Below are 1122172 nucleotides of genomic sequence, written 5' to 3'. Positions count from 1 at the left end.
TTTAGAAAGTAATAATAAAATAAAGTATAATAGTAAATAAAAAAACAAGCTTGTTGGCTTTTCAATATCCTGATTCCTATGGTAGGTACTTGTAGTGAAAATGTAGTCTGAAGTATTTATACTAGTATGTACGAAAAAACTTTGTGCAATTGTTGTTAGGACTCGCGGGAAGGTTTCTGACATAGACCGTAGGTACATAATATAATATCTAGTGGTGCGTGAGTCGCATTGCAACACAGGCCTAGCTCTAGTGAATATTCAATTTTTACTTTACAGTCAACTAATAATACCTAATTATTATTTTGACAAGTTAAAACATAGTTAAAAGTTAAAACAGTGAGTAGATAATAATCTGTCTGTAAAAAAAAACATTAAATCACTAAACAGAATATTATCAGAGGCCTCCCATTGTATAAATGTTGAATGCCTTTTAGAATTTTAAATATAAGTATAAACTGTACGTAAGTATAAAAATATTCAACGGCCTCATTGTTAGGGAGCAGGTGGCAGTTTTAGTATAATATTATATTCGTCATTGGAAGTAATATACCTAATACTGAAATGTTTTTGAAGCTTGTGAACCGCGTACAATTATTTTAAAAATAAAAGCTTTCCTAAGGAGAACATTAGTAGGTAGTTTTACCATTAGTGGATTAGGTAGAAAGTGCCAGATTATAAGCATTATTACCTACTAGCTGATGCCCACCACTTCGTTCGCGTGGATTTAGGTTTTTAAAATCATGTGGGAACACTTTGATTTTCCGAGATAAAAAGTAGCCTATGTCACTCTCCAGGTCTTTAACTAATAATAATTATCCATGCAAAAAATCACGCCGATCTATTGCTCCGTTACGGCGTGATTGTAGGTAGGACAAACCAACAAATCAATAAACCAATAAACAAACACTTTCGCATTTATAATAAGGGTAGGTACTAATTAAGGACAGATTCTTCATAACATAATATGTCAAATTCAATAAAAATGCAGCGTTAATAGTATGCTAGTAGTTGATTTTAATGGTTTCATGATCAAAATTTCCGCTTATTTTCTTAATACAAAACGAGTGGACGCAATGTCGCAATGTGTCTTATATTTCTGCCATCAGCTCTTTACTTATAAAAATGCTTTGCTTATCATCGTTCTGATAGTCTTCTGGTAACAATGCTCTGCGAAGCTGCGTGGGCGCTGGGTGAATACGTACCTACACAATGTATGTATAGTTAGTTCACTGCCCACTTATCCAGCGGCCATGCTGCTGAACTTCCGTTTCAAACAGAACTGGACACAATTTATCATACAATAACATCCGGCTCTCTGATTAAAATATTGAATCTTTGGAGCATATTCCAGTCACTTTGTCCTAAAATTTTATGTTTTCATAAATTGTTATTTGTAACAAACACAGCGTTGCCATTAATAAGCCTCACTAGCTCAACGGTTAAAGTAGCAGATTGAACTCCGAAATGACGGCGGTTTAAACTCCACCCGTTGCACTAATTATTATTGTACCTACTCCTAGCACAAACTTTACGCTTAGTTGGAGGGGACAGGGGAATGTTAGTCATAATAAATATGATTATTAATCAATAAAAAAAGCTATACCTACTCGTACCTATAAACGAAATTACGTACATACATACATTGTTATAATTTGATCAAAGGTTTTAGATGATATATTATATACTACATAGTTATTGTAGTAAACAATATTGCAAATTGGACTTGCACTTAAAATTACGCTAGAAATTACACCTCTTTTTCACGGTGGTCATTTAGAAGTTTTTATTATTAGTTGTTATGATTATCATGATCAACCCATGGCCGGCCGGTCCACTTCTAAGAACGGATCACATCTCTTCTATAGTACGCGACAGGTCGAGATGGCAATCGGGGTATGAGGCGCGCGGATGCCCCGCACACCCGCATCGGGTTAGAGCGGGGGCTGTGCGGGTGTGCCAAGCCAAAAATTATTATTTGATTTTATCTAAGTATAAAACAGCTGACATCTAGTTTGTTATATTTCTTATTCTTTAGATATTTTATCGTAGTTCTTCTAAAGCTTTTTGATACAAAAGGGTCTGTCTGAACTTTCTAACGTCACAAAGGCACCATCGAAAAATACGGTTGATTAATTTCCCAAAACACGAGTGACGTCAGAACTTAGGAGAACTAATTACTTAGTATTACCTACAGCAACAAAGTTCATGAGCAAATAATTAATATACCTACTTATTAGGTATACCGCATATCTATTCGTTTGTGGTGGCGCGTTCTGGTAAAGGCTTTTCAGCATGATGATTATGATAAACTATATCACAAGTCGTGTAAGTATTAGTGTCAGATCATAATAATAATAAGTATAATTTCGCCAAGCAGCCAAAATCCTTCACCAAGAGCTAGTCTGACATCAATGTTGCTCTGTATGTCGATTTCGTAAAACTTACATCAATCATTATTACAGTTTCAATTGTTGTCATTGGCTGAATTTGTGCGATTCTTGTTGCAACAAGGCATTGTAGCTAATAGTGAGCGAGCGTCAAGCAATCAGAGGTGATTGCGATCATGAAATTGTACCTAACTATCATTCTACCGCAATCGAGTTGCTGAAGTACCTACGGTCTCCGGGATTAGAGGTTCCGTATTTCAAGTACACACCGGTGATACTCGAGCGTGACGGAGTCAGGCTCTATTGGGACCATCACGGACAGGACTATTCTAGCGAATAAGCCTGACATCGTGGTGGTGGACCGGGCACAGTCGAGGGTGTTTTTGGTGAACATCACCATTCCGTATGACGAAGAACCTCGTGGGAGCTAAGACGGAAACATCGAAACGAAACGAAACCATCTCGATCTGGCTCACGACATGTGGCATTTGAAGTCCACTGAAACCACCCCAATCGTCATATCTGTGAATGCCGAATGGGTTGATCCCAGTTAGCCTCGTTCACCATCTGAGACGACTGGGGTTTCGTGGCAGTTCGCTCGCAGCCAGGATGCAAAAAGCTGTCTTGCTGGACTCGGCTAGGATAGTCCGCCGATTTCTGAACCTGTCGCCCTGCTCACCGGCCGTTTGGTCTCCCCTGCCGGGGTGTAATCCTCCGCCCGGTACAAATATGTATTTATGTAACGTGTATGTAAGTTTATCTAGTTTAATAATTACATACATAAAAGGGATTAGAAGTACCTACCTATTAATAATAATTATTTTGTACGATGGTATAAAACCCTTCGACTCGCACTTGATTGGTTTTATTTGAATAATAATAATATGCTCCGGATTCCGATGTATATATCAGATATGGGGACAGTACAGAATTAGTACTTATTTAAACGTTATTTAGTTCGGTAGAGATATAGGTAGGTATGTATATCAAAGAAACTTTTTACAGGCAGTCAGGTAGTTTAAAATAATAATGTAAGTAGGTACTGAACCATCTGCAAGATCAGTTGTTACTTTGCAAGCTTCATTAAATAAAAGGTCAGTGTGTAGAGCCGGCCGGCGTCACCCTGGTCTGGTTGACTGATTGACGCAATTCGCCCTACCCCCTACTCCGCATATCACCCTATAAACGAAATGGACATTTTTCCTAAGTAAGTAAGTAATGTATGTTGTCGCCGTTGAACAGAAATTATTGGACATTAACTTGTTTGTACCGTAACCAGGTACCTACCTACTTAGTCTATAATATGTCGACTACTTTATCACTAGGTACCCATAATAGGTATATAATATACTTAATAATTAATATTATAAAGAGGTAAAGTTTGTAAGTTTGTTTGTAGGGGGTAATCTCTGGAACTACTGAACTGATTTTGAAAATTCTTTCTTTTTATCCCCGGAAAAATGTAGTTTCCATTTGATTTTTAAAAACCTATATCAATGAAGTCGTGAGCATTATCTAGTAGTCGTATAGTATGAGAAAACCATCACATGAGCTAATCATGATTCGTGAGCAAAGGATGAAAAATCAATCTAAATATAAAAGGAAAAGGTGACTGACTGATCTATTCACGCACAGCTCCAACTACTGGACGGATCAGGCTGAAATTTTGGCATGCAAATAGCTATTATGACGTAGGCATCCGCTAAGAAAGGATTTTGAGGAAATAGGTTGAAAATTGTGTAGTCGACGCGGACGAAGTTACGAGCATAAGCTAGTATAATAATAAAATCGTAGACTGTCTACACTGATATGATTCACGTTGCTACAAACGTATTTATAGATCCTACCACTATTATCCTCTCAAATGTTTTTCCTTCTCATCATCTCATTTATCTTTTCCCCAGAAAATTACTCCAGTAAACCAAAACCTATTAGTACTAAACAAGAAGGTAGTAATGTTACCTATGGAAAATTAACCCATGTAAATCAAAACCTATTAGTACTAATCTTACAGAAAAATAGTCCAGTAAACCGAAACCTATTGTTACCAATCAAGTCAATTTTAGGGTTCCGTACCTCAATAAGAAAAAAGGTCTGTCAGTCGTGTCTGCCAAGAAACGTATTGGGTACTTCCCATTAACTTAGAATCATGAAATGTGGCAGATAGGTACGTTACATCACAAAAAATAATTAAAATATGTTCATGAACAAATGATTAGTATTTTCAACTTTCAAAGTAAAATTACTATACCAAGTGGGGTACCCTAAATTATGAAAGGACTTTACTGGTACCTACATTCTAAAACATATTTATTTTTATATTTATGTATAATTAGTTATATATACTTTTTGTTTATATTTATACTAGTTGATGCCCACGGCTTCACCCGCGTGGTTTTAGGTTTTTAAAAATCCCGTGGGAACTTTCGATTGGCCAAAAAGTAGCCTATCCGTAGTAGCCCGTCTCTCCTCCGTTCCTATCTCAGTAGGTAGCAAATTTAGAAATGCAATTCCTTACAGCATCAAGGCTGAGGAGTTGGGTGTTAAGTTTCAACGATAAAGTCTTTACTTGGTAGCTACCTCCAATATCAGTAATTTATAACCGACAGTTTCTAAATCCCATAGGTTTTGGTGGTCATGTCCCCTGCAACATCAGGTTTGTGGAGTTGGAATCCAATTTTTTAATGGGGCAAATGTCTAAAAAAATACGCTAAATTGGTTCAGAAATCTCGGAGATTTCGGTGTACATAGGTAGAAAAACACAACTCCTACTTTTTGAAAGTCAGTTAAAAGTAGCCTATGTTACTCCTTGGTTAATCCTCTACTTGTCTGTGAAAGTCCCGTCAAAATAGGTTCAGCCGTTCCGAAACTTCAGTTTCGGAACGGCTGAACCTATTTCAAATAGACAGACAGACAACATTTTTAAAAACGTGTACTTAATTAAGTTATGGTAGAGTGCAGATAACCATAATATGAGCTTAATTTGAGATAGTTATTTCGAAATTACAGACAGACACTTCGATTTTATTTATTAGCATAGATTATTTAATAGTTTTTGATTTATCGTGCAAAATGTCGAAGAAATACGACTTTAGTAGTTAACCCTCAGTGACACGAGTCCAACTCGCACTTGGTCGGTTATTTTCTTTAATTATTTGCACAGTTGATAACGACTACAGTATTTGATAGTTTCTTTTTATATTATTGTAGGTAGGTAATCATACTTATATTAAAACAAGACTGTTTTAATATAGGTAGAATAAAGACTTAAACAACGGTTCTGTTTTCAAGGCTCAAAGTAAATAAAAATAAAAACTCCTACAATCTCTACAACTACAAGTCGTTATCACACTAGTTCCTCCATTATCTCGCATCGCATATAATTGCCGTGATACAAATTGAGGGAGCAGTAAATATTTATGTATCTGAGTGTATGTTGCGTTTAGTTTATTGCCAGCCATAAATCGCCGGCTGAAAGTTACAGCAAGGCCGTTAAATTACTATAATCGTAACATAAACTACATAATATTGATCTTGTTGGTTGCTTTAATGGATTTAGCCATTATCTACTTTAATACTTACCACCAGTTTATGGTTAATATTTCCTTAGCCTCACGCAGACGACCGGACGGAAACGGTCCCACACAAATCTGAGAAAGACTAAGGGCCAGCGCGTGCCAGACCTTCGTTATTTTTTGTCCTCAACGGAACATTACGCAGGAACTTTGGTTTGGATGTTTGTTTGGATCATGGTGGCTTTGGGAGATAACCAGGTAATAAAGGTGTAAAAAATCTTACGTCAAAGTATAGAGTCAACCCTGATGCGGTAAGGAATTGCATTCCTAAATCGTGGTGATTTAGAACCTAATAAGTTGGTTATAAAAAGACATGACTATACTGACGCGATTCCTCTTGCTTCCAAATACTGCTAACATTCCTTATTTGCATTGGGCTTCGAAATCGGTATGTTACTTAGCCAGCAGGATAGGAGTGGAGAAGGCATGTAGAGAGGCGCGAGGGGTGCAACAGATCAACGTGATTTTTGCATGGATTTAAAGACTTGGAGAGTGACATAGGCTACATAAATTTACGCGGATGAAGTCAGCTAGTAAATATGTAAAAAGGACCTATGCAGGAGGCTAATTCAGTCAACTTCTATTTACGCTAACAGAACGGTACATTTACGGCAAGTAAAACATTTTGCAGCTTAATTAAATTGTAGGAGCAATGAATTTACTTTCCCACTGGGAATACAGTGTACAGCCGGCCTCATGCCGTGAGTGCAAATGAATTAATGTGTTATCCATAGTGTGTAATTGCTGTTTTATATTATCACTAGCTTTTCCAGGGACTTCGTCCGCGTTATGTACTTTAATTATACATTTTGTATTCTAGGTTCTGTACTATAGCACTCGGGGATACGCGAGAGCTCGAGATTGCAATCGGGGCTAACCCGGTGCGGGGTTCATTAGTTCCAGAGATTATCCCCTACATCCTTTACATACTTTATCTTTGACTAGATGATGCCCGCGGCTTCGCCCGCGTGGATTCAGGTTTTAAAAAATCCAAAAGTAGCCGTAATAGCCCGTCCCCGGGATGCATGCTGCCCTGTGGCATACCTCAATGTCATAATATTATTTTGATTTGGCGTAAATGAAGCTTAATAATTCGATCAGTTTAAAATACCAGTCTGTTCGAGTTTGAATGGCTGGGTGTTCAGCTTTAGGTGTTTCTGATGTTATTTCATCTTAAATGTTTGATAAGGTAGGTACGATTAGATAACTAAAGACTTGTAGGTAACATTCTAACTGTGACACGCGGCCGGTCAAGGCAAGGTTCGCTGTATACAGCACCCCAGCAGCGTGCCAATGTCTAGATTAATTCGTGGAATTAATGGTCAATGTACTAAACGCCTACATGACTGATTTGTTTTAGTGGCATTTCAACAAATAAAATGATTATTTGTTGAAATGCCACTTTATTTATTGTTTATTTATTTATTGTACAAGAAATAAAGATATAATATAAATAGTATCTGCATCTATCTAATTATATATAAGGGAAAGCTGACTGACTGACTGATCTATCAACGCATATGCAGATAGTTATTATGACGTAGCCCACTTTCAGTAGTATGTAATGGCTCTGACTCAACAACTGAACTTCTTTGAAAATGAAAAGGCCACAGAACACCATGCTGGCTCAGAGTGGATTGGGACTTCATTTACCTTTGAGAAAATTTTTCTTGACAATTTTTAAAAATGTTTATCTTCACCGCTAAAGCAAGTGATATTTAATTGCTTAAAACAGAGAACATTGTGACATTAAACAGCGGCACGCGACAAGTCAAGGTTGAAATGTTTTTAACGCCCAGGGCGCAGCAATACTGAGTTTGTTCATTTTGTGTAATTAGTTTCCAATGTACCTACCAAACTCTTGATAATCCATCCATCTATCAGCCTGTTTGCGTCCGCTGGACATAGGCCTTTCCAAGAGCGCGCCACCAAACACGGTCCTCAGCCTTCCTCATCCACTTCTGATAAGCCTGCACCGGATTTTGACTATTATTTCATTGAGTGACCCTTTTTAGCAATTGGTTTTTTATTTCATCATCATGATCAACCCATCACCGGCTCACTACAGAGCGCGGGTCTCCTCTCAGAGTGAGAAAGGTTTTTGGCCATAGTCTACCACGCTGGCCATATGCGGATTGGTAGACTTCACACACCTCAAAACTTGCGATGATTGTATAACATCATCAAGCTAGATGGTAATAAATGTGGCTGACCTGAGATAATTTTGAGACAGTATAACTTTTTTTAGTTCGTTGACAAGTTAACTTTCCATGCGGACTGACCTATCGGTAAATGACGATGGCCCTAGGACCTAGGTGATCTGAGATGGGAAGGGACTAGCTTTGGAGAGGTATTTGGTAGTTTAAAAACCAACAACACTCAGGCGCGGATCTAGTCCTCAAAAAAGGTTGCGGTCACAGGCACCCGAAAATTGGCCGAACCCAGATCCTGATCCTTACCACAGAATATGTAATAGTACTAACGTATCCTTACCTTGAAGTTCATTAATACTGTTGCGCCAGAAAGGCGAACATAAAGGCTGAAGTGAAAACTTGTGACATTTGAACGCGCCAGGTCAAGGTGAGTAAAATGGACGATGCTTAACTAGGTAGTTCACTTTATAATTATTACTCCCTTTTATCCATTCCATTGCTAACCAAAGCCTTCAGGTTCTAACTTATAATTTTCATTTTCATCTATATTTTTGCCAAACTATAATTACTTATATAGGTATGTACTGAATCATTATCCATATTATAAATGCGAAAGGGATTTTGTTTGTTGGTTTGTTGGTTTATTGGTTGGCTGGTTTGTTGGTTTGTCCTTCAAACGTCGCAACGGAGCAACGGATCGACGTGATTTCTTGCATGGATATAGCCGGAAAATCAAAGAGTTCCCACGGGATTTTGAAAAAACCTAATAATACGCGGACGAAGTAGCGAGTATCAACTAGAAGTGTAAACAAAAGGCTTATGCCTAATTATATGCAATTATCGAAAGAGCTTTTGCAATTTTGTTAAATGTTTCACAAATGTGATTAAAATAAAAATAACAAGAATCGGATGGACAAATACTTTATTTGCACATAAAAATATTTCCAAGAATTTTATTGCAACTTTTTACACTACTTAGTTATATCTTTGCTTAGGCATGCTAGTAAAATGCAGTTAGGTAATAAAAAATACCTAACTGCCTTTTCGTAAATTCCAGTTATTTGGATTTTTTAACTCGATGACAAGTTAACCCTTAAATGCAATTTTATTTCACCTGATGATGGTAAATGACGATGCGACAATGGCAAAAGATAAATGGCGACAACGTTTATGATGATAGTGGGGTAGGTATGTTATCAAATTGACAGGGCTATTACGGGCAAGCATAATAATGCTTGAACAACGAGATTTCTCTAATTTGTTTCCTGGCATGGAAGAGAAAGTCAATCTGCCTCCTATTCGGAGGTTGGCGGTTCGAGCCTGGTCACGCACTTTAAGTTTTCGGAGTTATGTAAACCTGCATACCTGAGAGTTTCCCATTATGTTCTTAAAGGTGTTTGAATCTGTATTTGGTCAATATGGCGGAAATATGGTACGGAAGAATGGTACGGATGGTAGGACCTTCTACCCCCTTCCCGCCCGAGTAAGCCGGCAATGGGTTGATGATGATGATTTTATACAGAGCTCTCTCGATAGAGCGCTAGAGCTAATCTGGGTGCGTAACTATGTGAAACAGTTATTTTAAAATAAAATAAAGGTAAGGGTATAGGTACAGTACATAATACTGATCATTCGGTAGTAAATTAACATTATAAGAAGTGGCCATTCATCGCCTGTTAGCCTACCATCAATCCATCGCTTAGCGCGAGAACAAGTAATTTTAAACGTGCATATCGAGCCTTGTAACATATTTGAAACCGACTGCTTCAAGACTAAGCCAGTGTTGATTTACGTCGTTTGTCTTGGTAATTGATAATAACTTCAAGTACGGATGAGCCTAATTATGACATAACACTAACCAGACAGACTGCAGTGCATTATCATTTATCATGCACTTATATATAACTATTGTACTAGGTACTTACTTGTGTAGTGTCTTAGTTTATTTGACCTCATTTTAGATTTAGTGTTGAATTTATTTAGTAGGATTTAAACAATATTTTATGAATCGACAAGAGGTTTTTTTTTGGAAAACCTCTCTTTTTGCTATAAATGCTGAAGCCTGAGAAAAAATTCTTTGATCAGTTTTAATAATTTGTTCAAATACTTTTTAAACTGGTCCGAATTTAAAATCGATATCGTATATATATAATCGTCAGCTGTGACAGACGGACGGGCAGACCGAATTAGTCGCACTATAAAGCTCAATTCACACTAGGGAATATAAATTATATTATAGTCAGGCAAATAGACATTCAAGGTTACAATAATTCGCATAAAGCTAAAAATTCAATCAAAAATCAATCGATTGATTGATGTTCCCCAATATTCGTTTCAATTTTTAGCTCTATCATAGAGCTAAAAATTGTTTAGTTTACATCTAATATTTAAAACTACAATTATTGTATCTATAGGTAAGCCTTTTATTATAAATCCCTTGGTTAATTGTAGTTACTACCTAGGACTTAGGCAATAAGTAAATAAACATTATTGCAAAGGCCGATATCAAAGTGACACCAGTACAAGTACCTACTATATTAACTCACTTAAAAAAACAGAGGGTGCAAGTGCGAAACTAACAAGAGTATCGCTGATAACACGTATTGTTATCATATCGCAAATCTTACTGAAGTCAAGAGATTGTCAGTTTTGTGAGATGTGGTATTAAGTTGTCTGCTAATTTACATTGGATATTTAATATCAAATGCTCTATCAAAAGCCTCAATCTTAGCGTTCTATACAATTATAACTTTTTGCCGTGACTACATTCGCGTTAAAAAAATATTATAGAGCTCTTTGGAATTTCATTAATTACCTACGTAATTATTTCTTACTAGCTAGCAGGGAGGGACTTAAGCTTCTTTATAAATAAATAAATAAATAATCTTTTATTTCAGACCAGTTCTAGTCCATATTTAAATTTACAACTATATATTTACTAAAGTTAGTGTGTTAGTAACAATATTTCCTTATAGTTATGTTAGTAATGTTAGTGCTTACTGATTAAACAAAGTGGCCTAACGTGGCAGCTCTAGACGCCCGGTGGCCACAGCCACCCAATGCTTAATTATTGGGCAGCCTATCCTATCTTTAATTGCACCCAGAATGCTGTTGGAACTGCTACGAAGACGCTGTAGGAGGGAGGCCATCTTTTTACGGATGATGGCATGAAAGCCATCAGTCCTGGCCTCCGTGAACATTCCACTAGCGCTACAGCCCCTCGGCAGCCCCAGCAGCATTCTGAATGCATTATTGTATTGTACTCTCAGTGCGTTCAGCGCTTTTTTGGAGTATCTGACCCACAGACCGCTCGAGTAGAAGGATTGACAATACGCTTTGAATAGGGTAATTTTTACTTCTTTAGTACATCGAGCGAATCTGCGTGCCAGCATATTACTCCTCACAGTGAGCGCTCTGCGCTCCCTTTCTATGTCCTCATTATCGCTCAACGCCTGGGTCACAATGTGTCCCAGGTATCTAAACGTATCAACAACTTTGAGTTCGGTGCCGTTGAGGCATAGCGGAGGCATATGTTTTGGCTGGTGTTTACCTGCTTTAAAAATTAAGAGTTCGCTCTTTTTCGAGTTATATTGCAAACCATGTGCCTCCGCATATCCCTCACAAATCTTTACCAGTTTTCTGATGGATCCGATTGTGGGGCCCAGCAGCACCATATCATCGGCATAGCTAATATTGTTAAAACAAGTTTCACCAATATAACACCCTACGTGTGTGCTGCTGAGCCTCACAATCAGCTCATTTACGTACAAATTAAATAACAAAGGGGACGTTAATCCCCCTTGCCTCACCCCGCAATCCAAGGTATATTCATCTGACAACGCACCAGCCCATCTCACCATTCTTTTGGTCCCGGAAAATCAAAGAGTTCCCACGACATTTTTAAAATCCTTCAATACACCTGGATGAAGTCGCGCACATCCTCTATTTGGTACAGAGATAGCTTGCATCCTGGAAACGGATAAGTATAGGCTACTTTTTATCCCCGAAAAATAAAGATTTCGAAAGAAGGTTTTAAATTTAAATCCACGCGGACGAAGTTGTGGGCGTCAACTAGTAATAATATAGTTAGAGAAAATTCTCTTTTAGAATTAATATTGTCGGTTTCTACATACCTACATAATATAAAAGTATACCTACTATTGAATTTCTATAATACGTAGAAACCAAGAATATGAATTATTTTAGTGACAAATTTAATCAATTACCCTAATTACCTATGCCGTGCGGCCGTGCGGCACAGCGTGCGGTATAAACTTCGCTTACCCGCACAGTAGGTACCTGTATGCATCTATTAGTGTTCTCAGAGAACATAAATTCATTATTCTTGCAATTTAATTACGCAGCAAAATGTTTTACCGGTCGTTAATTTAATGAGCAGTAATAGTGTAAATAAAAATTGAATTTATTATGTTTCTCCCTGAATATAGGAGTCCATACTATTACTATCTATTATTATAAAATGCAAAAGTGTGTCTGTCTGTCTATGACTTTTTCACAACCCATCCACTTAAGCTATTTTGATAAAAGGCACAAAAATAGGATGCGTCGCGGAAACTTTCTCTTAGACAACTTTTTATCCCGGAAAATCAAAGAGTTCCCACGGGATTTTTTAAAACCTAAATCCATGTGAATAAAGTCGCGGGTATCATCTAGTTTACTATAAGATAAAGAATTATTATAAAATTAAAGTAAGAACATATTGTCCGATTTCCCAATATTTTCAAACGAAGTTAGTTTCGTTTGTAAATATTTTTTGTATAAGCTCTTGAGAGTAAATTTTCGGCGTTAGGTATTAGGTACGTTCTTTCAAATTATTTTCTAACAACCTTCCGAAAGGGGGTTCTGAATCCAGCCCGTTTTTCCGTTTTACCCTATACCGCCCATACCCAAAACTCTACTTTTCACCTCGTAATATTATACGAAGCGATCAACTTTATGGAATGTCATAAAACCTAACAATAGAGTCAACCGTCTGCTACATTGGGTATTATTGACGTTGTTTTCGATGTCAATGTAGTATGTACAAGGCCGATACCTTAGATGAATGATTACCTGGATGGATACTAAGCTCCAAATGCGTGTCAATTCATTTATGTGTGCGTGCGTCATCTTGTCACTGTGTGCACCCATATACGGTTGGGACGACGAATTTTTTAAGGATATCGATATTACAGCTAAATTAATTCTCTATGTTCAGATGACGGAACACTTTCATTAAAAAACAGTAAATCTCTTCGAATATTTTTTTATTTATAAATGCGAAAGTGTGTTTGTCCTTCCTTCACGCCCTAACTAAACAACCAATCGAATTGATTTTTGGATATATTTGAAAGGACGGAGAAGTAACAAAGGAAAGGTACTAATCCTCGCGGACGAAGTCGCGGGCATCAGCTAGTACTTAGTATAAAAGGAAACACATTTTAATTAATTCAAATCAATTTATTGAGTAAAAAGAAGATAGGCAAACAGTTTGTCGGTTCTACTTCCCACCGCTTCAAATGTAGGTAGATAAGAAATGTGACTTGTTTTAGGATCGTCTTTATACGTGAAACAAATCAGATCTAAGTTGAGATCAGCTGGCATATTATAGCTGCTCGATACTCTCTAGGATAGGATTTCCACACGCCACGGTCTTGCGCCAACACCATCCGACTCCCTGCGACTCTCTTTACAATCTGTTAAAAAAAACAAGTAATGAAATTAAAAAGCTATAAGACTCACGATGAACTACAGTGGCCCTGGTAAGTTTTATTTTCCTTATTACTGACCAAAAATAGATGTATTTGACGATTCAAAAGTAAGAACTTCTAAAAGTTTATAATCGAATAAAAAATTATCCTCAATAACAGTCTTTACCAACTACTTACCTACTCCTGCAACATGACATTGAGGAGTTGGATTAGTGATTAGTTGTTACAAAGCTTATACCTACCTGGCAGCCAGCCTGGGTAGCCTAGTATCTATTCACAATCAGCAGACCCAAGGCTTCTAAGGTAGATAAAGTTCGACTCGTTTTGGTTTCACTATTAGCCAGCTCTTGACGTGGTTTTAGTTTCTTTATAACCTGAAATAAAATTTTATTTGTCATGCTTTTAAACATGCAAAAATCCTTATGATCGTCATAGGGATTTTTGCATTTTTAACAAAAATAAAAAAAAAAACTAAAACATAAGAAATAATTTACTTCCTCAAAACTGCAAATCAACAGTTGGTCTCTTTTTGTTTAACTATGGTCAAGGACATTTTGGAAATCTACAAAAGTATGCAAATATTATTAAAACGATAAATTTGATTTTATCGATAAAGTATGTACACACATCACTACAAATGAGGCCTAAAATAATGCATTAAATAAATATTAAATTACGCTATGAAACGTGATTTTGTTACTTTGTCACGAGATGATTACACTTATAATATGCAAATCTTTAATTTTCAGCAATTTTCGGAGTAAAAATCGCGGTTGGAAGCGATGAAATAATTATTAAACACTTACCCATGAAAATACAATTCTGGAGCTTTTACGCCCCCTTCCGTAGATCTGGAGGTAAAAAACACACCGTCACACATTTTGTTTTCGCTTTTAAGCTTACTTTTTAGCCAGACTTATGTGCTTTTTAAATATTTTTAATAAATATTGCATCAAACCCCAATGTTTTGTCTGCTTAAGGGGGCATCTGTCAACTATACTGGTCACTATTTTCACCGATGGAGCGACGTTGCCAGACTTTTATGAGCTATCGCTTTTACACGAATGGAGGTTCCCTGAAAAAGACTGAGATAACAATACCTCTTTGACACATAGATGTACAAGAGCGGCAACACGTTATGGTTACCTCTATGTATACTATCTCTATGGCCGATACACTTAAATATAAAATGGATACCTACAACAATAAATTGGTAAGTAAGTATCTCCCGAGATTGTGTCGTTGGACTATTTTTAGGAGTTGTCTATGAGTAAGCAATGACTATGCTTTTAACTGTAATAGTAGCAACTTTTTTGTGCTAAGTATATATATCTAAGTTTTGCTTTCAAATGGAAACGAAATTGAACATTAGACAATTGAGTTTAGACATCGATGTTTACCTTTGCGTTTCTGAAAATTTATAATGACAGTAAAACATCTATCTTATCTCTACAGGTATCTAGTATTATTTTATTATGATCTATCGTTCTCCTTTTCAACATTTGCAGTCGACCAGCTAAATTTTGTTTTCATAAAATGGCAAATTATGCTCTTCAAGAATGTTGATTGTTAATTACGTGATTATTGTTTGAAGAGGAAGGAATGTCTTGAACTCTTGACTTACATTTCACTCAGAATATGCGATCTTACCTTCAGCAATAAAAGTATTTTTGAGAAAAACTTGACTACTTATGTGGTTTTTGAAATGACCGATTCATTTGTACCTATAATATGTATCTCAGACTTGTATAAACTCAACCTCTTATGCCTTAGAGATACTTTCTTTCTGAGTGAGGGAATTTCTCACCGAGCTAACAGACCGACCAGGCGACAGACAAACTAGAAGTGAATTTGAAACATACTTATGCGTAATATAATTAACCTACGTAATTATTCTAATAAGCCTCAGGTTGTTAATCTACTAAAACAACTTAAATAAATATTTTTTCATAATTCCATCATAACATCAGGCCTTGAGTTGATGACCTTGGCAAAGCCTCAATATAAAATTTTACGAAACTTTCGTCCTTTTATTGTTAATTAGCTGATCCGAAGCGGCTTCGCTCGAAAATTTTCAAAATCTTAGGTCATTGGTGAACCAGTGAAAAAGATAGCTACGTACCAAACAAAAAAAATTGTACTATACAAAAATTTCTTTCATATTCACAAGAGGCTCTCCAGAACAATTTTCCCCCACTAAGCGCGCATAGAGCTTGTAGGTTGTTCTTTCAGGAAAAATAGGAAACGTCATGAATGTAGGTTTACCAGTTTTGGAGAAGTCTTGCTTAGAGCAAATAGGTATAGGTACCTATTGTAATATGAAAACTCAGGAATGTACAGATCAGAAACTGGTAAAAACTGCAGAAATCAAAATCTCAAGTAGTCATAAACTGTTACCTGATACAGAAAATCTATACTTACTTATAATGCAACTGTAACTAGACGATTTCTGTACCAACATTAAAATTACTCTGACAACTTTAAAACAAAGCGACAATTTTTTGACGAGTTTTGATGAAGCGTTCGATTTCGAGATTCAAAATTTTCAATGCATTATGGATTACGGGTTTCATCATCATTTAGGACATATCAGAAGGAAGGTCTTTCATAGATATTTGTATAGCTACTTAAAACAATACATGTAAGTATATAAACACTTATATATATTTTAATATATCTAATAACACATACATATTTGTCTATGGAATAGGTAAGAACTCCTGGTCCAGACTCCAGACTGCGCGTGGACGGGATTGTCAACTAATTTCATTCCAGACAAATACTCATAGGAAGGCAGATATTATAAATACATTGTAAAGTTAGCTAGCTAAAACATAGTAGGTAGGTACGTCGTTAGAAAACAATATTATGTAACCGCATGTGAGTGACCTTTCTATTGTGGTAATCGTGGTAATGGCACGCGAGCTACCATTTCAAAATGCTAGGTAAATCAGTTTATTTGTAAGATTTTAAGAGGTACCTATTGGTTTGTAACGTAATTTATAGCTACGATAAGAGCATGCTTAGTAGATATACTATGCTAGATTGGTCTCGCGTTGTCTCGTTTCGTTGTATGGGTCTGATGTGGTGTTATCTTGGTCTGCAGGCGCGAGCAGCGGGCGCGCCACGGTCGCGGGTATATGTGTTCCATTGTACATAACATTCCGTCGGAGTACACGTCGCGAACAGCCCGCGTCGTTGTCGCTTTTGTACCACGTGCCGCGTTCTACTATAGTTGGAACTTTTACTGCGACCTAATTATACTTCATACTTTTGTACGTGATTACCTACGCACGTAATCCTTGAAACTAGTGCCTGTAAAAGTCAACAAAATGTGAAAATGAAATGAAAATCTCAAATTACTATTTACGAGTACAACGCATATGATTTTACTAAAAGTGACTCAGTGTTTTCAAGTTTTTAAGTGTTTACATCGACTGTGATTGATACAGGGATGTCACATTTTAAGCTTCTACGCTTTGGATTTAAAGCTTGAAATAGACCAGACCGTTTATCAAAATTTATCCTAATGGAATAAGAGGTTTATGCTAAGGAATGCATGGACACCACTACTTTTAATTAAATATTTATATTTTTGTTTTATAACAAACCAGCCATAATGAGTAGCAGCTCAATTCGGCCACTTTTAACAGTTGCCGTTGGCTATATAATAATATGTTCTCATATATTAGCAGGTTTGAATTATTTTATTTTTATTCTGGTGGATTAACTGTTAATACTCTTCTCTTTCTGCAGAATTACAAATCGTTCTGCAAAATTACTAAATTTTAACACGCCCTTAAAATGCACGTTGTTCCGTTATCAGTATAGATTTCAAAGCCCTTTCATAATTTATTATAAGATATCTAGTTATAACACTATGTATTTGAAAAGAATTAGCAAGAGATAAAATAATTAATAGGTTGATGAATAAACGATTAGAAATTAACACTATTTTATCTTATAGTATCGGTGACAAACATTGTAAAAATCCATATGAAATATAAGTAGTTAATGAGTATTGTTAAAAGAAAATGCATAAGTATTAGAATATACGTAGATAATTAAAGAGTCAGTTAAAGAAGATTTAAAATCTAAATAGAATTGAATCAAAATTTGATGGTCATGAAGTTAACAATAGGAATTGAACTAACGAGTCTGTTGTAAAAATAATGGGTATAATCCAAATCCATTAGTAAAGAGCTGTTGTGGGTGTAGCGCGTTGAACTAAGTTTACGAAATGTAATATATAAAATAATAAAATTACATTATATTCTATTAAGTGCATAAAATTTTGCACTAAAAAGATCTAGCTACATACTTTTTTAATACAAATAAGTTAACAGCTAACTTGCACATTACAAGAACTTACGTACTTAAATAACATTAATATTTTAGTAATCGTTGCAGAGGTTTCTTTATATAAAACTGAAATGGCTTTGAGTACCTATACTTCCTACTTAATAAAGAATATTAATAAATAATAAATGAATGCAATTCGGAAATTCTTCTTGTTGTTAATAATACCTCGTTGGAATGATAACGAATTTGCAAACTAATTTTTCTTAATGCTTGCTGTAAAGTTGTAACGAATGTAACAATATAAGAAATTTTGTGGGATACCGGCGGTAGTCACCGCTTTGCTAACAGGATATACATAGATATGAGGAAAGCTATGTGAGAATTAATTAATGATGCTATGCAAACGTGTGCTAACAATCTCTGCACAGGTAGCTAGAGCTGGATCTAAAATGTAACTAATATTCGCAATCGAAACCATTGCCCTAATTTAAGAATGCTGTCTGATTTATTATTACCTACGTCTTTGGTTGTAGTAGATAGGTACCTGAATAAATATTAATTTCTTAGATATCTAAATATAGATTTATATTTTATAATGAGTTATTTTTAGTGTCGTTGAGATTGTGAGTGAAAATAGCATTTTATAATAAGTCAATGCTATCGGTTATCACATCCATCGAAACTGTCATGAAGCGCGGCGTTCGGTTATTTATTATCAGCCCAAAATTATCTGTTCACGACTCACGTTATAAGATTTGAGACGTTACGATAGTCATAACGATCCTAGAGCTCTAAAGTTAAAAAAATAATCAAAATTAGTAGACATATCTAGTAGAGCAATTCTCATTTCGTACTAGATATAAAACAATTAGGAAATTATTGTAATAATTAGGGATTTCTATGTCACAACTTAGTTTTTAATCTTACTATTATTATAATGTGAAAGTTTGGATATTTATTACTCCTTCACGCCACAATGACTGGTCCGATTTGGCTTTTTGGAATATAAATAGGTACCTACCTAGCTTATATCCTGAATTAATACGCTATTTTTATCCCAAAAAAAATACTTTCTGTTTAAAGAGTTCCTACGGAATTTTAAAATAACCTAGAACCACGTGAAAGAAATCACAGGCATCATTTAGGTAGTTTTTCATAAATGGATGTTCCTTTATGAGTGTAAAATTATACTTATGAAGCCAATTGACGTTGAAAACCTTGTGTTAGTATTTAAATTCTTATGAGATTTATTGAATGAAGTTGAGTCATGGTATTCGTAAGCGTCTGACTCTGATTTTTCTCCAGTTTCACGGTACATAGTCTATAGGTATACTCCATTCGCGGCGTCTTGCAGATGAGTCATCGGGGTATCTCGTTTATCACTAGGTATCGATTTGCAAAATATATACCTATTCTGTTTTTTCTGCATTTCCGGAAATAGTATCTGTTATATCTACTGTATTTATATCTCAGATGAGATTATTACATAATATAAATATGTAATTTTATAAATTCGGCAACAAACATGTACATTATAATATAATATAAATAGTTTTGTTTGGCAACAAAGTAGGTACCTAATACTACCTACTACTTATACTAATTTAATGAACAAAAATCTTTTTGTGTAATTAGGTAAGTAAGTATATCAAATTTTTATGTTATCATTAACATCGTGTCTTGCAGGTACCTAGGTAAAAAGTCGTATCTATTTAAAATTTTGCACCGTTAACATTGCTGATATTTAATATTTTAATTTTTAATCAACAATTTCAACATAATAGACTGCATTTAATTGAATAAATAAATCATTCATTCGTTCATTTATTAGTTGAAACATAGTAGGGACTCTTACCTAACAGACGAGTAGATATATAATATACCTAGGCACCTTTTGTACTACTGTACTGTGCATCAATATATTGTTTATTAATTAAATCAAGTTTATCGAAATTTTTGTGTTACGGATGCAGAGATTGTGTTATCTAGATATCACTATCACTACAACAATTAGATACATAATAGTACCTAGGTATCTAATTGTTTTCTTAATCATTTAATAATTATAATAACGAATGTCTTTTACAAAGAAGAACTTTTATATATCGCTGTGGATTTTTTTAATACTTGAAGCGAATATTCAGAGCAACGAAAAAGTTAAAACTTTTATAGCATGCCGCATTGTCGTATATGTTGTTGCTCCGGCGTAAAACGGCCTTAAGAAAATTGTTAGTGTAATACCGCGTGTTCAGACGCAATAACTTGTACTAAATGTTTAACAACGCCATGATTTTGATTATTTTTCACCGTGGCGTAAGTAATAATAATATACAATACCACCTAAAACACGTCTTGTTCTGTTTTTGCTAGGTACTTAAGTACTGGTGCCGAAGCGTTGACCACTTGAAGGTCGTTTGCCTGTATTTGTGTACGATTTATTACGTTTTCCATTCGTAATTATGTAAATCATAAATTACGAAATTACTTGTCATTAGGTAGTGCCAACATAGACAAGATATAGGTACCTACATAATTTTATCCTTTTAAAGTTAAGTAAGTAACAAGCATTTTATTGTTATATAGGTATCATTTAAGAATTCTTTGTAGGTAGTTACCAAATTTGTCTAATAATAAAGTAGATATGGTGATAATTAATTACTTACGTTAATTTATGACTACAGCTACGAAGTTTAAAAACATGAGATGAAGCCCACAACAAACGAAGCCGGGTATTCTTTTTACTGTCGCGATTTTACAATAGGTGCCTATCACTTAAACTTATTAGAACTATCAAAGGTAGGTATTAAAGGTAGGTACTCATTCCTAACCTTTCTTTTCATTCAAATAATCCATACTTATATTATAAATGCGAAAGTATGTTTGTCTGTCTATCTGCTAGCTGTTCACGGCCCAACAGTTTAACAGATTTTGGGTACAGGTACAGGATTAGCATGGCTGAGACCAAAACACTGCGATGCGACGCACGTCGCGTAAAAATTTACGACGTCGCACAATGCACTGTTCTTACGACGCGGTGCCGCACCGTACAAACTTGCGATGCGACGACGTATTTCCGTTCAGTCGGTGTCAACACCTCTCTGTATACCATTCTGTACTGTGTGTGTTTTTCTTAATGCGTCTTAACGCAAGTAGAAATAGGATACGTGTAGTGCGGTCCATGACTCACAAGAAATTGATGGTTAGAGTTTACTCCTACGATGCCGTAAGCAATTAAATTTTCAACGCATCGCATCGCGATCCGGCATCGTTTTTGCGATGCGATGTTGCACCGCAGTATTGGATATAGGATTATTAAGTTTTTTCAGATTATTCACTATTTGCGTTTTATAAAAATCATTAAAATTGTTGAGAGACGTCTCCAATAATATGTATTCTGAGCTTATTATAAAAACGTACACAATACGGTATTTGCCTATGTCAAATCTTCCAAAATACGTAAAGTTCACGTCCTTTGTTAGTTTTAAGTGTAATTACCATTTATTTGTCGATTAAACTAAAGAAGCACGTCAAATCATTGTGATGTCACATGCTAGTATTTCATAGAAGCTTGCATTAAGCACGTATTTTGACGTTTGATAAAAAGATACTGATTTGACTTGTTGTCAAACATCGGATTGCCGGTGCCGAGGTGCGGACGAGTGCGGGTGACGTGCGGGTGTGCGGGGCGCCCCCCGTCTCATAACCCGATTGCTGTCTCGCCCTTGTCGTGGACTATAGTTTACTTATTAACAAAGTTAGACAGGTACAATATAATGATAATACCTAACAATGATTAAGATATTTGTCATATTTAACTAGGTACATAGAATTCCGATTTTTTCGCTTATCTTGTTCGAAGAGTTTTATGTGGGCACAGTGGAGGCACTTAACAGTACAGGAAGCGTTTCATTCTACATTTTTATTAGCAGGAAGTTCATTCTGATATCTTAACCCGCACATCCGGAGAAGTATCTATAGGAGTAGGTAGGTAGCTAATGTTTATTCACCTCATGCTCGTTTATAAAACCTGCAACCAGCATTACTAAAGTAGCTACCTATCGAGTATCGATGCTTCTACTTTTTCTCCCAGAAAATCAAAGAAATCCACGGTATTTTAGAAAAACGATCAAGCGATTTAGCGTTCCGGTACGATGCCGTGTAGAAACCAAAGGGGTATGGGTTTAATAAAAACTGCCATACCCCTTCCAGGTTAGCCCGCTATCATCTTAGACTGCATCATCACTTACCACCAGGTGAGATTGCAGTCAAGGGCTAACTTGTATCTGAATAAAAATAAATAAATAAAAAAACCCGAATCCACGACGACGAAGTCGCGGGCATCATCTGCATGGTATGCATACATAGCTTGCATCCCGGAGACGAATGTAAGCTACTTTTTATCCCGGAATATCAAAGAGTTCCCACGAGATTAAAAAAAACTTAAGTACGCGGACGACCCTCATTGCTGAGGGTCGTAATTCCTTTCCATTAATCACATAATGGCAGGAGTCCCCTTGGGATAAGTATATTAATGCAGTGGGTTCCCAAATCTTTCCGCATCTAGTCTTCTATAATTTTCTATACTTAAAACGTATACAACACAATAAGAATAATCGAGAAAAACCACAGGGTTCTAATCATTTAATTAGCTTATTTTCTATGACTTGATACGATCAATTATTGTTATCAGCGAGTGCGGGAGCCATTTATTTCCATCTAGTGCTAGGATTAATTTTCCGAATGATGACCACGCCTTTGTCACACCCGAGCACCAACTAATTAATACTGTTTTCGATAGGAACTTGGTCACAGTACTTACTACGTCTCGTATTACATTTACCATTAGCATGATGAGCTCGTCTGCTGGTCTTTTACTTTACTCGTCTGCTTAAATAATGATATTCATTTATCTACCCCATCGATTGGCACGTTCACTAAACTAATTCTTGTCAAGGTTGTATAATGTTTGTCTACCCTACATGATTAACTACGGTATAGATGACGTTACATGAACGTTGACAAATTGGCTGCGGGAAATTTTCCGTGAAAGTTTCATTTTCTTTTCATTTAAGAAACGTAGGTGCGGTCGAATTATTGAGTGAATACAGGCCATTACTGGTTGTGTGTTTGTAAACTAATCAGTCAAGAACTCGTTATACAGAACATGTAGGCGCAACGTTGACTGAAAATATAACTATTAGGTATAAGTAGTGCATGTCTGGAAGAGGTCATTCCCAATTATTATGCACATCACAGAATCTTAGTTATACGATATGAAATAAGGTTCTTGATTGGTTTCAGATAAAGAAATAAAAGGCCCAGTTATTATACCAAGTAAAAGTGACGTTATTCTAAGGAGTGGGCAGAATTTTACAATATTTTGTAAATCAAGAATGCCGGTACAAATAAAACAACAACACATTCCAGAAAATGATGTAGGACCTTTCTCTAAGAAATATAGAAACGTTACGAGTTCAGATGATAGCATATTGAATGAATTTGAAACGGCGCTAGATTTATACAATGTGGATAGGTATGCAATCGGATACTACGCTTGTTTCGATAGTAGTGTCAATGAGAGTAGCGTTCTCAATAATCTACAGAAAGAACCTAACAACACTGAACATGTTTCCTATATTTACATCTACGTTGATGGTGAGATATAGAAGCATATACGAGTTATTGTTCTTAGTTATAAAATTTCTGGCTCCACTAATAATATATTATTGTATTGTGTAACTTATAGATACGGGTAAATTATTTGCACCTATGAGAGAAATGGTCATATCCACACCTGAGGCGACGGTCGTAATTGAATGTAGACCTACGACGCCAGATGTAAACGTTACTCTGTTAGGGGTATGTATAAATAAAACTATAAATGTCGAACACTCAAACAGTTCCTTTTACACGACAATTTAAAAATAAAAAATAAAGATCGCTTGTTTTGATTACGTGCAATAGAAATATCTATATAAAATAAATTGCAAAATTGCTATTAGTGTGTATGCATGATTCACAGTGATTTGTTTTTAACTGATCTAATTATACCTATCTAACAATAATATGAATAATATCAAATAAGGTCATTATTAACTGTAAATTAAGCAATACTATTGATTAAATCAACATTACTTCAACCTTATTACCAAAGTAACTCGCATGAGAAGTTTGGCATTGTAATATTGAGAGCTTACAAAGTAATACTAATGCTTGATGCTGCAAGAGAGTCACTAAAGCATGAAGATTCCCTGAAATTATTAATTGCTTAGATAATTTGATAACAGCATTCTTAATATTCAGGACTTTCCAGACAGTGATTACAAATACTATTTTAGTCCTAAAATTGGGTTCACCTTCAGTAGCGATGCTCTCTTGGATATACCAATGACAGGTTTCTTCTGTAACTTTGTGAGAGAAAACCAAAACGATATGATCGAAGTTTATGTACAAAAATGTAGGTGATCTCATGATGTGTAAATTTATCTTGATGTACTATATTCACCATAAAAACACATTCCTTCACTAATGTTCTCTTATTAAAATAAAACTTGCCTAGTTATTTTTTTTATTATTATTTTGTGGTGCATATAGTAATGTAGTGTTTTTCAGTTTTATTAGGTAGATAGAAGTTACTGATTTTATATTTTTACAAAATACATGCGTATATACACGAAATAGATGATAAATGTAAAATTGAAAAACACGACAATGAGGTATTTATATGCGTACTAACAAAACATTATTTATTTCGTAATACGATAATGGCTGCAGAGTAACAACAAGACAGCAAAATACGTAAAGTACTCTTCAAAGATTGGATTTTTAGTGACACCGCGTAAACTACGCTCATATACATGCCATGGACATCGAGGACATAATCATAATAATAGTACGAAGGAAATAAGTAGTAAGTAGATAGTGCTGCAATCTTGATGTCACATAACGAGGTAGCGTGGTGTGATGGTTTCATTCAGATTCGAATAATTTAATCTATCACGTTAGTGGGCTTGCGCTTGTACTATCTACCCTTTCTTCTCACTTGGTGTGTTGCTCTGCGTGATCTTTGTATGCACATTCACGTTATGTAGTATATAACTTACTTACTAACATTGGACTAATACCTTTTTGTTAATATTGTAGATACGAGTATTTTAGTATTTATTTATATTCGATTGCATATTTTTAACATATTTTTTTTGATCTGTTTCGCACTGAATTATGATAAATATTATTATTGGGAATAGGAGAACATACGCATTCAAAAGCATGAACATAACTTTAAAAAATGGATGCAATTCATAGTAGCGTTGTTTATCTTAACACATGTTGAGCAAACGCGGAGTTTGGTGTTGGAATGCAAAAATGTAAATACGTAACATGAAAATGCTACTAAAGTAATTTAAATGCGAAACGCGAATGATTGTTGCTATTTTAACGTTAAAATAATATTTAACATACAAATCGATTCTATAGTATGTAGGTATACCTAGCAGTGCGGAATGGGTTATTTTTATGAACGTTTATTATTTTTAATTTTGTCAGGGGTTCCGTACATTATACAAAAATTTATACAGGAGTTTTGTATTTATAAATGTTTTTTTTGTTTTCTTTTAAATGCGTTGATTTACGTAAGAATTAGTTACATGGATTTCAATGTAAACAAATTTATTATTTTAAACCTTGATTACAGACCTGTTTAGTTACTGTTATGTATGCCAATGATTCTTATTGCTAGTTTTCTTAGTAATATGTTTATTGCAACTTCTCGGTGTTTTTGATTTTACTTTCTTTTTCTTAGTGGCAATATTATTTACTGTTAATTTTGGTACTGTCTTAATAATTATTTTACTATACTTAAATTGTAATATGTAATGCTGTATGAAAACAATTAATAAAATATATGTCTGCTATAGATACGGACCCTTTAGTATTTTACATTTATAATATTTTTATCTTGTTGTTGTTTTTGTGATTCTTTAAAACTAGTTAGTTTTATATGAGTAACTGCACGGAATGTAGTTTAGTAATAATACTATTCTTATTATAAACATTAAAATTGAACTCGATATCAACTATTTAACGTTCCTACCTCCCTCATTATTATAAGTAAGTAAACAAAGTGTGTAATTAACAATTAATGTATTTTGTTTAGTTTACTTGGAACTTTAATCAAAACTTAGATAGGCATATCAGTTGAAAATTCGTTACTTTAAAAAATGATAAAGAAACTAAAAACAGTTTAATTTTTATGCATCCAATGATGTATAAATATTGTAAATTGGGTATTTTATGAACTAAACTTATAAACGTGCAGTAATTCATTTTAGACTTTTTATTATTCTAAGAAAAATATAAGTAGGTACTTAGGTACATTATATATAAAAAATATCTCAATGAAGTTATTGAAAATGTGAGATGATATTGGTAAGTAAACGTTTTGATTGATTTTTTCATTCCAGTATTACTGGCAGAAACTCCGAGACCAAACATTATAAGCCAATCGAAGTATTTTCTGGAAGGTGAATCATTTTGGCTTAACTGCACTGCTGACTATGAACTGAACGATTTGGTTCTACTGGATTGGATTAAGCCTCGGGAGTTCACAAAGGTTCAAGATTTAGTTATATGCTTTATAGTAGACTAATTTTAAATTACAATGGATGTGTAAATATAAATTTCTGACGGCTGAACTCATGTGTAAGTCCGAGTATGTTTGCCGCGCATATAATTATGGTCGGCGGATATGACTAGGCTAAAGGTAATCGAGCATTTTGGACCCGCTTTGCACATTGAGACATGATCCAAAATAGTTAAAATCAAAGATACTATTGTAACCTTTCTGTATATCTAAATATTTGATTCAAAATCGATGGGGGAAAAAGGTATTAAACATTGAAAAGAGTATAAGTAAATCAATAAGTTTTTCTTTCATAGTACAAAAATTATTCGAATTTTCGCGCGATTCACATGACCCATAACAACGCGCGACCTATGTCAGTGTAGATCAGAGCCGTATTTGAATACATCTAATTTGATAACTCTTGCAATTAGGTAATGTAGGAAAATAATCTGATTATCTGACTGATTTTTTTGAGTGTTTGATATTAGGTATGAAAAAAAAACGGGCTGAATTGAGAACCACCTCCTTTTTGGAAGTCGGTTAAAAAAGCTTAGGTATAACTTGCAGAAGAATATTTCTTTTTATTAAACCATCATTATAAAAATTGAATCTTATAGTTAGCACTGAGAAAGGTTTGAGAATATTAATTCTCAAAGGTGTGTGAAGTCTGCCAATCTGCACTTGATCAGCGTGGTCTACTAAATCTTTCTCATTCTTAAGAGGAGACACGTGCTCAGTAGTTGTCCGGCGATGAATAAAGATAATGGTTAATAGTGGTACGTAAGCCTGGTTATTATTCATAGGTGGTTCGGCTAAAACTTCGTGGTTATTATTAGGTAGGTATCTGTTACTAAAGGTATTTTCAAATTATGTTTTGTTATATTAAGAATAAGATTATTGGGCTTTAAGATCCATGTGTGTACTATTATTGATTTTTATATCTAACTTTTACCTTTGTAGAGTAAAGTTGTTATAGATACAAATGAAAAGACATTGAAAACTTCAGGAACTTTATATAAAACCTTAACGATAATTGATGCCAATGCTGAAAATGATGGGAATTATACATGCACATCCAGTGGTGCCGGTCACGAACAGACTACCATTACAAAAGTATTCAAAGGTAAGAGATAACTAAGGATAACCAGCGTAGGACTAGACCAGACGAAGTCGAACGTCATTTACGGCATCTTGCCCTTACCTCGGTGCAAGCGTTCTATAATGGTAGTAGACAATAATAAATTATAATCATACCTACAAATATATTAAGTTATTAAAATGAAGCAGTATGCTATTTGAGTTCTTTAAATAAATGGTCATACAAATACAGAATTTAGAAAGGTAATCAAAAATCGAAAATAATTTTAACTAAATTAAATAATAGCTGATATATTACTTAATAAATAAAATTGACAATTATGTTAATCAATTATTATTGATACTCGTAAATATATGTAGCTAAAACTTATTTATATTTTTTCTTTTAGGCAAAACAGGATTTATAAACATAACAATGGGTAATCTTAAAAATCCAATAGAAACTAAGCAATCAAAAGCTACATTAGTAACAATTGTGAATGACGCCTATCCTCCAGCGGATTATACCTTGTAAGTTTTTTAAAATTTTAGTAAGAAGATCTTTATAAGTATTTTTGGATTTTCTTGGAACATAAATATTTCTAATAAAACCAATTTTAATACAATATAATATTAGCGCAATTTTATTTTATACTATCTTATTCCCGTGACTTCGTCCGCGTGGAGTACACTAATTTCAAACCCCTATTATTTACCCTCTTAGGGGTTGAATTTCAAAACAATCCTTTCTTAGCGGATGTCTATGTCAGAATAGCTATCGACAAATTTCAGCCCGATCCGTCCAGTAGTTTGAGCTGTGCGTTTCACTGCATACTTGGTCATTCATCATCATCAACTAATAGACGTCCACTGCTGGTCATAGGTCTCTTGTAGGGACTTACACACGCCACGGTCTTGCGCCGCCTGAATCCAACGGCTTCCTGCGACTCGTCGGATGTCATCCGTCTACCTAGTGGGGGATTTTCCAACACTGCGCCTTCCGGTGCGAGGTCGCCATTCCAGCACCTTTGGGGCCCCAATATCTATCGGTTTTCCGAACTATGTACCCTGCCCATTGCCACTTCAGCTTCGCAACCTGTTGAGCTATGTCGGTAACTCTAGTTCCCCTACGGATCTTTTCATTTTTGATTTGATCACGTAGATAAACTCCATGCATACTGCATAGCTCTTTCTATCGCCCGCTGAGTGTCTCTGAGCTTTCTTACGAGGCCCATAGTTAGTTTGGTCATTACTACTAACTAAGTACCTATTCATTACAATTATTAATTTATTCAATACATTAAAAACATAAATTTTAATATTATTAATTTATTCATTACATTAAAAACATACCTACCTAAAAATGTTGAATGAGCCCCCTAGTAGCAAGGTAGGACTTAAGCTGCCGGGCGGTGGTTAGGGCTCCAGAATGAGGAGCCTCCTCATAACACGTGCCGGCTCAAGAAGTACTACCGTCGTCTGTATCCTGTCCGTCGTCCAACTGCAAAGTGATAGTTTCTTGAGATGGTGGTCGAAACTATCAATAAGACCGTGGACTGATACAAATAGGGAATATGCATGTAATTTTTTATAATTTTAATTCACTTTTTACATTGTTATAACATGGTTATAACATAGTAAAAAATATAAATAATGTTTGAAATGTATTTTTTTTTAAATAATATTTATAACATTGCTTGATCTGTTCAAACGACGCCATTTCACGCGGGCTTTAAATGACGTCACGATTCACGTCAGTCACCTGTCACGTCATTATTACTTATAGGATAGATACCTATACGGTTAGGCCGAAAAATTTGAAAACGTGAATCGTGACGTCGTAGGCCGTTTCGACTAATGGTGATGCATTTCCCAAATGTAAATTTCGCTCGCTTATTTTTCACTTTTTAATTAATAATTTATGCAATTGAAAGTGAACTAAATAAAAAAATAATGGATGGATGTCAGGACAATAAAGATTCGGGGAGGAAAAAAATCAAGTCGATTTAAACCACACGCATATTCCTTATTATCGGTACCTACAATAATTAATCGCTGAGTTAACATTCCACATGGCGGTAATCTCGTGAACCAGTTCCAAGTATTTCGATACTTTTCTATTCTCTGTTTTCATTACTAGATTAGACTAATTACATTAAATATAATTCAGTAAAGTATACATCAAAATTTCAGTTATAAAAATGACAAGGAGATAATAGTAAAACCACCAAAGTATGAAATTAAAGAAGGTGGTGGGAAAGTGAATCTGGTTATATATAAATTAAACATTAACGATACCGCAAATTATACAGTTGTAGCAGCCAATAAGGACGCCACAAAAAAATTAACATTTGATGTCAGAAAAATAGGTAACTATATCGTACTTTGTAGATCAAGATCTCAGGACCGCCAGAATACTTATTTTCTGAGAAACAAAATGTGTTGGATATAGTAGAATTAGTGTGTACCGGTGTACCTACTATTAATGTACGCAGAACCGCTAGTTTGTGCCGACGCGACGGCCAATTTATAGGCATCAGCTGCTAAAGGTAAAAATATTACTCACTTTGAGTTTGAGTACTGTTTTTTTGTATGTTTTACAGAATATTGCTAGTAATTAATATTCAAGACTGCCACACACTTCCCGGCGGCGGCGGTTATTTCCGCCAGACGTTTTATAGCTCGAAAAAATGACATATTTAGTCGTACTTATGAGTTGTAATTTTAACATAAAATCAGCACTCAGTGTTTAAGAAAAGAGTACCTTTAGCAGATGATATCTTAAACCTATACACACTTTAAAACTAATCCATCTTACACTTTTTGTTCCTCAGAAAAAAGTAACGTCTGGTGGCACTGGTATCTTGGACCATTATAATATTGGATGACAGCACATTCTACTGATGATAATATAATTTAACTAAACAAAATAATTACAGCTTATCCAGTCATCAACTTTGGGTCGGGTGACAAAAAAGTTTCACTGAACACAGATGTAACTTTACAATGCGAAGCTGAAGGATATCCTCTTCCAAACATTCGATGGTACTTTACGACAGAAACGGGAGTGCAAAAAGAAATTAGTAGCATGGTATATTTCTGATATCATATTTTTTTTTATCAAATATGTAAATTTTCGACGCAAACTTAGAAACTTATTACCTAAGTAGTAGGTATTTTATTTATATGTAATTTTAAACAAAATATGGTCTTGAAAATGGTTTAATAAAAAACAGATCGTAGCAAAATAATTAACAAATGAAAAGTGAGCGTTTGAACTTATTTAAATAAGATTTAAAGTTTAAACAAAATAAAATAGACCACTCACTTTTGTTAACTATACCAAATGAATTGTTTACAGGCTGAAAACAAGGTCGAATCTTTAACCAAAGTGACATCATACCTCAAAATACCAGTTCACGCTTCAGGGAACATAACGTGCAGTCCAGGAAAACAATCAGATGTAGCATCTGTTACGCGAAGATTTCTCGTATATGAAATACCCAATGGTTTTGGCGTGGTAAACAGTAGCAAAACGTGGTATTCTGAGGGCCAAGAAGCAATAATTGATTGTTATGCTTCCAGATACGACTATTATAATGTGACATGGATCAGAAACTATAAAACATTGTCAGACTTTGGTATGTTAGTCATTATTTGCACACGTGTTTATTAAAGCTAACTTGTCACTACTAGCTGTGTTGGCATAGAAGTTATGATTTTACTAGCTTATTTTCGCAACTAAGTCCACGTGGACTACACAAACCCCTATTTAACCCCATGGTGTTGTATTTTCAAAAATCTATCAATCAATCAAATCAATAAAAAAAAATCTATATAAAATATCTTTCTGAATATCAGCCCGATCCGTCCAGTAGTTTGAGCTGTGCGTTGATAGATCAGTCTGGTGACATGCCCGTAAGACTTGCTTCCGTATAATAGGTATACTCGCTTATTCATATTTCTTGGGTTTCTTACAGTCACAATATTAGATACTGCATTGTCGTATATAGCACGACTAAAGATAAGTCATATATCCATGAATGACGCTGGAGATTACACATGCCACGGACATAAGAAGGATAACTCAGAAGAAAGTCAAACTGTTTCAGTCACAGTTGCAGGTAAAGTACAGCACTCAAATTGACTAAAATCCTAGTTATTAATATAGATATACTCACTTACCCACCTCGGGTCTGACCTTCACTCGGGTCGTCATCATCAACCGATAGACGTCCACTGCTGGGCATAGGTCACTTGTAGGGACTTCCACACGCTACGGTCTTGCGCCGTCTGAAACCAGCGGCTCCCTGCGACTCGTCTGATGTCGTCCGTCCATCTAGTGGGGGATCTTCCAAAGCTGCGACTTCCGGTGCGAGGTCGCCATTCCAGCACCTTGAGACCCCAACGTTCATCGGTTTTCCGAACTATATGCCCAGCCCATTGCCACTTCAGCTTCGCAACCCGTTGAGCTATGTTGATTGTTGGCTACTCTAGTTCTCCTACGGATCTCCTCATTTTTGATTTGATCACGTAGAGAAACTCCGAGCATAGCTCTCTACATCGCCCGCTGAGTGTCTCTGAGCTCTCTTAAGAGTGTTCTTCACTCGGGTGGAATTTCTGAAAATCCCTTGGGAAAGGGACTTCCAAAAATCACGAAAGTTTAAACACATTTTCTTTATTATTATTCATTCAAAATGGAATTTTGTGCTTATGAGACTGATGGGAAAATGGATTTTCATTTTTGGAATAGGTATGATGAAATAACTATTAATTTGCAGAAAGACGACCTCCGAACATTACAATTCCGTCAAGTGAATCGAACGAGGAAGTTAACCCATATCAACCAGTACGACTTACCTGTCAAGCTAATGCTGTTCCTCCTCCTGTTATAAAGTGGTACAAGGTAATAAAATATTTTTTTGAAAGTTGCTGACATAATCCAAAATCCGTGCTTTTAAAGAATAGCTGCTTTTTAGTTTCAATGTAAATTACGGTATATTGGCGGTTTTATCGTGCTTTGTTCTATGTCGAGTTTCCATGACATTCCACTCTTGATAACCCTCACTTTGCAGGATGGCGAAAGATTAGAAAACAATACATTCGTGGACATATTCACGGATTATTTAGATTACATGACGGTTAACTCTACCATTGATATAAAACAGATGCTTGAAGAGCATAAAGGGAAATACGAATGTATCGCCGAAAGTGGTGATACCTCCGTCAGTAGATTTTATAATCTCATAATCAAAGGTACATACCTATTTGTCGTTATAGTTGATTTTAGGTCGTCATAAAAGTATAAAAAAAATTCGGCTGGTCGATTCGGGACAAGCTTCATCAGTCATTATAATTTTTTTTAATGCAACAACATGATTTTCTATATCAATGGTGGTCGGCCACCTAACAGATTGTAAAGATACATAATCCTTAGCTTATAATACCTTAAAATCTATAAGAAACAGAAAACAATGTTTGTAAAAAATAAGTTATAAGTAATGATTGTTTTATATACCTACTTACTTAGTTCACTGCAGAGAATGCAAACAAGGAAGTCTGTATATTTATTATTTTGCTATTTCAGAAAAATCTCCTTACAAGTCTGCAATATACCTAAGTATTATAGGTATCGTCGTATTTGTCCTTGTTTTATTGATTGTATATTTAATATGGAAGATTCGAAAAGAAAAACAGTTCAGGAAAGAATTGGCAGCTGCCGGACTTCTGTACTTTAAGGAGGGGGTTACGAGATCTCTTAACCCGGAGTTGGGCATTGATGAACAGGCTGAGCTTCTACCTTACGACGAAAGATTTGAGTTTCCCCCAGAAAAACTTCAATTAGGTAAGTAATATCTCAAAATGCGAAAGTGTGTTTCTTTGTTGGCTTATCTTTCAATCACGCCGCAATGGAGCGAATGATCGACGTGATTTTTTTACATGGATATAGTCAAAGACCTGGAGAGTGAATAGGCTACTTTTCATCCCGGAAAGTCAAAGAGTTCCTACGGGATTTTTACAATCCGTGCACAGACACGGAAAAGTTATAGCGTATCTAATAAACGATCATTAATTTCTAAAATGCGTCTATCGCCATCGTAATTTTAACATCTGACAAGGAAGGTTGTATAGAAGAGGTTAATCAAGTTGACTAGTGTATAATTTAAAGGAAATGTTGAAAGAAAATCCATTCTGGTTTTACCTACCCATATTATACCTGAATGCGAAAGTTTTTTAAAATTGGTTTGTCCTTTCGTGCTACAACGGATCGACGTAATTTATTGCAACTTGCAAAGTTATACTTAGTTAAAGACCTGGAGAGTAACATATAGGCTGCTTTTTATTTTGGAAAATCTAGGAGATCCCACGGGATTTTTAAAAATCTTAATCCACGCGGATGAAGTCGAGGGTATTAGCTAATAGAATATTATTTGTAAATGTAAAAAGTTATTTCAAGTAGTTACCTACCTATCAGAAAATAATACCTACGGAACAAGAATTCTGAATTCGACCAATTTACAAAAATGTTATAAGTAGTATTTGGTTTAATACTATTAGCTCATGTTAAACTAGTCATTATTTATGTGTGTTTAAAAGCGTATATTTCAGTGTGAGCAAAAATAGCCTACAAGCTGGAATGGGTTAAGGCTTCAGACACAGTCCACAGAGTGTAGAAGTCATAGTGATACCTATGACGCGGCTTTTCTATAATATTGCCAACGGACTCTCCACAAACCTATTATAGGAAACAAATTCAACAAACAACACAAATCTATGCGTGCTATTGCGTCGCTTTTTCATTTAAATTTACATACATTTGTATATATTATATTACGTATGTATTTAAAATGATATTATAGGAGTTTTTACTTAACGTCTTGAATTTTTCGCCAGTGTACTTTTAGCCTAACCACACTTGTTTATATATTTCAGGTAAACAGCTCGGAGCAGGTGCTTTTGGCGTGGTGTATAAAGCAGAAGCGCGAGGCATAATCAATGCTGAGGAGACCACGCCTGTGGCTGTCAAAATGGTGAAGAAGACTGCTGATAATATGTACATAAAAGCTTTAGCGTCGGAACTCAAGATAATGGTGCACCTCGGGAAACATGTTAATATCGTTAACTTACTCGGAGCATGCACTAAAAATGTTGGCAAACGTGAGTTTTCCTGTTTTATCATTAGGTACATTACCTAGTCTTATTTTTATACAATAATTTATTCATTCAATAACAGAACTGCTGTTGTTATGGTAATGTGTGTATGTTAATGTTGTATCCGAGAATTTGAATAGGATAATATGAACTTTTATGACGTCACTATAACCTCATTTCCGTTTTCATAAACAAAGACAAAAGGGAAATATTCGTTATATTTACATGTACCTACCTAAGTATTCAAGCAGCGGACATGACGATAAAATTTATTAGAAAAATTCATCAACAGACAAACTTACAAAAAGATAATATTTTGCTAATGGTTTTAGCATTCCATATACTTAATTAAAAAGAAAAACAGAATGCTAATGGAACCATGGTGTCTGTATGTCTGTCACACCCAATATCTACACTCAAAAACTAATTGTCACCAATAGGTACATAGATGAGAATCTACCTAATCCAATAAAAAAAACCTATGAAAGCAGAAAAAAAAATTATAAGAGTGCGACTTTGTTAATCTAAATATATAAAAGGTAAAGGTGACTGACTGACTGATCTATCAATGCACAGCTCAAACTACTGGACGTATCGGGCTGAAATTTGGCATGCAGATAGCTATTATGACGTAGGCATCCGCTAAGAAGGGATTTTTGAAAATTCTACTCCTAAGGGAGTAAAATAGGGGGTTTAAATTTATGTAGTCCACGCAGACGAAGTCGCGTCCATACGCTAGTTAGATAATATAACGACCACTATAAAACATCAGCGCAAAAACTTTTTTCACGTAAGTTACTATGTCCTCCCCAAGAAACCTACGCCTGAAAAGTTCTACAGTCGATAGCTAGAACATAGTATCGAATGAGAAACAAAATTATTGCGACTACCGAGGGACCACTATGTCATGAGATAACATCGTCCGAAATGATGTGTAGTTAATGTCCATAATGAGATAAACCACTCTCTCGTAAAATAAAATTGTTTTTAGTAATTTTCGATTTTGTTTTATTATAATTCTGCAAGAACGTCTTTTTTATAGGCACCTAGTTACTTTAAAAATTATCATCATCATCATCATCATCAACCCATAGATGTCCACTGCTGGACATATAGGTCTCTTGTAGGAACTTCCACACGCCACGGTCTTGCGCCGCCTGAATCCAGCGGCTCCCCGCGACTCGTCTGATGTCGTCCATCCACCTAGTGGGGGGGTCTTCACCTCGGCCGAATCCAACTCGGGCAGCGTTCAGGAAGCTTCGCGATTTCTTCTTGTCCAAAATTCCTCAGTGCTTGAAGACCGAAAGTCTTCTGATAGTGCGTGTTGCCAGTGATGACATAAGGAATCCGTGACATGGTCGCTAATTATGGGCCTCAAGAAAGCTCAGAGTCGCCTCAGGTTTACTATACATAATTAAATTATGTTTAGGTAAACTTATACTTCGCTACTTATTCGACTAGTTCAAACTCCGTTTATCACTGCGTGGCGCAGATTGTATCGACGACAATATCACGGTAATAGATTAGGAGATAATATAAAACCTTTATCAGATTATGATAAGGTAAAAGCTTTCAGAATGGAGTTTTTCACATAGTAGTACCTATAATAGATACCATTGTAATAATACGTCTATGGTTTTTAATTTTTACATAAGTGTCATGAATTCACATAGAATTTTTATTTATAAAAACAAAAAATATTTTGAATTTAATTTAAAAAAAAACTGTACCTAATTGAAGGATAACCTAAATCTTTGTAAAAATAAGAATAAGGTTTTTTAAAAAACCTCTGAGAACTTTTCGATTTTCCGGAAAAAAGTAGCCTAGGAATATGTCCCTCTCCGAGATGCAAATCTGTCTGTCTTTGGCAAATTTCGTCAAAATCGGTTAAGCGGTTGTGCCGTGAAAAGGTAACAGACAGACCGAAAGACACACTTTTGCATTTATTATATAATATAAGTATTGATTAGTATAAAAATAGATTAGGCTAATAAATTAATGAGCATACGAGAACAAACTTTGGTTAACGACGCAAGTGTTTCCGTCATAAATTTAGGTGAAGCATTGAGCCAATTCAAGAATGACGCAGACATCAGACAACTCACGACGCAACGATTTTATTTCATTACTAGATGATGCCCGCGACTTCGTCCGCGTGGATTTAGGTTTTTGGGAAAAAAATCTAAATCCCGTCGGAACTCTTTAACTTTCCGGGATAAAAAGTAGCCTATGTCCTTCCCCGGGATGCAAGCTATCTTTGTACCAAATTTCGTCAAAATCGGTTGAACGGTTGAGCGGTGAAAAGCTAACAGACAGACAGACAGACAGACACACTTTCGCATTTATAATATTAGTATGGATCAATCCCGACCCATATTATAAATGCGAAAGTGTGTTTGTTTGTCCTTTAATCACGGTGCAACAGAGCTGTGGATCGACGTGGTTTTTTGCATGGGTATATTTGAGAACCTGGAAAGTAACAAAGGCCACAGGACACAGCTGAGGCACAAAAAAGTGGTAGGTATAGGCTACTTTTTATCCCGGAAGAAAAAACAGTCCCGCGGGATAGTTAGATAACGTCGCAACAGAGCTACAGATTGGCATCATTTTTTGCATAAATATAGGTGAGGACCTAAAAAGTGTGTATAGTGCCTGGATGTACTGCCACTGGAACATCAAGCGATAAACGAAAAACGACAAGTGGGAACGGGGAGTTAGAGTTTTACTAAGTAGATTTTATAATACCTAGTAAGTATATTATAGGTGTATTGTTTTCGCTAAACTTATTTTGTTTTGATGATAATATAGGTAATCATCAATATTAATGTCGAGTGTCTGCAATTATCTACGTCGTCTGTTGAACTTTCTTTCACACTACGTTTATAGCTCAATGACGTCATTATTTATACTGGACGGGATTTGATTGTGTAATTTCAATAACAGAGGAAACTGAAAGTGCTATAAAATAACTTTCCTGCTTTTCTTTGGCGACTAACCGGATTATATTATATTAAATTAGGTTGGTAACTACCTATTAATAGCTATCTGCATGCCAAACAGTCCGATCCGTCCAGTCGTTTGAGCTGTGCGTTGATAGATCAGTCAGTCAGTCAATCAGCTTTTCTTTTTATATATTGAAATAATGTAGAATTTCGTACACTGCTTTATCTAAACTCATACTTTAAAATCCAAACCATAAAAACTTGTTAACATAATATTTTGTCATAACTCATAAGCTTTTCTTGATAAATAAATGTAGCAGGAAAAAACATTGAAGTAAAATTCTTCACAGTAATTTTAGTTCCTACTTTATATATTTTCGAACTGTATATATTTTCAGCCACAATAATTTTTTTATCAACAAAATACGTACAGTACAGTCAAACTTAGGCCAAAATTCAGCAGTCCACCTATTTTATCTTTCTATTTCTAAGTAACTTCCTTTTTAATATTCCAGGTGAACTGGTCGTAATCGTGGAGTACTGCAAGTTTGGCAACATCCACAACTACATGCAGAGGCACCGCGAGGTCTTCATAGACCAGCTCACGGATGACAAGGAGAAGAGTCTCGGCAAAGTCAATAGAGGGTTTATTTCCACCACCGGAAGCACTGGGTAAGTTACTTTATTCCAACGAACCGAGTTAAAGTCAGACCTAAGGGAAACCAGAGTTTCCTGCAATAGAATCGAATTAAAACGGGTGTGGCAATTTTTATTAGACCATTATTACTTACCCCTAATCGATTTTAATATTTCATCGTACCGAAACGCTTATAAAATAATTACTTAGGTAGGTACGCAAAAATTCAAAAATTGAAATAGTAAAAATTGGTTCGAATCTTGAATTGTGCTAAGGTGTAATTATTTTTCCTTGATGTTCCAGTGTGCAGTCAGACTATTTCGGATCGAACCATTCTCAAGAGACAGACCACACTTTCGTCAATACTGCTAACACGAATAGATCCGGAAGAAAAGGTTAATACATTTATTTTTAAGGCTGGCGGTGTGATTATACGTATCTCGCGACAGGCTTGCGACAGGCGTAAATCTCGCGATCATTGCTGTCAAAACAGCGGCTAGAGAGAGACATCAATAGCCACAAAGCAAAATAAGAAGAACAGAGACAGCAAATGAACTATCGCATTGCTACTGCTGTCGCAACTGTAACGTTTTACGTAATCACCCCGCCGCGCCGGTTGTATCAACATAATATTTTAACAGCAGAAACAAGTTGGTGTTTGAACTTGGTCTCATCTGCAGTGGCGTGCACAGAGTTTGAAGTCAGGGTATGCATTAGTTAGGTAGGAACCTGTTTAAGTTAGCAGGTCATAATGAAAATATGCATTGATCTGTTACAACTGGGATAAGCAGTGCATGTATGCCTTTATGACCTGCACGCCACTGCTCATCTGGTGGTACCTACTGATAAGTAATGATGCAGTCTAGATGGAAGCGGGTTAACCTGGATGGGATATAGTAGTTTTTAATAAACTCATACCCTTCATGGTTTCTATGCGGCATCGTACCTACCCGAAAATTGTTCAGAGGCGCGGCTTTGCACGGTATGGTAGGGTGGCTACCCACGGCTGAAGTTCCTCACCAGGCCAGACTAGAGCTATTTTAAAGAGAAAGAAATATCATTTAAATATGGTGAAACGAGTAACGAACCTTTAATAAAAGAAATCATTGATTCACATTCTGTTAGCACTAAACATTCGTTAAAAAGTTCCAGTGCTCAAATCTTTGGCTATCATTAAATTTTGATTCGTTACTTTTTAAGTAATAGCATATTACAATTTCGTAGGTATTATAAATTGTTATGAATAGTTCTCTTATTATTAAAATGACTATCTATTTGTAAAATATATCAAGAATAGTTCAATTATTATTTACATTAATTATTTCTGGACAGATAATGCGAATGAGACAATGGAGTTTGTTCCAGGTATCTTACTAATACTTCTGTTTGCCTTTGTTGTTTTATTTGCTATGCTCTGTTATTTTAAATGATACAACAATTATTTGATAGGTATATGTGATTTAAATTGTATTAAATGTTACGATAATTTAATGCTATTCTAATAACAGGGTTTCGTACCTCAAAAGGAAAAAAGGAACCCTTATAGGATAACTTTGTTGTCTCGACGACAGGGTCTTCTCCGGTTGGCCGAAGGCCAAGCGGGGGTACGGGCCTCGAGGCGTAGCCTCCTTACCCGGGTAGGGCGCGGGGTATTCATGTTACCCCGGTGTTGGTCTTCTAGCCGGAATTTCACTGGCTAGGGCCCGCCATCTTGGCTTGGGGCCTCGTGGCTGGTTGCGTTCCCCGCGCTGCGGGCGATAGATTCGCCGTCGCGCACGGGGGTGGTGTCATATCCGGTGGGTCTCGCGTCGTCATCATCATCGCTAGGATCTCCTGCGTGCCACGCTAGTGGTGGCGGTCGTAGGAGTTCCCGAGGCAGAGGACGCCCGGTCGGTGGTCGAATGGTCAGCGGAGCGATGCCGTGAAGGTGTGTGTAAGGTCCGTAATCCGCGCGCGCAAACATGCGCCGCGCAAGTGTACGGACGTACTCCTCCACGGTGGGCGTCTTGAGGTCGCGATGAATGACATCATTCCTCACGTACCTCGGCGCTCCTACGATCATGCGTAGGCACTTGTTCTGCTGAACTTGTAAGCGGCTCTTCTGGTATTCTGAACAGAGAGCATACCAGGCAGGAGCCGCGTACGTCAGACGTGAGCGGACATAGGCTCCATAGATCCGGAGCTTGGTCTTCAGTTTGTTGTCTGTCCGTCCGTCCGTCTGTCTGTTATTAGTATCTAAGAGGTGGCGCTGATTTATTTGGTTCCTAAACCGTGAAAAATTATGTTCGCTTGACCATATCTTGTCATTAATATCGATGCATGCAACCCGTTTTTGACTCGACCCGATTAACTATTATTAATTTGTCGACACCTAATTTCCAGATGCTTATCTTGGAAGGGAAAAGGGAAAATAGACATCGGTTATTTCTGTTTCATTTGTGGCATGCTGTAATATTATAATTTAATTTTAACACGGTTTTCTGTAACAATAAAGAAGTTTACTTAGTTAATAAATTAAATTCATGAGTCACACAAAATTTTATTACCTTTTATAAATAAATATTGGGGCCGATTCTCTTGTACACAATCTCTAAACTAAACTAAAATGACACGTCTAAATCTATTGCTATCCCTGTCGTAATGTTGCTTGCGGAAAGGGGTAGCACTAGATTTAGAACTGTTAATTTAGTTTAGTTTAGAGATTGTGTACAAGAGAATTAGCCCCAATATCTTGTCTATTTTCATTCAATTACGATTAAGGTCTCAAGTATAGTACGCGACAGGTCGAGATGGCAATCGGAGTGGTAACGCCCCGCACACCCGCACAGCCACTCGCTAACCCGGTGCCGATGAGCGCGGGCATCTCCCCGCCTCGTACCCCGATTGCCATCTCGATTTGTCATAGATACATATAATATAAAATATTGTTTTGATGTACCTATTGCTTTTGTTGCTTGTAGTGCTGTGATAGCCTAGTGGTTAGGACGTCCGCCTTCTAATCGGAGGTCGGGGGTTCGATCCCGGGCATGCACTTCTAACTTTCCGGAGTTATGTGCTTTTTCAATTATTAAATATCACTTGCTTTAACGGCGAAGGAAAACATCGTGAGGAAACCTGCATGCCTGAGAGTTCTCCATAATGTTCTCGTGCAGTCTACCAATTCGCACATGGCCAGCGTGGTAGACTATGGCCAAAACCCTTGTCACTTTGAGAGGAGACCCGTGCTCTGTAGTGAGCCGGTGATGGGTTGATCATGATGTTATTGCTTGTTGTTTTTGCTTTTGTGTGTGATCTACTATGTGCTTACCTACTCACAATAACTAAAAGAAGACAAAAAAGCATTTTGGAATAAAGCATATTATTGTCGAAAACTTGGTATTCATTCTTTTTAGGGTTCCGTTACCTCAAAAGGAAAAAAGGAACCCTTATAGGATCACTTCGCTGTCTGCCTGTTGTATCTGTCAAAAAAAACTTTATAATATAGTACTTCCCGTTGACCTAGAATCATGCAATTTGGCAGGTAGGTAGGTTGTATAGCACAAAGAAAGAAAAAAATCCGAAAACCGTGAATTTAAAAAAAAATATTAAAACGATAGTTGATGACCTGTCGCATTATAATACGTTGTTACTAAGTGCGCTACTGAATGCGGAAAGAAGTCCAGGGCGAAGAAGGACTTGTGTCTAATCTTATATGGGTTTTGATTTCAGTTTCGGAGACAGGCTATGTTCAGCCTGAATGGCGTTCAAATTACGAAACCGACTACGTTTTTGATGGACGGAACCCACGGCCTTTGACCTCAAGAGACCTTTTGGCGTGGGCATTCCAGATCGCGAGGGGTATGGAATACCTTGCAAGCAGGAAGGTAAAGAACACTTTTAAAGCCTTAGGTGCAATGCCCACCTGCAGAGTTGAGTGCAGCCGAGGCTAGTGTCTTTATTGATAGCGCCGCTAGCCAATTACTTTGGGTTATTAGGCTTAGTTTATTAGGCACATAGTTCGTAAAACCGATAGACGTTGGGTCCCAAAATGCTGGAATAGCAACCTTGCCCCGAAAGGCGCAGCGTTGGAAGACCCTCCACTAGGTGGACGGATGACATCAGACGAATCACAGGGAGCCGCTGGATTCAGGCGGCGCAAGACCGTGGCACGCCACGTGGAAGCCCCTACAAGAGATCTATATGCAGCAGTGGACGTCTATCGGTTGATGATGAATAGGCTTAGTTTGAGTTGTTATCAAAAAGATTCGGTTCCACTTCACTCCAGGTAGGTATGCATCGGACCTTATAGTGTGACCCTCTTCCTTTTTGTTGTAATGCCTTTTCTCTTATAAATAACCGCACGTGATACAACCGGGATATTTCAGGTAGGTGCGGTAAAAGATAAATTTTTACCGGCCAATTTCCTTTATGCTTACTTCAAGTTACTTGAGATTGGCGAAGTGAATTGTGCTGATTTGGCATAAATAAAGGAAAAAAGCCATAAATAAAGAAAAAGAAGTATACTAAATCCATGTCCATATTAATATTATAAATGCAAAAGCGTCTGTCTCTCTGTCTGCTAGCTTTTCACAGCCCATCCGTTCAACCGATTTTGACGAAATTTGGTACAGATATGCTTGCATCCCGGGAAAGGACCGGAAAATCAAAGAGTATCCACGGGATTTTTAAAACCTAAATCCACGCGGACGAAGTCATTGGCATCATCTAGTGTGGAAATAAAGCCATGAGTCCTCTTGACATGTATCAATAAAAGAGGGTGATCTAAAATCTTTTTAACAAATTTCTTTCAGGTGCTGCATGGTGATCTGGCAGCTAGGAATGTTCTGTTGGCAGAAGATAACATTGTCAAAATTTGTGATTTCGGTTTAGCGAGAAGCATTTATAAAAACGACGAATATAGGAAACAGGAAAACGTAAGCAATAACTGTCTACTTATAATACTGATTCTGAGATCTAGAATCTAACTCTAAAATTTAGTTGTGCTCAGAATCAGTACAGTACGTGGCAGAAAGTAATGTACATCGGCCTTTAGAATGACATTTCGGCTTTGTAGAGCGTTTTCTCTGTTACTCATACCTATATGACGTTTTGCCGGTCTCAACGATAGAGACAATGCTCTACAAATCCGCTATTTCCTTCTAAAGGTAGATGTATGTAATTTTCTGCCGCGTACTGTGCCAATACCTACTTAGTTATTAAGTGCCGGGCAAGTGTAGGCATAGTCTAGATAGACACATTGTCTCATTCTAAACCTGGAAAAATGGACAAATAGACAACGTGGCCGACTGTCTTACCGACTGACGCAGCTTCTAACAAGGGACGGGTTTTACTACGCATTGGTAAGAGAGAAGATGCTAGATGCTTTTACTGCAGCGAAGTTGATGATGCGATGCACACAATATTTGCATGTGCAAACTGGGAAAAAGAGAGAAGAGGGATTGTCAGTAGGTAGAATGGGAGACTTCTCTGAGAAAATCTAATAGAAAAAATGCTAGAAAATGAGGAAAACTAGACAGCTACAACAGAGTTTGCTGAAATAATAATGAAGGAAAAGGAAGAAGAAGAGAAAAGGAGAGGAAAAAAGTAAAAGACAATAATGTTACTGTGTTGTAAAAGGCTGAAAGGCGGGTACACGGTCAACAAGAAGACAGCAGGGGTTTTTAGCCGGTAAGAGTCCGGCTCTACCTACGGGTGTCCATGAGGATTTTCCCCTGCTGTATAAACAAAAAAAAAAGTGTCGGCATAGTCTGCTATTCATAAGTTCACCCAAAACTAATACTGCCCGTTCCGGGCATGAGTCCGATCCATACACCACCGTTTAAAGTGAATCGTATACCGATTAAAGTGAATCCACCTTTATGTTTCAGAGCCCGCTTCCAGTGAAATGGTTGGCCATCGAGTGCATGACTGACCGGATATTTTCCACGCAGTCTGATGTGTGGTCGTTTGGTATCGTGTTATGGGAGCTATTTTCTCTCGCCAAGACGCCCTATCCCAATGTTAGTCCAACAAGTCTTGTGCAGTGGCTCGGTGACGGGTAAGCAAAAAGTTTTCTTTTATTAAGACACTAGCTGATGCCTGCGACTTCGTCCGCGTGGATTTAGTTTTTCGAAAATCCTGTGAGAACTCTTTAAATTTTCGGGATAAAAAGTAGCCTATGTCACTCTCCAGGCCTTTGATTTACCCATGCAAAAAAATCACGTCGATCCGTTGCTCCTTTGCGATGTGATTGAAGGACAAACCAACAAACCAATAAACCAACAAACAAACAATCACACTTTCGCATTTATAATAAGGGAACTGATAATATGGGTACTGATTATTACCTAAAATAAAACGCACATAGCTCCTAAAAGTTAGAGTAGCGTGCCCGGGATCGAACCTCCGACCTCCGATTAGGAGGCGGACGTCCTAACCACTAGACTATCACAGCTTATTTTGGATAGCTACACATAAATATTTGATATTGTCCAGTCATCGTCTCGAGAAACCGCAGTATGCTGACGACCGGCTATATAACGTGATGATGCGATGTTGGGAGCAGAAGCCCACGGCGCGTCCCAACTTTAGTCAGCTGCAACAGATCCTTGGCTCGTTCCTTGAGGATAATGTCCGAAACGTAAGTTATAGATATATATCAATATCAATTCCAAATATTTGAAAAAGTACCTACAATCCGGTGTTCGACTAACTACTTAGTCAAATCAGTATCTTTTTATCAAACTTCAAAACGCGCTTAGTATGCGAGCTTCTATGAAATACTGACATGTGACGTCACAATGATTTGACGTGCTTTTTTAGTTTAATCGATAATTAAAAATCGTTATTATACTTAAAACTTACAAAGTTCGTAGATTTTACGTCTTTTGGAGGACCCTCTATTTAGAGCCTCAATAGCTCAACGGTTAAGGCGCGATCTGAAATCCGAAAGGTCGGCAGTTCAAACCCCACCCGTTGCACTATTGTCGTAAGTACCTACTCCTAGCACAAGCTTTACGCATGGTTGGAGGGGAAACGGGAATATTATTCATGATTAGCATGACTAATATTCTTTAAAAAACACTGTTTTTATTTTCACATGGGCAAATGCCGTATAAGGGATGATTTATACCAATACGTGGCGGGCGTGGGCCGTGCCACGTACGAGGCGCGGATGAGGCACGGATTCAAAACATCACGATTATTTTATATGAAGCAGTTCATGCTTCACCGTGTGGCTTCCGTGCACGGCCGTATTACAAATCACCCCTTTTGGTTGTGGCAAAACTCATGGATTCGCATCACTGGTGTCGCATGTACCTTACTCGACTGCATCATTTATGCGTGTTGAAGTAATTAGTTTTCTTTCTATCGGCGGCAGTCCCCACTGACTGACAATTTTTTTTTAATTTGTTGTTAAGTTTTAGTTTAGTTGAAATCTTTGTTTTCCCCAACAGCACTATGTTGATCTAAACTCAGGATTTATGGATTCAAACATGAAAGCCGAAGGGGAAGAGGATTACCTAGCCATGATGTGCGCTCCCGACTACAATAATATGGTCACTCCCAGTCCACACCAATACGTCAACGATTCAAGAAATTTCTTCCCTACAACACCTACGCAGTTATTACATGGTATGTGTTTAACTTTAATGTAGTCTTTCTTAGTAATAACTTACCTATATTAACCCATATTTTATATCATTATGCGAGTTGTTTTTAAATCATGAGCATATTTTTCTTTTGTTAGACGGGACAGAAAATACTTCATTTTGATCACACAAAACCGAATACATAATATTGAAGTGGTAATAAAATATATATTCGTAATAATACGGCATGTTGGTTGTCACTAACCATAATAGAAATGTATATATAAGTATATATAGAAAATCGTTTTTGTCAATGTGTTGACAAAAATGCATTTAAATAGTATATTTGGGAAAACATTGTGTTGCGACTTGTAACTAGGCCTGTCGGTAGTTTTTCTGCATGCTCTTGTATTCTTGTGTTATGTGTTGTGTGTAATATACATATAAATTATTATTAACGGTGTAAAGGTTCTCAATTAGTTATGTTTCCAGATGATGAAGGCTATCTTCAGATGAGTCCGGCAAATCAAAACATATTCAGCCCTAGAACGCTTAGTAACAAATTCGATTTCGATGCACGAAAGTTAAATCCTAGGTCTTCTGAACTAGGGCACAGTCAAGGTTCGGAGCTAACACCAATGTTGAGTTTGAATAACTTGCCTACCAGAAGCGGTTCAGAATCCGATCACGAAGGAAACGTGTCTCCATACCTTAACATGTGCCCAAGAATCGACGAAGAATCGGACGAAGTATTTGAAACCAAACAGTACAATTTCAGAAACGCACATAACAACCTGAATAGGGCAGTAACGAACCCTACTTACATAACACTGGAAGTAGACTCAGACAAGAAACCGGAAAACATTTCTAATAATTACATGAACATCAATGTACCGAACGGTCTAGTCAAATAAATTCATTTTCCGCACAATAACCTCTTGTCTTCACTACTTATCTTATTGCTACTTAGAATTATCTGATTTTCAACTTGCAAAACTTGATCTCCTATCTAATAATTTTGATAAATTTTTATAAAGTTGAACGTAGGTATGGTAAATTCATGAAAATCTCACTTATGTATTTTATCTTTCGTATCTACCTATCTATTATCTTTTTGTATGTTTTCTTGATTCATTTAATATTTTATAATATGTTGATTTTATTATTTTAAGGATTTTTGCGTAAAAGAAGTGTTACGAAATATGTGATATTTTGTGGTAGAAAGATAAATAGACTGGATGTGATTAAATTGTGTGAAGCTACTCGTTTCTAATACTATTATATATTTACAAAGTTTGTTTATCAAATGCGAAGCCCCACCATTATATATTATAGTATAATATCATAGTAATTTCTTTGTAAATATTATGTTATTTTAGTGCGTTTTTAGTAATTTTGTCAATATAAACTCTAAGTAAAGTTTTTTTTTTATAGTCTAGGATAATTATTAATAGAATTGATGTGGTATTTTTTTCCAGATGAGCATTTATGATTGTTTAAAAATATCCTGGACAGGGAAAATAAAAAACCAAAAAAGATATATTATATTTTTGTATAGGTACCTATAATGTACATTACATATTATATAAATATTATTTATGCACATGAAATGGTATTGCCGTGATGTAAATCTGTTAATGTGCAGGTACGTAGGTACAACTACGTAAGATATATTTTGCCAAACAATACCATTATGTAGGAATTGAATATGCATGCCAATGCAGTTTACTTCGCTATTTTTTATTTTTTTGCTGATAGGGACAGAAAAAGTATGGGCTGCGATGTATGTATAAAACAAACTTTTGTGGCTATATATCTTGTACGTAATCTCTAAACTAAATAACTAATGTTATCCTTTTCAGCAGGGAGTATTATGAAAGTAGTAGAAATATATTTAGACCTGTCATTTTAGTTTAGATATTGTGTTCAAGTTACAACAGAATCAGCCACATCATAAGGTAATGTAGGAATCGCTAAAAATTGTTTTTGGGTTTATAGTTAGGTAATCAAGTTTTTAACTTGTTAATTGACTTTGTTTTCAGGAAAAGTTTGAAGCTAAGGTTTTCTTTTTTATTTGGTACTTGGTTTACCTATCTTTATACAGTTTTTCGAATTTCTAAAATAATATCCAGTATTTCAATAAAGTAAAATTAATAATCATTATAAATGTAATAAGATAATAAATCTATTAAAATAATCATGAAGCGATCAATACAAACACATCAAAAATAAATGTGATTAATTTTTAACATAATTATTGTAGTTGTGCTATGTGTATTGAGATAATATAGTCATAATATATTTCTGTTGCTGGATGCATTAAATTATAATAATTAGGTAAGTAACTATATTTGTTTTAAAAAGTAGATGCCATATACTCGATATATAAGAAAAACATTAAATGTGATATTATGAAAATGAAGTTTGGTTTTAATTACCAACTAGGATTCCGTAGTAAACAAAGAACCCCTCATATGCAGTTTCGGCAGTCAGCGTCCAGTCCATCAAGTCCAAAAAACTATAGGTACTTACAATAGTTAAGTACAGTATTTACCCCTTGGTAAATACCGCCTTGTAACGCACTTCGGACTTCGGTGTAGAATTATACTTAATATTACACATAGAGAAATATGTAGTTTAGTATAGGTACCTCTAAGAAATTTTAGATAATAACGTATTTAAAGACGCGTGGCTGTTCACTTTACCGTGTTATGTTTGTATGAACATTACTTACCTATTCAAACTTTACCTGCTCCTATATCCACAGAGTCTAGTAAATCCGTTCTTGCAGTTAGCTTAGGCGAAGTTAGATTAGATAGGTATCTAGTTGAAAATACCGCACATTATCGCGAGTAACAACATCACTTTCAGTTGCTTCAGCTATTTAAAATACATATATGCAACTCCACATGTCTAGATATTCTTGTTGTAGAATGTACCTCTACCAACCCTTAGGTTGAAAGAACTTGGTAGGTACATACATTTTAGTGACGTTAGCACTAGACCGAAGTGTCGAGCAACCTGTAGGTACCATTGACAAAACTGTCTGTAGAGTAGGTACGCGTATCGTGTTTTGAACATCGATGTATTTGAATAATTGCAAATTCACACAGTTTGTTTCGTTTTTGTTTGTTATTGTTGTTAAGTTTGTCTGAAAAAAAAATTTTTGCCGACGGTAGGTATATTTCTGTTTCGGCTGACGTCACGCCGATGTTAATGAGACATGGTTCCAGCGCAATAGCAATTTGCGGGACTAATATTACAGGGAATTTTACAATTTATTTTCATACATTATGATTCTGTTATAATAGACTAGCAAAAGACTAACATTTTACAAATGAAAGAAATGAGCGTGAAGCATGAAATTTATTTTAAAACGAAAAGTTTTTCGGGCTTTAAGTATAATGTATTACTTCCTCAAAGAAAATATACCGAAAAATGCATTTTTTATCTGAAAAAGAAAAAAATTGTTAAGATAAATAAATCAACTTAAAACTGTTCAGATGACAATAAGTATTTTTCATAAGTTTGTTATTTTGGTAAATAAGGTATAAGTAAGGTATAGTACTTAAAAGGAAAAGCAGACTGATCTATCAACGCACAGTTCAAACTACAGGACGAATTGGCCTGAAATTTGGCATGCAGATTGCAGATAACTATTATGACGTATCTAGACATCCGCTAAGAAATGATTTGTGAGTGTTAAGCTATCAGTCATCCGTGCAAAGTCAAGGCATATAACTGAATCAATTCGAATAATAATAGAATGAAACTTCATTCTCATACTCACGTCTGAACAAGTAGCAAACATTGCTTTCGGAATACTAGCCATTTTGTTAAATACATCCATTAAAATCTGTAACAATACATTCCAAATTAAAAAAGTTTGTAAATAAAAACTTCAATCAATCAATCAATCAATCAGCTTGTTTGCGTCCACTGCTGGACATAGGCCTTCCCAAGAGCGCGCCACCACACGCTCTACCTTCCTCTCATCCACCCACTTCCCGCTACCTTCTTAAGTTCTTAAATGAAAACTTGTACATCTAATAATATCTTGTAATAACTAAGTCAGTGGATGTATCAGGTAGAAATAAAAGTATTAAAAAAAAAATAATGGTTAAAACTTTTTTTAATCCAAAAGTACCTATAAAATTATTGAAAAACCGGCCAAGACCAACCGGAAACTCGCGCACCGAGGGTTCCGCACTCGGGAATTTATTCGTCATTTTGCACGATAGGTAAATCAAAAACTATTGTGCATAGAAATAAATAAAAATCTGTTTTGTTTTAGAATGTACAGGCAAAGCCCTATCTACCTTCCAAATTTCATAATTCTAGGTCAACGGGAAGTAGGTACCCTATAAGTTTTCTCAACTTTTCTCGATAGACACGACTGCCGACAGACGGACAGACAACGAAGTGATCCTATAAAGGTTCCTTTTTTCCTTGTGAGATACCAACCAACCATCCAACGCTGCGCTTTCCGGTGCGAGGTCGTCATTCTAGCACCTTGGGACCCCAATGTCGATCGGTTTACAAACTATGTGCCCTGCCCATTACCACTTCCGCTTCGCAACCCGCTGAGTAGGTATATATTGCGCAGTAATATTATCACCTGCGTAGTAAGACGACCTTTAGAATGACATTTTGACTTTGTAGAGCGTTGTCTCGTCACTCTTACCTATATGACGTTTTGTCGGTCTCAGCGACAGAGACAATGCTTTACAAATCTCCTTCTAAAGGTCGATGTACATTACTTTCTGCCGCGTATTGTAGTCTCCGTTAAGACTGAATAAAATTAGAAACAAAGATTCTTACATTGGATTGAGGTTTAGGTGGAGCTGGGGGTGCCACTGCCGCCGGTGCTGCTGGCACGGCCGCTGCTGGCGCGGCTGGAGCAGCGGTGGCAGGTGCTGCAGTCTGACATAGCACCACCGCTATCGCAGATAAAAAAAACAAAAACCATAAACCAATGCGGGCCATACCTAACTATAATGTCCAAACTAAAAGCAAGCTTAACAAATCTTTTTCTTATATACAGACGTTGATAGCCGTAACCATTCATGCATATCTGTACTGAAGAATTATGACGCAGGTGAGAACAGAGCCGAAACATTTATGTTTATTCATACATTTCAGTTACAGATACTTTATGACAACATAAAGGCTTTAAATAGACAACAACCAAGGTCAAGGTCTATGTGTAAAACTTTTTATTTTATTTTATTCAGATACAAGTTAGCCCTTGACTGCAATCGCACCTGGTGGTAAGTGATGATGCAGTCTAAGATGATAGCGGGCTAACCTGGGAGGGGTATGGCAGTTTTTAATAAACCCATGCCCCTTTGGTTTCTACACAGCATCGTACCGGAACGCTAAATCGCTTGGCGGTACGGCTTTGCCGGTAGGGTGGTAACCAGCCACGGCCGAAGCCTCCCACCAGACCAGACCAGAAATTAGGAAATTATAAAATTCCAAACCCCTGCTAGGAATCGAACCCGGGACCTCCCACTATTAAGACCACAGCGCTCACCTCTGCGCCAGGGAGGTCGTCAAAAACCGTCACTGTGCCTTCAGCACAGATGTCCGTGTGGAAAAGAAGTTGATAAATTTGGAATCCACGGACTCTCTTGCCAAAGGAGCTCCGGTAGGCTGTTTAGGCATGGCTCTCTTAACGATACGATTAAAAGAGCTCTTGCCACCATAAATATTCCTGCGCTCATTGAGCTGGCAGGGATTAGTCGGGATGGTGGCAAGAGACCTGATGGATTGACGCTGGTTCCCTGGGAACGGGGACGGGCGCTAATGTGGGACGCAACTTGCGTTGACACATTGGCCCCGTGTCATATCAGGAAGACAGCATCAAGACCGGGAGCCGCAGCAGAAACAGCTGAAAACGGCAAGCGGCGCAAGTATTCCTCTCTTATAGAGAGTTACATTTCTGTGCCGTTTGCCGTGGAGACCCTGGGGCCATGGAGTCTTAGTGCTAAAAAAAATTTACGAGACATTTCACCGCGATTAATAGCCTCATCTGGTGACAGAAGGGCTGGCTCATTTTTTGCGCAACGGATCAGCCTGGCTGTCCAGCGCGGAAATGCAGCCAGTATTCTTGGCACCATTCCACGCGGTCATGATTTATATAGTAATTAGATAAGTCACATAGATATCTACAAAATATTATTTATCTAGTTATGTTGATAGTCAGTATTGTGAATAAATTGATGTATATCTGTGGATTGTGGAAAAAAAAACAACCAAGGTAACAAAAATGTTAGACTGCAATTGATTTTAAATAAAACAAAATACCTATTGTGTTTTATTGCACACATCCATTATTTATATAATTTATTAGCTAATGCACGCGACTTTGTCCGTGTGGATTTAGATTTCCGTGGGAACTCTTTAAGTTTCCAGGATAACAAAAAAAAACCGACTTCAGTAACTACAAACACTAAAAAGTAAAAAATAATTTAATTTATTACCCAATATATTATGTATACAAGAGTTATTGTAGTTCTATAGTAATATTTTTTGGAGTCGGTTTTTTTTTTGATTTTTTTTATTTCACAATTTTTATGTGGCCCCATTGTACTAAAATAATATGATATGCCTAGTTAAAAACCTACTGTTTACTAAGCTATTACACTGATCGCGAGCAATTTACTCTTATCCATTGAGGAGTTCCGTTCTCCATCTCCGAAGATATTCATCAGATCTTTACCAAATAAAATGGGACACCTCTGAAGTATGTCCTTCAAAACAAATCATCAAAATCGGTTCGTAATTGACGGAGTAATCGCGTAACAAACATACAAAAAAAAAACATAGGTAGGTACAGTCGAATTGATAACCTCCTCCTTTTTTTGAAGTCGGTTAAAAAGTAGCCTATGTCACTCTCTAGGTTTTTATACTAGTAACCTACCTATCTATGCGGGAAGTGGGTGGATGAGGAAGGCGGGGGATTGTGTGTGGTGGCGTGCTCTTGGGAAGGCCTATTTCCAGCAGTGGACACAAACAGGCTATTTGATCGGTGCCAAAAAATCACATCGATCGTTGCTCCAACAAATAAGATACGGGTAGTATTCCTTATGAAGACAGCAATTTAAAAACATTCGATCTTTAGTGACCGTAACCTTAAAGCTTTATTGGCTGGGTGTAATGAATTCATTTTTGATAATAATATTAACATGAATTCAATTTTGTTTACTGCATTTGTAATCAATATGGATATTAGTTTAATCGAAAGTTAATTAATTAATAATTTAAACTAAAATTAAAACCATCTTAAGTTTAATCTACCAAACTAAAGATATTACTTCATATTCATCAGTAGAAGCCATCAGCTGGCGTGGATTTAGAGTTATAAAAACCCAATGGGAAAATATTATAACAAACATCTACTCGTGTGATACAAGTATCTACTTAACATATTATGTTTTTTTTAATATTACAATAAAACTTAAAGCTAGCCTTATCTAATTACTATATAAATCATGACCGCGTGGAATGGTGCCAAGAATACTGGCTGCATTTCCGCGCTGGACAGCCAGGCTGATCCGTTGCGCAAAAAATGAGCCAGCCCTTCTGTCACCAGATGAGGCTATTAATCGCGGTGAAATGTCTCGTAAAAAATTTTAGCACTAAGACTCCATGGCCCCAGGGTCTCCACGGCAAACGGCACAAAAATGTAACTTCTCTATAAGAGAGGCATACTTGCGCCGCTTGCCGTTTTCAGCTGTTTCTGCTGCGGCTCCCGGTCTTGATGCTGTCTTCCTGATATGACACGGGGCCAATGTGTCAACGCAAGTTGCGTCCCACATTAGCGCCCGTCCCCGTTCCCAGGGAACCAGCGTCAATCCATCAGGTCTCTTGCCATCATCCCGACTAATCCCTGCCGGCTCAATGAGCGCAGGAATATTTATGGTGGCAAGAGCTCTTTTAATTGTATCGTTAAGAGAGCCATGCCTAAACAGCCTACCAGAGCTCCTTTGGCAAGAGAGTCCGTGGATTCCAAATATAGGTAAAAGTAGGTATTTAACATATTATGTTAAATACCTACATTTAAGATGGGTACCTAAACTAAAACATTGATGTAGGTATAGGTAGGTATTTTCTTAGCCAAAATCAATCATGGCTGCGAGCGTGGCCGGAACAAATTTTAGAATCTTAGTACAAAATACCTAACATCAGAATAGCATCGCCATCTTAGAATTTTGAAAATCAGGACAAAATGAAAGTTATCTAGTATACCTACCTAGGCATAATGTTTTTTCTAGTTAACATTTTTCTAGAAGTGAACGTAAGGCCATCTAAAAAACTGCTAAGTGCAATTCAATACGTCATACCCTGCAGCATTAGGATTAAAGAGTTGGATTCCGAAATTTTTTTGGGACCACCAAGGAATCTTCCTCTGTTGATTAATAAAAATATTTGCAAATCGGTCCAGAAACGTCGAAAAAATCGATGTAAATAAACCGAGCTGAGTTGAGAACCACCTCATCTTGGAAGTCGGTTAAAAAGGCCTCAAGCAGAAGAAGTGCCGGAATAAATTGTGTCATGTGTGGCAAAACCCGAAAAAAAGGTCCCATGATGATGTACGTGTACACCCTGCACAAACGCAAAAGCATACAAGCGCTGATTATCAGCGTAGGTAATTAAACCTACACTATCTATTCTATCTATAACTAACCTAAATATAAACGTGCACTTTTACTAATACGCTTTCTACTACACTAATATAATAAAGGCTGAGCTACTGAAAATTTCGTTAACATATGGATATGTTTGTATAAGGTTTTGAATAGGCTTTATTTTTGCAACAAAGGAGTTTGGAGCACAATTGAATGGACATGATAACACAACGCACGTAATGTATTACTGAAACTGAAAATGTATACTGACATTTTATGGAATGATTGACGATTTTCTTGCGATTTCCACACAATTTACGAATTTACTATTATTATGTATATATTATGTATATATTTATTATGTGTACAAAGTAGTACCACATTTGTAGACTCAATATTTATTATCTTGACTGTATAATATTTCAGACCAGTTTATATTCCTAATCATTTTTTCATTTCCATTCATTTTTTTAATGTGTTTGTCCTGAAACTCATAAAATCCTTCAAACGATTTTTAACTTTACTTACTAAGTATAAGACAAAAATTGGTTGTTCTGCTACGACAATTTACCTTTTCTGCTATGGCTATTATGTATGACGTAGGTACCTAACGAATAAAATTCGTTTTTAGTGATGAGTATAAGACAGAAGACACAAAACGCACGAGATTAGAAGAGACTGAGCTCTACAAAATGTGGCCCAAGTAATCTAGATAATAGTAGACCACAGGTACATCTTTTTTACGTTATAAGTTATATGATTATTTTTTTTGTCTTAAAGATATCAGTACCCTTATTTTAAATGCGAAAGTGTGTTTGTTTGTTGGTTTGTCCTTCAATCACGTCGCAACGAAGCAACAGATCAACGTGATTTTTGCATGGGTATGGTTAAAGACCTGGAGGGGACATAGGCTACTCTTTATCCCGGGAAATCAATGAGTTCCCACGGGATTTTTAAAAACCTAAATCCACGCATACGAAATCGCGGGCATCAGCTAGTTTTAAATAAGACATAAACAGTGTAATTTAAACTCAAAGGAATTGAAGTAGGTACCTACCTACTTGAAAGTCACATTTTCCACAAAGGGTCTCATGTGATCACAGGTAAAATAATAAATGCTTACCTATCTACAGATGTCTCCTAGGACCCCCTTTGTAATTAGGTAAACTGTGCTGCAACAGTTCGTGTTTCTGTTCACAAACTATAATGCAGCCAAGAAATCTCTCATCAAGTAACTACTAGTTGCTGAAATTCACAAAGCATTGTAGTTAATAAGCCACACACTTCATCCTTTTTAATCACATTACCCATTATGTCGCAGTGGGGCAACGCACGGATAGACTTGATTTTTGCATGGGTAGCTGGTAGCTGGTATAGTTAAAAACCCGGAGATTGACGGGCGACGGCTACTTTTTATCCCGGAAAATCAAGAATTACCACAGGATTTTTAAAACCCTAAATCCACGCGGATGACGTTGCAGGCATCTGCTAGTCTCTATAATAAATATAATGCTGAAATATCGAAAGCAAATGTATATTTTTTATTCAGATATACAAGTTAGCCCTTGACTGCAATCTCACCTGGTGGTAAGTGATGATGCACTCTAAGAAAGGACGGGCTAACCTGGAAGGGGTTTGACAGTTTTTATATTATACCCTTTTGTTTTCTTCACAAATGCTAAATCATTTGGCAGCACGGGTTTACCGGTAGGGTAGTGACTAGCCACGGCCGAAGCCCCCCACCAGACAAGAGAAAATTTAGAAATTATAAAATTCTAAATTTCTCCTGCTGGGAATCGAATTGCTTGAATTCAGATGCTTGGAGTTATAAAGGTTATACAGGTAAATCGCTTAGGCATCGGGACGAACGAGGGCGGTGTTTCGTCGTAATTGCAGCTGTCGTGGAGACGAATGTGTCCTGCACGTGCATAGGCACTCTCGCTCACTAACGACTGCAATCTTTTTTGAACTTTTAACTGATACCGATATATTGCACATACGCATACCTATCTACCAACAAAGAGTAAGTAATATTGGTTTGCCTGCGGCTTCATTAGTATGACTTTAGAAATCTTTAGGTAGAATTTTTAAAATCGATCAGGGGTTAAATTTTTTAAAATCCTGAATCTGACCTGATTGAAACAAATTTTACGGAACAGACCATCCGTTAATTGAGTTTTCTAATAGGAATACGCCTTGTCTTATACTTAGGATAAGTATATATCGTTGGCTGGACAACGTGTGTGACCTGCAATCTTTTGGAAGAGCCGAATGGCGCGTAGTGGCACCGCAAGAATAAGTAATTATTTAATATACTCTGTGTGAACATTTAACATCAGGTAGGTAGGTCGTAAACACAAAAATACTCCGTGATTATAAAGTAAAAGCACAAATTATACAGAAGGCTTATCAAAAAGACCTCATCTGCATTTCATCGTGGGCTGTCGGGAAATTAACGACGAGAAGTTCCCGGCGTGATTATTATTCATAAACCGCGGGGTCATGTACGAATAAAATTATTGTTTTGATGATCAAATTATGCGTTCTCATCTTTGACATCGCCCTAGTGTTGTGAAATTTAAAATGTTTGAAGAGAAAAAGTTTTTTTTGTAATCTTGTGTTTTGCACCCAGAAAGATTACTATTATCACCATCATTATCATAATCAACAACCGATAGACGTCCACTTCTTGACATAGGTCTCTTGTATGGACTTCCACACGCCACAGTCTTGCGCCGCCTGAATCCAGCTGCTTCCTGCGACTCGTCTGATGTCGTCCGTCCACCTAGTAGGAGGTCTTCCAACGCTGCGCCTTCCGGTGCGAGGTCGCCATTCCAGCACCTTGGGACCCCAACGTCTAACGGTTTTCCGAACTATGTGGCCTGCCCACTGCGAACATTTATCGTTTTTCTCTTCAGATTGCTGCTCGCTTAGCTCAAGTACATTTTTCTTATTAAAAGAAGCTAAACAAGAGGAATACAAAATAAAAAGGCATGCAAAAGGTTGTCAAATACGTGGTCTTCGTCTGCCCTCGACAGACGGATTATGTAAGAATATTTAGTATCACGGAGGAACTTGTGGCAATGTTAGAAAGGGATGATGTAGGGGTGCTACATCAAGAGCTAGTCGTGCAGTGGTGTATGTACGTACTATTTGGAGTTTAAAACGAAGATTTAGATGCCTTTTAGTTCATAGCGATTATGACCAGGGATGTTGATGTGTAACTATGTTTAAAGTAATAGCTATATTGCAGCGTAAAACTTTTACAAACTCACTCTCGAGCTTACAAACAAGTCAACATGTTAGAAGCGGTTGAAAATCACCAGAAGTGAAAACTTTTCTCTCTTTTCATTACAGTAAGTGAGTCACATCGTGCGATAACGAGGTTTCATGCAAACAGCAACACGTGCTGCTCGCTAATGTAATGACAGCCTTCCGTGCGATGGCTCTTTCACAGCTATGCGGCTTTTAAAAGGAAAACATTTTCTGGGAATCTAATTTGCTTGGTGTTGTTGCATTTTTATCCAAATAAGATTTGGGTGTGGTTTCTTTGTAAGAAGAGCTTCCTCCTCTGTGACGTTATTTTAAATCCATTCCATACCTAGTATAGTACGCGACAGGTCTAGATGGCAATCGGGGAGGGAACGCCACGCATTCCCGCACAAGCCCCGCGCTTACCCGGTGCGGTCGAGCGCAGGTAACGTGTGGGTGTGCGGGGCGTCCCCCCCCCCCCCCCCCCCCTCGCCTCATACCTCGATTGCCATCTCAACCTGTGGCGGACTATACATACTAATATTATAAATGCGAAAGTTTGTCTGTCTATCTGTTAACGTTTTTGATATCTGGTATACAGAAATAGCTTGCATCGCGGAGACGGCTATAGGCTACTTTTTATCTCGGGAAAATCCAAAGAGCTCTTAGCGGATTTCTAACCGCTATTAGTTGTTGCTATAACGTTTGATGCACTAATCAACGTCAATACATTGCGTAAATCCTTAATATAATTTTGTAAACTCAAAGGCAAGGGTTTTTTTAAATATTTATACGTGAACTTGCTTGTGCTTTTAGCGTTATTGCATTACGTATGCATGAGATACCTACTAGATAGTACGAGCAAATTAAACGTCACTTTGGATAAACATAAACTTTGCTTTTGATTTTAAATAGCTAAATAAACGTTGAGTAGGCATCAATTCTGACTCGCCATGCTATTTATTGATGATACTTGAAATCTGAAAGATACACAACGCCCAACAGCAACGTGGCAACGTATCTAGCGAGGCTCCAAGTTGTAGATAAATTGTATCTAATAATGGGAAACTGTATGGAAGCTTTCATTTCATACTTAGACCAGGTGGCGTATAGTCGCCACGCACTTTTTTTTAAAAGAATATAAGCCATGTAAATCATGACTAATAATTCCCTTTTCTCCTTCAACTAAGCGTTAAGCTTGTGCTAGGAATATGTACGACAATAGTGCAACAGGTGGGGTAGAACCGCCGACCTTTTGGAATTCAGTCCACTTCTTAACCGTTGATCTATTAAGGCTCTTTGCACTGCTAGTATTATGTGAAATGCATTCAAATAGTTCCCTGTATTACATTCCCTGTATATTTACTAGTTAGGTAGGTATATTATGCTCACGCAATTAATTATTGATCTTGTTCAAATTTCTTTTTTAAAAGTTTTAAAGACTTCTAGTCCATATTCTTTGGACGTATTATATTTTACTTGGTAGTAGCTTTAAGCATTCAGAAAAGTTCAAACCGTATAAAAGTTTCGTCTCTAAATAAAACTTTAGTTTAATTTCCAAATAGTCTTTTTATTTATTTATTATTCTTTGTTTTTGTTTAGGTACTTGTGTTCATTTCTAGACCAAGCGCCGCCTCTTGGTCCAGAAAGGAACAAAAGTAGTCCAAAATTATTCATATATATATTTAACGAACACTTGAATATTACTGTAATAACTTGAACTTTAGTTTTTTCGCTGATAGAATGGTAATAATATTCAGAAAAGTTTGCCTTCATGTTGGCCAGCAAAAGTTCTGAGCCACAATAATATTGCAAAAGAAATCTTAAGGCCATTAGACTACCAATTAACTTTGGGCAAGCAGGGCCGAGCGATAAATACGTTCTAATGCGGAATTAATTAATTTGACAAATTGTCGCTTAAAGTTGCCTAAACGCTGACATAAGGGAGTAAATGATGAACACTGTCACTTTGTGAGTTGCAGTTTATTGACCGAGCGAAGAAATGTTTCTGAGTCTACTTAAGTGAAATTGCACTTGTCCGTCTATCTGTTTGTCAGAGCCTTATAACTACTAAATTACTGAACGTCACTACTTTAAATTTAAATATTATAATATTATGTAAAATGATGGCCTTCAGCCGAATATTGCATAAAAAATATAGAAAGCTATATTTCAGACGGGCTTTCATACGAAATGGTTGGCTTTAAAGTGGGGATTGAATTCGATGCTCTAAGTCAAAAACGGTTACATAAATACAGATAATCACGAGCGCACGAATTTGTCTTATTGTTTAAAAATACGAATGTGTGAGCTGTGTTTGTGTGCTTTTGTATGCATTAGGCATACATACTTACCTCAACATTACATACCTACCTACGTTACTTTATTTATATGAGCATTCTTCAGTCTTAAGTTAGAGTTTTGTTTCCAAATTGTTAAAACCAGTTATACTTAATACTTTTTAAGTACCTACCTACTTATACAAAAAATATTTTCAAAAGAGTAGGTATCTAATGAAAAAATATCTTCTAGTAAAATGCAAGTTAGGTATACGCTGAAAACAGAAAAGCCCGAGAACCAAACAATTTTAGCGCAAAAAGAGGTCAATTGTTATTGATGGCAAATCGTTTTTGCGTTCCTTTGATGCAAAGCTTTTGTAGCTTTTAATTGGAGCCTTTATACTAAACAAATTGGGGTATGTTTTCAGACGCGTTGGTAAGCTGTTATATTTTAATAGCTTACAGCTTTAATAGGAAGGTACTTAAATATTTTGAGATTGTAGAATTTTAAGGACATGTTGTAAATTAAAAAAACCGGCCAAGTGCGAGTCGGGCTCACGCAATGAGCGTTCCGTACTACAGTCGTATTTTTCACGATAACTCGAAAAATATGATGCATAAAAATAAATAAAAATCTGTTTTAGAATGCACATGTAAAGACCTTTCATATTATGATACCATACCCATTCGATATAGTTATCTTACTTATAAATTGAAAATATTAATTATTAATTCATAACCACAATTTAATTTTTTTTTGTGGGATGTAACCACAAATTCACGGTTTTCAGATTTTTCCCCCAATGTCTGCTTTAGACCTACCTGCCAAATTTCATGATTCTAGGTCAACGGGAAGTACCCTGTAGGTTTCTTGACAGACCGACAGACAGACAGACAGACAAAAAAGTGATCCTATAAGGGTTCCGTTTTTCCTTTTGAGGTACGGAACCCTAAAAATGAAAAAAACACGACTGTCCTGCCAAAAAAACGAACTAAAATGTCAAATTTTTCAGATTTAGAAAATGGCGCCATACGGCCACCATAGGTATACTTATATGTATATATTTTTATAAAATTATAAAGATTGTAGCATTTTAATCTGCGACTACTAAGACTTCTTATAATATAATGCACAAAATACTTAATTCCAAAACAAATGTCTTTAAAAGTCTTTGTTTCTTGTAGAACGGGCAACGGGCCCCCGCCCCGGACGCTCGGAGCGTAAACACGTATTCAGCGCTGCTCTGTAATAATTTAATCTATAATAATAGTAAATGTTAATATTTTTGCACAAATTTTATCCTAATATCGAAGTATTTTGTGTGTTAATAAAAGCAAGTGATTAATTGTACAAACAGTGAATGATTTCGATAGTTTTCAAGATTGTTTCTGCAAATAGTTTTGATGTGTTATAACGGACTTCAGTGCATATCATCAAAGTGAATGCATTCGTACAGTGAACTTGACCTTTAGACTCGACGTTGCCGGCCAACTTACCGAGTATGTATCTAAACGGTCGGCTACAATAATTACGTACATGCGATTATATCCGATTTGACTGTTATATATTGTTTGTTTTTCGTTTTCTGGACTATTTAAACATGCCTTTAAATCGTACACCGCCTTCTAACTCGGAGTTGTCTCAATCGAATGAAAACCTAGTCCCCGAATGTTCTATGACGGAAACCCCTAAATTTAAACAGGGTTTCAGAAACAAGCGGCGGCGCTCGGATGAAGTGGGTGATCGCCTTGCTTCCTTCATGGTGGAAATTAAAGAAATTTTAGAAAGTTTTAAGAAGGAGCAAAACTGTAAGTTTGATAAACTAGAAAAAATATTTTTAACCATGGACGAAATAAGGAAACAAAATAATGAGATACAGAGCTCGGTTGAATTCCTGTCACAGAAGTACGACTCCGTCGTTAATCAAATAGAAAAATTGGAATGTGAAAAACAGGCCAATCGTCAAAACTTACAACTGCTAGAACAGAAGCTGGACAACTACGAGAGACTCTCTAGATCAACCTGTATCGAGGTCAGGAATATCCCGACTGTTAAGTCGGAAACTAAAGACAGCCTACTCAACACTATAATAGCGACGGCCAAAATCCTTAATATGACCTTACAGCCCAATGAAGTCAAGGACGTATTCCGATTAAACTCGAAGGATCCGGCTCATAAAACAGTGTTTGTTGATTTCAACAGCGTTTTGACAAAGGAAAGAGTAATTCGTTACTACAGAAAAGCAAATAAAGACAAAAATCGTCCGACTACAGAGAAATTAAGATTGCCTGGGCCTTCTAAACCTATTTTCATATCTGAAAGTTTATCAACTAAAACAAAAAAACTGCTTTTCTTGGCCAAGGACTTTGCCAACACATATCAATATACCTATTGTTGGACATCAAGTGGTAAAGTATATTTACGGAAAAAAGAAGGAGCTCCTGTCATTCTTATCAAGGCTGAATTAGATCTAGAAAATCTAAAAGTACAGATATGACTAGATATCGCAACTGCTCTTATTTGTAATAAATGTAGTCTTGAATTAGTAATTTTGACAGTATTTTTATATATTATTTTAGTCGATAAGATGTCTAATAAAAATCATGACTTGTCCACTGTATACTTAATACCTACATACCGACACCTTACACTAACACATTCTCACAACGATTACTACACAGTCACAATCAGCGTACATGTCGCCAATTTTGCAATTTTCTTTAATTTTCCCCTGTCATATGTATTTGCGGATGATGACAAAGATCCCTTTTCCGGTCAAATTAAAATAAAATTTGGGTTAAAAATCTCTATTTTCAGTAATGGATGACACTTCCAAAATAAATAACGATATTGACGAACTATCAGTATCGGATTCTTTTGTTTATTCTCCTGATCAATGTGAACAATACCTAAAGAAGATAATCGGATTAAAGATTCTTCACGTCAATATACGCAGTATTAATTGTAATTTTAATAATCTTTTAATCTTACTTCAACGATTGAACTATGAACTAGATGTGCTAATTCTATCAGAGTGTTGGTTAAGCAAGATGTCTGTCATACCTGTATTAGCTGGTTTTTATTCTTATAAATCTGGTTACTCGAATCAAAATGATGGTGTTGTTGTGTATGTACGGGACTCACTAAACTGTTATGTAAAGGAACCTGACTTTTCTGAGGGAAACTGTTTAGTATTGAAATTTGGCCGTGATCTTGCGCTTGTTGCTGTATATCGATCGCCCTCGTATCCGAATATAACTTCCTTCATTAACAGTCTGGATGCAGTTCTAATTTCATTATCTAATGTTAAAACCACAGCTATCATTGGTGACATTAACATCAACCTACTTGCGTCTACTGATCGCCAAACTGAAGAATATCTTAATCTTGTTGCCAGTCATGGTATGCTACCTGCACATCTATTTCCCACTAGGAAAAACAACTGTCTTGATCATGTAATAATGAGAGGTAATGTATCAGCCACCACTATTATATTAGACTCTCTTATTACGGACCATTCTCCAATCATATTATGCTGTAATCAAAAACCTAAATATACAAAAGCAGTTCGTACTATCCAGCGTGTTGATGAGGCAGCTGTCATTCGAGACCTTGAAGAAACTGATTTTTCTGCCATCTTAATTTCAGAAGATGCAGAAGAAGCTGCTGAAAAACTTGTTACAACCTTATCCTCAGTCGTGGAGACCCACAAACGTTTTGTGAATATACCTAGTAGAAAAAGAATAATTAAACCGTGGATTACCGCAGGTTTACTCCGCTGCATGCGTAACCGAGATAAACTGTATAAAAAAATGAAGAATGACCCCACAAACACTGATAAAAAAACTACTTACATGCGTTACAAAAATTTTTGTAATAACTTAATAAAAAAAGTAAAAACTGACTATGAACGTGAAGAATTTCGAAAGGCAAAAAATAACGCTAAAAAAACATGGGATCTTATCAATCTTTTCTCAAATATGCAAAAACATAGATCTAAGGATTTAAATGATCTGGTAACTCTTACAAGTGACCCAGTTTCTTCGGCTAATAAGGTTAATGAATTTTTTGTAAATATAGGTAGGAACTTAGCATCTAATTTTAAAAAACGATCAACCAATGAATCTTCCCTTTCGCAAAAAAGTCCTACTTTAGTCCCTAATTCGATGTTCTTAAATAGTGTTGACAACGAAGAGGTGGAAGCGCTCATAATTGGCCTAAAAAATAACTGTGCTGTGGGCTGGGATGGCATACCAACATCTATCATAAAATTAGCTAGAAAGGTTCTCTCACCTGTTTTAACTCACGTCTGCAATCTTTGTTTAACAACTGGTGTGTTTCCAAAAGTTTTTAAAAGAGCCATCGTACACCCTATTCACAAGAAGGGACCTAGAGACTGTGTCGATAATTATAGGCCAATTTCTGTGCTAAGTGGTCTTTCTAAAATCCTTGAAAAGCTCCTTAATCGTAGACTGATATCATTCTTAAATAAAAACAACTTACTCGCAGACAATCAATACGGTTTCAGAGCAAATAAGTCGACTGAAGATGCAGTTATCAGTTTGTCCGAGACTGTGATACGGAATTTGGACGGCAGGAAAAAGACTATAGGTATATTCCTGGACCTTTCAAAAGCCTTCGACACTGTCTCTATTCCCAAAATATTAAATAAACTTGAAAGGCTAGGAGTGCGAGGTTTAGCTTTATCTCTTTTCAAAAGTTACCTCTCGGAGCGGACTCAATGCACTACCATGAATAATGTTACTAGTCATGAAAGTACTCTCAACTTTGGGGTTCCGCAAGGCAGTGTACTTGGGCCTACCTTATTTCTTGTGTATATCAACGAGCTTTGCCAACTTACATTGCCTAACTGCAAAATAATTACTTATGCCGATGACACTACTTTACTTGTTCATGGTGTTACATGGGATGATGCACGTAGGAATGCTGAGTTGGCTTTATCAAATGTCATAAATTGGCTGTCTAACAATTTACTAACAGTCAATGTTGAAAAGACGAAATATATTGCATTTGGTTCAACGGGTTCCTTACCATCCGACTCTTTTACAATTACTGCTCATTATTGCTCGGCCCCTCTTAACCCTGATTGTAGCTGTAGCCGTGTTGCTCGTGCGCAGAGTCTTAAATATCTTGGTGTCATTATTGACCAAAGCCTTACTTGGAACGAGCACATTGAATCTGTTATCTCTAGAGTTAGAAAGGTTTTGTTTGTCTTTAGAAATCTCAGAAATTCAGCTAGCTTTGAAACCTTGAAAACCATATACTTTGCGTTCGTGCAGTCTGTGCTGAGCTATTGCATCACAGTCTGGGGAGGTGCCGGCAAAACAATAATGCTGAGGCTGGAACGGGCTCAGCGAGCGGCTCTTAAAGTCATGTTGTCAAAACCTATCCTTTTTTCGACCACAGAATCATATAAACTGAGCAAGGTCTTAACTGTACGTCAGCTCTTCATACTTTTGTTAACCCTACGTAGGCATGCCAAAACCTTTTATGATCCTGAATTTGGCAAGAGTAAGCGTAGGTTTGACAAAGTCTGTCTAATTGAGCCGTGTAGAACCACTTTAGCGAGTCGTCACTCATACCACATCAGTTCATTAATCTACAACAAAATTAACAAACTATTACACATCTACCCTCTCACATCAAGTAAATGTAAAGTGATACTGACTAATTGGCTACTCACCCTTAATTATGACCAGACTGAACTACTTCTAAAATCTCAAATATAAATTCTTACATTACACTCACACTTTACAACACACACACCCATACACCTACACTTTTTATATTATTAACTTACCTACTTGTTCTTGCATGTAACTTTGTAATTCAATTTTTAGCTCTTACTTTGATTAATCTAATGAATGTTATAGTTTAATGTTTTGTATTATTATCATTATTTTTTGTAATCTATAGCAAATAGTTATATTTAGACTTTTTTCAATTATGTGTTTCATTACTCGAGGGATGGGCGATAGAATTGCGACGCAGTGTTTCACTAATGCAGTTCTATCGTTTGTGTTGTTTTTGTTTACACATATTACTTTAATGATTATTAATTATTATAGTGGTTTTTGTAAATTAATTGATTGTGTACCAAGTTATTAATAAACAAATTCTAATTCTAATTCTAATTTTCTATTTTTATCAGTGATCTTACCATGGCCCGATATAAAAACCGCCCACTTCATGTAGGCGGTTTGGTCTGGTACTTGGCAACCGCTTGAACGGATACTTTTACAATTTCTCGATACATGAAGTGATCCTTTTCACGACGAACTTGTGTTCAATGGACCTTTGATCTCTTTAAACTTGACATGACGGTGCCTTTCACTGGAATAAAAGACCCCTTATAATATGTTATGTATAAGTTAAGTTGTTATGTATAATTTACTGCGAAAAGGCTCATATTTAAAAAAAAATACGCTAGCGCTTGGCAGCAGACCGGCTGCCAAGTGATGATGCAACCTACGAGGGAAACCACTTGACTAGAAGTTGTCTATTCACTCTTGACTCTAAAGTGTATCTAAATTATAAAAATATAATCTTTAATTATTGTTTTTTTTTATCAAAATCATACATCCATTTAAAAGGGGTACCAGAAGTGAGTTTTAAAGTCAGACAGAAAAGCAGGGCATTATAAGCCATTTTTGAACTAGTTTTTTGAATGTCCTCTCTTGTTGCTTAACTTAAAACTTGCTTAAAACTTGCGCGCAGATAAAGATCATACGCGTAGAGGCTTACCGAGAGGTTTACTCTTAATACTGACCTAACTACAACATTAATCTGATCAGGACACAAAATTACTATTACAACCAATCAATTAAAATGGCGACCTAAACACAAATGCATTTAGTAGTCGGTTGAGTCTGCGTCTGAACAAGACTGGCTTTAAAACCATCAACCACCCGTATTTATACAATCGACATAAGATGTTGACGCAACAGATCACGTGACTTCTCTCAGAGATAATAAATTATTATAAGTGCGATAACACATTATTACAAATATTCATTACCTAATAGCTGAGTGGAAGCTTGGTGGCTGTACTAGTGGCCTGTGTTACCGTCAACCAGGCTCTGGTTGTGGAGGTATTTTGCTGTAAGTTTTGGTAGGGCACTTAATAAAATGTGCGACATAAAGATTTTCAACAATCTCTTATGTGTCTGGTACAAGGCCGGCTCCCGCCTGGAAAATTTTCTCATACGTTCTTCCTTGAATTTACCCAAATTATAAGTGACAGGGCAGGCAGCTTCTATTTAAAGGCGAGTCGTAACACAATTTGTGCGGCCCCAATTTCAGACAAGTTGCTCCAGGACATTCTTGTTGTTTTCAAGCAAAAAATTAAGTGTCTCGCGGAAATCCGCGGTTCGAAGCGCTTGTCTCAACAATGAGAACGAAATAATTATTTATTTTATTATTTCCCCTTTCTGTGTCCTGTGTTTGAACTTTGAAGTACGTAAATTAAAACTGGGAGTTGATCTGATTGCCTCTTGGGAGATCTGCAATTTTTTTTGATAAATAATCTTTATTTTTCACATATTCATTTTACATTAGGTAATAACTTATTACAAACTTATTTAGGTACTTCATTTGAACTTATGATTTACAGTAACAAATGGGAACGATGATCCTGCAGAAGAATGAACTCAATTGCAGTAATCATCGTTACATTTTTATTTATTTATTCAGATAAAAGTTAGCCCTTGACTGCAATCTTACCTGGTGGTAAGTGATGGTGCAGTTAAAGATGGATGCCGGCTAACCTGGAAGGAGTATGGTAGTTTTTTTAATAAACCCATGCTTAAATTTAATAAATTTAGAAATGAGGAAATCTAACCCGGGACCTCTCACTAATAAGACTGCAGTGCTTACCACTGCGCCAGGGAGGTTTACAGTGATGGTTATAGAAACGTTTCGTGTACCTGCATGTATAAAACTATAATACAAAGTCAGATCAATCGATGGATGTCCACTGCTGGTCTTATACTAAACTAGATTTCCATGGGAATTGCATGCTACTACTGAAAACATTGCTTGTTTCCAACGTCTGCAATAATTCATTTTGATGTCATCAGTCCACTTAATGAGGCATCTATATACCAACATTGCGCTTTCCGGTTGCGATATTTTCTGAATGATAAAATATAATCTCTCCTAAAGTAATAATTATGGAGGAATATTCAGAAAATGGTCTTACTTGCCGTTTATTTTCTGCACTCACCTCGGCGTTGCAGTATATTAAGTCATAAAATCACAGGATAAAAGTAAAACTGTCCATCAGGCACCAGTTTCACTCGAAGAAAAATCAATTGCATTCGAAACGTATTATTCTTCCGACACACGCACGATTGTGAGATAAAAGTAGCTCTTTGTCTCGATTTATTAAGCCTAATTAATATAAAAATAAAAGGCCACGAGTATTATTGTAGCACATTTCGAAAATTAATTCAAAAAGGTATGAGAAATATTATAAATATTTACATAATTTTGTAATGTCCTCAACAAGACCAGGACCTCGCCAAATTAGCGGTGTAAATCTCATTTAAACCTGGCTCCTAAAGAGATTAAAACAGTATTAGGTACCTATAGTACGAGACAGGTTGAGATGGCAATCGGGGTATGAGACGGGGAGACGCTCCGAACGCCCGCACGTCACCCGCGCTATCCAGCACCGGGTTAGCGCAGAGGCTGTGCGGGTGTGCGGGACGTCCCCACCCCAATTGCCATCTCGACTTGTCGCGTACCTACTATTTATTTCAACCGTAGCGAGCATTTTGTCTCTCACACTTGGGTAGGCAATATTTATAACCCTGTCATAGTCATAAGCAGGGGCACTTCTATCGAAACTACCATCTTACGGAGTAGGTACGGACTACCAGGGAAGCTGTGTAATTGGGTCGCCAGCTTCCTTGATGGTCGCAGCATCAAAGTCGCTGTCGACGGTTTTGCTCGGAACTCAAACCCATCAATGCTGGCGTCCCACAGGGCTTGGTGCTGTCACCCACACTGTTCATCCTGCATATCAATGACATGTTGCATCACAACAACATCCATTGCTATGCGGATGACAGTACGGGTGATGCCCTGTACAAAGGACATACACAGCTTTCTCGCGCAGTGCTGGAGAAGTGTAGAGCCAAACTTGTGTCTGACATAGAAACCTGCCTAGGTAAAGTGTCAGAATGGGGTTCACAAAACCAAGTGCCATTTAACCCAACAAAAACACAAGTTCCCGTTTACATTACCTCTTCTCTTTCAGAGCAATGGAATTTTATTTTTTCTAAATTTCTGGTCTGGTCTGGTGGTAGGCTTTGGCCGTGGCTAGTTACCACCCTACCGGCAAAGCCGTGCCGCCAAAAGATTTAGCTTTCCGTGCCGTGTAGAAATCAAATGGGCATAGGTTTAATAAAAGCTGCCATACCCCCTCCAATTTAGCCTGTTTCCATCTTAGACTGCACCATCACTTACCACCAAGTGAGATTGCAGTCAAGGACTAACTTATGTATCTGAATCGGTACCCTTATTATAAATGCGAAAGTGTGTTTTCTTGTTAGTTTGTTGGTTTATTGGTTTGTTGGTTTGTCCTTCAATCACGTCGCAACGATACAACGGATTGACGTGATTTTTTTGCATGGGTATAGATTGTGGACCTGGAGAGTGACATAGGCTACTTTTTATCCCGGAAAATCAAAGAGTTCCCTCGGGATTTTTAAAAACCTTCCACACGGACGAAGTCGCGGACATCAGCTAGTAAATAAATAAAAAACATACATTTCGGCGATTCATTTTTAATTATGTATATAAAGATGTAACTTTCGTGAAATACCTAGCACAATAAATAGACAACGTTAACACTTCCTCATACGATTATATTATGTCCGTGCAAACTAGCGTGAATAAGATGGTCAAAGATTTAAAGCAATTACGGGGAAGGGTCTCCAACAAATTCCACCACAGCAATCACGTGAGATTAGCATAAAGGAGAGTAGGTATGGAACTGTCTTCCAAACTTGTCCTTAATTTGTTTGTGAACATCTCAACCTGCTTTATTAATTCAGTGTTTCTTTGGTTATAAAGTTTATTACTAATACAGGCTGGGACAATATAATATTGATCTGTTTGGACGCGACTATTGAAAGTACTTTCGTAATTATTTTAGAAACACATGTGGCTGAATATAATCTTCTCGGTAGGAACGGCATTCCGAACCAGTGGTAAATTAAAACTACCTGACTATTCATAAGTACTTGTAAAAAGTTTACATATGAATAAAAAACATTCTATTCTATTCTATTCTATTCTATTATGGGCAGGTCGCTTGTTTGGGATGCAACTTGTGTAGACACTTTAGCTGCATCCCACATTCAGGCGACCTCCTCTATGGCGGGTGCAGCGGCCATCAGCGCCGAACAGGCCAAAAGGCGCAAATATGAAAACCTCGATGGGAGCTTCGTATTCGTGCCTTTTGGTGTGGAGACCTTGGGGCCGTGGGGCCCGGGGGCTCGAGCTCTTTTTGAAGAAATTGCGAAAAGAGTTATCGAGTCAACCGGGGACCCGAGAGCTGGCAGCTACCTTGGCCAAAGAATTAGTTTGGCCATCCAAAGGGGTAATGCTGCCAGCATCTTGGGTACAATGCCTCGCTGCGGTGGTCTCGATGAGGTTTTAGATTTAATTTAATTTATTTTAGTTTTAATTTAATATTGTTTTCTTTTTTTTAGATTTAAGTTTATTAATAGTTTATTTGTTTCCATCTTCAAGTAATTATTAAATAATAAAAGAATATTTATTCTATTCTATCTACTTATTGTTTATTTTTTATTAATTACTAACGCACGCGTAAGCTTGCCTATCTATACTCTATAGACATATATGTTTTATAGGTCCATCTAGTAGGTATAGTTTTTTTAAAATCGAGTGGTATTTTTTTATCAAAAATTAAAAAGAAGAAAAGAAAAAAAGAAAAGAAAATCAAAAATTCCAGAATAAAACAACTTAAAATTGAAAAACCCCGTGGGATCTCTTTGATTTTGCGAAATTAAAAGTATCCTGTGTGTATGTCTATGGCTGTCTCCAGGATGTAAGCCATATCAAGCACCAGTTTTCGTCAAAATCGGTTTAACGGATAGGCCGTCAAAAGGTAACAGACACACGAGTATAGTAGACAACTAGACACACTTCCGCATTTAATAAATAAGTATGGAATTTCTCATAGGCAACGTATTGGATAGAAGTAGGCAGTTACGTAGAATTTAATACTATTAAACCTTATTGTTCAAACTACCTATTTAGTTGGTTTGCAGCTAAATAGTAAAGAGTTAGGAGGCTATCTGGCTCGTAGTGGACACACATTTGTCCACGCGACAGGAGTAATTACTGGGACACACCGCTCTCATCCGTTCAAATGCCTAAACGTTTTACCTTCATAGCCCAACTAACAGATGCCTGTGACTTCGTTTAAACTTTACTATCAATTTTTTTTTTACTAATAGTCATCCTCTGCTAATGTCAAACATTGCTGACTGCTGAGGCCTTTGTGCTATTAGGTATATAAAGTTTCAAGTTAAAAAGTGTGACGTAACTTAGTCAAAATACTATGAAGATGTCAAAATGATTTTTGCTCATACCTTGTCACCCTCTGCCAATGTTAAACGTAGCTGAGGCTTGGATGAATAAGCTGAGGCCTTTGAGCTATTAGGTATAAAGTTTCAAGTTAGAAAGTGTAACGTAACTTAGTCAAAATATTATGAAGATGTCAAAAGGATGTTTGCTCATATCCATCGATATAAAATTTAGTTTGCACATACCTTGCTCATACCAATCTTATACCACACTAAATGAATAGATTTCTTCCACATACACCATCTTATTATTTCATTTGAAAAGTTACACCAGGATCTCTGCTTGCTCTGAAATTGATTCGAATAGAGCACCCATGCTTGAAATTTAAAATGTACCTTCCTACGTAAGTAAATTATTAAATAGAAATAGGAATAAAAGCGTGAGTAATTTTCTAAATGAACAAAGATGTTCTCGGGTAAGTTTAAAATTTTACAAAAATATTTAAGAGCAATGAAGTCATTATATTATTGTGCAGGTAATTTTCTTACCCGGCAGCGCTCTGACTTGTACGTAATTATGTGAAACTTTAAACATTTGCTGTATACGAAATTTCCTTTCTTTTCGCTCCAAGTATTCCCAAGTAGTTTTTTAAACTTAATAGAGCTTTAATAATATAAATAGTTTATATAAACAGTGATGTCATGACGATTAAAGTAATTTATACTTAGAGATTTAATATTTTCTCTTACTATGACAGACAGATATAACTTCTGTAGGCGAGTTATTTGTTATGAGGGTTATTGTTATTCGTCATCTCACAACGCGTCCTAGATAGAGCAAATAGCAATATCATCGATTCTTCGTAAGAATGACTTTGTAGTGCGTCACTTAGGTACGACTGAAATACCACTAAAATTTAGTAGGTAAGTATTTGAATTTTAAAGTCTAAGGAAAATAAGTTGAAGTGTTCAACACCATATAATGTATAATTCAGGATTTATTAAAAGCAAGAAGAAAATAAGTTACTTTCAACAAGGGCATAATGAGGAAAAAAGCATCCGATCCGTGACATACTAAAGTAAGTATATAGTCAGTCGTAAATAATAATTATGTGAATCTGCTCACTTTAAGAACGATATAATCAAACCGGAAATCTCGTCATTAATCTCGCTGCAGGCTATTGATGAAATTCCGATGAGATATTTTTGATAAGCTCTGATCTATATAATTTGTGCTTTGTTTTCATATAAAAATAAAATTAGATTATTCCTGTGACTTCGTCCATGTCCTTCGTGGAGTAAGTACATTGCAAACTTTTTCTGTAGCTGTACAAAATTTCTTCAAAATTGGTTAAAAGGGTGGGTCATGAAAGATAACAGATGGTTATTATCTCTTATCTGATCATAATACGGAGGGGCCTGGGAACCTACCAAATTCTACTCACCCACTAAAGAAATCTCCTGCCATGATGTGATAATGAAATAAAAAAGGGGTCATAAACCGAGAGGTTCATTCATTATGCTCTGATTAGTTTAAGGAGAATTAAATGAATTGGATATGAAATAATTTTTTTATTAAGTATAAGTTCCTAACCAAGATTCCCACTAGGTAAGTGATAATAAACTCCGATTCCAACTTAGCAGTTACTTGGAAAATCTTGGATAACAAACTGTTGGGTGGATATCTAGTGGCTAACGCAAACCATTTAGTTCATGAACTATCGAACTTTGAGCCAACATTGGTCCAGATGAACAAGTAGATATTTATTGCTATTTTAGTTAGGGTTTAGGGTAAGTATTATAATTACTGTAAACATAAAAATGAATGCATTAGACATAATTTCTTGATAAACTAGCAAGGCTTTTGAAGTTGAAAATGAAATAAAGGCACCATTTTAAATAGAAGGATCTACCTACCCTACATTAAAAGATGAGATATGTTTGTCATGCTAATTTGGCCACAGACTTGATGCTCCTCTTGGGAAATTATGAGCTTTATGCGTAAGTACTTCCTTACTTACTGTGAGAATATTGAGATAACTTCTATTGTTTAAATGAATATTATTTACCACGTCGACTTATTTGATGAAGTGATGCGATATTTTTGTATTCCACGAGGTAAACACAGGAAACCTTAAACTGTAAATGGATAAATAATATGAAAAAAGTACTGCAAAGTTCTTAAAGAAGACGAGCAATTCACTATAAGTAACCTCAGGTCAAGGTATGGCCTCGAGTCACTACGCCTCAAATTAAGCCACGGTATGCTTGCCCCTGATATTAATTTTAAATAAGACCGAGAGCCGCAGCAGAAACAGGTGAAAACGGCAAGCGGCGTAAGTATGCCTCTCTTATCGAGAGTTACATTTTTGTTCCGTTTTGTGACGTTGTAAATTTTGAACTACTAACTAGCGTTTCGCTTTTAATAAAAATCAATTTTGTTCAAAGTATGTTGGTGCCACCTAGCATCAAGGTGCAGAACTACGCGTGGGTCGATGTTCAGAGTTCATTCGAGCCACAATAGATGGCGTTTGCTTCGTTGTCAATTGTCGTAAAAATAAAACAAAATAATTAAATAAAACCATAATATCATTTGTTTATTGTTAAGTCATTAACAAAACGGTTCTTATAATATATCCTTAGGTTCCGCAAATATTCAAAAATGAATTGGCTTCATGATCAAACTAAATGAGAGCGGCCACACTCGGGTTGCGTCTGGCAACACCGATTGGTGAGATTTAGAATTTTTCTGGAGTCAACATGTGAAGACGAATTTTTTCGTTCCAGGAAAATCTCACTCTTTTTCGCCCATGGCTTCGCCTGGGAAAATACAATTGTTATAAATTTAGTCATCCTAACGTATTTCAATGTTTCATCAATTATGTTCCAGTTACTTTACCTTCCCAAATAAATGAGGATAATGGGTTGTGGGTGGACTCCTGAAAACCATTGGTGGCCAGGAGTTCAATAGGTGAGTTGTGTTTGATCGGGAAAATTCCACGTGTCGAAATTTTCACACAGCACAAATTATAATCTTGTTTTTCTTTGTTACACGGTTTTCCGTTTGCGTTTCCGTTTGCGTTTCCGTTTTAGTTTCCGTTTGCGTTTCCGTTTTTTAGTTTTCGGTTTTCGTATTTATTTCTTTTGCACATTCACGTTGGCAACTTAATTTCTATGGATAAGACTTGGTGAAAATCTTTGTAAGGAAACATTTCGGTTGTGAAGAATCAAGTTAAATTGAGTTTTGGATCTTGGCCGATGCCGTCCAGCTACCTTGCAGTCTTCGCACCTACAAGTAAGCAAATGTTTGTATCCTGGAACAGTTTAGTGAACCTTCTTAGTGTATGTGTACAGTAAGAACCCTGTCTTTACTACTGAGCTTTTATTTTGAAACAATTTATGAATTTTACTGTGTCATTGTCTATTCCATGCCAATGGCATCTTAAATTTAAAACATAGATTTTATGTACTATCTACCTAAGGCATTCTAATGTATCTAAATTAAGTCTTGGCATTAAGCTAGAATAACTAAGCATTATTAGCCATCACTATGTATTAAGCGACCCCGGTAAAAGTTACATTAAAAACAATTTTGCCTAACATCTAGCAAATTTCATTTATAACACCTCATATACATTACAAGGGAGTCGACGGCTAGCTTCTATTCTTTACTAGGTAGATAGATCAAGTAAAGTAAATTATTATTTTCCTCTAATCTTTGTAAGGTGGTAGATTATTCCGTATCCGGGTATATTTCCATTCCGCCCAATTTACCACCCTTACAAATGGCGCCCGAACGTTTTTTTTTATATAGTTATTTCTGTATATTTTGAGAAATTTTGTGAATTTTATGAAATGTACTCCGCTGATTGTACAATTTTCTAAGTAGTGACACATTGCAAAGAGCACTAAGCTGTTTTTTATGGTTAACTAACTAAATAATAACTAATAGTTAGAAATTTTGTTTGATAGTTTAAGTAATTTTCTGAGTATAGTCCAACATTTTTTTTTCTTACTTAATCAACACTTTATAAATGGTGCTTATGCCGTTCAGTTATGTTATTTGACTTACCTTTGAGGTGTATAAGTGAATGTTTGCCTTCAGTTTAGTAATAAACATTGCTTAACTGAGTTGTTGTTGGGTATTGCTTTCAATAGTAAGTACATCTTATGTTTGAAAATTCCGATAACTTAGTATAATTAAAGTTTTGAAACGCTATGTGCCGTTAACTAGTTACACACATACATTTATAAATACTAAGAGTTACAACTTGTGAAACTAAATATATAAACTATATTCAGAGATTACATTAAGTTCAAGTATGAAGTTATGAACAATTTTTTTTCAGTGACTTGATACTTCATTATTTTGTTGAAATTTTGTTTAGAGCTGTGTTAAGGTTATGATAAAAGCTACTTCACACACAAAACATGTTAAGTTTAAGTGAATGCTGGTAGTTTAAAGTGACATGTAGAAACAGATTTTGTTGTATTTTAGGTTATGTGTTAAAAGTGTAAAGTAACAGTCATCAAACCATTGCACAATCTCTTTGTTTTTTTTAAAGATAATATGCTATTCAGAGTTCATTGCAACTTTGTTGCCTGTTTACTTTTGTAATTGTAAAGGTTGTAACACACTGTGTACTCATAAAGGTGATACTGCACCTTACAATCATTTATTCAATTTTGGGAAGTTTTATTTTGTTATATTTTGTTTACTATAGTAATAATATGTGCTTGTATTATTAACAATATTTTGGAATAGGAACATAATTGATAAAATAGTTAGGATAGACTTAAGAATATTGTTTTTGTTGTGTATTTTGCTTGTGTATATTTAATAGTTTAAATAACTTCTTTTGTGTTTGTGTTTAACCAATTTGTATAAGGCTAAACATAGACAGTTACACAAGCTCGATATTTTGTTAAATGTGTTTTGACTTAACACAATGGAACAGACTTTTGCCCAGTTTCATTCACTTTTGAAGGACGAATTGTGTTATGAGGTATCCATTCGTTCCGAAACTCCAGCACCTACAGTGCTAGGTTTAAAGAAACAGTTAAAACAATTAATTCAGGAAATTCCTTCTGAATCAATTTTAGAGACAGATTTCTCTTCTGAAAGTGAGTTAGGGGTTATTACTAAAAAACTTCAAGACTTAGAAGATTTATTAAAAAAGTGTTCTGACACTAAAGATAGACATGCCCTCTGTAGGTCTAAAGCTTTAGCTTCACATTTGTACTTTAGAATTTTGAGAATACAGTGTTCCGAACTCAGCTTAATAAGTAGGAAGAGTGAATTACATACAAAGTTGCAGAGTTTGATTTCCAGATTAGATGCTGACAATGAGTCGTCTCACGACGAATCACTGGATTCCGAGAGTACCGCCGTTGACTGCACTGGTGATAAAAATGTTGCCAAGTGGAAGTTACATTTCAACGGACAGGGTGATCCGCGCAGTTTCATCGAACGCGTTGAGGAATATAAAAGATCTTATGGCGTTTCAGATGGAAAATTATTTGTTTCTGCATTTCATCTTTTTACAGGCCGAGCATTGTTATGGTACAGAGGCAACAAATGTCAAGTTTCGTCTTGGTCAGAATTGAAAACTTTATTTTTAGAGGAATTTGATGCAGTAGATTATGACTACAGGTTGCTAGGTGAAATTCGAGCAAGAACACAAGGCTCTGAAGAACCTGTGTCTATCTATTTCGCTGTAATGTTTGGCATGTTTTCAAGGTTGTCAACACCACTTTCCGAAGAACAAAAGTTACAAATTTTATTACATAATATTCGCCCTTTTTACTCAGAACAATTAGCTCTTGTTGACATTAAGTCTGTCGCAATGTTGAAGGAAAAGTGTCGCAAACTAGAGGCTGCGAGGCAGCGTTCCGCCTTATTTTCTGAGCCTACTAACAGTAAGGCAACTTTAAGTTCAGAGTTTGCTTACAAACAAGTGACAAAACAGATAAACACACTTTCAGTCACACCTGCACCTAAGGTTGATACAAGTAAAGGCACTAATTTTACGAAAACAAATAAACAACTATGTTACAAGTGCGGCAAGGGTAACCATTCCTTTAAATTTTGCAGGACAGTTCCGAAATTTATTAGATGTTTTTCGTGTGGACGTCAGAACTTTACAGTAAAGACATGTCCAAGTTGTAGTAAAAAGGCGATTAGTAAACCCGCTCCGGACAAAAATTCAAAAAACTAATTAGTAAGAACTGTGCAGAGACACAAGTAAAGAACTTGGTCATTAACAACAAAACATCCCTTTTACCTGACACAGTTCTGTATTCAGTGGATAAACGAGACTTTAGGCCATATTTAAAGGTTTTTGTTGACGGGTTTGAGATTACAGGTTTACTAGATTCCGGTGCTTGCGCGTCAATTTTGGGTAACCAGGCGCACAAGGTTTTTTTGAGATTCGGTTATAAACTGCATAGCAGTATTGATACCACATTTTCAGTGGCAAATGGAGACAAACTTGATTGCATGGGTTATATGTTTATTCCGATTACTTATAATTCCGTAACTCACATAATAAAATTTTTTGTAGTACCCTCTATAATAGCGGATGTTATTTTTGGTTGTGACTTTTGGAAAACATTTCAGTTAGCCCCTGGCATTTTTGATAATTTAGAATTAATTAAGGCACCTTCTCAATTTTACAATATTTGTGCGATTGATAATGAACAAATTCATACCATCACTTCTTTTGAAAACTTATCATCTCAACAGAAAGAATTAGCCCAATCTGTAGTAAATAAATTTTTAGATATTTCTTCAGAGAAAATTGGATTGGGTAGAACAAAATTAATTGAACATGTTATTGACACCGGTGATGCCTTGCCAATAAAAATAAAACAATATCCACTTTCTCCCGAAAAGAAGGAAGCTTTAAGCAAAGAGTTAGATAGGATGCTGGAAATGGACGTAGTTACTCCGAGTGAAAGCCCTTGGAATAACCCAGCAATTTTAGTGAAAAAGGCAAATGGAGACTGGAGATTTTGCCTAGATTGCAGGAAATTAAATTCAGTGACAAAGGGGGATTCATACTCAATACCGTACATTCCACAAATTCTAGATAGCTTGAAAGAGGCAAGGTTTTTATCATCGATTGATTTAAGTTCAAGTTTCTGGCAAATTCCATTAGCTAACGACTCTCAGGAAAAAACCAGTTTTACAGTTCCTGGTAGAGGGTTATTCAAATTTAAAGTCATGCCGTTTGGCCTATGCGGTGCACCAGCACGACAGCAGAGGTTAATGGACCAGTTATTTAATCAAATTTTTTGTAGTGATATTGAAAATGGAATAGTATTTTGTTATATAGATGATATTGTTATTTGTTCTGCTGATTTTGAAACCCATTTAATTTTATTAAACAGAGTTCTGGATAAACTAAAAATGGCTCAACTATCCATAAATTTTGAAAAATGTAATTTTTTTAGAAACTCTTTGAAATATTTAGGGTATATAGTGGATGAATTTGGTTTACGCACAGATCCTGGAAAAGTTGCCGCAGTTTTGAACTTTCCGACCCCAAAAACTGCACAGGAGGTAAAGATTTTCCTAGGCACTTGTTCTTGGTACAGGCGCTTTATTAGGAATTTTTCAACCATCGCTGCACCACTCAATAGACTAACGAGTAAAGGAAAGAACGCACCTAAATTTGAGTGGAGCGAACAGGCAGAGGTAGCATTTAATACATTGAAGAATGCGTTGGTAACCGCACCTGTTCTTGCGGTACCGAATTTTGAAAAACCATTCAAAATACATTGTGATGCTTCTGCATATGGTGTTGGCGGTATGCTAACGCAAGAAACCAATGGTTGCGATCATCCCATTGCGTATGTCAGTAGGAGCCTAAATAAAAACGAAAGGAATTACAGCGCGACGGAACGCGAGGCTCTAGCTGTGATTTTTGCAGTGGAGAAATTTCAGGCTTATTTTGGTTCCAAGCCAGTCACAATTATCACAGACCATGCATCCCTAAAGTGGTTCTTAAATTTAGAAAATCCCTCAGGACGACTCGCCAGATGGGGTTGTAGATTATCACAGTATAATTTTGTTATCGAACATAGGAAGGGTTGTGATAATGTAGTTCCGGATACCTTGTCGAGACTCATACACGTAGATGTAGTTGGTGATCGTAATGATAACTCTAGTCAACAAGTTTTGGTAGATGACTGGTATGACAAAACATTTAATGGCTGTAAAATCAATCCAGCAAATTTTCCGAATTTTTGTATTTTGAACGATAAACTATATCGTTACAGTAAATGTAAATACCAGCTTCTCAGTGAGTTCGACTGGAAAGAGGTAGTCCACAAGAACGACATCCTTAGAATTATGCAACAAAACCATGCAGATGCAACTGCAGGTCATTTTGGTGTGTTCAAAACTCATCGCAGATTATCCCTCAGATATTTTTGGCGTGGTATGTATAAGGACGTGGTTGAGTACGTTAAGAATTGTGATACTTGCTCTGCGTATAAACACACGACATCAGCCACTCCAGGTCTGCTAGGGAAGCCTAAAGTCTGCGAGAGACCTTTTCAGGTCATTTCGGCTGATTTAGTCGGACCTTTGCCTAGGTCTAAATCAGGATTTACATTTCTTTTTGTGGTGACGTGTTGTTTTTCGAAATATACAATGTTGTTTCCGTTACGGCGTGCCACAGGTGCCGCTGTTGTTAAAGCGCTAGAGAATTTTGTATTTTTGAACCATAGTGTTCCAGAGACTGTGATTGTGGACAATGGGTCCCAATTTACAGGATCTGAATTCCGTAATCTCATTAAGCGTTATAATATTCCGAAATTACACTACACACCACTGTACACTCCGCAAGTTAACCTTGTTGAGAGGTACAATAAGGTTGTTATGACTGCTGTAGCCGCTTTTGTGAAAGATAACCACAGGTCCTGGGACGAAAACCTGTACAAGGTCCAGTTCGCCATAAACAGTGCGGTTAATGAATCCACTGGATTCTCCCCGTTCTTCCTTGTCCACGCTAGAGAACCGGTCTTAAATGGTTCCTTCTATAAGGACACGGATAAGGAGTACGAGGCCGGAATTCCAAGGGAGGAATACGCAGGAAAGTTTGGAACTTTGGAGGACATATTTGGTCAGGTTAGGAGAAATTTGTTTCAGGCTCATGCAGAGTATGCAACGCATTACAACTTAAGGCGTAGGTCTGCAAGCTATTCTGTTGGGGATATAGTGTGGAAAAAGACCTATCCACAAAGCGACGCTACAAATTTTTTCGCAGCTAAGCTGGCACCTAAGTATGAAAAGTGCAGGGTTGTCAAGGTTTTGTCACCTTTGGTTTACGAACTAGTTAGAGTAGCTGACAACCACCCAATAGGCACTTGGCATATTAAGGATATTAAGAAGTAGATATTTGCCATTACTTAGTTTGGTCTAAACTGTTTGAATATTTAAGTTATCAATATTCAATTAGGAATTTGTATGAGTGTAGTGATGTTCTGAGTTAACAGTTACATTACCATGGTTCAGTTGAGGATGAATGTAGTGGATGTATGTAGGGATGAATATGTGATGATTGGAATGCTTGTGGTAGACCAACCGGTTGAGAAAGTAAAAATGCAAATATCGTACTTTGGGGATAACGAAAAGGGGGGGTTTTGTGTTTTGTTTTCGTTTTCCTTCTAGATAATGGATCATTTCTGTTATTTTTTCCGATTCTGTTCCGAGATCTATTTTCTAGGAGAGTTATTTCGTTTTTTTTCTCATATTCCGATTTTGATTCGGTTTTATTTTTCCGAATGGGATAGAGAACGGTTGCCATATCAGATGGACCCGTTCACAACCAGTTTTTCCGTATTTGTTGAGTAACAAATATTACGATGGTAGTTTAAAAGAGTGAACCACCGTAGGCCTAGACGCATTCTATCAGTCAGCTGAAGAATGATGCCAAGATGTTTCCACTCAAGTGTCTTAGACACCATGAAGTTTTTTTTTGTATATATTCTTTTTAGAAGTTAGGGTTGTGTAGTTAAGTATAATGTATAAAACCTTACACTGTTTTCAGTATATTTATTTTGTTAGACAATTTTCCTTGTTAGTAGTAGATGTGCGTTCACGCGTAACTTCTGTGTTTTTTTTGTTTGTTTCAGGCAAATTGTTAGTAGTTGTTGGATGACGCTGAGGGCAGCGTGGTTCAACCTGTTGAACCTTTTCGTAGGAGGGGAAGTATTGTGACGTTGTAAATTTTGAACTACTAACTAGCGTTTCGCTTTTAATAAAAATCAATTTTGTTCAAAGTATGTTGGTGCCACCTAGCATCAAGGTGCAGAACTACGCGTGGGTCGATGTTCAGAGTTCATTCGAGCCACAATAGATGGCGTTTGCTTCGTTGTCAATTGTCGTAAAAATAAAACAAAATAATTAAATAAAACCATAATATCATTTGTTTATTGTTAAGTCATTAACAAAACGGTTCTTATAATATATCCTTAGGTTCCGCAAATATTCAAAAATGAATTGGCTTCATGATCAAACTAAATGAGAGCGGCCACACTCGGGTTGCGTCTGGCAACACCGATTGGTGAGATTTAGAATTTTTCTGGAGTCAACATGTGAAGACGAATTTTTTCGTTCCAGGAAAATCTCACTCTTTTTCGCCCATGGCTTCGCCTGGGAAAATACAATTGTTATAAATTTAGTCATCCTAACGTATTTCAATGTTTCATCAATTATGTTCCAGTTACTTTACCTTCCCAAATAAATGAGGATAATGGGTTGTGGGTGGACTCCTGAAAACCATTGGTGGCCAGGAGTTCAATAGGTGAGTTGTGTTTGATCGGGAAAATTCCACGTGTCGAAATTTTCACACAGCACAAATTATAATCTTGTTTTTCTTTGTTACACGGTTTTCCGTTTGCGTTTCCGTTTGCGTTTCCGTTTTAGTTTCCGTTTGCGTTTCCGTTTTTTAGTTTTCGGTTTTCGTATTTATTTCTTTTGCACATTCACGTTGGCAACTTAATTTCTATGGATAAGACTTGGTGAAAATCTTTGTAAGGAAACATTTCGGTTGTGAAGAATCAAGTTAAATTGAGTTTTGGATCTTGGCCGATGCCGTCCAGCTACCTTGCAGTCTTCGCACCTACAAGTAAGCAAATGTTTGTATCCTGGAACAGTTTAGTGAACCTTCTTAGTGTATGTGTACAGTAAGAACCCTGTCTTTACTACTGAGCTTTTATTTTGAAACAATTTATGAATTTTACTGTGTCATTGTCTATTCCATGCCAATGGCATCTTAAATTTAAAACATAGATTTTATGTACTATCTACCTAAGGCATTCTAATGTATCTAAATTAAGTCTTGGCATTAAGCTAGAATAACTAAGCATTATTAGCCATCACTATGTATTAAGCGACCCCGGTAAAAGTTACATTAAAAACAATTTTGCCTAACATCTAGCAAATTTCATTTATAACACCTCATATACATTACAAGGGAGTCGACGGCTAGCTTCTATTCTTTACTAGGTAGATAGATCAAGTAAAGTAAATTATTATTTTCCTCTAATCTTTGTAAGGTGGTAGATTATTCCGTATCCGGGTATATTTCCATTCCGCCCAATTTACCACCCTTACAGTTTGTGGAGACTCTGGAGTCTTAGTGCTAAAACATTTTTACGAAACATTTCACCGCGATTCATAGCCTCATGATAGACCGATTGGATCATTTTTGCGCAGCCTGGCTGTCCAGCGCGGAAATGCAGCCAGTATTCTTGACACCATTCCACGCGGGCATAATTTGTATAGTAATTAGATAAGTCTAGCTTCAAGTTTTATTGTAATATTTTCAACGATTTGAAAAAAAATTAAGGGTTAGTCGGTAGATAGATACCTACCCGTAGTTATCATATAGCGGGTCGATAAATGTATGTTGAGCGGCTTTGAGGCTGCGACAATGCGGTGTCCTGCACACAACGCTATGTGCGACATGTTTATAGCTGGCGACTGCCTGCAATTATTGTGTAGCACACAATAAATGTATGCCTTTTAGTGCAACATAATTTTGGCTGCCGGTGTTTTCAGTGCCATTATAATGTGTCAATTTAATTAATTGCTTCTAATTAATTTTGAATACATATCAAAACCTGCATGCCTGAGAGTTCTCCATAATGTTCTCAAAGTGAAGTGTGTGAAGTCTGCCAATCCGCACATGGCCAGCGTGGTAGACTATGGCCAAAACCCTTCTCACTCTGAGAGAAGACCCGTCCTCTGTAGTGGCGGCGGCCGGCGCAGCGATGGGTTGATCATGATGACATATCAAAAATTGCGGACCGGCAGGATTCAAACGCAATTTTTGATATGTATTTAAAATTATTTAAAAATTTATTTGAAGTGGAGGAAACACTATAAAAATTATAAAAAAAAATATATCATCATCGTCAACCAATAAACACCTACTGCTGAACGTAAGTCACTTGTAGGGGCTTTTGCCACGGTTTTGCGCCGCCTGAATCCAGCGGCTCCCTGTGACTCGTTTGATGTCGTTGGAACTTGGAGGTCTTCCAACTCTGCGTTTTCCGGTGCGAGGTCGTTATGCTAGCACCTTTGGATCCCGATGTCTATCGGTTTCTCAAACCTGAAACCCATAAGGTCGTGAATTCTAATCAATGCGCAATACTTGTATCACTAAAGCCTCGGGAGCCTAATGCCACCAGCTACGAATCAGTCCGTTGTCTGGTCACCAACAGTTCGAAAGGAGAGGAAATGTAGGATTCTACTTACTATTACAATGACGTATATTTGTATAAATGGCTCTTCTTAAAAAAAAGTAATCTGATTAATTAATTTCATTTTAACTTTGTATATCAATCTATACTAATATTAAAAATGCGAAATAGTGTCTGGCTGTATGTCTGCTAGCTTTTCAAGGCCCATCCGTTCAACCGGTTTTGACAAAATTTGGTACAAAGATAGCTAGCTACTGGCTACTTTTTAACCCGGAAAATCAAAGAGTTCCCACAGGATTTATAAAAACCTAAAGCCACGCGGCCAAAACACGGGCATCATTTAGTACAAAATGTATTAGGTGTGGTAGGTATACAAAATATGAATAAGTAGACTAAATAATGCCCGTGAATTCATTCGCTTGGATTTAAGTTGTAGAAATCCCGTGGGAACTCTTTGATTTTCCAGAATAAAAAGCCTTTATGTTTTGTAATCATGGAAACCGTGCAGTTATATGGTGACGTGAAGGAGTATAAACATCTGCTTTTACATTTAGGATTTTTTCACGATTAGAATATAGAACAAATGATTTCAAAATGAGTTATTTTCGACAAAGGCTGTAATAATATGCACAGCATAATAAACAGCATCTCTGCATGAACACGTAATGTAGCAATCAAAATCCATTGTTTCTTATTCAATAAATTCTTACAAGCTTATTTATTGACAAAGGAAATGTTTATGTCATCTTGTTTACGTATTCTTTGTATTCGTGGGCAATACGTCAGTGAATATCGTCCTGAGATATTGCTTTGGAACAATGTTATTGTGTTTGATTTACCTAATATTATATGGAATTTAGTCTATTAACTTTGCAATATCTATGCTCCTCTAATAATAGAGGATTCATATTGATTTTCTAATTATAGAGGCGAAATCGGATCGGTTTCTTATCCATCCATTGCTAAAAATAAAAGGAGCACGTAAAACACAGGTGCTACAATGTTTTCTTTTCAGTGTGAATTCCTAACACGATAATCTTGAACAAGCGGGCTTGGCTACACATCTTGAATCGGGATGTGGCAAGCACTCAGAATAAACCTCGCTTCCCTGTTTCTCTTATGTATACCATAGTGAGCTTAGTGCAAACTATTTCTATCCTCATGCTAAGAGAACGAATGCATTAGGCGTCTACATGTACATACTGGCGTTGATTAAAGATCTTTTTTTATATTCTCTTTGACCTAAAAGATAGATTCAATATCAGTTATCAGGTTATGGCACGTATTCAAACAGTTTTTATTAGTTATAAGCAATTCTTACTAAAGTTCAGGGCCCAGAACCATGAATATAACTTCAAGTTACTGAGCGTTAATCTGCCAAAATTATATGAAGATATGAAATTATGACGCTTTTCCGTAAGTTAATCTCCATATGACTGATTTAACGTTAACTTACTAGAGCCTCTGATAATAATCTTTATTTAATTGGTAGAGTAAGAACAGGAAAAGAAGCTGAAGTTGCTTATAAGATCAATATAAGAACACGCGAGTTGTGAACAGATAGTGCTGAGTAATTACCGATTCTTGCCGTTTTCCGCCTTTGGAAAAGTTCAATTTCCTGCACTAAATACCCGAGTTGAAGATACGTGACTGGGGCAGTATAAGTGGCGTTCTGACTTTTATCGCTTCCTCTTGTAATTTACAAGGCCTGGACAGATGCGACAGTAGCAGTGCATTGTAGCTGTACGGTGGGTCATTACACTGGCACAGTTCACAACAGGAAACTTCTAACAAAACAACATTGCTAAATAATCTATCGACAGATTGAATATTATTTGGGCCGTTAGTACTTTTGTCAAAATATTTACTCAAAGCATTTTGTAATACTTACAAAGCAAATAAAACACTGCCATTTCTGTGTCCCAGCAGCTAATAGAAAAACTGTTATAATAAACTGTGTTGATACAGACCAGTCGTTTTAACGGCTACGGGCTTTATCACCCTCATATCTCAAAGAGAGTGATAAATTGCCGCTTCATTGTTATTGAGTATGCTATCAAAAACTTATGCAACTACGATTAAGCCACATTGTTGCATCGGTCTACTTATTAATTTATTCCAAATTTTGACAAATTACTAGATTTTTCGCAGCTGAATTATCATTGTCATCATCTCCAACCATCGCTGGCCCACTACTGAGAAAGGGTCTCCCCTCAGAATGAAAAACATTTAGGCCACGGTCCACCACGCTGGCTAAGTGTAGATTGACAGACTTTACACATGTTTAAGAACACTATAAATATAACTCTCAAGCATGCAGGTTTCCATTAGATGTACGTGCCCAGGATCGAATCCCGAATCACTCAAATAGGATGCCTTAACCACTGGGCTATCACCGCTTAGTTAGATAATACTTAATCTAAATTTCGCTACTCATTAAGGCATGCAAAACAAAAACAAACAAAGCAAAACAGCGTTATGCTGTTTTGAAATTGGTTCTTATAATATGGTTCTTATTTTAAGTGCAAACTCATGTCAACATTTTTCAAACAGCATTTTTCACACTGCTCTTTTACTTCATCAATAATCTTAGTTTGGACCAAATTGGCAAGAATCCAGAAATTTAGATAAACGTGGTCATGCAACTCATGTCGACGTCGCGTCTGCCTTGCCTCAATAATTTTAGAATATTGCCACGGAGTTGATTTACCACGACATACCTAAATAAAAAATAGGCCCGAAGGACATTAGCAAACAATTTAAAAGTTTTATTCGTCTCTCATCTATCTGTATCAAAGTCGTTCAACCAAAAACCTTTTTACCGAGTATCTCTCTCAAACCATAAAACGGAGAATCGTATACAGGCATTTATTGTTAGATTTACCTTTCTGTTTATTGGAAGACAGATGAAACCACACATATGAATGAAGCCTCAGGAATAAGTCAGAATTTAATTTGTAACATTGACTTCCACGAAGCAATGGTAATTATTTACACAAAAGATTGTCGAGAGAAGCGCTATTTGGAACAAACCCAAAGATTTAATCTATAAATTTCCCAAGCTAATTTCGAGCTCTAGCCTAAATGCACGAATTTTAGATAAGTGGCGTAACTTTATGCGTTTAATTTTTTTTAATTTGTGTAGTTTATAAATTTTAAGCCACCAAACGATGCCGTATTATCTGTACCTATTTAGATATACTAATAACGAAAGTTTGTCTGTCTGCTAGCTTTTTACGGCTGTCGAAATTTGGTACCGGGATGGCTTGCATTCCGGGGATGGAGGTAGCCTATTTTTATCCCAAACAATATTAAAGGTTACACACAGGGCTAACTTAAACTTAAAACTTGTAGCTTTTTAAGTAAAGTAACTATAGACATACCTACCTATTATATTGTACACGCGTAAATCTGTCATTTGGTATTCTTACAAATCATTGATGTTGGAATTACAAATAAATGCATAATTATTATTATTATTATTAGATTTTGTATAGAGAGTGTGATGTAGTGATTTGATATGATAATTTTATTACGCCACAATGACTGAATCGATTTGCCTGAAGTTTGAGATGGAGATAGCTTTATACCCGAATTAGCACATACCTAATAAATAAATAAAAATAAAAAATCCTTTTATTTAGGTTTAGGTATCCTTACTTAAAAATATTAATAATAATTATTAATTTTTTTATGACATTAAAGAAACATAATAACGAGTTTGCTTGGCTATAACTAAACTTATAATAAAATTAAAATTCACAGTTATATAGGTAGGTACATATAATTAATTGAACAGATTAATTATTGAGTTAGGTATGTAATAATATTTATTAGTTAATTTATACTTATCATAAAATATAATAATAATTAGAATGTCAGTTTGTTTTTATTTTTATTATAAGGATCCTCATCCAGATTTTTCTGAGTCTACCTGTCAAGAGGCTTTTTTCTCCAGTTTCTTTGATTAGCTGTTACACTATTTGTTGGATTAGCTTTTAAGGAATGTTTGTTGCAAATGTTTGTGTTTAACGTGTGTAATGTATTTCTATTCTATTCTATTTCATTTTCCCAAATTTTCATTTCTCCTCTCTATCGTTTGCCGAATTAACACATAAGCTACTTTTATCCCGGAAAATCAAAGCATACCGCGGGATTTTTAAATAACCTACATCCACGCGGCGGTGGAAGTCGCAGGCATCATCTTGTGGTAGTATAATGCTCTAGTTAGTATACCTACATAAGTATAAATATGAAGATGTTTTAGCTAGAAACTTTGCCGTCTCAAACTTATGTAAGAGTAAACAAGCCAATTGTACCTACTCTTACGATGATGTCAAATTCTCTCTGTGAAATTAATTTATCAAAGTAATGGGTACAATTCGAGAAGTTGTGTTGTGTTGGAATACGCCGTGTATATTTGCCCCTTGTTAAACATTTTCGGCATACCACTTACAAATTAATATAAATTAGCACATAGAAATAATACGAATAGTGCTTCTGTTAATTGTTGTTATATAAGTATTTGTATGATAATACTTTGCCAAGTAAATAATTTGATCCGCCCCGACTTTACTCCGGTAGAAATTCTGGAAACCATTTCTTAGTAGACGCCTAGTGTGTCTATGTAATTTTTTTAAGATTTCAATTTATTTTTATGCATAATAGTTTTTGATTTATCGTGAAAAATGTCGAAAAAAATACGACTGTAGTATGGAACCCTCAGTGCGCGAGTCTAACTCTTACTTGACCGGTTTTCAGGGTTTCGTACCCAAAGGGTAAAACGGGACCCTATTACTAACACTCCGCTGTCCGTCCGTCTGTCTGTCCGTCTGTCACCAGGCTGTATCTCATGAACTGTGATAGTTAGATAGTTGAAATTTTCCACAGATGATGTATTTCTGTTACCGACTAAAACAGAATGAAATAAATATTTAAGGGGGCTACCATACAACAAACGTGATAATTTTGCTCGTTTTTGCTCGAGTACGGAACCCTCGGTGGGCGAGTCTGACTCGCACTTGGCTGATTTTTTATCTAATAACGACTAACTACAGATGAAAACGCAAAGAAATCGTAACTCCTACTCCTATTATCTAAGGACCACAGTTTTTTGGGCCGATCACTTTTAACCATGGTAAACGGTTCAATCAAAAGCTGTTTATCGATTTCTTGCATCCAATGACCCACATAGCTCGGTCAGTTTACACGTACTTGTGTACTATAGATTTATGCAAGGGTGGTGAAGCGGGAGCCCGCGGCAACTTGCTGTGCTGCTTGGTTGTACACTGCCCACATTGCTTCCGTCATTGGCTTTGATTAATGCAATGTTCAAACTCCAAAGCAACGATAAACTACTAAATATAGACTAGATATACATTATCATAAGATAGACCGTGCTATATTGTTAGGGTTTAGTTAGGTTATATACCTAGTTGATTTAGAAGTTGGGATGCGTTCAACAGATTGCATATTATGGTAGGTAATATTATATACTTAGGTGATGCCCGCAACTTCGTCCACGTAAGTTTTGGTTTATTAATAATCCCGTGGAAACTTTTTGATTATCCGGGATAAAAAATAGCCTATGTGTTATTCAGGGTAGAATAACCTACCTATCTCTATTCCAAACAGCCAAATCGATTCAGTCATTGCAGCGTGAATGAGTAATAAACATCCAAACTTTCACGTAGCCTATATTCGTCTACAACATGAAAGCTATCTGTGTACCAATTAAGTGATATCCGCAACTTCGTCGGCGTGGATTTAGGTTTCTTAAAATTCCTGTGAAAACACTTCGATTTGATGTCCTTCCCAGCTATCTCTGTAACAAATTTCATCAAAATCGATCAAACAGATATGTCGTAAAAACGCTAGCGGACAGAAAGACAAATAGACTTTCGCATTTATAGTATTGGTATGGATATGAAAAATAATGAAAATGGAAGTATGAGTACCTATGTATTATAGATAAAGACTGTGCGTTGATAGATCAGTCAGTCAGTCAGTCAGTCAGTCAGTCAGTCAGTCACCTTCTTCTTTTATATATTTAGATAATAGGTACTATGATGTTCTGTGAAACCATAAGTACAAAGGAAATCAAACGAATGAAATCCACTTTCTAAATATTCGTATTATAACTTTATTGTTATTCCTTTCTGTGAACACTTCACATTGTATTTCGGTAGGCGAATAACTTTTGCACCAATTCGGCGAAGTCACGATGCCTTACGGCAACATAGCTATTTAAAATAAGTCGTATCACAATTTGTGTGGCCCTGACTCTCGACGGAATGCTTGAGGAAATTCTAGTTGGCTTATCCTTTCACGTAGAAAATTAAATGTCTCACGGTAATATCCGAGTTTCTTAACTTAAGAGTCTGGCAGTTGATCTATTGTCTCTCGCAATTACGAAAAACATTTCCTAAATAAAATGTTAAATAGGTACTTTTCTTTGTAATAAGGATAGGTACTGGGTCCTTGCACTACCCTGTAGGAGGAAAAATCTGTCTATCTGTCGTAACTAGGTACCTAGTTGTTTTATCACGGAATTGTACTAGAACAGTAGTCGCTTGGTAATAGGTAGTAGGTAGGTATGTATTTAGTCAACTTTGCATGTAGGTAGCTGTATTTTTTCCAAAACTTTGTACCTCTACTATTCTATACGGCTCTACACAGATAATAATATTCATCCTAGCGGTTAGGACGTACGCCTCCTAATCGGAGGTTGGGGGTTTGATCCCGGGCTAACCACTAACTTTTATATTACTTGCTTTAACGGCGAAGGAAAACATCCGGAGGAAACCTGCATGCGTGAGACTTCTCCTTATTGTTCCCAAAGGAGAGTAAAGTTTACCAATCCGCATTGGCCAGCGTGGCCAAGTGCGGATGGCCAAAACCCTCCTCACTCTGAGAGGAGACCCGTGCTCTGTTCTTAGTGAGCCGGCGATATGTTTATCATGATGATGATGATCCACTAGGATATACGCAAAATACATTGACTTCACAAAACATTTAAAGAAAATATTATAGTAGGTTAAAATATAAAGATAAATTTGGCTGAGATGGCTAAGACGGAACAAATCCTGAGACCAAAGGGTGTTCGCAGGTGTTTTCAGAGACATTTACACTTTAGCTAGCCTACAATTGGATACGACACTTGCAAATCAAAACATTATTTCTGCTTAAAAATCTAACAACTGAATGTGTGTTGTGTACCACATAGTGTCACATCTATCATTTGCCTGTAAAAGAATCGTGTCGGTTGACTTTACTACTTTTCCTTCCGGCTTCCGTTTTCCCCGCCAGCGATAATATTGGTACCTTCTAAAGAATAATGAATAGAGATCTACTACTCCTACTAGGCACGCATACTAGAACTATTACTCAATACTAGAACTACTACTACAGTCAGTAATTGCAATTTGCAGTCAAGCGTAAGTTGAGCGTTAGCCTACAATAAAGTATATAGTAAAAACACCTATTTTATCCACCATAATATTATAAAGATAATGCTTAAAACATTTTTCACCCGAGCGCATTCTTATCATAAAATAGATATTTATAGTAAGTAGGTATTATCCAGACGAAACCTCTTTTTCATGTGATTAATGGAAGTATCTGCAACCTTCAATAAATCACCTTGCCGGCTCTTCTCAGTAGAATCTCCATTCCGAATCCGTGGTAGAGTGCTGTTGTCCTACATGAAATAAACAAATTTTGAGTTTTGATTTCGCATCGAAAATCCTGAAAAATACGATACGATACTCTTATGAGAATTGTATAAATAAAACGCAGCCGTGGGTATGATAATTCAAAATGTCGTAGCCAGGTCGTAACATGTAAGGGTGCTTTTCTGTTCTGTCATGCATACGCCAGGTTTCCAATCACGTGAAACACCCCGTTGTTCGTGAGATTTGGGTCGAATTTATTTGAAGGAAACCTCAAAACCTGTACACCAATGTAGTTTCTAGTTGACTCAACATTTTATATCACAATAGGAAAATTATATATGAACATATATTATTCGTAAATATTTACTTAGATTTGTTTGTGTTAAAGCATGATAGTGATCGGTCGTGGACGAGTTAGGCCCGTAGCCCGTCCGAGCACAAAACTATTGACTACCTGTGTTCTTCATAATACACAGCCAGCACCTTTAATTTCCTAGGATAGCTAAGTGTCAATTAATGGCGTCACTAAAAATGAAACGTTGTGTGTAGAAAAAATATTAATTGGTTTCCTAGAGAACGATTTTAGCATCCGCTACGTAATGGAACTACTAGGAAATCAGAGGTTGTGATATTAGTAGATGGAAATGGAAATCATATTCATGGGTCCAGCCATTGATGTTTAATTTTACAACTCACTGGATGATGATGTTACACAAATATTCTAGTCGGGTTAATCTAGTCACGTTGTTGCGTGGTGCTACAGCCATTTGATGCGATTCGTAACACAATTCGAGTGGCTGACTCCCGGCCCGACGCTAGGATGTTGAAGGAAATTGTAGTTGCCTTATCCTTTCACGTAGAAAATTAAATGTCTCACGTTAATATCCTCGGCTCCAAGCATTGGTTTTGGCATTTGATCTATTGTCTGCCGCACTCGCGGACTACGCTTTGTGAACACGAGTAATTATTTCCCAGCGACCCAAAACTATTTCTCTGTTTGTCTTAAGTTAATCGTTTGCTGAATTGATAGAGATTTGCAATTTTTTTTGACAATATCTTTGCATACTTGGTATATTACCAATTTAAAAAATAAACTCGATAATCCATCTTTTGAAACATATACTTCTGAAGCTTTAGTTAAGAGTGAAAAATACAATATCTATTTACCATATTTCATATTTGCAGATTTCAAATTGGCTTTTAAGTGCTTCTTTGGGTGCATTCCAAATAGCTTTTCTGCCAGTGATCTTTGCCGTCTACCTCATTTGCAGTCACTTCACTTTTAAAATTAAAATAAAACGAGTTTCAGTTTCCTAAATAAAACATTAAACGTAAATCTGAAATCATGATAATAACAAGGATTTTAAAGTGTTCTCCCTCTTTGCCGCGCGACTTCGTCCGTGTGGATTTGGATTTTTAAAAACCTCGTGGGAGCTCTTAGATTTTCCAGGATAATAAGCATATTTTGTCCGTCTTCAGGATGCAAGTGGTATTGATCTCAGTGGTGAATTTCAACAAAATCATTTCAGCGGTTGAGCCGAAAAAAGGTAACAGATAGACAGAGAAAGACTCTAGGAAAGCAGTATGCAAAATAAACAGGTGCATAGTTAGCGAAACATTGAATTCTGCTATAAGAGATCGTGCATATGGAACTCGAAAAGTATCCAAAGTGTGTCCTTTAGGTACTTGTTCACAACCTCTATGTTAGTCGATAGAAATTTCGCTTCGTGGAGTTTACTCAGTTAACTCAGAGCGAATCTAACCGCTAAAGTCGAAACAGTCCGGGGTTTTACAGGGATTTATACGCCAGTTATCCGCCGTTTTTGCTGCAGCTTTGTCCGATCCGTTTACATTTGTGAAACTGCAGAAAAGAGGAATCTCTGACAGAATACCTACCAACCAGTGAAAGGTTATCTACTAAGTTATTTCTAGAAATCACTTCTTGTTAAACTTAGTTGTGTTTGTTTGTAAAGTACCTATTTAGTTATTAATGCAAGATTTTTTGACATAATATAACTTTGAAAAGGGCCCCAGTGTTAATTTCATTATAAGTGGTTTTTTTTACATTTGAAATAATATATTATCTACAACTGAGCAATATCTATTTAAACATTAAAAAAGTGGCAGTAAAAAACCAATCAGAAAATGAAATACGATTTTAAATTAAAAAAAATTATTAATAAATAAATTATAAGTTTACCTATTACAAGATTATTTTCAACTATCCTGCTTAACTTTTCTCAATCGATAACTGCTGATACGGTCTAAACTCTTGACTCAAGTTTCAAAAAATTCTCCAGCGTTATAAATGACTGCTTTAGCAGCGGCTTCGCTAAAACTTAGAAACTTGCATCATAGTTTTCAACAAGTTTATAAAACTAGCAAATATCCGAGACTTACATACCTACGCAACTCGTATTTGATTTTTTTATTAAAACGACGTACTTTATTTACTTTTATTCCGATCTCAAAGCACGGTTTTATGTTTTATGTTTATCAAGTTTACCCGTTTTCATCTTAGACTGCAATCATCACATAGAAATAGGACATACCTGATATTATAAGCTATTTTTGTTAGAATGTGCTAGACATTTTATATTATAACGATCATGACAAGCGGCATCCTATGAAAATACGTAGTATATGAAGAATATTGGACGAAATTTTCCATCTATGTGTTTAGATAGATGATAGCGACAAAACACTCCATAAATCATTGTAAGTCTAATCACGCGAATCATTTTGCACGCGACAGGTTCATGTTTACATTGCCCGCTGTTCGGATGACATCGCTGAGGTCAGCCATCATTCACGCTTCCTGACAATCTCATAGTAGTTTCCTATCTGCAGGCTATACCTACTTGAGAATGATATTTTAAAACTTTGCTCAGCCAGGAACTTTTTGTTTGAAAGCCTAGTTTTACCGGTTTTTTTTTGGAGTACCTACAGCGATCGAGAATTGTTTTTAATGACGTAAAACGATCAATTTGTTTCAACTTCAACTTGACTAAATCTAAGTCAAAACAATTGACAATTGTACTACTGGTTGACAGCTTTTCTGTTTATAAAATTACTAGATAATACCCGGGATTTTGTCCATGTGGGCTTAAAAATCCGTGGGCACTTTTCGATTTTCCGGGATAAAAATAGCCTATACCTGTGTTCGGTTTGCACCTACAAATTAGATGCTTGCAACTTCGTAAACTTGAATTTAGGTTTTTTGGAAATCGTTGACTCTCTTTGATTTTCCAGGACTAGAAGTAGCCTATGTATCTGTCCCTGGGATGCAAGCTATTTCTGTACCAAACGAATGTTTTGTCGTAACAGATGGTCCATGACCACAAAACAGTAGCAGACAGACAGGCACACTTTTGCATATTTTATGATTGTATGGATTGTAATTAATGATCACGAAAAAGAATTGATATACTTACTTACTTAGTATTTACTTGAGTAGTAAGATGTTCAGAAAGTATAAGTCTATATCCTATATTTATAAACGGTTAGGTTAACACCTATTCACGACGACACTATCAATTCGCGACGCATAGTAATATATAGAAAGTGGTTCCTGATTAATCAACGGGCTTCTACGAAATGATAAAAGAAAAATAATTTTAGAGAATACGTCAATCGGGGGTGGCTGAGGTGAGATATCGGACATTTGTTACGGTCCTCGCTATCATGACCCTCATCTTTGTAACAATTTTCACTGACGTGTGCGATATGTGGTCCCTTCCAATGTATCACTGTGGCAGTCCTATTTGAGTTTTTATTGAATGCGATTACATTTCACTCCGCTTTCCTATTTCCTAATAGCACTCACGTTTATATAATAAAGTTCGTTATGTATGCGTGTTTGCTTACTTAGTCTAAGCGTTGAAATGGTACGTTTTAAATTTCGCACGTCTGATATTTCGTTAACTTAATCATTTAGATTTAAATCAAACTTTGGATGCTTGTTACCTACGTCTTCATGCAATAACGACTAAACCGATAAGGATGAAATTTGGAATGGAGATAGCATATACACCAAAATTAACACATAAGCTTATTCAAAGAGTTATAAAGGTAGATTATCCATAACAATAAGAAAATGAGTTAATAGTTTAGTACTTATTTAGTTGAGTTAATGTCCACAAACTGTGGGCAAGTTTCAAAGACGCTCTCTCGAGTCTCCTTTATGCAAATGTTGGGTACTACTCTACTTACTTCTATTGGTGGCAGTCGCTGGAGACCCTTTGTTTGTGAGAATACAAAACCTTGGCTTAGTTACCCATTTACAGTAGTTAACTTACAGTACACGGCAGAAAATAATGTACATCGACCTTTAGAATGAGATTTCGGCTTTGTAGAGCGTTGTCTCTGTCACTCATACCTACCTATGTGTCTTTTCGGTCTCAACGACAGAGACCTTCATACCTGAGACTTCTCCATTATGTTTTCAAAAGAATGTGAAGTCTGCATACTTAGCCAGCGTGATGGACTGGGGCCTAAACCCTTTTTAGAAGAGAGGAGATACGTGCTCACTGCTCAGTAGTGGGCCGGAAATGGGTTGTATGACTATGATGAAGATGACGCGGATGAATTCGCGGAAAAGCTAGTTCTTCATGTACCTATTTATTGATATGCGATGGAGATCAAGACACATAATGCGCCTATGGGTTTCTATGGGGCTCTGCGGGGTTACGATAAAGTAGTGACGTGTACTACACAACGCTCAACACGACGTGTTTGCGGTAAGCGAATGCCCGAGGCTGCCGTACACAGCCCTACGTATTGTAGCTTGCTCGTGTTTTGTCATAGCTATATGAATAAATATATTGGTATAAGGCTATCTGGTCAGATATACCTAATGAAAATGAAAGTTTATCTACATATTGTCCGCAACACTGGGAAGAACGTTTGTTTGGATCATGGTGGCTTTGTGAGATAACAGGTTATAAAAGGCTTAAAAAAAAATACGTCAAAGTATAAAGTCAATTTTTTTATATTTTCTTCGGAATAGTGCCTACCTATTAGAAATCACGTCAGGCATTGCCAGACACTTAGTGTCGTGGCTACCCCTGCCAACTTGCCCCTTAAACTTTGAAACTTTAAAGGTGATAGATTACTTTACCTTACTTACTCATCATCATTATCATCATCAGCCTGTGGACGTCCACTGTTGGACATAGGCCTTTCCTAAAGAGCACCACCACACCCGGTCCTCAGCCTTTCTCATACAGCCACTTCCCGCCAGCCTCTTTATATCGTCGGTCCATCGTGCTGGAGGGCGTCCCACACTACTTACTTATTATATTATTATTATTACGATGTCCCATCTTAGGTCTCATTATCACTTTCCATCAGGTGTGACTGTGGTTAAGCGTTTGCGGTTTGCCTACTTAATATAAAGAAAAAAGTTTCTCAGTCCTTTCAGTACCTACATTAATAAAGCTTTCACTTCAAATAAGTTTTTTACATTTAACTTTCCTATTATAATTAAACATTCCGTTATTGCCATTTAATGAAATCTCAGCTCAATGCGTGCGAATCGCATCATAAATTAACGTCAGTCAGATCACAGGAATCATTTCACGCGCGGCATTCATGATGTTTGTATTCGCTGAATGTCCACTTGATATGTAAACTGAGTCCATAGACTTATTATATACTAGACTGATTCAAATCAATTTGTGTTTAGATTTTTTGACAAATTATTTGGAATTTTCATTGATGAATTTAAAGAATTTTCTGAATTAATTGGAGGTTTTTCTTCTATTCAAAAAATATGAAAAAAAATATGTGATTTCTTTCAAAATTCTTACTATGCTCCACATTATTTTAATTTTCTTTATTGTTCTACTAAACTGTTGCCACATAATTTATCATATAGGTATTGAAATAAAATTAGGTATAGATAATATTTAAAATTGGGCTGAAATCCTTTAGGTTCAAATTAATACTATTCGTTAGTTAATTCAGGACAACCTTGAAAGCTGAAGCGGTGATATCCTAATGTTTTATAAGTCTTCGGCCATCTATTTCGGAGTTAAATATTTAAATACATGCATTTTAAGCAATTAAATATCCTGGCTTTTCGGGTAAAGGAAAATATCGTGGGGAAACCTGCAATGTTCTGAAAGGTGTATGGAAGTCTGCCAATTTCCACTTGGCCAGCGTGGTGGAATATACGTCCTTATCGTCCGAGAGAAGGCTTGTACCCAGCAGTAGGTCGGCGATGCGTTGAGAAGACGATGATGACGAGGACAAGTTTTACACTTAGATGGAGGGGATGTGATTTTATTTATTAAACATGCCTGTGCCTCCTTTGAAATATTAATAGTTTAATACTTTAACATTTAGTATAACATTATAGTGCATAAAGTGTGTAAAGATTTTACATAGACAGACGTTAAGGCGATAATGATGGCGGCAGCGGACCGTAGTGCCTATACACAAGCTCGGGAAGCTATTGATTTTTTATTTGGCTGAAGCTGTGGATAATGGACGCTTTTATGCAAATGCAGCTTCCGCAGTGCATCATAACTCGCTGAACTGAGCAAATAGAGTAAAACTGAGACCATTATGTACAGACGCGAACGCGACATTTTTGTATTTTAATATAGTATATGTACATATCTACTTATTATTGTCTCCATTGAAGAAATTTTTCTTCTTTGTCTTAAAATAATGATATAAATAGATATATTATATTAAAGAGGTCTTTACTTTCACGTTTCCTAAATAGTTAATGTACCTAAATAGCTATCGTTTTATATGTAGGTATAAAGTTTAATCAATTATAAATGTAGAAGAAACCGGCTTTACTCACACTTCGATGGGAGTTTGGGATGGGTTCGGAACTAGTTGTGCTAACGTCGACTAAAACCATGAGTCTTTACTCCGGCTTTACGGTTTTTTCTACATTTATAAAGAAAATTCGAAATTCCACGGATACATACGAAGCGATTTGCCTCCTCATTAATTCTAATCCGACCCGCTAAGTTTTTGTACACCCTTCCAGCAACAGTTTTCCCCTCCATTTATAATTATGGGTACCTTCAAGTCGAGAGTGAATAGGCATCTTCTAGACAAGCGCGCTCCATCTTAGACTGCATTAACACACACTACATTGTGTTCATGTGAAATTACACAAACATAACCAAATGGTCTTCATGAAATATCTAGAACATCTGTAGATACTTGGTTATAGATAGAGAGACGTCTGTGAAAAACCTGATTTTCAATTTTTAAAATATTGCTTCAGTCCACTTCAATTTCAGGACTCGTTGGATGACATGCCAATTAATTAACCATAGGCTGGAGCAAACAGCAATTGCATTAAAATTTCGAGTTAATTAAATTGCCTAAGTGGATGTTAAGTTTTCACCGTTATTATTAATGTCAATCATGAAATGTACTTTTTATTTTGTTAAGTAACGTTTTTTAAGTGAACGCGTTGGGCAATTTTGGGATGACAAAAATTTAAAGATGGCATCACTGACATGCTGATTTAGTAACCTTTAAAAATTTGTTCCTTAACGCAAGTTATTAAGATTCAATTTTAAATGGAGGTGTCAAGTAAGCTTTCGGTAGCCCACGAATATATGCGGTAGCCGGAGTGTCTCCTCACAGCTCCTATAATTTTTTCATAGTGAAAATTTAAAGTCAAAGTCAAAGTCGAAATCAAATGATTTATTCAAAGTAGGATTTATTCAAATTACTCTTATTGATGGTCTGGTATGGTGTTAGATTTGTAAGATATAGTGGTGATAATTATTACGCAAACTTACTAAAAGTGTTCACTATTGTTGGCAGTTCCCACTGACTGCCAATTTTTAACAAACCTGAAAACATAATTAATACGTATTACCTATCAACCTGAAAAAATCCTCCATGTTTTAAAACTTTACATACTATTAGGTTTACGAGACATTAGTAGTAGGTACATACGTACTCCTCAAAACCATTAATTAAAAGGCGGCATTTACAATCTAAGCATAATACCTACTACCTACTGTTATACGCACATATAATTAAAGCCAATGTGGCTAATATACAACAATTCAGTTTCAGTATAGGCAAGTAAGTACCTACAGGTTACTCGCTTCGTTGCTTGTGCGTAAATACTGCGTCCACATGTACCTACTTGTAAATCAAATGGGGACCACCGCTGCCGGTGGGTTCAGACGGTGCAAGATCGTGGCCTGTAAAAATCTCTACTAGAGACCCATGTGGGCGTTTATCGAGTGACGATGACGACAACCTTAATATTAATAAGTATAATATGGAAATGTTTGGCTAGCAAATGTTTGTCAGGATATTACTCCCACAACAAAAGAGAGTTGTCGTTATATTAGAGTCAGTGATGTCCCTCAAAATGGCTGGTTGGCCGCTATCTGGCTGATCGACAGTGAAATGGAGAAAAATGAAAAATGTTCATTTATTATAAAAAAAAATCTATTGTGGATGGCACTGGATTTCTTTTAAGTAATATCTCTAACTTATTCATTTGCCGCAATTTTTTAACCTATTAGGTATAAATTCAAGATATGTTTGTTTGTTGGTTTATTGGTATGTCCATCAATCACGCTGCAACGCAGCAACGCCGGATCGACGTAATTTAATTGCATGGGTATAGTTAAAAATACCTGGAGAGTGACATATTACAGGCTACTTTTTATCCCAGAAAATCATAAAGTTCCCAGGAAATTAAAAAAAAAATTAAATCTACGCAGACAAAGTCGCTGGTACCATCTAGTATTAAGTAGGTATAATAAGAGAAAAAGGATGGATACTTAAATTTTAACTTTAAAAAAGTATCCCAAACGTCGCGTCGTTCCAAGGAGTGTGGAGTGTGGACGTTTTTTTAATGTCTGGTTTGTTCCTCCTGATCTACTTTAATTCAATACAGAACAGAATGTATAGCAATGGTGATTATAATGAAGTAGCCTCGTAGGTGCTGTGGTGCCTTTTAGGGACGCATTAGTCTCTATTATATTCTTCATTTTGTGGTAATAGGTATGGGTAGGTAATAGCGCGGGGGCTGTGCGGGTTTGCTGGGCGTGCACACCATGATTGCCATCTCGATCTGTCCCGTACAATAGAAGTTAGGACACGAACTTTCTATAGGAAGGCCCTGAAAAATAAATAGCAAGGGAATTCGTCCTAAGAAAAATAAAGAAAAACAGGGGTATCTGTTTGATTTGCCTCGATTTTAGGCAAATGGAAAAGATGGATCGTCCTTCGAGCTATTATCTACATATATTACATAAATGTAAAGTTCTACGACTCTTTTAAACACAATAATAATCAGAGGACAAAATATACCACAGTCATGATGTGGCATGTCTTAGTTCGAGGCAGCATCTTTAAAGCTTCGTGCTTGTTTGAATAGCCTCAGGCGAGTAGGTAGCTCTGCTGACGTAGCTGACAGTAGTAAAGTGGGCTGCTCAAACGGAAACGTCTGCTCGTTCATCGACCATGATTTGGGGCCGAAGCTATTTTGAGCGCGACAAAAGCCGACAAAAATTGCTCGGCAAAAATGGCTCATGGCGCGACTACTTCTATGAATACAAAGCTATATTGATAGGTACCTAATATAGAGACAGCAATTAAAAGACCAGAAATCCATAATAAAATGCATAATGATTAAGTAGCATAGCTTAGGAAAATTGTAAGCAAAAGCAAAATCCTAAAATTAGCCTCCAAAAATATATAAAGTGGTTCTTTGGGTGCGTTCCAAATTGCATTTTACTCGGAGATCTTTACTGTCTACCTCGTTTTCCGTCGTTTTACTTTTGAAATACGGGTTAAACTTAACCGAGAAGCTTAGGTATAGTGCAGATTAGATCTGTACTTCTATATTATATAAAAGGAAAAGCTAACTGACTTACTGATCTATCAACGCACAGCTCAAACTACTAGCGGAGTGGAGTTCCGCTCCACTCCTCTCTTCTCCGCACCAGTGGACAGGCAGCCTTATGTTAGTGGAATTATAGCAATAAGTATATTTCATACACGTTCTAACAAAAAAAAATATTATAAGTTGCATAAAATATTCCTATAGGTAATGTTATTATTCTCTATGTAAATTCATATTTATGTTATGAAATTGGTTAGTTATATAATGAGTTGCTTGTTAGCAAACACTAGGGATCGTTAATTGGATAGCGTTCTAGATGTTTCCGGCTGACCAGCTTGCAGCTAACTTCAAAGATAATTAATTAAATTTTACTTATTTGATTCGTTAATAGAATTATATTAATTAAATTTTACTTATTCAATTCGTTAATAGAACCTACGTTGTAAATTAATATAAGGACTAAGTTAGGTACCTACTTTTATTTTATCCACAATCAAAACTTAAAAAAATCGATAGATCATCGATTAGGTGTCGGAGTGAAACTTTTCTCACATGTTTAGTAGTGGGAGGACGGACGGTGCATATCGCCTGCTGTAGGTACTTGTACAGCATGTGTAGTTTTGTCTGTTTTGGCAGATTATAGAGAATTAAGCTTGGTGTCCCTTGTGTGTGTGGTGCAACGGATCGACGTGATTTTTTGCATGGCTATAGTTCATATCGTTCAAGGTCTACCAATCCACATATGGCCAGCGTGGTAGACTATGGCCAAAACCCTTCTCACTCTGAGAGGAGACCCGTGCTCTGTAGTGATCCGGTGATGGGTTGAGCATGATGATGATGCTAGTTCAAGACCTGCAGAATGACATAGGCCTAGAGTTACTACCCGAAAAATCAAAGAGTTCCCATGGGATTTTTAAAAACCTCGCGTACGAAGTCGCGGGCATCAGCTAGTTGTGTTATAAATTGGTTGAGTAGATGATAACTACGTAAATACTCTGAGTTAGAGCATAGATATTAACAGTTGCTTGGCAGCATTATGCAATAATGGTGCACGCAACGGGACGCGCGATATGATTGCGGTTAGCCACGGCTGCCCTCAGCTGTCATACACACTATTAGGCTGCTCTCTCACAGGAGATGTCCGAATCTGTCACATGTTAATAGCTTAGCTGTCCTCAGTTGGTTAAATTATCTATGTTTTGAGGCCCTATGTTAAAAACGTGACGCTAAGGAATAGTAAAGCTACTTACTTAATACTTATGTAGCTCTTCTCATTAGTGTGTATTGTCTTAGTCTCTACTCTTATACCAACTATCTACGAAGTTACTAACGTAAAAATAAGCTATCAGGTTGTAGAATTGTAAAGTTTGACCAACAAAATCTATGTACTATATAGTACTCTAGTAGGTATTCATGTTTCACACCCGGTTTTACTCACGTGTTTTAGCCTCAACCGCGACGCGTGCGCGAGTCCCTGTGAAAAAGGATCACGGAAGAGTTCGAAACTATAACGGGCTAGCGTCGACTAAACACGTGAGTAAAGCCGGGTGTGAGACATGTATAATGGAAATCACTCACGATAGTTTAAACGCTAAAGTACTCTAGTACTATTCAGTATCTAGATTCTAGTAGTAGTTTAAAGATCAAAGAAAATTTAATATTAAATTTAACCGAAACTCAGGAGCCATGACATATAAATGTCAGGGGGTTGCCGAAAAAAAGTGATTCCGTGCTCGGCTTCCGCCCCGTGCGGACGTTTGCTGATGCGCTCCGTTTCTCGGTACCGGTTTGAACTCTCTCGCGCGAGTTCGCCAGTGTCAGTGCAAGTGCCCTGGATTGCCAGTGCTTCGATTGTTCCTGCGTTGTGTATAGTGTAGTGTAGTTCTAGAGCCTAGGTTCCGTGAGTACACTAGTCTAAGCGCAGCATAGGTTCACACCCCCGTCACCCAAGGGCGGGGACACATATCAGGGCCACACCGTAGGTACTCACCCCCCTGTCTAGGCAGGGGGGACCTATTCGAGCCACCGGGTCCACTATGGGCCCTCAACAACCCGACCAACCTACTTCCGGGCCCCATCAGGGCCCGGAGCTGCCCCAAACCATTTGGCAAGACCTGGACATGACTGCACTAATCGCCGACCTCAAAAACCGAAACCCCATCTACCTTAATAAATTTAAGGTAGACCCCACTAGACAGCCTGCGCGCTTTGACCAACCCCCGGCATCTCCTCCCTCGGCCATGGCCATGGAGGACGATACCCCGTTAGTGACACCGACAGACAATAGGGAGCCTCACTCCAAAACCCCAGCTGGGCCCTCAGCCCAAACACCGATCCCGCCTAAGGAGCCACACTCCGAGACGTCCCCAGCCTCCTCTGAAACAGAGGAATTTACGACTGTACAGACGAAGGCCCAGAAGCGAAAGCTGAAGGCCTCCAAGTCCCACGCAAACCCACCTAAAAAGGTGGGCGTTGCAGCCCCTTCAGGGCCCGGTACTCAACCCACAACCTCCCAGGCAACCCCCGAGGAGGAGTCGGAAGACTCCCCCATGGAGGATTCGCCAAGGGAAAAGGTCCCTCCCCTTTTTATTAGGGAAAAACTCAGCTGGCAGCGCATCTTGCCACTGTTAGACCAGCGGGGCATCTCGTTCACGAGTGCCCGCTCGACCGCCATTGGAATCAAAGTCCAATGTCCGACTTCAGGCGACCATCGCCTCCTCACCAAGACTCTCCGTCAAGAGAATGTAGGGTTCCATACCTACGCTCTTCCCGACGAACGCGTTCTACGCGTAGTCATTCGCGGCCTTCCGAAGGAGCTGAACACCGACCACATAAAGACAGACCTCCTTTCCCAGGAGCTGCCAGTACTAGAGGTTCACAGGATGTACCATCCTAGAACCAAAGCCCCCTACGAGATGGTGCTCGTAACCCTCGAACTTACCCCCGCGGGTAAGAAAATCAATAACATCACATCGGTGTGTCGCCTCACGGGTCTTAAAATAGAGCCCCCCCGTAACCGCGGCAGGATGGGCCAGTGCCATCGCTGCCAGATGTACGGCCATTCCGCAAGGAATTGTTTCGCCCACCCCAGGTGCGTTAAGTGCCTAGGGGACCACGGCACCTCCGACTGCCCCAGGAAGCAACCTACCGAGGAACCCCCGAGCTGTGTTCTTTGCAGGTCTCAAGGGCACACCGCGAATTATCGCGGATGCCCTAAAGCCCCCAAGGAGCAAAAGCGAAGGGTCAAACCGGCCGGCCGCAAACCTGCTGCAGCTCCCCAACCCGCCCAGAAATTCGTCCCTGCGCCGGCTCCGGCCACCAACGCATGGGAAAAACCCCTTCCCAGGGCTAACCCCCCTGCGCCAAAACCCGCCCAACCAGCCCCGGCCAAGCCCGCCCAATCAGCCCCGGTAAAGGCTTCCGCGCCTACGCCCCAGCCCCAAGCAGAGCCTTCTCTCCATTCATCCGCGGCGACTAACGCTGCGGATAATCTCCACTTAATCGAAACTGTCCTCGCCTCTATTGATATAGTGGAGATGGAAGTTTTCGCCCGGACCTTCAGGAAGGATCCCAAATTAGCTATTACCCAACACTTGGGTCTGCTCATCTCCATTAATAACCTTAAAGCAACCCATAATGGATAGTACGACCAAAGGTAGATTAAAACCCCACTCCTTAGTAGTCGCGTTCTACAACGCGAACGGCCTTATCGACCAAATGGACGAAGTCCGCGAATTTGTATGTGCACATCAAACCGACATTCTTCTAGTGCAAGAGACCTTCTTGAAACCTAGTAGAAGTAATCCCAGAATTGCTAATTTTAATATAGTCAGAAACGACAGGGCCACTGCTAAGGGTGGCACTGCCATATACTACAGAAGGGCTCTTCACTGCACTCCTCTCGATCCTCCACAACTAACCAACATGGAAGCTTCCATATGTCAGGTGAGTATGACTGGCCATCCGTCGGTCATACTAGCATCCGTTTATCTCTCTCCCTCGAAAGATCTGTTAGAAAGTGACATCCGCGCACTTCTCTCATTAGGAGACTCCGTTATCGTGGCCGGAGACCTTAACGCCAAACATCAAAGTTGGAATTGCCGCTCCCCGAACTCACGAGGACGCCAACTCGAAAGACTGACGCACCGCCCCGATCTTAACTTCATAGTTATAGCCCCTGACACACCGACTCGTTATCCAATGACCGACAATTCAACAGACAGACCGGACATACTCGATATAGCTCTTCTAAAGAACATCGCCCTTCAGGTGAGTCCTTTGGAGGTGCTGTCCGAGCTAGGCTCAGACCACCGTCCCGTCCTAATGCGGCTAGGACCCCCGCCCACCGCGGCCCCCCCGACCAAAACAGTCATTGACTTCAAGAAGCTCTCAGAGCATCTTAAGTCTATAGACTCAGTGCACATCTCTCAAATTCCTGACATTATAGGTAGTCTAGATGAAGCGCATGCAGCCTCACTGCACCTTACTAATCATATCCGCGATGCTCTAAGCGCCTGCTCCCGACAGATGCCGAACGGTTTCACCCGTCGACAGTTGCCGGACGACGCCAGAGAACTCATCACCATCAAAAACGCTAAACGTAGAGCCCATGACGCATGTCCTAACGCCGACAACCGGAGAGAACTCTGGAGAGCCCAGAGGGAGGTAAAGGCTCGCCTTGCCGAACTCCGCGACGAACAATGGGACAGGAAGCTGAGTGAGCTCAAGCCATCGCATGTAGCCTACTACAGCCTGGCGAGAGCTCTCAAAGCCGACCCTGTCTCGGCCACTCCTCCGCTTTTACGTCCCAATCAACCGCCCGCCTTTGAAGATGTCGATAAGGCCGAATGCTTGGCCGATAGCTTAGAAGCCCAATGCTCCCCGAGCACCATCTCTGTAGACAAGTCCCACATAGAACTAGTTGAAAACAAACTAGCATCTATCTTCTCTTCAGCCCCAGGTGGCGATCCAATCCTCCCGACAAATAGCGGCGAAGTTCGTCAAATTATCAAAGAATTTCACGCCAAAAAAGCCCCAGGCCCCGACTCTATTAATAACAAAACTCTAAAGTTACTCCCTGACGTATTAATCAACCTCCTGGTTGTAATTTTTAACACCCTCATGGCAGGATGCTCCTTCCCCGACAGGTGGAAAGAAGCTACCGTTATAGGCATCCCCAAGCCAGGGAAACCTAGGAACCTCCCTACTAGCTACCGCCCCATTAGTTTGCTCAACACCCTTGGCAAGGTGTATGAGAAAGTTATCCTTAATCGACTTAGGTCCGTCGTAGAGGAGAAAAACCTCCTCAACGACGAGCAATTTGGCTTTCGAACCAGACACTCATGTGTTCATCAAGTGCACCGCCTCACGGAGCACATCCTTCTCGGCTTCAACCGATTCAAAACGAGAGGTATCCCAACGGGAGCCCTCTTCTTCGATGTAGCCAAAGCCTTCGACAAGGTGTGGCACGCCGGCTTGATCTACAAGCTTTACCATCTAGGCGTGCCCGAAAGACTCGTACGTTTACTACGAGAATTTCTCACCAATCGAACTTTTCGCTACCGTCTGGATGGGACCCTATCCTCCCCAAGACCTCTCCGAGCAGGAGTCCCTCAGGGCTCCCTGCTCTCGCCACTTTTGTACGCGCTGTACACCAGCGACATTCCCAGATCCCCTCATGTTCATATAGCCCAGTTCGCGGATGACACCGCTCTATATAGTTCCGACTTAAACTACCGGAACGTTAAAGCTCGACTCCAAAAGGCAGTCAGTAGCCTAGGCCACTGGTTCCGCCTTTGGAGGATAGAGGTTAACCCGGAGAAAAGCGCAGCAGTGCTCTTTCAAAAGTCCAAAAGGAAATCACAATACAAACTTCGACAGACTGAAATAACTCTTTACGACCGCCCCATTCCCTGGCAAACTAATACCAAGTACTTGGGTGTAACCTTTGATGACAAGATGAGCTTCGCCGCGCACATTCGTAGAGTCCGCAAGAACGCAGCGTATGTGCTCTCCCGTCTTTACCCCATGATTTGCGCAAAGAGCAAAATGTCACTTCGACACAAAGTCACGCTATACAAAACGTGCATCCGCCCAATAATGTCTTATGCCTGTGTTGCATTTGCACACCTGCCGCCCTCCTCTCTCAAACCTCTCCAAGTCCTACAGAATAAGTTTATGCGTACGGCCACTGGCTCCCCGTGGTACATGCGCAACGTGGACCTCCACAGAGACCTCCAACTCCCGACAATAGCTCATTACTTTAAACAGCTTTCCAAAAATTATTTTGAGAAAGCCATTAGACACCCCAACCCCCTAATAGTTGAGGCAGCGACTTACACCCCTGACCGAAACGACCCCCCAGATAAAAGACGCCCTAAGCACGTCCTTAATGACCCCGACGATCAAATCATGACCGACAATGCACCCTATCTCGTAGGGCTACACAATTCAACCTCATCACAGCGTCTTCGCCGGCGAAGACGAGGTCCCCGATTTCTAACGTCACCCGGACGTGGGCTCACGCCACGGCCTCGGGGGCGTACGGACTAACCAACAAAACCGACAACTCAACCCATCCCAACGTCATCCTAAGCCGTGGTCCGAGCCTCACAGGAGGCGCCCTTAGGAGGACGTTGCCCCCCGACCTCTCGTATTATTTCTTCGAGCCCTAGGGCTCACCCCCAGGCGGAGCTTCGCGCTCGCCAACCCCCCCGGTGACGCTGTAGCGGCCAGTAGGGCCTACGCAGCATAGTCAATCCGAAACAACAAAAAACGAAAAAAAGTAGTAGTTCGGAAATGTTTGCGGGCTGCACTCGTTTTTGCTTACAACTTGATCCTCAGCGATTTTTGTTCAGATTCTAATAAGTACTTAGCCGTTCCATCTGTTTCACCATCTATTCAAAATGACAGATTTCATGTTACATTATAAAAACTGGAAATTTATATTCTACTCATAAAGAGAGAAATTTCAAAATTGTACCCTTGGACAAAACCCTTGGTAATGAAAATCACATCATTCATTCGTTGTCTCGCAACGCTTAGACATCTTGAACAAATCCGGTGAAAAGGCAGCCTACTGTGCACCCGCTGTGCTACATACTCGTAATCTCATCATTATAATATATGCTGCTAGTAAAGTTGTATGGCAGTCTAAAATACTTTAGTCACTAAACGCTCCCTATAAAATTTGATCAGTGTTTAGAAACCTAAACAAACCTCAGAAACCATACGTTGTGTTACTTACTCGTAAAGCTGTATGGCATTCCAAAATACGTTAGTCCCTGAGCGCTCCCAATACTATATTTGATGACTTTGTTTAGAAACGTAAGAGACGAGAAAATACCACTTGTATAAACTTATAAAATACCATTAAGTAGGTAGGTCAAATTGCGGTCAAGCGGAAGAAAAATTCAGTAAATTAAAATTTTATTTCACTTGAAATGCCACTTTACAGTAAATTAAGTAGAGTTTTGAGACAAGCTTCAAAAAAGGGGAAATTCCATTTGCCTTATCCTTTCACGTAGAAAATTAAATGTCTCGCGGTAATTTCCGCGGCTCGAAGAATTGCTTTTGGCAGATGATCTATCGTCTGTCATACCTACTCTTAAATTAAACCGCATAAAACAAATAGCTGGAGAGATAGTGGAAAATTTTGCGGAGGTGCTTGTTAAAAACTAATAGTTCGTAATCAAATAGGTATCTAAGGCAAGCATGGTTCTTCTATGTTTTGGTATGGTAAGTGCCCATGACGAGGTGATTTTCTTTTTTCTTCTTTTCTAAAATGGCGAGAGGTACTAGCCGTGACCTCTACTACTCTACTAGTTGCCTCGATACCGGCAAAGCCGTACCGCCAAGCGATTTAAGGGTCCGGTACAACGCCGCGTAGAAATCTATTAGGGTATGAATAAAACTATTATGCCCTTTCTAGGACAGCCAGGTGAAATGACAATCAAGGACCAACTTGTTTGTTTTAAGGCCGGCAACGCATCGGCGGTTCCTCTGGTGCTGAAAATGTTCATGGGCGGCGGTAATCACTTAACATCAGGTGACCAGCCTGCTCGTTTTCTCGCCATCTCTATTAAAAAAAAACTTCTATTTAAATAAAAAAGTTGGATTTTGATTTCTAGCGAAAACCCAGTGAAAATCGTATTACCTTCTCTACTAAACCATGGACAATATTTGGTACATTTTGGTATATATCTATACCTACGTGTTATATTCTGGGTAGGTGTTATAAAAGCTTTTCTATCACCACTCATACTTTCCAGCTCGCTTAGTCGTATATTTCGAAGACAATAGGTTAAATTAGTGAATAGTAGCAAAAGTGGTTTGGCAGCACCTGTCCCGGCGTACGACGGTAGCACTAACTCAGCGATCGGAAACTCCACCGACATTACATTTATTCCTCTAGCAGGGGCATAAAAAGAGCGATTTAAAATTTAAATATTTTTAAAAATCAAATATTTTACAAGTACTTACCCACCCTTTTGAAATACATACTTACGATAATTTAAGTTATCATGCCTTTGAAATGGATTCAACTGCATACGTGTATGAAGTAGGTATAATATAGGTAACTAGCTTATTCCCGCAACTTCATCCGCGTGGACTATGCAAATTTCAAACCCCTATTTTACCCCTTAATAAGGGGTTGAATTAAAAAAAAATATGTCTTAGCGGATGTCACGTCATAATAGCTAACTGCACGTCAAATTTCAGCCCGATCCGTCCAGTAGTTTTAGCTGTGCGTTAAAAATCAGTCAGTCAGTCAGTCAGCTTTTCCTTTTGTGCACGAGGCACGAGCGCCTCTTAAAATTTTCAAAACTAAGAGTTATCTAATCTACCGGTAAACCAAGAGCTGGTAGCTAGTTTAGTCTTTCAAATTAGCAATGTTTAAACAACAACGCTTATAGCGTTCATTTTGTCGCTTGTTTCAGGGCTCAAATACTTATTCTTTTAGGTGCAATTGCGATTTTCATTTACAGAAAAATTTCATCAAATTGCTTTGTATCCGCTATCTTTTAAAGATTATTGGTATCTAGTTAAAACATGCTACGTGACACGATTAGACAAAATTTGCAATGAGTAGGTAAATATGTAGGTAATAGGTAAAGATAGATAGGTAGGGAAAGATTTAAGTTGGCTCCAGTTTCAGAATAAATTAGATACTTAGAGAGTATATAAGCTCCAATAGTAGGTACAGTTAATTATATAGGTAGTGTGAGAAAGCAATGACTACCTAGTAAAGAAAGTACTGAACATTCCTAAACCACGAGGGAAAGACAGACCCTAGCTACACATGAGGGTTCAATGTTGAGATGGACGTTAAAGCCCTTAATATGTCTCCAATTACAACCCAGGACAAAAATTCCAACTGATAAAGGACTTAGCGCAAAAAGAAGATTATCTAAATTCAAGACGAGCTTACAATGAGACAAGGATCGAAATTGTAAAGCTGATCGCTCTGGTATTTAAACGAATGAAGACCGTAGGTCCCGGTAATTGCAGCTGTCGCGAGAACAAATGTACGCTTAGTTTGTAGCAGTGACAAAGTACTGCTGTAAAAACTGATTTTTGTTGTAAAGTTAGCAAATACCCGCGACTTTATTCCCGTTTTTCTACGACTGTTAACTTTTCCCGTGGGTTTAAGCCTAAATCAATCCTTGAGCTTAAAAGATGGCAATTAATACTGCGACTTCACAGACTAACATGTTTAATTGCATAGATCTTATTTGCATAGTAGGTAGGTACTAGTAATGAGCTGAAACAGGTTCGCATCCATTTAACGAGCTTCATAAATCCAGAAATCTCAGTTTGTGATTAATTTTGATAGGTTGCTGGCTGGGTTGCTCGAACGAGTTTGGTCCCATAGGTAGCACAGCCACTAGGCGATGCGTGGAGCACCATGTGATGGGGCTATATTTGGTAAGAGTCCAAAATCACCTCCAAGTCTTCTCGGGCAAGTGGTATACATGAGGATTTCCCCACGAACAAAAACGTACTCGTAAGTATGTGGATTTTTCGCAGCCACCCCTAATAGAAACCTTTCTTTACTAACACTAACATTCTTGCAGTTTTAATGCTCTCATCTTATTGAAATAATAAATTCAGGAAACAAAATTAGTAGCGTACTGCGAATAACACCCTAGTTATGTATTCTTTTTGAAAACAAGTTTTTGTAATTTAGTAAAGTAAACTTATTTTAACCCTATTCAAATAATAAATGAAAGAAGCAAAAACTTTGTAGCAATTTCAGAATTTCATAAAAGTCATCCGTGTTATAAAATAAAGCTCTGAATATTGTGCAGTTTCAGTAAAACCGCGTGAAAGTGAATAAAAGAATACATTACGAGCGTCAAGCTTTGTGCTTAACATAGTGTAACGTGTTACACCACGATTGTAACGCTTTTATTAAAATACTAGATGATGCCCGTGACTTCGTCCGCGTGGACTTAGGTTTTCAAAAATCCCTTGGGAGCTCTTTGATTTTCCGGGATGAAAAGTAGCCTATGTCCTTTCTCGCGATGCAAGCTACCTTTATACCAAATTTCGTCAAAATCGGTTAAACGAATGGGCCGTGAAATGCTAGCAGACAGACAAACAGACAGACACATTTTCGCATTTACAATATTAGTATGGATAAAGCGTCTTCAAGTTTTACACATCTAACAATTAACTAAAACTGAAACTAAGTACCTACGTAACTATCCGATTTCAAAAATTATTTCACTGATAATAGGTTACTACAGTAGGTATATCTCCCAGTGTTATAGGCTCTAAATCATTATGTACCTATCGCGGACGAAGTCGCGACCATGTGTTAGTTGTTAAAAAAATGCGAAGTTTGTTTAAAATTCACTGCAATATACCTTGTATATGTACCTATTGGAGTTGTGCTATATATCTATTAGGTGTCTAATTTCTAATAGCCGCAGTTAGAGAGACTATCAGGGTACATTAGTCCACAGGACAGGTACATTTACAGAGATAGACTGCTCTCATTCGTTCAAATACCTAAGTGATTTACCTTTATCTCGAGTGTCTAGCCATTATCCCTTTATAGGTACGGTCTGTCTGTGGTACGGTCGTCGCAAAGCCTATACAAACATAGTTTAGCCTGTTATTCTATTCAATTCAAGTGGAAATGCAAGATCTTTTGAATTCAATATTTTTCATTGTGGTACGATAAAAATAAATTCTTTAGCTGCTTTATGTATGTATGTCTTTAAATACGTAGGTATATATACACTTTGAACTCAATAGATCTTTTGTTACGTGAACTTACGTAGATTCCTAGTGTTTAGATTAATTTGAGAGACAAGTGAAGAATAATAAGGAAAAGAGACCACATTTAAACTGATTATGAATTTAACTATTCATATAAAACGATTTGTCCTGACTTATTTGTTTGAGATATCTATCAACGCACAGTTTACAACGATTATAAACTTGATATTGTGACATATTCTTTATCGTATTCGTAGGTTTCGAAATTTTTGAGAATTTTGGAAATTTTATCTTCAAAAGGGGATGATGAATAAAGGATGAAAATTTGGATGAAACCCATAATATTCAAGTAATAGCCATAAACATAATATAAGTTTTCGATTAAAAATGAAGAAATGCATATTTCAAGATTTTTGAAGATACCACCCTCAAGGGGGTTAGGTAGAGGATGATTATTAGTATATGACAGGCCGTCATTTTTCAAGTTATACCCCTGAAAGTTTCGGGAATTTTGAAAAATCCACTCGCCCACCGATTTTCAAAACCTCCACTCAAGCAAAGCCAGGGCGAGTCAGCCAGTAATGTTATATTGGCCACTTTCCTCCCAGTGGGGATTAAGATAAAAACGTTTGGGTAAATTTTATTAATACATAATAAAAAATATAGGTATATATAGGTACAAAACATTGATAACGTGGGAAATTCGTGTTAATAGTATTCGATTTTCCAGGATAGTTGCCAATCCTTTAACGTTTGCTTCCGTTCAAAGAGCTCGATTTCCCGTACTAAATACCTAACCGAAGATACGTGGTTGCTAACTGCTTCCTGGCTTCTACCACACCCTTTGTTAACTTGAGCGCGTTTACGTCGGGAAGTACTTAACTGATAGAAGAGATCTCAATTTATGTGGAAGCATTATGCTTATTCAGCAAGCTTAGCTCCAATATTAGTTCCACTTAAAACAACTGATACAATAATTACTGCAACGTAGATAATATAGGTGAGCAAAAAACAAGCTTTGCGTTCTATAAAATAGAAATTAATAAGGTCATAAATATTAGAAAATGTATGGCAGGCGGGGGCAAGTCCTAAATAGGTAGTTAGGTAAGTAATTCCCCCACCTACCATACATTTTCCAATATTTACCATTTATAATTTAATAATTATTTGCAGTCGGGTTTTTAAGTTTTTTAATTGCGTTATTATATTTGCAATGGAGTTATAATAAAAGTGAAAGTATTTTCATATTGGTCTGTTTATATCTAGTAAGTACATAAAAATACAACAATTTATGAGAATATAAATAATCACACTAATATTATAAATTCGAAAGTGTGTCTGTATGTGTGTGTATGTTTGTTACTCTTTCACGCAAATACTACTGGATAGATTTGGCTGAATTAGAATGGTGATAAATTATACCCTACAACAACACATAGGCTATTTTTTATCTCGTATAATCAAATAGTTCCTACGGAATTTTAAACAACCTATATCCACGGAAACGATGTCTCGGGCATCAGCTAGTAATTTTATAAAGCGCACACTAAAGCGTACTAGTCTCTACCCAGAGTCTCTCTGCTCTCAGTTTTATAATGCAAAAAAATAGTAAAACGCTCAACCGCTATTTAATTATATCCTAAAATCCCAAAAAATAATAATATTAAATGTATTGTTTATTCTAAATAATATCTGTCCCGGCTCTACTCACGTGTTTAGTCTACGTTAGCCCGACTAGTTTCGAACCCATCCGGGGTCCTTTTTCAAGGGAGTCCGTTCGCGCACGCTCGAATTTCCCCTGAAAAAGGACCCCGGATGGGTTCGACACTAGTCGGGCTAACGTCGACTAAACACGTGAGTACAGCCGGGACAGATATTATTTAGAATGGAAATCACTCACGGTAGTTTAAACGCTAAAATGTATTGATTACTTAACTATGTGACTCATTATATCACTGTACTGTGTATATTCGAGATGATTTAAGCAAATACTCAACTTTTCTCCGGGGAAATCACGAACTTTCTGTGAAGAACCTAAAGTTATAAACTTCTGAGACAAGTTTTAATGCGTTCCTGTAAATAGTCTTACTTCCACGTTGTGGAAATAACTAAAATCTATTTAATTAATTAGGGATGTCTTCAATTTATTTTAATAGTTAATTTGTTGATTTTTGCCGCTTATTATGACATTCAATAAATAATCACACTTATGCATCGTTATCTCACGAATACAACCACCATCCATACTAATATTAAAAAAACTAAAGTTTGTCTATCTTTCTGCATGTTAGCTGTTTCATGCGGTTTTGTCGAAAGGTACAGGAGAGCTTGCGTTGTGGATACAGACATAGGCTATCGTTTTATCCGGGAAAATCAAAGAGTTCTCACGATATTTTTAAAAACTTAAGTCCACATGGATGAAGCCGTACCCTTCATTCAGTAATAAAAAAAGGAAAAAAAAGGATAAATGGAAAGGACTATGGCCTTCATCCGTGAGAAATTTTAAACGCACAGAAAGCGAGATATGCAAAGCTCATTCTCACGCTGACAATTACTTACCTATATAACTATAGGTAAGCAATTATTTAAGTTTTATTATATAATTAGATAAGTAATAAAGCTAAAATAATAAGTAAACGTTAAAATGCTTTATTGCAAATCTCACTTTTACACAGCAGTCTGCAATCCATAATTTCAAATTAAATTCCGAACAAAGATACCGTCCAAAAATCCACATTATGACAGTGGTTGAATAATTGTACAGATAAGAGGAATTGACGGCTATGCTCCGAAGGCCGCCGGCCTTTTGTGTCTTTTCTTGTAAGGAAAGTAAGAAAAATATAATTTCTCGGATGGCGTACAATCTTTTTAGAAATAGGAGCTAATTACGTAAACTTTCAGCAGGATAAAGTAACCTTTGTTGTTGTCGTTCTTGTTACAAAGTTATAGGCTGACAGAAAGTCTTTGAACATTTCAAAAAACACCTTTTTGTAAGTTTTTGTCGAATAAATAGCATAGAAACTTTCATTAATAAAACCCGTTAAAAATCTAAGATTGCATATTGGAAAAAAATCGAGTTTTTTTTAAAACAGGTACCTAAGTAAATAAATCTAATTACCTACCTATCGTATGTCTTCTCTCCCTTTGCAAATATAAAGTACTAGATGATGCCCGCGACTTCGTCCGCGTGGATTTAGGTTTTTAAAAATCCCGTGGGAACTCTTTGAGTTTCCGGGATAAAAAGTAGCCTATGTCCTTCCCCGGGATGCAAGCTATATCTGTACCTACCAACGTCAAATTTGGTTGAACGGATGAGACGTGAAAGGCTAGCAGACAGATATAAATACAGACAGACAGACAGACAGACACACTTTCGCATTTATAATATTAGTATGGATGGATGATTCAATATTCATTATTATTTTTATAAAACAAGATGATGCCCGCGACTTCGTCCGCATGAGTTTAGGTTTTTACCCCTTGAGAATTCTTTAATTTCCTCGAATAAAAGTATCCTAGGTCTAGATCTTTAACTATAGCTACCTATCCATACAAAAAAAAATCACGTCGATCTGTTGCTTCATTGTGGCGTGATTGAAGAAAAAACCCACAAACAAACTGTCACATTAATTATAATATTGATTACTGATTTACGATACAGAACCACAGAAAAAATATAACGGTAGGTAAAGGTATACGTACGCAATCAGGATTAGCAATACCGATAATACGTTACCGATACGAAGACTGATTTCGGATTTGTATTGGATTTCGAGCCTTAATCGAATTTAGGCGAAGCTTAGAGGCATAAGCGATAGATCACACGTGAATAAGCTCTGAACTATAAAATATTTGCATATCGTATTGCTTACTACTTTACTAAAGATTAATATTTTAATACTATGAAATAACTTAAATATTTTATGTAGGTAAGCGCCAGAGAATTTTTTTTCCCCTTATGTGTGCTAATACCTACCTGCCAAATTTCATGATTCAAGGTCAACGGAAGTAGCCTGTACCCGTAGTATAAGATTTTACATCACACCAAACGTTGCTAGAATTCGAGAGTCGAAACACTTCTGCGTTATAATAAACTGGATCTAAAAGGCCTTGTTTTAAAGCTCAAGTTTGTCTACACATCTACAGCCAGCGCTCCAAACGGAAACGTTGCGAAATTATAATCAGTGGCATTGAATTTTTGACTTCAATTCAAGGCTCTTTAGGTCCATTTTACTTTGATGTTATTGTGTTTCGATTCTCGAATTCTAGCAACGTTACTTTGGTGAGACGTAAAATCTTATACTACGGGTACTGTAGGTTTCTTGACAGATACGACAGACAGACAGACAGACAACAAAGTGATTGTATAAGGGTTCCGTTTTTCCTTTTGGGGTACGGAACTCTAAAAATAGATAAAAATATTACAGTTCATCAACGTATGACAAAAATATCTCGAATAGTTACTTATTGTAACTTTGGAAAACTAGTAGGTATGTCCGATACCTGGGTATCGGATAATATTACCGTGGTATCGGGTAGCTTTATAACTCGTATAAGTTTCATCTTGAATTAGCTTAGAGTGGACTTTGCAAACAAATTAACACAGATGTTAATTTAATGTACGCCAGTGTCACTTGAAGCGGTCCGTCCCAACTTACAAAGGGCGAAGGCTGCTACGGATTCTCTATTATGTAAATTTTCACGTAATTTTCCCGACGCTGTCCAGACTTTGTAACCCGAGCGGGGACGCCTCTTCGTTAATTTTTACCTGAGTTCGTCGTTTGATAAAAAACAAATCAGGGTGGGGTACCTATTTTGATGTTTTTTTACCCACCGAAATTTGTTATTTTTGGGGGCTTGTGATTATTTTGGACCTCTGATGGCATCACTTGATGGGGTATGCAATATGTATAGTCTAGTTTATAACTTACTTATGTGTCTTTAGGGGAAGTTTACGATAACGTTGCCGCTGAATGACTGAGCTTTTATATTATGAGGCCCATAGTTAGCGACCATGTCTAGGATCCCAACACGCACTGGGGAGAGCTATGCTTGGAGTTTCTCTATGTGATCAAATCAGAAATGAGGACCTCTGTAGAAGAACCAGAATAACCGATATACTTGGCAGGTTACGAAGCTGAAGCAGTCATGGGCTGGGCATATGGTTCGAAAAACCGACAGACGTTGGGGTCCCGAGGTTTTGTTGGGGTGTCGAACGCGCACCGGAAAGTGCAAAGTTGAAGGATAGACATCGAACAAGAAGCAGAGAGGCGTCGGATTCAGGCGGTGCAAGACCGTGCTACGTGGAAGTCCCTACAAGAGACCTATGTCCTGTAGTGGACGTCTATCGATTGATGATGATGATGATGATTGATGACATTCACGTTATTAAGATTTTCAGAATCGAATCTGAGATGAATTATTGGCGGTCAATACGGCTATAATTGGACTCAATATTTTTGCTAACATACATTTTCCGTGACTACACGCTATGAAGGCCTAAATAAATCAATTTTCACGATAATACTTCTTAGATGATAAACGGCATAATACTTAACCATAATAGGTATTTTCGGTTAGGTTAGGTTAGATATCATGATAGTTTTGTAGTAGATTACCTAGAAATTTGTATTCGAAGCTAACATACAACTTCAATCCTACCTATTTGGTCAAGATGAGACTGGTGGGATTTTGAATAATAAGTTGAATTATTTATTTATCCAACCTTTTGTATCATACCTTTCTACTTTTACGTTTTATATTATTCATTAATTAAGATACTAGAAAGTAGCACCACAGTCTTAATTTTAAGTAAAATTACTTACTTTCTTAATAAAGATCTTTTATTCATCAAATAATGTACTAAAAGTATGTTCTTTTCGAGACATTCGAGTTTTATTTTATAAGTAAAACGGTTTACGAGGTGCAGTTTTCGTGACCTGCGTAACTTAAGACGTTTACATACTTTGTAAAATTTGTTTTTATTTCAATGTAAGGATTAAATACTTAAATAAATAAAATGAATTCATTAAGAAAATAATTTTATTGAATAGAAATCATCATCGTTGCGGGATACTTTTATATACGTTACAAATGTTTTAAAAATCACTAAGATTTAATAATTTATTAACTTTAACACTGCCTTGAACCTAACGCACATAACAAGTTCCGTCGAAGTTATACCTCACCATAAAAAACATACTGAATTTATTGCTCTACCGATGTTAAAAATTTACATTGAAAATCTTTTTAAGTAGATGCTAATATTGTAAGAAAATTTACTCTTGAGTAATATTTTATTCTTTGTTTTGTAAATTTATAAGTTCTGCATTGTAGAAAATCTGGAAAATCCTGTGTTTGACAGGCGGGCGGTCGCGCCCTTAACTATTTATTTCATGCTGCTGTTGCGCAACAAACCTCATTATAGATCCAAAGTAAAATACAAATTCCCTATTGGTTTGTATCCATTTCTAATAAATAGTTATCGTAAGAGTACAATATTCTTACACATTCTTTTTTTAAGTGTCTTTGAATTCTTATTTAAATACATTTTTATTGCACTTATCGAAAAAAAAAATTTAATTTTTTTGGTAGTTTTTTATCACTTTAATGTTAAAATCAAATTAAGACACTTTTCAAAAAAGTGTAAAATACCCTATAAACGGCATTGCGAATATATCCAAAGTAACACGGGTTGCAACTGTATTGCATTCGCAACGCATTGTAGTCTGAAGTACTTCAACTGTACATGAAAATTCATGCCGTGTATAATGTATTACTCCTAAATGTTAGGGTATAAATAAAAAGCGATGTCATAGTACAAATAAACGAAGTAAACAGATACGATTACATGAACGAAATGGAAAATGTGAGCAGCAAATGTGAAAAGTTTTTAATATGAGTCAGGGCAGAGTTCGGCTAGGAATATGGGCACTGTAATATGAACTTTTTAAAGTATGAATTTTATACAAAAATTGCTTTTTGGTCTCCATAATTTCATGAACATTATGAATATACATACATAACTTTTTTAATTTTTACATTAACATTTCAATATTTAATTTGCTTATTCTTTTCGGTATTGTACTTATAGGTAAATCTAGGATTTTATCCAAGTAAAAAAGGTAGATCCATTAGTGTAGTAGATATATATAGCTGAAAATGAGCACATTATCCCACACCATAATCTTAAATCACTCGGCTTAGTGTTTCGATTACAATGGTTCGGGACGGAAACCCACATTATGAAGGTAGTGGCATAATTGTACCTAAAGATAAAACGAATTGATGGCTTCATATTTTGTGTTCTTGATTATAAGAAATATTAACAGAAAAAAAGACAATAGTAATGAGCAAAAGGTGATTATTTATTTATAAATATTATTAACAACACACTATTTGCTAACTTCAAACGTCCTACTATTAGATTTTTATAATGACATTCGAAATTGAGTACCGAAGTACCATAATGAACAAAAACTAATCAAATAAAAAACATAAAAGTACATACTGATAGTTAATGTTCATAATTATCCATTCACAGACTTGAAAATTATACGACACATCCTACAAAAAATAAGATCTACAAAATATATCTTTGAAGTAAAACTTTGAGGTATTATTATTATAATTCAATGGAGCAAAATGTCGTAGAGAAAATGCAATTGACGTACACAAGAATATTATACTTTTTTACGTGTGACATAATTTTTACCAACTATAAAACACCTTGTGTTCGGTGCATGCTGTAATATACCTACGATCAGTTTTAGATAATAGCCTAGGTTAGTTTTAATAATAGCCTAGGTTACATTAATTTAAAACTCTTCAACCGTTACACAATTTTGAAGAGAACATGAGTTTATACAGTACTGATTCGTATAATTAAACGGGTCAGTAAGTTTTCACGTTATGTCCTTTGAAAGTTTTTATTATTTTAGAGACGGAAGTTTACAGATTTTTATTGCACATCGGTCTTGTAAAAACAAGACAAACTATAAAGCCTTTTTGTACATGGTATGAGTATTGTCTCAACTCAATTTTTGAGTAAGTTGTGACGGTCCGAATAATTTACAGATAACACATCTCTGTAATTGTTGTTATAATAATCCTACTACGACGAACTTGCAAAGCAAAAAGTATAATCTGTAATATCAAAATATTTGGTTGAAGTTTTACTTGAACAAAAACCAACAAGAGACTAATCTATAGATGAACCGTTGTTTCACGGAACCAGCTGCGGCCTGGAAAACAACGACAACGAGCGAAACAAAAACGAAATGAAAGCCATCGCGAAACGCAATGTGGTAAGTTGAGATAAAATAAGTCTACTGTCTATTCTGTTGTATTTAGGTACCTACGCATCTCCAACGTACAGACACTTTTGAAATAATCTCGCTGATTTCAAAATAAAAGTGAGCTGAGCGAACCACATGTGTCATAGATAATACCTACCTAGGTAAAAAAGATGTAAAAGAGGGCATCCGCAAAACGCGGATGCTGCTGCTGGTGCCACCAATCCAACTGCTGCACCGATCGTTGCGGTCGACATAGGCTACTGATATTATTCGCACTTTCACTATTGAAAAGTGCGTTGCTTTCGGCTTCAGGTTCTCACAGCATTATAATTAATTGATGTGATCAATGATATGGTAATGATGACAAATATCCTGTTTTTTCAATTTAATACCATCATCATCATCAACCGATAGACATCCATTGCTAGACTAGAGATTAGAGAGATTGCTAGAGATAGGTATCTTATAGGGATTTCTACAAGCCGCAGTCTTGCGCCGCCTGAATCCAACGCCTCCCTGCGAGTCGCTTGATGTCAGCTGTCCATTTACTAAGCTGAAGTGGCAATGGGTAATAACCACTAGGTGACACCTAGTCGAGAGTCTGCTAACGCCACACTTTCTAGTGCGAAGTCGCCAGGTCAAGCACTTTGAGACCCCAAACGTCTATCGGGGTCGTCTACTAACGGGTTTCTCACACTATGTGCCCTAGCCATTGCCACTTCAGCTTCGCATCCCGTAAAGCTATGTCGGTTACCTACTCTGTTTCTCCTGCCAACCTTCTCATTTCTGATTTGATCACGTGAAGAAATTCCAAGCATAGCTCTCTGCTAACCAAGAATTTCCAAGCATAGCTTTGAATGACTCTGAGCTTTCTTATTATAATATTTTTTATACCACTATGCAATAACTACATACCTACTTCCTTAGGGAACTCCAAAAAAATCTATGTTCTCATACTCGAGAAATTAGGTGGAATGGTTCTTAGAAATGATATGAATTTACGTACAAATCGCAACAACTATAGGAAATAACACCAAGAATTAGAGATGCCTTTCTACTATGCTATATGAATCGAATGGTCTGAGGCAATATTGCAATGCCCGTGGCGTCCTTCTATAATATAACTTGCCTCGATTTCTATATCGTTTAATTTCCTTAGATAAGCTATTTTAATTGTTTGCAATTTAAATAATCTAGTACCCGGGGTCTCACTTTTCCCATTACCTATTGCAATGGTAATACTGAGAATGTTTTTTTTTTCACATCAGTAGCACTACTTGACTAAAGAAACGGCGAATGGAATTAGTGACTCATGCCCTTCTACAAAATGTCTCGGTATTCCCATTTGGAGCGTTTTTTAAACACCTGATAAAATCAAAATCGACGAAATTTTACAGAAAATAGCCGCAGCGAGACAAGAGAATATTGGTATACCTAGTGGTCAGACCGATAAAGAGGACATTGAGTCGAGACTCGAGAATATTTATTGAAATAATCAAGCGTTTTCTTGGTCGCGAATAGTCGCGGTATAAAAACGCAAGGGGATTAGTGATATTTACCTACAAGTAGTAACAGTATTACTGTCAATGTGAAAGCCCAACGTCATAGTGAGACCCACCCTACCCTAGTATTGAGCTCAGGCAGATACATGAAAACGTTATGAAATATGAATCTTTTTGTCTCAAGCATGTCTCAAGTCATAAAAGAAAATAAACTTTTTGAACAGCTATATTTAACAGAAAATAACTGTTTAAATTAGGTAGGTACCTATCAATTGACTCATTTTGATTTGATAGCTTTTCTAAAAGTCTTTTTTTTCAAAATTTTTTTTTCTTTTTATTTCGACCAAAATAACAAATGTACATTTATCCGCTTTACATCCAAAAACTCTCTAGAGTTTGTGTGGATGTTGCACATTCCTCTTATGATACTAAACTAAGCTAGAAATCGATGCAATCAAAGTGTGAGTAAAATGTAAGTCGGTAGGTAAAGAACGAAATGTTACCCGCGATTTACGTGTAATGACGTCGCAGGTCGTTAGAAAGCTGTCTGTCATTTTTCCCGAAATCTAGCTGTGAAAGAAAAAAGGCTATTTTTTTTTAAATCATTATGGCGCACGCTTGACCACGATCACACCTAATGGGAAGTAATTTTTACACAAGTAGCTTCTATGTTTTTAAAAGTATTAAAAGTACTATCAAATATCATTTGAAATATTTCTACTCCACTAGCTGATACTGCGACTTCGTCCGCATGGATTTAAGTTTTTAGAAATCTCGTAGGAACTTTTTGATTTTCCGGGATAAAAAGTACTTATCTTATCGAATATCATCCACTCCAGGATATAATCTCATCAAGATCAGCTCTACGAATGAGCTGTGATAAAGTAACAGACAGATAAACCACGATAAACAGAATGACAGGCGGATATAGGTATACCTATATATTACCTAGTAGATCTTAAAACTGTGATATTAGTATAGATGTAATATTATAATGGATGTATCTATATGAATTTCTAGTAGCATACATACTAACATACCTACCTACCTACATATCTCCCTTGCATTCACAGACATCTGCTTTCATACTAATGACTTGCATACCTGCATTGTACACGGTGTAATCCATCACACAAACATCAACATTTGTAACGCTAGAAAAATATATTTTACTTCTAAAAGCGGCCATATTAAAAAGTTTCAAATATTTTTCTGTAAACATGCTGAGTAAAATATATTTGTAAGTTTTGGAACAAAAATCGAATAAATTATATTAAGTACCTACCAATATTTGATTATAACAAATTATAAAATATTATAATATTATCCTAGCTATGCGACTTTCGTCTTTTCTCGTAGATTTTCCAAAAAAAAATTTTCATACAAACCTTGTCCTGAAAATAAATAATAAACACAAACCTTTCATTTCTTCAGCGATTCATTTTTATTTATATAAGATTAGGTTTTACTCAGATAACAGTTTATGTAAAAAAATTACATATACCAGTGTCTAAAACGAACAACATATAGGTAAAACTCCTTCTTTGCTCGCGCAATCTAAATTCAATTTATAACGAATCCAGCATAGATTTTTTTTATTACAATATGAATAGTGTACGCCAAAGTTCAACAGAGTTGTTCGCTAGCATAACGTAATTACTTATATTATCTAGTTATAGTTCGCTTGTCACTGTGTTCTTCTTACTATTTAATTTTGCATCTAACTGTGAGAACCTATTATTATCCCCTAGTTATCTAATTTTAAGATTTTGCGAAAAGAGTTATCGAGTCAACCGGGGACCCGAGAGCTGGCAGCTACCTTGGCCAAAGAATTAGTTTGGCCATCCAAAGGGGTAATGCTGCCAGCATCTTGGGTACAATGCCTCGCTGCGGTGGTCTCGATGAGGTTTTAGATTTAATTTAATTTATTTTAGTTTTAATTTAATATTGTTTTCTTTTTTTTTAGATTTAAGTTTATTAATAGTTTATTTGTTTCCATCTTCAAGTAATTATTAAATTTTAAGATTATTAAGATCAATTAGAGCTGTTGATAAAATAAAAATAAAAATAAATCAATGGAAAGTAAAAAACTCGCTGCATTCTTGAAGATCGGATTAGGATTATATGTAAGCTTAGAAGTCTATACCTTAGTAGTTCCTTGCGACCGATTGCATTGAAGTCATAACATAAACTTGAATGGATATTTCCACTCATAGGATAAGAAAAAGGCTATTGTGTTTTATATGTAGTTTGGAAACCTCTGCGCATCTAACAATATGTACCCGGGAAACATAACGAGGCATTGTGTCCGTGTACCTTGGTAGAATTCGATATTTTGGATATTTTCAAGACAAAACTTCTTTTTCTCTAACTCTTTCAGTGGAGTGAAGATACGTATATAATTATATATATTTGAGTACCTAACAGTTAAATAAAGTGAAACCTTCGGGAAATAACCCGGTCAAGTTCGAGTCAGACTCGCGCACTGAATAGACTAGCATGTTTCAATTTGAAAGAAGGTTTCATTACCTTGAAAGTAGGTAGTACCGCGTACACATACCTAGAAATATTATTATTTAATTTGTTTAATTATTCTGAAAATATAAATCCACTAAATGCTGCAGAAATTTGAAATCATGCATTTCGCAAAGGCGGGTCCAAAATGCCCGATTACCTTTGATACAGATATAGCTTGCATCCCTGGGACGGACAGTCGGACATAGGTTACTTTTGTTCTGGAAAACCAAAGAGTGCCCACGGGATTTTAAAAAAACATTACTTAATCCACGCGGAGAAGTCACAGGCACCATCTGGTATATTATACATCAAACAAAACTTCATAAAGTTATTTCCTTACATAGTAGATAGAGCAAGTACATAGATGCAAAATAAGTTATAGCCATTTCGGAAGCAAGCAAAGTTACACATATTAGTGCAATGTATTATAAGTGAACGCTCGGAGCGTGTTGAACTTAGAACTAAGCTCACTTAAGCTGCTCGGCAAACTTAATGTAACCGCATGCAAAGAGAAGACTGACCAATAATGTACGACACACACTATATTATGTACCTAGGTACCAATTTATAGGAATATCTTAAAAATTTACTAAAACAATGGGGCCGATTCTCTAGTACACAATCTCTAAACTAAACTAAATTAACAGGTCTAAATCTAGTGCTTTCCTTTTCCGCAAGCAACATTATGAAAGGGATAGCAATAGATTTAGACGTGATATTTTAGTTTAGTTTAGATATTGTGTACAAAGGAATTAGCCACAATGAAGCTAAAACTAAAACTAAAACCTTAAAAAATATATTATTATAACTAAAATATATCATTAAAAGGAGTCCCTTTAGGCAAGGTTCCGAAGATACTGGCAGCGTTCCCCCTTTGAATTGCTAGGCTAATTCTTTGTCCGAGGTAGCTGCCAGCTCTTCGGTCTCCTGTGATGTCGACTAACCTTTTTGCTATTTCCTTAAAAAGTCTTATAGCGCTAGGACCCCACGGACCAAGGGTCTCGACACCGAATGGGACCTATCTATCTATGGGAGCTATCGTCGCTTTTAGTGGAATTATATTGCACTAAAAGCAACGATAGCTTAGTAATTAGGTAAGACGTTGTCCTTCTATTGGAGGGGTCCTGCAGGGTTCGATCACAGACACACACCTCTTAACTCTTTAATCGGAGTTAGGTTAAAACGTTTTAAACAACTACATATCACTTACTTGAAGGAAAATTCGTGAAGAAACCTGCACGCCGGAAAGTTCTTCATAAAATTCTCAAAGGTGTCTGAAGTCTCCAAATCCGCAATGGTCAGCGTGGTGGACCCACGTTTATCTATAGCTTCTCATTCTGAGAGGAGACACGTGCTCAGTAGTGGACCGGCGATAAGTTGAGATGATGTTCACGGTTCTTAGGACGTGATGCGTCGCACACACCAGCTCATTACTCATTCGGCCTTCGGACACGTTGTCGTTCGGGGTCGAAACCCATAGGCTAGGTTAATATATAAATGAGTTTGCAACCAACTTCTTATATGAGAATAGTAACTAAATGACTGTGAATTTTATAATATGCTATAGCCGTAAAAGCTAGCTCAAAGGATTCAGAAATCTCTTAACTATATTTCAGTGCTCAGTTTCACAAAACAATGTTCTCTAAAACCATTTAACATTTTCGCTGCATCCTCAACTTCACTGGATACTATTCAGTATGCAGCATAATACGAACAATTATTCGAATCTTTTGTGAAATACTTACGTCATGTTATTTCTGAGACCATAAAGCCCGACGTTGGTAATGTATTCTTTTACTCCTATTCACTTTCACACGTTTCCTCGTGAATTTTTATACTATTCTTTATGTTATGTTTTTGTGGTTTTTCCCAAGATTGGTAGAATAAAAATGTTTTATTTTACACGCGATTTACCTAGCAATAGAGAAATCATTTTCTAAAAAACCAAAAGAGAAGAGCTCTTTTAATTTTTTTAGAAAACGATTTCTCATTTTTTGAAGGAAAAACTTCTTTAGGTGCGTCGGGTGATTTTGAAAGGGTTAAAAGATGAATCTGTTTAATCTTAAAACCTAAATATTGTAGTATTGTACAAATATGAATCTAATAATATACTTACCTAAGAATACATTAGGATAGCACCACGAATTTCAACTTCGTAGATAGCACTATCCGTTAAAGTCTAACCCGTTAAATAAAACTGGCCAAGTGCAAGTCAGGCTCGCGCAACGAAGGTTCCGTAATAAAGTCTTATTTTTTTGTCATTTTGCACGATAATTCAAAACTATGATGCATAAAAATAAATAAAAATCTGTTTTAGAATGTACAGGTGAAGACATTTCATATGATACCCCACTTGATATAGTCACTCACTTCGAAAGTTGAAAATACTAATTATTAGTTATTACTGTGATCTAACCCTAAATTCACGGTTTTCAGATTTTTCCCCGAATGTCTGCTATAAGACCTACCTACCTGCCAAATTTCATGATTCTAGGTCAACGGGAAGTAGGTACCCTGTAGGTTTCTTGACAGACCGACAGACAGACAGACTACAAAGTGATCCTATAAGGGAACCGTTTTTCCTTTTGAGGTACGGAACCCTAAAACAAAGATAATAATAGGTTACGTGTGAAGCATATAGAAAATGTTGTACTTATAGCTTTTTCTTTTGTTTCGATGTACCTAATGTGACTAGGGACATAGTAAAACAATGTGTAAAATCGCGATATAAAATAACGTCTCCCTTTCTCTATGTCATATTCCTCAGCAATGAGGTTTCAGCTAAGATGACCTTTTGTCCAAAATGTTTGGGCTCCTTAATATCATGCACACGCGTGTATTGAGCAGCAAGTCGTTGCCATCGCGAATCGCGATTTGTCTGTTGAAGCCTTTACTTGGGCACGTTTGAGAAAATCACTAAGCTAACCACTATAGTAATTGAGAAAGCACCGCACGTTGTTAGGTAATTGTGGCTGCAACTTTGAGCGTAGACTTGAACATCGACAGGAGTCATATTACCTGATTAGTTGATTACAAACATGAGGCATGAGAGGCTTAAGTTAATCTAAATATATAAAAGAAAAAGGTGACTGACTGACTGACTGACTGATCTATCAACGCACAGCTAAAACTACTGAACGGATCGGGGTGAAATTTGGCATGCAGATAGATATTATGACGTAGACATCCGCTAAGAAAGGATTTTTGAAAATTTAACCCCTAAGGGGGTGAAATAGGGGTTTGAAAGTCCGAAAATCAACGGTATACTTACCTATTACCTACTTATATTGCTACATATAATTGCTACCATAATATTAAAAAAAAAAACTTATATAAATATGTATGTATCCGTTAGTTAACATAGATATAAGCTAGGTTAAGACATTTTTTATTAAGAAGATAAGTTCATACCTATCTAGTATTTTAAGAAGCAATTATTAAAGGTGTGAAAATAGAGTGCTATAAATAGAGTCGCGGGAAGTAACTCTTATTTCTCAAGCATTCTCAGAATATAACTAAATCAATCAAAAAAGTGGCCCGGTTTACAAACACTATAAAATTATCGAGAGAACCGCTGGATTCTATTGTTGCCACATATCGTAGTCCTGTCATCTCCATAAAATATTTATCCTTTTCAATCTTTCTGTATTGCCACTTTTTCCCTTACGTCTTATACTCTCTATATTAGATATTCAATACTGAGAAGAGATACATAGGTACACGTCTTATTTCGCACAATAAAACAACTTCCGTCCTTCGTTCTTCGCCATTTTTATCAACATTTTTAGAAACACATAGGTATTTCTTAATTTTTAGGGTTCCGTACCTCAAATGGAAAAACGGAACCCTTATAGGATCACTTTGTTGTCTTTCTGTCTGTCGGTCTGACAAGAAACCTACAGGGTACTTCCCGTTGACCTAGAATCATGAAATTTGGCAAGTAGGTAGGTCTCATAGCAGATATTTGGGGAAAAATCTGAAAACCGTGAATTTGTGGTTACATCACACAAAAAAAAATTGTGGTCATGAACTAATAACTATATCAAGTGGGGTATCATATGAAAGGTCTTCACCTGTGCATTCTAAAACAGATTTTTATTTATTTTTATGCATCATAGTTTTTGAATTATCGTGCAAAATGTCGAAAAAATACTACTGTAGTACGGAACCCTCGTTGCGCGAGCCTGACTCGCACTTGGCCGGTTTTTAACTTAAAAGTCTAAATACGTACCTACCTACTAATTATCATAGATATTTTACTTGCAAAAAGACGGACTGATAGGTCAGTCAGTCAATCAGGACATGGCGTAAGTATTTTAAAATATGTAACTATGAATGTTACATCCTTATTAATATAACACTTAAATATATAAATACAAATTTAAATAAGGATAAAAATGTAATAGTTAAGTGTACTAATTTTCAAAGAAATTAACACTTCAGTTGCGTTTCATTTGTTATTTTATTTGACTTGAAATACGGCAACTTGTAGTAAAGATATTGAATTCTAAGCGCGTTTCCGGCGAGCGAATGTGGGTACGTGCCTCGCAAGCTTGTATCGAAGCCCCCAATGTCTAAATGGACGTGTCCACAACTAAGATAAGAACGAGGCCATTGTGCTTCAGAAGCCGCTGGAAATCTCAAAACATGTCCGAAGGACATAACGAGAAAACTTTTAAGCCTCTCATATCTACGCTCTGATATTCTACGTTACTAATATTTTATTTGAGTATGTACTCGTAGTTCAAGTTGAGCTTTATTTGTTCTATTATAACGAATGGAATAAGTATACCTACATACACCGGCATAACTTGTTTTCTTTTTTATATGCTGCTGATGCCTGGGCGTGCTTCAATATTTTTCTGTTTTTTGTATTGGGCTCCAAGAATTTATTTTCAGATTAAGAAAATTTACCAGATAGATTGTGATCTATCCGGTATGAAACTCTACGAAAGGCCTCCGAGGGATAGAGGTTATCAATTCGACTTATCTATACAATTATTCAACTACCGTCATAATGTGGGTTTTCGCGCCGAGCCTTTGTCTGTAATCGAAACACTAAGCCGAGTGATTTAGGATTATGGCGCGGGATAATACGCTCATTGCATTGGTGTACCTCAACTCGGCACAGGTAGTGCGGGTTCCCACTGTGATAGGCAGTTTATGTATATAGGCCGCCAAAACAACAAAACCATCACCACCATCCAACCATCCCATATAAAGCTTTCGGAGACTACCCGCAGACGAGATAATCATCATCATAGCTACCACCACATAGGCTCCCACCGCATAATATGAGATAACGATTAATAAAAGTAGATACCTGGTCAAAAACCTGGAGAAGATCCACTTGCATCTTGAGAATTTCATCTAAAAAATTTCATTGTTCGCTCAACCGCCTGATATAAAGAAATCACCGGCCAGAACCAATCGGCACCCCCCGCTTTTGATACAATTGACGTGCAGATCGCTCATGGGGAGTGTGAAAATAAACCACGTTTTAATTATCTGCCAGCATAGAGTAACTTTTTCCTTTAATTTGGATTTGAGTAAATCAAGCCAAGACGCCACATAAACCATTTTACCCTCTATGTTAATTTCAGCTTCCCAGATTTAGGACTCTGAAATATAATTTTTAAAATAAACATGCTTCTAAAGACGGTGTATTATTCATTAGGTTTTGTTATCTTTAAATTTTGCAATTTCCTTCTTCCGCTCATCTGTTTAAAGCCCAAAAACATTAATTACAATTTCCAGATTAAAGAACGCAACACATCAAGAAAAAAATTATGAAGTGAAAATGTAATAATATGGTGCAATCATGTACCTACCTCCTATTAAGATTTAAAAAATCATTAAAATGTTATTCGTGAACATCTACGAATCACAACGGCATAATATAAAATATGGGTCTTGTTATGAAACTCCTTCTTTTTTGTAGTAGCACTTTGTGACACACTGTAGCACACTGTGAAATAACTGTGAAGAAAAGTAAATAAACTTCACTAAATGAAAATTATTGAAGTGACAAATACGCGACAATTAAATACTAAACCTAAATATGTAATATGAAAATGCAGCACGCCGCTTCCAAATCCAAACCTCCGTGTCGCCAGACATTTTTATAGTGTTGTCGATTGTAAATAGAACAAAACCAAGTCCTAGTCCAAGTTAAATAAAGTTTGAACATTTTTGTATGGAACCTGGCATACAAAAGTACAAGTCTGCTATTTTGAAAAAAACCCTCGTTTTGGGGGCCAGTCATAAAACATGCGTCAATCGACAGAGTACGTGATTATATTGCGTAAAAATGACTTCTCACGCGCCAGTCCACAGACGCACAGCTCAAACTTCTGGACGGATCGGGCTGAAATTTGGCATGTAGATAGAGCTATTATGAATACTATCTGCCCCGGCTTACTCACGTGTGTAGTCGACGTTAGCCCGACTAGTTTCGAACCCATCCGGGGTCCTTTTTCAAGGGAGTTTAAACGCTAAAAGAGCTATTATGATTCAGACATCACCTAAGAAAGGGTTTTAGAAAATTCAACACCGAAGGGGGTAAAATAGGGGTTCGAAATTCGTGTGGCCCACGCGATAATAATTCCTGACCCATCTAGACTTTTCATAGCGCAACGTACCTAGTTGCAAAAGACATGAACAACTTTTTTAATAAGGAGAGACCCATCTTTTCTAGAATAGAAAATATTTTCTAGGCTGCCTTGAAAAGGAAAAATAAAGCATACGGTAGGGGTTTTCTAGAGATATTGTAGATTTTGCAGAATATCTACATAATAGCGTATTCTGTTTTGGTACTTATCTAACATTAGGTAAGTATACAATTATCATCTACTTTTGTGGACACTGAAACTTTAAGCATTTGTGATACTACAATCTAAAACTATAATATTAAGACATATTTTAAGCTTCATTTACACCACATTAACATAGTGCGACATTGCGACATGCCACATAAAGTATCGTCGTACCGTAATATTGTATCTCTATACATATAGCACAGTATTTATACATACTACATAATATACAGTATTGTCTCTGCATGAAATTCAAAATTGATGCTTCTTTATTTTGCAAGGTGCAAAATAATTAATATTTCTATTTATAGCATGCCCCATTGTCGCATGTTTTTATGCTTTGGCGTAAAGCAGCTATATAACTTGGCAAGGTTATAAAACGGATGTTTATCATTTAAATCATTTTGTAGTGCCTGTTTTGCGATTTGAACTGAATTCCAAACTGATTTTTATTTGCTTTCACAGCGATTTTTAATAAAATTATCTTTTCCCTTTAGTCATTGTATTCCAACGCGTTAATCGCTTCGGTGATGAATGTTCACTTCATAATTCATTGACTGCTCGCCTCGGTCACGCGTCACTGGGGACGAGATAAGGTCCTGTGAACAAGAGAGCTAAGATATAATGAACTGTTGTAAGTATATGTATAAAACCTATAGCTTAACCACAGCGTAAGGACATGATAATATAACGTACAGAGGTTCGACAAAGCCGTCAATTGTGGTAGTTATTTCGAAATAACAGACATATTATACTTCTATTTTATTAATTAGGAGGTATAGATACTTATAGATTAGATTAGTATAGATAGGTAATACGGCTGAAACTTTTAATCATCAAATTGAGTCTTATAGACTGTAGGTTGATCATGTAGATCATTGGTTTTCACAGTGGTCCAGGTGGACCCCCAGGGGTCAACGGGAGCAACGACGGGGATCTGCGTTAGCATGAAAAAAAATGGGGGTATATAATTTTATTCCTAAGCACATTCCACTAATAAATTAAATTTTGGCTTGACCTATTAATGTAGGCAGATAATATTTTTTAAGAAACTCAGCGACTGCTACTTGCACTTTTTTGTTTGGCCAACTTTACTTTTTGACATCCACTTACAGCACAATCAATTAATTAATTAACCAATCAATTCACACTTATTTCATTTAGAAAACTCTCCATTCGTGGTTGGAACTCAGCCGCAACACAAATATCCATAGTTAGATCTAATCTTCACATTTTTTGTCGAGTTTTGGGTATATGGTAGAAATGTAGCTGCAGGGGGTCCACCAGAACCAGCTAAACTTTGAAAATGAGAAAAAAGTCTGTGAACCTCTGATGTAGATCAATTTACTCTACAAGAAGTGAATACACGTTGTATACGCTGCTGTGGGCTTTCATTAAAAGTTTTCATAATAGCGCTTTTCCTCTTAATATGCAGCTAGAAAACTTTAACTTAGCAATTTAATTACTTTGTACTGTAATTTCATTCAGCTAGCTGGTATAAGCGTTCGTTTTAAACATAACATAGTTAAGGCTGCGCACTTTATGCTATTAAAAATAGGTGAAGCCCGCGACTACGTCCGTGTGGATTTAATTTTTACGACTGTCGTAGGAAATTTTTGATTTTCTGAGATAAAAAGTATTCAATGTCGTTTACCATAATATAACAGGCTGAAACCTATCTCTGTGCCAAACGTCTTGTACCGTGAAATGGTGAAAGACAGACGGACACCCTTTCGTATTTATAATAGGTATTAAGTAGTATAAATTAAATATTAGGATAGATTATAGATTATATTTATTATTCTAATTAATAATATACCGAAATTGTATTTAGTTAACTAGATAATATTATGTTCTACCCTATATTTAACAAGTTGGACTGTTTGGACGTGAAATACGCAAAAACATACTCAATATTTATTCATTTTATAAAGCCCGCTCTACCTACACCTCTTCGACAAAAATCTCAAGGACGTAGGTACTACGAGAACTTACGTACTTGTATTGACATTATAAAAAATCTGTCAAATGTGAGTTGAACTCGCACACGAAGGGTTCCGTACCATCGTACAAGTAATAACACTTTTTATTTTTTTAAATTTCCATAGCGGTCATTTTGAAATGTTTATTATTTGTTGTTATAGCGGCAATAGAAATACGCATTCTGGGAGAATTTCAACTCTCAAGCTACCTATTACGGTACACGAGATACAGCCCGCTGACAGACAGACAGACGGGCGGATAGACGGATGGATGGTCGGCTGGATGGACAGCAGAGGCTGGTCTCGTTGACACCCTTCGGGTACGGAACCCTTATAATTGTATTGTGACCAAAGAGAGCTTATTTATGATCTAACGAGCATACGACCTCGCTCGAGTTACGAAGTCGGGACATCGCCAAACAAATTAGGCGAAAATTTACATAATACAGAATCTGTGGCTGCCCTCGTTCGGAAGTTGGAACAGACTACGTCGACTGAAGCTGGAACACATTAACGTTAAAATGTACCTACCCATTTTCACGAACCAATTTCAGAGACGATACAATATACATACACAACTATTTAATGTATGTAAAGGTAAAGTTAAACGCAAGAGCTAAAAATTATGTTACGGGTAAAGTAGTCAACTTTATCATAGTTTGCACCAATTTCTGGACAGGGTACTTATTTCACAATGCGGACTTCATATTCTATTGACTTGCGAGGTGAATGCCATGTGAACCTTTGACACCTTAAATAGACTGTACAAGTTTTGTAATATCAGTGTAATTTTAAACTACATACCTACATAGTTTGTACTGATGTACTCGTAACAACTTTTGGTCGTAATAAAAATATAAAATGTACCTACAGGTGTCGGTCTTTTTACTCCTTCTCAGATCAGGGCGCGTTTGGAACCCCAGCTTAGTTGTTAAGGCTTTAATCATAATCTTACACATATATGTGCCGACTATAGATGGCAGTTGCAGTATAGCTACAATACAATTATTTTGAACGACGACATCCTACAAAATATAAATTACGTATGGGATTCCAGTGTAAAATGGAGCGATCATTTTTATGGTACAATTTATAGCGGCGCTTTATGAAGTCAGTGGCAGGCGGTAAATGCCCATGATTATTTTTGTTCCGAGTAAAATTGATTGGCTGCAATCAAGCCTGCCCATCTCGTAAATAAATAGCGTTAGGGATTACTGTTTATTCTGCGTCTTTTTATTAGGTACTGTGGGCTTTCATTTTTATTGGAATCATGGCATGGTCTGTGTCTTCGTCTATTTATAACAGGATTTTTTAAATATACTTACAGTAGGTAGCCGGCAAGAATTATTGTAGACCGACCTTTAGAATGAGATTTCAGCTTTGTAGAGCGTTGTCTCTGTCACTCATACCTATGTGACGTTTTGTCGGTCTCAACGACAGAGACAACGCTCTACGAGACCGCTATCTTTTTCTAAAGGACAGTGTAGAATTACACTATTCCCTCACTCTCATAGCCCGATGAGACGAAAATCCGGTACGACCGGGCAGAAATCAGATGCAGGACCGACGGCTTTACGTGCTACGTTGACACACGCCAATTTCCTTAATCCGGGCCAGTACTAATTTCTCAACAGAAACCCCCAATAAGTAGGTACCTATTTTTGGCCTGACCAGGGAATCGAATCCTGGGTCTCGTCATCCGCAGTCGAACATGCTAACCACTAAACCTACCTACTGTAAAATACGACAGAATGTATCCGAAGACCGCTGCGATTTCATTCTGTGAAGTTACGATGTATGCGACAGGTCGAGATGGCAATCAAGGTACGAGGCGGGGCGACAGCACACAGCACACAGCACACATGCACGACAGTACATATTTTTTAATTTTTTAGACTAGGGCTTGGCTGCAATCAGACTCTGGTGGCAAGTGATGGCTATCTACACCTGTCGCGTACTATACCCACCACAACGACTGAATCAAAAAAAATGAGAGCCTTTTTGTTTGTTTATTGTTGAGCCTCGACACTTTGTCATGTAAAACTTTATGTAAAAAATATCCATAAATGAAAACATAAAACGTGATGGATTATACCGCCCACCACAATACAGGTATGCAAGTCATTAGAGTGAATAGCGCATGCCTCTTGAATCCCACATGTCTGTGAACTAAATACATAGATCGGGAAAAATATTCTAGCACCACGTAAAAAAATGGGGTTTTTATTTTGTCCTTTATTTTTATTGACATAAAAATGAGTAGTTGCTACTAGGTAGCTAGTTAGCTACTTATTATTAAAGCTTCAGTATCTACGTGCGGCACGCCGGATGCCGGATCCTAATCCTGCACCTATTTATTACATCGGCCCATATTTTTAGATAACTCTTTAGACTATTTTTGGCAGTACAATCATTGATGTAAGAGGAATCTACTAGCTAAAATTAAATAGGACGAAGTAGAGGGCATCTACAACGTTATAATATAGGCCGTGGCCATGTACGAAACGGGAACTAATCCGTAGAGAAGCCGTTGTTTTCGGAAAACATCTGCGACCTCGGCAACAATGACAGCGAGCGGAACAAAAACGAGATGAGAAAGGTTTGGCAAGGCGTTTTGGGGCGAGTATGATGAGCCAGGCCGGTACCCACCCTGCACTATGCTGTGCTAGCTTTACCTATGTAGTACTTATCTACCAAGTTTAAAATAAGCTGACCGTGGACTTTCAGTCACTGTCAGACGTCATCATCATAATGAACCCATTACCAGCCCACTACTGAGCACGGGTCTCCTCCCAGAGTGAGAAGGGTTTAGGCCATAGTCTGCCACGCTGGTCCAATGCAGATTGGCAGACTTCACACACCTTTGAGAACATGGAGACTCAAGCATGCAGGTTTCCTCACGATGTTTTCCTTCACCGTTAAAGCTAAGTATTATTTATTTGTTTAAAAAACGCACATAACTCCGAAAAGTTAGAGATGCGTGCCCGAGATTGAACCCCTGCTCGAAAAGAAGGCGAACCTCTTAACTACTAGGCTATCAACGCTTTCAGACATATCGACTGTAAACTGGCAACTGGTACTTATCTTTTTAACAACTTTACAGAATGAAGGAACTAACTTGTTTCCTTCAGCTAAACCGTGATTGTATAAGCCTGCCAGTGGAGATGAAATATTGCTAGTGTAAGAGCTTATATTTTTGTTCCAAAGTACATAATATTCTGTTAAACGGCGACACTGCGAAGTACGAAATATTACAAAGTAAAATTATTATAGCGAAATCGTCAAAAAATTTAGATAGGACGTGGTTTCTTCCTTTTTCTGAGATAGAAAATATGTAACTCAGTAAGATTTTTTACACCTTTATTCCCTGTTATCCCCCAAAGCCGCCAAAATTCAAACTTCATAGTCGCTGATCGTTCCTGCCTGTGTTGGGACAACACGCAGATAAACTTTTATAACATAACGAAGGTCTGGCACGCGCTAGCTCTCTCTCATTTTCATGCAATTTTCAATGGTGTCAGAGCTCTTTGTGGAACGGAGCCGGTTTTTCATTGACGCCACCTCTGCTTGAAGAACATTTTGAAAGTTCTATTATTATAAATTTTCCCTTTTTTATCACGAGATTGAACAATGCGGCATGCAAAACAAGCCAACTTGATAAATTGCTACTGGGAAAAAGGTACACCACCACCGGTTAAGATGATTCATACAGTCGCATTCTTCGTGTGAGTTTAGGTCAATAATAAAAGTAATTGCTTGATAGATTTGATTTTTAGCCACGGTTTTGGACGAGGCACAAGGGACCCTACTACCATCGCTTAAAGTATTTGCATACAATTGTTTTTAGTTTCTTTGTTTTTGTCTTGTTTATTTCATGTCTTGTGTGCAGTAAAGTTTTCTATCAATCTATCTATCAATGGGTATTAAATGTAGTGGTAATAGTCTAGTGGTTAAGACGTCGGGTTCCTTGTCGGGCACGCACCTCTAACTTTTCCGAGTTATGTGCGTTTTAAGCAATTAAGTACTTACAATTAAGGAAAACATCGTGAGGAAACTTCCGAGCCTGCAAATTCTTCATAATGTTCTGCTGTGCGAACGGTGTGCTAAGTCTGCCAATCCACACTTGGCCAGCGTGGTAGATTATGGCCAAATCCTCGTTCTGAGAGGAGACCCGTGCTGACGATGGATGATGATAGGTATGAAAGTTTGGTAATAATGCTAGCACTTGACCGTTGAATTTTAGATTGACACAGAATTTATTATGCATCATCAAACACCACAGAATTCAAAGCTAAGTTCCGCTACGCCCGCTTATCCACGTGGCATACAAAATACTCCAGCATAAAGCGGTGTGCTTCAATAGGGATAATTTGATGCTTTTGAAATTTCTTTTAATATTGAATTTTTCTTTAACCACGATTCGCAGCTCTAAATTAAACCTTTCTTACAAAAGCGGTTCGTGAGATTTTTTTATTCAGAAAAGTACCTCAGTACCAACTTACTTCAGTAATCGTGTTTTTACTTTAAACATCAATTTTAGTTTTTTATTAGGTAAATAGGTATGTAATTTTATTAAATAGGAAGCTAACTTATATAAACAAATTCAAATTTTACGACCATTAATTAAGTTATACAGCTCATAAGCGCGGAAAAGAGATTTCCTATTTTTAACTTTCCAAAAAAGGTGGAGGTTCTTCTTCGGTAGGTAGACCGATTTCTCCGAGATTTCTGAACCGATATATTTTAAATATGTATATAATAATATATCTGTTGTTACGGGAGGAAACCGGTGATCCTCAAACAATCATTTTTTATACACAGCAACAAATAGAAACTTACTGACAATTTTTCTCCTAAAAAAATGTAAAAATCGCCGTGAAAGCTGGAAACACTTGGCTCTTGTTTAAATACGGTATTATTTCAGGAATCTATTGTGATTGAAAACACTCCGCTGATTTGTTTTTATTATTTTTCATTTTCTGACGATCAACGACCGCTATCTCGCAGTACCTACTATAATTAAATTATGGTTGTATTTCAAATAATAATTTTGAAGAATATTAGTTTACATTACACTAGTCGCCATTGCTTTGCTGTTACCCGTTAAAGAGTTCCGTACTCTATTTACGAAACTATTTGTCAAATCTTCATTTAATTTACACTGAACCTACCTGATAGTACAACCTTTGTAAAAAAAAAATGGTCGATATCGGTTAAGCTTGTTAAGATTTGTCGGCGTTCCGGAGTAACATCAACAAAAAATTTCCATTTTAGACTGCATCATCACTTACCACCAGGTGAGATTGCAGTCAAGGGCTAACTTGTATCTGAATAAAATAAAATAAAGTGGAGATGGGCATAAGTTTGTCACTGTGGCTGTGGCTTTGTCGTGGTGTTTTCGTTGACAAAGCCGCCGAGATATGTCGCACTGATTGTCTCGGGGATTCGTGATCATTCTAAATTGGAAGGTGAACAAGTGAACTGAAGCAAAGAAATCGGCAAGAAGAATAAAGATCGTCAAACAAGACGTAGGTATAGATGTAAATTCATAGTTCATAAATATAGGTGATTCCAGATATACTCATTACTCACGTATTTAAGTAGTCGACGTAAGCCCGACAAGTTATTAGGTATGGCTGGAAGAATCATAATAATAATTATTATCCAGTGGCGTTTCTGTGGTGTACCTACTTATAAACACATTTGCGACTGTAACTAGCATGTATTTAGCGCTAAACCGTTTCATCGTTTTAAATTCTCTAACGATTCAATAATTTCAAAATTATGATAATAGAATATCTATCAATGTTATCACATCACTGCCTGCATAGTGCATACTGGATTCAATTATGATATTATGCGTTTGTTCGTCACAGTCGACACAATCCCTAGAATTGTTGGCTCGGCCGTTCTCATCATGATCATATGATTATTTCCATAGTTAAGGCAGGTTACTAAATCTGAGATTATTTCAACATTCGACATGCAAAAAAGTATCACAGTTATTCAATAAATTAGATGATAATATTTAAAGCATCGCATTATCGATGTGATAATTCATGCAACTCATGCAAAGTGTCGATTTAATGCTCGTCAGCGATCACCCACTCATCCGATCCGAATCCATGAAAATACGGATATAAAAATATCTACGTCATATTATGTCATAAACTACAGATTTTTTATGACTACTTCGGAACGTATTTTCACGGACTCGGATCGGAGTGGATGATCACTCTGAAGCTTTTCAAGAAATTACTAAGTAGGGCCATAGTAGGTATCTACTCATAACTCTAACGCATAACCATAACGCATAATCATTAGATACCTACTATAATTATGCTAATTGTTTACTCTCTATACCCTCATATCGAAGGCTTTTGATATTTTTTTAACATTAGACAGTATAAGTACATTATAAAAAGAAAACATTTTTATACTATATCTTATCTGTGGCTGTTGTGGCCACAAATCGCCATGGATTTTCTGTAAACATAAATAAAGTTAATATTAATAGTAGCTACCCTCGACCAATTTAACAACTCGAATTTATATAAGAGCTATAGGATATAATCCACTAGAACAATAGCATTGTTAACATTTCATCGGTCTCCGCTAACACGCCTACGGTTTAGTATCGGATTTAATTAATTAAGCTGCTCATTGAAAAGGAGATATAAAAATAATTACATCAATTACACCACTTAACATTATAATGATTAACGACTTATTTAGGTTGGAGAAACTAAAATGTGTCTTTACTCTTTTCGGTCTCATCAATCCTGAGTAAAATATTGATAACTGTTTTTAAATTGAACACACACACACCTGCCTATCTAGTCACTAAATGATGATTTAGGTTTTGAAAATTCTGGGGGATCTATGATTTTCCGGGACATAAATAGCCCATGTCCATCCTCGAGATGCAACAGATCTCTGTAGTTACCTTTTGCCAAAATCGGTTAAGCAGATTGGGCGTGTAAAGTTAATAGATACACACAATTTCACATGCATAATTAGGTATAAGAATAGAGTTAAAATGGCGCGTGAAAACTTATTTTGTACAGACTCGTGACGGATACGAAATGTTATGTTCATAGGTATAATGACAACCTGTTAATTTATACATATGCACTGTTTTCTAATTTGAACTCTGAGAGTAGGTAGGTATTCCTTTACCCATTATGCTAATAAAGCGCGTGCAGCATGACTTTATCGAGTATTTCAGCTGGCTCTAATGTCTGTTTCAGTTTACTCGGCAGGCGAGTGTGCAAACGGGCGTAGATGGGGGGCAAACATGGGCTTAACTGCGCTTGACGAGTAGATTCCCTTTTAATTAAACGAGTTCTAGACATCGCTCGTGGGCACGGAGGCCAAGCAGCAAACTACAGAGAAATTGATATTTTAATACTCTGTGAGCCTTCCGTTTGATATTATATACACTCTTAGTATTTGAAAACTAAGCGCTTGCTGATTTTAAACGATATAATAGGACTTAGAATACTTACAGGCACACTTCCTCCACAAAGACGTTTAAATAAATAGCGACTCTTGTTACGACACAATAGGTGTATAGTTCAATTCAGCTCACACACAGCACTGAGATCTAAAATTTAAAAATTACCTCTCTTTCTATCGCTCTTAAACTCTTATGTCCTTTCTCTTAAGAGAACGAAAAGGGATCGTGGACTCCGGACTCCTGTATAGAAATATTTTGGGGCACGTGACCAAATGAGACGCGTCTTGTCCAAAATTCCTCAGTGTTTGAAGACCAATGTCTTCGAACAGTTCGTGTTGCCAGTGATGACATATGGATCCGAGACATGGTCGCTAAGTATGGGCCTCATAAGAAAGCTCAGAGTCACTCAGCAGACGATGGAGAGAGCTATGCTTGGAGTTTATCTACGTGATTGAATCAGAAATGAGGATTGAATGAGAAATGAGGAGGAGGACTAGAGTAACCGACATAGCTCAACGGGTTGCGAAGCTGAAGTGTCAATGGGCAGGGCACATAGTTTGTAAAACCGCTAGACGTTGGTGTCTCAAGGTGCTGGAATGGAAACCTCGCACCGGAAGACGCAGCGTTGGAAGACCACCCACTAGGTGGACGGACGACATCAGACGAGTCGCAGGGAGCCGCGGCGCATGACCGTGGCGTGTATGGAAGTCCCTACAAAAGACCTATGTCCAGCAGTGGACGTCTATCGGTTGACGATGATAATGATGATGACCAAATGACCCTGGCCTGGTATACGAATAGGACATAAGACATTTGTTTTTTCATAAGTCTATGTTATATAACTATTTCATAACAGAAGTAAACCAAACAGCTGGATAGCATCGAATACGTGTGAATCTTCCGAATGGCAGGGTGAGGAGGCCGCAGCTGCAATTACCTAATGAGGCGCAGCGGTTACCCAATTACGGGAACTGCTGCAGTTTCGTTTGTAGATCCGCTGAATCGTTTATTCCAATAGTTTACTGGGGATGTTACTACACAAGCAGACACATTTAAAATTTTCATTCATGTCATTTTTAGGGTTCCGTTCCTTAAAAAGAAAAACGGAACCCTTATAGGATCACTTTGTTGTCTGTCTGTCGTCTGTCTGTCTGTCTGTCTGTCGGTCTGTCGGTTTGTCAAGAAACCTACAGGGTACTTCCCGGTGACCTAGATTACCTAGAATCATACAATTTGGCAAGTAGTTAGGTCGTATAGCAGACATTCGGGGAAAAATCGGAAAACCGTGAATTTGTGGTTAAATCACACAAAAAAAATTAAATTGTGGTCATGAACTAATAATTAGTATTTTCAATTTTCGAAGTAAGATAACTATATCAAGTGGGGTATCATATGAAAGGTCTTCACCTGTGCATTCTAAAATATATTTTTATTTATTTTTATGCATCATAGTTTTTGAATTATCGTGCAAAACGTCGAAAAAATACGACTGTATTACGGAACCCTCGTCGTGCGAGCTTGATTCGCACTTGGCCGGTTTTTTGTCTCTAAAACTGGTCTTGACTCTCACTGAAACATCCCATGAACCAATCTAATCCATTTCATCAGCCTGATGCCACCAAACACGGTCCTCATCTACCCGCTTCCCGCCACCTTCTTCAGGTCGACGGCCCAGCGACCGGCTGGAGGTCGTCCTTCACTAAGCTTATCGATACGTGGTGATCGTGGTGTCCAGAGCACAAATGCCCCATCGACCATTGGTTCTGCGACATATATAATCGGCCCACTGTCACTTCAGTTTGCCGTGAATGCCGCGACACAACATTAGGTATAGTCCGCGACAGGTCGAGATGGTCGAAATCAGGTAGGGGAACGCCCTGCCTCATACCCCGATTGCCATCTCAACCTTTCGCGTACTATAGGTATAGTGTTAATAGGTTCGCGGCTTCGGGATGTCGGTTTTGCCGTCCGTGAAAAAGGGACTGACTGAATGCAAAAAGTTGTGAGTGTAGACGCAGGGGGTCATATTCGTTATTGACGACCGAATCGAGGGTAAATTTACAGTCGGGATTTGCACGTGAATGTACAGCGAGCTTTTACTAAAATATACTAAGTACTAGTAAAAAATTAAAATAAATAAAGCTGCGAAGACTAGAGATGAGATGTGTTATATTACCATGGATCTGAATGAGATTACCTACTTTGTTTAAAATGCTTAGATTAAAAAATAACGGAGAGAGTTGAAAACAACTGGTGTTTATGTCAGATATATTCATCCGATAATGGAGTTAAAAGAAATTTCTTAATAATTGTCGGAGAACAGACGTTTGGAAAGTCGTGGCTTGGAGTTGAGACTTCAAAGAAATTAATGAGAGTTAGGAACTTGCGACGTGCTGCGGCGAACTTGATCAGTTTGACGCGAGTCGGAACAAAGTTTTTGAAAGTTTTAAGAATTTTCTTGCTAATTGTAAAGTACCCCTTAAAAGTTATTTTTGAAAAATCAAAAATATCGGATTGGTTTCTATTAAAGTTTTAAGTACTTAGGTATACTCAAATACTCATTATAAAAATAAATTAATGTATGATACAGTATAACAATAAATGTTGACGGGCCTAAAGTTCCTACATGACTAAACACTACAATTATAATTTTCATCAATATAATTATACTGGGGACATTTTCAGACCTTTTAATGTTGCCCTATTTGCGAGAGCGGAAAGCAGCTGCTTGCACAGGTTAGGTAAGCAACGCTGATCAAAGTCTATAACTGGATGAGACAACATTGGAGGTTGGAATTTGTCCTTGACTTTTTTTGTCCTGATTATTATCGCATCTGATAGAACCTAGGTATAATTGGTGAATCAAAAAGACGAATCAAACTACTTTTATTCGAAACTCGGGTGTTATTATCCTCAGAAACTCTTACCATAAAATGTGATTAACAAAGGGGTCATGACCCTTGGTTATGAGACATACGAAGAGAGATATTACATTAAAATATAACACATTCAAGTGCAAATGTTATAATTACCTCATGAATATTGTATGTCTAGGTATGTATATTAATTACAATAACAGTGTATACCTACCGCTACTCACTAACGGATGACTTAATTTAATTAATTAAGCGCTACTAAATTGTAGGCCTACTAACCAAGAGCGATGAGATGTTAACAATGTTATTGTTCTAGTGGATTAAATCCTACAGAGGGTCGCTCTAATATTAATTTGAATGTTTATGCGAAATCCGCAGCCAAGGTCTTTGTGATGTATTAATTTGTTGGGGATAAGTTGTTGGATGAATAAATATACATTGGAATAACATACAAGTTTCAGTTTACATATTGTTATAATGTTTAATATCACAATCATATTTTTGTGTCAATAAAGCCTTGGATGAAAGCAACGCGTGACGGCAGTCACAAAAACAATAGGGGATATCACAATGCACGCATTATGATTTTGGATAAAAGCATGCGATACTTTGTGAAAGTACATGACACAAACTACAGGAGCTTAAGGGCGGTTACGCACTCATCCGATCCGAGTCCGTGAAAATACGTTCAGTAGTAGTCGTTGAACTATTTGTATATGGTAGCTCTTGACATAAAAATATTATAACGTAGATATTTTTTATATTTGTATTTTCACGGATTCCGATCGGATGACTGCGTGATCGCTCTAAGGCGCTATAATCCGCCAAAACAGATAAATCTGTATGGTACAACGTGCAGCATAACATACGTTGAGTGTGTTTTAGTTTTTAAAAGATTTGTACCTATGGCGTTGTGAAGTGGTGGTGCGTATTGCTTGCGATACTTACCGCCACTACCGCTTAATACCACTTCCCCGCACTAGCCCGGTACGGAATAGCGCGGTTGACATGTGGGTGTGCGGGGCGTCCCCACGCCTCATACCATGCCATTGCCATCTCAAGCTGTCGCATACTATACTTGTTTTTCCCACGTATTTAGTAGTGGCAAGGCGAACGGTGTCCATCGCATGCTACACATTGTACGATACAAAGTCTGTTTTGGTACATACCTACTAGCTGTTGCCCGCGACTTCTCCCGCGTGAATTTTTTTTTAAGAATCCCGTGGGAACTCTTTGAGTTTTGGGGACAAGAGTAGCCTATCTCTTTACCGAAATGCAAGCAATTACTTTTAGTCATGAACGGTTAAACAGTTGGGCTGTGGAAAGCTAGCAAAAAGACAGACATTTCGCATTTTATAATATTAGTATAAATTGACGAAAAGTTTACAGTTTGCATTCCCGTTATAGTATAATGGCACAATATTATTATGTAGGTGACACAAAAATCGGAAACCTTTTTGAAACTAGCAACTCTATCGTAATAACCAAACTCGTTTCAGTTGTTGAAGTCCAATCGCTACGGAATTCAATGCAAAAGTTAAAAAATTTGTTTCACAATGGTCGCCCCAGATAATACCGTATATTTAAATAGTACTTCAAGCTGCTACTAGTTTTCAATGGATTTTGACTTTGGCGACACTTCTTATAATATGTTGTGTTTGTTAAGAATAAAAGCTAGTGGATGGTCAGTGTTCGTAAATGCAGTCACTTACCAGGAATGATGAGGTACGCGCGCCGTTGTAGGGAGCCCCCAGTTGCACTGGTAAGGTCCAAAAGGAAGCTTTTCTGGTCCCAGGTTGTTGTTTTTGCGTATATAGTGGCGGTTTTGTGCCGAGAGCAATTTAGAGGCTTGCTTGCGTGCGCACGATTCGCGTAATGTTCGAGGCATGTAATTAAGTATGTACCTATGTATCAAATTCGAATGACAGCTATTGACAGCACTAAGTGTTGCCGGTTTTTGTAAGTGGCCACATTGTTAAACCCCGACCGATTGTAATAATTAAATATACCATCACTGAAATATACTAAATATTAAAAATTTGGAAAAAGGGGGGCTGTTTTGTGCTAGACTTATAAAAATATCAAAAGTACGGAACAGTGTCTATTTATGAATTTTATCGGGTGTGCTCGCACCCGATAAAATTCATAAATAGACACTGTTCCGTGTGTAGTGTGGAAACAAAATACATGCGCATGCATGTGATTTGTTTCCACACAACGAAACGATGCACATTTCCGGTGCGCAAGGTAGGGCTAGTTTCAATGGCATCCTGAGGGCATTTTCTGACAAGTTTGATTGTCAGTACCTGAACCATTGTCATATGGTGCCCGTGCGGAATAATCAGGTCTGTCTTAGATATAGTTTGGATTAGGTAAATAGTTTTAAGATTACTAACATTAGTTTTGAGGTGTGTGTTATTATTACTAACAAAATATGATCCTCGGGTGGAAATAAATAAATTTTTTATTTTTGGTTTAGTGGGATTTGTTATCTATAGGTATGCATTTTTAGCTTAAAACTTCAAGTTCAAGGTTAAACTAAGTACAAACTTGCAGCTTTAAGTACCTATATATGGCTCCGATCATCGAGCTAGGAGACTCGTATAGGAAGATTAAACACTTTTGGTGAAACTTTTTTAAAAAACCTAAATCTATGCGGACGAAGTCGCGGGCATCATCTAGTATGCTATATATCGCTGCAAATTGCAATACATCCTAAGATGTATCGCTTTCTACTACCAAATCAATTCGTACTAACAACAATCGTCGGCATGATAATTTTTTTAACTAAATAGGCTTGCATTTGACTGCTATCACACCAAAATAGGTACAGTACGAGGACGAAAGTAATGTACATCGACCTTTAGAATGACATTTCGACTTTATAGAGCGTTGTCTCTGTCTCTCATACAAGGGCGGATCCAGCTTTGGTGCCAGGGGGGGGTCACATAGTCGTGGTCAAGTCACAACATCTCGACCTCTTGCGACAGGTCGAGTTGGTAATCGGGGTATGACGAGCGGGGGTTGGGGGGGGGGGGGGACGCCCCGCACACTCGCACGCAGGGCCGTCTTTAACCTATTGGAGGCCCTAGGCACATTAGAATAACGGGGCCCCTATGATCTTGACAGAGTAGGTACTATTTTCTTGGAATAGGCAAAGAAAGCAGATAAGTCACGTTCTAGACGTATTATACATGCGAATGTTTCTATCTATCTGTTATCTTTTCAAAGTCCATATTCTAAATCAAAATTTGGTACTATTCAGAGATAGTTTACACTCGGAAACGGCTTTTTATTCCGGAAAATTAAAGGGTTCTCACGGAAATTTTAAAAAACTAAATCTATGTGGACGAAGGTGCGGGCATCAACCAATATAAAGTAAAAGCGCGAGCGAAGCGAGCGCGAAATTTTTCATATATTTACGAAAAAATCATAAGGTAGCTACTAATATTATAAATGCGAAAGCGTGTCTATCTACTTATCTGTTACCATTTGACGGTCTATGTTTTTGACCAGGTAACAGAGAAAGCTTTCATCCCGGAAACCTGCATACACTTTTTATGCGGAAAATCAAAGAGTTCCTACGGTTTTTTGAAAACCTAAATCAATGCGGACAAGGTTGCGGGCGGGCAACAACTAAAACAGGGCAAAAGCGCGAGCGAAGCGAGCGCGAAATTTTCTGTCTGTCTATCATCTTGTTAGGTACTTTTTCACGGTTAAATGTAGGTAGGTAGGTACTACTCAGTGATAGCTTGCATCTCGGAAGGGATTTTTAATCGTAGTGAACCTTACGTGCGAGCGAAGCGAGCGCAAAATTTATGACATTATTTACAAAAAAAGAAAAGATAAATGTCAGAAATATTGTATTACGATATAGATAAATGCCAAAAATTTTGTACTAAAAACTATAAAGTCATCTGTTGTATAAAGAATAGTTCTATTATCTTTAGGGGTCCCCAGATGCAACGAGCGCTTGGATAATAAAAACTTTACTATAAATAATAAACGTAAAGGACCAATCCGACCAATACATTATAGGTATATAATACATATTATTTTTTTACTTTTAGAGGTTTTTACTGTCGGGCATTTTTTTAAAAGTGTGAAAAAGAATGAAATATTCTATCATTTGCGTAAAGACAATAAAGATCGGATATAAGACTATTTAACAATTTCTACGGTCCTTTGTTTGAGATGGCTTTTTTGACCGTTGATTTTATCGAAATAAATATGTTTTTGGGTATTAAAATATCGGTTGGTCTGTTATAGTTTGGTGATCTGGCAGGGACTACTGGGCCCCAATCGATCGTGGGCCCTGGGCAAGTGCCGTGTGATGTTCTTCAATCATTGAAGAACGTCACACGAAATGTGACATCTCGATGAAAGGTAGCGGTGGCGCGGTAAAATTCAAATTTTGGATGCGTTTGTTCGCAAGAACATAATGTTTTTGCCATCATACAATATATTATATTAAATTGATTAAGTATTGAAGGAACTTATATAAAATCTAGGTATATAAAAATATAAAAAAACATTATGTTTAACAATTTTAATTAGTGGTCCACCTAGGTCCTGGACGCAGCCCAGGGGGGGGGGTCATGACCCCCGTGACCCCCCCCCTGGATCCGCCCTTGCACTCATACCTATATGACGTTTTGTCGGTCTCAACGACAGATACAGTGCTCTACAAATCTGCTATCTCCTTTTAAAGGTCGATGTACATTACTTTCGTCCGCGTACTGTAGGTGTCAGTTATGATGCAGCTGCACTTAATTAGAAGATACCTATTCACTCTTCCTTTGAAGGCCTCAATATTCTAATGTTTCAAATTAAATGTCTCCTTGAGCGTTCCAGATTTCCGTAGAAACATATTCATCATTTTGTTCAACAATATAGTGTATCAACTTTAATAGGCGTAATATGGGTAATGAGTTTGCTTTGTTGGGTAAACAAATATGGCAGTCGTATTTCGTGTACTCTATAGTACTCTGTATGCGAGGTGCGAGCCTCGTTACCGTCTCCCACCGCAGGGCGCGTCTCAGATCTTCTCAAATTATAACTAACTTCATTGCTCATTATGTGTTCTGCTGCGATGCTTTCAACAAACACGTCTAAAATCCATACTTTGATATCCATACTTCCATACTAACGCTATAAATGCGACAGTGTGTCTGTCTGTCTGCTAGCTTTTCACGGCCCAACAGTTGAACCGATTTTGAAGAAACTTGGTACAGAGTTAGCTTACATCTCGGGGAAGGACATAGACTTTTTACGCCGTAAAATCAAAGAGTTCCCACGGGATACTTAAAGGCTCATCCGTTTAACCGATTTGTGCCTATCAAATTTGGTACAGAGGGAACTTGCATCCCAGAAATTGATAATAGGCAACCTTTATCCCGGATAATCAAACATCTCCCACATTTTAAAATCTAAATCCACACAGACGAAGTCCCCCTTTTTGATTTTCCGGGATAAAAAGTAGTCAAGGTCACTCACTCTCCAGGTCTTTAACTACATCCATGCAAAAAATCACGTCAATCCGTTGCTCCTTTGCGACGTTATTGAAGGACAAACCAACAAACAAACACACTTTCGCAATTGTACCTGACCCACGTCAGTGATAATATGGACGAAGTGATTTAGATTTAAATACATTCTTCTTCTCATTCTATACTCAAGGGAAATGTCTTTCGACGTGCGGTTGAGAAAATGAAAAAATGGGTACCTAATCAAGTTCGCATAATTGATCTGTGAGTCTGCATTTCATTTTTACAACACTTTTAGTTGGTATATATTTTTGTCAGTGGGTATAGTACGCGACAGGCCGAGATGGACGACATGGCAATCGGGCTGGGGACGCCCCGCACATCCGCACAGTCCTCGCGCTAACCCGGTGCGGGATAGCGCGGGTGACGTACGGGTGTGCGGAGCGTCCCCCGCCTCATACCACGATTGCCATCTTGACCTGTTGCGTACTATAGGCACCTATGTTTTAATCAAAACTTTTTGGAAATACGAGACTAAAATAACACAAAAACCGTTAGGTACAGATAGCTAATTAAAAGATTAATTAATCAACAGTGTTAACTACGTATCTAAATAGTCTTTCTTAAGTATTTTACTGAATAATTAGGCACTCATGTTTGGATTTAATCCAAAAAAAGCAGTAATTGGGTAGGTATCTTATATTATAGGAAAAGTTTATGGAAACCGGTAACATTATTCCTGTACTGTGGAAATTCTGGTGTAGAAAATAGAATCATGCAATAGTGGTTCACATAAGTTTAGTTTATTTAATTTTATTTATTTATCGCAATTTATTATGGGTCCTCGTTTCGTCCTTCGCTGCTTGAAATAAAACTTCTATATATTTATTTTAAGTATATAGTGCCGCAAATTCGAAAGAAATAAAATTTAACACCATTATTGGTAGGTAGTAGGTACTTTTTTTTACATCAGTAAGAAAAAGCAAAATAATTTAACAATGTGGTGTGATACCTAAATACCAAATTTTAACACCTAGGTGCTTTATATAAATACGTTGTTATATTGCAAAATCTATTTATAAGCCTAATAGTGGATGCACGTGTTGCGAATCGATAACTAATTATCCAAAGCCCGCCTATACCCATCATACATTCTTGCTATAACGTAGTATTATATTATCCTAATCACTGATAAACAGTTGAGGCTAGTTTCAATTATGGTCGCCGTCATTATTTTCCACAAAATAACTTAATTAAAATCGTAAAATTGATAGACAGAGTTCAAAGAGTAAAAAGAAGTGTACTTTTATATTATTGCTTTGTTGTGTACGTATAGTCATGTTTTACGAAAATATTTATCTGTCATCTACTCACTTAAAAGTAAGTAGGTATATACCGGTGGTATATACGAAACTATAACTGGGAAAATCCTGTACATTAAATATATTTTGAAAATTTTAACACAAGAGTAATTTAAAACTGAAACGCGAGACCAATAATTAATCTATGGCTGAAACTATGTAAAAAGTCAAATTGTCTACTAAGTTGCATTTTCCTCGAAGTTTGAACCAGTTCGTTATATATAGGTATCAAGAAGTATTAATATGATTTCCGCAAGCGTCATAAGATAGGCTGGAACCTCTTAGCTTTCTAACAGGGTTGAATTATTCATTAGGGACCTACCTACTTAATTGCCTAACTCATGATAAAAAAGCTAATTTAGCATCTGAATTTTTTGGTTAATTAAGACGAAGAGATAACTTGCATCTCGGAGACGGACACGTTACTTTTGATTACTTTATAGTTTTTATACTCAGTAGTGATCTACGTTATAGAGCCTACATGAAAAATTTCATGTCTTTAAACTATGTAGCCCCAACTTGGCTTTTGTGCTTTGTTTTGGTGTAATATTAACAGCCGTACTCAGAGTCGCTTAATCTTTGCGACAATGAGTACGAGAGTACGACAGTGTTAGTACTTAAATAAACGAAACCCAAAAATAATTCACACAGCCGTATTTCGTAAAGTAAACAGTGTAGTGGCAAGAAATTTAACTGTTTTTTTGAAAGTAACATTGAAAAGGTTAAAATAATATTAAATTTGCAATTGAAATGTATAAATTAATATCAGGCTCGTATTTTTTTAGGTTTCTGGTATGCTTCGGTGGCAATAAAATCAACTTTATGAAACATTTTGGGAAGATACAATTTGCATATTGAATTTAGTACGGAATCTTAAAATGGATTCGAAGTACGATTGAAGAGAAAATTGTGCTAACAGGTAATCTTAATTAAATTCGCGGGTCTGAAAATCGAAAAATCTCTTAGCCTTTGTAACGGGCAAGCTTTATTTGCTTAAAAGTACAAGCGAAATGGATGTTTAAATATCTTAGAAATCAACGTAATGGATGCCTTTACTTAAATTAATTATCTCATTTTGTAGGTACATAATACAAAACTGTTAGGTAGGGGAGAGTGTGCATGAAAGAGCCAGGCTTTGAAAGAGCCGATGTGATTTTCCATTACTTATCGATATTCTAACAAAGTTTAATTTTACTCCTTAAATGGCAACACTGGATAGCTGTCACCCACAAACATTTGACAGTTCTACGACAACAAATGGTCTCACAGGACTGTTACGAAAATTCAGAAGCCAAAAAGTAAGTTTCTTTGTGTTTCTTTCATCTTTTTTTTCAAAAAGGGTATTGCATAAGTTGACAAAACTGATATACAGTATTGGCGTCTATATATTTGCCCTTGTTTTGCATAAATAATATCAGATCAGCGTTCTGGTATAGTGCCTTTTTTTTGTGGTTATATTTTTAAAAGCGTCGTGTTTTGAAAGAGCCAGTTATCTGTGCTTTGAAAGAGCCGGCTATTTCAATACATCGTATAGTTTTAATTAACCCCCGACGAAAAAAGAGGGGTGTTATAAGTTTGACGTGTGTGTCTGTGTGTCTGTCTCTGTGTGTGTGTGTGTGTGTGTGTGTATGTAACGGGTGGGCAAATGAATCGTGTGGCCACAAAAGGGTGATTAATTTCTTCTGCCAATTTTTTTTTAATTTTTTTTATATTGTTTTTATTTTTTAAGTTATAGAGTATACGAAAAAGGGCTCGATTTTATGTTTTTAGACAAATTTTTATTAATTATTTAGTTTTTGACTAAGACAAAGTTCAAAAGTTTTAATTGTTGATTAAGACAATGTTTAATTATTACTGAGACTGTTTAAAAATTGTGATTTTCATAGAATTACCAAAGTAAGCTTAGTATTAATCTGATTTTAAATATTTAACATAATTTTAATTGAAAAAAAAAACCGTTTAGTACCTCAAAAGTAGGTATCGGCTCTTTCATAACACATGGTAGCTCTTTCATTGACCTGCTGCTATGAAAGAGCCGATTTCGTTTTTTTTTTTAAACTATTTATATAAGAGATTATCAGTGATGTTATCCTCTTTATTTTCATTTCATAACATTGCCAATTAAAGTGATTATAAGAAAACCTAGTTTCATTTGAAAATAATATAGTAAAAGTGTGTTTTTTTTTATACTATTCAAAACTGGCTCTTTCATCCACACTCTCCCCTATCTACTCCTATTACTTACTGTGTGTGTGTAAAATAAACCTGTTATATAAGTTGCTGTTTATATTTTTTAATGATTTCTCAAAACATCCATGAAGTTTTATTGCACACAATAAAAGTCTCCAGGATTCAGGACGGTTTCGTAACATTTCATTAGTCGGTCAAAGTAGCGCACATTTGCCAGTCTTCACTAAATATATTGCAGTTGCCTCTTTACCCAAAAGACTACTAAACCTAATAACGTAGCTAGAAGGCACGGTGTCTAGTAATTCCCAGTTTATTCGGCAGGCTCTAATAGCTACGAAGGTTCAATTTCTGTAATAACGTTGTGTGGGGTTCATATACGTAAACGAACTAACTACGGGATCGCTGTTTAGGAAGTAAAGCTGCGAGTGCAGAATTTAAGTGATCCTATTTAGAAAAACGGCGCTATACCTACCAGCGTGCGTGTTGTGAATCTGTTATTTTTACCTGATTAGATAATATATGACATATTAGATATACTATAGTCATATGACGTTACAGCATGGAGTACTTATTTATAATTCGTGCTCGGTGATGAGTAAGAGAGAAGACACAACGCACAATAGTGGAAAACAGCGCTCTAATAAAAGAAAAAGTTAAAAAAAACTGTAACCCGACTAGGTAAAAATTAAATAAATTAAAAAGTAAGAAACATAGTGCTATCATCGTCTTGAGTAATCATAATCATTTATTTATTTTGCTCAGATAAGGTAGGTAGATGTATATTATTTACATGGGGTCTTAAAAATTAGGTAATCAATCACATATCCTGCCAAGCATGGCGTGCAAAATTAATTAAACCCAGGCAGCATCTCATTTAACCGTCTTAAAATATTGTTATAAAATAAGTATTTTATATGTGTTACATAATATGATGCCTGTTAATGAGTAGCAGACAGACAGACACACTTCCGCATTTATAATATTAGTAGCTGTACCCATAGTACGCGAAAGTTTGAAATGGCAATCGGGGAGGGAAAGCCCCGCACACCCGCACAGCCCCCGTGCTAACCCGGTGCGGAAGAGCGCGGGTGATGTGCCAATGTGCGGGGCGTCCCCCATTGCCATCTCAACCTGTCGCGGACTAGGTATATATAAGTATGGATTTGTATAATAATTAGATAAGGCTAGCTTAAGGTTTTATAGTAATATTTTCTATTAAAAAAATGTGGTAAAAAAAAGTATGGATTCAAAGATGGTTTAGCTGAATATAATCACGAAAGATGATATAATTTAGCTTGTATGAGTAACTTCTATTATTATAATTGGTGCCTCTAGTAGGTACATTTCGCTAAAAGCGTTTACATCACGAACATAGTTTTCAAAGTAGGGTATCGTTACCACAAGCTAACTACAGTAACCCATTACGTACATACTTTACGTACTGAAATTTATGTACCTAGTTATAATTAAAAAACCGTTCAAGTGCGAGTCGGATTCGCACACGAAGGGTTCTGCACCATCGTACAAGAAATAACACCTTTTTATTTTTTATTGTTTTATTTACAGTTTTCGGATTTTTTCCTTTACTTGAGCTATAAGACATTGCTAGCCACCCAATTTCATTAAGTATTCTTGGTCAACGGGAAGCACTCTATCAGGTTTTGACTCCCTTGACGGGTCTTGACAGACAGACAGACAGACAGACAGACAGACAATGAAGTGATCCTATAAGGGTTCCTTTTTTATTTGAAAATACCAATGGAACCTTAAAAATACAAAGTAGGGCACCTATGTACCTAACAACTTCATAGTTACAATAAAATCTGTTTTCTGTAACCTGAAATTTCATGCTGAAAGCATCTCATTTCAGTCACCATTATATTGAAATCTGGCAAATAGTTCAGCTGACAGTAGTTAAAGTTCACATTTCACAAACAGATTTCTCATAATATTTAGGATACATTAACATTAGTAATAATAATATATTCATCAGATTCAATATGTAACAACTTCGTAGGATTCCTTTGTTAACAATTTAATGATAAGGTATTCAAAGTTTCGCTGATATCGCGTTGAAAACCAGCCAATGCAGATAGTTCACAAAGTCGTGTGTCGTAAACACAAGTTCATAGCGCCAAAACATACTTTGCATATTTTACGCTATTCATGAATAAGATATGGTTTGAACAAAATATGATGTCAACTTTTTATCCTTTAAAAAGTGAAGTCTTCTTAAATTAAATTTGATTTCATTGAATATTTTATCAGATTAAATCTTCGTATTATCTCCCGTGCTGGTAGTTGGTGGAAGAAAATGGTTCCCTTGTATAATTTACCAACTAAAACCACCCACCTCAACCACCATAACTCCGAAAAGTTACAGATGCGTCCCCGGGATCGAACCCCCGACCTCCGATTAGGAGGCGGAAGTCCTAACCACTAGGCTAACACCGCTGACATACTAGTTTAGACTAATGAATATATTATGCAGCGTCTAAAAAAGCTGCGGTACGCAAGAAATCAATTCAACAATTTGATCTTTACCTAAATAGGCATGGCTAATTAGCTAAGGAGTTGAAATGATGAACGTTTTCAGCGAAATAACAACGTTGAATCTTACTATAATATCATAAATTTGAAAGTTTGGATGTTTGTTTGGTTTGATTGTGGCGTGAAGAACTGACCTTTACGTTAACACCAAATTCAAGTAATTTTTATCCTGGAAAATCAAAGAGTTTCTGTGGGATTTTTAAAAAAGCCCATGCCCACGCGGATGACTTCGCAGGCATCATAATATAGCTATTATTATAAAGAAAAGTATGTCATTATTTCTATTATGCTATACAACGAATAGGTACTACTCTTCAATTTGAATGTAGTAGATAAAGGTCTAAAAGCAAAGCTAAAAGCTTTAAAAAGAGTTGTATGACGACAATAAAATCGGGTTAGCAGCTGCGCATGCTTTTAGTGTCGTCGCCATATTATCACTAATCCTGTTGCGGTATCAAACTGCGCCAGTTGCTACTTTAGTTATAATAATTCACTTAGGCATATGACTAGCTTATTCCCGCGTATTATTTTTAGGGGCCTCAAAAGGAAAAAGGAACCCTTATAGCATCATCTTGTTGTATGTCTGTATGTCAAGAAACCTACAGGGTACTTCCCGTTGACCTAGAATCATGAAATTTGGTTGGTAGGTAGGTCTTATAGCTGGCTTTAGGGGAAAAATCTGAAAACCGTGAATTTGTGGTATGTGACCACAAATTCTATTAAATTGACCAAGGCTAGAACCGTTACGTATTTGCTTTATATGCTTTTAATCTGCCAAAACCCCATTTAAAAAATACAACACAGCTCTGCAAACTACACTAAACTAGTAGCTTTAGTTCAGTGTATTGTGCGTGATACGCGAACAGGCAAATAAACCGACAAATAACAGTTTTATAATACAATAAACTTTAACTCTAGTTTTTGTTCTAGTCCTCATCCGCGTAGAGCTCTATCTGTCGATAAAATCTATTCTTTCATCATAAAAAGAGCATACTCCCGCAATGTTATAAAGAAGTTTTCTGATAAAATAGTTATAAGTTAAAATTGAGTGAACTCCAAACGGGTCACTTGTTAGCAAACAAGACTTAAAATTCTCAGCCATATTGAATCGGGTTTGCTTGCAAAGCATAGTATGCCTAGCCTAGCATTATGTTCCAAAGTTTTATTAACTAACCAATTAAGAGGGTAAAATAGGGGTTGGAATTTTGTGTAGTCCACGTGGACGAAGTCGCGGGCATAAGCTAGTTTGTTTATAATTATGTATGTTAGTATGTTATATTTTTTCTTGGTTTTATATGTTTTTATTTTATACGCGGGCGTCAGAATAAAAGATAATATGGGAAAATTGAAATAAAATTAAGAAGGTACAGAAAAGTATTTCATATAGAGTAAAAATAAAATAGTAATCATCAGAATTTCATTTTATTTGATTTTGATGACTTACATATGTAGATATATTATATATTTCTTGCCTGGAGAATTTTCGTATGGATCAATGAAACCCTAAAAATGATTTTGTCTAATGCGCTGCAATTATGTCTCTGACAGTCGATGCAGTGCTTGAATAGAATTTCATAAACGTCTCTCATTTCGTGTTTACATGCACCCTACTATAACGGTAACTAATAATAATAACGGTTTCAATTTTTTCAAAGTGTTCTAAAAATATATTTTAAGTAGCATTCCTGTTAATGGCAGTATTCCATCGCTTATAAAACTTTTATAGCAAGTAGGTGATAAAGAGACGATGAAATATCGCCGGTTGTCGTATACCGGGCGTCCGCGTCACGCGACTTCACGCGACTCGATAGTGTCTGTGCATACTACTCAGTACTTGTTACATTACGATACCACTATAAATACATACCTAACTAAAATAATAAGTACTAACGAAGTGATTCATTTCAATGTATTTTTCGTTCAAAAATTTATAAACTTATCATACACTAGCTTATGCTCGCGACTTCGTCCGCGTGGACTACACAAAATTTCGAACCCCTATTTGACCCTCTCAAGAGTTGAATTTTCAAAAATCCTTTCCTAAAACTATGTAGTTTAAAAGTTACACGGGTTCAAAGATTTTTATTTTTCCAGCAAAAAAGAGCCAACAATGTGGTCATCTTTCTAGACAATCGTTTTTAGATTAACTATTTATTCAAAAAAAATTAATTATGGAACTTGTATTTCGTTTTGTTCATGGATATATCATTTTAATCCAAAATGTAATTGTTAAAGTAAGCGGAAATAGGTGCTTAAGTAAGCGTAAATTCTTCTCTGCCGTAAGCTGTACAAGATAAAGGTGCTGCCTCGCGGGAAATTAACAGTGGAATTTTGCGTTTACCTAAAACAGCCTACTATTTCTCCCAAAGCTGCCCATTATAAACTAGGTATCTTAAAAAAAAACTATGAAAATAGCTGAACGATCATTAAGTAAATAAGCTCTTCCCATATTTTTGCGTACCTACCTATTATAGGGAGGCAATTCCATATTTTTAATATTATAAATTCGAAAGTGTGTTCATGCTAATTTTCTGACTGCCTGTTTGGTACTTTGTCACTGCCCTTCCGATTTTGATAAAATTTGTTAAGTACATAATATCCATCCATTGCTACTTTTTATTTTTTACTTATTACCTATTTTATATTATTTTTACTAGCTTATGCTTGCGACTTCATCCGCGTGGACTACACAAATTTCAAACCCCTATTTCACCTCCTTAGGGGGTGAAAAATCCTTTCATAGCGGATGTCTACGTCATAATAGCAATCTGCATGCCAAATTTCAGCCTGATCCGTCCAGTAGTTTGAGCCGTGCGTTGATAGATCAGTCAGTTAGTCAGTCAGTCAGTCTCCTTTTCCTTTTATAAAATATTTAGACTACAAAGAGCCCATGACATTTAAAACAAAACCACACAGACAATATGTTTCAAGGATACGGTAAACAGGGTAAACAGATCCACTGATAACGGGATGGTCTCATCGATGTATGGTCTATACTGCCGGTACGTCCTGTACCCGGCTACGCAGTAAGTAATATTATAAAGTCTATGTACCCGGCCCTTGATCAAACAGTCAAATAAAAGCTTCTTCAAGTTTTGTTTGAAGCTTGTCGGTATAAGGCCATTGATTGAAACAAGAATTCTTAAATCAACAGAACTCAAAATAGTTTTAATTATAGTTAAAAGAATAGTAACTTCTCAGAATGCAAAAATATTACAGTCACAGCTCGCTTTTTTCGAACCCGCGGCACGTTTTTGTTCTGAATTTCAAATGACTAAAGAACGGCGAAGCTCAATTCTTCGAGCGCAGCGTGTAAACTGACTTCATTCGCTTAAATGCTGAAGCGACGGCTTTAAAAAATCTTATCTACTATACCGGGCAGTTTCTGTGGCCGTTTAATAACAATGAGTTCCACATTTTACCCAAGATATTTTAAAGTAAAGATTTCTCTGTTTCTGTGGTTCCTCTTTTATTTCTGAAGAATCTGGTTAGATCTTGACCTGGAACGGGTCAGTCATTTGAATCGAGTTCTATGTATTCGAAGCCATTATCTCGATCAAGTTCATACGATTTGAAATCTCTGATCAAGCCATCTAGTATAGAGGTATGATTTAAATAAGTTTAAAATTACAGTCTGTATCATTACTATTATTTCCTCACTTTAACATCATTACAAACGAGTTAAAACAAGAGAATACATTCTATAAAGTACCCATTTGTTTAGTTGTTTGAAAAGTGTTTCAAAAAGTGATGAACAAATTTTTTAATACCGATTTTGAAGCCGAACAGAGCCAGACAAAATAAGTAAAATAACTTTAGAACTCAAATTAATGCTTTATAAAATCTAAATCGTGTGCGGAATTGCTGGCACAATGAAGATACTTTTTAGTAAGCCAGTAACGAAAATAGAATGAAGTACAACAAACCTCAAAGTTTAATTGCATCCTAAACCAGAGCATGTTTAGTTTCGCGGAGTTAGAGTTTCGATTTATTTAAATGTCACTTTTTTGAAATTCTCTCAGCGTTGAGCATGTTGAGCAAAAAAAATTTAAGTATACAAATTCTTCTAAATCCATGATGTTGAGTCACAATTTTATTTTAAATATAGAAATTAGAATAAATTAAATATAGAATAATAGAAATTTAGAAATTGAAAGATTGGTGCCTTTTGCTATTTTTTGCGCCAAATCAAAACGCCCTACCGAGCGTACTAGGAAATAGACACTGTGTGTGTAGTTCCGAGTACGCTCACGTGACGTTCACTGCTGTTAACAGCGCCAAAATGGTAAAAATCAAATCGCTTCAAAAACAGCTCGGCAATCGCTGGTCCAGGGTACCTATTTGTATTAGTAGAGTCAGTTTAGTGCATAGAGATAGGTAATCATTCATCCAAGGTTTAGTGGCTTAAATACAGACAGTCAACGCCATAAAATTACTTTATGATTTTGAAATCGTTATCCTTGACGTTAATCACACATACAATATTATGACGATAATTTAATGCTTAAACGTAAGATACGTAAGAAACGTAATATAAGGACGGACAAATCTTTGCCAAAGTTGAGGACGAAATTGAAATGTCAATCAAAAATGTTCATTGAAAAGCCATCTTCCATGTCAGAAAATGAAAGTACGTTTCATAATTTCGTAAAGCCGGTGAGATAACTTGACATTTTTGATTCTCACTTATAGATTTATTCGTTTCTGCAACCCAAGTACAACCTGTGCGGCATCACTTTCTCACGGCTTTGTCATTATTGCAAAGCCCGGTGTCGCAGGATTGTGCTCGGGCTGGCTGTAGGTATTCAAAATATCTTCAGTGTTGTAAGATATAGGTGTAGCCTCGCGGGAAATTACTGCCGAAATCTGGCTGTCTACAAGCAGCTTGCAGCCTCCTTTGTGCTTCGAATCAATTCCCGTAACTCATCTCCATATTTTATTATGCGAGGCGAAGTGATATTGCAGGAACGATAACTTTTCCTTCGAGACTTTTCTTGTTTTTTTAATAAAAGAATAATAAACAATCATGACAAACGTGATTTTTAACATTTTATTTATCAAACACAATATTCTTCTCTTTGAAATAATATTATGCTAAGAGTAGATATCGCCCGCGACTTAGCTCCCTCATAGTTTAAGTGCCTACCTTTTGGTGGTCGGGTTATAGGTAGGTACGCTTTTCTTTAACAGGATTTCGAAAGAATTTTCAGCTTTGCCATTGCATTTTAAACACTGTGTTAAGATGCCGTTTTGTGTGTTAAGTGCAGAATTTGTTAAGATGCCGTTTTTTTAAATGCATTATAGGCAAACGCTTGACCACAATCTGACCACGCCTGATGGAAAGTGATGATGTGGCCTAAGATGGGATGCGTTTACCTAGAAGATGCCTATTCACTCTTGTTTTAAAGACAAAGGGTTGTAATTATAGTTACATCTAAATAACATGTTTGCATGGAAACGGTCAGCTTTGCATTCAGCAGCCCACAAGATAGTGTGATAGTTACATTTTGTATTTAAAAAAAAAGAGTAGAGTTTTGTCGGCTCTTCTCAGTGGAAGCTGCTTTCGGAAACGGTTGTAGTGTCTTGGTTATCATAAGTGGCATAAGCTGTGCTACATGAAATAAATAAATTTATTCATTCATCCATACCTACCTGATAATAAATGTATAATGAAAGTTAACACTGATATAGGTAGCCATCTACCACCCTTAATCCTTCCGCTTTCTTTAATTTTTAGGGTTCCGTACCTCAAAAGGAAAAACGGAACCCTTATAGGATCACTTTGTTGTCTGTCTGTCTGTCTGTCGGTCTGTCAAAACACCTACAGGGTGCTTCCCGTTGACCTAGAATCATGAAATTTGGCAGGTAGGTAGGTCTTATTGCAGACATTCGAGGAAAAATCTGAAAACCGGGAATTTGTAGTTACATCACACAAAAAAAATTAATTATGGTCATGAACTAAGAATTAGTATTTTCAATTTTCAAAGTAAGATAACTATATCAAGTGGGGTATCATATGAAAGGTCTTCACCTGTACATTCTAAAACAGATTTTTCTTTATTTTTATGTATCATAGTTTTTGAATTATCGTGCAAAATGTCGAAAAAATACGACTGTAGTACGGAACCCTCGTTGCACGAGCCTGACTCGCACTTGGCCGGTTTTTATTATATCCTAAACCTGGAAGAGATTTATTTTAGCGATAAAGCCAGGCTACCTACAGTAAAAATATCAATTTTGATTTATATTACTTTATGCTAATTTGGTGTACAATAAAGAATATTTTACTTTATTTACTTACCACTTACCGCGTAAAATGCAAGTAGAGGTACTCTGAAAATCCAGTGCAGCTAGGTATATTACGTGGAGCATCGACGACCGACGTGCCATTGAAAACGTCGGAGACCAAACGAGCTAGCCTATTTGTTCTATTGCTGACGGCAACCAATCGAGGCTTTTTCAATTTTTCATCCCAGACGAATGAAATGTAAAACAACAGGCGCAATGAATCGGCCCAACGTGCAGCAGCGTGAGCAATCGCCGCTGCTCACTGCCGTTAGACACAACTTTTTTATTTTACAAAACTCTTGTTTGCTACAGACGACTCTATCTTTTTTATTCTACCCTGGTAGTATGGTGACTGGTGTTCTTCAGAATATTGCGGAACATTCTATTATACAGGTAAAAGATTTATTTTTATTTTTGTATGTTTAATTTAAACTTTAAAATCAATAGCTGATGTATTATTATAAATACCTACCTATCTAAATTCTAAGCCTAGTGCCTACTTCCGTAACTGCCCTTTAAATAAGCATAAATCAAAAACCAAATCATTTAGGTATGCAAATTGACCATTGTACCTAGTTTTACTTTTTGATTGTCAAATTGTGGAATTTGTAAGATAATAATAATCCTGAAAATTTCAGATTTCTAGCGTCATCCAGACCGAAGCTATGACTGCTCGAAAATACGACGAAACGCTTCGAGTAAAGGTACGTAGTGCCCCGTCCTTTAGCTTTGGCTCGTCTTGGCTTAAGACTGTTGTTGTCGCTGATGCCCGCGACTTCGTCCGCGTGGATTAACATTTTTCAAAATCCCGCGGTAACTCTTTGACTTTCCGGGATAAAAACTAGCCTATGTATTAATCCAGGGTATAATCTATCTCCATTCCAAATTTCATCCAAATCCGTTCAGCCGTTTTTGCGTGATTGAGAAAATATTTTAATGAAAGTTTACAAGGTTATTGCTTGTTGTGTTGAGTCGTTGTCCTCCAAAAACATGGTCACCCCAAGCGAGCGGCTGTGAGCGAACGGGACGGCTGGCGTCGATCGTGCGCGCTCCCGCTAGTGCGGCTTGAATCAGCTGGTGCATGCGGTCATTCAACTGGGTGTTCAAACTTGCTGGATTTTAAAGTATTTTTTTGGTCAAAATATAACGTGTAGTTAAAATGATTGCAATCCATTCTGTTACTAATTCTGAACTAACTTCTTTCAGGTTTTGCGTACATACTAAAACTAAATTTTATGAATAGTCAGAAAACTATTCATAAAATTGACAAACTATAACCTTGTGTGAGTAGGCAACCCGTGTAAAATGGAGGCGAGTTAGCTAGTCTACGTGTCACTACTTATTGTTAAAAGACCGGTAATCAGAAACATAAACAGCGTTCACTAACGAAGCGCGTTACACGATAACCATTAATTACACACGTTGATTGAGAGATTGGTCGGAAAGCAGATTTAATTGGGACCCGCTGAATTGAATAAACTGCTCCAAATGTTTTCCGTACATACATCCGTAATACTTCACACGAGTATTAATTTTATCCGCTAACTACGTTAGAAGGGTATGAAACATTCGCTACTTAGTTAATCCATACTAATCTATGTAATTATATAAAAGGAAAAACTGACTGACTGACTGACTATTAAATTAAAAGATTATTTGGGTTATCGTTAAAGTACCTATATTTCTTTTAGAAAAGCCCAATTAGGTATAGTACCGATAGGTCGATATGGCAATCGGGCTGGGAACGCCCCGCACACCCGTACACTGTACAGCCCTCGCGCTAACCGGGTACGGGCGAGGGCAGGCGCTATGCGGGTGTGCGGGGCGTCCCCTGCCTCATACCCCGATTGCCATCACGACTGTTGCGTACTGTACCTACCTCATAACAATCAGCACTCGAGATAAGTTAGTATTGGTATTCATTTTGAATTCACCTTCTAAATAACGTATTTATATAGAAAACAAACCTCCACATACAGTAATTACACTGAAATTGGTATGTTTTAATATACTCCTGCCGCTGGCTATAACATCTTCAGGCGATTAAACTGGATACTATTATTATTTGTATCTGTAGCGTAGCTGTGCGCTATTAGCTTTACGACATTGAGTTAGGACATAGAGGAGCTACCTCATACAACCGTCATTTTTATTTTTAAATATACACATTAGTGTTACTGAGATATTGTATGGATTCTAACCATATCTCATACATCTAAATCTGTTCAGGCATTTAAAAGTTGTAGTGGAATAAAGAAACTGAAAACATCACACTCTAATATTTTTGCAGTCTTACTAGAATTCTACACGAGCAATGCTGGGCGGGTCAGCTAGTAATTTTATAACTATGTATCTCTTTTACTTTTGTGACATTACTGTTACAAGTTGCATCACTTGATAGAAAGCAATTTAATTAGTTCTGCACCAATGTAAAATGTGTGTCTTGTAAAAGGCCATTTTTAGAAAATATTGCACGATCTAGTGTATGGTATCTCTATGACCATAGGTTTAGTAGTCTTCGGGGTAACGTGTCTTTATTTCTTCAGTAAACATAATTGCATAACTTCCTCTGTATATTCTTTTTAATATTAAAGCTCCAGAGAGCTGTTCGCTAAAACTTAATTGTTTATTTAAACAAAATAGGTTTAGATCCTCGGCCAAATTGCCGTACCTTAATGTACATTTTACGTTTACAAGGTAAATAGATATCTAATTAAATATTCATTACATAACTTCGAATAAAGTCTACTTTTTGAACAACCTGCCTCAAAACTAAACTGTTTATTTAACATCTACCTTCTAATTATTCATACTTCCATACTAATATTATAAATGCAAAAGTGTCTGTTTGTCTGTCTGTCTGCTAGCTTTTCACGGCCTAACAGTTTAACCGATTTTGATGAATTTTGGTACAGAGTTAGCTTACATCCCGGGAAAGGACATAGGCTACATAGGCTAAGGATTTTTAATAATCTAAATCCAAGCGGACGAAGTCGTTGGTATTATCTAGTTTTAAATAAATCTGTTCCATCTATAAGACGTAATAACAGTATAAACGGTAGATTATGAAAATAAACACATCATACCCTGTTGAAAAATTCAAATAAAAAAAAAGTCGGAAACATGTTAGTGCAAAGAAATATCTACTAAGTAAAAGATTTAGATGAAGACATTAGATAAGTTCTATACTCGGCTAGTTATACTTATGAATATCTACGTAGGTACTCGTATATCGTATTCCAAATCGATAGGTGCCCACTACGCAGCTTATTTCAAATTAATACCTATCTGCCATCGATGCATTTGCCACCGATATGTAGTAGGAGCTATTCCTGTCGATTACTAATCTAATCGGACAATAGCACTTTCTAGTCGACTGAGCTGGTATAGTTTCCAGGCAGTCGATACATGCTCTGCGTAGTGAGAGACGTACGCTCGAATTTTGTCATTATTAACCAACAGCAGTATTAAGCTCATGTGCGCGGGATTTCGAAACAGCGAAATATTCGAAAATGCGCGATAAAAATTAATGCAAAAATTTAGACAACTTACGCGCTGAAGCCAAAAGCACCAAAGACTTATAAGATAAAGACGATCTGCAAGCACTTTGGGAGACACAAGATCCAACGCGCTATCTCGTTAGAAGATGTCTGTATAATATACATATACTGGTATAATTCAAAGTCCTGACTGACTTATAATACCTAGGTATATCAACGCACAGCCTAAGCCGCTGGTCCTAGAGACATGAAATTTGGAGGGTGTGTTCTTTGTAAACAGTAGGTATCCAATAAGAAAGGATTTTTAAAAATTCCACCCCTAAGTGGAATAAATGGGCGTTTTAAATTTATGTAAGTAGTTCACGCTTACGAAGTTACGAGCATAAGCTAGTCTAGTATAAAATGATAAGGTACTCTTGATTCAGAAGCACATGAAATTGTATGATTAACATTTCACACAACATGACCTAAAATTTCATTACCCTCATAATTACTATGTTTAATGCAGTCTAATCCTAACGTGCGGCATAATTAGTACACTATGTTTTTCACAACGTTATCCAGTTACTGTCTATTCAGATGACCAACACAACCACACCAAAGCGGCGAAAATCTCGCTACAGCTGCTTGACGACTGAGGTTGCGTTGTCGCAGCCTCAAATCAGTGCTTAAATCCCTAAAAACGGCACGGTGGTTACGCTGTGGTTCGGCTGCTTATATTTGAGTAAGTACTACAAGTGGCAGCATTTGTGGCCGCGATTTAATCGGTAGGCACACAACAGATTTAGGAAATGCCGATCAATTCAACTGTAATTTGTGCACATTTTTTTTTTTAAAGAATATTAGCCATGTTAAATGACTAATATTCCCCTTTCCTCTCCAATTAAGAGTCAGGCTTGTGCTAGGAGTAGGTACGACAATAGTGCAACGGGCGGGGTTTGAACCGTCGACCTTTCGGTTTCAGTCCACTCCTATACCGGTTGAGCTATTGAGGCTCATCTAAAAGGATCCTTAGGTCGAAGCACCCCTATGTTTACTGCATACTTTACCTGACAACAAAATCAAATTAGCATACAAGCTAAATAGTAATTAGAGCAAAACCACAACGTTCCAAGTAATAATAATTAATCAAAGCTGAGAACAGGTAAATATTGCACATTCACGGCACGCGTAGTGTGAACATGTAGCTTCTCAATCGCGTAGTTGTACCAAATAAGATCACTTAAATTCAGTGCTCGTAGCTGCACCCCCAGACGACGATCCTAGTTAGTTCCTCAAGACTGAAATACACTGCGTATAGTATACGCAGTGTATTTCAAGATATCACTAGACGCGCGCATACGCGTGTTCTATCTGGGTTAGTGGGGTTAGAAAGTGTCGAAACTTGAAATTTTTACAGTACTTAGGTAGGTTCTTTTTATAATGTAGGTCACACTAATTATGTTTTTTTTAATTCCACCCATAAGATATTTAAATGTGAAAGTCCGTGATTATTCAAGTGAGACCCTAAAAATTGGTATTTCATTGTTAAAAATCCGTACTATCCATACTAAATATTATAAACGCGAAAGTGTGTCTGTCTGTCTGCTAGCTTTTCACTGCCCATCCATTCAACCGATTTTAACTAAAATTGGTACAGAGATAGCATGCATCCCGGGGAAGGACATAGGCTACTTTTATCCCGGAAAATCAAATTGGCACAAGTTGTCCTACATGAAATAGTTATTTTATTTTAAGCTTGAGTTTATTCTAAACGTGGCTACTTGTTAATAGAAACTGGAAGTAAGTAATTGAATTATTTCACGGTTTCTTCGTTAGTTATCTACACTTTGCTGAATAATCCAAAAATACCTAAAACCGTATTCTCTATATTCTTAGATTTATCAAGCAGTCTTTTAATTTTAATTCCTTCTGCAAATAACTTCGTATTTCAAAATATACAGCTCCAGCGAATTTAGAGAGAAAACTTAATTGCTTATCCCAACGGAGTGTTTACTCTTGTTTTACCACTTTATCGTATTTAATTCGTCAGCGGAATTATTAATCAATGAACTTAGATATTGAAGTAGGTACTTAAATCTTATTTTACTCATGATTAAGTTAATTAGATAATAAAAATTAGTGATTGCAAAGTGAAAACCAACGTCCAGTAGCCGGCAGGAAATATTGTACATCGACCTTTAGATGAGACTCATACCTACATATGTGAAGTTTTGCCGATATCAACGACAGAGACAACGCTCCACAAAATCGCTATCTCTTTCTAAAGGTCGATGTACTTACACTATCTCCTGTCGGGTACTACACAGGGAAGGCACTAGCTCCCATAACACATCGCACAGTGCTTACCTACTTCTTTGGGAGTTAGTCTGTATGTCTGTCGTGTCTGTCAGGACCCGTCAAGGCAATGAAGACCTTTAACGTACTTTCCATTAACCTACAATATTTAAATTTGGTAGGTAGCAGGTGATCCGTTTTTTGGGCAGTCGTGTCGCGTAGCGTCATTCCGACCTTGCCGCAATATGCCATAAATCTTTGGTAAGAAGTAAATAAATAGTCGAATGTATCTGGTGTTGTGTTAAGCTTTTCTCCCTTCTATCATGAAGGGAGAATATCTGAAACCAAAGTTGAGAGCTTTAAAAAGAGTTGTGTTGACAATACAATTGAATTAGAAGCCGCGCGCAGGCTTCGAGTGCTGTCGGTAATCCTATTGCGGTGCCGACCCGTGCGAGCTTGTACTTAAAGTTGAAATGCGCGTTACCAACAAACCATTATTTGATCTTTGTTAACCTCGATTAAAATGGAGGGATGTTATAATTTGCATTTGTCATTAATGTTATTACCTTTTTTGGCAATAAGACCTCGATCTGCTTGGCTACAAGTTTTTACACAGATCAATTGCCAGTACCTACCTACGGATTAACAAGTAGCACAGATTTTGAATAACTTATTTCGACTCAAGTAATACCTAGTGTTTAACCGGCACTGCCGAAATAATGCAAAAGTTAAAATGGAATGCACCAACGTTGGTTAAAGTTATTTATTTACAGGTTAACCTGTGCAATAACCTGATATCACAGAATAGTGCTGCCCTGATATTTTTTTGTTGTGTCTTATCATGCAATCTGTGGACTGTGAGCAGATTGGTTGCAGGAAGGATTGGCGTTCGATTGGAGGCAACTTTGTCAAAAACTCCATTTGTGTCTCAGCTAAATATCCAGTAGGAAGTCCAGTAGGCTTTCTCTAAGTCGACGGGTCGCCTGCATCAATTATTGTCAACTGCACTGCCAGGCGATGTTTAGCAAGTCTTGTTTTGTAGTTGCAATTATAGCTTTAAATTCTTCTTAGGTACTGTGTTGATATCGTCTCAATGGATTTCAGATACATGGCGCGCTGGACAATAAATTAAATTAATTGATTGTTTTTGACATTTAGATTTTTAACACCATTAAGCCTTGTCAGCTTGTCTGGATGCTGCACATTCCTTTTTTTCTTTATTCAAATATTGCAAATATTATATGGATCAGACAAATCACAAAAGTAATATCACAAACAAAAATACATATTTTATGTGACCCAATCATTTACACCACGCCATTCCTAAACTATTCTTCTTCTTATTTTATGCCTTTGATTACGCAAAATCTCGTTAATATTAATGTATGATATGCTAGAGCTTATTCACGACTTTTATGATGGCAAATCAGGTTAACTTTTTCATAGTTCCATCTTGATATAGCTGTAAATAATTACACTTTACATCCTATTTTTATTTTTATTACTTATTTAGTATTTACTAATTATCTTTTAGATCCTATTTATATTCATTAAGATATTGACAGGTCCTTAACCGAAATGTCTTTAAAGCTAAAAGCTGTTTCCTTATATTTGAGCACCGTTGAGAGGCGCATTAATAAAACTGAGCGCAATCAAGTACCTACCGGCCTTAAGAGCTTTATTAAGTAAGCCGTATTTATGTAAATGATGACTTAAAACATGGAGTTTATGGAGTTATAAGTTGGCCACATTAAAATCAAGAAATAAATACAAACTGAGATAAGTTTTGCGGTGATAGCCTTGAAAATAGATAATTCCGTCTTCCGTCCGTACTCAGGTTAGTCGACGTAACCCCGACTAGTTTCGAACCCATCCAGTCTCCTTTTTCACAGGGGCCCCGCTCGCGACGTGTCGCGGTTAAGAGTCCTGTCGACTAACTAATAGAGCCAGCGCGTTCCAGGCGCGTTCCAGACGTAAGATTTTTTAAACCACCATAATCCAAACTTCATAGTCGCTGATCGTTCTTCTCTATGTTGTGGGCAATACGCAGAGAAACATTTGGCTTTTATAAAATAGCGAAGATCTGGCACGCGCTTGCTCTCTCTTTATAACCATGTGAGTAGGTTCATCTATATTTATAATGGAAATTATTCACGATAGTTTAAACGCTAAGAGCCTTCTTTCTTCCTGCGTTTCTTTTCCGCACTTAGTCAGCCTCTTCGGGGTTTCGGGTTTCCATCCCCGGCATGCACTTTTAACTTTTCGGAAATATGTGCATTTTAACTTTAAAGAATTAAATATAACCTCTTACTTTAACTGTGAGGAAACCTACACGCCTAAGAGTTCTCCAAAGTTTGCTCAAAGGTGCGAACTCTGACAACCCGCACTTGGCCATCGTGGTGGACTATAACCAAACCCTTCTCATTGTAAGAGGAGACCCATACTCAGTATTGAGTCGTCGATAGGATGATGATGATGATGATCAATTTTGCAATTCAAAATGATTTCTACGCAGACGAAGTCACGGGCATTAACTAGTTATTTAATTTCCAATATAATATGTGGATCTGTATCCATTGTAATATTACTTTAAATAGAGAAACTCAATCGAATTCACATTCCAAACGAGTGGATTTATTTAAACCACAAGCACAGAGCTTTTATGTTTCAAAAGAGCTTATAAAATTGCATTGAAATAAAACCATTTTGAAACCAGACTAAATTAAGGATTTATGGATTTATTCACGAAAAGTATTACTCAGACTGTGAAAAGACAGATTAGTAACTACAGTGATCCACACTGGCCGTCTTTTTGATAACAAATAGAAAAAAAAGGTTTTTGCCAAATAAACTATTAGGTACAAGTCCTTTTGAATCGTCAGCTTAATCTACCACAGGTTTAAAATGCCCGTCCTTTCGTGATATATCTATCTACTTTATATGTTCAGTAAGGATTCCAATTTCATGAATTGATAGGCAATAAAGCTGAGTTTATGTTGATAAGTATCAAAAAGACTGAACTCTGTATGCGCTGGCCCTAAAACCTCAATTTTATCCGATCAGCTTTTTTATATACTTCTGAAGCTATGTAGAAAGAATACTAAACTGAAATGTAAAGAGGAGTTGTCACAAAAATCTTCATTTCTCCGCAACTTGATGCATTAAAAATCATTTTATAGTCTGATTAATAAATGATTCATTCAAAACAAATCAAACAAACATCTGTTTTGTTTATGATTTTATATTTTTAAACAAAATACGCCAGTTTCATAAAAATGCACATGTTTTTAATTACATTAAGTATATCCAAAAAATCTACTTATTCAATTAATGCAAGCTTAATAATTATTATCTCTTTTGAAAATGTTCGATTACCTCCGTAGGTAGGTACATCGACAGTTGCTAATGAGACACGTTGCACACTAACCAGTAATTACGGACATGTGCCATGTGCACTGAATAATTGGTCGGCATGTACCGGCTTGTGACTCCCTGGACGTAAAATTAAATAACTGTTAAACGTTTTCCGAATGCGTTTTATGGAAGTCGTAACCATTTACCTATCGATTTTCAATATTTTAGACCCATCATCACTTGCCTATTTCCACTGTTACGAAAATAATCTCAAAAACATAATATACCTATGTACACTGTACAGCGTGTTTGATTAATCTTATAACATGACAGTAGTACCAATAACCAGCTAACCGCTAGTCACCTTTTTATGGTCTCTGTCTGGTGGGAAGCTTCGGCCGTGGCTAGTTACCACCCTAACGTTAAAGCCGTGCCGCCAAGCGATTTAGCGTTCCAGTACGATGCCGTGTAAAAAGCAAAGGGGCATGGGTTTAGTAAAAACTGCCTTACCCCTTTCAGATTAGCCCGCTTCTGCATCATCACTTACCACACCAGGTGAGATTGCAGTCCAGGGCTAACTTGTATCTGAATTAACAATAGGGTTGTTAGTGCCATAGATTCTTTCGTTGACAAACGTTCAAACGGTCCTTCGAATTCACAGAAGATTTCTGTGATCAGCTGTTTGCAGGGTTGTTATTAAGTCCCGCAAATTGCTATTGCGCTGGAACCATGTCTCATTAACATCAAAATGACGCAATTTTGACGTCAGCCGAAATAAAAATATACCATCAGCTCGAATATCAGTCTAGTGCTGACGTCACTAAATGGCGGCCACGCGCATTAGCAATTTGCGGGATTAAATAACTTCTTTAAGTTTTTATTTTTCTTTCATATTTTCCACAGATATCACGCTACGACCTACGAGGCTCATTATTTTTGGTACATCTACAGTTGCTCTGTTGTGGCGTGGTTGAAGGACAAGCCAACAAACAAACAAACACATTCGCATTTAAAATATGGGTAGTGGTAAACGACAGTATAGTATATTTTGGTTTTCGATCAGTTAGATTATAAACAAACTCTCTCGTCTTTACATTGTTTGAACAAAAACTTTTGAACGAGCAAGCTTCCTATAGTACCTTGTTCGGTTCGCTAAACGCGTAAACGGATAGCTCCGGTACCCAAAGTCTATTAAACTTAATAACGTAGTCTACAGGTAGGTACAGTGAATTTCCACTTTATTCGGAAAAGTTAGTTTTTAAGTTTTCAATCTTCTTGAATCTTAGTGTCTAACTAGTTAGATAGGTAGTTACAGTACGCGGCAGAAAGTAATGTACATCGGCCTTTAGAATGACGTTTCGGCTTTGTAGAGCATTATGTCTCTGTCACTCATACATATATGACGTTTTGTCGGTCTCAACGACATAGACAATGCTCTAGAAATCTGCTATCTCCTTCTTAAGGTCGATGTACATTACTTTCTGCCGCGTATTGTACAACTTAGAACCAATAATAGGTAGGTATAATCTAGCTTGGTGATCTTCTTCTTCGTCATAACACTTTTGTCAGAGCGGCCGAACATCACGAAGCGACCTCTTTGAGGGCCGATGTTAAGTACATACGCCTAGATGTCTCACTAGCATTCGCCACTTCTCCCTGCTGGCCGACAGCCCACAGCAGATTTAATTTGGTCGGACCATCACATGGGTGACCTTCCCCGTCCTCTGGTGTCCCGTGTCCTCTATACCTTGCCCTGCATGACAAGGCATTCGATGGTCTCTCTCAAGCCAGGAGACGTGTCCGAAGATTTTGATATTAATGCCGAGAGACGTTGTTGATGATATGCTAATGCATGCTACAAATTGTATGTTTATCAGCTTTCATCCAATAAATACCCAGGCAGCATGTAGTTTAAGCTGATTAGAACATAATTATTTTGACTGCGAAATCTTAATTTGAAACTAATGATTTTAGGCTAGTTAATATGTAACTGGGTTATTTCATGGTTTAACGACATAATAATATAATCCATGTATCTGGGTCTGAATATTGATAATTTCAAATCATCGTTTTAGTTGTAATCGTTAACACCTACTTAGGAAGTATGTAGTTTAAATTGATTAGGTACCTAGAATGTTTTTGATTGCGAAAGTTTATTTTAAAAGTAATGATTTTAGGGATGATTTAATCATCAAGCAAGCATTCATCAAGCTTTTCAGTGTGGCGTCCGTGCACGGACTTGGCGAAGCATGAAATGCTTCATATAAAATGTTTGTGACGTTTAGAATCCGCGCCTCGTCCGCACTACGTAGGTACGTGGCACGGCCCGCGCCCGCCACGTGTTGGCATAAATCATCCCTTTGACTTATGTCGTGGTTAAACGACATAGTACCTACTTAATAATAAAAGACATGTAACTGGATCAAATTATCATCGATAATTTCAAATCATCGTATGGTACGTACCCACTATTTACATTAACTAAGTTTATTTCGGAATTCAGCTACCATGAGTGCAGTTTTAGAAACTTTGGAAGTAGTTAGGTTACATAATGCTAATGGTTAAAGACTGCACAACAGGACGAACTCTCTCTCTATACGTACCTACGCGTGCTCCCATGGGGACTAATTTGTAGTCGTAATTATATTTTTGTATCGTAGGACAAGTTTCTTAACAACATTTATTTCTTATACCTTATTCCGTCGATTTGAATAGAACTGAGAATAGTTACGGTTTCATTTCTGACTTTTTAATTTTTTAACGTAGTTTTTTATTTTCACTCAAATCGACACCATAGTTCTTTAGACCAAATTATCCCAATCTCTAATAGTTTGAGTTCTCGGATCACTGACCGCTCCCAAAATAGCCTGTATGTGATATCTGAGCACTCTATAAACGGGTTCACACAGCTCGCATTCTTATAAAACTTTCTATAGGCTTCGCGTTGGATATCTACTTTGAATACCTATGTTATCTTAGAAGCTTATAATGTGTACGAACTACGAAATAGGTACTCTGCAACGATTCTTGAGTTTTATCATAAAAAACACCTTGCTGTTGTCCGCGACTCCCGTGGGAATACTTCAATTATCCGGGATAAAAAGTCTTAACTATGTCTTTAACATACAAAAAATCACATCGATACGTTGCTCCTCCGTTCCGACGTGGTTGAAGGACAAACCAACAAACTGACAAACCCATTTTTGCATTTATAATATGGGTAGTGATAGTAGTAACAATCCCTAAACACATATCTAGATTCTAATAAACTGTCTATAAGCCTTATAAAGATATTTTATAAACACGATATACAAAGATGGAAACATCTTAAGTAATACAGACATTTTAGGCTCACGGCAACACACTCGCTTCTAAAACAAAGTCTCCCTCTCTCGAAACTCAAACACAGCTCCTTGTAATGAATTAAGTTAGCAACTCTCTGATCCCAACCCTCCTTATGTCACACTTACTTGCACCGCCTTCAAAAGTTACAAGTAACATTACTGTCAAAATGTGACTCCACCATGAGACGAGCCTTAAGTCGCAAAAGAGTCCCTAGAGCCGCTAAAAGCACATCATCATCATCAACCAATCATCGGCTGACTACTGAGCACTGCTCTCCTCTCAGAATGAGAAGAGTTTGGTCATAGTCTACCACGCTGAACGAGTGGAAATTGGCAGACTTCACACACCTTTGAGAACATTATGAAGAACTCTTAGACATGCATTTTAGTGATAGCCTTAGGTTCCTATTTGGATGATTGGGTGTTCGATCCCAACCATGCATCTGTAGCTTTTCGGAGTTGTGAAGCATTTAAATATCACTTGCTTTAACGGTGAAGGAAAACAACATGCAACGCATTTATTATCCTACTGAAAAAAAAATCCTTTGCGTCTGCGAAGAAATATTAATGACGTCAACAAAAGCCTACACTCATGTACAAGTAAGCGGCAGAAAATAATGTACATCGACTTTTAGAATGAGATTTTGGCTTTGTAGAGCGTTGTCTCATACTCATACCTATGTGATGTTTTATCGGTCTCAACGACAGAGACAATACTTTACAAAACCGATCTCTTTCTAAAAGTCGATGTACCTACATTACTTTCTCCTGCGAACTGTAATAATTTAATTTAATGTTGTTTTTTTTAGATTTAAGTTTATTAATAGTTTATTTAAATAATTTAAATTAAATAAAACGAATTTAATGAATGTGTTTTAATGGCGCGGTAGGTTCTGCTGACTTTTTAGTACAAACCAATAATTGTACTGAAAGTATTTCTATTTTAGCTTAAAGCTTAGTTGAAAACATAAAGCCTATTCCTATCACCCTCGATTTCATAACAATATTTCAAACCAAATCCTCACACGTTGTAAGGAATGCAGCCTCAAGTAGAATTTGTTTCACAGGTCAGAAGCCTTGCCTTTTTGTGAGAGGATAACTCGAAATATAACGGATTTGCGTAAAATATGTGAAACCTTTTGTATGCTAATAGGATCCCATTGTTCGGAGATTGAATTTTCAGGTAACCGTGCTTAAGAATAATTCATGATATTATGTTATGGAATAAAGGTGAATAAATTCTAATAATATTTTCATTTATAAAAACTTATAAATAATTTTTTCACGACTATGTTTGTATTAATATTTTAATTTCATTTAACTCCTAACATGGTACCACAGAATTCTAAATAAGTTAATAGAAATTGTATGTGCTGTCTTTGTTGTGGCACAACGCTATCGCCAAGCTTTACTTCCACAAAAATAAGTCATAAACAATAGTATCCAAAGCAACGTAAATTTAAGAAACTAGAATCAAGCTCAGTGTGAGAAAGATAGATTTATTCATTGTAGTGTACCAAGGAAAATACGGCAATAAACCAATGGTAACCGTCCCAAGATCAAATATTCAAATTCAAGTGTTTTAAAAACTAACTATGATAATAAACAAAACAAATACTTTACATCACTACCCATATTAAAAATGCGAAAGTGCGTATATTTGTTGGTTAGTTACTTATATTATAAATGCGAAAGTGAATTTGTCTGTTGGTTTATTGCATTGTTGTTTTATTGGTTTGGTGGTTTGTCGTTCAATCACGTCGCAACACAGCAACAAACCAACGCGATTTTTTGCATGACTATAGGACCTGGAGAGTGACACAGGTACTTTTATCCCGGAAAATCAAAGAGTTCCCACGGGATTTTTAAAAATCTTAATCCATGTGGACGAAGTCGCGGGCATCAGCTTGTATTAAATAAAACAAAGTTATTATAATTATAGTTTTCAAATAAAAAGCTTTCAAAAGTCGTAAAATTTTGCATATATAAGGCCGTAAAACGATATTTTGACGTGCACGGATGTTTCACTAGACATCTGCGCGAGGACAAGCTTATGCTACTTTACCAATTCTGTTCCTATTCTGAGTTCTGTGCATAGAACCTGCCGCTTGAATCAGTATTTTCAATTAAATTACCTACTGACCGCAGCTTTAATCTTTCATACCACCTTAATTCTGTTAACAAGGGCCGTAACAATGTTAATCCGTTGTAATCACATTAATTTCCACGTTTCATTGTTGGTAGGTACCTACTACTACATTTTCCTATTAATTTAATATTGTTTAATCTTATGATCAAAACCTTTTATTCCCAAAATTTAATTATCCAAGCTTTTTAGTTAATATGTAAAGTATACCTACTAATATTACAAACAGGAAATATTTGTTTGTTTGTTTGTAATCGATAAACTCTGAATCTACTGAACTGATTTTAATAATCCTTTCACCGATAAAAATTATTTAACCCAGATGTAATAGGCTATATATTATGTATATTATATATAGATATAATATAAAGTTTTACCCAAGTGAGACTGGGTGTATCAGCTAGTTTTAAGGATTATTTCTACCAGAGTTTAAATAAAATTTTAAATATACACCTAATTAATTCACATAGAATGTACAGTAGGTAAGTAAGACGCCTTTGTCTCTAATTGGCTTTCAATAAGGAAGACTTCTAAGTCGCTTGGCAGTGCACATTTTCCGATCGCTATTATTTCACCTATAGATACGAGTATAACGCCAAATGTAGTTAATTTCACCAACAAAAGGGTTTAAAAATCACGCGAATTCATCTGAATTGAATATTTACCAAAAATTCATCGCTGAAACAGTAGACCGCAAAACAAATTTTTGAATGGCTCAAACGCATAAAAGTTACAAAAGTTAGGTCAATTTTATTTTACGGCAGCGCGAGTTTGAAAATAAACGTCGTTATCTGACTAAAGTTATGCTATCTTTATCTTCTATTATAAAAGTTTCACCAAACTGGGCCAGTATGTAGGCTACTGGCTGAGTGGTAACTAGTGACCCGGTTAGATTTATTAGGTAGGTACATTAAATTTTAATAAGGAATTTAAAAAAACCGGCCAAGTACAAGATAGACTTGCTCACCGAGTGTTTCGCACCTTGAAAATAGTTAATTGGTTAAATTGTTCTTCTAAGTAACAAATCATTAAAAGGAATGATCTGGCTTGCTTTTTATCCCGGCTAAACGAAGAGTTCCTACGGGAGTTTTTAGCTAAAAGCTAGTTGGATGAAGTCACAAGACACGTGACATATTACTTACACATCATTTTTAGTTATAGGTAGGTACGTAATTTTTATAGTACGCGACAGGTCGAGATGTCAATCGGGGACGCCCCGCACACCCGCACAGCGGCGCCCGCGCTCGCCCGCACCGGGTTAGCGCGGAGTCTGTGCGGGTGTGCGGGGCGTTCCCACTCCGATTGCCATCTCGACCTGTCCCGTACTATAGTTTACGCGTTTATAAGAGCAAAATAGCAAAGGAGAAGTTCTAATACTGTAACGTCACTTCGTCTCGCATGATAAAATATGCAAATGAGTTACGGGAATTGATTCGAAGCACAAAGGAGGCTGCAAGCTGCCTATGGGAAGGCGCGAGATTTTGGCAGTAATTTCCCGCGAGGCTCCACCTTTATCTCTACAAAGTATTTATTTGCCTTTAATAAATCTGTTTAAAAACTTTAGTAAATAATCTTGATCTCTGTAGCTATTAGGCGTCGTCCTAATACAACATGATTACAGTATGCGGCAGAAAATATTGTACATCGACCTTTACAAAGAGATAGCGGTTTTGTAGAGCGTTGTACAAAGCCGAAATCTCATTCCAAAGGCCGATGTACATTATTTTCTGCCGCGTACTGTAAGCGGTGCGACCATCGGGTGCTTGTATCTAATAGAACGCGAATAGGTGATCAACGCACGAATGCCAATTAGGACACCTATTCGAGATTAGTAATGTTTGATCGCGCGTTCGTTTCGTACGAGTTAAAACTCGCGCGAATTTGCGATGATCACGCCTCGTACGTGGCACTCTCTCTCTCTTTTATGTGTCAGCTATATGAATTTTAAAAAGTCGTAGTAAAACGTCGGTAAACGTAGTTGGTACATGGTCTTTAATGAAATTAAAAACCTAGGTATAAAGAATAACAAAGGCCAGAAGCAATGAAAACGTTTAAACAACTTTAAAAACACCGCACGTTGCCCGAACCGAGGCAAATTGAAACTTTATGTTTAAGCTTCACTTATTTGTTCCAGGAATCGAAACCCGTCAAATCTTTGAAATTAAACCTTACTTTACTCTTGCATCGATCTTACCTACTCATCCTATAAAGACAAATGCCTTGCGTGTATGGAGATGGTGTAAAGATCTCATCGCATCTTAGTTATAACAGTATGCCACAAAGCAGACTGAATGCGGAAGTCGACACTCAGAAGTCTCAACTCTAGACCGTTGAATTGAAAGAAATAAAGACAGAAGAAAAAGTGTTTATTTGGCAAGTACAGATAAAAAATAAAATAATCACTCAAAATAAGATGCGTGATCTGTGGTACCAAAATAGACTCCACTATAAGCATTTGTAATGTGACCAACGCTTTCTTCTTCTTCTTCTTCTTCTCGGGCTTGGTGGCTCTTGCAGATCTTCTATCACGTTGAGCGTTGTCGATCTATTGTTATCGTCACTACCTATAGTCCGCAACAAGTCGAGATGTCAATCGGGTTATGAGGCGAGGGGACACCCCGCACACTCACACGTTACCCGCGCTCGCCCGCACCGGGGAAGCGAGGCGGCTAGTTGTGCGGGTGTGCAGGGCGTTCTCTCCCCGATTGCCATCTTGACCTGTCGCGTACTATACGTACATACACTGTACACGTATAGCTCCCGTCCAATACTGATCGCCGCCAGTTACAGAGCAACTTCTTAGCCGGGATGTTTTCGCCTCCTCCGGATTAGCGCATAGCAGTAAAAAATGATGGTTGACCAACGCTCTGCTATTGGCGCTCAACTCGTTTATTCATAACCTAAATAAACAATTTTATAAATAACTCCTTCAAAGTTCAAATGGAGTAACATTTCTTGTTCCTCCCCTAAACAAAAGCGCTCGTAACAGTTACGAGGCCCTTACATTAATTGCACACAATTACCGTCTTGATACCTTTAATCTTTAGTACCTTTATACTGCCTGTATACTTAGAACAAAATTACCAATAAAGTTCAGTGAAATAAATCACGAGAATAAAATCAGCAAATAGTTGTATAACATGTAAAATTTTACGCAAACACGGAAGCTGTGGTAGCCTAGTGGTTTGGACGTCCGCCTTCCAATCGGAGGTCGGGGGTTCGATCCCGGGCACGCACCTCTAACTTTTCGGAGTTATGTGCGTTTTTAAGTAATAAAAATATCACTTGCTTTAACGGTGAAGGAAAACATCGTGAGGAAACCTGAATGTCTGAGAGTTCTCCATAATGTTCTCAAAGGTGTGTGAAGTCTGTCAATCCGCAGTTGGCCAGCGTGGTAGACTATGGCCAAAACCCTTCTCACTCTGAGAGCAGACCTGTGCTCTGTAGTGAGCCGGTGATGGGTTGATCATGATAATGATGATGATGACGTAAAATTTAACTCCTTGCGCGCCATTTTAACTGTTTGTGTCCATGTCAAAAGTACTTACGATTTTAGTCCTTATTTTAAAGAACGTACTTTTGACATGACAGTTGACCCATAGAGTTAAAATGACGCGCGAGGAGTCATTTTTTAAGGACTTTATTTAGTTTTAATAGCTGGCAGCAGCTGTGGTCATCCAGAGGGGCAATGCTACCAGCACCTTGGGTACAAAATGCCTTTTTTTAAAAATAGTTTTAATTTAGATTTAAGTTAATTTACAAATAAGTTTCGACTATCACTCAACTCTTTTAAGAAACGTATTTAACTCTATTTTCAAGTAGCTATATTTAAATATTAAACGCGAAGTATCCATACTTAACTCATAATTATAAAAGTGAATAAGTCTGTCTGTCTGTTAGACAAGAGATTGGAAAAAATTTAATACACACGGATGAAGTCGCGGGCCATGCATATTTGCATGAATATAGTTGATTGGTTGAAGAACCTAAAGAGTGGAATAGGCTATCTAGCTATCTATCTACCTATCTAGCTTTTTTCTGGAAAATCTAAGAGTTCCCACGTGATTTTCAAAAACCTAAATCCACGCGGATGAAGTCACGGAAATCCTCTAGTTTGTAAGTCCATAAATAATCTACAAACCGTGAAAAAGTAACTTACAAACACTTTCACAACATCACTGGCTCACTACTGAGAACGGGTCTCCTCTTAGTGTGAGAAGGGTTTGGCCATAGTCCACCACGCTAGATCGTCCAAGACCACGCTGGCCAGTTGCAGATTGGCAGACTTCACACGTCTTTGAGAACATTATATAGAACTCTCAGGCTTGCTGGTTTCCTCAAAATGTTGTCCATCACCATCAAAGCGAGTGATATATTTTAATTTCTTAAAACGCATAGAAAAGTTTGAGGTGCATGCCCGGGATCGATCCCCGACCTCCCGAATAGGAAGCGGACGTCCTAACCACTAGGCTATCAAAGTAGGTATAGATGAGAAAAAAAATCTAGTATTCTACCAGAATACTAATGTGAAAGTTCCAGGACCCAACCCAGGTAAAGGTACTCGTGCAGCAAACAGTATTCCGAAAAGAGGCATAAGTTTTATTTGGTAATACCCTAGAGTAATTTTCACTTTGTTTACAAATAACTTGACTTTGAAGTAGAATAGGAAAACCCAGCTTTTTTGTAAAGGGAAAGGTAAATCGATTTATGCAAAACAGATGGCGCCTTTTGTATGCTAATTCTCGTTGATTTCAAAAAGATTGAAACGATGGTATCGCAAAGTTAGAAAAATTGGTTATATGCTACGAACAAATATGCCAAATATGAATAAAAAGCCTTTGCGTTTGCCGTTATTAAATCTTTTTGTATATAAGTAATTCTGTAGAGCTGAAGAAAGAAAAAAATAATTGGAGCGTAACAAAAAGCGTACCTAAATTCTAGTTCTGAAAGGAAAATCTGAAATATTTGAATGCTAACTCCATCCATACTTGTCTGTCTGTCTGCTAGCTTATCATGCTTATCATCCGTTCAACCGAATTTTAACGTTTGTTTCAAAGATACGAGTAGCTTACATCACGAGGATGGACATATAGGCTACTTTTTGTGTCGGAAATCGAAAAATGTCCACTAGATTTTTAGGAAACCTAATTCTGTATTGATGAAATTGTGGGCATCATTTATTTGGCACAAATATAGCTTGCATCCTGTATACGGCTATATATATAGAGGCTACCAATTCTATAACCCGGAAAATCGAAAAGTTCCCTTGAGACTTTTAAAAACCTAAATCCACGCGTACCTACGTAGTCGCGGACATCTAGTATAATTTTTTTTAACTGAAAATATAGTGAACTAGCTTATGCTCGCGACTTCGTCCGCGTGGGCTACACAAATTTCAAACCCCTATTTTACCCCCTTAGGGATTGAATTTTCAAAAATCCTTTCTTAGCGGATGCCTATGTCATAATAGCTATCTGCATGCCAAATTTCAGCCCAATCCGTCCAGTAGTTTGAGCTGTGCGTTGATAGATCAGTCAGTCAGTCACCTTTTCCTTTTATATATTTAGATCATTCGCAATTAATTTAGGAGATCTTTTAGCAACTTAGTAAGCGCAAAGCTCGAGTCCATCTCCGTTTTATTAAATCACATAACTTCTGATTGAAGTAGGGTGCTTATCTAAACCAACATTTTAGCTAAATTAAAGGGCGGTCTTGTTTATCTCCAAACTGTTAAAACTGTTTCAAATACTTTTAAGTACTTTTTTTTTTATTTTTTATTTTCTTTATTGGGTTTACCAACAGCTTAGTCATTCACAAATACAGTCACAAAAACAATTTTAACTAAGTAAAATACAATCACAAAATGACAAGCTTATTATAGGCAACCACAGCATGCATAAACTTAACATACATTTCCTAAAGCTAATTAACAAAATTAACAAAATTAAATTACATTACATAAATAATACAGATTAATATAAATAATACTTATCAACAGAAAGGTTCTTTTAGCCCAAAATGATTAAAATTTCCTATCTACTATATAGTCTTCGTCTTCTTCTCGCGTCCGTTCTTCAGCTTTGAGGATTGTCGCTCCTTCAAGATATCACTGGTCTCACGATGTAGTGCCAATTCTCTCCGTTGTTAGAGGCAGAAGGGTGTGTCGACCGCTTCTATTATCAGACCAACGCAACGTCTCGGGCTACATCCGCGGGATCTCTTTCCTCCGATCTTGCTAGTGACCATGAGTTTCTCGATGCTGCTTGCGGTTTTCCTAGCAATGTGACCGAAGTAGTCGAGCAACCGCCGCAGACAGATGTTGCTATATGAAGCTTAACTTAACCGTACTATACACATCTATATAGAAGAGTTACTTTAAACAACCGGAAAACTTTTTGCACGATAACTCAAAAACTATTATGTATAAAAATAAATAGAAATCTGTTTTAGAATGTACAGGTAAAGCCATTGCATAATATGATACCCCACTTGGTATTAGTTATCTTCCTTTGAAAATTGAAAATACTAATTATTTTGTTTATTTAATTTTTTTGTGATGTTACCACAAATTCGCGGTTTTCAGATTTATTCGTTTACTTGTACTATAAGACCTACCTACCTACCAAATTTCGTGATTCTAGGGAAGGTTCCCCCACGTTTTCTTGACTCCACGACTGACTAGACGGACAGACGGACAGATAGTCAGACAGATAGAATAACAACAAAGTGATCCTATAAGAGTTCCTTTTATCCTTTTGAGGTACGTAATCCTAAAAATCACATAAATGGCTTTAGATTTTTCACAAATTCAACACAGCCGATGATCTGCGGTTGATCATAGCCTCATAGGCGATTATAATTGATCGTATCGTATCCAAACCGCAATGTTGAGGTACAACGACATGTGCCATCGATCGATCTTATTAATGTGGCTACATAATTATTGCTAATCAGTAGCCACCGGTTATGAATTGTGTGACCTAATAAGCCATTTGCAAAATTTTGTAAGTACCTATTTAATCCTAATATTATATAAATAATACACGAGGTGTGGTGTCAGTTTATGTGAAGCCCAACTACATAAAAATATACCTACCTGACTTGTGCTGCATAATTTTATAAAAAAACCTTATAAACCAAATATTTAACAGTTATATGTTATATATAGTACTTTCGGGTTCGAAACTAGTCGGGCTAACGTCGACTGGATACGTGATGGAATATATATATAATAATATATAATGGAAATCACTTACAATAGTTTAAACGCTAAAACAGTTATATTATGTTATTAAGTAAGTACTTAAGTGTATTATATTTTATTAAATGATGTCCAATCAGAAGATAAGACGAAAGTAATTTTTAAAATCATCCATTGAAAGGCATTGGGGAATAATACATTTTAAGTAAACCTAGGTATAATATGACAAAAAAAAACAATAAAAAATTACGGTATTCTTAAGATTATGCCTCCCATCCTCATACTAATTTTAATTATCTTAATTTTCTTAAGACAGCATAAGATATTGTCCGATTCGCCGGAAAAAATATTGGATTCTTAAGATTATGCTCCCCTTAAATCCTCCTACTAATTTTAATTATCTTCATTTTCTTAAGGCAGCATGAGCTGATGTTGTCTAATTCGCTAGAAATAATATTTAATTTGAAAAGAAAATACACTTTTTTTTCTTGGATTTTATTAAAAAATCCGTTCTATTTTTACAAAAGGAATGAGTTATAATTAACTAGATGATCCTCTGCGTAAGGTTCGGTTTTTTAAGAATCCCATGCAAACTGTTTGATTTTCCGGGATAAGAAGCAGGCTTTAACCGTCTCTGACATGAAAGCTATCTCTGTGCTAAGCAGATGACGACTTTGGTTTTTTAAAATCCCAGTAGCAACTCTTTAATTTTTTAGGATATAAAGTGAAAGCTATATTTTCTGTACCAAATTTCATCAAAATTGGTTGGTTGAAGATGGGTCGTGAAAAGTTAGCAGACAGGCAGATTGCATTTGTTTAAAACACATTTTATTTAAAACTAGATGATGCTCTAGATTTTTTTAAATCCCGTAGGCTAAAAGTAGCCTATTCCTTTCCCGGGATCCAAGCTATCCCTGTACCAAATTTCGTCAAAATCGGTTGAACGAATGGGCCGTGAAAAGCTAGCCGACAGTCAGACAGACAGACAGACAGACGGACAGACTGACACACTTTCGATTTATAATATTAGTATGGATAGAATTTAAAATAGAATATACATATTAGTATTTGGATTTTTGGAAAATACACTCAAAAACGAGAGGCAGAAACTTTATTAAATAACCAATAATCAAAATATAATATGATAATGGAATGATTTGTCAGAATGTGAATCTGATTGAGATTCGACGAACGTAAAATTGAATGTCAGTTGACAAGGTGAAAAAATATTCTCTTCTACTTCTCGATCATATGAGTGTTAAAATGTCTCCGGTAGTAAATCTTTTAAAGCACTCTTAATAGAAAAGTTACATGCCATAGAGTCTTAGCATTTACGTATAAATGGAATAAACAAACATAAATCTGTTCTCTTTAAATAATAATATTAGTTTGATTACAGTTAGGAGATACTCGCTCACGGTCAAACACTTCACAAACATCATTCAGAAACTCGTTAGCCCAACCCTCACGGTTCATAGTTCATACAATGTTTTAGTCACGTAATATTTGCCGTTTTGAACACGTTTAACCGAAATTGGTTTTAAAAGCATTTACTGCGAACAAGGATACCTGGTTTTGTGTTTAACAAGAACTGAAAAAAATAAAGGCATGGATTAAAAATTAATAAAAGTGATTGCTTAACGCTACAAGAGGCGCAAAATTTTAGTTGCGGTCAGCGCGTCAGATGCAGCCGACTCGTTTTGCCGACGACATTCGCATTTTCAGCGCTGAAAACAAAAATAGCAGAGTTGAAAAGGCGAACTCGATGCATTGCAAAACACTTAGATCTAGAAATTAGGACACTTTCTTACAGACACGAAGATATCGTAACTTTGAAATAATTCATTTACACATTCACACAGGAGCACACGCACACTCACGCACACATTAATTTAATTTTTTTATTGATTTTACTTTTATTCTTTTTATTATCTTGTATCTTCTCAAGAGTTGGACGTTATTATAATAATTGTAGCACAGTTTGGACTAATGTAACTGAGACAAAATTAAGGATTTTATTTTTTATTCTCATTGCGGCCCTCGTGCCTCGGGGATGGGATGGTTACTGGTGCATCATCATCATCATCAACCCATCGCCGGCTTACTACAGAGCACGGGTCTCCTCTCAGAGGGAGAAGGGTTTTGGCCATAGTCTACCACGCTGGCCATGTGCGGATTGGTATACTTCACACACCTTTGAAAACATAGAGCCATAGAGAACACTCAGGCATGCAGGTTTCCTCACGATGTTTTCCTTCACCGTTAAAGCAAGTGATATTTAATTAATTAAAACACACATAACTCTGAAAAGTCAGAGGTGCTTGCCCGGGATCGAACCCCGACCTCTGATCAGAAGGCGGACGTCCTTATTACTAGGCTATCACAGCTTACGTCCTTTACTGTTACTGGTTACTCGTCGCGATTTGCTTTCCATACGCAAATAAAAGAAAATGAAGCAAACGAACGTAACGAAGTAGAAAGAACGGTTACGAATACGTAATACTTGTGTAAACCTAGCTGCCATTATATTTTGTGCTAAATTCAAACGCTGAATGACAGTTGAATATGAACAGCAACCGTACATAACTTGACGGATTTTATTTTAAGCTACGCCGTAGCTAGAGACGAAAGTGCTCGCACAAATCCTGTTTGAAAGGAGCGCTAGATACTAACCAAATCCATATTCAGTTGTCGACGGAACAATGCAATTCTGCGAACAAATCGCGTCGTCGTCTGCGGCGCTCACACATCTTTTATACTGCGAGTACGTATAGTTCGCAACAGGTCCAGATGGCAATCGGGGTATGAGGCAGGGGAACGCCCCGCACACCCGTACAGTGGCCGCGCTCGCCCGCATCGGGTTAGCGCGGGAGCTGTGCAGGTTTGCGGGGCATCCCCACCCCGATTGCCGTCTCGACCTGCCACGTACTTATACCTACCTATTTTCTTAACTGACAACTGACTAATGCGCATCCACTGTGCTTGTAAATATTGAATTCTAGCTGATGCCCACGACTTCGTACGCGTGGATTTAAGGTTCTAAAATTCCTGTGGGAACTCTTTAATTTTTCGGGATAAAAAGTAGCCTATGTCACTCTCCAGGTTTAAACTATACCCATGCAAAAAACCACGTCAATTTGTTGCTGAGTTACGACGTGATTGAAGGACAAACCAGCAAACAAACACACTGTCACATTTATAATATGAGTTTAACAGTGCTCGTGTGTGTACAAATCGTGTGTTTAGTCAGAACCTTTTTTTAATTCAGAATTTTGAAGAGGTCTTTGAATCTCTAAGTGATTATGCCAGCCCCATAATACCCTAACTGAACCTGGATAATCTTAAATCTAGAAAATCTTACATTAATAACCTCAATATTCTTGTACAAACATCATCATCATCACTTACCATCAGGTGAGATTGCAGTCAAGGGCTAACTTGTATCTGAATAAAAAAAAAAAAAAAAAAAAAAAAAAAAAAATAAGTATTTTACGAAAATAACGGATTTTTTTGGAAAGAATTTCATTTTCATGAAATGGGATGACCATTCGGTAACGAGAGGCGTTATTTGATAACCATTAATTACATACAAGTTGATTGAATGATTGATCAGAATGTGAACCGGAATCGAACTTCGCAAACATAAATTTAAATACTGCCAAAAATTTAAAGTATGAAAGTATTTTAACTTGTATTTTATTCATCTACTTTTCACTTTTTTCAGTACGTACCTACGCGTTGTTGGGTTTATATTTTGATACCTACTCTAAAGACTAGATGCTTATCAGATGTTTAAAGTTTGGGTTACGCTTAAACTTTAACCGCCAACAAAAAGTAACGTCAAATATTTTATTCAGTAAGAACCTAAATTGTACACATTTTGAACGTCATGACATGGAAATATAAGTTAACCTACCTTTATAAATGAATTTGTAAAAATAATAACTTAAGTATACCTACTTAGTATAATGTAAGAACACAAATGTCACAAATAACAAGAATATACTTATTATAAACTTAAGTTTTACATAGGTGCGTGGAACACTAAACTAAAGTGGCCCACGTGCCTACGCATTCAACCGATAGACGTCCACTGCTGGACGTTGGTCTCTTGTAGGGATTTATAGTAATAATTTCATTTAATTTGTATTATAGTATTTTGGAATTATATATCATTTTAGGTAGGTATATTTGGTTTTAAATAGCTCTGTAAATCTAATTTTACTTTGTTCAAAAATAACAGAGGCAACTAGAATTTTTTAATTAATGTTTATTAGGAACACGTTTCAAAATATTTACAGGAACCGCATTCTAGATATTATTATGTCACCATTGATATAGGTTCATGAAATTCAATCTGCGAGCCACTGAAAATGAGGCAATTACTGTTGTGCTGAAACGAATAACATATATCTAGATTTCATTTTGGCCAAGTGTTGAATATAAACAACTGTACTATATATGATATAGTACAGTTTATTATATAACTATATATAAGTATATTGTATAACTGTATGGTAAAAATATTTTTTACCATACAGTTATACATATAAAAATATTTTTTACCATACAGTTATACAATGATATTTTTTTATAAAATTTATGATCTGTTGTAATAACAGTTGATATAAAAAGTGACAGGTCATTCAACACTTCCACAATATGATTATTACAGGTATAATATCGTTTTGTGAAATATTACCGTTTTCATTTTGAGGGGACAAGGGGCACAATGAAAGATCATGAATGATTATGATTATCAGCACTGTCATTCATTCTGATCTTTAGGAAAGAAAACGTTTTTGTTACATAAAGCCTATGTGTGTTTTATTAGGTACCTAAAGGGGTTTATTTTCATGGCTTTACATCCCTTTTCATATAGGTATGAACTTTTTTCCGCAAAACAATGTTTGGGAATACTCAAAAACATCTATTTAAAGTTAAGTAAGTAGGTACTAGGCGCATCCAGGGGTATTTTCTTTAGTACTTAATAAAAAATATTGATCGCTCAATGTTTATTCTTAAACTATTTAGGTAAGCTCAATCGAAAACACTTTAACATTTAATCTATTCACAAAGAAGGTTTCTCTCATATCTTACGTACATAAAGCTGCATATGTATGCCAGTAGATATTAAGCTATCATAACTCTCACATATGAATAAACTACAGAACTTACAAATGCACAGCTTGTCGGAGAAGACGCTATTCGTTTCCAAAATTGCATTGTTACCGCCCACACCTGAATCTAGATTCTGTTAGTATCTATCTACTGTATCTTAGCACTTGTAACTACGTTGTGAGCAGACGTAGTGAAAAGAAAACCTGAAAACGTTTGTTCTCGCTCAAAGGTGTGGATTCTATCAAATACGATCTTTTACGCCCAGTCATCCCCGTCAATTGAAGTTTTTGAAAATCCCAGACGCATTTTTAAAGTATAAAATCCATACGTATTTTAACACAATATATATGTATAATTCTTCTGTATTTGTGTTTGTTACCTTACTCCTACTCCTCAATTCTGCACATTTACTGCTCTATGAGAACTAAGAAAACGGTTATTATTTTCTCGGCGACTAACAAGTTAAATCCCGAAAAATCAAAGAGTTCCCTCGGAGTTTTTAAACCCTAAATCCACGCGTACAAAGTCGTGGGCAACAGTTTGTCGCGGGAATTGGCATATAAAACATTGGTAGCTCTGGTTCTCCTACGGATCTCCTCATTTTGCAAGCATAGCTCTCTCCATCGCCCATGAGAAGCCTTTCTAATACCTTATCAATCAATACTTATAATAAAACTGTAACAGGTCAAATTCTGTACATTGAAGATATTTTGAAATTTTTTTTTCGAGGGCACTCTATAAACGATACTGAACCCAAAACTGTAATTTTTTTCATTTTTGTCTGTCTGTCTGTCTGTCTGTCTATCTGTCTGTCTGTCTGTCTGTCTGTCTGTCTGTCTGTCTGTCTGTCTGTCTGTATCACGGCCGCGCATCACGCTGAAACTACTGAATGGATTCCAATGAAACTTGGTACGATTTGAGGTCATACTATGAGGAAGTATATAGGATACTTTTTATCCCGAAATCAGCATGGTTCCCGTAGGAGAGGGGATGAAAGTTAAAATGTATACTGAGTTGTAATTCATTAACGCGTAGTCCGATTTCATTCATTCTTTTTTGTTAGAAAGGGGATATTTTAAAAATTGTTCCGTAAATATTTCAAGGTCATCGGTTTTTAACCGACTGTCAAAAAGGAGGTGGTTCTTTTTTCTACATCGATTTTTTCGAGGTTTCTGGACCGATTTGCAAATATTTTTTTTAAATCAACAAAAAAAGTTTTCGTGGTGGTCACATAAAAAATTCTGGATTCAACTCCTTAATCCTGATGCTGCAGGGTTACTTCCCGCCTGAGTTATCAAGATTCAGGAAGTGTTCATAGTGAATTCATATTGTAGGTACCAAGCAACGACTTTATTCTCAGACTTCAAGTCCCAACTCCTCAACCCTGATGATGTAGGGTACAGCACTCCTAAACTATAATGTTTCAGTAACTGCGGATGATGCAAAATTAATTTAGGTACCAAGCATAGGCTACATCATTGAACTTCGGATCCTAACTCCTCAATCCTGATGCTGCAAAGTACTAAAGTCCTAAATCGTGGGGATTTTAGAATTTCTGATAGTGAATTGATATTTTAGGTATCAAGCAACGGCTTCACGATGACACTCCCAGTCCGAAATACTCCACCCGAGCGAAGCCGGGGCGGGTCAGCTAGTTAAAAATAAAAGCTTAAGGATTTTTAAACGTAAACTTGTAAGACACAAGTGAGAATTTAAATAAAATTCTTACTCAATCCTCATGAAATCTCTTCAAGTAGCAAATTGTAATAGAATTTCAATCGCATTTTATTTCATTCCGGATTTTCCACTAGACAGATTTATCCGTTAGATAGATGTTCAAGCACAGAATAATGTTCAAGTAGGTATTAATATATAGAAACTACTTACAGATCTTTACTTACCTACCTACCGCGTTTTCATTGTAAACGATTTTGTTAAATTGTTATGAAATATTATATTTTTAAATTGTAATCCCTACCCATGTTATAAATGCAAAATTGTGTTTGTTGGTTTATTGGTTTGTCCTTCAATCACGTCGCAACGGAACAACAGATCAACGTGATTTTTTGCATGGGTATAGTAAAGACGTGGAGAGTTTCATTGGCTACTTTTAATCCCAAAAACCCAAAGAGTATCTACAGGATTTTTAAAAACCTAAATCCACGCGGACGGATTCGCGGGATTCAACTAGTATTACAATAAAACTTAAAGCGAGCCTTATCTAATTACCTTCTGTACAAATCATGCCCTCGTGGAATGGTGCCAAGAATACTGGCTGCACTTCCGCGCTGGACCGCCAGGCCGATCCTTTGCGCAAATTGAGTTTTGTATAGTTGTAAGCGGCAACAATCTCTTTTCAAACCTTCAGACTACCTACGAATACGTTTCATAAATTCTAGAACTGAAGAAATATTAAATCTAATAAATTACGATTTAAAATATACCTGGTTTATGATGAGGAAATGAAGATAATTAATATTTTGTAACTTCCTGCATTATGAAGAGCGGATGAGTTAACCTAAAACAGATTATAATAATTCGTAAATCATTTTCGAGGCCTGGAGGAATTAGGTAAGTACTTCCATGAACAAAAGAATTGTAGAACATCAGATTATGGACATTTTGAACCTATACCTACTTAACTATAATAGTTACGTATAATCGTTACTTAAAATTGAGTTAACACGAGACAGATTTATGTGAGAGATATAGCTCTGTCTCGTTTTAACTAAACTTAAGTAATGATTAAGCTACTCTGAGTGCGGTATTTAGATTATTTATTCACCTAAATCCAATTATTATATTTATTATAAAAAATTGTAGGTCCTAAAAGAATTAACACTTCAAAATATAATTTCACGATTACGTAACTTCACCATCACGTTACATTTCTATAATATTTGCATATTATCCAAATGGTTTACAACTCGTTTGGAGCGCGAAACATTCCATGAGCAATTTGTCCCGTTGTAAAATAACGCGGTAAATCAAACCGACCCTTTTATGTTTACCAATAAATTAGTTCATACACAAAACGCAAATGTTTTATGGTGCACATTATGTACGTCATTTAAAATACCTATCTTTTGAGTCAACAAAGTTAAATTCATTTTGTTAATTATTTCACTATTAATTAATTGGAAAACAAAAACAAAAAGACTGCTAAAATCAGAAACATTCCGTAGGCGAGTTTCGTTTGCACCGGTCACCAATTTGTTTATTTGAATGAATGAATGATTTATTTACTTACTTGCCAAAATCTAAAGTATGATGGGATTTACAAGGGTACAGATTAATACATACTTATACAAACAAACAGGCTGCTAAAATAATAAACCCTCCGTAGGCGGGCAGAATCGTTTGCACCGGCCACCATTTTGTTAATTTGTTAAATTGATTACGGTGAACAAATTCGCAAACGAAGTTCGTTCGACGGGGGGATCCACCCGCTGCGGTTAATGCGTGGTGCTTCATGCTTGTGAAATGTGTGAAAACAGTGAGTTGCCAAAATCATCTTCGTTAATCCCTGTACGCTAATGACATCATCATACAGTACGCGGCAGAAAATAATGGACGTCGATCTTCAGAAAGAGGTAGCGGTTTTGTAGAGCAATGTCTCTGTCCGACACGAGGTGTGTGTGAGACAAAACGTCACATAGGTATAAGTGACAGAGACATGCACTACAAAGCCGAAATGTCATTCTAAAGGCCGATGTACACTATTTTCTGCCGCGTACTGTACGTCTGCATTGTAAGCTTTTTATTCATTCAAATGGCATATTACCTATGCTTTTATGCATAACCAGCTAATAGAGTAGTAAATAGAGAAAAAGGAAACTGGACTAAGAAAATTATCCTTGACATAAAATCCTGGGTAGTAAGAAAACATGGAGAAGTTGACAAGCTCAAAACCCAAGTTAAACTTGTCCTTTTCTACACTGCGACGTGAAGTTCTCCACGACGCAGTGGCCATGGTGATTGCAATACGCATCTGTACGCAATAATTATTAGTAAGACGGCAAGTGAGACATATTGCGGAGAAGTAAACAACAGCGCACGCAAAACTTTCTGTAGACGGGTAGAATGGTTTGCACTAGACAACAATTTGTTAATTTTATTTTTTATTTTATTTTATTTTCTAATTTGAGGACAAAATATTAGAAGCCTAGAGAGAAGTTGAGGTAACACATATACAAACCTTATACCACGTATGCTCACAGGCAAACACCAACGGGATGCATGCGCTGAAATGTTGCATGCTAACTTCCGAGGGTTTTCTTCTCCCCAAGAAAAAATACCTATACATATCCTAGGTACTACAACCCTCGGAAAATGTATTAAATCCAAAGAATGATAAACGCATTGAAGTTCACTCAGTTTAGAACTTATACACAGTCTGAAGCCGCTTGCGACTTTAATTTACACTATTTAGAGATTAGAGATTTTGAAGTGAATGACTTATCGACTTTTCACAAACTTGAGATTCTCTTCATTCAGTTACTATGTATGTCTGCACTCTGTACAAAACGAATACATAGAATAGACTTGAAGTCTTGAATTTTCAATACGAAAGCTGTATAATATACCTACCTACCTTCTATTTAATTAAGAAGAGATTATTATTAAACAATATTTTTTACCCGCGACTTCGCCCGCGTGGATTTAGGCTTTTTAAAATATATCCCGTGGGAACTTTTTGATTTTTTAGCAGAAATTGTAGCCTATGACCATCTCCGGGATACACACCAAATTTCGTCAATATCAGTTAAGCGGATTGACCGTAAAAATTGACAGACATACTGACACGCTTTCACATTTAAAATATCACTAAATGCGTGTAATATATCCAAAATATTCAACTAATCAACTACTTATATTTTAAAGTTTTACAAAACCAATACAGAATAACAATCAGTATGACAGTCTATAAATTACTTACACACCTATAAAATTATCATTATCACAAAATGCTATTAAAATGAACTAACGTTTCATTTAGTAGTCGATAGCTTTGTACATATTGACCGGCCGTTAATTACCACTCCAATCATTCAGAATGAACAGAATGCGAACCTGATTGATCCATCCTGAGTTTAAAATTAATAACTGCCAATTAACTGTGTGTACTTGAGAACAATACCGTAGATATAGGTATTAAAAATTAAATTGATCTTACGTGTGTTTTTTAATTTCAATTTATTTTTATGTGTTTTTATTTTTACAGCGGTTACACACTCAACCGATCCGATTTCGTGAAAATACGTTCCGAAGTTGTCATAGAACATAAATCATAATTGACGTAGATATTTTTTATATCCGTATTTTCACGGATTCGGATCGGATGAGTGTGTGATCGCTCTTAAACTAGTTTAAGCCCACGAATTTGTCCGCGTGGCCTATACAAATATCACCCCCCCCCCCCCTGTTTTACCTAAGGGATTAAATTTTCGGTCAAAAAGGGGTTTCAGATCAAAAAGAGGTAATATAAAATTGAAAACTCCATTATTTTGTCGAGTTTGCTGCATTTCTATAAAATGAATAGCACAAAAGACATATTATAAAATGTTCCCCGAAACATTGACAACCTCGAAATCATCTTTAGAATGAGAAATGGCGCAGCTGTTGCATAAGTATTAGAGAAACCCTGCAAATATTTGCACCAATCTGAAACGGGGTAAAATTATATTTATAAACATATATTTTTTATACTCTTTGGTTATGTTTTTATAGGTTATTTATGAGGCCTTAAAGGACTGTTATCCAGGGCCGTAAAATAAATTAAAAAAAAGAGAAAAAACATATATTATAAGATATTGAATATCGATTGCCTGTTGAGAAATGGCTTTCTTTCTATTGTTAATTATAGTCTATTTACGATATTATTTTGGTTCGAGATACCAGCTCCTTTGACAGTAACGAACAAGTCCAGTTCGCTAACATAGTATGAAAGGGTGACATTATCTCCCCACCCAAGCGTCAAACACACACATACACACACACACACACGCGCGCACGCACGCACGCACGTACGCACACACGCACTAAGTCTGTACCTACCTATATTGTAAATTGTAAAATTCATTGACATCGCCTAAAATGTGACTAGGACGTGAAACCATCTTGAAATATTAAAGGTATATAATATATCAAAGGAAAATCTGGCAGACGAATGGGCTCAAGACTTACGACTAAAGGTTCGTACGCACCTGAGCGGCGCGGCGCGGCGCTTCAGTCCGACTGCAGAACGCGTCACCTCAGGCCGCTCGACGGTGCCTACCGCACTACAACTTCAGTACGCGGCACCTCGCGTCACTTGCGCGTCACTTTTATACCCGTTCGCGTACGAGCGCGAAGCGCCGTGCCGCGCCGCTGGGTATGTCGCACTAGCGTCACTGCACTGCGCGTCGCTTCGCTGCGCTTCAAAATATTCTCTCCAGCCGTGCCGCGCGGCAACGCGCGGTGAAGCGCTGTGCAGCGCACCTTAAAGGTTCGTACGCACCTAAGCGGCGCGGCGCGGCGCTTCAGCGAGCTGCACGTCGCGGCACAGAGCGTCAAAATATCATTTCTATCATTTTGTATGGCGCATATCGCACTAGAGCGGCGCTGCACAGCGCTTCACCGCGCGTTGCCGCGCGGCACGGCTGGAGAGAATATTTTGAAGCGCAGCGAAGCGACGCGCAGTGCAGTGACGCTAGTGCGACAAACCCAGCGGCGCGGCGCGGCGCTTCAGTATGCGTACGTCGCTCGAATAAGATACACGCGCATCTTGTTAGGTATTTAAAGTGCAGGCAAGAATAGGCAAGATAGACCTCAAAATAAATAACGTAGGTTTAATTTTTGGCACATGACGTGTTCCTCATGCTCTTAGAAGTAGGTATATCCTCAAAAGTCCCAACCCCTAGGATGTCGGCTTCCCCCCTTTCCAGTGTCTAAATGAATAAATGTCTCTCCGAGCGTTATGAGAAAACATCAATGGTAAAAATAATCCTGATTAAATAACTATAATATATTATGTACATATTATACCTACCTACTTCATCTAGGTAGAATTAATAGTTTCGGAAATATGCCTACCTATTGTTGTACTTGTGTTTATATTATACTAGCTTATGCCGGCGACGTCGTCCGCGTGGACTACACAAATTTCGAACCCCTATTTTACCCCCTTAGGGGTTGAATTTTCATAAATCCCTTTTTAGCGGATGTCTACGTCATAATAGCTAGTTAGCTAGCCAGCATGCCAAATTTCAGCCCGATTCGTCAAGTAGTTTGAGCTGTGCGTTGATAGATCAGTCAGTCAGTCAGTCAGTCACCTTTTTCTTTTATATAGGTATTTAGATATAATATGTACCTGTGTTTACCTGCCTATTTTATATATTCTATTGCACATAAAACAAAGACATTTTGCGAAAATGCTTTTTATAATGTAATTTCCACAAAACCTAAGGGACTAGCTGATGCCCGCAACTTCGTTCGCGTAGATATAGGTTTTTTAAAAATCCCGTGGGAACTTTTTGATTTTCGGGATAAAACTAGCCTATGTGTAGGTACACATAGGCTACTTTTATCCTACAGGGTATAATCTATCTCAGGTATATAGGTACGAGTAGGTAATTCCCGGAAATGTGTTCACCTATAGAAAAAATCTAAATCCACGCGGACGAAGTCGCAGGCATCATCTAGTTGCAATTTTTTCATCAAATCCTCTTCACTGTCGCTCATCTTGCGACGTTGTTGCTCGTACGCGAACGGGTATAAAAGTGACGCGCAAGTGACGCGAGCTGCCGCGTACTGAAGTTGTAGTGCGGTAGGCACCGTCGAGCGGCCTGAGGTGACGCGTTCTGCAGTCGGACTGAAGCGCCGCGCCGCGCCGCTCAGGTGCGTACGAACCTTTAGTTTCTCCTATTATACTTTTACACCCGTTCGCGTACGAGCAACAACGTCGCAAGATGAGCGACAGTGAAGAGGATTTGATTATTATTTCTTTGTTGTGCAGAAGAAGAACGAATTATCGAAGAGAAAAAACCGGCCAAGTGCGAGTCAGGCTCGCGCAATGAGGGTTCCGTACTACAGTCGTATTTTTTCGACATTTTGCACGATAATTCAAAAATATGATGCATAAAAATAAATAAAAATCTGATTTAGAATGTACAGGTGAAGACCTTTCATATGATACCCCACTTGGTATAGTCACTCACTTCGAAAGTTGAAAATACTAATTATTAGTTCATGACCACAATTTATTTTTTTTGTGTGATCTAACCCTAAATTCACGGTTTTCAGATTTTTCCCCAAATGTCAGCTATAAGATCTACCTACCTGCCAAATTTCATGATTCTAGGTCAACGGGAAGTACCCTGTAGGTTTCTTGACAGACAGACGGACAGACAGACAGACAGACAGACAGACAACAAAGTGATCCTATAAGAGTTCCGTTTTTCCTTTTGAGGTACGGAACCCTAAAATAGGGGTTCGAGATTTGTGTAGTCCACGCGGACGACGTCGCGGGCATAAGCTAGTATAATATAAACACAAGTACAACAATAGGTAGGCATATTTCCGAAACTATTAATTCTACCTAGATGAAGTAGGGAGGTATAATATGTACATAATATATTATAGTTATTTAATCAGGATTATTTTTACCATTGATGTTTTCTCATAACGCTCGGAGAGACATTTATACATTTAGACACTGGGAAGGGGGGAAGCCGACATCCTAGGGGTTGGGACCTTTGAGGATATACTTCTAAGCGCATGAGGAACACGTCATGTGCCAAAAATTAAACCTACGTTATTTATTTTGAGGTCTATCTTGCCGATTCTTGCCTGTACTTTAAATACCTAACAAGATGCGCGTGTATCTTATTCGAGCGACGTACGCATACTGAAGCGCCGCGCCGCGCCGCTGGGTATGTCGCACTAGCGTCACTGCACTGCGCGTCGCTTCGCTGCGCTTCAAAATATTCTCTCCAGATGTGCCGCGCGGCAACGCGCGGTGAAGCGTGGTGAAGCGCTGTGCAGCGCCGCTCTAGTGCGATATGCGCCATACAAAATGATAGAAATGATATTTTGAAGCTCTGTGCCGCGACGTGCAGCTCGCTGAAGCGCCGCGCCGCGCCGCTCAGGTGCGTACAAACCTTAAGGCTGCAGCCGCTATTTTCAGTCTTGTAATGTAGGCACTACTAATATTGACAGAATTTTAAGGCTTAGGTACCTGTTGATCCCTTTTGGTATAAATTTTACGTAGAATATTTTACCAACAAAATCGCAATAGTGTCAGTTTGAAATTCACTCTTTATTAAAGTTTAGAATCCAAAAAATGCAACAAGTTGAATTCGAATATTTATGACAAGCCTTTTCGAGCGCTGTCGATACTTGAAACCAATTTGATTTTCGTTTGTAGCCAGTTTCTATCAATTTATAACGAACCAAATATACTTACTTTTAGAATAAACTGAAAGGATGAAAAATCTTCTATTCAAGTTCTATATATGTAACTAGCTTTTGTCTGCGACATTGTTCGCGGTACATATAAATTTAGTCTATGTTATTTTTGGATGAAGAAGTTTTCTAACGCTGAAAGAATGGTTAAAATCAGTTCAGTAGTTTCTGACTTTATCGATTACAAACAAACAAATAAATCTTTCTTCTTTTTGTTATTAGTAGATACAGACACTACGTAGTAATACCAGCTTTTACTCCAGACGTCTTCCACGTGATATAATTTACTATAGCACTCTGGGATAACATACCTAGTATGGAGTGGAACTATAGTCCGCGACAGGTCGAGATAGCAATCAGGGCATAGGGCGGGGGGACGCACACCCGCACATCACCCGCACTCGCATCTACAACGGGTTAGAGCGGGGGCTGTGCGGGTGTGCGGGGCGTCCTGTAGCGTACTATAGGTTGGTAGGTATATTATATCAGTGAAAGAACTTTTAGAAGCGGATCGTTCGTTCTAGATATTACCCCCAGCATACACTCACAAACAAATAATATTAGTACCTAGCTACCTATAGCAGTATAGGTATAAATTAGTTAATCGGCCCACCAAAATTACTATCATTTTGAAACATACATTTTCAGCTAAAGAGTTCTGAATTCCTGGATCAAATAAAGTGCACTCAAATATATAAAGTTTCAATTTCCCTTCGTTCCAACGACGTGCGATGCCTTATAAAATAACTTCTTCGGGCCTTTTCGTACGGACAAAGGGTTTCAGGCCTTATTTTATGTTCATTTAGTCAGTTATCAGTAATCGGAATCTTATCTAATTCTCTAACTAGCTTATGATAGCGACTTCGTCCGCGTGGACTACATAAATTTCAAACCCCTATTTCATCCACTTAGGGTAGAATTTTCAAAAATCCTTTCATAGCGGATACCTACGTCATAATATAGCTACCTGCATGCCTTTCAGCCCGATCTATCCAGCAGTTTGAGCTGTGCGTTGATAGATCAGTCAGTCAGTCAGTCAGTCACCTTTTCCTTTTATATTTAGTGATTACAAAGACGTAAGCACGTAAGTAAGCCTGGAATTGGAACTACTAAGCATTTTTTGGGTATATTCTATCTCTCTTACTATTACATATTCTTAGAGTCATCCTATGTCATCTTCTTCCTTATGTGCCTCTCCATTACTGAAGGTCAGCAGTCAGGTTTCTAACCTTCTCCTTGTCCATGGCTTGGCGGAATAGTTATTCGACTGTTTTTATTCCCGTGAACATCCTTATCATGTTTCGTAGCCACTACTTCTTCCTTCTTTTTCCTTCGATTTTGCCCATCACTATTATTCGCAGTAGGCGGTAGGTACCTAGCTACCTATTGTGTCGTGTTTAGTTCTTTTGAGATTTCTGAAAAACCTAAATCCACGCGGACGAAGTTGCGGGCATCATCTAGTAGGTTTAATACCTAGTACAGTACGCAGCAGAAAATAATGTAGATACATTGACCTTTAAAAGTAGATAGCGGATTTGCAGAGCGGTCTCTGTCGTTGAGACCGATAAAACGTCATATTGTATAGGTATGAGTGACAGAGACAACGCTCTACAAAGCCAAAATGTCATTCTAAAGGCCGATGTACATTATTTTCTGCCGCGTACTGTAGGTACTAGGTACATACGTATATCGTAATAATATAGTTGGCGGCGGTCCGTGTGAATGCTTACCACATCATTGCGATACTGGGGCCGCAGCTGCGACCCTCTCATTCCGTGGCCGATTGTCAGAGCTTCGGCCACAATTTGTAACAGAGAGTGAGCCAGCGTGTGCCAGACCTTCTTTATTTTATAAAAGCTGAAAGTTTCTCTGCAAATTGTCTCCAACACAGGTAGGAACGATCAGCGACTATGAAGTTTGGATCATAGTCGCTTTGGGACGCCCTTAAGCTTTTAAACTTTAAGGGTGTCTGGCAGGGGGTTGCCACGATACTAAGTGTCTGGCAATGCATGACGTGATTTCTAATACTATTCCGAAGAAAATACAAAAATAAATAGACTTTATACTTTGATTTTTATCACCTTTAGTATCTGTTATCTTCTAAAGCCTGCACCATGATCTAATCTTCATAGTCGCTGATCGTTCCTCCCTGCGTTGGGGACAATATGCAGAGAAACTTTCAGCTTTTATAAAATAACGAAGATCAGGCACGCGCTGGCTCTTAGTCCATAATATAGGTACATATTTATTGTGTTTTATGATGCTGTACTATTCCGTACATTTCTGCGCGAACTAAACTATATCAATATCTCTCTCTCGATTTCTCATCGATTCTCACAATTTCTTTAAAAATACCCACCGTTCGGAAATAAAATCTGTGGATTTTTGTGCTCGCTTGCAAAACTGAGTTCGGTTGCTATAAACATATAAAATTAATTAACTGTCTATTTATAGTGATGTGAAGGCGTTTTATGTGTAGGCAAAAGTACCTACTAGGTCCGAGTTTCTATGATGTTTGCGAAGTCTGCAGCTCGCTCAAGTGTTTGATCGTTTGAACGAGTCGTGTGATGTCCGCTGCAAACTGCACTCAAAAGTGTAATTGACTTTGTAAGTCCATAGAAGTCCATCGAAGAAACGTAATTTTTTATCTTTGAAAAAAAATATAAGTACGGAACATTTGAACTAATGACAAATCGTCCAAATTAATTCAATGAAAACGTAGAAAATGTTATTATTTTTAGTCCTTTATATCTACTACACAATACACGTTGCAGGCAGCAATGTATTTTCTAATGGCCTGAATGTAGTCCCAAGTTACGTTGCCTTTGTATGAAGACGTCAAAGCCGAGATTTGGTCGCCCATCCTAAACGTAAAATATGACAGATTTATTAACAGTCAGTCAACTAAGTTTAAACTATAAGGTACACTTATAGTGTTTCTGACCTTCTGATAATATAATGTAACATTTTTTAATTTATAGGCTAGCATTGGGCTGCAATCAAACCTGTTGACAAGTGGCAAGTGATAATGCAGTCTTGATGGACCGCAAAGAAATTATAAGATGACAGACAGACGCACGAATGGAAAAATTAAATGCAATTTTACCAAATTAGACTAGCTGAACTCGTTTCGCTCCATAAATTATGGATAATTAAGTATTTAAACTATATTAATCCCAGTTAAATATAAGTTTCTATGTTTATGCAATGTAAATCTTTAATTTTATTGATGTTTGTTTTTTATTTTGTCACATATGTTTGTAAATGTTGTATTAACTTATAATTGGCGACTGCACTTAGTAAGTAATATTTTCAGAATTAAGTTTTTTTTTAAATGTATTAGTGTAAGTAGCCGTTAGTTAATTTAATAAATAAAATAAAATAAAATAAATTTTATCTGGCCTCTAGAAACATTTATTGCCACTAATTAGATGCCGTTGTCACTAATTAATTAGTACAACGCTGCTTACACTATTATGAAGCACTAAAGCATTTTATTTTTATATTGCAGGTGCAAAGAGGAAGTTGAAGCAAACTGGAACTGTTTACGCTGAGAAAATAGCTTCTGAGGAAAATAGTTCAATAGCAGAGTTCAGACTGTTGCAAACAAAATAAATAAAAATGTTTTGTTTACTGATGAGTAGAATTGTGTTCATAAGAATACAACAATCACGTATAAAATTGTTTTGATAAATAATAATATACCTACTATATTATATCATATTGATAAATAGTACCTAACAATATTTTCATTGTCATCCATATTTTGTTTCTTTCTACCAGATACGTTTTCTTAAACACTCGACTTTTTTTTTATATACAAAATTTTGCACAAACATATCTTGCATCCTAGCAAACCTTTTATTGCAGAAAATAGAGAGAGCTTCCATAGGGATTTTCAAAAAAGCCATGTGGAGAACGTAACGAACATAAAACAATAAACTAGTAATTCAAAATTTTTAAACATGGGGATGTTCTCATTAAATTAAGCAGTTAATTTAATAATCTACTTCTAATCCTTCAACAGTAATAATATAATCACAGAAGAAGTAACAGAATATGTAAATTTGAATTCACTTAGTCTATCGCTAAATAAAAATTATTCGGATAACAAATATGTTTGTTAATTTAAATGCCATGTTAATTTATGTGAAGTGGTACAAAGATTGGCCTCTTTATTCAGTACTAAATTCCGAGCTAAAAGTTAATCGGAAAGCCGAAACGTGTCAGTTAGTTAGCACACAGTGTAAAGTAGTTCGCAGCGCATATTGGAATCGTTTACCCTGGGTGGCTCAGTTGGATGAAACTTTAATAATCGAGAGCGTCCAATAGCTAAACTTTTCTCTGATATCGTTATTGGCAAACTAAGCTTCACTTTTCTCAACTTGGTGCAAGTCTATAATGATATTATACGTTTTTAACGCATAAATCTAAAATAAGCTTTATAATTTTATCGTTTAAAATATTAGACAAGGAAGTAAAACTTTACTACTACAAACACAAAAATCCTTATCTATATTCCATACTTATGATATTACTAGCTGATGCCCGTAACTTCGCTCGCGTGAATTTAGGTTTTTAAAAATCCCGTGCGAACTCTGATTTTCCGGGATAAAAGTATATAGGAGAGTATAGAGAGTATCTGGGTGTCTGGTGCACTTCGACCGTCCGCTGCGCCAGATCCTTCTTTCCACGCACGTGCAAACTGTGGAACCAACTCCCATCGGCGGTGTTCCCACTAGATTATAACATGGGGTTATTCAAGGGGCGGACCAACAAATTCCTAAAAGGCCGGCAACGCATCGGCGGCTCCTCTGGTGCTGCAAATGTTCATGGGCGGCGGTAATCACTTAACATCAGGTGACCCGCCTGCTCGCTTGCTCGCTATATCTATAAAAAAAAAAAAAAAAAAGTACCCCTACATCATCAGGGTTGAGGAGTTGGGACTCGGAGTCCAAGCATACAGTCGTTGCTTGGTACCTACAACATTAATTCACTATGAACACTTCCTGAATCTTAATAACTTAGACGGGCAGTAACCCTGCAGCATCAGGGTTGAAGAGTTGGTTCCAGAATTTTTTATGGGACCACCACGGAAACATCCTGATTAGTTGATTAAAAAAATATTGCAAATCGGTCCAGAAATCTCGAAAAAATCGGTGAACATACATTAAAAAAAGGGCCGAGTTGAGAACCACCTCCTTTTTTGAAGTCGGTTAAAAACTTAAGAGTTCCCGCGGGATTTTTAAAGAACTTAAATCCACGCGGACGAAGTCGCAGGCATCATCTAGTTATTTATAAAATTATTATTAGCTACGATGCCTAATACCTAATTATACCTAATGTATTATACCTAAGTTGAATACTTATAAAATATTATAGAGATTGCTTTTTCATGGAAAAAAACACAAACAAAAAACAAAGCGTTGCAAAAGCTGCGAGAAATTTTTATCGCACTTCTTGTGTTTTATTTTGGCCTGTTGTTGTGGTATCCGACTATTCGTCAACGTTACGATTAATCTGCTATTTTTAACAGTAACCGTGAAATATTCTCATAAAAAGTCATTCGACTAAGCACTTATACATATTATATGATTTAGCACCTAGGATTTCAATAATGTAATTTTTTATGTATGTTTCAGTTGGTGGTTCAATAAAAAAAAATACGATTAGTCATACTCAACTCACCAAGTATATCAATAGAATTCTAGGGAAATCCTTTATAGTACCTACCTAATAATATTGATAGTGTTAGTCAAAATTTCCGTAGGTAGTTGCCGTAACTTGTTAACAGCACAATAAGAATAACGAGACTCGACCCTACAGTTTTTCACAAACGAAATTGGTCGTAAACGTTACCGGACTTAACCTTTAGCATTGTTACCGCCATTTTACGTTTATTACAAAGTCTTCTTTGTATTTTAGGTACTGCTATATCTTCACAGGATATAAATGAAAAGTTCGAATAATAATCGATTACTATCACGGTACCCACTAATTATTGATATGGACCTGCTTACTCATTCGGTAACATTTAAATTATTTTGCAATACCTACCATTTACAACAATATCCAAAATAACACCATTTCAATCTTAGGAAAATCAACAACAATTTACATACAAAAGAGCTATTTTACATAAATAAATTTATCCATTCCCTTTCACAGACTGTTTTTATACATTCTCAACTACAAAGCTACCAGTAAGTTTATTTGTAAACAAAGTGAAAATTTCTCCGGAGTATTACCAAAAAAAAAGATTTATCCCTACGAAATTCCCTTGTTTGCAAGAAAAATTGTTGGATAACTTTTTAGTATTCAGTCTACTCGTAAGAAAGATTTGGCAGAAATATCAGCTTCTCTTGGCGAAGCCACTGTTACTGCTACAAAGTTTTTGATCTTGCATTCCACACTGATCCAAATTTTAATGTAAAGTAACGAATGATATCATTAAAAAAGCGTACTTACTTAGATATTTTATATTTGGTATAGTCGACTAAAACATCGACTACGAGTAAAATAAGTTTTTAGGATGCAAAAGTTTTAGCTTGACTAAGTAACATAATAGTACCTCTCTAGTTTTATAATGGTTGATTCTGCGCACACCAAGTTTTAGAGTATTCGCGTCCTCTTCTTATTAATGCATTTAGAAAAGGAAAGATACAGTTTGACAGTTTTTAATTTAATTTAGAGCTGTCAAACTTCGTGACTTTAGCTGCCAGTCGCGAGCCTATGAGTCATGTTCCGTCCCTTTTAGCAATATTAACAAGAAAAAGATCCAGATAGTCTAAATTTAAGAGAAAGACAAGAGAATCGGCGCCACTGTTTGATATTTTTGTAAAGATTTACTAGTAGTAATAAACGTGGTATAACAATTGGGACAAAAACCCTATTTAGGTTTAGTCAAATGTGTCATAACGCCCTTTTGGGGGTGATTTTATTTTTTAATCGCATTTTGTATCTTGTGATGTTTACTCTCTGAAATAAATTATTTATTGTTATAGAATAGAACGAGAATAGGTTACAGATACAGACCCTCGAAAGTTAGCTGATTCAAATCGTTTTTCTTTCTTTGCCAACGTATCGCCTGGTATCGCCCAGCATGGTGCTTGCTTTCATTGTTCGTTCACGTAACATTTTTAGCCATTGTTTCCGAACTTTCTATACTCCATTTGTTTTACTTTTCACCTTGTGTTTATTTTCAAAGATACAGGTTACTGGCGAAACAATGTATTTTTAAAAACTGTTCAAAACAATACAGTACATAACATGTAGGTACATGGGGTATAGGTACTTTTTTAAATTTTAAGTACTAATTGTATTTCTTTGTAGAAAACTTTTATTGAACTCTGAAACTACTAAACCGATTTGGAATTTAACTGACCCCTTGATATTATACCAAAACAGGCCTTGTTATAAAAGCAGAAGATCTATTAGATCCATGTACTGACATATATTTATTATTACCACTATATCATTTTACAAATAAAGTCTATCTCTAGTCTATAAAACATACAGAAAAATTTATCACTAAAAAAAATTTATATTTACAAAAAGTATACGCCGTCCAAATGGTCATTTATGGGCATTGTGCCCAAAACACTGGCGCTATTACCTCGTTGAACGGCAAGGCTCAACCGTTGAACGAAATAAGCACCAGCTCTTGGGTCACCAGACGCGTGGATCAGGTTTTGGGACACGACGTTTATAAAAGCTTTCGTGTCCGATGACCATGGGCCCAGAGTCTCAAACGCAGGCGCCGCAAATACATAGTCCTTACTAATGACTGAGTATTGTAATATAAACCGATTTTAATATTTAAAAAAAAAAAATTTGAAACATATTTTATCCAGAAATAAGATAGGTTACAAATTAAAGACGAAGTCCCGGGCAAAAGCTAGTGTTCCATAAAATTAAATTTTTCACATTTCGTAAGTCAAAGCAAGTTCTCTTGCTCATATTTTAACAAACTCGGAACTGTTCTAGGAATAAATATAAAATTGTGATATTACTTAGTAACTCGAATTTTCATCCTGCCTAGCTGACCTTATTAATTTTATCAGCGTTAACCCAGATTCCACAAATTGAATCCAAATCAAAAGTCTTCCCTTTGGTTACTAAAGAAACAAAATATTGCGTCGCTTGCGATGCGGCAAAAAACTGTATAGTGCGGCCTGACTGTAATTAGTAAGAAAAATTTCGTATTCAGACATTTTTGCTCAAAAATAAAAGTTGCAGACTTGCGGTTCAATTTAAAGCTCCATAATATTACGAAATATTTTTTGCTCTAAGATTGTAGGTACTTAGGTAGAAATTTTTATGCTTTGAAATATTTAAAATCGACAGAGATTGTTCTAAAAAGCACTTATTAGTTAAACAAGTTACGTTTTATTTATTTATTCAGATACAAGTTAGCTATAGTGAACTTTGCCTTATTTGTCGCTTGCATCGCACTTTATACAGTACCCAATAACCGGATTGGTTTTTTAACACGGACGCCGCACTGTAGCGGTGCCATAAATATGCGAATTGGATTTTGATTGCACTTAGTTGTGCTGGTGGGAAGTAGAACGCTTGGCTTTTTTGGGACATACCTATATGTTTTTATTTTATTTTAGTAAAAGCCTAAAGCATCTTTCAAACCTAAGCTATGAAGCTTGATAAAACAGAACCTTCGTCCCACAATGTTATCAATTAATTATTTTACAAAAAATATTGACTTAAAGCCAGATTCCGTTTTAACTTAGGCTACCAAATTAAGCTATAGTTTTGCTTTTAGGTATAAGTATGATGCCCACAACTTCACGTGAATTCGAGTTTTTAAAATCCCGTGGGAACTCTTTGATTTTCGGGGATATAAAGTAGCCAATGTCCGTCCCTGGGATGTAAGCTAACTCTGACTTCATCAAAATCGGCTGTGAAAAATTATCAGACAAACAGACACACTTTCACATTTATTAAATTAATATGTACTTATGGATATCCTATCTTGATGTGAGCTCACGTTCAGGTATCTCTTAAGTGAACAAAGATAGAAATTGCTTTATAATTTACTCCAAATATTAACTTTAAGACAGAATAACAAACTTTCTGTATTTAATTACTGATTGGCGAATTCTAAGAATAATAAATAATCGATATATCGAATACAGTCGCGAGCCTGATACAGGGTCAAACGCGACGCCGACGACGACGGCGCGGCGGCGCGGCGCTTAAACATTACTCAGCCTGTATCTGATGTCTTTTGCTAATTGACTAGAAATATAAGATAAACGCTATTTTTACTGTTAGCCAACTTCCAGCGCACGGTATTATTGGAAAAGCGTCATCGGGAAATTGGCTTTTATAAAATAATGCGTCCATGCGCTGACTTAGAACTTTTAGTACTCCAATTATTTTAGTTAGTACATCCATACTTATATAATATAATCTTTATAATATTATAAATGCGAAGGTGTGTCTGTCTGTCTGTATGCTAGCTTTTCATGGCCCAGCAGTTTAACCGATTTGGATGAAATTTGGTACAGGGTGAGTATACATATATTCCGGATTCGGAGACGGACATAGCCTACTTTTTATCCCGAAAAATGAAAGAGTTCAGAGTTCTTATATTTTACTAGCTTATGCTCGCGACTTCGTCCGCGTGGACTACTCAAATTTCAAACCACTATTTCACTCCCTTATGGGTTGAATTTTCAAAAATCCTTTCTTAGCGGATGCCTACGTCATTATAGCTATCTGCATGCCAAATTTCAGCCTGATCCGTCCAGTAATTTGAGCTGTGCGTTGATAGATCAGTCAGTCAGTCACCTTTTCCTTTTATATATTTAGATTTGCAAGAATTTAAATTTCACATCTAAATGTATAAAAGGAAAAGGTGACTGACTGACTGACTGAATGATCTATCAACGCACAGTTCAAACTACTGGACGGATCCTGCTGAAATTTGGCACACAGAATCTTCACTTTTAAAATACAATTGCCTTTGCCTATCTGGCGTTTTATAAATATTATCTTTGCTAAATGCATTAATAAATAGTACCTACCTATATAGTTCTTCTTCTTCTTCTTGCTGGTTCTTTTTGGTAGGAAAGGCATTCCGAACCAGTGGTAGATGCAGCTGACGATTCAAAAATACTTGTAAAAGTTTAATTGAATAAAAATATTTTTATAACTATTTATTTATTTAGATATTTCTTACTCTCGTAAGCCCCGTGGTTGTTGCAACTGTCTAAAGCTTTGCGCAGTGCCGAACCTCTATAAAGACCACTATGTAACCGCCCATCTAGATAAAACTGTAGGCCCATCTATGACTATGACTCTGCCATGACTCTGCCATATACAACTCTCAAGAAAACTACGTCATCTTGTTTCAGTAGACATCTGTCTCAGTGGGTGCACACCGTGTTATAATACAAGTAATACTTTATTATCCTAGAAAATTAGAGCGTAATCAAGCAGTGGCGGGGCAAGACCTAAATTTGATGTGGGCCCCCTGATAGATAAGGCAAGACGGATTTTGTTGAGAGAAAAAAATTTATACTCAATTTTTTTTTCATAAAAATGCAAACTTCTTCATTGTAATTATTTTACATTATTAAGTATACCTCAACTAACAGTAAATTAAAGAAACATAAATTTTCTGCTTTTAGCCTTACTGAACTCCCTCATAACTGTGTCGTAATCCAGATGAGACGGTTTTATATTATTTATTGCTAGATGAGTAATTATTATTTATATTTGCGATCGCGGGCTTTCGAGGTGCGAGGTCCCTTGGACCGCGAGGTCGTAGGCGGTGGCCCACGTCGCCCACGCCTTACGCCGCCTCTGTTAAATCAAGTCACCTTTTGGTATCATGAACTGCCTACACGTCTTCTCAGCTATAAAAGAAAGTCAAAGGGAAGACAATAAAACCTTTTGCAATAAAAACAAATTGACAAAACAGTCCAATAACTCTCCGAAATTATCAGTTTACTACGGAAAGTCGGCTCAGAGTAAGATTGGAGTGGACTTTTATTTTTTCTAAGATCAGATACCAGGTGGCTACCAGCATTATATTGAACATCATACTCTCACATCATATTAATATTTGTCCAGAAATTGATTTCGGGAGGGGGTTTAACATGGCCAATTTTTCCAAGCCTAATCCTCCCATGAGATAAAAACAGGAAACAGACGATAAGCATTAAAGCTCAACTGTCAGTGATATGAATATACTAGCAGTGAGATTTAATGATTAGTTAGTCAGTCAGTCAGTCAGTGAGTGGTATTTCGCTTTGATATATTAAGTATATAGATTTTACTTACTGATTTGTTCAATGAAGAGTTTTCAGGAACCGCTTCAGAGTTATTTGAATACCACGTTTCCAGATGAATTAATAAAGGAACACATCGTTTTTACTAAATTTAAAATCTTTTTTCGTCAGTGTAGTATCCAAAGTGCCTGAGTGACCATTTATCAATACACGGTTGGAAACACTTCGTCTGCAAATTGAAACATTGCATCGTCCAAAATTGAATAGAAATAGAAAAAACTAGAGAAGTACGAGTTGAACTCGTGTGGAGAGGGTTCCGTACGATAGATATTTAAGTTTGTATTATACGTACAAAATGACTTCTCAAAAGTCATGTCAAAAGTACGATTTTAGTTTATTTCAAAGGTAAACCCTACTTTTGACATGACAGTTGACCCATAGAGTTAAAATGGTGCGTAAAAAGTTATTTTGTACGGACTATACGCACAATAGGGTCATAGAGATTTATATTATTTGTACCAAATTTTAACTTAATCGGTCTAGTTGATTCGGAGCAAATTGATTGTGACAGATGGACAGACAGATCCACGAGTGGTCCTATAAGGGTTCCGTTTTCTCATTAAGACGTACGGAACCCTAAAATAGTATGAGTATATAGCAATATTCACAAGAACAGTGTTTCCAATAAAGCCAGAGCCTCAATAGCTCAACCGGTATAGGAGTGGACTGAAAACCGAAAGGTCGACGGTTCAAACCCCGCCCGTTGCACTATTGTCGTACCTACTCCTAGCACAAGCCTGACGCTTAAGTAATTGGAGAGGAAAGGGGAATATTAGTCATTTAACATGGCTAATATTCTTTTAAAAAAAAAAAACGAACCGATCTATCTACATGAATATTTTGATATCTGTTATATTTCCAAGTTCAAATTATACCTATCAATTTATTATGCTTACAAGCGCTTTTATTCATGCCTATAATTACTTGTGAACGGATGTCATAGTATTTAAATTAATTTGTAAACCTACTTATAGATTTAAAATAATTTATTGGATAGCTACTTACTAAATAGGAATGTCTTGTATTCTGATTAGCTAATTATATTATAAAGTAGGTACCTGTCATCCGATATGGTTTCTGCAAAGTTTCAAGGATAGGATAAGACAGCCCTTTTAGAAGAAATTGATCTCTCTATTTCAGAGGTATTTTGTAAAACTTAAGACCGATAAGCTTAATGTAGTATAGGTAGGTAATAAAAATACAAAACGCCTTTTTATAAGCTGACTTTATAAAAATAATATCCTAAGCCTTTTACGCTTGGTCTATGCCAGAGAAAGCCTACGATGACATCGACTAATGCTTTAAAAGCTTCTGTACACTTTCATTACTTTCTTGTCTTTAATATCTAAGCCTTTAATCATAATAATAACAATAAATTATTGTGATGTTGATGTAAAAGATGAATATTAATGAATGATATGCAACAGGTATTGAATAATTATATATTATATAGCTTTATAGGATTAATAGCAAGATTCTTACATAAAGTTATTGTTTGCCTTTGGAATTATTTTGATTGCTCTTCTTTCTTCTTGCATATTTTGTACCTGAATAAATCGTTATTTTTGGTAAATATTATTTATAACTAATTTAATGATTTAGATAGCTAGACTACCAATTCTGTAAAGGTCTAAGGGCCGGCACAAACAGACGCCGTGGAGCAGAGTAATGATTATTTTTGATAACAACTTAAACTCATCTTTATATACCTACTTGACATATCGTTGAGTGCTGTGTGCGCCTAGCCTTGTTGCGCGCTGCCAGCTCTTTACGCTGGTACGCTAATTGACTAGAAATATAGGTTCCTAAAGATAAGACGGATACGACCTATTTCAAACACCTTCAGATAATTCTGCGAGTCGTTTCCATCTGTGTTACAATTTAGTTAGGTCATACCTAACAAATTCTATATCAATTTCTAGATATCAATTTGCAAATTGAAGTCAAAAGGGTCAACTAAAAATTATATTATTTGTAGACTAAAAATGATTTTATAGGCTTTGACCGTACACTCTATCCTACACACCTCTATAGCCGTACTGCGTTGACCTAAAGCAGAATAAGAAAATGAAATGAAACACAGTAAGTATTCCAAAGGCAAATTTTATTCATGGTCCAACATATACTGAATGAAAGGACCCATTCAATGTAAAATTTCGCATTTATACTCAGTTATGATACAATATTTACAGACACATACAATATAGGTAATTGAACACTGAGGGCGGTTAGCTGTTTGCGAGAAAAGCGAACGCTGCAAACGTAAATGCGAGTCGAGGCGCGAACGCGTGCCCGGGACAAGCGCCGGCAGAGGCGCGAGCGCGTGCGCTGCCTCCGCCCTCACCGCGGCATGCCGCCCCCGCCGCGCTCGCTAAGCTTCGCCCACGAATCTTTAGCGGAGATATACACAAGTTCTCTTCCGCGAAATCATCCGTCAGTGCCAGCGGATTCGCTAAAGGATCGCGTCCGCACTCGCAGGGCAAGTGATTGCCACGAATCACTACATTCTCCACTTCCAGCACCACAGCCTCTGGGGTCTCGAGCATATGATTACCGGTTAATTTAAAAGTATGGACGCTGTTGTTCTGTATTAAAGAGAGCTCCTCGATTCCATCTATCTTATTGTTGCACATCTCCAGGGTCTCGACTCGTCGTAAACCATCAAAGGCGCCGACTTTTATTACTCCTAAGTCCGATTCTCTAAGTGCGAGACGACCTACTCGAGTCAAGCCATGAAAAGTGTCCTGTAAAAGTGCCGGTAAGTCCATATAAGCCAGCTCTAACACCCCGACTCCTTCTAATCCCGCAAATGCTTGCGGTTCGATGGACCTTATTCCGGACGGGAGCTCTATCAGGGAGACGTCGTTGAGGCCGGAGAATGCATGCGCTAAGATTCGCTTGATTGGGTTGTTGCGTAATGAAATAAGTTTTATAAAATTAGTTCCCGCGAACGCGTAGCCTTCGATCTGCGCGATTCTATTATGAGTTAGAACGATCGAGGATATGTTTTGGAGGGCAGCAAAGGCGAATGCGTCGACCGTCGCTAGCGGTGTGTGTTGTATGTATAATTCGTTGAGACGGGGTAATCCCCGAAAGGCAAAGGGGCGAATACGCGTTAGGTTGCAGGCGTCGAGTGAGAGCCGCCGTAGCTGTCGTAGATGAGCGAAAGCGTCTGACCGAAGGACGCGCAAATCCGCTCTAGACAGAGATAATTGCATCACGCTAGAGCTAAGCGCTGATGGTACACCCCGAAGCGTAGCACTGTTGCACACAACCTGAAACAAATGAAAAATTACATTTTTCATTTATTACTTGACATGGTCATTTGGAATATTTTATTTTTAACTGGCTGACCCGCCCCAGCTTCGGTCGGACTCAGCGGATTGAGCAGTGAGCTGCACATTGAAAATGTCAGTCAGGTAGTCCCGTCCCCCTCCAACAGAAGGCCGAAGTCTTAACCACTGGGCTATAACCGCATAATATGCTACTACGCCTACATCAATATAACTTCCCGAAGCTGCTTTCACAAGTTTCATGAGCTCATGAACATTAATGCTGATACAAAGTAGAGTTCGGAGTTCGAGAGTGGTTTAATTATTTGGGATCAAACCAAAACAAAGAAAATAATTAACTAAATCCCTTAGATAAACAACACAAAAGGTTCATGTACCTAAGCTGCCGATAAACGGTAACAGTAGCTCTTTTAATGGACAAAACGTTGAATATATAGCTATACATACTTGTTTACAAACGCAATGAAAGATCAACGTCATCACAATTGAAGCCCCATCGGTGCCGTTTGTTTGTTTTGTCAATAAAATTAATCCTCCTCTCTCAGTTTCAGACCTGTATTTTGATTGAATTCGTCCAAGCTTAATCTTCTCAAATAACCAATACCGTTTTAACTATATTAAAATAGGACTAGCAGTTGTCTATGACTTTGTCGGCGATGAATGTGACTGTGTTATACAAGTCCAAGATTTACATGATGGTGAAAACCGCATTGAAATCTGTTTAGTTGCTTTTAATATTATAAGGGGGAGTTTGAAATTAGCGCCAGTGATAGAAAAGATGAGGGGTAAGATATGGGAATGTATATGCATGTGGAAGGAAAAAAGAAGAGAGGAAGATCGAAGAAAAGATACCTAGATGGATTGCGTGAAAGAGGATAGGTGATTAGTTAGGTATGCGTTTAAAAGGGGTGGATAATGAGTTCACGGTTGACAGAAGCGATTGGAAGACGAATACACAAAAAAAATTAATATTGAAAGAAGATAACCCATAATAATAATAGGTATGTAAATAAAGTCAAAATTAATAATAGAAATGCACTTATTGTTTTTACACTGCCTTCGGGCGTCAAAATACCTACTATGGCGATTAAATAATCGATTTATTATAATTGTAATGAAACAGATAGCAGCCATACATATTGCAATAATTATATTAAAAACGTTTGTAACTTAGTAAATTGATTGTATTCAGAGAGAAATGTTTTATCGACTCTGAATACAATCATATGCATCATTTCTGTTACAAAGATAAAGATACAATAAAACAAAGTTTTAAAACTTTTTAAAATACTAATTGTTTGTTTGTGTTCGTGTCTGGAATTTTTGTAATTAAATATTTTATTTGGAATCCGGAATTAATAAATCCGGGTGAAGTCGGGGCGGGCCACTAGAGTATCATAAAAAACAAGTAAGGAATTCGGTAGGTGTTGGAAATTATCACATTACGACGAGGTAGGGCTGGAAAAGAGATTGAAGGGATGCTTTTATTTCTAGGGCCGGACACCAGGTGGCGTCGGTCTATAATCCAGCGGAAATTACGATCGTAAAGAATACAATTCCCCGGGAAGCTAATGATTGCAAACGCCGCCGTCCCGCAATAATGATACCAGGATCAGCAGTGAGCGTGACATTTTGTTAAATTAGTGCAAATTGTTTTAGTGTTTTGGCTCTTTCGTGTGCGAGACCGAGTCGGACTCGCACACAAAGGATTCCGTACTATCCGTACAAGAAATCTTACACCAGTATTTTTTTAAATAAAAATGCCGAGCAAAAGAGCAGGCGGGTCACCTGATGTTAAGTGATTACCGCCGCCCATGAACATTTGCAGTACCAGAGGAACCACCAATGCGTTGCCGGCCTTTCAGGAATTTGTTATAGTATAGTAAGAATTGATCGCTCCAACAGTTGTATAACACTCAAATTAATGACAGATAGCGCCATCTTGATGTGATTTAGTAAAGTAATTATTTGGTCATGCTACACACAATTTTCTTGTGATATTATATCCACAAAAACACTGTTTTCGGATTTTTCCTTCAGGTAGTACTTGTGCTACAAGACATTGCTACCTGCCAATCATAATCCTAGATCAGTGGGTAGTACCCTATAGGTTTAAAAATAAATACCTAATTGATCTTTTATTTCAGACCACAGTCACACGAGTAGATGTGCCACAGTAGAGTCCATATTAAAATTAAATTTACATATTTGGGTTTTGATTTCCCCGAATTGACAGACACGACAGACAGAATAATATAACGAAGTGATCCTATAAGGGTTCCTTTTTTTCTTTTGAGGTACGAAACCCTAAAAACCAGTCAAGTGCGAGTCGGACTCGTACACGAAGGGTTCCGAACGTACGTCAGGGTTTTCAGGACTGGAAATGCGAATAATGACGTCATACGCATTTCTTTGGTGAATTCTAATTTTTAACACAGTACAGAAAAACTCCATGCGTGCGACTCGGCTCGATCATAATGTGCGATCACAATAAAATAAATAAAGACTAGTATAATTGAGCCTGTGTTCGGTTCAAAATTGCATTTATTATTCGTGCATGTAAAATAGTAAGTCAGTGGCCAATAAACAATGAACTAAAGTAGACGTGTTTTCTTTCTCCTGAAGGCCAACTCAAGTGAACCTTATTGCAACCACCATATGGTTGAAATCGAACCGGATTAAATGAGCGAGTGACGAAGTTAAAAATAGATTCTTATCTGAGTGACCGGCGACAATACCTGTTCGACGCGTGGATAATTACTTACCTAACGTAATCTATCATTCATTACTTTGCGAATTTATACGTGGTTATACAAAGTTATTCTGTTTTAGAAGATAATCGCAGTGAACGTGTGTTTGTTGTGAAATACAATGAGTGTAACGCTTAGTAACGAACAACAGCAGTTGGTAAATGCATTGGAAGATACACATAACTTATTACAAAAGGCACAAACCAACATAAAGAAATGTTCTAAGCAGAGATTAACGCAAGGATATATAGAGGCGCGTCTGCAAAGTATTGAGGGATACTGGCAAAGTTTTAAGACAACTCATCAAGATCTGGTAAAATGTACGCCGAAGCAAAAAAGGAACGAAATCCCGTATTTCCTCAACGAAGATTTCTTTGTCGTCGAAGATTTATATACTTGCATCGTAGGAGATTTAAAGGATATGCTTTCATCGCCGACACAGCAATCGCAACCAACGGCAAGTATTATAAACCATGAATCTATGGTAAAATTACCTCGTATAGAAATACCTAAGTTCAACGGATCTTATGAAGACTGGCCTACGTTTAGAGATCTATTTAGATCACTAGTTCACAATTCATCATTAAGTAAAGTTGAAAAATTACACTACCTGAAGACAAGTGTCACCGACGAACCTGCTGAACTCCTTAAACATGTTTATGTATTGGAATCAAATTACGAACAGGCTTGGAACATATTGAACCATAGATATGGAAACAAAAGATTAATCGTAAACTCTTTGTTGCATAAATTAATTAATTTGAATAAAATCGCTTCACCGTTCGCTAGCCACCTAAAAAACTTATTGGATACCACCACGCAGTGTCTGAACAGTCTTAAAAATCAAGATGTACCTACTGACTCATGGGATCAAATTATTATTTATTTAGTGGTTCAAAAATTAGATATGGACACTCACAAGGATTGGGAAGAGTATTCGTTCAGAGAAGATGCGAATAGATTACCTACCTGGGCTGAGCTAAGGACATTCCTGGAGACGAAATTCCGATCATTGGAGATGGTAAATCCTACAGCTATTAAGGAGAAGACTGTTCTTAAGGCGAAGTCATTCTATGCGACTACTTCAGAAGATAGCGATTCTGCTTCATCAACGAAAACTTGCTATATGTGTGAAGCTGATCACAATCTATGTCACTGTAAAGAATTTCGTAAATTACAACCATCAGAACGATGTGAATTTATTAAGAACAATAGACTCTGCTACAATTGCATGACGATGGGACATTCAGTGATAAGATGTAGGGTGCCGACATCCTGTAAAATATGCCATCGCCGACATCACACATTATTGCACACTAGCAACGGAGTGCCAGAAAATGTAGAATCGCATCACAGTCAAATAGAAGAAGAAATAAAACTAAAATCAGAAAAAACAGAAGAATCAGATATTGCAATATCTACACATTTTGCTTCTGGACAGTCAACATCGCTACTACCAACCGCTTTAGTCATAGTAAAAGACGATGAGGGTCGTAGTACAATATTGCGAGCTTTGGTGGATCAGGGTTCCCAAGTCAATTTTATCACCGAGAGAGCAGCAAAACTATTGAAAATAAAAAGAAAACAAGCAAAGGGTACGATCATAGGGGTGGGTAATACACAAACAACAGTTAATCACATGACACGAGTCGAGCTCTTATCTAAATGTGAGGAAGAATTCAAGCTTAGCATAAATGCCTACATAATGCCGACGCGATTAACTACCCAATTGCCATCACAACCTATTACAAGCACAGTCAATACCTGGTCACATTTACAAGGAATCACCCTAGCTGATGCGAGCTTTAGCAAACCAGGGCGAATCGACATGTTGTTAGGAGTTGAAGTTTACGGTCAAATATTGAAGGCTGATGTTCTGAAAGGTCCTCCAGGCTCCCCGTGTGCTCAGTATACAAGCCTCGGCTGGATTTTATTCGGAAATATACATGAAGAAACTTCACAAAAACTAGTACCTGTAATACATAAAGAATTCAAGGCAGATGACACGAGGGAAGTAGATACAGATATAACAAGAACGTACACTAAAGACGAAGGAGATGGTGAAAACATATACAAGGAAACACATACCAGTAATGAAAAAGGGCGAGATATCGTACAGGTAGATCCAAAATCACCTGAAGAAAATACAGGAGATGGAGCATCAAAGAAATTATTACAACTAGAAAGGAGTTTTAAGAACGATCATAAATTGAAAGTCAAATATACAAAAGCAATAAATGGATGTGAAATGAGACATATGGAACGAACTTCTAAAGGAAAAGGAAACAATCCAGGACTTTATCTAATTATCCTTTATTTTATCTTTTATCTTTTAATAAATCATCCAGGTTTTAAATACGATGATGAAACTACACAGATCAAACCGATATTCGGAACCTCATACAAGGGTACAAAATATAATGTAGCACTCCACGACGAATTACTCATCAGCCCCCAAATGCACATGGATATAAGATCATGGGTGATGCAATGGCGTTGGAAAAATGTAGAATTTCCCTCGGAGATCCAGAAGGTGAATCAACAGATACTCATAGCCGAAGATGAAGAACAGGAACCTGAAATTATACATGAATGGTTAGAAATCAGAGAAAGTTTAAATGACAGTACACATATAAAGGTGAATAGATGGTTACAAAAAGCAATGAAGGAGGTTACTATACCTGACTATTGTGATGCTTCGACGAAGGTTTATAGAGCCGTCCTCCTCTCCAAGTTACTGAAACAAGTCGGCGAGACAATGCAATCCCAATAACCCAAATATTCGGTTGAACCGATTCTATGATTGAATTATCATGGCTGCAAGGAAACCCTAATAGACGGCAGACCTTTATTCGAAATAGTGTGATCACAATACTCGACCACGTTGGAAATAAATGGTACCACATCCAATCCCAAAACAATCCACCTGACATCGCTTACCGAGTCATGTTGGCCCCAGCACTGAAGAACTGCTCCCTCTGATAGCATGGACCGGAACTACTGAAACAGAAGGATTTAGTAGTGGAAAGATTAAATAATGAAGATACAGAACTAGAGAAGGTAAAAGCAACAACAATGAATACACACCTGAGTGTCAAGGATGATTTCCATTTATAAAATCTGGAAATTGACGATCTGTCAGAATCACTACTACATAATATATGCTACAGGATTCTTAAATTGTAAAGGGATTAAAAGGGACACTAACACTTAATTCGTTGTCATAACGGATGAAATAGAAGAGGCATTACATACATGCATCAAACAAGAAGTAAGGAAGAAATTCAAAATATAAAGGAAGGAGATAAGGTCCAGAGTTAGAAGCTCATAAAAAACTAGGGAGTGCCTCCAGGAAGGTGAATAATTAGGACAGATAGTTAATATTATACATCCTGGTCCTGATAGACTCACTAGAGTTTATAGTGTAAAAAGTGGATACAGCAATTTAAAACGATCTATTTCTATGTTGTGTTTTATACCTGTTGGTGTTAACGTTAAGTGATGAATCAATGAGTTCGTTTTCATATATTAATTTGTTTTACAAGAATTCCTACAATTTTCAAATTTGATTTGTTCATATTTACCTATTAATGATGCGAGAAAAAACATTTTTATTGTCAGCGATAAAATTAGTGTTTAGATATGATGTAAAATGCTTAATTTCGTGAAATGATTTAATATGTATTTATAGAATAATTATTTAAATAAAAGGTCTCTTAGAGCCCTTTTGGCGGGCGGCATGTTCGGTTCAAAATTGCATTTATTATTCGTGCATGTAAAATAGTAAGTCAGTGGCCAATAAACAATGAACTAAAGTAGACGTGTTTTCTTTCTCCTGAAGGCCAACTCAAGTGAACCTTATTGCAACCACCAGCCTGAAAGGAAAAGCTTACTGACTGGTCCATGATCAAACTACTGGACGGATCGGACGGAAATTTGGCATGCGGATAGTTATTATGACGTAGACATCCGATAAGAAATGATTTTTGAAAATTAAACTCTTAGGGGGTAAAATAGGGGTTTTAAATTTGAGCAGTCCACGCGGACGAAGTCGAGGGCATAAGCTAAGCATATCCATACGTCCATACTAATATTATAAATGCGAAAGTGTGTGTCTGTCCGTCTGTCTGTCTGCTAACTTTTCACGGCCGAGCAGTTTAACTGATTTTGATGAAATATGGTAGGTACAGTGTTAGCAAGGCTACTTTTTATCGCGGAAAATACAAGAGTTTCCACGGGTTTTTAAAAAACCTAAATCCGGACGATGTCGCGGGCATCATCTTCTACAATATAAAAGGGAAAGGTGATTGACTGACTGACTGACTGATCTATCAACGCACAGCTCAAACCACTCGACGGATCGGGCTGAAATTTTGCATGCAGATAGCTATTATAACGTAGGCATCCGCTAAGTAAGGGTTTTTAAAAATTCAATCCCTGAAGGGGTAAAATAGGGGTTCGAAATTTGTCTAGTCCACGCGGACGTAGTCGCGGGAATAACTAGCTTTTCTTCTAGTATAAAATAAGAGGTACCTGAGATTGTGAAAGACAGATGCACTGAGTAGGACAGGATGGCACGAGAGTAGAAGTAAGAGCTTGAGGGCTAGCTTCGCACAGGACGGTCCACGCCAACGCCGTAACCAGCCAACGCACCACGGAGCTAAACAACAAAACATTAGGATAAAAATACTTCGTTAACTCTTCTACTAAAATAAAACTCTAACATTGTCTGACTGACTAACAACGCACAGCGAAGGAACGTACTGGACTAAGAGCCAGCGCGTGCCAGATCTTCGTATTTAAGTTCTATAAATTCTTAAGTATGGGTTGCCTGGAAGAGATCACTGTAGGTCGCCCTTTGTTTTTAAGTATATCCCGTATTTTTTATTCTTTGAGATAGTGTTTAGCAATAAAGATATTTAAATCAAATTAAATTAAAACAATGTTTGTAACTACAAACAAAGCTTCAGAAAATTACTGAAGTATAAGTACGCGATAGGTCGAGATAGTAATCGGGGAGGGAACGCATCGCTCACCCGCACAACCCCCCCACCAACCTGGTGCAGGCGAGTGTGGCTGACGTGTGGGTGTGCGGAGCGTCCCCCCGCCTCATACCCCGATTGCCATCTCGACCTGTCGCGGGCTATCCTCAGAATGTTTAGTTTCGCCAGCTCCCGATCTCTCGTTCTTGAATCTCCTGTTTGTATAGTAAATGTACATTAATTTTCCGCGGTTACTGAACCTTCCGTTGCTGTGTTCGTAGCTCGTACAAAATTTCGTACTGAAATCACAACGGAATTTTTCAGTGAATGTCGCAGGTACATGAAATAGAGCCGTATTTAGTTGAAAACCTTTCATCACAAAATTTAGTGAATGTACAAGGATATTTTTTCGTGCGTTTTTGCCTTTCCTTTCTATGAATATATATATTCTATCAGCAATGTATCTAGGGTATTTGTTCATCATTATCATCATCAACCCATCGCCAGCTTACTTCTAAGCACGGGTCTCCTCTTAGGATTAGAAGGGTGAATAGTATCCCATAGTCCATCACGCTGGCATAGTGCAGATTGGCAGACTTCACACACTTTTGAGAAAGTCATGGATAACTCTCAGGCGTGCAGGTTTCCTCGCGATATTGTTTTGCTACTTTCTTCAACGTTAAAGCAAGTGAAATGCAACTTCTAAAAGTTAGAGCCCAGGATCGAACTCCGAATAGGAGGCCGACATCTTAACCTCAGGGCTGCTTCATCACATTATCACATCACACTAATATTATAAAGGCGAAAGTTTGTGTATGTAGGTATGTGTGTGTGTGTAGGTATTCTTTCATGCAAAAACTACTGGACGGATTTGACTGAAATTTAGAACAAAGATAAATAATACACAGATTATGTTTTATTCCGAAAAAGTTATGGTCCCAGCGGGATTTTTAAAAAAACCTATATCCACGCGAACGAAGTCGCGGGCATCAGCTAGTTCCTTATATTTATACACTAAAATGTCTCAAGCGATTTTACTTAATACTGTGGCAACTATTTCATCTTAAATGCAAACGATAAATCTGCCTCCCGTCAACTATTAGTGTTTTAACCAAACTCATGTAGCAGCTCGTTACTTTCATACCGCAAGATGAAAGCTCTCAACTAACGAGGGGCGTCAGAAATAATGCACGCCTTTGTGGGTCGCGTTAGCTAAATGACACCGTCTTATTTTGCATCTATACAACACTGCTATTCTGCCGTCTTTTCACTAAAAAGCTGTGAAGTGCAAAAAATAATTGTTACTTATATATCGCTAAAAAACGTAGAAACAAAGTTTCTAAAAAGAATAACAACGTAAGACCAAGGTTTAAGTTAGTTTTTAGTTTGGTCCTAAGTAGCATTATTTTTTAGAAACATCAGTAGGTATTTTGAATATTTTCACGTTTTAAGGCGATAATTTAAAAAAATATTTTTTGCACTTAAGGTTTGATAGTCTTCGTTGTTCGTTTTTTAAATAGCAATTAATGAAAACATTAAAACTATATATAGTAAATTTTATCGGATTACCTGATGCGGAATGCTGATGCCATGGGCGGGCGCAGGCTGGGCGCGACGCCCGCCTTGCGCCCTCACCTACGCACCTCCATGCGGTAGTCTACTCCAACCTGCAACAAACATTCTCACTTGAAACGTATCTATAACTTAAACCTTGGTCTTACGTTGTTATTATTTTTAGAAACATTCGTTTTTTAAAGTACTCACTTTTTTTTGGTGATAATGATATCCCTAAAATACAGAAGCAGATTTCTCAGAAATTTTAAGTAGACATATATATAACAAGCAGTTGTTTTCATATCAAATTCAGAAGGTATCGTTGGTTTCCTATTTAGTGTGGCAGTTTCACACTTCATTAGGCCAGATACATCGATAAAGGCCGAGAACCAGTCTACTGTTTTACTTTAATTTTATAAAACCTTTTTATTCAAATATAAAATTTTTAGTGATATGTTTTTTTCTGCATGTAAATATGTATAATTTTCTTTTGTAAAAAAAAATTGCAAGAATTAAAACTCACATAATATTATCATAAATTTTATTAAAATTATGCTATTATCTTTCCTAACGATATAATATATTATACGTGCTGTATGTAGGCATTGTAGATATACCAAACTCAAAAATTGCAGGTATATTTTGCTTCTACCTTGTAGTTGACACATCGTTAAGACATTATGCTTAATGTATTTTTCAGATAAATCCTGGAAAATTCTTAAAAAGTCGATATAATTTGATAATGGATATATAGGTACTAGACATAATATGCACTGCAGTTACCAAATCGGATATTTTCACGTCATGCATCGTATCGGACATTACATCAACCCGTGTGCGGACAATTTTAATTGATTCGGACTGTCTGCTATCAATTACGGAAGTGATGAACCGTGTACCATAATGGAACAGACGTTTGGTCAAATTAACTCCATCAACCTTAAGAGCCTTTTAGTAAACACAAACGAAAATAAATAGTCCGAAATTATAATATAAGGCCCTGACGTTTTATGCTAACATTGGAGTCATGTTAGGTATAAAGAACACAATTTTACCCGCTAGCCGCTAGTAGGTACCTACATGTTTTACTGTTGAGTTTATTTTACTTTACATTTTATGTTGCTTGTTTGTTGTTCTATGGATCGTATTTATTTTATGCTAGCCAAGCCGACATAAGTAGTTGAAGATAATAATATCAGGGACAACTGATTTTATTAAGTTAAAAGTACATTCTTTAACTCTTATAAATCGGTTAAAATTGAATATTCTAATTACTATGTTTTTTTTTAAATTAAGGGGCATTTGTTAGCATTTGACCTAATCTACAACCAGTGACAGTGCACCTCTTAAATAACTATCACTATAGACACACATCTTCAAAAAACCTAAATTCACGCGGACGAAGACGTGATAAATAGCAAGCCAACGTGAAGGCACGTAACCTGATGTTATGAACGTTAGAAGCGCTAGAGGAACTGGCAATGCGCTGCCAGCTTTTCTGGAATTTGTTGATCTACTCCTTGAATAAACCCATTACAAAATCGAATGGGAACACCGCCGAAGGGAGTTGGTTTCACAATTAGCATGTGCGTGTAAAAGATCTGGCACATATCTAGGTGGTTAAAGTACACCAGTCACCAGGTGATATGAGTGAAATTGCTTTCGGTGGTGTGTGGTGCGGGTGGTAGAAAAGGGAGGGTGGGATAAGGTCAAACGTCTCCTCAGAACACTCTCCGTCATAAAGGCGGTAGAACAAAGAGAACTTTCATCTGTGTGGTGCTCTAGGCTTTCTAACGAGCTAGTTTGGGATTGTCCTCAAGTCGCACTGCCCGCTTTTGAATCCGATCAAAATAAGAAGTTGATATTGCGTTCCAGCACAAAGGTGAGAGCAATACTCCACGGACTTCCGCTGCAAGCAAGTATCCTAAGCTTTTCGGAGGCAAATTTTTGCATAAAAAGCTAGTTTTGAAAACGACAAATAATAATAAAATATCACAAATAAACATAAAATCATTCTGTAGCTGAAGCTTATGTCAAGTCCCACACCAAGTAAACATCGTCGCAAGGTTTATTTATAAAAAATCATTCAAATACGCCTACTTCTACTCGTATCACCCACACTCATACCTATTTATAAAGTTAAGCATAGAAGAGTTTCGTGGATTAGTTTACGCCAGCAATATTTTATACAAGCTCCTCCGGTGCTCATTAAGGTTCGTACGCACCTGAGCGGCGCGGCGCGGCGCTTCAGTCCGACTGCAGAACGCTTCACCTCAGGCCGCTCGACGGTGCCTACCGCACTACAACTTCAGTACGCGGCAGCTCGCGTCACTTGCGCGTCACTTTTACACCCGTTCGCGTACGAGCAACAACGTCGCAAGATGAGCGACAGTGAAGAGGATTTGATTATTATTTCTTTGTTGTGCAGAAGAAGAACGAATTATCGAAGAGAAAAAACCGGCCAAGTGCGAGTCAGGCTCGCGCAATGAGGGTTCCGTACTACAGTCGTATGATTTCGATAATTCAAAAACTATGATGCATAAAAATAAATAAAAATCTGTTTTAGAATGTACAGGTGAAGACCTTTCATATGATACCCCACTTGGTATAGTCACTCACTTCGAAAGTTGAAAATACTAATCTAAAATATTAGTTCATGACCACAATTTAATTTTTTTGTGTGATCTAACCCTAAATTCACGGTTTTCAGATTTTTCCCCCAAATGTCAGCTATAAGATCTACCTACCTGCCAAATTTCATGATTCTAGGTCAACGGGAAGTACCTACCCTGTAGGTTTCTTGACAGACAGACGGACAGACAGACAGACAGACAGACAGACAGACAGACAGACAGACAGACAGACAGACAGACAGACAGACAGACACAAAGTGATCCTATAAGAGTTCCGTTTTTCCTTTTGAGGTACGGAACCCTAAAAAAGAAGAAGAAATGGATTGCTGACATACCAAAGTCACGCTATCAAGAAGGATATCACATTTTGTTTCCTCGCCTTCTTAATGACTCTGTACCATTTCACATTTACTTCAGAATGTCAAAGACAAAATTCTTTATGCGATTGCCTAATAGTTTTTGTGGAAATTACATTAGAAACAATAGGTATACCACACAGGTCGGTAATATAATCCTACAAGAAACCTATGTCCAGCAGTGGACATATCTATCGGTTGATGATGATGATGATGATGATAGAGTTTTTGGAAATTATAAAAAAATATTTATGCATATCCATACTTATATTATTAGCAACGCAAAAGTGTATTTGTCTGTCTATCTACTAGCTTTTCACGGCTCAACAGCTTAACCGAATTTGATGAAATTTGGTACAAAGTTGAATTACATCCCGGGGAAGGACAGGCTACTTTTTATCCTGGAAAATGAAAGAATTTCCACGGGATTGTTAAGGCCCATTTATATGAAGTTTGGACCAGAGGTAGCTTGCATTCCGGGAATTGACAGAGGTAGGCAACTTTTTATCCCGGAAAATCAAAGAGTTCACACGGGATTAAAAATCTAAAAAAAAATGCAACTAGATGATGCCTGCGACTTCGTCCGCGTGGATTTAGATTTTTCTATAGGTGAGCACATTTCCGGGAATTACCTACTCGTACCTATATACCTGAGATAGATTATACCCTGTAGGATAAAAGTAGCCTATGTGTGCCTACACATAGGCTAGTTTTATCCCGAAAATCAAAAAGGTTCCACGGGATTTTTAAAAAACCTATATCTACGCGAACGAAGTTGCGGGCATCAGCTAGTCCCTTAGGTTCTGTGGAAATTACATTAGAAAAAGCATTTTCGCAAAATGTCTTTGTTTTATGTGCAATAGAATATATAAAATAGGCAGGTAAACACAGGTACATATTATATCTAAATACCTATATAAAAGAAAAAGGTGACTGACTGACTGATCTATCAACGCACAGCTCAAACTACTTGACGGATCGGGCTGAAATTTGGCATGCTGGCTAGCTAACTAGCTAATATGACGTAGACAACCGCTAAAAAGGGATTTATGAAAATTCAACCCCTAAGGGGGTAAAATAGGGGTTAGAGATTTGTGTAGTCCACGCGGACGACGTCGCGGGCATAAGCTAGTATAATATAAACACAAGTACAACAATAGGTAGGCATATTTCCGAAACTATTAATTCTACCTAGATGAAGTAGGTAGGTATAATATGTACATAATATATTATAGTTATTTAATCAGGATTATTTTTACCATTGATGTTTTCTCATAACGCTCGGAGAGACATTTATACATTTAGACACTGGGAAGGGGGGGAAGCCGACATCCTAGGGGTTGGGACCTTTGAGGATATACTTCTAAGAGCATGAGGAACACGTCATGTGTCAAAATTAAACCTACGTTATTTATTTTGAGGTCTATCTTGCCGATTCTTGCCTGTACTTAAATACCTAACAAGATGCGCGTGTATCTTATTCGAGCGACGTACGCATACTGAAGCGCCGCGCCGCGCCGCTGGGTATGTCGCACTAGCGTCACTGCACTGCGCGTCGCTTCGGTGCGCTTCAAAATATTCTCTCCAGCCGTGCCGCGCGGCAACGCGCGGTGAAGCGCCGCGCCGCGCCGCTCTAGTGCGATATGCGCCATACAAAATGATAGAAATGATATTTTGAAGCTCTGTGCCGCGACGTGAAGCTCACTGAAGCGCCGCGCCGCGCCGCTCAGATGCGTACGAACCTTTAGTCGTGCGATGGACGTCCCACCAACATAGAGGCCGGATGAGTATCTACCTACTTGGCTTAGGTTATAATAATATATGCATACTATCTGCAACTCATGTCTCTCGAATCTATACTAATAAGTGTCTGTCTGTAATTTTGAAATAACTACCTCATACTAAGCTCATATGGTTATTTGAACTGTACCATAATTGAATCACACGTTTTTAAATTTTTCATTTTTAAAACTTCGGAACGGCTGAACCTATTTTGACGGGGCTGTCACAGACAAGTAGAGTATCAACCTATTTTGAAAGAATCATGACGTGTTTAAATGATTTATGCAAGTTGGTACCGAGTTACCTTGTATCCCGGCGAGGTACTTACAAATACTTACTTATTACTTACGTAAAAGGACTGATAGGCTACTTTTTGTCCTGGAAAATGAAAAGTTCCCACGGGATTTTAAAATTTAAATCCACGCGGGCGAAGCTGCGGGCATCAGCTAGTCTTAAATTTATTGCAAACTACAAGATGAAGCCCACAACTTCATACGCGTTGATTAGGATTCTCAAAAATCCCGTGGGAACTCTTTCATTTTTCGGGATAAAAAGTAGCCTATGTTCGTCTTCGGAATGCATTATCTAGTAGGCTATACAGGTTGTAACCAGAACGCTAGCAAAAACTTAGCGTTATTGTTATACTGCCTAAACACAATCCAATACCAATAACCATTTTCCTCGTTTTGTAGTTTTAGTAATTTAATATTTTTCAAACCCGCAATGTATAGCTTGCAAAACTCGGATCAATGCCTCGCCTACGACGCGGCATTGACTCCGAGTTGCCTACATACGGAACGTTCGTTGACCACTAGCGTCGGTCAGATGTTTTATTCGTCGTGAATTTTTTTTAAATATAGGATTTTATTTTATTTTATTTTATTTCACGTTTTTTTTATGGTAACATATTATCACTGATCATCAGTACTATCACCTGTCTTCGTTTTTGCTAGCGTTCTGATTAAATCCTGTATATTATATTATATATAATATCGCGGGCAAAAACTAGTTAGTTGATAAAGACAAAAATCTGTATTGATAAGATTCTAGTCTAAATTCGTCTAGGAATTCACAGTGCCTGTCCCCGGAGTACCATTACGGGCTACGGCGTACACCCGAGACGAACCCTTTTAAATGAACCAACCACGCCTAAAACACATGAGAAATATTACTAAATAAATAAGCATCCATCGCAACCTAATATCTTGTGTCATGAGCAAGCTGCAAGGCTATAAATATGGAGTGCTATTATTACACACCACGGTAGTTTCATTTAACGAGTTTAATATTTATTTGCATATAAGAATGAAGCTTATAATGAAACAATTTGTATTAAAAGTGAGTGATAATTTATTTTATTGACTTTATTTTTATTTTCTTTATTAATTGCTATTTATTTGACAACAGCTTCGGTCATTTATGATCATTTATAAAATTAAATTATCAACCCCCGTAGAAAACAAAATTAAATGTATTCGATAATGCTTAGCATAATACCATATTATTATTTTTGGATTTGGATTTTGAATGTCGTAACTCGTAACGAGGCTTTTGGTCTTAAATAAATAAGATAGTAGCTGCCCCGGCGAACTTCGTACCTACCGCCTAACAGTCGATTCTTTTTCAGGTTTTTTTTTAAATTTTTCTCTTCGTAAGAACCATCCCCGTACTTCAAGGAATATAATGAAAAAAGAATTAGTGAAATCGGTTCAGCTGTTCTCGAGATTTGCGATCAGCAACACATTCAGCGATTCATTATTTTTATATCTAGAGAAGATAAGTAGTGCGGATGTATTAAATAACAAACACTTTTATAATACCTACCGAAGACCGCAACTTCATCCTGGATTTAGGTTCTCAAATATTCCGTCGGGAGTCTTTGATTTTTCAGACTAAAAGTGACCTATGTCCTTCCCCGTAATGCAAGCTGTGCCTATCTGTACCAAATTTCGTCAAAATCGGTTAAACGGATCGACCTACTTAGCAAACAGATTGATACAATTTCGCATTTATATTATTGTGGATTAATACTGTATTATTTTTAGATAGATTTATATTTTCTTGATAACGAACGGAGTAAGCAACGAAGAAACAAGCAACTTCAAAGTTCAAACAAATATTGCCCGCCGCAGCCGCCTTCGCTGGCCGCTCTCAGTTATTCACGCTAAACCCGGACAGCCATTGCGGTCGGAACGGACTACTCCCAAGTTACAACCATATAGTATGTACTAGTTACATGTACGACGTTAGTAGGTACCTACTTCCATCAAGAAAGTGGGGAGAATGAAAACTGAAAGCTCAAAATGTTGAACTATTGTCTATCATAGCTGAGACTACGTCTAAATTTCCGATCCAATTTCTTTTTTTTTTTAGGTTAAGGGTCACTTACTGACCATAAAATGACAAAATGCTGACAGATCCAGGTGGAGCTTCGATCGCAATCTTGAAGGAAAGTTTTTGGCTGATATCTCGAAAACTATCCACTTTAATGGTTAGCACCAGATTCTTAACTTATTGACGGTAACTTAGAAGTGAAAGTGTATTTAAAATACATCTAATACATAAACTTAAAATCATTTTAATAACGAATCTGCCAATCTGCACTTGGCCGTGATGGACTATGGCCAAATCCTTCTCATTCTGAGAGACGTAGATGGGATACTTCTTATTCTGAAAGACGTCGATGGCATGATTATGATGAAGATGATGACGAATGTAAATAAGTTGTAAAATACTCTCCTGAAAAATAAAATGGATCGATTCAGGCGGGCTTGTGGTTGTCCTTAGTATCCGCGTACCAATACAATAAATGTCGTACCAACTCATAACATAAGCTCCAAACCTTACATAGATAAAAAAAAGAATTTAAGGCATGTTTTTAAAAATATTAATATTACTATGTAGGTATAACTTTACATTCTCAAAGAACCACGATGTCCGTGTTATTTACTAAGACTCCAATTTTATCTCTCAATTTGTCATCTTAAACAGCAGTTGTCAAATTAATCTTAGCAAATTATACGGTTTCCAGTGTAGTGGACAAGTTTAATTGGTTCCCGCTGTGTACTATCAATCATAGGAGTGGTAAACCGTGTCAACGCAGGTTGGGGCCAACATTTAGGCCAAACTTCGCTGAGAGAAACTTTTGTTATACCTACCCATATACCTACCATACCTTACCTTACTATTTGAAAGTGTGACAGAGTACAATTATTGAGTTGTTACATTGTATTTAATCAGTATTTGTAGTTTTATTTTAGGTGTCGTTTATATACCAATAAAGTACCTACCATAGTAGAAATAGATTGCCTAGTTGCTTGTAAATTTTTATTTAACAAGGTTATTAATATGTCATATTATATGCAAGCTATGTATAAGCAATGTGTCTTTTTATCAGTAAGTATTGGCTCAACTTGAATTTTTTTTGCAAGTATAAAATATTATATAATGAATGTTATTTTCCGAGTATGCCATCTAATTTTATCTTGTCTTCTTTGTAAGTTCGTCCGCTGTCAGCCTCGGATGCACTTTACTCTCTTTGAACCTTTTGTGCCTGTTCCATTCTTTAATCCTCGTTCGTGATCTCCACAAAGACGCCAGAATCTCGTAAAATTTGTTATTTGTGTGAATTTTTCGTTTCCCATTGCACTACATACAAAGCCTTTCCTTTTCTTACTTTTAGTGTTCTTTAAAGAAACTATACAATATACCTCTACCCATAGATTTTCCTAAATATAATATCCCCGTTATTTTTACAAAATACAACAGGAAATAGAAAACTATGATATTTGTATTGTGTAAGCCTACCCTGGCTTACACAATACAAATATCTAGCCACCCAACTTGCTTAACGGTTTTGTCCTGCAAATCGATTTTGTATGCCGTTCGGCATACAAAACTGAAAAATTAAACTTTCTTTCAAATAATGTACCTACCTACCTAAAGGCAAATTTTGGAACCAACAAAAGTTAGTTTGTGATAACCCCGTCTTTGTTAGGTATATTTTATCGTTCCTATATTTCTTATATTCAAAGCACATAGATAGATAGGTGTAGAATGGATGAACGGAAGAATCTGTTATGCCACCACATTATTATCTCAAGAAAATGCCTACCGTGTATGAGTCAACGCTCAGTAGTGAAGAATAGTTTAATGTAAAGACTAGAAAGGATGGACGTAGACCGTACCTACGTGAATTCTGTTCCTCGCTCCGAGAAAAGCTCCAGAATACCTATTTTACACTATCTAATTTGCAGCTTCTCTAGATAAAGAAAAGATTCGTTTTAAAATATGCATTTGAGTGTTTTTGTTAACTATAAAATTAAAATAGTTAAATCGCTGTTAAATAATATATCTAATAGTTAAAATACCTAATGCTAAGTTTGGTGCTTTTCTGACACGCAATACAGAACTTTCAAAAAAAATTGTAAAATTATTTTTATCTAGGTATCAGATTTCATAGGATATGAATTCCAGTAGTCACTAGTATGTTTTATAATACGAATAAGTCCATGCATAAAATCTTCTCTGAAAATACACCTTGCAACAGTCGATTTGGTTGGCATTAAGTAGTAGGACCCTTTTCTCGTTTAAACTTAAACGTCTAAACTTTAATAGTAAGTTTTAAAAAATCTAAATAGAAAATGTGTGGTCTCACACTGAAATACGCCCTCATTCATTATCTACGCTCATATTCATGATGTAAGAGCAAAGGCAACCTCTGTGAATCGTGAATACTTTATGTAGTCAATGTTTTTGTACCTACATCCCCCGGCATTCATTAGTCGCCCTATAAAATGTCTGTTGACATTGGACACCCGGGGATAAGTGTGACTTTGCGTGAACGTCAGGATGGCCGGTGAGGTCCTGGAAAACTGATGAAATATCTTCCAAATAATTGTACCTAAATTGTACTATTTAGTACCTTTATTAAGATAATTAGTATATTGATCAATTAAATAATAATTAAAGAATCTCATACACCGGCCATTCTGACGTCAGGTTCGCCGTTGTGTTTTTGTACCTGGCTTATAGCTACGATTATCATTCTAAAAGTTACGTAGATAAATTGTACCTAAATAGTACCTACCGAAACATCCAATGCATAATGAAAATCTCACCAAAATTGCACACAAAATAATATTTGTTTCCGCGCCATACAAATATTTAAGACAAATCATTTAAAATGTTACCCCCAGCCACACACTGCCCTTGTGGCATGGGAAGTAGCGAGGAAAGGAGCCAGAGACGTAGTGTGGTTACGTCACTCGCATGCCGCACGCCATGTTCCTCGTATAGGCATGAACTCGAGTAATGCAGCAACACTACGTCTCTGCCTCCCTTTCCTCGCTACTTCCCATGCCACACGGGCAGTGTGTAGTCGGGGGCAAAGAGAATATACCTAATCACTACGTTTTTGCCGGGCGGTTAAAGGTATGATTCTAAAGTCGACCGCACACTGCAAACTTTACACTGCGGGTGACAGTATCGGACGAGGTATCTTTAGTTTTATAAATGGAATACATTCGGAACGCGGCGACACTGCAGCTTGTCGTCACGTCGTGCCGCTGCCGACAACCGCACTACCGAAACGAACCTGAACTAGTAATGCCACTATGGGCACCGACTTTACGCGGTGATTGTTGTACGTTGTGGTAAGTATTTTTCCACTTAGGAAGAAGAACAGTTAATTATTAAGGTAGTTGTAAGTATGTAAGGTAGACGGTATAGTGACAAGTAACTTTATCATAATGAACACTCACGTACGACGGATGAACTGTATGAACTATGAAGCACGTCACACTGCGAAGTGCATTGACAACGCGGCCATAGAAGCGCAACTCTCTAGCAAAAGTTTAAAGATGTTTGGCAATGCATAATGCAATTTCTAATACTATTCTGAAGAAAACATAAAAAAATAGACTTTATACTTTCACGTAAGATTTTTTACACCTTTAATACCTGTTATCTCCCAAAGCCACCATGATCCAAACTTCATGGTCGCTGCTCGTTCCTCCCTGTGTTGGGGACAATACGCAGATAAACCTTCAGCTTTTATAAAATAACGAAGGTCTAGCACGCGCTGGCTGTTAGTCCATAACGGTCTAGGTTAATTTTATACATTTGGCGCTTATTTATGACATATTTTGTTATGTATTCAGATATTCAAACAGAATCAGATCAAACTAATTGGCTAAAATTGAATACTATTTCAGTCATAGGTCGGCTTTAATCGTATAACTGTGTTTACTTTAATAGGGGATATCAATAGCAACCGGCATGTAGACTGAAGTCATTTTTAACATACTAAGTAGTAATGTTATGCATTCCGCTAAGTTGTGCTCGTGACTTCGTCCGCAAGGATTAAGGTTTTTGAAAAGTATTGATACTTAATCGTAAAAACTCTAACATTCCGAAACAAGACCGACCTGTCTGTTTCCGGGATACAAACTATTTCAGTGCCTAAGTTCACCGAAATCGATTAATCGCATTGGCATTGAAAAGGTAACAGACAGGCAGAGTTATAAAATTTCGCATTTATAATAATACTAGTATAGTATGGATTAAGCTTACCTTAGACTTATTTAAGGAGGTCGTCATACTAGAAATCTCTTATAATAATACTTATAATAATAATAATAATTGTAGGTAAACTTCCATAATTTGTGTAAAAACTCATAGCTCAATGAACCCTCTCCACGTGAGTTTAACTCCCACTTGCCCAGTTTTTTACAAAGTCACAGTACATGTTTTATACCTTACCTAAGTTTATAATCTGTCTTGGTAATTCTAGATTTTTTTCAACAACGAAGAATGGCACGAATAATAATTTCAGAAACTTAGTTGTTGCTATAGCCTATAATCCGAAATTGGTTGATGTATTGTATTCATTAAAAATGATAGATTCCTTAGCTTACACGGATAAAAAAGAGAGTAAAGAGCAAAGAATATAAATAACAGGTTCATTCCGGAAGAAAGTTTCACATAGTCCAAGATAAAGCACTTCTTACTTTCGAGTCATAGAATACGTTTTATATACCTACCTAATTCTATTTCAATTACCTACCTAAACGGGAAATTGAAAACGGAGTCTTGATCGCACCATATCCAGCCTTCCGCGAGCACATTCCGTCTAAAGGTCCGTTTGTTCTTAGATTACCCGCTCGGCAAATTCAAGTATTATTTATTGGGCGAAAATATTCTACTAGTGACTCCTTAGATAAGTATGTACCTAGTGACCTATAACTATAAATAACAAGTGTTCCGAAACCTTAGATTAAGTCCAAAACAAAAATAAACTACAAACATCAAATTTATATTGGTTTGCTCTATTCGAATTTCCATAAATCCAAGCTCATTCTGATAATTTTTTTCGTTTTTCATCGTGTTGGGCAAAAATGATTTTATGTTTTGAAGCACATTATTTTCGCCTGTGTGTGTGTAAGTCTTTACGTGGAAAAAGATTTAAAATGGCGGTGGAAATATTTTATCCGCATGCAGTGTTCAACACACGACCCATATTTTATCAGTGTGAATGAAGCTTTACATTCTACTCATAATAATTATATTTTCTTGATACAAAGTGGAATAAAAACTAAAATCTTTCTTCTAAAATAACTCAGTTAAGTGAAGCTTTTTACAATGAGAGCTTTGTCTTTGTGTCGTAAACTAGACTGAATTCAAATTGGCCGGTAATACACGTCAGGTTTTTTCATCCGGTCCGGTCCGGTCCGGCTACCTGAAGAATGCCTTCAGGAGCCATACATTTGTTTGAACGTACTACAATACACGTTCGGTCCGGTAACCTGATCGCTCATCCGAGCCGGAAGCTGCCGTCGAGCATTTCAGGTTTTATTGCTGATCCGTTTGCCGGGCATCATCTAGTTGGTAATAAATAATACCCAATGGTCTCATAAGGGTATTAAACAAAAATATTTTCTGATAGTTACCATCTAAATAGTTCATTCATTTTCAAAATAATCTCAGAAAATTATTAAACCCTAATATTATTAAGATCCAATATAAAATACAAAATATCACCTTCCTATCATGTTATAATGTACGCAGGCAGTTGCCAAAAATCTAAAATGTGTTTACAGTAGACGGCTAGAATTTCCCAGAGAAGCGAGTACTTTTCCCCGAAGCACTATATTACGCAAACAGCCTTACCAACGAGACGCAAGTCGCAAACTTTAAAGCCAAGCTGCGGCTAAATTGCTAAGAGGATTTACTTATTGTATACCATTGTCGTCAACCGATAGCTTGTAAGGTTATAGGGGATCTCCTTCTGTCGATTACTTTCTGCCGCGTACTGTACACCTAGTAGGTACTATAGAACTGCCAACGCTGCGAGCGAGCTCCCGGAGCGAGGTCGGAATTCCAACACCTTGGGACCCCCATATCTATATACCCCCGATATCTATCGGTTCTTGGAACCATTTATATGTCCCGCTAAATGCCACTTCCGCTACACAGCCCGTTGGGATACAAGTATTATGTCAGTTACTGTGGTTCTTTAACGGATCACCTCCTCGTTCGCAGAGTTACAATACATAAAATATTTTTCACTTCTCATACTCGTAAAGTTTTTCTTTATGCTGGCTGTAAGTGGACTGAAACTGCTTTTGATGCTCTTGTGTATAAAGTGTTCATAGGTAAACAAGAATCTATCCGATAATACATGGATAACAGAAAAAAAATTGTAAGTAGGTATGTAATTTCTATAGTGCCAGTAACTTGTTCCATAAAAAAATGCGCTTAAGGTGAGGTCATTATAAACAATTTTGTAAAGAGGTTGTATAGGTCTCCCGACCTTACCATTTACCAACCTCATTACAAATTTTTAGAATTTCACTTTAAAGGAGACGTTTCGAGAATGTATGGACCTGGGGATACGTCTTGTAAAGTATACTTACTGAAAAATAGGTAAGATATCTTACGTAGCGTTTCAAAATAACATTTTCTTTGAAATGTGTTTGTTTACCGGTACAAAAACAAGAATTTACGCATGTAAATTGCAACATCGAATAAAATCCATCAAGGCGGTAAGGCCAACGGGCCAACGTAAGGTGTCATTCATTCCGTCAAATGACGTTTGTTTAGTATGTCGGTACTTCTTATCATAAATCATAATATTATTGTTTCATTTCCTCGCAATCGAAGTGAAAAGCAGAGTGTATAACTCCGTCATAAACCCCATTTTATCCTTGCCCTCGCCACGTCTCGGATAAAATGGCTTGTTTTATACCCTTGTTGTACAATCTACTATTCTACAGTTTGCCGTGAATACTCTAGGGCCCAAAGTTCTTAATATTATTTACATAAAAATACCTACTGCTTATCTGACGCCTCAATTAACTCCCCTCACCCATCAATTTGTCATACCTATCTAACGGTGGTTGTCGAATTAATCATAGCAATTCAATCAATTATACGGCATCCATAGAGTAGCGGGTAACTTTAATTGGTTTCCGCTGTGTGCGATCAATCATAGAGAGGTAAACATTTGAACTAACCATGTAAACAACTCTCGCCCTACAGAAAGTCTGAGTAAGATCATTACATACTTTTACGATAGATTGATATGGTGATGGGCACGGACGGCCGAATTGTTATTAACACGTTTTTATTTTTCGTCGCGTATAGACAGAGAGCCAGCGAGTGCCAGACCTTTGTTATTTATAAAAGCTGAAAGTTTCTCTGCGTATTGGCCCTAACACTGCGAGAAACGTTTGTTTTGTTTGGATCATGGTGGATCGTTGTTGTAACTTGTACCACATTTTAAAATTAGATCGCTAAGCTACTTCATCGTTTACGAAACACGTAGGATTTAGGAACATACATAATGTATATAGGCACAATACATATTTAAATTTCACACTCTGGCAGGCCACTGTTTATTCTACTGCCGCTTGAGTCTATTTTGTTCCAAATTAAATTTTGAGCGGAAAAAATTTGAATGATTGATTTAACGTTATTCACGAATTTAAACGTGATATTTATGAAATAGTAGATGATACCCGCGACTTCGTTCGCCTGGATTTAGGTTTTTAAAATCCCGTGACAACTTTTCGTTTTTCCGGGATAAAAACAGCCATATGTCGTTACCCGAGATGCTAGCTATCTCTGTACCAAATTTCAAGTAAATCGGTTAAACGGATGGGCCGTGAAAAGCTAGCAGACAGACAGACAGAGTTTTGTAAGTATGGAAGTATGGATAGCGTGGAATGCAATATAATTATTTTATTGCCGTGACTTGATGAATTAACGGGGATTATATTATGTAGTATCATAAAATATATGTTGTACAAAATACAAAATATTAATCTTTATAATATAGGCGGTGTTATTCATGCCACTTCATGCTACCACGCACACCTTAATCATTCTGTACCTAGGTATTTCGTATTATAAACTTAGCACAGTATAATAATATAAGTAGGTAGGTAATACGAGTATTCGGGATAGTGTGAGATTTGGAAACTTAGCAAAGTTTCGTCGAATTGTTTATTAAACCGCTTTGTAATTTATAACTCTAGTTTTAGCTAGTAGACCGCGTAGACCTTCTCTAAAATTAGTTTACAGTGAATTTTAACACTTGTGCATAAGCAATTTGTATTTCTCCCACTTACTCGGAATTTGCTACTTTACTGAAGAAAGAATTTCACTACAGAGTACTGTTACTGTCTTTACTGACCGCACGCGAGCAATTTCCAAGAGGACTGTAATGGAAATTGCTGGACAGTTTCATACTGATGACGAGGTTCTTTATGGTGTAGACTAAAATAAATTAAGTTTTTTTAGGTACACGGTTTTATTATTATTCTGACTTATAACTACCTTTTAATGTTTGTTTTTATTTTGAATACTTTTTTTAATACATTTCTTTATTTTTATTTTTTAAACTTTAATAGAAAATATAAATTTATATAATTACCTACTATATAAATCATGCCCGCGTGAAATGTTGCCCAAAAATACTGGCTGCGCGCCCTTTAATCGCGGTGAAATGTAACAATAATCTTATTAATACATATTTTTATCATCATTTTATTTTTATTTTTTAATGTTTTTTTTGTCTCATTTTTTTTAATTCATTTATTTTATTTACACAAGCTTAAGCAATTAAATATTAAAATTACAAATCGAAAATATCATCTTTACCACCATAACGAGGCAGGGTGCCCAGAACGCTGGCTGCATTACATTGTTGGATGGCCAGACTAATATTATGTTGCCAGCCCTCCTTATAATTATTTTTTAAGTTTTTATTTCATTTTTTTAATATTTTTACTCTTACCTACTAATTATTTTGTAATTTTTATAATTATTTTGGTTTTTTTACTAGTAGATATTTTATTCATTAATCTTTTATTGTTTCCTCACAAATAGGAGAAAATTACTACACAAGTCAAGAAATAGAGATTATCAACCTCGTTTAGTTTAAAAGAACTCGGCTGGCGCCCCGTCCTTTCAAAATCACTTTAAAAGAAGTCCTCGGCTTCACCTTGGGCTTCTAATAATACTCAGCCAGTAATTGCTTCATTTCTAGCCTAATCTGTAATGTATATCTACCTATTTATAGATATTACTTAGATGAGAAAGATTTTTGGGATAAGATGAGAAAAAATATTTAATTTAATTTATTTATTTTATGGAAACAAATAGTTACAATTACATAAATAGTTAGAAAATTATAAAACACTTAAACCTTTAGGTTGTCCAGTCTCCAATGAAAAATTAATACTTATTATAAAATTATTTTTCTTAAATGCTGAAAATGTTTGCAACGGACTTTACAAGACAAGTAATAATATAGTAGGTAGGTATTTTATAGCAGGAATATTTTTTTAATAACTATCCTCGTCACCATTTCTCTTACAACAGCTCAGTGTTGGTGCTTCAGAGTAAACAATAGACAAAGGGGAACAACATTGTCTCTCATCTTCAATTTTCCGGGAGCGAAACATAATAATATCCCGTGGTGTCGGGGGACAGGAAACCAGTTGCTTCAATGTTATTTTAAAAAGTTTAAACTGTCCGGAGCATTATAATGTTGTGGTTTTATGGTTGAGTACTCATACTGTCTAAGAAGAAGTACGAGTTTGAAAATAAATTATAAACTGCATGAACTTAATGCCTTAGCCAATCCATCTGAACCATAAAATTAATTATTTGCACAGAGTAGGTCGGTAACTATGTTTTTCCAGATAGTTTTAAAAATTTACTGGGTAAGTATTAAATTTACATATATATAATCTAGATTATGCCCCGCAACTTAAGGCGGAATTCATTTTTTTTAATCCCGTGGGAACTACTTGATTTTCCGGGATACAATTTATATCCTATATCTCCAGGATGTTAGTCTATAAGCTATTTGTATACCAATCTGTTCGATTTTCCGAAACGTAAGCTATCTCTGTACTAAATGTTTTAAACTCGGTTAAATAGATCATTACTTGAAACCTAAAATCAAGTTTTTGTATGCATACTATAGGTACAGGATGGATATGTCAATAGACGATTAATTTCTTAATGAAAAGCCAAGTATTCACCAGCAATAAAACTTGCAGGAGTCAGCTGACATTGTCAAACTCATGTCATGTCAATGTATAAAGAGAGAATATCGTTAGGTAGATAGGTACATAGGTTCCTACCCATTCCTACCTACTGATATTCTAAGCCTTGCTGAATAAAATGTGATAAAATACTTTAAATAAAACATAGCTTGTAATAAGTAGTTAGATACAAATGTGATTTAATCATTTGGAAGCTAAATACCTACAAAAATCCTTATCTATAGAAGGTTATCTACCATTTCTCTCGCTACATTCTAAGACGACCGTTCCAAAGCACCATTGTAATGGAAACGCATACCTACCGTCTTTCTTGTCATGAAAGCTCAGGTTTAAGAGCTTTAAAGCCCCTAATTTATTGCTACTTGGGGTAAAGGGAAAAACTCTGTGTGAACATAAGTAGGTACAAAACTTTTACAAAATATTTAATTAGTACTGGCTTTTCGACTTCATCCGCGTGAATTAAGGTTTTTTATAGTCATACTAGCTTATGCTCGCGATTAATTCGTCCGCGTGGACTATTCAAATTTCAACCCCCTATTTTACCTCCTTACGGGTTGAATTTTCAATAGATTAGAATACTTTTTTGTTCGGAATTCAGAGTAGGTACCCTATGTCCTTCTCCAGGTCTACTAAGGTCTAATTTTTCTCTATTCGTAAAATCGCTGGATTAACTAAAAAGCTTTAAACGGTCAAACACTTGTATACTATTGGCCTATACTTAAGTACCTACCTAAAGTTTTTAATTGTAAAAAAGATTCTAAAGTACCTAGGTAAGTACAGGACCTACCTACTTCATATAATATATTGTTACTGAAGTTTTAACTCGGTCAAAGTTTTTTACAATTCTTTAAAAAAGTTAAGAAAGAGAAACATTAACTAATTCCAAGTAAGGAAGATGAGTATAAATGTTTGCCTTCTTATAAGAAACATTTAGGAAATTATTTTGTTCTTGACAAGAAAATTACATGGCACAAATTTCAAATAGGTAGGTACTTACCTACCTACGAACTGTTATTATGTAGGTATATTAATTAATTATTATTATATAAGTACTTTATATAAGTATGATTAAAGACGTCTTTCATCATCATGTTCCGAGAATTGATTGACAGGTACCTAAGTATATAATATCAAGTTATACAAGTAAATATGCAGGTAAAATACGAATAAATTAATGAACATTTCACACCTGTAAGTTATATTGCTGGATGCTAAGGTGCAAGTATACGAAAAGAATTATTAGTAGACCGTATTAATCCTTGTCATCACTTATTTTATGGTGGGTACTATTAGGTATTATCGAAATTTTTAATTTTAATATTCATATTTTCTTACCCAAAACCCATCGTTTCGCGTTTCTTGCTTATAATAAATTTTTGCCCCTTAGGTAGGTCCTCCAAGATAAACGAGGTGGTATTCGGTGACACGCGTAATCTTATACACGACACCCGTAAGATTACCGGCCTGACAACCTATATCTTATTACCATACGCATTCACTCTTTGCATGTTATTATTACAAGAAGCTGAAAAAACTATATCGTAGATATCTGGAATGTCCATTCAAATAAGCTGACGTGATACCTAGCAGTCCAATCCAATCCATTAATCTGTAAGTATGCGCCAATAAACACGGTCTTCGGCCTAACTCATCCACCCACTTCCCGCCACCTTCTTCAGGTCATCATTCCAGCAGGTATAAGGAGGTTATAGGAGATCATCCAACACTGCGCTTTATTAATCAATTAAAATTTTATCAAAGTGTTTTGATTAATAAATAATTATCTAGTTATCATACTGATTGCCCCTATTCATAAAGAACGCTTCATGATTTTTTTAAAATTTTTTCCTTGGCTTAAAAAGATAATAATATAGCAATCTAGGTAGGTATATCTTCGAACGGTAGAGTCTAAGTCATAAAATATTTTTATATCTAAATCATGGTAGGTATTGATGTTTTTATTGTACCGCTTCACTATATCCCACCTCAAACCATGTACTTGACTACAATCTCATCTTAGTATGTATTAAAATGGAATATGAAACAGTGTATTATACTGAAAGATTGAATAGAACGGAAGACGTACAGATTCATAACCCTAATAGGTTCTATACGGCAGCCAGCAACGTACCTACCGGAACACTTCTTGGCTAAGTATAAGGTTTTTCACAAAGCTTCTTCCAAATAGCAACTAGGTACAGTACGTATATTTATATTATATGAACAATACAATCAGAGGTCGGGGGTTCGATCCCGGGCACGCACCTCTAACTTTTCGGAGTTATGTGCGTTTTTAAGTAATTAAAATATCACTTGCTTTAACGGTGAAGGAAAACATCGTTAGGAAACCTGCATGCCTGAGAGTTCTCCATAATGTGCTCAAAGGTGTGTGAAGTCTGCCAATCCGCACTTGGCCAGCGTGGTAGACTATGGCCAAAACCATTCTTACTCAGAGAGGAGACCCGTTCTCTGTAGTGAGCCGGCGATGGGTTGATCATGATGATGATGATGACAATCTCCAGTTCGCTTTTGCCGAAAAATGATACACCACTGAACTTGAATAAAGACAACTAGCTAAATGCTATTTCGTCAGTCAACAAAAAATGTTTACGCCTGTCGGTATTCAATTTCATTTATTAAAGTCAACAGCCACAGTTAGAACGGAAAATTTAATAACAAAATTTCTTTATTTCAACTTTGGCAAACACGTGCAATCTTTATATTAGGTTAGTTTGAAATAATATCAAAAGTACCTACTCGCAAACTTGGCATCGGCGAGTATCTTCGTTGCTCACAGTTTAGACTGCATTTGGATAGATACAAAAGTTTACTCTTCTGAAAGTATTTGCCTTTCCATAGGAAAGCTTTTAATATACCTACTTAACTAGAATATTAGATTAGTGATATAGATAGGTATAGTATATATTTCTCACAACGAACATCCATACATTACGAGAGCGAAAAAAATCTTTCCCAGGATGTTAAAAATTTGATAATTTTAGGTTCAGTTTTCTACGTTTATCCAAATTATGAACTTTTACACCCAGTGAACCTAACAGTGAACAGAGTAAACATTCAAGAATAACTAACATACAGCGATCGCACATTTGGTTGCATGTTACATAATACATGGCACATAATATTGTAGTTGAGATAATAACTCTTATACGCGCTTACACGGACAGTAGTTGTACACTGTTACAAGTTATTATTACAAGTAAGTATACGCGTATGTGGCTTTAAAGTTCGTAGTGTTTACGTGCACCGTATCGCTGACGAATCCTCCCAAGTGAGCTTGTTTCGCATGACGACCTTCCAATTATTATAATAATATGTCTACAGAAAAGCTTTTAAGTAAAACATTCTCTAATTTTATTATACCGCGGAACTCACCGAGAATCTTCCAAGCTAACATAGAAAAGACGCGTCAAAGTGCCTTTGAATTAAAACTGAAACGGTTCATGGAAAAAAGATTTTTTATTCACTTTGAACATACTTCAAAATCTTAAACTAGATATATTATATATGGCTCTACATTAAACTCGAGTCTGTTACAGTTTTATTATTTTACCTCGGAGAGTTATAAAGAGGTTTTCCAACTTTATTCTTTTATTGAAAAAGTCCGTACAATTTATCATTTTGAAGAGAATTTGTGTAAAGCATTAATAAGAACAATAGAATGTAATATTGACATCAGAAATAGCTGCTATCAAAGTCTAACTTACCTACACAGTACTTAGATAGAAACATACTAAATACTTTTTAAATTACTTAGTCACGCGCTTGTCATAATGTCACAAATTCAATATCATTTTAATCGTAACTGAGGAAATCTAGACTCTTCGACAAAAAGGATATTGTTTAATTAAACTCAGGTATTTCGCACATAACAGATGATCCCGTTTTGCGTTTCAACACAATACTGCTTCACATAGGTAATGTCGCATACAATAAGCTCTACAGCAGTCAATCTATAGGCAGCTAACTTTACAAGTAAAGTAACGATACCTAAGCGTCGGCGTAAATTCTACGTAACGTAAATCTGTTATTTATTATGTACTGGTAAAAGTCATAAATCATTAAAGTAGCTCCGGTGTCACATTTTTAATAATCAGGGAATAATTGCATGCGGACTATGCAAACGCGTGACAGCGGTGAAAAGATCTCAGAAATAAAGATAACGGTAGAAACTAGAAAGCCCCTGTGAAACTGCAGTGACACGAAAATAGCGACATCTAATAACGTTGCCCGCGACGCTTAAATAATTCCCAGCAAATATCGCCGCTCCTCCTCTCCTCGTATTACGGATGGCCGCCGTCCGTCGCCGACTTCCCCTGATTAGCATTCTGCACTTGCCGTTTCAAGCTCTATTCTAGTAACAATCTCCTAAGGCTTGCTGAAAGAACCGACTTTCTATACTTAAACTATCGCTTTATTAGTCTTCGTCCGCGTGTGATTAGGTTTTCATAGATCCTTTGGAATTTCTCAAAATCGCTTTTTAGTGAATGTCTACAGATAAAACTTATACTTGCAAAATCGTCTTACAGATAAAAACCTAGATCCACGCGAACGAAGTCCCGGACATCACCTAGTTTTCTTATAATTTTGTAAAAAGAAAAATTGAAAACTTTTTCCTTATAATGAAATCTGTCAGTCTTTTTTTTTACTTTTATATTTTAAAAACCAAATCCCTAATCAGTGGGACTGCCCACTGTCGTGATTATTAATTAGAATTTTATAACTTTCACAAACTTTCCAAGTGAAGCAAAAATGATGAAACTGTTTTGTTTGAATTTTTATATTAGAACCTCTTCATTGTGACGAGCTAAACATTAATTAATAAGCTACCCTACTGTTTTACTTTGATACATTTTAGGGTCAATTTGATATTCTCAAAACAAAAAAGAACGGGCGCGCGCCGCGCTTAGTCACACCCCTTGTTGCGCCACGCCTTCATTATGTCAAAGTAAATAAAACTTATAAAATAAAAAAATAAAAATTTACTCTTGTAGTGTTTTACCTACACAACAAGGAAATTTCTAAACAATTTTAAATATATATCAAAAATTGCGGAGTGCTCTGACCGCTAAGCTACGGTTCGCTTGCTGCCAGTGACGAAATTTGTGATAGGTATGTTCACTCAGTACTGAAGCGACTGTTAATGCCATCTAGTAGCGAAACTTTGCAGCTATCGAAACTACTTTCAAAGGTCCATATTACAATGCAGCTCTTTGAACGAGAAATGACATTTTCTTTTTTACTAGTTGTATTTTATATTTTTTAAGGAAAGGACACGTCGCCACAAAAGAGGGCCCGTGAACGAGCCCTCTTTTGTGGCGACACGACGTGTTAAAACTTAAATTAATTTTTAAATATGTGTTTGTTTTTACGATTATATGTTTTATTACGAGTTTTCCTTCACCCTATCATTGAAAATATCCAATTACAATTACGATCGTAAACATCCATTTATTTTGAAGAAGTATTAATTAAATATAACCTCAATATCAGCAACATAAAAATAAGATTTCTTTATAACCAGGGTGAATAAATGAAAATCATTTGCAGAATATGGTAAGGTAATTATTTGTCTACAAAATAAAATTAAAACCATGGTGACATAACAATTATATTTTTATGAAAATGGGCAATCTCCCTAAATAATTTTAAATAGGTACATATCAAAAATTGCAGGCAGGATTCGAATCCGCGTCTCCTGGTATCGCCCCCGCGCTCTGATCGCTAAGCTACGGTTGGCTTGCTGCCAGTGACAAAATTTGTGATATGTATAAAAAACCAAATATATCATTTCTCGTTCAAAGAGCTGCATTGTAATATTATGTGCCTTTGAAAGTAGTTTCGATAGCTGCAAAGTATCGCTACTAGATGGCATTAACAGTTGCTTCAGTACTGAGTGAACATACATATCACAAATTTCGTCATGTAAGTCAACTAATGTACCTTATGCTACTCTTATGTGTATCAGCGATTCGGATTTCGGAATGCAGATAGTTAACAGTACCTACTGAGAAATGCCGGCAAAAAACTCGATATACTTAGTTGAAGTTTTATCAAGAAAGGACACCACGCCTCAACAGCTATCTTCTTCTGTAGTTTTGTGGGCATTGAACATTTGAAGTCTGAACTGAATAAAGTGGGATTAACGCTTGCAGTATTATTGTAAAAAAACATTAAACCTTTTTCACACCCCAGTTTACGAGAAGAAACTACAAAGTACCTATAGTACGCGACAGGACGAGAGGGAATCGGGGTATGAAGCAGAGAAACGCCCCGCATACCCGCATGTCACCCGCGCTATCCCGCACCGGGTTAACGCGGGGGCAGTGTGAGGTGGCGGGTGCTATTCCGATTGCCATCTCGACCTGTCGCGTACTAGGTATATGTACGAACTAAGAATAATATAATAAGAGTAAAATTGAATAAAAGGAGTCTGGCTCTGCGAAGAGGCTAATAATGTTACTCGAGGTGCTAATATAATTCACGTTGGATATCGCCTCGCATTCCTGATGGCCATCCGTCCCTTTCGTCGCTTAATTTGTATTCCCGTCTCACCGCTGTAAGCTCTATGTCCTTGTAACAATACCTCGTACAAAATAAAAGCTCCGCACGTACGCTCACTGAAAGGTGGACTTCCTGGAATTACGTCAGCAGATTTTTCTCCATATCGGATTTAATGTTGAGCAAAACTGTATTCACTTTTTAAAAGCTCGATTTGAAGAACAACTTTAGATTGTTGTCTACCTGACTGTATTATGTAGGTACTTATCTGTACTATCTACCTTTAGTTTTAAAGAGAAAAGGGGGATTTTTTTAATGTACCTACTTAAGAATTAAAAAAAAAATTAAATTAAAATTTCTTTAAGCCGCAAGACGAATTATAATTTCACAACGGAATCTACAAAAATTAGGTAATTTATATTTAATACTAAAATACCCGACTGCTAATAAATAGTAACCGGTAACTGTAAAAAAAACAAGCTTTGCCTTCTATAAAATGGAAATTGATAAGGTCATTAACACAAATACCTACTACTAGAAAATGTATGGTATCAGGTATCAGTGACACTCGCGCCGTCAAGACGACATTATCATATTTTGTGTCTTTTTGTGTTTGTGTTTTATATCACTGCCGTTCCAATTAGATATAAAATAAAAATAAAAAAATAATACATATTATATACATTACAGGTCAAACACATAACCCTCCCCATTGGGCTTCGGCGCAGTCGGGTGAAAAGAGGATCCCGAAAAGAGTTCCTATATTTATAAATCCCTGCGAAGCCGAGGCGACTCCACCTGTTAAAACTAAAATCGAATAAAACCAGTTTTGTTCTAAAAGAGTAGGTAATCATGTTACCCGAGTTGCGAACATAGTTCACGACGGATATCGCTGCACCTCGCATTACTAATGACCGATCATAGTTCGTATTCTGATCGCGTGGCGTCCCTAGAGTCTAGACTCCTATGCTCTTAATGTTACCTGATACCTACAAAATAAAATCTCCGCACGCACGCTTGCTGAAAGGCAGTCGGAACTCATGTAGCAGATTGTTCTCCAATTTTTCATTCAAGTCTGATGACATATCTAGTAATCTTAGTAATAAATCATCAAATCAATCAAATTTAAAAGCGTATTCATATTCTAAACGCGGCTCTGGACTTTATGCTCTTGTTTACCTGTTACTTATGCCTGGTACCTACTAAAATAAATCACTGCACGTACGCTCGCTAAAAAGCTCACGTCTGAACTCACAATGATTCAAATTACAAACTTTTTTATCTTTATTAAGATGTTCGAGTAGTATCATCAGCAAGTATACATTTTTTCTTCGGGGATGTCGTTGGCTTAGAAAGGAAGCTTGAAAAAAATGCAAGTTCGTAGTGCCAATAATGTTATCTAAGACGCTAATACAATTTACAACGAACAATTCTTCGTAGCTTTCGTATTCCGATCTCAATGCTTAGCCTGTAAGCTCAATGTTCTTACAACAATACCCCGTACAAAATACAAGTCCCGCACGTACATATGCTGAAAGGTGGACTGACGTTAGCAAGGTTTTACTTCGCGTTTGAAACTATTTCTTTGCTAAAATAAAAAATACCAGTTTGAAAGGAGATGAATCCATTCGTTCCATAGTCCATACAACATTGGGCACGTGTTTATCAGGGTTCAGCAGGGTTAAAACATATTATGTTATTTTATAAATTTTATTTTTTTCAATAAACGAATCAAACCAATAACAATGTCATAAAACCTTATTTTAAAATATTTGTATTTTATTTACCTGATACCGCATTTCCCAATCAAACATGCTATTAAGTAGCTATACATAAAATACAAACATCTGGGCTAAAGATTTAAAACCCCGTGAGGCATCTTTGAGTTTCCATGAAACTTTTTCAGGGATGCCCGCCTCTAGGCTCAGTAAAGTTAGCAATTCACTTGCTCGTAATTCCATACGTTTCTATAATAAGCTTCCAGAAGACATAATATTGGAGATGTCTCTCAACAAGTTCAAAGTTTTCATAAAACGTAAACTAATTGAAAAATCTTATTACAATGTAAAGGATTATTTAAATGATAAGCAAGCTTGGGAGTGCGTTGCTTAACGACTTTGTGATAGTTCTAATAAGTTTCAATAATTTTGTAAAGTGGTGATAATAAAAAGAATACCCGGCTGAGTTTGTTGTGGGCTCTTCTCAGACCTGGGCGCGTTTGGAACCCTCGTAGCTTTAGTTTTAAGTTTGCGTAATAATTATCACCACTATATCTTACAAATCTAACACCATACCAGACCATCAATATGAGTAATTTATTACCTATTTTGAATAAATCATTTGACTTTGACTTGACTTTTACCTTCCTGCGTAAGCACCTACTGCTCCTAATTGTTGATATTTAGGGATCGCTTGCTCATCGGTGAACAAAAATTTCAAGAACAGTCCTTGCCAGCTACCACGAAACAATTATTTGGGCACGTCTTTTCCAACAGCGGCGGCGGAGGTTAACTCCATTGGTACCTAAGCGTCTAGTTTTGCATGAAAATCCTATAGGTGTAGGTATTAAGTTTGGGTCCACATTAGGTCGGTCATAATCAAAATATGTGATGTAATGCCGATTTGAAACCGTATCTGATACGTTCTCCTGTATCTTTTGCGCCCTAATTACGAATTTTTATAGGTGATCGTAATCGCCAAAATAATCTTAACCACCTAACCTGACCTATATCCAAATTCCAGCCTAATTTAAATGACTCTATATTCAAACACAATTATTTATTTTAAATAGCGTTGTATGTTTAGCTTCAACTTGAAATAAAGCTGGACTAATTTCAACGGAGAAAAGCGAGGATGGAGCGTTGTTACAACTTCATTAACGATAGAAAGCAGAGTTGTTGTCTTTTATCCCTAACAATAACTAATTGCGAGACTCGGAACAGTATTCATTGCCGCGTTTGTTTTATCTATTCCAGAATATCAAGAAGATCCGTTTCATTTTGTGACATTATTAATATTCTGTAAAACTAAAGTCGCTAATTATTACATTTTTTTAATCTCCTTTATCAAGAGCTGAGTGAGTGAGCACTAGCGTGACTATGTGGCTCTCGTAGGTCTACATACTGACTATACAAACACATAAAACTACTTACTTAGTTGCTAATTAAGTACTTCTACGACTTGTTCAATGAAAACTTGAATTGGAGTCTCGATAGCTCAACGGTTAGAGGAGCGGACAGAGATCCGAAAGGTCGCCGCCCGGTTTAAACCCCACCCGTTGCACTATTGTCGTACCTACTCCTAGTAAAAGCTTAACGCTTAGTTAGAGGGCAAAGGGGAATATTAGTCAGCATAATAAACTTGGCTAATATTCTTTTTAAAAAAATCTAGGTACTTAGATATATTCGTCCGTATTTCCCCTACTTAGTAAAAGTAATTGTAATGTTCGTGTTCGCAGCGAAATTTATTCACCGTAGATTTAAAAACCTATAAAATGTAACGTAAATCATTTACGATTGACCACCCAGCGCATTTACGCTATCCCCAAAAATGCCTTTTAGTGTTCCGGAAAAAACTTACGTAAGTATAAAGCAAGTAGGTACACATGATACTTATCTCAGTTCCCATTTGTGAATCTATCCTTTATTATTTGAAATATACTTAGGGTAAAAACGTTAGATTGAAATAATTAGGGTGTCCACTGTCCTATTAATTATCATTATTTTAAGTAAAAGATTACGATACGATGTAGGTACAATAAATTTTTAGGTAAGTTCTTAACTTTTTAGTCTATCATCAATTTAATTTGAGACAGAAATCCATAACCTTTAAAGTGAATTTTATACTGATTGCTCTTGTCACAGGTGCATATATAGATCTCCAGCTCAAATAAAAAAAATTGTTTTGATTTTTGATCTGTCTTTAACTTATGAGTTACGTCTTCTCATAGTCAATTCCTGAAATCAATGCTTGGTGATAAAAGCCTTTAACCAGCATGTCGTTCCCGTTCTCACGTATGGCGTTAAAACGAGGATACTGACTAAGCGGCCCCATCCACAAATTCAAAGTCGGTCAGAGATCTATGGAGAGGGCTATATTATTGAGGAGTAAAATTTGAAATGAAAAAAAAACCATAGGAAAACCAAGGTCACTGACATAGTCCAATCGCTTTTAATACGGGCGATGGCCGTCGAAGACGAAAATTCCTAGGGTGGAAACCGCTTACAAGGCGTAATGTAATGCGCCCTACAGCACCACGCACCAAAGATGTAAGAAAGGTGGCAGGAAGTGGCTGGATGATGAGGTAATATGAGGACCGGCGGGGTGATTACGTAAAATACGATTACAAAAGCAGTAGCAATGCGACAGTTCATTTCTTCTTCTTCTTATTTTGCTTTGTGGCCATTCCTGTCTCTCTCTAGCAGCAATGATCGCGAGATTTACGCCTGACGCAAGCCTAGCGAGATACGTAATCACCCCGGCCGGTCAGGTGGCGCTCATTAGAGAAATTGTATGGTTTATATTTACACAGGTTGACGATGATTGCTCTAAATTAGATAGAGTAGGTGCCAAAAATTATCACGAAAAGAAAGGTTTGATAACGCTGCTACAGAAAATTCTATAGACTGACTTTAATAGAAATCTTCAAGCATAAATTTAACTTATGAGAACAAACAATCTACAGATGTAAGTAAGTCTAATTAAATTAGTACACGAAACATAGCGGGCTTTATTTTAACAATGGAATAAAATATACCTATAGTAGAAATTCGTTCGACATAATTTACCAACAAAACATCATTTCGAGCAAATAGAACACTAACGGAGCCTAGTTAAATACCTACTGGTCAAAAGAAATGATAAATAGGTCCCAAAGATTTAGTCGGGTCTAAGATTAAGATTTTAATTTTGTATCATACTAGATGATGCCCTTGCGTACTTTTGAGATGAAATTGAAATGAAGTTGTCGCCCGTTGGGTCCCCGGGTCGGGAGGCGCACGCACTTTGTCGGTGCGCCTCGGACGTGCGGTGTGGGGACCTCGTGAGCGGGGTCCCCGGTGGAGGGTCCGCCTCGGCGGATGACGCCGGCTGGGTCGCTGTGATTTGCTTCGGTGTTCCCGTGACCCAGTCACCAGGCGAAGCGCAGGAGCGCCGCTGGGTTTTAGTGGGTATTCCGGTCGCCTCACGGCCGGCGAGTCCCACATACCTTCCCTCCAGTTGGTTGGCTGGCTGGTTAGCTGGCTGGCTTTCAGGAGGGGGGGATGCGCAAACGCATTTCCCAGCGTAAAAAAAGGTTAGTATACCTGTATCGGGTAGTATATTTTAATGGTTTTGAATCAATTGGACTTCTAGAAATCTTCAAGATTTTACTAATGGAAAACTCTTTTTTGGAAAATATGGTTTCCTTGAGAATAAAAAAATCGTTTGTTTTTTGTTAGGCAGAATGTAGCGGTATAAAGACTCAATCTTCGGCATTATGTGGGCTGTTTCGGTAATTTATAAGCAAAATATAGTACGGAGTGACGTAACACTTTATCGCATCACATTTTCATAAAACGCCCGTAGCCATCATTTATCAGGTGTTGTATTCCGTTGGGTAAAACATTTTACCAAGCATTTATTTGCTGCGCTTGCAGAGATTTACATGTGAACGGTACCCCATTAATCGAATGCTTAATCCTACGAGTAGAACATATTATACACCTATTGCAATATGTATTAATACAAATCGTAAAAAAATCCTATTTAATTTAAATGCTGAGAATATTCGCTCTCTCGTTGTATCGGGATAGGATAATTTTAAACAATCCCGTTGTAAGTAATGCTCAAGCTTTTTGTATGCGTAAACATTGACTCAATTCAATAGACTTTTTATCTAAATATATATAAAAGGAAAAGGTGACTGACTGACTGACTGACTGACTGACTGAATGATCTATCAACGCACAGCTCAAACCCCTGGCCGGATCGGGCTGAAATTTTGCATGCAGATAGCTATTATGACGTAGGCATCCTCTAAGAAAGGATTTTTAAAAATTCAACCCCTGATGGGGTGAAATAGGGGTTCGAAATTTGTGTAGTACACGCGGACGAAGTCGTGGGAATAAGCTAGTTTAGTAATAAAAGAAAAATTACAAGAGAATACCAATTAATATCGTGCGTGTATTTTATTTATTTATTTACTCTGACCACATTCCCATATCTTACTAATCTAACAAATTACACAAGAAAAACCAACAAATGTCCTCTATTTCGCTTTGTACACCTAAATTATGGGGTACATTACTACTAAATGGAGCTTTAAGATAGAAAAACACAAAGAGGTTTTCACAACACACTTATTTAAGTAGGTATAGTACGCGACAGGTCAAGAAGATAATCGGGGAGGAAGCGCCCCGTACAGCCCCCGCGCTCTCTCAGTGCGGGCGAGCGCGGGTGACGTGCGGGTGTATGGGCGTCCTCCCGCCTCATACCCCGTTTGCCATTGAAGATATACGTCTTTAAGTAAGTACCTATAAAGTAAATATCATTTTGAGAACTAAATAAGAATAATAATTATATATATACTATATATAAATACTATAGGCTAGAAGCATTCCCGCAGGATATACCTCATATAGGCTTCCAGTTAAAGTAAACTACCTGTTATTATTAGGCCCGTAAGGAACTGAATTAAAAAAACCGACCAAGTGCGAGTCAGACTCGCGCGCCGGGGGTTCCGGACTACAGTCGTATTTTTTCGACATTTTGCACAAGAAATCAAACACTATTATGCGTAAAAATAAAAATAAATACTTTTTAGAATGTACAGATTAAGCCCTTTCATAATAATATGATACCACACTTAGTATCTGGTATCTTACTTTGAAAATTAAAAATACTAATTATTTTGTTGATATTGTCGTATCACAGCATTGTTAGTTCTACCTATACCTTCCTTTTTATCATATCCAATAATTTGTCATGTTACGTCTAGGAATATGTTGATTTCGAATTTTGCTATCTTGTATTTTATTGTTCGCTAAATGTTCGCCAACGTAACCTCCCTACTCATGCAACGAAAATACTATTAGCCTATTGTTTGACAGAAAGACATAAAGGCAATATTTGCCCGCTTAGAGCACGTTCAAGTGGAAATCCATTGAATGGAAGATGTGAAAATATGCGAGAGGTTTTAGTAGGTGTTTATACGTATTTGCCCTGATAATATTAGGTATCTTATACAGGGTGACTTCGGACCATTCCTTAAAAGGGACTACTCTAGGGGTTATTTGAAAGCCACTAAGCCAAGTACCCTAGTCAACTAAGTAGGGTACAAACTACTGATTTCCGAATTACGGTTGTTTTAAGATTTTTTTGAAATATTCTGACTTGTGAGGTTCATTGAACTACAAGTCACCTGTATAATATCGTAAGGAGCAAATCTGAAGTCAAGGCAACTAAAACCGGCCAAGTGCGAGTCAGACGTTCCGTACTACAGTCGTATTTTTTCAACATTTTGCACGATAATTCAAAAACTATGATGCATAAAAATAAATAAAAATCCGTTTTAGAATGTACAGGTGAAGACCTTTCATATGATACCCCACTTAATATATCTTCTTCGAAAATTGAAAATACTAATTATTAGTTCATGACCACAATTTAATTTTTTTTGTGTGATGTAACCACAAATTCACGGTTTTCAGATTTTTTCCCCCAATATCAGCTCAGCTATAAGACCTACCTACCCGCCAAATTTCATGATTCTAGGTCAACGGGAAGTAGGTACCCTGTAGGTTTCTTGACAGACCGACAGACAGACAGACAGACAACAAAGTGATCCTATAAGGGTTCTGTTTTTCCTTTTGAGGTACGGAACCCTAAAAAACAGCTTCTTTTATAATTATATAGGTATAAATCACCATAAGACAGATCTTATTTCACATAATTAGGCAACTTAAAAGAACCACTATACCAATTTTCAGCTTTTATTACACATTTTTAATGTGGGTACCTTTAGACTCGTTTGTTGTATTTTTTGTTTGAATGAAATAAAATTTCAACAAGTATATTTAGAAAAACTCAATTATCTGTGAAACTCCATATGCATAACGAATGCTGAATACGAGTTAGCTAGCTGGAAAATAAAAATGTTGCAGTAGATACCTCGGCAAATTAAATATAATACTTATCTAATAGTAGTAGGTACACAGTTGATTGGTGATTATTTTTCATAAAACACATTTAAGTAGATAAATATTTTAAACTAAATTACGTACCTAGCTTACTTTCGTATATTTGGTAATAAAACATAGGTAGATATGTGAACTCCAACTGCAAGGGTAGCTGAGGTATCTACTGCTGCCCCTGTAGCAGGTCCTATTCCTGTACCACTAGACACGAGGGCAGGGAATCGTTCAATGGTAAATTTATAATAATATAGGTAGGTAAAGTAAATCTATTAAGTAGGTACTTTACAGAGTCAATAAGCATATTTTGTAGTAACACGAACAAATAGGTAATTGCTAGATCGAAAGCATTACAATTATTTAAAGATGTAAAATTATACGCCTTCAACTCTTAAACGAAAGGAATTTTCCTTTTATGAAGGATTTTCATTTTCAGTTAGTCATAGCTTCTAAAAATGAAAATTTGAGCAACATTTTAAAGAGACAATTACGAGGAAGAAAAGTAAGGGTGGGCGGCGCATAAGTCATTGTCAGAACCTGCGGCCGTCGACACTTTCTGTTATTTTTTTGTTTTTTTGTGGCTCATGCGATTTTATGCTGTATAAAATATAAACCTAGTAATTTTTTTGTGCTTCACATTTTTTTAACTAAGTAAGTATATTGAAATACCTACGTTCGAAAGATCGATCTGTCAAACGCGAATCGGACCCACAGACGAAAAGTTCCGTACCATCGTGCAAGTTCTTATAGCGGCAATAGAAATACACGTTCTGTCAAAGTTTCAAATATCTATCTATTACGGTTCACGAGATACAGCCCACTGACAGACAGGCAGATAGACGGACAGCGGAGCCTTAGTAACAGCACAGTTTTACGATATTATCGTACCACAGTTTTACGAAAGTACTTATCGTAAAACTCTGGTAGGGTCCCGTTAGCACTCTACGTACGTAACCCAAAAAATAAATAGTGGAATCCTGCTACAGCGTGGACACGGTCTACGGAGGAGGCATTATCGGTGCCACGTTTATGCTACGCCGCCGCCACCTCTAACCTCTTACCATTCCTATAAGTATTAACTATGCCTTCGTCATTGTCATTATTTAGTTGCCAACGTTCTTTGTTATTTTTTGGTTTAAATTAAACATTTATATCTATAAAATATCTTTAAGAAATAAAACAATGAGGGACATTTTCGTTAGAACGGTTTTTCAATTAACTTTGTAATTGCTATATCTGGGCTTAATTAGTTCGACTGTAATATAACTTCTACCAGCTGTAAAAACAGCGAAGGAAAAAAGATGACATGAAAACAGTATGAAAATATGAAATGTACGGTCTATTCTATTTCTAGCTTTCAGTATTCGTGGAAAAGAAATTTTAGAAATGAATTCATTGTAAAATAAGGTGCGCATACCTACTAAACATTTAATAATAGGAATATTTAATTGTGATTCCCCGAACCTGGATGCTGATCCTGATTATTTTTAGGGTTCTGTACCCGAAAAGGAAAAACGGAACCTTATAGGATCACGTTGTTGTCTGTCTGTTTGTCTCAGGGCACATAGTTCGGAGAACTGATTTACGTTGGGGTTCCAAGGTGCTAGAATGGTGAGCTCGCACCGGAAAGACGACGAGTTGACGACTCTCCACTAGGTGGACAGAGGATAGTGACAAATATATTTTTTATTCCATTAGAAGTTAGCCATTAACTACGATCTCACCTGGTAATAAGTGATGATGCCGTCTAAGGTGGTAGCGGATTAACTTGGATGGGATATGATATTTTTTTTAAACCATATCCCTTATCGGTCTCTACACAGCATCGTACAGAAACGCGTAATCGCTTGGCGGCACGACTTTGCCGGTAGACTGGTAACTAGCCAAGCCTCCCACCAGACCGAATCAGGGGCAATTTCGAAATTATACACTCCCAAATTGTCCCTGCCGGGAATCGAACCTGGAACCTCCCACTTACAGTACCCGGCAGGAAATATTGTATATCAACCTTTAGAAAGGGATAGCGGTTTCGTAGGGTAGGTATTGTCTCTGACATTGAGACCAACAAAACCTCACATACGTATGAGTGACAGATGAGACATCGCTCTACGAAGCCGAAAGCCGAAGCCGAAGCTCTCTTTCTAAATTTCGACGTGCAATATTTTTTTCCGGCTACTGTATACGAAAGACCACATGCGTCCATCACTACGCCAGGAAGGCCGTCGAATTATATGATAATTTCTAGGCCGTGGATTCAGTACAGGTACTTGCACATTTATTAAGTGCACATCAGCACATTCTTAGTCACAACTAGAGACAGCTGTACATTGGTACGCCAACACTAACATGGTGCTTGCCACGTGTGTTCGGCATTTTATATCAGTAACTGTCACGAAATAATGCTAACCTAACACAGACCAAAAACCATGCTCTTATCCAGGATATGTCAATCCGCACAGGGTCAGCGTGACAGACAGACGGCCTAAATCGTTCTCATTTTCAGAGGAGACCCGTTCTCAGTAATGGACTGGCAAAGATTTCATCATGATGATGATCTAAGACGACAAAAAAAAAAGCTTGCTTACCTTTTTTAAAACCTTACAAGATAAAAAAATGTCCACAACTTGGTCTTCTATAATGTCTATCAACTCTATACTACATAGGTACTTGCTGTCTCTGTAGATATCTATAGTCATCTTACTCACGTAGATTATACGGTATCTTAGTTTTGTTTACAGCCGAAACTATTACCTGCCTAATCATCAACAAAGGTTCACTGGAAGTTAAACTGTTGTCGTATCAGTTTTCCCTGGACTTCATGGTTCCAAACCTCCCACCAATGAGACACTAAAAGTTATACTGGTATAGTTGGTACGCAACAGGTCGAGGTGGCAATTGGGGTATGAGGCGGGCAGACGCCTGGCACACCCGCATGTCACCCGTGCGCACCAGGTTAGCGTGGGGACTGTGCGGGTGTGCGAGGCGTTCCATCTCAGATTGCCATCTTGACCTGTCGCAGACTATAGATATCTACATATCAGTACCAACTCAATTAAATAATATTCTTAAAATCTGTTCATTAAAAGACATCATTAAAGTTTTTAAAAACAGTAAGTTTCACTTGAAAATATTATGAAAGACATTAGCAAACGTACCGAAACTTTGTATCCCTTAGGTATAGAATTTCTTTCACAAAACGTGTAGCCATTCGACAAACATAGTACATTTTAATTTAATTCCATAACAGGGTTCACTTTAAAAGTTTAGGATTATCACTTGTACACAGTTAGCAGTTTTAAGCGTGTGATGATAACATTACGCGGAAGTCTGGACTGAAACCGCGCGTCGTACTTGTTAATAGCAGAAACGAATCGTAGCTCGTGCTGCCGTAGCACGTCGTAGACTGACGAGACTGCTACGCTGAGCTATGGCTACGCTGAAAACTCCCGTTCGCGCAAACGCAACACTTCTCTGCCTTGATGCTCATAAGGACGAGTGCAAACACTACTCAAGGCTGTGTGGAACAAAGTACGTCGTACTCATATTGTGTGAAACAATCCGCCCTCACACGTTAATTTGATGTTTAAGGAAGGTTTAAGGAAATAAATCAAATGTTAACTACCTAATTGATTGTAAAATTTAGATTGATTGTCGAACCACATTTGGTAGGCACTGATTTATTAATACCAAGACATTTACTCCTTTTTAACTTCCTATTATTATTTATAATTAATGACATTAATATTACTGTAAATGTTCAACGCAACCGAATTTCAGCCACAGGCTGAACACACAACGGCCAATCTCAACCGAAACTAGCCATTCTACGCTGTAGCTGGACATAATAACTATTATAGGTAGTAAGTTACGTAAGCGGCAGCCAGAAGGATTGTTGCAGGAAACGAAGATGTAATTTTCTTACTTTAATTCTAAGATCCTTACATTTTAACCTTTTTTTTAACACTGGGAAATGCGTTTACGCATCCCCCCCTCCTGGAAGCCAGCCAGCTAACCAGCCAGCCAACCAACTGGAGGGAAGATCGTAAGGTACGGTGGGACACGCGGCAGCAGTGACGATTTTTTTGCCTGTACCTAATCGCTGTATTGTCAGCGACATCGCGATCGTCGCTATTTTGTTTGTTATCACCATAATTTATTGTCATCATCATCATCATCATTATTTGTCTACCACCTACTGGACGAGACTAATAATTCATTATTCAATTTCAATTCAGTAAGTACAACAAACCTTGTGGAGGTTTAAACATCCCGACTAAACGTCATGATTTCAAATAAAAACCATCTCTATTCTCTATGTAAAACCGCACTCAAAGTGGTCTATCCAGAGACGTGCTACCTAAACATGATTGTGCACTTCAGATTTAATTGCCTGCAAAAATAAATTCTGTTGCATTAGCATAAAGTCCAATTTCTAATACATTTATGCTAAGCGGAAAAGCGAGCCGAGCGAAAAGTCGCAATTTGGAGTGTCTCCCTGTCTAATGCATTGCAAGCATAAAAAAATATTTTCTATGGTACGAATTATGATGTAGCTCACAAAGTTCTTAAAAATGTAATAACGTTAGACTAATTAGTTATAAGCAATTTTGTATTTTTAGAATAATATTTAGTTATAAGCAATTTTGTATTTTTAGAATTTGTAAATTTTTGAAAGGCCTTAAAGGACTGTTATCCAGGGCCTTAAAATAAATTTAAAAAAAAAGGAGACAGGCAGGAAATCATTCCATAGAGTAGCGTTGCCAGAATGTTACTTTTGTAACATTTTACGTTACTTTTGACCCTCTCATGTTACACGACTCAAAATGTAACTTTTACGTAACTTTTAGGACTTCATAAAAATATTCAATTTTTTTCCAGCAAACAAAATATAATTAAATTAAATAAATAAATAGGCTAGTTGACACTTTTTTTAAGTTGGTCTTAAATGGTTGATATTTGTCCTATTAGATCAAAAAAATTAACACTATATTTTTTTGCGCCCTAAAAACCGTAAAACTTTAATTTAAAAATATTTTTTTCTTAGACAGGTGAAAACACTGTCGGCCATGTTTGGCCGATAGATTATCTGTGCTCTGACGTCATGCATTTGTAAACAACAGCATAACTTCCCAAAGTTTAATAAACATGACTTCTATACTAGTTTACATGGAAAATATAGTAATTATCGTTATTGTATCATCCGAGAATGTAAAAACGCATCGATAAAGACCACAGGAAAGTTGTGGATTAGAGTGCCCAGTGAAATAAATATACGTAACACGATCCTATATGACTAACGACTTCAACCCAAATTTATTTTTGCAAAGATCACTTCGTTGTAAGTCTTACTTAATAACTTATTCAATTTAGAAAGAGAAAACGATAATTTTTTACGTTTACTATGAGTTTTTAGAAATATATAAAAACTAGCTTATGCTCGTGACTTCGCCCGCGTGGACTTCATAAATTTCAAACCCCCGTTTAACCCACTCAGGGGTGGAATTTCAAAAAATCCTTTCCTATTTTAGCGTTTAAACTACCGTGAGTGATTTCCATTATAAATACTATCTGTCCCGGCTTACTCACGTGTGTAGTCGACGTTAGCCCGACTAGTTTCTAACGTCTACGTCGACTACACACGTGAGTAAGCCGGGACAGATAGTATTTATAATCCTTTCCTAGTGGATACCTTCTCTTTACCTACAAAGAACACACCCACCAAATTTCATGTATCTAGGACCAGCTGGTTAGATGTTTAGGCTGTGCGTTGATAATATATAAGTTAGTCAGGACTTTAAATTTTATATATATGGATATTACGTTAGTCCCCGCGTGACATAGGGATGACATTTCTTTGTTTACATATTTAATGACGTCACATTATGGCTGACAGCGTTTTCTGCGTTTCAAATAAAAATAAAAACTGTATTTTTTTAAATTGGATTTATATATCCATCCTGCGTTTTTAATAATTGTTATTGATATATTTCGTTGTCTTAAGCAAAATACTATAATAAATAATCATTTATTGGACGAAATTAGATATGAGTCAAGTAGCCTATAAATTTGTAAAACGGAACGCATCCAATAAAGTTTTCGTTCGTCGTGTTGGTGCACTTGTTTTTGTTGAACTGACGCATGACTGACGGACAAAAGTACTGATTATATTCTCTTTTACTGACTGCATAAAAAAGCATAAAAATATGAGATAAAAATCATTTGCGTGTTAGGTTTTTAATGAAGTTTATTGGTTTTTAAGGTTCGTACGCACCTGAGCGGCGCGGCGCGGCGCTTCAGTGAGCTTCATGTCGCGGCACAGAGCTTCAAAATATCATTTCTATCATTTTGTATGGCGCATATCGCACTAGAGCGGCGCGGCGCGGCGCTTCACCGCGCGTTGCCGCGCGGCACGGCTGGAGAGAATATTTTGAAGCGCACCGAAGCGACGCGCAGTGCAGTGACGCTAGTGCGACATACCCAGCGGCGCGGCGCGGCGCTTCAGTATGGGCCGAAACACATAAGCGCGTTGCGGCGCCGCGCCGCTGAAATCGGCAGTGCGCTATAGCGGTGCGGCGCCGCAACGCACGACGTGAATTCCAGCGTTATGACGTCATACTTGTTGACAAGGATGCAGTTTGTTTCTAACACTCTTGCAAACAACACGTGTCAACCGAGAAGCAGTTTTAAAATTAAAATGTCTGACGTTGACGTCGATCTGTTTATATCTTCGGTTCAGGAACACCGTTGTTTGTGGGATACTAGTGACGAAACCTATAAAGACAAATTTATAAAACAAGAAGCATGGAAAAGCATTTGTGAGATCGTTTATGTTGATTACAAGGAAAAAAACTCAACCGAAAAATCAAAACTGGGTAAGTAGTAACATATAGTCTTAGGCAATGATATTTTAAACTAAAGATAAGTTACGTTCATAGTAATTTACGTTTTAAATCTGTTCCTGTGTTTAAATCATTACCTCCCAGCAATCCAAAACTGCACACATTTGCAAGTTTTACTGATTAGCAAACCAAAAGATATGAAATAAAACGCAATTGAAAGAGATAGCTATAATTTTAATGGTTGCACTTCAAACGTTTCTTGTGCATAGAGTAACATTTATAGTCGTAGAGTGGACACTTGATTCAAAACTATTCAAAAGTACATAGATAAGAAATAAAACATCTTACAAAAGTAAATCACATTTATTGAAAATTTTAACAGTGAAATAATTAATAATGAAAGAAAAGAAATAAAATACACATTTTTAACCGACTTCAAAAAAGGAAGAGGTTACTCAGTTCGACCGTATATATGCTTTTTTTATGTTTGTTCACAACATGTTAAATAGTTTGAATCAAATGTATTAAGGTATTATTTGTATTTTGAACTGAGTAGGTATACGAACATTCATATTTTGTTTAATTGCCAACTTAGGGCGCCAACATCACTGGAAAAGTAATTACAAAAATCATTCCGTATTAGATGTGGGCTTAAATTATTTTCATTTGCTGTGGGCAAATGCAACATTTGCAGATCAGAATCATCAAAGATAATGTCATCGGTCGCTTGTACTCCATCTCGATTCAAAACAAAGTTGTGCATTACACAACATGCCTTGATAATGTCTGTCGCAAATTCGTATTGCACATTCATAGATCGATGAAATATGCGCCATTTATTGGCTAGGATGCCAAAAGCGCACTCGACATATCTTCGGGCACGACTCAGTCGATAATTGTAAACTCTTTGTTGTACCGACAAATGTTTTCCTGAGTAAGGGCGCATGACGTTATTCGAAATTGAGAATGCTTCATCTCCTACAAAAACAAATGGAGTTTCATTTTGAGAACCTGGTAAAGGCTTTGGTACAGGAATAGGTAATTTGCGTGTCATAATCAAATCATAAAGTTTAGAGTTCTGGAAAACGGTGGAGTCACTTTCCTTGCCATACGCTCCTATATCGACAAAAATGAATCTATATCTAGAATCTACAAGAGCTAATAAAACTATTGAATTATAGCCCTTATAATTGTAAAACAGTGATCCACTGTGCGCAGGACATGTAATACGGACATGTTTACCATCAAGAGCTCCTATGCAGTTAGGAAAATTTGCTTTCTTGTCAAACTCAATAGCGACATCTTCTAGAACCTGTTTTGTTATAGGAGGTATATTTTGACTTGATAGATGTTTCCATATGGCGCGACAAACTGTCCTTACAATTTTTGCTATTGTACTTGCTCCTCGGAAGTAATTCGTATGCATGGTTTTAAAGTCACTGCCGGTTGCTAGAAATCTAAAATGAAATAATAATTAGTAGGCAAATAATAAAATAATACAAATGTAGGTATAATCAAACTCAAACCGCGCAGGTAATAGTGTTGCTAAAGGAATAGATTTTCAAAGATAGACAGGTAGTTTTTCAAAGAAGTACTCAATAAATATTTTACATTATGGTTGTTCTAGGCAAAGTCAATCAGTTTTTAACTTGCCTAAGTCAAGAAAAAGCAGAAAATTATTCTTTTTCGGCGGCCAGCCATTTATATGAAATTGGATGGACCGAAAGTACTTATGAAAGTTATATCAAATTTTATATGTAGTATAAATGGAATCTAGGGAATTTTAGTCTTTATTACTATTTTTCACTTGTGAAGTTTTTTGTTGCAGGTAATGATTTAGTCAAGAAGTGGAAGGCCATAAAAGATAATTTTGCTAAATATCAAAAAAAACTAAAAGATGCCAATCGATCAGGAGCTGGAGCTGCAAAAATTAAAGAATATCACTTGAATAAACAATTACAGTTTTTGAAAAAGGTTTCACAAAATGCAACTGATTCCAGTTTATGCGTAGCGGAAGGAGATATTGAGAATGAAATAACGGCATTGCCTCGTTATAAAAGTCAACCACGAAAACGAAAGGCAGATGATAAGGATGATATTGAAGAAGATTTATTGGCAATATTAAAAACACCGGAGAATAGACATTTGCATTTTTTCAAGGGGATTTTACCATCTCTACAATCGTTAAATGAGAATCAAACATTGATATTTCAAAGTCGGGTGCTTCAAATATTAACCGACATTCTTCAACCTTCAATTCATCAAAATACACATCACGGCTATAATCAAGAATATCAGCATCAGGGTTACAATCAAGGATATTCAACTATGAGATACGATAATACGGTTCAGAGTGGCTACCACACTTCTACTCCTGGAAGTTCGATTACTGAACAGAGGACTACCTCATCATCAAACCAACAACGTCCAATAAATTCACCATTTTTACTGGACGAAACGTCAGCTACTTCCTATGTTTCACAAGATGAGGAGTTTGATTTTTCTTAAATTGATCATTACATTTTTTAAGGCCTATTAAAGTATTCTTAAAGTAAGAAAATTGTATAATGCAAAAAGCTTAATTTGATTCTGTCTTGTTTCATTTGAACCTGGCTTTGTACCACTAGGTACCCCCAAACCATGAACACTAGTGATGCAAAATTTTTATCGACACCCCGCTAGTACCACAGGTGTATAAAGCCAGGGGTACAAATAAAACTAAACATTTGATTCCGAGTGCCATAAACATCAATAAAAAAAAATAAGAAACCTATTTGTTTTACCTTAAAGTTAAGCCCAGCATTTCCAAAGCAGTAACTGGTTTTCTTCCTTTATTTTTTTTCTTCTGTATATATTTTGATAACTCGCTTAATAGCTCTTCAAATGATGATATACTCATTCTAAAGTAGGCAACAAATTTTTTTTCGTCTATCTTTAATGCTTCGTATTTTTTAGAAAAGAACTCGCCATTTGGATTCATACCCTTACTTAATGGATGTATCCAGTATCTTCTTTGCCGTATTTTTAAGATAGAATAATGTCTTCTTAATAACAAATAAGCAATAAGTTTATTACGATCCATCGCAGAGAGACGTCTATCCACACTCAAAAATCACGAGAAAATGGTTGCCCTACCATAATGCCCTGTTTCGCGACGCCGCAACGCGGCAACGCAACTGCCGATTTTGGCGTTGCGGCGCCGCAAAAATAAGCAGTTTGCGTTATGTGTTTCGGCCCTATGCGTACGTCGCTCGAATAAGATACACGCGCATCTTGTTAGGTATTTAAAGTACTTAGTACAGGCAAGAATCGGCAAGATAGACCTCAAAATAAATAACGTAGGTTTAATTTTTGACACATGACGTGTTCCTCATGCTCTTAGAAGTATATCCTCAAAGGTCCCAACCCCTAGGATGTCGGCTTCCCCCCTTCCCAGTGTCTAAATGTATAAAAATGTCTCTCCGAGCGTTATGAGAAAACATCAATGGTAAAAATAATCCTGATTAAATAACTATAATATATTATGTACATATTATACCTACCTACTTCATCTAGGTAGAATTAATAGTTTCGGAAATATGCCTACCTATTGTTGTACTTGTGTTTATATTATACTAGCTTATGCCCGCGACGTCGTCCGCGTGGACTACACAAATCTCGAACCCCTATTTTACCCCCTTAGGGGTTGAATTTTCATAAATCCCTTTTTAGCGGATGTCTACGTCATATTAGCTAGTTAGCTAGCCAGCATGCCAAATTTCAGCCCGATCCGTCAAGTAGTTTGAGCTGTGCGTTGATAGATCAGTCAGTCAGTCACCTTTTTCTTTTATATAGGTATTTAGATATAATATGTACCTGTGTTTACCTGCCTATTTTATATCTATTGCACATAAAACAAAGACATTTTGCGAAAATGCTTTTTCTAATGTAATTTCCACAGAACCTAAGGGACTAGCTGATGCCCGCAACTTCGTTCGCGTAGATGTAGGTTTTTTAAAAATCCCGTGGAAACTTTTTGATTTTCGGGATAAAACTAGCCTATGTGTAGGTACACATAGGCTACTTTTATCCTACAGGGTATAATCTATCTCAGGTATATAGGTACTAGTAGGTAATTCCCGGAAATGTGCTCACCTATAGAAAAATCTAAATCCACGCGGACGAAGTCGCAGGCATCATCTAGTTGCATTTTTTTTTAGATTTTTAATCCCGTGTGAACTCTTTGATTTTCCGGGATAAAAAGTTGCCTACCTCTGTCAATTCCCGGAATGCAAGCTACCTCTGGTCCAAACTTCATATAAATGGGCCTTTAACAATCCTGTGGAAATTCTTTCATTTTCCAGGATAAAAAGGAGCCTGTCCTTCCCCGGGATGTAATTCAACTTTGTACCAAATTTCATCCTGTTGAGCCGTGAAAAGCTAGTAGATAGACAGACAAATACACTTTTGCGTTGATAATAATATAAGTATGGATATGCATAAATATTTTTTTATAATTTCCATAAAAACTATCATCATCATCATCAACCGATAGATATGTCCACTGCTGGACATAGGTTTCTTGTAGGATTATATTACCGACCTGTGTGGTATACCTATTGTTTCTAATGTAATTTCCACAAAAACTATTAGGCAATAGCATAAAGAATTTTGTCTTCGACATTCTGAAGTAAATGTGAAATGGTACAGAGTCATTAAGAAGGCGAGGAAACAAAATGTGATATCCTTCTTGATAGCGTGACTTTGGTATGTCAGCAATCCATTTCTTCTTCTTTTTTAGGGTTCCGTACCTCAAAAGGAAAAACGGAACTCTTATAGGATCACTGTCTGTCTGTCTGTCTGTCTGTCCGTCTGTCTGTGAGTGAGTGAACTATACCAAGTGGGGTATCATATGAAAGGTCTTCACCTGTACATTCTAAAACAGATTTTTATTTATTTTTATGCATCATAGTTTTTAAATTATCGAAATCATACGACTGTAGTACGGAACCCTCATTGCGCGAGCCTGACTCGCACTTGGCCGGTTTTTTCTCTTCGATAATTCGTTCTTCTTCTGCACAACAAAGAAATAATAATCAAATCCTCTTCACTGTCGCTCATCTTGCGACGTTGTTGCTCGTACGCGAACGGGTGTAAAAGTGACGCGCAAGTGACGCGAGGTGCCGCGTACTGAAGTTGTAGTGCGGTAGGCACCGTCGAGCGGCCTGAGGTGAAGCGTTCTGCAGTCGGACTGAAGCGCCGCGCCGCGCCGCTCAGGTGCGTACGAACCTTTAAGGTAATGTGGGTTGGCTTTAGTAATCAGCCGCAAGAATTCTGAATTACTGAGCCTTGGATTAGATGCAGATTAGCCTCCCCTTTCTAAATATACCTTTAATCTTTGAGTGAGATATGTATTTTTTTACACTGGCTTTCTTTTTGGACTCGTAGTTACATTATTTTTGTAATAATATGCATACCTCAGAACAAATACCTGATGCAAACGCATTATACAGATTTATTCGTAAATATAGCAACAATTTCGCGCTCGCTTCGCTCGCGCTTTTGTTCTGTAATAGTTAATGCCCACCTGCAACTTTGTCCGCTTTATTTTAGGGTTTCAAAAGTCCCGTAGGAACTCTTTGATTTTACGAGATAAAAAGCCTATTGCATGTATCCGGGATTGATTAAAAAGATAGACCTGAGAAAAAAAACATAACACTAGGGTCCATATTTCTGTGCAAACAGGGTAACATAACTAACTATAAAAATTCCGTCATCCCGCTGTTTAGTAATAAAATAAATAAAATATATTTCAAAACCTAGGAGAGAAAATGCTGCAGGAGGATACGTGCCGTCCCCTTCTGCTAGACCCCCACCCTTTAATTCCTGCGGTTGATTACTAAAGAAAACCCGGTAATGTTACTTTTCACGTAAAAATGTTAATTTTTGAGCTGTCTCATGGTACATTTGACTATCTGCCACTGGCAACACTGAGAGTAGTATTATAATATTAGGGCATTATTAGGGTAATTCATCCAAGCTGTAGGGCGATTGTCTAAAACCTGCATCAATCATTATTACAAACTCAATTGTTCTGATTGGCTGAATTTGTACGATTCTTGTTGCAACAATGCATTGTGGCCAATAGTGAGCGAGCATTACCCAATCAGAGATGATTGCGATCGTGACATTGTAGCTGTCAAACAACCGCGGTAGAGCCACAGGCAGGAGCATGGCAGGAGTGTCAGTGAGGACTGAGCCCTGAGGAGTCTGTGTTCATAAGTACTTCATCCGTCATGTCCGTCATCTACGACTACACGAACTATTAAAAAATAATTTATTGCATATTTATTATTTGTTGATCGTTGTTTGTTCTTATTATTTTTGTGCGAATTATCTTTCTTTTTAAAAAATGAAGGAAACGTCATTAATACGTATATGCGACTGTCATATTCTGCGAAATGGTAAAATAATTAAAGAAGATCTCTGGATACGAAATGGTTTTATCGTAAATCCCGAACAAGTATTTTATGTAGAACAAGTTGAAGCTGACCAAACAATAAAGGCATTTGAAAATTATTTAATAGCTCCCGGATTTATAGACATTCAAATAAATGGTAAGTACCGTTATCAACCTACTCTTAAAACTGGTTTGAATTTTTGAATATTCTTTATTTCTACAAATTTACTAACTTTTATACTTATAAATAACCCCCGTCCTAACCTTCAGATAGGTAGGTTATTTATAATATGTAAAAACAAGTACCTTTCTAAAGATTTTAAAAAATGAGGCATAAGTAGTTCACTCTGAATGAACTAGGTCAAAATATAGTGTCCGACAACAAAAATCCTTAACTTGTTAATGATGTTATTTTGCAATTAAAATAGTAATTGTAAACCGAGTTGTTATTTCCACAACTTATTTATGTTGGAATCTATAGATTCCACTACCACTAATATTTAAGTAGGTACAGTATGTGGCAGAAAATAATGTACATCAACCTTTACAAAGAGATAGCGGTTTTGTAGAGTCTCTGTTGTTGAGACAAACAAAACGTCATATAGGTATGGGTGACAGAGACAACGCTCTACAAAGCCGAAATGTCATTTTAAAGGTTGATGTACATTATTTTCTGCTGCATACTGTAATGTACCTACAACAGTACCCTTATTATAAATGCAAAAGTGTGTTGGTTTGTCCTTCAGTCACGTCGCAACGGATTGACGTGATTTTTTTGCATCGGTATAGTCATAGACCTGAGTGACATGTGCTACTTTTTATTCTGGAAAACCAAAGAGTTCCCACGGGATTGTTAAAAACCTAAGTCCACGCGGACAAAGTCGCGGGCATCAGCTAGTTAATATATATTTTTAAATAGGAGGATGGGGAATTGACTTCTCATATGATTGTGAGAATGTTGAAGAAGGTGTAAAAAAAGTTGCACGGAAATTGTTAGCCCATGGTGTGACTTCCTTCTGCCCAACTATGGTTACTTCAGATAAAGAAAAATATGCTAAGATTTTGCCCAAGATTAAAAAAGCACAAGGAGGTCCTAATGGCGCAACAGTACTTGGTGTACATCTTGAAGGGCCATTTATTAGTCTAGCTAAAAAAGGTGCCCATGCAGATGAATATATTAGGAACCCTGATAAGGCAAGTAATAAAAATAATTGCATCTATTTACAACATGATCAATCCATCGCCGGCCCACTACAGAGCACGGGCCTCCTTCTTCACTCTGGGTTGGTTTCCGCACTTAAACGTTTCCGTCTGTTGTGTGTTCCTCCTCACAGGCTTCCTCTCACAGTGAGAAGAATTTTGGCCATAGTCTACCACGCTGGCCATGTGCGGATTGGTAGACTTCACACACCTTTGAGAGCATTATGGAGAACTCTCAGGCATGCAGGTGGTTCCTCACCATGTTTTCCTTCACCGTTAAAGCAAGTGATACTTAATTACTTAAAAACGCACATAACTCCAAAAAGTTAGAGGTGCATGCCCGGGATCGAACCCCAGACCAGACCCAGACCCAGACAGAGATTAAGAGGCGGACGTCCTAACCACTAGGCTATCCACAGCTTACATCTATACTGATATTATAAATGTGAAAGTGTGTCTATCTGTCAGTTGTCTGTCTGCTAGCTTTTTCAGTCCATCTGTTTAACCGATTTTGATGTTTGGTACAGAGCTTGCACTGGAATCAGTGATCAATATAGGCTTTGGTCCAGGCAAGTCAAAGAGTTGACATAGGATTCTTAAAACCTAAATCCATGCTGATTTTGTGGGGATCATCTATCTGGTACAGAGATAGCTTGCATCCTGGAAAAATCCATCCTGCAAATCTATTAAAAATCCTGTGGGAACTCTATCACTGGATTTTTAAACCCACACATATAAAGTTACAGCATCATCTAGTACTAACTTATCGAAAGTCGGTTAAAACGGAATGGCAGGTTAGGTATTTTCAAAGGCCAATATTTCAGCCTCATTTAAAAGTGCACTATTTATTTTGCTTCAGTGATAGTTTATCTGTTTATTATTTTGCAATGTTTACTATCAAAGAAACCTTTTATCACTGACCTACTTTGGTTTCATTAAACCACACACATTACAGGATACTGAACTCTTATCAATTGACATAAATGTTACAATGAAATCATCTCCAGACATTTATACCAATAATTTGTTTTACTGGAAAAATTTGTTAAGTCAGATAAATAAATAAATCTCAACTTATAATTTGAAAATCATCAAATCTAATGTCTGTTGGGACTGAGTTTACCACTTAGTTTAAAGCATGCTGTAAGCTTGTACAAAAGAGTCACATTATAAGTTATTCCAAAAGCATGGCACACATACACTGGCCCGCATAGGGTTTGAACTTTGAAGCCAGAGTATGGAATTAGGAACCTTTATTGGCATACCTTGACAATATTACGCCTAGAGTTACTGGCAAGCAGTGCTTTTATGCCTCTATTACATAAACGCCACTGCACACATATCGAATAGCACTCTTACACTTTTGCTATTATTTTGTTCACCTATAAGACCTACCTACCTGCCAAATTTCATGATTCTAGGTCAACGGGAAGTACCCAGTAGTTTTCTTGACAGACACGGCAGACAGACAACGAAGTGATCCTATAAGGGTTCCTTTTTTCCTTTTTAGGTACAGAATCCTAAAAATATAGCGCCCCGTTTCTGCCCTCGCCACGATTCCGCTCTTGTCACGTATACAGCGCGCATAATGTCACAATTTTTTAGGGCTTAGAATCACTGGAGGAGGTGTATGGATCTCTAGAAAATGTAAATATCGTCACAATAGCTCCAGAGTTGCCTGGCGCCTTGAACGCGATCAAGGGCTTAGCAAGCAAAGACATCAAAGTGGCGCTTGGGCACTCATCTGCGAGTCTCGCTGAAGGAGAGGATGGTGTCAAGAGTGGTGCTAATTTAATTACTCATCTTTTTAACGCTATGTTACCAGTAAGTTTAATTTTTATCAAAACATTTAGACAGATTTAATTACTCTGTTCTGTTGATTGTTACCTACGAGTAGTTCGTTCTGAAAAAATAATCCAATCTGTTCGACTGCTCGGACTACATATTTGCCTATTCTGTTCTGTTACTCCTAAGTACGATTGTCGAATAATCTGAAGAAAAATCCGATCTGTTATAGACTGCTCTGGCCTCTGACTATATCAGAATTGATTTAGAACATCGGGAGAGGACTGTTACACCTACCCCGATACCCTATTTCTAGAACAGAATAAATATTATTTAATTCCTTTCCGATCTTTTGACCAGTTGAACAGACCGGATTTTTCTCCAGATTATCTGATCAATCGAACTGATACCTGTACCCTTTCAACCAAGTGTTATTTTAAGCTTGTATTAGAACTAGGTAGGCATAGTCCGCGACAGGTTGAGATGGCAATCGGGGTATGAGGCGCGGGGTCGACCCTCACGTTACCCGCGCTCGCCCGCACCGACTAAGCGCGGGAGCTGCGTGGGTGTGCCGGGTGTTCCCTCCCCGATTGGCATTTCAACCTGACGCGTATTATGCTTACTCACGGAAATCAGGTAAGTATTGAACTTACAAAGCTTTGTACAACCCCTATGGCCTACAATGTTGAGCTATCGTTAAGTGATAAAGCTCGTGGATCCATATCGTGGTCATCGCAAGAACGACTGAAGAACAAGAACGCAACTCAGTGTGATTTCAATGTAAATTCCCAACAAGCGTTGTAGATTTTTACGATGCGACGCGATGTCACAAGTACCTATTGTGAAAATGCCCATAGAGGCATATCCGCAGCACCCTTACCTTTCAGGAGATACAAAAAAGAAGAACAATCAGATTATTGATAGATGAATGACTTTAAGAACAATTTTATTAGTACATGCCGTCGTAATTCTGTATGATCTGCTGAACACGTTACCGCTCTGCTTCAGTGGACAGGCATCTTTAATGGCCGCTCAGCCCTGTGTAGTAAGTAGTGTCTGGGAGTCAAAACGTTGATAACATAAAATTGTTACTTTTTGATTTCAGTTCCACCACCGAGACCCTGGCTTAGTGGGTCTATTGGCATCTACGACAGACAAACAAGTCTATTATGGTATAATATCCGATGGCATTCACACTCATCCAGCTGCACTTAGAATAGCCTGTAGGACTAATCGTGATGGTAAGGAATTATTAAGAAAATAATGGCACGCTAGTTTTTGAAGATTCAGATTCAGATTTCACTTCGCTATCTTACTTTGAAAATTGAAAATACTAATTTGTTTATTCATAAATACATTTTAATTATTTTTGTGATTCACGGTTTTCGGATTTTTTCCTTTACTTGTGCTATAAACCTACCTACCTGCTGAATTTCATGATTCTAGGTCACCGGGAAGCACCCTATAGATTTTCTTGACAGACAAGACAGACACGAAAACAAATACACATTCGCTTTGACTTTCACATTATAATATAGGTAGTGAGATAATATAGGTAATAGAGTCCGTTCACGCAGTGCAGTGGCTCGAAGAGCAGAGCTTTTGATCGTATATTAAAATTGAGATGTAGGATATTGAAATAAGGTTTACTTACTACATTAATTATTTTCTTTATTGATATGATGATTCTCGTTTATCCTCTATGTATATCTCTTATATCAAACAAATAAACCTTATTTCAATATCCTAAAACTCAATTTTAAAATACTATAATTTGCTCTGTTCTCCGCGCTGGTCTATCTAAACGGACTCTTATTCGCTGCTAAAACTTGGTTATTCGCAGTAACCTGGTATTGTCCTATCTATGGAACTAACTACCGAATTGCAAACTTACCAAAAATTTTTTTTTTTAGGTTTAGTTCTTGTAAGCGACGCGTTTGCAGCTCAAGGCCTTGCAGATGGCAGTTACCGTATCGGGCCCATGGCCGTGAGCGTTGAGAACGGCCGAGCCTACGTCGCTGGCACTAAAACCCTTTGTGGTAGTACCACTGCACTCGACCAATGTGTAAAAACTTTTAAAGAATCTACAGGTTTGTAAACTCTATAATTTTATATGATTCCCGCAACTTCGTCCGCGTGGACTGCACAAATTCCAAGTCCCAATTTTACCCCCTTAGGGGTTGAATTTCAAAAATCCTTTAGAATAGAATAGAATAGAATGTTTTTTTATTCATGTAAACTTTTTAAAAGTGCTTATGAATAGTCAGGTAGTTTTAATTTACCACTGGTTCGTAGCAAATGTCTACATTATAATAGCTATCTAAATGCCAAATTTCGTCCAAGATACGTCTAGAAGTGAGCTGTGCGTTGATAGATTGGTCAGTCAGCTTTTTTTCTTTTATATATACATACAGATATAGAAGAAGATTAGATACCCAACTTTGTGGTAGATACTTCATAGTTCATACTAATACTGTACTCTAATTATCCATATCCATACTATAATATTATGAATGTGAAATGTATGTCTGTCTGCTATATTTGCATGGCCCATCCGTTTAACCGATTTTGACGAAATTTGACAACTTACATCCCGGAGGACAAATGATACTAACTGTAACTCTTAACACCATAATAATATGCTGTGGTCTTCAACCTATACTTCTATATTTTATTTATTATTATACAGGTTGTTCGTTGGAGTACGCATTAGAAACCGCATCACTTCATCCAGCTAAAGCTTTGGGCATCGATCATAAAAAAGGGAATCTGAATTTTGGCTGCGACGCCGACTTTGTTGTCCTGCACCCTAAAACACTGAAGGTGATGTCTACATGGATAGCAGGAGAGATGGTTTTTATCGACGAAGAGATTTCGAACACATATTTTAAGTCGACTGATAAACGTTTAACGCGATAGGATTTGGACTGATCTTTTTAAAAAAAACACTAACTTCGGAATGCAGTTCTAACGTCTATATAGACTAGACGGTCTGCACCGCACCGCAAGCCAACTGCAAAATGGCAGTGCATTTCTAGTACCTACTTATTTTAAGGCAACAGATGTGTAAGTTCAATGAAAAGAAACTGTTTACACAGCGCTAGCACATCGGCAATCGACTTTTTTACTATTTTCAATCTGAAGATTAAAAGTATTATTACGAAAAAAAGATGGCCGCCATACAAATTTCGTCGGTGTCCATCTCGGAGGGTATAAAAGATGGAAGAGTGGTTTCTTAACAAAAGATGATCAGGGTCCGAAGGTTTACTCGATGAGTAGAAAAAAATCAAAATGGCGACTATAAATCTCGAGAGCTGCTTTAGCAGCTCGAGCACCGAGCAAAATACTAGTTATAATAATTATATACTTAATTGAAGTCATTCATACCTAATAGCTCTAACTACAATGGTGCGCTTTCGACTTACGTATCCATTGACTACCCCTGTGCGATCCCTCATGTTCACTGGCAATAGTGCATGCATTAAACCATGTGGTGCACGCAATAACGCACTTATAGTCCGTATAAAATGACTTTTCACGCGCTAGTTTAACTATGGGTCAACTGTCATATCAAAAGTACGGTTTACCTTTAAAATAAGGACTAAAATCGTACTTTTGACATGAAATTTGACACAAAAAGTTAAAACGGCGCGTGAGGAATTAAATTTTACACGTATTTTACGCGTTAACTCCCATTTGTTCCAAAGCATTTCACTTCGAACTTGCTTTTTTTTTTAACGTCATAAAAAACTTATTTTTTTCCGTGGAGGAATGTCATCAGGATCATTTTTGGGGTCCCGTTGGCACTCTTCGGGTAAGGAACCCTAAAAATGATCCTGATGACATTCCGCCACGAAAAAAGATAGGTTTGTTTACTTTGTTCTATAAAACAATAATTAAAGAAAGAAAAATCTAAATTGTTCTATGGAAAAAGTTAGAATAAAATTGTCTCATTTTGTTGGATGACGTCAAGTTCTATAGAACAAATGGGACTTACCCAATAAAGGCATCATTTTGCATACCCTCTACGCTGATATAGCGATTCTTTTTCTTTTATTGTAACGACTATAATATTTTTAAACGAACATTAGAATGATTTTCGCCTTAGCCAACATTCCACAAAATTCTTTTAATAAGGGATAGCATCAATATCATCATCAACCAATAGACGTCCACTGCTGAACATAGGTCTCTTGTAGGGACTTCCACACGCCACGATCTTGTCAAGGGATAGCTTACTAAAAAAAAATACAAGGTGCAATATGCGACAACCTTATCTGCTTCAGGATAGATTAGGAACATACTATAAAGATACCTTCTAGTTATTGTTGGGTATCTAGCTAAAGTCCATTCATTTCTTTTATTAAGATTTATAAAAACTTCATACAAAATAGGTAAATATTTTGTATGACGAAAATACGATGTGTCTGCCTTGCAATATAAATCAGTCACATGTGATTATATTATTATTTATTAAGTATATCATATGATAATGTTACTTACTAGGTTACGTTTAATTATATTGTGATAACTTTTATTCTTATACAAAATATATTATTATAAATGCACAAAGTGCTTAAGTATAATAAATGAATTAATGTTTTTATTTTAATATGGAAGTTTTATTAATCTCTGTTACTTATATTTTATGAAGAAATGTGTTTAAATCAAAAACGCCTCATAGTGGCATGGAAAATCTTTATTGAAGTAAATATATTTATAAAGTCAGTACAATTTAAGTTCAATAGTTTCCAAAAATATTAAAGTGCAGGTTGCTGATCACCTGGCAATGTTAAATATGATTATTTCTTAATTAAAATACAAGCTAATATTGAGAAAACTGTAATATGTGAATAATAACATGTATATACCTAAATAAAATCATGACAAAAATATATTTTAGGCAGGCTCTGAATTACACTGCTCTGTGCTGTTGTTGTTATCCTGGCCACAGTTCACGATACGTAATAAACTTAATTATTAAGAAACCGCAAACGCCACGTGAAAATTTGTACTCGCCATAAAGGACGAGTGCATTCAACTGTGCAAATTCTCAAGCGACATCGGCGGCAGACAAATTTGGTCAAAGTAAGATGGTCAACTAGTCAACACAAACTACGTCTGTCCACGAAAATACGGTGCAAAATGATGACTAATGTATGCGATCAATTCCTGCGGAACGCGGTGGGCAGATACTAACTAGTTGGGCATCTTAATTTTACGATAAAATCAAGTTACAAACTACGCAATGTATATATTCATGTATACAATAATCACTAAGTGTATGAATGTATAATAATGTAAATACATTTTCATGAAAACAAAATAATATCATGGAATATTCAAAGAGCCAAAATTTGAGATTAACTCTACCTCGATATTTTTAACTTCTAAGATCTAGGCACAATGCAGCAAAGACTCCTGTATGGATAACAATATTTTCGTTGACTGTGGGGCAAAATAGTCTAATATAATCGGTCAACACCATCACACAAAGTACTGAAGTCATCATCTGAGACTGCTCGCTTCGTGAACACGGCATCGAGTGAAATATCAAATACTGATAGAAAAGGTAGGAACGGAACGGAGCGGAGTCGACAGTGCGGAGCACACCGTGCGTGCGTGGCGCAGTCCAGACAACGCGATCAGAGCCCGACTTGTGTGATGCCGCTGCGCCCCGCGCGGCCTTGTGGCCCTTTCGGCGTGCCGCATACAAGGCTAACTACATCTAATAAATCTTTAACGCTTACAATTTTTCAAACTTTACGGAGGGTATTGTCTGTTAGATATAATTTGTGTCACCGAAGTCCACCATTATACGTACACCTCATATTGTGGACTCACTCTTAAGTTTAAAATACTTTAACAGAATAAAATTATTGAGCAATATATTCTTATGAGAATATAGTAGACATTTGCTCGGCTGCACCAACTATGGAAAAAAATATTTAAATCCTAATATCAAATACCAATGCACACTCCACAAATGTCATTTTCATATCAGAATAAAAATCACTAATTAAATTGAATAAAATCAATAAATAATTGAATAAACGAAATCTTTGGATCAAAATTAAAATATGCATTTGGGACATGCACCTCAACACACAAACACAAATTACAATAAATTTCGTTATTAACGTAAAAATGACAAGAAACTTAAAAAGTGTAACCTAGGATATACTTAAATCTAATTTAAAAACGAAAGCCATTTTAAACATATACTTAAACACGAGGGACATACAGATTTTGCAAATTTTGTGAAAGTAAAAAACTCAACCTCACATTACGACAAATGTAAGCAAAATAATTATAGCATGCATTGGTGCAAGAACTTTCTATGACATGTCTCTAATTATTTGGGCCACTACAATTTAAAGTATTCTATAATACACCAAATCAATGCACTCGACAATGTGTAAACAACATTAAAACTAATATAATATTTCTGTCTACATGTGACGTATTGTGAGAAACAGATTAATATGATATGTTTTGTTAGTTACTGAATAATTTGCGTGATGAATATTTTTAAATGGCCGCTTATGTGAAAAAAATTATGCTTATAGTTATAGAATCAAATGAATAAAAAAAATAAGATACTACAATACGTAAATACCAAGAATTGTATATTAAAATATTTGTACTTTTACTGACTAAAGGAAAAAAACATTGGCAACTGCTAATAATCCTACAATTGTAAAAAAAATAACTTGTATAATGTAGATTGAAAATGGTCTTCTCAAATTCGTTCACTCTAAATGTGGAATGCAATTAGAATTCTTTAACAATATTAAAAGGTATAATAATATATTAAATTTTTATAATCAGCTCAACAATGTATATAATCTATAATAATTTAAAAGCCTAGACCCAAACTGTGATATTTATTGCACAAGCACTCTGTGGCTTAAAATTCCGACCGGAATAGAGCTCACAACCTTAAATTGTCGGTTTGAAGTGGAGAGACCAAATTATTGGTGGCGTTGAGGTGGGTGAAGATATCTACACATTAACACGCTAGATACAACTTATCATACAGTGAAAACTCGATGACTATTACTTGTAACTTTAATAGCATTTCTGTATCTCAGAGCAAAAATTAATTTTCTAATTTTTCGATCCCTATACTCGGTAGGTAAGCAGGTGATCAGCTTACTGTGCCCTAACCAGACCGAAGGTTAAAAGATAAAAGAAACTTGGCAAACCCCCACCCACAGTAATATTGCGGTCCGATAGTGATAAAACAGTACTGATTGATGCCCACTCCACCAGAACCAGCGAGCCGTGCTTGGTGCCACAACATAGGCAATACGCCCACCTCCAATAGGGAGGGTAACATTAGAGCTCACCTTGTGCGCTGCAACCTCTACAATATCTCACTACCTGGCACATGGGTCTCAACGTGGCCGAAGACCATCCGAGGTCACGACGACCCTGGTCGCGATGCTCGGTCTGTGGTGCCACGTAATGAGATAACTACATCTACTGAAGTAATTTATTGCTGGATACATAAGGGAATATAGATTCAAGAGAAATATATTTACCAAAAATTGCTTTTTAAAGTGTATATAGGTAACTTTTAAAGATTCCCGAGAAAGGCTACTGTAATGTACTCTAATGATACAATTATTATCAAGTAATGTCAATGGACAATAGATACCATTTGACCTGCCATTACCCCATGACTAAGTGCTTACTCGCTACAGCACGAATATACAGCCGGCCGACGCGAGCCTCGAACCCGCTACCAACCACAACCGACACCATCCCTAGGGCAAACGCGGCACACTGCTCTTTGTATATCGATTGAAAACACTAACTTCTACATAAAACTTCTACTTCGACACCTACATAAGATACATGGCAAGAACAAAAGGAAACATTGTCAACGATATATCACCGAAACGATCGAGGATAAATTAATATTATTTAAATGATAATACTTTCGCACATACGGCCATATAGTGGTGCCGATGTAGTAATAGTTTGAAAAATTACACGTACATTATATTTTAAAACTTCGAATTTATTATTATTGAAATTCACACACATAAAATAGTATAATTTGTAAAATTATCCAAAACTTATCACTTTTAATAATTTTATGCAACCCTAAGCATATTTATTAATAGCGTCAAACGCTCCCTTTGGGGCTCATTAAGTTATATTTCGGTTAATTTTACGTCACTAACACACTATAATTTTGATCAATGGACAACAAATTAAAATTGAACATTATAATAATATTAAAACCCTGAATATTAATTAATAAAACAAAAAATTGCCAACAATTATTAACTAATTATACACATATTATACAATAAAATAATTACTATGTGCACAAATATCGTAAGAAAATAATTTGGCAGTAAAATTCGTAATCTAAAGGCCCATCGCACTGGCCAAAAATACTATAAATATAGGCCCGAAACATATTATTATATTAAAACAAAACAGTTAATCGATAAAATCAGAGTATTAATCACACCTATCGCCGCGAAGGGTAATGACTCTTTATAACCTATTTAAAAAATAAAGAAAATAAAATTCCCTAATACTATCGGGACAAAAATCCTGAAACAATAACTTAAAAACAATAAGAAAAATAAACCCAAAAGTTACTCACTAATAAATAGAGGATTCAAGACTCAACGTCAAAAATTTTACTTATCACTGGGTTTAGACCAGCTTACGCCTGCTCCGCCTTGTGTAGTATGTCTCTCTATTATTGCTCATATCACATTAGTGTTGCTAAGGTATTTTAAAACTGTTCCAATATGCAACAAATAAAACAATATTACTAATTAAGTACATACATTAAATTACACGTTTAGTTACTAGTGAATTGCTAGATTTTTTTTTTTATAAATGATAATAATATGGCTCAGCAATACACTTGTATTTTGGTTAAAGGTTAAAAATATTTTGTTACAAACTAAAACAAATGTTCATAGCTTAATTAATGTTATAATACATAGTAATTCAGGAACTTAATATTGTTAAAAAAAATTACCAACATATTTCGTGTAAACGATTCTTTTGTCTTTTAATTTTATTGACATGCAAAAAACTAGAGAGCGCTTCAAATAAATAGTAAACAAAATATCACACTATAATGTTTTAGGTGGTCTGGTTAAGTACTTCTTCATTACAACATATTGCAAAACTAGTAACGAATAGGTACACGGGTACGATGACTTCCGTTATGACATAGTTAAAATTTCGTAAACAAATAAAACATGCAAATACTACTCTTTGGAAGACGGAAAGCCTCGATAGAATTGTAAAATCGTGAAATATGTATCTTGTTTGTCATTAGGATTTGCAATACATATATTTTACCATATCATTATCAGTATTAATTTATCCAATATACATCAAACATCTAAATAAGATAAAACCAAGAAATATCAATTACATGAAAATTTTGTTTTTAATATTTTTACTCTACTAACCACAATTTTAACATTTTTTTGTTCTACTACCTAAACATTTTATGAATCTCAATTTTGAATATTAAATGTGGGTAGCTATAAAAATATATACTTTGGCGAACTGTATACGAATTTTAAACATATCAATTTGTAGAAATAAAATTTGTTTATAATGGCACATTCATGGATATATTATATTGCTAGTATAATATACTTTAATTCGACGAAGAAATACGGCACATTGAAGCATTGTTACTTGCTTTGTGACGACGTGTACCCGTTAATACCCTTAACTATTCTATTATAATATTTTACAATTCCAATTATCTTAGAAATCCATATGCACGAAGATGCCACATAAACAGTTTCGTTTCGTATTTCTTTTTAATTATTATCAGTACAAAATTATTTTCTTTTGTTTAGTAACAGTGGCCTTCCAATATAATTAGCATAAGATAAATTTAAATTAACCAAACCGTATATATCAATATTATAATAGCCTAGTTATGAAAAAAATTTCAAATACAGGCTCCTAAAACAAGAGTACATGAAAAAACGTTTTGTATAGACACAAGAAATCTGTAAATGGTAAATATATTTTAACGGACAATATATAATAATATTGTATACGCGATTAACCTAAACTAGATGGCACGTTATTACAGTGTCGCCTCCTTTGGTCATAATAATAACAAAATTTTGCTAACAGTAAACTCAATTGTGCGTTTAGGCGTGACTTGTTCCGAATATTCGCTCGCAGAGAACATTAAAATGCCAAAAGTATGCTCTGGAGGCAAACGTATACAATCGGATAGTTCATAATATGGAGCAACGCATGTACTAACGAGGCGACACACCCACGCAGACCCCTAATTGACATGTATTATTAAACTTCACCTGAACTAGGAACCATACCAGCTGCTAAATTTAGAAACAAAATCGTAATTCCAGTCAACGGTTAGGAGTGCAAATATGCTTTCATTTGATCATAGACTAATCATATTTGGCAGTGCGTTAGAGCGCTTGTCCACTTGTGAGCTCTAAAGCCCACACTAAACTAAGCGTTTTGTTCTTGCCTTAAAATTAATGCAATATTTGATGAGCGGTGGTGCGTATATACTTTATACGTAATCAAAATATATCAAAATAATAATGTCAAAATCATAAAAGCAAACTATTCTAAATATGAAAACTCTACAATCAAATTATTATAATCCTTTCTTAACGTGCATATTGACTGGATAATAACATATGTAAACAAAGAGATATTAGCCTAAACTTTGGATTGTCTGTTTTTACAACTAAATGCAACCATAATAAAAAAGTGAGATGAAAAAACATTAAAAGTATCTAGTACTTTGGGAATTACATCTATCTACTAGCAGTGATACCAATTTAAACTTCAATTAAAAATTTCACAACATAAAGAAGACAATGAAATAGAAAATTGGGATCACCGTAGTGAACGGATAAAACGTGACTATCGTGAAAAACACAAAACAACAAAAAGTAAGTAATCAAATACTGTTTTTAGCAAAAATGTTAAGCTTTGTAAAATCAGCAATTAAATATAATAATATAGGGAATAAATGTGAGATCTTGTAGTATGCAGACTTACAGCCATTGAGTTATTCCTCAGACAATGTAAAGGGTGTTGAGGACTAGAACATGGTGATTATTCTTAGCGAGCGTCACGATGTAGCCTTCCGACGTTATCTTCAGGCCACAGCAGCGCGATACCTGCAACAATTCACTTTATAAATGATTCCGTGTGTGTGTGTGCACAACAAGCACTGTGGCCGCGATAACTAGATTTTGACATTCTAATACCATTCCGGAAGGGACAATTCTAAAATGGCAGAGATGGAACGCGTGTAGTCAAATAAAAAGAATTTTAAATTTTGGTAGCACAAAGCCAGACACGAAAGCGGGACTTTTTTCGCCGCACATGGTTTGTCAGACAACGTTTCACTTCGGGTGCTATATGAAAGCCACACGTCGATGCTATTAGGGAAGTTGGTTACGTTCTCATATAATCTGATGTTACCAACCTTCACATAGGGGCACTCGAACTCGGTGACGAGGACGCCGTCGCGCGAGAACACGGCCACATGGAACTTGTTGCCGTGCGAGTCGCCGATGAGTACGTCGCCGGCGTCCGACACGTCGATGCCGTTGGGGAAGTTGGTCACGTTCTCGCAGCCGATGCGACGCAGAAACCGACCTTCGTCGTCGAACACGACCACACAGTGTCCCTTGAAGTCGCACACGTAGAATTCCTTGCCTGTATTTAATTTATTATTTCAATTGTTTAACCAAATTCGTTTTAGAGCCTGATTGAAAACGCTCAACTGCAATCTCATCTAATGGTAAATGACTGGGGATACAGTTCTTCATGAAAACCTAACCTAGTTGAAGCCGGCCTTTCCGGCCGCAACGCATTCCTAGGAAACTCCGGCTTTAACTATAGGAAACCCCAGCTTAAACTGGTACAATGCCACCGTCCCTTAGAGGTTAGTGAAATGCTACATAAGGCCTAAAATGTGACCTCGTTGAATAGGTTTTTTAAAAAATCAAATTGAGGTATGTATCTCTTCGAAAATATTTATAGGTAGTGAAAAAATCAAAAAGAATAAAATGTTTAAAATAAAAATTAATAAAATAAATCAAACTTACTACTACAGTACTACAACACAACTACTACAGCTACAACAACATCTAAGAGTATCTCGGCCAGGGACATACAAAAGTAAAAATTGTTAATAATTATTGTTAAACATGTTCCCCGTCTGCAACATTCTTTATCACTGAAGTCAAATTTCTTTTTTATTCAATAATCAATATTTTTCTTTCAACTTTATCTAAAAGGACCTAATAGTAAAGAACCATTCTGACTTCCCCCACCTCCTAATCGGAGGTCGGGCCCGGGTACGCGCCTCTTAATTATCTTATCTGTTTTAAGTAATTAAAATATATCACTTGCTTTAACGGTGAAGGAAAACATCGTGAGGAAACCTGTATGCCTGAGTTCTCCATAATGTTCTCAAAGGTGTGTGAAGTCTGCCAATCCGCACTTGACCAACGTGGTAGACTATACAAAGAGACCAAAACCCTTCTGTCTGAGAGGAGACCCGTGTTGTGTAGGGAGCCGACGATGGTTAGATCATGATGATCATGAATCAGACTTACCACTGATAGCAATATCCGACGGCTCTCTCATGCACTCACTGCAATCGAACCAGCTCATGAGATCGCCCTCTTCGGACAGGATGAAGACTGTTGGTGTCACACTGTCCACAGCCACAATGAGACCTTCAGCAGTGACTGCTAGACCAGCGACTATGTCGATGAAGCGTACCTGAAATCACGATCCTTACTTATTTAGGCTTATTATGGACTAGCTGACGCCCGCGACTTCGTCCGCTTGGATTTAGGTTTTTAAATATCCCGTCGGAACACTTTGATTTTTGATTTTCCGGTATAAAAAAGTAGCCTATGTCATTCTCCAGGTCTTTAACTATATCCATGCAAAAAATAACTTAGATCCGTTGCTCCGTTGCGAAGTGATTGAAGGACACACCAACAAACCGATATAAACCAACAAACAAACACACTTTCTCATTTATAATATCTAATTTATTTTAAAATCAAAAGAGTTCCCACGGGATTTTTAAACACCTCAATCTACGCGGACGAAGTCGCAGTTTCAGCTAGTTACATATAAAAATTCTGTAAAAATCTCTTCATGTAAATGCAAAAATGTGTGTCCGAGTGCTAGCATTTCACGGCCCATCCGTCTACCCGATTTTGACGAAATTTCGTACAGAGATAGCTTGCATACCGGGGAAGGACAAAGGCTATTTTTATCCCGAAAAACCAAAGAGTTCCCACGGGATTTTTAAAAACCTTAACCACGCGGACGAAGTCGCGGACTTCATCCAGTAATTAATAAAACCTGGATGATTCAGCGGTCAAAATAAAATATGATAGAGCGTGGCAAGTGCCGCCGACAGGTAGCATTTACACGTTTTATATTAAACTATAAAAAAATTACAAAAAAATAAAAACCGACTTCAATACACAAACACTAAAAATTAAAAAATAATTTATTTTATTACCGAATATATTATGTATACAAGAGTTGATATAGTTCCATAATAATACTTTTTGGTGCCGGTGCCAATTAGCTTTAGCTGCGCGAATCGTCTAGACTTCATATTTTTATGAGACTCTACAATGGCACCTCATTGAAATTTTTTTACTTGTTATTAAAGCGGCAATAGAAATACATATTCTGTGAAAATTTCAACTCTCTACCTATTACGGTTCAAGAGATATAGCCCGCAGACAGACAGACGGACGGATGGACGGACGGACAGCGGAGGCTTAGTAATAGGGTCCCATTGGCACCTTTCTGGTACGGAACACTAAAAACAGTTAAATTAATGATGTATATTTTTACATATTGTGAATTTTTCCTGATTTGAAGAAAATTTTATGATTAATTTTGAATTAAAAAAGGTCACTCATTTAAGGTTAGGTTAACCCCTATTAAGGTTAGGTTTTTTTTAATTATTTCTGAAGTGGTAAGTCCATAAAAGTTTTTAGAAATACTTAAATGCCATTTGCGCCATTTTTTTTTTTTCAAGTCTTGAAGTTTTGTAGCTACTGCGCTCGAACAATTATTTTAAACTTTCGATAAAATTTTAGTCATATTCCATAATGCCTAGGTAAACCGTTATTTTTTAAGCAATAGGTAAACTTATGGTTACTAATTACCACGAAAAAAAATGTCCAAAAGCGTTCTTTAAAAAAAAAAAAATTATGAAAATTCATTAAAAAATTCATATCTCCTAAACTATTGAAAAACGCTGAACATACATGGGGGTGATTAGGATACCCCTTAATATAAGGTATTCAAATTTTTCTTTTAGACGTCACATCCCGGGCCACCCTGTATAAAACAGCATTATGTAGCATATTATAGAGATATATTTGTGTATTATTAGTATGTTTTGTGTATGTAGTCTAGTTTAATATACATAGGGCCACTTTCAGTTGCCGCACCAAGCCGTGCTTTAGTAATCCCTTTCGTCAAAGGTTGCCTGGAAGAGATCGCTTTAGCGGTAAGGCCGCCTTTGCATGCTACAGCTATTACATTAAGATCCTTGTATGTTTTTCTGATATGTTTACATACTTTGTGTTGTGTGCAATAAAGAATAAATAAAATAAATAAAAATATTTATAGTACCTACCTATTAAAATGTAAAGGTAGATACAAGTCATGTCTATACTAATAAATAAAATTGAAGTGTCTGTCTGTCTGTTTGAACGGGCTAATCTACGGAACGGCTGAACCTATTTTGACGGGACTTTCACAGACAAGTTGAGGATTAACCAGGGAGTAACATAGGCTACTTTTTTAACCGACTTTAAAAAAAGGAGGAGTTGTGTTTTTCTACATAATTATGTACCTACACCGAAATCACCGAGATTTCTGAACCGATTTGCGTACTTTCTTTTTTAATCGATATAGAAACTTTTCAACATTGTTCCATAAAAAAATTGGATTCCAACTCCTCAATCCTGATGCTGCAGGGGACCTGATCACCTAAGCTGATGGGATTTAGAAACTGTCGGTTATAAATTGATATTTTAGGTACCTAAAAAGTAAAGACTATCGTTGAATTCAAGGACCCAACTCCTCAAAACTGATTTTGTAAGGACTCATTACTAAACGGGATTTAAGAATCAATTTAATGTTTTTATGAATTTTGGTTCTGAGATACCTTGCCTCCCGGGGAAGGGCTACTACGGATAGGCTACTTTTTGTCCTGGAAAATCAAAAGTTCCCACGGGATTTTTAAAAATCCAAATCCACGCGGGCGAAGCCGGGGGCATCAGCTAGTTTATAATATATTTATTCAAAAATACCACAAATTCCAAGGTTCCTATGCCATTTTGTACCCATTGTTGTCAATGCGACAAGATAACAGGGTCTAGTTATCAAATTTTATCAATTATTTTCCTGTAGCATTATATTATTGTATAGTTTTACCTGTTGTTTTCCAAATAAAATTGTTTCCTGTTTCAAGTTTTGACTAAATTAAAATAGTTTTAAAAATATCAGGAGATTAAGTTATTATTGAAAATATCCATACTAATATTATAAATATGAAAGTGTGTCTGTCTGTCTGTCTGTCTGCTAGCTTTTCACAGTCCAAAAGTTTAACCGATTTGATGATTTGGTATAGAAAGAAGAAAGAAAGTAAAGACGTTTATTTACATAACTGCCACACATCACATCTTCAAACTAAGAGCTAGTATAGAGTTAGCTTACATCTCGGGGAAAGACATAGGCTACTTTTTATCCCGGAAAATCGAAGAGTTCCCACGGGATTTTTAAAAACCTAAATCCAAGCGGACGAGGTCGCGGGCATCATCTAGTAATTGAATAAGTTGACTATCGTCATACCTGCAGAATAAAAAAGTCGTTAAAAATAGGTTACACGTACGGCGATTTTCTTCAAGAAATGTCCGTTTTTGGTAAAAATTTGCATGCGCGATCTCTCATTGCCGCGATCGCAAACGACGAACTTCCCCGTAGCGCGCACAACCGCAACTTTACGAGGGTACCAGAGTTGACCCTCCTCCTTTCCCGCCACACCAAAGTTGAACTTGTGGTTACCAGACTTGTCGAATACCTACAAATATGATACAAATATATATTAACTAAACATTTTGAAGATAATTATAGAGTTTTCCATGTTTATTAATTCATACCGTTATGCGGTGATTGTTTGTATCGGCTACGATGATGTCTTCATCGTTCCCGAGACAGAATCCATGCGGTGAGTTGAACTGGCCCTTTCCTCCGCCGAGCTGACCAAACTTGAATCTTATATGCATTGGGGTAGCCTTGTTGGCACGCACGAGCGGTGCCGGCGGAGCGACCAGAGCGGCCTCCTCTGCGGGCGTCAAGAGCGGCCTGCCCGGAGACACGCCCCGAGGACCTACGCCGCCGATGCTACCGACGCCTCCGACTCCGCCAAATCCATTCACATCTGCAATATAATCATAACTTGTTACAACTTACCTATTTAAAATCACTTAGTAAATACGCATACCAAAAGTAGATCAGATCTTACCAGCATTCAATCCGAGCTTGGCGAGCGCTTGCAAGTTATTATAAGCTTGAGGAGAGTTTAGATCTCCAGCGAGTAGTTCGGCTAGAGTAAACGGGGGAGCCGGTGACGCGTGAGGCGGTGGTGGCACTTCCTTCTCGGCGATACTTGCCAGTTGTTGCAGATTGTATTCGACCATTGACGGTAGAGCAGGAACCCCACCCACACCAGTGACAGCTCCGACGCTATTGACGTTGACGACTCCCGGGAGGACACCGGGGTTCGGAAGGGCACCCACGCCCGGGACTGTGCCGACACCTGGTAGACCCATTCCGGGCACTCCCCCGACACCGGGAACCCCGACTAAGCTGCCGACAGATACGCCCGTGACCCGGCGAACATTACCCAGTGGATAGTCATCGAAAACTGGAGCATTTGTTACGGATATGGCGGGTGAATGAGAATTCGAAGTCACGGAGACTATGGCCGAGGATTCACTGGCTCGTTTTCTTTCATCGGCTATAGTTGCTTCAGTGCGGAATGTTCCAAACGTTTCCTCGGTTACCGAATCAAATTTTTCCGTTTTGGTAATAAATTCTAATGAATAATCCACGTCGAATTCGGGAGCGCCTTCTAAAAGCCGCGCAAACTGAGAAGCAACAGTTTTCTTCAACATGACAATTTCGGTGCCATCGCCCCTTCTGAGAAGTCTGGCAGCAAATTTACAAGCACAATCAATACGTTGCACAGTTTTATCGACGCGGTCGAAGAGATCCATTACCTTCAGTTCTCTTTCCTTATGTAATCTTTCTAATTCCGCCAGAGCCTTTTCACGACGCCTCCCTAAAGCTGCTTTGTAAGCGTGAAAAGCCTCATTAATGACGCTTTCAGCATCATCTCTCTGTCGCTGCAAATCGCCCAGAGCGTCATCAAGTTTAACCGATGCGCATCCAGCGGCGACAGCCCGAGCGTTAGCTTCAACAATAAAAGTACGCAGCTCTGCGCGTAAACTTGGTTCCGCGTCAACAATCCGCTCACAGCGGTGCTCTCCAACTTTATGATCGACAGTCAAACATTCCGTGCAAGCGCCCACCTCACACTCGCAGCAATAAAACTTGAGACTCTCGCCGACGTGGCGAGTGCAGAATATTGGCTTGTGCACAGCAGCTTTTTCTTTGGATGACCTGAGAGCATCGAATGGCACAACGCGATGATTTTCGAAACACCTCATGAACTCATGCGCGGAATTGCAGTTAGCGCATAGGAAATGAGAACAATCCGTACATCTAGCAACAGCAGGTTCCTTGCTTTTGCAGCAAGTACAAACAACTGATTGGTCCATGGTAGAAACATCCAAGATATTCGTAAGGACATAGTCTGATGGCAGTGATACCGCTCCCCCGCCAGGCATCTAAATAAATATAAAACATTTAAATTTTGTTATAATTTTCTCATAATAAAATTATGTATGAAAGAGAGTATATACCACCTTAGTTTCTTGTTTGCACAGGGGGCATTCAACAGCCAAATCAAATTTAAGCGAATCCCCAGCTTCATTCACCATTAGTTTGTCGATACATGCTTCACAGAATACATGAAGACATGACAATACACGAGGACTGCATAATTTATTGCTAAAAATTAAAAACATCAATAAATTATTATACTTACAAATTTATATCAAGTTTTGTTTGTTTGTGACTTCTTTAACTACATAGGTTTAGTGAAAAATTACTCACTCGCAAATTTTACAATTTTGCTCTTGTTTCCCACTATCGGTAGACTCCAAAGACCCCTCATCACTAAGACTAACAAGTCCATCCCCAAAAAGCTCACCATTAATTTCTTCCATTTTGACTTAATAATTACAGTGTTGTATAATGTATATTTTTACTTCAACCAACAATAATCTGAAAATAATAATATACAATCGTTTCTACAAAACATTACATTGTAGAAGCATCAAACAACAAACAGTTACTATGTAGGTACAGAAATGATTTGTATCACAATATGTGTCACAAATGTTTATACAATGGGCGATTAATATAATATTCACTGTCTCCTAATTCTGCAGATTTTAAATAAAATTCTGAATATAATATCAGTTTGAATGATACCTAATTATTAATTATTATTAGAAGGAACTTAACATAAAATAATATGCATGAAAATAGTAAGTAGTATAAAATAATATGTATGAAGGTATGCGACACATTGAGATAGCGATTGGGGTTTTAGACAGGGGGGGCACGCCCCACACACCCACACGTCACCCACGCTCGCCCGCACTGGGTTAGCGCGGGGGCTGTTCGTGTGCGGGGCATTCCCTCCTCGATTGCCATCTCGATTCTATACTACTATAGACTCTATCCAAATTTATTTCTTATTAATTTTCTTATTTGAACCCTATTTTGTGTAAAAATTCGAGTTTTCTCCTTAGCTTTCGAACTGGCGGCTATGGGGGTGTAGAATGCAAAAACAAATCTTTATAAATACGAAAATCAATATTGGCAAAAATATATTTATTTTGTGTAGTATTTATAGTAAAGTTCAATAAAAAGCACCTTTACAATAGTCATCAACTTCTTAGTAAATAGAAATCCCACCAAAAACATTTTATGTAAATTTGGTTGCCCAGACTCACAAGTTCATAATGCTTTCACTATTAAAAAGTTATGAGATCTCTAGTAGAGCTTTGATTTGTGCGGCCCATGGGAACAAGTCCAAAGCATATAGCTATCAAGTGCTATATCATCTTTATAAATAACAAATAAATCTACTTATAAGCCCTGATTCTACAAACCCTACATCTTGGTAAAAAAAAGTATGGCTTGGCCGTTTAATGTTTGTGGAATTTTTATCTGATGTAACATTAAAGCCCATAAGGAATAGTTTGTGCGAAAATCACAAAAAATCAAAAAACCAATTTCGTGATGGTCGCACAAACTATACTAACATAACTAACATTAACATAATTTTTGTCATGTACTACCAGTTGAGCTACTCGTACAATCTCTTTACTACAGTAATATGAATTTAACAAAAAATCATGAAGCAACCAAAGTGTACCAATAACCAAACACAAGTTATGAAATAAAAAAATGCCTGTCCTCTATCTGTCAAGGTCTGTCACCTGAAAATTACTGAAATTATGGTTTGCACGTTTGAAAAGTACTTTGCTTAGTTATTAATTAATGGTACTAGAAATCACTCAAAATATAAGTAATATTAAGTAAATCAATATATATTTATAAAGTATAAGACGTCACAACCTGGCAGAAATTTTCATATTCTTAGTTAGAACATATTACTTATCCTTTCAATATTGAACAAAAACTTGGAAAATTTACTAAGAATTTTGAAGTAGGCTCTAATCAAAATAATATTAATATTAATTAGGTAGGTACTTATGAATAACTATGCCATTAAAATTCAAATAAACTAATTTATAACTTTTCTTCAGTAGGCTGTATATTTTATTATTATAAGAATAAATCTTTGTTCATTGGAAAAACTAGTCTTTTACAATAAAGAACTCAACTTACCTTACCTAACAGACGAAAAATACAATAAAAATGCTGGTCCATACATTTTCTATAAGGAAAGTATTTTGAAATTGTTAGAACTCTTTAAAAACCGAATTAGAATATAATATTATGTACATAAAGAATGGCGATCACGAAAGTTAAATATCTAAATTCTACATAGGTAGGTACCTACAACGAAGTACCTACCTATCATAAACGCAATGCACCATGCATGCTGCAGACAATGGCGAAGGTCGATAGTTCATTTCAACACTATTTTGACTATTATTACTGATACTACACATTCCATATTATTTATTATATTGATTTACAAACCTTTAACAGTTATATTTAGCGGAAAGGGCGATATTCCAACACGCAGAATGTTCTACCACGCCGTAACTATGAGAAAATTCATCACTATGTAAATAAATAAAAAATGAGCATCAAGCTTCAACAGATATATTTTTTTAAATAAAATAGTTTCTTCGATGAATTAAAGGAAATGTTTTGTCACATTCTCATTTTAAAAAGACAAATGAATACATCACTGTTTAGTTATTGATTTTTTCGGTTGCGCTCAAAAGGTTTTACTAACCACAGAGGTAGACACTCCCCCGCCTAGCTAAAATAATAATGTTCTGTGGACGCTCCACACTCCACAACGCCACAGACGCTACCATAAGAGGCACAGATATGTCCAGATTTGCAACTAGCTCTCGCTCTTAGCAGATTTTCTTACTTGTGAAATGTCATTCCTTCTACACTTCACGTAGTTTGCCAAATACTCACGTACAAATACATTTTGGCAAACAAAAAAAGTGGCCATGGTGATAAGGACAAAACATAATTATTTTGTCACGTTCTAATAAGAGCTTAAATGCATTTAGCTATCTCGCTCTAACAGTAAGTGTCACAATAGGGCTACTTCTTGGATGAAATATGGGCTACTTCACAGTCCTTGTTCTGAGATAGGAGGAGGGATCAAAGAAGGATCTACAAATCATACACATCTGTCGGGTAGAACGAGGTGAAAGCGCACGCCATACAAAACAAGAGAGATAGACTGATACATCTACTTCGCCCTCGAGTTGACAGGCCCTGCACTTGGCGGATCCTATACTCTATGCTTGGCGGTCACATTCACTCTAGGATAGTGTTCTGCACAGAGTATGTTCTGTCTTGGTGTTCTGTGCATTGCATTCACATTTCACAGCATAGTGATCATAGAGTAGGTAGTTATCGGTGATAGTGATCAAAGAGTATATAATCACTACGTATGATAGTGATCTTCTGTGTTTCACAGTCACACATTTGATTACATTTTAATATTGTTGTAATTTTACTAATTTTGTACAAATATTTAACATGACTTATATACCTAACTGGGAAGAGTTCGAAAAGTCAGCAGAGATGTTATATTTGCGTGATCCAATAAACACTCGATACAGTTTAAAATATTCACATTCTAAAGGATTATTTTTGGTGAAAATTACAGACAACAAAAAGGTAAAATATTGAAATTGTACTTTTAATTAAGTTTTAATTGACTTCATATAACACAATATTTCTATAATAAAAGAGCTCTTGCCACCATAGATATTCCTGCGCTCATTGAGCCGGCAGGGATTAGTCGGGATGATGGCAAGAGACCTGATGGATTGACGCTGGTTCCCTGGGAACGGGGACGGGCGCTAGTGTGGGACGCAACTTGCGTTGACACATTGGCCCCGTGTCATATCAGGGAGACAGCATCAAGACCGGGAGCCGCAGCAGAAACAGCTGAAAACGGCAAGCGGCGCAAGTATGCCTCTCTTATCGAGAGTTACATTTTTGTTCCGTTTGCCGTGGAGACCCTGGGGCCATGGAGTCTTAGTGCTAAAAAAATTTTATGAGACATTTCACCGCGATTAATAGCCTCATCTGGTGACAGAAGGGCTGACTCATTTTTTGCGCTACGGATCAGCCTGGCTGTTCAGCGCGGAAATGCAGCCAGTATTCTTGGCACCATTCCAAGCGGGCATGATTTATATAGTAATTAGATAAGGCTAGCTTTAAGTTTTATTGTAATACTAGCTGATGCCCGCGACTTCGTCTGAGTGGAATTAGGTTTTTTAAAAATACAGTGGGAACTCTTATTTTTCGGGATAAAAAGTAGCCTATGTCACTCTGCAGGTCTTTATCTATACCCATGCAAAAAATCACGTCAATCCGTTGCATCGTTGCGACGTGATTAGAGGACAAACCAACAAACAAACACACTTTCGCATTTATAATAATGGTACTGATTTTCGTTTCAAAAAAAATTTATAAAGATTATTATTAACTAGCTTATGCTCGCGACTTCGTCCGCGTGGACTTCAAAATTTCAAAACCCTATTTCACCCCCTTAGGAGTTGAATTTTCAAAAATCCTTTCTTAGCGGATGCCTACGTCATAATAGCTATCTGCATGCCAAATTTCAGCCCGATCCGTCCAGTAGTTTGAGCTGTGCGTTGATAGATCAGTCAGTCAATCAGTCATTCAGTCAGTCAGTCAGTCAGTCACCTTTTCCTTTTATATATATATAGATATTTGTGAGCAAACAGGCTCATAATTATCCTCTTGTTCTCAATTCTGTAATTAAAAAATGTCTATAATTTCTGTTCCTTATAGATTAACCGCGACTTTGTCCATGTGGATTTAGGTTTTTTTAAAAATCCCATGAGAACTCTTTAAATTTCCGGGATAAAAGTAGGTAGCCTATGTCCTTCCCGGGATGTAAGCTAATTCTGTACCAAGTTTCATTGAAATCGGCTAACATGTTGGGGGGTGAAAAGGTAGCAAACAGGCACACACACACTTTCGCATTTATACTATTAGTATGTATAATACTTTTCAGTGCTTTTGAAGCCAGTCTACTTTTAAAAAAAAGGTTTATTTAATTATCCAAGTCTGCAATTTACCTATTAATTACAAACTTTTGTGCATTTGAATCTAGATTATTTACTTTTCTGATTTTCCATGGGATGTCTCATCGGATTGAGATATTATTCCTGAATCACATTGGTATAATATTTGGTGGGTCCATATTATGCAAGTTATCAGTATGTCAAAAGCCAAAAATATAAGAACCTGAATAAGTATCTCGTCACAGAATCTTGCATAAGTCACCACTAATAAAATCAGTTTAGGTGATTATTATTATTATTGTAGATTGAGACATAAGTACTATAGGTATAGCACTTTACTGAGATGGCTCTTGGTAGTGGAGCGGTGCGGGAAGGGTGACAGTGGTGACAAGTTGACAAATCACTGAGCTCTCACTTTACATCATCACTACCGCAGGAACCTACTCAGTTATGTGCTATGTCTGTAACCACCATGCAGCCCAGCTTCGTTCCGGTAGAATTTATGAAAATTAGTTTTTTTTTTTAATTTGGGACATTTGGAACACCCTTCCAACATCAGTTTTCCCCTCCAATTATAATATGGGTACCTTCAAAACAAGAGTGAATAGGCATCTTCTAGGCAAGCGCGCTCCATCTTAGGCTACATCATCACTTGCCACCAGGTATGATTGCAGCCAAGCGCTAGTCTATAAATTTAAAAAAAAACTTTCTTTGTGGAGAAATGGTATTCTCCCAGGTCCATATCTATAACTATACCCATGCAAAAAATCACGTCAATCCGTTGCACCGTTGCGACTTGATTGAAGGACAAACCAATAAACCAACAAACAAACACACTTTCGCAATTATAATAAGGGTACTGATTAGATAAAAATTTTACAAAAAAAAAAAACCGACTTCGTTACACAAACACTAAAAATTGAAAAATAATTTAATTTATTACCGAATATATTATGTATACAAGAGTTAATATAGTTCCATAATAATACTTTTTGGGGTCGGTGCCAATTAGCTTTAGCTGCGCGAATCGTCTAGACTTCATACTTTTATGGGACTCCACCATAGCACCTCATTGGCACCGACAGCAGCCTTTGTTCTTCAACTACGCTCCCCTGTCAATTTCATTCAAGTGCCAAGAGAGCCTTGTCTGACTAAAAATCTGGATAAAAATATCCTCTACTAAAACCCAGAATATGTGAACCCAGAATATGCCAATTTGCATTCAAATCTGTTCAGTAGTTTTGACGTGATGTGCAATCAGACATATATATGAAGAGTAAAAAAACACTGTTTTGAGCTATAATACTAGTAATAAGGATTCCTCCAATTAAAATTTTCAAAATATATTTAATGTAGAGAAAGTTTTATTGTAATACAATTAATTTTATTAACCTAATTAATTAATACTTATCAATTATTTTGTGTTTCAGTGTCTCCAGTATAAAACTGAAGTTCAGCAAGATGTAAGAAAAATAGATAAATTTATATCAGATTTAATACGACATATGGCATCAAATGATAATTAAAATCCTTACTTGTAATAATTTTATAATAAAAATATACATTAGACCCTGTTTTTGATTTTTCTGAAATATTTATTCCATGACTGTTTTACATAAATATAAATTAGTCAAGCAATTAACTAAATTACAACTTAATTTCTTCATGGATCCAAATTCCAAACAATGAAATGAGCGATGGGTCGCTTAAAATTATAAATTAATTATTGTGCTACTATTAGGTGTAACGGTGAAGGAAAACGTCGTGAGGAAACAAGCATGTCTGAGAGTTCTCCATAATGTTCTCAAAGGTGTGTGAAGTCTGCCACTTCACACTTGGCCAGCGTGGTAGTCTTTGGCCAAAAGTATGATCTGAGAGGAGACCTGTGCTCTGTAGTGAGCCGGCGATGGGTTGATCGTGAGGTGTAATAAGGCAATAAGTAAAGCCCAAACCAGTGCAGACACCAGTAGTAGATTCATTTGCTGATTCAAAAGCACATACGTCAATAGTAACCAGTTTTGACGAAATTTGGGTCTGCCTATGTTTAGCACAGTGATAGCTTGTATCCGGGGGACATGGGGATATCACTTTTTGTTCCAGTTACCAATATTAAAAGCTTAAATCAACGTGAACGAAGTCGTGGGCATCTATATATCGAGTGTTGGAACAGAGAGAGGCTACCGAGGCTAACTATAGAGAAGTCGAGATAAAAAGTTCTCTCGAGATATTGGAAAAATTTGTATCCAGGGCCACGCGGAAAACCTTAGGATAACATCTAGTTCTAGCTTATTTACACGAAACATAATATAGTTAGGTATACGATTTTAGGCTTATCTTAAAAACTTCACTTATTTTACCAATGTTACCCGGGTCGGTTCCTACTGTAACTAATTTTAACCACAGAGTGCTTTTAGCTCTTTTTTTAACTGTGGTATGGTAATTTCAACCGGAGTTGAACACACACACCACAGCACAGATCACCATCAGATTAAAATGGCAGTTTAAAGCAGTTAGCCCGAGAGGATTTTATAATTTCCTTAAGTAACAAAAAATGGGTAATCTGTGTGAAGCCAGAAGAAAAAAAAAGAAATGCAGTGAGCCCTGGTAAAAAAAGCTAAGGTTCCGGCTTCCGTAACTCGTTTTAAGGCATGAGCGTGTAATATTAGCAAAATTATTAGTTTCATATTTTCATTCTACTTTCTATGATCATATTGAGGAATTTTGTTTTAGATTTCTATACATAAGTAATATATATATTTTATAGCATTTTCAGAATAATTTAATTTTTCAGAAAAAGCATGTTTTAGTAGTTTAGCAGGCAAGCAGGATCATCAATTTAAATATGGTCACACTGTTTTCGACAGCTATAACAACTGTCATGCGTAGCTGTCATGTCAAAAGTAATGTCAAAAATGTTGATGAAGAACATTGGACATGTTATTTTACTGTCATGCATTTGTGAAACATAAATAAAGCATAATAGTTTTCTAAAAATCATGACTTAATACTCAAGTCTAAACTGATAAAATGAAATAATATATTAAAAGTCATAACTGCCACTTATATATTTCTTTATAATTAATGACATTATGGATGGTTTAATTCACGCGGCATTGGAAGCAGAGGCAAGTATTAAATTAATATTACGAATTGTTTTCAAGTTGATTCTACAATTTGGTGCGTTATTTATCTCATGCACTGCCCTATATTTGTATTTCAGGTAATATTAAACCGCGCTAAACATGTGAACACGAACTTAACACACATTGACAGTGGTGTCTCTGATCATAAAATGACTTGGACCCACGAGAAGATGCATCTAGCAGAAACTGTTGACGACTCCAGGATGAAATTTCAACGTAACTCTGTCAGTTCTGTATCTAAAACTACAGAGAAGTTTGATCTGTTTAAAAAACTGCAAGAATTGTATAGTGAGCTTAGTCGAGATGAAACTTCACAAACCAACTATGTGAGTATATTAAACTCTTGTAAATTGTTGTGAATCTTATAAAAAAAGTTAACATTTGTTACTTTGTTTGTGCAACGTTCATCCAATTGAGTTGTAACTTTGTACAGTAATTGTTGACACTTCTGTGAAAGCTTCAGAACCATCGACATACATCAGTTGGTGTGCTAGTTGCATTACAACATAAGTCGGGCATTAGTTAGGAAATATATACCAGGGTGTGAAGATATTTCTACATTAAATCCAGAATGGTGTAGATGTTACAACTATTTCAATGGTTTGCTATTGTAACAGAGTGTAAATTTGTAGCATTATTTCCAGTATATGAATAATAAGTCAATATACTTGGCAATCAAAGTTGAACAGTTGGGACCCGTAATTCAATGATAACATGTCATATACTATGCTTGGTATCTAGAATATTTCACCTTTAGCAGGACCATCTAGCAAACTTCTATTGAGCAAAAACTAATATTGTGAATCAGTTCAGAAATCTTGGAGAAATCTGTATGTACATAATAGATAAAAAATTGTACCAAATGGAGAATATCTTCCTTTTTTTATAAGTAACTAGATGATGTCCGCGTGGATTTAGGTTTTTAAAAATCCTGTGGGAACTCTTTATATTTCCGGGATAAAAAGTACCCTATGTCCTTCCCCGGGATATAAGCTAGCTCTCTACCAAATTTCATCAAAATCGGTTGAACAGTTAAGCCGTGAAAAGCTAGCAGACAGACGGACAGTTTTATACGGAGCTAATATGCCGTTTTACATAAAAGGCAAGTGTAATATCAGAATATTCTCAAAAGTTCCAATACCTTTTATAATAAAAATATTTAGAATAAACTGACTATATCAGCCATGGTTTGGGACACGGGACAAGATCGTTATTTTATTCCGGCCTTAAAATTACTGATGCATTTTTTGGGCAATTTTTCTACATCAACGAGGATTCAATCCCACCCAAGTGAAGCTGGGGTGGATCAGCTAGTAACTAATAATAAAATAAACTGCATAATAACCTGTTTAGAGTGATTACTTTTGTACAAATCCTAAAATAAGATTGTACAGATCCTAAGATGCAATTTAACAGTTTCCTTTGATTGCAGCAAGGACTAAAAACTACATCTTACCTATTAGAAAAACTATTGGCTACATATAACTTGAACACTTTGATAATTAACTTGTATCCAGGCAATAAGGGATATTCTCTGTCATTAAAAGTCAATGGAAATACACAGTATATCCATCCACCTGATGTCAGTGTAAGTAAAAATGAGTCTTATTACGAAATGCGCTTAGTCCATATCCATACTTAATTTTAGCGTTTAAACTATCGTGAGTGAGTTTGATGATTATTTATTATCATAACGCGGAACCAACTTATGAGCGACACCGCGAAATGTTTTGTGTAAATGAGGAACTTGGGCGTGTTCCTTAACTCTCTCATAGATGGCGCTGTTCATACCCTTCCAAAGAGGTAGGAAAAGAATGCTTAACAAAGTCGAGAGACGAAGTCGCGGCATGACCTTTTATAGTAGGTAATAAATAAGTCTAGTATCAAAACAAGTGACATATTAAGCATTGTTTCAGGTTGCTAAGAATGCTAAATACTTAATAATAATAATAATCATTCTCAGCTTTCTTTAAACAGATTTTAGCACTGAAGTCCAATTATCTACGATTTTTCTTGGAAGGGCATGAACAGCGCCATCTATGAGACTTAAGGAATACGCCCTGGAAAGTTCATCATAGACACACTGCGTGCATTAGAACGGAGCTGGGCCTCTCGCACTGAAATTTTTATTTTTTATTTTATTTTATTATTATAACAAGCGTAGGTACACCAAATATTTACATTATTTTTTTCTCGCCAAACTGGTGAGCCAGTTTGTTGGCGAGCTGGCGCTCCTTAAAAATAACTAGAATCTACGTATTGATGTGCCTCCGGAAAACATACAGCATTTATGTATGAAGAAGCAATTATGTACTCACCGCATATATGCGCGCTTCATCCATAAACATGTATATTCCTATGCAATAATGTAGTTTACCTTACCGGATATAGGGGCGCTAGTGTCTCACCCAGCAAGGCAGTGAGCCGCTGCCATCTTGGATGTCATAGCGTTGTGTACTTTCGCCGCGTGCGCGTCGAATCTAAAATTATATCGTTAATCCGTCTTCCTTTGCAAAAAAATTATTTTCAATAAGTGCAATAAATGTGATAATACGGTGATCATGATATATATTTTCTTATTATTTCGTAATATTACCGTGGGGACATTTTGGTTGGACCCCACGTGCGCGAACAATGTCGATAGGCTACGTAAGCTAATCGATCTGGTGTTTCGCGCTTATTGGTGCCTGAGAGGGCTCTTGAAAAAGGGGATACCTCGACATCCAGCAGCGATTCAAGCAACGAGCAGGATTGAGAGTGACTCCCGAGAGAAACGGCGAGAAATTACCAGGTAACGATCGATCCTCGGATCGATGCGTTATACAACCAGGTGAGTTTTCTTACATATCTTAAAATGCATTTACCATATTGTGTATCTAATGCAAATGAGATGCTAATTGAGAAACCAAATTAAACAAATGGCGATTTGGTTGACGAACGTGTCGACACCGACACCGAAATCTAAATCTGGATCTAGGTTTCTTTAATACAAATTTTGGCGAGGAAAAGTCCCAATGGTTACCTATAATCGGTTATTGAATCTATTTATTTTATGTACAAAGTTAATTGAGTGCAATTTAAATTTTACGCCAGTGAATCGAATGATAACATTTTATCTCGCCCACGTGGCGAGATGTTGGTTATAACAAGACATTGGTTAAATTGCTCATTTAAAGGGGTTTCGTAAACTGAAAATAACGGAGAACTGTACTCACTAACACTATAATAGCTAACACTTATTTGGCCCCACTGAGGACATCATGGCCGTTACCACCAATGCTTTATTATACCAAACAGAACTCAGTTAAGAATCCAGATACCCCCTTTAATAAATGACTGAAACATTCAGATGATAAAGTCGCCCTTTGGTCTAAGTATCTCCTGCATTTTTATTCTTTTGAATATAATGATTAGCAATAAAGATGGTTAAATAAATAAATAACATTCAGCAAATCATCTTTGTCTTAAAAATTATCAGAACAAACTTTACAAATTGTTTGGGTAACAGGCGAATGTATAGCATAATATATTATGTAAGGCGCAGGAGATGAATATCAGACAGAATTTTCATGGAGATGTTTATTTTAAATACTCTAAGGAAATTTTGGATACGGTATTTGCATATGTCAAAAGTGAATGGTTTCTCAGTGATGGCTGAATGGAGGGTCTTCCACTGGAAGCCTCTCGGACCTCACATATCTGATATGTGAGGTCCGCACCCTTTGTTAGTTTTGGGTGTGATAACCATTTTAAATTATTGATTAAGCTGGAAAAGTACGTCAAATCATTGTGACGTCACATGCCAGTGTTTCATGGGGCCTCGCGTGCTGAGCGTGTGTTTTAACGCTTTATAGGATACTGATTTGACTAGTTGTCAAATACCGGATTGGCTTTTAACAATAGTGACGAGGTTCTTTTTGGATAAAGCAACACTCACTGCGTTTATGCAATCCCCTGGTGGCCCATATTTATAAATATTACAGCTATAAATGCCTACAATCGAAAAACCTATCCAACACAATATGTTACAGGTTATGTAATGACATTCTAATATCGTTGGCAAGCTTTTGGTGCAAACAGTTTTTGTAAATGTCAATTACGGTATTTCGAATACCCTAATACAAGAAACTACCCCCGGTAATGCCCACAAAACAAATAATGCAACATGCAACCTGGTCACCTGTCACGACTTAAATGACACAAGAATTACTGGACCAAAACTAGTAGAAGTGGTTCACAAGGAAATGCCCAGTTTTATCTCCGAGCTTTTTCTGCGGAAGGAAAACGTTGGATCGATGCGTCTGATTTTCGACCCTCGAGAACGAAACAAATTTGTGAAACAAAACTATCCCGTCTGATTTGTCATACCGGTTCGTAGCTTTCTACAACAAAAGTTGGACAACCTGTCTAATTTTTGGGTCTGGCGGCAGCGCCCCACCTGTAACATGCTCGGTTGCGGAAACCTTGCATGCGAAGGAATGTCGAGTGCTAGTCTACCTAGACGACTTCCTTCTGGTCAATCAAGACCAATCCAAGTTATGTCTTCAGGCTGCGGAAGCCGTGAGGCACTTGGAACTTCTGGGCTGGCAATTCTGGTCAACTAAGACCAATCCAGGTTATTCCTTCACGCTGCGGAAGCGTGAGGTCCTTGGAACTTCGGGGCAGGGGGATCAATTACCAAAAGCCAACGTCCATACCATGTTGAAGACACCGGTTCTCGTCCGATCACCGAAGTTAAGCAACATCGGGATCAATTACTAAAAGTCAATTCTAACACTCACACAAGACCTACAATACCTGGGTATTCGTTGGCAGACTATAAGAAAATTCAATGTTCTTGCCCATAATAAAGAGTAAAAAACTATCAACGAGACCTTTGAGAGAATTATTACTGAAAATATCTGAAATCACTCTTCACGAAATGCAACGGTTGCTAGGACAGTCAGACTTCGCCAGTTTAGTAACTCCCAGAAGCAGACTACATTCTGATCAGATCCAAATACGCCTCAAACGTTTCGATAATATGTTTTAGACTGCTGAATCCACAATCGTGGAACAGGGAATGACATGGCGGCGCGGAACCACATGTCTCAGGCTGCCAATATGTACACCTAAAACCTGCCATCCACTGCTTGGCGAATAATGCCTCTGATTGGCTTTTAGTGCCCAATTAAACGGGAAATTAATGCCAGAAACTTGGTGAGTGCATCAAAAATGATAGCACAGCAATAGAAGGAACTTTATGCAGTTATAGTGGCAATTGAAGACAGCACAAGAACTCTGTAAAAATCGCAAGTCTTAGTTCAATCGAACACTCATTCGTTCACTCACTCGTTCGTTCTAACGTTCATTTTAATGAACAAAGTCGTGGGTTTTACTGATTCTAACAATCGAACTCCCGCACATAACAGATTACATTATTGGCTCAAGGCTGTCACGAGGAAAACCTCCCACAGAGTGTCATCTTTTCCCTCAAGCGCCGTCCGAGATCGATTTGGTTGCAGCACAACAGATTACTGTAGTAGGGAATAAAGATGGTGTGATGTCTTTATCGACTGCAAAGATTGATCAGCAAGTTATAGATGCTTTCAACAGGTCATTGAGACATCAATTTAGCATGGGTGTTTTCTTCTCCAAACTAATTGCCAAAAGTACTGACTTACTTGAACAAGTGCAGCTGGGGTGTACTTAAATGTGGCACGTGAAAGACCTTTGGGCTTCAAGATTTGAAAGCAGAGCTCAAATGAACTATAGAACCTATCAGGGACTCTGATAGATGTCACGACATTACAGTGTCCACCAGACATTTACACGGAAGCTGAAAAAATTGAGGATGGGTGCCCAAATAAAGGAGTAGTCTATACGAGAAGTAAAGAACAGGTGCTTGTTGGAAGCAATTTTTGTCCTACCTACCTACCAGACATCAAAAATGGTTAAACTGGTGCGAAACCTGGTGGCGGTTAACTTTCTATGATCCACATGTGGACACTAGGCAATTATTGACGTGGCTAAACTCAAAATTACTAAACCATTTATCATACAGGACCTTAAGGTAGAGCTCAAGCGCTAACTACAGAAGCTCTCATTTAAGCACACACTTCCCGAGATATCTAGACGAACCTATATGGACAATTGTTGCCCTGGAACGAAGGGTTGACAACTGAAAGTCTGTGTCACCGGGAAAAATATATTATATACTTTATTTGGCCCAAAGACTGACACTCACTCTTAACATAAATACGGATGGACACTTTCAAAACATAATAGTATAACAGAAAACATAATTCTCTATTAATGTACTAGTATACTACAGTAGTACTACATGTATGTCTTTGACACAGGAAAATAGGTCAAGCAGAATGAAGTTAAGAATTTAAATATATTGTAATCTTTTTATCACCAACTGTAATGAAACTGAAGCCGCATCACGTACTGTAATAGATCACTGGAACAGTTCAGTTCTTAAGCAATGTGGCAGCATTCCTGTATCCCCAGGGATTCATCAGTGGATCAACAGTAGTTTCTTTGGGGACAGATAACCAATCAATGGACGATATACTCGTATCTCGTGGTAACTAGAGATTACCAGACACTCTTGTTGAAATCATTATTGCCCGGAGGAGATCTCAAAATAACTGAAGCTTATTTTTCAATATAATCATTATATGGTCCGGTTTGAGTTTTAGTAATCCTTATCAAAATTACAGACATAAATCATTTAAATTGTTTGTCTTTTAGACATTATATTTTAACTTATTAACCCTGGTTAGAAATAACAATAACTTTAATAGGTGACAATGAATGAAGGGGACGTGGTTATATGATCTAACTTAACGATTAATATTTTTGTTATTCAATTGACAGATTAACTCCCTTTGATTCATCATAGCGTTGTGGGTAATACATTTCACCAGCAGATAACAAACACGTCTTCATACATAAATGCTGTATGTTTTCCGGAGGCACATCAATATGACGGTTTTACATTACAATAAAACCGATATTATGTGCCGAGAGGGAAAACATACAGCATTGCAGGAACTTCTTCCTGGTGAAGACTATGACATCCAAGATGGCAGCGGCTCACTGCCTTGCTGGGTGAGACACTAGCGCCCCTATATCCGGTAAGGTAAACTACATTATTGCATAGGAATATACATGTTTATGGATGAAGCGCGCATATATGCGGTGAGTACATAATTGCTTCTTCATACATAAATGCTGTATGTTTTCCCTCTCGGCACATAATATCGGTTTTATTGTAATGTAAAACCGTCATATTAAATTGTACTTATGTATGTCAACTTATATTCTAACTTATAAACTTATATTCTAACTTATAAACTTATATTCTAACTTATAAACTTATATTCTAACTTATAAACTTATACTCAGATTAAGGATTGATCGCTGCAGCGAATTGAACGCTTCAGAGATCAATCCTCAATCTGAGGTAACAAATGCACCTCTATTAGTCATTTAAAAAATGTATCACCAAACGGTTTTTTTGGTTATTTAGCTATTAGCTTTTAAAACCTAGAATAAGTGATCCCTTGGTAGGTGTTAGTCTGTATTTTTATTTATTGTTTCGTAGGGCTCATCAAGTCAAGATGACACTTTAATAGAGACTCCCCGTTGGCCATATGAGGAAGAAGAACTTCTTAGTTACATAGATAACGAAGAATTACCTGTAGTGCTTCTAGACCTACTTGAATCTGAGCATTCATGCCTGTTCTACTCTGGATGCATAATAGCTCAGATAAGGGATTATCGGCAGGCTTACCCAAGTTTTCTATGCGATACTCATCATGTATTGTTAAGGCCAACAAATCAGGTATTTTCTGCTATTGTGTAGTTATATGACAATTAATTTTATGTTACTAATAAATCAAATTTTTTCTGTCACATTGTATGGTTCAGAATGTTCCATGTGTATTGTATGAAATTAAATGAATTTTAGCTAATAGCTAGGCTTGTGCTTTAAGACTCAATCTGTCGCTTTAATATTAAGTGTGTGATGTTTTCTCAGAGCATAATAACAGACGCGATGTGTATCGGTGGTCGTTGCGGATGGGCGGGAGAGGAGCGCGGTGCCGTGGAGGCAGTCGAAGCTGCGCTTGTGCACGCGGCCGCGCCTCCGCTGTGCCTCGAACCGAGGCCCGCGGTAGGCCTCCTCGCAGCGCGGCTGCACGCCGCGCCTAGACTATTTAACACGCCGCGGATACGACGGCAAGCGAGGAGGTTTTCACAAGTAAGTGACCAGCTTGCAGATTCAGTACACGGTTTCTAAGACTTTTACGTTTGAAAAAAGCTATTGAATTGTTTTTATTGCTTCTAACCTATCATTCTGTGCTGTAGTGAGATAAAAAAAACTATGAATTCCTTTGAATTCCTCGCTGCGCTCAGGATTCTATTTTCGAACCACGGGCGAAAACTATTGAACTATTGATTTGATTTTGAATCTGACATTTGCCTTGCTGTAGTGAGATGGAAAACTTTGTGTTTCGCACGGCCGCAAAATTATTTGTGTCTCGTCCTAATCCTACACTCAAGGTGCTCAAGACTCTATTTTTGAATCTTTGAATCTATCTTAGAGTCCTTCACTTGCGGTATTCAGTACAAGCACTTGCGCCAAATAACTGCTATTTTGCAGCCTTGCATAACACATACCTACTATTCTATAATTTTTCGTTTGATTGTAATAACTGATTGGTTTACAGGTGGCTGTAAATAGGAAGAGGAAATTGGATCAATTTACACATTACCACGGACTGGAGCTCTTGGAGCTGATCCATCGTCAAAGAGCAAAGAACAGCCGACAATCTGTACCTCATACTCGACTGACTTCCAAATTCCCCAAGAAACCACCAGAGGTAAGCCGATTTCTTGCTGGTTTCTGCTGCCGAGTTTCTTGCTGGTTCTTCTCGATAGGAAGGGCATTCAAACCAGTGGTAGATGCGTTTGGTGATTCACAAGTATTAGTAAATTTTTATCTGATTAACAATATTTCTATTCTATTCTATTTATGCTTTAAGTAGGGTAAATACATTGTAGAAACTTTCTAATACTTTTTTATGATCTCGAAAATGACGAAAAATAATTCCTCAAATTCATGTTAAATGACTTTTTGTAGTAAACTCCTTGATGCCCCTATTTATTGACTAAATACATATAATGGTTACGTATTGGGGTCAAACAAAAATGCCGACATTTTTTCATGCACTCGTACTGCTGTCGTCATTTCCATTTTCAGTAGGTACTGTAAAATGCGTTACGTTGCGTGCGGCTGGTGGGATTTCGCGGTTCTTGCGTATGAAATCAGTCTTAAAACGGTTCAAATTTTGGTTAAAACTGTCTTTCTAAAACTCTAGAAACAAATTTCATGAGAAGCCGAGGCCAAAAGTTAGTTAATTGTGAAAAGCTGTTCATACACCTCCAACATTATCGTACCCCTAGTTCAAAACTGTTTTAACTCAAAAATCACTTCTTGGAAACTCGAGTAAAATTATTTCTTTTTAAACTACAAAAGATTTTTGAAAAAAAGAATATTAGCCTTGTTAATTATGACTAATATTTTGTGTGAACTTTACCCTCCAATTAAGCGTAAAGCTTGTCCTAGGAGTGGGTACGATAATAGTGCAATGGGTAGGTTTTGAAGATGAAGGAAATATGCGTTGAACATTACTTATAGCATCGGTACAACAGTTGTCACTTGTCCCATACAGATAATTGAGTCAGGGAACAAAAACACTATATCAAAAGGCAAGGTTTGAGTTGAAACATTTTTGATGTAGCAGTGCTATTATCACCAATAGGGATGATGACTACAAGTCAAATTAGCTACTTTTTATCAAACGTCAAAACGATCGTTTAGCAAGGGAGCTTGTATGAAATACATAGAAGTGACGTCATAAACATTTGACGTAACTTAAGATCGATAGTTTAAAATTGTTGGCAAACTTAAAACTAGCAGCGAATGTGAATTTCACGTATTTTTGAAGAACCTCTATTCAATAATTTCCTACTAAGGAATATTTATTTTTGACATAGGCATCATCCCCATTCCTTGCAGGTGTTCAAGCCGATAGAACCTCCAAAAATGGAAGCTTTGCCGCTAGCGTTACCATCGGAACCGAGCGGGCCTCTGCGCCTCGCGCGCGCGTACGAGCGGCCGCGGCCCACGCCCGACTGCCAGCCTCAGCTGGTGGAGGAGTACATCCTCGAGACTGAGAAGACGTCGCCGCACGCGGGCGCGGGCTTCTTCCACATCAAACTGTCGATACTGCAACGGCCGTCCGATCAAGAGTTCCTAGGGGAGTTGTATGTGGACAGGGATCATGTCGAGGGGGAGAGGAATGGTGCTGCATGTAGATTTACACTAGGTAGCTATTTTGTTGTTTTATATCTAAGCAACGATAGCAGTCGTTAAAACGTACCAAACATTTCGAATATACATTTTATCAAATACATATGAGAGTAGAAGCAAAAATATTCCTATCACTCACGCATTCGTTTTATTTTAGGGTCTCGACTACAAGCTAATAAATATATACAACAATTTACGGAGATATTTACAGAGGAAGGAAGAAAATCGGTTAGGATAAAACATATCGTACCCGGGCAGCTACCAAGAGTTTCTTTTACTGGCGGCATGAGAGAAATGGTAAGTGTCAAAACAGCTGGTCTGTATTCGGACTACAAGCCCTTTGCGAAATTGCAGTTTAGATGCGGTTAACTTATGCAGGAGTTGTGTTCGACTTCAGCTTCAGCGACCTTCGGCCAAAACACCCTTCAGCCAAAGGAAAGTTGGCTTCGGCCACAATAGGCCATAGTTTTGGCCGAAGCCGAAGGAAAATAGAGCAAAGTTACGAATGCGCGTGAGTGCTGTGAAAGGGTTTTCATTCATGTCCTACATTCAATGACAAAATCACCGCGAATAAATGACAGATTTACGCTCAGATAACATTATTTTGAAGTTAAGGGCTTCTGAGACGGTCAAGGGGATTGATGGCTAGCATTTTGTTTAAGCAACTTTATGCACCCGTCAAGCAGCTTGAGCCAGCAAAAGGTACTTTTCTCATTTCTCGAATGTCGCGTAAAGAAAATATATAAAGTCGCATCAATCACGGTCAAGCACGTACAAGTATGCGGCAGAAAGTAATGTATATTTCGGCTTTTTAGAGCGTTGTCTCTGTCACTCATACCTATATGAAGTTTTGTCGGTCACAATGACAGGGACAACGCTCTACAAATCTATAGCAAATTCTACTCGTTTATGTCGATGTACATCACTTTCTGCCGTGTACTGTAAATGCTTGATTCAAGCATCAAGCAAACATTGCAAGCTTTAAATATACTTGGCTTGGCAGTTGGCTACATACTGGCAAGCCGCTTGACCGTCTCGAAAGTTCTTTACGCTAGAACCTCTGATAGCGAGCGTTTGAAGGACGTCACTTTAACGTGTTTGACAGTTATTGTTACAGCAGCGGACAGCGCAAGCGAGCGGTTCCACAGTACAAACGCATGCGACCACAGTACCTGTAGTGTGAGTATAACATTTGAGATTTGATGTGACACGTAATCACCAAACACATAGCATAGAAACATCAAGCATAAAATCGTTTAACCACTTTTAGGTTGAATGCCATTTGCACATCATAAAACTATGTGATCTATTTTAGCGTTTAAACTATCGTGAGTGATTTCCATTATATATAATATCTGTCCCGGCTTTACTCACGTGTTTAGTCGACGTTAGCCCGACTTGTTTCGAACCCATCCGGGGTCCTTTTTTAAGGGATTCAGTTCGCGCACGCGCGGCGGATGTGACTGCGAGCTGCGAGTGCCACTGCCCGTTGTGACGGTGGCTGAGGTGGGGGGGGGAGACACCTGCAGATCGTCTCTCGACATTTCGTACTGATCTTCATCGCTGGAACCGTCACCGTAATCCAGGCAAGCGGAGCTAATAGTGTCCTGTCCCACGACTGATGCCCTTGGACTGAGGTTCTTGCATACCCTGTATCACTTCGACTGCCTCCGATCCATTGTAAGTTAAACAAATTGTTAATGTTTTTTTGCAGGACATCCGCAATAGCAGCCACACCCAATGCCCATACGAGTACAAGGCAGTTGCCAATACTGGTTAGTTAGTATTTTTTGTGTTTATCTGCTTCTGTAAATTGATAATAACTTAGAATTCAATTAGTTACTAATGTCAACTCCTTTGCGCAATTAAAAGAGTGCGAGAGAGTGTGAAGTGTGAGAGAGTTTCTCTCTTCCACTTCCTTTCTCTCCCTCTCTCTCTTATTCTCCTCTTTCTGTCTCTCTGTATCGTATTCCTCATTCTAAGGATCGCGTGGCCGCATTCCATTATTTATAATAAATAATGGTACAAGTTTTCTTGAGATAATAATGCAGTGGATACCTAGACCCTTCCGCATTCGACTACTACGAGAATGAAATTTCGACTCTTAACATTATCATCAGATGTTAATGGTAACAGAAGTGATGTTATCACTCCTGTCGGCAGTCCGCACTGTCTGTAATTTTTTTTTCAACTTATATTATTTCCAGCAGGCACAATTACAACAAGTAGGCAACGTTGGAAGCGTAGCGGCAGTGGGCACGGTTGTCGGTAGCGTGGGCCCGGTGAGCGCCGTGGGCACAGTAGGCAACATGGGCACCGTGGGCAGCGTGGGCTCTGTTGGAACCGTGGGTAATGTGGTCAACGTGGCCGCGTCAAGCTCTGCTGTTGAGGCTGCGTTAAAACAGCAACCTTCACCTACACCGCGGTTGTCACCTCAGGTATGAATCCATGCTAAAGTTATAAATGCGAAAGTTTGCCTTCCTTCATGTTTTCCTTCACCGTCAAAGCATGTCATATTAATTGCTCCGAAATGCACATAACTCCGAAAAGTAAAAGGCCTGGGACCTACCACCCGGTCCAGCTGAATAGGACGTCTTAACCACTAGGCTATCCCCGCCCTCTTAACAAAACACGCTAACGTGAATGTTCGTTCCACGTGCCAGGCATCAACAAATCAGTTGCTAGCGCAGCAGTTAACCAACCCGCCGCAGCCGCTCAACCCCCAGAAGATGCAGTCCGCCATCATACACATACAGCACCCGCTCATGTCGTCCTCTGGCACGTCTCAGGTACGCTTTATGATGACACTATAAAGGTACAGTGATGCTAGTTCAGTTATACACTAAAAATCAGTTGCTAACACAGTAGTTAACCAACCCGCCGCAGCCGTTCAGCCCGCAGGAGATGCAGTCCGCTATCATACACATACAGCACCCGCTCTTGTCGTCCTCTGGCACGTCACAGGTACGCCATATGTTGGCGATATATAGGTGCGATGGTGCTAGTTCAGTTTCACACAACAAATCAGTTGCTAGCACAGCAGTCGACCAACCCACTGCAGCCGCTCAACCTGCAGAAGATGCAGTCCGCCATCATACACATACAGCACCCGCTCATGTCGTCCTCTGGCACGTCACAGGTACGCCATATGTTGGCGATATATAGGTGCGATGGTGCTAGTTCAGTTTCACACAACAAATCAGTTGCTAGCACAGCAGTCGACCAACCCACTGCAGCCGCTCAATCTGCAGAAGATGCAGTCCGCCATCATACACATACAGCACCCGCTCATGTCGTCCTCTGGCACGTCACAGGTACGCCATATGTTGGCGATATATAGGTGCGATGGTACTAGTTCAGTTTCACACAACAAATCAGTTGCTAGCACAGCAGTCGACCAACCCACTGCAGCCGCTCAACCTGCAGAGGATGCAGTCCGCCATCATATACATACAGCACCCGCTCATGTCGTCCTCTGGCACGTCACAGGTACGCCATATGTTGGCGATATATAGGTGCGATGGTACTAGTTCAGTTTCACACAACAAATCAGTTGCTAGCACAGCAGTCGACCAACCCACTGCAGCCGCTCAACCTGCAGAGGATGCAGTCCGCCATCATACACATACAGCACCCGCTCATGTCGTCCTCTGGCACGTCACAATGACGCCATATGTTGGCGATATATAGGTGCGATGGTACTAGTTCAGTTCCACACAACAAATCAGTTGCTAGCACAGCAGTCGACCAACCCACTGCAGCCGCTCAGCCTGCAGAAGATGCAGTCCGCCATCATACACATACAGCGCCCGCTCATGTCGTGCTCCGGCACGTCACAGGTACGCCATATGTTGGCGATATATAGGTGCGATGGTACTAGTTCAGTTTCACACAACAAATCAGTTGCTAGCACAGCAGTCGACCAACCCACTGCAGCCGCTCAACCTGCAGAGGATGCAGTCCGCCATCATACACATACAGCACCCGCTCATGTCGTCCTCTGGCACGTCACAGGTACGCCATATGTTGGCGATATATAGGTGCGATGGTACTAGTTCAGTTCCACACAACAAATCAGTTGCTAGCACAGCAGTCGACCAACCCACTGCAGCCGCTCAACCTGCAGAAGATGTAGTCCGCCATCATACACATACAGCACCCGCTCATGACGTCCTCTGGCAAATCTTAATAGATTTTGTATGGATCCACGAAACAAATTATTATATACTTCGCCTTACATTATAGAATAGTTATCGAAATTACTTTCTGGATTGATAGTAAAATAGATGGTGAAAACTCATTTGTGTGCATTGAAATATTCTACTAGATTATTGGTCTGCACCTGACAGTTCACCTATCCATAGAAACTTTCACTTTAGGAAATTAATTAACTTCAAACTTCTCTTATGACAAATGATTGCTTATGTACGATGTTTCGCAGGTACAAAGTATACAATATACGAGTACGACGACCGCGCAGCAGAAAGCGACAATAACCAAGCCGCGACAGACAAACCCGGCTATAAGCGCGCTTGTCACTAGTCTTATGAATTCGGCACAACAATTCCAACAAGGTTTGTATCTACATATGTATTGAAATACTGTGGCTAATTCCGTTGTACACAATCTCTAAGCTAAACTAAAATTACTTGTCTAAATCTCTTGCTATCCCTTTCATAATGTTGCCTGCGGAAAAGGATAACACCCAATATAAACCTTCCAATTTAGTTTAGAAATTGTGTACAAGAGAATCGGTCACATTGACTGTCGTAAGTAACGATTTATATAAAAATCTACTTCTAGTGACTTGACTTATCGATGTATTTCTTAGTTGAGCCAAACAGAGTATAGCCAAATAGCCGCTTTGATATATCGTAGAGCCGTTTGTATACTCATATAGTCAACATCATTTGTCAACCGATCATTTGACCCCGTGCGGACCTTTTCCTATAGTTCTTCTGTCTAATAAAGTCAAAAGACGTTTGTTGTAGTGCACGGAGCATATGTACATTGTTTTAGGATGCGTAACCTCTGGACAGTTGCTTCCAAACCAGATGACACACGACGTAGGATAAGCTCTGGTTTCTTCGCTGGACACCGCTAAAAGAGCATATTTTGCTAACACCGACATTACGGTGACAAAACGCTCTACGATTCCACGCCATCTTGTTTCAGTTAATAACATTTTAGTGGCATCATCTGATGCTTAATAGGGGCTGCTATGATGACAACCCTGTGCTAAGAAACTAAAGCTTTATACAAAAATATACGCTTTACCGTACAGTTTACTACTTCGTGAGGTGGAATAACTAAACAAATTAAGACCTTATGAACATATTATTAAGATTGCGTTAGTAAAAAAAATGGTTCTATATCTGCGTTTCATTTCATGAGATTTAAGTTAAAGAGGTACGGTATTGTTTCAGCGGCGAGTCAAAACGCTGCCAAGGCAGTCGTCAGTACAGCGAGTAGCAATGCGACAATACTGAACCTTCTAAACAGCGCGCCTGCCGCCATGACGCACGTCACGACGGCGGATAACTCACTGGATACCCATAAGCTGCTTACACGCACTGTGTCGATAGCGGGCGCGCGTCTCATTACTGCTTCCACAAGCGCTCACACCATACCCACTTACACGCAGCAGGTAAGTTTGAGAACAGATTGAAACAGGTTGAATTGCGCTGATTTCAAAGGATTATCCGAGATAGTGTGGGCGTTGAAACAACCGCAAAGTCTCATGACACACGTCACGACAGCGGGTAACTTGCTGGATACATATAAGCTGCTCACACGCACTGTGTCGATAGCGGGCGCGCGTCTCATTACCGCTTCCACGAGCGCTCACACCATACCCACTTATACGCAGCAGGTGAGTTTGAAAACAAATTGAAACAGGTTGAATTGATCTGATTTCAAAGGATAATGCGAGACAGTGTGGGCGTTGAAACAACCGCAAAGTCTCAAGACACACGCCACGACAGGGAATAACTCGCTGGATGTATGGTTAATAGATTGTTTCTAGGGATTATCCGAGGTACAGAGTGGGTGTGTATGTGTATCTAGTATTATGTTAATAATAATAATTTGTCCAGGTCACATACACCCGTGAGAACGACTCGACGAACGTGTCAAGTAGTGAGAGTGCTCTGCTGGAGCGGCTCATGGGACCCGAGCCCGCCGCGACTCCTCCTTCACAGCCGCAACCGCAGCCGCAGCCGCAACCGCAGCCTGTTTGCCATTTGCAGGTAAATAACAGTTTTTTATGGTTTACTTTCCCGGTTTAAGAGTTAACCTCGAAAATACAAAATATTTTGGACGCGGAAACCAGCCCAGCAATAAGATATTTCCGTGAATAATAACCATTTTTAGGGGGTACCCAGATTTAAGTATTTAGGGACCATATTAACTTCTCAAATAAGGAAAGACTAGGTAGGTAAAGGTAAGAGTTCATCTTTTTCAGCTAGGTACATCTACCCATAATAACAATCCTGTACGTAACGGTTATTGTTCAGAGTACCACGCCTTAGGGCTTGGGGTAGCGTGTATGTTGATTAATCATCTCACCTTGTTTCCAGGGTCTAAGCCTTACATCGTTGCAAGGTCTACAAGGCATTCAGGGTGTGCAGAATGTTCAAGTACAAATACCGGGTCTGTCGGCGCCTATATCGTTGTCGCTGAACGTGTCGGGCGCGCCCAGCGGCCTGCTGGTGTCTGTGCCGCCGACGACGTCCGTGGTGCTAACCAACCAACCATCTGTGCTATCTTTGCCTATCGGTGAGTTTTACGTGAAAATTATTTTTAGGTACACATATTTTTACATTGCATTCGTTGATTTTTACATCAACTTTCACCATCCCGTATGATAATATTATCACAGACCACCACCTATAGACTTATAAACGCCTAATAGCCGGAAACTCGCGATCGTCAAGCTTAGACAGTTGCTTAACATAAAAGCGGCCCATGCCCGTTCGGTACCCTCATTCCGCACATTGTCTTGTTTACGTGACTTTTAAGTCCAACAAACAAAGCATTCTCTCCTGTTCCCCGCCAACATTTTAATTACGATTTCGTTTTCTTCTCTTCAAAACCGGAAGTTGAATTCTCTGAGCATATTATGAATTTAGTCTTCCGAGTATACCGGTGCTATGTTACCGCGTATGAATAATCTGTATCTTCTAGATAATATTCTTCTGTTTTGGAAATTGTGGTCTGCATTAATGGATACATTGTGTCACTATCACATTTCCAGCTTTTCATGTAAGTAAATTTTTCGATGCCCATTTTATATTTCAAGCGCATGAAGGCAACAAAATATCCCAACAATTCAACTTCGGGACGTCGGACTATACGCGTCTATGCTTCCCAACGTGAACACTCCCACATTACTTGAAAGATAGTGTCTTTTCGAACGCGTTAGCAGTTATAAGTCCCGCAAATTTCTATTGCGCGTAGCCGCCATTTTAGTGACGTCAGCACTAGACTGAAGTTACGAGCTGATGGTATATTTTTATTTCGGCTGACGTCAAAATGACGTTATTTCGATGTTAATGAGACATATTGTTCCAGCGCAATAGCAATTTGCGGGACGTATAGCACAGCCGTATATTTTTTTACGGAATAGCATGAACAATGAGTGCGGTCTAAGTAATGTGTTGTTTCGCAGCGCAACTAATGTCGGGCAGCGTGAAGGGCGGCGTGAGGGGCGGCGCCGTGCAGGTGGTGCGCGCGCCGCGACCCGCGCGCCTGGCGCGACCTGCGCCGCGTACGCCGCTGCAGCCCACTGCCGGTACGTTACTACACGGTACAAGAGCAAAACATGGAACGAACTTATCATCCGAAAATGAGATGATATCCTCATTTATAATTTTTTTTTTATTCACAAACACTAAAATTAATAGGTACGTCAGCACTAATAAAACGAGCCCTAACACGACGAAGTTATTATGGATACTCGAGGAGTTCCTATGACTACTTCCCGGCTCCATTATGAGACTCTGGACATCATCTACATAGTTCTAAAGTATTTGTCGAGGCAAATCCAGCAAGCCCAAACACGACAGAGTTCTTAAGAAACTAGAAATTTATAGTTCTCGCATTTTTAATTAATATTAAAAGACTTATTATCATGCATTATAAACTTTATTCCAGGTACAACTCAATTTATAACTCAGGCGCAGACGCAAGCGTTAAATGCGCACCAAGTACGACGAAAATCCAATCCTGATAGTTCATAGTAAATGCTTAAACTTTAGCCCACTGCCGATATAGTAAATTAAAATGTAAATAATTGCATACTATGATAGATACAATTTATAGAGGACAAGTGAAAAAATCTGCGTGCAATATTGATCGATAGATCTCTAGCAGACTAGTTTATAACTAAAATGTACTTTTAATAGACAACTATTTATATTCGCCGTATAAAACTCAAATACGTACCGTTACCATGAGTTCCCACTGAGACTGAAAGGTTTGAGGTAGAGTCATGACTCTTTCCTAATATTATGCTGCTTTTAATACAATCATATTTATTTATTATAATGAATTCAGAGAAAGTATATTCACATCCTTTTTTTTATTTTATTTCATATACAATTTCATAATCATGTATGTAAAAACGAATAACCAATTAATTAGGGTCACAAATAATTTACAATGGAAACCGTTATATTATTCTAGATGTCTTGCTTGTAAGATTGGATCATGACAGGAATGTGACTAAATTGTAAGCGGTATTTAAAAAATAATTATGGTTTGATTGAAAAAAAACGTATAATATTTTAATTATTTTAAAGATTTTATATTATATCTTGTTAGAAATGTTTGTATCATTTGTAAATAAATAATAATTATTATTGTAAAATAAATAAATAGAAATCGATGTAGTGCTTGTAAATATAAAATAACATAGTAAGAAATGATTTTATGTTACAAGTAAATCAATTAAATCGTACTTAAAGGAGTGTATAAACTAACGTATGACAAATAAGAATGTTATGGTTTTTCTGGTTATGCTAAATCAGTATTAATATTGCTGTTCGCGCAATAAAATTACCTAAAGATAAGAACAAAATTAATATATTTATTGACACGTCCTGCTCCTTTAGCACGAAAGTTTCGATCGTCACATTTCTACTATTGCAATTGTTGTGCCTGGCTGAATTTATTGTCTTACTCATACGGAGTATTTCAGCTATATAGATAGGTATACTAGATGATGCCCGCGACTTCGTCCGCGTGGATTTAGTTTTTTAAAAATCCCGTGTGAACTCTTTGATTTTCCGGGGTAAAAAGTAGCATATGTCCTGCCCCGCGATGCAAGCTATGTCGGTACCAAATTTCATACCAAAGCAAGCAGACAGACAGACACACTTTTGCATTTATAATATTAGTATGGATTATAATAATAACGACCGTAACGTTTTACTGGACGTCATGTATAAATATCATAGGTTTAAAAACATTAAAAATTATTTCCTCGCTTCAAAAGGTTTCTGATTTTAAATAATTATATAAAAAACTGAAATTAAAAGAAACCATCAAAATCGGAGCTGTTTCTGAAGACTCCCGACGAAAAGTATAGACTCAACTATAATCAGTGATTAACGTAGAACAGTTTTTAAAAATCTGCCAAATACCCTATTGCACCTTTGGCGTGACAGCGTGATGATATAATAGACTGTTTCTATCTTTAGGTACTATAAAGTACAATGTACGATAGTTATGCTACATAACTTATGTTTATATGCTGTAAATATGTTATATACTCAATGCATCAGGATCAAAAGAATGGAGCGAAATTTGTTTTGGAAGTTAAGTTTTGCTATGTGTTCATGCAGCATCTATTGAATGCTTTAATTATGTAAATATAAATCGTGGATTGATAATGGAAATGATAATTTTTTAAAGTTAACTGCCTAGACGGCCTTAAGCGGTTGTATGATAATAAAAATATCCAGCCACAAGTGTTTTAAATTTTGTCTCTTAACGCAAACTCATAGGGTTCATTTTTTAATACAACTTAATTGGGGCAGTAACCATGCTTATGTGGGGCAGTTATCCTTATGTTATCCGTATAAGTCGAAGTTTGCTGTAATCATTTAGGTACTTTTGGACTTAGTGGCCTAATTTCTAACTCAGTTTTTAGATGCTTAAGTAATGCTTTAATAATTTATTTCTGGGTTGCACCTATAGTCCGTGCAAAATGACTTCTCACGCGCCATTTTAACTCTATGTTAAAAGTATGGTTCACCTTTTAAAATAAGGACTAAAATCGTACTTTTGACATGATTCTTGAAATAATTGAGAAATAATTTTTCACACATTATAAGTAGATAATTTTAATGGGCACAGTTTTACTATTGTTCCACTATTCCGTATCCATAGTTGAGTTGAGTTTCATAATTTATATACTTCGGTATAGGTCTTGATCAAGAAGTTCTAAATATGAGAAAGTGGATAACTGACACTCATTTCTACTGATATTAGTAACAGAAAGGATTCTTAGAAAGTCGTACCACCACCCATAATCAAGTCTATTTTTTCTTTTCAAACATCACTGTGCTATCTATAAGAAGGTACATTGAAATATGTGTTTTAAACGCAAAACATAAAGGCTGAGATCTATAGAGCGCACTTTGACTTTGCTCAGACTTAAGATTAAATTAAAACGAGACAGATTTGTGTGAGAGATACACCTGTCTCGTTTTAGCTCTGTCTTAAGTCTAAACAAAGTGCGTACTATAAGATCTCACCCTAAGTAACATTTCCAACTACGTTGTCGCTATGGTAACTATTTCAATACGTTACCATGCATGTATAAAAAATTGAACCTTATAAGTTTGCGTTAAGGAATAGTTTTTAAAAGCTAGTTAAAACATTTTTTTTTAAATATCAAACGACTGCTTGTGGCCATCTAGACACTTCCTAAAGCTAATAAATAAGTTGCATGTTGAATGGACTTTATAAGTACTAAACTAATATTAAACATCGAAAGTTTTGTGGAAATGCAGTTAGATTTCTACAGATCTATAATCTTTACTTTACTATCACAAGAAGAGCTGCATAAAAATAGCCTCATTTTGTAAATGTTACAACTCTGTTTTAATGAAACTGAAACTTTGTTATTAAAATAACAAATACTAGTTAAGAAAGCCATAACTACTTAAAATATTCCTGACTAGTAGATATTATTACTTATTAGTTACTAGCTGATGCCCGCGATTTCGTCCGCGTGGATTTTGGTTTTTCAAAATCCCGTGGGAACTCTTTGATTTTCCGGGATAAAAAGCACCCTTCGATACGCTACAGCCTTTTAACTATCTATATACCCAAAATCAAGTCGATTGGTTATTTAGTTAGGGCGTGAAGGAAGGATAAACAAACTTTTGTATTTATAATATTAGTATAGATGATATACTGACATATTCATCTATATTGGCTACCTACTGCTCATGTCATAACTCATATCCTTGATAAAATAATAATTACCTAGTTCATATACCTTCCTACAAATTAGGAGTAGCTCTATAATCAAGTCATATAACGTTGTAAAATAAGTTCATTCTTTGTCATAATGTTGGTATACTCGTATTCCATTCTCCAATACGACGAGCAGTGTAGGCAGTATCATAGTATATTAGGCCAACCCGAGTATAAAGCGATATGCAGTGCGGCATTGAGCAGGCCTCTTGAATCTGAGAAAATCATAAGAAATGACGAGCGTTTGGTGATAGCCTAGTGGTTAAAACGTCGGCCTTTTATTCTGGGGGCTGGGGGTTCGATTCCAGGTACGCACCTCTAGCTTTTCGATAGCTATGTGCGTTTTAAGCAATTTAAATGCCACTTGCTTAAACAGTGAAGGAAAACATAGTGAGAAAACCTGCATGCCTCAGAGTTTTCGTGCATTCTAATATTATGAGTATGATTATAGCTTTTCTACACTTGTGAAATAATGACCTTTGAATCGCATCGCTCCTGTACTGCACGCAATCTTTGTACCTATTTGGGTTGTATATTGTTGCTAATTGAATCAAATTTCCTTCGCCATTTTCGAAATTGTGTCGTGTAAAGCTTTCATTTCGTAAGAGAGCTGCTGTCACATAACGGCAGCTATTATAACGTCTAATGCCGTCATTGAAAACTTTAAATTTCTACAGGTGAGTTCTTTTATTTGACAACTTTCTTTAATGTTCTGTCTCCGGACCGCCGAGTTTTTTTGCTGGTTCTTCTCGGTAGAAAGGGCTTTCTGTTGTTATTATGTGCTTAGCTGTGCCAATATAGAGCGGCATAATATCAGCGACGATCATTAAACTATTTGATTGTGGTTGCATGGTATATGTCCTTTTAAATTATATTGCATCGTTTTACTTTAAAAATAAGTGTAAAAGTCTCTAAGATGCGTTATTAGGAATATGTACCCTCATCTGTTATTTAATTGTGATAGAGTAGATAGATAATTTTTAGACTGTAGATTGATACATCGCACATAGGTTGCCTAGCTAAATCACGTGCCAATGATGTTAATTTTTTTTTTAAATCAATTTCCCTTATTAGTTACTAGATGATGCCCGCGACTTCGTCCGCGTGGATTTCGGTTTTTGAAAATCCCGTGGGAACTTTTTGATTTTCCGGGATAAAGAGTAGCCTATGTCCTTCCCCGGGATGCAAGCTATCTCTGTACCAAATTTCATCAAAATCTGTTGAACGGATGGGCCGTGAAAAGCTAGCAGACAGACAGACAGACACACTTTCGCATTTATAATATTAGTATGGATTTATGAAAATCGAGCATCAGCTGAAATATTTTCAACAAATTTTGATAAGGCAACATAAATAACGGTTGGTTTGGAAAATAAAATTCGATTAAAATTAAAAATGGGGGTAGATATTCCTAATACCGGATTTCTACCTATGTCAAGTTACTAAAAGTACTAATCAATCAGCAAAACCTTATGATCACTATGCGCACAATTTCTATTACAGCGGTTTAATCATTCAAGATTCTTATTAAATGGCTATTTTTACACTATGTATTTACTGCTGGTTACTAATTTGGTTGTATACGAATCCGAGTAGGTGAGTTAAATTGACAGATATAAAACTAGTACCATACTTTTCATGATATTTTATGAGGAAAAGGATGATACTACGTTTATTTTAGTTTAGAGATTTGTGTATAACCGATTTATAGTAGCTGTATTTATTACTGGTTTAATTGTTAACAGTAGGGTCTCGCTTGCATGTAACATAGAGTTCATCCATAATTTGCGTGCCACTTAAAAAGGTTGAGTTTCTCCCAACCTTTTTAACCTATTATGTGTTAAGTATTGTATAAAATATTAACAAATTACCTTGTTCTAAACATTAAACTTTGATAAACCAATATACTCTCAGGTAGATAGAGATTAAGAAATCATTATTATGGAAAGATCAGTAAAGAATATAAATTCATTCATTTTTCTCTTTATTATTTAAAGGTATATTAAACGAGTTTTAATCAACTACAACTAGGTGCAACTGGTAACAGTTGGTTAAACTTGAGTTTAGTTCCATTCGACTAAAATAGGCTATGCCAGAAGACTTGCTTCGTCGTCCCTTCATTCAGCTTCATCTACTCGATCTTGTTTCGCTTCGCTAGCATAATGTAATTGTATATTATATTTTGTAAAATAAAAACATTAAAAAACCGGCCAAGTACGAGTCAGGCTCGCGCAATGGTGGGTTCCGTACTACAGTCGTATTTTTTCGACATTTTGCAGGATAATTCAATAACTATGATTTAGAATTTTTTAGAATTTGATACATAAAAATAAATGAAAATCTGTTTTAGAATGCACTAGTGAAGACCTTTCATATGATACCCCACTTTACATACTTATCTTACTTAGAAAATTGAAAATACTAATTATTAGTTCATGACCACAATTTAATTTTTTTGTGTGATCTAACCCTAAATTCACGGCTTTCAGATTTTTCCTCAAATGTCAGCTATAAGATCTACTTACCTGCCAAATTTCATGATTCTAAGTCAATGGGAAGTACCCTGTAGGTTTCTTGACAGACAGACGGACAGACAGACAACAAAGTGATCCTATAAGGGTTCCGTTTTTTCTTTTGAGGTACGGAACCCTAAAAATGGCGATTTTTAGAATAACAGTAAATTAAGTGCTGGTAAGAAACCTTCGTAATCTTTGAGTTTGTTTGCATTTGACTTGTGACGTAACTAATGGATGACCTCTATGTAAAATTTTATTAGTTGATGCCCGCGACTTCGTCCGCGTGGAATTAGGTTTTTTAAAAATTCCGTGGGAACTCTTTGATTTTCCGGGATAAAAAGTAACCTATGTCACTCTCCAAGTCTTTATCTATATATCCATGCAAAAAATCACGTCAATCCGTTGCACCGTTGCGACGTAATTGAAGGACAAACCAACAAACAAACACACTTTCGCATTTATAATAAGGGTACTGATTACCTTATATATTATGAATTATACTTACTTGATATTATGTTGTTGTTAAAGAATTCAAGTATGGACTAATAAACGTAGCTCTTAATCGTGCGAATTGTTGATCTCATTTATTTTGTTTATGACGTGAAGCTCAATATGTATGTAGGATTTAAAAAAAATTATAAACTCAGAACTTTATCCAAATGTAAATATCTAATATAAGATATATTAATTTGTACATATATTATAAATACCTAATGATTTTTATACAAATAATAATCCAATTTTGTCTCTCAGCTGTATAGTTTCCAGTGTAAAGTAAGTACTGTTTATTGTAGCTTATTTGTAAATATTTCCAATTAGTTATTGTTATAAGCAAAAGTTACGCTTATGACGGTGAATAATAAAATTTATATTAAAGCGTTGACTTGGAGCTATGTATAAATTGATATTGTAAAAATTAACTCGAGTACGATGTTCAGAAATTGACGTTGAACATGAATAAATAACTTTTTTATTTATAACATTATTATTTTCTTATACCGTTCCCTATAAACGCAGTAATATTGTAACCAACGACTTCCATGTGAACTACAAAGCATATTTTGTACATCCATTAGGTAGGTAATAGCGTAACACGTCATATAGGTACGAGTGACAGAGACAACGCTCTACAAAGCCAAAATGTCATTCCAAAGGTTGATGCACGTTACTTTCTGCTGCGTACTGTACGCACGCACGCATCTCCATTTCGATTGTAACTCTGTGACTGTTACTTTGAGACGGCCCCTATTTTTGATTAACATTTGATACAAACACGATTTCTATGCTCTGTCACTCACAGCCATCAAGTTATTATGATGGCTGTGATTACGTACCTATCGTTCCGCTTTGCAGTAACCCTTGTGCTATTCTAAAATTTTAGCGAATTTTAATCATTTGCCGAATCCCGATAGTGGAACCGTACCATAATTCAAAAGCTAGTGGCAGCTCGTAATTTTTTTTGTTTGGATTGGCCTATCCACGGAGAGAAGTTAGTATAGGACTCTCTCTGTTACGAAGTCCCACACAAATGACAAAGATAAAAAGTCAGTGGGCGTTAACCATTTTGAGTGGCCAACCAATTACAAACATGTTTTCAAAAAATAATTTTCAAAAACATTCGAAATTCAATTCGAAAACATAGTTTATTGGTTGCTGATTAAAAATGGTTAACGCCCACTGAGTTTTTTGTCTTTGTGTTACATTGTCCGACTGCACGTAAGCTGCGTCCATTCCAATAAAAACTTGCGTCGTGTGGTGATCGTTGCCGGTTGTCACACTTCCGTGAATAACACTGACTCAACGGGAAAAAATCCCACTTGGGTCACACTGGGATGAGTCACACTCACATCACTCTGTGTTCCAGTGTGACTCAAGAGGAATTTTTTGCCCTTTGGGTAACAGCATTACTCACGGGAGTATGACTCAACGGGAACAACCCATCGTTGCCTGCTGCTTTAATATTTTAAACGCAAATTTAAACCTTTAACAACGTACAGACTTTTACAGTGACAAATATATGGCGATTAATAACAATATGCCGAAATGGACGCACAACGTAAATTTTTATTGGAGTGGGACGGGGCTTTAAATCGCATGTCTGGTATAAGGGCTAAGGTCTAAGGTGATCATTATTAGACAATAATCGAAACTGGGTTATAAGTCATAACGTTGAGCCTCATTAAAAAATTTGAAATACCTATCTTAGTAGAAAATATTTGGGTTGTAAAATGTCAAACAACACATTGATTTGGTTAAAAAAGTATGCTTTTTTTATTATTCTTTCAAATAGTCTTCATCTAATTTTATAAGAACATTGGACACAATTGAAGCTTTTTACCGATAAATAAGTATAAATAATTTCATATTCACATAGATCGTCTTATTTATACATACAATACATTTATTTTATATCAGTCCTCTCAAAAGGTCCATTCTCTCCCTGCAAATTAAAATTTAATATTTACACAGCGATAGGGATTCGCATCTACGTACATACATACATCAACAATTAACAATTAATAGAGACTATTTACAAAATATATCTTCACACACGCACATATATACGTTCGTTCATCACCGTTCACACACATCGAATTTACATTCATACGATTTGGCATATGGATGGCGACACGTCACTAGCAGAGGCCGTCCCAGGCGAGCCACCACGGCGCGCGGCAGTCTTCGCGCTTCCGGCGCCGGCGCTCGGCGCGGTCCGCGCGCTTCTTGATGAAGCGCACGTTGTACGGGTCCTCGGCCAGTTCGGGGTAGCGCGCCACGTCGTGCACGTACTCGCCCTCGTAGCCCGCCGCCGAGCCCGCCTTCTGGATCTCGTCCAGCTCTGCCGCCGCCCAGTCCAGCGCGCCGCCCAGCCCCGCGCGCAGCGCCTCGCGCTCGCGGTGCCACGCCTTGCGCACGGCGGCCGCGCGCGCGTGGTGCAGCAGGCGCTGCCGCTCTCTCTCGGCGCTGGTGCCGTATCTCAAGTTAATTATGCTCGTTTGTCCGTGAATCTTTACATCGGCGTAAGAGCGGCCACCCTCGGCTACTTCGTGGAAGGTGACGTTTAATTTTCCTTGCATTCGCTTCAGTTGTTGTTTGTCGTCGGCTGCGCGCCAAGTATCTTCCTTAACGAAGTAAAATACATCTTGCTGGTCTCCATGAACTACGAAGGAGAAAGGCAGTAGATGGGATCTATTGAAGACGGACGTGTATACGTCTCGATATATGGCATTGGCAGAAGGAACTGTGCTTACTACTGCTCGCCCTCTTGAATTTCGGGAAATCAAAATTCCGCGTCCGAAAGGTGGCTCGGAGTCGGACCCGATTCGTTTTGGTGCAAGATTAAGACCATCGGTTTTTAGCGCAGACATGGCCGGTATAGAGAGGCTTCGGAAATCAGCAATCCTCTTGTTTGACATATGTGATAAAAATCCTGATTCGATCATGACGCTTGGCAGTAGCGACATCGCTGAAGGAAGACCTGGCCCGCCATCGACAGGTGCAGTGCCCCATACTGGGCGACCCCGAGGAATACTGGGTAATATAGAACCTCCAGGTAGTTCATCAGGGTAAAGTTGAGGCGCCAAGCTCTTTGTATCATAGCCTAGTAGTTTCAGCCAAGATAAGTGATCTGTAAAGAAATGGAATCAAGTTTAACGGCCTGGATTTTAATACCAACTACGATACCAAAAACTAGCTTTCTGCACACTGATATCGGTATCGGTATAACTATGAGTAATTATAAGTAGGTTTACAAACAGTTCTTCTTACCTGTTGGTTTTTTATTTTGTGGCCGTACGTTAATAGGGTCATTTCCATTAAATCTATATAAATGCAGTTGTGTAGGATTATGAATTCTTTCAATAAGATTTTCCCAAAGAGGGGACATCCACTGTCCAATAAGGGGATCATACACTTTTCCGTGTTCCATATGAACAAGTGATGTCACTTGATCTAACAGTCCACCGCAGAAGTCCACAGGAAGGTACAGATACGGATTGGAGTCGTAGACTATGTGCCCGTAAGGCGATCTCATAATTTCCCGAATGCCCTCTCCGTACTGATTAAAGACCATTACAGGCGTTCCACATTGATCAGTGGCAATGTAATACTTGTGGCGAGCAACCTGAAACAATTGTGATTATGGTGAGTTATTTTACGATTTGGCTTATTACCTTATTCTTTTCACAGGACTTGCATTTAGCGTTTATTGTGCATAATGTAGCGTTTAGTTCATGTCTGGACTACGTTGAAGATACCAGCGACGAAGATCTGCAGGAACTGTTGGGAAATGTTCTAGAGTGTGTCTTGCGTTTTGCAGCCTATGCGCCTGGCAGTCTCCTGCGCCAACCCGGTGCGTGATAGCGCGGGTGATTGATCCGATCTGATCCGATTTCCATCGCGACCTGTCGTGTACTATAATATATTTATGTTGCATAGTTTAAGTATCACCTACCTGAGTGTAGATAAGGTGTCCTCTATCATCGTAAACTAGTGTCATAAATCTGTTCTCGCGAGGTGAATAAATGTGACTGACTTCATGAGGTTTATCCTTGTTCGTGTAAAAGAATTGGGTAACATTACCGAAGTTATCTTTTCTCGTAGACAGTCTGTAAAGAAACATATTAGTTAGTTTGTTGGCAAAGGTGGAATTGGACACTGACTGTTTGGTAATTTTACTGTACAAAATATATATTACTAGATGATGCCCGTGACTTCGTCCGCGTGGATTTAGTTTTTTGAAAATCCCGTGGGAACTCTTTGATATTCCCGGATGAAAGTAACCTATGTCCTTCCCCAGGATGCAAGCTATCGCTGTACCAAATTTCGTCAAAATCGGTTGAACGGATGGGCCATGAAAGGCTAGCAGCCAGACAGACAGACAGACAGACGCACTTTCGCATTTATAATATTAGTATGGATAGTACGTAAGTAGGTACCTGTCCAGGTGATCGTAGTAATACCGAACATCAAATCTTCCTCGTTTTGTTGCTCTAATGAGTAATCCTTTAGCGTTGTATTGGAATCTTTCTTCTCTAGCATTTTGGAAAACGAATCCTCTACTATCGTAACGATACTGGCCTTCTCCGAACTTGATGATACGATCCATGTCATTGTATTCCATGGGAATTGTATTGCCTCTGTATGTTAGTGACAGCATATTACCATTGTCATCATATCTAAAACCCCAGGGCTCTTGTGCTTCCACGCCTGTTAATTGGCCATCGCAGTCCCAAGTGTAGTTCTTTACGTTTGTGTAAGTGTTCACTCCTACATTTCTGGTGTGCGTTCGAGTTTGAGATATCCTGCCGTGACGGTCGTAAGAAAATTCCATTCGGAACACTTCCATCCTGTGAATGTTAACTGTAATTTCTTTTTCAAGGAATTGATTATTAAGAGTTCTAGAAAACATGGCGATGCCGTCATACACTGAGGTCTCATTCCATTTTTGTTTAGATACAGTAAATTGCCCTAAAACTTCTGGTGCACCAGTTTTGCTATTGTATATTATGTGATGTGGAATTAGCGTTTGACCACCAATACGACCTTGAACTGCAGTTGTTCTGTAATTATTGTCATATTCATAAATTATTTTAGCATTGCTTAATCCAGTCTTGGCGCCATAATCAAGCCTTTCTTCTACAAGTAAACCACCGGCATAAGTAGACTCCCATCTATAGTCAACATCACGGTCTACATGCAGTATTTCAGAAGGCAAACCACTATTTTCAGAGTAGTGAATTTGTGTTTGACCATCTCCGTGGACTACTTCCGATATTTTATTGGTTGTAAAATATCTGTAAATAATTCTAGCTCCATCACCTGGGAAAACTGTTTGCAATAGTTCCCCAGTGTGCGAATAGTGTTGCAAATACTTCTTCGATGAGCCTGGAGGTGTGTAGGTGACGCGCAAAAATCCTATAGAAGGTTGTACACTAAATGAGTGATTTGTTCCTGATGGTAGTATCACATGAGTTAATCCACCATCGCCGTCGTATGAATATTTGAAACTCCTCTGACTTGCTAGTGTAATTTTGGAGACGAGGTTACCATCGTTGTAGTAAATGAACTTTGTTCCGTCTTGTGGACTTGTTATTTCGGACAGCATACCATGTGGATCATAATTGTAAGATTCTTCAGTGACACCCCATTTCCAACCGTTAATTCTATAAAATCTATCGTAGGATATATTAAGCGGAACCCCAGCCCCATGAGGCGTAAACGATAGCGGCAACCCAGCAACATCGTAAGCAGTGGTAAAAAGAGGAATCCGGTCTGCATTAAAGAAGGTTTCCCTGCTTTTAAATTGGTCAAATTCAATAATTAAGACTCTTGAGTCATTCACCCAAATCTCTCTGTTGAGTGTTTGCTGTGGGTTCCTTACATCGCCTACGAGAGTATACAATGAATACATGTTGTTTATTAATCCATCTCCGAACGATGTTGTCTGATGTGACCACATGTGTAGCATTTCAGCCTCGATTGGTAAAGCAGCTTCGAGTAAAGGATGCTTTGCAGCTGCAATACTTTCAAACTTTCCTGACCAAGGTGTATCGATAACTAAAGTGTTGTTCGTAAACATTCGACCTTCCGTAATTTGTTTTCCATTGTTGATAGTAATTTGTTTGAAAGATTGACCATGCAGAACGTATTCACATTTCTTTGATACTCCTACCGGAATAGTACTGGTTGGATTTGAAACTGTAACTGCAAGACCGTAATTTTTGGCTAGTCCAGAAGTTATGTGCACTTGTTCTCCTGAAGGCATAATAATCTTCGTCACTCGTCCAAGTTCGTCATAATTGTATATTACCGTGTCACCCGCCTGAAAAACGATAAAAACTAAATAAATTATAGTCAAAGTCAAAGTCAAAGTCAAATGATTTATTCAAAATAGGTAATAAATTACGCTTATTGATGGTCTGGTATGGTGTTAGATTTGTAAGATATAGTGGTGATAATTATAACGCAAACTTAAAACTAAAGCTACGAGGGTTCCAAATATATAGTGATATAAAAAGATTAAATTCTCTAAAAAGTTATTTAAAAGTCATCAATTCTTAGTTCAGTAATATGACTACGCACGTACCCCTGATCGACTATTTAGCAATCCAGTATTTGCATCGTAATCTAGATCAATTCCCGCAGATCCTTTTTCAGTTAATTTAGTTAAATAACCAATTCCAGATATTTTTAGTTCCAGTTTATGATCTTGAGTATTTTCAATGGAACTCACAATGTTACTATAATCTCGTAAAAGCTGAATTTTGTTACCCGACGCATCAGTTACTGTAGATAGTTTTCCAAAAGAAGTATTTTTGGAATATAAAAATGAATATCTAGTCTTTCCAGATGTTAAATCTTTTGTCGTTATATGCTGGCCATATCGATTAAAGACGTAAATCTCGGACGTAGGAGGATATGGGATTCTAAATTCTCCATTTTCATCATGAGACGGCAAGTAATGTTTCAAAGCCAAAATGTGAAGGGATCCTGTAAACGAAAGTTAAATTCAATGAGTTTTGTAAATATAAATACGATTTAAAGGTAAGGTGATTTCTTTATATTGCAGAAAATACCTTGGTCGACAACGTTAAGTACACCATCCGGAGTAACAGCTAATGCAGAAATTGTTTGGAATTTAGCATTAGACGATAGTAAAGTTTCAGTATTAGTTGGTGGTTCATCTCCAGCGGCGACACTCAGTCTGCAAGGACACCCTGCACCTTCATCACGGGGATTTACGGGCACAACTGTTGCCGAAGTAGATGAATTGCATTCACAGCTAAGTTCTTTAAAATTTTCTTGTAACTTTCCAGCGAAGTGCATAATTTTCCCAGATGGATCAATTGTTTTTATCGTATTAGTCTTCTTGGAATCAGATTCAGCTACGTAAAGAACTCCGCTGGGTGCGAATGCTATTGCTAAAATGGTGCCTAAATTAGAGTCTTCTCTGAATTCCGTATTTGTTCTGTTGGTAGGTTTCGCGATTGGTTTACCATCACTTCCAAGTCGACAATGAGATGGTTGACCAGCAACAACTTTGATTTTCATGTCGACGGTCAATTTGAGTATGATTCGGTCGTCAATAAAATATAGTGATCCGTCGAGTGGAGATAAGGCAACTCCTGTTGGCCATTGTAGTTGAGCTTCGTATGGAGCAATAGCTCCTCTGCAAGGAACCGGTGACCAATGATTATGATGTCCGTGGTGGCCTACAAGTGTATGGATAATACCACTAGGATCAACAGCTCGGATATTAGTTCCATCTGCAATGTACATCGTTCTATCTGCTGCTATGGCGAGACCTAGAAATAATGCAAGAACTCGATTAGGTTTCAGTTTCTAATTTTTAATTACCCAATTCCACAAAAGAATTTCCCCTTACATTTTGAACCACGAAATTATCTGTAATAGGTGCAAGCACTTTTTAGTATCTACTGAAAATATTGTAAAATTAAAACATCCGAGAAATCACAACTACCTTTAGGGTGGGCCAACTTGGCTTTAATGGCAGGTCCTTCATCACCGCAGTTGGAATCATCTCCAGGTACACATCGGTCACCGTTGCCTACTATCGGTTCAGAATTAGCTGCCGGATCGCGAACCTTGTCCAACACTACCACTCTTCTAACTTGATGTCTTTCTGAATCTGATATGTAAAGATATCCATCTGCTGGTGAAATGCAGATGTAGTATTGATATGCGACTTGGGTTGTTCTGAAACAATAATCACAAAGATTAGTATTTGTTAATTTTTTTATAAGTAAGTATGACATGTGAAACGTGAACTCTCAACCAAAAAAGTTACTCAGAGAGCTGTGGACACAGATTTTCGAATGAGGAGAAGCAAGGTCACCGATATAGCCCAAATCATTAGCGAGCTGAAGTGGCAGTGGGCTTGTCGTAGGGTGATGGTCGTTGGAGTCGAATATTTCTAGAGTGGAGACTGCGTACAAGTAAGCGTAGTATTGGGTACTCTCCAGCACGATGGATCGACGATAAAAGAGGGAAGTGGCTAAGAAAGTGAATGAGGAAGGCAAAGCACTGGGTGTGGTAGTGCTCATTAGTGAACGTCTATGTCCAGCAGTGAATCTCCACAAGATGACGATGGTGATGATGCCACCTGAAAGTAGGTCCTTTTCACGGTACTAAAGCAATTTTGTGGTAGGTATACTTACTCCAATTGCAGTACTGTAGTCACCACACCCTCGGGAGTTATACGACGTACGAAATTAAAGTCTCCGACATAGAGAGATCCATCAGGTCCTGAAGTAAGCGCAGTTGGTGTCAATAAGAGTGAATCGGCTGCCTTTCCATTGCAGTGATCAGGACAATTTAGGGATCTCTGAAGTCCTGTACCCATTACAACCTGCAATATATTAGAAAATTAAGAATTCGGTGATAGTTGATGACTGTGGAAAGTATTAGGCACGGGAGAACTCTTTATTAAAATTTGTTTATAGTTCATAAAACTGAAGCGTCTTCGTTTAAAGGTATTTTGAAATAAGCTTTTCTTCGGCTTAAATAGTTATTTACAATTTTTGTCAATCTGTTTGTTTGGATACATTTTCGAAACAACTGAACTAAGTGTGAAAATTGTCCATAGGCAGAAAGGCTTTCACATAACGATCGGGTCACTTTTTACTTTCAGCTGCTTGAGCATTTGACAGCTACAATGACTGTTCGGTGTAGTCACGTCTGCTGAAGCGATCGCTATGCAGTCGCAGCTTAAAGCGGTCAACCATGACTGCTTCAAACTACCCGTGTATCCTCTATCCGCTCTTAGTTCCACGGGAAACAGTTATTCCACGCAGGCCGAAAACAGGTACAACTAGTAGATTATACCTGCACTGTTCTCGGATACTGTTTTAGATGTAATAAGGCGCCATCTCCTTTTTGCAGTATGCCTTCATGGAAATTATAGTGGTGATGTATGTCCAAGCCCCATCCACCAATATCAGAAATGTCAACGTCGAATCCAGCGAGAGTTGCTGTTTGCGTTTCCCATACAACTGATGAACATGTTGTGTATTCGTAACCAATCGATATTTTGGCTTGTGCTTGTCCGTAAACCTAAAAAAAAACAAAGGTTATTATCAAAGAAACTTGAGCTTCGGTCAAACTGAGACGAATCCCACGCTGGTTACTGGGACACAAACAAGCGCGAATCGAGAATGTATGCGACTATCTGAGCTAATTTAAACACTACCTTACGTCGGCACAATATGGGCGATGAAATTGTTGCAATCGCACGTGATTTGCCTCAATTTGACCAGAGCTTGATAAAGAAGTGATATCATCAGTCCTTCATTTCTACCGGAAGAGGTCGATTAAGTACCTTCTGTTTGTAAACATTTCTTTTATTCCAAGCGAAGACATGAGTCAAGTCCGGGTCGGCTTCATAGGTATGCGTGTGAAGAGAGCCCTCGATCTCCACTCGTACGTGGACGCGAGTGAGAGAAGCGGGAACTATTCTTCTCGTTAGCTGGATGTGGACGCATGAAAGGTAGCCAGCTGCTTGTGATGAGCGGTAGGTCAGTTTTACCGAAGAACCTGGTATTCCGATAGACTCGCTTACGATCTGAAGAGAATAAAAATAAACTTAATATGTAAAAAATTTAGAATATTATCACGTCATTAAATAAAATAACTGGATGTTTGGATGAAATAGATCACTGAAAAATTCTGCTTGATGGAAATTTTTAAAAGTTCTGAAAAGCTTCCATTTGGTATTTTACACCAAGCGAGAAAAAATCTAAAAATGTATAAACAAGATAGTATTAGCAATAAGCAATCGAATCAGTATACCTACATAGTTAAAGACCTGGAGAGTGACATAGGCTACTTTTATCCCGGAAAATCATAGAGTTCCCACGGGATTTTTAAAAACCTAAACTAGTTAGTATATATTTACCTGTGCCTCTGGATAAATGACTGTGGTGATAGTAGGAGAAGAGACCGCCGGTGCAGCCAACGCTGGCATAGCCACTACCTCTGGCCTGAGGCGTTCATGGTCATGTGCGCTGCATGGCGGCGTCTCAGATTCCCACCATTGCGGCATCGGGGACCAATCCAGACGAGGTGGTGATCTGAAATTGGTAAATATAGCAAATTAAATTCAATTAGGTGTGTAGGTACGTTAATTATCACCAACCAACCACCAACGATAAGAGTAAGAGTCTGCTTAAGAACTACAGACCAATCTCACTTCTAAGCCATATTTATAAGCTGTTCTCGCGGGTTATTACGAATCGTCTCGCCCGAAGACTTGACGAATTTCAGCCTCCAGAGCAGGCGGGGTTTCGAAAAGGCTACAGCACCGTTGACCACATTCACACGCTACGGCAGATTATGCAGAAAACTCAGGAGTATAATCTGCCCCTCTGTTTAGCATTTGTGGACTACGAGAAAGCCTTCGATTCCATCGAGACCTGGGCTGTTCTGGATTCACTGCAGCGATGCCCAGTCGACTGGCACTATATCCAAGTGTTGAGATGTTTGTATGACTCCGCCACCATGGCCGTCCAAGACCAACAAACGAATCCGATACCAATACGAAGAGGTGTGAGGCAGGGAGATGTAATATCACCAAAACTTTTCACCTCTGCCCTAGAAGACGTGTTTAAGGTTTTGGACTGGAAAGGTCGAGGCATAAACCTGAACGGCGAAAACATCTCACACTTGCGATTTGCGGACGACATCGTAATACCAGCAGAATCGCTGCAGGACCTTGAGGAAATGCTGATCGAGCTTAGTTGTTCTTCCAGACGCGTAGGTCTTGAGATGAACATCGACAAAACAAAAGTCATGCTTAACGAACACGTTATCTCAAGACCCGTCACCGTCGGGAATGTCAGCATCGAAGTTGTTCAAGAATATAACTACCTCGGCCAGATCATACAACTGTAGTACCAGGTAGAAACAACTTCGACCAGGAAGCTGACAGAAGAATTCAGCTGGGCTGGGCAGCATTTTCATAGCTACGACAGGTCTTCGAATCGTCGATACCGCAAAGCCTTAAGACTAAGGTCTTCAACGAGTGTGTCCTACCTGTGATGACGTATGGAGCGGAAACGTGGACACTGACAGTTGGCCTCATCCACAAACTAAAAGTGGCTCAGCGTGCTATGGAGCGAGCTAAGTTGGGTATCACTCTCAGGGATAAAATCCGGAACGAGGAAATTCGCAGAAGAACAAAAGCGACCGACATAGCTCAAAGGATTAGCGCGCTGAAGTGGCAATGGGCAGGCCATGTCTGTCGCAGAACCGATGGCCGATGGGGCAGACGTGTTCTGGAGTGGAGACCACGTACCGGTAAGCGCAGTGTAGGACAACCCCCCGCCCGCTGGACCGATGACCTGAAGGTGGTGGGGAGCGGTTGGATAAGGAAGGCGGAGGACCGTGTTTGGTGGCGCGCTCTTGGAAAGGCCTATGTCCAGCAGTGGACGCAAACAGGCTGATGGATTGGATTGGATTGGATTAGAACCACCAACGACTCTTATTCTATACGAGGGCGGTATGATAAGTGCCCGTGTTTGGAAAGGAAACTCAAATACGTATATTTTTTTATTCATTTTTCAACGCAATCTCCTTGTAGCTCTACACACTTAGACCAACGACCTAACATTTTTATGCCATTTAAAAAATAAGATTTGTCGAACGCCGCAAAATCGCTCTGTTTCGGCGATGATTTCTTCATTCGACGTAAAAAACCTCCCACCCAGCCTTTTTTAAAATTCGGAAACAGATAATAATCGGAGGGGGCCAGTCTGGAGAGTAAGGTGAAGCATTCCGCATTATTGAGCTAGTTTTGCTTTGAAAAATGACTTTTTTCTTCGTTAATTGTGGCCGTTTTACTTTTCATAAATCTTCAAATTGGTCCAGTAATTCAGCATAGTATTGCCCTGTTATTCGGGTACGGAATCCTAAAAATGTATGATCTTTGCCTATCTGAAGTTTTTGTAAAAACTGCTTCTAAAAATGTGGGATATTTTGAAATGCACGGCCTACCTGGGTGTGGGCACTTTTATGCTGTCATCGCTGAGCTCCATTTGTACTGCTGGCAGAACTACGATCTGATTCCAAGGCACGAAGACCGTCTTGCGGAGAGGCTTGAAGGGAGACCTCTGGAACTGTAAGGTGACTGCGCCACCGCCGTTTACCAGCACGTCGAACCTGAAGCGGGCAAATTTAATATGAAATATCTATCTAGTCTACAGTTATGGCTAGGTACCATTATTGATAGTCAGGTACTTATTTATGATAGTGAAAATTATGCGCTTACCGCATACTTAAAATTATTGCTGTAAAGTTACAGTGAGATACCCTTGGATATACTCAATTGAAAGTTGTAGGTAGTCGTGACTCAGCAAAATCACGAAAAATTAAAAAATAAGATTTTGATATAATGTCCTTATAAAAACTGAAATATAATAATTAGGTTATATCTACTTAGTGGGTAGGTACGAAAAAATAAATATTGCGATTAGATAAATAACTAACCTACTGTTCTTCTGTTTCCGTAGGTAGGTAAGTATCTACTATTTAGTGATATACGCAATATTACAATTTTTTTTAAAGACCATTTTTTAAAGCCATGTTAAATGACTAATATTCCCCTTTCCTCTCCAACTAAGCGTCAAGCTTGTGCTAGGAGTAGGTACAACAATAGTGCAACGGGCGGGGTTTGAACCGTCGACCTTTCGGTTTTCAGTCCACTCCTTTACCCGTTGAGCTATTGAGGCTCTTTAAGCGCGGGTGACGTGCGGGGCGTCCCCACCGCCTCATACCCCGATTGCCATCTCGACCTCTCGTGGGCTATACTTCCATACTAAATTATAATAAGAAGAATTGTTTAGTAGGTAGCATTAATATCTACTTATCTAATGTTTTATTTTAAGTTGCGACTTGCGTTAGTAGTCTTTGTAAAAGTAGGTTGGTCCTAAAATTAGCATATTCATGACTATCCCCTAACAGCCCCTTGTATAATATCATATTTTTCATAAATTGCCCGTAATAGAGCTTAATTACGTTTACACGCCGTTTTTTGAAGATAACACTAAATTTACGTGTGAACAAAAAAAAACAAACAGTATTAAAATCTACCTACCTACATTGAATTTCTTTCAAATTGTGTTGCTAGACGGTAATTATCCGTGTAGTTATGTTTAAACCTTAATTCGATTAAGTGTAAGGAATTTGTAACGACCGTAACGAAAAATTAATAATGGTTGCACGGTTGTTGGGATCAAATATTGTTGGTTCTTCTTTATTTAAACACGGGTAGCACGCCATCCGAAATAAGTACCTACTTAGTTAGCGGGCAGATTCGTCTAGTAATTTTTAAACGACTTTTGTTTGTAATTTTTAAGGCTAATAGAGTAAAACGCAGTCTTACAAGTTGCGATCAGTACCTACCGCATTGGTTTGCATTTATTTGGTTATTGCATTGGTTTTAACAGTGTTCTTCTACTTTCTAATTGCAGCAGATTCTTTTAGTAATCCATTGCCAATCTTAAAAAACGATTATAGGTACCTAATCATCTGATATTAGTGATTTAACTCATTGATATTGAATAATATCGCAAGCGAAGGGTCATGATTTCTTACAAATTTTGTAAATAAATGCTTACTAGATTTTAAAACGATCAAAAAATACCAATAACACAAATAACCAATTTTATCATGAAATATATCGAAACGCGAGCGAAACGAGCGCGATTTTTCCCCCTTTATTGGTAATTTCCGTAGGGCCGGCCTTTAGGTAGGCTTTAGTTACAGTACGCGGCCGAAAGTATTGTACATCGGATTTTGGAATGATATTTTGGTTTTGTAGAGCGTTGTCTCTGTCACTCACACCTATATGACTTTTTGTCGGTCTCAACGACAGAGACAGTGCTCTATAAATTTGCTATCTTCTTCTAAAGGTCGATGTACATTACTTTTGGCTTTTGGCGTGGGTAGTTACGTTATCCTTTTCATATACAAAAAAATCTAATCATTCAAAAAATACCTACGTAAATCTTTATTTGAAAGGCTGACTTTGTATGAAATAACGTGTATTTACTATAAAACCTATCGACAATCTTACCAAAATAATAAATCTCAAAGAAGAATCTCAATTTGTACCGATGACTGAGATCATAATATAGAGATAAGTATAACAATATCGTTTAGATTTTACTTGGATTTTAAGCCAAACCTGTTGTCTAACTTGCATAATTACGGTTAAACGTATAATACTAAAAAGTCAGGTACATACTTAATACCGAAACATAAACGCTCGTTCAAAACGTAGACGACTAAGATTCAAAATTAATTCAAGCCCGATGATTCATAACAGTGAACTGCGAATAAATCAACCCCCTTGGCTGATTCAGTAGAGACTTGCACACCGCCAGGTGGCGAAACACGTGCCATCGTAAAATACGGAATACTTAAACGTACGAGTACATACATTAAAAACAATGAAATTGCAGCAGCTTGCGTCGAGCCCGTTGACCTTTCTTTTTATACGCAAGTACAGCATTATTCTACAATATTGTGGCTAAAAATATACTAAGTATGTGAGATAGTTAACGTTCCGCGTAAAAACCGATAGCTGGAGTAAAGTGGACATCTATGTCCACTATATGTATGCAACGCATTCAAAAGACAATATGTAAGGTCAGTATTTTTAATATAAGTATATTAAGCAGTTTACGCTGTGCGTTGATAGCTCAGTAGATATGTCACTTTCAGGACAAATATTCTTATGTAAAGATTTCTAGGAGCACATTCAACATAGCATTCGCCGTCGCGCCGCTTTTTGTTTTGTTTTTAGACATTGGTGGGGCGAATTCACCGCGAATCGTTTCGCGCGTAGGTATATCGTCCTAACCGTGCTTCTTCTGGACGCAATGAACGCAACAGTGCGTCCCTCCTGACTCCTGAAGGAGTGAGCATTTGATTTGTAAGTACGTGTGAATCAAAAGTATGGCGTAGCTAATGACGCCCGATTTATGTGCACGCCAGATTTAAATGCACGCGATGCTTGTGAACGCGCGTGATGTTCAACGCGCATATGAACTCGCATGAATGACAAGCGGCAAATTCGCCCCATCTGGATAAGCTTTATCAATACTCACCATCCACCCTGTCTTGTGAGCGTGAATCCGAATCTGGCCTCCCGGTCGACGGAGACCCTGATTCCGATGATGCCGAGCCCCTGCGGCGACACTACCTGCCCTCGCATCACCGACACTCGGCTGCACATCACACCGCTTATCAGATCGGGCCGATCATAGCACTGCCCGCAACGCGATATGATTCACACATTTCTTTTAAGACTATCGACTAAAAACCAGCAAAGGATTTACTTTGTTTATTATTTTATATTCATATTGTTATTGATGTTGAATGTAATAATTATTATACCTATAGTGTGTTTTTATGTACCTAAGTTTATCAATTATTGTAGGAATTGTTTTCTTCTTTTTACCATCTGCACGTTACACCAACCTCTTGCCGTGCAATTTATCCCTATCATAATAGTAAAGGTTGCCTAAAAGAGCCGCCTTTACAGTTACAACCTAATTTTTAAATATTCTGCTATTTCTTTATGTTAGTTATTTGTAAATTATTTGTGTGAGAAAGAGTTTTTACTTAGTTACTTTAATAAAATATTCAAGCTTTGCACTTAAGTTACACAGCGGTGATAGCCTAATGGTTAAGACCTTGGTTAATAACTACCATCCCTATCCAAAAGCAGTAAGCACAGAATAAGGATTTAATTCAAAACCTAGTTTGAAATTGAGGTGGCGGCACGACCTTAATTCGCAAAGTGGTTACCGTGTAGCATGAAAAAGCATTCCTTTTTGTAGTAAGTACGAGAAGGTATGCGTAGTTTGTCGTTTACAACGTGCATTCAAGAGGCCGTACAAAAAAGAACCGCCGCGGCTCATCAGAGCATTCTGTCATGCAATTCAAAGGCACAGGTTTAACACAGGGTATCACGCGTCTTTAGTAACACGGCGACGATAACGGTGCATAGTATTTACCTACTCCACACTAAGGCTCACTACTTTTCAAGTTAACATTCATGGTGCGTAAATCTGTCATTATGGAGAGTTCATCATCATCATCTCAACCCGGCCTAAGTACTATTTAGAATAGGTTTCCTCTCAGGAAAATAAGTCCATAGTCCATCACATTAGACAAGATGAACAGATATCAGACACATTGAGAACTTACAGGCACGTATGCAGGTTTTTTCGCGATGTTTTTCTTCTTAGTTAATGCAGGTGATAGTTAGGCACCTATTCAATTGCTGCATTGTATGTTGTAAAATATGTGACTGAATGTAGTTTTTATTATCTTTGAAATTAACGATATGTTTTCTTACGCCAAACTCGTATCTCCAATAGTTTAACCTTTGGCATCATTAACCGCCACAAAGTAACACCACGTCTATATACCATTTTAGAAGTAGAGGCGCGCTAACCTAATGATTTAGTAGTAAAATGATTTAGAATGGGGTTCATTTTACTCAAATTGATAGCTAATTATTTACAGTAGGCTATCTAATACTCCATTGGTCGAATTTATTTCAGTTTTTTAAAGAAATGGGTATGTATATTGTATAATCATGACTAATATTTCTCTTTCCGTGTCATCTAGGCGTAAATAAGGTTGTGCTTGGAGTAGCAACGACAGTAGTGCAACCGATGGTATTTGAACTCGACCTTTCAGATTTCAGTTCACTACATGACCATTCAGTTATCGAGGCTCCTTGATGTTTAGCACTTGTTTGCATTAAAGAATTTGGTTTATATTATAATTTATAATATTGTAATAAAATATTGTGAGAAATTAAATTCGTGTCAAAATTTGATACGGTAACACTAATTTATTTGTATTTAAGATGTTTCGTGTGTGAATCATATCGCCGTGCGAGCTTCCTCAAATCTATTTTGACTGAGGTTAATGTGCTATATTACTTGCAATCAAATCTGTGAAAGTGAAGTATGAAAATAAATATTGAAAAATAAAATAAGAAGTTTTTAGCATTGCACATTCTCTTATCAGGATCAGCTAGTCTAGTTGAGACTTCCGTTTACATACACGACATTTTCTTCAATACAAATGATGTTGAATATCAGTGATATATAAACAGAAGTCCGTCTAGATAGGTATGTAGGTATAATAATGCATGTAACAGCTGCCACATAGACCATATTATTTTCATTGTATTACGATTTAACAGCTAAGTATGTACTATGTTCGTACTTAATGTAAAATAAGTAATTAATGCGACTTTTGAAATTGGTGCATTCTACTTCAAATAACTTAAAACTGATTAATAAAAAATATGTTCTCAAGTGTTAAGTGTTTTTGGAATTCTGCTAACTTAAGACCTGTTTTAGACTTTATACCTATGCTAACACCAGGAAATTGGAAATGTTTAAAAAGCCAACCATGACAATTAATGATTTATTAAGTAACCTAAATAATAGGATTATTTATTGGGATCATTTTACTGAATTGAAATTAAAAAATAACGACGAATATTGTTTTCATATTCCTATTCTAAATACCTATTCCAAACAATCTACTTACTGGCCATAGAAATCTCGATAGTGAGTAGGTAAGTAATGTAATAATATCTATTGGTTTAATGAAAGACAATTTAGTATTTTGAGTGGCGCGCTTGCGTCGACTTCATTGATTAAAGCACGAAGATTTATGAGTTGCGGTTGTGGACATAGTACCTACATGAGAAAAGGAGTCACTATAAGATTTTTACACATTAGAAATAAATAAATTTTTGTTATAAATAAATGGTAAGTAAACTTATTTGCATGCTATTCTCTCCTTGCATGTTGACAGCTCCTGTAAGAATGATACAGCTTTCGTAAATATCTAAACACAGACAACATTTTTAATCATTATTTTTGGTACTAAATTATCACAAAGAACACTTGAGAAAACAGATAAATAACATTTTGTTACAAGAATAATTTTATTACAGTGCACCAATTTCAATTCATCTAAACCAAAATGTAGATAAGTACTTGATGACCGTTGATGGAAGCAATGGTTTTAATGTACAGTGTTTCATAATATCGCTGTGAAGTATTCGAAGTAAATTATTAACAAGTTGTTTTGATTAGTTACAAGGTTTAGGATCTAAACACATAAAGAGCTTGGGCATAGGGTAAGGGGGTTGGTTAACAGATGATAGACGCAGACAAAGGGTAAGGAACACATAAAAGGGAAAGTTTATTCAAAGTTATATTTGCGTGTACGCTGAATTTTGCTCAATTGACGATATAAAATTCACGTCTCATTTCGTATATATTACAGCCCTACACCTAACCTATTGTGTTTAAACGTCTTGCGTGAAAGCGTAAATGATTTTCCTAAGTTTTTTTATGGTATAACAAAAGTATATCATAGTATTATGTGAGCTATAATAGAAGCACAGTAGACGAGAACAAATATTACAAAATAAATACGATTATGGTAGCGGCAAAACATAATTGAAAAGAATCGCCGTTTTCTCAGGACTCGGTGATTTAATACGAATGAACATGTGTAGATAACACATACGACTGTTTTGCCGCAACCACAAAGAACATTTAAGACAGACATACAGATGTTACATACACATAGAGAATGAAACGAATACAGACAAAGGAGTAAACGAAAAGTGAAAAGCGTTAGTATCGCCGTTCGCGTGCCAGTTAGTAGACAGGCGGCGGGCGTCGGCATTACACACATATGCAGGAGTTGCAACAAAAGGGAATAGGTTAACAGATACTGAACACTGAGGGGCGAGGGCGGGCTGACTGACACTTACCATGGTGTAAAGGAATTCCAGAACTCGCTAGGAGTGGCGGACACACGGCGGCACAGGGACACAGAAAGACAGGACAGATTACTACACAGATACCTACATCCCTCAGTGCAACCCCACCCCAACTTGCGACCTTGCGGCCGGTTGCGCTCGTCTACGCTGGTTACCTTGCGTTATAACACTTGCTTTAATGACTGCCTTTAATTGATTCCTATACGTTAGTACTAATTAAGGATGAAGCCCGTTTGCATTAGAACAACACCACCACTATTTAGTTTTGCATGAAATGAGTATTCGTAAAAATATATTTTTTGGAAAACTATAATTGCAAGCTGCACTATGATATCGGTTGTTGTGAAAAAATGGGTAGCTGGATAGTGAAATTTGTTTTTAATTTTATTACAAAGTTGAAATGAAACAAATGCCAGAACGCAATATAACCCTTCCGGAGTAGGTATTCAACACAAATAAAATAGTTAAGCGGCTCGTGTTTTAATGCAAACAAACTTTGGAGGCGCTTTTGCATATAAAGCGAGGTGGGTTGTCTACTTTATTTATTCAGTTTTGCTTTGTCTTATTTTGTTATTGTAAGTGATCGAACGACATTTTTTTTACTGATTGAACCGTACTCATAAATAATTATTGTATTTTTTCATTTATGATAAGTATTCGCTGGACTCAGATCATGAGAGAAGTATAAACGTATAATATGATTACTTTTGAAAAAACTACAGTTTTGTTCTTAAACTTTTCAAAGATCTCAATATGCTGTATTTATGATTCTGACATAATTTGAGTCATGATTAAAATAAATAATGAAACTATTCTTGTTTAATTTCGCATATAATCAACTAGACGAAAGACAAACAAAACTGTTTCAAAGCTTTGAGCACTCAGAATTATATTCGATTATTTTATCAGACGCTTTTATTTTATTGAGACAAACGGGTAGGGTAAGACACACACAAGGGATAAACATTAGACAATACACAACACATCGGATCTGGTGTGAAAACATAATGATTTTAACATAATGAAACTAAAAATTTAACAAGAAAGTGTTAACCATGCCGGGATTGCAAATAATAAATCAATAAGTTTGCTTTGTAAAAAATAGGAAAATCAAAACACTTCCACCAGATGTGAAATAAACAGTAAATTTCAAAAATACTTTCTTAATCAAATCAAAATAACCACACCAAATCCTCGGAGAGGTTTAGGAAGATGATAGGGATCATACTTGGTAAGGTGCTAGTTCCTAAATACAATGTCATCATAGGTTTAGTTTTTTACTGCAGGTTGACGGATATCATTAGTATGGCGATGATATTACGATTCTACAAATATTATTGGGTGCAATTTATCAATTTATAACTGTGCAAAACCGATAGGTCAATTCGAAACCTAAGTCGAGTAAAAGATTTCGTTCATGAAATTACTAATTTAAAACACACTTTACAATGTCGATATCTTTCACGTATGAAGTGATTTGGTGTTATAAATAGGTATATTAACGAATTATAATCAATCATGGATCACTTACCCTTCGGAGTATTCGTCCATGTGCGCATAGCTTTGGACAGAATTTTCTTCGATAAGGAATTTGACGCGTTGGTAGAAGGAGGCGGTGACTGATGGAGGCTGCTTACGAAGCAACACTTCGACAGGGTCGTTGGACGCCAAACACATTATATGCTCGGTGCATTCCGGCCGGCTGCAGCACTCAGAGTCCGAGCAGTCCGTCATGCCATCTTCAAAACGGTAGTTCCATTGTCAACCAATCAACTTACAAATGAATCCAGGCCAATTGAAATTTACAAATAAATCACGGTTTGCTAGTAATATTACCTTCGTCATTATCTTCATTGTCGCTGCAGGACAGTTCCAGGGCGATGGAGCAGTCGGAGCCAGCCCAGCCGTCGGCGCATGAACAGCGGTATACCCCGTCTTCCAGCAGACACTGGCCGTGGCGAGTGCAACCGTTCGGACAACCAGCTGATAAAAATATGGTAAAATTGTTAATTTTTTTAAGAACATTAATAATTTAGACTTTTAGACTCAACACGCAACAACGCGGTTCTGAAAACTTTATAAAAGTATATCTAATACACAAATTCAATTCAATTAAATTCATTTATTTAATCGGACAACAAAAGATCCATTAAGTGTTAGTAACAATAAAATATACTTAATAACTATGTTAATACTAAAACACTAAGGAGTTAGTAACAAAAATACTTAATCACTATGTTAGTACTTAATAACTAAAAGGGATTTAGTCCTCTGCACGAGTTTCCCCATTCCCCATTCTTCCAGAGAGGACTAAGAGGCCGGGCTTGTGATGTACTGTACAGTCCCATTGTGACCACGACTCATGCAACTAAGTCGAAATATCAGCAGCTAAAAATCGCCTAATTAATCGTGGTATGTACCTGTTTAACTTTTATTCAATACAATAAGTGAATATGGTTAGGAGTTAGAAAATACACTTACGTAATGTGCAATGCCTGCCATTCCACCCTTGCGTGCAAACACACGTCCCATTTTTGCATTGGCCATGTTCGTGACAACGACTGTCACAGGGTCGTTGGTCGCACAGTGACCCAGTCCAGCCATCATCACACCGACAAACGCCTTCCGCACATACCCCGTGTGGTCCGCAATCCAGTGAACATACAACTGTAAGTAGTAAGACAGGAATTTTCGGGAAATGATATATGGCGATCAATTTTACTTGTTGGTTTAGGGTGGTGTGGTCGTGGCGTGAGGTCAAAATATGGCGGTCACTCGACTAAATAATATTTAGCTTAGTACCTAACGGTTTGGAATTACAATCTGATCCTGATTAATATCAGAAACATGTTAGAGAACGAAGAAGAACTTTACAAATTATATTATATTACCTTGGGAGCAGTCATCGCCAGTGTACAGTGGGTCACATACACATCTTCCCGCATCCAAGTCATATACACCTCTCTGAGAACAAGCAGGTAGACATCGCTGAACCCGTGCATCACGTTCTGTACAGGCAGCGCCTCGCCAACCAGCACGGCACACGCAACGACCGCGGACACAAGAACCATGATTGCCACAAGTAGGATCCAGACAGTCCTCTGCAAGATAGCAACAACGAGTGTTAGTTACCAATAAAGAATTGAAAAAGAAGAAAGTTTTTTAAATGTTACTATGTGCCTACTGAACCAACCTTCGTCACATTTTGTGCCTTTCCAACCAGGCTTACAATGACATTGCCCAGCTATACATTGTCCACGACCAGAACAATCGGCAGGTTCACAATCGTGAGCTGGTATATCGCATTCAGCTCCTTTCCATCCTTCAGAACAGTGACATATACCACCTGCGTAAGCGCCGTGAGCAGAACAAAGTACAGGACATACACCTGAAAATCATAAAGACGGTCAATTTCGACCACAATATCACAGGTGTTTCATTGTATTTCTACGTCGATTGTTTCAATTACTTACTTTTCGAACAATCATGTCCTTCAAATCCGTCCATACAATCGCATTTTCCAAGATAGCAAGACCCATGACCAGAACAATCATCGGGACAAGAGTTCGTGACACCTTCTGCTTCGGAAACAATCATTTCGACATGATGTGGCTGAAGTTCGTCGTTATATATCGATATAAACCATCTTCCCGTGTCAAGGTATTGTAGTATACTAACATTTACCCTCATATCTGTGGATCGCTTGCTTATCGTGTGGTTCCATCTTTGATATGGACTAAGCGTGCTTAATACCGCATCCCAGTCATTTAAAGTACGTTCAAATGAGTCATGTCTGTGCGGGCTTCTTCTTCTTCTTAGTCGATGATCAACCCTGCCGCCTCGGATAAATTCGACGAAGTCATATTGAGTTACACTCGGAGCCACATTTCTTCTTCCATAGACGGCAAAATTTGCACCCCAGGGTACGGTAAAATTAAGACTAACAAATGCAGGTTGTTTGTTTCTAAATTCCGAACTCCAAAATTGATAAGCGGGTATTGTGGCACTATGAAGTTCATCAAAGTCCCTTACTTCTAGAGCTGGCGACCAAGGTGGTGGGGCAGCTTGTTGTGCTTGTTGAGGTATTACTGCTGATTCTAATGCTGCTTCTGCAGTCGTTGACCACCCTAATGATGAGGTTGATATTGATTCTGCAAAAAATAGAAATTGTATGCATGAAATTATATGAAATTTGTTTTAGAAATTTGCAGCAAATAAAAACATTACAATAACATACCATCTGATGGTGAGGATGTCGATAAAGCGTCTCTTATTCCGTGTGAGTGAGTGACTGCTTTTACATCTTGTACCAGAATACAATTAGAATTGTCTATATTACTTTTAATTGACGATAATGCTGAAACAAAGAAAAAAAAATATAAATACATAAGGACATTGTTTGTTTTTTAACACAATGAATTTTAGGACTCCGTGTTACTTTTAAATCAGAAATTCCATTAAAAGCGTAGGTTCATTCGATCAATAATATCCAGAAGTCAAAATAAAGAGCATTGATCTCCTTATAAGCTACTCGTACATTACAAAATGCGACACAAAGAGAAATGTCGCTTGAGAATGTGACGTTCGATAGATGCATCTATGAGTAGGGCAAGTGTCGTGACGTCCCGTTGAGTTTTAATTAACCGAAGCATGGCTGAGGCGCATTTCGTGGCAGTGTGACGGAGCGATTGGTTCCGGAGCATCGGTTCGGGCGGCCTGCAAGCACGTAGGTGGCTCGGTTACACTGAACCATTTCTTGCTCCCGGGTTTGCCGTTGTCTGCTTATTACCTCAGTTACTATAACGACCAGCAGCCACGCTATGCAAGAGAATCCTTTACGCTTCTAAAACAGGATGAGCACGGGTTTTCCTATTGAACGTTCCAACCGTCGCATCGTTATTAATAATAATTTTTCATCTATGATGATTTTATAAATAAAATTCGACTGTGAAAGAAGTTATTTTAACAAAAACATAGTTGCTAAGCCCCGTAAGCTTGTTTTTTGCTATATGATTTTTCTTTATCATAAGACTCCTACGAATAACAATATTATTCGTTGTAAGTAATACTCAAAATTTAATCAATCTACGTAGCAAAGTAGCAACAGTTTCAAGGGAAGCAAAAGATCGTCGAATCGTATTTTAAAGGGAATTGATTGTGTACGTTTATTAGTTTTATACGAAGTCTGCATGCGACCGGGATTTGATGCCCCATTAAAGATGCAATGTTTGTTTTGTTTGTGAGCGTGTGCGCAAGTCAGGATCTGGTTACACCCACCGCCCTAAATAAAAGCCATATGTCAATCCTCATACGATTTAATTGACGTAACGGCAAGACGGAATCGGAGTAATTGCCTAACATTTACTTTTGATTATTGGTCTTCAATTTGTTGAAAGATATTCAAATAGATGGCCGGATGTCCAAGTAATTTACAGAATTAATGGAATGCGTAGCAGAATTTGTTGGAGATTAAAAATTAGGGTCAAGTTTTAGTTATCGAATAATAAATGCCAAGTGTGGGTGGTGATATAGATAAGAATATTACAAGAGATTATAATAACTCGTCTCTACCGTTGCTTTTTGAGAGTTCTTATTTTGCTATAGCTAATCAATGTACCTAAATGGTACCTACCATATTAAGCAAGTAAAAATATAATTAATCAATAAAATAGATATATAGGCATAGTAAGAGATTATTAGGTATTATTTCAACAGTAGCTATACCTACTTACAACAATATAAATATTAAATTAACAAAGGTCTAGTAAAATATACCTAAAGATGCAGATGTTTTACATAATCCGAGTTGTTGTCAGAATAATTAAATTATCATCGTCCCTTGACAGATCATTTATCTCAAAGATTCAGCGGGAGATAAGATTCTCAATGCGTTGACGCCATTTGGTTATCAGGGCTCCAAATCGGACAGTTTACTTCTACTGGGTTGCGGGACAGTAGGTACTTAACGCCAATAAGTTTTATCGTCCTGGGGATCTATGGGTAAATCGGTAATTTATATTCATGGTAACTCTTATTGATTTTTAAATCCAACGCTGCTAAATTCAGATAAGCGATTGTTGTGCATAAAGGTCGAATAAAACAATTTCTGTGTGTTCGTTATTTCATTTGCAGCAAACCGCACGGGGAATAACAAGTCATAAATCAGTGTAAATAATACTATTATTATATTTCAGTCTGGAGACATTGCGCCGTGAAATAAATAGTTTTAGCTTTAAATAAAAGCCAATAAAGAACATCGAACAACACATAAAACGGCACAGATGACGTAATTTCCGCCCACAAAAATGATATATCGCAATGTGGTAAGTTGCTCCTTTTCCCGATGATCCCTCGTAAAATCTATAAATTTCGCCATAGAACTGATGTGAGGAAATAGAGGGTCGTTGAATACGTCAGAGCGATGCACGGGACGATTGTGTGCAGATGGACGATGTTTGCTATCTGTACTATTTTTCGAGTTAATACAATTTATTGTAATACGATTCAGCATAGATTGCATCGTGCGATGGGGGAGCAAACTCGTTTGATAGAGTCCCGAGGGATACAGACCCGCCGTCGCACTGACTTGGTATTAGTCACGTGATAAATCTTCCGCTTCGTGTGCGTCAATCTATCTCTTTCATTTATATGAGCGACATCATTTTAGCGTCCTTTTCTCGTGTAAATATGATCCACATTCGCGGAGGGTCGAGGTCTTGTTTGCCCTATTTTAAGAAGTGTGGACAAGAACAAATCTATCTCCAACGAGTGCAAACTTAATAGAGAAAATATGTAGAGAAGTTTGACAAAATATCAAAGAAATAAATACATTGAAAAACTATACGAATAAGACCCACAGGCCACAATCACAGAAAAGATTGACGGTTTAGACCTTTGAAATATTGTGTGAACAGTATAGGTACCTGGCTATAGGTAAAGCAAAATTTACCCTTCCAAAATTCATAGTTATAGGATAGCTGCTACTTTTTCAGACTCCATAGCAATTAGCAATACTAAAGTAATGTTGCTGCCTAAGATCCAGGCAACTGGAAAGAGCTGTGGCAGTTTTCCTATTGGTTTCTACGCGGAATAGGTAGTATACATAGGGAGTCGCTAAATCGCGTGATGGCATGACTTTAACTAGGTACTAACAAAGTAACCACGGCCGAAGCCTCTCATCAAAACAGACCAGAGTCAATTAAGAAATTATAAATTACTACAGGAACTTAGGAACTTATAACAAAACGCCGAGGCTTCGATGTCAATGGCACGCGTCAAATATTCTTACATTTCAAGCTAGGTAGCCTCAAAATAGTCTATTTTTCTTTGATTTCACGTCACCATAGCCTAATATTTGATATATTATCGTCATTTCAGGATTAAACCGAGAGTTCCCACACTCTAGTTCACTCTGCCCCTACGCCAGGACAATTTTATTAGACACTCAATTTATGGCGAAAGTGAAATTACTTTGCCATTTCTTCGAGCACACTGTAATTGAAATATTTAGGATAGAGTATCTATGAGAATAGGTCAAAATTTTGATACATTCATAGGTGCCAATGATCTAATAAAATATTTCATGTATCTATTCTTAAATTTTTTAAAGCATAAGTAACTAATAATATTTTATTATGCCTATTAATATAGTAATGTGCAGACAAGTTGACAAGTCAATGGTATTAAAAACCTATGAAAATATGTACTTATCTGGTAAATAAAAAATATGTAAATCTGTTAATAAAAACATAACGAGTAGAGAGAACAATAAAAGAAACTTAAGTAGGTATAATAAAATAACTATACAATTTGGTCTGTATAATAAGAACCAGGTTCTCCAAACTTGATTAAAAACCGGTATTATCGATGAGTCTATATGGTTTTGCAAAAAAGCCTTTTTAGGTAAATAAAATGTTTAACTATATTCAAGTTCGACACGTTTCCCATGCGTCTTTATTAGGTAACGGTATTAAATTCTTTACATATTAATATTAAATTGTATTATATGTAGATTGGTTATCACTATATTATGTCTGTCAAAATGGGCCTATCTCAAAAAGTGCTAAACGGATAATATTTATTAAACTTTTCACTAAAATCTATAATGATAGTCTCTATGTGAAGGTTCATACATAAAACGCGTTAAGGCTGTTCTAAGCCAAAACAGCAAAATGCGACAATGCAGCAACCTACAGAATGGAAATGGTAGAAATTCCGTATTTAATAGTGCTGTATAGTCGGAATATTACGACGATTCTTGTCTACATTTGAAATTATTGTAGCATGAAGCCCTATGGATGCTTCAGAGTCTCACTATGTTGCTCTGGCGTAAAGCAGCCTTTAAAATGAAGACGGAGAGTCAGTTAATGCCTAATTGAAGAAAATGCGTGTACCAAAAAAGTACTAAAAATTGACAAAATTAATAAAGACAACAACAATAAATTATTCGTTTTTACACTTTTAAGTCTTCGCCAGAAATAGCTAAGAACATATTTCTGTATGAAATCATTGCTCCTATTTACCAAATATGAATATATGTATATATAAATATGTATGTATATGAAATAATTCCTATGCACCAAACTTGTTGTAACCTGCAAATATTCTTCTTTAATAAATAAATAAATACAAATACAAATACAAATTTAAGAGCATGCTACGTTAACAGTTACCACTTACTTACCTACTTAAAAAAAGTGTAAATCAATAACTTCGATTAAAAAAATTGTAGGTAAGTAGGTACCACGTGTCGCGGTGTATCACATGTTAAATGTATCCATACATTATTTTAGCGTTTAGTTACATTTTGTAGGGAGAGTTTAAATAAAACTTTGGGGTCCTCCAAATTTCAATTACATTAAAAAAGTTCACGCTGCTATATATTCGTGCCCATTCATCGTGCTGGACGTAATGAAGGGTGCAACAGATGGTTCACATTTTTTCATTACACCGGCAGAACTACTGTACACTAGGAGATTTATGTCGGATTAAAGTACAGAACGCTTTTTATTCGCTACATATCCGGAACGCCGAAGGCGTGTTCAACAAATATTTTTATTGTGTTTCTGGAACCAAATGATTATACGAACGCCGAGGAAAGATTTATGAATAGAGTTTAATAATGAGACTAAATCAACGGGCGCGTGGTGCTGTTTCATTGGTAGGTTGCGACTTTCATTCATATTACTTATACAAACTTGTGTAAATATAGCTGACTAACTTTTAAACTGTTAATTTTAGTCCCGAATTCTTTTTAAAGATTGTTTGAATTTTGGATAGACATACATTTTGGATAGGTACAGTACGCGGCAGAAAATAATGTCCATCGACTTTTAGAATGAGATTTTGGCTTTGTAAAGTGTTGTCTCTGTCACTCATACCTATGTGACGTTTTGTCGGTCTCAACGACACAGAGACGATGATATACAAAACATGTATGATGATGATGTACATTATTTTCTGCCGCGTACTGTAATACTAATTGTCTTCTAAGAACAAGCTTTGAGTTTCATAGTTACATAAGCCGCCATAACAAATGCAAAAACCGCATCATAATTGCTGCATTGATTTTTGAGGAAAATGGTAAGAGACTCATACACAAACCAACTGCATCTTGTTCCAAACACATACATATTGTATCTAATATTGCGTTCTCATTCTATTGGAAGTAAGCGTAGTATTTTTTGTATCAGTAGATATTTAAGGTATTTATTTACATGCACATACTTTTATTAGTTTATCCGTCAAAAAGATGTCTTAACTCTAACTACTACTACTAACTTCGTTTTGCCAATTTGTCTTTGATTAGTTTCCAGTTTGTGTGCTCAAAGAGAGATAGTCTTTACCCGTCCATGGGATGTGGCTTTTTAACAGGCTTATGCTCGACTATAGTTTATAGCTCCAATAAAAATAACATGAAAGAAAACACGGGTTAGTATAATTTCTATTTTGAAAAGTAACAACCTATACAAGTCAGGGAAGCGGGGACGTTAATTAACATAAATTAAGTAGTTTATTAAAGTTAGCTCGTAAAATGAAATTGCTTCTTTTCTTTTCCCCATTATAAAGTTTCTATCGACAAACTAAAAAGAAACTTTAAGTAAGGCTATACAGTAGAGGATAATGGGAAAATTCTAATAATAATAATTTATTATTTTATTGATGACTATAGGTAGAAATACCTACTGATTACTTAGATAAATAATTATTCCATTCTTATTTTACTAAGTATTATACTAAAGTTATTTTTCGATAGTTTTTAGGACCATCATGACTTCTGATTTTTAATTGTGGAATTCTGTGTTACCAGTGATAAAACATTTCCCACAAAAAAGATAACTTTAATACATAGGTAAATATGTAAATCAATTTCCGCATGTATGGAAGGAAGATCTTCACTTGAGAACACGAGAACAACTCGAGAGATTTGGCAGATTTTATGTTGTGTTCGTAAAAGATAAGGTTATTGTAAAAGACATTTTTGAAAAATTTACAATCAAAATTAAGTAGGTATTTATTAATTTATTTAAGTAGGTATGTACTTTCAGACACATCAAGATGATTAAAATTTAAATAAACTAAAAATAAACTTAGAAAATAATGTTCAACGTATAAGTCAAGATTATATAGTTTTTGAGGTCACAGCAAATCGCTTTACTATCGTAATGATTGAAATCTATTCCTGTAATTTTATCAATTAAAAACCAGACAAGTTTCTGAATAAAATGTTGTCAGTTAGACAGACCCCAAGGTGGATCCATAAGTGTTCCGTTATTTTCTTGCGAGTAGGTATGAAACACTAAAAAAGATAATTAGAACTTTTAAGTAGATACAAATGTTGAACTCGGCATATCTCTATGGTCTATTTAATTGGTATCTCATTCGATAAGGAAGTATCTTGAGAAATCTAACCGCGGTGATTTTGAAGGTGTATAAGTCTGTCAATTAAAAATACGTGTATCGTTTTAAAGGAGGGCCGGTGCCGGCACATCAATATGCGACACGGCTTATCTGCTGTCCCCACAATTTAATGCATATCTAAATGAAAGATCCGATACGATAAGATCCATTCAGTTTAAAATATAAGAGTACTCAAGGAATAGACTACATTCGGCCGGTTCATTACATTGCTTTTAAGAATCGAAGAAACTATAAGTTTTATTTAAGGTCTTGGACACACATGCGCCACGTCAACGTTTCCGCTCTACAGTGCACGTGCTGCATAAAATTTGGGAAAGGTATCGCCATATTTGCTCTATGTGTCAACTGTCAGATCATAAGTACCCTTAGATTAATAATGAAAATAACTAATGCATTGTATTATGTAGTTTTTGTGTTAGGTCTGTTTTACGGCGGAGCAATAACATACAACATTGCAGCATGCTGCATGTTACAATTAGAAACATTAATTTTGCAGCTGCATGCTGCTTAAGCGCGTTTGTGCACACATCCGTATTCGGATCGTATTCGTGTTTTTATGTAAGCAAAAACACGGCGATCCTTTTTTTTGCCTACATAAAAACACGAATACGATCCGAATACGGATGAGTGCACAAACGCGCTTAAGCAGCATGCAGCAATCTCTTTTATGTCAAGACAAAATCGTGCTGTAGAATTGGAATATTATTATTATACTTAGATACATTTTAAATTATTGTAATAAGCGGCCATGTAACATGTCGCTATTGTCGCACTATGATACTGTGGCGTAAATGAAACTTTACAAATCGTACATGCGTATGTTCGCGTTCAGTCTTGCCATTCAGTCGCAGTTTTTATCTGTACTCTGTACAAGGCTTTACTACAACCCGTAGTTCAATCTTGAACTTTCTCTCTAAGCGTCCATAAATACACATTATGTTAAGTGGAAGTGTACCTATTACAAAAGAGATTTCTTGAAGTAGTGGCATACAAAATAAAACTCTCCTGATGGCTTGACGGGTAAATACAGGTTTAAATCACAGCTTAATGGACTATACAAACATTTTTCCCTCTTATGTATAAAAATATAAAATTACACATGAAATCCATACTAATTACTAATATTATAAATGCGAAAATGTGTCTGTCTGTCTGTCTGCGAGCTTTTCACGGCCCAACAGTTCAACCGATTTTGTTGAAATTTGGTATAGAGCTACCTTACGTTCCGGGGAAGGACATACGCTACTTTTTATACAGGAACATTAAAGAGCTCCCACGGGATTTTAAAAAAAAGTAAATCCACGCGGACGAAGTCGCGGCCATCATCCAGCACAAAATAAGAACTACTCAGGTAGGTTTCAAGGCAAGCTTTCGATTCATAAAATGCTATATTTTGATCCCGGAAAATTAAAGAGCTCTCACGGAATTTAGAAACCTAAATCCACGATGATAAAGTTGCGGGCATCATCAAGCTAACAATATTCATTATTTTTGTTCACTTGAAAATCAAATTAGCTACATCGTAAAACCATGTAACGACTCAAGAAGACAAAGATTTTTTTTTACAAAACCGCGCATATTTAGTAGATACATTAGTGACACCTATGTTAAAATCTCTACAGTCACTTCTGAGATTAGCGCTCACAGACAGACCAAATCGGCAAAGGAACTTTGTTTTATGAATTACTAGCTGATTCCCTCCCCGATTACCATTTTTTCAACCTGTCGCGTAGTGTAGGTTTAGACTTTAGAGGTATCAAAATTTCTGTTATATGGAAAACTAGAGGATGCCCGCAACTTCATCCGCGTGGATTTAGGTTTTAAAAATCGCGTGGGAACTGTTTGATTTTCCGGGACAAAAAGTAGCCTATTTCACTCCCCAGGTATTTAACTATACCCATGCAAAATATCACGCCGATTCGTTGCTCCGTTGTGGCGTGATTGAAGGACAAACCAATAAACCAACAAACAAACACACTTTCGCATTTATATTATGGGTGACTAGTGATAAGAAAATAAAAATAACATGCACCTAACACTAAAGATGAATCTAGAGTCTTAACCATGCAATAAAATACATGACTTTATAACATTTTCAATAGTATGATATGGTCACATACTTTCAATGTAAAATAATGTTCACTGGTTGTAAAATAATAACTTGTTAACAAAATATGTGTCCTTCTTTAGGACTATTTTAAAGTTCAATAGGCACCTATTTACAAAAAATCTACACAAAAGGCAAAACGTTATCTGTTACAAAGACTGTATATCTACTATTATTGCACTATACGAGCTAGTTATTGTATCGTTCTACAACGTATAAGGCCACTGTTCTGTACCAAGATGTGGCACAATGGAAAGGAGAAATAAAAATGAAATATTACATGGCATTATAGGGCGATTTCGACATAAATGGCGTGCTGTAGCTAGATACATATTTTTCGAGTATGTTATGTGATTCGATTCGCGTGCACAGAAATATATACAAATATGAATACTTAGTCCACGTTATACAACAAAATAATAGACTATAAGATATTTAAAGAGGTATACAATCACTCAAATAACTTTGAAATGCTTACCTTTCATGGTATGCTAGGCATAATATCGGAGAGTAGCCGGCAGGAAATATTGTACATCGACTATTAAAAAGAGGTTTCAGCTTCGTAGAGCATTGTCTCTATCACTCATACCTATGTAACGTTTTGTCGGTCTCAACAACAGAGACAATGCTCTACAAAATCTCTTTCTAAAGGTCGATGTACAATATTTTCTGCCGGGTACGGTACAGTAAAAATAAAAGTCCTGACTTACTCACTGACTGACTCATCAATGCCAGCCCAAAGCCTTGGACCTAGAAAGCCAGAAGAAAGAAATTTTGCACAGAGGTTACCCTTAGACACGGAAAAGCCTCACGAATTTGCGGTCAATATTCGCAATCAGATTCATACCTACCAAAGAATTCTGCGGGGAAAATCGCGCGGAGCCCAGTTCGTGTGACGTTCTACAACATTGCAACTTCTAGAAACCGTGATGGATACATTGCCTAGCAGTCGCTGCCGTATAACTGGTACCTATGTCTAAGGTATGTCCTGATAGAATCACAGATTAATACCTCCAGTGTGTCCAACTCTATACATACTTTTTTTCCAATATCGTATGGTAACTACAAAAATTTACATTCCGTATGTATACGCATGCGTCATGACACAGCCCCGAGGTACAAAAAATAAATAACTAGAGCTCTTTGATGTTCATCACTTTTTACAAGAAAATGTTTCATATCATAGCTCTCGTCTGTCGATAGTTTTAAACTTTTTCATTTTATAATGACACTTTTCGTCGATGTGGTGTACAGCTGAACTGAATCAGACCATTTATTTTATTTTCCTGAGTTGGAAAGTAGGTAGTTCTCTCTAATCTACATTTATTACATTCTTTTACCGAAAAGATATTTAATTTTTTATTGTTCTGAAGCCGTTAAATATAACGGTTGGAACAAAGGTTTTTTAAAACCTTTTCTGAAGAAAACAGCACTTTTCACTAAGTTGTCATAGTAACTTTAGAGCTGCGTCGTGGCTACACGATCAATGCGTGATCTGTAAGTAGGTTAAATGCAGTTATCTTTTGGTTGGTCGTGTCTACTTTGATGCTATTTTTGCGATCGCTTAAATGTGTCTGCGGTAGAGTTTTATTTCAACAGCTTGTGGACGAGCGATTGAATGGATTTTCAGAAATATCGGTGAATAATGCAACCACATCAAACGAATTTAATGAAAATTTTAAATAATTTTGGTTTTTACTACAAGCTCATTTAGTTAATTAATAACCCCTAATATTTATTAGTGTATTACGATTATATTAAAATATTGTTATTGGATTTAGCTTTAGGTAAATACTTTAACAAAAGTAAATGATTACATGTAGAAGTAGGTAAGGGTATGTATTAGTATGAAGTGGGTGGATGACGAAATGCGGAGGATCGTGAGTGGTGGCGTGCTCTTGGGAAGGCCTACGTCCAGCAGTGGACGAACTGGTTTAATGATTGAAGTGCATGCATATACTATACTAGAAATCGCCCGCGGCTTCGGTCGGTGAAAATGTAACTTCTCTTTATTCCCTACCCGAGGAGATTTCAAAAAATCCGGATTTATTTCTTTTTTATGCAAAATTTCAGTTTTCTAGGTCCAATGGTTGCCGTGCGTTGATGAGTCAGTCAGTGAGTGCCTGTGGGTCAGGACTTTTTATATGGCTTAATTTTGTTGGACGAATAGTAGGTATAGTATATATATAGTAAGTATATAGTACGCGACAGGTCGAGATTGCAATCGGGGAGGGAACGCCCCGCACACCCGCACAAGCACGGGTATGCGGGGCGTCCTACCGCCTCATACCCCGATTGCCATCTCGACCTGTCACGGACTAAAGGATTCAAATTAAAAAAAAATTATATTTTTCATAAACATTAATATAAATCCTTTTGGACATGAGCTGAGATTGCAATTGGCTGATATATCTGTAGTAAAATTATACGGGACGTAGAGGCATAAGATAATTTATAACCTCGCTAACACAGGAGCGAGGGCCCGAGGCACGCACCGCGCTGCCTCAGGTTAGTCGCATCATTTATATTTTTCTGATGTTTGTTTATTTTTTTATGGCCCTCTCCGTGAATGTCGGTTGCGAGATCTAAACAAAGAATGATGAACGCCGACCGGTCGATGTTTTCGGTGCAAGAAATGTTTGATCAATTCATTTGCATACAGAAAAAGTTATTCGAATTAATTTTATTGATGGCCTTTTATTGTAGTATCATCGATGTTTACTGAGTGAAGAAGAGTGTTTTTGACAGGATGAAGAAATATTTTCTATTGTCTATGGACTTGACACTATAACACCAAAATTTTGTTTCGATCAGAGTACGCTCACGTGACGCTCACTACTTCATCGAGTATTAGCGCTAAAATGGCGAAAATGAAGTTGTGTCAAAAACAGGTCGGCAATCGCGGGTCCAGCGTACTTGTATTAGTAGAGGTCAGTGGTTATATGGCTAGTTTGTGGCATTAGAAAGAGAGATTTATAAAAATTGATTAAACAAAGATGCAGTATTTGCAGAATATAGCTGCAAGGCAACCAACGCGCCACATTATGTAATCCAGCGCTCCTTTTGGATAAATTTCCAATCAGAAAAGATTAAATCTGTCCCTTATTGGAGGAAATCCACCGCCGCGGGGTACACTCAGCTTTAAATGAAAGTACAACTAGGTATAGGATTTTAATCAATATGAGTTTCTGGGTACATATTACAAGATACATGGATATGTAGGGGTAAAGAAAATGAGATTTATTATCTTTTATAAAATATAAGAGAGTTCGCAACGGAAGACGTTTGTTTTTGTTACGAAAACAGTAACCAGTCTTGCATAGGATTGAATAAAATATAATAATATTTTAATATAGTGTTTTACGTCATTGAAAAGAGTCACTAAGATTTTTATTCGACTTTTCAGTATTCACGTTAAATAATAAACATGACGAACCAGGAAGCCAAACTTCAAATCATTCAAAGTAAATTGATCTTATTTAGTTAATAGCTTAGGTACAGAGTAGTTAGAGACTATTTTAGTTGACATCATCATCATCAACCGATTGACGTCCACTGCTGGACATAGGTCTCTTGTAGGGACTTCCACACGCCACGGTCTTGCGGCGCCTGAATTCAGCGACTCGTCTGATGTCGTCCGTCCACCGTTGGTTGACATAAATAAATTTAATTTACAGCCGTAAAAGTAATGCTATCCTGTTCACAATGCTCCCTACCTATTGTAATGTGAAATTTCTATCAATTTAGTTTAGTTTACTGGACGTCCTTTAAGTCTCCAAATTATGTGTAAAGAAAAGTTCGTAACAGTAGGAATGTTGCCAACAACGCGTGTTCGGTGAAGAGTCTCTCACGAAATTTAGTTTAATTGTCACTTACAACCCCACCAGCTTCATTAATAATAACATTTAATTGTGTAATGACGTTGTTTGCACACAGTCCAAAGCGGTACTTTTGATTTAAAAAAACCGGCCAAGTGCAACTCAGGCTCGCGCAACGAGGGTTCCGTACTACAGTCGTATTTTTCGACATTTTGCACGATAATTCAAAACTATGATGCATAAAATAAATAAAATTCTGTTTTAGAATGCGCAGGTGAAGCCTTTCATATTATGATACCCCACTTGATATAGTTATCTTACTTCGAAAATTGCCACATTTAATTTTTTTGTGTGATGTAACCACAAATTCATGATTTTCAGACTTTTCCCCTAATGTCTGCTTGCCTAACTGCCAAATTTCATGATTCTATAGGTCAACGGGAAGTACCCTGTAGGTTTCTTGACAGACCGACAGACAGACAACAAAGTGATCCTATAAAGGTTTCGTTTTTCCTTTTGAGGTACGGAACCCTAAAAATGTACCTACCAACTAAAACTGAAGTTCTATTTGACCGAACATAGGCGTTAATTATTATTATTGATTTTATACCAACATTTACTCTGACGATTGATGTTGAAGCTTTCAAATTGCAGCAACAAAAGTTTCCTTTTGTTATAATTCAAAGCTGCGAATCAATAGAATCAGACATACAATTTGAAGTTTCTATGTTTATAAAGTCGTGATGTGTAACGAACCAATAGGTACACGTATTTTTAGAGCTAAATAAGAATTGATGAGCTAATAAAAATTCATCAATATAATGGTGTCAGTTGGTAATGACCGATGTGGACCGATGACCGCATAAGAGTCTAAATTATTTTCATCTTCTGCTTAAGTTAGGTATGTACTTACTACTGTACTATATTATTGTTAGATGATGCCCGTGACTTCGTCTGCGTAAGTTTCGGTTTTTGAAATCCCGTGGGATAACTTTTTGATATTCTAGGATAAAAGTAGCTTATGTCGTTCCTCGTGATTCAAGCTATCTCTGTACTAAATTTCGTCAAAATTGGTTAAACAGATGATTGGTCGTTAAAAGCTTGTAGACAGACAGACAGACACACTTTCGCATATGTAATATTTGTGATGTAGACATAAATATCCTCTCTACAATAAACGCATGGCCAATGGCCATGGCCAGCTACATTAACAGCCGTACTCAGATTCGCTAATCGTTACTTAAGATTGAGTTAAAACGAGACAAATTTATGTGAGAGATATAGCTCTGTCTCGTTTTAACTAAACTTAAGTAACGATTAAGCGTCTCTGAGTGCAGCTGTAAGAGTTATACTATTTAAACATGAGCAAAGTTTCGATTGATTTGAAAGCTTATCGTCGTTAGTTCCTCGTGTGCTAGTTACGGGAAAGTTCACTTGGCGAATTCAACGTTCCTACATTTCTAACATTACTTTTAAACATTGCTATTTTGACGAAGTTTTTAAAGTTGTAGTCTCCCCTGGTCGCAACATCGTATTTTTTATCAGAATTAAATGCAAATCCTCATCTTGTAGTTGTATTGCGCAATTTTTTCATCTAAATGTATCGTCGTTTTTTTGATATTGCCTATTAAGCTTATGCCCGCGTCTTCATCCGCGTGGACTAACTCTTTAAAACCCCTATATCCTTATATTGAATTTTTTAAGAATCCTTAGCGGATGTCTATTGTCTACGTCATAATAGCCTGCATGCCATCTGTAAAAAAGCCAAATTTCAGTTTAGTAGTTTGAGCCTTGTTTGAACTGTGCGTTGATAGATGCGCTAGTCAGTCAGTAGGTCCTTTTTCTTTTTATGTATATTTAGATTATTGTATTGAGGAAACCTAGAGATAAATACTACAAAGTGTTTATTGCTAAGTGGGATATGCCGTAGTGCAGTAGAATTATTGTTCTGTATAATTTTTTTTCCGGGCACTTGTCCATATTTGCAGTTCACGTACCAATTCAGTTTTAATTGAACTACATATTTTATCTAGATATGTTCACGGTTTTAGTTCTATCATCACAAAGTAAGTTTATTTAAATAATGAAAAATTGTGATGTCAGTAACAATCTAAAACTGCATTCCGGGCGAGTTAATAAAATGCTCTCTAACGAACGATTCAGGCATCCCGCTGTGTTTATGAACGATGATATATTAGAAATATAATATTTATGCATTTTATGTTTTGTTTTAACAAACTCATTGACATCGTTTCATGCTGTTTTCGGAGTTCCGTAATAAAAGTTTTCACTTTAATAGGTAAGTAGGTACAGTCAAAATTTGTTATAATAACATTGATTGGACCATGATTATTAGATCGCAAAAGGCAGTACATAGTTGTAATAACTGGTATTAAGCCTTTATACTACAAAAAGCTGGGACTTGCATTTTGGACAATATAGTCTTTACTTCATTATAAATCATATTGCTATAAACGGTTTTGACTATGAAAAAGTGTGTATTAAGCCAAATATAAGTATACTAGTCATTAAACTAGCGGCACGCTATGATGGCCGGTTTGACGTTTGTCCGCTCATGAAGTTCCGTATTAATTGATAACGACTTTGAAGGAAATAATTGTATTACTTTATTGACGATAGTGATGTGCAGAGATTCATAAATTTTATCGAATGTAGTTTTAGGTTTAGGACTCAAAATTTATTTATTAAATTGATTTCTTAAATGTATACAAGTGTAGAAAAATCAGTTTGCACCATTTAAGGGGTGAATGTACTTGTGAATATGAACAATTTTCACTATGTGGACAAACCTCTGAAATCGCAAAAAAATATCAATAAATTTTTAAAAATGGAATCTAATACGATCGTCACATAGGATCGCTGGCTAGCACAACTACTACCTCCGGCAAACTCGCGTCAATGCTCAATGCAAAACAAAGCAGTTTCGAATTGACGTTGCTTCGAAAAGTATAAACTGTCAGTGCAATGCGATTGTGATATAGTTTTGACCTGGCTTTGGATTTCAAATATTGATACTGCATTACTGTTGACCCTTGCTCGTTAATTTGGACTCTGTTCAAGCCCTTTGTTGTGGATTTCGTCGATATGACCGAACGTACGCAGAGAACTGTTCTAAATAGTCAGACACGTGAGTTCCTAATACGCCTTCGTAACTATTTCGATCGTGAAGCTCAAAATGGAGGGCCAATTTTACCTATAACGTCAGTGGTTGAACGCGTAGCTGATGCGCTTAATATTGGACAACGAACTGTTAGACGGATAACTAAAAAAAAATATGGCGAGACTGGCACAGAAGAAAATAAACTTCACACACCAAAAAAGAGAAAACGAGCAAAACCAGTCGTAGGCATCGATAGCTTTGATGCCGATGCTATCCGAAGACATGTTTACGGCTACTATTTACAGAAGGAGTATCCAACAAGAAAAAAGTTGGTGCATTCACTGAAGGAAGCTGGATTATTCTTCGGTGGGGAAAGTTCTTTAACGAAGATTTTGAAGACCATTGGATTTCGATACAAAAAATGTAACAAACGCAAAATATTGATGGAAAGATTTGATATAGCGATGGCAAGGTATACTTTTTACGGCAAGTGAAAGAAATCAAAAATTGGCAAAATGTTGTGTTCTTGGATGAAACATGGCTTAATGCTAACCATACTGTAGGCCGTTCTTGGAACGATGACACAGCAGCATCTACTTCCAAAGTTCCTGTAGGAAAAGGATCGCGACTTATAATTTGTCACGCCGGAACCATCAACGGGTTTGTCGAAGGTTCTCTCATGGCTTTTGCGTCAAAAACCACTGGAGACTATCATGAAGACATGAATGGAGAAAAGTTTACTGAATGGTTTACCTCAATGTTGTGTAGCCTCCCTGAACCATCTATTATAATTATGGACAACGCCCCATACCACTCGATGCAAATTGACAAGCCACCTGCCCAATCCCAAAAGAAAGCTGATATCGTCGCATGGCTTCGTAAAAATGGCGTAGATGCAAACATGAATATGTTAAAAGCGGAATTAGTACGTCTTTTAAAAGAAAACAAACCAACCAAGATCCGATACGTCATTGACGAAATAGCATTAGAACATGGGCACAGAGTTATACGGTTACCGCCTTACCATTGTGAGTATAATGCGATTGAGTTGGTGTGGGCTCAAATTAAGGGATATGCTGCAAGACACAATACAGAACCCCCATTTACCACAAAAAAAATGCTAAAATTATTAGAAGAAGCTTGTGAACATGTGACTAAAGGAGACTGGGAAAAGGTTGTGAATAGAACTGTTAAATTAATAAGGGAAGATTATGAAAGAGATGTGAAAATAGATAATATTATAGAAAACGAACATATAATTATTAATGTATGTGATGATAGCAGTGACGACAGTGAAAATAGTAGTATGGACGAATCTGATTAATTATGGCCTTTTGTGGCACCTTTTTCGGTATCTTTTGTATTCATATGTTTCTTGTGTGCATATAAAGTATGTATATTCATTTTCGTTCAAATATTCAGTTCGTTCAAATAAATTAAATAAACATATACATTTTTGTTTTATTAAACCTATTTAATCAGGTACAAAAACAAAACTTAATTGTTTTTTGTTCGAGAATAAATTGACATTCCACATCACTATTGTAATGTGTCAAACCGGCCATCATAGCGTGCCGCTAGTGTAGTGTGAAAAATTATTATGAACAGCTAAAGACTGTAATAATGAGCTTATTTTATCTGTGTTGTGTCATTCTAATACAACAACTTAATAATTGAGATTAAAGATTTTAAATAGGTAATTAAATTTAATGTCCAAACGAATACCAAAAACTCGAATTTGGTACAGTCAGCTCAGTAAAACCTAATCAAAATTATTGTTTTCTAATAAGTATTTTTTATGTGATCGTAATACTCGCTAAAACTTTTCTTTCCAATATTTTTACAATGGTTTGAGTATGAGTAGTTGTGAATAATGCTACAAATTTTTTTATATGCTAGAAAGGGTGAATTTGATATTAGTCATATTTTATTATTGAACTAGACGCTTTCTTGAAAATAGTTGATTTATTTTTTTGGCTGTACCTGTTTTTTTCTAATCAAAAGTCTTAAAATTACAAACAAAACTTTTTTAACTGACTCTACCTTTTATCTTTGAACTTGTTTTGGTATTAGTTAATGCAATGGTATCTATCCGTTTGGAATAGAAAATAAATATGAGTTCAAAAAAATACCAGTGGTATTAGTTGTTGGTATTAGAATGGAATAAATCGTATAGCGTAGGTACATATCTATCAACAATCTCATATTTTGTTTAGTATTATGTATATAAAGTTGTGTTTATGTATTTCTTCATTGCATATTATAAGAAATGGGAGGAACTAGTTTAACCAGTCACAAGGTGCGCGTAAACATTTGCTGTAGGTAGGTTTGCTAATTTCAACATTAAAATGTTGTTTCAACGCAAAAATTCAAATAAAAATTAAACTCAATAAAGAAACATCATAAATTCTGTGATATTATAGTACCTACAATTTAATATGACGTTTAAAGATTACGATAAAATAAATAGAAAATGTAAGTGACGAGACAGGTCAAAAAACTTGATCAACTCTAAAATCAATACAATTTATGCTTCGAATTAAAAATTTATGGTTGTTCATTTATTGTAACAACAGATCCATAAAATGTAATATTCTTGTTAAAATATTGAGCAACATCTCCTTGCGTACTTTTGTTATTTGTCATGTAAATCGATAGTTAATCTTTGAGTTGTACATAAGGTCAACTAATAAATATAAATCGGGTGGTTATTCTAAGAGTTAATAAAAACCGGCCAGTACAAGTCAGACTCTCGCACCAAGGGTTCCGTACTCGGGTATTTTTCCGACATTTTGCACGATAAATTAAAAACTATGATGCATAAAAATGAATAAAATCTGTTTTAGAATGTACATGTGAAGCCCTTTCATATGATACCACATTTGATATAGCTATCTTACTTTGAAAATCGAAAATACTAGATGAACTACACACAAAAAAATGTGTTCATGAGAACACATTATATTTTTTTGTGATCTAACCACAAATTCGCGGTTTACAGATTTTCCCCCTTTATGTTTGCTGTAAAACCTACCTACCTGCCAAATTTTATGATTCTGTAGGCTCTGTGGATTCTGTAGGATCCTGTAGGTTTCTCGGCAGGCACGACAGACAGACTGACAGGCAGACAGATAGACTGACCGGCGGCGGACAGACAGACAGATAACGAAGTGATCCTATAAGGGTTATTTTTTTCTTTTCCTTTTGATGTACCGAAAAATAATATAGGTGCTCGTATGTGTAGGTTTCCAGAACATAGACGTTCTGCTTTACCTAGTTAGTTTAATTTGAGGTACACCCTTGCACTATGTATAACAGTGTTGATTATATTGTTCATAATCTCTAAGCCTTGCTAGATTGCAGTTTAATATGACAGGTCTAAATGTATTGTCATCTTTCACAATGCTCTCTTCGGAAAAGTATGATGACTCTAGATTTAGACCAGTAAAGTTTAGAGATTGAGTACAACAGAATTAGCACCATTGGCTATCCTTTGCGTTCATTTCTTTGGAATTCTGAAACAAAATTATATGTATGAAGTAAAACTTACCTATAAAATAGGCAAGCATGGCCGCTAGGATAACGCAGAGGCATATCATAGCTATGGCCAAACACTTCCACGTGCATCGATGTTGACATCGTTTGTCGATGTGGAAGCGGGAGGGAGAGTAGACGGGCACTGGGCTAGGCTGGCTGGCTCGCAGTGGGAACACGGGCATCACTAGAGGCTGGTTCGCGAGCTGGCAATGACCCAGCGTGCCCCCGCCCATCCCACTCGACATGCCCGTGCCGCCCATCCTGTGGAAAATAAACGGTGCATGAGCATTGCTGAAAGATTTGCGTAACTAGCTTACTTAGGGTATCAGGTGCACGAATATAGGTACACCTGTGCAACGTGAACAAAGTTCCACCAAACAAACGTCCACCTTAGACAAGTAGGTCATAATAAAATGAAATCTTGTCAAAATAATATGTAACATCTGTTCATATAATATAACACACACCCCTAGAAATCAAGGGATAGGAATAGAATATAGATGCGTATTGTAAGGCCGAACGATCTACCTGTTCCGGTGAACCCAAAAGATTTAACAACTGTTACAGCGCGAATCAATGTTCCTCACCATATGGTAAAATATTGAATGCAATCAAAACGTATCATTATCAGGGATCCCGACAAAAAGGATAATCGGGCATTTGAAAATGTCCGCCTCAAGAAACCATTAATCAATTAGCCGAAGTTCGCTGTCACGACTGCATTCGAGCCCCGGAGCCAAAACATATGGCGTTAAATCCGGTGCGCCTACCAACTGACGCTATAATAATGACCATAGACAAAAGGATAAGCAAAAAATAAAAATAATTGGTCCAGTTTTAGCAAAAGAACTTGACTCCTAAAAGGTTCGCCTCGAGAGCGATCTCGACTGTAATTTGCTTTTGAGGGATCCGGTTTTGATAAGGATAACGGAATTTTATTACTTTTCCTAGACACAGTTCCTCCTAATCATGCTCAATTATAGCAGATGGAAGATGATTTCTTGAAGTAAATAAACTAACTCTACCTATACATTTTTTATACCTACTAGTGAACTTGTAAGATTACTTATTGATTGTATTTTATTAACAAGCCTTTATCAATAGCGTTCAACGTTGAGTCTACTGATTTTATGGCGGCCATTCAACTGTAACCGAAATTGATTTTGTTACGTGAATAGTTATTAACTTTTTTATAGTGTGTACTTGTAATCTTCTCGGGTGCCATTACTGGATCAAGATCATCATTTCCGCGCGTTACCTAAATGAGACGGCCATTATTGTTATTACGATAATAATGTGGTCATGCTAAATTATTATTTCAAAACTTTGTAAATGTTATGGGTGGGGATGGCGGTTAAATATGCAGGGTTAACACTTGAGCTGCATGAATCATGATATTCCTATTTCACTCAATCATTCACCACTAGAGATAAAACGACAAAGGGAAGAAAAACTAAGACAATTAAGGGAGCTGACGACAGTGACTATTGTAGGACATCGCCGCGATATTTCAAGCGGCGGACGGACGGGTGTTCGTTAAGATTTTGACAGGCTCTCGTCGTGAGCTCTTAATGAAGCGGTAAATAATGAGGTGTTGTGCAGCACGAGAGTCGTGTCTAATTAACGCGAGCGCTCTCGTTTGTACACCACACACATCCTCGTATTACGATCCTTATACGCCATTACGCTAAACAAAAGCCCCATTGAACACTAACGGCAAATATCGTTTTCATAAATAGTTAAAGGAATGAGGGGGAAAAACAGCAGCGACGCTGTGTTCCAGACAGGTACGAGTAGAAACTCGTTAGACGTCCGTGTCTGGTCAGAGTCGCACAGTTTTTATCGTTATAATCGCGCGTGCAGCGGTCAATTCTAGTTTAGAAGCGGTCTGCCCGACCTCTAACTCGGAAACCAGATAAAACAAAAAGAGAAAAATGCAGGCACGGGCCGTGAGAACGCGTCTCCTCAGCCGCGGTCGTTCTGTACCGTCCATTTATCTTGCACAGTCGTGCGTCCGACCGGACAGCGATGTGATTTTATTGCATTGTGCCCTTAAATATAGGTCTGCGGTGGTAGTCCGCCACGCAGACCATATACGATTGTGCCAAAATTGGCTGTGGAATGTGCATTGAAAATTGAAAAAAGAATAGGTATGTAAGCCAAAACGAGTTAAAAAATAAACTCAATGTTTATTAAATGTACCGTTTTAAATAAAATATATTATGGTATGTGTGTATGTTCCAGAACATTATTGACACATTTGAGCAACACATTTAGTGATTCATTTTTATATTATAGAGATAATTAAATATGAAAATTGAATAATCAGACATACACATACGTAGACGCTATCGAAATGCATGTATTAAAACATTGTTGTACGGCATCGTAAGAGTAATTGCTGTGCGATTTGAATAGGGATCTTAATAACAGATTGGCGTACAGCATTCAATGGTGATTGCAGTGTTTGATTGTTTAAATCGGCTCTTTGTATTGAATTCATTGAGAAGATAAAACGTTACTGTGACTAATTATGGGGAGGAAACATCTCTCCATCACAAAAGAATAACTAGGTTCGATAATAACATCAAATAACAGGAGGTACGGAAAACCTAAGAACTTTATACAAAGAGAATTCATAAATAGTAAGTGGTATCGATCGAGTAGAATTTGTAAGTCGATTCAAGCCCCGTCCCCGCCGGCCCCGACTCTCGCTGCAAGTCACGGGTGTAAATTTAAGAAAGCCCCTCAATTTAAAGCGAAATGTGTAACAATAGCGTTGCCCTGTTCCGCCAATTTCCGCCCTCGACGTTAACGTTTAGTACCGAAACAAGAAAAACTTTCGACACCGCCCACGGCATGAAAACAATAGGACTTACGTAACTTTTAATTACGGCGAATATTTGTGGTCACAAGCTATTGTACCTGCTTAGTCATCATAATAATATCATGATCAACACATTGCCGGTCTACTACTGAGTACAGGTCTCCTCTTCGAGCGAGAAGGGTTTAGGGCTAGGCCATAGTCCGCCACGCTGGCCAAGTGGGGATTGGCAGACCTTTGCGAATATTATGGAAAACTCTGCTTAAAACGTACATAGGTACTCCAAAAATTAGAGGTGTTTGGCAGGGATCGAACCCCTAACCTCTAGAATAAGAGGTGGACGTCTTAACCACTAGGCTATCAAGGTATCATCATAATATTATGCGAACTTAAACTTAATTATGAATCCGTCAATCACGGGAGCCAAAACAGAGCGCTTGCAGGAACACTAATTTAATATTTATTTTATCATATAACCAATCTTTCTAAACATTTTACATCTGGTGGCCAGACGGTGTGGTGGTTGATGTTTGACGTAACACTTGAAAGCCATTGCGGTATAAGATAGAAATCTCGTTATAAAATAAGATAAAAATAATCATTTCAATAAATAGAATCATTTGAACGAGTATCTTCCGAAGGTGCCGGTTGGGTGAAGACGCCCATTGGATTAATTAAAATCATTTGTCAAAATGGCTCTCTAATTAGGGATTTCGTTTATTGGAAAGAATGTAATATAACGTATGGCAGCTTATTAGATTTGTTGCGGTGGGTGTGTGGGATTATATTTATAATGGTACATAAATTTCAACTATTGTTAACTGACGGCTGGGTTTCGACTTTCGTTTAAGGCGTAGGTAATGAGTATCGATAAATTCGCATTTCGTGCAATCCAAGTCAAGATGTCAGTATTTAAATCTAGCTCTCTCGGAAACGTTGAACCCGGTTCTCTTATTAATAACCCTCATACCGATGTTTGTTTTACTCGTTTCGAGTTCGGTTAGGTAATGCTGAAGTTGATTCATGAATGGGAGAGTGTGCCTCTCGCTAGCAGGTTCGCACACACGGATATATTTAGCAAACATCATTTTCCTAGAAATACATCTTGCGACGGAAACTTTAACAAATTATAGCTACGTTAGGTGCTTCATAAATATATATCATCTATTTAGAATTATATTATTTTCATAGGTTGTAAATTGTAAGTAGGGGTAGGTAAGTAGTTGTGCAGATTTTTTCAAGAACAGGTAAGCAGGCTAAATCATACAATCTTATACAAATAAATTCGAAATTGTGGTCTTCAGTCTGTCTGTTACACCTGTTCATAACCCCTCGGTTTAACCGATTTTAACATTTTAACGGAATTTGCTGTAAGATAGCTTACATTCCAGAGACGTATAGGTACAGTAGGTACGCGACGGGGAACGCCCCGCACACCCGCACAGCCCTCGCGCTAACCTAGTATGGGCGAGCCTCCGCCTCATACCCCGATTGCCATTTCGACCTGATGAATAACTTTGTATTCTGGGAATTCAAAATTTCCAGAATTAAAAGGTACAACAAACGGACAAAGTCGCGGGCATTAACTTGTAGTTAAGATTTTCAAGATAAGTAAAACAAATAAATAATCTTTATTTGCAAAAATAATGGTCACAAAAATTTTGACCACTAGCTCCCAAAGAAGTAAGAACTGTGTCATGGGAGCTAGTGCCTTCCCTGTTACGTTGGTTCACACTTTGCAATCACTAATTTATCTATTTAACTTAATCAACAAATATTTACTCGTTTTATAAATACCAATCCTTTCAGCAGGTATCTGATGATTAGTCATAAATAATTTCAAGTTCGATTTAGATCTAGCATTTGAGTGAAAATTCAGGTTTTGAATTAGAACCCACAAGGAACCTAGTATAAGAGCATAATCTCACGCTGCGCAGGCTTCGGGCAGTATTATCACGAGAATGAATGGAAGTGATACTGAATAAGCGTCCAATTACCGCCCACTCGCAGGCGGGGGACCCGCACGTACCTATAAACTAGGAAATGCAAAACCCATGTTAGCCTTAAAAACAGTCAATACAACAGTACCTAGTAACCGTTATTATTAGTGCCCGAGCACCAGAACATTATGATCTTACATTTCAAATGCGAAAGATCTCTTTCCCTTTCACGGCTGAGATTTGAGGAAATTGATCATGACGAAATTTACAGAGAGTATGCATCTTGGAGACAGACATGGGAAATAGGATATTTTTCATCCCAGAACATCAAGAATTAAGGACCAACAATAGCATTTTTGAAAAAAATACACACGAACAAAGCCGCTTTTCTCGTTTAACAAAATATAGATGCCTGAACTGATGCCCGCGACTTCGTCCGCGTGGAATAAGGTTTTTTAAAAATCCCGTGGGAACTCTTTGATTTTCCGGGATAAAAAGTAGCCTATGTCACTCTCCAGGTCTTTATCTATACCCATTTAAAAATCACGTCAAACCGTTGCACCGTTGCGACGTGATTGAAGGACAAACCAACAAACAAGCACACTTTCGCATTTATAATAAGGATACTGATTAAGTAGATTTTGTTCCAAGTCTCTACTAAGTACTACTTAATAGAAATAGGAAATAGGTGTATAATCCTGCTCACGCGCAGAGCCCCGATAGCGATAAACAATTTTCCATTAGCCAAGCGATGCCTGAGCAAGGGACGAACATTTCCAATTTCCATACCTAACGGAGAGCCCGTATGCGATGGCGATAACCTTTTATTACGGAGTTGTCGTTTGAAGATATTATTATGGTAATGCCAACGGAATGCAAATTTAACGTGGCAATAGATTCAAGAAGAATGGCGTGCACTAGGCTAAAGAGATACGAGTTAAACTATAGAACTTTAAGTGCTTCGTATTTCACTATCTAGGTCCCTAGGATTTAGGAATTATTTTTACTACAAGAATAGTTGACTCGCCCCTGCTTTGCATGAAACCTTCCTTTAGTGAAATGTTCTTAATTGTCGGTGAAAAAAGCATTCTAAGAAAGAATAATTTAGCAATAGTATATTCTTAAATGGAAACGTAGAGCAATTTTCGCTTATAAAAAGGGTGTGATAAACAAAGGAGGAGTTGGGAAGCATTTTAAATTATAAGCAGACTGTATTTTTTAGATAACCATCAGCGGTGCGGTGCGGTGTCTCGGCCGGGCGCGGAACGCAAGTCTTAACTAAACGCTTGCCATTGTTCAGCGAAACGGAAAAACGGTTTCACAAGCGAGTCCCCAGTCGCCGGCCGGTCGTATTTCACCCCGAGTTCAATATTATTTCGGCAGTGGCACAAAGAAGCGGAAGGCCCGTGCCGACGCCGTGGGCGCCTCTCGCATCCTTCCACAATATTGTCCTCCCTGCTGCCTCCGGTTACACTGTAAATATTTTTCGGAGGTTCCCTGATTGAAAAATTTTATCACATTCCCTACCCACCCTCATATCAGATTCAAGTGACAACTAATATAGGCAGCAAAAACTGGGAACGGTGCGATCGGATAACATTTTCATTTTAGCGATCGATTTTCAAATATTTTTCAGGCCCAACCAAACCTTTTAATGATTTTTATGACTAAGAAAAAAATTGGTAACACTTACCTAACCGAAACTAATAACAGGAATGATGCAGTGGGACCTAGGTAGCGTATTCTTTTACAAGTTAAAAAGTATAATCGATTTATACCTATTCCATTGTAGATTTTCTTGTTTTCGACGCATCTCTCTGGGTTTTCTTAGTGCAGTCATTATTGTAAAAGCTTTACAAACTGAAGCTGTAAAAGTTTATAACCCATATATAATTACCTTTACATTCAAAATGAAAGCCACATTATAATAAAAAAGCAGTAAATGTGCAGTCCCAACTATTACGAGATAAAATACATCTAGCAGCAGAAATATGATATTTGCTCTTTTATAAATAATGGGAGGGATGAGTTTGTTGTAAAATGGATACCTACCAATACTTTAAAACCCTCTGTTGTAATGTTAGAGCGTCAAATAATAAGATGAGAAAATGTAGAGCCAAAAAGAAATGGAGCGCAAATTCATGGTTGCAGTACATTAGTTTTCTCCCGCAAGAATTTAGGTCCCTTTTCTAATCGAAATATACATTGAAATTTCGCCCCATCTCCATTTTTTGGCCATACTTGGCTGGCGGTCCGTGAAATTTATTAAAGGACAATTCCATGCGTAATATTTTATCAATTAAACACGGTTGGTTTCGATTTCGGTATTACGCCGCACCATTTAAACAACCCGCAATTTATTACATGCTACAATTTAGTAAATCAAAATGTCATGGTATATCGTTAAATGGATATCACAATTTGTACGCATTAATCAGCGTAATACCTAAATCATACATAAAGTTAATAGAAAAATGTTACGGTTCAACAGTTCGATTTAATTGCTATCGAATTTACAGTGGCGTGCACTAAATAATTGAACCATTTTTACTCATATAGTTTAATAGAGACAAAGGAATTAGGCCTGTACTATATGTGATTTTATTTAAAACGTTAAAAGTTACTTACTTGCCACTACTATAACAAAGTTTATAAAAAGAGATAAAGCTACGGAATTTGATCCGCACTCTGTGGTCTAGGTACCTAGTCCAAAGGTTGTTCAGCGCCATTCAGCGTGGCAATGCTGCCAGCTTGATGGGCACCTTTGACCCAGGGGTAAACAGGGGCGGACTTTCTAATCGACGACGTCGCATTGTTTCGGAAAAATCGTAGATAATTATGTAATTTTAAATATTGACATTTAAATGTATCGACCTTTTTCGGTATCTATAATAAATCAAATTATTTTCCCGTAATTATATAGGTTGGTATACCTAGTACCTACAAGGTTAATAAAAGCGTTATATTAAAGTCAAGGCTTAAAGGCAGCTTAGTTGGGAAACTTAAATAATTGCAGAAAGCGTTATTTTACGGTTGACCTGCGCAAATAAATGATAGGGTGTTGGGTCATTGGTTATCCTTCGCGTCGTCGGTTGAATTTCTAAGCCGGTATTACTTGTGGATGAATATTTACACAGTTAACGGCCGAAGCAGGCACTAATGGCGAACGTATAACTGAATACTGTCAACACTGTGTGAAATGAAACAGGTTGCAGCATCTCAGGATGTCAATAAACTAGATTAACTACTGTTGCTAGAAAAAACATAAAACAACACTGTACTCACATGAATGAGCGACAAAGGCTACACGGTGATAATAATAAAAAAATTATAACAACATTATAAGCTTGTGCTTAAAAAATCAAACGATATATTTGACCATTTGAATAAAAATGATTACTTAAACTACAACTGCTAGCTAGAGTCGAGAGCTCTTGTTGGATTCTTAAAAAAATAACACATATTAGTTATTTGAATTTTTAAGTTACATGACGCATAAGATTCAGAGTCTCTGGGATTTGAACCCGTGACCTCTTAGAATCCACATTCCACACGTGTTTAAAGATCCACGACTTAGATCTCGGGTCTAAAGTTCTAAGCATCTATGGGGGGTAGGAACACTAGTAATATACTTTGAAAAATAATAATATCATGCAGTTTAATGGGTGTGTTTTATAAGCGAAGTTGTATTTATATAATAGGATTCCGTGGGTAGTACAGTATGATGTACGCCTCGACGCTTTAACCCTTTCAAATCGAAAGGATTAATGCATCCCGAGTGTTTCGTGTTATTGGTGTCTCTAATTACGTATATGTTTCGGTTAGACTTTAGAGTTATGGTAATGTTCGGTAACCTTCGGAGATATCTGCCTGCGGCGCTGTTGTCTCTCTGATACTTACGACTCTGAATTTAGGGTTTGAAGGGCGAGCCATTCGTTGGTCACGCTCGATGACGTGTACCTTGGACAAGACCAAAACTTTTATTAGAATGATTTCGTCGGCAGCTCTTTAGGTACTTGTCTTAAAAGGTTTTTTGTCTCTCTATTATATCTCAGGCCGTAATGCTTCGTCCCGTAAAAAACATTTTGTTTTATTATTGACCTAGTGGAAGAATATAGATTTGACTTTATTTTGTAGTTAAAGTGGTTTTGTGTCGTAAATTAAACGTAACAGATATTCTTAAAACGAATGTATCTTACTTTAGGTTCACTGTGGTGAAATGTATGAATTTCCGTATGTACATTGTACAATGGCACTCGACACACGAAGCATGTGGTACCGCGAAGTCCTAAAGGGTAAAAAGAAAAGGCATTTCGTGGTAAAAAGTGAGTTAGGGCGCTTTGTTTGTGTATGGTGTGTGTTAAGTGTTTAGATAAGTGTAGCGGAGAACGGAGAGCATTGCGTTGTACGTTTGTTATCTCTCGGGGAGTTTGGGTTTACACAAATGGAGCCATCCTGTGTGGTCTGTTTAGCTAACTCTCACCAAATATTCAACAATAATCTGAAATTCACCCGCCCGTACGTAGTCAACTTTACAATTTTAAGTACCTTTACTTTAATCTTACTGTAAAGAAATTTGACGTCAATTACTTAAATAAATTATCAATTTGTAGAATGTTGATCAAAATTCAGACGAGAAGATTCAAATTCTTATATATTATGTATTTTATGATAAAGAAGTTTTATTTAAACCGCAAGTAAAGATTACACCCACTCATTTTTTGTTTTTAACTGAAGTTGTTTTTCAAAAAAAAGAGGCTTGTAAATATTGACTTCCTTTCTTAAAAATATTCGAAAATTTGCTATTGTGTGCTAAGGCCTTAAAAGTCTATTTGGATGGAAAAGGATTACCCTACAAACTTCCGAAAAATAAATATTCAAATAAGGAAAGAAATAAATTCAAGCAGGATACGTCGACATTACTTATTACCACGACCATGCCAGCTGCCTATTCATTACAGTTATTTATAGGAGGCAGTGTCAAAGTGAGTTTGTATTTATGCCAGTACGGCAGTTTGTTTATTTTAAAACGAGTTAAACTAAAATACCCAGCTGATAAGCGTACAGTGATCTGACGAGATACACACTCGTATTATATCCTCGAGCTGACGCCACCGATGCAGCTTGTGTCCCTGTCATTGATCCAACGACCATCTGACATGACGAAATATTACTCCCTATATTTAGAATTTAATTATTATCCAAGAATGCGTTCAGTGAACTCTCGAATATAGCACGATAATAATCAGACAGGAATAGATGCTTGCTATAAAAATCAATAACATTAACATCCGTATATCCTGTCTATAATAATTATTCCATCAATTCATATTCATAGCTATGAAAAATACAGTCTACTGTTGAATATAACACAATATTTGTCTATCTATGACGAAAAGAGACGACAAAGTCAATCAATATTGTAGAGACAATAGGCATCTCTTATTCAAACGGAAACTATTACAGCCGAGTCATTGTATTCAGAGCCTCACCTCACCGGGTAAATTATTCAAACGAAAAGTGGTTTGTTTACAAAAGCTGCTAGAGATAAGTATAAAGGATTGGTGGTGACAGTAAATTTTTGTATGTGTGAGTGATAACAGCAGAGTTAGTTCACTCTGGTAGAGTACAGTGGGAACGCAGCCTGTCAATCGACGTCTACTCGAGAGATTTATGTCCAACTTCGTGACAGGGGAATCGTTGCGGGTAATCCTGCTTAATCCTTTGTTCCAAATACCTCTTCATGCAATAATAAATAAAACTAAAAAATATACACTATTGACAAAATGACAACGGAACACTAATTCCATGTTTATGATTTAGTCGTGAGAACAACGTCCAGGATTACAGACAAATACCAGACGCATGTGATGTCAGCACGTTGTATTGGTAATTGATTCATTCGACCCGGCCAATTATGAGCGATTGGAGCACCAAGATTCCGCTTAATGAAATGATTGTGTCGATATTATGTATTAACGTCGAAAGAAGATAATTGGATTTCCTGGACGAGTTGTAGTACCGCACACTCAGTGCCCCTTTCACAACATGCCGCGATCGGGACACACGGTACGTTTTGATGAGGCGTTTCCTCTAATTATTCGACCTATTAATAAGATCTTGGCCGAGACTTCAAAACAATCCATCACTGTATTCGGATAATGTTCCTTTGAATGATTCAAGTGTAACTCCGACGCTTGAAGTTCAAAGTGCTCAAAGTAAGATAGAGCATGTGATTTCTTTACATCTTTTGTTCTTTGTACTTCCGAACATTTTGGTGTTACATTATAACTGCAATAGAAACTGAATTCAGAACTTACAGCATACAATTCATATACAATCCCATTTTTTACTTATAGGAATAACTTTTAACAAATTCATACAATTTTATGATTTACTAATTACTTATAGGAATACCTTTTAGGCTTTTAACAAATGGAAAGCTTTGAGAGTAAGGATCAGAATAAATAGGAATTGTTTGCGCAATAAAGATCTAAAGACTAGGTAATTAACGAAGTTGAGGCTCGTATTAGACTTTGACATGTGAACTGTATTTGGACAATCCAGGCTATATTGAAATGATTTCTTGCTTGAATGGATTTCGGTTTGTGCAAATATTTGATGTCGAGACTCGAAACTCACAGTTTTGATCGCTCTGAAGATTGTTAAATTACGAAGTTTATATTGAAATTCTGGGTGTTATATTAGGAGTATTATATGTATCCATAGTATTATCATTATCATTCATGTATGATAACAATGATTGTTAAGAAAACTGAGTACTTAAAGGTGTGATTAATAAAAATGCCCTTTTTAAAATTTTCCTGCATGATGATCGATTGACTGAATGAGTAGGGAATTTTTACTGTTATTATCCGTGTCAGGCCATCTTCCGTTCCTGTTCTGATGAAATCAGTCTGCTTATTTTTAAATTGTTTATATTTTTTAGGTTTCCCACCTTCAGATGAGTTTTTGTTCGTTAGAAACGGCTCGGGGGGCACCCTCGATGTTATCTGTCCGCTATTGTTGCGTGCACTTAACCGTCACATGCTCTGAGCTTGTATTCAGACCTTGTTAACACATTGTAAAGGAAATTACGTTCTTCACATAGGGAATACGACCTCAGATACAATTTCCGTTATCGATCATCGCTCTACCATGTCAAATTACTGTCATTACAAGAGTCTATAATAAATTAACTTTTTGTTTTGAACAAATCTTTACAGTAGCATTTCCTCATCTGACTCTAAACAGATCGTAGACTTGATAGGTATGTTCTAACAGTCAAAAGAATGTCTGCATAGAATTTGATTTTCAATATCAGCTCGAAGAAAGATGTGATTACTTAGAATTAAATTAATGCATTATAACGCATCAAAAATCAAGAATCTTCTTCTTAATAGTTTACTATAGAGTCTGTATGCTATTGTTGGTTAAAAATAAACTTTCTTTGAGAAAATGAATTGTCTTTAATTTGCATAAAGTTCGGAGAATACAGCGTAATTTATTCTTTGTTGCATTCGAAAGCAAAAGCAACATTCCACTGTTTTGTTAAACTTTCCGACTCAGTCTGATATTGTAGAGAGCAGCGCCTTTTGCTTATAATTTTATTCAGAAAACGAGTATCGAGAATATAACAATGTAATATTTCTACGGCATTAAAGGTGTGTAACTATTTTTCAAACTAACTTATGTAAACTAAGTTCGAAATGCTTGCACTTATTATGTAAGCAGCTTCGTGTTATCTTGTTATTTGGACATTCATAATACGATTCAATTAGCAAATGCATTTTATATCATTTCTTAATCTTTCAACAATTTAACCTGCTAGTTCTGCACTTTTTAGACTATGGAGTTTACGTGGAATATTGAAGATCCGATAAGAAAATCAGATTAATTTTCTCTACTAGAAGTTAATAATTCTATTTAGAGGAATAACTAAAAGGAATTTGTTTACAGCTTGAATATATTATTATTTTTTGAAGATAGAGGATTTTAAAGGTCTGTGGTATGTATGGTGTTATATTGTTATGCATTTGATCATGTACCTAATATTAGTAGGGATTCGCACTCGAATCTGTCGAAATTAAGCTGAATGGCAACTGGGGTGTCGCAGATGGTCGTAACGGCTCCTCGGTGGTGCTCGGCGTCGTCGGAACGTGCGCCAAGTATAAAAATATGATTTACGAGTTACAACAGAACATATCGACACTGTCATAGAACAAAGTCACTTCTACGAAATGTTAGTTTTACAGGAGAGCAGTTTAAAGTTTTGAACTCGGATTTTTCTGCATATTTCATTTCCTAATTACTTTAATGAATAATAACTTACAAATAGCCTTTGTCATCATATTAGGGCTTGTTTATAGACAATTACCAGTAAATTATATCTATTTTTTAAAGAAATAGTCCATTTATGTTGATATCCGACGTTGTTCTGCGATAGATAGGACGCTTTGTGTTACAATACGATGTTTTTCTACGGAAAATGCGTTCACTTATGTAAACATGCCACATTTTTCTACGGAATAACATAAGAAGATGATGTTGTATGTTAATTTTTGATACACCCCTTTGATAAAAAAAACTGGCACCTTTTCAAAAAAGCTGTACTATTATTTTAATATTAGCAATTGTTTTATTTATCTCTGGCTAGAATAGTGTTTTTATGAATGGAGGATAGGTTTTATTTCATTATTTTAACACATGGTTAGCTCAAAATAAAAATAAAATGTTAATTTCTTTAGCATTTAATACTGGAATAAAAAACCAAAACCAACTTTTATAACCTGTTTGTATATTATTATAATTAAAGGTTTAAAATATATATATAAATCTATAAAAGATACCGCTATGGGTTCATAAAACAAATCAGAATCACAAAAAATGAGATTATTTAAAACGTTATTACTAATTTAATATCATGGTAATAAAAATGGAATGAAAATTATGATAAAATGTTAAAAATAATTTATCAATCATAAATGGGATAGGCCAAGAATACTAATTATGATTAAAATTTTAAAAACCTTAACCATATTTTGTTACCTGCCCATCTAAGTTAGGAACCACTATCTACATGTTAGGAATCGGTTAAGTGAACAGTCTTATAAAAAATATTATACGGTCAGTAATCAAATTTACCTAATATTTAAAAAATGTATCTATTATTACTATAAAAAACAATACGAGACTATAAAAGTTATTCATCTGAGCTGTCTTGACAATCAATTAGTTCAAGAACATTGTTTGACATACAGCAACATACTAGAATCAGACGTAGGAGGTCGAGGAGGTGTAGTAAATAGTATGTGTAGGTGAATTTACGCAAATTTGATTGGTCTTTATTGAGACATCATTAATTCTTTACAAGCTTACGGGTAAATACAACAAACCCCCCAATGTTTTTCTCGACTAGACTCCAAAATCTTGTAAAATAGTCTAATCTTTTTTCATAAGTAATTCTATCCACACATTTGTAACATTTGCAAGGTGCACCCATGACTTTTTCAGCGACAACCTTGCCCCTTTTTGAAATTTGTAAAACTTTTCCTTAACCTCCAACTAGGATTCCTTAGATTTCTTACGTTCTTTTCGCCCTGGAGACGGAGCACAGGTAGTATATAATCCAGACAAAGATCTACAAGTATTGCTTACAGTATTAGGAGAAGATGATATTGCATCAAGCTAGTGATCGTGATCTGCACAAAACAAGTGATTACAGCTGCTGTAACTATTAGTTAGTGAAGGCATAAGGGTTGGAATAGTTAATGGAGATTCAGGTGTGGCCACAACAGTGTTTCCAAAATCTTTGACAACGATCGACGGGTAGGGAATTTTCAAAACTGGTGTTAGCATCAGCTATATTCCACGGGGTTGACGAATAGGGTTCAAATTTACAGTGTTATCTTCCAAAACTTCTTGCCACACATCCCTTTTTATTTATTTATTATAGGCGCACGCTTGACCACGATCACACCTGATGAGAAGTGATGATGTGGCCTAAGATGGGACGCGTTTGCCTAGAAGGTGCCTATTCACTCTTGTTTTAAATCCTCCTTCCTATGTGTTCCTATGTGTTTGTATTATAATCCTTCAGTTAAATGCGAGGTTTTTCGCATCTGGTAGTAGAAATGATTTAGATCCATCTACTTTAGAATCTACAATATCATAACAAATTTAGTGGTAGATTATAAAGCTGGTTCATAAAAATATAAAAACAACAAATTTAAAAAAAATATCAATTAAAAAGGGTGTTATTAACATTTCAAAATTCCGAACAAAAGTGTATGTGAAAATATGTCCAAGAATACAGTCAGTTCAAAACACACGATAAAAAAAAATTGTCACCGTTCCGAAGTACAATGTCATATATGCTCAACCGATCTAAATAAATGAATTACATTTCGAACAAAAACAACGCTACGATAACATACGACACAAAAAATATACAAAAATAAAAAGCTTGAAAACTTCCAGGTATAAAGCATAGTATGTAGTAATCGTCATAATAAAGTTTTAAAATGCGTAAATTTGATTTTTTTGAATTCTGTAGAACAATGTCGTTTCACATTATACGACGTAGTTTTTTATTATTTCGATGTTAAATCCTTATTATATCAAAATTAGCTAAACAATACACGAATTAGCTATTTCTAAAAACCTTTGTAACGCGATTGTTTTCCATCTAACAACATCGCAACTGACGATCCGCCGGCGCGAGCGTGATTTGACAAGCAAGCGATAACGGCGCTTCTTTACAAGTAATCTTTTTCTTCGGAATGATATTCAAATACTGCTTTGTTCTATTGAATATTTCCAAAACTACTGAATATTTTTTTCTAATTTTTTCCTGTGTGAAAGGAAATTGTTTATAAAAGAGATTCGTGTCAAAATCACGATTTCGTCATATTGTCATATCTGACAATGTTCTACGACAGTGTCGATATAGAACCGCACATCCGCTACGATACTATCTAGTCTACAGACAACCATTAGCACACTTATGAATATGCATGGAATACAAGCTTATTGGCAAAGCATCAATGATAAAAATGTTTCAAAATTAAGGGTAAGTAATATTATGAAAATATAATTGAAGCATATTGTGTGACTTTTGGCAGTTTTTATTTAATACTTTTAGAGAAGTTAAAAAAGTTTATTAAGATTTTGGATATCGGCCTTAAAGAAACGTAATCTACTTATTACCTTCGAGAGAGTATTCTCCGAAGTTCCAAAGTTTGTTTTACGTCAAAACAACATAGTGCGACATTTGGGCATACCCACGTGGTAGAAAATTATCTGTGGGCATGCCACAGTGCTGCATGCTACAACAATTGAGGAGCTGGGGAACAAAATGGTATAATGAACACGTACATAAACGGTATATTACAGTAAAGTTTCAACAACTTTTACTCCTTCTGTATAATTTAATTTCGTACAATTACACATTTTATTTGCCAGCTTCTCAATTTAAAATAGCACGAACGATTCTTCAGCAGACCGTCGTAAGTTATAATTTCAATTCTACAGAATGATTTTTTTTCATGACTGCTGCATGCTACTTAAGGCCGTCAAATTAATTATTCCATTTGTAGCATGCCGCGTATTATTGCTCCGGCGTAAAACAACCTGACTTTTAGCTTACAAGCAACCCACGCATTATGTATTCCATTATTTGGATAATCCGCCTCTATACCATTCCTCTATTTTGTGAAACGAAAACCATGAGTATATTATGTTTACCTCAAACTCCCGAAGGACACGCCAAATAAGTGCCTCCGAATTAGTTTTGTGTAAAGCCTTTAATAATGCTATGTGGTCTTTAGAGTATTGTGGGGTTTCCGCTTCATGTTTATATAGCCGTGCGGTATGAAATAGATGTTTTCTGGCTTCAGGCAGTTTATTATTACTTTGAAGAGCCACATCGAGTGGGTGCAACTAGAAGGGGAGGGCAGCAGGTTGGGGTTCGAAAGTAAACAAGCGCTGCCAATTGATTCAACTAGTCAATAAAATGAACGTTTTCCTCATTTCAGATTCTATAACTTTTATTTTTGCTTGAAATATTTTTATCTTAGAGATTAGTGTTTCAGTTAAAAAACTATGCTCGGTGTTGTCATCTACTAGTTTAATTTTAAAAAAATACTCCATCTTCTTCTTTTGTACCTACTTATAACTTACTTTTACTAGTCAGGACTGACTGACTGATCTATTATTGCACAGCCTTAACTGCCGGGATTAGAAATTAATTTTTTTGACTTTAGGTTTCTTTTATGACGTAGGTGTTCTCAAAAGAACTTTTGGAAATTCAACCCTTGAAGGAGTTTGTTAGAAGATGAAGTTTTGTATAAAAATCTGTCATTTGAAAATTTGTGCTTGCTCTTTCGTTTAAAAATACAGAAATACGTGTTGCACAATTTTTGGAATATGCATCCCTAAAGAGGTAAATAGGGGATGAAAAATTGTCATTAATTTTCAAGTCAGTCCATACAATTTGTTTGCAGTGTTTTCGGTATCTGGTTCAAATGGAAGAAATATAATTATTATGTTTCAGTATTCTCGGAAATTAGAAAAAAATTGAAATTTGTAGACTCAACAGAAACATTTTTTCAGAAATTGCATCCGAGCGAAGCCGGAGCAGAAAAGCTAGTTTGATATATATGAGAGGGCGTTACTCCAATGCTTGGCTCAGAAGTAACTAGTTTTAGTTTGATGCGATGTTGAAGTAGGTAGTCCTTTGTGTGATCATTTACGGTTGTACCGCGCTGGGATTTGAATGAAGCCGGCTTTATCAAAGTTTAGTCATTTATGTCAGCGGCCAGCTTTATTCTCATGTTTCATCTCGCTGCATTCAAATACTTTTAGTTTTATTTTAAACTAGCTGCCCTGGCGAACTTCGTTCCGCCTAACAGTCGATTCAAATTTTTTAAATTTTTCTCTCCGTAAGAACCTTCCTTGTACTTCAAGGAATATAATAAAAAAAGAGTCAGCGAAATCGGTTTAGCTGTTCTCAAGATTTGCGATGAGCAACACATTTAGTGATTCATTTTTATATTATAGATGGTAAATATGAGTAACAAAAAGGAAACAAACTAATTTAGAATTTGAATGTAGGTAACTACTTACATGGTTGCAGTAAACACAAAAAATGATGCATCCTAACTTCAAATAAGAAGTGGACTGCAAAAAGAGTAAACTTTAAAACAAAGCCATTATACATAGTAAGTACTGAATAAAAAGAGCATTAAATCATTTTGAACTTACCTGTGATCAGGAAAAATCAGTTAATTTCACGTCTCGTTGCCGTGTGTGTATTTGTGAATCTTTCTTTACGAACAGCATGCTAAGAAGCTTATAGAAGAGATATAAATATAAAAGTTTAAGGTAATGAGCATTTTGTATTGACTTACCTAGGGTCTACGAAGGGCTCCGCGTAGATGTTCCTCACGGGCTGGCGACGCGGGAGCGGCGGAGGTACAGGACTGAAACCGTCCATCATGTCCTCCCGCTCGCTGTATTTCAGCGATTTCATCGTCATGTTGCCCGCAAACTGTCCACTTCACAACTATATATCGGTCTGCCAACCCAACATCACTATCAATCTTTATCACTTACATCGTTGCACTATCATTCGAACGTTCATCTTATTTAACAATTGATTTCACTTTAACTCTATTGTCTAAATGTTCATTGAGATTAACATTATTGGTTTGTTAGTATCGGTGAAGGAACTTATTCTGGAAATAAATGCACTGTGAGACGTCGCGTCGTGTTCGTGTAATGTAACTACGTTCGGTGCTCGGGCACGCATCTATTCTTGCCGGGTACGACGGGCTGACTGTGGGGCCCGCCGCCCGCCGCTCACCGCTGCGCGCCAGCACCGTGGTCCCGCGCGACCCTCGCCTAAGCTTTCGTAGTTTTTGCGCTCGCGCCGAGGTGCCATAAAAGCTCGACGAGTTATTAGGCGATTGAACAAAAAACACCGACCATACGAAAGACGGCATATTGTAAGTTATAGACTTGACGCAACCGAATGAAAAGCGCCCGCTTTACCCATGTTCAACATGACGTGATGCGGTTAAATTCATTTCAAAGAATATGCATTGTGTGAAGTGCGAACAAAACGCTTTTTTCAAATGTGTTTTTTTTTTGTAGAAATATTTAATATCCTTAATTCTTTTTAAAATTCAAAGATTTATTATAAAAAATATAATATCAAAAGAGGAACAAAATTATGTTTAGGCATATGGTTAGAGAGATTTTCCCTTGATGACAATAAACGTATTTAGGTAGGTACATATTATCTAGGTATGGAGTGATATTATATAAACAAATTACTATCAGATTATCAAAATATCTCTCTACTATAAAATACGATAATAATAATTGTTTGTTTGACCGCTTATCTCTTCCAGATCCATTGAATTGATGAAATGAAAATGTGGTTTGCATAATAGGATATTGAGTTATTATTCCAGAGAATTTGCAACATTTCAAATAATATTTATCTATGTATTATAATAATATGAAGGTTAGGGATATACCTACCTAATAACATTAAGTTATTAAATTGATGTGTGATTGGCAAAGATATTTAAACTATACCTAATTAAGCTTTTTAATAATGATCAAAGGAATATTTTTTGAAATTGCAGAGATGGTGTAAATCAAATTTATTAATTCCTAAATAAGTATTCATAGATGTCCAACTGTCCACATAATATAATTTATGTGATATTATCTAAGAATAAGCAAAGCCTAGGTACATAATGTAGGTTGTAAATGCTCTTCGTGTAACTATTTAGAGTTTAAGGTAAATAAATCAGAAGCAGACAGATAAGCAGACGTCACACTTATGAATATAAAGTAGGAAAGAAATGGTGTCTCGTAAGCCCTAAGCAAATGGCAAATTCATATTTGATGCAAGCTGTAAGTAGGGTAGTGTGGGTTTACGCAGATTGTACATCACTCCCGCTCCCGCTCCCGGTACCACTCCCTACGCTGGAGTGGCGGCTGTTGATCTCGGTGCTTTGCATGTCAAACAATTACCCCCATACATTGTTCATGACAAATACGACAGGCGGGTAGGTATCTAGGGCTGCCAAATTACTAGCAAATACGAACGAGTATGATATAGCTCAATGGGTTATGAAGCTGATGTAGCAATGGGCAGGGTACGTTGTTTTAAAAACCAATAGATGTTAGATTCCCAAGGTGCTAGAATAGCGACTTCGCACGGAAAAGCGCAGCGTTAGCAGACCTCCCATTCGAAAGACGACATCAAATTAGTCAAAGGAGCAGCTGGATTCAGGAGGCGCAAGATCTTGGCGTGTGGTTAGTGCCACAAGAAACTTATGTCCAGCAGTGGAGGCCCATCGGTGGACGATGATGATGGAGTACTTGTACAACTTGGCAGGCTATCACGAAAGTTATGATTATCACGTTACGAAAGATAGAATTGATGTTATTGGCTGCATTTATGGTACTTATTCTTAGTACAGCCGTATGTATTAGTCAAAAGAAAAATAATGGTAGATAGTTCGAAGTAATTTTGATTTCACATTGTACATATATCTGTCATTCTGGAGTACTTACTGAAAGCATAGCTGCAAATTTGACAACTACAGTGTAAAGATCTTTTCCAAAGGTTGATGAAAAATGACTCGGATAAAAATAATATTTTAATTACATGTACCTATTTTTAATGTAATTTGTATTATTGTATCATTGCATGCCGAAAGGTAGAATTTGGACGCACACTTATAATATATTTAAGATCTGTAAAGAAACCCAAATTCGCAATAAAGAAAATTAAATTGAATTGAATACTCTTCTCCTATTATTCAAATTCAAACAGATGAGAAGTTCATTAATATCCAAAAAATATAAAATCAAAAAAATTACATTGTGAGAAATCAAGGCCTTTTGGAAACTGTAATTGACAACCCTACGCACATCAGTTACCCTTTTACTCATTGAAATGTTTGTTTTCAAAACTCGTTACCCTTTCTCAAATTTTTATTTACGATCGCAAAAATTGTAAACCATCCATGATTTATCGAATATTTGTTAATTTAACTCAACTCTCCTCTGTGACCGCGATAAAAATTCACACAAATAGATAGTTTATTCTGCGTCTCCGATACAAAGGGTTGCGGCGAAATTATGTAAAACCTGTCCTATGCGCCCGAATTATTCCACGAGGATAAGAATGAGAATATAAAACAACCTCGGAGTTTTTCCATATGGATTTTTTAAAGAAACATCGAACTCAAGATTTGCATAGATAGTAAGAATACATACCTAATAACATTTTATATGGAACCACGTAAGTTAAGGATAAAATCTTGTACACGTTACATAAGTTTTCGAGTACCTACCTGTATAATAAATTGATTTAAGCGCTTCCTGACAGGTTTAAGTATGTTTTGACAAACATTAGGGAATTTAAAGCCCCTGCGACTGAACTTTGTTCATTCCCCGGAGCGCTACTTGTTCAAGAGGCACGAAGTAAAATTTTTGTCAAGTTAGGACGACACTCGATTGGGAACATCTTTAAAAGGAAATTTCATTTGAATCAATTTGCAAAGTTTTTTCCCTAAGTAAATCAATCGTCTCGGGAACATGACATTTATTCCAATAGGAGATTTTTGTAGCTTATGAAAATTTACGTATTTTTATATCCTACATAATATGTCGGTTACAGTTGCAGTTTCTCATTTCATATTGTATAGAATTAATAACATCAGTTCTATAGATGTATAGAGTATAGACTAAACATCAATGTACATAGAACGAATATTATGATATATCTATCAGGATTCGGGACACTAACCTTTGAGAGATTCAGTAGCTTTGCAATAATAATAATAATCATTCGAAAATCTAGTAAACCATAATTTAATATACCTACCTACTGGCCTAGTGCAATCACCTTCAGACTCTTATAGAGAATATTTTTATTGCCAACAATTTTTAGTCATCCGTATATCCAAATTTTGTTTATAATGTGAATTTGTGATACACAGTAACTATTGAAAATAGGTAAAAAATGTGTGAGAAATAAAAAAAAAGTGACTGCCCACAACAAATCAACCTAAATATAAGCATTGAATGCTTGATGGATGGGATGATCTTTAAGTGGAAGAAATCAATGCTTACGGTACATCTTAAGCAACTGCTCTTATAAGGCAAGGAGGAAGCGAGGGACGTTTTCCCATCGCTTGGGTGCATACAAGGCGCATATTTGACCTGATGTATGGCGTGCCTGTTCTTGCACTTGAACTTGCTACCGCTGCCGCGCTGTACGTGCTTTTTATCAGTCACATGTACTTCTACACTACTTTCAACACGTACGGTGTGAGTTTTTAGAGCATTATTTAACTCTATCTCATCTTCTTCTTCTTACACTACTTAATTAAATAATTGAGTAGTGTAAGATCATAATTTTATTGTGGAAGTATCTATTATTTTTAATTCACTTTTAATAAGATAATTTCTGACGCTATGTAAATCTGGAAATTCAGTTGATTATTTACAAGTTTTTATTAATAAAAGAGCAATGGGGTTTAGAATACGTTCTTTTTCTCTAAATACATACGAAGTTACAATATAAACCTATATAAACATATTTTCTAAATAAGATGTTATTATATTACGACAGAATTTTGATGTAAAGGGTATTCTTATATTGTATAGAATGGGTAAATTGTTTTCGTCATAGGAGTCAATATTGTATTACTTTGAGCGGCGTTCAAAATTAAATTTTCCGTGCCAACCCACATAAAGAGAGGCTTAGAATGTCATGTCATTATATACATATTTAATTGTCACGCTGTATATCTGTTTGACGGCTTCATAGTTAACTAAAGAGCTTGATAAGTCTGCTTGAACCATCACAGTCCCTGTCCCATCATAACGACTATGTTTACGCAAGCTTGTTACCTGCATACCTACACTACACGCATGTTTATACTGGCATGACTAGTCTACGATTTTCATGTGCTTGCTGATCAAACATTATACAGCTGCATGCTTGCAGCAAGCATGCTTGCTCAAACTAAGTGTTACTGCAGGCTTATTAAGCTTGCAGTTTTTTACGTAGGTACGTAGTTACTAGCTTTTTACGGCGACCGACCGTGCACTTCTGTGAAACTGAAAAGTTTACTTCTTATAACGTAATTTATTAGTTATACGTTAACGTTAAAATAAAAAATTATCAAGCTTGAGGTTAAAAGTGAACTTAGGTGAAACTGATAAGTTTACTTATTGAAAACATTATTTATTATTTATACGTTTACGTTAAAATACAAAAGTTTTATTACTTAACTGCTTAGAATCTTTTTAATCAAAACTTAAATAGATCTGCAGCCTATAATTTATTGATGTGATAGTTTAATCAGAAATAACATTTCGTCAAAATCAGTTGGGTGGGTGTAAAAATGTAGATAATTAGTCAAAGTCAAAAGAATAATTTATTTTAAACAGATTAACTCCTATTCTTAGCCTAACTGGTCACGTTAGTAAAATTGTTTTAGTTTGTTTGGTTTTCTAAGTAACAGTTTCTTTAAAATTGATTTTTTTGTCGAGGTCCCTAGCGCAGTGCATGAGCGCTGTGGTTTGTAAGTCGGAGATCCCGGGTTCGATTCTGGTTCGGGACTAGTCTGGTTAACTTCACTTGGTTGGTAGACTTCAGCCGTGGTTATTTACCTACCTACCAGTAAAGCCGTGCCGCCAAGTGATTTAGCATTTCAGTATGATGCTGTCTAGAAGCCGTTAAAGGATATATTATGAACTTAGATTTAATAAAACTTCCATAACCATTCCAAGTTAACCCGCTTCCAAATTAGACTGCATCATCACTTACCACCGGGCGAGACCGCAGATAAGGGCATAACTTGTAATCGTATATTATACCTATTAAAAATATCACTAGGTGTACATTTCTATGTTGCCCTAAATAATACACATTTAAATAACGATTCTTGTTACCAAACCAGCGCTAAAAGCTAAACAAATACTTAAATAATAAAAAATAGGTTGTTGTCTTTATTATTCACTTTATTTCAACATCTGTTTTACTTCTCGACTAAAGTGTGTAAGTAGCACAAGCACTAATTAATTATTTAATTCGTTGTATCAAATCAAATGCATTTATAAATAGATTTATTATTGCCAACGAACAATTCCTGCTAGTTTATACAATGATGCATATTAGCGCAACTGTGCATTGTTTACATTTTAAGATCTCTGCCAGTGTAAGACAACAGTTGTAGCCACGTTGTAGCCTAATAAACACATTTTACACTGTGTATTTACACTAGTATTAACAGAACGCCACAAGTTTGTACCTAATTAATCTTAGTTCCTGACCCAAATGTATTTTAGCATCCGTCCCGTTGCTTCACAAAAAATTACTCAACTATTTTAATTGGCGTAAAGGTTTGAAGTTTCGTCTCGTAAAAATGTCAGTGAACGCTGCACACTTGACATCTGCAGGCCCTTTGCTATATTAGGACTGTTTAGGTGGTATTTACGTAGGGATAAAAAAATTGAGAATGGGTGAAAGTTTAAAAAAACATAACATTGTATGAAGGTTAGTACCAAGATCTTGATGTTTTTCAGTTCACACTAAATACCACAAATGTTGTGACTGAAAATGATTAAAATCATGTTAACGCACACAATAGATAACTTGGAGGTTATAAAGGGTCTTGCCTTTGAACTTTTCAGAGATAGGTCTTAACGGATTGGTGCACCCTACTTACCTACTTAGTTTAGTTTGAAAAAGGTTTAAGACATTGAATTATTATGTACTAACGTAATGGTTTAACATAGTGAAATAAACTCCTCGATTTCAATGTTGGCTTTTGTTTAGTTTCTCAATTAGCAAGTTCTCTTTCTATCAAAGATATAAAGTAATAGGTATACTATAAAGCTCCGTTTAATACTAAACCAATGTTATATAGTTTCAAGTAGGTAAGAAACCAGTTAATTAACGAAATGAAAAACTAATACCACGAATGAAAGACAGACTTTAATTAGACGTTTCAAAATTTTAGAGACCGACGAATAAATAGAAGTAATGTAGAAGAAATTTCGCTTCAATTATCACACTCGATATACCCTTTTTGTTCATTTATTCTAGCGAATTGTACCTACTCGCTTTAGGCGGTCCAATGGTCCCCACCATTAGAGAGGGACCATTTCACACTTTCAAAGGTAGTATGTGAAAATTCATGTGAAAATCATTTTCCTAATGTCACACTAGTTAGGTATATACCTTACCATAGCGTTTGAAAAATTACTCAAACGTTTGAAAATTAACATTTGATCTCGCTTTATTTTGAATTTTACGTGCGCATGGTCGTCGACCCGGGCTAATGACGTTAAAAAGTATGCGAGCGAGATCACTTGCATCGGTTTGTGTTTAAATGAGAGAAACATCTAGTCAAATTAAGGTAGCAAACGGAAATTAATAACACTTACAAATGAGTGAAAATTCACTTCCCGTGAAAACCACCTGTGAAATATCACCGCTGCCGACCTTCACTATAATTCCTAGTTAAATTCATTCAAACGATTGTATAAGTGCGAAAATTGGAAAAAGACGAAAATTATTTTCTGTGAAAAATCAATGTGATTTTTTTTTCAATGATTTTAAAAATACCAGTTATGCCCATCTCTAGTGGCGATGGTTACGGTATCACGTGCATGTGTGTAGAGCACGTTTCGTAAAATAAAAGACGATATTGATTCCGTGACGAGCCGAGAGCGGGCTGTGGGAAACGATTCCTGTCTGCTGCTTAATAGATGCCCCGAGGACGCGAACTCTTCAACAATCTTTGTTCAGACAACACTGTTTTAAGAAAAAAACGGTCAAGTGCGAGTCAGACTCGCGCACCTAAGTTTCCGTACTACAGTCATATTTTTTGTCATCTTGCATGATAAATCAAAAACTATTATGCATAAAAATAAATTAATATCTGCTTTAGAATGTACCTTCAAGTGACGCCCTTTCATATGATAACCCACTTGACAAAGTAATCTTACTTTGTAAGTTGAAAATACTAATTAATTGTACATGAACATATTTTTAACCACAAATTCACGGTTTTCGGGTTTTTCCCCTTATGTCTGCTATAAGACCTACCTACCTGCCAAATTTCATCAGGTTAATGGAAAGTACCCTGTAGGTTTCTTGACAGACACGCCTGACAGACAGACAACGAAGTGATCCTATAAGGTTTCCTTTTATCCTTTTGAGGTACGGAACCCTAAAAATGAAGATAAGTGCAAGTACGTGATCACTGAAGGAGAAGATATTAATGCTGAAGCACTTCAAGCTTCATTATACTCTCGTAAGGAGTGTGAAGAAAATAAAACGACTTGAACTTAAAATGCTAATTTTCTCCTAAATTGATTCTTAGCATTCTTTAGCCCTTTACATTTCGCATAAAAGCAGCAACATGTGAGTTCAGTTTCGAGGCGTAATTAATGAGTTAAGGGTACGACATGAGCACTTTATTCCTAGTTTAGACGCGGTCGGAGGCTGCCCGGCCGCAGGACTCGACCACATTCTCGACGGGTAATTACGCACGCCCGTCTCGTTCCCAAGCCTCTACTCATTTTATGCCTCATTTTGGAGTATGTGATTTGCTGGAAACGTTACTTACCATAATTATCGTGGGAGCAAGTCGCGCTCGCGTGCGAATGTTTTTATTCATCGATCAGCGAACGATATATCAATCATAAATTTGATGTTTAGAAATAATAAATCAATGCGTTTAGACGATCAATACCATCCACATACATGAGTTAATGATCGTGTCTTATTTATCAGCGTTTTAGATAACTTAGTTAAATGTTCGTTCTTTTTATACAATGAGTAGGTAAAAAACTTTATTGAGAAAACAGATTCGTTATCTAAACTTGGCCTCTTAAAAAAATAAACCTTTCCTATTAATTCGCAGCAGTTGTTAGTCTATGAGAATAAATTCGCCTCTAATTTGACGTATGAAGAGTTTTATAAGGAGAGATCAAACGCTTTCCGAGCTATATTACATCCGACAGGAGCGGACGCGGCGGCTCTTTGAAAGGGGCCACGTCACAGGCCACATCACGCCGCTGGATTCAACTTTGGATCTTCTAAAACAAATGCGCTCGCGAAAATATCTACAAGCATAACAGTCTTTATTTTATACGTTTTTATACCAGCTGTTTTTCGTTTCAACGGCTAATTTGTCATTAGTCCTGAATCTGTCCGCACACGGATTTTTTGCTTTTTTACTGAGTTTCGCCGTAAGCTCTCAACATACTGAGCTTATTTTATTTATTTATTAGGATTTCCCTTGCCAAATATGTTTAAATTTCGTTTCTGGACTCAGAGCATAATAATTATAGTCTAAAAAAGTAACCAACGTTAATCTGATTCTAAACATGTTTTCAAGGTTTTCTAATGATCGTAAAAACATTCTTTAAGGAGAAAATAAATTTCATTACCTACCAATATTTTATTTTCTCCTTCAAGAATATCTGTAGGTGGTACAACAGGCATATTTCATAATAATATTTATGAAAACATTCGCTGTCTCTGCAGTAATAGGACGTTTGTCTTTTTAACGAAATCACTGTCAGCCAGCGACTCGGTGTTATATAATGATTATAAATTAGAAAATTGTTTCTAGCGTAATGGGTAGGTCGGGGCGCGTCCGGAAATTGTCCTCTTGTCGGACCACTAGCGCATTAGCTGAGGACATTAGGCCAGCATGGCAAACAATGTGTGCGTGCCGTTTCATTTGGAACACGTGACGGGGTAGAAAAACAAAGGGACCAGATAATATGTACCGGCATTTGCGACTTGTTATTTTTCTTGGCTGACTGAAATAAAGGTTGCAAACACATATGTACATACATAATATGTACAGTTCATGGCTGTAAATGAAATTGTATTTCTATAAACTTACCATAAGATATTATTTAGTTAAGGAACTTACAGCTTTTGTATATGTTGTTGCAAGTCGGAGAAAACGTTTTTTAATCGTGTGCGCTTAGAAAGAATTCAGTTTACTTACCTACTAGATTTCAAATCATGATTTTAATTAAAAATGATTGAATTCCAATATTCACGTATATGAAACCTAAAGAGCTTAGGTAAGCTCGCGGAATAGATTTTTGTAGCGATTCTAGGTATTATAAACTACGATGGAGATAGGTATATTATCTAATTAACTTTAACTAACATTTTAAAGAGTCGGTTAGGTTACGCTGCGCAAGTTTCAAGGTACAATTATTGGATCTTCGGAAACGTTCATTATTTTTTGTCATGACCCAAGCAATATTAGCGTGTGAACGCGCGAGAAATCTTCATCACGTGTCACGGTTAAGACTTGGTCATTAACTATCGACAAATTTTCCAGTAATTTAGTCTGAGTACATAATTGCGTATCCGTCAAACTTAATAGAAGAGGAGCTTGTAATCGACAGACTTGTCCGAGTATCGAATAACGTTTTACTCGACTGCGAGAGAGTTGTATTTAGAAATACATATTATGTGTACAGTACGCGGCAGAAAGTAATGTACATCGACATTTAGAAGGAGATAGCGGATTTGTAGAGCATTGTCACCGTCGTTGAGACTTGAGACCGACAAAACGTCATATAGGTATGAGTGACAGAGACAACGCTCTACAAAGCCGAAATGTCATTCTAAAGGCCGATGTACATTACTTTCTGACGCGTACTCTATGTTTGTCGATTGATCGGTTCCCTCGTGATTGCCAAACTTTTCATTACATTTTTAGTTTTAAGTTTCACGCATCATAAATAAATAATCATGATACATCCAATGGGATGCATAATGCGACAAACGAAAATACCTCAACAAAGATAGAATTATTTGAAATTGGTCTTTCCAATATATAAAAGGCATTCCGAAGCAGTGATACATGCATTTGATGATACAAAAGTACTTAAATAAAGTTAAATTGAAAAATTTTTTTTTATTAATTAATTTTATCAAATCTATACAAATAAGTAGGTAGTAGGTACGTAAAATCCTTTATATAATATTGATAAAGTTATTATATTTGACTTGTTGGATCTATTTAGGTATATTTTATTATTACGAAACCAGTTTGGATATGGACGCTCATATAATATGAAAGAGCATTAGGTATGCTTAAGAATTTTTCTATTTTTCTTGACTACGAATTATGCTGAATAGCGGCCTTCAAGAAAAAACCAAAATTCATTATGAATTATTTTATGTAGGTATAGTTAGATGGATTATGTTTTGTTAAATTAAGTATACGTACAATTATTCGCAGTATTTGTCATAGAACCTAAATCTTCTAAATATATGAAAGGAAAAGGTGACTGACTGACTGACTGATCTAGTAATGCACAGCTCAAACTACTGGACAGATCAGGCTGAAATTTGGCATGCAGATAGCTATTATGATCTAGACATCAGCTAAGAAAGGATTTTTAAAATTCAATCCCTAAGGGGGTGAAATAAGGGGTTGAAATTTGTGTAGTCCACGTGGAGGAAGTCGCGAGCATAAGCTAGTCTTAATATATGTAAAAGGAAAAGCTGACTGACTGACTGATCGATCAACGTACAGCTCACACAACTGGACCGATCAGGCTGAAATTTGGCACGCAGGTAACTATTATGACGAAGACATCCGCTAAGAAAGGATTTTTGAAAATTCAACCCCTAAAATCGCGGTAATAAGCTAGTTACTTATAAACAGAAAAGTCGTGATTCACTGACTGACATATCAAAGCTCAGTCCAAAGCCTTGGACTTCGAAAGCTGAAATTTTAAAGGTAGACAGATTTATATTTTCGCTGAGTCAAGCCGTGGACAGTTTCTACTAAAATGATAAAACTTAATTATATTGAATATTGACTAGTTTGTCGTCGCTGTCTTCGGCCATAGTTGGCGTAGAGATCAAAGTTCAAAATGCCGTTAATAAAGCGCGAACAGGTTCTCGCCTAATCCTAATAGCAATCAAGATTATGACCATAGTAAAGTATTTGATCGAGCTGAGAGATTCACTAATTATTTTCTATCACACGGGCTAAGAGTTTCAAGGCCATCATAATGGTTCCGTTAAGTATAATCATTTCCCCACAATCTTTGTCATTAGTATAAATATAGCTTTTCATTCAATATTAAAATAGCATGTGTTTTATCTCAGTTATTGGTTGAGAATTTTTTCAGTCCCTTAACTGCCACCCAAAGAAGTACCGATTCAATATACAGCTAAGATCTAGTATATAGTCTGTACGCGGCAGAAAATATTGTACATCGACCTTTAGAAAGAGATAGCAGTCAGTAGAGCGTTGTCTGTCGTTGAGATCGACAAAACGTCATATAGGTATGATGCAAAAATCTTTCTAAATCTATTTGTAATTTTATTCTGTGCCACTGCACTGCTCCGTTTCATCATAGCTCCTCAACCCACGCTTCGAACATCTTACATGATTCTGATAGTATAAACATGATTATTATCCATTTTAATGCATGTTAATCCGATATGCTCACGATCTGTTATTTGTGTACTATAATGTTTCGTCACTAATCTTAATCCCACAAAACTCGCAACGGTACCCACTGATGAATCTCACCATGAATTTGGACCGTTTTAAAGTGCAGTAGATAGATGTTTCTGATGGCGATGAATTTATGAATGTAAAGTAATATACCTACCTAAGAATTCGTAGTGATTTTATAGAAACGTCGACAATGTGCATCAAGCATCCGAGGTAGAGTTAAAGTCGTACCGTTTGAAAAAACAAAAGCACAAATAACGGGTATTTTATGTAAAGTCAGGTAATGCAGGATTGTAATGCAACCCATACTCCCCTAGCTTTTAAAAAACTTGCCAACACGCCTCTATAGACTGCCGTACAATAATTGCAACATACGGCTCACCCTATCCTATCATCATACCGCAATGCATTAAAGCGATCGTTGCATTGCCGGCAAAAACATTGCAATTAACTGAGGGCAGTTTATAAATAAATTCTATCGGACCAGTGATATAAATGTTCCACTAGATGCGGCGTTTCAAAGTAGGTAACAACATATTCCAACAAACATGGGTGTTCGCACTCCTGTCAATCGTAATCTGCTTTAGATGCAGTCCATTTCTACGAACATAGATAAATTAGACTAATGTGTAAAATGCAAGTGTAGTATGCAAAAAAATTCATAAATATGTTTATGTGTTATATAGATTACGCAAAACAGCATTGCCAAGTACGGTATTGGCAGCTTATCACGGCTATGTCGCATCAGTTCTTCGATATGGACTCATACTGTGGGGAAACTCTAGTGAGGCTTACAGAGCTTTCATAGCTCAAAAGAGATGCTTGAGAGCTATGACAGGAGCTTTTTACTTAGATTCATGTCAACCATTATTTAAAAAATTACGTATTCTCCCACTTCCGTGTATGTATATATATGAAATCTGTATCTTTGTGAAACAACATGATGATCTATTTACAAAAGCAAAAGATATTTATCCAAGGAATACAAGAAACGGTGATAGACTGGTGATTGAACATAGGTTTTACAGTGCATCTTACGGAAAATGTAGTTATGTCATGTGTATAAAAATATTTAATAAACTACCTCCAGGATTACGGGTATTACCCCTCCAACGATTTAAGATGGATCTTTTTAAGTGGCTTATAGATAAATGTTTTTATTCAATCAATGAAATGTTGGCACAGTAGGTTAAGTTGACTCTTATAATATATAATATATAGAATTAAACTTGACTTAGATTGTAAAAATAATTAAAATTTAATGAATTTAACTATGCTAATAATTATTAGAATTTTATTAATTGTGTTATAATAGAAAAAATTTTGCATGCCAGAAATGGCCGATTACATTGATTCTTACTTACCTTAAAAATTAACTACCATTGTGACATGTATTCTAGCAAAATAAAGGATTTATGATTTATGATTTTATTGTGAATAACAATTTTGTGAGCTATTGCGCAAGAATAATTTTTACAAACGGATTGCGTCTGAAGCGGATTAGGAATTACACGCAGGCCGTTTCTACGAACATGGATAAGTTAGACCAGACTAGAGCTACCTATACCTCCCTACTCAAATATGATAACATGAATAATAAATAATTTATATTTTATAGTCATCGCTCACGTGTAATTTTTACAAAGCGGATATCGATTGGCAGGAGTGCGGACACTGATATTCGTTGGAACATGTTACTATGAAGCGCTGCATCTAAGCGGAACATTATACATCCCTGTATCGGACAATCGCTCGGCAGTGGCGTGCAGCTCATAGAGGCATAAACACACTGCTTACCCTCATTGTAAGAAATCAATGCTTATTTTTTCATTATAACCTGCCGTAAAATAAGTTTATACCTAAATGCATACCCTAGCTTGAACTCCTGTGCACGCCACTGTCGCTCGGATAGCTTCACGATACAATCGAAAAGAAATTTATGTTTCCGTAATTGCATATAGGTACCTATTAGTAAAATCGGATAGGATTTTTATTTACGGACACTGAAATGTTTAATGCAAATGAATTTTGCATAAACATCCATTGATATTTAAAAAAAAAAACCTTCTTTCAATTCAAATCAAAATAGGTTTAATTAATAGATACTAATGTAGTGTCAAGAAAGTTAGGTAATCAACGCATAGTAAATTACGGCCGACTTATCAACAATAATATAATTACTTCCAACTTCTGCCTAAGCAAGCTTAGGACAAGACCTCAAGGTAGTATTTTCAAAGTAAGATTAATATACCAAGTGGGGTATCATTTAAAAGGGCTTTGACTGTATATTCTACAACAGCTTTTTATTCATTTTAAAGAATTATAGTTTTCAATTTATCGTGTCACAGTATATTTATATGCGCACTAACCACGTCATACCTATCTACTGTGCCAGGGTTATCTCCAGATGTCAGTGATAACAGTAGGAATAGTGTGTCAGAGGCAATAATAATCCTATTTGCTTGTTTTGCTGTTTAAGAATTATATCAAACTCGCGACCCACCCCGTCTTCGCAAGGGTAGCTTGAGGAACTGTTGCACTATGTACCTACATATACATTTGTTTTCGTGTAGCTTTTACTGGATTTATAATAATTATGTAGTGATGACTGAATACTGCAACCAGATTTTGATCACCAGCCAACCAGCTGTTGTAACTAGCGCATTATATGATTTTTAATTAAACGAGTACCTAATATTATTATCGTTGTTTAATAAACTCTTATTCTTCTAATTAAAAGATAATCCGGACTACTAACTTATTCAATTAGACATTGCTTTAAGACAATCATATTTAACAGTTTCACAATTGATTCAAGCTGTCTTGAGTCAAACAACTTGGTTGTGAGCTCTGCTGGAATACAATAATGTATTCAGCGATGCAGTTACAGTTCAAAGTTTGTTGAATAGAGAAACACATTCAAGAAACTTGTTAGTTTACTTGAAATAGATTATATTCCTGTGCATATAGAGTACACGGCATGTGGTCTACAAGTCAAACAAAATAAACAGCGGGAAAGCGGGCGATAAGCGAGGCACTTTTCAATTTCCGACGAAGTTCAATAAATAAAATAGGAATTCAATATCGAATTCCCCTATTCATTACTTTGGCAAAAGCAATTGTAAGGGATTTTATGAGGAGATTTTTGAATTGTTTTTGGTTTTATAAATACTCCCGGAGGCACTAATTTGTCTGCTCGTCGCACGTGTAGGTTTCCATTGAGTTGGGCCTTAGAGAAGCAATTCTTACACATATTATGTTGGACGTCAAAGAAGCGCTTTCTAATGATTACAAAGATGTAAGCTTGGAACTAAAAAACAGCCATACTATACTAGGTATAAGTAATATTATAAATGCGAAAGTGTGTATTTCTGTCTGGTACTTTTTTACGGCCCATCTTTTTAACTAATTTTGTCGTTTGTTACATAGGCTACTTTTTATCCCAGAAAATCAGAGACTTCCCACGGGATTAAAAAAACCTAAATCGTCGTCGAACAAGTTGGGGCCATATAGTTTTCAAACGAACAATTAGGTAGTATCTATTTTTTGCCTTTATTACATTTCCGTTAAGAGTTGCGTTATACTATGATAAAGATATGGATATTATTAATACTCGTAGATTAAAAGCAGGACTATCCCCAATTTTCTGAATTAACAAAAGACATGACTATTGACGTATACCAGCGATATGAGTTTCTACAGGATTTGTAATACTTAATACTTTATTTTGTTGTACTTCAAAAGCGGCCTGTTTAAGAATAATAATTAAAAACAGTTTAAAGGCACGTTATAAGTAGTTTGACCTTATTTCAAATTATAAATATAGATTCTCCCAGCTATAAGTTTCGAACCCATCCGGGGTACTTTTTTACAGGGACTTACGTTGACTAAATACGTGAGTATAGCTGGAATGGAAGAACCTATATTTGTTTAAAATTAGTCTTAGAGGTGTTAAGTTTTATTTTAGAATCAATGTGTTTGTTCTCATTTTAAAAACCTGGCCACTTGAGCGATGTCATTTTGTTTGTCATCTATGTCTACTAACATACACCGATCGAGGCTACTGGCAAGACATTGCTTGTTCTAGTAACAGTACTCTATGGTTGTATCCGAAGCCAAAAAAGGCAGAATTTCACGTTGCGTTGTCCGGGGTTACGTTTAGGGTATCTTTATTCGAGATCAGGGATATTAAAGCTCGACGTTATACCCTCATTTAGGTAGTCGTATTTAGGGTTCCCTAACCAAAGGGTGCCAAACTGTCGGTCTTCACAGGGGCCTATAACTTCAGCAGTAAATGTCGTTAGTACAGAATACGTATTACCTACTACTATAGCTTATATCACAACATAATATCATGCAATTTGGCAAGAAGCAAAATCTCGCTGAAAAGTTGATGAAAAAATCCGAAAATGGTTTATATCGTAGTTTTTTTAATTAAACTTTCATTTGAAGTTGGAGATAATTAAAACAACAAAATATTTACACGTGCTCGAGTCCGACTCGCACTTGGTCAATTTTTGACAAATAATGTTGCCAGTATATTATTGATAGATTACAGATATATGAATATCTATTAGTAAATGTTTGACAAAGTGGACACATCGGTGAGTAGGTAGGATAATCATGTTTACTTCTGGTTTCTATAAGTTTTATGATAAACTAAACAAGAAAATAGTAGAAGTTAAAAAGAAAATTACATAAGAGTAAAAGCTTTTGAAATATTATGTAATAGTTTAATCAATAATGTATTTTCTTTATGGTGGGTATCTTATAAATAAACTTTAAAGATCAACAGCATTTTTTATTTATTAGTGTTACGTGCAGACTGAATACACAAAAAGATGAATAAAATCTAATATACTTAAGTTATTGCTTTGTAAGACTAGTGATCGCTTAAAAATAAAACTGCACAAACAGTATTGCTCTATCTTATTGTAAGCGTACTTTAGATATGCTTTCCACTGTAGGTACTGAGATATAATATTACTAATAAGTATCTACTAGGTACATATTTCATTTGTAAATTTCAAAGCAGAAGTCAAGTCATGCGTAAGCTTTCGTAGCGGTGTTGCTTGTACTTACTACGGTTTTATTTTACGACTCAATTGGGAATCGCTGCTTCGCATACCTACTCATTCATATAAAAATTGGAGCAGTTTATAAAAACTCACGCTATGTCGCTACGTCATTCAGTGGGGCTCGCAAGTCACTACACGAGATCCCTCGTGCGCATGTTATACGAGGTATACCATTACGAAACACAGTTTAGGAGAATAATAAACACTTAAAAACAATAAAAAACAAATTAAAGTCGGTCACACGATCAGAGGGGGAGGGGGTACTGCGCCGCTTTGTAGAAATAGCTAGTGATCACGCTATCGGCGGCGCTACCTGCCCGTGCAAGTGAAGTACCGCGGAACGATGAGGGCTCACGGCGTCCTCGGGTCGCGCGGCTTGTACCGTAAGGGCGGAGGTCGAGCGACGATGCAATCGCTCGCACGGTATCGGTCAGTGACCGCACAGCAGGTCGTGCACCGAGCACCGAGCGTACCTCTCGCTGTCGGAGGTGTTGAATCGAGTGACCGCGCGGTAGACAGCGGGAACGCGCGCGGACCGGCCGCCCTCCGCAGGCGATTTGATGCCCACTTCGCGACGCCGCTGCGCGCGCACTCTCACGACCGGATAATGCCGCCCTATCCTCGTCGAGATATCGAGTTATCCACTGCGGGTGGCTATCACATTTAACCCTGTCTGTTTTCTTGTTCTATATTGAAAAGCTCACTATTCACATCCTCTTCGACGGGCATGTCTTGTCGATAATTCCAAATGAAATATAATAACTTTAACAAGCTTCGGAGAGTAATGAGCCCGGGCGCTTTCAAAGCTTCAATGCATCATTAATGATCTAAAAAAAAAAAGGTTGTTTACATTTTAAAATCATATTTAAAATCGACAGTGAACATCCCTAAAGAGATTATAATTGGAGCATGCGTGGTGCGAGGGTCGAGGGTAGCGAGGGAGGGGGCGGTGCGGGGGCTGGTGTCACCCGCTGCCGCCGCGCGCTACACCGCTGGTGATCTTGACACCGCGTATGCAAAGCCTATGCTGCTCCACTAAACTGCTCTAAAATATATGGTAAACACAACTTTCCATTTCGAACTGGGAAGTAAGTTTTCCATTAATTGAAGAGATCTGCTACGAGCCTAGACCATTCATTATTATAAATCTACTCAAAATAATTTTACAGTAAAATAAAAATTATTCTTACTTATCATTTTCATCATCTCAACCCATCGCCACTCATCTGGTTAAATAGAACTCATGTTCCCTGTCAGAAGAAAAAAATTATGCTATAGTCCATCACGCCACATGCTAAATTTAGATTGGCAGATTTCACAACACCTTCACAAACTTAGGCATGGAGGTTCCTTCACGATATTTTCCTTCACTGTTAAAGGAAGTGGTATTTAATAGATTAAAACGCACGTAATTTCGAAAAATTAGAGATGTATGCCCGAGTTTGAACTCCGGACCCCACTTATAGGAGGCCGAACTCTTAACCACTTAACACTGAAATTCGGGTGACGAGTGACGACTAATCTCGATCGCTTCTCTTATCGTCCGAGAAAAGTTGCCCTGCATAATATTGGAACCTTGTCGAATCGTATGTAGTGTACTTGTACCCAAATCATAGATGTGTGGTCCACCATTGCCAACCCGTTGCGTGTCTACTCTTATCTGGATTTTCCGTCGGGTCTCACTTAGGTACGTCATAGTAGATATTGAACCATAACAAAAATGCACACTTTGTTCGCAAAAAAAACAGTTTTAACGTAGACATTAAAACTGATTTTTTTTCGTTAAAGCAGAGCATTTTATAATCACTTTAGGTAGCAGAGCAGGTATTATTATCCTACTGACAAGTATGAAGGCAGTGTAGTAATAAATGATATTCTGCGGCCTTAAAAATTCTTAAAATGCCAGCCTTGACACGATATTTCAGAATTTCTCATATAAGCGAAAATAAATGAAGCACGTGCCCAGATCAAGCAAAAAATAATATATCCAACGCCAAAATACAGTGGTGAAAATATATTTTTCACGAATCTGAAAATATGACTGTATATTATGTGTGCATGTATTTTGTATCTAGATAAGAAGAATGCAGGTGAAAAAAAAAACCAAGAGTCTACTAATGATGTAAAAAATCACTTTTGTTAGAAACAGAAATGTTTTTAGCTAATTAATTCTTTAAGGATTCGTGTACCCATTAGGTACTAACCTACTTTATTATGTCTGCCAAAAAAAGGCGTGTAATGTTTTCAGGATTCTTATGTGTGTACTTACTGTTTTCAGGGTTCATAATATTATGTCAGTTTCTTTATTCTATCAAATTAACTTCTAAATGCGTGAACATGCAAAATGTTGAAAAAAATACGACTGTAGTACGGAAACCTCAGTGCGCGAGCCTGGCTCGCACTTGGCTGGTTTTAAATTATTTGTACTTATTTTTTTAAGTCTCTAGTAACTTGATACGAGCGAGCTTCGCTTCGTGTCTTTCGGATTGATTGCTGTTATCCCTAAGTTCTCAAGGGAGTTCGAGGATGACACATATTATCTAAATAAACTTGGGTAGTAAAACATTATCTAAACAAAAGAACCGTTACCAATTTTTACTTGGATAGGCGTCAATAAGGAAATAAAATGTGAACGACAATGGCCTAAAACTGCAACAAATACAAACTTGAACTCATTTCCACGCAAAACGGTCTAAAATTATTAAGACCGAATTTCAATAAAAAAAATTCATTTCATTCCTGTAAAATTTTATTTTGTGCAATACACCGTTTTGTTCGGCTGCTTCTTAATTTTTATACTTGTACTTCTTATTAATTCTTGTTTTTGTACTGAAAATACTACCTTGTACTTTCCCACATCCTAAGTTCAGGACACACTAGTGACTATACGATGTTGTACATGATATGGTCGATTCTATTTCATTACCGCCTACCCTCAGCCTGACACAATGTGCATAATATTCAAATTGGTTTCAATCTCGTAATGAAACACAATCTCATAATGAAGGCCATTTCTGCGTCGGTAATCCATACTAATACTATAAATGCGAAATTGTGTCCGTCTGTCTGTTACCTTTTTACGGCCTATCGTTCCACTGATTTTAACGGATACAGATATACCTGGTATCCACTGACATCCCAGAGAGTCTGACGGATATTTTTAAGCTTGGAAAATCAAATAGTTCACATGGAATTTTTGAAATTCTGAAAAAAATCGGCTTAAGTCACGTGTATCATCTAGTATTCTAAAAAGCTCATACGAAGCCGTTTCACGGCACAATGATTACCGGAAACAAACACCAAGATTTGGCTATACAGTGTCATTAAAAAGGGACCAAATATCACACTTGGGTACGTGCTTACACAAAGTTGCTGATTTGAGGAGTATCTTAGCCGTAGCGCAGGTATAGCCAATATAACAGAACTCTAAATATGGTAACAGAGATAGTTCTGGATTTGTTATCTTTACAGGGGCTGCCTGTCGCAAATTTAAAGCAACTCACTCATACCAAAAATGATTCGAAAGAACATCCGTAGCATCCAACCTTCCACAGCTACGTAAATTAAATTGTAACGTTAGGTATTTGCCAATAAGTTTACTTTTCCAATAACCTATAATATGGGTCCCTGGCCATCAGCACGGTGCGGCCAACGCTTTTGTAACATTTCTATACTTCTTGTTTTGATATCTGTGTGATATAAACCCAAAAGTAATATAATGCCCTACGTAGCAAATGTCTACGAAACATTAATCGAAATTCACATTTTGATTTAATCAATGCGCTATGTCTCGAATGAGTTCATAGTAACATTATAAGTAATTTTTGTTTATATGAATAACAATATTGTTATTATTCTCTTACCATGGTAGGTGGTACCCCTGGTAGTAGGTAATGGCCACTCTTTACCTTATCTAGGTGATGTGATAGAGTATGGCAGTTAGTTATAACCTATTGCCCGAGTGTGTTCCAAAAATTCTTTACAAGTTGAAAAGGATGAAGTACGATCACCTAATTGATACCCCTAGAGAGATTACCTAGAAGAAAAGTAGTGTCTATGGTCTGCCTTATAAGGAGGGCGTTATATTTAAAAGATGCAAAAGCACCGCACCAGTCAACCAAGTTTAGACCATATTTACCTATAGGTTATTGAATGATACATATAAATAAAACCACGTACGTTTATTTATGAATCCTATCAGCAACAGGATCTTCCCTTCTTCAAAGTTGGGTTTACAAGAAACGACAGTAATAAAAAGTTTTGATACCGTTTAAAGAAGCATGTGCTAGATAAAACATACGCGTGTAGTGGTGTAAGTAAATGCGATGCTGTAGAATGATCGGGTAAAATGGGCATACGGACAGACAGGACGTGTGGTATACGGATTCCTTGGCGCGTGACTTACGTTCACGCGCCATCGACTTTTTGGTATGTACATTGTATACCGTGTACCGAGACTTATGGACCTCGTAAAGATCTATACACGAATGTTTGGGACGTGTGACCTACAGCCTGAGCTAATTCGAATCCGTGTGACCTATTTAATCTAAACTTGTGAACAGAATTACTTGGTAGGTATACTTTAGATCGGGGATGAATAATTTATTAATAGATCAATAAGAGTTCAACACTAGAATATGATTTAGTCGTAGTAAATAACTCGATTTCCTATGCACGTGTCATTTAATACGTGATCAAAATATCAGAAATGAGGAGACCTGTAGAAGAACCAGAGTAACTGTGATGATACGGCGCGTTGTGGAGCTGAAGTGGCAATGGGCAGGACACATAGTTCGAAGAACTGCTAGACATTGGGGGTCCCAAGGTATTAGAATGGCGACCTCGCACCGGAAAGCGCAGCATTGGAAGACTCACCACTAGGTGAACAGAAGACATCAAACCAGTCGCAGGGAGCCGCTGGATTCAGGCGTTTGGATCGTGGCGTGTGGAAGTCTCTACAAGAGGTCTATACCCAGCAGTGGACGTCTGTCGGTTGGCGAGAAAGATTTCGAGTTTTTGGTGAGTATATAGAAAATAATAAATAGCTCTATAACTAAAATAATAAATAGGGGATACATGGTTGTACTCGTATCATGTACTCAGGCTTACGGACATCGTAAAGTTCCATACACGAATACTTCGGACGTGCTGTCCATAAATTGAGCGAAATCGAACCCGTGTGACCTATTTCATGTAAACTTGGAAACTATTCTTTAACATAATAATAGCTTGGATCCAGAAAAATACATAATTAGCAGATTTTGGCGTGCTTATCCTATACTACCTATTGTAAAGCAAACACTAGACATTATACGTAAAAATCTGATAATAAAATTAGTATATGTACACTGTACGTATATAAAAATGGCTGTAGGTAATATCAGAGAGAACTGTTGAAACGTTTCCTAGCTGTGTACGTAATTGGAAAAGGAATTTTATAACAAAATTACAAAGTATTGACGAATTTTCTTGTATTATAATTTTATCCGAGCTTGTATCATTATACCGAAAGGTAGAACGTTAATCACATTATGTAACAATACCAATATTAAATTATTCTGATATTTATGGCAGATTTAGTGAGTTCGGTGGGGTCGCACCTCCCCGTTCGACGCCCGTCGGCTAAAGGGTTTTGTTTTCTTTATAAACAACTGTGAAGGTGCTGTTAACGACTCCACGAACAAATACGAAATTCGATCTACCATTACGCATACCAATAGCTCCCCTAGGCCCGCCACCTCGACGTATAAAGTATTGTCTTCGTTCCAATCTGATCGCCTCTGTATTTACCCCGAAACTTCACTCACTATTATGTATACTAATCTACTTCAACAACCACTTATGACAGCTCCCTGAAGGAGTATTTTCCAATTTGTTCGAGTTGGTTCTGTATTACATTAAACCACTGAGCTATATCAAATAATTGTGGAAGGAAATGAATAAAACGTTGATAAGGATTCATAAAAAATTGAAGTGTCGTTATCGAAAGGATCGCAGCGTTCATTGCCTTAGCTCGAGATTTTCCTGACGGTATTTCAATTCAAATATAGGAACTCGTATAGGTATCGATTTACCACAACGCGAGCGAGATTACAAACCTTACTCTAAGGAAATTTCAATCATTTTAAATTGTTGAAAGTGCAATTTTTCTCCATGTTCAAGAAATAAAACGGTACGATACAGAGGTAGAAATAACTTGCTGGAATTGAGACTGCGTAGTAGGTAATTAAGTTATACAAACTTATTCTTTCTCTATACCTACAAATGTGTTATCAATACGAAATTGAATTTCACAGCCAATTTTCTAGAATGATTTTTTAAGCTTGAGGGGAACTTGGGGGTTTGAGAAAGTTATAAAAAATTTTTACAAAAAAAATAAAAACCGACTTCGTTACACAAACACTAAAAATTGAAAAATAATTTAATTTATTACCGAATATATTATGTATACAAGAGTTAATATATTTCCATAACAATACTTTTTGGTGCCGGTGCCAATTAGCTTTAGCTGCGCGAATCGTCTAGACTTCATATTTTTATGGGACTCCACAATGGCACCTCATTGGCACCGACCCCAAAAAATATTATTATGGAACTATATTAACTCTTGTATACATAATATATTCGGTAATAAATTAAATTATTTTTCAATTTTTAGTGTTTGTGTAACGAAGTCGGTTTTTATTTTTTTTGTAAAAATTTTTTATTTCACAATTTTTAGTGGCCCCATGGAATTATGCTATGACTGGTTAAAAGTCTACTGTTTACTAAGCTATTACACTGATCGCGAGCAATTTACTCTTATCCGTTGAGGAGTTCCAGTATCTATCTTCGAAGATGTTCATCAGATCTTCACCAAATTGAAATGGGACCAACTTTGAAGTATACCCTTTCAAACAAAAAAATAATTTTCAAAATCGGTCTAGGCGTTTTCGAGTTATCGGGGAACATACATAAAAAAAAAAAAAAAAAAAAAAAAAAAAAGATTCCGACGAATTGAGAACCTCCTCCTTTTTTTGAAGTCGGTTAAAAATTGTTATAAATTTGCTATAATGATACTGAAAACCTACTTGTAACTCGGTATTATTATTACATATTCTGTACTTAGGTAGAGTACTACCGCGCACTAGGGCACAACCAGTCGCGCTACGAACAAAATGTATACAGCTCTATGGAGGATACCGGACCAACGGAACACCTGGGTCCGCTTGGTTGCGTAACCAATTAGGTGGCGGCAGCCGGGATCATCTGCTGGTGGCGCAACCAATAATATGTATAGACTATAGAGTATATTTTGGCGTCACACTCACTTGCCATCAGTTGCGCTACCAGGGATGCCCCTCCCGCACACTGGTGATTGTTCTCACCCTAGCAGAGAACATACCAGTAAACCTTAGTGACTGCTCTGGTGTCTCTCGTTTGACGGTGGTACGACCAGTGGTGCTGTGGTGTCTATATACTGTTTTTCATGAATTTCGATTTTGTTTTGATTTTGAAAATTATTTTAGATTTTTGCATATTAACATTTCGCAGTATTTTATTTATGTATCTGCAACATTGATACAATTTGATTCTAAATGTACACCATTAACTGGACTTATAAATAAAAAAGTTGCCTGATAAAAAGTAAGTAATCCAAGTATTTCTATCGAAGGTCCATGACGTGGCATAAACGTCAAGCAAGAATTTTGTTTGTCACCCGACGCTCCTCTGATCATGCGATAACACGAGCATAACCACAACGTAACTAATATTGAAATCTGTTCAATATTTTGTTTATAATAAATACATTTACATGTAAATCCTTTATAGCCTCAAGATTATTCATATTTTCTTCTTTAATTTTCTTATGAAATTACTTTTGTCTTTTCATGGAACTTTTTTAGGGGTCTTGAATTGACTTTGTCTACGTAGAATATTTTTGAGAGTAGGTTAGGTACTTACTTGCTAGTAATGTTTAAAAAACGTGATACTGGCGAAGAAAAAGACCTTAAACTGATCAAGTACGTTTGTTTGAATTGACATCATTTATTATACACGTAAAATGAAAGTGCTACATATATTTAGTAGTGTAGCTGGTGAGTTGTGACGTCCGTGCTTGGTAATAGAGAAGAGCGTCGAGTTAGGTTTTGAATGCATTCGTTAGAGGAGTTTCCACTAGCGCACCACTAATAGGGTGGCAAACTAAATCAAGCTGATTGTTTTAAGCCTCCGAGAACTTCAATATGATTTCATTATAGAGGGCCTTTATATAGGGATCTGTTCATGGTCTTTAACACTATATATATATTAATTTTAACAAAGTTGGAACTTGTCCGTGATTCAAGTGAAAAGTTGCAAAGAGTATTAAGTAAGCAAGAAGCCTAAAAGCCTACAAGCATGTAGTAGACTTATTTTTCGATGTCAAGTTAGCCCTTGACTGCGATCTCACCTGGTCTGTTGTTCGTAAGTTAATGATGGTAGCTGGCTAATGTGGAAGAAGTACCTATAGTAGTTTTAGTTAATACCCATAAACCAATTCGGTTAAGCACTACGTGGCATCATACTGGAACGCTAAAACGTTGACCACATTGCAGGTGGTAACTCGCCATGACTGAAGCCTCTTATCAGACCAAAATAGAAATAATTTAGAAATTTTTCGTCCCCAAATTGCTCTTGTTCAGTATCAAACCAGTCAAATCATATCAGCAATAGGGCCTTATAAACCCCGCATTTATAAGGCCCAATTTCTCAAATTTATGTCTAGGAGTTAGTCAAAACAAGAAAAAAATGTTTACAGCAGAACAATATTGTTCTTAACAAAAATTTCGATAATTTGTTCTAACTAAAACATGTCTTAGGGTAATTAAAGTTCTAATACAATTTAAAGCCTGCGACCTTAGTGAGTTTGTTTTAAGACCAATATTCAAGAGCTTGCAGGTTGTAGCAGCAATTTCCAACCGACTTTGGCACGTACAGCGTACATATTTTAATTTTCGAAAGTGCTATACCAGACTCTACGGTCAAGTTAATACGTACTATAATCTTTTAATCGGGTTTGCTATATTCTCTTGCAATAGACCATGGCTCATTTTTTTATTTTGCTGAATAAATAAAAATAAAGCTGAATAAAAGTAAAAACACAATTGCAGACGGCTGTTGTTGTATTTACAGCAGCAATTTGTATCAAAAAAGTAATCGATGTCGTAAAAAATGATACAGAAAGGTGAGTTTCAAAAGATTTTTGATCTAAGCGAAAATAATAATACGATGAAAATTGACGGCTCTATTGTAAGGCGATACTTTTCAAGACAACTATTAAAATAAAAGCAGCTACCAACAAAGAAAAAGGTGCTACCTACAAAGAAAAAATATTGAATTTCATTACACTTTTTTAGTCTTGACCTTAATAGTAGGTACCTACATTTTCACTCAGAAACTAATCATCTCTTTACTTCTTTAGGCAAATCTACGTTCTATTTTATGAATCATGAAGACAGATGAGCGATAATTTTTATTGATATATTCATAATAATTTAATTTTTATTAGCTGATGCCCGCGACTTCTTCCGTCTGGATTTAGAACTTTTTGATTTTCTGGGATAAAAGTAGCCTATGTCACTCTCCAGTTTGTTGACTATACTCATACATAAAACCACATCGGTCCGTTGCTCCGTTGAGACGTGATCGTGGATAAGCAAATACACTTTCGCATTTATAATATGTGTAGGTAGTGGCTTTGTTTAGTTATGAGTCAAATAAAGTCATTGCCTATCATTGAACTGAAAAATAAGAGCATTGTTTAGTACTAGAGCTAGAGTATTGGATTAATTTCGATGTGCTAAGTACTCGAAGTAAAGTTTTTATTAATATTAGACCGCAACGTGCCGTTACGGTTATCAATCTTAAAATACAATTTCGAAAATTAATAAAGGCTTTTTGATACATCGAATAAAATTATTGTTAGTATTTTGTATTGCTGGAAAAGTAAATGATATTGGTATACGATTTATGTGACATCGGGATATTGTACAGGCACTGATTACCTTTTATGGAGATTTGGCGTCCTAGCACAACGCGCCCTACATGTTCCGTATACCAGCGGGTTGTATGGACGTAAAAGTTTTATGCCTCTACCGCATTTTACAGCAGGCCTTTTATTATTTAGTGAAAGGAGCGACGGTGATGTCATAAATCTCCGCTCCTGCGTGAACTTTCGCCTCTTATCTCGGCAAAGAAATTATGGAACTTCGTGCCTTCTTCTAGACAAAGTGTTTGGCTTTTCCAAACAGCGGGTCACTGAAAGAGTTTTAAAATTTAATGAAGATATTTCTTAGGCATCGTTAATTTATGACAATTTGAAGACCTTTTCCCTTAGCGATAAGTTTGAAATTTTTCTAGGTTATCATTCATTATATACTTATGCAAGAATTTTACCATTAACGATAACATCTATTTATGTATTGTGCGGCGATAGTCTCTATTGGTTAAGACGTCGGCCTCCTATTCGGGGGTCAGGGGTTCGTTACCAGGAATGCACCTCTAACTTTTCGTGCGTTTAAAGTAATTAAAATATCACTTGCTTTAACGGTGAAAAACATCGTGAGGAAGCCTATGGTAACGTACGTTGTGTAAAGTCTGCTAATCCGCACTTGCCTAGCGTCAAGTGTGGTGAACTATGGGGAAACCCTTCTCATTCCGAGAGGAGACCCGTGCTTAGTAAGGAGCCGCCGATGGGTTGACGATGATGATGATTGTATGTAAGTAAAGTGGTTTTTGCCAAACATATTTTATTCCACCCTATTAATATTTCCCATATATGGTAAGATTATGGTCCAAGATCCCACTGCCGCCAGACGTTCCTTATTTCCTGAGAAACAAAATGTGTGTGATAGAGTAGTACTTTTTTAATGTATGCACATTTGCTAGCTTGTGCCTTGAGCCAATTCAAATATGTCAGTTGCTACTGGCACGTAAAAACATTGCTTATTTTTCTTAATGTACGTGTGCTGATTTTTATGAATATTTCCTGCGTAGGTATCTTAATATAAAAATTACGACTATAAGTAAGATAAACTATGTTATTTTAGCGAGCCTTAAAGCGTCTGGCGGAAATTACTGCTGACAGGAAGTGTCTGGCAGTATTGAATATCAATTATTAACAATATTCTGTAAAACATACATGGAAACTAGCAGTCAGACTTTAAAAAAGTAAGTAATTTTTTAAAATAGGTATTTTCAGTAGCTGATACCTATAAATAGGTCCACGGCACAAGTTAGCAGATATGCGTACGTTAATAGTACACACTAGCACTAGGTACTCTAGGTATTCCACACATTTTGTTTCTCAGAAAACGAGGAAGGTCTGGCGGCAGTAGGATCTTGCTCTATTAATCACGGATATGATTTAAAGAGGTGTATCCGGTTCGGGCACGCCAACCGTAATTTAATTACCAACATGTAGCGCCTGTCACCGTGCCCACACAGAATCTATTTTAATATAAGATTAATGAATTATACTTACACAGTAACATGGACTGTTTTGTAATATTAGTCATGTAATTATCCACTCTAGTTATGCCGTCGTTGGTTTGATTTTCTGCCCTGCTAAGCCAAAAGGTGCTATCTCTGAGATACGCCATTTTAGGTTTTTTATACCATTAGATAGCTAGCATGATTTCGCATCTAATGGTAAAAGCCAAAGAGCGCTATTTAACTCAAAACATAAAAAACACTAAGAAGTTTTTTACATCTCAATTTTTATTAAATTACTAAGAGATTTGATGGCATGTTGTTTTTATGAAGCCACATAGCCGTATTAATTGATATTAATTTCAGAGTTAGCGCTTTTGCGTTAAGTAAATGTGGTTATTATTAGTTTGCTAAGGTTTGAGATACGGTTATACCGTATACAATTTTATTTCATAGAAAGCAAATAATTACTTTCATTTTTTTATATAATTTGCTGCTTCAGTTGTTGAAAAAAATGTTAAATGAAGTTTTATAACAAATTGATTAGGTATTTTGTATAAAATATAAAAATTTAACATTTTGTATGGAACGTTCTATGAGCAGATTAACTTTTAGCTGACTAAAAGCACTATGTCAATTTTTAAAGCCTTTATTGTCAATCAAAGTAGCGATATCTCACAAAAAGGTATAATGGCGCAAAAAGTTATGGATAATTTGGGTATGTCATTATTATCTATGATCAAAAATACGTATAAATAAGTTTCGACATTTCTAAAAAGATATTTTGTTAAATTATTTCCAGCCTTCATTACACTGTTATAGGATATGCCTCTTGTAATTATTTATGGAATCTTGTAGTTTATCTAAGCTATAAGTTGGTGAATGGCGGGCAAAATTTCCGTTTAGTATTTTATTTTTTACTAAGTGATGCCCATGACTACATCCGCGTGAATTTAGGTTCTATAAATCCCGGTAAAACACTTTGATTTTCCGAGATAAAATGTAGCTAAGCTATTTACTTTGCAGCTTGGAAAATCTAAAAGTTACCGTGGGATTAAATAAAATATCTCAAAAATGAAGTTGCTGGCATTATCTACTTAGTTGAAAATAAAATTTACTTGAATTTTACGATTGATACTCGGCATAGTGCTGCAGGCCAGAGGCGATTGCCAGTGGCACACATAGTTAAACTGATAACGTTAAAGTAACGAAGTCAACTCGTAAATATGTTTATTTTATTATCTATAAAAGTCACTAATTAATTAATTGAACAATGATTAAGTGTCGTCTTATGTGAAGTTGACCGACCGCAGCCCACATCATTTGGAAGTTATAAACTAGTGTACTGTTTTATAGTTATGTACGCGTAACTAAGTTGTCGTCGCGTGGCTCATAAAATTTGGACTTATATGACCGCAATGAACTCTAACAAGTTTACTATTTTATTATAGAATTATCAACATATCAACATAAACATGCGGGTTATAAGAGATTAAAAGTTTTTTCGTTAGTTGTAGAAAGGTACAATGGCACTTTTTTCGTTATTTAGGATCGAATCGCTTCCAGTTTCATGTGCTTGAATAGTATAGAAACATTTTCATCAGGCACAATACAACCAATCATGTAGGTAGCAGTTTTCACCTCACCTTGAGCAGCTTTTAGCGTTTGCTTGAAATGTAAGCTAAATTATTAGACAAATGGCGTAAACTTTGGCGTTTTTGGCATCTTTGATAGGTTTTCTTCTACATTACGTACAATTTAACGCAGTAAAACATTTTCTAAGTGATTAGATATTATTTCGTGCCTAACACATCTTATTCCTAATCTCCTAATCTAGTCACTACCCATATCACTACCCATAAATGCGAAAGTGTGTTTGTTTGTTCTTCAATCGCAAAGGATTGACCAGTTTTTTTCCATCGAATAGTTGAAGATGGAGAGTGACATAGGCTACTTTTTAGTAATATTATAAAATGGGAAAGTTTGGATGTCTGATATCTCGTTCACGCCTGAACCGATTTGGCTCAAATTGGAAATGAAGATAGCTTATAACCTGCTTTAATTACAAATGAATTAACAAGTGGCTACTTTTTTATCACGGAAAAGTAAAGAGTTCCCGCGGGATTTTCAAAAACCTATATCAACGCGGACGAAGTCGCAGAAATCATCCAGTTTTCCATAAAGTATTTGACAAAATAATATGTAGAATGGAAAATGTTAAGTATACTACCGTTATTATGAAATGCAGTAAATAAACACTTCAGTTACTTCAATGTATTGTTACTTAGCAGTAGCATATTATTTGTAGCACTAAATCTCGGCTCGTGGCTGCGACGGTTAATGCACTCCTAGGCTGTAGATAAGCTAACAAGCCTCTTTGGGCAAACAATAAAGGCGACTTAAGCATCGTGAAATATGGTAGAGACGAGGCGCGATAACTCAGTCGGCTAGGGCCGCTTCTTTTCCCCTAATTAGCCATTCAATTCCCGTAATCTTGTTTACTCGTTGGGCGGCTCGCGCTGCCCAGGTGCGATAATGGCCGAGCTATTTGCATGCCGCCATATTGTTTCCCCATGTTCGGCACTCGGCAGTCGCAGACTCCGAGCCCGTGCGACCCCCTGTTGTTTTGGTTGAGCTTATTGGATCCGCTCGCGATTACTTTGTATTGATCCTGCCGTCCATTATCTATATTCGTTTATTTTGCTATCGCTGTAATGATACCGGTTGATGTTCGCAAATCCAATGAGCTTTTGTATCATAATATGTTTTAATTTGTACCTGTTGTTATTTTGCATCGTTACAGTTAAACGATTCCGATTATGTTTAGTTGTTCATCAGCAACAAATACCCATCACCAATTGAATAAATATAATGCGACGATTCTCGATTGAATTTATTAAAATAGATGAATTCAAAACAAAAGCCGTCAAAGGCTTTGAAACCCTTTGAGTGACCTGCGACACGACACATGTCCGCTCGATCAAAATGACCTACTCTACCCACGTAATACCCAACAAGTAGCTGCAGATTACTATTGTTCTATTGTGTAAATACTCACTATGACAGCATAATATAGGGGATCGCATTATTCTATTCCAGAGAAGTTTGCCTAGCGCGCACGCCAGCGCTCTCCATACAAACGGAGTGGTTCTCAATATTAACAAATAAAAAAATTTGTGTAACTTTAAAACGACACATTTTTACAGAAATCACAATTCAGAGAAAAAAAAAACCACTGACACTGCAGATATTAATAATACTAGAACCTAGCTACAAATTATTAAGTTTGATTAGTTAATTTTCAAATGAAAATGAAATGATCTTAGAACTTAACTTCTCTTAAGATAAAATATTGTTATGCACAAAGCAGTTATTTTATTCCATGCATACTTTTATTACTTATTTTCAACTTTTTTCTAACCAAGATGTTATACTGCATCGCTTAGTAAATTTGTTTGTCGTTGAAAGGTGAATAGATAGCTTCTTGCCACTTTCTTATTTGCTCTATTTCCACTCACTAACAAAAAATACACAACTTTTATTTCACCGTAGGAAGGTAAATCTTTATTGTGAAACTAGCTTAAGCCCGCGACTTCGTCCGCATGGACTACACACAAACTCCTTTTTTACCCCTTTAGGGATTGAATTTTCAAAAATCCTTTCTTAGCGGATGTCTACGTCATAATAGCTATCTGCATGCCAAAGAACATCGGCGTGGGATTACCTGAATGTTTTAGGAAGCGTCTAGAAATGTGACCTATGCAAAACTTAGTAATTTAATTGGTTAGTTTTTATACAAAATTAGTTTTGTAAGACTTTATCGTAGATTAAATTATTAAATTAATAAATTATTATTTGATTAAATTCATATCCGGTGTTGGTTATAATGACAAAACATTACCAGAGTTGCCACTCTAGAAAAAGTTACCTTTAAAATAGGTATTTCGTTATTATTAAGTAATAAATAAAACTGTTTATAAATCAATGCTTACAAACTATATTTATTATTGTGCTAACTATTACCCGCAGCTTCGCCCCCACGTGGCTCAAGGAAAGAATAATTATTGAGGGTTTGTTACAACAATTTTTGATGTAATAGTTGGTTTGTAATGGTTGGTTAATGGGAACAGTTTATTTGTCTGCGCTTAAACTTGCTTTACGGCTCTAGGCTCTAGTGTAACTATAATCATGCAAAAAATTACATCAATCTGTGGTTCCGTTTCGCATTTATAATATTATGGTTAGGTATATTCCGTAAATGCATCAACTTAATTTTACCAGAACATCTCTACACAATGTCCGATACAAAACTATATATAACTATGCATACCTAGACTTGTTAGATACCAAACCATCGCACTTACATCCGCGCTTATTTACAGTAGGTACGCTGCAGAAAATAATGTACATCAAACTTTAGAATGAGATTTCGGTTTTGTAGAGCGTTGTTTCTGTCACTCATACCTATGTGACGTTTTGTCAGTCTAAAGGTTCGTACGCACCTGGAGCGGCGCGGCGCGGCGCTTCAGTGAGCTTCACGTCGCGGCACAGAGCTTCAAAATATCATTTCTATCATTTTGTATGGCGCATATCGCACTAGAGCGGCGCGGCGCGGCGCTTCACCGCGCGTTGCCGCGCGGCACGGCTGGAGAGAATATTTTGAAGCGCACCGAAGCGACGCGCAGTGCAGTGACGCTAGTGCGACATACCCAGCGGCGCGGCGCGGCGCTTCAGTATGCGTACGTCGCTCGAATAAGATACACGCGCATCTTGTTAGGTATTTAAAGTACAGGCAAGAATCGGCAAGATAGACCTCAAAATAAATAACGTAGGTTTAATTTTTGACACATGACGTGTTCCTCATGCTCTTAGAAGTATATCCTCAAAGGTCCCAACCCCTAGGATGTCGGCTTCCCCCCTTCCCAGTGTCTAAATGTATAAATGTCTCTCCGAGCGTTATGAGAAAACATCAATGGTAAAAATAATCCTGATTAAATAACTATAATATAATATTATGTACATATTATACCTACCTACTTCATCTAGGTAGAATTAATAGTTTCGGAAATATGCCTACCTATTGTTGTACTTGTGTTTATATTATACTAGCTTATGCCCGCGACGTCGTCCGCGTGGACTACACAAATCTCGAACCCCTATTTTACCCCCTTAGGGGTTGAATTTTCATAAATCCCTTTTTAGCGGATGTCTACGTCATATTAGCTAGTTAGCTAGCCAGCATGCCAAATTTCAGCCCGATCCGTCAAGTAGTTTGAGCTGTGCGTTGATAGATCAGTCAGTCAGTCACCTTTTTCTTTTATATAGGTATTTAGATATAATATGTACCTGTGTTTACCTGCCTATTTTATATATTCTATTGCACATAAAACAAAGACATTTTGCGAAAATGCTTTTTCTAATGTAATTTCCACAGAACCTAAGGGACTAGCTGATGCCCGCAACTTCGTTCGCGTAGATGTAGGTTTTTTAAAAATCCCGTGGAAGCTTTTTGATTTTCGGGATAAAACTAGCCTATGTGTAGGTACACATAGGCTACTTTTATCCTACAGGGTATAATCTATCTCAGGTATATAGGTATTAGTAGGTAATTCCCGGAAATGTGCTCACCTATAGAAAAATCTAAATCCACGCGGACGAAGTCGCAGGCATCATCTAGTTGCATTTTTTTTTAGATTTTTAATCCCGTGTGAACTCTTTGATTTTCCGGGATAAAAAGTTGCCTACCTCTGTCAATTCCCGGAATGCAAGCTACCTCTGGTCCAAACTTCATATAAATGGGCCTTTAACAATCCTGTGGAAATTCTTTCATTTTCCAGGATAAAAAGTAGCCTGTCCTTCCCCGGGATGTAATTCAACTTTGTACCAAATTTCATCAAATTCGGTTAAGCTGTTGAGCCGTGAAAAGCTAGTAGATAGACAGACAAATACACTTTTGCGTTGATAATAATATAAGTATGGATATGCATAAATATTTTTTTATAATTTCCATAAAAACTATCATCATCATCATCATCATCAACCGATAGATATGTCCACTGCTGGACATAGGTTTCTTGTAGGATTATATTACCGACCTGTGTGGTATACCTATTGTTTCTAATGTAATTTCCACAAAAACTATTAGGCAATAGCATAAAGAATTTTGTCTTCGACATTCTGAAGTAAATGTGAAATGGTACAGAGTCATTAAGAAGGCGAGGAAACAAAATGTGATATCCTTCTTGATAGCGTGACTTTGGTATGTCAGCAATCCATTTCTTCTTCTTTTTTAGGGTTCCGTACCGTCTGTCTGTCTGTCTGTCTGTCTGTCTGTCTGTCTGTCTGTCTGTCTGTCTGTCTGTCTGTCTGTCTGTCTGTCTGTCTGTCTGTCTGTCTGTCTGTCTGTCTGTCTGTCCGTCTGTCCGTCCGTCCGTCCGTCCGTCCGTCCGTCCGTCCGTCCGTCCGTCCGTCCGTCCGTCTGTCTGTCTGTCAAGAAACCTACAGGGTACTTCCCGTTGACCTAGAATCATGAAATTTGGCAGGTAGGTAGATCTTATAGCTGACATTTGGGGAAAAATCTGAAAACCGTGAATTTAGGGTTAGATCACACAAAAAAAATTAAATTGTGGTCATGAACTAATAATTAGTATTTTCAACTTTCGAAGTGAGTGACTAGGTATACCAAGTGGGGTATCATATGAAAGGTCTTCACCTGTACATTCTAAAACAGATTTTTATTTATTTTTATGCATCATAGTTTTTGAATTATCGAAATCATACGACTGTAGTACGGAACCCTCATTGCGCGAGCCTGACTCGCACTTGGCCGGTTTTTTCTCTTCGATAATTCGTTCTTCTTCTGCACAACAAAGAAATAATAATCAAATCCTCTTCACTGTCGCTCATCTTGCGACGTTGTTGCTCGTACGCGAACGGGTATAAAAGTGACGCGCAAGTGACGCGAGGTGCCGCGTACTGAAGTTGTAGTGCGGTAGGCACCGTCGAGCGGCCTGAGGTGAAGCGTTCTGCAGTCGGACTGAAGCGCCGCGCCGCGCCGCTCAGGTGCGTACGAACCTTTAACGACAGAGGCGATGCTCTACAAAACCGCCACCTCTTTCTAAAGGTCGATGTACATTATTTTCTGCCGCGTAGGTACTGTATATTAGTGTTGAGTTTACTGGACGTCTAAAAAGTTGAATATTTTCTTTTCTTTATACTTATAGAGCATTATCCAAGAGCTATTAAACAACTTATATATTGTAAGTCGTAATTAAAATAAAATTAATGGCAACACTTATTGCCATTGCCATCTTGACAAAGTCTTGACAAGTATTTATAATCGCTGTTGTTTTAAATGAGGGTTTATATTAAAAGCAGAATAAATGAAAAAGGTTTTATATCTGATTTTTAATAGAAGAATAAAAACTTTTGATTTTTAATAGATTATTGGAATGTCATCTGAACATAGAGATAGCATATGCATCTGAATACGATAAAACCTTACAGGATAAAACAATGTAAAAATTGGGTTAAAAGGAATTTAAATACCTACAAATTAAATAACAACTTCAAGACTTGTATTTCAGTTGTATTCGCAGTTTTTTTCCAGTTTCTAGTTTATCGTTAGTTAATCACTAGCTTCCTCTCTGATTATCTCGTGTGTTTTGGCTCTATCAAAATATGAGAGCCTTGCTCCGGATTGGTTGCATATTGCCTTTCTAGAAGAAAGAGGTAGTTACCAACTATCCGTAATTAATAGGGATCTTGGTTCCATTGTCAAATCGGAACTGTTTACGTGCATAACAACTAAACTATAATCACAGACTAGTACATCATGCTAAATACTGAAAAAGATCTTTTATAGACAATGCTAATGCCAATGGCATGTAAAGGACCATTGTTTAGTAGGTAAGTATCTTAGCTGTGCTCGTTTGCTACTCTTTGTGCGCATGCGCGTGATTCGTGCATTTGCAGTTGCAAATGTCACTTGTCAGAGTCTCTGACTCACGAGTTGGGCACACAACTCTTAAGTGTTTTTACTTGATAATATTAATGCATCAATCTTGCATATACTACCAACCAAAGAGTATGTAACCACTACGTTACTTTCATAATCTCAAAATATTAATATCTTTTTTTTGGTGGATCCTGAAATGAAAAATCTTGGTGATTATGTTTAAGTAATGGACCCCCTGTGGTATTAATATTTTTTCGTACATAGACGCATTCAAGGTAAAATTTTGTTTGAAGCTCGCCTTTGTTCTTTCAGCCCGATCCGTCCAGTAGTTTGAGCTGTGCGTTGATAAATCAGTCAGTCAGCTTTTGATTTTATATATTTAGATGTCACGATTAGGTTATTTCTGAATACAAAATAATTATTTAACTTCCGATTCCCAGTTTGCATGTAACTGCTACAAATATATCCGAGAACATGCAATAAATGGCAGTTTTCTCTTCAGTAATTTTCTTTAACGGATGTTAGTTGTTGAATTAGATTATCGCAACGTGATAGTCCATTAGAGTAATTAACTAAGTTTAGATGAACCAACGGAGATTCTTGAATCGAACTTTTACCTTTTTCAAACAGCAGATTTTTACTTGTTTAGGTTCTCACTAATTAAATATCAATTTTATCAACCCTTTTAGTTATTGTTATATTCACATTAATAAGCTACCTAATACTTTAATGAGTAGGTATTTAAATTAAAATAAACCCTTCTAAGTTAAACAGTTTTAATTTACCCATAATATAAATTCATACTATTTTATTTCCATTTTATAATAATCGATTGATGGTTTTGGTTCGCATCACGATTCAGGACCAAAAAATTCAAAAGCGGGTTTTTAATGATGGTCTTTTAGGTTCTTATACCTAGTCATTCCCACAATACATTTAGGAACTTACTACACAATCAATATACCTACATAATTTTTGCGGCTTATGTTGGTAGTAACACAACATCGTCATTGAGAACATGAAACCCGTAGTTCACATAATGTTGTATTCGGATAACATAAAATCCCTGTGTTATGTTACCTACATAAGAATATCAAGATTGAACCAATATTGTACTAAGGTCATACAAGGTACAAAATATACACTTAACAGTTTTATTTGAGTTCACTTTTTCTTCGCCTCACACTTTAAAAACATCTATTGGTAGGGTAAAAACATAGAATGTCATGAATGTTACTCAGTAAACCATATTAAATAACGGTCTAATAGCAAAGAGTCTCGACCAACATCTCAAGTGGCTCTCGCTGAGCTATTGGATCAAGAGTCGGGTACAGAAGGTGGTTACTTGAGACGGCGTGTATAATGACGAGGTTCCTATGTGCGGAACCCTGACCACCGGTTGCTCGGGCCTTGACCTGCTTCTGTATTCTGAATATTTGTCATAATTAGGATATATTTTTAAAATATATTCTCGACTAGATGATACACGCGACATCATCCGCGTGGATATAGGTTTTCATGTGCTAATTATTAAGGTAATAGTTTCCAAATCGTTCAATCATTGTGGCGTGAAGGAGTGACAAACATCCAAACTGTCACATTAATAATATTATTAAGCCAAGAATTGCCCTTTTTTGCAATTTAAAGTCAACTAGATACAGAGATAGGAATCATAGAATAAGTATCTAAAGTAAATCGCAGCTTTGCAAATGTAACGATCCTATCCTCCACTATCAAGACTCCGATTGAAATTCTAAACGTAATACTGAGACGCAAATGGAAGTGGATCGGGGCAGCTACGGGCGGTGTCTTCACCTTCCATAAATACATTACAGAACACGCTTTATTACTTCGCCATCACCATCCAATCCTATTAAGTCTTCGCGAACAGTTTTCCTTACCGTTCAGATTAAGATGGCCATTTTTTAAAATAGTATTAGGGTTCGATAATGGGTTTTACAGAGGGCGTTGGGGGCGAGCGTCTGTATTATGTCGTAGGATTTAGCAAGCTCAAGCGATATGCTAAACTCTGGCGTGCTCGCTGACGTGGCGTCTGGCCGGCTATCGCTGCGAGGCGATAATTTTACGACGAGACGCTCCAAGATTTCCCCCATATTGCACGGTCCAAACCTTGTCATTTCGCAGTTATAAAAGCTTTTTGATATTATTTAAACCATAAAGTTCAAGAAAACTATATTATTACCTAAGTAGCTAAGTTTCTTGCCGGCTTCTCTCAGTAGAATCTTCATTCCGGATCAGTAATAGAATCACAGTCAGGGCCTAAAAGACATTAGTTGTCCTACATAAAACAATTATTAAGATTAGGTATGATTTTTTGATTCGCTTTGATTCAAAAAATTTATAGCCCGTGTCACTCGAGATGATGTAAGGATTCTTACAATAATCCCATACATCCAATTAATCTGTTCAGACATTTAGAATAGTGGAATAAAGAAACTCTCATAATATTATATAGCTACATGAACCCTGAACATATTAGGTAAACTCCTTTTTTGGGCAGTGGGGTAAACCTTGATTTATGTAATTGGATAGGGTGTAATTTAAATCCTTGTCCATAACATGGTCCACATTACGTTAATTCCTGTGGCTAAATCTCATACGATCAACGGACCTGTATAATTAGGGGTGACAACAATGCGCTACAAACACAATACGTCTGCACAAACCGCATGTCAATTTCATTTGACCCCCTGATTCAAGATGGCCGCTAACCCTCGTTCAAACAACGCGTCACACCTATAGAATATACCTGAGGTGCGTATATGCATGACAATAATATTTTGAAGCGGTGATAGACGTCGTGTCGGCCTTCCAATGGGAAAGAACTCTTTTGGAGCTATGTGCGTTTTGAGCAATTAACTAAATATCCTGAGGAAACCTGCATGCCTGAAGTTCTCCGCACCCGGCACCTGACCTAGTGTGGTGGACTATCAATGGCCAAAACATTCTCATTCTGAGAGGAGACCTATGTTTAGTAGTGCACAGGCGATAGATGGATGATAATAATTAATAATATTATCTCTTTTACTTAAAATTAAAAAAAACTGTGTAGTTTGCAACAGGTATCTCTGTGTTTTAGTTGTATCGCATTGATACCTTACCTGTTGTAAAATCAGTTGCAAAATATTGACAAATAAAATAATCCTTCTATTTCAACGTGGAGTCTCAAATTTTAAGAATTTGTAGGCTTAAAGTATGATATTTTAAATTTATTTTATCTTTCATCAAGAAAAACTTCATTGAAATTGTTTAAGTTTTGGAGATTAATCAGTGAACGTTGACGTACTTACTTTGTATTGAATACTAGCTGATGCCCACGACTTCGTTCGCGTGGAATCAAGTTTTTAAAAATCCTGGAACTCTTTGATTTTCCGGAATAAAAAGGAGCCTATGTCATTCTCCATGTTTTTAACTATAACCATGCAAAAATCACGTCGATCCATTGCTCCGTAGTGACGTGATTGAAGGACAAACCAACAAACAAACACTTTTTTGCATTTATATAATATGGGTAGGGGTAGCGATTTGATCGAGAGTTAAAGGGCAGAATGAGAACATGCCCTATTTTTGTGTCATTTGAAGCGTGTGAAAAGACACATATTATTTTCTCGATAACAAAAGCTTGAAAAAGGAATGTAATAAAAAAAATTAGAAACATTCCTCTTTAAAGAAATGTTGTAGAAAGTGTAATTAGTGTTGTTTCTTGTTCAACTCTGGTTATACTTACTAGTAGGATTTCATTTTTTAATTCCATTAGGTACAAGTTGGTTCTTAAATTCAATCTCATCTGGTGGCAAGTGATGAGCAGTCGAAGATGGAAGGATGGACCCTCGTAGCTTTAGTTTTAATTTTACGTAATCAAAATAACAGCAATGTAGTGCTGTTATTTTGATTACGTAAATTCAGCAATTGACCATCATGGTATATGGCAGATTGTATTGTAAATTCAGCAATTGACCATCATGGTAGGGGAGCCCAAGAGGGGATTTTGGGATTTACTCGAGCGCGTCAGATTAAGACAAGGTAAGTTAATTAGATGCAGAAAAGTGTGCATTTCACTAATCTGACAATTTTGACCGTGACCTAAAGAAATGGGAGAGTCACAAAGTTTCAAATATCGGCCATGACTTTTGGTTGCGTCCAAATCGTCAGTTTTTTTAATAGGAGCACCTTGAAGATTCACTTAACATCCCTTCTCAATATCTGATGCGCACGATAAATATTTTTGGGTCTATTTTCTTTTTTTTTTTAAATTCAAGACTCGCGCTTGGCTGCAATTAGACCTGGTGGGAAGTGATAATGCAGCCTAAGATGGAGCGCCCCCTTCGTACGACCACCCCCACCATGCAAACTGGCAGAAAAATATTTTTGCGATAAAAAAACACATGGGGCGCATTATATACTACTATTAATATCTAAAAGGCTCGAGTATTTCCTTTATGACTTTTTTTTACATTTTTGAAAACCTTTACGCGCTCTCCCCACCAGTGAAAGGGGTTACATCATATAGCCTTTTTTCTGTTTAGCACCTAATCTTCACAATCCAACAGGTCCCCACGACGCTCGAGTAAATCCCTATTTAGCATCTTGGGCTCTCCTACTATCAGAAAGTGTATACAATCCAACCCAATCTGAACAAATGATTTGAGTTTGATTTGAAGCCGGCTGACATGGAAGGGATATGGAAGTTTTATTAAACCCATATCGGTTTCTACACGGCATCGTACTGGAATGCAAAATCGCTTGGCGGCACAGCTTTGCTACTTAGAGTAGATAACTAGCCACGGCTGTAGCCTCCCACCAAGCAAAGAAGAGATATTATGTTGAAAGAAATATGTGATAAAAAAGTTAGAAACATTCCTCTTGAAAGAAATACTGTAAAAGATCCAATTAGTGGTGTTTCTTGTTAAGTTTGGTTCCTACTAGTAGGATCAAACATTATCATCCCACGCGTGTCTTTAATTGACACATTCCGGTGAAAAACGGCGTGGTTTGTGTCGGTGTTTCTTTAGATTTATTTTATTATATTTCAGGATGAGGTCCTAACTCCTATGGTGGATTTCACTCCGACGCCCACGTCTCATTGTATGTAAATATTATCAAGATACTATTATTCATAAATCTTCATAGATTCAGAGCAGTGACAGTTTAACTGAAACTAAATTGTATCTGATTTATAGGTACAACACCCAAACTTTTTTATTGTAAAATCTTATATCCAAAGTTCAAATTGTATTTTTTGCATTTTTATAGGTATAAAAATGCAAATTACCTAACCTATTATTTTGTATCTATTTAAAGAAATGATAAACTTTCTGTAAGACGCAGACGCAAACGCAAAAAAATTGTAAATTTTAGTTTTACAAGGGTTTGAAGTTTGAACCTACAATGATATTTCGTACTTACCTACCACAGCGGTCAAGAGTTTATTCCCTTCAGAATCTTGAATTAGAATGTAAGAGGCCCTTGATCTCTCGGAATGAACTTCTCTAAATATAAAACTTGTCTCAAGTAATAACTCAAACTATAATATAGCCATCAAAATATATCCACTTAAGTATTTATGGTTGAAGGTAAACAGTCGTAAATACTTTAACGAGTAAGATAAGTATGACTTACATTTCATTTATTAGTAGGTATGTATAGGCATTGACGCACTATACTGCTATTTAGCACATAAATATGGCGATAGTTGACTGCCATAAGACAGTAGGGAGTGTTTTATAATAAAAATATAAACAAGTAAGTAGTACTTATTTATATTTCTGTAGTGCACTTAAAGTGGACTTAGTAGATAACCTAAGAGTACTGCAATTTAAACACAATCATCACCATCATGATCAACTCATAGCCGGTTCACTACAGAACACGGGTCTCCTCTCAGTATGAATAGTCATTTTTTTAAATATATAAAAGGAAAAGGTGACTGACTGACTGACTGGTCTATCAACGCACAGCTCAAACTATTGGGCAGATCGGGCTCCGCATGCAGATAGTTATTATGACATATAAGTACTTAGTACATCCTAAAGACAGGATTTTTGAAAATTCAATCCCTAAAGGGGTAAAACAGGGGTTTGAGATTTGTGTAGTCCACGCGAACAAAGTAGCGTGCATAAGCTAGTACTTTATAATAATTCATGTACGCTACCAAGAATTACACACACATGCAAGCTGTGGAACCAAGTCCCTTCGACGGTGTTCCTACTAGATTTCAATAGTGTGTTGTTCAAGGCGCGGTGGATTTACTAATTCTTAAAAATCCGGCAAGCATTGGCGACTCCTCTGATGCTGCAAAAGTCCATGGATGGCAGCATCGACATCTATTGTACCTACCGTAGGTACAATAGATGTCGGTGGGTGGCAGTCCCAGTAATCACATAATAACATCAGGTGTGGCGCCTGCTCGTTTGCTGGCTATTTGTATATGAATAAAATATTATTTGAATTTGTTATAATCCACCATCTTTAAAACCTAACTGCCATCACGTAGACACGGTTTGATGGTAGGTATAGCATTGCTGAATATATGCATTAACAGTTTCGAGAGATAAATAATGAAGACAATTAATGTCAACTTTAGACCATAGCGCATCCATAGCGTCTTTTTATTAGGCAATAAGTGCGTCGTCAATGCGTGGTTATAACTTTTGACTGCTATTTAAATCATATTCTAAGAAAAGCTTGGTTGAGCGAAGCGTGAGCTAGGTGGTTAGGTATCCGGAAGTTGTATAACTATAACGTTGGTTCCAATTTCTAGTGTCAACCTTGAACCGTTTAGGTTTCGCTGTACAACTTAATCTGGTTATAACAAAATGACAAGAATATTATAATAACTTACAAGCAGATTTAATAATAACTAAAGCGGATTCTAATCGGTTATTAGTTTTGGATTTTACTATTATTAATAATTGTGTGAAGTGGCAATGGGCAGGGCACATATAGTTCGAAAACCCCGACAGACAGGGACAGCAGCGGCGCGGCGCTAGACCGTGGCGTGTGGAGGTCCCTAAAAGAGACTTATGTCCAGCAGTGGACGTCTATTGGTTGACGATAATGATGATGATGATTATTTGTGTGAGTTATTTCCAAATTTTGTGGAAAAATAAAGAAAAGGAAAGAAAGTACATTAAACTAGCTACTAAGATAGGTACTAACTAGGTAGCACCGAATTATTTAGTACTATTTTCGCAAGAGCTACACAATGGCGTCTATTTTCGAATTAAGAGCGCGGGAGCCGGTCAATGGGCGCGAACGATATTAAATTGGTTAAATTGCTTTGCCCAGCTTGCCTCTGCAACTCCTGGGAGTCCAGTTGTCGGTTACAAATTACGATGCGGCCCCATAATGCCTCTGCATTATATGCATGTACTAGGTAATTGTCTTTTATATGGTTGAGCGAAATAGAACTGTCAAAGCTTTGTTAATATCTACAGTAAAGTCAAAGGCCAAAGGTTAAAAAACCCTATTTCGTTGGTGAATAAATTCAATAAAAATGACAGATGAGACAAACCTGTCCGCGCGTGTTGCCCATTTTAATGTACCAAGGCGGAAGGAACTCAATAGGTAGTAAGGTAGGTACACTATTATGCAAATCTATTCACTGTAGAATACGATGGCGTCGTGTGTCTACCAAGTTGATGGATACAAACAGGACCGAAACCAATCAATCAGTCCGATGGAGCGTCGCGCGATAATTGAACTCTTCCCTCGCAAAGCGATTCAATAGTTAATTACAATCGCAAACCAAAAATTACATGCGGCATTTAACCATAAGACCCTTCACGTATCATGGAGTTGGATCAGTCAACGATCTTGCCGGATGGAGGATTAAGAGGGGTTTATTTGTAATGCGTTTCAAACAATGGTAGTTTGGCTCTCATAACTCAATGAAATTTTGCAGATACGTTCTAGGAGCTTATATCAGCTGTGTCTGTGGTTAGCCATGATTACCGTTAAAATCATTGATTTACCAAACCTTAAATCGATGGTTAAAATATTGAATTTGATGAAGATTTTTGACAAATTTTCATTGAGTTTGATTGATTTTGACGACCTCCCTGGAGCAATGGTGAGCGCTGTGGTCATATAAGGCAGGTCACAGGTTCAATCCAGCAGGTCCAGCAGGGGCAATTTGGAAATTTCTAATTTCTAAACTGTCTCTGGTCTGGTCTGATGGGGTGCTTGGGCTGTGCCGTAGCACCAAGCGATTCAGCGTTCCCGACGGATGCCGTGTAGAAACCAAAGGGGTATGGGTTTAATGGCATGCACCCTTCCAGGTTAGCCCGCTTCCATCTTTGACTGTATCTTTACTTACTACCAAGTGAGTCAAGAGCTAACTCTCTTGGGACTCTACGCAACAAGGATGTGCACCGCTTTCACATAGTAGTATACAATTCTATGCGGGTCTGATAGTAGGTAATCAGTTTTATGGTAATATTTTGAATTCAAAAAAAAACGAGCCGAATTGAGAACCACCTCCTTTTTGGAAGTCGGTTAAAAAGGATACAAATGAAAATGAAACCACGTTTGTATGGAGCGTTTGACGAAGAGACCCCGTTAACTGAGCTAACAATGAGGGTCTGTCGGGAGTGGACGTATTAATAAAGGTCGTAGTGAATGCAGCACTTACACGGTCCGTCGGGAGCTGAATGTGTGACTATCGCGACGGAGCAAATCGAATCGGCGCGGCTCGCCGGTCTGCACGTGCTGAATTTACCGTTTGATCAGTTATCCTCTCAGGTAGGAACGCAGAGACAAACGAAAATTGCCCATAGAGGTTTAGGGTTTCAATTCCATTGTGTCCAGATTTAATCTTCTTAGATCTTTGTTCATTTGAAGTTGGTTGTAGGTCTTCGCATAATCGAGTAACCCATAATATAATCCATATCTATACTTATATCTACTTCTTCTTCCTTAACCTATCTCACGCTACGTGGGGTGGGCACAACATTTATTATGTACTAGCTTATGCTCGCGACTTCGTCCGCGTGGACTACACGGATTTCAAACCTCTATTTCACCCCCTTAGGGGTTGACTTTTCAAAAATCCTTTCTTAGCGGATGCCTATATCATCATAGCTATCGGTATGCCAAATTTCAGCCAGATCCGTCCAGTAATTTAAGCTGTGCGTTGATAGATCAGTCAGTCAGTCAGTCAGTCAGTCAGTCACCTTTTCTTTTTATATATTTAGACTACTTCTTTGACTCACTTTTGTCATTCGTCAACGTATTATCCATATTCATACTAATATCACAAATGCAAAAGTGCGTTTGTTACTCTGTCTGTGGCTAGATTTTCATAACTATTTTATACACGTTAACTGACTTTAACAAATTTTGATCACTGTCCATAATATTATAAATGCGAAAGTGTGTTTGTTTGTTTGTATGTTTATTGGTTTGTTGGTTTGTCCTTCAATCACGTCGCAACAGAGCAACGGATCGATGTGATTTTTTGCATGAGTATAATTAAAGACGTAGAGAGTGACATAGACTACATTTCATTTTCCGGGATAAAAATCCCGGAAAATGAAAGAGTTTCCGAGGGAATTTTAAAAACCTAAATCCACGCGGATAAAGTCGCGGGAATCAGCTAGTATCAAATAATATAATGTTTGTGGGCACAAATTTTCATGTTTTGAAAACATTCCTATCACTAAATTTCGAAACACAAAGGGAGAAATGTAAGCGAAGATTACCGATAATGATACGTATTATCGAGGTACTGGAAAGACGGGCGATGCTGTCGTATGCAAATCGGTGCACTTTGTTGAATGCCGTCGATAATGACGTCTATTATTTTAACGATCTGTTTATTTGCATTGCAAGTACTTATTCAAGCTCGATCGTATTGTCCATTAAATTGATTATGGAAAACTGAAAACTATAATAAGCAAGCACCTTGCTCTACCAATTGTCACATCAAATAACGCTTAATTTATACGCATGATGCCTCGACTTTATTTGCGTGGATATACGTTTTTAAAAAATCCGCGGGAACTCGTTGATTTTAAGGGATAAATAGTAATCTATGTGTTAAGGTTCTTACTACATCAAGCTATATCCATTTCCAGCCAAATTGGTTGAACAGCCAAAGAGTAGTAAACTTTTCAATTTATTATTAAGTAAAATATTAGTAAAATACTCGTATCAAAGATTGCACAATACAATATCATAATATTATCATAGTAGTTTATGAAACGCTTGCATAATGGGTGTTTTAATACCTAATTATGTACTCTTTCGTACACTACTTTATCTAAACTAATATTATCTTAAAATCCAAACACATTGACAAACATATTTTGTCAAAACTCATATTATATGAGCTTATAAGCTTTTCTTGATAAATATTGCAGGAAAAAGATTGAACTAAAATTATTCACTGTATTTAGGACCTACCGTGTATACATTTTCCATCACAATAAAATTTATGAGCAACCAAAATATAGTAAACTAGATGATGCCGCGTGTATTAAGGTTTTTAAAAATCCCGTGGGAACTCTTTTATTTTCCGGGATCAAAAGTAGCCTATGTCCTTCCCCGGGATGCAAGCTATCTCTATACCAAATTTCATCAAAATCGGTTAAACGGGCCGTGAAAAGCTAGCAGACAGACAGACAGACGGACAGACAGACAGATAGATAGACACACTTTCGCATTTATAATATTAAGTATGGATTAGTTATAATCCGCACTTGGCCAGCGTGATAGACTATGACCAAAACCCTTCTCAGTCTGAGAGGAGAGCCGTGCTCTGTTGTGACCGGCGATGATTATGACGTTGATAGTAAAATGACATTAAGGACTGCATAAATTATCAAAACCATAAATACTCATAAGTAAATAATTTTAAATACATATCAAAAATTGCGTAACCGGCAGGATTCGAACCTGCTTCTTCTGGGTTCGCGCCCGATGCCTTGACCACTAGGCCACGGTTTCGCTTACTGCCAGTGACGAACAGTGACAGTATTTATGGATCGAATACCTACCTCATTTTTGAAGTCGATTAAAAATGTTATTATTGTAGGCCTAAAGTTCTAAACTCTTAGTAAAAGCTTGTAGGTGGTGAATTTAAAGAATAATAAGTTCGAAGTTATATGTTTACTTAATTTTTTAATCATAATACTAGGTATACTTAACATTAAAATACAGACGTAAAAATACATAACGGAATTCCAGTCTTCCCCAAAGTTGAAATAAAGTTAGTCAACGAGAATGAAATAGCAACAAAACAATATCGAAATTATAATAGATTTTATACAATATCTCGTATTTTGTTCGCCATTGTTTGGAGTAAAAGTGGAAAGTTGACGTTGAAACGAGAAGTTCCATTGAAAGTCAATTTTCGAAGTTGTTCTGCATGGAACGCGGGCCGCATCGTGAATGGGATGCCTCCGCCCTTTGCATACTAGACTCCGCTGAACGTGATCCTGAATAACATACAGCCAGAAATAGCCATGTTGCTGTCGGAACTGATCAAACTATTGATAGCCTGCGATGCGTTTTTTGTAGAATTGATTTTGTGTTAAAGTTTTACATATTAATAATTTATGCATCCTGTTATCCTGTACATGCAGCTTCATGATTTGATTAAAAGTTTTAGGAGTATATGCGCACTTATTTTTAAATAAACTCACACCAAGTGACTCTCATAATTATTAACATCAATTTTTTTTTGTTGTTGCAAGATATTAGCAATGATGAGGTCTAGGTTGGAACGCGCTTGTCAATAGAAGATTATTATAAGGTATGTTTGATTTATAATATAAAAATAGCACAGTGCGTTCATTAGCAGTCCCCTCTCCAAACGCAACATTAATATTGCGAGCTGTTTCTGCCGCGTTAGTTCCGCGTCGGAACTCGTATTCAAAAATCACACGAATTTTCGAAGTATCCATCTTTATTGTCTAAGCTGAATAAAAAAAACAACTGAAAGTTGATAATCGAATGTTGCACATTTTTTAAAAGAAGAACTACATAGGTACCGTATGAAAAAAGTTCCACTTAAAAATCTCAAACCATGAAGGTTCTATGTCAATTCGAAGTACCTATTACAATAAAACGGCAATTTCATGCTTTAACCCCTATTATATCGATACCTCAGTGATGACATAAGTACGAAACTCTTTTCTAAAATAAGTATTAGACAGATTAAACCCTGATTAAAAAATAATTCCAGATCCGCAATAATTAATTTATCATCTCATTACAAAGCTCATAGATGTACCTAACAAAATGACAGCTGAATGTGGTGTTACAAAATTGCAGCAGAATGCTGAATGCTTGATGTGCTTTATCGTTGTTTGTCTTTCTATCTCATAGTGAGGTAGGCTTTCTCCACTAATGAGAGTGTTTGAAACCTATCCAACATCTGTCTATGTAGACCCGCACTACCATAACAGGCATTCAGGTTCAGATAATAGGCATTTCTGTAGTCAGATATAGGTGAGCATAGCTTCCTTTGAAACACATTGCCATAATACCAATGGCATATTTCAAATTTTTGTTAGTCTTTGGGAAATTCTAGTTCGGTTAGTTATTTTGAAATCCATCTGAGATTTTAGTATTTTATTAGTATTTTTTATTCGAACCTTTTTGTGAATCATAAGGGTCAGTCAATAAACGTCGCGACAAAATACTGATTGTGATTTTTATTAGAATTCCGTATTAAAACTAGGAACCCTTATTGTTTCATCCAGTTCATCTGTTCGTCTGTCCGTTCGTTTAAGACGGCCATTTTATTAAAGAACTAATAATTCTGTAAAGTTGTTTGCCATAGTTATAGACAGTATAGAATAGACTAGGTATAGACCAGTTTAAACACTAACTAGTCTATAGTCTATATTAATCCGAATTGACGGTGTTTCAACACGATTTTTTAATTTCATTCTTATCAAATACCTATGGCCTTAACTCGACTCTATTTTACTGTGCAGAGTATCTACTTATTTTTAAGATATCGCCCTGCGTCATATTCTTCATTACTTACTGAAGACTTGACACCTTCTATTAGTCATGTACCTAATAATATGTAGTTTCTTTGGTAATTCGACGTTGGTCTAGTAATTCGATGGATGTTAAAACCCTTCTGCATAATCAAGACAGTCCCACAGAAAAGCTACACTGTGACAATACAGACTATGCAACCGAAACCCTCTAGGTGTTCCTTTAGTCTTAACACTTCTAAGGTTTATTGAGGATGTGTAGGTCGTAAGGGCACATGGCAGACGCGTGCGCTTCCGTTTCCGACTGCACGGTATAGCGTCACTTCCCCGAACAAAAGACAGGTGGTCGTGATCAATAACGATTTGAAACTGGAATGTTGATTATAGCTTGTAGTTCTAGAGAAAGTCGTAAGATTTTCTATAAATAAACTACACATTTACATAATTAAGTAATTAAACTAGGTATAAAATCAAACAAAGTGATACAAAGCACAAGTTGTCCTAGGAGTCCGTGAAAATAAATATAAAACGCGTAAAATTTAACTCCTCATGCGCCATTTTAACTTTTGTGTCAAATTTTATGTCAAAAGTAAGATTTTAGTCCTTATTTTAAAGGTGAACTGTACTTTTGACATGACAGTTGACCCATAGAGTTGAAATGGCGAGTGAGGAGTCATTTTGTACGAACTATAAACATTTCATTTAAATTACGTCTGTCAAGTGTTATAATTTTTGATGGATTTTTGTATCTAATATTCTCCACGGGTTTCTTTCCAGAATAAGAAGGGTTGGGCCTAAGTCTACCAGTTACCACGCTAAGTATATTTTTAGTTTGTAGACTTCATACACTTTATTAAGTACATTATAGAGAACTTTCAGGCATGCAGGTTTCCTCATAATATTTCTTTCGCCGATAAAGCAAGTGATATTTGATTGTGCAGCGCACACAACTCCGAAAAGTTAGAGGCGTGGCTCGGGATCGAACCATGGACGCCCCGACTAGAAGGCCAACGTCTTAACCACTAGGCTATCGCCACTTATTATATTCTTAACCTAATATAAGTTATGTCTAACCACAAAGAATAACCCGATATTAACAATTAGTAGAAATATCACAGCTCTACAGACATATAAACATTATTATCGATCCATCTGAAATGTTCGTCTCTCACTGTATAAATATCATTCACAATAGCAAACCCCTTTGTTTTCTATATATGGTAAAGCAACCAATGTATTCATTGCATAGCACGAAAAATAATGGATAAAACGAGTAACGGAAGTGTTGTTTGTAAAACATTTTATTGTAATCACTTAAGTGCTGCCCTGAATATGTCATAGTTTATGAAATAGTAGGTATAGTATTTTGCACTGCTTCCTAAAACTCATTGATTGTTGTCTTTCAACCTAGCGGGAAATTTTCCAACAATGTCGGTTACCTGGTTTTTATACGGATATCCTCATTTCTGATTTCATCATGTCCAAGTCCAACTCCCAATCCAACCCAATCCAAGTCCAAGTCACTCCAAGCTTGGCTGTCTGAGTAAATATTCTGTTACGTAAATAAAGATAATACACAATAGATACTTGAGGACCCTGTAACTACTTTGTCAGATGGCAGAAAAAGAGCAAATTTTCAGCGGCTGCCATTGCTGCAGGTAAAGCGAGTCCGTGTGTTGTTGCAATTTCAAAAATTCCCATTATCGTGGAGCGCGAACAGTGGAGATGGAGGAATAAGAAACGGCGGACAATAGTGGCTGAGTGTGTGCGGCGACCAGGGTTGACACTCTTGATAAACGACGAGTCATAAAATGTGCACACTGTACACCGTGAAATTCTTTTTGATCATTATTTTGAACATGACAATAACAAAAATTAAATTAGATGCCTGCGACTTCGTTCACGTTGAGCTAGGTTTATTAAAAATCCCGTGGAAACTCTTTGATTTTCCGGGATAAAAAGTAGAAAGTGTTTTATCAAAACCATTAAATGGATTTGCCGACAAAAGCTAGCAGACAGACAGATACATTTTCGCATTTATAATTACTGAATTTGAGGTAGATACAGATATAGCTGACATCCTGGGCAAGGATAGGCTACTATGGACTATAGTCCCAAAAATCAAAGCGATTTTTAAAAACCCACCGTATAACCGTTTTTGACGTTTGGTACAGAAATAGCCTTGCATCTCGGGGATGGACGTAGGTATACAGTCAGAAAATCAAAGGATTCCCAAGTAATTTTAATAACCTGAATCCACGTGGACGAAGTCACAGGCAACATCTAGTAAATAATAATAATACCTGCGTTACGTTATAATAATAATGTACCTATTAGTAAATTACTATCGTGTAAAGTACAATATTAATTAATACCTATGTTGCAAAACATCTCGATAAGCTTATAACAAGACTAATAATAATTAACGAGATACACGCTCATAACTACTGAATGGAAGCCTGCTGAAGCGCGTATTCAGAAATAATTAATTAGCTATGTTGGTAACTTCATTTTATTTAATTTGTGAGATATATTACCTATTCTTTTTAATGTCATGACATAAAATTTAATAAGTTTTAACAATGATGAACGTTTACATACACAACTGTAATCTGAGTCATGTAAAAATACGATTCGTTTAAATTTTAAATTTCATTTTTGCAACAAAATTGAAGGCAAAAACAGGTCCTATAGAAGAGTATGTAGGTATATAGCGTCTTATACTAAACAGCGCGGCTGCTCGACTTGGTAATCCTGTAAAAGAGGAACATGCAGTATATGTGTTTTGTGAACATGACGTCTTGCGACGGATCAGAAGAAAAGGTCATGCAAATACTGAACCGTTGCAAAAGGTTACAACCCTAGAGGCAAGTGCAGAGTAACCAGGCAACTCTCACGTCGTCGGTGCCTTCGACAAAATACACAACTATTAATGGCTATACCTGTATATCATGTCTAGATTAAAAGAAGCCTCATTTCGCTTTATTAAGGTTGTCTGGCGTTCGGATGATTACAATCGAAAAGAAAAAATACTTATTCTTCATACAGACAATAATTTCAGTTATTACAGTATGAAATTGAAAACTAATAATGTTTAGTACAGTAACAGTAACATATTATACTAACGGTAGTGTACCTAGCTAAAATTAGTAACAGTTTAACTCTGACTTTGCACGCTGAGAGGCAACAAAAACATTTGTATTTTTAAATCTAATGTTTTCATGTATTACACAGAACTCAGAACTTTCAGGAAGATTTCTGGTTATTATATCTAGGTACTACAAGATGTAGGTAGTGATATTACTTTTATACAGTAATCTTTATTTTGTCAAGTACAGAAGTAGCACAAGCAACTTAATTTTTTTGTGTTAATGTTCTACTGTGTACTGATCGATCCAAAAAGGCAATTAATACGCGACACCTAATGAATGCCTTGAGGCCGATCTAATGGACAAATATGCGCAATCGGGCGTGTAATGGGCGCGTGGAGTATCTAAGGAGCTTCTCGCATCATCGCACCGAGCTTTCGGTGAAGCAACGCCTTTTGATACATCGTTGGTACATCATTTCTGTTATGTATTCCATGTACGACTTATATATCACTAGCTAACACACGTAGGTTCACTCAAGTGGAATTTTTGAAAATATAGGTGAGAGGGTGGAATTTCAAAATTGTACCTATCCTGAAACACGTATTTCTTAAATATTAATCGAAAGACCAAATATCAAACTTTCTTATAAATGACTTGAAAAATGACGAACATAAAGAGGGTTACCCCTTAGAGGTAGAATTTTCAAAAATCCTTCCTTAGGGTCCTGCTAACGTTACAAAAGGAATCTACTGTCCGTTTCAGGCTGTACTGTATTCCTGACTGACTGAATAACTGATCTATCGTATTAGTTAGTCAATCGGTCAGGACAAGTAGTTTTATTCTTATAGATTAGACAAAATTAAATATTATTTTTTTAGAAAAATAGTTCGTCTTGCGGGGGATTTTCGCAATTAGTGAACTTTCTCAAAGAATAAAGACCGCCTTTCGATTTTCCTTTTACGTAAACGTTTACAAAAAAGGACGCGTCGAAAACGGCAAAGAGGCGGTCTCCATCTTTTACCAAACACGGTTAGTCGCAAAAAGCCCTGCGAGAATGCCGATCGATTGGGTACTCCGCGTTCTAATAACATTCCGGGGCGATATTTCACGCACCTCGATAGCGAGTACATCACTTAACCCGACACAATGGTACATGCACGATTTATTGTGTACAGCTTGCTGAGATAAAGCCAAGACAATGGCCTATCAGATGGCGATCTGAGGACACGTGTATGCTTTTAGCCGTAGACTTCGACACCCAATTACGTTGTCGATGTCGCAGCTATCATTCATCACTAACAAACGAGCTGTTTTTATTACGCCCGCCGTAAAAACGATATGTGGACGTGGAACGACGCGATGGTAGCAGTAGATATTGGGAATTCAGGACGAGGTTAACTTTTATATGGATTGTTTTCTGGTCTAATAAGAAAATAGTAGAGACTAGAGATTCTAGTAAACTATATGAGATTTATTTAGAAATTGAGAAAAGCTTTTAGATACAGTTTTCGGTAAAATCTGGAATGTTTATTGGGAAAGGACATAAAACATGAATGATGATTTATTTTCGTAATAATGAAGAGATGTAAGGGAATTTCACTAAGTGTAAAATCTATTCGAAAATATGGAATATTGTAAATATTCCAAAGGTACCTACTAGTAGTACAGGAAGGTGCGAGAAGGGGATTTCGAATTTAATATTACTTACATTAGTTTACTTAGCATAGGTAGGTACCTACTGTTTAGTATGGTGCGGACAAATTGACCTACGTTTAAATTCATAACCTACTTAAATAAACTTCCGAATCTTTTAAAGAGGTTTCTACACCTTCATCGCAGTAATATGAATAACTTACTAAAATATCCATTCGGATTCGGAGTTTTAGAAAGGATATCGAAATTTTGTTAGATAAGTATGGCTATACAAATGTTATATACAAATATAGACTTAGACAAATAATATCCCTATAAAAAAGATCTACTAGAATCTAGATCATGATAAGTTTGAATCATCATCATCATGATTAACCCATCACCGGCTTACTACAGAGCGCGGGTCTCCTCTCAGAGTGAGAAGGGTTTTGGCCATAGTCTACCACGCTGGCCATGTGCGGATTGGTAGACTTCACACACCTTTGAGAACATTATGGAGAACTCTCAGGCATGCAGGTTTCCTCACGATGTTTTCCTTCACCGTTAAAGCAAGTGATATTTAATTAATTAAAACGCACATAATTCCGAAAAGTTGAGGTGCGTGCCCGGGATTGAACCTCCGACCTCCGATTAGGCGGCGGACGTCCTAACCGCTAGGCTATCAATGCAAGTTTGAATGCGATCGACTAAACCATCTTCACGTAGTTTACACCCGACATTTGAATAGTGTTAATTTAGGAAATTGTGTCTTAACTGCAATTCAATCTTATACACAACTGTGAAGCTAACAAATTAATAAAACATTAAATGTAACTCAAGTCAACTCCCTGCGTGTTACTAATTACATCATTTACGGTTACAAAAACTTAACAGGCTGTTGTCAAGTGTTCATTTACGCGAGGGTGCGAGTTAATTGTACGAAAAAATTCATAAGAGCCATAAAACTCGCATTGTGACATAAAAGGTGAAGTTGAAATAATAAAAAGCGGGGTGTAAAGTCACCCCGCGGCGAGATATCGACGATGTCATTAAAAGACACGCGCATCTCCGCCGCTCGCGTTTCCTCCATTTTTCACGCATCACTAGTTACGTTTTATACGAAACGTGCATAATATCTAACAGAGACGTACGTGTATGAACGACGACTACTGATCAAGGACCGTAAACATCAGCGCGAGGAAAGAGCTTTTGCTTTTGCGATTTTTCTGAATGGAGCTGCATAAAGACTTTTAGATATTAACGCTCCAAGAAATTGAAGTGTGTCGCAAAGCTCACATATATGTAGGTATGACGTGTCATTATTATTATTAAATTTATCTCTTCTCGCTGAAAATGCAGATATTCTACAGAATTCTTCTTTACATTCGCATGGTCATGGCATTGTTAAAAGGATTTGCTAAGTTTGAAAAAAGTGTTATCAAACTATTTATATGAACTTTTAAGAAAAAACAGAAAATTGTCGTTTTAAAGTAAAAGTAAAAAATCGGCAGTCAGTGGGTAAGAAGTGAAAATTTAAAATTATGAAATTTAGTGGTTTTCCGGATTAATTTAATTGCACTTGGGCAGTTTTTTGTAAGTGCATTTTTACAAATAGTCGGAAAAAGATTGTATATAGTACTACTCCAAACATTATTAGTTTGAGGGTTCAAGGCAAGTTGAACTAGTAGTGTATTCAAATTGTATCACTGTATCGTGTATATTGTAACCCGTATCGTGAGGCGCATGCATGGCGGAGGCACAATCAGTTTTGTTTTGTCTTACAAAAATAATAGTCGGTTGGGTTCGATGCCACAGCCTTTTCCCCCGTGACATAATATATCTGAGCCGAGTCGTGTGTCTCCGAGGCGATAGACATCAGTTCCCGTCGCAACGTAATGCTAAAGTGATTTTTACTACATTCGATTCGGTTGCTTTGTTCATATTTTAAGCCTTTCTGTGCCGGCCAAAGTGTGAACAGCACCAGCATAACTGAATGTTTTAGTTTCGTCGAGATGCATGCATTGTTTCTTTTTAAACTCGAAAGTGACTTCTTTTCTTATCAGAAATCTTCAAGATAATAGTCATAATTTTTATTTAAGTAAGTGTTTTTATTTGTGCGTTTGAAAAAATTAAATATAACGTGCTGTAGAAGTGAATAAAAACATCATGTGGAAACCTACGTGTCTGATGAGAGTTCTCCATAATGTTCTCAAAGGTGTGGGAAGGCTGAAAATCCACACATAGCTAGCTAGCGTGGTAAACCCATTCTGAGAGAATACCGGTGCTCAATAGTGAGACGGCGATCATGATGATGATGAAATAAGAATGAATCAAATTCAACAAAAAAGCTCTTTATTTTCGTAGACCTCTACGACGACGCAGAGGCGCAATAACTCTCATATAATTATGTCGCAGATGTGCACGTAACTTAAGCTCCAGTGCAGTTTGATAAGGTTTCAGTGACTGATAATGCCGGGCAACCTTATGTTGCGTCGGCACGCGACCGCATGCGGGCACGCCTCGACAACTCGATATTTCTGATAGGCACGGCTTCCACCATGCGGTTATGATTTTCAAACCACACGAATACTTCATAAAAAGTTTTAAGACTTATGTGTTGCATACAATATGCAGTATGCACTGTCTCTACTTTCCAGGCTTCCTTGTGAGAACAAAAGAACACTTCAAAAGGACTTGGAACGAATATAGACATTGATTTATTGAACTTTCAAACGCTATCATACTAACGTTTATTTAACAAATATTGGAAACCGAAACATAAAGTAGGTACCAACAACAATAAGACAAAATTCATAGCGTAGTTTAGAAACTCATCATCATTTTCAACAACCCATTGCGAAGCAAGGGTGCGGAATGAGAAGAATTTGGCCATAGTCTATCACGTTGGTCAAAGGCGTTTGGCAGACTTCACACACCTTTGAGAACAACTATGGAGAATTCTCTGGAAGGAAATATTTATTCATTTATGGTGAATAGAGGGATACAGGTGCCTTCAAATCTCAAGATGGTTTTTTCTCAGTTAAAACAAATGATACTTACATAATTGCTTTAAGCGCACATAACTCTGAAAAGTTTAGAGGTGCGTGCTCACAATCGAATCTTGTATCCATGACTAGGAAACCGAAATTAGGTAGTTTAGAAATTACCGCAAGAGATTTCTTTTAACTTTATTTTAGTGTTTTTGACATAGTTAAATAAATAAAATATCTGCTAAATACTTAATACGTAATTACAGTGAAACATAGTGAAACTTCAAACCTTATCTTTTCTTAATATGAAACACTGCTATTCTTTTCAATAAGTTAGTGCTTTGTAAGAAATATATCAATCTTATTATTACACTTAATCTGTAATCAAGGAAACAGACGGGAAGAACCTTAAGGCTTAATGGTTATCAAAAAACAAAAGGGCGTTTCGTAGACGTAGAAAGAGGCACGAGCTGAATATTAATTAAGATATCTGCTCAATTTATATACCTAGTTAAATATTACATATTGCCCGCGGCTTCGTCCGCGTGGATTTACGTTTTTTTTTTTTAATTTTGTGGTAACTGAACTCTTTGATTTTCCGGGGAAAACCGTCCCGTGCTCGCTATCTCTTTACCTACTCATCAAACCGATTTAACCCTAAGTGAAACCCCTGACCCGTTCCCACTTGTCGTGGCAGTACATTTTGACACAACACCGGTTTCCTACAAGTGTGATTAGCTTCATATAAAATGTACTGCAACTGGAACATAAAGCGACAAACGACAAGTGGGAACGGTGCATAAGGAAGTCTTTTATTTTTCAGGACAAAAAGCAGCCAATGTCCATCCCCGAGATGCGGGTTGTGACAAAATAACAGGCAGATAGACAGGCACACTTTCGCATTTATAATGCTGGTATGGATTATTATGATGTATTTCAATCTATCTTTATTCATTATACCTAGGATAGTTTAAACGAGGCCATGTCTGAAACTGGCAGCTCAACATAAAGGAATAGAGAACGTACCTCGAGAAAGGTACTCTGCAGGCTTGTAATTTTAGATATCGAGCCTCCCTCGCCAAATCCCCCGACTCATCCCGTCTCCACTACGGATTAGAATGAAAATACAACGCTTTATTATCTTCCCTTTGACCGTATGTCTTACCTCTTACCTTTATCTACTCTTTCTTTTTTATCAGATAATAGAATAGAATAGAATAGAATGTTTTTTTATTCATGTAAACTTTTTACAAGTACTTATGAATAGTTAGGTAGTTTTAATTTACCACTGGTTCGGAATGCCGTTCCTACCGAGAAGAACCAGCAAGAATCTCGGCGGTTGCTCTTTTTAATTTTTCAATTTACAATGTTATTATACCGTACCTACTATACAAGCCATTGCAGCCCCGTGCATTGCTGGAGCGAGTCAAATCCAAGCTTTTAATAAAAGAAATGAGGACGTTTTTATCGCCATCGCTTAATCCTTTTTAACCGTCTTCGTCAAAAGGGGTGCTGTGAATTATACCTAGTGCCCTGGTTTATGTTTTATACTTTAATCGTATCATCATCATCATCATCAACCGACAGACGTCCACAGCTGTACATAGGTCTCTTGTAGGGACTTCCACATGCTACGGTCTTGCGTCGCCTGAATCCAGCGACTCCCTGCGGCTTGTCTAATGTTGTCCATCCACCTAGTATTTCAATCGTATACTTAACTAAAATTTGTAATTAAGATAAATATCTTAGGTATATCTACTTGCAACATACCTAGCATCCGTCAACTTTCTAAGAACCTACTTAGAAATAAAAAGTAGAATAACAATACCTAAAAGGATTCAGAGACTGATAAGCCTTAAAATATAGTTGAACTAGATATAATTTTCAGTCGGCATAATACTCGTACCGTACTTTATAGGTAAACATTGAATAAGTAAAATGTGCCTTTATACATTGCACTGCCGACAAACGTATGCAATTTCCGATAACAATCTCTACACCGATCTTCCCAGGTATATATATCTGCGTCAATATTGCAACAATAACACAAAAGCACTCCGGCTCAGCTGGTATTGCTTTCTCGTATTTTGTTAACCTACATTATATTAAATAGAATATTATACTAAGAATAAGTAAAGAAGGCCCGCAGGTCCCGCACGATGCGCAAGAACCGGCAGAGCTGTAAGCTTCCGGTTTCCCACTTTACGAAAATGCTCTAGGCCGGGGTAAGACATGATAAGACTGCGTGTAGTTGGGGTAATCAGATTTCGTTCTGGGCAATTATAAAAATAGTTAATTCTAGTTTTTAGGGTTCCGTACCTCAAAAGGAATAAAGGAACCCTATATGGTCACTTCGTCTGTCTGTCAAGAAGCCTATAGGGCACTTACTTCCCTTTGACCCAAAATCATGAAATTTGGCAGGTAGGTAGCACACAGGTCTTACAGCACACGTAAGGGGGAAAATGCGAAAACCGTGAATTTGTGGTTACATAACAAAATAAAATAAAATATGGTCATGAACATTATACAGGGTGTAACCAGAAAGCTAGCAAAAACTTAGCGTTATTGTTCTACCTAAACACAATCCAATACCTGGTTATTACCTGGTGGTTACACTGGTACACAGAAACTTTAAGGACATAAAAGTTTTACTGCAAAAAATGATTGACATTAAATCTTTATTCCTTAGCTTTATAGGATGAAATCAAGGAGCATTTTGTTGGAGGCATGTCTCAGCAACAGTTGATGTAAGCGACATTTATCTGCGTTGGCACAGGAGTGTTGTCACTTTCCCCGGGCCGAATCACAACCTGATTGCCCATCCACCAGTCGTGGTGCTACCCAGGACAAAGAGGGAGTGAATATGACCGTTGATTAAGATGGCCATTCGCTTCCTACAGGCGAATCTCAACCACTGTGCCAGAGCTCAGGACCTTTTGCTCCAGAGCATGGCAGAGCGGTTGATCCACGTCGCTGTGGTTGCAGAACCGTACGTTGTTCCCTCTAGGGACAATTGGATTGCAGGTCAAGATGACCTAGTGGCCTTGGTCACCCAAACTGCGACGGGCTCCCCTGCATTCGAACAAGTGGTGAAGGGCAGGGGGTTCGTCTCAGCTCTTGTGGGGAGCACAGTGGTTATTGGTGTTTATTTCTCGCCAAACCGCAATCTATCGGAGTTTGAAGATTTTTTGGATCGCCTACGAGCCCAGATTGGCCAATGCCACCCCAAACGGGTGCTCGTTGCTGGTGATTTCAACGCCAAGTCCACGGCGTGGGGATCGCCAGCGACTGACGCGCGTGGAGCGGTTTTAGAGGAGTGGGCCGTGCTTACGGGTCTCTCCGTGGTGAACCAGGGATCAACCCCCACATGCGTGCGACGCCAGGGAAGCTCTATTGTGGATATAACATTCGCTGATGCTGCCCTGGCACGCCATGTTCAGAACTGGGTAGTGCTAGAGGAAGAGACGCTATCGGATCATCGCTACATCCAGTTTGACATATTGGCCGTAAATGCAATGGTCGCGAGCGTCCCAAGTCGATCACGATCACGACGTGGTGGCCGTCCACGGTGGTCGGTAAAAAGTATGAACCGCGAGCTACTCATTGAAGCGGCGATTGTTCAGGCCTGGGTAGCCGGTACGAGAACCCCGGTGGAAGTGGACGAGGAAGTCGAATGGCTCGGTGGGGCCATGACACAAATTTGCGACGCGGCCATGCCACGTATCAGGCCTCACCCGCCAAACCGTGCGGTATACTGGTGGTCTGCTGAAATAGCCGAGCTCCGCAGAACCTGTATACAAATACAACCTGTATACACCTGTATTCCACCTTTGACTCAAAGCCTTCAGCCCCAGCTGCTGAACGCGGTGGTGGAGGGCCTATTCCCAAGTATGCCTGAGCAGGAGCCGCCGTGTATGGCTTCACCCAGAGAGACAGACTTATCTGATTTGGCTGCTCCAGATGTATCCGAGGGCGAGCTGAAGGCAGCTCTTCTGCGACTCCAGTCCAAGAACGCTGCTCCGGGACCAGATGGCATTCCTGGCCGTGCATGGGTGCTGGCTCTTGGTCCACTGGAGCCCCAAGTTCGGGCGTTATTTAGCACCTGTTTGGGACAGGGCGAGTTTCCGCGTCCATGGAAAACGGGGAAACTGGTCCTGCTGCGAAAGGAGGGACGTCCAGCTGACTCCCCATCAGCATATCGGCCAATAGTCTTGCTAGACGAGTTGGGCAAACTATTCGAACGAGTAATCTCAGCTCGAATCGTCCGCCACCTGGAAGGGACGGGTCCGGACCTCAGTGAGTTCCAGTTTGGTTTCCGCCGGAGCAGATCGACTGTTGATGCTATCGCTCGGGTGAGAGCCTTGTCGGAAGATGCAACGTCCCGGGGTGAAGTGGTTCTGGCGGTGTCCCTTGACATCGCCAATGCTTTCAACACCTTACCCTGGGGCAGCGTTAAAGAGGCTCTAAGGTTCCATGCGCTTCCACTATATTTGCGGCGCATCATAGAAGCCTACCTATCAGAGAGAGCAGTAGAGTATCCCGTACACGATGATGACGGTGAATGGGTTCGGCGGGAAATGTCACGCGGTGTTCCACAGGGATCTGTCCTAGGACCCCTACTGTGGAACATTGGGTACGATTGGGTGCTGCGGGGGGTTAACCTACAGGGCGTTGACGTAACATGTTACGCAGACGACACCCTTGTAACGGCGAAAGCTGGTAGCTTCAATGAGGCGCGTGAGCTTGCCACAGCGGGCGTAGCCCTAACCGTGGAACGAATTCAGCGGTTGGGCTTAAAGGTAGCCCTAAACAAGTCGGAAGCTATATGCTTTCACGGACCAGGAAGGGCTCCTCCAACTGGTGCAGTCCTAGTAGTGGACGGAACTTCCATCGCTGTCAGATCAACGATGAAATATCTCGGACTTGTCCTTGACAGCCGATGGAAGTTCGAGGAGCATTTTCGGCGACTGGCTCCCAAGCTCATTGGAGCTGCCGGTGCGCTTAGCCGGCTCCTCCCAAACCTGGGTGGACCAGATGTAGGCTGCCGTCGTCTGTACACAGGGGTGGTACGGTCGATGGCCCTATACGGGGCTCCTATCTGGGTAAATGCCCTGACCGTCCGAACAAGACCTCTGCTGCGGAGACCGCAGCGTGTCATGGCGGTGAGGGCAATAAGAGGCTATCGAACCATATCCCACGAGGCATCCTGCGTCTTGGCTGGGACCCCACCATGGGACCTGGACGCTATGACACTGGCCAGTGTGTACCAGAGGAGGGTGGATGCCCGTTTACGGGGGGAACACCCTTCTTTAAAGGAAGTGGATGGGTGGCGGCGATTAGCGCAGGCTGAGCTCCTCTTCCATTGGCAGGGGAGGCTCGAGTCACCCACAGCCGGTCACATGACCATTGAGGCTATCCGTCCTATCCTTGAGGAGTGGATGAAAAGGAAGCACGGAGCACTCACGTTCCACCTTGTACAGGTTCTTACGGGGCATGGGTGCTTTGGTAAATACCTGTGCAAGGTGGCGCGAAGAGAGCCCAGAGAGGATTGCCACCATTGCGGTAGTGCTTCAGACACAGCACAGCATACACTGGCTGAGTGCCCGGCATGGGCGGATCCACGCAAGTCGCTGGTGGAAGTTATGGGGCAGGACCTCTCTTTGCCCATCGTGGCCAGATCCATGGTGGACAGTGAGAGGGCTTGGAAAGCGATGGTCTCCTTCAGCGAGGAAGTAATGACGCAGAAGGAGGCAGCGGAGAGGATAAGAGAGGAAGCCGAGAACTCTCATCCCATGCGCCGCAGGAGAATCGGGCGCAGGCGAGCTGCGCATGACCGCCGCTTGCCCCCTTGAATAGGACCTCCGGGTAATAGACACGGGGAGTCTAATGCCCGCAGGAGAACAGGTCCTTGAGTTGGAAGGCAAGCCCTTGTCCCCGGTGAGCCTAAAACTGAGTTAGGGGCCCCATTAAGTCCCAGAGCTAGGCCTGCTTTGGCGGGAGCCGTTAGCTAGGTTGCAGTCGAATACATTCGTGTCCCTGTGCCTAGCAACAACGGATGAGACAGAACACCGTGGGGTTTTAGTCGGTAAGAGTCCGACATAACCACCGCACCTCCCCGAGCGCGGTGGTATCCATGAGGATTTCCCCACGTTAAAAAAAAAAAAAAAAAGGAGTGTTGTCACTTTGTAAAATCGGGCCGTTTGGGGATGAAAGATTTTCTTCCTTTTATTATTTCATACCTAATTTATGGCACTTCTTAGATCCAACACTTTTTCTTTAAAAAGTATTTAAGCTTCTAAGCAAAATAATTGTTTTTCCACATTTTTTAAAGACATTTTATAAGAATGTATTTTCTCATCACTTTTCATTTTAATTAGCATTTTTCAACAATTTACAATCCAAATTATTATTATAAAGCGTGTCTGAATGCCTGCCAGTCTGCCTGTTACCTTTTCGCTACTTTAAGTATGTTTGAATAAAAAGTATCGTTGTTTTTCAGTTTCATTATTGCCCCGTGTCTAGGCCGTACCCAACTACTTACTGTATAATTTTGGGGTAAACCACTGTTTTGTTGCAATGAACGTAGAGGAGATATTTTTATTCATTTTATGTATAACGTTATTTCAGTGATTTAATAGCAGCGAAGTGCGGAGATCAAAGGGCCCTATGCATTATATTAAAGTTTCATTCGCCGGCGCGCGCGGCCGCGCAGCCCGGCAATTTCCTTTTCAATTACGCCTACTTGAAATAAAAAATACAATTTTTATTTGTGCCGTGGTAATTAAAAAGGGATTCTGTAATGAAAAGGTATACCGCCAGTTCCGGGAGCTCCTCTCAATTTTGCTTCCGTTTGTTTGTACCACGAGACCACGCCTTCGGGGACTAAAGTAAAGGGTTGCCGACATCAACTCTGCCATACGCGCCGTGTGTCAACAAAATTAAAGCGTCGGTGAAGGCTCACTTTTCGCATTTTGGATTTAGGTGCTAGCTAATAAATGACTTTTATAAGGTTTTATAAAATCTACTGCAGTATGAATATAGCTACGAGCAGGTATTGGTTTTTTCTTTTATAATAACCGATATTATTTGTTTAGTTTAAATACGAACTGTTTTAGAAAATAAATTCATTCCAAAAATTGAAAAGGAAAACTTAAACTACCCCAGGGAACAAGATAAGACGACTTTTTCAACTATTTGAATTGTATTGTATCTCAGAAAAGGTGAATCTTAGGAGAAACAGTGTAAAGACAAGAAAATTTATAAATCATTGCATGATATATTATTTGATTCAACCTATTTTTATTTTTAAAACTTACTGTTTGGCTGAAAAACAAAAAAATTGCAAAAAATCCATATTTGCGAAATTTAACCTTGAATATTTTTTTTGCAAATGTTGGATCGATGGGGCTTTTCGCATTTCTTTACAATAGTGTTCCGAACATTCGTACAAATTTTCAGCTCTATGCGAATTATTATAGTTACCTTGAATGTTTAATTTAACTGGGCTATAGTGACTAGTGAGTGATTAGAAATAGTGTATGTATTGACTTATACCTACTAATCTTTGATACAATAATTTTTTTCTGTTCTGACCTACAAATAAAATAAAGTCGAGGCGGTAATTATTCTGTCAGATTTTGAATCATGTAAGTATATTATGTGACTACGTATCTTTTTACAAAGTTGGCACACTATCCAAGATGTCTAGTGCTCATTACGACATAGATTAGTTGCAAATGCAGACCGACAAAGCGGTGACGTCGCGGATGTTCGGCCGATTGTCGCCTTGATCGTGCTTCCTGCGCCCCGGGAAACTATTAAGCTCTGTGGCTACTATTATAGTAGAACTGATAAATACGACTTATATTTCCAAAGCAAGAAGATACCTGTTAGGTATTTATAAATATAAGCCCAAATAGAAGAAAATACACTAAATATTGTACTTATACGACTTACGAGTTTCACTCATGATTACCATCATTCATCACCTTGACCTCCCAAGTTATTGTTTCCGTTTTCAGAATAATGATTAATAACATTATAATAATTTGTAACCAAACTCGTATCAATTAATCAATCAATTTGTTGATTCCTCAACTCGAAATAGGTATCAAGGAAACAACGCTCCACCCTTATTTTAAAGTATTGGGCTATATTACTACAGGCGACTTGAATTTTATGAAGAGATAATGCCCTCAAAACGCCAGCAACCCTCTTGAAATATTCTAAGAAATTTGCGATTCAAATGCGTAAAGCCGTTTAAAACGCCTAACAAATTAAAGGCGGACTCGTTAAAGCAATTACTGATTACATTATGAAATAATACTTTCATAAACCTATGTATAAAATATGATAAATGGCTTATTACTTTGGCCTAATTTTCTTAAAACGTTAGCCCATAAAATGTAAGTACAAGTAAAATAACGTATCCCGACATTATATTGCGTACTATGTTCTCTTTGTCGAGTTCCAGAATATAATTAAATATTTAGATTCTAATTTAAGAACTATATTAATCCATACTATAATATATTACTAGCTGTTGTCCGCAACTTCGTCCGCATCCCGTGGGAACTGGCGTCTTTTCCCGTGGATTTTCCACAAATTTCTTTCATACAAACCTTGTCCATATAATTACAAATGTACAACAAAAAAAATAACCAATTTGGTGCAGTCGTTCGGAAGTTATAGGTACATATATTTCGGTGATTCATTTTTAGGGTTCCGTAGCCAAATGGCAAAAAATGGAACCCTTATGGATTCGTCATGTCTGTCTGTCTGTCTGTTTGTTCTTCCGTATGTCACAGCCACTTTTTTCCGAAACTATAGAGCTATACTGCTGAAACTTGGTAAGTAGATGTATTCTGTGAACCGCATTAAGATTTTCACACAAAAATAGAAAAAAACAATAAATTTTGGGGGTTCCCCATACTTAGAACAGAAACTCAATTTTTTTTTTATTGATCCGTGTGGGGTAACTGTAATCGTGTGGGGTATCTATGGATAGGTCTTCAAAAATGATATTGAATATAAAAAATATCAACGTTCTAACTTTCATAGTTTTTTTTGTTATTCACAATAAACCTCTATACACAAACTTAGTTTTGCGGTTCGATAGCGAAAGTGATTGAAAATGATAATCAAACAGTTCCCACGGGCTTAAAAAAACTAAATCCACATGGACCAAGTTGCAGGCATCATCCACCTGGTACAGATATAGCTTGCATCTCGAAGATGAGCAATGAACATAGACTATACTATCCCGGAAAATCAAAATGATTCAATGGGATTTTAAAGCATAAATCCACGCAGAGAAAGCCACGGTCATCATCTAGCTGCCTATAAAGTTGTGTGATTATTTAAGACTAATATTTGGTACTGAAACTGTGCTGAAACCTCAGATTTATTTAAGGGAAAGCTTTACACTAATATGTAGTTAATCCCGTTTTCCAACTCATAGCGTTATTTTAAAATGAAGCGAAATATTTTACCTTTGTGCCAACCGCTATGAACATTAGTAAATATAAGGAAGTGCGAGCTCAAAGGATTATAACAAGTAAGTAGGGGTAGAATACGGGAACAAATAGAAACTACTTCCGTAGTCCGCGTGGAGTTGAGCGGGACTCTCATGTTTTAATATTTAACCGGAACCTCACTCTGTATAGACGAACACACAAATAAAGCAGCTATCTTAATAACCGTGTCGTGGGGACCGACAACTGTTCGTGAAGCTGAAAGCTCCCATAATCTGAGCTGCACTCTCAAGCTACGGAAAATGAATTTTATTTTTGCTTTAAGCTTTTGGGTAGGTACTATAACCACAAGTTTCGGAACCCATTGAATAAGTTAACTACATGTTTAGGTTAATTTGTAATATAGCTCTTTCAGTTTTTTCTTTCACCCGCCGATATTTTTTAGGGTCCTTAGATTATCCTTGTTTATTTTGAAAGTATTATTATAATAATAACTATTTTATCAAATGATAATAACCTGAGTGAAAGTGTATTGCGTGAATGCATGTGTTATGCATATATGTGAATGCATATTAGAGACGTAGGTGTGTACACTGTCCAGCTGTGAAGTCTGTTGATTGACGATGATGATAATGATGATGATACCTACTTTAAATTCTGGTAATGTTTAACGCTGAAGTTTTAAGATAATAGGTATTTTAAAGATCCGCATGCTGGCGCATGAGTTCGTAAAGTGGCTTTGATCAACTGATAGACACCGACTATGATCTCAAATAAAAATAACAAAATGTCATTTTTTATGCTCAATACGATTAAATTAATTATATTGTTTGCAAACATTACAATAAAACTTAAAGCTAGCCTTATCTAATTACTATACAAATCATGGCTGCATTTCCACGCTGGACAGCCAAGCTGATCCGTTGCGCAAAAAATGAGCCAGCCCTTCGTCACCAGATGAGACCATTGTTTAATCATATTGATCATGGAGATAAGGAAATTAAGAATCAAAGCCTAGTCCTAAATTTTTTGAAAACCTAAAATAATGTTATAGGGAATAGATTCTCTGCGCGTTTGTTTAGGCAGGAGCCACAGAAGGAGCCTGCATATTTGCCGAGCCGCAGTCGACGCAACGTCTGCAGTCTGCACCGCCAACGCACCGCGCCGCTCCCTAACTTCCCTTGTTTGTAAACTCGGATTGGATCTCGCGTTCCACTTTCCTCAGTACGGACGTCCGCAATTTAGTTTTATGACTTTGAAGTATTGTCCACGCTGACCTAAACACTGCTTATGACTTTATAACGCGATCCGAGCGAGGTCTAATACCTCAGGCACTTCAGGAATCCAATTTTCAATGGTTTGCTGGTGTTTAGTCAAAAATAAGCAGAGTATATTTTTTATTTCTGAGAAGGGTTTAGTAGCGGCCGGAGCGATGTCTGCAACTGCACAGTGGGAAGCTGATATAACAATGGTATTATAAAGTACAGTGACTTTGACCAATTGATTATAACACCGACTAGCATCATAAGAAAAATATGCATTGTCATTTTTGTTATGCACAAAATATGTGCGACCATGCAAAACACTTAAAGCTCAATGAATTGCTTTCACGGAAGAAACTGTAAATGTAAACTTTTGAACTGAAGTTACTTAGTATAAATATTACTGGTTTTGTTGTGTCTAGTAATGGATTCCACAGATTTGTTTAACCAGAAATGCCCGTAACAAACAGTGAGAACATAAACAAACGCATGTGTAGACATATGCTGGTAACAAGTGCATTGCAGTGGGTATGTGTGGGGGATGCAGCGGAAGGTGGGGAGGGGAGAGATGGACGCTTGACGAGCCTTTGTTTAGAACATAAAATTATACGACATCGATAAATTATTTGTTTATCAGATTAATAAATGCGTCCGTATGCCAGGGTTCCGGAGGAATTATCAACTAAGCGTGATTTCAAGTTTCAATGGGACTCTTCTGGGTTTCTTTTTGACTTTCCTAATAATTATGAATAGAAATTAGAGTCATAAAAGGAATATTAAAATTACCTTGTTTTTACGATTTAATACGATAGGAATAAAGTGTTTTCGTTCAAATAATCGTACAAATGTAAAGTTCTTCTTACGCGTCAGAATATCCTAAAATATTATAGTTGACTTTCCTTCTTTTATTTTATTATCTAAATTCTGAACATTTAAGTCCATCGCTATTCTTCATAGAAGATAAAACTGTCAAAAGTCAAACTTATTTCTCAGATAAAGATTTTTGGGCCAGTAAAACAAAAAAAAACAACTAGGTAACTACATGTATGTACATGGGTTTTGTATAGATTAAAAAGGTTTACCCATGCAGAATATTTTGTGAAGACGTTATGAAGTACAGGATAAAAAATAAATCCACAAAATAAACAAGCATTATCAAAACACTCGACTCCATAAAAGGTCACCAAGGAAAACGTCGGCTCTGAAGATAACGCGCATTATCTTCTTACCTGGGGTCCTAGGGACAGTCAACAATAGTCCCTGGCAGATGTCTCCGCAAAACAAATTTTTGAACAAAACTAAATCATCGCAAAGATAAAAAACGACGGATTAATTATACGGCACGGCACACAGTTGCTAAAGTAGGTTTTCCAACTGTTAGCATAAACCTTTCAAGATTCGTGAATTGATACTTTTTTATTCGTGTAGATAGACTAAGTTTATTGTATTGAGCGTGCCGCATATAGTTAGAGGTGATGGAAGTATCTAATAATTGTTTCTGAGATATGACGTCAAAGCAACAAAAGCAACCATCTAAGCCGGTGGCTAAAGGCATCGGCTTAGATGGTTGCTTTTGCTTCAATATTACTTTTAAGTCTTCCATTTTTGTACTGTTAGTGATCTCTAGTATTTTTTTCAGAAATCTATGCCTAGATAAAATCGATAATTTTAAAAAGTAGACGCAATTTAAAAAAAATCCATTGGAATAAATTCTTTAAAAATTGATTTTTGGGGGCTTCACTAATCATTTTATAGGGCAATTTTGTAAATAATGAAAATTGGACACCACTTTGTAATTCGTTGCTATTGGGTAGAATTTTATCGAAATCGATATATAAAGATTTAATTTAATTTATTTTAGTTTTAATTTAATGTTGTTTTAATTTAGATTTAAGTTTTTTTAATGTAAAGGTTTTTGAGATATAAAAAAGAGAACTGTTGTTAAAATCACAAGTGGATACCATTTGAAATTATTGGACTGAATTCTTTAAAATTCGATATCGATGAATATTACAATAATTATTGTTGATGCCGTAGGTACCTGAGTAAGTACTATGTGTTCACCATCTTTTTGTATTTCATATTATACGGGGTAAAAGTATTCACTTATTTAACTCTGTACAATTTGCATAAAAAATATAGCTATCGTATTAATACAATCAGGACTTTCCACTTTAATTCTGACAGCTGGTATACCCTAGCTTGTACCGTATAATAATAAATTGTCATCAATGACATGAATCGCGGTATAAAATGTTAATACCGGGTATTATGTTTGACAACAATGAGGTATTGTACGAAGAATTCGAGACCGCACCGCGGCTTGTTCCAAAAACTTTGATGTGGCGTCGTTTATTTTTCACCAGTAAAGTTTAGAGTTTAGACACATAGCATAAGGTTTGAAGGATGTGGTTGCAGAATCTTGTCCGTGATTTAACGCTGAAGTCAGAACACTTTTGGGAAAGTCAAACAAAGTTGTATAAGTAATTACACGACCACTTTTACAAATACTTTTCAAATATTATATCATTTTAAATATGTAAGTAGGAATAACCTACTGGTTTTAGTTTTTGAATGGGTAGGCATAAGGATATCCTAATTCAATACGTCTAAACGTCTAATTACACTGGTGCGCTTCCATGTTGCGTTAGACGTATGCACTAACTATCAGACGTGGCCTGAGCGGATGTCTCATGTTCCCTGGCTATAGCGCATGCATCAAATCCTGTGGTGCACGCATGGTGCACGCAAGAATCTAGGATCACACTTTCTTGTATCCTCGCCCTAGCCTACATTTTCAGCTGATGCTCGACTTTCATAAATAAGGGCAGGTGATCGATGTTCAAAAAAATTGGCACGTGATTTAGCTACGCAACCTATGTGCGATGTACACGCATTATCTAACATATTATATTCTCTATCACAATTAAACAGATAAGGAGATAGATATTCCTTGTACCGGATCTCTACCTACAGTATGGGTAGTGATTCAGGTACATTTACAATCAAACGAAATAGTTAGGATTATCCGACGTTCTACAATGCAAACGATTGTATATTGAAGATGTTTTGAAAAGACAACAATTGATCTAATCTCTAGAGACAGTTTCGAATCATGGTACTTGTGTGTATACCTGCTTGCAAATAAAATATTCCAAGGTACCTAAGTATGTAGCGGATTAAAGTTTGTACTGAACATTCATTAAAAAAAAATGTTGCAATGCATTAAATTTATTATCATGAAAGTATGTCTGCTTATCGAATTATTTTTTGTAGGCAATATCACTATCACTATCCATAACTATAATAAATGCGAAACTTCTCATTCTGAGAGGAAATCCGTGCTCAGTAGTGAGCCGGTGATGATTTGACAATCCTAATCCTAATCCTAATAATCCTAACCCTAATAATCTTAATAATATTATAAATGTGAAAGTGTGGATGTTTGGCTGTTTGTTACTCAATCACGCAAAAACTGATTTGGATGAAATTTGGAATGGAGATAGATTATACCCTAGATTAACACATAGGCGTAATGTAAATCCACACGGACGAAGTCGCGGGCATCAGCTAGTAATGAAAAATTATGAATGTGTTGAAAATAAACGCATCCATCTGTATTCTAGTTAGGGTCTTATAGCGGTGTTTTGTAAACAAGGTATATAGGTACATTTTATGTACACTCAGAAGTTATTTGGCTGCTGAAGGAATGTTTTCATCCGCCGTTTCATTAAGTACAGGTTACCCAAAGTTACGTCTGTTTTATTATTCCGCTATGCATTTATTCACAGATGCCAACGAAAATATTTTGCGTTTTCATATTAGTATATTGGGCAAAAATGCTCGGAACAAAAAATTACCTAACACTGACCGCAGGTTAAAAGATTTGCTGGCATTTATTATTTATTAGCTGTTGTCCGCGACTTCGTACGCGTGGACTTCGGTTTTAAAAAATCCCGTGAGAACTCTTTGATTTTCCATGGTCAAAAGTAGCCTATGTCACTGGTCTTAAACTATACCCATGCAAACAATCACGTCGATCCGTTGTTTCGTTGCAACGTGATTGAAGGACAAACCAACAAATCAACAAACAAAACAAACACACTTTCGCTTTTATAATATGGGTAGTGGTAATATGGGTAGTGATGTTCTTTACCCATATATATATATGAAATGCAATTTTTTCCCAAGTAGATATTATATTACATAAGATATATATTCTAATATTCCTAGGTCGAATTGTAAAAATCCATTGTGAAACTTGTAATGTTATACTTTATCTACGAGTAAAGAATGCGCGATTACTCAAAAGGAATTCACATTGTAAAATCACTTACTTACGATTCGTTACGCCTTTTTAGTGGGAGAACTGATAAGATCAAATGTCGATACGCCCAATATTGTCTCGCGTTACTATTGTCGAGAGAATAATACACATGATAATACACGATAGCTCAGGGTTCTCTTCGCACTGACATGGCGCAATGTCATCACACATATACCTATTTTAATATTATCAAAATATAGTGTATTTTACACAAATAGAAATAAGATCTAAAGTCGTGTATGAAATAAGTTACCGATATCTATTTCTTTTCATGTTGCATAAATATTGCAAGACAACGAGTAGTTAATTTTATTTTCTGAAACTGAGTATTGCGATATTCATTTGAAAACTAGTGTAAGTTTTGAGACCAATTCGGATTTCAATTTTTACTTTGCGAGCTGTACCCATACCTATATCAATATTATGTATGGATTAGCCGATGTTGAGAACTTGCAATTATTCGTTATGCTAGGTATATTGATAAAATCAGTCAAGTCGTAACCGATGTATTCTTATGGCCGATTTTTCAATCATCAAATATCTTTTATCTGACGCATAAATTGTACAGATTTTGTATAGGGAATCTGTCGAAATGTCAAATTTATTCCTCAGATAAAAGTTATTTGACGATGGAAAAATCTGCCCTTAGTAAGTTTAATTCGGACTGTTTGGTATTATGTCAATACATCCAAGTGTAAGATATTGTCTCTTAACTATTGTCTGAAAGGCCATTAAATCACTCGGGGCATGGACACAATTCAAACACAAATATTAATTAATGTGGCAGTTCCGATTCACCTAATTCGGTAAGTTGCCCGTATCTGAGCAAACAACGTAATTGCAACGTCCCGATTCCGTTCCTTTGGTGACATTTGAGACAGTTGATATTTCCTTGAAGCTTGATAAGTATAAGATGAGAGACTTGCCTGCAAAGTGCAAACACGGTTCAAAATCATTTAAAATAGGTTGAACTCTAAAATAAAAATTAATCTCACAGTTTTAATTTTTTTTCTTAATTATATTGTTTATATGATGCCCATGACTTGTTCGCGTGGATTCAGGTTTTATAAAATCCGTGGGAACTCTGAGTTTTCATGATATGGCCGTCCCCGGGATGCAAGCTATCTTATCAAATCGGTTAAGGTGATAGGAAAATAAATAAGAAAAAAAGGAGGTAACAGACATACAGATACACTTTAACCCACTAGATTACAACATAGGGTTATTCAAGGGGCAGACCAACAAATTCCTGAAAGACCTGCAACGCATTATATGTGATAATCACTTAAGTGGGACCCGCGTGCTCGTTCGCTCACTTTTTTATAAAAATAAAAATATCGATTTTTTATTTCTATGTCCGGTTAAATGGTAAATACCAAATTCATGTTAAACAAAATTATTTGGCTTTTAAGTTCTTTAAACGTCATCTTTTACCTAGGTACCTAAAATTATCGCAGGTGTCAAGTCCGTTGGGCTCAGACTTCAGTTTCAATTTACTATTAATTCGTCCTCTAGAGCCTAGAGGCTCACAATTACAATGGTCTAGTATCCGAATGTGGCCATTGAACGGCCAAGCGTGTGGCTGACGGACCGTGCAAAATGATAATTAAGAGAAACTGCTCAGTCATCGTTGAAGCTAGGGGTACCATCGGTGAATACTTTGTAGCAGGATAATAAACAATAGGTAGCTTTTGCAATTTGCATCCATTGTGGCATCCATCCAATAATTTTCCGTACCGTACGAGCGCGGGTGACGTGCGGCTGTGCGGGGCGTCCCCCAGCCTCATATCCCGATTGCCATCACAACCTGTCCCGGACTATGTGTGTGTATGTGTGTGTGTGTGTGTGTATATATATATAAAATAACTTTTACGTAAAAACTACTAGACGGATTTGGCTCAAATTTTGAATGGAGATATATTATTATACTTTGGATTAGCATTAACACATAAGCTACTTTTTTATGGTTCCCGCGGGATTATTTACACATACATAGGTATATCCAGGCGAACGAAGTCGTTGGTTATCTAGTTTGTTTGTAATAATAATAATTATTGCTCGCGATGTTGTCACCATGATTTATTTGAAATTTTGAAGGGTTTTTTCTTAAGATCGGTTTTGAAAATTTACTAAAGATAATGTGGAACTTTTTATATTATGGATAGTATACCTATCTAGTAAGTATAGATAAAAGTTGTGTCGTTAAAAGAAAAGTCTGACCGGATGGTGCCCCTAGTTTATGTGATAGCTGCAACGTAAATTACAACTATGTTTATAACAAAGCCCGCAGCCGATAGTATTCATTAAAATTTGATACGTTGAAAATTAAAACATGAGATGAAATTCTATTTACAATTTTCAGCCAACTTTCATTATGTGATCGTTGAAAGTTATTATAATTATTATGATGTTAACATATACCCTACTTCATAATTAGGAACGTGTTAGATTCATGACTTAGTTTAATGATCTAAAATGCTAATGTAATTTTCGTGGTTTTAGGTACCTACACCTAAAACCACGAATATTACATTGTAAGTATAATATTAATATTTTGTTTCTTCATATTGTACCTACTTATGTTATTTTAAAATGGACGAAGTCTTCAATTCGACCTATAGTAGGAATCTATGTTTGTATTCTATGTAACGATGATGATTCGTCGATATCCACTTGTGACTTTTTATTAAATTGGCCACGATTAATTTTTTTTTATTGATTTTGGTAATGATCTAATGAAGATGGAACTAACAGCTAATTGTAATCACTGCGATAGTTTTTAGCTATTTTTAGTCTATTTATCAACCATGTTATATTTATTTGTTTTGAAGTTGGTTGACTAAGTTTGAAAACATTTCAAATTGAGTAGAAGAGAAAGGAAAACGTTTAAGTAAATACCTTTTCGAGACTTGCAGTTACGAGACAGCTTATTCAACTCTGAGAGTAAGCCACACAATAAACAATGTAGCTGCCGTAGAGAGCAGACTAAGGACTATGGATGCAAGTCGGTATTTGACGATTGTCATTTTAGGTTTGTTAATGCAGCGAGAGGGTGCTCAAACCGTTGTGCCGAGGACTCAGTAATGAACAAGTGTAACTCATGCCAGCTTCAAGGAGCGTTCAACGTCTTTATTTACTACCTACTCGTTTTCGAAATACTTCCTTTGTACTATACTTATTCTGTATAATGTGTAAAAAAAACTGGTTCTGACTGACTGACTGACTGATCTATTAACACACGCAAGCTAAACCGCTGGGGTTAGAAATTAGAAATTTTAATTTTTCTTTTATGACTTAGGCGCTCACTAAGGATTTATGAAAAATCCACCCCAAAGAGGGTTAAATAGAGGATGAAAGTTTGAAAATCCGTGAGTTTCAAGTTAGATCTTTGAAATAATTCGTATTTGGGCTTCTCGTTACAAATAAATGTAAAATTCTGAAAATTTTTAGGAATTTCACCACCTCACTGATTTCCAACTATTCCACTCGAGCGAATCCGGGGCGGGCCAGCTAGTTGACATAAAAATTTACGGAATGAAATTACCTCGAACGGTATCATTTTCAGGGTTCCGTACCCAAAGGGTAAAACGGGACCCTATTACTAAGACTCCGCTGTCCGTCCGTCTGTCACTAGGCTGTATCTCATGAACCGTGATAGTTAGACAGAAAATAAAAGACATAAAAGACAACAAAATAATTTTAATGTTATGACTATGAGTGACTGACTGTCTATTATGTCGATAAGGATAAAGGATGAAGAAATGTTCATTCATAAGAATTTTAAAAAGTTTTTACACCTTGTTTGAGTAGGTAGGTATCCTGGAATAGCTTAGGTATATTCTAAACTTCTTGAAATTTTACAGTAAAAGAGTCATAGTAAGTCTAAGGTTGGGAATTGGGATGATATAGTGCCTAGGCTATGGAGTGTCATCCCGCTAACACATGTCTTGCGTCATTGTCTACCGCGCTCTCGTTACACCGGCGGCGTTCAACTTTTTATTTACGCCCAAGTGCACTCTGGTTCTGTCGCGTCGAGAGCTGAATTAAGCTTCTCCGACTTGATATGGGATCATTCAACCCAAGTATATCGAATTACATGGCGAACTGGGCGCTTTGTCGGATACTTGCACGTGATATTCCTTTTGTTATCACAGCAGCCCCTGTTTTGTCTCTACACGTTATCTTCTAGATGCCCATATCTATTGGTAAGTTAAGCTATAACAATAATCTAAAATGTTAAATTTAACATGCTTGTAGTTTCTGAAAAGATCATTACAGAAATACACGGTGAAATTTTAGTGGTTGTCTTCCCGCGGCAGAACGATTTGCCCTCAGTAGTACTATCGAAATTTTGAGCTAAACTTAAAAAATAAAAATGTTTTTGTTTTGAAATAATTAAAAAAATAATCGACGTCTCGAAACTGTGAGAAACAATAGTAAGGCCCTAGAAGTAACGTGAATAGCAGGTAGGTACATCCACTCGAAACGCGCTGCCAATAAAGTGAAAAAGTTTAGAGCAAAATAAGCTCTCGCGCGTAGTGATACGACATAAACTAGCCTGCACGCACGCGGTATCACTATTGGTTCGAGGTCTCATTCGATTTTTGTTTTTCTCGATTGTAAATTTGACATTTTCGACTCTAATATTTTTTTAAATTTATAAATCGATTGTAATACCACGACAAAATCATTTCGCTTCGGGAAAACAACCATCAAAATTTTAGCGTGTATAACATTCTTACAGAATAATAGTGTAGAAAACTTATGCTAATAATTAGACCTTAGCCAAGGAAAGTTGGTAGGTACGTACTCCATAGTCTATACCATCACGAGTCACGCATTTAAGTACTTACCGTTGAATTAGTGCAGGCTCAACATTGAACATTGAGCACACCATGAATCAGCGTAAACCAAACATTTCTATCCACTTAGTGAATATTTGAGGCTCGCGTCTGATTTATCATTTCCTCTGAAAACTAGTGCGGGATAAACCATGACTAATTCTTGCACTTTATAAAAATCTTCCGCAAGATTTCTTCACACTTGAGATTTTGATATTTTTATTAAATGCTTAAAAATGTTTAAATATCTTGAAAAGTGGATTCAGATGTATTTATTTAATTGGCAGTCTTCAAATGTAAGCAACCTAAAATTATAATATCGGCGTCAGTAGATAACTGAGTAAATTGTGTGAATATGAAAATAATTAGACTGAAGTGCTATTCGTAGTTCTCATACACACAATAGGTACCTATCTCGTAATTTCTTCCCAGGAAAGCGCGATCACACAAAATATATTATTAGGTAGGTACTATCAGTAGGTGCACAATTTATTATTGAAACAACTTGCCCTAGCCGTTGGGCAGTATTTATCCATTATACCTAAAATATTTTAACCCTTCGATACAACCCTTGACTGTCCCATGATGATTCACCAAACAATGACGTTGAACTAGACAAAGGCTTTATATTTCAGTTCGCTTTAATTCCGCCTTCAAATGTTTTGATTTTTATAAACTGATTGACACGATATTTATGTTCTTTTGTGTACAATTTAAGTTCTATGTAGGTACACAATTTCCACAGTATTTCGAACGGCTTCCAAACTTTCCAAAATATGGATAGCCTGCGTAGATTTGTTGTTTTGTCAAAGGTCGTTTCAATGTTGAGTTCGTTAAAAACAGCTTCTAAAGCACTCCAATATTCATTTTAAGTATTGTTCAAACTTTCTTGTTGAAATAATTTATAGTCAGAATGTAATTAACTTTATAGAGAGTGGCTTATTGTGAAAACGGAGTACCTATTGATTGCGGTTTTTTGCTCTATTGAATATGAAAAGCTTAAGTATTTAATTTCTTGATAATGCTTTTGTTAGTAATTTTCGATATGATAGTTAGTATATGTAGGTATAGAGATTAAAGAGTTTTGTTTGTGGTAATTGTGTGTTTATTTAACAGAACTGTGGTTTTGAGCACAGATTTAACCAATCATTAATAGTTTAATAAAATTATGTCGTCCGAAATGAGAGGGATTGAGATCGATATTGTTTGATATGCAGTGGCAGCACAGAACAAAACCATCGTGTAAATTATGCAAGCTATTTTGGAATATAGTGATCATGCATCATTCAATTAATGTTTAATGTAATCATTTACATATTTTAAATAATTACATATAGCTTAGAGTTAAGCTTAAATTCACACCTTTATACGAGCTTTAGGTATATACTGTACCTGCAATAGGCACAAGAAAAAATAATTCAGATTACTTTTTGTAGTTAAACTACTTAGGTCGTTTGATATTTTCAGAGAAAGTCTGTCTGTTTGTCTGTGCGTTAGCTTTTCACGGCCTATCTGTTTAAGCTATCTGTCTATCTGTTTAGGCTCATTTTTTCCTATAAAATAAAAGAGTTCCAACAAGATTTTTAGTAACCGAAATTTACGCAGACGAAGTCGCGGGCATCACCTAGTAATACATAGCTAACTAGCTGATAACCGCGACTTTATCCAATTTAGGTTTTAAAATTATTTTTTGCACGGTGCGCGGTGCGACGTCATAACACGTACCTAAATCGCGAGCATTCAGTCACATTTCGCTAATTACCATTTAGACCTACATTTTACCTACCAATATTATTAAGATCGCATCAATTTCATCAGTTTTGATTTGTACCTAGTTATTATCTAGTTTAGTTTAGTATTATAAGACGAATGTGCAACATCCATATAAACTCAACAGAGTTAATAGTTATTATTTGGCTGAAATAGAGAAATAAAGGAATAAAAAATAAAAATCTCGCAGGAACTGTTTGATGTTCTGTGATAAAAAAACAGCCTATGTCATCACTCTCCAGTAATTATACCCGTGCAAAAATTATTGCAACGTGATTGTAAGACAAACTATCAAACTAATAAGCCAACAAACAACATTCGTATTTATAATATGGATATGAATGGATGGATAGCTTTACATAGGGAAGGTTAAAGATAATTTCAATATTATCATAATAATTGTACCTAATATCTTCTTCATATTATTTATGGTTAAAAACGTTCTCAAACTTCTCACTTTTGTCGCAATTTATCACTCACTAGCTGATCCCCGCGGCTTCGCCCGCGTAGATTTAGGTTTTTAAAGATCCCGTATAGCCTATGTCACTCAGCACGGCTAGCATGGGCCGAAGATAAAAATTATATCCCCCGATTTTATCCACTGCACAGGAGATAACATTAACTTCTCCACCCCTCAGAGCACGGCAACAGGGGAGAGGAGAAGTTTATCCCCGTTTGACATTTCACGGGGACTCGGGGGACTATTTATCCACCGTCTATAGCATGGGGCCAAATAAAAGAAGATAAACTGTCCTTTTTTGACATTTGAGAGGGATAATTTTATCCTCGAGATTTGAGGTGGGTATAATGCTCATAGAACTTTAACTCAATTATTAAAAGATCAAAAAACATGTCTCGCGCTTTTTTTATTAGTTTGAAATAGAGAATTTAGAACGAAAATAACATGAGCACGTAATTAGTGATGGAAGTAATCCCTTTGAATTTCCCGACGCTGAGTTCCGACACTTGTTTCGGATGGACAAATATTATGTGCTGTACTTGTGCGAGCAGCTTAATGAAGCACTAAAGCCGATTAATTCGATGGATGGATTCATAAAAGTAAGTACCTACCTAAGTACTTACCTATTACCTAAAACCATCTTGTGCAAACGAATAGGTACCTAATTTAGGTTACCTACTTAGGTAGGTAGTAGGTACCTACAAATAGGTATTCGCGGCTATTCTCTATTTATTCTACGTCCTCACATCTATAAGACTCTTGGCAGATGGTAGTTACCAGTGAGATACAAGTCAAGGTCATGGGATGACTATTGCCCGCGACTTCATCTGTGTGGATTTAGGTTTTGAAAATCCTGTGAGAACTATTTGATTTTCCAGAATAAAAAGTAGCCGGTGTCCATCCTCGGGATGTAAGCTAACTCTGTAGGTACTAAATTTCATCTAAATCGGTTAGACTGTTGGGCTGTGAAAAGCTAGCAGACAGACAGGCAGACACACTTTCACATTTATAATATTAGTATGGATTATTGGAAATATAAAATAACACAATGACTCATTATAATAAAATCATTTATTTGAACAAAATAGGCAGGAGTCTAATTTAACAAAACAATTCTTAAATTAAAATACACACCTATATCATAGTTAAATACATAATGATACACAAACACAATAACACTTTACAAATTATAATGGTTCATCATAAGTGTTTTGTAAGAGTAAATATGTTAGCCTATTATACTTTATAGACCATTTCAGTATATCCTCTTACTCTTAATTTATTATTATTGAAAATCATTAATGTATAAATTGTATGTTTCAGAATTCCAATGGAACAACCAAAGGACAGACTAGAAAATGTAACAAATAAAGAAATCTCACATATCTATGGATCAAACCAGACTGCTAACTGTTGCCCGACAATAAACGGGAAAAAGGGATGGAATAATAAATACATATTTGCATTAAAATATATTTCTTTAAGTACCTATTACCTAAAACCACCTTGTGCAAACCCATCCTTATATCTACTACTACTACTAGGGTTCTGTAGGGTACCAATGGGACCCTATTACAGTCTCAGCTCTCCATCTGTCTGTCTCCTGAAACGTAACAGGTTAAAGTTGAAATTTTGTACTTATTTCTATTGCTGCTATAACAAAAAATAAGTTTCTTCAAAAAATAATTTTGCTTTAAGTACTCTTTCTGTGTGATTGAGTAACAAACACAAACTCTTAGGCATAATATTAGGAATACCAATTAAAACAATGCTTATTTGGATGTACACAAATCTCTGATGTTAACTTAACAGATCTAAAAGTAGTGCTATTATCCTTAAGAAAAGGAAGTAACAAGTTTAATGTTCAATCAAACCACACTGCCATAGAATAACTTCCTATATTCATAACTATTTACAAATTACAAAAATGTACATATCCTCTACTTACTTTTTATTTATTTATTGGCATTTATAGGAAAACTGCTCGGGGCTATTGGTTTTATAAAGTACCCACTGTGTACAAAGTGGGTTAAACGACAGTCTCACCATAGTCCACCACCGACACTTCAAAGATTTCCTGCCATAAGATAAAAAACATTGGCTTGACATGCTTATAAAGAAATTAGGTTAGTTTAATAGCTCAAACCATACCAGCTTAACCAATTTTAAGTGATATTGAACTCTTCTCAGTGCAGTGTGCTAAACTGTTAGTTTTATCATCATCTCAAACAATAATGAAAATATTTTATGTTGATAAGATGTGTACCTAACTTACCTATTCCAATAGGTAGGTACCTAAAGTTATTTTGAGTTTGTTATACAAGACACACATTTAATAGAACTAAATTAATACACGCATCTCTCTGGCTGGCCCATTATGGAGTCTTCAGGTCCAATTCCTGTTGAGCATTTATGCCCAACAGTGATAATTAATATTGAACACTTATGTGCTCATATATGTGACCGACGGCACTATTGAGACATTTCCCGGTGGTCCTACATCCCGAGCTGCCTCATCATACTTGTCAGTCAGTGGCCAGTGCCCTTCTTCAAGTACATATTTCCATGTCTGCAAATAAAACAACAATTTATGCATTTCTTTGTCGCTAACAATATCAATATATTATCACTTCAATTTTGTGTACTGACTAACACAAATTGTCTTTGTGATACTTACTGTGATAGCTAGGAATTTCAACTATTCGATTATTTTTTAATTTGGATAATTCAAAAGTGGAGTTAGGTTAGGTAAACACAAACAATAACAATACTTACGTGCATAATCTTCTGTGAATGTTTTTTAAACTATTTTACGGCTCCGGCTTCTAGCTCTTTTAAAATAAAAAGCAGCCACAGACGAGTTACGAGTAACGAAAACGAGCAAAATCAAAAGCACAGATAAAAAATAATAACACTTTGACATTAACCGAGGACTAGTCTTTCCCCGCCTTATCACCGGGGATAATTATATCCAACCCTGTGCCCATGCTCGGAGAGTGGAAATAACTATCGGAGGGGATAAAAATTTTATCCTTTCCTCGGGGAGAAAATTTCCCGGCCCATGCTAGGCCTGCAGGAATAATGTAGCTTTCTACTGGTGAAAGAATTTTTAAAATCGGTTCAGTAGTTCTAAAGATTACCCCCTACAAACAAACTTAACGACATTACCTCTTTATATAATACAACGGGCCGTGCAGCAGAAATCGTAATATTTTAATTTCGCCATAACTTCAAAACCAAACGTCCAATTTTAATCATTCTAAGACCAAATATTATCTCCATAAACTGTTCTTAGTGATGAAATCATTTATTTTGATAAGGATTAATAGCATGAGTAAAATAAACGCGTTTAAATGTAGTCCAAAAAAAATTCAAGATTTTTAAATAAAAAAATGGTTGCTGTGCCTCACTCGACATAGATGGGTATAGTGTGTCGCGGACTTTTTTGTAGATATTTATAAGATCTACAATTAATTAGAACATTTTATGGTTCTATCTTTTATAGTTTAGGCAGCGTACGCAAAATAAGTAACTTTTCTGGTTGATTTTTTACACGTTGTGTCCGAAAAACCCAAATATCTTACGGAACCCTATTTTTTTCCAAAATAAAATATAGCCTATGTTACTCGTGGATAATGTAGCTTTCGAATGGTGAAAGAATTTTTAAAATCGGTCCAGTAGTTTTTGAGCCTATTCAGTACAAACAAACAAACAAACAAACAAACAAACAAACAAACAAACAAAGTTTTCCTCTTTATAATATTAGTGTAGATAAAATACTTCCGATCTCAGTTTATATATCTTATAATATGGAAGTTACAAATTCTCGGAAACCGAGGCAATATGTTGTAGTCCTGAATAGAGAAGTGGTACCTACGTAGTAGGTAGGAGTGAAAGAGAAGCTGTAAGTTTAAGAGAAAGTGGTTGACTTTGGCCCGATGCCAATGTGCACGCCGCGCCGGCTGTCAAAACGGTCCTTTTATTAATATTGCCTAATAGATAGAGAGCCCGGAAGGCCAGACCTTCGTAATATTATAAAAGCTGAAAGTTTCTGTGTGTATTGTCCCCAACACAGGAAGGAATGATATGCGACTATCGTGGCAACCCCCTGGCAGACACCCGTAAACTTTTAAACTTTAAGGGCGTCTGGCAGGGGGTTGCCTCGACACTAAGTGTCTGGCAATGCATGACGTGATTTACAATACAATTTTGAAGAAAATATAAAAAAAATCTGACTATACTTTGACGTAAGATTTTATACACTTATTATCACCCAAAGCCACCATGATCCAAACTTCAAATTGAATACGTCCATAAAGTTATCACCAAATTTGCCAAAGCCCACGACTATAGGCTTCACCACCACGTTAACGTTGAAGCAATCCAGCTGCTTGACGTAACGGAGACAGTGAGAAGACTTAAAAGGACCAAACCTTTTGAGTTAGTGTATAGTGATAAGTGATAGTGTACATAGTGTAATGTGCTGAAAGAACACGTGAACAAAGTGTATCTCTAATCAAGAAAGACTAAGATGCGTCAATGGACAATTTCTTAGTATATAAGATAATTTATAAGTTTAGGTTAAAATAAAATTACTTATTAGTCATAATATATTAGGCTAGATCGTAATATAATTGAGTAGCTTATTGGCACTCAACATTAAGGAAAAAAAAAAAAAATGATCCAAACTTCAAAGTCGTTGACTGTTCCTCCCTGTGTTGGGGACAATACGCCGAGAAACTTTCAGTTTTTATAAAATTACGAAGGTCGGGCCCGCGCTGGCTCTCTCTCTATAATTTGTGAAAGGAAATTTAAGGTGATAATTAACATTTTTGTCATCGAAAGGATTACCACACAACCATTTAACTTTATTGCTTATGTTTCCGAAAAATTAGATTATTTATGTCGATTTTTCAGAATAATTGTCACGTTGATAAATGACCTTTATGGAAAAGTAAACAAGTGCCAATTGAAATATATCTCTATGTGAGAATAATGCATGTCCAGTAAAAGATGTGTTTAAAGGTGTGAAAAATTAATCTTCTTTTATAGACTTTAAGAAAGATTCATATTAATTTAAGGAAGTAATACTAACTCTACGTCTGAAGATTATAGAGACATTTTTTTTCGTTTTAAACGCGCCAGATATTTGTTTCTGGTAATGGATTTATAGTCATTTGAATTTGTGTCGTAGAGTTTACAGAAAAGTACATTAAAAATAGATCACTCATTCAGAAGAAAAATAAACGGACGGTTTCTAGTTTAAAAGTTATTCTCGCTTTATTCTAATAGACAGAAGCCAGCAAGTGCCAGATCTTCCTCATGTTATGAAAACTGAAAGTTTCTCTGCGTATTGTCCCCAACACAGGAAGGAACGATCAGCGACTCTTAAATTTGGATCATGGTGGTTTTGGGAGATAACAGGACTTTCGCCAAAGTATAAAGTGTAATTTTTTGCAATTAGTAACAATACACCTTACCGACAGATTTAGATTTAAAATATCTAAATCTGTCGGTCATCATCTAGTTAAATACAATACTTAATTAAAATAAATTAAGTTATTACTACTTAGCATAAAAATGCTATGTTTACCCCACAGGAAAGCACAGGTCGATGTATAATAAAGGATTTCCAATCAGAGGCGACGGCGCGAAAGAGATTCTAATAACATTCAAAACTCGTCTCGGGGGACGGTGTCAGTTTAATTACAGCACAGGACACGACGCGCCGTCTCTCGCATCACAACGGATTTATTTTTTTCACTGGCACAAAGGACGATTAAAAAAGTTCGTAATGAGAATCCGCCGCTAAAAGTAAAGGGTGAAAGTGCTATCATTTCAGACGCAACTACGTCAGCACGGGGGCTCTCGAAATTAGAGAAGTATTGCTGTTAATTGAAATTATGAATATTTAGTTGTCTCAGGACTGACGCTGCCGAGATTCAATTTTTAGATAATATATTCACTTTCCTGATAACTATTTATCAGACTATAATTTTTTCAATACTAAGCAACACTTTTTTTCATAAGTACATCACCAACAGACACCAGAACATGGCGCAGCCTCAGGAGTATATTTCCTAGCGAAGCTGAAGCGGTCACAATCAACCGAGATGATTTACCTATCATCTCGATTGATTGTGATATTAGTACGAGTAGGTGAAGTCTGACTGACTGAAGACTGATAACTGAGTTTATTATGGTTCTTTTCTCGTCTTATCGCTATGATACATTATAGCCTCCATAATAGGTACCTATAGCAAAACAAATCAAATCTTAATCAGTAATCTGCACGGTTTAATGGTGATTTTTGTGTTTTGGGAAATAAAAATGATAAGAAGTTTTTGATTTTCTTATAATATTATGATTCTTATAACCTACCTAAGTACCTACATAGTTTTTTTTTTAATTTCATTCATAAATTTTCTTTACCGAAATCATATGCATACTAAAACCATGCTGAATTTATTTTCATAATGTATACCAAAACTCAATTTACATGCAAGTTCATTAGGATAATGTGTCCACTAGCTTCTCATGTGTGAATTTGCTAGTTACTTGTATATTTTAACTGAAAACTTTTGAAGCCTTACATGAAAGGACCTGACTGCGCTGTATTTTGATATAATTTGGTTAAATAATTCCTGGAGCTGACCTTTCCCATACATGAAATAATAAGTAATTACGTATTGCTATGTAGATACGTTGGTAGAATTGATGGGGTTTTTAAAACACGATGTCTATTGTACCTTTATAGTAGATACATACTTTTATTTTGAATATAATTAGTAGTTATCTAGAGGAAAATATTACATTTTTATTTCAAAATGTAAGGTAAAAGTTTAAGTAAAAGCTAAATTGAATTTTTTAAAATACTGTATGACAATAATTTATGAAATAAAAATAATAATATGTTGTGCTCAGAAAGGAAACGGTTCGAAGGTATAAGGATTGTTTCTATTTTCAGAATAAGTAGGTATTAAAGTGGTTTGTATCTATGATAACAATTCTAGACTTCTAATAAGGTATTTTGATAATATCCAACTGATATTGGTAAAGTCAGGCGAGTAAATGGAACAACATTAAAATATGTACCTAATGCTGCGCCGACGCAATTTTGCCCCTTTACTGGATAAAGAGCCTGCGTGGGCACAGAAAACAACGTAGACTTACAAATACGTATTAAATGGAGAGTATACCTATAAACGAGAGTTTTCCGCAAATATGTGGTATTATTGTTTTTGATTAAAAATGTCTTTCATATTGAAAAATAAAAATGTATAGATAGGTATGTACCTACATCGTTTATGTTCAAGTAAGCTAGGTTAAAAAACCAAAGAGATAACATAATTTGGTAGGCCAATACATCCAGCAACATTCGAGCGAACCAGAAACAGCGCACTTGCCTACAAGATTCCTATTTATTCTTGACGTTGAAGTAGGTGAGTAAATTTTATAAACAAACTACTGTCCAAACATTATTCCATGAATGTGTCTACACCCACGCGGTCACGACATTCTCTCTCGACCTGTACGCATACAACAAATGATTCAAGGATTCCCAGACAAACTGCTAGGCTTATCTGATACAGGCACTTCGTGACGCGCCTCCGACGATTCACTCCGGTGCTTATTGCCGCTTGTATGTGCCACGGCTCTAAATATGGTAAAGTATTCAAGTTACTTTATTTTATACTCCGAGATTACTTAGTAGTGCTCTGTATTCTACCTAGAATTTAAGTATGCTACGCGACAGGTCGAGATAGCAATCGGGGTATGAGGCGGGCGTACCGGGTTACAAGGGGGAAAGTGCGGGTGTGTGGGGTGTCCCCAACCCGATTGACATGTCGATCTGTCGCGAACTATACATATAGGTACTTACAGTGATGACGATAGCCTAGTGGTTAAGACGTCGCAATCCTATTCGGGGAATCCGGGGTCTGATCCCAGGCACTTCGGACTTTTCGGAGTTATATGCGTTTTAATCAATTAAATATCATTTGATTAAACGATGAACGAAATCATCGTGAGGAAACCTGCATACCTGAGAGTTCTCCATAATATTCTCAGAGTGAAGTCTGTCAATCTGCACTTGGCATGTTAAGACGATTTTTTTTCTTCTCTTCCTTTTATTTATCATGTCCTGGGTTTTTCCATAGTCCGGTATTATTTATTCTATATTGATTCATTATTAGTGGTCAGTGGATGACTTACAATAATCTATTTATCTTCATTAAAAAATCTCGAATTCCGATGCCTAGCCGGTGCACACGCAGGGTTTAAGGCGCGCGCACACCGACTGGCAGGGTCGCCATGTAATAAAGAAAATAAGAAAGATGTTGATGTTGTGCGTGCTTTAATAATACTGCTCTTTTATTCTAAGGTGCATTACATTATAAGGTGCTACAAGTGCCGTGGGCTATTATACTACAAAGTTTATTGTAATATTTTCAATTAAAAACTTTACCTGGAACATGTTTTGATTTGACTACAGGCACTAAGTACCTATTAAATAATTTTAAAGTATCCAAAATTGCGGGCGGGCGGACCGGCAGGATTCAAACCTGCGTCTCCCTGGGAAACTCCTGCATTTGGAAAATTCCTTAAATTGTAGGTAAATACTATCATAATATTATAAATAGCACTACCTACTGATCTTTATTTAATTTTTGCGAAATGAAAGATTGTGCAGAGAAATAAGGACTCTGATTACAAATACAATAACTTGTAAATTATTCAGCTGTTGAAGTTTCAAGCTTTTATTTCTTGGCTGCATCGAGTCGTTGCGCAGGTAAACAATTACAGATTTCAGGTCAAGATGCGAAATATAATTGGAAACGAAAAGTATTCAGTGGAAGGCCACACTGAAATGAATTCTAGAAACTTTTATTTCCACTGAATGTCATGAAGTTACAATGACCTAAATGAACGAATGGTCTCTAAATAATTAATTACATTTGTTTGTCGTGTAGTGCCATTGTGCAGAAGTTGAAGAGGTTACTACCTTTCAACAATAATACTTTATTAATTAAGGTATCGCGGTCAAATGTTGTGATTTGATATACTTAATATGGGGACTATTTCTAGCAAAAGTAAAAAAAATAAACGAATGCGATGATGAAACTCGCCACACTTCGCTTTTGTCAGGTACGCTACGACATCTCACGGTTTTTATTTTACTTGCGTTTTCTTGCGAATTCATCTCTCCCTCACTACCCATATTATATATACGAAAGTATGCTTGTTTGTTGATGTATTGGTTTGTCCTTCCTTGTACTATACCTACTTGATGTTCTAATTTTTTGCCATTTGCTGGCGTTTGTTCTTCATAAAAACATTATAAATTATACTTAAACAATTGATGGTGCTTACTTCAAACACAAACCTCTCCGTTAAAATTACTTACTGTTCATATTCTAACGACAGCAAGACACTTCATACCTCTCCAAAGTTCTTGACTAATGCTCGATTTAAATTATTCCGACGAGTGCTAACTGCACTCCATCCCGCCTTTAATACACTCATCTAGTATTTAATTTTAGTTTAGGAGATTAATTAAACTGAAACTGAGTGAACAGACGTATGCTCTGTCAAAACCGTCAATGGCAGCCGTCTCACTGTTTTATTCTCGCACTAACTCCATCAATGGGAGAGGCAATCGAATTTGCCAAATGACGCTCACACTAAATTGCTGAAGAGTGATTGATTGAAACGCCCCGCAGATAAAGCATTTTACACGGATAATAATTGAATCTGAATATTTAGAGCGCGCGGTCGGTCGGGGTGAACGCGGAATGTGTTTGTTTTTCACTCGTTTTTATGTCCACAGCATCGATCAATAAAGTAAACAGTTTAAAATTCTTAATTGTTAAATCAAAAAATCAATAATCGCAATTGTGTATTTAGGCTGATTTTATATGATTCCTCTCCATGGAGGTTTTGAGCTATCTTTCCAACTTTGTGCAAAACGAGAAGGCAAAACTAATAATAATAATATTTGCACAAAATTGGCGATTTTACCAATAGGTCCTTCTTCTCAATCGTTCACTATTGACAGAGTGGTCATGGAACTGGTTCACTGTTTCACTGCTGCTCGTGCGATCTCCATAGAATAAAATAGGTCCTATAAAAGCTTTATTTATCTGTATCACTCGTTATAGTATTAATTTCGGTCGTTGTAGTATACAACATTGATATCATATACTGTCTGAAGGTTCTTCAATTATTCTCTCTTTGAAATGTTTAGCAAGGCAAAGTTTTCAGTACGATGTAATGTAATGTAGTAGGTACTAAAATTAACTCTGAGTGGAGCACTTTGACGAATTTTAAAATCCCGTAACTCGATTAGCGAAACCCGGTGACCAGCAGATAGGGGAGCTAGTGGCCTGACACACGGTATTAGCCTGATTAGGTAGGAAGCGGGTGCGCCTCTGCAAAAAGCTTTAAAAACGTTGCACGTAATTCCGTTAGCCGTGGCACTGCTACTGCGCTGTGACCTAGCCATCACTCTGTATTGTTTCTCGAGTCTAGCTTTTTAGATTTCCTGGACAATCTTTTACAGCAGGTTAAAGTACTAAAAGCAAGCGCATGCCAGACCTTCGTTAATTTATAAAAGCTGAAAGTTTTTCTGCGCATTGTCCCCAACACTGGGAGGAACGTTTGTTTGGATAATAGTGGCTTTGGGAGATACGTATAGACATCTAATAAGAAGGGATTTTTGAAAATTCAACCCCTAAGGGTCTAAAATAGGAATTTGAAATTTGTGTAGTCCACGCGGACGAAGCCGCGAGCGTAAGCTAGTCTTCTTCTATCTATGTATATATTATATACAATATACATATATAAAATGGAGCCGGAAAGTCCTTGAGTGGAGACCGCGTTTAAGCAAGCGTAGTGTGGGACGCCCTCCAGCACGATGGACCGACGATATAAAGAGGCTGGCGGGAAGTGGCTGGATGAGGAAGGCTGAGGACCGGGTGTGGTGGCGCTCTTTAGGGAAGGCCTATGTCCAACAGTGGACGTCCACAGGCTGATGATGATGATGATGATGATGACATATATAAAAGAAAAAGCTGACTGACCGACTGACGATCTATCAACGCACAGTTCAAACCACTGGAGGGATTTAGCATGCAAATAGCTTTTATGACGTAGACATCCACCAGGAAAAGATTTTTGAAAATTCATCTCTAAGGGGGTAAAATAGGGGATTGAAATTGGTGTAGGCCACGCGGGCATAAGCTAGTTATATTATATAGGTGGGTTACTGAATAAAGTGCAATTTTGCATAAATACGAGCATATTACTCAATGTGATATGCACATGATTTAACCGGTACAGAACACCGAACTAACGAGCAGTATCTAGCGCTGCTAAAATCACTATTGCTCTATACAGGCGTCAACATGTCATTATACTCGACTCGAGACGCTCTGCAGGAGCTGGAGAGATACTCCTTATTGGTTGCTCATGTAGAAACTGATAAGTTAGATGCAGACTGCAGCTCTACACTTTTTTTCTGACAATTTAGTTTTATTTAAATAACAGGTCACAAACGAATACGTAAATTAATTATTATGGCATGAAGATAAATAGAATTCTTTAAGGCGATTTTTATAAATGGGCAAAGATTTTGTAATTCGGACGTTTTTGGGTACAGTATTGCACAGCTGTTGCAGAGCATATTCTGAAAAAATAAATTCTATGAAATTTTGTATGATTTCGTAGATTTTGGGGCTTGATAACCGAACACGAGTAAAACTTCATAATAAATGGTGATCGATATCACCGAGAAAGGTGAAGAGATCTTTAAGGTAGGTGCTAAACCGGAGCGGGCCAGTGCGGGTGACGTGCGGGTGTGCAGGGCGTCCCCCCGCCTCGTACCCCGTTTGCCATCTCGACCTGTCGTTGACTATACGTGTTATCGTTTAATCGACCGAGTTGAAACTTTTTACACAGCAGTGTCAACAGCAGGACACTTGTGTGAAGGTTTCTGACTCGAGTTGTTATTCTAAGTTTCTGACATAGTACCTACCATCAACGTAAAATAGGTGACACACACATGGCAACTCATGACGGGCGTCAGGTAGTAGATTAGTAAAAGTGAAAAGCATATACCTAAGTAGGTAGGTAGGACTTATAAAGTTATGTTATAACTAGATAATAATCTGTAAGATTCTCATCGGTTAACCCATACGTTTTAAAGCAAAACGCAATATCTCACGAAGTATAAGGTGCTATTGGTCTGTGTAGGCGTCTACGAACTAAGGCTGAGATATATCGCGCGCACTTTGACTTTGCTCAGACGTAAGGTTGAGTTAAAATAGGACAGATTTATGTGAGAGATATACATCTGTCTCGTTTTAACTCTGTCTTAAGTATAAGCAAAGTCAGAGTCCGCTCTATAGATCACCCTAAGACTCCCGATGAAACTCAAGGGGTGGCCCGGCGCCGTTGGTCGCTAGTCTATAGCAAAGTATATACAAAAGGAAACGCTGCCTGATTTAAAAGAGCAACGTACCTACAACTCAAACAGCTGGATCTAGAAACCGGAGATATTGCGTAAGTACCTACATATAGGATCTCTTTTGTCTCTGAGTAATTCCAACATGATCTTTCAAAACCTAAATCTATGTGGGGAAGTCGCGCGAAAAAGCTGCTATGAAACACAAATAATAAAAAATATACAAATAAATATATGTCTGTAGTATGTACCTACCTTAATTCCATGTAATACTCAACACATTCGACATTACCATTCTGGCTGTCATATTGAAATGTATGAGCGCGAAGTTTAGCCGCGAATAAATAAAACAAGTGAGAGTTTAGAGATTTGGACGAAGGCAATCGGCGAATTGGTTTAATAGGCACTCGAACTGAGTTGGAAGCAATTTAAAGTTTATGCGCAATAAATACAGCAAGTCAAAAATGTACATGCCATCTACTCTACAAGATATGAAATAATAAGCTAGAAAGTAGTAGGTACCTATTTAATATATAGTGCACAATGATAATAAGTTAAATGTAAAACAAACTTTTTTTAAGTCAAATCACCAAATGAATGTACCTACTAACCAAGGTCCAAACTCAACTATCCTGCTCGCAGTCAAGGGATAAGTTCGCACACCATGGCCATTGAACAGACAAAATGGCACAGACTCTATGGTGCTTTAGCACCAATGCAACCTCAATGACGTCTGGATTTCAACCGGTAGTTCATTAGTATCTAGGTGGCGCTGATTTATTTGGTTCCAAAACCGTAAAAAAATTTGTTCGCTTGGGCATATCTTGTCATTTATATCGATGACATGACCCCATGTTTAATTTTGTGTAATCTAATAAGGTTGTTTATAAATAAATACAGTCATCTAGTTCAAAGAAACTTGCTTTACCTACTTGTGACGTTTTGAAAGTCTGCCGAAGTTACTGTTTTATTCCAATTTTGTATGTTTTTTCTAAAATGGTTTCCTGTTAATTTTACCTTATTTTAATAATATCCTGAATTAAACTATACAACAAATTAATATATTAAAATTAAATTATTCATATACCTACCTATCACATAGAAAATAAGGTCGCGATCGGGGGGCGAACCGAGGCAAGACGAAAGCGAGGTTATTATTATGGTCCATAAAAAGAAAATAACACCCCCAACATATATTATAATGTGCAGATATTAAGTTTTATAAAATACACTAGATATTTAATTGGAACTTCTATTTCATCTTTAAGTCTGTGATGATAGCAAATAAAGACGCTGTCGGAAAAGTGCTCCAAATGAATAAATTGGATTTCTTGACATGATTTATCTAATCTTGATTTTCAATCTAATATAGTCTGATTCGACGATATTTCTGAAAGAGCGTTGAAAGCAAATAATCCTACATTATAATTAATACTAAAGAAAAATTCGAAAAAATACTTACTTCGTTCAAATAATTTCGAGTAAAGCAACGGCCGAGGAAATATTTTTTGTTTTAAATACTTTTTAAAAGTCAACAAAGAGGGAAAAGGCGTTGTTAAAATGGCCTTTGAAGTCAGCAAATTTTTCCAACGGGCACCTAACGAAATTGTTCCTTTAGGTTTTCCAAATGGAGGCGCTCTTTGCAATTTTTTCCTGCTACGAAAGTCAAAGTGTGAAAGTGCAAATCTATTCGTGGACGTAGGTAACTAAAATACACGAACGCGGAAATATTAAGCTTGCTAAAATTAGGTCAGGCAACTGAATATTATTGCATGTAATTAAATTTTTCAACAACGTCAGCTCATTAGCGTTAGAGGTATGCGGGTATAAAATACCATCCATTTATCCATCCATGGTACATTTATGCGAAAATAGCGTTGGGAGTGTACGTACAGATTATGTAGCAACATAATTACCCCATCTCATAATTGCCTTGTTTTGAAGTTCATCCTTTGAGAAGCGTTCGTTATTTCCGAGACTTAAGATATTAATAACCATTTTATAAGTCGGTTCCTTGTCCCGCAACCCGGTTTGTGCTGGCTTCTACGTCTTTGCCCTCTTTTTAGGTCGTGTTTTTCGCTAATACCCCTTTGGAGATGATAAGATGATGGCTTTACAAGCAAACAGTAATTACGTCCGTCCAATTACCGCTTGAAGACAGGGTAACGAGTCATTGTAGCGAAGTTTTGCTTAAGAAATTAGAGCTCTCTCGTTTTAATGAGCGTCGTTGTCTAACTTGTTTATTTTGTACTTGTAAACAATGGTTTATATATAAATAATAGACTATAATTATAAAGATTAAAGACGAAGATGAGCAGAGTAAATTTACCTTAAAAAATTACTGTTTTTAATTAAGGTCGTACTTAGATAGATATAATTTGATATTTGTTCTTTCGATCGTTTTTTAGTTCGATTCATAATGTGCAGTCTATAACAATGTTATTAATCTCTCTTATTTCTCCCTCTACTTTTACCTTTACGTACCTATGTCTATGTATTTAATACACACAATATGACGTAACACTTACAGGAGCTCTAGTTTTTTATCAATTCATTTTTTAAAAATGAAAATAATACAATCAAACTTAAAGCTAGCCTTATCTAATAACTATATACAAATCATGCCCGCGTGGAATGGTGCCAAAAATACTGGCTGCATTTCCGCGCTGAACAGCCAGGCTGATCCGTTGCGCAAAAAATGAGCCAGCCCTTCTGTCACCAGATGAGGCTAGTTGTAAATGCGATCTAATAAAATGAATGTAAAATATTCACCTTTACAACTATTTCCAGGGGCGCATGTCTCTTGTTCCATTGATAGAAGCTAGGTAATTTATCGAATAGGTAAGTATCGGCACTATCAGCGCGAAGAGTATGTTCAGCGTTCCAGACAGCTGCACGAAACTTCAGGGGGGTGTAACGCGCTCTATAATTTCAGGCCCACACCCTGTTTGGTTCGTTCGCCGACTAATTTGTCATCGGAATATCAAATTACGCACGAAATGGTGCGTACGTAACAGTAGACTCAGCTCTGGTGTCACAGCTTTAAAATAAAATCCAATTCAGCGCCTGCCCCCAACGCGCATTTTGTAAATTGCAGCCACAGTTTGCTGACAACTACCTATGTTAATAATTGGCAAGTAAATTTAGCGGAATCGTGTAATTAATTAGTTTTGTATGCAATGTTGGTGAGGTGATGTAGGTATCCATTTATTGATAACAAATATCCTCATAGCTAACTATAATTATTTAATACTTTTGAGTCTATTTTAAAACGGGGTTTTTAATTTTTTTTCACATTTTTACCTTCTTTCATACCCAAAGGGTGCTAACGGGACCTCTATAACTAGACCTCCGCTGCCGGTCGGTCGGTATGTTTGTCAGTAGGCTGTATCTCGTGAACTGTAATAAGTAAAGTGCTGAAATTTTCACAGAACGTGTGTACTTTTATTGCCACTGCAACGAGTATCTTCATGAATAAAAATTTGGTAATGGAAATTGTATTTGGAATTGATATTTATGAAAACATGTTCGGATATTTACTTCTGTTACAATAATAATTTGTTCCGTCATTCAAAATACAAGTCTATAATTTCAATATGGTTGTGCCATTTCATCATATTCCCACATGTGATGCGCCCTGGGCATACCTACATACATATTTAGAGGTCTTAAGGCGTAACGCATAAAGTTTATATTGATATGAAAATACACCCTAATAAACTAAAGCCAACTCAATAAATGTTTACCTATTATTAGGGTCCCAATTTCAGTTCAGTTGGTTCCGGGAAACTATAGGGAATCTGTTTGAATTCCTCATATTTGAGTAGAAAATCTACATTGAAATTGAAATACATGCTTTTATCATTGAAAAATTACGTTGGATTTTTCAAATTTATACCTCGACTACCGCTTGGCTGCAATCAAACCTGCTGGAATGTGATGATGCAGCCTAAGATGAAGCGCGCTTGCCTAGAAGATGCCGATTCACTCTTGACATGAAGGTATCTAGTAGGTATATTAAAAGTAGAGGGGAAAACCGATACCAGATTATCCTAGCGGTTCGAATTAGAAACGAGGAGGCAAATCGCATCGTAGGCATTTCGTAGATACGTCTTGTCCGTGGAATTTCGACTATCTACTTACGGGTGGACACCTTGATGACACCTTGCGGCACTATAGTAGAAAGGTGATCGAGGAACCAGGTCTAAAAGTTTTTGGGTACGTTCACTGTAATTTTTATAATAATGTACTAATGGCGGCTTGTTCTTTAGAACGTCCTCATAAGACTCCTATTTTAAGCAAGTTTATGTTATCGTTACACAAGTTTCATTGACTGTTCCTTTAAATAAGCAAGAAACTTCAAAACAGTTTTGAATAAAATTACAGTAATATCAATCGCTTTAGATGAATCGATATAAGTACGATTTAATGGATATATCGATTTGTGAGCGGCACATGTTTCGAGGGGAGCTTCGGGAAGCAAGCGTCGTCAGGGGAACTTCACTTAGGGCAATGGTTTTTCCGCATTCACACAATGAAATGGCATAAGACGTAACGACATCTAATTAATAACGTCTATCATATCTCTATTGCTCGGCTTATGAGCCGGGTAGGGGGCGTCGAGGGGCTTAACGTAAGAGGATTGCTTATGGACGCATGATTTGTTCCGGAGGTCGTTAGCGAGCGATTTTTATTTGCTATTTACCCCGATAATTACATCCGCTGCTAGTTTTGTCAATTATGCCGAATTAATAATAATAATAGTACTGATTTTTGATATAATGTTTATTTTGGTATTTTGGATAAAGAATTATATTGTTCGGTAGGTCTACAAGAATTTATATCTATTCTGATTTACTTATTATTATGAATTATTATTTGTCATTATTTCTTATTCGTAGACATACAGGTAACTATTACTTATATATTATATACTATTAGATATTATAATATATTATTTATACATTATATTCTATAGGTAGATACACGATTTTATTAATATTCTGACAATTTTTGCTAACAAATATTTTAAAATATATTTTAATTGTACCTTAAAATAATAATAACATAAAATTATATTAAATAAATTGTTATATTATTCTATTAAATAATTATATTCTATTGTTTTGGTTTTGGTGTAGGTACAATAAAAAACATTTTACTTTTTTTTACTTTATCATGTATTGTATACTTAAAATTCATCATACCTAGTACATTTAATGAACAAAAAATTTGGCTTAGTTATCATAGGTTTACCTACGATATCGTAGGTATAGCAATGATATACGTATATGACGTATATATACGTCGATATAATTTTGAACGTTAAATAAGTATTTTTATGTCAACATTTTTAAGATTAAATTGGAGTAAGTATATTTGTAACTTAACACTGAAGGCCTTCACTGGCATCGGCAATGATGTCACCACAAAATATAAGGTAATTTGTGGATGTCACTAAATTGTTTATTGGAGTTGTTATGATTAGGATGTTACGTTAGTTAACTTGAAAACTTACAGATACCCATAGATAGATCAGTGACAGGTGAGATTGTGGAATAAAATTGCACCAACAAAATACCAAGTGCAACAAATAAATAGGAGCTCCTGATGTCGCAAAGATCGAAATGTTCAATATTTTCATAAAAAAAATTACCAGTGACAGCATAACATCACTCGCATCAATGTGCTTGACATGTTCCATGTTAATTGGATCGCGTAGGACAATGGCAGGACAACTGGCAAATCGACGCAAACCATTTTCTACCTATATCTGTACGAACGGGTTCGCTGAATACGTACGTATTGGGTACGTAGGACTAATGGTCATATTGTCAGCGGCTACCAATGAAATTATACCATAAACATGTTAAGTTCAAATTATATGGCGATATATAATTCGTGATCGGTGATGACTGATCAGTAAGACAGTAAGACATATCTACAAGACGCACTAGCATAAAATGGATAGCCCTCTACAAATGTGGCCCAAGGTCCACAAGGGTCACATGTGACCCAAGTGTTAAGATACATGTATACGTAGGTACATTTATAACGTATGTACCTACTTCTTTTTACATACAAAAATGTCATTCGTGCCTACTGACATTTCGTTTGTAACGTTTTTCCAGATTTCTAAATATATTTCATCATCATTATGATCAGCCCATCGCCGGCTCAGTACAGAGCGCGGGTCTTCTCTCAGAGTGAGAAGGGTTATGACCATAGTCTACCACGCTGGTCATATGCGGATTTATAGACATCACACACCTTTGAGAACTTTATGGAGAACTCTCAGGCATGCAGGTTTCCTCACGATGTTTTCCTTCACCGTTTAAGCAAGTGATATTTAATTACTTAAAACGCACTTATGTGCGTTTTAAGTAATAATAGTAATTAATTAAGTTTCGGAGTTATCTCCGAAAAGTTAAAGGTGCGTGCCCGGTATCAAACCCCCGACCTCGGATTAGAAGGCGGACGTCCTAACCACTAGGCTATCACTGCTTATTTAAAGCAAGGTAAAACCCACTTATATTTTAGTAATTTTGCATTTTTCATCAGACATGCATGAATAAAAACAAGCCTTTTGTCGTCTATAGGCCAATAATAATAGTTATTAATTGTAGAATATCATTCGCGTCAATGTGCTTGTTTCATTTTAATTGGCTAGCGTGGGACAAATGCAGGACAACTGGGTAAGCCGGGCGTAAAGTGCATTATTATGACATAGATATTGTTAACGTCCAAAACAAACCGTTTTAACTATATTTGTATGAATACTATGAATGCAGCTAACAGAATAAACTTCGTAAAAACGACTGTACAATAGTTTGTTGCAGTTAATGCGTTTGCGTTTCTCAATAATTATTACTAGGTAAGTAGCTTAGTAGGTACTACAGGGTAACTTCAGTAACAAAAATGTTATATTTTATAAGTGCTGTATCTCTATGGTAAAGCTAAGACAAAAATATTATGAGGGAATCGATCTTCCAGGCCGTAAGGAAATTAGGTTTTAACAGACCATCGTGCAAAAAAAAGTCAGTTTAATAAAAACACTTTATCGCGACATGAATATGAAACTCGATTAGATTAATAAGTGCACACTCACGAGGACAAGATCTAACTTTAATGGCTGCTAGAAATTGCAAACTTGCGCAATAGGTAGGTACTTATATACATCCTAATTTTATAACGACCTAAAATTTACTTGAAACCGATTCCTAAATCCTAAAGTAGGTAGTCTAATGGCATTATATTTCATTTTGTATGTATTGCTTAACATTTGTTTACATAATGTAATTTACGCTAAAAGGACATGTGACCGAATCGACCGCAAGACTTAATGGAGTGTCGCTATAAAACCGTACTCCGTTAAAAGATTTAATTCGATAACTGTACATAGTCACACGCATTTTCAGGCTTTTAAAGCCCGCGATAAAAGCAATTAAAACTTTAACAGCATCAGCCCCTGCTCTTTCCAATGTCCTACCTCAATTTTGGCATTCAGTTTGCACGTCAAAATGTTAATATATTTTCCGTGTAGATAATTTCTTTTCCAACTTCAATTATTCATAGGTACGCATTTGATAAGTTTTCCAGTTCTAAACAAATTTGTTTTTACGTTCTATGACAGATAATTTGTCAGGAGTGGTTGTGCGCAAGTCAAAGATAATTTATCTGTCTCAAGAGCTTTATTTATTACGCGTTCGCATCTTCGTTGAGCCCCTTAAAGTTGTTGGTTAATGGAGCTTCTTTGCGGCTGAGACGTCACTCACTTTCGGAGAGGGCGCGAGGGTCGGGGTGCCGGACACATCCCGACATGTGGTCAGTTCGACTGGCTTATTTTTTCCCCCTTTTACTAAGCGACGGGTTGATGGAAACCGGATGAACAGTTCGGGTATTATGTATTATCGATGCTTATGGGTGTTTTCTTGTTTCCTCTTCGAGGAATGACCGAATTCAAGCACGAAACAATAGAAAACAATGTTATCTTATATTCGAGAAAACTGTGCTACTTTTATGTGGATAAGATTTGGTATATTACAAGATTTAATTTAAATTCTTTAGTTTTAAATAATCTACGATCTCTTCTACTATTAACGTGATGTGATCAATTAATCTGTGTTGAGTATGATTTGATAATCCATGCAAAGACAGATTAACGTAACTTCATTGTCAATTTTAACTTGAAACTTACACTTAATACACAGAAATTGTTGATGTTAACTTATGTAATGTCACTTACTTGCAGCTTGTACGACATTTACTTACTTATATGGAGTAGATACGAATAATAATAATATAGTCATAAACACGTTAGTAATGGTAAGAATTTCCTAATACATAACCATATTAAATTAAAATACTATCATCTCAGTACGGATGATGCCCTCTACAAACGACATGCACAGCTTTCTCGCGCAGTGCTGGAGGAGTACAGAGCCAAACTTGTGTCTGAAATAGAAACCTGCCTAGGTAAAGTGTTAGAATGGGGTTAACAAAACCTAGTGCAATTTAACCCGACAAAAATACAAGTTTACCACCAAGAAGATCCCGTTTATCTTACCTGTTCTCTTTCAGAGCACTCCCCTCACCCCTTCCAACAGCATTAGGATTCTTAGAGTCCACATTTCGTGCGAGGTCTAGTTTCAGGATCACTTGGAAGATAAAGCAAAATCAGCCTCTAAAAAGCTTAAGGTGCTCAATAGAGCAAAGCGGTACTTCGTGCCAGAGCACAGGCTCCTTCTTTACAAAGCGCAAGTCCGCCCACATATTATGGAGTACTGCTCACACCTTTGGGCCGGAGCACCCCAGTACCAACTCCTTAAATTTGATCGGATCCAAAGGCAGATTATTCGACTTGTGGACGATCCCAAATAAACCGGCTCGTTGGAAATCCTGGAGCACTGCAGAGACGTAAGCGTAAGCTAAGTAGATTACAACATGGGGTTATTCAAGTTGCGGACCAACAAATTCTTGAAAGGCCGGCAACGCATCGGCAGTTCCTCTGGTGCTGCAAATGTTCATGGGCGGCAGTAATCACTTAACATCAGGTGACCCTCGCTTGCTCGCTATCTCTATTTTTTAAAGATATTTCACCGCAATTGATAGCCTAATCTGGTAACATAAAAGCTGGCTCATTTTTCGCGCAAAGGATCAGCCTGGCTGTCCAGTGCGGAAAAGCAGCCAGTATTCTTCGCACCATTCTACGCGGCATGATTTGTACAGTAATAAGATAAGTAAAACTTTAAGTTTTATTGTAATATTTTCAAAAAAAAAGTAAAGCTTAGCAGAACAATGATTATAAAAAGAAAATGTGTCAACTTAACAAGCTGCGAACTCTAGACTAGGGCGCGACGGACGTGCTCTTGATTTAATTGTGTAATTATGTTATAAACAGGCTAACAGTCATTATTGCGCTTAACACAATTTAGTTCGAAAAGATACAGAACAGTTACAGATGAAAAATACAATGTAAATTTTTATTTTGTAGAGTACTTAGATACTTAGGTAGCTAATAAGCAAATATTCTAAACCTCTAGCTACTAGTGTATGTTTTCAGTTAATCAAACATGTAACCACAGACTAAACATTAATAGCCTAAGAGCCAGCGCATGCCAGACCTTCCTAATTTTATAAAAGCTGAAAGTTTATCTGCGTATTCTCCCCTACAATGGGAAGAACTTTTATTTGGACGTTTGTTTGGATAATGGCTTTAAGATATAACAGGTAATAAAGGTGTAAAAAATCTTAAGCCACCATGATCCAGACAAACGTTCCTTACAGTGTTGGGGACAATACGCAGAGAAACTTTCAGCTTTTATAAAATAAGGAAGGTCTGGCACGCATTGGCTCTCTCTCTATAATCTGACTAATCACGACGCAAATACAAATTACGAATACATAGTTAAAGTCGTGTGCATAATAAAAAAATATAACGTTTTATGAAAGGTTTTGTACCTTAAAGTTAAAAGAGTTTCTATAATCAACGAAAATAACAGAAAGCGAGACATGTTCCTACGGTAAGTATAGTCCGCGACAGGTTGAGATGAGGCGGGGGGACGCCCTGTACACCCGCACGTCACCCGCGCTCGCCCGCACCGGGCTCCCGTTCCCTCTCCGATTGCTATTATAACCTGTCGCGTACCATAGTGACCTGTACACATATTTTTTTATTTACATGTTACGTGATTTTTGAGTGGAGTTCTTATTTCAGTGAAAAACGAACTTTTTATGAATAAAAGTGCTCATCAGTGCTTTCAAACAGGCCTTCAACCTTTGTGTTTAATTAGTTCCATGAGCGCGTGAACCTACAAAATTTGAGTGGTATTTCATGTGGGGATTAGGTGAGACTAAAGGGGGCAATGATGATTGATGATAGGATATGATTCGATTCCACTTAACGCATTATAAAGGGGTAATTTTATTGCCTCCTCTTGTTTTTGAAGTTAGACTAATGAACAGAATGACTCATCTTATTTGTTTTATTATAAGTTGTTTATTACTGTTTTCTCTTCACAATGAAGTTTCCTGGTGTGATAGTATACTTTTATGCAGCTGCTTTTTGGGGTTATTACGTATAATAGTATCTCATGGATCACAACAGATTTTATTTTTATATATTTAGACTTTCCTTTTCCTATTATATATTTGGATTTCGATTTCAATAGAGACTAGCAATTAATTTGCCAGTGTGGATTAAGCTTTTACAAAATCCGTGGAAACTCTTTGATTAACGGGGATAAAATTTAGCATTTTATGTTCATCTCTAGAATGCAAGTTATTTCAAACACTTTTACTTTTGTACAGCTTAGGACAAATTTTGGATTAACCAACTTTAACCTTAAGGATAAATTTTTGTTGAAGTTGATTGCAGTTGAGATTTAGAAATAAAAAAGACATAAAAATCTAGCCTTTCTTAGAGGAAAAATGAGGAAACCATGCGTCATCCATGTCTTCTACTGAAAGGTAGGTACGTACTGAGAAATATTGCCATAGGAACTACTACTCTAATCTCTATTTAATAAGATTTACGAGACTAAGGTATCAGAAATTATTTTTTAATTAAAGAAGTTGTGCTCATTAACGTAAACTTTGCAGACACTGTAAATAAATAAAAAATAAGTACGTAAAAACATTATTGATTTTATAATGGTAGGCAAAACGCAATATGATTAGGTAATGTCTAACATAAAGTAAGTCTTAATAAATCTTGTTTACTTTGAGTGTATAATGGGTTAATGTTGATTAAACTTTTAAGGTTTTTGTGCGTTTTGTAGGAAATATTTTTTACCACTCTTTATCTAGAATTTTTACTCTAGTTATAAAATCTGACTGGTTATTTATCCTGGTCCTGTATACATGACAAGGTCAACAAAGATTTATTAAATATACCCTTAGATGAACAATTTATTTTTTCATACCTATCTAGGGTAGGTACTAAAGAGCAGTGACTGCTGAAGTAAATAGAATTAGTACCTATAGAACAGCTATTTCCAACAAAAATCGTGTTCTACAAATCTGTCTAAAATTCCCTACCGTACGTAAATATATGATGCACTTATCTATATTTTATCACTACCCATATTATAAAAGCAAAAGTGTGTTTGTTTGTTGGTTTGTCCTTCAATCACGTCGCAACAGAGCAACGGATTGACGTGATTTTTTGCATGAGTATAGTTTAAGACCTGGAGAGTGAAATAGGTTACTTTTTATCACGAAAAATCAAAGACTTCCCACGGGATTTTTAAGAACCTAAACCCACGCTAACGAAGTCGCGGGCATCAGCTAGCTTGTGTTAATATACATACTGATTTTTCTAGTTTATTTTAGTAAGAAAATATTTATTAGTTAATTAGGTATTTAAATATAATGCTTATTACAGTCAATACACATATGTATTGACTGTAATAAGACTGGCCGATGTTATATAATATAATATTTGATTTGGACAACTTCGCCGATAAACCCAAGAAAATATACATTTCCCGTAAACTTACATACTTACTTATTATCAAGTGACACGTTGGCCCTTGTCTCGCTATCGAGACGGTCAAAGCTACATTTGCATTTAGATAGCAAACCAATACAGTTCAAATAACTTTAGGTAGTAAAAGTAATAACATAAAATGAGATTTTAAGGTTAGATCATGCATTATTTAGGTTCAATTTAAAAGCTAACGCGTTGGACAAGGGTCGAATCGTGAACAGGCAAAATTGTGACCGCTAAGGGTACCCTATAAGGTATTAATAACCTTAGTTCTAGCGACCCCAGTACGATATGAAAAGCTCATTAATATTTTGACTATAACGTATATCATGATTACGTATTTATACGTTCCAGTTATGAATTATTATTAATATCACTGTACCTAGTACGTATTTAAGAACGAATTAAGTAGTCACTTAATGGGTTTTTTAATTTCACGGAAAGCGGTATTTCTTAGTCGACCAGTGGTGGCGATAAAAATCTAACGACAAAATCTTCTATTTCACAAGCCGCGTGTGGTTGGATTTCAATATCAACTATTTAGATAGCATGCCTGAACTCAGCAAGAAATAAAACTTACTGTGTATTTTTTAACGGGAACATATTTCCGTATTTAACAAAAGAGTGAGTTTTCAGAAATTTCAGCATAGCTAATTTTAAAATTGCATTTCAGTTTTTCGTTGAACAAAAAGTAGATAAGGGGTTTTGGCGGTAAATAGATTCAGTAGAGCATTTCCATGTCTCGGTGGTGCGGCGGGCGGGAGTACGTCCGGTATCTGTACACTGTATCATACGAACCCTAATACGAACTGATGAAAATGGTTATCATCGCAATGCCTGACTTGACAAGTTTACCGTCTGTAGGGTAACGCAGGCCGAGCGCGCTGAATGGTAGCTAATGCCACGATGATGATGATGTGTGGAGCCACTGACTTGCCCATATGGGCGAGTCTCTGCAACCCTGCGGCACCCCTTGTGACCTACGCGGTGCCCCTCTACGAAATACGCGGCGCGCCTCTGCGATCCTGCAGCGCGCCTTTGCGCCCTACGCGGCCCACCTCTGCGTCCTACGTAGTACACCTCTACGAACTACGCGGAGCGCCTCTGCAAAGTACGGACCGGGTGCCATACGTGGAGTCACTAGCTTCTATTTCGTCTTTCTCTTGCCCTTGTCGCATCTCATTTGGTGTCGAGCCTCCTTGTACGTAAGCGCCAGGATTGTCTATACTAGGTTGTTATTGGCAAGATGTTAAGGGTTTTAACCCTTAATCTCGTCAATCTCGCTGGAGAGCATTTTCAATTCTATTTCAACCTATGTTATAAAAGTGTAATACTTAGTTTCATACTTACCGTTACAGTTCTTTCTTGGAAATAAAATTTTTCGGAAAATTCTAGAGTTAGCTGCAGTGTAACATGACGTTACACGAGCGGCTAGGTACGTTAATTACATAAAATTGTGACGTCACCGGAGGATCGCGCTCTGCCTTAGGTGAAGTTGCACGGACGAGTTTCTAAATTTACTGCTATTTAGCACACAATGGCTTTAGCTAAAGTTATGTATTTATACGCTGGATTAACTGCATATTTGATTTTTAAACTACCACGTAGGTAAGTATTATATTATTATATAAAATGCCGCTGAGACACGACGATCCGTGATATCTATTAACAAAATTGGGGACTATTTAGGATCACCTGTTTGGTGACGGGCGAGGGAGATATTGAGGATGGGGAACGTGGAGAGGGAATTGCCCTCCCCTAGCAGTCGGGAGGACCTGTGGATGATGGACACAGGGCGCTCCGTCGCTCACAGTGTGGTCCTCAGGTTGGTTGAGGTTATGCTGTGGGTCCGGCATGCCTGTAACCACCACCTCTTACGGTGTTTGGGGGCACGTAGTGCCCCAGTGGCAGGTCTGCTGCGGCGGACATCCGCTGGCAGACTAACGAGGCGTTTTCGGTCCCTTGTGCTCCGTCGTTAGCGGTGGGATGGAACTTCGTGAGGTTTTTAGTAGCTACGAGTCTGACATAATCACTGTGCTCCCCCGTGGCCGGTGGTGTCCATGATGGATTTTCCTCACGAGAGAAAAAAATACCGGCGAGTCAGACTCGCGCACCGAGGTTCCGTACTATACTTGTATTTTTTCGACATTTGCGCGATAAATCAATAACCATTATGCATAAAAATAAATAAAAATCTGTTATAGAATGTACAGATAAAGCCCTTTCATATGATACACCACTTGGTAATCTTACTTTAAAAGTTGAAAATTTCATGATTCTTGGTCAACGGGAATTACCTACCGCTAAGTAGAGAGAGGGACTTTCCACGACTTCGTACCGATTTAAATCTGTAAATACTGTAGGTAAGTAAGTACGTACATTTTATTATGTAAGGAAATTTTAATATCTTGTAAGCTTTAAGGAAATGGGTGTTAGTATAAGGTGCTTAAACATCAGCTATTTGAAATTTAGGTTTACAATCGAGTCGACAGAAGGCGAATTTTCGGGGATTTGTTTGCCGAACGACAATAAATAACTGGGCTTAGATTATTGCTGATACAGATTTATTTCCTTCGATAACGGATTTATATGAAATGAAATCTGTATTTATAATGTTATCAATATTTCATCGTTTTGATAGTCAATCATTTTACTTTTTTATGTGGATAAAATAAAAACCATTCAAAGTTTCAGTTCTAATTATTGTTTTATAGGCACATGACAAAACGTTATAATAGAGTCGCTATGGATTCATAACAACAAGTTCTTCATAAGCAAGAGTGATTAAAATAGAACGATAAAATAAGCATTTGGTTGTGTGTAATTTATAAAAATTTAACCACGTAGTACCTAATATTTACAAGAAAAAAGAAATTACAAATGGCTTAGTTAAGAAATTACAAAAACGAAAACACTTCATTAATAAAGTAAGCTGCTAATTGCCCGGCTTCCGTAAACAGAACTAGAATTAAAAATGGAAATCGGAGAACATTCTCGTTCTAAAGTTTCAAGTATTTTCTCACGGATAAGTTTAAATTAATGTACAACGTCACAGTACTTTTGCATGGTGCCGAAGCGTGCCGACTGGAGGGTCCGTCAATTTTTTATTAGCTGCGAGTTGCCCTTCACACTGAGAATGTTAAATTAAAGGTTCCGGCTCTTATTAGAGTTCCGTATCTCCAAAGAAAAAAGGGACCCGTATGGGATTCATTGTGTGTGTTTGTCTGTCAACACCCATCAAGGAAATGAAAGACCTATAGGGTACTTGATACTTCTCGTTGACCTAGAATCATGAAATTAGGCAGGTAGCAATGTCAATTGTGCTATAGCACAAGTAAAAGTTATAAGTTATACATATATTGAACTAAGGTACGGAACCCTTCGTGTGCTAATCCAACTCACACTTGACCGGTTTTATTTAATGAGAAGCCACACTAGGGGATTTTATTACTCTTGACACGTCAAATTTTGTCTTTTCGAAATGTTTTAGCCGCATTCAATAGGCACGCGGTTGGCATGCCGAACATTCACGATCCTTTTGATGAGAGCTAAGATTAATTTCAGAGGGTTTGAAAGCTCAAAGGAAATTTTAGAATGTAAGTGCATTAATAAAGGTTTTTCAGACTTCTGATAGGCACTCTTTTACCGTCAGAAATGTCTTTATTAAATTTGTGGGCTTTTACGAACATATTCGGTGACTTTATTGCTCGAGTCACTGCTAAAATTTACGCTTTTATGTAACTTTTTGAACTTTGCCACTAAAAGGTTTTTTAATTGTTTTACACAACGTGTTCAAATTAATTTACTTCAATAACATAAAAATGTTTTCGGGCCAAAATTTTGTTTAAAAATCTACAGATTCTAGATGGGTTTTAAAATACGTATTTTTCACCATGCACGGAAAAAAGTGTTAGAAAAGTTCGCATGGTTAAAAATATTCGCATACATGTATTCAAGTTTTATTTGAAACACGTAATTAGGTAGGTACTAATGCAAAAATGGGTATTGCTAAATCTTTTTGGTATTCTTGACAAAACATTTTTTAATGAGTGTTTCAGAAATTCATTAGGTACCAAAATCGGTTAAATATTAAACATGCTTACTTGTTGTTTACTAAAAATATGTTATGTACCATGGACCAAAAATAATATTGTAATATAAATAATTTGAGTTAATTTTCCCAATGTAGGTACGTCAAAGTTGTCGTTGTTAAATATACTTCTGCAACAAATCTTGCAGGCTATCTGCGAATCGAGTCTCACGGTTGAACATACCATTGATTTGGTTATTTCTAACTGTCCATTTCGACCTTGTACCATCGAAAACCTTGTGGTACAAGGTTGAGTGGAGGGCACACGTCCACGTGGGCGTTCCCCAACCAGGTGGACGGACTTAATCCGCTCTGCAACAAACGTACGCCTGTCTCCGTGTGTGCACCTAATGTCACCAACAGAATTTGCTGGAGGGAGAACACGACCACTCTGTCAAGAGTGAACGATTGAGAAGAAGAAGAATTGTCCATTTTAATCAAGCTTCCACATAAGGGCTGAACCATCTGTAAAATAATATTTTCATACCTGTGGCTAGAACTGGAGTGTCCCGTTGTGGAGCTGGAAATTGGTGAACGAGCAGGATATGTACCAGAACCACCATGGCCACCTTCCGAAATGACGAATTCTGGAACAATGAAAGTTGAGGGTCATGTGGTTTAGTTGTGACAACGCATATCAATCGATTGTGGTAGTTAAGCAACGTTGACCAAAGACGGTAACTGAATGAGTGAACGACTTTTTAGCGAGAATTTGGCCGTTTTTGGTTTTACCACACAACAAGTGATAGAACTTATTTATAATTGCTTCAAACGCACTTTATTCCGAAAATTTAGAGGTGCTTGCCCGGGATCGAACTCCGACCTCGACTAGGAGGCCGACGTCTTAACCACTAAGCTATCACCAAGGGCGGCTTACCTACGGCCATGCTGACTGTAGTGTGTCGTAGTCATTATGAACCCCAATTAAAATTAAATAATTTGCAGTCTCTTATAAATAACAAAAGCTGCATCTGTGTCAACAATATTGCATATTTTCTTGAAGAAGATCGCATTAAAAATGTTTTTTGTATTGTTGAGGAAAACCCATATAAATCATACATAGACAGTAGACACGAAATCCGATTACATCTGTTCTCGGCGGAGCGAAGCCTTTTCATCTCTGCATCTCGTGTTGTACTTTCTACTATTTGTACTTTTGTTTGGAAATACCCTTGTACATTGTAAACTAACGACTTAATACTCTACTTTGATGTGATCTCGATTTTTGATAAAAAGCTTATATCAGAATCCATATAAATATTATAAATGCGAGTGTGTCTGTCTGTCTGTCTGCCTGCTAGTTTTTCACAGTCCAACAGTTTAACCAATTTTAATGAAGTTTGGTACAGAGTTAGCTTAAGTTCGGGGAAGGACATAGACTATTTTTATCCCGGAAAATTAATATCCGCTGGACTTTTAAAAAACCTAAACCCACGCGGGCGAAGTCGGCGGGTATCATCTAGTTATTAATATTAAAGTGGATGTCTAAATTAATAATTTTATATTGATAAGCAAGTACAATATTTTTTATTATTATTTAAAAGGTGACTGACTGATTGACTGATCTAACAACGCAGTAGTTACGCACAGCTTCTGGACGGATCGCGCTATTTGGCATGCAGATAATTATTATGACGTAGACATCCGCTAAGAAACGATTTTTAAAAATTCAACCCCTGGGAAAATAGAGGTTTTAAATTTGTGTAGTCAGTTCACACGGATCAAGTCGCGGACATAAGCTAGTATTGAATAAAATCAGTGATTAATTAGCAGGCAGGTAAATATAAGCAGCCAAGCAATATATTTTTAATGCTGTATGTATTTCCAATAAAGATAAAGAAAAAAGTTAATGACGTGAAATTATGCTGTAGGTAGGTACTAGAGATACAATCACAAGACGTATCTATGGTTTATAGAAACTAGAAGAAGGACATCCGGGACACGACGACGCTCAGCAACTATCAATCCTTCTGTCACGCTATCGACACCACATTTGTTTGCTTTCACCATTTTTGTCTTAGTGTTTCCACGCTTCTTCGGTATATTTGCGGCTGGTAACGGCGATCAATCTATTGTGGCCTTTGAGCATGATGGATGTTCCAGGCTCGTCATAGATCCCCGCAAACATGATACGAAGTATTATTAGGTATCGCAATAGGCTTGTTGAACATTAACTGTAGTGTTACAAAATTCAACGACAGTTTGACACGAGCGTATATTTAATAAAATATTTTTTTCTGAAAAAGCTTCCTCCAGTTAGAGGAAGTCATAACTACATAGTCATCATCTATAATATTTAGCGTTTATCTTAAAACTGGTGCATTTATTTTTAAAATTTAATATTATAAGCAATTTAACATTATATTATTATAATATTATAGTTGCCGTATGTAATTTTACGGCGATTTGAATCTTAATGCACTGTTTCAAAGTTGAAAATAGATACCATCATTGAACGATTCTGCTAGATAGAGCTGAGGTATTTTGGTTTTGACTAATGTGTTAATGAAGATACTGGGACGTGATTAGATGTCCCGATGCACCGTGCGCCTTGACAAACTGCCACCGTCGAAATTTAGTGAAATATAACTTCCGTTTACCATTTTGTTCATCACTCGCAAATTTATTACATAGTTCTTCCGGGATGCATGATATGTAAATACACGCTAAAGCGGAAGAGACTAAAACAAATCTGCCGTGTTCTCGTTATTCATTGCAGTGATGTTTATTTAGAGCTTATGTATGGAATTGATCTAAGATACGAGTATTCCCTATCGACATGGATTTGTTTTCGCGTTTGTAATGTATTACGTGGTTTGTTTTCACCAATACTTATAATAATACTTGACCATAATTTATCCGAAGCCTTAATTCAGTTGTTCTTTATCAAAACTAAAAGTTGTTGTTTAACTTTATCATAATCAAAAATCAAAATTTATTAATTACTAGCTGATAGTAACTCGATTTTGTATATAAACAAAGAGTGTTTATACATTTTAGAAAAGAAAATTGCTAATTTTTTAACTTCAACATATGTATTAGACCTGTACCTACTTATATTATGTAGACCAGAGTAATGTTCAATATCAGGCCTGGTAAACAGATTAATGTCGAAAGGATGACTTATATCGGCTACCAGGTTCGAAAATACGCTTCATTGGAAATAATGAACCATTTAATGTAATCCTATGTTATAAAATTTAATATGGATTATACGCCGTACGTAATATCTAATACTTTTTGCTTGAAAATAAAGTTTAAGATTTATAAAAGAAAATCACAGGTAAAAACTGTGCTCTACTGAAAATATCCATGTTTATGTTATGAGAAGCTTGGAGGTTGCTCTTACGTAAAAAAATCAAAGTTATTGTCCGCATTGGATATGAGCTTAATGTCCCCCTACATTACGCGTGGTAACGCGCATTGAATACTAAGTGTAGTTATGATAATATAAAGCCTAGCAGCCGCCCACGGCTTCGCTCGGCGAAAATTTAAATCATCTTTTTCCCTATTCCGTGAGAATTTTGAAAAATCCGGCCTTATTTATCTACATTGCAAAGGGAACCTGTAAGCAAATTTTCAGCTGTCAGTGCTTTGGGCTAAGCGTTGATGAGTGAGCCAGTGACTCAGGACTTTTCTTTTCGTAATATTCAGATGATATTTTTTTTTTCTATCTAATAAAGCCTTACCTTATAAGCTAAGATACTCACGGTACCGGTAATTATTATAATATGTATGTAATACTAAACGTAAGTGTCTATTAATTATTATTAGAAGCGATTTGGTTGAATTGATCATAGAAGAGGCGAAAATTCTGCAGTAATTTTGCCTGTTTCGCCTTTATATACTTGATCTAGTTCATGGTCCTTTGAAGATTGTTTCAAGTTTTCACAAAGTTTGCCTAATAATTTATTGTTTACCGTTACTCATCCAGCTATTTTATGTAAGTTGAATAAACTAAATAACAAATATCATTTCATTAAATAACATAAATGACTACATAGCTTGTAAATCATTCGTTTTTATTCGGTTGAAAGGGTTTTAGCATAAAGTACCTACTTAATTGATTGAGAAAACATGTCTCTAGCATAAGAATCTAAATTACTAAAAATGGTTATATCTTCATAGCAGTAAGTAGGTATCTGCTTAAGTTTGGCTATGCTTGTATGGTTTTAAATGTGAAACTTTTAGCACCAAAGTTTTTCTATTAGTGTGCTCAGAAACAAATTAACATGCAAACAAATAATTACATTGAGAAAACATATCATGCAAAATCTCAAAATAGAGCCAGTGGACAGTGATATGCGCTGTAAGTTAATATGTCAGCTAATCAAATATACTTAATATGATTTTATTGAAAACACAATAAAATAAAATGGTTAAAGAAACAATCACACAAAGATTAGGTTTGTAAAAATGTAAATTAAGTTGCAAATGTAAAATTATGAATAGGTAGGTACTTAATTTGTTAGATCTGTTATTTTTGTAGGTTTAATAAACGCCTACACTTAACCCACGTAACTCTGATAGGGTTTATATTTGCTATGAGAGCCCTCATCAAAATTGACAATGTGCGTGGCTCATAAAACATTTACGGCGCGATATGTGACACGCCCGCATCGAATGAAATCACGATAATGTGAACATTACCAAAAAGGCAAGCGATTTTATGATTAAATTTTACGGTCCAATTTTTACTTGCTGTATTTGACACTGGTAAATGTAGAAAAAGCAAATATTAGCACCGATTCTAAGCACAACCTAATTTTAGAGTATTCGCACCCTCTTCTTACTATTGTAATATGAAAAGGACAGAAGCAGTTTGACATTTCTAAATTTAATTTTTAGATGGTAAACCCGTGATTTTAGCACGCACTCGCGAACCTACTGTTTAAATTTGTATTGTGCACTAAAATTTAGAGTCTTTAAATGTGAAAGTCATGTTCCGTTCCTTTTTTAGCATTAGTAAAAAGAAAAGGATGCAGATACTCTAAATTTAGTTTAGAGAGAGACTAGAGAATCGAGGCCAATGTTTAATTAGCTCATGATAAAAATTCGCTCTTTATTTCAAAAAAATAGTTTAAATCTCACTGATCGTATCTTCTTTTTTCATCAGTAAAATCACGATGATCACGATTAAGAAAGAAGTACCTAATTAAAATACCTAAGTTATTTGGAAAATATGTACCAAACGGTTAAGATCAAACTGTCTAAACAGAAACTCATTCACGTCACGTGTTTGGACGCGTGCAAAGTGTGCCTATTTATGTACTTATGGCAATTTTTCATACCACAAAATCTACAAAATACTGCACTAACCGTCCAAATCGAAATCGAATTTTATCTTTTAGCTTATTAATGAGAGACAATTAAGTTAAAGCCAGTTAATTTGATTGCAACAACTGAATAATGACATAAGTATATAGTTAAGATTTACCCGAAAAAGCACCTACCAGCTCGGCGCCCACTAATGTGTGCTCGGAAAGTAGTTTCGTCTCAAGAACGGGGGCTTAAGTACATACAACTGAAACTTGCCACCCATTAGTTACTGCCCTGAACATACTACTATAGTTTGACTTTTGTACTTAACGGGTACTTATGAAAACAAATGGCAAAGGTCGTTTTCATCAAAATGTATTAACTCTACTGCACTTTTCCTTTTCCATATCACCGCAATTATTTAATAATATTAAAACTGTCTTTGCCACAACACGGTTAGAATCGACAGAAAAAGTTATAAAATTAAGAAAAGTTGTAGGTACAGGTTTTTACATTAGACTATGATGAAATATATTTTAGATATAGAACTAGAACTTCAATACTTGTAGGCCTAACTTAAAAAAAACCGGCCAAGTGCGAGTCAGGCTCGAACAATGAGGGTTCCGTACTACAGTCGTATTTTTTCGACATTTTGCACGATAATTCAAAAACTATGATGCATAAAAATAAATAAAAATCTGTTTTAGAATTTACAGGTAAAGACCTTTCATATGATACCCTACTTGATATTAGTCACTCACTTCGAAAGTTGAAAATACTAATTATTAGTTCATGACCACAATTTTTTTTTTTTTGTGTGATCTAACCCTAAATTCGCGGTTTTCAGATTTTTCCCCAAATGTCAGCCATAAGATCTACCTACCTGCCAAATTTCATGATTCTAGGTCAACGGGAAGTACCCTGTAGGTAGGTAGGAACCCTAAAAATGAATGTTATTTGAGGTAGCTATTCAATAACCTATTGACCTTTTCCTCATAATATAGTATTAGGGCTTTTCTGGGTTTATTTCTTAAATTTTCCGGCTCCATAGAAATATACAAGTTTTGCAATTTATGCATAACACACTATGGTACTTAATATCATATTTATAATAAATTTTCATTTCACTATGCGACAGTCATTTATGCTTGCGAAGCAATAAGTAAATAGAAACGATGTAGGTACCTAAGGTCATAATGTTCATATCAATAAAGGTACGATACTAAAATGAAACACTCACGGATTTATAGGTACGCATAAAGCACACTTTGAGAGAGAGAGTACATTTTCAGCACAATGCTACTGGAGCGTATCGAATCTTTACGATGTCATTAAATATATTTTTATGAGGACACCGCGGTGTACTATATTATTAGTAGGAGGGTTAGGAAACAATCTCGCTTCATTGGTCAGTTGTTATAACACGTTTATTTGTACAGAATTAACGCAAAATATTGTTTGCGTTGTAGTTTATATATCTCATTGGCCATTTTCCTAGGACAATATTAAGCTCTTGATACTCATCATAGTTCAATAATCCATACTTATTATTATTATAGATCCGAAAGTGTATATGTCTGACTGTCTGTCTGAGTTAGCTTTTCACAGCCCATCAGTTTAACTGATTAAGATGAAAATTGGTACAGAAATAGCTGAAATACTAGGGACGGACGTAGACTACTTTTTATTCCGGAAAATCAAAGGGTTCCAACGTAGTTTTCAAAAACCGGTATAACCGTGGATGAAGTCGAGGGCATCACCTATTTGGTACGGATATAGCTTGTTTCTTGGAGACGGGCAAAGGCTATAATCCAGGAAAATCAAAGCGTTTCCACGAGAATTTTAAAAATCCATGCGGACCAAGTCATGGGCATCATCTTGTTCTACATAATATTTAGCGTTAGACCCTGAGTATATGTTTTGAGACCAGAGTATTATCAACAAAAGAATGGAGTTATCAAATTACCATGTTTAATTACTACTTAAATAACATTTTTATAGCAACATACAGTTCAGTTCAAACTTTGGCCACTTACATTAGGCCTCGTAGCAGACAGAACTACAAAACGAATTAGATGTAGGTACAAAGCTACGGGACTGTAGAGTGTAGACTGTAGACCCTTCTACAGGTTGAGCCAATAAACCAGCACTAATATTATTAAATCAAAACTGTTGAGTGATAGAAATACTTATTTGATTTGAAAATTAAATATTTTTGGTAATGGCATGTGCTTTTATGTAAGGTAATAAAAGAGAATAAAATGGGGTCCTATATTTATGAAGCCTATCAAGTCAAGAATTGGTGATTAGGCAAGCGAGTTTTCGGTTTCGTTCATTATTTTATTATTTAGTGTTCCGTAGAGGAATAAAAATTTGTACAACTTCAACCAATCCATCTTTGTTTTTATTAGCTGTTAAAAATAGCTATTAAAATAAAATATTAGTAAATGTAGATTATACCATCAAGCACAATGTTCTTAAAAGTGTGTGAAGTCTGCCAATCTGCATGTAGCCAGTGTGGTAGATTATGGCCTAAACCTTTCTTATTTTGAGACACCTGTCCTCAGTAATGCACCGGCGATGGTTTGAGGTGACGATGATGATGAATCGTGCATTGAATTTCGATTTAATTAATGATGATATGAGAGACAGCACTCAAGCGGTGAATACCGACTCAAATCATCGCTGAAGCTCTTAATATTAGCTAGCACTTTGCTGTTATTTAATCGCGAACAACATGAAACAAAGTCGTTAGTAAAGCAGCGATTCAACAGTACTTACCTACTTTAATTTTGTCTCTAAGAGAAGTTGTATAATCGAGGGAAAATGAAAATTGATCGTCCCTAACTATGATAAGTTTGGAAAGTTATGATGGAATGGAAGTGCTTCCGCCGCGACGAGCAAAAATTGTGATTTAGTTTCGAAGAAACTAATTATTGTTCAAACAAGAAGAATTATGAGATCCATCTATTACAACTAAAGAAACATACCAATAGTACGCGAGAGGTTGAGATGGCGAGATGGCAATCGGTGTATGAGGCGAGGAACGCCCCGCACACCCGCACAGTCTGCGCCAAACCCCGATTGCCATCTCGACTTGTCGCGTCCTACTTTATTATCTCAAAAACTATCTGCAAAAATATCTAAAACAAAATTAATTTTGTACAAAGGCTTCACAACAAAGGTGGTTAATTTTAATTAATATTATAAGTTAGGGCAGTAATAATACATGTAACATGTAGAGCTAACATAAAAACAATAAAACTACTTTAATGTTAAAAAGTCCACATGTCTGCGTTAGCCTACCTTAATTTTCCTTCATGTTGCGCGCACTGAATAGCCAAGTAAGGACGGGCATCAGGATTGCCCTACAACAAACGAGGTTTCCATACAAATTTTTCGAAAGGTTGCATTTTATATTATATCATTTATCTAAAAGTCTTTAAGCATAACTTTTGATAGAAATTGCGTTCCTAATCCAAGTTCCTAATGCATTGTTATGCAGCAGGATGAGTGGAACAAATTTTTGCGCGCCTTCGTTAATGTCGTTTAGATAAAGATAGTTATATGAATTTAGATAAATTAATTATTAATGTTTAAACATCTGTCTCTTTCCAAATAATGATACTTCATTTGTTGTCAAGGAACAAAAGTTTAAACCAGTAATGAATCTGATGGGTTATATGCAGGAATGGAGCGACTCTGTGCTTGAGTTAACTTTCGAGATAATTCAATAGGATAATCGGCCTTTGTGAAAGTTCTATTGCGAGATACATTTTCCGAGCTTCCTGTCACGAAGCCTTGTACAATCAACTTTAACGTAATTAGCTATTTACATTAAGTAGGTATATATAATTCCAATGACGGTCTATATTACCTTTAAGCAATCATAACCAAGCAAGAAAAAAGTCATGATAGCCATAGTGGTTATGACGTCCGCCTTCTATTTGGGAAGTGGGGGTGTTCGATCCTGGGCACGCTCCTCTAACTTTTCGACGTTATGTTGTTATGAATCGTCAGGTAGTTTTAATTTACCACTGGTTCGGAATGCCGTTCCTACCGAGAAGAACTATACAGAATCAATAAGATGAATCATACAGAATGTAGGTAGGTACTCTTAAATACAACTTTGGAATTGATGGAAAAACAAAAACATAGGTTATTAGGTAGGTATATATCCTATAGGTTATGAACAAATAGGTTATATGTACCTATACCTAATAGACTGTTCATTTCGAATATTAAAATATAAAAGCCATACAAATTACACGATAAAAATTCATAATAATTTTGATTGATCTCACACAAAATTAGAAGAAGCTAAGAGAATGCTGCGTTGATTCACCAAATTGATGGGTAGGTAATTGAACCAAATTTCTGAGTGAAGCTCTTGGAATGAACGAAAATAAAGGGAAGCGTAATAGCGGGGGGCTTATTCAATTCGTACAGAGTTCACCCTGATACTGACTTAAGTAGATAATTGAGATTTAGGTACGAAAGTACCTACAGTCGACGCCCACTAATGTGTAATCAATAGAGATGGACCATTTCAGGCAGCATGTGAAAAATCAAGTCTATCAATCCGCACATGGCCAGCGCGGTAGACTATGGCCAAACCCTTCTCAGTCTGAGAGGAGACCCGTGCTCTGTAGTGAGCTGGCGATGGGTTAATCATGATGATATACCTACTTAGATAGATAAATTATATTTTTGAAAGTCTTTGTGCAACAGTTTGCAAAACAAAATATATATATTATTATGACTATGCAAGGAAGACGTGACTCTAGAGATGTCATAATATGTAGCACTCGTGTTTCAATACTGGTTGTGTCAACTATCAAAACATTTCAGTGAAATAACTTCGAAGGTAGGAACTAAAAGATCGTGCACTTTACTCGATTGGATTCAAGGTGGACGCCCAATAAGACCACAATCGGACTTGATCAAAAGTGCGAAAGGTAACCCGACATACCTGTAGTATGTGACAGGTCGAGATGGCATTCGGGGTATGAAGCGGAGAGTCGCCCCGCACACCCGCACGGCACCCGCGCTATCCCGCACTGGGTTAGCGCGAGTGACGTGTGGGTATGCAGGGCGTCCCCACCCCGATTGTCATCTCGATCTGTCGCATATTATACGAATAGACTCGCGTTTGCTTAATCAACCTTGACTTTTTTAATATCGATCGTCTTGATCTCAAAGCACTCAATTTCTTTTTGGTGTAACATTCTTGAAGTTGTAAAATAGTGAGACTGAATATTCTATTCACTTTAAATTTTTTATTGACTGACTGACTGATCAATCAACGTACAATGCTAACTATTGGATGGATCGGGCTGAAATTTGGCATCCAAATAGCTATTATAACGTAGTAGACATTCGCTAAGGAAGGATTTTTAAGAAATTCAACCCTTATGGGGGTAAAATAGGGGTTTGAAACTTGTGCAGTCAACGCGGACGTACGCTAGTTAATCAGATAAAGCGATTTTAAAAAGCGTTATTTTTCCCTACATACAACGCAAAGTGAGCAATAAACCTGATTTTATAACAAAAAAAGGAAAGAAGAAATTATATTTTTTATGAGTCTAATGTTAAACTTTCATTAAAATAATATATAAGTAAGTAACACAGTTAATTTATGAAAGTCTCTCTTAGAAGAGGCAATGCACATAAATTACACGCGGAAAGAGTAAAAGTAATTATGTTCTTAGTAAGAAACATGTGTTCCACTGAAATACTTACGCCGAAATTCCCACATCTCTGGGGATAAAAAGTGATCCTATGCATATCTGATTTGATCATCATTTTTCTATGTTTACGTAAAATCTACTACGCAAAGGAATCTTTATCTACATAATCAGAGTCAGCGAAACGTAGTCAAAATATGTAACGAACTAGTTCGTGTAGGTACGTAGGGAGACTATAAAAGAACTGATGCTCTTGTGTCAAGAACGTAAATTGAGTACATTTACTCAAAAATATAATAAAACGGTAAGAATCACTTTTGTTAACAAACCGCAAAACTAACTTTGTTTGTAGTGGCTTATTGTTATTATCAAAAAAACTACAACAGTAAAAGTGCTAGTTTTATTTTTACTGTAAAATATACATAAACTTCTATTGATCATAATTATTTCAGATTTTCCGACTGGTAAACTTCGGAGATAAGGGGGGAGGAACGGCATTATTTTAGACATTTTCACGATAAATCAAACACTATATGTATAAAAATAAACAAAAATCTGTTTTAGAATCAACAGGTAAAGTCTTTTCATTTTATAATACCCCGCTTGATTTAGTTATCTTACTTTGAAAATTGAAAATACTAATTATTAGTTCATGAACACATTTTATTGTGATGTAACCACAAATTCAGGGTTTTAGGATATTTTTCCTTAACTTGTGCTATAAGCTACCTACCTGCCAAATTTCATGATTCTAGGTCAACGAGAAGTACCCTATAGGTTTTCTTGACAGACACGGAACAGACAGACGGACAGACGGACACAGAGACAGACAACAAAGTGATACTACAAGGGTTCCTTTTTTTCCTTTTGATGTACGGATCTCTAAAAATAAAGTCTAAAAGAAAGCTACGAGAAAACGCTGTCACACTGATCAGGCTAGGGATGCAGGTGAAAAATTCCAATCATAATTTTTATCAGAACATTTCGCTTATAAGCATACCATAAGCATTCTTGCACAGGCATTTCTGCGAAATAGTCAAAGCGAACTGTAAGAAATGAAGACTATCTATTGAAATGGCAAATTGATAAAAATATGTAATAATAAAATTAAATAGGTATGAAATATACCAATAAATATAAGAAGTATAAAGGGCATCAAAATAAAAATACCTTAGAAAAAGTAAATTCTATTAAAAATAATAGTAGATAAGTATTACAATCGAAAGGATATTAAATTTGAAATAGCTCAGACGATATCACATGAGCTCAGCACAATAGATGGGTTCGAAGGCAATATAATGTATAAAACGGGTATTATTCGCATGATCAAATCTCCTAATAAGTTGTATCCCACAGCGTTCAATGTGGCGAGAACTAATACCCGCCTCACTCCTCGTCCGCCCATCACTCCTGGCTTCACTCGACTAAACAATTATAGCCTTCTCTATTATATTTTGCTTGGCTTCGAGCAGTCAAGTGCGGTTTTATATTTTTATGTGCTACTCGTAATTGTACGAATTTTATAGGTACTTTCCTATTCTTAGGCGCAACATCCAGAGACGGAGTGGAGTGACGTCTTTTCATTTTTATCAAGGTAAGCTCAGTTTTTTCTACTTTGATATATGGTCGAAGTTGATGTTTTTTCTACTTTGATATATGGTTGAAATTGATATACTGAAAATGAGCATGTTTTAGTGGCCATACACGTGGCAGCCGCGCGCCAGTCAATTTCCGTCTATATAAAGCTACAAATCCGTAGCCAACTGAAAGCAGCAGCAGCAGCCTGTGAAAGTGACACTGCAACACTACAGGTTTATAATATGTATTCCTATTAAATACCTTCAGTGGCTAGCGAAACATCGCCGTCTAGAAATACATAGATCCCAGTGTTGTGGCTACACGTCACCTGCTTCTGCTGCCTGCAGTTGGCTACGAACTTGTATCCGTCATCCGTCCGTGCACTGCCGCACCCCGCCACACGGCCCGCCCTCACCGCAATCTACCGCGCTCCGACTCAATTCTACTCGCCCCCACTCGCCGTGCTACGAATGCTACGACACCACTCTGTCAATCGTCATGCTTGGTCTGCGCTGGCCCTAAACTTGTAGCTTGCTCAAAGTAATTATGGTAGAATTTTATAGTATCTTTTAATACCTGTTTACTTATTTGGGTTGGCAATTTAATTTTATTTCTTAAATTATTGTTATATACTAAATGATGCCTGTGACTTTGGATTAAGGTTTTTTAATTGGCATGGCATGAAGCTACGTGTATGTCAATACCAATTTTTGTCAAAATCGGTTAAACGAAGGGCCATGAAAAGTTAGCATATAGACAGATAGACTACTAGCTACCCATACTTGCTATTGCGAAGAAGTGTCTACACTTTCACATTTATAATAGTGGGTAAGTGTAGGTACCCATAGATAACTTAATGTATGGATTTAGATATATAAAAATTCCCTTTGGAACTCCTTGATTTTGCGTCTTAACCATCCAAGACTACTACCACTACTACTGTCTTGTTTATCCCGTCGCGTTGCGTCGTCGTCGGTGTCAATCATTTGCACGCTTCAAAAAATAGGAAATGCCTTTACCTACAAGTTTGAAAAGCAAATAATTTAATAATTCAATTGATGGTGCTTGCTTACTATGGAAAAGCTACGATATAATTGCTTTAATACAATGTAGGTATGATATTATAGAACCATGTACAACGTATCACATCACATCGTATCACGGATACGTGAGCGTGAAATGACGTCGCGTTACTTAGCAGTTGCGGCGAGGCGTGGCAGGGTCGGGTGTGGTTGCAAACACGCTAAAATCAATTATAATACGATATTGCTAGTTAATTGCTTAGCTGAACAATGAAATAGTATTACCGCTAAATATGATCCAGACCGAAGCTATGACTGCTCGAAAATACGACGAAACGCTACGCAGAAAAGGTACGCAGTGCCGTCCTTTAGTTTGGCTCGTCTTGGCGGGGCACTGCCGTGCCCCCTGATGACTTTGCAATAACTTTTTGGTGACTACTCAAATGTCATTTAGGTACCTTCAGTTGAATTACCTCGCTCGGAGAAAATATAAATACACTACTCGGCAAAAGTAGTGTACTTGCCTTTAGGATGACATTTCGGCTTTGTAGAGCGTTGTCTCTGTCACTCATACCTATGTGACGTTTAGTCAGTCTCAACGGCAGAGACAATGCTCTACAAATCTGCTATCTCTTTCTCAAGGTCGATGTACATTACTTTCTGCTTCGTGCTGAGCCTACCCCTTATTCCATATTCAGTGGGAATCCAAAAAAACCTGCCCAATTCCTCATCTACATTTTAAAGGAAACTTTTGTGCAAAATTTCTTACTTCAAAAAAGTTTTGGGGGTTGATAGAAATAGAAATATTTTTTGTTCAAATAAACTTTTACAGGTGCTTTTCAATCGTCACTGAATTTAGCATTGGTTCGGAATGTCTTTTCTACCGAGAAGAACCAGCATAGAAACTTGGCGGTTGCTCTTTTCAAATATTCAATTTACAATAATAGGTAGTCCGGATTCTTCTTTTAAGGTGTTAGATAATGTCCGTAACATTCCAGTAAACTGAGGTTTGGACTGATGTATACCAAAAGAATAATGAGGATTCCGTATTCTATGTAAAATCTAGGACTTTATGACAATTTGGGAACTAAGTTATTGGATAAAAACAAAGTAAACTACGTCATGATGTTCGCGACTGTGTCCGCAAGGGCTTAGCTTTTTAAAATTAGAAATAGGGGTGTGAAATTATTGTGGTCCACGCGGACGAAGTCGTGATAAGCTAGTTATTAATAAGTCAAATCATGCGGTTTTATAATATTATGTTCCGTAGCATGCAAAGGTCACGTGTCAGTCGTAATCGAATTCCTGAGCGTGAAATGAGATCGTTTGGCACGGTGCAGTGTGGTGAAGTCAGTGCGGTTGCAAACATACACTAATCAGTAAATTATAATCATAATCTCCATTGACACAATAAAATAACTGGAAAAAATCTATTATAAATAGAAAAGCGAAATACCACTCCCTTACTCACTGACTAATCACGAAATCTCAGAAACTACAAAGACTACAAACTTGGGAAGGTAGGTTCCTTCTAGGGCGGAAGTATGTAGTAAGTAGTACCTTCAAAGAGGTGAAATGGAGATTGAAGGGTTACATGAAAGTCATATGTTTAGTTTTATTAACTCTTATGGTGAGACTAAGGGACTTTCTTAATCTCATCTCTCATCTCTAGAAATTGTACGCGGACGAAATCACGGGCAACTGCCAGGCAATCTTGCTCATTAAGCTTGGCAACAATTATGACTGAAGCGATATTATAAGATCTTAGTTGAAGCGCGCTTAATATAATAACCACAGAAATCTAAATAATGAGGTAATTATAACATATTGTGTTTCATAAACTAGTTGTCAGTCGTAAAAGCAACCTCGAGTGAAATTCAGACGAGATGAAAATTTAATCTAAAATTAAACCTATGTTAACCGTATTTATTGATTTCACCATTTAATTTGAATTTCTATCTACAAGTAAAATTGGAGTGACTTTCAAGTACTTCGGTGCTTGAATTAAAACAAAGTTAATGGATCTGAGCTTCAGTGTAAGGTCCTTGACAAATTTTAAATTATTTGTAAGGCAAGGGTGGATAAATCTTAATAATTCATTTGTTATTGTATAAATGATGGGTTCTAGGTACTGACCTCTAATAATACACGCTGGACTTGCGATTGCCGGAATATTTTTGAAGGAACTTGATTTTTGTCATTTTGGCGCTGATTGCAGCAGTGAGCCTCATGTGAGCGTCATCATCATCATCATCATCAACCAATACACGTCCACTACTGGACATAGGCCTCTTGTAGGGACTTCCACACGCCATGGTCTTGGGCCGCCTGAATCCAGCGGCTACCTGCGACTCGTCTGATGTTGTCTGTCCACCTAGTAGAGGTCTTCCAACACTGCGTGTTCCGGTGCGAGGTCGCCATTCCAGCACCTTGGCACCCCAACGTCTATCGGTTTTACGAACTATGTGCCTGCCCATTGCCATTGCCCATGTGAGCGTTCTGAGTAGAGGTGTCAAAAAATAATGTACCTAATAAATTTATTAAATATATAAATATATTCAAGATATTCGTTTTAAATATATATTCGTTATATATATATTCGTTTTAAATTCGTATTAAATATATATAAATATATTCAAGATATTCGTTTTTAGATGAAAACAAAATTGAATACAAAATACATTAAGTACTAACTACTAAGTAGTGAAAATTTGAGAAAATCCTTCCTAAAAAATAACTCACGCGTTCGATCTTTGATACGCCGCGCGCGGCGCGACCGAGCGACGATATTAGAATAAATATTAGGTACAGCTGTTACAAATATCGTCGCGACTCGACGGTGAATAATTATTACATCGAATTACGAATTTTTTATAGGTAACTAGGTAAACTTACCTACCTATTGTATTGTACCTACTTGACATTGCTTTATCGTTCTACTTGTTTTTATTTTTACATATATAGGTAGGTACTGTAGTCCGCGACAGGTTGAGATGGCAATCGGGGTATGAGGCGGGGGTGACACCCCGCACACCCGCACGTCACCCTCGCTCGCCCGCACTGGGTTAGCACAGGGGTCGTGCGGGTGTGCGGGGCGTTCCCTCCCCGATTGCCATTTCGACCTGTCGCGAAGGTATGGATTGATGGGTAACTATAAAGAGTAAAATTTAAAATTTAAATCAATCGAGTTAAATACAAGCTATACCCTAGTTCTCGACCTTATTGACGGTTATGAGAAAGTTGTTTTTTGTCATATTCTTGTTCACTAGGTATCATTCATAGATTGTTAAAATGTTGTTCCCTATGTCAATAAGGTCGGAAATCGCTTGCACCCATTTATCTGCTTGCGCCTCACGGTGAAATCGGTGCAAGCAAATCTCGACCTTATTGACGGTTATGAGAAAGTTGTTTTTTGTCATATTCTTGCTCAGTATATTCATAGATTGCTAAAATGCTGTTTTCTGACGTATGTCAATAAGGTCGAAAATCGCTTGCACTCATTTTTATGCTTGCGCCTCACGGTTCAAGCAATTTTTTTTTTGTAACAAAATAATGTAACGTTAATAATTATTAAATATTTGTCTGTAACACGTGATAATATTGTGATACACACATGAACCTGTATTTGACACCTCTAGTCTGAGAACTAAATGTTAGTTATGAAATATCTATCAACATAGTATCAACACAAAGACCATATGACACAAAATGTCTATTGTTGATTCTGGTACGCTCGATGAGGCGCAAATCACCAAAATAATAACTGTAATTTTGTATCGCACACCCATTCCAGCGTACTTGTATTATGTCCATTTCAGTGTACTAGTCTATTAAAGTGTAGGTACCTTTGTTTCCGGGCATGAATACGAAATGTCCATTTCCGTCCACGCGATGCGCACATTAAGGATGTCAGTCAAGAAGGCGAAGCTTATTGACAGGTACGTGGGACGTCCAATACCAGGAACGGGACATAAACGAGCATTTAAATTGTAATGATGACCTACACTGGTAGAGCGATAAAAGTAAAATAAATAGCTGGTACCATTAAGTAGTAGACTACGAGTTAGCTTCACTGTGATCGTCACCGTCATCGTCATTCTCATATAGTTTTCTTCACTTCTGGTGGTTGTTGCCTATACTCTAGCTAATAACTTCGAGACGAGTATGAGAAACGCAACGCCTGGGTACTGGGCAGTACACCCATATGAGAAAGACTATTTTTTTGATAAGCTTACGCTTGACGACAATCATGGTTGAAAAGCAATGATGATTGTTTTGGGAAAATGGCTTCATTGGCTGGGCAGCGCGCCAATAATTTGAGTGTTTATATTAAGAGATAAAAATGCAACAGGGAACGCATTTTATAAATAATGCTTAGCTAGTCTCAGGTGTCCCGCGAAACCTCAGGGTTTTTGTATCTTGGCGGGAACTTCAAAAACATACAACAAACAATTGGCACTCAAAAAAGGATTCCTTTGGCATCTAGCTGCTAGTGTTGGAAAAGCTAGCAGAAGTTTTGCATATAAGGAAAGATTGTTTTATTTCCAAATGCATTCGTTAGAAAAACGTACGAAGAAAAACGAACGTTCTTGTATAAAATCTTTAATATTAAAATTGACTGTCCTCAACTATTGAGCAGCTTTATAGTTAAGGTTCCTGTCCATTATCCACGTAAACCCTAAGGGGTTGAATTGAATTGGTGTAATCACCAATATTCATTCCCCGTTGCGTAAAACTGTCCTTGGCGCTAATTCTCCTGTTTCAAGTTTGTGTAAACACCTCGCTTCTTTTCAATCTTTCACACACCGCATACGCATACCATTGTTCGTAGAAACTCGTTTATGCTTAGATCAGCCTCATCGTTTGATAAAATTTGTAAAAATTACAAAAATTTGGACCTTTTTTGCATCACTGCTACCACTATTCGGAAAGCTCTGGCCAATGAATTCTTTAACGCTCATACTTCAGTTAAATAATTCGTTGGCCAGATCTCGTTTTTATTACTTTTCCCTGAATTTTCTCTCCCCCAGTCGAGTTTTTTTTGTTATTCTTATGTTTATTCTATCTGTGAAAACTTATCATTAGCTTTAATCTTCTTCTGTTTTTACCTATTAATTTTTCATATTAGCTGTAAGTTTTCCTGTTGAATAAAATAAAATAAAACTCTTAAAAGATTTTCGTATCTTGGAAGACTTATCTGCTAAATCTTAAAACAGTTTTGGGGATTCAATACACTGCACTCACTATACTCAGTACCTAGGTTACTTTTTTAGTCATAGTTAATATTATTAGATACACTTCGCCCGTGTTTTTTTTTTGTATTTCTGTCGACTTATTGTTGTAACATATTTTTGTAAATGTTGTGTTTACTTGTAAATGGCCACTACATTTAGTAAGTAATATGTTTAGGATAAGTACTATTTTTAATGTATTAGTCTTAGTAATCGTAAGTTAACCTAATAAATAAAAATAAAAATATAAAATTAGGATATTAGAAAAGAAGTCTCAAGATGATTAATTCAAGTTAATCTTTTAGATGTCTAATTTTAATATATCTATTTTTAAATATTACTTACACAAAACATTTTAGCTATCCATTAGTATTCACTCGCATTATATTTGTCATAAGGTGAAGGCAGACAACGAAATTTTCCGACACAATTCAAGCTAATAACAGTTTTTGTGACACTAAACACGAAAAAAGCTTTCCCCATTTAACGGACCGTAAATGTGTACTCCATGTTACCGCCGCCCTTAAGCAGACGTTATTACGGGGGGGTGTCGTGCGACGGCCATAAAATTTTGTAGCGATTTTTTTCTTAATACCTACCTACTGCTAGGCTACGCTGCTGTCTACATCAAAATAGTTAGCTTGTAGCATCAACTAATATCACAAAATTTGTGATATCTATGTTCACTCAGTACTAAAGCGACTGTTAATGCCATCTAGTAGCGACACTTTGCAGTATATCGAGACTACTTTCATCACTGGCACTGCCATAAATTTCGTCACTGACAGCAAGCGAACCGTGACCTAGCGGCCAAGGCATCGGGCGCGAACCCAAAAGACGTATGTATGTTCGAATCCTGCCGGTTCCGCAGTTATTGATATGTATATAAAATTATTTAGATTTCCTTGAAGTGTAGGTAAAAAACACTATCACAAAAATTATAAAATATAAACTAAAATAATCCCAGGCGAAAAAGATGAGAAACGCGTGTTAGAGGTAAAAAGAAGTAGGTACAGAGGTTATTTTTATTCGTAATTAGCAATATTTGTAAGCGGCACAAAGAGCCCCGCGGGTCCACCCGGCTTTCAGGCCAAAAACGCACTACAAAGGGCTTAAGGTTTTAGATGTTGCCGCTCAGAAAATTTGTTTCATTAAGCGGACCTTACTGAGTTTTCTTTTTCCTTTTACAGGAGAAAATTCCCATAACGTTTACGTTTTATCGGTATCAGTTTAACAAAGGCTTATGATAAAAGGATACTTTTTAAGCAGCTTATGTTTCATGGGAAGAATAACATATACCTCAACGTGATTGGAAAATATAAATGAAACATACCTATAAGCAAAATAATAGAACAGAACAAAATAGAATAAAATATATTTTTAATCAAGTAAACTTTTACAAGTGCTTTTGAATTTAATTAAACTGGTTTGCTATAAATAATCTTATATGGCCAGTTATAATTGTATTTATAGAACTGAGTAGCGCATTAGTTTTTTTTAGTTAACGCCACGGAAATGAATACACAAAAGTCAAAAATAGGCAGACAAACTTGTGGGTGTTTTCGCATGAAAATAGGGCAAATCAATTTAGTACTTATTTCTAAGTACAGACTTTCTTTAAGCATCAATTGTAACACGACATGGACATTTTCTGAGATCATTAAAATAAGTACTGACGAATAGTTTTGATACCCTAAGCTACAAATGAATTACCTGGGGATCAAGTTCTCTTTCGTTTGAAATTTTCTGACGAATACTGTCTAGACCCAGTCTAGACGCAGACGTAAATATCCAAAGAATGTATTCTTCCGAAAATAGGGGGATTTTGTTCAATTGAGTAATTAACTTCCTCTGACATTTCAACTGCTCGAGGCAGGCCTTTGAACAGGAAGACTGTTAAAATCTTTATACCTATATATTTTTGTAGCTTTGACGTCTTGAGAAAGATATCAAGACTTTATTACCTACATGACAACCCAAAAAAGGTGCGTAATGTTTTCAGGGTGCATGTATGCGAGTTTCTTTTTTCCACCAGCTTCTAAATGCCTGAACAGGTTTTTATTAAGGAGTTATCATTATCATCATCTATCATTCTTACATATTCCAATTGACACTGGCCATAACTTTTTTGAAAAAAACAATGTGGCGGTTGTCCACCACCATTTTCTAATTTGTTTTTTGTTAATTTTTTTAATTATTTGTTCATTTAAATAAACACAAGACACATATTATGAAGTATGTGTCTATATAATATCTGCAGCAGATAATAGCAGTGAAAACCAGTCGGGTATTTTAAAACTTGTTATATTACTTGTTTTTCACCATTTTTACACATAAAAAAGTTATGAAACAGAACAAAGAAGATGCATTATATGAACAGTAAAAAGATAAAAGTTAATCATTATCAAATAAGATGGACAATACACACCTGTATAAGCAAAAATAAAAGGATGGTGGACTACCGCCATCAAAAGCACACCAAGTGTTGTTCTTGATATAAGAGCATTAAATATAAACCTGTTCCCCAGAACAAAGAGGTACGTGAGGCAAATTATTTATGTATTGCCGCGGTTGGTCTAATTACGCGAGGCTTTTGTTCTGCTCTCGCTACTTTTACCTCCTGTCTAGATAACCGTAGCCAGAGAGGTGCCATTATACTAGAGGTATATTCTATCCGTGGAAAGAAGTTAGAATAGCGGTCTCTTTGTTACGTAATCCCATACAAATGATAGAGACAAAATTTCAGCGGGCGCTTAACATTTTAAGACACTAACCAATCACAAACGAAACTAGGTTTTCTAATTGAGTCCTAAAAATATTCGGTTTTTAGGATTCCGTGCCTCAAAAGGAAAAAGGAATCCTTATAGGATCACTTCGTTGTCTCTCTGTCCGTATGTCGTCTCTGTCAACAAAACCTATAGGGTACTTGACCTAGATTCTAGAATCATGAAATTTGGCAGGTAGGTGGGTCTTATATCTTATAGCACAAAAAAGGCAAAAATCCGAAAACCGTGAATTTGTGGTTACATCACAAAAAAAAAATTAAAATGTGTTCATTAACAAATAATAAGTATTTTTAATTTTCAAAGTAAGATAACTATGCCAAGTGGGGTAATCATATGAAAGGGCTTTACCTGTATATTCTAAAACAACAGATCTTTATTTATTTTTAATAATAGTTTTGATTTATCGTGCAAAATGTCGAAAAAAAATACCCGAGTACGGAACCCTCAGTGCGCGAGTCTGACTCGCACATGGCCGGTTTTAAGAGTTTCGTACCTTAGGGGTTGCCAACGGGATCCTAGTAATAAGCCTCTGCTGCTCGTACTCTGTCCATCTTTCTATCTGTCAGCGGGCCGTATATCTCGTGAACCGTAATAAGTAGAGTTGAAATTTTCACAGAAATGTGTATTTCTATTGCCGCTTCGCTATAAAAACAATTTTTAATTTTTTTTTAAAGGCTGGCTTGAAAAAGTGTTAATTTTTGTACTATGCATTGGTGCGGTGCGCTGCGGTGCTGTGCGGCATTAGGTGCTTACAGCATTTTAACAAGACTAAAAAGACGTATACATAACAATTATTATATTATGTTTATTTTTAAATATTTGTTAGTTCCATAATGTCTTTGTAATTGGGGGAGTTTTATAAGTGGGGGCGGGGGAGTTTTTTTGACCGCGTCTCTTGTATGAAGCCTGCATTTCTACGTTCTTTAACTCAATGACCATAACTGCATTGTGCCAAGGTAAGGGTTCAACCACGTTGTTAAGCTTTGAACCAGAGCTATTTAAGGCTAATTGAATAGTAAGAAATTGAATTAAGGATATTCTTTGGAGGAAATGAGAATGAAGTAGAACAAAGTAATTTAAAAATAGTAAGACTTTTTTTTTACTTACCTTACCTAACGTTTTAACCAGAAGTTTCAATTAAACATATTCACTTGGTAAGAACAAGTGACCATTTTTATAAGATTGAGCAGTTCATAGACGAATGTACCTATGTATCAAGTTTTTCATCCGTTTACATTGTCTGAGTACCTAAATAATAGTAATATCTGAATATTTAACCCAGTAAGGCTTTACTTATTTCCTAAGTAGCTAATGCCCGAATTAGTCTGCGTGAATCTAGGCTTTTGAAAATTTTGTGGCAACTCTTTGTTTTTCTAGGATAAAAAGTAGCCTATGCCTATAGCCATGCTAAAAATCACGTCGATCCGTTGCTCCGTTGTGACGTCATTGAATGACAGACCAACAAACAAACCCACTTTAGCATTTATAACATAATATAGTGATAATATGGATAGTGATAGATGGGGCACATAAAATTTAAATAATAAAAATGTCTGTAACGGCAATATTATATTCCCGATACATGCATAGTTTATTTTATGGTACCATTTTTATGAAATCGTAACTTCGTGTGCCGTTTTGCGTCAAACGCCTTCGCCCTCTCTAGGGACGGGCGGGAAGAGATCTGCAATAAGGCGGGAAAGAACAGGCATATGATATTCACACGTAATAAATATTAGAATAGCTGCAGTGATTGCGCTCAGGTGTCGACGCGGCAATGAATGCTACTTGCAGGCTTTACTTTTTAGGATTCCGTACCTCAAAATGAAAAAGAAACCCTTACAGGATCACTTCGTTGTCTGTCTGTCAACCTGACCTACCAAATGACCTACGTACCTGCCAAATTTTATGATTCTAGGTCAACGGGAAGTATCCTGTAGGTTTCTTGACAGCCCGACATACCGATCAGCGCGTGACAGACCTTCTTTATTTTATAAAAGCTGAAAGTGTCTCTGTGTATTAACCCCAACACTGGGAGGAGCGTTTGATTGAATGTTTGTTTGGATCATGGTGGGTTTGGAAGATAACAGGTAGTAAAGGTGTAAAAATCTAACGTCAAAGTATAAAGTTTAACTTTCATATATTTTTTCGGAATAGTATTAGACACTATCGTGGCAAAGTTTAAAAGTTTAGGGGTGTCTGGCAGGCAGTGGCGTGCATAGGGTTTAAAGCCAGGGTAGGCAGTAGTTAGGTAAGCAAGTCAAAGAATAATGAGCATTGAGCAATTTCAACCGAGTTAACTATTTCTTGGGTAAGCATCGCTTTTATGCCTCTATGAGTTGCACGCCACTGCTGGCAGGGGGTTGCTATGTTAACGCGTTCTATTTTATTTTTAACAACGTAATTATAACTCGTGGTATAAAATATACATATATCAAACAAGACTCAGTTTTATTTAAAAATCTCACTTTATCATACTACATAGTACGCAAAAAAAACCAGTCCCACTTAAACTATGCAAACCATGAATTACTAACTCTATACTACTTACTACAAAATAAAATTTATTTTATCAATTTAATTTTTAGTTCCAACATGTTTTTGTTGGTAAAGGAGCGTTTTCATATTGTACGAAGAAAATCTTGTATGAAAGTGAGTCGAGCGACGGTGAGCGAAGCGTGAGCGATTGTCACACGAGTGATGTGCACGAAGCGCTGCGGAGGCCTGCGGGGAAGGGCCCCCTCACGCCTCCATTATCGATTGCCCCAGTTGAGAGCAGGGCGGAAGCGATGATAGAACGAGATGCAACCACTGCCCACCGATCCGATGGCCAACTCCACTGGTAACTCTATAGTGCACAGCACTACACAAAATAATATTGTTCGATCTTCGAAATAATATTTAATCTTCCTTTTATCTCTCATATAATTCTATATGCTGCTCCTCGAATGCGTTCGCGATGTCGATCTTTCAAAGATTTTCAAAGATTTCTTCAATCAGCTTTTGTAATCATAGAACTAGACTTTAAGATGCTATTTTAAAGTCAATCTAAGTTTAATTAACCACGACTTATTTTAAACGTTTATATTTTTATTACTATGTATTGCAATTTGCAATGGACAAATTAGTTTCAGGCCTCAAAGTAAACAACATCACAAAGTTTAACGTGGAAGTGACATCCTGCTTAAATATCTATCTGAACGGATCCCGTAATAGCTTCCTCAATCTCGCCGTCAAAGTTCTCATAAGACGCTTCTTAACTAAGGCGTTAAGGAAGATAGTAAGAGGCCTTCGGGAGGGTCTTACAACTTGATCGAAACTTGCGTAACTCGATCTCAATGATAACTGACAATACATTATTAGCATAATAATTGCTTGAGTAAGAGTGGCCAGCCATGTTGCTATTTGATATTCATCATCATCATGATCAACCCATCACCGGCTCACTACAGAGGACAGGTCTCCTCTCAGAGTGAGAAGGGTTTTGGCCATTGTCTACCACGCTGGCCAAGTGCGGATTGGCAGACTTCACACACCTTTGAGAACATTATGGAGAACTCTCAGGCATGCAGGTTTCCTCACGATGTTTTCCTTCACCGTTAAAGCAAGTGATATTTTAATTACTTAAAAACGCACATAACTCCGAAAAGTTAGAGCCCGGGATCGAACCCCCGACCTCAGATTGGAAGGCGGACGTCCTAACCACTAAGCTACCACAGCTTTTATTATTTGATATTACTTTGCTTGAATTAACTACACTGCAATTTATAGACAAAGCACCTGACAACACCTTTTGATCGGCATCTAAATGGAAGCATTCCATTAAAAACGAAAAAAATGTCGTATACAATTTTAATAAAAGGTAAAAGCTTTGATACTTCTGGCAATATGACATTTCTATGTCCATCGTAAATCAGAGTTCATAAGCCATGACGTTTCGGACCCCGAAGCCCATCATCAGTTATATCGATTTTACGATAAAACGTCCGACAAGCTGGTGTCTCCTTTGCGCGGTAAATTGCTATAGAATCTAAGCCGACGTTCACATCCAATAATAATAAAGAGTAAAAAGAGTCGTCGCTTTAATGTTCACTTTATGGATACTTCTGAAGGTTCAGGATGCGGCTAGATATATAGCAGCTGGAAAAAGCGCTTTTCCAATCGCTGCTGCTCATTGTCATCGACTTCACCATCGCTTTTCCGATATGAAAGTGATCCATAAAATGATGCTATGACTATCCACATGGACTAGCCATATAGAATTTTAGTATTCAGGATTAAGGACGCATCTACACGACAGATTATACGGCTTCGTTTTAATAAAGCTCTTTCTATATTGTCATTTCACATTGATCGCTTGGCTCAATAAATTGTAATGGCGTTTCTTGTAAACAGAGCCAATGTCGTAAAGTGAAGTCTTCTACTATGGGAAGATAAGCCGGTAAATAAACTTGAGAATTCAATTAAGAAATGAGCGGGGAATGGATTTGTTTGCTTGTTTTGAGTCTTTATTGATGTGGTTGTAGGAGGATTTTTGAAGTTATTTAGGGACTTATAGGTAAACTTAGTATAAAATCTGTTGATCAAAAGTGTTTTACTGATAAAATTTTATTTGCAGCGTGTTGACGAGTTTAAAACGTAGTTGGAATGAAAGATTTTTTAACGAAATACAGCCAGTATTGGAAGATATGATTTTTCTGTATCTCTGTTTACACTGACCTCTACTGGACTGATGCACGCTGGCCTTGCGAATTCAGACATGTTTTTGAAGCAATTTAATTTTCGCTATTTTGGCGCTGATACCAGCAGCCAGTTATGCGAGCGTACCAACTTTGAACTGAAAGTTAGTGATGAAACATATTCTGTCAACATAGAGACTACACGAAGACCCTTTGCTACAAAGCGTCAATTATTTTATTTCACAGTAGACAAAATAAAAAATACAAATAATTTTGTATGGCACACCTCTTCCAGCGTACTTGTATAATATGTCCATTTCAATGTCTGTATACCAACTTAAAAACATATTCATGTCAAAACAATGCATGTCTTTTGTAGAGATAAAAATTGGAGCATACAGCAGTACTTTACTGCCTGCTTCCTGTTGAAAATATTTGGGTCTCCGCAGTATTTTTCTTAAGAGAGAAATATCAACAATTACTACTAAAACAGCAATGGATATTGCTGCAATGTTTTTGTTTTTGGAAAAATAGGTACCTGCCTAAATGAATCTAAAAAAATATATGAGTGGTGAAAAAATATAATAATGCTAGATGATGCACACGACTTCATCCGCTTGGATTTAGGTTTTTAAAATCGCAAGGAAACTCTTTAATATTCCGTAACAAAAAGTGACCTATATCCATCACCGGGATGCAAGATATCTCTGTACCAAATATCAAAATCGGTTAAACGCATGAGCCGTGAAAAACTAACAGACAAACTTTCGCATTTATAGCAATAGTTATGGAGTTACTTTCCTATGTATAATACACAATATACAAAAATTACGTCAATTCGTTGCTCCAATACAGCGTGATTGAAGGACAAACAAACACACTTTCGCGTTTTATATTAGTAGAGACGAGCGATCCCCATTAAATTCAATACGATGAGGTCTCAAGTTTTTGTGACGTCCCTTTCCATCACGTATACATGATTAATTAACCGACACAATAAGCGAAGAAGCAAGTCACTTTGTTATAGGTGATCCCTTGGTTTTCCTACATTAAGGCGTATTTCCAGCGACCATTAAAATTTTACGAGTGAACTGGCGAAATGAATGCCGGAATTAGGTTAAGGAGTAGATAGGTACCAGTATATATGTATAGAATCGGTTCACGTGACGTTTGCCTTTGTAATAGAATTAATATTAAAAAATAACTGCCTTTTTATAACTATTTTTTATTAAAAGGTAGAGACTTTTTCTAGAGCGAGCCCATAATCTTTCCAAAACAGGCTTTCTTTCAAAAAGGCATTCTATACCAGGTGGTAGGTGCGTTTGACGAATCAAAAGTAGGTAGCTACCATAGATAAAAGAGCTACCTACTTGTAAAAGTTTATTTAAATAAAAAACTTTCTTTTTCTATTTTGGACTAGCTTATGCTTGCGCGACTTCGTCCGCGTGGACCACATTATTAAACACCCATTTAACCTACTTGGGGGTGAAATTTCGAAAAACTCTTTCTTAGTGGATACCTTATCTTTACAAAGAACACACCCTCCAAACGTCATGTCTCTATTTATTATATATATATTATTATATTATTATATATTATTATTACATGAACGGCCATAAAGCCAATTACACTAATTAAACTACGAGTACAAACTAACATAAACATACATACAAAAATTGTTAAAATTATAAATTTTAAAAAGCAAAATTATAAATTCTATGACCAGCAGTTTAGGCTGTGCGTTGAAATATAAGTCATTCAGCCACTCAGGACCTTGAATTTTATATATGCAGATTTCACTCCACCGTGTCCCGTAGCAAATCCATACTGATATTATAAATGTGAAAGTGTGTCTGTCTAACTGTCTGTCTGTTTGTCTATCTATCTGTCTGCTAGCTTTTTACTGCCCAACAGTTTAACCGATTTTGATGTTTGGTACAAGCTTAGCTTACATCCCGACGAAGGACATAGGCTACTTTGTATTCCGGAAAATTAAAGTTCCCACGGGATTTTTAAAAACCCCAAATCCACGCGGACGAAGTCACGGGCATCATCTAAATAAAAATAAATAAATAAAAATAGCTTTATTTTCTCCTTACAATATTTTCCTTATTACCAATACAGTGCATAATTAATAAAAATAAAAATAAAAAAATTATTAGTAGGTTAGTAACTATGTTTCTTATTCTTAAATAACTATGTTAGTATAATGGGTTTCATTGTAAGGACCGCCTAGGGCGGTAAAAGCCTCCTCCATTAGAAGCCACTTCTTTCTACCTTTAGCTACTCTCGACCATGTTTTTCCTGCCACTCTGACTATGTCGTCACTCCATCTTTTGAAAGGTCGGCCTCTTCTACGTTTTGAATCTCGTGGGTACCAGTTTGTGACTGTATGTGACCACCTTTCGTCCGCAACTCTTTGTATGTGGCCTGCCCATTTCCATTTGGAGCGAAGAATGTGTTTTACGACGTCTTTTGTTTTCGTCCTCTTTCTTATGGTAACATTTTTTACTCTGTCTTTCAATTTTAAGTTTAAGAGACTGCGTTCCATTCCTTTTTGGCATTTGCTTACCTTGTCTAAGGTTTTCTTAGTTAGGGGCCAGGTCTGTGCGGCATAAGTCAGACAGGGTGTGAGACAGGTATCCATAGCTTTTGTTTTCTAGTCTAGGCATCATCTAGTAATTAATAAACCTAAATGTATTCCTACGCTATATTACGTCACATACATTCATACATAAATGTTTTTTTTATTTTTTATCAACGACATTCAAAATTTGTAACACCTCACGAAGTTTTTTAACAGTCAATTACTTTAAGCCAAAAATGTTCCTACTATTGCATTAGTATTAAGTTATGCTAATAGATTTAACGCGTACCAGCACCTGGCTCAATATTCGAAGCACGCGCGTTTCTTTGTTTCTTTTTCATATAACGAGATATTGTGATGCCAAGCCATTACGACACCGCGTATACGCGAATATCCAACGTAAGATACACGTTTTCTTATTAAGACGAGGCAACCACTGAATAATAATGTCCGACTTATTGATATTATTTTCTTATCCAAAATCCATAGCCATTTTAAGACAGAAAACAAACATAATTTTATAAAACTTGAGATAGGCAAAACTCATACATTCGTATTTTAAGGTGACGCTGGATGCACGTCCGAACTGCTCGGCCCACGTGGGTAACCTGTATGCTATTTCACCTAACATTGTGATAGAAAGAGATAGACTCAGTGATGAGCAGTGTAGCGAGTGCATGCGCTCACACTAGCGTCCGGATATATTGATGATGGCACACAGATAGTTGGACAGATGTCACCGATGAATTTTTGTAAATATATGATTTATGAAGGAACTACTTATTTCAATTATTATTGTATAAGATTTTATGGAAGAGCGGGGTCGCCTGCCACGAGTACTCGTAGCAATACTAAAACAGTTACTGGGATGGTCCCAATTACTACGCACTATGTGAAATTGTTTTACCTACTGAAATAAATATTTTTTAATTTTTTTTTGAATGATAATGATTACCTACTTATCTTTTGATGAATACTATAAAATCTCACTTACATACATACCTATTAGGTAACTACTGCCTCAGCGTGTATAAACAACTCGTATATATTATAGAAATCCATACTTCTATGAAGTGTCTGTCTGTAATTTCGAAATAACTACCGCAAGCTCATAATATTGTTATTTGAACTGTACCATAACAGCTGAATCAAACGTTTTTAAAAACTGTCTGTCTGTCTGTCTGTTTGAACGGGCTAATCTTCGGAACGGCAGAACCTATTTTGACGGGACTTTTACAGACAAGTAGAGGATTAACAAAGGATACTTTTTTAACCGAGTTTTAAAAAAGGAGTTGTGTTTTTCTACCTATGTACACAGAAATCTCCGAGATTTCTGAACCGATTTGGGTATTTTTTTAATTGATAAAGAAACTTTGCAACATTGTCCTATATAAAATGTCATTTTATATAGGACACACAGGATTTCAACTCCTCAATCCTGATGCTGCAGGGGACATGACCACCAAAACTTATGGGATTTTGAAACTGTCGGTTATAAATTGATATTGGAGGTAGGTACCTATATCTACCAAGTAAAGACTTTATCATTGAACTCGAAGACCCACTTCTCGACCCTGATGCTGTACCTAAGGAATTGCATTGCTAAATCGTGGTGATCCCACGGAATTTTAAATGAATCATCGCCCACGCCCGTTCGGTACCCTCATTCCGCACATTGTTTTGATTAGTCAGTCCACCAATCACAACAAAGCATTCTCCCCTGTCCCCCGCCAACATTTTACGATTTTGTTTTCATGTAAAACCTTGTATATGCGTACTCTAGGAGTTGAATTCTCTGTGCTGGCGGATTACCTATTAGGAACACATGATTACACATTCGTTTGTCTGTGAAAATAACTTTTGTTGCCTACACTTATCTATTAGTAGCGACTAAAAACTATATATACTATCTACTTGTACAAAACAAAACAAAAGTCAAAATAAATTCCACTTTGATCTCAAAAATGAAAATTTTATTTTTATAAGTAGGAAGTAGGTACAATTCAATTTCCCTCTAAAAGCCCACTACACACATAAACACAATATGTATCATTTTCTGTTTCAACAGTCACATTAGATGTATCATTCGACGCAGAACTATTGAAGCTCTCCATTTCATTTCTGGAATTAATAAACATACAATCAACATAATTATATTGTGAGTATTATCTATATAGAATGTATGCAAAAAACATAGCATAACAACTTACAAGTATGGTATGGTAGACCTTTCAATATTTAGTACAGAATTGAATGTTGCAGCATCATGTTGGATTTCAGTGGTACGTATATTGGGCACATTCATTTTATTTTCCTTGTTTTCTTCTAAAAGGAATGTCTTGAGTCACTAAAATACAACATAATTCAGCATTGACAAATCTGACAACAAATAGTAAATCTCTATATTATATAAAAATGAATCGCTGAATGTGTTGCTGATCGCAAATCTCGAGAACAGCTGCACCGATTTCGCTAATTATTTTGATAATATTCCTTGAAGTACGGGGATGGTTCTTATGGAGAGAATTTTTTTTAAAAAGTCCTGAAAAAGAATCGACTGTAGGCGGTGCGAAGTTCGTCGGGGCAGCTAGTAACATAATAATTATATTATCCTAATCCTAATCTAAATATATAAAAGAAAAAGGTGACTGACTGACTGACTGACTGACTGACTGACTGACTGACTGACTGACTGACTGACTGACTGACTGACTGACTGATCTATCAACGCACAGCTCAAAATACTGGACGGATCGTGCTGAAATTTGGCATGCAGATAGCTATTATGACGCAGGCATCCACTAAGAAGGGATTTTTGAAAATTCAACTCTGGAGGGGGTGAAATAGGGGTTCGAAATTTTGTGTAGCCCACGCGGACGAAGTCGCGAGCATAAGCTAGTCTATAATATAAAAATGAATCACTAAATGTCATCGCAAATCTCGAGAACAGCTGAACCGATTTCGCTAATTCTTTTTTTAAATTAGGTATTCCTTGAAGTACGAGGATGGTTCTTACCGAGAGAAAAATTTAAAAAATTTGAATCGACTGTTAGGCCGTAGGCGGAACGAAGTTCGCCAGGGCAGCTAGTGGAATTATAAATGTGAAAGTGTAGATGTTTGGATGTTTGTTACTCAATCACGCAAAAAAGGCTGAACGGATTTGAATGAAATTTAGAATTCTTAACTGGATTAACACATAGGCTACTTTTTATCCCGGAAAATCAAAGAGTTCCCGCGGGATTTTGAAAAATGTGAAATCCACGCGGACGAAGTCGCGGGCATTAGCTAGTATCTAAATAATATCAACTTACAAACACAGTGTCAAATTTTCAGAAGCTGGCTCTAAATGGTACGGTGTAATAGCATCATAATCTAATTCAATTCGATTTTTTGCTTTGTCGTTTCCTTGTCAAAGAAAATCCTGTGATCCACTAAAATAGAAGTATAATATATAAGTATTTATTAAAAATAAATAAATGTCATCATCAAATTCACCATCCTGGAGAACCTTGAAAACGACACTCGCGTCTATTTTTTATAAAAAGTGCTGGCCCGCCATCTTAGATTAAAAAATTAATGTCATTATCAAAACCAGCATCCTGGAAAACCTGAAAACGACACCCATTTCTATTTTTTGTGAAAAGTGCATGTCTGCTATTTTGGATTTGAAAATAAATGTCATTATCAAATTCAGCATCCCGGAAAAGTACATATTCAGTCAAATAACAGCTCTGACGTCATGCATTTGTAAACAACAGTATAACCACAGGGTTATACTGTTGTTTACAAATGCATGAAGTCAGAGCACAGATAATCTATCGGCCAAACATGGCCGACAGTGTTTTCACCTGTCTAAGAAAAATATTTTTTTAAATTAAAGTTTTACGGTTTTTAGGGCGCAAAAAAATATAGTGTTAATTTTTTTGATATAATAGGACAAATATTAACCATTTAAGACCAACTTAAAAAAATTGTCAAGTAGCCTATTATTATGATGTTACATTAAAAAGACAATATTATCATCACAAAGTCGATCTATTATTCAGATCACAAAAGAGTTTATTTTCATACTTTCCTGTTTAATATTATTATTGCTGTCGTATGAATGATTTTTAGCAAAGAATTGAGGTATAGGTATCCTAACCAAACTTATTAATGCTTGTTTTTGGGCACCTGTGTTTTTGGGTGTTTTATAGTGTTTCGAGAAGATAACTTTATTGGTCATCTGTTAATACAAAATGATCTTATGTTCAATTTATTGCTTTTTAGCACGCATCTAGTACTCAAAATAATATTATACAGCTCAATATTATATTTACATAAATAATGTAAAATGTGCTGAAAAAGAAGAAAACTCGATTTTAACACAGCGCACAGCTTCGGTAGCTCAATTCGTTTTACACTCCACCGATGAAAAGACACTTCGGCGATGTTACAGACTTTTCTTTGCATTACAGGTGAACACTGAAAGCCTGTTTCCGGCAGGAATGGTACACGGAAATGTACTACGAGCGGTGACAAAAACGCGGAGCTCAACGTAAACCAGTTTGCGGAAGCTGTGCTGGGATGTGACAAGTCTCTCTTCCGATATCGCACCAGAGAAACGTATCCAAATGTTTTCACTGAAAAATGTTCTATTAGAGGAATTTAAAAAAGGATCCATCCCTCCTTAGCGTTCAAAGGAATTTGCAACAAAGAAATTCCTATTTTCGCGAAATGTTACCACGTCTATTATGCTGGTTGGCAGTTATTACTGGTAGTAACTAGGATAAAAGATAAAGGCGGAGATCACGCGATTCATTCCTCTAATTGTATCTAGGGGCGTTTTCGTCTGGTCGATGAAACGAGACAATTTAAAAACATAGTCAACTCTAAAGCGGATATTATATTTCAAAAGAATTCCGCAAATTGTTTTGAGTCATTTTAATTAATTTTTCCCTGAGGCCAAAGACAGTTATTAGTTATTAAGTGATGTTACTTAATATATTATGTTTCATTGCGTAATTAATCGAGTCTTCTAGCTCTTCAAGCTAGATAAGGTGTCACTAATAAAATATAATAAATAATAATCCTTATGACTTGAAAAATTAATGAAGGACTAGTAGAAATACAGCTTGGGTAGTGACGGGATAGTTAGATAACTTTCCTAATATGACAAGAATATGGAATATTTTTATAATATACAATATCAGAAAGTGCTTCAGAGCGGATCCACTTGGTATTAAAAGTGTCCATTAGGGATACTCTGGCTGGATACCTTGTAACATTATATGTTTGCAATTCACCAAGGGCTCGTCCTCGAATATGGGTGAAATGCACGAATCTTTCAAAAGATAATGCCATGTATTACTTATCTTTAGCATACCACCTATTATGTGTTGTGTTTTTTGTTCCATAAGATGCTATTAATACAACTACCGTTTCGAGACTTTGAAAAATAGAGACAAGTATAATATATAAATTTATTTACAATCACAAATAATTAATTATGACCGTAGTTAACTCATTACTCTTTAATTGATATGGGCATAAGTAACGAAGTTGTGTAAAGAACAAGGCCATTTAATTGGAAGCTACTCAACAGTCTATTGTGAGAGAAACTGTCATATCCTGAGAGCTCAAAGGATTGAAGGAGCGCACAGAAAGGATAAATCCATTGGGCTTTATGAATAAAGCCGGTATCTGTATGTCGCGTGCCAACTCTACCATTCACTAACAAATATTTTATCGCTATGAATGAACCTAGGTCGCTATGAATCTAGGTTTCAATATTTCATATGTTAATGAATTTATTGGCCACTATAAACCAATGATCTCTATCTCTACCTACTAAAACCTTCGATTGCCAACCTTTTTTTGAAGCAACTTAATTTTCGCCATTTTGGTGCTGATAGCAGTATTGAGCGCACGATTGAGCGTCGTGAGTATTTCACACTTGTGTGAAATAAGCTTTTGGATTGTAGTTGCGTCGCTCTGTACTTTCAAATACTGTATTGGGGTTGTATATCCCCATTCGTTTTGTTAGTTTTGTCTTTAGCTTGACGTTCGTTAACAGCTTGTTTCTGCTCCCATGTGTGCATATATTTACATTTCAATGCGCCACTGAGTTTAGCTACGTATTGGCTGAAATGCTCGGCTTCTGTGATGAACAACAATAGAAAGATCGCACTTTGAACGTTAGGTATGCATGGCTTCATTCCAGTTTTTAGAAACTACGTGACTCATATTTAAACTTAAACGACTATTCATAAAGAAATGGTTGGGTTTGAACAGTAAAGTGCGGTTGATTTAGTTTATCGCTACATCATTTATTATTATTATTACTAAGAATTTACTGCTGATAGTATTCTTTTAATTTATCTAGCTATCTCTACACCATAATATGTACTTAATATCTTTAATGCGAAGGTGTGTTTATTTGTTGGTTTGTCCCTCAATCACGACACAACGGAGCAACGAATCGGCGTGATTTCTTGCATGGATAATGTTAAGGACCTGGAGAGTGATAAAGGCTACTTTTTATTCCGGAAAATCAAAGAAATAAGAAAAAAAACATCCCATTACGGTTAATGGTCCGTCCGTGTTTGTCATACCATATCACCATATAGCATATAGCCATATCTACAGCCCGCTGACAGACAGACGGACTGACAGCGGAGGCTTAGTAATAGGGTTCCGTTGGCACCCTTCGGGTACGGGATCCTATAAAGTCACAACTTTGTTATTGAAATGATATTCATTGGGAGGTGTGAACAATTTACCTAGTTGTAGCGATTTTGTGACAAATTGTTGCCATCACATAGCATAGATTATGTAAAATGAGGCCCATTTGTATGTTAACTAATGGTGGATGTCGCAATATCGCCCGTTGCGCTCCGACAAAGACATGGCGCCACCTATGATCCTCTTTATATTTTATCTTATGTTGTAACATAATATTGCGACTCTGATATAGGACGTGATCGTATTTAATGAGACGACCTATACAAGGCCTAAGAGCCGTAAGAAGCGCACGTACCTAATGCATTTTTTAAATACTGAAAATGCGTATGAGGTCAGCAAAGTTGACGTGACCTCTTATCACGTATTTTTGCCGGAGTTAGCTAAAATGAGTTAGCTCGAGGGTTGACCTTGAATTGACGTCCTGTCAACTACGTAGCACTAGGATGTCGAGCCGTAGATGTAGGTAGGTACATCCCAACCCATAAGCTATTCTAGGACTTTTTGGCTCCAACGCCCAACGGCCATCACCCTTATAATTATCGCCATCAGTCGATAAGCGTGGTCTGACCACTGCCACTTCAGCTAGCTAGGGGTTTTGGCTAGCAATTATGCTATGCTAGTGACCATGGTTCTCCTGCGGATCTCCTCATTTGTCCTTCAGGAAAACTCCTAACATAGCCCTCTCCATAGCTCCTCACACTGTCCAAATTTTAGCACCATACGTGAGGACAGGTAGGACACATTAAGGCATCACCAGCTCACTACTAAGCACCGATTTCCTCTTAAAATGAGAAAGGTTTGACCATAGTCTACCACGCTGACCTAGTACGGATTGGCAGACTTCACACACCTTTGAGAACATTATGGAGAACTCTCAGCATGCCGGTTTCGACATAATTTAGGAACACAAAATCTACTAGCATATAAAACTATGAATAAAAACAGCGAGAGCATACACAGCGTTGAACTTACATGTCCATTGAATAGTAAGCCAGCAGGAAACCGGAGGTAACGTTATGGCAGGCGATAGAGCTTATCAAGGTACTGAAGCGCACCTTTAATGTTTTGCGACCCGGGAAGTACTACTGCGATCGTTACAGAAATAGAACTTATAGCCGGCGTTATTATTCGCTTATATAGCACTAGCATAATTATGTTCGCGACTTTGTCCGCGTGGACTACACAAATTTCAAACCTCTATTTCACCCCCTTAGGGGTGGAATTTTCAAAAATCCTTTCTTAGCGGATGCCTACGTCGTAATAGCTATCTGCATGCCAAATTTCAGCCCGATCTGTCTAGTAGTTTGAGCTGTGCGTTGATAGATCAGTCTGTCAGTCAGTCAAACAGGGGTTTGGAATTTGTGTGGTCCACGCGGACGAAGTCGCGAGCATAAGCTAGTTTTTAATAAATTGTGATTTTTCTTATCCAATTTTACCTCTCTTTTTGGTAGGTATATAATGTTTTAGGCTACAAACAAATAAGTCGCCATCGAGGCGCGTAAAGGAGAACAAACCAGGCGTAAACCGCTGGTGCCTTCTTCGCAGACAAGAGGGTACACACACCAGCGCGTCGCGGTTTCATTTTGTGTGCTATATTGTAGGTATGGTTTCATCTACAAAGTATAGTTCAAGAGGAGTTTATTTGTACTGCGCTCTAAACAAACGTAGTTTGGCATTCAATTTAGTATGTTAATAAGAGATTGTAGATAAGTTTTTGGAACTAATATCAGTCTGTGGTTCACCAGATTTCCCTTAAAATATTTATTTCCAAAGTTACTCAGATTTACCTACTTACATAAAAATCTTTACATCCATAGCATATAACTTTACAACTTCTTATTTTTACGGAAATCTGGCAAACTATAGACATATTATAATAATTAATGTTTAGAACATATACGTACAAATATCGATTTTAAGAGGCCAAACTACGTCTACATAGAGAACGCTGAAGTGCGCTAGGGCAACTTCTCTTAATAAGTAGTTAGGAAGGTATGTATACCCTATTCCTTATTATCGATATCGCTCTACACAGTAGAACGTTACGCAAGCCTTACTAATGCTATATGTATCACAAGCATAAACTAGGATGAAATCTCAATAGCTTACAGGATTACACCTAATTAATATTCATTCATAGGATTTAGATCACGTCTTTAAGATCCCAAAAATTTTCATTACATTCGTATGTATTAAACAAATCTATCATCTATATAGAAGAGACATAATTTTGTAATAATTATTATAAGAAACAAAACTTTCATTTTTTCTCTTTATTTAAAAGTGACTAACTTATCGACTATGTAGCTTACAATAAAAAAAATCTCATCCTCTAATGAAATTTTATTTGTTAGATAAGAAGTCAAAGGTTGAGTCGAAGAAATTCGCACAGCATCAGGATTGCCACTGCGTGTTATCTTTGAGATAGGACAAGGGTCTTGAGGAAAAAAGGTACCTACTTTACTAGTATAAGTAAACTAATACGGATTTCATATTGTGGAAAATATTAGATTTTTTTGTTAGTAGGATTTTCATTTCACTTCCAATTTATTCTAGTGGGTTTTGTCTCTCTCTATCTTTAGATGTCCCCTCATGAGTAAGGATTAGCCTGACGAGTTAAAATTTTGCGGTAAATGATGTACTTCCATCAAGTCCTATTTTTAGCAATGGTACAGCATTGTGAAAGTTGAGCGCACTAGTTTCTTGTAGTTGGTCTGACCAAGAAGATCTTCCTCGTGCTCTCTTTCCTTCCACGTTCCCAACCATGATCAGCTTTTCAAAACTTTTATTTCTTCGGCGGGCAAATGACCAAAACAACTAAGGATGCTCTGAAGACATATGATAGAAAGACGTATCTTAATCTGTAGTTGAACAAGAATCGTTACAAATAAAGTACGATTCATACAACACTTTAAAGTCAGACGAAAGGCGCAAGTTTAAGCATATTTTAGCATAATCTTTAATAACATACGCGAACTACAACAACGTCAATGAAACATCCCGTTGTTACTAAATGGTGCATTCGGCAAGCGACATGTTCATACGGACAGATACCGACTCCATTCATAAAACCCACTGGATTTATCCTTTCAGCGCGCTTTATGCTCTCAGATGTGACAATTTTACTCGCAGACTGTTGAGCAGCTCTTAATTGAAAGTCTAGGTAGGGATATTAATCATAATTATGCCAATGTAATTAAAAGCAATGTAAAAAAGAAAGCCAATACGGTCGTTTTATTCTAGCACTATATTGGTATTAGGTAAATCAGTTTAAGTATATAAATATCACTTGCTTTAACAGTGAAGGAAAACACTATGAGGATACCTGCATGCCTGAGATTAGGTACTCCATAATGCTCTCGAAAGGTGTGTGAAGTCTCCCAATCCGCATTTGGTCAGCATGGTGACTATGGCTAAACCCTTCTCATTCTGATTGGAGTGAGCCGGCGATGGATTGATGATGATCATGAACCTGTCCCTGATGATGACGATGGCTTCGCTCGGGTGAAATTTCTGAAAATCCTCGTTCACTCTAGTTGGGATCCACGATATATAGAGACAGTTCCACACGCAAATATCAAGTTTTTTAAAACAATATTAGTTTGTATAGTCCACACGGACAAAGTCGTGGGCATAAGCTAGTTCTCTAATAAATAAACTGAAAAAACGCAAACCCGCAATATAAACGAAAATTTTTAGAAACACAATATAGGGAGGTTTTTATTGAATATTCATTGAGAGGAGCGATCAATTTGCTTATCCAGACGGTTTGTAACAAATTGCCGCCATCGCACAGGATGGATTATGTAACACGACGCCCATTTGTATGTAAACTAATGGTGGGTGTCGCAATACTGGCCGACAAAGACATGATGCCAACAACAACTCGTTATTTTTCAGGGTTCCGTTCCCGAATGGTGCCAACAGAACCAAATTACAAAGCCTCGGCTGTCCGCCTGTCTTTCCATCGGTCTGTCAGTGGACTGTACCATACCAACCCGTAATAGGTAGAGAGTTGAAATTCACAGTGTATATTTCTATTAAGCAATCAAATATTGTCTTTTTACGGTGAAGGAAAACATTGTGAGAAAATCTGCTGCCTGAGAGTTCTCCATACTATTCTTAAATGCGCGTGAACTTTGCTATTCTGCTCTTAGCCAGTGTGGCAGTTTATACTTAGCTATTCTCATTCTGAAAGGATACCCGTGCTCAGTTGTGAGTGGACTGGTGACGGGTTGATTATGATGATGATAATGATGATAAGGTTATACTTTATAGCTCTATTCGTTTTCCGTATTTTCTACGTGCTACCCTTTGTAATAATACCTACCTCCATATGATAAATATACCCGTATATAATGCTTAAAAGTTTAACAAACTAAGACGGTAAATGAATACATAGGTGAGAAAAACGAATTTTCCGTAGCAAACTGCTACAGTTGGCTACGTTGTCGTCGTCAGCCGATAGACGTCTACTGTTGGAAATAATTAGCTCTGACTCTTTAAATTAATAATTGAAACTGACAGTTTTTTGGATCTGTTTAAATACCTTTAACAATTTAGTACGCGATAGGTTGAAATCGCAAGCGGGGTACGAGGCAGGGGGACGCCCCGCACACCCGCTCGTCACCCGCGCTCGCCCGCACCGGGTTATAGCGCGGGGTCTGTGCGGGTGTGCAGAGTGTTCCCTCCCCGATTGCTATCTAGACCTGTCGCGTACTATTTTTGAGAAATAATTCTCAACCTCATGTAAATCATTCAAATTTTCCTTATTCTAAAAAAAAATGCAACTGCCACCGTTTTATCTACGGGTAAAAATATAGGAACCGTCCTATTGTTCATCATCACAGAAACCGAGCATTTCAGCCAATGCGTGGCTAAATTCAGCAGCGCATTGAAATGTAAATATGCACGTGTGAACAGAAACAATCGGCTAACGAACGCGAAGCAAGCGGCAAGCGATTTGGGTAGGTATAGACCAACAATGCACTAAAACCGCAATATGGCATGTCAGGTTAGCTTGATTCATCTTAAAATTGTTTAAAATAGCTTCTAAGAAAACAGACAATCTGCAAATTTGAAAAACTCGTAATTTCAACACTTTCCTATAATTTAGTATAAACAATGGGTCTGTCAATCGGAACTTAGGCCTGCCTATATCCGCACTTGGCCAGTGTGGTAGACTATGGCCAAAACTCTTCTCATTCTGAGAGTCTGTAATGAGCCGGTATAATTATAATCATCATGACCAACCCACTGGTTGGTCATGATGATTATAATTATTTTCGCTTAGTTTCTTTAAATAAGATAAAAATAAGTTAAAACTAGAGTTAGGCTTTACGTGTTCCACATATCGTAAAGCATTAGGCTGTGAATTTTGTATGAATATAAAAATCACGCAAACATGTAAATAAATATTCAGTAATTGATAAGAATGGTGTCAATTTTAAAATAAAATTTAATAAAAGATTTCAAATACGACGGTTGGAAACCATTAGGATACAGCAGCTGTACCTATATATGCGGCTACGATAAACTAAATATCACGATTAAATATTATTTGGAAATGTGAGCCAAAATCATCCTCTTTTAGATTCCAGGGAAATGAATATTCAAAGCTTTAAGTAGCATATTCAATTCAAGAATTGTACGTACACAAGGGTCTCATCATTTGAATGCTCACGAATGTATTCTCGTAGCAACAGCGGCGCGCCGCATGTAGACATGAAAATCATGTTATAGTAATGTAAACTTTACCAGCTTGTAATGACAGTCATTGTGCACGTAAAAACGAATAACATACAATATTTATTCATGACTGTTAAAGTCGGGGTTCAGAATGCCTGCAAGTGGCGAACTTTTAGATATCTACTCGGAGGTTGTGAAAACTCTACGATATCCGCGGAAAAATTGCTTCTAAAATGCATGAATATATGAATTTTATTAAACACCAGCGGAAACCCGGTGTGTGCTACTACGCTAAAAAAAGAATTTGCCTAATGAATTGTTTTAGTTATCTAAAACCATCTTCGCATTATCGCCATTCTAATGAAACCGGTTTGAGGCACATCGGTTGGAAGGTTTCAAAGCCTACTACAGACACAGGTAGAAACGTTTTTTGTTTTTTGTATATTAGGATTACTTTTATGTTTTTATTTTAAGAGGCATCTTCTATCGGCAAGTGCCCTCTTACCTAGTCGTCAACATTGCTTGATTTTGCTGGCAAGCGGAACTCTATCTTGCAATAAAAAAAATTAAGTCATTATGATATCTTAATTTAAAGTCACCAAGAAGTGCTTTGTTTTTGTCACACCACCCTTCACATTCAACATTTAAAAATAAATTAAGCTGCTGAACGGATTTAAATGAAATTTCGCACTGTACTACAATTATAAGTTAAAGACCGCGATCTGTGGACGTTATTTCTGTGAAACTTAAAGATCCTACGAGGCTTACAAAATCCAAAACACGCAGATGAAGTCGTAAGCAAACGCTTTTAATTTTATATATTAAGCAAAGCAGACTCAGAGCCGAGCTCTTTTACTTTAAAATCTTTAGCTGTATAGATATACCTAGGGTTACCCCAGCCGAATTATCAGCACACGCGAAAATCACAGGCGACGTGGCTGGCACGTGTATGGCTGGCTGACTCCGAACGTACGCGTCACTATTTTACATATAAATGGACTTTGCTACATAATCCGTCTAACAATAGCTTTAATTTGTTTCGCCTCTGTGTGCGTAGGTACGCAATTAAAACCAGAAATTGGTGCAAAGAGCAAACGCATCGTCTAACTAATTTTCAGAAACAATGTTCAGCGATTAGATACTTACTTCATTATGTACTGGTTGCATCAAAGACTAGTATAACTACGGAATTCATGACCCATTCAGTTCTAATACGCACCTGACGAGTTACTTACTGTAGAATGCCTCTTTATGAGTACAAGACTACAGATGAATAATTAGCATCACTTCGAATGGAAGATATCAGCTGCAGTTCGGCAGAATCCGTCATACACATTTTCATTATTGAAAATTTCCTGGTGCGTGCCTTTTGAGCCTTGCATCTCCGGCGGATCCTGAAGGTTATGTTTTCGTATGTTGTTATCTTAATACTGCTGACAAAATTAACAAAGAATATATATATATGGTGTAGACTGTATACGATCCGTGAGTTATTATTATCACATTGGTTAGGCGTAGAATCAAGTACCTGCTATCTAGTCAAACTAAACAACACCCGTAACTCCTGGCTAAACGGAGTGAAAGTGGCATGTAGTTATCTTCAAACATCACTTCTCTACTCTACTTAGTTGAAGTATAGTAGAGAAGTTATGTCTGAAGATAACTACATAATTTTCCAATGTTAGTTCGACTCCCGTGAGCCAGGAACTGCGGGTGTTGTTTAGTTTGACTAAACAAACAGAGAAGTTAAATTAGTAGGAGTATTTCCGAATGCAAATCCTGGGCGGAGAAGTAGGAGCGTGGCACCTGCGTTGACAGTTTGTGTAATAGCTCGAAACCGCCGAATTATTTTACAAAACTATGAGCTGTCTCACACAAAACAGATTTTGACGCCGCTCAGTAGCTGGTCGGTGTTTATAGCCCAACTAAAATTTATAAAATTGCCTGACAATTTAATTCCTTGGTTAAAAACTTTTCATAGCATTTTAATCTAATAATTTTTTGAAAATTCAATCCCTAAAGGGGTAAAACAGGGGTTTGAAATTTGTGTAATCCACGCGGACGAAGTCGTGGGCATGAGCTAGTACTTAAATAAAATTAATTATGTATTTATTGAAGGGAACAGTTTATTTGACTGAGCTAAAAGTTTGAACAGTTCATTTTGAGACTTATGATAATGTTTCTGGCATACTTCTACCATTACCATAAGATAACGCGCAAGTCGTATTGCAACGCATTAACTTTATTCTGTCTGTCTGCCGTGTCTGTTAAGAAAAAACCTATAGGGTACTTCCCTTTGTGCTAGAATCATGAAATTGGACAGACAGGTAAGTCGTATAGCACAAGTAAAGGAAGTAAAAATCCAAAAACCGTGAAATTGTGGTTACATCACAAGAAAATGATTAAAATGTGTTCATGAACAAATATTGTTATTTAAAATTTTCAAAGTAAGATTGTACAATATTGCAAGATACTGAGTGGGGTATCATATGAAAGGGCTTTACTTGTATATTCTAAAACAGATTTTAATTTTTTCTTTATACCTAGGTAATAGTTTTTCACAAAATGTCGAAAAAATACGTCTGTAGTATGGAACCCTCGGTGCGCGAGTCTGACTCGCACTTGGCCGGTAACTCAAACTTGCAAAACGAGGCAAAACTCGTATAAGCGAATATGTGAAACTGACAGGGCGTTGGTTGTACATAAAACCAATTTTGTAGCGCCATTGTTGCCCTTTGAACTGCAATTTTTGAAGATCTCTGTTCGTGACACGACACAATGAGGTAGCCTAGCTAGGTAGAGAGTATGAAATGTTTATTTTTCTTCAGAGCCAAAAAATGTATTCATATTTTTAAATCAAAATATCGAAATAAAAAACAAATTAGTTACTTTGAATGTTCCATATTAATCAAGTAAATCTTTTACATTTAAAAATTTACAAAGGACTGGATACATTTTCTTCTATCGCCTGACTCTAATAATAAAGCTGAAGCTCCTCTTCGCTATCTATCGACGCCCAAGCCGCCTCCAAAATATGATTCAATGGGAGTCTAGGCCCAGTATCTACTTATGCCGTGCGGAGCGTATCCACTAAGAAAGGGTTTTTCGAAATTCCACCCCTAAGTGGGTTAAATGGGGGATGGTAGTTTGTATAAAAGTCCGTAATTTTTCAAGTTATATATATGAAAATTAGTATTTGGGTTGTTGGTCAAAATGAAGAAATAGGTACGTGTTTTAGGATTTTTGGAAATTCAAACCCCACCTCGATTTTCTAAATTACACCTAAGCGAAACCGGGGTGGGTCAGCTAGTATAATAAATAGTTAAATGAGATAACCCCCGCCGGTAGCCGCCTATAATCTAAATAATAAGAAAAGGTGACTGACTGACTGACTGACTGAATGATCTATCAACACACAGCTCAAACTACTTGACGGATCGGACTGAAATTTGGCATGCAGGTAGCTATTATGACGTAGGCATCCGCTAAGAATGGATTTCTGAAAATTCAACCTCTAAGCGGGTGAAATAGGGGTTTGAAATTTGTGAAGTCCACGCGGACGAAGTCGCGAGCATAAGCTAGTTTGAATTATATAATTACTTAACACCTAGCATTTGAATAATGTACTTGGTTTTTTGTACCTACAACACAACTTCGATCTTTTTTATACAAGGAAGATTATTATTCAAATAAGGAAAAGAATAAAAAGATTTGAATTAATAAGCGCCAAATTAAGATGCTTTTGTTTTTAAGAGTAGACACAATTATTTTCCTCGATTTTTCTCTCCAGGGACTTGTCGACGTTCCTCTTGCGATATTCATTGTGTAATTAATGGTGTTTTTAAGAGGAAATCTGAGCAAAACAGGTTTATCTCTCTCGACGACAAAATATTTTATTTAAATTTGTAAGTTATGGCACGTCATAGCTGAGAATTTTCTGGCAATATTTTTTTTACTGGTTATAGCTGTTATTCACACATCAACATTATTTTACGTTTTGCTAATACAATTCATGGTAATGATTTCTAACAATCGTATGATGTCTCTGGAGACAAAGTAAATACTGGCCAAGTGCGAGTCAGACTCGCGTACCGATGGTTCCGTACAACAGGCGCATTTTTTGACATTTTGCACGATAAATCAAAAACTATTAAGTATGCATAAAAATAAATAGAGATCTGTTTAAGAATGTACAGGTACTTCCCTTTTCATAAGATTCCCCACTCCACTTGGTATCTACTTTGAAAATTTAAAATACTAAATTATTAGTTCACAACACATTAATTATTTTTTTGTGATGTAACCACAATAATAAACAGTTTTCGGATTTTTTCCTTTACTTGTGCTATAAGACCTACTTACCTGCCAAATTTCATGATTCTAGGTCAACGGGATGTACCCTATAGGTTTTCTTAACAGACACGACAGACGGATAAACAGACAGACAGATAATAAAGATATCCTCTTTCCTTTTGAGGTACGGAACCCTAAAAATGGCAGTTCTCAATTGAAATGGTAGACTTCCAACCATACATACTATAAGTTTGGTTTTTATTCATTTTTATGAAATTATTATTTAAATAAATGGTAAGTATTTTAGTTCTACCTATGAAAGCTGTCTATTTTGGTAACGTTTCTGTACCTTTGCATCCAATTAAATTCATATTTCTCGTCTTATTATCTTGAAAACGCTGAATCATGATAAACATCAGCATATTTAATAAGAGCGGTCTCCAGCCGTGCCGCAAACAACTTTGGAACTGGCCGAACCCCGCAGTTGGTGATGACATCTCTTTGAAGATAAAGACGCGGGATAATTCTACATTTTCCTACCAGAATATTCGGCGATGTGTACCTACCTGTCATGTCTTCAAATTAACTTTTAATGGCATCGAGAATAACTTTTGCAATTTTCGGTCTCGATCTCAGAAATAAGATAATTTGGAATATTGGATAAAAGATTTGTCTGTAAATCAGAAAACTTTGTTTACAGTAAAATTGCAGTTAAACTTTATGTATACTTAAAGGTCTACCATGATAGGTAAAATAAACTATGTACAAAAAGTAAAGCAACTGATATCAAAATACCACCTCGCTGAGTTATAAATACGTAGGTACGATGTAAATGTTACCTAAATCGTAACCATATAATATACTTGAATTAGAACAGAAAAACAGCACACACAAGCAAAACTAAACAAGTTCGCTTACCCAGGTGCTAGTTATTTTCTATTCAAAGTTCAACAATAACTTTACGAAATAAAATGAATGCTAGGTATACATCGTGCCCGTAATCTCTCGGTTAGGGTCGTGCGGTCAGAAGCTTTGAGTATTTACTAAAACACAAAGCTTAGACCTCACTTTCGCAAGAATGAAAGGTATCAACCCAATAAAATTACTATGTTTATTAAAAGTTATTTGATTTTGATACAATTTATTGACAAAAGTTAACACAGCTAAAACTTTATTAGAAAAGTGAAGTAAATATTCCAAATTTCTATTCTAAAGGTTACGTTATTATATTAAACGATTTGGTTAATAATAATTTCTATGTAGGTAAATAAGCCCACGTTGAATACTAGGGATACATAAAAAAATTAGACCTACAATAATAGTCAGTTAGGGTGGTGCGGTTATACGTAAGAGCTCAGTTCATTCGTAACACAATAAGCTGTACTTACCAAAGCGTCATCCCACTTCTGATGTTATTTTGTGATGCAATATTGCGACAATAGAAGCAACATCTGTTGCTATTGACACAATTTCTTACTGTTTACAGTTACAAAATATGATAGATATAATATAACACCTTACAATTTCAGATTTTTCGTATTTTATAGGAATTCGTGTGCCTACTGTTAATTTTGCTTCAAAATTGTAATAACACTGCGTATTGAATTTTTAAGATCATAATGAACCCATCGCCAGCCCCATGCTGAGAACAGGTCTCCTCTCACAATAAGAAGGATTTTAGAACAAAGTCCGCAAAACTGTGCAAATACAGAATGACAAAATTTACACATCTTTGAGAACAATAAGGAGAACTCTCAGGCATGCAGGTTTCCTCACGATGTTTTGCTTCAGTGTTAAATGCAGTGATATTAAATTGCTTTTAAAACGCATATAGCAAGTTAGAGGTGCGATCGTACCCCCGACCTCCCGAAAAGAAGGCGGATGTCTTAATCACTGGGCCATCACGTCTCGTTTTGCAATATTAACAGATAAAGAAATTGTAAAGCGAAATGAAAACAAATACAATATTTTTTACCTCTCACAACATGCTCCCAACATATCCCTATTTTGTCACCCGAACATCTCCCATATTTTGTCATACATGAAAACGTCAAATTTGGCAGGTCCAAAGAAGAATTTGTCACTATGATTATGTCAAACACAAAAATAATCCCGTCATCTATTTGGACGTGACGCACCCCTGCAGTTCGCGACTTGCAAATTTAGGGGTGTACACTTGAAACTTATGATTTCATATTGGAGCCACTAGATAAGCACGTAATCCATTCTAATATTCTATATGCGAAAGTGTGTCTGTCTGCTTACCCAACAGTCTAACCGTTTTTTCAAAATTTGTTATTGAGATATCCCTGGGAAAGCCATAAACTTCTTGGCCCGGAAAATCAAAAAGTTGCCACGGTATTCTTTTAAACCCCAAATCCACGTGGATGAAGACCCGGGCGTCATCTTTTTGGTACAGAGATAGCTTCCATCTGGAGACGGCCATAGTCTACTTTTTATTTTGGAACATCAAAGAGTTCCCAAGGAATAAAAAACATGCGGAGGAAATTTCTTATTACAATTATAAATTGATGTTGCCCGATTCTTATTCATTTTTTCAAAGTAGTATATTTAGATAGTTTATCTAATATTAGTAGGAAATCAACAAACATGACGATGTTATGAACAGCACTTAATTTTTACATCATTGAGTGGGTAAATAATAGCCAAACGTTGCAGCAGCTGCAGGTTCCTTCAAGTATTCGAAGCCTACGTGCGTGCTATGTAAAGAATAATCTAACAAAATTAATTTAAAAAAATATTGGTTCTTACTTATTTAGTTATGAGTGTTTGAACTTTGATGATTAATTTCCTAGTTTCTGAGATTGATATAATTTACTAAAAAGATCTAAATATGTGAATCCATAAATAATAACATCGAATCCGCTGTTTCAACGGCCCTCGCACACAGTCGACAGGAACGAAAGATTATAGACTGCTCTGTATAGGTGATCAGACGTCGTTAACCGTTGGTGATGTTTTGTAAAAGTTGTTAAGGGGGGAACTCGCCGTCGGTTGTCATGGTTAATAACACCCTCTTCTAATATCATGCTCTGAACTTTTACAATTTATAGATTTGAGGTGTTGACGTTTGCCAACATACGGTTGCGATAGCAACAGATCCGTCTTTTAAAAAGTGCCATTTTTAATACGATTTCTTTCACAATCATTATGCTCATTGAAGTAAAATCTTCAAACGAAATGTTATGTATACCTAGTCCGCCACAGGCCAAGATGGCAATCGGGGTATGAGGCGGGGGTACGCCCCGCGCACCCGCATTGGGTTAGCGCGAGGGCTGTGCCGGTGTGCGGGGCGCTCCCTCCCCGATTGCCATTTCAACCTGTCGCGTACTATACGTTTTATAAATATTTAGGAAGTAATAGGTAGTATGTTATAATTATGTGATAAGAGTGCCAAATCTATGATAATGCTATAGATAATATATTATAATATGAGTATACCTATTTTTTTATTACTGAGTGACAATAGGGTATTCATTAGAATTAGATGTTGGATTTTTAGGAATTGTACTTTAACCTAAACTTATAAAGTGTCCATGGTGAATCTATCTGTCTTGATAATCTTTACTTCATTAATTATTCGTATGTTATTTTAGCACCTATACTACACGTTCACTAATCCCTGGTTCAGTCCTTCTTAGTAGTCTCGCTATCTTTGTATATTCACCTATCTACTAAATGTATAATTTATTAAACCCTAGCTATTGGGACACAATAATACATTCATTAAAAAAAAATGCCTACTTCTTTCTTATTCTAATTTTGGTTTATAAAGTTGAGTCCTAAAAACCATAAAAAACTGATTACATAGGTTTTTTGTCAAGTTATGAGTTGTAAAGAGTGTTCGTTCGGGGTTCTTTCCGTGTCTGTTAATATTTGTGATACATAATATTATACTGACATGTGTGTCCCTCAAAATTAAGTCCCAATGCGAAGGGTGAGGGCATTCCTGTTTGCTCATCCGAACGTCAATAAAGTGCTCGTCTGAGCGTGACCTAGAGTTTATTATGCTGATAAGCCGTGAAATTAACATTTCATACCTTTGAGGCTTGCAGAGATACAATATGTGAACAGTAGAGATACAGTTAAATGTGATGACTGACGGCAGCAGCACGGAAGAAAGCCATAGTGAACGTATAACACGTTCACTATGACAATACAAAGAATTTCGAAGATCTCCGTTTTATTCAAAAATACATCCAAATCTGTTTAGGTTTTTAGAAGTTATGTTGGAATAAAGAAACTCATATAGGTACATACATACATCTTTTTTGGGCAGTCGTGTAAAAACAGAAAGCTTTGTTAAACCTCTAAGAAGTAGGTCTTTAGCATTCATTTAAACTCTAATTGTCCTTTCGACAATTAGAGTTTAAAAGGATGCGACGAAAATTTTGGAAAATTACGACGAACAGAAATAATTCCTTTCATAAGAAATCATAAATTCACAAAGTGAAATTCATTCCTACAATTTTATTGTCCACTTCATGGCTGTAAAAACTACGTTCATGGTTGTGTCGCTGTGGATAAAGGCGTGAGGTTTGTGTCATTTTTACCGCGTGGTTAAGTCGGAGTATCACTTTACAGTGAAACCGGGTCAGGTCAAGGCAAACTACATTGTGCTTTACAAAGCTATAATTTGACTAGGGTGCTCTTTTAAATTTTAAACTTTAGTTTTCAGAAAAAGTTCAACAAATTTTTTTTTCAGCGTGCATATTTTATATAAATTGTTTTTGTTTTGTTATTAAGTTTCATCTTTTACAATAAACACCTATATGTATAAATTAAAGTCCTCCGTTGCGCTGAGTTCGTGTTTGCTCGGATCAGTCTCAGAAATTACTTGTAGGTATGGATTGTCATACAGTTTTCACCAATAGAAAAAGGAATAGAAGGAGGAATTTATGAACATTTTACAAAAATAAACTACCGGTATGATGATAATAATTATTGTAAAATAAGTCGGAAAAAAAATCTTCATTATTATAAAAGGTAATTAAGAATGCAAATTGTAACATGCGCAAAAGAGCCGTATCAGTACAAAATATTCGTATCAAGTAGCCGTAGGCATTTGCATATTATCACATTTTCACGAGGCATCTCATTTGTTTCGGGGGCTGTTATCAGCTACCAGCACGACATTATGGTCCGAATTATGACAAAATGGAATGTTGGTATGTGTTAAAAGGCTATAATGAGCCCCGGAGTATGGAAAATGCTCTTACTGATCAGTTCGTCACTTTGATTTTACGAAAGTTTTCAAAATGGTAAATGGTATCTGAGCAAAATAAATAAATGATTATGATTATGATGATGGTAAAGTACACCTAAGTTGTAGGTGGTTAAGGTGTAAAAGTATTCATGATTGAAAAACTAAGTAGTAAGTAAGTATGCGACATGTCGAGATGGCAATCGGGAACCACCCGCACAGCCCCCACGCTGCGAGCGAGCGTGGATGATGTGTGAACCAAAATAAAATACATATTTGCATGACGCGCGATGAAATTAATATTTCTGAAAAGACACGTTACTGTACTTGATACTTGGCACATTAATGTAAACACAGAGAAATCCTCCTACATCAATGGGGCGCACAATAGAGAAACGATGGGAGATAAAAAAATAAAAAAGGTAGATAAGGCACTAACCACTAAAGTGACTTTACATAATTCAGATAGGCTGATTCTAATATTGATCTCAATATAAACCTTCACACTATATTATTTATAATCGTATCATCCTATCTTCATAACTTATTCGTCGACTCTGCCGCTTATGTATATTTATAGAATGAGGACTGAGGTAAAACGCAAAAATAGGGTGAATCTGTTTCAGAATTTATGCGTAAAGAGAGGCAATAGCGCGGCTCATTGCTTTTTCACTCGGTTACTCAAATGTAGATGGATGGGAGCGGTGAAGACGCCGCCAGAGACAATCGTCAGCCATCGCTCAGTGTCCCCGCTAATTGAAAATTCTTGCAGGCTTCATTTAAATCGTTATCGACTAAAGTAGACACGATGCCACTCAAAATTAAAGCCGCTATAATTTGATCGACTTCGGGCTTCGTAGAAATCGAAGAACAAAATAGGCTAGTGTAACTTTTCAAGTAAAAACACTTGACACCAGAGTTGCATAAATCTGTCTAATGGATTTGTAAAATCTTGCCGTTTTTCCGATTGTTCTCGAAAACCCGAAGTCTAGATAGGAGTCAAGTATAACTTTACGAAGACCTACTAGATAGTTTAACCTGTAACCCAAACTTTGTAGAATAAAAATTGTAAGGGATGATTTATGCTAACTCGTGGCGGGCGCGGGCCGCGCCTCGTATGGCACGACATAAACTGCTTCATATAAAATGTTCGTGATATTTTGAATCCGTGCCTCGTACGTGGCACGGCCCGCACCCGCCACATTTTAGCATAAATCACCCCTAATTTGTATACATTACGAACATATAAATTATACGTTATAGTACCATTACGTAATAGTATCAATTACCGATCCTTTATACATAAATACCCCTTAAAGTGGATCTGCAAAAGGAAGAAAGGAAGGAGGGTGAAAGCGGAAGAAATTCCCGATAACAGGGAGTAAAGAATGGGAAATTGTAAAAATAATCTAACACAATAAACATATCTCCAGGCGAACTTTTAAACCCATACAGCTAGTAATAACGAGTAACGACAAAAAGATAACATTCAACATACCTCCAAACATAGTTTATAACCTACCTACAATAAATAAATATAAACAAATCCATATTATATTTTCGATTTAATAATATTATACTTAAAGGTGTCTGTCTGTCTGATTGTTACTTTTTCAAGACCCGATCGCTGAACGGATCTTGACCTTTAATACAGAGATAGCTTGCATCCCAGCAACGGACATGAGGCTCTTTTTATTCTGAAAAATCAAACGCTTACCGCGGGATTTAAAAAAAAAAACAAAATCCACGTGGGTGAGGCGGCGGGTATCATCTATTTTCCATATACTAGCATTATAAATGCAAAAGTCTGTAATAATATGTTTAAAGATCAACCGTTGAATCGACTTTGGCGTAGAAATAACTCGTTATAATATTATCCTAAACATTGAGACAGGATACCTTATATTTTGGAAAATCATAAAGTTGCTACGGGGTTTAAAATAAATTAAATCCACGCAAATGAGCATGCATCAGCTAGTATTTTAATATTTAAAAAACATAAAAACCCCTTTCCACGTTCTCATTGAAAAACAATTTGAGGGACGAAATTTTTGCTCATTTCAAAACAAATCTGACATTTGTAGAAAGCCGATGTGAGCGTGGGGTCGACCCGCATTAAAATATTTTAAGCAGGCTATGAATATGCGAAGACACGGTCCTCGGTGGCTGTGGTTAACGATTTGCACGTTTTTGGACCACTCGCTAATTGCAAATGTACACTTATGGCGAATGTAATTGGTTTCACTGATGCTAAAAATTTCTGTTTGCGCTTCGATTACGCTTTGCCTAAGTAGGCAAAGTAATCAAGTGATTGTGATAAGGATTTTCAGTCCATCTTACATAGCATTAGCATTTTTTGACTGCATCATGGATTGGACAGGTGATACTTATGTAACAAACTTCATAATAATATCAGATGTTAACGGCCTAATTATGATAACAAAACTGAGCTTGGAAGATATTTAAAAACATTAATAAGTGAATTTAATATAATATCCATCTCGTTTACTTTTTTATCGCCATATTATAATTATTATGATAGAAGCGATGTTATTGACAGACAGACTACAGACCACATGAGTAGATATCCCTACAGAGTAAAAGCAGGTCCAGTACCTATTTACTGAATCACGAAAAGTGTTGGTACACAACCGAGTCCTTGTGCCTACACTAGTCAAGTCTCTCTGACTGCAATGAAACGCCGATACCATAATGAATAGTACGCGGTCGAAAGTAATGTGCATCGACCTTTAGAAGGAGATAGCAGATTAGTAGAGCATTGGCTCTGTCGTCGACAAAACGTCATATAGGTATGAGTGACAAAGACAACGCTCTACAAAGCCGAAATATCATTCTAAAGGCTTTCGGCCGCGTACTGTACTATTTTTAAGTAACTTAGTTTACCCGTAATTTTCATAATAGGTAAATTAAGTTGGAAGATAAATCTTTATTGGACCATTTTATAACTCAGAAGTAGATATCCTAGTTCTATTAGTTAGTTAGTACCTACTTCCTGGATATGAAGATAGACAAGTAGCCGCAGCTAACTGGATTAAAATCAAAGTGCGATTCACTGTACCTAGAGTTTATTAGCTGAGCTCTTTAGAAGCTATAGATATCTAATAGAGTCTTATCAAGGGTAATCAAGGTGGAATTGAGGCGAGCAACAGACGTATCTATTCAATTAATGAAGTCTGGAGTCAGGTTAGCCAGTCCTGCGATTTATATTGCAACGAGAATTGGCCCTATTTGTACGTAAGTAAACTGTAAGTGTACTTCAACGGTCCCGCTCGGTCGTGACTAAATTGCAACAAAATGAAATATAGCTCCTTGAAACGGATTTGGATTAAGACTTACTTCTACATCGGCAGCCAATTTGTATGGAAATTGGAATTTAATAAACGAAGATGTTGGAAAATATAGTTTTCGCTCCGCTTTTTATCAAAAGCTCTTGTAGAGCTTCGAAAGTAGCAAGTAATAAACGATTTTAAACCACTTTTATTTATTCATTTTTAAATTAGTAACAAAAGACTTGTATTAAAATCGATAACGAGCATCGTCCTGTGCTCTAAGTTGCTGTTTGTTTGGGCTAATCTCAAAAACTACATTACTGATTTTCATACGGTTTTCTACTATAGACAGAGAAATTAGGTTTCTGAGAAGGTTAAAGGCTATATTCATGAACATTTTGCAAAAGTAATCCAATCCATACTATGTCTGTCTGTCTGCTAGCTTTTCGAGGCTCATCCGTTAAACCGAATTTGATGAAATTTGGTACAGAGATAGCTTGCATCCCGGGGAAGGACATAATCTACTTTTGATCCCGGAAAATCAAAGAGTTCCCACAGGATTTTTAAAAACCTAGTGCCACGCGTACGAAGTCGCAGGCATCATCTCGTATGATAATCACCAGTGTGAAGCTAGGGCGAGTTGCTAGTATCATACAAATGCGAAGATAGGTGGAAACAAAGGAGTTTTTAATACCTATATTGCAGTGTTGCGAAGCAGAAAGGAGTTATTGGATTAAAGCAAACAGCTAGGGATACGCTGAGCTAATATCTTTGCCCCATATAATATTAATTCATGTACTTGGGTAATTAAAAAAATAGAATGGGTGGATATTAAAAGTAGGTTTATTTAGTGTAGGAACAGTCAGTAAAACTACTTCTCCTACTTACGTAATAGGAATTAAAATCGGAATTTTCGAACCGATCAGCGAAATACGAGTATATATAGTTACTAGGTATCTACAACTAAATCAAAGATAAATAATTTCGTTTGCAAGCTATTCTTGCATTTCAAAAAGAGATATTATTAAATTGTATTCTTTTAAAAGCAGTTGCAGTGAATATGTAAATTATGGTAGCGCCTCCAAAATGCTATTAAATATTCTGATAAAAAATTCAAGTCCGGAAAGCAATCTCCGCAAATAGGCACCGCTTAGCAGGCCATTTTGCCATTTCGATGCATTTCCGCGTGGAAATTACTATCATTTGTTGAAAAAGGGACGAACACCGCTAAATCGGTCATAGAGACGTAAATCGTACACGAGAAGCAGTCATTTATCCGCTTAATTGTCGAGCAAGAGGAAAAGTGAAATTTTTGTTCTGTATTTCAGTAATTCAGTGACAACTTGTGATCAGGAATAAAATAAACTAGATTGAAACTTAAAACTTTCTAATTTTCTGACATATTTTTAATATAGGATGTACTAAAAGTAATGCATTATGGGTATGCACCTTTAACAATAACACAACAATTATTTTAAAACTCAAGATATTTTAGCAATAAAGCTCCCAAAAAGATGCAAAATATTTCCCAATTTCCTTATAGCATCTTCAAAATGTTTGCTGAGCTGCAAATCTTTTTGGAACCGTCTATAAATCTGACCATAAAACTAAATCCCCGCAATCAAATCGGGAACAACGAAAAGAATAAGGTTGTTTGTTGCTATCTCAGGAAGCATACCTACATGAAAAGTGCTTGGATACGTGATACAAGATAGGTTACAGAATAGGATGAAAGGTTCTAAGGTATAAATATAAAATATTAACGAATATAGGCTTATGTCGATAAGGGTTACAAAATTTACACATATTAAATACTACGTTTATAGTGTTATACAATATACCACGCTGGCAAAATGCGGATTGGCAGACTTCAGGCACCTTTGAGAACATTATGGAGAATTCTCAGGCATGCAGGTTTCCTCACGATGTTTTTCTTCACCGTTAAAGCAAGTGATATTTAATTAAGTACTTAAAACGCACGTAACTCTGAAGGGTTAGAGGTGCGTGCCCGGGATCTAACCCCCTACCCCCTAACTAGACTATCACAGCTTTCTAATAGCCTGTATAAAAATACTATATGTGCATATGATTATGGTTATATAAATGCAAAGTGCAGGAAATGAATACGCCCGAAGCATTTAATAGACGTTCAGGGTGCAACACCTTTATGGTAAAGCTATAAAATGTAAGGGAAAAAGCCAGTTACCTACTGAATTTTCTTTTAGAGGAAACTATCACTAACTTTCTAATATAAGTATCTATTAGTTTTATAATCAAACGAAATTTTGAATTGTTATAATTTCTAGTTTTACCAATTTTTGGTGAATAGTCGTATTAGTACCTAAGTAGTTTTAAGTTAAAGAAACTTATTCTGTAACTTACTTTTGTAAGCTATCTAATAATAGCATAATATTTGTTCTCTAGTCTGTACTGTAGAAGAAATAAAACGGTAAGAATCACTTTTGTCAACGAACAAACGACACGACAGACAGGCAGAGATACAGACAGACATACAGACAGATAGACAGACAGACAATTAAGTGATCCTATAAGGGTACCTTTTTTCCTTTTGAGGTACGGAACTCTAAAAACCGACCTTATTCCTTATCAGCATTACAAAGGAAACCTCTGTGCAAAATTTCAGCTTTCTAGGTCCAAATATTTAGGTTGGGCGTTGATAAATTAAGACAGTCAGGACTCAGGACTTTTCGTTTTATATGATAAAATGGACGCCCTTGGCTTCGTTCCCGTTGAAAAAAAATCTGGCCTTATTCCTTGTTCTACATTATAAAGGGAACCTCTAGGCAAAAATTCAGCTTTCTAGGTCCAGGGGCCTGGGCTAAGTGAGGATGTGTCAGTCAGTGAGTTAAAATAGCATATAATACACCTTTCCGAACTAATCTCAAAAAATTACATAATAGTATAAAATACCCTTTTCTAAAAGATTATATTTTTAAGTTATCCCACAATTTTTATATACGTAAAAACCCTACTCATCCAAATATGTTGATTTCATCAATCGGCAGAAGTAGATTCGGCACGTTATCGTTTGCCGATACATACAACAGGTATAGACTGCCCCATCACTATTTCCTCGCTGACTCATAACAGTGTATCAGTACAAGCGACCGGTTAACGCAGCGCGTTGCCGATTCTGTAGCTCAGTTTTTCTACCTACCCGGCTTGTAAATAATAAGTAAGAATTTAATGCTTTTGGCGTCGTGTTTGTACTCTTTTTTTAAATAAAAATTATTGTTTTTCGTAGTAGTTAGACATAATAGCTTACTCCGAATATTGTTATAATTAGTTAGTTTAGTATCTGTGTGTTATAGCTCAAATATAATGCACATTATGATAATATTATGATTTAGCGATAGGTAAATTAATATAAAATAGGATCTAATTGTCTGTACACTACGTATGTAGATGTAGGTATATGTTTATAAAGGTGTTTAGCCTGTACAAACAAATATTTAATACTGTTGTTAGCAATAAGTTATCTTGAAAAACTGTTGCATAACTTTTTGTAATTATTATGAAAATAAATGGCATTTAAAAATCAAAATCAAATCAGTCAGTGAGTGAGTCAGGACTTTTCTTTTTACATGTATTTAGTTAGATAACAATATTCCCCGGTGAATTTAATAAATTATACAGTGAAGATCAGATGGGAATCAAAGAGGCCTCAATCGTTACTTACCGTGGATAAAGCGCCATTACTTAGATTAAATACGAAACTTTCCCCAAATTCTTTATAAACAACGAGCCTATTAAATCGAGCTGCAAAAATTCCACAAAGGCAATTTCATAATGAATTTGTTTGTGATTAGTAGAGCGTTACTTTTGAAGGCCCACTGCTCAGTGACGCCAGGAGAGGTGTTTGCTAGATTTATTACCTTCCATTTCGATTTGTTTACTCAGTTGTTCAGATCCAATTACTTGGCACTGTTTCTGTACTTAATTAAAGGGACGCTTGATTACTCGCCCGCTGTGGGGCTTTGTATAATTGCTATTGTTTAGCAAATGAAGACAAATGAAACTTTAATTTAATGACAGTGTCTCATTCAGACTTACAGGAAGAACTCTCGTGTTCGCGCTCCAAGATCCCTCGCTTGAACTTTAAATTAGATATTACTGCGGAAGCTCAGTCTATCGCGTGTGATTGGAAAATAAGCATATTGTTGGAGAATATCCTGCCGTATATTTTTGCAGTATAAGACTTCCTTTTTAAATAAAGCTGTCGTACGGTAAAACATGATTCGCGCTATAAAAATTGACGCAATTGTATTTGAATGTTACAAAAATAAAATATAGCAGCAAATTTAGTCTTAAAACTCCTGTGAAAACTCTAGTTTAAAAAACTACGACCTTTGAAACTTTACTTTCTCATTACGACTCCAAATTGTTACTTCTTTTTATGTCGACACTTAAATTGCCTGAAAGCATTACAATGTCCAATTACCGTCAGGTGACACTCCGAATATAAAAGTTTTGTTTACTTACATAACATGTTTTTCCTCCATCCTCTAAAATATATCAAAGTGAATGAATTATTAGATTTATAAAAATCAATTTTTATGAATAAATTTAATTTTTTGACAAAATTCTGAATAAAAATCAGTGATAAAACAAATGACAAAATGTTATAATGTTGATGAGAATACGTTAAAAATCACAAAGCAAGTTCTAGGCCGATTATATTGTCTCATTTTTTTAAAGCAATTTGGCCTGAATTTGACAATTATTCTATATTTTGTTTCGATTAAAATAAACAATTTAGCAATACATAAAACAAAATAAGATATTTACTTTAAAAAAATGGTCATTGATGGGCATGGTACTCAATACAGTGTTGTCCGCAATGCACTATTGCCTCGCTGGTTGACTAGGCTTGCCTTTGAGCTAAGTAAGCATCAGCTATTGGGTCACCTGACACGACGATCGGTTTTTGGGACAAGTTCGACGGCATTGTGGTTAATTCTGTTGTACACAATCTCTATACTAATCTATAATGACAGGTCAAAACATAATGCTTTGCCCTTTCATAACACTCCCCGCGGAAAAGGATAGTGCTGGATTTAGAGATAAATAAATAAATAAATTATTAATTGTTTCACGAAATTTACATCCACAATTAGGTTGAGCCACTGATGCTTAAAATAAGTTGTACACCGGTTTTATGGGTATCAGAGCGGTCAATTTAATTTAGTTATAAGATTTGTGTATAACAGAATTAGCCACATTATCTCATTATCACACTATCTTTGTTATGTGCTGGGTTTTCTAAAGTTTTCTCTTTCGAAGGGTAACTTAGTTCGTCGTCAAAAGGGGATAACAGTGGCGTACTTTTAATTGACCATAACTACATTTGGTTGCAAGCGTTATTGAGTTACCGTGCACCGAGTGCCGCTTTCCATTCCAGATTTAAAAAATATGAATCGATGTATTGATTTTTAAAAAGTCACATTTTTTACATAGTCTGTATAAGGACAAAGTAAGGTGTAACTATTGCCCCTGCTGGGAGTCAAACCTGGAAAGTCTCCACACCACAGAGTTCACCACTGCTGCGCCAGGAAGTTTTCTAATCGATTCAATTGTATTTTGCAAAAGGATCGTGAGGATTTTAAAATAGCACATTACGAATACGTGTGACAAGTAGTCCATTGTTGCATAACGTGAATTAGTGGTAAAGTAAGACTTCGAAGATCTTGTTTACCAAAAAAAGATAATATGTAGATGCCCACAGCCCACAGCTTATGAATATTATAAGCAACATACTCGTAATTTCTGCAACAAAAGACCATGATCTTGATATTATATCGCAGCCATCGCTTGCGCACTAATTAAACAATATTCTTCGATATTTGTGTGGCGCGTCTCAAGGCTCACTCCCGTAGGAGCAGTAACTCAATTCGGCGTCGACCGGGAAGAGAGTGGCATACTTTTAATTGGCCGTAACTGCGTTTGGCTGCAAGCGTTATTGAATTACCGTCCACTGAACAGTGCTTCCTACTGCGAAATTGTGAAATGTGAAGCATCAATCCATAAATATTGTACGCTACAGATCGAGATAGATAACAATCATTGCGGGGATGCTATGCACACCTGCGTAGCCCCCGTGCTAACCCGTTACGGGATAGCGCTTATGCCACTCCATTACCCATCCAAAATTCACTTCGATCTGTTGCTCCATTGCGACAATATTGAGAAAGAAACCAAGAAGCCAATAATCAACAAACAAACACACTTTTGCATTTAGAATAGGTATAGGTAGTGAGGTATGATGAAAAATATGTTCGTTACTCCTTCATGCCACTGTTGCGTGTCAACTGATTTGACCGAGTTACAGAGATTGCTTATACCCAGAATTATCTGTCCCTTTATCCTATTACTTTCTATCCCGAAAAAACTACAGAGTTCTTGTGGAATTTTTAAAAAGCTATATTCGCGCGCACACACTTAAAAGAACAAAGTTATTAGGTAAGTCTGCAGCATACACTAAATACTTTGAAAGAGCTTCACTTTTAAAACTACTTTTACGTAATTACCTTAATAAATCCTCGTACAAACAGCTAACATGTTACCTTTGAAAGAACCTCCCAAGCAAGTTACATAACAAGATTCCCGAAGTTGCAAACTTTGAAGATTAGTGTTTAGCTTACGCTACGGCACTGTCTCTGCTGGCCTCTTTGCATGTTTTCGACTCGTTGAGATAAACCTGTTAGGCTAACAAGAGCTCACATGGACGTTGTTTACGATTCCTGGCATAACAACTTGCCTTTACCCGGCGCGCTGGATATAAACTGGCTGGCAGGGTTTAAAACGTCGGTTACAATAAACTGCAGCAATGTGTAAATTCGATATCAGTGAAATGCAAATTGTATTTACCATCACCTATAGGTACGGATTTTAATAAATAAATCTTTGTAATTTTTAAACGTAAGAGAAACCATATTTACTTAATACGGATTAATTAATGTTTAATTTTTGTGAAAAACGTATGAAGAGTTAGGTATGCCAAAAATGTTTGCGGGTAGCAATAATAAATCCATCACCGTGATCAACCCATCCGCGCCGGCTCACTACTGGGAACGGGCCTCCTCTCAAAATGATAATTTACCATGAACAGCTCAATATGTAGGGTCTAGAAGATTTTATAGAAAATCAATAACGTGCCTACAAGAGTATGGGCGTTTTTGTAATCAAACTTGGTAGATAGTAGCATTTATCAGTTACAGGTCATTGTGTTCCCGTATTCGCTCAGGCGAGTTCCAGTAATTACATCAGGGAATACGGCCCTGTACGAATCGTGCACATTTTGGCCCCAGTCGAAACACACAGGTAAAAAAAACGTTATCGGGTAACTTTATCTGGTCCCGTTTTTACCCCAAACGAAATGCTCTTTGATAAACTCTCTAAAGCGGGTAGGTTTAACAACATTAGAAGTTTCTCCGAATATGACAAGATTTGTTTTGCAGTGTTTTCATTTTATATTTTTACTAGCTTTTCTCGTGACTTTGTTCGCGTGAATTTATTGTATAACACTTGGAGATAATATAAGCTATCTATCAGTAAAAGGATTTTCAGAATCGGACCATTCGTTCCTGAGATTACCGCCTACATCTAAACTTACAAACTTTACAGACCTCAGTGTAAGCAGTGTAGATTTTTAATGTTTAATCTGAAAAATAAATCTGACGTTTTGACAGTGTTTTATTGATAACGTGTCAAAACTTTGTTCGTCAGTTAAAGTTTTTTCCACAGGTGAAATATTAGCACTTATAAGAGCAACAACTCTTGAATGTTTAGCTACAAAATTAGAACAGCATTTCTAAACCTTCTATTAGTAAAACAATACTCAAATATGAACAAAGGAAATGAAAGAATGAGAATTAACGGACCGCAGACGTAGTTATCCGGACTTCCGACATCAACACATAATTCAAGGGAAGATTAAATGCCTCTTACCCCAGCGGAAGGCCAGCGCCCCATTAGACGGACCTGTGTGCTGCACCCACCTTACACGAATGTCTCATAAATCCTATTTCTTTGTTTGCTCAATACGTCATTTTATTTTATTGGAACCACCAACAGAATTACTTATTTATAATAAAAATATCCTCAACTTATAGGAACTGGCTTTATTCCATTTAGACAATACTTAATAAACTTCAATCTTAGTTCTAAACTATTAACTTCATCAAGACATAATTATAAATTCTAATTTTCCCTGCTTCAAATCAATAGCTCCCGCTCTTATGGCCGCCATTTTTACCTCTCCTCATAATTCTTTTTTTAAATTCAACTGTAGGCAAGGCAATGTCGCTAACAATCGGCCATTCTGACTTCATGTCTGTCCTCAGACATTCAGGCTCAATTGAAAGAGATTCTCATTCTATTAAACTCATAGTTTTATCTTGATTTCATGATCACTAACTTTTCATTAATCAAACCACTTCTTTGGTTGAATTCGAAAAATTTCATCTTTTCTTGTCAGGGTTTCTTATTTTATCAAACTTTATATTAATTTCATAATCACCTGAACATAATTACTTAAACCAAACTATTTCTTTGGTTGATTGTTGCATTCGAAGAATTTCATCTTTTCATGACAAGGGTTCTCATTCCATCAAACTCATAGTTTTATCTTAATCTCATAATCATCACCTTTGCTTAAACTAAACCGCTTTTTTGGTTGATTGTTGCATTCGAAGAATTTCATCTTTTCTTGGCAGGGGTTCTCATTTCATTAAACTCATACTTATATCTTAATCTCATAATCACCATCTTTGTTTAAACCAAACCACTTCTTTGGATGATTGTTACATTCGAACTTGTCAGGGGTTCTTATTTCATCAAACTCAAAGTTTAATATTAATTTCATAATCAGCATCTTTACTTCAACCAAACTATTTCTTTGGTTGATTGTTGCATTCGAAGAATTTTATCTTTTCTTGACAAGGGTTCTCATTCCATCAAACTCATAGTTTTATCTTAATCTCATAATCATCACCTTTGCTTAAACTAAGCCGCTTCTTTGGTTGATTGTTGCATTCGAAGAATTTCATCTTTTCTTGGCAGGGGTTCTCATTTGATCAAACTCATACTTATATCTTAATCTCATAATCACCATCTTTGTTTAAACCAAACCACTTCTTTGGATGATTGTTACATTCGAACTTGTCAGGGGTTCTTATTTCATCAAACTCAAAGTTTAATATTAATTTCATAATCAGCATCTTTACTTCAACCAAACTATTTCTTTGGTTGATTGTTGCATTCGAAGAATTTCATCTTTTCTTGACAAGGGTTCTCATTCCATCAAACTCATAGTTTTATCTTAATCTCATAATCATCACCTTTGCTTAAACTAAACCGCTTTTTTGGTTGATTGTTGCATTCGAAGAATTTCATCTTTTCTTGGCAGGGGTTCTCATTTCATTAAACTCATACTTATATCTTAATCTCATAATCACCATCTTTGTTTAAACCAAACCACTTCTTTGGATGATTGTTACATTCGAACAATTATTTCGTTTCGGCCATCCTTTTCTTAGAATGTCCTCATTCACACATCAGACAGACATAGACATCAGTTTAATATTCATGATCATTGTCAATGATGCCTAATGGCCGCAAACTAATAGTCTCAGTCTCTTATTATGATCGTCATCATATCCCCAACGTCATGACATCAGTAAAACATCCATGATCGTTCGTCAATAATGCTTATTATTACTTGTCATCTTTAATTAACTATATCATTTACGCCATGACAGCCCGCTCACTAGCCTATGGTCGCAAACTTAATAGTCTCATTCTCATATCATCTTAATCATCATTTTAATCATTATTTTAATCATCATCTTAATCATCATTTTAATCATTATTTTAATCATCATCTTAATCATCATCTTAATTAACTATATCATTTACGCCATGGTGGCCCGCTCACCAACCTGATGGCTGCAAACTAATAGTCTCATTCTCTTATGGTGATCGTCATCATATCCACAACGTCATGACATCAGTAAAATATCCACGATCGTTACGTCAATGATGCCTGAAGGAACAAAATAAAAACAATTAAGCAGTATCTGAGTTCTTTAAATGTGTAAATGCAGTGTCACTTAAGAGATATACTCACTTATTATTAATTGTCATCTTTAACTAACTATATCATTTACGCCATGGCAGCCCGCTCACTAGCCTATGATCGCAAACTTAATAGTCTCATTGTCTTATCGTGATCGTCATCATATCCACAACGTCCTGGCAATAACATGGCACATTTTGCTGTAAGTAATATCTTCTGCATATTTCAATAGCTTATAAATTTTGTTTCTTGTATGACATCAATCTCTCTATCAAACTATGATCATTAATATGCCTTTAAATTGTACCGCATTTACATCTTGATCATCATTACAGATTCTTACTGAAACAGAAATAAAAACAAAGCAGCAACAAAATCACCATTAAAAGGTGGTACATAATTTATTATTGTTTATTGTCGTGTTTTAAAAACGTTTAACTTTCAAGAGTAAAAGATTAAATTTTTTTATTACGATTCCCGCGCATCATTTTTCGCGCAAATATATTTTTTTTTCAGTTTTTTTTTATGTGCTGTTTAGTAATTTTTTTTTTTAATTTTACAAAAAAATTATATCACAATTAAAATATTTTAAGTCATCTACGATTCACCAGGCTGCATGGTCTACGACCTTTGCCTTTTCGAGGAACGAATCGAAATATGCATACTACACCTATACAGCTGCATTCCAATTTATGATTGATCCAAAAAGATAACAAAAATGGCGATACTGATCACGTGACTTTATTTTGACTTGACCTCTAGTGATGCGCTATTGCTGAACTAACTATATTGGGAATGTGGACGTTTGAACGAATTAACTCTGATGTTAAGAATTATATTTTCATTTTATGTACTTGCAAAACTTATAAGTCCGTAAACATTATTACGAGAACGCAATATAAAATAACTTTATATATCTATTGATGGTTCGTAAACAATGCTATATTAAAATAATTTGATTTAAATAACTCGATCAGTTTTCGATTCTGAACGAATTATCGATGTGTACGGTCCCTAACATTCATTCATTTTTCGTCTGTGGTTGCAATGTCTAAAGAAATTAAAGAATGCGAAACGTCAAACTAGCATTTTAGTTTACTCTGTGGATCTTAATTTTGTTTTCATTTCGTTTTTATTAAAAACTTTGCTTAAATCATGGATAAAAAGAATGAATTTTACGTGTAGGTATATTTGATATGTTGTTCGTGGACCACAAGGCGTTAGTGAGTGTTTTAAACTGTTTTATCATCGGGAAAAGTGTTAACGACGTTTATGTCGCGGTGCTTTTTACTTCGAACAAAACTATGGAAATATGAACTGATATAGGTAGTTTGTACATCAACCGCTAATAATATTTGTAGTAGCAATACCAAAGAATAATTTTAATGCCGGCATACTTTTTCTCTAGAATCGTTACGCGTTTCGTTATACGCATATATATTTTTTTGTTGAAATAATTAAAATATATCTAGTGTATTATTTTAATAATTTCGACTGTAATATAAATTCTTATAAACATTTTATAAATCAATAAACTGATTGATTGCCTCCTAATGCCCTATTCATTTTAAAATTATTAAATTTCTACATTTTGATGAAATAATAAATCGACATTAATTAGTTTGACATCATACAACTTTTCTCACTTCCCGATTCTCCCGGGTTAGGTTATCCCATAGATTATCTACTAAGTATATTGTTATTCTATAAGTTATTGGTAGGCTCAAAAGAGCTAGAACCCAGAGCCGTAAAACCAGTAAAAAAAAGTTATCGATCTGTGGTCAATGAAGTGTACCTAGTTAATAAATAAAGGCCTTAAAGGACTGTTATCCAGGGCCGTAAACTAAAAAAAAGTAAATAAATAAACCTTTATTTTATATGTTTCACCCAGTTTTTTTTTTTTTTACCCTTTTTTTTTGGTCGGTGTGTTTTACTACATTTTTCATTCGGATTCGTCTAGAATTTGGACAGTAAACACTAGACACGACGTTACTGGTTTTTTTTTTAATTTAAAGTGCTATGTTATACTTTATTAAGTTTAATAAAACAAAGATATTGTGATGATATTACTTTTGTTTTAAATAGTTCACACTCAACTTAGACACAAGTTTTACGTCTTTCATTGTTACTATGTTAAATATTAAGCAACAACAATGAAAGAGATAAACTTGTATCAAAATAACCTCGAAAAATTATAACAACAATAGGTGTAGGATAAAGGGGCTATATATAGCAGAACAACAGAACCATAGTTATGGGTATATCTAAGAAAATTAGTTCGTACACCAACTACTAGGAGCGCTGATTTCCTTGATGGTTTCGTATAATATTTTCCGCGAGTGATAACTCTATACCCTAATATAATACTACTCTATTGTTTATGATTCCGGACTTTTCCTAAAGTCCATTTGAATATTTTAAAATATAAATTATTATAATATCTATGTTCTGCATTTTAGTCGAGACAAAATCAAAACTCAATTTAACACTCAAAGTACATAGGTACTTTAATAAACGAATAAAAATAGGTACTCACAAAATTGTGGGCGATGAGTAATCTTCACTTCGGAACTAATAAAAATAGGAACTGGCTTTATTCTATTTAGACAATACTTAATAAACTTCAATCTTAGTTCTAAACTATTAACTTCATCAAGACATAATTGTAAATTCTAATTTTCCCTGCTTCAAATCAATAGCTCCCGCTCTTATGGCCGCCATTTTTACCTCTCCTCATAATTCTTTTTTTAAATTCAACTGTAGGCAAAGCAATGTCGCTAACATTTATAATAAGCCTAATAAGCGATAGGCACCTAACAAATATCATTCTAATAATTTAGAATAGTAATTAAAGGTAATTATAGTTATAGTATGCAAGTTTAGATAGATTGTGCTTATTACAACTTAAAATATTAATGATATAAGACACATATTCATATTCCTCATTGTTGTGGACCATGACTCCTTTTCATCAGTCGTACAATCCTAGAGGTTTTCTTAGGATAATATTGTGGGCTCTCACATCCATGTACGACTTGCCTAAGAGTGCAATTTCGATTCGTTTAATTATTTATTTCTTATTCTTTTAACTCAGTTTAACAGTTATTTTAAGATGTTAGCAATTAACATTAAAATGGTTGAAGGCTTAACATGCTTTCCAAGGCACGAACGAGGACATCAAAACTCAGTCATCCATCCAGTTACCAACAAAACGTAGCTTAACCAGTAAAATCAGTGCTGTCACAACTTGGTCATGCATCCCTCACTTGTTTGCAATTTTATTCCAATGTTAAAGATTCGTTCATTGAGATATGCTACTATTTTAAATGCTTAACAGAAATAATTGCCTTAACAAAGAGGCCGTTCGTGCAAGAATAACAATATTCATAAAACTTCTCATTTTTATAATATTTGAAACTCAAAGTAAGCACCTATGTAACCTCCGTTGCAGCGTTATTGATGGAAAACCCAACAAATAAACACATTTTCGCATTTATAATATGGGTAGGTAGTGCATAAGTAATATTTCTGATGGGTATCGTAAAATTAGTTAGTAAATAATCATGACCTAGTATTTTCTACTAGTTTGCTTTTTTAAGAACTGTAGAGATAAGATGGCACAGCCGTATTGCGCTGCGTATAAACTGGCCAACTGCCAAATCTGGCTTAGTATTTTAAGCAAACCTTACTTAAATACCTACTGTTCATAATATGCTGGGTCATAACTTCATTACAGATTCTAGAATATGCGCCTATTGACTACCCGCCCCGCAGTAATTATTTTTTCGTTAATTCGTACATGTTAAACTTGAAGTTGCTTTTTTTAATGTCATGTCCCGTTTGCTCTGTAGACCACCTGTAGGTGACGGCAAATACGAGGGTCTGCCTGGGATGGAAACTTTATGGCTTAATGAGATATGGCAACGTGGCAAAAAAGGCACTCATTTCGGCTTAAGGTGACACTGGAAACTATAATATTATGTTGGTTGGACGGTAGAGCTAACTGGTCCATACGCCCGTACGGATCCAGGTCCACGTCTGGTACTTGGCGACCTATCAAATTAAATCAGTTTCTTTTTTTACAAAGAAACCTTAAAAATTACATTCGAATGGAGAGAGCGTTTAGTTATTATAATAACTATTACTTTCATTTCTGCAATAATAAACCTTAATCAGGAAATAACAACACAGCCAATCCGTAGCAAACAATGACTAACCGAGATATTGCATACAAGATGCGTATATACAGTGCATTGTCATAGCCGTCATTCAGTTGGTGGCAGCCATTGTATTTCTCCAAGCTCTGGCGGACACAATTATTGGAATGATTTGCGACACCGGACCATTCTAGAACATCATGCTTGCGCTCTTTTGTCACAATCAGTACGACCATTTTCATGTGTTCCTTGTTACTTATAAAACCCTACTGAATTTCAAATAAATCTATAAGTATGTATGACGGCTTAACTCCCGTGTTTATCGGAGTGTGCCCGACTAGTTTCGAACCCGTCCAAGATCCTCACTCTCTAATGGGTCCCAGTTCGCGACGCGATGTCTAGGAGACTGCAAGCCCGCGCGGTTTGTGACAAGCAAGACATGCTGTGAGCTGAACTTAGGAAAGAGGTGGTTCCAGATCATCACCCGACAGTTCAGACAAATCTTCGTCGCTGGCACCTTCAACGTAGTCCAAATATGCGTCCAACCAACTAATGGTGTCCTGTTCCAAGAATATGATAGCGTTGTCTTAGCGTTAACAAGCGGTTTCCACGCTGAGGGCAGCATCCATCCATTGTTACGATTGAAATTCGGATGACGATTCATTTCGATCGCGTCTCGTAAATAAATCATTCATCGTCCAAATAAATCATTGTTAAAATTAAAGATATATTATTTCACTGCAATACAAAAACCTACAGGCTTTACATTTTATTTTTATCCACTGCGTTATTATTTACAGAAAGAAACCACTGATTTACAAGTTTGATACGATGTTTTTCATAAATTCGACTATTTGTATGATAACTACAGTTACTTGATTACTTATGCATAGTTTGTAAGATAATATTATACGTAATCCTGCAAAGTTTTCTCATCGAAGTTTAGAACAACTGACAGGTTATGACACCCTCACAGAACACAATTACCCAGCAAGTTGTAACAAGTTATAGGTATAAACGGTCAAACAAACTCATACTCTATTGTAGGAAACAGGCTTTAGGTTTGGTTGAGAGTTAATTACATTCATCAATGACTACCCATATTATTATCCATACTCCATACTAATATTATAAATGCGGAAGTGTGTCTGTCTGTCTGCTAGCTTTTCACGCCTATCCGTTCAACCGATTTTAACGAAATTTGGTACAGAGATAGCTTGCATCCTGGGGAAGGACATAGGCTACATTTTATCCCGGAAAATCATAGAGTTCCTGCGGGATTTTTTAAAAACCTAAATCCACGCGGACGTAGTCGCGGGCATCATCTAGTTAAGTATAAATGCGAAAGTGTGTTTTCTTTTTACCTTTGATATTCTGAAGGGGCTTTTATACGTGACCTATATGCCAGTCCTATATCGTTACAAACTGAAAGTATTTGTTTGTTGGTTTGTCTTTCAATCACGCCCCAACGGAGCAACGGATTTACGTAATTTTTTGCTTTTGTATCGATAGATATAGTTGAAGACCTGGAGGGTGACATAAGCTACTTTTTATCCTAAAAAATTCCACGGGATTTTAAAAACTAAATTCACGCGGACGATGTCGCGGGCATCATCTTATACCTACAATTATAAAAATTGATCGGTTCACCAACTTAATACAAAACTTCTATTTATGTTCTATATTATTTTTAGGTATCTATCTATCAGAGAAAATATATAAAATTAATGGCAGGATGGGATAGAGTATTCTACTCTTTCTCACTATGAACTTGCACTAGACAGACTATAATTATTTATTAAGGGAAGTAAATAAAAGTCACTTTTCGAAACAAATATTACTGGGGCGGCGAAAGTATTGATTCATTTAGTTAATTTGTATTCGAAACGTGTCGTTTAATATTTTAGGGTTGAGACATAATTGGATGCGCGACTGCTGCATCTGAACACATCCTTGAGCTGGCACTGCGCCATCTTTGCATAATTTAATGCTCTCTCGTATTTATATTGGAATCGCTTTTCTGTTTGTCTTACATACTAATTCAAATTTTTTCGTTGTGGTATTTAGTTCCTTAAGTTTCACCTAATCTTTTATTCTTATATTCTAAAATATACTGATTTTGTAATACCTAAGTACGTTTATTTGGTGAAAATTTATTTCTACACATAGTATATACAAGATGGCCAAAAGATAGCTTTTAAATAAACTAGTAATCTATGAAATTGTGGTTTCATTTAATATATCTATATACAAATACATATTATATAAAAGGAAAAGCTGACTAAGTGATCTATCAACGCACAGCTCAAACTACTGGACGGATCGGGCTGAAATTTGGCATATACACAGCTATTACGACGTAGAGATCCGCTAAGAAAGGATTTTAGAAAATTCTACTCCTAAGAGGGCACAATAGGGGTTGTTTTGTGTAATCCACGCGGACGAAGTTGCGAGCATAAGCTAGTTTTTTATAATTTTAAAATAAATAGTTTTATAGTTATTTAAGGAAATAGATGAAAATTTACAATCCTCTCTCTTATTTCCGAAACTATAGAGCCTAAAACAAAAAAAAATTAAGAACTATAGCTCCTTACAGAGATTAGTATATGAAAAACTATAAGAAGTCCTAAAATAACATGGTAAATCTCTCAATATTGTGCGTAGATCATCGTACGGAGCCCTCATCTCAACGTGAGTTCGCATTCGTTCGAACTTGCATTTGTCCGATTTTTTTGGTTTCCGGACCCAAAGGGTAAAAACGGAGCCCTATTAATGTCACTCCCGTCTCTTCTGTCTGTTTGTCTGTCCGCGTGTCTCTAGCTCGTAGACTAAATGAGTTACACACCTGAAGTTTTGGTATTTTTAATTTTTAGTTTTAAATTTTCTAGTCTGTAAGGGGAGAGCACTGATGCCTATAACACGAGTGTACAACTTATTTTAGGCATCGGTGGCTTAACCTAATTTTGGTTGTTATTTTGGTGAAACAATAAATTATTTATTATTTTATTATTTATTTATTTATTTGGTGTAAAACGCTAACCCGAAATCAATATTAAATTAAAAATTTAATTAAATTATTTTTCAGGGGGCTACCATATGTAGGTACCTTTAGACCTTTCATATGATACCCCATTTAATAAAGTCACTCACTTCAAAAGTTGAAAATACGAATTATTAGTTCATGACCACAATTTAATTTTTTTTGTGTGATCTAACCCTAAATTCACGGTTTTCAGATTTTTTCCCAAATTTCAGCTAGAAGCTACCTACCTGCCAAATTTCATGATTCTAGGTCAACGGGAAGTACCCTATAGGTTTCTTGACAGACAGACGGACAGACAGACAGACGGACAGACCACAAAGTGATCCTATAAGGGTTCCGTTTTTCCTTTTGAGGTACGGAACCCTAAAAATAAGGAAATGGAGTATTTACACATCAAATACTGAAAACAATGGTTTATAAAATAGTTTATAAGCTGTGACCAAAACAACTGAACTTTGGTTTTTTTCACGGCTTATTGCGAAATTCTAGCTCGCAAAAAATATATTTCAAACACCTAAAATACGATGTTCATAATTATGATGTACGGAATCCTAAAAGAGCAAGGCCGATCTCAAACTTGACCGGTTCTTCCTTTAATGCTATAAGTAATTTAATGTTTAAACAAATTGTTTTAATTTTATTTGTTACTAGATGATGCCCGCGACTTTGATGTGGATTTAGGTTTTTAATAATCATGTGGGAACTCTTTGATTTTCTGGAATCAAAGTAGCCTATCCTTCCCCGGGATGCAAGCTATCTCTGTACCAAATTTCATCAAAATCAGTTCAACGGATGGGGCGTAAAAAGCTAGCAGACAGACAGACAGACGGACAGACACACTTTCGCATTTATAATATTAGAGTGGATTTACTTTACAAATAAAAAGTTACATATCATTATAAACATTTATAATCGTAATTAACAAATCATAATTAAAAACCGAATATGGAATACATTTTCCACCTCTATAGTTAAAGGCTTAATTGAATTTTGTAGTCACTGAAACGATTACTGAGTAATTGATATTATAATTGCTTATGCAAATCACAATAAAACTTTGCATATGCAAACGTTTGAATATATAGTGATAAATATAATATGTTCGTGTGTTTGTATTAATGAAATACCTAATTAGAAACTTATTTGATAATTTAAATTCAAATTACTGCAATGTTTTGAATGGGAAAAAATTGTAAAAAAGTCTGAGGACTGAAATAATACCCCATAGAACGAAAAAATAAAGCTAATTACTATCTATAAAATTGTTTGTGAATTGCGTTATTCAGCTCAATTGAATTCAGATCACAGCGTATTTTATTCACCGTAACTTTATTTTGCGAAGATGACTTCTCATAGCAAAAGCGTAACGGCAAACTGAATTGATTTCAATATTCTGTGTACACTTTACTTTACCTTTAGATATTTTTCGATCCTGCTCTACATTTTACATAAACTAATTTCCTCCGCAATATTGGTCTTGCGACAGTTCTGTAAGCACGGCCACTTCGAAAGGGGGACTCGGGGCGTTCGACGTCGACCAAATCAAATCAACCAACCTTGCCGATTGCCACAAGGTAGTCACAACTTTTATTTTGTTTGTTTATAGTTACAAATATATTTTGAGCCTACTTTGGTCTCGATATTACTTTATCTATGCGGACTAGCAGCGTACTTGAGACATAGACAATAGGCATGAGCTTATAGGGGTGCAATATCTTCTATAGTTCATGGTTACTAGACTGGTGGTACTACTGTTTTTTGAAACACCGTGACAGTGACAGTATATTTAGTACGCGACAGGTCGAGATGGCAATCAGGGTGGGGACGCCCCGCACATCCCCACAGCCCTTGCGCTAACTCGGTGTGGGATACGTGCAGGTGTGCGGGGCGACCCTCCACCCCATACCCCGATTGCCATCTCAACCTGTCGCTTACTATATACCTATAGTTTGTGCCGCCATGCGCATGCATATCACACACACAAGCGTACAAATTTGCTTCACTTTTTAAAATACGAATCAAGCTTTGCCTATCTTGAGTCTATGGTTAGGAACATCTAATCATGTGGTTTGGTTTTAGGTAAAAGAACTGTTCTGCGATATTTTTCCCTGTGTTTTAAACCAAAACATTCGTTTGATTTTAAGTTGCGAATATATGTCATGCCCGGTAGTTCACTATCTGTATTCGGGACGATACATTATGATACGGGTTTAATCCAATAGTAGTACTGATTTAACGCAATCGCCGAGGTTGCATCCCCTCTGCCGCAGGGCAGTCACCCTTCGCCAAAGGGGAAACGTTAATATGAGGATATGAGAATTTACTGTTTAATCCACCTGCAGGCCAATTTGTTAATATTTTCATTCAATCCACTTAAAAGCTTGCTAGATTGTAAATTATATATAGAGACAGTGAGTACGGAACGTTTTGAACTCAGTGCTGAAATATGCGAATGGAAACCTTTCCATTTGCACTAGCGTAGGAGCTAAGTACATTCAGGCATGATTAAACGAAAAAAAATGGATTGAAAACAGAAATGATACCAGCATTCCATGAAAACGGAGTTTTAGGTGTTTTCAACTCACGTATTCAGTTACCTACTAGCTTGATGGCTGCTTATAAATAGAAATTCCACTAGAGAAAGATCCTTAGGTCTATTAGAAATCGTTCCAATATAATAAATATTTTAGATATTCTCTTCGCTTAAATTTTCGCTCAAGATGTTTTATTTATTGATGTCTCTTTTATTAACAAATATATAGGTATTCTTATAATAAAGTAGCAATATATTATTATGCTATCGGTTTCTCTTTACTATATACACATAAAAAGAGGAAATGACTTCCTGCCATAGTTATATCATCAAATAATTAGTTTTCACGTCTTTCACGTCTAGATTAAACAGCTTTTCTAAGTAAACGCGCTCCATGTTAGCCTGCATCTTCACGTGCTAGTAGGGATCTGATTCCAGCCATGCGCAAGTCTATGAAATGAAAAAAATATCAAAGTACTGCTCCAATCTTTGGATCTAGAAACATGAGATTTTGCATTTCATCATCATGATCAACCCATCGCCGGCTCACTACAGGGCACGGGTCTCCTCTCAGAGTGAGATAGGTTTTGGCCATAGTCTACCACGCTGGCGATGTGCGGATTGGTAGACTTTAGTTTCGCTCTATAAAGTAGGCCCCCACTATAGGAAAGGATTTTTCTAAATTCCATCTGAGCAAAGCCGGTGCTAGTCAGCTAGCTTTTATTAATAAGTTATTTTAAGGTGCGCTTTTTATCATATTATTTTTCTTAGTTTTGGCTTTGTAGTAAGTAAGTATATTTATCGAGCCCCAAATTTATAAAAACTGTACATAGCTGGATTTTATAAGGTCAGCAAAATAGCCCCTCTTATCAATTACCGCTAAACAAGAAAAATGGCCACCCGTAAGCTTACACGGGCCTAATTAAAGCAAGTAGGTAAATTTTCGGCTAGCACCCCGAGGCCCTTCAGTCCCTTTATTTCGAGCAGATAGCTATTTGCCTTAATAAATGCCCATGTTTGTTAAAGAAAAATAATCAAGTAATTATTATTTATTATACTTGCATCTCTTATCTCTCGCATCTTTACTGTCCGTCACAAATGGATATTTTATACTTATTTTATTCTATTCATAAAGTAATTTTTTTAAAAGCTTGTTTCTCGTGACAGGTTATATTAGGCCCCTAATCCCTTGATCTGATTCAGGTAGACATACATAGTAGACAGCTAGTCTACCAATTTTGGTAGAGTACTTGTCTAAAAATCTAAATATATAAAAGGAAAAGCTGACTGACTGACTGACTGATCTATCAACGCACAGCTTAAACTACTGGACGGATCGGGCATGCAGATAGCTATTATGACGTACCTAGACATCCGCTAAGAAAGGAATTTTGAAAATTCAACTCGTAAGGGGGTAAAATAAGGATTTGAAAGTTTAGTCCACGCGGACGAAGTTTGTTATAAAATATTTTGTTAGTCGACAGTAACCAGTTTTTTGTTAAAGTTACGCCTTGAAAATCGCACGTGGAAAGTTATAATAATAAACACCTTATTTAACAATATTTAAGAAATTTTTTTCCATAGGGAGAACAGAGGTGTCCAAAAAATACTAAAAAGAAAAAACAATACTTATGGATAACATTAGCAAGCTGTAGTTTATATCCCATCTTAATTCTTTAGCAACTGTCTTAATATGGTTCCACAAGAGTACCACTGGTTTAAGATTTGCCTCAATGGACTCCCTTCAGGTGTGGGTTGACCGTCCAGCCTGCTTCGACTCACAGGTTGCCAATGAAATTTCACTTGAGCAGAGATTACCTCATCTTCGCAAAATGAGCCCTACTTTAAAAAGCTTTAAGCACAGTGTACAATACGTCCTTACCTAAAGCTCTTTCCATTTGAATATCTAGTAGGCCCTCATATACGGGTGTAAAATGTGGAAGACGACCAAATCACTAGCCCATAAAATCCAGAATTTCCTTCACAAATGTCTTAGGATTATTCTCCGCATTTTCTGGCCAAATACAATTAGAACTGAAGTAACAATTGAGGTTAGGCAAAACAATTATTCCCAGATGTTTACATCCATTATCGGATAGTTTCTCGTCTAAACATTGAAACTAGAAGGTAACGTTTATTCAATGAACAATAAAATAATGAACAGTTTTACATTTTACAATATATCACCACTAAAGTCAACCTTGATGAAAAGTTTAAATAAAAGCCAATCAATATAACACACGTACCTACAATATTTCAAAACATCGATAAATCATTCACAGTAGATTAAGTAGTAGTTGACCCCTCGCTCCTTACAAACACCATTAGAAGCTTAGGGGAGAGACGAAAAATTTTCACACTTGCCAGTCCTGAATTTTATTAATGAAACAGTCACTGCCGTATGATTTTATACCTACACATCAATAAAAATATAAATCTCATTAAAAGGATATTAAAAAAGTCTGTGACGCACATTTGCAACATATTGTAAATGTGAAAGTCTGTGTCTGTCTGTTGACTTATCACGGAACATGCCCATACGTTTAATTGATGTTGACGTAATTTGATAAAGAGTAGCATCCCGGAAACGGACGTAGGCTACTTTTTATCTCGGAAAATCAAAATTTCCCACTGGATTTTAAAGGCCCATCCACTTAACCGATTTTGAAGAAAAGTACAGTGAGTGCTTGCAACCCGGAGACAGTTGCTTGCAAGCAGTTCCCTCGTGATTTAAAAAAAAAACATAAATTCAGATGGATGAAGTCGTGGGCCTCATTTGATTTCATATTTTAGTTCAAAGGAAGTATCGTCACACAAAATCTAAGCAGTACCACGGGTCAACATAACAAAGATGAAGCCGGTAAACGTAAGCGTCACGCGACCGCTTCACGCATGTCAGTGCCGCATCAGCACCGTCAGCTACTTTGCATCATAATCGAGTTCCCACAAAGTAAAACAAAATCTCCACGTGGCATTAATATTCAGCGATAGGGCCCGACGCATCGCCGCCAGATTGACGTTTAACATGCAAATTGCAATCTGAAAATCTAGCAAAACTGTGTGCGATTAAACATTTTCGACATTATTAATTCAGGGCACAGTTGTTTAAATCAGTGGCCAGAATATAATTTAAATGCTAAACGAATTTATCCCACTAACGCTAAATTAGACTGGGGCCGAGTGGCCATTGGGAATTGAGAACAGGCAGGTGAATAACGTACCAACACGTTGCTTTGAAACTTTATAATTGAAAATACGTAAATTTGCTAAAGGGTACAAAAGATTGCTGAATTAGCTTAACATTAGCAGCAGTTGTAGCAAAAGTAAGTATACAAAAAGACAACGTTATTTGTTTTGTTCCGTTTGCCGTGGAGACTCTGGGGCCATGGAGTCTTAGTGCAAAAAAAAAAAAAACGAGACATTTCACCGCGTTTAATAGCCTCATCTGGTGACAGAAGGGCTGGCTCATTTTTTGCGCTACGGATCAGCCTGGCTGTCCAGCGCGGAAATGCAGCCAGTATTCTTGGCACCATTCCACGCGGGCATGATTTGTATAGTAATTAGATAAGGCTAGCTTTAAGTTTTATTGTAATATTTTCATTGAAAAAAAAAAAGTTACTTGAATTGTTAACTGTTGGTCACAGAATTGAAAACTAATAGACTGCGCTTTTGAAAGAATTTCAATTAAATTTTAATTGAGGTAGGAGGTAGCTATTAAAGTGGAAGTATCGAAGTCGAGTTTGTTTTGACGTAGGTAAGTATTTAATATCTGTTTCGAACTTTTCCTAAAGTTTTAAAGCAATTAACGTCTTTATTTTGTTAACGACAACTTTACTTTAAATTTTAATTTGGCTTGGTTTCAAATAAATAGGTTTACTCGTGCATTAAACTTATCAAAATATAATTTCGCAAAATTAGTAACTTTTCGGAGTTAAATGTGTGTTTCAAGCAATTAAATAACACTTGCTTTAACTGTGAAGAAAAACATCATGAGAAAACCTTCATGCCTGAGAGCTCTCCATAATGTTCTCAAAGACGTGTGAAGTCTGGCAATCCGCATTTGACTAAGGTTGCGGACTATGTCCTAAAACCCTTTCTTACTCTGAGAGAAGACTCATGCTCAGTAATAGTAACCAAAACGTTATTTGGTTGGTGACATCAATGAAAATTGATGAACTGCGCTTTTGAAAGAAAAAGTTAATTGAATTTTAATTCATATAGATAAGTATAGTGGAATATCGAAGAGAGTCTGTTTAGCTATAATATTATATCAGTTTCGAACTTCCCCTGAAGTTTTAAAATTTTGTTGTTAATCCTTAAAATTTGAAAGCTTGGTTTCAAATATAGATAGATAGATATACTTAACCGATTATTATATTTTGCTGATCACTCATTTACGCAAAATTAATACCTTTTAGAAAAATCACTATCACTACCCATTTTATAAATGCGAAAAGTGTGTTTGTTTGTTGGTTTTTTCTTCAATCAGGTTCAATGGAGCAACAGATAGTCGTCATTTTTTTATTGGAATATTTAAAGACTGGAGAGTGACATAGGCTACTTATATACTTTTTATCCCGGAAAATCAAAGAGCGGACGAATTCGCGAGCATCAGCTGGTACTTGGTAGTAAACAAAACACATATTATCATAACTAGCTTATGCCCGTTACTTCATCCGCGTGGACTACACAAATTTCAACCCCCTAATTTAGCCTTTAAAGGTTGAATTTTAAAAATCCTTTCTTAGCGGACGTTTACGTCATAATAGTTATCTGCATAAAAATTTCAGCCCTATCTGTCCAGTAGTTGGAGCTGTGCGTTGATAGAGCAGTCAGTCAGTCTGTCAATCAGTCAGTCATGTTTTACTTTTATATATCTTAATACATATATAAAAGGAAAAGGTGACTGACTCACTGACTGACTGACTGACTGATCTATCAACGCACAGCTCAAACTACTGGACAGATCGGGCGTCTGCTAAGAAAGGATATTTGAAAATTCAGCCCCTAAGGGGGTGAATAGGGGTTTGAAATTTGTGTAGTCCACGCGGAAGAAGTCGCGGGAATAAGCTAGTTTAGATGTATTTTGATGCTTTATTGTAACTTCAGTATAGTACCAGCGAGATTGAGTATAACAGCGAGGGGAGGCTGTATCAGTTGCACCGGAGTGACGGATACTGTGAATAAATCACCTTTCAGCTCTCGTACAGGATGACCACATGCTTCCCCAGTTTCATAAATCTATTGAAGCTATTTGAGACTTCAATGTATCTCAATCTGTCTATTAACTAAGATTGGAATGGATAATGAGAAAAGCATCAGATTATGAAATAAATAATCTAAACCAATGAAAAGTAAGGTAACGAGGCGAGGATGTTTAGACCTACCTAAGTTTTTTTTATAACTTACGTACCTACATTAAAAATAACTCATTGATTTACGAGGTCAGAATGTAAATTAAAAAATAGTGGCCATTAATAAAATGGCTAAATTAAGCCCTTTTTATCTTATCATAATAATATTTATTATTAACTTGATTTGACTGTCCCAACTCTCACCTGATGTTCACTGTCATACAATCTGTTTGCCAAAATTTTGGGACATTTTGTGTCATACAACATTTACGATCTACTAGTAAGGGATGTTTTATTAATATCATTAATCTGCATGTCCTCTGTTCCTGCAACAGGAAACCCCTTTATGGGTGTACCCCAAAGTTAATTTGGCAAATGAAAACAGAAACGTTCCTACTTTGTGAATAATAAGACATCTCCCACCCACCCACCCAGACAACACCCTTTGTTATTTTACTTACCCAACAATATTATGCCAAATACTACACCAAATTGCCGTGTTCCTGACTTAAGACATCCTCATTGGTGTTATTTATGAACGAATTATAGTTATCTACTTACTATAATGAAAGTGCATTGCCATTCAAATGTGCTGAATTGTACCTAATTCCTTTTTTGGTAATTTTTAAAAGCAGTGTTTCATTAGAAAACATATTTAGGTAGGTAGGTATTATAAATAGAGAACAGTACAAAGAAATTAAACAGGTATCAAAAATACACAGCTGATTGTCACAAAGTTTAATAATATAATGTAACATATCAATTCAATAATTTTTAATCTATAAGTACTCATTTAGAGGACCTTTTGCGAAATGAGGGAGTTGAAGCCGTGTACTTATAACTAGCCGCCTACTTATAACAACACACACCCACACACACATATTTATTATATCAATTGTTTGCATTTATTAAGCAACATTTTGTACCCTAGTCAGTAACTGGACACAGTACTGGAGACAGTAAAACCTCTTAGATTTTATGATGTCAGTGATAATAACCGGGACCTTGACGTGCTTTTCGAGGCTGGAGATAATGAAAAGGCTAAATCCGGCCTCGAAAGTCGGTCAAACAAGACTTTCGAGGCCGGATTTCATACGACATCGGACATCATAAAATCTAAGAGTTGAAATCTTGTTCTCTTAGTCGAGTTGTATGCAGAAGGATCTGGGAACTATAGCAACCTTCTAGGCAAGCGCGCTCTATCTTAGGCTGTATTGTCACTTGCCAGTAGGTCTGATTGCAGCCAAGCGCTAGTCTATAAATTTTAAAAAAGTTCACCGTATTATCATCCCAAAAAAATTTCTACCATTATATGATTAGGTAATGGAAAAGGGTCACGACCCAGCAATGAGGAATATGAAGCAGAAAGAGAAAGAAGAAATGAGGAACTGAAAAGTGAATTCTAGAGAAGCATTTTTGTGTTTAATGGTAGTAACTTTAATCTTTAATTGCTTTAATCGAGAAATACCTTAAATAGATTCATTTAGATTTTAACAAAAGTTATGCGACATCGGTTACTTTACCAAAAAAATAAAAAGTAACTTAAAAGTCTAGAGACGCTAGTAGGTATCGATTGGTAATACATCATTTTTCAAAATCAAATTGAATAATTTCTTTTTCAAAATATTGTAATAACATCTAAACTTTTTGAAAGTCAAATAGGCACATGAATTAATACCTAAAACTAAAGCTACGGTTTGTCTCCGTTGTGAAAAGTAATACGAGACTCTGCATTCAAATAAGTATAACTCTACCAATCGCTAATTTACACGGCGACAACGTTAACTCCGACACAACACTGTATTTTGCATATGTTCGTAGTATTCTCGAATATGCATGCAACATTTGGTCACCCAATTATATTATACATACTCAAAGACTCGAATCAATACAAAAACAATTTCTTAAATACCTGGCTTTCAAAGAATTCAAAAAATTTAACAGTTATAAAGAAGCCTGTACTCATTACAAAATTGACTCCCTGGAACTAAGAAGAAACCAAAGTGACATGCTGCTGCTGCCTGCTACAAGCTATATTGACTGGACAAATTGACTGTCCTAGCCTGCTGTCAGCTTTCTCTTTCAATGCTTCCTCCTTTAGGCCTCGAAAACCTCAGCTATTGTGTGTACCGAAATCAAATACAACCTACGCCCAAAATTCCGTAATTTTACGCCTGGCGCGAACCTATAATAAAATTTACTCAGACTTCGACCTTTTTCACCTGTCCAAAATGCAATTAAAAAAAGAAATAATTAAACTGCATCGGAAAAATAATAATATGTAACTAATAATAATTATACTAGTACCTATAATAGTACATAAATCCGCATAATATCATAACCCACAAGCACGCACTCACGCATACTCTGTCACGTATTTTCTCTCTTCCACACACAAACACACACCCACACACACAGACACACATACACTCACACATACACACACACACATACATATGTTGTGAATCACCTACTAGGTATTTTTACTAGTTAATTGACTTTTATATTATTATATTATTGTAAAGCTTGTTTAAATTATCAAACGTACTGCTATAAATTTATAATTTTATCTATTTAAGTAATCTGTAAAAAATTGTAATCCTATTTGGCCTTATTTTCAGTCTGTTATTATGTAAAATTATATTGTATATATCGCTGTTGATTGCAAAAAACGAATAAAAAAAAACAAAAAAAAACACTGGGAATCACCACTAGGTAAACTAACGGAAAACAGTTAATCTAGAAGTTGTCGGTTCGCAGAATATTTCGATCAGAACAATAACAAACTGAGTGGGACTTTGGTAACGTACAAATATAAACGGGAAATGATTCATTTCGAATTTCGACACATGCTCGAATTGAAAGGTCGGCTGCGAGTGACGTATTTTTAATTACCTCGGACCGCGTCGCATGGTCTTCATATTGAATTTCTATAGAGGACAAAAAATAAGTCGAGAATCACCTCGGTATCGTTCCCAGACACCCAGGTAAGCCAACCTATTACTAGTGAAGTATGCAACGTCGATAGATCAGCTCCCACAATTTAAAATGTAAACATTCTTGAATACTGGATGGGTTGGTTACTCGGCATTGCTTTGCTTAGAAAAAAGAATTGTGAGGCAAAATGGCGGCAAGAAAGGCCGGCCGCCGCTATTGATTTGAAGCAGAGAAGATTGGAATTTATAATTATGTCTTGAAGAAGTTAATAGTTTAGAACTAAGGTTGAAGTTTATTAAGCATTTTATAAATGAAATAAAGTCAGTTTCTATAAGTTGAGATTATTTTTATTATTACCTACCCTAGCAAAAAAATTGTATCAAACTGCTATCCAGATTATATTATTTGTGGGGAATGTCCGAATGAAAAAACGGAACCCTTATAGAATCACTCCTATGTCTGTATTTCTGTCCGTCTGTCACAGCCAATTTGCTCTGAATCAAGTGAACCGATTAAATTGAATTTTGTTACACATATGAATTTCTGTGACCCAAACACGGAAAATTAACGTAAATAAATAAATTTTGATTATGAGGGTCACTTTTAGAAAACTTAAAAAAAAAGTTTTGCGAACTGTATCGTGTGATATTGTGCGTACAAACTTACATATTCGTCATACGCAACCCTCTCCACACAAGTTCAACTTGCACTTGTCCTGTTTTATGATCGAATTCACTGCTTATCTACACTAATATTATAAAGAGGAAAACTTTGTTTGTTTGTTTGTTTGTTTGTTTGTTTGTACTGAATAGGCTCAAAAACTACTGGACCGATTTTAAAAATTCTTTCACCATTCGAAAGCTACATTATCCACGAGTAACATAGGCTATATTTTATTTTGGAAAAAAATAGGGTTCCGTAAGATATTTGGGTTTTTTCGGACACAAGGTGTAAAAAATCAACCAGAAAAGTTACTTATTTTGCGTACGCTGCCTAAACTATAAAAGATAGAACCATAAAATGTTCTAATTAATTGTAGATCTTATAAATATCTACAAAAAAGTCCGCGACACACTATACCCATCTATGTCGAGTGAGGCACAGCAACCATTTTTTTATTTAAAAATCTTGAATTTTTTTGGACTACATTTAAACGCGTTTATTTTACTCATGCTATTAATCCTTATCAAAATAAATGATTTCATCACTAAGAACAGTTTATGGAGATAATATTTGGTCTTTGAATGATTAAAATTGGACGTTTGGTTTTGAAGTTATGGCGAAATTAAAATATTACGATTTCTGCTGCACGGCCCGATGTCGTTAAGTTTGTTTGTAGGGGGTAATCTTTAGAACTACTGAACCGATTTTAAAAATTCTTTCACCAGTAGAAAGCTACATTATTCCTGAGTGACATAGGCTATACGGGATCTTTAAAAACCTAAATCTACGCGGGCGAAGCCGCGGGGATCAGCTAGTAACCTGATATAAATTAAATCATCGGTTCGACGCTAGCTTCGATTTAGGAACGCAGTGGAGCATATTTAGGTAAAAAGGTGGGTAGGCATTTTAATTACCCTAATCTTGATCGAATCTCCGTGCCAGCTTGATTGAATTTCCGGACGAGGCTATCCCGTATTTGCGGAGCGTTGGGCGCCAGCCGCGCTCCCTCACGGCTCAGTGCTTGCGGCTGCGGCAGCCTGTGACGTCACACCGTCGTCGATTACATTTTTTATTATCCATAGTAAACGGCCGCTAATAAAGTCTACTCGTCACTTTTTTGTTGCCGCGTCGGAGAACCGAGATGAAAATTTCCGCTGTAAATATGTATGATTAAAAAGTCTCCCGGCAATTTTATTAAGGTGTAGTAGATACGGGTGTAATAATATGAGGAAAACGATGTAGGTTGTTTTGGTTTAATAAAATGTTTTTTCCTGAATAGATAAGCACTTATTAACAATATTACTTTTTGTAATCTTCAAGCAAATAATTCACCCAAAAACAGCAATATAAATGTTACTAACATTATAAAAATGAGATGGTGTGAGCAAAGAGCAAAGTAAGATTTGCAGTAAAGAAAGCTTTGGTACGTAAAAAAGTTTTTTAAACAAAAAGGTCTACATAGTCTCACAAAAATTTCATTGGGGGTACGGAACTGCAAAAATATGTTCGTATTATGACGCCATTTATTTAACGTTATGTTTGCATAAAAATTCTTCACAATCTCGTTTACTTTTATATAAAGTACCTACTTATCTAGTAACTTTAATAACATTGAATTCTCAAAGAGCTAGGAACTCTTGCTTTTTGCTAGCAACAAATAAGTACATCGATATTTATAAGAACACACCACATTTAATAAAAAGGCAATAAGGATAGATTGGGTGTAGGTGATCAGACTCTATACTAGGGCTTAATGATTGATGTGACGGGCAATAAGGCCCTCAAGTATTGCAATTTGTTTACCCTCATCGCTCTACTTATGGATGATGAAAGATAGGTTTTCGATTCATGTTTATTCTGATCGACGCTGACTTCGTGCCGTGCCACGTCCGAGGCACCAGATTGGGAATTTGTATGAGGTCATATCAGGCCGTGCCGTGTCCGAGTCATCCGAACCTAGTCGCGTGGTGTTACGTTTATTCATATAAAATTGCAATCCGTGAATCGTCCGTGCGTCGGACGTGCCTCAGAAGTGGCACGGCTCGGGCCCGGCACGGTCTAGCATAAACATCCCCAAAACAACGCAATAAAACAAAGTTAGGTATTTTATCATAGTCCAAAGCGTAGTTCAAATTATGCGAGTAACGTGTACCTATACAACCTGACTCTATTATAAAACTCCATTTCCAACGAACATCTTCTATTTGGCGAGTAATTCGAACTTATTTGGACGTAAATTTGTTAGCTTTCGGCGTATTCGATATCGTGAACCCTCCCTCGGCTTCCCACGTGTTCGTCATAAACCTGCTTTTACAGGGACCCTACCCCGCCCTACATGCCCAACGACATATAAGTAGTATATACATAAATGTAAAAAGTGACAAACTAGGGCCCTTCCACATTTGCGGCTTTCACGCAATAAACGTGCCAAAAGGTAAACGACGCGGCGAAACATTTTTAAGTAAGAGGGGCCACATTGTAGCACACACGCCTTTGTTTACAACCGTCACCTCTACCTTTACAATTATTCAAAGTGCACGGTGTGAGGGCTATAAGGGAGAAAATGTCTCTATACAGGAATAAAACGCACAACTGCACCGAGTTCTTCAGTTTAATTTTATTTTCAGCATTAGTGTTAGGATTTAACAAAGAGCACGTCGTTATTCGTAGGTACCTAGTAACCTTCTTTACGATTACGTCTTGATTACGTATATGTAGTTCTTTCTCAAAGTTTATATAAACTTTAGATCTAGTTACAAGGGATTTTACCTACTTGTTATCTTAGTTGTTCGAGCTCTTTCAGTAGGTAGGTAATAATTTCAGAAAGTTTTATTTCTAACTTAGAGCGGCGTGATATTAAACGTAAACGTAACTCGTAAGATAACATTGAGGTACCAAGAATTTTCATCGCTGTCGGGTTGTAGCCGCCTTTGCAATATATAGCTGTGACGTGCACGGGAAAGAGACGAGACTATAAACTCCTATGCTATTAGACATAAGTTAGAAAGAAACGCCTAAGACTTTAGTCGCACGTCTTAAATTTCTAAAGGTTTTATTGCATTCCCCGCAAGCACAGACGCTTAAACTTTATTGCTGTGGGATTAAAGTAATATTTGCAGCGACTAAATGATGTCGAGGCAATTTCGTGATATTAAAAGCTGTCTATGTGGAGGCTCAGGTCAATAGTTCGGTGTTCCATGTATGTTTGCTTTGTATAATCGAGGAGGGAACTTCTATCGTTGGCATTCTTTGTCGACTACGTGCGATAACGCTACGTTCTTTCTCAACTACCCGCTGCAACTGCATAAGTAGTTCTATACTTTGAAGGTTTCATCATCCTAGCAATATAAGACGTATTACATGCAGGTTATTTTATTATTTTTGAAATGGGTGTAAAAATTGCCTGAAATAAATGACTATTGCATTATTTCGCATTTCATAAACATAAATAAGCATTTTATACCTCAACTTGTACCAAGTTTATGAAGCGTAAAGAAAAAGAAATAGATATATTATAAAAACATTCTTCACAAGAAAGAGTAGGTATCAGTGTGCTCAGCAGAAGTTTACAGTCGAATGACTTGGCAAAATTTTCTCAGCTAGGTAACGATAAGTTCGATAGTTCGCTGCAAGACGCGGCAGAAAGAGATCAGAAAATGCGCGCCAAATCAAGTGTGTCTCTATTGGCGATGTTTCCTTGTGCACACACATAAAATACTTTGTTGCTTATGTACTTTTATCACATTAATTTTATTTCGATACATACATTCGATAATCCACAAAACTTTTCAAATTCATATCTATAAAAGACTAGCTTCTGCCCGCGGCTTCGCCCGCGTGGCCTACAGGAAACAAATGGCATTTTTTTTTCAGAAACGAACATTATAACATCAGGACGCGCACTCTGAACAGCACCGAATAACACATATAACCTTCCAACCCCCATTTCACTCTTTGGGGGGGAATTTTCTCTTTCCAAATTTCAAGTCAATTAAAATATCAATTATTAAAACTTTCCCATACAAACTTTCATTCCCTATTTTACCACCCTTATGGGCGAATTTTCCAAAAATCCTGAAACACGTATTTCTTAATTTGTGACCGAAAACTTGGTATTTGGGTTTTCGGTTACAAATGAAGAAATATGTGTCTCAGAATTTTTTGAAAATTTGTCCATAAGGGTGGTAAAATAGGGATGAAAGTTTGTATGTGAAATCAACGCACAGGCTAAACCGCTGGTCCTAAAGACATGAAATTTGGAGGGTCTATTCTTTGTAAAGAGTAGGTATCCACTAAGAAAGGATTTTTCGAAATTCTACCCCTAAGTGGGTTAAATGGGGGATGGAAGTTTGTATGAAAGTCGGTCATTTTTCAAGTTATTTGCATGAAAATTGGTATTTGGGTATTATTTAGAGCCAACAATTTAGAAGTTTTATTTACCTTTGATTTAACTTGTCCGAATACTCATTTAAGATGCACGAAAGGGAACGCGATCGATCCGTTCACACCCTCCAGATATGATTAGGAGCTAATTGAATCTCGGGGTGAGATCCGTACAGTTTAGTTTTCCAATTTACGAGACTTTCCTTTGCTCAAGAGAGTAAAAGGGTTGAATTTAATTATATTCTCGTGTCGAGAATCCCTAAACTATGTTCCAAATCTGAATTGATCAAAAATGTTGACATTGTACCACAATTATTTAAGAGACAGCTTTCTCATCCCAGCGAGGATGTGATTGGTTCCAAGTGAACAAATCCATACTTTTGCATTCCATTCTTCAAAGACAAGAACTAGCTGAGAATTAAGTTTATCAGAAGGTGATAATAGGTTTTCATTTATGAGAACTTTATGAAATTCTGTTTAGGCTGGTAGGTATAGATAGATTTAAGATTAGGTGAGCAGTGATAGCCTAATTTGTAATCGGAAAGTCGGGGGTTCGACCCCGGGCACGAGCCCCCAACTTTTCGAAGTTGGGTCGGTATGTGCGTTGTAAGCAATTAAAAATCGAAGGAAAAAATCGCGAGGAAACCTGCATGCCTGAGAGTTCGCCTCAAGGGTGTGTGGTTTGTATTTGTCAATTATTAGCAATTGACGATGGACACAGCGGATAGGTACCCAGAACAACAATATTCGCCAAAATACAAAAATAAAATGCTCCAATTAGTTAAAAAAATATTTTATTTATTTTACTGTGTGCACGACTTGATTGAATATGACTGTATTCTATTATTCAACAATGAAAATATTGAAACTCGACTCAATTGCCACCTTGAAGTCAACTCATAAAGTCTAATACCACTACTAAACAATAGCAACAATTATAAAAAGTGTAATATATTATAGGTACAATGAGAAATTTTATATTTTGTAAAGTTAACTGCTTAGTAATTGCTTGCAGGTAAATGATTAAGTAAAAACATAACAAAGTTCTAAGTTATAACAACTAGAATACCGTTTGGAGAATAAATATATTCTCCACTCTCAAGGTAAACGCCTCTAACTTTACGTACCCACGTACTTATTTCATAGTTTGTTACGAAGGCAAACAGTGAGAAAACCAGCAAACAAGAAAATTTCAAGATTTGTGTTTACAGCCAACGATAACGATGGTAACTAGCGAGGCAGTATAACGGATTTTACCATACGTTTTTCTAAAAAAAAGTCTTTCTCTCTTTTTCTACCTCATATTTCCCATTGCTGAGGGTCATGACCCTTTTCCATTAAGCACCTAACTAATGCTAAGAGTTTTCTTGAAGAAAAAGAAAAATAGGATAATAACAAATTGTAGAATTTACAACATAAATGAATCAGTACCGAGCCCTACCGCGGTAGTTTGACAGCTACGGTGTGACGATCGCAATCACCTCCGATTGGTTGACGCTCGCTCACTATTGGCTAACAATGCATTGTTGCAACAAGAATAGCACAAATTCAGCCAATCAGAACAATTGAGATTGTAATAATGATTGATGCAGGTTTTAGACAATCGCCCTACAGTTTAATCCATTCCATAAATGAATAAACTAACTGACTAACACAAATATACATCTCACGCCGCTGTGTCCAGAAACTTGAAACTATGCATGTAGGTTTTATACTTCAATATATTTTTATACTTACATAATATATAACATGGACCATCAGTAATTAAGGATTTTCAAAAATTCCATGCGAAGCAAAGCTGTGTTAGTCAGTTAGTTACCTATAAGTACTATCTCTTTCACCATTAGAAAGCCACTTTATCCAGAAGTAATAAATAGCTCATACGAGTGAAGCTGGGTAGATCAGCTAGTTAGGTATAAGCGTGATTGTATCTGCACTACACCTGAAGGAATTTTTTAAAATTAACACTTTTGAAGTTTATGGGAAGAAAATCACAACAATAATATACCTAACACTAGTGCAAACAAACTAATCTCCTAATGGGTATAATTTTTAGACGGGGGTTTGTCGGTAATCACTTTCTTCTTAACTTTGTATTCCAGCGGCGTGCCTCATTCCCTCGCGGTGCAAATTTGATAATAAAAGGGGCCCACTTGTGTGTTGTAGAGATAATATAAATAGGTATGCAAATTATACACCGACTTCCATTCAAATGAACCTTTCCGACGCTATGGAGTTTTACTTACAACTCGAACAAACTTTATCTCTAATACACAGCCGAAATCCAATGGTAAAATCTTTTTTTTACTGAATTAAAATGAATGGAATATTTATTTATATATATATTTATAAAACAAATAGCAGATTTGTAGAGCATTGTCTCTGTCGTTGAGACCAACAAAACGTCATATAGGTATGAGTGACAGATACAACGCTCTACAAAGCCGAAATGTCATTCTAAGGCCGATGTACATTACTTTCTGCCGCGTACTGCACACGATGTTCAGTAAGTAAGTATTCAGTAGGTAGAGAGTAGAGACAAACCTGTGGCTCTAAATCTGTTATACACAATCTCTAAACTAAATTAATGGTTTAAATGCAAGTACTTTCCTTTTCCGCAGAGAGCATAATGAAAGGGATAGCAATACATTTGGACTTGTCATTTTAATTTAGTTTGTGGTGTTCAACAGGATAAGCCACAATGCCACTTTTCCATCTATACCTTGACGCATATTGTTCTAAATTCTACACCATCATGATGTCGTCATGGATTCAAGATTCCATAAAGTCCACATTTTTGTTCAACTTTGTGATGGAGTCATTGTGGCGCCTACATTAGGGAAAACTATTTTCCGCGTGCTGAGGCGGTTTTATGAAAATTATTATAAAAGCTATTTTTCTTCGTATTATTTGAAAAAAAATTCTCTTGTGGAAAAAGGTCAAAATTTCGTCAATACTTCAAATATAATATTTTATAGTAATAATATATTATTCATATAGATCAACAGATCAACTTGTGGTTCTTTATGCTAAGTCAATACTCTCACCGCGGCCGGTTAGGAAAGCAGATTCTTCTTAGAAGGCTTATAAATGATAGATTTACGCACAATTAACGTTAACTTGAAAGTTCTACTATTGGGTTTCTAATAGGGATGTTGCCAACTAATCAAATCAGCTAATCTTTATCATGCTTCAAAACGTTTAATATGGGAAAATTTAATAATCAGAAAATATATTTTTTTACATAGGAAACGTCTCCATTCTGTACGACTAATGACTATAGGTAGGGCAAAATGCGTTTTATACATCGATTTTTTATAACATCAAAGACATACTAGAACTGTCAAGTTCGAAGTCACAATACGAGTATCTTATTATTTATTGCAGTAACGAGTATGTACGATGTAATAATAGTCACTAATCCTGAAATCATAGCGCATGAAGCGAAATAAAATGTAGGTATCTAATAGGAATAAATCAGAAGAGCTTTAATTTGTTTCATGTTGACAATCATAAAGCTCATGATGTTTTGGGTCACCAATCAGCATAATGAGTAGATTTTAAGAGCGAAATGCTTGTGCTATGTAGTATGCTAGTAAATGACAACAATTCGAAATAATGTTGCCATCATACGCGCTATTGGGCTATAGGTAGTAGGCAGTGGCGTGCACAGGGTTTGAACCTAGGGTAAGCATTAGGTAGCTAACTACCTATTTAATGACAGGTCATCATGAAAAATGAGCACTAAGCCATTTCAACTAGGGTAGGCAGTGCTTTTATGCCTCTATGATCTGCACGCCACTGGTAGTAGGTACTGTGACTTCGTGTGACTATCAATCATTTATCCGCGAGCTCTACCGATACCACGAAATGCTTTAAACCGACGCGATGCCACTCTCATAATGTATTACGTTTAAATCTGACTTTAAAAGCCTTCTCGCTGCCTCCATTGTGGGGCAAAAGGAACCGCGCAAACATAATAGATTGATGCCGGATCTAGATAAGCGCATATTGAGTTTTATTTTCGCAAAATTCTATCAACGAAACCGCGTTATCGCATTTTCAGGGCTCCCATCCGCTACGCAAATTTATTATTTACCCACGCTTTTACTTCTGATATCATTTTCAAACAGATGACTTTTTCTAATTTCTCCAAAAATCATTTAGCTGATAAGCTTATCAAGTGCAAAGCGATACAATTATTATTTTTAAAAATGTTTTGTGAGAAAAAGAGCAACTACTAAGTTTCTCGCTGGCTCTTCGCAGTAGAATTTTCTTTCCGGACCGGTGGTAGAGTCTGGACATATCCACATATACAAAAGGTCTTTAACTATACCCATGCCAAAAATCACGTCAATCCGTTGTAACGTTGCAACGTGACAAACCAATAAGCCAACAAACAAACACACTTTCGCATTTATAATATGGGTAGTGAAGTATGGGAAGTAAAATGTGGATAGTGATAATATGGTAAGTGATTGTCATAACTTCTTTGCGTGAAACTAGCTACTTTTGTTTTTATTTTCAAACTAAGTACCTATAGTGTATTTTATCACCTACACTATTTTGCTCTCAACTATGTTGTTCTTTTATCGGTAAGTGCGATCCAATTTACGCAGCTTGAGGGAACGGCACTCGGAAGATTGACGTGTGATAAACCTACATTTTACCACGATGCTTACAATACGGCGGGATCATACCACTTCGGGAGCATCATAAATTGGGCTATCAATCAATATCACTTACGTTTCTTCAATTTACGTAGAAATACTTCTTCATTTGTAGGTATCATCATCACCATCACGATCATAACATCACCGGCCTTTATTGCGCACGGGTCTCCTCTCAGAATGAGAAGTGTTCACCATGCTGGTCTAGTGAAAATTTGCAGAATTCACACACCTTTGAGAACATTATCGAGGACTCTCAGGATGCAGGTTCGTCACAATGTTTTCCTTCGCCGTTAAATCAAGGGACATATTTTAATTTCTTAAATGGCACATAATTCTGAAATGTTAGAGGTGCGTTACCGGGATGGAATCCCTGAACTCCCTAATAGAAGGCGGGCGTCTTAACCACTAGGCCATCACCGCTGATAATTATATTTTGTGTACGAATACTGAAAATTTCAAACAATGAATTTTACCGTTGTCATATCAACCGACAGACAGACGTGGCAATCCCTGCATCACACATAGTTTCTTGCAGGGGTTTCAGTTTGTTACCTTTTCACAGCCCAACAGTTTAACCGATTTCGATGAAATTTAGTGCAGAGTTAGCTTACATCCCGGGGAAGGACATAAGCTTTTATAAGGACAAGGGATTTTTAAAAACCTAAATCCACGCGGACGAAGTCGCGGGCATCACCTGGTATAAGATAAAGGCTTCAGTTGTTTCAGAAAGTATCTGTCTATCAAGGTGTATTGCACTCGGTACTTGGTATTTTCTTACAATCTCGGCACGAAGATGCTGGGACAGGACTCATAATGGACCAATATATCAAATGGGATTAAGTATAAATGAGAACAGCGCACAGCCTGGTACTTTGTTGTACGACATGACTCGAATAGGTGGAACAAAATTGTTATTATCACTTTAAAATAAATACACCCTCGAGTATCCTAGGCGAGACATCGTACAATATATTATGTCCAATTATTTTTTATCGCCAATCTCCTCGTCTTTCCGTCTTTTACCTACTTGAGAAGAACAAAATAATATATCCTAATCTATACACTATTAGAGCCCTACCCTTGTGTTAATGAAGCATTATAATAATGTTATTTTATCAACGAAACACTTTTCAATAAGTGTTGTACATACCTACTTAATATTGACAAAGTATATCTACAAATTGCATTATCAACTAAACAGTAATAATAAACTAGTGATTTCCCACGGCTTTGTTTGGCGAAAATATAAATCCTCTTTATTCCCTTACCGAGGAAATTTCGAATAATCTGGCCTCATTTTTTGTCTACACTATGATCGCAACCTCTCTGCAAAAATTCAGCTTTCTAAGGCCAAGGGTTTGGGCTGGGTGTTGACGGGTAAATCGGGAGTGAGCCAGGATTTTTCTTTTTACCTGTTTAGATACTCGTCTTCCATACCTACTTAAATGCTACTAACACTAATTGTGGCCGTATAACAGTTTTGTTCGAACGAATCAAAGAAATAATTTGTATGAATCTACGCATAATCTATGTCCTTGTATGAACTCTTGTCTTCATACGTTTTTGTTATGTGAAAAATACCTTGTCTTCCTAAGTTTTAGCTACATGAAAAATATTTTTTATTGCACTTGAGAGATTTAGATAAAGAAGAGAGAAGTTAAGACAGTGGGCTTTAATAGTGATGATAAATTAAATCCAATGATTACTAATGAAAGTTATCATTTATCAATTATTTGAAAATGTAGGTACTTGTAAATTTTTGTCAGGTAAGGCCAATATTAAGTTATTAAAATTCAAGCAAAGCATCTGCCGTATTATTTCAAAGTAAGAATCCTAATCATCTAAACAGGCTTCTATAATAATTAGAAGCTAACAACCTAGTGTTTACTTTTATCTCAATGTATAAAATAAATAGCACAAGAGGGTAGGTGATAAATACAGAAGTAAAACCAACCAAGTCGAATAATAATTGAATTGTATTGTTCAGCATTGATCTATTTATATTAAAATGAATCTACCACCCGTTTCGCTAAGGTGTTTAGTCATGGAGAAGAAAGGGCAAAGAAACTCCATAACACACATCTTTTAAAAGATTAGAACGTTGAGTAAAGTAGTAGGTACATATTTGGTACACAGTTACAACAGGTAACCTATAAAAGGCAAATGATTACATTACATTATTACATTATAATAAAATATAAGAATACTTAACTTCAGTAAGGTCCGCTGTGTTTGCTCTGGGCTGTCGATACAAGACTGTCCCCTCTCTGTCGAGGTAGGGTACTTTTATAACACTGCCATCGCAAACAAGGCGGATATCGACTATCACATGATCTTATTCATTATTTATTTTAGGTTTGTTGACAAAAGGTATGTTGACACACCCAATTTACAATAATAAAATCAGTGACATTGATGGTCTACGTATTAATAATTTACAATAATAATAAGCGACTTAAATTGTCAGTTTACACAACATTATTATTTCACATAATAGCTATTGCCAACTGTATGTTGACAATAGCTTAATATAATGTCACTCTTAGTATATTGACAATATTTAATTTACAATGAATAATTAGTGACATGTATTGATAATTTATATAATATTATTTTTCATATTTTCATATTCCTAGATACCAAATTAAACAAGAATAAACAATAATAGTTTTACACTATTGTATTGTATGATGACAGTAAGAAACTAGGAACATTGACATTGTATCCGGAAACGGAATAACGATTCTGTTTTAAACATCACAACAAACATTTACTTCAGACTCCCAAGTTTATGATTAGATGAATTTTAGCATAATAATTATGTATCCAATTTTATCGTAATATAACACGGCCATACTGACAAGTACTTCGCTCCCGAAGTACATAGGGAAATACGGAGAGAAAAGAAAAAAAAAATCTAGCTAAGAGCTAAATAAAAAAAAATAACTGTAAGCTAAAAAGATCTATAAGCTACAGCTACCTAGTTTAACTGTCCCTAACTGGCTGCGCCCCATAATTTAATTTTTTTTTTTGTATAATATGTATAGTTTTTTTTTTTAATTATTATTAGTTTTATAAAGCAAGGGGTCTTGTACTAGACTCTTGCCCAGTAGAGGTCATTACTAGACCTCGCTACTTACTGGCACCGTCCGAACAAGCCGTCTAACATTACCAACCAATATTTTTTTTACTTTTTTTATTTTTTTATTGGTACTAGTAATGATTAGTGCCAGCAGCCCTAACTAACTGGCCTAACCGCTACCAGGACATTACTGGAGTAGCACCAATAAGATGTATCACACCAATGGTGTAATACCAGCACTGTCAAGTCAAGCCATTTAACATTACTAACCACTCTTTTTTTTTTTTTTTTGCAGTGGAGCTAGTAATGATAAGCGCCAGGCAGCCTAACTAACTGTCCTAACTGCTACCAGGACATTACTGGATTAGCACCAATAAGATGTATCACACCAATGGTGTAATACCAGCATTGTCAAGTCAAGCCATTTAACATTACTAACCACTCTTTTTTTTTTTTTTTGCAGTGGGTCTAGTAATGATAAGCGCCAGGCAGCCTAACTAACTGTCCTAACTGCTACCAGGACATTACTGGATGTATCACACCAGTGGTGTAATCAAGTCGAGCCATCTAACATTACTAGACCAACAAAATGATTACTTAGTACTAGCAATGATTAGCACCAGGCAGACCTCACTAACTTTGTCCCATTGGGAGTCTTAACATTTTGTCATATTGCGAGTCTTAACATTTTGTCCCATTGGGAGTCTTAACATTTTGTCACATAGTGAGTCTTAACATTTTGTCCCATTGGGAGTCTTAACATTTGTCACATAGCGAGTCTTAACATTTTGTCCCATTGGGAGTCTTAACATTTGTCACATAGTGAGTCTTAACATTTTGTCCCATTGGGAGTCTTAACATTTTGTATCGTATGCCAAAAAAAATTTTTTTTTTCTTTTTTTTTTGTCTGTTCTGCTTCTGTCATTTAGCATAAATTATTAGAATGTTTTATTACAATTCGGCCATCTTGATAAGTACTTCGTTCCCGAAGTACATAGGAAAATAGAAAAATGCAGCCAGTGAACTTAAATGAACAGCGGCAACAAAAGTACCGACATAAAAAAATATAAGATTGCTTCATTCACAAAACGATATTCAATGATTCAATGTCAATGTTACTGTCATAAAAACTAGAATAGCTAGACGTCAGACCAAAATTAGAGTAGAAGAGAATATGTTTTCTTTGTTGATTATGTCTTATAAACAAGTGTACTGTATGTACATCAAACCAACTCAAAACAAGAATAAATTAATAACACGTTGTAACGTAGTTATTTATAAAATTAAATGTTCTGATAGCATCACTAAACAGAAAAAAAAAGTACTTGAGTAGGCACTCTGCTTTACGTTGTTTTAAGAAAAAGAAAATAATTGAATTATTTAAAAAAAAGAAAATTAACAAATATAGTTTATGTTTAAGTTACATAAATCAGAATAAAGTAATTTCTTCAAGTTTCGAGCTGTAAGTACGATGCAATTTTTCAAAAGCAAACTTACTGATATGTTTGTTATTCCTTGTACATCATTATTTCTAAATGATTTAACATTATTTATATACTTTATCAAAAACCGCTCGGCCAATCTGACCCTAACTAGACTTATTCTTATCCAAATAAATTATACCACAACACGTGGTTTATCTAACTAATTAAAAATCTTCTCTGATTCACCTCACAGAAACTTTTTTCATATAAACTATACCACAAAATCGTGGTTTTAAATTTACACTTTTCTTCACACACAACGCACAAAATTGTACTTAGCTTGCTCAACGACGCGACGTTTTCAACCGGCGATGCCACACCAGCACCAAGTGCCACTGACAACAGAGTTGCCCCTCGCTTTGGGATCATCGGGCACCAACATCAAGTGCCACCGACGACAGGCGGTAGCCTGTCGCTTCGAGGAGAAGCCGTATCCACGATTGCTGAAAGCATTTGAAAAGTATTAGTATTTCGACAAGAAAAGAATTATCGTATCCCACTTCTGATGTGAGATTTTTGTATAAAGAAGAGAGAAGTTAAGACAGTGGGCTTTAATAGTGATGATAAATTAAATCCAATGATTACTAATGAAAGTTATCATTTATCAATTATTTGAAAATGTAGGTACTTGTAAATTTTTGTCAGGTAAGGCCAATATTAAGTTATTAAAATTCAAGCAAAGCATCTGCCGTATTATTTCAAAGTAAGAATCCTAATCATCTAAACAGGCTTCTATAATAATTAGAAGCTAACAACCTAGTGTTTACTTTTATCTCAATGTATAAAATAAATAGCACAAGAGGGTAGGTGATAAATACAGAAGTAAAACCAACCAAGTCGAATAACAATTGAATTGTATTGTTCAGCATTGATCTATTTATATTAAAATGAATCTACCACCCGTTTCGCTAAGGTGTTTAGTCATGGAGAAGAAAGGGCAAAGAAACTCCATAACACACATCTTTTAAAAGATTAGAACGTTGAGTAAAGTAGTAGGTACATATTTGGTACACAGTTACAACAGGTAACCTATAAAAGGCAAATGATTACATTACATTATTACATTATAATAAAATATAAGAATACTTAACTTCAGTAAGGTCCGCTGTGTTTGCTCTGGGCTGTCGATACAAGACTGTCCCCTCTCTGTCGAGGTAGGGTACTTTTATAACACTGCCATCGCAAACAAGGCGGATATCGACTATCACATGATCTTATTCATTATTTATTTTAGGTTTGTTGACAAAAGGTATGTTGACACACCCAATTTACAATAATAAAATCAGTGACATTGATGGTCTACGTATTAATAATTTACAATAATAATAAGCGACTTAAATTGTCAGTTTACACAACATTATTATTTCACATAATAGCTATTGCCAACTGTATGTTGACAATAGCTTAATATAATGTCACTCTTAGTATATTGACAATATTTAATTTACAATGAATAATTAGTGACATGTATTGATAATTTATATAATATTATTTTTCATATTTTCATATTCCTAGATACCAAATTAAACAAGAATAAACAATAATAGTTTTACACTATTGTATTGTATGATGACAGTAAGAAACTAGGAACATTGACATTGTATCCGGAAACGGAATAACGATTCTGTTTTAAACATCACAACAAACATTTACTTCAGACTCCCAAGTTTATGATTAGATGAATTTTAGCATAATAATTATGTATCCAATTTTATCGTAATATAACACACTCGAACAAAACTACAATAAACATTCTGTGAACTAGTCTGACTAAATCCCTCTTGAGGGACGACGCAAACGCTTTCAGTTATTCCACCTGAGTGCACCTATGTATATCAAAGAAACGATTTATGCTCATAATATTATTGGGTGTAGACTTCAGAACTAAAACACTGAATATGGATACTTTATAATCATCTAGAATATCTTGAAGTATATACCTATGTGGCATCACCAAGGCCATGTTACCATGACATATTCGCCACCAATCAAGCGTAAAGCTTATGCTAGGAGTAGGGTACGATCTCGTATTAGCCTAACGGTATTTTAACCTACAATCTTCAATTTGGATCACTTCACAGATTCCATGACTTTAGCTATCACCTTTTAATTCAATTCAATGCAATTCAATAACAATGATTATAGGATTTCCATTATATAATACAGTACTACTTTCCTACGTATCTTTTTATGTTTCCATCTTTTAGTTCGCTTTTTACGCAACTGGTTTTTTTTACTTTTTCTGAGGTACCAACAATGATTAAAATAAAACTTAGACGATATACGCAGATTACAAACTTTGTGACTTTAATCCCCACTTGAGAAAAACGTAAAACCCTAATGTCAGCTTGAGTGCGCAAACGTTTCGAGTTATTCCACCTGAGCTTCTATCAAAGGATACGATTTATGCACACCCTTATTGCACTGCCTACATTTTACTGGAATGAAAACCTACTTAATCTTAATTACCTTACACGTTGTGTTTAATTCTTAAAAAAACTAAAGTACAAAACCAGACACATTTGATTCCAGCTGTCTTTTTGAAAACTCCTGATTTTCTTGTCGATACCTTTTTTGAGGGTACGTGGTCTAGTAGTTAAAATGCATATTAATCGATTTTGATGGTTAAGCAACGTTGACCCGAATCGGTAACTAAATAGGTGACTGACCTTGGAGATCCAAATTTAGCCTTTTCGTTTCCTCCGGGTACGGAGAGTATTAATATTAAAATAATAATTAGACAATAGCTTAGTCGAAATCTCGTTCTATTAGTTGAGATGTGCCTATATGCAAATTAACCTGGGAAGCCAACGCAATACTATACCAAGAAAACTACCACCTACCCTTATTAGAAATACAAAATTGTGTTTGTTTGTTGGTTTGTATGTTTGTTGGTTTGTTGGTTTGACCTTCAATCACGTCGCAACGGTGCAACGGATTGACGTGATTTTTTGCGTGAGTATAGATAAAAACCTGGAGAGTGACATAGGCTACTTTTTATCCCGGAAAATCAAAAAGTTCCCACAGGATTTTTAAAAACCTAAATCATCAGCTAGTTGGACAATAACTCTAAAAACCTTAGTCGAAATCTCATTCTATTAGTCGAGATGTCACAGATGTGCCTATGCGGATTAACCTGGGAAGCTAACGCAATACTATACTAAAAAACTCCCACCATTAAGTGGTTAATGGAAGGGGGTCACGACTTCCAGCAATGATGACTACGACGCACGGAGAGAGACCTTAACAGATTATACTTTCTGAACGGTCGTAGAGTCTTAACCTGTATTGAGTGGCTCTAAAGTAGGCATACATGAAATATGAAAAGATATAACTGTCGCGTGTATCTAAATTCTAGCGGCTCCCTATAACTTGTTTGATGTCAGACATATCCCAAAAAACAACATGGCTCTACCAACAGTGTGGCGTCTACATTCAAGCACCTTGGGCCACCAGCATCATCAGTGAGTGATCTGAACTTTGTGTCCCCCCCATTGCCACTTAAGGTGACGCCGTACGCTCGACCGAAATTGCCGGCGCACGTGGGTAACCTGTTTGTTTTTCACCTGACATGGTATGAGAAAGATGAGAGGTACGATGAATTTCCCCAAAATCAAGCGCGCGAAAAGGTTTTAGGAATTTAGATTGGACACGTAGAGCAAACTCTGAGCAGAACTCTCTCAATCATCCGTAACACGCATTGTTTGATGATTTTGGTCTTTATTACTTTGAATTTTGGTATTATTTTGTAAAATAAATTATTAGTTTCAGGAAATACATTATCGCAAATATGAATGAAGCAAACCATAAACAGTCTGTGAACTAGCCTGACTAAATCCTATTTGAGGGAAACGCGAGGCGCGGAGTCGACTTGAGTGCGCAAACCTTTCGAGTTATTCCACCCGAATGAACACAGCGCACGTTCTATCAAAGAAAACGATTTGTACACACCCTTATTTCTATTGCTTTGTCTCTGTTTGTTGAACAAAAACTTGTACTACACACCTTTGACGTGGCTCCTTGATCTACTTTCAATAAAGCCGTCGATTTTTAAGAGAAGTTTATTCGTAGTGCACTCCAAACAAACGTAGTTTGGCTCTCATTTAAATCATCATCATCATCAACAACAAAAACTGATAGACGTCCACTGCTGGACATAGGTCTCTTGTAGGGACTTCTACACGCCACGGTCTTGCGCCGCCTGGATCTAGCGGCTCCCTGCGATGTCACCCGTCCACCTAGTGGGGTTCTAACACTGCGTTTTCCGGTACGAGGTTGCCATTCCTCATTTTAATACTAACCAATTATACTCAAATCCGCACTTGACCAGCGTGGTGGACCATGGCTAAACCCTTCTCATTCTGAAAGGAGGTCCGTTCTCAGTAGTGAGCCAGCGATAGGTTGATCATGATGAAACTCAATGTTACCTCTAGGAACGAATCTGTGTCTTTAGTTTGCCAGATTTCCGTTAAATTATTGATTTCAAGTTATAGAGGCTCAAGGACATGTACATACAGAGCTTTTAACCCGTGTAAAATTAGGTATTTTTATGGAAATGTAACAAACTACCGACACAGATATTGGTTTCTAAAACGTGTCTTCAAAATTTCTTCGAATTTGATTGGTTAATATTCAAATACTAAGTTTGTATGGAGAGCGCTGCAGAGTATGATAGGGAAATCCAAAATATAGGCCACAAGGCCCGACCCAAATAAACATTATGCCAATGAACTGGTTAAGGACAATAAACAATACAATTGATTGGAAATTGTTTTATTTATACAAGAAAAAATAAATATAAAAATTCAAATTGCTGGCACAAATATTCCGAATTTCCGCACTACATTTTTTTCTCTTATTTTGCGTATGTGACGCGCCTACTGATAAATACCAATGTTTTTATCTTATCTATCCAGTCATATAAAATCCAGTACGGACAGCGTTCGCTAGTAATGAACTTTTTCCAAGGTAAGTATTTTGAACGCGATTAATGTGACAGCTCTTGGTAGCGACCGTAAACCGACACGATCGTTCTATAAATTGCATCAGCTAATTTTGCGGGGAAAATTGACCAAATAAATAATTTCGCAATTATAATATTAATATTAGTATGGATATACGAAAATAATATATTTATCTTTGACGGTGAAGGAAAACATCGTTAGGAAGCCTACATGAGAATTCTCTGTAATGTTCTCAAAGGTGTGTGAAGTCTGCAAATTCACACTGGGCTAGCGTGGCGAACTATAACCAACAACCTTTTCATTCTGAGAGGACCAGTCTCCTCTCAGAATGAAAAGGGTTTAGGCCGGAGATGGTTTAATCATGATGATGATGATGATTCTGTTCTAGTAGACTATAGGCTAGCTAGACTAGACCCATGGACTAAATTAGTTCCTTGCTTTTTGCATTCATAGTAAAGCTGTAAGTAGGTACATAACCCAGTACTTCTGATTTTCCATCGGTTATCTACCCCATTTCGGCAATTTTTTGCGACCTCTTTCCTGATAAGAATTTTATGACTAAAATTAATTATTATTTGAAATAAAACGTTTCCTGTAAAAAGGAGATTAAGAATATTTTTATATAAAAAGGTACATAACAGTTCAGTGTACATATCTTGGAATCCTTTGCCAACATTACGTTACTTTATGAACTTTCGTTATTATCTTCTCTAAAAGATCTCCTTTTGGCGGAATTTCATATATGTACCACCGACGCTATAACACTTCCAGGTGGGTTAAGCCGCCATACTAGTACTTATAAGTAGCGACGATGGATGGTCTCCAGACGGCTAGGACTATCCTTGATTAAAGCTTGGAATAATAAACGACGAAACAATCTTCTTTCGTCGCGCATCGTTGGTTTCCTCAGAGCAAACTAATATTGAAACATGCTAATGAAACACCGCAGTACCGATTTTTAATTCCCATGCGCCGAGAGCTTTAATATTAAAACGCTTGCTTTATACGTTAAATAAATAATATATTACAAGTAATAGGTAATATTTTATTTCTTTATTATATAATGCAGATACTAATATGTATTATTCTCCTATAATATAATTCAGTATGTACACTAATAAGTACTAAATAAATACTGATGGAAAACCACGAAACAAAGGTAGTTATAAAAAAAAATATTGCAAGCAACTTAAATAATAAGGTACCTTTGGTGTCGTACAAAGCGTACAACCCAAGTTAGTTACATAAGTCACAGTACCTAAGAGGTCTGGTCTGAAAGAAACGCACTGTAATTTTGCTCTCAAGGAAGCTGGCTGTACCTAATTACTCTTATTCAGTACGCGGCCGAAAATAATGTGTGACAATACATTGTATACAATGACATAATGACATTTCGGCTTTGTAGAGCGTTGTCTCTGTCACTCATACCTATATGACGTTTTGTCAGTCTCAACGACATAGACAGTTCTCTACAAAGCTATCTCCTTGTAAAGGTCGATGTACATTACTTTCGGCCGCGTACTGTACATGCCTTTGAAGAACGGACAGTTTCAATTTTGCTAGTTTCTAGACAAAAACTGTTCTGAGTACATTGACTATGAAGTTTCTATTCAATCCAAGAGCGCTGTCGTTGATATTCAACTCAAATATGATTTTGTGGGTCGATTTCGGGAAACTTTCAAATAATCCTGATCCATCGTTACATAAAACTTGTAAGTTGTTCGCGTCTCAACGGATAATCGAGTTTATACTTGGAAGGCCGCCATCAATCATTTATCGGGCTCTCTCGCGGATGGATCTGTACGGTGCTACGCGGAAAAACTTTAAAGTGGTCCCTGTTACTGTGACGTATCGCGCACTTGATCATTTGCTCTACCTACTTGAATTACAAGTTTATCATTCAAGTCATCATAATGCGTGAATAAACCTCATGTTATTGCATAAACTGAATTTTTGTAATACTTTTGTACGGTGTGTATCGGTTTTCGGTACAGAGCACAAGGCACATAGCTCGCGCATCGTGGAAATTATATTATGATACTTAAGTAGGTACTTACCTTTTTTAAGAAAATCAAACTTCCCAGGGATTTTTAAAAAACCGGTGATATAGGTACCTACCAGGACTAAGTTTCGGGCATCAGCTAGAAAATAATGTTTGTCTGTCTGTCTGCATGTTACATAATTATGCGTTCTGACATCGTTCATCTGATTGAGTTGTAACTTAGTACAGTTGTTGTCGGGCCTTGCAGGACATCCGACAGGTATCCGACATAGCTAGTGCCATCAACAAAACGTTCTGTGTGAGTCGCATTGCAAATAATTGCAATCCATGCCGGGCACTATCTTTTTTTTTTAAATAAAATTTATAATAGGTACTAAAAATAGAGCTGCTTTTTCGAACAAACATATTTTTACGTAGCCTACAATGGCAATTATAGCAGAAAGTATTATCTTCAAGTGCCCAACGTATCATGTTACTGTTTCAGCATTCTTTTGTTATCCGCAAATATGTCAGGCTCAGTGCCGACCTCTATTCATATCCGTTTTGCATATATCTACTTAATATACTTGCAGGCGACTAAGTTGTGTCCACAATTATTTTGCAGTAAGAAATTCTCATTTCTGACAGACACTATTTGTCTGTCCAAGTACGTAGATACTACGACGTTTATGTTTACAAAATTTTATGTTTTAAATTTTTGTGATGTCTGATGTAGTTGCACATGATAAGTTCTAAAATCAGATTTTACAGTGAGCATTTGAAACTTAAAACTGAGGTTTGTCGCTTAGCGCGTTTTTTTTCTGTTTGTAGCAAATTTGTACCAAAGAAACAAGGAAACAAAACATATTTGGACTTACATTTTGTGTAAGTAGATACGTTAAATAACGCAGATAAGGTACTTGATATTTTCTATCATAGATTATTTTTATTAAATATTTAACATTGATTCACCAATAAACTTAACCCCTACGCCCGAACTGCACTTTTTATATATTATATACAGCGCTGAAATCGATAATCCGACAAAGCGTGCATGTGAAGCAGGCCACAGGGATGCAAATAACACAAAAGAAGTAAAGAATCGATGTAGATAGCTCCTCGTATGAGTGTTTTATGAGCACTTAAGTGGCTTCCAGACGAGGGATGTTTAGAACTCCGGCTCGCGAGTAGAGCATCGGGATCGAGGAGCCTCCACTCCAAACATGACAATGTCAGATTTGATCGCGACAGAGGACACTTTTATGAGCGGTTAAAAGTTTATGAAAACGGGTAGGTACAATGTTTTCAAAATACCGTTTTATACACAACAATTCGCTCGTAAAATAAATGTATGTCGTGAAAATGTTAACCGGATAAATGAAAAAATGAAAAATGCTAAAACTATGCAGGGAGCCTTAAACCATAAAAGCGTGAGCCGTATTAAAATCAAAACAATGTCTACAGTGATTTTTTGGTAAACATCGGCTCTTTTACTATTTCACTGCATAGATTAAGTTATGATTTTCGTTTTTGAGTTCAATAAATGTATGAATTGTCTAAAGAGGATGTTTGTATAAAGAATGATACGTAAGACCAAACTAAAAACTAACTGAAGACCTTTTTCGCATGTCAAACATCAGTTTTTGAAAATGTTTTGCTGGTAGCTGAAAAACTACTTTTTGCAGCTAATCGCTTTTAACACGACTGGCCAATAAATGAGTGTAATGTTTTCAGTGTTCATGTATGTATGTATATATGTGAGTTTATTAATTCCGATATAGCTTCTAACAGCCTAAACAAATTAGATGTATGGGGTAATGTTAAAATCCTTCCACGTCACATCAACCCAAGTAACACAGGTATTAATTTTAATTAAATTTAAAAGAAACATCATTTTAAATGGTTTTTTTACATTTTAGTTCGTTTTTTGGTATGGCGCGCGTGTTAAAAATAGGACGGCAGATAAAACAAATTAAGTAGTTTAATTCTAAATTCAAAATAAAGACGATCTACGATGATGTAGGTACATAATAAATATCTAAAGTTCGTGAAAATTAAATAAGAAAGAAATAGAAATTTATTTTCGTATGCAAAGGCGACAATATTCTGAGTTTCACTGCAAAGAGCCCTTTTGAAAGCTCTAACAATACAGCATCGCAAAAATTAAATTACGGTGAATCCCGACAGGTTTCAATTTTCAAAAAGCTCGGTAAACTTGAGACGGCGAAACTTATTGCTTTTTATGGAATGTTATTGCATTCTGCTGCTACTGAAACCCTTAAGTTTACATTAGTTATATTTTACTCTTCTTGTTTTAAAGTATCTCAAAATATGATAAAACTAAAAGTAAAAAAACAAAGTGTAAGTATTTTTACTAACATTCATTTGAGTCTGTCTTACTGAAGAGCTTTGTACACGCATCAAAAGTATGCACGACACGCTTTGATTTCAAAGTAAACCTATGCAAACAAAATGTTTAACTTTAATAATATACTTAATATAACCTTTAGCTGAGTGCATTCGTTAATCTAAAGAGGTATAACTTAGAGTGTTCGAAGTAAATTGAGAAAGCATTTTCAGCACATGATTAATCCACGCGGATAAAATTGTAGGTTTAAGCAAGTTTTAAAAATATTGCATGTTAGCTTAAATATTAATGCCATGTTGGGAGCATCATTTAATGTAACAAAAAATTGTTAAATCACTTGACTCTCAAATAGAGATATCAAGCATTAATTTATGGTTGAATTTATGTTTTCTTACACTATATCTTTTATTTCTTACCTTTTTGTTTCTGTTAGTTCTAAGTTCTTTTGCACGACTTATCCATCTAAATTTGCATACTGTAGCCGCCTACAATTTGAATTATATGATAACTTAGCACCTAGGATTTTAATAGTTTAATTTTTAGGGTTTTTTGTATGATTCTGTTGGTGGTTCAATAAAAAAAATGTTTCTCTATATATATATATATATATTGCTCACAAAATCATGTGCACAACTTGTTGGTATCCATCTGTAGAATTGAAATCCAAAATAGAGATATATTATTTGTAACGTGTTATATTCTAAAAGAAATCTTTCCTTTTAAATGTACAGAAACTTTCAAGAGTAAACAACTTAATTTGGCAACAAATTTCCGTAGCCTTTGAAACTGAAGAGAGAACAAGAAACCTAGCAGATACTAAGTAACGTAAATAGAAACTGTTAATTTGAAACTGCAAAAAGTGTCGCGAGACCGTAGCAAGAGACAAATTAGAGGGAATGGAATATAGTTTACTTAAAGTTAAACTTATTACGGTCCTCGAGGAACAAGCACTCGGGAGGCTCGGTCGGCGCGCGGGTCAAGTGCCCAATTTGTCACCCGCGCAAACTTCCGACTACTTCGGCCGGTCCCCGTTCGATTCCATTAAACTTTCAAGACCTTTTGAAGCTATTTTCTTGTTTGAATCACGATTTGCCTAATTCATTCCTTACCTTCGTAACTAAGTTCTGGTTACCGGGAAACTTTTACTTAAATTATTATTAAACCATTATTTTCCTCGTTGCATACATTTGAGATCGGCAGTCAAATGAAATAATTCGTTTTAGTACCGTTCATTTTTGTTCTAAGGCATCCGCCACTTGGTATGGAGTGACGACGGAAATCCAAATAAAAGTCTCCCTGGGATACTTACAATGCGCTATCATAAAAATTAAATTACGGTAAGAGTTTCTCTCTAAGTGCGCGCCATTTCAGTAGACCCCAGGCGCGCGGGGAGCCACGCCACATCAAAGCGGCTCATTCTGCATCGAGTTCTCGCACAAATCAAATTTAGCCGCTCTCTTCTTTTGTTAGGGATGCGAAACGCAACTTTGACCTGAACTGTAGGTACATCTACTAATACCTACTTCTGAAGTGTGACTTAAATGTAACTTGACTTTTTCAGATTTCTAAAGGAATCGGAAGGAATTCAGCATCTTTAAATCAAGTATTCTTAGCATTACAGTTTTTTTTGTCTTTCTGTGGTTTTACAAATATCTGTATTAATTGTGTAGTCTAGTCTTAAAGCTACACGCTCTTAATGATTTACATACAAAGCTTTGAGCCCGTGTAATTGTGAATTCTTTACGAAAATCTAAGCATACCATAGACAATAGATAAGTAAGTATTTGTTTCTAAAACTTATCTAGAGAATTTCATTGAATTTGATTGCTTAGTGTTCAGATGAGTTTGTATGGAGAGCGCTGGGGAGCGCGCTTCGTAAAATTCTTTTGTTCATTATATTTAGCATAGCCGTTTACCATAGTTACCTACACACTTTATAAAATCGGCTTCGCTTAGCACGTCATGTTTTTTAGAATTCTTGCACATGAAAGTTACTTAAATCGACGACGGAAAAAAAATAGTAGCGGGCATTTACACTTCTATATCATTGTAACGTAAACAAAGCCTTATTATTGTATAGCGACGGTGGAGGTGCTTATCCGGAAATCAAGTGGCTAAATTGTCAACGGCCGTAAACTTGCAGCCGCGAACTTGTTCGCTCGGTGCAATTCGATTAAACTTCAACGCAAGTACTAACACAAGAGTAGGGCCTACTTAACTAAACTCGGCTGTACATTTACCGAGGAAATTTAATTAGCTTAGGTAGTCATCACGGGAGAGAACTGTGATGTTAGTAACACAATTTGCCCTTGTTTTGTAGTAATGTAATTCTATTTAAACCAAAAATTACTCAAATTCAAATTCTATGTGGATAATATCTTGTGAAACTGGGTTGCGCAACAGAAATTACGTGTAGCGATAGAGTCAGAAAAATAGTGGCGTGAATAATAACAAATCAGTCAATAAAGATTTAGTATGTGTAGGTATGTATACAAGTGGCTGGATGAGGAAGGCTGAGGACCGGGTGTGGAGGCGCTCTTTAGGGAAGGCCTATGTCCAACGTCCAGACGTAGGAGGGCGCCTCTGTGCCAATGTTTACATCAGCTGTGTTTTTAAAATAAATTTTAAATTGTAAAAGTTCAATAAATCATCTGTAAAGTTATAGAAAATGTTTTTCAAGTGACGATTCACCAGGATAATTGTGGATAGTGATGGAAAATGACTGTGAATGACGTAAAAACGAAAAATATGTCTGCAGTGCTTTATAACGGTTAAGCAACATACAAATATTGTGAAGAATTTGAAAATTGACGACTGGAAAACGAAAGTATTTGTAGTTCTACGAAGAAAGTGTGGAAAGTGACGGAAAATTACTGTAAACGACGAAAAAACGAAAATATACAGTGCTAGAAAACGGTTGAACAACAGACAAACTTTGCGAAGAATTTTAGCAAACAACTGACGATTGGAGAACAAAAGTAATTGTGGGTTTAGTCCTACAAACGAACAGTGAGCGAAAGTTACTATATATTTAGTGATGCAATTGTGTATTTAATAAAAACACTACCTATTCATTCAAAATTGCAAATCATCAAAATAATATGTAGTTAACGCCATCTATGACAACTGATGCGGACTAACTTGTTAAATGCCATCTAGTGTTATCTGACTGAACTGCTAGCAACGGTCTAATAATAGTTTCGACATACTACAGAAGAGGGCAGTAGGTGTGTTGGCTAGATTATTTATTTTATTTTATTAGAAGTCTTGTTTATCGATTTCTATCATGGAGGAAATTAAAGTTTTAATTCAAGGGATGAAAAATGACATTGACTCAAAACTTATTGCAATGGAATTGCAACTGTCCCAAATGGAAGACAAAATTTCGAATAAGGTTAATTCACATATGAATAAAAAATTTGAAGACTTGAATCGTGACTTGCAGGACCTCTGCTCAAGATCAGACAATCACGAGAAAAGGCTATATTATTTAGAAAAAGCCAGCGTTGAGAGAAATTTGGTCTTCTTTGGAGTTACTGAAAATGAAAAGTCTTATTTCGACTTACTTAACACCATGATCAATATTATTGGCCAAAAAATTGGAGTTCCTGTCCAGGAGTTGGAGATACAATCTGTCAAAAGACTTGGTAAAAGAAATAGTAAGCCCAGACCTGTTTCTGTAGTTCTAACAACTTTGGGATCTAAAATTAGCATTTTAAAAAACAAAAAACGACTTGACGGCACTGGTATCCACGTATCTCAAGAATTCCCAGTACCTATTTTGGAAAAAAGAAGGATGTTGAAAACACAGTTAAAGACAGAACTAGAGAAAGGAAATGTGGCATATTTAAATTATGACAGGCTCATAATTAAAGAGAAACCAAAAAGTAACACTCAAAAAAAGAGACAATTGTCAACTTCGCCGATACAAACCTCAAATAGAACAGCAAGTCAAAATAAAAATGATTCAACGATGGCACAAAGTCACAGCAACTGGAAGAATAACCACACACCTCAAAATACAGCCAAGAAACATAGGACATACCAAAATACCATGCATGCATATGTACAGCACTCAAATGAAGAATGACAGACAAAGGCCCCCCCAACCAATGAAAATAGAATAAACAAAATAAACAAACATAACACAACTTCTTCTCCAATCCGGTTGGTTCCCGTGGAGAAGTATAACCAATGCCCCCCAAGGAAGAATAATAGAATATCACCAAATAAGTCCATCAAAAATCACACTAATTCATCATGCAAACACTCCTTGCTCTACATTGCAGCCCTCAATGTACGAACTCTACTATCAGACAGCAGGCTCACAGAATTGGAGTTTGCAATTAAAAATCTCAATTGGGACATAATAGGCTTGAGTGAGGTAAGGAGAGAGAGTGAAATAATTGAAGAGTATTCAGAATACATTTTGTACCATACCTCGGCATCTAAGGGGAGAAATGGGGTTGGATTTCTATTAAAAAGTAATCTAAAAAAATTTATATTAGGTTTTAAACAATTTTCTGACAGGGTTGCAACACTGGAGATTCAAGCAACAGAAAACGAGGTATGGTCCATCATTCAAGTTTACGCTCCCACAGAGTACTGTGAAAAGGAAGAAATCGAAAGTTTTTACGAGTCAGTAGAGGCCGCTCTAGATTCTGTGAACTCACCCAACCTTATCGTACTCGGGGATTTTAACGCGCAGATTGGAAAAATACAAAAGGGGGAGGAAGGAGTACTGGGTAGGTACTCAGGCGGTAAGAGAAGCCCTCGAGGCCAAAAACTGGTAGAGTTCGCATTGGAGCACAATCTTCGGATACTCAATAGCTTATTCAAACGGAAGACACATAAGAAATGAACCTGGCGGTCTCCAGATGGAAAGCACTTCAACGAGATAGACTATATATTAACAAACTGTACAAAACAAATACAGAACTTTGACATTATAAACAATTTAAATTTTAACACTGACCATCGAATGATTAGATGTAAGATAAAAATACAATTAAAGAAAAGCAGGAAATTCATTAAACCTGGTAGGTGTACAACAAGTTTGCCGAAGGTTTCTGAAGAGTGTGAGAAATACTGGAGACATAGACTCATGCAGTCTCTACAACTTACAGACAATGTACAAGAACAGTATAATCATATAATGAGTGAAATGGAAAGCTTATTAAGAGAGATACCGAAGCAGAAAAAAGGAAGGAATAAGTATGCCAACCAGGAAACCATAAATCTCCTACGAGAACGGAAAGAACTCTTTAAAGAAAGAAAAACCAAAGAAATTAGGCAAAAGATAACTCGAATAAGCAAACAAATAAACAGAAATATCTTACAAGAAAAAAGGAGACAAAGACAGCAAACATTTGAGAACTTTATATCCAAAACTGGAGCCATAAAGAAAGCATATAAAGAACTAAGTGATAAGATCGAATGGGCAACAAATTTAAAGAATAAAAAGGGGAGTATATTATTCAAACGGCCAGAGATAATTAAGGAAGCAACAGAATTCTATAAAAATTTATATGAAGACAGCCGAATAGTGGACCAGACTAATGTACTCCCAACTTTACACCCCGTCGCCAACGAGCCCGAAAGATCTCATGATACTCTACCTATAACAGCGTCTGAGGTAGAGCATGCTATAAAAACTCAAAAGAATGGCAAAACTCCTGGAAACGACCAAATCTCGAATGAGGTGTTAAAATCGTTTCTTAACGCTTTACGAGAGCCGCTTATTTCTCTTTTCAGTCGCATCTTGAACACGGAACTGACGCCTGACCAGTGGTCAGAATCCATCATAACACTTTTGTTTAAAAAAGGTGACAGAGACGAGTTGGGCAACTATAGGCCGATTAGTCTTATGTCCAATATTTACAAAGTTTTTGCTAAAGTGCTCTTGAATAGAATGACTAATACGCTTGATGAACAGCAACCATGCGAGCAAGCTGGCTTTAGGAAAAAATTCTCCACGGTAGACCATATTCAGGTAGTGACTCAATTAATAGAGAAGGCAAACGAATATGACATAAAGATGTACATGTGTTTTATCGACTACAAAAAAGCCTTCGACTCTATCGATAGAAATAAAATATGGTCGTCATTACTAGAACAAGGTGTCTCTCAAAAATACATAAGTATAATCAAAAGTGTATATTCTAGATGCCGAGCAAGAATTAGACTGGAAAGAGAAGGAGCTGAATTTCCCATCAAAAGAGGAGCCAGACAAGGGGACCCATTATCACCAAAAATTTTCACTGCAGTCCTAGAAAGCATTTTTAGAAACCTGGACTGGGAGGAAAAAGGCCTAAGGATTGATGGCGAGTTCCTTAGTCATCTACGTTTTGCAGACGACATCGTCGTATTCGCGGAAAATGCATCGGATCTCAACGTGATGGTAGAGGAACTGGCAAGGGAGAGCAAGGAAGCTGGCCTACTATTAAACAGTTCCAAAACAAAAATCCTTACGAATGCAGAATGGGTGGACATCAAAGTAGCGGGGGAAAAGATAGAATACGTAAAAGATTATGTCTACCTAGGGCAGTCTGTGTCTTTTGAAAGCTGTACAGAGAAGGAGATACAGAGAAGGATTGCCATCGCTTGGAAAAAATTTTGGAGCTATAAGGAGATAATGAAAAACAGGGAAATAAAAGTCCATATAAAAAAGAAACTATTTGAGGTCGCGATATTGCCATGTTTGACATATGGATGTCAAACGTGGGCTCTAAGGAAGGAAGAGGAAGAGAAACTAGCAATATGTCAAAGGAAAATGGAGAGAAGTATGTTGGGACTAAAGATTAAAGATAGAGTAAGAAATAAAATGATTCGGAGGATGACCAAACTGACAGATGTAAGGAAAATTATTATAAAATTAAAATGGAAATGGGCTGGACATATTTGTAGGTTGGATAAGATGAGATGGACAAAAAAGGTGACTGAGTGGGTTCCGAGAAACAGAAAAAGGAAAAGAGGACGACAAAGAAAGAGATGGCGGGATATTTTTGCCCAAATTGTAGGACCGGACTGGATGAGGAAAGCTCGAGATAGGGAGCTTTGGAGAGATTTGGGGGAGGCCTACGCCATTGAGGCGACTAATGCGTGACTGAATATATTACTATATATAAGGGACTTAAATATAACATATAAACATAAATTTTGACATTAGAAACTGATTTTATTATGACGATGAATGAACTGATATATTTTTATGAATTGATATGGTTTCGAATACGATGAATTTATGATCAAAATGATGTAAAAATAAATAAATTATTGTAATAGGAGATATAATTGGAATTAACGTATTAGACAATAAAGGCTTTTTTATTTTATTTTATTTTATTTTATTTTATTTTATTTATTTTTATGTCCAACGTCCACGGGCTGTTGATGATGATGATGATGTATACAAGAATTCTAAAAAGATTGTAAGTCGGTAATATTCGATGTAATAATTTTAGACTATTTTCAATAGATAATGCATATACAGGCTGAAAAAAATTATAACATTTTACATTTTTAGGAAATGATTTAGTAACTTATAGCCTCAAGGGTCAAGTAGGTAGTAGGTACCACCTAAGACTATAAGATTGACTAGAGGATTTGGGATCGATGGTGTAGCGTGCTCTCCGAAGTCTGAATCCGGTTACCAAATTGGGGTCGTAATCGATTGATATGCGTTGTCACAACTAAGGATAATCGATCTATCTATTATTCAGTATTCATCAGTGAGCCCGTGATGGTTGACCATAACGATGATGATGACGATTCCTTGTTGAGTCGATTAAAAAATATTAAGTGCAAAACGGCTCAGATGTGAGTCTGGTAGATAAAAAATACAACAAGCCAACGGGATTTCAGGTTGTTACAGTTGGCTGCTTATTTTCTAAGTTAGATTGAATGGAAGTTTCCGAGCTCACCTCAATATAAGCATATGCGATAAAAACCAAAACCGCCGCCGAAGGCATATTCTTATTACGTCTTTATTTTTTATAGCCCGCCAGCCATAAAATATAAGGCTTTAATATTATAGGCTCTACATAACATAACATGTAATAAGCCAAATTGTGAATGTTTTGCGGAAATTAATGTTATATAAAAATTAATATTATGTCTGTTTGTCTGTTCGTCACCTATGCGTTCGCGTATCGTTGATCCAAATGATCAACTTTGTACTTTATGGACTTCCAGAAAGGTTTCTGGTATTCGCATAACAACGCATGCCGAGCATTAGCTACAAGTAGTTAATTACAAAATATAAAAATTTGCTTGAAATTACAAATAGATATTTATTTAAAATAATTTTTATACTATATTTAAAATAATTATAGAAAATAAGTGATTAATTATTATGATAAGTAAAAGGCTGCACTCATAATTACGTGTTAGGTAATGTTTTGTTACATAATAATATTTTCGCTTTGAATACTGGATAATTTTATTATCTTTCATACGAGTGAGATACTCGATTACGTATACGGTTATTTAATAAACCAGTGACCAAATAACTGAACAATGGAACACGGGTATGTGGTCAGAATGGAAGTGCAGGTGAATGAAAGGAATGATAGACATTTGTCCCTTTCCCTATTATTAATACCCTGATAAAGAACTGCTATTTTCCATTGTCATAGAAAACATCTTGCTCCTTTTTAGATATTTTAGACCTTATTCGTTTCCTAATAGCAATTTATTCATAATTTATATTTAAATTTATCTGAGAACTAAGTAATTGCTCAGAGAACAGATGAGGGATGTTTAACTTTAATAACTTCACAACTCTTCTAATAAATAAGCGACATCTCTTGTAGACGTTATTCTATAATAGCATTAACTTTGGTAAAAACGATACTATACTTAGTGACGAAAGTTATTAGCTCTTTTAGAGTTTAACCTTTTATAATTTCTAAACCTTACCTTCAGACAGAAAGAGGCGGTCAGAATCCGCCGACTGGTCAGGGGCCGGACGATGTCGGAGAGTGACGTGCAAGGAGGGCCCTCGAGGAGGCACCTCCGGCGGTGCAGGTTCCGGAGGGGACTCACACTCACGCTCGCTTTGAGCTCCACTTGAGGGGCCTTCAATAAAACACAAGGTTTATCAACATTATTGATTAAATATGATATTTCTTTATAAGCTGCAATTTCTAAATTAATACCTTCAAGGTAACAGTGAATAGGCAACTTCTAAGCAAGCGGGCTACAACCTAGATCTAATCATTGCTTTTTTAGTCATGATTGTCGTCAGGTGTAAGCTTATCATTAACATAAATCAAATGTTAACATACTTTTTCCTTAAATCACATTGTCCAATATAATACAAGGCAAGTTATGGATACTCAGTTCGTGTGTAGCAATGTATTTTTAAACGGGGATTGTAGTAAGAAGATTGTTATCTGTTTCGTTCAAAAAATCATACTGTAGTAAATTTTTTAATCAAATGGTAAATTTCTTTTCTTTTTACTGCGTTTCTAATGTGGTCTGACAAATTATTAACTTATAGATAGCTACTCGTATATTACGGACATGCAGGAAAAGTGGGTCCAGCGTCAATTTACAAAATGATCAAAAACCATGGGAACTTGTTAACAGGAGTCAAGTTGAGGCCATTTTGCGAAACATTTATTTTACTTCTCTGGAAAACTCTCTGCATTACAACAAACAATGAAAATATAGAGACATAACAACAAACAATGAAAATATAGAGACATAAAGCATAATTGACGTTCGTAGAGTCACGTACATCAGCGGAGAAACTATTCGGAGAATCCTCATCAAAGGCATGCACCTACCTTGGCATTACGCTTATAATAGGCATTCGGAATTCCTATCTACAATAACTATACTGGAATCCTACTACATACACGTGTTATGCTTTATTCATATTTCATACCTTACATTTCTCGACAGTATGGTATTCAAAATATATGTGATAGTAATTTTTCTTATTACACGACTGCTTAAAAAGGGAGTGTAATGTTTTCAGGGTTCATGTATGTATGAGAGGTTCTTTATTTCACCATAACTTGCCTGAACAGACTTGTATATATGGGGTATCGTTAGAATCATCCCAATTGACCCTAGGTATAATTTTTTCGGTTGGAGCCGGAAAGTCCTTGAGTGGAGACCGCGTTTAAGCAAGCGTAGTGTGGGACGCCCTCCAGCACGATGGACCGACGATATAAAGAGGCTGGCGGGAAGTGGCTGGATGAGGAAGGCTGAGGACCGGGTGTGGTGGCGCTCGTTAGGGAAGGCCTATGTCTAACAGTGGACGTCCAAAGGCTGATGATGATCATGATGATGATGATAATTTTTTTAAGAAAATATTTATATCTAGTTTGTAAATTTATATAAAACAAGACTGCCCTGCTATATATGGCAGGTCGGTCTTGTTTTACAAACTTTCATCACTACCCATATTTATTGTAAATGCGAAAGTGTGTTTGTTTGTTTGCTTATTGGTTTGTCCTTCAATCATGTCGCAACGGATCAACGGATTGATGTGATTTTTTGCATGTTATAGTTAAAGATCTGGAGATAGACTACTTTTTATCCTGGAAAATCAAAGACTTCCCCCGGGACTTTCAAAAACTAAATCCACGCGAACGAAGTCGCGGACATTAAGCTAGTCGTCAATAAAAAACAACTTTTACGCTTACTTCTTTACCTCACTACTAGGTATAAGATGTAATTAATATGATATTTACCATTAATATGGCAGAGTCGATTGGCGCGTTCGTTGGCTTCGTGAGGGAAATCATCCGCCCGTCGGTTGCGGCGAGACAGGGTGCCCCCTGCCGTGTCGCCGCTAAATATCTCTTCTCCTAAGGAAATATTATCAGGTACTCTTGGTTGCTTACAACATTTCTATAAGGTATATAACAGATTTCAATGTCGCCAGAGACCTGTGCTCAGTACTGGGCCGGCGTACTCTCAGAATGAGAAGGGTTTGGCCGTGGTATATGTGCGGTTTGGCAGACTTCATACACCTTTAAGAACATTATGGAGCACTCTCAGACATGCAGGTTTCATCACGATGTTAGCATGTTAGTTTGATACTTAATTGCTCAAAACACACGTAACTGACAAGTTAGAGGTGCGTGCCTAGGATCGAACCCCGGACCTCCAACTAGGAGGCTGAAGTTTTAACCACTAGGCTATCGCCGTAATAGATGTACATATGAGAATTATTATACCTACCTACTATATTATTTGAATAATAGCTGAGCCACCCTGGCTTCACTCAGGCGGAATTTCTTAAAATTATTTTATTTATCACAGAGTGGACAACGCAGCTTCAATATTGTCTCAAAAAATCGGAGACTTTTAATAAGGTCCTAAGTTATTACTTACTTATTTTATCAAAATAGATATTGAGGGAAACAAATATATTTTCTTAATTATTATGGTAGAACCACATTGATGCTACGCGACAATCTATTTTAACTCTGATAAAATCTGAGTGTTTTGTATGCTCACAAGCATACTACCAATACCTAACGTGTATGAGCCAAAACGCGTTACTTGGCGTGGCATGAAGTAGAGTTATGTACCTATATATGTTTCTACCTTAATACGTGGAGTGCTTATGTATTTGCTGACGTTGTGTATCTTCAACACTATATTAGAACTAGGTTGTGCTCGCGACTTCGACTACACAAATTTCGAACCCCTATTTAACACCCTTAGGAGTTGAATTTTCGAAATCCTTTCTTAGCAGATGCCTACGTCATAATAGCTATCTGCATGACAAATTTCATCCCGATCCGCCCAGCAGTTTGAACTGTGCGCTGATAGATCAGTCCGTCAGTCAGTCACCTTTTCCTTTTATATAGATTATCAGCTCTAGTTTAATTGCATTTTTGCCATTCAAATAAAATATCTTCTAAGTAGCACTATAGTGGTAAATAACTACGAAAAAATAAGAACTACTACCATACTCAAATACAATTTTTATGCTTGCTATGCCGTTATTTTTCGAACTTCGATGAGAGATTGTAGTGTGTCTAAATTACTTTTAAATAGCTAACACAAAAATCAAAGTGCGGAGCGAGGTTTCCGCAAAATAATGAATATAGTGTTTGCAAAGGAAACCCATTTTTATAACATACATTCTATTTAAATAGAAAAGCGCCTCCACTTAAGATTACACCTTTATGAAACGTCGAGCGTAGGTAATATATGATCGCGATATGATCCCTCACTATAAATATGAGTTTGCGAAAATTGCGAAAGTTTAAGAAGAACATGACGAGACCTGGTTTCGCTTCAAAACATTTTTATTCCTGCTGACAGTTTGTAAGCAATTTATATTCCCTTATGAATAGGAACTATGAGACAACGACTTCAATGTGTAAATAATTCAATGGTATGAGATTAAAAAACATTCAGGTGCTCTTAAAGGCTGAAACAAACAAAACGTGTACCCATATCAAATACCTATAATATGTATTATGTGCCCGTACCCCCATATCTGAAGCATACCCCCATACGTCAAGCTGTGATAGCCTAGTGGTTAAGACTTCCGCGTTCTAATCGGAGGTCGGGAGATCGATCCCGGGGCACGTACCTACCACTATCTTTTCGGAGTTATGTTCGTTTTAAGTAATTAAATATCACTTCCTTTAACGTTGAGGGAAAACATCGTGAGGAAACCTGCATGCCTCAGAGTTCTCCATAATGTTCTCAAAGGTGTGTGAAGTCTACCAATCCAGCGTGGTAGACTATGGCCAAAACCCTTCTTACTCTGAGAGGAGACCCGTGCTCTGTAGTAGTGAGCCGGCTTAGTCCATATGATAATGGGGTGATTTACCATTTGAGTTTCGATTTCTTCTATAAAAACGTCGATTTGTACTTTCTAGAGGAAAAGGCGAAGCTTGTCGTTGAGGACTACTGATGTACCGCGGAGGGCCCTCTCCATTCTCTGACCCGTATATGCGACGTTGTTCATCTGAAACAAATACCTTAGTTAGAATAAACTCTTATTACTTATTATCTTATGTTAACTTAGGGGATTAGCTTATAAAACCCAAAAAGCAAACTGCCCACCTATGTCACATCATGTGACATGTGACAGTCTCCTCATTTCTAATTCGCACCGCTAAGATTTGGACCACCCTTCCAGTATCAGTTTTCCCCTCCAATTATAATGTGGGTACCTTCAAGTCAATAGTGAATAGGCATCTTCTAGGCAAGCGCGCTCCATCTTAGGCTGCATCATCATTTGCCACCAGGTCTGATTGCAGCCAAGCGCTAGTCTATAAATAAATAAAAAATGTATTTATAAATGTAATTTATAAGCATTACCATTATTTTATGATCACATTTGCAATTTCATGATTAAGTAAGCCCCTCTATGAAGCCAAGCTAGTATTTCGGAATTTGTTAATTTACCTATTTAGAAATATCTGAAAAGTCTAAATAAACATCTGAGCCAAAAGTTGAACAAAAAAATTCATACATCAGATAAGCTAGTTTATGGATGTAAAAATATTCTTTCAAAAAGTTACAGTTGGAAATGAAACGTGAATAAAACGCATGATGAACTACAGCAAAACTTTGTGACAACTTTCTCTGCAAAAATGGATACGAATTTAAAGGTGACCTATAAAATTTAAATCAAAGCAACTTTTGCGCAAAATAATGGTATGTACAAATGTTTAGTGACAATATTGTTTCAAAAGCGGCTAAAAATTGTTAATTCATTTTCACTTTTTTCGCATAGTTTTATGAAAATATGGATGAAAAAACTATGAACCTGTGACATCGGCAAGTATTGTAAATCGTAAAATCAATCTCACATCTACGATCAAAATAAGTTTATTACAAAACTAGCTTATGCTCGCGACTTCGTCCGCGTGGACTACTCATATTTTAAACCCCTATATCACCTCCTTAAGGGTTGAATTTTCAAGAATCCTTTCTTAACGCAAGCGTACGTCATAATAACTATCTCCATGCCCAGCCCGATCCGTCCAGTAGTTTAAGCTGAGCGTTGATAGATCAGTCAGTCAGTCACCTTTTCCTTTTATATATTTAGAGTGAATAGTGTAAGTAGAATAGGCATCCTCTAGGTAAACGCGTCCCATCTTAGGCTACATCATCACTTTCCATCATGTGTGATTGTGGTCAAGCATTCACCTATAATGAATTTAAAAAAATGAATTACAAACTCGCTCTATCATTATCATCGTTATGATCACCAGCTCACTACTGAGCACATGTTTCTTCTCAGAACGAGAAGGGTTTGGCCATGGTCTACCACGCTGGCCAAGTGCGTATTCGCAGAATTCACACACCTTAGAGAACATTATGGAGAACTCTCAGGCATGCATGATAAAATAAGTGATATTTAATTGCTTAAAATGCACATAGCTCCAAAAACTTAGAGATAGGTACGTGCCTGGGATCAAACCCCAGACCCCCTGACTGGAAGGCCAATGTCCTAACCACTAGGCTAGCACAACTTGCTCTGCACTTATAGTCTTTAAAATTATACAATCTAAATATAGTAACACATAAGCTAAATTATAGCCGTAGAGCTATACTATACATAACCTAAACTAATACAGACATTTAACACTATCCCATTAAAACATAAAGTCAAACTATTTTACAAGCGCTTTATGAACTCGGAACTAGTAATAATATGGCTGTTATTATAGGATTTTAATGTTAACATTAATGAAAGTTATGGCTGGTTTGTTGCCAAAGGCATTATCTGAAAGTAAGCACCTTGCTCTACGAATCTACAAACTTAATTAGTTACTAAAACAACCTCTTAATGCAATATTTTATTGCGTATTCTACGCTCCTATGGAGTATTCTAAATAGCTCTCATAGTTAACTCAGTACTTTCCTTAGTTATAGAGTTATCAATAATGAAACTATTGAGTTAATACATTTAACTATAGGACGATTACAAAAATATTATCATTAACATAAAATTTTCTTATAACAGATTTCTTTGGTTGTTTAAAACACGAGGACTATATTTTGCAGTTTTTAAGTTTCACATATTCAGTTGCTTCTAAAAGTCAGGCGTAGATGTGGGTAGGCTATGGGGCCCTTTTTTGAGCTTGACCGCAATCAGACTTGCTGGCAAGTATAGATGAAGCACGCTTGCCTAGAAGATGCCAATTCACTCTAGACTTAAAGGTACTGATATTAAAACTAAACTACCGCTATTCTAAATTAGCATTTTCACCTCTTTAGAGAACCTCTTTATGAATCATATTATGATACACACACAATATGATAAAAACTCAGTTTAGACAATCCCCCAATATTCCTTACATATTCCTACCACCAGAGCACCGACCTATCCGCACTCGATTTGCGCGTAATAATTAGTGCAGGGCCGCTAGGTCAACAAATCTGATTGAGCGAGACAAGGACAGTGCAATACGTAAGCAACATTGGTGCTTCTCCAACGAAAACGAACCAAGTAAATATGATATATATTTATCACGCGGTATCTCCAAAGTAAGATCAGTTCTTGCAATTCACGAAGGCTAGTGAACTTCACTTGTGGTAACGTCGTTTACAAGGTCATTGCGTAAGTGTGCGTGCATGTCAGACCAATCAGTCGCGAGCAAGCGCTGTCAAACACACACATTTAGTGTACCTTACGTATACCGATACGACTTAAACACAAGCATGAGTCAGCGGCCTTCGTGAAATGCAAGAACTATATCACAAAAATGCAGCAAAACTTAAATTTTGTATTCACAATATTAAATTAGGCTTCATAAAGCCTAAAGTTGACCCGAAAAAGGATTGTTTAAAATTTAAATGCAAAACTACGCAGACTAAGTATAATAATTTTTAGGCATACAAGAATGTGTTAACAAAAAAACTAACGACCTACTGTACAGAATACTAAAGCAGTTTTAACATGACTAGCTCACGAAACTGAAACAATGCCCTCGTTTTACTTTGTGAAGAAAATTTTATTAAATACTAATTTGCAGAGACATAGTATTATTAACTACCTAACTTTTTCTCGGTATATACCTAATCATTAGTCTGACTAAGGTAAATAATATAACAAATTTGTCTTCTGACACGTAATTTCTTTCAACAAGAGTACCAAAATGATTAATTTATTGCTATGATCAGTACAAATGAGCACCCTGAGCAATCTACACTAACAGCTACATAAATTATATAAAAGGAAAAGGTGACTGCGACTGATCAAATTCTAAATTATAATCTCACAAAACAAGTAGCTATATGTACACAACACTTACCTAAAAATATATTTTTAGCAACGCTTTTGCTCTATCTACCTTGCCAGAGGTGGAGAATATTAAAAAAAAATAAGCTCATGTATATTGATAGTCGAGATTGGAAGCCATAAGGCGCCAGTAGTTTCCATTTCGTTTTATATTTTGCTCTTTCCACAAGCGGCATCGTTGGTGTTATTAGAAAGCAAACCCAGCAAGTACGCAATAACTTCGAGTTCAACAAGAATCTTCATTGAAGCGATGCCTATAACGGCATGTTTTTTCTTTTACTGCAACTTTATACAAAAACTATCTCGAGACCAAAAAATTTGGTAGTTACGGTCGACAGAAGTGAAAACTATTAAAAAAAAAATTGTAGCATCAAAAATTATTATGGATATGTATAAACATATCCATAATAATTTTTGATGGTAATTTTTGAAGGTAGATATAATATATAATATTATCGAACGCGCATAAGATAAGCAACATGTCGCACTTATAGCTACAGATATACTATTAACATCAGCATGTCGGTGATGCAACCTTGAATGTTTTACCCGCCCCAAAATTGCCCAACGAGCCTAAAGAAGATTTCAATTCCATAAAGTAATTAGGTAGATGACTAATATAACATTCCCTAAATCATAATTTAACCTGTAAAATTAAGTCCTCATTGTTTTTTATTGCTGGCGAAAAGAAACGGTCTGTCAGAAAAATTCCCGCATAATTAGTCAAACATTTCCGACTCGGACATTCGGTTATTGATCCTTTTGAGTAAAACATAAAACTTTTATGAAGAAAATAAACTCATTTCCGTATAGGTAGACTACGGTTTATTGCAGGCGAGTTCAACAAAATTGTTATTAATGTTCTCTACGTGACAGGTGATTTTGAGAAGACTGGCAGTCGGAAAGTTTTATCGGCATTATTCATACATTTATGATGTCACGATTGCGGATTGTGTCCAAAAAGCAAATGGTAAATAATCACCTAAAAAGAAGGGGGAAAGCATTATTAGGACTAGTTTATGCTCGCGACTTAACCGCATTAAACCGTTTCTTATAATGTGCGAAAGAAGTGAAACTTCTTTAGTTTATATTTATATCTAGCTCATTATGAATACTATACTATTCATGTTACTCGGTGGACATTATCTAAATATTTTGGCAACAGTTTCCTTTCCAAAGAATTCGATCCAACAGCAAATAATTTCAAAATGTCATGCTCTTTTTCTAAATATACTCACATCGTATTCTTCAAAATTTGGCTTTAGTGGTCACTAAACGAATAAAAATTGAAGAAGAAAGGTTGAAACAAAGAGATTCACGCTAAGGAAAAGAAAAGCACTGCGGTTTAGATGCATTATATCCATTACAGCTATCCATCACATAAGATAATTTTCATACAACCACCTCCATCCGGCACGCCCAATGTAGTGTTTCTACGTGGAGTTTCACTTCAAGAATTCGTTTACTTAACTTTCCTTTATAGATTTTTTTGAAGTCGTGGAAAACTCCCAAAAGTAATTTCATTAATTAGGTACGAGTCAAGAATTCGACAAACGTTAAATCTCAGGAGGTTCTTTTCTTCAGCAGCAATATTTCATTTTATGAAGATTTAAATATTCCTGCGGTTCAAAACGTTATTTCTGGAAGTGGCTACTACTACGGTGAATACAAAGGTCTCGCTAACAGTACCTTATTCAGAATTTTCAATTATACGGCATCTTAGTTTTAACTTCCTATTTTTTACTCCAGCAATGATATATTTTGTTCAACAATTAGATATACATATTATATTTATCAAAATCTATCACAAATTTACTATTCTTCACCATTAACTAACAACTTATTTATCTTGTCTAAGCGTGTACGGTGCGAGGGTTGTTGTTCTGATAGAAAACAATAAGGGAAGGTTTGCTTGCTGCCCTAAAGCAATTCTTTCCATAAACATCGCAGTACTTTATTTGTTGTTCGTTCTTCGGGAAGACATTACAGCAAGCCCTTCTTTCAAAGAACACTTCATAGTTGACTTCATGTAACCGCAACGCGGCTGTACCTAATAGGTAGACGTAACTGTTTATTGACACAGGTAGTACAAAAGGAAGAAAAAACTCGTATTAGTTGAAATTTGTACCTGTATATCATCATCATCATCATCAATTAAGCACCGGTCCACTACTGACCACGGATCTCTTCTCAGACTTCGCACACCTTTGAGAACTAAGTATATCCATATTCAGGCATGCAGATTGCAGTTTACCTTACGATGTTTTCCTTCATGTCTTGCTTTAACGCAGGTGATATTTGATTTCTTAAAACGCTCATAGTTCCGAAAAGTTATAGATGCGTGCCTGGAATCAAACTCTGACCAACGAATAGAAAACTGACGCTAATAAAATGGTATCAATCTATCACTGCTTAAAATTACTTATATGAAAACTTAAAATGATATTCATTTCTGTCAACATTCTCTCCTACTTTACGGCATTTATTTTCCTTTGCATTAGGAAAGTAAACGGTTCTGCAGCATTTGAAAATACTCCGTGTAGTTATAGAAGGCTTCACAGGTCGCCTGTGAAAACAAGTAAGTAGGTAAGTAATATTATCACAGAGAAACTAATTGGGTATTCCGTTTAGTTTCCCAACGGGAGGTTGAATATTTTACAAGACCTCTCGGCGAACTGCGTCGGAATTCGATAAGGTACATATTTAATTATCAAGTATGATTTAAGTTTGATCTATACGCACGAAGTATTTTGAATTGATGCTTTGTTTACTTAGGGTAAGGTAAGTAGAACTTTGATGTCGTCTATATCTTACGGTAAGTCCTCGGCGTTTCCGCACCGTCTCTTGCATGGATAATAAATAAATAAATAAAAATCAATATTTTTTATTCAATTAAACTTTTACAAGTATTTTTGAATCGTCAGATGCATCTACCATGTCTATAGGACACAGTCTATTGCCACTTGTGTGGTGGTGTAGTGGTAGTTGTTTCGGTTTTTCAAAAATCCCGTGGAAACTCTTTCATTTTCCGAGACCAAAAGTAACCTATATGTTCTTCCCCAATATGCAAGCTAGTTCTGTACCAAATGTCAGAAGCACAGCTTTAGTAAAGTTGTGGTCAGAAGTTAGCAGAAAGATACTTTGGCATTTACAATAATTATATTATTAGTATGGAAAATACCTACATTATATATTTGCAAATAACAGATGTAGATGGGTAGGTATATGGGATAACAATATTTTATTAACAAAAAAAGAATATTGTCCACAAGATTGTCCATGTTAATTATGACTAATATTCCCCTTTCCCATCAGTCATCATTAAACCGCTTTGGCTAAAATTACGCAGTAACTCAAAAGTCTACTATTTTAGTTACATAGGTAAATAAGACAATGTATGCCTACTTAAAAAGAAATAAGTTGTTATTTTAGTAAGCAGGTACTTTCCTTATTCATATAACAACAGTATAACAAAAACAGTCATACATGGAGGTTGTAACACAAATAGAGAGGCCGCGGGTGAGTAGCCTTGGTACTAAGATAAACAAACTGGACAAATATTACACGATTTCATATTATAAACACATTGTTTATAGTAAGAAAGTTCTAATTATGTATTGTTTCATAGTGTGTAATGGTACACCCAGTCCAGAAATTGCTACTTTGCCGCCAAGCCATTTAATGTTCCAGTACGATTCCGCGTAATAACCGATAAGGGATCTGGACTTATTAAACTACTTTCCCGGCTGAGTTTGTTGTGGGCTCTTCTCAGACCTGGGCGCGTTTGGAACCCTCGTAGCTTTAGTTTTATGTTTGCGTAATAATTATCACCACTATATCTTAGAAATCCAACATCTGACCATCAAAAAGAGTTATTAATTACCTATTTTGAATAAATCATTTGACTTTTGACTTTTTTGACTTTTAAATTTGCCTTCCCAAGTTAGCCCGCTTCCATCTTAGACTGCATCATCACTTACTACCAAGTAAGATCTTATATTACGAACATCGAAGTATATACTACGAACTATATATAGTATACGTAATACGACAGGTCGAGATGGTTATCGGGGTGGGGACACCCCGCCTCATACCCTGATTGCCATCTCGACTGTCGCGTACTATATAATATAAATACGTTAACAATTTGGAGTCAAATTATTTGGCTGAAAATTCTGTTTTCATATTTCAATGTTTCAAAAAGTTAAGTGAATTTGAAAGTAAGCACAAAAATTTTAGAAATTTGAATTAACAAATTCTTACATTTTTAAGCAAGTTGTCAGGAGTAAAATTATACTTTCGTAATATTACAGTTGGGGAGTGAAACGTGAATAAATTTCTGCGTCGGGTGAACAAACCGTAGCATGATGAACTGCAGCGAAAGTTATGAGCAAGTTTCTCCGCGAAAATTTAAACGACTTGTAAATACATATAATGTTCAAATCAAAACGCATCGTGAAACAGGAGTAGTAGGTACTTAATATCTCGAGGAAAAGCGATCAGCTCCATGCACTTAGGTATTACTAGATGATGCCCACAACTTCGTCCGCGTGGATTTAGGTTTTAAATCCCATGGGAACTCCTTTTTCTCAAATAAAAAATAGCCTATGGCCGTCCCCGGGATGTAAGCTAACTCTGTACCAAACATCAAAATGGGACTGTTGAGCCGTGAAAAGCTAGCAGACAGACAGACACACTTTCGCATTTATAATATTAGTATGGAAGTAGTGATTAGCTATTGACTAAATAAGAGAATTATTGTTATTAACAGAACAATGATGAGGTCCAGGCTGGAGCGCGCTTGCCTAGAAAATGCCTATTCACTCTTGTCTACTTAACCCCTAACGCTACTACTCCTATCCCTAATAAAGCTTTTTGTAGGCGAGATAGGTTTGCGCTTGATATCAACTATCCCTAATGGAAAAGAATGATGAGGGCCTAAGTTGGAACGCGCGTTTCTTCTAGAAATTTTTGACTCTAGAATACACCTTTTCACTCTAGCTTTATGCACCTGAAAAAATATTTTGATGAATGCCCCGAATATTTTTCTGGAGCTATATCTACCTGTGTAAACTGATTTTTAGGGTTCCGTACCTCAAAAGGAAAAAAGAAACCCTTATAGGATCACTTTGTTGTCTGTCTGTCTGTCCGTCTGTCCGTCGTGTCTGTCAAGAAAACCTATAGGGTACTTCTCGTTGACCTAGAATCGTGAAATTTGGAAGGTAGGAAGGTCTTATAGCATAAGCTGTGAGCACAAATAAAGGAATAAATCAGAAAACCGTCAATTTGTGGTTATGTCGCAGGTATATTGTGAAAGCCGTGATATTACAATTTCACTAGTGATATTATAATTAAACGGTAGATTGTCAATCGACTTCATTTCTTACAATTTAACGACCTGGTTTAGTGATATGGTAATGTCACGGGGTCATTATTTAGTGACATTATAATAAATCTAGGTATATTATGAGTGAAGTTGGCAGTGGGAGACGTCGACCGTTCTAATTGGTCAAAAAAGTTCTCTTCCAGAAAAGTGTCTTGTTACGTGTCATACTACGTGACTAATTACTTTCTATGATATAAGTACAATAGTTTATGATTTTTTACTTATAACTCTACTAGATGATGCCCGCGACTTTGTCTGCGTGGATTTAAGTTTTTAAAAATTCCGTGGGAACTCTTTGATTTTTCGGGATAAAAAGTAGTCCTATGTCCTTCCCCGGGATGCTAGCTATCTTTGTACCAAATTTCGCCAAAATCGGTTAAACAGATGGACCGTGAAAGGCTAGCAGATAGACAGACAGACAGACAGACAAACAGATTGACAGTCACACTTTCGCATTTATAATATTAATATGGATATGGATATGGATATGGATTAGTATGGATGATTGCAAAATTGGCATTGGAAACGGACCAATCAGAGACGGCCTCATAATATAACGACCAGTGAAATTGTCAAAATATAATTGCCTTACAATATCACTATAGTGTCCCCGTAACATTACAATGACACTAAAACCAGACCGTTAAATTGTAAGTGTAAGTCGATTGACAATCTACCGTTAAATTATAATAACACTAGTGAAATTGTAATATCACTGCTTTGACAATATACCTGCGACAGTTACATCACAAAAAAAGTGTTCATGAACAAATAATATTTTCAATTTTAAAAGTAAGATAACTACTTATACCATAAGTGGGGTATCATATGAAAGTGTTTTACATGTACATTCTGAAACAGATTTATTTTTATTTCTATGCATAATAGTTTTTGATTTATCGTGCAAAATATCGAAAAATACGACTGTAGTACGGAACCCTCGAAGCGCGAGTCTGACACGCAATTGCCCGGTTTTTTACAGAATACACCTCCATATTATGTTATATAAGTCGGTATTTGTTCCCTTTCCATGCCCCGCAGCTCAACGAGGGATCCTGGCTTTTAGCAATAAGCGCTCTCAATTACGCGCGTATCTCTGGTTTTGATTACGTACCCGTAAAGCTCTGTTGCTATGTTAACCCTTATCAGTTACATCTGACGACAATCTTTACATCTAGGTGGGATGATTCTTATTTAATGTTACGCACTCTTCTTACTTAATAACCTCAGCATCCATGTATTTTACGCGTTAAATTTTACCCTTGTAAATCACGAGTTAAATTAACAAACAAATAACAATATGTATAATATTATTATAAAAGCTCATATTTTTTTATCAAGCAGTTACAAACCCCAAAATTCCATTATCGGTATCGTATATCAAATCACCTCTCTCTGAAACGTTTTTGAATCATTTATCAAGAAAACAATTAACTGACAATAATAAATTCTCCGTATAAATGACTTCCTAGATCGCAGTCATTAAGTCAAGCCATATAAAACATTGGATTGCGCAGCAAAACCACTTAAAGCTATTTCCCTAGAATTGCGTGATAGCAACACTTAATTTACAAGCTCCATTTAATTTCAACTATTTTGAGGCTCACGCTGGAATTTAAATATCTACAGATAAGAAACTCACGCGAATAGTACGCTGCCACAAAGCCCGCCTCGCTTAATTTACTCTCTAACATTATAATATTATGTATGAATGAACGCCAAAATTGTATGTAACAAAGGCCACAGAGCAAAGGGCACCGACGCTCTCGAATCTTGCCTTACCACATGCATTAATGTTTAGGGTGATATAGGTACTAATCTTTCTTTGTAAGATGGGAAATGGGACTCTATTTTTCTACTTGCCACTATAAAAATAGCATGAGGGATGATTAATGCCAAAGCTAGAAATTTTTAGGGTTACGTACCTCAAAAGGAAAAAAGGAACCCGTATAGGATTGTGTGTCTGTCTATCCGTCTGCACATCTGTCTGTCTGTCAGTCGTGTCTGTCAAAAAAGCCTATAGGATTAAAAGAAGCAAAAACAACGGAGTGCTATTAAATTAGAGGATGGAAATTGCGGATACGGATAAAAAAGCATCCTTTTTGGTGTTTCCAACATGTCACGTAAACAACGCAAAACTTTGATGTAGGTATCGTACATTCCCATTCCCATTGGAATTAAATAATACTATTATTTAAAAATTCAAAAAATAAAATCCATCCCAAAACAGTCGAAACAAACTTAAAAAAAGAGCCAAAATTTCGATCTTTTGAGTTTTTTAGCTTGTTCGCCTGATTATTATTTTGGGCTGAGATAGGTAAAGACATTGCTATTGATAAAAAATAAGATAAAATTTCCTTCAAAATGCTGGGGTGAAATATTTTTTTCATATAAATTGGCCTGGCTTTTTTTTACAAGAATTGCAAATTACCTGTTCTATTTTTTGTAGAAAATGCATGGGAATTGGCCTGGCTTTTTTTTACAAGAATTGCAAATTACCTGTTCTATTTTTTGTAGAAAATGCATGGGAATTAATTCTGACAATGTATAAGAAGCTGATATTGCAGAAGACGATATTATTGAAGACTAGTTGACCCGGTCCGGCTTCGCACGGGGAGCATACCTATTCCAACGAATTTGAAAAATGATTGAGAATTTATCAATTCTTCTCTCACAATTTGTGGGATGATTCATTTTGGCAATTTGAATCCGTCCACAAACAAAAAAACCGGCCAAGTGCGACAGACTCGCGCACTGAGGGTTCCGTACTACAATTGTATTTTATCGACATCTTGCGCGATAAATCAAAAACTACTTACTAGATTTCGTTCAAACCAATTTTCGGCGGAAGTTTGCATAGTAATGTACATCATGTATTTTTTTTAGTTTTATCATTCTCTTATTATTTTTAGAAGTTACAGGGGGGGGGACACATTTTACCACTTTGAAAGTGTCTCTCGCGCTAACTATTCAGTTTAGAAAAAAATGATACTAGAAACCTCAATATAATTTTTGAAGACCTATCCATAGATTACCTCACACGTATGGGTTTGATGAAAAAAAATTTTTGAGTTTCAGTTTTAAGTATGGGGAACCCCCAAAATTTGTTGTTTTTTTCTATTTTTGTGTGAAAATCTTAATGCGGTTCACAGAATACATCTACCAAGTTTCACCCGTATAGCTCTAATAGTTTCGGAAAAAAGTGGCTGTGGGATACGGACGGACAGACAGACAGACAGACAGACAGACGTGACGGATCTAAGTATAAGGGTTCTGTTTTTTGCCATTTGCCTACGGAACCCTAAAAATGGGGCTTAAAAATGGTAAAATATATTTTACAGTAGAATATTTTTAGTTCAGCAGAGTATGTCGTAGAAAAGGCCTTAAATACACAATCGAATATTTTATTCATCGCTTCAATGTTCGTTGTCGATGCGAAGGCACATCGCAACTCAAAGTGTAGAGATTAGAGCAGGGACCATCAATTACGAGTAATCCTTGGCACGTGAACGCCCATCGTAAACTCATGGAGATTAGTACATTTTTCCAATAGGTATGCCAGAATGGGGATTGTGTCAGATACGTAATAATTTATGTACATCATCATCATCATCATCATCAACCAATAGACGTCCACTGCTGGACATAGGTCTCTTGTAGGGACTTCCACACGCCACGGTCTTGCGCCGCCTGGATCCAGCGGCTCCCTGCAACTCGTCTGATGTCGTCCGTCCACCTAGTGGAGGGTCTTCCAACACTGCGTCTTCCGGTGCGAGGTCGCCATTCTAGCATCTTGGGACCCCAACGTCTATCGGTTGTACGAACTATGTGCCCTGCCCATTGCCACTTCAGCTCCGCAACCCGTTGAGCTATGTCGGTTACTCTAGTTCTCCTACGGATCTCCTTATTTCTGATTTGATCACGTAAAGAAACTCCAATCATAGCTCTCTCCATCGCCCGCTGAGTGACTCCGAGCTTTCTTATAAGGCCCATAGTTTTTTTTTTTTTTTTAAAGAATATTAGCCATATTAAATGACTAATATTCCCCTTTCCTCTCCAATTAAACGTCATGCTTGTGCTAGGAGTAGGTACGACAATAGTGCAACGGGCGGGGTTTGAACCGTCGACCTTTCGGTTTTCAGTCCACTCCTATACCGGTTGAGCTATTGAGGCTCTTAGTGCGAGTGACCACTTATGTATATTAATTTATGGACACTTTATTTTAATCATATTTAAATGTAATTAAACTCTTCGTATTTAAACTTTATTACTATGAAGAAAACTACGGCTTTAAGTTTGATAAATAAACATAGTGAAGTTTGTTTTGTTTGTAGGGGGTAATCTCTGGAACTACTCAACCGATTTTAAAAATTATTTTATCAGTAGTAAGCTATATTACTCCTGAGTAACATCCATACTAATATTATAAATGCGAAAGTCTGTCTGTCTGTCTGTTTGTCTGTCGAATATCCAAATCGGCTGAAAATATTATCTTTATGACATAGAGCCCAAAATAGCATTTTTTTGTCTGTCTGCCTTTCTATTCGCACATCACGCTAAAACTCGTGAATTGATTTGAATCTAATTTTTCATTCATATTGTATTTAGGTAATTAAAAGATAAAAAAGATTTAAAATATAATTAAACGGATATAATAATGCAATTTAATAATTATAAAATGACGATTCAAGGTACCATCAACATAACCTTTTTATCCGGCGTAGAGTCCGTTGTTGTAGAAACGGGCGGCGGGTCCCATACCGCAGGAATTTCTAAATCTTCAAAAGATAATGGATCGCTGGAAAAGAAAAGAACCTCCCGGGCTCGGAACTTTGTTGAATTCTTGACTCGTAATTAATAAAATTACTTTTTGGGAGCTTTCCTCGACTTCAAAGAATTTACAATAAAAGAAAAAGTTAAGTAGATGAATTATTTTGAATGATAAAGAGAATATTTTCAGACATTTATACATTTAGAGACCGAGTTATTATTATTCTCTAAGAAAAGTTTTTCGTGAATAGCTTAAGAGTTTTAGGCTGAATATTCCGATAGAAGGTACATTTAAAGCTTTTTTAAATTCAGATACAAGTTAGCCCTTTACCGCAGTCTCACCTGGCGGTAAGTGAAGATGCAGTCTCAGATGAAAGCGGGCTAACCTGAAAGGGGTATGACATTTTTCCCTTTGGTTTCTACACGGCATTGTACCGGATCGCTAAATCGCTTGGCGGCACGGCTTTACCGGTAGGATGGTAACTAGCCACGGCCGAAACCTCCCACCAGACCAGAAATATATATATATATTTTATTTTATTTTAAACTTAGTCTCTGCGTATGTCTGTGTATAACTACGCGTACCTCCTTGGTTTTGTGGTTAGCATGTTTGACTGCGGACGATGAGCTCCTGGGTTCGATTCCCGAGTCGGACTGAAAAATAGTTTTTCTAACAAGAACTCCGTAGGTACTAGCCCGGAGTTAGTAAGTTTATGTTGTTTCATCCTCGTGCCTTGGAGCCCATTGTAAAGCCGTTGGTCCCGAGCGTGACATCTCTCCGGTGGTGTCGGATTTCCGTCCCATTGGTCTATATAAAGGAAGGAAAGAAAGTGCCCTTATGTTTGCGGACACACTCGTTAACTACATCTTATACCTATCTTACGCGCAGATGCTAATCTCTGTAGAGATCGGCCGCCGTGGCCGAAATTCGGGCAAAAGTACATTATTACGTCTGTGTATTTGCTTTTACATATTATATATAATTTTACATTTATTTTAATTTTTCTAAACAGATTTCAACACGATTTTACCTTTATGTAAAACGTTTCACATAAAAGGTACTTAATAATACATTTAGTTCCATAGAATAAATAAGGCGCCCGTACGAAGCTGAAGCGAAATGAAATGAAATGAAATGAAATAATTTATTTGTGTGAATATGGGAAGCGAGTTTGCTATTGCGCTGGAACCATGTCTCATTAACACCAAAATGACGTCATTTTGACGTCATTTGACGTATATTTAAGTAAAAATATACCATCAGGTCGAAATTTTATTCTAGTGCTGACGTCACTAAAATGGCGGCCATGCGCATTAGTAATTTGCGGGACTTACCTATTTTTTTATTTTTTTTGTTAAAAGAATATTAACTGACTAATATTCCCCTTTCCTCTCCAACTAAGCGTCAGGCTTGTGCTAGGAGTAGGTACGACAATAGTGCAACGGGCGGGGTTTGAACCGTCGACCTTTTGGTTTTCAGTCCACTCCTTTACCGGTTGAGCTATTGAGGCTCTATGACGAGTAGTATATAATTTAGCTCTGAATAATTAACATAAAGATTATCTTTTAGGTATAACAGCACTTTGTGGCGCGTCACTTAAAATCTAATCTTTACGTCTTTCAACTCGTAAAGGGTCAGCAGCTTATCTTTAACTGATAGTAGCTAGCCCGCATGTCTGGTCGCAGTGCAACGAACCACAATTACATTGTACTTTCGTTTGCCAATGCTTCCATGGCATGAAATAACATACATCTATATGTATAAAACTAGCTTATGCCTGTGACTTCGTCCGCGTGGACTACATAAATTTTAAACTCCTGTTTTAACCCTTTAGGGATTGAATTCTCAAAAATCCTTTCTTAGCGGATGTCTACGCCATAATAGCTAACTGCATGCCAAATTTCAGCCTGATCCGTCCAGTAGTTTGAGCTGTGCTTGTGTGCGTTGATAGATCAGTCAGTCAGTCAGTCACCTTTTCCTTTTATATATTTAGATTCATCTATATGTTTAATACTTAATACTTGTCCTGACTGACTGACTGATTTAAATTAACACGCAGCCTAAACCGCTTGGGTTAAAAACTTGAAATTTTAACAGTAGGTTCATTTTGGTTAAAGGATTTTTGGAAATTCCAAATTCCTTCCCCTTTCCGATTTACAAAATATGACTTGATCGAAACCGGTGCGGGTCAGCTAGTCCTTACTTCCATACTAATATTATAAAAGCGAAAGTGTGTCTGTCCGTCTGTCTGTCTGTTTAATCGATTTATCGGGTACAGAGGTAGCTTGCTTACCGGGAACTTACATAGGCCACTTTTTATCCCGTAAAACCAAAAAGTTCCCACAGGATTTTAAGAAATCTAAATTCACGCGGATAAAATCGCGGGCATCATCTAGTATCTTATAAAAAACAATAATTAAAAAAGGTTAATTACCTCTGATCTTCATTTTAACATCATAATACATACTATTATATTACTGATGTTACCTACCTACAAGTTACAACACAAACTGTTCCGGTGCTGTTACAAAACCACCTGTCACATTGGAAACATTTATCATAATATTCAATAAGATCACCCTAAATTATTAAAGGTGTTGTATCAAAAATATTTAAGTCATACCTAACAGAATCTATAATGGAAAGTCGTCGTCGGAAATTTTTAACTAATCACCCGAGAAGCTTTTCAAAAGAACCATCAATTTCATCATCATCATCAACCCATTGCTGCCTCACTACTGAGAACGGGTCACCTCTCAGAATAAGAAAGGGTTTTTCATATTACACTACGCTAGCCAAGTGCGGATAGGCAGACTTCACACACCTTTGAGAATTTGAAGAAACTTTATTTAATTGCTTTAAACGCACACGAAAAGTTAGAGATGCATGGCCGGAATCGAACCGCGGACCCCCCGAATAGCAGGCCAACGTTTTAGCCACTAGCCTATCACCGTTTTAGTATAATACGGTATTGGCATATGTCAAAAATAAATTAATATTTCTTAGTGATTATTAAATAGAGGGTCTTCCAAAATACGTTAAATCCACGACCTTAGCTGTTAGTTTTAAGTGTAATAACCATTTTAAATTATCGATTTAACTAAAAAGAGCACTTCAAATCATTGTCACGTCACATGCCAGTATTTCATAGAAGCTCGCATAATGAGCGCGTGTTTTGACGTTAGATAAAAAGATACTGATTTGACTAAGTCATTTTCAAACACCGGATTTCACTGTGGGATTTCATAGCAACACCAAAACGTGCCCTAATTGAATAAAACCCGATTTCGATTCGTTGAAGGTAATAACTGAGCTGCCTTCCCGCTTTTGAGAAAACAATAACCAAGAAACATTGCGATGAAACCTTTATACAAAAGAGTCCCGCAATGAAGTTGCACGTAGAAGAATCTCCATGCAATAACGGGCATCGCTTCGACGAGGATTCCTGTGGAGCGCAGAGATATTGCGTACTTACTACGGCTTACTTTCTAATAACATCTACGATACCGCTTGTGGAAAGAGAAAAACACAAAACGGAATTAAACTACAGCCGCCTGGCTTCTTCTTCTTCCTTCCAATCTCGACTACTTAGATCGGCATGTATAAAATTTAGTGACTGTTGATTAGTATTAATGTCATAAATTATCTCTGGTATTAAAAGATGATGCGCGCCACTTAGTCCACGTGGAATTAGGTTTTTAAAAATCCCGTGAGAACTCTTGATTTTCCGGGACAAAGGTACCCTACGTTCATTCCTGGGATGCAAGCTACCTGTACCTAATTTCGTCAAAATCAGTTAAACGGATGGGCCGTAAAAAGCTAGCAAACAGACAGACATACACATTTATCTAAATTTAAATATTAGCCATTGTCAATCATGACTAACATTCGCCTTGCCCCTCCAGCTAAGCGTAAAAATTGTACTAGGAGTAGGTAGGTACTTACTATATTGCAACGGGTGGGATTCGAACAACCGAACTTTCAGATCTCAGCCCTCTCCTTTAACCACTAAGCTATTGAGACATTCGCAATTATAATATTAGTATGAAAGTATGGATTTCTTAACCTTGTCTAAAAACTTGTCTAAAACGATGCAAAAATATCACTCATCGATAAATTAAAAATAAATCTTCTCCAGTGGTAGGTAAAACACGTAGGTACTTCAAGGTATGGCTTTTGCATGTAGACATTGTAGACTTGTATACTCTGCAAATACGAGCCTCACCAGACTAATCACATTAGTGGCCGTGGCAGTGTTGGTAACTGCCTAAAACGCTCTAATTAGTATGCCAAGCTGAGCTGTAGCGTTACTGAAGTCATAATATATTATTGCTAGAATCCATTTCGTCTTACAACTAAATTAGTTCAAATTAGAGTTAAAGAAAAAATATTTCTTTTGGAACTGAGATTCACGTAATTTGAAAACTTACGGACCTTAATACTTAAATAAAGTGATCGTATTCCATGGGACGATAATCGAGAAGGAGAAGTACTGACAATACGTGTGACGTCAACAACAAGATTCGGTTGCATCGGATGTATTAAAGAAATGCTAATGACCTTTGCAAAGTTTGGCGCTGTCGTTACCTCTTGCTTATTTTGCTCTCAGCTCTGAAGGCTTAGACCGAGATCTATAGAGTACTGCTACTTTTACTTTGCTTAGATTGTTTCGGTTAAAACGGACAGATGCACACATAGAGTTGCACGCAATCTCAACCGCAATGCGTCGCTAGCTGAGTCTCTGTGAAAAAGGGCCCCGGATGGGTTTAAACCAATCGGGTTTATGTCAACTAACCACGTAAGTATCTGGAAGCATCTATATATACAAATGTTTTACGTAGCTACGTAATAATGATAACATGAGTAACGAGTACAGATGAATCGATTACCTAAATATGAAAACACAATTATGGCTGGACCGGTCGCATATTATAGCGCTACAAATACCAGCGAACGGCTAGACTAATCACATTAGTAGCTGATACAGAAGGCAATGGTAGTAACTACATATATGCACCTACCTACTAAATATGAAGAACTATATTTTATATGGTTCATGTTTACCATTACAGTGCTTAATCACATTATAAGCTGTTCGATACGCTATTATTTGCTCAACAGAATAAATACACTTACTGTTGTTTAATTTTTAAAGCATTTTGCGTTTCAAAACTTACTGAAAAGTATATTCTATCGTAACAGATCGTCTGGATTTCTTTCTGTTCTTTAATCCTTTAGCTCTTATGGTTTTCAATTTCATCATCAAATTCTTACCTGAATGAGATTATGTACATCTCAGCTTAAAAACTTTAACGTTTTTAATATATCGGCGTTTATCGTTATGGCAAATGGCATCTCGGGTTAAGGACTTTATTTATTTTGGTGAAAGATTTCGTTATTACTAGCTGATACCCGCAACTTCGTCCACGTGGGTTTAGGTTTTCAAAAATCCCGTGGAAACTTTTTGATTTTCCGGGATAGTAGTCTATGTTACTCTCAGTTCTTTACACTATCTCTATGCCAAGTCGACTGCTTAGTTAGAGCGTGAAGGAAGGACAAACAAAAACACACTTTTACATAATATAATATTAGTTTAGATGTTCATACAAAAAGTATATTTTTGCTTCGGCGATTTTGAGCTCTTCGTCTATTAAGCCATGATTTCAACATTGCACTAATATTATGTAGGTACTAGTTGCACAAGTGCAGGTAAATTGATTATTACCTTTAGTACACCATGGCTGCACTGATTACAGCAGTGTTGCACAAAGCAGACTAATCTCATTGGCGCCTGTTACAACTAAAGAGAGAACCAGCGCATGCCAGACCTTCGTTATTTTATAAAAGCTGAAAGTTTCACTGCGTATTGTCCCCAGCACAGGGAGGAACGATCAGCTACAATGAAGTTTGGTTCATGGTGGCTTTAGGGGATAATAGGTAATCAAGGTGTAAAAAATCTTACGTCAAAGTAAAAGTCTATTGTTTTATATCTATCTATTCTCTAGTCTATTGTGTTATCTCCCAAAGCCGCCATGATCCAAACTTCATAGTAGCTGATCGTTCCTCCCTGTGTTGGGAACAATTATACGACGAGAAACTTTCAGCTTTTATAAAATAACGAAGGTTTGGCGCGCGCTGGCTCGTAGTCCATAAAGGTTAGGTCGGAAACAACCTGAAATGCTGTAATTTGCATACCAGCGCGGACTCCATTAATCATACACTATGAACTGCACTTAACGTGTAGGGTTTCATGCTATTAGCTTCCAGACTATTTTGAGAAGTTACTCCTGTGATAAAATTTGTAATCTCACTAGGAGTCACAGTGGAGGTAATAAAATTGTGGTAATAAGGTTTAACAAAAGTTTATTGCTTGATCAAAATTAGTCTACGGTGTTAGGTCAGTAACATCACATGAGTCATTGACCTTCACCGTCTATGGGAGGCATTATCGCCCCTATCAAGGCATTGAGTAGATAATTCAAAAGCAGAAAATAGGCACAAAATTTCGTGGAAATAATTTCGCATCGTATTTTTATAGCTTTGTCATGTTAGCATGACAGAAGGATGAAGACCGAAGGTTGGAGGTTTACGTGTAAAGTTTTCCCAGTAAGCTCACCGCAGGGCGCTCCCCTATCAATTGATGTTTCCCCTCCCCTAACCCCGCCCGGAAGGCTCCACTAATGATTCCACTTGTTAGGGATCAACGTGGACCTCCGCCTGTGTCACACGATGAATTCAAATACTAACTTGATTCCTCTATGCTAGCGTCGTAGATTGCTCGTAGCCATCTCGTAGCAGACATTTTCATTGTAACCTTAGCGGAGGCCAGATAAAAGTAAATGAATATTATAACTCTTCACGTGCCATTTTAACTTTTTGTGTCATATTTAGTACTATTTTACTATTTATTAAGTTGAACCGTACTTTTGACATGATAGTTGACCCATAGAGTTAAAATGGCGCGTGAGGCGTCACTTTGTACTGACTATATAATTCAACGATACTACTTACTATATTAAAGTTGTAGTGCCACTTTTATTTATTACAGTAGTGCTGGATTGGATCGCTGAAATAGAATGCAATAGGAATAATGGAAGCACTCGTAGTGATAGCAGTAATTTCACAATGGTTAAGATTCAAGAGCAGGTCTCCTATTTGAGAATTCCGGGGCTCGATCCCGGACTTACATCTCTAAATTTCGGAGTTACGTACGTTCTATCAATTAAATATCACTTGCTTTAACTATAAGGAAAACATCGTAAAGAATTCTGTCTACCTAAGAATCCGCACTTAGCCAGCGTGGTCTATGGCCTAAGCCTTCTCATTCTGGGCGGAGACCTGAATTGATGTCACACCAACGTTGATGGTATTCGAGTGTCGAAACACTTCCGCGTTATAATAAACTGGATCTTAACTGTCTTGTTTTAAAACTCAAGTTTGTCTACACATCTACAGCCAGCGCTCCAAGCGGAAACGTTGCGAAATTAAAATCAGTGGCATTGAATTTTTAACTTCAATTCCAGGCTCTTTAGGTCTATTTTACTTTGACGTTATTGTGTTTTGACTCTCGAATTCTAGCAACGTCGGTGAGACGTAAAATCTAATACTAAGCGTACTGTGCTCACAAGTGGGCCGGGCTAAGGGTTGGAGTGACGATGAGGAAGGCCTAATAGTACTTACTGTCAAACTGTTGCGTTGCATGGGCGAGTAACGAGGCGAACACTCTGTCGTCGAGCTGTGTCTTTTGCGGGCGGTCTTCGTCGCTGCTGCTGTACCGGTCGCCGGCCCACTCGAGCGAGCGCTGGCGCCGCACGGCCGGCGTCGCGCTCGCCGGCCCGCCCGACAGCCCGCTCAGCGAGCCCGCCTTGGCACGACGACCCGCCCGCTCCATTACACTCGTCTTTATATCATTTTGCACATCTGAAACAATAACATATAACGTTTTTGTGTATGAAACTATAAATAATCCTAGTTTTTATATTCTAAGAAAAGTTAGTCCTTGAATGTAATCTCCTAGCAAGCGATGATGTGGAAGCGGGCTAACCTATAAGGGGCATGGCAGTTTATTAAACTTCAATGGGTTTCCTCGTGGCATTGTATCGGAACGCTAAATCTCTTGAAGGCACGGCTTTGCCAAGAGGGTCGTAACTAGTCAAGGCTGAAATTTCCCACCAGACCAGACCAGAGGCAAGAAATTAGAAATTGCCAAATTTGTCCTGTCGAGAATCGAACCCGTCTCACTGCGCTCACCACTGCACTCCATTTTTAATGCATTACAAGATAGCCCATGACTGCGGTCTCACCTAGTGGTAAGTGATGATGTAGTCTAAGTTGGTAGCGGGCTAACTTGGAAGGGGTATAGCAGTTCTTATTTATTACACCCCACACACCCATATCCCTTATCGGTTTCTACACGGTATCGTAGCAGAATTCTAAATCACTTTGTGGTAAGGCTTTGCCGGTAGGGTGTTAACTAGCCACAGCCGTAGCCTCCCAAGTCCCACCAGACACGCATATGTAAATGTAGCAAGACAGTATTTATTGACAAGTCAAATCAAATAATTCTCCTACACACCCTGCACTGACGACTGTATAAAAACTGATTTAAGTAATAGAGCTTAAAATAAGGTACGTAGCGAAAGGAGTGGCGCTGCATTTTATAAATATAAAGTAGAAAAATAGCCATAATATTTTCTCAAAGCAGTAACGACGTCGTGAGCGGAAAAGAACAACTGTAATAAAGAGCCTACAAGTTGTTTGGTTAGTGAGGCAACGTAAATAGAAGTAGGTGCGAGCGTGCGTGTCGGGGGCCTAATCCACTGGATTGTGTCGCGACGCCGCTCGTGCCCGACGGTTTGTTAACAATCGGACCGACATTATTTCTTATTGACTCAGAAACGAACGCCTTGGTACCGTTCCCATTTACGGTAACGGTTCCTGTACACTGGTCCTCATTTTATTACCTTTTTATAGAACTTGACTGAGTTTGGACAATCTTTTAAGGTCTCGGCAGCTTAAATGCCTATAAGTCACCTAAAAGAAAAGCTGCTGAACAAAACTGTAACACAATGCAACTGATACATTCGCGTACATTTAGGTTTTTAAAAATCCCGTGAGAACTCTTTGTTTTTCTGAGATAAAAAGTATCCTACGTCACTCCCCAGGCCGACGTTCGACGTTCAGAAATTTCCGTTTCGACGTGATTGAAGGACAAACCAACAAAACAAAAATAAACACACTTTCGTATTTATAATCATGTGTAGTGATTTTCATATTTGCTTGAAAACAAAACGTAAAATTTTTACGAGACATTTCATCGCGATCAAGTCTCATCTGGTGACAGAAGAGCTGGCTAATTTTTGCGCAACGGATCAGCCTGGCTGTTCAGCGCGTAAATGCAGCTAGTATTTTTGGCACGCACCGTTCCACGCGGGCATGATCTGTATAGTAAATAGATACGTATAGCCAGCTTTAAGTTTTATTGTAATATTTTCAATTTAAAAAGATCCTCGCGATGTTTTCCTTCACCGTTAAAGAAAGTGATACTGTATTACTTAAAACCCACAACTCCAATAAGTTAGAGGTTCGTGCAGGAGATCGAACCCGGACCTCCCGACTGCAAGGCCGACGCGACGTTCAAACTGACCAGACCGATCACAACTTGACAACACTTACTAAGCAGTGTTACTCCTTACATAATATACTTGTAAATGATTTAAATAATATTGGTTTTCAAGCGAATGAAAACAAAATGTAAAATTTTAAAATTACTTGAATGAATTTTGCGTGTGCAGCGATTGTTACAATTGCAGTAGATACTCATTTCTCATTTCGTATCCACAGAATAAACAGAGGTGATTTCATTAGGGATTCAGCGCAATGCCACAGACTTTAAAAGAACATGAAAGGTGCAATAAATCTAAATAATAGCTCTTTAATAATATTACATCGTATTTGTACTTTTCCTATGCTTTTTTTTTTTTTAATTAAGGCGAGTGACATTTTTATCGTTGAAAGACTAAACTATGTATCGATCGCTTATTTTGTTTATCCACCCAAACATAGCTACCCTAGGGTGTATACTCGGAACCGGCACCGCGTAGGCAGTGGAGTCCCGCAGGGCTCGGTACTGGGGCCGGCGCTCTGGAACGTTGGTTTCGATTGGCTCCTGCGGGGTCCACTGCTTCCAGGGATGAGGGTGCTGTGCTACGCTGACGACACCCTGGTCACTGCCCGTGGGGAGAATTACGAGGCAGCGGCTCGCCTTGCCGAAGTTGGCACGTCCATGGTGGTGGACAGGATCAGGATGCTGGGCCTGAAGGTCTCAATCACCAAAACAGAGGCTCTCCTATTCCACGGCCCACGCAGAGGTCCACCCCGGGGTGCACAAATTACCGTCCAGGGCACAGTCGTGGAGGTTAAGGCCTGTATGAAATACTTGGGCCTTACCTTGGACGGACGATGGGGCTTCGGAGCGCATTTTAGGCAGCTCAGTCCCAGGCTTATTAACGCCGCCGCAGCCCTCGGTAGACTGCTGCCAAACATTGGAGGACCTGGGTCTAACTGCAGACGGCTGTACGCGGGAATTGTGAGGAGTATGGCACTGTATGGGGCGCCTGTGTGGGCCCACGCCTTGACTCCGCAAAATAAGATCCTTTTGCGTAGACCGCAGAGAATAATAGCTGTGCGCAATATCCGGGGGTACCGTACAGTGTCATGGACCGCTGCTACGCTGCTCTCGGGTGACCCACCGTGGGAACTACAAGCTGAGGTGCAAGCGGAGGTGTACCGATACCGAGCTGGACTGAGGGCTCGGGGTGAGTGGCCAAGTGCGGAGGAGGTTCAAAGCATGAGAGCCACTGCACACACGGTCCTGATCAGCAGATGGAAGGAGGACTTGCAAAACCCTATTGCGGGCACACTGACTGTCGAAGCAATACAGCCTCAACTAGAGCGCTGGCTGAAAAGACGTCACGGGACCTTAACTTATCGACTGGTGCAGGTGCTTACAGGACATGGCTGTTTCGGTGAGTACCTGCACCAGATTGCGAGGCGGGAAGTGACCCCAGCCTGTCACGAATGCGGTGCTCCATCCGATACGGCACAGCACACCCTGATGGAATGCGCAGCCTGGGCGCCGCAGAGGCATCTATTGTCGTTCACCTTGGGCACTGATCTATCGCTCCCAAGCGTGATAAGCGCAATGATCACAAGCGAGACTTGTTGGACGGCAGTAGTGTCTTTCTGCGAGCAAGTGCTCGCATTAAAGGAGGCGGCTGAACGAGAAAGAGAGCTGGATCCCAACGCTCATCCCATACGCCGTAAACGCCAAGGGCAAAGGAGGCGCCGATATGCTCACTACCTCGGGCCGTAAACCCGAGGAGGAAGGCAGGGGCATCCTGTAGGGAAGCCCTGTGAGGCATCTGTACCGCTGAGACGGCATAGTAGTATGCAAACTGCGTTCCTGTGCCGCCTCATCATGGCGCTGACGGGTCCGCTGGGTTTTAGTGGGTATTCTGGGTTACAGTGAGTCCCACATACCTCCCCGGAAGAAACGTGGTTCAGCTGCGTTTCTTCCGGGGAGGATGCGTAAAAGCATTTCCCAGCGAAAAAAAAAAAAAAAAAAAAAAAGGGTGTATACTCGGAAACGTGTATCCGTCTATCCACCCCAGACTAAAAAATAAACATAGCCCCGTGAAACGGTGGGTATAGAGACGAACACACATTTCTGAGTATAAACCCTAAGGTAACTATTTTGAAGTGGATAAACGGAATAAGTCGTATCGATAAGTTAAGTTGCTAGTAGAATTATTAAGTTGACAGAAAACTTAGTAGAGCTACAACCATAGCTGAATAGACTCTTATAGACTTACAATCGGAATTATCTACTAGCTTCAGTTAGCCTGCATTCAGTGGCAGATCTTTAGATAATGTCATTCAGCGCAAGCTCATAGTGGCTATGATGGACTGTTGGGTTTAATACCAAGTAGATCCCCTGTTTACCCGGTTGGGTCACAGCGTTAATAAATTCGCTTCCTTTAGACTCCATCTATTGCCGTTTCTCCTCAATATTGACTTTCATTATACACATTTAAAGCTTTATTAAAGTTCTAACGTTCGTGCATGTAATGAAAGTGTTTTTTTGGCGCTATGTAAATTCCTCTTTCAAGTTGCCTTCGTAAAACTTTAGAAGGAAGTATTTGATTATTTCTTGGGAGCAAACTTTGACTGTTTATTGCGTTCAGATACGTAAATATAGTACGCGACAGGTCGAGATTGCTATCGGGGTGGAGACGCCCAGCACACCCGCACAGCCCCCGCGCTAACCTGGTGCGGGATAATAGCGCGTGTGACGTGCGGGTATGCAGGGCGTCCGACTCCCCACCTCATACCCTGATATCCATCTTGACCTTTATGTTGATATCAAATATTTGCCTTACTCATATAATTACTTTTCTAAAGTTTTATTTTAAGGATGAACTTAACTTGGTATGAGCCCATACTATACACTTGTAAGTACAGTGAAAATAGACTTATATTCAATTCTAATTTGTATTGTATCTATCTACTTGTATTACGAGTATGTATACTACAGCATCCATGCCCATATGCGTATAGTACTACCTATCAGCAATGTCATGAATAACATAATAACTGCATTTAGGAATACATGTATGTATGTCAAATAAAACACATTACAAAGAGATCAGTTGGTATTGCGGTTCCCTAGATCACGTATAAAATAAGCGCCCGGCCAATAGGGAGGCAGGCATGAGAAAAATGTGCTCTACGAGTCCACTCGATATGGTGTTAAAACTGCATCTTGTATGATCTGCAGATAAAAAGCAGATTTCATAATCAGATAAGATTATTCCTGAGAAAAACTGTAACTTTTACATAGCACACATAAAACAATTTGAGCCCTTGACGCTTCTTCGCAACGTAGCATTTTAAAGAAGTATAGTAACTAAGTGTATTGTCAGATTAATTCAAAATGGGTACACGTCTGTCAGTTACCCACTTGTTGTGTTGTTGTTATTAATTACAGTAAATTAAATCGCTTAGATATCAATAGCAGCTCTATTTACAAATCCGTGTAGATCCGTGTAGCTATGTTAATCCGAGTTGTGTTATTGGATATCTAATTACAATCGCCTCGTAAATTAATTAACCCCTAATTCTGTATTGGCATATATCTGTCTTAGCCAATATAGGAGAATACGTGTAGGACAGGAGACAATGAGCACCTATATTACGTCATCTGTACCTTCACTACCCATAATATTATACCTAAATGAAAAAGTGTTTATTGTTGATTTGTATATTTTGTCCTTCAATCACGCCGTACCTAATACGTACGTAATTTTTTTCATGGATTTATTTTAAAACCTGGGGAGCGACATTGGCTACTTTTATCCTAGAAAATCAAACAGTTCTCACGGGATTTTGTACACCTAAATCCACGTGGACGAATTCGTGGACATTTACATAAAGTGGGCATTAAACACTTTCCTTAAAATGATTAGGTAGGTTTACAAGTTCCAAAATCTTCAATGAAAATGAAATTGCCTATAAATAGTACTTACTTAGTCAGACTTTTTAAATAAAATATGATCAGAATGTTCTACTGCAACGTGGCTCAAATGACGCGAACTTTGTATCACTAGCTCTTAGCGCAATCAATGACTGAGGTAGCGTATATAGAGCTATTCAGTCATTTTATGAATGCAGTCAGTCGTGCAATGCAACTGAATTGATTGAGTTCTCTGTTTGCGATTTTGCCGTGAAATACGGTAGATCATGTGCTTTGATTCAACGTGACTAATTTAAGGTACCTATAAGGTACAATATTCCTTAGCGCATATTAAACGCTGCGTATGCTAAGCGCAGTATTATATAATTACGCAGTGCGTCCTTGCTTACCAGGTAATCAAACGCACAACATTTCTATAATTTTCGATTTTACTATTATTGTGGCAATTGTACATGACATATTATATACCTTTATATAAGACTATGCTCGCGACTTCATCCGTGTTGATTAACTTAGATTTTTTCCTAATTTAATCACATGGGAACTCTTGAATTTTGTGCATCTTTGGCACTGCACTGCACTCTTTGGCATCCCAACCTCTTACAGTTCTTCGAACTATGTAAGGCATGAATATCTTTGATTTTATGACAGAGTAGGCACTAATTGTCATAATTTTATGTAGGTATGCAAAGCATCTATGGCACTATATGCAGAAATTCAACACAGCATCGTAAATATCTCACTAATACCAACATACGTTCGTATTTATTATGATTTACGATCTTTAGTGACACATATGATTTAGGCAGTTCGATCAACTGGATAATGCAGTAAATCTATCACAGAATTAACCGTTGAAATGCAAAATTCGATGCGAAGCCGTGAGTAACTAGTCCCTTACCAAAAAGAGACAAACTAAAACATACGTAGGTACTTATTTTATAACTAGCTTATGCCCGCGACTTCGTTCTCGTTGGCTACATAATTTCAACTCACTATTTCCCTTCCCTTCACTATCCCCTTAGGGGTTGAATTTTCAAAAATCTTTTCTTAGCGGATGTCTACGTCATAATAACAATCTGCAATTCTGCATCTCTAAGATAAAAACTATTCTTTTTAAACTCTAAACTCTATTTTTAATAGTTTCAGTTTTCAGCTCACGCTCTCAAAATAACAACACTAGTATATGAAAAGGAATGCCAGTATCACCACAGTATGACGTCCGCTAATTTAATCCAGCTAGATAATCCGCTATCGAATCTATGGGGCCACGGAATCCACACGTTAATTGGGTTGCTTTTAATCCTCTACAATCGACTTTCGACTCGTTTCCGCTGGTTAAATAAGCCCAATAATTATCAGTAGATTTTACCTATGGATGTTAAGAGTTAAATTGATAAATTGTTTCAAGATTCCATTACTACGATGTGTTTCGAAATTTTACACAAGTCCTTTACAAATCATGCTCTTTTATAATTTTTTTATGGAAATTCCTACGGATGTGGAATAAAGATTAGGTATTCTTGCTGCCTGCTTGCTGCAACAGTGCCAACAACACAATTTAGCCAATTGTGAGAGAGTTTCGTCAATCCCTACTACAAGTAGTAGGTATCTGATGGACCAGTAGTGCATAATCGGGCACAGTATGACGCCCGCTAATGTAATCCGGCGGCTATAATCTGATATCGGATCCAGAATCCAGACGAGCGCGGACTCTGCGCCAGTTAATTGGGTTGCGTTTAATCCTGCACAACGCAATTTGAGACTCACTTCCGCTCTCCAATAATATCCGCGCTTTATATATTTTAAAAAATTGCAATTAAGCAAAAAGTCGAGACATTATTACTATCTTACACAGATTTTTTTAATATTAACTACCTGTCCTTTATAGAAAATTTATACTTAATTTATATTTGTCACAAAGCACAAGATTTAGTTTTAGATTAGTCCAAACGTTATAATTGGCCCCGATTCTCTAGTCTCTCTCTAAACTAAATTTAGAGTATCTGCATCCTTTTCTTTTTACTAATGCTAAAAAAGGAACGGAACATGACATGAATTTTAGTGCACAGTTACAAATTTAAACAGTAGGTTCGTGAGTCCGTGCTAAAATCACGGGTTTTACCATCTAAAAATTAAATTTAGAAATGTCACACTGCTTCTGTCCTTTTCATATTACAATAGTAAGAAGAGGGTGCGAATACTCTAAAATTAGGTTGTGCTTAGACTCGGTGCCAGTTTTCTGAGTAAGTTTTAGTCCTTTTTAGTATTAAGTTCTTAGACCGCTTAATATAACTTTTATTTTAAAAAAGTTTTTTACTTTCAACTGTCTTTGGTTTGCCAGATTTAAGTAAAAATTGCTAGATTTAAAGTAACATGGGTTTAAATATTTGTTTTTAAACTCTTGAGATGGTGTAACTTTGAAACTGAAAATTTTAACGGAAATTCGGAAAACCACAGACGTGATATTAGTTCCCAGATCGTAATCTACAAAATTTCATTGAGTGTGATTGGTAGGTGCTATAGGGTGAGAGCCAAACTAAGTTTGTTTGGAGCACACTACGAATAAATCCCTCTTAAAACTAGGATGTAGGTATAACATGTTTCCTCTGATTTCCTGTAATTTCAGGCACGTCATAATATGTATTTTTGACATATTCAATCTGTATACCTACTTCGTCACTATTGAATATCAGGATACACATAATATTGGATATACGAGAAGGTAGTACAATATAATGGAAGCGCTGTATAATGTCCGATAATGCAATCTAGCGAGTCTAATCTGATATCCAGACTCCGGTCCAGGTGGAAGCAGACTCCGTGCCATAAATTAGTTTTGCGCTAAATCTCTGACCAAGGAACTTTAGACTTGTTTGCTCTCCCCAATAATATTCACGTTAATATGATCCGATAGCTGAGCTACCGGGTTCAGACTTATAATAATGAAATTTAAAGTTGCGTCGTTGCAAGTGTTCGCAAATATGTTCCCACTTTCCATTCTGAGTTAGTTTAATTTAGAAAACGATCTAGTGTAGTGCAGCTTTAAATATCTTCTCTTGAGGAAAACTTTTAACGGAGTTAATTACGGAGCATAGCACAAACGACTTAACATCAATGTTCTTCACTCGTGTAAGTTTCCGTGTTAAGAAACGTGGCAAAGAAGTTGCATAACCTTTCAAATTAAAACGGATTTTTCAAATCATGATGCTAAAAGACAATAATATTATAAATCCGCTATCTCCTTCTAAAGGTCGATGTATGTATGTACATAACTTTCTGCCGCGTACTGTAAGTGCCTAGGTACCTACCTATTATAAGATACCAACCTCTAGAAAATAAAAACAATTTAACAAATATTCCACTTCAGAAACCTTAAGTGATCACAATCACTGTCTCGTTCTTATTTAGTAATTTCACGGTCGGTAAATGCAATAATCTACACCAAAGAAAATGATTCAATCTCGCCGTAAATACATGGCCGTTTCCGAATTTCCTTTGAGACATTGAGCGTGCACCCTGTGTTACGAGCCGGCACGTTGCTCTGAACTTTGGAATTCCAATTTTGAAAAGTTTCCCAACAAGAGCCAATATTGACAGTCACTGTCAGAAACCCACTTAGCGATGGGTCATCTTCGTAAATTCTGTAAACAACTTTTGTCATAAGTAAGTTTTAGTTCGCGAATAAAGCAATTTATTATATCAAAGAAAGATAAATAGATAGATACACGAATATGTATGGTAAGTTGTAATAATGGTAAACCAATTGTTACATTAAAACTTACAACCTCATCCATCCCCACATAAAAATAAGTAGGAATAATCAATAGTAGGTATAGGTACCCATCTAACCATAGACTGATTATATTACATCTAACTAATATTATATTTTCTTTGGAATGACGTGTAAACATAAAGAGGCTACTTAATCATTACTTAATATAAAAAAATTATAAAAATACTTAAACCAATGAAAATTTCTTCAGGAACTTGTGTGATTTTAGGACGAGTAAAAACTACAAGGTCGCGTCATTGACATGCAATAGGCCTTAGTATGGTTAATAATTATAATAATAATGAGTGCCGACTGCCGATAGATGTAAAAAGTAAACTAATGTTATTAGGTACGGTTTTAATTTACAGATTACAATCTAAAATCGATTTAGGAACCTATAAAAACACTGTCATTTCATAGTTTTAAGTTTTCATCTCTGTCGACAATCGGTTTATTAATTTTTACACATTTACTAAAGTACAAGCAATTTTATTTCAACGCCATCTACTTAAAGGATGTGGAACTGTGAAGCTTTCTCGCTGCTAAGCTCCACCTAGTGTAAAGCTTCTGAACTACGATGGTAAAACTGCAGTTACGACCGCAAATGTAGCGACGTGAACGGTTTTCCGTGAGCTTTCCACACTTTTGCGGTCGCCAAGCGGACATGTTTACAATCATCGATTTTAAAGGTGTTATTAAAAACTAATGATAATACATTTTACATAAGTCTTACTTAGGTACATACCTAGCAGAACAGATAGTAGATATATTTTCTTAACTGACTATAAAAATATTATAAAATGTGTCGCTATGTATAATATGTGTTCACTTTTTTGTATGAGCTTTATCTACTGATCTGGACTTTTACGAACCAATAAAAAATGGCGTCACCATAAAACAACAAAACAAATAATTAACTCTGCCTGATTAATTTTCTGATTAACATCTGATGTAAATAGCATAAAAAGTAGGTATTCCAACTCAGAATATTTTGTTAGCGTGCAATGCATTTGTAATAGCAAAAAATATTACAGAATGCAGTCACAATATCCACTTCGCTTCAGGCTCAGTAGGCGCCCCTGCAATAATCTGTTGTTGTTGAAGCAAAGCAAAGCTTAAATATAGGCGGTTGGTTCCTAGCTACTACCTACTATTAAATTGTTGTTATAAATCTCATGAACTGCTGAGAACTATTGTATAAATAAGTAGGTAGGTACCTATGCTAAAATGAAACTTACGAGTATTTTATGTAGCTTTTGCGCTATTTGAACATTGTGAATTAAATATTTCATCTTAGTGGTAAGATGACGACGCCCTCCCCGGCGCAGTGGTGAGCGCTATTTTCCCGAAAATTATTTTTTTATACTACATAGGCAACTCTGTACAGCAAGAAGTAGGTATAGTTACCTACATTCTGCCACCAAAAAGCTTTTGACGGTGTCCGGTGATTCCTGAGCATGGTTCAATGAGCTTATACGCGTTTTAGCATTTATTATATCAGTTTAGTAAATGACTTTCACACACAGCATGTTATTAATTTAAATAGAATCTTTGAAAAGAGCAACTGACGAATTTCTTGCTGGTTCTTTTCGGTAGGAAAGGCATTCCGAACCAGTGCATACCTCAACTCGGCTATACCAGTGCGCCTTGCGCCTTATACAATAAACATCGAGAGCAATTTGATAAATAATTCAGCTGTATTTAAATTAATTAAAGCACTCAATTAATGTTAATGGTATTTTAATTAATGATTACAAATTGAAACTCATTTTAGGTGCAAGCTTAACAAAAACATTCATCTCTACATTTTACCACGGAAATTATTTGTTGACATAAGTATCTGGTTACAACTGCATTACGGTGTAGGAACACTGTAGGTATTATTACTAGCAGTGAATTGTGCTCAAGAACAATCAAAGGACTGGAGCAGCAAGCACGGAGCCAGCGACCTACTCACCTCTTCAACTCCAGGTAACCTACAAATAGTTTAAATACTGTCTGCCTGAAAATAAATTTTACTAGCTGATGCCCGCGACATTGTCCGCGTGGCTTAAGGTTTTTAAAAATCCAGTGACAACTCTTTGATTTTTCGGAATGAATAAATCGGATCGCCGGATTTTTAAAAACTCATATCAATGCGGACGAAGTTGCGGCATCAAAAACTTAAAAGTTAAAATAAAAAAATTAATATAATATTTACAAAAATAATTTTCCTTTGTCTGATTTGGGGGAGAGTCCCCCAAAACCACCCTCCTGTCTACGGTCATGTTGGACCTATTTCGAAGTTTTAACTACTAAAAAAACTTGATTTTACCTAATCATAAGCCACAAAATATTAAGGTGAACATTATTGATGACTACTCAGATTAGACTCTTCATACAGAACAATAACAGCAATCTGAACAATCCACTGAAGCGGACTAGTAAACTTAGACATGAAACAAACAGTTTCGGGGCGATTGTCTGCTCAAAACAATACATTTCCGTTCTATACCTCAGGCGTGTCTAAACAACCTTTTTATTAGAATAAAATACATACTTATTTTATTATTATATTATTGCCACAAAGAGATTTTTTATCAAACAACATTGAACAAGCAAAACAAAGGATAGTCATGTTTCAGACGCGGAGCTTATAGTAATTTCAATTATAAATTATTACACGTAATATTATATTACCAACGGTAGCTGAAATTAGGACGGTAAAGTCACAGACACTAGTTATTCCATTTGATTTGAATAAAAACATACTTTACCACCATAGTTATTATTTAGTTACATTTTTTGTAAGTTATAGGTACTCGAAAATACTATCTTATTCCAAGGAATATATACCTAAAGACTATCAATCTTGGACATTGCTCGAAAAAGATTTAGGTAAAGCTTATTTTTGGTGTGGCTGACAGTGCGATAGTGTAAGGCCCATTACAGGCAAATTATGGCGCCATTATTGTCCGCGTGTTCCGCGTCCTCTCGTGAGCTATACCTAGTCTGGGTCAATGAGTTTTATGTAAGAGATTCCTTCTAACGCTCTTCTGATAGAAATAGTTTGGGAAATGATACAAGGGGCTCTAGATCACATTAACACCATCATCACCATCGCCAGTCCACTTCTGACAAAAGCGGGGTGATTCGCTAACGTTAATAGTGTGATTTTTATATTATAATTTTTTAAATTTATTTATTTATTTTATTTTATTATTGGCATCCAAAACAGATAATTCACACCAAGCGAGATAAAATCTAAAAATATATAAACAAGATAGTATTAGAAGCTATCGAAAAATATCAAATTAAGATTTTAAAATTATAAAAAGAATTATAAAATTCATTTTATAATTTTGATGAATCTCGACTGTGACGTCTTTTGTGTGTGTGTTTTACCAGAATGAGAAGGGTATATTATATGGGTCGTAGGTGGCGACGCTGGCCAAATCTAATTGGCACATACCTTTAAGAACATGAAGAATTCTTAGGCATGACGGTTTCCTCACGATGTTTTCCTTCACCGTTAAAGTATGTATATGTATATTCCATAGTTTAACATACATAGAACTCCAAAAAGTTAGAGATGCGTGCCCAGAATCGAACTCGGGATTAATCGGAATAGGAGGCGGACCTCTTAACAGTGAGGCTATCTAGGCTTCTAGGTTACAGTAATCGAGATAGATATACTATATTATATCTATATCTTTTGATCCAATAATTAGTGTGCACGTCATTTTCAGTCGCGAATTGATTTCCACAGTTGAATCCAGAAAATCCCTGAAATTGTAAGTTTAAACGTAAGTTAAGTATAGTTGATTGTTTTAATGCATTTCTGCCTGTGTGTATGTCTGCTGGTCTGCTAGTCATCCGCGTAACCGATTTTGATGGGTACAGATACCTATAGGTTTCATCCCGCGGGCATACCTACATAGACTACTTTTTATCCCGGAAAATCAAAGAATTCCCACGGGATTTTTAAAATCCACGCAGTAAAAGTTGCGGGCGTCATCCGTATTTTATAATGGACATTATTAATAATGGAGTAGGTAAATTATTCGAAATGTTTGGAACAAGTAAGTATGTGGGCATGCGAGAAATATCTAATAACCTATACATATTATCTACCAAAGTATAATATCGGAGCAAGTTAAGCCAAGTTTGATGAAGTTAACCCATTAACGGTTCACTAAATCATTCTTGTCACGAGTAAGTTTGCATACTTGCCGGGCCAAATTATTTTAATTACAACGCCAAGTTAACTCTTGGTAATCCGTCAATAAGTAGATAATATAACTACCTACTCTTAACTTCTTTGAAGTATATCAAATGTCGCTATAGTGAGGAAGAATCATAGTAATAAAATTATTCTTTGTTATAAGATAAACTTCTACACCAAGGTAGGTCCCTGCATGTCGCAAAGAACGGAAGCTCAAGGTCGTCGCTCAAGCATCGTCCACAGGTGGATCCCTGGTTGAAGAGATCACGCCTTTCAGTAATGGGGAACACGGCGCAAAGAAAGAGAGATAAGATAAACTTATTATAGATGTATTTATTAGTCTTTATTTTTCAATAAGTAGAAAGAGTACAATTACGATCTGTGTTAAAACCATAAATACATATCCGTTCGATTAAAGCCAAATCAAAGCAGTAATTATAACTGACGACCGGATATAACTAAGTTATTAATTAATCCTTTATAGTCACGCCGATATTGCAACTCGGAACCCCGCATAGTTTGTAGACGCGTAGACGTTAAATTACAAACATTTTGATAAACGCATTACTATAAATAATTATTGTAAATACCATTTAAATACAAATTAGGCATGTTCGGTCACTATAATTGGCTGTAAATAAAATTTTCATCACAATGTCAGTAATCTGTATTTGAAAATTCTGAATATAAACTCATGAAATAAATATTCGTATTTCACAATGAAAATTTTATTACCGCTCCTGCAATATTAAACACATTATTTTCTTATGAATGTTTTTGTGTTCCAAGAAAAAAGAAATCACAATTTATAATTAAAATATGTTACACAATATATTATTATCATTGGCTGAAAATGATACACTTTGTACTGAAAACTGAAACGTAATGTAATTGAATATGTCAGTAACAAACAGGCAAACAGGTAATTACTGACTTCCCTAATAACTCACAGACCGTCTGTTTAGAAATTTGATACCTTAACCCATCTGCAATTAATATGCGAGTTAATTGCCATCTTAAATAGATAAGAAATAAGATTTAAGAGAGACAAATTGTGAAAATAACGCTTTATTTGTTTCACTAAGCTAATCACTGATGCGGAAATATAGTGAGTTTAAACTGGATTAAGATCCTAAGTTAGCCGTAAACGGCAAGCAGCCAATTAGGATAAAATTATAGCTATCATTATAGTTCAAGTCTCCAATTCATTTTGGATAATGAAGCCAATACCGGAACTGCAATATTGCAGCTGTTGCTCGATAAAATGTACAGAATAATACATATAATAATACATATAATAATACATACAATAGCATCAACTTACAGCACTTATACACACACACATACAGCACACACAAATAGCTACTTAAAGCACAATAACTTTAAATATTTTTTAAAGTTATTGTGCTTTAAGTAGCTATTTATATGTATAAGTTTTAAAAGGTTTACTTAGTATAGCAAATATTATTGTAGAGGGTATGATTCATTGGTCATGATTGCAGATTTGTGACCCGGAGTTTCGTTGCCGTCATACTGAAGGAAATTCGTGCACTAAGTCCTTAAAATCGATTCAGCAGAAGTGATTGTAAATTCCATTACAAGATTTATAACAAACATACGAAAGTTAAGCTAAATCAAACTGTTAAAAAATATGATAAATGTGAAGTATAGGTATGATTATAAGAGTTTCTATTCTAATCAAACTAAGTAAGAGAAGTAAGCTTGCCTTTTAATTAAATTGATCAAGGTTGTGAACTTGTAACTTAATCAACCATAGTTCCCATTAAAACTAGTGTATTTATAAAATTCTAGCTGATACCCGTGACCTCGTCCGCATGTTATTTGTTTTTAAAATATCCTGGGAACTCTTTTATTTATCCGGGATAAAAGTACCTATCATATGTCCCTTTCCATATCTAAATCTAAAACTCCCTAACATTTACAATACTCCATATTTTCCGAGCAATATTATTATTATACTTGGACTTTATTTGGACTTGCTTTTTTTAATTTAAAATGTTACAAATAACTTGCTTTATTACCCAATTCACATTTAATAGCTCAGTTGTTCAGAGAAAACGTATCTTAAAGATTAGCTTATCAAACTAAGTGCCTAGTACCTTTGGAAAATTACATAGGGTCAGCAGGTCAGAGTAAATTACTACTCGTTCCGATAACGAGAAGCTCTGATTGACGCTCCACCACATGATTAAACTAATCCGTTTTTGCCTCATAAGAAGAGAACTTGATCAAAGTAACTAGCACGAAGATGATAGAGTTACCTTTATGTGGCCTGTATAAAAAGGTAACAAGATTGGATTTTATTAGAATACTGGACGCTGCAGATGAGATATGAGTCTATAGTCTATACTAATACTAAATAAATAAAATTTAAGTGGCTGTATGTCGGGCTAATCTTCGGAACGGCTTAACCTATTTTGACGGGATATTCACACACAAGTAGAGGATTAACCAAGGAGTAACATAGGCTAATTTTATAACCAACTTTAACAAAGGAGGAGTTGTGTTTATCTACCTATGTACACCAAAGTCTCCGAGATTTCTGAACCGATATGCGTAATTTTTTTTAATCGATAGAGAAACTTTGTGACATCATCAAACAAAAAAATTTGATTCCAACTCCTCAGTCCTGATGCTGCAGGGTACCTGACCACCAAGACTGATGGGATTTAGACACTGACGGTTATAAATTGATATTGAAGGTACTTACCAAGTAAAAACATATGAACTCGAGGACCCAAATCCTCAGCCCTGATGCTGTAAGGAATTGCATTCCTAAATCGTGGTGATCCCACGGGATTTTTAAAAACTTAAATCAGCTAGTATTTATATATAGTACGAACCATACTCATAACATGGCTAAAGTACATTTTACCAGTAATTTGTTCAGGAATCTTACGGAATACCTAGCAAATGGGCAATCCCACGTGAGCGTATTCAAAGGTTAACTATATATAATTATTATATAATAATGCCATAAGCGATGCCTTGAATAATGGAATAGTCCTCGACCGCTCTCTGTCATTTAATCAGATTTATTTTTATAGTCAAGTACACCATCCACTAAGCCCTGCATTTTAAACTTGCGTTGAGGTAATTTTGTTAAATATCGTATTGAAATTCAACAATTACATATTTAGCAATCAACTCTCAGTTTCATGAGTGGGATATTGAACTTTCACTGATTTGCAATTTTGTAATATCAAATAACCAGACATGACGATTCGTAATTATTAAGAAATAAATTTTTCCTCTCATATTGCGGATCGACATGTAATTAAAGTTTTAAATGAATACGTTTACGATTTACGAACGATACGATTCTTACAATTGCTTAAAGCGAAGACAGTATAGGCAAGTCTCAGTATATTTCGAGGGGCCTTGTTAGCGAGATGAAACCTCAAAAATAATTGACGAAGATGCCCTACAATAGTCGTATTCATTTTTTGCCCTAGTTTCGTCTTCACATCGGATTTTTACGACAGGTTTTCTGGTCCTTTATACATATTTATTACAATAGCTATAAAAACACACAAATTATTTTTATTATTCTTATTATTATTTAAGTACATATTTGTTATAATATTAGTATATTATATTTTGTACGGTGACATGTTTCTTAGATTTAACATTATGCAAATAGAGAATTCTATTGTATTGTTAGCGAGTATGATAAGTAGAATGGTATCTTGTATATTAAGTAGGTATGTAAAGAGATGGCAATCAGGGTATGAAGCGGGGGGTGCCCCGCACAGCCGCATGTCACCCGCGCTCGCCCGCACCGGGTTAGCACGAGGGATGTGCGGGTGTGCGGGGCGTTCCCTCCCCAATTGCCATCTCAATCTGTTATCTGATACCTAATAATAAACTCGTAATAATTGGACTATAAAAATAGTACTAAAGAAATAGATAGTAATTAGATAAAACTCATGCATTCGATTGGTAGAATCATAGTTCACTCTGATCATAGCGATCCAGAATGTAATCAAAAATAAGTAAGTAATTATGTTATACCTAACTAACAGCTGCCCGCGACTTCTACTTACGTTAAATATATGTACCTAAACTAGCTTATGCTCGCGACTTCGTTCGCGTGGACTACACAAATTTCAAATCCCAATTTCACCCCCTTAGGGGTTGAATTTTCCGAAATCGTTTCTTAGCACCTACGTCATAATAGCTATCTGCATGCCAAATTTCAACCTGATCCGTCCAGTAGTTAGAGCTGTGCGTTGATAGATCAGTCAGTCAGTCAGTCACCTGTTCGTTTTATATATTTAGATATTATAATGTTGTCTTCCTTGTGTATTAATGTAAACGGCGAAAACTGTATTGATTATTCACTGAAATACCTAATATGATAAACGCTGCAGATTGCGGCTTTATTTTAAACAAAGAGACAATACGCTCAATGCAGAAATCACAGATCAGCAAAGAAAACTTATTTTATTTTTCATGTATCATGTATTCATATATTTTGCAACTTACAACAAGCAATTTCTACTATGTAGTAGGCTGTGAGCAGGGCAAAGGTTCCGTTGTACTCGTAAGAGGATTAAAAAGGCTCAGCGTACTCCACCGGGAGTTAGTGAGTGGTTGCTTCTTAGCCCGTGTTTCTTATAGAGAGAGCCAGCGCGTGCCAGACCTTCTTTATATTATGAAAACTGCAAGTTTCTCTGCGTATTGTCCCCTACACTGGGAGGAACGTTTGTTTGGATGTTTGTTTGGATTGTGGTCGCTCTGGGAGATAACATATAATAAAGATGTAAAAGAGAGATGGAGAGAGCTATGCTTGGAGTTTCTCTACGTGATCAAATCAGGAATGAGGAGATCCGTAGGAGAACTAGAGTAACCGACATAGCTCAACGGGTTGCAAAGCTGAAGTGGCAATGGACAGGGCACATCAAAAACATCTACATATCTGTCTAACAAGATACAATAAGTTGGATATTAGCGGAAAAAAGCAAGCACTAGGGAGAATTTTTTCAATCCTGAAATTTTCAAAAATCTTTGTGCCTTGTATAAAGATAGCTTGCCTGGAGACGAACTTACGCAGACGAAGTTGCGAACATCATCTAGTACAATATAGAATCAGTAAAAAATAAATTATAAGAATTTTCTTAATTTGTACAAGATGTAGCTTCTTCTTTTTTAACTAAAATTGGACCCTCATTCCGACAACAATACAACCGTTACAAATTTAATTGAAATAATAAAGAAAAAAGTTTTCTGAGCGCTAAAAGCTTTTTCTTCAATATTACCTGTGTTCAGTATTTTTACTTTGTGAAGTGACATAACAATAACATGAAAAGCAGATTTGAGTCGTCGATACACTACATTGTTATTCGCACTGTTTTGCTTACCTAGTTCACTGTTCAGGTCTCTTAATAAAAACCTAGGTATTTAAAAGCTTACTCTTGTTTACCACTGCAACCGTTGATGGCAAAATTGTTGTTTTTCTTTTTCTTCAATAAACGTTTTTTCTTAGAAACTTCCTTTCATTATCCACCTTTATTTGTTCCTACATTTTCCTTGTAGTAAATCAAACAGTAAAGATTTATAAGCAAAATAAGAAAAGTAATACAAACTTATGGCATTAGGTAATAAAACTATATACCTATATACATCATAATATAATAGGCTTCTTTTAAGTAGTTAAAAGTATATGTAGATAAGCATTTCATATTGACTAGGAGCTGGAGAACCATAATATAGTATGAACATAATAAATCGGGCAACAGCATACACAAAGAGGTAGGTATCTAAAGTGTTTACCATAAAATCGTATACACGCTCCTAAATCATAACACATTAAAATTTATAGCGAGCGGAAGGTCCAGCCTCGAGCGCTGATAAATCAAACGCATTTCTTCGTGTGACTGGAGCGAAAAATCTTTCCGGCAAATATACCAGTGACTGCCGCCATTTATCCTGCTTATTCTTTGATGAATACATATTACTTGGCACTTTAAACGTTTTTTTTTCTGAGTTCATTTTCTAGCCTTATAAACCACGTACAGTTAGACTTCAGAAGTAAGAGTCGGAAGATATCTTGGAAATACCTTAAGAATCTGTTTCATTTATCAATACGTTTTCAAAATGTTTTGTTCTGATACCGAAGGGTGTCAACGAAACCCTATTACTAAGCTACCACTATCCGTCTGTCCATCCATCTGTCCGTCAGTCTGTCTGTCTGTCTCATGAACTGTAATAAGGAGAGAGTTCAAATTTTAAAAAGTGTTTATTTCTATTGCCGCTATAACACAAATAATAAAAAAATCAAAATAGCCTAAATCTAAATTAATAAAAATAATTTATTGTAATTAAACGAATCTAAACAATTGAACATAAAAATTATAGATCATAAATATCATCTAAACCACCGCAACGAGGCAGGGTGCCCAGAACGCTGGCAGCGTTACCTCGTTGAATGGCCAGACCTATGCTATATTATGCTATGCTGAGTGCTGATCGAGGTAGCTGCCAGCCCTCCGGTCCCCCTTAGATTCTGCGAGACGGGATGAAAGGTCCTTAAAAAATTTAAAATATATTAATATGTATTAGTAAATCTTCTACGATTGTACGGAACCCTTCGTGTGCGAGTCCGACTCCCACTTAAACGGTTTTTATTTTAACTTTTTAATGCCAAAAATTGTACGTATGCTAATTAGATAACTTTGACACACACTAGGTATATTATTATCACAACAAAGCACAATGTGTGAAGAATAAACAAGACTTCCCTCTGTTACCCTTCTTACCGCCTCGTGTACCTCCTAAAATGAGTACGCGACAGGTCGAGATGGGGAGGGAACGCCCCGCACACCCGCACAGTACCCGCGCTAACCCAGTGCGGGCGAGTGCGGGTGACGTGCGGGTGTGCGGGCGTCCCCCACATCATACCCCGATTGGCATCTCAACCTGTCGTGGACTATAGGTATGAATACATATGAGTAGATTGTGTATTTTTACGCATTGTTATTTGTTACATACAGACGTTACCGTGAATCTCGCACGTCTCGTATTATCGTGACTCAAAGAACATCAGCTAGGTCCAACATCATTTTACGCGAATTAATTCTACCCAAGTAATTAACTAAGTATACTAAATTATTATTTATTAACTAATTAATCTTTTTTTTTTAACAAATAGCTATACATTTTGTATAATGTTAAGTAGTAAGGTAAAAGTTTATAATAACAGTCATATATGATTGAATTTTGGTTGTCTTTACTCTTATTAATAATTGTTTTACCTTATTATTAAGTAGATACCTTCTAACTTCGTTATAAAATTAAAATAAATAAATGCATAACTTAATAAACATTCATTTGTAAGAACCGTTGGTTCAAAAAAGATGTAAATAAACAATATACAGTCAGAGTTCATAATATCATAACGTAGAGGTAGACTGATTAAAAAGCTAGACTAAAGTACTATGTAACCGCGTGTGAGATAGCGATAGCACGACGTAACGATGAATAACACGACAATTACCATTGTTTAGTAGTGAATATTTGTATTAACCGATCAACAATATTATTTTGTATTAAACGTTTTTTATGTGAAAACAAGTAAATAACTAATGAGAAATACAATGATGCCACGAATTCTCAAAGTTTGTTTTGCAACTTAAGTTGTATTCCTTGAAAAAAATCGGTTACACGGTAAGGCACAAAAAATAGGTTAGCTGCGTCTCCGTTTATCACATTAGTAACTTTATCTGTGCTCTCTTTTTATTGTGAATGAGAAAGCAAACACCCCTTTGTCTAGATTTTTTACTCCGTCTACGTATCATAAGTGCAATTGCTTATCAATTTAATGTCATGAAACTAATTTCTGGCTTAAGATTCGACTAAATTAATAGTGTGCAAATATTTTATTTCATATGCCGAGTCAATTAGACTGGTGGACTAAGAACAAGCACATTGGTACAATCTCAGTCATGAATATTAAAACGAGAACTGGCAAATTATCCAATTAATTTTGTGGGTAGGTAAAATTAATAAATGAGATTCATTCATTGTTTGCAAAGTATAGTAATAGTCATAATTTGTTATTTGCTTTGTATTCGTTACAAAACAAATGAGATAATTCGTTTATTTTGGGGTTTCGCTTAACCCATTTAATAAATTAATATTAAACAAAGGTAGCAACTAAAATGATAATAGTTTATACTAATGTCTGCCTGAAAATATATTTTACTAGCTGATGCCCGCAACATCATCCGCGTGGCTTTAGGTTTTTAAAAATCCTGTGAGAACTCTGTGATTTTCCGGCATAAAAAGAAGTCTACTTATGTCACTTTTCATCACACACACATCGCATCGCAACGCAACGCAACGCATCACAACGCAACGCATCACAACGCAACGCAACACAACGCATCGCAACGCCATAGTCGGGTAAAAGACACCAATAGTGTGTTTCACAAAATTAATGTTAAATTATAAAATATAGCGTCTGATAACTATTTATAACTACTCAGTCTGCTCATTTAGCTCAATTATACTATAATGGTAAGTATTCTCTTTTGTTCTCATTTATGCTTTTACGCTCTTGAAACTGCTGAATTACAACGCTTAAAATGTATTGTTGATAGAGTTTTACTTCTATTATAGAAATGGTGGGTTACATGGTAGGAATAACGAGCTATTTAATTTTAAGATATATTTATTACAAAATATAAAATACTTATGAATAAATAAGTAATTACAAATATAAAGTGTAGGTAGTAAATGATCTTAACCTTAAAGCATTATTTATACGAAGCCATCGCTGGCTGCCAGCCTCACTAGCAGTCAGCCCTGGCTTGGTATTTGGCCTTGTATTTAAACCAAGCTAAGCCACCGCTGGCTAAAAGCGCTGCAGGCGGGAATAGAGCGCCCGTTTGCGCGGCATTAGCTAGTTTCTAATATATTAAAAGACATAAATCTTTCGGTATCTCTGAAAAGACGACAATTCGACAATATCGGTTGAAACTAAAGATGTACCAAGTCACAGGTAACTTGCAAAAAATCATGTGAAAAGCCTTTACATATGAAACACTTACAACTTTAATTAAACTGGTACTGTGAAAAATCGTAAAGCGGAATATGAAACCCGTTACATTTATACCCGCTTTGTTTGGTTAAATTTCACGCTAGCATGCTAAGCTCGCGAGCTAAGATGTTAAAGAGCGCACGAGCGAGCAAGAACAATCGCATCGCTGCGTGTTAGAAAATGACAAACATCTGGTTAAATAGATGTACAAAACAATCTTTTGTTACGCTTAATGGAAAGCAATTTTTTACACAATCATAATTGCAAAAATTCACTCACTTTTACACAATCATAATTCCATCCAACAACCGACCATCAAAAAGCAAATTTATTACCTACTAGCTGATGCCCGCGACTTCGTCCGCGTGGAATTAGGTTTTTAAAAATCCCGTGGGAACTTTTTGATTTTCCGAGATAAAAAGTAGCCTATGTCACTCTCCAGGTCTTTATCTATACCCATGTAAAATCCGTTGCACCGTTGCGACGTGATTGAAGGACAAACCAACAAACCAAGAAACTTATAATAATAAGGGTACCTACTGATTTTGAATAAATTATTTGAATTTTGAATTTCACTTTCCGTGAAAAACCATCTATGAAATAGCAGCAAAATTGATTTTGATGATACTTCTTAGAGCAAATGATTGTAAGTGAGAGCGAAAATTTAAAAAATCACAGCATGAAAATCACTGTGAAGAAAAATTATAATTTCACCGAATGAAAATGATTTAATAGTAGCAATAATGCTCATCTCTAGTGGAGACATATTTTCCTACAAGCACACAAAATTTTACGTTACAATTTGAGATTTCATCACTTCTTGCTGCACTTTCTTCTCTTCTCTCTGGACTGGTTTCCGCAATTTAACATCCTGCACTTTATCGTTGCATTTAGCGGCCAGGCAGTGTCTGAAAATAATTTAGATAGAAAGTATTAAGAGAAGTCTGTCTGTCTGCTAGCTTTTAACGACCCATGCGTTAACTGACTTTATCGAAATTCAGTAGGTACCTACAGAAATAGCTTGCATCCCGGGGATGGACACTGGCTACTTTTTGTCCCGGAAAATTAAAGAGTTTTCACTACTTTTTATCCCGAAAAATCGAAGTGTCCTTGGAATTCAAAAAACATAAATTCACGCGGCCGAAGTCGCCAGCGTCATCTAGTGCAGGCAATGATGAGGTCTAGGTCGAAGCGAGATTGCCTAGAAGATCAGCTAGAACAGCATAGGGTTTTATTGTGCTGAAGTTTTAGCTAGACGTAAGTTTGTAAATACCTACATATACTTATGAGTCATGATCATAAACTTGGTAGGTATATGACTATGTAGTACTTTTATCGAGTACTAGCTATTTAAATAAATTCCAGCTGAAATAAATTCCATTTTAAGTAAATTCCAGATCAGGAAATTCATCGTGATCAGGATTGTCCATTCCACAGGACAATCAGGAAACACGAACACCGGAAGGGCTTTTACACATTTTACGCATATAAAATCCAAGAAAGTAAGACGGAAAGTAAAGGTCCAAAGCATTGACGGAATATCAATGAATTTCCGCTCCGGCACAGTAAAGAGATTAATTTTATTGATTGCAAACAATACGCACCTAGTTAGGAACGTCCCTGTTTTTAGAAGTCGGTTAAAAAAGAATAGACATCGGATTTATTTTGTTGCTAAAAAAAGCCGTACACTTCAGTTTTTAGGGCTTCGTACCCGAACGGTACCAACGGGACCATATTACTAAGCCTCCGCTGTATGTCCCTCCGTCCGGACGTCTGTCTGTCAGTGGGCTGTATCTCGTGAACTGTAATAGGTAGCGACAACAAATAATAAAAATTTCAAAATTGCTGCCATGATAATTAAAAAACTGTTATTTTTGTACGATAGTACGGAACCCTTCGTGTGCGAGTCCGACTCGCACTTGACCTATTATTAAAATATCACGGTTGTATTGTAATATTTTCTGCGTGCTCTGAAACAGAAATAAAATTGATGTTTAGCAATATACCACCCAGAACAATGGACTCGAATGCTAACAAGCGGCTTTGAAACTAGGTATATGATAAAAGGCGAGTACATAGTGTGCCCAACAACTAAAATAACAAGGCTTTACTCCACAACTTTATTTTAGAGCCTCAATAGCTCAATAGTCGAGGAGCAGATTAAAATCTGAAAGGGTAATGGTTCATATCACGCCCTTTGCTCTTTTTCACCGACTGCGTATTGCTAAGGGGCGGTAATGTGTTATCAGTCTATATGATATGTTTGTCCTTTGTAGTGCTCTAGATAAGGTTCTTCAGCATGTTCCGGATTTAAGCTGATAATAAGAGAGGCTTATATTGTAACGCCGCGTCGTAGATATTTTTTTTTAATAGGTATGTTACTAACCATATATGCCAACTAATCAAATCAGCAACTCTTTAACCTTCGACAAAACCCGTGCGAAATACCAGCGTAATACTGAAATGTCACAAATATTTGACGTGCTTTTTTAGTGAAAGAACATCGGCGAAATGCATACAAAAAGGACGTAGGTTTGATGTATTTTGAGAGACCGTCACTTTAATTATCACGAAGAAATAATTTATTTTTTACATGGACAACATCCCTACTTATATATTTTATTACTTTTTAATGTACTTATCCTATTTTTTATTCGTTAGGAATAGCAATAACGTTACAACTACACTAATAACCCTCATTGCCAAAAGCCTTGTGTTAACTAGGGCCTTTGAAACTGAATCCTGTACAACAAAGGTCTAACACGTTTTACTATTGAAATAACGATCGTTTTTTCATGTTACGTAATTTGGAAGTCCCTTCCCGAGGATATTAAAAACCTATTGTACATTCTATACGATTACAGGATTTTGATCGCATCATTAGGTCTTACATTACCTATATGACATTCAAATCGTATGGTTCTCGTTGTAAAGTCTACGTGCTTCTCCATACAAACGATTTACATTGATAAGTCTATGTTTATGTTATTTTTAACCTAAAACTGAGTCTGATACCGATTTAGCTCTTTATTATCTTTACAAGATAACATTAAATAGTAAAATTATAGTTATGGCCCTTGAAAATCTCTCTTTAGGGGCAACTTCGTGCGTAAATCTATATATTATTATATAAAAGGAAGAGCTGACTGACTGATCAATCAACGCACAGCACAAACTACTGGACGAATCGGGCTGAAATTTGGCATGCAGATAGCTATTATGATGCAGGCATCCGCTAATAAAGTATTTTTAAAAATTCAATCCCTAAGGGGGTAAAATAGGGACTTGAAATTTGTGTAGTCCACGCGGACGAAGTCGCGAGCATATGCTAGTAAACTATACAGGGTTACAGGAAAAGAGGACACGATCCCGTTTAGGGGTTATAGTACAGGACATTAGCTATCAAACGACCCCTAAAGTGCTTATGCGAAAGTGTATCGTTTTCGAGTTATTCATTTTTTTATTTTTTTCTTGGTAAAAGGGTGTTTGCCACTTTAAAAATTAATAAAAAAAAAGGAACAATGTATTTCAGCAGATTTTTTTTTACTTCTTGCTTCTAAAAAATAAAAAAATGAATAACTCGAAAACGATACACTTTCGCATAAGCACTTTAGGGGTCGTTTGATAGCTAATGTCCTGTACTATAACCCCTTAACAGGATCGTGTCCTATTTTCCTGTAACCCTGTATAAGAAACTAGGAAATTGAAAATTATCAACTTAATTGCATAATTGGTTTCGCTGCTGGTTATAAGTCATATAATTTAAAGATTACCTACATTACAAGCCGCATTGATGTTGGAATCCCCCTCTACTTATTATTCTAGGACAAGCCGTGTGTAGATGGTACCGAGTCAGTCGGGGCGTCAATCAAGTCAAACGTCATGTAGCGTCTGTGTGGACTGTAAATAATTCAGCTGCTCACGGGCACGCATGCCCTTTACTTCCAGAACTCTACTTATTTAGGTAAGGTAACACGACTGACTCGTAGGTACAGGCCAACTTTTACATACTATTTAGGTAGGTATTGCATAATAAAGTTAATATCGGAAGAACTTCTCCTTTCCTTCTCAATTAAGTTGAATAATTATAATATTCTTAGGTCACGCCACCTCTCTTAATGAGCTTAGCTATAAAAGCTGAGCGCGCGCGAGCACTGGGCTCATTTCGCTACTGATTTTTGTGCTGTATTCATCGTGGTCTGGTTTGAATTATGTTTTTCTTTATTACTGACTTTTACTTTTTGTGTCTTTCGTGTTAAATTTTGTTCCAATCATTAAAAGTTTGATAATTGTAAAAGTATTTGGTTTTGTGTTAATAAATTGTGTTTTTTTTAATTGAATTTTACTTCTGTACCTAAATTCAGAAGTGGGATTCCTATTCAATAGCCCACTATAGTTAAAATCTAGTCACTGACAATCAGTTTGCTTAAATTGGAACAAAATTCTAACCTTTAAATTTTTGTTGTTTTTCTTGTACAATGTCGGATCGCGGGTATCGTAACCGCGATCGTAGCCGTGATGTGCCGTGATCAAACTCGAAGTTTTCGAAGCAGACCACGTTGATGTGAAACAGCAGGGCCTAGATATAGGTCGCGAGATCACGCACTTAGTCGTGTTTTTATCCAAACGTTACACTCAATACTCCGCGATAGTAAAACGTGTCGAGACTTGTCGAAAATAGTTTAACCTCGGTAGTAACTACACGCGAGTGTAATATTTATCGTCTCCGTAACACTGTGACCGTTCAAACAGAATGCAACACTCCCGTTTCCGCACCTTGTTCCGCACAAGATGAAGTCACTGCAATTAAATCTTTAAAATCAAGTACCTAAACCTTTGGCTTTATGGCTAAGCACGTATTGGCCACGCGAACGTATCTAGTTCAAGTGTGTTTATCCAAATTGAATTTTTGTCTAAAAGTTTTCACGTCTACCCTACGTGTTTTTGTGAATTAATAATGCCGTCGTCTAAATCTACTAATCGATTTAAGTATAAAAGTAATTCACGTAAATTGAATAATGAACAAAGGCGTGCTAGTCGGTGTCGTACAATTAGTGGAACGTAGATGTCTTTATTTTTGGTCTCGATTTTTAATGATGTTGATGCATGGTGTAAAAAAGTTGATCATGTTCGTAACCTCAACCGATGGCATAGCCGGGAGGTAGTTTCGTAAAGTGGAACTTGTACAAAAGGTTTTTGTTATGATCAGTCTTAGATCAATTTTAAAACGGAATTTATTCCACTGTGCCCACGAGAGGTAGACATTGAGATTAAGAACATCTACGTCGGTCCATTAGTCACTTCATGAAGTATCTCACCAAGATACCCGCAATTTAAACTCGCAGTTTAAGACTAGAAAGCGTAGTCTTAGTCATAGTACTTTCCAATCACGCGGTTTTCTGAGTGAAAATTAGGATCACAGAGTGTACCTACTGTGCGAAAAGTTAAAAGTTATCGAAAACCAAAAACATCGGTTTTGATGCAGTTCAGTGTTCTTTTTGTAAAAAGAGTAACCGTAATGTAGGTAGATGAGTTTTTGCTAAACAATTATTTTTGCCACGAGATAACAAATTGAGTTTCCACAAGATTAGAAATCAGTCTTCATGTGGTGTTAGATCGTTGTATGAATAGGTGGATCTGTCGTAATAAGGACTGTACTAAACCAACTGGGAAATACTTATATTCGAACACGATTCGAACATAGTCGAACATAGTGCTCACATTTATCTTTCTTTTCTCGAATGTTCCGACGCAATGCTGCACGCTTGGCTGCGGGCTTTGGAATTCTGCATGAGAGCGAGGCTGGCTATGCTCTGGCCTGACGCTGCGCTGGCGTTGCTGCGCCGTGCCGCGCCGCCGCCGCGCCTTTCTGCGCTCTGCACGAGCGTGACGGTGCGCTGGCGTTGCTGCGCCGTGCCGCGCCGCTGCCGCGCCTTTCTGCGCTCTGCACGAGCGTGACGGTGCGCTGGCGTTGCTGCGCCGTGCCGCGCCGCCGCCGCGCCTTTCTGCGCTCTGCACGAGCGTGACGCTGCGCTGGCGTTGCTGCGCCGTGCCGCGCCGCCGCCGCGCCTTTCTGCGCTCTGCACGAGCGTGACGGTGCGCTGGCGTTGCTGCGCCGTGCCGCGCCGCCGCCGCGCCTTTCTGCGCTCTGCACGAGCGTGACGGTGCGCTGGCGTTGCTGCGCCGTGCCGCGCCGCCGCCGCGCCTTTCTGCGCTCTGCACGAGCGTGACGGTGCGCTGGCGTTGCTGCGCCGTGCCGCGCCGCTGCCGCGCCTTTCTGCGCTCTGCACGAGCGTGACGGTGCGCTGGCGTTGCTGCGCCGTGCCGCGCCGCCGCCGCGCCTTTCTGCGCTCTGCACGAGCGTGACGGTGCGCTGGCGTTGCTGCGCCGTGCCGCGCCGCCGCCGCGCCTTTCTGCGCTCTGCACGAGCGTGACGGTGCGCTGGCGTTGCTGCGCCGTGCCGCGCCGCCGCCGCGCCTTTCTGCGCTCTGCACGAGCGTGACGGTGCGCTGGCGTTGCTGCGCCGTGCCGCGCCGCCGCCGCGCCTTTCTGCGCTCTGCACGAGCGTGACGGTGCGCTGGCGTTGCTGCGCCGTGCCGCGCCGCCGCCGCGCCTTTCTGCGCTCTGCACGTGCGTGACGCTGCGCTGGCGTTGCTGCACCGTGCCGCGCCGCCGCCGCGCCTTTCTGCGCTCTGCACGAGCATGACGGTGCGCTGGCGTTGCTGCGCCGTGCCGCGCCGCCGCCGCGCCTTTCTGCGCTCTGCACGAGCGTGACGGTGCGCTGGCGTTGCTGCGCCGTGCCGCGCCGCCGCCGCGCCTTTCTGCGCTCTGCACGAGCGTGACGCTGCGCTGGCGTTGCTGCGACGTGCCGCGCCGCTGCCGCGCTTTTCTGCGCTCTTGGCGAACGAGACGGCGCGCTGGTGGTACTGCGCTGCGTGCGCCGCTGCGGGCTATGGTGCCTCTCGCGAGCATGGGGCTCACTGGTGTCGCGGCACCAAACCGCGCATGCTGCTCCAAGCTTCGGCGCCCTTCGTGAACGTTTCAGCTCACTGGTATTGTGGCACGATGCCATGCGCATCGTGGGGCAACACAAGCGCTGCCAAGCCCTTGTACGAGCTGATTGGTGAGAATGTTCTTTTTTTAAAGTTAGTGTCCATGATTTCGATAGGCACGTGTTGTATTAAAGCACGTGACCTACGCATACCGTCTTGGACTTGAAGGTGTTTCGTATGACATGCTAGCCAGCGACGCACTGTAGTGTGTTCGTAAATAATGTAACGTGGGTAGATTCAACTCTTTTAGAAAATCTGATAATTCCCGTTACCGATTGTTTCCGAGTTTACCATTTTTATGAGATTCATTTGTTAGGGTCAGGCGAGGCCGAGTCTTTAGGACAAGGCCATAACGTAGGTAAAAGTCCTTACCCCTTGAGTACATTAAACAAATCTGGCAATCTAAGATCTAGCTGGGTACTTTCGGCGCTACGTTGAGGAGTATGCTATTCAGACAGCCTGCCTTGCACGTTTGACGAAAAAAAGAGGTTCCTTTTCATTGAGGCCCTGAACAGGAAAAGATACGTCAGAACATCACTGAGCGACTCACCACTGAGTCCAAGGTAGCAATCTTTGCTAATTTACCCACGGTGCAGTGAGTAGGTAGTACTCCTACGTGCTGGGAGCGTTGGCAGTCAACACTTGCGCCACCATTTGGTTTGTCTTCAGTTTATGGGTGTGACCAACTACAACGCTTTCACAGCCACCGAGCGTAAGAAGGCCGCACTGCCGCGCGTTACTCGTATGTGGATTTATTTCCATGACTTCATCTTCGACTTTGAGTACCAAAAGCGCACGATGATGTGTTATGGCGACTATTTTAGCTGCAACCCTTTAAGTCAACAGCATCACCAAGCCGAGCAACTGGGCTCAGATGGTGCAGGTCGCAGATCAGGACAAGCTCGTCGAGTATCTGTAAGTGGGACAGCTAGACTCTCATCGGTATTAAAGTGTTACGCTCTATTACCGCTACTCACCAGTAGGAGCGGAAGCGTGGTAGTTGTGATACCGTCGTCTGCTGCAAGTCTTTGCCTAAAAGGCTCTGAACCTGATCCCGAAGTACTTCTGGTTTCCTGGGCTACTTCAGGTCGTAGTTAAGTATGTGGCTCACTGCCTGGTTTGTATATCAAACAAGCAGATCTCTAGAGTTCCTCACCAGTAGACAACAGTGTGGTTGCTGAAACTGTACGGCTTGATCTCCAGATTGATATCGTGCCTGGCAGGGATGCCTATGATAATCAGAATCGTTGTCCGCCTCGTGTGTTTCAGGCTGGAGCCATGGTGTTTGTGATCAAGTACTCCCAGTCCACGGGGAAACTTGATCCTGGTATGCGGGGGCCATACAAGGTCCTGAATACCCTGCCAAGCAGCCGCTACGAGCTGGAGCTGCTGAGTGGGTCGTATGGCACGACTACAGGTGGCAGTGGAGGGCATGGTGCCCTGGCGGGGAGAGTGGCGCCTGGACGCGTGTACTGCTTTCTTCAAGTATGAGTTCAGCTTGTTGACTACTTTGTGGTGGTGAAGATGAAAGTCGTGATTTTGTTAATCATAGCCCCAAAACTCTCACCCTCCTAACTAAAAAGGCCTTGCTTGCTCCCTTACGTACTTATCTACTTACGGACTGATCCACGACATCTATTTTTGTGCTATGACTAAACAAATCACGGTAATGCTTTACTCCTCAAGGGAAGTTCAACGGTGGCTGGTTGAGATGCACTTTCATAGACTGTTGCCCGAGCCCGGTGGTCTGATGATGGTCATCTCAAGTTCCTGCTCCATAGACCGTTGCCCGAGTCTGGTGGTCTGAGACCGTTGCCCGAGTCTGGTGGTCTGATGATGGTCACCTCAAGTTCCTGCTTCATAGACCGTTGCCCGAGTCTGGCGGTGTGAGACCGTTCCCCGAGTCTGGCGGTCTGAAGATGATGAGAAGAAGCGCGCGCTAGGTTTGAGACGTCTCATAGGTTGTTAGGTGTCACCTCCTCTGGGTGATAGGGACACCCCATAAAACTAAATGATTTATCTACATGTCTAGCTAATACTAAGTCGCATTTCGAATTGCTTACCCATTGTGTTACCATTTATAGCTATGGAGTTGTGCTATATCGAAGCTAATTTCAGGTGATGACTATGAAGTAGTTGGCCCAGGTGCTGGTCCCCCTTCCGCACCTGAGTCTGCCCCGGCACCTTACGCGGTAGAGGCAGAGGCATCGCTCCATTCGGCGAGCTCCTCACCGGTCTCCCCTCGCGCACCGCACGCCGACAGCGTTGCGGCACCAGCTGCAAGTCTCCGCAGAGAAGATCTCACGACCTTTTCTGGCTATTTTGGCGGGCGAGGACGCCGCATAGTCAGGAGAGGCCGTCTTAGGTCACGCCACCTCTCTTAATGAGCTTAGCTATAAAAGCTGAGCGCGCGCGAGCACTGGGCTCATTTCGCTACTGATTTTTGTGCTGTATTCATCGTGGTCTGGTTTGAATTATGTTTTTCTTTATTACTGACTTTTACTTTTTGTGTCTTTCGTGTTAAATTTTGTTCCAATCATTAAAAGTTTGATAATTGTAAAAGTATTTGGTTTTGTGTTAATAAATTGTGTTTTTTTTAATTGAATTTTACTTCTGTACCTAAATATATTATATCTATTGAGAAAAATCGCGTTCAAGATAAGCGCGGCTGTACATATCACTTATAAAGTGGGTTACGCTCCTTAACTAACTAGTCTAAAATAAATCTGCAAAAGCTTCCAAAGTTTTCTACAATTGCCAAAAATAAGAATTAAACCATAATAATAAAAGACACAGCAACCAACACTTTAATATTCGTATGCAATTTGATAATATCACCCCAAATTACAAAACAAAATCAGTATCAACAAACCGCTACTGAGGTAAATAATATATTAAGGACGAGTTAACAAGGGTCTCATAAAAAAAGCAAAAGGTTGAGCACTTGATTTCAGTGAGAACGATCCACCTTTTGTTATTTAGAGACTAAAAACGCAACAGAGATATATTAGGTCGGGGAAAAAGTTGTTTCGTATTTTATGTACAAACTCAATTTTTTTTCACTGTTTATATTGCCATTTTGTACGTAATAATTTCATTGCGGGACTTTTGATCAATAAACTCGGGCAAGTGGTTTGACAGTCCTCTCTTGATGTTAACCTAACACTACCTAAAGAATTCTGAAGAGACCGAAACAGGTGAAAATCTGAGAGTGTCAGGGCTATATGGTGGATGCATTAATATTCCCAACCAAGCTCTCTCAATATTTGCTGAACGGCTAAATATGTGTGTGGTCTGGCTTTATCGCGGCACGGCATTAAGTATTGCATAGTTCAATTATTATTAGTAAAGTTTATTACGTATCTTAAAGCGAATAAAATATTGTTTCGCGCTCGTTTGTATAAATTATTTCGCGGAAAACTAATTAATTAGTTCAAATAACGTTCAAATGCTGATGCAAATAGCAAGTGAAATAATTTATATCTAGAATTATTGGATATAGCTGATCCCCGCGGCTTCGCCCGCGTAGATTTAGGTTTTTAAAGATCCCGTATAGCCTATGTCACTCAGGAATAATGTAGCTTTCTACTGGTGAAAGAATTTTTAAAATCGGTTCAGTAGTTCTAAAGATTACCCCCTACAAACAAACTTAACGACATTACCTCTTTATATAATACAACGGGCCGTGCAGCAGAAATCGTAATATTTTAATTTCGCCATAACTTCAAAACCAAACGTCCAATTTTAATCATTCAAAGACCAAATATTATCTCCATAAACTGTTCTTAGTGATGAAATCATTTATTTTGATAAGGATTAATAGCATGAGTAAAATAAACGCGTTTAAATGTAGTCCAAAAAAAATTCAAGATTTTTAAATAAAAAAATGGTTGCTGTGCCTCACTCGACATAGATGGGTATAGTGTGTCGCGGACTTTTTTGTAGATATTTATAAGATCTACAATTAATTAGAACATTTTATGGTTCTATCTTTTATAGTTTAGGCAGCGTACGCAAAATAAGTAACTTTTCTGGTTGATTTTTTACACCTTGTGTCCGAAAAACCCAAATATCTTACGGAACCCTATTTTTTTCCAAAATAAAATATAGCCTATGTTACTCGTGGATAATGTAGCTTTCGAATGGTGAAAGAATTTTTAAAATCGGTCCAGTAGTTTTTGAGCCTATTCAGTACAAACAAACAAACAAACAAACAAACAAACAAACAAACAAACAAACAAACAAAGTTTTCCTCTTTATAATATTAGTGTAGATTAACCAGGAAACCAGCTTTCCATTGACTACTTTATAACACATATGCTAGGTCTTTATTTCAATAGTTCTGTGTATTATAAAAAGTCTTTTAGAAATTCGTTGAAGTATTAATTATTGTAGACAAGCCAAACCAATGGAAAAGATTTCTTGTGTCTACCACCAGTACGGTAGACTGCGGTGCACATCTGCATTCTTGAAAGAACCCGTGCTCAGTAGTAATGATGATGGACGGTATAAATTTTTTAAATATGTATTATTTTTCAGTGGTAAGTTTTTATGTAGTACCTACCTAATACCTATACTTAAATATTTTCTTTCTATGTATTGTTAAATGTGTGTAGGTCGGTATGAACGTGCTACTTGTGACCTAACTAAAATGGCCGATGCGAACAAGTTTTGGCATAAAAATGACTATATCAATTAAAGGCCCGAAGCGCGCAGTTGGTCATCATCCATCAAGCAAGGGCGGCGCCTGACGCGGACAAATGAAGTGCGATTTGATACAGCGCACCACCACTGATCTTACTTTCATTCGCGTCTTAGTGCGCTTACACACAAGCGGCATTCTGTCGATTGCAGCTACCATCATTACGATGGCGTATTGACGTATGTCGACGGTAGGTACCGCCACGCGATGACGACGGCAGCAGTCGACAAAGTGCCGCTCAAAGTGACAAAAACCCGAAACACACAAAACTCGCGCAAATAAGTACGCGCAAATAAGTACGCAAACAACAGCTTCACGATAAAGCAAAGCATATTTCGACTTTGCTCAGACTTAAGATAGAGTTTTACCATGACTTTTGCCGAAATTACAAACTTAGCACCGTGACTGATTGACAAACAACGACAACCGGGTTAGGATGTGTGTAAATTCAGTGAATCTAGAAATCAGTACCCTTATTATAAATGCGAAAGTGTGTTTGTTTGTTGGTTTGTCCTTCAATCACGTTGCAACAGTGCAACGGATTGACGAGATTTTTTGCATGGATAAAGACCTGGAAAGTGACATAGGCTACTTTTTATCTCGGAAAATCAAAGAGTTCCCACGGGATTTTTTCCTAATTCCACGCAGACGAAGTCGCGGGCATCAGCTAGTACAGGCATAAGTATAAGGCGCAAGAGGTGCACTATACCTAAGCTATATACTTACTTATATAGCGTAGGTATAGTGCGCCTCTGGCGCATTTCAACGAGAAGCTACTTATTTATATTTTAAGTAAACTAAGTAAATGATTATCAGGATAACGAGTATATTATGATGAGAGCTGGCAAGTTTCCATTCCTGACCACGGGCTAATCGGATTACGTGCCATGAATTGTTGCTGACTTGAAACTGTCCTAATGCTTACTTTTCATTTTAGAAAACAGATAAAAATATTTAGCGGAGAGCAGCTTGTCGATACAATTATAAGTACATTATGTATAATTCATACTTATTAAAAAATATTTAAAATTATTTCCATAGTGAAATACTGAAGGCGGCAACTTATTTCCGTCAGTTAACATAATTTTCATTAAGTTACCCCCATGCGTATACCTAATCATTTCTACGCAGTAAAATAAGTATCACTTAAAAATATGTTTGATAAAATGAATGATGATGAATTTATTTTAAGAAAAAATAAAAATTCAAAACAAATGTCCTTCTTTTTGATGAAAATATTACAACAAAACTTAAAGCTAGCCTTATGTATGTATGTATGTATATACTTTATTGCACCACAGAAACACAAATGACAGGTTACAAAAAGAAATCTTACCTTATCCTTATCTAATTACTATACAAATCATGCCCGCGTGGAATGGTTCCAAGAACACTGTCTGTGTCCTTTTAGACACAGACATTTTTGTCTAATATAAAACGTATTCAGATATTCAGATAAGCATGTTGATTACCTAGATTGTTATTATCTGCAATAGAAATCCTGCTAATCAGTGGAATGTGAACTTCTTCTTCACTTTGGGCTGGTTTCCGCACTTATACGTTTCCGTCTGTTGTGCGTTGGAATGCGGGCTATTCAGGATTTTTTAGCTTCCCTTCGCATGCTATAATACCAATTTTTTTTTCGATGAACATAACTGCAATTTTTTGGTTAGTATCGATGCAGTCGATTAAAGCACGCTAACCCGGAAGATGCTGCTGTAGTAGCCTAGTGGTTAGGTGGGTCCGCCTTCCAATCGGAGGTCGGGGGTTCGATCCCGGACTAACTAACTTTTCGTTAGTTAGTCCGGTTATATGGTTATATGGTTTTAAGTAACTAAAATATCCGTTGCTTTAACGATGAAGGAAAACATCGTGAGAAAACCTGCATGCCTGAGAGTTCTCCATAATGTTCTCAAAGGTAGATATGTGAAGTCTGGCAATCCGCTTTTGGCCAGCGTGGCAAAAACCATTCTCACTCTGAGAGGAGACCGGCCGGACCGCTCTGAGAGGATATAGTGAGTCGGCGATGGATTTATGATGAACCCGGATGTGTGGCAATTTAATAAACTCAAAACTCTGATCTTGACCTGAGCACATTTAGAAACTAGAAATTATAATTAATAGAACTAATTGACCGAGCCGCAAACCAAACCTGTGACCTCCCACTAATACGACCAAAGCACTACCAGTACCCACTGTAACAAAGATTGTCATATATTGACATACCTTCACAAAGATATTGTTTTCTTTATAAAAAATATTATGTTAATTATGTTCCTGTACAAATAAAAACACGAGTAGATATGTCCAGCAATCACTATAATGCTTTTGCTTGAAACTCATCAGACAAAGTACAGGCTAAAAGTTCCTTTATTTTATTTCAACTTGGACTCATACAGATTCAATTAATATTACTTTTAGCTTGATACTGTACTTTATTTTTTTCAATGATATGAAAAAAGATGAACTGAAAATAATCATTTTTTTGTACCTACCTAAGTATCTCTTTTTATTTTTCTTTGCTAAATAGGTAGAACCATAGTAGTCATATACTGCAGTTACCTACTTTTCTTCATAGAATAGTTTTATATTCCTGATTTTCTTTTGATATAAGCAGGCTCTTGCTATTATTTACGTTTAAGTTAGAGGCTATAGAATATGTAAGAATGCTTCTTGATTTAGTCTACGAATAACAATTTTAACCAAAAGGTCTGAACAAAAGGAGATATTATTTTACGTTACCGCGGCCCCTTCAGACATTTATAAGCAACGTTAAAGAGCCTACCTACACGCTACATTTACGCTACTGAATTAAACATTTCAGCAAACGGTGAAATATGAATTTGAATTAAAGAGCGTTCAATTCAGTGTCTTGGTGAGGAAGATGAAATTTTCGCCCTTGCATGCTTTTCTTTGTCTTGTACTTAGACTCAAAATTTTGAAATTTATTTACCTTATGAAAAACTAAGTAGTTGGTAGGTGGTAGGTACGTAGGTTACACATAGTAAGATGAGATAAAACGAATTAATAAATAATAACTTACATGTGAACACCTCTTCAATTCAATGAACCTCACCTCTTCTCGGCAGGAAAGGCATTCCGAACCAGTGGTAGATGCATCCGACTATTCGTAAGCACTTGTAAAAGTTTATACGAATAAAAAAGATTTTCATTTTCATTTTCATTCATTTTCAATGGAATAAAGGGTCTGAAATAGCAATGGGGTATTTTTTTAGATTTTCTTTTTTTCCCCCAGTACTAGATTCCCCCATGTACCTACGTATCTAAAAAACGGAACGAGAAGACGAATCTAAAAAATAAGTACCCAGTTGCTATTACAGATTTTTTATTGCAATGAATGTATGACTTATCCGAAGTTTCAGAAATAATCTGCAAAGAGTATCCTCGTCATATTTCATTGCAGTATACCTCAAGTGTCCCGCTTATCCAAATTCTAGCTACGGAGTAGGTACGTACTACTTGATTTCCTATCAAAAAGGTTACAGCGTCAGCATGCCACACAAATATCCGGGTGCCTTAGTAGGTACGTACTCGTAGGTGAGCCATCCATGATCCAAGGATAAGTATTGCTTAAAGGTTTTCAATATTAAAGTAGGTTTGCGGGATTTAAAGGCTGACCCGCTATATCTCTTGACTCCTCAATCTCTAAATAACAAAGCAGGACTAACCATCCCCGTTGAAAACGAATTGCCGCCCTTTGGCCTTCTTTACGAGACCCTTGTTAAGGTGGCCTTAATAAATTATTAATTTACCTCAATCCACTGCGCAACGACATCACTGTGTTTGTTTTTAGGGCTCCGTACCAAAATTTAAAAAAAGGAACCCTTACGGTGCGACATAGGTCAGTGTCTGTCACACCTGCTTATATTTTCAATAATTACTTATGCGATCGACTTGAAATCACTAGGTACCCATATTATAAATGTAAAAATTTGATTGTTTGTTGGTTTGTTGGTTTATCGGTTTGTTGGTTTGTCCTTCAATCACGTCGCAATAGAGCAAAGGATTGACGTCATTTTTGGCATGGGTATAATTGAAGACCTGGAGAGTGACATAGGCTACTTTTTATCCCGGAAAATCAAAGAGTTCCCTTGTGATTTCTAAAAACCTTAATTCACCCAGACGAAGTCGAGGGCATCAGCTAGTTTGGAATAGTTTTAAATTACAGTGGCCCAATCATGATGAAAATGAAAGAGTTCAAAAAATATTATTATTTTAATTACAAAAGGGGCCGAGGCAATTCGAAATTTCAAAGTTAAGTTACAAAATCAAGTAGGATATTATGTAGGGCTTTTGTTACCACAATCAGAAATAGATTTCCCTCCTCGTTGCCGTACCTATCACCGAAGTTTGCAAAGCGAAATATCTGAAATACTCCGCTAATAGAGGTTTATGTTTCAGAAAAAAAAATCTCTTATTGGCACAATTTTTTTAAATCGGCAATAAAACTTTACAATCTTACTTTTGCAGTCCCAAATAAAAGAGATTTGTTTTGTTTTTGAGACCATTGATTAATTCAGCCAAATAACTATGGGGTTTGAATATTTTAGTATGGCGCTTGGCCTACCTATTATACATGTTCGCCATTTTCTTTTTCTTTTTTTAAAATAGAGGCCATACATAAAACCTGCATTAATCAATGGCTGGCCTCAATACAAATAAGTATTGTGTGAGACAAAATCTTCCAAAGTGGCACATTTCCTTTCCGAGATAAACTTTAAGCTGTCAAAGTTGTACTGACTACTACTCTGACTACTTGGTTGTCTATTGTTGACTGTGTACTGTTTGTACTAGACTGTTGTACTGATGACTCCACCAATACAACTTTGATAGCTTATATCTCGGAAACGTGATGCTTTGGAAGATTTTGTCTCATTACACTACTTGTTTGCTTTGATTCCATAGGTTTCATATACGTGGCCGCTATTTTCGAATAAAGTAAAATGGCGGACTACTAGGAAGGCCAAAATCTTGAAAGTCGTTTATGTTTCTTTCCTAGCTACAAAATCACTTGGCTGTTTTTAAATAAAACTTGGTGATTGTAATAGGATTAATTTAAACTATTTAGTGTATTAAATAATAATTCAGACTATACGTCTCGTTACGGCATATTAAATAGATATAATTGTCTACCTATAAATATAACTAGCTCAACGGGCCTCACATCAATTCAAAATTGGTATTGCAATATATACTCGTAATATGTATTACCTAATTTTATTATTAAATGTGATGTGATCACAATAGAAAAGTTCTGTTAGAAGAATTATTATTATTAAGAATTCATTTAATCAGTACCTACCCTTAGTATAAATGTGAAAGTGGGTTTGTTTGTTGGTTTGTTGGTTTATTGGTTTGTCCTTCAATCACGTTGCAACGGGGACGTGACGTGATTGATGGGTATAGATAAAGACCTGGAGAGTGACATAGGCTACTTTTATCCCGGAAAATCAAAGAGTTCCCACGGGATTTTAAAAAACCTAATTCCACGCGGACGAAGTCGCGGGCATGAGCTAGTATTTTATAAAACTAAAATTAAGTAACAGTTTCTTTTCGTAAGCATATAGAAAAACTTTACTTTGAGTAAAATATGAGACACTGCTATACAGTACGCGGCAGAAAATATTGTACATCGACCTTTAGAAAGAGATAGTAGTTTCGTAGAGCGTTGTCTCTGTCATTGAGACCGACAAAACGTCATAATAAGTATGAGTGACAGAGACAACGCTCTAAAGGTCGATGTACAATATTTCTTGCCGGCTACTGTACTTACTCGTACCTAAGTACCGAGCACACACCTAAATGTTCACCGCCCGTAAGGTAAGGAAAAAGCGTATAAGTGGGAGGAAGTTGTTATGTACTTATGCGTGGCAGAAACAGCTCCTTTGTGCTTCGAAGCATATTGTAATAGGTACCTTGAAATCTTCTCATACCTTTGTAATAGTTGAAATAAACCCATAATTATTTTAACACTAATATGGTAAAAGTCACAATAAGTATGTCTATCTATCTATCTGCCAGTCTATACCTCACGGCTCAACCCTTGATCTCAAAGAAATTTAGCACAGAGATAGCTTGCATCCTCAAGACAGGACACTTTTTGTCCCGGAAAGAGTCCCCACGGGATTTTTACAGAAACCTCAATCAACGCGAACTAGCTATTAGATGTATTTGAAAATGATGCATCATGCAACAAAAATGTTGTATGTAAATAAAAATAATATAATAATTTTCAACTATTCTACATAGCATCTACTTATTACTACCGAAACGCAATTTGATTTGATCCAATTTAATTCAATGAAATCGATAAAAATTGTATAACGATTTTGTTTTTTTAGTGAGACAATGTCAATAATGTAGACAAAAAGTAGCAGCAATTAAAGCACTGACTAATATGTAATCTTCTAATAATAATCAGTATGAATTGTGACAGACCGAGTTTATCGAGACATATTAGCCGGAAATATTTTTTGCTCCGGTCATACGAGGAAATAGTGTTTGATTTATCAGAGATCGAGGCGGAACCTTCCGCTGCCTATAAATTTTATTGTGTTATGATTTAGGGGCTTGGACAAGATTTTATAAAAACACATTACTCTTTGTGTGTTTTATTATTTATTTGTTGCCAGGTTTTGAAGCACGCTGGAAGGTGTCGTCGACACACACACATAAACACCGCGCAAGTATCTATGCACCTAGTCTGAAGGTACCGCTACGTGCTTAGTGACCACACACACGAGCGTATGAATTTGTCTTCAGTGTCTGGATGTACGGATGTACAGAGTTGTGCAGGAGTGCCTATCTGGAGTTTAATCATATTTTTTCGCGTTGATTTATTCGTAACACAGCTCGTAGTAGATACCTACCAACAATTAAAAACATTTCTGTGGTACTAATTTTAAATACTGATGTTGCGTGTTCCTCATTAAAACTTTTAAAAACATATGTAAAGTGAAGAGAGAGGCAGAACGAAGTGGTAGTCAGGTCACGTTCGGAAATACCACGCACGTGTAGCTTTTGATTAAAAAATCCTTTAGTTTACTCGAACTTCACTATTTTTTTCTATCTTTTCACGGCCCATACGCTTTAACGATTTGACGGTGGTAGGTACAGCAATAGCCTACATCCCGGGGAAGGACATAAGCTCTTTTTGTCCTAAAAATTCATAAGTTCCCACAGTACTTTTTAAAACCTAAAAACCACGGCGACTAAGTTGCGGGTATCATTTATTGGATGATAAAAATATAGCTTGTGTCCCGAAGACTGATATAGGCTATTTTTTATCCCGAAAAACAGTTCTTTAAACAGACATGGATAAAGTCATGCCCGTGATTTAGTAGTCTCTACTAGTATCTAGTTATATATAAATAATAAATATATCCAGGTCAAAATGTGGCGAAAATTGCAAGATCGAAGAAGCGGACAGCTTCGAATAATCAGTAAGGATTCGTGGCACGTAGTCCGAAACAAAATTAGCCCGCGGTCGGGAATGGAAACCTGCCAACTCTCATCATATTAAAACGCGATGATAATGAACGTGACTTCCCTTTATTTACCGAAGGATTATTTTTTTAATCCTGACTCTGAATTTGTGCCGATCAACTGTTAAAACTTTGATGTTTTTTGAATGTACCTATTTGGATAGGTAAGATTAATCTTATCTATAAAAACCGGTCAAGTGCAAGCAGGACTCGCACACCAAGGGTTCCGTAACATCCGACAAGATATACCTAACACAGAACGCTGAAAGTTTTTACTACACTGCACCATCTATATATGATTTATAAATATTTTTTTTCGTGACCACATTTTCTCCACCCTATAGGTCTTCTTGACACGACACGAGAGACAGATGGATTGACGGGCAGACAGACAGCACACAAAGTGATCCTGTAAGAGTTCCTTTTTTCCTTTTGAGGTACGGAACCTAAAATGGAAATAAATGGAAAATATCAGCGTTACAATCTATTTGTGGACTGAGATTTTTAACATGTCATGACCCACGTCAGAATATCATCTGTTACTTAAAAGTATGTATCATAATATTATGTGTTAATCTAGGGAGAAAAATCAGTCCAAGCGGAGGTGTACCGATACCGAGCTGGACTGAGGGCTCGGGGTGAGTGGCCAAGTGTGGAGGAGGTTCAAAGCATGAGAGCCACTGCACACACGGTCCTGATCAGCAGATGGAAGGAGGACTTGCAAAACCCTATTGCGGGCACACTGACTGTCGAAGCAATACAGCCTCAACTAGAGCGCTGGCTGAAAAGACGTCACGGGACCTTAACTTATCGACTGGTGCAGGTGCTTACAGGACATGGCTGTTTCGGTAAGTACCTGCACCAGATTGCGAGGCGGGAAGTGACCCCAGCCTGTCACGAATGCGGTGCTCCATCCGATACGGCACAGCACACCCTGATGGAATGCGCAGCCTGGGCGCCGCAGAGGCATCTATTGTCGTTCACCTTGGGCAGTGATCTATCGCTCCCAAGCGTGATAAGCGCAATGATCACAAGCGAGACTTGTTGGACGGCAGTAGTGTCTTTCTGCGAGCAAGTGCTCGCATTAAAGGAGGCGGCTGAACGAGAAAGAGAGCTGGATCCCAACGCTCATCCCATACGCCGTAAACGCCAAGGGCAAAGGAGGCGTCGATATGCTCACTACCTCGGGCCGTAAACCCGTGGAGGAAGGCAGGGGCATCCTGTAGGGAAGCCCTGTGAGGTATCTGTACCGCTGAGACGGCATAGTAGTATGCAAACTGCGTTCCTGTGCCGCCTCATCATGGCGCTGACGGGTCCGCTGGGTTTTAGTGGGTATTCTGGGTTACAGTGAGTCCCACATACCTCCCCGGAAGAAACGTGGTTCAGCTGCGTTTCTTCCGGGGAGGATGCGTAAAAGCATTTCCCAGCGGAAAAAAAAAAAAAAAAAAAAGGGAGAAAAATCAGTCAAACCACCATAGTAGATAAGAAAATTGCTAATTTTTGAATACCTTTACGTAGTAGGTATAGAATCTATGTAGTAACACTGGTAGAATAATTTTAACTGAAACCAAGTAAACTGTAAACTAACAATAATATCAAAATCAAGATGAAAAAACCTTTCATCTTTCTGTCTAAAACTGATGTTGATGCTAAATGCTTTCTTAAAACGAGCAGTTGTCAGTCCTTTAAAAGTTAAATTAGTTCGGTCAGCGTTTTTCTCACCCAATGTTTGAATAAAACATAAGACTTTTTAGCCGTCCTAATGGTCTTGCCACTTTGTTTTTCTTGGTGACTACATAAAATGGGAATGAGAGTGGGTTCAACAGTGGCGCGTCGGATCAAATCGCACTTCATTTGTCCGCGTCAAGGGCCGTCCCTGACTGATCTGATGGATGACGGCGTACTGCGGAGAGCCAATACTTTTAATAGATAACTTAATGTTTAACGGCAGTGACGCCATCACTATACAAACGTACTATGGTTTTCATTAGAATAAGTACCAATAAAATTCAATATAATTTTGTAGAAACTAATAAATAACTATGTTTGCGGTTTGCTAGATTTCCGTAAAAATATATAGTTTTAAAGTTACTCGGGTTTAAACATTTATACGTAAATTTTTGAGATCGTGTAACTTCAAAACTAAAATATTTTAACGAAAATCTGGAAATTACATACAGTAACAGGCAGAAAATATTGTACATCGACCTTGAGAAAGAGATAGCGGTTTTGTAGAGCGTTGTCTCTGGCGTAGAGACCGACAAGACGTCACATGGGTATGTGACAAAGACATGTACATAGATACTCCTAGAACGTAACGACAAAATTTCATTGAGTTTGATTGGTTAGTATTCAAAGTAGTGTCAAACTACATTTGTTTGGTGCACACTACGAATAAACCCCTCTTAACGGGCCCCGTCGCAAACAGTGGGGTGTTATAAGTTGTGTATATCTGTATATGTATGTCTGTCTCTGCCATCGTAGCGCTCAAAAGGATAGAGTATAGACCGATTCGAAGACGATTTATTTTATTCGAAAACTTGTTTAATCAACATGGTTGCTTAGCTATGTTTCATGACAATCTATTCAACGGTTTGAGGATTATCAGTTGTTTGCTCAGTCAGTGTAAGGATCTCAGTCATCTAATTGATATTTATATTACTTGTATTTGTCTTTAAATGGACTAGATCTATCTGGGTATAGTAGACAGAATCAGCTATCGAGAGTAACCATTTAGTTTTGTGAAATTGATCAAATGGAAATCAAATTATTAATATCTAAACGTTGCACAATATGTAACTAGTTTGACTCAAATAAATTATGGGAATCGAAATGTAAAATTTGATCGGAAATTATTGTTCCAATTAAAACGCGCACATTAGTCCTGAAATGGTTATTATGTATTCATAACATTTTCAATTCAGATTACTATAATACAATTTGCTTTATTTTCATAGATTAGTCTATGGCTAGTTGTCACAGTTAGGTAACTATAGCCACGGACCACGTGGCTAGTTAGTTACCAGCCTACCGGTAATTCGTATCTCCGAGTGATTTAGCGTTCCAGCATGATACCGCGTAGAAACTAATAAGGGGTATGATTTGAATAAAAACTGCCATATCTTGTCCAACTTAGCCCTTAACTATGATCTCATCTGGTAATAAGTGATGATACAATCTAAGAGTGTAACGGGCTAAATCTTAAATGCACATAGCTCTAATAAGTTAGAGGTGCGAGCCCAGGATTGAACCTCGAACCCCCCAAATAGAAGACCAACGTCCTGGCCACGACGCTATTATCGCTTACTGGAAGCCATTTGCTACACTTATCATATTCTCATGACTCTTAACTAATTTACAAGCTTGGCTCGAACGATTTTATTCGACCTAAATATATATTAGGTAAAAGATTGGATTAAGTTAAAAATTAGATGAAACCTTCGAAACAATTTGATGGAAATTGGTGTCGGATTAGGTGAACGCTTCTGATAATTTCATTCAGTTAAAATTTCCCGCACGTGGATGGAGCAATTAATTGAAACTGTCGGATACACGTAAACAATTAGATGGAATTGAAATGTACCTACAAGGTTACTTTCGTCTGTTCAATCTAGTAGAACGAATCCATATTATATACTTATATTATACTTATTCTGTATTGTGTAGGTATTTTTTTATTTATATGTTATATTAACATTTTGGTTTACTCAATTGACTTGGTTATACAAGTCATAACTTACATAACATACTGTCACCTAATATGACGATTGACGCCTAATTTAACAATTTAAAAATAATGTAAATAATTATTATTATAACTTGGTAAGATAAGCATGCTCTCCAAAGTAGGAAGAAAAAATAAATAGCTAAATGGCTGATTTTTGTCGTCTGATAGAATCCATTGTAATTTTTATTTCACTTAAGTTTTAGAGGAACAACAATAAGTTGGAAAGACGGGCAGTATTTTATTTAACAACAAGTTTACTACGTATATCAAAAACTAGCTTACATCGTTTCATATTTTAAAGTCATTGTGACTGGGTATTGTGCCTCCTGTACTTACTTCAAGAACTTATATATAAATTTACATCTGGCACGCTTACTGCGGCGTGCTAAGAATTTATGCTAACCAACTTGCATATTCATATGTTCGTCGGAAGTTTTTTGTCGTAATAGTAGAAGTATGTATTGCGACAGGCCAAGATAGCAACTGGGTTATCAGGCAAGGGGACGCCCCGCTCACCCGCACGTCCACCGCGCTCGCCCACACCGGGTTAGCACGAGATTTGTGCGTTTGTGCGGGGTGTTCCCTCCCCGATTTCCACCTCGCCCTGTCGCGTACTATAGGTACATTGTAGGTACATACTGTAGATAGCGATATACTCAAGGATTACACTGTTTTCATATGCTTATCATTTTGTACTCCTACGTAACGCTCTAACCAGAATTCTAACTATAATTCCTAAGTGGTAAACTAGCTGCTTATGTATCATGTAATAATATTAATAGGTATCCCTAACATTAACGTTTTGATATGATGTATCACATATATTGAAACGTTAGAGCCCTTGTTTGATGTTGTTATTAGTTCTGTCATCATTATCATCAACATATCGCCTGTGAACTTCCACTATTGAATATAGACCTTCCCTAATTAGCACCACCACTCCCACTCATTTGTCTTCTTTATTTTTAAACGACTTTAAAAAAGGAGGAGTTTCTCAATTCAACTGTATGTTTTTTTTGTATATTTGTTATGCGATTTCTCCGCCAACCGATTTTGATGATTTTTTTGATTGGTAAGTCATACTTTAGAGACGGTGGTCCCATTATAGTTTGGTTAAGATCCGATGAATATCTTTGGAGATGGAGAACAGAACTCTTCAATGGATAATAGCTTAGTAAATAGTAGGTTTTTAACCAGGCATATCATATTTTAGTACAATGGGGCCACTAAAAACTGTGAATCAAAAAAATCCAAAAAAATATATAAACCGACTTCAATGACTACAAATACTAAAAAACTAAAGTTGATTATTAAAAGTAAAAATTAATTTAATTTATTATCGAATATATTAGCCACACGAAGCGTCAATACCCGTCCATCCGTCCGAATTATGTACTTCGTATTGTTTTGTGACTCCACATTGTCACCTCATTGGCACCGACTCCAAAAATATTATTATAGAACAACAATAACACTTGTATATACTTAATATATTTGGTAATAAATTAAATTATTTTTAACTTTTTAGTGTTTGTGGTTATTGAAATGGGTTTTTATTGGTTATTTTATTTTTGTTTTTTTATTTATTTAGAAAATCTTCTTTTTGCTTCTTCTGTAAATAATGAGAAATATTTTTTGAAATATAATTTATTGAGTGAATTGAGGTTACCTTTTATTAAAATACGAGTCTACACAATCTGTCTGATAGTTTCAGTAATTGTACGCGTGTTTTATATTTTCTTTAGTTTCACAAGAAAATTGAAATTTATATTTTTCAGACTCACTCTTTAACGTTTGTTTATCTGTAACGTTGTATAGGTACACATAAAAAGAAAGTTTGGCTTTACATCAAATTCATTCCGTTGTAAAATAATAATTAATGAAATAATATTTTATAATATTTGCAAATAAAATACCAGAAACTCAGAAAGATTTTTTTAGTTTACGTAACTTTAAAAAGAACGAGTTAGCCTAAATAGCTTGACTATAGTGTCCGTATTTTGTTTTGATTTTACATTTCATACTAAGTACATAAGTATAAGCCAATTCTCAGATAAAGATTCAATAGAAAGAACATCAACTGGCATCGAAGTAATGGCATCAGTTTGTTATTCACAAAATTATATACATTCGATTAGAACGTGTCGATGGCAGGTCGTGATAGATTAGAGGGACCTCGCATCCGATGAATCTAAAAATCTGCTTCGCTCGAACTTGCTTGCAATCTATCTGATCACTTCTACTACTATACTTAATATTATAAAGAGAAAGATTTGTTTGTTTGTTTGTTTGTTTATAATCGATACTCTGAAAGTACAGAACCGATTTTAATAATTTTTTCACCATTACAAAGCTATACTTTGTCCAAAAGTTGACCGGTGACCAGGTCATGGGCAAAAGCTAGTAGTGAATAAGTAACGTTAGTCTGTCTCAACAAACTAGGTGTACAACTGCAGGATACTCCCTAGCTACGTGGAGCAATGACATTCGGAAACTAGCTGGCATCGATTGCAAACGAAAAGTTCAGGATAGGAAACATTGACACTACCTAAAAGAGGCCAATATACTGTCGATGATGAAACAACTGAACTGACAAAACGAGGCATAAAATAGCAAAACTGTATCGCCGTATGTGTTTAACAAGCGAGGTCCACTAACTTTGATGAATTTTTATGCTGCAGCAAATTACTGTGCATTGCAGCTGCAAGCGTTAAAAGTTTGTACAGTAAAATATCTTTTCCGTAACTCACAACGCGTTATCACGCGGCAATTGGACGCGTACAGATATACGAGCGGACAATTTTGTTCGAATAACATTTCAACATTTAAATTGCGAAACTGCCAAGTTGGTCATGGAAATTCCACCTTAAAGTTGAATAAATTAAAGTGGTTATCACAAATTATATTTGAATGCAAGCATTCGGATCTGAGTTGCGATATATTTCAACTAAAGATGGCTCAAATTTTGCAGCAATATTCATATAACTAAGTGGGATGTGGGCATTAGTGGTGTAACGTAAAATCTTCCGATCGAGGCTTAATGACGTCATTATATAGTGGTTACAATTTTGCATAGCAGTTGTATTATTGGGGCACCATATTATTCAGCGCGCGTTGGTAAATGGCTCTGAAAAATAATAAAGGTATGTACTTATATACATGATAAGAATGGATAAAAGACAGTTGAAATTTTTTACAATTTATGCTTCCTATACCTTTTACAAATAGATAAAATAACTAAAGTTAACGTAGATACGTGGTATATTTTATGCTCAAAGATGTCTTAAGGTAGTATACCAACTTATAAAAGTAAGACTGAAGTTAGTTTCTTGGGAGACGAAAAATTTATTGAAGCTTATGGCGACCAAGTTTATCTACAAAGTTAGTTACTCGCTCATACTTGTATACCTAAGGAAATATATAGTTGTCGGCTTAGTTGCATAAATTTGCATAATTTAAAAACCATATTTTATCGAACTAAGTACTTCATTTATTATTAGGTAATTAAATGTTATATTTACATCGATTACTCAATCAACGAACAATTTAAAAGTTCTCGAATGAATTGAACTTTTTTCATGCAATTAATAGAATTCCTCTGTACAATCAGAAAATGTACAAAGAAGTACAGTTTAAGTATTTATTTAACCTAGGAATTTTTTTCATAATGTTTTATTAGTCATTTCTACGATTACAACTATAGGTTCGTGGAAAAAGATTAATCTTGTCCATTGAGGTTTCGCTCCAAAAGGAATCATTGGTGTGACTACGTCTTGATGCCCTCTAGCATCTCCTAGTGTTATCGACAAAAATATTTGTTTTAACGAACTTTATTACTAAAAAATATTTTTCTTTTCATTACAAAGGAGGACAAAATAGCAGTGAAAATTTTAAGTGGAGTTACTAGGTCAAATGGAGTATAATATTATGAAAGAGCTTCATTTGCACATTCCTTAATAGTTTTTTATTGCTTTTAAGCCACATAGTTTTCGTTTCATGATGCAAATTGTCAAACGGAACCCTCGTGTACAGATATGACTAGTACTTGACAAGTATTTATTATTTAGCAAACGTAATATAGTTCTTCAATATATTTTTTATCATATTCACATTATGTTTAAGTTATGTATTAAAAACGGCGAACTTTTATGTCAGCAGCCCTACGTGTGTAATTACTTGAACATGAATTATGCTGCGAACAAGGATGGCCATAAAGTGAACAACAGACACAAAAATATATATGAAACACTAACTAGTATTTACTTGTAGATTACTTCAATATCCTAATAATAAACAAAGAAGATCTATAGCATTATTTACACACAGTTTCTATAGTAATTTCATAATATAATACTCGTTTACAGATTAATAATAAAAGAACATTGGAATGGGGATTGTCGACTTTGTTTGCCGTAAGCGGAGTAATTACCTACTTTCGAAAAGTTACCTGACTCCAGAGAACTTGGCATTGAGTTATAGATTCCAAGCTGATTTCCCAACATTAATGCTTTGTTTACTTTGACCAAAACAGAGATATATAAATGTTAATTTATTTATAAAGAATACTTTTATTATTATTTACACACGTATTTTTCTAACTGAATCAATAGCAATTGTTTAGTGGGTGGTTGCGATCATAGATGGCACTAGTTGAAAGTTAACATGCGCTATAATTTTATGTCCAAGAACATTGTACAAGAAGTGTCAGTTTATAAAACTATGTTCGATACAGTAAGTCAGAAATTTTAATTAATAGTGTGCCTAAATACTGAGTGCAGTTTCATTTTATTCAGAGGACCTGACCTGGGTTTGGGAGAAGTTTTATCTCGAGAGGTACACATTGTTATTACGACGGTGGCCCCTACAGTTATTAATATTAAAGGAAAACATATATATTTTATTTTAATAACTCTTGGCATTTATTGTACTTACAATAGAGAACTTGAATTCCTACGCAATATTTGGTTGTGAAACTGCTTGTCACTTTTCTGCTAACTACTGCTTCGTATAAATTGAGCCTATTTGAAATGTTGATTGTTTTATTTCACTGAGTTGAGTTGCGATAGTTACGAGTATGTGATAGATAAAACTATTACGGAGGCAAAACTTGCCCGAGGACACGAGCCCTAGTTTTAAACATTAACAAAATTAAATTAAATAAACCTAAATTATTACAGAACTAGCTGACCCGGCGAACTTCGTTCCGCCTAACAGTCGATTCACATTTTCTTTTTTTTTAAATATCAATTCACTATCAGAAATTGTAAAATCCCCACGATTTAGGACTTCAGTACTTTGTAGCATCAGAATTGAGGAGTTAGGATCCGAAGTTCAATGATGTAGCCTATGCTTGGTACCTAAAATAATTTTGCATCATCCGCAAATCCTGAAACATTATAGTTTAGGAGTGCTGTACCCTACATCATCAGGGTTGAGGAGTTGAGACTTGAAGTCTGAGAATAAAATCGTTGCCTGGTACCTACAATATGAATTCACTATGAACACTTCCTGAATCTTGATAACTCAGGCGGGCAGTAACCCTGCAGCATCAGGATTAAGGAGTTGAATCCAGAATTTTTTATGTGACCACTATGAAAACTTTTTTTGTTGATTTAAAAAAAAATTTTGCAAATCGGTCCAGAAATCTCGAAAAAATCGATGTAGAAAAAAGAACCACCTCCTTTTTGACAGTCGGTTAAAAGCCGATGACCTTGAAATATTTACGGAACAATTTTTAAAATATCCCCTTTCTAACAAAAAAAGAATGAATGAAATCGGACTACGCGTTAATGAAATACAACTCAGTATACATTTTAACTTTCATCCCCTCTCCTACGGGAACCATGCTGAATTTCGGGATAAAAAGTATCCTATATTCTTTCTCATAGTATGACCTCAAATCGTACCAAGTTTCATTAGAATCCATTCAGTAGTTTCAGCGTGATGCGCGGCCGTGATACAGACAGACAGACAGACAGACGGACAGACAGACAAAAATGAAAAAAAATACAGTTTTGGGTTCAGTATCGATTATAGAGTGCCCTCGAAAAAAAATTTTCAAAATATCTTCAATGTACAGAATTTGACCTGTTACAGTTTTATTATAAGGTATTGATGATGATAAGGTTAGGCAAATTGGATAATCAGACAGTAGCCACAGTAACAGTTGGCCTAGCACCTAAGACTTAGATTAGTGTAATTTTTAGGCTTCCGTACCTCAAAAGTAAAAAAAGAACCCTTATAGGATCACTTCGTTGTCTGTCTGTCTGTCAAGCTGTCTTTCTGTTTGTCTGTCTGGCTATCTTTCTGTTTGTCTGTCTGTCTGTCGTGTCTGTCAAGAAAGCCTATAGGGTACTTCCCGTTGACCTAGAATCATAAAATTTAGCAGGTATAGTAGGTCTTACAGCACCAGTAAAGGAAAAATCCAAAAACCGTGAACACTAGAAAAAAATTAAAATGTGTTTATGAACAAATATTGGTATTTTTAACTTTCAAAGTAAGATTACTATACCAAATGGTATTATATGAAAGGGCTTTACTTGTACATTCTAAAACGGTTTTTTATTTATTTTTATGCATAATAGTTTTAGATTTATTGTGCAAAATGTCGAACCCTCGGAGTCGAGCGCGAGTCTGACTCACACTTGGCCGGTTTTTTTTCTATTGGTGGTTCAATAAAGTAAAATAAATTATAAAATAAAGTAACTTCACATCACAGGTACGCAATCCAAAACAAAATGATCCCGCCGCGCCGCTGGGAATGGAAACCTGCCAACTCTCATCCTATTAAAAAGTGATGATAATGAATGTGCCTTCTAAAAATCCTCCCTTCAAAAAAATATTACGGGAATAATTTTAATATTAGGTAGCAATTTAGCAATTTTAAGATTAGGAATATTTCAACAAATCAACCCAAAACGATATTAAAATTTACGTATTAACCTTTCTCTTCAATTACTTTATCTATTGGTGAAAACCGCAACAAAATCCGTTGCGTACTTTAAAAGATCTAAGCGTACAGAGGGACAGACAGCGGGAAGCGACTTTGTTTTATATACAGACTAGCTTATGTTTGCGACTTACGCTCATACATAAGCCCCCCTTACCCCTTCAAACCCCTTACAATTGAATTGGGGTTGAATTTTAAAAAAGCGGATGCCTACGTCATAATTAAAAGTTTCCTGCATGCTAAATTTAAGCTCGACCCGTCAGTTTGAGCTGTGCGTTGATAGATCAGTCAGTCAGTTAGTCAGTCAGTCAGCAAATTATAACCTGATTTAAAGCTTAATTATTTCAGCCACTATTTCAAGACTCTACTGTCAAAATGGAAAGTAAATTTTGGTGAGCAGAGCTGGCAAAAACTCAGATTTTTTCCAAAAGGCTACATCTTCTTTTCTATATATAAAAATGAATCGCTGAATGTGTTGCTGATCGCAAATATCGAGAACAGCTGAGCCGATTTCGCTAATTCTTTTTTCATAATATTCCTTGAAGTACGGGGATGGTTCTTACGGAGAGAAACATTTAAAAAAATCCTGAAAAAGAATCGACTGTTGGGCGGCACGAAGTTCGCCGGGGCAGCTAGTGTTACAATAACAATATCAATGCTACAAATCATCAATTAATGTGATCCACGCGACCTCTAGAAACCATGAGGCTGTTGGTACGTTCGACCTAAGCTGAGTCGATTTCTTTGTCTCTTGGTGACTACATAATAGGTGCGAATCGGAGCTGATAAATTAGCCGAATCAATTCGCACTTCATTTGTCTGCGTCAGCAACCATCCTCGCTGATGGAGGGAGGCTTGTTGCACACACAATGCCTTTAGTTTTTACAAGAGTGGGCACATAAACGTGATATCAATCATGGACAAAACTATATATACATATATGTATGGATTAAAGGAAAAGCTGACCGACTGACTGATCTATCAACGCACATCTCAAACTACTGAATGGATCGGGTTAAAATTTGGCATGCAGATAGCTATTTTAACGTAGACATCCGCTAAGAAAGGATGTTTGAAACTCAACCCCTACAAAATAGGGGTTTGAGTCCACGTGGTATAAGATGCGAGGTATAAGTCGCGGGTATAAAATGGTTTTTACAAAAAAAGAACATCCTATCTATCTTGACTATCGTTCTAAAGGCAATACTGATTCTAGGTAAAAGTAATAAATATATAAGTAGCTACCTACTTAATGTTTTATCATAAGAGTTTTATACTAACAAAGTATGTAAAACAATTACAGGTATCCAATCGTACAAATATCGAAAATCGTTACGGCGAAACCAAGCCCCAGCGGTCTATATGCACATCTACTGTACAAGTAGGTACCTACATACAAGTCCATTATGTTCATTTCATATGTAAGCTGGTCATTGATTAACTTTTCCGGGAAAAAACAAAGCCATACGCCAAATTGATGAAAATCGACGTTGTTTTAGATAAGTGCTTCTGATAAATAAATAATTGAATTTCCCCGCATGGCGATGTAGATATTAATTAATAAATTGAAACTGTCAGATGAACTTAAACAATTACATGTAATTGAACCATAATACACTAGGGGTGGCATGGCCTATATTTGCAGGTTTACCGATTGCATTATTTGCAACGCTGAACACTAAAATATAGAACTGGATTATACTGGCTGAACTCAATTATAATAATGTACTAGAATAACGTTAACGTTTTGTCAGGTAGAAAGGCGGTATATACGTGACAATCCCAATACTATCATTAACGTTATAACAATGCCGTAAATCTTGGTTATTTTTGAATTTTTTAAGTCTATGATAGACTTCATTATCGTTTTGAAAATTAACATAAATATACGTATATTATCATAGTTACTTTGCTCTTGTTATATTTAAATTATTTTTGCTGTATGCAATTCGCATGTTACTAATTTTCGTTTAGGGTTCGTAGTACACGTCTTATATGATATTGTATTTAATCTTTCGATCGCGGCTTACACCATAGCCGCTGAGATACAATTTATAATAGCCATATAATAGCAATCGGATACGGATATTGTCTGCAAACATGCCATGATAACTCGTGAAGTCATGAAACAGAGCTTTTGCATCCGTTACATATGTTACAGTGTTATTTTACAATTTATGATGCTATAAAACTTATGGGTATAACGATATCGATGAACTTTTTACGACTTTCTGCTCAATAAATATATTTATTTAAAACAAAAAAATTAAAACGTAATAAAAAAAATGATTAAAAACGCGGGGCACATAACGCTCATGCCTTGTATAGGTGGATGACCGACCTATGGCAATAACAGGTATTATAAAAAGTGTGTGCTCCAAAACACTGATGCACTTTCTATTATTTTACCTTCACGATCCGATGGGATCTGACATGACTGGAGAGAGATCAGTTTTAAGTGACCTCCAAAGCACGGGGGTAAAACACTGACAACTTCCTAACTTCCAGCTAGTACTGAGAATTTCTTGACGGAAAAACCCAGTATCTATTTTGGCCCAACCGAGAATTGAACCCAGCACCTCGTCATCCGCCGTCAAACATGCTAATGACTAAACAATAATAGTATAAAACATAGTATATGGAAGTAGGACAACTGGCCAATGTCCTACGGTCAGAATTATAATATTGTATCGTAATAGACATTTGAAGCTACGAGAAAAGCTACGAACTTCGGCGTAGTATCAACCGTAGCTAGTAGATGGCAATGGTGTCATTCTCGTGTCTCGGCACAGAAATCCTGCCAAACCCGCTAAATAGTAATGAATGCAATGCATTTTAGATTCCAATTAAGCATAAATTGACTGAATTCTCGCCACTAACTGTAACGTGAGCGAAAGTAATTGGTTATGTGTATTAAGTAGGTAACGTGCTTAAAAGCTGGATTGTTTAAAACTTTAACTCGGATTATTTTTGATATCACAATAATAATAAAATTAATATTGATATGATACCAGTCATATAAAACATGATTTTTTGCATTGTTATACATTGATGTTGAGCTAAGCTCAGTTTAATTTGATTGTTCAAAATCTAGCTTTTATGTTATCTACTGAAAATATCATCGTCATCATGTTCAACCCATCGCCGGTTCACTACAGAGCACGGATCTCCTCTCAGTATGAGAAGGGCATAGACTACCACGCTGCATAGATACTTAACATATACCTATATTATATTTAAAACAAAATATCTTCTGTAGTCATAGAAAAGGTGAAAATGATTTCACTTCCACTCCGTCCATTGACGTAATACATAGATATCCTAACCACATGAACTAATATTATTAAAAGAAAAGGCCAGACAAAAATTCATTGATATTTTACAAATCAAACATTAGAGTAGCATTTAATAAATTACACCACAAAATAACATCTCTCGAAGTACTAAGCTCTAAACATTTTACAATTTAAGGCATTGCAACTATTGGGTCTTAAGTGGTAGTTCACTTCTATAAATTTACATCTGGCAATCCCGCTGTTCGGTGCCAAGAATTTCTGCTAACCGACTTGCATATTCATATACTCCTAAGTTAACCAGAAGATTTGTTTCTGTCATAATATTAGAAGTTATAAGTAATTCTATGTAATAGAATCATAGAAACATAAATACATGACTACTTTTTAACTAACACAAAAAATTTAAGGGTGAATACAGAGAAAGTTTATTGTTTTTAATAATATGCTATTAGATTTGTTTTTTCTATGGTTATTATAAGTCCGACAGTAGACCGTAGACAGTACATGTGACTCGTGCTGTTACTGTGACGTATCTATCAATATTCGAAGCTCAGATTCGAAGTGTAAAGTGTGTCCACAAGGTGTCCACACATATTTTATTCATATTTTCAAAACAAAACGAAACAAACTATAGTCCGCGACAGGTGGAGATGGCAATCGCGGAGGGTACGCCGATATTTTACGATTCTGTTATAAATCTGACCAAGCGGTTTTTTAGCGGAATTATTGATCCATATTATAGCTAAAGAAGTAAGTAGGCTATTTTTGTTAACATTCCATATCTTTTACCGAGTAAATAAATTAAAAAAGTGTAATTTAATACCATCATTGAAAAGCGTAAAAAACATACGTGCATTTTGTCGGGATCGGAGTCCTGTTTGGAAACTAATCCTCAAACACTCGTACACTTCTTTACGTAATGTGAGTACAAAGGAACATCTTCCGAGATAAAACGTTAGGCTTTCCGCGTAAGTAATGAATTCCGGAGTACATACTACATACCATAACAACATCTAACGGTAAACCTCAATTTTTTGGGGATACAAAACTTCATGGCTTTTGAAATCAAATCGAGACTATTATTTTTAAATAGAGACTTTCCCTGTCACATTCTTATATGCACATACAACACTTTACTTCATAGTAGGTGTATAATAATTCGAATTTCTTATTAGGTTTCACTTTAGTGCACAGGCCTTCCACTTACCTGTAAAGAAAAGGTCGTTACTGTTTAATTGGTTGGTTAGTATTTTTTTAAGTACCAAGTATACGAAATTACAATTATTCGCTAAGGATTCGCTGGGCATCTTTCGACTTGATTGATGTTATCGCAGAATTCCCGCGGGAACTCAGAGATAACAACTATCTAGATAATCTTGGAGAGTAAAATATTATCTACATACAAAATTTCGCCTAAATCATTTGCGCCGTTTTTGAAAAACCAATTGATATAAAACTTTATTTTTAAATCCCATGGAAAGTCTTTGATTTTCCAGGACAAAACGCAGCCTATGCCTGTCTCCAGGATGCAAGCTATCTCTGTACCGACTTCGATAAAACTTTGTACGGTTATTAATGGAACTTGGAATATTTCTGGCATAGACCTACCAACGTACAGTAGATGGTGCGCGAGTCGTTTATACAAAGAGGCATCGCAATTCATATGCCGGGTTATAACACAACACATAAGTTGGGATTTCATTATACCTATTATAATATTGATAAAAATAAAAATACGATTAAATAGTTTTTTGACAATAACTCTATCATGCACAATTAACAGTCCATATTATTGTCAAATATTTTTATGCAGCTGATACTTAACTGAGCATTGCAGCTGTTGGTGTAAAAAGTTTGTACAGTAAAATATCTTTCCCGTAACTCACAATGCGCTATCACGCGGTAATTCTACCCATATAGATATACGAGCAGATGCTTGAATTACATTTTCAACATTTAAACTTCGGAATTGTCAAATTACTCATGGAAATTCCAGCCAAAAGTTGAATAAATGAAAGCGGTTATAACAAATTATTTAACTGCAACATTCGGCGGCGTGCGGCCAGCGGACTGTTCAGTGAATTTCGTTTAGGTCGAGAAAATCACTCAGTTCAGTAATATTCACTGTTTTAATGTAAATTGGGTACCATATCATATTCCTTTGACTTCTGTGTTGATCTTATATCACCCAAAGAAGTTTTCTGAACATTATGATAGTAAGTAATAGCTAGACAGGTAGAGTAGGTGATAAGGTGTCAAAAAGAAATCATGACCATGATTACTTCATGATGATGTATGATTAAATATCTGGAGAGTGACATGGGCTACTTTTTATCCTGGAAAACACAGGATTACATCACGTAGCTTCATATCAAAAACCACGAAAAAGATATCAGATTAAAACTAGTTTTCAAGCTCACACTACGGGATATAAATTATATTATAGTCCGGTCAACATAACATAAAGCTAAAAATTGGTACGAATGTTGGAAACACCAATCGATCGATCGATAGAGACTTATCACAATTCATTTATTTATTGGTGTTAGCAACATTCGTACCAATTTTTAGCTCTATGCGAATTATTGTAACTTTGAATGTCTATTGTGACCGGAATATAATATAATTTATTTCCCGTAGTGTGAAATGAGCTTCTTAGACAACGACGAAAAGTATACAAAAGTACTGAATAATAAATAGACCATCGTTAAAAGATAAATTACTGCGGTCAACATTTTCTCACCCAATATCTGAATAATCATAAGACATGATTATTCAGATATTTAGTCGTCCTAATAAGTTTTATTCTTTGGTTTTCGTTCTTGAATAAAAAACTAGACAAGCGCGAGTTGAATTCGCGTGGAAAGAGTTCCGTATGATGAATATGTAAGTTTGAATACTGATAAATTTACCATGTTATTATAAAGTGTTCCAGTAATTAATTAATAAATAACTAGTTTATGATTTATTTCAAATTTTAGGCTCAGTAGTTTCGGAGAAAATGGTAGAGTAAGGTCAAAAAATGAATTTGAGACCTTCATAATATGCTCTACATATTTTACAAATTGGCTGTGACAGACGGAAAGACCGGCAGACAAACAGAGCCACCCAGTGATCTTGGTAAGGGTTCAGTTTTTTGATCGGGTGATCGGACGTACGGAACCGAAATTTTTTAAAATACAGAAGTTATTGATATCTGCAATTACTGGATCGAGCTACATTGCTTCGACTAGGGAGTTACCCCCGTCTGATGGATGATGGCCAACTGTGGGGATTTTGCTTTTAATTGATGCCATTTTTGTGCCAACACTAGCCATCACTCGACTCAATTTTCATTTCACAATTAATTGTTAACTTTTTGTAGCAATAATATTATGGAATACAAGCTTACATGATTGGATAGACATTTAATAAGTGTCATACGCGCAATTTACCACCATAATTGTACCATTCCATCGCAGCTAATCTCTATATATAAAAATGAATCGCTAAATGTGTTGCTGATCACAAATCTCGAGAACAGCTGAACCGATTTCGCTAATTCTTTTTTTATAATATTCCTTGAAGTACGAGAATGGTTCTTACGGGGAGAAAAATTTAAAAATTGCCAAGTTCCCACGGAATTTTTAAAAACCTAATTCCAAGCGGACGAAGTCGCGGCCATCAGCTAGTCTATAATAATAATAATTATACTGTGAATTACTCCATTTAGCTATATTTATTAGCGTCAAAGTGTTCTAGCCGCGTCTTTTCGAGTAACTACTCAAAAACACACGGCTAGAACATATGTAACTAATATACTAAAAATTATAAAACTGAAATTGTCGTTGTTCGTTTATTATTTCCTTTTCAATTTATTCCAGCATCATTCTGGATAACAATTAGATTATCCAGAATGATACTGATGATGATGATATTTACTGTACACTAGTGACTTATATTTCAAGAAAACAAAGGGTTTTCTAGAGGTTTATTTAAAGATTTAAATACACATGGACGACGTCATCGAGGTAAACGAAAAATATAACAGATGGACAGTAAGACATATTTTTTCACCTATTTTTACTGGATGGATTTTAAGGATGTAATGTTATTAGAAATTTCGTCAATGGTAATAAATAAACAACAAAGTTCAATCAGTCAGCATATTTACGTCAATTGCTAGATATAGACGTTCCCGAGAACACGCCACCATACACGGTCCTCCACCGTCCTCATCCACCCACTTCCTGTTATCTTCTTAAACATTCTCAGGCCAGCGGGTTCGAGGTCGTCCCACACTGTGCTTGCTGGTACACGATCTTCTCTCTAGAACAGCTCTGCTCAGCGGCCATCGGTTCTGCGACAGATATGGCTTGCTCACTTCCACTACAGATTGCTAATTCGTTGAGATAATTGTCAGTTTCTTTCGTCCTCAGGATTTCCTCATTACGGACTTTGTCTTCGAGAGAGACACCCAACATAGCTCACTCCATAGCACGTCGAGCAACTTTGAATAAATCCACATTTCCATCCGTACTAATATTAGCCATACTTCCATATCCATACTAATATTATAAATGCGAAATTGTGTCTTTCTGTCTGCTAGCTTTTCACGGCCCATCCGTATAACCGATTTCGATGAAATTTGGTACAGAGATAGCTTGCACATCAGGTGCATAATAGGTTACTTTTGATCCCGGGAAATCAGAGAGTTTCCACGAGATTTTAAAAACCTACATCCACGCGGACGAAGTCGCTAGCATCATCTAGCCTAGTACGAAATAAAAAAACAAAATTGCTTGGTACATACATAACAATAACGCTTTACGATTTTAAACGCGGGTATCCGACTGTACAAATTTTATCGATACTCGTTTCAGTGAAACCGAGCTTACTATGTCATTTTATAACATTTTTCCATAGACCAACAAAAAATACATTTCTCGACTCTAGTATCATAAGGTCGGATGTGGATTTTTGCTACTTTTCAGGAGAGCCAAAACAAAAATGCTAGGGAAATCGGGTCATAATTTCTAAACTACTAGAGATACAATTTCAGTTGTTTTTGTAATATTTAACACTTAACTGTACCTATCATTAACCATTACTAGAAATACTTTATCATTAATAAATAAAATATAAACTCACAATTTCATCAAAATGGACGATATGCGACTTTATGCTGGTAATATTCGTAACTGTGCTAAAAAATTGTGTGCATAAGTTGTAAACCGACTTTATGGCTGCAATTTTTACTATTACAAATTTGAAATAAAAGTCGGATCTATTACTTAATATTTCATAATACGTCTTAACTGATTATACATAAGTAATATTCGGACAAAAGATCACAGTAGTTATCTCACAAAAATCATTTAGGAGTTTTGTGAGATAGCAACAATGTACCTATCTGATTTTTCTGAAACTGATTAGTTAGATCTGAAACATAATAATTGCATTCGCCCGATAGTCTGACCATTGCATCCGTGTAAACCTTGTGACTTCTGAATGAATGAAAATAACATTAACAAATTCACAAATAAAGCCCATTAATTAAAAATAAACGGCCAAAAATTGGAAAAAAATATTACAAAGTAATTAGAAACCTACAGTGGGCCAAACATTTTTTGTGGAATTGCATACATGACGGTTACATCAATATAGAAATCTAAAACATGCCAACATAGCCTGATTTTCCTTATAATGATTAGGTACGTAAAGTAAGAATGGAGGTCAACAGGTACCTACTGCAAAAGTTGGTTATATTTTACAGTGGATAATGGTTTCTCATTATGTCGTATATTGGGCGAAAGCGGGGAAGAATTTTAAGTTTATATGTACCTATAACATACTAATGAAATACAAAAAAGTCTTCTTTAAAGTAGTTTTTATAAATTAATAACACCCAACATTATTGCGTTAGTTGTAGCCAGGTAATATATTCCGAAATCTGAAAATCCCCGCCGTTCTTATTTTTTTTTTTGATATAACAAACGGTCCTGATATATCACCTTTGTAAAGGGATGTGGTCTTTAAAAATATGTTGTAGTGCCAAATCAAACTTATCAAAAAGTTTTGTTCCTTCGCACGTTCTTGTAAACTGTGACCAATCTCTTAGTTTAGTAATCTGCATTGTTTTCAGCTGTTCCCTTTTTTTCTATTTGTACATGGATTACATCTTACTCCACGTAGGTACATGTTGCATTTTAGCATAAAGCTTGTGATTTATCACCTTTTAGTGTGGTAATCCTTATAATAATCATAAGTAAGCCATAACGATTATCATGCTCCGATTTTGTGGTCTGATAATTGTGTCGGTCATAAGACCGACACAATTATCAGACCACAAAGTCAATTCTTCAACAATTTCGAGAATACTTTGTTTCTTCTCTAGTAGATTAATGAAATAAGACAAGATACTGTTTTATTCCTTCCGCTGCAGCTGATGTTTTTAGACCACATTAAAGTAGCAACACTGCTGGTAGCATCATGAATCGTTTTTAAGGTGCAGAAACTACGCAGGTATAAGGATTTACTGTTAGTCAAATCCGGCATTGCCACTTTTGTAATAAAAAAATACTTTCTGCTTTCTTGAAAACTCCATTGCTTCGGCTTCGACTGTTCTTTTTAACAGATACTTTTTTAAACTGTTTCTTTCGTGTTTTAGTTAAGTTTTTTTATTTTTTTACTTTCACTAAAAGTGAGTTGTTTAATTAATAAATTAATTTATACTACATTTATATTTAAATTAACATAATCTAAAGCTTCCTATAATTAGGTGTGTTTCGTTAGAATCACTATCATCACATATTGTAGGTGCCTTATAATTTCTGCTCTCGATTAATATCAAATTCGGTCGATTATAAGACGGGTAACGAAGAAAAAAATTGATTAGGTACTCTAATTTTTAAGGCTACCTTAAAAACTAGGGCAATAAATTTTTGAACTGATGTTTTGAACTATGAATCATAAAAAACACCATAAATGCACGGTTTTTTGCTTAGTGGGGTATTATTATAATATATGTTTAGATTTCCATGCTGTGATTTTCGTGGTCCTAAAAGATTTTCTAGTCTATATTTTCAAAATGTCTTCAGCTTTATTCTGGCTCTTTACTTTTTTCCCGCAGTTTAGTCCAAAATTTTGGTGAAATAGGATGGATCTCTTACCTATTAATCACATCAACTTTAATGTAGTCACAAACAAAAAGCTTTATTTCAACTTACTTCCATGAATTTTATTGCAAAATTATTTATATTACAAGGCAAAAAGTCTTAAATGATTTACAGTCCAAATATTAATACAAAAAATTCGAAGCATAACATCTGTTGTGATTTTACCTAACAAAATTATTACATATTTTAGAAGCAGAAGTGCGTAACTGCAGTACCAGCTAGTATTACAAATAAACTTATTTCGTAGCATAATGGTCGAACTCAAAATACATCTATCATTTTTCTCCATTGCTTTGGTGCATACATACGCAAGTCAAAAAATATAATTATGGTTCTCCAAATTTTTAGAATGTGTTCAGATACGACATTATGCATGTATTTATCTTTGCAACGAAAAGAGATAGAAATACTGGTGTCAGCTTGGCAGAAAGAGCCCGAAATGCTCATTACCTTTATGTAAAAAAGTGAGTTTGGTCGGAGGTACACATCCGACCTTATGATACTAGAGTCGAGATTTTTTTTCTGTTACTATTAGCTGTACAGAAAAATTTTAATAGAAAAATATTTATTTATTTTTGTTGTGGTGCACAGCCGATCATTATTTGAAAGCTCTTAATCCTAATCCTAATCCTAATAATATTATAAATGTAAAAGTGTGGATGTTTGGATGTTTGTTACTCAATCACGCAAAAATGGCAGAACGGATTTGGATGCAATTTGGAATGGAGATAGATTATACCCTGGATTAACACATAGGCTACTTTTTATCCCAGAAAATCAAAGAGTTCTCGCGGGATTTTGAAAAATGTAAATCCACGCGGACGAAGTCGCGGGCATCAGCTAGTTTGTAATGAAAAGGGACGTATGGCCTAGTTATGAGAATGCATATCAATCGATTGCAATTGTTAAGCAACGTTGTACCAAGTTCGTAACTAGATGGGTGACCGACTTTGGAGGTCTAAGTTTGGCTTTTTCGTTTCCTCGGTGCCTCGAATAGCACGTTAAGCCGTCGGTCCCGGTTGTTATCACTAACATCTGAAAATAACGGTAAATTAACCTAAGAGTCGAAATCTCGTTTTCTTAGTCGAGTTGTAAGTATGCGGAAGGATCTGGGAGCCCACCCCATTATTATCCAAGAGAGCTTCTACCATTACAGGTAAAAATAGAAAGGGATCACGACCCTCAGCAATAAGGAATACGACCATAAAGAAAGAATTTGTAATATATCCATGGATGTAGGAAAAACTAATTCTTATTGAATATATCATGTTAGGAGACGATTCTTTTTTTAAAACCTATACCACATCTACAAAGGGACCTCGTGATAGTGGAGTATACAATGGAAAAGCTTTCTTTTAAGTTGCATTTTCCTGAAGCCTCTGAAACCGTACTTTTCAGTGTAAACGCCGCTGCTCCGATTTTTGCATTATTATGCATCCACACAATGCCGCCAGGTTTGGCAGGTGGGTCGTACCTGGTGGCATATGTAAATCCAATATTATACATCACACTTAGATTAACTTACCTTGTTAACAAAAGCAAATAAACATAAATACCTTATATTAGACTAGATGATGCCCGCGACTTCGTCCGCGTGGATATAGGTTTTGTAAATTTCCTTCAGGAATGAAGAACATTTTGTTGAGGTAGTGAATTTCCATCATCCAGAAAGCTTTAAATTATTTATTGTTCGTTAGCAATTTATCATGTTAATATCACATTAATGACATCTGTTTTATTTCTAAGTACACATTCATATATCAGATTGTTCGTCACCGTCGCGTCGTATATAAACGAAATATATGCATAAACGTGATTAATTCGCTGTTTGTTATGAGTATGCGTAGCGTGATGAAAACCCTTATTCGGTTATAAAGCATTTTCACCTTCGCTTATTATTCACGCTAAATATTTTCGTGATTAAAAAGTATGAATTGAAATACGCAATCCTCGTGATTGCTATGAAATTATTTTTAATACTATTTAACAGTCAAATTTGAATTGTATTGCAATACTCGACCTACTTTTTCGCAATTTAAATAAAAAGGCAAGGGACAATTATGCACAATGGAAAGTATTCGAAGTTATGCAAGCTACGACTACGAGCTACGGCGTAGCGACCGTAGCACGTAGCAGGAAATGGAGTCACTCTCGGCACAGGAATCCTGCCAAATCCACTAAATGGTAATGAATGTAATGAATTTTAGATTCCTTGAGATAAAAATAGAGTTTCTGCAATTTTGGTTACCGAAAACAATTGAGTTAACAGATACAACACTGACTTTGAATTATTATTATTCATTTTATTATCATGTAAATTACCCAGATAATTTTATTTTTTCTAAAAAGTTTTATAATATAAATTGATATAAATTTGCCTTTATGAAATAAAATAAATCAAAAATATCAACCTTAGTTCAGCGTCAATAGAAAGATAGTTAAGGAAATCGGAACACTACGAAGCTTTAATCCCCGCTTGCTTTGGATTATTGTTAAACTTATTCAAAGAACTTTGCAGTAGAATATTACTTAAATCTGCAAGAAACTAGAATTTTGGACATAGTAGCATTATTTTAGGTAACATTATGTAGACGGATGGCCCGGATCTTTGGTCTATCAAGCACATAATTAAACATTCTAATGTGTACATAGTACGTTTGAGTATGATAAAATACTGTTTTTTTTTAATATAGCTTCACGACGAATGTCTTTTACATTACAAAGTGTAAAAGACATTCGTCGGGATCACGATTCTGTCCCGATTCAGCCACGAATACTCGAGCTCTCATTTACGTAATGTGATTACAAAACACATCTTCCGAGATAAAAGCGTAGGCGTCTACGTAAGTAATGAATTACACAGTCTCATCACTTGAAGCGCGAGGACTCCTCATAATTATTGTACGGGAAATCGAAAGGAACATTGAGTTTCTAGATACGATTGGTTGTGTTCTGGAGAATGTTTCGCTGTCAAGGTAATTTATAATTAACTTTCAAAATTTAAATGATAATGAAATCTATAAAATATTATCAACGAAATTTACCATTAAAAATCTATCTTTTAAAAGTTTTTTTTTGTCTTTTACATACTAAATGATCGTGACCTCATCCTAATGACATGAACTTAACTAGAAAGTGGAAAGAAAAAAAATAAGCATTCTCAAGATGTGGTTCTGAAGAAGAATTTCGTATGACAATTAATGTGTCTAGGAATTAAAAAAAAAAATTTGGTTTACTTAAGGCTACTTCCACTAATAAATTAAAAATGTTAATCATTTCAAGACCATTTTTGAAGAATTTGGCATTAAATAGTATTTATATTGTAAGTATTAAATGCTCACAATACTTTATTTGTTCACGTATCTCGATGTGATGATATTTTCATTAAGTGTCTACCGATTCAAAGAAGAGTCAAGGGCACTAGATCATGAGACACATCTTCTATGAAATGGACAAACTAACTGAGGACTGCGGTGGACGTTCCTTTGTAAGTAAGTAGTTTCGAAAGTACTTGTAAAAGTTTATTCATATAAAAAGATTTTTATTTTTATTTTATTTTATATTTTGTATGAGTGTGTTAGGAAAATTACTGTCAGAGATTTCTGCTAACAATAGTCACACGTAACGTAACGAGCGCGGTGTTATTTTTTCTTAACTGTAAAACTAGAAGTGCTAAAATAACTACTGCTTGTAAAATGAAAAAAATATCTAGCGTCACGGAGATAAGCACTTTCAGAGCGATATATTCCTAAATTGTAATATTATCGACTCAGTGACAAGCACAATCAAAGAGGTAAAAATGTTAACCCACTTTATGTGATTATGCCACAACAGTGAAGTGCAATTGAAATTGTTGAGCTTTTACTAAAAGTGCCAGCTTGAACTGGTACAAAACTTTTAAGTGCTACGAACACGGCGAATAAATACCTAGTTCTAGTAAAAAAATTGGGTCAGTTTCTTATTTTGTTTACTTTTCAGATTTAAAAATGCCAATTTATCATACGATATAGTTAGCATCAATAACCAGTAAGCTATCAATGCTAAATGTGTAACAGCATTGCGTAAATTCTGAAATTATTATAAAAGGATACACTCATTCGTAAATAACACACAATTTTTTACTATACTTAAGTTAAATTAAAGAAACAGCACGCAGCCAGTAGATTGGAGGCTTAATAATATTTTACTTAAGCTATTCAGGTCGAAAAAACCGCAATAACTCTGTAGGTCACAATATTATATTAACAGCTCATAGTCTACGAACCTCAGAGTCCAGATCTTGTATAACCGATGAACTCAAAATATCATTCGTCATAGATCGCCGTCGTAGTTTTTAACGTAACTTGAAATAATTGAATTTGTGCTAAATTAAGCCTCAATAACTCAACAGGCAAAAACGGACTGAAATACAAAATGTCGATCGGAATGCTTAATTGGTTAGGAAAAGGGAATATTAGTAATGTCATGTATCTACCTATAAAAAATATTAGTCATGGCTTCTTAAAAAATCATTTCATTCAATAGATTCAAATTGGTTGCTTCAACACGGCATATTAAATTAGTTTAAACCTTCAAATTATGAATTAGACATAGCGATGTATTTATTTGTACTTCAAAATATACATATACATAATATGTTTCAGCTAATGTATGTAGTCTAATTCTTACCATATTATGAACAAAATAAGTAATATGAGATACAATACGTTACAACGATGCAATCTAAAAATACTGGATGCTATATTTCACTTTTAAAGTTTAAATAAGTCTGTAATCTGTGATCTTACTTGGCAAAGATTATACTTACAAAAATAGAGTAGGTACTATACTACCATATCGTTCCTACGCAGTATCGTAACCAAACGTCTTAAAATTATGAATCAAAAAGATTTTAGATAAATGTATTTACTTATTTCAGTAAGTGTATGTGTTATTAACATACCTTTCAGTACTAAGGGCACCTACGCACTATGCGGTTATGCGGCCAGCCGTGCGGCTGATCGTAATCTAAAATTTGTACGAGAAGTTTTTATACGCACTGCGATGCGGCTGGCCGCATTACGGCTAACCACATAGTGCGTAGGTGCCCTAAGATAGATGTTTCGGTGAAGAGGTCTAATTTATTATTTCGTGGTATCTGGTGATTTAGGATTGCTAATTTGTAATGTGGGTTTATAGAAATATTTTATACTAGCTTATTTCCGCGACTTTTTTGGACTACACAAATTTCGAATCCCTGATTTACCCCCAGATTGAATTTTTAAAATCCTTTCTTAGCGAATGCCTACGTTATACTCAATCCGTCTGATGGTTTGAGCTGTGCGTTGATAGATCAGTCAGTCAGTCAGTCAACTTTTCCTTTCATATGTAGATTACCTAGAGATGCTTTTGAAAACCCAGCACCATTAAGTTTTGTTCTTCGTATCACTGATAGCAGAGTGGTCTTGATCATCATAAGTTGAAGTGTTTCGAGGCAAATATGATTCGTATGTTGAGTAATCGGTAGTTCTATCTGCTAGAAGAATAATGCAAGAGACCAGGTGGTCTCTTGCATCATTCTTCTAGCAGCAGATTTAATACATTAATCTCTATGGGCCATACAAATGTTAATATAACGTTAAAAATGCTTTAAATGTTCCTTTTAAAAGCAGTAAACGTTTCGAAATTTGCAGGTGGTGAACTTTTATGTCAGCAGCCGTACGTGAGTTGAAACGTGAACAGTAAGATTAAACATGAAATACGAGTATTTTCCGAAAAATATGGCCACAGAACAAGCAACAGGAAACGATATGCGCCTGTACATCGTAAATTACAGTTACCTTGTGCTGGTGCGCATTTTTTAGGTCACAGTAAAAATGTTTTATTTATAAAAGAATAAAGCGACGGAAGCGACATGTCAGGACGTCGCATTGAGCGTATACCGTGGACCACTGCTAAAATTTTGCGCGCATACGCGTGTACTTATAATAAAATACTATTGATAAAAATAGTAAATGGATAAAAAAGATGTCAATTGAACAAAAAAATCGGCCAAGTGCGTGGCGGGTCACGCGTAGTGTTAGGACCTAGGACCTAGGACTTTTATTTTATTTATAAATATTGAGATAAGTATAACTCCTTAACCTGTGAACCCTATTTAGCCATGATAGTTTTCCTTTAAAATTGATTATATATACTACTGTTGTGATTTTTTTCACGTTCCTATATACACAGTGGCGTGCAGCTCATAGAGGCATAAATGCACTGCTTACTCCAGTTGTAATAACTCAATGCATATTTTTCATTTTGACCTGTATGTAAACAGGTTCCTACCTAACTAATGCCTACCCTGGCTTCGAACACTGTGCACGCCACTGTATATACATACTACCATTTGGCTGATAAAGTGGGGGGGACACTTGACTCTAATAAAAATTAGCACTTTAAAACATATTTTACAAACGGATCTAGAAATCGAAAAATGATGTTACCACACCCACAGTATTTTTAAAAGACCTATTCAACGATACCCCACACTATGAGGTAAAAAATCATCTCCACTTTACATGTAGGGGAGCTACGCTAAAAAATATATTTAGCACAATTTTATTTCACCTTTGTCGGCGTGATTAATATACCCATGCCAAATTTCTACACTACAGATTTCTAGCACTAATAGTCTCTGAGATTAACCGAGGACGGACGGACGGACACACGGATGGACATGGCGAAACTATAAGGGTTCCTTGTTTACTACGGAACCCTAAAAACGGCTCTCAGAAACCATCCGAAAGCTGTGGTAGTATACTAATAAGACTCTTTGGCTCCTTAAGGCCCTGGGATACAAACTATCTCTGTACTAAATTTCATCGAAAATGGTTTGACAGATGGGCTGTGAAAAACTAACAGACAGACAGACACACTTTCGCATTTATAATATTACTATGGATTGATTTAAATAACAACCCACCTTCAGAATCTACGTTGGTGCCTATAACATCTAAAACACTACATAGCCTGTCTAAATAGGATGATAAAGAATAACCATAATATCGAGTAGATTTCAACAACCATATAAGTTTTATGACACGAAGAATGCAAATTGCACCCGCATATATTGATCAATATTTGCAAATCCTTTGTGAATAACGAGGAAACCAGCAAATATAACAACCCAACGAAATTATATTCCTGCAGTTAAATTAAATACAATGGTACCAATTGTGTTATATCAAACGCTTTAAATAAACTTACAATGTGATAAATTTAATAATATATAGGTACCTTTTGTAAGCCCGTATAGGGAATATTGAGAAAATAAGTATTGTACTTATAATTCTAGTTCAGTCAATAAATATTCAGTCAATGAATAAAAAAATAAAATTTAGTTTAAGTTTTGAGTAGGTTTTTCATATACCTACCGTAAGTATTAGCTAATCGTTGTAACAAAAATGTTTGTTTGATAAAACTAATTGTTAATATAAAAAACTGATAAAACTGTTTCTCAAATTCAGGTTTTTTTGAAGATCCCGTCTTTTTTAATCCTATTTACGGATCTAGTTGCGTTATAAAACAAAACTTGTCGCGGTCGATCGTTTGTAGCCTCGGGGGTAGTAATATACCTAGGCTATCTAGTAACTATCAGTGAAAGAATTTTCAGAATCGGATTATTAGTTTAGGAGATTACCCCCTACATACAAGCTTACAAACTTTACTTCTTTATATTATTAGTGTAGATACATATATGTAAATTAAATGAATTTATAATTTTTCTTTCAATAATTCTTGTTTTTCTTTTTAACTATATTAGGCTTAAAGTATCAATTTGACGATGATGATGATGATCAAACTATCACCGGCTCACTACTAAGCACGGGTCTCAGTAAGAGAAGAATTTAGCCATAGTCCACCACGCTGGCCAAGTACGCATTGATAGACTTCACACACCTTTGAGAAATGGATGTATGGAGAACTCTCAGGCATGCAGGTTTTCTCACGATGTTTGTGGTATTTAATTTTTTTAAACCCACATAATTCCGAAAAATTAGAGGTGCGTGCCCGGGATCGAACCTCTGGCCTACCTATTAGGAGGCGGACGTCCAACGCCTACAAGTAAGTAAATAGGGTTAAGTATCAATCTATAATCTTTATTGTTATTGTTCAACGGCTGGGAATGTTTTGTTTACAGGTAACTTTAGAACAACGATGTTTACGAATCAGCTTGTTTTCCTGGGGCGAAGTACTTTCTAAAAGTTGCCCAACTTCCGAAAACTTGGCATTGAGTTATAGATTCCAAGCTGGTTTCCAAATACTTGTTTTGTTTCATTTAAGCGTAAACAAAGATATCCTTTTGGACTCTTGTGTATTCGTTTCGTAACGATAAGTATAAAAGTATTCGTAAACATGTATACCTAAATGGAGGATTTACTCATAACCTTATAAGATAGCTCATAACCTTCTAAGATAATTTATCTTTCTATTTGTGAAAATCGTATGAAAATCTGTACAGTACTTTCACAAACGCACAAACTCGACTCAGCGCGACGGGGAGTTTAATTTAAAATATAAAGTGATAGTAATATTTACATATTTTCTTTAAGAAACTACATATACATTTCGACAGGTATTCCAGATACATGATCTTTTGAGAAAATCGAGTGAGATAAGAATGTTGATAGCGTCCTGGCCATAAAAAGGCCGGATCTAGGCCAGGGGCCGGGGCTCACATACTATCACCTTCCGTTCTACTTTATAGGCGTTGTCCCTGGTCCACAATTTATGCGTTTTTCCTTGTATCCCCTCTTATACTAATTACACTTACTACTAAGCGGTCACATTACTATTTTCGATTATTTTTAGATACATTAGTCTGATACCGAAATTCGTTTAGGACGAATTAAAGCAAAAGGTAATGTTTTATCAGGGGGCACAGCAGTGCCCCCGCCAAGACGAGCCTTTCTATTTCACCAAGGTAATTGATTGAGGCAGCCCATTGGGTTAGTAATAAAGTCTAATTACATTTACTATCATAGTCTTCCAAAATTACCTATAGTCCGCGACAGGCAATACTTGCAACAAAACTACACCCGCCTCATACCCTGATTGCCATCTCAAGATTTTTGTTTCGAGAGACTGAGACTACGTTCAATCAATAACACATGAAATTATTAAGTACTAGCTAATGCCCGCGACTTCGTACGCGTGGATTTAGGTGTTTAAAAATCCTGTGAGAACTCTTAAATTTTCCAGGATAAAAAGTAGTATGTCCTTCCCCGCGTTGCAAGCTACCTCTGTACCAAATTTCGTCAAAATCGGTTGAACGGTTAAGCCGTGAAAAGCTAGCAGACAGACAGACAGACACACTTTCGCATTTATTATATTAGTATGGACTAGTAGGTACTTAGCCATAGCGTAAGTAGGGTGGTACTACATCAAAAATATTTTCTCAAGCGTAAATAAAAACAATAAAAGCCTGCTTCATAAAATCGCATTATTATCCTCTCAGTGGGTACTTTAAATTAATTCCCAGAACCTAATAACTTAAATCATTTACATTTTCCTTAATATTATTTTGCTCAAGTAGTCTTCTTTATTAAATTTGGTGCAATTTACATAGATAAATTTATTTGTATTGGTTTTGCCTTATCGAAAGTCTACTTGCTTTCAGAACACGTAACCTCCTAAACATAAAAGAACGCTTTGCTAAAATAGTCAGGTTCTAATCCCGAGTCTATTATCACCGAACCCGGCAGTAAATTTACACGCAATATACATATAAAGCAAGTGATATAAATAAAAACATTCCAAATCATTAGGACGCAATAGCGAATGTAATTAAACGTGGGGATAAGAAATGTCTGCCTTATTCCGAGTTTCTCGTACTATATTATGTTTGTAGATAATAAAATGAAAACTGTATAAAAAGATTCACGTAACAATAAATGGTTTTAGGGTTCCATACCTTAAAAGGAAAAACGGAACCCTAATAGGATCACTTTGTTGTCTGTCTGCCTGTTAAGAAACCTATAGGGTACTTCCAGTTGACCTAGAATCATGTAATTTGGTAAATACATAGGTAGGTCTTATAGCACACGTAAGGGAAAAAATCAGAAAACCGTAAATTTGTGGTTACATCACAAAAAAATAATTAAAATTTGTTCATAAACAAATAATTAGTATTTTCAACTTTCAAAGTAAGATAACTATACCAAATTAAAAAATGAAAGGGTTAGTCAAACTTCAAACCACCACAAAAACTGTTTTGTGTCAGTGTAACAACATATTATCTTAGTAGTTTTAGTGTGTAGGTATTGCCATTGGTTGTAATAGCACATGTATGTCTATCTACATACGCTGTTATGACCAATACCAGAGTATCTACCAATACGTCTAGCTACATAGTAGGTAGGAATATAATGGATTCAGTCACTAATGCGAAAGAATTTAAAGAACAAATGAAAGAAATTAAATATCGCTAAAAGAATAGGCACAGAAGAAATCTTTCTTCTTAAGGTCAAATTAATCCGACAGTGTCGGACGCAGCACGTAGCGTGTACGAAATTATCTGTCCCGGGAGAGGGTGCCCAGAGCGCCAGAGGAAAATATAAAAACGAAAATAACTTACGCCCGCCTAAGCCTTGTGCTGCCATTTTTTTACATTTACACACAGAAGGGCAAATAAAACTTGTATTTCATACAAACGGTGCTCTAGGTACTTACCGGTTATGTCTGTTATTTGTCTGTTCGCAGACGCTCGCGAAAGATAATGTATAAAGTTTTTGTTTTTATTAAGCTTTTTAATTCCCGCCAGACAATATCAGCATCCGAGCGCTCGAGGGCGTAACAATGGGTACTACTTACCTACTGTATAACCGATACGAAAGGCGTGGTCTACATAAGTACACTCTAGTAAAATTATAAAGACTAGTTGATCCGCCCCGGCTCCCCATAATACTTATCAACCTTCATCGTGTAATGTTCTGAATTATAATGAAACCCGTATTGAATTGCACTGAGAAGTTTAGGTACCAACATTTTTTTACCAAAATTGAACCTGTTACCTGTTAACCAACCATGTTATGTATGGTTGAGTATGTTTACCTTATTATAAGTATAGATAAGCATTTGGAAAAAACCTGTCCTCTCAATAACTCTGTGAGCTCAAACCGCATCGATATTAAAACTATAAACTGCGGTCGACGACCGATTTTCCCACCCCTTGCGATTCACGAGCGACCCGGCACATTGTGTGTTTTTACTTGTACCTTTAATTCCTACCAGCCGATAAGTTTTTATAGAGCCATTACTTGCAACCCGACCTTTGTTACTTAGCTTTACCCATTTAAAGAGGGATTAAAACAATTTATTAGTGAGGAACCGTGTTTATGTCGCACAAATGTAGTTAGTGTCCCAAGAAATTTTAATATCACATGACAAAATAGATACGGGTTAATAGGTTTTTTTAATAAAATACTTACTTTTACCCGCGACATCGTCCGAGTGATATAATTTGCAGCTATGTAAACAATTTCAGAATCTAAATGATATAAAAGGAAAAGATGACTGACTGACGGATTGGGCTGAAATTTGGCATGCAGATATTTATTACGACGTAGACATCCGCTAAGAAAGGATTTTTGAAAATTCTACCCCTAAGAGGGTGAAACAGGGATTGGAAGTTTGTGTACCCCACGCGGACGAAGTCGTGGGCATAAGCTAGTTGGACAATAATTCCGGAGATACCCCTACATCCAAACATATAAACATTAGGGTTCTCCCTCCCATAAGTGTCTTACACCGCTCTCTGACGTATCAGTTTGAAAGCTAAGTAGGTACTAGACTCCAGAACGAGACAAAATTAGACATAGCAGCATGATGTCCCATCGCTAGTTTCCAATGTTGCCTCTTTATAATATGTAATAGCGTTGAAGAATAGCGTTATTTTAAACAAGTTACTCCCTTTCACATCCGATGCGCAAAGCTTAGATCTAAGTTTTAGTTAAGGCTTAGGAACCGAATGACAATAGTAGGTACCTACGAGTACATTGGAGGCCTAAAGGATTTCGGGCCCCCACGCCCTAAAAGCAATCGTGGCTTTAAATGTTTCTCAAAAATACTCTTAATAATTAAGTCTCGTTTTACAATATGCTTAAGTAAAACATAATATTGTGTAGTTATAATATCATTACATTGATACATCATAATCTTAATCCTAATCCTAATATAATATTATAAATGTGAAAGTGGGGATGTTTGGATGTTTGATACTCAATCACGCAAAAACGGCTGAACGTATTTGGATGAAATTTGGAATGGAGATAGATTATACCCTGGAATAACACATAGGCTACTTTTTATCCCGGACGAAGTCGCGAACATCAGCTAGTCCTTTATAAGCGAACGATTCTTATATCTAATACTAGCTTATGCTCGCGACTTCGTCCGCGTAGAGTACATAAATTTCAAACCCCTACTTCACCCCCTTCGGGGTGGAATTTTCGAAAATCCTTTCTTAGCGGATGCCTACGTCATAATAGCTATCTCCTAGAATAATAAATACTAGGGATTCCAACATCAATGAGCTATCTGCATGCCAAATTTCAGTCCGATCCATCGAGTAGTTTGAGCTGTGCGTTGATAGATCAGTCAGTCAGTCAGTCACCTTTTCGTCTTATATATTTAGATGTAAATAAATGATTTCTCGGCTGTAACGATTTGGATTAAATTTTGTATTTAGACAATTTTACTTTCTATGTTTACCTAGATAGGTATCATCAAATTCGCTTATACCTACGCAATACACAAAAAAAAACACGAAAGACGCCACGCTTGGTCTGTAAACTAGTCGACGAGGCACTGTTTACCTATGTAGACTACATCAATGTGTAGATACCTAATTTATTTTGCCATAACAAAAATTTACTACGCAGCATTTTATTACGTAGCAATTCGCTCTCTGAAATTACGTATATGGGCATTGCCACATAAACTTCAGAATGACACATAAAATTATTATCTAATGTAAATGAGACTTAAGAGAAAAACATATTCAGATGGAAGACGTAAAAGTATGTATGTGTTTATGACTTTCCCAGGAGACCCGCACGTTGAACTTCTCGAAGTAGGTCTCAACGAAGAAGGGGTGAACATAAAATGACTAAGTTATCGCTCTCTGAAGACATATACACTCGTAAACTGTGAAACGGAGCGCCTTATATAAAAATAATCAAGAAAGAATTGACGGCGGCACACGGTTTTCCTTCTAACTAGACACATAGCTGTATGAAGTTTCACATTTTGTTTTTGTATGTAAAATAATAAATAAACAGTAAATAAAAAAGGTATTTAATATATTTCTCATCTCAACTTTCACTACCTAAATAGAAGTATTTACTACAAAATATAAATTATATAATAGAGCCACTTTCTTTGACGAAAAGAACTATAACAATATACCTACAAAGATAAGGTGAACAAATTTGTGTCTAATTACCTAGGCAACACATATATATACTAGATCGCGAATAAAAAAGAATTATTTGCTTGATAGTGTCTGGTAAGTGGTAACTCGTTGAACTTTTGAAAGTACCTAACAAACTCATTCATTTTAATGTAAGCTCGTCAAACGAAAATAAAATCTAAAGTATTCCGAATAATTCCAGAGTCGTATTACGAAAACTTTTGAGAACACTAAAATTGTAATCCACTAAACTGGTTTCTGACATAATTTATTTCAAATAGAAAAGCCACTGTAATGTGATGATTTATTACTCCCAAGAATAATTCAAAAGAAAAACATCCTCTATAGGTACAGACTTGTCTTGACTGCCTGGCTGTTCAACTGCTGCTATCAACGCGAATAAACCCCTATGTGATTTACTGGGGTTGGAAACTTGAAATTTTGACAGTAGGTTCCTTTCATGAAAAGGCGCTCGCTAAGCAGGGATTGGAAGTCCGTCATTTTTCAAGTTATATCTATTGAAAATTGGTATTTGGGCTTTCAGGCAAAAATGATTAAGTATGTATTTCGGGATTTTTGGAAATTCCACTCCCTCACAGATTTTCAAAAGTTCCACTCGAGTGAAGCCGGAACTACCCGAGTTAGTGATATTATAAAAAACAGTACTTAATATTATATTATTATGAAAGTAAAATTTCAAGCGAAGCTTCAGATTTTCTTTTGCAGCCGCAATCGAGCATACAATAAATCATTTTGAAAATAAAGTTTAAAGTGAAGTCACGCGATACAACACCTGATTTAACACATTGAGAAAGTTGGAAATACCACTTTCAGCGGGGAGGCGAAACAAACGATTGTTCTTGTTTTTCTTCATGTCAAATGGCTATGACGCCACATGTCGTTGACCGCAAAACCGAGAGCTCAACTAAAGCGGTGCAGGCTTCGCGAAATGGCTGTATACTAGGCTTACGGCGGTTTATTTTACGGTCTAGACACGAGAAAAATCTTTCATCATTAGTCAACAGTAAAGTAAGTGTAAGTATAGTACGCGACAGGTCAAGATGGCAATCGGGGAGGGAACATCCCGCACACCCACACAACTCCCGCACTAACCCGGTGCGGGCGACCGCGGGTGACGTGCGGATTTGCGGGGCGTCTCCCCGCCTCATACCCCGATTGCTATCTCGACCTGTCGCGGACTATACAACCATTATTTGGGTAAGTAAGTAGGTATCTACTGTTGGCAAATAGAGAACTTAGAAAATTGCAAACGAAAGATTCATAGAAAAACTCAGACAGGATGCGAATTTTTCACCCCAAATGCTTTGACACATATCTTTCCGTATCTCAAAATCTTTAATCTCTACAAATGAAGGAGACTCTGAGAAACATCCCTTTTCAAATAATAATAATTGAACCACCTAACCACATAATACCCAACCTTAGCTAATCGCATATAATATCAAAGCAACCATTTGGAGCATTTTACATTAGGTATATATTTTTTGTACATATTGATAAGAAGAAATACTATACTCTCACACTATCAGAACATTTCAAACACACAATAAACCTTTTCCATTTTCAGGGATGCTTATAGACCTTATTGTTCTGCTTTTTGTATGTATAAGTATATTTTTTAATACTTGTGACATTTCAAATTTTAACTTGTGAATTATTAAAAGAATTAACATCAAAAACAAGCTTTTGTGTCTTCAAAGTAGATAGTTGATGCCTTTGTTTAACCCCTCACGTTTTGTTGCATTACCTGAGCTCAAAAACTTTGCAATAAGCTAAGACTTCTGAATACTAACGTCGTCGTTCCGTTTAACTTCAACCTAATAAGAATAAACCTTCAAAGTGCTTTAAAAATTAGCAGTACATACTTAATCAGCTAAATAGTAAAAGGTGACTGACTAACTGATTGAAGGACTGACTGACTGGAGGACTGAATGACTGATCTATCAACGCACAGGTCTAACTAATGAACAGATCGGGCTGAAATTTGGCATGATAGTGTCGAGCTTCTAGGAATCAACATAATATCGTCTAATCTCAATTTTGGACAGTGCATCGAACCATATGGCCCATGCCAAGCACAAGTTCGATCGTGCATGGAGTACTGCAGCCATTTATGGGATGACTGTGCTAAGTATCAGCTTGATGTATTGGATTCGGTGGACCGTTGCGCTAGAAGACTCATTGGTGACGAAGCGCTGGTCAATTCTAAACTTCAAAGTATGGGACATCGGCGCAAAGTTGCCTGTATATCGGTATTCTGCGGGACATATTTCGGAGAGTGTGCCGAAGAACTTTTCAACCTGGTCCCTCCCGCACAACTTTTCAACAAGGTCTGCACCTGCGACTTCAGACTCTGCAGGTCTGAAGTCGCAGGCATAACCTAGTTTATACATATTTTAGGCCAAGTTGTATCAATTGATAAGTAAGGCATCAACGTTTTATTTTTATCCGCAGCCTCGGTAAACTAACTAGCGAATACGCAGCAAGCTTATAAATCTTTGCTTTGTTGTTCAGAACAAAAATTATTGCATCATGGTTGCACCTTTAGAAGCTTTTTTTTCATTTATTTACCTCTTTACTTAAGTCCAACTTTACACAATCTCCTAGTTACTTTCAATAATAGATTTAAGTATTCATTTATTTTAAAGTGATGTCCTAGACGAAATGATATTTGATAAATATTCTAGCGTGTAGATTTAATTAACACTTCATGATGAATCATGAAACCAAGAATGATTCTACTATTTCAACTTTTATACTATACGACTTTCATGACAAGTTTATTCTTAAATAGTTTCTTATACTTTGTACTATTGTTACACTGGAAGTTCCAATACCGTAAATACAAGTTAGATTTAACAAAAGATACAGTTTGCCAATAGGTAGAAACGATTAAACTATGTTTCAAAACCAACAGCCAATCTAGTTGAGAATTTGCAAGAAGTAGCGTGATTACATAGTACCTACCAAATGTTTGTAAATGCTACGTAACCTCCAGAAATCCCTCCATTAGACGTTGTTTACTCAGTCGGCGCGCAAATCTTGAGAGGTCGACTCACGAAATGTCCCATGAATATGCGATGACACAAAACGTACACTGTTTTTCCATTTATAAAACCTTTAATGAAAATCTCACTCGGTTCTTTGTTTTTTTGTGTAAATAATAATATTTTAATTAAAATATTTTAGGCCACGATCTTCACGTTTTAGACATCTCATAAAACACAATTTTAGTTTGGAACAATTTCATTTTAGAATAGAATAGATTAGAAATACATTTATTGGTTGATCCAACACACGATAAACACAAATATTTACAAAAAACATTCCTTAAAAGCTAATCCAATAAATAGGTACCTAGTGTCTACAATGTGTCGTGCCAACGAAAAGGCCCGAACTCAGCTGAATGTTGTGGATACACGATATTGTAACCACAACGCTGGTATTCTACACTCAAATTCAGAAATCTTACTAATAAATAAATTTAAGTCGCATATAATATAAGCAGCTGATAGGGCCACTGAGACAAAAAAAACATTTGTTCATATCAACAACTCAGTTAAAACAGTTAACAACAGTTAAAAATATATACTTAAGTATAATCCTCTTTGGGAAAGGCTTTGACCAATCATTGCTACATTACTAGTACAAACACATGAAATAAAAATAACTGGTTTAATTGCAACGTTTATATAATAGGAATGTCAGATCCTCGCATTACATTACAACTTGTTTATAGTCAAATCAAAAACTCAGTTTAGTAGGGTAGAATATAATATTTTATTAGGGTAATTATATCCATTTTAGGACATGATTTAGAATAACTTCTCATATCCATACTAATATTATGAATGCGAATGTGTGCCTGTCTTTCTATATGCTAGCTTTACCGATGTTAATGAAATTTGGTACAGAGTAAGCTTACATCCCGGGGAAGGACATAGGCTACTTTTTATCCTGGAAAATCAAAGGATTCCCACGGGACTTTTAAAAAACCTGAATCTTTTAAAATGAAAGCTTTAATTATACTTAGCAATAATAATCTATTAGAAAATAACGACAGGTACTAATCTAATTACAAAAAAAAACTAAACATATTGACCAACTAGCTGACCCTGCGAACTTCGTTCCGCCTAACAGTCGATTCAATTTTTTTAATTTTTTTAAAAAAATATCAATTCACTACCAGAAATTCTAAAATCCCCACGATTTAGGACTTCAGTACTTTGCATCATCAGGATTGAGGAGTTAGGATCCGAAGCTCAATGATGTAGCCTATGCTTGGTACCTAAAATAATTTTGCATCATCCGCAGTTCCTGAAACATTATAGTTTAGGAGTGCTGTACCCTACATCATCAGGGTTGAGGCGTTGAGACTTGAAGTCTGAGAATAAAGTCGTTGCTTGGTACCTACAATATGAATTCACTATGAACACTTCCTGAATCTTGATAACTCAGGCGGGCAGTAACCCTGCAGCATCAGGATTAAGGAGTTGAATCCAGAATTTTTTATGTGACCACCACGAAAACTTTTTTTGTTGATTTAAAAAAAATATTTGCAAATCGGTCCAGAAACCTCGAAAAAATCGATGTAGAAAAAAGAACCACCTCCTTTTTGACAGTCGGTTAAAAACCAATAACCTTGAAATATTTACGGAACAATTTTTAAAATATCCCCTTTCTAACAAAAAAAGAATGAATGAAATCGGACTACGCGTTAATGAATTACAACTCGGTATACATTTTAACTTTCATCCCCTCTCCTACGGGAACCATGCTGAATTTCGGGATAAAAAGTATCCTATATTCTTCCTCATAGTATGACCTCAAATCGTACCAAGTTTCATTGGAATCCATTCAGTAGTTTCAGCGTGATGCGCGGCCGTGATACAGACAGACAGACGGACAGACAGACAGACAGACAGACAGATAGACAGACAGACAGACAGACAGACAGACAGACAGACAAAAATGAAAAAAATTACAGTTTTGGGTTCAGTATCGATTATAGAGTGCCCTCGAAAAAAAAATTTCAAAATATCTTCAATGTACAGAATTTGACCTGTTACAGTTTTATTATAAGTATTGATTTCACAATAAACCCACAAAACGATCCATCGATTTGACCCATATCAAAGAAAATCGATGTGCCTAAATAAATGATAGGTAGGCATCCCCATATAATAAATGCATATTATGTCAGATACACAATATAGAAATGGCATGGCCTATCGAACGTGACTTACGAATAGGTTATAGATTGCTTGTTTCATGTCGCATCGGACAAATTAGGTAAGTAAGTTTAATTAGCTTAAGATTGATGTAAATGGATTCGAAACCCTCTAAACAGGATTAGGTAGAGATTATTGTAGACCTCTGGCAGGCTCCTCCTTCCAGATTGCTTAATCGCGTAACTTTTAATTATTATAAGTAATTTACAAAAAAAACTTTGTCTTACTTTAGTAGCATTCGTTATAGCCCTAGCCCTACCCTGTAAAGTTATTATTTATAGCACAAATGTAATAATTCATTTAGGTAGAATGGCCGTAATGAATTCCTTGATTTAGTCACAAATGGCATGTTAATAATTAAGACAAATGACCCTGTAAATAATGAACTTCTAACTGACCATTAACGTCGTACTAACTGTGGTAAACGAATGACGTCATCAGTTACAGAAGGCCATACAAGTTTAATCGCTTGAGTAGAAACCTATACAGTCTGCACTTTATATTAATAACTTAATATGGCTAATTCTGTAGCACACAATTTCTAAACTTAACAAAAATGACAGGTCTAAACTTATTGCTATCCCTTCCATTGTGAAAAATTATAACAGAATTAGACTTGTCAATTTAGTACGTATAGCGATTGTGTACATGTAACAGAATTCTTAGCCACAATGTAATACTATTAACTTTTGGGTGCCTTTCTCGTTCTAGATCGTATTTTATAAAGACTAGCTAATGCCCGGCATGTGTTTCAATGCGACTAGCATGCCAATTATTGAACGTTGATGGTACAATAACAACTACACAGAAACTTATACGTAGTAAAAAAGGCAGATCTCACACAGCTAAGAACGCTACCGAGGACGCGTTCTTTTCCGCGCCATACTCGAGCAAAGAGACTATGCCTTGCAGCCAGTACCGCTGTCTTGACTAAGGTCAAACGGAGAACACTGTATATGCTTCACGGAAGTGTCAACAACAACTGTACAAAGTTTTAACTCGATGAATAATGCCCGAATACATAGGTAATGAGCAGAGAGACAAACGAATATTATTAAAAATGAAAAGATCACACGAACCACAGCAGGCTAGGAAAACTACTCCATTTTTCTCTCGATTTCCCTGGTGACATTTCACTCTAAGAACGAAAATGCATCGGTGCTCAACGCGATAGTTCCTGGGATTTGAATTTCTTTATTTATTTTTATTACTTTGATCAAATATAATAGTCAGAGGCTTTTAGTCTTTATAATAGGTACATACCTTTTGCCGAATCCAATTAAAATACTTTAAACTAGATTGCGAACGCGACTTCGTCTATGTAGATTTTAGTTTTATAAATATCCCGTGGAAACTCTTTAATTTTCTGGTATAAAAAACTAATTAGCTAAACAAGCATCCATTGCCAAATTTCGTAAAATCGGATAAGCGAATAGGACGTGAAAATGTAGCAGACAGATAGACAGCCACACTTTCGCATTCATAATACCTAGAATTAAATGGTAAACTGTATGATATAGTTTCAATAAGACATTTACTTATCAGAATCTACTCGTATGTAACTAGCACTATATGACTAAAATATCGTATGAACGTTTAATGTTCCTATGCTTATTCTTCTTGCATATTTATTGCTCTTCATACTCGGCAGGACTGTTTCAAAAAACAGCCGACTCAACTAATGAAGAAATATGAGGCGAAATTCTCATTATCAATGCATCATTTCATTTAGAGAGAAAAGAGCTCGATGTCTTTATAAATAAACAATGCTATTGTGTAGTGGAGCAACGATATTAGATTGGAAATGAAAAATGTTTCAAAAGGAAATTTTTCAAATTTATTATTAAGCAAGATTGGATCGGCAGAAGGTACGAAATATTTAATTTTGTTCCTTCTTAAGACCGATTTACATACATAGCATAAAAAGGGTAAGTACTCGTAGGTTTGAAATTATAATATAATTTTTCGACATTTTGCACGATAATTCAAAAACTATGATGCATAAAAATAAATAAAAATCTGTTTTAGAATGTACAGGTGAAGACCTTTCATATGATACCCCACTTGATGTAGTCACTCACTTCGAAAGTTGAAAATACTAATTATTATTTCATGACCACAATTTAATTTTTTTTTGTGTGATCTAACCCTAAATTTACAGTTTTCAGATTTTTCCCCAAATGTCAGCTATAAGATCTACCTACCTGCCAAATTTCATGATTCTAGGACAACGGGAAGTACCCTCTAGGTTTCTTGACAGACAGACAGACAGACAACAAAGTGATCCTATAAGGGTTCCGTTTTTCCTTTTGAGGTACGGAACCCTAAAAAACTGATGAACTTTGATTAATTCAGTTCCCCGAAATGTCAGAAGTGTAAACCTTCAGTAGCTACTTACACAAAAGTTGTAAAAAGAAAAGAAAACATTTAAAATCCCTTCATAATTCACAAAAAATAAGTGATTAAACGATGCGACAGGGAACGGGTGATTTGTATTTGTCAAAGCCAGTTTTTCTGCCGACATAACGCCGCTCGACGTTGCACTGATGACTGAGCTAACGAACCATTCGCTGCCTAGCCATCCAACCGAAATATTAATCCTGACTTTATGTTTTTAAATATATTTCCCATTTAACCTTGTCATATCAAATGGAACACAAAACCTACCAATACCAATAACAGTATAAAAACACATCAAACGTAAAAGCTCATATCAAATAAGTATTAAAATAGAAAGCTATCTAAAAATTTTGGTGAAATAGGTGTTCCAAAAACAACTCTCATCCAGACAGACTATTGTACGTGGCTGAATGCCAAATGAATTTTGTGACATAGTCCTTTCATGAAAAGGTATTGCTAGCCAACTGAGCCGTATTGACGTAATGTCAAGGTACACACAAGGACGAGGACAGGTATTTAACATTCCTTCTATGTACTCTTTTTATATTACACATTCAAAGAATTCGTAGGGTGAAACTTAGTTAAAAAAGACTGAACTATTAATCTTTATCTTAAATATATAAAAGGAAAAGCAGACTGACTTACTGATTGACTGATCTATTAACGCACAGCTCAAACCACTGGATGGATCGGGCTCAAATTTGGCATGCAGATAGCTGTTATGACGTAGACTTCCGCTAAGAAAGGATTTTTGAAAATTCAACCCCTTATATAAAATAGGGGTTCAAAATTTTTGTAGTCCACGCGAATGAGGTCGCGAGCATAAGCTAGTTTAATATTGTTCAAACAATTCATTTTACTTGTGTATTTTAGGAAGTCACAGAATACTTGCCGTGACAGTTTATAATGAGCCACTTCTCGCAAAACCATTGATAGGTATAGAATCTAAAAACAATCGATACTAAGAACGCCTCGATCGATTTTTCTTTTCATCCATTTCATTCACTGTAATTAAGTAAATATTATTTACTGAGACATTGAACATGAAAAGGCTTTTTTATTTATAAGAAACTTCACCTACAGTATCAGAAGAAAATGCCTAACTATAACTCGGTGCGGGATAGTGCGGTTGACGTGCGGGTGTGTGGGGCGTCCCCCCGCCTCATACCCCAATTGCCATCTCAACCTGTGGCGTGTACTTGGCAGTTGGCATACGTAAAGCTACAGTTACGTTATTCTGCTGAAAAAATAGTCTCAAAAAATAGGGATACCAAATATTTTCCTTGTTTGTGTCGTAAAACGTAGTTATAATGACAGGCGAACGCAATTTTTATTTCACCAGCAACTGTTTCATTCGCACAGTGTTTCATTCAGTCAGTTTCACGCAATTGTTTTATGCCTATTAATTTTTTAGTGAACCACAAATAACTCTACTATAATATTATATCTACGCAGAACAGGAACTTTTATTTGACTGTAAAAAAGTGGGACAGTATTCAATTACTTACTAAGATTGAATAATTATAAATTTATAATCCTACCATTCGTTTAAAATAGTTGAGGAGCAGGCGAACAAAACACTTCTGATTAAAATACTTTCTCTTTAATCCCAACGTTTTTGGCCCTCTGAATACAAATCTGAACTCATTTCCAAGCAAGCAGGCTAAAATGTAGTAAAACCGAGTACAAAGTTCATGATTTCGAAAACTGAAATGCAAACTTAAACTTATTTTCAAGCAAAACGACCCAAAACTGTACTGAAATTGCTCAATTTCGACTTCGACCAAAACGATACAATTACAGTGAAGTTTCAAACAGCTTCCATTTAGTTTCTTGCTCCTTCTCTAAAAATTAATTTCTTTTTAATCACCAGCTCCTCAATTTCAAACAAAGCTATGAGAAAAGTTCATACCGCTGGAGTCCACCGATTTTTTTTATAACTTAGCTTACGAGTTACGGGTACCACGGTTATCAAAACTTAATTCCACTTAAAGAAACCATAGCATGAAAAGCTTATTGGATGAAATAGGCCCTGTAGATATGGAATTAAATGTAATTATTTCAGCAAGCTTTGGGATGATTTAACCGCCACCGTGTGGCGTTCGCGCACGGACACCGCACGGTGAGGCATAAATAACTGCTTCATTTAAAATGTTCGTAATGTTTTGAATCCGTGCCTCGTCCGCGCGTCGTACGTGGCACAGCTCGCACCCGCCACGTGTTGGGGGGTGCGAATCATCCCTTCATGTATCAAGATTACGTTATGTAGGTACTTAATATATATTTTTCTTATTTTAAACTTGTGCCTATACTGTTTAAGTAAGACATTTCGAACCAGTGCACAGTTGACGATTCAAAAGCACTTGCAAAGGTTTATTTGAAAAAAAAACTATTAGGTACACTTCAAATGTCAATTTTTTAATATAAAAATTTCACTGACATATTAGAGCCACAGCGATTATAGTTTTCCTGATAAGGGTAAACTGTAGTCACGTTTTCATTCACAATAAAGGACCTGAACTAAAGTAGGGCATGAATATACAAAAATAAAATTAGCCCTGAAGCTATAAGGTTCTTTTTCGACTACAGTAGGTACAATATTCATTTTCATATCGTAGTACCACTGGGTCACGTGTAGGGGTTTACTCATGCGTCACGCGTGATTTTGATACAGTACATCTATTTGAATCCTGTAGACCGTATTATTTTTATCATCCGTTTTAATTTTTGTTTAAGAATTAGATACTAAATCAAGAGTGGTAAAAAGTACATTTTCATTCTAAGGATAACAGCCCTCGTAAATATGAGACTAAGTAAAGTATACCCACTTACATACATAAGTCTTTTACATGATTTAAGAAAGTTTTTTATTACGGATAGAAGTTTAGAAGCCAACCTGTATTACGAAGTGTAGGTACGTAGCAGGTACATAGGTACAACCAACCACAAAGCTAAGCTCCATTTACATATTATTATACATATAGCATAACTTTGCAAGATAAATTTTTTCATAATACTATATAATATACTTTCAGATGTTTAGTAAAAAAATAAACACTTTTCAAGTTTAAGTTAAGTCCAATTCTCATAAATACTAATGAAAAATTAGACTCCTGATTGTTTAGAAGGAAAACTTTGTTACGAATTCTTTAAAGAAAAGGTAGATTTTACGCAACTCCATTTGTTAGAGACAGGGAGGTAAAATCTAGGTTAGTGATACTAAGTTTTTCTAAAAAGTTAAGTGCTTAAGGAACAATTTATCACGGTGCTCAGTAAAGGAAAATGCGGCAAAGAATGTTCGACTGAGAAAACTCTGAGTGTTGTATTCACACCTACAATAGGAGAGCATCGTTACGCAATCTCTTTCATTACTAACAAGTTGAAAGCAAGTCTTGTACCTTCAAAAGATTTATCGATCTAGTACGACGCAGCTGGCACACTTTAAAGAGATTATTACGAGATGGAAATATTGATACATCTCGTATTTGTATTGTATTTCAAAAGTAAAGGTAGGCATAGCTATATAGTCTTACTATATTAAAAGATAGATTCGACATCAGTCAATTCCTTTAAGCATGAGTCAAGAATGACTTATGCAGTGCAGCACTCTATTATCCAGACTGGGACAAAACTAACAGCAAAACAAAAGTAACAGCAAGAACTCTTAGAATTAGTAAAAATATTATTCTCCATTACAATATCCAAATATTCCAATTTAACATTCACATTTTTTTAAATGAAAATCACTACCCATATTATCACTACTCATCACTAACCATATTATAAATGCAGTGTGTTTGTTTGTTGGTTTATTGGTTCGTTAGTTAGTTAGTTTGTCCTTAAATCACGTCGCAACGAAGCAACGGATCGACGTGATTTTTGCACGGTTATAATCAAGACCTGGAGCGTGATATATGCTACTTTTATCCCGGAAAAAAGAGTTCCCACGGGATTTTTAACAACCTAAATACACGCGAAAAAAGTCGCAGGCATCAAACTAGTATTACAATAAAATTTAAAGCTAGCCTTGTCTAATTACTATACAAATCATAATCCACAATACAAAATAAATTAATATAAAAAAATTATAAGTTACAAAAATTATTCAAAAGTAAAGTCTAATTTAATAAAGCAAAAGTTTGGACATTTTACTTGTTTTCCATCTCTGTTGGACATATCTATAACTTCAAGAAGAAAAACAGAATAATTTTAAACGAAAAATATTACGGCAGTTTCAGAGTGTTGATTTAGATACTTTTCAAATTAAATTTTATTAAATACTCAATTCAATAATGTTGTAATGAACATCTTCTCTTACAGATTCATATTTATTTTAGTGACTATAAATTTTATTGTTATCGTCAGATCTGGTACCTATTCACTATTTACCTAACCGTTCTCTGAAATGTTAACAATTTGTAAAAGCATACGATATTTTCAATATTTTCTTTGAAATAAAATCAAATATATTTCCTTTTGACTGTCGCAAATAGGAGTCCGTAAAGGTGACGCGATTGCAGTGGAAGCTGCATCATTTGCTCTAAGATTGTATTTAAGTAAACAGAGCAACAAAATTTTTAGGTTACGTGGAAATGCAAACTTCTATTTCCATTCATTTATAGAAAACTTTTCACTGGTGCGAGCGAAAGCTGAAAATCGTGATCCCTTCCTGTTAAAAATAAAATTATATAGCAAATATGGTAAATCAACATAATAATAAGTAATATTTTTAAAATGTTGTTTTTTTTTTTTGGAAATCCTAAAGTATTTTTCGGATATAAATTATTTTACCTTCCTACCATACTTATATTTTTCTTTTCATTTAAATAGTGTCAAGAGAATGTATTTTCTACAAATAATCCAACTTAGGTTTGTGCTGGTTTTTAGGGTTCCGTAGCCGAATGGCAAAAAACGGAACCCTTATAGATTCGTTATGTCTGTCTGTCCGTCCGTATGTCACAGCCACTTTTTTCCGAAACTATAAGAGCTATACTGTTGAAACTTGGTAAGTAGATGTATTCTGTGAGCCGCATTAAGATTTTTACACAAAAATAGAAAAAAAACAATAAATTTTGGGGTTCCCCATACTTAGAACTGAAACTCAAAATTTTTTTTTTCATCAAACCCATACGTGTATATATAATATGATGTATATTTTTACATATATTTTAGATATATAATTACCATGCAAACTTCCACCGAAAATTGGTTTGAACGAGATCTAGTTAGTAGTTTTTGATTCATCGTGCAAAATGTCGATAAAATACGATAGTACTACGGAACCCTCAGTGCGCGAGTCTGATTCACACTTGGCCGGTTTTATTTGAGGATTTGGCTCAGTTTATAAAAGAACTATCTTGCCAAGTGCAATGGAATGCGCTTTACGCTGGAAGTGTATGCTTGGAATGCAATTTTTACTTAGTAACTTTGTTCTGTAGAACAAAATCTATAATTTAAATCTTATATAAATTAAAATTTGTATTTTATTGAAAAATGTGTATTTTAAATTGACTGATTGCGGTTACTTTAAATTGGAAGTAAAATTTGAGCTTTTTTATTCAAAAACAATTTATTTTCGTTCAAAATTTGGGTTCAGGATTTGGCAAAGTAAATTAAATTCATTATATTCGTAACAACGACATTCCATTACAAGGATCATCTTATAAATTATGTTTGTAATTTTAATTCTATTGCGAACTTTGATCGCAGTTTAATACACAAAGCGATGCAAATTAATTGAATAAATTAAATTTCAATCAACCATTCACTGTCAAGATTGTTAATATTCAATGACAGAACAACCTACATAACAGTTATAACGACTTGGCTGATAAGGGTTAACTATAGGTACCTATTAAGTGTAGCTATTTAGTAAGTATTCGTGACCTGACATACCTACCTATAATAAGGGTCGAATATATCGACAATTAAATATCGTATTATAGAATAATATCTGAAGATAAATTGGCACAAATCACTCAAATCATTGCTATAAAACATTATTTTTTCCAGAATACACAGACAGAAAAGATCCATTTTATTTTAATGGTACATGAAAAACTTCCTCACTACTTCCAGAAACATAAACTCGCTATATCGTGATAAGTGAGGAGATATACGATTACGACACGCGAAACCATTCGTTAAAGCAGTTGTTCTACCACCCACGACAAAGCGACTAGCTATTGATTATTATTTTTTCGCTCAAGAAACGTACAATCGATGTATGATTCCGTGTCAATAAAAATATAATTTTATTATTAGTTGATCGTTGACTGTGTACACTGCTGGCGAGAATGCTCTCTCCACTAATTTGTCACGGCGACAATAGCTATCAAAGAAAAACTCGCTCAGCGACGCTCTCTTGGCGGTCAAAACACTCGCACAGTTCGCGAGGGGATTAATTTATGACGGGTTACGGACGGACTCAACCACCGCCCTCACACTCTCGCTCATGGTTCAGTGACAAAACTATCCCAATTACACCGTCGCTTTTTGGTGCTCACCAACTAGTTTTTAATTTTTAATTCAACTCGTTTCTCGCTAATCGTCAGTGGTCGGACAACTGCCTCAGGATAGCGACTTAAAATTTAGGTCACTAGCACTAGAAAGTTTTCTATAAATTCAGAGCTTTAAGTGCGATTTGTTACGATGCGCAGTAGAGACAAAGCGTTTGGTATTTTCCTTAAGGAAATAATCTTGGTATGTTGCACACATTAAATTGACATTATTTCAGATGTAGCATTTGTATATAGGTGACCTTTTGTATGCAGCACCGAGTTTCTAGGTAGGGATTGCATTCTGATGCTGTACTTATAGTACGCGACAGGTCGAGATGTCAATCGGGGTATGAGGCGAGGAGGACGCCCCGCACACCGGCTGTGCGGGTGTGCAGGGCGTCCCCACCCCGATTGCCGTTTCGACCTGTTGTGTACTTTAGTAGTTTCTTATTATTAAAAAGCATTCTGTAAAAATTATTAGTATTTTTAATAAAGAACTTTGTTTCTATACTAGCTTATGACCGCCACATAGTCCGCGTAGACTACAAAAATTTCAATCCTCTCTTGTACGCCCTTAGGTGTTGGATTTTCAATAATCCTTTCCGGATCCTAATATTTATAATCCTTAGTGGATGTCTACGTCATAATAGCTATCTGCATTCCTAACCCAATCCGTCCACTAGTTTGAGCTGTGCGTTGATAGATCAGTCCGTCAGTCAGTCAGTCAATTTTTTTTCTTTTATACTATTTAGAGAAAAGCTTGTTCAATCAATAACTAAAATTAACAGGTAGGTACCTACCAATATAAATAATTACTTAACGTCTTTTATAGCTGCGACTACCATTAGATAAGTGTTCTTATTATCCTCTTCCGTAGATTTGTTGTACATTTAATAAATTGTTAGCTACGATAAACAAAAGATAATAACTAAAAGTGAAACTTTAACTTAAGTAGATTAATTAGTCAAAAATGTATAAGTATATTATAGTCAGGTATTATATTCAAGATATCCCAAATTCTCAGCTTAGTTTTGTTCAAGCTAACGATAACGCTCGAAGTTTTTATTTGACGATTTGGCTCCGTTCGTGAAAGAACTAGCTTGCCAAGTGCAATGCAATGAGCTCCACGCTGAAAGTGAATGGTAGAAGTGTAACTTTTTATGGATCTCACGGATTGTGTACCTAGCAGCCAGCTGGACTCTACTTACTTTTCGTAAAGAAAAAACCGATTAAAATTAACTGCATAGCAACAAAGGACACGTTAGACTCCAAGAGGCGTGTCAACTTCTAGAATTCAAGAGTAAAGAGTCTAAATAGTAGTCGTAGTCGATTACCTTTTAATTTGAATTAAAGGGTAATCTCATTGATTTTTTTATAAAACTCACATATTCTTTATTAAATAGAAAGTAGAAAAACGTAGTTTTTACCTCCTTTGTATCATAAAACGTAGAGGTAATTTCAAGCGAGCGCAATTTATTTTTCGCCGGCAACGGTTTCGCTCGGACACTGAATAAAGCCTTCGCCACTTGCACCCAATTGTTTTATACTCGTTAACTTGTTAAATGAACCGGAAAATAACTAGGTGTTTTGTAATGTTGTATCGTTAAAATATATAGGGTGTAATATGGTTACTTGAGTATAATATCGTGTAAACTAGAGTTACTAGAACTGATGACTATAATATTAAATTCTAATCAATTTTCATTGGATAATTAAGTATGAAATGAGAAGGTAAACATGAGTCCCAGTGCAGCGAGCGATGATTTCTATTCCTACTTCCTACTTCAATTACCTCTAACGTAAAGTACCCTATCTTTATTTTTAAAGAAAAACTGTCTCAACCAGAATGTTAAAGTTCTCGATAAAGTAAATAGGTAAATGTAACAATCAGATCAAAGCTGCATCGTAGATATCAGGTATGTCAGCTTAGTACAACAGTAGTTTAACAGACTTCATGCTGACCAGCTATAAAGTATCATCATCATCATCAACCGACAGACGTCCATTGCTGGACAAAGGTCTCTTGTAGGGACTTCCACACGCCACGGTCTTGCGCCGCCTGAATCCAGCGGCTCCCTGCTCCCTGTGACTCTTCTGATGTCGTCCGTCCACCTAATTGAGGGTATAAAGTATCATATACAGCGAACTATAGAATGAAGTTTGTTCTTCACTTTACCTTAATGCATACCCTACTAGAAGGCAAACTTACCATACAATAATCTGGTGCCGAGGACTCAACAAGAGAAGTTGTAGTCCATGGAGGGTTTCATTGTACAAGGCGGCGGTTTGCGCCCGTTCCAGAGAAATGAATTGGACAATAAAGCAACAAACACCCGTTAACTTTTCCATAATGAAACTTTTTGATAATAAAATGAAATGGGGGCACTGGAAAGTTTCCGCGCTTAATCTTTGATCAGTTGAAAATGCGCTGTTGGTAGTTAAGGTTTTTGGTACAGTCTTTATAATGTCTTTCCAAGAAATCCTTGTCTTAGCGCCAGTTTACCTGTTCGGGGTTTACCTGTTATGTGGCTTCACCTTACCACTAGATAGCGCCGTGTTCTTGCTCGGTCTATCAGGTTCAAATAACACCAAGTTCACCAATTCGTTAAAGATTTATTACAGTTACATAAAATAGAATAAATACTGCGACAACTGATAAGGAAGGACTTAATACTACGGCGGACCGGGAGCAACTGGACTTTATTAATCTAACATCAAACTATCTCAACGTTACATAGCTAAACTAATACAACAAACTAACACAACGTATAGAACAAAACACGTAGTTAATTATTATACTAACATAATTATACTAAGTACTAACAAAACTAACATAGGATTAAGCGAAAAAGTTTTAAAAATAAATAATATTAGATACGAGTAGTTATAAGAAAACATTGTATATAAAGATAAGGAAGTAAATAATGGCTTAATAATAATAAAAATGGAGTTACGTGTAGATGAAGGTTACGATAAAGGAAAGATTTAATTTTTCCTTTATCGTAACCGAACCAAATTATGTAAATTTGAATTGAAATTTGGATGCAGTATTTTGTTATTATATTTGAAAATATAGTTAATAATAAAAATATGTTATATAGATATATTATACCTAATATTATATTATATTATATTTAGACATGATATATTTAGACATGGTTCATTTTTACAATGTTTATTTTTCAGTGAAGCTCCCTGCCGTAAAGCTGAAGCTATTTTAGAATGTTCAAAATATCATTTAAAATATTCAATCTTACCTCAAAATGCCTTGAGCCTAAACATTTAAAATGAACCTACCATGAAAACCTAGGTGCAACAGTGGACTGAAGGAAAATCTATACCGCGATGTAGCCTGATTGATAAAATTAAATGATTTTCATGCATATAACAACTAATGCATTCCAGTACTCTATTTGGAATGGATTGTTTTTATGTCGAAAGTATTTTAATCTCTATACACAGAACGGATATCCTGCACGTCACGTACAGGGGCTTCAACACGCCTATCTATTCTTTGTGTACGAACCTACACGTAGTAAATTCGTTTCACAGAATTTTTTATCCAGGCATCACACCTAAAACAGAGCAGAGGGTTATAAATGGAATATTGAGGTAAAGCGGGAAAAACTCGGGAGCAGAATCAGAAAATATTTTAGAATTGCACTTAAACTTTCCTTATTTCAGCAATTACTTCACAAAAAAAGCAGTAGTTAAAGCTAAGTCACAAATTCTTACAGTATAGGTATGCATTCCGAACCAGTGGTAGATGAATTTGACAATCCAGAAGTACTTGTAAAAGTTTATTTGAATAAAAAATATTTCTGTTCCAAAAATATTTCTATTGTAACTGTTTTTATTTAACAATATAATGCTTATATAATATAATATTATCTATACAGATATATGCCTACTTACATAGAAAACTGTAAGTAGATGAATTCTGTACTTACATTAAATATAATTTGATATAATATCTTATCGGAGAAGGCTTTATTATTGAGAAATGAATTTTGTAATTTCATCCCCTTAGGGGGGTTAAGTAGAGGATGAAATATTGTATGGAATTTCATCATTTTTAGGGTTCCGTACCTCAAAAGGAAAAATGGCACCCTTACAAGATCACTTTATTGTCTGTCTTTCCGTCTGTCTGTCTGTCAAGCAACCTACAGGGTACTTCCCGTTGACCTAGAATCATGTCTTATAGCAGACATTAGGGGAAACTCTGAAAACCGTGAGTTTGTTGTCACAATCACCAAAATAAAATTAAAAAGTGTTTTGAGCAAATAATTAATATTTTCAACTTATAAAGTAAGACTACTATACCAAGTGGGGTATATTATGAAAGGGCTCTACCTGTATATTCTAAAACAGATTTTATTTATTTTATGCATAATAGTTTTTGATTTATCGTGCCAAATGACGATAAAATACGACTGTAGTAGACTGACTTTTTTGAATTTAAAAATATGGAGATTAGTGTTTAAACTTCGAATTATTACGTAGTATATTACTGGTTGTATCAGTATTTTTGAAACAAAGGTCAGTTATTGAATTTTTATTTATAAATCTAAACACCAACACCGATTTCTAACTAAAAAAATTGCTTGAATGGGATTGTATTTCTATTGTTGCGTGAATATAAAAAGCCAAGGTTTTTGTTACATTTTAACTATACAGAATTACTTATAATACCTATAAGTAAACAAAATCATTACGAAGTTTGGTACATTCTAGTGATACGAAATACATACCAAAATCCAAATAGCAGTTCCATATCCGTAATACCAACTCAGCGCATCCTCCGAACTTAGCTCGTTTCCATGTAGAATAATGACAGACAGCATTCCAATTTGAATACGTTATTACTTGCCACTTGCTATTCAGCTAGCCAAATCGGTCGCCTGAAACTGGGATGACTCGTATTAGATCTGATTTCTACTCTGGCGTGAACTAGGAGATTGCCGCAACTTGTCGCACATGCTAAGTGCGACATGATCGCATGGACCGAGACATGGTCACTAACTATGGGCCTCATAAGAAAGCTTACAGTCACTCAGTGAGCGATGGAGAGAGCTATACTTGGAGTTTCTAACGACTTTAGTGATCAAATCAGAAATGAGAAGATCCGTTGAAGAACTAGAGTCACCGAACTTGCTCAAGGAGCTACTAAAGTAGCAATGGGCAGGGCACATAGTTAGATAAACCGATAGACGTTGGAGTCCCAAGGTACTGGAATGGCGAACTAGCACCGGAAGGCGCAGTGTTGGAAGATCCCACTAAGTGGGCGGACGACATCATACGAGTCGCAAGGAGCTGCTGGATTCAGACGGCATAAGAACGTGGCCCGTGAAATTCCCTACAAGAGACCTATGTCCAGCAGTGGACGTCTATCAGTTGATCATGATGATGATGACTTCGATAAAGATTTTAAAGTTCAGAACTGTGAATTTTGAAATTCAGTGTGCGCTCAAATGCGCATCAAACGCATCAAACGACACTTTACTTTGAGACTTGACCTATGAACAGAATATTTCTGGAGCTCATTTGTGCAAATGAGGTCAATCTTAGCTCAATATTTATTTATTTACTAGTTGATGCCTGCGACTTCGTTTGCGTGGATCTAAGTTTTTAAAAATTCCTTGGGAACTATTTGATTAAATGAAGGTCCTCGGGATTAAATTTGGTCAAAATTGGGTAAGCAGATGGCTTATGAAAAGATAACAGGCCGACAGAAAGAGCGACAGAGACACAAACAAACACTTTTTTCGCATTTAAAAAAAATTTAGTATGGATTTTTTTATTTATGTACTTAAACTAAAAGTTATACCTACTGAGACAATAGCTGCCGTTACACTACATGCTCTATCGCTCGCGATCGGAGTGTGCAGGGTCGTCATTATCAACCGATAGCGAACCGAACTGCTGGACATGGGTCTCTTGTAGGGACTTCCACACGGTCTTACGCCGCCTGAATCCAGCGACTCCCTGCGACTCCTCTAGAATAGAATAGAAGAGAATAGAATATGTTTTTTATTCATGTAAACTTTTTACAAGTGCTTATGAATAGTCAGGTAGTTTTAATTTACCACTCTGCTGTCTCTCTGCTGCTGCTGATCTGCTCTGATGTCGTCCGTCCACCTAGTAGGGGATCTTCCAACGCTGCGTCTTCCAGTGCGAGGTCACCATTCGGGCACCTTGAGACCCCAACTTCTATCGGTTTCACGAACCAGGTGTGCAGGATATAAGGCGTGAAAGTGTCCATGCAATCGTGATTCGTGAGGGATTGTTCTGAACACCGTGGCTCGATTACGCTAAAACGACAGCTACAATCATTTCCGATTGGCCGACACTCGCTCACTATTGGCTGTAATAAATTGTCGTAACAATAATACCGTAAATTCAGCCAATCACAACAATAATCGCGATTGTAATAATGATTTATGCAGGTTTTCCGGAATTGACCTGCAGATTAGCTTATCTTTACTGGAAAAATTTCTTCTCACAGCCTTAAAATGTTGGAAAAGAAAATTTTGATAATGTATTATGATAACTGAACTAACATAAGTAACCCACATCACATTTTTAGCGTAAAGATAGTATTACGTAAGTATTACGCAAAAAATGTGATGTTTAAGGTTCACTCGTCTGTAAATGCGATACAAACTTTGATACAACAGTTTATATAAACCCGTTTCAAATCAGAATCACTGTAGCAAAAGTTTCGATCTTTTCACTGTCTATTCAAATCCTGTTGGAAACTATCCAATGATTTCTCAGCAATATTGATAAGGGTAACCTTAGAAAAAACAAAATTGTATAGAAAGATAACATTTTAAAAAAATCTGATAGAAAAAAGTGAATACGTCAGAGTCGGAGACCCATATGACTGATGAATACAGACTTACTCCACATAGCATCCTCGCCGTAGTGGGGGTCTACGCCGTAGCACTGACTGCTGCTATAGTGAAAAAAGCCTCCTGAAAAGTGCCTACAATTTTGTTTACATAATTATGAAGTGGATGTGGATTTCTTTGGAATTTCTTAAAATCTTTTCTTAGTGGAGGTCTACTTTTTTAAGAGAAACTACGAGTATATACAATATCTAAAGTTTCTAGGCCCAGCGCGATTCATTATTTACTTAGATATATACGGACTAGGTATACTATAAAGGTTTAAAGTACCTACCTACGCTAGTCTCTACAACTATGTACAAAAAAACTACGATTAACTACGAACAGCGTCAACCTTGGCGAAAACGATGATTTAATTAACCGCGATTTGGGAAGCTATTCACAAAAAAAAGGAAATGACATGATCTCTTTGGCTATAAAATTAGTTTATTAACTGAAATACTTTCTGAAAACAGTTTAAAAGATCTATAGAGCGCAGTGAATATGGCACTTCTGTGGATAGACACTCCAGTTCTCGTATACTTACTATGAACTCTTCAATTTTTGTCCACCGAATCTACAGAACCAATCTCGGTCATCATTCTCTCATACCTAGTTAAGCAGACTAGATAAGGAATTTACAGTTAGGGATATTTCCGTTGATTTGTTTTGTAATCAATTGGAAAGTTTAAACAAATCAATTTAAGTCACTTGACTCCAGGTAGTAGTACATACAAATTCTTTGCTTGACTCTCAAATGGGAGATGTCAAGCACTAACAGTTTATGGTTTTTTCTTGTTTTTCTTAGCTTTGTTTTTTCATGTGTTGTTAATTCTGAGTTCTTTCGTACGACTTATTCTACTTGCATGCTCGTAGCCGCCTATAATTGGAATTGTATAATAAATAACCTGGCACCTAGGATTTGAATAATATAATTATTTTTTTGTATAATCCTGTTGGTGGTTTAATAAAATAAAATATAATATAATTCCAACTGACTTACAATATTTTATAATATTTACACGATTATTATAAATCAAATGCCATACGATTAAAATCTCTGTATATAAAAATGTATCGCTGAATGTGTTGCTAATCGCAAATCTCGAGAACAGCTGAACCGATTTCGCTAATTCTTTTTTTATAATATTCCTTAAAGTACGAGGATCGTTCTTACGGAGAGAAAAATTTAAAAAATTCCTAAAAAGAATCGACTGTTAAGCGGTACGGAGTTAGCCGGGGCAGCTATTATGAAATAAAATAAAACGCGTATGTTTGTCGTTCGATGCTCAGTGACGATTCGTTTTTTGACAGAAAATTTACACGTAGCGCACTAATGCAGGCGAGAAGTGGGTCACCAATCACTAACAAAATTCGCAACTAATTAATTAACACATGATTTTGCCAATAAAAACGGGGCGTCTACTTCGTAGGCGTCCGAAATTAGGCCATTACTTTGGCAGTTTTATTACAACAATTATCGGAAAATGTCACAGCAGCTCCATAAAATGGACTGTTCGAATTTCTTTATTTGCTGTTTACATGTCGGCAATGTCTACGGAACGGGAAAATGGAATTGAAACAATTTATTAACACTAACAAGATTACTATGTAAATACAAATCTACTGAGAACAAATACCTACTCAAGTCTTGAAGTTAAGAAAGTCACTCCACGTAGGTACTTAGTGCAAAAGGGTCACCAATGTGAACTAATCCGATCCCCAGCTATTGTATTAAACACAATAACTTTAAATTCTAAGCCCTGGTCCCATGCGCAACGGAAATAACGCGTGATGTAGTTAGTAGCTACTCCAAAGCGGCTCCCAAATGTTAAGCAAACTCTATGAAGGCGTTCACACTGTCATGTGGGCGCTGCTGCAGTCACTCTCGGCCGTTTGGCGTTTGATGTGCTTCATACAGTTCTGGTATACATTTTACAAATGTCCAGTACTCTCCTGTTTGTCTGTAGACTTTGTCTGATTAGAGCCCTTAGTATATAAGTACCTCGCATATAGTCAATCTGGTAAGATGATGACTGTGTACAGAGCGCCTAAGTTTGTAAGCTAATTAACAAGGTAACATGACATCGGGCGTTGAGGTAAATCTCTCATTTTTTATAGACGGCATTATCAAAGAACACTGTTACCTACTACTTACATAAAGAACTGACATTCACCGGAATTATGTAAAGCGTTATCCTTGTGCCGCTCAATTTACGTATAGCGCTGTCCTTATCAATAGTAAATGATGAAATCTATATGAAGTGTCGGGAGTGTGGTATTACGTTGCAATTCAACAACTGATATGTTGGAACTATCTACATAAAACATCTTGCTTGACCTACGCGCTGTAAAAGGATCCAAAGACCAGATAATAATCAATGTTTAACCCGTTACAATAAAAACACATAGCAAATGCCTTTTATGTTGAGCGTTAATCCTTGAAACACGTCGGTTATTTACACTACGAGCAATAAAAAGGTCAAAGGAACATTTCCCCACGACAAAAGAAATGTTATGATAACCTAATAACCTGAAAACGCATTGAAAGCTCCTTTCATGACAAGACGCAATAGAAATTTTTACTTGGAAAGAAAATGAAAAGTTAATCTTAATACCTTTCTGCATGCACGCTAAATATTTCATTGAAAAGGCGTCACGACTTTATAAATAGTGACTGTTATAAATAACAACTGCTTTAGTATTAGTGCCTAAGTTTATTTTTATAAATACCTAGTCAGTGGGCAGAATTTATTCGTGCAACCTAAGGTCTGATTTAGTTTTCAGATTTCAAGCTGTGGACGTCTATCGGTTGATGACGATGATGATGATCATTTAAGCACGGTCGCGGCGTAGTCTACCATAAATCAAAATGTCACACTATAGTTACATAGTAATGTAATAATATTATGTGTACTTAGTATGAAATTTTACAACTAACCAACATAAATAGAATTCGACCATCGAAACACAATATGTCAGAGTAAAATAGACCTAAAAATTCTTGATTTAACATGAAGAATTCAGTATCGCCGATTTTATTTCAGCGACGTTTCCGCTCTGTATTCTGAGGTTTCCGCATGGAGCGCTGGCTGTACAACTTAAGCTTTAAAACAAGGCGCTAAGGTCCATTTCACTTTAACACTGAAGCATTTCGATGATTGAATTCCATCAACGTCGGAGAAATATAAAATCGCATACTAAGCACAGAGTGCTACAGTTTTTTTTACCTTGCTCCGCGCATATACAACTTGTGTAAACTAAATCATGCCTAATGGTATGAACAGCATCACTTTAATTACATCAAACAACAAAGTGTGTAATCAGCAAATAGTATGTGTAGATACGAGGAATAGACTAAAATACCTGTTTATAGCCACACATCCACCAAGGGTAGGCCAATAACAGGACATGCTGAAAATGTGAGTGTGGATAACTTATACAAAAAAGAATCCACATTCTAACCTGAATATTGGAATTAAAGTGCTTACCTACTTAAAATAATTGAGGTCCTTCGTCAACTTAATTATTATCCCCGCTAAAATAGATTAACATTAAACCACGTCCACACCAATAAAAATTTGCGGTTGCGAAAACGTGTTCAGCGAAAATTATTGTGTCCAGATTGTGTCGCATAAATTGTCGAAAAAACTCTCACTGAAGATAGTTCTATAACAAAATAATTTGAATGACATGTAGGTAACGCGGCTTAAGGAAATAAGTAAATTCATTTAGAGAAAGTTCCAAATTATACTTAAAAACGACGAAATAAAAAGTTATAGATAGGTAACAGGGACAGTACACCCGTATTATAAAATTTGCGAAAATGTGTTTGTTTGTTGGTATGTCCTTCAATCACACCGCAACGGAGTAAGGGATGAACGTGATTTTTTGCATGGTTATAGTTAAAAATATGGAATGTGATATAGGCTACTTTTTATTCCGGAAAATAAAAGAGTTTCCACGGAATTTTAAAGATCATAAATCCACGCGGACGAGACTTCGTCCGAATATCATATATGATAAAAGTCTAGTAATATCATATATAATTCCTATATGGTAAGAGGTTTTTCTTTTTTGTAATAAATTTTCTTTTTTCTTTTAAATTACCATCAAAAAGTATTGCGAAGTTCCATTATACGCAGAACATGCCCTTGCATTTGATCAACGGCATCCGCTTCATTTGCATTCTTTCTCTCTGCACATAAAATAGCTTTGTTACAACGAAAAATTTCATTTTCTTAACAACCCGAATACCGAGACTGTAATAAAAAGAACTGAAAACGAATATTATGCGAGTCAATATTAATTACAAAAGCCAGCTTCAAGATCAAATATGGCTAATTTTGTCGTCCGCTTAGTTAATATAAGCAGTCAGAGCGTTAATAAAATCGAACGTTGAATGATTCACGTTGAACCCTAGGTCGTCACCCTAGGATGCTAGAATTTGCAAGATATAGCGAGGCTACTGGACGGGCATGTTAGCGCAAACCAAACATACATGGTTGTCGGACTGGCGAGGGCTTTTTCCGTATAGAGACCGCTGCAGGAGAGCAATATCATCGTCATCACCATCAACTGACAGACGTCCACTGCTAGACATAGGTCTCTCGTAGGGACTGCCACACGCCACGGTCTTGCGCCGCCTGATTCCAGTGGCTCCCTGCGACTCCTCTGATGTCGTCCGTCCACCTAGTGGAGGGTCTTCCAACGCTGCGCCTTCCGGTGCGAGGTCGCCATTCCAGCACCTTGGGACCCCAACATCTTTCGGTTTTCCGAACTATGTGCCCTGCCCATTGCTTTCAAGCTTCAGCTTCGCAGCCCGCAGAGCTATGTTACTCTAGTCCCGGTTACTCTAGTTCTAGAGCAGGGCAACATAGATTTTTTTAAATAGAGATAGCGAGCAAACGAGCAGGCGGCTCACTTGATGTTAAGTGATTACCGCCGCTCATGAACATTTGCAGCACCAGAGGAACCGCCGATGCGTTGCCGGCCTTTAAGGAATTTGTTGGTCCGCCCCTTGAATAACCACATGTTGTAATCTAAAGGGAACACCGCCGAAGGGTTCCACAGTTTGCATGTGCGTGGAAAGAAGGATCTGGCACAACGGGTGGTCGAAGTGCTCCAGAAACCCAGGTGGTGAGGGTGGAATTAATTGCGGTGGCGTGCGGTGAGGTTGTAGAAAAAGGAGGGTGGAATGAGATCAAACAACTCTTTGGAACACTCTCCACTATAGAGGTGATAGAACACGCAAAGAGAGCTTACGTCTCTGCGGTGTTCTAGGCTTTCCAACGAGCCGGTTAGTTTGGGATCGTCCACAAGTCGAAGTCTATTTACAGTAGGTGAGTACTAAATGCCATTTTGTTGAAGGTCATCGTAAAAAATTAAAATGAGAAATATCTACGAGTAAGTATTAAGTAGTATTGTTTCTGTAAATTAAAAAGAATCGAACTCACCTCGCTTGCGATATTATTCAGAGGTACATAGAAATTTTACATGGACTATGTTTACACATAATAAACGCGAACAATAAATCAGTTATATATATAAATGATTTATTGTTCGCGTTTATTATGTGTAAACATAGTCCATGTAAAATTCAAGAAATAATCTTCACGCTGTGCTCGCTTGGAAATCACACAAATACGCATGGTAGGTATGATGCTAACATGCCGCCCTTCTAAATAAAATAAAATTCACGCCCTAAACAAATTTATTATCTTTCTTGCCTTGCGTTATTGTTTTGTTTTTTAATAAAAATTACATATGTGTTTTATCTTGTTACGGCATTATATGTCAACGAGCGCGATTCCAGATCGCAGATGCAAAAATCTGTAATCTTCTAATTAGACAACTCGCTTAATCCAAATAGATGTTCAGTGCGATGCTCCTGTTTGTTATACGTCTGTGTCTCTTGTAATAATTCCAGTCCATTTTATTTTTCAGCATCAAACCATTGGACAGGACAGGTATGCAAACTAGACAATCGACAAGAGTCGAACGAACACTGGTCACTGCGAGCAAAGTCTATGTGTACAATAGCGCTTTCTATCAAATGGGATGACAGATTAAAGCTACCGCAGCAAAATATGATGTTTTATGTTTATAACTATTTTAGTGAGGGCACCCGATAACAAAGACTTTACAACTTTATGATAAGTACGTACCTAGCTACGTAAGTACGTATAAATAAAGTTAAACAATAGAGATAACATCATTAGCTCTTAACACTATTATGGCTCTCGTAAATCTCTTATCATGATAATAAATACTAAAGTAATTAAAGGATAATTTATCGTCAAAAAACATTTTATCTTAAATTGTTATGTATACGCTACAATAATAATTAATTATTATTATTAGTATGACATACCACTTAGTTTTCTTTTATTTGATCTGGAACCATTCCTTTCCGTGTGAATGTTTTACACCAATTTCCACCTGAGATGTCAGTTTACGCGTCACTTAATTCGATTAACGTATGTACGAGCCGTAAGCAATGGGAACGAGCATGCGATTTCTATAAAGTGTCGTACGTCCACGTCTGCTTACGGCAGAGTCACGGCCAGCACTGTCGGGCCTTTCATACCTCCCGCCACCCCTGAAACAACCCTCAAAACCTCGTCCTTCGTCCGCACCGATAAGGTGCAGCTTGCCATTTAGCGTGAAAATGCTGACGGCTCTGCGACTAAGCACCAACTTATTAACATAAACTAAATGGAGATGCACTGAGCAACAGAAACTAAAACCAGAATGTAATGCAGAAACATTTGAAATGCATTTTTACTGATACAATCGCAATCCAATTCCGCGAACATCTTCTTAAGAGAATTTAACGGTTTTCGTTTACTTCAGAAAAACTAAAACCCACGAACTCTCTTGCCAAAGGAGTTTTGATAAGGCTATTTAAGTAAGCTCTCTTAACGATGCGATCAAAAAGTCTCTCGCCGCCATAGAGATTCCTGCTGGAGCTGGCAGGGGTTAGTCGGGATGATGATATATATATCTTAATCCAACATTGCAGGCTTTGGTTTTGTTCATCGGCTTTTTCTTTACATAATTAGGTGAATTCACCCATATAATAAATCACAAAAATGTACCAAAATTCCAAACAAAATAATAGTTGGAAAAATCCCACAGGTATAACCATTGTATTTACAAGTGGAACGACATTTATTTACTTAAAATGTACAGCGAAGGCCGATTATTTAGATAAACGTGGTCGAAAAATATACCAGCTTTCAGCGTATATTCGTCCTGACACGCAGAAGGCTTCACCATGCCCGTGTCAAACGCAGGGCTGCTATCACACCACACTTTACCTTCTCAAGCTTTATTTATGCCAGAGCAACACAGTGCGACATTGCGTCACACAACAGGAATTAGAATAACACATTTACTTTAAAATTAAATGTGTTATTCTAGTTCCACAGCAGCACGCATGTAGTCTCGGCATGAAATAGTCTACCACATACTGTTGGTTGCATGCTGCATTGTTGTATGTTGTTTGTATGGTGTAAAATAAGGTATATAAAAGCACCTTCGTGCCGCACACGAAATCTAAAAACATACAAATGAACAAACTGACTGACTGACATATTATACGTACAGCTCAAACCATGGGGTCTAGAAACTTGTGCGTATCGTAAACCCTTCAGGTATATACCCACACCCAATACAAGTACATAATATGTAAGAATTTACAGCAATTTCACGCGAGCGAAGCCGCAGCGCGCGAAGCTGGTCAGAAAATTAAAATATCTTGGCTCATGATGGGTCATGAGACGTACTTCCTGAATCAAGAATATAGCAAGTCTACTTATAATATCCCTGTTCCAAGCAGCTGCATCAGAAATATATAGCTTTAAAAAAAAATAAAGGCCAAAAATCCACATTAGAGTTGACATCAAAAGAAGAAGAAGAAACATTTTAAGTAAAAGTCTTACTTGTAATCCGCAATAGTGCAAGGTATATGTCGTGCGGCGAACTAAAATCCAAAAACTCGTATCCACAAATACTAATAAACTTGAATTGGACTTCGGTTGTCTAGTCCACTCTTAGCACATTTGTTCCCTTGCCTAGGGGACAAAGTATCCAATAATCAGTTAACACTTACTTACCTTTTATTTTTTTGAAATGAAAACTTCTTTAGGCGCGTTGGTTTTAGGATGGGCTAAGGGTTGCGGCAGCGACATGCTACTTAATGTTAATTGTGGTCGGAGTGCCAACTGCCAATAGATGTAAAAACTCAACTAAAGTTAATGGCTTTAAAAATTACGAGTTATGAAATTTAAAGTTTTGATACTAAGTACGATTAATTAGAAAATCCAACAAAAAAACTACTGTTATATTTTCTAATTTAAAGTTTATACTTCTGTCAGCAGTCTCCATTGACTGCCATTTTTTTTAATAACAAACTTTTAAGCATTTTGAGTTTCTGCACAGTAGTTAGTGCATGCTCTACGCATTACCTAAATCCGGGCAGCAAACGAACGGCAAGCGACCGCGCTGGCATGTAGACAGCATTGCGACGCTACGGAAGAGACATTTAACTGGGCCACTGTCACACACACGCGGCGACGGCGCACCTTTGTTCTACGCAATAAATAACTCGCCTAAAGCTTTTAAGTACGCATAAATTAGTCTAGTTTGCTAGTTTTGTGCCTATAGGACCAAAAACATGGGACATCTGACACCAGGCGTATCCACGTTATCAAAAGGTTCACGTGAAATGGTAGAGTAATATGAAAGTCTACAGCACCTAATATTTGTAATTTAGTAAAAGAAGAAAGTATACTTAAGCAGCTCAACAAACACGTATTTATCCGTCTCATTAACTATTTATGTCATTGATTCTATTACAATATTTTTACTTCTTTACCTGTACTTAACCAACTCTTAGCTATAAGATGTTAGATGTAATATGTGGAACAGTTTAAAATATAACTTATATACTACTACTATAAGTTTTTCTTTCTTTCTACTTGTCTATGTATTTGTATGAAACATTTGCAAATACGCCGCTCTTAAACCATTCGACATTTAGACAAAAACATTTAAAGACTTACTCTGTAGTGTAATCCCTGTAATATTCCAAACCACAAAATTCTAAGTGTACAATTTTATTGAGTACCTAGCTTTATAAATTTTTACGAGGATTTTATAGCATTTCGCACAATGAAACATTACGGGAACAGCCGGGACCCATCTAACAATTTTATGTGGAATATATTGCTTGTTTGCTTGGTTTCACCGAAATTGATAAACTTTATCACCAATATATCGATGCTTAATTTCAGTGACGCATTTGTAGGCAACTGAAAATAGGGCAACGGTAACTGCAGACGGTAAAAAGCAAATTGATTCAGATCGAGGTGTGCCAACTGGAGCGCAAGACGAAATACAAAGTTAATTCATTTATAGATCGTCTACTTAAAGATTTCATTTTGTAATTTACATTACGACCGCAGTATCTTTAAGCAATACTAATTTACAGATTAATTTATTAAACGATCGCGTTGATTTACCAATGTGGTTTAAATATGAAAAGTAAATACGTCACTCGTTACGATATTATAGATTCCTTTCCTTAGGTCCTTAAGCTTATTTAATAATAATTAGGGAAACAAGCTGTAGGTTGCGTATATTTATGGTTGGCCATACTCTACATTTGGATGAAATATCTCTGTTAAATTGTCTATAAAATCCAACATAATAAGTATAATGTTTGTCGAACTGATTGCCGTAGCCGAAGCATTGTCTTACATAGAATCTCTGTCATCAGGTAATTATGTCATTATGACTGACTCTAAAAGCGCTCTGCAGTATTTAATGAAATGTACGTTGGGCTATCGAGGGGCACCGATAGCATTTAATATTTTGCAAACTATAAAAAAGCTGAAAAGCAATAAAAAAAATGTATTATTACAGTGGAAACCTGCTCATATCGGCTTGATTGGAAATGAAATTGTAGATAAGTTGGCCAAAGAAGCTGTAGAAGAGGGTATTTCTTTTAATTGTATACCTTACTGGTCGGATGTTTTACATGTGGTAAAAAGGCATTGCCTTGGCATTTGGAGGGAACATTTCGATGAGATATCTTTGAGTAAGGGGATATGGTACAGGACTATCCAACCAACGATAGGACGGGTTTCGTGGATTGAATCTGCTGATATGAGCAGGGGTGACATTGTCACTGCCTTAAGACTTCGTGCTGGACACCTTCCGCTAAACACTTTTGGTTATCTAATGAAAAAGACATCTAGCCCGAATTGCTCGGAATGTGGAGTGAGAGAAGATATAAATCACATATTTTTGGAATGTACCCGCAATGAAGTCGAAAGGTTTAATTTTTTTATAATGTTTAATTTAGAAATTAGGAATATTGGCGTTTGTAATAGCATTTTGGCCTCTCCATCATCGCGAGAGGCCAGAATGCTATATAAACTATTTAATTTAACTTTAAAACGAAGATAATTATTATACATACCTATTGTGATTTGTTACAAGGGTGACATGTTCTGATTGAACAAACCCTTTAATAAAGAAAAAAAAAAAAAAAATTTGGATGATAAACGTAGATACGGATTAGTGGTAAGAATGCAATGAACTACCACATCATTTTTTTTTCATTCTAGGTCAAATCGTGAGTTTTAATCTCACCTACCTAGTACCTAGTAGTAGTAGGTGGATCTAGATTTACCTACTATATTAAAATGATGCAAAAAATAAGGTGAAGAATGAATTTTATCGTCAAATACTATAACGAAAATTCTTAAATACGAGTAAAAGGAACTCAATAAAGCAAGAAAATGTTTCAGCAGGTACTTATAGCCCTTATTCGCTGACCGAAAGGTCGGAAGCTACGATTAGCCTGCGTTTGAAGTCTTTATAGCCAGTCATTTTCTTCGTAATGTGCCGCTCAAATTCAAATTTCAAAGAGGGGTTTTAGCAAATGTCTTAAGATCTGTTATACAAAAATACTAAAACGTTTCAAATGATTTTCTTCGTATTTAAATCTTTCAGATGGCATCCAAAAAATATCTTCATTCTATGTAAAAGAGAATCTCATAATTATTATTTGTTTTAATCGTTGCGTATTTCCTTATTATTACTATCGCCATCATTTTAAGAATTCTCTCAGCCCCGTTTAGAACATTTGTTACGGTGTCGTTAATAAATTACCTTCTTAATAAGTTGTTTATTACGCTGTCTTCTACCACTTTTGTTGCTGTCATCAGCTTATTATTTTAACCTAGATATAAAAAACTGTATTTGTACCGGGAGTGATTACCACAATATGATCTTCTGCGATTAGGTATATATTAATTGACTAGTTGATGCCCGCGACTTCGTTCGATTCGATTTTCTCTTTGATTCTCTTATGCCTCTTTGATTTTCTGGGATAAAAGTAACCTATGTTACTCTCCGTCCTGTCAACTATCTCTGTGCTAAAAATCAAGTCGATTGGTTGCTTAGTTAGGGCGTGAAGGAAGGACAAACAAACAGACAGAGACACACTTTCGCATTTATAATATTAGTGTAGATAGTGTGTAGATAAAGTAATAATATTATATATTATGTGGAAAAATCATTAATACGATATCTTTGATTTTAGAACTATATTTTGAAAGAATTTATTTACAAAAGGATAAATGATGATAACATTACAAACTCAGCATTAAAACAATAAAGAGGACCTTTAGCCATCATTGCGAACCCTTTTGGCTTAACAAGTAATGTTCTGTAACCTTCGCCAGTCCCTGATCCCACCCGCGTCGCAGTTTGCTAACGTCAACACTATAAAATATTAATGTTATGATAACTTACGAGTAACTACAGCCTGGGATGGGACGATGGACCGATTTTTTCTGACCTAATCCACAACTATTATCATACAGGTAGCTTATAGTTGCAAAATATTCATAAATTATAGCCTACTAGATGATGCCCACCCACGCCTTCGTCCGCGTGGGTTCCCGGGATTGAAAAACCCCGTGGGAACTCTTTCATTTTCCGGAATAAAAAGTCTACTCTGTACCAAATTTCATAAAAATCGGTTAAACTGTTGGGCCGTGAAAAGCTATCAGACAGACAGACAGACATACTTTCGCATTTAAAATATTAGTATAGATAGTATGGATATGAACACAACCTTTCTAGATAATGCTTCTTTCTATTGATGAAAACCGTTTGAAAATCTGTACAGAAGTTTTTGAGATAATGCCGAACAAACACGAACTAAGCGTGGCAGGGGACTTTAATTTAGCTATATGTAGTGATAAAGAATTTATAAAATGAAAATCTAAAATGATGAAATGAATGAAAATCTAAAATCTAATTTAAAAATGAGGTTTTCATACATTATATAGGTCATATTATTATGTACATACCTATAAGTATATCGTTAAAAACATTTATGCATACGCATTTATTTTGTCGCCTCTTTTCAGGTCAACATGAAACTGTCAAACCTACATTCATATTCAAATGGTTCCGCAATAACTCACGATATTATTGGAGCTGTAAAAATATCAAATACAGTCCCCGGACTCGACATCTTCACTTAGGTATATATCTAAACTAGCAATTGCCCGCGATTTTGTCCGCGTAAATTTTCTGGTTTCTCATAATCTCGTTTCTCATAAGATCAGAAATTTTCCCGCTGCAAAAGGTCACACTAACTGTCTACTCACTCAGTCTCACCTTAAGGCATGGAACCCAGAATACCTACCCCCATTTCACCCCTTTGGAGTGGAAATTCACAAAATCTGTTTTAGTTGATAGGTACTTACTTAAAAAGAGCCTACCTTCCAAATTTCAAGTTAGCAATAATTAAAAACGTTCCCTTACAAAGTTTTATCCCCTATTTTACCACCCTTAAGGGTGATATTCCAAAATAACTTATTCAGGTTTTTATTATTTAAAGCTTGTAAGCTTAATGCCGATTTTCATGCCTGTACCTTCAAAAGCGTAGGACTTTCATATAACCTTTCGACTCCCCTTTTACCATTTAAGGGGGTGGATTTTCGTGAAAAAAGAAAGTAGAAGAAAAAGAAGTATTACTTTATTTTATGTTAAAAATTGAAAAATATTTTTCGTTTACGTTTCGTGACGTCATTAACCGCTTTCCGTATAGCGTGTATATAGTAATTACTCATGTTAAAAATAAATAAAAATCATGATTTTTTTAAATTATTATCTTTAATCATGAATTCTAGTCCTAAAAAACTACCGCTATATAAAAATTGACATCATTTTATTACTACAGTTCAAGAGCTAGTCTTTGACCACTCGAAAGCTACTCTATCCAGAAATAACATAGGCTGTAAATTACATATTATGGACCGCGGATGCAGTCGCAGGCAAAAGCTAGTTTGATTATATGTGTATTGGATTGAAATTATACCTATTTATTTAGCACTTTGTTTATCTTTCAGGCATGTGTTGTTGTTCTTATATACATATACATATATGAAAGTTCGAGGTGAACCACTATTTATTATTATGCCTTCTTACAACCTCCAAAAATTAAAAACTTAATAGTGAATAAAATTACCAACTAGTTAAAATGAACTGCACGTACAACTACGGCTCTTTAGCGCAAAACATTATTATACTTTAAGAGCTGAGAGTACATCGTAGTGCTTGCTTACGTGATATTACAATTTTATTTACTTAATGCGGTCTCGCCTTACTTCATAACAAGTCAGACATGCGCACGTTAGTGTTACTAATTAGAAACGAGGATAAGAAATATAAATAAGATTAAATTGTTTACTTAGAAAAGCAAGCAAGGAATAACATGAACTTTATTTGGAACACGCTGCAACGATATAAAACAAATATAAATGAACAAAACAAACGCAAGTAGACGTATTTAGTTTTTGTGACTGTACCTACATTCCGACAGCAATTCCAGGTTTAGTAGTTTTCCGTAGCGCGCTTTTAACAAATGTATAGTCCGTAAAAATGACTCCTCACGCGCCATTTGAACTCGGGTCAACTGTTGTCAAAAGTACGGTTCACCTTTAAAATAAGGACAAAAATCGTACTTTTGACTGAGGAGTTAAATTTTACGTTATAGTTTAGTTTTGATTTGATTTTAACTCCAATCAAATTTTCTAGAAACAAATATCTGTGTATGTGGCTTGCCAGATTTCTGCAAAAATGTGTAGTTTCAAAGTTACACCGTCTATCCTATCTTTTAAATGTTTTTGTTGAACTACTCGTGCATCACATAATGTTGTACGTTGATGTTAAGAAGTTTACTACATCAGAAACCTTCACGCAATAATTGTAGACAGAAAGTTTTATCTCTCGGATGAACCATTAATGATGTACGAACGCCTAGAAAACGAACACACAAACGCTAATTTTATACCTACTAAAATTCATTGAACGAAAACGTGTCACTCTCACTATTTTGCAGGATGTAGCATTCGAGGCTGTGCCTGTCACACTCTGTCAACATAGGCTACCTGCAGTGCTCCTACACAGTTCGCCTAAATTCAATACATATTATTATGAAGATGTTTAATTATATTACCTCTATTACGAATTGGTAAATCCCTATCTTAGGTGTTATAAAAGAAAATGGTGCTTGATTGCTATTTGCTATAAGACCACCATTTTCACATATCTGTCTGAGATCGGATTCCTCCATACCATATCCTTGGTAAGTTTAAGTGCTCTAAAATTGTCACAGTAATACTATTTATATTAATTATGTTGAATCTTATTTTACGTTTCGTTAGACTGGTAAATTAAATATACCTAGTTAATTTTAAAGTCGCAACTACAGTATCAGTTGCCGAATTCAACTCGGCTGGGCAGCGTTTGGGAAACTTTGAGACGTCTTCTCACTTCGACGTGTAGAAGTTCCTACAAGAAACTCATATCCAGCAGACGACGAATTATATGACGAATAGTATGAAGTTATAATTAACAACCGAGAAGCCAATGAAAGTACGAGTATTATCTTTTGTGCTTGACCGAACTTCGATCGCTACCTACTACGCTTTGTTAACGTCTAATGTCATGAGAACAACCGTCCTCTCCACCTATTTGTACCTTTCAACCCAACCATCGCTTTTATGAGAAAGGTTCAGATAGGCTTACAGCTAAGTGAACGATTATTGAAAATATGTACGAATCCTCGCTGAATAGTTATATCGATTTCAATACATTTTCAGATGTTTTTACCTATTTGCATGCCAATATTAAATAAAATGTAACATAATTTCTATGTTTAAATAACATATGCATATTATAGTTTAAAATTTATGAGAGATTTTTATTTTCTAGTCAGTTGTTTGAATAATTGTGAGTACGTGGCTGTAACGAGTGCCGAGTACCTACGTTAACTTTCACGGTTGTTAAGAAACTTTTTATTCTAGACTGCATTTATGCTGAAATTTTTCGTCCACAAATATCAGATAGGTAGCTAGCGAAATCATTTACTACAAACATACCTACATATAAATAACTTTAATATTTTACATTCAAAAATCGTTATCGTTAAAGCAATCAAGCGCAGATGGTATCTCTGTCACAGTCTCTAATAAATTCCCCATGTGTGCGGCCGGCGGAGGCGTTGCTTCTCCTAAATTATGGCCAATTTTATGTTTTGTTTCAAAAACACAAGTGGCCTATTTAAGCTGCCTTCCACTTTAAAAATATTGATACGAATTTTATTTCTTTTTTACTGATTACGTAGAAGTGTACAGAGTGTTTAAGGTGTTGCAAAATTATGTAGGTTAGATTAAGAAATATTATTAAAACAATAGCATGTAAGATTTCGTTATTATTACTGTTAGTGTTAATCCATAAGTTTGGTTGGTCATCAGACATCACTCAATAAAGTTAAACACGTCTGCACCAACGCCGTCTCCATCAATTTAAACCACCAACAAATAAAAAACATACCTCACCGACGGTTCCGTAATACAATCATATTTTTTCGACATTTTGCCCGATAAATCAAAAACTATTATGTATAAAAATAAACAAAAATCTTTTTTAGGATGTACAGGTCTTTACCTGTACATCCCTTTCATATGATACCCCAGTTCCCACTCTCCACATACCTATTAATCATACTTCGAAGGTTGAAAATATTAATTTTTGTTCATGAACACATTTTTTTTTTTGTGGTGTAACCACAAATTCAGTTTTCGGATTTTTTTCATTACGTATGCTATAATCTACCTACCTGCCAAATTTCATGATTGTAGGTCAACGGGAAGTACCCTATAGGTTTCTTGACAAGACTTGACAGACTTGAAGTGATCCTGTTGTATCATAGAGTAACGGAACGTTGCGATATGTGTCATCTGTTCCGGGTTTCGTTCCGTTTTTCGTTTTGAGGTACGGAATCCTAAAAGTTTACAAGTACTATTTCAACACAAGTCAGTGTAAGTAGTTACATTGTTTTACTCGAAGACTACAGTTGGCCCGACGAGCTTTTGTTGGGCGTTTTGCATCGCAGGTCAAGAGCAATCCTCTGAGATTGCTTCGGGCTGTGAGTGAGTTATACTTACTAAGCTATTGCAAATATTGTGTTTGTAGCTTTTGCTTTAGTAGAAGTTTGTTTTTGACTCCTGAAATGTAGGATTACAACTAAGACGCAGAATAGTCTTTCCTATATTATATAACTAGCTTTTGCGCGCAATCTCGTCTGCATGGAATTAGGTACTTAAAAATCCCGTGTAGTCTAGATCACTTCTTGTATACCTACCTTTGAAAACCTAACTACCAATGTTTATGGATAAAGGTCAAAATTAAGATTTTAGAAATCCCTATTTTATGCCCTTTATGCCCTTTTTATGTTGAATTTTCAAAAATCCTTTTCCTAGCGGATGCCTACGTCATCATAGCTATCTGTATGCCAAACAGCCCTATTCGTCCAGTGGTTGGAATTGTGCGTTGCTAGATCTGTCAGTCAGTCAGCCAGTCGGTTTCCTTTTATATATTTAGACAAATATTTCTTTTTTCTACCTGGCTTTGATAATTTTCAATTACCTACCTATCTCTAGGCTAACAAACCTCCGTTTCGCTGATGACATTATCCTATTTTCATCATCGGCGGCGGAACTGGAACAGATGCTGAATGATCTAAACTCGGTAAGCCTTGAGGTTGGGCTGAATATGAACATGTCAAAAACCAAGCTTATGACAAATAGCACCAAGCGGAGGATAGAAGTGAGAGGGGACAGAATTGAATATGTCCAGGAATATATTTACCTTGGCCAAATAGTTTCTTTTCAGGCTCGCCAAGATAAAGAAATCACAAGGCGTATCGAAAATGCCTGGAGAAGCTTTTGGTCATTGAAAGAACTGTTTAAAGGCAACTTTCCATTACATCTTAAGCGAAAGCTCATGGACATGTGCATTCTGCCAACTCTCACGTATGGTGCTCAGACTTGGTCCTTGACAAACTCTCAAAAGTCCAAGCTCAAGGTTTGCCAAAGAGCCATGGAACGCAGCATATTAGGTATAAAACTAGCAGATCGCGTAAGGAATTCTGCTATACGTTCCAAAACGCGAGTAGCTGACGTTGGCCTTGCAGCCGCTTTACTCAAATGGGACTGGGCAGGTCATGTGTGCCAGATGAGTTATGGGCAAAATCTGCTTCTTTTTGGACGCCCCAGAATCATCAACGCCAGCGTGGTCGGCCGAGGCGACGTTGGCGTGATGAATTAGATAAATTTACAGTTACGTGGCCTGAAGAGGCACGAAATAGAAAATTGTGGAAGGATCGGAGGGAGGCCTTTGCCCAGACGTGGGACAGCACAGGCTGATTTAGATTAGATTAGATTACCTATCTCTAGTAAAATCTATACAGAAAAACAGGCGTGAAGCAAAGTTTACAAAATTGTATGAAAATAGCTCAATATCTTTTATAGTATAAATAGGCGAAATAGATACAGAAATGAAAGAGGGATTCCAATACACTGAAGCGAGATCGATAGTAGATTAGGGTGCATGATTGCATAGGAGATGGAGGTAGGTGTGATTATAGAGTGACATCGAACGATCCGTCCGCCCGTTCCGAAACAATTAGCGTCAACTGTACCGAATATTGTTCCCAATAAGGCTGCCTGTTCACTGGTGTGGAGCGGAGAGATAAAGTGATGCGGAGCGAAGTTGCGGACTGTATCTGTCCATGGACGCGGAGCTAGGTAGCGAAGCGGAGCGAGAAAGTAATGCGGAGCGGAGTTGCGAGCATGCGACGAGTCATTCGAACTACTGGCGGGTGGCGAGCAATTGGTTTAGTTCAACGCGAAATATCCGCTTCTCCACTCCGCTTCCCCGCTTTGCTTCTCCGCTCCGTTTCTCCGCTCCGCTTCCCCGCTCCTTGTCCACTGAAACGAAGCGGAAGTTTTATGCAATTCTATTAGTTTATATTATATGCACACTGCACAGCACCGCTCCGCTCTTCTCTTCTCCGCACCAGTGGGCAGGCAGCCTAAGCCCACTATGAGAGCTAAAAGACAGACTATCAGACTATCTATAATTCTATATTACGTCTATAAATTACGCTTCTACAAGACGTCCTGATAACGACTTCAAGTGAGTCCTACGAGACGTCCTAAGAGACGTCGTTACGTATATGACATGTGATGGTCATTTATTACGTCTATGTGATGAAGATTACGTTGGAAATGACTGTTAATGGACGTCGTCGTGATGACGTGAAATTGCTACCTGGGGCTTATGAGGCTGCCCCGTATTAGGGAGTCTTTACCAACACTACGTGTTCCTCTATAGGATTGCCTCGAACCTGAGTGACTTTAGGTTGTCTTTTCAGGCCCATAGTTCTAACTTTTAAATTAAGATTGAATATTAATAAATTATATCAAAAGCAATGGTAGCCTAAGGGTTATGACCGCATCGGTATCTCAGACGGGGAGTCGGGGGTTCGGTCCCGGGTACGCACATCTAACTTTTCGGACTGGGCCAGCGTAGCAGACTATGTCCTACTCCCTTCTTGTGCTGAAAGGAGATCTGTATTCAGTAGTGGGCCGGCAAAAGGATCATAATGATGATGACGATGAATGGTTTCTATATACTAATATTATGTAATTTACAAATAGCTTCCACTAAAAACAGTTTATTATACGTAAACTGCGAGTATTTCTTATGATATAGATAGCAGAATCAGAGGTGCATTGAAGCGGGAATCAGATACCAGGACTCGTTTAATAACGTTTTATACGGTTTCCACTGTGAGAACGACTCGATTTCTTCCCTACTGCATTTCCTATTGTGCTAAAAATTACCTTTTTTGTCACTGAAATGTACTCGCTGTAGATATAGACTGTTTCCTGATATAAATTATATAGGTACCTATATAAATATATAGTTGCGCAATAAATTATAATGACATTTATTAGTTACATTTGAGATCAAAAGTGGTTGTTTTTGCTGGATTTTATCGATCTGTGTTAAGGACAACCAGTTCTCTCCCTCGCAAACATTATCACTATTCGCTACCCATAACTAATGCGAAAGTGTGTTTGTTTGTTGGTTTATTGATTTGTTCTTCAATCACGCTGCAACGAAGTAACGGATTGACCTGATTTTTTGCATGGGTATAGTTCCTGGAGAGTGATATAAGCTACTTTTTATCCCATAAAATCAAAAACTTCCCACGGGACTTTTAAACAACCAAAAGCCACAAAGTCACGGGTATCATCTAGGCCCTACTCACACACAATAATCACAATAATAATTTAAGAAGCGTCAATATCAACTGAAGATGCAAAAATAAGAATATGCAAGAAATATCATATAGGTACATATTACAAAAAGGCAGTCAAGTGCAAGTCGGACTCGCACAGGGATGGTACAGGGCTCCGTACCATCGTAAGTATGTACAAGAAAAAACGCTTTTTAATATTTTTTTAAATTTTAATGGTGGCAATTTTGAATTTTTGTAAAGTACTAGCTGACGCCCGCGACTTCGTACACGTGGATATAGGTTTTTAAAAATCCCGTGGTAACTCATCAATTTTCCCGGATGAAAAGTAGCTTATGTCCTTTCCCGGGATATAAGATAACTCTGTACCAAATTTCATCAAAATCGGTTGAACGGTTGGGCCGTGAAAAGCTAGCAGACAGACAAACAGACAGCACACTTTCGCATTTATAATATTAGAATGGATTTTGTTGTTATCGGCAATAGAAATCCACATTCTGTGAAAATTTCAGGTCTCTAACTATTATGGCTCACGAGATACAGCCCGCTGAGAGACAGACGGACGGATGGACAGCGGAGTCTTGCACCCTTCAGGTACGAAACCTTAACAAAAACTGCAACTAAATCATACCTGTTACCAAAAACAGCTGTACTATTGCCTATACAGTTGCAGCTGCTACAAGAAACGAGAGCACTTCACTCTCTGCCGCTTCCCGCTCTTGCATTTCTCAAGTACAATTTTTTACGCTTCAATTCAGGTTAAACTTCTACAAAAATATTTTTCCATATTTTTATGTAGGCTGTAGGATTTTGTTCATCATAATAATCAGGCATCATCATCATTATAATCAACCGATTGACTTCCACGGCTGGACATAGGTCTCTTGTAGAGACTTCCACATGCCACGCTCTTTCGCCGTCCGAATCTAACGGCTCCCTGCGACTCGTTTGATGTCGTCCGTCCACCTAGTGAAGGGTCTTCCAACGCTACGCTTTCGGATGCAAGGTCGGTTTTTCGAACTACGTGCCCTGCGCATTGTCACTTCAGCTTCAAAATCGGTTGACCTATGTAGGATATTTTTGACTAATATTCCCCTTTCTTCTCCAACTAAGCGTCAGGCTTGTGCTATGAGCAGGTACGACAATAGTGCAACGGGCGGGGTTTGAACCGTCAACCTTTCGGTTTTCAGTCCACTCCTTTACCGGGTATTGAAGAGCTATTGAAGCTCAACCGGTAAAGGAGTGAAATGAACCTTTTGTAATTAAAAATAATTTAGCAATACTAAAATACTAGCTAAATACTACTACTAAATAATTGCAGTACCTACAACTAGATTAAAATTAGTGTCCTAGATCCCTGAAAAATTAGCTTATAATCCCCTATTAGGTTTCTAACTAGAACACTGATACTTTGTGATTAGCCAACACTCTTTTTTTTTATTCAGATACAAGTTAGCCCTGCACTGACTGCAATCTCACCTGATGGTAAGTGACGATGCAGTCTAAGGTGGGAGCGGGCTAACCTGGAAGGAGTATGGCAGTTTTTATTAAACCCATTGGTTTGGTAACACTCAAAAAAACACAAACAACGAATAAACACAAATTGCTTTAAGTTTTATTGTATTATTTTCATTAAAAAAACGAATATAGGTACCTATTTTACTTAAGGTGGCCAGCTTTCTGTTAAAAGCTTTAGGTCGAACTTTGAACAGAACTTTGAAAGTATATGCATTTAAACCATTCCTAGGTACTAGGTAGGCTCGCAGTATATTAAAAAAACACAAAACACTGAATTCTTATTCTTTTAGCATTAAGTAGGCCTGAGCTCATAAGGAGCTGCGGAGGACTTAGACGATAGGATACTTAGAATATGAAGAGCTCTTAACTCTAGGCTTTCTGCATTTCAGTGGAGTTGCCGTGCTTATGAAATATCTGACACTTTAACAAAGACTTTGCCCCTCAAAGGAAAATATAGTAGGTATGGATAAGTACATATGTTTATTACCTTCTCTACATTCCAATAAAGGCTAGGAGATCTTGATATTTTAGAATAGAATACCTACAATAGAATATTTTTTGCATATTTAAATTGATTGTGTGGTAGGCATAAAATGAATCTGTTATAAATATAAAAGGAAAAGGTGACCGACTGACTGACTGGCTGCCTGATCTATCAACGCACAGCTCAAACTACTGGATGGATCGGGCTGAAAGTTGGCATGCAGATAGCTATTATGACGTAGGCATGCGCTAAGAAAGGATTTTTGAAAATTCAACGCCTAAGGGGAAGAATAGGAGGGGGGAATAGGAGTTTGAAATTTGTGTAGTCGCGAGCTAAGCTAGTCTGTAATAAATTAACTTGCTAATTCACCGTAATTTTTAAAATGTCGTTATTAAATTTCCTATATCAAGAAATTTCGCACTCACTATTTTGATCTCACTATAGTTTTTTTAATTTGAAAAATATTTTTGCAATGGCAGTGCTCGTTTCCGTTTTAACTTCAAAAAAACTTTTTTGGTACATGCTAAAATAAAAAAAATTGCGCTCGCTGCTTTCGCGCTCTTGATTGGTATTGCAATAATTGTTTATTAATACTGTCCAATGTAAATGCAAGATTTTACTGACTTATGTCCAATGTATGAACCAACGAAAAACCACCTCTCACCAATTTGGGGCAAACAAGAATTCCTATGAAAAGGTTTGGTAAAACATCTGGCCTTGATAACCCTCCGTATTGTGACAACTGCCTACCAAAGATTTTATCGGTCGGATAATGAACTTTTAAATTACAGTACCATTTAGCGCCATTCTGCGATCACGATGAAAATATTACATATTCAAGATTGATAAATCGATATATAGGCACACGAGTAGATAGGTACTTAATATAAATTCCTATTTAAATTATATTGTTTTGCTGATTTACGTCCCTCATAGGTAGGTTTACATTATGTATAATATATTGTTGTTATTTCACTCGAATGACTCGGGAAAAGTGAAATAAATGAAACTACGTTACACACGCGATTGAACAAATATTTCATCAACTTGTTGCCCCAGAGGACTTGGGGAAATCATTGTATTCGCGATAACATCCATCGTACGCTTAATATAAATTGGATTTTGTTTTGAGCTGTCTCGTAACTCTTAAGCCAGTCCCACTCGAAAGCTAAGCTTTTAGTCCATGATATGTCTGCTGGTTGAAATTCCCGTAGGTAAACCTAAGTTAAAACGAGAAATACAAAGGGGGGCGGGGCATAGTGCAACATGTGAAACATCGGCCGGCAATAACTCGCGCTTGTTCACAAACTAGACATAGGAGAAAGGAAACCCTCTATACCAACCACTGAATTCCAAATATATCCCTACCTAGTACCTATTCAGTATTCTGCAAAAACAGCGTAGGCGTAAGTACCTAAATCGCCCGATAAGACAGTTAAAAGCTCGTCGCTATCGCCATTACATAACTTAGGCCCTGTCTCGTCACAATCCCAAGTATAAATTAGATCTTTGTGCGAACTGGTGCGAAGTAAGCAATTTCGCTTATTGCAATTATGTGTAGCCTTCCTGAGATTCATCCATTGTGCAAACGATTTATTACATATTACATTTTATTTACATGATAGTTATGTTAACGAAGCTCATTATGTACTTATGTAGGTCAAGAGATAGTAGGTACTTACATAAAAACAGCGAAATTCCCATCCGAAGATGCGGGTATTACCACATGTACAGTACGCGGCAGAAAATAATGTACATCGACCTTTAGAAAGAGATAGCGGGTTTGTAGAGCGTTGCCTCTGTAGTTGAGACTTGAGACCGACAAAACGTCACATAGGTATGAGTGACAGAGACAACGCTCGACAAAGTCGAAATCTCATTCTAAAGGTCGATGTGTGTTTGTATGTTTCTGCCACGTACTGTATTATCTACTCTTAATAATCAGTTCATTCAAATAATATTTATTATAATAGACTAGCTTATGCCCGCGACTTCAACCGCGTGGAACACACAAATTTCTAACCCCTGTTTTACCCCTTTTAATACAGTCACTTGGTGCTCAAAAAGGGAAAGTGGAAAAACCTGGAAAAGTTTCCGAAAGTTTTGAAAATTGGTAATTTTCATTTTGCCACCTCGTATCTTTGCTGCTCGCGCCGCCGCCGCGCCGCCCACGGCTTGGAAAAATTAGCGCCCAAAAACAGTTTTTGACGATAACTTCTTTCCGATAAAAATAGTTGTGTAATAAATTATACTAAGTAGAGACAATTTTCCACAAATTAAATAGTCACCTTTTTTTGTAGAATCAATAGTTTTAGCGTACGAGCGCCGCAAAGTCCACTCCAACGCTCGTTTTGGCCAAATTACTCATTTCCACACTTCGACTTCCAGGCTTCGACGTCACCAACATGGTGACGTCGAAGCCTCGACGTTTTGTTAGAAGTTCCCTAACTGTCGTGAACTGTTCCTGTACTGACGTATAAGATGCACAATATTACATTTAAGTGTGAATCAGATACTGAGACTTGTTTAACCCAACATTTGCTTCAGCTCACTCGGTGAGAACGCTTTAATTTCCCTCTTGGTACATTTGCTATTGTGCTCTAGATTACTGTACCCACTGTTTATTTACTGCGTACACTGAAATTCATCTCTTGATGATTTTTTAATCTTACTATTTTATAAAAATGAATCCTTATTTCCGTGGTCACGCCATCACTTGAGAACGACTGGACTAAATTGGATAATTCTTTTTTTATTGTGTTTGTAATTGTTAGGAGAAGGTTTATATAAAAGTTTTTCAGAAAATCTACGGGAAAAGACAGTTCCCGCGGGATGCGGATGAAGTCGCAGGCAACAGCTAGTTTAAAATAATTGACATTTTATAGACGCGCCACCCTCTGGCTTAAGTAGTGCATCACCTGGGTTGATGTCACTAAAACTTCTACCTCATTCTTCCTCAAAGTCGAAGTCAAATGATTCATTCAAAATAGGTAATAAATTACTCTTTTTGATGGTCTGATGTTAGATTTGTAAGATATAGTGGTGATAATTATTACGAAAACTTAAAACTAAAGCTACGAGGCTTCCAAACGCGTCTGAGAAGAGGCCACAACAAACTCAGCCGGGTATTCTTTTCATTATCACCACTTTACAAAATACAAAATATCCGTACATGTGGAACCTCATTATTACCTATTAAAATTCACCCATATATCTTCATTTTCCAACCTATGAATAAAATATAGACACATAGCCTTTTATGAGGACCTTTGTTGTACGGAATCAAATTACCAACACCCTTTCGGGATTAATTTTAATATTTATTAAAATTATAGAACAAACGAATAATTTAATACTTATTGAAATAGTAAAATGTGTGAAAATGTACCTAAGTGAATATGTAGCTACCTACTATAAGAGCTGAAATAACTTCAACTGATACTTACCTGATAAAAACCTCTGTACCAAATCTCGTCAAAAACGGTTAAACAGATGGGCCGCAAAAAGCTAGCAGAGAAACAAACAGACACACACTTTCGTATTTATAATGGATACGTGCCAAGCAGCATTCTGGTAAGAGATTAGTGGAAAAAAGGGCTTTTGAACACGATGGATTCCTGGTAACTATACTAGGTACTTATAATAATAAATAATTAATGACCTTTGCGGGGTGATTTGCTAACTCAGTGACCATCACTAAATGATAGCCACTGAATGACATTTATTTTTAACTAGCTTATGCTCGCGACTTCGTCCGCGTGGACTACACAAATTTCAAACCCATATTTCACCCCCTTAGGAGTTGAATTTTCAAAAATCCTTTCTTAGCGGACGCCTACGTCATAATAGCTACCTGCATGCCAAATTTCAGCCCGATCCGTCCAGTAGTTTGAGCTGTGCGTTGATAGATCAGTCAGTCAGTCAGTCAGTCAAGTCACCTTTTCCTTTTATATATTTAGATAAGTAGGAACATTGAAGTTTTCTACGAAAAATTATTTTAATATTACTCAGTGAAGCAGCAACGTAGAATCAACCAATGTCAAATGAGTTATGAGATAGCAAATTATCCGCCAGGTTTTTTTAATAGTGTATAGGTAATGTTCTTCACCTCCCCAAGCCAAAAATCTAAATCATAATACCTTACATACCTTTTGCCTATCGCCTTTAGGATGAGATAATAATATACCTACCTTCTTGAACAATACAGGGGTGACATCGTTTTGAATGAGACGTGGCATCTGAGGCGAAGCCTGTCAGCCGCAACGTGAAACGTGCGGTTCCCTTCCATTAGTTTGCCTAAACACATTGTACCCATAAGAGGTTGCACCGCACAGAAATTATTGTCTGTACGTAATAATAATTATCTCAGAGACCAGAAATGCATCTTCAAGCATAATGTATAACAGTGTAAACAAATGTTGCGATACAAAACTGTTTTGTTTTTAATTATTATTATTTTATGAAAAAAATGCATCTGTAGAGCAATCAATGTCAATATCTGTGATATTTGCCCAAAAGATACTTAACTATTGTTATAAATCATTATTATGTGATCCTGTTAGAGTATAGGAAAAATCTACCATATCCAGACTAATATTATAATCGCGAAAGTGTGTCTGTCTGCTAGCTTTTCATGGCCCATCTCTTTAACTGTTTTGACTAAATGTGGTACAGACAGTTTGCATCCCGGGGAAGGACTCTTGGGTCCCGGAAAATCAAATATTTCCTGAAGGGTTTAAAGGGTCTAAAAAGTCTAAAGCCACATGGACCAAATTGCGGTCCTAGGTAGGTACTTAGTGCAGAGTAAGGTACCTATTGTGAATAAATTATTTGATTTGATTTGAGATAGCTTACATCCTGGAGAATGGGCATAGACTACCTATTATTATCGCTAAAATCAAAGACGGAGGCACAGCCAAGCCAACACCAAGACGCAACCAGACAGGACCAAGACAAGATCAAGATACGCCCAAGACAAGACCAAGACACGACTAAGACAACTGGGCCGTGAAAAGCTAGCAGACAGATAGACAGACACGAAACAGAGTATGGGTTAAAAAAAAAGAAAGAAAACTAGTTTATTCATCTTGTGCACAAAGTCTAGATAGTACCTATATGGAAGTATGAATATGGAAATATGGATAATCAAATCTACTGTCCCTAATACATAGATTTAGCTGGATTTCATCTCTATATTGATCTAGTTCTTGCTCATATTATAATATTATGGAGTAGACAGAGGTTTTAAATTTTGTTGATGAATATGTAGCATATTTATTACCCGCGGGCGTAGGCTAATCGTTCGTGCTGGATATACTGTCCCCTGGGATACATCGTCTGATAATATTGTATCCTGTGCGTTCAAGCGGCCCCTGTCGTCTCTTATCAGTGACTGATTTATACACAGAACCCCATATATTTATTTTTCGTATTTTTTTCTCTTAAATTACAATGATTGTGACTTAACATGATAATTAATGGATTGTGTATTTAACATCTCCCAGATTACCGACAAGCGCGGGATCCCTATGTGCTTGACGGTCGTCTCAATACCAGAAAGTCCATTATTGGTAGACCCCCACTAAGAGAACGGATGATACCAAAAAAGTCATAGATATAGAAATCCCAAAAGAAGGCAATAATATGTCCAAAATGGGCATCCATCAATCGGATGAGACGACGAGTTTAGAATTATAGTGGATTATGCTTATACGTAAATAATTGAACATTTTATCGGTTACCTAGCTACTAATAAAGTTTAAGATATTTAAACAATACCTGTATCAGATAATTGATAATAATAATTAATCAAAGTGTTATCGAACCCTCTTAAGTTGATAAAAGGTATGAAACTATGCCGTAATTAAAACATTATCCACCCACACAAAGAAACAAGTGTTTTACATTACCCTCAACAGTGGTTTACCTAACATTTCTAAAGTTACGAACAAAGTAAAGTTATGCGGTATATTTTGTGGGAAAAATAAACTTCTTTTAGAAATCTGTTAAATGTTCTATATTTTAAAATTATATGATCGATTCATACAATTTAAAAAAAACGGAAAAACATAGGTACCTAGATTATTAAAAGTAGGTACCCGTATTGTATTGCTTGAATTTTACAAGGTTGTGAATGCAAAAGCTCAAAGCTGTTCTTCTTGCGATAACCGTAAGAAGAGAATTAAAGATCAGCCATTATTTACATAATCCAGTGTATTTAAAGGCGGACTTGGCCGTAAAGAGCAGCAGTAGGCGCAAGGTGGTCGGAGTAAATCGCTCCATTAGGCAGTTAAAAGCTCGTCGCTATCGTCGGAACATAACTCAGGCGCCCGTCTCCGCGTAGTCCTATAAATTATGCTTTGTGTGAATGGGGCGTGCCTGCTTAAAATTTACACCACATTGTCCTTCCATTCCATCTCTCTTTTCACTTAACAGAAATCCACAATAGACATCTTCCGGAGTGCGTTCGTCATCGTCGTAGACCTAATATAACCAATCTTTGTCTGGTGGGAGGCTTCGGCCGTGGCTAGTTACCACCCTACGGGCTAAGCCGTGCCGCCAAGCGATTTAGCGTTTCGGTACGATGCCGTGTAGAAACCAAAGGGGTATGGGTTTAATAAAAACTGCCATACCCCTTCCAGGTTAGCCCGCTATCATCTTAGACTGCATCATCACTTACCACCAGGTGAGATTGCAGTCAAGGGCTAACTTGTATCTGAATTAAAAAAAAAAAACTATTTTTTAAGGATAAAATATACCTACCTACTCAAAATTTAAAACAATGCCCGCCTTTTTTCACAGCAAATCCCACGTATCGATTTTGAAGGAAATCGATCCAACAGCAAAAAAATCAAAATGACCACCACTTTTTCAAATTATAATAAATAACAGTTGCCATTTTAGTGATTACAAGGAAACCCTAGACTCCCTTGGCTGGACATTTCTTGACTCTTTATTCAATGACTTACAGAACATGGTCTTGCGCCGATTCTACCCAATGGCTCCTAGTAACTCGCTTGTCATCATCCATCCACCTAGAGTAGGGGCTTCCCAACTCTGAGTTTTCCAGCACTAGGTCGCTACTTACGCAATATTTATAACTTTTTATAAGTTTGAGCTTCATTCAATGATTTTTGCCAATTTTGTCATCTCTTGCTTCTTCAGAGTTCGTGTTGTAAATAATACTTAATCTGTAAGTACTTAAATCATTTTGTTACTTGGTCGGTACATGTATCGAATAGGTATGTATGTAGGTAATACATACTTAATATACATGGATTTTTTTTTAGAAATCAGGTAGCAAATCCAATTTGACATGATCCTGAATGGTCAATTTCGTCGCGTGAAATTATACTTATTTGAAAAGATCTCTTTGAATAGATTTATTTGAGTGTAACAATTACTAAAGCTATTCATCTTCAGAGTTCCGGAAGCTGCATTTGATATTTTTATAGCTGCTCTAAAGCGTTATGAGTTATGACCAATTTGAATATAAATGGAGGTTTGACAGTTTCATGTCGCTTATATTTTACCGAAGCTGTCGATATGTTAACGGATATAGCCCATATAATAGGTTCCTACGTTTTATATTTTTAAAACTTTAGGACATAAGTTTTAAAAATAACAAAAGAGTTACAGTTCTAGGAACTAGGGATACCTACCTAGGTACCATGTATTATTGTACCAACTTAATAAAATTTTGCCTTTCCATCTAGAAGCTTTTAATATCTAAAGTATTGCTCGACGATGCATTCTCTTAGTGACAAACACGTACCTACCTCATATCAACGGAACATTCTCAGATGAAATTCATTGGGAAAAGCAATAGATATCTACTATTAAGGAAAAGACGAATATTATGAGGACATGTAAAGTGGGTGCGTGACAATCGCTTGAGCGTTATGCAACCTGACTGAGTCCTGAAGCTTTCAATAAATCTCTCTACCCACGAGAACCTTTCTAACATCTTTTTGATACTTGCTTATTGCTATACTGTATGACGTGATACAGTCCCTTGTATTGTATAGGTGCAACACTTACTCATTAAAATAATAGCATAGTTATCTACCTGTATAATTATTATTATTATCTACATTAGGAAAGAGCATTTTTATGACATTAATGTCATAAAAATGCTCTTTCCTAATTAGATATTTACCAACCTACATTTTCGCCATAAATAAATTAAAATAAATAGTTGTATCTACCTTGCTAATTTTGAAACGTCCGTATTTTTTAATTCATTTCATGTTTGCAAATACTTACAAGAAGAAAGATTGTGCCCCAGCAGCTACGGACAGCTTTTTTCCTATAATGCTGTCTAAGTAGTGTTCCTGACAGCTATCCTATTGTAGTTCCCTGCAGCTGCTAGGTCCGTTTGTCGCGTTGACTAGTTTCTATGATCACGGGAAATGCATTATTATGATGATACCATTGAATATATTCTGTACCTATGTATTTTACTTTAAAGTTGCATTATTAAACTTTTCCAATTCTGTCTCTGACATACTTTTAAGATTTTTTCAGATTGATACAATTTTTCGCCGTTCGATCCGGCCACGGGCCTCTAACTTACCGAGTATGCGTTTTAAGCAATTAAATATCTTTTGCTCACGGTGAAGGAAAAATCGTAAGAAAACCTGCATGCCTGAGAGTTGTCTATAATGTTCGCAAAAGTGTGTGAAGTCTGCCAATTCGCACTGGACCAGCGTGGCGGACTATGGCCTAAACCCCAGTGGCGTGCAGCTCATAGAGGCATAAACGCACTGCTTACCCTCATTGTAATAAGTCAATGCTTATTTTTAATTTTAACCTGCCGTAAAATAAGTTCATGCCTAAATGCATACCCTGGCTTGAACTCCTGTGCACGCCACTGCTAAACCCTTCTCATTCTGAGAAGAGACCTGTTCTTAGTAGTGGGCTGGTGATGGATCATGACGATACATTTTTTTTATTTAAACGAATGATCTGCTATACTTACGAGAATTCGTAGATATTACCTATGGTCTAGAATTTAATGAACCAATAATAAGCAAGTCAAACAATAAAATATCTATCTTACTTACCTAATTAAACCCGTTTTTTATTACATCTAAAATAAAGCAGTAAGTATATGCCATGCGTGAAAGTAAAAAGCCGTAAACATCGCAGTGCTCGTATTGTCATGTTGTCTCCAAGGACCAAATTCTTTCGTTTTATTGAAAAACTTTGTACCGGGCTCAGTCTCAGCGGTCGTAAACGTTGTTGCCGGCGACATTGTGACTTACCAAGTACCAACTTAGAACAAGCGTCGCAAGCAAACAATATAATTCTTAAAGACCTCTACCTACCAACCTGAAAGAGAAACCTACCAACCTGAAAGAGAAAACCTCCCTAATTAAAATTGAGAAGAACAGTGAATACGCATCTTTTACGCAAACGCACTCTATCTGTATAATAATATATTATCATACCTACTTGTTATCAGGTATGATGGCAATTAAGCGCAAACCTATAACGCAAAAAAAAATTAGTCAAGTGCGATCGGACTCGCACTCGAAGGGTTCCGTACCATCCTACAAGAAATAACATTTTTTAACTTTTATGGCGGCCATTTTGAAATTGTTATTATTTGCGGTTAGAGCGGCAGTAGAAATACAGATTTTGGAAAATTTTAATTCTCTACCTATTACGGTTAACGTGGTCTACGAGATAGGTGCAGCTGGCAGACAGGCAGACGGACGGTCGGACGGCAAGTGGACAGCTGAGGCTTAGTGATAGAGTCCCGTGGGCACCCTTCGGGTACGGAATCCTAAAAACTCGTAAACTCAACTTTAATTACACAGTAGTGTTTAAATACAGACCTAGGTGGTAAAGAGCAGAAATGCGCGCAAGGTAGTCGGACTTAAATCGCTCCATTAAGCATTTAAAAGCACTTTGCTATTGTTGAAACATAGGTAACTCAAGCCTCGTCTCCGTGTGGTCCTATAAATTACATCTATGTGTGCGAATCAGCTGTGCGAACAAAGCCTGCCTACTACTTACAAAATGTTGCCCCATCTTCATAGTAGGCCTTATATTTTCCATATCTTTTACTGAAATTCATCAGAGGTTTCTAGTTAGCCATCAGAAATCAATTTTTATTTTCTGTAATATCTAATATCTAGGTACTATACCTACGCGGCAGGTTGAGATAGCAATCGGTGTATGAGGCGGGGGAACGCCCCTCACACCCACACGTCTGCCCGCGCTCGCCCGCATCGGCTTAGTGCGGGGGATGTGCGGGTGCGCGAGGCGTTCCCTCCACGATTGTCATCTCGACCTGTCTCCTATACTATAGGTAGTTCGGTGTGTTCCCACCTCTGTGGAGTCACTTTTTAAAGCGAGTTTCTTGGTAAAGTAGGTGGCTGCCGAGTGCCAAGAAATTTAAGAAAGTTATACCTAACTGGCGGTAAGTGAATTTTAAGTAAACAAGAAAGTAATCTTGAACACAATAGAAAATGCAGCAAGGAAGAAATTGAACCAATCTCACAGTTTGAACTGTGAGAAACGTTATTAAACGAGATACGGTATCTGATTTAAGTAGACTAGATGCTGAAAATTCTATGCTGAAAATACATATTAGTTAGTAGGTATTGTTTGTTTGTATGAGCGAGTATCGCCTAGTTGCGATTGCAATATTGTTAAGTAACGTTGGCCCACATCGGTAACTGGATGGGTCTTTGGTGGATTCGAACTTTGGGCATCCGAATTTGACCTTTTCGTTTACTCTATGTCTCGAAGAAGACAGACGAAAGACGAAGAGAGGCTGTCAGTCCTGGATCTCTTTGATCTCGTCTCCGATCAGTAGGATTCAAGTCCCATCGGGCTATGAGAATGAAGGAATAAAGAGTGCAAATACCTACTTGAGCACGATATCTTCCGTGCAGATGGCTAATATCTGTGGAGATTGCTGCCGTGCGACATATTTTAATAACCGTTAAAGAAAATCGGAATCCAAATTGTACCTACTTTTAGTTGAGTCGTATCATACGACTATGACTATTGAACCAAATTATAAATGCTATTTCAAACGAAAATCGTGATCTGCCAAAATTTGTATCACGTTGGACATCAAGTTGTACCGGTCTAACTTGCAGGCCATGGAAGAAAGAAGCACATACCTATTAGTAAGTACAAGCACAGAATATACTTATGATATTATTAGTACAAGGTAATTCCTACTTCCATGCCTGCAGCCCACAATTTTAGTTTGGAATGATCCGTCCTGACTCCTGTGGTAGTAGGTACCTACTACATAGAGGTCATTATACTTAATGTGACTACCATTCTGTGACCAATGGAAGGAATTACAACCTTCAGCAGTGAGGATTAGGACAAAGAGTAAGAAATAATACATACCTTCCACCTCAACGATTCGTGCTATATACCTACTATCGACTTACTGCAGTATTCCTGGAAAACAAAGTACCCACTCAGCTGCAAGGACTATGCTGGTAGAATCTGGGATATTACGCTCAATATTAGGTCATGTATCAGTAGTAATTGGCTGGGAGCGAGCGGATCGATCGCTCGATGTGACACAAACACTTCGCTCGCCAAATCCACTATCGACCTAATTGTTTCTCCTAATGACCATGCTTTCAATCGATAATAACGATGTACTTATTTGAACTTTTCGTTCATTTATTAGGTACTGTACGGAGGAACATGGCAATAGTTTAACGGCTTTAGGTACCTAGCTATCCTTCACAAGGTATGTAGTTACAGTTTATAACAACATTTTATGATAATAAATACTTTTTTTTTTCAAAAAAAATATTCGAAAGAGATTGCAAATTGAAAGCCTAGTTGGCGGCAAAATGGAATCTGCACCAGCGATACTAACCTGGATCGACCTTGTCTACGCTCTCTGTTCCTTGGTGGATCACGATATTTTCGATTCGCTAGACGACAATCATGTCGGAGAAACAGAACAATGATGGGGTCTAGAATCTAGATTGGAGCGCGATTGCCTAGCAAATCTCTGTTCACTCTTGTCTTGAAGCTGGATGTTTAAGTTGTAGGTACGTGGCAGGAAACACGGATGCCGGAAGTAATATTAAGTATATACCTACCTATCACTTGCAAGTTTCAGCTAGCTGGGCGCACCACTGGTTCAATGGTCGTAAGTAGGTACATTATTGTAGTATTAGCTACTACTAAGTATAGGCAGAAGGTTGTCAGAGTAAATCGTTCCATTAGGCAGTTAAAAGGTCGTCGAAATCAGGCGCCCGCCTCCGCGGTCTTATAAATTATGCCTTTGTGCGAGCGGAGCGTGCCCGCTAAAATATGTATTGTCTTCCCAGCAGACTTTCTGTCCTCATATCTTGCACTGAAATACAGCGAAGGTCAGCTCCCAGCTCCCTGTAAATTTTTACAGAACTTCCCAAAAACAGGAGTATTATGTTTTCAGGGTTCTTGTATACCTATGTGAGTTTCTTTATTCCACCATAACTTCTATCTACTTCTGCCTGAACAGATTTGGATGTATGGTGTATCGTTAGATTTTTTTTAATTCAATATATTATCAGCTGTATGGCGCCATTTTCAGATGTGAAATATTTTTTTCATACCTATTTTTTGATTTTTTTAATAACGACTTGACTGTCTCTGTACCTACTATGCCTGTGGCATGTATTTTCTTGCTCTTGAATCAGGGACTGTAGGTACGTACTTCTGGTAGAATTTCATTACGTAGCCCTATTTTAAAAGGCTACTTCATAAAGCTGATGTTGTCTCCAAACCTGTATCCCGATACCCATTTTATTAGAACTCTCTTGTCACGTGTAAGCTGTGTGTATCCATCGCATATGCCGATCACGAACTCACGCGTTATTCAGCGGGCAACGTATCTACACTAAAGTTTAACCTAACTAAAACTCTGCAATAGATACCTACCTACTGGTTAGTGGCTACCTACCTAAAGGCTAAAGCTCCGAAATACTCGTACATGCCTACTCTTAAACTGTAAACCTAAAACACCTCCCTGAGACATAACATGTTGGTGTAACATAAAATTTTGAAAATGCCGTGGGAAGTGGGAACTCTTTGATTTTCCGAGACAAAAAATAGCCTACGCTACTAATAATTCATTAATTGTCAACGTCACTGTTTAGCCGTGAAAAGCCAGGCAACAGGTCGCAATGGCAATCAGGGAGGGAACGCCTCGCATACCCGCATAGCCCCCGCGCTAACCCGGTGCGGGCGAGCGCGGGTGACGTGTGGGTGTGCGGAGCGTACCCCCGCCTCATACCCCGATTACCATCTGAACCTGTCGCGGACTATAGGTATCTATGGATTAAAATAAACAAAGCTAGAATATTTTTATTAAAGTTAACTTACAGACCAATTTTGAAATAACACATCGTTATTATAGTCCGCCATAACAATAATGTATGAAGTTGGTAATTGAAATTACGACGAAACATGAACAATAAAGTCTCGTTTACATGAAAATGTAAATACGGTACCCGCCATAGTACTAAGTAAACCGAGTATGCTTGCACATAGCTGGGGTAATTAAGATCAGCGTACATAAATATTGGATACCACTCGATACCTAATTTTAATTTTATACATAGGTATATCGGCTTTCAAAATCCCGAAAACATTGTTTAAACTGCAATTAAATAGGTAAAAACTCAAAAAAATACAAAGGCTGTGAACTGTGAAAATTATCGGCTGCAGCTGCGAAACAGAATGCGGTTATAACAAATGTGAGGTGCTCAAATTGTCACGGTTCTGATGAGTATGTAATGCCGAAAAATCGTCCTACGACAAAAATAAAGTTGTCTGGTAGTGGGTTGCCACGATACTAAGGTGTCTGGCAATGCATGGCGTGTTTTCTAATACTATTCCGAAGAAAATATAAAAAAATTGACTTCATACTTAGACGGAATTTGTTTACACCTTTATTACCTGTTATCTCCCAAAGCCACCATGATCCAAACTAACATAGTTGCTGATCGTTTCTCCGTGTTGGGGACAATACGCAGATAAAACTTTCAGCTTTTATAAAATAACGAAGGTCTGGCACGCGCTGGCTCTTAGTCCATATAGATCCACTCGGGACTTAGGTGTGATTTAGGTTTTAAAAATCCCGTGGGAACTCTTTGATTTTTAGGGCCTAAGCCTTCCCTAGGATGCAAGCTAAGTATCTCTGTACCAAATTCGTGGAGCCGTGAAAAACTAGCAGACAGACAGACATACTTTCATATTTATAATATTACAGACAGACAGACTTTCATATATTTATAGTGTCTGGATTGCACGTGAAACATCTAGTATCTCGGTACCTACCTACACATAGTCTCGTTGCTCGCAGCCAATTTACTGCATGTGACGGGATATACCTACCTAATAATTAGATCCGCAACAGGGAGAAATCGGTATTATCGGGTTACCTGCCATACCTACCTAGGTATCTACTCGTTGGAAAATAATTTTGAGCTAGACATGAACATTATTAAAACTTATCATTATCATCATTGCAGCTTTTAGTAGCCAACTCTCAAAATTCGTCACAGTTCTAGGTTTGTATTAAGTTACTTGTAGGTACCTACCTACGGTTAGTAGTATGTCGAGAGTCCTACACTTTATTTCCAGTAAATAACGAGTCTAAATCCCAGGGATCTCATATCAGCAGTGTAATCAGATGGGTTCGGTGATACGGCGAGAGGTGTCCTTCTTCGCGGGAGGAAATTAACTTCCAATGGAGTCTATTACTTACTGTACGTTTCGCTTCTGAATCTAGATTTGGTAAAATAGATCGCTTCTATTTAAAACGTCTTTATTCCTTAATAGGTAGCTACTAGATGATACTCGCAGCTTGGCCCTCGTGGATTTAGATAAAAATCCCGTGGGAGCTCTTTGACATTCCAGGACAAAAAGTAGCCTATCCGTAGTAGCCCGTCAGCAGGGGCTGAGATGGTATCTATCTCTGTACCTTTCGTAAAAAAAAATTAACAAATGATTCAATAAAAATCCCGTGGCATCACGATTTAGGAATGCAATAATACCTTACAGCATCAGGGTTGAGGAGTTGGGTCCTCGAGTCTTTACTTGGTAGGTACCTCCAATATCAATTATTTATAACCAACAGTTTCTAAATCCTATCAGTCTTAGTGGTCACATACCCTGAAGCATCAGGATTGAGTTGGGATCCAATTTTTTTGTGGGACAAAGTGGCAAAGTTTCTCTGTCGATTAAAAAAAAATACGCAAATCGGTTCCGAAATCTTCGAGTGTACGTAGAAAAACATTTTCTTGAAAGTCGGTTAAAAAGTAGACTATGTTAATGTTTACTCCTTGGTTATTCCTCTTGCCTGTGAAAGTCCCGTCAAAAGCCGTTCCGAAAATTGGCCCGGTCAAACAGACAGACAAATTTTTTTAAAACGTGTGATTCAGTTATGGTACAGTTCAAATAACCATACGAGCTTAATATGAGGTAGGTAGTTACATAGTTTCGAAATTACAGACACTTCAATTTTATTTATTAGTATAGGTATTGAGATATATGCGAGTAGTTTACTTACGTAGTACATAGCTGATCTGTCAAGATATCATTTTAAGTTCCTTGATGACAAATGCAACGTGGAATATTGTGGACGCTGCGATCTGAGCCTCATGAGCTGCTCAGCTTTTGCAGGTGTGTAGGTATATAGAAAAAGTGAAAGCGGCGCGCAAACCGACAGGCAACTCCTACACACACATAGTACGCGACAGGTCGATGGTAATCGGGGAGGGAACGCCCCGCACACCCGCACAGCCCCCGCGCTAACCCAGTGCAGGCGAGCGCGGGAGATGTGCGTGTGTGCGGGGCATTATCTCAACCTGTCGCGGATTATACACAGCCAGGCATTTCATAATGCCCCCTACATACATTTATAGACCTGTCATAGTTCAGAGATTGTGTATGTACAACAGAATTAACCACTGGCTAAAACAATATCTGTTAATTTTAGCCAAAAAGCTAAGCTGATTGAAGAGCTCCCTATTTTATCCCATAGCACAGTTCACTCTGCCCATAGTATGAGCGCAATCATTCTGCTAATTTGACAGCAACAATGAAATGATTGCAAGATTGCAATCATTTCATTGTTGCTATCAAAAAGACACTTCTCTGCTATTGTTTAAAATTTAAGTCAGAATTCAGTCAATTCCTTACTAATATTATAGATGAGAAACTGTCTCTGTCAGTCTGCTTGTTTATAACAGCCCGTCAGTTTAACAGATTTTGACGAAATGTGGTAGAGATAGAGCATTTTGCATCCCAGGGAAGGACATAGGCTACTTTTATCCTGGAAAATCAGAATTTTGTGGATATTTTATTGTGGAACTTAATGCGCATGGACAAAGCACAGGCATCATCTAGTAACAATCATCATCATTATCATCATGATCAACTCATCGCCAGCTCACCACAGAGCACCAGTCTCCTCTCAGTGCAAGAAGGGTTTTGGCCATAGTGTACCACATTGGCAAAGTGCAGATTGGTAGACTTTACACACCTTTGAAAACATTATGGAGAAATCTCAGGTTTCCCTTTCGATGTTTTCCTTCATCGTTAAAGTCAGTGATATTTAATTACTTAAAATGCACATAACTCTGAAAAGTTAGAGGTGCATGCCTGGGATGAACTCCCGACCTCCGATCAGGAGGCGGGCGTCCTAACCACTAGGCTATCACAGCTTCTATTTAGTAACAATATAAGTACACAATTTTAGCAATGCGATTGCCACAATTTTAGCCCTACTATGCTATTAGTTCATAGTATGGTCCCAGATCATTTTGTAATGAAACAAATATTATGCTTAACTTAATGTTTATTCTTGGCTAGCATCAACATTCTCAGTTTGCAAGCCCTTAATGGATGCAACGGGCACATAGGTAACCAGTGTGAATAGTTTGTGTGCTGAATCCTCATCATCATTGCGCCTGCGAGATAGCCTTACACGAACCCTGAAGGGAACATTTCTGAAACAAAAAAATATTCTAAATTAATAACTTGTTTGTACAGTTTTTTCACAAAATGTTATGCAATTATGATTGGAAATTAGAATTCACATGAAGGGCTAAATGTAAAATGGGGTATAAATAAATAGTGTAGAAAGAAATGAGATAGTAACTTCAGTGCAACTATTGCATTACATTTATTCATATAGACTAAAATCCTAACCAAACTTCCAAAGGTAACTTTCTTAGGTCAACAATTGTGACTAATTCTCTTCTACACAATCTATAAACTAAATAGACAGGTCTTCGTCTTCCTTCTATCCAGTTCTACCCCTTACCACAGGGAGCATTTTTTTTTTTTTATAAAGTATATTTTTAATTATATTAGTTTAGAGATTGTATACGACAAACTTATGGAGGCTAAATGTTTTTATTACAAAAAATATGTTATGTATACAAACCTAAAAATGCTCAGTAAAAATTTAAATTGCTTAATATTTCTACATCTTCATAATATCAAAACGTACATACCTGACACCCTTTGACCAAAGGAACTTATTTAGCCTGGTATCTACACGAACGTCTGGGGTCCCCATTTGTTGTTCAGCAAACTTGCGAACTTCTTTTATCGCACGAGGTGCTCGTCTTTTGAAACCAACGCCATGAAGCCGCTTGTGTAAATTTACCGTGTATTCACGCGTAACAACTTCATTGATCGCGGATTTACCTTTTCGCTCTCCTTTCGGTTTAGCCATTCTGATCTGTAATAAACAGACGGGGTAGAAATATATGATCTCTCATCTTCTCTAATCATTAAAGAGCTATAATATTAATAAATGATCACTTATTTACACTGATTTTATACAGATTACTTGAGATTACTTTTAAAAACACACCTTAAAAAGCGCTTGCTGATCAAAAAGAAAGAACTGTCAGTGTCAAGTGTCAACCTGTCCCTATGTTTTATTTTTTTGAGACTCTGTGCCGTAGACTGAGTAAAAAATCTAGACAAAGGAACGTTTGCTTTCTCATTCACACTAAAAAGAGAGCACAGATAAAGTTACTAATGTGATAAACAGAGACGCAGCTAACCTATTTTTGTCCCTTATCGTGTAACTAGCTTTTTTACTCAGTCTACGCCTTGTGCCGTAGAGTAAAGGTCTATTCTCTATACCTAGTCTAAGCTGTGCTGCACCAATGACCTAGGAAAGTGCTGCACAGATATGTCCAGACGGGCGATTGTCTAAAACCTGCATCAATCCTTATTACAATCTCAATTGTTCTGATTGGCTGAATTTGTGCGATTCTTGTTGCAACAATGCATTGTGGCCAATAGTGAGCGAGCATTAACCAATCAGAGATGATTGCGATCCTGACATTGTAGCTGTCAAACAACCGCGGTAGGGCCACGGATTTGCAACTAGCGTGAGTATTTGACAAACAACGTTAAGTGTAGAAGGAATGACATTTCACAAGTAAGAAAATCTGCTTGAGCGAGAGGGACTGAGGGGGCCACACTAGTTGCAAATCTGGACATATCTGTGCATAGAGGCCACATGGCCACGCTAGTTGCATATCTATGGGTATATCTGTGGTAACTCCTATATTTACAAACATATATTATTGGTCTGTGTTTACAAAGTAGGTTGGTACTCTATGGGTATTTCATAGAGTAAAGTAATAGGGTACACTGGAGGTACCTATTTCGGGGTCAAAAGGGCTAAAATCCAGAACCGTAAAACCCTCAAAACCAGTTTAAAATCTCTGGGTATGCCTATCAAAGAATGCCTGTACCATGGTCTGTACTCTATAGTCTATACTCTATTCAATGCTCTATTGACATTGACATCGATTATTGACATTTACTTTATTTAGCACATTTTTGTATTTTTAATTTAATTTTTAAATTTTTGTCTTGGCTTGTGTCCAGACGCTGGACTCCAGCGTCTCATCAGAACAATAGAAGAAAACGGCTTTCTTAATAATTAACTTTTACTATGCTGAACGTTTATTCTTTTTGTTAATTGGTAAATACAGCATCAAAAAATGGCAGAAGTATACAAGTAAATACTAATCAATAAAATAATCACTCATGATTTATATGGTTACCTATCACCTCAAATAATATTGAACTTGCAGGGTAATACACCCGGTTAAATTCTTTAACGATTACATATCTCGGGACGTCCGTCCAGACGGCAGAAAATTCGACGAACAACGTGATATTTTGCTTAACATAAATGCGATAAAAACAGCTGATGCCTCTGCCGTCGTAAAATGTGGAAATACCACAGTTATGTGCGGCTTAAAGTTGGTAAGACTATTCATTCAAGTTCCTTTAACTTCCTTTAACCAACTTCCAAAAAACAGGTGGTTCTCAATTTAGCCTGTTTTTTTTATATTCAAAAAGTTAGCCTGATCTGGATTCACTTGGATATTATAATTTCTCAGAATTGTATCCTAGCGGCGGTCTAGAATACTACAAGAAAAAATACATGCAAAATCTCGAAGTTTTTAGGTTCAGCTGTTGAGCCAGTTTATGCTTTGTAAGTATTTATATATTTTTATCATAAGTATAGACGATAAGATAAATTGCTATGTATTTTTCTTTCCAGGAACTAGCAAAACCCAAAGCAGAAGAACCAGATATAGGATTTCTAGTAACAAACGTTGAGCTTTTACCCTTGTGTTCTTCAAAGTTCCGACCAGGACCTCCTTCAGATCATGCACAAGTTATTAGCAATTTAGTATCTGACATAGTGATGAACTCTAAATGCGTAGAATTAAAAGATCTGTGTATTATATCTGATAAACTTGCATGGGTTGTATACTGTGACTTGGTATGTTTAGACTATGATGGCAGTGTAGTAGATGCTTGCATCATCACCATATTGGCAAGCTTAAAAACATGTATGTTAAATTTTATATTCAACTCTTTAAATTTAACTTATAAATAAAATCCATACCTACTAATAGGCCTACTAATATTATAATGCAAAAGTTTGTCTCTTAGTCTGTATAACTAACTTTGATGAATTTTAGCACAAAGATAGCTTCCATCCCAGAGATGGACATAGGCTATTTTTTATCCCAGAAAATCAAAGAGTTCCCATTAGATTGATTGATCTAAATCCATGCAGGCAAGGTCGCCGGCATCACCCAGTATTAAAATTATTTTTTATCATAAATTATTTAAGTAGTAGGTACTAATGCACTACAACAAGTATTAATGTTTTGCAGTATCTTTACCATCTGTAACTTTTGATATAGAAACTGAAGAAATAAAGGTAGATACCAGTGTAAGGTTACCTCTGCAAATACATGGATTACCAGTTGCAACTAGTTTTGCTGTTTATCAACAAATGCCAAGGTATACTATACTTAATAACTAACTAAGGTATACTAACTTAATAATTTTCATTGCTGTCCAACTAAGTCTAGTGTTTTTATTAACAATGGCATTTGTTTTGCTGCAGGAGTATAGTGCTGGCTGACCCATCAGCTTATGAAGAAGAAATGTGTGGTGGTATTGGAGCCAACCTTATTGTATGCTGGAACAAGGGACTTTTTTGTGGTATACAGAAATTTGGTGGTTGCAATCTTTCAACGGAAGATGAAAAAAAAACTTTAATCTTAGCAAAAGAGAGAAGTAAACTTATTGAATCAGTTATTGAAACATGTATAAAGAACATTGAAAGTGATTGTCACTGTCAAACATTAATTATTTCTGACATCTGAATCAAGAGCTATAATAAAACTGTAATCAAACTCGTTTGTGTTTATTTGAAATTCAAATTATTTTTAATCAATTAATTCCTATTATCAACATAAAGCCTTACAAAGTTTATCTGCCTGTGATCGCCAATCTCGCTCAAACATACCTACTACTAGAGCTCAAATTACTGAACGGATTTGCATGCGATAGGTACCCTGATATTTTTATCCCAAAGTAAGAATAGGTGTATGTTTTTTATTCTCTCAGGGCGTTTGTGCAGCCATCAGTGAAAAAATACGAATGTACGTAATGATGCCTGGCGGTCACTTCGCAGAATCACGAATACGGATGAGTGCACAAACGCCCTTTTATACGGTATACAATGTTATTGGTGTTTCTACTGGGATTCGGTCGATTGCGCGAAAACTGCATCAATAATTATTACAATCGCAATCGTTGTGATTGTCTAAATTTATGGTAGGTATTCTTGTTGCAACAATAAACGAAGAGAAACGAGAGAAACTAAAAGTGGGAACATCTATCTCTATGGGGAACACCGTTACATTCATAGATAATATACTAATAGTTACATTATAGTCTATGGGTAACACTGTAAAAATGTCACCACGTCTCAAAATATCAAAATATGTTATTGAGGTAAAAACCGCTTTATTTTATTAAATTGAAGACAAAAGTGTTTGCATTATTCATTAATTTGTAAAAGAATTATTAAAAATACTATCTAAATATTGCTTTATGTGGATTTTGTAATAAATTCAAAGTTTTTTATGTTGGAAGTTTAGACGTCATCACCCCGCATTTATTTTGATTTGCTGCAATGAAATGTAAATGTATGTAATGAAGTTAACGATAAGGAACTGGATATATTTTATTGCAGCGGCTATCTAAGATTGATACGGCTGAACCTACAGGATGTCTGTTCGGTCTCATGTACGACAGCACTTTGCTCGTTGTGGGACTTAGTTTAGAATTCTTTGAAAATGGTCAGAAAACATACAGACAACTTCTTCTTAATTTGCCCGCCGAAATAGAGTTATGTGGGGTTATAAAATTCAGCGAAACTTTGTCAGTTGAATCTAAACCTAAGGAAATATTTCAGGCAAGTACTTAAAAATGCAATTTAAAACAGGTAGGTATTCAGGGGCTATTCTTGTGTAAGTTTCTGGACTTCTTTTTTACAGGATGTAGACATAACAGATAATCCTCTTTTTATTGTATTAAATAAAAATAAAGCAATAAAAGCACATTTTTTGGTGCACGACAAATTTGAAGAAACAAGCTATGAAGTGTTGCAGACTGATGAACTGTGGAAGCAGTTTGTTCATGTGCGCCTGAACACTGTACTGCCTTTACAATGTGAAGCAACAATTGCAGGGGTCAAAAATATTATGCAAAGTAAAAGGAAAAAGGTCAGTGTAGTTTGAATGTGTGTGTTTTATATTGAACTTTGAAGAATTAACATTTTGTATTTGTTGTATTTGATGACCTCACTGCAATGGTGATCTCTCTGATTTTATAAATGGGAGCTCCCAAGTGTGAACCCCAGCAGGGACAATTTTGAAATTCATAATTTGTAAAGCTTGTCTTTGATCTGGTCTGGTGGGAGACTTTGGCTATAACTTGTTACCACACTACTGGCAAAGCCACTATTTAGCTTACTAGTATGATGCTGTGTAATAACCAATAAGGGGTATGGGCTTAATAAAATTGACAAACTGTTCCAAGCTAAGCCATTTCCATATTATTAGACTACATCATCACTTGCCACCATGTGAGATTGCAGACAACTAACTTGTAACCCAATTAAAAAGTCTGATATCTGTATGTTTGTCATAAAATATGTTTTCATAGGTACAATAATATTATGCTATACAATATGAGATATAGATATTTATAAATTATAACAAGTCAGTTTATTTACCACAAAGATTCCAATTTCCAATACAATAATAGGAAGCAAAACATTTTATACTTAGCTTAACTGTCTACTGGACATGAAAATTAAAAAGTAGTTGAGATGAAGTATCAAGTTTGGTATGAAATGAAAGAAATATTTGATTTGTGAAGGTGGAAAGAATTTGTAGAAGTGACCAGCAAGCAATCAGTACAATATCATATTAGAAGTAGGAAAAGCTGAGCGAAGTGATGAAAGTGTAGAACAATAATTAGAAAATTTTAATGTCCCTGAAATTAATACAGTTTATTAAATAATACAGTTTATTATATTTTAACCCCCTGTTATTAAACATAAGTCTGATATTTATATAGGATACGAGCTGTTGCCCGCGACTTTGTCCATGTGGATTTACATTTTTCAAAATCCAGCGGGAACTCTTTGATTTTTTGGGATAAGAAGTAGCCTATGTGTTAATCCAGGGTATAATCTACCTCCATTCCAAATTTCATCCAAATCCGTTCAGCCGTTTTTGCGTGATTGAGTAACAAACATCCACACTTTCACATTTATTATATTATATTGGGATATTAGGATTAGGATAACTGCTTTTCACAAAACTATTATTACTAAGCAAGTAGGCAGAGTTGCGGTCTTGTTAAGATACATTTAGGGCTGTCACTTTATAAGTGTAATATAATTTGTTAAACTTAAATCAGTTTAATCAAGTATCTGACAATACAATATTTTTTAAAGGTAACCTATTTTTTATTACTTAGATAGCATCTGGGCAAGTGTCATTTCATATAGATGGGACCTCAATATACTTATTTGGAATAGCCTCAGATGTTGGGGTTACTGGTACGAGTACTGAAGCTAATATAGGAGAGTTGATAGACTCATTTGACCCAGAACAAACTTCCAAAAAGAAAAAACACAGTTTAAATAAAGTGGTAAGTTTTGAAACAAAGTTCTTTTGTTCTTTTAAATCGTTTCATTTTATCTTTTTGTAATAATATACTCAACGGCTAGGTTTTCGCTGCATTTTCTAAAAAAAATATAAGTAAGTACATTTACATTTAATAAAAATATATAGATTTGACATTTGAAAAGAAAAAAGGGGTAGACTTGTACAAAGATGGGTTGATAATATTCAGGAAATAGCAGGTGGCATCATGTCAATGGAGGAGGCCTTTTCCAGAAACTCGCAAACAAACTAGATCATCATCAAATCATCATCATCATCATGAGCAACCCATCGCCGGCTCACTACTATTGACCTAGAATCATGAAACTTGGCAGGTAGTTAGGTCTTATAGCACAAGTAAGGGCCGAAACACATAACGCAAACTGCTTATTTTTGCGGCGCCGCAACGCCAAAATCGGCAGTTGCGTTGCCGCGTTGCGGCGTCGCGAAACAGGGCATTATGGTAGGGCAACCATTTTCTCGTGATTTTTGAGTGTGGATAGACGTCTCTCTGCGATGGATCGTAATAAACTTATTGCTTATTTGTTATTAAGAAGACATTATTCTATCTTAAAAATACGGCAAAGAAGATACTGGATACATCCATTAAGTAAGGGTATGAATCCAAATGGCGAGTTCTTTTCTAAAAAATACGAAGCATTAAAGATAGACGAAAAAAAATTTGTTGCCTACTTTAGAATGAGTATATCATCATTTGAAGAGCTATTAAGCGAGTTATCAAAATATATACAGAAGAAAAAAAATAAAGGAAGAAAACCAGTTACTGCTTTGGAAATGCTGGGCTTAACTTTAAGGTAAAACAAATAGGTTTCTTATTTTTTTTTATTGATGTTTATGGCACTCGGAATCAAATGTTTAGTTTTATTTGTACCCCTGGCTTTATACACCTGTGGTACTAGCGGGGTGTCGATAAAAATTTTGCATCACTAGTGTTCATGGTTTGGGGGGTACCTAGTGGTACAAAGCCAGGTTCAAATGAAACAAGACAGAATCAAATTAAGCTTTTTGCATTATACAATTTTCTTACTTTAAGAATACTTTAATAGGCCTTAAAAAATGTAATGATCAATTTAAGAAAAATCAAACTCCTCATCTTGTGAAACATAGGAAGTAGCTGACGTTTCGTCCAGTAAAAATGGTGAATTTATTGGACGTTGTTGGTTTGATGATGAGGTAGTCCTCTGTTCAGTAATCGAACTTCCAGGAGTAGAAGTGTGGTAGCCACTCTGAACCGTATTATCGTATCTCATAGTTGAATATCCTTGATTGTAACCCTGATGCTGATATTCTTGATTATAGCCGTGATGTGTATTTTGATGAATTGAAGGTTGAAGAATGTCGGTTAATATTTGAAGCACCCGACTTTGAAATATCAATGTTTGATTCTCATTTAACGATTGTAGAGATGGTAAAATCCCCTTGAAAAAATGCAAATGTCTATTCTCCGGTGTTTTTAATATTGCCAATAAATCTTCTTCAATATCATCCTTATCATCTGCCTTTCGTTTTCGTGGTTGACTTTTATAACGAGGCAATGCCGTTATTTCATTCTCAATATCTCCTTCCGCTACGCATAAACTGGAATCAGTTGCATTTTGTGAAACCTTTTTCAAAAACTGTAATTGTTTATTCAAGTGATATTCTTTAATTTTTGCAGCTCCAGCTCCTGATCGATTGGCATCTTTTAGTTTTTTTTGATATTTAGCAAAATTATCTTTTATGGCCTTCCACTTCTTGACTAAATCATTACCTGCAACAAAAAACTTCACAAGTGAAAAATAGTAATAAAGACTAAAATTCCCTAGATTCCATTTATACTACATATAAAATTTGATATAACTTTCATAAGTACTTTCGGTCCATCCAATTTCATATAAATGGCTGGCCGCCGAAAAAGAATAATTTTCTGCTTTTTCTTGACTTAGGCAAGTTAAAAACTGATTGACTTTGCCTAGAACAACCATAATGTAAAATATTTATTGAGTACTTCTTTGAAAAACTACCTGTCTATCTTTGAAAATCTATTCCTTTAGCAACACTATTACCTGCGCGGTTTGAGTTTGATTATACCTACATTTGTATTATTTTATTATTTGCCTACTAATTATTATTTCATTTTAGATTTCTAGCAACCGGCAGTGACTTTAAAACCATGCATACGAATTACTTCCGAGGAGCAAGTACAATAGCAAAAATTGTAAGGACAGTTTGTCGCGCCATATGGAAACATCTATCAAGTCAAAATATACCTCCTATAACAAAACAGGTTCTAGAAGATGTCGCTATTGAGTTTGACAAGAAAGCAAATTTTCCTAACTGCATAGGAGCTCTTGATGGTAAACATGTCCGTATTACATGTCCTGCGCACAGTGGATCACTGTTTTACAATTATAAGGGCTATAATTCAATAGTTTTATTAGCTCTTGTAGATTCTAGATATAGATTCATTTTTGTCGATATAGGAGCGTATGGCAAGGAAAGTGACTCCACCGTTTTCCAGAACTCTAAACTTTATGATTTGATTATGACACGCAAATTACCTATTCCTGTACCAAAGCCTTTACCAGGTTCTCAAAATGAAACTCCATTTGTTTTTGTAGGAGATGAAGCATTCTCAATTTCGAATAACGTCATGCGCCCTTACTCAGGAAAACATTTGTCGGTACAACAAAGAGTTTACAATTATCGACTGAGTCGTGCCCGAAGATATGTCGAGTGCGCTTTTGGCATCCTAGCCAATAAATGGCGCATATTTCATCGATCTATGAATGTGCAATACGAATTTGCGACAGACATTATCAAGGCATGTTGTGTAATGCACAACTTTGTTTTGAATCGAGATGGAGTACAAGCGACCGATGACATTATCTTTGATGATTCTGATCTGCAAATGTTGCATTTGCCCACAGCAAATGAAAATAATTTAAGCCCACATCTAATACGGAATGATTTTTGTAATTACTTTTCCAGTGATGTTGGCGCCCTAAGTTGGCAATTAAACAAAATATGAATGTTCGTATACCTACTCAGTTCAAAATACAAATAATACCTTAATACATTTGATTCAAACTATTTAACATGTTGTGAACAAACATAAAAAAAGCATATATACGGTCGAACTGAGTAACCTCTTCCTTTTTTGAAGTCGGTTAAAAATGTGTATTTTATTTCTTTTCTTTCATTATTAATTATTTCACTGTTAAAATTTTCAATAAATGTGATTTACTTTTGTAAGATGTTTTATTTCTTATCTATGTACTTTTGAATAGTTTTGAATCAAGTGTCCACTCTACGACTATAAATGTTACTCTATGCACAAGAAACGTTTGAAGTGCAACCATTAAAATTATAGCTATCTCTTTCAATTGCGTTTTATTTCATATCTTTTGGTTTGCTAATCAGTAAAACTTGCAAATGTGTGCAGTTTTGGATTGCTGGGAGGTAATGATTTAAACACAGGAACAGATTTAAAACGTAAATTACTATGAACGTAACTTATCTTTAGTTTAAAATATCATTGCCTAAGACTATATGTTACTACTTACCCAGTTTTGATTTTTCGGTTGAGTTTTTTTCCTTGTAATCAACATAAACGATCTCACAAATGCTTTTCCATGCTTCTTGTTTTATAAATTTGTCTTTATAGGTTTCGTCACTAGTATCCCACAAACAACGGTGTTCCTGAACCGAAGATATAAACAGATCGACGTCAACGTCAGACATTTTAATTTTAAAACTGCTTCTCGGTTGACACGTGTTGTTTGCAAGAGTGTTAGAAACAAACTGCATCCTTGTCAACAAGTATGACGTCATAACGCTGGAATTCACGTCGTGCGTTGCGGCGCCGCACCGCTATAGCGCACTGCCGATTTCAGCGGCGCGGCGCCGCAACGCGCTTATGTGTTTCGGCCCTAAAGGAATAAATCTGAAAACCGTGGATTTGTGCATACATCACACAAAAAATTAAAATGTGTAAATGAACAAATAATTAGTATTTTCAATTTTCAAAGTAAGATAACTATACCACGTGGGGTATCATATGAAAGGGCTTTACCTGTAAATTCCAAAACAGATTTTTATTTATTTTTATGTGTAATAGTTTTTGATTTATCATGCAAAATATCGAAAAAATAACCAAGCACCTAACCCTCGGTACGCGAGTCTGACTCGCACTTAGCTGGTTTTTCTGTTATGAGGCAAACTAAGAAAGGATTTTCAGAAGTTTCATTTGACCGAAGCCAGGATGCATCTCTTATATTTCAGGATTGCACAGGACGATTATTTTTACTGCCAGTGCTTACTTGTATATGTATTTTAGGAGATTGTTCCTGTCAATTTAGTATTGAAGGCTACAAAAGACATGTTATCAGATAAGCTTGTTAAAACAGCAGTGAAGATGATGACTACACAGAGAAAACGTAAGTGAATATTTTTCACAAAATATCAGAAGGGTACCTAAAGCAAATTCTGTAGTAATTCTTCATTACTACTACTATATTTTTATACTATCTAGAAATAGAAACTGATAATTTGCAATTTGACTTAATATGGCTAAACCAGAGTATAAAAATACAAGAAGGTATAAGTCCCGCAAATTGCTAATGCGCGTGGCCGCCATTTTAGTGACGTCAGCACTAGACTGAAGTTTGGAGCTGATGGTAAATTTTTATTTCGGCTGACGTCATTTCGATGTAAATGAGACATGATTCCAGCGCAATAGCAATTTGCGGGACTTATAAAGCATAAGCTTTCATCCAATCGTTCCTTACTTCTATCCGGGAAAGTTTCTGTACTTAAACTTTTCCATATGTTGTGCGTGCAATGTCCCTCCTCCTCCTAGCTTGCTCCAAAAGTCAAGTAGACCGCCCATCCTCATCCAACTCTATCCTATCCATCATCCTGTATGTGTTTACTGCTGAACGTAGACTTTTTAGAGAGTAGAAATACTCTAAATGGTCCTCAGCTTTCCTGCCCTCTTTAGGTTATCCGCCTTGTAGGAGAGAGATCACCCTACACTGTTCTTACCTGTGCCTGAACCCATTCCACTCCAAACCATGTCTGCCCCATATAATTAACTTGTGGGGAAAGGCCATTAAAAGCTTTCATATGAATGGTATATAATTTTCAGCTTCATTTTACATCAGTATGCCTCTACGAGTGGACACTTTGGCCATGGCACACAGAAACACAAAACTGTCAGAGCTGTATACTGTTCTGGTCGAGGCGGCTTGCAGGTCTCTCAGACTCCTCGAATGTGTCTTGTTGGAGCAACTTGGTTAGTGATTTTATGAACATTAATATCTAATCTAATAATAAATAATTAATATTATTAATTAATACGGAGCGCAGCGTTGGAAGCGTGAACGTACATATATTGGTTGATGATGATGATGATGATGATGATTAAATAATATTTGTATTAATTAACCATTTTTTTGCAAAACCACCTGATTTTATTCCCTTTGCAATCAAACTTTTAACTGTGTTAAAAAAATTATTTGATAGGTCAAGAAGGTATTGGAGATGGAGCAGGATTACGGTTACCTGAAACATTCCATTTTCTACCTCCAGAGCTTGGTCACTTTATCACAAGAATTGTACCTAAAGGCATACCTGATGAAAGCATGGGTAAGACAAAATCATTTCATCTTGTGGGATCTTAGATTATATCACAAATGAATCCTTAAATAAAACTATAGAATGGTTACAAAGCAATAATTTATCAGTAAACGTAAATAAAACTAAATATATCCAATTTAAAACCAAACTGCGAGAAACTAATCAACTAAAAAATTAAGTATAATAATGAGTCGATTGGCATGGATAATAACGTAAAATTTTTACGAATAAGACTAGATCAACATTGTGACTGGACATACCATATTAAAAATTAATAGATTTATATATCCACTTCGACGTTTAAGACAAACTGTATCACTGGAAGCAGCATTTTCTGCCTACCATGGATATATTATGTTGAACCTTCGCTATGGTATTGTGATCTGGGGATCTTCTATTGACTTAAATAAACTTTTTATAGTACAGAAGAAAAGTATTAGAAGTATTCTTCTTATGAAACCAACCGACTCATGCAGATTAATATTTAAAAAATATAAACTCCTCACATTACCATCTCTATACATATATGAGACGTCTGTGTTCGTACATAGGAATTTAGAGTATTTTGTCAAAAAATCCGATGTAAACCAAAATAGTATAACAAGGAATCAAGATAGGCTAATAATGCCACAATATAATCTTAGACAAACTCAAAAATCGCCTTACACAATGAGCATTAAAATTTATAATAAATTAGATACAAACTTAAAAAAGCTACCGACGACACATTTTAAAAGGAAGCTCTTTCAATGGTTGTGCGATGAATCGTTCTACTCTGTCTCAGATTACCTCAATTATATACTATGGAAATCATAGTGCTAATTTAAGATGTATAATTAATTAATTGTAATTTTATAAAATAAGTTTGAATAATATACCCTACATCGTTTGTCATTGTACAAATTACCTTTAGGTGTAGATATATATTATTAATATTTGCATGCTGAAGTATCAATAAATATGCGGGGACTATTTAGATTATAAGTATTAAGACCTTTGTAAACTACCCATATTTAGCAAATAAAATGATTTCATTTCATTTCATTTCACAACTTTACACTTTAAAGATTTATATTGTACTAGCTGATGCCTGCGACTTGGTCCGCGTGGATTTTTTAAATCCAGTGGAAACTTTGATTTTCCAGGATAAAAAGTAGCCTATGTCACTCTCCAAGTCTATAACCATACCCATACAAAAAACCACGTCGATGCGCTGCTCTGTTGCGACGTGAATGAAGGACAAACCAATAAACCAATATAAAAACACTTTCGCATTTATAATATGGGTAGTGATTCCAGAGTGCCCATCTTGCTATAGGTCGTAACACAACACTTAAACCCCTATTATTTCAATTACACACTTAAACCCCTATCATTTGAATTACAGACTTAAACCCCTATCATTTCAATTAAACACTTAAACCCCTATCATTTCAATTACATACTTAAATTCCTATTATTTCAGAAAGGGAAAGGCGGTCACTGCACGAACAGCTGTGCTTGCCACTAGACAGGCCTATGTTCCGAAGGGGGAACGCATATTCGTCAAAAAGTGTGAAACTGATGAACCCGCACGAAGCGTTGCCACCGCAGCCGCTCAAGCCTGATGTCACAGTGGCAGTGGTGCGCGGACGATACGCCTACCACCACTACATGCAAGACAACTTCAACGATGACGGGTGGGGTTGCGCCTACCGCTCAATGCAAACCATATTTTCCTGGTTCAGGTAAGTTTATGGGAACGACAAGGGGAAGGTTATGATCAGAAAGTGGAACCTAATCGTAAAACAATGCGGCACTTTCAAGGGTGTGTTCCTTAAAAGCACAAAAGTCTAAGAAAAAATCTATGACTTTCCTTGGAAAGGCATAAATAAGGCTTTTAACATTACTAGAACATACTCTGGAAAGTTCCTGGTTGAAATTTAATTGAGATGGGTCATTGATTTTATCGAATATTCAAGCTATCGATACTTTTTAGTTTTGAACTTAGTTTCAAGTTATTTTATTCATATAACATTTTGTTTTAGGTTTCAAGGATATAGTACAATCGATGTGCCAACACACAGAGATATCCAACAGTGCCTTGTCAATATTGGTGATAAGCCATCCTCATTTTTAGGTTCTAAGCAGTGGATAGGGTCTACAGAAGTGATGTTTTGTTTAGAAACCATGTTGGGTGTACAGTCTAGGATTATTTTTGCAAACACAGGCTCGGAACTGCTTAGTTATACACCAGAACTTGTACATCATTTTCAACGGTATGGAAGCCCAATCATGATAGGTTAGTATAATAGTAATAGTTTATGACAGAAGTTTGCTGTTATTAATGTCTTTGCGGAAGTTTCAAGCAAGATACTAAGGGCGGTTTCAGATTTCAATTTACACCATAAACCTAACTCATTATCTCTGCTATTGCCGGCCCACCGCTGAGAACGAATATCCTCTCGGAAAGGATTTAGTCCATCAAGCTGGCATTAGCAGACTTCATACACCTTTGCGAACATCATAAAAACCCGCAGGTATGCAGGTTTTCTCCCGATAGTTTCCTTGGACGTTTAAGCAATTAAAACACAAATAAACACACGCATAAGGGCGTTTATTTATACGGATCCGTTAAAATACGAATCAAATGTGTGCACAAGCGCACTATATTTTGTATGACGTCCACTTGGAATCGTATTTTTACGAAGACGAATACGAATCAAATACGAGGAAGTGCACAACGCCCTAACTCCTAAAAGTTAGAGATGCGTGCCCGGGACATGTGACTTAATTGTTAATGTACCTATTTACATCTGCAGGTGGCGGCGTCCTAGCACATACAATACTTGGCGTAGAATACAACAGCGTGACAAACGAGACCCGCTACCTTATCCTCGATCCGCACTTCACGGGCGCAGACGACATCAGCGTCGTGATCAGCAAGGGTTGGTGCGGCTGGAAGAATTCCGACTTTTGGAACAAAACGGCGCATTATAACCTATGCCTACCGCAGACTAAACCAGCTATATAAAGTTTTCCAACAGAGCTCGCTTAGAGCTGTTTCAGACACCGAAATCAAAGGATTAGCAATCCGCGCGCGTCTTTACTCGACCGTTGAAAATATTTTGATTTATCGTGCAAAATGTCGAAAAAAGACGACTGTAATACATAACCCTCGGTGCGCGAGTCTGACTCGCACTAGGCCGATTTTGTGAAAATATGTTTGTGATTGGTTGGCGACGCAAAATGGTTAACGCCCATTGAGCTTTTTGTTTCTGTCGTTTGTATGGGATAACGTAACAGAGAGCCCTATTCTATTATAGAGTACTAACTTCTTTCCGTGGATATATAGAGTTAAGCGTCTCATGCGTAGGTACCCGTCGCTCACCGCGCCAGTCTGAACAAAGTCGATTTTACCGCGGTTTAAATCGCTCGGTTAAAAGCTTCACGGGTTTTCTGAAAGTCTGAACTAGCCCTTAACTTAGCCTTTATGCCCAACTATAGTGCATCCAGCAGTTATAGTTTGTATTTCACCAAAATCGGACGGTACGAATTTTTCTTTACCATATTTTTAGGGTCCGTACCCGAAGTCTGTACCAAATTTCGTCAAAATCGGTTGAACGGTTGAGCCGTGAAAAGCTAGCAGACAGACAGACACACTTTCGCATTTATAATATTAGTATGGATAGTATGGATTATATTAAGGAAGACTGGTTAGGTTGTGTAAAGGAAAAGCGATTAGATGTTCTTAATTTGCTAATATTTTATAGATAAAATAATATATTGATAGCCACGAAAAATGTACGTGTTTTTATCTACTGGAAGAATTACTACAAAGACATGTTTTCACGCCAGAGACGTTGTCGATTTCAGTAGCTTCATATCAACCCGCGTCAGGTCTGTGGCCAAACATTGCCTCAAACTGAGGCGCACCACTTCATGAGTCGAGTCTCGGACCAGCAAAGTTGCTCCATCCTCAATTTGTCTCTAGTCCAGCCTGCTTATTTATGTTGACATGACCCATATCAACATAAGCAGCCTCGACTTGAGACAAACTGCGATCAGCAAAATTTAAAACCTATTGTCAATACAACTTCTAAAATGAAATCCATGACTCCTTAAGGATGATTAATTATGCAAGAACATGCCGGGCCCGAGCCGTGCCACGTTCGAGGCACGACCGACGACGACGCGCAGACAGAAAATCCAGACATTGCAATTTTATATGAAGAAACGTAACATGGCCGAGGCTCTGAAGACTCGGATACGGCACGGGCTGATGTGAGCTGATACGAATTTCCAATTGTGTGCCTCGGACTTGGCACGACTCGGGCCCACACATCAATAAAATAATGAAAACCGATTCCTTGACACATCTCTTTAATTTTTTTTGTCAATTTTCACTTATTTAATTATAATTTTACGTAGCACGACGAAATAATTACCTATAATAATGAATTGTGAATGAATATTTTGTACCAATTAAATAATTATAATTCCATGTCGACTATTATTTCAACCCTGGGGGCTGGGTGGATAGTGTTTAGGCATAGGGACAGCTGCATACCAGGCCGTTACAGTTACGTTATGGTTACTTTGAATAAAATTAAAAAGTCAATAAAAACAAAATGCTTTATTTGCGATACAAGTTAGACCTTGACTGCGATCTCACCTAGTGGATTACCACTAGGAGAGACTTATTAAAGTGATGAACTGATGAGCATTAACTAACTACCTAACTTGGACGGGGTATGGAAGTTTCAATTAAGCCCAAGTCTCCAAGCCTTTATACTTAGAAATAAAATAATTTAAGTCATTTAACAGCATTTATTTACAGTTTATATCTAATTATTATACATATTTTTAGATTTATAGCTACATATTATGTTATAACTGAACTTACAAATTAAGATCTATACAACAAAAATCACAGTTTTATAACAATAATATTCATGTAGGTACATTATACATTAGATTCAAGACTAATTTAGTATGCTATGAGTTTTCCTTTATTTTTACTGCTTTATTATTAAGGTACGTGAGTTATTTCGTCTCTTTTACGGTTCCGTACCCGGAGGGTGCCAACGCAACGGGACAATATTACTAAGCCTCCGCTTTGCGTCCGTCCGTGTGTATGTCTGTCAGCGGGCTGTATCTCATGACCCGTAATAGGTAGAGAGTTGAAATTTTCACTGTGTATTCCTATTGCCGCTATAACATAATAAAAATTTCAAAATGGCCGACATAAAAATTAAAAAGTACCTATATAGTGTTATATCTTGTACGATGGTACGGAACCCTTCGTGTGCGAGTGCGACTCGCACTTGACCGATTAAGTTGTAATGGTTACCCTAGTTGTTCTCTAGCTTGCCCTAGATACATAATAGGTACCTAGGTAGTTTCTTGGTAAGGTTTCTAGTCGCTTTCCCCTACTAATTTATTTAAAGAAAAATAGGGCTACTTAAGGGCTACCTGCGTCAATAATGTAGCAATACCATTTGACGCCTGCCAGTGACGTCGAAGCCTCGACGTTTTGTAAGAAGTTCGCTGTGGTCCTAGTCTATAATATGTATTATCGATGGTCGCTGTCGTAGCGCGAGTGAGGAGCGAGTAGTGCGTAATTGAGTACACTCATGGAATCTAAAGCTGTGATAGCCTAGTGGTTAGGACGTCCGCCTCCTGATCGGAGGTCGGGGGTTCGATCCCGGGAACGCACCTCTAACAGTGAAGGAAAACATCGTAAGGAAACCTGCATGCCCGTATGTGCAGTGTGCCAATCCTTATAGACTTTGGCCAAAGCCAATCTCACTCAGAGAGAAGACCCGTGCTGTGTAGTGAGCCAGCGACGGGTTGCTCATGATGATGATGATGATGATGATGGAATCTAAACGCTCTTAACATTATTCGAGTATCAATCCAGCGCTGGATTGCGTAACGATTGGAATAATATGAATTATGAACCCACTAAAACATTGCAGGTAGAGCGGTTCCAGATGCGCGTCTTTATTCACACGCGAATCTTGTACGAGTAGGCAGTCCGCACTCGTATACATGGGAACCATGAAAGACCATATTGCTATTGAGTCACTGGTGTGAACATGCCGGAATAAACATATACGCGCGTATTTCTAAAATGAGCGTACACGTGCAGAAAAATAACGCTAGTCTGATACCACTCTTAGACCATAAAAATCTAATGGTCCAAACGCACTACACTGCTTTGAGCGACGCGGCAACGCCTTGCACCATACAAACTAAATTAGCCGCGCAGCGTCGCTCAAGAGCGCCTTGCACCATACAAACACATATAAACTATATTTGACTTGCCGCGTCGCGCAGCGCAGCGTAAGTGCATTTGGACCTTAAAAGTTTCGATTATCCTTATAGATTTTTGGGCCGTTGACTGCTGCGGATGCATATACTAATTTGTAGGATTACAATTTGGTAGGCTGGATCAGTTACAATGGATGGTACTGCCTACATTTTCATAGATATATTTTCCTATTTAAATTTTAAATGCTAACAGGCGCGACTGAGGTATCAACTCACATTAAAGAAAAAATATGTTGGTCACATTAAAAAAAAATATGTTGGTGACAAAAAATTTGTTAATGAAGTGAATGGAGGCACAAATCTTCTCCTGCTAGCATTGGAATCTATGGTCGGAATTTATCAACAATACTCATACTATTAAATATTATTGCAATCAATTTATAACACTATTTTTTAATAACGGCGCTCAGTAACGCAAGCAAAGAATCCTCGTGACTATTTCATTGATTAACAATATCTAGCTATTAGCGTTACAATGCGATTATAATATTTCTAAATCACAGTGCCGAATTTGCGGAAACTTTTTCTGAAAAAAGAAAATAATGATTTCAGTTACAAGGGTAAATACGATGGAAAAATGACTACATATTGCAAGATCACTTGATTTGGTAGTAATGTTACACTTTTAAAATAACTTTTGTACTTCATTTCAAAGTATATTATGAAAAAAATGTTTGAAATAAATTATAGTGTACAGTAAAGTATAGTATATGACGTTTTGTCAGTCTCAACGACAGAGACAATGCTCTTCAAATCTGCTATTTCCTTCTAAAGGTATAAGGTTTGCGGAGCGCATTTGCACTGCACGCCACCTACAAACTTGCAGTTGACCTAACTGCATTGAGACCATTGAAATAAAATGCTTGAGACAGAGCCCAATATAGACCGTCTGTATTGACTTCAAGGAGAGGACTTACCCTTAATTTCAATTCTATCCTATCGATTTCGCCGCCCAACATGTCAACAATATTTTCACCGTGCTTGAGTAGGAATGATTCTACGTCATCAATCGTTTCTATTTTTTTCATATCCTAAAACAATATTTAATTTTTTTTGTAATTTACTGGTATCACCCGTTTTTAGCAACATAACTATGAAGTTACACGAATGCGTGCGAATGATGAACCAATCGAATTATTGGTTGATATCACGTCATAATATTATTACAGTGATCTAATTGGTGGAAACTGGAAACGCACGATTGCTACTCAATATGTTCGGATCAGTGAGATTTCCATACCCCACAGTAATTATATTTTGTGAATCTTTTTTATAATTTAAGCATTATTTACCTCCATTAATATATTTAAATCGTGTTTTTCTAAATAAGATCTTGTTAGTGCTCTACCATCAAAATCCACTTCAGCCTGAAATAATAATAATATTGTAAGAATTTTAAAATATGCATATTTTTCTCACACAAAAAATAAAGCAAAATAATTACATACCTTGTATCTTATAAGGTTGCTTCCTATATCAATACCCTTAACGTCATGTATCGCCCTAATCATGAAATCCCTTTCTAACACGCTATTTATTTCGTCTAACTGCTCTTGCGGAATGGACCTACAACCAACAATTCATAATTCATATTTAAATAAGTAAAAGACAAATATTCTATATTGTACACCAAAACCAAAACATAAATATAAATATAACAAAGATGTTTGCAAGTACAATAGGCGGCCTAATCGCGATCCCTTCCCTTCCTTAAAGAATGGGAAGGGGTGTACAAATTAAATTAAATAAATACACGTTATATACGTACGAATATATATAATAATAATACAACAGTAAGACAGGAATAGATGACAGATCAAAGTGAGAATAAATAATACACTTTCAATTTCGTTTTGAATATAGATAGTCATTTAGACTGTTTTATATCCAAAGGGGAGAGAATTCCATAGCAGTATATCGGTAACAGTAAAATATTTAGCATAATAGGAAGAGGAGTATGTAGCATTCTCACTTTCTCAGTCTGAGCACTATGTGCCTGTGTGCCTTAATATGACGGTAAAACGGCGGATCTAAAACACGGGCGATGACACTTGGAAAGTTACATCACCGCTACCGTAGCTTGGAGGTCGAAATGGCCATGCAACTTTACAGAGAGAGTCCGCCAGTCCCACGCCCGCCTCGGCGGTCATGTTCTCGAACGTCACGTGTACACATTCGACGAACCTGCCCACGAGGGCTCCAACGTTGCTCAGTATGATGAAGGAGGCCACGCCGCCGAGCAGCGTGCCCACTAGGATGCAGCCGATAGCGTCGGGTAGCGGACTGCCCGTGTACTGCGAGATGGCCATGCAGCTGCCCGCCACCACAACGCCGGCCACGGCGGCCGTGTCCTCAAACAGCACCACGTTCACCGACGGGTCCGAACTTCGCATTACTGTAACGATTTATTTATTAACTAACTTAACTTAGCTTCCGAGACTGTCAAGCTGCTTGAGTCAAGCATTTATGTGCTTGATGCGTGATTGATGCGATTTTATATTTTTGTTTGACGCGACGTTCTTACTCTTCGTGTTCGAGATATGAGAAAAGTACCGTTTGCTTGAGCAAGCCGCTTGACGGGCGCATCAAGCGCGCATCAAGCAGCTTGATCAAGCAAAAAATCTTCGTGCTTAAGGTCAAGCCGCTTGACCATGCCGGGAACCGTTGACCGTGTCGGAAGCCCTTAAACCTTTAGCTCAAAAATTTTGTCGCCTATACTCCATTTGAAAGTACCCTTAAAACGAAAGCTCAGAATTTTACAGATTTTTCCAAATGAAAGTTCAGCAACAACTTACTGTATTCATACAAGGACATGTGGGCCTCCTTGGCGCCCTTTCGTATCGCACTGAGGGCTACCATCAAAGTAGCACCTTCCGATACTACAGCTCCCCCAAGTACAAAGTAAGCCTAAAACACAAAAATAAAATTTTTGTTTATTTTGGTAGTCAACCTCATCAAAATTCACCAGCTGCGCGATTGTGGTAGAATGACAGCTACAATGTCACGATCGCTTGGTTGACACTCACTCACTATTGGCCACAATGTATTGTTGCACCAAGAATCGCACAAATTCAGCCAATCACAACAATTGAGATTGTAATAATGATTGATGAAGGTTTTACGAAATCGCGCCCCCAGGTAACGATATCATATCTACAGTGCACTGTACACACCGAAAACATATTATATAGCAATAGAGGACAGTAATTTGGATGTCTTTTTGTTCCTAATTGATCTCTAGTGAATGGCATCAAAATGTCAAAACCGCCAAAAAATTACTTCCATACAGTACGCGGCAGAAAGTAATGTACATAGACCTTTGGAAGGAAGGAGATAGCAGATTTGTAGAGCATTGTCTCTGTCGTTGAGACCGACAACTTCCGGCAACAACCGGCAGAGACTTCCCCGGGATGTAGTTAACTAACTTTGTACCAAATTTTATCGAAATCTGTTAAACTGTTGGGCCGTGAAAAGCTTTACATACAGATAGATAGACAGACAGACACACTTTCAGATTTATAATATTAGTACGGATGTGTGTCGTCAAACAAAAGGCTATCTTGCAATAAAAAAACATACCCAGTAATAATCATGCAAGGGCTGTGGATCTAATATTCCAGTGACGCCATGGTAGTAGGACAAGCCACATCCCACACAGAAGATTCCCACTCCAGATATGAGGGAAGAAACATATCTCATGTTGGTGTAGCCATATGGGTGATCAGGATCTGCAATCTAGTATGGTTGAGATTTAATAAAAATAAGGCTTTATCTATCATCATCATGATCAACCCATCGACGGCTCACTACGTGGGTTTCCTCTCAGAGGGAGAACGGTTTTGGTCATAGTCTACAACACTAACCATGTGTGGTTTGGCAGACCCCACACTTTTGAGAACATTATGGATAACTCTCAGGCATGCAAGTTTCCTCACGATGTTTTCCTTCACCATTAAAACAAGTGATATGTACCGCGGACGACTCCATGCGTAAAAGCAAGGTATTCATATTAAAACTTACTTTTTAGGGTTCCGTACCTCAAAAGGAAAAACGGAACCCTTATAGGATCACTCTGTTGTCTGTCTGTCAAGAAACCTACAGGGTACTTCCCGTTGACCTAGAATCATGAAATTTGGCAGGTATGTAGATCTTATAGCTGACATTTGGGGAAAATTCTGAAAACCGTGAATTTAGGGTTAGATCAACAAAAAAAATTAAATTGTGGTCATGAACTAATAATTAGTATTTTCAACTGTGGAAGTGAGTGACTATATCAAGTGGGGTATCATATGAAAGGTCTTCACCTGTACATTCTAAAACAGATTTTTATTTATTTTTATGCATCATAGTTTTTGAATTATCGTGCAAAATGTCGAAAAAATACGACTGTAGTACGGAACCCTCATTGCGCGAGCCTGACTCGCACTTGGCCGGTTTTTTTTAATAATTTGAATAACATTATTTTAACAGTTGTGAAATAAAATGTACCTAAGCTATTGAAAAATCTTTAAAAATATTATACTAATCAAATATTTAATTACAAAGCATTATTGATTAAGCTTACTTGAACTGATTTATGTATTCCATAAGCCAAAATCAATTGATTTACAGTATCAGCGAGGGAATGTATGCACTCAGAGAATAAGCTGTGTGATCCAGTGTACAGCCAGGCACAAAGTTTGAACACAAAGTTACATCCATTTCTGAAATTGAAAAAATATATATTTCTTCATATCTTAGAAGATTCTATCACTAGCAAACCAATTTCAAACCATCTTCATATTAGTTTAACAAGATCACGAAGCCATTTATACTTCTAAATATATAAAAGGAAAAGGCGACTGACTGACTGATCTATCAACGTACAGCTCAAACTCAAAATTAAATATGTACTTTTAGACACATCAAGATGATTAAAATTGAAATGAACTAAAAATAAACTTACAAATGTTCACGTATGTCAAGATTAAATCCTCAAATCAACTAAACCTTTGTGAGCGCAAAAGGCACTCGTAAAAGAACTACGAGACAGAATTAAATTCCGTGCAATTCTGACAGCTAATTAATTTGGGGTAGAATCGCACTTCAGGTGGTGGTCACACTCTTTTTCATACAAATAACTCCCCTGATGTATAAAAATGACAACGTCAGAGTTCCACCAAATTAAAAATCTGAGTATAATTATGAGGAATAGGAACCTAAAAATTAGTGAAAATTTTAATAAACCATGAAAAGGAGGCTTACATTGCAATAGCGGTCAACACTACTCTGCCAGAAACAGTTTTTAACCCCATTTCTTCTACACCATGTTTTAATCTCTTGTGACCCATTTCTCTTCTGTAATTTCGGAGTCTTCTTTTTACAGTAAATACATCTGTAATGGCATTTTTTGACATTAGTCAATTTTAATTTCAATATCTGTGAACTCCAGCAAGATCTTCTCAGGTTTAGATTACCCCAAATATTAAATCAGAAGGGATCTTCATTTTCATGCTTAGTTGTTTTATAATTTTTGTCAGTGTGAGCTACAAATGTGTCAGTTAAACAATCAGCAAACTTGAAAGAGGGTTATAATATGTCCATACTAACAATGGAAAAGCCATATATATTGTCCTATGTTATTTTTAATAACATTATACGGAAAATACTTTGACTTACTTAGTGGTGTATTTCTACAATAAGCAATTAACTAAGCCTCAGTCCTACAAAATTCATTTAAAATAATATTAAATCAAAATGTATTTAAAGGTACCCTTTAATTACGTTTCAATATTTAATAACCATAATAAAGCCTTTTTTGACACGTAATTATTGTTTAGGTAAATACATGGTCAAAACTGCAGTCATTCAGCTGAGTGATAAGGAGCTACAACTGAAGTGTTACACTAGGCCTCCTGCAAGTGTATTAAAACTCATCTGGGGAACAAATTTATTTATCTTTACCTTGTTCATATCTTCTTCTATCCAACTCTCTTCTTAGCAACTCTTTATCAAGAGCATCTTTGGAACCCCAAATCTAGATTTTATAAAAGAAAGAAACTGTTTTAATCCGCAAAAATAGTATATTTTGCTTACTTCCATATTATTATGTCTTATGGAATCTTAATATGGGGTAAAGCGGCAGATATTGGGAGAATTTGTGTATTACAAAAAAGGGCAATACGCGCAATTTATAACTTAAGACCACGCGATTCCCTTCGAGAGAAATTTAAGGAAATAGATATCCTTACTGTAGCCTCTCAATATATTTATAATAACATAATTTTTGTAAGACAAAATATTCTTAGTTACAAGAAAATTGGTGATCTACACAATAGGCTAACTAGAAACAGAGACAAACTTGCAGCTCCTGCCTTCCGCCTCAGGAAAGTCCAAAAGTCATTTGTGGGTATTGGTATTACCTTTTATAATAAAATCCCGCAAACTATTTTGGACTTACCTTTGCACAAGTTTAAAAAATCTATTAAAAATATGCTCCTGAAAAAAGCATATTACACAATTGAAGATTATCTAAATGATAAAAGAGCGTGGATTTGACCTGCAGCTCGTTCCAGCAACGCACAAGACTGCAAATACTATTTTATACATGGCATAATCTTGTACCTATATCAAATATTTGAAAAGAGCAACCGCCGAGTTTCTTGCTGGTTCTTCTCGGCAGGAAAGGCATTCTGAACCAGTGGTAGATGCATCCGACTATTCGTAAGCACTTGTAAAAGTTTATACGAATAAAAAAGATTTTCATTTCATTTCATTTTCATTTCATTTCATTTCAATCATGTGAAACATCCCTGTATAAAATTGTAAAAAAAGATTAAGGGCAAGGCAATAGTTGATGACACTATAAGGACCCTACAGACTTTATTTTTCTTTAACAAACATATTAATTATTGCAATAGAAATGTAACAATCAATGTTAACAATTTAGTATGGGCTATCAGAAACATATGAAACTTACACTAAAGTCAATTTATAGTATATTAGATGATATTTGTGTCTACAATCACTCAAAATTCATTCAACTGTAACCAAAACCTTACCTCAAATACATACCATTGCTCTGCTAGTTCATGGAATAAATTATTATATGCAGAAATTTACCTCAATAGCTTTGGCTTCAACATCTTTTCTATAGTACACAGTAATAGGAGGTTCAGCCTCATATGGACTTCTTCGGAGCACCTTTGGTAAACTCTCTAGGTCTGTTTGCTTCAATAAATACTCAGTCATAGCTCGCATAGGTGTTATAAAATTACGTTCAGTATATGAAGCCGAAAAATCAATCAGAAGTCTCTTTCTCTCTAAAATATTCATAATATAATCAGTTTAAGTATTTTAAAAGTCCATGAATGGTACTGAATAAAATGCTTACTTGTTGGTGCAACAGCTTGCTTCACACTTGCTTCAGGTTCTTGCAGCTTAGGCTTCTCTATGGTGACCTTAGTGACTACATTATCAGCATCTGTTTCAGTCTTCACTATTATATCACCCAATGATTTCTGTTTTACATCATTTTCTACATTCAACTTATCATCCTTAACACCTTTTATTTCACATTTGTCATAAAAATATACAGATGTATGAAAATACCTGTACAGTTTATTTTTATCTACTGTGAAAATGTTGTCTCGATGTAATACACGATACGCCGCAACACACGAATTGTAATGTTTTATTTGAACATAATGTCTACCGAATTTTCTATAAAAAGTAGAAGCAACAGAAGGCAACATAATCATGTTTATTTGTTTTAAAATTGGTAGTTGTTATAAATCGCGTCAACTGAAACTATCAACAGAGCTAATATTTAATACAATTCATCTTTTGAAACTTTTTCGATCACTAATTAATAAAAAGATAAAATATTTTAAGATAATTGTTAGATAAACTGTTAAAAATATATACAATTGTAAACTTTGAAAAATCTAAATCAATCTTCCATGGAATGATTTTTTCATGTTATTGGTCTGTGATTTTTGTCCACAGTTAGTCCGGTTCATAGGGGTGCAACTCTAGAACATTAAAAAATCGCAAATTGAAAATCGCTTGTGGTGCCATCTAAGCGCGAGCACGGCTAAACAAATAGAGAACAGTTTACAAAAGACGTCAATAGATGGCGGGCACATTGGTGTAATTTTAATGACGTTAATAAATTATAACCTAGTTTTCATATTTTCGTGTGCTGTAGTAAATATTTATATTTCTGTTAAATTTATCTGACCCTGCTTTAATAACAGGACTCTGTAGTCTGTATTTCCTTTCACCACCTCGATAACTATATTCTAAGGATTGATTTAGTGACTCGATTCATGCCTGAACGATCTACGGATTACGGACTTTGCTTTGTGAAATGATTTTTCTGTGAATATATATGTGCAGAAAAATGCCACGGAGATCTCGATGTGTGTCTGGATGTGACTAATTCGGTAAGTATAAAATCAGCTTACTCGTAATCTAACTCAAAATTACTTCAATGAGTCAAACTCTATCCACCATTAAGGCACCATTAGCACATTAGGTATTTTATCATGATACTAGGTATATAGTTCCTGCAATTTCGTCCGCTCGAAAAAACTATTTTAGAAATCCCGTGAGAAGTCCAATTTTCCGGGATAAATGTGGCCTACAAGTTACAACCGTCTGATGCAAGCTATCTCTGTACCAAACAGATGATGACCATCACTTTGTCTACGTGAATTTAGGGTTTTTGGGAATCCCATGGGAACTGTTTGAGTTTTCCGTGACAAAAGAAGCCTATGTCCTTACCGATGCAAGTTATCTCTGTACTAACTTTCATCATAAACGGTTACACAAATTTACTGTAAAAAGCTAGCATACAGACAGGTTGACACACTTTTGCATTTATCATATTGCTATGGATTATTAACTACTAATTCTGTAATTTTTTTGTTTTGTAATTAAGTGTACTTACAACATTTGTTTTGAACTTTATTGACTAAGTTATTTTTATATTATAGGTATCAGCTATCAACTAATTAAGTACAATAAGTAAGTATAGACTAATGCATATTTTATGTTATTACTTTTTCAGATGTTTGCATGGCTTTCCAAAACCTGGCTACTCCTCTCCTTGAAACCATTTAAACAATGAAAAGAGATAGTAGGACAACATTTAGAAAGCAAGACTGATAATGAAATAATATATAGTTACGAATTATCAAATTTGCAATCACCAGTTTGAAGATCGTTGAAATACACCAGTTGTGGTAGTAATATGAAAGTTATGAAAAGTAAATAACCAAAAATTTTGGATTTGAGCGTTACCTATTTCACAATCTCGTGGGTCTTGAATTTGGGTATGTATTTTATGTACCTAGTTACGAATTTATGAAAATAAAATATTTTACAAAACCTTAAAACCTTTTTATTTTATTTCTATAGTGTTTTATAATTTAGTATCTTAAAGAGTCAGTCTTGTAATATATATTTTTAAACATGTTTTAAACAAACGTTAATGGAATTATTGATGTTTTTTTAAAACATGTTCAAAAATATAAAATATTCTAGTAAAGTACATTTAAATAGCATTTAAATTTTCGCGCTCTCGCACGCCTAGCGCGCTTTTAGTGCCCTCTAGATGTGAGCACACGCGTAAGTTTGAAAAAGAAATCTAGAGTCGCACATCTATCTCTAGTATATAGTAGATAATCTATGGTCCGGTTCTTAAATGAATGTATACTATCTCTATGGTCCGGTTGGTCCACAGCAGTGGTCAAAGAGTATAATAATCTCGTAGACGGAGTAAAAAATCTAGACAAAGGAACGTTTGCTTTCTCATTCACACTAAAAAGAGAGCACAGATACAGTTACTAATGTGATAAACAGAGACGCAGCTAACCTATTTTTTGTCCCTTATCGTGTAACTGATTTTTTTCAAGGAATACAACTTTAGTTGCAAAACAAACTTTGAGAATTCGTGGCATCATTGTATTTCTCATTAGTTATTTAGGTACTTGTTTTCACATAAAAAGACGTTTAATACAAATGTTGTTGATCGGTTAATACAAATATTGAAATTTTTATATACGAAGTTGATAAACGTAGTGATTATAATACTCTTTGGTTGATATACGAAGCGTGACAAAGCTTCTTCGTTTGCCTTCACAGAGTACATTATATTATATAGGTATATTATAATCATTGGACACTGCCAGCCAGTGTTTCCATGTACACGGTAATTACCGTAGATGCACCGTAATTCAGCCCTAATCTACCGTCAAGGTAATATGGCCATTACCTTGACCGTGTCACCGTAATACAAAATCACGTTAAAAATTCATAATATACTGCGTAATAGTAGTATTTCATCCTTATTCAAGCAATTAGGAAGGAGTAAAATGTAAAACTAATGAGATTTAACAAAATATTAATATGAATAAATCCGTATATGAAAAAGATATTGCTATGCTAGGAGAGTCAGATTCAGAATAATATTAATAGCTGATTAAAAAGCTAGTTCGTGACGTTTTTTCTTTTAAAAATGACACGGTACCTAATTTACACGGTATTCTTTTAGCTAATCCACCGTAATTTAATCTAGAAACACCGTAATTTTAACCCTTGAACACGGTAATTCTCAATTTACATATGGAAACACTGCTGCCAGCACAGACTGCCAGAAGATCCACATTTCTACGAAGTAAATGTATTCTGTGATTATAATACTCTTTGGATGCGAAGTAAACTCGTGCTGTTAGAAAATAGGTATATAGTAATAAACAGGGTCTTTTCACTCAGTACATTTTAGCCACAGTACAAAATCGCACAGGCTACATTAACTCAGACTTAGCTCGACAGATGGCACTAGTAGTAAGTTTTGTTGCCAGCCACTCGCAACAGATGGCACTACTTGTAAATTTTGTATCCGGTCAGCAGTGTGACCGTTTGTGGCAGATTTCTGCCATTTGGGTAGATTTGGCTCCTTAATTTTAACTCTGGCAGAATAAGCTGACAATTTAAGAAAGTGGCAGATTGTGGGAGATTTCAAGGAAATCCTTATTATTTTTCTAATCTATCGCCCCACTTATCTAATCTTATTATTTTTCTAATCTATCGCCGCACTCACACACACACAGTTAAAGTATTAATGGCAAATCTATTTTCGTCCTTATTCAAGCAATTAGCAAGGAGTGAATTAATGTAAAAATTCTTAAATGTGATGGATGAATGAAAAAAAAAAATTAAGATGAATAAATCCGTATAATATATAATAATAATAATAATTAATAATAAATAATTTATTTATTTAGGAAGAATATGTACATTTTACAATAAGTTTAGGTGTAATCATAAACTTTAAATCATAAGTTTTTCCGTACACCAATGCCGTCGACAGTAGATAGACATGATAGAATAGATATGAAAAGACATTGCTATACTAGGAGAGTCAGACTCAGAATAATATTAATAATTAATTAAAAAGCAAATTCGTGACGTTTTTTCTTTTTAAAAATGACACGGTAATTTAATCAAGAAACACCGTATTTTTAACCTTACAACACGGTAATTTTTGATTTACATATGGAAACACTGGCACAGTCACAAATTGTCAAGTCTGTGGTCTCCGCCTGTGTCTATTAAAAATTATTTATTTTCAACCTCTTTTTTCCGAGGTTTTCCATTATCTCAAGGTGTTTTTGTGATATTTTCCAACGGCAAAAGGCTTTGTTACTTGGATTTTGGTGACTCTGTTATATTGAAGTGACTTGTGCTTTATTTTGAACTCTGACAACTCTACCGAGCAACTTTCTTTATTTCTTTGTACCCCTTTCAAGCTATTGGAAACTGCAAAGTATGGATTAACAGTGCATTGTGCTGATCTGGATGTGATGGGAAAAGCCATAAATCAAGAAAAAAGAAGAACTCTATAAGTACCTAACTAATATAACTCGGACTACGTTTCATGGACTACGATTTGCTGTAATGGTAACAGAAAAAAGTGTGTGCTCAGTTATAAAAATAAATAAATGATTTTTACCTAATTTATGTGTTTTATTGAAATTAACCATAGAAAAATAGAAATAAAAGAAAATTTAAAACCTATATATACCTATCTAGGTAGCGTATATACTGTACCTATAGGGATTGGTATATATAGCAGATCCTGTAGTTGCAACTCTGCTCAATAGATGGCGTTACCAAAAAATAGGGACTGATGACTCTATACCCGTATATTCAATGTACTCTGTGGTAATAAACATAATCAAATTGGAAATAGAAGCACGCAACAGTTACCGCAAGAAAGGTCTTCATTTCCCAAGTGTACAAATTGTAACTCGTGCCCTCGTGACTAACCTTATACCTCACCACAAGCTGGGCTCACTGCTCACCACAATGCCGGCCAGCAGCATTAATTTGTATATGCAAGATGCCAAAATTAAGTTTGAAGCAATGCGACCTGTTCCCGTTTGCACCGATACCAGCATGTTAATTGGACACTGCCAGAAGATCCATATTTCAACGAATTGTTACTATGGCTATCATGACACCAAGAGCTTAAAAAATGTTCACGAGGACGCAGATTGCGAAATGGTCGATTTGTCACGTGAAGGCCGTGAAGCTGACACTAAAGCGATTTCGTTGCCGCTAAGCAATACGAGGAAAAGAAGCGCGAACCACGACACATATTATTCGCAAACTAAACGCATACGTGAAGGTAAGACATTTTTTAAATTTTCTTTTGAAATCTCATTGAAATATTCTTGCCCATGGCTGTTGGTTTCCTAATATTTACTATTTTCAATGAGGTTTCATTAGATATTTTCAACCCTATTTTTTAAACTTGATTTTATACTTGATTGAAAATTATTGTGAAATATCCACATACCTAAACAATGCAGCAGGAATTTCGCCTTATTAATATTCATAAGACATACTGTTCTGTTTGTAATAAACTTTATAAAAGTAAAATGGGTTTTGCTGCAGTTTCAAATTCAATAGAAAACGTGATGATTGCATTTCAGATGTCTGAATGTCTGACAGTAGCACAACTAACATACATAACTATCAAATTTTTACCACCAACAAAAAATACTTAATTTTGTTTAGCTCTCAAAATTCCTAGCTATCACTGACCATTTTCTAGCATATCTCTTCCATCCCACATGTCATTGGTGGAGTAAATTGTTCCCGTCTGATACAGTTGCATAAAACTAAATTGAATTGAATTGGTTTTTATTTTACTGTTTAAAAGATAACAAACAGACAATAAGAATAAAAATTATGTTCAACATAATAAAATAAATCTAAAGTTTGACGGATTAGTTACTGAGTCTAATTGCTGGTCGATTATGGAAAAGTATCAACTGTTGTGATTGGCTTAGTTAGGGCATTAAAAGGCCAATAGTGAGAGATTGTCAGCCAATCACCAAGAGATGAATCCGATCATCAAACCATTTGTCATTTTACGGTAACCCAATTCCCTGAGTGATATTGTTGACCATCAAATAAACTGAAATGCATAGTATACTATCACATAAGTACTACCTACACCTGTTGCATTGCTATAGTTAAGAAAAATTAAATTTGTTTTTTTATTTAGCTGAAGTTGGCTATCTCATTAGTAGTATATACATTTTACAGTACGCGGCCGAAAGTAATGTACATCAGCATTTAGAATGACATTTCGGCTTTGTAGAGCGTTGTCTCTGTCACTCATATCTATATTATGACGTTTTGTCGGCCTCAACGATAGAGACAATGCTCTACAAATCTGAAAGGTTACTTTCTGCTGCGTACTGTACTGTATTTATGATAATTGCGTATATTAACAAAGAAACACTAATATTCTGCAACATTAACTAGTGTTTTCTAATTTTTGAATTTTATTTGTGTTTTAGTTTTTTACAATATTATGTACAGCCCTGCTATCCAATTTGCAGAAGTATAATTAATAAGAATGACTAAGTGATTATATTAGAAATTAAATGGTGCTAATTCTGTTGTACAAAATCTCTGAACTAATTTCACAGATCTTAAATTACATCTTCAAAATTTTCGATGCCATTATTTATACATAATTGGACTTGTCAATTAAGTTTAGAAGAGAGTTATTGTGTACATCTGAGTAAGCACCCATTACCCTTGTAATTTAGGATTGTGTTATCCATACTAATATTATAAATGCGAAAATGTGTCTATCTGTCTGTCTGTCTGCTAGCCTTTCCATTTAACCGATTTTGACGAAATTTGGTACAGAGATAGCTTGCATCCCGGGGAAGGACATGGCATACAATTACTACTAAATTAATGAATTTAATACCAACTAGATGATGCTCGCGACATCGTCTGCGTGGATTAACGTTTTTTAAAAATCCCGTAGGAACTCTTTAATTTTCCAGCATAAAAAATAGCCTATGTCCTTCCCCCGGGATTTAACCTAACTCTCTACCAACTTTCATCAAAATCGGTTGAACGGTTGGGCCGTGAAAAGCTAGCAGACAGACAGACAGACACACTTTCGCATTTATAATATTATAGTATGGATTACAGTACTACCACTTTTATAAGTCAATCAACCAATCAGCCTGTTTGCATCTACTGCTGTACATAGGCCTTCCCAAGAATGTGCCACCACACATAATCCTCTGCCTTCCTCGTATTGTTATAAGTCACATTCGCAAAAATGGTTTGTGTAGAAAAGCGCAACCTAACACCAACTAAAACCAACCACTAATACACCAATGAAATACAGACCTTATTGTTTGATGTTAAGATTTTAAACAAGAACAAAAGTGTAGTACTGTAATTCACTTCATTACTACAGGACCCATGTTTGGTGTAACATAAATCTTTCTTTATATTATATCTATGATACTAATTACTTAAGTCTATTCCACATAGTACAATTTTGTTGAGAGTTTGAATTGAAAATCAAAATCAAAAATATTTATTTAACAAAACAAAACAGTTTTGTCAAATTTAAACATTTTATAATGGTACCCACTCTAGGTCGTCCTGTGTCGTGGGTACCTGATTTGCATTAACAATAAACAATGTAACTGGAAATTGATGCTCGGTTTACTAGACTAAGTTCACTATACTAAGGTATCTAAAATATGTTAAGGTACAAATTACTTGTTGATTTGTTGCGTTGCATGTATTATTATTATTACAAGTATAGCATTAACAGTTTGCCCCTATATTAGATTGTTATTAATTAATTGCCCTTACTAATTGCCAATCAAGTTATCTCATTTAGTTATTTAGTTGATCTGTTGGGCCGGAAACCACATTGGAATTCCCCTAGTGCTGGTTCGGTGTATTAGCTAGTTTGTTATCGAGAACTTTGCGAAAATCTTGAAAGCTACATTGAGAAGTGAAATACCCCTGTAAAGGACTCTAGTAGATCACCTTTTTTATGTAAAGGAGATAATATGATTGCTGTATTCCATTTTTCGGGCATGTTTTCATTTCTCTGTATTAGATCTATTAGACTATGCAATTATTTGTAGTCTTGATTATATTTAATAAGAGCTCACCAGGAATATTATCAAGACCTGGTGATTTATTATTTCTGAGCTGATGTATCGCTTGCTCAATGTCTTGTAAGGTTGGTCTGAGTCTGTCATCATTGTTCGTCAGTACCCTTACTAAAAATGTGAAAGTGTTTTTTTGTGGGTTTGTTGGTAATATGTTTGGATTAGTAAATCAAACACTTGAGTTCACCATTAGAATATGTATTTACTGAGGAGTGCCAACATGAACTAATTGTCATACACTTTTTGCAACCTACCCACTTACATTAACTTTATTCATACAACAAAGTAAGAAGTAGGTACCTACTCTAAACACAAACTTTCATATACATAACAGTTGGTTTGTCCTTCAATCGAGTCGCGGGCATCAGCTAGTATTATTATGTATTAAACCTTCACTTGTGTTTTAATAACATTTATACCATTTCATAAACTACTATTATATTACTCCATTTATTTATGTTGGTGATAAATCTACCAACTTTACTCACATACAATTTACATAAAAATTGTCAATCGAATTGTTCCATGTGGAATAGACATTGCTATGTGCTGAAAATGTGAAATAATATATAATATATAATATTATATAAGTAAAATTCTATTTTGAAGAGTAAAGCTCATTTCACACTACATGATATATAATAGTGTAAAAAATCTTACATCAAAGTATAAATCTAATTTTTTAAATATTTTCTTCAGAATAGTATTATAAATCATGTCATGCATTGCCTGATGATTATGACTCTTAGTATGGTGGCAACCCCCTGCCAGACACCTAAGTTTAATAAATTATTAATGTTTAAGGGTGTCTGGCGGGGGATACTCTTTTGTTATGAAACCCTCAATATGTCGTCCTTAAGAGCTTAGTACAGATTAGCCCAAAACTATCAGCCAAAGGCCTCAATGAATCTGTAAAGGCCACTTGGTGTCAATTTTCCATGCAGTCAATGCTGGCTGGCTTGCAGCTGTTTTGTGTTTTTTCATACCTTTTACATCAAAAAATCTTGACCAAATCGAAAGAGTAGCTAATGGGTTGCTCTTAATGTTTCACAATGAGTGCATTGAGAAGAAAAGTGTAAAAATAGACGTTATTTCAATTTTTATAATATGATCAATATTAATTAGTCTCGAGCCGGTATATCTGAATTGACCCTTATTGCAATTTATATCGCACTTCATACCACTTTACCTTTGTGGTATTTTGTATTTAGATTTTTACTACATTATCTGACTATTAATTGACTATAAATTATGTTTTATACTAGAATTAACATTCGGAAATCTTGGGAATGCTCTCATTGTATTTTAAATTCTAGACGTTTATATAATTTAAAAGACAAGTTTTAAAATAGGTATACTTAAATCGAGTTTTTTTTAAATCACAATTTGGAGAATTTGAAACTGCAACAAAAGAGAAAACAGAGGACTTCTGCTGCGGTATATTGAAGGCCATAGTGTGACAAAATTCGACTTTATTTCAGAGCGTATGGTGCCAACGCCTCAAAACTACAATCCATGCTTACTGCGCCCCACTCACAACAATCCAGATATCTCTCGTTGCCTCATGGTCCATATGATATAGTTCCTCCAAAATTCCTGCATCACTGCAACTTTAATCTAATTTCGAAATATTGACTTTATCTGCAGAAGTACAAATAAAGAAAAGATTAGAACCTGAGACAATTGAGAAAAAGAAACTGGACACAAGTTCTGAGGATTTACTGGAGGCTCTTTATTGGAACTTGCATGGTGGGAGCTATTTTCACCTGTGTCAGTGTCTGTGATGAGAGGTCGAACTTGTGATAGACAATAGTGATGTTGGGACTTATAAGAACCTCTGTTACTAAATGTTTTGTAAAGATATTTTAGTTGGAGTATTGGATTAATTGAGCACTTTAATAAGTAAATAAGAAATTTTCGTAATAAAGATAAAACAGGACAAGGGCAGCTTTTTATTTTCAATGAAGAAAGAAACTAGCGCTTTATATATTTATTTATTCTAAATAAATTAAATATTATAACATAACCAATGAAATATAAACAGCAATCAAATAATAAAAGAGAATACAACACGGTATATAAAGTATGACATGAATGATGAATTGGAGAATGTCATGATGCTTCACTTCTCACTCTTAATCTGGAAAAAAGGAAAAGGACATTAATTTCGATTTGTTCTGTTTTTCTGTTACAGATGCAGATAAAGAAGATCTAATTTTATTTTTTTCAGGTTCACTCAAACAATAGATCAAGCAGAAATGTTTGATGTTTGGGTGTTTTCTCCAATTTAATTTAATATTAATTTTCACCTTTCTGTTTTTCAGATGCTTCTTCCATGTGCAGCCTTGTTGGCACACGGTCAAGCCCAAGCCACTCTGCTTCAGCCTTTAATGTAAACATATCAAAGTTTTATATTCCATCCATGATAATATGTCTTGGGGTAAAAGCATAAAATTGTACATAATCTAAAGTCAAGCATCTTAAATATTTATTTTTATCTGTGATTTAAGTACCTGAATATGAGATCTCTGTATTAAATTGTTATTGTTAAATTGTTGTTTTATTTTTCTTACTAAAAACACCTTAAACCAATTAATGTAATGAACCCAATCCGATTTAACATAATGTGTGTTGCCAAATCAAATATGTAGTTGAAAATGATTTGAGTTTGACATGGCGGGACCGTGGTTAGTTATTCCCGGCAAAGCCGTGCCGCCAAGCTATTTAGCGTTCTGGTACGATGGTGTGCAGAAATCGATAAGGGGTAAGTATAGGTATAAGTATTTAATTGAAGAAACTGCTATGCCCCTTCCAAGTTAGCCCGCTACCATCTTAACTGCATCCTTACTTGCCACCATGTGTGATCGCCGTCAAGGACTAACTTGTAATCGAATAATCCTATACACCACGTCCATCATGAATGCTAAGTAATAAAGTAAGCTGATTCCTAGTTCCATGGGTCTCCCTACTAACTACAGTGATCCAACGAGGGAGCACATCAAACCCGTCTCGGAGAATTTGCTTCACACGAATTTGTGTAGTTTTAAACGACTACGACAGTCGGCAATGTGTCTATTTTTAGGATTCCGTACCCGTAGGGTGCCAACGGTATTAATAAGCCTCCGTTGTTCGTCCGTCTGTCTGTCAGTGGGCTGTATCTTATTAACCGTAATAGTTAAAATTTTCACAGAATGTGTATTTCTATTGCCGCTATGAATATGTTAATGAAGGTACTTCATCCCTATCCATCTACATAAAGCGATAACACGACGAGAAGTAAAAAAGCATTTTCAGTCATTTCATTTATTATATACAAATGAGCACTTAATTTAGTTAGGTAAGGTAGATACAAAATATTTGTTGTACAAATATTAAAAATGATAGAATACAAAGCTTGCAGTTGTTATAATATAGAACCAATAAGCACGTTATTTGGTATTAGCCCACTCAAATTAAACATTCAATGTTACAAAAATTCGCATAGAGCTGAAAATTTGTACAAATGTTCAGAACACCATTATAAATAGTACCCATTGATCCGATATTTCCAAAAAAAAATGTTCAAGCTCAAAGTTCACACATAGTTTTTTCGTCGTATTCGCCAAACGGTAAGTTTTATCATAAAAATCATGCAATTAATATGTATAAAAATTGTCTTTACACTTTTTCTCCTAAGATTCATCATTCTGAGATATTATGATTCAAATAGTTAAAAAACTCTGACACTGACTGACTGACTGACTAATCACGAAATCTCAGAAACTATAAAGCCTACAAACTTGAAATTTGGAAGGTAGGTTCTTTCTTGGACGTAGGTGTCAGCTAAGAAACGGTTTTGAAAAATTCCCCCCCTAAGGGTGCGAAAGGGGGGGTCGAAGGTTGTATGAAAGTCCTATGTTTTTGGAGTTAGAGACGTAAAAATCGACATTTAGGTTATTAGCTTTAAATAATAAAAATCTGTATAATTCAATTTGGGAAATTCCCCCCTTAAGGCTGGTAAAATAGGAGGGCAATGTTTTTATAGAAAAGTTTTAACAATTGTTATTTTTACTTGAAATTTGAAATGTAGGCTATTTCTAGGGGGTAGGTATCAGATAAGAAAGGGTCTAACTAAATTCCCCCCCTAAGGGAGTAAAATAGGGGTGGAAGGGTTATATGAAAATCCTATGTTTTTTAAGTTAGAGATATGAAAATTGGCATGTAGGTAAGTGAGGCCTTTTGCAGCGGGAAAATTTCAGATCTCATGAGAAACCAGTACGCGGATGAAGTCGCGGGCATCTGCTAGTACAATATAAAAGGAAAAGCTGACTGACTGATCTATCAATATACAGCCCAAACTACTGGACGGATCGGGCTAAAATTTGGTATGGGGGTTTGAAATTTGGGTAGTCCACGCGGGCGAAGTTGCGGGAATAAGCTAGTATTCTCATAAATTGTTGTGTTTGTATGGTTAAACAGACCAATATGAAAATACTTTTACTTTAACTCCAGTCTCAGAATACAGAACAAATTCTGTATTCTGAGGCTCTAGAGATGTTTAAACGCGAGGTACTTATGAAGAAAACTACTTTTTGAACTATTTGTAACTATATCGTAATATTTCAGAGACGGTGAATTTTAGGAGAAAAATATAAAGACAATTTTTGTAGATAAAATAATTGCATGATCTACAATTTTGTCTAACCTATTTTTGTGATAAAACTTACAGTTTGGCTGAACAACGCAAAAAACCTATATTTGTGAACTTTGACCTTGAATATTTTTTTTGCAAATTTCAGATCCATGGGGACTTTTCACATTCGATTCATAATAGTAAACATTCATACAAATGTTCAGCTCTATGCAAATTATAGTAACCTTACCCATATTTTTTGAGCTAAATTGACTGGGCTATAAAGCAAACCAAGAATGTTAGTCGTTACGGTTAGCGCAATTGATTAGGGGCAGACATCTACAATACAGTACGTGTCGCATTACCTCAGTGGGCGTGACCTCTTCCGTGTCCACGACGTCCGGCAGCGCGTCGGCGCCGCCCGGCGCCTCGACCGGCGCGGCGCCCGCCTCGCTCTCGGCGCGGCACGTCTGGTCGGCCTCCGCCAGATCGCCGTTGTGCATCTCCGAGCAGTCCACCAGGTCCACCTTGTCCGCACGGCTCGAGCGCGGGCTGCCGTCGTTCAGCTCCGCGCCGTCCACGTCCACGTGCACATGGCCCGGCCACATGTCGTAGGGGCACGCGTTCATCTGGTGCAGGCGGGGCTCGCTCGAGCTGAATAGGTTCAGCGAGCCCGCCACGTCCTGCAGGATCGAGGATTCGGATATTTCACTCGTCAAATGCGCGGACTCCTCGTCCTCGGTACTTCTGGAACTCAACTGCGGCAAGTTCTCGATGATATCGCTCGAGACGTCGCACACTCTCATCCCCTCGTACTTGCCGAGCGAGTCGACGAGCCTCTTGGTGCGGCGCGCGTCGGCGACGCCGCCCAGGATGAGGGCGGCCAGCGCCTCTAGCAGCTCGGCGTCGCAGGCGTCGTTGGCGCGCGCGAGCAGGAAGCGCACGACGCGGTCGTCGGGCGCGGGGTCGGCGTCGGCGCGCAGCGCGCCGCGTATCGAGCGCAGCACGCGCTGGCGGAGCGGTTCGGAGCTGACGAGCTGCAGCTCGCGGAACAGCTGGATGAGGAAGTCGGGGTGCGCCTCGTTGACGCCGATGAGCGTCGTCACCTCCGAGTAGATGTTCTCGCGCAGCAGGTCGAACAGCTTGGACGTCGCCTTGTCGTGCGCCTCGCGCGCGGCGGGCGCCAGGTTGGGGTTCTGGTTGACGTTGAGCACGTCGGGCGCCAGGTTGCGGCGCGCACGCCGCGGCTCGGGCGGCGCGTCGGTGTTGCGCTTTGGCGCGAGCGAGGGCGAGGAGGGTGCGCGGTGCAAGCTGTTGTGCGAGCGCGCGGCGAGCGGCGCGGCCGGCGGGGGGCCCTCGGCGTTGCTCTTGCTAGCCGCTGACAGCAGGTTCTGCCGCGAGTAGCTGCGGACGAAAACACGATCAGCGATCTCACTCTCGCGTGTTACTCTAGTCTAACACATTCTAGCAAATGTATGATAACGGCGCTAAATCTTAATGCCTTGATCCGAGGGATTTATTGAATTTGCTCCTAACGATTGAGCAAATCGGTTGTTATATTAGATTGTTAGTAGAAAAACTTACTAAGACTAAATAAGCCGCTATTCATTGAATGTGTTAAGGAGACAATTGTGGACATAAATAAATATTTAATTAATAAATTATGATGAATAACAAAGCCACAAGGTAACACTGTCACACGATCCTTACCCTCGAGTGCGTTAGAAGTGCAGTGACCGGAATATATTATATTTTATGTACATAAATACTACGTTACAAATATTTAAATATGTATTATTTTATAAATGTTGTTTTCTAATATCTGAAATTAAAAATACATTACATATATAAAGATATCACAGTGTTTTTAGAATTTGTCAGCGATATGGCACCAGCTATCGTATTTATGTTAAATTACCTTCTAAAGTTGTCCCAATAGTTATTGGCACGGTTGCCGGGCGGCACTTGGTTGTTTAGGGTGTGCGAAGCGGTTTCAGCTCGCCAACGCTCTTCCAGCTAAAATGCATAAATATGAATCACTAGATGATGCCCGCGACTTCGTCCGTGTGGATTTAAAAATCCCGTGGGATATAGATTATGGAACTCCTCAACGGATAAAGGTAAATTGCTCGCGATCAGTGTAATATCTTAGTGAATAGTAGGTTTTTAAACATAGCACTAAAAATTGTGTATTTTTAAAAAAAAACTACTTCAATACCGGCCTAACCACAAACACTAAAAATTAAAAAATGTGGTTAGGCCGGTATTGAAGTAGGGTTTATTTTTTTTATAACTTAGCAGGTGCGTGAACATAAGCTCTAAGCACATTATAGCAGATTAGACACGGCCCGTCTTTTCTTAAATATACTATCACCGATGTAGATGGGTATGAAGTATCTGTACTCTATAGGCTGCGATAGCGCCGCTACTCACGTGCGAGAGCTGGTCGCGCAGCGCGTGTATCTCGCGCTGCTGCATGACGAGCTGCTGCCAGCACCACGCGCCCCACAGCCCGCAGCCGCAGCCGCAGCCGCCCACCATGCCTGAGCAGTGCACAACCAATAAATAGTGCTTACGTCTTTTCCCAGTTCACTTTTATTATGTAGCGCTGAGGTACTTGCGCAGACATTTTTTGAATGGCGCGAAAATATCTCGGCTAATCATAGCGCTTGTTCGTCCTCCATTATTGCCGACGCGCCATGTTTTGTACGCGCGAATTATGACGGCGAAATTAGGATTATGCGGCAGCGTTAAGTTGCGCTTTTCTGCGCAAACTAATTTTGCCAATGCGACTTATAAATTTTTTCGATACGCTAGTCCGTCATTTCGCAATCTACTCGACCTAATTTAAGCTTGACGAAACGACTTTGTTTTATATGAATTTGTAGTTCGTTTCGTTAATCACATAAAATATAAAACTCAACTGCTCGACACAATCGAAATGATCGAAAAACATCTCGATGGTTTTATGGTAGAGCGTAAGAATCGTTCCCTCGATTGAAAAAGTATCTCAATTGCGGTTCTCGCGTTTGTTGAAATATCTCGGAATCTCCCATCGCTAAACCTAACTCACCTTGTGTTGTTTCGGATTGACTATGCTGCGTAGGCCCTATTGGGTAATGAGCCCTAGGGCGTCCTCCTAAGGGCGCCTCCTGTGAGGCTCGGACCACGGCTTAGAATGACGTTGGGACGGGTGGATTGGTTGGTCCCCGTCGTTAAGGACTTGCTTAGGACGTCTATTATCAGGTGGGTCGTGTAACTCACCGTACGGCATCATCATGTTGTAGGGCAGAGTGGGCGGGAACGCCACCTGCGGCGTGCCCAGCAGGCGGTCCATGGTCTGTGAGTGGCTATTTTGCGTGAACTGGTTCGTCCGCGTATCCTGTCAATATCACGATCAATTAGGTCGACTTGCACCAACATTTTAAATGTATTTAAGCTAATTTTTCTATCAATTCGGTGCAAGAGATCCTTAGGTTTTGATGTTTGTAGACCTCGATCTAGAGCCTTTCATATTTAAATAATCTATGTAAATACCTGATTGGATTTATTCGTATTCCAACACGTCGGTGGTAGGTGAGAGTATGGGACATTTCCAGCGGCATCGTCTACAACATACAAAAAAATATTAGCTTCCCAAAGTACAACTTAAATATAAAGTTGCAAAAGTCTGAAAATGTACGAGATCTTAGACCCCTGGAGTAGGAAGCCGAAGTCTAGACCACTAGTCATTATGAGGAACTTGAATGGTTTGTGCATAACTTCTGCTGTTCCGATTTTTAGGGTTCGGTACCTCAAAAGGAAAAACGGAACCCTTATAGGATCACTTTGTTGTCTGTCTGTCTGTCGGTCTGTCAAGAAACCTACAGGGTACTTCCCGTTGACCTAGAATCATGAAATATGGCAGGTAAGTAGGTCTTATAGCTGACATTCGGGGAAAAATCTGAAAACCGTGAATTTGTGGTTACATCACACAAAAAAATTTAATTGTGGTCATGAAAAAATATTGCTATTTTCAACTTTCAAAGTAAGATTACTATACCAAGTGGGGTATCATATGAAAGGGCTTTATTTGTATATTCTAGAAATAATTTTAAATTCTAAAACAGATTTTTATTTATTTTTAGGCATAATAGTTTTTGATTTATCGTGCAAAATGTCGATAAAAATACGATTGTAGTACGGAACCCTCAGTGCGCGAGTCTGACTCGCACTTGGCCGGTTTTTTCTTCCAATACAATATAACTGAAACTTTTCCTTATATGAAACTGAGTCGACAAAAAGTTGTCAATTTCATTTATTTTTTATAACTCACATTTGACCAAAAAAATTACTATGTGAAAATTGTTTCCACAAAAAAAGACCTAGCTCCTAAGACAGTTTTCCTATATTTTTTGGATTTCCTACAATGTCCCAGTTAAAAAACACACACTGTACAACTGGCAGGAAATATTGTACATTACCTTTAGAAAGAGATAGCGGATTCATAGAGCGTTGTCTCTGTCGTTGAGACCGATAAAACGTCACGTAAGTATGAGACAACGCTCTACAAATCTCTTTCCTGCTGGCTACTGTACATTGGAGTATGAATGCTACTTACTGTTTTGTGCAACGGGCGGAACTAGATTAACGTTCGAGGACTCCGCGCGCGGCTCGTGACGCATATTCACGTTATTGTTATTTGTGACTGTAATCTGGGAAAAAATATTTTGAAATATTTATTACCTACTTTAGTAGTCCTTAATTAATATAGCTAAGTTTGAATGACAGTTGTTAGCAATAGTGACGACCCAACTGCATGTTTTATGGCTAAATAAGCAAAACAGTATTCACAATAATATTAGTACTTACATTATTTTCTTCTGACTGTCGGTCCTGAGTGGGACGCCTCCTGGGTCGGGTCCTTTGGTTGGAGTTATTTCTGGAAGCACTACCAACATAAAACATCTATTTGAGATGATGTTTTTCAAAACTTCGTATCAAGGCGCATCTCCACGCCTATACCGTCAGACAACAGAGTAGAGCCGAAAGGGCCTTTTAGGTGCATGTATCCTGCGCATAATGCAAAGAGATGATGCCCGCGACTACGCCCGCGTGGATTGGTTTTTTGAAAATCCCGCGGGGGCCAGATTAACTAGACTAGAGTCTTGACTAGATAAACAAAGCTGGATTACGGTTGTCATCTAAAAGGCCGCTTCAACTGTACTCTGTAATCTGTAGGCCTGGCTCTACGACGGTTAGGATTAGTAGACGTAAGTGTATAACATTACCTATCGCTATCGCTGCCGTAAGCACTGCCGAGATGCGAAGGGACTGTGTTAATAGATCTAGCACCTAGGACGCTGTCACCTCCCCCCTATAACAAAATATATGATTTAATTTTTACGTACTTATCATCAAGAATTTATTATATACAAAACTCCGAATAGGCAAATCTCATACATTCGTATTCCAGAAAGTATACAACAAACAAAAATGACTGCATGTTAAAATTTAATATCGTCTCATCAAGCGGGAAGAAAATTATTAGAACTTAATAAATAAATGAAAATAAATAATAAATTAATTAAATTAAATCTTTTTCATACACATCATTTAGAAGTTAGAAGAAAACCAAAATGCGTTCTTAATTATTTGCATAGCAACCTGCGTGTTCCACAGAAGAGTAGGTACATTTTGAACTCGAGTAAAATATGCAGAAAAAGAAAATTTTGGATTGTTCGTTTTGCTGTATTACATTGCCATGAGTATTCGACAGGTCATCGGGAAATCGGGGTTGGGACCGCCCCCTTCTGTGCACACCACTGTTTATGACGTATTTGTTTTGTTCTACATACCCTAAAGTTTTCAGTATCTCTCGAATTCTGTGAGTCCATTGGAACATGTTCTGACCGAGACTCCGGTTCTTCATGTTCGCTGTAACAAATTAACAATAACAGTATGTTTTACACAAAATTAATAATCATATCAAACTCGTTGAAGAAAAATGTATACCTGTTATAGGAGTGATTTACGACGGATGCAGCGCGCGAATCGGTTTTAATTTTCTGGGCTTCCGATGGCATGGAAAGGGTCTAAAAAGTAAATAAGTATTAAGTAATAATCACATGAACACTGTGAAAATCATAAATAATTGTAAAAATCCAGAGAAGATGGATAGATAGAATAGCTGAGTTTCGGATCAATCGGTGGTATTTAAAGTGGTGGTAAAGTCTTAACATATAGGCTACTTGACTCATATCTAATTTCGTCCAATAAATGATTATTTATTATAGTATTTGCTTAAGACAACGAAATATATCAATAACAATTATTAAAAACGCAGGATGGATATATAAATCCAATTAAAAAAAATACAGTTTTTATTTTTATTTGAAACGCAGAAAACGCTGTCAGCCATAATGTGACGTCATTAAATATGTAAAAAAAGAAATGTCATCCCTATGTCACGCGTGGACTAACGTAGTATCCATATATATAAAATTTAAAGTCCTGACTAACTTATATATCAACGCACAGCCTAAACATCTAACCAGCTGGTCCTAGATACATGAAATTTGGTGGGTGTGTTCTTTGTAGGTAAAGAGAAGGTATCCACTAGGAAAGGATTTTTTGAAATTCCACCCCTGAGTGGGTTAAACGGGGGTTTGAAATTTATGAAGTCCACGCGGGCGAAGTCACGAGCATAAGCTAGTTTTTATATATTTCTAAAAACTCATAGTAAACGTAAAAAAATATCGTTTTCTCTTTATAAATTGAATAAGTTATTAAGTAAGACTTACAACGAAGTGATCTTTGCAAAAATAAATTTGGGTTGCAGTCGTTAGTCATATAGGATCGTGTTACGTATATTTATTTCACTGGGCACTCTAATCCACAACTTTCCTGTGGTCTTTATCGATGCGTTTTTACATTCTCGGATGATACAATAACGATAATTACTATATTTTCCATGTAAACTAGTATAGAAGTCATGTTTATTAAACTTTGGGAGGTTATGCTGTTTACAAATGCATGACGTCAGAGCACAGATAATCTATCGGCCAAACATGGCCGACAGTGTTTTCACCTGTCTAAGAAAAATATATTTTTAAATTAAAGTTTTACGGTTTTTAGGGCGCAAAAAAATATAGTGTTAATTTTTTTGATCTAATAGGACAAATATCAACCATTTAAGACCTACTTAAAAAAAGTGTCAACTAGCCTATTATAATACCCATAAGTTGGTCTTCGGAAAATATAATAACATGCCCAAATTATTGAAGCGAAGCTTCTTAATTGACTTTTGGGAGAAAGACCTAAATAGTTAATCGTATAACGTACGAATGCGCCGATAAAACGCCCATGTGATGAGCGAGCTAACGTACAGCTTCGTTTCTGCCGGGTGTTTCACGACACCGAACGGTTTTTCATTCCTACTGAATTAACCATTCTTTCTTGTTACATCCTTATTTGAGCAGCACCTCCAGTTTGCAGTTCTCGTCGGTTGAAAACACAGCCTTGAAATATACAGTCCGATTACGAATGTGCTTGTACAGAGCAACGGGGGGTGGGTTGCGGAGCGCGGGCGGCGCGGCCCGCTGCGCGCAGATTCGCGTAGTCTGCGCGTTTGATGGACGAGGGTTTACGTGAGCGTGGTTTTAAATATTTTAAGTGTCGTTTAGTAAGTTCTATCATAAAATGGTGCATTACTGTTCTGTCTACGGATGCTATGCGAATTCTAAACAGAACAAGGGTCTAAAACTTCACCGATTTCCCCGCGATTTTAATCCCAATTTTGTGACAACCCTTGCATATTTGCGTAGGAACACGAGCGGCGGCATCGCTCGACTTCAAAGGCGTCGAACAACTGGTAGTATTTCGTTAAACTGTGGTTGAAACTGCGCGCGACATACTACATACCTCTTTATTGAGCAGCGCCTCCAGTTCGCGCTGCTTGTCGGCCAGCAGGGCGCGCAACTGAATCTGGCGCCGCTCCGCCGGCCCGGCGCAGGCCGCGACGCGAGATCGCACCTCCTCGTTCACTTTCTTCTGTTTTCTCTCTGTGACATGCAAGTACATTCTAAGGTCGTAAACCTGCTCAAACCATCAACGTCACCATTCTACTAGCATTTTGAGAAATCGTTTATATGCCTCGCCTAACTTTACCACTTCAACTTCGCAACAAGTTGGACTATAACTTAGTTATGGATAACCAAAATAGTGTCTGATGCGAGAGATAATCTAAAGCTGATTCTTCTATGGATCTCATTATTGTAACAACCATGTAAAGAAACTCTGAGCATAACTATCTCTATCTCCCAGTATATGACTTTGAACTATTCTATCAAGACTAACGTTAGCCACCACATCTGTCCTAAATTATCACTGGCAACACACATTGTTCAAAAATTTGTGGGGTAAGGAGAATATAACCAATATGTAAGGGCGAAATTCATTCATTTGCATTGTAATCAAAAGTCAGTTATCTAATCAGCTTCACTTCACTTAGTTCATTATTTTGATGTACAAATTAGATTCACTTAATTTATTATCAACTAAATGATGCCCGCGACTTCGTTAGCGTGGATTTAGGTTTTTAAAAATGCCGTGGGAACTCTTTGTTTTTCTGGGATAAAAGGTATCCTATGTCCTTGCCCAAAATGCAAGCTATCTCAGTATCAAATTTCGTCAAAATCAGTTGAACGGATGAGCCGTGAAAGGCTAGCAGTCAGACAGATAGATAGACACATTTCGCATTTATAATATTAGTATTGATTTCTTACCCTTGTTGGTCACTAAGTCCGTAATCCGCGCACGTTCGCCCATAATTTTCTCCGTCTCCATACGAAGCTCTTGTGCTAACTGTTGCAACGTGTTGATGTTAGCTTCGTGACCTAAGATTTTTATTTTATTAAAATAAAAGTCATCCTAAATAGATTTAAAGATTATTTGAACTTTAGAATAGAATCTAATGTTTTCGGCGTTAATATTTATGACGCAAGTTTCTTTAAGAAAATTATGAAATATTAGAAATCAATACACACTCCAAAGTGAACTTTAGAGTAAATTACTCACTTTGCTGTTGGTGTTGCTGATTCTGCGTCTGCAAGAGCTGTTGATGTTGCTGATGCTGCTGAGCCTGCAGATGTTGCTGATGCTGCTGCGCCTGCATATGCTGCTGATGCTGCTGCACCTGCAACTGCTGGTGCTGCACTTGCTGCTGCGAGTGTTGCTCATTGGTGAACTTGTGTCTCTGAGGCAATGTGTTGCGCACGCGGCACACGCTGCCCTCGTTAGACCAGCCGCCCATACTACCGCCGCCTTCCGATTTACTATACAGAAAAAACAATAATCTATAGTTCGCGACAGGTCGAGATGGTGATCGGGGTATGAGGCGGGGGACGCCCCACACAGCCGCACGTTACCCGCGCCGGGTTAGCGCGGGGGGCTGTGTGGATGTGCGGGGCGTCCCCACCCCGATTACCATCTCAACCTGTCGCGTAATAGATTTGTCATAAAATCATCGCTCTTATCATTTTAAATTAGTAGGTAAATGATGCAGACATTAATTAGTATTAGTTGATTTAAAAAAACCGGCCAAGTGCGAGTCAGGCTCGCGCACCGAGGATTCCGTAGTACAGTCATATTTTTTCGACATTTTGCACGATAAATCAAAAACTATGATTCATAAAAATAAATAAAAATAAGTTTTAGAATCCACAGGTAAAGCTCTTTCATATGATACCCCACTTGATATAGTCTTCCAAAGTTTAAAATACTAATTATTAGTACATGACCACAATTTAATTATATATTTTTACACAATTTAATAAATAATTTTTTTGTGTGATGTAACCGCAAATTCACGGTTTTCAGACTTATAAATACCCTGTAGGTTTCTTGACAGACCGACAGAGAGACAGACAGACAGACAACAAAGTGATCCTATCAGGGTTCCGTTTTTCCTTTTGAGGTACGGAACCCTAAAAATGGTAAAGCTTAGTGATTCTAAAGAGGTTTCGAGAAGGTCAAGCGGCTTGACGATAAGTGCGTAGTTTTGCTTGAGTCAAGCATTTTGACCATTTACAATGTCTGCTTGATACTTGAGTCAAGCACTTGCTTGACGCGTGATTGATGCGATTTTATATTTTTTGTTTGACGCGACGTTCGCGTCGGCTTGATCAAGCATAGCTCATTTTTATTTCGGCTGACTTCTAAATGACGTCATTTCAATGTTAATGAGACATGGTTCCAGCGCAATAGCAATTTGCGGTACTTATACCTATAATAAGTACGACGATCATGTACAAAATGAGAAAAGTGCCTCTAGCTGCTTGACGGACGCATCAAGCCGCTTGACGTGCGCATCAAGCATCACAAATCAACGTGAATGACCGTCTCGTAACCTCTGTAGAACACCCTTCATACAGTTCCTTGTTACAACTTCTAGGAGCGTTTCAGGCTCACAAAGTTTACTCACTTGTCATGTAAATTAGAATGGCCAGGTAAGTGGAAGGAGTCTTCATGAACACCCGATAGATCGTCCGCTTCAAATGTTTCTACCGACCGCATGAGGTCTGCCCGAATAAATAACCACAATTATGATACTCGTTACATTCTAAAACATCTATTTCAAGGTGGCATAATAATTTTATAATTGCTGCTGTGTTATAAAACTGTTAACTTGTCCAAATACTAATAGTAAGCCACAGCTCTTTTATTTCTTTCTTCAGATATAAGTTAGCCCTAGACTGCAATCTCACCTGGTGGTAAGTGATGATGCAGTCTAAGATGGAAGCTGGCTAACCTGGAACCCTTTCCGAACAGAATTTGCAAAACGTTACTCATTCAAATTCACAATTTTTTTTCATTTTAAATTCATGTTAATTCAAATTTGAATTCAAATTGTTGAATTTATGACGTTAATTAAATAATGTTTACAGTAGCTCGCAGGAAATATTGTACATCAACCTATGGAAAAAGATTTCGGCTTCGTAGAACGGTGTCTGTCACGCATACCTATGTGACGTGTTGTCGGTCTCAACGACAGAGACAACGCTCTACGAAATCGCTCTTTCTAAAGGTCGATGTTTACTGCCTGGTACTGTACATACCTTTAGTTTTTTGTAAAGCAGTCTTTATCGCCTTTATCTCCATTAACTTAAATGGATCTTCGTTTTTGAGATTAACGCCCGATTTAGTACCTGTTAAAATTATTGAAAATAAATTCAATTTCTTGTCTTTAATAATATTTAATGTGCTAAAGTACTACCATTATTATGAGTTACGCCGATGTAGCTGCGCAGCAATTCTTTTTTTGGTGGCGCGAAAAATATCAGCCAATCATGACGCGGGTCCGTGCGCTATTGGTTGTTGCCTACGCGCCATGTTTTGTATGCGCGAATTACGAGCGAGATAGCACGAGTCTCTGTTGTTCTTGTACTTAAAATCTTAACGTCAAGCATTAAGGTCTGTGTTTTATTGCGCAATTTCTGCGCAAACGACTTATAAAAGTGGTAGTACTGTAATCGACTTAACATTACCGGCCAATAATCATATAGTATATGTATATATTTTACAAGTATAGTTACATTTGCGCGAGGATTCGTCGTCGCCACTATCTTCGCCGGAACTCGAATAAGTATTATGCGAGCTGCCAAGGCGAGTTGCCATTTGTAGTTTTTGAAATTCTGAAACCTGAAACAGTTACCTCATAGCTCAGTAGCCATTATGTGGATTTTTAATTATCATGGATTGGATGATTATGTGGACCATGTGATCCTATATAATATGGTCCATTTACTTTTAAATAAAAGAGAAATAATAATATAATGCTCAAATCCAATACATTGCCTTAAGCGTAAAAGTAATTAATGTATCGCTATTCACCTTTGCTATTGGCGTCATAACAATAAAATAAGTTCAAAGTAGTAAAAAATAAAATAAAAAAACTACAGTGCCTATTCACTTCACAAAGCTATTATTGCACAAAACACAAAACATCAAAAGCAATGATGTGTTAATAGACTTATGGCCTTTGACTGTACACTAGTTCCGAAATAGCTCCCTGCGGTAAAGGATAGCACTATATTCAGAGCATGCGGTCTGTCTGGCTGCCGCGCCCGCCCGCCGCCGCTTCATAGATTATTTCACGTTGGCTACACTCACCAAGTTCTCCATGTGCTGCTTCTTGAGCTGCAGCTCGCGCAGCTTGGCCTGCAGCATGCGGCCGCGCTCGTTCATCAGTCCCTCGTCGTCCTCCGGCTCACTGTCATGCCCGCCGCCCCCCGCCTCCTAGTGAATCGCTTTATGTTAGGCACAATTCTTAGACATTGATAAAATCTTATTAGAGGATGCGAAGAAGTGATAATTGGAGTACTACGAAGTTTGCCTGCACTTGGCTAGCGTAGTGGACTAGGGCCTAAACCCTTCTCATTCTGATCGAAGACTCAGCTCATTTAGTGGGGCGGCAATGGGTTGAGACGAGGTGATTACACTAGCTCGTAGTGCCGATGGACGTTGGGGTTACAAACTGCAGTAGTGGCGATTGCGCATCGGAAAATGCTGCGTTAGGAAACTCCTTACTGTATGGATGCCAATTTGCAGGGAAACCTGGATATTAGGCGCTCAAGAATCCTTAAGTGGTCCCTTTGGCAATTTGAATTAATGAATATCGGATATACTGGCATTTAGACCCTTTTTTGGGTTCCGTACCTCAAATGAAAAAGATACCCTTATCATTCTAAAACAGATTTTTATTTATTTTTATGTATAATATTTTTTGATTTATCGTGCAAAATGTCGAAAAAAATACGACTGTAGTATGGAGCCCTCGGTGCGCGAGAGTCTAACTCGCACTTGGCCGGTTTTTTATTTCTGGTATTCAACTGACCTCGCTGCTGGCTATGTTGACGTCGCGCAGAGAGAACCTCTCGTCCTGGCTGTGTCCAGAGTGAGTGGAGCGGGCGTGGTCGTCAGTGCTGCTGGTTAGCTGCGGCCCCGACAGCGCCTCGTTGGACTGTGGTAATGTCGTCGCTACTCCGATTTGATTCGCACCGTACATACGATTCGGATTTTGGTAATTGGCACTAAGTGGCAAATTCTAAAAACAAAAAGAAACCAATTAGTTCTGCGCTCACACGGAATTGAGCAATGGGTTATGCACTTGCTAGTCTTACTATGTCCCGCCACCACACCTAAGGTGAAAGGTACATTACAATCATTTCAACATTGTGGTTAATTCTACTGTAGACAATCTTTAAACTGACAATTAAATCTAGTGCTATCCTTTCTGCATTGTGAAAGGGATAGCAATATATTTTGCCCTGTAATATTAGTTCAGTTTAGATGATGTGTACAACAGAATTAATCACATTGCATAGGTGGATTTGTGACACTTTCTGGGTACTTCACTTCACGCAAAGTAAATTAAAGTGCAGATTATGGGCTTTTCAAATATTATTATTGATATTATTTAAAAATTAGGACCTGTATTCCATTAAAGTTTTCATGTGATGTGGACGGATGATGGATTTCCTGCGATTGCCGCTCCTTGTTTAATTCTTCTAACTGTTGTTTTGCTTCTGCCTGGAATTTTTTGTTATCCATCAGTATATTTAATTTTAAATATTGGTAACGACATTGAAGAAGGGTATTTATGACACAACGAGCTTAGGCTCCCGACTTCGTCCGCGTGCACTTCACAAATTTCAAAGCCCTATTTCATTCCAGTTGAATTTTTAAAAATCATTTCTTAGCGGATGCCTATGTCATAATAGCTATCGGCATACCAAATTTCAGCCCGATCCGTCCATTAGTTTGAGCTGTGCGTTGATAGATCAATCAGACACCTTTTCCTTTCATATATTTAGATGAGACAAACTCTGTTAGTATTTCAAGAATCCTTTAAACATACCTGATATTTAAGCAGTCGCTTCTGTTGTTTCTTTAATGCAGTGAGGCGAATTTGTGATAGCTCCATTTTATTTTTGATCTCATTCTGCCACAGTTCATTCTCACTGTAGGCTGAGCCGTTACTCTGGGCTGACACGGGCCTGACAACTACATCTTGCTGAAAATGGTATGAATTTAATGGTACACTGGTTAAAATTGAATAGCTGCAATGGTTAGAGTTGGGTGAGATGACACGGAAACTTGAGATTACGTTGTAAATAATGACAATACTAAATCAAACACATTTCAAGCAAACACTCAAATCAAAATTATTTATTTCCTTGATAAAATTGAGTAATCTTGTAAGCAAGTTAGAGATGGTTACTTTTTTAACTTGTAAATGGCATGCTATGCAAATCTTTCAAATAAAAGTTGACACACACTGCACAGCATACATCAACAGAACAAAACCTGATCATTGGCGCTGATAGAATCTTTATTTTTATTTCTTATTTCCTCCATAATAGCAATTTTTTCCACACACGCCATGATATTTTTTCGTAGCATATCATTAAGTTGCTTATCGTCTTTCTTTACCTCAGGTTCAGCACATGTGATTGATTCTATTTCTTTAATCTCAACACTAGCACTATCAATTTCATCTAAAGCGTTTTCAATATCTTCAACAGTTTCATTCTGTGTTTGATTCTCATCTCCTGCCATAGTATTCGTAATTGTTTTGTTCAAATGTTCATTTTCAATGTTCATTACTTTCTTTAGATTCGCTTTTGTCGCACTTTTATCATTATTTGACTTAATATTGCAAGATTTATCTTGCGTTATTGCTTTATCAGGAGTGTTTTTGCTCGCTGATTCTGTGACTATCCCTTGATCAGAAGATTGAGTCATAATTTCGTTTAAAGCTTCAGCATTGCTAGATTGCATTTGGACTAACATAGACTCAAGTTTTGTTTCACTTTCTTTCAACTGCATTACCATTTTTATTAGTTCGTCATATTCTTCTTTTGTGTGGTTAATAAAAGCCTAAATTATATTTTCATTTTAATTTATATAAGTACAGCCAGATACACTAAATCAATTGAACAACAGTTTACCCACGAATGGAATACCAGTCAAATATCGATTGACTGCATAAATATCAAATAATATGAATCTTAAACTTAGTGCGTATGCACGGCAAATTGTAGACGCAGGAGCGGGAGTACTTGCTGCATATCAAACGTATGAAGCAGTACATTGTTATGTTTACGTAAAAGTCGCACGCGGTTCTGTACTAAAGTTGACGCGTTCGTGAAGTAAATATGCACTTATTCATTTTTGTTTGGAATTTTTTTTTTTCAATATTGTGTCTTTAATGTATACGAGTATTTCACACAAATTAACTACACGCAAAACCTACCTCATCCTCTGAATTCCTCATGGTATCAACAAGGGACGACGTAACTCTTATGTATTCCCTTATCTGCCCAAGTCGACGTTCCACAGACGCCGCATCCGGGCACGCGGCTACGATCGCTTCTCCTAGAGCTCTGGCTGACTCTCTGTGAGACTGTATTCCAAACTTGATATTAATATTTTTACTTTAATAGTAAATACAGCTTAAACAACCAAATATTTATGTTTTACGTTACTAGATATTTTATTAGATTGACTTACCTGATTATTTTCATTAATATTGTTGAAGCTGCCCTGCCCTTGGTCATACATGTTGTTCATTATATTCACTGATTTGGTACCAGATCTTGAATTTGAAGTAGTATTATTATTATTTGGATTATTTCCATCAAAAGTATTACGAGTTGAATTTAAATTCCTTGTCAAATTATTTCTGTTCTGATTAGGACCCTAAAATATAAAATAAATATAGTAAATACTGTTCAACTTAACATGGAAACTGTAACTACTATTTATTATTTAATTTATAGACTATTCTATTTTGTTTGAGAAATGGCAGTACACATATAGTACGCGACAGGTCGAGATGGCATGAGATGGTCGAAGTGGGGGTGCCCCGCACACATGCACAGCCTTTGCACTATAGCATCGGTGAACTACGGGTGTGCGGGGCATCCTCCCGCCTCTTACCTCGATTGCAATCTCGACCTGTCGCAGACTACTATTATAAAAGCCTTGAATTAAATAAAGAAAAAAAAGGACCAGTTATGATAGGGCCCACCATGGCTATGAATTTTTTTTTTAAAGTGTTTTAGTTCGCTGAGGCCAAAATATCATTCTTGGTAGGGGAGTTGTTTGCATTGTGTCATTTAGAATGTGGTCAAAACTGAAATAACAATAATAATTGTTGTTTCAGTTTAGCTCACACAAGACGCAAAATGCGCCGTTAGCAGATTGATTGAAAGACTGTGAGACTATTTCACACTCTAAACTACACATAGGAGCCTTCCACAATACTTGCGGTGCGACGACGCATCTCAAGAATGATGTTGCACCTCAGTGTGATTTCCATGTATGTTCCCACAATGCGTTGTGCGTTGATGTAGAACTTTACGATGCAACATTTCATCACAAGTATTGTGAAAAGAACCATAGATGTCAATTTTATGCCATGTTATAAGATTTAGCCAAACATGTTCAATATAACATTATTGTGGACATCATTCAAAAGACTTACATTAAATTGCTGAGACATATTCCCTGCAACAGCATTAGGTGTTGTGGGGTTGACTATCATAACAGCAGCTGCTGCATGATTAGAATGTGGAATTAGGCCTGTAAATAATAACATTTATGTGAATTTGTTTGGATGAAAATACTTAATTATTAATTTGAGAAATTCTGAAGAGCTTAACGCCACCTTTTAGAAGTTTGTTAAGTACCTGTTTCTATAATTTAACTAGGTGTCATTATTTACTCAATGGCCACAAAGGCTGTAAGAAATTATAGCAAGTAAAAAGCTTATTACCATTCTGCATTTGGTGTGCGTAAGGATGCAAAGTATGTGAGGAAGTTGAGGCAGCATCGTCATGTTGATCTGCTGATAAATTCTCCCGGTTTTGAACAGTCAGTGGCAGAGCGCGGGGTTGTGGCCTCACAGGGACAAACCTCCCAAACCCACTCTCGTATGCAACAGAATTATCTAGAAATACAAACTCATGAATTAATTATATAGGTATTGTAAGTTTGAAAATAAATAAAAATAATGGTAGAAAGTGTTTAAGAAGTAGCATCCTAGTTAAAGGATCCTGGGTGTGTGAGGTCTGCTAATACACACTTGGCCAGCATGGTAGACTATGGTTAAATCCTTGACATTCTGAGAGACACACCCTCAGTAGTGGCCCGACGATGGGTTGATGAATAAACTATTTTTTTTTATAAACAGCGAACAACAGAGCAGGCTGGTCACCTGATATATTGACTATGGACATCCCATGAATATTTGCAGAACCAGAGGAATTGCCAACACATTGCTTTTTGGGAATTTGTTGATCCACACCTTGAATAACCCCATGTTAAAATCTAGTGGGAACGGAAGGAAGTTGGTTTCAGTGGTTGTCTTTTTGAACTTAACAAAAAATAAATACAAATAAGTAAGGATACACTTTGGAATTACTTACCTAAGTCAGTTAGTTCTTGATCTGATGTGTTATTAGTTTGTTTTCTCGACTGATTACAGTTAGATCTTGCATTATATTCTGAAACTGGCACCCAATCCAGAGAAGTCTAAAAAATGTTGCATGTGTTTTAAACCACTTCAAAATATACCACACTTTTGTACTTTGAGATCACAAACAGAATATTTAAATTAATTACTGCTATATACCTTACGTTTAAATTTAGAAAAACATCCTCCCATAAGGATGGTAGAGGTGAAAGTATAATTATTTAAATAAATTAGGGACTGATTTTATTTTAATATTAATAGAACAGTAAGAATGTTGAAGACCAAAGGGTGTGAAACCATTAGATTATATTGGCAGCTATCCAATAAGTGTGGCTCGCTGAATTATCTAAAAATAACAGCCACATGTTCTGTAAAAACTTCAGTTCAATCAGACTAGTAGCGACTAGCGAGTAAGAAACTGTATAATAATGTAGCCTGGGTGAATGCAAATAAATACTGCTGCTAATAAATGAAAGTATTAATACCGTCACCAGGTTTGATGCCATGTCTCGTCTTGTTGGTGTTACAGCTTCCTGAGGTACATTGCAATTATTTCTCACTTTCGTTTTGGGTATGGTACCCGTGTGTCCTGGATGCCGCTCCTTATTGCCAGGGGCCATTATACAGTTTCTATAATTTTGAATTATTTTATGCCGTTCTTTAGAGAAAACATTCTTTACAAGGCTGTATGGATATAATTAAGTAAATGGAAGGAACATCTGGGATTATTAAAGCACTTTTATTAGGAAACGATTCAGAATAGAAAAATTAATATTGACGCAAGCTACTGATTGCAGATTGTCTGATTCAGTATATATAATGTACTCTGTGGTCTGATTCACAGACCAATAACATATTGGTCTGATTGTCTGTGATTTGGAATATAATAATACTAATAACCACAGAACATTATTTCTAATAACCTGCTTGTCACCGACCGGCCTTCAAACTTTGAGAATTCGTGGCATCATTGTATTTCTCATTAGTTATTTACTTGTTTTCACATAAAAAACGTTTAATATAAATGTTGTTGATCGGTAAATACAAATATTGAGTACTAAACAATGGTAATTGTCGTGTTATTCATCGTTACGTCGGGCTATCGCTATCTCAGTCGCGGTTACACAGTACTTTAGTCTAGCTTTTTTATTCAGTCTACGCTTTTGGCACTTGAATGACATTGACAAGTAATGTAAGCCTGCCAGCAAATAAAATCTCCTCAATTTTACGGAATGTATTGAAAATGTCAATGTCCAAAAACGAGTTAGTTTAGTCTAATTTAAAGTTAAACTGAATGAGAAATTAGAAAAGCCGTCCTTGTTTCCTAATCGAGAAAAAAACCATTTAAATAGGCCATGGACTTGCAACTTACCATGGGTATATAAAATAACAGTTGTTTTTTTTGGAGTTTCAAATTAAATGTAATTAAAGTCAAAGTCAAAGTCAAATGATTTATTCAAAATAGGTAATAAATTACGCTTATTGATGGTCTGGTATGGTGTTAGATTTGTAAGATATAGTGGTGATAATTATAACGCAAACTTAAAACTAAAGCTACTTACTACTTAAAATTAAAACCATTAGTTTTCAGATCCAAGCACTCCGAGCACTATTAACATTAAAATTATACCCAAAATCACCCAGCGTGCCTAAAGAAGTAACATGTACTTCTGAAGTAAGTACTTAACCTACTGTTTGCATATTATTATATCAACAATAATTATTCCTCCGATTAAAAATACCAAAATAAGTTTGATGTGCAAAAATCGTCCATTATACTCGTGCTACGTCCTCGAATCAGTAACGTCTAGATATTATTGAACACAATGTAGTACGCATAAGGAGTCACCACTTCAGCACTGTAGTTTAGAGTTTTTTTTTTTATTATTTTTTTATCACCCCCCGATCGGACAACCTCACTCGCCTCACGGCCGTCGCACCGCCGCTTTTCATTCGCATTTTAGTGCTCAACCACTTCACTTGTTCAGTATCTCGCACGCAGTAGGCTTATAATTTAATAATTTAATAAATAGTAACTATGCCGAAACGTGTAAACGAAAGTAGTTTGGAATTTATAGTGAATAAATTAAGAAAACTAGAAAAGAGTAACATAATGCAGGATACCTTCAAAGTCTTCTTCCTGATTCCCGATCAGCAATTATATTATCTAACGACTTAGTTAATATATAAAGCTACTATAATAATCATCTGAGACTCACACTACTGCCATATGTCTTTAGTGACGTTGTTCATGCAAGGGTATTTAACGCCGCCTATGCGATTAATCTAGCTCACTGCAGTTGTGTTGTCAATTATTATTCTAAGTAATATCTGAAAGTCGTAAAAACACTTTGCAAATAGCTTTAGGGCAAAGTACGCAGCTAAAAGATCGAGATGAATGATTTGTAGTTGCCCCTCACTATAAGACCAGCGACCACTTAGCGGTTTGACCATCCCGTTTTTGAGGCGTCAGACCAGACATAGCTTCTCTAATACATAGCTGTCGCTTCTGATTCTATGAACTGAATGGTCAATGACATTCAGCCACCAATTTAAATTAGTAAGGGTTGTGACATTGTCATAAATGCTTCATAATTGTCGCAGGTTATATGGGTTTCGTACTGTAACCATCCGTATTCTATGGCATGGCATGCAGAGACAAATAAACCTAATAATTTGGCAAATTTCCGTATTTTGGAGCGTTTTAAGCGTAGCATAGGTTATGATAATTGCCATTTATGATAAGTATAACCTAAATAATTGCAAGACTTTGAAGGTATCCTGCATTCTGTTACTCTTTTCTAGTTTTCTTAATTTATTCGCTATAAATTCCAAACTACTTTCGTTTACACGTTTCGGCATAGTTACTATTTATTAAATGATTAAATTATAAGCCTACTGCGTGCGAGATACTGAACAAGTGAAGTGGTTGAGCAATAAAATGCGAATGAAAAGCGGCGGTGCGACGGCCGTGAGGCGAGTGAGGTTGTCCGATCGGGGGGTGATAAAAAAAAAAAACTAAACTACAGTGCTGAAGTGGTGACTCCTTATGCGTACTACATTGTGTTCAATAATATCTAGACGTTACTGATTCTTCGGACGTAGCACTTCGTATAATTATGATAGAACTTCACGTACAGGTAAGTTCGTTTAATCATTAATTTTAATTGATTTACTGTGGGGAAAATAAGAGTCAATAAAATTTATAACATACAAAAATTGGGATAATATATCTTCCAATAATTAACTCAAAATCTAGGGTAAATTGAGACCAAATATATGTACACACTACAGCCGCCACTGGCGCGCAGTCAAAAACGCAAGAACCCAAGACTAGTACTTACTACTAATAAGTAGTTGCCAGTTGCCACTTGGCCAGTAGTAGTAATAGACATTAGACAGTGTTCCACAGCGGTGTTCCACAGTGTTATGTGAGTCTACGACCAGCGTGTCCGTGTTCCATGTTATAAAGCGTGGTAATTTTGATTTAAAACACTCTTGAGCGTGTTAATCGAGGAAAAATGTGCAAGTGGTGTTTCATCTTTTAATTAAAGTGAAAGTGCAAATGGAATAACTGTTATTTTTTGGGTAAGATGAGTTTTTTTGTATAGGATTTCTTACTGACTGTTAGTTTAGTTAATACCTCATCATCATCATTATGAATGATCAACCTATTGCCGGCGCACTACTGAGCACAGGTCTCATAATGAGAATGGTTTGACCACAGTCCACCATGCTGGTCAAGTACGGATTGACAGATTCCACACACGCTTGAGATATAATGGAGAACGCACGATATATTCCTTCACCATTAAATCCTTAATCCTACCTAATTTATTTAAGTAGGTATCAAATAAAATTCAAAATAATGCGGACTGGGGACAAGATGTCTCATATCCAAAAGATAAATAGGTAAGTCCTGAATTTGGACTTAGGTAGTCTACTAAAGTAGGTAATTTTGTAATCTAGTTTATTTATTTATTTAGGTGCCTATAGTTCGCGACAGGTCGAGATGGCAATCGGGGCATGATGAGTAATGAGGCGGTAGGATGCACCGCACACCCGCACGTCACTCGCGCTATCCCGCACGGGGTTAGCGTGAGGGCTGTGCGGGTGTTATTGCGTGTTTGCATTTAGTTAAAGACGTGGATAGTGACACAGGCTACTTTTTATCCTGGAAAATCAAAAAGTTCCCACGGGATCTTTAAAAACCTAAATCCACGCGGACGAAGTCCCGCGCATCAGCTGGTTAAGACTAGCACAGTAGGAGCACACGAGTAGATGTAGGAGCACGGACTCTGCAAGTCAGTGACTAGGAAAGAGTGCAGACTGGGCAGGCTCTAGGATTAAGGGCGGCGACAAACTATAATTTTGGTACTTAATAGAAATTTTTAAATAGCGTAACTTTACGATCCTTTGTAGGAAGGTATTTTCCCTTTCGATAAAAACTTTTGATTTGATCAATTCACGAAAGATAATCAATTAATTATCTTCCGTGAACCCATTGTTGTGGAAATTTCGACATTATAAAGCTCTGATCTACTTATCTACTTTCCCTTTGAAAAGTTTTCGAACATAGGTAGTTATTTATTATTTTATGTTGGTAGGTAAGGTAGGTATACGGTTATGAGAAAGTATTTGTCGTCACTAGTGCTTCGTCCCAAACCTTGCGGACGTTCGCCTGTAAAATTGCTGGGAGCAATAACGCAATAAGTTTGCTTCATTATTATTTATTGTGAAATTTTGACACCCATTAAAAATGAATTAATTTTGCTTTTTTTATAATATTTATCTAATTTTAGTATTTGTTGTTCAAGTGCAGGATATAACTGCAATTATACACAAATTTCAGTTACTAATAATATGTAGCCGTTATTGACATTATATAGCGTCGAATTCAATCGCCACTTTAAATCCCCTCATTTCGTATGGGAGCCCCCCTGAAATAAAGCTTTTTTAATGCAATATTAGGCTGAAGGCCATCATATGTTTAAAGAAGTTATTACATTCAGTAATTCAGAAGCTACAAGGCTGTGACAGACGGACGGATGGACGGACAAGTGCAATTTCACTCAAGTAGACTCGGAGAAGTCAGGACCTCGCTTTGCTCTGTCAAAAAGAGAACACGATGAGTTACATCGATTTTAACTCTACAAGGCGCTTTATAGCTGTGTGGTTTACAAAATATCGTAATTCGAAAAGTTAGGGTTGTAGATAGTTAATAGGGGTGATTGATAGACCTATAGGTATAGGCAATGGTTGACTAGGCGTGCCTTGTGACCCAAATACAGCATTTCTGCTGACAGTTATTAATAAAACTTCATCACTTTCCAAGAAACGCCACGCCTGAACTTTTAGTGGTAAGCTCCACAATTTCGAAGCTTCAGGATATTCGGCCGAGGTATTAGCATTTTAAAATGAAATATTCTTAGGAATGACGCCTAAAACTGACTTTGACTATACGTATATTTAACTATTATAGAATCTTGCGTCTAAATTGCGTTAGAAAATGATTTGGTTTTTCATTCAAATATACCTATAAATATATATATGTGTTATATATAAACATGTATATATTTATTATTTAGCACGATATTTACGTAGAGTTTGGGCAAACCAAGATTCCAATAGGAAATTGGAATCTTGGTTTTTCGGCACACAAGTATATTAAATAATATATATGAACAAATTGTTTATATATATTATAATCATGGACTACAGAAACTAAATTATAATAATATCTTGACTAAGTTAAGTAGGTATTAACCTTAGCAATTTTTGTAGTTAGGTCAGTTATTAGACCAGTCAACACTGTGCATACTTTATTCATAAGAAATCTAGTAGGTGGAGGTAAGAAGGACGCGTGACATAAATTTTCCTGATTAAAAACATTTAAGTGGGTTTGCAGGTAGATACGACCTTGTATTTTCAGTCAAATAAACTCTAATTCCAATGGTTCGTTAAATACCTATATACCTAATAGAAGTTCCTATTTCCCAGATGTTCCACCTTCCTATCTAAATACGGAAATTGAAAAATAACTGAATAATAACTTATCTAGGTACCTATTTTACTACTTTTTTGCTTTTTTTTTTTTCTTGTTTATTCACGTTTTAGAAGTGAAATTCATGTCACGTATGTTAGCATTTTGGCGATGATGTCATCGATGACGTCATATCAGTGCCAAGCCTGAGGCAGCAAACCGGTTCCAATGCCGCCGACCTCCAATTTATGCTAATATTATTCCTCTCTACTCCTCAACATGTAGGTTGTTTACCGCCGTTTACTCCTGATGTCTATTACACAGACAGCTAGCTGGTCACTAATAGCCAATTCTCTGCAATTTGATAAGTATTAGGTAGGTACCTACTTATAGTGTTTAGAAACTAGTTACGACATTAGAAAACAGAAATGAATTATTAAACTGATGCTCAAAAAGCATTTTGCAGCTTCACGATTTCTTGTGCAATCTATTAGCCAGATCCTGGATGATAATTTTGGGTGACTAGGTAGGTACCATTTGAACCAGAGAATAAAGTAATACTCACATTAATTGTCTGTCAATAAAAATAAAATAGAATCGGTAAAAAGTACACGTGCGCAACTAAACAAGAGGTAGATCAATGAGATTATGGTACACGTTATTTAATTATAGACTGCCAATACATAGACTTATACCTACCCTTGTATATCAAATCCAATCCAAGAGCCTTTATGCGTCCACTGCTGGACATAGGCCTTTTCAAGAACGAGCAATCAAACACGGTCCTCCGCCTTCCTCATCCACTCGCCTCCCGTCACCTTTTTCAGGTGATTGGGTCCAGTCCAATAAAAATTAAGAGTACGAAAGTACTTACTCTCAAACGCTAGGTAAGTTGGTATTCCACTGTTATAATATAGGGTGTAACTTGCAATTAGCTTCTGGCGAATTTTTAATACTCATCTTGCCGAAAGCATTGAAATAACCAGAGCTTTTCCAGGAAAATAAAATCAGAAAACAAATTAAATGGTAAACGGCATCAGCGCAAAATGCTACAAGTGTGGTCTGGAAAGGAAAAGAAAGGATATTTAAATAGTCACATACGGTAAATAAATAAATCAACTCTGATCTGCGTGAGCTATTCCTGTTTTAATAAGTCATTCATTGAGCGTGTTTTATCGCACTCATTGTTCTCAGCAAATATGGATGGCCGTGGTCTCGTGCACGCCTGCGGCATCATTAATTTTGCTGATATCACCATTCATTATGCAGAGCTCTGATTGTGCAGAAGTGTCGTAGTATCTTTTAATGAATACATACTTTTGCTGTACATATTTTCAAAAGTTTTTCTTATAAGTAGGTATTTACTAAAGTCCTTTTGATATAGGTAGACCATAATAATTATTTTCATTGTTGACGAGTATGGCGGTTATGGTATTTTTAATTAAATATTATGTAATTAATATAATATACAATATATAACTACCTATTTGGAGTTTAATTTCTGAATTTTGCAATTTATTTAAAGTAGGGTACCTATTTGTTTAACAACATATTGTGTTATATTAAGTATATCGCTCTACGATCTCTACATATTATGAATATAGTGAAGGTACCTACTTGATCTTTCTTAGATTCCATTTTTAATGTTCCTACCCACAGTAGGTATGTTTGGGACAAAAAGAAAAAAAGACTAACTACTGGGGCCTCGTGCATATTAAAGAAAAAGGCCTGATCTTTGTTTTCTTTATAAATCTAATCTAGGTGTTAGGACAATAGAATAGTTTTTGTTTTTGATAACTACTAAAACAAAGCAAATAAACTATTAAGTTATCAGTGGAAAGGCTTTATTATTTTCTACAAAGTACAAACTAATAATTTGCATTTGTACAAAGAAATTGTTAGTGTAGCGTAGGAAACGCTATGATTAAATTTAAATTAAAACTACGGTGAAGCTTTGGAATCTTGAGAGCAGGCGAGAGTTGCGACTACGAATCGACGAAGAGGTAAAAAATTAAAGAAAACAAGAGCGCAATTTATTGCGGACTGCGGCCCCAGTTGTAGCAGGCGTGACGACGCGGTGTGCCGTTCGCGACGCAAACTTAGCGAGCTAAGACGTTTCTACTCACCATTTCATATCACAAGTCATGACCACAGAAATAATTGGGTGTAAATAATATATTCCTGTGTTTGGTTGACTTTCTCCTTGCACGTAATTATTTACATCTACCTACTTACTACGTATGTATTTTTGCATTTGCAATACGAGGCCGGTCGAATATGACGATTTAGTGCAGCAGTGTGAAGAAGGATTTTTTTTGTTTATTAATAATTCACAGAATCTAAATTTCATGAGAAACAAAGTTTTGTAATCAAATTAATACTTAGTGACTAGTGAGTGCTAAACTTGTTTTCTTTGAAGATGCAAGATGAGCTGATGTAAATAACTTTGCGTAAGTTCACATGTTTATATGTAAGTAAACAAGTACTTATTTAACCCAAGATATTATATTTGTGTCCAAAGCAAATTTTTGGAAGAATGTGTTTATTTTCAAGGCTTCTTACTGAATCTGAACTGAATATTGAGGTTTTCTCGATTGTGTTGATTCATTTTCACAGTCTGGAAATTGATTTACTTGCTTAAGTAAAATAAGAAAGATATGTTTAAGTAAATCCAACTTTGTAAAAGATTAAAAGACTTTTTAAGCGATGTATTAGGTACTTACTAATCGCTGATGGCCGCGACTTCGTACTCATGGATTTAGGTTTTAAAAATCACGTGGGAATTCTTTAATATTGTGGGATAAAAAGTAACCTATGTCATTGCCTACGTCACTCTCCAGGTCTTAAAACTATACCCCTGCAAAAAAGTCACCTCGATCCATTGCTCCGTTGCGGCGTGTTTGAAGGACAAACCAACAAACAAACACACTATCGCATTTATAATAGGGCCTAGGGGTAGGTTGATTACTTAATATAATATGAAACCAGAATATGTAACAAACGCCATATGGATGACTGAAATATTTATTTGATATCTATATATAAGTAAGTATATCTACTTACCTACAATGAAAATAGTAGTAGGAGTATTTAGTCAGAAAGGTAACTGGTTATTCTAAGGAGAGCGGTAGGTATAAACACCCTTGTAACACACGATGTATCTACGTAGGTAGGTACCTAGTTAGTAACTATCCCAAAACTTCTGACCTTAGATGAATAATTCATCTAAGCTTCTACCCTTTAACAGGTAGCTAATTTCTATGAGCTGGTAGTTAATACTTATCTATGATAAGTCATAACCTATCCTAAAATTTCTGACCTTCACTAGGCTGTAGCTAATCTCGGTGAACTAGTGTGACATTAGTAGGTACTACTACCTACTTACTATTTAGCATTCTGTGGTTTTGGAACTGTTCATAAACTCGTGTTCGATGTGGCTTTGTGATTGCTATCTGCGGTATCCTGGGACATTTTTCTTCTTTTCAAATAAGCAAAATAATATGGTAGAAATAATAATTATAGTCTGTCGGCACCCTTATAGACCATGCACGCATGAAAAGGCGCACCGAAAAACACACAAACTTTTTGATCTTTAAAAAGTTTATGTATTTTTCTGTGCGCTCAGCTTTTTTAGTATTCTTCAGAGACGTGATTCAGCGCAGTGACTGTAATGCATGCCCGCAGCTTTATAAGGTCCTCTCCTTTGTATCATGCATGAATACAGTCTATGTTAGGTACAGTAGGTATACAGAAACAACCCGCGTCGGGCTCATAATCGCTAAGATGCGACACCATTCATATTATAGTGGAGTCAATGAAGCCGTTAAATAGCCAATCTTCGAAGTCCTCAGAATCAGCTCCGATTTTGATATTTTTTAAATTTTTTGTTTTTATACCTACCTACTTTTTAAAAAAATTAGTTACCTACAAAAATCATCCTCTTTTGGGAAAGCGAAGAACCTCAAGCGAAATTTAAAATAAGCAACTGCTGAAATGCTTATTATTTATTTTAAATGCTTTAATTAGTTCCAGTCAATGTACGAGTAGGTACAAACACGTCTATTCTATTGTTTTTAGGGTTCCGTAGCCGAATGGCAAAAAACGGAAACGAAAACGTCTGTCTGTCTGTCTGTCTGTCTGTCTGTCTGTCTGTCTGTCTGTCTGTCTGTCTGTCTGTCTGTCTGTCTGTCTGTCTGTCTGTCTGTCTGTCTGTCTGTCTGTCTGTCTGTCTGTCTGTCTGTCTGTCTGTCTGTCTGTCTGTCTGTCTGTCTGTCTGTCTGTCTGTCTGTCTGTCTGTCTGTCTGTCTGTCTGTCTGTCTGTCTGTCTGTCTGTCTGTCTGTCTGTCTGTCTGTCTGTCTGTCTGTCTGTCTGTCTGTCTGTCTGTCTGTCTGTCTGTCTGTCTGTCTGTCTGTCTGTCTGTCTGTCTGTCTGTCTGTCTGTCTGTCTGTCTGTCTGTCTGTCTGTCTGTCTGTCTGTCTGTCTGTCTGTCTGTCTGTCTGTCTGTCTGTCTGTCTGTCTGTCTGTCTGTCTGTCTGTCTGTCTGTCTGTCTGTCTGTCTGTCTGTCTGTCTGTCTGTCTGTCTGTCTGTCTGTCTGTCTGTCTGTCTGTCTGTCTGTCTGTCTGTCTGTCTGTCTGTCTGTCTGTCTGTCTGTCTGTCTGTCTGTCTGTCTGTCTGTCTGTCTGTCTGTCTGTCTGTCTGTCTGTCTGTCTGTCTGTCTGTCTGTCTGTCTGTCTGTCTGTCTGTCTGTCTGTCTGTCTGTCTGTCTGTCTGTCTGTCTGTCTGTCTGTCTGTCTGTCTGTCTGTCTGTCTGTCTGTCTGTCTGTCTGTCTGTCTGTCTGTCTGTCTGTCTGTACCCTACACGTATGGGTTTGATGAAAAAAAAATATTTGAGTTTCAGTATAGCTCTTATAGTTTCGGAAAAAGTGGCTGTGACATACGGACCGTCCGTCCGTCCGTCCGTCCGTCCGTCCGTCCGTCCGTCCGTCCGTATGTCACAGCCACTTTTTCCGAAACTATAAGAGCTATACTGAAACTCAAATATTTTTTTTTCATCAAACCCATACGTGTAGGGTATCTATGGATAGGTCTTCAAAAATAATATTGAGGTTTCTAATATCATTTTTTTCTAAACTGAATACCTACCTTGTTTGTGCGAGAGACACTTCCAAAGTGGTAAAATGTGTCTCCCCCCCCCCCCCCCTGTAACTCCTAAAATAAGAGAATGATAAAACTAAAAAATATATATGATGTAGGTACATTACCATACAAACTTCCACCGAAAATTGCTTTAAACGAGATCTAGTAAGTAGTTTTTGATCTATCGCGCAAAATGTCGATAAAATACGATTGTAGTACGGAACCTTCAGTGCGCAAGTGTGATTTGCACTTGGCCGGTTTTTTTTATTACACCGTATGCGATAGTAGCACAGACTGCACAGAGGTTATCTGTGTAACTGCAGAAACTGGACATTTAGTTATCGCTCTCTTAAAGTTATAGATATCCTAGTGTGACAACAAAAGACCTCATTTTAATATAAGTAAGTAGGTATATGTAATATATTATGTACCTACTGAACAATATTCTCTAGTTCACCCCGTGGTTTGAAAAAAATAATTAAGTAGGTCCCTACTTACTTACTTATTAGATTATTGATTTCGTATTTATGTGGATTATAAAACTATTCTGAACTAAATAATGTACAGGATATCGTATTTCTTCGCGGGTCATTCAAAAAAAAGTCATTGACCGCATGAAATTTCAGTCATCTTACCTATTATAGTTACTTACTTACCTAAACTAGAATCTTGTAGGGTTTCTACTATCTATAGGTAGGTACATTATGTTCACAAATATTTTTTTTATTAGTTAATAAGTTACGTAAACTTAATTGATTATGCATAGGTGACTAATAAAGAAGTATACCTTATATTGATTCATAAGTCATTTAGGAGGAAGTTTACGATGGAATACGAGTAAAATGCAAGCGCTGAGTGCTAAAGAAGCAGACTATCCGTATTTTGATGACTCTATTTCTAAGGTTTTATGAAAAAAAAATAGTAAGTAGGTACGTACCTGAGTAGGTACTTTAAAGAATACCATTCATCAACTCGTTTACCGGAAGTCAGAGATCGGTTTAGTTAGCTTCAATAGGGATCCTTCAATTAAATTTTGTTCAAGTTAGTGTGAAAAATCCAGTGTTACAACAGCGATATATTTATATTTATGCTGCAAATAAATTTTTATAGGTTTTTGTCATCCGGTTATTTTGGCTGATGTAACGGCATGCTTGGACGATCTAACCTACGGCATGTAATAAAACGGTTTATTGGCTATATAAATTATTATGAAAGTTCAAGAATTGTTATTTATTTTTAAGATTTTTAAACGACATGAATTTGAAAAAGGCGAAACTAAAATTTGGAACCGAACAATGAAACAAAACCATTTGGGTTCATTCTCAGAAGATAGTTCAGGAAAGTGTAGCAATAGCGAAGAAAAAGAATTTCGTTATAGTCGTCCTCATCGTCGCGTCCGTCGCCGGCGCTGGCCGTCGGTACCTACTTAAAATACATCGATGTACTTAGGTCTTAGGTATACTACTAGTCTCATACAGTAACCGCAAGAAATATTGTACCTAGGTATCGACCTTTAGAATGAGATTTCGTTGTGTTGTCTCTGTCACTCATACCTATCTGACGTTTTGTCTGTCTCAACGATAGAGACAACGCTCTACGAAAATGTCTTTCTAAAGGCCGATGTAGGTACATTATTTCCTGCCAGCTACTGTACTTCAACTGGACAGGAGCTAAACAACGGTCATATCACTTGAGTAGATATCATAGGTATGATGCGATAAAAGAATCGCCTGTACGAGAAGAATATTATACAGTGTGAATTGCTCTTACGAACCGTCGTCGTTGGTCACGCATGGCGACGGACCTTCGCCGATTATAGCGGTGACGGCATCGCACACTCCCGACACGACCGACATTACTCCAGTTGTTAGCCACAAATTGTGTTTTTTATACCTATTTCGTAATGCATGACCCCCGAGCCTGAGCTACAGATATGGTCTATCTACACATTCTGTGAAAATTTCGCCTCTACCTATATACTATCTAGTACGCGACAGGTCGAGACGGCAATATGGGAGAGAACGCCCCGCACATCCGCACAGCCCTCGCGCTAACACGATGCGGGCGAGCGCGGATGACGTGCGTGTGTGCGGGGCGTCCTCCGGCCTCATCTCATACCCCGAATGCCATCTCAACCTGTCGCTGACTGTACTTAAATACGACTGCACATTAGGTCACGGCAAACACTACAACGCAGGTTATACCGGTTCCATACTTGGTCCTACTAGAGTTTGACTAGCATATTATTATACCTTGTAGGTAGATCGATAGGCAAAGGCTCGTTCAATATTTATCACGATCCGTGCAATGATAATATCTGGAATTTGGAAATAGAAATCCTGTGATCCATCCATTCATTGCGATCGTCAAAACGCTCTACACAACAAGTCAAATGATTTATTCAAAATAGGTAATAAATTACTCTTTTTGATAGTCAGATGTTGGACTTAAAACTAAAGCTACGAGCTCATGATTATCATCTCAACCTAACGCGGACTTATACATACACCTAGTAGGTACCTAGGCCAAAAACCGTTAAAAGAACTTAGATCCGCCTACCTATACAATTGTGTAGGGACCAAAAGTTAATTTAGGTTTAATACCTACTTCAGTGGTATGTAGGTACTATGTAAGATTCTTTATACGTTTAAGTAAGTAATAAAAACTTAATTGAAGAGGTTTTAATCTTCTTCTGCAAACTCCATTTATCAAATAATGCATCAAAATACTTTCCTTTGTTACCATGTCACTCGTAACGTAACGACCCGTTACGGTTGTTGATTGCGACCGTTGGCCGTTGCATCCGTCGTCCGCCTCTAGATTATACCTATAGTCCGCGACAGGTCAAGATAGCAATCGGGGTATGAGGCGGGGGAAAGCCCCGCACACCCGTACGTCACCCGCGCTCGCCCGCACCGGGCTAGCGCGGGGGATTTGCGGGTGTGCGGGGCGTTCTCTCCCTGATTGTCATCTCGACCTGTCGCTTACTATACGTATCGTGGTATATTAGTATTCAGTACCCTTATTATAAATGTGAAAGTGTGTTTGTTGGTTTGTCCTTCAATCACGTCGCAACGGTGCAACGGATTGACGTGATTTTTTGCATGGGTATAATACATAAAGACCTGGAGAGTGGCATTGGCTACTTATATCCCGAAAAATCAAAGAGTTCCCGCTGGATATTTAAAAACCTAAATCCACGCGGACGAAGTCGCGGGCATCAGCTAGTATAATATCTAATGACAAAAACGGAAACGGTGTAACTACTTATGTGCTTACGGCAAGTGGCAACCAAATAACGTACCTATTAGATATAAAATGCGGTGCCGCTTCTATTTTTTATTTTGCTTTAATTATGTATGTACCTAGCTACCTATATTTACCGTATTCGCGTATTCTAACTCCTGCCTCCATGATTAACAAATAACAACCCTCTGACATGCAATTGAGCAGTAACCAAGATGTTTAAAAATAATTTTATTGATTCATACTAGGAATAACATGTGGTACCGGGTATCTATCTACTATCTACCTACCTAGTTATTATCACACTGGTTGTATAGTATAGTAATACAGAACAATTCGGACATAACAGTTAGGTACTAATAATAGGTTATACCTTTATTTTTAAAAGGCGTTTATAATAGGTAGGTACCTACTTTGTATAAAAAACTAAATAAAAAGTTTGACCCAAATCATTCAACAGATTGTCGGGAAATCACATACCTAACTAACCTACCAATTTATTTTTGTTCTTCAGATCGAAATAACGGCGAACCGTGTAGCCAGCATCACAGAATATATTATAATCCAGCATGCAATCAGCAGCTGGCACTTTGTTTACACGATCGTAACCCACAGAGCCGCGACGATACCCTTTCAACTGCCGGACGGACGGCCAAATAACGCAGTCAATGATTTTATTGACTCGAATCTAAAGATATTTTAGTAGATAGGTAGGTAGGTAGGTATGTTCTGAAATGTCTGATGTTATAAGTAAGGAGGTAAATATAGGGATCTGAATTCTAAACGAAGTCAAGAATTGGCGTTAAAAAATCCAAATGATGATGGAGGTCATAGATATATTATATACCTAGATAGAGGTGGACTCTATGCACAGGTGCATTTTGAACTAAGAGTAACTTAGAAATACTTAATAGTTTATACCTAAGTACTTAAGTCTAGACATTTCTCAATTTCAACTCAAGAACCAAGGTACTTGATACAAATAAGGCCTACTCTCCCGAAAACCCGGTTAAATAAATGTAACATAAAAGATTCTTTACGCACATACATACTACCGCCCTATGGTACGAACTGCTCAGGCGCCCTGCGCCTATTCCCTGAGCTTGTTGCGACACCTTCTTTGTGGAAGTCGGGTTTTCCGCGGCGCACTATAAAATTTTCGTAATAACAAGGCAAGTTATTAGGTTTTATATTGACATTTTATATAAACTAATAAGTAGTTATAATACCTTAGCCATTATATTAGATAATTATTGCTTTCATTTGCATCATTTTGAATAATGGAACGAATTATGGAACTTTATATTTTATCTGGTACGGTACCGAATAAGGCCCTAGGCCTTAATTGTAACCCTAGGCCTTAATATAAATCCCGCATTTTAATACGCATTTTGATGTCTAGCTCTCAAAGTATTACGAATAACTAAATCTAAAAAGACTCCTAAACGTGCTACTTGGTCGGAAGAAAGCTTAGCAGCCTGCAGCGGCAGTTTAGTGCCTTGTATACAGCAGTGCAATTTAATAAGGCCTATAAATTTTTTATTTTTTTTGGTAAAAAAATCTGTTTTTTTTCACAGATTATGTGCTTTATTTATTTAATTACGAGTGACAATATTTTTTTAAATAGTTTATTCATATTATTGTTAATATGAGAGCTTAAGTCTGACAAGCCATCTGTGTTTATAAATGTTTATTTACTGTAATAAAAAGCTTAGTTATCAAAAGATAAAAGGTAAATAAAGGCTGTAAAATAGTATTTTTTTAAATAAATAGATTTTTAACAAGATTTTATGAGTTTAAAGTTTACAGGCCTTATTTGGTAGACGTAACTTATTATGGCCACTAGCTAAGGTTTTTGTATTGTTGATTTTGTCTTCATTTTATTAGATATTGCTAATGTTTTTCTCCGTTAATTTGATATTAATAAACATCTAATACTAATTTATTGAAGTTTTTTTGATACACTAGGTGTGTATCAAAAAAACTTCAATTTATTAGTCAATTTATTAATATATATTTATTTTGTAATCAACTATTTAAATAAGGTAGGCCCTTATTTGTATCAGTTACTTCATTAAAAGTTGACTTCAGCCGTAATCGTTCATGAACTATATGAACAATTACCTTGTACAAGCATTTTATAACGCCCTCGGGAGTCGGGTATGTCACAATGGCAATGAGATCACGACAATAGCTGATGTTCAGGTCACTTGATGGCACCTATTTTAAAACCAATGTGTATCCCCACCTTTTGCATCTACCAAAATTAAATTGTCGCACTTGCACGTGGGTGAATCATGAAGAATGTGATGCTATTTGATACAATATCAAAATTATAATTTCACTCTCTATCTATCTGTTCTCAATCGTAAGTCCAGTGTACTTGTATTAGACAAGTAGGTACGCTGGGCTTGCGATCGCCGACTGTTTTCGAATCAACAATTATCGCCATTTTGGCGCTGATAGCAGCAGTGATCGACCGAGCGATGTGAGCGTACTCGGAACTAAATCTTAGTGATGAGACCTATGAAAACAACACGAAAACCATATTATTTTGACACAACGTGTCCATTTTGATTCCAAGTTCGCTCGATGGGGGCGCTTTGAACCGGCACAAAAAATTACTGCCATTTGGTAGGTGCGGCAAACCTTTTCCAGCGTGGGTACTTCTATTATTATTATGTACTTATATTATTTAACATAGCCATTTTTGCAAAGACATTTACTGCAATGATTTGCTAAGAAGAGGAGTGCCTTAATTCTAAATTGGACATAATAATCATGACGTAATAAACCGCTTCTGGTATGCGGGCTGTACCGAGGACATTTGCTAGTTAGCGCATAAAAATAATAATACATACCTAAGTATACAGAGTCAACAGTCAACACGTTTATTTAAAACTCATCTAAATTCTCAGCAAGTCCTTGACCAATATTTTTCATTTCAGATGCAAGATGTTGAAACATCGGTCGTCTTAACGAAGGTGCTAGTGAAAGACTAAACATGACGCTCGTCAACAAGAACCTAATTACGCTGAAGTGCGTACTTTTCTGCTTCCTTTCAGGTAACTAACTAATAACAGTTTCCTCATCAGTGTATTGGGAGTTGGCTAATTGGAATTCTCATTTTGTTTTTCTACTCTGCAGTGTGAGGCCGTATTATCTAATAATACGAATTGATTTGAAATTACAGTTTATCTATATCAGTATCAATGTTGTATTCTAAATGCAAAAGTGTGTGTGTCTGTCTGCTAGCTTTTCACGGCCCATCTGTAAATATAACCAAAGGACCATGGGCATTTCTGTATGAACTCTGGCCTGATAACCAATAGAGGTCTAATGTATGCAAGTTTACTGTAACGCAATAGTTTATCTCCTGAAACCAACGGGTGTGTAGGTACAGTAAAGGACATAAAAAGTTATATTTTTGGTGATTTTTCTTGTGAAAATTCAATCAACAATGGAGAAGTTCATGCTGTGCTGCATTTTGGCCGCTCATCACTTGGGTAATTAACCTTAGAGTGAGACCTAAGCAGAATCTTTGCAGTGTGGATCGCGGAAAGACCGAGCTTGATTGCAAGCAATGCAACTTGCAATATTGTTCTTCTCAGGTACTTAATGGGCGTACGAACAAAAAAGATTCATGGAGTGAGTAATATAAGCGGTTTATAGCTGAACTACTTATAATTTCAATAAATACAAGTAAAAACTGCACGTTTTTATAGTACTTGCAGGGGTGATGTCTTTTTCTCCGGTACATTACAGCGTTCTGTAAAATTGAAGCGTGTGATATAAGCTTTCATTTCATGGGCAAGTGGTTTTTATTGGATATGCCAGTCAACTTGTCGCATTGTCCTTTTTACGCGTCCAGAGATATCTTGCAGTCCAGGGCAATAGACAATAGGCACATTTTTGTCCCGGTAAATTAAAGAGTTCCCACGTGATTTAAAAAAACCATGTGGACGATCTCAGATTAATTAAGTGGACGATATTATCTCGAGGGCATCATCTGTATGGTACATGAGATAACTTGCATCTCAGAGACGGATCTAACCTACTTTTTATCCCGGAAATTCAACAACAATTTTTATACCAAATTATATTATATGTAACCTTTTTACCTACCTTACTAAGTTGTTCCAAAAAGTTTAGTAAAAATTTAAGCTTTTTATAGTGAGAAGTGGTAAAGTTTTGTTCGGTAGAGAAGCAAGAAACCGTTGAACGTAAAAAAAAACTAAACAATTCGTTTAAAATATAAACGTTTCTCATTCAATGAACAAAAACAAGTTTTCGTTTAACATTCTCATACAACATCACAAGTAGGTGGGTATAGCTAAGTTGTTATTTTCTTGGGGTCACAATAAAAAGTGGTTCAATGGCGGACGTCGCGTCGTGTTGTCCCGCATCGCAAATGTTCCTATCGTGTATTGCAACTTTCCTTGTAAGGATTGTCGGTCTCCATATAGGTAACATATACCTACTTACGGAATGATTTAGGGACCGTTCACCTCAGGACCGCTACTGCATTGCACTCTGGAATTATGGCACCACTTATAATCGAAATCTTTGCACTATATAAAACATGTGAAACACAATTTTGAGATGTTTAACGCACGTTTTTGAAAATTATCGTTGGATTCCTCCTACTACCTAATTGAACGTTCTGTAGTATAGTATTAGGTACACTAGAAACACAATACAAGCTTTTTCCATCGGGCAACATCTCAATAAACATCCGACTTGTTTCAGTTAGTTTTAGTGAGTAGGTAAGTACTAAGAAAGAATTTTTGAAAATTCCCCCCTTTAAATTTTTCTATATCGATGCAGCTATAAAAAGGTTTCAATAGGAGATGGAAGTTTATACGGTAGTTCTTCCAAAACACTGATGGCAATTTTTGTACGGTAGCTCTTTCAAATCACAGATGGCTAATATATGGATTTTTCTAATTAAATGTAAAGGAAACTTAAGTGTTACTTGTAACTTTCGTGATGTTATCGATGCGAAGAACCTTCCGGTGTTATCTCGAACAACCTCTAGACCACACTTAAGCAAAATACATATATCTAATCCCTCCAAAACGCATCGCGAAGTTTTCACTCCTGACTAGTGCATCCTCATTTCTCAGGAGGATGTGTGTCTGACACCACTTTGCATCAAATAAGTCCTTGTGAAAATAAAATTTCTCCGAAATAAAAACAAATCTTGATGTTCCTTGTGTTATGTGTAAATGGACCTATGGATGGGCACGTGCTAGCTTCTATACAGCCTAGCCCCACTGCAGCCTGAATTAACAATTATTTTGTTTGTTCCTTAGGTATAGGATGCATATTCCCCTTCCTGCCTCTTCATATGCTCTCGGTTGGTTTGGACCGAGGGGAGGCTCGACTGATATCTGCAATTGCACCTGCTGTAGCCCTTCTAGGCCCAGCTATTCTTGGACCTCTTATTGACAAGTTAGTGTTGAGTATTATCATCGTCATCATCATGTCATCGCCGGACCACTACTGAGCAAGGAGCTCTCAGAATGAGAAGGGTTTACGCCATAATCGACCAGCCAGGCCAAGTGCGGATTGACAGAATTCATATACCTTTGAGAATATTATGAAGAACTCTTCGGCGTGTAGGTTTCTTCGCGATGTTTTTCTTCACCGTTCAAGCGAGGAGTGATATTTAATTGCTTAAAACGATTTTATTAGATATTAATTATTAACAGTACCTTAGGTCAAGTAAATGAGGCTTTATTGATGGCCGCAAAGGTAAATAAATAAACATGATTTGGTAAAACAACTAAAACTCAAAACTAGACGCTCAACGAAGCCATATGTCGTAACAGTGGCTTTTTACCTCGTCTATAAAATCTCGGATATGTGATGGGGAAATATCGTAATTACTTACGATATTCTTTATTGACCTATCCTCTGTTTCCTGTGTACCATCCTCATCAATTAGGTACTTATCGACTTCTGTTCTGTGGAGTGGCGATAAGTGTCCGTGTCACCGTGCCACATTTCCGCCATTTGCCACTCTTGTTTAAAACATACATACAGTCATCATCATGATGAACCCATCGCGCGCTCACTACACAGCACAGGTCTCCTCTCAGAGTGAGAAGGGTTTTGGCCATAGTATATCAGGCTAGCCATGTGCGGATTGGTAGACTTACCTTTGAGAACATGGCAGGCAGGTTTCCTTACGATGTTTTCCTTCACCGTTAAAACAAGTTATCAAAGCACCGTTAAACATACAATCCTATTATGTAATGTAAGCATTTTGTACACAGACTGTCAGTAGGCAGAGGGTCAACCGGAGGAGGTGCCGTCCCCAGCAGCTCAGGCAAGTTGCTGCGCGTCGTGATCGCGTGTTGCTTGATCCTCAGCGCCTTGTTCTACACACTCCTACTTGCAGTACCTTATACGGAACGCCATGAAGTAAGGACACTTGGACATGAGTTGCTTTTGATTTTTTAGGGTTCCGTACCTCAAAAGGAAAAGGGAACCCTTATAGGATCACTTCGTCGTCTGTCTGTCGTGTCTGTCACGAAAACCTATAGGGTCCATTGTCCTAATCTTGTACGATGGTACAGAATCCTTCGTGTGCGAGTCTGACTCGCACTTGTCAGGTTTTTTTATTTAAACTAGATGATGCCCGCGACTTCGTCCGCGTGGATTTGTGTTTGAAAATCCCGTGGGAACTCTTTGATTTTCCGGGATAAAAGTAGTCTATGTCCTTCCCCGGGATGCAAGCTATCTCTGTACCAAATTTCGTCAGAATCGGTTGAACGGTTGAGCCGTGAAAAGCTAGCAGACAGACAGACAGACACACTTTCGCATTTATAATATTAGTATGGATTAAGTAACTAGTTACAGCAACTATTACTTTCCCTACCCATGCTTTTAACATGATTGCATACGACCAGCGATATCATACGTATTACGTAAGTACCTACCTACGACTAGAAAATAGTACAAGGTTAAACAATTTTAATTCAATTAAGGGTGATAGCTGTAATTTTTGTTCACCAGTCAGTCTGTATACCTAGGTATTACATAGTTCAAGTAGAGTTCTGTGAAATATTAATTAAAAGTAGGTAGGTAGGTAAAGTCCGCGACAGGTTGAGATGGCAATCGGGGTATGCGGCGGGGGCCACCCCGAACTCCCGCACGTCACCCGCGCTCTCGCACACCGGGTTAGCGCGGGAGCACACAGCTCTGCAGTGCAGCACAGCTCTGCACTGCAGCACAGCAGGGTGTGCGGGGCGTTCCCTCCCCGATTGGCATCTCAACTTGTCGCGTACTATACCAACCTCTGTAAGCTTATGGTCTAAAGTAAGTAAAAAAGTATTGAATTATAAAATAAATAAATTAAATTAAATTATGTAAATGTTTTATTTAAACTATTTGTTTATTTTTTTACCTATAAATAGTAATAGGTTAGGTAAGTACTAAGTACCTATTATTTGCAGGTACTTAGGCACATGTGTAGGTTTGAAATAATCTAAGCCTGAAGGAATCACATAGGTATAGATAGGCCTACTGTACTTATAGGTAGGTTTAACTTTAATTTCCCTAACTTTACTACTAGGTAGAATTTAGAAAATTCCAATTATCTAAGTAGACTATAGAAATAATAGTAAGTAGTAGGTAGTTAGGTATATAAGTACTTGTGATAAAGTAATTAAATAGTAATGATATGTGATTTGTGTAGGCACGGCGGCCGCAGGTGTTGTTTATGTGCGACGCGGAGGGCGCTTACGTCATGCAAGAGGTGTGCACGGAGGGCATGCGCTGCAACAGATGGGAGGGCGAAAAGGTATGCTATTTACATTCCCACTAACGAAGTTCCAAGAATAACTATCTGGTTTTTTTTAATTTCCTGAAAAATCATGTCGGACTTCCCATGGGATTTTTATTTTTTAATAAACTAAAATCCAAGCGTAGGTACGAAGTCGAAAAGCAGTATATTTTTATTTTTGTTTGTGTGTATACGAATCGCTGGACGTGAGAGATATCTATTTGCTGTAAATATATATATCTGCCTAAAGGTAGGCTTACGCGGGCAATTGAATTCCCGCATTTTTTGGCAATTTACGTATGAAGCAATCTGGAGCAATTCTTTCGCATAACATTGCTGATTTTTTTTAGTATTGATGGGTATTGCCGCAAATTTCTTCATGTGGTCGTGACGTCATAATTGACTAAATTTCAATTAAATTATTATTACACATTCTTTAAGCAATCAATGTTGACCCAAGTGTTGCTCGGCAACACGTATGGATCAATCTGGAGCAATTATTCTGCATAACATTGCTGAAATTTCAGGTATTGCTGAGTATTGCAATAAATTGCTTCAAGTGTCATAGTTGACTAAATTGCATGGAATTAAGGAATTCCAATTGCCCGTGTAAGCGTACCTCAACATAAATGAAAATGAGACCATAAGATTCTATATAATTATTATGTAAGTACCTACTTACCTGTACGTAGTACGTACCCATTTACCTATACGTAGTACGTACCCATAACTTGTTCTAAACACGCGTGTGACAAAAGCTTCTACTTAGTCAAAATAAAAATTATGTTGTTTGTTGATCTTGATACCATTACTAACATACATAAATGTGCAACTACATATTATTATACTAAAATACTTATGACTGAAATTGATCAGTCTATAATTGGGTCATCATCGACCCGCCGAATTTGGGTGACGACTTTCCTTTTACAAGGTGAGGCTTTGTCTATAAGTAAAGACTTAAGTAGTAGGATATAGTTATAAAGACCTGCGATACTTCCATACTAATATTGTAAATGTGAACGTGTGTCTGTCTATCTACTAGCTTTTCACGGCCCAACTGTTTAACCAATTTGGTATAGAGTTATCCCGGGGAAGGACATAGGTTAGGATTATTATACCTCGGAAAAGAAAATAGTTTCCACAGGATTTTTAAAAACCTAAATCCACTCGGACGAAGTCGTGGGCATCTCCTAATTATCTATAATTTACTCTTATTAGGGTTCTGTACGTCAACGTAAAAAAGGAACCCTGATAAATGATCACTTCGTTGTCTGTCATGTCTGTCAAGAAAACCTATAGGGTACTTCCCGTTGATCTAGATTCTAGAATCATGAAACGCAGGTAGGTGGTTCATAAAGTAACTACAAGAAAAATAAAACATCAGAAAACTGTGAATTTGTGGTTACATAACAAAAAATGTGTTCACGAAAAAACTAAATCAGATATAGATGGCGCAGTCCGTCGTTAACTTGCAGTGTTCTACAATCTACATAAAAGTGTTGTATATCTTGTACGATGGTACGGAACCCTTCGTGTGCGAGTCCGACTCGCACTTGACTGGTTTTTTTCTACTTTAAGTCGCGGACATCAGCTAGTTGAATAATAAAGAAATATTAACTTTGGCTGTAGTCTGGCGTATTGGCGGTAAGCGCGTGCGAGTACGGATGCGCGGATGACAACATGACGTGGGTGACCCGGCCTTTCACCACCACCTCCACCACGACCACGCTCAGCCCCATGTACAACAGCGTCGCGAACGCCACTGTAAGTACCTACATTAAAGTACCTAGGTACCTTCGACGTTTCTATTACTACGTAAAATCCTTCTTCCGGTGTCAATGTTTCCTAGCTACTACGTATTATGGAAATATAAATATTTTTTATTCAAATAAATTTTCACAAGAGTCTCTTAATCGTACACTGAATCTAACATTGGTTCAGAAAGCCTTTCCTACCGAGAAGGACCAGCACGCAGCAGCAGGACTCGGCCGTTGCTCTTTTAAAATATTCATTTTATCATATTATTATGATATGTACCTATAAGTAATTGGGCATTGCGTTTCAGGCTCAGTCAATTTATTATTTTAAAAAAACCGAGTAGCTAAGCTCGTGTTTAAACTCATACCTAATCAATAACCTCAACTCCTCATACCATTTCCTCGTCAATCTACCTTAACTCATATCCATAACATAAGTACTTAATATTATAATTAATGTGAAAGTGTGTCTGTCTGTCTGCTAGCCTTTCACGGCCCATCCGTTCATCTGATTTTGACGAAATTTGGTACCTACAGAGATAGATATTTATCTCGGAAAATCAAATAGTTCCCACTGGATTTTTAAAAAGCTAAATCCACGCGCACGAAGTCACGGGCATCAGCTAGTTCGTGTATAAAGCGATCAGACTGTACCTATGCAGAGATCATTTCAGCTAAATTATTTGATGATTAAGTATAAGAATATGGGGTGAAACTAACGTTCATAAATTAATTCAATAGAAAAATTAGTCATAATATATCGGCTTAGTAATATCACGAGATTTAATTTTATTTCAAGTTCATGATTGAGTCATGCATGCATCACATCACAATCTAATAGGTAGGTGACTATAAAGAATTACATCATCATCCTCATGACCATTGCCGACCCACTACTGAACACAGGTCTCCTCTCAGAATGAGAAGGGCTTAGGCCAAATTCTGCCACGCTGCTGGCCAAATGCGGATAGGCAGACTTCACACGCCCTTGAGAACATGGCGAACTCTCAGGCATACAGATTTCCTCACGATGTTTTTCCTTCACCGTTAAAGCAATTGATATTTAATTGCTTAAAGCGCACATAACAGAAATCCAATGGGTTTGCCAAAATGTTCTAAACAAATGACTCCTACCTTCCTTTCTATACCAGAAAATAGTTAACTATGTTAACTAGGTACCTAAATAAATGTCATGTCATTTCAAAATGGCAACAAACTACAAAGTAGGTAAGCTGTAGTACCTGATACCTCATAGGAGAGTCATTACTCATTTTATTTTATTTTTTAAATTCTTTATTATCAATAAACATTTTACAAAACATATATAACGTTATATTATAATGTTAAACTTAAATTATTAATACTTACAGGCTAAGTCGCGCCTCTTAAAGTTTATAAAGGAATATTATCATTCATTACTCATTAAATTTCTTGAAGTAACACCATTAAATAATAGATAATAATTTAACCAAAAAATATTCTGAAACCAGTCTCCAGCACCAGTCACAGACGAGGCCGAAGAAGAAGATGACTTTGAGTTCAACCCACCTCACTTGTGCTACAACGGGCAGTGCTTGGTGTACATGCAGCACATGAACAGGCTCCGAGTGCCGCTCGCGCTGATAGCGCCCGAGCCTCCTCAGGATAACTCCACTGCTGAGAACAACTGGTGCAACTATCGTACAGGTGAGTTCGTTATATTACTGCGTTGTTTTAAATTGCGCTGCAATTACGAATCCCGCACAAAAGCGGGTATGTGGGACTTGCTGGCTCTGCCAAGATACCCACTAAAACCTAGCGGCACAGTTTGGGTCATGAATGAGGTATCTCAGGATCCCCGCTATCAGATGTGACTTAGACGTCCTGACGTGGAACCGGCATAGTTTTGGGCCTGTCTTCTATGGCAGGCCCAAATGCCCTTCTTTTCCCCGTATAATACTGGAGTGGATGAGCGTCAGCGTCCAGCTCTCGTTCCCGTTTTGCGGCCTCCTTCTTCAACGTCTTATGCCAATTTACTTTGAGTACCTGCGGGGTGATACCTGCTGACTCAGTTAACACTGAATGAGAGCCCACCGAGCTCAATTGACATTGGTTGGTTCTACATTGCTGCTTCAGTAAATGATATCAAAATATTTTTTTGCTCGGTTATCATTCAGTGTTAAACACTGAGTTAGCGAATCAGTAGGCTGGCCAGGAAAAGTGGTTTGTGGTGCTCAACATCATCGTCGATCAGAGATTCTCAGTCAGTGCCCCCTGCTCTGCCGGTTACCAGTTACCAGAGTCGGGAATGTTATGATTGATTGATTGAGGTATCTACCTAGTTTTCCTCCCTATTAAGATTTTTAACCATCCTCAGGCCTCAGCAAGTAGCCGAATTGGATTAGTTCCATTCTTAACAACCTTTATTGAATTTTACCAGAGCAGTTAGGGGTAGGTAAGTATATATTTATGTACCGACCAATCACCTGTTATTAAACACTAGTATCTACATGATCGCTGCTCGAAAATGGAGAGCTTATAAGATGCAATTGAGACATTATAGGTATGATTATGCGATGTTCCAAGAAACGAATCATCGTGTAACAAACATAGACATATAAATACCTACTCGTAGTAAAGGGATAAAAATTAAAAGTGTGGCTAATTCCATTGTACACAATCTCTAAACTAAACTAAAATGGCATGTCTAAATCTAATGCTATCCCTTTCATAATGTTGCTTGGGGAAAAGGATGGCACTAAATTTAGACCTGTTAATTTAGTTTAGTTTAGAGATTGTGTACAAGAGAATCGGCCCCAAATATTTATTTTACGTTAGCCAATTTTTGATATGTCATGAGTCATGACTCTTCTACGGATTCGGGAAGCGCATTCTACTAGGAAGAGCTGGTAAGAAAATCAGCATTTATAATTACTCTTTTTAAAAGGCAAATAAGTATATACCTTGCATTAAAATAACAAATTGTGGGAAGCTAATTACAAAGGTGCTTCCATATTTTGTCATTCTCGTCGCCCATTATTTACATTAATCGTAACCATTGCAGGTGGACCATCCAAATGTCTAGTACCGTCTGATCGCTTGAAGGACATAGTGCACAATGGAGAGACATGTCACCCCGCGGTGCGCTGCCAAGTGCTCGATCCGTATGACGAGCCCGACGGCGTCCTAGCAGATGCCGAGTGCCGCCAAATCATTGGCGATCCTACTTACACCTTCTGGACTTACTTCATTATTAGGTAGATTTTTTATATAGGTAGGTACTAGGTACCTACATAAATTTTAAATAAAAATAAAAATAAAAATTCACCGCGATTAATAGCCTCATCTGGTGACAGAAGGGCTGGCTCATTTTTTGCGCAACGGATCAGCCTGGCTGTCCAGCGCGGAAATTCAGCCAGTATTCTTGGCACCATTCCAAGCGGGCATGATTTATATAATAATTAGACAAGGCTAGCTTTAAGTTTTATTGTAATATTTTCATTTAAAAAAAATTATATTTACATGTAGAAAAAAATTTATTTCTTTTGTGCACACTATTTTATATATTAACCCAAAAATTGGATGAGTAGATATAGGTATCTATTCGATTTCTGGGTTTTTATTTGGACGTAAAGTTTGAACTTTGAGTCCGCAGAAACTCCTATAGTCTTAAGAGTTAGTAATTTTGAAAAATAATGGGAAGGGGTGACGACTCTCAGCAATGAGAAATACGATGCAGAGAGAGACATTATATTATTCCTTTTTGTACACTAGGATACTAGCAGACATTTGGCCGACAGCGGCGCTGGCCTTGCTGGGCGCCGCCTGTGTCATAGCCACCAGGGAGACGTCGCTGGGGCGCGGGGACGTGGGGCGGCAGCTGGCGTGCGGCACGCTGGGGCTGGCGGTGTTCCCGCCGCTGGCGGGGCTGGCGGCCACGCAAATGCCCGACACGCCCTACTTAGTGCCCTTCGCGATGCACGGTGTCTTCATGCTGATAGGAGCCCTCATACTACTGCTTGACACGTAAGTACAATTATTGATAGTAGGTGCTTTTTGTGCATTTTTTAGGGGTCCGTACCCAAGAAGGCTAGGCAGGTTTACGCATTGTTTAAAACAAGTGTTTTAAACACTGACTACAGGCAAGAAGGGATGTTTCAAAGTAAAGGACAAAATCCGAAAAATCATTAATTTGTTGGTTTATCACATAAAAATAGTATACTTGACAAACTTACATTTGCAGTTGAAGATAAGCAACAAATTACACGTAAAGAACCCAACAGGAAATATTTTACATTGACCTTTCGAAAGAGATTTTTCATTAATTTTTAATATGCTTCATAAACATAATAAATTGAAGTATTTTATTAAATTAATGAACAAAAAATATGATAATTTTAGTAGAGATTTATGATACTTATAATGATCCACAATTTTATCAAATCTAATTAGCAATGATTGGGTAAGATGAAAATATTTTGACGCTTCATTTAAATGGTGCTTCATCAATTAACTAAACCTACCTTGTTCGAGCTTTTAATACAGCTACCTTTACCTAAGTATACCTATAGTCCGTGACAGGTCGAGATGGCAATCGGGAGGGAACGCCCCGCATACCCGCACAGCCCCCGCGCTAACCCGATGCGAGCGAGCGCGCAAGACGTGCGGGTGTGCGGGGCGTCTCCCGCCTCATACCTACCACGATTGCCATCTCGATAAAAAAGATTATTAAGATTAAAGAAAAAATATTAAAATACGTGTTTCTGCGCGTTTGCTACATTACTACATGTACAATTTCAAAGTTCGCAACATGAAAACCCATGTAGATAATGTATAGAATGTTGCTTGCGATAACAATAAACTAACCCCGCTCTACAATGCACTGCAGGCTCGACTCACAAAATGCACTGCATAAAAATGTCGACGTATAAAGGACGTTGTTGCTTTTGTTTTTACGTACCTAGGTAATTTTGTATACTGAAACTTTGTAAAATACTTATAAGTAGGTATGTAGGTTTTTTGAATTTTTTTATGAATTTTGAAGCATAGGTAGGATAGGCAGGTATTAATTAGTATAGAAGTTACAACACAAATTCTGAATCCAGCTCAACCTATGGACTATGGACTGGGCATATCTATTAATTAACACCGACCTTGTCGTACCTACCTATGGTTTTATTTAACTTAACACGTTTTTTTTTACTCGTTTTCGTGTCAGTCTGTTTGTTAGTTTGTTTTTGCAATCAATTTTAAACTAACTTCCAAACAAGCTGGAGACTTGAAATTTGAAACATAGCTCGGAACAATGACAATGCAAGAATACATAACTTACTTTCTTGTCTGCGTTAAGCTTTAAATAAATACTGCTTGATCGTTCTGAAATCTGAAGAAATAGGCCCTCACTATTGTTAGGCTGGGTCCACATTATAGGTATCATGGCTGCAGATTGTAAATATCCACAGACTTAGCCCCAGCTGATACCGCATTACATCGGCGTATCTCGTCATAATACTTTCCGCCCCATGTAACTATCGATTAAATTATTACCTATAGTCATCAATAATTCACTGGACTAATCTGACGTTTAGAGTGTTGACAGTTTCTGATGAAAAATAAATAGTGTTACGGAACCCTAAAAATCAACCATGCGAGGTAGCCAAAACGAATTTTATTGTATTTCAATGGTCTTGGGCACGGTAATAATATAACGAATAATGGTTTGTGCAACCTAAAGTAGGCTTTTAGTTTATGTTAACCTCACTTTGAGCAACTGGCCTTAGTCAGGACACTTGAGGCAATTTTACCCAGTTATTCTAATAAAAAAGTTGACTTCAAACTTCTTGATCGTTATGAAGTCGTAGGTAACTGTCGCATGTTTGCGCCGGTACAATAAGCATAACACAATTTTTACCCCGCTCCGGAATGAATAATTACGCGGGTATTGCTCCGCTTCCGGGCCCCGCGTCTTCTCGCTGATTATATGCTAATCTAATGCGACACTACTTCAGTAGGCTTATAAGATTTTATATCTCACCAACAACGTTGGTAGAGCGCCGAAAAACTAGCGTCAAAGTGAAATAGATGTTAACTGCATTATTAATATAATCCTCAAGTTCGTCCATACATCTACTTCGAAACGGAATCCTTGCGTTCAAATCAGTGGTACCGAATTTTTGAGTTTGAATCCTACTTTCCAGAGTGAAATGGATCTAGTCTATAACTTAAGGTCCATTTCACTCTGTCGTTATAGTTTAGGCGCTTGAATTCGATCAACGTTGGTGAGATGTGAAATCTATACTAAGCAGTTCTAAGCCTACAGAGCAAGATCTAGAAGTTTAATGTCACCTCACTCCTGTACCTGTGTAATCGCTTGATGCGATTGGCTGGCGAATGGCGGGTGCACGCGATTGGTTGATCAGTCGGAGCGGGTGCACACCATTAGTTGATAAGTCGATCCTAGCTTCCTGGATTCGCCAACCTTCGCCGCAACCCCCTTAAAGTTCAAGTTGTTTGCCGGGCACTTTACAGTATGGATTAAATAACTATACAGTACGCAGCAGAAAATAATGTACATAGACCTTTAGAATGAGATTTAGACTTTGCAGAGCGTTGTCTCTGTCACTCATAACTATGTGACGTTTTGTCGGTCTCAACGACAGAGACAATGCTCTACAAAACCGCTATCTCTTTCGAAAGGTCGATGTTAGTTATATTTTCTGCCGCGTAGTGTAGATGTTCTAACTTCTATTTCACGACTAGCTGATGCCCGCGACTTCGTCCGCGTGGAATTAGGTTTTTTTTAAAATCCCGTGCAAACTCTTTGATTTTCCGGGATAAAAAGTTGCGACGTGATTGAAGGACAAACCAACAAACAAACACACTTTCGCATTTGTAATAAGGGTACTGATGACCGCTCAGCCTTTGTTCTAGTAGTGAGTGACGCCTTTGTGTGCGCAACGTAAAGCACAAACGTAGACAATGAATAGGTACGTGTGCACTCACACAAGCATAGCCAAACAGTCTTCGTTAAATACTTAGAACTTGTTGTAATTTGATCGGTTCGCAATCAGCCACATGCCGCTGTCCACGCCCGAGTGGTGGTGGCACACGGCGTCGGGCGTGCTGGCCATGCCCATGAGCGCGGTGCGGCGCTACGGCGCGGAGACCGCGGCCGTGTTCGCGGTGGTCGCGCTGCTGGGCACGCTGTGGAGCGGCATCGACGCCTATCTTCCATGGTAACTGTTTTTTTTTTTTTTCATGTAGGTTTTTTTTTTTGCACACACAAACATAATATGTATTCAGAAAACAATATAAGTTACAGAAGAAACTATACAAGTGAGTCGAAAGGCTGATGCTTCTTGCTAATTGAATTTTACTGCATAACTGTGGTGTATGTAGTACGCGACAGGTTGAGATAGAAATCGGGGAGGTAAAGCCCCACACACCCGCACAGCCCCTGCGCTAACCCAGTGTGGGTGTGCGGGGTGTCCCCCCGCTTCACGGGGACACTTTGAGTTGCAATAAAGAAATGAATCGAAACGAAGCGACGCTAATCATTCTGTCTCACTCACGCACTATAAACAGGTATACAGATTACAAGTATATTAATGTGTAAGTGAGAGGGACAGATTATGCCGCCATTTTAGATTAGTTTATTCGCACGAGTCACAGCTTCGTATGGCACGTATTCCTCCACTAAAGCAAGTGAACATGCAGGACGGTGCAGCAGCTGAACGGCACGGCGCTGGAGGTGGGGCTGACGCTGACGGCGGGCGCTCTGCCCGCGGTGCCCGCGCTGTGGTGGGCCGAGGCGCTCGTGGACTACATCGGTCACTCCAACGTCTTCATCACCGCCTTCACCTTCTACTGCCTGCGCTACACCGGTGAGTAGAATAGCTCCATACCACAATGGCTATTACTTCAGGAGCCGTCTCATTTAAACTGTAGGCCCATAATAGCCAATTAGTACAGCACCTTACTGTCTACTATGCCATTCATGCCGTAAAATGGTAACGAGTAAACTTTCGCACTGCAGGTTTAGCGTACAGCGAGTCCTACTCATGGGTGGTGGTGTGCGAGCTACTGGAGGTGTTCACGCTGAGCCTGGTGTGGGTGACGGCCGTGCTGTACTTCCGCCACCTCGTGCCCCGCAAGTACACCACAACCGGACAGGCCGCGCCGGTCATTGCGCACTTCTGTATCGGTGAGTCAGCCCACAGATCTAGCGTACACCAAATGCGGATTGGCGGACGTCAATTGTCTTGGAGATCATTTTGGGGAACTTTCAGGCATGCAGGTTTCCTCTTGATGTTTTTCTTCACCGGCAAATATTAATATACGCACATAACTCCAATAAGTTACATACCCGAACCCACCGAATAGGAATAGGCTATGCCGGAACAAATAGCCACAGGAAAAAATACCCAAATTGAGTGTGTGCAGGTCGGTGTATCGGCGCCATCATCAGCGGGCTGGTGTCGCTGGAGCAGCCGCTGGCTTCGCAGCGCGACGCGTACCGCGCGCTGGGCGTGGCGGCGCTGCTGGCGGCCGCGATCTACCTGGCGCTCTACCACCTGCTGCTGGCGCCGCGCTGCGCCGCGCCCGCCGTCGCGCCGCCCAGCCATCTGCTGCAGGGTAACGCGCACTTCTACCGTTTAACACCCCCTTAACTCGGTCAGAAAAGAAATTAATCCGAAACGAAGCGGCGCTAAACAATCCCTCTCATTCACACACTATACACAGGTATAGTGTGTAAATGAGACGTAACAAATTAATTCCGCTCATTTCGATTCGTTTCTTGATTGGCACAAGTTATTAATATATTATACGAGTTTATATATTTGTATTACCTCTTAGACCGCATTTCCCCACTACTTCTTAAATCATCGCTGCAAGGTTTTCTGATGCACATGATGCCCTAGATTTGATAGTTGATACTATTTATGCGATAACCAATATTCCATTATTGTCTTTTCTTTCACACTTGAAACTACCGCTACAAAAGGCGTTGTAAGGAGACTATATCTATTTTCTTAGATAACATGGTTCGAATCGAAGTATGAAATCTTATATTGGCATAACGAATCTTATATGGTGGTTTCTATTTGATTGATTGGCATTTGTTTTTAATCATTTCAAAATTTCCATAATTATATTTTGTATGTAAAGCAAGCACAGTGGATGGACAACTTTATGGTAAAGGTATTATGTATAATGACTCAGAAGCACAGTAGACAAATGCACCTGTGAAATATTAGCATGTGCACTACTTTAACGTGGGTGGTTTGAAAATTTCGCGGCAAAGTTAAAAGAAAATAGGTGCAAGAATATTTTTATAATCCCCATTTAGCTCTATGCATGTCTTCAAACTGCTTCCCCAATACTTCTATACCAATTTTAATCTGAGATTTCTCCAGGTCTTCATAATTCTGAATTATGAACACAACAGAAATGAACAACAAATGAATAGTCTGATATCACACCACACCACATGATATTTTCATGACCTCCCGCCTTGTTAGTGAGAGGTCTCGGGTTTGATTCCCGGCAGGGGTTTGGAATTTTATAATTTCTAAATGTCTGGGAGGCTTCGGCCGTGGCTAGTTACCACCCTACTGGCAAAGCCGTGCCGCCAAGCGATTTAGCGTTCCGGTACGATGCCGTTTAGAAACCAAAGGTATGGGTTCAATAATAAAAAAAAACTGCCATGCCCTTCCAGGTTAGCCAGCATCCATCTTAGATTGCATCATCACTTACCACCAGGTGAGATTGCAGTCAAGGGCTAACTTGTATCAGAACAAAAAAAACAATAATAATTGTGTCGGCAATCTCGTTGATAGTAAATCTACGATCTTCCAATACGAGATAGCAGACTTTGCCGATGTTTTCTTCAGTCGTAGAAGTCTTAGACCAGAATGAGGATCGTCTTCGATGCTTTCTCGTCCACGTTTAAATTCTGCAAACCATTTCTTACAGTGGTACTACGAGCCAGATTCTCCTAATAGGGGTTTTAATGTTATCACTTATCATGGATTTCCTTAGGTGTTAATCTTTTTAAAAGTATTTGATGACCGCGTTTTCTTCATTTTTCAAAAACGCAGCACTTCGTCTGATTTCTTTAGCCCTAACTTAAAAATCACAAATTCTACAGCAACACACAAACACACAACTGATTGAGGGTAGTATCTTTATTTTAAAATGTAGTAACTATAGGAACTACTTATGTGAAGCCGCGAACTTTTCAATCCACCTATAAGTACCTATATCTGTGTACAATATTTTCTGCCGCGTATATACACATACGCGGCAGAAAATATTGTACATCGACCTTTAGAAAGAGATAGCGGTGTCGCAGAACGTTCTTTGTCGATGAAACGAGAAAACGTCACACGAGTGACAGACACCATGCTCTACAAAGCCGAAATCTCATTCTAAAGGTCGACGTACAATATTTCTTGCTGGCTACTGTAGCAGTGACGGGCAGGTATATAGTCAGGCATAGAGGCGTAAAAGCACTGCTTACCCTAGTTTTAATAATTCGACACCGTTTCATATTGACCTGGCTAGTTAGTAAATAGGTGGCTACTTACCATACCGTCTTCAAATTCTATGCACGCCTCTATCATTATCAACCCATAGCCGACTCACTACAGAGCACGGGTCTTCTCTCAAAATGAGAAAGGTTTTGGCCACAGTCCACTACGCTGGCCAAGTGCGGATTGGCAGACTGCACGCCTCTATACATCAAAGTAATATTTAACTTTTTATTGTTACTGTTTTCCAGTTTTAATATTGTATGCAATGTTTCAGGATTGAACAGAAACGGGGGATCGAACGGCAACTACTCACCGATGCGAGTCTATCACGAGGAGTGGTCAAGAAAAGGACATTTCCGTTATTAAGTCAAAAATGTATTGTAAGCTTGTTGTTTTTTACTATTTTTTTCGATATTAAATAAGTTTCATAACTACGCAATAATTGTGATATAAGTAACTATTTCTTGATTAATTATTAATCTGATCCAATCAGTTTTATTTATTAGCTTTTACATTTTAACGCCTTAACTGCATTTCATTAATATAAGAACAATTTGACGTTGTTACTTGAAAATAGTCCAAACCCACACAGAGTTAGTTTCTAGATATTAAACTTTAAAGTTCAGAGATAGATATTTGGTCTGAATATCAACTCCTCGTGGGTTTGGATCCTTTTCACGTAACAATATGTTTGTAATTAAATAAATTTTACTCTTATTACGTGTTTTATTGTTTTTAAATCTGGTAAATAAAATCAATATAAATAAAACACAGGATTTATAAGACATAGTCATCATTTTCCACAGATCTTATAAAAACCGGCAAAATGCGAGCTAGACTCGCGCACCGAGGGTTCCGTACTCGAGTATTTTTTCGACATTTTGTACGATAAATCAAAAACTATTATGCGTAAAAATAAATTAAAATCTGTTTTATAATGTAGGTACAAGTAAAGCCCTTTCATACGATAACCCAGAAGTATCCGCATTCATTTAGGTTTTCAAGTCCCGTACGAATTCTTTGATTTTACGGGATAAAAAGTCTATGCATGTTTCCGGTATGCAAGCTTTCTCTGTATAAGTACCTGGTTAAAAAGATAGACCGTGGAAAGGTAACAGCTAGGTAGATAGACAGACGCGCCTCATTTATAATATTAATAGGTAGTACCTAGTACCTACAGATTTTGTCGTAAATATATCAAAAAGGCCATCCTCCGCCCGCTGGACCGGTGACCTGAAGAAGGTGGTAGGAGAAAGGTGGATTAGGAAGGCAAAGGACCGTTTCAGGCAGCGCGTTCTTGAGTAGGTACATAAACTACGTCCAGCAGTAGACTCATACAGGCTGATGCTTAAATTGGAATGTGAAGATATAAAAAAATATCATCATCATCATCATGATCAACCTATCGCCGGCTCACTACGAAGCATGGGTCTAGCTCACTACAGAGCACGGGTCTCGGTATTTGGCCAGTGCGGATTGGCAGATTTCACATACCTAAGGGCGCCTTTGCATGCTACAGCTATTCGATTTAGATCCTTGTGTTTTTTCAATGTTTACTTTGTGTTGTGTGCAATAAAGTATAAATAAATAAAATAAATAAATACCTTTGCGAACATTATGGAGAACTCTCAGGCATGCAGATTTCCTCACGATGTTTTCCTTCATAGTTAAAGGTTCGATCCCGGGCGTGTATCGAAATTATAATATTTCCATGAACAAATAATAGTCGATAAATGTAAATGTTTATTTACATTTTAATTGCATACTAATTTAAAACCTGGACGAAAGCTGTTATGACTATCACAGTGCTATCTATCGTTTGGCTGAATTTCAATATATTATGTAGTTATCCTAGAAAATATATTTTTTTACTTTACTTTTACGGTCTTACCACAAAAAACTTAGGCGCGATTTATACTGACGTTATATGACGCATGTTGAAAACAAAATAGCACTATTTAAAAATTGGCTTCTAAGTTACAACTACTTTAGCTGTAATTCTGCGAGAAAACACAGGTCAATTGTAAAAATCCGTCGCAGTTCTATAGGTACTTATGTTTGATAACACTAGATAGATAGTGTCCACGAAACATAATGTTGCTAGTGTCAATTTACACTTTGTTTAAAACTTAATAACTAAACAATTTTTTTAAATGACCCATGATTGAAAAACAGATTTTGGATAGTTTCAGTTTTGTGTTCAATGTGCGATGTGTATGTGTGTATGTATGTGGTTTATCAGATTTAACATGTTTAAACTGCGTCTAAAGTGTTTGTATCAAAATAGTAAATAATAATTACCGCCTTACCACAAAAAACTTAAACAAGAGTTGCACGCGGTGACAGATTTCGCATAGAAAAACTGTCAAAACGTTAATTTAGCTAAATCAGAGTACTAAATGATAAACTGTCCGTGATGCTTGATTTATATTTTGTGTATCTTACTTTATAACTTTCTACTATTAAGAAACCACTGCTGTTATTAATATTTTATTTAATGCGACACAAAAAGTAAAAAGTACCATTCAATGACAGTACACTCTAGTCATTTCGTAATTACCAATGTAATAAAGAACCTTTATAATAAAATCATAACCTGTGATAGTTGTAAGTATGTCTAAACAATAGCATACAGGGTGGAAATATTAAGTGCAAGAAATATTAAGCAATTAATTTCTCAATATAAGGAGCTGACGAACAAAATTCTGATCAAAATATTTTTTTCGTTAGTCCGGGCGTTTTTGTACCACTGAATACAAATCTGAACTCATTTCCAAGCAAACCGACCTAAAACTGTACTGTAATTGAGTACAAATTTAATGATCGATCACTTACAAATATGCCCTTACACCGTTCTGTTCGCCAACTCCTCGTTATAAAAACGTATTTTATCACGTTTTTTTCTATTACAAATTAGCCCTCGACTCTCACCTGTTCTGCGATTGCGCAAGAATGACAGCTGCAATGTCACGATCGCAATCACCTCTGATTGGTTGACGCTCGCTGACTATTGGCTACAATGCATTATTGCAACAAGAGTAGCATAAATTCAGCCAATCACAATTGAGATTGTAATAATGATTGATGCAGGTTTTACGAAATCGTGTACTGATTACAAGTGATGATGCAGTCTAAGGTGGTGACTATTCCTAATTTTATTTGAACCTATAATGTATCAACGATATTGAACAGCATATTTTCTACCCTGTATACTATTTAGTAAAAAAAAATCAAGAACAAAATATATTATTTAGATTTACTTAATAAAATAATTTCAACTTGGCGAGGTTATCCTTCAACTGTACTATAAAAGCTGAAACATACTTTGAAAAAGCGACGCTACCGCTGAATTCAATGCATATAAAATCAAATCAGTTTTTATAGATGTAGGTATTTAGTATTTACATATTCGAGACAGACGCCGGGACACGAGACATTGTGGCCAATGTTGGACAGAGGCGTTACTTTGAGGAAGTTCATGATATACGAGGAACTACACCTTAAATTTGCTATATAATTCGCCAGTGATATTAAATTTTCGTATTTTGAATTTTGTTACATTATCATAACTTTATATTAATGTATGTATTTTTAATTAAAACGTGAAATCTTATAAGTACTCAGAATCCATTACAACTTCGTAAGTAGGAGGTAATTTCGAGTCGCGTATTAAAAGTATGTTAACGCCTTTAATGTTAAGTGGATTACATAGTGGATTATGTAAAAATTATAAAACGGTTATGAAATTTAATTGTACTTTGTTACAATTATGTATAAAGATTATAAAGAAATATCACCATAAAATTTACACATCATATTATTTGACTATGTCTAGACTTTACACTGATCTGTAATTATGAATATAACTGGGGATTAAATAAAAAAATGCTAATATGAATATTGAAAATATAACAAATAACGATCAAAGCATATTAGCAATATCACAACAGAAAGTAAATTAGGAAATATTATCCAACAGATATTCTACTTTTCCGCAAATCTCTGTCATAGTTATAATTTATAATGTAATATTCCTTATTTTAACCACTCTATAAACTTACCTAAAGGAGTTTCCCTTATGTGCATACAATAAAACCTTACTTATTTTATACTAGTCCTTTTCAGATTCTAAAACATCTTGGATTTCATCCGAAACATCTAAGGAATGAACAGTGTCATCACCATTGCCGGCAGCGTCATCACCCTTGCCAGCCGTGGAGTCACCAATACCAGCTGGGTCATCACCATTGACAGCCGCGTCATCGCCGACGCCAGTCGCGTCGTCATCGATGCCAGACATGTCATCATCGTTGCCAGTCACGTCATCACTGTTTGCAACCGTGTCATCACCGTTGCCAGCATTGTCATCTTTCAACAAATCTTCAATCATTTCTTCACTCATCTCTGCATCCATTATCTTTTTTTCACTATCGGAATATTCGTTTAAAATATTTTCATCATCTAATTTATCAATTTTCTCAGCATCATGCGCGTCATTCGACTTTTCGGTTCGCCCATTCATATCACTAGCAGAGATTTCATTTTCCATCTCACGCTCTTTTTGTAGCTCTTGACTATTTTCATTTTCTTTAGATGTTGGTTCACTTTCATCTAAAATATTTTTGTCGTCATCTGTGCTCTTGGAATCTGTTTGTGCAACATTTTCTTCGCCATCCATCTGTCCATTATCTCGAGCGCCGTTTTCTGTATCGTCTAAAGTATTACACTCGTTATCTTCATCCTTTTGGCACAATTCCGGACCAGTGCTCAGCGGATCCTTAATGGGATCATTTTTGTCGGGAGATTTGTCACCGCTATCATTGAAGTCACTGCCCGCGGCGGTTAAGTCAACTTCCTGGTTGTCATTCTGGGTAGATTCCATAGAGTTTTCATCTATATAAATCGGATCTTCGTTGGCATCCTCGGGCAGTATTTCAACATCGTCGTCGTCGTCGCTGTTGGTCACGCTGGGCGCGGCCGTCTTCTTAGTGACGTACTGTTTGTACTCCCTGTTCAAGTTGTCTCTTATCTCTTTAAATCTGGTCATCGACGTGGTCAAGGCGCGCTCTAGGGAGCGATGCAACAGACGCATCTCGTTGAGGGAGCGCGTTCGCAGGTGCATCGTGGTCGCGTCCTTCTTCAACTGATGTAACCGTGACAGAGAGTACTCGAGAGCGTCGATGGCGTCGACGAGATTGTACCGATACCACTCGACGGGCACGTCCAAGTCGCATACGCGCGCGGGCGTATCCGCGGTGCGGGTGGCTTTAGCCAACTTGGGCGTGCTGCGCCTCGGAGCTCGGCTGACCTGGTTGCGGGGCGCGTACTTCAGCGGCGGCGGCGTAGAGGTGGACGGCACGGCGCTCAGCTTGGCGGCAAACGTGGCGCCCTTGGACGGCGCCTTGCTGAGGCCGCTGTCCGTCACGGCCACGATGGTGGCGGAGTAGCCGCCTGGCATGAGCGGGTTGGCGTTGATGGCGAAGATGCGGCCGTCGGGCAGGCGGTACATCTTGTTGGAGGACAGCGTCTGCGGGTCCACGCGGAACTTGAGGCCGCCGGTGGACGCGTTGACGGTCACGTCGTTGTCGGTCATCTGGATGATGTTGTCGGGGCTGAGGTCGGGCAGCGTGCGCGCGGGCGCGGGCGTGGGCTTGGGCGCGGCCACGGGGCCCGGCGTGATGCACTGCACGTCGTCGTCGCCGGGGTCCTCCGTCACCTGCCACATTACACCACTCTTTTTAATTCCACAAGTTGTCACTCGACTGTAATGTCGCTTGGTGATAAAAGACGAGTGATGGATGTGGGCTATGTTGGAAAGGGTAGGTATAGTCAAAAAGCCAGTTAAAACATGAATATATTTAAAAAAAGGTACCTGTCATAATGTCAAATGTAAATAGTTAAATAATATAAAATATAAAAATAAACTTGTAATGCCCACCTCTATCTAGGCTAAGTAAAGTTAGCAATTAATTTATTGGTAATTGTGTATGGTTTTACAATAAACTCCCAGAAGACATGATATTGGAGATGTCTCTCAACAAGTTCAAAGTTTTCATAAAACGTAAACTTTTTAAAAATTCCTATTACAATGGGGCTAATTCCTTTGTACACAATCTCTAAACTAAATTAAAATGACACGACTAAATCTATTGCTATCCCTTTCATAATGTTGCTTGCGGAGAAGCATGGCACCAGATTTAGACCTTTTAATTTAGTTTAGTTTAAAGATTGTGTACAAGAGAATCGGCCCCAATGTAAAGGATTTTAAATGATAAGAAAGCTTGGGAATGAGTTGCCAAACAGCTTTAATAGTTTTAATAAGTATAATTTTGTAAAGGGTGATAATAAAAAGAATACCCTCGTACCCCTCGTATAGTGGAACCCTCGTAGCTTTAGTTTTAAGTTTACGTAATTATTATCAGTCACCACTACATCATTGTATTGCAAATTCAGCAATTGACCATCAGAAAGTACCCAATCTGAATAAATATTTGATATTGACTTTACAAATTTAACTCTTTGAGAGCTCACCTGGAAATTTTTATGAAAACAAGTACCTACAAATGTACTGTGGAATCTCCGGTATTTGACAACTAATCAAAGCAGTAACTTTTTGTCAAACATCAAAACGCGCGCTTGGCATGTTATCACATACCAGTATTTCATACAGGCTATGAAATACAGGTTTAAATACTTTTTGCTAGGCTCTCCGTACGAGGCGGATCTGGTCACCATAATGTATGATAAAAACAAAATACAACCATCTTACCTCACACAAAGGTTCCAGAGGAAAATCAGGGGTGCATACAACATCATCGTCTTGAGAGGGGCCGGCGAGGGCTGCCATCGCCGACATATCCAAACCCTAGGGTATAATATCAAACTTACAAATACATATACCTCCACCATAATTCATTTTTTACTCATAGTAAACTTCCATAATTTTAGCGTTTAGACTATCATACATAACTTCAATAATATTGAGGAAGCGAAACATTTGGCCTTGGCCAAAACAATGAATCCTAATAAATACATAATAAATTGTGGTTTTTTAGGCTTTTATATCTCCAAAGGAAAGAAGAACCCTTATCGGATCACTTTGTTGTCTGTCTGTCAAAAAAATCTACAGGGTACTTCCCGTTGACCAAGAATCATGACATTTGGCAGGTAGGTAGGTCTTATAGCACAAGTAAAGGAATAAATAAAGCGGAAAACCATGAGTTTGTGGTTACATCACATAAAAAACACAGTCGCAAAAATGAGGGTAAGTCCCATATTTTGTTCCATAGAACTTGAAGTCCTCAGACAAAATGAGACAATGTCATGAAGCAGCGTGTGCCAGACCTTCGTTATTTTATAAAAGCTGAATGTTTTTCTGCATATTGTCCCCAATACTGGGAGGACCCGCTGCCAGACACCCTAAAAGTTTAAAGGTGTCTGGCACGGGGTTGCCACGACACTAAGTGTCTGGCAATGCATGACGTGATTTCTAATACTATTCTGAAGAAAATATTAAAAAAATTAGACTTTATAGTTTGTCCAAAGATTTTTTACACCTTTATAACCTGTTATCTCCCAAAACACAACATTCTTCCCAGTGTTGGAGACAATAAGCATAGAAACTTTCAGCTTTTATAAAATAAAGGTCTGGCACATGCTGGTTCTCTCTAGTAGTATTACACCTCGAACTTGCTTTTCTTTGACATCATAACAAACTTTTCTTTTTTCGTGGTGGAATGTCATCAGGCTAATTATTAGGGTCCTGTAGAGTGTAGGCACCCTACGGGTACGGAACCCTAAAAATGATCCTGATGGACATTCTGCCACGAATATGTTTGCTTTGTTCTATAGAACAATTAAAGAAAGAAAAATCTCAATTGTTCTATGGAACAAATCTGTATAAAATTGTCTCATTTTGTCCGATGACGTCAAGTTCTATGGAACAAATGGGACTTACCCCAAAATGAAATACAAATTAACATCAAAAGATATACCTGTGTCAAACTTTCCAGTGATAAATTTATATTATCACAAAATGCTGGAGAAGTATTGAAACCATTATACATGATGGGCATCTGTGGTGGTTTGGGCCGTATCCTGGAGTAGCAGGCAAAGTTCGGTGTGAGTTTTCTATCATTGTTGAATCTTACAGGGTTAATTACAGGAGAATTGGGCATCTGGAAAATGAAGTTTTAAGAAGATTTTATCTTACTGCCATATATGGGGAGCTCAAACAGTTAAAAGGAGTATCGATTGAGCACTCCAACTACTCTCCTTATCATTGAACAATTTACACTCTCACTCAATTTATTCAATCATTTGAGCAGTCATTGTCATTTGCTCGAGCAGCTGACAATTCAACTGTAGTAACAATATAAAAATTGGACGAGTTGACTTGGAGAAGTCAAGAGCAGTGTATATTACAACCTAACACTTAATATTTGGTATAAACCAGTGACTTTGGCTAATTTTTATTTGCTCCAATATAGTATCTAGTGGGTGCTATATTATTATTTTACTAGCTGATTCCCGCGACTCGTTCGTCGTCGCGATCGTCTACATGGACTTACCAAAATCCTAACCCCCATTAAGCCCCCCCCCCCTATTCCCCTTAGGGGTTGAATTTCGAAAAATCCTTTCTTAACATAATAGCTACCAAATTTACCCCAATCCATCCAGTAGTTTGAGTGTGTTGATAGATTAGTCAGTCAGTCACCTTTTCCTTTTATATATTCAAATTAAAGATTAATACTACGATGTCTCTAGTGACACTCACAAGATTAATACAAATTTATAGATGAAAGGACAGCTAAAATCGGCCCATGCATTTTTTTTTTTTTTTTTTATTTATTTTTTTATTCAGATACAAGTTAGCCCTTGACTGCAATCTCAACTGATGGTAAGTGATGATGCAGTCTAAGATGATAGCGGGCTAACCTGGAAGGGATATGGCAGTTTTTTATTAAACCCGTACCCCTTTCGTTTCTACACGGCATCGTACCGGAACGCTAAATCGCTTGGCGGCACGGCTTTGCCGGTAGGGTGCTAACTAGCCACGGACGAAGCCTCCCACCAGACAAAACCATGTGACCATTTAGTCACAAGAGCACTACCAAAGGACTAACACAAACCCTGCTTTAAAAAAAGTTTAATTGAATAAAAAATATTTTTATTTTATTTATTTTGCTTTGTGTTGCATACTCAAGTAATCAAATAAAGTTATGTAACTCACTCTGATTTTTTTTGGCATCGAAGGCAAAGTCAAGTGGGTGATCAACTTGTTTGGTAGTGAAATTTGATTTTTCACAACTTTGTTTTTGGGACTCGCCGGCCGTTTCTGAGCTTTCTTTTCTTGTTTTACCGGTTCCTCCATACAAATTGAAGCAAACTTTTTCACCTGTATAACAAACATTCTTTCAAATATTAAATTTATGGTCTTATAAATAGTCTAAACTGACTGTTTTTGCTTGTTTTTTGTTAGAAATATAGGAAAACAAGTCTAACTTACAGATTAAATAAGAAGAAGAAATTAAAGGAACTTCGTTGTGGAAGACACCTCCAACGAAATTATTTTTTACATTCGGTACCCGCTATTTCAATTTAATAAAATGAGGTAACATTAAAACGCTATCTATTTATTATTATTTTGAGGCAGGGAAACTTAATTTGCATCATTTGCAAAATCGGAACTAACATTGTTGTCGAGTGTCCTCTTTGTTCTTGTTTGAATATTCTAAGCCTTTGTTCTCCAACAGCACCCCCCTGCCAATGTCATTCAAGTGCCAAGAGAGCCTTGTCACACTGTAGCTATACGATGGAGTACAGTACACCAGTTTTGAGCACACATCTGTGCACTTTAATAATTCTTGCCAAGTCTCCATTTACTTTGGATTCTGTGGCTGAGAGTTGGTCAGAACATGATTATTATTAGTCTGGTCAAGTTACCTGTATTGTTGGTGGTAGTTTATAAACATTGGCTGCTTTTGTAGCACTAGTTTCTTTCTTCTTTGCCTCTTGCTTCTCTCTCCTCTTGATCTTATTCTTACAACATTCTGAAAAGTCTTGGGCGCAGCTTTTTTGACACACTTCCTTTAACACTGGATCCTCAACTTCATATGTTATTCTGATAAAATAAAATAAAATCATTGTGATTTCTCGCAATAGGTAAATAAATTTAATACCTAATCACTTTTAATTAAACAAAAAACATTCTAATAATATGATACTGATAATTCTTAATTGCTAATAAGTACTTACAGAAAATTATTGATAAATCCTAGTAATATTATAAATGTGAAAGTGTGGATGTTTGGATGTTTGTTACTCAATCACGCAAAAACGGCTGAACAGATTTGGATGAAATTTGGAATGGAGATAGATTATACCCTGGATTAATACATAGGCTACTTTTTATCCCGGAAAATCAAAGAGTTCCCGCGGGATTTTTAAAAAATGTAAATCCACGCGGACGAAGTCGCGGGCATCAGCTAGTAAAATAATAAATTAAATTATCATCAATTACTAACTTGTTCTTCAAGTCGCAGTAGCGGATGACGGCCCAGCATAGTGCACGAAGATCCCATAAACATTTATTATTACATTTAAAACATTTCCAGTCATCTAACTCTTCTATTTCCTTAATTTTGGAAGTACCCAGATTCCTTTTGATACATTTCTAAGAGAAAATTTAAATATTAATTAGAATTAATAATTAAGATAGCTAAAGAGTCACTCAGATGGCAATGGAGAGAGCTAAGCTTGAACATAGTCCGAAAAACCGATAGACACTGGGTGCCCAAGCTGCTAGAATGGTGACCTCACTCTTGAAAGCACAGTGTTGAAAAATCTTCACTAGGTGAACAGACAACACCAAACGAGTCAGGGAGTTGCTGCTGGATTCATGTGGCGCAAGTCTGTGGTGTGTTGGAGTCTCTGCAAGAGACCTATGTCCAACAGTAGATGTCTATCGATTGATAATGATGTTGATGAATAATAATAAATCAAGCAACAAAGAAACAAGGAACTAAGCATTAACAGTAGTTATAAAACTTACTGCACAAAATACATGAGGGCAATCAGCGCAACAGTAAACCTGTCCGCCCTGGCCACACCACCGACAGTACAGTTCCGAGCCATCATCACCTTTCTCAAACTCTCCACTGTTATAAAACGTATGACACGTTTGACAAACTAATGTCCTGAGCATAGGATGGACACGCATGCGGTTGTCATTTCTTGCAGAGCACCCTAGGTGCCGGTCACAAGCAGAACAATGGAGTTTCTTACTTGTGATATAGTTTAAATCTACAAAAAAAAAACACAAATTAATTGATAAGTTTGCGACGTCTCTTAATTCTACATACAAATCAAAATATTACCTTTGTAGATTGTTTTATAGTGATTTCTCTCCTCCTCCGCTATATCTTCATCAAAGTCTTCATCTTTTGGATCTGGTAAAGTAATATTTGTTGAAATAAATAATGGTGAAAGCAGTAATAACTGTCTGTATAATGATGAATTCCTATAGTCACTAATATAAATTCACATGGAGTCCTATGGCAATCATTTAAATAAGGAATTGTATTATATTAATTTAATGTTTACTTTTTTCAATGTAATTTATAACAATAGTAGATAATATGAGTAATTTTCTCGTAGCATACCAGGGAAGGGCGGGAATTTAATTTCCTCTTTTTCTGAAACCGGCTTCTCAGACACTTCAGTCATATTGCTGTTAGCTATAGCGACGTCGCTCATTGTAGAAGTCACTAGTTACAAGGAATATATATTAGCCAACGGAACCCTATTTCATGTTAAGTGAATCTTTTAATTATCACTTTAAAAAGCTCCGCTTAGTTTCTGGCAAAGTGCACGTCCACAAAATTCTACAAAGCAAACTCTTGTACAGCCATTTTGGCATTTTTGATTTTTTTTCTAAATATATTTAACAGATAAAAATATACCCATAAACCACAAAATTATACAGATTATAAAGACACCCTATGACAGAACTTGGCAAACTTATCCAAACCTCCAAACTCTTTCGAATGGCCAAACTTGACCAAGAGTTGTCATTGAGGGGTGGGGTCATAGAATGAAATAATAAGCAATTAATGAACAATGAACTTCATTCATTGTGGTATCCCCTACCAAGAGGGGATTTTGGGATTTACTCGAGCGCGTCAGATTAAGACAAGGTAAGTTACATAACCTCACTTCACGTTGTCTGCCAAAATCTCACGTAATTGCGTAAAAATACATTTTGGCAAACAAAAAAAGTGGCCACGGTGATAAGGACAAAACATAATCATTTTGTCACGTTCTAATAAGAGCTTAAATGCATTTAGCTATCTCGCTCTAACAGTAAGTGTCAGAATAGGGCTACTTCTAATAGTCCTTATTCTGAGACTAGCACCCACAGATACCTAGCACCGGTAACACCTCAGACTAAGAAACACCAACGGGTTCGCTCTATTTTAGGGTGAAACGACTAATATTAGGTCACTATAAGGTACTAATTTTATGTTCGCAGAGTTCGCTAATTTGGGGTAAAATGAACGCCCGGTGGTATCTTATTTTATTTATAATGCACATACCCATTACGATCCTGAAATAATATTTAAAAACTGGCCAAGTGCGAGACTCGTGCACCGAGTTGCAGGCTCCGCATTGCAGTAGTATTTTTTCGACTGCATGATAAATCAAAAACTTTTATGCATAAAGAATAAAGATACACAAAAATCTGTATTAGAATGTAGATACAGGTATTTGATATAGTAATCTTACTTTGAAAATTGAAAATACTTATTATTTGTTCATGAAAACATTTTAAATTTTTTTTGTGATGTAACTACAAATTCATAGTTTTCAGATTTCCCTCCTTATGACTGCTATAAGACCTACCTACCTGCCAAACATGATTCAATATCAACTGACAGACTGACAGACGACGAAGTGATCCTTCCTTTTATCCTTTCGAGGTACCTACCTACAGAACCCTAAAAATCGGTCAAGTGCGAGTCGGACTCACCTACGATGGGTTCCATACCATCGCGCGTACAAGAAATAACTACTACCTTTTTTTTAAATAGATATAGCGAGCAAACGAGCAGGCGGGTCACCTGATGTTAAGTGATTACCGCCGCCCATGAACATTTGCTGAACCAGAGGAGCCGCCGATGCGTTGCCGGCCTTTTAGGAATTTGTCGGTCCACCCCTTGAATAACCCCATGTTACTTTTACTTTTTTTAATTTACATGGTGGCCATTTTAAATTTTTTTATTATTTGTTGATATAGTGGCAATAAAAATACACATTCTGTGAAAATTTCAACTCTACCTATTACGGTTTATGAGATACAACCCGCTGATAGACGGATGGACGGACGGATGGACAGCGGAATATTAGTAATAAGGTCCCGTTGGCATCCTTCGGGTACGGAACCCTATAAATAATGTAGTTAAATAATAACTATTGTAAAATAATTGTTACATAATGCGCCCTAAATCAGGGTATTTAAAAAAAATTGTAACGGTTAATTCCCACAGAAAAATAAATCATAGCAGAAACTAGGGTAAAGTCGCCGTCGGGTAAAATCAAAATCGTAAGTGGATACACTGCTAGTTAGTAGTTTCACACAGAACAGCAAACTTGTGCCTTGTGTCGTGTGACCATGACTGGTGTTGTGTGGTGTAGCACGTGTGTAAAACTGTACAACTCTTGTACAACTGCTAGTACCTACTGCTACGTGTAGACCGTACCTACCTAGCCTAGTACCAATGTGGACTAGACTTATAGCTGTGGAGTGTGGATTTGGCCCCGGTGGCCCCGGCTAGTTGCACATGCTTATAAGCTGCACTTAAATGACTGCAATGCAGATTGCAGTTTTGTTTTTGTTTCGGTGATGTTGGACGTTTAATAAAAAAATCGAAGTTGATTTCTTTGTTTGTAACAATCGTTTAATTATTGTGTTTCTAGTAGATTGAGGTGCAGTATAAAATAAAGTAAAAAACTTAAAAAAATAAGTAGTAGACGTGCATTTATGTAAATGAACAAGATTCTAATAATTGTGCTAGTGAAACAAGTGCTACTAGTTAGTTAATACCGATGTTAATTATCTATTGTACTAAAGTTATACATAATCGAAAGACTTAACTGTGATATTTACAATTTATTTTACTCATCGAAATGACTGTAACTTACACCGGTGAAGTAGCTACTTGTCGTGGCTTTGGAACCTTTTTGAGAGTTTTATCGAAGTAAGTGGTATTTGCTTATACTTGCGCTAAATACAATAAGCTAAGCTGATTCGTAGTTCCGTGGCTGATTAATTTAGTGCTAGGTACTTACTTTAATCATTGTATACAGTATACTGATATTACAAAGAGGAAAGATTTTGTTTGTTTGTAATCGATAAACTCTGAAACTTCATATATACCTACCTACTAAACCGATTTTAATAATTCTTTCCGATTACTTAGGTAGGTCTACTTTATCCAAAAGTAACACGGGCTATCAGTACCCTATGAATGCGAAAGTACGTTTGTTTGTTGGTTTGTTGGCTTGTCCTTCAATCACGTCGCAACGGATTGACGCGATTTTTTGCATGCGTATAGATACAGACCATGAGAGTGACAGGCTACTTTTTATCCCAGAAAATCAAAGAGTTCACACGGGATTTTTAGAAAACCTAATTTCACGCGGATCAAGTCGCGGGCATCAGCTAGTTAATTATATTCTTACTAGGTACAGGACCTACGTATCTAACTAGTCAAAACCATTTTCACAGCTTCAGCTTAGCACTGATTTCGTAAGCGGACGAAGGGTTCGTCTCAAAGCCCGTCGTCGGTTGCGTGGGCGGGATAGTATGATATCTGGGCAGGCTCGTAGTGTTTTTTATTTAATTTTAATTTTTAGCTCGTTCAATTATTAGTCCCCAACTGATTCTGATACAACTTTGCACTTGAATTTTGTTACAATCGATAGGTACCTACTCACTATAGGCGATTATTTTGCGATACCTATTTTGCACGATAAATCAAAAACTAAGCAAAAACGATTAGGTAAGTATGCATAAAAATAAATAAAAATCTGTCTTATCAAATTCGACCGAAAAAAAATCATGGACACTTCATTCTTAATACCTACCGCGCGCCGTGCAGTTGGCGCAGTCATTCACTCCGACGCGACGCGACGTAAGTAAGTGCGTTGACCATTATTAAAGGCTTGGTCAAACAGAACGCATGTAACTCGCACACGTCAAGAGTCAAGATGTCAAACATCGCATATCTAGGACATCAAACAGGTTAAATTCTTAAACTGCCATATACCTACCAACGCGCAACGCTACCACTGATTTAGCTCAATATCAAATCTCTTATTTTATTCAAAGTGAAGTTCTGAGTCGCATCAAAACGTAGCGTACAGTACGCGGCAGAAAATAATGTACATCGACGTTTAGAAAGAGATAGCGGCTTTGTCTCTGTCGTTAAGACCGACAAAACGTCCATACCGTCTTATGTTAAAACTGACCGTATGAGTGACAGAGACAACGCTCTACAAAGCCGAAATCTTATTCTAAAGGTCGATGTACATTATTTTCTACCGCGTACTGTACCTCTAGCGCGCGCGTTCAAACTTCAAACATGAACAGTAGGTACAACACACAGCATTGCTATAGCGCGACTGTTGATTCAAGCTGAGTACGCGTTGTGTTTGACCATATCCTAACAGCTGACAACTTAGGAAGGGTGTCCATAATAATTTGTTTCAATATAAATATCTATCGTTAACGATAACTCTACTATTTTTGAGTAAAATGTAAAAATAATATATAGATAGTGTAGGTATATAAAAATTTGGGCACTACTTAAAAAACCTGTAAGTATAGGTACAATATAACTATTCCAAATTTCATGTCAATTGCTTTAATAGTTACTGTAATAATCGTCTGTGACAGATAGATGGACGGACGGAGAAAGTAGCACCAAAAGGGCACCATTTTTATTTTTTACCATTTTAGTACGGAACTCTACAAAAAATTAAAAAGTATTATTTCTTTTATGATGGTACGGAGTTACGGAGCCCTTTGTATGCGAGTCCAACTCGCGCTTGGTCGGTTTTTGTTTACCGCCATTTTGCTCGGCTCGGCTTTCACTAAACGACTCATAGGATATCCAACAGAACTATAATAATATCTTAGCGGATAATGCAACGTCGCATCGTCGTCGTCGTGTCGCGATACGATGTCATGTCGTGGAAATCTACAATCGGTATGCCTACTATGTGAGATGCTTCCATCACGTTTCACGACACGTCGTCGCATCGTGCCTTCTTTTCCTGGCTAGACTTTTCCACATATTACTTACTATCGACCAAGTTTCTTATGTCGTCCTCCCTGGCTCGCTCCAAATATTGCGATAATAGATTATAATTTTATCCTGTCTGTAAGACTCAAGATTCCCATCTCAAACTTGAGTGGGTTAAATTATTGTTTCCTTTGTAAACAAGTTATCGTTAAAATATTAAACATGCCTTGGCCCTTGAGGCGTCATTGATAAAAAGTGATACCAGTCACGCGCGATGTTGTAACATTTCCTGGTTGAGTTAAAGGTATGTAATATACCGACTTACCTAATTTAAAAATAAACTCCAGTTATGACACAATAGCGACCTTCAACGCGACACTAATTTTCGTAGTCTACAACTAAATAACATAGCCACGAGATAATAATATAATATTATAGAGACAAATAGGTAAGCCTCGTACTGAATAATGTTCAAGTCTCCGTAAAGACTTCCTTAGGTAGGACTGCGTTCTCCAGAGTTGAGTCGAACGATAGAGTTCAACACCATACTGCCGTACTCGCCCACGTCCACCGACGACTTCTGATTGAGCTAAAACCTCCCAATCCCGAATAAAACTGTGATAAGCTGCTGCGGATGATGCCTCACGCTCCCTACCTCTACATATTCGTACTAGTACGCGATTTTCACATCCACTTTCTTCTCTTCTCTTCTTTCCACACACGCCAAGAGTTCGGTAACCGGTTCCAACGCCCATCGGTCCTACGAAGTACGAAAAGCATATAGGTAGTTATCTATGTAGGTATAGTAAGCTTGTCAACTGCCTCTTCAACTTTTATGCAGGGCTTCTGGCTACTTCTTCATTAACGTTGGCGGCTGTGCAGCGCTTTTTCAGACCTTGCTTCACGTTGGCCGTTGCCGATCTATTGTAATCGCCTCCATTCTGGTTAACTGATAGGTATATTATGTCGATAAGTTCTCCTGTGCTACGGATTTCTTTATTTTGGATCTTCCCGGGAAAATTTATACCTTACTGAAAATCTGTAATAATATCCTGATGATGGAGAGCAAAAGATTATTTAATTATTATTCCAAAAGCAAGGGTCAAAGATTAATTATTTAATTTAATTTCAATTCCAAGTGATTATTCAATAAAAAAGCCAAATCGCTAGTTGGCTACCGATCGTTGCAGCCCATTAACGTGTCCGTGTCCATGGAGATAGTGTTTTCCTTAGTGGTTGCCAGGCAAGGGATATCATTTATTCAATACACCTGCAGCAAACCACCTGCCTGACGCCTGTGACAAATTAGTTACGGGAAAGAGCACTGCACTGAGTTTTGTGAATACTAGCTTGGTTACTATAGTTAACTAAAGCTATTAAGTTGGTAGGTAGGTACCTACTTAGATATGATGTACGATTTATGAGTTTGACGATTAGTAGGTATATATAGTCCGCGACAAGTTGAGATGGCAATCGGAGTATGAGGCGGGGAATGCCCCGCACACCTGCACGTCTCCCGCGCTCGCCCGCATCGAGTAAGCGCGGGGGTTGTGCGGGTGTGCGGGGCGTTCCCTCCCCGATTGCCATCTCGACTCTACCTGTCTCGTACTATACCTACCTACTGATTGCGAGTGATTTACCTATAAGGATTGAACTAGGTATTTAGGTATACTGAAAACTGCAAATTTTTTAGACGATCTACCTACTTCATCAAAATAGAAATTGCAATCGATCTAGATGGCACCTACCTATGTTTTTAACTATTTACCTATGTAAGTGAGTAATTAAATTTACATAATAGGTTACTTATCACCCGGTTAACCCAGGTAATAATAATACCTATCTATACCTAACAGCTTTAAGTACTTATTTGGCCCATTGCCAAAAAGCTATTGGACCGGAGCGAGACCAATAATTAATCTATGTATTGGACATTAGATAATAATCGTAAACTATGGTAATACAAACAATCCGGTATTTGACAACTAGTCAAATCAGTATCTTTATCAAACTTCAAAACACATGCTTAGTTATTAGTAGGTAGGTATGCAAGCTTCTATGAAATACTCGCATGTGACATCACAATGATTTGACTTGCTTTTTAGGGTGCCGTACCTCAAAAGGAAAAACGGAACCCTTATAGGATCACTTTGTTGTCTGTTTGTCTGTCTGTCTATCAAGAAACCTATAGGGTAGGCACTTCCCGTTGACCTAGAATCATGATATTTGGCAGGAAGGTAGGTCTTATAGCAGACATGAGGAGCAAAATCTAAAAACCGTGAATTTGTGGTAACATCACAAGAAAAAAATTAAAATGTGTTCATGAACAAATATTGCTATCTTTCTTTCAAAGTAAGATAACTATATCAAGTGGGGTACAGCTATCATATGAAAGGGATTTACCTGTACATTCTAAAACAGATTTTTATTTATTTTTAGGCATAATATAGTTTTTGATTTATCGTGCAAAATGTCGATAAAATACGATTGTAGTACGGAACCCTCAGTGCGCGAGTCTGACTCGCACACTTAAGTGAGTTTAATTGATAATTTAAAATGGCTATCACACATAAAACTAACAAAGGACGTGGATTTTACGTATTTTGGAAGACTACTGAGTTTTTTTTTTTTTGATATAGGCAAATACCGTATTACAATATACCGTAATATTAAAGACGAAAGGCATGCATATATACGCGCCATACAACAGACGGGCTAAAATGGTTCAGTATAAAGATATTGGTATAGTTGGCCACAGTTATGACTGCTTGCATGGTGCTAAGGACTCGTGTGTATGTCCACAGCTACAATATGTAGATAATTATAAGTACTTAGGTTTGATCATTGATCGAAATTTTAATTGGAAATCTCCGTGTGCAATAAGCTAAGATCGATGTTGGGCAAATTTTACCACCTAGACCGAGTCTTAAGTAAACAGACAAAACTAGTAGTATACTATGCGTTAGCAGACTCAGTAATTAGTTATGGTTTGAGTATTCATGGCAGAACATTTAGTACCTATCTCACAGAAATTAAAAAAATACAAATTAGACTATTAAAACATATTTAGGAAAAAAAGAGAAGAAAAAATACAAAGGACAATATGACAGTGTTTTTAAAGACTTGAAAATTTTACCTGTTAACAGGAAAGTAGAATACTTAATAGTAAAAAATAATTTTTTCTCAACAAATTTAAAAAAAAGGTTAAAATGCGGGATAATGCTAGGAAAAATAGGAAGGTGAGATTTGTAGAGCCAAAAATGTATAACTACTACGGTAGAAGAATAAGCGCATATTTAGTTCCTAAAATATTTAATGCAATCGGTTGGGCTGGGGTCCTTATCGATAGGCTCAGTGAGGGAGTCCTTCAGAAGAGGTTAAAGAAACACTTACTTAGGGACTCTCTAACTGACTATCATGCTTCTTAATAATTATTAATTTGTGTTTTTGTGTTTTCTTTGGTTATTTATTAGTAAGTTGTTAGTATACTCAATTGTGTTAGTTTATATTTTAGTGAAGTAGGTAGGTTTAAATTAGTATGTAGTACAGTTTTATTACAAGAATAGATATAGGTGTGTGAATAGCGTTAAGGAAATATAGTAGTAAGTTATGTACATAGTATTAAGAGCGCCACCTCGCCAACAAACTGGCCCACCAGTTTGGCGAGATAGATTTATGTAGGAAACTCTGTAAAATTAATATGAATAAATAAATTTAAAAAAAAAACATCAATAGCCGGCAGGAAATACTGTACACCGACCTTTAAGAATGGATTTCGAGGTGGAGCGTTACTATGTGACGTTTTGGTCGGTCTCAACGACAGAGATAGACAGGTAATAAAGGTGTAAAAATGTAAAAAATCTTACGCTTTAGTATAGATTCGTGGTCAAAATGTAAAGTCTACTTTTTATATTTTCTTCGGAATTATTAGAAATCACGTCATGCATACTAGACACTTAGTATATGGCAACCCCCTGCCAAAGTTTAAAAGTTTAAGGGTGTCTGGCAGGGGGTTGCCACGATACTACAATGCATCACGTGATTTCTAATACTATTCCGAAGAAAAAAATTAGACTAAGTATACTTTGACGTAAGATTTTTTACACCTTTATTACCTGTTATCTCCCAAAGCCACCATTATCCAAACAAACGTTCCTCCCTGTAATACGCCGTAAGTACAATACGCCGAGAAACTTTCAGCTTTTATAAAGTATCGAAGGTCTGACACACACTCTCGGCCCTCTCTTTATTATTTAATTTGTACGTATTATACGATTAACGTCCCCTTTGTTATTTAATTTGTACGTAAATGAGCTGATTGTGAGGCTCAGCAGCACACACGTAGGGTGTTACGTTGGTGAAACTTGTTTTAACAATATTAGCTATGCCGATGATATGGTGCTGCTGGGCCCCACAATCGGATCAATCAGAAAACTGGTAAAGATTTGTGAGGGATATGCGGAGGCACATGGTTTGACATATAACTCGAAAAAGTTGTAATTTTATTTTATTATTGTATATACCTACATTTATTCTAACTCTATTCTGTTAAAATAGTTTAATTATAATTTTAAGTAATCTCTTTTGGCCTTCTGTTATACCTAGATTTAAATTTAAATAATAATTATGTATTTACGCTGTTGATTACTTTCAAATAAACAAAAAAAAAAAAAAAAAGAGCGAACTCTTAATTTTCAAAGCAGGTAAACACCAGCCAAAACATGTGCCTCCGCTATACCTCAATGGCACTGAACTCAACGTTGTTGACACGTTTAGATACCTGGGACACATTGTGACCCAGGCGTTGAACGATAATGAGGACATAGAAAGGGAGCGCAGAGCGCTCACTGTGAGGAGTAATATGTTGGCACGCAGATTCGCTCGATGTACTAAAGAAGTAAAAATTACCATATTCAAAGCGTATTGTCAATCCTTCTACTCGAGCGGTCTGTGGGTCAGATACTCCAAAAAAGCGTTGAACTCACTGAGAGTACAATACAATAATGCATTCAGAATGCTGCTGGGGCTGCCGAGGGGCTGTAGCGCTAGTGGAATGTTCACGGAGGCCAGGACTGATGGCTTTCATGCCATCATCCGTAAAAAGATGGCCTCCCTCCTACAGCGTCTTCGTAGCAGTTCCAACAGCACTCTGGGTGCAATTAAAGATAGGATAGGCTGCCCAATAATTAAGCACTGGGTGGCAGTGGCCACCGGGCGCCAAGCGCTGCCACGTTAGGCCACTTTATTTAAATCAATAAGCACTAACATTACTAACATAACTATAAGGAAATATTGTTACTAACACACTAACTCTAGTAAATATATAGTTGTAAATTTAAATATGGACTACTGGTCTGAAATAAAAGATTATTTATTTATTTATTTATTTATAACGTTATGATGTAATGTACATAATATGATATTAAGTAGCTATATGATAGGTACGTCATTCAGTCCGTTTATCATTTTATGTGTACAGTTTCTTCACGTTATTAGTTTACTTAATGAAATTAGAATTTAAAATCAAATCACAATAAAAAGATCGATATTTCACCTTTTATGATAGAATTGAAACCGTTTTATAGCATTTGTAATCATCTTAAAATATAATGAGCGTACATAAAACATAAGTAGTAACAACTTCTCTTATCTCTGTAGTCACATAATTCAATTTGATTAGATTATGTGTAGGTAACTTATGTAGACTTCAATAATTTTAACACTTTGTAGTTTATGCAGGATTTATATTGCTTGCACTTGTAGACGAGAGTCTCACGCACACGGCACAATGCTTACTTTACCTACCTACTGCTTGAATTACTAAACAATTGACAGAAGTGCTTACCTACTAATGTCTGTGCTAATGTACCAACAGGTTAGGTGAGATTGCACCCAAGGGCTAACTTGTATGTGAAAAATATATTGACGATATAGAAATATATGACGACGAATATTTGTTTGAACAGAAAATCTATTACAGTACGCGGCAGAAAATAATGTACATCGACCTTTAGAGAGAGATATTACCTAGCGGTTTTGTAGATCATTGTCTCTGTCATTGACACCGACAAAACGTCACATAGGTATGAGTGACAGAGACAACGCTCTACAAAGCCGAAATCTCATTCTAAAAGTCGATGTACCTACATTATTTTCTGCCGTGTACTGTGCATTATTCTATTCATCCTTACCTGCATGGAACATAGAAAAATAATATTTTTGCCGAACGCAGCCGTGAGTGGTCGCTAGTTACTATTTTGCCTCTAAGTAGGTAGGTACAAAGGGATTTAACAATCTGTTTGCGTTTCACAAGTTCTACTATCAATAATCAACATCAAACATAACCTACTTTTCCTTTATTGATCCGGCAAGCTTCGTCTGGTATTCTCTTGGTGAGGTCAACTTTACTGAAATATTTATACAATTATCAACTCACTAAAATATTTTAGAGATCAGTCTTTTAAATCTATGTTGTACTTATTAAAATTATAAATGTGAAAGTGTGTTGGTTTGTCCTTCCTTCACGCCCTAAACCAATCGACCAATCGACTTGTTTTTAGCATAGAGATGGTTGAAAGGACGGCCGACGGGTACTTTTTATCACTGAAATCAAAGAGTTCTACGGGATTTTTAAAAACCTAAATCCACGCGGATGAAGTCGTGGACATTAGCTAGTACCTATTCTATATTTTATAACAAAAATAGCCTTAGAAAAGAAAAATTATAAAATACATAATATATATTTATAAGTAACATCATAAAACATTCCACGAATCAGTATCATGGTATAGTAGGTCTGTACAGATTTGTACATAGCAGCATGACGTCATATCCTGTCCGTGATTCCTTTATTAACACCGCTTTTGAAGGCTCTATATTGAATATGACTTCATTCTATTTATTGTTCAACAATCTTCTAAATATATAAAACGAAAAGGTGACTGACTGACTGACTGACTATAATCTATCAACGCTACAACTACTGGACGGATCGGGCTGAAATTTGGCATGCAGATAGCTATTATGACGTGGACATCCGCTAAGAAAGGTTTTTGGAAAATGCAACCCCTAAGGGGGTAAAACAGGGGTCCGTGTGTAGTCCACGCCGACCAAGTCGCGGGCATTAGCTAGTCAATCATGAAGAGATCCAGTAGACAGACACAGGATCATACTGTTAACTAGCTGAATATAATATTATTTTATTATTTTCAACCATTTTTCTGCATGAATGATTATTGCAACAATAATAAATTGTTAGTTATTTACTTAGTCGATAACTACCACATATGGATAGATAAAGTAGTTAGCCCGAAGAAATGAAAATTGTACGATGTAAGTAGGTATCATAGTTAAAAATCTACTTTTAGTTTGTACTAATCTTTTACACTGATGTGATCGCCATTGATTTGCTACAACCCGTCGAGGAGTTCCATTCTCTATCTTCGAAACTCTTCATCAGGTCTTCGCTAAAGGGGAATGCCACGTGGCCATAGTAAAGTTGGAGGTCCTCAGGTACCCACACATGAAACTATATGGAATCCATGGTTCACTAATGAATGACAAAAAACGTATGACAAATTATCAGTTCACCAAAAACTTTTGAAAAACTAATCAAATCACAAAAGTCGTATACCGCAAACATATCATTTTACAAAAGATCATTTGGCAAATATTCTATTCACAAATGATTTACTTTGCAAATTTGCTGAATGTTAAAATATCATTTAAAAATTTATTATTTCACCAAATAATTTGTTTTTCAAATTCGCGATTTTACAAAATAATAGATGATAAATTTATCATTTGATAAAATAGGTAACTAATTAACAAAAAACACACAAAAAGTCTGTTTTGCATACATATGCAAACCCCTATGCAACGCAGCAATAATATCATGGGGCTCCTTTTTTCTGGGTGCGAAAAAAAGAAATAACCCACGAAGGGGATGGCGGGGTCTGAGACCCCTCTCTCTTCTGAGACTCTTCTAACCTAACCGTTCCGAGTCGGAGTGCCCCAAGTCCCGAGCTCGCTTCGCTCGCTCTTGATGGTGGGAGCGGGGGGGATGAGAGACACCCCCCACCATAGTGGTGGTCTCTTCTCGTCGACCGGGGCCCGTCGACGGAGCTCCTTTTTTCTGGGTGGAAAGAGACCCCCCATTATAGTAAGCGGTCTCTTCCGTTGGCCCGGTCGACATATAAAAGATTTGGTGAATTCTTAAAGTATTTATCAAACAGTTCATTTTATCAAACAATTCATTTTATCAAAAAAAAGTGCGATATGTTGTTTTACTAATTAACACGATTAAAGAAATCAATTGTTTGTCAAATGATATTTTATGAAATAACAATTTGTCTGGTAATTTGTTTTATCAAGTGAATTATTTGTAGAAACATAAGTTTTATAACAATCTTAAAACGATTCATAATTTTGGCAAAATTTGTTAGGGAAATGAAACTTTGTCATTTGTTTTTTGTCAATTGATCGGTCACCGGAATCCATAGTATATAATACAGCGATTAATAGGTAAACATATGGATTAAAAATAGAGAGAGTTTTAATATTGTTTTTATATTTTAATATTTATCAAATTATTTTTATATTTTATTTTCTATAAGATCGGTTTTCAAATTATACAAACGCATCGTACATGGTTTTAAATTTTAAAAAGAAGTTTTATTATAGATATCATTTTTTCACAATAACAATAAGCAATTTTGGGCCAAATATCGGCATTCCCCTTTACATTGGATCTGGCATACCTATCTGATTATCAAGAATATTTAAATTAGAGAGTTGGATCTACAAAATTTTATGTGACCACTACGGAAACTTTCTGTTGGTTAAAATTGTTCCAGCCACCTCAAAAAATCTATATACATTATACATACATTAAAAAACCGGCCAAGTGCGTGGCGGCCCACGCGCAGTGTAGAGTTCCGTAGTCACAATCCTCGAAAAACAGAAATAACTCCTTAACCTGTGAACCCTACTTAGCCATGATAGTTATCCTTTAAAATTGATTATATATACTACTATAAAATTTCATTTCAACACTTTGTCGGCCTGATTAATATTTATACCCATGCCAAATTACAGATTTCTAGCACTAATAGTCTCTGAGATTAACCGAGGACGGACGGACGGACGGACGGACGGACATGGCGAAACTATTAGGGTTCCTTGTTTACTACGGAACCCTAAAAAAAAGATGAGTTTTTAACTATAGTAATGGGCAGATTACACCTACCGAGTACAGTGGCGAGTCAGTGTCCTCGGCCGAGTACTCGGTTGGTAATAAACACTTTAACGAGTGCAATTTCGCCGCAATTTCTCTGCCACAGCACTGTCTCGGCCGAGTGACATTTTACTGTCTCGCTCCACTACTCGGTAGGTGTAATCTGCCCACTAGGTAATATTATTATCTTTAATGCCATTTATATGTACCTACCTATCTACCGCATAATATTATCTTCTCATAATCCTCTTTTCAACATAGATTAATAGGGCCTTAAAAATCTTCGACTATAGAGCCAAAACTAAATATAAGCCTGACTCAGGCGTAGGTCTGGTTCTGATTACGTCAGGTTCTTAGGAAAATGATCTAGACATAATATGACAGCAAGTATGATAATTCATTTGTTGAATGAGATGACTGATGAGGAAATATTATCTTAGCTTAGATAATGATTTTTACAGTCGAGTCGTTGCGTTTATCATGAATATTAACAAACCGTTGAAATATTTATCACTAGCAAGCATTTGCGCATTGGAAGTTAAAGCTATGTATAGTTATCGAGTAGCCGCGTGGATTCTGCGTGCGTTTTTTTAAATCCCGTGGAAACTTATTGATTTTCCGAGAAAAAAACGTGTGAGTCAAGCTCGCGCAATGAGGGTTCCGTACTACAGTCTTATTTTTTCGACATTTTGCACGATAATTCAAAAACTATGATGTATAAAACTCTGTTTTAGAATGCACAGGTAAAGCTCTTTCATATGATACCCCACTTGATATAGTATTATCTTACTCCGAAAATTGAAAATACGAATTTTTAGTTTATAACAACAATTTAATTTTTTTCACGGTTTTCAGAGTTTTCCCCTAATGTCTGCTATAAGACCTACCTACCTGCCAAATTCCATGATTCTAGGTCAACGGGAAGTACCTACCCTGGTTTCTTGACAGACCGATAGACAGATAGACAGACAGACAGACAGAAAGACAACAAAGTGATCCTATAAGGGTTCCGTTTTTCCGGGGTGAAGCTATTGCAGCTTGTCGGTGTTATAGTTAAGTTATACTTATTAGAATTTTGTAGTACTTAGATACACGTTTGATTTTCTTTTCAGATGGCGTGGGAGTATTTACAAATTAGTATGGCTAGATCTTCTAGTTTTTTTATTAATTTATTACATATTAAATTTAATATATAGACTGCTTTTAGATGAACATTCCAAGAGGTAAGTAAGTATTTTTGTATGTTTACCTATCGTTACTTAAGTACCTTCTTATAATAATTAATTAATTATGTTATAAATAAAAATACAAATGGAGAATAAGTATATATTTTACAGCAACCTATAAAGATGTTATTTTTGCAGGATGTTTGAAGGCGTGGTAAATTACTGCAGTTTTCATGGCAACGTGATTCCATTGTCTTTTGTACTTGGTTTCTATGTAAGTGTTGTGATGAATCGGTGGTGGCACCAGTACACAACTATTCCTTGGCCAGACTCTATAGCAGTGTTTGTGTCCGCATCGATTCACGGACAGGTAAGATATTTACATAAATGCGAAATACGTTCGCATTCGCTTGAATACTTAATACTTTTTTTTTTTTTTTTTTTTTTTTTCTAAATTTTTTGGGATCTTTCAATCACCACGTGACTATGTCAGATCCATAGTACCCCAATCACACTTCTCTCTAATTTAACTTAGTACTTACATAATATTCTTACGTTTCTATTATCCCTAAAATAAATTTAAAAAGAGCTCTCGCGGCCGTGGAAAAAGGCACCGCGAGAACGCTTTGGAAAATACCCACATCCGATAAATTAAGGCAAAACCGAGTCATCATTGCGGCTCGCATTTCTTCACTCCGCACACACTCCACCAATAGATGGTGGGTATCTTCTATTAAACCACAAGTTGAACAATTTTTTGAGTCTACCTTCTTCATTAAATATTTAAAGCTATTTAGTGGAGTGTGCCCGGAACGTAGTCTGAGAGCTACCACTACCAATTTTCTACGCAACTTAACATTAGCAAACCAAGGTATACGAGGAGGTTCCTTTTGTATTGTTTTGTACCATACTCCCTTTGATATTGATGTTTCGTTAAAATATTTTTTCCAATTATTATAGATCTGTAATTTATATTCTAATAGTACTTCTGTGTGATCTGGAATAACAAATACTTCAGTTCCCGATAAAGTAGCACATTTGGCTACTCTATCGACCTCCTCGTTACCTCTCACATCGGTATGAGCCGGAACCCATTGCAATCTCATAGACAAACCACTGCTAGAAAGCTGTAGGAATTTCCTAATAATATCATATGCTATCGAAACACCTCTTACACCAGAGGAGGCGCATCGAGCTATATGCTGCAATGCACTTTTGCTGTCCGTTAAGATAACGAACTTTCTTAGTCCTATCTTAGTAGCATATGAAATTGCTTCCGAGATTGCAAAGAGCTCGGTGGACATAATTGTGATATCGGATGTTATTTTAAACATTTCTTTCACCTTGTGACCAGGATCAAAAAAAGCTGCTCCAAGCCCGTCACTGGTTTTAGACCCGTCTGTGTATATTTTATGCCACCCATTATATTTAGTATGTAACATATCCAGTGTTTTATATTTTAAACTATTACTACAAGTATTCTTCTTAGACTCTGTTACGTCTTCAATTTCAGTAGATATAAAATTTGTATCAATTTTTGATGTCCAAGTATTTAATAAAAACATAGGAAGAGGATTACATGAATAAACTTTCTGCTCCCTAACATTATTATAATAGACTTTAACCAATAAAGGTTGTTTCTTCCTCTCCCAATAAGCTATTTGACAAAAGTTGGATAGTTCCTTTAGTAAATCAATAGTAGTATTATGAGACTGAGCTCTAGCTTTCAAACAGTATTTTGTAGCTAAATACTGACGACGTAAATAAAGTGGAGGAATGGATAGTTCACATTCCATTACGTGAATTGGTGTAGTTTTAATAAAACTACCAATAACACGCAATGCGGCATTTTGTACTCTATCTAACTTCAATAAATGTGTTTCAGCTGCATTATCAAAAAGAAAACAGCCATAATCAATTCGACTACGGATTAATGCAATGTATAATCGTCTCAAATGTTTAGGATGTAACCCCCACGACGCGCCTGCTAATATTTTTAATAAATTTAAGGTCTTCATCGTTTTCTCTCTAGTTTCATTACTTAATACTTATGTAGGTACATTTATTTAAGACTAGATTATGCCCGCGACTTCGTCCGCGTGGATTTAGGTTTTAAAAATCCCGTGGAAACTCTGATTTTCCGGGATGAAAAGTACCTAGTCTATCCACAGGATGCAAGCTATCTGTGTCGTTAAAATCGGTTGCATAGATAGGCCGTTAAAGGCTAGCAGACAGACACTTTCGTATTTATAATATTACATTTACAATGAATGGAACCTATTTTAAATTGTTGAACGCTTAATATTTATATACTTAAAAGTTGAATGACTTTGACTGTGCTAAAGTAGACTGTTGGGAGCCAAAAAGAATTAGGTAGGTATGATCCTATCTGTGTAATAAACAATAGTGATCTTACATTATTCGCAATTAACAGCAAAGGTATGATTCCGAACCACGCTGCACGCAGCAGTGCTGCCGCAACAGTGCTGCCTAGCTCGGAATGTAATGTCATATAAGCTTATAGAGATTGTATGGGGACCAGTAGTGCCGCGACAGGACTGTGACAGCTGGTGACAGCACTGCTGCGTGCAGCGTGGTTCAGAATCATACCTATACCTGTGTGATTTCAAAAGAAGAGTAGGTAGGCCGTATAATAGTCACATATATTATACTTACTGTCATATAAATGTATGATATCACGTATTCAATACACTTAGATCTAAGTATCTGCATACAATTGCAATTCTATTTGTATTATTTCAATTACAATATACAACATTGATAAGATATAAATATATGCCAATCCGATTCCGAACTAATCGGGGAATGTAGATTTCATATTATTATGAATATCAAGAATATCTTGTCGCGCTATGATCAGGTGATCATAATAACAAGTAGGTTAGGTTAGGACATGGATTTAAACAAAATAAGGAAATAGGAATTTCGAAGATTTCTTACATATTCATCTTAGTTATAGCTTAGTTACCTATAGAATTTTTCCGTACAGCTATTATAGGCGGGTAGGTAGATATGCACGTAGGTAAAGAACGTATAGAGCGCATTCTCCCTTTGCTTAGACTTAAGAGACAGTTAAAACAAGACATAAGTAGGTACATCTCTCGTACATAAATCTGTCTCATTTTAACTCAATCTTAATTCTGAGCAAAGTCAAATTGCGCTCTATAGATCTCAGCCTAAGAATTCTTAACTACAGTGTAGAAGAAACTCTACACTACTCTGGAATTTTTAATTTACCTAATAAAACGCCAAGGTTACCGCCTTGTTTGTTTTTTAAGGATACTCCGTTGACTAATCTTCACACATCAAACAGCTAGCTTGTGAGTTGTGACAAGATAAAGTTTAAAATGTGTTTTGTGTAAGTAGATGTACGTATTTTATATTTTATATTTGTAACCAAATTATAAATCATTTCGTTGATTGGTCTCTCAAAATGTTCTGAAACTGTTTTCTTTGGTTTTTCAAAAAAATTAATACAATAACGAAGAATCCATGCTCAAAAGTCTAATACGAATATTTATAAAACTTATATATAAGTAAGTAAAACTATCTTTCCTCGTGAAATTTACCTACTATTTATTATTCGAGTTGCAGGAAAATCTAACGTCAAAGTTAGTTAGTACCGGTGACCCCAAATTAGTAACAACAAACGGCTACAAAATCATTTACTAGCAACATATCCGTTCGTGTCGGTTACACAATGCAAATCGATCTTGTCTGAGCACAATGGTATAATCTGATAATATTATAATGACCGATTGTTGTTTTATATCACCGCTGGCAAGGCAGAAAACTTCATCCATGTTCATCATCATCATCATGATCAACCCATCACCGGCTCACTACAGAGCACGGGTCTCCTCTCAGAGTGAGAAGGGTTTTGGCCATAGTCTACCACGCTGGCCATGTGCGGATTGGTAGACTTCACACACCTATGAGAACATTATGGAGAACTCTCAGGCATGCAGGTTTCCTCACGATGTTTTCCTTCACCGTTAAAGCAAGTGATATTTAATTAATTAAAACGCACATAACTCCGAAAAGTTAGAGGTGCGTGCCCGGGATCGAATCTCCGACTTCCGATTAGAAGGCGGACGTCCTAACCACTAGGCTATCACAGCTTGCACAGCATCCATGTTAAATGAAGATAATTATAATAACAATTGTCATATCGATTTAATCAGCTTCAAGTACCTACTCCCATAACTGTACTACTAGATAGACGACTTCGTCCGCGTGGATTTAGGTTTTTAAAAATCTCGTGGGAACTCTTTGCTTTTCCGGGATAAAAAGTAGCCTATGTCCATTCTCATGATGTAAGCTAACGTTGCGCGTTGTACCAAATTTCAGAAAGCCAGCAGACAGACAGACACACTTTCGCATTTATAATATTAAGTATGGATTAATATATGGATTATACTTGCATAGCTATTTTTTATTTTCATTACCAATTCGCTAGACTTAAAGAGTAAAGGCACTTTAGCGTTTAAACTATCGTGAGTGATTCCTATACTATACTATATAATAAAGTAAAGGTACTGTTGACTATCATATTATAAGAGTAAAAAACATGGAACAAAAAGTTAAATATGTACCTATATTTAATTAGATGATGATGCCCGCAGATTCGTTCTTGTGGATTAAGTTTTTACTTATAGATTGGTCTCGCTACGATGTTTTTACCCGTCTGTGGCGAAGTGTCTGTACCCAAAGGAGGGGTTATTTAAGAATCAACATACAATCTACCTCTGTACTTAGGTACCAATTTTTTTTTAAATTGGCGGGTAGGCTGTGAAGGTGACAGACAGAGTGACCAGTATGGATGTTATGTTTTAGAACGATCTACTATAACTACTAACGGCTATGAATTATGATCTTTTTTAGGGTTCCGTACCCGATCAATGCCAACGTTACCCTATTGCCGCCCAAGCCTACGCTGTCTGTCCGTCTATCAGCCTATCTGTCAGCGTAAAGTTGAATTTTTCACAGAATGTGTTTTTCTATTGCCGCTATTACTACAAAAATAACAATTTCCTGCCTACATAATCTTGTACGATGGCACGGAACCCTTCGAGTGCGATTTCGACTCGCTTTTGGCCGGTTTTTTACTTAAGGTATGCCGTATCCAAAGTCTACGTTGAATTAATTCGATCAAAATTGAGGTAAATAAACTTGAAACTATTTTTGGCTATGAGTAGAAAAACTGGTACCTACCTATTGATGTAGGCGGTACTTACCTACCTATACAGACGCAGGTGTGTTACTACATTGCTATAGTGGATCTACTATGAACACTTACTTGCCTTGCATGTATAGAATTATAACATCAACATCAATAACTAGGAAATATTTTGAGAGCTAAGAGGACAGTTTATATTGATGTATCCCAACTTATATTATAAATGAGAAAGTGTATTTGTTTCTTGGTTTATTGGTTTGTGGGTTTGTCCTTCATTAACGTCGCAACGAAGCAATTGATTGACGTAATTTTTTGCTTGGGTAGTTCAAAACCTGGAGAGTGACATAGGCTACTTTTTATCCCGCAAAATCAAAGAGTTCCCACGCGATGTTTAAAAACCTAAATCCACGCGAACGAAGTCGCAGGCATCAGCTAGTTTTTAATATTTTGACCATAAAATATAATATTGAAACAGCCATATAAAGATTGTCTTATTGAATTTTGTGGGAAAAGCAAGCAATACGCTCCACATTACACCATACAAATCTAAAACCCTCAACGTACGTTTCATTCCGATTCCGGAGAAGTAGACTCCACAAGGCACAATATTTATGTAAGGTCTTGCAATTGTCTTTTTAAGAGCTTCTGAGAGGGTCAAGCGGCTTGACGTCAAGCACGTAGAGTCTTGCTTGAATCGTGATTGATGCGTTTTTATATTTTTGCTTGACGCGACGACGACGTTCGGACACTGTTCGAGATATGAGAAAAATGCCATTTGCTTGATCAAGCTGCTTTACGGGCGCATCAAACAAATCTACGTGCTCGACCGTCTCAGAAGCTCTTTAGAGTTTCCAACTGGTTAGAAAAATAATACCTACATTTTCTTCTAGGACGAGCGCGGACGGCTCATGCGACGTACAATATTACGATATGTATGTCTATGTCTCACGATGGTGTTCACTATGATCTCTCCTCGAGTTAAGAAACGTTTTCCGACGCACGGTCATTTAGTGGAAGCAGGTCTTCTGCTCGAAAATGAGAAGAAGATTCTAGAAAATTTAAATGAAAAATTTCCTAAGCCAACTAAACATTGGTAAGTATTAACAACAAGTTATAAGTTATAACTTATCCTTCCATCTATACCTAATATTGTGAAAGTGTGTCTGCCTGTCTGTCTGTTAGCTTTTCACGGCACATCCTTTAACAGATTTTGACGAAATTTCCGGGATAAAAAATATCCTCCTCCTATGTCCTCTGAATCCCGGAAAATCAAAGAGCCCGCACGGGAATTTTAAAAATCTAAATCCACGCGGACGAAGTTACGGGCACGGGTATCATCTAGTATTCAATATTTTCTTTGTAATAGTAAATCGTTCGTGATTCGAAAAATGTTTAATTAATTGAGTAAGTAATGTTCGTTTTTTGTTTCATAATTTTGAAAGCAAAGTTTGGGTGTAGGATATTTTTACACCTAAACACTTTTTATGTTAAATACCTACTTATGTATATTCAAAAGAAAATAACATTTTTAGGTTACCCATAGTGTGGGCAACAAGTATAGTGACGAGAGCCCGCAAGGAGGGCAGGATAAGAGACGATTTCGCCGTGAAGACTATAATCGACGAATTGAATAAGTTTAGAGGACAAGCGGGTCTATTACTAAGTTACGATACTATAAGCGTTCCATTAGTGTATACACAGGTGGGTGTTACTGTTTACTTACCTAATTTAAGTGATTTACTCCAGTACATAGTTCGTTTGAAAAATTTACTCTATTAAATGTTATATTAGATCATCATCCATTAATAATACAGCAAGTAATGTTCCTAAAAGTATTTAAAAAAATAGAACATGAAAATTATCCTAATCGCATAAATGATGCAAGACATTATGCTGAGCTGTACACCAATTTGGGGTGGTGTCACAGATGGAAATGTTACATTTTTGTACCTACTTTGATTTTATCTGTGACACCAACAACAAATAAATGCATTTTCTTTCTTTCCATACTCGTAGATTTGGTAGGCCCAGCAACGATTAGACTAAAAAGCTTGAAACAATCCGAAAATAACGAAAGACGCGCCTTTGCGTGTTATACAATCGTAAGCTAATGGGGTCCGTGATAAAATTTGGTCATTAACGTTTTATACAGTGAAACTATAGGTGCGGCGTGGTTTTTTACCCGACTACGGCAAAGCCAAAAGGAAGGGTTATGATTTTGGCAGTCTATGTATGTATCTAGGTTTGTATCTATGTGTGTTCCACTGTAGCATCTACTGGGCCGATTTTAATGAAAGAGGTGTCAATTAATTCGTTGTTATGGTTCAAGTGACATAGGCTACATTATATAAGAACAAAATCGATCTGACGATGTTACATGTTACATCCAAAAAAGTGGGGGTCTTTAAAATTTTTTTTTTTGCTGTTGTATCGAGTGGGATGTCAAATGAAAGAGGAAAAAATGAAAAAAATGAAAATGAAAAAGAAATTCATAAATATAAATATAGTATACTATTGAAATATACCAAGCGACAGTGACCCAACTTTACTATAATATTTCAAGACGATCGTAGTCGGGTTTTAGTTTTCAACTTTTGTAATATTATTACAGGTAGTTACCATTGCTGTTTACTCATATTTTATTACATCCGCGCTGGGCAGCCAGTGGGTTGATAACAAACTGCAATCGCATAGCTCATCAGTCTATATAAGCAATATAGACCTTTATTTTCCTGTATTCACAACATTAGAATTCTTCTTCTATATGGGCTGGCTGAAAGTAGCGGAGTCACTTATAAACCCCTTCGGCGAGGATGACGATGACTTTGAAGTTAACTGGATGATTGACAGAGATTTGCAGGTAAAGCTTCATTATAAAACTAATGTTAATTCTCAAAGTTAACACTTTGCAATGTTTGTTTAGCGGGATCAACAGTAACTAGTACAAAAAGAAAATTGTAACTATGCGCCTATGTCTAATATTAGGTACTTACACCGATTCCGTTGTCTTTCTCTAAACTAAATTTAGAGTATCTGCATCTTTTTCTTTTTAACAATGTTAAAAAGGGACAGAACATGAACTTTACATTTAAAGAAATTTTAGTGCAGCGACTTTGCGCTAAAATCACGGGTTTACCATCTAAAAATAAAATTTTAAACTGTCAAACTGCCTCTGTCCTTTTCATATTACATTAGTAAAAAGAGTATGCGAATACTCTAAAATTAGGTTGAGCTCAGAATCAGTACTTACTTAGTATTAGTCTGAAACCGCAAATGACTAAAAAGAATTACCAGTTTGAGTCGGTGTTTGCAAACAATAAATATTGAATAACCATGACCATAGCCCATGAATCGAATCCAGTAACTACATTTTTAAATTAATTTAGGTATCATACATGATTGTGGACGAAATGCACCACGAGCACCCGGAGCTGATCAAGGATCAGTACTGGGACGAGGTGTTCCCGTCCGAGCTGCCGTACACGATCGCCACTGAGAACCAACGGGAGGAGCATCCTGAACCTTCCACGGCTCGGGTGGTGGTACCTCCCCGGCAGAGCAGCATGGTCACGGTGGCGCCCTCCAACGTGAAGATCGACGAGATGGTCCCGTCCAACACCGTGAGTTACAAGTTCGCGCCGCCAGAGGTCAGAATCCCCCGTTATTTAAGCATGCTGCACGCTCGGAAATCAGGCCGGTCGAAGGTGGAACGAATGTGTTTTTCAGCTACTTACCCAATACTACATAATGGTTGTAATTTGTAACGGATGTTCATCATGATTCATGATTCATGAGTGACTCTCATTTTTCATGGAATTACTGAGGAGGTATAACTAAGTATTACGAAATATTGTTATATTTAGAGTTAAACAATTTTTTATATTAAGTACTAGATTTATACCCGCGACTTCGTCCGAGAGGATATAGGTTTTTATAAATCCCGTGGGAACTCTTTGATTTTCCGGGATCAAAATTAGCCTATGTCCTCCCCCGGGATGCAAGCTATATATAGATATACCGAATTTCATCAAAATCGGTTAAACGGATGAGCCGCTAAAAGCTAGCAGACAGACAGACAGACAGACACTCTTTTGCATTTATAATATTAGTATGGATATGTGTAACAAGTACTACTACGCCAATATTATAATTATTATTCTTGATATTGAGTGCGCTGGAAATCCCGGTTTTCCTCCGAATTGCAAATAATTACTACCTTGTTACGACTTACGGCCATAATAACATAGTTATTCAGCTCATTCTATTATAATTTAATAGTGATTGCCTGATTGATCATCTTTCGTTCTATCTACGACCGGGGTTACATGGAGCTTTGCAGTGTGTCGGTGTTAAGGGTTGCCAATATAGTGTTTTCCCCTACTTATAGCTTACTTTTCAGTTTCAAGGTATGGGTTACGGAATCTTTGTATCAATGGCTTGTATTACGTGAGTATTCAAATAATTAATTATAGATTTCCTTTTTGGGCGGTTACTGGTTAAAAAATAAGGTTTAAAGGTCTCTGAGACAATTAGTAATTTTATTCTATAAGTAGATATTGCTAGGTCGTGGTAGGTGTGTATAATCAATTATTACTTTAGGTAGCATTAAAAAGATTTATTTTATGAGCTAAAATAACGGTTTAGCTACATACAACTTAATGCAATCTTTGGCAGCCCTTTTAACGTTAATAATAATATGGACCCGATACTAATGTATATTTAACGCATGTTTTATTTCACTAATGGCAAATGAAGCATGTAGATAATTTTAGACTAAGTACATAATATAATAACGAGAATATCCGAATTTATCTTTGTATTTTTTACTAACTTGCATCACATTGATCGACAACCTAATTAATTTTAGTTTCCTAATTATATGTATTATTCTATGTGTGATACGTTATCTCTTCGTATGTCTAAAAACGACTTCTCTTCGTATGTCTAAAAACTAAAAACTCTATGTACAGTAAGCGGCAGAAAGTAATGTACATCGACCTTTAGAGTGACATTTTGGCTTTGTAGAGTGTTGTCTCTGTCACTCATACTTATATGACGTTTTGTCGGTCTCAACGATAGAGACATTCCTCTACAAATCTGCTATCTCCTTCTAAAGGTCGATGTACACTACTTTCTGCCGCGTACTGTACCTATTCGATTAACATTCTGCTTATGTCGTCTAACTAATCATAGAATAGCAACTAATCTGTGCGTAAACTCTATTTTGTCTACTTTAAATTAAGTTAATGTTATAAATGTTTGCTGTAAATTGGTGCTCGGTGTTGATTCTCAATCGAACTCATAGATTAAATAACTAAGAGGGAATCATTTTGATTCAAATTTATATTTATAAAGTAACGTCCTTAAATCTACTAGTTCTGTCAATTGTTCAACTAAAATATGTATATTTTTGAACAACAGAAATGGCGTCCATTAACCTATGTATAACATAATATACGTGTTTTCTTTACTGTCGAGTCTCGTCTGAAAAATTGTTGTTGTTTCAACTAATTTACTTATATACCTACCTTTTTACAAAGTCTCATTAAAATCATTATCAAAAAAAAAATAAAAAAAATCATAATAATATTGTTCATATCCTTGAAACGAATTCAACTGTTAGAGTAATTAATACGCATTCCTATTCCATAACAGCAATTACAAATGAACGACGACGCACAATCAGGGATTCACTTTATCGTGACCCGGGGGAGTAAGCGAGGGAAGAAAGAAGACAGGAATTCTATGGGTTCGAGCAATTCCATGGCGTCGTTGCAACAAACGCCTATGACTCGCGCAAATTCCGTCACTTCAATGTTGAAGAGATTGTTTTCAAAGGATGAGAGGCAGACTCCTTCTACGCCGGTCACGACACAGACGGATGGCGGTAAGTGGTTGAATTACAATCGCTGTATAAATTAATCCATACTAGATATGATAAATGCGAAAGTGTGTCTGTCTGTCTGCTAGCCTTTCATGGCCCATCCGTTCAACCAATTTTGACGAAATTTGGTACTTTAAAAACCTATGATTTCTGTTAGGTGAATCTTCATAGGATTAATGCATAGAGTTGCAAGTTAAAAGCAGTGAACATAAATACCTTACATACAGTGGCGTGCATAGGGTTTGAAGCCAGGGTAGGCATTAGTTAGGTAGGAACCTGTTTACTGGCAGGTCATAATGAAAAATATGCATTGAGCTATTACAGCTGGGGTAAGCAGTGCATTAATGCCTCTATAACCTGCACGCCACTGCTTACATAATATAATATAATATACAGGGATACGCGACCTAATATTTTTTTGTCGCAATTTTTCACTATCAGTTTTACCTAAACAGGCTAAACATAGAAGTTCTAAGTAGGTGCCTACATTCAGCATCGGATATACCGGATAGACAATAAATAATTATATTATATTCTAGTCTACACAAACATGCGTTACATTTCAAAGATAGATGTTTTGGTAAATTTTCATTGCGAATGAACGAAGTATGTTAAGGTTATGTATTTGTATCATAAAGTACTTAAAAAAACAAGAAATGGCGTGTTAGGTTGCTAAATAGAAGAGGAAAATTAACAAACGCGGTCAAGTATGACTTCTGTAGATACTACTAATACTTACATGAACGTATGTATAGTCCGCGACAGGTTGAGATGGCAATAGGGGTATGAGGCCGAAGGACGCCCCGCACATCACCCGCACCGGATTAGCGCGGGGGCGGTGCGGGTGTGTGGGGCGTTCCCTCACCGATTGCCATCTCGACCAGTCGCGTACTGTAAGTACAATTAGTATAGATACCTAGTATAGTACATAATAATAAACAGCACTAATTGATACCTATTTATTGCTTTTGTTCTATTAATTGAACAATAGGAATGTTCTTTTATATATACCTAGTTAATAACATGGCTATCTGATTGCAAATTTGCAAATCAATACCAATCCATACTATCCACACTAATATTATAAATGCGAAAGTGTGTCTGTCTGTCTGCTAGCTTTTCACGGCTCAACCGTTCAACCGATTTTGACGAAATTTGGTACAGAGATAGCTTGCATCCCGTGGAAGGACATAGGCTACTTTTTATCCCGGAAAATCAAAGAGTTCCCACGGGATTTTTAAAAACCTAAATCCACGCGTACGAAGGCGCGGGCATCTGCAGCTAGTATTATATGTGCGAAAGTGTGTCTGTCTGTCTGCTAGCTTTTCACGGCTCATCCGTTTAACCGATGTTGATTAAATTTGGTTCAGAGATAGCTTGCATACCGGGGAAGGGAAGGACATAGGCTACTTTTGATTCCAGGAAATCAAAGAGTTCCCAAATCTCACGGGATTTTTAAAAACCTTAATCCACGCGGACCAAATCGCAAGTATCATCTAGTGACATATAAAATAGAAAAAAAACCCTTGGTAGCAAAAATTCACCAAATTATATTTTTTTGGATATTCTGTTCGGTATTCTTAGTCGTAACGAAGCGTCTATTTATTCATCGCATAGAAATCACAAATGGCGTTTTTTGGACTGGTAAAATTTTTTGCTTGTTATATTCAAAATTACAAAGCAAAGGGTATAGGTATACATAGGCTACATTTGTGAAATGAAATAGCTAGGTACTGCAAAGCTACACAGCTTCAGCTATGTTTACATACCGACTCGTTTTTTATTTCACGTTTTATTAAAAAATATTTCTTTCCCCTAATTAAAAACTTTTAAGATATCCAAGGATTGGGATTAACGGGGGATCTTGTTTGTAGGAACACGGTTCATGATATCAGCCAGTAACCCAACGCTAAACAAGCCGGCGACGACGACGGGCGGCGGTAGTATGAAGATCGCGAAAGAAGTCATCGAGGAAGTCGACGAGCAAGCAACTATCACCAGTATGGGAAGACAGCCAGAAAACAGGTGATTATGTAAATAAGCTGGCGACGGCGGGTGGCGGTAGCAGATCGCGAACGAAGTTATCGAGGGAGTTGTTGAGCAACTATCACTAGACACTAGTATGGGAAAACAGCTAGTGATTATGTAAAACTGACTTTTCCTCATGACTTCGTCCGCGGTATTGTGTAACTTATAGCCTATGATACTTCTGGATAAAGCGGCTTTCTAATGGTGAAAGAATTATTAAAATTCGTTCAGTAGTTTCAGAGTTTATTAATTGTTACCTACGTAATATTTTAAACAAAACGTATACCTACTTATATTTATACATGTTTTAGGCACTTACCTGTCATATTTATTCTTACATGTTGTAATTATATTTAATTCGTATTAAATTAAGTAGGAACCTATTTACCTGTAATAATTCTAATGGAAATTTCGTTAGGTCACTGTTTTTGTTTTAAAAATAACAATGACAACACTGTGTTTTCTATTTACGTATTCCTCAAAAATAGTAGGTAGGTAATTATCGAACACAACGAAATGAACGATACTAAATGAACAGAATACTTACCTACTATCTTGCATTATCAAATCAAATTGTGGACACATTACTAATATCATTGGCTTGATGGGCTATCACGAAAAATTCATGAATTTACGATTATGGTAATGTTGTCAACGTTAATAGGAATAATGGGTATACCTTCTTTTGAACGCTGGGAAATGCGTTTCCCTCCCGCATCGCATCCCCCTCTCCTGAAAGCCAGTTAGCCAGCTGGAGGGAAGGTATGTGGGACTCGCCGGCCGAGAGGCGACCGGAATACCCACTAAAACCCAGCGGCGCTCCTGCGCGTCGCCTGTCGACTGGGTCACGGGAAACACAACACCGAAGCAATCAACCGCGACCCAGCCAGCGACGTCCGCCCAGGTGGACTCTCCACCGGGGACCCCCCCCCCCCAAACCATCAATAACAATCAAAAACTATTATGCATAAAAATAAATAAAAATCTGTTTTAGAATGTACAGGTAAAGTCTTTTCATTTATTATACCCCACTTGATATCTTACGTTGAAAGGTGAAAACACCTACTAATTATTTTTTCAGATTTTTTCCTCTTATGTGTGTGCTATAAAGACCTACCTATCTGCCAAATTTCATGATTCTAGGTTAACGGCAAGTACCCTGTAGGTTTCTTGATAGACAGACAACAAAGTGACCCTATAAGGGTTCCTTTTAATGTACGGAACCTAAAAATAGTGTGTACGCACTACGCAACAACTTTCTGTGTTAGGGACAGTCGTGAGTACAAGTACCTACCTACAACACCATAAATAGTGACTCAAACGGAAACTCATAAACTGCTCATCTTGATAATCACGTGGTGTACGGCATTCTATTTATGTAGGTACTTATCTAATATCTACAATCTACAAGTTATATCAATCCTAACTTCCTAAGCGACTCACCATTTATTCGCGAAGTTACAAAAATAAAATTACGATTAACACAAATATTATGTTGTAAATTGATAATCTATACTTCTTATAGGTACTAATAAATAAAATTGAAGTAATATCTGTCGCGGCTTTACTCACGTGTGTAGTCGACGTTAGCCCGACTAGTTTCGAACCCATACGGGGTCCTTTTTCAACGGACTCCCTTGAAAAAGGACCCTTTAAGGAAATTGATTCTTTAAAGAATCAGAAATTTGGTATTGAGATATGTTGCATCCCGCGGACGGGCTACTACGGATAGGCTACTTTTTTTCCTGGAAAATCAAAAGTTGTCACGAGATTTTTAAAAACCTAAATCTACGCGGGCGAAGCCGCGGGCATCAGCTAGTAATAAATAATCATGAAGGTCCAGGAAGCCGTGTAGCTTGTGCTATAACTCTACCTAAAAGCAATAGTCGGTTAAAAACGCGACTCATCAGTGCTAACCACGTGCTAACGAATATGACTTTATTTATTACTAAGTATTATTCGATATCAAATCACAATTCTACATCTATCTAGCTTTAAATATACTTAAACTAGCTTAGCCCTACGACATTGTCTGCGTGGACTACACATATTTCATCCCCTTAGGAATTGAATTTACAAAAATTCTTTCTTAGCGGATCTCCACGTCATAATAGCTATCTGCATGCCAAATTTTATCCCAATCCGTCCAGTAGTTTGAGCTGTGTGTTGGTAGATCAGTCAGTCAGTCAGTCAGACAATCAGTCAGTTCATTCCTCGCCTGTAGTTTGGTTTTAAAATAAAATTAATAAACGTTCATTTCAGACTGAGTCCATATTAAATTTACAAACATTAGGTAGGTATATTATTATATAAAACTGGTGTTTTATATTTATTATCACTATCATATGTTTGTGTCTCACAATAACAACCTTGACGTAATCTGATGTTTTACTCGGTCACGCAATTGTATCCTAATTTTATAATAATTAATTTTCAGACCAACAGTAATGAGTTTGTTCGCGCAAGGACCTCCCGCGCCGAGTGACCCCGTCAATGTGCCTTCCCGATATTCTAACCATAATTCTAGTAAGTAATAATATAGTTTCAAGTAAGTATAATATAATATTCGTACGTATTCTTAATAATATAATTCGTACATAATGGTAAGTATTTTGTGGACCAACGATAAAAATGGTACACATTACAAGCATCCATAGATTCTATTATGATGCGCTTACGTGGGAAAATTTTAAGCAACAGTTGTTGCTCGACAACACGTATGGATCAATCATTTTGCAAAGCATGACTGAAATTTTCAGGTATTGCTGGGTATTGCAGTAAATTGCTTCATGTGGTCGTGACGTCATAATTGACTAAATTGCCTGGAATTGAGGAATTTCAATTGCATGTGTAAGCTTACCTTTAGAAATGCAAAAGTGAGTAGTCTGTTATCTTGTCACGGCTGAACCGATTTTGTATTTTGGTAAAGAGAGCTTGAATCCTGGAGATGGACATATTAGGATTTTTATTCCAGAAATAAAAGATTCACAATCATAAATTGACTATTATAATATGTAGATAGCGGTTGTCAGCTAGATGCCTATAATTTTCAGACACAATAAAACTTTCAGAATCGTTATGCCACCTTAAATAATCCCACGCAACATAATTATTTTTATGTGTACGCAGCAGAACAGAGTTGCCCTTGTAACTTCATCTTTGTGATAACTGAAGTGATAAGTGATAACGTGAGTGTGAACTGAATACATCTCGTTAGTAGGATTTGATGAATGACCGCAGATTTGTCAAGGTTAGCTAACTTTGATATTCTCACTCTTTTGTTTAAAATAAGTAAGATGTTTCTCACCTTTGTGCCTCGGGCTCCAAAATTAGTGGACTTGTCATTTGACGCTCAAGTATAGTGCGCGACAGGTTAAGATGGCAATCGGGGTGGGGACACGCCCCGTCCCGATTGCCATCTCAACCTGTCGAGTACTATAGGTATAATTCGTCCGAACTAACAAAGAGATAGCCATTTTGCCCTAAAATTATCAAGTGACCGTTGACAGCAACCGTTACTTGAAAATTATTGAAACTACGGTTTGCACGGAAAATACTTTGATTAATAATTGTTTCATGTAAACAGTAAATATAAGTCTCTAAAATCCATTAAAAATATTATATTTCTAGCCATTGCATGGCAGATTGTGACATGTATCTACTTAATAATCTATGTAACATCTCTCTTATACTTACAGTCATGCAATAAATGCAATCCGTACCCTTATATAAATGCGAAAGTGTGTTTGTTTGTTGGTTTGTCCTTCAATCACGTCGCAACGGTGCAACGGATTGACGTGATTTTTGCTTGGGTATAGATAAAGACCTGGAGAGTGACATAGGCTACTTTTTATCCCGGAAAATCAAAGAGTTCCCACGGGATTTTTATAAAATCGAATTCCACGCGTACGAAGTCGCGGGCATCAGCTAGTAAATGAATAAATCTTCAGTAAAAAAAAATCTAGCTTAGTCACAACATGGCTGAAACATTTCCCTTTGTTAGTTCGGAGTTCGGATGCAACATACAGTAGAATTCTAAATCCGTAACTAGAACGTACGTACCTACTGAAATCGTCTTGGTTTTAAGTTAGTAAGTACTCTGACTCTGGTTCGACTATGACTTATACTTTTTAATTCATAATCACGCTAAAACGGCGCACTTAATAATGTACTTAAATGAATTTAGTACCTACTTACATAATGATACTTAGTCCGCGACAGGTTGATATAGCAATCGGAGTATGAGGCGGGGGGACGTCCTTACGTCACCCGCAAAGGATTAGCGCGGGGCGTTCCCTCCCCGATTGCCATCTCGACCTGTCGCGTACTATTATACATTCGTTTCAATAAATAAACGATTTTATATTATATGCGGCTGGTAAGGAATACATATTAGAACCACAAAGCTTAAAAAAAGTCAAGTCTATTGATCCTGTGTATGAGTATGACATCACTCCTGGGGCAACGACCTAAGTCGATATTTTGTCATGAAGAGAGGTACGAGTATTATTGGCACGCACCCTAAGTGTGTGTGTGTTTTTATATGAAGCATAGTCACTTCGGTTTGACCGAAAATATCACATCAGTACCCTTATTATAAATGCAAAAGTGTGTTTGTTTGTTGGTTTGTCTTTCAATCACGTCGAAAAGGTGCAACGGATTGACGTGATTTTTTTGCATGGGTATAGATAAGGACTTAGGCTAACATGCGCACCACGAGAAAATTTTGTCTACGCATTTACTCGTCTTATTTGTATGAAGAAACACGAGATAATGCGTAGACAAAATTTTCTCGCGGGGCGCATGTTAGGCACTCTGGAGAGTGACAGAGTACTTTTCATCCCGGAAAACCAAAGATCCCGGAAATCCCGTGGGAACCGACGGGATTTTTAAAAACCTAATTCCACGCGGACGAAGTCGCGGGCATCGGCTAGTGGTAAATAAATGGAAAACCGCCCAAGTGCGAGTCAAGCTCGCGCAATGAGGGTTCCATACTACAGTCGTATTTTTTCGACATTTTGCACGATAATTCAAAAACTATGATGCATAAAAATAAATAAAAATCTGTTTTAGAATGTATAGGTGAAGACCTTTCATATGATACCCCACTTGATATAGTCACTCACTTCGAAAGTTGAAAATACTAATTATTAGTTCATGACCACAATTTAATTTTTTTGTGTGATCTAACCTAAATTCACGGTTTTCAGATATTTCCCCAAATGTCAGCTATAAGATCTACCTACCGATTCTAGGTCAACGGGAAGTACCCTGTAGGTTTCTTGACAGACAGACAGACAACAAAGTGATCCTATAAGGGTTCCGTTTTCCTTTTGAGGTACGGAACCCTAAAAACGAATAGGTATATTTAGGTTTATTGTTTTAAAATATTATTTCATAATCCTAAATAAAAATAATATTATCAATATCTCAACCTGTCTCGTACCTACTACATAATATTATGAAGTAGTATAAATAATTGTAGGCTAAAAGCTCCTTGGTTTATAACTACATATAAGATAACTTATAATCGCGTTTTCTTAGCAGGCAAAGCACGAACTTTTCTCCTTCTCCAAGGATAAAGCTTAAGATATCAGGAGTAGGCACGACAAGTTCAAGAAGTGGGATTTGAACCTATTACAGTTAGTACGTCTACTGAACTATTGAATTATTTGTGGTTCTAGATCTAAAACTTAGCCAATTATCGATTTTAACAATAAAGAAATATAACAAAATCATGTTTATTTCGAAAGTTGACCTTTGAATATACTAGCTGCCACGGCAAACTTCGTACCGCCTAACAGTCGATTCTTATTAGGAGTTTTTTTTTTTTTTTAATTCTCTCCGTAAGAACCATCCCCGTATTTCAAAGAATATTATGAAAAAAGAATTAGCGAAATCGGTTCAGCTGTTCTCGAGATTTGCGATCAGCAACACATTCAGCGATTCATCTTTAGGGTTCCGTACCTCAAAAGGAAAAACCCTTATAGGATCACTTTGTTGTCTGTCTGTCTGTCAAGAAACCTACAGGGTACCTACCGTAGGCCTTTCCGTTGACCTAGAATCATGAAATTTATCAGGTAGGTAGGTCTTATTGTAGACATTCGGGGAAAAATCTGAAAACCGAAAATTTTGACTCTAAAACAAACTTTCTAAAACAAATGTGGACTCTAAAACAAATTTTTATTTATTTGTATGAATCATAGTTTTTGATTTATCGCGCAAAATGTCGAAAAAATGCGAATGTACTACGGAACCCTCGGTGGGCGAGCCTGACTCGCACTTGGCCGTTTTTTGATATAGAGAAGATATCTCTAGTAGGCCAAATTTAGAGCGACCATGGACATTACTCTTAACATGTCATTTGTTACACAGAAGACACCCGATTGTCGACTTCAGCGCCGCCGTCGCAGTGGGTGCGAGGGCAGTCCGGGGAAGACGGTAACATGAGTCCGGCAAAGTCATTGTTCGCACAAGCATCATTCCCCAACATACGGCCACGCCTGGATAGCGACGTGGGACCCTCACTTAGCGCCGCGGGCAGTCAAACATTGTGTACGTAAAACAATATTGTGCTGTTTTCTAAAATGGTAGATTTTTGAGTGACACACAACAAACCATTATTGCGTTTTTAATTTCTTTGTGTGTTCCGAAAGGGTGATGCTTGTTTCTGCCATTTTCTATTATTATGAATGGCACCAGAAACAAGCATCACACCATCTCTGAGAAATGTAAGCCTGTACGAGTCATTATTTAAATGCAAAATAACTATAGCTTACTCAAAATTATTTTCTTCTTCCTTTACAAACCTCTCCCACTGTCAAGGGTCACTGGTAGAGATCTCTTAAAGAGAAATAAGTGAAGAATATTTTTGGTACGAATAAAAAAATATTAGGTAGGCAATGTGGGTAGGTATTTCTTCCCAATGACCCATGTCATATATATCACCCTGTCCTGTATATGTACCTATTCGTCAAGGCGATTAGTGTTGAATATAATTGACAATATTAACATAATAGTAAATTGTAATAAAAATTGGTTTTTACATTTTTAGTGGATGAAGTGGATGGCGGCGATGGCGAAGACCCTGACATGGACGATTTCGATCGCCTGCGAAGTGTACGCGAGCAACACCGGCGAGAGAAATACTTGCAGAAACTGATGGCTCGCTCTGTAAGCGCACAACAGGTAATAAACTCATTCTTTTAGTATTCTTTGCCTGTAGTGCGCGACAGCTCGAGATGGCAATCGGGGTAGGAACGCCCTGCGCATCCGCACAGCCTCCGCGCTAACCCGGTGTGGGCGACGTGCGTGTGTGCGGGGCATCCCCTCGACAGTCGACTCATTCCCCGATTGCCATCTCAACCTGTGATTAATAGAAATAATTCTACTTAAACTAATTATTTATCTTTAACCATCAGATAACAGTAGTTTAGTGTGTATACTTGTATCATGTCAACTCGATTGAGTGTAGGTACTTTTTAAAAATTGATTATTGCTATAAAGGTATCGCCAAGTTCTGCAGTCGAAATTCCTAGGGATCGTGCGAAGCAAATCGCTTCGTTTCTAATGCACACTGCTAGAATATGGAATGCCCTTCCGTTTTCATGCTAGCTAAAAATATTGGTATCTTGAAAAGAAAATAGGCACCTTCTAGGCAGGCACGCTTCACCTTAGGCTGTTATCTCCTACTGTTTGGTATGGTTGCAGTCAAGCACAGGCCTTTCTAATATGTAGTTTTAAAAAAATCATTTTTAAATGCTAACTTTTACTTACATTATTTTTGTTTCAGGCCACAGGTAGCTTAGAACTAATAGACAATGAATTATTATTACAAGAACTTATTAAACAATCGCAGAAGCAACAAGCAACAGATGGTGACCCCAAAGAAGAAACAACTTGACATAGTTTTATTTTTTCCTGGGTTTAAAAGTTTAAAATGTCTCTGATTAGTCAGTATTAAAATTGTGATACCTATATAATTTATTATAAGTACAGCTTGGCAAATTATGTAAAAAAAAAACAATTATGTATTTATACACATTAATAAGGATAAATTAAATCTATCTATATAAGTAATTATATTTTGTTTCATTACTTTTAAACCTTGTATTAATAAAATTTTAACCTGTATCACGCGAAAAGAGCTGGAGCCACCCTCGGGTGTACACAGAAACACGTGTCTACTACTGTATCGGAAACGGAATTATTGTGTAATTTTGTTGTTACATTATTTTTCTTCCGATTTTTTTGTTGAGTCACACTGTGACTCAACGGGAATAATTCACAAAGCCTTATGTTAATGGAGTTTATATCAGAAGCTAGCGACCCGCCCTGGCTTCGCACAGGTAGGTTATTACAATTTTCTTAGATATCTCTATTTTAAAATAAAATTAAATATAGTTATCACTCAGAATAATGTAGCTTTCTACTGGTGAATTTTCAAAATTGGATCAGTAGTTCCAGAGATTACTTCCTACAAACAAACAACCTCTATAATATTAGTATAGATAAGTATCAAGTCAATGACATACCATAGACATTGTAATGGTCATAATATCAAATAGCATAAATAATTCATACTGATGAGCAAGGTAGATGGAAAACACTTGAGAGTAGAAGAGTTAGCGCTGTACAAAATACTGTATCATAGTTTTAAGTCTTCACTTGTTTATAGCTCACTACATAAGATAGAAAGCAACTTTAAAAGAAAACACTGTTGAGATTTTACATTATTTATTTACTAACAGCCAGTAAGCTTACAGCTTCAACTTTGTTCTCCTCCAGTGACGCCTCTTAGCGTTGTAGCTGTAAGAAAAAGGTTGCTTTAAATTTGAATATCTAATTTTAAAGTTTTAGTTCTTATAGTACCTATCTGTTTATGTGCCTCCCTATTGTAGTTATGTGGTTCCATCAATCAACGCTTAAAATTTTTTGTTTGCAGTACAGTACACAGCAGAATGTAATGTACAATCAACCTTTAAAAGGATATAGCAGATTTGTAGAGCATTGTCTCTGTCGTTGAGACCGACAAAACGTCATATAGGTATGAGTGTCAGAGACAATGCTCTACAAAAATGACGAACAGTTTTGAAATGTCATTCTACAGGCTGATGTACATTGATTTCTGCCACGTACTGTACATGGTGGACTTTTAGGGTAGGTACCCATATGCTTTCATTAAGCAGGTACGCAATATACTTATTTTGTAGAATTATTATAATTAAGTACATAATTATTATAACCAGTAAGCAGTGGGAAAATAACAAAAGGCTGGCATAATTTATAATAAAAAGATGAGATTAAAGTTACATATAGGTACTTATCTATGTATAATAATAACATGAATTTTATACATATACCTACCTAGCCTATTAAACAATCATAGCAAATCTATTTACTAGGTATTACTATTTATCTTTATTTATTCACGTAGGAATTCGATCAAATTATTTAGATCCAGTAGCAAGACTAGCAAGAAACATCAAACCTTTCTCCAAAACAAAATCCTTTTCATTAATTAAGCTATGAACTGGCTACTATAATAATATTATAGACTCAAATTCAATATAGATATTTAATTTATGTTTCAAAATAAAATAACACGCTATACTTGTAAAAATACTTACCGGATAGTATTTCCAGTGCGCATTCGTACCCATTGAGGAATTGGTCTGTTTTGTTTTAATTTCTTAGCAAGCTTCCGCTTGATAATGAATGTTTTGTGGGCCGACTGAAACGATATAGAACAAATTATTTTAGTGTAAAATACTGTTTATTTAAAGATTATAAAGATATTGTTAGATTTTAAAAATATTTAACCAACCATGATTGCCTTCCCTGTTGTCAAAACTGAAAGAATGAAAGAAGGATATTTTCCTTTTTCGTCAAAGTTATGAACCACAGACCAGAATAACAGAGTCAGACTCTTTCAAAATTTAATTGTCTATGGTCTATTAGTTCTCTTCATAGAGTGAAAGTTGGTAGAATGAAGGTTCTCTGCCATAGAGAGATCTCCTATGCCTATGCCTCAGATAGAGCGAGAGAGCTAAATTCATTTTAGCTCTAATTAGAACGTGACAAAAATGATACTTTTGGTCTTTATCACCGTAGCCACTTTTTTTGTTTGTCCAGATGTATTTTGTACGGGAGATCTTGACAAACAACGTAAAGTAAGGTTATGCTGACTCAAGTATTTTAAAGAAATAATTATTTTGTTTTGTTGTTTTTTGTTTTTGAAGATATTGTGCAATGGTGGATTGCAGTAACTATACTAGGCTACGATAGCCGAAGCGAACATAAAATTGAAAGAATAACATTTCACAAGTAAGGACCTGTGCTTGAGCAAAAGGGACTATAGTCGGATTTTTTATTAAACAACATTTGCATTAGCTTTTACATTAGCTAAATATGTCAAATCGTAAAATAATGATACCATATTATTTTACGATGTTAGTGATGTATGTGGTTCAGTTGTATTGTAACATATGAATGAGTCCATGAACCAAATCCTGCTTCTATATTTTAGATTGAACTTCCACAAGAATAATAAAGAAGAAGCATTATAAAACTAGTAAATAATTACTAAAATAAAATAAGATAAGTATAGACAGAGATGGTATAATAGTGCTTTAAAAAAGGGATTTCAGAATATGATTTACGTAAATATGTTTTTTATTGAGTAAAAAGGTATTCTTAGATGATATTAAATAATTTACAGCAGGATAAACCATTAATTCCATTGAACTATCGACTCACAATATTTGACACGTTTCTAAAGTTACCCGTAGCTATTGTACCAACTGGATTGGTGGTTATGTTGTTGCCCCCAGCACTATTTATATTTTTCATAAAAATTTGGTAGCACTGGAAACGTCAAATAATGTTGTTTAATTAAAAATTCGAGTATTAGGGGGCCCACTACTTATCTGTATGTATCACTACTCAGAACAAGGACTATTAGAAGTAGCCCTATTGTGACAATTACTGTTATTAGAACGCGACAAAATGATTTGATTATGTTTTGTCCTTATCACCGTGGCCACTTTTTTTATTTGCCAAAATGTATTTGTACGTGAGACTTTGGCAAACAACGCGAAGTGAGGTTATGTTGACTCAAGTATTTTAAAGAAATAATTAATTTGTTTTGTTGTTTTTGTTTTTGAAGTTATTGTGCAATGGTGGATTGCAGTATACTAGGCTACAATAGCCGAAGCGAACGTAAAATAGACGGAATAACATTTCACAAGTAAGTACCTCTGCTTGAGCGAGAGGAACTGAGGGGGCCATGCTAGTTGCATATCTGGACATATCTGTGGTTTGAATGGTGTTTGTATTCTAGGTCCATGGGGGCCTGGGGCCTCTTTTTCTTCTGTTTTGGTCATAGATTATCTACTATAGGTATGCTCATGTAGGTAGGTACCTAATCATTCATTCAAGGATATGCTGAAATCTCAGACTATGATCTCAGAATAAATACAACCTGTCCAAATTGTACAATAAACCACAGACCAGTAATACAAAAGAATACAAACAGAGAATCGAAGTCGAAGCATCATCAGAATTTTCTTGATTCTTCATTGATGAGTAAAATAACAATATAATATAAATAAAATAGTTTAATGCTCCAGATATTATGAATAAATTGGTCGCTTTCCGAAAATTATTTGAATGTCGAACAATATCTACAAGGTTAACTGCAGATGGTAAAGACATTCCCAAGAAGAAAACTTTCGAGAACAGAATTACTTTAATCGGTGCTGATAATTCTGTTAGCATAACAGACTTGCAGAATGCCCAGAATTTATCATCAAGACGTGAGTTAAAACTAGTAAAAATTCAAGATGCTGATTCGAAAACTAGGCGGCCGGTTTATAAGTAAGTTAAAGTTGATTCATGTGGTTACTGTGTGGAGGCAGAAAACCTTTCAAAATGTTTGTACGTGTCTAAGTCAAAACAATAGTATAAAAAGAAAAACCCAATTTCTACCAGCGGACTGGCTCTGAATATGTTTCTTTAATGGTTACCTGTATCTACGCTGTTTGTCTGGATCAGTATTATAGTGGTATTAGTGGTGGGTTGCCATTTGTCAGATTTCCCTGGATTTGGAGGGTTGGACGGGATTTCACATACCTACTGTCTGGGTTTCTAATTTGCCCAAGTCACCTAGATTAAAACTAAATATAATTTTAGAGACAAAGTAAGGAAACCTATTGAAGAATTTGCAGATAGTGATAAGTACCTACCTACCTAAAAAATACTTAGTAATCTAAATTCTGTTTTTTTTTTCAAATTCAGTGTTTTCAAGTTCCATATTAGGCACATACCTATCAATCAGTTGATTGCATAAGGTTAGCAAAGTTAATTTGCAGGTCTGTAACTGGATTGTGGAAGATCCAAATTTGGCCTTTATCATTAGCCCCATGCATTAGAGCATGTTTGATTTGATAAAAGAAGAAATGCAAAAGAAGTAGTAATAAAATATTTTTTCAGATTAATGACAAATGCTGAGTACCATGAAGAAGAAATTTCAAGAAGAAAAGAGAAGCAGGTTGCCCGTGAGAGTAATTCCACTAAGGGACAAAAGCTAATGACTCTGTCTTCAAGAATAGCAGATCATGATCTACTGACAAGTGTTAAGAAAATGGCAAAACTTTTGGAGAAGCACTATGAAGTCAAAGTAGTTATATCAGGACATGAAAATGAAGAAGCAAAAGCAGTATGTATTTTATTTAAGGATTGCTATACTATTATTTGTTCTTCTTTGTTACCATCTTTGTCCACGTAAGTTTTAGTTTGCAATCATTCCGTGGAAAGTTTTAGATTTTGTGGGATGAAAAGTAAGCTAAATCCATCTCTGTATCAAATAAATGATGTCCGTGACTTCCCTGGTGTGGATTTAGGTTTTTAAAAATCTAGTGGGAACTCTTTGATTTTCGGACACTTAAACTAGCCTCAATAAGCAACTCATAATATCTATGCTGTTATAGATATATATATATATATATATCTATAGTGTAGATATTATGAGTTGCATATTGAGGCTTGTTTAAGTATATATATCTACATACACATCTACATATATATCTACATTATATATATATATATATATATCTACGTACAATAATTAACTTAGGAAAACAGATATAACTCCTTAACCTGTGAACCCTACTTAGCCATGATAGTTTTCCTTTAAAATTGATTATATACTACTGCTGTGAATTTTTTCTACCATTTGGCTGATAAAGGGGGGGGGGGACACTTGACTTTAATAAAAATTAGCACTTTAAAACATCATATTTTACAAACAGATCTAGAAATCGATAAATGATGTTCCCACACCCACAGTATTTTTAAAAGACCTATTCAACGATACCCCACCAATGCCAAATTACAGATTTCTAGCACTAATAGTCTCTGAGATTAACCGAGGATGGACGGACGGACAGACGGACGGACATGGCGATACTATAAGGGTTCCTTGTTTACTACGGAACCCTAAAAATGGAATAATTATTTCACATTTTTGTTCTAGGAGAAGATATACTCGATAATAGAAAAGAACTTGAAATCAGTTGGGCAATTGGTGCAGAAGAGAAGTAAAGGGAACCACTTGAGATTTCAGTTGCTGCCACTGAGAGACAGCTCTCAGCAAACAAGTAGTGACCAGTCCAGTCCTGACCAAAATAATAATGATAAAGGACCACTATGACTAGGTGTGTTTTTAGTGGCTATAATTATAGCAAAATATTTACTTTTTAAAGACTATTATTTGTCTACAAATAAGAATAATAATCCTAGTACCAAAATGAATCACAAAAAAATAGAGGAATCAGACGGGGAACTACTTAGTGAAGATTAAGGGAAAATGTTAATGTATTTTATTTATTATTAAATAACAAAATATTAACTACTATTAGTATTTTTATTTTCAAAAATGGTTTCTTGTTAATGAAAAACATAATTTGTGTAAATTTCTCAAATATTTACTTATCGTAATTCAAACTTTTAATACTTGGAGACAAAATCAATAAATAAATCATAGGATACAGCATCTTTTTAATCAGTCACTATATCCTTAAACACCATTATATCTACAACTTTAAACACATACACAAATTACAAACACATCAAAGAAATACTTTAAACCTAACAGTTCATAAATTAATGATTTATTTTTATCGATTGCAATTATCACAGATGCGTTAGAGATCTTTAAACCTTATATGGTAGATGATTTAGTTACATAAACCTTAGAAAATAAAATGATCATAATTTTAAAATACATCTATTATGGTGCTCAGTTCTTATTATGGACAGTATAACATAGCTATGTTATTTTAGTTAAAGCAACAATTGCATCTGGAATTTAGAAGTTGGTACATAATAATAGTGATTTAATTTTCTAAGTAGCACAATATTAATTATTAAATGTACTAGACTTTTTAACACAGGAATGTACAAAATATTCAAATCTTACTGAGGTAATAAACATAATACATGATACTACTCGTATGTAGGTATTATGTTTTTTACAATCTCGGGACACACTTAGCAATTATAAAAAAATCATGGTACAATTATTTGCATTTTTAATATAAAGGTTTAGAAAAATTTATTTTTAAACGTTATATCACTAGGTACTTGAACACATGCTAGGAAGGTATTTGTTTAAAAAAAACGAATATTAGTCTACCTGAATTATACGTATGCATTGCACTTCAAGTTTGCACTTTCATCTTGAAGAAAATATTTTCGGTTTACTGCATTGAACTCATCCATTGCAAAATATAATCAAGTGCAATTAAAATAAATTCATCTTTACAAGTTCGTAGTTGCAGTTCTATATCACGAGTTCTATATGATTTTTGCATTTAATGAGTTCTTGCAGTAAATCGCCGAATTGTAATTTTCAAACTAACTAAACACATGCCGCGGTGCACCAAAACGCGAGATTACGTTGTTTACTTTGTTTTTACGATCATTTGCAGTAGCGCCAAGTTTACGTATAGACTGCGATGTACGCGTATCGGTCTCGCTCAACAGACGGCAGGTCAGTGTTGAGAGTCCTGCCCCAAGTCAGCAGCGGTGACACCGTCCCCAGGACGGGAGCAGCGCGCGCGGCATTTTTTATGAGCCCCTGCCACAAAAATATATAATTTTACTTATTAATAACTAGCGACCCGCCCCGGCTTCGCACGGGTAGCTTATTACATTCTTCGTCGGCATGGCTAATAATGTAGCTTTCTACTTCTTTCTAAATCGGTTTAGTAGTTCCAGAGATTACTTCCTTACAACAAACAAAGAAACTTACAAATTATACAAAATTTTACCTCTTTATAATATTAGTATAGAAGTATAGATATTTGCTGGTAGTCTCAGTTTATATTTTATGAACTCATTCTATCTAAAGACTGAATGAAATTCGTTCAGAACATTGTTCAGAACTATTTGTAATTTGCTTTTCTGATCACTGGACTTGACTATTGATAGATAGTAGATACCATAGACTGACTAGATGATACCCGCGACTTCGTTCGCGTTATACGTTTTTAAACCCGCGAGAACGCTTTGATTTTCTATGATTAAAAAGTAACCTATGTGTTAAGTCAGGGTATATAAGCTATCTCCATTCCAAATTTCAGCCAAATCCGTCCAGTAGTTGTGCGTGAAAGAGTAACAAACACCGCAGATTTTATGCATTCTAGATATTTTAATTAAATAGGTATGTTTTTTTCTAAGGTTTTTTAATAAAATTTAATGGTCATCATAAATAAATTATCTGTATCTTTATTTTACAATTAGTGGAATTTTATACTTTGATCACAAGTTCACAAAAAAAATATCTTTATTGATTGAAATAAACTCATGCTTTATAGTGATAACAAATCGTGGGGATGGAAAATAATGTACCTAGTAATTTCGTTAGCCGCGGTGATTTTCAAGCTGATTCCGAACTCCATGATTTTAATGGTGTGAATGTTAGCTGTAATTGCTTTCAAATAACAAAGCAAACATTACCTATGAGTTTGGGGATGTATGTATATGTAGTAATTTTCACAGGAAACTCGCAAGTTATTTAAATAATTAAATTTAAAAATGGAAAAATATGAATATGAATAACAGAAGTGACATGAACAATCTAAAGGAGACTACCTGACCAAAGCCTTCACGTCGTTCGAAAGATTGGCTTTAAATTAGTAGGTAGATGCCGGGCCGGGCTGCCCTAAGCCGCACGATCATCAGTCTGCCGTCTTTGGTGTACAGTCTTCTTTATAAATATAAATATTAGTGTTTAATGTATGTTAGCACTGGCACCTAGGTGAGCCACATTCATTAAAAGATGATGTTTTAATTTTAAATTGTTAGATGAAGTAGTTAGTTCGCATGCAATAAGCGTTAATATGAGTGTTAGTTGCCACTTTCTTGTTCTCCAGTATTTTTTATTTGTATGCGAGTGATACTGGTAACATATTGCAGCAATTTCAGCATAATGCTTATAAACGACAACAGGGACATGTGCGTTTTGCAAAACATTTCAGAACATCTATTACGATTTTGTGTCTTGTCACCCTAAGTCCGTCACTGCATATCAAATCAGCTGTTGCGATCAGCGTTACCTTACCTATGTATAAATAATTAGATACCTAGGTATAGTACGCGACAGGTCGAGATGGCAATCCGCACAGCCCTCGCGCTAACCCGTTGCGGGCGAGTGTGGGTGTGCGGGGCGTCCCTCCGCCTCATACTCCGATTGCCATCTCATCCTGTCGCGTACTACTTGTATATTGTGCAATCCGGATCAACTGATTTCAGTGCAAAATTCGCAAACAGATAGGTACCTACATATAATAATTATGTGTATAGCTGACTCTCGGCTTCGCCCGCGTGAAATGTAGAATAATTGGAATAATTCATTTCTTAGTGGGGGTTTACTTTAGGTACTTATATAAATAACCTACATACAAAATATCAAGTTTCTAGACCCAGCGCAGCGGTCTGAACTGTAGATACCTATCACTTGTACGTTGACTATGTCAGTTGGTGAATTTTGGATTACAATTTTATAATTTGTAGGTACCTACCTAGATATTCCTAGTTGGAACAACCGCAAGTACAGAGAACAAGAAAGCGCTGAAGGTGAGACACACCATGTTACCCATGAGTGAGGTTCGCCGTCGGCCCGAGCGCCTCTTGCGCCGGCACCAACACCGGCGGCCCCGTGCGCGCCCGTACCCGCTGCGACTGCGTCCCACCTCGCGCCGCGTGCTCGCCTCGGCCTTGCCCAGCACGGCCGGCGACACTACCGCCTGCGCGCTCGCCGCTGCCGCCGCCGCCTCCGCCGACCGGTCCGCGATCAGGTGCGCCTCCATAGAGTCCACGGGCGATTCTGATCTGATAACAATTGATATGATATCATCGTATGATATCATTTGAACATGTTACTGGCCAGTTATAAAAGTGCCATAATGTTTATAATAGTACATTCCAAATTCAAATTTTTGACTGAGCCTGGTTTTCAAAGAAAACAATTTTAACTACATTTTGTGGCGCGAATTCCCTATAGTTAATATCGACTCTAATTAACTTTTTGTCAATTTTTATTAAATTATCTGATGTCCTTGACATTTAAAAGTATTGTTATTGCTGTTAAGCAATCTCAAAAATGATAGATAAAGTGATAAAAGCGAGCAAAATTATTGCGCTGCTTGAAGAAGGTTGCAGTCAACGCTTCGTGGCTCAGATGCTAAATGTGAGTCGGTCGACAGTTCAAAGGACCTGGCAGCGCTATCAAGAGACCGGTTCCGTCAAGAGAAGGCCTGGTTCTGGCAGAAAGACATGTACCGAACCACGGGATGATCATTTTCTAGTTAGTCAAGCGTTGAGAAATCGCAAATCTTCTTATGTGGACCTCAAGAACAGCCTCGAAGAAGTAAGAAATGTGCAAATTAGTCTATGGACGGTCAGGAGGAGGCTCTCGCTGCTAATATACAGTCATCGCCCGGCACGCGGCCCTAAATTACTCCCTACTTACTTAGCGCTGATCGCACAATATGAGCTGAGCTGTTCCCACGTGCAGCCGAACACACAGCACTCGTCCGCAATCCCGGTCCGTCTTTTTCGCCGCAATACTGCTGCAGGTTGCTCTATCACTGCAAAATTTACTTCCATTAGATTAATAATAATACCTACTAATTACCTAATAGTAAGAAAGGTAGAAACAATGGTTCTACCGGAGTTCGCAAAGATAGGGATGTTAGGTAAGTATAATATGTAATAATTATTATGGTAATACAGAGGTAATTAGAATATTGTTGATGGAATATTCGAAAATCCCAAGTGAAACGGGGCGGTGTAGGTAGTATTTCGTAATACGACAACCGACAGAGCAATCGAAAAGCTATTGTTTGTTGATAGGTAGGTACATCTTATCTATTAAGGCCAACTTTAGATAGTCCCGCAAATTGCTATTGCGCTGGAACCATGTCTCATTAACATCGAAATTACGTCATTTTGCCATCAGCTCGAAACTTCAGACTAGTGCTACCTACGTTGCTAAAATCACAGGTTCTACCCCGCATCCACGTAGGTATAGGAAGTTGAAGGCATCTAGTTCATCAAGTAGTAGCATCAAGTTGTTTATCCAGGAAAATAGTATTTCGATTATTATCGTAGTCATATTAATACGGGTCAATGCCTTTTTTTTTGTTGACAGGGGGGAAAGATAGGTAAGTAGTTAGGTACCTGATCTCTTTGGGGAGAAATTGTGGGGTTTTTACCCACTAAAACCCCTTCGGTGGCCATCCTCAGCGCATATTATGATCATTGTCTAGGTACCTAGTAGCTCTACAACCCCTGGGATCGTGAGTCGTGACGTTTTACCGGTCACCCTGTGTGATTATATTATGTAGGTACCTATACCTACATGTAAAATTAGATCGTTACACGAAATCGTTTCGTGTTTGATTCGCTGATACACTGTATGAGAGGTCAGTAAGTATTAAATAAGAGGGTAAGCATGCGGGCAGTTGTTTTTCCTGTGAATAAGTAGGTATTGAAATGTTAATCAAAAGGTCGAGCAGTTTATTGATAAAAATATACATACCTATAGGTAGGTACCTAATTATTATTAACATCGGACAACGCCCTAAAACTTAACTATGATTATTTTCTACCAAGTGTTAGTTAGTATTAGCAAGTATCAGTTTCTTTCCTTTAGTCATTAGTACCTACCAAGTAGGCACTAATGGCTAAAGGAAAGTAGGTACGAAGAAATACTTAGATAAATACCTACTTTCTTTTTACATCAATAAAATGTTTACAACAAAGAGTTGGCTTTACAAACAAATAATAAAGATTTATTAATTAATAATGCCAATATAACGCAATGGCATTATTAACTAATAAATCTTCATCTAAAGGGTCTGAAAAGAAAATACGCTTTTTTTAGGTAAGTAGGTACCTCCTAGTCGTAAGACCAGTTCGAGATGACCAATATTATATAACGACCTTCACATTCTCATTCATATCGGTATTAATTATTGATAAGCACTTATTCTATTTTTGTTTTGTTATAGGGAGGTATATGCGGATATTATTGTTATGGGTCATGTACCTACTAAGGTCATTCTCTTAAAATTAGACTGTATAATGCGTATCTATACGTATACGAGGGAGTATAGGCACACGAGTAGATATAGTGCTATCTACGTAGGTACCTAGTGTGAAACTCACGAATAGAATCGCTTCATTTTCACAGCACTGTCACTCGTGTAGAACTGTTTCACCAGTTGGGTATTTTTTAATTAAAAATTTAGTATAGCAGGTATATCTTTAGAAACTGCAACATTAGAGTTAGGTAAGACAAATCTATTGATGCAAGAACTATTAATATCGGCTCAGCTTTTAGTTTCTAAAGAGGCGTCATAGGAACAAACAAACAAACAAATGTTATAAAGACTGAATTAACACATAACACTTGCGTTGCACAGTCGCGTCGCGTCGGTTAAAAATACAACTTACGCACAACTAATTGAGAACTATCCTCTGTTGATGTCGGTTAAGAAAATCTGCTTCTATGTCGACGTCGTCGGTTAAAAATGTTACGAGTACTTATCAATAAATAGGTAATTATTCTGGCCTCTTTTCAAAATATCTCTTATCTTGCAAAAAATAAGACGGACGGGTCGTGCGGTTTCGTTTGGCATAGGATAATAAAGTTGTTACTTGTGATGATGGAACATACATGGAACGCTCACTAAGAATTTTCCGAAATTCCACCTGAGCGAAATCGGGACGGGCCAGCTAGTTCAGAAATTTAATTACAAAATCGGTCAAGTGCGAGTCGGACTCGCACACGAAGGTTTCAGTAACTACCATCATACCTACCTACAAGAAATTACACTTATTAATTTGGGTTTGGCGGCAATTTTTTTTAATATTTATTATTTGTTGTTATAGCGCCAATAGAAATTAGAAATATACACATTCTGTGAAGAATTCTCTACCTATTACGGTTCACGAGATACATATACCTACAACCCGCTGCTAGACAGACGGACGGACAGCGGAGCCTTAGTAACAGGACCCCGTTGGCACCCTTCGGGTACGGAGGCCTAATAAAGAAGAGAATGAAGTACCTACCTGTGGGTACATCCCAGGTGGGGCTATTGTAAGCGTGGCAAACTCTGCTCATGAAATCACTGAGCTCGCGACCACACAGCTTGACGGCAGCAGTCGCGGCGTCGCAGCGCAAGTCCCACACCACCGTCAGCACGAAAACCGCCAAGTGCACGATCTTATTCACCAACATCTCGTTAGCTGAAACAGAAGTTTATTCAAAATTCAACCCATGTTCAGATAACAAATTGAGTAGGTATAAAAAATATTTCATAAAAGTTTTAGGCCAGAAATATAACTTGTAATGTTATGTCGGTGCGTCAGAATTCAGAAGCACATCTACTAAATGCATGAAACCGATAGTAGAGTGGTACTAGTGGTGGTAGGGATACACGACACAAGGCGTCCTGACTCGCGACACGCAACTCAACTTTAATGTCTCTAGGGCTCTAACCATAGTAAATTTGTAAAACCGATAGGTGTGCTTCTGACGCGACACGACACACGATACGCTAGGAGGTATATTTTTTTATATTCTATGGTGTTTGTTTCCTTTTGTTGTTTCTTTTATTATTTTAAAAATTTAAATTTGTCGGGTTGCGGGTTGCGAAGCTGAAGTGGCAATGAGCAGGGCACATAGTTCGGAAAACCGATAGACGCTGGAGTCTTAAGGTGCTGGAATGGCGACCTCGCAGCGTTGGAAGAACCCCACTAGTAGGTGGGCGGACGACAGCAGACGAGCCACAGGGAGCCGCTGGATTCAGGTGGCGCAGGACCATGACCTGTGGAAGTCCCTACAAGAGACCTATGTCCAGCAGTGGATGTCTATCGGTTGTTGATGATGATGATCATAATGATTCAACCGGGTTGGCACTTATATACTTAGCTTGGTGGCATTAGGCATAGGTACGTACAATGGTTGTCATTAGTCACTACTCACTACATTTTATAATTTCTACGTTTGCCACTTTTTGTCTTGCACAAGTAAAAAATATAAATACATACTACGAGCGTTTGTTTTGAACGTAGATACTTTAGTGTCAGTAACCGGAGACGCGAGTGTTCGTAATCTGAGTAGATTTAACGCTTTTATACTGAAGGGTAGGTGTAACTCGATACTGGCTTCTCCCTCATACTTTGCTAAGGATAACCGATCCAATTTTCATTTCCTAAGTGTGAAAATGTAAGGAAATACAACTTTCAAGTGATATTCAGGTTTTGTTTTTTAGGGTTCCATACCAAAATAGTAAAAAAAGAAATGTGGTTAGACTGTCTGGCCGTCTGTCACCATATAGGAAAAATAAAGCGATGTCTCTAACTAGGATTTTTTTTAAATTAGCTATAAACCTTTACTAATTAAGTTTTGTGGTCCTAAATATAGGCTATTTATAGATAGATTTATTATATAACTAGCTTATTCCCGCGACTTCGTCGGACATGGACTATACAAATTTCAAACTCATATTTTACCCCCGTAGGGGTTAGTTTTTGAAAAATCCTTTCTTAGCGGATGTCTACGTCATAATAGCTATCTTCATACAAATGTCTACATGAAAATTTTCAGCCCGATCCGTCCAGTAGTTTGAGCTATGCGTTGATAATCAGACAGTCAGTCAGTCAGATTTTCCTTTTATATTATACTAGCTTATGCTCGCGACTTCGTCCGCGTGGACTACACGAATTTCAAAAATCAAACCCCTATTTCACCCTCATAGGGGTTGAGTTTTTCAAAATCCTTTCTTAGCGGATGCCTACGTTATAATAACTATCTAATCAACTAGCATGCCAAATTTCAGCCCAATCCGTCCAGTAGTTTGAACTGTATGTTGATAGATCAGTCAGTCAGTCAGTCAGTCACCTTTTCCTTTTATATATTTAGATAGATATATTTTTCTAAGCTACGGAACCATCGATAGGCAAGCCTGACTCGCAATTTGCCGCAATTTTTCGGGATAAAACTGATCTTTAATGTTTTATGTTAGGTACTTAGGTTAACATATTAGCTATAAGATGAGCCAATTTGCATTCGAATCCATTCAGTAGTTCTATCGCTTTTGCGTAATGCGTGCACAGACAGACAGAAACAAAAATTATAAATATATAAGTACTAGCTGATGCCTGCGACTTCGTACGCATGGATTTACGTTTTTAAAATCCCGTGGGGAAATGTATGATTTTCCGGGATAAAAAATAGCCTGTGTTAGTTACTCTCCGTCCTTTCAACTATCTCTAAACCAAAAATCAAGTCGATTGCCTGCTTAGTTATGGCGTGACAAACAAACAAACACACTTTCGCATGTATAATATTAGTAAGTATAGATAAAATACGAAGTATATATACCTATTTTCTACTGGAATCAATCGGGGTATGAGACGGGGGGACGCTCCGCACACCCGCACGTCACCCGTGCTTGCCCGCACCGGGTTAGCGGTGGGGGCTGTGCGGGTGTACGGGGCGTTCCCTCCCCGATTGCCATTTCAATCTGTCGCTTACTATAGGTACTAGTTTAGTTTCCTGCTCTGAAATAAAATACCCAGAGGTACGTTAGTACTATTATAATATTCTGTGCCAAAGGATAAATTGTTATCAAGTTTTGTACAGTTAAGACAAACGAAGATGATTTAACCTTCATCATTCATAAAAATGCAAATCAGCTTCTTCCTTTCCATAAGTGCCATTCTAAGAATAGTGTAGGGTGGGTGCAACATCAAATCGTATAGTCATCACTGTGCACTGTTATTTTACAAGCTTTTATTTTTATCGCATTGTATCACAATCACTTATTGACCACCTTTTACTCGACTACGAGTAATAGTGTCGGCAGGTTTTGTTTGTTACTAGCTACTCCTATTGTAGTTACGCTACACGTATCATAAATTATTACGTCATGACTCATGTGTAATCCTAATCTAAGTACATCTAAATATATAAAACGAAAAGCTGACTGACTCACTGACTGACTGATCTATCAACGCACAGCTTAAACTACTGGACGGATCGGGCCGAAAGGCATGCAGATAGCTATTATGATGTACACATCCGCTAAGAAAGGATTTTTTAAAAAATCAACCCCTAAGATAGTAAAATAGGGGTTTGAAATTTGTGTAGTACATGCAGACGGAGTCGCAGGAATAAGCTTGTGGCAGATAACACAAAAATGCATCAAGTTGAGTCATGTAGAAGATATATATGTATAAGAGTAAAGACTCAAGAGGGTAGGTGGAGAAAGTCATAGCGCATAAATACAGGCATCACTGTGTAGAATGGGCAGTCTTGCTGGGTGACTTTGACTGCAGTTTTTTTTTAATGAATTAGCCATGTTAAATGACTAATATTCCCCTTTCCTCTCCAACTAAGCGTTAAGCTTGTGCTAGGAATATGTACGACAATAGTGCAACGGGGGGGTTCTGAAGTTGAGCTATTGAGGCTCTACTCTAATAGTATCAGACCAGTACCACCCTAAAGTTTAATGTTACGTAATGCCTGACTTAGGTACTTAATAATATTTTTGAGAGAAGTAAGTAAACCCAGCGCGCTCCTCAGCCCTTTCAAATTCAATGTGCGTTAGGAAAATGAGGACACAAGCCATTGCTTTCTTCATACAAATGTATTACTAGGCGTACTACGAGGGTGATTACTACAATATTTGACATAGTACGCTCAAAACGAAGTATTATATCGATTTGTCTCGTCATTATCTAGGTTTATTGATACATAAAACATTGGGAAAATATTAATTTTAAAGCTCAAAGTTACGAGCCTCGAAAGATTCCTAAGTATTTTAAAATAAATCTATGACAACTTTGTGCGTAAATAAATAAGATTAGGAATACGAAAATACTAAAACAATTCAATATTAGCCATAGTTTATTTATTCATACCTTATGAAATAACTTTACTTTGCAAACATACATTTACTTAGTATTTTTTTCTCATTATAAACACTTTTCCCAAACGACTGTTCAACCCTTTTCGCGCGCGCTGTTTTCGGTGAAAATCATCGTGCCTCTCACCTTTCGCATACAATGTGGCTAATTCCTTTGTACACAATCTCTGAACTAAACTAAAATATCACGTCTAAATCTATTGCTATCCCTTTCATAATGTTGCTTGCGGAAAAGGAAAGCACTAGAATTAGACGTGATATTTTAGTTTAGTTTAGAGATTGTGTACAAAGGAATTAGCCACATTGTTTGGTGAAAAATAGCAAACAGGTTATTTACCCAAGTGCGCCGCGCCGCAACTTCGATCGAGCGTACTGTGTGCCCTTAAGCAGCCAATTTGTTTGGATCGTTATAAAATGCAATAACATCTTGATAAGTGCTACATGTCATTGGCAAGGATTGTTATCTTAATCCAGCTAAGTCCAATATTCAAGGAGATATTACCTATTAGCCTTAATCAATTTATCTCCCCCAAGCATGATGCATAAGGCAATCGCTGGAACGTGTTTAAAAATAACTTCAATGACACAAATTCACAGTAGGTCAGTAATAACTAATCTTAGAGCATTTATGTAACCAAGACTTATATAAAATTGCATTTTGCAAATGCTATGCACGGAGCGTTAATAAAATCGCCTGCGGAATGTTACATGCAATTATATAATGGTATTTTATCATCAACTTGCGTGCATTTGATTTTAGCTAGGTAGGTAACTACATTCTGTTACTGTGTAATTAATTTATTATTAAAACAATACTATGAAATTATGATCAGGTATATATATACGAAGCGCAATACTCAGTTCCTAGCGTAGTAACATAATGGGGCCGATTCTCTTGTACACAATCTCTAAATTAAACTAAATTATCGGGTCTAAATCTAGTGCTATCCTTTTCCGCAAGCAACATTATGAAAGGGATAGCAATAGATTTAGACGTGCTATTTTAGTTTAGTTTAGAGTTCGTGTTTAGGAATTAGCCACAATATTGTGTTAAAGTGGTGTCCCCAGAGGCGAAGTCGACTTCGTCTGGTAACCGCGTGGCTTGGGTGCTCGTGCACTGGATTGAATAATTTGATCTAGTTACAGTACCTACAGTACTAAAGTCACATAAGTAGCTAAAGATGTAATAGCTATGCTATCATAATATTAATGCACCATAGGACAGTCGAATACTTTCGTGCGACCGTTATATTTTATTTACTAGATGATGCCTGCGACTCCTGCGAGTATTCGATCGCGTAGATTTAAGTTTTGTAAAAATCCTCTGTGAACTCTTTGATTTTCCGGGATGAAAGTAAATAAATAACATATTAATACGTAGCATATAATATACGTTTCCATGATGCAAGTTTTGGCTGTACCAAAGAGGTAGATTAGATATGATGCCTGCGGAATGCGGATTCGTCCATGTGGATTTAGATTTTTGAAAATCCCCTGGAAGCTCTTTGATTTTCAGAGACAAAAGGTAATAAGTGTGTCCGTCCTGGGGATATAAGATATCTTTGTAGGTATCTATCCTTTCCCAAAAAAGATCGAAGTTGGAAGTTCTGGATGGCAATCGCACGGACTCGTCGATCAGTCAGCGGAAAATTCCTCGATTGGCGGGGAATAAGGAGGCTTGCGAGTTGCTCTGGCGCAGGAAGAAAGTGGAGTTTTATTAAAAGCGGGGAAACTCTGGAGAACGACGCGGCCTAAAATCATTTATTTTAATAGTTACTTATAACGTGATTGACACATTTACTCGTAAATATATAAATTCACTTTAAATAAGATTTAAGTAATAGATTGAATTAATTTTGTTATGTTATAAAAGCTTAAAGTTTCTATGCGTATTGTCCTCAACACTGGGAGTAACGTTTGTTTGGATGTTTGTTCGGATCCGGGATCATGTTGGCTTTGGGAGATAACAGGTAAATAGATATTATATAGGATAAATAGGTATATAAATATATAAAGGTGTAAAAAATCTTACGTCAAAGTATAAAGTTTAATTTAATAGTATTAAAAATTACGTCATGCATTACCAGACACTTGGCAACCCCCTGCCAGACACTTTAACTTTACAAACCTTTACCTTTACCCTTAATTTAAGGGTAAGGTAGAGGTTTAAACGTTTAAGAGCCTAAACGTTTAAAGTCAAGGGCAATGCATGACGTGATTTCTGAAGAAAATATAAAAACATTACATTTTAGGTTTACTTTGACGTAGACGTCCCTCCCAGTGTTGGGGACAATACGCAGAGAAACTTTCAGCTTTTATAAAATAACACGTCTGGCACGCGCTGGCTCTTAGTCCATAAGAGAGGTGTCGGTAATAACTTCACTGTTCACCTACTTACACTAAAAGGCGCGATTTGACAGACGTCGATATACGAAATTCTTACAAAATACCGGCGATTTGAGTATTTCTACATCAATGCTAAATACCAGTCCGTTTTTTAGGGTTCCGTACCTCAAAAGGAAAAACAGAACCCTTATAGGATCACTTTGTTGTCTGTATGTCTGTCTGTCTGTCTGTCTGTCAAGAAACCTACGGGGTACTTCCCGTTGACCTAGAATCATGAAATTTGGCAGGTAGGTAGGTCTTATAGCAAAAATCTGAAAAACGTGAATTTGTAGTTACATCACACAAAAAAAATTAAATTGTGGTCATGAACTTGCATACCTACTTAATATCGGCTTGCCACTCATTTGCTGGTTGCAGCAATAAAATGGTCTATCTCTACCACCGACCTCTACCCATATTACAAATGCGAAAGTGTGTTCGTTTATTGGTTTGTTGGTTTGTCCTTCAATCAGGTCGCAATGGATCAACGGATCGACATGATTTTTCGCATGGGTATACCTAGTTAAAGAACCGGAGAGTGACATAGGCTACTTTTTATCCCGAAAAATCAAAGAGTTCCCACGGGATTTTCAAAGCCACGCAAACATAGTCGTGGGCATCAGCTAGTAAATAATAATGCTCGGACCGAAAGTTTTTTAGATATATTTTACTTAGCATAATTTTAGCTTGATTTTCGCATTCAAAACATGACGACCTCCCTGCCGCAGTAGTGAGCGTGGTCTTATAATATGTGGGAGATCCCCCGGCAACCTGGGCGGTCTATTTGGCTTCTGGGGCGAGCTTGGATGGCTGGAGTGAAGACTTGGGCGGGGAGGGGCGATGCATGTATAAGATAAATGGTTAGAGTTGCTATTTATTTCTTGAAATTGCTACTAAACTCTTTAGATTTTGCTTAAGAATTAATTCTAAACCATTGACATTTTATTTGTAAACAGAGGCACGTCAAAATGATAGACAAAATACTACAGACGTAACAGATAATATATAGCAGCTAATCCAAAGGTCTTACATGGTGAAATTGATTTTATTATATTTTAGAAGTAAAGTAATTGTAGATTTAAATAGAGTATAATGTGGAATTTTGAAGTGTATAAATTTAAAACTAAAGTTTAATCTCTATTGTCGACTCTATTGAATTTGAGTTTTATATGGTATCATTATACTTATGGAAAGGGTAGCCAAAGGGGCTATAAATGGCTCTGCTTTGACGGTAGACATCATTAATTTTCCTATTTTTAATAAGAAGCTGTGACATACCTACAGGTACGAATATTGTTGATTTTATATTTCTATTGTTATACTATGTATGTTGTTTAATGTGTAATTTGTTATTCAACTGGTATTCCTTTGTAATAGTTTATGCTTATACCCGATGTGGGTTGGATATGTTATGGTAATACCATAGTTGTATCTATTTTTCAATAATTGTGGATAGACACCGCCGAGTTTTTTCTTGCCAGTTCTTTCTCTCGGTAGATATGCTTTTTCGAACTGGCGGTAGATTTTTCTTAAAGGAAATAATAAATTATTTAATGATAAAGCAATAAGTAATGGTAAAGATAAACTTTGATATGGAGGGATTTTTCCCTGAATAAAACAGTTTATTTCCTTATACAATCTTTTATTTTGTTTTCTACCTTCAACCACGCCCTAGCTTATTGATAACGAACTAAGGTTTAGGCTCTCAGTAGGTGATTCCTGACTCTATTGTCTCTATACTTCTGAGGCTAATCTAGCATCAGAAGTGGGATACGATATGGCTGAATTGTGCCTTTTCTAATGCAATTGTACAAGTTTCAGAAATACCGGCCAATTCGGATGGCTTTGTGAAAAGCCATCAAAGATGTTCCAACAGGCGTTGTGATGACTGACGTCCACGAGAGGTACCACAATGGACATTGGATACCCTAAATCTGGAAATCTTAATATGAAAATATGGTATGAAAAAAAAAGTGAAAGTGAATTAAAACTTTTTTGCAAGACAATTTTTCAGGCAGGTAGGCCTTAGAAAGTTTTATTGCGTAATCATGGACCTATTAATACTCTGTGTAATGTAGTAACACAGTTTCATAGTACCTGTCGTCATTTTATTTGTTTTAAAACTAATTGTATTATAGAAATAAAGATGTGGGTACTAAATAAATAAAATTTTTGCGGGTAATTTTGTGTTCAGTATAGATGTTCTGTTTCAATGACTCGATTAATGTTTGAAGGTGTTTAATCGCATGATGTCCCAGCTAGTACAACAAATCGATATTACGTAAATTAATGTTAAAAATTTGCAGGTAGTTAGTTGGTATGAAATTTTTATTAAAAGATCATACGATAAAATGTGGTTAAATGTCAGACTGACCGAGCGGTGAAAAACTAAAGCAAGTTTGTCAGTAAATATTTACTGATGATTAATTTGTGTTCTATTTTAATTTACGTCTGACGTCTAGCCGTATATTCGTAATTTATATGATAGTGATGTTGACATTGAATCATTGAATATTGTTTTACGAGTGATGAGTCATCTTACTTTTTTTTAGTTATGTTCTTGAGGCATTTCCTATGTAAGTACTTCGAGAACGAAGTACTTTTCAGGTTGGCCGAATAGATGTATATAATTTATTTATGTGTTACATAATGACAGAGAGAAAAGAAGGAAAAAAAGAACCAAAAAAAAAAAAGAAAAAAAAAATTTTTTTTTTGTTGTAATTTTGTTTCAAATTAAGAACAATACAGAAATACATATTGCATCATTCGTTAAATATTGATGATTCATTGATCAGAAACGCGATTAGCGTGGCCATTTTTGTAAATTTGCTATTGACTTTGCATCGGAGTTCTCACTCGCGAAACGTAGAGATGAAAGATTTGTGATACCTACCTACAATAATTAAGAAATTTTGTTGGAGTTTATTTTTGTAGTTTTTATATAAGGATAGGTTAGGCTGCTGATGTCTTATCCTGTTGCTATGCCGCTAAGTCTAGTAGCTACTGATTGTTTGATGTCATTGTTTTTTTATATATACCCACCGTTACGTAATGTGATGTAATGGAGCTGCCAATCCACACTTGGCCAGCGTGGTGGACTATGGTTAAACCTGAAACTTAAATTTAGAATATTGGAATTTAGAGATTATTGACTACCCACTTGTGTTTAATATTTTTTAATGCCGTATTTTGTTGTTTTGTTTGAATAATACTTTTGATTTTTTGACGTTTTTGATGTTTGAAGTGTTTAACTATTTTTGATATTGATTACTTCTTTGACGATCTTTTTAATGTAAATTATTTTTGTGGTATTTTTTGACATTTTAGTTTTTGATACCTACCTTTATGTTTTTATTTACGATCTTTTTGGATTTTTATATTTTATTGTGGAAAAATGTTTTGGTATTTATTTAAAAAGGAAGGTTGTTGGCACATCATTGGATGTGGGAAGCAACAAATGTTTTTGTATAGTCCAAGGACTGATTGCAGATAGACAAAAAGAGATTGAATAGAAAATATTTTTGAAAGTAAATAACGATAATTAGATAAGTTTACTCTTTGATTATTTTTACTTCTTCTAACATAGTAGTTAGTTTTGTTTTGATATATCTTACATATAATTACTTTTATATACCTACCCTTTGTTTTTGACTTTGGTACTTTAGGAGTAAGAGTCGATGGTATTTTATTATTTTTGCAAAATTATTAACTTGAAATTGAAAAAAAGTTCTTATGATTTAACTTATTTTGAAATATTAATATTTTTGTAACTTTTTCATTTTGATGGTTCTTTTTTATGAAACATATTATTTTAAATTCTGATAATTTACAATTTGTTCAGTTGCAATTTTTCTTTGTTTAATATTCATCTCTATATTTTATTGGAATTTATTTAAAACTTTGATCAAATGTTCGATCAATGGAAAAATTGTATAGTGATATATGGATCAAAACCAATGGTGTTAAGGGACAATTTTATGATGGTTTACGATGTTGCCTTAAAACCAATGGTGTTGAAGGATATTTTGTAGATGATACTTTAAAACGTTGGAACCAACGGTGTTGAAAAGTATTTTTATAATATCGCTTTAATACCAGTGGTGTTAAAAATATTTTTGATATTGGTTTAAAACCAATGGGGTTAAAGGATATCTTGTTTGGAAACATTTATGTGCTGTGGCGAGAAAAATATTTCTTGTATTTTTGAGAGTAAACTGTGTGGTAATTTTGTATGTCACACACATGTTTAAAATGTTTTTTTAAATTTTGTTGGAAGCCACAGACATGTTGTTTGAAAAAAAAAAAAAAAAAAATGTTTTGATGTTGTTAAAAATTTACTTTACGAATTGTTTGTTTTTATTTTGTTGCTTCGAGAACGAAGCAATTGTCAGTTTGGCCGTATAAGATAAATGGTTAGAGTTGCTATTTATTTCTTGAAATTGCTACTAAACTCTTTAGATTTTGCTTAAGAATTAATTCTAAACCATTGACATTTTATTTGTAAACAGAGGCACGTCAAAATGATAGACAAAATACTACAGACGTAACAGATAATATATAGCAGCTAATCCAAAGGTCTTACATGGTGAAATTGATTTTATTATATTTTAGAAGTAAAGTAATTGTAGATTTAAATAGAGTATAATGTGGAATTTTGAAGTGTATAAATTTAAAACTAAAGTTTAATCTCTATTGTCGACTCTATTGAATTTGAGTTTTATATGGTATCATTATACTTATGGAAAGGGTAGCCAAAGGGGCTATAAATGGCTCTGCTTTGACGGTAGACATCATTAATTTTCCTATTTTTAATAAGAAGCTGTGACATACCTACAGGTACGAATATTGTTGATTTTATATTTCTATTGTTATACTATGTATGTTGTTTAATGTGTAATTTGTTATTCAACTGGTATTCCTTTGTAATAGTTTATGCTTATACCCGATGTGGGTTGGATATGTTATGGTAATACCATAGTTGTATCTATTTTTCAATAATTGTGGATAGACACCGCCGAGTTTTTTCTTGCCAGTTCTTTCTCTCGGTAGATATGCTTTTTCGAACTGGCGGTAGATTTTTCTTAAAGGAAATAATAAATTATTTAATGATAAAGCAATAAGTAATGGTAAAGATAAACTTTGATATGGAGGGATTTTTCCCTGAATAAAACAGTTTATTTCCTTATACAATCTTTTATTTTGTTTTCTACCTTCAACCACGCCCTAGCTTATTGATAACGAACTAAGGTTTAGGCTCTCAGTAGGTGATTCCTGACTCTATTGTCTCTATACTTCTGAGGCTAATCTAGCACATGCACAACAGACGGAACCGTTTAAGTGCGGAAACCAGCCCAGAGTGAAGAAAAAGAAGAAGAATGTGGGAGATCCCCGGTTTCATTCCCTGCAGGGACAATTTGGAAATTTATAATTTCTAAATTGACTCCTGGTTTGGCTAGTGGCCACCCTGCTACCGGCAAAGCTGTGCCGCCGTTCGCCAAGCGACTTAGCGTTCCGGTACGATGCCGTATAGAAAACTAGAAACCTATAAGCGGTAGATACCTGTGGATTTAATAAAAACTGCTATATCCCTTGCAAGCTAGCCCGCATCCACCTTACACTGCATCATCACTTAGCAACCACCAGGTGAGCTCGCTGTCAAGTTCTAAAACGGAACCCTAAAAATTGCCATTCGTCCTATCTACATGTGTGACAGTGTTGATATTATGATACGGTCTGCCACCTGTTCAATTAGTGCCTTGGCAACGAGACGCGGAAACGGACGGTAGGTAGTAGGTACGAATAAGCAGACGATAGGTAATTCAAGAGTTGTGGGGTCAAGTGTACTGAGTACCGTCGGCTCTCCCAATTATTGATGATTCGCGGCGGGGGGTCAGTGCCTTCATTCAGTACACATGCTACTGTACTCTGACACAAAATAGATCTATAATAATAATAATCTATGGACATAGGAACCTACTGTGCTACTGTCTCAAAAACTTTGCATAAGCACTGAAATGGACATACTTTAATATTAGGTAAAGCACGCTGGAAGAGGTGTGCCATACAAAATCACACTTATTTTTTTGCCGATTCGAAGCTCCACCACATGAGTAAACAGGTGGCCCCACCGAGTGTACCTACCTACCTACTGGGAATTAAAATTGTCACTTTGTCTCAAGTGGTCTTCGTGTTGACACTAAGGGATGATTTATGCCAACCCGTGGCGGGCGCGAGTTCGGCCCGCCACATGTTGGCGTAAATGATCCCTAAGTATGTTGAGAAATGCCTCACCACGAACACTTTCGAGTACGCTCATGTACACTGTGCTCCGAAATGAAGAACTGCTATCAGATCAGCGTCAAAATCATCGATGTGCCAAAATGGCGAAAGTCAAGTTGCTTCAATAACAGGACGACAATCGCAGGTACAGTGAACTTGTATTAGTAGAGGTCAGTGTGCAAAAGTGATATTAGGGCTGCAATCAGCAATACGTTATCTAGGAACGAACTCACCTAAGTACGTTGGATAGAAGCAGGCATCAGATAAGTCCATGATAGGTAGGTATAGCAAATTGAGCTTGCGTATACCTACCTACAGTTTGCGACCGGTCGATCTGGCAATCGGGGTAGAAATGCCCCGACTCATACCCCGATTGCCATCTTCACCCTTCGCGAACTATATGTAGATACACAAGGATCAACGCAAGCTCAATTTGCTATAATTCGCACAAAACGGACAAATCTGTAAGTATATTATTGTATCGTCGCCACTGCTCGTCCTGCCACTACTAAAACTATGAAAAGCAACCAACCCAGCAACCAATAGGTCACACTCAATGACTCAATGTCTATACGTTTCACTCCGACACCGACGAAGCATCGCTCGACAAGACATGTAGATTGTAGACTCCGTACGACTTTGCCGTAGTTGGATAAAACCTTAGCTGTTCTCGGTTCTTGCTGTTTTATGTTTACGTAGGTAAGTACGAGTACACATCTCATGTTATGTTAGTAGATAAGTTGTTGTTTTGAATGCAGTCTTGAAGTCGAGTGACCTGTGTTTATGAGGACAGTGTCTCGCTAATACCTACTGTGATTAGCTGCGAGACAAGGTCGCAGGTGGACAAGCGTCCACCGAACGGCGAACACTTTCGACCCCAATTTAATATTTGATAAGTATACGGTTTACGTGCTCTTGTAGTTTATAGGTACCTACTTGTGGTCCAAAATTACTTACAACTAAGTAAGGTAAGTGATTTGTATTTACTTAAGTAATTAATGGACATCACGGACGGTAAAAGTAGTACATTACAGTCCAGTCCTGAAATAAAGCGATTACTGGCGGAGTATTATTAGAAGGCCGAGGCGAAGCCGAGGAATTCTCATCATTAATTAGGCGATTTTTAACTACCGATATTTCGACTCAGTTGCATGAGTCGTGTTCACGACGGGTCTGAAAAAAATCGCCTATGTAATCTTTTTTTGTGTTGTTTCGGATTGACTATGCCGCGTAGGCCCTACTGGCCGCTACAGCGTCACCGGGAGGGGTGCCGAGCGTGAAGTTCCGTCTGGGGGTGAGCTCTAAAGCTCGAAGAAATAATTTGAGAGGTCGGGGGGCAACGTCTTCCTTAGGGCGCCTCCTGTGAGGCTCGGACCAGGGCTTAGGATGACGTTGGGACGGGTGGATTGGTTGGACTACTGGTTAGTCGGTACGCCCCCGAGGCCGTGGCGTGAGTCCACGTCCGGGTGACTTTAGAAATCGGGGACCTCGTCTTCGCCGGCGAAGACGAGGCAATGCATGACGTGATATTTTCTAATACTATTCTGAAGAAAATTAAAAAAATAGACTTTATGCTTTGATGTAAGATTTTTTTTACACCTTTATTACCTGTTATGTCCCAAAGCCACCATGATCCAAACAAACAACCAAACATACTTACATTCCTCCTAGTGTTGGGGACAAAACGCAGATAAATTTTCAGCTTTTATACAATAAGAAAGGTAGGTGTGGCACGCGCTGGCTCTTAGGCCATAAGTATAAATTATAATACCTATTAGATACACTGCCTAGTAGTTTTTGATTAAAGATGATAATATTCCAAAACAATAATTAAGTAATTATTAATTCACTTGAAGCTACTTTACAGAAAAAATTATAATAATAATAAAAAATTAATATGAAAAAAAAATTGTTCGGTATTATTAAGACACGATTTCACTAACATTTTACATTAAATAGGGAAAAAACGTACCTTTGGCAATGTTTTTGGCGATATAAATCACGAACAATTCTTTGCGCGATCGGCGCGCGATTTGAGCGGTCCGCGGCGCAGACGTGGCGCACTCACACACGCTGGAGCGTAGTTCAGAAGCACTGCTCACGCTGTCGCCGGCGCGCGCGGCGCCCTCGCTTATAACAGAAACAGTCGATGGGCGGCGGAGATGCAGATTGCAGGCGCCACGCCCCGCGCCCCGCCCGTACTACCTTTGACACGGGAAAATCTTATGCTCTAGTGAAACTTTTTAGGGTTTCGTACCCAAAGGGTAAAAACGGAGCCCTATAATTTTACTCTGCTGATTATCTGTCCGTCTGTTTGTCTTCCGCGTTACAGCACAAGTCTCGTAGACGAAATCAGTTACAAACCTGACATTATTAGGTATTTGGTTATTTGGTGTAGAACGTTGACCCAAAACCGAACATTGAATTAGAAAATAAATCATATTATTGTTCAGGGGGGGGGGGGGGGGCTCTCATACATGAAAAACCGGACAAGTGCGAGTCGGGCTTCGCTTGACCATTTTTGTGATCGGGGCTTGCTCAAAAATTAAACTAATTAGGAATATGAAATTTAGGTACATTATGTACCATATACTGTATTTAAACAACAAATACTTACTGAAAACAACGATTTATAAAATAGTTTGTAAGCTGTGACCAAAACAAACGAACATTTTTTGGGTTTTTCTTTCACAGTTTATTGCGATGTTCTAGCTCGGAAAAGAAATATTTTATATACACGCAAAATAATATGATGTTCATAACTATGTACGGAACCCTTAAAGAGCGAGGCCCGACTCGCACTTGACCGGTTTTTTAAGGTAATGAGCTAACGTGAATGAACGTGAGACGTTACTCGTTAATCTGTCATTTAGTATGGATGTAAGAGGAACTTGGATTATGGACTCTAAAATAAAGTTTCGGCTTTGGATTAGAAATTCGGGTGTTTCTAGACTGGCCTGAAAACTTGTTAAGTAGAAGCCGAAGTTTTGGTCTCGGCATTCCTACGGATTGCTTAGGTAGGGCCTAGGCCAATAAAGGCCAGCATTTTGGCTTTGGGGTATTAACAAATACTTACAGTACGATGTTGTCCCGTAAGTTTCCCGTCCATAATGTCAGATTTACCTAGGTGCAATGCAACTTGAAAAGTTACTACGCCTACGTAGGTAAAGTTGGTAGACACCTACCTACGTAACTCTAACTCTATGTGACTGTTCAAGTAAATCTACGGCTCTAACAGTGGAAGCTTTCTTGAATTTCCTATCCATCCATATCCATACTAATACTTATTATAAATGCGAAAGTGTGTCTGTCTGTTTGTCTGTCTGCTAGCTTTTCACGGCCCAACAATTTAAACGATTTTGATGAAATTTGGTACAGAGCTAGCTTACAAGTTCATCCCGGGGACGGACATTACTATACGACTATTGCGGCTACTCTTTATTCAGGAAAATACATGAGTTCCCACAGGATTCTTAAAGGCCCACCCGTTTAACCGATTTATATGTAATCTGGTAGCTACCTCTGTAGCTTGCGTCCCGGAAATTGACATAGGCAACTTTTTATCCCGGAAAATCAAAGAGAACCCACGGTTTTTTAAAATACCTAAATCCACGCGGACGAAGTCGCGGGCAATGGGCATCATCTAGTTTAAAATAATTGAACGAGCAAACCGAGATTGTCTTGTAGGGATTTCCACAGTCTGCCTGGCCTGGATTCAGCGCTCTCTGCGACTCGTTCGATGTCGTGTATCTACCTACCCTAGTGAGGGTCTAGCTCAAGTCTATAGTCTACCAACTCTGCAGTTTCCGGTGCGAGGTTGTCATTCCAACAACTTGAAATCTTTCAGTTCTTCGCACTAAGTAGGCGAGTATATTTGCCACCGCAAGTTGTTGAGCTATGCGGTTATTCTGGTTCTAGGGATCTCATTTCTGATTTGATTGCGTATAGAGAAACTCTTAACACAGCGCTCTATATCGCTGTCTTTGTGAATCTAAACTTTTTTTATAGATACACATAGGTAGGTACCTACCTACTTGTCTACAATTTCGAGTGCAGAGCTCTTAACGATTACTGAATGAAGATAGAAATGAGCATTAGACATGATTTTGCTTTATTCAGTTTAGGAGATGGGTCAGTTCAGATTTAGGGGTGCCTATAAATTTAAAATTACCTTAGGAGAGCGGCGTGTTCTAGCAAGTCGTAGACTAGACTTGGTAGAACACGGCGCTCTCCTAAGGTAATTTTCCCAAGGCCGTAGTAAAATAACACAAGAGTTCACTCAATAAATAACTGGTTTAATTCTTTGATTTTAAATTACAAAAACAAAAAGACGCACGCGGGCGGACGGTGAATAACTAAAGTCAGAAAAGTCTGTGGACTGTGTCAGTAACTACTTAAACAGTAAGTAACTAAAGTATGTACTTACTTACATTTCAACAAAAAGCCAACTTGGCGAAACGCTGCCGTCAGCATATTATGCCCCCTAGACTCAGCTTCATTTTTAGGTTTACCTGAGAATCTGAGTTGTGTTCATTGCTCTCCTAGAGTCTCTGCGATAAAGTTAAGTAATTTCTACTGCAGTAAGACAGCGAATTGCAATAATATTCAGCAAAGGGAAGATGACTGATGTTTCGCTGATTGATTCGTTGTTGATGTTGATCCCAACCAATACTTACCTGTCGCTCGTAGCTACCTGCCTACCTAAGTATATTCAGATATTATACCTATCTACTTATAGAAAATATCTGTAGGAAATGCCTGATTGAACTTTGAAGGCTTTCCTTAGGCTAGAAGGCTTTGAAGGTAGGTTATAGGTATAAATTATTTCTAGATAGATTTTCTCATTACCTCAGGTAATCAGGAGATCAACCTACCTACTTAGATCAACGTAAAAAGTTTGTGTCATCTTTGCGACTCTACCTCTGTGTTCCTATAACTTACACGTGTCACGTAATTGAAATTGCCCTTATGTTACGAGTAGGTTAGTAGGTAACGAAGTCATTCGCCAATCTTCTATCATATAATAGCCATTAGCCTCAGTTAGCTCAGGTACCTACATACGACATAAAACAAACAGTGCACTGCACTGCACTGCATAGGCACATGATAAGTACTACTCAGGTTAAATTGAGGAAGGCAAAATTATTGTCCAAACAAACAAGCTTTCTAGGTCTTATCTTACCTACTTATCGGCTATTTTGGTAGGGAACATTATATTTTGTGGTCTCTATACACCTTTGAGGTCTATATCATTTAAACATCATATTATAAGTAAGTAAGTACCTATGTAAACAGTGAGGGAGGTGGTAGGACCAGGTTCAGTGATAGTTAACCAGACGGCTACGAGGAGTCACTGACTCGAGTTATTAATAGTAAATTCTTTACAATAACTTGTAGAGCTTAATATAGACGTACTATTTACAATGTTTACAAGTGGTCGCGGTGACAATATGTATTGATTGACGGACTCCTATTAGTGTCAATGAGAATTATAATAATTGTAGTGAAATTAAACTGTGTCGGCAATTATATTTTCTTCATTATGTTTAATGTTTGCATAGGTATACTTGTGAATAGTCCGTACAAAATATATAAAATACCTATATAATATAACATAATAAAATTGTTTATTGATCGAAAACATAGATACAAGTACATATGCATATTTAAATGTACAATACATTCTTATAATGACTCTTCATGCGCCATTTTAACTCTATGGGCCGTAGCCGGGAGAGGGATTTTGAGGATCCCAAATCCCCCTTTATCCAAAACTTCGCACTCGCTTCGCTCGCGCTTTTATTTTATACTAGACTAAGAGATGCTCGCGACTTCGTCCGCGTGGATTTAAGTTTTTAAAAATCCCGTGGGAACTCTTTGATTTTGATAAAAATTATTAGCTTATGTCCTTCCCCCGGATGCAAGCTATCTCTGTACAAAATGTCATCAAAATAGGTTGAACAGATGGGCCGTGAAAGGTTAGCAGACAGACAGTTAAAATATTAGTAGGTAAGTATGGATGATGGCCGCGAATTCGTCCGCAAGGACGCCTAAAAATCCCGTGGGAACTGTTTAATTTTCTAGGATCAAAAGTAGCCTATGTCCTTCCCCGGGATACAAGCTATCTCTGTAAGTAGGTACCACATTTCATCAAAATCGGTTAAACGGATGGACTGTGAAAAGCTAGCAGACAGACATACATACGGACGGAAGATAGACAGACAGACACACTTTCACATTTATAATATCGATATAGATGGATTGATCGATAAAGCTCGCAACTTTGTCGACATGGATTTAATTTTTTATAAACCGGGGAACTCTTTAATTTTCCGGGGTAAAAAGCCGTTTCCTAGGACAAAGACTATCTCTGAATAGGTACTTAGTTTAGTACCTGTTTAAGAATATGGGCTGTGGAAACATTTAACAGATAGATATACACTTTTACATTTATAATATTATGTAGGCAGGTAGGTAATAGGTATATAGAGATGAGGATTTCATCTCACGCTACTTCTCTACCTTCTTATTTAAAAGGTACTTCGATACATATTATATAATTTTGCTGAACCGATTTTGAAAATTCTTTCACCAGTGTTAAGGTACATTATTCATGATGCTATATTTTGTTTTTTAAATATTAGAGATCTTTACGAAAATTGTAATACTAATTACTAATTAGGTAACCGTGCGAAGCCGGGGCGTGTCGCTAGTAAAAAAAAGTCGCTCCCCGCTCTGTCTTGAATACGACTTCAAGAGGAAGGTTTGTATCTTCTTATTAAATCTACGATAGATAAGCACCGTAATAATAACGTATTACGTATACGTAAGCTAACCTAGCTTACAACGTAAAATTAAGGTGATAAGAGTAATCAGAAGATAAAACCAACAACTTTTTGGTTTTCAGTGCAGATAGCCACATCAATTAATATGTATTTGCATATTTATGCATTCGTGTAACATACTAACATTGATGCTAATTAATTAATTTTACTGTTAACTTGTCATGTTAATAATAATTATTATCAATCCGTAACAAAAGATAACGATGCCTGGCGCCGCTAGACGTTTTCGGGAAACAATGTCTGGACTCTGGATATTAAATAGGCATTCTTTCATATGTAATTGCAATTCAAACATTTAAAACTAAATTTAAAAAAAAAAAGTTATAAGTACAAGTTTATAAAAAAATTGCAAATCAAAAATACTTTTCATCAAATCTAACCACTGTAACGAGGTAAGGTGCCCAGTACTAGTACGATCGAGGTAACTGAAAGCACATGAGTAGATGGGTCATCCGAGACGGGATGATAAGTAGTGAGCCCTAAGAGGATCAAAGTCAAAGTCAAAGTCAAATGATTTATTCAAAATAGGTAATAAATTACTCCTTTTGATGGTCAGATGTTGGATTTCTACACTATATATATATATATTATATATAATATAATATATTATATATATATATATATATATATATATATATATATATATATATATATATATATATATATGTCGGAGAACAGGAGGATGGCTGATAATTATTATTCATCTTTAGCCGACATCAGAAGGTAGTAATTAATAGGTAGGTACTTTAATCCATGTTCTTTACAAATAGTTCTCAGTAACGTATCGCACATGGAAACCATCAACGTAACACAACCAGATCACCCTAACCTAACCCTACCTATGGTCGCCTCCAACCACCCCTCACAGCGACCCCTCACCTCACTCTAAACTAGCTAACCTAAGCTAAACACCACATCGTGTGATTAGGGCGCAATTGCTATTGCAACCTCTCAATCAAGTCACGACCTACTCCGTTATCTAATCATCTCAAGGTAATCAATCACAACTTCATGAACGCTCTTAAAAGGATCATTGCATCGACTCTCTTACGATCTAAACCAGATCTTATAATTGACTTCTCATTACTAATTCAGAATATCGCAATAGCTCTACCTTCTCCACTCTGTGCACATCTGCATACAGAACACCATAGCATCGTGCGCCACACGCGCCACGACTACTATCCACCCAAATAAGCGATCACAACAGAAACCAGGTAGAATGTAAGCTATTCGATCTCATGGGCAACTCATTGTCTAATCCATTTCAACATTACACGAGAGTCATCAATGATTCTTTACCAACCGGGTTATACGATTCTAAAGCGGGTACCTACTATCAAAGTTAACTTCAAGTTACTATCACACTAAGCTATCACTTCAAACTAATCATTATCTCAACTGCCGGTATATCTCCAATTACACTCTAAATCACTAGCGTCTGCAGAAATAACCTTAACGGATGTCCTTATAATAATCTATCCACTGAGCCAAACGTTAACTCACGAATTACTCTAATATTCACCAATAATTAGTATTCCATATTCGTCAAACAACTACGCGAACATTATTAATAGTGCTTTGCAGACAAAGTCACCGGATGGCACTAGATGTTACGATTTAACACAATGTACATTAGCATCGAACAATTACTGTTCTAACTATATCACAATCACCGAATTAAATATCACGATTAAGAAACTACCTACCTATCTCAAAGAATAATAATTAGCTAAGCTATAATCTGATACTTAATTAATTTAACGCGAGAGAAAATTGTGAACGACAACAAAATTCGTGCGTGTCAAAGTCCAACTCTGACAACTAAAATAAAGATGGCTACCTTCCGTAGAGTAAAACTCATACGTTTCTTTTCACGGAGTCTATAGACAGTAAGAACTCTTTCAATATCGACCCTCCAATATATATATATATCTACACTAATATTATAAAGAGGAAAACTTTGTTTGTTTGTTTGTTTGTTTGTTTGTTTGTTTGTTTGTTTGTTTGTTTGTTTGTTTGTACTGAATAGGCTCAAAAACTACTGGACCGATTTTAAAAATTCTTTCACCATTCGAAAGCTACATTATCCACGAGTAACATAGGCTATATTTTATTTTGGAAAAAAATAGGGTTCCGTAAGATATTTGGGTTTTTCGGACACAAGGTGTAAAAAATCAACCAGAAAAGTTACTTATTTTGCGTACGCTGCCTAAACTATAAAAGATAGAACCATAAAATGTTCTAATTAATTGTAGATCTTATAAATATCTACAAAAAAGTCCGCGACACACTATACCCATCTATGTCGAGTGAGGCACAGCAACCATTTTTTTATTTAAAAATCTTGAATTTTTTTTGGACTACATTTAAACGCGTTTATTTTACTCATGCTATTAATCCTTATCAAAATAAATGATTTCATCACTAAGAACAGTTTATGGAGATAATATTTGGTCTTTGAATGATTAAAATTGGACGTTTGGTTTTGAAGTTATGGCGAAATTAAAATATTACGATTTCTGCTGCACGGCCCGTTGTATTATATAAAGAGGTAATGTCGTTAAGTTTGTTTGTAGGGGGTAATCTTTAGAACTACTGAACCGATTTTAAAAATTCTTTCACCAGTAGAAAGCTACATTATTCCTGAGTGACATAGGCTATACGGGATCTTTAAAAACCTAAATCTACGCGGGCGAAGCCGCGGGGATCAGCTAGTGTAAGATATAGTGGTGATAATTATAACGAAAACTTAAAACTAAAGCTACGAGGGTTCCAAACGCGCCCAGGTCTGAGAAGAGCCAAACAACAAACTCAGTTAGCCTTCATCCCATCTTCGCCTCACGAACAGTCCGCGACACTTTGAAATGGCAATCGGAGTATGAGGCGGGGCGTTCCCTTCCCGATTGCCATCTTGACCTGTAGCATACTATAGTTAGGTACCAAGCATTAACCTCATCATTGGATTTTAGGTCCTAACTCCTCAATCAAGCACAAGTGCATGAAAAGCAGTTTTAGTTCGCTTACAGCCAGCATAAAGAAGATTTTACGAGCATGAGAAGCACATGAGAAGTGAAAATGTTTTTTTTTGGATTGGATTGGAAGTCGGTTTTTGAAAATATTTTTTATGCTGAAAGAAATTCAAACTCTGAAGTACTTATATCTATTTAGATACCTTAATACTATTCTTGTATCCTTATAATAAATTAGGGCAGCAACAGTTTTATTTACAGAAAATTGATCTAAAACGGTCTTTGATTGATGTTCGTAATCTAGAACACGACAAGGCCAGTTATCGGCATTTGTTTTGTTCTGTTAATAACATCTAAATATCAACGCCTCATTTAACTGCAACTTAGTGATAGAAATAGCTTTTAGTAATTGCCCTATGACCTGACACATACCTAACTAAGTACCTACCTATCTTAGGGTTAGTTATTTCGGGGCGCGACGCTGCGCGCCCGGTGCGAGATGCTATGTTGGCGCTCTCCAGGCAATTCGAAAATTCTTTTCACGTGTTTTTTACTTTTCCAATTTCCATGTTTCATTATTTTTGCACGGGCCATCCACTTAAGCGATTTTAACGAACATTGATACAGAGAGCTTGCATTCTAGAGACGAATATGAGGGGGGGGGGGGGGGGGGGGGGGCACGGCCGGGGGGGGTATTAGGTACCTCTACATATAGGTACTTAACTGAATAAGTTTTGGTTACAAATCAGGGAATACTAAGGCAGTTAGGTACTTTATTTTCAAATACATAAGCTTTTATTTGAATTTCTTTTCAAAAATATTACAGTATTAAACTTCAAGCTAGCCTTATCTAATTACTATACAAATCATGTCCGCGTGGAATGGTGCACTGCTAAGAATGTATGCTGCATTTCCGCGCTGGACAGCCAGGCTGATCCGTTGCGCAAAAAATGAGCCAGTCCTTCTGTCAGATGAGGCTATTAATTGCGGTGAAATTTCTCGTATTTTTTCTGCACTAAGCATTTTAAATTCTTGCTAGGTGACAGGGTGACTCCCATTATATCTAGCCTGTTTTACCCTAAAGGTCACAAAAGCGTTTCATTTCATAATATTCAACATAGATTGGATAACTTGCACTATTAAATGGCTCAGCACTTAGATATCGTATCTACATAAATGATTCAGTGGATAAATATAAGTAGTAAGTAGGTACGTAATATGAGCAAAGTGGCAAAGGTTTAAAACCGTTAAGATAATCGAAACCAATGAGATCTATCCTAATATCTAGGTACCTTAAGATCCAATCCAATCCAATCCATCAGCCTGTTTGCGTCCACTGCTGGACATAGGCCTTTCCAAGAGCGCGCCACCAAACACGGTCCTCAGCCTTCCTCATCCACCCGCTCCTTTAGATACAAAAGACCTAAACGTTACGCGTTATTCGGAGCAGTACTTTTCTAGGATTCCATACCAACCAAAATGGTAAAAAAATTGGTCAAGTGCGAGTCGTACTCGCTAACAAAGGATTCCGTACCATCGTACCTACTTACTAGAAATAAAACTTTTTTTATGGCAACCATTTTGAATTTTTTATTATTTATTGTTGTTATAGCGACAATAGAAGTGAAAATTTCATATCTCTACCTACCTGTTCCGGTTCACGAGATACAGCCCGCTGACAGACAGACGGACGGACGGACAGACAGCGGAGTCTTAGTAATAGGTTCCTGTTGGCACCTTTCGGGTACGGAACCCTGCTGTGCAACTTATCCGTCCGACCGTCACAGTACCTAGCTTATGATCCTAAAATGTTATAAAACTCCAAGACAAAGCTCAAACAATTATTGTATTTAAAAAAAATGTTTGTACGCTTGGTACAGTGCAACAAGGCTCTCTTGGCACTTGAATGACATTGACAGGGGGGCGCTGTTGAAGAACAAAGGCTTAGAATATCAAACAAGAATAAAGTGGACACTTGACGGCAACGTTAGTTCCGATTTTCGCCACGCGCCTGCATGCTTGCTTTTTTTAACAGACTTCCAAAAAGGAGGTGGTTCTTAACTCGGCCCGTTTTTTTTCATGTATGTAGGTACATCGTTTTATCGAGGTTTCTGGACCGATTTCCAATTTTTTTTTGATCAACAGATATGATGTTTCCGTGGTGATCCCATAAAAAATTCTGGATCCAACTCCTCAATCCTGATGCTGCAGAATTACTGCCTACCTAAGTTATCAAGATTCAGGAAGTGTTCATAGTGAATTAATGTTGTAGGTACCAAGCAACGACTTTATGCTTGGACTCCAAGTCCCAACTCCTCAACCCTGATGATGTAGGGTACAGCACTCCTAAACTATAGTGATTCGAGAAGTGCGGATGATGCAATATTATTTTTGGTGTCAAGCATAGACTACACCATTGAACTTCGGATTGCAACTCCTCAATCCTGATGCTGCGCGCCTGCTAGGTACTGAACTCCTAAGCGGTGGAGATTCGGGAATTTTTGATGACGAATCGATATTTTAGGTATCAAGCAACGACTTCATGATTATAGGTACTCCAACTCCTCAAACCTGATTAGGTAGAGCATGTTTGAATCGTTGAGCCACCATTGAGTAATAATACCAGTACGCACATGCATAAATTGTCAACAGCGAGATGCAATTGCAGTCTAGGGATGTAGGACGAAGCGCAACCAAATGGGTTATAAATAGACCATAGACGGCGACGACGGTGGGTGAGACGAGGCGACCTGGTTCTGCCTGTCCCCTGTTTGGTGTGCTCTCGCTAATCCTCTTGTCACACGGCCATCACGTGGCTTTTAAACCAAATAAACATCAGTGGACAGTGCAACTTAGCGATCTTGCGATTTAGCGTTTCGGTATGTACCTACCGCGCCGCCGATGCCGCGTAAAAACCAAAGGGGTAGGTATGAGTTTAATTCAAACTGCAATATCCCTTCCAGGTTAGCCCGCTTCCATCTTAGACTGCATCATCACTTACCACCAGGTGAGATTGCAGTCAAGGGCTAACTTGTATCTGAATAAAAATAAAAAAACGACAATTTTGTTTGTTTGTATGCTTGTTTGTTAGTATTTTTGATTGAATACTTATTTAATACCGTATCTATTCTCAGCAAAGAGTCGCTGGTAGAAACAGATTTTTAAGCGACTTCAAAAAAAGGAGGAGGTTCTCAATTCGACTGTATGTTTTTTTGTATGGTTGTTACGCGATTATTCCGTCAAATTATGAACCGATTTTGATGTTTTTTTTTTGTAGAACATACTTTACTTCAGAAGTGGTTCCATTTTAATTTGGTAACGGAACAAAACGGAACTCCTCAATGGATAAGAGTAAATTGCTCGCGATCAGTGTAATAGCTTTGTAAACAGTAGGCTAGGTACAATGGGGCCACTAAAAATTGTGAAAAAAAACCGACTTTGCAATAACAACAAACACTAGAATAATTTAATTTATTACCCTATATATTATGTATGTACAAGAGTTATTGTAGTTCTATAATAATATTTTTTGAGTCGGTGCTTTAGTACCTATCTACTATCTACCTACATTTCTTGCCATTACTTATATATTAGGTATCTCTACATACCTTATCTAATTACTTATGTATTACGTGTGCTCAGTCACACAATTTGCAACAATGTTGCTTGAACGCGACGGTGTTACTTTTACGAAATCCGTGATTTCACGGATGAGTGCTCAAACGCTCAAACTCTTTCCTTAACTTTAAACGTTTATGCGAGAATGAGAGCAGAGAGCGGGCAGCAGAGAGCGAGAACGGGAGTGGGTGACAATACAAATAGGTAGATAGATACCTAGTATAGTACGCGACAGGTCGAGATGGCAATCGGAATATGAGGCGGGGGGACCGGACGCCACGCACGCCCGCACGTCACTCGTGCTATTCCGCACTGGTTAGCGCGGAGGCTGTGCGGGTGTGCAGGGCGTCCTCTTCTCAATTGCCATCTCGACCTGTCGCCTACTATAGGTATCACTTGTGTAAGTATATATTTTATAATGATCCCATTGTTTTGAAGAATCAAATGAACTTTGCGCCACTGCAACTGGCTACAGGGAACCGTGGCAACGCGTGGCATTGTCGTCACGCAAAACGTGGTTAGCGATAGCGCAGAGCATGCACTCCACGCGTGCGAACGTGCCCGTCCGTCGTCCGTCGTGGCACGCATAGCTCAAGTAAAGATGAACAGTGGAGACTAAGTAATAGGGTCCCGTTGGCACCCTTCAGATACGGAACCCTAAAAACAAACTTAGTTTTCCGTTCATTTCTAACTAGATATTACGAGTAGGTATCTAGGCATTCAGAATTCGTCGTCGTCACGGAGATTCGAACACTGCACATTGTCAACATTGTCTCGAATATTTTCCAGCCAATTTGCCAATAGGACAAAATCCATCTTATACCTACTAATTATAGGTAAATGCGAAGTGTGTGTCTGCTAGCTTTTCACTGCTTGATGAAATTTGGTATCGAGTTAGCTTTCATCCCGGGGATGGACATAGGCTACTTTTTATCCCGTAAAATCCAAGAGTGCCCTATATGAAAATGGTAAAAAGGTACCGGAACTTAGGCAACTATTTATTCCGAAAAAACAAAGAGTTGCCATGGGATTTTTAAAAATCAAAATTCACGCGGACGAAGTCGCGGGCAACTTCTGGTATGATTACAAAAAAAATAAAAACCGACTTCGATACACAAACACTAAAAATTGAAAAATAATTTAATTTATTACCGAATATATTATGTACTAGCTGACCCGGCGAACTTCGTTCCGCCTAACAGTCGCAATAATTTTGCATTATCCGCAGTTCCTGAAACATTATAGTTTAGGAGTGCTGTACCCTACATCATCAGGGTTGAGGAGTTGAGACTTGAAGTCTGAGAATAAAGTCGTTGCTTGGTACCTACAATATGAATTCACTATGCACACTTCCTGAATCTTGATAACTCAGGCGGGCAGTAACCCTGCACCATCAGGATTAAGGAGCTGAATCCAGAATTTTTTATGTGATTACCACGAAAACTTTTTTTGTTGATTTAAAAAAAATATTTGCAAATCGGTCCAGAAACCTCGAAAAAATCGATGTAGAAAAAAGAACCACCTCCTTTTTGACAGTCGGTTAAAAACTGATGACCTTGAAATATTTACGGAACAATTTAAAAAAACCCCTTTCTAACAAAAAAAGAATGAATGAAATCGAACTACGCGTTAATGAATTACAGTTACTCAGTATACATTTTAACTTTCATCCCCTCTCCTACGGGAACCATGCTGAATTTCGGGATAAAAAGTATCCTATATTCTTCCTCATAGTATTTTAACTTTCATCCCCTCTCCTACGGGAACCATGCTGAATTTCGGGATAAAAAGTATCCTATATTCTTCCTCATAGTATGACCTCAAATCGTACCAAGTTTCATTGGAATCCATTCAGTAGTTTCAGCGTGATGCGCGGCCGTGATACAGACAGACAGACAGACAGACAGACAGACAGACAGACAGACAGACAGACAGACAGACAGACAGACAGACAGACAGACAGACAGACAGACAGACAGACAGACGACAGACAGACAGACAGACAGATAGACAGACAGACAGACAGACAAAAATGAAAAAAATTACAGTTTTGGGTTCAGTATCGATTATGGAGTGCCCTCGAAAAAAAAATTTCAAAATATCTTCAATGTATAGAATTTGACCTGCTACAGTTTTATTATAAGTATTGATACAAGAGTTAATATAGTTCCATAATAATACTTTTTGGTGCCGGTGCCAATTAGCTTTAGCTGCGCGAATCGTCTAGACTTCATATTTTTATGAGACTCCACAATGGCACCTCATTGGCACCGACCCCAAAAAATATTATTATGGAACTATATTAACTCTTGTATACATTATATATTCGGTAATAAATTAAATTATTTTTCAATTTTTAGTGTTTGTGTATCGAAGTCGGTTTTTATTTTTTTTGTAAATTTTTTTTATTTCACAATTTTTAGTGGTCCCATGGAATTATGCTATGACTGGTTAAAAATCTACTGTTTACTAAGCTATTACACTGATCGCGAGCAATTTACTCTTATCTGTTGAGGAGTTCCAGTATCTATCTTCGAAGATGTTCATCAGATCTTCACCAAATTTAAATGGGACCAACTTTGAAGTATACCCTTTCAAACAAAAAAAGAATTTTCAAAATCGGTCCAGGCGTCTTCGAGTAATCGGGGAACATACATAAAAAATAAAAAAAAATAAAAAAAAAAGATTCCGACGAATTGAGAACCTCCTCCTTTTTTTGAAGTCGGTTAATCAAGTCGGTTAAAAATAAGTGAATACAGCACATTCTTGCTTACTATTGCTTACATCGGAATAAGAAATCTACTACACTACTACTACTAGTAGGACTAGGGTAGACTACAGACGTACTCACCTTCCATCTTGTGCAGGTTCTTTCGGGGCATGGCTGCTTCGGAAGGTACCTGTGCAAGATCGCAGGTAGAGAGCCTACTGAGGAGTGCCATGAGTGTGGCAGTGCCGTGGATACGGCGCAACACACTCTGGCAGAGTGCCCAGCATGGGCTGAGTCGCGAGAGACGCTCGTGGCGGCAGTGGGGCAAGACCTCTCCCTGCCAGCCGTGGTCAAAGCCATGGCGGGCAGCGATGGGTCTTGGAAAGCAGTAGAGCTCTTCTGCGAGCAGGTAATGTCGCAGAAGGAGCTGGCGGAGCGCATGAGAGAAGATGATTTCAACTCTCATGCCATCCGTCGTAGGAGGGTCGGGCGTAGGCGAGTCGCCCACGACCGCCGCCTACCCCCTTGAGAAGGACTCTTGGGCAATAGACACGGGGAGTCTATCGTCCGTAAAGAAACCAGTCCTCGAGTCGGAAGGCGCACCTTTGTGTTCCTGGTGCGCCTCAGACGGTGTTTAGGGACTTCATTGGTCCCCTGAGGTGGGTCCTCAGCAGGCGCCGCTGGCTGGGTTGCGCGAACGTGTTTGGCCCCGTAGCCCAGCCACCAGGCGATGCGTGGAACATCGTGGGGTTTTAGTCGGTAAGAGTCCGACATAACCTCCGCACCTCCCCGGGTGCGGTGGCATCCATGAGGATTTCCCCACGGAAAAAAAAAAAAAAAAAAAAAAAAAAAAAAGGGTAGACTACAGACCATGCAATATTCTAATAACGAGAAGGGTCAAGAAGACTCTAGTTAGGTACCTACTTATTATATTACAAGTCAAAACGTAAACAAACAAATGTTACTAATTGTGATAAAATTAATCTATACACGTGGCGTGGCTTTTAACCTTAGGAAATCATAAATTTTCCACTGGGTTAGTCGCGTCTAGTTGCCTTGTTACTATCGGATTAAGAGTAACGGCATCAATTGCATATTACGAAACAATATTACAGGGCCTCAAAAGCTCAATGGTTAATGATCGGACTGAATTCGGAGTTTCGAATTGAAAGGTCCGTGGCGGTGGTTCTAATCTAACCCCACCCGTTGCAGTATTGCCTAGTACTTACCTAGGTACTCCTAGCACAAGCTTTAGGCTTAGTTGGAGGGGAAAGGGGAATATTAGTCATGAGTAACTTTGAGTTTGGATGATATTCTTTAAAAAAATATGTCTCACTCGCAGCTACCTACCCATTTCAATTTTGATGAGATTCTGGTCTACCTATAATATTGTCACATTAATTAATGTCATTAGTACCTAATTAAATATTAAATTAAGTGCCAATAACCAAAGAAGCAGCACTGCTGGAATTCTTTCTAATTTTTTTCTTTGAAATTCAATGGGTAAAAAATAAAAACACAAGAACACAAAAACTTTTATTTATAATTATCAGAATTCAATTAGTAATTACTAAAGATTATAAGGTGCAAATACAAAGTAATTTGGACCTGATACTGAAGATTGTGGTGTCTGTAATTTCTGAACTACATAACCGATGACCTTGAAAATCAAAGCTTGAAATATTGACGGGACAATCTTTAACAAAAACCTCTTTCTAACAAAAAAGAATTAATGAAATCGGACTACGCGTTGATGAATTATTACAACTCAATATACATTTTAACTTTCCCCTCTCCTATCGCTGCTGAATGCTGAATTTCAATTTCGGGATAAAAAGTACCTATCCTATGTCCTTCCTCATAGTATGAAATCAAATCAAACCAAGTTTTATTGGTTTCGGCGTATTGCGTGGCCATAATACAGACAAACAGACAAAAATGAAAAAATACAATCTTGGGCTTAGTAGGTATCGATTATAGAGTGCCCTCGAAAAAAATGTTCAAAATATCTTCAATGTACAAAATTGGACCTGTTACAGTTTTAATATACCTACCTAGTTAGTAAATAAAGATTAGCGGAATTTATAAAAAATAAGAATTTTCACATTTTGATAATACATACTAGAGGTGTCAAATACAGGTTCATGTGTGTATCACAATATTATCACGTGTTACAGACAAATATTTAATAATTATTAACGTTACATTATTTTGTTACAAAAAAAAAATTGCTTGAACCGTGAGGCGCAAGCAGAAAAATGGGTGCAATCGATTTTCGACCTTATTGACATACGTCAGAAAACAGCATTTTAGCAATCTATGAATTATACTGAGCAAGAATATGACAAAAAACAACTTTCTCATAACCGTCAATAAGGTCGAGATTTGCTTGCACCGATTTCACCATGAGGCGCAAGCATATAAATGGGTGCAAGCGATTTCCGACCTTATTGACATAGGGAACAACATTTTAACAATCTATGAATGATACCTACTGAACAAGAATATGACAAAAAACAACTTTCTCATAACCGTCAATAAGGTCGAGAACTAGGGTATAGCTTGTATTTAACTCGATTGATTTAAATTTTAAATTTTACTCTTAATAGGTACCCAATCCATACCTTCGCGACAGGTCGAAATGGCAATCGGGGAGGGAATGCCCCGCACACCCGCACGGCCCCTGTGCTAACCCAGTGCGGGCGAGCGAGGGTGACGTGCGGGTGTGCGGGGTGTCACCCCCGCCTCATACCCCGATTGCCATCTCAACCTGTCGCGGAATACAGTACCTAGTACCTACCGATGTATGTAAAAATAAAAACAAGTAGAACGATAAAGCAATGTCAAGTAGATACCTACAATACAATAGGTAGGTAAGTTTACCTAGTTACCTATAAAAAAATCTTTTTAGTAGGTAACTACTATGTTTATTATCATACATTTCTACATATTTATTATCATACGAATTATAAAATGATGATGATGATTTCTAAAAAGAACAATACCACTTCACGTACCTAACCTATTACCTATAATACTTAAATGTATGATAATACCTACACTTTGAAAAACATTTTCTCATACGATTTATAAAATGACGCAAGTATTTCCAAAAAGAACAAATCTACTATAATAGGTATTATTAACGCGCGACACAAATCTATCACAACACAAAAATGTACCTAATCTACATTATTTTGCTTAATGTACATTACAATTATTCGCATTAAATATTTATCGACACTCAAGTTCACAAATAAATAAAACTGCATTCAAAATTTATTACGAAACAAACAAAATGATAAAAATACTAGCCGCATACTCGTATCATCACAGTCAACATGTAACAGGCCAATACGAAAATTCGATGTAATAATTATTCACCGTCGAATCGCGACGATATTTGTATTCAGCTGTACCTACCTAATATATTTTATTCTAATATCGTCGCTCGGTCGCGCCGCGCGCGGCGTATCAAAGATCGAACGCCTGAGTTATTTTTTAGGAAGGATTTTCTCAAATTTTCACTACTTATTATATATTGTATTCAATTTTGTTTTAATCTAAAAACGAATATCTTGAATACATTTATATATTTAATAAATTTATTAGGTACATTATTTTTTGACACCTCTAATACATACCTAGTTCATATTATTACAGTCCATTAAAATGACTTTTTTGGCGCCATTTTAACTCTATGGGTCAACTGTCATGTCAGAAGTACCTTTAATGTTTAAAATAAAATAAGGACTTTCGTACCTACTTTTTTCATGAAATATGACAGTTGACACAAAAATTATTAAAATGGCGCGTGAGGCATTTAAATGTTCGCGCTATACCAAAGAGTATAAAAATGACTTTTTGTGACAGAGTTAAAGTATAATTTTTGCTGTGAAATGTGAGGTATTACCTATTGTTCTGCGGTTGTGGACCTGTGTTATAGAATTCTATTTATCCGTTACCTATATGATCTTAATCATGTAGGTAGTACTTAGAAATTCTTTGATCTTATCTTAATCTCATCAATCTTGTCAAATTTGTCCAAAGAGTATAATAATATGAATTTGTCAAACCTTTATTCTTTGATTCTCTCTTTGATAAGTTTAAGATATATAATTACTCCGAGTTTAAGTTTGATATTCTCGTAAGACATAAATCGTAATTTCCAGTATATATAATGTACTCTGTGGTAATATACAAATGTTATTGGTCTGTGAAAATCACGATCACGACCACAGAGTACTTTTAACATATCACGACAAAAATTCATAGTTCCTGAGTGGAGAACATTTTTTAAAATTTACTAAGGTGTATCGTGAAACTTATCATGATTCCAGAAGAAACTATAAAAAAGCTAAAGCTTTTAGGCCTAAGTGAAACAAAAGCAAAAGAAACCTTAAAAAACGCTAAAGTAACTAAATTTCTTCTTGCTGCAATAAGTGAGGTTAGATTTAAATTTCATATTTTTGCAGATTATTCTTATAGAAAATTCCTTGTCATACTGTTACTTGTGTTTTTATTTATATTTTTTTGGTATGCGTATTTTATCGTATATTTTAGGTAGATATTGAGAATATACCAACCGGTGCTGGCTCACTGCTTTACCATCTGGCTACCAAAATAAAACCTCAAATTGAAATTAGACTGCCATTGGTATGTAAATATGTTGCCAATGGAAAGATAGATTCTACCCTAAGAGTAGATGCTGCATTGGAATATCTTTTAAGTCATATTAATGAAGAAAATTTAAACATTAGCGAATTTGAGCAATATTGTGGAGTTGGTGTGTCTGTTTCTCCTGAACAAGTTGAGAAAGCAGTTGAAAAACAAATGGCAAAATATAAACAGGAGTTGATAGAGAAAAGGTATCGCTTTAATTCAGGAATAATTATGCAAGCAGTTAGAGCTGAATTAAAATGGGCTGATGGGAAAGCTATTCAAAATGAAGTTGCTGTCCAGGTATGTATACTTACTGATTGATTTGTTTGCCTGTAATTAATAAGTTCTGAAACTACTGAATTGATTTTAATAATTCCTTCACCATTAGAAAGCTTTTTCATCCAGAAGTAACAATATACAGTAGATTTCAGTTTTGACGCTGATGAAGGAACCACTACAATTCTGTCGCTGTATCCTAAAGTCACTATAGGTGTAGAAATAAAGATAGAAACGAAATAACACATTGCCACACAATACAGCCACGCAATGTGCATAATATATATCAGCTAACACAGTCGCCTAAGGTCTACAGATTTAACAATACCTAGGGTATACTAAAAAAATCTGTTTTGATTGAATTTTACCTACCTAAACACAAAAGAATATTATTGCACCTGCTGATCACCTCGGGTGGGCTCTCTAAATCAAATTATTGTCAGCCTTTTCATTTCAGATTTTAGATTTATTAGGACCAAAAACGGAAGCTGATCTGGCACCAGCACCTAAGCCTGAAAAGAAACCAAAAAGTGACAATGAGAATAAAAAAGTTAAAGAAGAAACCCAAGGTCTGTAGATATTAATGTTATTGGAAATTACTATGCAAAAAAACTGGCCAAGTGCGAGTCATAAATAAAAACCTATTTTAAAATGTAGAGGTAAAGCCCTTTCATAATATGATACCCCACTTGATATAGTTATCTTATTTTGAAAATTGGTTATCTTACTTTGAAAATTGAAAATACATACTAATTATTTGTTCATGAACACATTTTTTTTTTTGTGATGTAACCACAAATTCATGGTTTTCAGATTTATTCCTTTACTTGTGCTATAAGACCTACCTACCTAGCAAACATGATTCTAGGTCAACGGGAAGTACCCTATCGGTTTTCTTAATGAACACGACATACAGACGGACAGACAGACAGACAACAAAGTGATTCTGTAAAGGTTCCTTTTTCCTTTTGAAGTACAGAACCCTAAAAATGTACTCAACTTTTTAACTAGAACCCCTTATTACTGAACCTCCTCCACTGTCTACCATCCATCTATCTGCCTGCCTATCTGTCAGTGGTTGTATCTCATGAATTGTAATAAGTAGGGAGTTGAAATTTTCATAGAATATATATTTCTATTGCCACTATAACAGCAAACAATAAAAGTTTCAAAATGGCTGCCATGAAAATCACACTAACATTATGAAGGCAGTTGGTTAGTAAACATTTTTGTTTTAGGCTATAAAGAATCTCGAGTATCTGCTGCCACTGGTGATGTCGAAGGTGCAACTTCTGTGCCAGAATTAATGAAAAAATTATCTTTTCATACTCCTGGAGAAAACTATAAGACAGATGGTTATATTGTAACTCCAAACACTAAGAAATTGATAGAAGATCATCTTAAGATTACATCTGGCAAAGTAAGGACAAGATTTCCCCCAGAGCCAAATGGAATTCTTCATATAGGCCATGCAAAAGCTATTAATATTAATTTTGGGTATGCTGCAGCTCATGATGGTATTTGTTTCCTGAGATATGACGATACAAATCCTGAGAAAGAAGAAGAAAAGTTTTTTGTTGGTATCAAAGACATGGTGGAGTGGTTAGGTTAGTTTTTCATTATACTAGCTGGCATGACAACTTTAAAAAATGACAAAAATAGAAATGTTTATTCCATGCTTAGGGCGTTTGTGCACTCATCGTAAAAATACGAATCAAATGAGTACGTATTGTATTTGTATGACGGCCACTTCTAAGAATCACGGATACGAACCGAATACGGATGAGTGCACACACACCCTTAAGGCTAGTTGCATTTTGGTTGCGTTTTCGTACGAATTAGATTCGTGCGGACACCCATAAACGATCCCGATCTTAAAAATACTAGGATCGCATAGACTGGGTGTAACTCGCACCCAGAGTACACACTCCCATAGTACTTGGAAGATCGGCGGAGTGATTACGTAAAACGTTGCAGTAGCGACAGCAACGCGGCAGCAGTAGCAATGCGACAGTCATTTGCTGTCTCTCTTCTTCTTATTTTGCTTTGTGGCTATTGCGGTCTCTCTCTAGCCGCTGTTACGTGTGACGTTTGACAGCAATGATCGCGAGATTTACGCCTGTCGCCTCGCAAGCTTGTCGCGAGATACGTAATCACCTCGCGGGATTGTTCGTGCGTATTCATACGTCGTGTTCGCACGAGTCAAATTCGTACAAAAACTCATCTAAATTGCGACTAGCCTGAATCATGTATATCTGTCTATTTGTGTATCTGCCTTTTCTACATAACTGCTGAACTAAGTATATAGTAAGTAAAATTTGACACAAATAGGTGTATCTATAGTTTGCTGGATGGGTAGATGTAATATAGGCTATTTTTTAACTCGTTTTTTTGGTTTGGAAAAAATATCATTTCATATTATCATTAATTACTCGCAGCTTCGTCTGCGAGATTAGGTTTTTAAAAATCCTGTGGGAACTCTTTAATTTTCTGGGATAAAAAGTAGCCTATGTCCTTCCCTTCCCCGAGATGTAAGCTAACTCTGTACCAAATTTCATTAGTTAAACTCTTGGGCCGTGAAAAGCTAGCAGACAAACAGACATACATTCGCATTTATAATATTAGTATGGATTATACATAATATTACATACAATGTACTATTCTTTTTCACATATCATATAAGCATTGTTGCAGTTTTAAATAAGTATATTATACTTCTTTAATTTTTGGTTTAGTTTACTATTTGTAATGTGTAATTTTTGTAAATTAAACAAGTTATGGTTTTAGGTTACAAGCCATATAAAATTACACACTCTTCTGATTATTTTGATAAACTATATGAGTGGGCGGTAAAGTTAATCAATAAAGACCTTGCATATGTGTGCCACCAGAAGTCAGAAGAAATCAAGGGTTTTAATCCTCCACCCTCGCCCTGGAGAAATAGGCCTGTTGAGGAAAGTCTTCAATTATTTGAGGTATTAATATTAATTAGTTATAATAATTTAAGTAATCCCGACCATTTCTGTCTAAGAGCTTTATGTTATAAGACTAGCTGACTCCGCGACTTCGTCGCATCGACTTAGGTTTTCAAAATCCTATGAGAACTATTTGATTTTCTAAGATAAAAAGTAGCCAAGCTCATTCACCAAATATTTATCGATATCCATGCAAAGAATCACGTGGATTCGTTGCTACGTTGCAACGTGATTGAAGGACAAACAAACACACTTTCGTAATTTTAATAAGTAATGTTTGATAAAGTTCTTAAATTGTTTACATCATGATTTAAAAATTAAAATTTACCATGCTTATTATTTAGTTAAAAACCATAATACACTTTCCTAATTTTTAGGATATGAAAAATGGCAAAATTGATGAGGGCGATGCCACACTTAGAATGAAAATTACTTTAGAAGAGGGTAAACAGGACCCAGTGGCATACAGGATAAAGTTCAAGGCCCATCACCGGACTGGCAACAAATGGTGCATTTACCCAACTTATGACTACACTCACTGTCTGTGTGACAGCATCGAACATATCACACACTCTCTGTGTACTAAAGAGTTTCAGTCAAGAAGGTAATTCATAAGACACAACCCCTTCCGAGATCTGTGGGGGTTGATAAGATTTTGCATCTGCAAATTATATTGCTTACATTTTTCAGATCGTCATACTACTGGCTTTGCAATGCATTAGACATTTACTGTCCGGTTCAATGGGAGTATGGAAGATTAAATGTTAACTACACAGTTGTATCCAAGAGAAAGATTGGAAAACTTATTGAAGAAGGTATAGTCAAAGGTATGTTATTGGTTTGGGTACTTTTATTCTCTGATAGCACCCATTCTTGCGAAGGCGGGGTGGGCTAGTAAAACAATATAATAATATTTGAGGAGTCCAGAAAAAGTTGACATGATTTGAAGAGGTCGCTACTCGCTGATGGCAGTCGCTACATGTAAATATTTTGTTACTTGTCAATTTGGCCTAGAATAATAAGCAGAACTTGATTAACTATGGGGTACATGTTAGGTGAAAAAAATAGACCTCTTCTGCTTCTTCCATCAACATTGAGACAATCAACATCAACACAGAATGCAGCCATGTGCATCATACATCTTGATTTGCGACTGCCCTGGCGTTATTCAGCAGACACCATAGGTACTGACTGCACGAGCTAAGGTCATATGAAACTATATCTTTCTCAGTCGTAGGCCGGCACTGTATTTGCTCGATGTCTGTCAATGATGATTAAACCCAAGTGATGTTGGTTAGATTGGGATGACCCTCGTCTATTCACGCTGACGGCGCTGCGGCGGCGCGGCGTGCCGGCGGCGGCCATTAACGCGTTCTGCGCGGCGCTCGGCGTCACCGGCGCCGTGGGGGCCGTCGATCCGTCCATGCTGGACGCGGCCGTGCGCAACGTTCTCAACATCACCGCGCCCAGGTAAATTATACACTCAGTTCTCTTCACGAAAGTCGACACTGCGATAGGCAATTTTAGGTGCCAATGCCCTCTACACCATCACCTAGTCTCAGCAGCCTACTGAGTCGCTAACTCAGTGTCTAACACTGAATGATAGTCACCAAGCTCATTTGACATTTATTTGTAATCCATTGAAGGGTTTCTACGAATTAAAAAAAAGAAAAAAAAGCTTGGTGGCTATGTGACACTGAGTTAGCGAATAACCCAGCAGAACGCGTTAATTCATAAAATAAAGAGTTACCTTAGTTACTGTATTTGAAATTTTTATTTGCATTTTGATTTTTATTTATACCTAAAAACATGATTTCTGTAATTTTTATTTCAAAATTATCTTTTCATAATAATATTTTTGCAATTTTTCAGAGTCATGGTTGTCCTTGAGCCCCTGAAAATAACCGTTACGAATTTCCCAAGCGATAAATCGATATCAGTTCAAGTGCCTGACTTCCCTAATGAGCCAGAAAAAGGTTCGCATGCCGTGATTTTTGATAAAGTACTTTATATCGAAGACACGGACTTTAAAGAACAACCTGAGAAAGGGTATCGACGTCTAACAGCGTCTCAGTCGGTCGGGTTACGACATGCTGGATATCTTTTAAAGGTAATGGGGTATATTCTTTCAGCTGATGCTCGACTTTCATAAACAACTAATCATGAACGAAAACATTTTCTTTTTAATTATTTAACACCATCCGCACTTGATTTGGCTAGGCAACCTATTCGTGATGTATTAATCTATACGGCTCTATAATATATAGCATAATATATCCTCTATCACAATTAAATAACAGATCAGGGAAGATATTTCTTATACCGTATTTCATACCATAGGAGCAGAAATGCCCGACTGACTATATGAACAACTTTTTTCTTCTCATTCAAATCAAATCTACCAATAGTCTCGGTCTTGTCATGTAATGTGCGCGCATGTTCGTGAAGAATTTATTGCGAGTGAGGATAAAATCCCGAAAACCCCTGAGTTTCGAAATAGTCACGCTAACAAGTTGTGAAATCGGGCTGTGGGGTCTAAACGGATTACATTTGCACTGCAAGCCTTTTTTAGGGTAAAACAAGACCATATGACTAAGACTCCGCTGTCCGTCCGTCTGTCTGTCCGTCTGTCACCAGGCTGTATCTCATGAACCGTGATAGACAGTTGAAATTTTCACAGATGATATATTTCTGTTGCTGCTATAACAACAAATACTAAAAAACAGAATAAAGACGTGATTTTTTTGTTTGTTTTTATAGATAATGGTACGGAACCCTTCATGCGCGATTCCGACTCGCACTTGGCCGCTTTTTTATAGGCTTGCGCATGACTGCAATCACACCAAACAGTAGGTGATGATGCAGCCTAAGGTTGGGCGCGCCTGTCTAGAAGGCGCTTATTCACTTTCTTTTGAAGGTACCAACCAACATTGCCGAAAATTGCAGTTGCAATGCAGTTGTGTCAACTGCAATAAAACTGCCTGATAACTGCAATTTCATAGTCATTTTGCAGTCCAAACACCTGTCTGTATTAGCACTTAAATGTCCTTTCCCATCGAATACTGAAACATTTTCAATAACTTAATTTAACCTGAAACTTAAATTATTGTATTTGGCATTTTGTTTGTGAGAAAGCCTTGTACTTTCGTCTAGTTTGTCTGTCTGTCCGTCCGTCTTGACCAGTTTTAGTTCATTTCGTTTTTAGGATATTGAATTGTTTGTTTGTATGTCTACTTCACATGACTTTTTTGTAGGTAACGAAAGTAATCAAAGACAGAACAGGCAAAGTGAATGAGCTGGAATGTACCGTGGAGTCTACAGAAACGTCTGAGAAACCGAAAGCGTTCATACATTGGGTGTCACAACCTGTCACTGTACAAGTTCGCCTGTATGAGCCTCTGTAAGTTAATTTTCTTTATACATTTAATCCCAAGGCTGTCTTAAAAATTTCATAAAAAATTCAGTCCTGAACTTTGTTTTAATTTAATTTTGTTATTTTATTGGAAAAAACCAAAAGCTTTTTCTACTACACAGACTTAGAATTAGATAACTTAAAAGCTAAAGGTTTTCACAAATAGACATACTAAACAACAAGGATGTACCTGGGAAAACAGCTAAAGTGCAGCTAACTATAGCTAATTCAAAGGAGAGCTATAATAGCTATATTATAGCTCTCTTTTCAATTTTACTTGTGTTTTAGCTACACACGAAGGAAATTAAATGTTTTTGAACCCGTAGAGCTCTGCCTCTCTCAAACTTGTGGCGCATATACTGAGTACAACCGTTCGCACCGTTTAAACTGTGTATAACGCATCCAAACTAAGAAAGAAATATCGTATCTTCCATATTGTGCCGTCTTAGCTAGAAATATATTTTGATGCGGGTTTTGTAGAACAAAACCATTTTGAGTGACCAGCCTGTCACCAACGAGCCTATGTTTTTCGTACTACTCAGTACAGAAACAAGTTAGTACATAGGCTCGTTTGTATATGGTTGGTCTCTCAAAATGGTTAACGCCCACTGACTTTTTGTCTTTGTCATTTGTATGGTATTACACAAGAGAGAGAGAGAGTCCTATATTAACTTTTCTCCGTGGATAAAGTATAGACATAATACACATTTTCGTAGTTTTAAACACAAGAACCCAGAAGACCCAACAGAGGTGCCGGGCGGGTTCTTGTCGGACTGTCGTGAAGACACGCTGCAGACCGCGGCAGCCTACGCTGACGCCTCCATCAAAGGCGCTGGAGTATTCGACAAGTTCCAGTTCGAAAGGATCGGTTACTTCTCAGTCGATCCAGATTCGAGCCCAACTAAGGTATGTATCATTATTGTTTTTTGAGGGTTCTGGACCCGAAGGGTGCCGACGGGACTCTATTACTAAGCCTTTGTTGTCTGTCCGTCCGTCCGTTCGTGTGTCACCGGGCTGTATCTTATAAACCGTAATAGCTAGAGAGTTAAAAATTTCACAGAATGTGTATTTCTATTGCCGCTAAATCAACAAACGCTAAAAAACAAAACAAAAAGTCTAAATGGCTGCCAATTAAAGTGTTATTTCTTGTGTGATGGTACGGAACCCTTCGTGTGCGAGTCCGACTCACACTTGACCGTTTTTATTGTAGAATGTGGGCCTTCCTGAAGGAAACTACTTCCATGAATACTACATACGACGAAGATTTTTGAAGTGAAACTTCTTTATACGTGTAGAAAAGTACTAAACCACCCGTACCAGCCATATCCATATTATCATTTAGAAACCGATACAGGCTTCCTTCCAAGTTAGTCCTCTCCCGTCTTAGACTGCATCATCACTTATCACCAGGTGAGCTCGCAGTCAAGATCTAACTTGTACTGGAATCAAAGAAAATGTTGCTGCCGGCCCTGAGTGGTTGACATAAGTATTTATGGCATTGGCGCCTGAAAGACATGTTATCGTTACCAAAAATTACATGATATGGATATGGCTGGTGATGGTATAGAAAGTAAGTATTAGTTGTGCTTATGCAAACCGTATAAGGACTGATCACGATTCGGTTAAATTTTCGAGCTATGCCCTTCCAAAGTACATGCAAAAATAAAAACGACGAGAATAATGGCTGTTGCTCATGTAGAAAGTAAGTGCTAGCATTTACACATGCAAACTATGTAAAAACTTACCAAAAAATTGGTTGCGTTGTGGAACAGTGCTGATTCACAAAATCTGCTTATATGGAGCTTAAAAAAAGAGTTGAATAGATATGGCTGTTGATGGTGTAATAAGTAAGCTCTAGTTATGTTTACATAAATCCCGTAAAGGTTGATCTAAGATTTGGTTGCGTTTTGGAGCTATGTCTGTTCAAACATATTGTTAAAATAAATGATGAGGAATATGGCTGCTGATGGTATAGATAGTAAGTACTATCTTTACACATACAAACTGTGTAAAAAATAATCAGAAATTCGGTTGCGTTTTGGAGCAATACTGTTTTTTTTTTTTTTTTTTTTAATTCAGATACAAGTTAGCCCTTGACTGCAATCTCACCTGGTGGTAAGTGATGATGCAGTCTAAGATGATAGCGGGCTAACCTGGAAGGGGTATGGCAGTTTTTATTAAACCCATACCCCTTTGGTTTCTACACGGCATCGTACCGGAACGCTAAATCGCTTGGCGGCACGGCTTTGCCGGTAGGGTGGTAACTAGCCACGGCCGAAGCCTCCCACCAGACCAGACCAGAAATTTAGAAATTATAAAATTCTAAACCCCTGCCAGGATTCGAACCCGGGACCTCCCACTATTAAGACCACAGCGCTCACCACTGCGCCAGGGAGGTCGTCAAAAAATATGGTTCAAAAAATATGTTTATATGGAGCCCGAAGAAAAAGTTTGATGAATGTAGCTATCGATAATGTATAAATAATTAGTTGTATTTATATCAATTATGTAAAAACCAATCCAAATTTCGGTTGCATTTCGGAGCAACTCTCATTGTTCAAATTAAAATGATAAAGGAAATGGTTGCTGTTATGATTCAGATAAACCATGCTTCCGCACTTCATAGGCGTGCGTTGCACCATTATTTTCGGTGGAGTGGTGCAGCATTATTTCTCGATAACAATTAAACTAGCTTTTTACATTGAAAAATACAGTTGAAATTGCTTTAATGAAAACAAAACACAGAAGATTCAAAGGACAGTTTCTTTGCTAAAGTAAATATAGCTGTGTTATAGAGAGTTGCATGCCAAAAGGATGCTGCGTCTCGGCTGCACTGTGGACGTATGCGTTAAGCGTTACAGGAGTTCTGACCTTTTATGAGGAGCTAGCTACCCGTGCACCCACCGGCTTCTGCCACCAGTGGGTGGAAGGGTAATATGTACACCCACTGCGTTACATAAAATAAATTTTAAAATATGTCGATACATCGCATTGATAAATAAATACAAAATAGTTAAATTTACATAGCACCTTATTAAAAAAACAATTATTATAAAATAGAGAATGTCATTATATCCTTCCTTGCTTGCTGCATTTTTTATTACCTTTCTCATACAATGTTAGGTGAAAAGCAAACAGGTGCGCCGGCAATTTCGGTCGAGCGTACTGCGTCACTTTAAGGTTCAGTTTTTAATGGTTTTTATTCCAGGTTTCACTTTCTTCGGCAGTCCCCACTGACTGTCCATTTTTAGGGTTCCAAAGGATAAAAACGGAGCCCTATTAATGTAACTCTGCTGTCTGTCTGTCTTTCCGTCTGTCTGTCCGCGTGTCACGGGTCTGTAACTCATTGTCTAAATGAGTTACAAACCTGAAATTTTTGTATTTGGTGTAGAATGTTGACCCAAAACCAAATATTGAATTAAAAATTCAATTATTTTTCAGACGGGAGATACATGAAAAAGAGGTGATTTTTTTCTTCTTATCGTAGTTTGTGGGGTATTATTTTTTTGGAGCTCATTGAGTACAGTACAAATATTTTTTTTGTTTTTTGTAACTTAAAAAATAAGAAAATGGAGGGCCGTCAAATAAAAAAAAATGTGTTAATTCTTTTACGACGATGGTACGAAATCAATCGTGTGCGAGTCCGACTCGCACTTGTCAGATTTTTTTATTTATGTTCCCTCTTTGTGGTCCTAAGGAACTTGCCTTGTATACAACTTTTTGTTTATTTCCAGATGGTCTTCAACAGAACCGTGTCTCTTAAAGAAGATTCTGGGAAATAAATTCTACGAACGGTTACGAATTTAATTACTATTTATTATATAAATAAATAATTTATTGAATTAAATAACTCTATTATTTTTCCACTCAACAAGTTCTTCTAAGCCGTTTTTGTATTAGGTATACCTTCGTGTTTTATGAGTGCTCACTAATACTAACTCCTAAGGGATGAGCCCAAGGCCTCGTATAGTATTCGTAGGTACGTTGCGTGTTTGGAATTGAGGTCAAGCGAAGTGGATACAGCGTCTTAACTAGGGATGGACCATTTCACACGTAGCATGTGAAAAATCACGTGAAAAGCGTTTTCATAATATGTATTATGTAACACTTGCTACCTTACAAAGTAGCCTGTGAAAAATCACGAAGTGAAATGTCACAAAGTTTGAAAATTAATACATTTGATCCCGCTTTATTATTTTTTCGTGCGTACACGATCATAGATTCAAACTAAATGTGGCGTGAGCGAGAACACTCGCATCTTAGGTAAAGACTTCTAGTTAAATTAATGTAGCAAATTAGCAAGCAATCGATTGCAAATTATTTTAAGTGCGTTAATTAAAAAATCATCCGAGAAAAATCACCTATGAAATCACAAGGAACGTAATAATTTAAGACCAAATGAAAATTATTTTAAAGTAGCGGTAACGCTCATCTTTAGTCTTAACATATTATTTATTTATTTACAGAAAACTGTTTCATCTAATTCCTACCTAACCGTTTTCCTTGAGACGTATCGTATTAGGTATTTATTGTAGGCAACCTAAAGTTTGCGAGTAACTATGTAATATACATACGTCCAAAAGTTACAAAAAATGCTTTATTCTAATATAGTACAGGTAAAATTCATATCCAAGATTCAGATAGATCTTTCCAGTACATTTCATGAAAATACATCCGTCCATATTCTTCTTCCAACCAAAAATCAATGTCAATTTAATTAATCTTCCATATATACTCGTATAACAAGAATAATAAGGAATAAGGAAAAGCTGACTCACTGACTGATCTAGGTATCAACTATCAACGCACAGTTCAAACTACTGGACGGATCGGGCTGGGCATGCAGTCTGCAGACAGATAGCTATTATGACATAGACGTCCTCTAAGAAAGGATTTTTGAAAATTAAACCCCTAAGGGGGTAAAATAGGGGTTGAAATTTGTGTAGTCCACACGGACGAAGTCGCGGGGATAAGCTAGTCAACAATTAAAAAAAAATACAAAAATATGGCTGTTCGGTTTTAAAACTTTTCGTGTAGGGCAGAAAAAATATGATTGATGAATAATATCATTTTCTTATGAACATGGGTTACACTAAGCTAACACAACCGTCTTTTCTGATTGAGTAGAGGCTGCTTTAAAATGAAGGTCTCAAAGATAGGCAACTGTGTGCTTAGTACGAGATTCACTCAGAGCGCTGGCTGTAGATATATTATGGGCAAACTTGATCATTAAAACAAGGTAGGTCCATTTTATTTTAACTTAACGATGAAGTATTTCAACTCTCGAATTTTATTGACGTAGCAAAATCTTGTACTAAGCCTACTGATAGTGTGAAGGGCGCGAGAGGCGCGCGGCGGGCGACGACGGGCGGGCGGCTTTATCGAACGTGGGCGGTTGGCGCATGGCACATTGTCTCTACTCGCCTCCGACCTCCGTAGTGCGCTCCCGCGATGAGCACTACGCTACGCGGCATCTAGCACTCTAATAATTTAATACTCGAAATTACACATTTGCGTGCGGCGGAAGGATAATGTAGAAAATAGTGCGACTCGTCACCCTCGACGTAAACTAAAGGTAAGCTCTCGGTTTCTTGACATAAAACTGATACATGTAAATACCATGGTAATATAGGTAAGTACGTCACTCACGTTTCTTGTACCTATAACGTTAATGACGTAACTTATTTTAAATCATATCCATTGTTACTTAAATTTGTTCGCGTAGGTAAATAAGTATAGGTATGTTTATTTTACAATAGGATCAAAATGTTAAAACAATGGGTAGGTACCTACTTAATACCTACACTCAGGCTACATTTTTTGCGTAAATTATTAACCTACCTAAGCAAGGTGCATACTATAAAAATGTATTAATTCTTTTAAAGTTTTAACAGTTCAACTAAGAATAAGGTATAGGCGCCTAATTCAATCACATGCAAGATACGTTTGCGAAGTGGTTGTCACAATGTGACCTTGAAAATTTTGATCTTGAACTAATTTAAATCAACCTAGGTACCTATACAGGTAACCGGTAGATACCTCCAAAAGATAACTTTTACAGAGTTTTGTAATTATAGTGTGTGAATCAGTTTTTAACTTGTTTTTTGGAAATATTTTTTTAGACTATTGGACAAGTAGGTACTATGTTATGCTTATGACTTATGTTACATTAAAGTTGACCCGTTTCATCGATTTCGGCAAGATGCCAGACTACTAGACTAGACGCTAGACGAAAGACATGACATCTATCAATACCTTAGTATAATATTTTATAGCATAGTTCCCAGCCCAGCTTTTTGTAGGATGTCTGTTGTCTAAAAGGTCAAAAATGAATATTAATTGCTTAGTTCTAATTTTAATATCTTTAGGTAAATAGGTAATGGAAAGTTTGTCATGTTTGATTTTGAGATACGATACTCTGTAGTCTGTAGGTACTCAATTATGATTGAATTTCATTTCAATTAATGAAAATGAAATTCAATCATTATTCAATCATAATTCATATATTTTTCATAGGTTTGGGTATGGCTTACCCATTTTCTTACCACCGCTTTTTGAGAAATATTTTAGTATCGAGGCTTTATCGAAACTGCCAACTTTTTTGTAAATATTAAGTCCTGACCTATTTAGGTTTTACTATTCTTCTATATGTACAGCATTGTCTTGTATCTATCATCACGGTTAAGACAGCTTTTTTTCTAAAGGACGACTGCCCTCTGCTCAGTTGTTTTTTCACGCTGGAAATGGTTATTTATTACTCAGCCTTCTTTTGACAAAATTATAAAATTATAAAAACATATAGCACGATCAACCCAAAAGTCTTCTAAGCATCTGTGAAAACGCTTTTTAAAATCGGTTCAGTATTTCCACATATTACCCCATACCTAAGAAAATCAATCATTTTTAGAGTTCCATTCCCGAAGGGTGCCAATTGCCAATGGGACCCTATTCCTAAGCCTCCGCTGTCCATCCGTCCGTCCGCCCGTCCGTCTGTCTGTCGACGGGCTGTATTTCATGAACCGTAATAGGTAGAGTTAAAACTTTCACAGAATATGTATTTCTATTGCCGCTATAACAATAAATAAATAAAATTTCAAAATGGCTGCCATAAAAATTAAAAAAAAATTAAGTGCTATTTGTACTACAGAACCCTTCGTGTGCGAGCCCGACTCGCACTTGACTGGTTTTTAACTTATAATATTACTGTTAACTGACGATGTAGAGTAGATTAGATAGACAAGTGAGTTAAAAAAACGATCAGCTCACTGCCAGAGTGCTGCTCCGTCAGTTATCAGTTCTTATCAGTGTAACGGTAGGTATGATCGCAATGCTGGTGCAATTTGCAAGTGGAGCGAAATTTACATGTTATTACGGTTGTAGTTGTAGGCACACCACCAGCAGGGACGTCACTTGCGTACTGTTGGCATATTAGGAATTAGCATATATTTTATGCGTGTCAGGGTTTCGATAGTAATGGAAGGATCATCTTGCTGTCCGCTTGTCTGTCGGTCTGTCGTAACAAAATGTTGATTATGGAACTGGTAGAGTTCCGGAGTTCTATTCTAAGTCTTTAAAAATATTTTAATTATACTGTTCATAATAATTAATGGAAATGTCCGCTACTGATAATTGAAAAAAGTTAGACTTTTATAATTAATTTTTAAAGAAACAAAATCTGTGTTTTTTTCTGTCAAACAAAACGATCATTTACTCAAAAATGGTCTTTTATCACCCTAAAGTATAACATTTGACCTCCTTGACAACCTATACTGGGATCATGATGTTTTGACAGGCATCCTGTAGGCACATACGTATAACGTCGGTAGTACCTACTCGCAGTGATTGCCTACCCAGTACCTCTTTGTCCCTCTCTTGTTAGGTAGGTAGTGTTCCAAACTTTTTGCCATCCACCTACGCTTTCTCTGCTATCTGCAAAATAAATACACTTGAACGAATGTCGCTTTTCCAAGCTACGAGTATATTTTGTATACATAGGCCTTCGTTCGCTCATCCACCCACAAGAATGACGCAATTAGACGACTAAACTGACGTCGACAATAATAGTCAAAGACATGATCGTCATCCTGTAACAAATCTCACTTTAATACAAACTTCAGTTGGTGTACCTACCTAAAATCGACTTATAGGAACGGAAAAAGGGATTAGGAATACGTTTGCATAGTCATCAATCCTAATCCATACTAATATTATAAATGCGAAAGTCTGTCTGTCTGTCTGCTAGCCCTTTATGGCCCATCAGTTCAGCCGATTTTGACGAAATTTGGTACAGATAGCTTGCATCGCGGGGAAGACATAGACATAGACTAATTTTTATCCCGGAAAATCAAAGAGTTCCCACGGGACTTTTAAAAACCTAAATCCACTTGGAAGAAGTCGCGGGCATCATCTAGTATCTAATAAGTATCTACCGTCAAAGCTGTAGGTATAGGAAATTATTAGATTTTTTCTAAATCTATTAGTAGTCCACAGCTTATGTGGTTACATTACGAAAGTTTAAATCAAATGAGCGGTCGTAGTTGCAGACAATCATAGCTATCTATTTTTTATGGATCCGAACCTATAAATTTTTTATTTAGATTTTTAAATTCAATAACAGTTCTCTCATCAGCTTAAAACGCAAACACCATCGGTTGCGCTCATTTTATAGCTCCATGAAAGCTTTTATCTATCTAGATATGAAGAGTTGTTACAGTTTATACAGTCCATAAACGATGTATACAGTCCATAAACTGTGTATAAGGCTTTGTGGCGGGAAGCCCGGCTTCATAAACAGGCTGCAATTAGGTCATTCCAGTAAATAGGTCAAGGGTAGACGAACATTACGAGTATATATAGATATACCTACTTACGAAGTACTTAGTTTGCCTAATGCATGTCGGAACCAGTTCAGCCAATGAACACTATTTATTCAATATTGTGCATTGGCTGGAAATTCGTATACATAATATATAGCCTAGCCTATGTTACTTCTGGATAAATTAGCTTTCTAATGGTGAAAGAATTATTAAAATTGGTCCAGAGTTTAGAGTTTATCGATAACAAACAAGTCTTTCCTTCCTTTATAATTAGTAGGTATAGATAATATTTTGTAACTACTAACTAAACATTTCTAGAGGTAGGTATATCTACTTACTCCTTTATCTGAGGTAAATATTATGTAGCCTGGATTGTATGTAGGTATTTTGTTATTTTTATTACAGAACTAAGTTTGTTTCAGGAATATAAGAAAAGTGATAATTATGACAAGCAATATTAGTATAAAATATAATGGTTACAAGGAAACTCATGTATAGAAATTCAAGTGACGTAACGTTGTGCATATCAAAAGTATGGACGTTCAGAAACAACATTTATGTCCACGGTTGGTGGATTATCTAACTATTGTTGGGGCTAAGCCCTACACCTCGGGGAAAGGGTTGGCGCCGGTACAGGTAAATATAACACTTTACTCAGTGTGTTACTCTGGTTTTTAGAGTTCCGTACCTCAAAAGGAAAAAATGAACCCTTATAGGATCACTTCGTTGTCTGTCGTATCTGTCAAGACCCGTAAAGGGAACTAAAACTTTTATCGTTATAACCGTTGATTTTAAAATCATGAAGGCAATGATAGCAATGTCAAGGGGAAAAATTCGAAAACCGTGAATTTGTGGTTAAACCACAAAATAAAATAAACAGTGTTATATCATGTACGATCGTGCGGAACTCTTCATGCGCAAGTCTGACTCGCACTTGACTGGTTTTTTTAAACTTTTATCTAAAAATTGTTTTATTTAGGCACCGGAATTGCTAAGACGTTATCCTCTCACGAACCACGATGACTTCCCGCTGCCACTGGACATGGTGTACTTCTGCCAGCCCGAGGGCTGCGTGTCCGTGGGCCCGCGCAGACAGCTCGCGCACATCACCACGAGGGACACCACCTCGTTTGTTTTCACCCTCACCGACAAGGATTCAGGTTACTTTCCTTTTGTAATACGATCGACGACCTTCCTGGTGCTGTCTTAAGTTGGTATAGTTCTTTCAATTCACAAAGGCGAGTGAACTTTACTTGTGGTTACGTCGTGTACACAGACATTGCGTAAGTGCGTGCACGTCGGGCCAAGTAGTCGCGAGCAAGCGCTCGCAAACGCACACATTTACTGTACCTTACTTATACCGATACGACTTACACACAAGCATGACCCACTCGCCCTCGTGAAATGCAAGAACTATAGTATAGTTTCGTGTTGTCACTCAGTTCAGGGTCCTGGCTGAAAATCAGCACTGTACGCTTTTGTGTATCAAGGCACACAACATTATGTGGTTATCATATTATATGGGTCTCTGTTGCCTTAATAAAGAAATTATTTATTATTTATTGTTATGCTGATATATAATATGCTGAACTGGAACCTTTTCTCGGGTTGTGCCGCAATCACACAGTTTATTCCGGCGCTTCTTCTGCTTGAGGCATGTAGATTGCTCAAGTGGAGGAAATTGCCGGGATATTACAAGTATTTTAAAAGTGAAAACTTTAGGGGCGGTTTATTTTGGCATGGGTAAAAACTTCAAGGTTGCCTCACCGACATGCTAATGTTAAAAGTGCTTGGAGTGCCGATAGATGTACCTACAAACTAAACTAATATTTTAATGGTTTTAATGTAGAAATTATGACCTGGAGGAAACCTACATGCCTGAGAGTTCGCCATAATGTTCTCAAAATATGGTATGTGAAGTTTGCCAATCCACACTTGGCTAGCGAGGTAGACTATGGCCAAACTCTTCTCACTGTGAGAGGAGAGTGGAGACCTGTGCTCAATAGTGAGCCGGCGATGGTCATGATAATGATGATGATACAATTAGGTAGAATGCATAGTTAACGTTAATTATGAAAGTCACACTCACAGCCCTGTATAACATCAGGTAAAACGCGTTATGGGATCTGCATCAACTTTTACCGCGCAGTGGAGCGCGCGCCGCCGCCCGGCCCGCGCGAGCGCGGCGTGCTGCGGCGCGAGTCCTGGCGCAAGTCCATGGAGAGGAGCTCCGACTCCGCCTTCTCCAGGTGAACATTCACTACTACCGCTATTATTATATCATGTTAACCGCTTTAAGCTCCGTGACAACCCTGGACGCTTCTGCTCGTCATACACTGGGAAAACAGTTTAACATGTCCTGAACCAGTGTCCGCACTTGAGCGGCGCATAGGTTAGGTTAGTGCTCGAGTTCGAAGTTGATGCACAAATCACAACCTCGAACTAGTGTACGGGAGTGGTTCTACCGTATAATAGGAAAATCTTTTTTTGAGCGGGTATCATGCTGTGGGCGCCCAGCTGGTTCAACCGCTTATCTTGAAACTTTTATATTATAAGTATATAGTCTTCTGGGATTTAAACTTCGCTACTGTAATTCTGGCTTCATAATGGGTGATTCAGATTCTTAGTGCCAACTAGTAAGATTGTTGTGGGTTACTTTCCGCCTTAGATTCGTATCGCGTCAACATGTGGCGATCGCCACACTAGAATTATTCTCTCGTGTGGTGAAATGTAATGTGTAGACTAATGCGTAGCGAATGTTCCAGTGACTATAGGAGCAGCAACGTGGCGCCGAGCGACTCGGACTGCAGCGCGGCGCCGCGCCTGGCGCCCGCGCCGCCCGACTCCGAGAGCGGTGGCTCGCACTCGCCTAGTCCGCGCGCCACTAGAAAACGACAAGTAACTTACTTATTTTAATTTTTTAATTTACAGACTAGGCTTGGCTGCAATCAGACTTACTACCAAGTTATGATGCAGTCTTGCCCGTGATACACATTACAAATGCCAGTGAATGGTATGCTAGGTGCTGGTAAGCTGGCACGTCAGGTATTAGCACAAACTGACTAATGAAAAATCCATAATTTTGTTTCAGCGAGTGCGGAATCATTCCTTAACGTCCATATGCCTTTTATCACACCACCCTTTCTTCTCAACATTCCGAGAGTGCCTCTTTATCCTTAAAAAATTAATAGACGCCTGCAATGAGTCTTCCAGTCCAAGGCGCGTCGGAGCGTCCAGACAATCATTTAGGTGCGTAAAAACACATATTTCATGTTATACATCCATACAGGCTGTAATAAAACTGAGGAGCTGGCGAAAGAAACGGTGTGATTGCATGCACCAAGCAAAATTTAACAGGAAGAGCAAAATCTGAATGAAAAGAAACGTAATTGCCTCGTTTTGTTCAAAATCACGAACTTTGGACTCATTTTTAGCACAATTTTTGGTTCCTATTCATTATTCCGGATTGAAGAAAAAAAATTTTTTTAATCAGAAGTGTAATTCGTACCTACCTACTAAATTTTGTTCACCAACTCCTCAATTCTATTAAACAAAAGAAATAATCAAATAACTATAAAACTATATAAATATACGAGTAGTTTTAGCCGAGCTATCGCATCCTAATAACGCCCACGAATTGATATACTCAGAGAATGAGTAAAATTGTCAAGGTCGATGAGTGATTATTTCGAACAAAAATCACTTAATAATATTATGATGAATCAAATAGCGTTTTGATTATAAATGCAGTGTACGAAATTAAAGAGACAGGCTATAAAACCATAAAAAGACATCTAACACATAATATATATACCCGAAATTGTCCTTATAGTCTCAACATCACACAAGTTTTCACATTTATTATATTACTAGCTTATCCCCTCGACTACGTCCGCGTGGACCACACACATTTCAAACTCCTATTTTACCCCTTAGGGGTTGGATTTTCAAAAATCCTTTCTTAGCGGATGTCTACGTCATAATAGCTATCTAGTATCTACATGCCAAATTTCAGCCCGATCTGTCCAGTAGTTTGAGCTGTTGCGTTGATAAATCAGTAAGTCAGTCAGTCAGTCAATCAACTTTCCTTTTATATATATATGAGATTAGGATTATCAAAACCTCCTTATTCTCATCAGAGATACGGTATGGTCGGTGTTAACGGGCCAGGCGTACGACAACACGCCAACAATAGTAGTTCATGACGTAAAAGAGATCGAGACATGGATTCTCCGCCTGCTGTCGGCGCCCGTGCCCGTGCCTGGCAAGACGCGCCTGGAGCTCGAAGTACTATCGCCCACTGCTCATGCACCGCTAGTATTTGCGTTGCCAGATCACACCAGATTTACGCTCGTGGATTTCCCTTTACATTTACCTCTGGAACTACTTGGTAAGTTTTTATAATACAAAAACTGTAACTGACATTAAATTCGAGAGCGCCTCATAAATTTTATGACACATTACATCAGTCCACAAGTAATAAGTAAAATAAATAAAAAACCCCAAAAAAATTGTACCTAGTCATGACACTCGGCATGATGTGAGGCTTGTAACGATACCCCATACATTCAAATCTGTACAGGTATTTTGAAGTTATGGTGGAATAAAAAACTCACATACATACATGAACCCTAAAGATGGGCAGTCGTGTTAGAAGCAGGGGAATTCAATCCTATCCGTTCTATTTGCGACAAGTTTAAATTTCATTTATCAAACAGCTGACATTTGTTTTAATACCTTGAATATGAAATTATAATCATCAATAATACATTACAGTACCTACGCGGCAAAAAGTAATGTACTTATATCTACTTTTAGAAGGAGATAGCAAATTTGTAGAGCATTGTCTCCGTTCGATGAGACCGACAAAACGTCTTATAGGAGTGACAGAGATAAAGTTCTACAAAGCTGAAATGTCACTCTAATGGCCGACGTATATTACTCTCTGCCGCGTATTGTATGTACATATTTCTAACGGTAAATAAATTATATTTTAGGAGTAGACACGTGCTTGAAAGTTCTAACACTGATCATGTTAGAAAACAAGGTGGTAGTACAGTCACGCGACTACAATGCCCTGTCGATGTCGGTAATGGCACTCGTGTCGATGCTGTACCCGCTCGAGTACATGTTCCCCGCCATACCGCTGCTGCCTAGCTGTATGAACTGCGCCGAACAACTCCTCCTGGCACCCACTCCATTCCTCATCGGGATCCCGGCTACTTTTCTCACATACAAAAAGAACTTCAGGTATAGTTTCAATAGTTATTTTAGTTACTTAATTTAATTCTCTATTTTATATTATTATATTCTTTTTTGTCGTCAAATATACCTTGGGTCTGACTGGTAAGAGTCATTTTGGCTGAGCATAGCTTGCAAGTTAGTTAACTTTAACAACCAATAAGGCATGCCTTGTCAGGTGGTGTTTACTACATTGATTTAACAAACCTTAGATGCACCATCAACATATTATAAAAACGACACGGTCAAACTGTTTTTATTTAGAAATTGTAAACAGTTTTGTCCTATATTATTTGCAGGTTTCCAGACGACATTTGGCTCGTAGATTTGGATGCAACGAAACTTACGTGTCCTACTGGTACCGACCACGAGTTACCGCCTCTGCCAGAACCGGAGAGCTCAGTCCTGAGAAACCATTTGAAACAGGTAGGTATAGCAAAAATGTTTGCAAATTTGGGATTTAATTTTATTGTCATCACCTATTTTACTTCTAATGCACGCGACTCGTGCGCAATCTTATCTTTCAGTGTTGCTAACTGTGGCAGGTGTTTTTAATTTATCACATAAACACATCTTTTTACACGATCATTTATTAGATCTATCTAATTTCGTAACAAACGTTAAGTGTGTGTTCTTTCTGCAATACATATATTCATGATATGTATGTTTTATTTAGGCAGTATTTTATACTTCAAAATGTAGAACGTTCAAATAGTAAGTAAGTTCAAAAAGTATCGTAAAAATAAAAAAAATGGGAGCAGTGGGGATTGCCGGCAGGAGTGAAAACTAAAAACTATGAAATAATAGTGTTTTTTTTAGATTTTCAAATTAACTTTAGTATCAATAATTAAAATTTCATAATTTGTAAATTAAAACCGTTACCATTGGTGTTGTTTTTACATCTATTGGCACTCCGAACACTATTAACATAACAGAAGCATGTCGGTGATGCGACCTTGAAATTTTTACTAGTATCGCCCAATGCGCCTAAAATTGAAGTTTTCACTCTAAATAATTATAATTGATTTTGAAGAATAAAACCTTGCCTACTCTAGTCACTTGGATGTCTTATCCACATTCACACTAAAGTCTGTTACCTTACTGTCCTAAATCTACAAATTTCCATTTCACTAACATTCTACTCACTTTTTCCTACTTCGCTAGGCTATGCAAGTCATGGGAACCGCCGGAACTGGTGTAAATATATAATATTCCTTTTACGTTGCACAATTTGACTATTTAATCACAAATTTTGAATAGTTTTGTGCCAGCATTAAAAAAAACATGTGCCAACCTTTTAGAAATCACACAAAAACAGTTGAAATTTCTTTTGAATACTCGATAACGCAGTAAACCCAATTCGTCCCAAATCAGATACATATACTTACATAGTTCATTTAATCTCTAAGAGGGGGCATATAAAATAAAAACTTGACTGAAATGATTGTAAGGAGCATCATCTAATAGATATACACACGAAATATAATCATGTAAATACCATTACGAAATAAAATATATTTTTTAAGATCATAAATCCATACGTACTTATATCATAAATGCGAAAGTATGTTTGTCTGTCTTTTATCTTTTCACGACCCATCCTTTAACCAATTTTGACGAAATTTGGTAAAGAGATAGCTTGCACCCCGGAGATGGGCATAGGGTACGTTTTATCCCGGAAAATAAATTTTAAAAACTACGGGAATTTTAAAAACCTTGGCTTGACTTGGCTTTTTTATCCCAAAAATTGAAAATCAAAGTGTTCCCACGAGACTTATAAAAAATCTAAATGAACGCGGACGAAGTCGCAGGGATAATCAAGTCTATACAAATTATTTGCATATAATATTACACAGTTTCAGTCATGGTTTTATTTGCAACATTTAGCATGTATATTTTGTGGATGTGCAAAAATATTTATTTATGCGATGCCATGACAGCTAAAACCCACGGAGCCAAGTGTTTCGATAACATTTTATCGGATAAATAACCTAGAAAATAAACTGATATGCAGCATGAATATAACCATGGATAAAATTTTAATATAATATATATAGCATGCAAAAAATATTATGAACTCCCATAACAATTTTTTTGTTCATTTATTTTTATATATATCATAAAAGCAAGAAACATTATATATCGACCTTTAGAATGAGATTTCGGCTTTGTAGAGCATTGTCTCTGTCACTTTTTTATTATTATTATTCAGATACAAGTTAGCCCTTGACTGCAATCTCACCTGGTGGTAAGTGACGATGCAGTCTAAGATGGAAGCGGGCTAACCTGGAAGGGGTATGGCAGTTTTTAATAAACCCATGCCCCTTTGGTTTCTACACGGCATCGTACCGGAACGCTAAATCGCTTGGCGGCACGGCTTTGCCGGTAGGGTGGTAACTAGTCACGGCCGAAGCCTCCCACCAGACCAGACCAGAAATTTAGAAATTATAAAATTCCAAATCCCTGCCAGGAATCGAACCCGGGACCTCCCACTAATAAGACCACAGCGCTTACCACTGCGCCAGGGAGGTCGTCGTCGTCACTCATACCTATATGACGTTTTGTCGGTCTCAACGACAATGACAACGCTCTACGAAACTGTTATAGCTCTTTCTGAAGGTCGATATACAATATTTCCTGCCGAGTGCTGTAAGTATATTTTGTTTGTTGCGTATCTATCGGTTGTTTGTATCGGAAACGATGGTGTAACGACCTGACTATAATAATTTTACCAAAAAGCTTATGTTTTGATTTTGTGTGCATACTGCATTTAAACATACCTAAACATCTACAATTGATTTGGACGTAAGAATAAGTAGTTATTAAGCCAGACAGCTAGGAATAAAAAATATTTAACTTAATAAGCATTTGTGGCTATTAAATAACGAGATTGACGCTGTTAAACATATTATTTTCTTATATCAACCTTTCATACATATATGACCTTTAATATTATACACCCCCCATTTATCCCAGAACGCTCGATGTGAATCTTCTATTGTTTGAAATTGTGCTGGAAGTCTTCTTCTGTCAGCTCCTTCAGGATGCGTGTTGCTTTCTATTTCACCGCTTCAACGGACTCAAATCTTGATCTTTTTAATGCAAATTACACCTCAGGAAACAGATAGTAATCGCACAACGCTAGATCTAGGGAATAAAGCGGATAGTCTAACACTCTGGGATGCTTTACTCGGCTAGAAACCTCGTGACGGACAATACGGAATGAACCGGTGCATTGTCTTGGTGGAGTACCTGTTGTTAAGATTGTTATGTACTGTACACTTTCTTTATGTATCAATTCCTATAGTTTCAGCATTCGCATGAACACTTACCGATGTCAGATCGAACCAGATTACCGTTTTTTAGGGTTCAGTACCTCAAAAGAAAAAAAAGGAACCCTTATCACTTCGTTGTCTTTCCGTCTGTCTGAACGCGTCTGTCAAGAAAACCTGTAGGGTGATTCCCGTTGACCTAATATCATGAAATTTGGCAGGTAGGTAGGTCTTATAAAACAAGTAAAGGAAAAAATCCGAAAACCATTTTGTTGTTACATCTAAAAAAATTAAAACGTGTTCATGATTAAATAATTAGCATTTTCAATTTTCAAAATAAGATCACTAAATCAAGTAGGTATCATATGAAAGGGCTTTACGTGTACATTCTAAAACAGATTTTTATTATTTTTTATGCCTAATAGTTTTTGATTTATCGTGCAATCGAAAAAAGAAATCCGAGTACGGAACCCTCGAGTGCGCGAGTCTGACTCGCACTTGGCCGGTTTTTCGATATTGTAGTGTCTTTGACGTGGAAGGTGTGAATAATTTTCTACATCTTCTCGGCCATCTTAAAAACGCTTGAAACACTCAAAAACACATGCACATGATAAACATTCATTGCCATATATACTTATTTCAATGAATTATAATTTATAAGTTGCATTAGCGGTATTTCAAAGGTTCATCTGAAATATGATCTTAACATTTTTCCAGCGAAACAAAAAACGACTCTTATGTGAACGAACTCGAAGGCTACGACGATACAGGTTTGTTTACTGAAGCAAGAAGTGCTGCATTCGAATTCGAAAGAGAGATTCACATTGAACAGCTGTCGGCCGCTGGCGTTTGGGCTTTGGGGCATTCCTTCTTCTTCTTTAGGAGCGGGTCTCGTTATTTAATAGCCATATGTACCAACCAACCAAATTTTTGATTACAACACAAATACATGACACACTGAATTGACAAAGTTGAAGAGCCTTCAAAATTGGCCTAAATTAAATATAGTCCGTACGAAATTATCACGATAAAAGTTAAATTTATTATTATGTATATTTTAAAATATTTATAAGATTTTTTTTTTTAAATAAGTCTAATTATTTGTTACCTTACTACAAAACTTACTTACTTACTTACTTACTTACTTGTTGTTTTACAAAAGGAGTAAAATTTGAAATTTAGGCTACATTTACAAATATTACAAATTATGTTGAAACTTTAAGTAGGTAGTATTTAGAGGAATGTATGTAGTACCTTAAGTTTCTAATAAATAATATTTGCCAGTATTTGAGACGGTAAAGTTTACAAATAGTACAAGTACGCGCCAGTAGTGATTCGCTCTAAAGTATTACATATTTACATATGAAATTACTCAGTCAAACTAAAAACTCGAAGTTGGTTCACTTGATATAAAAAAAACGGCCAAGTGCAAGCCAGACTCACGCAAGCCGACGAAGTTGAAGGTTCCCTTTTTACGACTTCCATTTGGAATCCTAAAAAGATCTCTCCATTACCTTACTGAGTAATTTCAAGTGTAAAGTGTAAAGTATGTAGTGAAGAAAACAGTATTGATATAATATTTATGTACTTTTTAACCAGGCCCTAAACAGCCTAACCACCAATTCAGCTGAGCAGGCGAAGGCGCCCCTAATGCCTTCAAGAAGAGACAGTGTTGGAGGAGCGACTCTTAAGTAAGATAAATCAAATATTGAATTTTTTATATGCGATCACGTTAATTTAGTTTTTTAAAATCCTAAATGGAATTCCTTGTTTTCCGCATTAAAAAGTGTTGTATGTTCTTCTTCAGGTAGCATTTAGTTAAAATCGGTTGATCAGTGAGGCGTGAAGGAATAACAAACACACACTTTCGAATTTTAATAATATTCGTATGGGTGGAAATATGGATACTACTACTGACTCAAATATTAGGGGAAAGTTATCAAATATGAAATAGTGTTCTTTCTTTATATTGAATATAGATATTATTATATTTAAATAATTATCTGAAAAATCTATCTTTAGCCATGCACCATTAAAAATGGCACCATATATTTTGTCACTTTCCTCAATCTACATCAGTTGCTTCTCGTTGCAAATATTTTACGGTCATCACTGACTATTGACTAATGCCGCGCAGCTTGCACGCGCTATATCTTGGCACGATCTTAAAATTAGAGACGATTAAAATAAACGAAAAACATACCAATTTATCTGTGAACTGAAGGATGTCGCTACCATCGTTTTAGTTTTTCAATCGTTATGACGTAAAGTAAAATGAAACGTTCAAATGTACGTATCATGATTATGAAATGAATAATAGTAGATTATTAACCAAGGGGATAAAGCAGTGTCTTCTGTTGCGGGTGACGATTTAAGTTCACCCAAAACTAAGACAGCTATATCACCGAGGAAAATACTCGTACCATTTGCGAAAAAAATAACACAATAATAATATGAGATAAGCATTTATTAAACGTATTTTTAGAACATTAACAGATAGACACACTTTCTCATTTATAATATTAAGTATGAATTTTTTGAAAAGAGCTTAATGCGGATGCCAAAGTGACAGCATCAAAAAATTGACTTAATCCACAGTTTAAGCGTCCGTCCTTGTGCAAGTGCGCCCATAGAGATAGTATTGCGCCTTTTACGTTTACACTATGTGACTGGCCGAAAAGTTTTTAAAGTATAGTTGAAATCGGTCTTGCTGTATCGTGAAAATATACTCGTAATTTTATCGAACTACTGATTTGGCATTGTAATCGATTTAGAGTGCAACCGGCAACATTCAGGGAGGGCTCACATAGCACGCCGGAAAGTCGCCGTGTGTCCGTGGGCAGTGCGCACACGCAGCGGCTGTCGCTCGCGTCGCCGCAGCCTCCGCACTCGCCGCACTCTTCCCCGCAGCCCTTCAACCCGCTCATATATGGCAACGACGTGGACTCCGTGGATATCGCCACTAGAGTAGCTATGGTGAGCATAAATCTCAAGCAAAATATCAGTGGGCGTTAACCGTTTTGAGTCACTAAACAATCGCAAACGAAGGTATGTTTTCTAATTGAATTTCGAATGTTTTTTGAAAACATTATAGAATTGAATTTCGAATGTCTTTTTTGAAAATATGTTTGTGATTGGTTGGTGTCTTAAAATGGTTAACGCCCACTGAGATTTTTGCCTGTATCATTTGTATGGGATTACGTAATAGAGAGAGGGCAAAGTCAAAGTCAAAGTCAAATGATTTATTCAAAATAGGTAATAAATTACGCTTATTGATGGTCTGGTATGGTGTTAGATTTGTAAGATATAGTGGTGATAATTTAACGCAAACTTAAAACTAAAGCTACGAGGGTTCCAAACGCGCCCAGGTCTGAGAAGAGCCCACAACAAACTCAGCCGGGTATTCTTTTTATTATCACCACTTTACAAAATTATTGAAACTTATTAGAACTATCACAAAGCCGTTAAGCAACTCATTCCCAAGCTTGCTTATCATTTAAATAATCCTTTACATTGTAATAGGATTTTTCAATTAGTTTACGTTTTATGAACACTTTGAACTTGTTGAGAGACATCTCCAATATGTCTTCTGGAAGCTTATTATAGAAACGTATGGAATTACGAGCAAATGAATTGCTAACTTTACTGAGCCTAGAGGCGGGCATTACAAGTTTATTTTTATTTCTAGTATTTATATTATGACAGTCACTTTTTTTTTAATTTATTTATGTTTTTATGTACGTACAGTAAATTTTCAAAAATATATTGATTATGCACTGTCATAATTTTAACTTCCTTTCTAGCACTATACCAACTTCTTTCCGCGGATAGAGTATAATCAGAGGTCTTGACCTAAGTTATCCTAGAAGTGTGTCCTAAAAGATCGAAACAAACCGGCGGGTTAATAATAGCCGCCCGTGTTTTTGATGTTGATGTATATGTAAATAGATTTATAATGGTATTCTGTATTTATTTATAGATAGGTATATATTTTTTTGACAAAATACAATATGATGGTATTGAATTTATCATTTTCTGAAGCGCTCTATTTCTATTAGGTATTTGTACCTCATAAACTAGGTAAATATGTGATATAATAATGCACTTTTTCATTTTAGGTGCGATTTTTCAACTCTCAGAACATATTGGCCAATTTCATGGAACACACTCGCACATTACGTCTTTATCCACGGCCTGTAGTGGCGTTTCAGATCAACAGCTTTTTGAGATCGAGGCCGAGAAATAGCTCCTTTTTGTACAAATTTGCCCGAACGCAAGTGAGTTTTTACTAAAAGTAACCTTTACTTTACTTTTGAGCTATTTGTGAAAAAAAAAACTGTTTGTATCAAACTTTTACTTGTTTTTGTAGGCGGTCGAGTTTTTAGCAGAGTGGTCGCTAACACCAAGTAATGTAGCGTTCCTACGCGTACAAACCGGTGTATTTGACCCGCGGCAAATAGGAGATAAGCCTAAGTGGTTCGCAGACCAGCTCCAACCGATTCGGTTCGCTGTTTGGGACGACGGCAGCTCGTTGAATGGCGCATTGCGACAACTTCAGAGACACGAAAATCAGCCTACAGGTGAAATTAATTTTATAAAATCTCAGTAATTAGTAACAGTAGTAACATTTAGTGAAGAAAGTTTTTGCTATTTGGTTGTAACTTATTTAAGATGCTTCGGGTGATTGCGAGTAGTTCGATATAGTTGGAGATGGTTTCAAGACATTTCGGTAGTTCCAAATTAAAAACGAAATGGAAAACGTCTATCTCGACTAAGTAAAATAGCACATTAGTGTCATTAAGCTTCAATAGCTTAATTGTTAAAGAAGCGGACTGAAATCCGAAAGGTCGGCGGTTCGAATCCCAACCGTTGCCCTATTATCGTACCTACACCTAGCACAAGCTTTACGCTTAGTTGGAGTGGAAAGGGGAATATTAGTCATGATTATTCTTTTTTTTAGTTTGTACCTACTATAAAAAAATCTATTTGCAGATGAAAGCGGCTCAGATTCCGAAGCGGCGGAGAGTACTAGCTCCTCGTATTCGTCTTTAAGTGATTTCGTTTCCGAGATGGCTTCATCCGATTTATCACCAGGTATTATAATATTCAATGCGGCTACTTATTAATCATCAATCAATACTTATAATAAAACTGTAACAGGTCAAATTCTGTACATTGAAGATATTTTGAAATTTTTTTTTCGAGGGCACTCTATAATCGATACTGAACCCAAAACTGTAATTTTTTCATTTTTGTCTGTCTGTCTGTCTGTATCACGGCCGCGCATCACGCTGAAACTACTGAATGGATTCCAATGAAACTTGGTACGATTTGAGGTCATACTATGAGGAAGAATATAGGATACTTCTTATCCCGAAATTCAGCATGGTTCCCGTAGGAGAGGGGATGAAAGTTAAAATGTATACTGAGTTGTAATTCATTAACGCGTAGTCCGATTTCATTCATTCTTTTTTTGTTAGAAAGGGGATATTTTAAAGATTGTTCCGTAAATATTTCAAGGTCACCGGTTTTTAACCGACTGTCAAAAAGGAGGTGGTTTCTACATCGATTTTTTCGAGGTTTCTGGACTGATTTGCATTTTCTTTTTAAATCAACAAAAAAGTTTTCGTGGTGGTCACATAAAAAATTCTGGATTCAACTCCTTAATCCTGATGCTGCAGGGTTACTGCCCGCCTGAGTTATAAAAATTCAGGAAATGTTCAAAGTGAATTCATATTGTAGGTACCAAGCAACGACTTTATTCTCAGACTTCAAGTCCCAACTCCTCAACCCTGATGATGTAGGGTACAGCACTCCTAAACTATAATGTTTCAGTAACTGCGGATGATGCAAAATTAATTTAGGTACCAAGCATAGGCTACATCATTGAACTTCGGATCCTAACTCCTCAATCCTGATGCTGCAAAGTACTAAAGTCCTAAATCGTGGGGATTTTAGAATTTCTGATAGTGAATTGATATTTTAGGTATCAAGCAACGGCTTCACGATGACACTCCCAGTCCGAAATACTTCACCCGAGCGAAGCTGGGGCGGGTCAGCTAGTCTATAATATATATAAAAAAAACATTATAACACTGTTTTGTTTGAAAAATGTTGCAAAATAATGCTTTAAAATATTTTTTCCCATTAAAACACACTTCGACCTTTTCACGGCTCTGGTTGGCGGAAAATCCGCGCGTCGCCCTTGGCCGTTTCGTTTCGTATATTGTCCGTGGCACACGCATGCGCGGTGGACGCCATATTGAATTTAAATAATTAATTATATACCTACTGTATTTTTGTTGATAAAAAATTTATTGTGGCGGAAAATGTACATATTCAGTAGGTACTAAAACTACTAAATACTGTGAAGGATTTTACTTGATAGTAGTAAAAACTACAATGTTTTTTTTCCTATAATATTTATCAAGAAAAGCATAAGAGTTATGACAAAATATTATGTTTATGCCAAGATTTTGCATTTTAAGATATGAGTTTACATTTAGTTGTGTGTGAAACTTTACATAATTAGGTATTAAAACACTCGTTTAATACTGTTAAAAAACTTGCCTGGCGGTGCGTTTTTTAAACCTACACTCGTTGTTTTAATAACCTTTGTTATGCAAACCGTTTGATAAACTACTATTTATGAATGTACAGGAGGCAATCCTCATCAACAACACGTGGTCGGGGAGACGTATAACGCAGTAGTGCAAGTTCCAATGACGCTATCATCTTCATTAGATCCGAAAACGGTATGTTAATGATAAAAGTTTTTGGTCTAAGTTTTACCCATCTATTGTAATTTACTTTTACGCTTTAATGAATAAATAAATACGTATATTTAACATTATTAAATTTAAATGCTAAAAATAGGGGGGGACCCTATTTTTTAGCATTTAAATATCCGTATCCGAAAGATAACAACTCCCGTTGGTATCTTTCGGATAAGGGAACGTAGAAATGAATTTGGTCTTATCTTGAATTGAATGAATCTTAGGCCACATCATCACTTCCCATTAGGTGTGATCGTGGTCAATCTCCATCTATAATAAATAAATTAAAATTGGTCGTAATCGACTGGTCTAAACAAATTGTTTGATTGAATACAGGTATACACTCCTCCGTCGTTCCTCATGTTCGGAGAAGAAGAAGAGCCTCGCAGAGAGGGGCGCGTGTCCACGTCGCCGTCGCCGTCCGCGTCCAGCTCGGAGCACAGCGACCTGTCCGACGACGACGTGCCCGGCGCAATGGACCGGCCGGACGCGGCCGACACCCAGCCGGCACCTGTGAAGAAGAGTGTAATTAAAGCACATGAGTAAAATCCCCTACAGAGCAGAAGCTTGCTAACGTCCATTTATACCTATGGGGATCCACACTGCCAATTGATCCCGACAGGTGGCGCATGGCGCATCGCGCGAACCGGCCATGGAGGTAGTATCAGCTGTGGAACCGGCTATACTGAGCTATCAAACGCCATATTAAAAAAAATTGTCATGTAACTTAAGAAACCTCCTTAGTCTAAGTAAGGAACTATGAAGATGACAGCTTACATTGGCTGGACCTCTTATGGCACCCTCTGCGATCAGTTTTGCCTGTGGAGCCCCATTGTGTTAGGGTTGACATCATGGATAATGAGGCGATCACTTACGATATATTATAGCAATATTGTATATGTATGAATAGTAATGATGATTAGTCGAATTTGACACACACTAAAGGAATAATAACAATTACAAATGACTATGACAAAGCTATTTTTCTCTTGTTGTCTGTCTTCCAGTACAAATGTTAGGCATATTTGACTGTTAAACACTTCATTACCTAAATGTGTGTTAATTGACTTATTTCATCAACACTATGGTAATTTACTTAAGCTGTATAGCTTCCACTCTGTAGGAATTTTACTCGTGTTTGGTAGTTTACTTTAATTATAATGCTAGAAACACGCGAAGCTATCTTATAATTTGCTCTTGTCTAAATGCTTTAAATGAAAATTCTACTGTAGTTAGTAGGCAGTTTGAACAAATCGATTAGCTGCAGTTTGAGTTTAGCTGAGCACTCGGTGACTGTAGTGGGGTGTGGGGTGTCCAGGACACGGACAGCGGCAGCCTCGGACGCGAGTCGGACTCCAACTCGACCACGACGCCGGCTACCGTGGCGTCGCGGCGCCCGCGCTCGCCGCACCCGCCGCAGCCGTCACCGCACAGCCCGCGACCCAAGGTACTTGCATTATGTAGCTGCAGTTTAGCTGAGCACTCAGTGACTGTAGTGGGGGTGTGGGATGTCCAGGACACGGACAGCGGCAGCCTCGGATGCGAGGCGGACTCTAACTCGACCACGACGCCGACCACCGTGGCGTCGCGGCGCCCGCGCTCGCCGCACCCGCCGCAGCCGTCACCGCACAGCCCGCGACCCAAGGTACTTGCATTATGTAGCTGCAGTTTAGCTGAGCACTCAGTGACTGTAGTGGGGGTGTGGGATGTCCAGGACACGGACAGCGGCAGCCTCGGGTGCGAGGCGGACTCTAACTCGACCACGACGCCGACCACCGTGGCGTCGCGGCGCCCGCGCTCGCCGCAGCCGTCACCGCACAGCCCGCGACCTAAGGTACTTGCATTATTTAGCTGCAGTTTAGCTGAGCACTCGGTGACTGTAGTCGGGTTGTGGGTTGTCCAGGACACGGAAAGCGGCAACCTCTAGCACGAATCAGACAGCTTATGACCCAAGGTACTTGCATTTGGTGGTATTCAAACTTGTATTATATTATAGCACACGTAGCCTTTCTTCTGCTCCAAGTAGTAGTAACGAGCTAGCTATTTAAATTTGAGCGCATTTTTTAAAATCAGACACGATTCGTATAGTCGTATTTAAGACAATAAAATATCCAGTTGCTCTGGTAAATTTCCAAGACACAAGGCCGTTTTACGATGGAGCGGCATCGACATGCGACCTTGCGGCATGCTACAATAATGGTAACATTAATTTTGCCGCCTTGAGCAGCATGCGGTAGTGCAGGAGTGTACCATATCGAGGTAATTTTTTGTAGAATACTAGGTACAAAGTGTAGCATCGCGGCTTCTTTATAATGTAAAAAGCTTGTGCTTGCTTTCGAGCAGCATGTTCAGAATAACAGGCGTCGACAAACTAAAAATTTAAGTACATAACAGAGTTTTGAGTAAAACCTAAAAAAAATTAAGAGAAAATCCCATATTGGGGTGTTTGTACCTCTCTGAGAGACCTGTGACTAGCTCACCTCCGTGCCGTCTATTCTGACCGAGATAAAACCCGACGCCAGCCGTCGTTTTTGGCCGTCACGACACACGTTGTGTCACAAATATATGTAAACATCGTAGCCAGCTTCCTCGATGAAATGATAGACATACATAGCCCGTTTAGTAAAACTTTTATTTCTCTCGAGCACTATTAATTATTTACCGTGACTTTATTTCGTTTACTTGTTTAGCAAGTATTGATTATTCACTTTATTAGGTAATTCGTAAATTTACGGTCGTGGACCGATATTAAAAATGCGTCAATACTGACAGCGCAAGACTGAGCGTTAATCCCGCCAAAAGATCTTATTTATAGACGTTATGATTTTAGTATCATGACTAGTAAAAATGTTTATACTGAATTTATTCAAATCAAGACTTATATATTTTTTTATATTTAAATTTAAGTCAAATGAAGACTTTGTATTTTCTTTATTTTAGTCAAATAGCCTCAAATATTAATTTATGAAATAAAAGGCTAACATATAACACCCGACTTGTGTGTTATATTTTTATGAGTGCAGGACTAGGAGAGCGGATGAGTGAACAGTGAACCACCTCTTCTAATTTTGTAGCTATAGCTATAAAATTAAAAGCTCAGTTAGCCTAGCTCAGTTCAGGGATTATATTGTAAATATTTTGTCTATATAGATTATTATAGGTATTATCTTTACTTTTAGGGTTCAAATACCGGTGTATCGAGACAGGCGTCTCAGACGTCCCTTTTGGAACAATTTGCTGCACAAGCAAAAGAACTGGTACGAGAGACTACAAGGCAGAGCAGTCAGGAAGGATTACTGGCTCATATGGACAAGGTTAGTTTTCTCCATTCAAGACTATTTTACAAGATATATCTAAAGTTCTAAACTATTATCTCTCCAATTTCTAAAACTCCAATTAAAAATTAAGCGTATTTCAAACTTTAATTGAAACATTTTAAGGTTTGTTTTTTTTTTACTAATTACTTGCAAAAATATGGTCATTAAAAATTGTAGTTGAAATTAAATCGAAATCGCAGTTCAAAGTTTTGGGGTACACCTATTTAACTAAAAACATAAATATATACAGATTTATTAGGATTACGTACATGAACGAGTGACATTCATCATGAATTTACATTTTAAATTTATTTTATTTATTCAATCACTAACAACATTAACATGACAAGATTCAAATTAAATGGGTAATTTGTTATTAATATAATATTAAGTTAACGATACTACTCTGTAATTTATTTTATTCCGAAACCTTGAAGAAAGGAAAAGTTGCCCAAGGGGAGGAAAAGAATATTTTTGCGCCTTTCGACAAGGTACCCGCTATTATTTGGTGCAAACACGAGAGTAGAAGTCACACATAGAACACCTAGAACAAAAATACATAATATCCACGTAACGGTCGATAGTATAGACTATTACACGCTGCTAAGTTGTACATTCACGTTCGTTTTAAAAATAAGTATCAATAGTTAAGGCACCCAGTGTTGTTATCTAATAAATATAAGTTACTTGCCTAGTTGTAGTATTTGCATTTTAAAACCTAGCTTCACTCCACTTATAGAGAAAAAGGAACCATTCGATATCATTAAACCATTGTAGTGCTCTATTTGTTGTGCAAAAATACACTGAAATTACGATATAGGTTAATTAGTACCTAGTAAGTCAAGTTTAAATTAGTTTATTTTTCAAAAATTTATAACATTTTATGACTTGAATAATAATAAATAGTAGACAAATATGGTATGGCCACAAAAACTTATACAAGCTTTAAAACAACGTTAAACACTTGCATTTGTATGAGCTAAACGGGTTTCACATTTGTTTGAACTGCGTCAAAAGTCTTTGTGGACAGGCCAGTTAGTTAGTTCACTCTAATGTCTATGATAAAAATCCCTGTAGAAAAATATCCAATAAATTTACAGTTTTAAATTCATTAATCACACCGTAGACTGCATTGTCAATTAAGTACGTAATATCGCAGCCAATCGCTACATTATTGTAATTACATAAAATTTCAAAAGTGTCAAATATATAACTTCAGTCCTCCTATTCTAAACATGTATAAACATCTAAAATAAACATCTAAAATTCTTCTCAGCTTACGCTTCATGCTAAGAAAGCTGCAGAGGAAGCATCAAAGAGTGTGCAAGAAGCATCTAAATCGGCTCTCGAAGCGAGCAAAACAGCTACTGCTGTAAGCAAAAACACCTTCGAAGACCTCTCGTATGTTAGTAAATCTACTTTTGGAGATCTGACGAAGAGCGCCAAAGAAGCTGCTGCAAAGAAAGGACTATTAAAGGTATTGCACTTTTAAATTTGTATTGCCAGGAACTCCATCAAACCAAACCCATTTTCAACTAACCAATAATAATATTGTTTGAATGACAGATGATTTTCAATTACGCAAATCTTTCTGCCGATTCTGCACATTTTACTAATTATTCAATAACGACTAATGTTATACTATTTTGGAGCCTAAAAAGTATACCTACTTTAAGGAAAAAAATAATTACCAAGAATGTTAGTTGATAATAATTCTAAAATAGATTTTTCACAATATGTAAAGGGCGAGAGCCAAGACGGAGCTGCGGGTCAAAACGCCAGGAGGGACTCAACTGCGTTACAGACGACTAACTTATTGGCTACTACTCATCGAGACTTTTTCTCTAACATCAGTTCTGACTTGAACGGTCTTGCTGCGTCCACGTCCAGCATGTTCAGTGACTTCTTTGGATCAAAAGGTACCTATCTGATAAACGCTTAACGTTCTAAAATTTTGCTATCCTATTATTATGTCACACGGCATCACGGCATTTACGAAATAAGATGAACAAGTATGTTTTATTGTTTCTTGGTACCTAGTGGCGATAAAGTAGATTCGACTATAAAACAACAAATCGATCTTCGAAATGCAAACGAGCAATGTGGAGCGGAGCGATTTAAACAAAACTTCGTTACGAAGAAAAATAAACCTGTATCTAATAACGTGAAATATGCGTATAAAGCGGGCCACTTTTGCGCAATTTTAACTGTTCAATTAAGTAGTGTAAAAATAACTGAGAACTGTACAGAGAAGTGCAGATCTCAGTTTTCTTTTTTACCTTAAGGCTAAACGCATTTTGGATGCACTTCCGTACGAATTTGGCTCATGCAAACACGTAGAAATACGAACAAACCTTCCAAGTACTACCTATTTGAGCGCGCAGAGTGGGTGCGAGTTAGTTACACAATCTTACATATTTACAGCTAAAACTGCATTATACAAGTGTAGTACTATTTAACAAGGTGTTAAACTTTCAAATTAAATCGTAGGTTTATTCATGACTTGGACAAAGGCGAACACCCAACACCACATATTGTGCCGTATCTTATCATCGAAAATACCTTCTACGAATTTTTGACTCACAAAAAGCTTATATTTGTTCTTTAATCGCGGTTAGGAAAGCAAGTGAAGGCCACAGAAACGCCCGTGGCGGCTCCGACGGCGGCGACGTTTGGGCCGTTCTCGCAGGGCGCGCGCGGCCTGGTGCAGCGCTCGCCGCTCATCCGCCACGCCTCGCCCACGCCGCCCACGCCGCCGCCCACCACGCGCTCCGCCAACAGCGAGAACCAGGCCTTCCTCAATGACGTGAGTATACTAGCCGCTAGGCCCGCTACTTCGTCCCCGGCTTTAGGTGAACCGTGAAAACTATGAGTGGCACAGTAATTTTTGTCTGTCTTGTCAAAATTACTGTGCCAAAATTTGACAAGATTAGTGCGGAACATTTTTCGCTTTGGATCATAAAATCGATTGATTTTTACAGTTGATACAACATGTTCTCGAAGGCGAAGGCGTTGGATGGCTAAAATTGAACCGCTTAAAGAAACTCATGGAAGATGAATCGTACAGAAACATGGTGCTCAGCAAATTAAATAGGAATTTCAACAGAAGGACGTCACCTAACGATAAAGTAGATGACGCTGTAAGTTTTAATTTTAAATATTTACTTTATAGATGTTTTAAATGAACATGCGTTGAACACGCTTTGCATACGCGTTGAACATATTAAATTAAACAGTCATTTGAACATGTGACGAACACGAATTAAACACGAGAGAGTTGAAATATTGTTGAGGAGAGTTAATAGAGTAGTTGACTTCGAGATGAATTCGAGCTGCACTAGAGTTCAATTTGAATTAAACTTGAGTTGATTTGAAAAGTGTAACTCAATAAGTCTAAAAACACTCAAATACATATAATTCAACAAAAAAACATGTTAATAATTCAAAAGCCGAAGTTTTGGCTTCGGCCTAAGCGGTCTTAATTTCGGCTTAATATAAATAAGTAAGTAATGTATAGGTACTGATTTTTCCGAGATTTCTGAACAAATTTGCGTGTTTCGATCGATAGAGGCAGCTTACGAGTTGTTTCGATAAAAAATTCTGATTTCAACTCCTCAATACTAATGCTGCAGGGAATTGCATTCGAAGTGATGCGGGTTTAGGAACTATTGTGATCATTCATTATGTATTCATATGGCATCATAATATACAGACAATCATTGGACTCCAGATTCCAGCTCATCAATACTGTTGCTATAGGATACTGCACTCGTAAGCCGGGAGTTCAGTGATTGTGATGTGATAATATTTACACAAAAAAGCTTAAAAAAGCTTTTCAAAAACCCTACTTAAAAATCAAAAAATTCACTAAATGAAACAGCGAAACGGACGCGCAATGCTCGCCCGTTTTCAGGATAGGTATATACATACAAAAATTATTTCTATACTTAGTGGCGTTTGAAGTCGGTTTTTTGAAGTATATTTTTTCATACAGTTCATCAATAAACCAGTATGGAAAGGAATGCTAAAAGTCCTCCAATCCGTTGTCCACGGCTTGGAACACACGTATTCCAACTTTGGGCTCGGTGGTATGGCTTCCGTATTCCAACTAGCGGAGATGGCGCACACGCACTATTGGAGTAAAGAGGTCGCAGGGTTAGAACATGGTGGGATGGCGGGCTCTGCGCTATCGGAACATTACGGACGGCAAGATTTAGAAACTCCATCATCATCACCTTCTTCTAGAAAAAGCTCCCAGTCAGGTACATTTAAACACTCGTATACAACTATTTTACCGTATTATAGATTACTTTAAAATCATTATATGCAAGTTTTTTCAAATGATTGGGATTAACTCTTGTAATTTCCGTCAAACTGAGTTCGGTATTACTCATTATTTCTCATTAAAATTGCAAAATTCAACCTTATATGTTTGTGTTAAGGAAAAATTTTAAAAGCTAGTATTAACTTGGGGCTACATAATTTTTATTATCAAACGGCTGTTTGATAGATATTTCCTCAGATTCGGAATGGAGGATAGAAGCCTCAACATACTTAAAATTGGTTTAAAACCTTTATTTATATTTATATACATGTAATGTGGAATAGATAAGTTACATTCTTTATTTTTGTTTAGATGTGCCAGTTGTAAATTACCCAGAAATGGATCCAACGGAATCGCAAAGTACGACAGAGATATTCAAAGACATGTTGAATCAGAAAAGGAACCTTCTATTTAGTAAATTAACTTCGTTTGATTCAGATGTAAGTATAAAAATAAAATTTATTAAATGCAAGTCAATGTTAATACTGCATGGTAAAGACTAATACGTGTGCAAGACTTATAAAAACAAAACATTTGTGGTTGTTAAATCCCCAATGCTGAAAACTCTTCTAACATTTTCTAACGCATGGCTATTTAAACTTGAATTATTAGTAAAAGTAGGTATTGACAGTGCTGAATAAATATTTATTACCTACTCTGTATTGGTAGCTCTTTCAAAATGTATATTTAATGAAAAACTTTGTGCTTCAGCTGATAACAATGCAAATCTCATAAAACCTTATTTTTATGTTCGTTACGAAGTAATTGGCTTGCCGAGTCCGTGAAAACGTTAGTAATTCATCTAATTCATAAAACCATTATTTAATTTTCTAAAAAAAACGATATAATTTATTATATCGATTTTTTTGATCGAACGACAAGTTTCCACCAGGCACGATCGTTGAGAAGCGCAATCCTGTTGCAAAAATAAAACATTCGTTAAAAAGATAAAGAGAATGATAAGATCGATGTTACAGCATGTATTGTGTTTTGTCCTTTCATTAATCCATGGAACATAGAGATGCAGCAATATAGCCTTCCATACTCTATTGGCTGTGACTTATGCCTTTATAAAACAACATGATTTCATAAAAGACCCACTCTTCTCTTCATATAGATTTATATAGATCTTTGCGGCCTGCCAGGTATTACCTGGTCTCCTTATGGCAGATTGTCATTGAATCTTCTCTAAGTAGAATATGCTGGACCATCATGCTATCGTCTCAGAGCTATTTTCTTATAAGTTTCTTACCCTCTAACAAATAAACCTGGAATAGCGGTGAAATAGTTATACTCTGTTTTGTCTTTCTCCGTCATCAGTAATTTGACATTTGAAGGAAAAAGACAAAACAGAGTATAACTATTCCACCGCTATTCCAGGTTTATTTGTTAGAGGGTTAGGCTTTATTTTCTTACGCGTTGCTTCTGAAGGAAGATATAGATAATATTAATAAGCGATTTAGTTGCCTTTCAATTTTCGCATCCGTTTAGCATGTGATTGTTGATGTGGTGAGCGTACCCTGGCTCCGTGGTAAGGTTGGTTTTGTGGCGCAGGCGGCGGCGTCGTCGGTCTCGCCGGACGACAGCGGCTCCATCACCACTAACCGCGCCACGCTTATCGACCACCGCGCCTCTTTTAAGTCTTATCTCTCTGACACTGACGTCATGTTCCTCGATGTAAGTCATAGTGCCGTGTGGCTTCATGTGCTATAGTAGTGTTGCATATTACAAGCTAAACACACCAATTAGCATGTAAAATATACATATGCTATTATTATAAAGGTATAGATTCTATTCTATTCTATTCTATTCTATACCTTTATAATTTGAGTCCCGAAAAATCTGTGATGGATGCTGGTTGATGTGTGGACAGCTTTAGTTGGCATTATTTCGTAGTTATTATTTAAACGTCAATGCGACGTCATCATACTCGAATTGAAATATTATATTGAAATACGCACATATTTTCTGAAAAGTAAATTGATGGTATAATAACGCTGGCTATGTTCATTAATTGCATGCTCACACTCTATGTTATAGTTATTTGTTTAGATTTATTTTACTAAATTCACTAGATACTCCCAAATTATTTGCTGATATTGGGTGAGATTGAATGAAGGATTTATTTCAAAATTTACTATATTTATCAGAAGTTTGTAGAGTAACAAATAGCCAAGACATGTTAAATGATGAAGATAATATTATATTGGTAGGTGGGTCGAGCAGGCGGCAAAGGTCGTACGGGGAGTGTGTTCTCGTCCAAGTCGTCGCTGAGCGGGCGGCCCATGGCAGGCGTGGCCACCACCTCGCCCCTCACCTCGCCTGAAACAGCGCGCACTTACCTGTTTCAGGGCCTCATAGGTACTAGATGTTACTTTTTTTTAATTCATAGACTAGCGCTTGGCTGCAATCAGACCCTGATTGACAAGTGATGATGCAGTCTCAGAACGAACGCGCTTGCGTAGAAGATACCTTTTCACTCTTAGGGTATTCTTTTAGTAAGTTACTTTGGTCCTTCATAAGAATAAGTAATTGTTTTTTGAACAATTAATGTTTAAGATTATGGATTGACAAAAATATTTAAAACAACATAAAACTCTCATCTGAGCTAGGATACCAAGGTGTCAAGCAAAGAGTTCATTATTAAACTTCAAGTCCCATCTCTTCCATCTTATTACTGCGGGGTACTGCACTTCTAAGCCGTGGGGATTTGGAAACTGTTGATTTTGTAGGTACCGAGTATATACTTCATCATTGTACTCCGGACCCTAACTTCTCAATCCTTATACTGTACATTACTGCACTAACTATGGGGACAGGGAAAATGTTGATTATTAATTTACACTTAAAATAAAAATTAGTTTCAAAAAACTAATACATTTTCTAGGAAAAGAAAGATCGAATCTATGGGACCAAATGCAGTTTTGGGAAGATGCATTCCTAGACGCAGTGAGCCAAGAGCGGGATATGATTGGCATGGATCAAGGTCCGAACGAAATGATGGAACGTTATAAATGCTTGAGCGAAACAGAAAGAAAACGCCTCGAGCATGAAGAAGATAGACTGCTATCGACGGCTTTGTATAATTTGACCGCGGCGATGGTTCTATTCGGCGTGGAAGCAGATATAGTTCGGAATAAAGTGCGGCGATTACTGGCTAAGAGCCACATCGGCCTGGTGTACAGCCAGGAAGTTAATCATTTGCTTGATGTCGTTCACAATTTGGTGAGTTTTGACAATTCTTTAGTAATCAGTGCCCTAATTGAAGCAGACCTAGCTATGTATTAAGAACATGCCAACACGTTTAGTTTGACTATCAAACTGGCATTCAATCAGTCATGGACTGAAGGTTCAACAAATCCTGCAGCTCAGATCATCAGTATGTCTGACAACAATGTTAGATAATTGTTTTTTTTAAACTTAAAGCAAACATTTATTTTACCTGTGACAATTAAAATGTGCTCTGACAACTGCGAATTATCAAAACTGTTCGTTTTATGATTCAATAGTCGTATATGACCAAAGATCTCCCCCTGTCCCGCAAAAATTGCTGACACGTTATTTTATACAATTTTTAGGGCCAAACGTGTCCAGTAAATAATTTGTTCAAGTTTATAGCCCACTAAAATATTATCGATCCCCAGCACGGGAACGACATAAGTCTGAAGGCGCTAGGATCGCGTGCGGTGCGGCGCGCCACGTTCACGGTGCACGAGGGCGACGCGGCGGGCGCGCTGCGCTTCATGGAGGTGCGCCACGACGGCCTCGTGCTGCGCTCCACGCAGGGTAAACACGCACACACGAATACGTGAATCCACACGATGCGTTACGGCGACGGTGCGGTGCGTGAACGTTGCTGTTGTCACATTACAGTAGCATGCCACACGATGCGATGTGACGTCGCGCGGCGCCACACCGCACGCGTAACGGACTTGGGAGCAGAGAGACGAGGTGAGGAGAGGTGAAGCGGTGCGACGCCATGCTCTGTCTGTCAGCGACAACGTAGTGCTCGTGTTGCACCCAGTCACCGAATTGATTGCGGTGTGGCGCACAACGCACCGAGAACGCATCGTGTGGCCTCAGTCTTGCGTCGTCAGTAGTCTACCAACGACGGTGTCTGCATAGAGTGATCGTGTGTGGTAGAAGGGGACACCCCATGTGTCGGTGGGGCAAGACGTATAGTGACCGCTCCATGTGCTACGATCAGAGTCAAATACGTCGGTCACTATATGATTGTTTTTCTTTGTTCTTTTTATCCAGTCCTTAGGAACTGGTTGCTGTTAAATCATTAACTTGCGGAGCAAAAGTTGTTATAAACTCAAACCGTTAGCTGCTCCAAACGCTTCATACAGAAGTTTTACTGACAGTTCTAAATTTTTTGTAGGAACGATAGTGGAGAGATGGTGGTACGAACGTCTAGTGAATATGACGTATAGTCCCAAAATAAGAGTTTTGTGCCTTTGGAGGAAGAACGGGGGTCAGACGCAACTACATAAATATTATACTAAGAAGGTAGATGAAATTGATCTTTATCCTTTAAGAGCCGATTTGATAAAATACTTTTTAATTTATTTTATACTAGCTGATCCCCGCGGCTTCGCCCGCGTAGATTTAGGTTTTAAAAGATCCCGTATAGCCTATATCACTCAGGAATAATGAAGCTTTCTACCCGTGAAAGAATTTTTAAAATTAGTTTAGTAGTTTCAAAGATTACCCCCTACAAACAAACTTAACGACATTACCTCTTTATATAATAGTATAGACTAGATGATGTCCGCGACTTTGTCCGAGTGGATTTAGTTTTTTAAATCCCGTGGAAACTTCGGTTTTCCGGGATAAAAAGTAGCTGTGCTCAGAACGCAAGTTATCATCTCTACCTTTCGACAAAATCAGTTAAATGGATAGGCCTCGAAAAACTAACAGACAGACAGAGAGACACTCTTTCGCATTTATAATATTAGTAGGTATAGATTACTTCACCTATTTTCTTGCATCAAGATTTTCAAATCTACAGTTGTAGGGTAAGTAATTGTAGGGTAATAGAAAATACATATGTATTATATAAGAATAAGTTAGTAATATTTGATCGACGAATTGATGCAGTGCAAAGCGCTATATTACTGCATCAAAGAGGCGATGGAGAAGAGCGGGCGGCGGCAGGACGCGGCCGAGCTGGGCGGCGAGTTCCCCGTGCAGGACTGCGCCACGGGCGAGGGCGGCCTCATACAGGTATAGTCTCGTTCAGCGAACGTTATAGCTGTTAGTCGAAAGCCATCCTAATTCTAAGATTTACTGTACAGGAAGACGTAGCCGCACCCTGCGCCGGACCGCAAATGGGACAAATAGAACCAACTCGACGCCACCATTTTGTGTATACACCTAATTAGTATCACGGTACCAACGCAAAGTTCACACGTGTATTTCGTAAATGAATATTAGGTATTATGGAAGGGATTGATTGGGAATTACTGATTAATTACTGAAATTTATAAAGATAAAATAGACAAGTCTGTATAGTTTCGAGTCTGACAGTGATATAATATTATTTTCTCGTAATAAAATCGCAGGATTGAAGCGGCAGAGATACACTACGGTGCGGCTCCGGCTTCATGTGACAAGATGCAGTCGTCTTGACTAACGAATTTTTGGACAATACTAAGTTCCACCAGACCGAGCACACTTGGTCACGTGACCTGAGAAATTACCTACGGCAGTGCAGTCCTTGGACGGCTCTCGCATAGGGCCTTTTCACAATACTTGCGGTACGACTCGCATCGCAACAAAGACGTCACACACTAATGCGATTCTCATGCAAATGCGACGCGACGTCGCATCGCAAGTACTATGAAAGGGCATTAAGTCTTATCTTCTAAGAGAACGAGAGAGAGAATAAGAGATAATAAGGTGAAAAAGATAGAAAAAGAGCTGTTTGTCAAATTGTACTCTGCAGCGCTGTGCGAGGTGAATTGTATTTTATTGCATTATAATAAGAGTATTTAAACGTTTTTGCGGTGCGGAGTGAACCTCCGGTACCTGGAAGCTACCTACTGTTACATATTCTGTGGTTCCACTTGTACCTATCGACCCACAGACCACCACCAATAGACTCCTAATAGCCGGACACCCGCGATCACCAAGCTTAGGCAGTTGCTTGGTATAAAAGTTAGCCCACCCCGGTAACCAATGAGGTTACCGGAGTGGGGCAACATTGTCTTGATGACTTGACTCTACCAATCACAACAAAGCATTCTCCCATGTCCCCCTGCAAACATATTACGATTTTGTTTTCATGCAAAATCTTGTATAGGCGTATTCTTAAAGTTGAATTCTCTGTGTATCGACCCTTTGAATACGTTTAATATCTATATCTGCCCTCTTATTGTAAACTTTGCAATAAACTTTCAAATAGTGCCAGCATTACAAGCAAGACAAGTTTATTAAGTGCTTATCCTAACTATGTATCCTAATATATCCTAAAAAATCGTTACCTATATTATTATACCTACTAATATTACGATTTATTAGGTAGGTACATAGGTATCTCTCCCTCTGATTTATTTACTCACTTGTTTGAATATCCTAATCATATGAACATTTCTTAAAGGTGTGCATGGAAGGCGTCGGTCTCCTGTTCCACCACAGCAAGGTAGGTCTTCAACTTCGTACATTGATTTTACCTAAATATTTTTCGTCAGCTTCTATTTATGTATACTAAAGATGATAAACCAAAATCTGAATAATCTAATTTTGTCGACTTTGCTTCAGTTTTGGTATTGTCATAAAAATAATTTGCCAGGTAAGGTATCTTTTTCAGTGTTCATGCTTTATTTTTGGGAATCGTCTTAGAACAACAAAGTTTAAATAGAATGCCGCGCATGGAAATTGCTCGGCAGCCTATGGCAACCGACGACGTCCCTCGCTGGCCAAAGCTTTATTGTCTGAATACTGTGCAGATGACTTAGCGCATTGCATCATGTTTCGCCTCCGTACATCGTTAAGCTTCGGCATTACTGTCGTACGTGAGGATCTCAATATTTTATCTTATCAGCTATTTCGCAAACATACCATCATACGACTCGCTTAGAAGATGCTCCCGAACAAATTGAACATTGTAAATTATCTTTAATATATTGATTGATTTTAAAAACCTAGCAAGGACCACTCAAACTTTCCTATTTCGATTATTTTATTATTATTTTATGTGTACTTTCAATATTATATTTAATATCACTGTGCTAATCATGTTCTCGTACTTTTCTATTTTTAATTACGGATGTTTTACGTTCGAAATTGAATACAGCTTAATATGTTGGACGGTTATCGTGTTTTTATCTCCTTTTTATCAATTACTAATTTGATGTAATAGTTAGTTATTTTATTACATTTTAAGGTTGATCGTTGTCCATCTGATCGACGTATACCTACTTCATATGATTTGTGCATGTGCTACTGTCCGCCAGGCCGGCCCCCGCGCCCTTCCGCCGCTAGGAACTTTTGAGATGGTCCTTGACACGCGCTCGGCCGCCCTCAACTAATATCTTGTTTTTGTCTGTTTCTACCCTTCCCGGACCCGCCGAACCCGCGCCGCTGCGCTGAAGGATTTCGAGGTACTCAGTGGTTCATAACCTAGTAATGGCTGGCTCCTACGACGATCGACGCGACCTAGCGACTCGCGGTCTCGTCGCGGTCGCGTCGCGTGCACGGTAGCGATGATCGTCCGAGGTCGTAGGGCTTTACTTGTAGTTTGAGGCTTTCCGATTGTTTTAGCCGTTGTTAGCGTTGTTTAGTTATCCCGAGTGCGGCGAGCGCCCCGCGCGCGTTCGTGCATGCACATAGAAGCCCTTTGTTTATTTGTTCATTATCGCACCCGATAGCTTGCATTCGTATCACGGATCGTCCGGCGAGCGGTTTCGATCTTTCATTCGCACCACGTGCTGAGGTTAGTCGGTCCTCCGCCGTAGCCCGAGCGAGCGTCACTCAGCTGAGCTCAGCCACGCGTCATGAGGTCAGTCGTAGAGCACTTGCCATCTCACAAGTTCTGGCGCGCCCTCCGGCCCGCCCTCCGCCTCGCCTCGTCCTCCCGCACTCCCTCACGCACTCACTTCCCGAGGCCGAGGCACTCGCCCTTGCAAGCCTCGTCACTAAACAATTTCCTGTTTGCCAATTAGTGAATGCTGCAATTTATGGCTCATACACTTTTATATCATTGACGAGGACTTTGCAGCGCGTGTAAAAAGTTCCGTCCTTTAATTTAATTAAATTCCTGCATGTTTGGTTATGATATTCTTATGACGCAAAAGATAATGTAACTCAATAATTTAGCACACTAAATACTGATAAGCTTTGGTATTTTTTGTGTGTATAATGCTTAATACTGCATCTACGTAGTTTTAACATATATCTGCCGTCTAAATTTGTATATTTAAAAAAATGGTGGCTAAATGTACCAAGTAGGTATATCTACCTCTACCTACTCACAATGGGTACGCGCGCTAGTTTGTTTTTATACTTTTACGTTTTGCTAACAGCATCGATATTTTATATGCTAAAATATTATTTCTTCATATGTACTTAGCTCAAATGTTATAGCTACTTTCTATTTACTTATAACATCATTATTTAATAGCTGCTAGCTTAATAACTGCATTACCTATGCAGCTAGTTTGTATCTTTGTTTTACCCTAGTTTCATAGCATTACTATCGTAGCAAGCATTATTATTACACTTGTAAATAACATAGAACGGCTACCTAGTAGGTAATTAAAATTATTGCTTCGCACATTTTTCTTACTTGGGCTATCGTAATTGATCAGAAATAAATAGATAAATTATTCAAACGTTCAGGCATAGTTCTTGCAAATCACGCGCGCTTGAACTTTACTTGTGGTTACGTTACGTCGTATGACTACATGCACATTGCGTAAGTGTGCGTGCCTGTCGCACGGACCTATCGATCGCGAGTTAAGAGCTTCCGAGACGGTCAAACGGCTGGACGTCAAGCACGTAGATTTTATCTTGAATCAAGTTTTTGGCCGTTTATACAAAGTTCGCTTGATGCTTGAGTCAAGCGTTTACTTGCTTGACGCATGATTGATGCGATTTTATATTTTTGCTTGACGCGACGTTCAGACAGTTCAAGCAAGCAACTTGACGGGCGCATCAAGCTCGATCAAGCAAAACAAATCTACGTGCTTGACGTCAAGCCGCTTGACCGTCTCGGAAGCCAACGCACACATTTACTTTACCCATACCGCACCGATACGACAAACACAAGCATGAGACACGCGCACACGTGAAATGCAACAACTATAAATATATTAAAATAACAATGTTCATAGAAATTTAAAGAAAGTGTTCTATGTATTTATATTTTGATGGTTTATGGAAGATTTATTGTGCACGTGGTCTCCAACGATCCACCTAAATTTAATATGTAAAGTTTTACGTATCAAAAACAAAAGTAATCTATTTTATAAAAAATCGAATGGACTATTAATATATAGATTAAGTATAAAATTATAAATTAGGTATTAGAAAACTCATCTACAAAGTAAACAGTGCTCTAATTTGTGCACTAATTTAGAATAGCCTTGGGGCACGCTTTTGTAGGCACTAAACGGATATCTAAATATTCTAGATTCTAGATAAGATTGAAAAACATGTACATACCTACAGAGTTTTTTTATAAATTTTTATTTTTGTTAATTTATTCTACACATAGGTATAATTTGCAATCTCTCAGAAAAATTATATCCACGCTTTAGACATCACAGTAATTAAAGTATCGTCTGTATATGAACTGTGCATTCAATGAATTTTCTGTCTTTCAGTTCTTTGTGCGGCTTGACCACATACGAAAATGCTTCACTCAAAATGGCGGTATCTTCGTTTTAGAAGAATTTAGTAAGTTCATCAACATTTTATTAATTATTTTCCATTTTTAGGGTTCCGTACCTCAAAAGGAAAAACGGAACCCTTATAGGATCAATTTGTTGTCTGTCTGTCTGTCTGTCTGTCTGTCGGTCTGTCAAGAAACCTACAGGGTACTTCCCGTTGACCTAGAATCATGAAATCTGGCATGTAGGTAGGTCTTATAGCTGGCATTAGGGGAAAAATCTAAAAACCGTGAATTTGTGGTTATACCACACAAAAAAAATTAAATTGTGGTCATGAACTAATAATTAGTATTTTCAATTTTGAAGTAAGATAACTATATCAAGTGGGGTTTCATATGAAAGGGCTTCACTTGTGCATTCTAAAACAGATTTTTATTTATTTTTATGCATCATAGTTTTTGAATTATCGTGCAAAATGTCGAAAAAATACGACTGTAATACGGAACCTTCGTTGCGCGAGCCTGACTCGCACTTGGCCGGGTTTTATATATTTATATATAACAATACGTACAACTTGTGTTCGTTTACAGTATTATAGAACATTTTATCATCTTTGTCTATTCGTGCTTGCAGATCCCAAAACGAGACAGATAATACAGAGAAAATATAAGTCAATAATGGTAAGTAATTCACGTCCAGTGTTCGTTCTATCATCAGCTCATCTTCTTTTAATTTTATTTTGATTTAGTTCATGGGTCCTTGTCTTATGTTGTAGGCAGAGAAAGTAGTGCTTGATCTCCATCGTTTCTTCTCAATATGGCTTACTCGATACTATCTAGTTGTCGAGGTCAATGGAAACCAACCGAATTATGCACCTTACGTTTCATAACTCACTCTGATGTATGTACACGTGTTGTTTTTATTTTATATCTCTATTTACTTACTTAACTCTTTCTCGCTTGCTATCCTTTTTCGCAATGTTCGATTTATCGTATATTGCGGTAATGAAGCTTTAATTTCAACTAATTACCATTTATTTATTTGTCTATTTTTAATAAAAAACTCCTTATAATTTAGGTTATATACTTATTAATTATTATAATGATAATTTACCGATATGTCCTAGTTCTTGCATTTCACGAGTGCGCGTAGCTTTTGCTTTGTATTTAAGTCGTATCGGTACGAGTAAAGTAAACCTGTGCGTTTGCGAGCGCTTTTCGCGCGTATGATTCGTCCGACAGGCACGCACACTTACGCAATGTGCTTGTACTCGACGTAACCACGAGTAAAGTTCACGAGTCTCGTGAATTGCAATAATTATACAAATAGGTAGTATCTAATTAATGGTTTGCATATTATGTACTAATCCTATTTATTATTTTTTACCAAATATTTTAGTAATACGTACCTACTTACTTTTATTTTATTTTTTTATTAATACAGCTATTAGTTTAGGTAAGTATGTATATTTTATTATCTATTAGGTATCTATATTACCTTATTTTCGATGGCAGGCGGATCAAATATGTTACGCAGTGCTATGCGTGTTCTCGTATTTCGCGGCGGGCCAGGAGCAGAAGAAAGTGATTCTCGAGCAGGCGGCGCGTATTCAGCCCTCGCCCGCGCCGGCCGCCGAGCCGGACGCGGCTCACGTGCCAAGCAAGCCTGCCTTGCAGGTACAACCTTACACTTCACTCGCTGATCCGCCCAGCTTCGCTCGGGTGTTTGATATAATATATGTATCTTAATATATAAAAGGAAAAGCCGACTGATCTATCAACGCACAGCTCAAACTACTAGACGTATTGGGCTGAAATTTTGCATGCAGATCGCTACTATGACCTAGTTAACATCTTTAACGTATGGGACCCGATCATCTGCAGATTACCTATAGATAATGCAGCTTTGTTTATGAGATATGTAATATCATGTAGTATGTTGCAACTTCTTACAGATGGACAGGAGGCCATTAGATACAAGAACCGGCGAAATTATAGAAAGGCAAAGATTGCCACCGGACAGGCAGCCGCGCGTTCTGCCGGAAAGGCCGCGATTGTTGGCGGACCAATCCACGCGGGAGAGTGCGGAGAGCGAGGAGTGCGGAAGCGGGGAGAGTGCGGAGCGGGCGGAAGGCGCGCGCGCGGCGGCGCAGCGTACGGAGAGCTTGCCGCCGCGCCGCCCGCCACCGCCCGCGCCTCCGCAGCCGCGTCTCACGCGCGCGCACTCGCAAGCTTGCCCGCCGCGACCGCACGAACCCCCCACGGTACTTACTTACTTCCTATTTTGACAGTATTTTGATTTGATATAATTATTTAGATGCTCATTTAAGGCTGCCTGTTCACTGAAGCGGAGCGTAGCGGAGATTTGTTAAGCAGACCAATCAGATTGTCGGTAAATAGCGTGATATTTTTATTCCGTCATCTGATAAAACATACACATTCCGCTCCGCACCGCGTCAGTGGACAGGCACCCTTACTGTGAAAATCGAACGAAACCTAAGTATGTGAAGCTATACTTGCTATCGCTGTATTTGTCCTTGTCTTTCTGTCAATCAGTCAACTGTCGGTTGCACTGTTTTTCAACGGCCTACTCACTACGTTTTAGGTCATATTATTACGGCTTCTTGACGGTCCTTACATGCGTGTGTTAATTTTCAATAAAAACGAAATGTTTAAACAATACGAAGCCAATCGCGGTCCATCAGCGCCGTTATAACTTGACAATAAAAATAGTCCGATTTGAGTGATGTTCCTTTAAGTAATTAATTGTTCCTGGTTAGATTCCGCCGCGCGTGGGCGCCACGCCGCGCGCCGGGCCGCCGCCTGCGCTGCCGCCGCGCCAAATGTCGGCTGCCGCGGACATCAGCACCAGCCCCAGGTCAGTACAATACTGGAAACTTCTATGGGCTGGTTTTGAAGTCATCTCGTAGGTGTCGTTTTACCCAGAGGTGCATAAACACCGCGCTAGTAGGTATCTATGTAGTCTGTGCCGCAGGCGCATGTGTGTCACACACCCAAGCAGAAGATTTTGTCTTTAAAAAAAATACGTACCTAGAGTGAACTTTTTACAATCTATAAGTAATAAGGAATGCCTTAAGTAACGATTAGGCGACTCTGAGTGTAGCTGTTAGTATATAATTATACGTATTTTAAAAACCGGTCAAGTACGAGTCAGTCCTCGCTGTTTTAGGGTTCCGTACATAATTATGAACATCATATTTTGGGTGTATGACATATTTATTTTCCGAGCTAGAAAATCGCAATAAACCGTGAAAAAAAAACCCCTAAAAATGTTCGTTTGTTTTGGTCACAGCTTATAAGCATTTTATAAATCGTTTTCAGTATTTGTTGTTTAAATACAGTATATGTTACATAATATACCGAAATTTCTATATATCTATAATCTATATACCGAAATAAACTAGTTTAGTTTCGGCGGGGTGATTACGTATCTTATTTTATTTTCATTTTATTTTCTTTATTGGGTTTACCAACAGCTTAGTCATTCACAAATACAGTCACAAAAACAATTTTAACTATGTAAAATACATTCACAAAATGACAAGCTTATTATAGGCAACCACAGCATGCATAAACTTAACATACATTTCCTAAAGCTAATTAACAAAATTAAATTACATTACATAAATAATACAGATTAATATAAATAATACATAAATAATACAGATTAATGATTATTATTTACATACAAATATTTGTTGTATGTGTATACTTATTTATTTAATTATTTTTAATCATCACTTCGCACCTATTGCTTAATACTATATCTAGAAATTTTCGCCTAAACTGAGCATAACTATTAGAGAATATGTCTATTTCACTCTGTTGACGCACGCTGTTGTTATAGAGATCAGAGATTCGAGGAATGGCGGAATGTTTACCTAAGTTAGTTCTGCAATACCTGACATATAACAAATTACAAGGGTGCCGCGGATAATTCATGCGTGGTGCTTTAATCGCAAATCTATAAAGCAGTTCAGAACAATCAACTTTGTTATTAAACAGCTTGAACAAGAATGTCATGGCTATTAGATTTCTTCTATCCCCAAGGCTAAGTTTTTTGAAAAAAGCAAGTCTTTGTTCATAGTTGTGAAGGTTTAATCTAAAACGAAAAGAAAGCTATCTATATACCTATCTCGCGACAGGCGTAAATCTCGCGATCATTGCTGTCAAATGTCTGGCTAGAGAGAGACAGAAATAGCCACAAAGCAAAATAAGAATAAGAGAGACAGCAAATGAACTGTCGCATTGCTACTGCTGTCGCTACTGCACCGTTTTACGTAATCACGCGCCGGTCACAAAAATGGTCTGAAACTGACAACTGTGATAACGCCCATTTCCTTATTTTTGCTACCACATGCTAGGGTGCTTTTTTCATGTATGCCCCCCTGTCTAATTCAGCTAGATACCTATCAACCGATAGACGTCCACTGCTGGACATAGGTTTCTTGTAGGGACTTTCACACGCCGCGGTCTTGCGCCGCCTGAATCCATCGGCTCCCTTCGACTCGTTTGTCCATCTAATGGGTTTTTAACGCTGCGCTTTACGGTGCGAGGTCGCCATTCTAGCAACGTCTATCGGTTTTTCGAACTGTGTGCCCTGCCTATTGCCCACTTCAGCTTCGCAATCCGTTGAACAATGATTCTCCTACGGATGTATACTTTTTTACAAATTTATGTGCACAATAAATAAACTTACTAACTTACTTACTCCTCATTTCTGATTGAATCACATAGAGAAACTGCAAGCATAGTTCTCGCATCGCACACGAAGAGTATTTCAATTAATTACAATGAATAAGTAAAAAGATATTTGTTATTGGTATTCCAGAGGCTCGACAACGCCCAGCCCGGTGCGGCGCGGCGGCCTGGCACGGCAGGGCTCTGTGCCGGCGCCGCCGCTCGCGCCCTTCGCGCCCGCCAACCCCTTCACCGCCGCGCGCCACGCCGAGTTCGTCATCCCGCAGCGCGGCACCGCGCGCCGCCCCTCCACCGATCGCAGTTAAATATATAAGGAGGACCGCCAACATTGTATGATTCCCGCCGATTCTACTATCCAGTCCACATGCTGAGCTGAACTCTGACAGCTCCAGTTAACAACACTAATTATATGAAAATAATGTTGGTAACATTGTAGTTTTTGCAATTCCCGAGCGCGCGTGAACTGTACGCGGTTACGTCTTGCACATTGCGTAAGTGTGCGTGCCTGTCGTACCAATCAGTCGCGAGCAAGCGCTCGCAAACGCACACAATAATTACTTTACCTATACCTACCGCACCGATCCGACTTAAACACAAGCATGAACCACGCCCACTCGTGAAATGCAAGAACACCATTGTTTAACCGCACTTTGGATGCGAATTTGTATCATACGTAAACATATGAATACTGGTCGGGAAGGGTCCCAAGCCGCTGTCTAAAAAAACCCTTCGTGTGCGAATCCGACTCGCACTTGATCGGTTTTCTCCGTCAAATATACAGTGTCCGGGTGATATCGCATTCGTGAAGTCCTCTTCGCTGCGTGATGAATAATAATCTGTATCTTCAAGACAATTCTCTCTAACTAATCTCTTCTGACTCGCGGCGTCATCGCTATCGTAGATTACAAACATTGTGTCTGTTAGCTAAGTTAATCAATTTTTCTACATCCATTTTGTATATTTAACGCACGAAAATGTGTTTAAAAATTGCAACAAGCTCGGATTGTTTTCGGACGTTCGGAACTAAACGTACGACTCTCGCACCCAGTCTGCGCGCTATCATAGTACCTACTTGGAAGGTCAGGATTGTTCATGCGTGTTTGTTACGTACGAGTGTGTACGAGTCAAATTAGTACAAAACGCATCTAAAGTGCGGTCAGCCGACTACTCCGATGCACTTGAACGGATTTAAAAAAAGTAATATTTTACTTTTTTTTTACATGCGATTCTCGCGCAGTAGTCGAAACATGTCGTCCCATGAACAAATCGCGATTTGACAACCGAAAACAGCAGATGTCAAGTTTTGGTTGAGTAGCTGCAAACTATAAAATATTGACAGAAAATTTACAGAATCAGAGACTGGTCCTGGAATCAATAACGACTGTACGTCTCAAAAGGTATAGTCGGGACAAAATGAGAACTCGCACGCCATTTTAACTCTATGTGACAACTGTCATCTCAAAAGTACGGTTCATCTTTAAAATAAGGTCTAAAATCATACTTTTGACATGAGAACTTGTTTTAATGTTGCTAGGCTATTGCTATTGTGTCGGCTAATTTCATATCACAGTGTAAAAAATGTATTTTTTTTGTAAGGTACCTAATTATTTATAGTGGCGTCCAGGACAGTTTTCTGGACTTATTGTACAGTAAAATCATGTTAGAGCGCGATCTCATCAGCAGACCAAACAAATGGGTGAACAGACTTCTGTCGCTACTTTTGAAAGTATTCTCGACTGATTGCTATTGAGCTGTAGGCGGACAATTGGCGGCTGACTGACTGATATAACGCGCTATAATATTTTCAATAAAGCTATCTCACGCAGCTTAGCTGCGTTACCTACGCCGTTTGCGCCAAATTGCTAGCAAACTAATTTTAATCAGTCAGCGTCTTTATTCACTCAACATCCTGAGAGTAACTGCGAACAGTTGAAAGTCAGCTGTAGAAATACGTCTAATGAGATCGTGCTCATATTCTTACCCTGACAATAATATTATGTATGCAGTCAGTATTAGTCACCTTATCCGACCGCACCTCAAGCTAAATAAATAAATATATTTCTGAAACAAATGTACAGTGAAACTCCATTTTTCATTTATCCTCACATAATTACTGCAGGATCAGAATTGAGAAGTTGGGACTTGGAGTTCAATAATGAAGTCATTGTTTAGTACCTACAACAAAATTTTCAAAAAAAAAACCAACTTCAATAACCACAAACACTAAAAAGTAAAAATAATAATAATTTATTACCCAATATATTATGTATAAGATAAGATAAGATAAGTTTATTAATTGCAAAAATTGTATGTACATAGGGTCTTAAAAATATAAAAGTCCAATTACAATCTGCCATCAATGGCACGCAATTATATACAAGAGTTATTGTAGTTCTATAGTAATATTTATTGGAGCAGTTGCCATTAGCCGCACGAACCGTCTATCTACTCTTTATATTGTTTTGTGACTCCACATTGGCACAGACTCTAAAATATATTACTATAGAACTTCAATAACTCTTGTAGGTATCCAAAATATATCGGGTAATAAATTATTTTTTACTTTTTAGTGTTTGTGGTTATTGAAGTTGGTTTTTTTGAATTTTTTTTTTATTTCACAATTTTTAGTGGTCCCATTGTACTAAAATATGATATGCCTTGTTAAAAACCTACTGTTTACAAAGCTATTACACTGATCGCGAGCAATTTCCTCTTATCCATTGAGGAGTTCCGTTCTCCATCTCCAAAGATATTCATCAGATCTTTACTAAATTAAAATGGGACCACCTTTGAAGTATGCCCTATTAAACAAAAAAAGAATCATCTAAATCGGTTCATAATTGACGGAGTAATCGCGTAACAAACATACAAAAAAAAAACAGACGAATTGAGAACCTCCTCCTTTTTTTGAAGTCTGTTAAAATCGTTCCTGAATTTCCATCAACCCGGCAACGGCAACCCTACAGCATCCTGAGTACGAAGTTCGCCGGGGCAACCATAGATTGGTCTCGCTCCATGTCTCATTCCGCTCTACTTAGTACCTATACATTCTGTCAAGAAAGTATCGGGAATAGATGATTCGTTTATGGTTCCAAATTCAATTTTTTTTTTTGTGTTAAGCTCAACCACAGAATAATAGTGGCTCAACTGTTTTTCTTTTTGGCGCGGAGTTTGAGTAGCATCTGTTTTAGTCTTTAGATAAAATACAGTGCTGTTTTAGTTAGATCATAATATCTAGTGTGTATTGCGAATTTCATAATGGACAAAAACATGGACCAAAGAGTTTTGCATCGCTAATGGAATTTCGTGTTCGGAGTCCCTAAAAATGTTTCTGACATGTATGTGAATGTAAATGAGAGCAAATTCGACGAAAAAGGCCAGATTTGTGGAAAGAAAATTCTTGGATTTTGCACCACGATAATGCGCCTTCGCACAAGGCCATCATTGTGAACGAATTTTTGATCAAAAACTCGACAAATACCATCGAGCAACCACCTTATTCACCAGATATGGCTCCAGCCGATTTTTTTCTTTTTCCTAAATTCAAATTACCACTTCGTGGCACCCGTTTTCATTCTGTAGAAGAAAAGAAAAATTCATAAAATAGAACTCGCGGAGAGAACTCAATTCCGGAAAAAGCGTTTAAAAAATGTTTTGTTGATTGGATTATTCGTTGGCGTAAGTGTATCGCTTCCGAAGGAGCATACTTTGAAGGTGATAAAATAAATTTGGATAAATACAAGTTTTCATAAATGTAACGTTTTATTTTCACAAAGCCTTAAAATAACTGATATTAAAATTAATATTCACTCTGCCTTGATGGAACAAAACAAACTGCACTTATCACAGATTAATATCCTGCCAGTAACAAAATAAAATAACTTTACAGGAGCTTTTACTAGTTCACTCTGAAAACACTGTCATCAAAGCGGGCTCGAATAACTTTTTCTGTCGGAGCAACTTAAGTCCCGCAAATAGGCTACTTGACAATTTTTTTAAGTTGGTCTTAAATGGTTAATATTTGTCCTATTATATCAAAAAAATTAACACTATATTTTTTTGCGCCCTAAAAACCGTAAAACTTTAATTTAAAAAAATATTTTTCTTAGACAGGTGAAAACACTGTCGGCCATGTTTGGCCGATAGATTATCTGTGCTCTGACGTCATGCATTTGTAAAAAACAGTATAACCACAGGGTTATATAATAGGACAAATATTAACCATTTAAGACCAACTTAAAAAAATTGTCAAGTAGCCTATTGTTATGGCGCTGGAACCATGTCTCATTAACATCGAAATGACGTCATTTTGACGTCAGCCGAAATAAAAATATATCATCAGCTCGAAACTTCAGTCTAGTGCTGACGTCACTAAAATAGCGCCCACGCGCATTAGCAATTTGCGGGACTTATACAGCGCGACAAGGCTCTTTTGGCTCGTGGTCAAAATCGGAACTAACGCCGCCACTTGTGAAGTGTCACGCTGTTCTCTTGTATGCCGTGTTGCTAAGTAAAAAAATCTAAAATTTACTGTTTTTGTTAAATAATAGAGCCCATTCCATATAGATAACATCACAATATAACTACAGGCTACAGCACAAATGTGTCTGCATCTTATAGCTATATTTAGCACTAGGTAAATATAGTATTTGAGCAGATAAACATGATAAGTTGCAAATCCATCCATACTATTTGTCTATAATGGTTTTTATTGTATTCGTACTCGATTTGGAAACAGAGACGGCTTTCCCAATTTCTCATTCAGTTAGAATAGACAAAACTTACTCGATTTTCGACATTGACATTTTCAATATATTCCGTAAAATTGAGATTTTACCTATTTTCTGGCAACCTTTATTGCACAACTACGCCCCCCCCCCCCCTGTCAATGTCATTTAAGTGCCAAAAGAGCCTTGTCGTACTGTAGACGGCTATTGGTCTATGACGGCTCAATAGTATCATTTGACATGTCAAATTACAATAAAATCTGTGAAGTGGCCGTCTTGAAAATAACCCACTTCCGTTGACCGATTTTGGTAGACTTCGTGTCGATGAGTACCTACCTATAGTACGCGACACGTTGAAGGGGCGTACCCCCGCCTTTAGTAGGCCATATGTTTTTAATAGACTTTTGCTTTGTGCCGAAAACATGTAAGTATAGTGCGACAAGGCTCTTTTGGCACATGGCGAAAATCGGAATTAGCGTTGCCGTCAAGAGACAAGACGTGTCCCCATTGTTCTTGTTTGAATAGTCTAAGCCTTTGTTCTACAACTAACGCCCACTGTCAATGTCATTCAAGTGACAAAAGAGCCTTGTCGCACTGTACTACCCGTATACCTAAACTATGTAGGTAAGTAGTAAATTTTTTCAGTAATATTAAAATTATAAATTAACAGTCTTTATTATTAGCTAAAGTAACTTAAGAGAACTATTTAACCAAACCATACAATATCGTATATATAACGAAGCTTAAAAAAATTTGCTTGTCTCGTATTAGGGATGATTTATGCCAACACGTGGCACGGCCCGCGCCCGCCACGTGATGGCATAAATCATCCCTTACTCGTGATGTTAACAGACATAATATCATAGCTGTGATCAGAGTAAAAACGTAACAAAGCAATTAATTATTGGCACGTTTCTGGTTTTGTTGCTACGCTGTCGTACTTACTAAAATATTCGTGAAAGTATATAACTACCTAATGTAAAGTAATCATACAAATCTACAGCTTTCCAATTTCCACTTTACGATTTGATTCCAACGAGTTTAATTGGAAATTGTCCCTCAACTAATATATGAAAGTAAAATTTAAGCACATATTTCTAATTATCTTATATATAAACTTCACTATGTTACATAAAAAGTAGTATTCTAAAAAAGATACCCTACGTGTCGTGGGTTCCAGTAAAATGATTAGTTTTTAAATTAAAAATAATTCGCAGATATGCTTCTAATCTTCACTAATCAAGTTCAAGTTTCAACATCAATAGGCTATGTAGGTAAGTATTCTTATCTTAGCACTTAACACACCGTAAGGGCAAAATTACTTACTGGCCAATAAACAGGTTAGGTATCTTTTTCAGAAGATATTTTTTGACAGGATTCTTACAGATATCTAAGATGTACTATAACGTACATTAGACAACATAATACGGCCCGAGAAGTAGTAGATGTATATTGTATAAAAAAAAAAAAAATTGTTTCTTTACCTTCCCTAAATATGATAAATTACCCAGTCCTGCCAGTCGAATCATTAAGCAATGATGTTCAAAAGTTCACATACCTTTTTTTGACAAGTCTAGTTCACCATGATAGGTAACGTATAGACCGTTCACTATAACTTGTATCCTGCCATGCTTAACTTACGGTTTGTTATTGTGATTTGCAATGGTGCCAACATGACGTCCGAGAACATGCCGGGAACAAGTTATAGTTATAGTCTATAGAAAAAGAGTATGAGAAAAACTAACTTTAGCTTTTAAGGCGCAATTCTTCTTTTCCCACAACAGCAATTCAGCGACTCAACTGCTTAGCTTTTCAGACCTACCCCTAGTCTTCAGTGTTGAATATAATGCAGTTCAATTTCTCAGTCAATTCTTTCCGCAGCTCTTCAGATGTTTCTGAAAAAGACTCTAGTATTTGTCCTCTTCTGGATATAGTTTCATCCCAAAGAAAAGAACTTTCGTCTTCCAGGGTTTTGCTGGTTTCTTCAAGATCGTTCATAATTTTAGTCTTCTGGAATAAAAACACACATTTTATTCTTGGATTTTTTTTTAATTTTTACTTTTCATTTAAATTATAACCATACTTATAACAATATAAATGCGAAAGTGTGTTTGTTTGCTGGTTTGTCCTAATTACGCCGCAACAGAGCAACGGATCAACGTGATTTTAAAACATGAGTATAGTTAAAGATCTGAAGGTGACTACTTTAGACGCGGGCATCAGCTAGCAATATATTTCTTTAAAATATGTATACACTTGCTAGCTAAAGCTAGAATGTGTCACAGCGAACGCGATCAAAATAACAAATATCACTTTCGCTGTGACATATTATATTATCTAGCATTACGTGTTAGCATGGATACGGGAGTAGATGTAATGGCTACTAACTTGTTCAAGCGATTCTTTCTCCAAACTCTCTTTATTTTCTTCCGAAAACTCGCTGCATTGTGTAGACTCCACGTTCTTTAAAGAATCTAGTGACGTTATTACGTCACACTTATGTCGTAAACCTTTTTTGGTTAAAATCTGTAAAATACAATAAAGAAATTATTAATTATCTCGTTTGGTGGGTATGCAAGATTTACAGATTTAAAGCAAGCTTGATTGATATGACAAGTACCAAACCAGGTGGTCCCCTACAACCTGGCCTGATATAGGTAGCTATCGGTTGTACGAACTATGTGCCCTGCCAATTGCCACTTCAGCTTCGCAACCCGTTGAGCTATGTCGGTTACTCTAGTTCTCCTACGGATCTCCTCATTTCTGATTTGATCACGTAGAGAAACTCCAAGCATAGCTCTCTCCATCGCCCGCTGAGTGACTCTGAGCTTTCTTATGAGGCCCATAGTTAGCGGCCATGTCTCGGATCCATATGTCATCACTGGCAACACGCACTGTTCGAAGACTTTGGTCTTCAAGCACTGAGGAATTTTGGACAAGAAGACATCTCGAAAGTCGAAGCTTCCTGAACGCTGCCCAACCGAGTTGGATTCGGCGGTTAACCTCTTTCTCGAAATTGGACCTAGCCAACTGGATTGTGTGTCCTAGGTATATGTACTCGTCTACAATTTCGAGCTCTCAACGATTACTGGGTGGGGCCGGACATAAGCATTAGACATGATTTTCGTCTTCCTCATGTTCATTTTTAGGCCCACCTGCTGAGAAGCTCTGCTAAGGTCATGGAGCATTGTATTGAGGTCTTCCAGAGTCTCTGCAATAACGACTATGTCATCGGCAAATCGAAGGTGAGTGATGTACTCGCCGTTGATGTTAATTCCAAGTCCGTTCCAATCCAGAAGCTTAAAGATGTCCTCCAAAGCTGCGGTAAAGAGCTTCGGGGAGATTACGTCTCCCTGTCGTACTCCCCGCTGCAATTGGATTGGTCTCGAAGTCTGGTCCTGTATACGGACTGACATAGTGGCGTTTTCATACAAGCACTTCAGCGCTTGGATATACCGGTAGTCGATCCGGCATCTCCGTAAAGACCTCAACACAGCCCAAGTTTTCACCGAATCGAAGGCCTTCTCATAGTCCACAAACGCCAAGCAAAGTGGCCGATTATACTCTTCAGTCTTCTGTATAACCTGCCGCAGCGTGTGGATGTGATCTATGGTACTGAAACCTTTTCGGAATCCGGCTTGTTCGGGAGGCTGGAAGTCGTCAAACCTACGAGCGAGACGATTCGTAATGACTCTCGAAACCAACTTATAGACATGGCTCAGCAGCGAGATGGGTCTATAATTCTTCAGCAGGTTATTTTCACCCTTTTTGAAGAACAGCACCACCACGCTCCTGTTCCATGCCTCTGGCGTTACGCCCTCGTGAATGACGGAATTAAACAATCGCTGAAGGACCTTAAGTACCGGTTTTCCACCCGCTTACAGGAGTTCTGCTGTGTAATTTTTTTTTAATTTTCGTGGCGGTAGTTTTGAAATTTTTATTATTTATTGTTATAGCAGCAATAGAAATACAAATTTTGGAAAAATTTCAACTCTCTACCTTAATAGGTTCACGAGATATAGCCCACTGACAGACAGACGGACGGACGGCCGGACGGACAGCGGAGTCTTAGTTATTACTAATTCTGTTGGCACCTTTCAACTACAGGACTCTAAAGAAGTCAATTGGCTCTTTTTTGTACGCACACCACAACACGGTATTTGCCTATGTCAAAAATTAATTATTTCTCAGTGATTATTAAATAGAGGGTCTTCCAAAATACGTAAAATCTACGCTCTTCGTTAATTTTAAATGTAGGAGTAACCATTTTAAAATATTGATTAAATTAAAAAAGTACGTCAAATCATTGTGACGTCACATGCCAGCTAGTATTTCATAGAAACTCGCATACTAAGCGCGTGTTTTGACGCTTTATAAAGATATACCTACTGATTTGACTAGTTGTCAAATACCGGATTTCCCTTAAGACCATATTAGAAATTGCTGAACAGATTCGTACTGGTAGGTAAGAAGGTTCTTCAAATGTACGATAACATATTAAATTAGGTGTTTTTAGGTACACGATTTATTATTTTAGAATTTTTAAAACCTACAGAAAGACACGCGAGCACGCGTGTTTGTAAAATGAAAATGGATGTTTTCAAAAGTAAATATAATACAATTTTCAAGTTGTTTAATAAAAATTAGTACTACCTACTTAGTAGTTATGTATAGTTCATCAAAAAAATAATTATTTCGTTTTACATAGCATAATATGTGCTCGCTGTTTCGCCGCAAAAGTTGTGTGTGTTTAAAAAGGATTGTTGTCTAACTATACAAACTGCAATGTTTTTTCTTTAATTCATTAGTTTATTATTTCTTCGCAAATAGGAGAAAAGCACTATACAAGCCTCGCCCGAAATAGCCATAACCGACATCGTTTAGTTTTAAAGTCCTTCGCTTCGCCTCATCCTTCCAATATTACTGGGCCGGCAAATGCTTTATTTCTGTCCTGAATGAAGTAATGTACAAATTATCTCTCAGTACAGGCCAACAAAAACGAGATCATACTAAGATTTCCCATATGAGCATCATTGCTATTTAAAATATTTTTATATCAATTATAATAAACACAATTAGGAAGTTTCTTAGTAAATAACAAAATATGTGTGCTCAATCACGATTGTAATAAGCGAGTGATCGATAATCGATTTTTTAGTCACATCACAACACAATTTTTTTTTTAATCAGAAACTGTCAACACAGTAAACGTTAGTTTACTCCAGTGAATTATTGATTCCACTTAAGCTCACCCGCGTCCCCCGCGCCCCTGAGTCAGCCAAAAAGCGATAGAAATAACCGGCCAATTTTTGCATGCGTCTCGAGTTGAAATTGCGAGCGGGGTTCGCCGCATTCTTAATTAACACTTGTGAATCAATTTGAACGCTATCTATTAGATAAGTAAGGTTACAGACAGTTTATCAGAAGGTGGTGAAACAGGCCCTAACTACTTTTTACTTACATAATCGGGATTCAAGAATTTTGCATCGAGCTTCTCTATTGATTTAATTTCAGCTTCTGATTCTAGGACTTGCCATTGTAAATCTATATGCCTTGGCAAATATACTTTTCTCGCAAATATTCTGAAAAGAAAAAAAACATTACAAAAAACCTCCACATACTACGGCCTACCTACTCATATTTTATATGCAAAAGTGTTTGTTTAATAGTTTGTCCCGCAACGGATTCGACCACTGGAATCGACGTCGTGACCACGTGGGACCACTATAGTTTAAGACCTGGGGAGTGACACAGGCTATTTTTATCTCGAAAAATCAGTTCCCATGGGACTTTACAAGTCCTAAATCCATGCGAACTAAGTCGCAGGCATCAGTTACTAGGTACTATTATAAATGCGAAATAGTATATTTCATTACAAGTGTGGAAAGGCTGTCATTGCAAAGAGTTCCCACAAATGTCTACGTTAACAGTTGGAAGTTGGAACAAGTTGCAATGACGGTTCCGCACGTGTACTGAACGACTATTTTTAATACAGTTGCGAAAAAATGAAGCAATTTAATAAAATAATAAAAACACAATAAACTCAACTAACTTAACATTTATTTCTTATAAAAGTTATAATTCACATATACATTGAAATTGGTACAGTTATTCAAAAAAACTAGGATCGAAATTACTCATTTTGTGCAACAAACAACTAAACTCGCAAAGAAAATTTCTGAAAAATGGCGCCAACCGTAGAATATAAGCAGAGATTTTTTTTCTTCACCCATTCTGGTAGGCAAAGGGAACTATACACATGCAGCCAAGTCTTTAGTAGAAGTTTTTTATTGATATGAAATGAAAATGAAATTTAATGAGATGAAATGAAATGAAACCTAACCAAACTCATTCAATCAAATCATTAAATCTGATATTGAAACAAATTAGTAGCTTCTTTTTAGAAATATAGGTACGTATTTGCATGAATCATAAAAACTTCTATGAATTTTTGTTGTAAAAACTTCATGGTTGGTTTTTCTTTTTAATAGACATTATTTTGACAGTTGGGAAAGAGAACGCACGAGTTCGGGAAAGGTAAAAAAAAAGCACGAGTATGTAATAGCCCACATCCCGAACGCTATACGTCCCTGCAATACGCCACTTTTTGAGCAACTGTATTAAAAATGTATGTTACTTTTGCCCGGCCCATCCGCTAAACCAACTTTGATGAAGTTTTGTAAGATAGATTGCATCTTAAGGTCGAACGTAGGCTACTTTACATCCCGGAAAACAAAAGTTCCCACGAGAATTTTTAAACCTAAATATACCTACGCGGATGAAGTCGCGGTCTTCATCTAAATACGTATACTTATATGACGTTTCTTTTTTTAATTTATAGATTAGCGCTTGGCTACAATCAAACATGCTGGCAAGTGATGATGCAGCCTAAGATGGAGCTCGCTTGCTCAGAAGATGCCTATTCACTCTTGGCATGAAATTACCTATATTAAAAGTGGAAGGGAAAACTGATACCGGAAAGGAGTTCCAGATCCTAGGATCTGGAACTCCTTTCCGGAATCAGAAACCGCTAGCGGTTCGAATTAAAAAAAAGGAGGAAAATAGCTTCGTACGTGTCCGTGAAATATCGACTACGTACGTATTTAAAATTACTGTACAATATGTACATTAATTCTAATTTAAAAAGCATACTCACTGGCTAATTTTTTTCAATGCTTCACTTTCTGGATAAAATGAACTAGGCTTAAAACCCGGAAATTCGAAACTTAAGTCTCCAGAGTTCTTTGTTCCTGCTATCCAACCAAGGTTTTCAACATTTTTGCAGACTATCCAAACATTTTTAAAGGAGTTTCCTTTTGAACAGTCGCTGGGAGTTGAATTATTTTCATCATCAGAAATCACAAATATTTCTTCACTTGGTGCAGAACGAACTACCGTCGTTGCCAAAAAATTTTCAATATCTAGTGAGAGTTCATCTTTAATCTCTACAATGATGTGTTCACTTTGCTGGCCAGTATGTGGTTGTTCATAAATAGTTTCTTTTTCAAATAATCTTTTATTTATTTCTTCCGGTTTTAATATCAACATACCACTTTCAAATCTTCTGCTTTGTTCTTTGGGAATATTAATATTACTGCGCCCTTTGACTTGCGGAATAATTTCTGCGATTGGTTTCGTGCTTACAGCAGCTTTACTCATTCGCTTACAGCCTTGTTTCGTTGTGATACCTAGCTTTATTCTAGGCGACGAATACGTCTTCAGGGAGTCCTGTATTCTTCCAACATTTTGATTGATCAGTAAAGATCTATCACCTAAATTCTTTTCAGGAGATTGAATTGGTTTTAAGCACCCATTTGGTGTAAGATGATAAAATCCATTGGTCTTTCGTATTTTTATAGGTTTAACCTGTTTTCTTATAGTTTCTTTAGTGTTTCTCGGCTGAGGGACGACATTTTGAACATTAGATGCTATTTCGTTAATATTATAAACTGTAGAATCGCTGTCTAATGTCACCATTTTGTCATTGCTTAAGCAACTAGGAGTTATAAACAGTAATGGGTTATCAATGACTTTCAAATCATCAACTTTATTAGTTGTTATCCAGATACCCCTAGTACGTAATCGAGGGGTAACTGTCTCTATGATCTGCTGTTTTTTAATAGCTTCTATGCCTAATTTTTCATCCTTTTCATAAGGTCCTATAAAAACGCAACAATCTTCAGTATTTGGTATTGCATAAATACCAAATTGTGGATCCTTTTGGTCATTGGAACACTTGTGTGATGAAAGCCTAACAGTTTTACCGGAAGCTCTTGCCACATTTATAGCTTGAACAACACTGTCATATTTGACAAAAAATCCTCTCTTATAGAATTGAATTTCATTAAAATCATTTTCGACTTTCATGACAAACCATTTAGATTCACCACTACTACAATTTTGTTCAAGTAGTTCGTTACAAGATATATCCAATGTGCTATTATCAATATGGATCGGCAAATTTTCATGTGTACCATCATCAATAAGGATCGGCAAATTTTCATATGTACCGTCATCAATAATGATGGGCAAATTTTCCAGATTATAGGAGCTATAAGATGTATTCGACTGTGGACTTTGTTCTTCCGGAATGATTAACTGATCATTTGGATTTTCTTCTTGCAGTGAAACTAGATTTTCCTCTGGCAGTGAAAGTCCATTTTCATCCTGCGGTGGAACTTGATTTTCATTTACTTTTGTCACAGAACCTATTAGCTCCCAGCAATTTGCTAATCCACATAAAATACAGAAATTTTCTTTAGAATCTGTTGCATTTGTTAATAAATTTTTGATAGTTACAGGGTATTTGTCTATATCGGATAAACTTATATCACTTATATTAGTACAATTATTAAAACATGAATTGTTTATATCTACCGCCATAAATATTCGGAAAGGTTTCAGTTTGGAAATAAGAAAAAAATTTTTCCGCTCTCTGTACCTACTTAAAATAAACTCCCAAGAATATAAACCTAGTTTTCCGGATTGCGGTGGATCTAAAGAAACCTTAATTAATCCAAGCTCCGCACGTTGTTTATACTGTTTATAACTCGATTCAAGCCAAGCTACTAGTTTTGTTTTAGCAGGCAAACGTTTGGGACGCCCTTTCACATTAGAACTTTGTTCTACTACGTTACTTAACAATTCTTTTAATGTTGAAGGAGCCTCTTTTTCAGTATTTGATGTTGTTGTTGTTTTATCACTTGTCCCCTTCGGAACAGGCATAGATCCTTCAGTATTTGATATCTTCAGTATCTGATTATTATCTTTATCGTTATTTACAAAACTCTTAGCTCTTTTATTCCTATCTAAATCTTCATCATTATAAATTAAACTTATCATTCTTTTACGCAATTTTTTATCGTTCTTTTCCATTTCCGATATCTTTCTATTGGTATTGTTATAATATTCGTTATTATATTTTCTGCCGGCATAAGGTTCAACTCTAGCGCACTTTGAGTATAAGTTATTATCATAGAAATCATCTTTTTCCTTTGAAACACATTCTTCTTTATTGTAACTAATGCATCGCAAGTTTTGTCGGATTCGACGTAATCTAAATTTAATTAATTCACTTGTTGGTTCCTTGTATTCCTTTGCTTCGTCGCTTATTTCAATTATATCACTAGTATCTATCATAATTGATTTTGAATTTACATTCTCATTTTCGACTGTTGTAATTTCTGGCAAATCAGTTTCCGTCAATTTTCCTTTGCAAAAACATTTATATAAATTATGTACCATGCACCAGGGCTCCACATTTTTACAGTCTAAGTTCGGACAAACTATAGACAATACTTGAGGTATGTTGCGCTCAGTTTTTAATTGCATATTACTATAAAAATCCGCGTACTTTTTGGATGCTTTCCAATTTCTTTTATCTGACTTCAATAAAATACTTTTTTCATCTGTTACTATAACTGTTTGGTGAAATTTATGTTCCTCTCTGGCTAATGTTTGGCCTAATGTTTTATCCAAGTTGATTAAACCAGGAATGATATCGGAGCATTCATTGATATCAAATGAGTTCATATATTTGTATTTAGAAAAATCACACTTACAATTGAACATACATTCCATCAGCCCGCAGTGCCTCTTCAAATTATAAGAACATTTTAAAGAATCACAAATACATCCTAAAGTGCAGTAATCCTTTTTACAAGCACTTTTATCAGGTTCTGAGGTTTCTGAAATCGTTATAACTGTTACATCAAGTCTACGCAACTCCCCATTTCGTTTGCTTTTGTTACTTGAGTGAGTAGTTGTGTTCAAGATGTTGTCAGTCGTTGTAACTCGAGGTTCGTCTTCTCCTGTGTACATCTCATCTTGTTTTAAACTTACTTCTACGGCATTAAGAACATCTTCCATAACCTGACTAACTTCAAAGCTTATTATCGAATCGTCTCCTTTTATAGCGCTAGTTCTTAAGTTTTCATTAAGATTTCGCTGATTTACAATATCCCCACCATGTCGCATTAGAATTCTATTTTGAAAACATTTGTAGTTTAAATCAAAGGTCACACAAGAATCTCCACTGATTGTATCTTGATTTGCGATACCATTTTCATTTTTGCCGATGACCGACACAGCAAACTCAGCCCACTTTTGTGTTATTGAACCATCGTTTTGAAAAAATGATTTATTAATAAACGTATCAATTACAGGTGCTATTGGTTTGCCATAGGAAGTTTGAACTTCTAAACCAGTCTTTGGTAAACTAACTAATTCCAGTTCACCACACTGATATTTCTGATACGAATCGTCTAAATATTTTTTCTTCGTTAATGGACCTGGCTTAAATTTAATATTTAGTGAATGGTGCAACATCTGTCTTCTTTTGTTTGAAGTAGCACTTTTAGTTACAGATTTTTTCTGATTTTTAATAGATTGTTCAGCATGGTTGCACATAAACTTATGCTGACCTCCTTTGCTGCCATTTACTTGAATACATTTTCCTTTCCAAAGAATATATTGAGAAGCAAATTTATGTTCCTCGGGGTTTATATTCATTAACATTTGCCAAGCCGATTTTGATATGGGCGAGTCATTTTTTAACATGTTAGTAGCAAGTTCTTTTGTTTTTTCATCTTTGGAGAATCCATATCTTATCTTACGCAACAGAATATTTCGTTGTTTTTCTAATTCGGCTGGCAAATAACTATACACGTCCCTTTCAAAAGCATTTCGAATATCTCGGACTGTTTTGACTTTCCGGCCAGTTTTCTTCTTTGGTACATAAATCTTATCGCTTTTAGGTACGTAGTTACAGTGATCATTTGTTGTATTTATTATACTTTTTGGCAAAGGTTGAACTGGAACTATATTAAGTATATCATATAAATTGTTCTTGGATTCATTATTACATCGTGTAATGTTTGATGAAAAAATTTTACTTTCAAGCTCCATCATTAAAAAAGAAATGTCTGAAAAAATACGAATATTCTATTAATAAATGTTATTAATAATACGCGCTTAAAGTAGGTATGGTTCATTAGTCATATCTATACTAATAAAATGGAAGTGTCTTTCTGTCATTTTGAAATAACTACCTCAAATTAGGCTCATAATTGGTTCTTTGAACTGTAGGTACTGTGAATCACACGTTTTAAAATTTTTTGTCTGTCTGTTTGAATGGGCTAATCTTCGGAACGGTTGAACCTATTTTGACGGGACTTTCACAGATAAGTAGAGGATTAATCAAAGATTAACTTAGGCTACTTTTTAACCGACTTTCAAAAACGGAGTTGTGTTTTTTTACTATACCTATAGGTATACCAAAATTTCAAAGATTTCTGAACCGATTTAAGTTTTTTTAAAGTTAATTTTTAGTTCCCATCACTAATCTACATGTTTAGAGAGTCAAAGACTTCCCACGGGATTTAAAAAAGAATTTTCAATACTTACTACAGTGATTTAGGAGTTAGAAGTCTGGTGGACATTATTTACTAAATAGTGTTTTTTTCCCCTCCAAAAATGTAGGTATGTAACAAACCGATTTTCGCTTTTCATATTCAGGAGGTACCTACCCTGAAAAAAAAATTGTTTTCAATATTTAAATATACCTACACCCTACATCTGCATAGTGTAACAGCTGGTGCTGAACTTTACAGCTGTTTCTTTTTAAAATGGCTTTCACACAGACAAACAGAAATACAACCGTATCGGACGAAACTACTAAGGGTTTCTTGTTTTACTACGAAGCCCAAAAAATAGTGTGGTGTACTTTGGAGTAATGTTTAATGTAGATGCCGTAGTCGCAGTAAAACATAGTAAAAGCAGCGAATTTACAAGTTATAATTAAGGACGGTAAATTAAAAACACAACTCCTTTCAACAACTAGTAACAGCTCTCTTTTAAGAAATGTAAAGGTAAGTTGAACACTTGAAAAGAGCAACCGCCGAGTTTCTATATAAGCCGGTAAATTATTTGACGATTCAAAAGCACTTTTAAAAGTTTACTTGAATAAAATTCTGAGGTATGTACAGCCTTAAATACTAGGCTATAAACCGTACCTACAAAATGACTTCTCACGCGCTATTTTAACTTTGTGTCAATTGTCATGTCAAAAGTATGATTCAACTTACAGTCCTTATTTTAAAGGTGAATCGTATTTTTGATATGACAGTTGACCCATAGGGTAAAATGGTGCGTGAGAAGTCATTTTGTACGAACTATACCTACTCAATTTTGAAATCCAATTTCTGAAATACTTAAGAATGCGAGTCCCGCCCTCAACTTCAACTTCGAGACGCATGCTAAAATTGGCCAGTTATTTCTACTTAACTCTTTTCGATGTCTTTTTGGCTGACGCAGGGGCGCGGGGGACGCGGGTGAGCTAGGCTAGGTATGATAGAAATAAAAAAACAAGGATTTCAGAGTAAATAGGTTGTATACTTTGTTATGTTCATCGATGGACGTCATTGAGTTTGACACATAATAATTTAGAATAATTATATACCTCATTCAAAATTTAAGGATTTAGAGTTGGAGTGGCAAAATGACTGGATGACCCATAGGCTTTAAGCGTAGCGAAAAAATTCTAAGCCTATGGGATGACCATTTCCATCAACTCATAATAAAATAGGGACCCCATTGTAGCGTAGCAAGAGACAAAATATATACACTTTGGTCCCTTTTACTCCGAAAGAGAGTAGACTGAAAATTAAGGTACGCGTATATGGACGTACCTAACTTTTGTAATAAAGTAAAGACCTATTTCGTAATTAAATCTATTTCATATCAAACGTTCTCATCATAGCTTTGATTTTTTCGTCATTGAGTCACTGTTTAATTGAAAAATGTACGTTTTAGGGTTCCGTACCTCAAAAGGAAAAACGGAACCCTTATAGGATCACTTCGTTTGTGTCTGTCAAGAAACCAAACTTCCCGTTGGCCTAGAATCACGAAATTTGGCAGGAAGGTAGATCTTATAGCACACATGAGGGGAAAATCTAAAAACTGCGAATTTGTGGTTATATCACAAGGAAAAAAATTAAATGTGTTCAAGAACAAATATTGCTATTTTCAACTTTCAGAATAAGATTACTATACCAAGTGGGGTATCATATGAAAGAGCTTTACTTATAGGGTGACCATATCGTCTGAACAATATTAAAAAAATGGTAGGTAATTAAATACACAATGTAAGGGGTCTACATCGACAAACAAAGTGAAAGTCAAGTTAAATTTTAATAATTTATTTAAAGTAGGTAGGTACTACTGCTGGACTACTGATGAGGCTCTGGCAACCGACAGAAATGGCGGTATAACCATTCGAACTGGCTAGACTGGATAAATGGCACAGGCCGGTGTCGGGCAGCAGCGACACTGCACCGGTGCGACCAGTCTAGCCCTGCGATGACCAACACGCCTGCCCAGCGCGGTCATTACGAAAAAATTGTACCTAATCAAAATACACAATGTAAAAGGTCTATATCGACAAAGTGAAAGTCAAGTTAAATTTTAATAATTTATTCAAAGTATAAAGGTACTATTGTACACTTTTTGATTGGTTTGTTTGTAAGATGATGTAATGGTGATAAATGATAATTAATTAGGTAAACCTGAAACTAAAACGACGAGGGTTCCAAACGCGCCCAGGTCTGAGAAGAAACAAGAGCAAACTCAGCCGGGTATCCTTTTTATTATCACCACTTCGCAAACTGTTCAACTTATTCCCACGCTTTCTTATCATTTAAATAATTCTTTACATTGTAGTAGGATTATTCAATAAGTATACGTTTTATGAAAACTTTGAACTTGTTGAGAGACGTCTTCTGGGAGTTTATAATAAAAATGTACACAATTACCTATGAATTACTACGTTTACTTAGCCTAGAAGCGGGCATTACAACTTTACTAAGTCTATTTTTATTTCTCTTATTATTCACATTATGACAGTACTATAAGTACTAGAACCTGTACTATTTTATGTATTCTGATCTAGGTATTCGGTAGATAACTATGTACTTTACGAACATGAAAATAACCCAACGTTCGGAGTCCATTGTAGCAACGAAGTAGGAAAATAAAATATCAAAGTCCGTAAAGCAAAACTCGTGGTTACTCAGATACAATTTAGGAATTTATAAGTAGGTACGCACAGTACAGTAAACAGTCCGTCACGAGTAGCCTAGTGGACTAAGAGCCAGCGCGTGCCAGTCTTTCGTTATTTTATAAAAGCTGAAAGTTTCTCTGCGTATTGTCCACAACACAGGGAGGAACGATCAGCGACTATGACGTTTGGATCGCGATAACTTTGGGAATTAACAGGTAGGTGTAAAAAAAATTACGTCAAAGTAGGTATAATGGCTAATTATTTTTTCTTCGGAATAGTAGGTAGGTACCTATTAGAAAGCACGAAGCATTGCCCGACACATAAAGACCGGTAAGTCACGACAAATTTGCCGTCATCCCATTGTGCAAGCTAGATATTCAAAGGGAGCATTTTATACTCTTTAGCATGCTAAAACCTGGAAAGTTTTTAATGACTTTCATATGAGTGAATCCACATTCAATTATTATTTGCTAATTTTTCTAACAAACAGTATCAAGAAACAAGACACACTTAAAATGGCAGCCGCGCGCGGCGCGTCGGGCTTTGCGCACACAGAGACCATTTGGCTAATTCCGTTGTACACAATCTCTAAACTAACTAAAATGGCACGTCTAAATCTATTGCTATCTCTTTCATAATCTTGTTTGCGGAAAAGGAAGCACTAGATTTAGACCTGTTAATTTAGTTTAGTTTAGAGATTTTGTACAAGAGAATCGGCCACAATGTAGACTATACACGTATCTTCTAAATATATAAAAGAGAAATACCACTCACTCACTCACTGACTAATCACGAAATCTCAGGAACCATAAAGCCTACAAACTTGGAATTTAGAAGGTAGGTTCCTTCTAGGATGTAGGTGTAAGTTAAGAGACGGTTTTGAGAACATCCCTCCCTAAGGGGGTGAAATGGGAGATGGAAGGTTGTATGAAAGTCCTATGTTTTTGAAGTTAGAGCCGTGAAAATCGACATTTAGGTTACTTACTAGCTTTAAATACGGGCGTCCGATGGTGCCGCCAACATATTATCAGTGCCTGCTCCGATATCCGATATCGCCATCGGGGCAGACAATGTGAAAGGCAGACACATATTTCATACGTTTTGCATTTTGTTTCTCTTCTGTACTGTGTTTTGGTAATTTTTTTAATTTCTTGGTCATGAGTCATGACAGACCAGTCAGTTTTACGCTCAGCGGGAAAACTCATTTTAGCGACACCTATACACATCGAACAAAATATTTTAGTAATTCCTTCACGGTCAAGGCTATCTGTTTATGGAACGAGCTACCCTCGCAAATTCATCATGCTGAATCCCTTAGTAAATTTAAAATTGACGTCGAAGATTATTACCTATCTCTTTGCTATCATCAGTAACGGCATAGTTCATTATTTAAATCTAAATTAAACATGTAATGTATATAATATATCTGTGCAGTCTTATGTATGTCTATTACCTATATTTATTTTGTATATATTAGTGTATTAATATGTATTTTAATATTGTATTGTGGCTAATTCCGTGTACACAATTTCTAAACTAAACTAAAATGAGACAACTAAATCTATTGCTTTCCCTTTCATATTGTTGCTTGCGGAAAAGGATAGCTATTGAAAAGGATAGCACTAGATTTAGACCTGTTAATTTAGTTTAGTTTAGAGATTGTGTACAGGAGAATCAGCCCCATCATATTATGGTTTAGTTTGTTTAGCTAATAGCTGATGTCCGCGACTTCGTCCGCGTGGATTTACATTTTTCAAAATCACGCAGGAACTCTTTGATTTTCCAGGATCAAAAGTAGCCTACGTGTTAATCCAGGGTATAATCTATCTCCATTCCAAATCCGGTCAGCCGTTTTTTCGTGATTGAGTAACAAACATCCAAACATCCACACTTTCACATTTATAGTAGGATTAGTATTTAGGTTTATTGTATACACCACCTCCCCAATGTCCATTTGTTCGTTTTCTCCCTAGCGATAAGGCCGCCTTTTTGTATTTACTTTTTAAGATTTCTTTTCTGGAACCTGTAATTTGTGTTTTGTGGTGCAATAAAGAATATACATACATACCTACATACATACATTTTACTTGCCCCGATATCGTATCGTCGTGGTGCGATACCGATATCAAATCGGATTATGTAGAAACTCTCTTTAGACGGAGCGTATCTACCCGGAGCATAAAGACGAAATAATGGAAGCCGTGGCCGTACGTATCACGTAATGTCGGTTGGCTTGTCAGTTGTCACTTTTTTATTATATGTTTAACCTCAACGATGAAATAATAGTTTATATCCACGACAATCGATATTACGTACGGAATAAATAAAACATTCAACTTGATCTTTCAGAAAATATATAAAAAAGATCCTCTGGGGGCGCCACTAGTATATTATCTATGGTCACTAAATGTCTTGTATAAATTAGACCAATAAATTAACCTATGTTCCACACATTATTTTCAATATTGCGCGCTAACCTACGGTACCTACCCCATTACATAATACAGCATTGGCAGACGGGTACGAAATGTAGGTACGAAATTAAAATTCGTACTTTTTGGGTTATGCTCAAACCCTCGTATCTTCCAGTCTTATTTTCGTATCTTTTTTAAAGAGACTTAATTGTTTTGCGACTTGTTTCATGTTCTTTAAGTCGTTTTACATGAAAGTCAGTTTTATGTTAAAGTCAGGCGAAGCAGCAGCATCGTATATGTCTAGAGCTATTCGTACCTTTTCAGGGTCTCGTTTGTAGGATTTGCCGCACGGCGCGCACCATCTGACAAGAAATTACAACCGTGCCTATCGATTGCGCAGTTGCATTTCAGATTTTCAAATACCACCGGTGGTTTCTTGATTTTTATTAAATATGAATCCATATTCCATTTTCGCACATTACCTTACCTTATTATTATATTCACCTAAGTCACCAGCTATTAGAATTAAAAAATGTTATCACGTGACAATGATAAAATGGCCGCTATTTATTTTTAAGAGATAGTTTTCCATCAATTTTCATCACTGCTACCATTACACATAAGCTGCTGCCATTTGCAGAAAGCAATCGTTTGAAGAATAAATCCTACATTTTCAAGTTTATTTATTGAAAAAACTAGATAAATCAATTTGCACCCACTAATAAACACCTCCACGCTCAGACAAACACGCCACGATCTCACGTTTGACGTTCCAATTTTCATAATTTTCCAGAACTTGTACCATAGATAACCTAGAGATAACGAATAAAAAATCAATCAGGTTATGATTTGTTCAGTGTTCTTGACATAAAAAAGTTTTAGTTCACAGAGTACATTATATATACTTTTAGTTGTGTTTATAATCTGTGGTTGTAAGCACATGAATAAAGCATGCCAAAGGACTGACATCCAGGGTCGTAAAATAAATTTAAAAAAGAATAGTGCGACAAGACTTTTGGCACTAGAAAGACATTGCCAGGGGGGGGGGGGGGTCTCTTGGAGAAATAAAGGCTTAGAATAGGTAGGTACAAACGAGAACAAAGGAAACACTTGGCACTTGACATCAACGTTAGTTCCGATTTCGCCACGCGCCATGGTAGCCTTGTCGCATTGTAAACAAAACTGGTAAAAAATAATACCCTATTCACTAGGGCCTGGCTTTAACTCAATTTTAAATTCTTACCAGATTTGAGTGTAAATTCAAATTTTTAAATTTTTATCTGCTCAAAACAAAATGCTGAAAAAAATTAATGTCGATCACTTTGAATAAAATGTGACCTCAAATATCTATACCTATAACAGTACTTATCTATTTAGGCTATTTGTCTTTATTAGGTAGGTTATACAAGTTAACTGATCAGTTATTTACCTAGTCTGACTTTTTCGGTAGGCACGGTCTATGATCTTTATCGCAATTAAATACGATCTGTTTAACTACCTAACGGTAGACACACTGACACACGTAGACAATGATATTAGAAGAAAAAGAGGTAGATAGGTTACTTATATCAAATTCGATGTTTATTAATGGCACGCTGCGTCAGCGCCGAAAGACTCAACACACATAAACGCATAGATAGTATTTTAACCTCACACAACAGAGAGTAAAGGACGGTGAACTAATAACCTCAGCTTCAGTTGCGCACGAAAAAGAGACGGTTATATTTTGCACTACCTCGTCCTGCACAGAAGAGTGGAAGAAGGACGGATATATGCCTAATAATGCAAGCGTAAAAGAGACGGGACGAGACGGTATACTAGAAACTCCAAAGAAAAAAAAAAACCGTAAAGTCTTTTCGGCTAATGCCGATTTATGCCTACACTGTAGTTGTATAGTAAAATAAAAACCTTATACTGTGGTATTTAATATATTACGAACTAGCTTTTTCCCGCGGTTCCGCTCGTTTTTAGGGTTCCGTGCCCAAGGGGTGCCAACGGGACCCTATTACTAAGCCTCCGCTGTCTGTACGTCCATCTGTCAGCGGGCTGTATCTCGTAAGCCGTAATAAGTAGACAGTTGAAATTTTCACAGAATGTATTTCTATTGCCGCTATAACAAAAATAATAAAAATTAAATTAAATTAAATCCTTCCCTAAAACAGGAAATATGCACACTATTTGAATTGTCAATACTCAGAAGAAACCTATCTGTTTATTTTATATTCTTTGATCGGAAACTTTAAAATACGTACAACGATAACTTGATACGTACTTATGGCATGTGACATAAGGTCGAAATTGCAATGAGTTGCATTTTACACGAACGTGCACGAGTTTGTTATTGTTAAATAAGTGAAAAATACGAATTATATAAAAGAAATAGTTTTACTTACGAATGAAATGTGATTCCTTGACTTTTGGAAACCTTGCTTGTGTAGTTTGTGCAGAATCTCATCACACACGACGGCATTTTCGGTTGTTTTGGGAGACGAAAACAAAATACACATTACTATCAACGACGTCGTCGATAGCGCGACGACAGCGGGCGACTGAGCTCAGGTTTGCTAATTAGCTTACTTTTAACGTGCCACTTGCGGTCCGCGTATAACGTATCTACCTATTTTCTTCTAATATCATTGCACGTAGATATGATTCGGAACACATCGATCAGCTTATAAAACCTATCGAGATTAAAATATATCAAACATACCTACACGAACAAAGTCGGGAGCATTTGTGCTACCTAGTAGGTAATTAAATTCAAGGCATAAATGCAAGGCATCCACCAACCACGTTTCAACTTTCTTATTTCTTCAGCACCGACCAGAAAAATAAGTAGGTACTTCAGTAAAAACAAAATGGATGCCATGCGTGTCGGTTCAAGTCGGTTGGCTTGTCACTTTTATTTGATGTTTAACCTCAAAATTAAAATATAATATTATCCACACTAATCAATATTTATTACGTTAGGACTAAATACCTAGTAAAACGAATAAATTGTTCTTTCTGAATATTATTAATTATTGTACCTAGTTATACGTTTTTTTTTCTTTGACAGACAATAATCAAATCAACAGTCGACACATGACACCAGCAATAACACTAAATACCTTAGAGTATTTAAACGAATAGAGATGAAATATCTATGGTTTTACCGTGTACTTTTTAACACAGAAAATGGCGGCGAAAAATTGTTCCTAGTATCTGTCATAACAAAAGATTAGGTTATTTATTTACAAGAAAAACAAGTACTTACGCTCGCACAGCAAATGGCGGATTGTGCCGAAACCCTGTTTTTATAGTTATGTTGAAATGTAGTGTTGTCTCTTACACACACGAAAATTTCAATAAGCTTGAGCTAGGTAGTTTCCGATCCGCTATTTTCTATAGGACATTAGGGCAACTCTTTATATCTCTATGCTAAATACTTGAGTCTTGACTCTAGACATGTCAATATCGGGCGTGCGTAGGTACCTACGTTAGGTAGGTACCTACAATATGCATACAAAGGTCGATTCTGTAAAACCTGCAACAATCATTATTACAATCGCAATTGTAGTGATTGGCTGAATTTGCGGTATTCTTATTGCAACAATATTGTACCCAATAAGTACACGACCAATCAGAGGTGATTGTGATCGTGGCATTACAACTGTCATTCTACCGCAATCCAGCCGCTATTTCTAAAGGTGAACCGTACTTTTTAACCGACTTCTAAAAAGATGGTTCTCAATTATTGGACCCGTTTCTTTTTCTTGACATAACAGTAACCCATCGAGTAAAATGGCGCGTGAAAAGTCGTTTTGTACGGACTATACAACCCCGGGTACCTTTCATTGTGCAGTTGCATTTAAGTAAATGTTGTAAAAACAGCTGTTTTCTTGAATTTTAATTTTTTTATGTGTAGATGAAAAAATTTCGCACATTACCTACCTTTTACAAATCGTCAGTTGTTTTATTGGGATTAAAAATCGTTATCACGTGACATTATGATAAAATGGCCGCTATCTACCTATTGAAAGGATACTTTTCCATCTATTTTCATCACTGCTACGATCACACTTAAGCTGCTGCCATTTGCAGAAAGCACTCGTTTGAAGAATAAATCCTATGGTTTAAAGTTTATTTATTTAAAAAACTAGGTAAAACAAGTTAACCCACTATTAAAACACCTCCACGCCACGATCTCACGTTTGACGTTTCAATTCTGATTTTCCAGAACAAATCAGCTTGTCGCTTGTCCCATGCTTGTGTTTTGCTCTGGATTCTAGCCTTTTTGAGGCGCTATGTTTGTGCCTCAGATGAGGTAAGCCACAGTTAGCAAATAAAAAATCAACCACATACAATCGTCACGGGTAACATTATAAACGTGTGAAATATGAGTCGACGGACGGACCATATTTCATAAAAACATTAGGTAACGTATTATAAAAAAAAAACTGAATTACCTGCAAAAATGAATCAGTACCTACCCTTATTATAAATGCGAAAGTGTGTTTGTTTGTTGGTTTGTCCATCAATCACGTCGCAACGGTGCAACGGATTGACGTGATTTTATTGCATGAGTATAGATAGAGAAGGAGAGTGACATAGTTAGGCTACTTTTTATCCCGGAAAATCAGAGTTACCACGGGATTTTTAAAAACCTAATTCCACGCGGATGAAGTCGTGGGCATCAGCTAGTTATAAAATAATTTTATAAGTTCTTTATAATTATGCATTCAACAAAAGGAATAAGAACATTAGATATTTCATTACTTTATTATAATAAAACGATACATTTTTACATTTAATGTTCCATTCACAAAGTTATCCATTTATAGTAGGTAACTTTGTCATAGTACAAAAGTTCGATTTAAAAACTTTTATCTTTTAATATAGTACAAATTGTTTAGTACAATAGTACAGTTAACTTTAACAGCCGTACTCAGAGTCGCTTAATCGTTACTTAAGTTTAGTTAAGACGAGACAGAGCTATATCTCTCACATAAATCTCTCGTTTTAACTCAATCTTAAGGAACGATTAGCGACTCTGAGTGCGGCTGTCAGTCTTTTCATTGTAATATTTTCACGTAAGCTATAAATAACAATATAAAAGAAATAGGAACACCTAATTTCACAATATATAGTTACCTAACTTTACAAAAACCTTTGGCATACTAAAAAGAAAAACCCGCGCTACTATATCAATGTTACCCATGTCTACTGTTAGCTATTCTATTTGTTGTTCTAAAAACAGCTGTTATTGGTTGTGTAATCTACACTAATATTATAAAGAGGAAAACTTTGTTTGTTTGTTTGTTTGTTTGTTTGTTTGTTTGTTTGTACTGAATAGGCTCAAAAACTACTGGACCGATTTTAAAAATTCTTTCACCATTCGAAAGCTACATTATCCACGAGTAACATAGGCTATATTTTATTTTGGAAAAAAATAGGGTTCCGTAAGATATTTGGGTTTTTCGGACACAAGGTGTAAAAAATCAACCAGAAAAGTTACTTATTTTGCGTACGCTGCCTAAACTATAAAAGATAGAACCATAAAATGTTCTAATTAATTGTAGATCTTATAAATATCTACAAAAAAGTCCGCGACACTAAACTAGCGGCACGCTATGATGGCCGGTTTGACGTTTGTCCGCTCATGAAGTTCCGTATTAATTGATAACGACTTTGAAGGAAATAATTGTATTACTTTATTGACGATAGTGATGTGCAGAGATTCATAAATTTTATCGAATGTAGTTTTAGGTTTAGGACTCAAAATTTATTTATTAAATTGATTTCTTAAATGTATACAAGTGTAGAAAAATCAGTTTGCACCATTTAAGGGGTGAATGTACTTGTGAATATGAACAATTTTCACTATGTGGACAAACCTCTGAAATCGCAAAAAAATATCAATAAATTTTTAAAAATGGAATCTAATACGATCGTCACATAGGATCGCTGGCTAGCACAACTACTACCTCCGGCAAACTCGCGTCAATGCTCAATGCAAAACAAAGCAGTTTCGAATTGACGTTGCTTCGAAAAGTATAAACTGTCAGTGCAATGCGATTGTGATATAGTTTTGACCTGGCTTTGGATTTCAAATATTGATACTGCATTACTGTTGACCCTTGCTCGTTAATTTGGACTCTGTTCAAGCCCTTTGTTGTGGATTTCGTCGATATGACCGAACGTACGCAGAGAACTGTTCTAAATAGTCAGACACGTGAGTTCCTAATACGCCTTCGTAACTATTTCGATCGTGAAGCTCAAAATGGAGGGCCAATTTTACCTATAACGTCAGTGGTTGAACGCGTAGCTGATGCGCTTAATATTGGACAACGAACTGTTAGACGGATAACTAAAAAAAAATATGGCGAGACTGGCACAGAAGAAAATAAACTTCACACACCAAAAAAGAGAAAACGAGCAAAACCAGTCGTAGGCATCGATAGCTTTGATGCCGATGCTATCCGAAGACATGTTTACGGCTACTATTTACAGAAGGAGTATCCAACAAGAAAAAAGTTGGTGCATTCAATGAAGGAAGCTGGATTATTCTTCGGTGGGGAAAGTTCTTTAACGAAGATTTTGAAGACCATTGGATTTCGATACAAAAAATGTAACAAACGCAAAATATTGATGGAAAGATTTGATATAGCGATGGCAAGGTATACTTTTTTACGGCAAGTGAAAGAAATCAAAATTGGCAAAATGTTGTGTTCTTGGATGAAACATGGCTTAATGCTAACCATACTGTAGGCCGTTCTTGGAACGATGACACAGCAGCATCTACTTCCAAAGTTCCTGTAGGAAAAGGATCGCGACTTATAATTTGTCACGCCGGAACCATCAACGGGTTTGTCGAAGGTTCTCTCATGGCTTTTGCGTCAAAAACCACTGGAGACTATCATGAAGACATGAATGGAGAAAAGTTTACTGAATGGTTTACCTCAATGTTGTGTAGCCTCCCTGAACCATCTATTATAATTATGGACAACGCCCCATACCACTCGATGCAAATTGACAAGCCACCTGCCCAATCCCAAAAGAAAGCTGATATCGTCGCATGGCTTCGTAAAAATGGCGTAGATGCAAACATGAATATGTTAAAAGCGGAATTAGTACGTCTTTTAAAAGAAAACAAACCAACCAAGATCCGATACGTCATTGACGAAATAGCATTAGAACATGGGCACAGAGTTATACGGTTACCGCCTTACCATTGTGAGTATAATGCGATTGAGTTGGTGTGGGCTCAAATTAAGGGATATGCTGCAAGACACAATACAGAACCCCCATTTACCACAAAAAAAATGCTAAAATTATTAGAAGAAGCTTGTGAACATGTGACTAAAGGAGACTGGGAAAAGGTTGTGAATAGAACTGTTAAATTAATAAGGGAAGATTATGAAAGAGATGTGAAAATAGATAATATTATAGAAAACGAACATATAATTATTAATGTATGTGATGATAGCAGTGACGACAGTGAAAATAGTAGTATGGACGAATCTGATTAATTATGGCCTTTTGTGGCACCTTTTTCGGTATCTTTTGTATTCATATGTTTCTTGTGTGCATATAAAGTATGTATATTCATTTTCGTTCAAATATTCAGTTCGTTCAAATAAATTAAATAAACATATACATTTTTGTTTTATTAAACCTATTTAATCAGGTACAAAAACAAAACTTAATTGTTTTTTGTTCGAGAATAAATTGACATTCCACATCACTATTGTAATGTGTCAAACCGGCCATCATAGCGTGCCGCTAGTGTAGTGTGTCTCACTCGACATAGATGGGTATAGTACCCATCTATGTCGAGTGAGGCACAGCAACCATTTTTTTATTTAAAAATCTTGAATTTTTTTTGGACTACATTTAAACGCGTTTATTTTACTCATGCTATTAATCCTTATCAAAATAAATGATTTCATCACTAAGAACAGTTTATGGAGATAATATTTGGTCTTTGAATGATTAAAATTGGACGTTTGGTTTTGAAGTTATGGCGAAATTAAAATATTACGATTTCTGCTGCACGGCCCGTTGTATTATATAAAGAGGTAATGTCGTTAAGTTTGTTTGTAGGGGGTAATCTTTAGAACTACTGAACCGATTTTAAAAATTCTTTCACCAGTAGAAAGCTACATTATTCCTGAGTGACATAGGCTATACGGGATCTTTAAAAACCTAAATCTACGCGGGCGAAGCCGCGGGGATCAGCTATAATATTATAAAGAGGAAAACTTTGTTTGTTTGTTTGTTTGTTTGTTTGTTTGTACTGAATAGGCTCAAAAACTACTGGACCGATTTTAAAAATTCTTTCACCATTCGAAAGCTACATTATCCACGAGTAACATAGGCTATATTTTATTTTGGAAAAAAATAGGGTTCCGTAAGATATTTGGGTTTTTCGGACACAAGGTGTAAAAAATCAACCAGAAAAGTTACTTATTTTGCGTACGCTGCCTAAACTATAAAGATAGAACCATAAAATGTTCTAATTAATTGTAGATCTTATAAATATCTACAAAAAAGTCCGCGACACACTATACCCATCTATGTCGAGTGAGGCACAGCAACCATTTTTTTATTTAAAAATCTTGATTTTTTTTTGGACTACATTTAAACGCGTTTATTTTACTCATGCTATTAATCCTTATCAAAATAAATGATTTCATCACTAAGAACAGTTTATGGAGATAATATTTGGTCTTTGAATGATTAAAATTGGACGTTTGGTTTTGAAGTTATGGCGAAATTAAAATATTACGATTTCTGCTGCACGGCCCGTTGTATATTTATTATTTTATTATATAAATTATAAAGAGGAAAACTTTGTTTGTTTGTTTGTTTGTTTGTTTGTTTGTTTGTACTGAATAGGCTCAAAAACTACTGGACCGATTTTAAAAATTCTTTCACCATTCGAAAGCTACATTATCCACGAGTAACATAGGCTATATTTTATTTTGGAAAAAAATAGGGTTCCGTAAGATATTTGGGTTTTTCGGACACAAGGTGTAAAAAATCAACCAGAAAAGTTACTTATTTTGCGTACGCTGCCTAAACTATAAAAGATAGAACCATAAATGTTCTAATTAATTGTAGATCTTATAAATATCTACAAAAAAGTCCGCGACACACTATACCCATCTATGTCGAGTGAGGCACAGCAACCATTTTTTTATTTAAAAATCTTGAATTTTTTTTGGACTACATTTAAACGCGTTTATTTTACTCATGCTATTAATCCTTATCAAATAAATGATTTCATCACTAAGAACAGTTTATGGAGATAATATTTGGTCTTTGAATGATTAAAATTGGACGTTTGGTTTTGAAGTTATGGCGAAATTAAAATATTACGATTTCTGCTGCACGGCCCGTTGTATTATATAAAGAGGTAATGTCGTTAAGTTTGTTTGTAGGGGGTAATCTTTAGAACTACTGAACCGATTTTAAAAATTCTTTCACCAGTAGAAAGCTACATTATTCCTGAGTGACATAGGCTATACGGGATCTTTAAAAACCTAAATCTACGCGGGCGAAGCCGCGGGGATCAGCTATAATATTATAAAGAGGAAAACTTTGTTTGTTTGTTTGTTTGTTTGTTTGTTTGTACTGAATAGGCTCAAAAACTACTGGACCGATTTTAAAAATTCTTTCACCATTCGAAAGCTACATTATCCACGAGTAACATAGGCTATATTTTATTTGGAAAAAAATAGGGTTCCGTAAGATATTTGGGTTTTTCGGACACAAGGTGTAAAAAATCAACCAGAAAAGTTACTTATTTTGCGTACGCTGCCTAAACTATAAAAGATAGAACCATAAAATGTTCTAATTAATTGTAGATCTTATAAATATCTACAAAAAAGTCCGCGACACACTATACCCATCTATGTCGAGTGAGGCACAGCAACCATTTTTTTATTTAAAAATCTTGATTTTTTTTTGGACTACATTTAAACGCGTTTATTTTACTCATGCTATTAATCCTTATCAAAATAAATGATTTCATCACTAAGAACAGTTATGGAGATAATATTTGGTCTTTGAATGATTAAAATTGGACGTTTGGTTTTGAAGTTATGGCGAAATTAAAATATTACGATTTCTGCTGCACGGCCCGGTGTATATTTATTATTTTATTATATAAATTATAAAGAGGAAAACTTTGTTTGTTTGTTTGTTTGTTTGTTTGTTTGTTTGTACTGAATAGGCTCAAAAACTACTGGACCGATTTTAAAAATTCTTTCACCATTCGAAAGCTACATTATCCACGAGTAACATAGGCTATATTTTATTTTGGAAAAAAAATAGGGTTCCGTAAGATATTTGGGTTTTTCGGACACAAGGTGTAAAAAATCAACCAGAAAAGTTACTTATTTTGCGTACGCTGCCTAAACTATAAAAGATAGAACCATAAAATGTTCTAATTAATTGTAGATCTTATAAATATCTACAAAAAAGTCCGCGACACACTATACCCATCTATGTCGAGTGAGGCACAGCAACCATTTTTTTATTTAAAAATCTTGATTTTTATTTGGACTACATTTAAACGCGTTTATTTTACTCATGCTATTAATCCTTATCAAAATAAATGATTTCATCACTAAGAACAGTTTATGGAGATAATATTTGGTCTTTGAATGATTAAAATTGGACGTTTGGTTTTGAAGTTATGGCGAAATTAAAATATTACGATTTCTGCTGCACGGCCCGTTGTATATTTATTATTTTATTATATAAAGAGGTAATGTCGTTAAGTTTGTTTGTAGGGGGTAATCTTTAGAACTACTGAACCGATTTTAAAAATTCTTTCACCAGTAGAAAGCTACATTATTCCTGAGTGACATAGGCTATACGGGATCTTTAAAAACCTAAATCTACGCGGGCGAAGCCGCGGGGATCAGCTAGTAAACAATACACACGTGAATTTAAACAAAATACTTGCTCAGATAAATTCGGCTCAGGCTAACGTCGTATCATTAAGAAACGAGTACCCATAGATTAATTTTGTTACCTATTGGTTTCGATATAATATATAATCACATTTTCGGTACCATTTGGTTTGGTTTCGGGTTTCGGTACCATTGGTATATTGGTATAGTAGCGGGGATTTTTAAGATACCAAAAGGATGACAATCAGAAAGACTACTGTCGTGGCTACCATGTTTATAGTAAGCGACAGGTCAATCGGGGTGGGGACGCCCCGCACAGTGGGTGCTATCCCGGTGCGGGATAGCATGGGTGACGTGCGGGTTGTTCCCCCTCCCCTTCATACTTCGATTGCCATCTCGATCTGTCGCGTACTTCAACGCGTTGTGGCAATGAATCATAGAGATAGTATACATGAATACAAGCCACGCTCACGACGATTTCTGAGCACTAGTTGGTGTAACTGTCACAGTCAACTAAATTTAAATTTAAATAGCTTCATTTTTACGTAATCAGTAGTTAGTACTTTATTACTGTTTTCCATTGCCATTCGTAGAGGTGCGTATTTTTCTCCTAAACCTTGTAACAACTCGTCGTCCAGCTCTTTTCCTATATCATTCAGTGTTTGAGCGATACTCATGATCCATAACCTGTTGGTAGTTGATTCAACTACCAATTGTTAAAAGAAAATACGTAAGGATATTCTTCGTCAGTTTTTATTTAGTTGACATGTTGATGTGAACAGCAAACAAAAGAGAATGACATATTTATTATTGAGCTTATAAATAAACCTAATACCTACGAAGAAGTATTTATTCTAACAGAAGGAGGATCATGATGATCAAAGATCAAGTTTTTAAATGACTACGCCAGAAGACTTCTGGCTTCGCGCTTTACATGAAACACTCTAGGGGTAGGACTGTGTGGAGTCGGGGTGCTCAGATTTCGTTCTGGTTTAGTGCTCACTGCTCAGAACGCGTCGTGGCATTTGTTTTAATCCGTTTTTTTCAAAATAACCCCACCACAATGACTAAACCAATCAGTTACCGGGTTCCCGGTTCAGTCAATAACTTGCTATTGTTGCAAAAAAACGAAGTGTTTTGATTAAGTATTAGGTATGCCTAACGTGAAGAGAATTGATAAAACATAATAGTTAGATACATAGAGAATTCCAGTTTTTTCGGGCGTGACCTTGGATAAGAGGGGATAGGCAAAATCGACTTACGATGAACGACACTGGTAACACTGCCACACGAGCACATGTATAGACACTACTACAGAGGCGGATTAAGGGTCGAGAGCGTCCTAGGCAAGCACCTCATAGGCGCCCCTCTAGCAGCCATATTGAAAATTTTATAGGCGCCCCTCTAGCAGCCATATTGAAAATTTTACTAACTAACTTTGAAATAATGAGGCATAGCTGGTAGTTGGTATTTCCCATAAAATGCTTTTAAATGGGAAAAGTAGAGTGAGATGATTCGTTTTCTCATAAGTCAACACAATTATAACATTCTTCGCGCGCGCCCCTTCGTCACCTCGCGCCCCTAGGCGTGTGCCTAGTTTGCTTTAGGGATAATCCGCCTCTGCACTAGGTACTATGATGTCGTTTGCGTAGTCGTCAACATCATCAACCGATAGACGTCCAATGCTGAACATAGAGGTCTCTTATAGGGACTTCCACATTCCACACACCACGGTCTTGCGCCGCCTGAATCCAGCGGCTCCCTGCGACTCGTCCATCCACCTCGAAGTCGCGGGCATTATCTAGTAAAGTATACCAGAATCTTAATCTAATCAAGATCAAGATCACGGCAGCATTGCTGAATAACTGTTATGTTGTGATAGACAACAACGTGCACACACGGGATTTCCTTGGCATAAATCATGAACGGGTCACAACAGTTTAGCAGAACTTAAACAATTATAATAGGAAAAGAGCTAATTTCCAGGCTACCTGAGCCGATATGCCTCAATTCATTGAGGTTTCATTTCAGACTCAAACTCAAACAGACGCAGTTTGCTGTAGCTGTAGATAGACAACGACGTGCATGCTCACGATTTCCTTGACATAATCTATAAACGGACCAATGTGCAAAACAGTTTAGCAGAACTTGCTATTGGAAACAATTATAATAGAAGAAAAACTAATTCCAAGCTATGGGAGCCGACATGCCCCAATTCAATTAGACGCTGTATGCTTTAGGCAGCTATAAACTGAAGCAAACCCGTAGTTGCTATGGTGAACACGTACCTAAAACTTGGACGATTTAACCTAAGGACGCGCCTCGCATGATTATTCCCCTCTGTCAATAGTAATGGATTTTTAATCCACTGCGTTTATAAACACTGTTTGCGGAATCGATTTTGTCATTGTCAGAATCGTTTTCGATGTGTGACGACGTCTTACACGCTGGGTGAAAAATGCCTGTTTGTGCCGTTAGTGAGTGCAAGAACAAATCAAACACATCAAATTTACAAAAAGATGGAATTTCATTTCATAAGTAAGTATTTTTGGTGTAATAAACGCTTTCTATAAATTAAATTACATAAATTATTATAATAAAATAACAATCGAGAACTTTACCGATTCAGTAATTGAGTATGTAATAATTCGGTAGAAACGAGTCACACTCCTCACGAGACTATATTTTGTTTTTCTAAACAATTGCAACCCTCGATATATACAAATTAGGTTAAAATTTGAATACGCGTGAACAGCATGAAATTACGTAGTAGTACGATAGTGATTGCGGTTCGATTATCGATATCGATGAAAACATTTTCTTTATTATTAACGACTAAATTACCGTCTTCAAGTCAAGTAAAGAATAGTTATTATTAATTACCACAATTTTTTCGCTACCTATACTTGTAATAAAACTGGTCGATTTCTGTGATTTCACGTACTTAATACATTTAAAAAAAAAATTAAAGCAACGCAATTTTAATGATAGGCGCGAAACGGGGTAGGGTGTCTCTGAACTGGGTAATATGTAGCTAAAAGGTGTACCTTTCTCAAGGATGAGGATCAGGTAATAATTTATCATAATCGTTTTATTTTTACAGATTTCCTAAAGACGCCCACTTTAAAATGAAGTGGGCACAATTGTGCGATCGAATACTACGATGAATACGCTACGCTGACCAAACACTGGTTTTAAGTAATTAAATACGAGTAATAAATTCTTACTTCTACTTTTGTTTCTGAAAAACTATCGATATATTTTAAAATATCGATACGGTAGCATCGCAAATCAATTTGACTGTCTTACACTCGTAATGTCTTTGTATGTTGATGTATATAACTTATTAGTGTGCGTAAATGTAGTAGTGTTGAAGATTTAGATATGTGTGTGTTAATATGACACAAAACTTTGTTGAGTGAGTGTGTCAAGTTGTCTATGTAGTGTTTCCTCGTCCCGCACCAAAAGTGACAGAAATTTTTATTCGTAATATTAGGCGCGTTACAAGTCCTTAGGTTAAATCGTCCAAGACCTAAAACCATAATATGGTGCATTCACCACAGAACTCGCCGAAAATATACCAGTGAAAGAAGTTTGGGAGATAGTTGGATGAGATCTCCTAGCATTACGAAGCCGTATAAAATCCAGGCATAGTGCGTCAAAAACGTATTATGTCTACATTGCAGCTGATCCAGCACTTCGTGGAAGACACGCTATTCAGATTCGTGCAAAATAATCAGAACAGTAACACAGTCATTAAATCGGTCATAATCAATTATATAGAGTATACTCATTTTTTTGTTTAACTTGTATAGCAGAACAGCCCCCCAATTGTGTAAGAATAACCATTTCATGGCTATCGCAATCGTCAAGAATTCTGCCCTTTGATTGGCTGTGAAAAAATTGTAAACAGCGAATCAACCAATCAAAGGGCAGAATTTCTTGACGATTGCGATAGCCATGAAATGGTTATTCTTACACAATTGGGGGGCTGATATTGACCCCACAGCTTTTGGACCATAATGACAATTGCTTCAGACCGTTAGTTCTAGTCATATCTATCATTATTTTATGTTACCCAGCACTTTCAGAAATCAATAACATGTATGAAAATGATGAATCATCAATTCGTGGAACACAAGCTATTCAGATTCGTGCAAAACAATCAGAACAATGCCACAGTCATTCACGGCCAGAATAAATTATACAGAGTATACTCATTTTTTGTATAACAGAACAGATAATGACTCCACAGCTTTTTTGCCATAATGACAATTGTTTCAGGTCATTAGTTCTAGCCATATCTGTCATTATTTTAAGTTTCCCAGCACTTTAAGAAATCAATAAAATGTATGGAAATGAGAAATCATCGAACCTGTATACCTTTGCTCAGAGCAATCCTACATCTTTGGTGTCATATTAACTATTGCTCCAAATGACTAGTTCTGACGATACGTACCAATTTTTTTTGTTGGCCGGCACTTTTAGAAAATGCCCAAAAATAATGATCTCCTTTGGTACCTTTGGTACAGAGTAGGTGCAACCACAAATTCACGGTTTTCAAATGTTTTCCTTTACTTGTGCTATAAGACCTACCTAACTGCCAAATTTCATTATTCTATAGGTTTTCTTGACTGGCACGGCAGACAGACGGACAGACAACAAAGTGATATAAGGGTTCCGTTTTTCCTTTTGAGGTACGGAACCCTAAAAACCGACACAGAACCAACGTATTGAGCCGGCTTAATAATATGAACGTCAATGTTTATGGTATGTGTCATTGAAGTAAACCCACTGGAGACCCAAATATACACTTAAAATTAAAATAAAACAACATCCTCATTTGAACATAATTAATGATTATTAGTTATCACAGTATTAAACAATTCATACTGTTTGTCACATCTCATCGAAACAAATGGATACTAATGCTAAGTTTTGTTTAGTTAAAAGGTAGTCTTCTCAAACTTATCTTCGAATTTTCGTCTCATTAGATCGTCTGGTATAGCAATATTAAGGAAATGAACCATTCGCCTGAAAACTCTACTAAGCGGCATTAGCTTTCAGGCTTTTATGACAACATTGGTAGGACACAATAATCAAGTTGTAACTAAAAATCTTGTTTGGATTTCACGTTAATCATTATTCTCAATTATACTTAATATACATTTACGGGACTTATAGTAGGTATTAGCAATAAGCAATCTAAAAATGTTAATTTCAGTTATAAAATATATAGTGAATTTTATAATTTAAATCGGTCATTTCAAAAGCCACATAAGTCACACAATTAGAATTTTTCAAAAATCAATAAAAACTGTCATTCACAAGAAAACTAATTTTGAAGGAATTTTTTGGGATGAATATATGTACATAAGTGTTTGAACTTTATACGATTGAAATGTCGAATAATCTATACAATTTTAAATAATGATAGTAAAAAAATCCTGAAAAACTGTTCTTGACTTAAGTTGTTTTAGCAAGAAACCAAATAAAATATCCAAAACGCATGATACTGTTGCCGCCATATTAATTCTGACTGTGACACATGGATTGAAATTGTAATGTATTTCACTAAGAAAACACCGTTGCTTACCAATCCGTGTGACGTCATGACACCCAAAAAGATGGCTGATAGCGTTTTCGGGGCGAAATTTGAAATGCAAAATTTAAGTCTATTGCATGATCGAATGAAATTTTTATAAATTTTTTGGTAGTTTATTATCACTTTTAAGATCAAATTAAGACACTTTTCAAAAAAGGGTAAAATACCCTAATATATGTTAATAGTTAATACTTATAGTTTTAACTAAATGAAACAAGTTTTTTCCTTCATCTTGTAGAGTTGTCAAATATATTATATTATGTTACCGGCAATCTGTATACCCTGGTATTGCATGGAATACCTAAGTATTCCATAGAATATACCTAAAACATTCAGGTAATTTATGAAATATTTTTTATTTCTTACACCAAGGCATTCTATACAATTCTCAAACAGCAATAGGAAATGTATGAAATTCTGGATGATTAATATCTCCAGGTATAAATATTCGTATACAAGTGCGATTATGTTTGTCTGTCTGTCATCTAGTAATGCATATAGGTCAAATGGTTGCCAGAACGAAATCTGAGACCCGACTCCACGCAGTCTTGTCTGTCTTACTCCTAGAGTGTAAGTGAAGTCAAAGCGAGTTTTCTGGCGTAGCCCATTTGAAAAACTTGATCTTCAATCAATCACTATCATCATCAACGCCATCATAATTGTTATCATGATCATAATCATGAAAAATAAAACAGATAAACTGAAAATCATGATGATGACCATGATGATCATGGTTATAGTGATCATTACCATGATGAACATCATGATCACCAATTCTCAGTTTAGCTGCGTGTTATTTATTATTTATTCCCTAATTCTACGGCATATTATTACATTTTATACATTTCCTAGGAGCATTTTGGAATTGTATACAAGTGCCTAGGAATTCGGTATTTGACAACTAGTCAAATCAGTAACTTTTTATCAAACGTCAAAACGTGCACAAGCGCGAGCTACTATGAGATATTGAAATGTGATGTCACAATAATTTGACGTGTTTTTTTAGTTTAATCGGTAATTTAAAAAGGTTATTACACTTAAAACTAACAAAGGGCGTGGATTATGTAATTTGGATGACCCTTTATTTATAATAATCACTGAGAAATAATTTTTTTTTGACACAGGCAAATACCCAATTCTATACAATGCCTACGAATTGTATGAAATGGTCAACGATAGAATGCATATTTTATACTTTGCCAAAACAAGCCCGGTATTTCATGGAATGACTAGGTATTGCATAGAATCAATGAATTATATCGACTTCCGGTAACTAGTAAGTCGTAGGTACCGGTTGCCAGTTCACTGTCGCTATACAAATCCACTTAAGTCACTTCGGAGACCTCGTTTTGTCAATTTAATATTTTGTTAAAGCTCATTAAAAAGGATATTGTTTTTCTCTTGTCTCTTCATGTGAACGATCTCTAAAAGGTGATTTCTCCTGTGTAAAATAAAAACATACAGTAGCCAGAAAGAAATATTGTAAATCGACCTTCAGAATGAGATTTCGGTTTTGTAGGGCCTTGTCTCTTTCACTCATACCTATGTGAGGTTTTGTCGGAACCAACGACAGACACACGCTATCTTTCTAAAGGTCGATGTACAATATTCCTGCCGGGTACTATACTATACAGTGCACATAATAATTAAGATTTACTAGCTACTCCATGAATGCATAAAACAACTGGTTATAACTTTGTCACATAAAATCATTGCTAACACCATTTTATGTACGCATGTAATAAGTACTGATGTATTATTACGTGATACTTGGTCTAATGAAAGTCGACTGAAAATGGCAGTAAACTAAATAAATATAAATAAAACATTTTTCTCAGTTGCTCGGAAACTGCTTCATTATTTAAAAAAATGGACGCACGCCAGCAATAGATGGTGCTGTCATGTAACATGTCATTGATATGCAGGATGAACAGTGTGGGTGATAACACTGAGCCCTGTGTTACGCCAGCATTGACGGCCTAAATTCAGAGCTGAAACCATCAAACAGAGACTTGGATGCTCGTCCATCAATAAAGCTGGCAACCAATACACAGCTTCACGGGTAGTCCCTACGATGGTAGTTTCGATAGATTAAGATGCACATGTCAAACCCTATCAAAGGCTTTTGCGATATCAAGGCCTGAACGCAAGAGTCTCTCCTTTGAGATAATATCAAGAAGATCACCAGCAGATCGGCCGTGGCGAAAATTGTATTGACGATCACTGATCAACTGATGCTCTTGAAGATACCCCAGCAGCTGCTGGGTGTTGATAATTTGCTCCATGACTTGAGAAGGGAGTTAATCGCGATAGGTCTGTAATTTATGGGATCAGAATAATTGCCTTTCTTCAGAATAGGGTGAACTAGGACAGTCTTCCACGAAGATGAACAGTGGAGGAGTAAGACTGCCCGAACAGACGCGTTAAGACCGGTATTGGCTTAGGAGCACATATTTTGAGGCACAACCGCAGGAATACCATCCGGCCTGTTGCTCTAATGTAAGCTTTTTCTTGAATTCATTAACTTTTTATTGTTTCCTCGCAAATGACGAGAAAAGTACTATACAAGTCTCGTCCGAAATGGCAATTTACAGCCTGGACTTTCGTCACTTTTAGAAGTACTCGGCTTGGCCTCGTCCTCCCAACGTTACTCGGCCGTAAATTGCTTTATTTCAGCCATTTCACAGTAATGTTTAAATTTGCTTAGGCCAGATAAATAACGCTCTCAACATTTAAATGATAAATAGATAATATTATTAGTAATGAAAGTGGACATGTCATTACATTATTAGGTCCTTTTCACACTATATAACATGTTATTTACCGTCAACCTTAAGAGTGTGGCTCTTTTAAAAATATCTAAAGCACAATCGAAAATGAAAATTACCTACCCTTTTGTGATATTTTTCATAGTGATGCTCCTCTTGAGAACCGTTTTGATGACCGCTCACTTTGCGACAACTGAAAAAATTAAATAAGGTTTTAACATAATACAAATTTTTAATTAAATGTGCTTTATCCTTGTTTGTTTCGCCTATAATGTTATCGGGCGTAGTATGAGCACTGGCCATCCAAGGCAGTGGCACATGATTGTGCGAATTAGCCTTGTGTAAAATTAGAAATGAGTGTAGCGTAATAACGCGGTTAGATAGGACGTTGATTCAGATGTCATTGTGAGGTGCTGAGAAGCATTACTAGAACTTCACGTGAACACGACAAAAAATATAGTAGCCAAAATATTTAAAAATTAATTGAAAATTTCAATTATTCTGTATTAAATTCAATTGTAGTGCAGAAAAATTCAAGATGGTGTCTTATATGAATTGCAAATATGCACGGAATTATGGAAAACGCAAATCAGAGGGAAACTCGCATCAAAGGTATTTAAGAAACACAAAAATTCTATTGCAAATCTAAGACTTACAGCGATCACGCACACATCCAATCTAAATACGATAAACTATCTACCACGTGGTGGACGTGGTATCTATAAGCTACCATACAAATAGTTCGTATAAACAAAAAGGAAAGTTTTTTCCACGGACCTCGGTCAGTGTGCCGAGTGGGAGTTCCACAAAATTATTCAAATGACTTCACTACTGCGTTAATCGAGCTAACCTCAAACGCATCGAGAATCGCGAGCAAGCGAGTGTGAGTTACCACCGAAGCTAACCAGCCCATACGCGTGTACTCACCGTGAATGGCGTTTATTATTTTTGTTAAGTTGGCGTCGTGATATAAACCAACCAAATTTAGAATGAAATTTCTATGAAGTGATTGTATGGAAGCAGCTGTCTATTAAAATTAAACTGGTTATATCTACTGTCTATGTTTATGTTTTGAAATCATCGTCTTTGTAGGTAAAACCGGTCAAGTGCGAGTCGGACTCGCACACGAAGGCTTTCGCACCATCGTACAAGATATTTTAATAATTTTTTGAGCAAAACTGTAAGTTAATGACAACAGCGGATCTATATGTGATTTAGAAAACTAATTAGGTATGTTTATGACACATTTTTAAAATTATTTTAGAGCCTAGAAAAGTAAATTAAAAGTAGTTTTGACTGCACAAGACTTTTTACTGTTCCCCTATAATATTAGTTTAATTAGTGCCATGGTCCACAAAAGTTAATTGAAAATCATCATCATCATCATCATCAATCCATAGCCGACCCATACTGAGTACGGTTCTTCTCGCAGAATGCAAATCTGACAAGTACGGGTTTTCCTTTCACCGTTAAAGCAAGGGATATAATATTATTATATTTCTTAAAACGCAAATATAACTCCGAAAAGTAGAGTTGCTGCGCGGGATTAACCCCGACCCACCAACTAGGAGGACCATAATCTTCACCCCAAGCTATCACCGCTTAATGAAAATAAATGTCTTTATTATTAGTTCTCACCCTACTCTCACTGCAAAAATCTATGTGACAACTTATCGATCGCGTTAGCGTCGTGGTTACTCGATTTTACTTCGCAAGTTGTCCAATTTGAAACTCACACTCACCTCATGCTTAAATCGACCAATCACGTGCGCTCACGTTGTCACTTTCGAATGCGAGTCGGTAAACATTAGTCGGTCCCGAGGACGTAAAAAACTTGCATTCACTATTTATGTTTCTCCTACTTGGCACTAGATGGCGCTGTTTCAATTATATACAAATCGTAGTTAACTTTTACGCGATCGAATAGGTAGGAAATCTCCCACTAGGCACACAGATGAGTGCATGTTCGGTCTTACGGCAGCATCGAAAAAAAATATGAAAAAACTGCGCAAAGTACTAACGTAGGTGGCCCAACGCCCGCCGGGCGTACAGCGACAACCGACACTTCAAACGTCCACGGATCATTTATCGTCGTTGGAAGGCTGTTTTTTTTTTTTACTTTGCCGTAGCTTTGGAAATCGGCTTTTTAAAAGGATTTTTTATTGATGTCAGAGATTTAAAATTTTATCCAGCAATAAATGCCAGGAATTTTTCAGTTCGTGGCTGAACTCTACATTTATTCTTATTGAGTATACGGCATACCTTTTTGCTCTTCACGGCGTCTTTTTTGTTCCAATAAAATAGATTCTTCAGCTCGATCCTTGGTAAAAAATAAATTAAGTGTATTTATTATAGACAATTACAGACTAAAATATTTGAAATAAATAACAGGTTAAAATTAGTTTACTAAAACGACTAAACTACTTAAACCTGGCAATTAAATTTAAAAATTGTTCACTGATTCAAAGTATAAAGATCTAAAAACGGAGGGTGAAATTTTTCATATTAAATATACATGCAAAGTTTTGACAAAAATTGCAGATAGTTGCTATAAAACATGTTAAAATTCATATTCGCGTTAGCTCTAAATGCAATAGGTAGTAATGTTTTGTAAACTCACCCGTTTGCGATTCATCTTACGTTCTTTCCTTTCGTCACCCCTCAGTTTAGCCTTTCTCTTTTCTTTTTCAGGGGAACGCTCCTCTATTTCTTTATTACCCTGCTCATGCAGAAATTACACATTAATATAGAGCCTTGAAAACAAATGTAAACCTTTATACCTTATAATGAAGATGTTGATTATAAAAAGATGGAAGTCATAAATCTGAGTCAAAAAGCACATTTAATTAAGACAAAACTTGTATTTCATTTTAGTAATGCTTGGGTTCTCATCATTTCCATGGGATTTCCTTACTCGGGTTTCTTGAAGTTTCTCTGGATTGTTGTTGAAATGTTGAGTGACTATTTTATCCTCTGTAATGATATCCTGTGGAGTTTCTTGGTTAATTTTGCTTTTTCGTTTAATTCTTGTTTCTTCGTGATATGAGCCGCCCAAATATAATATGAGGTGTGGATCTTCTTGATGACTTAAATTTCTCGATTACTTATGAGTTTTTCCTTTGTGATATCTTGTTGAGTGACTTAGTGTATTCTGGCGTAACTTTACCGTGTGCAGTGCAGTTTCTTGATTGCTTGTCATTTTATTCTTCGTAAATGTCTGTGTGTCAGCTTGGAGGACTTGAACGGTAGATTTTAAAACAATAGGCGATTTGAATGCTAGGGTTGCCATGAACTAATTTATTATAAGTAAGCATATTGACAGTATTTTTACGAGGCCTTCATAAAATTCCAAACATGGAATATATTTTATCAATCTTCAATCACGGTTCCTCTTCGAATGTTCATGTATTTCCGAAATAGCACGACGACAAATGCTTACAAACTTGGTAAGGCGGCGTCTTCTGTATCATCCCCTTCCGTAGATTTCGTCTTCATCCCATTCTAAGTAGCTTTCATCCTCCGTCTAGTTTGCCTTAATACAATGGTCAATTTGACTCAGTTTGGTTTGTGAAATTAAATAAAACCTTACCGGTGCTCGACTGGACTGGGCTGACTGAACTTACACGATTTTCAAGTCCTTTTTTAGGTTTGTATTAGATTTCTTTGATTTATTAATAGTTATGCGAGATTTGTTTTAGTTGTTCCAATGTTGGGGCTGGTAACTGGTTCTCAGGATAATGGTTTTTCTTTAAATAGATTCTTTTGTTGCAATTTACATTAGTACACCATTAGTGAAAATAACACTATTAATTTTCCTTATTTTACTTTATTGCATTATTTCTTCCAGGTATAAACATATTGACTATAGAAAACTTCATTTTCTTCTCCATCAACATATTTCTTATTCTTTCCTTTATAAATAGATTCACTGATTGCAACAAAACATATAATATCTTCTCCTATGACAATAATTATCTTTTCTTCTTTTATAAAGATTTACATCAATAGCAACAAACAATATGCTAACACATACATGCAGGACGAAACAATATAGAATGCAACATTTATCTCACTAAAAGAGCCCAAAGGTTATTCTTCCGAGATTTTCATTTCCAATTCAGTATTGAGATCTTGATCATTTCATTAGTGATATTTCATATTTTAATTTAAAAAGTTCATAGTGGTTATTTGTTTATTTTGAGATTGATTTTTTACACATTTTTTAGCACTGTTTGGTAAGTCTTACAGTCTCAGTCCGAATTTGTAGGCACTAGATATGTTTAGATCGATCGGTTAGTGGTTTAGCGGCGGCGGCGGCGTCCAGTCCTGCGTCAGTCCGGCGCGAGCGCGAGGCGACTGCGGCTTATTATAATGATACTCACCTTGCCATTGCCGCTGCTTTCTACTTTACGACGTTTCACATCTGCAACACAATACACTACCTAACCATCATTTATGTCAGCAACATATTATTACGTTTCTAGGTTTGTTTAGTAATACCAGTACTCTATAATGCTAATAGCCATATTTGCCAGCTAACTTTCATCATATTATGCAGTAGCTGATGCCCGCGGCGCGTCGATTTAGGTTTTAAAAATCCTGTGGGAACTTTTGATTTTCCAGGACAAAAAATAGCCTATCCGTAGCAGCCTAGCAGCCTATCTCCGGGGCCGGGATGCAAGCTGTACCAAATTTCAAAAAAACATTTAAACGCCATTCCTTACGGCATTAGGGTTGAGGAGTTGGTTCCTCGAGTTCAACAATGAAGTCTTTACTTGGTTGATACCTCCAATATCAATTTATAATCGACAATTTCAAATCCCATCAGTTGTGGTGGTCAGCAGGTCCCCTGCAGCATCAGGGTTGAGTTGGAATCCAAATTTTTTATGGGACAGTGTCGTAAAGTTTCTCTATCGATTAAAAAAATACGCAAATCCGTCCAGAAATCTCGGAGATTTCGGTGTATATAGGTCCATACCCGGGATGCAAGCTATTTCTACACTATGTCGAAATCGGAAAAACGGATGAACTTTTATAAATTCAATGGCAACACTTTGATTTTCCAGGATAAAAGGCTATAATATCTATACCTGTCAATATCAGTTAAACGGATGGACTGTGAAAAGCTAGCAGAGAGACAGGATCACTTTGCATTTTTGATATTAGTATGAATTATTTCATGAACCATAATTTTACAAAACCAAAAGAAACAATATACTTTATTAATATCACACCTTAATACCAAATCATAACGAATGTATAAACTAATCAGAATAATAAATTTACGACAACTGTAAAAAGTGTAAAAACTTGTAGTGTTATTTCTTACCACGATCTATTTCATCGGACGGGTGACGGTGGTCGTGGGGCGGTGAAACTGTCTCCAAGTAACGCTCCTCCTTAAAATATCACAACACAATCATAATTTTGAAATTTTTTTTCGTGTAACCGTTGCGTACATACGAACGAAGTGAATTTTTTTGGTTTATTGTATATTATTTAATAGCACGCTAGTTACTGGTGGACAATTTTAAAACGTTGGCAAGCTTCCTTTTTTAGGGTTCAAGGCAGCGCGCTGCCTTGCTGCAGCTGCGCGCACGATGATGGCACGTAAGACCAGCTTAGATGACGTCATATCCGTCAATTCCGTCATAATTACTACCTTCACTAGAGATTTTATAAAATCGCCTCCATGCGGTAAATTCCCTCGGGAATTATAAATAGGATTAGTTTTAATTTTAGTAGAATTAGTTGTTAAGTTAAGTTTAAGCTAGTAATAAGTAAGTACTAACATAGGTTAAGGAATTGTTTCTGTACTAACACACAATTATGGGTGTACTTATGCCTGCAATAAAAGTTTATTTATTTATTTTTATTAAAAGTCTTACCTACACGAATAAAGAAATTTCACTTCAAAAATTGTCCCTACTATCGAAACAAATTTAATTTTTAATATACACTTACTCTGTGTGATCTTTCTCTTGGCGACCTGTCTTTATTTCTTATCTCCTCTTTAACTCTCTCTTTTAATGCCCTGAAATTGAACTCAACTATATTTAATTATCAATTAAGATGCAAATGGAAAAATATGAAAGAAAATAAACAATACGTACGATCTAGATTCACGTTTAGACTCTTTGTCGCGATCAGATTCATCTCGACGTCTTTCACTCGTACGCAACTCTCTCTTCTCTATATCTATGAAGAGACACAAGAGAAACATTCAAGCTGTGGTATAAACAGTTTTCAAAGGCTTCCAAAAGTCGCAAAATTTTGCATTTGGAGCGTTTTACACTTCAAACCCGTTTCTCCATACAAAGATATTACGCCTATTATTTGTTTATCTAACAGCATTCGCTCACGCTCGACTTGGAGCGACCATGGAGAGTACTCTTATATTTAATTATAAAATATATATAACATTTATTTTTACATAAAATTTAATTACCAGAGCTATGTGTGGGATGCGGCGGCGATGTGGATTCCCCTCGCTCGCGCTTGGGCTCAACCCGCGGCGCTGCACTGGGCCCCGCGCCGGCCGCGCCCACCGCCGCGCCCGCTGCTGCGGCCTTGGGCGGAGTCCCCACCTGCAAGTTGACGATCTCGCCGTCGAGACATAGCGTTGATAGTTGCCTGACACTCGTGACGGGCGACGGCACATGCTATTTATAACCCGTCGGAACATCTGTGCTCCTGTGCCACAGATATTATAATAATGCAATTTACATAGTATACTAGAGTAATATGAGATTGACGATGTGTTGTTGGAGCAAGTTGATTATCGCCATTGGTGCTGATATGAACTAAATGTTAGATGAGACATATTATTCTGTCAACAAAAGGTCCACAGTGTCAGTTTTATTCCCGGTACGCTCGGTGGCACTTCGAATCGGCACAAAAATAACTGTCATTTTGTATGGCACGCCATCGCCATATCTAGCATAATATGTAAATATTATATTTGTCATGTGGCGACACGGCATGACGAGTTGAGCCAATAGAAAAATTGAATTTTTCAAATGAATTTTTTTAATTTAATTGATTGGAAAAAAATAGTACCGTTTAACCACAGAGACGCACAAAATATGATATATCATAACGTTAGCAAGTACACACCTGATGAAAATCGCTCTCCTTCATCATGTGCGGCACTTTGTTCCGCAACTGGCCACTGTAGCCGGTCGCGAGCACGTACAGATCTTGCCGATGCAACTTTTCCTCTTCTTTCACCTACAGACGAGTAACGAACAATCCTAATTACAATGTCATCTATACAAACATCTATATCCACTATCCACGGCGACGAAGCGCGGGCATCATCTAGTAGTATATAATTTATTCCATACTAATATTATAAATGCCAAAGTGTGTCTGTCCGGTCTGTCTGCTAGCTTTTTAGCATAGCCTATCTGTTTAATCGTTTTTGACAACAGTTGGTACAGAGATAGCTTTAATCTACGGCCTTGGATCCTACTTTCTGTAGCGAAAAATCAAATTTCCCATAGGGACTTTTAAAAATCCTAAATCCACGCAGATGAAGTCACGCTGGCATCATCTAGTAAAATATACCAAGCGACAGAAAGCAAATTTTACTATATTACAACGTACGATTCAATAGCAAACCTGCTGGCAAGTCATGATGCAGCCTAAGACGGAGCGCGCTTTGCCTAACTTGCTTGACTTTGTAGAGGACTTGGGGTAGTACTCGTAAGTCTTATTGAATAAAAAATCTTTCCATTTTATTTATTGTGACACTAGCTGATGCCTGCGACTTCGTCCGCGTGGATTTAGGGCTTTAAAAATCCTGTGGTAACTCTTTGATTTTCCGGGACAAAATTAGCCTATGTCATTCCGCAGGTATACCCATTACCCATATGCCCATTACCCATACTCCGTTGCGACGTGATTGAAGGACAATCAAACACACTTTCACATTTGTAATATGGGTAGTGATAAGGCATAGTCGCGATTTTTAGTTCTGAACTTGATCTAATTTACCTTTTCCACTTTCCGCTCAATGATCTGCGCCAGCTTGGCGAGCACGGGGAAGTGCGGCAGCACGCGGATCAGCACGATGAGCGCGTTGCGGATCTGCACGTAGTCACCCGAGTCCAGGCACACCACCATCGCCTTGGTGATCTTGTAGTGCCACTTGTGGCACACGTGTCTGCGCCACATTACACGCATGTTAGAGTACCCGGTAGGAAATTTTGTACATCTACCTTTAGAAAGAGATAGCGGAGCGTTGTCTCTGTCGGTGAGACTGATAAAACGTCACATAGGTACGAGTGACAACGCAGAGACAACGCTTCACAAAGCCGAAATCTCATTCTAAAGGTCGATGTACAATATTTCTTGCGGCTACTGTATGTTACAGTACAGAGTCGAATACTAAAGTTCTTCGGTCATGTCTCCCGGCGTGAGAGTGACTCCATTGAGCGTCTTGTGGTGCAGGGCAAGGGGGAGGGTACCAGAGGGCGAGGAAGGTCACCTACACGATGGACCGACCAAATTAAGTCCGTTGTGGGCGGTCCCGTGCACGAATGTACCAGACTATCGGCCAGCAGGGAGAAGTGGCAAATGCTCGTGAGGCATATAACATTTGCCCCCAAAAACGTCACTTCGTGATGACCACGACCACTCTGCCATAGTGTCACGACGAAAGAAGAGAGACTGTATGTTAATGCATACATTTTGAGATCTCACTCGCCATTTTAGCTCTGTCTTCTCGTGTCAACTGTTATGTCAAAAGTACGATTTTAGTCCTAATTTGAACACATGCTAAGCTAAAATGGCAAATGAGATTTCAAAATGTACGCACTATATGAGTTATTACTCAATACTGAGAGAAAAAACATAGCTTTATTTGTTATGCAAGGCTGCAAAGTTGTTATTTATACCAAGCAAATACCAAGCAAGCAACGGATTCTAAGGCACAAGACGCAAATAATTTGCAAGCCGTGTAAGCACTGTAAGGATGAAACACATTTCTGAAACTGTTTTTAATAGAGAGAAAACGTTAGGTACATTATAGTTACAATTAGCATCACATTCCGACTATTTCACGCTAGCGGTAAAATTCCACGCAGATTTCGAACGATAAAGAGAGTCTGATGAACTCTAAGCTAGTGAGATGACAAATTAAATGATTCATGAAGTAAGTAATGAGGTAATAATAATATTTACCGGTAGTTCTCGTATCCGACATGGTCGTTGGCCTCGGTGAACTGATTGGACACGCGGTACTTGGTGACGAAGCCCGGGTAGTGCGCGCACTCGGCGTGGAAGGCGGCACGGTCGGCGTGCCAGCGCATGGCGGTCCGCAGCACGCGGCACAGGAACTGTCCGTAGCGCGCCGCCTCGCCCTCCGTGCACGACATCACCGAGTACGCAATGTCGCAGAACAGCTGCAACGGGACACGTGTGACTACTAGAGATGGGCCATATCACAGGTAATGCTCATCTCTAGTGAATACGGCACGGCACTCACCCTGTCGTAGCACAGCAGCGTGGAGAAGTTGGGCGTCTTGAGCGCGTGCACGGTGTGCACGAACTCGGCGCAGTAGAGCGCATCGGGCGCCGTGAACACGCAGCGCGGGAACAGGCACAGCTGCATGAGGCGCGTCACGGTCTCGTTCTTGGCGGACTTGGCGGCGCGCGCGGGGAACCAGCCGCCGCACTCCCGCTGCAGGCGCGCACGCACGCGCGACACGTGCTCCTCTTGACGACGACGTTCCTCCTGCAGTTGCATCACTACTTCAAACGGGTAACCCTCTACTGAGACGGGTCTCCACTCACAACGATTGGCAGACTTCACACACACTTCACCAACTCTCAGGCATGCAGGTTTCCTCGCGATGTTTTTCTTCACAGTTAAAGCAAGTGACTTACGAACAAATGCATTGAAAACATGTTCCAAATAACGGTATAGCGAAGATAATCCGCGACGGGTTGATGTCAATCGGAGTATTAGGCGGGGGGACGCCCCGCTCACCCGCACGTCACCCGCGCTCGCCCGCACCGGGCTAGCGCGGGGGCTGTGCCCCTCGCCGATCTCAAACCTGTCGCGTACTATACTTAATTTATAGAGAAAATAGACTAATATTACATTACCTGTAGTTTGTCAACAAGCGTGTTAAAACGCTCTTGTTCTTTCTTTCCTTTTGACCCTTGAGAAGTATCTTTGGCTGCATTTGCTGCGGCAGTTTTGAGGCGGTCCACTTCTCTTTCATAACTTTCTACTGGAACTCTGAGGTCGTACATAGATAAAGACCTAAAAGGTAATGATTAAATAAATTTAAATATTTAATATATACACAACCGTAATAACTAGATGATTTCTGTATATTAACTCAGTGCCTCCAGAAAAATAGAACAACTCAAATTGGACACTTTTTCACCCTTCACTCAGAAGCAAAAAACATAACTGAAATCGTGATTTTGTTTTTTTTAAACTTATGATTTTTAACTGCGAAATAAGAATTATATTTTTCAATTAAGTAGTTAAGAATATAATCAATCATAACTCACCAAAACGTAACATAAAATTCTGGAGAAATATCTTCCCACACCCTAGAAGGCAGAAGGGGCGTTACTGAAATGACAATCGGCTCTAACGCCTCCTTTGACGCAATGTTATATCTTTCAATACTCTTCTCTAAAGATTCACTTTTACTATCAGAGCCTTTTCGCAAAGCTTCCGCTTTCCCCGCGATTTTCTGGGCCAACACTGGCCGATGCAAAAAGAACGCCACGTCAGCGTCCACGTGATAGTCACGAAGTAATTCCTGCAAGAGAATTTCTTATTAGGTCGAATGAATCTCTCAGTACTGATATTATGTGAATGATTTCATCAGCACGCGTCAACCGCATTAGGAGTGACAGAGAAATACGGCTGAAGTCAGCAGTAGCCGCATTATCATTAATGCGATTATATCTTGAGAACTCAAAAGTCTTCTTTCAGGCAAAATACGAAGAAAGATTTTTTATTCAAATAAACTATAACAAGTACTTTTGTACCGCAACGGCCCCTTAAAACTCTCACGCAGGCATGGGTCACGAAACTGAAAATGCTCAACTCCGTGGTTCCTTTTGACGAGCCGGTCAGTTAAAATATTGTCCACCACCTTACAAAAAAATTGCTTATACAAAATACTACGGCCTTCAAAAACTATCAGTCAAAAAGCTATGATATTAAACATACTATATCGCAGCTGGGTTTACCTGCACCATCGCGCCGGCAGCTTGGCAGCGTAAACTTCATGCGCGTGCGAGAAAGGTGCCCAGCTGCACCAACGCATCCTGGCCTTGGTCCGCGAGGCGAGCCACCACCTGATGCGACCCTGGCTGCTCTCCTGCACTGAGGGTGTCTTCTGCGTTATGTAGCTCCTGTATAACAGCTGAGTTTACCTGCAGCGCCGGCAGCCTAGCCGTATACACCTCAGGTGCATGCATGCGAGGAGGCGAGGAAGGTGCCCAGTTGCATGGTCTGCGAGGCAACCCACCACCTTCAGGTACGCTCCTGGCGGCTCCATTGTACTGAGGGTATCTTCTGCGTAGTATATTGCCCCAATATCACAGCTAGATTTACCTGCAGTGCCGGCAGCCTGGCCGCGTACTCCTCAGGTGCATGCGAGGAGGCGAGGAAGGTGCCCAGTTGCACGAGTGCGTCCTGGCACTGGTCTGCGAGGCGACCCACCACCTTCAGCTGCGATCCTGGCGGCTCCCCTGTACTAGGGGCGTCTTCTGCGTATTCTAAACAATTTTATAAACCCTTGATAGAATAATAAACTTTCACATTTGAACTTGAAATACTTTGATTTATAAATTGACCAATGAAATTTAGAAATTAGTAACTAGTTTTTTTAATCCTACAGAAATACTTTACTATATCGAGACGCACAAATCTATATATATATATATATATATATATATATATATATATATATGAAAGGAAAAGTTGACTGACTAATCTATCAAAACATAGCTCCAACTACTGGACTGATCGGGCTGAAATTTGGCATGCAGATTGCAGATAGCTATTATGACAGAGACATCCGCTAAGAGAGGATTTTTGAAAATTCAACTCCTAAGGGGGTAAAATAGGAGTTTGAAATTCGTGTATTCCACCAGACGAAGTCACGGGAATAACCTAGTAATTAATAAAAAAACTTCTAGGATTATCCATAAAGTAAAGAGTAGAAAATTCACAAAATATGTAAAATTTACCTTTCTAAACAAAATTTACCTTTCCAAACACAACAATGTCGTTGCTGTGCGGACAATATACAAAGCGCAATATCCAAATTATTTCCAACAATTGCTTCTTTTAATCTCGCTGATGATCGTCTTGTATTGCGAACTTGGGAGAAGTAGCCCGCCTAAAAATTAAAAAGTAAAAAATAGTTGTTTTCGCTACAAGTACGGCATGTTGAAACTTAGGCTGAGATCTATAGAGCGCACTTTGACTTTGCTCAGACAGATTGAGTTAAAACAAGACAGATTTATGTTAGGGATATAGCTCTGTCTCGTTTTAACTCTGTCTTAAGTCTAAGCTAAGTCAAAGTGCGCTCTATAGATCTCACCCTTATAGTCGAGACGCCAATTTTAATATGTAACACGGAGAGTGTAATTGTCAATGCGCTCGTGTATCATACGTCAACGTTTTACAATCTCTGTGAGTATAAACAAAAATGGATATGTTAAACCTATACATCAGGTAACTACGTGAAAATAAGTTGTTTATATGTCATGTAGTTAGTAACTTTTACTATCCTATATATTGTATTAACTAATTGCTACTATAAAACAGCTCGTTAGATAGCGGCTCCGAAACAGCGGTTTCGTGTGGCGGCCATTATATTCCCACACTAGTGTAAATATGAATATTCCCGCAAGGCTTGCTAGGCTAATAACTGTGCAGTAATATTTTTATTGCCCAAAGGTAGTATAAGACTACTTTATAGTTTTTATGGTGGCGAAGTAAGAGCCACTTTTCGACTCCGTATTATAAAACATTTACAACATTTTATGTATAAAATATGAGATCAATATTTACCTCTCCTTTGAGCAACTCTCCCCCGGCCATAGCGTCCAGTTGTTCCGGCGTCATTTCCTCAGCGGCTTCTATGCCCGCCATTTTTTGTACTATTTCTTTTAAAATTAGCAAATCGTGACTGTAAATGGAAAGAAAATTGACGTGATTTCTTTTTAATTAACAGTTTTTTAACTGCAAAAAATAGCTAATAGTTAAAATATAAAATAGTTCGTTTGTAGGAGTGGAGCGTTCAGGAAAAGCAATAGAACACCATGTCAGATATTAGTATTAAATCAAGGGTTATATCAACTTTTCAATTATAACAATTCACCAACATCGCTTACCACTGAGAACCTATTATCTATTTTTTTATTTAACGACCAACAGAATCATACAAAAAAAATTTACATTATTCAAATCTTTTTTAGCTGAAAGTTTACATACCACATATAAATAAGACGGTGACGGTGGTTAGGAATATTAACTTACCTTTGCTGCGCTTTAAGCCTATTCGCAACAAACTGCAGTAGCGCAGTAAGTTCTATATTGTGCTTCTTGAACGCGGCGGCGGAGAACGCAGCGAGCGCTTGCAGCGCGGGCGGGTGCGCCGCGCCGGCCGTGCCGCGCCGCGACGCCAGCGCCTCCACGAGGCAGTAGCCCAGCACATCCAGTGACAGTGAAGTCAGATATTTTAGAGATTCCACTACTGGCCCTATCAGATTGTCATATGATTGAATCTACAACAAAAATAATTTGACAATATCCTTATGCATTTTTGTATTAAATGTAAAACATTCAGGTAACATTACAACGTGCCGCGCGGAGTCAGCGCGGCTGCAACGCTGCGGCCGTGCTGCTTTTTAAATCCATGTAATTTCGATTGATGAACGCGGTAGCAGCGCGGGTGTAGCCACGCGTTTTTATTTATATAGGTTTACAAAGCAGCGCGGCTAGCGCTGCGGCAAATCTGAAGGCACCTAGCTAATCACTACATTATATATGAAAGTCCATGGCCACACTGAGTTCGAGCTTGTTTGGGCTAATCTCAGAAACGACCGTTTCGGTCTTCTGTCTATTTCATACGGTTTTCGCATAGAAAGAGGAATTATCTAAGGTTATAGGCTATTTATGAAGTATGAACATTTTGCGAAAATAAGCTACCGGTATGATGAGAATTTTTAATTCTTAAGTCGCAAAAGATAGTCCCATCTGAGAGCTTCCGTGGCGTGTGTTGCGCAAGTGGTACCCGTGCGAATCCGGGACGGGTCCCTAGTCTATCTATATAAAAGGAAAAGCTGACTGACTGACTGATCTATCAACATACAGCTTAAACTACTGGATCGGGCTGAAATTTGGCATGCAGATAGCTATTATGACGTAGACATGCGCTAAGAAAGGATGAAAATTCAACCCTTGGGGCAAAATGTATTTGAAATCTGTGTATAGTCCACGCGGACGAAGTCACGGGCATAAGCTAGTATAAATATACAATCGTGACAGACTGAGAATGTACTTGTCACTATTTTAAGATGATTATTGATTATGAATTCCTATGGAAACATAGATTTCCCCAGGAGTTTAATTAATTGTTGGAATGTATTTTGAATGTATGGAAATTGCACAAACGATTAACTACTAGACAAAACGTGATTGGCTGGAACCCACAGCCGTAAAGCCTGTCAAAAAAAAACGAAACGTAATTGAGCCCCAATCCCCAACTAAAAGAAATCTCACCTGCAAAAGCATGTAGTCAAAAAGGAACGCAGGCGCGGCGTGCGACAGCTTGCCAATAAGACGGCCCTGGGGCTTGATGTTCTCCTTAGAGACACGTTTCATAATGTGCTTAATGCGCTGCAACGCGTTTCCTCTCACACGCATCAGCAACGGTATCCGTTCGCCGGACTCGTTTTTCCAGCGAGCATAAAGACAATATCTGAATAAAAGCGCAAATTAATCTTATATCCATACCTAATATTATAAAATGCTAAAGTCTGTCTGTAGAAAGAAACGTAGTAACGTTTTAAATGCTCATCCGTTCAAGCGATTTTGATGTTGGATACAGAGATAGCTTGCATCCCGGGGAAGGACAGGCTATACTGCTGGTAAAAAACCTTAATCTACACGTATACGAAGTTTCGGGCATCATTTACTTGGTACAGTACGCGGCAGAAAATATTGTACATCGACCTTTAGAAAGAGATAGCGGTTTCGTAGAGCGTTGTCTGTCTTTTGCTATACAAAGCCTAAATATCATTCTAAGGGTCGATCTACAATTTTTCTTGCCGGCTACTATACAGAGATTGCTTGTATTCTAAAGTGGACATAGACTACTTATTATCCTGGTAAATCAGAGTTCCCATGAGATTTTTAAAAACTGAAATCCACACGGACGAAGTCACAGGCATTATTTAGTATAGTCCATACAAATACTAGTATAATAAGTGCGAAAGTCTATCTTTCTGTCTGCTATCTTTTCACCCATTTAACCCATTTGGACAGGTACAGAGATAGCTTGCATCCCGGGGACGGACATAGGCTACTTTTTATACTGAAGAATTAAGTGTTCCCACAGGATTTTTATAGGCCTATCTGTTAAACGAAAAAGTTTTACGAAATTTGGTACAGAGATAGCTTGAATCCCGGGGACGAATACAGGTTACTTTATATCCCGGAAAAATCGATTTTTTTAATCCTGTGGGAAAGAGTTCCCACAGGATTAAAAAAAAATGACGAGGGCGATGTCGCGGGCATCATATAATAATAGAATGTTTTTTATTCATGTAAACTTTTTACAAGTGTTTATGAATAGTCAGGTAGTTTTAATTTACCACTTACCAATAAAAAAAGAACACACTAAATAAATTCAGTAAACTAAGTTAAATCAAAATTCTGTTGAATGGAACTTTAAGATACAACTTTGCCTGAATTCCTAAAAGGCTAGTGTGAAATTGAAATACAAAATACAAGTTCTATGATAGAACACTTTTAGGAACACACTTTTAGGAATATAAGATAGAACTTCTATCTAATATTGATTTCGTCAACATATAAACGCATAATATAATAAGAGTCAATTTAAATACTCACCTGCATTGGTAGGGATATAACTTGAGCAATGTATAAACTTCCTCTGCCATGCAACAGTTGCCCTCCATCAAAGTAAGAGCTGGCAGAATAGCAGTGTCTAACACTGTTAGCGCTTCATAATACAGTGGGTCTCCGTCCAATGAGCGTGCTGTTCTTAGAATACGAATTATCTAAAACAAATAAATCAAGAATAATGCAACACCATAATTGTGGCAAACCATTTTAATTTATGCAATTACAAATTTTGGAATTGTAAAAATAAATCCACTTTTCCAACTAGATCTTTCTTACAAAATCTTTTTATTATTTTATCATTGATAACTACCAATTTTTATTGTATAATCAATGACATTCTAATAAGCAAGGACACATCGTGGCATACAACACAAGAGCCAAAACATGGCACACGTTTCTAAATTCACCCTATTTAGCTTCAACTGCTCCATTCATACATTCCCGCTAACATTCAAGTCCTGTAAACTAACCTCAGTGATTAAGCCGCAATGTAAATCGATTAAGCACTCGAAGCTGAATAAGGTGATTTTAGAAGCAAACTTGAACAAAAAATGGAATGGAGTAGTGTAGCACTATTAATTTTTGTTATATCTTTGAGAGATTTTTCGTTTTTGTAAATATGAAACTATTATACTATATCTATACTATATAACTATTGTACTATATCTGCTCGTGCTGATTCACTGACTGACTGACTGACTGACTGACTCATTTGATCACCTCTTCTGTAAAATTTTGTATGTTTTTTTTAAACCGATGGTTTCGTATAGAGGACAAAAAATAATTCGGAGGAAAAATATGGATAGAGCTGATGATTGAGGATTTCGGTGAGGAGCACGGCCAGGGTATTGAAGATAGGTGGGGGGTGCTCGAACCAATGTCACTCAGAACTTCATCCAATGACTGAGCTGAAAAATAAAACCAAAATGGCGGATTCAAGATGGCGGCCATACAAATTTCATGGTGTCTATCTCGGAGAATATAAAAGATACAAGAATGCTTCTTTTTCGAAAGATGATCAGGACCCGAAAGTCTACTTGGTGAACAGAAAAAAATTCATGATGGTGGTTTTTTTTTAATATAAAATATAATATTATGGCGAATATTGAAGAGACTAAAAGTTGGGAACTATGCAAGACTTGGATACGGTTTCTTTTCAAAATTAGTTTTTATAGAATTCTCATTCTGACAAATGATGAGAGCTGATGATTGAGGATTTTGGAGACGGGTGAGAAGCACGGCCAGGGTATTGAAGATAGGTGGGGGGTGCTTTCAGAACCTCATTCAATTGACAGGGAGCTGAAAAAAACTCCAAAATGGCGGATTCAATATGGCGGCCATAAAATTTTCGCCGGTGTCTATCTCGAAGATTATAAAAGATGGAAGAGTGGTTTCTTGGCAAAAAATGATCAGGACCCGAAATTCAACTTGATCACACCTGGTGGAAGGTGATGATACAGTCTACGATAGTAGCGGGCTAACTTGTAGGGGTGGGGTAAAATCCACACCCGTTATAGATGTTTCTATATGGCATCGTACCGGAAAGTTAAATCGCTTGGCGGTAGAGTGGTTAGTAGCCACGGCCAAAGGCCTCCCACCAGCCGACCTAAACCAATTAAGAAAATCTCAATCGGCCCAGCCGGGAATCGAACACGGGACCCTCGTCATACAAATCCACCGCGCTACCACTGCGCACCGGAGGTCGTCAAAAGATAATAAAATAAATGTGATACAATAATGGCCAATAGATTTTACATTGAACAAAAAAAAGCTACTCCACAGTTTTGTTTTTCCGACATTCGTGACGCGCCCTTCCATCTCTCTTTCAGATGTGCGTGAGAGTAAGGAATGGGAACATTGTAAATAATTTTAGATATTTCTAGTGGTTTCAATGGTTTTACTAAGTATTTTACACTTTTTCGCATGTTATCTTACGTAAATAAAATTAACTTACCGGTGGTAAGTCACACCGTCTCTTTTCTGCGTCGTTAACGTATTATTTCGGCACTTTTTGATCGCGCATTTAGGCATCTTGTCAACATGCGACTAATGAAGAAAGTGTGCTTACACCGAGTATAAGCACACTTACTTGGTCCCTTGTTATGCGCGCCAGTGCGATGTCCTTGCTTATTAGAATGTCATTGTGTATAATGTACCACATTGAACAATTATAGCACTGCTTTTAGGTCTTGTAGAGTCAATTAACTTTTAGTATCGAGATATATCAAGATACAACAAAATAAGCAGCAATATCATCTATAGGTACTATGTATCTCACCTTATACATTAAAATTGCATCATGGTGAAGAGATGGACCAAGGAGTACAAGAGCTGGAATAACTGTTTCCTTCATGCTTTCAAATGTCTTGCAAGCTTTCGGTGCAAGGGGCGATTTGAGTGGAGGTGTAGGCTTCCCTATTATTTTGGGAGCAATGCGACAGTTCCTAAAAAATATAGAATTTACTAGAAATAGAACTATATCCACATTTTGGAGTACCAAGGAATTACTACTACTACTGTACTGTACTCATCATCATCATGGTCAACCCATCCACGGCTCACTGCAGAGCTGGGTCTCCTCTCAGAGTGAGAAGGGTTTGGCCACAGTCTACCACGCTGCTGGCCAAGTGCGGATTAGCCGACTTCACACACCTTTGAGAACATTATGGAGAACTCTCAGGCATGCAGTTTTCCTCACGATGTTTTCCTTCACCGTTAAAGCAAATGATATTTAATTACTTAGAACGCACATAACTCCCGAACCCCCGATCTCCGATTAGGAAGCGGACGTCCGAACCACTCAGCTATCACAGCTTCACTACTGTACTATTTTATAAATATTGTGGCTCATTCTTTTGTACACAATCTCTTAACTCAACTAGAATGACAGGTCTAAATGTATTACTATCTCTTCTATAACGCTCCCTGTGGAAAAGATAACACTAGATTTAGACCTTTCAATTTAGTTTAGTTTAAGAGAGTACAACAAAATTATCCACAATGTGATTTTATAGGTTTTAATGTGGTTGGCCCGTTTACACATTTAGTCAGCGCTGTTTGGTTGTGTAGTAAAAAATCAGTTGAGTAGAATCATATACAGCTGCAATGAAATTTCACTTTGCCATACAGAAGCTGGTATACTTAAACACATTTTCACAAATGTAATTATGCCATTTACAAAAATCATTATTGTTAGTTACACAAATCGTGAACACAGTAAAATTAAAAGTATAAAAGTGGTGTTATCTTTTTCCTTGTATTGTTATATCGTGAGAAGGTAACACTTCTTTTAAACCTGCCAATACAGTATATTGACATAATTTGAGAAGTACTAAATCCTAGCAAAAAATCACGTTGATCTGTTGCTCCGTTGCGGCGTGATTGAAAGACAAACCAACAATCAAACACATTTTCGTATTTATAATATGGATAGTGATAGCGCACATAACTTCGTAAAGTTACAGGGTGCATGCCTGGGGTCGAATCCCCAGCCAGATTGGAGATGTCTTAACTACTTTGCTAGCAACGCTTGTATTGTATACAGCCTGTCGTAATCTCTCTACTCCCTGTAAATATCTTACTTTCTGTAAAGTGGCTCCACTAATGCGTGCAGCATGCTGCATAGAGCCACCGCTGGTCTCGGTGGGACACTTGTGATTGGCAAGCGAGCAGACAGTGCTGCAAATTCCTTCCATGCTGTCACTTTTAATAGCGCTTCACCTAGCACTAGCTTTTGATTACTCCAATACTCCTAAGGAAAATAAGATTATTGAGTTAGATTATAAACTGAGTCTGAAAACAAATTAACTCAAACTGTAGTCCTTTAATGATCACAAATACTGTAGCCAAGTAACACTGTCTGCTAAGAAAAATTCTAAGCTCTATTTTTCATATATTGAATTTTAATATAAATAATAATAATCGGAAAATATGTTTTTTTTTGTCTAGGAATCATAGTGATATTTTTACTTGATTTGGTATAGCATTTTGGATGACGGGCGCCGCCCTTGTGTTATCTCTTTACTAGCTTTTCACGGCCCATCCGTTAAACTGATTTTGATGAAAGGTACAAAATTATCTTACATCTCAGGGATATTTTTTGGACCATAAAATCAAAGAGATCCCACGGGATTTAAAAAACGCAAATCAAAGTGGACGAAGTTTCAACTTTATTTTACCTGTGGATCAGCTTTCTCCTCAATGAATTCTGCAGGCGCATTACTTTGAGGGCCTTTGGTAGAGACGATATTAATCTTACGTATGAAGTCTTGAACTGCCTTGTGTTCTTTTTCTGCCTCTCTAGCCATGATTGTATCATCTGGACGTAACTATGGAAATTATTTTATAAGTAAACAGGTGCTAGTTTTATACAAATATCAAACTAGTTTAAAAATAGTACTATTCTTATCTCTAGGGAAGAAGTCTTAACTCACAACTAAGTTTAAATCTGCCAAGTTAATTTAGAGATCAGAGTCGAACTGAATAAGCACAATTAGCATTTTATTTGTAAGTAAGACACAACACATTTTTTGTAAATTTTTATTACACACAAACATTTACATACCCAAGGATAAATGTCATCAAGTGATATAACTTGGTACTGCAAAAGTAAAGCTATGATTGTCATTAAAGCTGGCGGTTCTTTATAACTTTCTAAAACTTCCATGTTACCAAGTTTAAAACCTAACACTTCACTTATTACTTGTGGATCAGCCATGTAATTCTTTATAAGTGAAATAAATAATTTATCCAAATGTGGGCGAGCTTCAAACGACTCCAAGATAATGTCTAGGACTCTGTTTGGGTCCAAGTTGAAGCAACCTGTAATAAAATATTGCAAAATCATGTGAAAATATGACAAAATGATCTCTTTTCCCCACCAACTTAGCATTTAAAATCTGATGGAAGAAGGCACAACAATAGTCCATCTGATATGCTTTAAACTGTTAAGCCATTGAAGCATCATTAAGTCTACTAACTAGGAATTACAAATTTTTAACCGACTTCAAAAAAAGGAGGAGGTTCTCAATTCGTCGGAATCTTTTTGTTCTTTTTTTAAATTTTTTTTTTATTTTTTATGTATGTTCCCCGATTACTCAAAAACGCCTGGACCGATTTTGAAAATTCTTTTTTTGTTTGAAAGGGTATACTTCAAAGTTGGTCCCATTTCAATTTGGTGAAGATCTGATGAACATCTTCGAAGATAGATACTGGAACTCCTCAATGGATAAGAGTAAATTGCTCGCGATCAGTGTAATAGCTTAGTAAACAGTAGATTTTTAACCAGTCATAGCATAATTCCATGGGGCCACTAAAAATTGTGAAATAAAAATTTTTTACAAAAAAAATAAAAACCGACTTCGTTACATAAACACTAAAAATTGAAAAATAATTTAATTTATTACCGAATATATTATATATACAAGAGTTAATATAGTTCCATAATAATATTTTTTGGGGTCGGTGCCAATGAGGTGCCATTGTGGAGTCCCATAAAAATATGAAGTCTAGACGATTCGCGCAGCTAAAGCTAATTGGCACCGGCACCAAAAAGTATTATTATGGAACTATAATAACTCTTGTATACATAATATTATATTCGGTAATAAATTAAATTATTTTTCAATTTTTAGTGTTTATGTAACGAAGTCGGTTTTTATTTTTTTTGTAAAAATTTTATTCTTAAAATGTATGTTACCTATGAGAGATTGAATAATTTCTAGAAGTGTTTTCCATTCTGTGTTTTCCGATATTTCTTGATTCAACTCTACTATAAGCTTAGAATAACCTTCACTTTCTTCCCTAAATAAATTAAATTTACGTTGTTTGTAACTGAAAAATCACAATAATTGATTATTTAAAAAATGTAATAAATAATTTATTGTTCTTATAAAACAAAATGAGCTTCATATTACTTACTATAGTTTGGTTTTGATTTTAATAAACTTTGTGTAGAAATTTTTATTTTTCAGAGTACCAACATCTTGTAGTGTGTCAATCTCTAGGCGTTCCTTCAATAACTTGTCAGATATAAATGATTCTAGTTCTCGAACTAGGTAACAAAAGTTACTTCTCTCTTCACTTTGCACATCTAGAGATGTTTCTGCATCTAACACACACACAACATCTAGTAGTATAGAAGGTATGTCTGAATGTAAAACCTAAAAAGTAGAAAACAAACCAAATATTGAGCCATCTGCCGAAAGTTGTATACTATTTTTCCAACAGATAGATCTCTCAGAGAAGGTACCATTGAAGAACAAATGATTGATGTGTGTGTGGGCAATGGGAAAATGATGGGGGATGATGATGATGGAGGGGAGAATACAAAAATACAATTTCTGTACCTTATAACGTTATATAGATAGTTCAATAGCCTAAGTAAAAATAGACAGATAGAAATATTTTTATTCCAAAAGACCATTTGATTCCAAGGTGTGCCCATTTCCATATTGTGTGTCACCTTGTCCCCTGTCTTTCCTACTGAAATGCAAATTTGTCAAGACAAGGGTCTAGTTGTGTTAGTGCTAGAGTATGAAGTCCGTACAAAAGACCTATGTCCAGCAGTGGACGTCTAAAAGTTGATAATGATGATGAGAGTACAGAAATTGTTAATGTTAGCATCAACTAGATAATCTCAAGATTAAATTGCAATGCTAGCAAATTGATTGGCTAACTTACTGACTGATAAATAGATCAACTGATATGGACTCATTTGTTAGAGGAGACCCCAATGGTGTCAAGCTCTTTAAATGGGCAATGCTCACTGAAATGGACATAATAAGTGCTCTGGAAAACATGTGCCATACAAAATGAGTTCCTAAAAGTGCCCCACGAAGTGTACCGGGAATTAAAATTGAGACTGTGTTAAAGGGTCTTCATGTTGATAAAATATGTCTTGTTACTAACATTTATTGTTCCAAATATGCTCACATAATGCTCACTGCTACTATCAGTGCCAAAATGGCAAATCATGTTGCTCCAAAAACAGGTTGGCTATCACAAGTCGAGCATATATTCAGTGGTCAGTGACTATGCCATAAGATCTCTCTATCGTCCGCTTCATCTACTCTACCACAACACCATTGTTTTGCTATATAATGTTGCTAGCATGCTTCACTTTCTACCTGATTTGGCAAACTACTCGACCAATATAAATATTAAATCAAACCTGACTGTCCATTGACATCTTTCAACAGTAACAATTTTGCTAGATTTATTAGTAATGATGCTTAAAATTTTCTGTTGACATTTACTGTTAGTGAAAATGTTTACTTACTATTATTTCTCTAAGAACAGATATAACTGAATCTTTTTTGAGAAGTCCTCGAAGGCCACAAAGTAGCAAGTCATATATAATTTGAGATAACCCTGATAGCTTATCAGATTTGGAAAATAAAGGACTCTTTGCTTCATCTTTAATAAACTGTTGGACTGATTTTAAGCTGAAATAAACATTTATATTTAATTTAAAGTTTTCATTATCAATGTGGCTAATTCCTTTGTACACAATCTCTAAATTAAACTAAAATGGCACGTCTAAATCTATTGCTATCCCCTTCATAATGTTGCTCGCGGAAAAGGATAGCACTAGATTTAGACCTGTTAATTTAGTTTAGCTCAGAGACAGTGTACAAGAGAATCGGCCCCATTGTTTACTAAATAGAAACATATTTTGTTCAATTATGATTAATTAAATTATGAAACTAAAGATTCAGAAGAGATATTACAATACAAGCAAGTATTTCAAAACCAACAATATGTAGTTGCACGGTTAGTATTCAACAACTTTTAATTCTATTAAAACCTTTATATATAGCGTAGTTTAAATATTTGACTTTCAACACATGCTAAATAATCGTGTAAATACTGCAATACAATATGTTCGAAATCACTTCTAAATCTAAAGGTTACATGGAAACAAACGTGGTAAAAAGCAAAAATTACATAGTACTTAACATAATAATACTTACAATTGATCTCGACCCAGTTTTTCCCAGGCTTTACAATAGTCCGATACGAATTTCGTAAAGGTACCCATATTGATGACTGGGTTTCTTTATAATTTTCACAATAATATCACGCATAACATAGTAAACTTACGCCGCGGCCATTTCAATTTTCATATTTTCATTCATAGTCATAGACCATAGAGTAAATTTCTTTCTTTCTAGAGTAAATGGCTTTGACTTCTCGCTTTATTTGGTTCTAGAATTGTACCCTTTTCAGCTTTTCAGTGATGTGTCGATGACCCTTTGAAAGTGTCTGTCGGGTCTCCTGCGCGTTTTTTTCTACACACTAAACAAAAACGTACACATCTCTATGGTACACACCGTACACACAAGTGCCTGGATTATAATATTAACTACACTAACTATCGATCATAGACTATCTTTATCTATCGATATTCGATAGGCAACTCTATTTGTATTTTTTTACATAAAAAGTACCACAGAGTACATATAAGTACCATTCTGTGGTTTTATAACCTCAAATCAAAACGGATTGATCTTTTATGGGATTGATTTTGATTAACTTTACGAGATTTAGATTAAATTGAAACGTAGATTTAGTTTAATAGGCATATTATTGAAATGCCTGGCTATGAATTAGCTTTAATGTTGAGGGCGATGCCGAAACCAGAGTTAAAATCAACTTTAACGCGAATATCTCAAGCTATTTTCGACCGTGGTGGTATTATAAGAAATATTGAAAACTTAGGCTTCAGAGCGATGCCTTACAAAACAAGCTCACACAGTTTGGTTCATCGAGAAGCAAATTATTTTGTTTTCCAAATAGACACTGCAACACAAGCAGTGGTAGATTTGAAAGAAGAATATAGTAGAGATGTGGATATTATAAGACAGCGAGTATACAAAATACAAGATAAAGTTGATCATACATGTACATTAGAAGAAGAGTTACTGCCACCAGCTTACCGAGAAGAAGTTCAGAAGATGATTGAATTGGGAAAGACGCAAGTAAATCGCTTTACTTATAAATTTAAGTATAATTCTGGACTAGACTATTATCCTTTCCAAAAGTAGAAGTTTCAATGATATTTATTATAGTTTTAGCTTAGTTGTACATACATTTTATCAATAAATAGGGCTGTTACCTGATATAAAAGCATTTTATTGACTTCATACAAATTACCAGTCATAATGAAACTAAAGAACTCACTATTCCCGTTGCGTTTTTATGACTATTTGGGACCAAGAAAACGCTTGTTTATTTCAATAATATTCTCGACTCGCTCGACTCAATATTATAATACTGCCTGCTTTAACAGTTATTTGTCTGAATGACAAAGTTTAATTATGTATATTTGTGACTATTTTCTGTAAGATATTGTCGATTTTGGTTTTTCACTGGGCGTTTAAAAAAATGTTCTAGTTGGTAATATGGAGAGACTTTGTAGTAGGACATGAGTGTCACTATTTCCATTCGTTGTTTCTTAAGTAAATGGGTATAGCGAGACTGATTTGAAAAAAACATGCAGTCCAGTATTACCATTGCAATGGATAATGGAAATAGTGAGACACACCCCTTTCCTTATTATTTTTCTCATCAAAATTCATGTGAGACTGGCACATTCAAACCAAAGAATCTGTTTGTGGAAGAATGAACTATGTATATAGGTTTCCAATTAGTTTTCGGATATGATGCCATTCATATAATTTAATAGTAGTCACCTGATAATTGATCGGAATGATAAATAGTTTCTCTATCTTTACTTAGTGTATAATATATCAGTATATGTATATTATAAAAAAACAAGCATACTTCCATAGTACTTTATCAAGACTTTATTGTTTAAAAGTCAAAGTTTCCTCTACATCTTCCAGTTGACATATTTTCAAAGCACTTTGAAGTGTCATTATTTCATTACTGTGGTAATGATTCAATGATAATTTGCACCAATCCATATACCAACTCTTCACTGTTTCTGCAAAATAAGTATGTACTTACTTAATCCATAGCCATACTAATAAATGCGAAAGTGTGTCTGTCTGCAAGCTTTTCACGGCCCAACAGTTTAACTGATTTTGATGAAATTTGGTACTGAGTTAGCTTACATCCCGGGAAAGGCTACTTTTTACACAGAAACTCAAAGAATTCCCACGGGATTTGTAAAGGTCCATCTGTTTAACCGATTTGTATGAAATTTGTTAAAAAGGTAGCTTAACATCCTGGAAATTGATAAAGGCAACTTTTATCCCGGAAATTCAAAGAGTTCCCAGGGGAATTTAAAAAACCTAAATCCACACTGACGAAGTCGGTGGCATCCTCTAGTATAAAATAAATCAAATAATGACTTATTTTTTGAGGGTGTCTCTATTTTATACCTATTAATTCTTCAAAATTTGTTTCTTCCACATCATCATCTGATTGTTTCGATATTTTCAGGTAGTCCTTGCATAGTATTTGTTGGCTTTCATCATTTTTTGAAATGTTGTTCAAATCTAAAGACCTAGAAATTTTGGTTCTTTTTAAAGTTGTGACATAATTAAATTGAACTTATTTAAGTATCTCTATGAATAATTTCCTATATGCATATTTTTTCGTTTCCAATCTGATATGTCAGACTGGATTAATTTCTTTTCTTTCTTTCTTTTTTGAAATTGTCCGGTCTAGACGTCAGAACAACAGAATAGACGTCTGATAACAGCATACCTAACCTTATTGCTTTCTTTATCTCAATTTCCTTGTTTCTGTTGTATTCCATTTTAAATTTTTCTTTGATATTATTAAATGATATGATACAGTAATTTTCGGGAATATCTGAAAATGTTACAAAGTATTGATGACTTCACAACATGATACTAAATCTATAATGCTGTTATATATAGTTGTTGTTACCCCTACAGACAGTGGCGTGCACGAGGTTAGAAGCCAGGGTAGGCATTAGTTAGGTAGGAACCTGTTTACTGGTAGGTCATAATGAAAAATATGCATTGAGCTATTACAACTGGGGTAAGCAGTGCATTTATGCCTCTATGACCTGCACGCCACTGCCTACAGAGGGATCTCAAGTGTATGTCTGCTCTCTGCTACAGCTGCACAGCGACTGCCCCCCTCCTTCCACTAATCCACTCAACAAAAAAAGAACTAACCAATTTAATGCAGTCATTCGGAAGTTATCCGCGTACATATACTATTTCGACGATTCATTTTTATTCATAATAGGATACCTAGGTATATTATAGAAGACTACCGACCGACCCCGACTTCGCACGGGTAGATTATTACATTTTTCGTAGGAAGGAAATAAAATATAGCTTATGTCCTGATGTCACTCAGGAATAATGTAGCTTTTAGTGAAAGAATTTTCAAAATCGATTTAGTAGTTCCAGAGACTAACCTCCTACAGACAAACTTGCAAACTTTACCTCTTTACAATATTAGTATAGATAGACAGATACCTATCGGTAATGTAAATCAAATAATACTATTTCCTGCATACTTCGATGAAACAATATAAGCTCTTAAATTGTATTTGCTTATATAAGCTCTCATATTGTATTGTCAAATTTAGTTCCAAAAATCACAGCGGGACTTCTTTCATGAAAAGGACTTATACAAACCACATGAAAAATCAGATCGTATGCTACGTTTTACGCAACAGTTAGAAATAACATCTTTTAGTACGGCTATCGTGGATATGTTGTCCGACTTAAAAACCGCCAGGCCTCGCCTGAAAAAAAAATGTTTTTCTTATAAGCAATTACCTATTATAACTAAGTATAAACTCTTTTATGCTGAATATTGATTTGGTGTACCTAGTTAAGAAAATCTAATAATATTATATTCCGATAACTACCTACTTATAATTAACATCAAACGTCAAAACTGAGTTATTCCTCTTCCTACTTATCTTATTAAAACCTACTAGATGATACCCCTCGCGACTTCGGCCGCGTGGATTTAAAGTTTTTACAAATCCTGCGGGAGCTCTTTGATTTTCCGGGATTAAAAGTAGCCTATGTCCGTCCCCGGGATGTAACATCAAAGTCGGTTAAACTGTTGGGCTGTGATAAGCTAGCAGACAGACAGACAGGCACACTTTCGCATTTATAATATTAGTATCATGGATGGATATGGATTTTCTCGCTTGGTGTAAAACACCATATTGCACTTTGTAATTGTCCATTGTAAGGGCCTCCTGTATGTAAACTATTTTCTATAACTTTTTAACTTACTGATATCTACAAATAAGTGATGTTCCGAGAATATTGTGAGAACGAGCAAAAGCTACATTATTAGCTGGCCGAGGTAATTCTCCCGGTAGAGCCTCTGCTAACCAGGATGTCATTTCAGCTACTGAAAAACCTCCTGATACACGCAGCTCACACCAAGAACTACAAAAAAACATCACATGTAAATATTTTTAAATGTAACGTATATTTAAGCATTTAAATATCAAGAGTCAAGACTCGTGGCAATCGTGCACCGTGGCCAAACTCGATAATTATTAAGCTCAATAATTGTTGTGCAACTTCCATATATTGTGCATTATCAATAAGCTATTCATTAAAACCCAAAAAATATATAAAAATTACGAGCAGATAAGTAACCTATTTCGACAAAAAGTACAGACGTAGCGTGCATCCCTGGAGATTGACAGGCTACGATCACGGAAAATCAAAAAGTTCCAGGGGCATTTTTGAATCCCGGAATTTTAAACGGGTGACGACAAACAGCGAAGTCACGGATATCTAGTCTAGTTTGAAAAATAAATTCATTATACATATATAAAGTAATAACTACTTCTTCCAATATTGACATAACAAAGTTCCTATGGCTAAGCAATAAATTTAATAGGCTACTTGACAATTTTTTAAGTTTGTCTTAAATGGTTAATATTTGTCCTATTATATCAAAAAAATTAACACTATATTTTTTTGCGCCCTAAAAACCGTAAAACTTTAATTTAAAAAAATATTTTTCTTAGACAGGTGAAAACACTGTCGGCCATGTTTGGCCGATAGATTATCTGTGCTCTGACGTCATGCATTTGTAAACAACAGTATAACCACAGGGTTAACTGTTGTTTACAAATGCATGACGTCAGAGCACAGATAATCTATCGGCCAAACATGGCCGACAGTGTTTTCACCTGTCTAAGAAAAATATTTTTTTAAATTAAAGTTTTACGGTTTTTAGGGCGCAAAAAAATATAGTGTTAATTTTTTTGATATAATAGGACAAATATTAACCATTTAAGACCAACTTAAAAAAATTGTCAAGTAGCCTATTGAATAATCACGCAAATTATTTCGCCTCTCTCTTGAAACTGCTCAAGTCGTGGACAGTTTGCAAAAGTGCAACCAGTACCTAAAAAGAAAAGTGCTGTTCCAACTTCCACCCAGTTACAGACCAATTGCCATCACGCCCATCCTTTGTAAAAGTATTGAACGTGTACTCAATAACAAGCTCCTGGGATACCTAATCAAAACATACTTCTGTAAGACCAGAAGTACAGTTTTCGGAAAAATTGGTCAACAGGAGATCTACTAGTGTATGCCACACACATTTGCGGCGAAGCTATTGAGAAACACGGTGAAGCTCTCGCCGTATCTCTCGATATCTCAAAGGCTTTTCACTAGGTCTGGCACGGCAGTCTTCTCAGTAAGCCCCCGGCGTATACTTACTGGTTTTTGCAACCACGAGTCTTGATCTTTATTATCGTTGTCTGAACATTACATTAGTGAAAAGGATTACCAATTTTTATCTTCCACTTCTAATGGTTGATATTTAGAGTAGTGTGGTAAAGTCGGTAAATGTAGCTTAATTAATCGTGCTACTCTTGGAGCACCAGCCGGCAATATATAAATAAGAACCCGCGTACCCTCCATGTTCGTCTCCCCCAAATATAGTACGCGCATACGTAACCAGAGTCGTCTAGTACCTGCTTGACATCTCACCGTTGCAAGAAGTTCTGTGTTTTTTGATTCCTGTGAAATGGACAGAGCATAGAATCTCTGATTTAAATATAATATTTATTGAATTAAATTAATCTACATAAATACTGCTTTAAAATAAATGAAGGGATTAAGAATTTCGTAAAAGTTAAGCCTAAGAAACAATTCACTGTGGTTTATCCGCGATAAAAAGCGTATTTGGTTCATGAGAGTTGAGTAATGCAAAGGGAAAACTATTTACCTGAGCTGAACACAAGCTAAGTACGGCGGCGCTATCTGTCTGTATATCAAGTTTGTTAGCACAGTATATAAAGAGCATATCCAAAGCAACTGCAGATATTATTTTTGCTTCTTGCCAACTATTGCGTGTCGCTCCTGAAAGCTTTGTAAAAAATAATTGCTATGAATCATGATGTTGGTATGCCTATACTTATAGTAGCTATAACCTACCTACAGACAAATCTTGCTGGACTTACACTAAAAGACCGCGTAAAAAGCTCTAAATATAGGAGATAGATAATATATAAGACGTCACACTAAAGCGAGAGACGTAACACAACAAATCCTACGACTAATGGAGACATATTATTAAAAAATTCAAAGGTACAAAGATGAGAGATTGAATAAAACCGACGAACTGGTATCCTTTGAATTAGAAGCTAAGGCCTGAAAAACCATTCAAAAGATGGCAAGACTACTTCGCGAAAGTTGTGGGTTAGAATTGGAGTAAGTACCCATACCTATGCTGTAACTAGGTGTAAATCGAAAATAATGGTTGTTAAATTAACGTTTTTACTACTTTTTTTATCCTTGATTTCCAATTCCGTATTTACCCCTACTTGACCACTAGATTGTCCTAAAATACCAGAACACTGGGGTTTCACGTCATTAAACTCTCTTTGCTTTCAAACCTCATATTGAATATCCAGCAGAGGCGGTGCTGAAATTCCAGGGAACATGGAATGAGTATTACGTTGATATTTTTCTCGTTCTTGTGCAGTTTGTTTTTCTAATTTTGCAATTTCAGTCCTAAAACATTTTAAATAACTAATTACTGTGTGGTTTTCATTTTCACTTAATGATGACATGCTTATTTTGTTAAGACTTGGACGTATTAGCCATGATATCGTAACTTACTCCAATTTCGAACGGCGTGTGACAAAAGCATCTGCTGTTTTAGTATTACTTAAGGGTATATTTCCTGAGACAAGTCTGCGTGATCGTAAACCAAAAATTCTTCCTGAAAAAGTTGCTACGAGTAACTCTGGCTCATCTGTTCCTATGCAACCTCCGTACACTGACGTAACCGGCTCACCTGAAAACTTAAGAGTGCATTATTAGACTGAAAAAATCCATAATAATTATTACGCCTACTTATTTACGGATGATTTGGAACTAATGCTTACATAAGTGAATTTCAGTCGAGGTTTTTCTCTCAAATTGTCGGTATTAATGAGATACAGTTGTATAGAGCCATCATGCCTACCAACAGCCAGGTGCGTTCCTGAGCTGGTATAATACCAGCCAACGCACATAACTGAACCCAGCCCACATCCTTCCACTAAACATTTGCTTGATAAATCTGATCTGAGGATGAAATAAAAAGTTACGAAGACAAAACCAGGAAATTAAATACGTTCGAGCTAAAATTTTATATCATCCAGAGCAATTTATACCTACTTTAGCAAAACTGTAACTAGGTAGACGATTTTAGCAACAGGTTCGATTTCGTTACAAAAATTGATAAATATAATACGTGACAGGTTGAGATGGCAATCGGGGTGGGGACGCCCCGCACACCTGTACAGCCCCCGCGCTAACCCGGTGCGGGATAGCGCAGGTGTGCGGAGCGTCGCCCCACCCCCAACGTCGTGTATAAAATTATATGTAATGTCAAATTTCATGTCAAAAGTACATACGACTTTAGCTCAGCACTTTAGTCCTTATTTTAAAGGTGAACCAAGGGTGAACCCTACTTTTGACATGACTGTTGACCCATAGAGTAAAATGGCGCGTGAAGAGCATCGATGTCATTTTGTACGGACTATATGCATATTTATCACATTAATTTATTCGTCTATGAAATGCGTAAGCCCACCCGTCGAAGCCGGGACGGGTGAAATACTTTACGAATAAAATGCTACCTACATTATCATCATGACCAACTCATCGCCGGCCGCCGGTACACTGCTGCTGAGCAAGGGTCTCCTTTTAGAATGAGAAGGGTTTGGCCACAGTCCACCATGCTGGCCAAGTGCGGATTGGCAGACTTCACACACCTTTGAATATTATGGAGAACTCTTAGGCACGCAGGTATCTTCACGATGTTTTCCTTCACCCTTAAAGCGAGTGATATTTATTTGCTCAAAACACACATAACTCCGAAAAGTTAGTGCGTGCCCAGAACGAACTCCCGACCACTTTCTTTCCGTCTGTCGGGAGTCTTTACCACTTTTCTATTACGGCTCAATAATAAAATGCTTACTCCTCGTAAAATACTAGTCCAATAGAACCATCAGCCCCACCATAAAATGCACAGACGTCTGTAGCATGTAAAGAGGATGGTACTGTAATGCGAGTCGGTCCAGCAGCAATGTATGTGCGCTTCAAAAGATTTCCATTTTCAATGATTACTGCTTCCTTGTTAGCAACAAGTACAAGAAGGCGTACTCGAACATTCTAAGAAGTAATAATATGGCATCGTCAGATATAGGTAACATGATTTATAAATCTCACAATATTGAATGTGGGACTGGGATGAGATTTTAGGTACTTTAGGTGCTTTGATAAAGTGCATAAAGAGTCTGAGTGCGTTACATCCATACTAATACAATAAATGCGAAAGTGTGTCTGTCTGTCTGTCTGCTAGCCTTTCACGGTCCAACCGTTCAACCGATTTGACGAAATTTGGTACAGAGATAACTTGCATCCCGGGGAAGGACTTTTTATCTTTACTTTTTATCCCCGAAAATAAAAGTTCCCATGGAATTTTTAAAAACCTAAATCCACGCGGACGAAGTCGCGGGCATCATCTAGTGTCAAAATAAGTGTACCTACTCCAAGGTGTACTCGCAATACTTACATTAGGCGTAGCAAAGGCGACAGCATCAAGAACTCTGTCATCACACAAATAGCAATATACTTCTTGCAAATCTCTGTATAACGTGACTGTTCTACCACTACATAGAACCAAGTCGCTCCCCAACACGCACCTAAAGATGCAAATTCTAAATATTAAAATAAGTACAAAACTTATGAAATTATTCCGAAATAAAATAGGTACGTACAGTACGCGGCAGAAAATATTGTGCATCGACCTTTAGAAAACATAGTGGTTTCGTAGAGCGTTGTCTCTGTCGTTGAGACCGACAAATCGTCACATAGGTATGAGTGATAGAGACAACGCTCTACAAAGCCAGGTAGATTTACAATATTTCTTGCGGGCTACTGTAAACTCATGTGTATTATTATTAATCTTTATAATTATTTACATGGATGTGATGGTTTCTGCTACTGAAGTTTCTATACTGAGAAATACTTTGCCTTTCTTTGTGTAACCTTTTACTTCGTTTCCTGAAGCTGCGAAAATTTTATCAACGTTGTTACCTGCAATTACATATTTTTATAAATACGCGTCAGTAGGAAGCCACCATTTGACTGGCACTACTTATTTTAAAACTAGATTTATTAGGTAGGTAACTAGAAGATGCCAGCGACATCGTCCGCGTAGATTTAGGTTCTTAAAAAATGCCGTGGGAACTCTAATTTTCCGGGATAAAAAAGTAGCATATGTCCTTCCCCGGGATGTAAGCTAACTCTGTACCTACCAAATTTCATCAAAATAGGTTAAACTGTTGGGGCGTGAAAGCTAGCAGACAGACAGAAACACTTTCGCATTTATAATAGTATGGATTATTTTACCTTAATTTATTACGAACTTATTTTACCTGAAGAAGATGCAAGTTGCACTGAAGTTATAGATTTTCCTGGCAACGTTTTGAATTGAACTGCTGGTTCCTCATCTTTTATACCGAGACATTGTAATACCCCATTTTTATCTCCTACCACGAACTGGAATACCACAATAATATAGTAACTAATGATTTTAAGCTTATTTCGTGGTTTAACGACGTGGTTTAAGAAAGGGGGTAGTTCGCTATATTGCCCTTGACAGCTCGAACTTCATCTCTCGTAGCACCGCAGTCTCGTCTTGACCACGACCCGTGCAATTGGGTTGAAATATCGACAAATAAAAACACCAAATTAATCGTGGTATATACCCGTTAGGTATCTACTTTAAAATAATCTAGTAAAACTTTATTGCACTTAGATATAATATTGAGTATAATGTAGTAGATGCTCAAGTGATTACCTACCTTCTGTTGTGATTTCTGTTCCGTAACTGGTAATATTTTTAAAGCGTCTGGATACGTTATGCCGCAAAGGGTGTAATCGATACGTGCTAAATCGTAATCCATTTTAACTAAATTGTACTTAACAGAAGAAATACTAAGCAAAACACCAAATTCAATCAAACATTCACTACCCAGTGGCCAGTAGTCAGTACCAAGAAATATGTCTACTACTTTCTAACGACAGTCTTCGCACCCACAAGGCACCCACATACATTGATCGATGGAACCATGGTAACAGAAACTTGTAAACACCAATCTTATAAGTAACTAGGTACCTACCTAATCTTTTTCTTTAAAATATTATTTGATTCAAATGTATGGAAACATCCTTGTATCTAATTTAAAAATTGGCGTCTGGATGGTGTCCAGTCGAGTGTCCACCATCTTGGAATTATGATGACGTCGATTTTCGTTTATTTCTGTCTCACATACTGGCATCCTTTAAGTGGTTCCTTTCAGCCTTCCGAACAAGCCGTATTCCGAAAAGGCTTCAGTACTTTCATAGATCACATCTTCACGCTGCGGCAGGTTATACAGAACACTGACGAGTATAATCGGCCAGTTTTCTTGGCGTTTGTAGACTATGAGATTGAGAAAGCCTTCGATTCGATGGAACTTCGCTGAAGTGCTTATACGAATACGCCACCATGTCAGTCACGTCCGTACACAGGACCAGACTAAGAGACCAATCCAATTGAAGCGGGGGTACGAGTCCTTTATCTTTTAAAATAATTGTAGTTTTTGCCACTATGATTAGTATTCTGTCCAAGCCAACCTACCCTGATAATCATATTGCTGTACCTACCCTGGTAGCGGGCCTCAATTGTTCCCCCCTTAACCGACTTCTTTTACTTAAAACTGCGGTTATGCGTCTCTAAAGTTACCCGTTGCCATTGTTTGTAATTCGTAAAATGATTTGTAATTCGTGCCTTTCATGATAAAAGTGCGATTTTAGTTAGTCCTTATTATAAAGGTGAACCCACGGGGTGAACCTTGATCCTTAATCTGAAGGAGGTGAACCGCACAGAGTACATTGTTATCGTATTTTTGACATAACAGTTGACCCGTAGAGCGGCGCGTGAGAAGTCATTTTGTACGGACTATATCTTCAGTGGGACAAGGCTCTTATGGCACGTGGTGAAAATAAGAACTAACGCCGCCCTCTTATGAAGTGTCACGCTGTCCCCCTTATATGCGGTGTTACTAAGTAAAAAATCTGAAATTCACCGTTTTTGTTAAATATTAGGGCCATTCCATATAGATAAGATAACATTACGATATATCATGATAATATATACAGTATAAATGTGTCTGTATCTTATAGCTATATTTAGCACTAGGTAAATATAGTATTTCAGCAGGTAGGTACAAACATGATAATTTGCAAGTCCATGGCCTATTAATGGTTTTTATTATTCCTTCTTGATTTGGAAACAGGGACGGTTTTCACAATTTTTCATTCTGTTCAAATGAGATAAAACTTACTCGATTTTCAACAGACAGATTTTATTTGCTGGCAACCTTTGTACTACTAAGCCACCTGGGCTCAAAAGGGTTAGAACCCAGAGCTGTAAAACCAGTTAAAAAAATACTACGCCACCTGTCAATGTCATTCTAGTGCCAAAAGATCTAGGGATGGCGATTCTTTACGAAAAAGATCGATTTTTAAATCGATTCGAATCGTAGTCTAATGAATCGATTCACGAAAAAATCGAGGCCTACAAAATCGATTCTTAAAAAATCGATCTTTTTTCAAGTTTGCGTTTACAATGTAAATTTGTATCAATTTTACTAAAAACAAGATTAATATTGCAATTAACGATATCTTATCAATAAAATCAGGGAATTCAAAAATAACAATAGGCTACTTGACAATTTTTTTAAGTTGGTCTTAAATGGTTAATATTTGTCCTATTATATCAAAAAAATTAACACTATATTTTTTTGCGCCCTAAAAACCGTAAAACTTTAATTTAAAAAAATATTTTTCTTAGACAGGTGAAAACACTGTCGGCCATGTTTGGCCGATAGATTATCTGTGCTCTGACGTCATGCATTTGTAAACAACAGTATAACCACAGGGTTAACTGTTGTTTACAAATGCATGTGTTTTCACCTGTCTAAGAAAAATATTTTTTTAAATTAAAGTTTTACGGTTTTTAGGGCGCAAAAAAATATAGTGTTAATTTTTTTGATATAATAGGACAAATATTAACCATTTAAGACCAACTTAAAAAAATTGTCAAGTAGCCTATTATTTTTGATTATTACCGTATCAAACTATAAGATCAACTATAAAAAAAGGATACTAAACATACAGCCATCTCGCGAGTTTATGAGTAGTTAACTCTTTAACCGGCAGCACTCTTATAATTCAGGCACATTCACTGCCACAGAGTACATTATATATACTGAAGCAAGGAAAAATCAAAATTTTCTAATTTGAACGTCACACTTGACACTGACTTCTGTCAAACTATTCTTCCTTGTTCCTTCCCTTAGAGTCGTAGATAGAGTAATAAAGATAGATGTAGGAACGTTTGCTTTCTCATTCACACTAAAAAGAGAGCACAGATAAAGTTACTAATGTGATAAACAGAGACGCAGCTAACCTATTTTTTGTTCCTTATCGTGTGACTGGTTTTTTTCAAGAATACATGCAACTTCCATACAAGGCATGCAAAGAATTTCGGCAAAGTTCATACAAAATTTTACCTTGAAATAATCAACTAAATGCAAATAATTGTATGGTTTATACCAAAACAGAAAAAATCGAATGTCGATTTTCAAGGGTGATATATCGATTCAGTGAATCGACACAGTACTTCATATCGATTTAAAAAATCGATATTTTCTGCTCGAAAAATCGATTCTTCGATTAATCGATCTCAGATCGCCATCCCTAAAAAGATCCTTGTCGTGTACTTGTCACGTCGTACTGTATTATAGAAATTTCTAACCTAAAAAGATTTTCCATAAAACTTTTATCCGAATTTTTAAAGAATAATATAGGTAATTTAAAAAATGGAAAGTGATAAAGAAAACGTTGTTCAAGCAGTGGTGTTAATGGATGTTTTCAATAATAACTTTCTTCCAATTTGTAATAACAAACCTATGGTGAGTTTGCTGTTGTATCTAAACTCTAATCTCTATTTTTTTAAGCGAAGTATAACTTATTACTGTTTGTATCTTGTAGGGCTTATTTCCCGTTGCAGGTGTTCCTCTAATAGATTATGTACTGGAATCTCTGGTGTCCGGAGGCGTAGGCGAAACCATACTGTTTTGCTGTCAAGATGCCCCCAAAATTAAGGATCACATAAAGTAAGAAATTATGGCGTAACATTTATATTTATCAAGCTTGTTATATTAATGGTATTTTGTTATCAATTTACAACTTTCAGAAAATGTAAGGTAGATAAAGTTCCCTGGACTTTAATGATGGATGTGCAAATCATGACTTCAGAAATTTGTCAAACTATGGGCGATGTTATGAGGGAAATAGATGCTGCTGGCATGGTCCGAGGATTCTTTGTACTCTTAGGAGTAAACACAATAACAAATATCAACTTTTCAGCATTGTTAGAGCAACACAAGTAATTTTTATTTTTACTATGATTGAAGTTTATATGTATTTATTATTTTATTCTAAATGTATTCAAGTACCTAATTAGTAAGTAGATTTGCAATAGTAAGTAGACAGATAATGGTGTTTACATGGATCCGAATGATGCCAACCTTTTAAATAAGTTTCATTAAGTATTTTTTAACAAATTTTAGTTTAGTACTGTCAAACCATTTAAGTTTAGGTAGGCATGATAAAATAGAGTAGCACTAAAAATTTATACTGCATCTCTGGGTATCGCACCTCAAAAAATAATTTAGTAATGAACCATTTATCTTGTTAGGCAGACCTGTAAGAAAGATAAAGGAGCTGCGATGACACTTGTGTATAAAGAAGTTGCTTGGGAGCACCCCTTAATTAGCAATGATAAATCATTCCTATTGGCAGCTGATGGCAATACACAGAAAGTTTTGATTCATGAGAAGTACAAGCCAAAATCAAAGGATGCCATGGTTTCTTTGCCTTTGGTAAGACTGCATTGTTGTAAACTAAGCTTCCTTCCATGGTTTTTTAAAAATTATAAACAATTGAAAATCAATCGACTCAATCCTAATCTTAATAATATAAATTAGAAAAGTTAGAACTAATTTGGTTGGAAAATTCAAGCTACTTTTTATCCTTGAAAATAATCTTTTATTTTGATATGATAGATGATGACTATAGATAGCCACAACTTCATCCAAATGGAGAGGAAAGGGGAATATTAGTCATTTAACATGGCTAATATTCTTAAAAAAAAAAAAAGATGGCTACAACTTCATCCAAATGGACTAAATTGCGGGCATCATTCTGTGTGTCATATTTTCAGACATTTCTTTAATCTTATAGGAATAAATGAGAGTTGTGGATTTCTATTTTCAGGAAATAGTTTTACAACATTCTGAAGTCAAGTTACATCATAATTTAGTGGATGCGAACATAGCTCTTTGCTCTCCATCAGTGCCACCGCTTTTCTCAGATAATTTTGATTTCCAAACCAGAAGTGATTTTATACATGGAATACTTATAAATGAGGACATTTTAGCAAGTACTTTATATTACACACTTGTAAAAGAAAATCAGTATGCTGCTGCCATAACAAACTGGAAAACTTACCAGATTGTTTGGTGAGATTAATTTGTGGCTATTTAGTTTAAGAATATAATGTTTGTTAAAAAAAATCTACATGTTACATTGAATTTATGTTTTAGTTGGGATATATTACACAACTGGGCATACCCATTGTCAATTGAAACTGGTTCTTTTTATAAAAACAGCTATATGTTTATGGGAAAACACAACTTTAGAAAGATTAACTCAACTTTAAGCAGGTAACTATTTGAAAACTGTTAAAACAATATCTATTGTATTGAAAAAAAAATGCATTTTATTTAATCTATTGAATTGAATTACAGATCTTGTACATTAAAAGAGGATGTTCTAATTGGAGATGAAACACACATAAGTGACATGTCGTTAGTATCCAGGTCTATGATTGGCAATAACTGTAAAGTTGGACGTAATGTGGAAATCCAAGGCACTCACATTATGAACAATGTAGTGATTAAAGATAATTGTAAAATACTGAACAGCTTTCTTGACAGTGGCTGCATAGTTGAAGAAAATTGTAATTTAGAAGGTGTTATAGCTGCTTCTAATGTATGTATAGATGCTGGCAGTAAACACAAAGGGAACATATTTGAAGAATTGAAAACTGAGAATGGTACACAATACAGTGGCTTATTCTGTAGTACACAAACTCTAAAATGACACGTCTAAATCTATTGCTATCCCTTTTATAATGTAGCTTGCGGAAAAGGATAGCACTAGATTTAGACCCGTTCATTTAGTTTAGTTTAGAGATTGTGTACAAGAGAATCTGCCCCACTGGTAACAAATTAAGATGATTATTATGACCTAAAGGTACAAAATACACAAGTATTTCCTTGCAGATAAAACACTTTTAAAATCAACATCTGAAAGTGGAACAGAGTGGGAGAATGAGTCATCGGGAGATGGAGAAGATGAGTTTGTTGGTTTTGAAAAGGAATGGACTGACAGCGAATCATTTTATTCTGATGACAGCAGTGCTGATTCTTCTTTGCCTGACTCTCCAGTACCTGAAGATACTAACAGTAAGTTGGGACTAATTTAAAGAAATCATTATTATCTCTTAGACAGCAAATTTTGGCTGAACAAAAGCAACTACAGCAAATATTTTAAATTTTATACTGTTATATGAATAACCATTCTAATACTTTCATTTCAGTATTCCTTCAAGAAGTTATAGATAGTTTAGCTAGAGGTTATGAAGAGAAACTCAAATGTGATTACCTTATATTAGAAATCAATTCATCAAGATATGCCTACAATATACAGTTGCATGAAGTGAACTTCTATGTTATTAGAGCACTTCTCTCTATGCCAGTATTGGTTGATAGTAAAAGTGTACTCGGTAGTGTGAAAGACATATTGAAATTTTTTCGACCAGTGATTTCTAATTATATCAAAAGTAAATCTTCTATTATGGATTGTTTGAGAGCTGTAGAAGTGAGTATTTCTTTTATTTTTCAAGAGAAAATCTCTTTTTTTTTAAAGTGAGCAAACAAGCAGGTGGGTCATCCAATGATAAGTGGGTGGCGGTAAACCCATGATCATTTGCAGCACCACATCTGCACATATAAAAGAACTTTTATAGTTCCATACACAATTTACAAAATGGAACCCTTATAGGATCACTGGCCCCGATTCTCTAGTCTCTCTCTAAACTAAATTTAGAGTATCTGCATCCTTTTCTTTTTACTAATGCTAAAAAAGGAACAGAACATGACTTTCACATTTAAAGACTCTAAATTTTAGTGCACAATACAAATTTAAACGGTAGGTTCGCGACTGCGTGCTAAAATCACGGGTTTTACCATCTAAAAATTAAATTTAAAACTGTCAAACTGTGTCTGTCCTTTTCATATTACATTAGTAAGAAGGGCATGCGAACACTCTATAATTAGGTTGTGCTCAGAATCAGTGCCAATGGGGCCGATTCTCTAGTACACAATCTCTAAACTAAACTAAATTAACAGGTCTAAATCTAGTGCTTTCCTTTTCCGCAAGCAACATTATGAAAGGGATAGCAATAGTTTTAGACGTGATATTTTAGTTTAGTTTAGAGATTGTGTACAAAGGAATTAGCCACATTGTCTGTTTACTTTAGAAGAAAAAAAAAATTTGTGCATACACTTACATATTCATTGTAAGGAACCCTCTCTGCTGAGTTCAACTCACACTTTTCCAGTTGTTTTAACAACAATTAACAATGTAAGTACAACATTATTATTTTCCAGGATAGTTGTGTTAAAAATGAATGGCTCGACGGAAAAGCTGGGCAAATCATCCACTTGTTGTATGAATTTGATGTTGTTGATGAAGATTCTTTGACAGAATGGCACAGAGATTTGAAAGAAAATGAAAGTGCTCTTGCAGGACAATCATCAGTTATCAAGTTTTTTGAATGGCTTCAAGAAGCAAGCGAGGAAAGTGAAGGCTCAGATTGAACTGCATAAATTAAAAACCTTTTTCAAATTATCATTTATTTGGAAATCAGTATCTGTTTGCAAAACTTGTGATTAATACATTGCAATCATCACAATTATTTTTTGGATGAATTTATAATTATGGAACTGTTGCCAAAACTTTGTATGTTAACCAATAAAGTAGAAGAGTATCAGCCTATTTGGACCCTCCCAGGTTGTGATAAGTGCATTGTTTGAATCTGAGTTAAAACTTAAATTTGTGGTACACAATTGCCATTTATGACTGCCCTATTGGCTGTTGCAAAAGGTGGTGTACCACTAATTTAAAGTGTACAGTAATAAATAATTGTAAATAAAGTTATCGAATTGTAGCATACTGCTGAAATTGTACAGTTGAAAAATTTCTAAACTTGTTAATATCAAATGAAGTTGGTTCACACGGGGAATGTATTTTTATTTGTCTCATATGTGTGTCTCTTCCATTCTGATGGTTGCTCAATACAGCTATTTGTATCATGTAGGTTCTGATAGGTCTATCATGAATATCCTTAATTGGTATCATTTCCCAACCTTCAAAAGAAAATAATTAATTGATTTGTCATATATTAGTGTAAAAGATTTGTTTATTTCATTATTAATTCTTGGTCTTCATTACATCAAGATAGGTGACATTTTACATTTTAAATTATTTCTCAAGCTTATTTCACACTGGGATACAAATCATATTATAGTCTGGTCAATATTTCCAACATTTGTACCAATTTTTAGAGTAAAAATTAGTACAAATGGGAATAGTAATAGTAATTTATGACAATAGTAAGTAGGTAGGTACTTTCAAACAGTTGTCCTTATAATTTTAATAAGATCAATTCGGATTTCTGAGAGTATCAGTTCTACAGTTTGCACTGATGCTAGCTGACTTTTTATACTATGTAGTGTGACGAGTCCACTGAATTTGTATTTCAATCAGAATAGGTGCAATTGTACATATACAATACACAAAGTAAACATAATCCTTACCACTGGGTTCTATTAATTCAACCACTTCTATTTCCTGTAAGTCATTGAAATGTGTTCCAGCTCTTATAGATATTCTGCTAGGAGTGTAACTCTCATCCAACTTATAATCTGTGTAAATATAAATATGCGAAACCATGGTTTTTCTCTGAAATTGAATATTGACTAAGTGAGGTAACTGGCCATCGGATTGCCAATAAGTGTCCATACAATCATCTCGTAATTGATCAATTCCAAAGCCTGCAATAGATTTGGTCATGGTTAAACAGCACACTAAACTACATTAATTATAACAAAGAATTACATTGATAGGAAGTTCGATTATGCTCGTAAGAAATCAAAGACACATAAATTAACTCTGACAGCTAAGAATGTTTAACACACCTGGTTTGCAAGAAGATAAACTCCAAATTGCATGGTTTCCGACTTCCCTAACAGTTCCAGATCTCTCACTAGCTAATGGATCCTTTTCAGAAGTCATTTATAAGGCGGTAACTCGTGACGGAGAAAGTTCTATAAAAAAGTAGTCTAGTAGAGTAAAGAAATATTTTCACCTTTGCAAAAAGTAAAAACTAGGAAGAAAACATTTGCAAGTTGATTAAAAATTACCTTCTAAAAATAAGTTTAATTTACAATGTTTATGGCACTTTTGGGGCTTTTACGGGCCTTTTGTAATTCTTTTGGGTGTTTGGTGTTTATTTGTCAAAACTGAGGGTCAAAAGCATAGAGATAGGTCAAGGTCAAAAGCATATCTTTCAAAACAAAACATGGTCAAAACAAAAAAAAGTCGGTGGAGTCAGTCAACAATTACTGACATTAGCTGTCAACCATAGACCAAAGATCAACCAAGTGCTCATAGATAATACACTAACCAGTGGCCAGTGCTGCCACGGTTTCCACCACGGCTAACATTGTAAACGTGTCAAACTTGTGGCACTAATATTTTGTTGTGCTTTATATGTATAACAGTGAAGGAAAGCATCGTGAAAAAACTTGCCTGCCTGAGAGTTCTCCACAATGTTCTCAAAGGTGTGTGAAGTCTGCTAATCCGCACTGGGCCAACGTGGTAGACTAAGAGCTAAACCCTGATCTAGAGGAGATCCATGCTCAATAGTGGGCCGGCGTTGGGTTGATAATGATGATGATGACTCTTGGTGGGGCAGCGGCCAGCGCTTCGAATCGGCACTAAAATTAACTGTCGTTTTGTATGGCACTCCAAGGGCACACCGTTGACCTCTTCCAGCACAGAATATTATAATATGAAACATCCAGCGTACATTATTCTGACATGTGACTTTGGTTCAAGACGTAGTAGTACATGCAAAGAATTTCTAAGTACTACTTCGTTGGAAGTTCTTTGGGTTCAAGTTTAGAGAAGTTTTTTTTAAGCAACTGCGTGGCAACTGCGCATACATGACACGCGCTGCGCGCACATGCGCACAAGAAAAAGCAAACGAAAAACGAACACGCCTGTTATAACAGTCATCACAGTCATCAGCAAGTTTTCCATAATAAAAGCATGATAAAAGCTTCTCTTTCGCTTTTCAACCCACTAAAAGCGTAAATTAATCGTAATTACACATCCCTATAAAACCCCTCCTGTTTAAAATGGGTTTATGGCGTATAGGCAAAAAGCAATTGGAACACCTATCAGCATTTTCAGGCTCTGTAGTTGCATTTGGAATGGCCAGTTTTATAAGTATGGTGTATTTTACTGACTGGAAAGCAATCTGTTTATATATTCCTTATTACAATGGTAAATTCAAAGATGAGTCGAATCAATAATTTAAAAATTGAAATTGACTGGACTTTGGAGACTTAAATAAATTGTCCTGCTGTATTCAGTGAGCTAATGTAAATCACGTAAAATAATTCATGAACGTAGGTACGTTGTAATTAGATTCACAACAGAACATGCTTTGTGGGCGCCATTATTGGGGCACGCGTTTACTTGTTGTGAGTCTATAGAAATCTGGATGGAGAATTATAATGACTGGTTTAAGAGATCAGGTGTGTCGGGATTTCTGTAATAAAATGTCAACTGGCTCGCGCGCACCCGGCGCGGCACCCGCAGCTGCTCGCCCTCCGGCCCTCCTCCTGCGCACGCATTCGTGCGCCCTCTGAATAAACACCTCTCATTTTATTGTGATGTTCAATTTTTATTGTTATTATTTTAAAGGCAGTTAAAATAAAAATGATTATACAGTCCTACCATTTTTTTAAACTTATTCCTCTAATAAAACTGTAATTCGACGATTTCTGTACATTGTAGTAGGTACTAGGTACCTACTTAAGGTGAGATCTATAGAGCGCACTCTGACTTTATTTTAGACTTAAGACGAGACAGAGCTATATCTCTCACATAAAGTCTCGTTTGAGCAAAGTCATATAAATCACATGACTTTTTAAAAACCTAAACCGGCCAAGTGCGAGTCAGACCCGCGCAGTGCGCACCGAGGGTTCCGTACTACAGGTGTATTTTTTCGAAATTTCGCACGACAAATCAAAAACTATTATGCATAAAAATAAATAAAAATCTGTTATTATTTCATTAATTGATTAGTGTCTTAATAGTCCAGCAGTCACCAAGGGACTTTTTTTCTGATTAATAACAACCAAGATTTTCGTGAGAAGATTCCGTTTAACAAGACGGCCAAGTTTTGTTCTGTGAAAATTCTGGATAGAGGTACCTAGCTATTGTACTGCGCACGTGCTTAACTTTTCGACTTGGTGGGTAGTTGAAATTGTCTGAATAACAGTAATATGACTGGAGAGGGTCCTCCACTCCGAATATGTCACAATAACCAGCTGATTTTTTGTATGCAGCTTAGTAAATATTTGTACAATGAAATGGCTACATAGTCCTACAGTGGCACGTTTTCCCAGTCCTACGCTTAGTCCTACCCTGAATATAAAATCATATAAAATTATCTCAGGGAACCCTAGAAGCTTTTATCAAATAGCCCGACGCGACGTGCAAAAAACACAAAAGGTTAATCGAAAGCAAGCTGAGGAGTGGGGAACTCGCCCTTAGCAGAGCTACGACAAGGCCCAGCACACGCGTTCCTATACATGCCCGCTACTCGCTACTCGGTAGTCAAGTCGACACACACTTGTTTGAGCCGCTAGCTGGGCGGCTGTGTGAACGGTGACAGCGCTCGTGAACAACACGTAAACAACAACATTGTGCGAACCTAAGTTCTGTATGTACTATATTATGGACACTGTGGTATTTCAAAGTGATAACTTGTGCTGAAAATGGATTTATCTTGTGGGGAAAATCTACAAAATTCTGGACATAACAGCAACGGTAGTGGAAGAACTATGGATATGTGCGTCGCTGGACCTGATCGAGCCTTGGACCGCGACCGCAGGCTGCTCCCGAATCTCCTCATCCTAGAAAGAGTGCATGCTTTGCACATAGATTATTTTCAACATGTACAAATTGATATTCAACCTTTTATGAGGAAAGTTGTCACTACTTGGATGCTGGAGGTACGACTTAAACTTTCTACAATATTATCTATTATCTATCTAATTACAAAGACATTAAACAAATTTTGTTCATTAAAACTTAACTATCGCGTCCGACTTCCGACAACAGCTGATTAAAGTTGAAGTGAATGACCTTAAATTTGTGTGTGCTTGAGCTTTCTTTAGTAGGTAGCTATCTTCGTCGTTTCTTAGATGATTTTTCATATAAATAAATGTTAATAAATGGTTTAATGTTACAAATATAGAATTGAGAATTAAAGTTATAATTACATGCCCTATAACAGATAGGGATCAAAATATTTTTCAGTCTACCCTCAACAGTAGTTTTAATTTTTCTAGTGTTAAGAGCTACGATAAGAGATTCTATACTTATGCTGAAAGCTATCTATTGGTTACTTAGTACTTGCATAAGTACCTGACTTTGTATTCAAATAGTTAAAAGAATAAATAGGTAGGTACCTACCCAGGTATTCCGCAGAATAATTTAGGATAAGAATACAGAATAAGAGCTTAATTGATAAGATTTCTTCACCAGAGTTTTTTTAGACGTTAGTAAGTACCTACTAATTTTTAGTAAGTAGGTAGGTACCTATAATAATATAGGTAGGTAGTGGTACTTACATTATATAGGATTTCTTTTTCAAATGAAGACGATAATACACGTGATGCACGTGTGTTTATCTACGCTAGATAGGTAGGTACGAGCCCTTACAATTATCTGATGCGAACGGAAACTTTTTTACAGTAGTTTTTTTAAAGAAGGCTCTGTTCAAGTTCAATGAGCAACGGAATCTCTATAACGCAGCGTAACCAGGATTGCAAAAAACGGCTTATACTTACTTAGCTTATGTATTCAACGGCTGTCCTGCCAACGTTTTTAATGGGATGTTGTTATAACTTTTTCTAATAGTTATGCTAATTTTTCTTAGACCAGTGCCTACCTAATATGTATAGTATAGTTAAAAGAAAAACCTATTGGAAAGATTACCTATGTATTAGAGTCTAGTACTCTTGGGTAATCTTTCCTAAAAATCTTTGTCTAATAAATAATTATAGGCAAATGCTTTGGTTATAGGCACCTATTAGGTATTGTTATACCTACCTACCTGAGTAAAGATTATTGATATGAGTAAATATTGATAATTGATTGATAATTCAATCTTGTTTACCTTCATTATTCTAAACAACATTCCAAGTCCAAAGTTTTGATGTTCAACCGATTCAGGCCTGTAAGCTCTAATTTTAACAAATTCAGTTAAACAAGTAAAAAAATATTATGATGATGATAAGCCACTGATAAGCAAACTTATTTAGATTAATCTTTTTTTTAATTGTGTTGCTTTTTGTTTAAATTTCTGGCCTATTAGTAATGCAATAAGGTCCTAATTGTAATGAATGGTTGTGTTATCAGGTGTGCGAGGAGCAGCAGTGTGAAGAGCAGGTGTACCCCCTGGCCGTGAGCTACATGGACAGGTTCCTGGCGCAGCGCGCGATCTCACGGCAGCAGCTGCAGTTGCTCGCAGTCACGGCGCTCCTCCTGGCGTCCAAGTTCCGTCAATGCCATCCACTTTCAGTAGATCTTCTCTGCGCTTACACTGACAACTCCGTATTTCCACAAGAAGTGAGGGTAAGTTTTTAGTGGTTTTTGTGAAACCTTACAATAACTTTGCAGGTAGGTATAGTCTGTGACAGGTCAGATGGCAATCAGGGTATGAGGCGGGGGGGGGGGGGGGGGGGGGACACGCGCCGCACATCCATACGTCATCACCCGCGCTCGCCCGCACCGGGTTAGCGCAGGGGCTGTGCGGGTGTGCGGGGCGTTCCCTCCCCTATTGCCATTTCAACTGTCGCGTACTATAGGTACTTACATATCTGTTATTATAAGCTTCTAATATACCTACTTATTTCACCAAATCATCGAAGGTGTATGTCGCAAGAGATGACTCTTGTAACATGCAAGATAATATATTGATAATATAGAGATAATATTGGCACCAGATGCAACTATTTGAAGCAATGGTTCTTGTTTTTATAACCAGTTTATATGCTCGCGACTTTGTCCGCGTGAAACAGATATATACCCAGTGGCGTGCACAGAGTTTGAAGCCAGGGTAAGCATTAGTAAGATAGGCCTTAGATATAGCTTATAGAGACCTGCTGAATGGCAGGTCATAAAGAAAAATGACCACTGGTCATTTCAACTAGGGTAAGCAGTACTTTTATGCCTCTATGAATTGCACGCCACTGTATATACCTATATGTATTAATTATGCTACAAATCATAAACTTAATATTATTAACGTTTTAAATACCTACCTTGTTGGGGCTCTTAAATTTTAACTCAACGATGATTTTTAGGGTTGCGTAGCTCAAAAGGAAAAAAAGGAACCCATAAAGGATCACTTTGTTGTGAAGGGAATCAAAACCTAGTCCAATAGGGTACTTCCCGTTGATCTAGATTCTAGAATTATGAAAGGCAGGTAAAAATGTCATACAACAGAAGCAAAGTAAATACGAAAACCATGACTTTGTGGTTACATCGCAAAAAAATAAAAAGTGTTATTTCTTGTATAGGTACGATCGTAGGTACGGATAGAACCTTACGTGTGCGAGTCGACTTGCACTTTACCGTTTTTTTTAAAAAATTCTTAGTTCACCTTTTGAAGATTGTAAGTAAAATTAAATAATGTACATACCTACCTACATTTCTAACCTTATAAACAGTTATATTGAAGGAAGGATAAAATTATACTCAATTTTAACTAGGTACTTAGATCGGTATCAGTTTAAGGCTTAATTATAAGGCAACGCGTCGCAAAGCAGCTATACACCTTACATCCTGCGAAGACCGCAAAGCACATGAGTAGATACAAGGACTGCATTGGTTTGATTGTACCGTGAATGAACTCGATTAGCCGAGTCAAATGTCATACCTTCACCCCAAGGTACAACATTATATTGTCCGTTTCCTTAGAGTACTGCTTGTAGACTTCCGGTAATTACCTCTTCCTCGACAAACTCATGGAGCGGAGAGGATACTAATGTCGCCTTTCTTAGGAGTAGGTACGTATGTGTGACCGAGTGTTGAAGTCGCTACTTCCGACGGAAATGTGGGTAGGCGGTAGCGACACATTTATGATACGAGTGATGATAAGACGCGTGATACACTGATAAGTTTCTTTTTACATTCATAGTATTTATTGCCTATTGATGAGTAGAGAGAGTCCTTTCATTTGGAAGATATAGTCCGCGACAGGTTAAAAGGATAGGATGGCAATCGGGGTATGAGGCGGGGGAACGCGCCGTACATCTGCACGTCCCCCGCGCTAGCCCGCGCCGGGTAAGAGCGGGGGCTGTGCGGGCGATCGGGGCGTTCCCTCCCCGATTGCCATCTCGACCTGTCGCGTACGATACAGACTTTCACTATTGTTTTATAAAAATTCACACAAAGGATCATAAATATCCATATACCTATAGTAGGTATCCGCTATCCATCCATACATTAATACTAATTTTATAACTGCGAAAGTGTGTCTGTCTGTCTTTCTGCTAGCTTTTTAGGGCGCATCCGTTTAACCGATTTTGGCGAAATTAGGTATAGAGATATGCTTGCATCCCGAAGGTGGACGTACGCTTTTTGATTTTTTGTCCCGGAAAATCAAAGAGTTTCCACGGGATATCTAAAAACCTAAATCTACGTGTATAAAGTGATGCACATCATCATTCTATTGGATACAAAAATAGTTTGCATCCTGTACTATACGGATATAAGCTACTTTTTATACAGAAAAAGTTTCCTTGGGATTTTAAAAAATCGTGGACGAAGTCGCGCTCATCATTCACAAAGCCATAATTGTAATTTGTAATATTGTGTGAGCAGGTAGGCAGGTGTGATTAGTTCAATTAGTTATGTAGCGCCCGTGAGTTTGACTTGTCACATTATTCACACGCACTATCACCCTCGCTAACCAAATGTTTTTCTGTAATAAACAAGCATCCAATTTTTTTCCCGAGCCGTGTTTTCGCAGATTTATATCAATCAGTAAGCGCAACACTAGTTTAGCTTTCAAACTAGTGTTTTATCTTTTTAGGGTTCCGTACCTCAAAAGGAAAAAAGGAACCCTTATAGGGTCACTTTGTTGTCTGTCTGTCTGTCTGTACGTCCGTCGTGTCTGTCAAAAAACCCTATCCTATAGGATATATTGCGCTATAGGGTAGGAACTTCCGGTTGACCTAGAATCATGAAATTTGGCAGGTAGGTAGGTCTTATAGCATAAGTAAAGGAACAAATCCGAAAATCGTGAATTTATGGTTACATCACAAAAAAATTTAAAATGTATTCATGAATAAATAATTAGTATAGTCAAACTTCAAAGTAAGATTACTATACCAAGTGGGGTATCATATAAAAGGTCTTTACAGTCTAAAACAGATTTTTACTTATTTTTATGAATAATAGTTTTTGATTAATCGTGCTAAACGTCGAAAAAATACGACTGTAGTACCTCCGGAACCCTCGGTGCGCGAGTTTGACTTGCACTTGACTTGGCAGTTGTTATCTACTTATTTGATTTTATTCCATTACATGCAGTCTGTGGAAGCGGGCTAACTTGGAAGGGCAGTTTTTAGGGTTCCGTAGCCGAATGGCAATAAACGGAATCCTTTTAGATTCGTCATGTCTGTCTGTCCGTCCGTATGTCACGTCCTCAGACCTCCTGCTTATAAGACCACAGCGCTCACAACTGTGTCAGGCAGGTCGTCAAATATTTCTTGAATAATATTATAATACGTTTCCCGACTTCCCACACAACGAGGATTGTTAGATAGTGTTCGTATGGTAATTTGTCGTGACATTTGGTAAAATGTATACCTAATCGGTACCTACCTACATAATATGCCTTAATTATGAACCATGACCGTGAGAAACCGCTCATCGTTCTTTGTAATGCGGAGGTACCGTATGGTATAGTACTCGTAGCTTACACTTCCTTACAATTAATTCAAGCGATGATCCTGATAAGTCTAAAACACGCATGATAATGAGGTCGAAATGCATACAAGAGTAAGTTCCCATGGTTTGGTGCGATAAGTGTTTACGATACGGTAACATTTGGCATCGATGGAGTAGCAGAATATTGTGTCTAGTCTGTTGATACTTGATAAGTGTTTTAATTTTATTACTGTCTAGTGTCTACCATAGGTATCCACAAAAATAAAGCTTAGTGGTTAGAATATTCTTATTGTTATGTTTGACGCTTGTCATGGCGTATTATTTATGTTAATAATACCTATGCATATGTATATCAATCAATACTTATAATAAAACTGTAACAGGTCAAATTCTGTACATTGAAGATATTTTGAAATTTTTTTTTCGAGGGCACTCTATAATCGATACTGAACACAAAACTGTAATTTTTTTCATTTTTGTCTGTCTGTCTGTCTATCTGTCTGTCTGTCTGTATCACGGCCGCGCATCACGCTGAAACTACTGAATGGATTCCAATGAAACTTGGTACGATTTGAGGTCATACTATGAGGAAGAATATAGGATACTTTTTATCCCGAAATTCAGCATGGTTCCCGTAGGAGAGGGGATGAAAGTTAAAATGTATACTGAGTTGTAATTCATTAACGCGTAGTCTGATTTCATTCATTCTTTTTTTGTTAGAAAGGGGATATTTTAAAAATTGTTCCGTAAATATTTCAAGGTAATCGGTTTTTAACCGACTGTCAAAAATGAGGTGGTTCTTTTTTCTACATCGATTTTTTCGAGGTTTCTGGACCGATTTGCAAATTATTTTTTTAAATCAACAAAAAAAGTTTTCGTGGTGGTCACATAAAAAATTCTGGATTCAACTCCTTAATCCTGATGCTGCAGGGTTACTGCCCGCCTGAGTTATCAAGATTCAGGAAGTGTTCATAGTGAATTCATATTGTAGGTACCAAGCAACGACTTTATTCTCAGACTTCAAGTCTCAACTCCTCAACCCTGATGATGTAGGGTACAGCACTCCTAAACTATAATGTTTCAGGAACTGCGGATGATGCAAAATTATTTTAGGTACCAAGCATAGGCTACATCATTGAACTTCGGATCCTAACTCCTCAATCCTGATGCTGCAAAGTACTGAAGTCCTAAATCGTGGGGATTTTAGAATTTCTGATAGTGAATTGATATTTAAAAAAAAATTAAAAAATTTGAATCGACTGTTAGGCGGAACGAAGTTCGCAGGGTCAGCTAGTAATACCTATGTATGTGTTCCCAATCACCATTTTGAGAGAAATAATGGGGCCGATTCTCTAGTACACAATCTCTAAACTAAACTAAATTAACAGGTCTAAATCTAGTGCTTTCCTTTTCCGCAAGCAACATTATGAAAGGGATAGCAATAGATTTAGACGTGATATTTTAGTTTAGTTTAGAGATTGTGTACAAAGGAATTAGCCACATTATCTAACGTAACGTGTAACGATTGTGAATACTTATTATTGGTATTTTCAAACGTATTTTTAGCAAACCGTTGATCATTTTGGCAATGAAAGTGTATAAAGTTAGTGATTAAATTGTTTTTGTCTTAGAATTGACCTACTTACTTAGTTTGATTTTAATTTTTGTAACAATGGGCATGGCTATAAGTCACCTATAAAAGTCCCTTAAAATATCAGATTAAAAAAATGATAACATTTTAGACCTACATTAATTAGATTTGTTACTGATCTGTTTTTCATTGTTATCAAAACGCTATAGCCCTGGGTATGCCTTAACTTGGTCAAGCCCACTTCTCCATTGCAGGCGGTCAGATGCAGCTTCTTTCCAGTTCTTAACCCTCAAAACAATCATGTTCCTCTCCATCCCGTCAATCCACTTATCTCTAGATCTTCGGAATGCTCTCTAGGTCTCTGATCTGTTTTAACTATTGATGTACCTACTCATAATTAGGAGTGTGGGAATGCTTCCTTCACCTCTAGCTAATTCAATCTTTACCGAAACAGATAATTACATTTACCCCTATTATTTCAAAGTACTTACTTAAAGCTTTCCTTCCAGTATCCCTAGACGTTGGTTCCCTGTTTTGCCCTTTTCTTTTACGATAATTTGTAATATGATTCGCAATTTTTTGCGGTTTCCGCCTGAGCCACCGTGTATGACGGTTACGATTCAGCTGTAAATGCTTGTATGACGTGAACGTCTTCGCTTCTTTTATTTTATAAAATGTCTTTGGACTGCTGCATAATTATTGCAGTTTTTTTAATCGATCGATGAAAGTGAAAAGGGGTGATAGTGTTACACTTGACTTCTTTGGCTTTTAAATTATGTTGTAAGCCATACGTGATAAAGGTGTAGTTCGCTTAAAATGCAATGGTAAGATCATGCCATACATGCCAGGGGGTAAATTGTTTGAATCCTAACAGATAGCGAGTTCTATAGAACTCGCATTCGAATATAAGTAGGACAATGAAAATTAAAGGAAAATGTATTAAGTAGGTATAGTAGTCCGCTAACCCGCACGCAAAATTATATGCTAAACAGTTATCATCATCACCGTCATCAACCGATAGACGTTGACTGTTGGACATTATTTAGTTATCTTTTAAGTCTGACGACCTCCCTGGCGCAGTGGTGAGCGCTGTGGTCTTAATAGTGGGAGGTCCCGGGTTCGATTCCTGGCAGGGGTTTGGAATTTTATAATTTCTAAATTTCTGGTCTGGTCTGGTGGGAGGCTTCGGCCGTGGCTAGTTACCACCCTACCGGCAAAGCCGTGCCGCCAAGCGATTTAGCGTTCCGGTACGATGCCGTGTAGAAACCAAAGGGGTATGGGTTTAATAAAAATTGCCATACCCCTTCCAGGTTAGCCCGCTATCATCTTAGACTGCATCATCACTTACCACCAGGTGAGATTGCAGTCAAGGGCTAACTTGTATCTGAATAAAAAAAAATAAAAAAAAAAAAACAATAGAATGCGCTGCGTTGGCAGACTCTCTACTGGAATAGGTGGGCAGGTGATATGAAACGAGTCGCGTTGGAGCCGCTGGATTCAGGATTCAGGCGGCGCAAGACCGTGGCTTGTCGAAGTACTTACAAGAAACTTATGCCAAACAATAATATTGTTTTGCATAAGTTTCTAAGTAATTTCATTATTATTTGTTTCAGCAATGGGAAGTAATGCTGCTACAGCGACTGAATTGGCAGCTGTCAATAGCGACAGCCTTCGATTTTGTGGAGCCTCTGCTTGCACGAGTGCCGTGGGGCCGATCAAATCCCCTCGTACGAATCCATGCCCTCACACTTACTTCAGTTTGCTACACAGGTAAAGATCCTTATCTAGGAACTTATTTTTATTTTTCTAACCAAAAGCTTTGCAAAAATGGTTCTCCGTTTAGCTGTTTTTTTTTTTAAAATAAAGTAGGTATACTTTAATACTTACCTACTTAATAGATACCTACCAACCCTATTAGAAAATTGATTGCTATGGAAAGAGACTTGCAGAGATATGTTTTCATGTAGTATATTCTTTTATTATTAAGTACGATCTTTTAAACGGATGTCTAAAACATTCAATTTCATTTATGTATTGTCAGTAGTACCTAGCCTAATTAGGAAAATGCATCAGCAAAAAGAAGTTTGCCTCATTTTGTAGCTTTAGTATTTTTCAAACCCGCAATGTATAGCGTGCAAAACTGGGGTCTCCGAGTTCGTTCGTTGACCTCTAGCTTCAGTCAGATGTTTTATTTGCAATATAGCGTGAACATTTACAAAATATAGGATATTTTTTCATTTTATTTTTCGCGTTTTTCTTATCAGTATCAGTAATCGTCAGTACTATAACCTGTCTTCGTTTTTGCTAGGGTTCTGGTTACAGCCTTTATTACATAGGTAGGTACCTTTTATTCATTATTTTGGGATTGGAGTTGGAGGCACATTGAGCTACAATCTACATATATCTATCTGTGATGCCGTAACATGCGGGCCGTACAGACTTCGGCCTTCCTTGACTTAATGCTAATCAATTATGGTAGGTAATAGTAGAGTACCTAGTTATTTGCCTAACTTTACTTTGAACTTGAAATCTATTTTATTGTTACCAACTGCTAAGATAAAAGGGGCCCTGAATTTTAGATTCTACAGCTTTTCATCCCAAGTTACTTTAATTAAGTAGGTACTATGCTTAGCTCACTTAGGTAGTTTTATTTGTACCAACATAATAGAGAAGAATATAAATTTTGTTATAAATATAAATGTCTGACGGCTGAACTCTCCTATTAGTCTAGTATGCCCGACTAGTTTCAAACCCGTCCGGGGTCCGTTTTCAATGGGCCTCTGCTTGCGACGCAATGCCAAGGAGACTGCGAGTCTCGCGGGCTACGAGATGCAACGACACGTATGACGCCTTCTCCTTGGCACCGCATCGCGGGCATAGGCCCATCGAAAAAGGTCTCCGGACGTCTTCGAAACTAGTCGAGGATTTCACCAATGAGTTAAGCCATTAGACACTTTAGAGAGAGAGCCAGCCAATTTTCTGTCCTTGTTTAACATATTATAAATGCGCAAGTGTTTTTTTTAAAGAATATTAGCCAAGTTAATTGCTGACTATAATATTCCTCTTTCCCCTCCAATTAAGCGTAAAGCTTGTGCTAGGAGTAGGTGTGACAATAGTGCAACGGGTGGGATTTGAACCGGCAGCCTTTCGGTTTTCAGTCCGCTCCTTTAACCGTTGAGCTATCGAGGCTCTAAAGGTATAGTGGTTTGTTGGTTTATTGGTTTGTTGGTCCTTCAATCCCGCCACAACGGAGCAACGGATTGACGTGATTTTGTGCATGGATATAGTCAAAGACCTGGAGAGTGACATAGGCTACTTTTTATCCCGGAAAATCAAAGAGTTCCCACGGGATTTCATAAAAACTAAATCCACGCGAACGAAGTCGCGGGCATCAGCTAGGTACTTATAATGCGATTAGAGTGCGTGTAGCGGAGTGGAGTGGTCACGAGCATGTCGGGAGGGTTCGATATGTATCGGAACGCACATGCCACCAGTGCCGTGATATCGTACACCTTGTGCCGCCACCCCACGAACTGACCCTCTCCGAAAAACCTCCCTTTGTTAAAATACACACAAATTATTGCAATTGTGTTTAAATAAATAATTGTATAGCTATAGGTATGCACCTATAACTAGTGTAGGAATTTTTGATATTGAATAGAATAGATAGCAATGTACAAATTCATCATCATAGTCATCATCAACCGATGGACGTCCACTGCTGGACATAGGTCTCTTGTAGGGATTTCCACACGCCACGGTCTTGCGGCGCCTGAATCCAGCGGCTCCCTGCGACTCGTCTGATGTCGCAGGAAGCTGATTGTACAAATAATTAGATATTATAATTTGTATATTACACCTAGTACAAATTACTATTATTATTACTATTACAAGTTATTATTATAATTTGTACTAGGTACCTATGCATATAAATAAATTGAAAACTCTTTTATATCTAAAATCTTGTAGATGTGTATCCTGTGATAGAATGTAGAAACTTTTTACTTTTTCCGGGATAAAATATAGCCTATGTATGTGTTATCTAATTCAGCATATAAGCTATCTTCATTCCAAATTTCAGTCATTGTGGTGTGAAGGAGTAACAAACATGCAAACATCCAAACTTTCACATTTATTTGTATACATAATAATCATAATGTTAGTAAGATAAAAACACTAAAAATTGAAAAATAATTTAATTTATTACCGAATATATTATGTACCGAATATATATGACTTACGCGTTTATATAATATTACTGATAATGAATTGCTTTAAATGATAATAAAAATTAGCTTATGCTTGCGACTTCGTCCGCGTGGACCACACAAATTTCAAACTCCTATTACACCCCCTTAGGGGGTTGAATTTTCAAGTATCCTTTCTTAGCGGATGCCTACGTCATAATAGCTATCTGTATGTTAAATTTCAGCTCGATCCGTCTAATAGTTTGAGCTTTGCGTTGATAGATCAGTCAGTCAGTCAGTCAGTCACCTTTTCCTTTTATATATTTAGATGAAAATAATATCGAAACTAATCATAACTATCTGTTGTAGGTACTTTGACGACCTCCCTGGCGCAGTGGTAAGCGCTATGTTTTTATTAGTGAGAGGCACCAGGTTCGATTCCCGGCAGAGGGTTGGAATTTTATAATTTCTAAATCTCTGGTCTGGTTCGGTGGGAGGCTTTGGCTGTGTCTGTGGCTGTGTCTAATTACCAACCTACTGCCGCGAAGCCATTTAGCGTTCCGGTACGATGCCGTGTAGAAACCAAAGGGGTATGGGTTTAGTAAAAACAGCTGTACCTACCCCTTCCAGGTTAGCCCGCTTCCATCTTAGACTGCATCATCACTTACCACCAGGTGAGATTGCATTCAAGGTCCAAGGGCTAACTTGTATCTGAGTTTAAAAAAAATTAAACCCATCGTTTTTATACCTAAAGAGAAATACTAAATTTTTTAATTATTTGATCTATTTTAGATGATGTGGTAAGCCAATGGAGGGTAACCAACTGTTAGTCGTAAATAACTTTTTATCTGGAGGCGATGGACCATAGGGGCCGCGCAGGGTTAAGTGTCATCACGATCCTTAAATTATTTCTACGACCCAAGTAATTGTCATTTTTACTTTCTTATACTAATCTCTAATCTACAGCTCGTATTCCTTTGTTTTATAATAATTTGGATGAGAATTGAGAAGTTATGGAGTTCGGAGTTACATGCTCATTTACCTATTACTTTTTGCACTAAATACCTACCCATGAAAAAACTAAACTAAGTTTTAACTAGTGGATGGATAAGGCTGGCGTGCCACTAAGCGATTATTATTGCGAGATGCTTTGCGAAGGATGAATAGTTTAATATCTTAGGTACCTAGCTCTGTTAGATTTCATTGCTTAGCTTACAATCTGATTGATAAGGATTCAAATTATAAAAAATAAAACTGGCCAAGTGCGAGTCAAACTCGCTTCCGCGGGGTTCCGTACTACAGTCGTATTTTTTCGACATTTTGCACGATAAATCAAAAACTTTTATGCATGAAAATCTGTTTTAGAATTTACAGGTAAAGCCCTTTCATATGATACCCCACTTAGTACCTATAACAATCTTACTTTGAAAGTTGAAAATACTAATTATTTTGTCATGAACACATTTTATTTTAATATTTATTTAATATTTTTTTTGTGATGTAATCGTGAGGTTTTCGGATTTTTTCCTTTACTTGTGCTATAAGATCTACCTACCTGCGAAATTTCATAATTCTAGGTAAACGGGAAGGACCCTACAAGTTTTCTTGACAGACACAACAGACCGACAGACAGACAACAAAGTGATCCTATAAGGGTTCCTTTTTTTCGTTTTGAGGTTCGGAAACCTAAAAATAAGCGATTCTATTAGCGGACGTTACATCCTTCACTACGCGTTGCTCCAGGTTACTCATGTAGGTATTAGGTAGTCTTACTCACCCATAAACATAAACCGACGAAATAATGTGGTTTTCTTGCACTCTTCACTGATAGCATATGTGTGTGTGAAAAGTGAGAAATGTGTAGAAAATGCACTTTGAAAAGCGAATCTAAACTGATCGGTTCTATAATAATATTAGATAGGTATCATAATACATATTATCTACACAAACAGCAGTTTTATTACGTACAAACCTACCTACTATAGGATGTTTATTTTGGTATAGGTACCTAACAGGACCGTATCGGGCACCATGGTGGTGTGGACTGTAGAGGTTATAAATCAGATTGGGTCCAGATAACTTAATGGTTTTTGTATTTAGCTAGTAGCTATACACAACACAACGCTTACAAACCTCGGGTTATCAACATCTCGTAGAATATATAATATAGAAAACAACGTAGGTACCTTAAGATTAAGAGTGATGTTCTATTTTTAACCGACTTCAAAAAAAGGAGGAGGTTCTCAATTCGTCGGAATCTTTTTTTTTTTATGTATGTTCCCCGATTACTCGAAAACGCCTGGACCGATTTTGAAAATTCTTTTTTTGTTTGAAAGGGTATATTTCAAAGTTGGTCCCATTTAAATTTGGTGAAGATCTGATGAACATCTTCGAAGATAGATACTGGAACTCCTCAACGGATAAGAGTAAATTGCTCGCGATCAGTGTAATAGCTTAGTAAACAGCAGATTTTTAACCAGTCATAGCATAATTCCATGGGGCCACTAAAAATTGTGAAATAAAATTTTTTTACAAAAAAAATAAACAACGTTAAACAACGTTACACAAACACTAAAAATTGAAAAATAATTTAATTTATTACCGAATATATTATGTATACAAGAGTTAATATAGTTCCATAATAATACTTTTTGGTGCCGGTGCCAATTAGCTTTAGCTGCGCGAATCGTCCAGACTTCATATTTTTATGGGACTCCACAATGGCACATCATTGGCACCGACCCCAAAAAATCTATAATTTCTAAAATAATCTATCTTCGAAGATGTTCATCAGATCTTCACCAAATTTAAATGGGACCAACTTTGAAATATACCCTTTCAAACAAAAAAAGAATTTTCAAAATCGGTCCAGGCGTTTTCGAGTAATCGGGGAACATACATAAAAAAAAAAGATTCCGACGAATTGAGAACCTCCTCCTTTTTTTGAAGTCGGTTAAAAATAGAACATCACTCTTAATCTTAAGGTACCTACGTTGTTTTCTATATTATATATTCTACGAGATGTTGATAACCCGAGGTTTGTAAGCGTTGTGTTGTTTATAGCTACTAGCTAAATACAAAAACCATTAAGTTATCTGGACCCAATCTGATTTATAACCTCTACAGTCCACACCACCATGGTGCCCGATATGGTCCTGTTAGGTACCTATACCAAAATAAACATCCTATAGTAGGTAGGTTTGTACGTAATAAAACTGCTGTTTGTGTAGATAATATGTATTATGATACCTATCTAATATTATTATAGAACCGATCAGTTTAGATTCGCTTTTCAAAGTGCATTTTCTACACATTTCTCACTTTTCACACACACATATGCTATCAGTGAAGAGTGCAAGAAAACCACATTATTTCGTCGGTTTATGTTTATGGGTGAGTAAGACTACCTAATACCTACATGAGTAACCTGGAGCAACGCGTAGTGAAGGATGTAACGTCCGCTAATAGAATCGCTTATTTTTAGGTTTCCGAACCTCAAAACAAAAAAAAGGAACCCTTATAGGATCACTTTGTTGTCTGTCTGTCGGTCTGTTGTGTCTGTCAAGAAAACTTGTAGGGTCCTTCCCGTTTACCTAGAATTATGAAATTTCGCAGGTAGGTAGATCTTATAGCACAAGTAAAGGAAAAAATCCGAAAACCTCACGATTACATCACAAAAAAAATATTAAATAAATATTAAAATAAAATGTGTTCATGACAAAATAATTAGTATTTTCAACTTTCAAAGTAAGATTGTTATAGGTACTAAGTGGGGTATTATATGAAAGGGCTTTACCTGTAAATTCTAAAACAGATTTTCATGCATAAAAGTTTTTGATTTATCGTGCAAAATGTCGAAAAAATACGACTGTAGTACGGAACCCCGCGGAAGCGAGTTTGACTCGCACTTGGCCAGTTTTATTTTTTATAATTTGAATCCTTATCAATCAGATTGTAAGCTAAGCAATGAAATCTAACAGAGCTAGGTACCTAAGATATTAAACTATTCATCCTTCGCAAAGCATCTCGCAATAATAATCGCTTAGTGGCACGCCAGCCTTATCCATCCACTAGTTAAAACTTAGTTTAGTTTTTTCATGGGTAGGTATTTAGTGCAAAAAGTAATAGGTAAATGAGCATGTAACTCCGAACTCCATAACTTCTCAATTCTCATCCAAATTATTATAAAACAAAGGAATACGAGCTGTAGATTAGAGATTAGTATAAGAAAGTAAAAATGACAATTACTTGGGTCGTAGAAATAATTTAAGGATCGTGATGACACTTAACCCTGCGCGGCCCCTATGGTCCATCGCCTCCAGATAAAAAGTTATTTACGACTAACAGTTGGTTACCCTCCATTGGCTTACCACATCATCTAAAATAGATCAAATAATTAAAAAATTTAGTATTTCTCTTTAGGTATAAAAACGATGGGTTTAATTTTTTTTAAACTCAGATACAAGTTAGCCCTTGGACCTTGAATGCAATCTCACCTGGTGGTAAGTGATGATGCAGTCTAAGATGGAAGCGGGCTAACCTGGAAGGGGTAGGTACAGCTGTTTTTACTAAACCCATACCCCTTTGGTTTCTACACGGCATCGTACCGGAACGCTAAATGGCTTCGCGGCACGGCGTTGCCAGTAGGTTGGTAATTAGACACAGCCACAGACACAGCCAAAGCCTCCCACCGAACCAGACCAGAGATTTAGAAATTATAAAATTCCAACCCTCTGCCGGGAATCGAACCTGGTGCCTCTCACTAATAAAAACATAGCGCTTACCACTGCGCCAGGGAGGTCGTCAAAGTACCTACAACAGATAGTTATGATTAGTTTCGATATTATTTTCATCTAAATATATAAAAGGAAAAGGTGACTGACTGACTGACTGACTGATCTATCAACGCAAAGCTCAAACTATTAGACGGATCGAGCTGAAATTTAACATACAGATAGCTATTATGACGTAGGCATCCGCTAAGAAAGGATATTTGAAAATTCAACCCCCTAAGGGGGTGTAATAGGAGTTTGAAATTTGTGTGGTCCACGCGGACGAAGTCGCAAGCATAAGCTAATTTTTATTATCATTTAAAGCAATTCATTATCAGTAATATTATAAACGCGTAAGTCTGTCTATTAGTTTTCAGTTTTCACGGCTTATTTGCTCAACCGATTTCGACGAAATTTTGTACTTAACGAGACAACTTGCATTCCGGGCATAGACTTTTTATCCCGGAAAATTAATTTCGTCAAATCAAAGAAGAAGAATAAAAGTAGGAAACAACAAACTCAGCCAGGTTATTTTTATAAGGACTCGTTGAAGATTTACCATAATAATTTATTGTTAAGATTGTGGGCTATCAGAATATTATACTGCAAAAGCTCGTGTCCACTACACCGGCGTCGGGTGCCGGAAGTACCCGTAATTGTCGGTAACCGATCGTGCACTACCCTAGGTGTTTACAGTTTATTAAAACTTGACCCGATATATCTATAATACTCCTTGACCCCTATTACTAACATCTTCGCGGCGGCGGGGTTTGTTTACGAATTACGCCCATGTAAGTTGAAAATCATTGACCTATTTTGCACAGAAGAGGATAACGCAATTTCAGATGTTCACACGACTGTCCAAAAAAGGAGTGTACTTAGTGTTTTCAGGGCGAATGTAAAGGTGTGATTTTCTTTATTGCACCATGACTTCTAAATGCCTAAACATATTTGGATGTATGCATAGACATATGTATGGGGTATCATTAGAATCCAAAATCCACATCACCTTAAGTGTCACTTCTCCCCTGTCCTCCGCCAACATATTACGATTTTGTTGTCATGCAAAACCTTGTACATGCGTATTGCGTACCTACTCTTGAGTTTGAATTCTCTGTGTTTACCTACAAACACTTTATGCACAAGAGCATGAAAAGCAGTTTTAGTCCACTTACAGTCAGCATAAAGAAGAACTTTACGAGCATGAGAAGTGAAAGTCTTTGTGGTTTGTTTTATGGCAGGGAAGTCGTGTTTTAATTTTTTTTTAATTAAGTACTAGGTTATAGGTACTTGTTCCGATTTCCGCGTATCCTACAAGAAATTATGTAAGACTTTTCCGTAAAGTTGTAGAAATAACGCGCCTACCAGTTGTGTGCTAAAAGCTTTAATGTTTGAGTTGGATATCTTTAATCTAAAAAGATTTATATCCTAAGGGCTAAGATAGATAGCAATCAAACGTTGCGTGTTATTATTGTACTTAGTATTTAATGCAAGTAACGGTGTCACGGTCGTGGTGACTTATGAGACGAGCTGGCGACCGAGGGGAGCGGCCGCGCCAGCTGACTCGGCGACAATGCGCGAAGACGTCCCGCGGCCATTGTCGTCATCCGAAAACCCAGGCCTACCGCGACAAAGGGCCCCCGACAAAGAGCGTCTCAGTACGCACCTGGCGACCCGACCCTTAGCTATCTAACCCGAAACAGTGACTCAAATCTATGAGCTATACGAACAACGAGGTATAAACTTAGGTTAAGTTTCCGTTCTCGTTTCCGATCTATTCCATTGAAGTTCGTAAAAAAACTATGTACATATTAAGTATGATTAGGTAATGGTATAGCCTATAGGTAGGCAACAGCGGTAATCGGTTAAGTAATACTTATTTGCTGTAGTATTCTCTGAATTGTTTTCAAATTCCGTCAAAATCGGTTGAACGGGTGAGCCGTGAAAAACTAGAAGACGGACAGACAGACAGACACACTTTCGCATTTATAATATTAGTATGGATTTAGTTAAGTAGTAGTGTAAATAGATAAAATTCGTGTCAAGTTTTTATTATTGTATCTACTTACAACGAACGGTTTTAAACTGTAACTTTTATATTTTTTTACGATAGCTACTTGAACACAAATTATTTCGCATCACATTAAATATTGTCATAGGTATTCATATCTATACATAATAAAACGATATCCAACAGATTTTACGAGCAACCGTTTGAAGAACCCTCAAAGTAAATAAATATTTAAAAATGAGACATTAGGAGTATTCAGTATTATATTACATCTAGTTTCACACAATTAGATAATGACATTAACTATTTGCAACCCTTGCACTTTTGCATCTATTTGTATAAGTAAGGATTCCCATTGAGGGTGAGGAGAGACAGGTTTTCCAAACGGAACTTAACGGTTCCTGAAGTCTGTTAAAGTGAAGCTTATTACATTGGCTGGGGTAATTAGGAATAGGGTAAGACGGGGGTGTATTCTTAGGCGTATGTGCCCCTTGGCTCGTGCCCAGCAGATGTTGGTCCCAACTGACGGCCAACCTGTCGCACAACGGATCGCTCCGGTCCGTTGATCGCCAGAGATTGTGCCTGATACGACTGATTACAACTCACATAAACTCGTAATATAAATTTTTGGTGCATTCAAATGAGCTACCTGCCAGCCGCCTGTCACTATAGTGTTTAACAGGCCAGGGTTTGGTTTACCAATTTCATTGTTTTTAATTGACTGACTTCAATAAAAGGAGGGGGTTCTCAATTCGACTGTATGCTTTTTATTTTTTGTATGTTTGTTGCGCGATTACTACCTCAATTATGAACCGATTTTGATGAATCTATTTTTGTTTTGTAGGACATAATTCAGAGGTGGCCCCATTTCAGTGAAGATCTGATGAATGTTTTTGGAGATGGAGAACGGAACTCCTTAATGGATAAGAGTAAATTGCTCACGATCAGTGTAATAGCTTAGTAGGTATAAACAGTAAGGTTTTAACCAGGCATAGCATATTTTAGTACCGCCCGCTGCTTCTTTCGACGAAAATATAAATTCTCTTTATTTCTTATCCCGTGGGAATTAAGAAAAATCCTTGTGTACATTATAATATCTACTAAATGAAACGTCTGTGCTTTCGTTAAGGTCCAAGAGTTAGGGTTAAGGCGTTGATAAGTCTGTCAGTGAGTCAGGACTCGGGACTTATCTTTGTATATGTACCTATTTAGATATGAAACCGTGAATTGAATAACTAAGTATTCTTTAATCTACTCGTAGCATAGACACTGCTACAGTACTGTTATAGTAGGTACTTGTACTAACTAGTACCTACTTAGGTACTTGTATCTAAAGGGAAAAATCCAAAAATTTGAAATAAACTGGAATGCGATTCCGACTCGCACTTGACCAGTTTTTTTCTGCACTGCCATATAGCCTGTAGATAGGATAGACACACCTGTAAAGTGTAAAGGTCTACGTCCACTTAGATTTTCATTTCCTTAACCGTCGCTGACTGACTTTGTTATAGTTACCCGCAAGCTTGACCTTAACGTGTAAGGCATTTTTTCTAATTAAAATAACGAGTCATTCGCGTGTTGCGATATTGTTTTTTAATGAATATTGTAAGGAACTTTTAAAGGCGATAGAGTTAGGGTGGAAGCACATGAATATTTCGAACTAATACCTAACTATTACTAAATCAAATAGGTATACTCAAACTCAAACTCAAATTATTTATTCAGAATTGGTAAAATTGTACGCTTCCTGATTGTCAATTTTTTTATTTGTAAGATAATATGATATAGTGGTGATACGTACCTACTTAAAACTAAAGCTTCGACGGTTCCAAACGCGCCCAGGTCTAACAATAGGAATTAGGAACTGTCAATCGTATCATGATCCCCTTTCTTAGATTAGGTATTGGTCGGTTTTTTTTAAAATCCCGTGGGAACTCTGGTTCTCTGGGAGAAAAAGTAGCCTATGTCCGTCTTCAGGATGAAAGCTAAGTTTATTCTCTATACCCAATACGTAAATGATGCCCGCGAGTTCGTTCAGGTGGATTTAGAATTTTCGTCAAAATCCCCTAAAAAGCTAGCAGGCAGGCAGACATATTTTCGCATTTATAATATTATAGTAATAGTATGGAGTCATGGACGGACCTATGCGGTATGGATTATCATAAAGATATCACTGTCTTAAAGGATTCTAATGTGTGACGAGCTTTAGACTTATGTAGGCGGCCAGTGACCTTACGGTTACCTAAGGAGGCAGCAAACGGAAGGGTCGCGCCAGGTGGTGTCACATCTGCCGTCTTGACTTCCCTCAGGCTTTACACCCAGTGCGACATACACGTTCAGAGTTGTTTCGCATCATCACCTCTCCTTCACCGTTAGAAATACATATCATGTACATATGCAGCCTATACCTACTTCGAGGAATACTTATGTCGATGCGCTTATTAAACCTGAAGTTATTTACTTTTTGCAACTTTTCCTAAGGAGTTAGAGCTTTTAATAATCCAGCGGTTGTTAAAGAATTTTGAAACAAATAAGCCAACTTTAGTTTATAGTTTATACGTGCTGTTAACTAAGTTCATAAGAAGTTCATAAGTATACCTACTATTAGATGCCTACTAATCGTAGAAATTATCGTGATCCGATTTTGTATATTGTACATATGCTACCTACAATATACAAAATTGTATCAAAATGAGAACCACCTACCTTTTGAAGTATTTTAGTATTATAATTTAGAGCCTCCTTTTTTAATCATAAAAAAAAAGTATTATGACACGAGCAGAATCCGAGAGGTCGATATCGTAAAACCGGCGTCAAACATTATTACAATCTTAATTGTTGTGATTGGCTGAATTTGTGCGATTCTTGCTGCAACAATGCATTGTAGCCAATAGTAAGCGAGCATCAACCCATCATAGGTAATTGTGATCGTGACATTGCAGCTGTCATTCTACCGCAATCGAGCAGCGCGGTTAGGGGTATTTAGTATTATCTGACTTTTCATAAGTTATCGGCATTCGATTAGAGTGTCATTGATTGGGCGTCTCGATATTAGTCTCTTATAAATCCAAACAATAAAATCTCGCCTTGGCCCTGGCGAAATTGCAGCTGCGCCCTTGGCTAGTAAACTTAAGATGTAAATTACCATTATTCCCCGTCTATTGTCCCATACGCAATGCACAAAGATGCAGACGGGGACGGCGGGCACAAATCTGGCAGCTGTTCAACTTTGCCTTCCTTATTCTCAAACAACAATAGCGATACGTATTGTGCAAAAGTAGCGCGATGATTTTTTCACGTGGACCCCACTTAAACTTTTGCGATATTCGTATTAAGTACTAGCTGATCTGCCCGGCTTCGCTCATGTGAAATTTAATGTTATATATATATACCATAAGCTTCTGCAGGATTGCCATTAGAAAGCTATTTCAGCTTTCTAATGGTGAAAGAATTATTAAAATCGCTTTAGTAGTTTCAGAGTTTATCGATTACAAATAAACAAACAAACAAACACACAAATCTTTCCTCTTTATTTTTTATAATATTAGGACCTACTAAGTAGCTGATGCCCACAAAATTCAAATCCGTTCATGGGGATTTAGGTTTTTAAAAATTCCGTGGGAACTCTTTATTTTGCGGTGTATATAAACATAATTATCCATGCAAAAATATTACGTCGATCCCGCTTCTCCGTTGCGGCTAGGTTGAAGGACCATCCAACCAACTCAATAAAACCAAAAACCAAACACATTTTCGCATTTATAATATGGATACGGAGTATAATTTGGTCACGTATTGTTTTTTTGCGTGACTGTCGGTAAAACAAGCCGTGGATGCGAGTAGATGCAAGGACGCTGAGATGCAAGGTGCCGTGCCACCTGTCCGGCGAAGGTAATTATCTTGCAACAGATGCTCTACCTACCTGTGCCTGCGAGCTTGTTTGTATCCGCATATTAAAGCTTCGGATCATTGAGGATTTAGGTTTTTAAAATCCCAATGGAATTTTTCGACTTTCTGGGACAAAAAGTAGACTGTGTCCACCCCCGGGATGCAAGGTATTACAGTATTAGGTACTAAACTTCAAAATCTATAAAACGAATGGGTCGTGAAAAGCTATCAAGACAGACAGACAGGCAGACCCACTTTCGTATTTACAGTATTAGTATGGATGGATTTATCAAGATTTTTTCGGACTTTTTATAAAATAATCAAAACTTTTTTGGTAGGTACTCGGGTAGCTAAATGGCTATTCACTACTTAAGACTATTTAAACTTTACTGCACTTCGGATCAAGTCTACCCTAGTATTTAAGTTCTTTCCTTATGCGTCAGTTTGTTCAATGTTCAATCCAATAATACCATTCCAGATTACTTAGGTATATATCTTGTTTTCAAGTGGGTTTTTATTTATTTTCATCGTTTGTTACACGTCAGCTATTGTCAAGTTTAATGACCTGAACATTCCCTTGTTAACAGAAACGGAATTCCTGTTGGTGCCTCCGTCGCTGATCGCCGTGGCGTGCATAACGGCAGCGGCAAGAGGGTTGCGTGTGCGCATGACTACAAACGATCTATGCACCCTCACGAGCACGCCCATCGCGGACGCTGACGTGGTCACGCAGCACGTTGAGCAAGTGCTGGCCCGAGAGACGCAGCCGCAAGAACCGAGAGCCAGACACGTCCAGCCCATCAAACAAAGCGCCCCGGAACAAACACAGCTACCCGACACCCCGACAGACGTCCAAAATGTACGTTTTTAAGAGCTGCACGGGTAAAAAGTGCGACAGCAGCAGCAAAGCAGAACATTGAACTGAAGGCATTTATGACTAATTGTAATACAAGGAGCTGTGTGAAGTAGCTACATGAGTAGATATCTACCTTGTGATCATACTGCAGAACGCAGCGGCAGTAGCGTGGCCCCAACACGCGCTTCGCAGTGTAAAGTTTTTTCACGCTGCCGTATATTGTGTGTAACATTTTTACATAAATAGCTACTAAGTTATAGTAGGTAAAATTCCTAATTAAGAACTCTTTAGAAGTTGTTTTGTAGAAAAAAGGAGAGCAGTATTTAAGGTTTCAGGCTTCTATCAAATATACTTACCTACTTATATTAAAAAAAACATGTTAACAACACATGTTAGAAACTGTATTAAACAAAAAATTACATAATTGTATAAAAAAACCTAAGCTAAGGATAAGTTAAGGACATCTTAAACTGAAAGTAGAAATTTACATTAAGCCAACATTAAGTAATAAAAAAACGGTTTTTGATGCAAGTGCGCTTATGGTCGAATACTGAGCCTGTTTAAGGACTAATATTGTCTGTTTTTGACATTTTGTCGAAAAAAAATGTCATAAAACAGTCTGTTAATTGTTGTATAGAAGCAGGAGTTACTTTGCGGAAGTCCATATGATATACAATGAACCAAAAGCTTAATTTGCTATAATCCGCTGAAACAGGTCGAATCTGTATGGTGCAACATGCAGCTTGCGAAATGCACCGCCCGCCCTCCCACTGCTAAACATGCAGAGAGAAGCAGCCACCAGGCAAGCAATACGCACCACCACCACGCAGCACCACACAAATCCCAAACACACTCGAGCATCCTCAGGAGATGTAGACCTTACAAAGATATCGACGGTAACAACAACACGCTATCTATCTCTGTACCTATCGTTAAAATCGGTTAAGCGAAAGTGCTGTGAAAAGCTAGCAAATAGGCAGACCGACACACACACTTTCGCATTTAAAATATCAGTATGGATTGATATCATCGGTATTGATGAAATTGTTATTATAAATCGTTTTGAATAGATTTCTTCTGAATAGATTCTAACGATAGTTTTGTGTCGCGCACCTGGGTGACGAGAAAGAGACTCAAGTGTGAAAAAACCATTATTTTATACTATATTCCATTTATTCAATAGTAACTTCGAAGATAGATTAGAAGAATTGATTGCCTATTGATCTCATTTATTTAAATGTGTTTTAGTGATAGATTTAAGTTATTATTTATTACTTAATTCAGATTAGAGTACAGTTCGACAGTGCACAAGAATTAGGTTTTGATATTATGTTGATCTCCGTTGATTCCAAAAATTATTTTTAAGCCTGTTATAAAGCTTTTCGCCATCATCAGTAGGTAGAATACCTACATAAAGTTGCTATTATTATTTGAAAACAAAAACTAACAGCCGTACTCAGAGTCGCTTAATCGTGACTTAAGTTAAAACGAGACAGCGCTATATCTCTCACATAAATCTGTCTCGTTTTAACGACTCTGAGTACGGCAGTAAGTTAACTCACATCTGTATGTAAAATTCGAATACATTATAAATATACTACATTTCATATACCTTGATGTGTATAACCATTTTGAATTTTTGTGTTTTGTTTAACAAAAATAGGATCTCAGTCTACAGATCCCAAAAAAAGTTGCTGAACTACATGTAGATTTTAATATTAGATGATTTCGAATAAAAATGTTAAAGTATGTAATCTTGTTTATTTAGGTCGATGTTAAGTTTAGTAAATTCTAGTCATTATGTTTTACACATTCCTGTTTTCGACCAAACTTTATATTTAGATTTACTTATAAATAATTACGTAATTAATGTAATATTGAAATGTCATTAGCAATACATTCTATCTTTAGGTAATGTGAAAATTATAACGATTAAGTACTTATATAGTGTACAATTTTGTAAGATCACGAGGGCATTCCTGAAAATATTTATTGAGCTATAAACTGCTTGTAAATTATAGGTAATAATAATTATAAATACTCATAATACAAGGATAGTGCAAAGCAAGTGGCCTTTCTGTAAGTTATATATCTATTGTATTGTATTTAATAACTTTATAATGTAAACTTTTGTACTAAGGGAGATTTATTTTAAGTTAAAGTATCAAGGCGTGTCGGACTTCACGCGATGGTGATTAAACTAATTAGGAAAATTAATGATCGTGCTCATAAGTTTGTCTTGAAACAATAAAAGTTGATGAAAGTTTCATTAAATTGGATTTGAATCTCGTAACAACGTATATATTTTTACATGGCTATATACTATTAGCTATCAATAACTTACATCAAAATACACTAAAACTTAAAATAATACTACTTAATTAAGATTAGAAGTTCGTTAGCTAATTTTTTTATTTGATAAAGAGGTTTGGTTAATTCCGTGTGAAAGGTCGAGATTTTCTTCTGAATAAACATGAGATACAACGTGTAATATCATGCACAAACTACTTTATTAATCAGCTAAGCAAGTGTGCTAATTGCTAAGTCATGCCAGGTCAGTTTGTGTAGTTTGGTTTTGAAATTTATAATGAAAATAAACACCCTAAAACAATTTATCTCTTATTTATTTTTTGCTCAAATAGAATCCATGCTTCCACAATAATATTATAAAGTAGCTGATGCCCGCGACTTCGTTCACGTAGATTTAGAAATCCCATCAGTTTTGGTGGTGAGTTCCTCTGCAGCATCAGGATTGAGGTGGTTGGAATCCAATTCTTTTATAGAACCATGTCGCAAAGTTTCTCTATCGATAAAAAAATAATAACGCAAATCGATTCAGAAATATTGGAGATTTCGGTGACACTATAGGTAGACAAACTTCTTCATTTTTGAAAGTCTGTTAAAAAGTAGCCTATGTTACACCTTGGTTAATCATCTACTTGGCTGTGAAAGTCCCGTCAAATTAGGTTCATCCGTTCTGAAGATTAGCCCGTTCAAACAGACACAGACAGACAAAGTTAAATGTGTGATTTAGTTATGGTACATTTCAAATAATCAATAAGGTAGTTTTTTCGACATTACAGACAGACACTTCAGTTTTATTTATTAGTAGGTATAGATATAGATTAGTATAGATAGATAGTATAGATGCGAAAGTGTGTCAGTCAGTCTGACTGTCTGTCTGTGTGTCAGTCTGTCTGTCTGCTAGCTTTTCACAGCCAAACAGTTTAACTGATTTTGATGAAATTTGGTACAGAGGGTGAAAATCTGATAAAGGGAAGCCGGAAACGTACTTACCTAAAAGAATATCAGCTGTTCGATTTTTGTTTTCAAAACTTAATTTAGAAAAATTACTATCGTTACGTAACAAGAAATCTGTTAAACAACAATCTATGTGAATTAAGGCCATTTCTGATTTTGGCTTACCAAACTGAATCAAAATTACCGTGAACTTACCACTTATAAGTTATTAATCACATCCCCAATTTATTATATCAAAATAAAACACCACTAACAACTTAAACAAACAAGCATGGCCGCTTCACAAAAACAAATGTATCAATATCAAATCACCCTTCAAAGTACAAAATACTCAAAATAGTAGCATGTACCTGTTAAAACAATAGTATTAATATAATTTTTAATTTGGAGGTATTATAGGGTAACTCGGATCCAACCGAGTTATTTACGTCAAATTTGTCTGACCTGTCAGAGTTCCAAATTCGTATTCGCTACTGGGCCAGACTAAATTGGTGTGCTCTTTATTAGTCGACCGTAGAGCGAGACAGACCTAGTTCGTTCCTTTCGCTTTCGCTAGGGAAATGAAAGAGATAAATACTAAGCAAAAATCTAACTAGGGAATCCGATATTTTACGGCTTGTACGGTGTAGGACTGTAGGTGTATGTTACTTACATTAGCTGTTATGTTTTTAACTTAAATTAGTATTTAATAACAACAAAAAAAATTTTGCATTTGTGACGATCGAACCTTTGTATTTACGAATGTATTACGGAATTTATGTGAATAGTACCTACTTACGCTATATTATGCCAATTCTTAAAGGGAAGCCGATAGGAATCGTGTTATATTGACTCTTCGCCGCTGGTACAGAGTTAGCTTACATCCCTGGGAATGGGCTATTTTTATCCCGAAAAATTAAAGAGTTCCTACAGGATTTAGAAAAAAGCAGACGATGTTGCGGGAATTATCTATAGTAGAAAATAAATACGTAAGTACTCAAGGGCCCAAAACAGAAAGAAAGCTATTTAACAAAAATTGAAAAAATAATCCGGTGTGGCGATACGGATATAGCCGGCCCCATACTTAGTATACTTAATTCATCCATATCCATACTAATATTATAAATGTGAAAGTGTATGTCTGTCTGTCTGTCTGTCTGCTAGCCTTTCACGGCCCATCCGTTCAATCGATTTTAACGAAATTTGGTACAGCGATAGCTTGCATCCCGGGGAAGGACATAGGCTACTTTTAACCCCGGAAAATCAAATAGTTCCTACGGGATTTTTAAACACCTAAATCCACGCGGACGAAGTCACGGGCATCATCTAGTAGGTAAGTATTATAGCCGTTCGGGGAATCGAACGGTTAGTTTTGAAAATCTTTATAGGTACATTCGTATTTCATCATCATCATCATCATCATCGCCAGCTCACCTCATCAGAGTTCGGGGAATCGAACGGTTAGTTTTGAAAATCTTTATAGGTACATTCGTATTTCATCATCATCATCATCATCATCGCCAGCTCACCTCATCAGAGTTCGGGGAATCGAACGGTTTGTTTTGAAAATCTGTATAGGTACATTCGTATTTCATCATCATCATCATCATCATCGCCAGCTCACCTCATCAGAGTTCGGGGAATCGAACGGTTAGTTTTGAAAATCTGTATAGGTACATTCGTATTTCATCATCATCATCATCATCATCGCCAGCTCACCTCATCAGAGTTCGGGGAATCGAACGGTTAGTTTTGAAAATCTGTATAGGTACATTCCTATTTCATCATCATCATCATCATCATCGCCAGCTCACCTCATCAGAGTTCGGGGAATCGAACGGTTAGTTTTGAAAATCTGTATAGGCACATTCGTATTTCATCATCATCATCATCATCATCGCCAGCTCACCTCATCAGAGTTCGGGGAATCGAACGGTTAGTTTTGAAAATCTGTATAGGTACATTCCTATTTCATCATCATCATCATCATCATCGCCAGCTCACCTCATCAGAGTTCGGGGAATCGAACGGTTAGTTTTAAAAATCTGTATAGGCACATTCGTATTTCATCATCATCATCATCATCATCGCCAGCTCACCTCATCAGAGTTCGGGGAATCGAACGGTTAGTTTTGAAAATCTGTATAGGTACATTCCTATTTCATCATCATCATCATCATCATCGCCAGCTCACCTCATCAGAGTTCGGCGAATCGAACGGTTAGTTTTGAAAATCTGTATACATTCGTCATTCGTATTTCATCATCATCATCATCATCATCGCCGACTCACCTCATCAGAGCACGGGTCCTCCTCTCAGTATGGGAGGGGGTTGGCCATAGTTCACCACGTTAGTCCACCAAGTGTGGATTGACAGAATTTACATACCTTTGAGAACATTATGCAGAACTCAGGCATGCAGGTTTCCGCACGATGTTTAAGTGATATTAATTAAGTGCTTAATATACGCAATAACTCCAAAAACCAGCCAAGTGCGAGTTAGGCTCGCACACTGAGGGTTCCGTACTACAGTCGTATTTTTTCGACATTTTGTACGATAATTCAAAAACTATGATGCATAAAAATAAATAAAAATCTGTTTTAGAATGCACGAGTAAAGCCCTTTCATACGATAGCCCACTTGGTATAGTTATCTTACTTCGAATATTGAAAATAATAATTATTAGTTCATGACCACAAGTTAATTTTTTTTGTGTGATCCAACCCTAAATTCACGGTTTTCAGATTTTTCCCCTGAAGCCAGCTTTAAGACCCACCTACCTGCCAAATTTCATGATTCTAGGTCAACGGGAAGTACCCTGTAGGTTTCTTGACAGACAGACAGACAACAAAGTGATCCTGTAAGGGTTCCGTTTTTCCTTTTGAGGTACGGAACCTTAAAAAGTTAGCGTTCCCGGTATCGGACCTACTATATGTCCCAAGTAGGAAGTGGACGTTTTAACCACTAGACTATTAAGGCTATTTAGGGTCTCTCTATCACACTCCATATCACACATGTTACAACTCAAACAATGTGTTTTGGGATTTGTATCCGTGATCGCCGACATCTTAGCACAATCTTAATAGCCGACCACCTGCTATACTTAATCCAGCACTGCGTGCGACGCGTGTACCAGTATATATAATGTACTCTGTGCGTGTGCTTGCGACCAAAATAATTATTATATATTTTTTAGTCTTACGTTCAAGCCAGCGCCATCTTTTTTCATCAAAAGAAATAATTTATAATGAGTCTACACACAGTGCTAGATGGCGCTAGTACCTACGGTGTGAAAATTGAAACGTTCTTGCAGAGAACATTGATCAAGCATATACCATCTAGTTAAGTAATATGCCAAGAGATGGCCTTTCATGTTATTTTTGCATGTTTTACAATAGATTGTGCATCTAATTATTGATCTTGCGATTAGGTAAAGGTACTAATTTTGGCCTTTTTTGGCGCCCATTTGCGCAAGAAAACTTAAAAATAGAATAATTAGAAGTCTCATTTAAAAATGCACCTCTGTCCCAACTTGAACGTCTTATGAGTACTTACGGACTACTAAGTAGGTATACTTACACAAAAGAAAGTAAATTCCTCATACCAATTGGTGGACGAAAACTAGCGGACAGGTGGTTTAGACTTTAGACGGAAGTGAAATCAGCCTTTCAAGAAATAAATACTAACCTTTAGGTAATGAAAATACCAGATATAAATACATTTATAGGTATAAAAACATTTTTAATACTTTATCTTTTTAAATTATTACAAAACATACAACTATCACCCTAGAAACTTCGCTAACTGGACGGAATCTAGCTCCCCAACCCGACCTACATTTACTCATTTTTCCAATGGTCATTTCATTTTCGTACCTATCTTTGAAGATACCGTTGATTTTATGGTTGGTAGGTACTTAAGTAGTAGTTGATATGTAATATTTACACAGTAGTGTTTTGTGATTTCGTATAGTCAGGTAGGTAACTACCTAATACAATAGAACTTATTAGACCAAATTGATATTGTAGGTAGGTACATAAGTGGATAGGCAGTCGCCAATTTTAGTGAAAACCTAGTACTTGCGAGTCGGACTCGCACGCGAAGTGTTCCGTAGTTACCATCGTACAAGATTTATGTAGAACAATGCAAGATAATGACAGACTGCACCATCTATAGGTAGGTACCTATGTGATTTAGAAAATTAATTTTATCGTGAACACATTCTAATTATTTGGGATGTAATCATATAATCACTTTTTTCGGATTTTTTCCTTCACTTTTGCTAAGTATAAGATCTACTTACCCACCTGAAAAATTTGATGATTTGAAGACAACAAATTTATCCTGTAAGGGATCCTTTTTCCTTTTGAGGTACGGAACCCTAAAAATCATTATATGTTAAATAGATCTAACCAAAATATAACACGAATGCAATTGGTAGTTGTGGGGTTTCGATTCGTTTACTCGCCCCAGGCCAAAATACGCAAATATAGACGTTTGATTATAAAATACCTATTCTAACTTATTCAATTTAAATTTCGCGTCTCGGTCAGGAGGTTTATCTACAATTTTCCCATTTGCACTCGAAAGTCCGATACGACACCAGGGGAGTAAACACACGGAGGTTCAAAGGGGGGCGGGAGGGTATTT

The 1122172-nt window shown here is 36.9% G+C and overlaps 32 protein-coding genes and 6 long non-coding RNA genes across 91 annotated transcripts; 19 read left to right on the top strand and 19 right to left on the bottom strand.

The window, feature by feature from the left end:
* Nucleotides 1–13618: 13618 nt before the first annotated feature.
* LOC138402455 (uncharacterized) lies at nucleotides 13619–14983 on the bottom strand. The gene is made up of 3 exons (XR_011236831.1): nucleotides 14633–14983; nucleotides 14069–14200; nucleotides 13619–13811 (listed from the first exon to the last, which is right to left on the bottom strand). It is a non-coding gene; the product is annotated as an uncharacterized lncRNA (long non-coding RNA).
* Nucleotides 14984–16964: 1981 nt separating this feature from the next.
* Nucleotides 16965–48552, top strand: Pvr (PDGF- and VEGF-receptor related). Of its 8 annotated transcripts, XM_069499436.1 has the most exons (26): nucleotides 16965–17521; nucleotides 23430–23783; nucleotides 23875–23987; nucleotides 24432–24585; nucleotides 24958–25038; nucleotides 26591–26739; nucleotides 27712–27874; nucleotides 28239–28359; nucleotides 30022–30197; nucleotides 30768–30919; nucleotides 31190–31469; nucleotides 31809–31952; nucleotides 32610–32734; nucleotides 32904–33084; nucleotides 33416–33673; nucleotides 34762–34986; nucleotides 38438–38594; nucleotides 38863–38954; nucleotides 39892–39924; nucleotides 42268–42422; nucleotides 43350–43472; nucleotides 44427–44596; nucleotides 45034–45178; nucleotides 45996–46173; nucleotides 46289–46346; nucleotides 46623–46760. In XM_069499436.1, exons 1-25 carry the CDS (start codon nucleotides 17446–17448, stop codon nucleotides 46312–46314), a joined length of 3831 nt encoding a protein of 1276 aa, XP_069355537.1. In that variant the 5' UTR covers nucleotides 16965–17445; the 3' UTR covers nucleotides 46315–46346; nucleotides 46623–46760. The 8 variants fall into 8 exon arrangements, with proteins under 8 accessions (XP_069355537.1, XP_069355535.1, XP_034825040.1 ...); XM_069499434.1 differs by lacking the exon at nucleotides 46289–46346 and having other exon boundaries at nucleotides 16966–17521; nucleotides 46623–48552; XM_034969149.2 differs by lacking the exons at nucleotides 24432–24585; nucleotides 46289–46346 and having other exon boundaries at nucleotides 16967–17521; nucleotides 24903–25038; nucleotides 46623–48552.
* Nucleotides 48553–49481: 929 nt separating this feature from the next.
* Nucleotides 49482–51171, bottom strand: LOC138402519 (uncharacterized). Its single transcript, XR_011236896.1, has 3 exons — nucleotides 50952–51171; nucleotides 49921–49986; nucleotides 49482–49581 (listed from the first exon to the last, which is right to left on the bottom strand). It is a non-coding gene; the product is annotated as an uncharacterized lncRNA (long non-coding RNA).
* Nucleotides 51172–61895: 10724 nt separating this feature from the next.
* On the top strand, nucleotides 61896–62792 carry LOC138402485 (girdin-like). Its single transcript, XM_069499185.1, has one exon. It carries the CDS (start codon nucleotides 61896–61898, stop codon nucleotides 62790–62792), a length of 897 nt encoding a protein of 298 aa, XP_069355286.1.
* Nucleotides 62793–212458: 149666 nt separating this feature from the next.
* LOC117983196 (chondroadherin) lies at nucleotides 212459–258382 on the bottom strand. Its single transcript, XM_034969677.2, has 4 exons — nucleotides 258145–258382; nucleotides 222966–223063; nucleotides 220948–221074; nucleotides 212459–213646 (listed from the first exon to the last, which is right to left on the bottom strand). Exons 2-4 carry the CDS (start codon nucleotides 222986–222988, stop codon nucleotides 212600–212602), a joined length of 1197 nt encoding a protein of 398 aa, XP_034825568.1. The 5' UTR covers nucleotides 222989–223063; nucleotides 258145–258382; the 3' UTR covers nucleotides 212459–212599.
* A 3129-nt stretch (nucleotides 258383–261511) lies between these two features.
* LOC117982991 (uncharacterized) lies at nucleotides 261512–264597 on the top strand. Its single transcript, XR_011236881.1, has 2 exons — nucleotides 261512–261861; nucleotides 263657–264597. It is a non-coding gene; the product is annotated as an uncharacterized lncRNA (long non-coding RNA).
* On the bottom strand, nucleotides 262173–265064 carry LOC117982990 (uncharacterized). The gene is made up of 2 exons (XM_034969445.2): nucleotides 264612–265064; nucleotides 262173–263285 (listed from the first exon to the last, which is right to left on the bottom strand). Exons 1-2 carry the CDS (start codon nucleotides 264908–264910, stop codon nucleotides 262397–262399), a joined length of 1188 nt encoding a protein of 395 aa, XP_034825336.1. The 5' UTR covers nucleotides 264911–265064; the 3' UTR covers nucleotides 262173–262396.
* Nucleotides 265065–268051: 2987 nt separating this feature from the next.
* LOC117983055 (N-acetylglucosamine-6-phosphate deacetylase) lies at nucleotides 268052–275864 on the top strand. The gene is made up of 6 exons (XM_034969511.2): nucleotides 268052–268424; nucleotides 269187–269461; nucleotides 271073–271291; nucleotides 272358–272493; nucleotides 273166–273342; nucleotides 273942–275864. Exons 1-6 carry the CDS (start codon nucleotides 268220–268222, stop codon nucleotides 274169–274171), a joined length of 1242 nt encoding a protein of 413 aa, XP_034825402.1. The 5' UTR covers nucleotides 268052–268219; the 3' UTR covers nucleotides 274172–275864.
* A 69-nt stretch (nucleotides 275865–275933) lies between these two features.
* mei-P26 (meiotic P26) lies at nucleotides 275934–291944 on the bottom strand. Its single transcript, XM_034969862.2, has 9 exons — nucleotides 291680–291944; nucleotides 289553–289723; nucleotides 289303–289447; nucleotides 287838–289224; nucleotides 287473–287753; nucleotides 287205–287393; nucleotides 283879–284047; nucleotides 282741–282973; nucleotides 275934–282429 (listed from the first exon to the last, which is right to left on the bottom strand). Exons 2-9 carry the CDS (start codon nucleotides 289663–289665, stop codon nucleotides 282325–282327), a joined length of 2622 nt encoding a protein of 873 aa, XP_034825753.1. The 5' UTR covers nucleotides 289666–289723; nucleotides 291680–291944; the 3' UTR covers nucleotides 275934–282324.
* Nucleotides 291945–292615: 671 nt separating this feature from the next.
* On the top strand, nucleotides 292616–295800 carry Srp9 (signal recognition particle 9). Its single transcript, XM_034969863.2, has 2 exons — nucleotides 292616–292852; nucleotides 295665–295800. The coding sequence occupies exons 1-2, from the start codon at nucleotides 292712–292714 to the stop codon at nucleotides 295758–295760; spliced, it is 237 nt and encodes a 78-aa protein (XP_034825754.1). The 5' UTR covers nucleotides 292616–292711; the 3' UTR covers nucleotides 295761–295800.
* Nucleotides 295801–297154: 1354 nt separating this feature from the next.
* Nucleotides 297155–322731, top strand: Spt20. The gene is made up of 18 exons (XM_069499453.1): nucleotides 297155–297359; nucleotides 297455–297703; nucleotides 298810–298965; nucleotides 304972–305211; nucleotides 305407–305628; nucleotides 306098–306250; nucleotides 307450–307759; nucleotides 307901–308040; nucleotides 308849–308922; nucleotides 309458–309518; nucleotides 309951–310181; nucleotides 310407–310532; nucleotides 312185–312317; nucleotides 313170–313390; nucleotides 313839–313991; nucleotides 314322–314520; nucleotides 315413–315535; nucleotides 315898–322731. The coding sequence occupies exons 1-18, from the start codon at nucleotides 297324–297326 to the stop codon at nucleotides 315981–315983; spliced, it is 2913 nt and encodes a 970-aa protein (XP_069355554.1). The 5' UTR covers nucleotides 297155–297323; the 3' UTR covers nucleotides 315984–322731.
* A 1258-nt stretch (nucleotides 322732–323989) lies between these two features.
* Nucleotides 323990–735413, bottom strand: Ten-a (tenascin accessory). Of its 11 annotated transcripts, XM_069499423.1 has the most exons (29): nucleotides 735248–735413; nucleotides 631110–631349; nucleotides 609847–609984; nucleotides 607742–607858; nucleotides 605955–606113; nucleotides 491758–491857; nucleotides 373763–373822; nucleotides 365112–365359; nucleotides 345833–345952; nucleotides 345069–345746; nucleotides 344789–344983; nucleotides 344487–344696; nucleotides 344077–344262; nucleotides 343432–343578; nucleotides 343127–343334; nucleotides 341587–341613; nucleotides 337874–337993; nucleotides 334758–334922; nucleotides 332662–332836; nucleotides 332086–332328; nucleotides 331593–331820; nucleotides 330926–331116; nucleotides 330229–330464; nucleotides 329324–330052; nucleotides 328834–329237; nucleotides 326684–328569; nucleotides 326200–326353; nucleotides 325515–325869; nucleotides 323990–325374 (listed from the first exon to the last, which is right to left on the bottom strand). In XM_069499423.1, the coding sequence occupies exons 2-29, from the start codon at nucleotides 631318–631320 to the stop codon at nucleotides 324383–324385; spliced, it is 8682 nt and encodes a 2893-aa protein (XP_069355524.1). In that variant the 5' UTR covers nucleotides 631321–631349; nucleotides 735248–735413; the 3' UTR covers nucleotides 323990–324382. The 11 variants fall into 11 exon arrangements, with proteins under 11 accessions (XP_069355524.1, XP_069355525.1, XP_069355526.1 ...); XM_069499424.1 differs by lacking the exon at nucleotides 341587–341613; XM_069499425.1 differs by lacking the exon at nucleotides 373763–373822.
* On the bottom strand, nucleotides 463782–465796 carry LOC138402432 (uncharacterized). Its single transcript, XR_011236809.1, has 2 exons — nucleotides 465406–465796; nucleotides 463782–465297 (listed from the first exon to the last, which is right to left on the bottom strand). It is a non-coding gene; the product is annotated as an uncharacterized lncRNA (long non-coding RNA).
* On the bottom strand, nucleotides 521457–523788 carry LOC138402520 (uncharacterized). The gene is made up of 3 exons (XR_011236897.1): nucleotides 523411–523788; nucleotides 522310–522446; nucleotides 521457–522220 (listed from the first exon to the last, which is right to left on the bottom strand). It is a non-coding gene; the product is annotated as an uncharacterized lncRNA (long non-coding RNA).
* Nucleotides 735414–767403: 31990 nt separating the features above from the next.
* RpL31 (ribosomal protein L31) lies at nucleotides 767404–768597 on the bottom strand. The gene is made up of 3 exons (XM_034969101.2): nucleotides 768448–768597; nucleotides 768083–768312; nucleotides 767404–767572 (listed from the first exon to the last, which is right to left on the bottom strand). Exons 2-3 carry the CDS (start codon nucleotides 768304–768306, stop codon nucleotides 767422–767424), a joined length of 375 nt encoding a protein of 124 aa, XP_034824992.1. The 5' UTR covers nucleotides 768307–768312; nucleotides 768448–768597; the 3' UTR covers nucleotides 767404–767421.
* Nucleotides 768598–769393: 796 nt separating this feature from the next.
* On the top strand, nucleotides 769394–771319 carry LOC117983193 (exosome complex component RRP43-like). The gene is made up of 5 exons (XM_034969673.2): nucleotides 769394–769614; nucleotides 769691–769865; nucleotides 770167–770461; nucleotides 770792–770921; nucleotides 771028–771319. Exons 1-5 carry the CDS (start codon nucleotides 769598–769600, stop codon nucleotides 771287–771289), a joined length of 879 nt encoding a protein of 292 aa, XP_034825564.1. The 5' UTR covers nucleotides 769394–769597; the 3' UTR covers nucleotides 771290–771319.
* Nucleotides 771320–771884: 565 nt separating this feature from the next.
* Nucleotides 771885–784271, top strand: Ufsp2 (UFM1 specific peptidase 2). 2 transcript variants are annotated; one of them, XR_011236894.1, is made up of 11 exons: nucleotides 771885–771923; nucleotides 772165–772386; nucleotides 772469–772696; nucleotides 773961–774134; nucleotides 778488–778587; nucleotides 779298–779444; nucleotides 779675–779797; nucleotides 781254–781515; nucleotides 781816–782069; nucleotides 782590–782888; nucleotides 783088–784271. XR_011236894.1 is itself a non-coding variant. In XM_034969097.2 (10 exons), the coding sequence occupies exons 1-10, from the start codon at nucleotides 771885–771887 to the stop codon at nucleotides 782799–782801; spliced, it is 1761 nt and encodes a 586-aa protein (XP_034824988.1). In that variant the 3' UTR covers nucleotides 782802–784271. The 2 variants fall into 2 exon arrangements, 1 of the variants encoding a protein (XP_034824988.1); XM_034969097.2 differs by having other exon boundaries at nucleotides 782590–784271.
* LOC117982726 (uncharacterized) lies at nucleotides 774506–777403 on the top strand. The gene is made up of 2 exons (XM_034969098.2): nucleotides 774506–774963; nucleotides 776291–777403. Exons 1-2 carry the CDS (start codon nucleotides 774665–774667, stop codon nucleotides 777177–777179), a joined length of 1188 nt encoding a protein of 395 aa, XP_034824989.1. The 5' UTR covers nucleotides 774506–774664; the 3' UTR covers nucleotides 777180–777403.
* On the bottom strand, nucleotides 775161–778081 carry LOC117982727 (uncharacterized). Its single transcript, XR_011236895.1, has 2 exons — nucleotides 777715–778081; nucleotides 775161–775919 (listed from the first exon to the last, which is right to left on the bottom strand). It is a non-coding gene; the product is annotated as an uncharacterized lncRNA (long non-coding RNA).
* On the bottom strand, nucleotides 784057–794069 carry ZnT49B (Zinc transporter 49B). Its single transcript, XM_034969478.2, has 12 exons — nucleotides 793476–794069; nucleotides 793205–793404; nucleotides 792047–792119; nucleotides 791348–791477; nucleotides 790668–790806; nucleotides 789683–789838; nucleotides 788899–789010; nucleotides 788288–788498; nucleotides 787552–787669; nucleotides 787396–787470; nucleotides 787021–787134; nucleotides 784057–786629 (listed from the first exon to the last, which is right to left on the bottom strand). The coding sequence occupies exons 1-12, from the start codon at nucleotides 793840–793842 to the stop codon at nucleotides 786585–786587; spliced, it is 1740 nt and encodes a 579-aa protein (XP_034825369.1). The 5' UTR covers nucleotides 793843–794069; the 3' UTR covers nucleotides 784057–786584.
* Nucleotides 794070–798319: 4250 nt separating this feature from the next.
* Nucleotides 798320–803545, top strand: LOC117983342 (uncharacterized). The gene is made up of 2 exons (XM_034969861.2): nucleotides 798320–798779; nucleotides 803251–803545. Exons 1-2 carry the CDS (start codon nucleotides 798458–798460, stop codon nucleotides 803385–803387), a joined length of 459 nt encoding a protein of 152 aa, XP_034825752.2. The 5' UTR covers nucleotides 798320–798457; the 3' UTR covers nucleotides 803388–803545.
* A 38-nt stretch (nucleotides 803546–803583) lies between these two features.
* On the bottom strand, nucleotides 803584–824524 carry LOC117983341 (uncharacterized protein DDB_G0290301-like). 9 transcript variants are annotated; one of them, XM_034969854.2, is made up of 29 exons: nucleotides 824219–824524; nucleotides 823687–823792; nucleotides 823035–823208; nucleotides 822744–822841; nucleotides 821768–821956; nucleotides 821511–821660; nucleotides 820562–821134; nucleotides 820113–820268; nucleotides 819686–819784; nucleotides 819090–819299; nucleotides 818366–818491; nucleotides 817789–817894; nucleotides 817312–817401; nucleotides 816678–816774; nucleotides 815273–815529; nucleotides 814981–815091; nucleotides 814118–814257; nucleotides 812210–812289; nucleotides 812053–812131; nucleotides 811486–811571; nucleotides 811067–811145; nucleotides 810816–810909; nucleotides 809753–809823; nucleotides 809480–809597; nucleotides 808649–808758; nucleotides 808134–808231; nucleotides 806581–807619; nucleotides 803913–803988; nucleotides 803584–803743 (listed from the first exon to the last, which is right to left on the bottom strand). In XM_034969854.2, the coding sequence occupies exons 1-29, from the start codon at nucleotides 824351–824353 to the stop codon at nucleotides 803739–803741; spliced, it is 4752 nt and encodes a 1583-aa protein (XP_034825745.1). In that variant the 5' UTR covers nucleotides 824354–824524; the 3' UTR covers nucleotides 803584–803738. The 9 variants fall into 9 exon arrangements, with proteins under 9 accessions (XP_034825745.1, XP_034825744.1, XP_034825747.1 ...); XM_034969853.2 differs by having other exon boundaries at nucleotides 803584–803988; XM_034969856.2 differs by lacking the exon at nucleotides 803913–803988.
* A 2572-nt stretch (nucleotides 824525–827096) lies between these two features.
* SP1173 lies at nucleotides 827097–858883 on the top strand. 5 transcript variants are annotated; one of them, XM_034969783.2, is made up of 14 exons: nucleotides 827097–827321; nucleotides 841049–841165; nucleotides 843416–843554; nucleotides 844382–844529; nucleotides 845806–845910; nucleotides 847525–847659; nucleotides 849143–849338; nucleotides 850696–850888; nucleotides 851406–851657; nucleotides 854702–854866; nucleotides 855348–855514; nucleotides 855667–855834; nucleotides 856074–856265; nucleotides 858441–858883. In XM_034969783.2, exons 2-14 carry the CDS (start codon nucleotides 841105–841107, stop codon nucleotides 858530–858532), a joined length of 2013 nt encoding a protein of 670 aa, XP_034825674.1. In that variant the 5' UTR covers nucleotides 827097–827321; nucleotides 841049–841104; the 3' UTR covers nucleotides 858533–858883. The 5 variants fall into 5 exon arrangements, with proteins under 5 accessions (XP_034825674.1, XP_069355174.1, XP_069355172.1 ...); XM_069499071.1 differs by lacking the exon at nucleotides 827097–827321 and adding an exon at nucleotides 831778–832166; XM_069499072.1 differs by lacking the exon at nucleotides 827097–827321 and adding an exon at nucleotides 831778–832187 and having other exon boundaries at nucleotides 841052–841165.
* Nucleotides 858884–860643: 1760 nt separating this feature from the next.
* ADD1 (ADD domain-containing protein 1) lies at nucleotides 860644–870103 on the bottom strand. The gene is made up of 9 exons (XM_034969778.2): nucleotides 869830–870103; nucleotides 869545–869616; nucleotides 869220–869470; nucleotides 868693–868841; nucleotides 868112–868289; nucleotides 867399–867563; nucleotides 866161–866343; nucleotides 864936–865031; nucleotides 860644–863882 (listed from the first exon to the last, which is right to left on the bottom strand). The coding sequence occupies exons 1-9, from the start codon at nucleotides 869921–869923 to the stop codon at nucleotides 862278–862280; spliced, it is 2793 nt and encodes a 930-aa protein (XP_034825669.1). The 5' UTR covers nucleotides 869924–870103; the 3' UTR covers nucleotides 860644–862277.
* A 1878-nt stretch (nucleotides 870104–871981) lies between these two features.
* LOC117983283 (bestrophin-4-like) lies at nucleotides 871982–906068 on the top strand. 4 transcript variants are annotated; one of them, XM_034969780.2, is made up of 13 exons: nucleotides 871982–872424; nucleotides 884821–884931; nucleotides 885073–885244; nucleotides 890965–891167; nucleotides 891607–891775; nucleotides 892686–892934; nucleotides 893461–893694; nucleotides 895730–895961; nucleotides 897833–897983; nucleotides 900424–900512; nucleotides 904362–904541; nucleotides 905041–905174; nucleotides 905779–906068. In XM_034969780.2, the coding sequence occupies exons 1-13, from the start codon at nucleotides 872354–872356 to the stop codon at nucleotides 905887–905889; spliced, it is 2106 nt and encodes a 701-aa protein (XP_034825671.1). In that variant the 5' UTR covers nucleotides 871982–872353; the 3' UTR covers nucleotides 905890–906068. The 4 variants fall into 4 exon arrangements, with proteins under 4 accessions (XP_034825671.1, XP_034825670.1, XP_034825672.1 ...); XM_034969779.2 differs by having other exon boundaries at nucleotides 893461–893721; XM_034969781.2 differs by having other exon boundaries at nucleotides 884821–884935; nucleotides 893461–893721.
* Nucleotides 906069–906705: 637 nt separating this feature from the next.
* Nucleotides 906706–907958, bottom strand: RpL39 (ribosomal protein L39). Its single transcript, XM_034969789.2, has 3 exons — nucleotides 907813–907958; nucleotides 907616–907719; nucleotides 906706–906794 (listed from the first exon to the last, which is right to left on the bottom strand). The coding sequence occupies exons 1-3, from the start codon at nucleotides 907813–907815 to the stop codon at nucleotides 906746–906748; spliced, it is 156 nt and encodes a 51-aa protein (XP_034825680.1). The 5' UTR covers nucleotides 907816–907958; the 3' UTR covers nucleotides 906706–906745.
* A 1531-nt stretch (nucleotides 907959–909489) lies between these two features.
* On the top strand, nucleotides 909490–911901 carry mIF3 (mitochondrial translation initiation factor 3). Its single transcript, XM_034969787.2, has 3 exons — nucleotides 909490–909863; nucleotides 910479–910704; nucleotides 911521–911901. The coding sequence occupies exons 1-3, from the start codon at nucleotides 909622–909624 to the stop codon at nucleotides 911695–911697; spliced, it is 645 nt and encodes a 214-aa protein (XP_034825678.1). The 5' UTR covers nucleotides 909490–909621; the 3' UTR covers nucleotides 911698–911901.
* A 126-nt stretch (nucleotides 911902–912027) lies between these two features.
* Ilp3 (Insulin-like peptide 3) lies at nucleotides 912028–942373 on the bottom strand. Of its 4 annotated transcripts, none has more exons than XM_034969785.2 (6): nucleotides 942266–942373; nucleotides 933129–933361; nucleotides 918630–918806; nucleotides 916021–916138; nucleotides 915137–915380; nucleotides 912028–913125 (listed from the first exon to the last, which is right to left on the bottom strand). In XM_034969785.2, exons 3-6 carry the CDS (start codon nucleotides 918796–918798, stop codon nucleotides 912988–912990), a joined length of 669 nt encoding a protein of 222 aa, XP_034825676.1. In that variant the 5' UTR covers nucleotides 918799–918806; nucleotides 933129–933361; nucleotides 942266–942373; the 3' UTR covers nucleotides 912028–912987. The 4 variants fall into 4 exon arrangements, with proteins under 4 accessions (XP_034825676.1, XP_069355439.1, XP_069355441.1 ...); XM_069499338.1 differs by having other exon boundaries at nucleotides 915145–915380; XM_069499340.1 differs by having other exon boundaries at nucleotides 915242–915380; nucleotides 942266–942366.
* A 2363-nt stretch (nucleotides 942374–944736) lies between these two features.
* LOC138402484 (uncharacterized) lies at nucleotides 944737–947830 on the top strand. The gene is made up of 2 exons (XM_069499184.1): nucleotides 944737–944775; nucleotides 947459–947830. Exons 1-2 carry the CDS (start codon nucleotides 944737–944739, stop codon nucleotides 947828–947830), a joined length of 411 nt encoding a protein of 136 aa, XP_069355285.1.
* A 3728-nt stretch (nucleotides 947831–951558) lies between these two features.
* GlnRS (Glutaminyl-tRNA synthetase) lies at nucleotides 951559–962476 on the top strand. The gene is made up of 12 exons (XM_034969401.2): nucleotides 951559–951748; nucleotides 951865–952263; nucleotides 952697–952808; nucleotides 953478–953846; nucleotides 955027–955214; nucleotides 955592–955818; nucleotides 955905–956041; nucleotides 956513–956684; nucleotides 957087–957324; nucleotides 958469–958614; nucleotides 959343–959532; nucleotides 962361–962476. Exons 1-12 carry the CDS (start codon nucleotides 951632–951634, stop codon nucleotides 962406–962408), a joined length of 2343 nt encoding a protein of 780 aa, XP_034825292.1. The 5' UTR covers nucleotides 951559–951631; the 3' UTR covers nucleotides 962409–962476.
* Nucleotides 962477–964027: 1551 nt separating this feature from the next.
* On the top strand, nucleotides 964028–1007810 carry Rab3-GEF (Rab3 GDP-GTP exchange factor). 10 transcript variants are annotated; one of them, XM_069498983.1, is made up of 40 exons: nucleotides 964030–964201; nucleotides 967865–968078; nucleotides 968422–968602; nucleotides 969550–969691; nucleotides 970208–970340; nucleotides 970534–970691; nucleotides 971582–971832; nucleotides 972440–972692; nucleotides 972983–973109; nucleotides 973848–973880; nucleotides 977555–977646; nucleotides 978751–978931; nucleotides 980074–980232; nucleotides 980325–980535; nucleotides 980948–981049; nucleotides 982616–982710; nucleotides 983068–983256; nucleotides 984050–984178; nucleotides 985911–986045; nucleotides 986486–986539; nucleotides 987325–987525; nucleotides 987793–987967; nucleotides 988667–988854; nucleotides 989030–989188; nucleotides 990043–990310; nucleotides 990685–990812; nucleotides 991927–992049; nucleotides 992586–992733; nucleotides 993260–993597; nucleotides 994017–994158; nucleotides 994757–994884; nucleotides 995476–995601; nucleotides 996977–997018; nucleotides 997971–997979; nucleotides 1000203–1000275; nucleotides 1000842–1000888; nucleotides 1001723–1001884; nucleotides 1002163–1002471; nucleotides 1002988–1003085; nucleotides 1005060–1007810. In XM_069498983.1, the coding sequence occupies exons 2-40, from the start codon at nucleotides 967977–967979 to the stop codon at nucleotides 1005232–1005234; spliced, it is 5766 nt and encodes a 1921-aa protein (XP_069355084.1). In that variant the 5' UTR covers nucleotides 964030–964201; nucleotides 967865–967976; the 3' UTR covers nucleotides 1005235–1007810. The 10 variants fall into 10 exon arrangements, with proteins under 10 accessions (XP_069355090.1, XP_069355091.1, XP_069355088.1 ...); XM_069498980.1 differs by having other exon boundaries at nucleotides 978730–978931; XM_069498987.1 differs by lacking the exon at nucleotides 991927–992049 and having other exon boundaries at nucleotides 964029–964201; nucleotides 978730–978931.
* Nucleotides 1007811–1008672: 862 nt separating this feature from the next.
* ocm (over compensating males) lies at nucleotides 1008673–1030820 on the bottom strand. Of its 6 annotated transcripts, none has more exons than XM_069498991.1 (7): nucleotides 1030561–1030820; nucleotides 1029884–1030153; nucleotides 1021561–1021683; nucleotides 1016813–1021079; nucleotides 1015118–1015238; nucleotides 1012045–1012182; nucleotides 1008673–1011666 (listed from the first exon to the last, which is right to left on the bottom strand). In XM_069498991.1, exons 4-7 carry the CDS (start codon nucleotides 1021063–1021065, stop codon nucleotides 1011481–1011483), a joined length of 4698 nt encoding a protein of 1565 aa, XP_069355092.1. In that variant the 5' UTR covers nucleotides 1021066–1021079; nucleotides 1021561–1021683; nucleotides 1029884–1030153; nucleotides 1030561–1030820; the 3' UTR covers nucleotides 1008673–1011480. The 6 variants fall into 6 exon arrangements, with proteins under 6 accessions (XP_069355092.1, XP_069355094.1, XP_069355095.1 ...); XM_069498993.1 differs by having other exon boundaries at nucleotides 1021561–1021678; XM_069498994.1 differs by lacking the exons at nucleotides 1029884–1030153; nucleotides 1030561–1030820 and adding an exon at nucleotides 1027115–1027624.
* An 11639-nt stretch (nucleotides 1030821–1042459) lies between these two features.
* Nucleotides 1042460–1070187, bottom strand: tho2 (THO complex subunit 2-like protein). 2 transcript variants are annotated; one of them, XM_069499400.1, is made up of 30 exons: nucleotides 1070016–1070187; nucleotides 1069322–1069487; nucleotides 1067962–1068203; nucleotides 1067741–1067874; nucleotides 1066607–1066863; nucleotides 1066221–1066370; nucleotides 1065624–1065793; nucleotides 1064321–1064486; nucleotides 1062028–1062197; nucleotides 1060675–1060873; nucleotides 1059430–1059677; nucleotides 1058962–1059079; nucleotides 1058152–1058284; nucleotides 1057495–1057658; nucleotides 1056435–1056691; nucleotides 1056018–1056177; nucleotides 1055395–1055643; nucleotides 1055091–1055311; nucleotides 1053903–1054071; nucleotides 1053021–1053134; nucleotides 1052353–1052506; nucleotides 1052018–1052102; nucleotides 1051869–1051938; nucleotides 1051234–1051303; nucleotides 1050287–1050327; nucleotides 1048525–1048623; nucleotides 1048167–1048224; nucleotides 1046028–1046097; nucleotides 1044528–1044577; nucleotides 1042460–1042530 (listed from the first exon to the last, which is right to left on the bottom strand). In XM_069499400.1, the coding sequence occupies exons 1-28, from the start codon at nucleotides 1070081–1070083 to the stop codon at nucleotides 1046084–1046086; spliced, it is 4146 nt and encodes a 1381-aa protein (XP_069355501.1). In that variant the 5' UTR covers nucleotides 1070084–1070187; the 3' UTR covers nucleotides 1042460–1042530; nucleotides 1044528–1044577; nucleotides 1046028–1046083. The 2 variants fall into 2 exon arrangements, with proteins under 2 accessions (XP_069355501.1, XP_069355502.1); XM_069499401.1 differs by having other exon boundaries at nucleotides 1052353–1052491.
* Nucleotides 1070188–1070218: 31 nt separating this feature from the next.
* On the bottom strand, nucleotides 1070219–1080726 carry LOC117983080 (BBSome complex member BBS7-like). 2 transcript variants are annotated; one of them, XM_069499406.1, is made up of 16 exons: nucleotides 1080344–1080726; nucleotides 1079915–1080038; nucleotides 1079459–1079573; nucleotides 1079050–1079179; nucleotides 1078453–1078646; nucleotides 1077454–1077554; nucleotides 1077105–1077282; nucleotides 1076879–1076996; nucleotides 1076209–1076349; nucleotides 1075768–1076000; nucleotides 1074246–1074404; nucleotides 1073631–1073740; nucleotides 1072725–1072827; nucleotides 1072392–1072516; nucleotides 1071829–1071991; nucleotides 1070219–1070340 (listed from the first exon to the last, which is right to left on the bottom strand). In XM_069499406.1, the coding sequence occupies exons 1-15, from the start codon at nucleotides 1080443–1080445 to the stop codon at nucleotides 1071852–1071854; spliced, it is 2073 nt and encodes a 690-aa protein (XP_069355507.1). In that variant the 5' UTR covers nucleotides 1080446–1080726; the 3' UTR covers nucleotides 1070219–1070340; nucleotides 1071829–1071851. The 2 variants fall into 2 exon arrangements, with proteins under 2 accessions (XP_069355507.1, XP_069355506.1); XM_069499405.1 differs by lacking the exon at nucleotides 1070219–1070340 and having other exon boundaries at nucleotides 1071798–1071991; nucleotides 1077105–1077289; nucleotides 1077374–1077554.
* Nucleotides 1070509–1071171, top strand: mRpS6 (mitochondrial ribosomal protein S6). The gene has a single exon (XM_034969541.2). It carries the CDS (start codon nucleotides 1070637–1070639, stop codon nucleotides 1071087–1071089), a length of 453 nt encoding a protein of 150 aa, XP_034825432.1. The 5' UTR covers nucleotides 1070509–1070636; the 3' UTR covers nucleotides 1071090–1071171.
* A 2429-nt stretch (nucleotides 1080727–1083155) lies between the features above and the next one.
* eIF2Bepsilon (eukaryotic translation initiation factor 2B subunit epsilon) lies at nucleotides 1083156–1087955 on the top strand. Its single transcript, XM_034969535.2, has 10 exons — nucleotides 1083156–1083499; nucleotides 1083579–1083703; nucleotides 1083784–1083975; nucleotides 1084288–1084471; nucleotides 1084866–1085110; nucleotides 1085195–1085314; nucleotides 1085399–1085706; nucleotides 1085936–1086118; nucleotides 1086253–1086533; nucleotides 1087325–1087955. Exons 1-10 carry the CDS (start codon nucleotides 1083407–1083409, stop codon nucleotides 1087532–1087534), a joined length of 1941 nt encoding a protein of 646 aa, XP_034825426.1. The 5' UTR covers nucleotides 1083156–1083406; the 3' UTR covers nucleotides 1087535–1087955.
* Nucleotides 1087726–1089344, bottom strand: APC10 (anaphase-promoting complex subunit 10). 2 transcript variants are annotated; one of them, XM_069499210.1, is made up of 4 exons: nucleotides 1089140–1089344; nucleotides 1088915–1089058; nucleotides 1088534–1088770; nucleotides 1087726–1088083 (listed from the first exon to the last, which is right to left on the bottom strand). In XM_069499210.1, exons 2-4 carry the CDS (start codon nucleotides 1089009–1089011, stop codon nucleotides 1087872–1087874), a joined length of 546 nt encoding a protein of 181 aa, XP_069355311.1. In that variant the 5' UTR covers nucleotides 1089012–1089058; nucleotides 1089140–1089344; the 3' UTR covers nucleotides 1087726–1087871. The 2 variants fall into 2 exon arrangements, with proteins under 2 accessions (XP_069355311.1, XP_034825430.1); XM_034969539.2 differs by having other exon boundaries at nucleotides 1088915–1089043; nucleotides 1089140–1089343.
* Nucleotides 1089345–1091528: 2184 nt separating this feature from the next.
* On the top strand, nucleotides 1091529–1116892 carry LOC117983076 (G1/S-specific cyclin-D2-like). The gene is made up of 4 exons (XM_034969538.2): nucleotides 1091529–1092025; nucleotides 1093437–1093652; nucleotides 1100181–1100337; nucleotides 1114013–1116892. Exons 1-4 carry the CDS (start codon nucleotides 1091789–1091791, stop codon nucleotides 1114294–1114296), a joined length of 894 nt encoding a protein of 297 aa, XP_034825429.1. The 5' UTR covers nucleotides 1091529–1091788; the 3' UTR covers nucleotides 1114297–1116892.
* The last annotated feature ends 5280 nt before the right edge of the window (nucleotides 1116893–1122172 follow it).

This window comes from Maniola hyperantus, chromosome 6 (assembly GCF_902806685.2).
Source record: "Maniola hyperantus chromosome 6, iAphHyp1.2, whole genome shotgun sequence".
NCBI lineage: Eukaryota > Metazoa > Arthropoda > Insecta > Lepidoptera > Nymphalidae > Maniola > Maniola hyperantus.
This window is presented reverse-complemented; position numbering and strand designations above follow the sequence as displayed.

Excerpts from the sequence above, each read along its gene's own strand:
- Pvr (XM_069499434.1), top strand. The coding sequence starts at position 17,446 with ATGAGTAGCAGCTCAATTCGGCCACTTTTAACAGTTGCCGTTGGCTAT. Across the intron at positions 38,595-38,862 it reads TCCACCACCGGAAGCACTGG|TGTGCAGTCAGACTATTTCG; the intron begins GTAAGTTACTTT and ends TTGATGTTCCAG. Across the intron at positions 38,955-39,891 it reads GAATAGATCCGGAAGAAAAG|ATAATGCGAATGAGACAATG; the intron begins GTTAATACATTT and ends ATTTCTGGACAG.
- LOC138402485 (XM_069499185.1), top strand. The coding sequence starts at position 61,896 with ATGCCTTTAAATCGTACACCGCCTTCTAACTCGGAGTTGTCTCAATCG.
- LOC117983196 (XM_034969677.2), bottom strand. The coding sequence starts at position 222,988 with ATGGCATCAGCATTCCGCATCAG. Across the intron at positions 221,075-222,965 it reads GCATCAGCATTCCGCATCAG|CTCCGTGGTGCGTTGGCTGG; the intron begins GTAATCCGATAA and ends TTTGTTGTTTAG. Across the intron at positions 213,647-220,947 it reads TCTGTCTTTCACAATCTCAG|GTTGTGTGCAACAGTGCTAC; the intron begins GTACCTCTTATT and ends CATTTGTTTCAG.
- LOC117982990 (XM_034969445.2), bottom strand. The coding sequence starts at position 264,910 with ATGGATCGTAATAAACTTATTGCTTATTTGTTATTAAGAAGACATTAT. Across the intron at positions 263,286-264,611 it reads ATGCTGGGCTTAACTTTAAG|ATTTCTAGCAACCGGCAGTG; the intron begins GTAAAACAAATA and ends ATTTCATTTTAG.
- LOC117983055 (XM_034969511.2), top strand. The coding sequence starts at position 268,220 with ATGAAGGAAACGTCATTAATACGTATATGCGACTGTCATATTCTGCGA. Across the intron at positions 271,292-272,357 it reads TTTTTAACGCTATGTTACCA|TTCCACCACCGAGACCCTGG; the intron begins GTAAGTTTAATT and ends TTTTGATTTCAG. Across the intron at positions 272,494-273,165 it reads CTGTAGGACTAATCGTGATG|GTTTAGTTCTTGTAAGCGAC; the intron begins GTAAGGAATTAT and ends TTTTTTTTTTAG.
- mei-P26 (XM_034969862.2), bottom strand. The coding sequence starts at position 289,665 with ATGGAAGAAATTAATGGTGAGCTTTTTGGGGATGGACTTGTTAGTCTT. Across the intron at positions 287,394-287,472 it reads CAAACAATCACCGCATAACG|GTATTCGACAAGTCTGGTAA; the intron begins GTATGAATTAAT and ends TCATATTTGTAG. Across the intron at positions 282,974-283,878 it reads GTCGGATATTGCTATCAGTG|GCAAGGAATTCTACGTGTGC; the intron begins GTAAGTCTGATT and ends AATTAAATACAG.
- Srp9 (XM_034969863.2), top strand. The coding sequence starts at position 292,712 with ATGACTTATATACCTAACTGGGAAGAGTTCGAAAAGTCAGCAGAGATG. Across the intron at positions 292,853-295,664 it reads AAATTACAGACAACAAAAAG|TGTCTCCAGTATAAAACTGA; the intron begins GTAAAATATTGA and ends TTTGTGTTTCAG.
- Spt20 (XM_069499453.1), top strand. The coding sequence starts at position 297,324 with ATGGATGGTTTAATTCACGCGGCATTGGAAGCAGAG. Across the intron at positions 305,629-306,097 it reads AAGCGAGGAGGTTTTCACAA|GTGGCTGTAAATAGGAAGAG; the intron begins GTAAGTGACCAG and ends ATTGGTTTACAG. Across the intron at positions 308,041-308,848 it reads CTGGCGGCATGAGAGAAATG|TTATTGTTACAGCAGCGGAC; the intron begins GTAAGTGTCAAA and ends CGTGTTTGACAG.
- Ten-a (XM_069499423.1), bottom strand. The coding sequence starts at position 631,320 with ATGGAGCGGGCGGGTCGTCGTGCCAAGGCGGGCTCGCTGAGCGGGCTG. Across the intron at positions 373,823-491,757 it reads CACTCCAGTTCTAGCCACAG|GTACACGTCATCGAGCGTGA; the intron begins GTATGAAAATAT and ends GTCTTGTCCAAG. Across the intron at positions 334,923-337,873 it reads CTCACAAGACAGGGTGGATG|GTTCGACGTGCTGGTAAACG; the intron begins GTGAGTATTGAT and ends TGCCCGCTTCAG.
- RpL31 (XM_034969101.2), bottom strand. The coding sequence starts at position 768,306 with ATGGCTAAACCGAAAGGAGAGCGAAAAGGTAAATCCGCGATCAATGAA. Across the intron at positions 767,573-768,082 it reads CTTTGGTCAAAGGGTGTCAG|AAATGTTCCCTTCAGGGTTC; the intron begins GTATGTACGTTT and ends TTTTTGTTTCAG.
- LOC117983193 (XM_034969673.2), top strand. Across the intron at positions 769,866-770,166 it reads TTATGTGCGGCTTAAAGTTG|GAACTAGCAAAACCCAAAGC; the intron begins GTAAGACTATTC and ends TTTTCTTTCCAG. Across the intron at positions 770,462-770,791 it reads ATTGGCAAGCTTAAAAACAT|TATCTTTACCATCTGTAACT; the intron begins GTATGTTAAATT and ends AATGTTTTGCAG.
- Ufsp2 (XM_034969097.2), top strand. The coding sequence starts at position 771,885 with ATGTCACCACGTCTCAAAATATCAAAATATGTTATTGAG. Across the intron at positions 774,135-778,487 it reads AACACAGTTTAAATAAAGTG|GAGATTGTTCCTGTCAATTT; the intron begins GTAAGTTTTGAA and ends TATGTATTTTAG. Across the intron at positions 779,798-781,253 it reads CATACCTGATGAAAGCATGG|AAAGGGAAAGGCGGTCACTG; the intron begins GTAAGACAAAAT and ends CTATTATTTCAG.
- LOC117982726 (XM_034969098.2), top strand. The coding sequence starts at position 774,665 with ATGGATCGTAATAAACTTATTGCTTATTTGTTATTAAGAAGACATTAT. Across the intron at positions 774,964-776,290 it reads ATGCTGGGCTTAACTTTAAG|ATTTCTAGCAACCGGCAGTG; the intron begins GTAAAACAAATA and ends ATTTCATTTTAG.
- ZnT49B (XM_034969478.2), bottom strand. The coding sequence starts at position 793,842 with ATGATTATGTTGCCTTCTGTTGCTTCTACTTTTTATAGAAAATTCGGT. Across the intron at positions 793,405-793,475 it reads GCAAGCTGTTGCACCAACAA|AGAGAAAGAGACTTCTGATT; the intron begins GTAAGCATTTTA and ends TGAATATTTTAG. Across the intron at positions 789,011-789,682 it reads CCTTGCATGATTATTACTGG|GCTTACTTTGTACTTGGGGG; the intron begins GTATGTTTTTTT and ends TTTGTGTTTTAG.
- LOC117983342 (XM_034969861.2), top strand. The coding sequence starts at position 798,458 with ATGCCGGCCAGCAGCATTAATTTGTATATGCAAGATGCCAAAATTAAG. Across the intron at positions 798,780-803,250 it reads AACTAAACGCATACGTGAAG|AAGTACAAATAAAGAAAAGA; the intron begins GTAAGACATTTT and ends CTTTATCTGCAG.
- LOC117983341 (XM_034969853.2), bottom strand. The coding sequence starts at position 824,353 with ATGGCCCCTGGCAATAAGGAGCGGCATCCAGGACACACGGGTACCATA. Across the intron at positions 821,661-821,767 it reads ATATTAATGAAAATAATCAG|TCTCACAGAGAGTCAGCCAG; the intron begins GTAAGTCAATCT and ends TTTGGAATACAG. Across the intron at positions 818,492-819,089 it reads TCAACATAGCCAGCAGCGAG|GAGGCGGGGGGCGGCGGGCA; the intron begins GTCAGTTGAATA and ends GCGATTCACTAG.
- SP1173 (XM_034969783.2), top strand. The coding sequence starts at position 841,105 with ATGACGCTCGTCAACAAGAACCTAATTACGCTGAAGTGCGTACTTTTC. Across the intron at positions 844,530-845,805 it reads CTTATACGGAACGCCATGAA|GCACGGCGGCCGCAGGTGTT; the intron begins GTAAGGACACTT and ends TGATTTGTGTAG. Across the intron at positions 849,339-850,695 it reads CTGGTGCAACTATCGTACAG|GTGGACCATCCAAATGTCTA; the intron begins GTGAGTTCGTTA and ends TAACCATTGCAG.
- ADD1 (XM_034969778.2), bottom strand. The coding sequence starts at position 869,923 with ATGAGCGACGTCGCTATAGCTAACAGCAATATGACTGAAGTGTCTGAG. Across the intron at positions 869,617-869,829 it reads TAAATTCCCGCCCTTCCCTG|ATCCAAAAGATGAAGACTTT; the intron begins GTATGCTACGAG and ends TTACTTTACCAG. Across the intron at positions 867,564-868,111 it reads AACTACCACCAACAATACAG|GTGAAAAAGTTTGCTTCAAT; the intron begins GTAACTTGACCA and ends TTTGTTATACAG.
- LOC117983283 (XM_034969779.2), top strand. The coding sequence starts at position 872,354 with ATGACTGTAACTTACACCGGTGAAGTAGCTACTTGTCGTGGCTTTGGA. Across the intron at positions 884,932-885,072 it reads TTAGATGAACATTCCAAGAG|GATGTTTGAAGGCGTGGTAA; the intron begins GTAAGTAAGTAT and ends TTATTTTTGCAG. Across the intron at positions 900,513-904,361 it reads ATATTCTAACCATAATTCTA|AAGACACCCGATTGTCGACT; the intron begins GTAAGTAATAAT and ends TTTGTTACACAG.
- RpL39 (XM_034969789.2), bottom strand. Across the intron at positions 906,795-907,615 it reads CGCACTGGAAATACTATCCG|CTACAACGCTAAGAGGCGTC; the intron begins GTAAGTATTTTT and ends TTTTTCTTACAG.
- mIF3 (XM_034969787.2), top strand. The coding sequence starts at position 909,622 with ATGAATAAATTGGTCGCTTTCCGAAAATTATTTGAATGTCGAACAATA. Across the intron at positions 909,864-910,478 it reads ACTAGGCGGCCGGTTTATAA|ATTAATGACAAATGCTGAGT; the intron begins GTAAGTTAAAGT and ends ATATTTTTTCAG. Across the intron at positions 910,705-911,520 it reads AAAATGAAGAAGCAAAAGCA|GAGAAGATATACTCGATAAT; the intron begins GTATGTATTTTA and ends TTTTTGTTCTAG.
- Ilp3 (XM_034969785.2), bottom strand. The coding sequence starts at position 918,798 with ATGTTGGTGAATAAGATCGTGCACTTGGCGGTTTTCGTGCTGACGGTG. Across the intron at positions 916,139-918,629 it reads CACCTGGGATGTACCCACAG|TGATAGAGCAACCTGCAGCA; the intron begins GTAGGTACTTCA and ends TAAATTTTGCAG. Across the intron at positions 915,381-916,020 it reads TATTGTGCGATCAGCGCTAA|ATCAGAATCGCCCGTGGACT; the intron begins GTAAGTAGGGAG and ends AATTGTTATCAG.
- LOC138402484 (XM_069499184.1), top strand. The coding sequence starts at position 944,737 with ATGAGAGCAGAGAGCGGGCAGCAGAGAGCGAGAACGGGA. Across the intron at positions 944,776-947,458 it reads AGCAGAGAGCGAGAACGGGA|GTTCTTTCGGGGCATGGCTG; the intron begins GTGGGTGACAAT and ends CATCTTGTGCAG.
- GlnRS (XM_034969401.2), top strand. The coding sequence starts at position 951,632 with ATGATTCCAGAAGAAACTATAAAAAAGCTAAAGCTTTTAGGCCTAAGT. Across the intron at positions 952,264-952,696 it reads AAAATGAAGTTGCTGTCCAG|ATTTTAGATTTATTAGGACC; the intron begins GTATGTATACTT and ends TTTTCATTTCAG. Across the intron at positions 959,533-962,360 it reads CAGATTCGAGCCCAACTAAG|ATGGTCTTCAACAGAACCGT; the intron begins GTATGTATCATT and ends GTTTATTTCCAG.
- Rab3-GEF (XM_069498980.1), top strand. The coding sequence starts at position 967,977 with ATGGACGTTCAGAAACAACATTTATGTCCACGGTTGGTGGATTATCTA. Across the intron at positions 992,734-993,259 it reads CCTGTTTCAGGGCCTCATAG|GAAAAGAAAGATCGAATCTA; the intron begins GTACTAGATGTT and ends TACATTTTCTAG. Across the intron at positions 994,885-995,475 it reads ATAAATATTATACTAAGAAG|TGCAAAGCGCTATATTACTG; the intron begins GTAGATGAAATT and ends GAATTGATGCAG.
- ocm (XM_069498991.1), bottom strand. The coding sequence starts at position 1,021,065 with ATGATGGAGCTTGAAAGTAAAATTTTTTCATCAAACATTACACGATGT. Across the intron at positions 1,012,183-1,015,117 it reads AATTCTTGAATCCCGATTAT|ATTTTAACCAAAAAAGGTTT; the intron begins GTAAGTAAAAAG and ends TGTATTTTACAG. Across the intron at positions 1,011,667-1,012,044 it reads AGAAAGAATCGCTTGAACAA|AAGACTAAAATTATGAACGA; the intron begins GTTAGTAGCCAT and ends TTTTTATTCCAG.
- tho2 (XM_069499400.1), bottom strand. The coding sequence starts at position 1,070,083 with ATGGGTACCTTTACGAAATTCGTATCGGACTATTGTAAAGCCTGGGAA. Across the intron at positions 1,064,487-1,065,623 it reads GTGGAGCCACTTTACAGAAA|GAACTGTCGCATTGCTCCCA; the intron begins GTAAGATATTTA and ends TATATTTTTTAG. Across the intron at positions 1,048,624-1,050,286 it reads AAAGCAGCGGCAATGGCAAG|GGTAATAAAGAAATAGAGGA; the intron begins GTGAGTATCATT and ends CTGCATGAGCAG.
- mRpS6 (XM_034969541.2), top strand. The coding sequence starts at position 1,070,637 with ATGCCTGGCTATGAATTAGCTTTAATGTTGAGGGCGATGCCGAAACCA.
- LOC117983080 (XM_069499405.1), bottom strand. The coding sequence starts at position 1,080,445 with ATGGATTACGATTTAGCACGTATCGATTACACCCTTTGCGGCATAACG. Across the intron at positions 1,079,574-1,079,914 it reads GCAACTTGCATCTTCTTCAG|GTAACAACGTTGATAAAATT; the intron begins GTAAAATAAGTT and ends ATGTAATTGCAG. Across the intron at positions 1,077,290-1,077,373 it reads CTCGACTGAAATTCACTTAT|TTTTCAGGTGAGCCGGTTAC; the intron begins GTAAGCATTAGT and ends TGCACTCTTAAG.
- eIF2Bepsilon (XM_034969535.2), top strand. The coding sequence starts at position 1,083,407 with ATGGAAAGTGATAAAGAAAACGTTGTTCAAGCAGTGGTGTTAATGGAT. Across the intron at positions 1,086,119-1,086,252 it reads AGTACCTGAAGATACTAACA|TATTCCTTCAAGAAGTTATA; the intron begins GTAAGTTGGGAC and ends CTTTCATTTCAG. Across the intron at positions 1,086,534-1,087,324 it reads ATTGTTTGAGAGCTGTAGAA|GATAGTTGTGTTAAAAATGA; the intron begins GTGAGTATTTCT and ends ATTATTTTCCAG.
- APC10 (XM_069499210.1), bottom strand. The coding sequence starts at position 1,089,011 with ATGACTTCTGAAAAGGATCCATTAGCTAGTGAGAGATCTGGAACTGTT. Across the intron at positions 1,088,771-1,088,914 it reads TTTATCTTCTTGCAAACCAG|GCTTTGGAATTGATCAATTA; the intron begins GTGTGTTAAACA and ends AATCTATTGCAG. Across the intron at positions 1,088,084-1,088,533 it reads TGAATTAATAGAACCCAGTG|GTTGGGAAATGATACCAATT; the intron begins GTAAGGATTATG and ends TTTCTTTTGAAG.
- LOC117983076 (XM_034969538.2), top strand. The coding sequence starts at position 1,091,789 with ATGGATTTATCTTGTGGGGAAAATCTACAAAATTCTGGACATAACAGC. Across the intron at positions 1,093,653-1,100,180 it reads TATTTCCACAAGAAGTGAGG|CAATGGGAAGTAATGCTGCT; the intron begins GTAAGTTTTTAG and ends TATTTGTTTCAG. Across the intron at positions 1,100,338-1,114,012 it reads TACTTCAGTTTGCTACACAG|AAACGGAATTCCTGTTGGTG; the intron begins GTAAAGATCCTT and ends CCTTGTTAACAG.